This window comes from Bombus vosnesenskii, unplaced genomic scaffold (assembly GCF_011952255.1).
Source record: "Bombus vosnesenskii isolate JDL3184/JDL3185 unplaced genomic scaffold, Bvos_JDL3184-5_v1.1 scf7180000013265, whole genome shotgun sequence".
NCBI lineage: Eukaryota > Metazoa > Arthropoda > Insecta > Hymenoptera > Apidae > Bombus > Bombus vosnesenskii.
The window spans coordinates 7468770-8503048 of record NW_022882925.1 but is presented as its reverse complement, the minus strand read 5'-3'; the positions used below and the strand labels follow the sequence as shown (position 1 = coordinate 8503048).

Sequence of the window (1034279 nt, the reverse complement as noted above, 5' to 3'; positions counted from 1 at the left end):
GAGAATACCGTCTCCTCTCTGAGTCCTCTTAACGTCCTGATGCTCCGATTTCTGCTTTGTGCCTATCTCCGTTCCGAGTCTACGTTTTGACTCCTTTCTTCGTGCGTGAATCATCGCTTCTTCTCATACGAGCCAAGAAAGAGCAGCGACGAGATCCAGAAATCATTCCATCAAACCTAGCCCTTCCATCCGTCTTCCGTTAGCGATCTTGATCCTTGAGATTCGCCACTGGTTCATCCTATCTACCACGACCGCTGCTGTTGCCGTTACTGTTGCTACTGCTGCTGCTCTCTATACCATATCTCTTGTATCGAAATCGTTCCGCGAAACTTGCTGATTGATCGACCGAATTGAATTTCGGTTTCGCTGCTTTGTATTAGGTTTACAGCTTTATTTTTTAGATCGCGGGAGCTGGCTAAAGGTTTTCGTATTTATGTCGTAGGATGCCTGAAGATTGTTATTAACCCTCGTTCTAGAATAGTGATTGTCGTCATTTTAAAAACCTGTTGTAGTTAACAAGTACAAGACTTTGGGACTAGTTACTTAATTACAGAATATTCCACCGTAATTTCTATAGTATGTTTTACGTCATAAAGACTATCGATAACACGTACCATGTAAGATATAAAATATACAAATTAAAATGAAATACTTTAAAACTAAATATAAGCAAACTTAAAATTAACCTTCGTTTTCTATAATCCAATTTATAATACCAACCGAGAATTAAAATCAATTTAGTAATTATTTACATACAAAATTGTAAAATGCTACTTTTCAGTTAAAAATTTTCCACGTTCGATAATACTAGTTATTTCTTCGAGAATCTTTATTGAAAATGTAAAATAATTTTAATATAATATTACCACCGAATGCAAATTCACAGTAATATTTAGTGACTTCCACGTGCCATATTTTAATTGTAATATGTAGACATACATATTATATATTTATGAAAAGATGAGAGAAGTAAAAATTAGCGCACTTTGTTCGATTAAAGAAAGACACAATTTTTCTTCGAAAGGTTCGCTTTGAAAAGATTCGCACTATAAAGGAGACCGTCGCGTCTGTGCGGCAAATTGCGGCATTTTTGTTATTAATTTTTCAAGCTTTACCATGCTCCAATTTAGTTTCGAGCCACTTTCCTCTCGACCGGACATATTTTATTCTGTCAATGTTCGAAGGTGCTTCGTATTATTCAATTATTCGTAATGCTTAAATCAATCGGAATTCTTCCAACTAATATCATTGAAATTGCTTAACGTTACAATATTTATACCACAACATTTTTATAAGTAATCTGCCGGCCATTTTAATAATACTTACCTTTACTTAGCTGCCTTACTTTTGCATATCTTTCCACTCTTACAATCGCAATACCTTCGTTACTTCCGCTCATACCACGATGCTCCCGTTTTTATAATCTTCTTATTTTTATTCTCGTACTTGTTATTCCAAGCATAATCAGCATATCTTAATTAAATCCGGCCATGTTATCGCTAACGCAAATCCACTACTTACATTTAGCTGGAACTTCGACATTTCCACGAAACTCGGTTCGAAGTCTGTTAAGTGAACTTTGTAAACGCAAGCCCTCGATCTCTGCCTCATTTTATATCACATTTTTACCATTCGTTAGCCGCAAACCGGCATACTTGATTCCATTGTTCCCATTACTGATGCGCTCGCGAGTCAGCCTCGAAAGAATCAGCGGCTCCAGAACCGCTTTGTGGTTAACAGCTTCCGAGTGGCGTGCCTAGCACTTGCCGATACTCCTTAACGCTACGCTGCTCAAACTCCCTTTTGTTCCTTTCCTCTGTCGATCTTTCTACTTCGTTCTACGATTCGTACACGAGTGCAACTACGTGAGCCTAGTGACCTATGTTCTTCACAACAGGGATGACGTTCGATGGACGTGGTTACGTGGAAAATTGAGCATCAATCAACCGAAAGGCAATGATCTCTCACGTACGGAAAATTCTGCCAATGTTTCATTCGCCAGAGCTAATCTCTTCCAATGATTTTTATTCGATACAATTCTTTCCCGTATGATTAGGTGGAAAGTAATTCTTCGAAAATATTTCTTCAATATTATACAGGATGGTTGGTAACTGGTGATACAAGCGGAAAGGGGGTGATTCTACGCGAAAAAGGAAGTTGAAAATATAGAATAAAAGTTTTTCGTTTGAGGCTTTGTTTTCGAGAAAATCGACTTTGAATTTTCGCTCGGTACGCGTGCACTTTATCACGTCTCGTTATAACGGATCTCACTGTAGATCGTTGTCTCGATGGAAAAATTAAAAAAAAAAATTTTTTTTTAATTTTTATTCTATATTTTCGACTACTTTTTTCACCCCCTTTCCGCTTGTACCATCAGTTACCAACCACCCTGTATATTATTCAATTTCTTCAATATTATATTTCTTCATACTAGAAAGTATTAAAAAGTATTTAGAAAGACGATGTATTCTAATAAAAATATTGCTGTAATTCTCGGATTTCAACATTTCTTTTTCAGTTGGATCATTTTCGTTCGAGGCTTATCAGTAACATACTCTAAAGTTGTCTACAACTGTTTCTTCGGATTAATCGAATAAATATATTTATCGTTACCGTTAATTTTCGAAATGTGTTTTTCAAGGATTATTCGTGTTCTCGAATATCAGAAAGCAGAAGGTAAAAAAAACAGGACTTTCTGACTGACCTAACACGGTATGTTTCTGAATACATCTCGAATAGAGTATCCTCCTTTTATTGTTCGGATAAAATTTGTTCTATTTTTTCCTGCCGATGAAAAATGTGGAGATGGTTTCGTTTTGTTTTAATGCGCGGCTTGAGCACTCATTGTTCGCTAACGTTCAGATGTTGCGTCAATACGTGTTTTACGTGGATTTTGAAATTTGCACGAAATATCGATGCGTGCAGCGTACCAAGTTTTTAAGAGAAAGAACATCGTTTTATATCTAAGAAATGGTAGCATAGCTGTTGATCTTTCTTATTCGTTAAAGCTACTTATTCCAACTTTGCTAAATTATACGCGCGCCAGATCCGATAAAATTTTACTAACAATTATACACGTAGATGTATAGAATCTGGTTGAAACGTTGACAGTTGAGAACGTCTGGCAATCGACAATCCTCGTCACTGATATTATTCGTTCGTCGTGTAGAACATAAATGTCGTAACGTTTAACTGTAAGCGTTAATAGATATTAATTACGAGATTATTTCATCGTGTGTTACCTTTTCATCGTATTCAGTGATTTACAAGAACGACGAATACCTCTGTTCTCTAAAATTTGTTCTCTGTTTATCCAAAATTAATCATACGATGAAAGACATTGTATGTATTTTCTTTCGATATGCCTTTCTTTGGTTTACATCGTAATTGATAACGCTAGTGGAATGTTACTTTACCTCATGTCGTGCCACATTATTAAACGAATAAATGTTTGTTTCTTCTGGGGGGAGTCGCACGCTATGGACGATTGTTACCGGAATATTCTCGATATTATCGATTACCCGATACTACCAGCGTCTTCATGCTTGAGACGTTCGAACGGCGTCGTAACAGCACCACAACAGAACGCTAATTAACCTGAATACTGACAGGAGATCGAGGGATGCAAACTAGCGAGCACGGATTTTCCTAATAATCCCCGATCCGAATTGTTTAAACAGAAGATTGAAATTTTCATCGCAAACTTTGCGTTCGAGCATCGAGTAATTTAGCGATCACACGAATTGTTTACTTTCATAAATAATATTCACTTCCATATATTACGAATAAAATTTTATCAACAAAAGTAAACTCGTTCTGTGAAATAAGTTCGTCTTTAAGGAAGAATAAGAAGTATAATATATACGCCAATTTCTCGAACGTAATGTCCTAGATTTTTCATAGCTTTTCTACCTTTGCATTCAATACGATCTCAGAACAATATTATGTCCATATCGTTGCACGTTCTTGTAAAATATTTGTAAAATCATATGCTATTTCGATAAACCGTTGCATTTATGCGACATCTTGCAATTCAATAATGAACTACGTGTGCCCGAGTACGAGATTATCAAATCATTATTATACAGTACCTAAACGTAAATCGTTAATAATTAAAGTTTCGTAGTTCTTCTCTATCTCACTCTAACAATACTGTTGAGGTTTATCTCGGAATAGAATAGAGAGGAAATGCGTGGATGAATATGTAACAGAAATATATTTAAGTAAGTATACGATTAAGTATAAGTACAGTGTATGCTAGTCCAGTTCCGCACGTTGGCAGCGTTACTTTACAATAGAGCTCCGAAGCCATGGGCCTATGGGTATTTATATAATTAGGAAAACTGGGCCATCTATACCTCACTGCATCATCTGTGCATTAAGGCATGTTCCTAGAAAAGGCTATGAGGCTGAGAGGCCCTTCAAATTGATTTAGAGCTAAACAATACTCAATGGCTTCGAGGACTAAGAAAACTAAACACCAGAGAAGATGCAGAGTTTTCCTAGAAGTGAAAATCGCTTCAACAAATACGAATACATCTTATAGACCAATATCACTGCTTCCTGTATTTTCCAAAATACTAGAGAAAATAATATACGACCGCATAAAACCAATAATAGAGAAGGAAAAATTAATACCAGATCACCAATTTGGATTCAGAAACAAACACTCCACGATAGAGCAAATGCATAGGTTTGTCAACGAAATGTTACTAGCAATAGGAAAGAAACAATACCGTACAGCTCTCGTTATGGACATTGAGAAAGTATTTGACAAAGTGAACCATGAAAGCCTCTTACGAACAATCAAAAAACACTTCCCGGAACAAATCCACCACTTACTCAAATCATGCCTAAGCAACAGAACCTTTGTAGTAAAAATAAAGGATGTATATTGTGAAGTAAAAGACATCAAGGCAGAGGTACCGCAAGGAAGCGTCTTAGGCCCAATATTACACATTATACACAGCCGACATACCAACATCTACCAATAGCAAAATACTGACATTCGCGGACGACACGGCTGTACTAGTCAGACACACTAATCCAGAAACAGCAGTCACATAACTACAAGAACACATCATAAAAATAGAAAAATGGTTACAAGATAAACAAATAAAAGCAAACCCCAGTAAATCCAACCATATTACATTTACACTAAGGAAACGGAAACCGCCAAATATCCAATTGAATGGCACGCACATAACACAAACAAGGCAAGTTAAATACCTATTACTCCACTTAGACACACAACCTACATGGAAGCAACATACTAAATCAATTACAGACAAAATACAGATAAAAAGAAGACAAATGTACTGGTTAACTAGTCGAAATTCTAAACTCATAGAAAATAGAAAATAAATTAAAAATATACAAAACGATATAATAAAACCAATTTGGATGTACGGAATACCACTATGGGGGACAGTAGCAATGAGCCACATAAATAAACTAGAGTCGCTACAATCGAAGATACTGAGAACAATAGTCAACGTCCCATGGTATGTCAGAAAAAAGGATATACGCAAAGACCTAAAAATACCAACGGTCAAAGAAGAAATCGGCAGGTACGCAGAAAAATAGAAGGAAAGAACGGCAGCACATTCAAACCAGCCGGCTGCCGAAGCGAACAAAACTCTCATAGAAAGAAGACTAAAAAGAAAACACCCCACTGACCTCACTAAAGAAATAAAATATTCAAACTCGAAGATGGTATCCCATTGGGGGTAGCCATCCACATGTTATTTAGCAATTAAGTTAGAAAAATTTACCAAATGTCCAGCTGGACAAATTGCAAAGTACAAATTAAATAACAATTAAAAAGAAAAACAAATACGAATATGGAATTATATTTGTAGCGGCGCTCGACAGCAAACTTTCCAACGGTTTCTCTCTCGTGGCTCGCTACACAAAGACCCTATTCTTCGGACAAGATGATTGCCAGATATCGATACATTCTTTCAGAATATTTTCAGCTAACCTAAGGACCCGCTATAAATCTTAGGATTTATTTAGCTAAGGTCCTCCAAAGGAACAAATAGTCTTTGCCTTTACAGTCCCTATACCTACCACCCACTACGGGAAGGTACTGGAAATCTGCTTTCCCCACGTACGATGCTTTCTGCTAGCAACTTTCTCTCAAGGACGGTTAGCATCCTTTTTCAACCAACGACTCAAAATTTAGCCAATTAACAGCGACGTCCATTTCCCTCACTTTCCGAACCAATGCTTTCCTCAACGAATCCGATGATCCCGTATCCTTAGACACACCCCATCATAGTTTTTCCTATGCAGCACCATCGTGATGAAAAGTCAGTCGCAAGATGCCTGTCCAAATTGATAGTTGGTAGTTGGTAGCAAGCACTGATCCGAGTCGCTCGACATCTCAGGCAATCATCGTCCGAACTCGTAGCGCATGTCGAATCGTATCTACCCGAGTTCGAACTTGTAATCGCGAACCGTAGTTAATAACCGCGAGTTTTACGCCAAGTGTACTCATCGAATATAGTTGTTAATAAATATTTATTGTTAAACAAATTCGAATGTTCCTTCGATACCAATCACGCCCTTCACCTCATTTCTAATAACGATCACGCTATATAGAGCGATTTGTAACAGATTGATAGATCGGTATTTCATATTTCATACGCGCATTTTAGATACTTAAGATTTAATGAATCTTCGGGAACATGCGACCAGCTACCGTACTTTGAGGCGGAAATGGTATATTGAGAGAAATTGAAGACAACTACAGTTGGAAAGTTGTGCTTGCAGCGCAACTTGGTATTAATGGCCAACAGTTCTGTCAAAGTTGGCCACAATCTCCATGATGTCTTTCGAAAGTTGCAACACCTTCTCGGATTGCGAATCTCTTTTCGGCGAAAATCGTGAAAATCATAAAATACGGTTGTTATAAATCACGGTATCATTAACCCTCTAACACTTGAAACCTTTTTGTAAAAATTAATCACGCGCAGATGCTACACGACTTTTTTCTGGTAAAATAGATCGTTTTAATAGGTTCGACGTTTATTCGATAGTTTCAATAGCTTTACACGAGATGTACAAGCAACGATAAGCTTTGATTTTAATCATCAGCTCGCTATATACGCATACGTACATACACGAAACAATCATTTACCAAAAGAAATCATTGGCTAAGTGCGCGACAAGCAGACACCTTTCTCGTTAGTTCGCTATAAATCAGAGTGACTTTCAATCGGCTGGACAGTTTCATTAAAAACACTCTAAACCAGGTCATCGATGAACTTCGACACCTAAGTTTGCCGCTTTGCCTTTCAACTTCCTACCGAGTGTCACGTGCAGGACGTAGCACTTAAAAGTGAACGCTATATGTGTGCCAGTCTTTTATTTTACATAGTTTCTCGGTAAAAAAACGTTTGACACGGTGAATTCAGGTCGACCCTCTGTAATTTGACAGCATCCGGCCTAAAAGGCTTTGCAACGTCTTCGATGATCCGTTTTCGCCGGTGTTAAATCGCAAAAGACGTGGTTTCTTCATAACATTGCCAGAGACCTTCATATTTAGGTGAAACGCGAGAAATTTTCTACGATGGCAAAGGATTTACTCAAAGGATTTCATGAAAGCTCCAAGATTCCTTAACTTCGATTCTTCGCCTTTCGTACTATCCTCTCGCGTTCGCCATTAAAATTACAACTTTTACTTCATAGTTTTCACATAAAAATACGAAAATATCACAGAACTTGTAGATTTTTACGATCGTTTGACAACAAATACCTTATTTTAAATAACTCGACTAAAGTTTTAAGTCTCGTAAGATTTCAAAAAACATTCGATCGAATATCTATATCGCGGCGATCTTCCCGACATAGAATAAAGTAGCAGCCATATCTACTCAGAGTTTTATAACTCATACTCATAAATCAAACTCGTGCGTTATCACACCCTTGTCTCTCTGGCTTTCAAAGATCACATCCGTGTCTATATTTTTCTGATACACGCGGGACATATGAATTTTTAGTAGAAAAAGGATCCTTCCTTTTCCTCCCAGTACTCGTTCCTTATCTTCTTCGTAACACAATTCTTGGTATTATGGATATTAATAAATGTAAGAACATATATCTGTCCATTTTTAATATATGTTCGTATATTTGAAAACTTACACTTGCCAGTTCTGTATACTGAAATTGTTAAAGTACATGGAGTACTTGTTATATTAAAGTAAAGACAACAGAAAATAAAGATTAGTTAAAATGCAACTATACTAATATTAAGTTAATAATTTATAACTGCCGATTATTAGTAACAGTAAAAACGTACGTGACACAGAGCAACTTTTCAATGAGTAACTATTCATTTCGTAATAGTGAAATGCGGAACATTTCTCGAGTCAAGAAAAGCGTATTCCTTCCCCTTGTTATTTTGTATTATCAGGTTGACAGAGCACGTGCACCGAGTTTCAGAAACTCGGTTGGATGTCGCCAAAGCATTGCAGGGCTTCGCAATAGGCAGGAATTTTCTACTATCAGGACGATGGAGCGTAGAAGTCAAGGAATGAGGGAGAGACGTGTTCTTTAGCATTCGTCGAGCACATTTATCAGAAAAAGTCAGTCGGCAAGAAACGGCCGTTCGTATTTGTACTGTACACGTGAAGCAACGACGCGACGCTCAAGTTGCTGGTGGTAAATGACGAATGAACTGAAATAGATGACTCTCGTGAGCAGATTGCAGAAAAAGTTAGCGCAAGGACGTTAATAACAGATCATTTTCACGTGAAAACTTTAATCGCTTGATTTAAGATTTCGTGGATTTATCAATGTTGAGTGAAATTTGCGATGTATACGAAGTGTGTGTCGCTTCTGTGCCGCATAGGTGCGTGAAGAAAATCTCACGATAGTCACGACTTCATACGTAACATTCGTGTTTCTGTTTAAAAGCTTCGGACTTTTCACCTAGATCAATATATATCAATATTTTATATTCACAGAGCTTGATCTTTTCCATAAAACTTGATCTTTTCAGCTATTAAAACAAACTACATTCACAAGTTTTCCATTTGATTTTCACTTTGTCTTTTCACGAAATAATTTATTCGGTTCCTTCACAGATTGGAGTAACACACGTATGTTTCGATGAATTATTGAAAATGCAATTTTCAGCCCGTGCCCTGACACGTGACAATTCGCAGAGGATTGAAAATGATCGCCAGGTTATGGGAAGTAAAGGCGTATTTCTCTTAAACGCGGCAAAAAAGTAGCAGGTCGAGCGAAACGAAGTAATATGGTAGCACTTCGTGCCTCTACGATGGCGATGTTACACGGACAATCGGAGAAAAGAGATACCCGAACGATTTATCATGTCCCACATGGTCCGTGTCGTACATTTTCTCTCTTCTTCTTCTTCTTCTTCTTCTCCTTCTTCTTCTTCTTCTTCTTCTTTTTACCTCAGCCGATGCTATCTTTCGTTTTAAAGGGCTATATCGAACGCTTCGAAGCAGAAAATTCCACATGAATTCCGGTCAAAATAAAACAAAGGTAACAATATATAGTAATAATCGTTTTAGAGAAAAAGTATAAAACAACAGATGAGCTATGTATGGCAATTAGAGTAGAATGGCAAAATCTGGAGGAGTGGGTATTCTCAGAGATAGCAGTTTCGTGAAACTTAAGATAATTTAAGAATAAATTTATGGACAACATCTCTCTCTCTCTCTCTCTCTCTCTTTCTAATGCTATATGTGTTTCAAGATCTATGCATCTATATCTCTTAAATTCCACTTTATTTCTTATTTCTTTAACATTCTACTCTATTTCCTGATAATAGACTACTTGTAACAATTATCAATTTCAAGTCAAAGTGTTAAATGGAAATCAAATGATAATCCTTTGTCCTCGTAGGGAAATTTCATATATTCGTTTAAATAAAATAAAAGCTATTACGAGAGGAGATCTAAACTAAATCCTTTTTAATGCAACGTAGCAGATAATTATTCAAAATTACGATCGATATAAAAAGTCAAAAAAGAAAAATTCACCTTGCGTGGAAATATTAAATTACAAAGCATAATCTACAAGTTTACAGCTGACGACGTAATATATTCTTTTAACGAACATCTATAAGTTATTTCTTCGTATTTCTCGGCTCATATTTAACACGTGTTCTACTGACTAATTGAATGCTTTCTCCGTTATACCCGGTGATCTCGACAGCCCAATTAACTTGAATAGTCTCGCGAGTCCTGTTTAATGAATGGAAACGAAAAATAAAGAGACTTTATATTTTCTGATCTTTTACTTTTGTATAATAATTTATTATTGCAAAAATTACCTCGCAATAGAAAATTAACATTGATTATTGTACTATCATTTCGTAGAGTTTCCACGTTGATTAAAATTTTGCAAAGAATATTTTGAATCTAGTAATTCAATATAGAATATAGAATATAGAATAGTATAGCGAAAATTAAGAACGAACATAATTGAAATATATTATGTTCAACTAATAAAAATAGTTGACTCGAAATAAAATGTGTTAAAAAAAATTGAAAGATTGTTATCTTATTAAATCTACTGCAGTCGCTCATACATCAACCAGTGTTTGCTGTAATTATTTTTATTCCTACAGAAACACATTCGTTTCCATCTGCTATGGTAATCCATCTACTTCTCCATGAAATCAATCTATTTTGAGATTAAAAGACAAAATTATCAGTACAAAAGCGAAATAAATTTTCAGAAAATACAATTTTGCTCTTTTTGTAAGTCTTCGTAAGCGGATATTAATTTATAATAATGTTCCACATTTATAGCTGGAAATATTTTCGAGTGATATAAATATGTATTATGTTTCTTCAGTTAACAAGGATCCTACATCTACCAAAAGATACAACTGAAATTAAATAAATAAATATACATAAGAAGCTACAAAGATTTTATTTACTAGAATTCCTAAAAATTAACACCGAGATAGAGAAACAGGAACGTCGAATAGAATATTCAAGATCTAGGAAAATCGTCAAATATCTTTTAGAAGCAATTAAACTTCTCCAATTTGAGGGAAAAATTAGCGCGGAAACTTTTCTTCAAGCGCTCATTCTAAACTCTGGGCTTGGCAAGCGTTTATGATGTCTGTAATTACTGCCTGTTGAATGGGAGCAACAAAAATCCAACCTTCTGTGCAGCTCATTCTTGCCTATCAAATTCCTTATTCCATTAATATTTTATCGATACTCCAGAAACATTTTATATTTTCAATGAAAATCATCTATCATCATATATCCTAAATATTGAACACGCAAATATTATAAAAATTTATTAGGAAAAAGGAATTTTTATTATTTTTCGTAGTATCTTCAATATTGAATTTCAATGATGTGACGTATTTATTTTTTGCAATGTAATTTCTGTTTTGCAAAGTGAAATTCTTCTCCGTAAAGTAGGAAGCAAATACCACTTCGCGATCGTGTACACTTGTTCCTGATTGATCGGTACTAATGCCCTTGTCTAACACGAGCATATATGTAGGATATATATGCATACATATATATCCACTTTTATTACACAATATTTCGCTCTTTGTACCACACGCGATATACGTCTATCCTTGTCTCACATTATTGCGCTTATTGTTTCATACACCGTATATGTCTATTTTTATCTCGCACTATCGTGTTGCTTGTCTATGGACAAATCATGTGTTGCCATCTATTGGATACAAAAGTAACAGTAATTTAGAGTATATACGGATAGATAGCAGTACATAATTACCGGCAGAATACGTTGTGATGTCGGCCTACCGACGCCTTGCTGTTTTACCGACATAAGCAATTTTTTATCTCTCGCTTCTTCGTATATGACATCCGAGATCCAGGTATGCGAACGCGAGTTCCATTGTCAATCTTAATATCAACATCCATCAAGAAGGAGCTGCATTTTCATGTAGACCAGCATCTGATGTACAGCGATGAGCAGGGTATAAAACGACCTGTATTACTAGGCCTAACTCATTCTTTCATTGTAAAACCTCGTATGTGTCGCTATTTTCATTGCGTTATCAATTCTTAGCGTTAGCGTTACCATTGTTAATATATCTTATAGCATATAAGATTTGTAATAATCATATCAGTTTTGGATTCTTTATTATTGAATATAAGGATTTTAATATAAGTTCTTGTTAATAGTTGAAGATTCTATTCAGGCGACGAAGTAGAGAGAAATAGAAATTATAAATTTAGTGCTCGTAAATTTGAGTTGCAAAGAGGTCCACCGCGTAACTCTTGGGTGACGGGAGTGAGGAGATCCGCACGCTGTGGAAGCAATTCTGTACCTTAGTTTTAATTATTACTAATAGCCCAATATTGAAGATGCATTACAGATCGTAAGAGTCAGTTGCGGAAACCTGAACTGTGGAAAAGCCATCCAAAATAACTGAGGACACTCATATCGTCACGCCCGTCGTAGGTAGGTAGATACGTAGGTAGGCTAAAAGTAGAATCGCTCCAGACGACTGTTACATCAGAAATTTACACCATCTTCTCCTACCTCCTGGAAACTACAGTCCATCGACGCACACCCGAGTCCCCCCGACCTCAAGGATTTCTGCATACACGATTCGGCAAACGATATGAATCTTAGGCATCGCCAAGCTATACTTCACGCCTATTATGGCGTGAATATATAGGCTCTATGCTACGTTTTTCGATAAAATAATGGTTAAATTGATCAAATAAATAAATTTTTAAGCTAAAGTCTCAATTCAAAGATGTTTTTGTCTTCGAAAACTTCTCGCATAAAATTATCAACAAAAATCATACTTTTCTTGCTTCATATAGAGATCTTCGAAATTATCATTAAAAGGTTAGATGTATATACAGAATAAATATACAATTAAATACACTATCATAATGAAAATAATAAGAATGATAACAACTATTTTCATAGGCGAGTATTAAAATGATACAACAAAATCATATTATTTCTTAGTAAGTGTACTATTTTGAGGTGCATAACCTGAGAGCACTTTTATAAAAAATATATTTTATTCTGAATATCCATAATATGGCCCCTCATAGTATGCTTTCTCCATATCCATTGAATTTCGTCGAAGTCGTCTTCCAACGGGTTCTAAATCATTATAACACTTGGTAAAAACTCGCATCACAGCGTCCATTGCTTCCTCCTTTGGTATATTTTTTATAGCAATTAGTGACCTAACAGCCTTGTCCATAACACAGTCCTAAAGCAAAAATATAACTATAATAACAATTGTATAATATGATTATAATATATTCTATAATGTAAAATGGGATTAATATATTTTATTTGCATGAAGGGGAATATTTTGTACAATATGTACAATATATGTACAATACTTACCTGATGTGCCTTTTTAATATGAAAAGGTGAAGCAGTTCCTCGATACCATGCACCAAAAAAACTACAATGACATTGATTAGCTGCTCTTATTTCCGTACAAGCTAAATGATCTATATTGTTTAGATCAAGTTTGTTACGGCAATAATCAAACATATGTATCATCTCATGACTTAAAGTGCTTTGAACTCGATTTCTGCTCTTAGCAGTGTTTTGGCAAATTATAATCTAAAAAATATGAAATATTTTATATTACTTACATATTGATACATACAAAGATTTTTAATAACATTTACCTGATTTGTGTCAGGATCATAACCACCAGTAACTGTATTATCACATACTTCACATGAAATATGACGACCAAGATCAACTTCACTGAAATTATCTATCACTTATTTACTTCCTAGAATATAACAGAATAAGAAAGTATATAAAATCTAAATATTACTTACCATCCTGAACTTTTTAATGCTGCTAACATTAGTTTCACTAGAGGACCTAAAATATATATAATTTATTACTTACATAATTCTTTGATTAATATATAGCATATACTGTATAATATAAGTGATATAAACATATATATATTAATATTTGTATACAAGCAAAATTATAATATTAAATATGAGTTTTCCAATTTTGCTTCAGAGAAATTTTTTCATAATTACAGTTTTTAATTTAAGAAAAATATGTAGCAAATTTTGTTTTTCTTTGTAATATGAATTTTTGTTTATTTTTAATGTCAAAATAATATTCCTGTTGAGCACAGTTGAGACTTGAAAAATATAATAACCATGTAGTACAATAATAACCAAAGTAGAACAAACTTATTTAAAAAATGTTTAGAAATAGATAGAAGAATCTTACTCTTTTTTACACAGTTATAAACATTAATTTCACAGTTTATCTTCTCGTAATTTTTCCTTTTTTCATTAAAAGTAATTACATCAAACCAAGTACGGGATTGGTTTTCGCCACTTTGATTTTTTCTGCCTGGATAAAGATCAGAATATTCTATTTCTTCAATATTACTACGTTTCTCAGAATCTGATTGTTTTTCATTTTTTTCATTTTTGACAGTCATTATTTGAAAATATTAGTCTATATTATTGCTTTGAAGAGCACTAGTTACAAAAACAATCGAAATATAGGTTATGATACGGTATTACGTCATAGAATCTAGAACTAACACATGCATATGAACAGATACAGTGTTACGACATATACTGGAGATAAGTAGGGTGATCGCCGGAGAGCATTGCAGAAATTCAACCAGAAGTACGAAATTGGCTAAAATCAGACGTTTAGAAAATGTGCAGCGGAAACGCAACGCCATACTAGAGTAGTTTTAAATTATTAGATTATTATACACAAAATTAAGAACTCATTGTAAAATTGTACTATTATTGCTTATGAATTGAATTAAATAAAACAATCTAATATTGCAAATGGACGTCTAACCATATAAAATCTTTTCAATATCCACGATCCTCAAATCTTTTTCAATTTTCATAAGTTTAAAGAATAAGTTATAAAAAGAGACAAAAGGTTTCGAGAAAATTGGTAAGTATTGATAAGTATTAAGAGAATAAAATATCATGAGAGGTATTCGAAACTTTTTTAAATTCTTGGAAACGACGTGATCTTCTCTGAGAAAATTAAATATTAGTATAGGAGGTGGTACAATTTCGCCAATCCTTGAAAATGATGTATTCCAGGAATTTTTCGAAGTTGAAATTTTTGGTTTAGCGATAAATTATTTATCAGAATCTCGATTTTGTATCAAAAGAATATAATCCTACAAGAAGTGGCACTATTCCGATAATTTTTAGAATTTGACATCATTTCTCTGAATTTTCGAAAGCTATTTCATGGTCTTTTTTATACAATTTGCCTTTAAATTTCGCGTATTTTATTTTTTGATTTTTTGTAAGATTTTGTAGATTTGTATAGGGAAAAGGATAGATAACAATATTGTAAAATGCTATTACTCTGATTCATTGAAATTCTTCCTACATACATGTTATATAATTATTTTATAATAAATAGTCTCAGTTTTTATCGTATTGTATAATCACTTCCAAGATGATCGTTGCTGTTAGTTCCTTTTGGTATCCTGATTGTTGCTTCTATAATCAATACAAAAAAAAGCAATTTATTTCCAATGTTTAATTAAACTTTTAAATAGTTTTTTTTTCGCCCTTACCTTACGCTGATCACCACTATTGTGAATGCATATTTCTCTTCATGCCGTACATACGCACGTTTCTCTCATCAAAAGCCTCGGAAAATAAGTTTGCGTATAGTTCGATTGTTCGCTGCTAAAGACCCTCATTCTCAATGCACATTTCTTGGTTGACTTTCTTAATATTGCATCAACAATCTCCCTACTCATCCGTGTATATACACTTCTCGTCAAAAAGATAACCCAGGTGTGCTATCTTTAATTTCTCAATGACGCATGTGAAGTTTTTCGTCTGTAACATATTATATCAAAACATTATGAGCTCAGAATATACGGCTTGCTGGAAATAAGTCACAATATCGTAGATGTTTGTATACAACAAAGAAAAACTGCACTGAAATTACTCAATAGTCATTACTCATGATCTATCAACGAGTAAAAATTACAGTACAATATTATATAAATTTGTAAGTATGGGACGCGGAAAAAAATTGAACGAGTCTGACAAAAAAACAAATTCTTGAACTAAAACAGCAACGGTTATCAGCAGTAAACATATCGAAAGTAATAAGAAGAAGTCGTAGAGTAATACACAATTTCTTAAAAAATGTTGAAGATTATGGCAAAAAGAAAAATACTGGTCGGCCGTCATCATTATCCGATCGTAGCTTCCAACTCGCAGTTAACAACGAAACAAATAATGGAGAAATGTAGTATTAGTGCCAGTGTTTCAAGTGTTCGTCGAGTTCTACTATCCTGCAAAAATATTAAGACTATTATTTTCAGGTACTATTTTCAGACGAAAAAGGATTCAACTTGGATGGTTCTGATGGGTTCTAATATTATTTTCATGATATGTCAGCAATTCGACGACAAATGGGAGGAGGCAGCGTGATGGTTTGGGTCGGCATCGGTTATGTCGGCAAGACAAATACCTAGTTCATCAATGGGAGAATGAATAGTGTCCGATACATAAGTTTAATCAAAGAACAAATAAACAATCATGCAGAACGCATTTCTGGAACTGATTACATCCTTCAACAAGATAATGCATCTGTACACACATCAGGATTGGTCCAATCATATTTTAATGAAAATAATATATCTATTTTGTCGTGGCCTGAAGCTCCTGGGACCTTAATATTATTGAAAATTGCTGGACAGAGCTTGTTCACGATGTATACACGAATGAAAAGCAGTATCAAAACGTATAAGAATGGGATAGGTTAAGTCAAAATTATATCCAGAAACTGTATAAAGCGATACCAAATCGTATAATAGAAGTAATAGAAAATAAAGGGGGATGTACCCATTATTAAATAAGTATATATGTTTAACAAGTAATTATTGTTAATTACAATTTATGTTGATTATTAATTTTCATATTGTATATATGTTATCATTTCGTTCTTAAAATAAAACAATTTTTTTTGTTACACACTAAACCTCATAATATTTTTAATTATTTTCAACGAACCGCACATTCTAAGCTCATAATGTTTTAATATTATACGTTACAGACGAAAAACTTTACACGCGTCATTGAGAAATTAAAGATAGCACACCTGGGTTATCTTTTTGACAAGGAGTGTATGCACAATATAAATGCGTTAAAAATTTTGAATGAACGCAAAATATATATACAACTATTAACTTAATTAAGGCCTATTATTATTAACGATAGAAAATTGTATGATAAAAAACAAAATAAAATATTTAAACAACTGTTATAAAGATATGATTTTAGAGCCTTTAATGTATATCATACGTTTTAAATATTTTAGGAACAGTATTTCGCTTGATTAAAGACGTCATTAGCCATATTTATTTTTGATCAACAAACACGTGTTAATATAGTACTTCCTTTTCATTGTTATACTCTTGCGCTATTTGACAACCGACGATATTTAATGTTGTCAATGTTATTAACATTGGTTAACAAATGGAAATAATATTAATAAGAAAGAGGTGAAGATTGTTATTATTATTTTCGCGTTGTTGGAACATTGTAACAACAAGAGTGTGTCATAATGAAGATTTTTTATACATTTTTAACATTCGCCTCTTTATATGCAGGTAAAGAACAAAGAGATTCATGTGCACGTACTATTCTGTACATACTAGTTTCTAATATAAATTTTATAAGTTTGTCTTTATGTGTTTAATGAAACAGATTTCCATCAATCCTTGTGCGAAATTTAATGTTTATAGAATATCCTTGCATGCAATTTATTTAATGCGATATTTACACAAGATTACAGAGTGAATTCCATGTTATATTTCTGTATGCACATGGAATATTATTATTTAGAATCTAGAATATTGCAGTGTGTTTGTATATAATTAAACTAACATCTTTAAATAGAAACAGTATTATCATATTTTTCAGTTAAGAGTCAGCGTATGCCAACAATATCTTACATTTCACATTAAAGATACTGGTGAAACTGTAGAGTTCCCATTGCTCAGTGCTAAATGGATCTGATTTTCCAGTTACATGGACAAAAATTAATAAAAATGCTCTTAATGATCAATTACCACTTTCACATGGTAGTACTTTAATTATAAGAGATACTAGATTTACACTCAAATATGATGATACCTTATCTACCTTTAGATTACAGTTAATATAATATTATGTGCAATACATATCATACTTTTATTGTTTAACGTGTAATTCAAATAGTAATATAATATATACTTCAGATAAAAGATATTCAAGAAACTGATGCTGGATTTTATCAATATAAAATTTTGATTTCTTTGAATAATTATGTATCTGCAAATGTTGAACTGCAAGTTCGTAAACCATCCATTGTAAGTGACAATTCAACTAGAGCTATAGTTGTTACTGAAGGACAGCCTGTGCAACTTGACTGTTATGCTGGTGGCTTTCCTGCACCTAGAATCTCATGGTGTAGGGAAAATAATGCCATATTACCAACTGGTGGATTAATTTATCAGTAGGTAGTTATTTTTTGTTCTATGGACATTTAACAACCTTTTTAAATAACAAATCAAAATATTGCAGTGGCAATATATTGAAAATTCCTATAATTCATAAGGAAGATCGTGGGACATATTATTGTATAGCTAAAAATGGAGTAGGACATGAAGCTAGACGTAATATTAGTGTTGAAGTTGAATTTGCACCTGTAATCACAACACCAAGACCACGACTTGGTCAACCTTTACTACATGACATGGATTTAGAATGCCATGTAGAAGCTTATCCTCCACTAGCTGTTGTTTGGTTAAAAGGCAATGTTCAACTTTTACAACTACAGATCAATATATTGATACAACAATTAGAGTGATCGCAATTGGAAAAAAATAATATGGAGAATATGTATGCAGAGCTGCCAATAAATTGGGAACTGCAGAAACAAAGATCGAAATGTTTGGTATGTATTATGAATTTTATATATATATTTATACAAGTTTAGTAATATAAGTCATTTATGAAATGTTGCTTTTGTTTTTCCACTTGCAATTATATGTACACAGGGTATTTTGTTTAACTGAAAATAGTAGAATATTTCACAAGGAATTAAAGTTATCAAAAAAATATTTTAACAAAAGTTCTTTGGTTTGAAGACAGACATCATATGAAGTAAATTATTTTTTTGCAGATCGAACAGTGTGAGAGATTCTAAAGTTAACTTCATATTTTTGAATGGATATATATATATATATGTTGGAGATGAAAGGACACAGGAGCCTTGCCTTTGGAACTTTGGGAAAATCCCTTAACACTGTAATCTAAGAGATCTGCCCGAGCAGCCGAGCTAAACGGACGTGTAAAACAGTACTTCAGAGAAAGTGCGGCAAGTGGGAAAAAACAAGTTGCGAACAACAACACCCATAGCCAAATGGTGGAAATCCGTGTCTTCTACTAAGAAGACTATTATTAAGTCTAAAATGCAACAACACATCCCACCGATAAAAATAATTAGTAAAGATGAAACATACTACATAAACAAAGCAACAAACATATCAAAACCAAGCCAGTCACTAAACGAAGAACAGGAGTGCTCAGTTACAAACGAAATTGAGATGGAACCAATACCGAATAACGAACTAACCCACCAAGATGAAAGCTGGAAGGTGGTAAGTTACAACAAAAAACGAAAAATAACACCAAACACAAACGTTAAGAAAGCTATAGAAGCAGAAAGACAACAATGGCTACAAGAAATTACACTCTGAAACTCCTTCAGCGCACTGCCAGAAGAGAAAGAAACAGACCCGGCCGGAAAACCAATAATCCACATCGCCAAACCACCGCCAATTTACATTGAAGCCCAAATAATAGATCCCTTCATTGAACTACTTAACAACACGGCAGGAAAAGAAAATTACCAGAGTCTGGAGCATACATGTGCCGTGGACTTGAAAAGGAGATACCCGAAGAGGAGCGCCAACTATTGGTGGAGCGATGAGCTCGCTACCTTAAGGAGCGAAACTATAAGAGCTAGATGAAGAGCCCAGCGAGCGATGGCGGCCCGCAAGGATGATGCCGAGGTCCTGGTGGCCGAATTCAAGGAGGCTAGGAAGCGACTGAAAAGGGCGATCGGGCGTAGCAAGGAAGAAAGTTAGAAGGGGTTCTGCGCCACCTTAGATCAGGATCCATGGGGCAGGCCGTATCGTGTAGTGAGGAAGAAAATGATGCGGTCGGCTCCAATGGAGCCCCTTGGCAGGCAGGAACTGCGACCGCCTACACAGGAAGAGACCAGAGGTCGTCAACACCAGAGAGCTACGACGACAACGAGTCTGTCTATCTCGCTAGCGGTCGAATTTACGGGCGCACGATACAAATACCGCACCTAGCGAGAGGCCTCTACGTCTAAGGCAGGGACTACCAGGCATAGCCTTATTGACGAGTCCACCGGTAGTCCCGGGACGAAACGCAAACTCTCTTTTCATCCGCGACAATACTGGTACACTGTCATGACGGTGTCGTAAGGAGGAACATCTACGCGAGGGTTCCGCAGGGGTCGGTCTTAGGACCGTTACTGTGGAATCTCGTGTATGACGGGGTGCTGGAGGCGCTGAATCGGAAGAAGGATACCGAAGCAGTAGCGTTCGCCGACGATCTGGCGGTTCTGCTCAAGGTCATAGGGTCCCACGGCAGCTGCGAGGCTGGATTGCACCTGGCCAGGGAGAAGACGGAGGTTATCCACTTAACAAGGAAGAGGAACGATTCTTGGGCGCCATACGGAGTCTACTCCCAAACGTCGGCGGGCCCAACGATTTAGTCAGGAGACTGTATTATGGCGTCTGGGAGTCTGTGGTTTTATATGATGCACCGATATGGGCCTCCTCCCTGGGAAGAGAAACAGTCACGGGGACTTTAATAGTAAGCCCAAGATATTCCGACTGAGCGAGATAGACACGTGCGACTGCGGAGAGATAGAAACCCTTCATCATATCTTGGAAGATTGTCCAATCTTCAACGAAGATAGGCAGAGACTGCGGAACGCAATAGGAGAACTGGACTTGCACTGGCCGGAGGAAAAGTGGGAATTCGTATCCAAGGATATATATCCACACTTCCGCCTGTTCACAAGGAGTGTTCTGCAGGCAAAGGAGCAGAAGAGAAGGACAATCCAACGAGAGAGAGGGGGCACGCAGTCGCAGGGACGACCTCCAGAGAGGAGAATTACACAACATGGCGAACTGATACACCGGCCTCCAAGAAGAAGTCCAAGACTGGCACGACGACTACCCGAACAGCACAGAGGCGAAGAGGAGGAAGATGAAGAAGATCCCGCAATGCTGTGCAATATAGGGTCCAGTGATGACGACGATGGTAACACCAACAATGACAACAACAACAATCACGGAGTAGACTACATCTAATAGCGGAAGAAGAAGTCCCACAAGATGAATAATTGGAACAACAACGGCATTGGATTCAAGATAGGAGAATTAGTACAAAAGAATAGAAAATAATAAATACAGAAATAATACAAGGAAAGGAAAAACGACAAGAAAGAACTGGGGAGGAAACCCTGCGATCGTCGGTGCAGGCGGAACTCATGCAAATGAATACTGTGACAGTGCAGGGAATAATCGGCTGGAAAGCCAACCTGCTGGGACTGAGCTACACGCTGGCAGCTCCGCCTCCTCTTGGCCCCCGTTGGTGCGTGCATCGCGCCGCGCCGACTAAGAGAGCTGCCGCCCGAAAGGGCAGGTTCAACTTGTTCAATGACCCGAAAGGAGAGGGCAGGGTTTTTACAAGTCGCGCGCCGACCACCTATGCGTGTCGTCCCCCGGGCGGCGGACGCTTAAAGTGGATGGTAATTAACGAACACCTATTTAGCGAAGCCAGTATGAGTTCTATACTCGAGGAATGGCGCAGTCGGCCTTAAAGCCGAGCCCTGCACGCTCAAACTACTTGAGAAGAGAAACAAATAGGACGATTATGAGAAGGGCGCAAAGGGCGGCGCTGATCCGTACGTCTACCGCCTACCGTACGGTGTCACATGGGGCTTTGTGTGTGCTTACCGGCAGCATGCCGATTTGCATCAAGGCATGGTTGCAGTGGAAGCAGTATGGAGTATCAACGAGAACTCTGAGGAAATGGCACATGTTGGGCAAGAAGAAATGAAGGATTTGGAGACGGAGGCAGAGGACAGGTGGAGATTGGAGTGGGCGTTCCACAACCCTTACAATTGGACTAGGAGACTGGTAGAAGATCCGCTGATCTTCTACAAAAGAAAGAGGAAGATCAACTGCCACACGATGCAGATCCTTACGGGACACAGTATCTTTAACTGTTACCGTCGGCAAAGAGTCGCACGCCAGTTGTTGGGATTGTGGTGCGGTGCTGGATGACGCCGAGCATGTGCTCTTTTGGTGCCCTAGATGGACGGAGGAGAGAACGGAGTTAGAGGTCGAGATCGGTGAAGATTTTAAATTGGAGAACCGGGTCGTTGAGAAGATGGCCGCGGAGGAGCGGTTGTGGAATAGATTTTATGATTTCTGCACTAAGACGATGAAATGCCGGCTTTTTAAGGAAAGGGAGATGGAGGTCAGGAGAAGAAGGGAAGGAAGGAGGGGAAGGATCAGAGTCGAGGAGAGAAGATAAAAGTTTGGGTACGTTGTGTAGATGCCAACCCGAAGTAATGTCGAATGACTGTACCGGGTTGGTGCCTCGAGTACCGTAGCAGAGGGAGAATGAGGAGGAGTTTTTAGTGGGTATGGCGATGTCACCTGCCGAGTCCTACATAATCCGGAGACGCGGGTCTTTGGGTATGCGTAATAGCATTTTCCCCTCCCCGCGCGCGCAAAAAAAGGGGGATACCGCAAGGAAGCGTCTTAGGTCCAATATTACACATTATACACAGCCGACATACCAATAGTAAAATACAGACATTCGCGGACGACACGGCTGTACTAGTCAGCCACACTAATGTAGAAACAGCAGACAAATTACTACAAGAATGTATCACAAAAATAGAAAAGTGGCTGCAAGATAAATAAATAAAAGCAAACCCCGATAAATGCAACCATATTACATTCATACTGCGAAAACATACACCACCAAACATCCTACTGAACGGCACGCACATATCGCAAACAAGGCAAGTCAAATACCTAGGACTCCACCTAGAAACACAACTCACATGGAAACAGCATATTAAATCAATTACAGACAAAATACAGACAACAAGGAGACAAATGCATTAGCTAACAAGTCGAAAATCCAAATTAAGCATAGAAAATAAATTAAAAATATACAAAACGATCATAAAACCAATCTGGACGTACGGAATACCACTATGGGGGACAGCAGCAATGAGCCATATAAACAAAATAGAGACAGTACAAGCTAAAATTCTTAGAACAATAGTAAACGCCTCATGGTACCTTAGAAACGAGGATATACGGAAGGACCTGGGAATACCAACGGTCAAAGAGAAAATTAGCAGATACGCAGAAAAATATAAAGAAAGAATAGGAACACACCCAAACCGGCTAGCTGTGGAAACGATCAACACCTCAAACATGGATAGAAGACTGAAAAGGAAACACCCAGCAGACCTCACAAAGGACACAACCTAGCAAACACGAAGATGGTATCCTGCTGGGGGTAGCCACCCACATGATAATCAAACAGCTAAAAAATTCTACCAAATGTTAAACTGGACAAATTGTGAATATAAAGAATTAAATAAAAAAAAAAACTGTAATCTAGAGTCTATCATAGCCGTAATAAAGCTCAGCGAGAAACGTTTAGCATAGCATATAAGAGATAGAACAAATGCACAAAAATGTATTAGACATTTTGTATATTTTGTGGAATATTTATTGCCTTTTTTATGTAGATGTTATCAAAGAGTGATAACAGTGATTGATTATAGTCGATGTGACGGACTTACTGTTATTACAATTGGATCAGAAACATGGCTCAAAAGAAATCCGACGCGGTTCAAATAGAGTTCATAAATGTTCGAAACATTACTATAATAATTTTAGGCACCCTTTTTTACGTGGAGGAAATCTTCATAGACAGCTTCCTTCAATTATTGCCGGAATCCTGGCCGGTTAAATGGTAGTCTACCTCAGCACGTTAGGGAGAGCTCTGCAAACTTCTTACAGTCCTCTGTCTGCGCCTCATCCTTGACTCGTCCTCTGGGAGAATACATCTACTACTAAAATGCACTTCAGTCACACGACGCTATGTGACTACACCACAGTGCCGCGTCATGTGCGATCGCAGTCTTCCCGAAACCCAATGAGATAGAATGCTCATCTTTGTGTAAAAATCGCAGAACTTTTGATAAAAATAAGATAGAACAATGAATCTTGTTTAAAGTTAAAGCTAAGATATTGTAGAATAAGGAAAAAATGCAGAAGAACTATCACAAACAAGTTTTGACTTTGAAAATCTATATTAGATTTGAAATTTTTTGACAAAATTGCGATTTATCCATTACTATGTATTATTGAATTTTTATCACGGCTTATTATATATCATTTACTATAGATTTTAACATTGAATTTAAATCTAATCGCGAAATTTATCTAGTCCTTCAGGATTCTAGGAAAAATGCGATGTCAGTGAAAAAATAAAATCATAATTTTTCTGGTTTACTTGCTTCGATAAGACTAGTTTAAATTTATGCATTGTATTTATTCATATAGAAATGCAAACGAAACGTTGGTCATTCCTAGAGTGCGACTGTTTATGTACATATGTATGTATTTATAGATATGCGGATTTTATACTTCGTCTGTGATAATATAATACTCACGATTGATAGTAAATGGTGGTGTTGTTAATAATATAAAATTGATGAAATAATATAGATATTAAACTGAAAATTATTTTTCGAACAAACAAACAATAGATTATAAACTTAAATTTTTGGAAATTAGAAAAATATATTTTTTATACAAATTACAGCAATGAAATATAGTATAAGATAACAAACAAAGAAAATATACATAATTCTTTTAAACAATAAAATTAGTGTCACATGTATGTTAGTTACACGACGTATAAATAATAAGTACAAGTATTTGGAAAATTTTTTCTTTGGAATGTCATTTACTATTGACTGTAGAGACCCATCCACAAATTAAAACAGCAAGCATTTACAAAACCTTCTATTAAATTATATGTGTCTTCTACACAACATGGAGCATTAATCATTTCTTCTGATTTACAATAAACTGCATACAAATCCTGAAAATAAATGAAAAATTATCATAAGTTTAATTACATGTTGCATGTGTATACAAAGTACATAAACAATAAAAACATAAAAAATGATACGAACCCCTCGTGAAGCATGTAAATCTATAGTTAACATCATGAAAACTTGAAAGAAACTTGGATGTAATATCAGTAGATGAGTAATATTTCCATCTGGTGTATTGAATTGTTTATGATGTTCTTGATATTTATTTTGCAAAACCTTTGATAAAGTTTGATACCAAGAAATTGGTTGATTAATAAATGGCCTCAATCTTGGATCCAAGTTTAATAAAGGTTCAACGTGAGCCAAAGAGCAAAGTTCGGAGAATTCGTTATAATTCATTACAGATTTACTTTCTAATAATTTATTCCATAAAAGATGCGTTCTACATTGTAATGCTCCGCGCTTTATCATATTCATTATATGCATGCGAGCCGCATTTGCTTGAGACATTATTGTTTGTTGCATGAGTTGCTCGTGCGAGGAATAATAACCTAAATAATTAATCGATTCTTGTCGTATTTGAATTAAGTGTGGTGATGAAGAATTCACCGAAACACTTGGAGGATTTACATTTTGAGTTAACGGAGAATTAGGTACTGGTGGAGGTGTTGGTGCTCCCGTATTATTACAATTGGTACCAAGAGTAGCACTGTATAATTTAGTATCACCCTTTTTATCATTTGAATCTTGTTTACATTCTTGAAGATCCGAAGAAGATTCGTTTATAGTATCCATATCAGCTTCGGTATAAGTACTTGGAGATTTTTCGACACTGTACACCGTACGAAACTTCCCAAGTTTATTGTTTTCTACTTCTCTCTTTGGATATAATTCTCGTTTGCTTGTTAACATTAAATAGTATTTTAAAGTAATTTCGGTTTTTTCTACTTGTGGAGGCTGTCCTAAATGTGATACAATCAGAACAACATCGAAATCATCGGTGTATTTAGTATCTTGTGCGTCGCAGTAACTAATTAAAGGAGTACTTTTTAAGCTTACTAGAACATATTCACTTTCTTCAGAATGTTGAAGATCACTTTTCATTATAAATACACGCATATTATAAGTCTTCTCATGAGATAATAAGTAAGAATATAAGGTCCGACCTGATATCGCTAAATTGCGAATAGTCACTACATCTAAAATATAAAAATACGTTTATTGTAACTACTTATTTGTTTATTTGTGCTTTTCGTGATAATAAATCCCATACAACATATTTTAAAAGAAAACTAGAAATATTTTATTTTATTTCACTTACCACTGTATATAAGATTTCTCGCGTAATTTGGTGCTTTGCTATAATATTTGTTAAAATCATCAAGAAAATGAATCAAGTGATAACCTTGCTGTACTAACAAAGGTCCAGTCCCAGCTATGTACGAATGGATGGAACGTAAATGAAAATCATATGTAAATGAATGTAGATGCATACTAATTTTAATTTTATCACATGCATCCACGAAACTTAGCATAAACTGTAACAAATTAAAATTTTGTTATATTCTTTAATTAAAAAAAACAAATGAAAAGTATATAATTATAGTATATCAAAAAAATAAGAAAAAATGAAGATCTTATTTTTCTATGAAATTAAATTATAGATACACATGGAATTATAATTGAAGTTTGTAATACACTTTATAACATATTTAGTTTAATATCAAAAAACAGTACACGAGAAAATAAAAAAGTCTGGTAACTTACTTGATTCACTAAAGCGCTACTGGCTTTTGTTTGAAGTCGACTGCATTCAATAATATGTAATTTAACAATGAAAAATGGCTGTGATAAGTGAATTTCAAATAGTAATACTCCTCCAAGCATTGACTTCTTGAGATAATAAGATTGTTGCTGAATTGGTTCTTCAAAACTGAAAGTAAATATTAGTTAATTATATAAATATTATTCCGTGAGATAATTTTCACAGAAGTGAAGGGGACATATTGAAAATTTGACATAATATAAATTGACATAATATAAATATTAAAATTTTTGAAGGCAGATAGTCTGACATTATCCTGTTTTTGAAAAATTTGATTTCTTTACTGAACATTAAGTTATTTAAATTTTAGCAGAGCTTTACCTATTATCAGGTGATTCTATTTGCACTGAACTAAAGCCTAATGAGTGAAGATATTGCTTGTATTCTGACAACATCAAACTGCACAATTCTTTATGCCATTTTATAAGGTTTGTTTGTTCATCTTGACCTTTTTGCATTTGTTGAGATAGTTGTTGACATACGTTGATGCCTGCATTTAAAGACGATTGTGCCGAAAGTGAGTGATCTCTTGTAGCCGCAGACTGTAAGCGCCATGAAGGTAAAAATAATAACGGTGTGTGGCAAAAATGTATTAAACGAGAATATTGTTTAAAAGTATTTAAAGCGATGATTGAGATTGGGATATTCGGAGCAGCATTTCGATTTTGCCACATTGCATATAGCTTGTTCAAATCTTCTGAAAATTGTAAAATAATTGTATAAGTATTTAGTTCCAAAATTTAATCGTGCTGTTTTACCGTATAACATTTATTATATCGTAATATTAATATTGTAATATATTAATATTTAAATAGTAGAAAAATTAGTCATATGTAATAAATAGAATAAAATTTAATTTCATTTCTTCATTTACCTTTCACCTTTTTTTCGCGTAATCGCAAGTCTTGTAAATCACAAACTGCTTTTATCGTCGGATCTATATTGCTATGAAAGTAATTATTAGGTTTTACATCACGCATTGTTTGACCAATTACTTCATTCCATGAAAATTGATTATGTTTTATATTTTGCGTTCTGTTATTCAATCTTATCCACTCTTTCCCATCGTTGTGTGGCACAGCAGAAAACTTTGTAAGACTTTCCATGTCCATAATTTGCAAATATTGTGAATTTGCATGTTCCCTCGAGAAACTTGGTCGATGGTGGAATATACCTAATTTTTGCATTATTACGTTTGTAAAAAAGTTTGATCTTGATGATAGCCACGTACCCAAATTTGTAGTTTGCTTTATTAATTTTTCAGATTTCTCTTTTGACCAATTATACGTATAAAGAGCTATCTACGGTTGTAATTTAATTTGAAATTAATGGTACGAAGAAAAGTAATTTCACCTATTTATAAATATTTACATATATCTCTTTTAACTTACATTATCACTTCGAATTTCCGCAAGTAATATTCGTTGTCTTGATACGAAATTAGATTCTAATATCAGTGGATTGAACTTTTGCAAAAGTTTTTGATCTGTAATAAACAATTGCTATATTTACTTATTAACTTTTTAATATTCCTTGTACTAGCAGTTTTAATGGATAGTAGTCAAAAAGAGACCCCTATCTTATGGCCATAGAAAAATATAATTACCTTTTGGGATAAGTAATTCTGGCTGTACTGTTTTGCTGAACGAAGCTTTCCATTGATGAAAGTTTCTAGCTATTAAAATACATTTAGTGTAGGTACCTTGTACATCCTTACTAAAGTCACACGGTATGTAAACAGGCAAATCTAACTTCTCTTCATTTTCTAACTCAGAATAGTTATTATTTTTTAGTTTAGTTAATAATTCCCCATTTGAAATATATTTTTCGATGAAGGGTTGTCTGTCTTTTAAGACAAAAGATCTGCTGGATGTATCCGGTGCTTGACCTTGTATAATAGCTTCTAACTCTGTAATAATCGTAGATATAGGATGTCTGTGATTAAGAATTACTTCATGCCTTTTTACCGATGGAACTCCAATTTCTAAAGCAAATCGAAACCATTGTGATAACGTTACACAGTAAATACCGTGTAGTTTTCCCTCTTCACCCGACTCGAATCTATCAATTGTTAAATCATGCATTATTTTTGGCAAAGCATCAATTTTTACCGAAGTTTGATTTTCTTTATTTTCAATAGATATCTCTTGAGCATCTTTTGTAAGTGGTTCTGTCAGAGGAGTTAACAAAAATTTATATTCTGTAACTAAGTCCCAAATTGCATGTTTAACTGCGGAACATAGCTTTTGTAATAAAGAGTCAAGATTAACTCTGCCTTGTTTCCAAATTTTAAATTCAATCAAAGGCGGTGGTTCCGCAGAACTTTGATCATAAATTGACGTTGATACGATATTTTTAAAATCTTCTACGTTTATCGTTTCAGGGAAACTATCTACTGGGAATTTATTTTCTAATAATTTTATAGGTTCACCGTGTTCTCCTGTAATTGCCAAAGCTATACAAGCGATTCCTACACTCCCACTGGAGTGACTTTGATTACACAGAAAGATGTCTGATTCAGAAACTCTTTTGATAGATCCTTCGAGTTGTGAGTAATCTTGAAAATGATATTCTGGTCTGTTATCAGTATATTTTGGTATATACAAAAATTGAAGTATATTTTGACGCAAATAAAATTCTAAAGCAGTTATGTATAATACGCAATGCTTCTGTACATTTAAACGTATGATAGATTCTGGCGATTTTGGCGGTTGAATAAAATGAACGTCCGCAGGTGTCAATTTACACATAGGATTTCTTGCTAACATAACAGAAAGAACTTCCAGAACCGCATCATCTAAGCGATTTTGTAAAGCTTGTACCAAATCGCGTTTAACTTCCGGTCCCGCGTCGGAAATTCCATGTACCATTAAGATGATCGAATCTTCAGTTTTATTTAAAACGTTTGATTCTTTTTCGCTAAAAGATCGAACTCTAGGTCTTGTATCATTTGCCGTAGCATTATCATTCAGCTTAACTTGTGATAGGGAGACTACACTATTGCTCCGAGAAACGACAAGTTGTTCATCGCTTTCCGATAATTTGTTTTGTAAAGTTTTTCCATCGCTAATTTGTTCGTGTAATCTTAAGTAAAACACGTTTTTATTATTTTCTTGGTATACAAACATATTACTCCGGTTACTAACAGCCAATCTATTAAGCACACCGTGTAGAACTTTTATACCTCGAGAAAGTCCTGATCTCCCTGGACCAGTTTTTAATCGAGGATGCAGTCGAAAGGTAAATTTCCAAACAACACGACATCGAAACATTCCTGGGGTGAAATTTTGTATTAAATCTCTATTTTGTACAGCATTACTAAATTCACTCGTCATCTCTGATTTCCAGTTATAATCTTCGCTTGATTCTGTTTCTAAAAGTTCCGAACATTTACTTGTTTTGTGAAGATTTTGCAGAAGTAAATATTGGTTTACTCGACGACAAGTACTCTTTATTTGAGAGACCAACATTTCTTGAGTATGCCAATAACTATTTACTTCGGGTGATATAATCTCTAAAAACCTATTGATGATAACAATTTTTATTATGGTCCATTTCTAAGATATTTTTGATCTTTACATTTCATGAACGTTAAATATACATAAATAAAAAGGATAATAAATTGTAGTTAGTTTAAAAATTAAAAAAAAATTGATTGTAGTAGTTTACAAAATTTTGAGCAACCAAACATATCAACCAATTTTGAATTTCATCGATTTTTAGAAAGAATTTTCAGTTGATACGTATATATAAAAACATATCTAAAATTAGAGGCAAAGGATCGAATTTTTATTACCAAATACTTGTTAAAAAATTTTCTATTTAAATTTGTATTATAAAATTTATGTATGTACATAAGCAGTTCATTTTAAAATATAATGAAATGAAATTATTTTATGTTTTGCTTTAAGAATATTATTACTTACCTACAATGAAAGTAGACACTGACATAATCATTTTCAACGTTTAAGATTAACCAAAAATTGGGTAAGGAACTTTTACGATTATCCAGATCTATTAACCATTGAAATCTGTTTTCCGACGTATTACTTTCTTTAAATCTGTCCTCAATATTTTGGTCTTCATATATTAAATTAATACCGTCAGAATAAGATTCCTCAGATTTAAAATTTGTATTAGGCTTATTTTCTGTACGACAGCTGTTGTTTTCTTGTTGTAGCTCTTGCGGATTTTCTTGTTCCAGATTTTTTAGGGCATTATCTGGAATATTGGCGATATTAAAATTGATAAGTTTTCTAACAGATTTTTCGTGTTATGCGTTTTAATCAAGTTTCATATTCTATGTACTATTAAAAAACATTCTACAGTAAATATTATACATATTTAGTGTTATAAAATGTTTTTGAGAAAAATACATACTATCTTTTGTTTTTGATTCCTTTCTCTCGTTCTTAGACTGTTCTGGTACAATATCGCTCACTTTTTCCATATTTTTCACAAAATAAAACAAGTTTCCTTCTTGACGAATACAATATTTATCAATTTGAAGTTTGTTTAACTCACTTATAAATTTTGGTTTGCTATCATCCGAGGGGAATACAAAATATAAAGGAACTTTTTCCACTTTGCAGCTAAATCTATCCGTTGATTCTGAAACGTGATTCGCTACGAAATTTAAAACGTTCTCGTTTATAACGGGTTGATCTAGGAACGCGGTTGCGGTTTCATCTTGTAACAGCCACTCAATTTCATCTTTTAAATTGCTTATAGCATTGTGTTGGCTTAAAGATAAGTGAGACATTTTTTCTTGAAAGAATTCGTTTTTAGCATTATTTTCTAAGCTGCTTCCACTTTCCGTTCGCAAACTGCCTATAGGTGAACCACTACAAAAAGATGTTGCTCTTAAACCAGAATATCGTTCTAAGCTTACTTCCAATACTTCTTTTGGGAGATTCAAACAAATGATGTCCAGAGTGATTTTTAAATCAGCTAAGCTTAAGCCAGCTATATTTCCATCTTTATAGTCTTCCATCTTTTGCAAAATTTCCATGAAACATGTTGGCAGAGATTTTACAGGGATGCTACTAAGACCAGATCTAGATTGGAATCGAATAGAACAACTTAACTGTAAGAATAGCGGTTGCTCTTTTCCGAAAATGCTTTTTCGCTGGAAATCGCTGTTGACAGATTCTATAGAACCATGCCGTGAAATTTTCGGAACTTTGTTGACATTTGCGCCTGGCCACGTTACATTCCCTGATTGTACAATTAAAAATCAAACATTTATTTTTTATCTATTATCTATTTATTAGACATGTTAAAATTATATTAAGAATACTCTTATATATGCATTAAAAATATATACATTTCTACGTAATATTAAAGATTATTTAATTCGAAATATTATTATGCTTGTTTATTTTAAATAATTAAATATCAGTTGTAATATTTTTATTTTATATCGGTCAAAGTTATTTTCTGATAATCAAAACCGAAAACGAAAGAATTATCCTTTCCTATTCATTCCTTTCAAGTCGGAAGTTTGTTTTAAAAATTATTTCGTATTTACCTTTTCCATTGAGATTGCGTGATGTACCATCAATATTTATCGAATGGAACATAAGATTCTCTATCTCATCGTCATTGTCTGATTTTTGACATTCTATAAGATCCTATTAAATATTAAGATTAATTACTTGATTAATTAATCTTATTTATTAATTACTATTACATTATTTTAGCAACAAACCGTTTCATGTTCTGACCAAGAGGGTGAACAATAATAAAATTCAGGGTGTGCAGGTACAGGCCTAAAGGCAACTGTAATTATTCTTTCAAATTTTTCTTTAATTAAATTATGCAATGGCTCAACATCGTTACACATAGAAGGATTTAGTTCGCCCAATAAATTTTTATCCGATAATTTGCTCAAGTGTCTGCATACAGATCGCAAATAATTTGTTATATTAATTTCAATTAGAGTTTCTTCGCATTGTTCTACTGCAGCTTCCATATCATTGTAAGTAAGAGGTTGTTGCAATACCAACGATTTATAAACTGCAACTACATAGCAATGACAGTGAGCCAAACTTAATACCTTGCAATGCTCCACAAGACTTCGTTGATCTGTTGTATAGAAAATTATCATTATTTTATATCAGTCTTCAAAACATTAATGTCACAACTATTAACTATTAACGCTGTTAACTATTTAAATATCAATTAAACTCTAATTATCCAAATATTAACATCGAACTACTATCGGTTGATTAATGGAATCAAGAGATTATTAATCAAGAAGTCAGGCGTTAAATGAACATTACTGTAAGAGTATACTGTTCAGGAAAATATACAAAAATCAACGTTATTCGCATTTTTATTTACCACTTGCAGTATTGTCGGAGTCCTCACTTTTTGGTTCCGGAGTCGGAGGTTTTGAATTATAATCAGATTTTAATTCGATAAAATCTTTACATTCCTGCTGACCAACTCTGAACGTGTGATCTTGATAAATATCCTTATTGTGCGAAATTTTTAATTTATCGACCAATGTGTCGATCAACAAAGCCAGCGAACAATCATACACATAAACTGGAATAACGAGAGATTCTTCGCAATCGTGAAATCTTTTCTGCGTATCTGTGTTTATTATACTGTCCTCGATACATTGACCATATAATATCGACTCGTTATTTTCTAATGATGGAAAATCGGTTACGTTAATATCCATCCCGGTAGTTTTTGAGTACGTATCGTCTTCATTCAAATCCATATTGAATATGGTAGATTCGCCATTCCTTTCGGAGTTGTTGCTTGCTGATTGCTCTTCTGTATACGAAGGAGACGTAAATAAACGTACAACGTCTTTTTCTGATGCAGGTAATATTGTGATAATTACATGAGTTGTACTAATTCCTTTGATAAAACATTTCCAACGCGGATAAGAATTGAACTCAACGTTGGAAGAGAGCCTCTCTAGAAATAGTTTTAAAATCAAAAGATACGTATCCATAATATATGAAAGTTGCTAGAAAAAAGTTTGTATAATTTCGATAATAAAGATAATACCTTTTTCAGAAAGAAACGGTAAAGGTGGACCACCGACTCGACGCCTGTCAAGAAGCATTTTTGTGAATCTTTGTGATTCAGCAGAAGTTAATAAAAGTTCTTTATTGTGTAACTGTTTCATATGTTCTAAGAAATTATCCATTAATATTTTATTTGCACTTCCTTGTCCCTTATCGTTGCCAATTGTACCTTGAAATAATGTGATAATTTAATATATATTCCATTGTTGATAAGCTCATTTCAGTAATAAAAATATAATATGTATCAAATAATAGAATGCAACCGAAATAAATTTTAAGTGAAAAGAAAAGGCTTTCGTGTATGAGTATTTGTTATTTTATCTTCCTTTGTTTTATTTCTTACTTCAATTATATTACGTTTTAAATCGAGCAAATCTGTATAACTGTACGGAGTACGAATATTAAATAACTGATTGAATAAAATTTTTACCATCAGCAAACATAGAAAATAAGAGCTCGGCTTGTTGACATTTTGGCAAGATATTCAATGTGTCGAAAGAAAAATGCATCATGTATATCTTTTCATCGATAGTTGGTAGACCTTCGCATGATTCTTCCACGGTGCAGCTATTAGTTTTGATGTTTTTGTTATATTTTTTCGGTAGTTTGACGTCATGGTGGGGGATTTGTCCATAAATAATTTCTGTATTTTTTTCGTTCGGTATTACTTGACTCAATAAGCTTAAGTACTCCAAAGTTAATAATGCGTTGATGCATTCCTCATCTATCCGAGCAATCTAATAACGAAATATAACATTATTAGAAAAAAGGAAAACGATTTTCAACCTGTAAATTTCATAAAATTCCGAAATTTCTAGAATTGTCATATTTTTGTATTACATCAATATGCTTCGAAATAATATGTGAAATTATCACTAGATGCACTGATCCGATCAAAATGGTCCATTTGCAATTTTCTAAAAGTAAATTTTCGATATTCATAAATACTATGGTCTACAATTGTTTGTGCTTGTTTCTTTGCATGCTTATTTGTATTTGTGTTCATACTACAAACTTTTTATTTTTTATTTTCGAATTACATATGTTTCAAGCTATATAACTCTAAGTATATCTAAAAGGATCATTTGAATCTCTGTACATAATATCATACACAAAGTATCCGATTTCAATCTATATACACATATGTCTATATACATGTAGTTATATCGTAATATGCATATTACAAATTATAAATTATCTATAGTATGATGATCACAACGATAGGTATGACATATCTAATATATTTTGTTATGGAAGGGAAGTAAAAATAGGTAATATGCCAAAAGATTGTGAGACATATGGTGTCAAATTATTTTTCATTTTATACAATATTGATATTCCACAGACAACGTATTAAAACATCGGTAATATTTGTGGATTATAAGACAACAGATCTTATAAAGTTTTAATATGTAACTATTAAAAAAAGATTAAATCTTTTACGCATAAAAGATATGAATAATTTGAATTTGTTAACGTTTAAAGTATATTTAAATTTTTATATAAACGATTAATTTATTTTTATTCATTTATTTATACATAATCCTTGCCTTGCGGCTTTAAATGACTCCCAGCTTACCTTATTCCTACTATATGCTCGTCTCAAATGATTAATTTATTTTAAACCTTTAAATTCTTCAACACACAAGAAAAAATGGTATAAAAATTTGGTGGATAATTATAATAGATAGATGCGTAAATATTTGAACAATAATGAATATTATAAGAAATATTTATTTCAACTTTCAAATAATGCAGTTTATAAAAATCCGATTTATTTGAAAAATACAAAGGGATACAAGTGTTTTGACCGCTTAAAATAGCACGACAAATAAAGCTGGAAAAACAATATTCTTAAAGAAAGTATATTTATAACGCACAAAGAATATTATCGACTAAATTGAATCGCACGAACAATTATACGCAGTTAAACGCTTTCACGATAAGAACCGTTTTAAAAGATTTTATCGCTATTGCAACATGCCTGTCCAGCAAGGTATTAAGAAGCGCCAATAGAATGATTCCACGAAAGCTTCACTTATCTTCACTTACATTACTGATACATCTGTAGCGAAAAGATATTCTGCAGATAGAGAAGAAAAGAATAAAGAAACGAGGAACTTCAGGGATCAGGATTAAGTTGGAGGAGTTGAATCTCACTTTAATTCAAAGCGTAGAGACCACTTCTCCACTTGAACCATGAACCCCTTTTTTCTATATATTATTCAATTCTGATGTTTCGTTTGAATTTCGATTTGGATATCGGTTTTGATATGACGAGAAATATCCATTTCTTACGAAAAGATGATAATCAACAAGACCTTGAGTTGGAAGAGTTAGATCTGGCAAGTTATCAGAGCGCTGCTGCTCACTGCCTAGATCCTCACTTCCAACTGCAAGTCATGCAGATCACAGCCCATGCAACGCCCATGCAGTATCAACGAAGGAAATCAACTTCTTTTTGCCAGCTCACCTAGAAATCTTTCAAGAGATTTCGGTAAATTTGTAATCTTTACTGGAAAAAAACTTCTCTTTTTATTCACCAAATATCGATTCCGTATTTGAATTTTGATAGAAAAACATTTTTTTAATACAGTGATATGTGAAACGTTAAATAGAACTATAAATAACACAATGCACGCAAGATAGGATAAAGATTTTTAGATAATTAAAAACAATTAATTACTAATATATTTGTTAATGAAATAAACTTACATTGTTTCTGCTACGAAATATGTATCATAATTGTACTGCGTTTTATTCAAATTAAATTTTAATATATTTATCTTCCGATTAATTTTAAATCAATCGCATTAATTTGAAAATTAAAATACTTACTTATGTAGGATCACAATTTTATCAACATATTCCAATTCTAATCGATATGTGAAATCATATATTATGAATCTGCAACATTTTTAGCCAATTATAAAATATACACATACAGTTTCATAAGTTTTTAGCTTCTCGATATTTTTGTGATATTGGATCAACGTTTTCTTAACATACCTGACCCCCGCAGCAACAAAATGTAACAAAACTAAAGTCAAGAACTACTACCAAGGAATTATTTCAAATTGTCACTGGTTAATTTCACCGACACTTGGGAGGTTGCCAGAAGAACCAATCGCAATTATTTTGTGGACAAATACTAAAGATCTTTATCACTCTTTAAACGTTCCACTCACATAAAACCGCAAAGATGCTTTGTGCGTATACGGTACGATACGAACGTTAGAAAACCTCTTATGTAAAAAAAAGTAATCAGAACACTAATAAACAGACGACTACGTGGTGGGCTTTATATATACCTGAGCTAACTGATAGAAAAATCTTGTTCTGAGTACCCTCATCGATATCGAAGCCCCACCTCAACAATGATAACGACACGTAGTGATAGACAACTTTATACACATATTGCTCCTTACTTTTGCCGGAAATATTACTTTAGTGGTCTATAACACAAACTAAATATAAACATACAAGTTATACAAACTTATATAAATATACAAAGTAAATCTAATAAATATGAACCTATATAAAAATAATTGTGAAAATTATTAAATTATTCTATTCTAATTCTAATTATAAATATTTTGTTTCAAATATGAAATATGTGAACTATTATATTATTTTTCCAATCTATTAAATTGAAATAATTAAAAAAAAGTAAGATAGTAACATATAAAAATAAAATGATAAGGCAACTATGAAATTAAATAACGAATTGTTTCATAACAATTTTTCAATATTGTTAAATAGGAAAGCCGAACTAAAGATGGTTTGACTGAATTTTCTAAAAAAAATGTGCAGGAAAATGAAATATAGCCATAATATATGACCGTTACAGTTTATCAAAAGAGACTTAAAAAATAATACTATCTTTTCCTATTCATCATTTGTCAATATATGTTTAAAAAATGTTTATCTTATTATTGAGTATATGATATCATACGGCATTTGTAATAAGGTTAACGAAATTTTTAATTTCCAAACGATTTCTTTGTCATAAGCAGAAATATCGTGACGATATAATATATGTATATAATTTAGGGTAAGTACATATTCGTGTAACTTTTTGTAACACGAAAGCAACATAAAAGGTGCAACTCTGTAGCGGAAAAATCATATTTAACTTTTTAATATATTTGAAAATGATCTTCAAATGTTACAAATAAATTGATTTCGGGCTAAAGATGCTGATGCAGATACTGATGAGATCTATTACTGTACCTAATAATAGTATAATACCTTAGATCTTTTGGCGTTAGCTTGAGTTGATTGATTGTGCTTATCATATTTAGAGAATTTACTAAAACACGATAGCAGTTTACGTGCGACTATTTATAGACTTTCCAAAAAGAAAAAGTATTGGAAAACAAAATATACCATTGATTCTTGTGTTTTATATATTTTAACACTGATGTGGCCATCACCACAAAGAGTAGTAAAGAAGAAACGTACAAGAGTAGAGTAGAACAATCAATGAAATTGTTCATACATATCAATAAATATGGGGCTTTGTTAGGTAATATATAAATAGAAGATGAATGGTAAGCAGCATACGGAAAAGAGACGTTAAATTGAAGGTTTCATAGACGGTACAGAACATACAGGCTCAGAACAAGGTAAAGTAATAAACACAGGATAGGTAATAGAAATAATAGAAAAGAATGGTAAGCGAAAACATGTCGACAAGTGCACCTTGAAGTTTGGTCTCTTGATGATTCGTAATCACCTTCCAAGCAACGAAACCTTAGATAACTTTTATCTTACATATAAAGTATATTTATAACAAACATAGATGAAAATTCTTACTTTCTACTTTTGTTACAGATAAGGTAAGAAACTGAATTATACAATTTTATAACAAGATGTAATACGATTAAATTTGTTTATTAGTTTCGTTTGACATTAGCGAAAAATACTTTAAACGTTATATATAAAAGATATATCTTCATCAACGAATTATATAAAATAATTTTATGTCAAAAGATTAATATCTAAATGATTAACTTCAATTGTAAAGGTTAATTGGAGTTTCTTTGTTTATCCAGAAAGTTGCAACTGTATTATTATCTTAAATAGGAATAAAATTGAAAACAAAATAGATAACATCACACTGTGACCATTGGCAACCAGTTAGAATCAAATCTTATCCTGTATATTTTTGAAGAACATCATTATAGCTATATCATTTTATGTATTAACATCATAACCAAAGAAAAGATAAGATTAAAGATAAATCAAATCCATTCACGTTCAATACCAAATGTGTTTCATAAAAGAAAAAATGAGACTGAATTAAGTTTGTTCGTGTTTTTCTAAAAAAAAGCGCTAAATTTACTTATATAATCAATGATGCATATACAGTTATATTGTACTAGTCCCTATAAATGTAACAAGTCATTTAACTTACTTATTATTATAATATTTTTTGTCTTGTTACGGAAAAATTTAAGTACGTATACTATATTTATAATATATTTCTACCGAAATTGCTTGATAATTTCTCGCACAAAAATCTTTAAACTTTCAAAGCAGATAGTTAAAAATTAAATGCAGTAGAATCCAGTGGATATTTGAAGTATCATAAATTCCAAACAGATATTGTAACAGTCATTAATATATTCAGAAAATGCACAATCTGATATATAGTACAAACATCATAATTATTGTTAAGAGAATTAAAGAAATATCTATCCAGATTATATTTGTTTAGTTGTGTTTCTAAAAATATGGATTAGTATAAAAATCAGAAGTGTAAAAAACTTGTTCGTTTTTAAATTAGCAGTACTTGCATTAATATTTATTATAATATGTATTATAGAACACAAGACTCAGCAATCTACAAAAGAAACCAAAAGTGCTAAAATCAACGCAAAATTATCAATACGTATTTAATCTTTGAACGAAGGACCTTATCATAATCAGGATTAGCTGAAGTCAAGAATAAAATGCACAACATCAAGGTTATTTGCAGACAAATAAACATAAAATTTTGTTCATATTTCTCTGAGAAACATATTTTTTAAGGTGGATTATACACAACAATTTTATACTATGATAAATATTTTATATTATTCACGTATCCATGAATACAGTATGAATAAAAACTTATTCTGAAAAATAATATAACATATGTACAAAAATTATATTAAATTATGAATATCAGCATATTTACATGTACAAACCAATGATCTGATCAATCTATTTTACTGATAGCATTTCGAAATAGAAAGATAATCAAACATTCTTAACGTATCACTAAGTAAATAACGTTATGAACATGGTCTCTTTACAAGTGGAAAAGATTGGGGTCATTTTCGCCCCAAACGACATTTTTCCAAACTCTATAATTCTAATACATATTACTTTTTGCATTGCTTAAAATGAAAAACTGAATTGTTTACAATGAAAAAAGAACAACAAAGGCTGTATTATGATTTCTTATCGTAAAACCCACTTCCGGGCTGAGAAGCCGTGACTCGGGAAGAGTATCGGATACGTTCATCCTCGAGCTGGTTTTTAAAACGCGGTGAGGACGGTCACCATGGTGGTTTTAAAGGGTAAAATTCCTATATACCAACCCGGGCCGAACCCAGAGTCATTTCATGATTCTCATTACATTAAAAATAAAATGAATCATCGATGGCCGGTCTAACGCAGGATTGTTTGATTGTTTGTATTAGACATGAATTATAAAAAAGATCTTAATGAATGTTTTATCATTTAACACGGTCTTAATTATAATTAGTATGTTGAATGTAACAGATGGTTTTCCACAATAAACAATTGGGAGCGATATAATTGAAAAAATTCACCTCTTTTTTGATTCATCGGCTTATATCTTGGAACTGAACGAATATGGAGACTAATATTTCGTGTGAAAGTTATAAATGATTAAATATCGTACAAAATGAGGTATGTTTTGTCAAGATGGCACCATTGATTGAACTGCAAAAAATTAAAATGTGCGATGTTTTTCAGATAAGGAAATCTCAGTGAAAAATGTGTACTGTTGAAAATTATAAGTAAGGTAACTCTAGTATTCCCAAACAAGTACCACCAAGTTTTGCCTCGTTGGTTAAAAGCTTTTTGTATTATCAAATTATCAAATAAAACATTGAACGCTTCCTGTAGGCTGCCATAGGCAAGCAACATCGTTGCTTCCGGTTGTAATGACTTCTCCATGACTTAGATATTAATAAAAAATTTAAATATTTAATAAAAATTGAAACAGTAATAGGCACTTCGATTCTTCGGAAATTGCCTTATAAGTTGTAAATGGAATAACTTTTGAAATATTTGTGTGGAGGATTAGTCGTTATTAGGTTAAGCGAAATAACGAGAGCGAAATATTGCTGTTGCAGTCAGCCAAATATATTTTTGAATAAATAAATAAATAAATAAATAAATAAATAAATTACAAACGAATGTGAGTCTTTGGTACAAATATAAGTTGCGGAATAAATACCTGATAAATACTCGGAGAAACTCTGTAGATCACTTCGGTACTGTTCGATAACTCTCTCGCTCGTGATGGCGTCCGTTTATTGATACTGGTCGGGGGAGAACCGAAAAATTTGAATTCGTCTACGTTTGACGGTTCTTTCTAGCAGCGACATTGTTTTGCCCGGAGTTCATTTGTTCTTTCATTACTTGTAACCTAATGGTTTTGATACTCCGAGGCAAAACAACAACAGAATTTGAATTGTCCTGACTCGCGTGCCGCTACAATTACTTAACAAGAATGGCATTTTTGTATTAAAAAATGCTTATATTTGCGTGAAGTTAGAAAAAAGTTTGTCTTACGTTGATGTAAAGTCGAGATACAATCGTTTTTTTTCTTCTAAATTCATGTCTCAAAGGCACTTCAATATTAAAAGCTGAAATTTGCAGGTGGTGCAAAAAAAAGTTTAAAGTTTATGATACATACAATTTGAAATTAATTAAGCACACTGTCTTGTAAGAACTGAAACTGAAAGTTGATGCAAATGCGCGATGTCTATTATCATAAAATTTCTATATATGAAGAAATGTGATTTCTTCCAGTTCTGAAACAGGCTAATTTATTTGTACGTGTATGAGAGAATGATACAATGTATGGCAATAGTGCTGTAAAGCTAAAAATATTTTTTTCTTCGATGTATACGATCACAGATTATTAAGAGAAGTGAAAAAGGTTGGCAAAAAATAAAAAAGCCAACAATCACACGGAGTTTCCAAGTGACCACCCATATAAGTATTCTCCGTACCCAGTGTTGTTTAAATTTTTTGTAATCGGACGAGAATGTGTATACTCACGGTATAAGCGTTGACTGGAATAACTAGTTTTGTTATTTGATATTAATGTACAGAAGAATAGTCAAAAAAACATGTAAATATTTGTGAAGATGAACAGTATTTGTATACGTGCATTCAGATGTGTAAAATTTTGCTTCACTTCATTTTCAAGAAAATGGACTACGAAGCCGTGCACTTCAGATGTAATGAGAGTCAAGTGGACGGAACTTCATAATTGATTTTATCGAAAACAAAATCCTGTATTAAAAATTGTCATTTTACATTTTCGATATGTGTTGCACAGGAAACTACCCCCTTATGGTTCGTACTATAAAACAAAGTATCTAACTCCGAAGAAACTTGTTCAAATGATCGTCATTGCCTCTCAAGTATACTTGACGAAACTACACAGTCAATTTTTTAGAAAATAAAGTCTAGTATAAAAAATTATCACTTTACATTTCCAACTTGCTTTTGCATGGAGAATACTGTTTGACCTGTACCACGATTTTCGGAATACCCTGCATAAATCCTAAAAATACAAAACAAATTTTTCATAGAGACATCGTTGTCTGAAAATGTTGCATATTTTAATTTTTAAAGCCAATTTTCAGCTCAACCAATAGTGCCGTCTTAACTAAAGATATCTAATTTTGTTGTTTCATCATCTACAACTCTCACACGAAACATTATTCTCCATATCCGCTCAGTTCCAAGATATAAACCGATAAGTAAAAAAAGAAGCTACTTTTTTTCGATTATAGCGCTTCCAATTGCTTATTGTAGAAATTCATTTGTTACATTCAACATACCCTCATTCCTACTCATACTCAGGACCGTATTAAATGAGAAAACATTTATTAAGATTTTTTTATGAAATGGTGTATTTCAGGCCTGAAACCACGTTTTCACTTGCTACTAATCGCCTGACTCGCCAAGTAATGCGACTGAGCCACGCGCGACGCCGAAATTACTCATAGACAATCTATAAATACATTATTGAGAAATATATAAACGAGGTGTAAATTGAGTAAGGTACCATTCTAAAATTATCGAAGGTATCAAAATGAAATTTGTCGCAAATTAATTAAGTTGATCAAAACCGTATAGCACCATAGAAAAGTAATAAATATGAGAAAAGATCACAATGCATCATGACCCAAATGTTTAATTATCCATACAATTATCCATATCCAATTATCCAATTATCCAAATGGATTCTTACACCACGTTTGGCACGCAGCTGGGCTCGCTGCGTGTGATGAGATTTGTGACCCGGTATTTGCTATTGAGGCAAGGAAAAGCGAAAACAGAAAATTTGGAAATACATGTTGTTTGTGGAAATTACAGCACGGTTGTTTGAATGTTGCTACCTAGATAGTAGAAGATTAAATCTTTCTCTCAAAAATAATCAATCGTCTTTGACCGTGTTGTAAATCTCGTATCACTTTGAACCTTCGTGAATGAGTTGTGAGAATTGTTCGGAAATCGAACAAAACTCAACTTTATTCTTGTTAATGGAACCATTCATTTTTTAACATATTAATCAATCTATCATTCCTTATAAGAAGTTATTAATCTATTTATGTCGAAAAACTATTAATATAGAAAATAAAATTTTAATAAATGAAATAATTAAATTTTTTGTTTAAAATATTAACAAATAAATATATGTAGTGTTACGATAGACAATTTTTCATTATTATAGTATTAATTATTTATGTTAAAGATATTATAGATTCTAGTATTATATATTATTATATAATAATAATATTATTATATAGTATTACAAGTTAATAGTGTTATATACTAACACGTCCTCAGAAGAATTTCGCACATTCTAGCAGTAAAACAACGTTCAGTTGCGACGGAGAGTCATACACGTGGGCACAGCGCGTATATATTCCATATACTTTGTAGTCATATGCAACTGATCTGTCACGGTGAGCCTTGACTTCGCAGTCGCGCGTAACCCGTAATCGCGGCAACGCAATTAGATAAAAGACCTAATCCGGCAGGATTAGTAAAGATTTTAGCAGATACGAAACCGGCACTACTGTCTATGAAGATTTCACCCATGTAGAAGAAAGACAAAGGTAGAGTGAAGTTTATGTACGAACATGATTATATCATATTCGTATGTTCGTAAAGCGATGCGTTTGTAAGTTCCACTTTTCAATTTGTAAACACAGAGAGATAAGAAAGAAATTCACCTTAGCTTAGCTATTCGAGAACATACACATACTTCAGTAAATATTCGAAGTTTGAAAAAGTCGGGTGATCTCAGCCCAAAGTTTTAGGCTTATTCGAGACAAAGGTGCTTAGATTAATTATACATAATGAAGTACATATACTCACTGCATCTGGAATCTCATGATATTGCAAAAGATGCATGTATGTTGCTGTGGATTGTACAGGTAATTGAGAAAAGCCACACTGTGGTTCAATCCAAATCTCAGAAATAATTTGAAAATCTCCAGAACTCTCAGTATCTTCTACACTTATTTCGCCATCTGCAGTACCTAAAATGTATACAAATTTATTGTCAAAGAAATATTTTTTATCTAATAACTATATATACGCATTTTCTTTCGTGATCGATATACTGATAAATAATAAAGCTTCGAAAATGCACAGATTTCAAAAGCTTATGGAGAAACAATCTGCTGTATATCGATCATTTTTACACAAAATGTATTTGTAAACGTAGAAGAAAACTATCTTACAAAGAATGTTTTACACGGAATGTTACTGCTTTTTTGGTTATATACTACTTATTCACAAGTATTCTCTTTATATTATAAAATAATATAATGTAATATAATAATTATTTCTACAAACATCAATATCTTTACCTTCGTCAGTATCTTCTTCCGATGCACTATCGCGTTCTAATGTTGTGTTTGACATAATATGTGGCGGAAATAAAATATATTGAATAATACACGGGTATGATGTATCATTTTCACCAACTCCTTGCATTTGTACTTCAAGAACCATGTTTATAATACCCGCCGCTGAATATGTGAAACTGAAACCTTCAGCCAAACGCATTCTACGAATAAAAATATATAATATTCTAAATTATTTCTTTACTGGTGTAATTGACAATGAAACAATAACGTTAATGTAAAACTTCTTTAAAACAAAATAACATACGTCGTTATATAGAATAGCAAAAAGAAATATTAATATAAAGTACTTACTTTGTAATTGTGGAAAGAATCCTTGCGATCGCAGTTATATTCAATCGTGGTAATACAATTCCAGGAATGGTTTGTACGAATGGCCGTTTTACATGCCAAAGCCATCGATTATGGTATAAGTATCTAGACAAACTAGTCGTCAAAGTTCCACCTAACATTGGTGTAAGTCTCGTTGAAATAGTCTGAGCCGCATCGGGGAATACAATTAAACTCAAATCAGTTGGCATTCTCTCATATCTAATCAATATCTTCTCTAAAGATTTATGGACAATAGTGCAAGAAGGTATTTCTTTTTGCTCCGTAGGTCTATTTGGTAAAGTAAGTTTAGACAATCGATCTAAAAGATCGACGACAACATTATGTCGAACAACTCCTTCTGTTCCAGCTGCGAATGCGATATTAAGAATGACACAGAGAGCTTTACAATTAATACGAATCAGCGAGAATGAAACTGGGGGTTTATCCGCTTCTCGATAAATAAATTGTACATATGTATGATTTTCGACGAGAACGAAAGTTGCCCAATTCTTTAACATGGCATAAAGGACAGCAGCTGCCTGACGGCTTTGAACACATTGAAAACGACCACTTTGATTTGCCTGATGTAAATGCCTTGGCAACGGTCTATCGTGTGATAAAATTAACGTTACTCTTTGTGTGTGCATCCAACGAGCCCACTGTAAAGGATTTAAAGACACTACAGGTTGCCAAATTTGTCCGAATTGTGGGCATGCAGCATCGCTAAAAATAAGTATATTCCGTGCATAAATTTCTTAAATGAACTTAGCTTCCGTTTACTCAAATTGTATTATAGTTTAATAATGCCAAATATTCGTGTGTTTATCTATTTAGTTATTAAAATTTATTTATTTAGTCACTCATAAAATTACGCTTAAAAGTCATACATACAAAATTCAATTCACAAACATACCTAAGTTGCACCGTACTAGGTGAAGGATAGGCCGATAAATAAAAAACTGGCATGCCGCTTCTGATTGTATCTGGTACACTATACCAAGTCCAACCAAAATCAGGACTCCAACTGAAGTGTGCAAGCATACTGTCACCTTCCGTTAAAGATGTTAAAGTTGCCCAAAATCGATTGACAACACTTTGTCGATATTGCGATTTCAATGGCTTTTTCGATAAACAAGTGATATCGTGTAAAAATTCATAAGGAGCTGTAATAAATTTGCTTTTAATACAAAGAATGTCTTACTTTTAGTTGGTTTTGTAGAATATTTGAAAACGATCAAGAAGTCTTAAAATAATATTAATATATTTTATTTTAATTTACCTTCTGTAGTAATTGTGTACTGTATTGTATTAGATGTAGATAATGATTTTGTTAACCAAGGACATGTTACTACATATTCTAATAAAACACTAGACTTCCACAATAATACAAAGCAAATTTCAAGTACTTCGTCTCTCACATTGGCACGTTTTATTAAATATCCCTCGCGGAGACGACAACACAATAAACTACTTAATGTACATGTCACTTTATCTTCAATTTGTTTCTTTTGTAAAAGTTGTGTCGATTTTTCTCCATAAAATAATAAATTCTTAGAATGCCAATTTGAATAATCTGGTACAATGTTACAACATACTTCACGATATAATTGCCAACATAAAAAGTTTTTGTGATAAACATTCATTTCGGTTTCGTTTAAGTCTACCTGTAAAAGTTAATTAATTTATAAAATATATATTATATATTATATGTACATATAAATGCGTATGTGTCCTTAATTACTATAAATTAAATATAAATATGCACACATACATATGTGTTATCTGTAAAATTATAACAAAATATTCTTCAAAAGCTCGCAAGTTCAATAATAAAGCACATTTTTATTTAAAATACACATATTGTGTAAAATTGTCTCGATATAAATTCAAATATTTCAACTACAAAATCTAGGATATATAGATTTTTTCATCTGAACCTGAACGAACGTTTCGAATTGTAGGTGTAAAGAACTAAGATATATTGTATGTGTTGAAAATTAATATGAATAAAATTGTCAAGTTAAACCATTACTTTTTATCAAGATAGATCAGGAAATATTTGCAAGTACATAGATAATACATAATACATAATAACAATATACCATTAACAATTTCGAATAAGAAGTAAAGAAAATTTAGTAATTTTTACTTCTATGAAAGAGATTAATAATAATGCAATATTTAATATCTTTAGTATTTAAATATAAAAATAACGTAATGAAATATTACGTACACGATATGGAATAAAAGACATGTAAGTACCCAATGTAGCTCTTGCAATGAAATGTAATAAATCTTGATAGGGGACTAAACCATCAGCAGAATGTGGATGATATGTACTTCCAACATGTAGAAAACTGCATGCAATTGTTGTTGCACGTAACTGTTGTATAACAGAATCTAAGACATGAACATCGGTATTTCCTACTATACCATCCGACACAATTATCATATCTAAAATATTCAGTACCATTCTAATTAATTTTAGTAATAAAAATCTTTTTATTATTATATTATGATATTATTACGAATTCAGAAGCAGTGTCACAATATTTAAAGTAATATTTTATACTTCAGAATTAACAAAATAGTCGTAATGAATCTTTGCACCTAAAAATTATTTGTAACTGTTGTCAGAAACAATAGCAAATAGCTATTATTTCTGACCCAGGGCAATATTTTTGTTGTATCAGATGAAAAATACTAATTTAGCGTTAGTGTTAATTGGGAATTAACTACAGATATACATATTGTAATGTTACGAACTTAAATATGTTAAACAACTTTTCTGTGTATAAAATTTCTAGTTTAATAGCAATTGCTATATCGTAATCTTACTCTTCTTGAATCGAGGGCCAAACGAACAGATGGACAATTACGTATGTGTGGACAAATAGATATTTGGATAAGGATGTATTTGAAAAATCATGAACTATTTTGAGCAATATATTCTCCAAGTTATTTAAATATTCTACAATATTATCTAAATCACTGTACTACGTCGTCCACCCCCGATCAATCTATGAATTAATTGGATCAATTCGGAAAATTACTCGGAAAATTTACGCGGATACATCTAAATGGATTTAAATGAATTACCTCATATTTTTATTTTTATTATTGTTCTTTATAGAACATTAAAAAAAAACAATGCACATAGTAGTATGTCATATAGTCTGTAATTTGATTGACAAAAGCAATGTACATAATATTATGAAATTCAATAGTAGTATCGTTTACCAAAATAAGAATTCAAAAAATATCCTACATTTCTATAAATACAAGAATCATATTTCTTCTATATATTTATATTTCTACGCAGGGATTCTGGATGAGAGGCTGAAAGCGGAGACCGAAAACAAACTAGGAGAGAGTCAGTTCGGGTTCAGGAGAGGAAGAGGAGCGATGGATGCGGTGTATGTGCTGAAACACATACTGGATAAGCAAGTAAGCAGAGGAAAAGGGAAGCTGTTCGCGTGCTTCGCGGACCTGAAAGCGGCGTTCGACAGGGTAGACAGGGGAAAGTTGGTGGAAAGAATGAGGAAAATGGGGATCAATGAGAAGCTGACCAGGAGAGTAAAAGAAATATATGAAGACACAAGGAACATCGTGAGGATAGGTAACCAAGAGACAAGAGAGTTCTGGACAGTGAAGGGAGTGAAGCAAGGGTGCCCGTTGAGCCCGACATTATTCAATGTATATGTGGCAGGGCTAGAAGAGGAGTTAAGAAAAGGACAAGCAGAAGGCATAGTGGTGGGAAATAGGAAAGTGTGGTCACTCTCATACGCAGACGACATCGTTCTGATAGCGGACAGGGAAGAGGAACTAAAGGAAATGAAGAGATTCGAAGCATTTCTGAAGAACGCAGAGCTAGAGCTGAACACAGAGAAAACAAAAATAATAGCATTCGAAAGGAGAAAGAACAAGAGGAGACAAAGGACGTGGAGATGGGGCGGACAAGAAATAGAAGAAGTGGAGGAGACAAGATACTTGGGATACATTCTGCAGAAAAATGGCGGGGACGAAAAACACATACAAGGCAGAAAGAAGAGAGCAACAGTAGCGATGAAAAAGACATGGAGCATAGGAGAAAGGGCCTTCAGGTCGGATTTCAAGAGAAGGATGGAGATGTTCAGAGCGCTGGCGGAGAGTGTGGCGCTATTTGGTGCGGAAGTATGGGGATGGAACGAAGAGAAAAGACTGGACAAAGTAAAAAGAAGATACACAAAGTGGATCCTGGGCCTAGACATAACAACGCCGAACCACATCTTAATAGAAGAGAGCAAGATAACAGAAATAAGAGAAAAAGCACTGAAAAGAGCTGCAAGGTATGAGGAGAAAGCACTAGTATCGAAGAAGGAACTAGTAAAGGAATGTATAAAAGAGAGAGAGAGAAATTGGGGTAAAGGCCAAGAGGGGAAAAGAGCAAGAGAAAGAAAGAAGAGGTTAGAGGAAGCAAGAGAGGGAAGGGCACAGGTGGAAGCAGAAAACGGACAAGAACGGCTAACAGCAGACCAAATCGTGGAAGAAAGAAGGAAGAAGGAAACAAAGGAGAGAGAGAAAAGGATAAGAGAATCGAGGTATAATAGGTATTACCTAGTAAGTACCTAGAAGGGAAGATGAAATGGAAGGAGAGAAACACGCTCGCCAGATTTAGATGCGGCAACGTAGCTAAGGCAAGGGAACACTGGAAAGAGGAGGAAGAAAGAAGCTGCAGGCTGTGCAATAAAGGAGAGGACGATATGAGACATATCCTGGAAGAATGTGAGGTAACAGGGGGATCAAAGGGACTGGAAGAGACACTAAAGGAGACAGGAGAGGGGCTAGCAGTGCTGAAAGAGATAATGGAGAAGAGAAGAGAATACAGCTAGAATCAAAGGCCAAAGAACGACAGGCAGAAGGGTTAGGGCAAAATAACAAAGTGCAATGTAACATATGTCGTATTACAAGGTAAGCGTACTGTAAGGTGACTTAAGTAGTAATGTAAATAAGTATGTAAACCGGAAGTCGTCCAAAGCCGAAAGGCAGGGACTAAGTTTAATAAATAATAAATAAAATAAATAAAATATATATTTATATTTCTGTTTACACATATATTCTTTTTCCCTATTCCAATATGTGTTAATACATATGTATATTCATAATACTTACGTGCACAACTATGTTCCGGTAGCAGAGTAAGTGCTAACATTCCATATCTCAACATATTGATAAAGCTTGATTCCGGTGAAATTAATGAAGTATTAGTAACACAAGTATTATTATTTTTATTTAGACAAGTATTGTTCTCTTCAAAAAGACCTCCGACTAAACGTTCGTTTTCAGCTTTTAAATTTTCCAATTGTTGACTAGCTACAGCGGTAACACATGCCACTTTCTCTTCTAATATATGAAGTTGGTTTTCTATGAAATTTGTAAGCTGTTTAACGTTATCCAAAGTTACAAGCCAACCTTGTACTAACACTTGCTGCGCAGGGCTTGTAAAAAAGGGTGTATGGGCTATTATGGTTACATAAATCTCTGGTTGCATTATTCTTTTACTTCCTGGTATTGTAAACTACAACAATATTAAACTCGTTTGTGCAATAATTTTATATTCATATAGAACATTCATTTGTTCTTAATTTTCTAAATTATAGGTATACCTTTTGTGAGATAGTTTCAACGGAAAAATGACACAAAGTACATTAAATACATAATATATAAATTATGACAATTGTTCTTAAAGAGATTCTATATAAAAATTTTGAGGTTTGATCAAAACTCGGTTTGACCATAAGATGTTTTAAACATGTATAATCTTATACGCATTTTTTAAATTTGGTTGATAACTATTACGCATAAGGTATATCTATTGTTGGTCGAAAGTTTGGATTCACTGCACGATATAAGTAGTACATATTTCGCGATATTATATGAGTTTGAAATAATAAATTATTACTTACAGGTCTAATAATGCTTTCCAAGAAATGTTTAGTAGCCATATATACTTCATCTATGACTATTTCACCATGTTGTATATCCTATAATAACAATAAATATACGAGAAAAGACTTTTTACATTATATAAATATTTTAATAAATATATTTTTAATTTAAGAATTTTTACATGTCATAATACATATACGTTTTTTTTAGATATATATAGTGTCAGCATATGATCGAATTGAAAATGGAATTACAACTATCCCTTGTGATCATCGGTTAAGTAGCAAATATTTAACACTAAACCTACCAGCGGCGGTCAAATTGACCGCTCTCGAACTTCTACACAAAGTTAACCATATTTAAACTTTATCATATCGCTTCATAATTTCTGACTTTTCCTAAAACATACATACAATATATTTTTCGGTATTTACTTTTAATTTGCTCTTTTATTTTCTGGGAAAAATTTGTACTCTGCCTTGCCTACCGTGAGCGGTCACTTTGACCATCCGACAAAATATTTTCGTTATTCTTAAAAGACTATCTCATGGTCAAATGACAAACAAAATTAGTAATAACAAATAATAACAGCTGTTACACCCGTAATCTTGTCATAAAGCATGATCCATCCCTCGATCAAGATGGCCACCAGCTATCAAGACATACCAACTCAGGCCCATAATGATCCTAAGGAACCGCCGTAAAATTTAGCATTTTTCACAGTCCATTGTTACAAACATTTTAAAAGTCGAGAAGTTTCTTAGGGTTATTGCTCATTGCGATAAAACACGGGAAAAGCTTTCCCAACTCCACCCTGGAGTAACCATTGGTGGAGAACGGCCAATACTCATCAATATTTTTATATAAATATCGCCGTCACAGGCCATATTCTTATTTGCTATTGTCCTTTCGACTAGAATACATCTCAGTTTGTTAGTCAATTAGTCGACATCTAATTGTTATCTCTAAAACTCAGACAGAAAGCATCGCAGAGCGTTTTGCGTAAAGCATATCAAATTTGACAATAATTTTGTATTCCGTACATGGTATTATTCTGTGATAAATATTTACCCTAGAAATGTCAAGATTTAAAAAAATTATAAAAAGAAAATTACGGACATAGAAGACTGTTCAGTGTGCGATGAACAAGAAACTTCAGCAACTGATAAAGGCATGGAAACACATGAAAAGCTATTTACAACCGAATCAGAGTTGAATATTATAAATAAGTCCAGGGCAAAAAGGAAAGAAATTATCGTTGACAACAAAGAGTGAGACTGATGTAGAGAACCAACGTATCAAAACTGGACCCGATAGGACAGTTTGGAGAGAAATAGATGCAAATCCCAAACCTGGCAGGATATCAGTCCATAATATTTTTAGGGATATGCTAAACGGCATATTATGAAAGGACAAGTAAAGACGGCATTTTATCATTGATCACCTTATAAGGGATCATATAATAAAATGTACGGAAGAAGAAGAATTAAGAGTATTTGGGACTAAGAGGGAGCTAGATGCAACAAAACTACATGCATTTATTGCTCTGCTATATAAAAAATTTAGATGTCTCATATTTGTGGAATAAAATTTGGAGACCTGCAGTTTTTTGACAAATAATGGGCAGGAATGACTTTGCTGAAATTATGAGGTTTATACGATTTAATAAGAAGAGCGAAAGAAGCCAACGTTTACGAACCAATAAATGTGCAATGGTATCTACAGTATGGGGCCAATTTACAGAGATTTCACAAAATTGTTATAAACCTGGTGCATACATTACTTTTATATAAAGAATTGCGAGAAAAAAAACCATAAATAACAAGCAATAAAACTATCAACAAGTTCAGATTCATCACTACAAAAAACTTGTCAAGTAAAAGGTTGTAAAGGTTACAAAATTACGAAAATTTGTTTAAGATGCGGAAAATATTTATGCGGCAAATGTACATTTGATAATAAGATAATTTGTAAAAAATGCAGCAAAGTTGAATAAAATATATCTCTATATAAATAAAAGTGTAATTCTATTTAAATCTATAATTGAAATTAAACAAAAGTAAATTTGGACGAAATTTTATGAAAGTTCATCATTTTATATACATTTAGTTATAAATTAACAATTATCTAAGTTAAATCATAAAAATTGTTACTTCTTTAATCACCAGTCATTTTGACCGCACACGGTAGGAGTAGGTATACATAAAGTGTCGATAGGTTTAGTGTTAAGTACTTTTAGTATTATTTTATATTATTTAAGTACTATTCGTATGATATATAGCGTCAACCAGGTTTTATTCGTGTAAAGATCAGAATAAGAAATATTGAGTGTGACCGAGAAAGAAATGTTTGTCAGATGCTCCACAGTATCATTGATCTATGTACACAGCTAATCCCTATCAGTGAGTAGAGAGATCGACTATAATGCAGCAATTTACCTATTTTAAACAATCATCGTACAACACCGAATTTCCCACAGTATGTAAACTTTATTAAGCATCAAATTTTATTACTTTGCACAATAAAAAGTTTTTTTATAACAATACACCTATCTTTATATATTGCATTGCATTTACACTTCGATATAATCAATAGCATATCTAAAATAATATACAGTTTTGGAAGTTTTTCGTTCCGCAACTCTCTGCTAGGTAAATGACACTGTGATAAGTTCGCAGAATTTGTATAACAGCGTAAGACGAGTTGTGTTTGAGAAGGGATTCCTAGCGAAAATTGAATTATTTACAACTTGAAAAAATAATCTTCAACCGATATTTTTGGATATCAATTTTCCTTTGTTCCTGATCCTTCAAAAGTGACCACACATTCATTAACACTCTATATGAGCTCCTATTCCAGTTCCTAAACTGAATCGTATATATTACGAATATACGATATAGATGTACGAGTAACGTTATTAAATTTACTTATTAATATTAAAAAGAAAGATGTTGTGGCAGAGAAAAAAGGGATGAGTAAAGATGTTAATATATTATTAACAACCGACTAACCATGTCGCTAAATAAAATCATTAAGAAACTTTAATAATTAGTGTGTTTGTAAATGTGTATAGAAACTCTACTCTTACAATTTACTCTTTAACACCAATTTAATTGCATAAATTCACGTCCAAGTTATAATCTTTTATTGTTAGTAAAAATATAGAAAAATATAATACTTGATTCTTTATCTTAATTATTTTACTGAATTTAGAACTACATACTTACCACAGTTGCGAGTGATGGACTTAAGTCCAAATTAAAAACCATCCTGTACTTATGTGCCAGAAATATTACTGAAGTTGTAGAAGTTACTTTGTAAAGATACTGATGACATGTTTCAGGGGACCATGATCCAGATTTATTTTTCGGTAACACTGATACAATTTCTAGTTCTGCTGCTTCCCTCGTTTTAAAACTTGAACATTGGATACTTATCACAGTATCTAAATGTTCTAACATCCATTGAGCTCTTACATTTCGAGATATAGGAAATCCTTTTTTCATTAACAAAAAAACAGTATCTGCTTCCAAAATAACTTTTTCCTGTAATATAATATTTCCTTTGTACAATATAATATCAATTTTATCAAATAATGAGATTACATTAATATATTTGATAATGTGGAACCCATCTTACACAACAGATTCATGGCCAATTATCAACAACAGACGAAGTCGATTAATGGTTATTATTAATTAAATAAATTAAAATTTTCTAATTAAATAAGTAAACAATATTACATAATATTGAACATACATAATATTACATACTATTAAATAAATTAAATATGATATTATATATTCTTTATTATTATACAGGGTAGAGAAGATAAAGTGTAACAAGCTGTTTTTTTAGAAGCCATTACAGACATAAACTTGAAATTTTCAAGTATTAAATGGTGCAGAAAACCTAACATTTTAAGATGTAAGACGTTGTATGTAAGATATTGTGGGAGTGAGTTTCTTAAGAATAAAGAGAATGCTACCCCAATTTTTTTAAATGGGATTGCAGATTAATTTTTCAATATTCAGACAGATATTATCAAACCTAACAACTTTTATTTAAGACATGACAACATGTTTAATTTATGACAACTTCTTAACAAAAAATCATAGGTACATGTTTTCCTTACATCTACAAAAATATGTAAAACTCGTTTTTAAGAAATCAATACTTCTAAAATTTCTTCCACCACTAGCTCTCAAAAAATATTTGTACTATGTAAAAGTATTTCTGAATTTTGTTTCACACATATAAATAATTTATATGTTATACATATTTTTTTGTAAGTAACTAACATCTTTACTATCAAATTTGAAATTGTTATCTTTAAATCTATTTGCAATCAATAACATTTTGATTTGGATAGTATATATTTTTTATTTTACATAAATAAATCCTTTTATTCTTAATATCATCTTTGCTGATTATAGATCAAACAATATATAAGAAATTCTTTTCGTATTAATTAAAGTACACATTTTAACTAATCTTTTTTCATTTATTCAGTTTTAATCTGAAAATTGCATTTTCAAGAAAATGAAAGTAAAGCAGATATTGAATATTGATACATATTAATAAAATATTATTTTCAATTAATATTTAATTAATATTATATAATACATATTATACTATACATATAATTTATTTGTTTAACTATGTAGAATTTAATATTTGTGTAAACTTATATAAGTTTAAAAGTTATACTTCTTTTAATCATAAATCATCAAACATACAAAATAATGAGCTATATGGGGAAAGGTACTATGTATCATGACAATATTTAATATAAAATTTTCATAATTACCTCATTTTTTATAGAAGGCATCATGTTTATTTTTATTCACTGCACATCAATCATTATTAGTAGAAAAAATAAATTTCTCTATAACTTCCACTAATGAGTAACACAGAATTCATGTTCACAAAATCAAATACACTAATGCACTATTATCACAATTTTCACTGTTTTCACAACTGTTCAAAGGTTACATTACTAATCATTGATTTGTATGTTCGTTTATATGTTTAAAATAATAAATACAACCTCAAAAATTAAATAAATCAGTATAATATCAACATAAAATTATATTACATTGAACTACGATTAAACTCACAATATTATTACTTTATGTATTATTATTGGTTCCATGTTAGAGAATATTACTATGGATATCCTATGTAATTAGAATTGAAATAACTGTTTAAAATTAGATAATATTACACAAATCAAAAACATATAATGTATCATCTTTAAAAATACGCTATATCATACTGCAATATTGACAGAATTGTGACCAAATTGCTTATAAATAACAAGGTGCATATAAACTATATTGATTAAACTCTATGCAAAGATTCAATGGTATAAAAAATACAATTATTCCAGATTTATTTACAAAATTATCTATGACTTAACTATATAATGAATAGTATAACATCATAAATATGTCAATAAAAGATTAAATCATCAACTATGATTTAGTATTTTTAGTCTACTCTAATTTGCATGACGTTAATAAAATAATCTTTTATGAAAACTAAAGATAAAGACGTAAGACGTCATTAAATAAGACTGCAAATAAAAGTGAAAGTTTATGTTTTGAATATATTTTTAAATGAAATATTTAATAATTATGTAGTATACAAATATGTATATAAAATAACATAGCAGACTGTAAATCGAATGTTAATGCTTTAGATATAATAGTATGTGTGTATATCTCGTATAACCCATCATACTACTTTTAGGTTAGAAAGGAATGAAAGATAATACAGAATGAACTAACCTACTATCATATTGTAACCCACTATAATCACCCTATCACCAACAATCACCACAGATGAATATTTCTATACGTTACTATTAGATGACAACACAAACGATTTTAAAGCATGCAGATATGTAATTGTAAACAATCTGGCATGGTTATATTAAATTAAAAGGTGTGGATTTCAACTTAGTGGACGCAATCTTCGCAATGGCCAAAGAGTAAAGTATAACAATAACACAAATCTAATCCAATACTCACAATTCAAAGTCCCGCTACAAAATGGCCACTACCCACGTGCTTCTGTCTATAATCAGCATCTCCATTCATTGGATGAATCATGAAGTCAATGGCGTCAAATTAACCTGTCAAATACGCTAAACGTGCTCGACTTTATGTACGCGTAACTTTGGAACCAGTGGATTCAGCATCTTAAAACTTGCATTTTCGAATTCTACACATCAATGACTACAAGACTAAATAAAAAAGTTAATAATATTACGTTTACTAAAACGAAGATCAGTCCTAAAAGAAATTTTAAAGTAGTTTTATATTATAGAAATTTATATATAAATAATTGTAATTGAATTAATACCAATTATATGACTGAAACATTGACATTATAATGCAATTGCAATACAAAAATTAAAACATTTACATTCTTTATAATTAATATCGTAAAAGAATTATAGTCTTACAAAGAACCTGAAAAATATTTTAATAAATTGCTATATTGTATAAAAATGTTGTAATTGTTTATATATAAGTAAAAATATGAGCACACAAAGAGGAAATGCTAACCGATCAAGACCACAAAAGTATCAGAATCAAACTGTTTTCAAAAACGATTTACATGACACATCAAATAAAACAAAATATATTAATAGCATTCAAGTTGTACATGTATGTGAAAGATGTAAACAGATAATTGAGTGGAAAATTAAATACAAAAAATATAAACCATTAAAAGCAGCTGCAAAATGTATCAAATGCGAACAGAAAACAATAAAACATGCTTACCACAACATCTGCATACCTTGTGCTATACAATATAAAGTTTGTCCGAAATGTGGCAATAAAAGTAACATTGTTAAAGAAGAACCTGGTATAGAAGAAACTAATAAATTAGATATAGAATTACAGAATCTGCTCAAAGGATTATCTGAAAGAAAACGTAGAACATTCATACGTTACATGAATAAAAATGGTATTTTAATTAATATTATTATATATATAATTACATCAAAATTAATTTTATATAATATTGCATACCTGTATAAAATTAAACTTCAAATCATATACTATGTTTTAGTTACAAGTAACAAAAATAAATGTATCAAGGAAAACAGGGAAGAAGCTACAAATGAAGAAAAGGAACCAAAAGATAATTGTATCAAAAAAGAAATATTATCCAAAGAAAATTTGTTATTAAAATTAAAATCATTAATGATTAAAGATGATGATAATGATACTGATTCAGATTTGTCTACATAGAAAAGTAAAATGTAGTTTTTAGTATATCAAAAAAAAAAAGGAAGTAATGAATTCAATAATAATTATCATAAAAATGCGCTATATATTTGCAACTGATATTAAATTTTGACATTTTAAACAATTTGACAGTATGATTACTATTATTATTGTTGTCATTTCCTTGCAACATTCTGTATAACTCTCTTTTCCTTTTGCTTCCTTTAATGATATATAATCCACAGAATGGAGATAAGATATTTTTTAATTACTTTACATATCTCTTATTCTGTAGCTGGAAATAAATTTACCATAATGATTTTGAATGCAGCCCCTTTCACGACTGGTTTATGAAAAATATACTTTCCTAATTCTCTTCTCGGATATTACATTAAATATGTGCATATGTGACCTCAAATGGTCATTCCATGCAAGTTAAAGAAATGAAAAGATAATCTAACCGGGTCTATGGAAATGGATCGTCTATTGTTAGATGTGTAGTAAATTGATTGATTAGATCAAGTCATTCTAAAAAAGCAATATTTCCTTCCATGTATGTACAACAAACAATTTCAAATTTCGCATATCGATATCGCTACATGTGAAACCAATTTCACACGATAGCGTAACACCATATGTAAACGGTAGTTAGAACATTTGTGTACATACGTCGAGAAAGGATTATGTGGTATTGAATTTCGGTCTATTGTTTCTTCACGATAATATAAACATAATTATTATTAATCATATTTCAATTCTTAAATTTTTATAATAATTATAAATATGACCTCAGCAATAGAGTCCATGGTAGTAGATGAAAAACAATTACCGGAAAAACCCATAGACAGAGAAAAAGTACGTAACATCAAAAACTTTTAAGAAATATCGATTGAAAATTAACTCTTCCAAATTTAGAAACAATTACTCATATATTTAATATCTTTTGGAACAAATACTTATTTTATACCTAATAAATTTTTATAATATTTAACTTCCAGACATGTCCACTTTTACTCCGGGTATTTTGTAATACAGGAAGACATCACAATATAATGGAATATAGCAGGGGAAATGTCCCCTCAAATGAATTACAAATATATACATGGTAAAATATTTTTATTACAAATATTTAAAATTACACATACATTCATATATTATAACTTGTAAAAAGGTTAGACATATCAAGGTTAGAAATATCAAATCTAATCTTTTTAAACTAATTCAATGTAATCAGGATGGACGCAACCTTACGCGAGATTACAGGTTTAGTTAAAGAAGTAAATCCAGATGCTAGAAGTAAAGGAACATACTTTGATTTTTCATTAGTAACACCAGAATTACGAAATTCTGGATATCGCATGAGAGAAATCGGTGTTACTTGTTCAGGACAAAAGGGTGCAGATGATAATAAAACACTTGCTCAAGCACGGTATGCTTTTTTATAATTAAAGTTAATTTTAAAATAAACAGAATAATTTTACTTATTTTTATAATTCCAGATTTACAATTGGTGATTATTTAGATATATCAATAACACCACCAAATCGACAACCAGCAATTAGACGTGGCGCACTACGTCAATACTAATTTAAGTAACAAAGATTTTATTTACTGGAACTTATGTTAACAATTTATTAGTTTTCTATTAATAAAGAATATATAATACTGAAACTATATCATTATATAAATATATCATTTACTTTTCCCATTTCACGAAAGTCATGATCTGGTGATTGATTATTCCACATCAAATGTTCAGATTACATTGGTGGTGATGCAAATTCATGAAGCCAATGAGGATTTTTTACTGTCCAATGATGCAATTTCTTTCAATTATTAATTTGAGACTATCTCAGTAACTATTGATTTTGGACCTTATTTCGTATAATACATTTTATGTAAAATTGGATGTTTCATCCAAATTCGATAGAAATGTTAAACATTCTTCTTAAAACACTCAAGATGACCAACATATCTTGATAAGAAAACAAGTAATTTATAAGTTATTTGAAGGCATGTTATGGGATTCATTATTGCAGAAGTAAATAAAAAATATAGAATGTTTATTAATATGCATTTACTTTATTATTCAGTTTTTATAAAGTTTAGTATATATATGCAAGAAATTCCTTTATTACAATTTATAATAATAATGAAAAGTGTTTAATTGAATAGTATAAATGCTCTGAATGTGGTTCTTATGTCAATTTTATTCAAATTTCAGATTATTAATAGTTTTCATTTTCGTATTGTATTATGTTGTAATTTTTTTATTATTTTTTTGTACGTTCTTTATTATAAAAGATGGAGGATAAGGAAAATAAACCAAAGTTGTTGAGTTGTATGATAAAAGGTAAGATTTTATAGAATTTTGATATAAAGATATAGTATTTCATTAATATTTATGTCAATAAAATAAAATTTTAATTCTCATATTTTTTGTAACAGATATTTATTTATAACTATAACTTATGTTAATGATTTTAACACATTTTACTTTGTTTATTAATGTATGTTATTATGTTATATTGACAAACAAAGTTATTTCTTATTAATGAAATTAATATTATAATGATAATTATTACAGCCATTATTTTATTTACCAAATAATTCATACTATCAAAAAATTATAACAGATATTTAAAATATTCTTTATTAATATTAATTTTCAAACATTTACTCATTGCCAAGTTTATACATAATAAAAATACATATTTATGTGTGTTTGTGTAGGTCCTGCTCCTATATATAAACTGCAAACCTTAGTTGGATATGAGGGCCACTGTCTATCTCGACCAAGAGGTCCAGCATATACTATAAGACCTCGAACGAAACTTCATGTATCAAGTATTGGACCTGGACCACAATATAATGTTTCAAAATTAACGATTTATGGAGTAGATAATCCTCCCGCATATACAATAGTTGGTCGAGAACCATTCAAAGGTAGCTATATTTATATCATAACATTTAATAAGTAATTGATAATATACTTCATTAAATAATAAAAAGTTACATTCATGAAATTTTAAGTAAAAATAATTCAAGAATCATAATAGTTCATGAATTAAAGTGAAAACCAATTCATTTAGCTTATTATATAGTAGTTCAAGCTAGACAGACTTCTTTACATTTTACATCCACACATCTTCTACACTGTAATTTTTAGTTACTTTTTATTTAATTTTTCTTTGAAGTTCCAATCTTATTTTAAGCTTTAACGATGAGTGATTGTTTAAAAAAATAATTTGATGTATTTTAAGTAAATATCTGTTATAAAAGACCATTTTTTTAATGTAGTGAGTGATTTTGGACCAGGACCAGGAGCACATTATCCAGAGTTATGTCCCCCAATGAATCACAATATTAGAGCCCCTGCTTATACTATTAAATCTAGGAGTAGAACAAAACTAGATGACAGTGGACCTGGTCCAAGTGCATATATTTTACCAACTACTATAGGACCAAAAATTCCTGACAAAGCAGCTCAAGGTGCTTTTTCTATGTACGTAAGTAAATTTGAAGTTGAGACTAAATAATTATGTTTAGATTTATAGAATTGAAGAAGTAAATTTACATCTTGATAATTTAATAATTTATTTATTTCACGACCGAGGTAACTTCATATGCACATATACATAAAGTTATATAATTTCTGCTGCTTTAATTTCAGAGATATAAGTGAAAGTATTTTTAATGCCTTGATATTTATAATATGTGAATGTTTTGAGACTTTGAGTGAACAAAAGAACAATAACAACTGTGAATAAGATATTGTTATTTAAGAATAACATGTAAATACTCTTACGCATCCTCGTGTGTATCTCATTGCTCCTGTTTTTGAAAAAAATAGTATTAATGCTGCATGAGGTACACGCAAGAAAATACACATTCAATTAATTCTTTATATATGAAATTATACTCAGAAATTATGAATTAGGGCATTGATTTCAATAACATATTTTGAAACCATTGACGTCTATAAGGTGTGCTCTATTGTCTATAGGTACAAAAAATAATTATAATAAAATATTTTAATATATTTTACTATTACAGTGCTGGGATTCACAAACTTAGAGAAGAAGATATTGGTCCTGGTCCAGCAGCTTACAGCAATATAGATGCCAATCTTACAAAACGTAGTTCTCCAGCATACAGTTTAAAATGGAGGACTGGATTACCAGATATAGATAAAAGTCCAGGGCCACAATATTATCCTCAATATGATACTGGAAGACGTCCTCCTATGTATTCTTTTGGTATAAGACATAGCGAATGTGCTGGTTTACCTATCACAGGCTTGGATGAAGATTGATATGTTAATTTTGTAAATTAACATAATTTTTTATATAGCACTTTACATGCTTGTGATGTCAAGTTAATGTAACTTGTTTTATATATATATTTAAAATAAATGTTTATATTGTGCTAATTCAAATTGTTTCGTTGAATTATGTAGAAAGTCTTCCAACTTATTAAAAATCATATCTTACATTATTAAAATAAGGATATCCTAGATTTGGATTATAAGCACTATAATATATTAACACAATATCTATTTTTTCTTATAATCATTTAATTTTTGTAAAAATGAATAATGGTAGGAATTAATAGATATAATTTTGCAGTCTTTATACAATATGATAGCAGCTTTGTCAGATTTGATGTACAAATGTATATTTACAAATTTGTTATAACAAATCTTTTTGAAGAGTGTACAAATTTTGATGAAAATAGATTGAATTAATAATTTTCTTTTTCAAAACTATTATTCTACCCTTTAGTTCAGATTTATATTTATCAAGTGCAATTCTATTCGAATTCTATGAAATCATTGATGCTTGCTTCTGTTTGCACCTAACGTGGCGATTTTGAATGATTTCAGAAGTTTTGATCTCCTATAGCTCTCTGATTTTGCGCCTGGTTCGTTGTACGTAAGTATACATACATGCCACAGTCGTACGACCGTGGTACATATTCTACTTTATATATTTTACATATTTTTACATTTTATGTGCATTCTGTGCACTTTTGCGCCTTGAAATTTCTCATAAAAGCATAAAAATTTGCGATCTAATCATAACACACATACACAACTCTTAAGCAACTGTTTATATTTAAAATGAACAGACTGAAATAATATCACCCAAAATTTTTATCTAATTTAAATTTTTGTGGAAATGTAAATTATAAAGTATAAAAATGCCACCAAAACCAGGCACACAACCAGATACGCAAACACAAACTAAAACACATAAAAAAATAGGAAGTCTTACATGCAGTTTTAGAAGTAAATAATTAAATGTCATTACATTATACATCGCAGATGAATAAACATTTCTCGAATATTAAATATAAATTGTTTATATGTATACATATGCAATATTGTATATTAAATTTAATCTTATGTAAAGTTAGTTTTAAAAATGTTATATTTCAGGTCCGGGTCCAAAATATCCACTAAAAACTCTCGTGGGTTATCAAGAGCATTGCCTTTCGAGGTACCGAAATCCAGCATATACATTTGGCAACAAATATCCTAGTTTACGAATATGTGAGGGACCAGGACCGAAATATTTATTAGACAAGCCCATACGCGGTGGTTTTTCATTTGGATTAGTTGGAAAGACTTTCGGTATTCTACTTATTCTTATATTCTTTGAATTACGCACGAATCATTTCGTGAATTACACGTTCATTATACATATACGTATTTAATTCCAGTCAGTATCTTATATCTAATGGATTGATTATAACATTTCTATTATAAAAACAACCTCAATATCTTAAAAATGTTATACTATTTTATTACTTCCGTTATCTTTTTAACTACGTAATTACATTACATTACATATTCCGTAATAATAATTTTTAATAAAAATTTGATGTAATCTGTATAACGTATTTTGTACAAGATTATTGACATTTGACTCGAATACAAAATATCAAATCAATTGATTATATAATATTCTTATTTTCTCTTTTTCGCAGATACTTCTTGTACGCCTGGTCCAAAATATCTATTGCCATCTCCAAAAGGTCCATCTTTTACACTAAAATCCAGAACTAAACAGAGAAAATGTTCCTTTTCACCAGGTCCTTATAATGTAAAATTTCCTATACCAGGTCCAGCTTTTTTTATGTAAGTACTTCTTGTTACGCATCAGTAATCCTTGAGACATTCGTCAATATAAAGATTATTACGGCTCAAATATAATACCGACACAATACCGTTAAAATATATAAGGATCCGGATGTGACGGGAATGAAAATAAACATAGCAAAGTATTATCTTTTTCCACCATAATTTTTCGTTCGAATCGTTAATCCATTTGGGATCGATACTTGATAGGAAGAGGGCCCGATTTATAGTATGTACATCTGTTTGCGTTTTCTCTCCCGACAGCCGAGGATGATGAAAGCTAGGCAACCGTTTTTGGCATTCGAACTTCACGTTTTCTTATACACATCAGAAGGGAGTTTTGTTTTTCCCATTTGGTGACCAGATCTATTAACAACAATGATCTAAACTTGTATTGAATTTAAATTTGATGTAAACTGAATGATACTCGATATTTGCATGACTTCGAGTCACCAGCCATCGTCCATCGAGTGAATTACCTATTCTCGTAAACATTTTCTTCGGTTACACGTGGTCTAGTCCAATCATAAATCTTACGAAAGGAAATATGTACAATCTGCTTAATTTATATTTGTTTACTTTTAAAAATGCACTATGTTTATACATTATAATACAAAGAAAAATTATCATTTATTAAGTAAACAAATATATTCCAAATTATATCGTGTTTGGAGTCATTCTAAATAGAAAGTTGTAATAAGCATATTGATAAAAATTTCATTATACAATTTCATTGATCACAAATCAAAAATAAAAAATTTTGATTTTTGAGTTAGAGATCTCAGATTATTGCAAGCCTTCAATGTTTTCTGAACGCTTCTACTCTCGACCCCTCTTTTTCTTTCAGCCGTGTTGTCTTTTTCTACGTTCAGTTCATCTAACATTTCAGTTTTGAAAAATAGAATCGTTTTTACCTTTCTATAATTGCAATACTTTGGTCCCGAATTTCTGACGTTGAAGTTTCCGTATTTAAAAAAATAGTTCTAATTAACTTTTATCTTATCAAAATTAAATTATATTAAATGTTTGTTACATGATTTTTAGAGGAGAACGTTTACCTGCTTTAAGACGTGATCCTACACCAGGTCCCAAACTTTACAATGATGCATTGGTTGCCCAAAGATCTCCAATGTATAGCGTAACTTTCAGAAGAGACGAAAAAATAATTTGCCGTTCTCCGGGTCCGAAATACAATCTGAAACCTCCTAAACCACAGCCCATGTTTTCTTTTGGAATCAAACACAGCGAGTGTTCTCCTCCTTATATCGTTGAATGCGATGATCAATGTTAAAATTTTGGCAACTATAAATAAAAAGTGTAAACATTTACGTATAAAATATAAAAACAGAATCTATGAATTTCTTATTTCAAATCGGCAAAAAGCAATAATAAAATATTTATAACATAATATATATTTCATACATATTAAATTCAAATGTGTAGAGATAAGACGTTAATTAGCGAACGACACAGACGTAATGTATTGCTTGATTGAGCAAAAGTAGACTCTGGAAGAAGTTAGCATAAAAAGAACATGAGAGACTGAGAGATTTAGAAGATATCTTTAACTATAGATCAATTGGAAGGTAAGATTTTCTATGGTCTCAGTCAGTCAGGTTATGAGAAAAAGTAAAGAAAAACAACATAGCTAAAAATTTCACTATGTAGAACCATATGTAGAAAGATTAGAGCATCGGAGTACTCCTTTATTATAGTTATATAATAGTACTACCTATCTAAGTACTTTATTATTCATTTTTACTCAACCAAACATTAGGTGCTTGAATTAGTTAACGAATCTTTCTTTTTGTCATATTCATTATAAAGTAAAAAGTTATATAATTAGAGGTCCACAAATGAAAAAGATTAGTAGTTGGGATTCAATACTTACACTTTGAGTATAGTGAATGTTAATGGATAAAAGCAACATCTAAGAAAATCAGATATTAAACTCAAGTAATTTTCAAATAAATACATTTTTATTAACATTTTTTATTTTACATTCAAACAATGGATACCATGAATTAACACGAATTATCCAATAAGAAGGAACTCGAAAAAATGACATTTCTGTTCTCTTCTATTAACGTTATGTACTACTAAAATTCAAAAGCTTAATGCTATAAATTTCTTTGTTGTTTATTCTCTGTGCGCTTGTTTCATCAACTCCTTCGACAAATTAAATTTATCGTTAAAAGTAACAAACCGGATGGACAAATGTAGGATGTGATAGCTGCGAATGGGTTTTGATATGACCTGTGGGTGTAGAGAGAATGATGAATGATTGTGGACAGAATGGAAGATGTCGAATATTCAATTTAGAATATCGATTGCGAGTGAAGATTCCTAGAATGCACGTGACTACGTAAGTAGAGATTTGGCTGGCATGGTAAGAATGTGTAATGTCTTCAAAAATATGAATTAGGAAGCGAGAGTTATTCTGTTACTGTTACATTGAAGTCGTTGCGTTATGTTAAGCTGCGTCTTGATTATAAAGAGTATTAAAGATATTCGTAAAGATATTAAAGATATACGTGTGAAGACTTCACACGTTTCAATTCATTGATTTAAAAAAATTAAGGACTCATTAGGGACTAATTAGTTAGCTCCATTGAAGATGCAGTAGAACATGAGGGTGATTGTGTAAATATAGAATACAATATACGTCAAAAAATAGATTCCGTGGAAAGAAACAGTATTAGATATTGCAGCATGATCTAGTAATTAATTGACCCAAAGATATTGTTTCTTACTGAAACGTATTAAGTTTTTAAAATATGTAGAGGAGGGTGGTTTGCCTTCAACAAAGAGAAAGTACCGATATTTTTCGTCCACGACTGACACGTTCATTTTTGTCTGGTTCTAACTCAATCAACTAATTCGGTTATAATTTATTTAAAGCGCGCGAATTAAACCCGATAGGATTACTGCTTTCATCTCCGATGCTTTTTGATAAATTTTTTAACAATAGCTACGGGAGTGCTTCAAAGTAACGGCCGCATAGCGTAAGTACACAAAATGGTAATACTCTTACTTATTACATTAATAATCCTGAACAGTGGTATAAATATCTAAGTTTGGCACAAAGATTCAATTTTACGCCAACTAAATATACCAGAAGTCACGTTATTCGCAAAATGTTTGATGTAAGATACATTGTTACAAGATCTGATTGTAGAAGATTAAGATAATATATATCAAGAAAGTCGTGATGAATTGGAAACACCCGAGGAGGAAATAATTCTAGAGATATACGAATAAAATAAGAAAATTTAGAATATAAAGGGGAAAAAACATAAGCCATATAAATTCGATGTCTTAGGTGCAACACAAAGAACACAATTGGCATTGGGACAAAAATCTGGTCCGAAATTTTTAAATACGTATGTACTAACCAACGAATTACGAAACAATAAACTTATTATATGTAAGATAGGAAATCAAGTTCTCAATGTTTTGACGATAGAGGATCATACGAAACCATACATTAAGTATGAGAATCATAATACAAGTAAAAATGTTTAACCTAAGGGTAGGGCAAAATGGTTAAATATAGGGTACCACATATATAGGTGGGATTTGATTGTATCTGAGAATGGAGTGGATGATGGGTAATTGAAGGCCAAGTGAAAGATATTGAATGAAGATACTGCATTAGACCAGAGTGTCGATCGCAAGTAAAGAGTAATTCCTAAAATGTACACGAGACATGTATGGGATCACGTAAAGGCTATACGTGATGAAAATGTGTGTTGTATGTATGACGTCACTATGAATGTGGTCTGATTACAAAGCGAGAGAATCGCTCATGCATTGTCGAAAAATTCATGTCGTCAATGTGTTGTATTAAAGTTTTTGCGTTGTGTTAAGCGTCGTGATTGTAAAGAAATGTTAAGTATATCCATTTTATTTAATAAAGACTTCACACGTTCATTCGCCCAATCCACTGATCCTACACAAATAAATATATTTCCATGGTTGTAACCAATATGTGTAACGTCAAAGTGTAATTACACTTTCTCGGCCTGCTCCCACTCCAATCCATTTAACTGAAACAATAATAATTTCTGAATTTAATGTTATTAATAATATTTAATTTTTTGTACTTGTAATACGTCTAAGTTCAAGACTTTGCATTTTTAACTAAATATGAGAGGAATTGAAAACAAAAAAATATTTTTTATATAACAAGAAATTTTTATTATTCAAGTCAGAATCGGATCTTCGTCCTATATAACGATACTCAAAAAGTTGATCAGTTTTCAAAATAAATGCATAGATGGACATTCGCAATCTAATTATAACATTGAATAGGTAAAATAGAACATAGAGTTGAAAAAATTAATATTTTACTAATTTTTTACTGGAAAAGATTATTAATATGCTCTTTAGTTTTAATCGGCGATACTGTACGCAAAGCCCAAAAAGTCACAAAACTGATCATGAGATTACATAATAGTTTCACATATTAAAATATTACCTGGCACGCCAAGATGTTCTTCTATTAATTGTATATATTTTTTTGCATTAGGAGGTAGCTTTTCCAAGGAACGTACACCCTCTGTCTCTGACTCCCAACCATCGAGAGTCTCGTAAATTACTTCTACTTTTGCTAAATCAGAGGTGCTACTTGGAAAATAGTCAATTTCTTTTCCATTTAATCGATAACCTATACCGACTTGAATTTTTGGAAGTGTATCTAGAATATCTAATTTCGTAAGACATATTGACGTATATCTGCAAAATAATTTAAATTAAATTATATATAATTTAAATTATTGATGAAGGTAAAAAATTTGAAAGTAAAAAAGTGCATGTAATATACAAAAATATATAAATATCCAAAGTATAGTACTCGTTATAATATTTTGTAAATGCATAATTCTCTACGTAGATTCCTCTTTATCTAATTACATTCATAAAAATATGAATTTGCCTAAAAGTCCATTTATCATATTTATTATAAAAGTATTTCTTACCCATTAACCAAGGCGGTGAATTTAAGAAGAGTTAAATCTAGCCAACCACAACGCCTCTTCCTATTTGTCGTAACACCAAATTCGTGTCCTCTTTTTTGTAAAAGTTCGCCTGTAGCATTCAAAAGTTCAGTAGGAAATGGACCATCACCAACTCTTGTGGTATACGCTTTAACAACACCGACAACTTCTCCGATATAAGACGGCGATAATCCAAGACCGGTACAAACACCACCTATACTGCAGTTAGAACTCGTAACATAGGGATATGTACCAAAGTCTATGTCTAACATTGCAGCATTTGCACCTTCTACTAATACTTTTTTTCCTTCGCGTAATGCTTGATGTAAATACTGAACTGTTTCTTTCACTAGTGGTCTTATTCTTTCTGCATAGCTGAAAAATAGGATAAAGGAAATAGAATAAAGAAATTGTTTTTTACTAAGTACACTATTGCTTATAAGAATCCGGATATTTTAGTCGATACATAGTACATGATAATACATGAATAGTATTATTTTATTAATATATAATAGTTATTCACGATTCAATATTATTTTCAATAAACTCTCCTCATACTTGTTTAGTGCTAATATCTGAATCATATTCAGATTTAAGTGAAAAATAAATAAAAATACGTACTCTTTATACCGCTGAAGTTCTGCTTTCACGTCGACCTGAAGTGCTGGAAACATTTTTTGATACGAGGTAATCAGCGCATCAAACTTTTGTGAGAATTTGTCGAAGTCGCCGAGAAGATCACCGATTCTAAGTCCATTTCTAGCAGCTTTGCTTGAATACGTTGGACCAATTCCTTTTTTAGTAGTACCCAGGGACTGCGTACCTTTTTCTAATTCTTGGAGGCCATCGACTTGCTGATGAAAATCAAATACTATATGCGCACGATCAGAGATTATCAATCGCTCCTGCCAATTTTTTAAACCTTTCGCTTCATTGCTTTCTAATTCCTCAAAAAGACCCGGTAGGTGTATTACTACTCCGTTTCCTGAAACAAAATTCATGACAGGATTATAATTATTGTAATACAGTATCAGCAGAAATATGATCACGGTGATCAATTTTCTCTTTTAGACTCATATTAGTATTATAAAATCTATAGAAGGCGGGAATAAATCGCATTACACGATCAACTTAAATTATATTACTATTTTACACTAATAAATCAATTGCAAATTAGTTTGTGTCGCATAATATAATTTGAAGTACAGGTAGTACATTTTTTATCAGTTTCCTCTTTTTTCAGGTTTCCAAGGTTATGCTCAATTTTTTTTTTTTAGAAATAAATCTATAACTTTTTTTATGCTGGATTCTTAATGGATATTGAGAAGAGTTGAGGAAGTATCATAAAATATATTATAGAGAAGGAATATACATTTATCATAATAAAATTAAGAGCAACTTTTGAAAGAAGCAACAAACTGGTATCTGCAACGGTTTCTTACATTTCATGTGCCTCACCTGGTATAGTGTAATGTAACCGTCGTATCCGTTTCCAAGGTATTTTGCGGATAGTGTAGCGAACACTAATATATAGAGTAAGTAACGAAATTGGAATGGGTTATATTTGGACTTTAGTTAAAGATAGAAAGAGATTAAAAATTTCATATATAAATTATATCTAAAAATTATATATAAAATTTTTTAAACTAAACAACATTGGATTACTGTATCTACCACAGAGCCCAGATTTAAATCCCATCGAACATTTATAAGACCATCTCTATCAAATACCAGACAACATATGAAATAACAAACTGTTATTTCAAGATGCGTTGTTGCTCATTTGCTTAAATATAGATAACAATGTTGTCAACAAACTAATATTAAGTACGATTTGAAAACGCAATTCGAAATTATGGATACCAAACTTCCTTTTGAAAGCACATCTACATCTGTATGTTCCTTATTAAATTGATAGTCAACTTAATTTCCGCAGATGGTGGCGGTTTATTTTTCTATAAATGTAAAGACATGTTCCAATACATGAACAGTTAAGCTCATCTTAATTAATAGCTTTTTGGGTCTTTTGCTTCGTATGAACAAAATGACTGAAATCATTACCACGACAATTATGCTAATTCTTCTTTATAACATTTGTGTATATTGCTGAAACACGAATAAATTCATGCACAAGATATCAATGAAAATGTTGTATAGATTCTTTCCAGAATCAAAGCATAGCTTAAAAAAGAGTATTACAGGAGAATACAACTCTAACATTTTCATGTTGGATGACGTAAGGAAATTTACATCAAGACGAAAACTGCTTCTATTATGACGCAACGTTGCGTTAAATTCTGTCTTGAGAACCAAAGATGTAGTTTTAGTTGCAATTTATATTGCGATCAGAATAGATAGATTCGTACACAATACATTAAATATGACTAATTTCCACAATATACGATTGTATTACAGTTGTTGTTATTATAATTGTATATATATATATCTACTTCCATTATAACTGTCGGTTAAAATTATGTCACAAATAGCTAATGCCAAAGAACTATAAAAAAACTTTCAACGAAGATGTGTCACCGACTATTTTTATAACATATTTTGTAGTCGGTATCTTCATTTTTTAATATTTAACAATTTGTTATACGTAACATAATATGTGTTATATAAACTAGTTCCACTGTATTTATGTGTTTCTATTTCCCGTATTATGTAGTTAGTAAGTACAGTTTTTAGTGAAATGGCCCCGACACGACCTAAAGATGATAAGTCCTTATTGTCCGTATCGCCACCAGCTTATGTAACATATATATTGTTACATTCTATACCCAAAACAGTTACGTAGATACTTAATTTTTTCTCTGTTTTTTTGGATGTTTAGCTAGCGTAATATGAGATCATCGATATTCTATTAAGGGCCACCATAATCGAAAAATAATTACCTATAAGCGAAGTGCATCTAGGATTGATTATTCCACTGGGTAGAAGATGGAAGTGGAACTCCGCACCGTCTACTACTACTGTATGCCCGGCATTGCTTCCTCCCTGCAAAATTAAAATTCTCCTTTTGCTCCAATGTAAATATCTTTTTCCTTCATCTTTATTCCATACTTTTTAAACACTTCCAGTGACAGATCAGAACAGATGTTCATCTTACTCAAACATCAAAATTATTATGATTTTCAATGAAACATCTAAATAATAATTACAAAATGAACAATTTAATTTACATCCTAAAATATTTTTCATACGGTTTACTAATGTTGCTGGCAGTGAATTAATGAAATATCATTTTGTAGATAACACAATTTAAAGAGTGCAGGGTAGAGTGTCAGACTACAGTTATTTTATGATTCCTCGAATGAGGAATGATTAACATGTTAAATGAAAAATAGAAGAAATATTGAACATGTGATGTCAATAAGCAATATCTAATGAGGCGCGAAATTAGCATTATTTACTAATGTTAGCACATTAGAAACTAGTGACGAGAATTCAAATTTTCAGATACGTGTATTACCTTTTAATTTTTTTCCTGATAATGGAGCTTTTCGTTCTCGATATTATCGATTTTAATTTTAGACTTTGTTATAACGCATGTTTTCAGCTTGACGTTAGAGCAAAGGCGTATACAAGAAACATTCAAGCATACATAGGACCAATTATAATGTTAAGAAATTAATGGTCTTTAGTGAAATTATTAGAGGAAAAATATATAACGAACATCAGTTGTGATAGAAAAAATTAATTAAAAGATATTACTGTTACTATATAAAATTATGTACTTGTAAAAAGAAAAGATACGTTAAAACTTACAACATATTATATAATACGGATTGAAACTACATACGAAACGAAATTTTCAGATTCTAGATACAAGATGTAAGAAGAATAATTTGAATAGTTTAGGGTAGAGCTTTATATGTTTGGATTACCGATATTATTTGAAAAATTAATGTCATGTTTTCCGTAAACAGTTCATTTTAATTTTCGACACGATTTTTTGATCGTTTACAACAACGTAATAAAGAGAGATATTAAAGAAAATTTATTTATATTGAGCGAATAACACATAACGATAACAAATATTTCGAAAATATTTTTTGATAGCAAATTCATGGTCGCCTTTTAAGTTTATTTAAATACAAATTTTAATTTCACTAGTAAAAAGTTACGGATGTAAACTCTCGACTACTTTTTAGCTATTATCATTTTGTGTACATCAATTACAATTTTGTTGGCGTTGAAATACTATAATAGATCAATTATAAAGTTTAAACAAGTAAATATTATCTCAGAATTTATGAGAAATTGTATTGCTTTAATTCTAATGCATGGAATTATGATACAATTATAGTATCTAAATACAAAGTTGAACGAGATATTAAACCTAACAAATATCAAAGTCGTATTCTAAAGTCCTATTCAGATTAATTCAAGCAACTTGAAATTTCGTGATTCCTTTGACTATTAGATATATATTTACTTAATTTAAAATATTATTTCAAACTACCTTTATTCTTACTAATTCACTTGACTTCAAGCAATTTGAAACATTTGATAGTTTCAAATAAAGCAAAGAAATAAGGATACAAGAAAAAAAGCTACCTTCAGAATAAAACAAGTATTATATTTATGAACAATGCGAAACATCAATGTCAAACACGATTTATGATAACTTGTGCAAATTAAGTCATAATTATGGTAGAAAAGTTGATTTTACTACATTTGATATTCATAAGCACCAGCAAATCACAGATAGCAATCGCTTCCTACTAGGGAAGAACTTATGTAAGAACTAAATGTAACGAAGTTCTGCACAAATGTACTAGCCATTAAATCTCGGACAAGCAGCGGTAGAAAATGTACCTAATCGCCTATACAGAGGTGGTTGCAACGAAATCGAAACGCTGAACCATATTCTAGATACACTAGATACTATATACTTGATATTTACACAAGAGTGGCCAAGCACAAAGCTATTGCAATATTTTCTGTTACCGAAAGGATTCTGAAAACAGAACTTGATGGCAAAGCTAAGAAGAACTGCGTTGGTTATAGACGGGCAAGTATGTAGCTAGTGAATAAACCTTACAAAAGCCTACAAGAAAAAGACTAATTACTATCAAGAACTGGAAGATGCTAATATGAGATACAACGCCACAGAAGTCAAATTCACATCTGCTTCCATACCTTGTCGGGATATATGAAACAGAAAGCAGTAGCACAATTAACCGGTATGGAAATAGAAAGAAGGAATTGATTATTCTGTCATCTCGAGCCCTAATTGGTGAACTTAATGCATTCTGTATCTTTAACAAATCCATACTCAAAAGGAGAACGAGTGTAGGTTGAATTGGACCTTGATACTCGATCTAGTTATGTATTACCTGTAAACAGGTATAATGATATGCTTACTAATACATAGTAAGATGGATAAAAAACAAAAAAGAAAAAAAATAGTTAAGCAGTAATGGTCGTGTGCAGTACGTGCTTGTTGAATAAAATTAATACTCGTTAATAAACTTCTATTTACGAAATCCTTCAGTAGTACACCTACTGGCTGACTCTAGAAGGAAACCTACCGAGGATATGAAATAAGAATAATGTACCGTTGCAGAAAAATACAAAATTAATTTTATAATACCATTTTATATCGTTTCTTTTACTTCATGATAATTTTCTCTATTTTCTGATTTTAAGAATATCGCTCATTATATTTATGTGGGGTTAGGTATATCTTTAATGATCGTAATAATAGACGTATATTTGATTTTGTCGCATTCTCTCGTGTTTTAACTCATTATGCAGTAGATGAAGTACAACGACATCATAGAATTGGTAGAATTCGGGTAATTATGTTTAAACTACCTATTACGTGATCCGAGAAGTTCGTACCATGTTACATTTACATATTTCATGAAGTGAACAAAGAATGATAAGATATATAATGAGCGGCAGAAACTTTGTACACTACCGTTTAGAAGTATATAGAATACTGTAAATGAAGAATGTAGATAGTTACTTTTCTTGACAGAATGTAATTCAGTTACAATATTATGGATAGAAGGACTCAAAACACTTTTATCTTTTATTAAAGTTATCATAAGATATTACGACAAAATATTTTATTTTGAAAAGTTAATATGTAACACAAAAATTGACATTAAACAAAAAATTGCTGGCATAGTTAGAAGAAAGAAACAAAGCTACAGTCCAGCTCACTCCGCACCCCCAGCATGGCCTGTACACATGGATACCACGTGCGCTGACTAGACTAATTCGTAAGAGGACGAAAAACGAATGTGGACAAGTATCACGCATCTCCCCAAGAGGAACCGACCGAGCTCTGCCATGAAAGCTGGCCACAAATCTTCAATCAAATACTTACATGCGCAACCAACGGCGACCCCCACTAACCCCTAAAAATATTACCAAGTACCACCTTGCAGGTATCGACATAAAACCACGGTACCCCATATAGACAACAGAATCTCAAAAACTGCCCACTTCGGAACAAAACTGTAATTCGGAAAATTCAGCTACCACCAAATCTCCATCAATTATTTTGTGCGAAAATCTGATTAAATCAATTATTCATCTACTATCCAAACACCTAAAAGATTTCAACATAAAATGCATCTACATGAACAAACACAGAATATAATAACGAACAAGTATATTGGAAACATCTTGCAGCGATAATAATAACAGATAATAATACTAGTAATAATATCAGTAATATCTTATCTATATTTATCTATAATTGTGATAAGTATCTGCTTATAGTAATAGGAATGTACATACATATTTTTAAAAAAATGTTTATATTACGTCATATCAATTGCAGTATATTGTATACCGATGAATGATATGTGAAGTATCTAAAAGCGATTAATGAGCATTGTACGTGTAAGTGCTTAAAAAATTTAGTGGTTGTGGCAATTCATAGTAGTCTAAATAAAGCTTCATTTTAAGCCAATTTATGTTTATAACGACATTCAGAGTGGATAGAATATTATGTAACAAACTGTGAACTTTGCTTCTTGTGTTAATAACCCATGTAACTCACATAAGTGGTTGATATGACTTTAAACAAAAGGAATAAAAAAAGAATATTAGGTTTATTAAAAATCATTCTTTTATTTGGTACATATAAATTTTAATATTTATGCAGGTTTGCACCAGATCTTAACTGTAGTATGATTTTTAAAAATTATGTCATATTATATCATTTATAGAGATATATTAAGGTCATCTCATTAAAAAAGATCTTAATAAACCAATATAAAAAAGAAGTTAATATATAAATTGACTTTTAATTTATTAAACATATAAAGTTATTAATGATAGTCAATTATGTAAAAATTATAACATCATCATTAAAATTATAACTTCATGACTACATGATTATTACAGAGAAATATACTTATATATGCGATATTAAAATTTGATCTAATAAAGTAAGCTAATCATTTTAATTAATACACAAACATGTAAATGGACACATGTCAGTTATTACATACATACACATTTATGTGTCAAATGTAATTAATGCTTCATAAACTAGAATATGTGAAAATTCTGCATCAATTACAAATGACTAAGTACTATTTTACTTCTATAAAGATATTGTGTCAAGATGGGTTATAAAAACATTTAGATATGACAGATGCTATGTATAAGTTATTTACATACTTGCGTTTATCTATATGAATTTAAGAAAGATAATATCTAAATATAAGGTACGAAACATAGAATATGAAATATATAAATAAAACAATAATAAGAAAGAAAATTATGAAATATTTTATATGAAATGGATATCTGAATAAGATAAGTAAATTACCGCCAAGATAAGTAAATAAGTAAATAAATTTGAAAAAATGCTAATGCAGAAGCTTTCATTTTTTTACTATCATGATAATAAAAAATGCAGTAGAGGATTTTGGTAAATATAGAACTTATCATAAAAATGAGTACTATATGATATATGAGTACTATATAATATTTACTAAATATGTATTATAATTTCAAAGTTTCGTTATCATAAATTATACTCTTTTCAATGCTTAAATTAGCTTACAAAAGTATACAATATTTATTTACCTCCGTAAGAGGAGGGATATCAATATAGAGAAAGAATCACTAATAATCATGTGACATATATGAAAACAGTGGAGAGAAAGAGACAGAGGAGGGAAAATTTTCGTCACTGTTCAAAATAAAACGATAAAAAGGGAAACATATAACCTATTGTGTGTCTTTTAAACGATGGATATAGTAGTCTACGATACTAAATCTTCTAATAGAAAGAACATTTTGGATCAAATTTAAACGTATAGAACTTTATGCCGGAAAAAAGGCGGACGAGAATGAAAAAATGGCGGACTCACCTGACACCTGCAGACGACGTCAGCATCCATAGCAAGCATATCGACGACCTTGCCTTTACCTTCGTCGCCCCATTGTGCTCCAAGAACAACAGTAACTTTGGCTGTGTTAGTATTCGACACACGTTGCTTTTTCCTCGGTGATGCAAGGACACCATCTCCATTTGCTTGTTGAACGGAACGCTGCATTTTCGGGTACTATATTCGTAACTTCCCGAGTAACTGAACAAATTACGCGCGCACGCACACACCTCGAAAACCGTCGCGCGACTGCTGAAACATAGACTGGTAGTCTACCAGTGATAGAAGAGTTTGACTGACTTATATTTGCCGAATGGAACGACATCTAGAGGGAAAAATAAAGATTATAAAAATTAAATAATCTGAAGTAAGATAAAAATTATAGAATAACACAAATATTAATTCTATGAAGATTTTCATCATTAAAAATATAACTTTACAATTAAATGAATAACACGTTTAACGATTTATTAATAATTTTGTTATTAATTAAGGTGATTGACATTAGGCATAACATTATTTTTTAGATCAAACATATTTTAATCGGTAAAGTAAAAATATTGGCTAATCGTAAGTACATATGTACCAGTTAGTACCGAATAGACTTGATATTTAATGTTTTTTCGGGTCTCAAATTTTGCAGCTTTACCATTTTCACGTCGCATGCGACTTTATCGATGCTAGTATAATAGATGTTATGTTAGTAACGTACTGCATACTAATGCATTCTGTTTCTGTTATATAGTTACAAGTAAAGTACGTGTTACTATAATTTTCTGACCCAAGATATTATTTTATCTGGAACTAAAAATTATTATCTTTCTATTTTCTACCTATTAAGTAATTTTATTTGATCGAATTAAATATAACACGTATATTAAATTTTTAAACGCCAGATATTTACATTACAGATAAATTACATTAGCTCATGCTTACGTATATATTTACTTTGTTTACATAATAGAGTGATGAACGTTAAGCGGTAAGCGATAAGCGTTACGGCTTGTCACGCGGATTTTTGACGGCGAGAGGGCGGGGGATCCTCTTGCAAGTCGAGCGTGCACGAATAAGGCCACGATTATAGAGGAGAGTGATAAACGGTAACTGATAAGCGGTAGAGCGATAAGACAAGTGACGGCTGAGCGATCGGAAATAAATCTATAGATTTGACTTATAGTATGTTTGACTAATAATTAAAATAAATCAAACCTATGGATTTATTTTCTGTCGCTCAGCCATCACTTGTTTTGTTGTTTCCTAAGCCTTAATAATCAGATTTTTATTCATGCACACTCGATTTACAGAAGGATCCCTCCGCTCTCTTGCCATTCAAAATCGCAAGTCAAACCGCGGCGCGGGCTGTTATTCTATGGCCGGAAGTTGAAACGATTAGGTGTATCCGTGTTACTTTGCGACAAGTGTTAATCTCTGTAATACTTCCGTAATCATTCATTCATACGCTACTATTAACCCTATATTAGTATTTAGTTGACGTACATTTTTATTTAATAATATATTACAATCTTATATAATTTATGATATTACCAATATCTCATCCACCTTACCAATTTTGGTGATTTTTGAATATGTTGCCGGGGGCATGATTCTGAATAACCTTTTTCTATACATGTAACCGCCGCTCCACCTTAATTTCCAAAATATATATATCTTCACAAAAAGTTGTCGATACTGTTACAGTGAATTCTGTCTATAATTGTGCGGCTGTGACTAATGTGTATGTTTAGTATTGGCTACTGGCCGCTTCAGGACGCGACGCAGCTGTCGCATAATGAATTAATTTAAGTTTATATAAGGTTTTACAATCTAGTGATATTCAAAGAATATTAAATGTTGTTAAAATATAATAATTGTACGAGAATATTATTTTGAAGAAGATAACTATATTATATTTGAAAATAAATACTCGTTATTCGTATAAATTGTGTAATAGACTTATTTTTTATTGTATTATTATATTTTAATACAAAATTCACGTCGCTCCCTGGCACGTCGATTTTGAAACCAAATCTTTATCTGAAACAAATTAGTATTATGACAATAATATATGTATGAATACGTAAATACCTTTTCCAATAAATGTAGGTATTATTTCTTTTAACATCTTCCGATTATTGTAAAAAATTAAGTTCTAAGTATCGTCGCTCACAATCAGAAAATTTTAGTTTAGACAAAGAAGAAACAAAAATAAAAGTTCTTAACTTTTTCTTGAACAAAGAATTATAACGTATAGTTTCAATCGTATTAAAACAAGTTAGTGATAAATGTATAAAACTTTGAAAGTACCCGGTTAGGAGGAAGATTTAAAACATTTGATATCTCCAATACGTTGTCTTTTGAAAGATAAGCATTGATCTGAAATTGCTGCTCGAGAAAATCCAGTTGAAAAGTTGAAAATGGTATCCGAGGATGAAGACTAGGCTTTCGTCTATTTTTTCCAATCGCACGTTTTCTAGGAATTTTTGGAGGTTTATACCTTGTACATCGAAGCCATTCTAACTCTGTTGCATTTTTCATTACTTCTACATAATCTGTTTTGTTATTTAAAAGATTAATTAGCTTTTCTCTCATATTATTAAGCGACGGAGATCTATTTTCTATCTTTGTCAACTTTTTTGAGAAATTGATTTTTGAATCTTTATTTTTATTTTCTAAAGAGTCATAATTTATGCATTTAATTTGTTTGTTGCCAAATTTTTCTTCGTGATCTTGTTTCAGTAATTCTTCTTGAAATTTGTTGCGATAACATCTTTGGACTACTTTCAAATTTATTATGTTATTTTGTTGTTCATTTATATTAACACTACCATAACGTTCATTTATTTCTTCGTAACACTCATCACCCTTCTCAGGTTTAACGTATTCATAATTTGTTACGTGACCTTTTCCAGTGTGCGTTATTACTTTTGAGCCGCTTATTTCATTTGAATTAAATTCCTCTTGTTCAAAGGGTTTTGAAAAATGTTGATAGACTGCCATATGTTTTTTTTCATCAGCAATTAAACAGGACTTTTTCATATCAGTGGTACATTTTTCAATTATGTCAAACTTTGAAATTTTATAAAACTGGTTAACGATATTATTTTCTTCAGTATTTAGTAAACTTATACAATGTTCCTCATCCTTATATTGTTTGAAATTGATTATTTTGAAATTCACTTCGTCGTTTTCTTTTACGTTAACTTCACTTTTCCGTTGAAAATACACACCATAATCTTCCGCATCATTAAATTCGTTATTTTTAAACACATTATTTATTTGATACGTATCTCTTGTGCCAATTCCGAAGTTGGTCGGTAAATTCTGCGCAGGATTCGGTGCAGGATTTTCCTTAATGGATGCAAAATTATTTTTTGTATTTACCGCGACATCTTCTTCTATACTAATTTCAAAGGCTGTTCCAATATTTTTTTCAAATTTTTCTTTCTGTAAATCAAGTTCATGAGTTTTTGTTACACTAAATTGAGACAAGTTTATATATTGGTCATTTCGAAGAAATCTGAATTTATCGGCTAGAATACTCTCGATGCTAAAGTCTTTTGGTTTTCTAACCGATTTCATGTCGAAACTTCAACTGTGGTCGCTTAATAAAATCCTCTTTATATATGGCTCTCCATTACATGCTACTATGGCCACCCCAAATTTTCGCAACTTGCGCCTGCTGAAGCTCGATTTCGAATTAAACGCATAGTTGAACACATGATGCTATCTTGTTGGACCAATGTTACAGTATTCAGTGACTTTCAACCTTAACTTTCTGTATCTCTTTACAAACAAGGTTCTCGAAATTTTTCATTAGACGACTTTACTTTTAATCTTCACGCCTTCCCCCGCCCCTTCTATTTTTAGCTTTATTAAGCATTCAAATTCGTAAATACGAAAAAATACAGAATGTTCTAGTTTTGACTTTAAATTTCACGTCAATAATTTATATCAAGTCAGATGGCTAGAATTCAAAGCTTATAAGTTAAATATTTAACTGGACTTTATGAAAAAGAATCAGATTGCGTATTAAAATAACATTCTATCAATCATAGACAAAAACTTTAATGACGAGTAAAGGAGATAAAAATTAGGAATTAAGAAATTTGGATGACAGACACTGTTCGACTGCTAGTACTCAAAAACATCACATAATCCAGACCATATTATCCACGGGATATTGATCGGTGTTCTACTGTAACAATGTAATTGATACTCTTGTGGGGAGAGAAGAAAAAGATGAGTGAAGCGTAGAGACATCCTTAACACAATGATTTGTATAGGGCAGATGGGATACAATGATGTTCATATAATTAGAAATTATAAAGTATCCAGATTATCCGATAAATGAAGTGGACTGAAGAGAAAACGTAAATATTTAGACACTTTTGAAGCAAAGCAAAAACTTTTGAAGATTAAATACTTGCTTGCTTTCTTGGATAATTACTAGCATCGACCAAGTACAATACATCGATCTTCACAAGTGCAGTAAAAGTTATGGATGCGAGGTATGGATAAGTGTTCGAAAATCGAAGTCGATTACTCGCATTTAATCAATGACGAAACATGACTATCTTGTCGTTCGTCGATGATAAGGGTGGTTTCCTATAATAATCTCCAAGCAACTTCCTACAGTAGTTTCTAAGGGACAAAAATAAATTAGCATAGTTCACTTTGAGCCTCATAGATGGCGCTATGAGTATATTAAAACAGAAGGCTACAGTTGAAGACCGCACGGGAAGATACAAGTTTATTTTTGTTGATTTGTGACTTTTATGTCACTTGGTTGAAACGAATTAAATAAAAGTAAATAAAACTTTATAAATTCCAGGATATGGGTAACGATAGGTGACAGTTTGAAAATAGGTGACAAATCAATAATATTTTGTGAAACACCAATGATATTAGTTCAGCTTTTATGTTAGTTTATTTAATTAATATTAGTCTGTATAATTAACGTTATTAATATCTTTTCAAGAGGCTAACAAAAATACATATTTAGTCCAAAAATCAAATGAAACATAGTTTTGATGTGGAATTGATTAATAACATTAAATTTTAAAATTAATCGTTTATGAAAGATATAAAATATAATATTTTATGATTTTCATCTGTAGCCTTATACTTTATTGTCTTATATTTAAACAGGAAAAGAAAGTTTATGGGCCAATGTTGCTTTTTGATCTTTTAATCTGTCCTTCCAATTTTTCTCAGCTAACAAATTATAAAGTTTTGTTAAAATTAATGGCTAGAATCTAGTCAACCTCTTGAACTCAAAACAATCTTTTTGTTTTGTGCTTCGTAACATCTAATAGTTGCTTCTTTCGTTATGAATACTTCTAAATGCGTTATACTATACTGAATAGTGTTTACAGAAGTATCACTGATTCATTGTTGTTTTCACTACTGTCAAATCTTCCTTTAATTTTTTTTTTCAATAATCTCTTCGTTGCTTACATATTTAATGATCAATTGAAAACAATAGTCTGATTGAGGAATATAGAGAGACAGAGAATTTAGGATAGTTAAGTATTTATACTTCGGATATTTTTGTTCTTTTATTATTCGTCATTATACAGATAATCGAACGTTAGAATAAGAAGTGTTTGGAAAATCCTGGTTTTACTATATTTTCATACCACTAGAAAGAAGACATTTCTTCAATTAAGTACATCGATTGTCTCTCGTGCTGTGTAGCTTCATGCACATTTATATCTTCTTCGTGATTCTGTCTGCCGAGAAAGACAATTCTTGTATCTGACGTACATTTCTAACGGTTACATTCTAATATGTGCTACGCGCGTCCAATTGCAAGTACTGCACGCCTATATTTTCATGGCATGACGTATCGTGCGAACGAGGCCAAGTATCTATTTCGAGTCGACGCCTGACAAAATAGCAGCCTGACTAAGGAAACCAAAGAAGAAGATTCTCGCGGCTGGATGGCAAATGGATAGCTCGGTCGACTACAACCGCATGCATCAATTTCAAATAAGGTCCTTAAAGCTTGATCGAGTTTCTGGAACAGAAGCCTGTTTGTCTGTGTGCGACCTTTCCGTACGGTGTTCCAGTTTTCCATCGAGAGTGGTCGTTAATCCGTTCCCTAAGCCTCTACCTTTTTGAATGTTAATTATTGTTCTCATAGGGATCACGGGACTTCCAGCAGAACGGAAGTTCATTGAACCCGTGCATATCTATTCATGCGGTGCAACGATATGCGTTGAGAACGGAAGATGCGTACAGTACTTTGGCAATAATTAATAGTTTGGATATTCGAAGTAAAATGATGTTAGAATTGTCAGAGAATTGACAGATTTCGTATTGGTAGAAATATGTACCGACTAGTTCCTGATCTTGTTACTCGTGGGCTAGGAATTTAGTATTACGTTAAATAGTAAGGTCTTTGCCGCTTTGGTAGCTTTATATATACATATATTCATTGTATATATTCTGACATCTTTTTAATAATTTAACATTGATGATGACACTGTTAAATGTACATTACACGATTAAATTATGTCAATTCTTAAAACGAAGCATTGTAGCATTAAAAATTTTAAGAATTTTATATTTTTGAAATTTTAAGAAGTTAAACAAGGATCAAAACCACAACGACATGCTCCCTTAGAACAGCCTGACTCGTTTAGAACTTCAAGAGGCGTTACCTTTTTTCTTTTATTCCATTCGACCCTCTAGTCGCTTCAACCCTTCCTGATCGTACAAGGGGTTCCCTTTTGCAGGACGAAGGGCGTATCCGAAAAAATAAAAGAGACTGAATTCCCATCGTCGTGCTCAACCCTTACGCGTGAATACTAAGAGAAAGGGCACGCACTATGCGTGGAATAAAGTGGACCACATTGTCGGGGGAAATTGCCTTTGCAATCTTCAGGAGGCTACTTCCATTCCATCGCCACCTACACGAACCTGCGTTTTGTCTGGGCGGAAGTTACACGTAGGAAGAAAGAAAACAGCGTTTCGCTTGACTACCCTTAACCTATGACGATACCCTCCGAGGGCAGACTGTTATCTGGGAAGCTTTCTTGTTCACCTGGGATCCAGAACTTTAGAGACGGATGAGACACAATTCCGTCAAAACTGTTTTACCTGAGTAATAGAGCATGCGGCGAGATGGTTGCAATGAACCTACGATTCTACTGATTAATGAAACGAAGGCTGTCTGTGTGGTTTAAACTTTGCGCTTCGGTCTCATATATTTTTTACGTAAACGGTTGTTTTAATAATTTATAAACTTTTTCAGATTCTTCGTTGCACGATGTTGTTTCAAGACATACGTTACAACTGCTTTTCGACGCATTTGAACATTTCGAAAAAAGAGAAAGAAATTCTGCATGATTTTATTTTATCTATTAGGAGATAAATCTTTCTTAAGAAATAAAACACTATCAAGTGGTTTTTCAGTGTGTCGATGAAACAAAAGATATCCTTAGTTCGAATATTGTATATCGAACATATTCATCGTTCAAATATGTAGTTTATACTTTCGACCGATTAAGAATTGAAATATCACTCTTATTTGGAGCATTCGAAGAAAATGGATTTTCTCGTATACGGTATGTGTTCATGTGCGCGTTTTCCTTACGCGAGCGACAAACGACGACCATGCTTGATGACTGCAGAACTTCCTCTGCCGTATCATAAAGGCCCACCCTCTAGAGCGCTTTCATTTCCACGGTTTCAGATTACAACACGCAGCAGTACTTTCTTCTTCGCTGCGATCGTTCCTTCCGTGAATACTGAAAATACTTGAAATAAGAACGTTTCGCTTTTATATTTTTTCTTTTTTTCGTCACGAATAAGCGCGAGCATTTTCTCTATTTTTTATTAATTGCCAAAATATAGGATGAATACAAAAGCATCTTCTAGGATACATAATACTCAAGCTTAACTCAAATCTAGGATTTTATCCCCGCATGCAAATTCCTTCTAAAGTAGAATGTTTTTGTTTTTACTGATTTTCGAGGAAGAAACAAATTCTCGTGGAACGGGGTCCGCTAACGATCGGGCATTACGAAACGGGAAATAGTAAGCTGAAGGGGATTTCGAAAGGCGCGGAGTTATGCTCTACTCGACGTTTCACAGTTCGTTGAGTTTTACAATTGGTCAATGGATTTTTATTGTCCAGCTGCTTTTGTGAGGCAGTGCCTTCGGGAAATTTATTAAAGCGCATAACTCGTGCATTTCCTATTCTATCGCGGCGAGGGAATAAACTCGATAGTGGCCAGACTGTTCTGTAAAAGTGCGTTGATCTTTTTCCTTGTGTGCTGGGTCAGTTTATGCTCTTTTGCCGCACTGTGTCTTCCCAGAGACGCGATAAGTAGGATTTATAGCTAAAGTAGAATCTCCATGATTTTTAGTTTCGTCCGTCCTAGAAACCAGAACCTGTTTTTCGAATTCGATAAATAGGCAGATTTATGAGTTTCGCGGTCCCATTTTGATATGATTTATTTGTTCTTTCGAGGGACGCTTTATTAACATTTGCGAAAAGTATGATTTAGAGATTGCCTATTGACGCTATAACGTAGGTTCAATCCTCAACTATATCGTTGAGTTACTCGTGAAACAAATTGCGCAGACATTATCACTAGAGTTCATCAAAACCTGCGTGTTACTGTAAGGCAACATGGATTCTCGCTGAAATTAATTTCTACGCTAATTAAAAAATTTTTCAATTTAAAAATCACAATTATCACACATGAATAAATCTACAGTAATATTAGCTATAACATAAAGAAAAAAAAATTATGTGTATGTACGTAAAAAGCCATGGGTGATGTTGAAAAGATCATCGAAAAATGATACTTAAGAAAAATTTTTCTTCCGTCTGATTTGTTTCTTGAAACCATTTCAATGACACAAGTAACATTTCTGGTATTATTACGGACGAAGGAGATATCTAGATTTACGCTGAATATTTTGCATGTTACAATTTTTTATAAATTTTTTTTCTGTGATTATAATTCGCAATAGTTAGTGTTCTAGTATGCGTGAATTTCTGCGTCTCGCCTACATTACATTTCCATCTCGGATGCTTATCCATCGTCCTGTTTCGTTCCACGTGTCTTTTTGTTACTCTTGATGCTCTTCTCCATATCGAGTTCATTCCTGTTTCTCTCTTCGTCACACTGGTGACCTATCTTCCAGCCGAGGCCATTCCATTGAGACGGGCTACGTAGTTCTCTAACGCTGTGTCGGCGTGAAATACCCTGTTGCAAAACACCCCGACCTCCCACGCCTTCGAGGTGAGACTAGAGAAGATATACGCCTGGTACACACGTACATATGTAAACTTGTTCTCTTTACTACGCGGTCCGTTCGTGTAAGGACTGTAGGAAATTTTGGTCGGGTCAAGAATAGCGGATAAGTTGCACCATACATTGCCTGAAATAAAATAAAATACCAGTGAGCCCTTTGTATTTTTTTACATTTAAAATTTACAAATTGAGCGCCTTTATATTTCGTAATCTGCATAGATTTTTCCTTATAAACTGTTTGTTTTTTGCGATACATGTGATATGAAATGTTACTTAAGTAGTATATAAATGCTATAAATAAATTTCGTAAATAACTTTCGTAGCGACTGCATGTTTCTTTTCCACTGGGTTCCTGAATTATCGTTCCTTGGCTTTCCCTCTGCATGAGACACATTAAACTCCCATTTACCTTTCTAAATTTCGTTTGTTCATTTTGTTCGTTCTGAAGTGGAAGTTAAAATAACGTGCAAGAGAAAGTTCGAGATATTTAACGGTAGAATTTTCTTGGTAATTGATTTGTCTATCACGCTCGTCCCTGGAACTCGTTGTTTCGTAGCCAGTAGTAATAGACTCGATGTAATCAGACCGGGTCGTTCGGGTAAGTGGGCAAGGATTAGTTGTCCGGTTAGCAGTAATGGACTTTCCATACTCAGGCGGCGTAGTCAAGGAAATTAACGACCGTTTTCCAAGGGAGGAGACGTTGCAGAAGCCATGGATATTCGGCGATCGTTCACCAACTTCTTGAACCTCTATTATCAATAGTTTCAAACTTTTTGAAAACCTTAATTCTACGGTTTATATTCGTAGTTCCTTCTTCAAATGTTCTATATTTTATCCCCTAAACTTTGAATTTGATGTTTATTGGTTAGCTTCCTGATTATAATGTGATTATTGAGCACTTTCCGTTTTAATGCTTTCTGAACTGCGCATTCCATTAAAAAAATTGTCTAATTTTGAAAAATACGTAAGAACATTAATATGCGTTCTTCTTCGTTTGAATTTTTGAAGGGGAATGTTAACATTAATTTAATTTAATTTAGTATTCTCATGTTCGCTTTTAATTAAATTTCTCATATTGCCCAAGGAATATGTTGATACTATAATATATATCCTTACGGATATATGGAAGTAGATTTTATTGCGAAGAAAACGCAGGAAACTACAGTGTACGAGAGAGCACTTGTCATTATCGACTGCGAATGGTTTTATCCATTAAGAACCAATAAATATTTCATATAAATATTTCAATTTCTTGAACCTTTACCAATTTTTAAAATGAGTGAAGCAGGAAACAGTGACGAAAGAAATATGAAGAATATTTATTAACAAAATATTTTTAAACGGAAATATAAATCTTTCTCATATATGTACATATGTATGTAGGTATTTCATCCTTCGAATAACTATATCATATCTACACAACATCAATCTTTCAGGATATTGTGAATAATACATATCTTATTTACTATATCTTAACAATTTAATTTATTAAAAAATATATCTTTGTTTGTGTTGTAAATATGTAAAATAGTATTTAAAAGAATTGGTAAAGATACATGCTAGGCACGTGCCAACGCGTTACTATGCAACCATTCTAAAATTCCACTCGAACCATTAGACCTATTTAACAAAACAGGATTATGTGACTCACCTTGGAAGGAGACGAAAAAGATATACATGTCATGTTCGTTCCGATAGCATGGTCGGCTATTCACAAAAACCAACTGAAATGATTCTCTAAACTGATCTACATTTCCGGGCCTCCCCCTTTCGAGAGAGAGAATTTCTTATCTCGATTTCGAAGCGTTGCAGGCTGCCATTGCTGCTCGGTACTCGAGAATGCTAAAGATAGATCCTTCAGCCTTCGTTGCTTTAGCGAGCACTATTTTCTTTTCAATCCGGATTTATTCGCAACATTTGTTATAGTTTTTTGCAAAAGTAACTCTTTATTGAAGAATATACTGCCGTTACAGCGATAGGAATCCAATAGCTATAATAAATATACGCGAAACACGAGTTACCATTCTGTAACATTACCAGCGATTGAAACCGCTGTGTGTCTAAAGAAGAAGAGCAATACAAAGAACCATAACATTCATAATTGCAGACATTGCTGTACAATTCTTCTCGATCGCCTCTCGGATGATCATGGAAAAGCCGTTCGAGAGAACGATATTTCAGCGGTATCCAGTAACGTCGGACCATTTGCAGTTTCCGGTGTAAACGTGCCTTCACGAGTTATTCTATGGAAATATCGAGCCGCTGAAAGGGAGATCGAATGTAGCTTATAGTCGATGTAACCCGCTTCGCAGATAAGTCTTTGTAACGTTTTAATGCCTATGTCTTGCTCTTTGACGAAGAAGAAACATTATTGGTCGCGACTTCGTAAAGCGAAGACAAAACTATAAACGACGTTGCAAAGGGAAATGCGAAAGACGAAATATTTCAAACTTAATATTCTGGAAAATGAAACACGAGAAACTCGGAAAAATATTTATCCCAGGTCGTAACGCATGAAATGGCTGTTTTCTTCCGTTAAAATAAATATGCTTTTGAAAGAAACTGTAATTGTTTCGTTAACGATAAAAACAACGAGAAGATAGACACCCCGCCACATACAAAACAAATCTTCTCTTTTCACGAAGTATTTAACCGGTTGAATCCAAATTCTCTCTTTAATTCCGGCGAAAATCGAGGGAAGAGTAAGTCGAACAAAGGACGCGAAATCGTAGGGATGTTGGCAGTGTTACGCGTAACATGAACTCTCGTTCGTTGTTCGCAGCGAAAGACATTAGCAACTGCTATGCAGCTATTCAACCTGAAGGAAAGAAGAACGGACGCGATTCTGAGCGAGTAGCGAACACGCGAGCAAATGCACCTATTACCGGTGATCATCTCGGAGTGCAGTCGGTGCGCAAAACTGCAGTGACCAAGCCGGAGCTCTCTCAGTAGTAAAGGTCCGCATTGAAGCTGGCAACAGTGAGCGCTGGGGTTTCGCGATCATCAGCTAGCTGGTGATCGTAAAAAGTACGTGAAACCAGTGCCGTTTCCTCAGCTGTGGTACGCGTCCATTCGCATAATTAAAAAAAGAGAGAGGAGAAGTGCAAACTCGGAAGAAGTAGCATCGAAACAAGTAAGAAAGAGGAACAAACAGGGGGAAAACAAAAGTTTTCGTTACAACGGGAATTCAGTTTTTCTCGCGAAACGAGGCTTTCTTTTTTCGTCATTGTATCGTCAATTCTTTATCGATCACTATTCATCTTGTAGAATCGTATACAGTGGGGAATAAGATTATTGAATCAGATTTTCCTGTGAAATCTTCCATGAATCTGGAAAATACAAAAACATACGATATTTTGTTTAATTCTTTTTGTAAAATATAACATTCGAGTCTGAAGTTTAAATACACTGACTCACGTAAATGTTTGACTCATCATGGAAAACTTTCATGTACCTATGTATATGTACATATGTACATATATACATTCTACGTGTTATATGAAACTTTTTGAAGCTTCATTAATATTATAACGAGACACGACTGTCCTGATTACACTAGTAAAATTGGAAGTGCTAGTGTACTGTTTAATTGCTGCTGTTTGTAATGATATGTATAGATTTTTATGTATGTAGGTTCAATTCTTTGCATGTTACGTATGTTCTTGGAATAATTCTTGCGAATGAGATAGTAATCGCGATTATATTAACTATGTCTTGGTCCCACATTTGTTGTATTTCATATGCAAAATATTTCTGCGTTCTTTTTATTTTTATTAGCATTACTATGTCATCATTTTTATTATTATTAATATTTCCTGGAATGTAACTGTAGGGAAACAAAAAGATCAAATCGATCAATAATGGACCAATTTTCAATTTCTTTATATATTGGATTCCGATTATTAGAAGTTGAAAAAATTCAGTTATCATCGACGCTTTGGTGAGCAATTTCTATTCATTTTTTTCTGCGAAATTTCTTTTCACGAGGCTCGACTGACCGTCGCGCCGACACGACTTTACTATTCCATCTCGAAGCGAAACTTGGCGCGACATAAATGCGGGACCATAAAGCACGACGTTAAATTAACTGCGGTGTATGTAACTCTTTTCACGTGAAATTACAGGTGGTTTTTGCCGTACCCACGAGGGAAAAATGTTCATCATGAAATTCATTAATTACGTCTCTTTTTTTTCGCGTGCCTCACTAAAAGCCGAAATATTCAACGGTGGAGGAAGAGGTCGGACGTTATTAAGTCGATTACGCTGATGATACATTTTAAACTCCAGCATCCGTCGATTTCGAAGAACAGTGAATGCAGACTTAATTCTTGTTTACATATATAAGATCTGTTGTATGTAAAATTAACTCTTGTTTATGTATATAAAATCTGTTGCAAAACTGAATGGACGTCTTATTGTATTCAAGTCGTATGAAATTATTTGATATTCTTTTGGAGTATTCGCTTTTTCAAATAAAGTGTATAAAGTAGGTATGTGTGTTCGATTTATTTCGAACTGCCATTAAAAGAGAGAATGATTAAAAATAAATTGCGTGTCTTTATTGGTTAATTAAGTCATTCAATTGAAAACACATATTAGGGTCATGCCAATATACTCAATAATTACAAACGAATCGATTTATCGATTCCACTCGTTGATGTTAATACCGCCGTAATTATTCTATCTTCTTTTGAATTTTCTTTCAAACGCATTAGTAATTTAATTTTTCTACGTTACTTGGTAGTTTTAAAGATTAAAAATCAGATATTTTGTACATAAAAATATATATGTATATAAAATATTTACGATCAATATTTAGGTATATAATTAAGCCACGACGAAAAATAACTTTATACGTTTTATATTGTATATAATAGCTTCCTAATCTCATCGTCAGCATTCTTTCTTAATTTATTCTTCCAACTCAATGTCATAAACTGCGTGTAAACGCAATAATGTATTCTCTCGAAAGGCAGGGATCGTATTGTTTAAAATTTCTTTAAAAACAGGTATTTATTAAAAGAATGCCTTACGGTCGACCTGTATTAACAAAGAAGTAAACACGAAGCTGGTCGTTCAACTTGCCGTACAATTGTTATAAGTACGTTCGACGATGAATAAAACGTGTCACGTTGCAGAACATCGTGTCTCGGTGTACCGTAACAATTCATAGAAAGGATCGCATGGCTGCCAAGTCCGATACTCGTTGGATCGCTAACAATTCCTCAACTCGTAAAATTATTTTTGATTGGATCGCTCGAGTATTGGAATTAGGTCGCCGTAAACTCGCTTTTCTCGAGCTTGTTCTAAGGTGGTAGATTAATCTGGAGGATCATTTCAACGAGGTTTTAGCACGTGGCTCCTCGTGCTGTCGGAATAAGCATAACACCTGCTTTGTCCTTCTCTTCTTTTCCTTTAGACGGCAACCCCTAACATGTTGGCAAATATACTTTCGCGTGTCTGAACCAGGATAGTGCACTTTTTATTTGAAACGAAAATAATATAGAAATATTAAGTAATTAATAAAATAACACATATTCACCAATGAATTCCAAGATCTTAAAATTAAAAATTAAAAAATAAATAAGAATGCTTCCAAGTAATATATTTGTCAAATATTGGCGTGAAATGTTCGTGTTAGGAACAACTTGGTATTGAAATATTTCATTAGATCATATACCGTGAAAGTAAGGAAGTACGGAAGGGCTATCCTAGATCCATAATTAGATACTTTGCTCTCAGCAAAAACTAGAGATGTTATGTATTACGTGATCATCTACCATTTATCGAAAAAGAGTTCATGGTTCAGGAAGTTATGTTCTCGATGATACTCGTCACTAATTTCATGTACTATGTATATCGTACATACCTACGTGGAGAATTTTTAATCATTCGCCACGTTTCTCATGCCTCTGCATGCTCTTCTATGATTTATCTCTGTTCTCGGTGAATTCTATTAGAACTCCCGGATGACTTATGCTGTTAATTCCTTTGCAGACACGCGTAAAATTTTCCAGCGGTACTTCCAACAGCTGTTTTGTTGTTATGTTTAGCATTACATGATATTAACGCATTATTAAAAGATGCGTGTTTTGCTATTCGAAAGTTCCCTTATCCGAACAGTCATGTCTCCCCGTTAATTCGAATATTAGAGGTTCTACTATACAAATAACGAAACCTGGTACCACAACGTTCTGGTTAACCTACGGCCTCTCCTAATGTAAATTGCATTGAGTTGCGTCCGTAAAAAGAACGTGAACTGATTTCATGACTACTTTCATTCCGATTATTTCGTTCATCAAGTTACACTAGTATTCAGGCTCAGGGTACGTCAGCGTATGGTATAACTCGTACGAAATACGAGAAAAACGAGAAGGGTTGCCAGCAATGTTTTGAGATGGGAGAGATATAGGAAACGTGAGAGGAAGAAGCCATTGCGGTTAGCAGTAACCTGGACGTGTTTTGATTTACGCGCGAAATTTTAGCCGTATACTCGTTAAACATACATGCGGTGGCCGCAGTTTACCCCTTAGATATCATTATTTTTGCTCTCCATTTCGAACTCGCCGCCAGTCCGAGAAAAATACGATAATTGCGTCGGATGAAAGTACGATCGTTAATCTTTGTGTGATTATTAACCCATTCGATCGTTAGGTGACTTGAAAAGATCACGGAACTTCTTTGTCTTTCAGTTCAGGAAATCTTTTTTTCGACGAATTATGCAATGGCCTGAATGATTGTTTTATAATATTGATAAGGGTAGTAGTATACAAAATATTATTATTTTATCTTAATTAACACCTTTCAAATATTCAAACTTATACATAATGTACTGGCGGAATTCTGTTTCGTGAGAACGGAGAATATTTGGCAAAGTTCTGAATCTATTTGCATCTTCTATCGACCATTAAAACAACAAGTATATCATTTCAATTTATTACAGAAAACCCAACCTACAGTAGTAATATTTATGTATGTAAAAAAGCAGAAAATAGAAAATTTATTTTTATTCAGAAACTACCTTTCAAATAAAAGTAATCGAGTATTCAGGCACATAATACGGCGACTGCTTATTCGCGAAAGGAAACACGTATGCATTCTCCGTCGACCATTAAAACGACAGGTTTCACGGCATCGTTATAAACTACTTTAACCAACCCCGGACAGCGGAGACCGCGCTCGAAACGCCCGTCATATATCTTCCGTGTGCCCGTACGTAATGACTTCCGTTCGCCAAAAACAGGTAGCCGAGGGATGCAAGCGGAAATTCGTGAATCACTCGCGCTCGGTCTTGTCTATCCATCAGAATTATAGGCACGTATTATCCATCGGCCGAATCTATCTGTCGGCGCATATTCAAGCGAATATGCATCGTCGCATACGTGCACTGCTATATATATAAATTAACACAGTTCTAAATCAAAAACTAGTATCACAGAAGTGTAAGTTTAATTTTAGATTGTAAAAAATATGAAAATTATAAAAATGATTATTGTTATAGATTATTGGAGGGGTCAACTTACAATAAATATTGAAAAATTACTAAGATTTATTGTGCTTTAATAGAAAAATCACTTTTTACGATATCAGCAAATCGTCACCACTTGATTATGCTTGCGGAATGTGGTCGTCCGGTATATAGATATATAAGGAACTTCGACTCGCACGGGAGCTCATTTTTCACCGATCTGTCGCACCATATAGATCGAAACAGAACTTTTACTTACTTATCAATAATCTCATTATTAATTTATGACATTTGATCAATATACAACATTTAAACTATTACTTTATAACACTTAAGCCATTAATTTATAACATTTAAGCTATTAATTTACAACATTTGATCTATTAATTCGTCATAGTTAAACTATTAATTTATAGCGATTAAATTAATAATTTATAATAATTATGCTATTCATGTATAACAATTTATTATTAATCTAAAACAATTACTGTATTAATTTTTAACAATTATACAGTAATTTATAACAATATCTTCCCATTGATTTAAAATAATTATGCTCTTAATTTATAACAGTTATACCATTAATTGAAAGCAATTTTATTATTCATTTAAATCAATACCGTCAATTCGTAGCGATTAAATTATTGATTTATTTCGTTTTATTTAACATTAACAAAATTTTTGAAATCTTTGAAATGGTATTTTATTTCTATTTAGTTTTATTTTTTAATTTTAAATATAGTATTTAATTTTTCATTTAATTATTTCATATAAAATCAGTGACAATGCAAAGTGTAACTATTAAGTGTCGTCTATGGATGGAATGTAATTCTTCATGTTCACTCAAAGCCAAGGAATGAAACCGTTTTCATGGACAAGCAACTGCAATTTAATCGAATGCAAAGAGATCTCATCATCTATTCATGCGTGCTACAATTGGTAAATCGCATGGTTTGGTTTCTTCGATTATAAGTTCAATGTTCAAATATGATTATGTGGATCCATATACTATACCTACTCTAATTAATAAATTTTAATACATACTACTTCTTTGATATAAAATAATTTTAAATCTTCCGCTTCCGATGCTTAAAAACTCTACGTAAATGGGATCCGGGCGTAGTTACCTCCCCGTGGCGGATCCTGGTAATTGGTATCCTTTTCCAAATAATGATACATAAAGTACTATTCTGGAGAACTATGTATGTATACAGGATTATTTATTTATTCAGAAATATTAGAAATTACACTTGTATTTTCGACCAATCGCGGGGAGACGCAATCGGCAAGCGGTCGTACCGCAGGATTACCGGGTCCGCAGAAAGCTCCGCCTCAGCCGCCAACGGCTGCGGCGGAGGCGCGGGACATCGCACACGGCGGACTTACACGTCCGCGGGGGATCCGGACTCCATGCTACTGCCAGCTCCCGATAAAAGGACGAAGAGGGGCGCGAGGCGGGGCGGACACCGACATCGACACCGACGCCGAGGCTGCCACCGTGGCCGCCGCCGCCTCTACCATCCGCGGCGGTGCCGACGGCGGTGACGACACGAGGAGTGACGAAATGAGGATCGGACCGGTCAACAAGCAAGTGACCGTGAAGGACGCGGAACCGACCCACGATCAAGAAGAGGAGGACGTCGCATACCTGCGGAGGAGGGTGCGCTTTCTGGATAGAAAGGTCAGTCGTCCCCAAGAGACTGTGGAACGGCTGACCAAGGTGTGCACGGAGAGGGCAGCCAAAGATAATAACAACGACGGTGAAGGACAAGAGGTGGAGATCACCTCTACGAACCGCTCCTGCCGAGCTCAGGACTTAATTTTCTAGAGCCTGACGGAGCGACGGATTGCCCTGGCGGCAGTGACCGAGCCGTACAGCATTCCCGACGCGTCACGAGGCGCTGGGGATCTGATTGGCTCGGTCGCCATATTCTGGACTGGGATCGCGGGAAGCCCCTCCTGTTCGGTGATCGAGCGGGGACGGGACTTCGTGCCCGTGAAATGGGGCGACCTGGCCATGGTGGCCGTCTACGTGTTGCCCAATATCAGCCGGACAGAATACGTCTCCTTCCTGGACGGATTCGCGGCTTGCGCGAGGCGTTTGGGCGCCTACCCGTCACTGGTCCTCGGGGACTTCAACGCCCACTCAACGGCGTGGGGCTCCCGCAGGACCAACGGAAGGGGGCGCGACGTGCAGGACTGGACTGCCGCATCCCGTCGTGTTTCCGGTTGGGAGGTATCCCCGGAGGAGACCCTCTCGGACCACCTCTACATCTTGATGGAGGCGGCGGTTGGCAGCGCGATGGGCGATCTTCGTTGGTTGCGCGCGGGCCCATCGGCCCACGGGGAAGGAGAAGAAGATTCCTGCGGTGGGCGGTGACACGACGAGGATTTCATGGCGGCGCCCGCTATAACCGTCGCTTGGTTGAAAGAATCTCCGACCGACGAGGACGGGCAAACGGGAGCAACCCAGCTGAGGAGCGACATGCACGCGATCTGCGATTCGTGTATGCCGCGGTCTGGAGCTTCGCGCCGCGCCGGCGCGGTGTGCTGGTCGTCCGAGGTGACCGCTCGTCCCCGCGAGGAGTGCATTCACGCTCGGCGCCAGTACACCAGATCCCGCCTTAGGCGGCGGGTGGACGAAGCCACGGTGGCTCGTCTGTACGAGGCCTATCGTGAAGCGCGGAGGCCCCTGCAACGAGCAATCAACGAGGCGAAGAGGCGGACCTGGAACGAGCTTCTGGCCAGCCTCGACTCTGATCCCTGGGGACACCTTTACAAGATGGTATTGAACAAACTACGTCCATGGGCGCCTACCTTAACGGAGAGCATGGACTCTCGGTTCCTGGAGGACGTCGTTGGCACCCTGTTTCCGGGAGCAGTGAACGAGGGAGATGACAGCTTTACCGAAGTGGAGGATCAAGAGCCTCAACCACCGGAAGAAGAACCACGTGTCACCGCGGGAAGTTAGAGTCTGGAATCGACGGTCACCGAGGAAGAACTGGCCGTAGCCGTCGGGAGGATCGGAGCGCAGAAAGCTCCGGGTCCCGATGGAGTCCCACCCCGCCTGTCGAAGAACGTCGCCGGGGTCTCGGCCCCGAGACTAGTGCGTCTGTTCGACGGATGCCTGTGTCGAGGTGAATTCCCCGCTTCGTGGAAGGCGGGGCGGATGGTCCTGCTGCCAAAGCCGGAGCGCTCTCCGTGCTCGCTTTCCGCCTTCCGGCCGGTGCCTTTTGGACGAGGCGGGCAAGCTGCTGGAGAGAGTGGTGGCTGCCCGCCTGGAGTCACATTTGTCCCGGAGTGTTCCCAGACTGCACGACGGCTAGTTCTGTTTCCGGAGATGGCGGTCTACGACCGACGTTGTCGCCCGTGTCCGCTTCCTTGTCGACGGGATCGAGCAGCGTGGTTACGTGGCGTTGTCCGTGTCGCTGGTCGTGGTCAACGCCTTCAACAGCATCCCCTGGGACAGGATACGCCGGGCCCTCGAATTTCATCGGTTACCCGCGTACCTGCGGGGTGTGGTCCGAGCGTTCCTCCGGGACCGGAGTATCGTCTACACCGTTCGGGGCGGAGGGGTGACCGGGAGGGCTGTACACCGCGGGCTCCCGCAGGGTTCGGTGTTGGGTCCGTTGCTGTGGAACATCTCGTACGACGCGGTACTTCGGACGCCGATGCCTCCGAACTCGGTACTGGCGTGCTATGCCGACGACACGTTGGTGTTGGTCTGGGGCACGGCATGGGGTAGAACCGTCCGCCTGGCGGAGCTGGCGGTGGCCTGCGTGGTTGCCGGGATCAAGGGATTGGGACTGAAGGTGTCCCCTGAGAAGTCCGAGGCAATGTGGTTTTGCCGCAAGGCCGATCACGGGACGCCTCCAGCGGGTTATCGCCTGAGGTTGGAGGTTGGAGGGGGTTGAGATCGGGGTCGGAACCAGCATGAAGTATCTAGGCCTGACCCTCGACAGCCACTGGACCTTCGGCGCTCACTTCGAGCGCCTTGCACCGTCTGTTGAGGCGACGGTGAACGCTTTAGGACGTTTGCTGCCTCGGCTCGGCGGGCCCGACGTCGGGGTGCGCTGGCTGTACTCCGGCGTAGTGCGATCGAGGCTCCTCTACGGAGCTCAGGGTAGTGAGGGGTTTCCTCACCATCTCGGCGGCAGCAGCGGCGGTGCTCGCCGGGTTTCCCCCGTTCGAATTGCAGGTCCTAAGGTGTCGCGAGATTTATCTCCACACTCGTGGTCTGTCGGGCGGAGTCGGCCTGGTGGGCACCGACGTTAGTGTTCGGGCTCGGTGGGCTTTGCTCTACAGATAACGCTCCAGCCTCCACACGAGAGCGGGTGCGGCGGGGCTAAGGGTCCTCGAGGCCGTCCTTCCAAACTGGGACGTTTGGCTGGACAGCAACGGGCCTCCCCTAACCAACAGGGTGACGTAGGTGCTCACCGGACACGGTTCCTTCGGTGAGAGTCTGCACCGAATCAGGTAAGGGGCGACCACGCGTTGCCACCACTGCGATGCGATCGTGGATTCGGCGCAGCACACACTGCAGTACTGCCCGGCGTGGGCGCGGCCGCGCCGCGACCTCATCGTGGAAATCGGATGGGACTTCTCGCCGCTGACGATCCTCGAGGCATTTTTGGTAAACGAGAGAAGGAGGTGGGCCGTGGCCTCCTTTTGTGAGCAGATTATGCTTCGGAAAGAGGCCGCGAAGGGGGTGAAGGTGCAGTACTCCCACCCCGAGAGGATCGACCGGCGAGAGCGCTTTGGTGAGGCGCACTAGGTCCGCCGCGCCCCCCTGGTGGTGTTCAAACTTAAGCGCTGACAGCTCAGCGCCTCGGGGCCGCAAAGCAATCCGGTAGGGGAACCGGATTGCCTGGTACGGCGATTCCGGTGACGAGGCGAGGTGTGACGTGGCTGCACATCGCTTCATTATGGGTGGTATTGTGCTCGTGGGGGCGCGGGAGGGGGTCGTTCACACCGGTTCCCGGGTCCGTCTCGATCGCAGCCGAGACGGTCACCGTGGATGTTTTAGTCGGTTAGAGTCCGGCACTATCACGCTGCTTTTCCCCAGAAGCGGCCTGGTGTCCGTGCGGATTTCCTCCATGTTAATAAAAAAAAAGGATGAGTTGTGTGGTATCTCAATCCAAGATGCTCGTTACCGTTTGCACGTTAGCGTTCCTTATAATTCCATCCTGAAGTGCTGCTTGATCTGGTGGATACGCTGTCAACTGAATACCGGCATGGTTGAACGGTCCTGAAATCACGCTCCCATAAACTCGTTAGTGTGTCGCCTATCAGGAGCTGACCGGGAGTGACGACAGGAGGATCATTCGGATCGGATGATATGGGAATCAATGGGCGTGAGTTGAGAATGGCTTAAATTTCAAGGACAAGGTTGTTAAGATCCTCAAAAGACGCGGATGAGATGGCGTTTGAATGATTTCACCGCGGCTTCCCATAAATCGCCAAAATGGGGTGAATTTGAAGTGTTGAAACGCCATTGTATCTGTCGGTCGGCGAGAAAACCTTCTACCCTGTCCTTGTGTTCGTCGGGCTGCAATAGGATCCGAAGTTCTTGCAACTCCCTGTTAGCCCCGACGAAATTGGTGCCATTGACCGTGAGATTTGTCGCGCAGTATCCTCGCCGAGAGATGAATCGGCGTAGAGCGGCCAGGAATGCGTAGGTTTATCTATTCAATTCTTGCCCGATTGGTGTTTGGACGATGCCCTTTGGTCGGTGCATTTGGTCCGTGATGATCGAGACTCATACGGAGGATGAGATTTTCAGTCTTTTGGATTTCCGCGAAGGTTTGGTTGTACGTCTCGAACGATGTGAAAAACGCGGTTTCGATGATCTAGATGGAGATCGTCCATTATAGGATCGGTTATGATCTGGACTGACCTGAGTGCATTCTCTATGTAAATAAGTGTGATGTCGTTGCCCGCATATATGACACGAGCCGGCTGTGCATTGGGTAAGCGCATGTCCCTTGCGTAGGCAATTTGTACAGAGCGATGCCTTTTTTACAACTTCAAAGTGTTTTATTGCCGATTGGGCTTTGAAGACCTTACAATGTCTGATTTCGTGGGGTCCTTGGCGGGTCGGACACACCAACATTCGATCTGTGGTGGCGAATGTATGCCCTCGTGGCGCGTTCCGACGACGACGGGTGCGTTGGTAGGAATCCCCTTTTATCATTGGTGTTGGAGCGTTCGTCTGATCGCCGTTTGGCCTTGTTTGTAAGAAGTCTATCAAATGGGTATAATCAGGCAGTCTTTTGTTCGGCAACGTGCGATGCCATTGGCGTACGGTGGACTGCGGTAACTTTGAGGTCGCCTATCACGGTATTCGACGTTAGCGGATCGCCTAATTTCTCTAACGCTTTCAAATTTATCTTGAACGTTCCGATGAGGTCCTCTACGGCTTCGGACGTTTCTTTCGCCATCTTGGGATAATAGAGGGGTGCGTGCCAGTGACGGGTGCATAGTTGACGATGGCAGTCAAATTTGTCGCGCAGAATGTTGATGGCAATAGAATAATTATAATCCGTGACTTACAACGACTGGATGGTTCGTTTCCGGTTGCCATTATTTGTTATATAATTGAGAAAGAAATTGTTAGAACTTACTTCTTTTGCCGATAATGCAACGGCGGCAGGAGATTGCGTGGATTCACGTGTCACTGTATGGTCACTGATGAGTGCACTGTTCACTGACACTAAATCCGGCTGACCATCTATTTTCGACCAATCGCGGGGAGATGCAATCGCGAAAAAACACGTCAATGGGAGTCGTAAATTCCCGTTACGATTATAATAATCGACGCTGCGAATAGATCGATCCCCTGATTTCCGTTGAGATAATAGGGGTGGTTGAGAGGGTATAACACTGCGATTAACAGGGTTATAAACTATATATTTTTAACACTTAAGTTACACCGTTGCTTGTGATATACGTCGTAGACAATGATTTGGCGTATAGAAATGCGATACACTGGCACAATATTCGTTGGTAATCGAGCAAGGCACTTAGAGTTTTTTTTTTTTATAGTTGACGTAGCAGTAAGGGAGACTAACCCGGTACCGACATGTTGACTATTCTAACGTTGAAGAATAAGTAAAGTACAGTGACGATGATGTGTCGGACGAAAACTAGCGATGGGTGTGTTTAGCGCACGGGACCATCGGATTTGTTCATGATATTTTTGGTCAGGAAAATGAGGGCAGTATACATTGCTTCCGATTGGATAAACGAAGGTTGGTGGACTAGGAAGGGCTTTAGCCGTCCTCGATAGAAAGTTGCTAGTGGGAAGTATCGTACGTGAGAAAAACTAACTTTCCCGTGTCAAGCCGTAGTAGACAATAATCTTTAGAAAGCGATTTAGAAAAACGATATTTGTTCGGACTGAAGGACCCTAGCTAGCAATTTCCTGAAATTTACGATGGGTCCTTAAGACTATTGAATGTACGCGGCAAAGATGAGCGGCCTGGTCTACGTAGAGTGTCGTCCGACGTACAAGGGTTTCCAATAATTTCTGTAACCGCGCAGCGAGATTGACTAGCGAAACCGAGAGCGATACTCGACGCGATCAAAAGATGACACTTATAAATATATCGTTGACCTAAACACCGAGTGATTATTTAACGCACTACACCCAATATCACCTCAAGTTTATTGATAGATGGATGTATTTACAATGGATTAAACAGGAAATGATGGTTATTCAATGTGAATTAAATACATTAATGTGCTATAACTGTGGTGGTGTTATATGTATGGTAAATGCCCAAGAAATACTCTCGATGTTCAATAAAAAGGTTTATTAAACAATTAACAGTCAACAATCAACAATTAACAATCACGCTTCTCGAATGTGTTTGCTACGCTGTTACGCTAGACTCTTCCCATTTCGCAGTCCGGAACGGAGTGAATCTTTTGTTCAAAACTAAACGGTATCTTTTCTTCGTTGCCCCTCGATACCCCCACTACGCACACTTTTGTTAGATGTCCGCGACCGTTGCCGCGTATGCATTATGTATGCGAATATTCAGCGAAAGAACCGTAGGGATATCGATGGTACATTAGGCCTTGCGTTTTGTCGTCAAGTGCCGCCACATAATTAAGACGACTAAATACTTAATTCACAATTCATAACAACTCGGCAACTCAACCGCCAGCTCCTCACAACTCGACTCTTAACTCATGACTCGACTCTTAACTCATGACTCGACTCTTAACTCATGACTCGACTCTCAACTTACGACTCGACTCTCAACTCGACTCCTCACAACTCGACTCTCCACTCTCGACTCTCCACTCTCGACTCTCCACTCGCGACTCCTCCACTCAACTCTTCACCAGTCGACTCTCTAGGTAACGACCCTCCGGTAACAACTGCCAAGTCTTTTTGGCCTAACGGCACTTAGGCTTTCTCACAATATTGTTTATGCTTCACCCGACATTTCTTAGGCCGTTCGTCCACGATACTACACTCGGCCATTCTGGCAAATACATTTGATCTCAGATGTGCTTATAGTCACTAGTTTCTCTCGCACTACTAATTCCAACAATGTCCCACCACTTCATATGATCAGCCGCCGTGGAGCTCGTTAACGGCCCCTCGTGTACGTCTTCTCGCTGCACCATGTAACGGTCATTTCGTAAAACTTTCACCACGCGGTACGGCCCAAGGAACTTCGAGTGGAGCTTTAACCCAGCACCGGCCTGTGTCCTCTTGATCGCCACCAGATTCCCCTCCTGTTTTCAGCTTGAATCTCTGCGATTCTTCCCACTCATCCTCGATCAGCTGATCTGCAGATCGTCCCGCATTCTCATCCGCGTTCCAAACGGCAGCTGGAACGGGGTAACGTTCATACTTCTGTTGAGGGTTGCGTTCAAGTACTTCTGCGGTGTCTCTAGGTGTTTGTACCACTCGTCTGGAGTTGGCGCAGACAACTTCGTCAGTAGGGGAATAAGCGTCCGGTTTATTCTTTTCACTTGACCGTTTGCCCGCGGAAGTCCGGTTGTAGTCCAAATATACTGTATGCTTCCTGATTGCAGTAGTCCTCAAAGGCGCCGATAGTGAATGCCGTTCTGCGACTGGAGATAATTCTTCTCGGATTCCCGAAACTCACAGACTGTTTCTTCAAGCAATTAATAATCTCCGTAGAACTCGTTAACTTCGTGAAATACAACCAAACGAACTTCGTAAAGGCATCAATCACTACAAAGATATGCCGATAACTTTTCTTCGTAGAGGGTAACGGTCCAAGATAATCGACGTGATAAGTGTCAAATGGCAACTCTCCCTTGTCGATAGTGTTCAGCAACCCGTCCTGTTTACCTTGCTTTATGTTTACTTCGACGGTATTCAGGAAGTCTGCGCCAATAATCAACGAATGTTGCATCAAGGTATCTGCATCAAGGCAGGGTACGCGATATAAGTTAAGATGGTTACTGGTCAAGAAACGTAGAGCGACTGTACTTTCTGTGACGATGATGTTGCGGAGGAAAAATGTGATGGGTGTGTCTAAGGATACGAGATAATCGGATTCGTTAAGGGAACTTTTCATTAGAAAAGTGAGGGAAATGGACGTCACTGTTAATTGGTTAATCTACTAGGTAGGTTGGTGAGGAAGGATGCTAAACGCACTCGAGAGAAAGTTGCTAGCGGGAAGCATCATACGTGAGAAAAACCAGATCTCCCGTATCTTTCCAGTGTGGATAATAAATTAAGCAATGCTACGACTAAAAGATGTTTGTTCGGTCTGAAGGACCTTAGCTGGAGAAGTCCTAAGATTTATGGCGGTCCATAAGCTAGTTGAAGGTATGCGATGAAGATGTTTAGACATCTGATAATCATCTTGTCCGAGGGATAGAGTCTACTTTGTGTAGCAAGCCACAGGACAGAAACTGTTGGAAAGTTTTATAGTCGAGTGCCGCTATATACATGTCGGAGATGAAAGAACACCGGAGCCTTTGGAATTTTGGATAATCCCGCAATCTTGTAATCTAGAGTCTACTATAGCTGTAATTAAACAATTGTAGTTATTCAATCCGATTGTAATTGTTCGCGTGTTGTGATGGTGAGCTTGGGCTCGAGGCGACAGCCAGTCGCCGAACGTAGCCGCGGTCACGGGATGAACGCTTTGTCTAACAAAGGTATGGAGTAATTCTATAACTCTTCTTAAAAGAAATATTTGTGGCGGCACGCGACAGTAAACATTCCAACGGTTTCTGTCCCGTGGCTCGCCACACGCAGACCCTATTCTTCGAGCAAGATGATTGCCACATGTCGATGCGTCTCCGGAGTACATGTTCAGCTAGCCTGAGGGCCCATCATAAATCTTAGGATTTAGTTGACTAAAGTCCTTCAAACAAACAGTCTTTGTCCCAGCTACGGGAAGATAGGAGAGACCTATTTTTCAACGAACGGCGTCTCCCACTAGCAACTTTCCCTCGAGGGCGGCTAGCATCTTTTTCTAACCACCGATATGGAGATTGACCAATTAGCAGCAACGCCAAATTCCCTCACCTTCTGAACGAAGGCTATCCTCGACGAATCCGATGATCTCGTGTCCTCAGACACACCCCATCATAGCTTTCCTCTGCAGCATCATCGCGACGGAGAGTCATTCTCTCGTGAGGTCGTATTAGCGAGTTACTTAGAGTCTGTACGCTCGGTGGATATTCCTCGTTTTCGCAAAGAGTCCGACTTAGATTTTTGTGAGCACGTACATCTATCATCCCGTTGACCTCGGATTCGTTATCGAGCCTAAGACCAACATTGCTAGTATCGCGAGTGTCCAACCGCCGCGGTTGATTGTCGAGTCGGTCCATACTCGTATTAACAGACCGTACCTTCGTTATAACACAACGATGGCCAATTCCAATGAAGATTTATCAAACGCCCACAACCTTATTCCTGACCCTTCTCCGACATACATACTAATATTTCCGAGTATAACTATTTGAAAAACGATATCAATCCAAAAGCTACTTTCACATCATCTAAAAAACATTATCCAAAACTATTTTGGTAATCTACACTGGACTAATACGCCCTTCGAGGGTACCGTAAGACGTTGTGGGACACCGTGGGATATCGTAGGATGCATGCGTTTTAGCCTTAATTAAACATAAGATAGATACCTATGGCAAATCCATTGTGAGCTCATTCTATACAATAAAACTTGTCTGATTTGGATTGCAATATAAAAATCTATTTTCCTTTCCCGCTGAAGTTTGGGGTTTCTGTGTAAGGGAGTGCGTCGTGTGAGTCCATTGATTCTTTCGAGAGATCGCGAACTCGTTCGTTCGCGCTGCGATTTATATTTTATTCTCTGGTTGATTGCAGTTTCTCTTTGGCTTCCTTTATTTTTTTTATTTATCTAAATTTAGTTCAGAATCTTGGAGTTTATAATGTCTCGATATTTTCAAAAGTTTAATGTCGCGAAAATAGAATGTTAAATAGTTTACTACTGCAACTCGTATGTCCCTTTTGCAAGACACGAAATGGTATATACAGTGTCAATAGCTTTACTTTCTTTCTCTCGTTCCAAGTTAGACAAATGTATCTTTGATACCGAATGTTGCCAGTAGGGCTACGAATTATTGTACGATGTTTATAAAGATCGATTTAATCATTGTGTATGCATGCTTTGATTGAAATTTGGAAAGATTCGTGTAAGCGCTGCATAGATGAATGTTTTTGTAGATGCACATTTTTTTGTGTAGATCGTTAATCTGTAACTGTATGTAATCTGTATGTAATGTTAACTGTGTGTGCCACTGCCTCGTGCGTTCCCCTTCCCCCACCAGTTTGGAAGTTGCTCAGCGAAACTAAGGTACAAGGAGTCATTTAGTCGTCTGATTTCATACTTATTGGTGACATCGTTTCTTCATTACTATCATTACTATATTTTTTACTATCGTTTATATCTCGTTATTAATATCGTTAATAATTGATACACATTTATTTAACGATTCATTGATCACGAACATTAACATAATGTAATTAAGCGGTTTTCTGAAATTTTTGTTTTAATTTTTCTTCGGTCGTTTATTTATTAAATGATATTGTTATCGGTAGCTTCTATCCTAAGCTTTCGTAAAATTTGAGGTTGATTTTGTTTTCATTTAATTATTTTGCTATATTATGTGAATTTGTAATAGTTAACGTTATATACTTGCAACTTTGTAACTTATACCTTTTTCATAGAGATGGCGCCCAAGTAGACTCAAATCTGCAAACCAAGGTTTCGCGGGCGTTTCTATAGTATTCTGTAAGTATACTTAGTTGCGAACTTTTGAATTCTTGCAAATATTTTCCAATATTTATAACACGCGACTATAGTGTATTAGTGGAGTGTATATTTCGTATTCTAATAACGAACATTTACGGTATATATTCTAATAACGAACAATATAATTCTTGCGAATGATTGTATTGCATTCACGGTATTCGTAAGCATTTGTTCGATATTGAGAAATATCTCACAATTTTCAACTAATACTTTTAATACTTGTTCCAATTTCTCAATAATAATTATTTAAGTGTAAAAAATAGCAGTATTCTCTAAATAAACGTTCGATAAGGAAAAGAAGAAAATTGTCGAAACGATGTTTCGCTTCTTTTCTATCGTCCCCCCCCCCCCGTTTAAAATCACGATAGTTTTGATTAAATTCGATCGAATAATCATACGCGAAAATAATAAAATTTTATCGAAGAAATTTGTCCACGATATTAGAGTTCTTGTTTGCCGATTATAATTTTGGCGGTCGAGGGAACGTAGTCTTATTTTATATATTTTTGAACATTTGTTTTTAATATAAGTAGTTTGATATATCGTATTTCAATTTATTCACTTTTTTGTATTTTGTTTGAATTATCGTTAATTACAAAATAAAAGTAATCGATAATTTAAAAAGCTATAATTGTTTTTTTTTTAATTGAAGTAAAGTTTAAAGTGTTATCATTCAACTACAATAAAACTGTCTCTGATATGTATCGAAAATCACTAAATTCTCAATTTTTTGATTTCAAACTTTTATATTAGAATTTCAATTTACACTACTTATTAGAATTTCAGTCTTTATTATTGCTAAAGTTTGTTATTATGTATTAACGATATTAATGATATCTTATGTTTTGTTATAGACATATCACTGCTTCAACTTCTTCATCTTCTTTAGGAATATTCTAACAGTGGGTCAAAAGCCAAGAATGTATGTTTACTTATCGTACTTCAATTATATCTTCCGAGGTTACTCTTTCATTAAAATGAAATAAGTGTTATAAGTATAATAATAGTGTAATAAGTATTATAAGTGAATTGTGTAACAAATGACTAACATATTTCACAAATCATTAGATCCCTAATTTTTAGATTTTAAACTTTCATATTAGTTTCAGTTTTTATACTTATCAAAGTTTATTAGAATTTCAATTATTATTATTACTAAAGTAACTAAAGTTAATAAACCTCCATTTGTCATTATCTCCAACTTTTCAAATAGTCAGCAATCACTCATCGTGTTTTGTTTTGTAACAGATTATTCGCAACCTCTATCTCCACCATTGGATTTTCAACGGTTCCTGCCTGATAGTCTCCCTGATGATATTCGCTGGGATAGCGTAGCATCCATGGTAACGTCCTCTGTTTCTCCACTTCGAACGGTGAATCGCATGCGTTTCTGTTTCTCCGGTCATTCAATCATGTAGGATGAAAGGTCCGAATCGGCACAAGTGACTGGTTGTATTACGTAGAATCTTTTGCGAGCATAGTGACCGCGGGTATTTTTTATACACGTGAGTAGTAACATTCTTTTTTCAAATTTGTTAACTTAGGATAGGTCTTCTTGCACATCGCGGTTATAATAATTAGTTTTGTAATAATTAGATTAAATATGTACGCTTGAGAATATATTCGTGTTATTTATAAATATGCATGTTACTATTCCGTATAAATATTTGCAAATAGCAAATATCTACACGAATATGCCTGTATGATATAAAAATACTTGATCTTAAGCAATGAATTGATCGTGACAATATTAAGTCACGTTCGTTTACTTCACTTCGGCTAGAATTTAAAATATGAGTTAAAATTCATTTTTTCCGTACAAAAAATGTGTGAAATTTTACGTGCAAGGAGATACTTTGCGGCAGGCAGATTTTTGAATCAAAGCAGTAATTTTGAACACTGCTTCTGCATTTTCGAGTATGTCCTTTGATAAAGGGATCGCCTGAGATTATTTCTTTCTTAGTAATATATTTAGAGTCAATTATTCCATTAGATCGAGTTTCAGTCTTTTTCAATTAACGCTACCTTTTTTGCAATATTAAAATTTTGTTCTGATTTATTAAATTAATAAAGTAGAGTTACTTAGTTACTATTAAATTAATAAAGTAGAGCTAATCAGAAACGAAGTAGTAAAATATAAAATCAAAAAACGTTAGTCCATTAAATAAAAATTACACAAACTAATTATCTTTTTAGATTAGGATTTTCAGATTTAATCCTTTCTGTGCCCATTGTCAGGATCTCATTCACGTGCCCAGGTGCTACTTGAATGGGAGAAAGACATTGGGCACGATGATCATAGTTAGTACAAAAACTTCTTAGCGATTGACGATGTTAGTGTATCGTGCACGACGTATCTTCCACATTGTGTGTATGTGTGTGTGGCTAGGCTGTGGAATTGCGTCGTTTTTCTCATTCGCTACAACTTCAAATATTAAAAATGTCAAGACATATATTGATTCAATTCACGTATCAATACAATCACAGTTTGTGATAATATCATCCACACGATTAAGTGTCACCGCGCTATTAATATTGCTGTAAATTACAATTATAATTCCAAGTTTACTTGCATTTATTTTAACGATATAATTCCCTCAGACGTGTTTCATCGCGTTTTACGCAATGGTCACTACTAACTTTCGTCAGTCAATTTCAGGAGAACGGAACGTAAATTAGAATGTGCATGTGTGTGTTAAGCTCGGGTGTCGGAGGCGTCCCGGGACGTCCTCTCTAGTGTAGGTTCTTTGCGCCCGAGCGTTTGTGCGAGAACTGTGGAGCGAGTGTGTTGGTGTGCCTGTTTTGTCATTTTTTAAGTATAGGGTTAGGTAGGATAGGTAGTATACTTTCTGATGTGTCTGTTGATTATAAATAGGTAAGGCCGGGCAGGTTGGCATAGTCTCTGGTCGGGTAGGCGCGTTTTCGAGTGACCAACCTGTTTCTGGAAATCTAATTTGAAAAATCGGTGGTGAAACTGGTACGAGTAGAGCATGCTCTGGTTTTGCCTATCGATTTTTTTAATTTCGCGGTCGCGGTCGCGAGTAGGCCCGAAACGAACGTTTATCGCTTGAGCACGTATATGCAAAGGGGATATTGTTGTGATCATTGGTCAGTCCATGTGCACTTGAATCAGCTACCGCGCTTTATATTTTTATTTTACCTTTATAAGTTTCTTTGTTTGCGATTAGAAAGACACGAGCTTAGATTTGTTTCAGCGGGTATTGTGCCCGAAGAAAGAAGAGGTTATAAGCTGAAGAAGCCCGGCAAACTACCATAGAAGAGGGCAATTACTAATGACTCCCCACCCTCCGGTTCATCCAGAGCGTGGGAAATCATTCTTGTTACTACTTTGTTACTATGCTCACTTTTAGTATTTGCAATAGTAGTAGTAGCTTTTTCATGGCCGATGTATATATCGGTCTATCATCACATTGGGTAAATCGCGGTTTTTCTTATTAGTGTCGAGAGAGATTAATTACGGGTTGAATTAGAGTAGCGAAATAATATCGCGGCTTTTTATTAGTGTAGCGACAGAATGATTACGGCTTGCATTAGAGTTGCGACAAAATGATAATCGCGTTTGCTTCAGAGTTGCGAATTATGATACCCTAATTGTCTTTTGCAATTTTTATTATCCATTTTTAGAACTTCTTTGAGAATTATACGTGTTAGAATTTATTTTGTTTTCTATTGTTTAAAATTACATTATAAAAATGTTAGTTTTTAATTAATTTTATAGTATTGCAAGTTACGATATCAGAATATTTGAAGTAACTTTTCCATATAGTAAATAGTAATTTTCATTGAATTCACTTTAAGAGTTAGCGTTGCGAAATTATTCCATCGCGATTTCTAATTATTTTCCTTTTAGAGGTATGATAATAAATGATCGCGTTTCGTTAAGTAGACTTGCGTTTATAAAATGCCCAAAATCCTCCGACTGCATTTGTCGGAGATTGTTCCTGGATCACTCGATACAGCTACAAGAGCTGTACAAATGTGATCGTTCATCAGCAACCTCCGAAATGGTTGCACTGGGATTTCTCGCTATTAGTGTTGCGTATTGCTTAAATGCGAATGCGTAAATTTATATTTGTTAGCGTTGCGTATCAAATGTCGGCAATTTTCAGATTTTTTTTGTAAATGGTAGATTAATTGATATTGCAGATATAACGAAGCACTCTCCGTGTTTGATTTTGAGAACTTTCTATTTCATAAATATTAGTAGTAAATTAGTTGCGAAACAAGACTATTTCGTTCCACTCACAGTTTTTCGATCGGATTTACATAGAGTGGAAGACGATCGAATTTTAGTAGCCCTTCTGGCCACTGCATAGTTTCTTTCTCAGCGCCCTTTATTACTATGTTTGTAATAGAAAATACTGCTATAAGACATATTCCTTTGGTAGTTTTAACATTACCATGATTACTAAAGTGCAGAATTTCATTACGAATGTAATATATATGTCGGAGAGGCGTCAGGAATAAGGTTGTGGGCGTTTGATAAATCTTCGTTGGAATTGGCCATCGTTGTGATATAACAAAGGTACGGTTTGTTAACGCGAGTATGGATACTATCGACTCGACAATCAACCGCGACGGTTGGGCGCTCGGGACACTAGCGATGTTGGTCTTAGACTCGACAACGAACCCGCGGTCAACGGGATAATAGATATACTTGCTCACAAAATCTAACTCCAACGTGTAATACCCACAGATCGTAAGGCGTTACTCTCTTCGTCTATGAGATCGCAAGAAAAAATGACTTTTCGTCCCAATGATGTCACAGAGGAAAACTATGATGGGGTGTGTCTAAGGACACGAGATCATCGGATTTGTCGAGTATAGCCCTCGTTCAGAAAGTAAGGGAAATTGACGTTGCTGTCAATTGGTCAATTTGGAACAAAGACTGCCTGTCCATTTGAAGAACCTTAATTAACAAAAACCTAGGTTTTATAGCGGATCCTTAGGCTAGCTGAACTTGTGCTGTGTAGGTGCATCAACATCTGGTACTCATTTTGTCCGAAGGAACCGTTGGAATGTTTTACTGTCAAGTACCTCTACAGGTATTTCTTTTAATGAGGGCCATACTATCACTCCACACCTTTGCTAGACGACGCGCCCGTCCCGTTGACCGCGGCTACGTTCGGCGACTGATGGTCGCCTTGAGCCCAAGTTTATTATCACAAATCGCAAATAAGTACAATTGGGTAGAATGACGGCAAATTGTTTAATTACAGCTGTAAACTTTAATTACAATTTTACGGATTTTCCCGAAGTTCCAGAGGGATGGTCTCCGGTGTCCTTTCATCTCCGACATATATAAGAACACCGGAGCCTCTGGAATTTTGGATAATCCCGCAACATTGTAATCTAGAGTCTACTATAGTTGTAATTAAACAATTGTAGTTATTCAATCCGATTGTAATTGTTCGAGATTAGTGATAGTGAGCTTTGGCTCGAGGCGACAGTCTGTCGCCCAACGTAGCCGCGGTCAAGGGATGAACGCTTTGTCTGGTAGAGGCATGGAGTAATTCTATAGCTCTTCTTAAAAAGGAAATAGTTGTAACACTCGACAGTAAACATTCCAACGGTCTTTGTCCTGTAGCTCGCTACACGCAGACCCTATTCTTCGAGTAAGATGATTGCCAGAAGTCGATGCGTCTCCGCAGTACATGTTCAGCTAGCCCGAGGGCCCATTATAAATCTTAAGATATAGCTAACTAAAGTCCTTCAAACAGACAAACAGTCTTTGTCCCAACTACGGGAAAATAGAGGAGATCTATTTTTTCAACGAGCGGCGTCTCCCACTAGCAACTTTCCCTCGAGGGCGGCTAACATCTTTTTCTAACCACCGATATGGAGATTGACCAATTAGCAGCAACGTCAAATTCCCTCACCTTCTGAACGAAGGCTATCTTCGACGAATCCGATGATCTCGTGTCCTCAGATACACCCCACCATAGCTTTCCTCTGTGGCATCATCGGGACGGGAAAGTCATTCGATCTCATCGACGAAAAGAGTAACCCTTTACGACCAGTGAATATTAAGCGCCCGACTTAGATTTTGTGAGCACGTTCATCTATCATCCCGTCGACCGCGGATTCGTTATTGAACCTAGAATCATTGTCATTAGTTTCTCGAGTATCTAATTACTACGGTTACTTGTCCGGTTCTATGATAATCGTATTTGCACTTGTCAATGTCTTCTCTATTGCATAACGACAAAGTGTAATCCAAACGAAGATTCGTTTCACGCCCCTAACCCTAATTCTAATGTAAACCCGACATATATATGTCAGAGATGAAAGGACATCGGGACCTTTCTTTAGAATGTTCAGAAAAACCCAATACCCCAATCCAGATGTTTACGACAACGACATTTAAACAATAAACGAAGAAATAGTTATGCGGGCACTTAAGGTGGGTTTGGGCTCGAGGTGACATAATGAGTCACCGAAAGTACCCACGGTCACGGGAGGGACGTGTAATAACGCAAGTAGGAAATAGTTGTGCAGTTCTCTTCAAAAACAGAGATTGACCCGAGGAGTGGGATCAGGACAGCTTCAAGAGATGCAAGGGCAGATCACTGTCATGCGCGAGCTAATTCAGACGCTAATGCAAAGGCCGGGTACGGAAGCTACAAATTTAGCGTTACCACGTTTTAACCCCGAAGTCGCGGGCTCCGATTCCGCTACATGATGCGCAGCTGTCAATTTGAATAAGGAGGAAACTCCTTACAACACAATACCCCGAATATGATTTCAATAACGAGCGTCGAACTGGTCCTCGGAGACTTCAACGCCCACGTGGGGCTCCCGCAGGACCAACGGAAGGGGGCGCGACGTGCAGGACTAGGCGGCCGCACTCGACTTCCGGCTTATGAACGGGGGGTCGTCCAGCACGTGCGCGGCGTGGCGGGACGAGACCAGAGTGAACTTCACATGGATAAACCCTGCCGCATCCCGCCATGTTTGCGGTTAGGAGGTCTCCCCGGAGGAGATCCTCTCGGACCATCTCTACATCTTGATGGAGGTGGCGGCTGGGAGTGCGCACGGGCCCATCGGCCAACCGGGAAGGAGAAGAATATTCCCGCGGTGGGCAGTGACCCGCCGCGACGAGGACTTCATGACGGCGACCGCTATAGCCATCGCTTGGTTGGATGAATCCTCGACCGACGAGGACGCGGAAGCGGGATCGACCCAAATGTGGAGCGACGTGCACGCGATCTGCGATTCGCGTATGCCGCGGTCTGGAGCTCCGCGCCGCGCCGGCGCGGTGTACTGGTGCTCCGAGGAGATCGCTCGTCTCCGCGAGGCGTGCATCCACGCTCGGCGCCGGTACACCAGATCCCGCCGTTGGCGGCGGGTGGACGAAGCCACGGTGGCTCGTCTGTACGAGGCCTACCGCGAAATGCGGAGGCCCCCGCAACGAGTAACCAAGGAGGCGAAGAGGCGGGCTTGGGACGAGCTTCTGGCCAGCCTCGATTCTGATCCCTGGGGGCGCCCTTACAAGATGGTATTGAACAAACTATGTCCATGGGCGCCTCCCTTAACGGAGAGCATGGGTCCTCAGTTCCTGGAGGAGGTCGTCGGTACCCTGTTCCCGGGAGCAGCGAACGAGGGAGATGGCAGCTTTGCCGAAGAGGAGGAGCAGGAGCCTCAACCACCGGGAAAAGAACCACGTGTCACCGCGGAAAGTTGGAATCCGGTATCGAGGGTCACCGAGGAAGAACTGGCCGTAGCCGTCGGGAGGATCGGAGCGCAGAAAGCTCCGGGTCCCGATGGAGTCCCACCCCGCCTGTCGAAGAACGTCGCCGGGGTCTCGGCCCCGAGACTAGTGCGTCTGTTCGACGGATGCCTGTGTCGAGGTGAATTCCCCGCTTCGTGGAAGGCGGGGCGGATGGTCCTGCTGCCAAAGCCGGAGCGCTCTCCGTGCTCGCTTTCCGCCTTCCGGCCGGTGCCTTTTGGACGAGGCGGGCAAGCTGCTGGAGAGAGTGGTGGCTGCCCGCCTGGAGTCACATTTGTCCCGGAGTGTTCCCAGACTGCACGACGGCTAGTTCTGTTTCCGGAGATGGCGGTCTACGACCGACGTTGTCGCCCGTGTCCGCTTCCTTGTCGACGGGATCGAGCAGCGTGGTTACGTGGCGTTGTCCGTGTCGCTGGTCGTGGTCAATGCCTTCAACAGCATCCTCAGCATCATATCCAACAGGATATGCCGGGCCCTCGAATTTCATCCCCTACCCGCGTACCTGCGGGACCAGAGTATCGTCTAAACCGTTCGTGGCGGAAACGGTGACCGGGAGGGCTATACACCGCGGGGTCCCGCAGGGTTCGGTGTTGGGTCCGTTGCTGTGGAACATCGCGTACGACGCGGTGCTTCGGACGCCGACGCCTCCGAACTCGGCACTGGCGTGCTATGACGACACGTTGGTGTTGTCTGGGGCACGGCATGGGGTAGAACCGCCCACCTGGCGGAGCTGGCGATGGCCTGCGTGGTCGCTGGGATCAAGGGATTGGGACTGAAGGTGTCCCCTGAGAAGTCCGAGGCAATGTGGTTTTGCCGCAAGGCCGATCACGGGACGCCTCCAGCGCGTTATCGCCTGAGGTTGGAGGTTGGAGGGGGTTGAGATCGGGGTCGGAACCAGCATGAAGTATCTGGGCCTGTCCCGCAACAGCCACTGGTCCTTCGGCGCACACTTCGAGCGCCTGGCACCGTTTGTTGAAGCGACGGCGAACGCCTTAGGACGTTTTCTGCCTCGGTTGGGCGGGCCCTACGTCGGAGTGCGCCGGCTGTATGCCGGCGTAGTGCGATCGAAGCTCCTCTACGGAGCTCCGGTCTGGGTGGAGGACCTGATGACCAACCGTCGCAGTCTCCTAGCGGTCAGGAGGATGTACAGGACGGTGGCCGTCAAGGGTTTCCGCACCATTTCGGCGGCAGCGGCGGCGGTGCTCGCCGGGTTTCCCCCGTTCGAATTGCAAGTCCTGAGATGTCGCGAGATTTATCTCCACACTTCGGGTTTGCCGGGCGGGGTGCGCCCGGTGGGCGCCGACACGAGATCGGGTGCGCCGGGGATAAGGGTCCTGGAGGCCGTCCTTCCAACCTTTTTTTCTTTTTTTGTACGTGGAGAAATCCTCATGGTCACTTCGCTGCTGCAGTAATCGCGTAACAGCAGAGTAGTGTTGGACTCCTACCGATTAAAACTTCACGATAACCAGCCTACGCGTGTGACAGGAGTGCTCCAGGAACCTCTTATGAATTAACTTCCGTTGCTCCCCTTCTCGCGTCCTCTTGTTCGAACCAGTCCTAATATCTCCCGACTATTGAATTGGGGTTAGGGGGGGGGGGTCATTGCCCCTAGCGCTGTCGCTCCTTCCAGTCGTGGTTCGTTGGGACGGCGGTGGAGCGGCTCTAGGTCGTCTGACTACCATCCTTCTCCATCGTCTTATCCTACGAGGGTGAGAGTTTTTCTTTCTCTCCCTTTCCGCACGCTCCTTCGCGAGCATAACTCGCTCGCAGAAGAGACGGACCGCCTTGTATTGCTGTGACCCTCTCAGCATCGCTTCTACAATCGCTGAGGGGGTCGGTGTTTCTCCTATGGCGTGCCGCAGAGTATAGCGGGGTAGCTCCATACCGGACAGAGCTCCAGTGTGTGCTGCGCTGTGTCCTTGCCCTTTCCGCAGTGGTGGCAGATGTCTGTCATACGCCGTGTCCGGTGAGCACCTGGGTCATCCTGAATGTGAGCGAGAGGCCGTGGCGGCTTCTGCATGTCTCCCAGTTTAGGAGAACCGCCTCCGCGCCTCGATGTTCACCTCCCTCGTTGATCGGCTGGGATCGCCACAGGTCCCACATGTCCTCCCCAGCCGTTCCTAGGTCGTTTGGAGCCGCCTGCTCGGTCAGATCTTCTCCCGGATACCATACTCTCCGGTGGGTGTATCTCCTTTTGAGCGCCTGCGCCCGGAGCTCCCACGGAGGGGACGCGGCGACGCGCGAGACACCGTCCGGTATCCCTTAATGATTCTGATGGCGGTTACCCTGTGCAGCCTCCTCAGGAGCAGGGTACTACGACGACTCGCCATCAGATCGTCCGCCCATACCGGGGCTGCGTACATCACTCGGGACTGAACGACGCCTTCGTAAAGTCGGCGCACCGCTTCTCCCGCCCCGCCGATGTTCGGTAGCAGACCGCACAAGGCATTAGCAGCCGCCGACACTTTCGGAACCAGGGAGTCGAAGTGTGGCTCAAACGTCCACTGGCTGTCGATGACAAGACCTAGATATTTCATCTGCGATCCCACCCGGACGGTTTCGCCTGCCATGTTTATTCATAGGCTGGGCGGTGGGGTCCCTCGCCTCTTCTTGTCGTAGAACCAAATGGCCTCCGACTTCGCAGGGGAGATCCTCAGGCCCAGTCCGCGCACAGCACGGGTCGCGCAGGCCGTTGCGATTTGGTCGATGCGCAGCGTCTCGTGCCAGCCACGTTCCCCGACCAGGATCAGGGTGCCGTCTGCATAGCACATCATGGCCGTGCCTGGGGGTAGCGGGCATCGCAGTACCTCGTCGTATGCAACGTCCCAACACCGAACCCTGCGGGATGCCGCGCTCGACGAGTCGCCTTTCCTCACCTTCCTTGCTGGCGTAGCATATCCACCTGTCGTCGAGGTAGGCTAGGATCAGCCAGACGAGGTATTGTCAGTCTTTGTTAACGGGTGCTTTCCTCGGCGTCAACTTATCGCCACACAGAACCCAGGCACTCCTAGGGCCATAGGGGTTGGGATTACGCCCAACCATCGCGCAAGGCACCCAGTGCCTTGCTACCTCGATTAGCTAAGCCTGCAGGGGCCGTCGCTCGTTGCAGGTCGAACAGGGCGCATTCTAAGCAGGACGGTTCCGGAGCAGGTAGGACGCTGCTCACCCGTCGAAGGCCATTCGGGGCGAGCCATTACCGCTTAAATCGGCCCTCTTGCCACCATCTTGGCCATCAACCACTGCCACCACGAGTCCAAACCCATAATTGACCGAGCAGAGGGGTCGCTACTCCCTCCGGGCTTACACTTGACCCCCGTGGTACCATCCTAAATCATTGGTGGGATTATCGTGAGGGTGTACGGCACGTCACTGCCGGCCGGCGACCTACTAACCGTGTTCGGCAGATCCAGATGGGACACACGTAAGCGGGGGCCTCAAGGTACAAAGTACCCTGGAACTTATCCCGACGGTCCCATCCTTGGCATCAGGATCGTGGGTGCGCTACTACCCAAGGCCACGTAGTGAGAGTGTAACCGTACCTTACACTTACACTCCCGGCGACCTTCCTTGCGGTGTACATAGAGGACTCACGTAAGCGCGACGCTTGTCCCGACGGTCCTCCCTGGCAACGGGAACGTGGGTTTGCCAGCCCCCATAGACTTACATAAGCAAGTAGGTAGCTGGGAACCTCGAAGTGCTCCAGGGCCATCATTATCCTGTCCCATGGCATGGAGTTAAACGCGTTGACGATGTCCAAAGAAACCGCCAGCGCCACGCCGTTCTGGGAAACCATGTCCTCTGCAAATGCCCTCACGCGTCTGACCGCATCAATCGTCGAGCGTCCCTTCCGGAAGCCGTACTGGCTTTTGTGCCAACATGGCACCTGACCCGCTATATGTCATTCCAAACGGGTGGCGACTACCCTCTCGAGTAGTTTGCCGACCTCGTCTAGCAAATATATCGGCTGGTACGCTGACGGCGAGGTCGTCGGTCTGCCCTCTTTACGGAGCAAGAGCCTCGCCATCCGCCATACCCGGGGGTAAACTCCCTCTCTCAGGCATCTTGTGTCGAGGCGCCGAAGTCTGGGGGACATGACCCCCAACACTTCCCCCCAGATCCGATCCGAGATTCCGTCCGGGCCCGGCGCCACGTCGCGGGAGGCCATTCTTCTGGTCGCCTCCCATATCTCTTCCTCCCTGACTTCCCAGTCGTCCCTCCATTCCAACGGCCGTGTCCAGGACCAGGCACGGTCCTTCGCGTTTTTAATCTCCTTTTGCAGCGAGCGCCGTAGCACGCGGTACGCCACGTAGCGCAAGGAGACTTCTTCTTCGTCGCGCCGTCGCCAGCGGCGGGCCCTTAGGTACTTTCCTCGGGGCCGGATTCATCTCGTCTTCAGCTCCGCGATGTCAGGGTTCCACCAGTAGACTGCTCTGCTTCGCACCGTGCCCGGTGTGGCACATGGCATGGATGCGTCGCAGATTGCTGTCATGGCCCGGCGGAGGTTCTCGGCCTCCTCTTCCACGTCTGTTTCGGTCGTCGTCGTCGAGGCCTCCCAGCTCCAAGCTGTTGCTATAGCAGTCGCCCGGAGTAGATCTCCGTTCATCTCCTTAACCTTCTATCTTGGCGGTAGGCACCCGCGTCCTTTCCTCGGCGGGCCGCGACCATCGCCTGCAGTCGCCGTTCCAGGTCCAGGTGTGTCCACCTCCATGAATATGTAGAGGTGGTCCGAAAGTGTCTCGACCCCTTCGGCTACTCTCCAGCCTGAAACTCGCCTGAATGCGTCGAGAGAGGCCCATGTGATGTCGACGATGGAGCTGCCTCTCCACGCCACGCATGTACTGGTCGAGCCCCCGTTCACCAACAGGAGTCCAAGTCCCGCGGCCCAGTTTGTCAGCGCGTGGCCGCGCGCGTTGGTCCTGGCGTTCCCCCATTCCGTGGAGTGTGCGTTGAAGTCTCCCAAGACGAGCACTTGCCGCGGAATTCGACGCCTGACGCAGTCGCCAACCCGGTCCAGGAATTCCTCGAACGCTGCCCATCCGCTATTGGGTGACACGTACACACCCATCACCACCATCCCTGCCGACTCGACCGCGACGTATCCGTTGCCGCGTTTCAGCAGGGCTCCGTGGGCGAACGACCCCGGCGTTGATGTCCAGGTGACAGCAACCATTTCGTTCGTATCTCTGGCCCATTCCGGAGCATCCAGAACTCTGTATAGTTTTGCCACCACCGCTAGGGCGACCGTGTTCTCCCAAATGGTTTGGTAGAGCAGGTCTTGCGCTCGCCTTGATCTTCCCAGGTTAGTCTGGAGGAGGCGCATTTTCAGTCCTCTAGTGTCGTTACTTCTCTGGCTTCGTCCGTGCCAGCTTCTTTGTTCACAGGCTTAGGGTCGCCTTGCGACGGGGAGCTTTTCTTGTTGCCGTTTGCAGCTGTGAATCCACTGGTGGCTCCTTTTGTTCCTTTCTTCGGCGAGCAGATCGGTCCACCCATCCTGTGCACAGATGGTGCTCCAAGCGCATCGCAGAGCAGGCATTTCGGGCTCGCGGCGGTGCATGCTTTCGCTTGGTGCCCTGGTTTGCCGCATCTGAAGCATAGGTGCCCCTTGTCCTCCTTGGCGGTGCAGGACTTTCTTACGTGTCCAATCTCCAGGCACCTGTAACACTGTAAAGGTCTTCGCTCGATGGCTTCGACCTTCGCTGTCGACCAACCTATGGCGACCTTGCCCGCCTGGGCCAGTTTCCTCACTGCACCGGCCGGGCCTCGTATCCATACAGATCCAAGGCCGTTTCGGGCGGGGCGGATTTCTCCCAGTCGGACGTCCTCCGGCTTGCAACCGCTCTCCTTCTCCAGGGTATTCTGGATTTCCTCCTTCGTGGCCGATATGTCTATCATAGACACCCTTGCTTCCGTGGCTCGAAAGGGTGTCGCCACGCGGACCTTGTTCAGATTCAAAGCCCGCGTTAGGCGTGCTGCGAGCGCTGCGAGCTTCTCCCTCTCCTGATTCTCGGGGATCTCCAGAATGACGCCTCCGGTGATGGTCTTTCGCATCCTCATCGTGTTGATGCCGATCTCAGCCAGGGAGACGCTGTCCCTGGGCGCAGCCAACTCCTCCGCGTAGGATTAGCCCGAATTATCTGTCAGGGTAATCGTTACTGCCGACGTTCGTGCTGTATGTGGGAGGGGCAGCTTGCCTCCCCCTTTTCGCGCGTTCTCAGATCCACTGTCTGGGGCTTTCCTCAGGCTCTCAGAGTTAGCTTCGCCGGTTGTTTCTTCTCTGCCTCCCTCATCTTTCTATTTTTTTTCTTTTCGACGGTCTGCCATTTCGTGGCAGCCGCTTGACCTCCCTTGGTCACTGCAGCGTTTGGAACTCCAGGCTCTATCCTTCTCGAGTTCTCGTCAGGAACGATCTCCTTTTCTTCCCTCCTTTCTATGTTTTGAAGGCGCTCTTCCAACCGGTGCAGCGAGGGTTTTGTCTCCTCTATCTCGTGTTCGATTGCGGCAAGACGCGCCGTGTCACTGCTCTTCTCTGCGGCGGGTTGCGAGGCCAGCTCTTACCGGAGCGCCTCGGCCTCCGCCTCTAGTGTCGCTATGCGTCCTTGCGCTATAGCGAGGGCGCCGGAGGCGGTGTCTATTCTCCTCACCATCTCTGTTGCGCCCGCAGCGGTAGTCCTCACCGCTTCTTTCAACGTTTTCCCCTGCGTACCTTTGAGGTTGCGAGATGTCTCGGCAACTTTGGTCACCTCTGCGGCTCGACGGATCAATTCCTCTCCTATGTCCGCCGTAGTAGATGTTCGCATCTCTTCGGCTAGGTCCTCTTCCTCTGTCGTTTCTTCCGTCCGTAGGTTCTCCATGTGCAGTGTGGAGTGGGGGGATCCCTCTTTTAGCGGGACCGCCCTCGTTATGCTCCTGGTGCTGACGCGTGACGGCTCAGCAACCAGCTCCGCTTCACCCCCTCCTCTGACGATTTCCCCACCCTCCTTATCTTTCATTGGAAGCAAAAATGGCCACTTCTTCCGCACTTGCTACTCCACCAGTCACTGCCACTTTCGAATGGCCCGCGCGGCGGGCTTTCGACGCACGTGCCAATATGACTGCGTCTGTGTAGTTCCTCGGCTAGCCCGTGTAGCGACGCTGTTGTCACGCGTCCTAATATGGCCACCCCACCGTCATAACCTCACACTCGGTTTAATTCCGCCTTTAACGCCTTTCCAAACCAGATTTTATGGGTTCCTACACCCACTTTACTTTCACAGTACTAATCCTTCACTCTGGTTACCTGATTGACTTCCTTGCCTGATTTCTCCAGTTTTCCAGAGATTTAGTTTACGCTCTCGGCTCTGCCCTCCCTACGTCTGCTCCCTTCCTAATATATACCTGCCAACTCGTCCTTCCAAACTGGAACGTTTGGTTGGGCGGCGGCGGGCCTCCCCTGACCTACGGGGTGACGCAGATGTTCACCGGACATGGTTGCTTCGGTGAGTATCTGCATCGAGTGGGAAGGAGACGACCGCACGCTGTCACCATTGCGATGCTAGTGTGGATTCGGCGCAGCACACGCTGGAATACTGTCCGGCGTGGGCGCGGCCGCGCCGCGACCTCATTGTGGAAATCGGATGAGATCTCTCGCCGCCGACGATCTTCGAGGCATTGTTGGTAAGCGAGAGAAGGAGGAAGGCCGTGCCCTCCTTCTGTGAGCAAATTATGCTTCGCAAAGAAGCCGCGGAGAGGGTGAGTGTGCGGTACTCTCACCCTGAGAGGACTGACCGGCGAGGGTGCGGCAGGGGTCGTGGATGCACTTTGGTGAGGCGTGGCAGAGGCCGTGGATGCGCTTCGGTGAAGCGCGGCAGAGGCCGTGGATGCGCTTCGGTGAGGCGCGCTAGGTTCGCCGCGCCCCTCGGTGGGGTGCAAACTTAGGCGCTGGCAGCTCAGCGCCCCGCGGCCGCAAAGCAGTTCGGTAGGGAAACCGAACGATTGATATAGTCGTAATGCGAGGATAAGAAATATTTGTACTAAACGTACATCTCAAATCTTGTCCGTTGCCGGTGTTAACGGTTTTACATTAGAGATAAATTCTTCATGTCCTCGCTGATAGTTATTTAAAATATGATATCGCGATTGATCGTTAAATTTTAAGCCAAGGTTTTGACGTAATATTACACAAAATAGCCTCGCTATGTTTAAAACAAAAATAATTAATGCCTGTAATAAAACCGCTGAAAATGAGATTATGTACGTGGTAGTGATGGAAGTCGATTAATCTTTCTTTCTTTTGGAAAATTCAAAGATTCATCCGTTATCGAACCTAAATTCGATCTGACCTGAATTGTCATCAACATCTAGACCATCCGATCGCCGCGAATATTTGTAATCTGTATATCGTAACTGATTGTATTAATAAACCTTTACTGTGACTACCATGGCAAATTCGAGAGGAAGTTCTTCAGACGCCCACACTTCCAATCCAAATCCGACATATATATTGAAAATATCGTGTAAGTATAATATATACAGGGTGGTTGGTAACTGATGGTACAAGCGGAAAAGGGGTGATTCTACGCGAAAAGGGAAGTCGAAAATATAGAATAAAAAATTCTTTTTGTTTTTTTTTAAATTTTCCATCTAGACAACAATCTACAGTGAGATCCCTTATAACGTACCGCACGCGTACCGAGCGAGAATTCAAAGTTGATTTTCTCGAAAACAAAGTCTCAAACGAAAAATTTTTATTCTATATTTTCGACTTCTTTTTTCGCGTAGAATCACCCCCTTTCCGCTTGTATCACCAGTTACCAACCACCCTGTATATGAGGTGGTGTTTGGTGTAGGATGCTAAAGAAATACTTGGCGGTGTTCAACAGTATATTAATTCTCGCTTTCGACACTTTCCTTACAATTCTCGATTCCAACTGACTATTCACACATCTCGGTTACAACTCGACTGTTTTCTTGATCTGATTCGTTTCTTTCTGTCGCGCCTCAATATCCCCATTACGCACGCGTTCGTTAGGTGTCCGCGACCGTTACCACATACACCTTCTTCGAAATATTCGACGGAAGGACTGTAGGGATATCGATGGCTCTGTGACATCAATCACATCTCAACCTACATCAGTGATAAGACATCGACCGCCGACCTTCGGACTCCTTTGGACGCATCACCACCTTATCATCATAGCATACATCAAGGCTGTGACGCACCTTAGTCCACATCAGAGATAGGATATCGATCCCCGACCTTCGGACACTTTTCCACATCTCAACCTACATCTAGCTCCTCAACATCCTAAAACCAAAACGTATATAAATCGAGACTTCACCCAGCTCGAGCAGTTCTTGTTCTTGTTCTATTCGCGGTTTCGTACAACCCCTTTTCTCCGGTTCAGTGTTATTCTTGTAAGTGTTAAAATTTATAAGAAAGGTTTATAAAGGAAAATTAGTAGTTGAGTTACGACTCAGCCTTCTTACTACAATCCAAGTATCAACTTTACGTGACAGCTCATTAGGCATATCGGCCTTACGCTTCGATGATATACTTTGTATCGACGAAACCGTTAGAAAGTTTCGTTGTCGAGTGACGCTACATATATATGTCGGGGATAAAAGAACACCGGAGCCTTTGGAATTTTGGATAATCCCGCAACATTGTAATCTAGAGTTTACTATAGCTGTAATTAAACAATTGTAGTTATTCAATTCGATTGTAATTGTTCGACAGTTGTGATAATGAGCTTGGTCAGGGGAGGCCCGCTGCATTTCAACCAAACGTTCCAGTTTGGAAGGACCGCCTCGAGGACCCTTATCCCCGGCGCACCCGCTGTCGTGTTGAGGCTGCCGCGCCATCTGTCGAGCAAAGTCCGCCTAGCCCGAACCCTGACGTGGGCGCCCACCGGGTACACCCCGCCCGCCAAATCCCGAGTGTGGAGATAAATCCCGCCACACCTCAGGGCCTGCAATTCGAAGGGGGAAAATCCGGCGAGCACCGCCGCTGCTGCCGCAGAAATGGTGCGGAAGACCCTCGCTACCCTGATGGCCACCGTCCTGTGCATCCTCCTGACCGCTAGGAGACTGCGACGATTGGTCATCAAGTCCTCCGCCCAGATCAGACCTCCGTAGAGGAGCCTCGATCGCACCACGCCGGCGTACAGCCAGCGCACTCCGACGTCAGGCCCGCCCAGCCCAGGCAGAAAACGTCGTAAGGCATTCGCCGTCGCCCCAACAGACGGTGCCAGGCTCTCGAAGGTCCAGTGACTATCGAGGGTCAGGTTCAGATACTTCATGCTGGTTCCGACCCCGATCTCAACCCCCTCCAACCTCCAACCTCAGGCGATAAAGCGCTGGAGGCGTCCCGTGATCGGCCTTGCCGCAAAACCACATTGCCTCGGACTTCTCAGGGGACACTTTCAGTCCCAATCCCTTGATCTCGGCGACCACGCAGGCCACCGCGAGCTGCGCCAGGCGGTCGGTTCTATCCCATGCCGTGCCCCAGACCAGCACCAACGTGTCGTCGGCGTAAGCACGCCAGTGCCGAATTCGGAGGCATCGGCGTCCGAAGCACCGCGTCGTACGCGATGTTCCACAGCAATGGACCCAACACCGAACCCTGCGGGACCCCACGGTGTACAGTCCTCCCGGAGACCCCTCCGTCCCGAACGGTGTAGACGATACTCCGGTCCCGGTTGCCGATGAAATTCGAGGGCCCGGCATATCCTGTCCCAGGGGATGCTGTTGAAGGAGTTGACCACGTCCAGAGACACAGCCAACGCCACGTAACCACGCTGCTCGGTCCCCTCGACAAGGGAATGGACACGGGCGACAGCGTCGGTCGTAGACCGCCCTCTCCGGAAACCAAACTGGCCGTCGTGCAGTCCGGGAACACTCCGAGATAAATGTGACTCTAGCCGGCCAGCTACCACTTTCTTCAGCAGCTTGCCCGCCTCGTCCAAAAGACACACCGGCCGGAAGGCGGAAAGCGAGCCCGGAGAGCGCCCCGGCTTCGGCAGCAGGACCATCCGCCCCTTCTTTCACGAAGCGGGGAATTCACCTCGAGACAGGCATCCGTCGAACAGACGCATTAGTATCGGGACCAAGACCCCGGCGACATCCTTGCACAGGCGGGTCGGGACTCCAATGGGACCCGGAGTTTTCCGCGCTCCGATCCTCCCGATGGTCCCAGCCAGTTCTCCTTCGGTGACCCTCGATTCCGGACTCCAACTTCCCGCAGTGACACGTCATTCTTCTTCCTGCGGTTGAGGCTCCTCCTCCTCCTCTTCGGTAAAGCTGCCATCTCCCTCGTTCGCCCCGGGAACAGCGTGCCGGCGACCTCCGCCAGGAACCGTGGGTTCATGCTCTCCGTTATGGGAGGCGCCCATGGACAGAGTTTGTTCAATACCATCTTGTAAGGGCGCCCCCAGGGATCCAGAGTCGAGGCTGGCAAGAAGCTCGTCCCAGGCCCGCCTCTTCGCCTCCTTGATGACTCCGCGCTTCGCGGTAGGCCTCGTACAGACGAGCCACTGTGGCTTCGTCCACCCGCCGCCTACGGCGGGATCTGGTGTACCGTCGCCGGGCGTGGATGCACGCCTCACGGAGATGAGCGATCTCCTCGGACCACCAGTACATCGCGCCGGCGCGGCGCGGGGCTCCAGACCGCGGCATACACTAATCGCAGATCGCGTACATGTCCCGCCTCAGCCGGGTTGCTCCCGCTTCCGCGTCCTCGTCGTTCGGGGATTCTTCCAACCAAGCGACGGCTATAGCGGCCGCGGCCATGAAGTCCTCGTCACGGCGGGTCACCGCCCACCGCGGGAATATTCTTCTCCTTCCCGGTTGGCCGATGGGCCCGTGCGCATTCCCAGCCGCCACCTCCATCAAGATGTAGAGATGGTCCGAGAGGATCTCCTCCGGGGAGACCTCCTAACCGCAAACATGGCGGGATGCGGCAGGGTTTACCCAAGTGAGGTTCACTATGGACTCGCCCCGCCACGCACGTGCTGCACGACTCACGGTTCATAAGCCGGAGGTCAAGTGCGGCCTCCCAGTCTTGCACGTCACGCCGTCTTCCGTTGGTTCCTCGGGAGCCCCACGCCGTTGAGTGGGCGTTGAAGTCCCCGAGGACCAGTGTCGGATAGGCGCCCAAACGCCTCGCGCAAGCCGCGTGTCCGTCCAGGAAGGAGGCGTGTTCTGTCTGGCTGATGTTAGGCGACACGTAGACGGCCACCACAGCCAGGTCGCCCTATTTCGCTGCTCACCTGTCGAAGGCCATTCGGGGCGAGCCATTACCGCTTAAATCGGCTCTCTTGCCAGCATCTTGTCCATCAACCACTGCCACCACGAGTCCAAACCCATAATTGACCGAGCAGAGGGGTCGCTACTCCCTCCGGGCTTACTCTCGACCTCCGTGGTACCATCCTAAATCATTGGTGGGACTATCGTGAGGATTTACCGCCACGTCACTGCCGGCCGGCGACCTGCTAACCGTGCTCGGCAGATTCAGATGACCGAGCCCCTCGCTTACACTCCCGGCGACCTTCCCTGCGGTGTACATACAGGACTCACGTAAGCTGGATGCTTGTCCCGACGGTCCTCCCTGGCTGCGGGAACGTGGGTTTGCTAGCCCCCATAGACTTACATAAGAAAGTCCTCCCTGCGACGACCTCGTCCTGGGTGATCGAGTCCTCCAGTTCGGTCCACTCTTCTCTCAGCTCTCCTTCGCTGCACCGTTGCCTTGGAGGGCAAGTCGTTCAGCGTGGCGATCATCCGCTGGGCCGGTCGCGATGGTTTGCTCCCTGCGTTCTGTCCTGAGATTTCGAACAGCAGCGCCCTCGTGATCGCCCTCCCCGGTCTTAACTCCGTGATGTCGAGTTCAGAGAGCTTGACTTCCCTCTTCACCACCGACATCGCATCCCTGTACGTGTAGCCCGAGTCGTCCCTCACGGTGAGTGATACCGCGGCACACCGTGGCAGATCGGGGAAGACCCGGCACTTTCTCGCCGCGCAGGTCTCGCCCACTAGCGTTACGTCTCTTTTCCGCCCCGATAGCTCCGGATCCATCGCCGCTGCCCGCTCGTCGCATGGATTCCCTTCCCGTGCGGGGGTGCACCGGAGGCTGAGCGGCCACCTCCGCGAAAGTCCCTGCCCTTGTTCCGTCACTGTCGGTCGCTGTCCTGGGCTCCAAGGCCCCCGTTCGCAACGTCGACGACGGAAAAGACGACGATACCCATCCCTTGGTTCTTGTGTCCTCGGTCGGCGCATGGATCGTTGGAAGAAGTTGCGCCGTGGGCTTCCTGTTCTTTCGCCTCGCTCTCCCTCTTCCTCCTCCTATGACGGTAGTAAATCCTGCCTCGTCGGCCGACGACTCCACGGTCGATCGCGAGGTGTCTCTCGCCAACCGCAATCGTGCTTGTACGGTTCTTGCGGCGACGACAGCGTCCGTAGCCGGAGGGATCGTTCCTCCTGGCATTATTTCTCGCCAACATTCCTCCAACTTGCGGAGGAACAGGATCCTGAGATCCTCTAGTGGATCTGGAGGTCCTGGACCACCGAATCTATCCGTTTTCCTAGTTTGTTTATTATTACTCCCCGACCCGCCGGGACGGCGGTAACGGCGCGACGCTGACCAGTGGTGTGGGGGAGGTGGGGGGAGGGGGACTCATAATCGTTCCCGTTGGGGCCTCGGGAGCATTTTCTTTCGTTCCCCTCGTAGAGGTGATCCCCGTCTCTTGTCCTTCACCGTCGTTGTTGTCATCTTTGGCTGCCCTTTCCATGCATTCCTTGGTCAGCCGTTCTACCGTCTCTTGGAGACGATTGACCTCTCTCTCCAGAAAGCGCACCCTCCTTCGCAGGTATGCGACGTCCTCCTCTTCCTGATCGTGGGTCGGTTTCGCCAACGCCGCTACCGTTGGCGGCGAAGTTGTGCCGTTGTGCTTTCCGTGGACCCGGTAATCATGTGGTACGACCGCTTGCCGAACGTGCTCGCAACGGTCGAATAGGAATAGCACGGCGACATTTCTTCGTCGGATCTCATCCCCCGCCGCCACCGCGCCGCCGCTGCATCTCACCCCACGAAGATCCCGGGCTGACGGTCATAACGTCGGGTTCCTCCGACCCTCTCCGAGACCCCCAAGTTATACACTGTACGAGCGTCTCAGCGAATATAGCCTGTATACTAATTTATTATTTTAAATATATTCGACGATTTCAAGAACGAACTATCTTGTCATTAAACCTCACCGATCAACCATCCTTTACACATAAACCTCTACAAATCTTATAATTACAAGATAAATTACAATCCTATTGGAACTCTTCAAACAAACATACAAATCACAATCATACTAGAATACTAGAATCATACTAGAATCCCCTATCTTGAGCGTTAATATCGTCCAAGGTTCGCGACCCCAGCCGAACAGTTACAATTTAAGTGATCGCAACATAGTTGAGTACTTTTAGTAATAAGTACTTTCGGCACTTAGTAAAGTTTAGTACGAGCTCACCAATTATCCTTTCTTTTTTTGTGGTTGATTACTTTTAATTCTATCAACTACTATAATGAGATATTAACGATCGAGTTCTAATTCAGTGCAGTCTTTCACACGAAATCGATTCAGAATTACAGTGCAGATATCACGTTCCCTTATTCGATTTGCGTCTTCTTTCACAACGATCTGCAACTTCCTTGCATTCTCGACAGGTGACTAATTTTGACATATTTGGCACATCACGTGTTTGTTTATTCGAGGATCTGAAGAGAATTGGTTTTCACCAGCAACAAGCGCGAATGCCGGACGCGAAATATCGAAAGAAACGAGAAAACGGTCGCGAAAATGGAAACCTGCAATGTTGAAGAGCTGCGTTCCAATTCGATTCAGAATTTCGCACAGGCATCGAGTTTCGATACCCGATTAATTTGCGAATTTTTTTCCGCGATCGTTCACAGTTTTTCTGTCGGTTATTGATTCCATCGCGTCGCATTTCCGTTCGCCTCGTGTTCGAGAGTCCTTAACGATCTCTGCCAGATTTGATTGCAAAAGAGGAAAAAGATGACGCGTGGTTTTGCGATAGCAATGACGATTTGGATATCGATGCGTGAAAGATATTTTATTCATGTATTTTTTTCCCAAGTTTTTTTTCGATATTGTTCGTTGTTCCATTTCAAGTTAACGCTTGGTTGCACGAAGAGATAATTGCACACATCATCGAAAATAAATTCGTCGATTTTAATTGCGTCGTAATTAAATTGCATGATGATTGACATTTTTATTTATTATACCGTACGTAGCATAGATTTCCATAGCCGTGAAAGAGATGGGAACATTGAGCGAAATATTTCTTTGCTACTTAACGATTACAATTTTCTATTGTTGCGAAGGGAAAACATGCTATGGACCACAAAGTTAACATGGTACGACTCTTGGTAAACTTCATGGGACACGTATTCGGTAGACTAGTGATGAGGACATTAGTTTAGTACAAAACTTTCGCCGTTCTGACGACTGCGAAACCACCGTCCGTTCGCTGGATTACCAGCGGATTGTCAACTAAACAACACAACAACCGAAATGCATGGGCGTTTTCAAGGTAAAACGTTTTCAATGCGCCTCTTCAAGCACGATAATTCAACTAGTCGCTGGCTTCTTGTTTTAGAGAGGTTGTTCGTTTAGTTACAGATTGTAACTTCACGGTTGCTAGGGACGACAGGACACGACGATAAGGAGCGATAGTGTTACGTACGAGATACAGATAGCGCTTACAAATGTTTAGATAGACTTTTTGCATCACTGTTTTTATAGTTATGAGGCACGTTAATTGATACTTTCAAGGTGTTGTATATTACATTTGAGAAAAATTATATGAATTTGTAGATTAACACACAATCCGTATGATATATATTAAGAAGAAAAAAATATTTAGGTCAGCCTACCAAGACTTACTTTACTTACTTTAATTACTATTATTAAGGATTTCATTAACAGTTAAAAAGAAATCTGGATGTTCATTTATTAATCTTTCTTTCAGACAAAGATAAATTTCCGCACTCTTCGTTACTTGTATTTGAAACTTCCGTTCAGTTATGTATACTCAGTTGCTATCATTTGAAGTTTTAACGATAAACAAGCGCGAATTTTAATCTCGTTAATTAAAGTCAGCCAAGTGTTGAAAGATAAACGCATAAGTGAAAACTTTAAATTAGAAGCATGGGAGATAATTCTACGAAGGAAGCCTTGCCCTGTTTAATTGTAAAACTAGCAGCGAATTAGTTATGTAGTTATATGTATTTTATTGCTGTACCAATTTATGTTTTATCATTCATGAACACTGCTTTCAATGTGATAAAGTTGAATTCATTGGTAATGAATAACAATTTCATCCATTAATAACTTGTGAAACAATTTTATTTATATTTTGTTCGATATTCCCGTAAAAAGTTTAAGAAAATTCTATTTGAAATAAAAGAAATAATAGTTTGAACTAATGAATCGTTCGAATTAGTTTATTTTTATTTTAGAAATAACGATGAATATAACTTTATTTTAAACAGATTAAATCGATCATTTGAAGAGAGTGTTCAATCTTAGTCAATTGTACTAAATGATCTAACAGATAATTTGCATGTTTAATGTCGCATAATACTTTAAATACTTTTATGAACGACATAGCTGAATTATTTCAAAGAATGATACTAGATACTCTTATTATTGATTTAGTTAATATTTAGTTTGTTAAGAGAACGTTAATAGACAAAATATATCAATCAAAATAAACAGAAAGTATTCGTGTGTAGTTATTTGAAATGGCCGCGACCAATCAAAACGATTTGTTTGTCATAAAAATTTTCAACGTTAAATACATTAGAAAGAGTAAATTTGGTTTCGAATTTTTTGTTGGATAAGCTTTTATGATATTTAAGAAAAATTGTGTCCGTTTGTAGCAGTTCCAACAAAGTTTCAAAGGGTTTGTTTCCCATTTTTTTTTCTTCTTTGCCCCCCTTTTTTAAATTTAAATTACAAATGCCGGCGAAGTGCACAGAGCTTGATGAAAAATTTCCCATTTATTCGTTAAAACTCTGAAAACGCTTTAACAAAACTTTCAGCCGCTGCTCAGTGGTAATTAAACGTTTTCTTTTGAAGACGGCTTACGACTTACCAACTCAGCGAAGTAAATGGTTTCTTAGCGCAAATTCGTTATTTTCTGTAAAAACGCACGGTACAAAAATGTATCGCAGGAAATCTTGAACATGCCAGTTGCAAGATATTCTCTCAATTTACTTTTAACAAAAATAAGACTTTTACAATATTTAAATTGTTCGTAAATAGTAAGTAGTTTGTGTAAATCAAGCAAACTTTTAAATGAACGATTGAAGTATTTAAACATTTTGCCAGTCTTTTACGTCGATTCAGAATATTGAATATCTAGAATATATTAATACGCTTGATTGTGGAACAATCTATCAATCACGTTTTTAATAATAGATAATAATTATTACAATAATATTTCACTATCTGTTTATGGTTTATGCTTTGGAGAATAAAATTACATAGATTTGAACTGTGTAATTTTAGTAACTAACTGTGTGACTAATTATCTAATCAACTATTTAATTTTAATGTGATTTGTAGGATTTTGTAAATAAAGTCGTAAATATCCTCAGTAAAATCTGGCGACAAAGTTTCTCGACCAATCTATAATACAAAATTAAGAAAGTTTTGACAAATTTTTCGTTACTGTTTCGTAACAATTCTTTCCTTTTTTCTTTACAACTCAGTTTATGTACATTTTTGATAACATCTTAAGAATAATCCTGTAATATTATGGGAAGAAGTTAGTAATATTTACCTCGTCCTTCCCTTTTAACATTGGGGAGAGGGAAAAACAACTGTGAAACACCTACCAAAAGTATTTTTATTCGTTCAATTGAACAAGTCGATAAATTCTACTCTTTCGAGCTTTGCGCTGGTCGTGTAACAAGTACAGCGTCAATAAATTTCTCCGATCCACGTTTACTGAATGTGCTGAACAAACTGATTCGCAGAAAAAATAGTGTAACAAATTTACTGCGTAAATAAAAGTTCGTGCCGCGCGAAAGTTGCTGAATTTTCCATATAACAGAACTTGAAACGTCAATGATTTGATTCCACTAAAATCTCCATAGTACTCGTTCTAGACGATGAACTATTAAATATTACATTTCAAGTAGATAGATCTTCGGCATGAAAAATAAATAAAAATCATTTTAGTAATTTAATTAGATCAGTCAGTATGTATAATTTGTAATATAATAAAATAATTATAATTTCATAATGTATAACGTGTAATTTCGTTACACATATAAAATTCGTTGTTTAATTTCATTCGAAAACAGTTAATAACAAAAAAGTAGGGGAAAAACTTTCGCCATAGAGAATGTAATAAAATTCTTATATTTCAAAATTTATTATTAGACCTATGCGTCTTCGTTACGATGCGGTGAGTATTTGCTTTGCTGAATTTCGAAATCCCACTTGAAATTGTCGAGGTATTTGTCCCGGCGATGGCAGAGCTCGATGCATCACCGGCGGTACGCCGTGAAACGAGGAAGTTTCGCATTTTTCACGCTGTTGCACGACGAAGCCCAGGTTTCGTCCCCATCGAATGAAAAGCCCCGACCGTAACTCATACCGCAACACTTTCCATATTTTCCCCCCTACGCACCTTTGTCCCCTTCAATTTCTCTGAGAACGAAAACTGTATCTCTGTTACGCGCAAATGTCAATATTAAATTTGTTGTCTGTCCCATTTTTCGCGGAGCATTTGTTTCGGTTTCAACCCTTTAAGAAACTATACAGTGTGATCCATTTAAGTAAAGTCATCTAAATTCTATACAATTTTTTTCACAATTTTACGATTTTATATCAAATAAAATAAAATGTAGCCATCAAATTAATAAACACGCACAATACCATTGAAACGGTCGAAAAATATAAAATCACAAATCTATACAGTAATACTCATATATCACCAAAAACAAATTTCTATTGCCTATTAAATCATTTCCTTTCATCTTTCCGATTTATCTTTTGGCGAACAATTAACCTCTTCTGCTCCGTAGCATTTGAATACATGCAAACGTATCGTGCGCCTTCAAAGACATTTTTATCTAAAAATCCTTGTGAAAAGCATCGAGAACAAAGAACAAGTCAGCGCGCAATCTGACCAGAAAAAAATGCCGGAGACAAAGTATATATTTCGAAAATAAGCTTTTAGTTTCACGCGTCGCAACCCAATAACGCCAATCCCACAAGTGCTTCCCCGTTAACAGCCTGGAACAAAAACAACCACGAACACATCCAACCGAACGAAGAGATAGGCGCAACTCGGAAGGGGTTTGGAAAAGGGGCTGAGTTTCGTTGAGAGGAGAGAAAAAGATGGGGCGAGGAAGACAGATCGAAGGGTGGCAGGAGAAGGGTTGGCCGCGGTACAGGAATTCGCATAGAGCATTACTAGGGGAAGATGTTCACAGATTGTGCCCCGGAGCGAGACGTATTCGGGTCACTAGTACGTTTTCCTCGCTCCCTCGGGCTTCTCTTCCCGCGTCTCTTACCCTCCAGTCGGCTCCTGCAGATGCGTACCGGGCTAAATCAACCCTCCCTCTCCTTCCATCCATTCGCCATCCTCGGCTCGTTCACCCACTGTTCCATCGTTTCTCCTCGCAGCCAGAGCCTGAGCATCCGCGATCAGCGTTGGTGTCCCTCTTTTCTATTTTCGTTTCGAGAGAAACGTCAGCCGCACGAGGCGACTTGTAGAAGGAAATCGAGGCGCGTGAACGACGTCTTCGTACGATACGAGGGTAGCAAATAGCTTGGCGAAAAGGAACTGTGGACGTGGACGATGCTTCAGGTGCCAGTGACGGCCGCCGCTGGACCGTGCTCTGTCATTGGCTGGTCGAATGTAAACCGAAGGCCTGCGTTTTATCGGTTTCGATGGAAGATTGACTGGTGGGTGATTTTCAGGCACGGATAGAGAGCGTTATGATTCTTACGATGAGTTCGCCGCCGTCGTGGTGTCTGCGATATGGGATCTTTTTATTTCCTAGCACGGTCGTATGCCACGTGGATCTTTATGGCGCGTGATTTAATATCGGCACCAGAGAACGAGCGAGAATCGTAGTGCACTTAACCCGTAACTACTAAGGTGAGGTATATCAAATCTTAGCATTTCTTTTTTCCGAATCAATAAAAATATAAGGTGACGAATAGATGAGCATTTGAAACTTTGAAAGTTTGTACGAGAAAATTTTTCATACAACCTCCCGAAATACTTTGTACATCAAATAATTTATGTATTATGATTTTTCTTTGTTGTTTTCCAATTTATTTTACCTTTACTAATTAATATTAACTATCTCTTTTGTCGTTGAATAAAGACGTTTGTTAAAAACACACATGCAAACGTTCTAGTGTTACGACGCATTGAACCAAGAGGTTTATAGGCACGGAATTTGATTTGGCCGGCTCTCACGAGTTGACTGCTAGCCAACAGCACGAGAACGGATCTTGGCCAACGCACAATAGGCCGAGGGATAGATGAAACAGTCTTTGGTTTCCATAACTAAATTTAGTAATGGACTTTCACTGCGGAACAAAGCTGCGGGAGAGCACTTGTTCAGTTTTTCGTTGTCCGAGTTAGGTTTGGGGATACAAAATTCTGTGGTTATATAATTGAGAAATCTTAACTACAAAAGTGATTGTCGAGTCTTTGAAATACTAGAAATACACTAGAATCTACTTAAAAAATGTTGAATGAGCAAATAAACGGTTACATCCTGTTTTATCCGAAAGCACCGCAATTATCGATTTCAATTTTTGTTAAATTAAACTATTGAATTATTGAATTTTATAGACTTTCATAGATATCGAATATCACTGAATTATTAAATTAAATTGTTGGTTTAACCATTCAACCTACATATAAAGTGTCTACGTATAAAAAGAATAGTTCGGTAAGAAGAGAAAAAAAAGAAGAAATTCTACCGTAATGGTTTAAGTTTCATATTCCGCGTCTTAATTCTAAAAATATTGTGGAAATCTTCTACAATTTCTTTCGCAAGAATCTTCTAACGGAGAAAGCTATTTTGTAATTATAAATATTATTCTGAATAATCAAAAATTTTTGGACACATCATCGATACAATGTGCCTCAAGTAAAAGAAAGCATCAAAGTTATTCTGTTCTTCCACATGACCTTGATATATGTACATATTTCACAGTTGAGCAATTATTTCACGCGAGATATATATGACAGGCTGTAGATTCACGAGGTTGATCGAAGCTTACGAAATAGGGGCAATGTTAGCGGCCAGCAATCTGGCACATCTTTCTTTCACCGGCATTTATTCATGGCAGAATCTGTCCATCGTCGTACCGTTTTAAAGTCTTCCAGGAGCTTTGTTCTGCCTGTCGGATCTCATGACGTGACGACCTCGATATCTTAAAAACGGTTCATTATCGAGGAAAAGGCCTGTCCCCGTAACTGATGCTGCGACGTCATGACGCTTGAAATTAGCCGACGAGACCGACTTCGACGTTTCCTTAGCTGTTGGTTGATTTCACAGGACTTGGATTATCGAGACAGTCGGTCGAAGAAAGGAATTCGACTGTCGATTCTCGCGGTGCTTTCCTTGAAAGCTTGTTATCGGATTTCCAACGCAACGCTGGTGCTGAAAGTTATCGATTAGAATATAATGGATGGTGGTAGTTCACGGAGATTACCACCGCATCTAAGTCTACAAAGACGAAATTTTATTTTCGGTAACCAATTTTCCGAAAAATTTACTTTTTTCAAGTTTTTAAAAGTAATGCGTGCTTCGTCTATATAGTAAACATCCAGTCCAAACTATTATTCTCCAAACACGCTGAAGGAATTCTGCAGCAAGACTTCCGCTCGAAACCACGCGCACAGCACGAATAGGGGACTCGAGATTTCCTCCATAACGAGCATCGAAAGCGTTTATCTAGATTGCTTTCTACCCGGTCCTTTTCTCACGGTCTATAGCCAACGAATTGTTTAAACGTTTACCAGTCGCGGCACACTGAAATCGCTCCTTTATTTATTCGGGCGTGTGTTTGCTCGTGACAATTCCGCCTCGCAACGCTTATCTCACAAGAGATGCGTCCTGCATGTGCATCCGTAATGTTCGACTACGTTTGCGGAGGACTGGTGAGGGGCTCTTGAAGTTGCAATATCCGCGCTTATCCTTTTCGAATCGTTGACTGAGAAACGTATTACAGGCCACGTTCATTTGTCTTCCTTTCAATGGCAAACGACACAGTTGTAAATATTTTATTATTTAACTTCTAAAATAAACTGCGTTGCAGAAAATTAACTAAAAGTTATCATCAAAGGAGTTATTATCGCGATTTTTTAAAACTTTAAAAAGAATTTTCAAGGTAGAAAATGTTGAAAGCACATGCACTCTATACTCTGATAAAACACTTAATACTGCTCGCGTTATAGTGGTTCTTTGTTCGAGCGAACGGAAGAAGCAAGAGGCGCGGCATTTTCGAAGATAACGCGTTGTTGCTTTGCATAAAGTAATTGGAAAAGTACATGTTACATTTTCTTTCTTGGAAAGACATTATCCGGTAAAAGTGAGTATGTTTAAAACAGCGCCAGTGCTGCTTATGGTATCATGTTAGATGCTCCCACAAGTTTGCCTATGCAAGTTATATGTAACGTCACTCTCGACGATAAATTGAAAAATTGATGTTGCTATGATTAAGAAAAATTGTGAAAGAGCGGTTTAATTTAATCTTCGTAAGAGAACTTTTAATCAGAATATGAAGATTTGTTAAAAAAACTTTTATTCATTTAAGTTGTCTGAAACATTTTGTCATAATTGGATATGTAGCTTTAAAATTAATTGGACAGTCTTTAATTGAACTTCTAGAAAAGAACTTCTACGTTAGAGTCTGCACACCTGTTAGAATTGATCAATTTCTTTAATCAAAATACAAGACAGTAGAATTGGATTAAAGTTGTTAGATATAATAATAATAAGAAGACAAAAATATATAAAATAGAAGTAAAACGATAGAGGTATTGAATACAACGAAGAAACTGATAGATAGATGATAGATATATTTATTTTTATTTAAAAAAAGAGAAAGCTGCCTATACAACTTTCCATAATATGAATAATACAATGAATATTTAATAATTTTAAACAATTAAGAATGTGACGAGATAATTTTATATTTCTATTTAATTTGCTTCCTCCAATTTTCTAAATTACGGAATGAGTCATTTAAATTAAGTTCATAGAGCGAATAACTTCATATAATAATTTAGTTTGCAATCATGTCATATTAAATTATTTCAATTTAGTTACTACATAACATTAAAATTAAAAAATCAACGATCAATGGGTGTTTTGACTTGAAATATAGTACGAGTCTGAAGTTACATATCGGAAGATTAAGAGACACCGTCAATAAATTCATACATATAATATACCCCTTATAAAAGTATTAACGCCACCAGTATTCCGGTCTTTACCAAATCTATAGTGCTATAGCCTTAATTGATTTCTAACGGTTTTCCTATTTCCGTCTCTTTTTATGGAATTTCCGAAACCTCGCCTACCACTCCTACCTTCCGCTTTTCCTTCAATATTAGATCCGCCCCATTAACGGCAGTAAATCCAATACCCTTCTTACTTTCAAATCTATCTATCTACTCATCCTTTTTGAACTTTTCTGCTCGAGCCAGAAATCAGCCTAACTCTAATCTTCAACGAAACAAGTATTATCCCGAACGCTAACTAAACAACTCCAATTCTGATCTCAAACACCACTAGTTTATAGACTGTGGATTTTTATTATAGAAAATATACAAAATTGGAAAGTGTAGAAATACATAGAATACGCACGATAGACAAAAATATATAAAATATCCAAAATAAAGCATGCGCTGTAATGTTCAGTAGATGGAAAAATTTTTGCGTAGGTTCCATTACTTTAATTGCATTGATATAAGTATGAATAAGATATGCTCTGAGAGTAAGCAGCCGATCAGTTTTTCATATAGTCAATTCTTTTTCTCTGTAGTTGAGTAAATTAACTTTAAACTCTGGATCTTCCACAGGTCTCGTATGCCAATCACAATATTTTCGTCGTGGTTCAACCTGACTATACACAGCACGAAGATAATAATCTTATCATATTTTCACTTGCGGTTTTCGTCTTATAACACAGCTGGCATCTCTAAAATCCTCTTATCACTCTCTGCAAAATATCACTCACGCTCATTTTCCACTAGAGACCAAACCTTCTTTCCTCCGCAAAAATGCACGAAAGAAACGTTCCGAAAGGAAAGAAAACGAAATGAAACGAAACAAAACGAAAAAGCAGGGAAACTCGAAGGTTCCACGCGAAGAGGAATTCGAGCGTGCGTGCAGACAGGAGAGCTGATAGGAGCTATTGGAGCAAGCAACTCGCGACGATTTCGCTTGTGGAACAATGAGCAGAAAGGATATTTTCCGAGTGATCTCGAACCGCACGAAGGACGTGCTAAAACAGCAGTCGTTCGCTGGCTGCTCCCCGAATAATCGTATCTTGAAACAATATTTCTCCGATGATTCACCTTATCGAGAGCGAAGAATGTATCAAAAGCCCGCACGGTTCGAAAGGACGAGCGGGGTACAACGAGACGAGAAAACCTTTGAAAAGATACCCGGGACTCTCCGTAGAGAGCGCAGTAAATTGCGAGAAAAGACGAACCAGGAAGTCGTGGAAACCCTTTGATCCGACGTATATTCTCACCCGATACGAAATGGAGCACGTATTCCTTAGATAGACGTCAAAGGATCACGCGTGGTTATGTCATTGACTATGTCGATGATTTCCAAAACGCGGTCTGTCTGAAACATGGAATAGGTGTTTCTCTTAAAATTATTCACGTTTTTAAATATCTCATAAATATATAAAAATCTGCAGCCTGATAATTAGAATCATAATCTATTGTAATGTTTAATGATAGTATAAACATATGTTATATTATTGCACGATATACCGTTATATGCATATATGTTCAATGAATAATTTATTTATTGTATGAAGTCATATACAAGATCAATTAATATATATTTACAACAAACAGTCAAATGATCTTTCTAGGTATCTACTATCTTTGAGATTCGTTCTTAATACGTCATATATCACAACACACGCATTTAGCAAAGTAATTTTAATGTTTGAGATTCTGTATTTACCTATCTCGAATATATATATGTATATAGAAATAGTATAGAATAATAATAATACATGCAACATAACACACAAGTTATATAATATAATATTCTTGAAATATATCAATTACAACACGTTTTGCGTATTCCAATTAAATAGGCATCTCGGTTTATGACTTCAATGTCTATATTTCATACCTTATCAAACTTTACAACAAACAAATTTCCAAATTTCATTGCATTTGAAGGAAAACAACTTTCAAAATAAACGAAAATATGTTAACAATATTTTTTACTTGCACATATTACTTTTTTTTTTATCAAACTGATGATATAAATGTTTTCGAATGTTCCACGGTACAGACAATATTCCTGCTGTTTGTTTTTCAGCAGCATATTTTCATTTAGATTAAGAACATTCTTCCACAAAACTAAACATGCCACGTACTTTTACAGAATACGCAACAAATATTCAAATGCTTTGAGCAAAATGATATCTCTCTATGTCTAGTGTATATCTTTGTTGCGAAATGTACAGCTGAATATGCACAGCTTCTACGTTCGTTATACCAAAAGATGCTTATTTCGATAACGAAATGAGACAGAGCCGTTATATAAGTAACATTTTTGTTTAAAGTAATATGCAGAATATTTGGAAAAAATTTGCATAGTTTTCTCTATCACGGAATACGTATCAACGTACGTATACGAATTTTTCGGTTTCTCTATGTTACGGTTGTAAATAATTAGAAAATTAAAAATGCGGATAAACTGACACTAAAAAAGAAGTAAGTTTACTGTAGATTGGTATTTTGTCAATACTATTTACAATATTATATGATAATGTTTCCTAAGTTACAGTTATGTAAGTAAGTAAGTAAGTTAAAGATGTATGTAAAAGATGTACATCTTTTATTATTTGCCTACATTACCACATAACTGTAACTTATATATATATATGTATATTTGAATTTTTAAGACACACTAACGCTTACTCAATTTAGGGCATTCAAATGCTTCTAGCTACATTATGTCTTTTTATGTACATATATCTCTATTTTGAAATGAAAAACTTCAGCAAGGTCACAAACTCTGGAAACCAATGCTCCGGTGTTCGGTTTCCGGACGCGGCGGGCTTACTTCCTGTTCTTACCGTGTCTTATTCGGAATTCTTCCCGCGTCACCTCTCACCTATCAGCCGTAGCAATTTTATCCGCAAATAAATAAGGACGTCTATCCGTTCTATCTATGGCTTCGTTTCTTTCTTTTGGTCCTGATGAGTGTTCGGTAGCTGCACGAAAACATCTGTACGCGCAGCTACCTAGGATTTCTCGCGTCTCTCAAGGATGTCGCATGTGGAATAGTTAAATTTACTGCAATTGGTTTTGTGTCGAAATCGGATATTAGGGTGATTTCGGGATGTTTCCATCTTGTTCGACACTCTGCGGGATACTATCGAAGGAAGACGGCTTCCGATTTTATTGATGCAGTAAAGTATCAGTTGCTCGAGTTAACAACTCCTGTTTTAATGATACATTTATTTTTGCAATGGTGAGATTTTTACGGATAACTTCGTGATATTTATAGTTTTGATAAAAAGATCCGAATGCTTGCGAATGTTGATGTATGTGACAGTACATAATCTATCTATATAATTTGTGGCGGCACTCAACAGCAAATACCACCACTCGAACTAACTAGTATTGGACGATGGCAGCCTAATTTGAGGTGTATGTGTATTGTCCGTGATAATTATAGCGCTGGTTGTAGATGTCGCTGATGGTGATACTGCTGATTTTCTTCCGTTTTTGATGCGTAGAAGAAAAATCGGACTTCGGTCGCCGAGATTTGAACCCGGGCTCCGAACGTTCAGAACCTAAGGCGCTAACTACTGTACTGCCGTCGTCCGACAGAAGTGCCGGGTGGCGGTATTTATTGTCGAGTACCGCCACAAATTCAATATCTGTTAGAAACCACATTTTTCAATATTTCATCACTCACAAAAAATGTAGAAATCCTCCTTCTATTTTTGTACATACACTTATTTATAAAGAAAAAATTAAATACTTGAAAACTTCAGAGCTTCTAGAATCTTAAACTCTTTGCAATTCTCTATTGCTTCCTATATACAAGACTTTTACTTGTCGGCATTATCTAAAATACTAAAATAAATGAAAACCTTACCGAGGCATCGGGTGTAGTGTTTCTGCTTGCTAATTTGAATTCTATTAAGTGAGAAACTTTCTCTTCGACGGCGATTACAGGAACGTTTCCGTAGCTAATTAGCTCTGAATACGTTCTAAATTAATTTGCAAAGCCAAGAGTACTTTGATTCATCAGAAACTTGTAATTTCACCAAGTAACAGACTATGTTCGTATATAGTTGATTTAAGTTTATGATAATATTTTATCAGCGTTTTATCGTTCCGCTCTATCCCAACATTTCGTGAGGGTTCTAATTCTCTTCTTCAGGCCAGACTTGACATTTTTATCTGAATAATTATTCAAATACAAGCTTATTTCGATAATGTCTGATGCTGATTTCATGTATCGTGGTCCACATCTTTTGATCTCTACTTAGTACCTATAGCTCGAATTGCCCGGATTTTGCAAATTTTATCGCGATACCGTTGTCGATACGCTACATGCGTGCGATTTCTTGATCACAAGCAACCGTCTCTCGTGGCATCTCTTTTCGACGTTCCGTTTGAACCCAGCAGGTGGTAATTCGATGCATCGCAGGTGGAACGACGGGAAAAAGGATCGGAAAAAGGAGTAGAGGAGAGGGGGCGGGGTCCGAGCCAAGAAGGGCTGCTCCTGAATAATTCTAAATATTCGCATCGTGTTACGTTTGCACTAGTGAGTCAGAAAATATGCTGTTTACGTCGGGGCAAGGTACATGTTTATTCGTCTCTGTGCCTCGACCACACGTAGGCTCAAGTCTACATAAAGCGAGACGAAAGTGCATTGGTGTAGCCAAGATGCTGTCTGCACTGGTCGTATTTATGTGCGTCATGTTTGAGTCTTGGTTGACTCATAGATTCCTAAATTTCATGATATTGCGTTGATGATAATCAGGTAGAAAAAATAGATGGAGATATAGAGAGTTTGCGAAGAATGTACAATATCAAACATAAGTAATAGGCCTGAGGAGCACCAAAATAATAGGAAAGGAGACGGTAAGAACTATCAGAATAATTGTATTCGAGGATTTAGCGTCAGGTATGAACTATAGCGTCGTAACAGAAGCGGTATTTGTATTTACATTCCTTTGAAATCACTATTTTTTGTGGTTAAACAATTCAATGTAACTCATGTTTCTCATTCGATCTTCAAGTTCCATCAAACTTCCATCAAAATTCCATATGTCTTTAAAAAGTTGCTTCAATCTTTTTCAAAGAACGCAATTAACTCAAACAAAACTAAATCAACCGTCGTCGCAACCTTTGCCTTTCTATCAGCCTTTATTCGTGGAACAGCAGTGACATTTATATAACGATGACGAACAGTACGTATTAACCGGAGAATATAATTGACGGTCGCCGAGAAACTAGACGTATCTTCCTTCATTATTTATCGTTTGTCTCGTGGTAAGATGGCTCTTCTTCGTACTGAAACAGTTTTAAATACTCAGTAGTCGATTTCCAACGCGCGCAGCCGCAGTCCTTGGGACTTGAAATTTTAATATTCTGTCGTACGTATTTGGTACGAAAGTCAGCGAACCGGCTAAAGGCGGTTTAAATATGGGATTGTCTGCCTTGGAAAGAAATATCAGATCTTGTGCACAATTTTCTACTGTTTCTTTGTTGCGCCATTTAACGATTATGTTCCACCTTTTGTTTGATTCATTTTGACTATTCTTTATCTACGTTGAGCCCTCAAAGTATTAGTCTGTTATCTAGAAGCTTTAATAATGAATGTAACGTTTGTGATAGAGTTCTGCGATATTTTTGAGATAAGGCATTTGTATTCACTAGTTTGTATCTTTGTGAAGTCAGAACTATTTTCTCTACTCTATGATGACTATGATTTTATTTTAATTACAAGTATAGTAACTAATATTATATTAAAAATATCTTATTAAGAAGTTAAACACGTCGCAAAATGATTTAGCAACTAAATAATGCAAAACGCTCGTACAACAGTGAATATATTTGTAGCGGCACACGAATCAGAGGACAATTCAAATCCTGTTGTTGTTTTGCCTCGGAGTATCAAGACCGTTAGGTTACAAGTAATGTGCGGAGCTGGCGGTGGCCTGCGTGGTCGCCGAGATCGAGGGATTGGGACTGAGGGCGTCCCCTGAGAAGTCCGAGGCAATGTGGTTTTGCCGCAAGGCCGATCACGGGACGCCTCCAGCGGGTTATCGCCTGAGGTTGGAGGTTGGAGGGGGTTGAGATCGGGGTCGGAACCAGCATGAAGTATCTAGGCCTGACCCTCGACAGCCACTGGACCTTCGGCGCTCACTTCGAGCGCCTGGCACCGTCTGTTGAGGCGACGGCGAACGCCTTAGGACGTTTGCTGCCTCGGCTGGGCGGACCCGACGTCGGAGTGCGTCGGCTGTACGCCGGCGTGGTGTGATCGAGGCTCCTCTACGGAGCTCCGATCTGGGCAGAGGATCTGATGACCAACCGTCACAATCTCCTAACGATCAGGAGCCTGCACATGACGGTGACCATCAGGGTAGTGAGGGGCTTCCGCACCATTTCGGCGGCAGCAGCGGCGGTGCTCGCCGGGTTTCCCCCCGTTCGAATTGCAGGCGTTGAGGTGTCGCGAGATTTATCTCCACATTCGGGGTATGTCGGGCAGGGTGGGCCCGGCGGGCGCCGACGTCAGGGTTCGGGCTCGGTGGGCTTTGCTCGACAGATGGCGCGCCAGTCTCGACACGAGAGCGGGTGCGCCGGGGATAAGGATCCTTGGGGCCGTCCTTCCAAACTGGGACGTTTGATTGGACGGCGGCGGGCCTCCCCTGACCTACAGGGTGACGCAGGTGCTCACTGGACACGGCTGCTTCGGTGAGTATCTGCACCGAATCGGGAAGGAGGAATCGGGACCGCGCGCTGTCACCACTGCGATGCCAGCGTGGATTCAGCGCAGCACACACTGGAATACTACCCGGCGCGGCCGCGCCACGACTTCATCGTGGAAATCGGATGGGACCCCTTGCCGCTGACGATCCTCGAGGCATTGTTGGTAAGCGAGAGAAGGAGGAGGGCCGTGACCTCCTTCTGTGGGCAAGTTATGCTTCGAAAAGAGGCCGCGGAGAGGGTGAGGGTGCGGTACTCTCACCTTGAGAGGATTGACCGGCGAGGGCGCGGCAGAGGCCATGGACGCGCTTCGGTGAGGTGCGCTAGGTCCGCCGCGCCCCCCGGTGGAGTGCAAACTTTGGCGCTGGCAGCTTAGCGCCCCGGGGCCGCAAAGCAGTTCGGTAGGGGAACCGGACTGCCTGGCACACCGGCTTCTGCGACAAGGTGCGATGTGACGTGGTCGTACATCACCCCATTAGAGGTTGTATTGAGCGTTGGGGGAGGAGGGGGGTGTATCGTTCACACCAGTTCCCGAGGCCCTCTCGATCGCAGCCGGGACGGTCATCGTGGAGGTTTTAGTCGGTTGGAGTCCGGCACTACCATGTCGCTTTTCCCCAGAAGCGACCTGGTGTCCGTGCGGATTTTCTCCACGTTAATAAAAAAAAAATAAAAAGAATAAAAAAAATAAAAAAAAAGTTACAAGTAATGTAAGAACATATAAACTCCGGGCAAACAATGTCGCCGTTACATACAACCGTCAAACGTAGAAGAATTCGAATTTTCCAGTTCTCCCTTAATCAGTATAAATAAACGGACGCGATCGAACAGTATCGAAGAGCATCAACGAGTATAAACGAGTACCGAAGTGATCTACAGAGTTTCTCCGAGTATTTATCGAGTATTTATTCCGCAACTTGTATTTGTACCAACGACTCACAAAGTCGTCTGTAAATAATTTATTTATTTATTTATTCAAAATATATTTGACGGACTGCGACAGCAATATTTCGCTCAACCTAACAACGACTAATCCTCCACATATTCTAGTGAAAGTTCATCGATCGAGATCTCATAAATAGGGTAGCAATGAAATTATTTTTGCGGTAAGCATTGTGCTGTCAGAAATGATGGAGTTACAACTCAAAGAAATTAGAATTTTGAATTATTCTCCGGGCGCAATAATGTTGTCATCAGATTTATGGATTCAATTTTAACAACCGGGAGCTTTACGTGCTCGCGCTACCTTTCGGTAGTTTGTAACTTTGTATGCCTGGAACACAGCTTTGAATGAACTGGTGCACTGCTAAAATCGTGTGCCCCGTATCGTGACCTTATTCTTTTGTTTTCCTTGCTTTGGCCGCGCCACGGTAACTCAAATTCTTTCTTCGCTAGAATTTCACCGGCGAATGTCGATTACTTTTTGCAAATGGTCGCTCGCTAAACGTTTTTATTTTGATGGTTTACATCTCGCGATTTTGTTTAAATCTCTATGATTATGTGAATCTGTTTAAATCATAATTCACGCGTGTCGTCGAAACTCCGATCTACAAGGACGATTTAAATCGGGACTTTATATTGTTGCACTTTAATAATAAACGAATTCGCCATGACGATAGATAGTAATTGATCGCACAAATGTTCCTTTCGACCCTCTTCTGGAAGATAAATACGCGTAAAAAAGGGTCGTTAATTAAGATAAACCTTTATTTATAGGTACGATTACCCTCGTTTCTGTAGAAGAAGGCCAAAGCGGTTGTTGAACGGTGTCGACAAGGGATACTTATTTTAACCTATGGAACTTCGCACATAGGTTAACCCACGGTTCATTCGGATCTTTAGAAGGCTTTTTTTTTGCATGACTTTCTTTGTACTTGGCCTAGTGGTCAGTTGGTTACCATAGTTTTATTTATAAAAGTGGAACAGCCCGTTCAGTGCTTCTTTTCTCTTTTTTTAAATTCCTTTCCTCCTTTAACGGAAAATAGAAAGACTTAATTAATTTCAAGATAAGAAATGGTATTTAACATTTCGTTTTTTAAATAAGCAATCAGTGAAAAACATTAATATATTCTTTGGGGTTACATTCATATATTTTCTTCATGTGTTTTTGAATATATCATGTTCTTCTGTCGAATATCTTATAAAAAGTCTAAAAATATTGGTAAAGTTGTATGAACTCATATTTGTCAGTGTTACTCTGTGCTATCGATATTTTCTCGGCTTGCATTACCTATAAAAAATAGAAAAGAACACACAAACACACATACATTTCTGGGAGGGTCACACATCTCCCAACTTAACATTTTTTTAAGCTTTCACACTTCAAATTTTCGATCTCGTCGAATAACACGAAACTTTTTCATCCCATTCATATTCCATTCCAATAGTAATACTGTTCAAGTTATGGAAGACCAAAAATTCATACTTCTTCAAATTTTCAAGAAAGTGTCATGCAGTGACGTGTACATTTTCTATGTGGTAACGTCACTGCTATTAAAATTCAATAGGATTAACGATTTCTCGCGTAGAGGGAACGATGGAAACAAAGACACGATGACATGGCGGACACATTGCACGAGCTAATTAAGGTAATTAATCAGGCATTTTCGGGCGCAAATAAGCCATCATAAAATGCGTTACTACGGTATACATCAGCAGTTGTTAGTTGAATTATTTCTCTAGATATATCATTGGTTTTTGGTATCTGAAGCATAATGAGATGCAGTCGCGCTGTCATGCGTGTTGAATCAATATTTTCGAATCGTGGAACAATGCCTGTCGACGAACAATGATATGCAACAAGTATAGCCGGTTTTGATATGTCCAAGTGAACGCATTTAAATAACCTGATTAATTAATCGGCCAATGGCTCGGGCTGATTAGTTAAAGTCGAATTCAAAATTCACAGTCGCAGCTGATGCAGGTAAATTCAGTGGTTTTGTGAGTCGGACGGATGGTCTGATTTTCGGTTCAGTTAAATTAACAACTTTTTCCAAATTGCTTTTTCATATTCCGCAATCATACCTACCTAAATCAATCTCAGACTATTATCATATTGAAAAAATTGAGGTCCCATTGACTCGCCTATATTTCATATATAAAAGAAGCGAGGTTTTATTATTTAACGAAATAAAAACAGTTTATTAATGAGCGATCTGAATTGAACCGAGGAATCTGAACCGAAATAAATTCAATGAGACGAGATTCTCTCTGGGAGAATACCGTCAATTATTTGTAAATGTTATTCGTTTCCATTCGTTGGAATAATTCGACGAAGTCGTTCAACCGAAATTTCATCGGGTCGAGATTTCGTCGAGCGTTTAAAACGTTTCGTCGTATTGAAAATCAAAAATGTTTCTCCACCATTACGTGTCTTTCGCATCTCTCTGATATTTATTACTTCTCGATATTCCTCTCTTGATGTCCCACGAAATTTTCCTCGCTCATTTTACCACGTCATTCTCATCCCTAGCTCGAGGAAAAGTACGTAACATCGCGTCGTAACTATTTTCCTCATTTCCAATTTCCTTTTCCCGCTTGTTCCCGCGATCCAGCTTCTTCGTCCTCCATTGCTTTCGCGCTGGAGATGACGAGGACGCTGGAAATTTATGGAAAGTGCGAATTTTAGGGGCAGTAGGAACTTAGGGGAAATTCTTGGCTGGTGACTACTTGCTAAGGAAGGAGAGAAGAAAAAAAACGAAAGGATTTTTTTCTTTTTTCCTTGCTTTTCCATCTTTTCTTTTTCCTCTTGATTCACAAAGCAGAACTGCTGATGAGGTTTCGATGCTTTCGATCGGATACACGGCCTTCAAATATTGCCTATATCGCGTTCCTATATCCGAAGGATTTCGTTGTGGAATTCGCGTCCTCGTAACCGTCGACGAATTCGATGTCCGTAAAAATTTCGCATCTCCCCGATATGATCTTCGCGAATGGAACGTTTTTATTGGTTTAAGCGTCAGGATATTTCACGGAAAATTTCGTATCAAGCGGCTCGGGATCTCGGGCTTAGTGGCTTCAGGTGTTAGAACAGAAAGTGATATGAAATATTGTTTCACGAACATAGCGTATCTCGCTTTTTTACATGCTTTTTCCTTTCTATCGCGCGAAAAGTGTATCGAAAATCAGGAATTGCGACTAGTTTTGTTTTTTTTATCGACGAATTTCGAATATTGTGTCGAAGATCGGCCGCTCAACACATTATTTATTATTGTTTATTACTATTATTTGATTGTTTAATATTTACATGTAGTCACGATCACTGCCATATTTCCTTTCTATTGTACAAATATAAATCGTAACAGACACCTCATTCATGTGTTACGAAACATGGAGAAAAAATAGGAAAGTATTTATAGTGCAATGAAGCAGGGATAGTATAATAAGTAAAAATTATGAGTTGGTAAGTAATGACTACATTCTGTTTTCGTTATAAAATTCACTCTTCGTCCATTCTTGTTGATAATACGTTACGTTAATATCATACACGCGAATTACGTCCAACAGTGTAATATGAAGCATTGATTATGTGGTAAACATGTGACAAAGTGATTTGCATGAGCTCATGATACGCCAGTCGGTTTAATAATAGTTTCAATAACAATAATTGCGTGTCAAATTTGCGACAGCCGAGGATAGCGTGCAGCTATTGAATTTCGACTGGTTGAGATTCACTGGTACTACGCATACGAAATTGAGTTATTCGGCCCATACGATAAAAACGTTAACTTCCATTCGCGCCTTTAAATCTCTTAACAATCACGTACGTGAATGAATTTGTGGATTGACGCGATGACAAAAAATGCTGACATTAAATGCGTAACCAGTACCAGAAATGTAATTTTCACAGATAGAAGTACAACTTCAATAAGAATACTAAAATCGAATATTTCTTTTATTTAAATACTCGTTCGTAACATTTGCAGTCGATATTTAGTCAAATTACAGGAACATGATACATAATGAAAATCAGCTATTGCAAACTCTGGGTATTCATTATAACGAAGTTCTATCGCTTCCATAAGACACCTTGTGATCCCTGTGTCGTCACTACCATGATACATACTATCTTTGCGATCATGAACGCGTTCACGTTTCAACCGGATGGAATTTCCTTCGTGTGGTCCACGAGGAAACAATGTTCAGCAGAGTCTTATGACTTTGTGGCCGGTAACACGGTTACTATGCTGCCATTTCTACACTATTGGAAGAGACAGGTTTCAGGACGTTCGTGCGTGCATTTACGCCATTTTTGCTGCTTGTGATCCTGTGGTTTATTCTTTTGTCATGAATCGAAATGATTACGCCACGATTTTCCATTTTTTCTTTTTATTTTTTTTTTTTTTTTTAATGAAGAAATATGAATCTCTACGAAGAGATAATTTTGTGATATTAAAAAACATCATTCATTGTATTTATTATATCGGTTACATATTAATTAATTGGCCGCAGGTATATTAAATTTTGTATTATTTAATACTACTCTTGTATGAGCTTACAAATTTAATACTATGAAAAATAAGGTAAAGAATAAAAAATAAGTTCTATATTTTGTTCATAAAACAGAAGGCAAGGATAAATTCACAAGATGAAGGGTATCCTATGAAATAATTTTGTTCCCTTAAATACTGAAATGTACGGTAATAAGCACCTCTTTCAAGCAGAAATAGTTTCCCATTACTCCTTTTCCCCCTGGAAACGTTAAATTACGTATATGTGTTTACGCTTACATCTTTCATACGCCATAATTGTTTGTTTGGTAACAATAAATGCATATTATTCCGAGTAATTTAAATGCGTGCTTCATTCAACACGCATAGGCCAGCAAATTTTTCGAACCAGCCACGATACTCTACGGTTCATTGCGCAGAATTTGATTGGATCATCGAAATTTAAGTGGTTCCCGAAAATCTCTTTATTCACGTCGATTTTCATTCACAATGAATATTTAACGGATTGTTTGTCGATGATTTATTATTATTCCCCTGAACTATTACGCATTTATGATTTCTACGTTTTTAAGTGTTAATTTGCGTGACCCATATCGACTCGTTTTATGCATATAGGACATTAAATTGCAAGTGGTTTATTTTACTGTTATATGCTACTCGAATACTATATTTGCAACTTTTAGTTACGTAAAGATTTCAATTTATAATTTTAAAGAAATTACGTTGAAGATCAATTTTATCTATTTTTTTAAATTGTTGTTTAGTCTTTTGTTAAAAAATTATACGATATTAATTAATAATTCATAACTTTCATTTCCATACGCGTTGCATCATACTTTTACAATCTTTTCTTTGCATATATTTAACTAAGCTAGTAATGGTTAAATTCATATTTAAATGTTTTTCACATTAACGTGCATTATACATTCTTTTACATCGAATTGAGAATCAGATGCTTTATTTCTTACATAGGATGTTTACGTCGAAGACTCAAAAGATTGCTAAACACTTCTATTAGTCAAGCTAGCCCATCCACGGCATGGTATGTAAAGTTTAAATTAATATCGCCGCGGGCAGCTTGCTGTCATGGTACAACAACGTTTTTCTTAAAATTAATTTAACCTTCAGCTAAAGTTAAATCGTTTTGCGGCTGAAATTACATCCGAAACTTGGACAAACTTCCTGTTAATAATGTAATTGAGATCTTAATATTATAGAAGCAGTGCAGCGCTCGTCTGTTTCGCAGAAAATCATCTAGTGATAGAATTTCTACATTCCAGTAGTCAAAAGAACATCTCCGCATTGATACGAGAACACGTATGCGATTATTTTAATTATTCTTGCTCATTTCTCGCTTTAATAATATTATTGGTAAATTATTGCATAAGAGTGGTAGTTGCCAGGTAGTAGACACATCTGGTATAAACAATTATCTGTTATCGTGTCTTTATTTTACTTCTGCTTCCAAGGAACGAATTATATTACGATTTCCTGTAAGATCTTCAATAATTGCTTGGGCTGTTGATTACACGCTTTAAATATTGTTTTTAAGCGCACCTTTTGATTCTGGTTAGAAAGCAGAGGGGAAAGACAGACGACGTTTAAAGCCTTTATCGTAGCCATTTAATGATTGTCCCTTAGCTTAGGTTTATCTAGGACGTTATATTGCTTCTTTCCGTCTCGCTATCGAGTGTAATACGAGGTTAAGAGATTATTGGACAAGACCACTCCAGGAAATTACCGAAGCGCTCAGCGAATTAAGAGTTATTCTAAACTCCCGCTTTCGGTGATTAAACTTCGTTTCGCATGAAACAACGGCAATTCTAAGTTTAGGCAAACTAAATGTTTCTTATAGACTCTCTGATTCTCAATTTAAATAAAATATTTGAATATTTCAGATTAAAACGTTTTGGTCTTATTTTATGTAATAAAAAATAAAATAAATAAAATAAAAAATAAAATAAATGAAAAGATGAAAAGAAAAAACGCTGTACTTAAGATGATTGGGTTTGTTACGCAAGCGTTGCACAAGCACATTTTTGAGAACATGTTAATTAAAAATTTTACAGCCAACGTGAAGATTGAGCCAGAAGATGGGGTCTTGAAATTGTTATATGAACGTAGATGGTCTGTGTTTCCATGGGTCGTATAAATTGCTGGACCTGGTGTCTGTATACTTCATAGCGATAGACGTGTCGTAAATCCATGACATGATGCACGTGCAACTCGTGATCACAGGATCCGCTCTTCAGACCTAATTGATTTCCTTTGCCTGTATCCATTACTGTCATTTTACTAATCTTTCAATTATTAATATAGGCGTAATGCTTGAAATCGTAAAAGCATTATTCGTTGATTCATACGAAACATCGTTTTCTCGATTTGTAGTAGTATGCATTTGACAGACCAGTATCATCCATTAGATTCTGTTTGATATTCTTTCTATCTGTTTCAAAAATATCCATTACACCATTATTTAAAAAATTAAATAAAAGACACATCATTTTATCAATATCACATTAAATTCTAATACAATGACTAGTACTAAAATTTACTGTACGAAGTATTAAGAAATCTTACCCGTCAGAGAAATCCGAAACGTTTCAATATTCATACAGAGTTTATCGTGAGTGTTTCCATGCTGGACTACTCGACAAAGATCGATTTATTCATTTTACTGGCGATTACGAACATCCGATTATTTTAGCTGACTAACAGAGCAGCACGAGTATCCCGGCACAGTCACAATACTTCAAACGAACTGGATACCAAATGATACGGTGGCAAATCCCTTTTTAATTTCTAATTGTTTTCCCAGCTCGTGTGCAGTACGACCTTGTCAATTATGAAACTATTGAATTTCAATAGAGAACGTTGTAACACGTGTAAAAAGTGTCGCAATAATTGATATCCTAAACATTTCCTTATCCTCTCGGCCAGGATTGTTGGATATTTATTTGAAAACACTGGCTGAAAGGATAATTTCAGTATATTAACTTATTCATAACTTGAAATTATCATAGAACACGAGTCGCTTAATCCTTTTGCTACCGCCCGAGTATATATGTATTTTTACGTTTATAGCTGGGTAAATGTGCCTTAAATTTATCGCTTTTAATTAAATCACTCACTATAAATCGATCATTATGAAGCGATTTTCCAACAAACCTTTTTTTAATAACTTTTATAATAGTGTTAATAAATTAATGTTAGTCACTTACAACTATTATTACTAACGAAACAAAAATTTTCGTGCCCGACTTTTGCAATAGAAAGTTCAAATCCTCAGAAAAAATATCAAAACATCCAGATAGAGACGCAATGTCCCTATGAACAGAGGAACTTGTATAAAAGTCCAATGTGCCGCAAGTTCGTTCTGTTTTACAAAGGAAAATATTCGCTAAGTAACATCGGTATAAGAATTGCCTGGAGATTTCTTGTTTGACTTTACTAACCAACAGGAAAAAATTTCAAATTTTCTGTCTCAAAACAATTTAATATAAAATTCGCTTTTCTTTCATTTTTTTTGTCACTCCTCTAACAAATCGACGTACATATTTCAGAAAATTTCACACACATTTCTCAAGACTTTTAATAATTTATTTCGTATTGTCCCATTCTTTCTTTGCAATGCATTAGATCCATGCGAAAAGAAGCCGGCGAGTTGATCCATTGCTATACTTCACGTTTACTGAAATTGAATTTTGGCGTGCAAGTTTCGTTTACGAAAAAGTATAAATTCTACAGCGACAAATGGTTCCGTTGGGACTGGAAGGGTTAAACTAGCTTAGGCAAGCGAAACAAAAGGAAAATAAGAATATAGAGATACGAGAAGGAATTTCAACTGTTCTCAGCAATAACGCTAAAAATCCTTGAATGTTTGTTCATGTAACATCTTTCTCGAGAAAATAAATAAAAAAGCCAGACACTTTAACAGAATTTAAATATCACTTGCAGTAAAATACCATTATGTTTTTTATACACTTTCATTTTTATATGTAGGATTTCTACTACAATAATTTATCAGAGAATAAAGTTCCAAGGCTATTAATTAATAAATCTGAAATAACAGAATTAAATATGAAGAACTGAATGGAACAAAATAATACAGTTAAACGGGTAGAATCACGACAGTACAAACGCTACTAAAATCACAACTTATTTGTAATTAACTTTAACTTTACATAGACGATGCATATTTCGGGTAATAGAAAAATAAATTCATAGTGCATGTATCTCTTTCCTCTTTTTTTATTTTAATGTCTGTCCTTATGTCGCATATTGAATTCATTTGCATGATGTGTGGGTTTAAAAGCTATTGCTTTATGTTGCTCGTATCATCTTCAAACAATTTTTTTACATCCGTAGTTAAAATGTCATACACAGGTACATAGATATAGTATAGTACAACCGTAAAAAACGCGCTTCTTTATTTCTACGTGTCATGGGTGTCACTCAATTTGGAGCGTTGCATTGTTCACCTTTGTCCTCCTCTTTAAAATTCCATCTGCGTCGTATGATCAAACGAAATAATTTATTTCATTATTATAAGATATTTATTGTAAAAAGCAAGAATGCTTTTTCCCGCTTGCCTCCTTACGAAGCATATAAAGCCACTTAATAACGATCTAATAAAAGAATGCGATGTTTTGTACGAGAACGAGAAGCGAAAATTCCAGAGGTTGGATCGAAGGTCAAGAACTCGCAAAAATCGGAGGAACAAGAAAATCGCAGTGCTTTGTGGAAGGAGCACCAATAAAACGGCACGCGACAAATGTTACGGCGCCTTTCCTAGCGCGAGCAGTAGAGCAGAGGATACGGCAGACACAGAAATAGTCGGCGAAAACAGTGTTGTGAAAGAGAGAAGCGAACATAGGAGAATAGAGAAGAAAGAAGAAGGGAAAAAGTGGAAAGGAAGACAGAATAACGAAAATGGGATATAGAGACATAGAGAAAAGGTGCGAGGGAAAAAGGTGAGCTAGACAAGCGATGAAAAAATGAAACTTTGTACGCTCGCGAGCGCGTGTAGTCGCTAAACAATGGCGTCAGAAAATGGGTTGGCGCGTTGTCGGACGTCGGGACGTGTTCTCCGCCTCTCTTGACTGGAAGACTAAAAGGGAGGCAAGAGATAAGAGAGAAGACGAAAACCAAGGGAAAGTGTTGAAGGATGGTAACCTTTTGCGATATCGTATCAATAACAGTGTATTAGCTGTGTCGGACAGTTTAACAGCTACTTGTCATTCGTATCGAGCAATACATGAGCTACTCAGAATCCAAATTGATCAACTCGTAATTTGTGAAAATTTCAATTTTAGCACCAGAATGAGCGATGTTTGAATGTTTAATTTTTGAGAAATAAAATTTAATTAATTTTCGTAGAATGCAATACGAAGGCAATACAAAGTACAGTACGACGGTAAAAAATTGTATAGTTGAGCCTTTAGTTCTTAGAAATTATGTAATCAAAACTATCATAATAATACTCTACGACAGTATTAATCTTATCAGGTTTCTGTTTTCACATCCTTGCGATGCAAAATTGACATAAAATTCGTGATTTGTAATTGAATTATGAGATTTTTTATATTGGTAGAATTGATGTCGCTTCCATTTGAGCGCAACATATTACAAGCAATATTTGAGAAAGCGGTGGCATATCAGGACGGAAACAAAATAACGGATTTCGGTAAACAAAACAGTGAAGATATGGGAAAGACAGATCCTGGTCCCTTTGTACGGTGTCGTTCCATGAGACAACGTTATAGCAACGACAACACAATAATTCGTCCTTGTGGGAGTTCAGTGAAGATTCGCTTACGTATAGATACGGAAGACGCACGCGAAGTTGAACGCAAAAAATTCATAACAGCAAGCAGCATTCGAGGAAATTCGATGCAAACGGTATGAATTCATTGATTTGCTAGTTTAATAATATTAAGAAGCATTTTACGTTTAGTATGACTTGATTTAAAATAAAGAAACGTTGAAATTCCTGCACATAACTCAAGCGTCTTAGATATCCGACAAAAACAATATTTAGTTCGAAGGAGTAAATATTATGATATTCATAACAGAAAAAATGTGTTTCTAATCTTAATTACTCACAATTGTCCTGATTAGTGCGCGCAACTATTATTAATTATTATTAATATAACATCAAGTAGCTTCCACAGAGAGTGACACAAAATCAACCCTTGCTCTGTTGCTTTACAAATTTCATTAAATTGTTTTCACTACTACGGAATATCTCAGGACCGAAAGAACGATCTATCTGTCGATATCTATACAAGTTAAACAACGTTAAACAGATCATATTAATCTCTAATGCAAAGTAGCGAGTGTAGAAAGACATCTAGTATGTATGCGCCCGCCAAATATGTGGATGTACAACGAGAGTCAAAAGTGAGTATACCTTGAAGGCAAAAAGTTGATTCAAAAGCTGTTGATATGTTGCATATATTGAAAATTGACTGAAAGGATATTGTTTAAGGACCATTCGCGGAGAGACGCGATCGCGAGAAAGTACGTCAACGGGAGTCGTAAATTCCCGTTACGATTAGATAATCAACGCCACGAAATGATCGATCCCCTAATTTCTGTTACGATAATAGGGATGGTTCAATTGAGGTTACACTGAATTAACAGATATAAATTAATGTTTATTCCAACAACTTTGTAAAGAAGATAATTACATTGATGCGTATGTACAAGTTAAGTAGGTGATTGATTTAAGGATAGAAACCCGATAATGACATGTTGACTATTCTAACGATAAAGAATAAGTAACTTAAAGTGACGATGCTGTGTCGGAGGAAAGGTAGGGATAGGTGTGTCTAACGCAAGGGACCATCGGATTTGTTGATGACAATTTTGGTTAGGAAAGTGAGGGAGGTAGACATTGCTTCTGATTGGATAAAAGAAGGTTGGTGGACTAGGAAGGGTCTTAGCCGCCCTCGATAGAAAGTTGCTAGTGGGAAGTGTCATACGCGAAAGAAACTAACTTTCCTGTGTCTTGCCGTAGTAAACAATAAGCTTTAGAAACGATTCAGTAAAGAGATGTTTGTTCGGTCTGAAGCACTTTAGAAATTTATGATGGGTCCTTAAGACTATTGAGGGTACGCAGTAAGGATGAGCGGACATCTGGTTCTCATCTTGCCTGCGGTGTGTGACCTGGTCTAGGTAGAGTGTCGCCCGACGTAACAGATATGAAAAATATAGAGCTATACAAATTAATAGTGAGAAATATACACAAGCCTGTAATTAAGTTAATATTATACGAATCTCATTTATGTAAGGTATGTACTCGCTTTTGATTCTCACTGTATATATACATATACATATAAAAGTTGTATACAGCTACGTAAATAGCAACATGTAACTAACTACACCTAATCCCTTTACAACGAATCCATACATTCGCATGCTGGAACATATGTACCGCGTCACGCGTACGTACGAATCACCACATAAATTCATACACATATATCCGACTGGCGCGTAAATATCCATGCATATGCATGCATATGCATGCACATATAAATTCATACATATATACTTACGTGTACATACCGGCAGGTGTGTATATAGGGTGTTGCAGAAGGATGGATTCAAAAATTCTGAGCAAAAATCATGGTAACTGTGTGTATCTTATCGTTGTTGTGATAAGATACACTTAGAATATTCGTTTCTAATACAAACGTATATGATTTATAAAATGCAATATTTATCTGTAATATTTATCATTGTTATTATTATAGTATCAATATTACTTTAGAACCAGTTAAAAGTATTTCGAAATTATGAAATCCGTGTAATATGCCGTGTAATATAATTATGCAAAGCATTTGGCAGTTCAACCGATCGCAAACACAAACCGAACGCATAACTGAGGAGAAATTGGTTGACGCATAACTTATAGAACACCGTGTGTGCTCGTAACATAAATGTACATAAAGGTCTCGGTGTTAGGGTGCGATGGGCAGGCTAGATGTAGGTATGGAGAGGGTGTTGCGAGTCATAGGTGAATCGAGGCGATCTGCATAGGCGCGCTATCGGACGCGTGGTGGCGGTCACCTTGTTTGCGATTGGCTCGTTGACTTAAGCCGATGATGCACGGCTTCTGACTGTGCGTTGAATATAAATCCCAAGCCTGGTGCCGGTTCTAGCGGACATTAGCTGCGTCGAATAAATCTGATCGCAACCGGATAACGTCCGCGAACGAACTTCCTACCGATCGATGGTTTAATGTAGCTCAGATGACCAGATTTTAGATCGAGTCAATTCGATGCGGAATGTGAATCAACCGCGTGTGAATTGACAGATTAATACGCCTTGCATGCCATAAAATGGATAGCATACGTTGATTTTTACTCCGAATTGCATCGTGAGGCTCGCTGGACATTGTGGACTTTGAAAGATGCACAATCTGCTAAGATTTTCATGGAGTCCGTGAAGCTGATTATATTGTAAGTATTTATGATTCGACTATTTGCTAATCCATATTTCTTTAGTTTTAGTTACTAGATATTTTTATCAGTGAAGTATTATTTATTTAAGAACGTTATGTATATGACAAGAAAACAATAATTAATTAGATATATTATAATGTAAAGTATTCGATAAAGTACAATTTTTTAGAGTTCTCCAATAAATGTGACGATTCGATGTTCTAATACTTATGGCTAGCTCTATATAAACTTGAATACTATTTAAGAAACAATAAGAAAACAAAGGAAAATTAAACATACGCGTATGAATATTATTAAAGAGGTCAGTTGAAATTTCATTCCATTTAATTCCGCCCTTGCTGATTCTTAATCGGCTCGAAATTCCATCCGTGCTGATTCTTAATCCATTCGAAATTCCGCTATGCAGAAAGGCAGGATAACTGATCGAAGCACCTGGCAGCTTTTTGTTATCGAGCCGTGTACTGAATTTCAGGCAAAAATTAATCCTGCGTAATACCCGCTGCTGGATGTTGTACCGCGAACGACAGAGTAAATAAATAAAGTAGAACGATAGGTAAATAAAGCATTCTACTCAGTCGTCGGTGCTCTTACGTCGCGCTCCTTTCTTCCTCCTTCACCTTCGTTCCTCTTGTGTCCCACTCTTTCATTTCCTCCCCTTGTCTTCTTCTTCTTCTTTTCTCTTCTTTTTCCTGTCTCCGAGCATCTCTCTCTCCGTCTTATACGCGTGCACCCCTTTCTCATGGAGCACGATTTCAACCCTTCGCCATTCCGCTCCTTGCATAGTCGTCTACAGTGTTTACCTGCGGGAAACCATCGACCTACGTCGACATTCTCGTTGCCGGCGTCAGTGAGGAATACTCCAATTTGTCAACCGCGTACGAGCACTTTTTTTCCAAGACCCTCGACTGTCGCGTTTCGAAGGGTGGGCTCTCAGGAGAGCGACACAGCAACCGCGTCAAGTGCGTCGCAGTGACGTAGCCCTGACTGCTAAGGGCATACTGGGATGACCTATGGTCTACGGTGTAGGATCGAACAGAGTGGAATTTGATAGTCTCAGTTAAGGTTTGCTTCGGGGGCCGGAATTTACATGTATAGGAGCTAACGTTGCAGAAGGAACGTCGCACGCGTTGCGTGCGGTTTGCGGCTTTCGCTCTGCTCGATGCGTCTTTCCTCGTTGATTAACCTGTTGCATAGAGTTATCAACTGGGTGAGTAACTAACGCGATCTCTTAACTAATGATTTAATTAAGAGCAATCCCTTTATTAATGTTGTTTTCCTATTTATTTCGTACTTTTAATTTGTCTTGGTTAATTATTTATCTTCGCGTGTATGCTACAGTGGCTTACGAAAGTATTCAAACACTCCTAGAAACCTTTTATACATGTGTGTATTATACACGACATTTTGAAATCTTATTAGCGCGGTAACGAGATACGGTAAAATTTCAAACTAATTTGAAAATATATTATTCGCGATTAGAGTCACAAACTAACTTGCGAAACTATCTACGCGAATTCACGGGTGGATGTCTGAAAGCGTTGCCATGAGCAATTGTTGCTGATTGTTGCCGCACGCTGTACGGAGCACAAAGCCGAAACTACAAACAATAAGGGCAAATCGCGCAAGTCGTCGAGAATTTCCGGTACTATCGTAGTCGTGCTCGTGTAATGGTTAAGACAAGCTGTAATCGTCAGACTGAATCAATAATCCTAGTCTGTTAGTTTCCTTTAATTTACCGTGTAACAGAATTAGGTATAGAAGAGCAAGGGTAGATTGCGGTGGTGGTGGCAGAAGTGCAATCGAAAGGCACACGTCGCTCGCTTACGAGGTTCTTGATGAATTCTGAAAGCGAGTCCGCGCGATATTATCGGAACTTCGTGCATCAAAACGCGATTAATGTAATTTATGAGGCTGGCTGGTGTGATGTTCGCGGCGGAGAATCACAGATTCGAATCACGTGTATATATGGTTGTGAGCGTCACGCCGTGCTGGGGAGCTTGTTACCGTCGTTTCACTTTCGTTCACGTTATATATGATTTTCTCGAGGAGTAGTTAGAGACGTGGCTGAAATTAGGGCGAGGATAAGGGAAGTATTTCACAATCCGTTGATAATTGCAATATCATGAAACCGGGATCATAATCTGCTTTAATAATTTATTTCAAAGATTATATCTCATTATTCCAAGTTTCTATTGCTGGATCGCTATAATCTTTTTCTGTGATTTTTTTTATCGATATGATATGATAAACAGTATCATACATTTTTTGCAAAGTTTTACAATGGAACATTGCAAAATTTACTATAGATCTTACAATTTTATAACGGTAAGAATATTTACTTTTTTTACTTGTATCGATGATACGTTTATGGATCCATAGAAAATCAGAGACACCACCTTGAAAATATTTTTGGCGTGCAAACTCAGTACTGATTGATCATCTCCGGTAAAATTGAGCGATGACCAACATCAATTTAATAGTATCGATTCGTGACAACATCCTCACGTACAAGTTATTCTCCCTTGTCAACCTATCATTTCCAGAATTCAAAAAATTATTTAGTTTCCGTCATTCAGTGAGATTGGTCAATGAAACTGTCAGCCTGTATACGCCTGCTATAAATAACAATAGTATCTACTAACTTAATAAGATTTATACTTCGTCGTATAACTTTGCATATTATTCGTATGAAAGTATGATATACAGAAGATTTATGTTATTTACGAGAAATTAAAGTAAAATACTATCTATAAAGTACTGCAAAATGCGCTGTAACAAGCATTTGAAACTATTCAAACTAAATTTGAATTCTTTTAAATTTGTAAATTTAAAGTATCCAAATTATATATTATCTAAAGAACCCGTCTCATTATTCTCAATAAAATCTTATTCAAAGCATCCTTACATCGTGTCTTACATTACACATGAATAATATTCTTTTACGCTCTATATTCGCAACAGATGTAACTGTAACTATAACTATCTGTTACTTTACAAATTCGTTTTATCGAATCGGTAATACTTTTTACCATTACAATAACACAGAGATCTCCGTCTTATTGCTTTTTGCCGACGTTCCCGCTAACGATCCGCAACATTTCCAGTCAGTACAGATTTTACACGGTTCAGAATCACGGTCTGAGACATCAGTGTGCCTCAAGCTGTGGAGTTCTTGCTATATTCCAACGGCTCAAAACCACACATACCGGACGTTGCATGCAAACCCTGCATTGCAAGCAATAATCCGGGATTGTACCAGTTGCATGAGTCGCCAGCAGAATCGTAGGCTATATTGCACCGTATAGTTATATAGTAATGCATTACGAGTTATCGTATCGGAGCGTGATAATGGTTTCGTATTACTTCTGTTCGCTCCGCCACTGTTAGCCAATGCGATTAACGTTCGAACGAGATTTCATTTTTGCTTACCTGGTCCATCATTGCCGAAAACAATTTTCCGAATGTTCGGTTGGTTTGATCGATTATATCGAGAGAATTTATGAGTTTATGTGTCTGCAGTTTATGGTTTTTAAAGAGCTTAAGAGTTAAAATGCGAAACGAAAATTTATCCACCACTTTACCCTTCTGTACTCAATATATCTACATAATTTCAATTTCCCTTCATCATGTTTCAATTATTTTCAATATTTTGACGCGCAACATTTCAATTCCTCTCAGTACTTTTTTGATATTCCAATTCATCTCAATACTTCATCTTCCTTGCTCCATTTTCTTTGCGCCAAATTATCACGTGTCACCACATCAATATTATCGCACGATCGTTAATAAAAGGAAGGAGTACGTCGAATTCGTCGCGAAACTAACGCACTTAGCAGCCTTGCTAAATTCCCCGGAAATCGCAAACGGAATACGTAACTCGAAACTGCTCTCAAGCATCCCCATCCGCGTCGTTATTTGCATAACATAACTTTCACAATATCCGACGATGCTCGGATGATCGAAGCATAGTTCTTGCCACAGCCTAACCGTTCACCATCGCGGGCTATGATTCTGATACAAAAGCCGTGGCTGCAAACAATAATCCCGTATCGTACGAGTTTCGGAATCGTTGCATCCTCGTTCGATATACGAATAGTTGTTGGTCAGACGGAGGAGCGATCAGAGTAAACGGTGAATAGAGCGAAATGTAGAGAGGAAGTCGAGCATAGAGAGGCGTGTGTAAGTGGTTCGGGTTCGAATCGCAGCCGCGTTGAATTGCAAGGTGGTCCAGGAACTATTGAACGTATGCTCGCTACGTTTCTGCCGCGCTGATTCGACGATTGTTGGCATCGCGATATTGGACTGACGTTCTCTCGGTGACGTGACAATTTGCAGCCGCCAGTCGTTTCGTTCATTCATTCGTTGCTTGCTGCATGCTTAGGGCTGTCCGTTTTGCGCGATATTCCCCGGATGTAGTGAGTTGAGTGTTACAACTTTCGAACTCGTTCTTTTTTCGGCGTTTAATACCATGTTTCATATTCAGGTTACTTTTAGTGACTATACTGGATTGACATGTCAGTACACAATGTATACAAATATACACATTATATTTATTGTAGTATTTACAACCTAATTAATTGAGTTCAAATATGGAGACAAAGATAAGTAGATAAGCAGTGGAAGCAGGTGAAATGAAGTTTAATCGAACTAGTTATACTACTGCTATACCTAAATTTTATTTAAGCAATATAAATAAAAGTGGTACGAAGCGGCGAAGACAATAAACTCATAATCCGTTAAAAAAATAAAAAATGACCCATACGATGAATGTATGATAAGAGTACCGATTATGTCAATTAACTTTATAGTTTTGAATATAACAACAAATATAACAACTTGTACCATGAAATGGCGCTTTGAAAAGTTATAATCAGCAATTGTTTTAAAACACAATTGCCATTTTAATCAAATTTGCCGAAACCTGGCCTTGCTCCGTACAAGTTCCTCGAATGCACGCACACCTGGTCGCATTGTTCTTGTTGCGGTAGTCCGAAGGATGCAGCGGCAAGGACGTAGGAACGCTATGCCAAGTTTCTGGCCGCTGCGCGCCGCATTATAGGGCGCTGGCCATACGTCTGTATTCCATTATGTAATGGGCCATTGTACCGCGCAATTCTGCCATGGAAGAGGAGAAATGCCATTGGGTGTCGTATACATCAGTCCAACGGTAGACTCGGCTCTCTTAATCAAAGCAAACGACCGCGAATTGAAATTATTGATGTCAAGAGGGTAGTGCTGGCCTGTCAAGTATCATCAACTTCTTGAACATTACTCTATTATGATTTTAATAATTAAAGGTCCTTAAGTTATTCATTTTTTAGCAATATAATTTACAAATTGATATTCATTTGAGAATACTTTTACCGGAAATAGAATCTTCTTTCAGATAGGTATGTTCAGTGTTGTACTATGTATGGAGAGTAAAAAAGAGGCAAAATACTGCAATTTGTGATATAAGTGAAATCAAGGATCTTCTATGACTTAAAATGAAGAAATGTTTAGTGTTGTACTATGTATGAAGAGTAAAAAAAGAGATAAAATACCGAAATTTGTGATGCAAGTGAAATTAAGGATATTCTATGATTTAAAATGAAGAAACAATAATATTGTAAATAATAGTATATACACTAATAAAAGAGTAATAATTACTGGTTCGATAATTTAATATAATTGTAATAAAGAACAAAATCTTCAACGTACATTAACACGTTTCAATTATCACTTATAATATATTATAACTATCAATTACCTTGTTCTTAAGATTATTTTTCTATTTTTATCAGACTTCTAAGACCATAAATATGTGATATGGTAACATTTCTAAAAATATTCATAGAATATTTCCTCTTCAAATACGTTAAAAATTAATAATGTAACCTTATATCTCTATCGGGAACAGTTACCTTATTATTCTCGAATACCACAGTTAAGAATCAATTAGAATCTAATCGTTAGACGAGACGACGTATCGTGAGGTGAAGCACATTCGCGGAAACGATTCACTCCAACTATTCATTCAGGCACACAACAAATCCTCCTCGAGCCTCGAAACAGCTGCGGAAACGCAAATCCCGACCGCGCAAATAAACATCGAGATCTAATTGATTCACTAGTAACTAACGCACACATAGAGTCAGATATATATATATATATGTAGCAAGAGAGCGAGAGAGAAGAACAGGACGGATGGGATAGGCGGAGAAAGCAAAGTGTGCTAAGCACACGATGAACGAAGCGTCGCGTCGTGGAACCGTGATGAAAATTACGCCTTAAAACCCGATCGATTTCACCGTTGAAACACGATACACTAATTTAGCCTGATCCAGGTGATTATCTTAGTTGACTCCGGTGGTCTCTTTGGTAACCGAGTATCCAATAGCGCGATTGCCATTGAACAACAAAAAGAGAAAGGCAGGAATAGAGGAAATAATGAATGTAAGAGATAAAAGGATGAGAGAGGGAGAGAGAAAAAGAGAATGAAAAAAAAGAGAGTGAAACTGGAGGGCAGAACAGAGAGGTGACAATTAAAGGTAAGGGGACGTGCACGGGCGCGTAAAGTCATTAGCCTTAATTGGAGTACGCCAGTCGCCTGTCAGTCGTTGAATAGGTGACATACGTTTCGCGATATGTTCCGTCGTTCGAGAGGAAACGTCCAGCATCGTCCAGGGCCATTGATTTTGTCCGCGTGCAATCGCGTATACGCGCCCTCGCCGATAACGCGAGCCACCGCGTCAAGTCATTTCGCAGCCGACTGTTCTGTAATTAATTGAGCCTATTTGTAACGCACTCGCTACGAGGATGAGCCTCTCGGAGTGGCTGTCTGACTAGCGACGCGTCCGCTTCTCGACCTCGATTTACCTCCGATTCGCCAGTAGGGGATCCATTGTATTGCAAATTGCTAGTTTTCTTCGAAAATCTTGATTGAAAAATAATTTAGTGCCAATTAAATTGTTATATCGTTTCGTATGTTCTGTTTTCTCGTTGACGATTAAGTATCGTTCCTTATTTATAAAAATATCGTTTCTAGCTGTCTATTTTATCAGTTTTCTACATTAGATATACACAACGTAGCAAAAGATATATTTAAAAATATTTGTGTTAAGAACGTTTTATGACATATTGTTTTAATATTGAAAAGAAACAATGTTGCATATGTAATAATAACTTGCAAGTGACAGATTGTGTTCAAGTTGGAGCAGTTTCTTACAAGATTCTTCTTGCGTACGGAGATGACAAGATGTTCGCTGCAGAAGCCTCTCCGCAACTGCGTGGTAAAACTTTATTTCCCTCGGCATCCTTGAATTGCTCAACTCTCTGGAAATCAATATTCACGACTCGATTAAAGCGAAACGCTTAATAAGAAGAAACAATGAAAGATAATAAGACGAAATGAAAAGATTCCTCGAATCTTGCTTCTTGTTCAATATCGCTGAACATTAAATATCATGGTTCTTTTCACGGTTGAGGAGGGATGCAAATGTTTCAATCTCTTGGTTGATTTTAAAGTGTAGCCTTAAAGTCTCTTCTTTGCTATTTCCTTTAATAAGACTCTAGTTGTAACACTTACACTAAAAATTATATTTCTGGAAAAATCGTTAGATTTCTTCGTGCTTATATTTTTCCAAAAATTGTGTTTGTCTTAAAATTATTCTTTATAAATTTTCATATTTTTCAAGCACAAACTATATATTCGTTTATTCAAGTTTTGTACCGTATACCAATATTAATCCTTATGATTTTCGAAATTTCAAAGCAAATACGCTCACAGCAAACATTTCCAAATGCTCAATGAATTAATACTAATTCCTCTGTCGCTGCAAACTCGAAAAGTAAACGTTCCCACAGTAGACATTCCTAAATGCACAATAAATTAATGTTAACTCCTCTGATCAGGACGACCACTGACCCATTAATTTCTACCCGATAAGCTTAATTCGAGATGTCTGGTATGTAGCGAATGAAAAAGGTGTAGTGAACTACAAAATGAATCTGGTATTTACAGAGAACCAGGGAGTTGTCTACAAAAATATGAATCAATGGAAACATCGACTATTCGTGTCGTGCTCTCGAATACATGAAACTAACTCTCTGGTGGCGTTGCCAAAAACAAAATGTAGGTCGCAAACAAGGACGATCAGCCGACCTGGTGAAGATTTATTCGAATTCAACGATTGGGCACAGATAAACGGTGACTGGCCCGCGTTGAATGCGTTCGATTAACCGAGCACAGATTTTCACGCTGATGTAGTTTTTCCCGACGCGTTCAGTTAAAACGAAAAGAGACAAACGAAGATACTTGCCAACTTCTAGTAACAATAACGAAAGAATAATTCGATAAAATTGCAAAATTTTTGCTGAATTCTTTTCGCCTGTTAAAAATGTAATCATTGAATAGAAACTCTCTTCTCATTTTTCTATACAATAGAGCATCACATATCCCAATTACAGTCGACCTGCCTTAAAATGGAGCCGTTTCACCTTTTCTGACGCTCACCACAAGTACTTACCTATCTATGGACTATCACGCTTTTCATCTCCTCTACTTTCCTGGGAGGTTAATTTAGAATTGAGCCAACCCACTATTCCTTTTTCTAGTTTCCGTTTTTTCTCCTTGAAAATTGCCAACACCAATCCTTTCTGTCTTCTAGTTATTCGAAAAGTATAATAGGAAAACCGAAATCAATGTATTATTAAATAATATTTTAGAGTTTCAACAACTTTTTGGTAGTATTTTAGTAAGAAAATAGAAGAAACATTGCCTTGTCTTGCGTCTATCTATCAAACATCTAGTTAACTTCACGGCTTAAGGATTTTTCCCGCTCGATAAACTTCTTAATTGGTTTACTGTAATGTGTGCATACAGGGGTCGTAAGATAACAATGTATACTGTGTTTTAATTGGTGATTCAAAAAACAAGAATCTGTTTACGCCCCTCTATAACGTGCCGTGGTCGCGTGTTTAAAGAGAAGCGAACCTAATGTGATAATAAAATGATACAGCCAAGAAAATAATGTTTATGCTGGTATTAATACCTTAAGGCATCCGCAAGATTTCTGGGTTCTATTAATTAACAAATGACAACGATCAAAAATGAAAAATGCAATTTATTAAGAAATAATTGTGTTTGAAAATATTTTCCCGATAACTTATAATATTTATATGATATGTCATTAAAAATACAATAATTATACAGTAAGTATTAAAAATACATCTCGTGAAGTATGTATATTATATTCGATATTGCATGATATGCGATAAGTGAAAAGTGTAAAAATACTAATATCAACTTCTATTTTCAGTTACGTTGCTAGATTAAATATCCATATACAATATTTTCGTGTCAGATATATTTATGTGTATACATGTACATAAATATTATGAAATAATTTAGTTTGAAAAGTTTCTTTTAAATTTTTTTGCGTTCTACTTTTAACACCTTCGCTTTTTTCTTTTTTTTTGTTTTGTTAATGAAAACGTTGAAGTAACAAATTTCATTTCGCACGTTGAAAAGCTTTGTAAAGTCCGAGTTAAATAACACACAGATAATTGAAGGGAAATTCGATTAACGAAAGCACAAATGAAAGTACAGCGATCGTACATTCGAAAAAATCTAATAATCCTCTGTATCGTGTTCATTTGTTAAACGTAACATTGAAGATTATTAGGCAATGCTATAAACACGTTACAAGTATGAAATTGTATAGTGTGCACAAGCAATGAAAGTGGGGAAGCAATGAAGTTTTAAAATGAGGTAAAACAAAACGGCGTAACTTTCAACGACTTGTACGCTCTGTGAATTACAGAAAAGGAAAGTAATTAAACGCTTTCAAAGGACGTTTAAGTGGTCCATAGAGTTTCAAAAGGTTCTCGAAAGGTACTAGAGAAAGGAAGGTAATAAAATAGTGCATGTTTAGGTTTGCGATTTGAGAATTAAAGATCAATCAAAGTGTAGCCAATAATGATAACGAAACAAGGGAATTATTAGAAATTATCGGAGAGATTTTAAAAGTATTTAATCCCGGAAGTTCGATACTCAGAGGGTATAAGGAATTTCAATTCCTTTTTTAAGAAAATTAATGATTTTGAACTCGTTTGAAATTATGACGTTATATCAATTAAACAATTTTGCAAGTTAGTGTAAGGGAATACTTCTACGATTTAAAAATAAAGTTCATTATAGTCCTATACATACTTCCAAACTTCATAAAATTATGCTATCTACGTGAAGGAGAAATAATAATGAAAAGGATACTAAACAAATCCTTGGAAATTTCTTTCATAACTACTATGTTAATAAACAGAATTCAGTAATGTTACGGAAGCAATGTTGTAATGTTATGGAAACATGGCTTGGTAATATAACAAGATGTAATATTCATGACGGCCACTAGGCTGGACAGAAAGGGTTGTTGTTCTGAGGTTTGCAGGGGTTCGAAGGGGCGAAGCTCAAGGAAGATGGGTTGATGGCTCTTGACTGGCCGCTACCAGACACGCTTCATCTTGTTACTATCCTCCTCCACTAAATATGCAGTTCGGTGATTCTAACCCCTTAGCTTCTTTCGCTACCCTTGTCATGTCTTTACAAACTCTTGGTGTATTGTTGCAAAACTTCTCTCTGTATTAAGTTAGACATCCCGTTCGTTCGAATTATTTTAACAAAGATTCTCGATCATGATAATTCTTCGTCGAATATTTTATCGAATATTTTGTTACGGTTTGATTAATAGTATAGAGCTTGGATTTTTTTTATATCGAAATTATTTGAGATGTTTCAATCATTAATGTATGAAATAAAAGAAAAGAGTTATGATATAATTAATGTTTTACTTAGATTCTTTGGTTTTATACTTTTTTGTTGTTTTGTTTTTCTCTTTTGCAGGAAACAGATATTTTAGTTTTGAGGAAACTTATTTCCACGAAATAATTTGCGGAAGATAAGAGACTTTAATTAATGATCTTTCGTTATCACACTTTCATGTCGTTGTAGTATAGTTCGTGAAATACGTTAATTAATTTATGAACACCACTAAATTAATTTATTTTACGAATACTTTTTCGCACATCGTTGCTACTTATAACCTGAATATTACGGGAGAACGGTTTAAACTTTCAAAAATGTTATTTCTGTTAAGTATAAATTAAGAGATCTACGTCCTGAATTTTTTCACTTAATACAAGAAGCAAGAATTATAATAATGTTAATATTAATGTTAATAAATTTCAAATCTATTAGAATGTTTTATACGTCAAATAGTAATGAAAATATTTTATTTATTTGTAGAATATCAAGTCGATTTAAAAAAAAAATTGTAGCTCAATTTACTTTCGAACCTAAATTGCAATGTTATCCAAAAAGGCAACTAAAATAACAGTTTTAAATATACCATGTAAATTCATAGTAATATAAAAAATTACGTTTGACCGATCAACATTGAAAGCGAGATAAAAGGAAATTTCTTCGAAAAACAACGTTCACTTTATTAATATTTATTAATCAAGTATATTTTATGATTGAATTAATAACAAAACTCGTTCGTTCTATTGTAGGCAAAGACAAGCCTGAATAACGCTGTATCCTGTTGGCAGAACTTAGAGGTCACGATTATTCCTCTTGGTTTCCGTTTTCGTATAATCCTTCACCATCATCGCCACCCACTCGGCGAGCCTCCAAAGGTCTCTTCGTTCCTTTCCAGTGTTTGCCCACCATTCACTTAGGATTGTGGACCTCAACGTACTTTATCTTGACTGTTCCACCTCGAGTTCTCTCTCGCTGTGTTTCTACCCGTTACTCTCACTGGGTTCTTCATATTTTGTGTCGTCTTCTCTTCGAGCAAAGATAAGTCCCCAAGATGCTGGTCCAGTCCTCTCGTATGATCAAACTCCTGCCTTTTTCTCCGCATAGTACAACTTTTTAATACACCCACGATTATTTCTTACGTTTCGACGAATTCGACATTTATTTCATTTGTGAATTGTCAAAGAAAAGTGACGTTAATTCGGTGGAAGGAATTTTATTTGATTTATCCGCAACCGGAGTCAAAAAGAAAATTTTTCCATCTCTTTTCTATCGAGGTCTCTCATAAAGTAAATATTAGAAGGAATGTTTGTTGTTGGCGAGTTCTGTATCTTGAGTGTATTGGTTAGCAATTTTAATAGTTACAGGAATTTAATAATTGGGTTTTTTCTTCTGTGAGGATTTTTAATTGTAAAGGAGGAGAAGAATTGGAAACAATATATTTCATTGTTCATCATCTTACCATCAGTGAAAAACATTTAAAACCTTAGAATAATAAGATTATTCAAAAAGTTGTCATTATTTGTCATAGATATTCATATTCACTTCAATTGTATCAGTATGCTTATACTTTGCACACATATCTTACACTATAACATCGTTCTTTTTAATATAAAATTTACGTTAAAATTAATCTTTCCAAACAGAAAATTCGTTCTTGCAGTAAAATGTTCTTTCTGAAAGGATAGCTGCTGAGACGAAAACTTTCGATTCACTTTCTCGCGACGGATCGCGTCGTTAATTCCGTCGCAGCGGTTACAATCGATTCTCGTGTCTTGCAATTCATTTCTTCCGCGTGATACAGCGGGAATGAGACCCAGAACGAACCAGACCGATTAAACGGTACAATCAATTCGAACATGCGCGTTCGTCAGCAGTCATGAAAATGCACCATCACGAAACGTTTTCTAAAATCTCCGGATGCATTGTTAAGTGTATTCCAGTCACATTTGTCCGTCTGTATCTCCCATAGAAAACCCGTAGCATTCTCATTACACTGACGGCCTCGGCGAACGTTGCATCATGCGTCATGGAGAGAATTCTCACTCGCTATGTTTCCTACATGGTGATGCATACAGAGTGTTTCTTGTTTAAACAATCATTGCATCCATACGTCAATGAATAATTGATTTATGGATAATGGATTTAATAATTTTGAAATATTTGATCGTCACTAATGAGGCAGTCTTCAAAGTTTGCAGAACATTTAAAATATACAGATGATTTAAATTGAAATGAAAAATATGTACCTTTAAAAATAATAGAACTCGAATAATAGAAATAGAGCATCGGGCTAATTCGTTGAATGATACAAACGAAATAACGAACAATTATTTCAAGCTTCATCCTTCTCTGCGAGTATGCACGATTCAATCCCTAACGAAGACAGTTTCTTCTCCTGAAGTCTGGCAACATTCATCTATAAAATATTTCTTACATTTTTGCTTCTAAGACATTATTGGTACGTGGTATGATTGTTTAAATGGGAAACACCTTGTAGAGACACAACTCGAAATAGCAGCGGAAGACAGAGAATAGACAGTGTGTTACACGGCTGGGTCGAGGATTCCGGGAGTACGGAGCTTTTGTTGCGGTTGAAATATTTGAAAGCGATGTATCTTTCGACGTTCTTCATCCCCCCTCCTCCCCCTCCGTTCGTCCTGGTCTCTTCATACAGAAACATCTTGCCAGTTTCTTCTTCGACTTTCTCTTTATTTCACCACCTTACCAACGTCCATCTCCTACTCTTCCCTTCTTCTGTCTTTTCTCCCACGTTTTTTCTTCATTTTCCGCGTAGACAGCCGAAGGCACGAGCAGCGACGTGCAATGTCTTAAAAACTCCCAGACTGGCCCGTATCCAACATGTCCAGGGTATTGAAGAGATAGATCTACAGGCCTGAGGACCTTTTCGATTCTGTCGTATTGAAATTTGCCTGGCGGAGGTTTGTTCCTCCATCAAAGGTTAAAGGAGCTCGAGAAAGAACATTTTCTAGAGAGTTGAATACGCAATAAGCTCTTTAAAAAGAAAGTTACATACACTGATGGTCTTGCGACTGGTTGTACGTTGAAATATTCTCAACACAGAATAGATTTTATACCAAACAAAGGGAATATCGAATTTTATTATGTTTATTCTTCAGTTAAAATAGCTTTCCCTAATCTGATCTCATTTAATTTTGGGCTCGAGAACATAATGTAGATATCATCTTTTATCAACTCAGCAAACAAAATTCCCAAGGCTCCCGATATTTTCCCGACAGTTCGAAGATAAATTGCATTTCACAAAACGAACGCTATTAAAAATTCCACTTCAGTCGCGTTCGAGTTGCTACTTCCGGGGATTATAATTCTCGCGTCTCGTCGTCTGGAAATCGCGAAACTCCTCGAATGAAACCGAGTGACGAAAGTAATAGATTCCGGGAGCAGAAGCAGGCCGACCGAGATGAACATTTCCGAGAAAATTTCTCGACAGTCTAGCCACGTGCACGGCCGCTCAGCTTCACAAGCAAACCCGTACACGGTCACATCCATACGTAATTTAATTTAATTTAATATTTTCCAGCAGCTGGGAATATCAGCACGACACAACGTAAAGATCTCGCTTGACTTTCCCAAAGAAATCGTTCTTTCTGTTGATTTTTGTTCTTTCTCCTTTCTGTTTCCCCAAATTTCTTCATTACGTTCTGAATACTTTTGAATATTTCGAGTATTTTCGTTACATATGACCACGATATTAATTATGGCTGCTAAAAAATTAGAACAGGTTTTGATAATTTGATGGGCAGGATTTCTGTTTTCTTAACTGGAAAGATTTAAAGTGTAGAATTAAGCTTGCTAAAACGAAGTTATATATTTGCATTCATTTAATCAGAATTCTTGATTATACTCTGTTTAATCAAATCGTTTAGCTTCTGTTGGTTCTGTTATTTTTCTTATTTTACGATTACATAATTCAGTACCAGAAGATATAATTCAGCTTTTTTTTCACAGTAACTACACAAGAGAAAAAGAATTTTGATTAATACCAATAAACGAGAATTTTCCAAAAATACAAAATAAAATACAGCTCATCGTGGTGAGATTGTTACTCTAATTGAATACTGTACTGCGAGAAACAGTAATTTCACACTTTCGCGCGTTTAACAACATTACATCCTATTTTAGAAACTCAGAGGAATTATTTGGTAAATATTTTGCAAGGTAGATTTTTCAGATGAAATTAGAAGAATGTTTCGCGTTTACTTTGTATGTCGGTGAGTTAAACTAAGCGATGCGATAAATTGATCGGATCAAAGTGGAAATTAAAAGGACCGTGTATGAGTTGAAAGTAAAATACTCGTGGCGCTGGTAAACTCGGTCAATCAGAACACTTGGAGTGGCTCCTCGACAAAGTTTTCGTTCCGCGTTTATTCGAAAACTAGACGCATTGTTCACGCCGCGCCGTTGCGTTGCCGCAACTGTAAATTCACCAAACTGTTTCCATTCGGTGCTTAAAATCGCGCGAAAACTGCTCGTATAACGCGGTCCAATCCAGAATGATTTAAAATCGTGTATAGAGCTTCGATAATAATTTAAGCTTGAGTTTCGTATAACTTCCACCGATTCAAAAAAAATTTTTGGCGACAAGTTTTCGTCTTTATTAGGTATGAACTGGCTTCGTTAAGGGCGAGCGGTAGATATCTATGCAAATTCAACCTGAACAAAAATGAACGCGTCACAAACTTTCATTATTGATCAATTCTTAACTGAATTTCGTACAGAAAAATTAGTTAAAGGTAGAAAAGCGAATATTTTAGCATTATTATTCGAGAGGATCGCCTATATTAGTTGAAAAGTGAATAGAAGACAAAGAAAAAGAGAAGGTATCGCTCAGAGGACGCCAACTGCCAACGTAAACACAAATCGTTAGATTGGACCCCCTGGCGAAACCTTCTTCGTCCCTATCATATCATCCTTTGCTGCCACCGGGGCGACGACGTCTTTTTTGCTCATTGTGTCGAGGCACGCTTGAATAATTTTCCGTTTTCTGCTTCATCCTGACTTTCGCCAGCGACAGCAAATAATAACCGGTGTCCTGGCTGAGACTGGGCCCGAAGCATTCTAAGCCTGTATCAAGACAGGAAATTCTCTTCCTCTCGCTTTTCTCGTCCTTTTTTTAAACCCCCAACCGCTTGTTCATGGAACCCATTAACGATTCGTCGTTTAATTTTTACCGATTCTTAACGTTCTTCCTACAGTTTACACTGTTCGAACGGTGTATCATCGGTGCTTTCAATATCATTGTTTAATTTGTACTTAGGAATTGTTGCAAGTAAAGAGCTTTCGTCGACGAATATATCGTAATAATATAGAAAATATTTCTCTTTATATTTCTACCGTAAATCAACTGTGCGAAATACTTTCGTCTTTCACTGTGTATCTCCGTTCGTGTATCGCGTGGCGTCGTCGTAAATTTAATTTCGAATCAGATACGTGTCATCGTTGATATCTTGATGTCGAAAACAATCATCGTTTAATTTTACGGGGAATATTGGCTTGCCCGCGGTGACAGTGCGCATATTATTAATGACAATAAATTCAGAGTGATCGAATCGGCTGATTTATAGTGGGGAAATTAAAACTAGCCAAGCTTGCATGCTTTATGTCCAAGTGAACCCGTTTTTTACGCGCATTTCGCAAACGTGACCAGTGTATTCGGTGTACCTTGACAGCCATCATGGGACACGGATAAACAATGAAATTACGTTTTCCATGCTACACCGGGCATGTCTAGTCCCTGCTGAATAACCGCCAATTGCAGTAACCTGCTGTGCCAGTCAACTAAAAACCATTGGAATTTTTTGACGTATAATGATTGAACGTTAGAGTCCGTTATTAGATCGAAAGGGATTCCGCTTGAACTGCCTTTATTCGTATATAAATTGTTTTAATTTCGATGTTAGGTAGTTAGTTTTGTATGGGCTATGGATTGCGTCGTGAATCGTCTTTGCTTATACATGAGATGTACCCCGTTTGAAAACTTATTTAAATATTCCTTTTATATTAACGTTTCACTTGGACATTTCTGCTTGTTGACATTATTTTAACATTATTAATAAAAATTTTAGTTCAACAAGTTTCAACACACTTCGGTCAATTCATGACTTAGAAATGTAAACGTCGCATATTTTAGAACGGCACACACAGAACGGAGTTACTTTAAATTTCATAGTAGCAACTTTATGATACTCGTCTACATAAATTCCTTGGAAAACTTATGAAATTCTATATATACTTTGATCAAAAATTTACTTTGCAACACAAGGAATTTCTACGAAGTGAAACTCAACAACTTTCTTTCTTATCTTCATTCGTTTACAAACATTGTTGCTTAGGCGTGTACAATGTTTTATTTGTCGCGTTTAACATCTCTCGACGTGACCGGATAGTGAAAACTGAAAATACTTGCACGTGTTAGGTTAAATTGGAAGTTAATAAATGGAAAGTTATATCACGTGATGCGTTATCATTTTGTAAAATGTTTCAGTGCTATGTTAGCGCTGAAACCTAATAACACTTTGTAGAGAATAGCATTAACACACCATTTGCCATCTAGAAAGGGTTCTAACCAGCAGTTACTGAGTGAAAATTAATGAGTTGACTTCCCGAACCGAGACAGCTTCCAATTTTCCTTGTAATTCTGTATGTTCAGGGTAATTGAATTCAGTGAGATTCCACTATGTATTACACGCAACTTTAAACACTATTTTATTTTCTCCTAATTGATAAATATATGTCGATAAACAGTTTTGTGTTGCTTTATAAACAAATACATTGCTTTATAAATAAACAAACAATATAGAATTAATTTATTGTTTTTATGATTATACTTCTTTGTACTGTAAGAGATATTGACAAGGGGAAGTAATGCTGGCTACTTTCTTGTGTAAAGATGTGGTCGTGCATCAGTTTTATGTAAATACGTCAAAGGTGATGCAAATTCTGCATGTTCATGTATGAATAACTACCTTGCTTTTTTTTGAGATCAAAGTGGCTCAGAATGTAGACCAAGCTGTGAGAGTATGTGCTGCTTAATAACACCTTAAAAATTGATTCAATAAACATTCTTTAAAAGGCTTATTTCTTTATGCTTATTTATATACTAAAAAATAAAAGAAAGTTAATTATATGTTAATTTAAATTAATGCGTTAATTATATTTTGAAGTGATTTTAATACAGGAGAACAGATTTAAATAAAATTATTTCAGGAAATTTGCATTGAAATGTCGTATTATTTATATAATATTTACATAATTAAATAATTTAATCAAAGGATATGGATATACTTTACAACTAATTGTTAGACTAACACAGCCAATACGGCTAACGCACTAGTTGTAAGATGTAATACACATGTGTGTTTCCTTCTATTATTTTCATTTCAGAAAAAGTTAAATTAAAAACAAGAATTATGGTTTCACGCGTGGGAAGGTTTACAGCAAGTGCCATCTAAACTTCCGTATCGCAATTCAGAAAGGACAGGAACAACAAGATGTCGAGAAAACTGTTTGCTTCTTTCGTGCATATTTCTTCGGGGTACAAGACTAAGAGGGTGGAAACGGGGGTTAAATGTGCGAAGATAGAGAGAAAAAGTGAGCGACAGGAAGAGAGAAAGAGAGAGAGAGAGAGAAAGAGAGAGGGAAGGAGAAATGGAAAGGGTTGCAAATCGGATTCACGAGCTTGCAACGGCAAATCTTGGGATGGTTTTCCTCTCAAGAAAACGAGACGTGCACGGTGCTTAAGGTCGCCGGAAATGGTTCCTCGTGGCTACATCGGCTGACTACGCGATTGGAATTTCGTAAGTTTCCCTGCTACTTAGCACCATTAAAGATATTTATGAAATCACGCAAGGATTTGTTCTTTGAATTGTTACTCGAAATGCTTGAATGAATGGAGTCTCGCATTATCAATATTAATATAAATATCGGAAAATATCGACGATATTATTGGACTGTGTGCGGTTCCTTTTTATCTTTTGCTGAATTCCAGATTACAATTGATTTCTTTTTATGCTGATAATTAATAATATAAAAGCTTATAACAAAATATCAGGAGTAATGTTATCGAAATCAAACGAGATTCTTGTATCGTATTCTTTTTCTGATTCCGTTGTTTTCCATTTTCCGGGCGTACCACGATGACGATTGACGAAATTTCACCTGAAGACAAGGAAGTGAAAAGAGGAGGTTGGAATAAGTGTCGAGAAGAGGACAGGATAGCAGCGTGTGTAGTTCGAGCAGCCTCGAGGCTAACGGATGAAGAATATATTTCAATCCGTTCTTCGTTCCTTTTTATCTAACCGTCGCCCTTTGGCATTTCTTCCTATTTGTTCCTCTTTCTCCCGCCTTTTGGTCCCTTAGTTGCTTTCTCGCTTTCTGGGAGAAATCGCAAAGAAATCTCGCTCTCTATCCTGCACGCATTGTCCATGTTCTTCGAATTACTGCTATCTTTCCTCTTCATAAGACGATCATGACTGAGCTGTATATAATCGAACATATAGAAATACATTAGTACATAATAATAAACGTAGTATCGATAAATAACGATCAGTGGCAAGCAACAGCGTGAACTCGATTCGGTAACGGTTATCCAACAGCGAGAGGAGAATTTGTTAGGAAATATAAGTGAGAGGAACGCTAAGGATCCGTTCAGCTAGCCAGGGTGAAACGAAGTTAACAAGTTCGAGTTAATAATGCAGCACGAACGAGAGCCGTAGCGATCCGCAGAGTACACAGATAGCGACCGGAGTCGTTCCATCTTCAAGAAATTGAGAATCTCTCGGGTCAACGGAGCAAAAATGGAAGAAAGTGAATTCAAATGAAAGGCTAATAAGTCTGTGCCACGATTTATTGTCCTCCATCCTATCTCATTGAGTTCCGTGTTAATGAATTTATTATCCATGCTCTCTCGTTCTTCAGAGACGGATATCTTTCCTTCGAATGAAACGTTTTCTGGTTTTTAATAGTTTCTCGCGTACTTACTATTTCCTTTCCGTTTTTGATATGTGTTGGCGTTCTATTCGATATTATAGACATTCGATATTATAGTCAGTCACAGAGTCTACATACACTTATTCAATATATCTAAGACACATATTCTTAAAATGTTACGCAATCTACCTTCCATTCTTTTCAATTTTCAATTTTATTAAGAAAAAAAGTGTATAAAAAATATAAAATGCAATGTTACAAAAATTAAATATCTTGAATCTTATATATTAATTTTTTTAACGAACAATCTTCCCTACTAAATAATAAAACAAAATGTCTGAACAAAAAATCTTGCTTTACAATCTTCAAGAAGCGGAAGGAGCACGGTGAACGATCTTTCTTGCAACTTCTATGCTATTAAGCAAACTCTACGAAAACAAAGAAAGCGATAGAGAAAATAGAATGGTGTCGTTAAATTCCATTTGTTCGCCTAGAAAAATAACACGAAAATAGCGGATAGTCGTTCGGTGGCCGCCTTTACGGTCCAAGCGTGTCGTATCGTTTTTTCCATGAGAGCTAAAGCTGCAGCATCTAAGTGAAATGTACGTATACGCGTGTAAGCTAGTTAAGGAGGATAAAACTACGACGTTGTCCGGTCGTACGTACCCATAAACGGAAACGGTACGTAAAATTCAGTCAGGTGAACGTGTATCGTGTTTCCAGTAATAAGATCTTAACACGCAACTATCCATAAAATGTCTGGTTAGTTGTCCTTGCCCACTTTCCTTTTCATTCAAACGAAAATTTAATATCGGTTAATCCGGAAATGAGGGAATTTTCTATTTCGATGTTAAATTTTCAGTAAAATTTTAGGTCGAAGCATGGCATCGTAATAGAAGTTCGTATCGTAGCAATTGCATCGACAGTTAAAACGAAGGACAAAATTTTCTTGTTTTAGATAAGTTTTTGAAATTACTTGACCAAAAATCAGCAACTATCTGCGTTCATTTATACATAAAATCAAATAAATAATCAAATCTTGCATTCGCAGTGCGTTAGACGTACTTGTGTTCATTCCAAAAAATTGAAAATATTCGAAATACGCCAATCATCTCTGGAAAATATTCCAATTAAAAAGTATATAATATCATTGAACAAATAGATTTTATTATGTCATCAATCCTTTAATATACATATCTGATTAAAATTTGGGATTCAAAATACAAACTTTTATTCCATTTTTCATGTTTAATATCGATTGACATCAGCAGTGCAATTGTAAACGCTAATATCACTTCAGTATTCAAAAACATCAACAAATTTGTTTTGACGCGTTATTCAACGTTTTTATTTTGAATCACGTTTCTATCAAATACCTTCATAAAGAGTATCGATCGTTTTTTAAATTTATTTACAGAACGTAACTTCGGTAATCTAACGATATCGAAATAAATCAATTTATATATAAGCTGTTTCACATGCCACGACGTAATTTCTTAAATATACATTGATTTTTCATAAAAATCATAATAGGATTATGTTTGATTGGTGAGCTGCGAGTACTGTAAATGAAGGCAGTAAACTTGGTGACAGTCGTTCGAATTTTATCTAACGGTACAGTCGGACTTTACACGAACGTTTCGGAGTATACGATTGAATTAATGATTCGCTGTCAAGAAGGATATCGAATCGACCGCTTCAGCGTAAAATGGAGTCGTAGCATGACGAGAAACTGCCGTCTGCCAAGTATTTATGATCGAAGAACGATCGCTGGAAAAATTCTTGTACGTTTGCCTTCGGTGACTGACTATACATTTTTACAGATCTTGCGATATACTCGACGAAATTGATTTTACTGTTTAACAAAGGATTGTTATATATCCTATATATTCTAGATTTTTATAGGATTTTCCCGATTACTTACAGTTGAACGATCGAAGAAAAGTGATTGAAATATGGAAAGATAATCAAGTAAAAGCTTATCCTCTCTAAATATGAAACTACGTAAAATAATTGTTAATACGGTTCCAGATAAGTTTAAAATTACGTATTTACGTAACATTTCGCAAAGAGAACGTAACCACGAAACGAAAGCAGATTTTCTCTGATGCATCGAATAACTGTAAACATTCGATAACGTCGACAGTCTCGCAAGAAAAAGAACGTGGACGTTCCCGTGATTTTGTTGCTCACTTGGAATTCTCTCGGAGTAGATAGAGAGCTCGATTCATCGAGGAACCGGCGAATGTTCAGGTCGCATGAACTATTCATGCATGCATGCACGCTCTTTCGTATTACATTTAATGCATGGAATGCAACGATGTCAAATAGAAACGGAAGAGCAAGTGCGCTGGTACATGTCGCATTTTGCATGCACATATTCGACTCCGCTGTCTTTTGGACCACTCCCTTGTAACTCGTGTGTTATTAAAGACGTAGTTACGTTTCTCGTGGATCGATTAATGCTGCGGAATAATTACTTTGACAATCTTTCGAATAAATGATTTCAACCGGTAAGAGTTTAGTTAATCAAGTGGTAACTAAAATTTTGAGTTTTCTGAGTCTTGCATGAAACTCGCAAGAAACACACAAACTCGAACAGAAATTTACTTTTGTCAAATAATTAAAATATTCGCAAGAGTAATGCAATACGAGCAGCTTACGTTCTTGCATTAGTATTTTGATTTATTTTGCGCCATATGTAATTTCTGTCGGTGCAGTTTAATTTCGCTACATGGCATTCTATTATCTTAGTTAGCGACCGCTTTGCGTAATTAAGCCTTACACATAATTACCTAGTCGCGACTACGTGCAGTCGGCTTCATACGCGGATCGGCTTGTTACGTTTAATGCCGTGAACTGTGCCGGCTAAATCCCGGCTTAGCTCGGCAACCTTGACAGCTTTTTTTGCGAATTTTCTGCTCCCCTAGAGACCGTTGGAATTTTTCTATCACAGTAATGAGTTTCGCGCCCACGGCGCTTTCTGCTTAGTCGTTTATATCGCGAGCTGCAACGAGATCATTCTGGTTATTTGTAGATATATCGGTTACTATTGATTGCAATAATTTATAAAATTTAAATTAAAGTAAAGAACTTTTTCCTATTTAGTTATTGACGGATAATTTGTGCCAAGTTGTTCAAAATTTCTTCCGTGTTTCAAACGTTTTGTTCTCGAAAAAACGAGGAGGTAATTGTAAGGCTGCACGTCATTGATTTCGGTGATTTTGAAATATATTGTCACGTTTAACATTCTGGATCATATTTAACATCAAAGCAATTAAAATATCTGCCAGTGGATGGTGTATCTTTCCCAGTGTACGTTTGCGTTGAATCATTTGTCGCATCAAACAAGAACTTGTCCTTCCGATGGGACAATGTTGTTAGAAAATGGGGAATGTTCTGTAAATAACGGATCTAAAGATACCAGGAGACGAGTATTCAGCATTCTCCAATTTACTCGAATTAGCTTGGGAGCTTCTCATGCGTTAACTACAAGATTTTCCTTAAGTTGGCGCTAACGAGGACTCGCGTCCTAAACAAAAAGAAGAATACAAAAACGATGGAAAAATCAATTACGTGGTATGCAGTAACAAATTGTGCCGTGTAAAAGTCATGAAATAAGTCTGATAAGGAGCTGTTGAAAGGAAAGAACGTTGCCTCGAGGTAGATTGATCGTAACAACTTTTTTCCACCCACAAGTTAGTTGTACTATATCACTAGAAGTTCTATTTCTGTTACTTCAAAAAACATCATTTCTGAAAAATAGCTTTCTACGTTTAAAAAATATCGAGCTACGATACGTTTAAATAGTATATGGCATACCATATAATTTTTAAACATATTTGCCAAAGGAAATTTCACATGTCCTTTTTTTTTATTACCGGAACAATTAATATGCCAACTTTATCCTTTTAAATATCCCACCTCATTTATAACTTCGTAAAGCTTCGAGAAATCCTGCGCTCTCTACAGAATCATTAATGACCCAAATCGAGAACGAAAGACGAACCAGCACGACTATAAATCCACGGCGTATTTGTCCGAAAGCAACAGCGTGGATTCATGGGGGATTTCTGAAAAATCCTACGTTGGATCGCCGGTGTTTGCTCGCGGATAATGATCAACACGAAGTCTCGATTCGTTGGCGATTATAACCGCGAGTTTCGGAGGCACCGCTTCCGGCTAGGTTAGCAGGAAGATAAATGTTTTTGCCGTAGCCGGCGAGATAGCGGAATGATTTATCTGACCCTTAAATTAATCCGCCCCGGGGCTTGACGTGGTGCCACGTCACTGTACTTGCCCATCCGATTTTCTACCGCTGACCAATTTACTTGCTTCCGTTTACCACGCCGCGCCGCTTTTCGTGTCACCTAGCCGAACTTGCTGCGAGGAATTGAGAAATGGACCGCTCTCTTCATACAGGGCTAATTGAATGGCGAGAAGAAAAGCTTGATGGAGATTGCGAAATGGAGGATAAGTTCAGCTTGGGCGAAGTATTGTTTGCGTGACAGGAAAGAAATGAAAATAGCGGAATAAAAGTTTTGGAATTTAACAATTAACTCGTCAGCTTCCAATGTGCAATATTTGTTTTAAAAATAGATAACAAATAAAACTCTGCCCTTAAAATAAAATATTCCTTAAAACAAATGTTTCCAGCCGTTTCTTCTATAACTTTCCTTTGTGTTAATTACTTTCGTCAAAGTCTGTTATTAGAACAGTTGTTTCGCTAGTAGTAGAATATTTACATAGAATTTTCAAGTTTATCTGTCGTGTAAGTATTAAACAGGAGTTAATAGACGTTGCCATATTCATGGTGTGTCTTCCATGAGAGATGTCGGATCGACTTTGAGTTGCTTAGGTAAACTTTGTTACTATTAGGAAGTTTCTTTGCAAGTACAACTAGTTATACATTGTCAGAGAGACGTAGTCTACTGCGTCTAGATTTATAAGATGTTCGAATGTTTGAAAGCTTTTCAATGCCAATTTTATCTGTAAATAGATCGACATTTTTCAGAAACGATAGAAATTTTTACACGCTATTACATTTTTCTAAATAAAAATCTTTTTTTAATATTTGTTATGGCTATCTGAATTTCCATCGCTTTGTTAGAACCTTTTTTTTTCGTTGAATTTCCTCGGAATAGATATTGTACCTACGTCCACTTTGATTGTGCTATTGATCGTAACATTTTCTCCATTTGTTTTTACAACAATGTTGTTTTTACCATTGAAAACTGTTTTTTCCTTTGTCAAACAAATAGTACACGTTGGAACACAGAAAGTAAAAAGTTATACGCGAAACATTTGTCCTCGCGTCTATTGCAAATGGTAGATAAATTTAAAAATTACAAAGTGCAATATTCACACCGTTCCTCTTATCGTTGTTGCCAGTCTCACCTAGTTTCAATACTGCTTTACGAAGTTTCCATTCGCTAAAAAATTCCTTAGGCTAAATATATATCTTCCATTATCATCTCATTAGTATATTCCATCTAATTAAGCAAATAACATCAAGTAATTATTCAAAACTCGTAAAACTTCCTCTAATAATATTCTAGAAATTCTTCTAATAAGCTATCCACATGCATATATCCAATTCTTTCATAAAATTTTATTCTTTAGCGTACTCAAACGGTGGAGAAAATTCGTCGAGTAGAAGGCAAAGTTTATTTTAAATCAATATTTCGTAAATTGGTTACGGAGGTACTGGACTTCAAAGCGTAGTACGCACGGTGCACAGACCAATGAACGCAGATTGAACACGCCGTGACCCATATTCTTTTCTGGAAATGCGTACGTTTATTAGTAGTGAGTACTACTATTAAGGTAATATTACTATTAAACTGTGGAGGACGATTAAACGTTTTGGTGTATATAGTGATGAGACGAGTTGGTACTTAGTGTAGTCAAATGTATTTAAAACTATTTGCAGTATAGAGTTAGTTGTCGTTCGCTCAGTGTTGCTCGATATGCGTATACAAGATAATGCATACGTTCGCTTGATATTAATCGCTATAAGATTATTCGATACTAACTAATTGTCTTAACGATTGTGTTCGTTTATTTATACTGGTCGGGGGAGTATTGAAAAGTTTAAAATCAACTTCGGTTGACGGTTGCACGTAGCGGCAACATTGCTTTGCCCGGAGTTTAATTATCGTTACGTTTTGTACGTCAAGACGGTGTCAATGTTCCTAAGCAAAACAACCACATGAGTCGCTCTCGATTCGCATCGTCTGTGTCGTCGATTCGTAGTTCTAAGCGATTAAAAATCTGGAAATTAGAGACAAATGAATTCGTACGGTGGACTGTGAATGCATCGTGAATTCGCAATTTCATTGGTGTTTAATTATGGATAAAGAAGAATTTTAATCCGAACGTAAGAATTGCTATAGAGATTTAAAGTTTCAACTCCACTAAAACACGCAACTAACTGAAAGCAAAAAATCGAAAGAAAGTTAAATCTTACTTCATTTTCTAACTTTCAGAACTTTAAGAAGAACTTTTACCTTTAAGAAGATTAAAAACCAATAATTCTCCAACTTCTCATTTCCCCAGTCACCCTATTCACTCTAAACGCTTCAATCCAATCGGATCGGATTAGTCTCGTCGAGTATCGTTCACCGTCATTCACCTTGTTGGCTACTAACAAATTCAATTCAAATTAAATTCCAGTTTTCGCGACTTTCATTTTCACGTATACACGCGTACGCATAAATACGCTAATATATATACATATACATATATACAGCGAAAGTCAATAGTAGATATACATTTTAAAAACAAAAGTAAGATTAGTATAAGATTGACTTACCTACAGACTTAGTTATGTTCTTTTTATTATTAATTTGTATTCCGTTACATATTTTATATCTTTTCCATTAATTTCCAATTTCCGCAACATACGTATAAAAGTCTTTGAACAAACGTGCGTGTCTTCAAAATGCATACACAATTTTGGATATCACTGTACTAACGAATAACGAGTGAATTTTGTGTACAAGACGTGCAGTTACAAAAAGTTACAGAGGGAAAGCGTTTGCGAAAATTGAAAATTGAAGGGGAATTACGTTGAAAGTCTCCTCAGGAGACTCTGGGATCAACGTCCATCTTGCATCCGGCAGGATTTTCCACATGTCCTTGAAAAGGGGCAAGAGACTGGGTCCTTTTTATTTGCCGCTCGTAATGATCCTCAGTGGATGGGTTAACGCCTAACTACACGCATACGGCAAACTGAGTACGCGGTTCGTTAAGGCGGATCCGCAAAACGCGATACCCATGGGAGAAGCGGTGGCATTCTAGCTCCATTGAAATCCATTCCAGAATCCCGACCATTCTCAATAGCATCACGACAGGGATTTAGCCACGAGAAAAACCGATCGATCCTCGACCCTTCGTCCCGTTTAAATCGACTGGCTAAATAAAAAGCTATTCCACGTGTCGTGCATACAGGACGGGATTTTAAAAATTTTTCTTTCCTTTTTTTCTGTCCTGGCGCGTCCCTTTTTGTCAGTTGATTTTTCTTCCTTTCTTTTTTTATTTTATCTAGCATCAATGTTATTAACGATACCGTATGAGGATTTATACTATATTTGTAGGAATGTTTATTATAGATTAACAGAAAAGACAGTATGATAAACACAATATTGTAACACTCTCACAAAATTGAATATAATATCGCACTTCACGAATTCGTTTAACACTATTTCTACGTCACAGCAACACGATGAACTTCTCTCGATCACGATTAATTCAACTCTGACAGCATTACCATTACTGTAACAAACCCTGGCAACGGTCACGACACTCCTTGACAACATTAACATATCTTAACAACGTTTATAAGCAATCAGCCACGTCTTTTGCTAACGTCACACCATCCCACATATATAATTACGTAAGAAGGAGAAAGTGCTGGTAATTTTTTGTAACACGGGCTATAATATGATTTAGCAAATAATTATGAAAATATTGTAAAATATTTATCGTTCGTAAACTGTCATAGTTTATTCATTCGTATAATTTGTTGTTAAGTTAGTCGCGAGGTGGTCCTAATGGAAATACAGGATTGATCTTACTTGTAATTAATCGCCAATAGTTTCCATTATTAACACGTTGATCTATATGCTTTTAGAGGATGTTCGATAAAAATGTTCCACGATATTGCATCGTACACGACGCGGTTTCTGGCACTTTGCGCTTCCATCAAACTCGCAAGCGCCTCGATTCTCTCTATAATTCTCGTCACCCCTTTCGGCTCTAGGATCTTTTTGACCAGCACGGCCTTTCATTAGGAAAAATTCCCTGCAATTACGGGACACGTGTCCCCTTTCTCGGACTCGAACAAAGATACCAACCTAGCGAACACTCTCGTGAAACTATTACGCGATTAAAATCCTCTCCGTAAGCAACGATAATTATTTCACGAACGTTCTGTGCTCTTTTTGTCAGTTCGGAGCTGTGCTTCGTTATTTTCCGATCTTGTAGGAACTTTATTTGCACTGACAAAAAGTGTACCAGTGATATCAATTCAACTGGGAATCGTGAGAAATTTGTGAAAATTGAGACTCGCCGTGTTTTATTCATTAGCTAACAATGCGAATTAAATACATAATATTTACAATACATAAAACTTTTTAGATCACTGACTGCGATGCAACACGTAGGTTTTCAAAATTTTCTTCGTAACAGAAACGTTAATACACTGGTAAGACAAAATTAGATAAAAGACATTTTATTAAAGAGGATGTACAATATAAAATATTAAATGTTTCTATGCGTGTGTGTGTGTGTTTGAATTGTCCCAAACAACATTTTCATATTCAATATTATTCGCAATATTCAAACTATTTATTCTCGTGGTATGGCATGTATTTCAAATAATTAAAAAATACATGATTGTAAAGTAACATTCTTTGAAAAGATTTTGAGATAATCAGATATATGTCGAGATTTGAAAGAATGATATGACATACAACGTTGCATGGTATAATTTTATAAATATTTACGAAACTGTAAATAAAACGTAAATTAAATATAAATTATTTGCGCTATCGTCGATTTCCACGAAGTTAAGCGAAAAAACACGCGGATCCGATGAGAATGGTAGTAATGTTCTAACGAGGAAATTTGTACGACTTACTGTTTCAATGAAAGCAAAGAGGAAGTGAAACTTTATGTTAGCTTTTATTTAGAAATTGAACAAAAGTGTTGACTACAATATTATAAAGCGAAATAATATTGTTTTGTTATCCTCGCACTTATATAAATACTTTAATAGAATTTTTATAATAGCTATAATAATCTTTAATATCCTATACTACATATTCTACTAATATTATCTCAATACGTTATATTCAATAATTTTGCATTTCACGTAAAAGTAAAAATGATTTAAATTAGCAAATTTTTGATCTACAATAATAAAAACAAGAATAACTAAACGTTTACAAAGTGACTAGATGTATTTCCTCTTGAAAGTTATACAAGCTTTTATGAGAAGAAAGTATATGAAATTTCGAACGTGGAGGTAAAAATCTACAACTGTTCTGCTTATTTTAGTTCGATATTCAACATCAGATGAGCTACGTCCACAAAGCGAACTGTTCATCTCAGCGAGAACGATCGAGTTGGCAGACAGTCTACATTCGATTTCTTTCTCTATTTCCCCTTTCAATGAGTATTATGTAGTCGGAATTACTCTTTCAAACTGAGCGTGCCGCTATGTAACCAGTGGCAAATAAATGGCCGATTTGGCATGAACAATGTCTTGATTGTTACGACTATACGAGAGAATAGATCTCACAATATTAGTTATTCTTTTTCAGAACAAAAATCAGTATAGATACTGTTACTTTGTTCTAGTATTGGAGATACGAATCATTATACTTCGAATAAAAGAAGGATCACAATTTTTTTTTAAATAAAGCAAAGAAATGATGTATGAGGATATACACCAATTGGTGCGTATAAAAATATATGATGCAATTTTTAAAAAAGTGTGCAGTTGTACTGTTTCAAACGCATCTTTCCTTTCCGGATGCATTAAAATTAATATATCAGTACCTGTGTGTAAATCGTTCAATTTGTCTTCTGACATTTTTTCGATCCCAGTTGCATGAGACACACAAGTATATGAAATATCGTCCATTTCCAGTTGAATTTTATAAAAAAATGTCCAAAATGTGTCTTTCAAGCTGAAATACAGGCAATACTGTGAAATAAACTTGCACTCTTGCTACGAGAGTAGTAAAACTTTGAGCTGTTACAACTAAGTGTTGTGAACAGAATCTACGTTCATATGATATTTTTTACTCAAACTGACCGTTGAAACAATTTTGCTAACTTTCACGCTCGTCCTTGGACACAGAAAAACGAACGACGAGAAGAAGAAAGTATTAGGTCGGTGCACATGAAATGTCGCCTTTCTAAAGTTTGAAACTAGTACGTGGATACCGTGGCTTAAATATTCGATTATTGGAAACAAAGTTCAAGACACAAGTAAATTCTATTCATACCAAATGTTTTTTCATCCATCAAACGACCTTCGCATGCATTATCTGCCACATCTTAAAATTCTACAGAAGTCGCGCGTGTCCTACCTACTAAAGATCCAGTCTCAACATTCTAATTAGCTCGATTCATCTTGCAAACTGGCTGGCTTTTGTGCCTATTGTATATGCGCAATTCGAACGGAGCAACAAGGCGCGAACGGAAGCTTATGTAAGATTTGGGGAACAACGAGGCCAGATAAATTGGGTTGAATCAGATACTGGCTGTAATCGCCAAGTTTCACTTTGTATTGTTTTGTCCCATGACACCCCACGTTTCTCTGGCTGTATCTGGTCGCAGAGTTAGTCAGTAGGTTATTAAGTTATTAGAACGCTCGCCAGATTCGGGACTTTGACAATACAAACGCGCGAAGATTAAAATAAAGTAGGCGCTAGATAAGCAATACCTTCAATGGAGAAATGAAATGTAACTGTGACACGGTTTGTCGGTTTGATGTTGACACAAGTGTTTAGTTACTGAATGAATGCTATAGAATTCGAATGCAGTGAGTTTCAGAAGTAGTCGTACTCTCTCTGTTCGGAATTTGAGTGGACCACAGTTTATGACATGGACAGTACATCTGCCTTTTTTGCGAAGTTTGAAATTTCCAAATTACAAGTTGTAAAATTTACAGTGCCGACTTCGTCAAGAGGTTAATCGGCACTCTAAGTGCTTGATGGGTCCGCTCTAAATTGAGCATCTAGTGTTAACCATCAACACCAGATGAGATACGCCTATGATGATTCAACAGTCACAAGATTGAATAGGAATAGATTCCCACTTCACACGAAACATGGACAGAAAGGCACCCCCTGGAGGGAGAGTTAGAATATAAGGACCAGGTGCTTCAAGAGACGACAGTCTCCAAACAGTCTTCATCACACAGTCAGCAAGAGAGACTCAACACGAACCAGCATTTGTATAAACTCTTCAGTTTATATTAAACAGAGTGCAAATAAACCAACTAAACACAACATTACTCTGCATCTTTAATCTACCTGCACCTTGAGCGTTAATAGCGTTCAAGGTTCGCGATATCAAGCAACCAGTTGCAACTTGATTGATCGTCACCTAGTTGATAATTCGCATCACTCTCAATGATCGAATTCGACGATTTGCTCAAATTTTCATTTCCCCTATAATGAATTGCTATCTTTCAATAAGCAATATATTGAACAAAGCTTCGTCACATGTTCCTGTTGATAAACATTACAGTGTGTATATTATCAAAAAAAATTATTCCTTTGTATATCTTTTTAATCAGTTTATATATGGAGGACACAAGTGAAAACAAAATGTGAAAAATCACATATCTTGCTTTTTTTACGGAACAGTAATTTTAGAATTTAACACGTTACCAATCAATTCCAAACGCCGAAGCCATCGTTTTCAAGCTAGCTGACCATTCGCTAAATTGAGTTTTGCGACTTTCCAGCCCCGACGTGCGTTAGAAATGTTTCGTGTGCCAGCTTATAATTGGTACGTGTCGAACTAATACCGAGATAACCCTAGTACGTGATATATCGACTCTAGGAATGTTTGGTTTTGGCTTGCATTAACGGCGTGTCTCGGCTTCTTGGCCCGCAGCGATGCAGCGGCATTAATTACCACGCGTACACCCACAGCCCTTTGCTGATGCCCTGCCAAACCTATCCAATTTCTCTTTATCCATGAAATTCCTGCTCTCGTCTCCTCGAATCGCTGACTAGGTAACATCCAAGTCCGAATTGACCTTCAACCACTTTGATAATGAGCTTATGGACTAACATCCAAGGAATTCTCGCTCTGGAAAGTATCGCATAGGGAATTTTTATTAAGTCGGGATTGAATAGTGATACATGAGCGAGAAAAGGATAAGGGAAATTTTTTGTCGAAATTTAGGATTTTGTATTAGGAGAATTTGTTGGGTAAAGATGTGACGGTATTCAGAGAAGTGTTTATGTAAATACGATAAATTTTCCAAAAATCTTGTATTTATTTATCTAGCAAATTACGGCACCTAATTCTATAGTACAAGGAAGAAAAGGAGTTACAATAATGAATAATAAATAAAAATAAATAAAAGGAATATTAAGAGGATATAAATATATGAAAAAATAAAGAAATATAAACATAGAAAAAAAAGATGCAAAAAGAAGGGCGGATAAGAATGGTTATATTATAATAATATGTTAGGAGTTAAATAACTGCAACACTGATCATCTTAACTTATCGTAAGTTTCGGGCAAGGAATCGACTCGTTCGGATGTACTATTTGCATAGTACTATATATTACTACATTTAATACTATTTATATTTACGGGATCACAAAAATTGTTAATGAGATTACCGGAGAAGAAATTAACAAGTAAGCATTGAAATTAGTGTGTTGAAGCAATAGAGGACTGTCAATGTGATTATCGATGGTTTAAAAAAAGAAAAAGAAAATCAGCAATCTTTCTCCAATTATGGTTCCGCCTCCGAATTGGATAACCAACTGCACGTGATATAAATGGCAGGAATTTATGTTGAGTTATTACAATAATCTGGATGTATTTGGATTGATAAGGGCACCACAGCATGGAATATGACACAAACATATTTCAAGTGAGGTACAATATAATTAATGAATTGTAGACAATTTGCAAAGGTTTTAGAGCGACCTTCTCGAGAATTGCCAAGAATTTCTTATCTTTGGCACTTCCTTCCCATCTCTAAGTGCAAAGATGCGTCTTTTGATCAATCATTCAGATATTACTTTGTAGCGAATCATTATTTATATTTTTCTTCCTTTTAACAAATATTGCATTTAATATAAATGGTAAAAGATCATATGTTAAAACCGTATTCCTTATTATTATTGTATTAGCTTCAGTACCTCTTGTTGTTGAACTTCAATGATTATTTTCACATGGAAGTGAGCTTTTTATAGAGTGTTTTATATAATTGATTCAACGATTCTCCTGGGAAATAATATCGACGATGTTCAAAGTCGAAACTGGCGTGCACGATTTCAGAAATAGTTTAATTCCTTTTTACAAAGGAAATTTCTCATTCACGCGAATTGTTCAATGAAGAGGATAATAAATGAAAATTTAGTCGGTTTAATGGGACTTTAATGAAATAGCTGGTGAATTTAATAAATCGTCGTCTCGAGAAAGAGAGATTTAATTTATCAAATATGACAATGTTACAAGAGGAGACGACTTGTATTAATAAGCATTGTTGGAAAGCTATTAATTCAATTAGTAGATAAAAGATCTTTTGCCAAAAAAATATTACTGATTATACCGAGTATGCGGTTTAGTTGGGTAATCCAATCGTTGTTGCATAAAATATGAATAAAATAAAGAATTTTCCATATTTTTTAGCGCTCTAGAAAATCGGTAATATTTTTGGTAAAATATCCTTTATTTCACATTTTTTAGTGGCGCAATTAATGTTACAGAGCCAACGTAAAATGGTTTCTATTGTCATTAATAAGACGATAATTTATTTCTATCTATTTATTATTTCTCTCAATTTATCTCTATCTCTCTATTATTTATTTCAATCCTTGATCCTTATTAATGTATACAAAATTGCGTGGATTGTTGTCCAGCCCCGAATGCAAATAAGAAATAAACCAGCTGTATTCTGCCACCGATATTATGTTTTGAACAGTGATAGAGTAGGATATTTCTATAACCTAATAGCGTGTCACATGTCATGTCGCAATGATAGTAGACTTATGCCCGAAAACAAATTCGCAGAACAATGTTTCCTGCGACGTAAACATGAGTTGAAATCTATATTGAAAAGCGCAATTTCAAAGCGCTCAGAATCATCTCGACGTCAGTCCAACAATTGCAGAGCAATCGCTGAACACACGTAAACGAAATTGGTGAGCAACTAATTCGTTGCAATAACAATAGTTAACAATGAACAAATTGAAGAAATTTTGCAAAAGGGGGCAATCGGTGGCCAATCCGTAGAAGATACGAAAAGTTTCATTCCCATAACTCAATTCAATATTGAGTAATAGACATATATAAAACTTGGATTTTTGCAAGAAGAAAGTTTACAATGATCAAATCAAAAAAATTGTTTTAGCAGAATCAAAGGGAGAACATGCCGTGCAACATCGGCGAACATGCATAAAAAAAAGAAATGTACATGCCGAACATAAGTACCTTCCTTCTCTTTTAAAGTCGGTATAAAAATATTAATAATTGCATAAGATTTAAATCCTTATTAAGTCTCTACAGTTAATTCGAGAACAATCTATGTTTATTTCTGCATTATATCAACTTAGTAATGAAACAGTTAATTTTAATATCATTTCGTAAACCAAATACAAACGGACACAGTTGCATAATGATCATTTAATTATTATAGCTGTTAATATTAGTACATTCACATCAGCTCGCTATCAATAAAATATGTTTCGTGTATATTTAATCAGGAAACATCATTCCTAATTAACAATTTATTCTAAATTTCTAGAAATGAAACTGTGACAGCTAGCTACGCTAACACAGAAAAAACATTGTCGTGTAAATGTTTAGCACATGGAAATAGCAAAATTATTTTCGCGAAAGCCGTTAGTTCCCAATAAATAACTTTAATATAATAAACAATAAACAAGGCCAGACAGCCATTTCATCGTCAACTTCTTTTAGTGACAATACCTTCGTTAAAAGTGCATCCGAAAATACGCGAAGTTTTCACAAAGGAAAAATAGACAGATAGCGCAGAGCCACTGGACACATACAGACGTAAGAATTTCCGGCTGAAACTAAAGCATCGAAAAATTGACTTGAAGTGATTCAACAAAACACGCTCTTCGGCCCTTCGAAACTAATACACCTTTTATTGGAAATAAATTTTTGAAGAATATTTTTAAAAAATATTTCACTTTAAAAGAAGACAAATGAACGTTCCATGTCCAATGACACTAACTTCAATGTTTCGTGTGTAATTGAAACACGAAACGAGCGTACTAATACCTCTTACGTAAATTAACCAAACCGGAACAGCAAATAAATATATCGCGTATCGTAGAAGTATTTGCCATCATGGTATTTACATATCGTCATTAACGGACTTAATTATTTATAACGTAACACATACCACGAGAAATATGTGCCATGCCGATGCGATTTTACAGTCCATGTTTTCCGCCTATTTTGTCTTCACTTTGCTGTTTGCTTTTAAAAATTCTATATTTTATTGCCAATTTTACAGAAACTAAAACTTTTATATAAAGATTGTAGAATGAATCAGTTTCTGCGTTGAAAAATTACTAATTTCACGAATGAGGAGTTGGAGAGATCAGCATGTTTATATTAAAGAATATTCTGTGGGATGATATCAAAATTCATGTCCATTAATAGAAAGACTTGAAGATTTCGTTACCAAGCATTTAAAAAATTCTCACACTTAAATTTAAACTTGAATTTAAATAACTTCAATGGCAGTGAATTTTAATTTTTGAAATATTAGTTTCGAAATTATGAAAAGTTAGTTTGTAAATGAGATAGGACGATAAATATTAATAGACTGCGGATTTTTATGAATTCATGCATTTATATTTATAAATTTGATTGATATGCAAAAATGCATAGACTGCACATAATACGTAAAAGTGTAAAAAATACCCAAAATACAGCACTCGTTGCAATCTTGAATAAGTTTTTTTTTTTTTTTTTTTTTTTTTTTTATTTATTTGTTGAAATTACAATCAATTCTCGCGTTGAGAATTTTCAGTAATTTTTCTGGCGTGGCGCAGTGACATGGCTATTTATTTACAATAAGTTAATACTATTATAGCTAGATATAATTTATAAGTATTATAAGTAAGTGCATATGCTTAATTTGGATAATTAAGTGAATCTGACGTTTAGATCTAGCGGGTAGTGCCTCTTCAGCCTGCGAGTCTGGTCCGTCGTGTGGAGTAGTCCAGTGATTAGGGGGTTTTGGTGTTTGTTGATTCTTTTGCTGTATCTGTTGCTATATTTTGCTATTTCCTCTTTGACGGTGGGTATCTTGAGGTCGCGGTGTATTGTTTCATTGGTTACATACCAAGGTGCGTCAATTAGGGATCTTAGCGTTTTCGATTGAAAGCGTTGGAGTATTTCTATGTTGGAGTTGCTTGCTGTTCCCCATAGTTGGATTCCGTAGGTCCAGACAGGTTTTATTACGGTCTTGTAGAGGGTAATTTTATTCTGTATATTTAGTTTGGAGCGTCGGCCCGTGAGCCAATAGAGTTTTTTTAGTTTGTCCTTTAGTTGCTTCCTTTTATCTGAGATGTGTGTCTTCCACGTTAGTCTCCTGTCCAGGGTCATGCCCAGGTATCGGACTGTGTCCCTGCTAGGAACTGTTGCATTGTTGATGGTGACCTGGGGGCAGGTTTGTTTTCGGAGCGTGAAGGTTACATGTGTGGATTTCTTTTCGTTGACTTTGAAGCCCCATTTGTGAAACCACTTTTCCATGGAGTCGAGACTTCGCTGGAGAGTGGATGAGGCTATTACCGGGTCAGCGTGGGAAGCTAATAGCGCTGTGTCGTCTGCAAATGTCGCTATTGTTATATCATTTGATATGGGTAGGTCGGCAGTGTAGATGGAGTACAGTAGGGGTCCGAGGACACTACCTTGGGGTATGCCGGCTTCTATTGGGAATGTTGCGGAAGTGGCGTCTAGGTATTTAACCATGAATTGTCTATTGGTTAGGTAAGATTTTAGGATGGAGTAGTAGGGGTGGGGTAGGATCTTTTTAAGTTTGTATAGTAGCCCTTCATGCCATACTTTATCGAATGCCTGTTGGATGTCTAGGAAGACCGCTGAGCAATATTTTTTCTTTTCGAGTGTTTGGCTGATCGTATGCGTTAGGCGGTGGATTTGCTCTACTGTAGAATGATGTTTTCGGAAGCCGAATTGGTGATCTGGGAGTGTTTTCAAGTTCTCCAGGATTGGAAGGAGTCGGTTCGTGAGCATCTTCTCGAATAGTTTGGACAGGGTAGGTAAAAGACTGATTGGGCGATAGGAGCAGGTTTCGTATATCGGTTTACCGGGTTTAGGGATGAGGGTAATCAATGAGATTTTCCAAGCCTTAGGATAGTGTTCCAGGCGAAGGATAGCATTAAAAATCGATGTGATGAGTGCTATCCCTTTTGTGGGAAGTTCCTTGATTGCTCTATTGCCTATTAGGTCGTGTCCTGCTGCTTTCTTGGGGTTTAGGCGACTGATTGTTTCTATAGTCTCAGCAGAGGAGAAGGGTTCGATAGGAGGGGACATTTGGAAGGGGGTGTGCAGGTATTCAGTAACGTCCGCGGCGGTTTGGGGGGAATGGGGTTTGAATACTTTTGACAAGTGTTTTGCAAATAGGTCGGCTTTTTCTATGGGGCTTCGCGCCCATCCACCTTGCGGACGGCGGATAGGTGGGATTATTTGTGGGGGGCGTGTGAGTTTCCTGGAGGCCTTCCATAGTGAGTAGTTGGCGTCGGCTGTGGGGGACAAGCTGGCGAGGTATTTATGGAAACAGTCGTTTTTATAGTTTCTTAGGGTTCTGGATAGCTTTCTAGTTGCGTTGTTAAGTTTGCGTTTGTCCTCCGGTGTTCTATGGGTCTGCCATACTCTTCTTAGTCTTCGTTTTTCTGCTATTTTTTTAGTATGTAATGGGGATATTCTTGTTTGCTGTTAGATGGCTTTGTCGGTGTGGAGAGGCGGATTGCGTTTATTATGCTCGTGTTTAAGTATTCCGTGGCTGCTTCGATATCTTCCTTTGTTTTTAGTGGGGTGAAGGCTGAGGTTGAGTGTGTAAAGACTTCTCTGAAGAGCTGCCAGTTGGTGTGTTGGTTGTGAATGGTGCCATTAGGTGTATTCTCGATGATTGTTGAACTGACTGTTGCTATCACGGGAGAATGATCAGAGGAGAGATCAGCCGAGGAGTTGATCTGGACGTGTCTTGATGGGATATTTTTAGTTATGAAGAAGTCGAGAAGGTCGGGTATTTTGTTGGTGTCAGTGGGCCAGTATGTGGGTTCGTATGTGGTGAGGTAGTTGAGGTTGTTGTTTGTTATGCTGTTTAAGAGGTTTTTGCCTCTTGCTGTAACCAGTCTGCTGCCCCATTGGATGTGCTTGGCGTTATAGTCTCCTCCAACTATGAATCTGTTGCCCAGGGTGTCCAGGAAGTTATCAAAGTCTTCTTTGGCGATGGAGTGTCTGGGAGGGCAGTATACTGCTGAGGTGGTGATTGAGCCATGACAGTCTTCTATTGCTACGTTTGTTGCTTGGAGGTAGTCTTTCTGGAATGATGGGAGTTCGTAGTGCTTAATACTTGCTTTGATTATTATTCCGGTGCCACCGTGGGCCTTTCCGCTGGGGTGTTGGGTATGGTAGAATTTGTAACCATTTATTTTCAGGTAGCTCTTGTCGGTGAAGTGGGTTTCCGACACGAGCATTACGTCGATTTGCTGGTGTTTTAAGAAGAGTTCTAGTTCAAGTTTGTGTTGCGCTAGACCGTTGGCGTTCCAGAGTGCTATGCGCCTTGATTTTATTTTGAGTCAGGGCGTGCTAATTTTTCCACGATGAGTGTTAGTAGCGATAGCAAGTGATTTATTTGCTCCGATTGTTTCTCTATTAGCTTTTCAAGCCTTGAGGAGTTGTCTGTGTTTGGTGGGTTGGGGTCACTGTTTTGGGGAAGGTTCCTTTGGCTGTTCGGGTTATTTTGGATGCCTTGTACTGCTTGGGCAAAGGAGGTTGAGGTGGAGATGAATTTGGTAGGACTGTGCGTTTGGTTGGTTGAGGGGGTTGGGGTAGTCGTGAATTTCGGCGGGCTGGGTGTTTGGTTGGATACCTCTTTTGCTCTGGGCTTAGGGTACCTGTTCGTGTATAGTGTTTTATATGCTGGGCAGCCTTTGTAGTTGGCAGGGTGGTCCCCTTGGCAGTGGATGCATTTCGCTGGGGTTTCCGGTGATTTGGCGCACTGGTCAGTGGAGTGAGAGCCTGCGCATTTAACGCAGCGGAAAGTATGGTTGCAGTATTTCTGCGTATGACCGTACCTTTGGCACCTTTTGCACTGCACTATTTCTTTTTTCACGAGCGGCGGTTCGATCTTAACTATCGCGTTCATTAGGCGACTGATGTTATATATTTCCTTATTGTTCGGTTTTTGTTTAATGTCTAGGAAGAATAAGGATAACGGGTCTTTCGAGACTCTATGCCTTATATTACTTACGTTGACGACTTCGTGGCCGAGTTTTGAGAGTTCGTATTTTAGTTCGTCTATATCTGCTGAGTGGTGTATGTTTCGTAGGACCACCCGGAAAGGCCTTTCCTGTTTAAGTTGGTAGGTGTGGAAGTTGGCGTTCAGGGTCCTGAGTGTCTTGGTGAGTTTTCTGTACGCTTCTGGGTTCGTCGGTAGTATTTTCACCTTGTTGTTGCTTATCTTAAGGTTATATTCCTCCTTGCTGGTATCTCTCTCTAGGGACTTGGTCATTGTCTGTATGTCAATGACGTCGTCCACAAAAATTGGTGGGGGAGGGGGGATTCTCTGTGCGTGTTGGTTTGATGGCGGTTCTACGATTTCCATGGCGTCGTTTGAGGATTCCAATACGGCGAACCTGTTGTGTGTGTTTATTTGCGTTGCTGGTTCTATTTTCCTCTTCTTTGTAGTGTTGGCGTCGTTAGTGCGGAAAGTTCTGCTACACTTCTGCCACGGGGGGGGTAGCTCGGGGTAGCTGCGAGTCTGCTCCGGAGAGCCTGGTCGCGGTTGCTGGGCCATCATCGAGCTAGTTAATTCGGAATGAACAACTAGTCGTGAGGCTGTGAGGCTAGTATTCGTGTTGGGGTTAGGTGCGTGGGATTTTCTTCTCCCTAGGGGGTAAGGGGCACTTAGCTGTGTTCTCTTTCGACGTTTGGGCGACACGTGTTGTTTTCGAACTACGCTGGGCACTAGAGACACGTCTGCACGCTTCGGCACTCCACAGCGAACATCTTGAATAAGTGAAACAAATTTTTGCCTAAATCCTAGCCTTTTAACTATTTTCACGGCAGTACGAATTTGCATAAATATCAGCAATCTAGTTATTAAACGTACTAATGTTTTTCTGTACTTTTGTACCAAACGTATGACAAAAGGAAGGAACGACGAAATTTATTAAAAAAAGCTAATACAATGATTCGTCTATAGAATATATGGAACAAGTTTGTTAAAAGCCTTACAGGCTACGGGAGACCCTATATAAGAGACCCTAATGAACGTTCGTTTCAATTTTGATTTTCATCAGACACAAGGAAGGTCTCATCAAGACAACGACACATCGACGACGAACGTAAAGTAAGAGAAGAGGGTATTCAATTTCCGCAGGGTGAAAAATTGACGAAGTTTAAAGTGCTCCGCTCGAATTGTCAGCGCGTATGACATAAACCGCCGAACGTCTGGGATCCCTGGCTCGTTTAATTCCACTCTATTTTGTCTTGTCGAGCCTCGAGACGAATAAACGATGAAATTTCCTTAAAAAGTGCCTGCCAAAGTATTTCTTGAATATTATCCTCCCCTTTCGTGTTAACGGGAAGGCACTTGAAAGATTGAATTTCCAAGTTAAAATTTTATTTCTCAACCTGATAACATGAATCACAGTATTATAGAAATAATCTTTATGTTAGGTTTTGATCACATTATTAACTATCGAATTAAAAAACGAACGAGAAAAGGTATTACGTCTGAAGGAACAAAAACGTGAGGATTTACGAATGTAATTTATGATTCTCACTTTCGCAGTCAAGAGACTTTTAGAGAGCGGGACAGTGTTACGACCGTTCGCGGAGAGACGCGGACGTGAGGAAAACGCGTCAGCGAGAGGCGTAAATTCTCGCTACGATTCGGATAATAGACACCACGAATTAGTCGTTCCCCTGTTTCGATTAAGATAACAGAGGTGGTTAGAACGAGTTTAACACTGAATTAACAGGGTTAACATAAACTTGTATATTTGACAATATTTAAAATAATATAATGAACACGCCACAAATTGTTTAACAACTATAATTAGTTTGATACAGAAATTCGATCCGACTTTATAATATTTCTTGATGTATTCGTTAGACTAAGCGACTTTAATTTTATTCCTCAGACTCTCGTTGCATTCCGTTCTTTGTCTTCTCTCGGAGACGACCCCCACTACGCTCGGATCACACCACCATTCGCGCCTATGATCACGTATGCCAACTTCTTTGTGTATATGAAATAACGGTCACGTTAAACGAATCAACGTTTCTAAAACTCGCTGCTTGATGAACTATGCGCTTGTTGCTACATTGTATATTTTTCGTAGATCAGATAAGACGATCTGTCTGCAACACTGTAGTGCCACGAGCAACGGTTAGAATACGGCCTATGGTAAGTCTCGTGGCGTAACAGACAGTATTTTTAATTTTTTATGCCCATCGCAGTTTCTATAGCTAAGTGTGTCATAAACGCGGGTTTTTTCCGAAGATGTATTTTTAATTTTGTGGATTATAATGATGCCATCGATCGAGCCGGTCACCCGGACGAAGTACCGCGCCCCTAGTAATACGAGTTAATAACATCGAAGCGTCACGCTCCTCCAAGTATCGCTTAGACACTTCCCTCTAAGAATCCTCTGCGTTTCGAGCGCACGGAAGGTCAGTGAATGCGAGTGAGTATACCGATTACCCTTCTTCTTGCGTTCGATGAAAACAAATCAGCGTGCAAGCAATCTCGTTCCAAACGTTCAACTGTGAATATCGATCGGAGATTCAGTCTCGTTTAATCATTTGAAGCGATTAGTTGAGCGTCATCCGTGTCTTCGAATCGTTAACATCTCCACTAGACATGAAGTAAGACTAGTTAATTCTCTCAACTTTCAGAGAGAAGGGTCTCGCACAATCTCCCTTCTATGGTAACATCTCCACCAGACCTTGAGCAAAGAACCGTTTCCATCTCTCAGCTTTCGGAGAAAGCAGTCCCATCTGCATTTCCTGACTCATCAACATCTCTAAGCGTTCGTAGAGACAGAATCGTTCCATAAGTTGTAACGACTAATTAACAGTTCTTCCAGTTGTCTTTCTCGTCTCGTCAACATCTTCAAGCGTTGTCACGACCAGCACACTTCAAACCTGATGGACTGATGATGGAGATAAAGATGTGGCGGCATTCGGCGACAATGTATATCGTCGAAGTGCCTAATGAGCCATCGATATCCTCAACAGTCCTTCCGCCGAATGTTCTAGAAGAAGACGTGTGTGGCAACGGTCGCGGACGCCTAAAAAACGCGCGGATAGTGGGGATATTGAGGAGTGGCAAAGGAAAAAGAAACAGATCCGATCAAAAGTCAAATTGTAAGAGCTTCAGACTTGGAAAGTCACGGTAAGAGTTCAGAAGCAAATCGTAATTAGTGTAAACCGAGTGTTAAAAAAATAAATTCTCTTTTCAGTTTTTTTATATTTTATTTTTCTTTTCATCTTCGATTTCCTTTTTTTATTTTACGTGACAATCGCGTCGCAGCAATCGTTTCGTATCGCATAATCATCCGCACTAAGCATTCGTAAATCTCGTCTCAGCCGTCAAGCACAATTCGAAACCTCATTGTTCGGAGAAGTATAACCTTTGGTGTCGTTGATCGTTCTTCGCACATTCAACCATTTTTCTCCACACTTACACTCTAGTGAATCAGTTATCACAGGTTAATTCGGCGAGTAACAAGTCATACAACGCAGTGTCATAGATATCGGACATACGTGCGCGTAACAGGCGCACGCTACAAAAGGATTGAAGAAAACAGATGTTTCACGAAGTAAATGGAAAAGTATAAAATCAAAGCAGCTACATGATTTCAACTACTACAAAAAGAAAGATTGAAGGTATTGTTCTAGTATCAATGCAATTTTTTTATTTAAAAATTTTTTCCCAAATCCCATTTTTTGTTCCGCTCAACCATGCGTTGTTCTCTTGCCATTTTTTTTAACAGAATTAATCCGAACGAAGCGCGTTTCGAATTTTGACACTTCACGATAGAAACGCATTCGGCATAATCGCAAAATTCCTCGACTGAAACTCGTTCCTCGTCAACCGGTCGCACCGTCGCGTTCCATAACTACTAAAAAAATGGTTTCGAGGCGCGTTTCGAAAAATGTCGCAACGAACTGCGAATTGCTGCGTGCCGGGAAAACAAAACCTCGCTCTTCGCTTTTATATACCGCGTTACTTTTGTTCGCCGCGCAAGAGAGCACGTGCTTTTGATACACGCTACGCCACCGAAAATCTGGTACCGGTGAAACGCCGTTAACGTCGTTGTTATCACCGTTTGCAAAGAACCTTTGTTTAACGCACACGACGATTCCTTTCTTTTCTTTGTCCCAGTATAATAAGAAACGTCGGATGACCGTCCGATTATTTGGTTCAGTTATATAATAAGTACTAAAAACAATTACAATTTATATAGAATTTTATGCTAGAATAATAGCAACTAGCAAATAGAGCACGTTTCGATAGAAAAAATCATTATTAATGATACCGAGTTATGGAGACCGAGAGTTCGCGTAAACGTTTGTTCGACAGGGAAACGACGAGGACTAATAATAGCACAGACGAGGTTGTAATGAATTCTAGGATTTCTTTAGATCAATGAGATACACACGGGTTAGTTAAGTAAGTTGCTCTCGAAAGATAGAGTTAGAACAGTTAAAAACTTGAGAGACAATATTTTTTCCCCAAAATATATTTTTATATGATATTAATCGGATATCGTTCAGATTTAGCATATTGTTACTATGCAAAAACAAGCCTAGAGCATTCGAAAGAAAGAAGAAATACTGATCGAAGAAATGTTGTGGATATTCGTCGCAAATCGAAGCAATGGCTCCGGACCGATCGTTCATCGTGACATGGAAACGATGAAGAATAATGGCGATGGGATGGAAAAGTAATAATAAAACGTTCGCAAACACCGTGGCCGGCTTATCAACTTTATTTATTGCCACGGGAAGCCGCAGTCAGCGGCGTTTTCCAAGCTTTTCCAGAGCTTAACTCGACCGTGGCCACGTGGTCGCTTTCGAAACCCGTCGACGAAAGTCGTCACGAAATTTTACCTCCATCGACATGGAGAAACGAGTTCTCGACACGCCAACCCACTGTGCTGACCGTTCAAGTTCGATAGTTTAACTGCTGACTAGTTTCTTAAAGGATTTTAAGGTTTTAATTCCTTTTCCTTTCTTTCTTATCGGTTCTTATCGGTTTTATATTGCAACCATTGGAAGATCGTTAGGAATAATTGTTATGAGATGGGGGATGCTTGTGAAGGAAAATCCAAAAATTGGCCGTTACTTTATGTTATGAAGCATTAAGAACATTCTTCACACCTTGGTTCTAATGGTTTGAGAAAATTAATCTCGCAATTGCAGTAGTTACAAAAAAAACATTACCACATTTCCTTATTTTCAAATGAAGCAAGTTTTCACCAGGTTTTACGTTTGATCTTCATAGTATCAAATTATTGTAGTGATATGAAAGTATTACTAAATGATATTTGGGACTAAATAAATTAAAATTGTCAATGTTGTTGAGGTGGATAGATCGTGATAGTTGTGGCTGCCTGTACGGCTGGCTGTAGAGGCCGAGATAGGTTCTGCTGCGGGTGTAGATGTCGCTGCTGGGGTACTGCTACATTTTCTTCTCATTTAAGAATCGTGGAAAGAAAGATCGGACTACAGTCGCCGGGATTTGAAACCCGGATCCCGAACGTCCGTAACCTAAGGCACTAACCACTGCGCTGTTGTCACGTAACTTTTAGGGTTGGTGAAAATAAAATATTTCTGGTGGGCACTTAAGACTATTGAGGGTGCGTACCAAGGATATGCAGATATCTGGGTGCCATCCTGTCCGTGGTGTGTGGCCTGGTCTCTGATGTGAATTGACGTTACACTGTCGTCGTCCGACACTAGTTGGTGTCGTCCGGTGGTATTTGCTATCAATTGCCGCCATATTGTATTTATTTAGAATTAATAAATCTATATATTTAGAATTATAAAATAAAATATTATTCTCATTAGAAGCTAATCATACAATTACAGATGTTTCGACCATTCGCGGGGAGACGCGATGGCGAGAAAGCACGTCAACGGGAGTCGTAAATTCCCGTTACGATTGGATAATCGACGCCACGAAATGATCGATCCCCTGATTTCGGTTGCGATAATAGGGGTGGTTAAATTGACTTTACGAATATAATTAATGTTTATTCCAACAACTTCTTAACTAGAAATGTACAATTAAATTCAATTGATAGCTAGAGTAACAAGGTGTTGTACGCGACGCACGCTTAGATGTTGAAGGCGACTTAGATGTTCAAAAAATATATAAAGACTGACTTTCTGTAACGATGATGCAGCGGAGGACACTTGCGATGGGTGGGTCTAATGATGCGAGAAAAGCTGATTTGTTAAGACCAAGTTCTTGTTGTGAGAGTGAAGGAAGGACTTCTCTGGTAATTGGTTAATTTTCTGGATTGGTGTGGACGGGTGGAGGAAGGGTGTTAACTGCCCCGAGAGAAAGTTGCTAGTGCGAAACATTGTACATGAGAAAGACGAACTTCTATCTTTCCGTAATAAACAATAACCTTTAGACAGTGACTTAGTGCAGATGTTTGGTTCGATCTGAAGGACCTTAGAAATTCTTAAGATTTATGATCGGCTCTTAAGACTATTGAAGGTACGCAGTGAAGGCGTGCGGACATCTGGTTGCCATCCCGTCAGCGGTGAGTGGCCTGGTCTAGGTAGAATGTCGCACGACGTAACAACAGATAAATTTTATTTCATTTCTAAACAATCAAATAGAATGTTGTAATGATTTCTATGGACGTTCCAGTTCCACAGAAATTTTATTACCAAGGAATAGTCCAATCCGAAAAAGAACGGTTTTGTATAACTTTTGCACCTACTTGATGAAAACGCAGAGAACTCTTCTAAACATAGTCTATCATATTTTTATTTTCCAGATCTCTTATTCGTCTGTTAAAATCTCTGTTATAGTTACCATACAGCCAATAAAACATCGGCGAATAGTTAAGCGACAAACAGAAATTTCGAAACTCGTTGTCGATGGAAAGCGTTTGGCCTCGAACTCTGGGAAAACAAGTCGCGTACACGGGACATTGTGATTACGACGAATAGCTGACGACCATAAATTGTATCTCGTTGCAGCGACAAACAACGATTCTCGCGCGTGCACCCAATTCTTGTACCCCGGTGACCCGCTCATTCGTCCGATTTTTATCGATTCGTCGGCGCATCAATTAGCGCTATTATCGTTTCGTTACAGCTGTCCTTCCATCGATTCCCTTTTTTTCTATCCGACTTCCCTTTTCGTTCTTCTACCTTTTCCCCCTTCGTTTATTTGTCCCTCGCGCGTTGTCGATAAATCGCGGAGCTCTCGATTCAATCAGTGGAACGGACTTCTCGTCTTTCCCTCTCCCTCAAATCTGTCCGGCCCTCTCTTTTCGTTCGCGTTTTAAGTTCACTCGAAGGTTTATTTTACAGATTCGAGTGCTCGCCGATAATCCCGTCGCATTGGATTATAGTACTAGCCAGGCAGACGCTTTTTAATTAATCGTGCCTCTAGCTGAGAACTTTTTTGGACGCTAAAAGATCGATGTAAACTTAGCAAGACCTACCGTACGCTGAAAGTTTCAGGCGTTTCACATTAAGCAACTTGCAAATCTTGCCCTATTTTTCTAAAAGAAATCATTACAGGGAATTGTTATAAAGAAAAAAATTGTCTTTGATGTTTCTAATTAAATTACATCCTGCCAGAGGTAAGCAAATGTCTACGTAGAGTTCTGAGTGGCAGTGTATAATTCTATATATTAGTAATATTCCAAAAAGAATGAATTTGTTCTGACTTCGGGTCTTATGGAATTCAAAATTAAGCCCTTCGTTCGCATACCCACGTATCGATGAAACGAATCGACACGAATTCTCAGTCGTGTATTACCCAGTCGAAAACGTTTTATCGACTTATAGTGAAATTTTGACTAGTACGCGAATTCACGTTGATAACGGATAAAAACATTCAAGTGCGTGTGACAGTTTGAGAACGGACTATTAATTGAAAGTTTCGACGAGCATCGACTTCTTTTCCCCCATGTTCCCTCCTCCGAAAAATAATTTCGCCCTGAAAATCGGCCGTCACCCGTTTATCATTCCGTTCCGATTATTGTTTTCTGGATTTTTCATGGTCGTAGCTTGGACACCGTTTCGTTTCATCTATTATCTACATCTCTGTTTGTTACGTTGGAAGCTAAATCGAAATGGTGGAATTTAACGGATTTTAATGCTATACGTCGAAACGAAATGGAAAAAGCGTCGTGTCCCGTTTCTGTGATATTTCACCGAATAATTTACAAGCAAAGATACAGTCAGTCCAGGGGATCTCTGTAAGAATCTTTGAAAAGGAAAGTTTAACTAAAAGATTCAATGATTAATCTTTCATCACGAAAAATGAAAAGAATTGGTTAAAAAATTTCGTGATCGTTCATGAAGAAAAGTTGAATAATGTTAATTAAAACGCATCGATTCTTTTCTTTTGTAGAGAAAATTGGAAACAGAATTACCTAAAAAAGTGAAATAATGTAAAATAAAGAAATGTAATTCTCATTATTGAAAAATACATATGGTTCTCAATTTGTATGAATTTAATTTAATTACTATTTTCAAACAAAATTTTTTTTAAATATGTAGTCTTTCTGTTTTTGATATATATAGGAATAAATTCAATTCTCTTTTCGTTATAATATGGCCTAAATTTTATATGTTTGTAATTTTTTTATCTAATTTATTCGCCGTTTCATCCGTAAAATCAATTTAATATTAATTTGTATCACTTTAAGCCAATATTTAAAAATACGCAACTTAGGGTTAAAATCCACCAACAAAACGTTCCGCGTCAGAATTGTTATTTTTTTCTGCGAATATAAAATCGATATTCAAATCGATTTTCGTAAGTCGTTGTAACTCATAATAATCGTAATTGGCGGAACAAATCATACATAATTATGGTTTCATACATTTCCTACAAACGAAAACGAGAAAAGAGGAAAAGGAGGAATTGGAAAAAGGAGAATAAAAATCCTTACAAGGACTACAGCCACGCATTTGCGAATAACTTGAACAATAAACTTTGTTGTGAAAAAAAAGAGTCTAGAAAAAGAGGAACATGTACATATATCAATAAAATTGGAAATCAATTACTTATTTTCCAGCGAGAATTTTATTCATTTCTTTTTTCTTCCGCGCGTTTCAAGTTTCCTACTTTCCTCGTATGCATTTTCGTGAACATCTGCTTATACATTTCCATAAATTCCCCAAATATTTAAAGAAATTACTACGCAAGCAATGTATCTTCTTGGAATTTTCAATCAAATATTTTTTTATACCTGCTTGCATTTGAATCACTTTTGTTGTACAAACGACATAGCTGTCTGTACAGCCCAGTGATGGAACATAATGTTGCTAGCAGCAAAGTGAGATTTATATGTAAATTTGAAATCTTTCGATAAGTCTGTCACATTATGATATTGCACTCACGCCTCGTTCATAAAGGATATAACCTAACAAACACGAAGATGGTACCCCACTGGGGGTAGCCACCCACATAATAATCAAACAGCTACAAAATTCTACCAAATATCCAAATTGGACAAATTGTGAATGTGAAATATTAAATAAAAGAAAAAAAAACGCCTCGTGCTCTTGTTTTCGCTGATCCCTCATTATACAGTCGTTTCAACAGCAGAAAATATCGACGGACAAGTGTCAATTCTCTTACAAACTAGGCTACAAACTACAAAATAATTAAAACGGGAATGGATAACGTTTCTAACGTTCCAATTATTCAACTTGGAAAAATTCAATGGATCTTAACGCCAAATGTATCAAAATTTGATCTACCGTGGCAAACGACATCATCTATCAAGAGGTACGTACATAAAAAAAATTTATTGAGACATGTTGTAACAAATGTATCGCAACGAATGGGTCCGTAATATTTTAAATGATATATAGAATTTCAGAAATGTGAACTGAGGTTGAAAACAATGACCAAAAGAAACCGAGACCTATAGAAGAATGAATTATTCTGTATCTTCGTCATGTTTTACCATATTGTGTCACGTTGTCTATGCGTGATTCACGCAAGCATGTGATTAAGACAATGATCGTGTTAATAACCCAACAGCTGATCGAAAATATATCCGTCGGAGGTAGACAGGCTTATATTAAAAGATAATCTAATTATGACGCTGCAACATCGTTGATAGGTATTAATGACGCAGTTCCCAGTTGAATTAATTACATGCGTTTCTGCGTAACTTTACCTGGTTGGTTTCGAGTTATTGATTGGACCATTCGAAACGCTCGATATCGCGTTCTGCATTCTACTTACGACATTTATTCTCTAACTTCGCCTCTTCAAATAAGTATTGGAAATTAATTTCGATGTAAAACTGGATTAAATCGCGGAAATATATTCTTTTGCGATTCTCCATTATTGCATCCTGCTTCGTGAGCGGAATTACATGAAACGTAATAACATCGTACCATTTCCAAAGAGTTTAATGAGCCTTGATTATGCAACGTGCGTCAGATTTTAAGAGACAAACTTGAAGGACATAGCGAAGGAAAAAAAATATTAATATGAACTCACTAAACCATATTCTTAAAGTGAAAATTCATTTTGCGGATGATTTTACAGTTTAGTAATAATTTCTTAAATTCCTATTAGAAATATATTAATAATAATTGTACTGTCGTGCAAATATAAATATCTTTTTGACAAAATGCGTTTTTGGTTTCTCTGATAAATTAGATACGCAAAATTCAGTAAGTAAAAATATGTATACTTTTGTATATACTAAAGTGTAGACTTTGTACGAATTTATCAAAAGGAATTGTTTTAGATGATGGAATTATTTATTCCAACTACAACCGGGACACATTTCGATAGCTTCTAAAAACGATCGGACCTTTCATAAAAAGTCCAGAATATGCTGGCAGTTTCTCGTTTTACAACTATTTCCTTAAAACAGCGCGATTAAATTCCAACAGACGTGGCTACAAGTTGGGAGAGGGGTTCGAATCTACTTAAAATTAAATTAAGAACCGTTTAAAACTCTTTTCTTTCTTTCTGCTGACAGCAAACGCTGGTTTGGCCAGCCCACTACCTTATCACCCCCTTTTTCACGGAGATGTGTCCACGAAAAAAAGCCTGAAAACCACTGGCATTTTGCTATAACTTAGTGACTATGCTCTACCAAGGATAATTTACAGTTGTCCCCATACCTCCGGCCTGGATGAATGTTAGAAATGTTTTGGAAACTTCATTTACGGTTTTATTTTGATTCGTATGTAGGGGGATTTCGAAACGAGAACTGTGTTACGAGCGCAAACATGATCCATGTGAAAATACAGAGTATTAATTCTTTTTAACGCAAGTTGAATGGTTGCGTGGAAAGTTTGATTTTCTCCAGTATAACGCTGAAAACGTGGCTTCTTATGTGAATGAATAGCAGTAGCGGTAGTTGAGGATTAACTGCTCAGAATGATTGAATTAATATGTAGGAGGAATCGTTTTGCGAACGATATTCATTCATTCACAAAAATATTTGAAGTCTTACCCTGGAAAAATTTCGTGTACAATACATTGCGCGTCATATTTTAATAATTTTATTAGTAAGTAATGACTGAAGCCTCAAGTTCTCCCAGAACTGAAGTCTCTCTAATCTGCAGAATAGAACGAAATCTGCAAAATTATGGAGAACTTCCTTTCTACAACCGTAAACTACGTATCGCTTTGTGTATACATATAAAGAAGGGTAAACAGTTCAAAGAAACGATGCATGTACAACAAGCAGAAGCCAGAAAGAAACAAATGGAGGGAAAATAGGGGAAGACTTAACGATAAAGATAAAAAGAACAGAGTGAGATCTAGAGGAAGAGAGTTGGAAGAGAAAGGGGGAAATAGAGAAAGAAATCGTGAAAGAAATTCTGAAAGCTATACAAAGGGAAAGGGACATACGGGGTGAAAAGGGGAGGAGTAAGAATAATAGAGCGTGGAAAAGCAGGAGACAGGGAAAAGGTGTTTTGCAGGTGGAGGGGAGCTACGTTAAAGCAGATTTATCATTCCACAGTAATAATTACCTCTTAAAAGCGAAGGATACGTTTACAGTAATTGTGGCCAAGACAACGGGTTCAAATAAATTCGTCTGTCTCGCACGATGCATTGCTTATGCAGAACGTTGGAGGGTAGCGTATACGTTTCCCTTAATTTTAGATTATCCGCCGTCGGGAAGCGGAATTTCCTTAAATTCAACAGCTGAACGTCAGTTTTTGATCTTTCTTCGACATCTCCTGTTGGGAACATCTGTCTTCGACATTATGAATATCTTACGTGTGGAACAAAATTTTCCTCCTTCCTTTTATTATACATCAGTTGCAGTATGATTTGGTGGCGTGAAAACATAGGTAGAGGCTATAGTTTCCAATGTATGTTGATCTTTGAAATATAGACCCGCGGTCCTTTAATAATAATGAAAAGATAATATGTAACTAGACCGCACGTTAAATGTGCGATAAACGTTAAATGCATAAAAAATATGCAGAATATGCTACCAATATTTTTGATATAAGATTGATATATCGAAGATTAGTTGTGATAGATAGTATGTTTACCAGTATATTTAACAATATTTTTTGGTACATATAGTTTGTGTCGTAAGAAATTACAAGCATTTTGTGCAAGCTAGCAATTGTAAAAAATAACGTTATAATAACAATAACGATAAGATAACGGCTAAAACATGGTTCAAAAAATATATGGATTAGAAATGACTCAGTAATCGCCCTACTCGTCATCCGCCGGCCAAGAATTAATCGAGTGTAGACTTAGCCTTTGATGTTTAATCTTTTGACCACTGCATACCGATATACTGTTTCCGCTAAACGATTTTTTAGGACGAATCGTAGCTATAGCGCCTCTTCTTTCCATACTGCATTGAAAACTGTATATTGGCTGTTACTATGCGGGAATAATTTCACGTGTTTGTATCCTACAGTCACTTACGAAAGTTATAGTTACTATTTTAATTTACATCTCTTGAGTAACCTGCTTGCAATCCTAAGTTTCCAACAATGCTGCAGTGCAATAAAACTCGTATCATTAAGTAATCCTTTCCTTCAAATTCAAGATTTTTTAATTAAGTTAAATGATAATTAAATTAAATTAAATAATATTTTTCCTTAAATTAAAAATCGACTGTTTAAATTGTACGTATGTACTTACATCTTGGAATAGAAACGACCAGAAAGTGTAGCGACAGTTGTCAGAAAGTGGAAAGGCAACATCCCTTGTAACTGCGCGAAAATGAAGTCGTTTGTTTCGCAGGCATCCGATGCGCGAATACAGGAAGAAGAAATTCGAGAGCTGGCATTTCTCACCCAGTAAAGAACCAGCTCGACATTCCTACAAGCTATTCCTTTGTAATCTATACGGGTCGCCTTAGGAAGAAGACAGAGGAAAGAGAGGAGGATCCATCAGAAGCTATGTCTTTTTTCATCCTCACATTCATCGGGGATAAAACGATAGCTTCGAGTGCATTCCAACGAATGATAAAGACGATGTCGACGCTCGTCTTATTTCCTCTTCTAAGACAGTTGACAAATATACGTAAGATTTTGGTCGTTCCCATAAGATTAAAGATAAGTCTAGAAAGATAAGTCTACTATCTTCTTAAATAGGTTTTAACTGCGTGCCAAATTGCACATATTATTAATAACCACGAGGAGTATAGAATTATAGATATTTACGCAACTTATGAATATAATTAAAGGAATGAAACCTAAACAGAAATTTGTTTTACCTACAGAGAAAAATATTTGAAATTTGTTTTTTGTTACCGATATTTCCAAAATGTATGGACAGAGAATAAGTTAATTTATCAATTTGTATGATAATTTCAAATTATATAAATATTTAGTTTTACAAATTAGCACCGAAGATAGTAACGAGTTTAAATTATTATTGAATAATAAATAATAAGAGTAATTAATCATTATTAGCTTTAAAGAGTAATTAATTATTGTAGCAATAATATTGATAGCAATAATTTTATGATATTGTTACCCACTGGTTTTTTCTTTAGAATTACATATGGGATACATAAATTTTGAGCTGAGTACTCACATTGTGTAAAAGCACATTCTTCAGAGATCTGTCAATCAAATGTATTTTGCTGGATCTTTTAAATCCAAAGCCAGATTTGTGTCATATTTTAGAAAATGTTCTATACGAATGGAAGTTGCTGGGACGTGAAAGGCACTCTAATTTAGACCTTGTCATTTCTACATTGCTGCATTAAAGGCCTCAGAACGAAAAAATAGGGTAAAAGGCCTTTCATGAATTGTCAATATTGTTCATATCTTAAATTCATATCTTAAAATCAATAACCAACCAAGCAATATGCAAAGTCAATCGACTTAAATATTCGATCGATGTGGCAAAACTTTACGGATCGATTTTCCACTTCGCTTAATTAACACGTTATGGCAGGATGTACAAGTAACGCGAGAATGTGTTACGCAAGTACGGAACTTTTATGCAAGCAACTAGCAACTTCTTTATTAACAACAGTTGTTTCAAGTTAACTTCTCGCAAGCGAAAGTTTCGCTGCGAGGGAAAGGTAGGTTTAAGCATTTAATCGAACTTCAGCGTTGTATAACCCTATTCCTTAATACGCTATTACGATACATAACAGTGATCGAAATTATTTGTAAAGGTTGAAAGAGAAACATATGAAGCAGTTGCCTTCTACAGAGAAAACGGCAGGAAATTGTCTGGAATTATTATCTTTACCGACATATTTTTTAACAATGAAAATAATTGTGAATCGATTAGTCATCACAAGATTATCTATTATGTAATTTAGACAACTCTTTATAAGACAGCTAGAGCTATCATTATCGTATATATGTGTTACAGCACAATTTACTATAAGACACGAACATAACCAACAGCATAATGTACCATAAGAAGACAAGCATAAAAACATAAAGAGAAAACAAGCTCATCCAACATCCAAAAACAATTCCCGTCATAACTATTAAACCCTCTTCCAAATCCAGCATCCTTTCAGCAACCCTGTGCCAACCCTTTCCCACTGTTCATCTAAAAATTGAACCACCCAAACAATTACCGTCGCTGGTCGACCGCATAAAGGGAAAATCCAACAATTCCTCCGGAAACGTCACGAAATCGCTCGCCACCAGATCTCACCAGCAGAAGACTCAAGAAAACCAGAAGAACCCTGTGTATCAGAAGAATCGCGCGGTAACGGCGTGCCTGTACGGGCGAGAGCGCGCACGTTCACGTTGTAGATAGAAAGAAAAGGAGAGAGTCGGAGCGACAGAGCATTCTCCTGGAGGCCACGAGCTTCTGCGACTTTTCCTCCGGCAGCGGTCGGAGCTTGCGCGAGGCCAGCTCCGTTCTGCTCCAGAGGAACATTGGGGAGGGAGGATGGCGAAGAGGAACGGAGAAAGGGAGGCTGCAAGTGCGAGTGAAATAACACGAGTGAAAGGACGAAGAGGTAGGCGTGAAACAGAGGTGAAAAGAAGAGGATAGAGAGCGTGTGTGCAGCGACGGTTCCAACGGATGAAAAGAGATCGCGTGGGAAGAGATCGACGACTGCGGAAGACCATGGAAAAGAGCGAGAGGACCCGATCGTAGGATGAAGCTTTCGGGGGTTGTCGGGTTGCCATGGCAGCTACCCCGGCCGGGTAGCAGACCCCAGTCTTGCCGCGGCGGTCGCCGAGTGCGCAACGGCTCTGTTCTTTGTTTCTTTTTCGCCGTCGTCTCGTCGAAGAACGCTCGGTGATATATACTCGGTTCTTGTGTGGCTCATTCTCCCCGGTTCTGGTGAATCAAGTGCGCGCGACCGTCTAATCGAATGCCCGTAGTTGAACACGGCCGGCTGACAGATAACCAGTAGAATGTAATTCTTCGCCGCTTGTTTTCGCTCGAGTGATCGCCACGCGTGAATACCTGGTCGCGCCAGTTGTCCCTTGATCGAGAAATATCTCTTTCCTTCCCTTTTTCTTTCTTTTCCGCCTGGTTAGAGTGGACCAATGAGATTTGTAAATTGTAATCGTAAATCGGAGATATCTATGAGAATGATCAACGTCGTTGCTCTGTAGTAGCTTCGTAGAAACGTCTTTATTCGTGGATCGAGAGTCGGCTGAAAGTCGGAGAGAAGATTGCGGCCGAGATCGTAAAGTCGAGGAAATGCGTGGCTAAGGGAAGCTCGCTAAGTGTCTTGGAAAGTTACAAACTAAACGATTTCGGGGATGAGGAATCACTGTCTTCTGAGAAATTTGTTGACGTACGTGGAGTATAATATCTGCGTTCAAGATTCTTTTTGCAGGTTTCTTGATTAAATATTTGGCAATCTTTGCTCGTGGCCATGATTGCGTTATTGTAGTGGAAACAAAGGATATGACTCATTTTATTTATCAGAGAAGAAAAATTTGGAAATGGTACATGTTGTCTTTCTCTAGCTTTTCCGATTGAATATCTGGCATCCTAAAGAGATGATTACTTTGATAGTTCTACTGGTGTTGATTTTATCGTGCAAGATAGAAATATAATTCGTTCCATTTCAGTGAGAATTCAGAAATTAACATTTTTGTTTTGAGTAATTTAAAATTAGTTTAAAAACGATATATGCAGTACGAAGTCTACTTCCCTTTTCTTCGATTTCCTGGACAAATACAATAAATTCTGCATGTGTAAATACATTATTAGTTATATTGGGTTAGTGGTATTAGAAAATTTTTAAATATATATGGAGCATAATAAACTCTGCGATTTCGTAGTTACATATCTGTATTCTGTTACAACTATTGTATCAATAGATTTATCCTAGGAGTGAGGAGTATGACTTGTTTCGTATCAATAGAGGCGTCTGCCTTTGAGGATTTTCGAAATGAAACGTGCAATATAAAATCTGCTCTCGAGACTCTTTTTCTCGGGTTAGTGTTTGAATCGATAGATATGAGTGTGTTGTTAATTTTAGCGGCGATTTTGTAATAAAAGTGAAGAATACATAGCTAGTTTTGCACAAAGTTTGTTTGCCAGGATTTTGGAGGGTCAAAGTTCGCGAAGTGCTTCGAATCTTCGATACTTGTTTTCGTTAAGCTGCCTGTTTCACAGGAGTTTTAAATTGTACTTCAAAAGGAGGAAGGAAGGATGTTTTTATTGGTGTTTGCTGGTATCGCGTTTTACGCGACTATTTACTCGAGTTTGTAAACCAGACACGGTATGAAGAATTAACAGGATTCGATTGACCTGGATTCGTATGACGAAGATAGCTGATGGGATCCCGTTTCTTGCTTTTACGGACGACCCAAGATTCTTTTTCTCAGTTTGCAAATCTGAGGTTGCATCTTCGGCTTAATTTCGTATAAATGTGAACAAATTCTATCTTTCGGTGGATTTTCTTGTGATGTAAAAATATTTGAAATTTTAAGAATTAATGGGAACTCTCGTCATATTCAGAATCTGGCAGTGAGTTTCAAGTCCTGTTTGAAATATGGTTTTGTTTCGTTATAGACGTCAGGTTCCATGGAAAAATTAATGGAACTATGGCCACATCTAGAATCTGACAGTTGAAAAATTTTTTAATTTTTTAATTCGTAAAATGTTAGCAAACTTTAAGTATCCTAAATTTCTGTAAGTAAGTTTCTGTTTGAAATATTTTCCTGTTATTTTAGAAGATGTCAGGTTTAGAGAGTAGAGATTATTATTACAGTAAACACATTATTATAAAATGTCAGATGTTGCTAAGTTAAATACTATGCATGCCATGTAAAAGAAAACAGCACAGCCATTAAACACTATTTATATAGTTATATAATATTACGTAGATACAAATTTTGAAAATATCACTTTTGAACGTATAATGAAAAATATATCTGGTCGAAAAACTACGCTCACCACTGTACATATTGAAATATTGCAATATAATTGAGAAAGTTACAAAAATCCTTAACTTTTTCCGCTAGTCTCTCGCGTTTTCGGATACTCTAAGAATTTGGACACATTCGTGTCGAGTGTATAATGCGTTTCAGTACAGTGTCAGCTAATAGATAAATAAATCAGGCTGACTCTCGCTCCCGTTGATGATTTTCCACCGACTCGAGCGTTCCTAATACTCGTCCGGCTAAATCGCCACGCGGATCTGCCGCGACAAACAATTTTCGCGCGACGACGCCCCGTCGCGTCGTCAGGATGGCTCGTTTACTTCCGTTAACAAGTTCACGCCGCGTCCTCGCGTGATCTCGTTCACGGGAGTCTTGCGAAATAGAGGTGAGACTAGTTGAGAAACGCGATCTTTCGTTGGCGCGGCTTCGTCGACGCGAGATAAGCGGAAGAACGTAATTTTGAAAATTGAAGTAGATTCTTCCGCTTCGTCTTTCTCTTCTTTCCTTCTATTTTCTGTCTTGATCTCACGTGTTGAGAATTCGTGTTAAGCTCCCTGAATACTTCTGATCATCTTTCGTTGATTTTATAAAAGAGACGACACTTCGCATTTTTGAGTCTTTATACGTTTTTCGAGTAAAGACCAAGGAATTACACGAAGTGAGAAAGAAAAGGGATCTAAGAACTTTTTTCATGTTTATAATAGTAGGTGCTTGCCAAAAGGAATGGAAAATACTTTATGACGAAATGTCGATGTTATACATGTGAGTTTGTTTTTAGATTTAAGAGATATGTTTGATGTCTCCTATTTCCATTTTGATACGAGTGGCAGCCGCGGGTCATAGATCGACGTACATGTTCAAATACATATTCCTTCGACATCTCGTGTTGCATGGCGTTTTTAAGTAAACTAAGATATCAGAATAATGCTAGTAGTGAGTGAAGTAAACTAGTCCAAAATAAACTGGACTAACTATTCTGTACTTATTTTATCAAGCAGGAAAAACCAAATTTATAAAATTATGGAGCATTAGAATGATTGTTAATACACGGTATATATTTCAATATTTTACAAAGGCGAGACATTAAAATCCATCATTTTAATCACATGTGGAACCAAATGAATCACTTTCATTTGCTTATTTTTAAAACATGTAACGTTTACAAATAACTGATAACTGCGGATTTAACATACACACGCGGACGACAGAAATTAATTGATCGTAATATTTAAACTTTCAATTCGATTATTGAAATTCACGTACAAGGATATTAATCAGGTTATGAAGCACAATATTGCAAGAATGATGGAACGATATACTAAGTAACATAATAATTTTTATCTTTGATTTTGAGGAATCTTTATTCACGAAGTTTGTATTAGGTTGTCCCAAAAGTTTCTTTCGTTTCATAAGTGAAATAATAGATGCACAACATTTTTTATTTTATATTATTTTACGGATTTATGTATGATTCATTTTATAGTAATAGAATAATATTGATCAAACGTAATTCAATAAAATAATATGAAACAAAAAATGTTGTGCATCTATTACTTCCTTATAAAACAAAAGGAACTTTTAGGACAACCTAATATGTCATACAGAACTCTGTCATTATTATTTTTTTTTATTTGGAAGGGTACGATATTTCAAGGTCACCTTCATTTTTTCAAATAGTATGCTATATCTTCTTTTATAAGTAGTGAAATTGTGAGTATTTGGATGACCGACGAATTTCAGTATAACATTAAAAACATTCATTCTTTAAAAACCTGTAACAGCCACCAGAAGGAATTCGTTATCGGAAAGGACAGAAAATTAAAAAAGAAGTTCTGAAATTCATTGATAGCAAAAAGATATTAAGAGGAGTGGCGCATATGCTGTTCAATAAAATGCCAATTGTGTGACAATATATCGGCTTTAAATCTTTCTCAGTTATCGCTACGAATTTTCTGAATAAACTAATATATTTTTAAGAAACCATATTATAATACATAAGTGGGTTGCGGATATTTATGCATTTATGGGTTTAAAGATATGCACAAATATAATATGTAAAAATATATGTCAAGACATAGTCCTCCTTGTAACATTCAATAAGTGAAACAGATTTGTATTTAAGATTTGTATTTTCTCTAGTCGTCTATCCAAAAAATATCCCACGTCTATCCCACGAACACGACAATCTACTTATGAGATAATCTAATAGTAATATGTACTACACAATAACATAGAAATCGTGGCTCACTGAATTCCCAAATGGAACGCAACACCAACTCAGTTTTCCCACCCGAACCTCGGAAACTTTGCAAATACACGATCATCCCTTCAGCGGCACCCCGGAGCAGTCGCGAAAAGAGTTTCGCGAGACACAATCTCCAAAAAACGATTCTCCACGGCGAATATTTCGCGGAGCTCTCTTCGCGCCGGTTCTTCTCGGTTTCTTCGCCTTTGCAACCAGTTGCTTCGCGTGACGTTTCGTTTTTTTCCCGAAGCCTCATGTCGCGCCTGTTTCCTCAGCAGCTCCGTAGAAGCGTCGCGTTCGCACTCTTTCCCTCGAGAGGAGCGAACCTCCATTCCTTCCATCGAACACACACACGTTCGATAGTCGCCAGTCGATCGTAATTCTTTCTCTGGGAGACTTCTCAGACTTTTTACACCGGTGCCACGGAGATTTTCACGAGACGATCGCCCCGAGGCTCGATATCGGGCTTGATATCCGCTCGATATCGATCGTTGACTAGAAGCTAGTGTCGTGTTCGCCAGAAGCACGTGGAGTCGATGGATTGATTGGCAACGGTTCAACCACGTCGTAAATAAAACGTACGTGACAATGAGCCTCTAGCAATGTCTGGATAAATAGCGACCTCTTGTTATCTTTCTAGACGTTTCCTATCTGATTTCTTTCTTCATTTGTTCTTCCTTTTTAGCTGGCTCTTTTCGTTTATAGGAAGGGAATGTTGGTTTGAGAATCTCTGGTTTCCGTGACCGAAAGACAGCTCGGGTTTGAAAGAATTTTAGGTGGAATGAAGAAACTTCATCTTGGAATAAAAGTAAAGGAATTATTTTTTAATATTACGAACATATATTCGATGAATATCATAAACAAATGTTAGAAGTCGACTTTCTGTAGAGAAATTAAAGAAATTAATGCGTGGAAACTTTATTCGTTTCATTTTTCGCAAGATATTGTATGTATGTTAATTTCTCATGAAAGTGTAAAAGTACAATCGTCTTCTAATTATAATCATCTTCGTAAACTTTCTTGCAATTAGATTCTTATAGTCATCTACATTAAATACTGCGTTACCTTTTCATGACAAAGCAACGAGCAGTCGTTTGCGAATTCTCGTGTTCATGAATGGTGAATCTCGAATCACGAAGTTTAATATCAACAGATTCTTCCTGTTCCATCTGTTACTCGTGAAACCTGTTAATCGTGCAAGTGTTTGGCGAAAGAGCTGATATCTGCGAATAATTTCAGCTTCTGAGTATGTGCCCGACGTTGGAAATCGTATCTCTGATCTTTCAAACGACCGTGACCGATATCAAACGTTAATTGGAATTGAATTCGTGTTAAAGACTTTAATTAACGTGCGACTAGGATACCACAGTGATATTTTGCCAATGAGAACAGGTGCAGTGAAATTATAGTGCGGGGATTCGACCAGTCAAAGTGAAGGAATGTAATATATCTAAATGAATGGGAATGATATATATTTTTGTTTCATTTTTCGTCGATTTCATTGGAAAAGTAAATGATAAGTGGGTGTTGCACGATGAACGTCGCAAAGTGATAATTAGAGATTCCAATGAGTATTTACGAGGATATTTGAAAAATAGTTTGAAACCCAAGCGCGAAATATTACGTGGAAATAAGGTAAAGTATTGGCAAAATTTGAAAACTTCTGAAATATATATATATATATATATATATATATATATAGTCCAAGATAAACTAATTTTAGTACCGTTGGCTATTAATTATAAATAAAATAATAACTTTTACTATTTTGTCATTTCCTTTCCTAAATTTTGCTCATTTTTGTATCAAATATTTTTAATTACATATATACAGAGTATTTAAAAGACATTCGGATAATTCCATATTAATGCTAATTGATTCTTTGATTAATACTCGGTGCATCAGCCCTGTCTTCCCAACGTAAATTTCAGTTAATGCAAACATGCGAATTTCAATGTAAAAATTTTCCTGGCATATCTAAGTAATTCTCTACAAAATTTTTTTCGCATTTTGCAATTTTACAAAGGGAATAGCAATTTTCTATAGTTGGTTTTGCAAGCTCTACCATTTCTATTGCGAATTTAAATCGAAAATTTACATCCGAGCAATCCCTGAAAAAAATTGTAACAACGCAATAAAATAAAAAGCATATAAAAACTTTCTGCCAGGTACTTTCATGAATAACAGTATTTCAGCGAACTGCAACCGTAACGATTTTCACCAGAGAAGCTATCGAACCGTAGAAGTCTAAACTGGGAATATCGCGAGTTTCGATCATGTTAGACCGGCTCGGCAATCGAGCGCGACAAGACTGATATTCTAGGGTGATTAATTCGACGGATTCGAAAGCAAATAGCTGCGCTTCCTCCCGATACCACCTGGGGAACCCAGCTCGTTGATTTTTACGCAGCCCGCCGCAATTTCATTCTTTCTGCCTCAAACAAGATTGTTCCTGCTTTTTATAGATTCTCGATAATTAAATCGATCGCGAATCACTTCGAACCGAGTTTCGGATTTCAAGCTCGATGATTGCTTGCCGTCGAATTAATTAGAATACCAAAATGTGCTAGTTATCGAGCTATCATTGTTACATGATTATTTGTTCGATTATAACATAGATGTCGTAGCTATCGATTTAAATAATTAAACATGATAACAAAGTTTTGTCATCTTTTGTGATTCTATTTGACTTCGAAGTGCCCAAACTCGATTATTTTTATGTTAACCCGAAATTTTATTATCCCAACTTTATTCCGATACAATCTTTCGTAGTAAGATATTAACGAGTTCAAGACAAATAATGAGAACATCCACTACTTACATTATTAAGCGAATGCGCTGAAGTTTCATAGAATTTGGAACGAAATTTTAAGGAATGAAAGTTTTAACTTAGATTGTTAATATTCTATTACGCGAATAGTAAGTTCCTTAATTTCTTCGTGAGTTTGGAGTAAGTTTTGTGCCTCCGAGGCAATTTGTTTTCTCGAATATTTTCCCCCGTTGGAAAACAAGAAGAATGATTAAAATGACAATTCATTTATGGAAATCACGCAGTGATTTAAATAACAGACTTTTCGAAATTGTGACTTTTATTATGTATTTTGTAACACTTTTGGGAAATATAAAGTAAATTGGTAATGTCGTAGATTGATGCATACTAAATGTAATGTTGGAAGAACGTTAATAATTTCATAGAACTAAATTAAAGTACATAAAATATCTTGATATTTTAAAAATACAAAACGCGTGAGAAAGTATCTTGAAGTTTATTGTTAAATTTCGGTTAGATCGGATGTTAGGATCAGCTTTGTTTTGAGAACATGATTGTAATATGATATTAAATTAGACACACTCTAAACCTAACCGATATAGAAAGATGTTTTATATTAAAAGTACGTTAAAAGCACATTGAATGCAATATGTAATTCATTTCGTTACATTCGTTTGTACAGCACATGTGCTTTAACCTTTTTTCTTAAAACTACACTCGATAGTTGGACGCCAAAGATACGGAATCTCGACTCCTTGTAGTGAAATGATTCATCCGATCTGCTCGTTGATCAACTCTATCAGAGTCGGGTACCTATGGCAGTCGTGATTAGAACGCATAATTACATTACAATGTAATTAACGATTACATTCTCATCGTGGTAGACAATAAACTGCTTTGCAGGTTACACGTTGCGATTCGAGAAACAACCCGTGTTTACGCGGAACTGATGTACTCCTTTTGTTTCGTGTCGGTGTCATTGGAATGTGCCTTAAACGCTTATGTCCGACAATTCACATCCCTATTCTACTTACTTGCATGCGTTCCTCATAGCGCATCATGATTTTGTACGTTTAGCTCTCTTCTCATCTTCCTTTTCGTTTATTTATTACTTATTTATTATCGTTCATTATCTTCAGTTTCAATAACAGAATCGTAATCTAATCGATACTTTTTTTTATTTCGTAACATGTCATATACTGCACGTAGAAGATCCTCTAAGGAAAATATATCCCGATAAGTTTTCAAACATTCGCTCACTGCATAAAGATTTTAGATAAGCTTATGTAGTCCAAATATCTACGGATGTTTGAACTGCACGTTAAGCTCACTGTTCACGCGTCGTCGTAAGAACCGAGAGAGAAGCCGGAAATTTTGGTTCACGCGGTGTACGTCAACCTCGTAATAATAATCTGTTGCTGAAAGATATTTGTTCATGCACTTTGTGACTACGTTTACTAGAGAAAATCGAGCTACGTTATTATTAAACTAACAATGGGCTTACATACTCACTTTGTAGTAAAATTAAAATACATTTCCGTTTATAAGCATTAAGTTTATTTTCCAGAGTAGGGTCAAGTAATATTTTGGAAGAATTTCTAACAATATGAAATGTTCACTTTAATAATTTTGAAATTATTTATTTGCTAGGTTACTTTAAACATAAAAGTTTTCGAAAAATCTTCAGCATAATTGGAATAAAACGTAAACTGGGGAAGTTAAGATGATTTAAGTCAATACTTAAGGCTGGATCAAGTCTGCTCAAAGTCTGAAAACGACGAAGTTGCTACGCCATGCTTTTAAAAGTTAAATTTCAAATTCGTCTTCTTCTAAATGTTTAACGTTCTCGTAGCAAAGAAGAAGCTTTCAAAAATCTACTTTAACGTCACTAATATATTATAATGCAGTTTTTGTTATATTTTTTAAGCATCAAGTTTTAAACACTAATTTTTAGAAAATAAAATGGTGATAATATTACGCTGTTTCAGTTCTTAGTAATTGCGACTATCAATAACTAAAACTGTGTAACAGCTAAAAACTTATTTTTCCTACCAACTACACAAATAATCGTCATTTTCCTAATAAGTCCTGCAATCCAGTCGCAACCATGTTAATTGTAGAAGACATATGGGTATAATTAAGTCGAAATAAAAAAAATGTTACACTTGATTTAGTTACAAAAGGAAATCTAGACAGGATCTAAACAAACTAATCTTAAAAAGATTTGAGCCTAATTAAGGATAATGAAAGAAGTGTATACGTAATTAAGGTAATGATGTAAAATCTAAACGTAATCGATCTAATCGTAAAAAGCTGAACTTTCACTTTCGTAAGAAGGAACGGGCACTCCCGTCCATCAGATTTCTATCTCTGAAAGCTTTTCATCCGGATCGAGCCGAAGAGTTTCGCGACGTAGCAAGCGAATGAAAAACGCGGCGAGAAATTCATTCGAAAGGTCCTGGGAGATCCGTTCAACCGACTCGATCGTATTTTGTCGTCACTGGTATTCTTTTCTCTCGTCGTGCGAGTGCCGTGTGCGGTGAATTCCCCGTGAAAGTATCTCGAAATGATATTATCGTGAGGAAGCCGTCGAGATTTTATCGGTCCACTTACTTCCAACAAAGACACGCTGCTGCCTTTTTCTCTCTTTTTCTTTCGTGAATCCAAGCTTCGTATCGAACGAAGATGTTTTCGGTTGGGATTCGTTTCACACGAATCTCAGTATTCGTCTGAGAAAACGTCGTTGAATACGACACGTGAGTCACGTGAAACTTGTCGCCAAAGCTTACGAAATTCTAACTAATATTGTCTCTTTACGTTTTTCTTCAATGGCATACATTGTTGGATTGGAATCTGTTTTTAAAATAACAATAAATAGTTTTTACGTCAGCAAGAAGAAGCAGAACATAATATACGATTTGGCGGTAAGCATCCATTGATGCTTTGTGCTCTGTACTTGATGTATTTACATAGCAAATAAATTTAACACGTAGCTAAATTCGAAGGTGTATTTCTTTTGATTAAGTTACGTCTAACGTAAATTTAAGTTTGTGGAGGTAAATTGAAAAATTCGATATTAAACGAAACAGTACGAGGTATGTATTCTTGACTTTTGTTGACAAACTATAGACGCATATTTCAGAAATGAAAATAAAGAGAGACACTATGTTATTTTCTTTTATTATAAAGTTGCTAGATTATAAACAGTATTTATAAAGTTCATCTTTAAACAAATGTTTTAAAATTGTGCATATTAGATTATAATTAAATTTAATTAAAATTAAATTAAATTAAATTAAATTAAATGGAAATCTAGCGCAAAGTTAAATAGAGCTCAACCTTTTTACAGATGAATTTATTTACCTCAAAAGGATATAATTATTTCCTATTTCTTTAAAGAAAATATTGTATATTTTGTATTTAACTACTTTTGAAAGGAGTAACGCACATCGTCACTCTTTTAATTTAATGAGGACAACAAGAGAATTAATTTTTTAAGAGAATTAATTATCTTAAAAGATATGAATTAGCTTATTCCTTTAGGAAAATCATTTTATGGAGGAATCAGGAGTTAATCTTTGAGTAAGGGGCAATTCTGTAATCTACTCCCATCTATTATTCGTCATAATACGGCCTAACAGCTTTGATGAAACGTAAATACGGGAGGAGGAGTGTTACGAATTTTGTATAGCGAACAGGAGAGTTAGCAGAGACTAGTGGAGTGAGTCATTTGTGGCCAGACAACCGCACACGACCTGTAAATTCGTGTTTCGATCAAGTTGCCCGCAGCAGTTTTTGTCGGCACCGATTACGCTAACGTAGAAGTTAAAAGATAGTTCAAACTAGTAAACTACGTAATTTCGAAAATAAAAAGTATACAAAATTGTAAACAGGGCGTTAAAGATTTTCATTAGATGAGAACGATCTGCTTGTAAGTGGATATACTGATTAAAAAACATTCGTTTCCCGAAATCTATAGTTTGTAATATCTCTTCGTACGATAAAAGCATATAATTTTTGTTATTTTCGTTTACACCGATTCATTAAAAATTGGGTACACAATGTACACGTTGTAGAATAACGTACAAATTTTTAAACCGTGTCTCTATCTTCTAGTAAACCGAGGGACACGTATCTGCTGTAGTAGCTGCAACAAAATTATGCCAAATCGCTAAATCAGTCTCAAAAAGCATCCGCACTATACTCCAACAACATTGTTTAATGCAGCCTGGCTTCCGCGGTCTTGGCTGGTGTAAGCCGCATAAAAAATGGCCCCGCATAAAATAACAATCGATATCGATTTATGCAGATTCTGCCAGTGGAATGAGTATGATTTATGCGAAATTCCCGGTGAGACAGATTCGTTGTACGCTCAATTACAGACAGACCAAGCTAAATAATCGAAAGGAGGGGCTGAGATTGGGAAAGGATCGAAATGGATAGAGACAGGAAGTGAGCACGATTGCTTCCTCAAACTAACAAGAGATTAAAACGATTGCTAGACGACGAATGCGGTCAGATTGCATTTGTGTTTGTGTAACATTAGCATATTTATGAAGAGGGAATATTCAGCGATGCGAGGAGGTGCGGGGCAGAGGTGGGTGGATTTAATCGATCTTTGACGAGAAATACGTTCATCCAGCGATTCCCTGTCCGTTCGAATAATTAATTTGACCGGTAATTCGGAATTGAATTTCAGCGAAAGTTTCATGGCGGGTGGGGTGGGGAATCTTCACTTTATCTACGCTGCTTTGATAAGGCTTGATAAGAGTACTTGGCGATGGGGCAACGTTTTTATTTGCATAACGCGCAAATTATCTTGTCGAGTGACAGGAAAGTTAAATTAAAAATTATGTAAATAATGTTTGACTGCTTCAGAGCGATATATTGAACGAGGAAGTTTTTTTTAGTGAAGGTAGATATCCTTAGTATAATCTCGACCAGTCGCGAGGAGACGCGATCACTAGGAAACGCGTCAACGAGAGTCGTAAATCCCCGTTACGATTGTAATAATCGACACCGCGAACAGATCGATCCCCTGATTTCCGTTGAGATAACAGGGGTGGTTGAGGTGGTATAACGCTGCGATTAACTGGGTTATAAAATATGTATTTCCAACAACTTTACACAAGATAGTAACGCCGATGCGTAAGAGGTAAGTGAAGAATAAATGGATTGCTCTTAGATGAGAGAATCAGTGTAGGGATGATGACTGATCTGAAGACAGAGCTCGAGACCTGGTAGATATGTTGTCGTCGAAGAAGTCTTGAGGTGTTGAGTATGTTAGAATTGAGAGTTAACTGAACTTCCGCTCTCATGTAATTACGGAGGAAAGCTCGGTGTGTAGGTATTTTTTGAACGAATGAAGCGGATTCGTTGTTCACATTTTTCGTTATGAAAAGTGAGGGTAACGATCCGCGATACCCATTGGTTATGGCCAGCGTTAATGAATGAAGATAGGAGGAGGAAACCTCCTACCAACGTGGCTCATGGGTGACCTTGTTCATGGGAAAACCCGGTTTTTCCCGTTATATAACTATCAGCTTTTTCCGTAATTTCTAAGAGCGCACAATAAACCTAAGGACTTTTCTAAGGACCATACATAAACCGAAAACATTTATGGAATTAAGGATTTGCACGGTAAAGATGAATAGGAAAAACTACTTAAGTTAAAAAGTCTAAGTTTATGGTTGGTCCTTAGGTTTATTGAGAGTCTGATTTACGGTCAGCGGACCCTTATTAGCGGCCAAATAACGAGGGACGTCGCACGGTTTATATCACTCGACGTAACACTTAGTATTGAAGATTATTGAAAGAAGGAAAGGGAAAAATAACTATTTATGGTGATTTTCAACAAGATAGGGTGAAAAGTTTAAAGAAGAAAATTCTACGAGAAATTAATCAAATTGTTTAAGTTTTGAATTATATTATCATTGCTTTCTTTACCACAGTCTTATTTCCTAGATATATAAAAACTGTTTAAATAACATACATGTATATAAATTCTAAGGGACACGCCAGTAGAGTATTGATTGAAAAAAAATGATTTTTTATATTTTCAATTGTAGCGAAAACTTTTATATTATAAAATTCATTTTGGCTAAACGTTACGTTTCAATTAAACATCTACAAATTACTAGAATCCATAAATTTGTTTTCACTGCGAAAGAAAATAGCGTTCGAGTAGAACCAAATTGAAACAGAATGTCCGCAAGAGCAGGAAAAATAAATGGTAAAATAAATAAAGCTTTGATAAAAATACAAAATACGATTCTTTCGTCCAAACAATTGGAAAAGTTCTTATAACGGATATAAAAATAATTCTTTTTGATTTGTTCCTGAGTAAACGTACCATCTGTCTCTTATCGTTTCTTTCAATAGACACTTGGGCACGTTTTCTCATAGAAGTTCACACATGTCCTAAGATCCTGAGATTTTCTTCTATTTGTCGATCAGAGTTCTCACTTTCCTCTTTTCAGTTCGATATAACGATTCATAACACAAGTATATACTCGAAACATAAAAATATATAACATAGGATAAATCATAAATACACTGTGAATATTGATGTACATATAAATTATTTTAATCCGATTTATTGAAACAGAAGAAAGTATAGACCAGACAAATACGCTTTGGAACACTATAGCTAACTATAGCACCGCTGATACTTTTAACATTTTCGAACTTTAAGAAAATAATTTGAAGAAGTCACTTGCATAATGTGAAAGAGCGTTGCTGATGCTAACAGATTTCAAGCTAAAATCATCCAAGTTGTCTATGAATATGTCAAGATATAATCAGAAACTGTTTTACCATCGGAGCAAGACAATAGCGCCAGCTTCACTTTTAACTTCTTTCAACTGTCTCTTTTATAAAGTGTTTAGCGAACACAAAGTTTTTCGATTAATTCAGACAATGCTACGCGATAGTTATCTTATCGAAAAAGAACAAGGTGCGATTTTAGCATACAAAGAACAAAAATTGAGAATTGTTGAAATCGCATCGTAAACTCGGGCGATTTCATAAAGTTGTACTAAATTTTTACGTGGTCCTACTATGCGTGAAGAAAACAAGAATGGTACACCTAAAAAGAAGTTATCTCGCCGTACTGAAAGACAAATTGTTAAAGTTGCGCGCAATACACTAAAAAGTTACATTAAAAAGAAACCGTGAAGGAATGTAATTTCAACCTTTCTGGTTGGACCGTTCAACGTATTTTTAAACGTAATCCGTACATTACAAAACAAAAAATGATGTCTGCATCTACGTTCTTAAAACGCCACAACGTAGTCAGACTTCAATTCATTAATTTACAACATTAATAAATCGAGAGCTAAGTTTATGTTTAATATGCCTTACTTAATTCACTATTTAGCTTCGTAAGGAAGAAAAGTACTTCTCTAAGCATAATTCCAGTGGAGGAAAACTTATCATGTGGTGTGCATTCTGCTGGAGGAGTAAGCTTCAATTTGCTTTCCCTATTTCAAAAATGAATAGTACAGAGATTGATATTGATATTTTGAAAAATAATTTAGTACTTAGTAATTTAATACTTATCAGCAAGATAATGCCCATATACATAAAAGCTGAGAACTCACAGCATGGCTTGAAAGATTTAACATGAATTAATTCAAACAATCTGCATGCTTCCCAATCGAAAATCTATGAGGCATTATGGTACGGCAAACATTCAACTTTCAAAAATTTTGTAGTTAAAAATAGTTGTTACTGAAATGTAAAATCAAATCAAGAATTCCGAAAAATTTAGTTAAAAGTATGCCAAATCGCATCTTAGAATTAATAGATAAAGATGGAAGTCATACTCGTTATTAAAATTACTTTTTTTAACCACCTACATTATAATTTTATCATTTCGTTGTAATTTAATAAATTGTTATACGTTGTAAATACATTGGTACATATAAATGCTCACCAGAGAAATATTTTGTTTATTATTATTTTCAAATAAATTCAATTTGCAATTCAATTGAATTGCAAATTCAAATATTCTTTGGAATTTTCTTCATTACATATAACGTTGCCCAATCCCTTTTATATGATATTGTTAATACTTAAAAACCACTCCATAGAACTCCAGAACGTTCGAAAATTGATGCTGTGGTGTTATTGTTACGCTCAGAAATGTATATAAACTGCATAAAACTCCGTATAATTATGACTCCATAAACTGCATATATATTACTATAATAGCTGCGATACCAAAAACTCCCATCTAAAATTATTACAAATTCCAAATTACGCGAACACCACAAGACGCGTATCTTTTACAACCAAAACCAACATCAAATCACAATTGCAATAGGAAAAATTCCCAGCTGCAATTAATACAAACTGCATCCTCCGTGCTACCGAGACTCGATACGAGCCGCCATCTGGCCAACCCCCAACACCTGTCGATTCGCATCTCCCCCTTCGCAATACGATCTCCCCCTATCAGGCTTGCCGCCTAATTGCACCAAACAATCTAGCAGCCACACCTCGATGACCAACGAAACAACCACCACCAGTCATAAAACGTTGTAAACGAACTCGGCTAGAGGTTTGCAGAGTGCAGTTAGCATCATATCGTCTGCGAGGCATCGTCAAAGTATTTGCCGACCGAAGAGTTTTGGTCGATCAATGAAAGGGAGGAGAATAATATTTCCTTTGACGACCGCAATGTTCATCATCATGTTCAATCGAGACCAAAGCCAAGAGAGAGAGAAAGAGAGAAAAAGAAGAAAGGTAGATATGGAGATATGGAGATATGGAAGGAGAGACCCTCTTCTGAACCCGTGAGATCAAGATCGATTTGCCTGGACACCAAGGAAGAAGGCCAACGGCACGTTTGCGGCTGGTCGGCTCTCTAACCAGCCAGAGTGGGCCTTAAGTGATTGTCGACCAGCGATATGTCCTTTGACCACGACCGGACCAATCTCGTGAGAAGGATATAATCCGTGCAGGCTGGCATGATTCGATTAGAATCGATTCCCACCCTCTCCCAACCTTCGATACTCCTCCAGCCACCTGCATCTTCGATTACAGTGCCCTTTGAATCGATGCCAGACGCTAATAGAATGCGAGGCAACTTCGCGACTTCGTAAAAGGGGGAAAAAGAACCCTCCAGTGCTACAGAACGGCAGACCGAGAACTGGGGACTCGGTGGTAGACAGCGTGTAAGTCGTTGTATGGGTGAATGTCGATGTTTTTCTAAGTCTGGTAGAAATAGACGAGGTGTTGGATATGAAGTGATTTGCGCCGCTTGTCTGGGGGTGTGGGAGGGGTTGAATCGCTGGGAGATAGAAGGATGGTTAATTGTGATGTGTTGACGCTGTTTTCCTGTGGTGGGTGGTATAGGTACTATTGGAGGAGGAAATGGTGGAGGAGAGTAGAAATTGGAGACTCGGTGGGGGTTAGGTGAATCGAACGAGCGCATGCAATGGGAGGGTATTTAAGGAAATAAAATAACACACAGGTCCTACTTTTGCAAGAAAAGAAGATGTTACATTGATCCTGTACGAAAAAGAATGTAAAGAGATGGGTCGATCTAAAGAAAATGTTATCGCGTTTGAGAAAAATTGCAAACAGAAGAGCAGAAGTTGCAGGGAACATCTTTTTTGCATACTTTACAACAAAGACTACATGATGTTTCGATGTATAAAGAAAAGTTTTACAAAATCTCTTCAATTCAGTCTGACAAAAATTTAATTCAAACTTTCATTCGCATACAAACTGCAGGAAACAATTTGATAAATATGAGGAAAGTCAAACTCAAAGGAGTTTGTACAGTATACCGAAAGAAAACTACAAACAGACTAAAAAAGATACATTTATAAGAAGTGGAACTTTAAGATAAAGAAGTCATTCCCCTGACAATGCTTGAAAACCAAAATTAGAAAAGTTTTGATACATTTTCTTGCCACGTGTTAAAAACAACTTCGATATAACGTAGCGGACTTTTTAATTTAATAAGATGCAATAAAAAATAACGATGGAAAAATGAATAAAAGAATGGAAAATTTGTTCTACAAAAAAATTCTCAAGATTAGTAATATCATATATGTTTAATGACAAAGTACTAGCCGTTTTAGAAATGTTCGAGTATATTATAATATACTGCAATGAATATATTCCACCATACTGTCACCAAGCTAAAAGAAACAACATTAAATGATTATTTTACGAATACTTATAAATTCATCTAAACAAAATACGAATAGATCGTAGGTTAATTTAACCTAGTTTTAAAGTGGTAAATTAATTGTGCAGATAGATTTAGCATATTTAAACTATGACCGTGAGCGAAATAGACGCTTATTATAGGAGCTATTAGCTATGTGAGCATGAGATTATCGGATATTATGTGCAAAGGGAGTTCGTCTCTGCCGAAGTTAGGTTAAGTTACACAAGTTTGCGAACTACAGGCTTTGAAGTTGTCCAAACCTATTAAAATATAACCACACGTTCTCCAGAGATAGAAATTTTTCCCTTATTTTCTACAACAAATAAATTTAACTGTTTCATTGAATTATTGTAATTCGTTCCCGGTGGCACGAAGCAAGAATCATTTCTTTCTCGCTGATGATTGCTACTGAAAAGTTAGGTACACATATGTAATATCGTGATATAATGTGTTTACAAAGAGTGGACAATAGAGATGTTAATCAGACAGAAAAAGACGATTGTTGTTCAACCTGAACTATTCACGCCAAACGCACAGAAAACAGCGCAATCCACACTCTCTCGGCAACGCCACTCGCAACCTCTGTCTCCGCTCGACTCGCACTCTGCTTTTCGACTAACGCTCTGGCCGTTGCCGCATTCCGTTGTCTTTTTCCTAGGCCCACCGCACACGTGTTCTGCAAGCGCTCGTGGCCAGGGTCACGTAGGTCTTTTCCACGAAACTATGCACTTGAAAAGACCGATGACACATTGATGGGCGCCTCGGCTCTCGCGACATTGTTCATAGTTCGCCCGATATTTCTTAGGCCTTTCGTCCACGATACTACACATATATTACGCAAATATTACTTGTAACTAATGATATCATGTTGACTGGATGTTAAAACTAGTAATTTTTTAGATTTTAAACTAGTAAGTAGTAACTAGTAAGTTTTCTAAATTTTAAATGCTACGTTATATAGAAAGGTTCATCTAACCTATTCTCCTGTTACGGCTCAGCAAGAAAAATTTATTTTCTGTTTTGCAGTATTCTCATTCTTTAGAAAAGCATCAATTTTTGTACAAACGCACGATTTTAGATGAAAGTAAGGTGTTACGTAAAAATTAAAAACGTTAGAAGCTCCAAATTAGCGTTAAAAGATAGGGAAATGTTCCTGAATATGACTGTGTCCAGAGTTATTATTACTTGTGTGATCTCGAATGATTGTAAATGAGTATCAAAGTTTAAAAACATTCCATGTACGAGGGTTAAATTAATTTCAATCTTTTTAAACTGATCTGCCTAAATACGAAGTCTGTGAGGTCTCTTGTTGTATCTCGATTGCTTTCTCTGTTCCTTATTCTTAGATTCACAGCAGAGCGGTTCAAAATCAGGTAATAGCGGTTGTTGCAATGCAAGAGATCGTTCACGCGAACTTTTACTCGACTGCCTCGAAGTGCAACTTCATGCAATTGAGTCTCTTTAAGGTTTAACGACAGTTCGGAAAAAATAGGAACAGGCGTGTATACTTGATAGAAGAACTGCGTGTTTACTCGATAAAGTTCTACTACAGACTGATGATAGGGACGATGTTTGAAGTTAGCCAAATTGTTTAGGGATGGACACTTGAATTTCCCGATTTGACACGTTCTTGAAATGAAGAGGGCATTTTTCAAAATGGTGAGGTGACCGCATGCGATGTTTAAGTGTCCGACCAACGATTCGCAGGCAATATAACAAGGAAGCGCGTAGAATTTAAGAAACGGAAAGAGGTATGCTAATGCCAAAAAATTCCGCGTCACTGGATTGTCCTCGATTACAATCGCACTGTTGCGCTGCAACAGCGGTCAATTTATAGGGAGCGTGAATCCACGTTCAATCAGAATGATAGAATCATTGTTCTTTTCACGCGACGCTACCAACTTCTTCCATAAGGTAACCGAACATGATTCACCTTTTAATGCAGGCTATGGATAAGGAGAAGCCTGCCAAGCATCAGACGACTATCGATGATATCACAGCTCAAAGACGTTCATCTTCTTTCTGGTTGGTTTCAATACGTCCTCCATCTTGATGTGTTACATGGCCCACGAGTTGGCGCTTAATCCGGATGTTCAAGAGAAACTAAGGGAGGAGGTGGATCGATATATGGAAGAAGGAAACGGGCTGATTTCGTACGAGGCTCTCGTGAAAATGAAGTACATGGAAATGGTGACATCGCAGACATTTTCGAAAATATCCTCCGATGGTTTTCATCAACAGGTTGTGTGCGAAAGTTCCAATTGCCTCCAGCGGAACTCGGTTACAAGTATTTAATCGTATGTTCGGATAACATTGTTTGGTTTCCTGTTTACGCATTGCATCACGATCTTAAGTATTTCCCTGAGTCTGAGAAGTTCCAGCCAGAACGTTTCAGCGACGAGGACAAGAATAAGTCTCGGGTTTTGTCTTTTACTTTATTGATTAAGAGTGTGATGTGCAACAGTGCTATATATATATATTGATTTTTCCATTTTACAAGCGAAATATTTGCGACGATATTTATTGTTCGTACACGATGACGAAATTAAATTTAAGGTGGTGAATTTTCATTCAAACGCGCCACTACATTTATCTCATGAAATATGAATGTGAATTTTGATTTTATTATCACGATGTAATTAAAAATTGTGGAATCAATTGGCATTTCGATATCTCCAAATGTAAAAAATCCAAACGGACAAAGATAAATATGTATATCTATCGTTAAAGAAACCAAAGTATAGTTTCGCTTGGAAGATATCGGAGAAACAGAGGTAAGATTCATTTATCGGTTTTTTTATTTATCTCTGTTTAATATTTTAATTATCATTGATTGTGATGTATTACGACTATTTCTTTCTTTTGTATAATACTAATTTGTACTGATAATTAGAGCCTGTTGTTATTCGCGTCATGTAAATTCCTTATCCTAAATATACAAGCTGACTTTTGTAAAAATCCAAATTGAGTACCTATTGAAAAATGCACCGAATGCGACAAACTTACGTTTACAGTTTGAGGGTACTGAGACTAGGGTAAAAACGTTTACAGTCTAAGGGTTAAATTATTGCAATTACGAACATTATGTATTATGGAAATTATATATGTAATTATGTTTGACATTTTAAATGATTTAATCAATATTAACCGTTCAATTATCTACTATATCGAAGAACTACTTAATTACTGTAGGCAACCGTCTAATAACACATAAGAATTCCGGAGAAAACATTCGCCGATGGTCTGGGTACCTCTGTGGAGAAACTACTCATTCGGTGAGTGGAAAATCCGGTTTCAAATCCCAGTCGAGTAATCCGATTGGTCGAATATTTTTCTCTCTACATTGCTAAGCATTAATATGATGTATATTTTGTAAAAATTCGTACTGGATTATATTCGTTACTGAATTTATTGCTTTGATGTGAAACAACTCAACAAGTACTTACGAATTTAAATAGCGAAACTATCTCAAGTTAACGTTTTAATAAAATTAATGAGACAGGAAGAGCTATACCCAAGCTTCAAATTTCAAAGAAAATATTTGGTTCTTATTGAAATTCGCGAAGTTAGTCCCGATTTAAGCTCTTCAGCCGGTTAAGACTAACCACAACACACGTTTAAAAACCTCTTGAATCCTATGAACTGAAGATCAAAACGGTTAAAATAAGAAAGATAAGAAGATCTGATTTGATTATTATGCATACAGTAACCTTTGTCATTAATTTTAACAAAATATATATTCCTACAACAGAAAACAGGATTTTCCCTCCAATTTATCCACCGATACATATATTCTTTTCTATTATCTTCCATCGGTCCAGCAATTATGAGGCTGCCACTAATCTTAAACTTAAAGGGGGTACGCGAGCTCCAAAGAAAGAGAAACTGAAGACCAAGAACCAAGAGATGGAAAACAAGAGAAGGCTACAGGGAGAAGTGTAAGACCTGGTGACCGACGAACAGAAGAAGGGAGGAAAGTCCAAGGGAGGAAAGGCTGGAAGAAATAGCCTACGGACTTTTGCACTCGCGCTTAAGCACACACACCACGATATCTTTAGCTACGATATTTCTCGGAGTTTTTCTAGGAAACCCGAGATTCGCGGCTCGTTAGCGCGTGGAAATCGCACAAAAATCGGCTGACTCGCCAATGCAACCGGCTCGAAAGAGAAACGAGAGGCTAGAGACGCCTGATGAAACCACCTGTGATCGTTAGACGAAAGATGAAATCGATACCTCGAATTTAGGGCGGAACCAAACGAAATACAGTGCGAATGGTGTTAATGCACTCTGATTGATTTGATTCTTTTTATCATCGTCTGATAACATTTTAAAACTGCATATTATCCAATATAGTATAATTTCGAATTATTTCATTAAAAATGACGAGGAACAAAGAAAAAGATTATTTTCAATAAAAGTCTGCAAATATCTTTATCTAATTATATTTATTATTTGTTTCTTAAATTACGTATCTGAAATATATTCACATTGTCTCAATGATATAAGATAAGTTACACAACAGTTTCAAGCAAGTATTAAAGTGAGATTATTTGAAAGATGATCAAAATACTTAGTCAAGTCGCAGTAAAGAATAGCACACCCTGTGAAGCTTGTAGTAGATGTGAAAGGGTGTAGAAATACGTAGCTTTCTATTGTATTGTGCATTGTTCTATTTACATTGTGCAAAATTAGCCCGACAAAATGATAGTACATGTTGTGTATTCTCACTTCTCAATTGAACACGAGCAAGTGTCAGTGAGTGATAGTTTAGAATGTAGTGTAGTGAGATATTATACGTAATTTGTAGAAAATAAGATGTGAAAAAAACCAACAGATCGAGAAATGTAAACGCTTTTAATATTATCAAAAGGAAAATTTCTATTTTAAGATAATTAAGAATAATCGTGAATATTACTATTTGCTTATAATCGTATTTATGATCGTATATATTATAAATACGAAAAACAAAGAAAATTACTAAAGCTGTCGGCAGAAGTGGAAAAGTTGTTGTTGATTTTTCTTGTAATGCACAAAATTACGGCCGAAGGAAACATCATGGATAACCGAAAGTTTTAACAGTACGAAAGAAGCGTGCTATTTCAAGAGCAGCATAGAATTCATCGATAACTGCAAGGGAGATTGCTGAAGCTGCTGAAAACGAATATCAGAAATGTCCAAGGTATACTGAAACAATGTAAGCATTTACAGCAAAAGAAACTGCAAAGGAAACCTCCTCTAACAGAGGCACATGAGAAGACAAAATTGTAGTTTGCGGAAGAACACGTGCACTGGAAAAAGAAATGCAGAAAAGTGTCGTTTACTGATGGAAAGAAATTTAATTTGGAAAGCTCTGACGAGTGGAATTATTGTTATTATGATATGCAAAAGGAAGCAAAAATTTTGAGCTGTCGTAGTGACGATGTGGGCCGATATTGTCTTTCATGGCGGAACAAATACAAAATTTATCCAGGGTAAACTGAACAGTAAAAAGTATTTAGAATTAATTTGAACACAAATTGGAACACACACAACACGAAACTCTGGGGAGTAATTTATATTTCAACAGGATAACACGGCGGTTCACATGGTAGTAAGAGTGCAAAGCTGGTAAAAACATATTTTAAGAGTAATAATGTTGCACTTTTGAAATGGCACATTCCATTGACATATATAAATACAATAGAAAACTGTTGAGGAGATCTTCCTAGAGCTGTTTATGGTAAAGGCAGACAAAATTCAAATAGCATAAATGAATTGACCGAATGCATTTTATTAGAATGAGAAAAAATAAATAAAAAAATCAAAAGATCTTTTTATCAATGCCAAGGCGAGTCATTTTAATTATACGAAATTCTGGCGGCTCTACAAAAATTAGCTATCAATGGTTTTTTATGATATTTCCATTTTTACAGATAAACGAATCTCATAATAACATCTTCATATCTACGTGGCAGAAAGTGATGTACAAAACGTATATATATATATATATTCAAAATTAAATTTTTATGATTTTCGATATAAAAATTAACAGATTGCAGGATGTGCTATTCTTTTGTCGCGGATTATATCTTCATAGATGGATAAGAGGAACTAAATATCTGAGAATTTTACTGGAGTCTTATATTTCTACAGAAATATTTATACGGAGCGTCCCAGTTTTCTCGACAAAATAATATTAGCATATTCTGTAAGTAAAATTAAGAAAAAAAATGTTTTATAAACATAGACTTTTAAATACCTTATTTAGAAGTTATAATAAAAATATGAAACATTGTGAAACAAATATGAACATTGTTATATTAATTATAATAGTATCCCTCTCTTAAAAGTTAAACTCTCTTATAAAGTTCATTTTTTAAAAATAATTGGACTATAAAACAAAGAAATAAGTAATGTTGGTATTAGATGTGGAAATCAATTATTTTAAACATATTTTATTTAATCAATTTCTATATGAACAGGAATACGAGGAAAATTGTCAAATTCTCTCACTATACCGGCAACTCGTAAACTTATCCAATTACTCAGGAAGCTTGAAGTTGTCTAATTAACAATGAAACTGCATCGAATCGTCGCGAGCAAAAAACGAATGGCATTACACGTGACAAACCTTCCTTAGACATGTAAACACTCGTGCAGGAATGTATGTGCGATAAATCGGCTTCTTTGAATATCTTGCTGTTCGTTGCACAAAAATTAATTACGTACACGAAAAGAGATTTTTAATTAAACAGAACTTGATCAAAGAAAATACTTTGATAAATTGTATAATTACTTAATTATTTCAAAATACGATGATCGAGTTTCTTCTTTAATTATAATCATGAATAATATTTCTATTTGTAGATTTTACTTATTAATTTGATTGCACAACGGGCTCCAATTAATTCAGATAATTCAGATCTTAATGCAATATGCCATAACTTATCTTGAATGGACGTACACATTGGCGTTCAGCTCGTCTAAATCACTATTCATTTGCGGCGCTTGTTATGGTCTAAACAATAGAATCTCGATAATCCGACACCTAATAATCTGTCATCAATGAACTATTCAATTGATGATCTATCAATACAATCCTCTGTCAACCTCCTATAAATGCAATTTTACGCATCAGATAACATGTATAGTTTGGATCCTGCTTACGAAACAATGATTTTATGTAAAATAAATTAAACGATTCTGCTGACGATTATGCTTTATCTATGTATCAAATATCATTGCATGTACCTACAAGAAATAATACAGTGATCAAATCACTAAAACATTACTGTTCCTGTCCTCATAAAGTCACAATTTCAAAAATGTAACCTACTTACGCCTTCCTTACTTTCTTACACGATACGTGTCAAGTTCCCACGTAAATATCACGAATCCTACATCGAGAGAAAAATAAAAGACATACAGAGAAACAAAGAATGAGAAATGTGGGAAGCAAACGGAAAAATATCGTTGACCTTTCGATGGAATTCAAGGCTATCAGGAAAATCCGCGCTAGAACTGTGATAGGTATCGAGGCGTTCGAGTTGCACGTAGCGCGAGAAAGCGGCTGTAGGTCACGTGGAAATACCCTTCCTTCGTCTCGTTCCTGAGACGTGGAAGCTCGCCGGAAGCTCGTCGAACATCGACGATGGGGGCTTACGGTCTGATCGACCCCTTGAGGTTGTTAAATCAGGAAATGGAACGAGCTGTTCGTCGTCGGCTCTATCAGCCGTCGTCGTATGACGAGATTCTTAATCGCCAATCAGCCACTACTCCATGGAACACCGATTGTAATATTCGAATAAATTTTAAGGAAATATAAGAGATTTCACGATTTTGTGATGCCCACTGGAAATTTTTTCCATGAATAACAAAGTATAGAAAGGAGATAATCTGGTAAAACTTGAGACTGCTTTTTAATGTCATTTTAATGTTATTACGGTAGTTTTATAATTAAGGAGTTAAAATAATTAAAACTTGAAGTATCCTGATTAACCGCAAGTTCTAGTCCCGAGTGCAAGGGTACCAATAGTTCTGCTTCGATTTCATATAATTCTAAAATCACAAAAGAATCTTACAATCTCCATTACCACAACTTCAACCCAAAAGTTCCTACTTAACGCAGGTAAAATAAACTCGTAATTTCTGACTTTCGAAATGATAAAGGACAATAAAGAGAATCTCCAAATGACTTCTTCGAGAAGAATATCAGTTTCGTGACTATTGGCGGAACTATAGCGAAAGAAAGAAAAAATAATTGTCTTTCACGGATCCACGTTGAAAGAGCAATAAGAAAGCATGAGAAAAAGGACGAAGAGAAAAAGGAAAATAAAAAGAAAGAGCTTATGTCCATGCAAGGTGAGGTCGTTGCACTATGAAGCCTTCGACGAATACCTTTGACCCGAAGGTTCAACTGCGAAACCTTATTGAGCAATTCGATGAATAGCTCAGAGAAAGCTAAGGTGTAGATCTAAAGGAGAGAGAGAGAGAGGGAGAAACAGGAAGAAAAGCTGTGATGAAGAAGGGGGTAAGAAAGAAATGGAGAGCGTGAAAGGGTAAACGCCAGCTCGATAAACACAAGAATGATGGAATAAGCCGATAGCCGCACCCTGCTGGCACTGTGTTCCGGCAGGATACAGGATTTATGTTGCTGCAAGGGATCTATATCCTTCGACAAGCTAGATGAGTCCACCGATAATCTCCGCGATCCTTTACTCGTGCAACGTTTTAGAGCGTATTTTCGATCCCCAAAATGGCTTCCTTTCTGTGTTCTTTCTTGACATCAGATCTAGCACAAATACAATAAATTGAATAAATGAAGATAAATGTCAGACGACTAATCTTAAATGTTTCTAAAAACGGAAGCCATGTTAATGATTCGCGATATAAGAACTTATTTCGCTTCTCTAAGGCTAAGAAATTCCAGAACAAAGAGAGAGAGAGAGAAAGAGAGAGATGTGTCATCCCGTTGACGACCATAATCATTCCCTATGGGACGATTTATGAAAGTCAATGTTGACAGACTCGTAGAAGGAAGAATCGTGACTGGGCAAATGTTGGACAAAGAGTGAGAAAACAAACGCTGGATATAGACTTGATAAATAGAAGGTTAATAAAATAACTTGGTGACCGTACAACAACCACGCGGTCACGTTGTTTTGTGTCCTGTCAAGAAGTGAAATTTATATCTCTCCATGGAGCATCACGTGTCCGTTTCGTTGCGTTCGCGGACTTCATCTCGTACTCGCGTCTAGCCCAGCGAATCTCGAGCAAAAATTATTTCCATGGCAATAAATTTTCCCGGCTGCTACGGCAAGATTTCTTTTATTAAAAAATTTCACAGGGATTCGGCGAAGGCGCGGCGCACGAGTATCTACGTTTATGGCCGACCTACGGGGGCCAGTGTCGCTCGTAAAAGTAATTTTATTTTTGCGCTGGAAACTTTCCCCGCCTCTCTTGAGTATCTTTTATCGCCTGTTTTACGCCAGTCGATCTACCTGCGTGAATGAATTTCGGGTGACTTAAATTTGTATCAGCTCGACTTTTTTACGAAAGTAAGATTCGTTCAAATTTTGGGAAGGAACGATTTTGCCATTGGGATAACAGAATTTGCTGCTGACATGATAAAGATTCTTTCTAAATATTTTTTATGTTATTATTTTTTTTATATGTCGGGTTTACATTAGAATTAGGGTTAGGGGCGTTTAATGAATCTTCACTGGAATTAGCCATTGGTGCGGTACAACAAGGATACAATTTATTAATACAGGTAGAGATATTACAGTGGTAACAGGTAATCGCGATGTTTAGGCAGCCGCGACGATAATGACAATGGCCTCAGGGTTGTAGCGGGAAGCGTCGTTCGTTGAAAAAAATAGATCTCCCCTATCTTCCCGTAGTTAGAACAAAGACTGTTTGTCTGTTTGAAGGACTTTAGATAACTAAATCTTAATATTTATAACGGCCCTCAGGCTAGCTGAACATGTACTGTGGAGATGCGTCGGTATCTGGTAACCATCATACCCGAAGAATAGGGTCTACATGTGGCGAGCCACGGGACAGAAACCGTTGGAATGTTTACTGTCGCATGCCGCTACAAGTATTTCTTCTAAGGAGAGCTATAGAATTACTCCATACCCCTGTTAGGTAAAAACGTTCGTCCCTTGACCGCGGCTACGTTCGGCGACTGGTTGTCGCCTCGAGCCTAAGCTCATTATCACAAATCTCGAACAAATACAATCGGTTTGAATGGCGACAATTGTTTAATTACACCTAAGGTAGAATTTAAATTACGGTGTTAAGGAATTTTCCCGAAGTTCCAAAGGGGAGGCTCCGATGTCCTTTCATCTCTGACATATATATGTACATATACTTGCTAATGTACTAACTTGTAAGTTTCGATCATTACAATTTTGTGGTAGTAAATGAGACTACAACAGTTACATTCCATTGCAAGATTCTCAAATAATTTTGTTCTATCTCCATTTATGCATGAAGAAGCACGGAGTTTGCACAAATCTGCGAGCCGACTAGCAGCGAGTAATCGGTGAACGGCATGCAGGGTGGCCAGAACTTAAAAATTTACGCCGTGGTTCCCGAAAAAATTTGCGGTATCCAACGAGATAAATACGAGTTACCCAGCGTTTCTCCGTTTAACTCGTCCGGCGAGCTTTATCTGTCCTGGAAAAATTTACGAGCGACCGCGGTCTGAATATCGCGAGGCTTCGTTAAGCTAAATCCGCCTCTTAGAACTTTACGAGGATTCCTGCTAAAACTCCTCGGACGAAGCCCTCCCTCAGCGATTTTTGCTATCGACGATCCGGCAGACATGGAAAGACGAATGCGTCTCCGCGAGGAATTTCTATAGTGAGAGAAAAGAAGATGGAGAAGATTTTGAAAATCTCTCATTAAGCCAGAAAGAAGATTCTTTGAAAGATTGGAAGTAAAACTTACTGACGAAGTGGATGCTCTCTGGACACTTGGAAGATATTTTCTGTTTTTAAAAAAGGAAAATAAGAAATATAAATTTACGCTGAATGGAGAAGTAATTGCGTATTGGAAAATTACCTGTTGCAAAGTTCTTCAGTTATTTAAAAAATGCAGGATAGCAATGCAGCAGAAGAAACGTAAATTCAATAAACAGCAGACTTGAATGTGTATTTATATGAGAGCTGCTCCTCTATCCAGACACTCGTAAAAAGACTCGTAAAGATCTTGTAAGGATATCGAAAGGACACGTTCCCCACTTATATTCGGGCTACAATTTCCGCGATAGTCAGGGAACCAAAGATCTGATAAATCTACGCAAATCTTCAAGCTACTCAAAAGTTTGAAAATGTTTCCTCACTATTCTTATAATATTTTATTATTTATTATATAGGTATTTTTCTTCGATTCTTAACAGAGATTCATTCATTTATACGTTCCTTTGGAAATACAAAAATACTTAAAAATACTTTTTGCTACAGAAATATAAAAATAAAGAATCGAGTACATTTATGAATGATAAGAATTTTTGATGTACCAATAATTCTCCTAGAATTTCTATAATTAGTCTTTAGCCTGAAAATTACATAAAAACTTTGTTTTAAAAAATACCTATTTAAGAAAAATTGCATGTCGTTGTCCCTTCCAAAATCTAAATGCAAAGATATTTTGTTATCGAAAGTATATTTTACACGAACCTTTGTCAGAAGATTCACAAAATGTAAATTCACTAAAATACGCTTAAAAATTGACAAATGATAAATGACAATCAAAAATATCACCTTTTAAGTACACGTAAAATGAAATCAAGTACATCGATCGCACAATATCTAAATTACATAATAATCAAAAACTAAATTATGATAATTAACGATCAACCTTCCAAAGTCTACAACTTAAAGCCTTCGCAATACGTTTGTCAAGCTATTAACACGTTCGTCGTCCAACGTGATTCGGCTAAGTTTCCTGCGGGGTCCAAATCCGACCGCCGGTATGCAGAACGTAAATAGAGCGACAAGCGGGAATTCATTGTTTATCGCCCTTGATTCACTGTTTATTGCCTTCGATTCATTGTAGAGAAAAGATTATTTAGTTCTGACGCGGAGAAAGCGATAAACTTTCCAGCTAGAGTATTTCGAGGGATCTCATGGCAAATATCTCAGATCTTTCATTTAGTCAAGAAGCATACTTGTGAGACGTACATCATCATGATTTTTTCATCCTCAAAATGTTCAGTAAACAGTGTGAAAATATATTTGAAAGTGAGAAGAGTAGTGATGACGGAGTCCACAACTATTGTTCGAAGTGCTCAAAATCACCCCAAATGTGTTTGGAACGTTTTAACAAATACCACGCGATGTAGCATAATGTAATATATTATCCAGAATATAAATTAATAAAAAGTATGGTATAGTATGTTTTTGATATTTTTATGTTGTATATTCTATATATAATATCCTATATTTAATTAACTCGAACAAGAAGAGCGTCACCCATACTTTGTGACGGGGCCCCCACGGAAGTATACCCGTCACACAGATATGTGTGACGTGGCGACGAACGTGTTAAATTCAACAGAGATATAGAAACTTCAATGCCCAGTTCGTTCATCCATCGAGGCTACCCAACGCGACCACTCAAACAAAAAAATCGCCAACCCGTTGCAAAGTTTTCAAAGAAACTTTTCCTTGCCAGTTTCGCAGTTATCATCCATTCGCGAGCACGGAAAAGAAGAAAAACACACCTACGAACGAGTGTTGCTCGCGTTTGCTAAGCAGAATCCGACGTCCTCGTGAGGATAGTCCGGCGAAAAGTTTCTAGGAAGAGTTTCACGGACGTTTGTTGCACGCTCCATGATACGCAAGCATGATACGAGAATGGAAAAATAGGTGAGCCGGAAGGGGAATGAGAAACTTATCCAAGGACTTCCAGAAATGTAGTCTTTTTCCGACCAGGGAGAGACATCGTACGTGGTTCGTGTGTGTGAGGATGAAAGGAGGAAGAAGAGGGTAATTCTTAGCAGGAAAGAGATCGCTATTGTCGAGAAGGAGAGGAGAGACAGGGAAGCGTACACGGTCTCTTGGATCCTCTAGGTCTAGATAAAGGATGTGCTCGGAACCGGGGATGCAATACTGTGATTTAATTGACTTTCACGGAGTTTATGGTGTTAGAGTTGCTTCAGGATGCTCGATTACGAGAAGCGGACCAGGCTCTTTGTCGAAAACGTATGTTTATGAGAAACTACGCGTCGCACAGGAAAGTTCGTGTCGCCATTGTGGTTGAAGTTTTTGGAAAGAATGTGGTTTATAGTGGAATGTGTATCGTATGTATTTTCGTTCCCTTCTTTTTCCTTTTTCTTTTCTCTCTTTTTTTTTTTTTTTTTAAGGTTTCATTTGCTGATTTAGAAGTTTTGTTTCAACGTACAATCTTAAAAAAAAATATATCCACACAATGCAGAAATAATGATGAAAATAGTGAGAAAAATAGTACAGGAAGTTTAAACAGCAGAAAAAAAACATCAACATTTTGACACGACGATGACGCAATCTTACTTGTACGCGATGTAGGTGAAAGTTGGATGACGATCCTCCGAAAGAGGATCTCCTTGTTCCTGTACCCTTATCATCCTCTCCCGAGACAAAGAGGGACGAGTCTCCTTTCCTCTCCTCTTCTCTCGACGTCTCTATCTCTTTGAAATCGAGGATTTCCACTCTTAAGTATACGCTTGTGTAGAACCGGGTCGTAATTCTTTGATGGAGAGACCACCCTAAGCATTGCGAGATATGTGTCTCGCATTTTCAAAGAAACAGCCGTCGATGACGAGGAAATACCTGAACTCAGAAGGGGGAAGGATTTCCCTCTATCGAATCTTCTATGTCATAATCTGAACTCCGTTTTTTTCTATTAACTGTGCACAACATTTACGTAATGTCGATTGTACCAGAATATAAAATATATGTACATATTAAAAATTAAATTAATTCTTATAGAGCCAAAATTAATATGTGAAAAAATATACAGAAAAAACAGAAATAATCGAAAATAATTTTGAAATATATATACATATATATTTCATAAATATTACACATAATTTATATTATATTTAATCGATTATATAATATAATTAATTTATATTATATTTAATTTATTTATATTTAATAATTATTATTATTTATATTATATATTATTTATATATATATTTATATATTTATGTATATATATATATTTATAATTATATTAGGTTGTCCGAAATGTTTCTTTCGTTTTATAAGGAAATAATAGACGCACAATGGTTTTTGTTTTATATTAGTTTATTGAATTATGCACGAACATAATAATAGAAATAGAACGAAATGCATCACACCTAATTCAATAAAATAATATAAAACAATTCATCTATTATCACCTTATGAAATGAAAGAAACTTTTCAGACAACCTAATATATAATATTATATATTACATTATACATAGCATAAAATGTAAAGCTACCGACAATATAACATATGATAAAAATTTTCTATTTTATAATATTAATATTTCATCCCATGTTTTTCACATAATCTTTCAATGCTATTAAAGTGAAACTTGCAAAATCTGAAAGTACGTATACCAAAGCTACTCTAAATCTCGATCGGAATCCTTTTAAAACGTGAGCAAGCAATTCAAACTAATTGCATGATAAAATTCGTGGCAATAATCTTCCCAAAATGCCAACGAATAACCAACGAGGAGGACCTGACAAAAATAAGAAACTATAGTTCGCGGAGCTCCGTCATCAGCGAGTTTATCTCCATACTAGGGAAGTATGTCGAGAAAGTGCACGTCCAAGAAGTCGATTTATTGAGGAGTCATCGCATCGGCGGCATGTTTCTTCCGGGATGCAAATTCTCTCTCCCGGAAGGAAGAACGACGTAATTGGGAGATGAACGTGTTACCCCTTACTGTCCAAGATTGATGATCGCCGCCCGACGAGAAGACGACCGGTGGTACGTCGAGAAAACTGGAGAAAACCTGGTGCGACGAAGGACGCCTCGCCTCGCTCCACCGAGCCGCGTTTTCACATCCAGCCAGAGAGAAAATTATCTAGCCGATCTGACGGCAGTCTCGTCGACTAGCTGGAAGAGTATTGCGCATTTGAGCGCGACGTCACCTTTATTTCACGCCAACGACTGATAATTCCCGCGTGTAAACGGCCCCCGGGAATCCGCCGGGCGAAGTATTTGCTGTTCGGCGCGGCGGCAATGCGAGAAATTGCGTGTTTCGAAGTCGTTCGATGCGAGGGAGCCGAAGGACCGCAGCGTTTCACGGTATTCCTCGGGATATTTAAAGTGGGGTCGGTGCTCTTCACCGAGTAAATAGTGCGTGTCATTTTATTGAAGAACTCTTGTTGGATAAACCGAAGTGGGAATTTCCAAATGAACGAGGCGATTACTTAGGAAATAGGCGTTTTCACTAATGTAGAAATGAAGATTAATGTTTGCCAAAAAATTTGTTTCATCAACTTATCCTTTTTTATATCGAAGGTTTCGAAGAATTTTGAAAATTTTAGGAGAATTCATAATGAAAAAAATGTCATTAATAATGTTGGAACAAGGATAGGTGTCTTAGGCATTTTGATGAACGTTGATGTTGCCAATAAGTTAATAATAAATAATCGTTTATTTATAGAAATATATGTAGTAATTAGACTACTGATGTAGATACCATTTCTTTAATTACGTTCGTGAAAATGTGTATTTACATTGTAAAACTTAGTATTTACGCTAAATAAATAGTGAACAACAGATATTGTGAAAATCGAGGAATTGTGGTGTTCAAAGTAATTCAATGAGAAGGAGGCGAGAAAGTGTGGAGAAGCGAATACAGTTGCTGTAAGAATTAAATGTAACTAAATAAAGCCTCTTCATTTAGAAGCTGTACCTCGGTAAATTCAATTGAGAATTATGAAAATGAAGGAACGCTAAAGTTGGTGGTCCATTATCAAAAGCCTAGGCGAATTGAGAAATATACCTTGCAATCTTAATTATCTTGGTATTCTATGTAATTACTTTCATTTAGTTCATTAACTGACAACATTTATTATTTAATTTCACTCCAGAATGGGAATGAGACAAATGGAGAATTTATTTGCAAGCTTTACCTATGCTAATTAAGGTGCAGTTCTTAAAAATACAATTCTACTTGATAAGAGAAGAGGTAGATACTAAAAATGTATAACACCGAGATGAAGGAGATCTCCTCTTCTGGCACTTACGTAGTTTGCCATTTCAGTTTCTGAATTCGTCTTCGATATCAGACCAGAGATAATTAAACGAAAACTTTGTTCATCGAGTGTCCACAGGATAACCTTGCTAACTTGAGACTGAAGCTGACCAATCTTATCTTATCTAGATGACTACGGTGATGAATAAAACAGCATGCTAACGTCAAGGAAATCATACCGACGAGTTCTTAGCTCGATTCTGTTTTTATTCTCTCTCTTGGCTCGTTCTTCGTTTTCTTTCTTTGCGTTCCTTGCATTTCACCGGCTACACTCGACCTCTCTGATCATTGGAAGCATGGAAGAGCTTTTTCCTTCGTAGCAAGCCTTCTGATCAAGGAGCAGAGTCCACGAAGGAACAGCAAAGGGGAAATAGATGGCTGAAAGGAGGGAGCAAGTCGACCCTCTCTTAGATCGTGGAATTATGGATTTAACAGCCTCGCAGGTTGCCTCTTTGTAAGAGCTTTAGGCAGCTTTAATTAAAATTGTCAGCAATACCCGTAGTTTCGTTGTGATATTCGAGAATGGATGCTTCTGTGTATTGTAGGAACAATTGGGTTAGTTTGGTATTTCTGTGAGATATGGATTCCGCAATCTTTATTAATTTACCTATCTAATGATATTGGCTTAATTAATATTATTACATTGCTGCGTAAAAACCAAACTTCAATTCAATATCACGCATTGCCTTTAAATTTAAATATCTAATCATTCAGCCAAATCTAACTCAACCAGAAAAAATCACAAATATGTCGTGTAACTATCGTAAAAGTTAGAATTCTAAAATTAGCATTATTGTAATGCACTTTCACTCACAAACATGAAAAGCCAAAAATTAAAGTTCTATCCACTTCCTGGTCAAGATTCAGCATCGTCATCTTTTCTTTACCTTTTTACTAGCCGACTGATGGTCGAGGGATGGTCGTTGTTCCACTGGTAGAGGGAAAAGAAGTCAGCGACACGTAGAGAGTAAGGGGAAGCGAAACCTATGGAATACGAGCACGTACACCGGAAGTGGCGTTCCGAGGACGCCGAGTCGAAACGAGCAAAAGGACGGGTTGAAACAAAGGATTTTGTCTAGCGTAACAAACTCGAGGCTGGGATGGGAATTCGTGATCAAATCGTGTACAGAAACGACCAGGTAGATTGTGGACACGCGCGTGTGTACACGCGTGTCTTGACGAGAGGCACGGAAAGGGAAACGAGGGGAGATTCCTCTTCCTTCCCCCAACGTTTGAAGATTGATGATTCGGCTGATGAGGATTGATCGCGTGGAATAATTTGAGGGCGAACTTCAGAACCCGTGGAATCGCGAGATTTTGATCGTTTCAGCGCAGATGGTCACGCCTTTCAGAGAATTATGACTATGTGTGTTTATGCGAAATCATCTTTTTACAAATCCAATTAAAGAAAGGGAATTTGAAATAAGATATGTATCATACAGTAGATATCGACAATTAATCTAAATCTGTTTCTAAAATTTCTTCTAAGAATATCAGTTTTACGTACTTACTATTGTATTATGTATCGTGCCAGTACTTTTTATAGCCACTCTACAATAGAAACAAGAATAATACCGCTATTACTAAGCTAAAAAAGGAAAGATAAGAGCAGAACACATACTCTTGAATCATACCGAGAACTCGATTTTATTCAGCACGGATACGATTCCTCGTACGCGATATTTCCCCTTAAGTATCTTTCGTTGTGGGATTTTCGTGCCAAAATGCTCATGTTAACGAGATACGCGAGCTGGTCGTGCGGTAATTAAAGATGGATTGAAAATTTAAAACACCCTGTGAAACGACATAACCGTGAAAGATAATTGCTCCAAACGTTTCAAGCATATTGCTCGAGAGGCGTTGTTCGAAATTGTACCTTCCTCCTTCTTTTTGCAACATACGTACTTACCCTGAATAGCTACGGATATCTTCCCGAGGTATTTGTGCCGAGTTCCTTGCTTCCAGGAAATTGTTCGATCGTTCGATTGAACGAATCAAGCTTTTATCTATCGATATCACTTCACCGAGACGTTTTCAGATTCACGGGAGAGAGAGAGAGAGAGATAGAGAGAGAGATAGAGAGAGAGAGAGAGAAAAGAAAGGTGGAAAAGAGAAGTCGAGAGTTTTCCAGAACATTCTGTGTAAGAAATGTGGAAGAAAATAATGGCCTCGTACGAAGAATAACCTGTGGTAAATTGGAATCGAACGATCGTACCAACCAACCCGTTGGAAACCAATACTTTCGTGTATATATATTATATAAACTATAATTGGACATTGCGAGAAGTCTTCTTCGAATCTACAGCTTTGTTCTCGAATCTGATGTATCTATCCGAATGAGTATGTGAAATAATAGAAAATCTTCGCTTGAAATCTATGAAAGTGAAGCAGAAGATCGTCGATAGGTTACGCTAAATTTAAAATCAGTTAAAATCGGGTGGATGGTAAATCAGTTAAATGAATTTTCTATTTCTCAGGTCAACCACCACTTCCACAATAAGTTGAAACAAATCATTATCCTCCGACTAATTGGGCTCTCCAAGACCTTTCTCCATATGAACCCAAAAGAAAACCTCGAATAGCGTAGGTCAGTAGATCAGGGTGAGACAGTTCTGCCCTGTCTCACCCTGTATCTATTCAGGTCGACGTTAGGCCTGGGCTAAATCAATTTGACGAGGTGGGAACACGTGTGGTGGCGAGAAAAGTGACGATGGACCCGCACGAAGAGCGGCTCGCGACACAGACGTGGTACGTGGTGTCGATTGTGGACGCGATCGCGACGATGCAGTGATTGAGTAGTGACCGACGGGAGGACGATGCATCACTCCGGAGGTACCGGTTACGGGACCGGGCCCCAGGAGCGAGTGCACCAGGCGCCGCGAACTACCGCCCAACCTGACAAGTGTCCCTACGAGACCTACCAGGCGCAGATACCGGACTGCTGTGCAGCTGCAGCTGCGGTCCAGGATCCATATCCACGGCCGCCCAGCGGATATGACGGCAGGTGCTACGATGAGTGCCATCGCAGGACTCCATATCAGGAGGACACCTATCCCCAGGTACGTGAAATTTTATATTTCTAACATTTTTTAGAGCTTTCCTCAAATCATAGATCCACTGGGAAGCTAAGCTAAGATAAATTATGCTATGCCGTACTATGATAGGTTTAAAAATATTTCCTTTAACACATACACCGCTGCACACAAATATCTGAATATATTGGTCAATTTCTATCAATAGTGTGTGAATATTATTAAACGCATAAATTAATGGTAAATTAGTGGTCAAAATTAACAGTTAACATGGTATCTTTTTGTGGAATCAGTAGATTTGTATATTCCAAAAAATCTCGATCGAGATCCATCATCTCCTTTCCTCGAATCCTATCCCAGTTCCACCTCCATAGCAATATCGCATGACTTTTTAACAATTTCAATTGCTCTTCACGTCTTTTGCCTTCTACTTTCCTAACGTGTTTCAAAGTGGAAAGCAATCCGAAGAATTTTTTCATTAAATAAATCTCTCGTTGCCATAGAAAATTACAAAATGTCGGCATGAAGATTCGATGAAATTATCGACACTATCGTACCCTTCTCCTCTCCTCCATTGTAGCTACGTGAATATCATGTCTCGATCCTGCAGCGCGTTAATTAAATTTAATTTGGCTTGAGGCGTATGCAGGTTTCTTTAATTGGCCCGTTAGAATTGAACGAATTCGCAGCAGCGCAACGAACCCAGGTCCTCTCGATCCCAATATTTATGATTATTGTTCGTTGAAAATTAAATTTCACGGCAGCAAACTGGGGAAAAGAACGGGTTAATTAGTGCTGAGAAGGGAAACTTTAAGCCGTTGATGATTCAGCAGGTAACTTTGTTCGATAGTCTGACGCCAGCAATATGAGCCATTTCGGGCTTAACTAATTCTAAGACCTCATGTTACGAGGAGTTCGTGCAACATTAAAGAATTACATCCGACCTCACGCAGCCGACTAGTACCTCTGAAACGCTTCTAATTGGTACATTAATTCGAGCACCTGAAGCTAATTGTGGACGATTATTGTACCAGAGTGCTTGCAATCGTTGGAAATGTTATGCCCGGAACCTAAGTTTAAACGACTATATTAATATTAGATGACGCAGAAATATTAGTCACGTAAATTCTATCTTAATTTCATGCCCAGTTCTTCTCAAAACATCGTAAAGTGACAGTACAGCGATTTTCATAATCAATTAACGAAACCTATTCTTCAATACCTGTTATCGTTGAACCAATTTACGTGTAATTCGCGAGTGGTTCGGCTTGGAGCGGCTATTGATCCCGAAAATAACTGCATCTCTACGCAACGCATTTCGTACATTTCCATTTTTTGTTCGCGCTCTAAGCGCGGTGTGCCATCTCTCTCTCAATGAATTCTCGTTCCCTTTTGAAATTCCTAGGCATGCGCGCGACCGTGTTTCTTTGATCCCTGCTTCAGCGAGCATTACTACTCGTCTACTTCGTTGCACCTAAAATTAACGATATGCGCATATTTCTTTGAGCTGGTAAATATTAACGTGGCTGCGTTTCATGGAAACGCGTCGTTACCTTAAACTATTCTCGCTGCTACATGCTCCCCTGCTGTCCCCGTCCTCGCGCAGCTTGCATTTCAACCAAGTGACGGTTGTTAATGAACAAAAAGGTTTTGTCCTGAAATTATGACTCCCAGGAACGAATTATACAAGGTTATCTTTCCTGTTGTTCGTGGAAGATAAATATGCATGTCTACTTTTCTCTATCTAATATGGAAATTTTTTCTGAATATTTAAACTATTATACTTGACATTAACTATTGCTTCTTTGTATCTAAGCATCTTTCAGTATCGTTTATTTTAGATATCGAAAACTTGAATTCATAGGCATATATTCTTTGTCTATAACACATTAGGTTATACATAGTTGAAGTGTGTATTGAAATTAGGAAAGAAAAGGCCACTTCTGACGTTATTCATAGTTGAGTAGTCTCGAGAGGTCAATTGATTTTGGACATAGAATAACATGGGCTATGTATATTCCTCAAATATTTTTACTTGTTTTAACCAATACACGATATATCGGGAATATCAGGCTATTGAATGTTTTATTTATAGCTGTTTGAGTATCATATATAAAATATTTTATCTGTTATACGTTTGAAGTAAAATTAATAATCAAAATTAGTAATCGCCATCTTCTTCTATAAAATCAATAAATAAGAAATTTTAATTATTTGCATAAATATCGCCAGTAAAATTAAAAATTTAAAACACGATTCATCGATATGTCTATTATATATAAATAGTTTCCAATATTAACTGTCACTATTTTTGAATAGTAATATTTATATAATGTGTTTGCGTGTCAATATTTCTCAAAATTGAACTAGATCTTTATTAAAACTTTCGTTTGAAACGGCAAAAATAAACATTTCATTAATATATGAAAAATATATATTGGAAAAATAGGTAAATATATATAGAATGTATTTCTTGTATTAAAAGAAACGAAATCGAAGACCAAGAGTGCTTACTGTGAAACAAACGCGATAATATCTCATTTTATTGGAAACAGATACTCATCTGCGGCTGTTTTGTACCTATTCTAAAATTTTCAAACGAAAGGAATCACAATCTTCCCTACTCTTTCCCTTCACGACTCAGTTGTTAGTTGAAGTGCTACCGCTACATCCAATATCAGAATATTTGTTACTATCAACAATATTCGTCGCGAACGTTATTTCAATAACGATTCGAAAAAAAGAGATTTCAAAAGGGAGTGAAAAAAAATCGCTATTTTCCATAGCCTTCCATTTCACGACCCGATTGTTAAGTGAAGTGTATCACTACGTTCATCGGTAGAGAGATTTGTTACTGACAATAGCGATCGTTACGAACTTTACTGACATGTTTCAATTCGTGTTTCAACTTTGAGAATTCGATTGACAGCGTAGATGTTTAAATTACCTTCGAGTTACTTCGACTCCTTCCATTTTATGACTTCCTCTTATAGGACTTTTCGTAGAACTTTGTATTTCTTTTCTTACAAAGTATTAGGTGAAATCAACTTAGTTGAAATTAAATGCAAGAACATTTCTTCGCAAGAAATTGTTCAGATGAACCTTAGCGGATTTGATTGGGCTTTACAAGTACATATTGAACTTGCTCCTGCCACTAATTACGACTATCTTCTTTCTCAATCCGATTATCTATTAACTGCTAAAACGCTATAGAACACGTGTCATTAACGACGATCATCATCGCAAACTGTAATAACATTATTTCATAAATCGCCATTTACAACAATACAAAGCGTCGAGGAGCAACGTGTGTTCATCAGGTGGAAAGTGGAGCTTTCATGCAGAAATCGCGAGGTTCGCCACGGTTCGGCTGAACCTCGAATTCAGCGTCGAATCTTCCGGCGGCCATTATGGCTTTTCGGTTACCGAAAATTGATTCGACGGGCCGGCATGCATGCTTCAAGTTCGAACTTTTGCCGTACGTATATTTGGCCGGTATCGATTTGGCCTAGTTTCTCCGTTCCGCGTTTCCTCGCCATATTTTAGGAATTCAGGCAACGCGCGCTTGAGCCGAGAGAAAAGCGGTCCCGGGAAATGTTACCGTTCGAAATAAATCAACGTTTATTCTTCGGCAATAAGCCTGGGAATGCAGCCACCTGTCCCAAACTCGTCCTCTATTGCTATTCGATGCAATTTCGATGCGTAATACGCGTGTGGAACGCATCACATACACACCACCTTTCCCTATTTTTGTCTTTCTTCGTCTCTCTTTCCTTTATTTATCTTTTCTTTTTACTCTTTACATTATCTTTCAAAACATCCAAATATTTCGAGTATTAAGCGGCAATTATTTACCAGTACCTGATAGTATTTTATAAATTACACATTCCAGAGATCCCACGATTAATCCTCAATTAATCTTTGAAATAATATTGCGATATTTCCTAAAGCTGATTTCACAAGCCGGCCATGCAGTTCGAATTAAAAGCTTGGAAATACATTACCATCTCTCGTGAAACAATGGACGTAACGATTCTCGATAGTTGTAACGTTACGAGATTCAACCATAGAGAGGGAATATCGATGGCGAAAGAGTCGCGAGAGATCGATAATGTTTCTCTCAAGTGTTTTATTGTCAGCCGGTGTTAAAGCAGACGGTCATCGAACCGATTCCCCTTTTTTCTTCGTCGTCGTCTCTTCGCTGTTACTCTTAAAAGCTATTTTCCAAAGAGGAAACGGGCTACCTTCATCTTGGCAAATGAGAAATCGATGCGTCATTATGACGTTTAAGGGAAACGGACACGCGAAATGGAAATTATTACTTCCCACACGCGCAGAGATTAAATTTTGCTTCTGTTCGTTTGATGTATATCTTATTGCGGTATAATAATTGTATCGATATCTGTATCAATAACTAGTTTTCCCCACTATCTTTCTCTTTTTCAGTTTCAATTTTTCATCTTCAAAATGATAGCAAAACCTTCGATCATCTGACGCAAATAATGGAACATAATAATAGAATACTGAATAGATTCAGTACACATCAGATAACCATTGAACACGAGAGCAATTAATATTACATTTAGCCGGTAATTATCGAAATTGCTAATTATATGTCTATCTCCTATCATAGTCTCTAACATAATTGCGATATTAATTTCAAAAATTTTCTCTTATTAAGTCACAAATGTATCGCAATTCACGTGAAAAATTTTATTAGGAACTATGTTTTATTTATTAGAAATTATTAGAAATTATGTCTCATAAAATCGCAAATCTTAGCATTATTTCTCGATATCTTTCAATAATACGTATGCGATTTTTACACTTAAATACTTGTAATACTTATCGGTAAAACTATCAAGTTTCAAGCGTAAAAATACATAAGAAACGAATAGTGTAAAATAAGATAGAAACTTTTGTCAAGAATACGTTCATCGACATCCGTGGTAGACTTCCAAGAAACAAAGCCTGGCTAAAAGTTCCCTGTGGAGAATGCTGTTTCGTCGTTTACGGATTGAGACCATTTATAAATTGAAATCGATATCCACTGCCTCTCGGATGCTTTTTATCGTGAAGAATTATAGGGTAACAGATTACTCATACGGAATGAGGACTGATTAGAATTCGAATGATATAGGTCAACAGAATGTGCAGGGTACTATCATCCGTAAGACATCTCCTAGAGGAACTTTCTTCTCGGGATCGTTGCTGAGTCGCTTTCAATCAACTTGTGAAATCGATGTATCCTGATATAATATTGTGACATTGCTTGCGGCTTCACAAAAAATTTTTGAAAGGGTGGAATCTTCCTTGAGATTTGAAATTGGAATCTTCATGTTCTAAAAAATATTTATAAGCAATACATATGGAAAAGAAAAGAAATATCGCAAAGCATAGCACAACCACGAGTACTACATACTAAGGCAGGTATAACATATGGTAGGCATATGAAAAGGAGAATGTTAAAAAGTGGCCATTTTTGGACCTCATTGCGAATGAAAAATTCTTGCAGGTCATTGAAGAGTATCTCTCTAGGAACAAAACTGTTATTAGCATATATCCGATAGAAAAGTTGACAAAAAATGAATGCAAAGATGAAAAAATAGCAGAGGTTCAACTTACCCATTCGTTATACTTTGTCTTCATCTTTTTCGGATGAACCAATAAATCAATTACGACTTGTTACTAAAAACTGGTATATTTTTGAGGTCATTAATGGACGTATAAAAAATCAATTCGAGTATTTAGACAAAAGTATCTAAAATAATACATCGTCTACGTTATCTCAGGATTATAAAACAACTTGTGCCGTAACACATTGTAAATGCCACATTTAAGCCAGTATCTACATCTCCTCTTGATCGCCGTATTACGAATAGAATTCTACATCATTCGAATGAAGTTAATCATTTATCTGAATTGATACACGGAGAAAACTTAAATATAAGGCGAGCACAATTTCACCGCATAGAAGTTGCTCGATTGGAATTTCTTGCAATACTAAGTTATAAAGATGTTTACGTACATGTGGCACACATCAAATGGGACAACCACCTGGATATTGTGCAGACCGTATCGACGAAAATAGAGACTTTGAATTCCACATTACAATAGCGTTCGATACCCTTGACTATCAAAAGTATCAAATTGAAATATAAACGAATAATAGCATTTTGATTAAGATAAAATTGCATTCTAAGCACTTAAATAATGTAAAATATTTTATTTGCGTATTAAGTAATAAAAGTAAAACGAAGACTATGTTGTTGATTGCCGTTTTCACGTAGCAACGATGTTGTGCTATTTCGGATTTGGACGATTACAAATACCAATTGGCATAGCAAGTATTGTTGTCTTTGATAACGGGTTCTTTCCTTAGCGCACATTTATCGCCATACAGTACGCGGGCACCCCTAGGGCCACAGGGGTTGGGGTTACGCCCAACCAGCGCACAAGGCACCCAGTACCTTGCTACCTGGATGAGTTAAGCCTGGCAGGAGCTGTCACTCGTCTCAGGTCGAACGGGGTGCTTTCTAAGCCCTACCCTCTCCAAGACGGTTCCGGAACAGGTGGTACACTGCTCACTCGCCGAAGGCCATTCGGGAGAGCCAATAACCCTCGGCCCTCTTGCCAGCATCTTGGCTATCAACCACTGCGACCAGGAGTCCAAACCCATAATTGGCCGAGCTGAGGTGTCCGAACTCCCTCCGGGCTTTTACTCGACCCCCGTGGTACCAACCTTAGTCATTGGTGGGACTATCGTGTGGATGTACGGCACGTCACTACCGGCCGGCGACCTGTTAACTATGCTCGGCAGTTCCAGGTGGGACTCACGTAAGCGGGGGTCTCAAGGTACAAAGTACCCGGGAACTTATCCCGACGATCCCACCCTTGGTTTCAGGATATTTTTTTATCTTTGCGCTCATTGTTTCCAACTTTTCCATCCTTTTCTCGGATAAACGCTACTGAAATTTTTTGTTCCTAAATAGAGACTCTTCAATGTCCTGCAACAAATTTTTGTTCGCAAGGAGGTCCAAAAATGGACACTTTTTAACATTCTCCTTTGATCAGCACTGATTGCGTTATCATAATGGACACCGTCTTCTACAATTTATATTCTTTTTTAATAGATTTTCCGTTCTTTCTCGCCTGTTATACCTCTAAGAAACAAAGACCAATGACAATCCTTCGATATTCGTCACCAGAAGGTATTCAGTAGCATTTGCACAACTTTTCGCTTAATCATCCCGTTCGTACAAATACCTTCTCTGACCTGACCTCCGTTGTCTCCGCGTTTAACCTATCAACTAGGTCGTCTTTTAGCGAGAAATTCCTTCTGGCACGGAATTAAGAACTAATGAAGACAAATTAACTTCGGTTAGGTCGCTTTTAGTTCTGGTAAATATAAATATATTGTGGAATTATAGAATGATAAAGTGATGGGGAACATTGGCAGATGTAAATTCGTTCATCTTCAGCGAAATTTTTAGACTTTTTACAAAATATTCAGGGGTAGACTAAAAATAATACATCGGAAGACAGACTATGAGGGGAAATAGATTCAGGAATAACATTGATGATCATCAGACTCTGAAGAAATTAACGATCCTAGTGAAACATGGTAGAGATCATATTAAAGATTAATTTTTTAATCATTTTAAGGAATTTTATTTTCCTAAGAAAAAGCTACCTAAATGAAAGTAGAGTAAGCAAATAAATACTACGGTAGAATTGAAATGTATAGAGTACCTAAGTTGCTACAGTCGTTGAGTATCTTACGGCAAATGTAAATATTTATCAATGTGCTCTGTATTAGAGCCATTATCGTTAATTATTCCGGAAACCACTGTCTACGCAAACAGTCTAGTATAAATCAAATACTTCTAAACTTCCTATGTTCCCAGCTCTAAAACTTTATCGAAATCTTAGCATAAATCAGCTCTTGGGTAACCCAACCAACGAACGTTAAGACCTTCATCATTAAATATTCTGCAAACCATTAAATCTCTACATAGGTTGTTGCTAAAGCAACACGTTCAATTTGTATTTCTTGTCTGCAGCACGAAATCAGAGCAATATTCTAAGATTATTGTACGTTTAGATAGATCAATGAAATATTTTTAATAAATTTGAGATTAATTCTCAAATTAAATGTTTTCTAAGAAACAACGACAATATTAACCCTTTGACAATGTAATAAAATAACGAAGAATGCAGAGAAAACAGATTTAGAAAACAGTTAACTCTTTATCTGCCAGGTTTCTTGTGCATACAGTACATATTATATGTATTTCGGGACTCCTCCATGTTTTCCTGTATTTTCTTTTCTTCGATCTTGCTGAAATTTTGCAATCAGCAGGAATACAGGTAAAGTAATGATCTTTTCTTTCTCTCCATTGTTTCTTCTATTCCTATTTGATATTTAGAATCGGCAGGAGCAAAGGTAAATGATAAATTCAATGATTTTTTCTTCCCACTTTTTCCTGTACTTCCTTTTCTTTGTTTCCTTCATTCTCGATTAAACTTAAAACCTCGAAAGCAGGAAAAACAAAGGTAAATAATAGTTCCAAGAGCGTTCGTTTCCCTTCCCTTCCTAGTTATTTTCTGTATTCCTCACCATTCTTTCCATTCCTTTATATTTCTTTTCATTGTATTCTTTCTTTTATGTTTCTTCCCACGCCTCCTTTCTATTTCCTTATATTTTTTCTTTACCCCTTTCATACTTCCCTTTCTTTATCTTCTTTCTCATCCCCTTTTCCTTTTGCTTCTTATCCATTGCTCATCTTTCTATCCATATATCCGTCCTTTCTTCTATCCATGTATGTATAAGAATCGTAACAGAAATAATAGAAACAAGATGAAACAACTTTTGATAAAAATTTCCTGCGAAAATTTAAGAATCTACATAAGGAAAACATAACTCGTAAGTAAGTCGCACGCAAAAGCTCTTTAGCATTGAAATTCTCAGGTATTGGCAACAATTTTTTATCATAAACGAAATTATGTATTAGGAAAACAACTGACGAAGAGCTGACATGCAACAATTTTTTAGAACTAAAATTTTCAGATCATGGTGGGAATTTTTAACCACACATGAAATTTTGCATCAGGGGAATATAATTAAGTGACACGTAAAATTTTTCGGAACTGAAATTTTTATGTTCCGAGAAATTTTTTAACTAAAATCGTAGTTTTAAATCAGAAGAACATAACTTGAGAAGATGTAGCAGGAAAAATTGCAATTTTGTACCAGGAAAATATGGATATGATTTACAATAGGCTTTTAATACAATTTATACAATAATTGTACATCTTTCTGAAGCTCACGTTGTTGGAATATACAATATACTTAAATCTAGCGCAGTATAGATACAAAGTATGTTTAAATGACAAATGAATTAGCAATCAATGTAACTTAAATAATTTACTAAAGATTCGCTTGGTTGCAAAGATGATACGATTTTTGTAATAGAAAATATGAAAACAGAGTATAGAAATATTATCAATATTATACTCTACGAATGTAATTGCACATATATAAAAGTTATATAAACCATACTACGTAATAAAGAATAAATTTGTAATGTTGATTTATCAATGATAATAGTTATCTGTTATATAAAATTATTAATAAATTAGTTTTATTACAACAATTAGTGCCTTTAAATTTGTATTAAAAAAAATAGAAGTTTAATTAATAACAATGTTTAACTTTGACATTTTTAAAGCAATAGTAAATATAAATTAATAATATCCATTTGTAATAATAAAAATTAGGTTTACCATTACTTCCATTGACAAAATGAAATACAACCATTTATGATTAATGGAACAAAAATTAAAAATTAATACGAAAAGATTTCTTAAAGAGTAAAGATAACAAAGACCTTTTAAACAACATTTAAATGATTCACTCACCTCAGAACTACCAGAATACCTAAAAAGCATCTAAGAACTATCTCCAGTGTCATCCATCTCCACCGAAGACTTGAAGGAAATTAACAGTGTGCGAAATTTCATGACTTTTCTCGATTATATCCACCACTATTTTTTAAACTTCTCATAGCAATTATTCGACGCCAGACATAATACTGAAAATTAGTAAATTCTTCTTTCTAAACAAGCAAAGGAATTGATAAAAAATTCTTTCACGTGTTATATCTACTACTAAAATTCACGAAATGAGAGGAATATATAATCGGATATTTGTTATATGATTTATTCATTACCATTTAATTCAAGAAGAACGATTTTTTTGTTGCGTCACTTTGGGGCAAAAAATATTTTCCGTAGAAAAAAAATTTCATTTCGGCCTTCTAATTTATCGATACGTTGTATCGCCAAAAATTCCGCGTGATTTTTAATATCCATTGACTTTATTTTATTCACATTGAAATTTAACGTTAAAATCTCGTGTCTGTGTTATCCTCACGAATTTCATACGGTTTACATTCAATATGCGATTATGAATATATATACATATATAGTCTGTCTTTAATTTTGTTCCTAAAAACATAGATTACTACGAACATCCGTAGTTCTAAATAATGAAAATTTAATTAGTGCGAAACGTATTGAACAGTCGAACTCTCCACTCGAATATCCTATCCTCCGTTTCCTTCGAAACTTCTATCGAAATCCCACCACGCATTACCTCGCCTCACCTTCTTCAATAATGCAGCAGGTGAACGCAGCTTATCGCAAAACCTTCTCCGTGTCGCAGGATGTACCTCCGAGCTTCCATCGACCCCAGTCCAGACTGGGATACGAGGAACGTCCCCAATCTCGCGTGGGATATACCTCGGATTCCAGGTGCGCTAGCGGACTCGGGTACGATGACACGGGAGGTGGCTACCTGGACCAGAGCGATCCAAGGATGTATTGCACCAGCGGTTACTGCATGGGTGACACCATGATGGCCGCGAGCAGAGGCGTCTGCGGCGAGGAGGTTGAACTAGACATGCGGAGGCACATCCAGGCATGTGCCTGCACCTGCAACCACATGGGCTACGGGAACTACATGGACTATCAGGTAAATTATCCTTTTAATCGATTCGTCTTTATTGGCGATTATATGCGACTATGTTCGAGCGAATGGGATCGTTTTCGCTAACGTAACCATATTGCGACAGCGATGATTGCTGCTTTGGGATATCGTTTGGAAAATCAAAATTGGGATAAATGTAAAGACCGCGACTAGTGTAATGTACAAAAAATATTTGCACTGTAAAGAATTTGATCAATAGTTAGTTCGATATAAAAAGTCGACATTTATCCTAGACACTCGCATAACGTTACTCCTCTTATTAGCACAGTAATTTGAACGTCATGTCACAGGCATCGACGTATGTATTCAAACATTTCACCTTCCTGTGTGCACCATATTCATCAGAAGGATTATTCCTAGCGGAACGGGTGGGTTCACGGTGCTAAATGAAATTTAGCGTTCGCGCCTTTGTTTTGGGACCGGATTATCGGTCGTCGGGAATTAAATTGTTTCTGTGGTCGCATTCGTGCAAAAGTAGCGTGTTAAACGCGAGAAAGTTAAAACGAATGAAATATATTGCTGGAAGTAAGATCCCTCTTCGAGGGTTTTCGACGTTAATACCATTTGCCTGGATATATCAAACTCGATTTCAAAATTCTGCCAGCTAGCAATTACAAGGATTGACCAGCCGAGTAATAAATTCGAACGATGAAGCAGAACGTACAGGGGAAACGCTTGGTTACAAACTACAATAATTTCGTTTCGATGATGTTTAATGATGGTCAATGTCTGTTTAATGTTTGTGGTGAAGTCGCAGACTGTAGGGTTTACTGTGTCTAATTGCGAAAAGATGATATTGTACATTGTATTAAAAAAGAAAATTGTAGAAGTATAAACAACGCACGAACAAAGCTATTTTTTCTAACAAACGAGCTAATGCACGTAGCGTTGAACGAGTTTCAAATTCAAATGCTAAAATCACTTCCTCCTCCTGGCAACCTGCTCCCTACTAAAATACGACCTACGCCTACATTTCGATCAGGATTTCGAGCAAGTACGACGAAAGTTCAGCAGCGACGCCCCATTTATGCCTCGGAACAGCCACTTTTTGATTGCTTTCCCATCTGTCGAAAGTAAACGTTTTAACGTTAATGGCACCGGCCGATCTGATTCTCTTGCACGAGAAAAGCTGGACGCGGCGTGTTCGTCGGGACCTGCTTCGACAAACGACGATAGTGTCCAACTTTCAACTTTCAACGTGTCCGAACTTCATCGAACGAATGGCTTTTAAGTCCTTGACTCTGAAACTGGATCCTGAAGAAACTCTGCCGTACGCTTTACCAGAAGACTGAGTTTCAACCCTGTCGTGCACTTCACCAGAAGGACACGCGAACCTCGACGTCGCGCCATCGTGTCTGAACGCTTCAGAAAAAAAAACGATGATTCTAAGCATTTATTATAATTTGCCTTTTTATGTCGAAATCATAATCGAAACTAATATCAAATCCCATATATCACCTACAAACTCATCAGAAAGAGTAACATTAGTTCCAAACTGACTTATAAGCGATATATCGGGCCAGATCCTGAGTCAACAAAGAGTTCGACGATCGTAGAAAACCGTGAAGTGTTGCTTGCTTTCGCGTTGACGCACCTCGCGAGGTATCGCTCTAACAGAGATTACGGACATATATCATTTCATAAGAATGTTCCGTTGTTGCGACACGGCGTTCGTCGCGACGCAAAGAAACAAATAACAAGCACGAACGATAGCGACTCGTCGAACTATTACATTTCGTGCTCCAATTCTCCACCAAGCTTTGTCCCACTCTGTCTCTTTTCGCCCTATCTGAGCCCTGCTCGTTAACGCCACTATCGCGAGTAATTCATTGCCAGTCTGAAAAATTCTCAAAGAATTTCTCGTCTGCCGCGGCTATACGCTTCCTGGTTCCTGGCAGCGTCTTCTTGTCTTTTATATCGGACCCTGAAATTCTTCTGTGAAGTCGAGGAACACCGTGGCCGCGATAGAATGGACCGCGAGAAAGACGAAAGAGGGGAAAAAGGCGGACAGAAAGAGAGAGCCAAGGATAAAGGAAGGATGGTGAGGCGGCACTCAGTTTCCGGCGAAAGAAAGGACCCGACGGCGTTATACTTTAAGTCTTTACGATTACGTACTTGCGATAACGTACGAGCCTTCTATGGAACCTCTACAAAAGGCTACTTCTCTTATAGAGGGCTATGGTGGGCGTTTGTTGTCACCGCGCTTTCTCTATCCCGCACACTACTCCGGCTGTGTGCTTTGGGGAAAATTTGAAGGTTCCCTGATGCCACGGGAACGCGTCCAACTGCGATGAGAAAGATCGATTGTTCTTTTGTCGATCCGAGGAAAATGTACGTCAAGGTTTGGCCAACCTTTGTCCAGGACGGATACTGGAAAAGGATCAGGGGAATAATGTTTGTTTTCACCGCTCCCTCTTTTCTAGGGCTCTTTTACATGACTGGCGATTAAGGGACTTTAGAATTCTTGACAATTCGAAGATAGATGATAGGCTAATAATCGTGAATTTGTTATGAATGAGAGACGATATAAGGCAAATCGCATTTTGCCTAGATAAAATATTAACGTCTAATTGCGTTCGATATGAAACGAATAATTTTTTGTTTGTTCCAAAATAAACGACGTTTCAGAAAATTCTTCTTGAGATTAGCTACCGTACGATTGTGTATTATGCATAGTGCACATACTGTAAAAACGATTGAAATTATAATAAGCGAAGATTTCGAGAGCGTGAATTTATTATATCGTAGTTTATAATCATTTACATTATAACGTTATTCTCTATCGCAATACGTTTTCATAGTTTGGAAAAATATAATGGGTTTTTGAAACAATAAACGTAGGATATTATTCGATAAAAAATAGCAATGTATTGAGTTATACCATTATGATTCTTGTCCTTCCAAATAACAAACTACGTGCTCGACCGAAACACTATCCACGGCGATGTTTTAATTAAATCCAACGCATTTGTCGCAGTAAACATTGGTCAATTATTGCAAATTAAATAAAAGAATACCGAATATTCTTCTTAACAAACTTGGCCTCCATTTTCATTAAGCAAAAAAATTCTCTGATATTCTCTGCAAGTTAATTAATTCCCCGTCCAAAGTGAACCATTTAAATTTCCTCTTTTCCCCCTCTCCCCCTCTCCCTAACACTCGTACTAATTTGAAACGCTTTAAAGTTACTTCCTGACCGCACAAAAAGAGGAAGCGACGAGGCAAAATAGGTGGCTCCTCTTGTTCCGGCGTGTTGCGAGCTTCGCAACATTGTTTCTTTACGATTATGCACGGTCCCTCCGAGCGAACTTTTCCTTTAGCGGGGGTCCGTGTTAGAACGCATCTTTTACACATGACTGGGGCGGTAAAGCTCGAGCATCTCCAGGAACCGTAGCAACCAACACCAAAAAAAATTTCAAGACTTGTAGTGCACCTTTCCAAACGATCTGTTATATAAAGGGTGGTTGGTAACTGGTGGTACAAGCGGAAAGGGGGTGATTCTACGCGAAAAAAGAAGTCGAAAATATAGAATAAAAATTTTTCGTTTGAGGCTTCGTCTTCGAGAAAATCGACTTTGAATTTTCGCTCGGTACGCATGCACTTTATCACGTCTCGTTATAACGGATCTCACTGTAGATCGTTGTCTCGAGGGAAAAATTAAAAAAAGAAAAAAAAATTTTTTTTAATTTTTTATTAATATACACGCAAGCGTCTTACAGTTCCTATGTTTGTTGATTTTATAGCAGTGATTGTGAGAAACGTTCTCGTTTTGTTAAAAAAAATTCATTTTCGATATTTTTGACTCTGCGGTGACAAAGACTGGTGAAAAAATGAATCGCGCTGTAGAGTATCGTATATTACAGCTGACGAAAGTAGAGTTTGAATAACTCTAAATGACTAGGCATTTATCAAAGCTAAGACTGGATGTTAATCAAATTTAACTATTCCAATCAATTGATTCCATCCATGGAAATCGAATTGCGACTGCAAAACAAAAACCATTGGTAAACATAACACTGTTCGCTCACCGGTGGCGTAAATTGAACATCATCGAGAGCAAGTTCCGCAGGCAATAGTTCAGGAAAATCAAAGAGTAGAAACGAGTAAAAAAAAGAGAAAACGGGGAAAAACATAAAATATTAAAAGTAGAAACTATAAAAGGGGGAAAAAGCGCGCGAGAAAACTGTCGCAAAGAAGTGGTCGGGGGAAAATGCTCTCTCGTGAAAACGGATTCTTTTGGGCAAACCGCGCGGTCTTCTGGCTCGAACCTCGCTATCGTGCCCTCGTTTGACCGGGTAAGCCGCGCGGTCAGAGTAAAAACACACACTCACACGTCCATCCACGCACATATATACAAGTTACACGTACAAAGCGGAACAGAGAAAGATACGTATAGAGGAAAGAAAAATTCATTTTGAAATGGCGCTGCCCACGGAGATGCTACATGTCGAACTCTAGTGTCCTGGTTCGTGGTAGTACCGTGAATTCTGGCTGGCTGCCAGCCAGTTGCAAAAGGACCGGAAGAGATCCAGCAGCCAGCACGAGGGGTTGGCTGCGGGGGTGGAGCGATCGCGTGCAAAAAAAATGACACGCGTGTATCTATCATCGTAATACCTGTCAGGAGCGGCCCTGTGTGCGTGTATCCGGCTGCATATACGCTGTTACATACTTGCGCACAGCTGGACCCGCGTGTGTTTGCACGGCCGGTCGCGTGCGAGCAAAACTTTTCGAAAACTATTCCGGGCCAGGTAGAGAATCTATTTTCGGACGTTGCTGCGGAGAGAAAAAGAGGGTGAGCGAGGGTGGCACGTGAGAGAGATACCAGATGAAGGCAGACCAATGGAAAGAGACAAGGTTGCAGGGTGCAGGAAGAGCAGAGAAAGGGACAGGATGAAAGAGAGGAACGAAGCGTGCATGCAGGAATGCAGAACGTGAATCGTGCGGCAAGAGAGAAGGAGAGATGCACAGGGTGCACGGTACCATCCCGGGGGATGAAGGGGCAACGTTACTACTGCACTGCAGCAAGTAAACTTCGGCAATATACATATGTATATTGGTCTGTGTGTGCATTGGCGGCCGTGCAAGAGGGACGCACATGGGCATAGTCAGGTCCTTCGATGGAACTCGTATATCTCCTTTTTTTTTTTATCGTTGTTCTTCCCTGATTCTGATTTACATACCGTTCGGGCTCCAGGTACCATTTTACCTGTGTGTCTGTTTCTTTTGTGCAGTTTTTTGTTTCGGTTTTTCGGCCATGGCATACGTTTACGTTGATTTTTGTCGTCTCTAACAAGCCGGTGCAGGTGTGACGAAAGGTTCGGAAGGGGTTGTATAATCGCTTTGTTTTCACGATCGATCGCTCTGGTTAGTTTGAATATTTTTTCATTTGTCTCGATCGTGCTGGGGAAATAGCGTTTTGCGAATGAAACGGTTCGCCGTTAATAGGAATTGTTTTTTAAGGGCTGGTGTGTGAGATCGTGGTGAAAAGGTTGAAAATATATCTAGGTGTATAGCTGGTCATTATCGGGCCGTTATATTCACTGGCAATGGAAAAAAAGCAGCATTGAGAGTTCTAATTAGCGTTTGAATCTTATTTAATGGAAGTTTATTCAACACTGAAATATGTATATCGCGTAAACGAAAAATTTATTATTATTTCTTGTATATTTTTACGATGCAGTCATTTCGCATGCGTTCACTGAATGTGATAACCACGATGTTAATTAAATGTTCAAGATTAAATAATAGTTTTACGTTTGAATGGTAATGCGTATAATATCTAAACTTAGCTACTTTTATTTTCTATGCTTGTAATATAATAATCTATAGATCCCAGAAGATCTAAAACAGATTAACCCGCAGCTGGTATCGTTGGGACACAGGTGACCACAACAGTTTGAGTTAGATACAAATTAGGTTATTTAGTTTTAATTTGTAGATACATAGCGTACATATTTTATATATTACGCAATACAATTAAATAACATAATCCAGACTTATACAATATAATGAAATATACAATAATAAAATATATGAATAATGTAATAAAATGCTTAATAAATTAATCGTATGATCATTTTCTGAAAAAAGTATGAGGTGGTATGGTGATAGGTGCGTAAGGAACTACTCTTGGTGTTTTTAACGAACAATAGTTTATTTAGAACTAATCAACAATCAGAGTTAACAATTAACAATTACACTTAACAGACAACTGGTAACAACTAATAAATAACGATAGACACCGAGAGATCATTCGACGCGTTGCTATGCAAAATAGTACCGAGGAGTTACACATTTAATGGCGTAAGGCAGACTGCCTGCCCTTTTGTTTCGGATCGCACAGATTCTTCCCTTCGTAGCTCATCGATATGCCCCACTAGCGTGCATTCATTAGATGTGCCGCCAGTGCTGGTACGTGTATGCTCTTCCGAGAATTCGGCGGAAAGAGTGTGAAGATATCGATGGTACATTGGGCACGTCGGTGTTGCGCTTTGGCGGCGTCGCGCTTTGCATCCGGAGCCGTTGAAAAGTTCCGTGGCCCGTGCCGCTACAAGTATATTCACCCAATACAGTTGTTATTTAAATCAATTTAATTATTGAACAAGTAGCACTCTAAAAATAATTATTCTAATGAAATAGTATTACACTGAATTTACTAAATTCTAGATTACCCCATATTGCTTTCCTTTACTAAAGCAAGTAAACTATTACTCGTATAGCCAATTAATTTGTCCCTATTGTGTTTCAAGTAATCTTGTCACACTTCATAGCAATTCACTTCTATATCAATTATAATGTCATGAATTTCTCAAGCAATATCCTTAATATTTTCTGGCATTTCCAAACGATATCTATCGGGATTATCTGATAGAAAGCGAAAGTTATTCGAGCTAGGATGAACCGCGTTATACCACCCGCGTTATATCTAGGCACTTGATTGGATTCGAAATATTTGAGAGAATAATGGTTTTCCATGTTCTGGAGTGTTTGAGAACTACGTAAAAGGGATTCTACGGATTATATCCGGAAATTTCGTGCTGCCAGAGGCTTTCGGGCAAACCATGATCTCTCGAGTTCCTCAAGATCTCGACTTCGTATAATTATGTCGAGAGAGCGAGATACGCTACGATGGATAGCGTTATTCTCGTCAAAAAGTCACCGTGTATGACTATGAATAGGGGTTAGTTTCAAGTACTATCTTGGAAGCTAACAACCTTCTGTTCATGTTTCATCGTAAACGACCTGAGAAGTGCCATCTCGAAAAATCGTATTCGTCATTTGCAATTTACGAATGTACCTTTAGAAACTATTGTATTAAACAATTTTTACGTTTATTTTATCGTAACCTTTTAAAGCTACATACCTTGAAGTGTAGGTTTTCAAGTAGATTTTAATTATCTTTAGTTTCCAGTTATCGTAATCCTTATCTTCAGATTTTCTCGTACCTAAAGCTGAAAATTTTATATCTTCCATCGAGCTGATTAATAATCTCAGTGAAGATAACGTATTGCTCGAAACAATTAAAACTTACGTACCTAGATGACTCTGTGTACTTTGCACGGTGATATTTGTACAGAATCCAATTTGTATAGATCAGAAAGCGGGCGTAATGAAATTCACGTGAAATTCGTAATTATTTTATGCAGCGTATAAATGTAGCTTTCTAATTAATTGTTAGCTCGTCGTAAAAGTAAAAATGTAATATTGGATTAGGTAAAAAATAGAATTGAAAGTTATTTTATCATCAGAGATTCTAATTTTAAATAGTCACACTGATGCAAATATTTTCTTTTTACTTATTAAATTGGTATATTTGTAAAAATACGAAGTTCGCCGTTTAAAAAATGTTATATCATCTTTCTTAACAAAATAAATAGTGGTTTGTTTTGTGTTGAACTTCGTGTTGAATTTCATTTATACAATATTTCAATGGTTTCGACATTGATCAATTAACAAACTTTGAAAAGACATCTTCCTGGGTTCTGGACATTCATCATTTATATTATTAAATTCTACGAGAATGACATTTCTGCTTGCAATATCGCTGTATTAATATTATATATCAAATTGTCGTGTAATATGAAGCAAATTAGAATTATACCCAGTGACTCATAAATGCATGTCATACTCCAGTAGTTGAAGCCCCACGCAAAATAAATAAAAAACATTGTACAAGTATAATATGTCCTACATACCTTACATTTAATTATGGACTTTATGTATAATACAGAATTAAGTATGAGATCAAATAGAAGGCATTGATTATGAATTGTCGACCATTACAAATTTGTATTATAAAATCCATCCATAATGTTACATGAATAGTTCTGTGAACTTATTAATTATTACAATAATGAAAATACTGCTTTAACACAAATATCCGTCAATCTAGAAATTATACTACATCGACTAAATTCCAGTATCCATTAACATTTGTAAAACAATAGCAGGGAAATTAAATTTCGCCTAACATTTTAGCTAAAATTTTATCCCCTATCATCGACACAGACCATTATATTGAGTGCATGATAATGTTGCCCGAAGGAAATTATTGGCCGTTATTAATAAAATCAAGCAAAATTTACATTAATGTTAACATTATAAGCATATTTAGTTTATTATGATCATTACTGCAAATATGTATCTACGAAATATGCAAATCTACGCAAATATGTATGGTACGAAATTACTATTTTGGTATTACGTGTTACATCACCTTAATTACACCATTTCGTTATTTGATCTTACTATAATTTTGCAATTACGCGCAATAAAAAAGAATAGCTTAAATAAATGTTATTCACTTTGATAAAAGGTATCCGAATAATATAAAGGTAATACCATCTCATACTTAAAGAAAACTAGATGCCTCTTTCTTCACTCTACAACTCATCATAAGAAAACGGATTGCATCCCAAATAATTAGCCCCCATATACCATTTAATTGCAGCAAAAATAAAATCGATATCTTCATTAGTTACTGAGATAACAGCTCGTAACACTTTATTTGGGTCCCCCTGTACATATGAGAATTTTCTACGCTAACTGTACGAATACATTTGAGAATAACTGTACCTACTTACATCACACATGTATCAACGACATGGCGAGATACGACTGAGACGCCAGTACGAGGAACATTCGAAATCAACGTTGTCAAAAACTTCAATAAATCCCGGTTAGATCTGAGAATTTAGAATTCATGGCCATTCGGTTGGCGTGCGCCTCGAAGGGGTAGAGCATCGCCGGAATATTCAAGCGTCGTTTCGTTTCACGACGGATATTGGATTTTCTGTGTTTCCGCGTGTTGGATCCGAGTTGACCCCGAGCTTGCTTGTTGACATAAGTGCGCGACATAAGCTTTTTCCTCCCTCTCTCTCCTTCTCTTTATTTTTTCCCCAGTTCTGGTCTAGCTGACGACCGCGGTTCACAGAAGTATACAACGTTATTGTTGCTTATCTAGTGGTTGTTTAAGGCGGCTTTAATACTCCGCGTCTCGAGGCCGGAATTTTTTATCGCGCTTTCTCTTTGTCATTAAGCATCATACACCGTTGTCCGACTTGTAATTTTTGTTTTTCGTTCATCCCCCAGCCGGTATTTCGCGGCTTTGCCTTTCGTTAATATACAATGACTACAAAAGTGAACTACTCATTGGAACAGAAAATATTTTATTTAATAAAAGTATGCTATTTCACAGGAAGAATATTAAAATTAAAAGACTGTTTTAATCTTTCCCTTAATCGCAAGCAAAATACATATAAACAATATTTTATTAAGACCAAACTCAAAAAATTATTACCTAAATAGTGGAAGAAAAAAATTTGTTATTTTCTACTTCAAATCAAATTCCTGAAAAATTTAGTTTTTCTAGTTACGTTACGCTTTTAGGAAACCGATGGTATCCTTTTAGAAAATAAATTTCAGCTTTAAAGAAATGAATATATCTCTTTCCTCAACATCAGACATTACATAACCGTTAGCGTTTAACAGCTGCGCATTCAGCTTTACGTGAAAATGACAAACGATAACACGAACACCAGCAAAGTTCGCAGATGTTAAGATTATCTTTTCAACTGGTCGATGTAAAGGATTTTCCTCTTTACGGGCGTGTGCACAAATCGTAGAAGCTAATGGAACATCTGAGCTCTAAATCTACATACATTTTGTAGCTTTAATATTCCACGTGTTGAAACAGAACCACGAATAAATATATTTCCCTTGACACTCACTGCATCTCTCTCCGTTTGCGTTAAATATTTCTACAATCTCGTATTTAATCTTGTATCACTCCATGCGAAATTTATCCAAATTGTTTCGCGTATCTATAAATTGCACGGTAAAATATTAAGAAATAACTTTATTGCGACAAAGTAACGAAAGAGATAGTCAGCGAAATTTATTGAATCAATTTAAAGTTTACATCGCTTGCGTAAAATTTATTGAAATTGCCCAGATGTTAAAATTTATTTCAGTTTAAAAATTGATTTTCAACTAATTCCATCTCTTGTATCGTTTTGTCGAACGTATCGTATTGTACCTGTAAGCAACTTAGTTTATGTAAAATTTTATGAAATGTATTGACTTCTAAAATTGTCACAACGCCATTACAAATTTCATAACATTTTTGAAATTGAATTAAACGACTCGGGGTTTTTTGAGAGGCTTAGGTTGGGGTTAGTCCATTAGACGACTTAGTATAGAAAGACTTTGAACAAATTGCAATTGATCGAAATTACGAAGAAAGAAGTAAAGGTTGCATTTTCCAATTTTTTTACCTGGGTTTGTAATGAACATTTATATCAGCTACATATATGCTGAAAATTCATTAAGGTCAGTTAACCTTGCTATTAGCTACTAATGCGGGTAAAAGTAGCGAAAATCGCAGTCTTCACGACTTTCAGATTAAAATTTACATCTTTTGATGCCTGTCACTTGTTTCCGTATCAACCGATTTCAATATATTATAATTTTCAGCATATATACATATAACTGATATAAATATTCTAAATGTGTTGTTTAAATGTTTATTACAAGCCCAGATAAAAAAGTTGGAATTTGTGACTTTTACCTTGTTCTTCACGATTCCTACCAATTGTAATTCTTTTCAAAAATATTTTTATACATCATTTGGTAAACTATTGCTCGTAACTTCTCAAAAAGAGCCCAAGTCATTTGGTACAACTTTAAGAATGTTATTCAGTTTTAAAGGGTGTTGCAACAACATTAGAAGTCATCGTATATCTTTAATAAAAGATGTTTCGCATCAAACTTTTGAGTATTTTCAATTTATGAGTACACATAGGTGCATATTATAAATAATTATAAAATTTCCGACAATTAAAAGTTAAATCATACTATCAGTTTTCAGTTTGCAACTGATTATTCCGCGAGATAATGTTCATATATAATGGAAAGTCATACGATTAGCATAAGACTATAGAACACAGTATCCTTAATTTCGAATAGAACTGTTACGAGAGAAATAAACTTTTCGCTTAAACTATGCAAGAACTTATGGTTCACTTTAGTATACTATTATACCGCTACGAAACTGTCTATAGTAACAATTATCAATTCCTAGTTTGCAGTTCAGAATGAGAAACCTTACTCAATCAGGATTTTTCCTCTTGTAAGTGAGCAAATTTACGTTTATAAGCGATTAAAACTTTATTCTTGTTAAAAATGAATATCTGCAAGCATTTACAATGCAACCGTTTATTAAGAAGAAATGAATACAAGTGGCATTAATTTTCAATATTGCTAAATTGTATAAGTTTGTATAAATGTTTGAATAATTCTATAAAAATATTAAAGTCATACAATGGCGTGTCAAAATGTCCAAATCAAATTAATTTTACACGTTTACGTTCAAAATTAAGGATCAGATTTTAGCTAATTGATAGTGGAAGGATTTTAGCTAATTGATGGTGAAAGATATTGAAGTTATAACAAATAAATACTGTTTACTATTGATTATGTATTTATTTGTCACGTTAATGTGTTTAAAAATAGATGAAAAAATCTATTATATTTATTTAGAAATATAGATAAGTGGTGCAGCTACTAACAATTGTGGTATCATTCAAAACTCTAAAAATGAGTTTACCAGAAACATCCAATCGAATGTGTCTGCGACAAATTCGCGATCGTTCTTCCAGCAAACGCGCGCGATGAAATTATTTTTGAGACACGATGGACCCCAGATATTAGTTGAAGTTTCTTCTTCAACCGAGTGGAAGTTAATCGAAGTTTCCACGTTGAAACTTCTTCAGGAGTCCCTGGCTTTCTTTTAACCTGTCTACGTTGCCGCGGAAGATTGGAATTAGTTTTGGGTTACGTGCGACTGAGACGAGTTCAACACTTCTCGAAATTTTGGTGGAGGTGTGAAACATGTGTATACACAAACCTAAGGCTTTCTATTATGGCTGTGGCCATACTGTGGTTATGAATTATTACGCTATAAGTCGTACAATTTGATATTTCAGCGATCTGGCTGATTTAGACAAAATTGAACTTGGATAGCGACCCACAGACATATATAACAATTTATTGTAAATTGAATAAAAATTCCCATATTCGAATAACGTAGTTTTCGTATAATTAAAGCCAACATAGGTTTGGTCAAAGACATATGCATGCTTTCGATAATAATAATAGAAAAATATCTAAAATGCCTCATTTTATCTAATTTGATAATAGGAAAATAGTAGAAAGGTAATAAAACATTCTATATATGTATATAACTACATCTGGCTACGTTTGTTCGCATATACGTAGAAATTCCTATATTAATTCGCGGAGCGATGTGAAACTCAAAGTTTGGACTTGAGGAAAGAACGATTGTGAGCTTCGTGTTCATAATGAGAACGCGCTGCTTTGAATTTACTTAATGCGAATTGAAAGTTTGATAGCCTGATACGCGGGTAGCGAATATTCATTGTATAACAATATCGGGGCCAATCAGACCTCTGACAAGTATAACAATTTATTAAAGCACCGAATGCAATCACCTGCGATACAATTCCGAAAATGGCTCCCTAGTTTGTGTTTACCAGAGAACTGTAACGTGTTAGGTGATACAAAATTCTTTTTTCGAATGATAATTGCCTCTTTTGATTGTTTCTTTACTCGATATTGAAACTAGAACGTCTTTATAATTTAAAAGATATTACTTGTAAAAATATTAAAATATTGAATATATTTAATTATTGTTTGTCCTAACAATAAGATATATTTTTAGTTACATCTAACAAGTTCTTTACACTTTTATGCTACTTTATGATAAAATGTTAAGTCGTAAAGTGACATTAACATAAATAAATCAACAAAAGTGTACTTATACGCACGAAGCAATCACGTTTCCGGACAATTTCGTGAAATTAACCGAACGAAACGTCGTATACTTAACGATAGAGAACCATTTCACAGGGCGATCATCTAATTACCCCTAGAGAGTGTCACGCTATTACTCAGTCCCGTGCACTGTATTAAGCGTCCGGAGAGAGAAACTTTCAGGCACCGTTCCGTTGCGGCAGTGCAGCTTTTAAGAAGAGCATTACGTGGCAGAGTCGACTGTTTTGCAATTTCTCGCCGTGTCGTGTAATTCTAACATTACCAGGGGAAACAACACAGGCGAAAAATTTCGAAACGTGACTTCACTCCTCGTCCACTGCCGGGAAAAATCTATTGTATTCTATTCTTTTAATCCTGACTTCCTCTCTGTCTCTCTGCGTGGTTGCCTTCAAGGTGCGATGGTTGCGCCTTTCATTCGCACTCCTAGTTAACAGCTTACGGTTTCTACTCCCTAACCCCGGAATTTCATTTCTTCTTTCTGACGAATTACAGAAATTTTTTTAGCGAATTATGAGCTTATTATCTCCTTCGTTTCGTGCCACTTTCATACCGCTCTTTGAAAAACTCTCTATTATTTCTGATAGTTTGGGATAGGTAACACCGCTCTTTTAATGCACTTGTTGGTTACATCGGTGAACAGTTACTTTTTAAAACATAAATTTTTAGTCCAGTTCAGCCCAAATATAAGTTCGCTAGACTTTCTATAATGATATACAGACGTTATAAAGGAGGATATATTTCTAAAAGAAATATTTACATATATCCTTATTTTCCAATACATCATTTTTTATTAGATTCTACATTTCACGTCCATAGTATGAAATTTTTGTAACTATACAAAAGTACTATCAAATGATATGAAAATTATTATAAATGATACCGAATCTATATAAATGAAAATACCAGCCAGTGTGTAACTTCTTGCGATATTACGTCAGAATCATCATGTTTTAACAATATACGTCGCTATATTTAGCTGAAATGTGAAAAAAGGTTCTACAGAAAGGTGAAAAAGAGAAACAGTGAAAGAATAGATGTCTATCGAAAGGAAAGGTAAAGACGGGGCCTACGATGATTGGCGAGGCGGTCGGAAATGAGCGAACGACGAAAGGTTGCTGTAGGACGCGGAGGATGGCCAGCCATTGTGCTCGCTAATCGAATTTTTCAAAATCGACGTCGCCGCCGTCTATTTCATTGGATAGCGTGGCATTTTTGTAACGGGGGCATTTTGCTTCTTTCATTCGGCAGCTTCGTTTTCCCCTCCCCTTTTACCGTTCTTTCCTCGTCGCCTCGATCAAGTTTTAATTGGGTTACCACAGCCCGGAAACTAAATAGAAAACGCCACAGCTGGATGCAATTAGAGCGTTTCGAGGTGAGAAATCGAACCAGAAAAAAAGAAACGTTAAAGACGCCGCTCGAAAACAGATTTCGATAGAACAATTGAACGATTCGGTTATTTTTTTCGTGGCAATTTTTATGGTGCTACGCGGACCTCGTTGTGTCTGATGCGTATCGTGAGTTTCATGAGCACTACAGCTACAATATTACGATTTTACTTCGTGGATATAATATCGTGGATTGTTCGAAAAATTTATAACGAATTTATTTTTATACAAATTTTATGAAATAATGTAGTGTATTGATCTTTTTTAGAATTACTATTACAATTATTATTTATTAAAATAACGATATCAAGAATTCTCAGATGTTTAGAAAAGATCGGAACAAAAATCAGTTATGAAAACATTTATTACGATTATCATTCTATTAAATATCCTCTCTCATCTTATTTTTTACGATTAAATCAGGTTGACTGAACTATCATCCACGTTTAAACACTTTAATCTTTCTGTTCCAAGTAATTAGCTTTAGAATTACTTAAATGATCCACAGAAAAAACGGATTTTCCTATATTGCTCTTTCGTTCTTTTTACTTGGAAATAAAGCAGATCGCAGAATGAAAAATTATATTTTAAGAATTGAATGTGAAATATTAGACCATCACATACTTTTGTGATGCAGTGTATGTTTCCTTGGTAGATTATGCTGATTTGTCGATTAATCATTTTTCAACTTATAAGCTATACTACGTTAGAATGTCGATTGTCTGAACGGCGTTTAACCGAACATCCGATTACTGGAATGTCGTTTAACTGAACATTATCCAAACAGCGTACACGCCGCTTAATCGAACAACCAATTATTCGAACACCGTTTAGTCAGATAACGTTAATGAAGTTCTCACCAACAAGCATAACATATGGAGTAGGTGAGTTTATCTAAATTTGAATATATATGACGTATAGGACAATAGTTGAGAATGCTCACAATAAAGGTCCCCGCAATAATACAGTTATATATGTATAGAAATAAAATCTTTATGGCGATGCGCGTCAGGGACCAGTATCAATATCACAGAGGACAATCATTCAGTTTGCTAAATGTGATTAACAATATAAAATTGAGAATAACAGGAGGATAGGAAACGAACGTAGATGATATCCTCGAGAAAAATCCACCGGATTCCAAGCAGTGACTCTTTTTGAAATTTCATTTGCAATTTGCATCGTGTTACCGGATCGTTTCCTCCTATTCCGTGCCAGTCACTCTTCCGCAACCTCTCCTCTAGGTTATCCCATTAATCTGAAATCCTCGTTGGGTTGATATAACTTTCTTCCTACTTTTTTTTCCACTCGTGCACCTGTTGCCATCGAAATCGTTTTACGAGACTGATCGATGAGGGAAAAGGACGTTATATATTTAAAAGCATCTGCAACGCGTTCGATCTAGCCTGACCCTTTCATTCGTGCATGGGCATCGTTGTGGAAAAAGGTTTTGATAGTCGAGCAATTAAAAAGTTATACTCCACCATTTTCCGTGCATCCGTAAACGAATAATTTTTTGCGAGGTGGAGATTACAAACTATGGATCGAGGACTCTTCACTGAATCTCGACAAATAAAAAACTTTCAAATTGTTGGCATCGAAATTTTGTTGACGAGCCGATGCGGTATCATGTGCAGACAAGACGATTAGTGTTTGCTGATAAATAGTGCTGGTAAACATTGCTTGTTTGTTTTCTAGAAATTTTTTAGAGGGGATTTTTTTCATATAAAACACTGACAGTTGAAGGACATCTTGATGACATCGAATGCAAATATGTACAAAGCTGCTATGTATGGAAACGTGTTGTAAAAGAATTTCAGATTTAATAAAAATTGCTTATATCTTATACTTTTTTAAAATTATTGGGATATATAAAAAATTGCAGATTCTCTTTTAGTTTAAATGCAATGTAAAGTACAATCTTCTATCTCTACTTAATAATAATTATGGAAGATAGCATTGATACCAATTACCTATCGATCGATACGCGTATCCATATATTTCAAGAAGTCTCACTCTGTTTGAAACTTGAAACATCCACAGTTGAATGAAATATGCAAAAGGTGAAAGTGTGCAACGTGTTTCGCGTGTTACTTAAACGATATTTGCATTTACTGATATATATCACTGTATTAATACTAAACACCTATTTATATATCGGAAGGAAATCTTTTTATAAACATTTACGTCATTGAAACCATATCCGCTTCTTATAATCACGAGCGTGGCACTTTATTTTAAACTTAGAATTTCCGCAAGGCAAAGCACTCTCATAAATACCAACCGCGACTATTTTTATTGTATGCGACTATTCAACCTAACTTCCTACGGATACAATTTTAGTATTTGGATATGAAAAAATGATATTTAGTTCCAGTAATCACTATTTGAAAATATTTGTTAAAAGCGGATCGTATGTATAAATAAAAATAGTTTACATTTATGTTTTCATTCAGTCATTTCGTTGTTCAAACATAAGAACTAAATAAATGTTAACTTAAAATAACATTTATTTGTTGCTTTAAATTAATATTTTTGCACTTGATAATTTTAAAAATAAATTTAAAAAATATTGATTCTAAAGAATCTCTAGTATCAGAAGGAAATGAATAAATGTGAAAGATAAAAATGAAATATGCGTTTCGGGGAACGGACGCTAAACCATGAACTTTCGAGATTAATCGGTAACAAGAGACATTGAAAGTAAATCGATGAACGTGTCTAGTGCATTCACTGACGTCAATCGACGAAATGGTGTAGGTAGATTCGAACTCGTCAATGTAGATATCGAGTTTTGTGATCAGACAATATAAAGGGGCATATGTGTTATGAAGTGTTCGCAGAGCTGCCACGCAAGAACAATTCCATTTGAACCTATCCAAACGTTTTCTGCGATCATGCAGACATAGAATTTGCTATTATAATCGCAGAAATATTATGATATTGTATACCTTATTATAAAAATTTAAATCATTATTATTGTTGGATCTTAACCGCAAATCTTTACGCAATGAATTCTTACGATAACAAAGTAAAATATATATAGAGAGATTTGTTCCACTCATTAAATATCATAATGGACGGTTTAGCTGAGGTATTTCACGTAGTCATCCTTACTATGTGCATTCTATATATTCTTATACTTATATATTTCCCATAAATGCATAAACTGTCGCTACTTATCGCTATCGATACACGAATTCCAAATACAGCAAAAAGTTGAGAAAAGGCGATTCAATATTTCCGCATGTTAATAAATAATCATCATCGTTAGAAGGATTTTCATTATTATAGTCGTCATTTTATTATAGTCACAAGTAAAACTTTTCTTTTGATATTACCTCTGTTATGAATAAAGCAGACGTTAATAGATAAAAAAGTACTAACCTTTCTAACGACAACGAAGGTGTTAAACAGTCGTGGAAACTTGGAGCCGCTTTCTCCGAAGAAGAGCGAAATGAAGACGGAGGTGCAAGAAACGGCCTTCGTAGAGCATCGTTGTTGAGAACACAGGGAAGAAAGGAAACAATCGGACATAGAAACAAAGCAGGAGACATAATTTATTACATACGACAACTTTAGTCCTCCCGGAGAAGTAGAGTAGAGGCTGCATGTGATAACACTGGAATTAAAGTTACGGTGATTAACTGCCGCTACGATGCACGAATATAAACCAATGGTACTAAGGAGTTGCAAAGTTTCTGCGTTTACGAAAAAGAAAAAGAAGTATCGAAACTCTCTGGAAGAAAGCATAAAATTTTACGAATTATGACAAAGGTTTCCACAGTTGGGAATATATAGGATGTTAAAACTGAGCTCTAAGATTTAGTGAGCTTATAGTACTCACCGAGAAAAGTAAAAAATGTTTAATCAACGCACAGTGACTCGCGAAAATATTGAAACTCTTGCCATAAAAAATCGTTACGTATATTGTGTGTATTATACAAAACATTTTGAAATTTCATTAGCATTTCTAATTTCATTAGCATAATAATGAAACACGACTGCTATGATCATATTTGATGTAAAGATGCTCCATCATATTTCTTAATGAATGTGAGACAACATTTAAATGGAATCTTTAGTGAGAGATAGATAAGAAAGGAGGTCCAGCAGAATTGCATCTTCAATCACCTGACTGGAACTTTATGGGTGTCATTTGTGAGCACATTTAAAGACTCTAGTCAGAAATAATGAACTAAACATACTATAACGAGTAAAACATGTATATCGTGTGATACCAGACCATCCATGATCTGCAGATATTAATATTTCATATTGAAATGGAAAAAATACATCAAATATTTCTTACAAATGTGAAAACAATTTATTGTATTTCTCAGCGGAAGCTTTGTTTTTTATGGCTTATGTTGTCCATCTCGCTTTTCGTCTCGAAAGTAACAAGCGCGTCCGAAGGATATTTTTCAAAGTCAAAGGCTGAGCAGAAGAAGCTTGAGTACGATGTAAGCCCCAAATAAATTCCAAAGCATGTTACGCTTTAATCGCCGCTAGTTGCATCGCTTGAAACGCAGTCAGAAGCTGTGGGAAGCGAGAAGAAGCGAGATGCCTGTCGGCAACGATTTTATCCTATTGATTTCGCGCGACCCACGCGAGAAGAGAGTACGACCGAGATGGAAGACCTTGACATCAATATCGGGCACAACAGCTACCTCCGTTTTCCCCACCCTCGCAACAATTCCCCACAACGCTTGCCCCACCACCGCGCGATACATCCCCACTACTATGCGTTCTATCCCCACTCCATCGCTAGACGTGACCACGTGACACGAATCGGAGCCGAGGGACGGAGAAATCGGATGAGGTCGGCTCCTCTCGTAAATACTCGTCCGTCTGAACCTCCCAGAAACATCTGGCCCGAATAGCCGGACGTAAGTTACTGGCGTAATATGGCGCGAGCTGTGAAATATTCCCGCTCGAAGCTCGCCGACGGCGACGTATATTTAAATAATTACACCCACACCGCCTGCCGTCCTCCATTCCATATTTTCACCTCCTTTAGCGTCCCACTCTTTCGATGTAATTTCTTACGTGATACTCACCGGTGAGCGAGCAACCCTCTCGAGAGGGTGCAAGCGGTACATTCCTTCAAAGGAGTGTTTAAGCGCTAAGTACAGGTATAATGGAAGAAACAAAGGGCGGTATAATGTGTTTCGCACCGGCATTGTTCGATATAATGCCAGATTCGTTTGGCCTCGATTTTTTCTTCTACAATCACGGTGCTTTCGGAGATACTTTCTTAATTAATTTCACGGCAAAGATTATTATCAAATAAATTCTCTATTAAAGTTTCCTTTGCACGCTACTATGAGATTAATATCGTTAAAGTGATACTATTATTTATTAATAGGCTCGGGCCGAATTTTTTCCTTTTCAAATTTATCAGCGTAAGTCGAAAATCATGCAACACGCTCAATAGCTTTAAACTGTCGTATCAACGTTCTGGGTAATTCATGAAAACCACATCAAAGGGTGACAGCATAAAAACGCTCGTATGACATAATGCTCTCTCGTGATAAAGCGCCGTTTAATCGCTTGTCCAATAAATGAGAAAGTATTTCCGACCTGGGCAAACTGCGTATACTTGTAGAAAGGAAAGTTTACGAGGCTACACTCTCTATATCTCGTTAAAGTTTTAGAAATTGATATGAAGTTAGAGCTCTGTTGTTGTACTCGCAAAATTTTCATCTGCTTGTCAGAACCTTGCTCGTAAATTAGAAAACGAAAAGCCAAAAGAGCGTCCAAAATTTGCTTCTACAATTTCGAAGAATAATTTATGCGATGGCTACAACTAAACTCTTTACTTTCGTAGGTGATATCTATGTTTTCAGGGAAGCATAAATTATCAACATTGAGAAATTATTTCCTAGAACTAGAAATAATAACCATTTTATATGAAATAATATATCGAAAAAGTGGGAAAAAATTCCATATGACAAATATTCTCTATAGCCGGAAGTACACGTCGAAGTTTAGGAAATGAAGGATTTCACTCGAATATGAAATTACGATCTCGAGATTCAAGAGATGATCGCTATTCGAGCATAGGGATCGCGATAACCTAGCCAAATTTAACGTCGACTGGCCTTCGCGTCCAGAGTGAAGAACAACGAAGCGAAATCGCGATTATATGCAGCTCATTAACCGAACATTTACATGTCAGCATCGTTCGGAAGTGGCGTTTAGTCGGAATAGTGATCCACTGTAGTACACGCAACAGAATTCCACTCGGTTATAATAACATTCCGTAATGCCCGTTCGAATGTACGCATATTCCGGCGCATTATTGGCAGCAGTATCGCTATACTCGAACGAAAAGGGATCGATCGATAGATGAGATGAGGTGGTTGTTCAATTGCATAGGCATTTTCTTGTTTGTAGTATATACCGGCATATTAACGGAGAAATTGAAACGATAAACGATGAAAGTATCAAAAAAATGACAAACGATTCTTTTAGCGTAAAAGATGTAACTTGATGCTGAATATGGCGGAGAAAATTATAAATGCTGGAATAATTTATTTTAGCTTTTTGGGTTATTGTGAGATAGAGCTACGATCCAAATTTTAATGAAGTAAGAAATATTCAAATTAGAAACTTACATCTTTCTCAAAGATACCACAACCTTTTAAAACACAAAAATTCATTTTTGTCGAAAGGAATTCGTGGAATATGGCAACGTTAATATTTCCGTGGTACAATATGTGGTAAACAGGAACAGATTATCTCTCATATAATTAAATGGGAAAAAACATCCCAAGGAAACTAATCATGAACGTGGAAATCCGCGAAATAACTCGCACAGATCTATCTATGTTTCTTTCCAGCTTTCTTTCCGCTCGACAAATGTTGCCACGCCAATTTAACTCGTGTACAAATCTTTTTACCTTCAGCGAACAGATCTCGCAAACTCGATCTGGAACCATAATACTTGACCTTAACATCTTTTTTATACGCAATCCCAAAAATCCTCAGAATAACTTCTTTCAAGAGCAGCATTGTCGCCTCGCTCTGTCATCGTAAACCGCCCAGTACGTGTTAACAATGCTATACGTTGAAGCTCCTATTCTAAACCCTTAAATGATACACGATGATTTTAGCGTGCTCTTCTGCGATATATCGCAAAGCTTATGAAACAATCCGACAACCTGCAGTCGACAAATATCGCCAAAATTTATCAATCTCCTCTGGAATTTCTAAGACGACGAAGCAAATGCAAACGTAAATTACGAAATTTCTTAGGTAACACGCGAGGACGTCGCGTAATCCTCGCGTTGGACTCTCCGCCTTCCGCGAGCAATTTGCCCAGAGTGGAAAGGCGGGATTAGCTTGAGGGATAAATATTCAGAAAAAGGACAAGGATGGGATTCGTCTTTTCGCAACGATGGCGGTCGACGATTTTTTAATCGAATTATCAGTCGCCGTCCGGGGCCGACCCTGATAAATGCGCACATTCGTCTAGCTCCCGGCTGTACCTTGGCCAATCTGAGCGCGGTGCAGTGCCGTATAACGTAGCCCGACCCAGAATTTATGGCCGCTACAGCCGCGACCTGCTCCCGCAGCTTTTCGACGCTACGGAGGTTCGCGCCGCGGTTCCGCAATAATTATTATCGAATTTCCATTCGACTCTCGTTTACCGCCATACACATGGCCCCTGGTCACACCAGGCAAACGTATCTCTGGTAATGGAGCCCGCCACCCCCATGTGAATATACGACCGATAGTAAAAAGAACGAACCGTGTTCAGACATGCGTTTTAATTGCTCCTGTTTGCACGAATGTGCCACGATGGTTTGTTTGCTGCGCCTTTTTTTTGCTCGTTTCATGGTGTCTGCAGGTTAATTAGTTCCTTTTGTTCAGGTTATCTTGCGAGTAGATGTTACATAAAGATGCTATAGATTGGGAGATTGAGGTGAAAGAATGAAATAGAGATATGGTTACTGGCATAGGAAATTTTATAGATTAGGTTACCGGTAGATAAATCCATCAACGAATAATTTTTTTTTACTAACCGTTTATGAATGCACACACTTTTTAGCTGGATCGATTCTCTATAAAGATTTCACGTATTCGTAAATATGTTTTGTATTCAAATTTTGGACAATTTCGATCGTATTTTAATTCGCATAGAAAATATATGATTTATTTAAAAGCAAAGGTAATTGGGACAGAGATATTTCTATACGAATGTTTTTCATTGTCTCTTTGACCTAAATTTTGAACGTATTGTACGTGAGTATTAGCCTCTATAGTTATTTTTCATTAAAGCAAACTCATTCATAGGTAAAGCATTATTAAATTGTCCCACTGCAAATTATACTTTGATTGCTAAGGATATTGCAATGAAAATAAAGTCAGAACAATAATTCACACTTACGAATGATATTGTGATTCTTTGGTTTAGGTAATCAAAATAAGCTTTAATTGTATTCGTATCACGCTTCCAGTAAACGAACGATATACTAATAAGACAATACTCTTTCTCTAGGATCAATACACAATTCACAGTGCCAATTTCATTTTACGTCAAATCACGATGATATATGCCACGGAATGTTATAAACAAGATATGAGATTCAACAACAGCACAGTGGCAATAAATTTTATTATTCATTATAGTACGCATGGAAACATCTCTGTTGTGCGGAGGACGTATAATTTGCGTGCATAATGTGCAAACTTTATTATGAGCTGGCGACGAACGAGCCGGAAAAACTAATTGTCCGAAACGGTGATGCTTCTTGCTTCTAAATGTGTGCGAAATTAAGAAATTCAGCCGATTAAAATTTCTATCGGCGAAGGAAGATGAAATTGAACCGCGTTGAACTATCGCCCGTTATCGAATGTAAAGAAGTTTTAATGTTAGAAATAGTAATATTGCAGGCCATTCGGTAAAATATCAAATAGATTGTATCTTTGACTATCTATACTGGAAAAAGTCAGCATTTGAAATTGGAATATAATTTTTTGAGCCAATTTCGTGCATCCCTAGCATTTTGCTTCTCGAATTGATTGTGTCTCCTTTGAGTATACAAACCAGGGTCTCTAATTTCCGGACTACCTCGAGATATCGAAGTTGGAAATTCTCCAAATCACTCGATTTCCTGAAGGAAAATTTATTCCGAGTAATTTATTCGCTTAGCGAAAGCCGTGCGGCGATACATAAAAGGGATGCAAGAGGAATGAAAGGAACGAAATACAGAAAGCAACGTGGAAACTCGACAATTTATATCGATCTTTAGATTAAAAGCCTCTAAAAACTTTTAGCACTTTCCTAACATGGAATGTTCCTTGTAACTATTCCACGTACAAATGTATTTCTTATTAGATGAGTTGCAGAGTTTCAGTGAACTAGAATCGTAAAAATAAAAGAGGGACTGTCGCATGTTATGTACTTGTGTACCTATGGAACACGAGGAATCGAACTTCCATATATTCATGTGGATTTATACTGATTGTGCGACGATTACGATAGCATATCTTACTGACAAATCTTGTAATGACATAGCCCACTACAAAAATTTTAAAATTTAGCAAGCAATCGATAAGTATCACAGATTAAGAACTAGAGACGGTGACTAAAATGTTATATTTGTTACATTTGTTCTAAATTCGTGCAAAGCGAAAAATTGTTTAATTAGAGCGTGAAATCTGATGAGAAGCAATTTTTGGATCAACAAAGTACAAATGAGGAAACTCGTGACTCTTATTTCGTAGAATGAAGATCGATCAATATTGAAGTAGCAACCCTGACTTTTCATTCTGCGAACCTTTTTGCGACTCATCAGCCAGGCACTTTGACCTCTCTTAACACCTGAATACCCCACGCCCCTTATTTCATTTCAAGGAGACTCTCGATGAATCAACAAGCAAGTGAATTTCACGAGACCGTCCGGTAAAATCGATAATTACATTAATTCATTCTCTTTTGGCTGTCTATAGACACATCAAAATATCCATTAATTAAAACAGTAGTCAAAAGCAATAGATAAATATAATCGGAGATATTTATATTAGGTGTTTGTGAAGAAAATAATTTAAATGAGACGACGATAAAAGCTTATAATAACAAGCAATAAGGAATGTCTTATGTATTTAAATGGGTTGAACATGATTATTGTTTAAAAGTTTAATTTTTCCTTTTATCATTGTTTTAATGGAATAAGGTTTATTGTTAATAACGAATTTCCCAAATTAAACGCGTAGTAGTAAATGCCTCAGCTTCGAAGCAATGACTCGACGATTTTCCTCCTCCGCTTCTCATGTGGATGTGTCTGATCGCTTTTACCAGCTTACGAAGAATTTGGTGTTAAATTGCACTTATAAAGAGAATTTACACGGCGGAGTGCACATTGATTTAAGATTGTTCGGAAAATGGAGCACCGAGAAGAAATAGAAGAAATTCAAACTCTAATACTTTAATGTAAATTTACGTTTTCTCCCAATACTTAAATGCGGTTATCCTGTAAATCTCAAATGCGAAAAGTGAAGTAAAAATAATCCGACATGTCAGTTCCGATATGAACTAATGCAATTATAAATAAAAAGATAATGAATAATTGTATAGCGAAGTAATTTAATTTACGAGTGAATTAATTTAAACGACAAGAAAATCTTTGCATGATCCAGCAGATGGTGGATTTCCATAAAGAGAAGCGCCTAACTAATGTATTAAAACAACAACGACCCTACAGCAAAGATTATCCTTTTTATCATTATTACATTCTTCTCGCACCGCTGATTCCATGCATTTTCCCGCTGCAATTTGTTATAATTTAATCCGCGTAATGTACAATTGTGTTTTCGAGACTACAGGGATTGTTCATTATGACGGTAAATTTTGATTTTTATCTATGCTTCCCTGTGTTAAATTGAAATTATTAATGAAAAGCAATCTGACAGAAAAAGTTGCGCGTGAAAATTGGAGAACATCGGAGAATCGAATTGGAACATCCGTCGAATTTAATTCTTGCAACTTTTTGAGATAGAAGAAACTTTCGTCGTTCTCCTCAACCTGAATCGCGTCGATTCTCTTCATCTCGAAGTACATCATTGCATGTACAGCTTCGTGGCGAGAGAGTAGGCAAATTACGGAAGAACAGATTCCAGTCAACTGAAGTCCTATAGAAGGTCAGCAGCACTCAGCGAAAGAAAAATAAGTAAGGTAGGAGAAAGAAACAGTGCCACCCACTCGGTTCATTATTTCGCTTTAGCAAGGTACGAAGACTGCCGTAATTCGAGAGAAAATTAAATTCTCGATCGCAAGCTACAGAGGAGGCCGCGAAATTAGAGGCGATCTTGTTGCCTTTATGCTCTAAACATTTTTTCTTTTTATTTCAGAACTTCAGACAGAACTTCATACGGAAGTTTCCAATTAATTTAATACCTTGTTTAATGGCCATTTAAATATCTAAAAGTAATTTTTGTCATAAATTTATTATTGTAAATGTTCATGTTTTATTGCGTTCTTTCCTATTTCTTTTTAGGATACGATGCCATATAAATAATATATGGCAATAAAGGAACCGATCGAATTAAAGAGGTGTCCGTGTGGTGTATGCAGGCGAATTAATCGAAAACCGCCAGTCTGCGGTTTCAATTCGCCATACTAGCCACCTTCAAAAGTCGATGCCATCGGTGCTTTCCACGTGAATCGAACGAAATTTCCTGGATTTATGAAGAGTCGAAAATTACGTTGTGCCGTTTTTTCTTTTCTGTTTCGTCGCAGCTTCGCCCCCTTTTTTCATAGCATCGAATTTTCTCTATGAAATGTTTTTAATTAAAATTCTTGAGCACGAATATTGTACCGCGCACAGCATGCAGAAATTAAATTACAATGTTTTAATAGATGTGTCCGCGTTGTTTACAGCCTCTAGGATTAAGGTTGTTGCTAAACTTAAATGCAATTTTTTGTCGTGTTTCTACTCAAAACGAATATTTACGCATCCGTCGTATTAAAGCGGGAATTCCACAATTAAGGCAACAGCAAGAATTTGAAATTCACTAGGCTGTTCAGAACATGGTAGCGTTTTTGATACCAGATATATTTTATTACGTATTCGAGATCGAAGAAGAATTGGTTGCTAGAAAGCTTTGATAAAAAAATATTGAATTCACTCTCTTTATAACGAAGGAATAAATCTAGTGAATTGTTGGATAGAAAAGATGATCTGTTCAACAAACAATTTTAGACCATATGTATTAATGGAACACGCGACAGTCTTATTCGTTTAACGAAATTTTATTCACTGTTAAGCGTCTAATGAATAATTTTGCATATTTATCATCATTTACGTTCAATTTTCAAATAATTTACATGGAACTAAATTAAAATTTTCATACATATTCAGATTAAAGTAATAATTAATATGTACGATTCGGCTACAAAGTATTAATATAATATGTTATCATACAAATTATAATTTTAATTTACATTCTGACATTTTTAATAAAGCACGTTTTATATCGTTATTAATATCCTAATTCGTTATTTCTGACACTATGGAAGCTCTCGCAACAATATTTATCTTATGCCTCGTGTTTTATAAATTTCTGCGAATAAAACTTTTTAAAACTTATGTAATCTAAATGTAATGTATCTAAAGTGTAATCTATTATATCTCTCTTACTTCAAAATGTTCAAGAGTTAATCCGATATGAAATCATTGTCCTTTTTACATTAACAAATTTTGGATTGATCGACGCAATACTGAAACTGACATGTTATTTTCAAGACGTTATCTGTTATCTTTACCTCAAATAAAATTCACTCAAGCGTAGCGTAAACTCACGCTATATTACGTATTATAACACTTACTTTATTCTTCGTTGCTGATACGAAATGCCAAGCCATTAACGATTCTTTTCAACATGACTAATAAATCATCTGCTGTGGTAGCAGCAGAGAAACTTTAAAGAAATCGCGAAAGGAGAAACGCGTCTGAAGAAGGGGTCCCTGTTGAAGGAAGGGTGAAAAATCGCGTACGATCCAGCCAATAGGCGGACACAATAGCGTCCTCGAGATGTGAGAAGTTCGAGAGCCATGATTTCGCGCGCACAAAGACCTTACCCACAATTTTCTTTTCCCGTCTTTTCCATTCCCGTGAAATCCCGAACCCTAACTACTTGAAAAAGCGCCTTTCCAGGCGAATGGCGCGCTAACGAGGTGATTGCCACGTGTGCTACCTTTTGTCACGTTTTCGTTTCTATTCTACTCCATCGTATCCAGGTCCCACTCACCTTCACGTTTTTCCTTTATATTTTCCACCAACATATTTCTTCGGACGACTGATTTAATCTCCCAGCCCGATACGATTCTAGACAGCGCGTTTTGTGTGGAACTTCATTATAGAATGCTAGATGAAAATCATAGGAGAGATAGAAATAAATGTTTTGGTATTAACATTTCTATATTTCAATTTGAGTATAAAAAATCTGATTGATTAATGACAAGTTTGCCTATAATAATTTGTATTGCTTCAGCTCTGTCCCATGTAACAGTAAATATAATGATATACAATAGAATAATATAAATATAATATATAAATGTTATATATATATATATTAGGTTGTCCGAAAAATGTCTTCCTTTCGCAAACATGTTTTTTACAACAATGCACCTTCATAGAAACGTGAAACCAAGTCTGTGAAACGTCGCGGTGTTTATCTCAACAGAACAAAATGGATCGTACGTAATTCGACAAAATAATATAAAACAAAAAATGTTGTGCGTCTATTATTTCCTCATAAAACGAAAGAAACTTTTCGGTAAACCTAATACAATGGTATAGATAATATAAAATATAAAGAAAATATAAATCTGTGTAGAAACACGCGATCTATTTAGTATACTTGTCATGATATCTTATAACCACTGGAATGCACACAAAACACCGAACTCTGCGTATTAAACTAATTACTTGAAATTTCTCTCATAACGATAAGCAACGAAACGGCCATCGAATCCCATTCACGATATTGATATTTACAATGAACAGATCACACAGATTTAATGAAAATAGCGACTGGTATCGGTCGCACTTTAATTTCCGCCCGGGACGAAAACGGCAATTCGCGATTTAATTTGCAGCATTGTGCACGTTCTCGCGAAAACCGAATATTGGGGGTGCATTACTATTAAGTGAACGATTTTAGAACAATACGGGGCACGGGCCTACGGCAAAGCAATTAATCGAAACTCGAAATATTGCGAATATAGCGTTTGGAATGCGTGTACGGCTCGCTTCGAAACAACATTATAGCCGAGAATCAGCTGAACGCAGAATCAGGCGAAAATTGAGATAGAGTTAATTTAGACGATTCATAATTAAAGCAGAGTGTCAATTAACTCGTGATAAATTAATGATCGGTGTAAAAAACTAGGCCACTGTGATAGGAATGTCGATAAATCAAAATCGAAGTGTATCGAAAATAACGGATTGCTCGGGAAAGTCGTAGCGAGAAAGAATAATTTACAGGCAATGTTCGGTAACTGCAAAAACTATCCGCATATGCCCTTATTTTCCAATGAAACGTTTCTTCCTTGCAGACATAAATAAATGTATTTTTATTTTTATTTTATAAAATTTGCAACAATCCAAAAAATACAGAATATTTAGTTGCTTCTCTCTTATAAAAAAAATACACTGCAAATAACATACATCAAGCTCGCAAGAACAACTATAACTTACCGTAATCAACAATTAAGCCACTCACATACTCTATCAATGTAGATATACAGAAACGCAAAGGCAGAGGCATGGAATGGTACGTGGCACAGGCTTAACACTGTAAGATCACTTATCAAACGCATTAAATTTCCTCAAAGAAATAAAAATACGTGCACTAAAATCTAATCAGTTTGAGCCTAACGTCGCCGTTAACGACCTCGTAATCGACGCGACGTTAAATATATATAAAAAGAAATTGAACCTTCTATTATGAAATATTTAAAATATTTAAACGGTTCAAGAAACACTACTACAAGAACAAGAAAAAAAAGGAAAGGAACAAAGTAAATGAAATACATTTAAAATATTAAAGCACGAAATCACGGTATTTTCCTATTCATTCCCCGTGGTTTTACCTGTGAAAAACGTGCATGAGCCTCTTAGAATACAAACTGCTGCCTCCAGCTGCAACACACATTAATAATAAGACTCTATTTTGAAGAAGATACGTCTTACTTATTTGTTTCCCGGATGAAACTCTACTCTTTCCTTTCGTAGGTGTAAGTACCGGCAAAATTCTGGAGTAACACGAAAGGAAACAGCATGGCGTGCAGCGCAAACGCGATTGCACTTTTCTATGAAAACTTTCTGATGAGATTTCCTACGGAACCTATTCATAACTTAAACAAGCGGAATGCGAGCCACGTTTCTTCAAACATTTAATCCGGACTCGCTTCGGACGAATTGCCAAAATTTTTTTCCTTTTTTCCTTCGACTTATTGCTACGAGGAAAGGGAATAAAATACTCCAATTTCCAGTATGTAGCTCAAATACTCAATTCTCACGAAATCGGGTGAATTCAAGGAAGTGAAAAATTATTTTGGGGGGGGGGGGGAATAAATCAAATAAAAAAAAGAAAAATAATTTTTTTTTTCGACAAAATTTCTACATTGAAATTTTGGCCTGTCTTTGAACTAAAAATTTATCCAATTTCTGAGATGAAATTTTAATCAATCTCGAGTCAAGTAGATAACTCAATGTTTCTGGCCTTTTCTACATGTCCCTTTTCTTTTGTCGTTATTTTTTATTTCGCACCTTTTGAACCTTATACGTGGCCACGAGTTCTGAACTAATGACGATGACTTCTATTTTCTTAAATAGAACGCCGATTACATTTTGTTGGTAGAAATTCGCTGGTCTGGCTATGTGCAGGAAGCAACAATTGTAATGAGAGCCTTGTTCTCGGTTGTGTAACGGTGCCGCTCGGACTCGCTTTTGACGTACAATATCAAACGCGGTTTGTATTGTCACGGAGCTTGCTTAGAACAATGACTTTTAATGTTAGCTCATTCGTTGTATCATGCAAGCTCCGTAAAATGTCGTGTCTTTTGAAAGGTTTTTATACAATTTTTATAAACAAAGGAACATCGTGAAGTAATTGTTAGATGTACAATATATACACGATTGTGTTATATTGTTATAATATAATATAACAATATAACCGGTGGTATAACAATGTGTTAATAAACATAACACATTGTTAGATGAAAATCGTTAGATGTATAATATAAAACGAGGAGACAAACGACACAATCTACAACATTAGTCCACATTTTGACATTTTGCATCATTTTTGCACCGAAAGAATCAAATTAATCCCTAAACTGGCAATATCTGAAATTTTCGAATAAGGACGTAGTTACGCTCCAGTCTAAATTCTATTCAGTCTAAAAATTTCACAAGAGCATATTCCAAACACGTATGTAGCTATCGCAAAATCGAATGCCTGAAGCTCTTAACATACCCGAAGGCGTTTCACAGACGACGGCGTAAGATCATTGACCTTCGAGGTAGCGTTGGGAACGGCGTGGTACAGGGCTGTCTACCATCACAGACTGCTCACCTGTGACTGCATTAAATCCTGAGAGATCGGTTGAACTGACCAGGAGCGACGACGAAGGCGGAAGGTTACGCTTCACGCCTCGTCAAGCTTAAACGTCGTTACATAATGTGTCGGCAGGTTGCTTTGCCGACGGCTTTTATGCATGGCTCCTTTCGCGCGACGAGATAGCCGGACGGAGACAAAAATGGAGCGTAGCCCCATGGTACCAGGGTGAACGCAGGTCTCAGAGAACTTTTCTGATGTCCATTACCCTCCGTTAATCCGAACGATAGGCCAAGCCTGGGGAGACGAAAGAAGACAACCCTATTACATCGTCGAAAACTCGTTCTCATTCAGTTTGCCTGGCGGCCGATTTAACGGGAAATCGCTCGTCTGTGGAACAACCGATAACTCTAAAAGGGATCCAAGCACCGGTTAGGTAGGATGAGAGAGACAGGCAGCATCACGCTACACGAAGGCGGTCGAAGAATAGCAAACACGTAGTGGATCGCATGCTTTCGCTGAACAAATGTTGTTACACCGGCGGAGAAACCGATCCCATCCAAAGTACGTTTTCTTGCTGTGTTTAGGATCAACTTTACGCTCCGTTTCGCGTCGCGTTTAAAAGGGTGTCGCTGATCTATAACGAATTAAAGTGTAACGACGAAGAATCTCTCGATCGCTTTCCGCTTTTTCTCTTATAACTATTTATTTTAATCATTTATCACGAACGATTTATTTTAACTACTCGAACTGTTTGTTTTAACGAGCTGGATTTCGTTTTGTACGCATTGCTGGTACTTATTGCAAATGAAATGGATGAACTCTCGGTAAAATAACGTGGAAGAACAGTAGAATTGTAAAATAACATTAGAAATTAATTAAATAACATTTCTTTCTCTGGTATTTCTTTTATCTTAGGTGTTCTCTTCTTCTGATATGTCATCTCAACCATGATGGCCAGTAGTAAGATTCTGATACTTTGATTAGAGAAGGATTTGAACAATAAACAGATGACACGATTTGTGGAACTTGAAACAAATAATTGGGTAGACCGATTAATTCAACCGTGATACAGAAGTCTGGATTTATTAAAGACTCGGTGGTATCTAGGTGCAAACGTGCAAATAACTATATTCCATAGATATCAGTTCGGTGACGGACCGAATTTATCGATTTCCAATAATTCTACTCTGTTACAAATCCTCTATAAAGACTATTGTGTGAAACTAAAGTCGCATAGGTACGTATTCACACTGACCATTCACGATAAATTTTGGAATTTTCTCTAGCATTTACAGCTTAACGAAGAGTTCGATTTTCTCAGGTTTTCGAATTCTCATAATCTACCGTCTACTTTTCGGTCGTTGTCTTGCAAGAAACGTATAATTTTCGTCTAATCATACTTTGCTAACTTAAATCAGTTATTACATTTTGTATATAATAAATATTAGATGTTCTAATATTTATTAAAGGCAACGCGCGAAAAGACGATTTTTGTCCCTTAGATTTTGAATATTTAAGAATTCTCCGATTCTCTTCGTACATGAGAATCTTTTATTTTTTCAAGACTAATTCCTAAGAATCTTTTATTTTTCAAGATTAATTAGAGCCACACTCGAACAAATTGTCTCCGTCTCGATATGCCGGAAGCACACTCGAGCCGGAGCACGTATAAATCTTAATGAAGCCATTACGCAATTAAATCTGTCGCAAGTTTAATTTGCATACATCTAGTGAACAGCATTATTTACGTTAATGCCGCGCTGCTCGAGTTAATTCGGTTTCTCGCGTGGAGCGCCGCGTGAACGCCCAGGTTTCCTATTCGACGGGAAGAAGGATTCAAAAGGGAAATAAGAGAACCGAAGAAAGAAATGAAGAGAAACGCGATTAAACACTTCACCGAAATCACATTCGAGACCGAGTTAATCCCCAGATCCCATAGAATTTTGTGAGCGCATAGAAAGAGAGAAAAAAGGTGACACATAGAGAGAAAGAAAAGAAGACAGGAAGGAAGAGAAGAGATTTGCAGGCCTAGTACAGTAACGAGGATAAAACCTGGTCGTCACTTGAAAAACGGGTTGCAAGAAAGAAAGTCTTCTCCTTTGAGTCCACCGAGATACACTATCTCTCAAGAGTACCTACACATTTGTTTATTTTTTGAACTGCACGTGATGTAATTATACAATTCTGCGATAAAAACATCTGCAATTATCTGAATTCTTTACGGCCACGATTTCTTAAATCGTCTAACTGTCTACGAATATAATAAATATAAATCGAAATATTAATTCCATTACCCTCTTAAAACCTGAATTATGTGAAAATAATATTCTATGAAAAGATTAGAAAATCACAGTTTATAATAAATACCGATACAGCAGGCATTTACATAATTGCTGCGGGATGATATACAGTTATAACATGAATACGATGCATAGCGTATAACACACATAGTAAGCCGTATCAGTATTACAAATCTCTTGATACAAAGCAGATATTTGATACAAATCGTATATAGTATCTCTCAGAAGCTGTTTCTCGAAAATTGATAAATTTCGTGTTTTGTAAATTTCCCAATTTTATTATCAATTATATGATCAACAGACTGCTGCTGTGTAATTTACGAGAAATTCAAAGGTGTAAAAATATACAAAGCAGAGATCTCGTTATACTATTTAATAGGTAGATAATGTAAGTCTTAGATTATGTGACTTCTCAGAGCATGGTGAAAAGTGACTACCAAATGTTTGAAGGATTTTTTGAATTAATTAAAAACATAAGCATGGTATCTTGTCCCTGTATAAGATTTCTTTCGTGTGTTTGTCTCCCATATACATACGTTAAAATGTCAGTGCGCATAGTTTGTTAGAACTCGCATTCTGATACTACAGATCGATCAAAGCGTCCGTATACGTATGAGCGGTAGTGTATATTTCACAAAAGAATCAGGTGACAGAAAGAGATGTGCTCGTGTTTGCGTGGATGGTTGGCCGGGTGGGTGGAGTACGAAAAGAACAGAGGCAAAGGAAAGAAGAAGAAAGGGGGGAAAGGCAGAAAGAGACGAATAAAGAGGACACGAGAGCGAAAAGACAGAAAACAGGAGCGTCCTAACTGCTAAAGTGCCCCACGGTTTTCCAGACACTCTCTCATTCCAGTTTCTTCTATCTCTGTCCATCTCATCATACCCGGCAGGCTATTTAAAGGCGAGAGCCTCTTAAAGCATGCCGCTTAGTTTCTTAACGAAGCAAACAGCAGCCTGGCGGTTACGTAATGTGGCCCGCTTTTAATTCCTTTGTCGTCCAATTGTCTCGTATAAAAACGCTTGGGTGGTCCGTGTGTAGAAGAACGCGTATTTAAGGTCGAGAGAAAGGAGACGAAGAAGACGAATGGGAAGAAAAATTCATCAGATCTTATGTTGTTCTTCTGTTTCTTTCTACAGGGCGTTTCAGAAAGTTTAGATCAAAGCCTCGGGAGCATCGAAAAAAAGCAGAAATATATTGATAAATGTAGATACTTGAAATTCGATTTCAAGTTTTTTAAATATTCTGTGTATTCGATGAAGGAAAATACCATTTTCCTAATACCAAAGACCTTCCTGTCGAGTCAAGAAATGGAACGGTCCTGGTGACCGAAAAACACACGTATAGCATGAAATGAATTTACGAGTACGCGGATACGGGTGGGAGATGATGTCCCGATGCACCGAAGGCATCAAAGTAGATCCACCCGTTGTAATGGGTACATCGATTTTTAAGTAGCTTCGTTCGTGAGTTTTCATTTCCACGAGATATAATTTCCCTCTGCGAAATTACTAAAGCAAAAAAATTCACTTCATTGGGGATAACTTTGAAAGAACTTTATGAACGTGCTTAGCAATTTGAGAAATTCTAGATAAAATAATTTCCCTCTGGTTTACCACGTTTACTCTATGCCGAATGATGTGAAAAATAATATACGTTTATGACTAATTAAAAAAAAACCGTCTCAAAAATTATAAGTTTAAATTTCAAAATTACCATCGCTTGGGCGAACAAGTAATTTTTTAAATTGGATCAGGAAATTAAAATGAAAGAACTAAGAAACACTAATCGCAAGTCACTTTTACCTTTTCTTAATAATTTCATTCTTAATGAAACAAGATGGAATTTCTCAAAAAAGCAATACTCCCTGCGAACTTCCGTTGTAAAGAAAATTGAAAAGTAGAAACTATTTAGCTTATAAAATAATGCTAAAAAGTATTACAAAGGGTTTGTTTAGACGAGATTTATGCTACATGGGAACTACGAATCTGTTTATATAGGATTGAACACGTAAAGGGAGATTCCCGCGGGGATAACTGCCCTCAGATTACACAAACCAGCCGCAGATGTACTGCGGCGAGTTTATACTATTAGATTATTTATACAACCAGAGAATTGCCCACGGAACAAGCTTTTGCAATATTCATCTGAATGGGTATCAGTAGAGAAAAAAAATCGATTGAAAATGTGACCATTTGAAATGAAAAGTGGAGATTAAAATTTATTAGAAAAATTATTTCTGAAAATTATTTCCTACAAAAACAGGTAATAAGTACGCAGTGTAATGATTTTTCCCATGTTTGACTACTTAATCTGCACTTTTTCTTTTTAAACTATATTTTAACACCAAAAGGAGAAATCAATCGCGGAAATTCGATTAATATATTTTTTATGATTTTGTTAACAAAGCGACAGATTAAAAATGTTTTATAGTAGAAAATAGTAGATAGAAAGATAGTAGGATAGTAGACAGCAAAAAGTGAGTTTATTAAAAAATTGTCAGATGAGCTTTTCCTTGTCCAACCCTCGCCTGGCTCGCCGACAAAGCCTTCCGATGCTCCATATAACGTCCATCTCCAGCATAGGAAACGATATTAAATATTAAAACACGTTAAAACAGCAACAGTATTTGGTAGTGTTCTTTGTTACAACATCGAGTCTAGAATCGTCGCGTCCCTTTTATAAAAAAATGTAAATCATAAATTTTTTTCCTTTGTGGATACGGCCATACGTTTCAAGAGAAAGAAAACAGGAACGATACAGAGATCGACTGGAAGCGTTATCAGACAACTTTTTATATCGCTAGTAGCGAATTCACAGTTTCCTGGAAAATCGCTTGTTTTACGAGGACGTTTCAAGGTATCACGACACTTCGGTGCCACGAAATTGCAAGTCCTTGAACGTGTGTCGTTCGGGGAAAAGTCAGTCATCTGGACGTCGTTCAACGGTTCATTGCGGACCGAGTGTACTCGCTACGGGGGCGAGAGCAGCGAGGTATTGATCACATAACACGATAACACGAGCGACTGAATCTGAATTACAATTTAAAAATACAATGACTAGTTATATTTTTCACATCATACGTTTCCCCATCTACAATTTTAGAAATTGCTTTTCATTTTTTATCATTTGTATAAAGCAGAAAATTAGAAATATTGGTCCAACAATGATGTACTATATTAAATTATAATAAATTATAATTAAACATCGAATAATTAACGATATTCTACAATACCAATTATTTCGTATATATGTGATTGTTAGAACATTTCGACTTTACAACAATAGAAAGCAGCTCATAAAATCTGCCGAAATATACGATCGACATCCTATACACGTCCCACGACAGAAATGACTGGACACGACACCCTAATTACACTCCGAAAGAGAACTGAATGCGAATTGTGCAATAAAATTCACGAAAATTCCCCGATAAAATGGTGATAAAACAGGCGTTTCGCGAATTCACCATGACCGTTCATTCATTTAGTATCAGTTTCATACTTTTACGTTCCAATTGAATTCTCTGACAGCCAGAACAGCCAGAATTAATCACAATAGCGTTACACGCTCCACAAATTGCCTTCACGATGCAATTCCAGTTTCCGTAACAATGAACGTCGATTTTCCCTCTCGAAAGGAAGAATAAAAAGAGAAAAAAGCGGGTCAATGGTAGTCACCATGAAATCCAATCGGCTCTCGTCAACCCATGTAAACTTCTTCAAAACAAATACTAAAAAAAGAAAGCAAATATTACTTCGACTCACGTTTGTGCTTTCGTTTGCAATCAGTCTGGCACACAGCTTCCATTCTCTTTGCTCCTTCCTGGTTCTTCTTTCCTCTAATAACATCGAGGATATCAACCCAGCTGTGCACCAAAATGTATCCGCGAGGCTGACCTGTTAGAAATTCCAACGACAGCGCCGCGCAAAATGGATTTCCGGCAGCTAGCGTTTTCCACGGTACTGTATACATGTATATAGCAAGCTCATTCTCTGATGCTTTCATGCGGAATGCCGTAATTGCGTTTCTTCAAACCGATCGGCATTTTTACTCGGCGACTAAAATGATTCTCTTTCACGTTCGTCGTTTTTGATCGATATTGGATGACTGTAAGAAGACAAACGGAGAAGTATCAGTTGCGTGATCAATGACTGAAATACGGAACACGAGGTGTTCGTTATGATGTAGCCGTCTTGGGTGTTTTGGCGTTTCGCGATGGAAGGTTGAGATGACGTTTTTACGCGTTTGCTTGGATTTTAAAAATAGTGATAATAAACGTTAACTTTTATTCCCAGTAAACTACGGTTGACGAGTTGTACAGTTGTTAATAACCAAACACTAATTAATTGTTATCTCTAGAGAATGAATTAATTATAGAATAGATTTTTTTTTAATAATGATTCGACTCATCTTTAAATTAAGCCACAGTAATTAATCTGATAATTGTATTTCAATAATAACTTATCCTATTCAATCAGTTACCCTTGCAGCATAAATCGCCGCTTTGATTCGGCATTTTAACAAAATTAATTAATAATATCGATCGTTACCAAGCGTTGTTAATATCTATAACGTATTACCATGCAAATTGCTACGCAACGGTCAAATTACAAAATGTAATTGATGAAAAACATAGAATCGACGAAAAAAAAAAATAAAAGAAATTATTTAGGAAGCAACTGTTTATGTACTTTCAGGCTACGATAATACATATTCCTGTCGAATCGGCAACACGATATTTGAAATCATTCTCTCTGATACAAAGCGATAAATACATAAATAGTACCGTGTCAGAATATCAATGTGAGTAACTGTATTTATCATTCACCTGTGGCAAATTTTTTAATGCAAAATACAAATTTTCAAAGGAACCGAAGAAAATTCGAATGGAACAGAAAATAAGGAGACTGCGTTCGATATAACCAAATGCGTTTGCAGTGTAAAGTTAAACGTTAGCCAGACGTTAAAGTTTCAACCCTTAAGAGGTAGTGGAACGACGCCGTCTTAGACCTAAAGATCAAGCGAAGGGTGAAAGAAATAATAGAGGTGGAAGTGGCGGCGATAAAGACGAGATAAAGGTAGAATCGATGATATAGCGGAGGTAAATGCGGTAAAAAGAAGATGAGCAAAGCTGAACGAAGCGTAGGGACGTGGCGCGGGGTGGAAGCGGCATAGAACAATGAACCGAAAATGGAAGTAATGCGAGCCGGGGTGGCTAGACTTCATCGGGAGAAAAAAATCGTGTTGAACTAGCGCGTAAAGTGGTAAAGAACCGGGCAAACGTAATATCAGAGAAATTGAAGAGTAAAAAGTGACGGGGAAAGAAACGACAGAAAATAAAAAGCTCGCAATGGTGCGAAATCTAGTGGAATTAAAGAGTAGGGAATTGACGAGGGTGAATATGGTTATCTCATTATCGATTTAGCTTGGGTTCTGCACGTAAAATGTTAAAAATAAATAGGTGAATTACACGAAATTATTAAAAATTTAATTATTTCATTAACTTTCTTTTCTTTATTCAATTTTCGTACTCTTTTCACCAACGAATACATCCCGATATCTTAATTTTCACATAGAATTTAAAGGATCCTAATTTGAATCTATCTTTAACGATTCTAAATTTATAAAATCATGAATGACTTGAAATAGTTCTATTTGTAATTTCATATTTGCACGAGATTGTTAGATTGTTTTCAATCTAAGTACAGATTCAAATAAATTCAAAATACGACATTTAATTCAAATTCGCTGGGTTAATTTTTTGTTAGACTTAGATTAAATCTAATCTCAATTGAGCGTGGACTGACTTGGCTTCGGTAAAACGCCAAAGTAAACAGATACAGCACTGTAAAATTTTTCTGAAAGTTCGCCATAAACGTTTTTTTGAACTATCCAATCTTATCCGAGCGAGGCTATAAGGAGAAATTGGGTATCGATTTACTTTCTACAGCTATTTTTCATAAACGTCGCGTCGCAGCATCCTTGCGGAAGTAGACGCCATCACAAGGAACACCGTGAGCTGGACGAAGATAGCTTTTCAATAGGACGAACGTCGCGAAGTCTAATAGAACGTCGATAATGTTTTATGCATCTTTCATTCGCCGTAGCTTCGCGGTTGTTCAAGTTTTCTTCGCGTTGATCTTCGCGTAGATCAAAGTTTTCCTTTTATTCGAGAACAAAAGTCACGGTCGCGGCTCGTTGGTATTACGGCTTCGCTCGGGAAACACAGGAAAGCCGGGAATTCACGCGAACTTCCAACTACGCCCAGCCGTGAACAGGCTTTTCCTTCGACTCTGGCCCCTTTCGATTCGCTGCCCCAGTTTCTAGAGCGGTGCTGCATTATTTCGAAAGTCCGATTCCAAAGAGATCGGTTCGAGCTACGATTTACGCTCGGGTCGACGATAAAACTCGTCTGGCGATAATCGACTGCGAATCGCAGCAATTTAGCTGATCCACGTCACAATGGCTCTTAAGTGAGAGCCTCGAGAAATTAAATATTAGTTGAAAGTTGTGAAGTTATGGATTAATTTTCATTTCTTTTGATACTATCGATCGTTTCACAAAATTTCTTCCACTATATCTTTTTATTCTTTTTATTATACTCTCTAATATTTTCATTTTATTCTGTGATATTATATTTTATAGTTTAAATTAATAAACGGCTTATCTAGTACAGTTTTAAAATATCAATTATGCAAAATCAATGATATTATTCCCTGTCGGTTCGAAGAAATTAGCCATTTATAATAATCGCAATAGGTGAGATCGATAACAATTGTGGTCAATGAGAAGAGTATATCGCGGTAATAAATCAGATAATCGAGTGGCTATCGATTAATGCAATTAAATAGTGTTTTGCGTTACTCACCAAAATTGAAAAAGTAACCTTCTAAAATAAAACATACGTTTATCCGACTTTATTTATACCGGCAAATATAGTCGAAGTTGAATCGGGCCATTTGGTTACCGTAGTCAACATTATCTTATTTATTTTTCATTTCTTTGTCGATTTACTTCGATATGCAAAAAATGTTTAATATTCTTGTAATATCTAAGAATATAATATTGCAGTTATGTAAAGAAAGATGTCTAAAGAAAGCTAAAAAAAGAAGAAAAGGGAGAAAGGTAACTGAACATAAAGTTATTAACCGAAAGAAGCCGATGGCACATAAAAATATCCGTCAAAGAGGAACGTAGTTCTCGCTTTTTAATCCGTTCGCATTTTTGCCGGATCGGGCAGGAAACTTGATCTAGAAGTAAATTGATTGATTACTGGGCGAGGAAGCTTCTCGGAGTTGTGACATAGAACCGAGTGCCTTAGAAAATAAACGAAATGGACACTTTGTTTCAAAGCAAAGCAAGAAACTCGTTCCCTCTGGTCCGTATTGTTCCACTGGACGAAAGATCGTTTACGTGACCGAGAATCGCTAGCGCGAAATGTAATTTATAAAATGCTGCTGTCTTTGAAATTCAACTTGTGGATCAGTTTACTCCCTTGATATTTTAACAATAAAAAGATACAAATATCATTGTTGATACATTATTAATTTCTACAGTGTGTGTAACTCAAAATCAAAAGTTATGAGCTAAATCGGCCAAGGTGTCGGGATACTTACGAACGACAGTGCATAGGTACGTCATAAAATGACATGCAACTACGCATTTGTCATGTCTGAAATTCTAATTGAAATTTTTAATTTTGATATTAATTTTATTTTCAATTAAGTCAATTAATCTTCCATTTTTACGTACATTAGAATGTCTGAAACTGCAGCACATTATCAACTAACTCTTGATGCTCTACCTACCTGAGATGATGTCCACTTTGTGGTTTGTCGGTGGTCACTAACTGTCACTTTGCCCAAAATTATTCCTGTTGACTATTGTGGTCGTTTTTAGGACTTTCTTCCAACTATTGATTTCGACTACTGCTCTACTCGGTTTTAGCCTGATAATGAGAGATAATCGACAGAAAGGTATTAATGATTATCATCATACGCATTCTTTTAGTATTTTTCACAAATTTAACAACTAAACAGAAGTAAACGACTGATAGAAGATCATTTTACATTATACTACTTACGAAAAGAAGTAGAAAGTATAGAATACAATTTTAAGGGTTCAGGTTACCTTGAGTTAATTGAATCTCTTACAACCTTTGGCAATTCTGTCTGGTAAAAGAGCGACGTTAAAGAAAAATTTGGAATACAGCCATTATTATACAAGAAATAGGAATCTTAAGAAATAACTTTTTTACATAAAAGTTAGACTAGAATCTTATTAACGCAACACAAATTGTTCGCGGTGGGGTAGATGGTTAAGGAATACAACCGGATACTTTTAGCTCCTACGTAACATACGGAAGTACATAGGACTTAAATAAAATGTTGGCTTTTGTGAAAACGCTTGAACGATGAGTTTCATTTTTCATGGAAAAATTCATTATAAAAATATCTGTAGCGAAGAAAGCTTTAAATATTTTGCAAAAACCATACGTACTTTCCTAGATTATGTAAAAAGGAAAATCGTGTTAAAATTTGAAGTGAATCGGATAAAAATTGTAGAAGAAACTTACGCCACTCGTTTTAAAAGTCATATCTTGTAAACATATGCTTTAAAGTGTGAAAAATGAAACTTTTTATTTAAAAGTGCACAGTTTCCATAAAAATCAACATTTTTTTTAAGTCCTACGTACTTCTGTATTAAATATTACGCAAAAACTAAAAATATTTGGCTTTATTCTTTAGCTCAAACCGTAGCGCCGTAATCTACTCCACCGCGAAGAATTTATACTGCATTAATAAGATCGCAGTCTAACTATTTCGTAAACAAAAGGTAAAAAAAAAAGTACAGAATTATTTCTTGAGATTCTTATTTCTTGTATAATAATGGTTGTATTCCACATTTTTCCTTGATTTTATCATCTTAAAAGACAAGATTGCGGAAGATTGTAGTAAATTTAACTGATTGTAGGTGACTTAACCCCTTAAGGCCTCGTATTATAGAAAGTTCAGTCGAGAAAATTTTAATAAATTTTCAAATTCCATTCGCTCTAAAACGAAACTTTGTTCGAAATATAAATTGCAGGGTATTTTTGCAGCTTGAGCGATCGACCGATATTGCTTGAAATCGAATCTCGAGACAGGAAAGAAACCATATCGGTACGTTATCCGATCGGTATAATAGTTTTATTTCAAGGCAGCCGCTTAGTTTTTTGTTTATTAAATTTCGCAAACGCAAAGACAGTCAGAACTTAATCGGATATCGTTGATTAACGGGCCGCTATTTCCGCGAGATAGCAAAGATGGTTATAGGTAATCAAAAATGTTATTAAATGCAACTTTCGAATGCAATCAGAGCGTCCTCCGTTTAATCATTTTAATCCGTTTTCTGTCATTTCCATGGAATACCTTCGAATGCAATTTTAATGGCCGCACTTTGAATCGCCGAATGTTTACACTCCTTCGCGTAATTATTTCACTTTATCGATTATTACATTAACAAAGTAACTGAAAACAAACTAAGTGTTTACATTCACATGTTTTCATGCAGTCATTGAAAATTTCCTTGCAATCACATTTTGAGTACCCGATATTAAATCAATCAACTTAACAATTTCTGCTTACGTAACGTAAAATATATTTGCTGCACAGTTGTCGTGGTCATTTGAAAGAACACTGAGATGACTAGTCATTCGTTTATCTTTGAAATATTCATCATGTGATGTTATAATCTTTATAACGCAATGCTATAGAAAATTAAACGTGAAAACCTTCCAGGCAACGTTTCTTTTCGCTCCAATTATTTTCTGATTACGTTATATCACGTTCTTCTTTGCCGCTACTGTCTCACAGCTGTTCGAACATTGTCTACCTAGCCGTTGCGAAAAGAGTAAAATAATCAGCGTAATTGGAAAATATTGTTATTCCAAAGATGCTGGCAATTTTTTATTGAAACAAGAATATACTTCTACTTAAACAAAGAACGCACCTTCGTCCGCTATGTTACAAGCTTTTATGTACACTTAAATAACGGACAGGATGCAAAATGAAGGATAATGAAGTGCACCATACGCAAACTTTATTTGCATTCCACGGATCGTATATGAAACAGTGTACAGCATATTGCATTCCTCCCATTTGATGGCAACGCACGTTCACGCTACACCGATGTTCTAATGCATACTCGAAAGTGATAATAGCTTTCTCTCATTACTGTAAATACGACACCACTGGTACCATTAGCATGGCGAAAATAACCGCATCGTTAAATTGTACGATCAGGTCATGAATAGCCCTTTAATCTCATGAACTGTCCAGAAATACCGTTTGTTTATAATTGCACACTATCGCTATAAATTGTCTACGACTCCAAACCTGATCGGCAAGAAAGTACGGTGGTTGGTATGAAGTAACGAACGTGATTTATTTTAACAATAGGCACAATTACGAATAATATAATTCGTTATTCGTAACAAACTATTCGGAATATAATTGAAGGAAATAATTAAATTAATTTGTTAAGTGATGGTTGAAAGCCGTTTTATTATACGTTTAATTATATCTATACGACGATAATTATGATCAAGATGAGACTATTTAACAATTACCTGTTCACGATCGATATCTTAACTTCTTCGCACTTGGAAAATTTGAAGGCTCCGCTAAGAATATCATCATATCTCGTTTATCTCACGTATTCTTCAGAGGTATCCAAAAGCTACGTTTCTCGTTTTCTAATTGTTTCATGCTAATTATAATATTTACATCTGCGAGAAAGACATCAGCCCTCCAAGGCTCAAGCATATTTCCACAACGAACAAATGAAATAGGACATGCCCTGCAAGGGCGAGCAACTTTGCTCGCAAACTTTTTACTTAGTACAGGATGTTTCCTCTTAGTGTCTCCTACACAGGCCCGTACACTTTTGTAAAATTTCCACCGACCGCGAATGCATTTAAATTAAGTCAACGAGAGTTAGGCCACGCGGCGTTGTTTGGTCGTGTTGCTTGGTTTGACCGTGGTCCACTTAAGCGCACACTGCTAGTGAAATATTTACCTTTCACTAAGAAATAGACGCTTATTTCGTCACACTGTTTCACCGGGTCGCGACGCTTGTCTGAAAGGTCTCGTAAAAGGAACAAGAATATTCGTTTTTCGCATCGTGTTACTCTTTTCACCCTAATTCCGTTCAATTCTAATTTCCTCAAGCAATGGTACTTGGAATCGTGGAGCTAAAAATGGAAACAAAAAGTAATGTGCGGAATGCTCCAGTAATTACGGTGCAATTGACAATTTGGAGGTAGCCTAATAAAAGTTCCTATTAGGTTGCTATTTAATGAATTTGTTCACCTCTCTACGTTGCATTTTGAAGAATATTATAGAATATTATGTGTCTAAACTGCAGCGAATAAACATAATATTCCTGTGACATATTGAGGACTGTAATTATGAACCAGGTAAAGCACTTTTTGTATTCTCTGACCACTGCTGAAATACGTTGCACGCGTTATACAAAACACTCCGTACATGATCGATATTTATAATACTCATTATTCCTCGAGCGGATTATTCAATACATGGGGAACGAAAAATATAAATTGCAAAGTCTGGGTTGAATGGATCCAGTATGCGAGAATTATGCATCCAAATAATCTTCGAAAATCGACCAAGCTTGTTTACGAACAAGCGCAAACGTTCTCCCATGACGATGTAAATTGAAGCGATTTCCAGCTCGCATGGCGGGCCAAATTTTGGCCATGTTTAAACTTATTTTATGCGTAAATAGGAGGCGGGCGGAGGACGCATTGTTCAACGTCCAGAAAATCGTTCGGGTTCACGGCTCGTTCGGCGATACGCACACAAACGCCGTCCAACTAAACTAATTAACATGAAACAGCTACACACGCCGTTCTCTGGCCACAGCAAACAACGGGAAACGTGTGGCCGTCGAAATAAAACATCGACGAGCAGTCGAACGCGATTTGTCTCGTTACCAGCTACCAGTAGGGAAATGTCAGCCTCTGTAAATGCGTTCGGATTATAAAGTAATATGTCACGGAATATGGTCCTGCGGTAGTATAGGTAAGATAAAATTACGTTTCGTTGTACTGACAGACGCTGTTATGACGATCTAGTAAATAGAGCATAGGAATTTTTATTACATATACGTACGTATTTTCGGGTAATTATGCAAAATAGGGCACGTCTTACCGATATCGATGACGTCGAAGTATGTCGTATGACACATTGTCGAAGATTCTGAGTGTAATCGCCGATGGCTACGGGATGATTATAACAATTTAATCATCCATCGTATATTGGTTTAATTCTACGAAGTACATCGAATGGAGAGAAAACAGAGCAACTGGTAATATTATCAATGGAAGACATACACAGATAAATGCAATCAATTGCCTGTTATGTTACTGTATCTACCTGTTAATTTAAAATAAAAGATGACCTCTTCGTAAAACGCAGTTACACCCACATTCGTTTAATTCCGCGAAACCCCATCGAGGGGGCAATAATCGATGCGGAAGTTGAGACGGATTAACCGACAAAATAGAATTTCCAAACAGAATTCCCGTAATAAAACCGAGCTCCATACCAACGGGGAAAGAACCAGCGACTGTTATTTGAAATTATCGAGCGAAGTGGGCAATAAACAGAGCCGTTCCACTGTATCTTTCGGTCACGATTCTCGTCGTGTACGTCGCACTGTGTCTCCTGGCGTTATCTTGTAAGATTAAACCACTACGAGAAATACCGATGCTTAATTTATGAAACTTGAAGGAAATTCCGGAGAACGAATTGGAAAAGTTCTACAAAAGGGACGTTCAAATCTGCAAATAATAATTACTGGGAAGAGCAAAAAGTAAGGTGTTTAGAGAAGGAAAGGACATTGACGAAGATGAGCAGGCGGATGCGGAAGGGGATGAAAACAAGCAGGACTAATTTCTCGCCGGCATGGATCGTTAATCGCTGCAGAATTAAGAGAACGAGCAGGCAGCCGGAGATAAAGACGATGGTGGAAGAGGAGAAGAACGAGCAGAAGGATGAGGAAGGTAGCGTAGGTGGAGTAAGGAGAGAGACTTGAAAGTACCCCAGTTGCGTCCTGGCTCGGCTCCTCTCTTTTCTCTTCGTTCAACCCCTTCTAACTACACCAGCTCTGTCTCAGCTACCCCGTTCGAACTGGCTTTGTGCACCAACGGCGGCCTTTGAATTTACGTCGAGGAGAAATTTATACGAAAACTTGACAATGCTCGGACTGAGTTCGCTGGCTTTCAAGTCCTCTTCTGGCCCTTCCTCCCTCCTATCCTCTTTTACATACGTACACACATATGTATATATACATATCCTTACGAAGACCGTGTGTACGAGATCGTACACGACAAAGGAAAGGTTCTGAACCTAGCGAAGAAACAAGACGTTGGTCTTAGACCATGCGTCGTGTATTAAGCTTCTTAGCGCCTGGTATGTGTTAGAGTGGCTATAAAAAATATATATGCACCATGAAATATCGTGTAACCTGGTAAAAATTATAATTGTAGTAATTATAGCCACTCTGTACGCTACTGCTCATTTTCGAATACGTAGTTCTGACATATAAACATGGAACCTGACAAAAGTCTGACTGCCATCAATTATACGCAAATTTAAAAAAAAGATGTAAGTTATATGAAATTCTTTCTCATTCTACCTATTCTCCTGATATGGCACAAAAGGACTTCCGCTCTTTCGAGGCATTGCGAGATCATTCCAATGGACGCGATACAATCAGTTCATTTTTTCAATGAAAATCAGTTTCTTTTTCGAAGGTGCCATGCAGAAGTTCCGAAATTGGTGGGATAGTCGTAGGAAACAACGGATAGAATATAACTGATTAAATAAAAAAATAACACCGTAAGATAATGCACTTTATATGCACAAAACTGATATTACTTTCTCGCCAACAGAATACTCGCAAAATTTTATCTTCATAACTCAGACGTTAAGAGGTCAAATCGATCAAATGATGAAGACGCGTGAGTTATAGTCTTCGAAGCATTGTGGAGAACATCGTTCACGATGTAGAAGGGCGATGTCATCCTCGATGTGAGAGCTTCCTGAGGTCGACGTGGTAGGATCTGAGAAACTGCGCGACTGTCCTCAATGAAAACTATCGCGCTGTCGATAGTTTGAAACAGTTTGCTCGACTCTCGAAACTTTTCCGAAAGGAAGCGTTTGATTTAGTATTTCGGGAGCGGTACGTGTTCGACGGAGCTGCTTTACGGCGGAGATATGCGCTTTCGCATGGTTTCAGAGATATGAAAGTGTAATTAAAGATAAAGTTCGATGATGAATACTAGTCCAGAAGCGACAGTTATACTATCGTACTAAAGTATACTTGCTTACCTACGACAAAACGCAATTCGATCGATTAAAATTGTATATCTGACTTAGGTATATTTTTAGCCCACCGTGTTGACCATCGGGTATGGCCAGCAAGTTCGCCTTTCAACAGAAACTATCGTCATCGCGTTATGTGTTTCTTGCGGAATCATACACCTTTTGTCCGTAATGTTTCCGTTTGTTAGTTGAAATAATAGATATAGCTGACGTGGACAGAGAGTTGATATGCCATCCTGCACGACTGTCATTGTTTATTCCCAGCTAAACCGATACGATAGAAAATATCATATAACATCATAAGCTCTCCACTGAAAGTCGTTCAACAGCGTCCGTTAGCTTTGGATTTTAATATCACAGGCGAAAAAGATAACGACAAATGAACAACGCGCGAATGCAGATACGAGTGCGCATCAAGTGCCAGACGAGGCATTCAGACGACTAAAGACGGAAGTACATGCAGCTGACGGATCAAAGCGAAAAGCCTTTGCCAGACGTAACAGATTCGCATGGTTCTTAGTTCCATTAACTGGCAGGCACCTTTCAGCACAGTCTGACCCTCCTTTTCTTTGTGCGAATTGCAGACACTCGAATAAGATCGCCTCTCATATCCTTGCCTAACCCTTACCCCAGTCCAGACACTTTAATCTTTGCTCTACTTTCCATAATATTACCTCTCCGAAGGACAATAGAAGGCTCTCTTCAGGAATTCGATGATATTCATGGATTTGCAACTTCAGTAGAAACGACGGAATCGCTATCTGCTTTGCAAACTACGAATCTGATTACCAGCATAAATCCCGTAACGTTGATGCCCGTTAATTCGATAAACACTTCACGCTTCGCGTTTCACGCAGTAATATATCGATTTACCTGCATTCCGTAATGCTCATTGCTTTTCTGCTTGGTACATTCTTGGATTAAACGGATCTTCTCGTCACTTTAACGAACTTGCTTAATCGGAGATTAATATTTCGATTTCGACAAAAATAAATAGCTACTGTTTATCGACAAACTTCAAGTAAAAATCATTTCAACTAACCAGCAAATAAATAGCTACGATTCTTTAGTTTCCAATGTATTCGTCTAAACCGATTGCATTGTATATTTTCGATAAAATGTTAACGCCTTGAGAATTTCGCGAAACCAGCACAAAGCATGTAATTGTACACAACCGATGATCCCAAAGCAGATCACGAAACGCACGCGTGTATACGTGTTTGTAACAAAACGCAGCGACGCGGCCCTGAGGCTTGAATTTTAATTATGTGTCGAGGAATTCATTTAATTAAATTCAATCCAAAGAGAGCCGCTAATTTACGGCATCTCAGGGCTGTGCAATTTTCACGGGAGAAATTAAGAAACTCGTAAAAAAATCAGACGTTAGGCGAAGTTCATTGGCCGACAAGTTTCCTCCATGCAGAAAAAGAAACAAAAAAAAAAAAAAAAGAAAAAAAGAAAAGAGAAGAGTCACTTTGTGCGTCGAGGTCCGTTCTTTCCACGGCAAAGTCCACGGAAGATGTCTCGCGGGTATCGCACAAGCTCAACCATAGGAACTAGTTTTAAAGAATTTTTAATTAATGAAGCCACCTTCGTAGAAACTCTATAACGACCGTAACACGCTGCCTTTAATAACCATTTACGACTTCGCCGTCGAGCGTTCCTTAATTACTAGAACAGACGATGGCCAAAAAACGACGGCAAGGAGTACGTAAACGGAAGGCGACAGAACAACGGAAAATTACGGCGGCAATCGATTTTGCAATTGAGCAAGGCGCCTTAAGCAACCCTCCGACCGAATAATTATGTCGAACCACCTGGTAAAACTCAATTGTAGAGAATGCTCCATTAAAGACGCGATCTTTAATTGTCTACTTTAATGTTCGAAATAGGAAATCCACTCATTTTCATGGTAGAAGATAAACGAAGGCCGCATGCAAAAGGTACGATTGGTCGGTTTCTGTTGATTTTATGTTTTTTATGTTACTTAGTAATTAAAGCAAGTATTTCTTTCGCGAGTTTTTATGCGTTTATGGGAAATTTAAAATTGCGAAAACGCTCAAAATACATACAGGTAATATGCAAAAATATAGGAAATATGTAGAGTATAATGTTTATTATGATATTTAATGGATAAAACGGTCTAAGACAGTATGCGTGATTAGAGAGGAAAAGGATTTCTTGAAAAATTTACTTTTTTAGTCCAACGTAAAACGTGTAAACTTAATCGAGATAAAACTCGAAACTCGATCGGTGCTTCATCGCGAGAATTCCCGAAATTTCAATTACTTTTTATCCCGCACGATCGTAATTTTTCGAGGAAACCTGTGAAATGAATTGGCAATTTCGCCCCGAGGATAGATATCGAAATTGGTTCCGCATTGCGTAATAATTCTGATTTATCGAGGACGCGGTCGAGTCGCGAAGGAAACTACAATAAAAAAAAACCGTTACGTTTCCCCTAACGACATTATCTCGTCGCTTCATTTTCAGTCGCCACAATTAACGTGCTTCCTTAATGTAAGGAGTCTGACGAGCTCAACTGAAAAACTTTCAAACAATTACCACGGTCACGAAAGTGTCGCGCACTCCAATTTTCGTTCTTTTTATTCCGGTCAAGAGCGAACAGATGCGTGCGAACGGACGATAATTATTACTGTACAATGAATTCAACGCGCTAGATGATCACAGGAACTTTCTGACAGCTACCGCGTGCGTTTAGTTTGCAGCGCACCGCTTTGGCAAACGAGGCGAAGTTACAAGTGTGAACAATTATTGTGCGGCAATTATTTTGGCTTTGCTCGATTGCTTTGAATGGGTAGAAAATGTTGACACACTTTGTGAAACGAGATAAAATCCGAACGAACGGTAAAATGGAATTCTGGGTCTCTCTGAAGAGCATGAAGTTGCGAGATATCAAGAATGGTTTCTCTAAAGTCGCTCCACATATAGGTGAGCGTACTTTTAACGTATTTCACGAATCTCTTTTTGACGATATATCCGAAAAACGTATCGAATACTTTTCTCCATTCTTGGTGCGATAGATGTTTAAGTGAATGCTTATACACGCAGTAAATTTCAGCTTCAAAATTATGATACGAATTGAAACGTGACGCCCAAACGAACGCAAACGTCGTCGGAGGAGTGGTAAGCAATCCATCAAACCACTATCTGCATTGGAAGACAATTTCTATTCTGTAACGAAACATGGGCATCCGGCGACACTGATCGGTTGAATGGCCTTGAACAGAGGAGCAGGACTGTTCGACCGCACAGAAAACCCGGAACTCGGGGTGTACGTGATGCCACATCAATGCTGAGTATTTCGGTTCCCAAAGCGTGCACGGAGAATTCCGTTGCTAAGGAATATCTGTCGGCGAAGTTTCATCTTGTTCTCTCGTTAACGCGTGGCGATGTGCCAGTAACGAGGAAGGAGGAAGCAGGAGGACAGAAAATGGAATCTCAGAGGAGAATACACGAAGAAGAAGAAGGACGCGATGAAGTGACGAACAGAGACAACTAGGCAGTGCATGGGAACGTTCGGAAGTTCGAAAGTCGAACGACAGTTCGCGGCTTTGGCCCCGAAAGATTTTAGAATGAGCGCATTATCACAGTACTCTGACAGCATCACCTGACTATTATACACTCTGAGATATTCAGAGAGTAATCAATTCTTTGGGCTCACTTGGGATGAGATAGACAGCGGCTGTTTCATTATGACAGCGTATAAGTTGTCAGTAGAACAAGGCGTTATGCGCGGACTAAGCGTAGACCATACTACTTACGCAGCTTCAAACAAGGTGTGAGTGAATGTGTGCGTGCGTGCGTGCGTGCGCGCGTGTGTGAATAACTTTTCAATATTATTCACGATACATTTTTAATGGAATAACATATGAGTTTTATTATATTTAAAATTATATGTAATTGAGTATGTAAATACGTATATAAATTTTGTATAGCATAAATATCGTGTTATAACTAAGTTCGAAGTGAAATAATTACGGGAAATACAAACGGCCTTACGTTTGAAAAACATCGTAACGAATTGGAACCTTGATACAAATGCATCAATTAACGTGGACCACAAACTTCGAATCCATCGATGCGGAAGATACGGTCGGTTACGACATGTTTCAAACCGCGCATATCAAACAACGATCGCGTGTAATTAAACGCTTATTTACGAGAAGTTTCGACAGAACCGCGTGTAACATTAATAACATTTAACCAGCACGAAATTCCTTGTTAACGTACCGTAACGCCACGCAGCCCAATAGTTTATACGAACATTACGCCAATGCATCGTAGATCTATTCTAATTAAAACTGAAATTCGAATACGAATTCCAAATAGTATCGATCAATTAAAAGGAAAATTAAATTTCGCACGAACGAACGCGTTAGGTGGTCGTGTGTTTCGCCTAAATGAATCCAATTTTCCCATTAGCCGGTAATCCCTGTAAAACCCCAATTTACGTTCAGCTTTATCAAATGTTTTCCAAGATCACGGGTTACAAAAAAGAGTACTGTAATTTTAAGTTTAAATTACGCTTACTAAAAGGTACTTATCTCGAAACGATATTTCATATATCGTATGTTCATTATACAGCTACCTAATATCCATCATACGTAACGTTTCCACGAATCTGGCTTCTTATTTCGATCGACGATGATCGCGCTTTAGCAATTTTCAACGGTCTTCTCGTCCGCATCCGCAATCCGCCTCGTTGACGCTGGATATAACGTTTTTATACTGCGGAAGCGAGGAAGTTGAAAGAAGCTGGCACTTCGAGCATCGGCGAAACTTTTATCTGGCTGACGTACAACTCTGTGTCTCTCTTTGGTCGTGTGTAGACGGCAGCGGCGAGTTTCCTGTATTTATGGCGCACAATAATGCGGATGCACCGGGATGCGAAGTTTCTAGTGGATATCGCATGTGTATATAGAAGAAACCCGAGAATCGCGGAACGAGAGGAATCCGAATGAAACTGGGATTTCCCTTGCTTTCCATGGTGCACAATGCTGCCCTAAACTGCCAGAGTTACGGACGGAATTACCTATACGGTGAAAGGACCGACAATTAGCGCATGGAACTCGATGATCCATTAGCCTTCTCAATGAGATAGGATTATGCAGCAGCTCGGTTAAAACACTGTCTCATAAATACGGAAGAACTGAAATTTCCCCCGAGAAAGAACTATTGTATTAGCTCAGTACATATAAAACGTCGTGTTTACCTATTTAATGATGTGTAGACAAAAACATATCGACAAAAATTTCACATTGAGACGTTGTGTCTCATTGAGCCTTAAATTTAAGATGGATCAAATATCTTATCTTATTTAATTATATACGTTTTATACATTACACTTTTTATGAATAACGTTAATTATCCTTACCATGTAAAGTACAGAGGTAAGCTACGTTTCAATAACATCAATCGAAGCATAAAATCATCATATAAATTCAACATCGGCCCGAAGTCGTTGCGAACTTGTTATTATACGGGGAGAAAGAATCCTCTGTTTCGTGTCAGCCCAATAAAAGTTTCATCGGTGCTCAGGGTGTTAGTAGATGGTAGAAGGATTTGAAGACACGCGTGGAAAACCGGTCTCAGTCTTACTCTACTTTATAGGAGTTAGGATAAGTGTGAAGAGAAGTTCCACGGTGTCTGCAATGCGAGTCGGTAGCTCTGGAGGATATCTCCTCGGTTACGTGTCGGTGTAGCTCTGGTTGTTATCTTTTTATACGAACAGGTTATGGTTGCCATTCATTCAGCTGCGAATTAGCCAACGATGACCTGTTACGATATTTTCGAAAAGACAATTAAATGCTCGTTAATGACTGGTTTCAATGGACACAAATTTGTTTAACTGTATTACAGTTTCACATTTCACAATAAAATTAAAAGAATACAGCAATTTAGGTAAATCGGCTTGGAATTAAATATGGAAATGTAGTTACAATTGTTCATTTGATCGCCAATTAATAACATAATTAATTCAGTTAATATCATTGTCCTTTTCTACAGTTGGGTCAGTTTTATTCCCTCTTCATATTTAACTATGCATTATTTGTACACTGCCGTCCATGAATATTTGGACCGTTCCATATTATTACAAATGTGTATATAAATTAGTTGTATCTGAAATATAACTCCGTTATTTGATTTTTGCCTCTGATGGCATACAAGGCAATCATATTATTGACGAAAAAAATATCTTAAACGCATAAATAACATTTTCTAACATACATGATCTCTCGATCAAAACAACTTTGAAACCCGGAGGGCCACAAATGTCCGATCGAATTAACGTGAAAGTTTAAAGTCTATTTTAAATTCGAAATTCTATGTGTGAATTATTTTAGTTTTCCTTATTTCCATTGAGTTTTTGTCCCAAAAACATTCAGAAATTATTTCTGGCTTGCAGACGACGTGCCTAACAGAACTGCCAGACGTGGCACCGTGCAACGGCACAGTGCGACTGCCACCGCCGTGCGAGGATTCCCCAAGTAGCGGCAGCAGCAAAGACCGCAGGGAAGAGAGTCCTCGCAGAAGATGCCGAGTATTGGCGCCCATTTTGCTCCTAGTGATGGGTCTGCTTCTCGGAGGGCTTTGTCTACCATTTCTTCTACAATCCGCGCCTGTCACGCATCAGCAGAGGCTGGACGTGATCAGGAGGATCCTCACTGAAGTGCCTCTGATCGACGGGTAAGCTCGTGCATTCACGGAAGAATCGCGTCACAGAAAGCTAACGGAGGTATCGATCGAAATTCGAGTGAAATCAGCCTTCCAGTTTTTGCATTCATCTACGAGTACCATTTATTCTATGACATAAACGAATTAATAATTCACAGGTTCTAATGATTTCCAATTACTATTTGAATATCTATTACATTTTACTTTCTCTCTTTCGTCCAGGCCTTCTTGCACGATTGAATTAAAATCATTAGCGAAATTTTACAAATTACAAACTACCAATGACGAGCTAGGTAAAAAACTAAAATTGTACAGGTAAATTGTACAAATTACAAATTGTACAACTTATTATTCTGTTGGGTATAAAGTTGTAAAATTATAAAAAAGGAGTTCATAAGTAGTAGTGTATCGATTTACGAATATTGTTAGTTGGTAAATTATCGTATAAAAGGGCCCTGGATAGTACATAAGGATAATCTACGTAAAAAGATGTAGCAATATAGTTTACCTATCTAGCAATATAGTTAGCGAGCGATTTGTATTAAGTAATTCTTGACGAAGCGTTTTCCACGGCTTTGTTCCCCAGGCACAACGATTTGCCCTGGAACGTCAGAAAGTTCGTACACAATCAACTCGGCGAGGTCAATCTGAGCAGCGATCTCGGCAGAGTTGATCCTTGGGCTAGATCAGACTGGAGTCACACAGACATTCCTAGATTACGTGCTGGTCTCGTCGGTGCACAGGTGAGCGTAAAATAACACAGATCCCAACCCGGTCCCTGGTAGCTTTTTCAGTCATCTCTAATTACAATTTCAACTTTGCCAACGTGACGAGATATCCGCGTTTAATTACTTCAATCCAACTTAACGTTATTGTTTTGCGTTTTAAACAAACTTTACGAGTACCTTGTCGACCCTCGATCGTGCGGTTTCTGTTTGAACAACTGTCTTCGACCTACCGTCTAAAGAGACTTTCCGTACAAATATTATTGTAGCCCAGTGAACGACACTCGACTCCTCTGTTTTAAAATGAACACGTGAAATGAAACTTTAGAGAATTATTGTAGACGTTCTGTAATAAAGAGAAAATTGATAATATATAAAATAGAAACTACTATGTAGACCAATAACTATAATAAATAGTAAAGCGTGGGATCATAAAACACATAAATTATTGTGGAAAATTTGAACGATACTTGACTCGCAACTTGGCTCACGCAGTTGGAAATTCCTAGTCATTTCGAATTTCACTTCGGGGACAATTTTGGTGGGAATGATTACTTACCGTTTAATGGCACCGAAACCTGCTAACTTTCGATTGAAACTATTCGACTGGCTTCAGAAGGAACGTATCGGTAAATCCCAAGCAAGTTTATGCCTAAACCCTTCGGGAGTAATCCAAGAGCGCTCAATTAAATTCGGAGAGAACCTGTCGAACTGGAGGAAATAGAAATTGGTTGTGCAACGTTTGCTTACAGACAGTGCATGAAATCACGGAATGTTAAGTACGAGTCGAATACATTACTACAGCAGTGTCGATCGAAAAATTCCGATAATGGTTTCGTGTTTAATTAAATACCCGAATACGATTAATTGGTAAATGTGTGTTCAATCTAGTAGTGAATTTTAATTGGGATCGAACATCGGGGATTATTTAATTTCCAAATGATTTAATAAAAATATTTGGAATTAAATTTTGCAAGAGACGGAACAACGTGTTCGTTAGTCATTAGAATCTTTTTCATTGTTGTTATATATAACGCACATACGTGAATATATCAATGCAAGGAATAACACGTAATTGGTAATTTTGTTGTTTGTACTTAATTGCACGAGATAATTTAATGTTTAATTAATAATACAAATTGTTGATTGGTATATGTATGTCATCAATATCGGTAGATCGATAATAAGTGCAAATTAATTAGGGCGTTTGTAATTGCATTTGGCGAAATTTTTAAGTAAATGATAACTACAAACATTTCGTCCTATGCGTTATTTGCATACGTATATTTGTATACGGAACAGAGCTATAACGTTTGTAAATAGACGAACTTTTATGCGTCTCTATATTCTCATGAATATAATTAAAGAAATGGAACATTATGTAGTTTCATTACAAATTATAATAAATATTATTATATTAAAATATATTTATACAAATATATGTTAAAATATATTTGGACATTTCGTATATATTTGTATTTGTTGAGATTGACTGATAGAGGAACGAGTGGATGAATTTGTAATAGAAAAATATATTGAAATAAGTAAAGGTATATGGTAAGTATAAGTATAAATATAAGTTCAGGTATAGTGTATGCTGATCCAGATCCTCACTCTTACAGTGTTACAATACAATACAATAGAAAAAGCTATGATAGGGAGCACGCTCATATATTTATAGCAAAGGACATTATTAAAAAGTTAACCTTGTAGTTCTATCTGAAGGCTACAGGAAGCAGCAATAGAAATCTACTTATAACTCTTTTGTTTCTAAACCTTGTAGTCCAAAACAAAATTTATATTCAAGGGCACAATAATATAGACCTCTCCTTATTTTGAATTTGTTCACTAAATTCTATTCTCTTTGTAACAGCGGTATCCAGGTCATGGATATACGAAAGTAAAGATGTAGAGCTTTCCTTGAAGTAATTACTTCAACAGTATTACATGCATTGTGTACATTTTTTCACTTCCTAATTCCCCGTAGATGCATAAAAGATCGCAATCTAATTATAAGCAACAAAATAATCTGCGATTATTTTATCAACAATTCTGTAATAAAATTACATCCTGTGAAAACCAACCAAGCGAATGCTTTCGACCGATGGTGTACACCATTAATCCTACTTTTTCCCCGATAAATCAGTAATAAGTCCAGATCTTTCAGCAACTGGCCACACCTCCAGCCCGTCTCGCGTATCTCGATAAATTACGACCATTGAAACGGGTCAACAAGTGAGCACTAACTCTTATCTGACCTAGAGATCCTGTTTGTATCGTCGCGTCGGTTCTTACCATCTTCGCAAGATATTGGCAATGGACAGATATGGATAGGTAGGCCGTGAACAAGGGGCAGATAAACGAGGGGTTGGGGAATAAGAGAAAGAGGCAATGAAAAAAGAGCAATGATCGGCCACGAAGGCTACTACCATCTACGTGCGTCTTCCTTTGCGGCCCAACCGGAACGGCAATCGACGTTAGTGCAACTCGAAACGAGTATTTTACCCGACCACTAGAAAATGGATTCCTTTGATCTCGCGTAACGAGACAGCTTTTAATCTGATTCGAGAGATAGCCAGTAGGTATCTTCCTTGGGATCTTCAATTACTCAATAGAGCAGGATATAGAGCCGCACAATCTTTCGACAATCCTAAAAGTCTGTCATGAAAGTACCTCTCTTTTGACTTGACGTTTCCAGTTACCCTTCGTGCGTTGTCCAGCCGCAAAAGCCCAACTATAACTTCCACTTTGCCAACAGATTGGAAAGACTATATATCTTCGACAGGATATCGGTTTCGCGTTCACTGTTATCAGTTATAACCTTTGTTCTCGCGAACCGGCGTGACACACTGGAAATTCGAAATTAAGGGACTTTCTATCGCGTCGTATTGGAGACAGGCTTGTAATTAATCCTTTGATCTCGAAATCTGATAGAGGGTGGAAGTTAAGGAGGAAAGAAATCGTCGCTTTTGTGCTGCTGAAAAGATGGCAAATGTGTTTCTTTCGACCATGGACAGCTTGTTTATCGGATGCATGTTGGTCCGTTAGATTTTTTGTCGATTGTCTCGATGAATCGATTACCAAAACGAGCGCAGAAGGATAAATGTTATAGGATAAAACGGTCGTAATTTAAAATGGTAATAGCAAAGCTGCTCTCATTCGTAATTCGCAGATGGTACAATGATAGTTTTCGAAAGACCGAATGTACAATACCGTACAAGAAGAACCTGCAAGAATTCCGAGCGCGTCCGACAAAGGAAAGCGCCACATTTCCATATAATTGACTTCTCCCCTAATTATGAAGTCCGTCAACGTACATTATCGAACCAGTATATCTTGCACAAACTCGTTCAGAAAACCAATTCAATCTCACGAATTGAATGCAGACACTCGATGGATTCACCATTGTAATCACTCCTTTTTTTTCCCTTTCCTTCCATTCTTCTTTCCGTGCTTGCTCCAGACCATAGAGCTCGTTCTATTTGTGTGTGATTCTATAGAAATTTCAGTCGAATCGACGTTACTTGAAAGATGTTGCCAAGTTAATTTGCTATTATTAAATATCATACTAGACGATACAATCTCGTGATACGAAGATTCTTGTATAATTATTTATAAATTTCTGTAAAATTATTTTATACAATTTATTACCGTGTAAAAGTGTAAAAAGTACGGGATCCGTAATTAAAAATATCCTGACAAAAAGATTGACAATTCACACGTTTGAGTTCACTCGTCTTCCCGAAAAATGCAAACGGGAGAAATCAATGAAAAAATCATTAAACCAATGCCAGAATCACTAGAGGTTGCCTATAAGTCTTTCCAGAAACCTCATAAAAAGCCAGAGTCAGAGCGAAAGTGATCCCGATCCAAAATTAATAGTCTAATTACGGAATAGATTCATGGTGACAGGGTCGCGCGAAGTCTTCGTATACCGCAAAATTTGTGACCATCCACCCCTTTCCATTTTCCCCTGGCTATTTCTCTGCTTCCATCCAGGCCCCCAGGAGGATATTAATGGTCCTCTGGGCGCGTTCCATGACAGAAGCAAGCCAATTTCGATCTGGATCAATGACGACACCATAATCAGCAAAGCCCTCCGCAGACCCATTCACTTAGCCCAGACCTGCTGCGGGCAATCGGTGCACTAATACGGTGCTGCCAATGCCTGAACGTCCATTTCCCTCTCTCTTCCTCCATCTTGTTCTCTCTGGCCCGTTTTCTCTCTCTATATATATATATATTTATCACTGTCCTTCTCAGTGCCACAGCTTTCATGTCCATCTCTATTGCTCCAATTTCGTGGCAACATGTACATACTCGTATACTTAGTCACATATCGTCATCTCTCTTTCCCTCTCCGGCGCTCCCGCTGGACCAGCTGAACTGTACTTGCGTTTGAGATTAGGTCATAGATTAGATGACGCTGTGTCGTGTCAAGTGAGTCTGCCTCCTTAGGGAAGCTACGTCGCGAGCAGAGGAAATTTTGTTAAGAAAAACCGATATTGTGAAGTTAAGAAATTTCCTGACAAAAGGTATTTCAAGAAATCGAGAAACGACCGAATATGATTCTTTGTACGCAAGATGAACAAAGAAATATTTAATTGTATCCTATCGTTTCTTTAATTATTTGTCTATTAATTATTTTTTAAATATGGAAAGTTCGCTTACAAAAGCTGAAGTAGAGGGCTTTCGAAGATTTTCAGATCACCTTTATCTTTCTTTTTAATAGCATGCTGTACTTTCTTTCATAATAGCGCCATATTACCATTAAGGAGACCAATCAGATAATTAATCTGCTGCAAATGTATTACAGAATCGGTAAATCTCTCAATGAAACTCAGAGTATAATCAACGGAAAAAGTATCAAAACTTTAACGACCTACCATTCGTACCTACGATATTCCTTCGTTTCTATGACGTTCTTTCCATTACAGAAAGCATCTCATAATTGGTACGATATAACGAACAGGTTTGAAATCAACAGGAACTTGACGTAAATCGAAGTTAACGATCGAGCAATTTTCATTCTTCTCGTCTGGGTGGGAAGGCTCAGCCGATCATTCTCGTCGCAAAATGTTTGCCTGGCCCCGATAGCAAAGCATTCCAAGCGATTAGTCATAATGGTCCGGCTTACATAATGGTCCAAAGCCAAGAGGCCACGTACTCATTACGTATTCGGGCTGGGCTGTGGTGCATTCGAAACTTCGACAAGTTTGCACCGGGTACTATTTGGACTTGGCGGAGCAGGAAGAAGGCTTGCTAACGACTCTGCCAGTGTCAATGGGCCGGGAAGCTTCAAGAGAAACTTTGCCCTTCGATTATTGACACGATAATTACGCGGGCTTAGTTACCTCGCGCGGATCACCTACTACTCACCGTCTTAATAGTTCAATTTCGCATTTCTATCGGCTGAATTCCGAAGAATGTGATATTTTATGGTTATAACTACTGCGGTTATAACCTATGGAAGAGTCTATTAAAGCAGAGTCAAGTAGTATGATTTTAACAACTCTTCATAGACGTTATATCTTTTTTAACGTATATCTAATTTTAAAAGTTCTATTCTTTTGTTCGCTCATTGGAGATATGCGTTATGATGATCCTGTTTCTTACGAACTCATTACGACTTATGTCAAGCGGTATTATATAGCTTCCGTAAATTTTAAATATTTGATATGTTCTGTTCCTGATTCTCAGGACTGATGACGAATTCAAAATGTATCTATCACAACGATTAGCAAGAGCCGCATCTAAATTCCAGCATCGTACGACTGGCGTCTCACGTAATTACCAAGCTCTAATCAATAGTTTCTAATCACCAAATTCATACGTAAACTGGTTTTGTGTTGGACTCAAAGGATTGCCCTCTAACGATCCAACCACACAGATTACTAATGAGTAATGTTCCATAGTTCGGTAACGTCGATACATCACGATTGAAGATAACGAAATCGACACAAAGTTGTGGTAAAATTGCGCGAATGAAATTTCCAAAAGTTCTCTATGATATATACGATATATCCATTATAGTTTCGTGAATCAGCGTACGTGTTAAAACATTTATTCAAACTTTTACGTAGAAATTCGTCTTGTTAATTTAACCTACACGTTTCGAACGAAATCAACGAATTCGATTCGTGAAGGGAACTAATTTCGCTTGAAACGCGTATCCATTCGAGGTTCGTTAATTCGACATTGAAAGTCACAAATAGAAAAAGCTGAAATTTCATTGTACGAGTGACGAGAAAACCAGGTGAAAGAGATGGCACGTGTCGATACGTCAATCACTATGAAAATCATTGGAATCCACCCTGCATAACACACATCCTCTTTTTTCCTCTTGTTCACCTACGAACAGAAGCATCACCATCATGCGGGCTTTCTGTGCTTACACGCCACTGCGACTGACGCAACGCGAACAAAATTCTGCTCGAACGTTTAAATTATTCAATTATATGTATTCCGCGCGACGATAAACTACCGAAAATGTCACTTACGAGCATCGGGTCAAATTATTGCCCGTCATTGTTAATTATCACACGTTGAAATTAATTCTTCCACTTATCCTATAGGCACTGACTGAACGAACGTGGAGAATATTCGCGTGAAAAATAAAACAAATCAATGGATCAGTCAAAACGAACCGACCAAGTGTTAGACAAATTTTAAAGATTTACAATTTTTAGGAACGCAGATTTTATATAGATATAAGATTTTTGTGACTGGCAGCATAAGGGTTGAAACTTGTTCTTAAAAAATACCTATACGAGAAAGTTGATTTCGACGTTTCTTTCTCTATCTTCGACATAAAACAGCACCTTCCTTCGACAAAAGGAATTTCCCTCGCGTACATCGCCGTTACTCGAAAGTAATCAACGAACAAAGAACGATCGATGAACGCAGCTTATGCATACGAGCTCCTCCAACTTCTCCATCACCCTGTACAATGAAATTCCAATGTTTTCATCTATATCAAACCCGAAGGAAGAAGAATTTTCTCCATCTGTTGGAATCGAATCAAAAAACTCTGAATGAAATTTCCGTGAAAAGTGGAGCGTGGTTGATTGTCCTCGTTAACGATTAATCGTTAAACAACGAATCAGAGTTTTATGAAGGGCTGATAAAATCGGGCAAAGGGGTGGTTGCGTTTGTCGATATGTCAATCACTTCGCCGGAGTTACGGAGATGCGGCTCACAAAACGTTACTTCCGCACATGCACCTCTCCTCGTCATTTATGGCGGTGGCTGGGAAGGGTGAGACGGATTGGTTGTTATTACGAGAGGGTATAATCGTGATGCAGCACATGCAGGACTGGTTTACGGGCATCCATTTATAGTAGGTGCATGGCACTCTGGCTGGCGTACCGCTATCATAATTAGGTCATACCAGCCAGTCCTGATGCACGCAGCCATTTTCAAAGAGTAAACGCACTCCTCTGCTACTTAACGAGAGGATTTCATTGGGTTCTTTATTTGAACGAAACCGACGAACCCTCGGTGTTGGTTACAAGCAAACGAATCGCGTACAGAGGAATGGAAAATTCTTTCATGCGGCATGTTTCTAGGCAAACGTACTGTGAATTCAACTGAACGTAATTAAAACAGTGGAAAATGAGCACTGATTATAGTTGGTACACATCGAAACGAGATAAATGCTTGCTTCGTAAGAAGATGCTATGATTCGATAGAAATGTCTGTTTGAAACTACGTACCTGTAACGTGCATCTAAATATGTGTTATGGATGACCAGAATTAAACTGACGAAGCGAAGCGAACAGAATTAAAGTGATAGCATGAAAATAAATAGGTATATATATAGTAACCCAGTTTTATCGGGCCAAACTTGTTTGGGATATTCTATGGATATAAATAAGAAAAAATATAAACATAGTTATATAAACATAGATCGTTCTAAGCTTTATTAAAAAGTTATGACAAAAATATAAAATATGAAAAGGACAATATTTAGACCCGCAATGTCGCCTGATTTCATACCACTACAATTTTATGCGTGTATTTTCGAATCGATTTCGTGCAATGTATTATCGAGACAATGCTACGTTCAATCCTTTGAAGTAAAATTTATCGAACCGTTTTCGACCATTTTTCTCGTGTAAGAAATGGCTCGACAAAATTCAACGGGTGCTAATAACGAGAGGTGTGTTTTATTGCATGCTGTTCATGAGAAGTATTGATTGCATAGGCTGCTCGCCAAAAGCTTAATTTCCTGTTCTGCAATAAGGATGACTTGCTCTGATTGACTTTTAAATTATGAAAACGTAATAAAAGAAAAGAAATAAGCCCCGACACTTTTTACTCATCACTACCTTTACGATATCAAGAAGAAGAGAAAAGATGTAGTACAATGTATTATGTACAGTAGCTTACAAAATCTTCGATTTCAGGCATTTCAATTTCTATTCTTCACGAAATGCGTCAGTTTTGGACAATTTTAAGAATCAGACGATTCGCTGTTAACGTTAAGTTAATAATTTCATTATTAAACATAGTTTTCGTTTAATACTTTGCAAGTTTAAGTTCGCCTGCGTATTCTTACAATGGCAAACTAAACACCGTAGCAATCAAATCACGCCAACTTCAGATCCTAAAGTTATATAAAACCTGAAATTGTGTAAAAATAGTAATACACCGTATAAAACTTCACTGAAAAACGCACAGATCTAAGAATGTCATGGGAATATCGTTTCTGTTTGTGAAGAAAAAAGGAAATATTAAGACCACTGTGATCTGCATTCTTTTTTAGAACTGCGGAATTTTGACGCGAAGAATAGAATACGCGTTCGTAGCATAACAGATATTCCATGCATATATGCACAGGCACGCACACAAGCGTACGCATGTGGGAACAGCAACAGAAGAGATTTATTAAAATCACGAAGGCGACTCACGTGAAAAATTTGAGACACATCTTTCGTTCGCGGATGTTTTCACGGAAATTCGTGAAACTTCTCCCTGGAAGTTCGCAGATGGATCATTCGTAATTCAAAGATGCATCCATCTTACATATACCTATGTATGCGTGAGATGCTCGCATTTGCAAACTTCTCGGCAGTTGCGTTAGTTCATTTCAAGTGTTTGTTTTCTTCAACGTTAGTTCGGCATTCGCAAACATCCTTCGAGATGCAAACTCGTAAAAAGAGGGCTCACAGCCTGCAGGCTACTTTCTTTTTTCCCACCTTGGCTGCGCCTACCGTTTATTCCGATCTATTCGCGTATGACCCATCGTTCCTTTTTGTTCGTCTAGTGTTACGAAACATCCTTTTCCATCGAGATATTGTACTTCGGTAAACAACCCCAGCCATCCAATCTTTTAATTTACTTTCTTTTTTGTTTTTCAAGTTTCAACTCGATATCGCGAATTGCTATTGACGCGTTGGATATCTCTAACAGACTTCGAAGGCATTTCCTTTTTATCTTTTCACATGGATCCTGTATCTGAGATCAGTTTTAATCATAATGTGAATTTTATCAAAGTATAAGAATCAGTAGAAAAGCAGTAGATAACTAGAAAGAGTACTTAATATCTTCTTATACAACTAGCAGATTATAGGTTTAAAGTATCTAATTTTAAAAATCATTTCAGTAATAGGTAAACCTGACGAAAATTATCTGTTCATGGCATTGAATCTGTAGCTTTTCAATTTATAAAAAAACAAATTATGCAGTAATAGAAATATAATTCAGAAGTCCAATATACCACTTATAATTTTGCCATAGAATGAAATTATAAATTGTAATTCGCCGGATAAGAAACTAAACTGTCGGCATCCTTAAAAGCTAAACCACACGATTAAACTTGAATTCTCGAAACTTTGGCTTACATCACCACAATTCTTAGTCTGCCATGTTATTACTTGAATATGCGTTTTTGAGTGTTTTGAAACGCACCACCTAAGTTTTCGAGCGGATTAACTTTCTTGGAAAGTGTATTTGCATAATATTACGTAAAAACGAGTTCGTTTTGTATGCATCGTTTAACAGCGAGTTTCATAAAACTGTGTTGCATTCTATTTAATATTCAGCATTTCGAAGGAATTGAACTTCTACGAGCTAACGTTCGACGAGCTCCTACATCGATGGAAATTTTATATAATTCGAACAGAGAGGATTTGTCCAATTGTAATCTCACCACTGCTCGCTATTTTCGAGAGTTGTTTTCAGAGATAATCATAATTCATCCTGATGGTTGCAAACGTACTACGTAACTTCTTTATTAATTCATTTTGCAATACTCCCACATACTTCGTTTACTCGATTTCACAATTTTTTAAAATATGCATCGGCGTACATTGCCGCATAAAAATATTCCACGATTTGTTTATTATTTACAAGATTTAATCTCGTTACAAAATCGCGAGTACCCATCGTAATCTTTATGATTTATATAGAGTGGAATATTGCAAAGAATGCAGAAAATGCTCGATAAATGATATACTCACACTCGCATATGAGATTCATCTGCATACACTGGTGTGTACCACAAAATTAAACACGAGCATAACGATCCAGAGCACACGAACGTTCTGCCGGATACTTGGAAATGAATACCTGCGTGCGTTCCACGCGATAAATACGAAGCGCATGCGAACCATGGTTATGCGGGAAGGTTAACAGGAATTCGCAAACGCGCTCTAGAAAGTTATTTCAGTAATTAACAACGAACCGCACCGTGTCGAAGATTCATTTCGGATGGACCAAAGACTAATGCATCACCTTTATCGACAATTGGTCAAGTACACGTATATTTGACGGGGTTTCAAGTTGGTTTCTCTCGAAAACGAAGCTTCCACCACCACGCTTCTATCGAATTGATTCTTGATTTTCGCCTTATTTCGAACCACAGAATTTCCCTGATTTCGTTTATACCACGAATTTAGACCCACGGTGTATTAATTTTCGTATCATTCAGAGGTAGCACTTTTATATTTGTACAACTGCAATTTCGTACCATGGAAATGATATATACAACCTGATAAGAAAGCACTTCGTTAAAAAAAAAAGATGTGTAGAAACATTTTTTGAAGCAACTGTATGCGTACGCTACACACGTAAAATCTTGTTAAAGAAGAAAACGTAGAATGTAAAACAATTTAGTGCGACTCGTAAAATAAGATCCTCGAGCTCCGTAATAAACGGTATCCTAGTTAACAGTTGTAAATGTTTTAAGCACGCCTTAAATACATCATATTATACGAAGCCAAGAAGAGTACTCGAGCGCCCAACAAAATTTCTCTTCTCCCACTAACACGAGGGTAGTTTCTATTCTCTTTGGATACGTTTGGGTACACCAGCGGCTCTTCCGGCCAGCTAACGCAAACACTAATACATCCGCCAATTTTCGTTCGCGTTTCCTCCCTCGTCTCTCGGTCTCGTTTTCCTTCCTCTCTACTTAACCTGAGTTTCACTGATAAATCGACAGGGCGTTTCCTCGGGCAATGGGGTAGCTTTAAATTTACTCGAAAAAAGGAACGGGGGGAGGGAAAGTAGGAGGATGAGAGATAGGGAAACCGTGACGAGGGTAAGAAAATCGAAGGGATGGGTAAAGGAATGAGAAACTGGTGGAGCAAGATTAAACAAGGTAAAAGGAACGAAACAAACATTGAAAAAAGTAGCGAGATGCAAATGAAAGTTGAAAGAAAACGAACATAAGGACGAAAGACGTAGATAGTCTGGATCTGAAATTTTCATGGCAATTATTTATTCACGGTCGGAATTTAGTAAATTAATAATAATAAATGGAATAACACAATAGTAAATTTAATATATTTGGACCTAATCGATTAGTATGCAAATGCTATAGTAAATGCAACGGTATGCAAATATGATAAAATAATATCATAAAGTAATACTGTGATAAAACTCAAAAATAAGATTTACAGAGAAATAGTGGCGCTCTTATCCGAATCGAAACAGGAGAAACAGGAGAAATCGAACAGGAGAAGAAATAAAAGTTTGATGGAGAAAGAGTAAACAAGGTAAAAAGAAGAAAACAAACAGGGAGAAAAGCAGCGAAATGCAAATGTAGATAGAATGGACGCGAGCATAAGCGCGAAAAATGCAGGTAATCGGGATCTGAAATTCCGATTGCGTTTATTGGAGGGTCAGTGAGGAAAGCCAGGGCAAAGAATCCCCTGTCGTGCTATTGGCGATTTGTAATTTGATTATCGAGACTCAATTCCAAGAGGGTGGCGATTCCATTGTCATCGATGGTAAGCGCCTACTCCAGGGGAATTCAATTTTTTAGTTTCTTCGAGAAAATGCAGTCCCGCGGCACGAATAAATATTAAAACTCGATAAGACCGGCGGCCTCGGCGCGCTTCCAGCACTTCGCCGCTTCTTCGTTTGCATATTGACTTTGACGTCTAACAAGGTAGGGTTACGTGAGAGTGGAAACTACTCGGAAAAGTGCGGACCCCTGTAAATTGATCGAACACGAGCAGCGCATACAAGAGAAGGAAATTCTCGTTGCGGATGTTCTGTTGTTTCTTCAACGCATAAATTTCTTTCATTCGCTTTAAATTGCAGATTCTAAGTCCCTGTATTGCACTGCTTGGTAAATACTCTGTTCTTTTTTCGAAAGAGAGAGAGAGGGAGAGAGAGATTAAGAAAATTGATCGTAAGATAATAACGTTCTCTGAAGCGAAACAATTAAGTAAAAACAATAGTATTAAGGTGAAATATAAAGAAGGCAAGTGTAGGAAAAGGTCTAAAGCCAAGTCATCCGATAATCCAATTGAGTACTTTCCCATGGAAACGACGCGACGTCTCTAAGGTTTCCCGAAGGAATCACTTTCACGCCGATAAATCGATCGTAGCTACTTGAAAATGAATCCATATCGTATTAACGACGGACCAACGACGAGAATCGTATCCAGTGAACCCTGTTCGCGACTGTCTATGAATAGCGAAAGAATAGATAAAGGCCTACCAAGAAAATGGAGAGCCGATCGGAAGTGGGATGCGAAACTATTTCCCTGACCTGGATTCTAACTGGTAAACGACTTTGCTAACTACGGGAAGATGCACGAGTCGTGAGCTTCCAACTTGCAATTTTCAAGAGAAAAAAGCATCATCCGTTATTTCGTTAATAATGTAAACAGGCAATACAACGTTCGCACAGAAAATCGAGGAACCGGAAATTCATGCTTTTAAAGGCAGGATTGGTTTACGACGTGTTGTGTTCACTCTCGTATTTTTTTGCCGATGGCGTAAGAACATTAGCTTGCAGCCAGTTTCCACTTAACGATTACTCGATATTTATAAGCAAATCTAATGTTGAACTTTACAGTGATTAGATTGCAGATATTTTTGCAAATTCATATTTTTACAAATATAACTAAGAATACAAGGGTGAAGGTTTAATATGCAATCGTGGATTTTATGTTGGTCCTGAAAAACAAGGACGGAGCACAAAATCGGAGACGAAAAAAAGAGAAGGAAGGAATACGATGATCAACCGAGGAAAAGGGCCGTTCGCAGAAGTAAAGAACAAGTATGGATTTGTTCTCACCCTTGCGAGAGAGCAACAAAAATTGGGGGAGCAGTATGTTTTACGGCTTCTGGGGAAGATTCGATCCGAATTGGTTTCCTAAAGGATCATTTTCCTTCCCCCGTATTATGACCCTACCGCTCTGTATGGCTTTCGTTCCACCATCGTTGTAATGAATTGACACCATGCCGCGGGCTAACGTCAAATATAACGAACAATATTGATCACTGGTTACTCTTCGTGTACCTACAGTCAGTCACGAAAGCATACATACATCTACCTAATTTTGTGTATCTAACTTACCAAGGAAACTAAACACTTTATCACAAAATTATTTAAGTATATTTACATGCCAATACGCGTTTTATTTTTTCACGAAAACTTGCTTTCTTGTCAATTATACGATTACGATTACTGGGATATCCTATTTGCAAATTTGTAAAATTATTTGCAAATTCGTTCCTATATTCGTTTTAAAAACTGATTTCAAGGTTCGTTGATGTATTCGTGACCGTTGGTGTAATTATACGAGCTTTTAGACGCGAACGTTGCAGTCTAACAATTGCTGTTACTTCTGTGTCATTGTCTGTATTCAATTATTAATTACGCGACACATTCCTATAGAAGACAATTTAAATCACGCTTCCTTGCCTCGCGATATAAATTGCTGCAGCCCGCGGAAATTTCACTACGATTACGTCTGTGTACGTAAAAAATTCTTACTTCCATAAAAGAGAATTACGCTGAGCACTAAAATATTAAATTGACGAAAAAGATAGAACCGTATCGTATCATTCTACGTTTTTATATTACACTCCTAAAGCTACGTTATTATTGAATATTTGCCTTACTTTTATTTCACGTAAATATGTATGAAAATCATTACGAAGATTAAATCTATATTCTATCGAATCATACTTAGATTGTATATGCATATTGCGTTTTAAAGATGTTTACAGAACACATAATACAACGATACTCAAAGATCTAAAGATATGTAAAATATTCAAAGTAAAATACTCGTTATGGTATTTAGTAAACGAGACAAATTTCTATTCAAATTCCATTTCTTCAGTTGCTTTCATAGAAACATGAATTTGCATAACTATCCACGGTCTAATCGTATTAAATCAAATTTCTCGGCACGTACTTTCCCCACCAGTTCCGCGGCTCTATTAAAGGGATACGACTCATTCTCATTTGGAAAAGTATATCCCGCGGAAACTAACAGTGCATAACTCACTAACGATTTTCAATTCGCTTAAATTAACTTGTTTTCCGCTCAGAGCACAGTTAGTTAAGTTTTGCGTTGTGGCATCCGAAAGTTGCCGCGGTTGTTTCGTCGAACCGAACATCGGAAATGATGTAGCAGAGTGTCCTGGCTGATTCTCTTTTTACGATTACTGCGCTTTCTTCGAGTTTTCGTCGGAGTTAGAATGGAAACAAGATTTCATCACACTACTCTCCGCGTATCCTCTGCGAGTCTTTATCTATGCATAAGTGCCCGCGTGCAGCGAACTTTGTCGATGCAGATTTCTTTTGCGTGTTAACGCACTTTCGATGTCCCTTCGAGTTGTTTGGATGTAGATCACAGAGAAGGGTAAAGCTCTTTCTCCCGTGAAACCATCATAGGAATATGAAAACATTTTGCGCGACCAGCTAACACGATTTGTTGCATGTGCGCGACAGAAAAAGTGGACTAGAAACTGATTTTCTAGTTTATCGCGAGGATAATCGGAGATCGCGAGTGGAAAACGTGACAAACCTGTACTTCTTATTGTCACTGGTACATAGAGTAACTTCATTCTTGAACATCTCTGCAGCTATGAAATGCGAGAATCGATACTTCAAATTTGTAAAGGAAGAAAAAAACGAATTTCTCCTTAGAAGAACTAAATTTCTGCTTGATAAAAAATCTTTCTACGCGAAACAGATCAGAGAATTTCTATTTCCATTCGGGTTAGTCGGAAGATCGCGGTCGAACCTCGGGAAAGTCAAGAAGGAAGCCGTGGAAGCCAATAAAAGAGCCGATTACCGGAAGCGCCCACCGATAAAAGAGAGAATGCACAAGCGTCGATAAATATCTCGCGAGAATTATCCTGTTTACCGAGTTTGGTCCACGAAGGATCCTCGGACAATGGAGAAATAACGAAATTTCATCCTCAAAAGCACGAAAATACAAATCGACTCGCTCCGTTTTCTCTTTTCTTATCGATTTCCCTCGAAAACGTATGGAAAACCACTGGCGAAAGATAATCGACAATACGTAGACACACACCGTGAACTGAATTTGACGAGCCACCGGCAATAATCGACGACTATCGTTGATCGTTTACCTCGAGTAATACTCCGTTATTTCGAACAGACGAGATAATGCGTAAAACCAGGAGGCAGGCAAGAAAGTCATTTTCTTGGTGGCGAAACTGCTGTTCGACGGTAGAGAGGACAGAAGGGAACGGAAGGAAACATAACAACGAATGGCACAAAAAGGAAATACGCGAAGAAACCCAGTGTCGTGTAAACGCACCCTTTACAGCGGTCTTTCGTGAGCTGTTTCCTATAAAGAATTTCGTTATAACGTAAATAACCACCATTATTACGGCTCCTCGCTATCAAAGGAACTTTTCATTCTGTTAGTTACCGTAAGAGAAGAAAGGGGATCGGACTAAACGACTGGTTTTAAGAATATTGAGCAAACCGGGCCTTTTATGACTTTCTCGAAATTACTCGCGATATCTTGGAGTCTTAAAGTGACAACAATGGCTACAACAGAATCATTTTTGGCACTGGTATGATTTTCTTATTAAACGCGCCCGATGTTTAGCGTAGTATGTGCAGTAGAACCGCATTTATCTGAATTCCATATTTCGACATATTTTGAGAAATAACGACGCTAATTTTCAGTACAGTAGAACTCCATTTACGTTGGAACTCCATTTATCTGAACTTGTCAGAGGGCAAACAGTTTATGTAATTGGAGCAATTATCCCCACTACCTACTATTTTTCATTCATATAATAAGAGCTCAGGTTCAGATAAATGAATCTAACCAGCAAAAGCTCAGTTAATCGAGCATTAATTAAAATTTCGTTCAGATAAATGCAGTTGACATAGATGGAGTTCTGGCGTATCGGATATTCTAACTGCGCAAAATAAGGTAGACACGCGCTTAATAGATGGTGCGCCAAACATCAATAAGACGTTAAGCAAACGTCGTTAGTCCAGTTATTGCGCCGCTAAGGATAATAGCCTGAAAACGTTCGAACTAATTTCACACAAAAGCAGACAAGAAAAAACGACAACCTACTGTTCGATACGAAAAACAAAGCAGAGGAATCACATCGCGTGTCTCGCTTTTAATTAACACGGCCGAGGAAACTTTCAATCGGTAATTGAATTAACGAGACTTTTTAATTTCTACTTTCGCGATGACGTCCGAAATTGCTTTCTCGCTGAAAACTCGGCCGCGATGAAAACCAAAAGAATTTTAATTGCCGCGCGACGCTTTCCGACGTTGGCCACGCGAGAAGGAACAAATTGTTTCCTATCGAACGTTAACTTGACGGAACACGAACTGCTGTACGAGACTCAACGAGCAAGTTGCTTTGAAATCGTCACCGGCTTGATTGCATTTTCCCTGTCCTTTTTTCCTTTTTTCTATCGGAAGCATATTTCCCTGACGGTGAATTCGTGTTTTGAATAAAATAAGCTAGCCGAACTACCTACGTACTACGTTACTACCGTATTATCTGCTTCCCTTCTGGAAGAACGCGCGTCTCTTTCCAGTCAGACGGCTTTATCTCCTGTCCGCTTATTAACCGCGATTTCCACTACCTGTGTATGCACGCTTAGTGTGTGTTACTACTTACTGTACCGGGTGTCAGGGAAGAGATAGACTTATCAGACTCGCTTCGCTGACTGGTTGAAACGTTGACTCGATCAGTAAGCAATGTCAGACCTTTCGATCTTAAAATTGTAAGTATATGAGTGAAAGCATATAGTGCATGTAGATAAGCAAATTTAGCTATCTCAGATGAACGTATATAGCAAAGAAAAGAATTTCTATTTGATACGTTCATAAAACATTTTACGCGCGATATACAAACTCCTGTTAGATTTTTCATTTTTACGCACATAACTGCGTTCCGAGAATATCCAGCGTCGCGCCTTTTAGCTGGATCCTGTCATTTTATAGTTGGGAAAATACCCAATTTACCGTGAAAGTTTCAGCAACGCGGCAACAACTCAATTATTTTCTCTGAGTACGAGGTGTAAAAAGCCAACCATGGAACGTTGTCTCGCTTCATATTTAATCCGTTTTTCCAGCTCGAGATGGAGAAGCCATTTTCCTTATATTCACATCGGAAACATTCTGGTTATAAAAAAGGGAAAACCGACGACGGCCGGTTAATTTGTAACCGACTAATTAATAATAGGTGACTTCAAAAGGGGCATCGTGTTCAGTGATAAAAGACTCTCATTAAAATCTAGTAGATTTAAATAATTACGCGAAGCCGATTTAAATTACGGAACGTGGAGCGCATAAGTTAAAGTAAAATGAAGCCTTGTGTAACTTGTATTTGCTGTTTCCATCTTCTCATTACCTGGCTTTCAGCATTACCCCCAGCTTTGGAAACGTTTAAATCGCGTTAAAGCTGCATTAACGTTATAATTACGATCGATTTACAATTGCGTTACGTAGAATAAGAAGATAATACTATTTTTGTGCTATATGTTATAGGGATTACAAGCACTAGTTTGTACAATGGTTTTACTAAAGTTTTATAAATATACGTTACGAAAATATTGAAGATACTGTTAAGTATTACAAATATTACAATTTTGTCTCTCTCTCTCTCTCTCCCGAATTCATTGCCACGAAAGTTGATAAAAAATTGAGTACGAGAGATAAACGTTTCATTACGAAGATTGCAAATAGTAATCGGTGGATAAAATTCGAAAAATTGAATCCTGTGGTAAAAAAATATAAATTCCAATGAAAATCAAACGATTAATGGAAATTTCAAAGTCGATTCGGATTTACTAAGCGACATTTAAATGAATATTCGAACTTTTTCAAACCTGTAATTTTGATTGATTTAATAAGACATCCCTTTGTCCACTCTCGTTGAAGATTGAAATTCTTTTTCCTCTCTTATACCACTCTCGTTAAAATTAAGTTAAACGAAAATTAAGGAATATCGTATAAAATATGCTGAGCGGGTAAAATTAACAAAGGAGCCACCGCCGAACTCACGGCGTATATTTCACATAATCATTCCCCTTTGTTTAAAAGGTGATTTGTTTTCCATAAAATTTCATGTTGCCACCGTCGACGTTATATCGCCACGCGATTAGTATAATAACGTTGACGTCATGGCAGCTGCATCATGGGAATCAGGGATGCCAATCGGGTTAGACGAGAGCCGAAATTCAATATTTACACTGACACAGAAACTCTACGGTAATCAGACCGCTGAGTAATTGGTAACGTTGCTTCTCAAAGCGGAACCTAGTGAAATGCAGAGGCGCGCCTCATTGCTCTTTGCTTTGTCCCCTTCTGTTCCAGAAAACTTTTTATTCATCACTAGGTACCGTTTCGTGTACAGCCTTAATAACATTTAGGTATCGCATAGCTTTAACCGATAATCTCTTTCGACAATTCTCTTTACGCCACAATATATTATTATCTTTAATCTAAAATTATAACAGCATTTAATATCAACAAGATCTATTAACTGGTTTCTTTTATCATTTAATAGTACTCGGAAATCATTCCTAATTGAGAAATACGCTCGTCAACGTGTTACACCCCATTTACCTATTGAATAAAATAATATTTATAAAAAAGCATCTATAATGAATAAAATGGTAATTTGGTATGTTATAGTACATACCTAATAATTCAATTTTTACGATTATTTTTTTTCCGCGATATTATATTTTCGTTGTTTGACACGAAACGAAATTAGCGTTAATGTACGAGTTGATTAATTGTCTGTGCACAATAATTTTCAAAGTAGGGAGGAGCACTCCACGCGAGCACGTGAATGTAATTCGGCTCGTACAACGACAAGTGTTAATTAACTGTCTATCGTCCAGTGCTAAGTGTTCTCAAGTGTTATGATTATGGACGTATTACCCGCTACAATCAGTGGCTAACTAGCGGCACACAATACCGAAACCATGCAAATGCGTGGACAATATCAATAATAATCCATCCGAATCCACTTTACTTTATCAAAATCTTCGATCCTACTCAATACGACAAGCGTTAAATATGTATGTCATGAATATGGGAAATAAGTAGAAAGCATGGTTTATTAAAAATGTTTCTATCAAGAACTTGTCGCCTCTCATATTCGGCTTATATTTCTCACAATTTAATATTTTAGAATTATTAAAGTATTTTAGAAAAGGTTAAGAGTTATACGTGTGTTTTTAGTAATCTCTCATAGAAGTAAGGTTGTAAACTATTCGTAACATTTGCTTTAATTGTTTTCAGTTTTGGTCTGCCTACGTTCCATGCGGTGCAGCACAGTTGAATGCGGTTCAACTTTCCTTGGAACAGATCGACGTGATCCGCCGGCTCGCCGAGATGAATGCTCAACATTTAACTTTGGTTACCTCCGTCAAAGGTGAGCTTCGAAACTTCAATTCACGATCAGTTTTTAATTGCAAAACATTGATCTCGAAAAGGATGGAAACATGGATCTTTTTTTTTAAAACATGAATGTTTTAAATTATTAAATAGTATTTTGATTTAATAATCATTGACCCAAGTAATACATGAAAAGTACATTAATAAAATTGCTATGCGAATAAAATTGTTGATCACACTAATTCTACTACTTTGATTATATTTTACCGAAGCTTCAAGATCTACATATATAGAGCTGCATACATTTAATATAATTGAAATTATTCCTTCAAATATTAAACTATATAACAGTTTTTATTTCACAGTGCAAGATATGAGATTTAGAGTTTGTTCGATTCAACTTACGAAGAAGAGATAAGAGCGTCTTGAGGAAGATTGGTGCACAGAATATCAAGGTGTACGTAATGGTGTAGGCAATATTTATCAGGTACGATTCCCTAAGGTTGCTACAGAAATAAAAAATGCAGCTTCATAGCACTGAGAAACAGAAAAGGAGCGAGACTTACGTTCTACGAACGAACAATGCATTACCACGGATTTCGAAAGATTTACAATTCTCTATTTTACTACAGCAGAAATTGCATCGTGGAATGGAACTCCGATGTTGTTTGGTCCTTATTTAATTATTATTCAGGCTAAATTATATGTACGAGAAGGTACTATTTTAACAATTCTAACAATTCGTAAAAGTTACTTTGGAAGATGAAAATGTAATATAATAAAAAAATAGGAACTAAGTGCAGTAAACAAATCCCTTCTTTGTTCTTTCAAATAATATGAAAACTCATTTTTGTATGTAATATTTTCCAAGTGATTTACAAGATGTACAATTACGTTGTAACAGTTTTGCATATAATTCGAAATCAATAAAATTAAAAATCAATGCTACGTAAATAGACGTATGATTTTTACAATCATTTTAATTAACAAAAATTTAATGACTCATTGAAGCTAAAGATATTTTTGATGAACAAACTGTGCAGCTCCTGAAGATGAATAGCCATATTTTAGTAGCAGTGTATATGTTAATGGTTAGAGAGCTGTTGAAACGAGTCGCCTCTCGTATAAAATGAAAGATATTCAACGAATTGAACAAAGTATAATGCAATTATAAGTTTCTATAATTACCTTGCGAAGTTTATACAAACGATGGAAATTAATAATTTTGAGGAACTTGGTACAATAACAGTCAATAAGCAGTAACAAAACAGATTTTCAAGTTTAAGATGTTGCTACTTGTTCTACTGATAATTAGATTGCTAGAATCGCGTACCAACTGCAAGTAACAATGGATGCAACAGAAACGACAGAGCCGGGTAGGAAGTTTGCTCTCGAGGAAACTCAAGAGGACAAAGGAAACTAGTATTAATTGCTCGATTTCTCTGAAGCAGTATCATTCAAGAGGAAAGTAATTATTGGTTCCAACTTGGTAGCACCGTTTCATATTGTCGTAGCTTTACCGACGGTTGAGAAAAATGTTTGCTTATCGGCGGCTAGTTAATCGATAAAATTGCCTTCATGCAAATTTTCACGTCTCTTCTACTCTTTCCTATATTTTCTCACTGAGTTAACGAATAAAGTAGTGCAAAAATACACTGTAACTCGCGGCTTTGTTTCCACGAAAATATCCTATTTGCTTGTTTAAATCAAACAATTTCACAAATAGAACAAACAATTATTACACGTTTTTTAAAAGCAAATTTAGTTTCGTTCATTACTGCGTAGATTGACGTCAAAATTCTGACGCACTTGTATTTTGTGAAATATGGCTTTGCCAGAAATACGCCGAATATTCTTTCGCGAACTCCCAACTCTAAATTAAAATTTTCAAATATCATAATAAAGTCCAATCCATTCGTCGACAGCGACGATTCTATTAAAAATATGATAAAATCCTATTTGCCGCCAAAGACATTTTCCTCTCTCATCCAGCTCTGTTCGGTCAAACAATACGCAAGTTTCGGACTTTTAAAAACGCAAAGTTATTCCTCTGGCAAAGAGTTTGGAAAATTACCACAGGGAAGGACGAGAGAGAATGATAAGGAAGAAAAACAAAAACGAAGGAGTCTATAACCTGCGCGAGGAAATTTGCAAAAGTTTCGGCGACAAGTAACCCACGTCGGAAAGCTGTCAGCCATTTTCATAAGCTCAAGAAACTCTGGCAACTAGGAAACCGAATCGGGGTCGCAAAAGGAACATCCAACGGAAAGTCAGGAATAGAACTTTTCACTTGTCTTTTGAGCCTCTACATGCATTTTCCTTGAATTCTCAACGAAGCCAGACAGTTCCACGCGAAAACCATTACCAGGGTAACGTAACGGAAACATACGAAATTAAATAAAACCAGAAGCCCCGTAGGAAACTTCTTGACAAGTTATGTTTATAGCACAGAATCCCTACAATTGAAATTTTAACCACAGTCCTGGTTCGAGATAATCTTCTTTTTCATAGTTGAAACCTGAAGATGATCGTAAAACCAGTCTTAATTTGCTCTTGATCTAAAGTTTATGATATGGACGTTAGTATTTCCTATACAGTATGAGACAGTATAACTTAAATTCGACGCACGAAAAATTTTAAACCAGGGTACTTAACAAAATACGAAGCTTCGTAACAAATCCTATCAGAGTGTTGTAATATCAATTTGGAACTTAGTATCGTGTCAAATGCGGTTTCTACGCCCACGCTTTTTCTTTGCAAAAGAACCACCCTAATATTCCCGTTGAATACTTTATGACCCCATTTTTTATCACTATGGGGTGAACAAAATTCTTCGAGTACTTTGGAAAGAGAATTTATCTTCGATGAATGGTCAGTACGTTAGCATAACTTCCAATTGTGTGACCTATTTTAAACTTGCACTAGATTCTTAGAATTTCGCACTCGTATTTGAAGTTTGTGACCTACATCTCGAAGTTCGTATTTGAAGTTCAAATAAAATAGAAATGGACGTTGTACTCGTGTTAACGTTTTTAACTGAGTTATATATGTCAATTTATTATTGACTTACATATATTATGGTCGCAAGTATATACATATATATTAGATGATAATAGAGCCTCCCATATCCGAACTAATAGAAAGACAAAAATGTTTGCATAATGAAGCTTCTTTACTTTATAAAATTTACTTTACAACTTATTTTACCTTTATTTCACTCGACAATGTGAAATAGTGCGGAAAATAGTGCAAGTTCTAAAATAATTGTCATTTCAATTTCTGTCATTGCAAGTAACTCGGAAGGTTAGATACAAAGAGTCGTCGACAGAATTTTGTCAGTTGGAATTGCAGTGCGTACTCACGGTGCAACAAACGTAAAGCAAAGGTCACGTTATGCATGCGCCGTTGCAGAAAAATGAGAGGAGGACGTAAGGCAAGTGCGACAGTCGGAGTCGAGCGAAGTATAGCAAACGCCTTGTAAAACTTCTCACAAGTAACCTGCTCCAGAAAGCTGTCAACCATTTTCATAAGTTTGAGAAGCTCCGCCAAGTGAGAAACCGAAACAAGGTCGTGGAAGGAAAAGGGCAGTAGGTGGAAAAGAAGGTGATTTGTAGAGAAACTGGTGGTTAAACTCTGCAATACCTCGTATGACTGATCGACTTATTAAATTCATACTTATATGGATACTTATCATTGGCTGAAGAGAATCGATGGTCGAATAGTACGTAACGATCACCTAATCTCATAACGATACAACAAATCAGATACAAACAAAATCCAAATAAATGATAAAATTAAGAAATTATAAATTGTTTAGTGAGTGAAAAATTTAAAAAAAAAGTCAGATAAGATTCACGTGAGTTTCGACCAGTTTACGTCACGTGTATGTAACGAAACGATTTTATTCTGTATTTCCATTGTTTAAAAATAGGCAACGATAACTGCTGGCAACTACATAGGACAACTGATGCTGGATAAATAAAAAATCAGAAAATAAAGAGCCTCCTCCATTCAGGAAGAAACTACAATTCTGTAACCATTAAAACGAACAAGCAGCGAATTATTTGCGTACTTACGTATTCTTCACTCGATTTGAATAATCTAGTATGAGAACACTGGGTCTTGTTCAACTCGTTCCAAGCAATTCCTTGATACCTGATTGGTCTACGGTGATAAGAATTTTTCTATGGAAATCCCACCCACTTTCCCGCCCTTTTAGAAATTTGCGGACAACATTAAAAAAACCGACAAAAAGGACAAAAATAATTTTACCATGGTTTTTATTGAAGTAGAGAACGAGTTTGAGAGAATATTTGAGGGGGAAAAGAGGATTTTATTGGAACAGAGATTAAAAATACATATTTTTCTAACTGTCGGCATATCTTCAAATTATTCTGTTCTTTATTATTATTCTGCTCTTTCAATCACGATTAAGTGGATACATCGATAACGTGTTTATTTTTCTCAACGAGCATAACCTATCTTTTCCTGATGAAAAAATGTGGACAATTTCAAATATACGGATGCAATAAACGTACTAAACAAAGTGGTACTTTTTCGTATTGTGTAGGTCTTATCGAAGCGCATCGAGAAGGCAAAATCGCAAGTCTTATCGGGGTGGAAGGTGGTCACTCCCTGGGGAATTCCTTAGGTGTTCTCAGGACATTTTACGGCCTGGGCGCGAGATACCTTACCTTAACGCATGCTTGCGATACTTCCTGGTGAGTACATTCCATACCACTTTCGAAAGATCCAAAAAAATTTATAGTCAAACTTCTAAATAAAGTTTGGGTAGGAGCGGAGGCAAATGTTTTCGCTATGGTATTATATGCATAAATCAACAGCTACGATCGAACAGGATTAAATTTTCAGTTTCCAACATTTGGTGTTAAACTTAACGAACAAGATAAGTTGGATTCCAAATTTATTTTAGTATTTCAATATTCCGTGTATAGACTTCCAAACTGCCTAATTGACCTGATAGACCTTTAACTGTCTCCGTATCATTTTCTATAATATCAGTCCATTAATTACGTATCAAAATATACTCGGTACAATTCACGTTGCGATAAATCGATAATCAATTCGAGAAACCAGAATCTACGAGCAATTTAATTAACGATTGAATTACAATACACGCAATTTCATATCGAAATGTTGTCATGAAGTCGACCAAGTGATTTAATTCAGGTCTTTGTACGTACGTACATACATCTGCAAAACCGCAATGAGTGGCATAACAAAGGATAGAATGATCTTAAATATAAAAATGAATAAAACATTAAAGTTACAATTCTCGTTTCGGTTTTATAAATTTTCACTGTAAAAGATTGATCGTACAAATTTTCGGAGTGTAAGTATTCAATGGAATACTTATAATAATAGCGAAAGGAGCGCATTAGTATTCAATGGAAAAAGTTTATTGCTGCCAATATTAGTCGACCATTCTATTCGTATGCCAATTCTTTTAATTTTGTTCTTAATTATGCTACCGAGTACAAAATATACCCCGTAGAAATATAATGGGATCGTGAAAGGAACGTACAAAAGAAAAATGGTATTCTTTCGGCTCGGTGAGAAAAAAGGAAGTCCCGAAAGCAGACCGAAATCGCACATTGAATTGATTCCGTACAAAACATTTCTCAACCAAAGGACCCTTTTCCATTTCAATTAATCGGCCAGTGAAACTTCTTTCGCCCCGCTCTTTCGTCAAATACGACTACTACGAGTACTTTTTACCAGGTCGTTCGGCCCCGCTTTATACCGTGATCCATCGCCGAAGAAAAACCTATGCCATGGCCGATCAACCTGAAAGAGCTCGACGCAATCTGAAACCTTGGCGCACAGAAAATTTCCTCCATCTCAGCGATTTCAGTACCCTGCCAAAAACCTCCATTCGCGTCTTACGTTCGAAGAAATGAACGGTCAAAAGAAGCTTGTTTCGAAAGGAAACAAAGGAACTTTGATTCGGATCGACAATTCTGTCTCAATACACAGCAAAGTACATCCCCTTTCATCGATATTAGGACATTTCTTGATCCCGACTATATAAAGAAAAGATGATGTTTAAATACTACATATTCATTTATATTTATATTACATTACATATTCAATTCAAATTAAAACTTTACAATGGCGACAAAAACTACTCGTTCTCTTATTTTCCGATGCAGCGTTTTTTATCAGATTCTATACATTTCATTCTCATAGAAAGATTTCATAGAAATTTGTCAAATCTTTGGTAAGGCACTTACGTTTTGACAAATTTCACATGTTATTACTGTAAATTAACCAAATTGTCCAGAGTAAAGTAGACTCGTTAATAGTATATAGCACATATAGGAATTACTCGCATGAAAATTCATAAAAACGTCCCTTGTGTTTAGAGACGAAAATTCATGCAAAAGTTCCTTCTTATATTTATTCGATCCTAACTAAGCAGTGAATGGATCGAAAGATGCCTCAATGAGTCCACAGATTCCCGTACGTCCAATAACCGATTCCTTTTACGAGAAGTTGATCCTTCGCAGGAATTTCTTTCAGCATCGATTCCCCCCTGCATCGAACAAGTTTCGTGCGGTTTCCTTTTCAGTCGCTATATTTCAACGAAATTCCCGGGGTTCGCTATACGGTTCAATCTCCGGAGACCCGATCTGGGTTCCCGCATTTACAGCCCGCAAAGTTTCTTATTATTTTCTCTCTGTTCGCGGGAATCCCGAAATCGTCGCGCTCGGACTTTCCAGAAACATGGGATTGCTACTAGAATAATGTCGAAACGAGCTAGAAATGTGAGTTCCTTGAGGACATCAATCGTACAGGCAAGTTTTATGCGTCCCACGATACCCCACGCTCTGTACCGGGCTCCGTTGTAAATAAAGCTTTTCTTCATGCATCTCTTCAATTTTGTCGGGTTTTACCCTGGCGAACGGCGAGGTAAACATTTTAAATCCTTGTTCCTGCGAGTCGTGTAGTTCTGAAATACGGTGACTTACGAAAATTCAACGTAAAAAGTCTTTTATAGATATATCGTGCGTTTTATGTGGAACTTTTTACAGTTCTGTTTGCTCAATAACGAGTAGATTGTAGATTTTTAAGCATTTATAAGAAGCTTAATTTGAAAAAATACATAAAATTTTAAAAATTAAATCTTAATTATGATGTTTAAGGTGTGAAATCTTTGCTCCATTGGGTCTAAATCCAAGTTAGGTACCATAAATCTCCGACTCCATTTGTTTAACAGCGTCCATAAACATGAATTTACATGAATTTGACTACTTTGATTATTAAATTTGTATCCCAGTGTTGATAAATTTTTTCCGGTACGATTCACGAACAAATACCACTCAAATATCCGACAAAAACTAACAAAATTATCTTACCGGTAGAACAACGGGTGGAATGGTTGAAACCTCGATAGATAGATGCCCGAAAAACGTATCGAACGCGGCGGATAGGAATAACAAGTTCCTTTCAAATAGCAGATACGCCGCTATTGAGCATCAATTTTGCAGAGAACACTTCGCGAAGCTACAGACCTTAAAGCGTATCCACAACACGACCTACATACTTTCCACACCGAAAGCTCACCATTAAGATAGAATAATTCCTGTCACAAAGCTGGAATTTATACCCTCGAGAGTTTGCAACGAGGAGCGAGCCGGCTATGTATTCGTCTATGATCGTGAATGCAAAATGTACTACTCGATGGCCGATATCGTTGCCCGTAACTAACAGTTCGAGTCCAAAGTATCAGACGACAATAGCCGCCGCGTCGACCCGATTCACAGCCTGCTTTTCAATCCTTGCCTACTTTACGAGTCCCTCGACGTCGTGGCTGGCGGCGCTGTAAATAAGAACCAGAGTCACGTTGTCCTCGAACAAATCTCTGTTTCGATGCTACATATTTTTCTCTTCTACAGGCCTAATGCGCCGTGCTTCGCCGCAAGGTGTCACGGATAAGGAAAAGTAGATACGTATGTGAGGGAAGCATGTCGAGAAAATTCTATCTAATGGAATTCAGCCTCCGTGTACAACGAATTCGTGTAGATATTGTAACTGGCTGAAAAATTAGGGATCAGTCGAGACTAAACAAAAGTACAGCAAGTAGGGAAGTAAGTAGTTCGATTATCCGAACTAATTACTTACAGATTAGTTTCAAATTTGACCAATGTAATCGTGTAAACCATGTCTCGGTACCGTGCTAACGAAATTTCAAAATATTTTCCATAACACACATAATATATCCATGAAAAATTTCTCTAAGTGTCCCAATATTTTCGTCAGCCACTCTGTTTTCATTGAACCTGGTCTCGTCTCTAATTATTATCAAACAATCGTTTTCTTACGACGATACCGGAATCGCTTTACAGGAAATGTTAGGTAGGCCTAATCGATCTCTAATCCTTGACCTCCGTCTCTCCATCTTTTTCTCACGTTCTCCTTTGTCTTCGTCCGCTATTTTCTCGTGGGAACGGGGGATTGCCAAGACGATTGGATTTCCCGCGGTTCTCGATGACGACGAGCTGTCGACCCTCCTTCCTCTGAAAACGTTTCCGCGGTGACATCGGCATCGAGGTGAAAATCGACCGGAGAAGAAAGATTACCGGCTTTCGTGGCTCGGATTAAATTTTCTATGGCTTCGCAAGTCGCCGACGATCTTTCGATCTTTTACCTTCTGAACTGCGACCACCCCCGAACGATTCTACGCCTCTGCCGAACTGTTCTTACGATCAGAAATTGCTTTTCCGCGTGGTGATAAATTATTTCTCGATTTTAAAACGATTCGTAGGATTTCGACCTGGCATTTCCTTCGTCTGGATAAATGAAATTTTTCCATTGGCAAATGAAAAATTAACCCGTGCGAAATCCATGTTTACCGAGTGAACAGACAGAAAACGTGTATATTAAAAAATTATTAAACCTTCCGGCGTCTTTACGCAAAAGAAGAAAGAAATTCTAACAGACATTTTCTTGGCAGGGCAGTCTGTTCAGTTGGCGAGACGAACAGTACCCAGGATTCGACACCAGGCCTCAGTGAGTTTGGAAAGGTAAGTTAACAAACGAAGTCACCATATACATGCATATGCAGGCAACAAGGGAGAGAAATGATAAGTCACTGTTCCCTGCTTTACAAAAAAATAATTTTTAAATCGAATAAACTGTCAATAAACAATTCCTCTTGCTGTCTTCGTACGTCATAATGAGCAAGCAATTTTAAATCAAATTCCATTGAATTTTAATTCTATTGGGATAAATATCAATACATTGCTTGAATTTATAAATCAATTGCGCGAAATATTATATCTAAACTACGTTAATTATACTCGTTAAAACATAAGCTGTACGGCGATTATATTAATAACTGTGCCATCAACGATCAAGGTAGTACATGAAAATGTTTTCTTGAAAAGATATTCCATCTCATTTAACATTTCGCTGGGAACAGTTTCTACAGCGTATTGAAAACAGGTAGGCGGGCAAATATTAAAGAACGATCGATCGATCGTCTCCGAGCGATAAACGCTATATTTATAAGTAACCGTAGTACTCTCGATGAACGAAGGTAAATAATAATCAATGAAAAGCAATCAATGACGATGCGCGTTCTATTTACGCCACGTTTCTTCATTCTTCCTGAAGTTATAAGCGCGTGACCTATTTGAATAGAATCTCGCGGAGAAGTTTCAATCGTTAAAACGGAATGGGGAAAATTTTCCAGCCGAAATTCGTTGCACGAATCTCGATATACCGACGACAAAGATAAAAGAAATAAAGAAAGAGAAAAAGAAACACTGGTGAATTTTTTTGTGAACAGAGATGGGGACGAGATGGAGCATTTTTTATCGATCTTGCGGAATTTGCACTCTCTCGGTGGTAGTCTCTGTCGCGTGATAGAAAAAAGAAGAAAGAAAGGGGTTGGAAGCGGAAGAGATGCAAGCGAGAACGTAAATCAAATAAGCCATCTCTGCTATCTTCCCCACCACCTTTGCTTTTCAGTATTTCCATCCCTCCTTCGCTAATCTCTCCCCTTCGAATTCTCGTCTCGTTCTACTGGATGCTGCCCTTTCCACCGTTTTCTCTTTGTTACTCCTCGTTCTTTCTTCTTCTTTGCCTCTTTTCCTTCTCATTTACATGCGCACCACCGTGGACCACGGTTTCCATTGTGTTCGTGTGCAAACTACATTGCCAGACATAGCTCGATTGTTCAAGCACACCATCGACTATATTGAAACAACGTCGGTACAAAATCGTTATTGCGAAGGTACCACATGGCAACCTTGCTAGACAATTTACTACAAAATTCCACTAATCCGAGGATTTCAAAGCTATTCCCGGTTGTCTTGCTTCTCTCTCTTGCTGCACCCTCGCCTCGACCCGCTGTTACGATACAGACTGTAAATAATTTCGTGATGTAACCGAGTTCCCGAAAGGATTTTCCTCGCGTTTGTTTCTTTCGATATTGAATTCGAGTTGCTTTCAATACCACTGTGTGACATTACGTAAGCATCCGGCGACGACGCGAATCTTTCGTATAAATCGCTGGAAAATAATCTAATATTTCGTTCCACGTCGCTCGCGAGGAAATTGCGTTGTCTATATTATTCGATGGTACAAACTTTTGAGGAAGAAAACTGACATATCGAGCTAAACATTTTTCGTAAAATGATAATATTATTAACACTTATAATATCGAAGGAAATTACTTTCCTCGCGTGCAATATAAATATTTCAAGTACGTGCATATTTTGATTAATTCTGAAAGAGGAAGATTCAAACTGGGTATTTTTACGAATTTCATATTTATAATATTAAACGTTTTTTTCACTAAGAATAAATATCAGGATACTTTAAAGTCTTAAATATTTGTCTATTATCGTCATTTATATAGCATAAGATATGAATATTCTCTTGAACAAAATAAGATAATATTGAAAAAAATATCCACCAGTTCGAAGTTTGCCGACCCGCATGAAGGCGAACGAAAAAGCTGAAAACAAACAGCGGCGCGTTTCGTTAGAAAAGTGATCGCAAACAGATGCAAAAATAAAAGAAACTGACAGCTGGAAATCCTACGATCAGCTTCGTATTTACATATTTATTTGTCCTCGTGAGCCGCGTAACTTTTGCACGGAATATTTTTCTCATTTAAATACGAAACTGCATCTCTGTACCTTGTGGACCAAATATATTTCAAGAAAAGATTTCGTTTCGATGTGTATGTACACTAGTACACGATATTTACGATATTTTCCTTGTTCCTTTTCTATTTCCTTCTTCGATTACCTAACACTCGTATTGCACACCCATGGTATTCTCCTTCGTTGCTTCGCGTAAGCACGTGCACGCTTTTCTTTATAGAATACATACACTGCGAAACGCGGTATAGTTCAGCTAGAGCACGATTCTTCGCGATAAGCTTAAAAATTCAAGGAAATACGTTACATTAATTTTTGGAAGAATATCTTGTATTCGTTGTTACTTCATTGCCCAAATCGATCAATGAAATTCATATGGACATACACCATACATACACCATAGTTTTTTTTGCAAAAGTTTTGGCAAATATATTTTTTAAGCCATATCCTTTTGATATGCCATTTGATAATGCCAGAAAATAATCCATCTTTTCAAAGGTCTACGGTAGAATATTCTCTCGAATTACGCCTGAAAATTATAGCTTCCGCAAAGTAAAATTATTTCCAGCAACCTCGCTAATAGAATCTCGTTATCTGAGAACGCGCGAACGTTTAAATATTCGTTATGAAGAAGGAATGGCTGCGCGGAAAGGTAGCTTAAATCGATGGAAACACCTCGTCCCCGTTGTCTGTACAAAATCGCGCATACCGAGAAAAACGAACATCACTGGCTTCTTGTTAGAGCGAGAGTACGCTCGCAAAAAAAAGACAGCGCCCATTGTGTTCCTTCTTTTCCTTTCTCTCGTATCGACGTCCCGGTCTATGCACCGCAGCAGCTTTTTTCTTTTATTTTCGCGCGATAGGAGAGGCGGCTTGCTTACGCCATCGACTAATGTTCGCCAGTCGAAATGTCGACGTTTCTTCGTCCTCTACGCTATTTTTCAACCTTACCACCATCCATCCCCTCTCATCCTTCACCCTCACGATCTCTGAATTTTCCTCTTCTCCTCTCTTTCCTCCTTCTCTCGCACGTAATACCTCAGGACCATCCCGTCTCTCGTGTTACGAGAAACTCCGATCATCTTTCTTAATCAACGCCCTGTGAAATCGCGCCGAATTAAAGGTATCTCTTAAGTCCATGCACACGTACATATATACTGACCCTTCCGGCGTTTCAGAGTAATTGCCTCCAAGTGGCACGTCTTGTAATTGTGCGAGATTGCCGGGCTCCCATATTACTTTACCGCGGCAATAAGGAGCAAAGAGGGCGTAGTAATTTTCAGCACTACGACGTCCCCACTTTGGTCGCTAATAATTTTTGAATTGTACAAATTCTGATTACGAAATCGTTCGATTAATCCCGTTCCCTTTCTCTACGCGTATGTAGAATGTGTAATTTCATAAGAAAAAAGCGAGTATTGTTTTCGATCGTTTGTTTGCAGTGAACGTTCGTGTACCGTTAATACAAATCGACCAAAATGTCCACGTATTCATGAGCAACAGTGTACACTTTGGTTTTCGATCTTACTGAAAAAACACAGCGGCCGCGCCAGAGATGAAAAAATCGACGCAGAATAATACGTTTAAAATGCAGTGTATGTAGCGTATGGCCAGTGCGTGTATATTTTCGTTTTCGAGTTGCTCACGATTCACGGGCAATTAAGTTTTATACGCTAACCGGGCTGCGGTATGAAACAGAAAAGCACGGTGCATGGAAAGAAGAAAAAGGTTCGCTAGGGTGGCGGATACTGGAGAGGGTGAAAAAAAGATTGTTAGAGCAACGCAACCTTGTACGGTCAATGTTGCGCTCTGTGAGTTTCGTTCTGTTAATTAAAGAGCACGTATACGTATGCATCATGACAGAATACACGGCCATCCGTTATGTCAGTTAATTTCTATAATGTCCGTGGCAGCGGCGAATGCAAAACAGGAACACGTGGCTGCTCGAAAACTAGGCTGCTGAAACGAAATTCGAGTCGTTTTGCGTACGAATAAAGTTCGCCGTGGCTGAAGGTAATGCAAACTGTAAAATCATGTAATCTCTTTGGCGGCGGTGGTCAGCATGAAAATTTGCATTCTAACCGTGTTCATGGAATTACACGCGGTTCGACCAAATCCACGTATCGAAAGCCAACCTCTGTCGATCTTTAAATACGTGACAATTATTTGGCCACGTCATCGACACGTTTAACAGTCGACGGTATTTATCCTACCTAGAGCCAAGAGTTAATACAGTCACGTGGGCGGTGATAACGTACGCGATAATTCCTTGAAATTATTCTTGAAATTATACAGTAGTGTCACAGTGATGTGCTGATTTAATTAAAGGTCAACGTTGTGTTAACGTAACATTTCGCTTGAAATTTCTTTTTCCATTATTGTATTGTTTTTCTCACGGTGTGGTTATGAAAGTGAGTAATCTTCTATGAAAGAGATTAGTCAATTTTCTCGTCGCTACTTTTTTCGTCCGTCTAGTTCTTATCATTTTATGAAGTTCAAAGGACTCGAAGTATATAAAAGTGTGAAAACTCTCTGTATAGAAGTATTTGTATTCGTACAATAATTTTTGCAATGACTGCAGAAAATGCAATTTTTTATTCAAAAGAAAGGGTCGACGATTACAGAGTAAGGGTTAACAAAAATTAAGCATGAAATATGCATACTTATATCTTATTATTTTTCAGGCAGTTGTCAGGGAACTAAACAGACTGGGAATGCTTGTGGATCTCTCTCATGTCTCAACAAGGACTATGAGGGCGGCCCTGCAGACGACGAGGGCACCGGTGATTTTCTCTCACAGTGCTGCCAGGGCACTTTGCAATTCCACTAGAAACGTGCCAGACGACGTGCTTAGAAATCTGGTAAGTTCCCGTGCAACCACATCGACATGGAAAAGTTAGGAGTGCATGGAAATGCGATAGGATAGTGCGGCAAGGTTAAGCCAATTTCGATACTCGATCAGACGAACGTTATGCGCTTCCCTTTCCATGAATTGGACACTGCATAAATCCTTGTTTCCAGTAGAATTCAATTCTTTTCAACCGTAACCTTTAGACAATAAAACGTAGTATCGAAAGACTGCCAGAGCGTTCAATAAAAAATTAATAAAAAAAATATATATATGTAAAATAGAATAGAAACTATTAAATACGACAAGCATAAAAATAATTAAATACAACAAGACAATGTTAAATTTTACGTATTGATGAAGCTGGAATATTCAACCCCAAACTTCTTATTCTTTAAATGTAATAATATATATTGCGCTGAATAATAAGATCGTTCGATATTGACTAGCGTATACATTTTAAAAAATGTTTACTATAGAAACTGCTATTTTTATATAAATATATTACTTTGAAATTCTTCGATTTCGCTACAAACCGACAATAACTCGATAAACACAGTATCATTTAACAGAAGTATTAAATGATAGGAGAAACACTGTATATCAATTAGCAAAGGAACCTATAGAAAAGGACAAAGCAAAAGAAACGACGTCGTAAAAAGCCAAGTATTTGGTTGCGGAAACGAACGTTTTTTTTTATTTATTTATTTAAATTTTACAATTTGTCCAGTAGGACATTTGGTAAAATATTATAGTTTAGTGGTATAATAATATAACATGTGGGTGGCTAGCCCCAGCGGGGTACCATCTTCGTGTTTGTTAGGTTATATCCTTTTTATCGGAAACGAACGTGGACGAAAAAAGGGAAGGTCGCGCAGAATGTTGTTGTAAACCAAGGAAAGGTAGATGGAGAGGGGCTAAGAATTAAAATGGAAGGAGAAAAATCGACTTACACGTTCGCAAGTTCATCTGAAGGCGCCGCGACGCGGTGTAAGAGTTGAACCGCCAAGAGCACTCGACGCCTGCACAAAGTGATGCAATGAGTGCAGCAGGGTGCCGCGTGTTGCATACGAACGGAGCAAGTTTGACCAGCTATAGAAAATGTGCGATGGATGGTCGAAAATGTGTTTTCACTATCTACTTTCATCCATTTACTCGATAAGTCCACTTCTCTTGATTTTCTACTTTTTATGTTACACAATTGTTCACACGTTGACTGTCACGGTAATCACTGATGATTTGTTAAACCGCGCTTTATTAAACTTTTTAAAATCATTAAAACAAGATAAATTTCATGGACTAAAGAAATGTTCAACAATGTGAATGCCAGAGACAACATTGCGGGAGAAAAAGTGTGCGAATAGAATATAATATTTTGCGAAAATTTATTGTTATGGTATAGTATATTTCAATCTATTGCGATTCTTAGAGTAACATGTATAAAGTTTGCTCGCATGATTAACACTGTATGCACATGTCTATGTACATTTTCCGCGTAGAAACTATTAACCGGATATAGGAGATAGGAACCAACATAAAAATCCTAACATTACGGTTACGAGTTTTTCTACGTCTCGGAGGAGCTAAGTAGATATTTTATTAAGACCAATGAATTTGTTCTGGACCAAGCCGTAGAGTCGTGGAAAATACAGTCATCAATGTTTTTCCTACTCTTGATTGCTCTGAAATATGCAACGTCGTATAATTCTGAAAAATTTCTGGTAAATTATCGTTAAGCGCGCCAGTAGAAATATATCAAGTCATAAATAAGGTAACCTCATATTTTGCATTTTGAATTTCTAGGGCAAAGCCAACGGCGACTGTTGAACTTAACAGACAGTAATTATTTGGTTGTAGCAATAATAAGTGTCGCTTTTCAAAGACAATTTTATTTTATCTGTTTCAGGGTCATAAAATATTCAATAATTAACTTCATTATATAACACATAAAGTGCAGCCGAATAACATGTATAACATGTTTCTCGGGCGATTCCTTGCGAAAAAATAAGAAACGAATGTATAGCATAAATCTTTTTCGTTCCAAGCTTGATTTTCGAGAAAATCGAGTTCGAGAATTTGTCAAGTATATTTGAATTTAACTAATTTCCAGGCTGGACAGGGGTAAATAGATAATCGTTCGAATACTTCTTCCAGAAAATAAAAAATTTATAAATATTAATACCACATTTTGAAAAATAAACTGAAGCACTAACTAATCTAGTTGTCGCGTATCTTTTACAAGCTCAGCGTTGTTAAAATCTCCAAGCAATCTCGTTGGTCCGCCCAAAATGATGGTCTTTGTACGCAAAAAAGCAGGAGAAAATAATTCAGTTTGAGCGTAAATACGGTAGCAGATAAAATTGTTAGTGAGCATTTATGATGTAATCCATGCTTAACCCACTACCGACCGTCGCGTCGTCGTAGCTTTTTGGGTCGCTCGATAAATTTTAACGTTTTAGTTACAGTTTTCCAACTGCTACATTGAAAGTTAGTGAACCGACATTAAGTTTAATCCCCTTTCAGATAATATATACTTAAAGTTCATGGCATTCTAATGTTAAATAACAAATTTTGAAAAGCGTGCGCGAACTCTGGAAATCAATTACAGCGATATAATTTTTAAAGTTAATGAAATATGTGGACATAGTAACGCTAGTTATAATGTCAAGGACATGAGATACTTTAAAATTACACATCGGTCGAGTAAGATTGAAAAACATAAAGGAAATATTTTGCGTTTAGTAAACTTACGTTCAATCTGCTTTTGTTCTATAGTAATGGAAGCTATAAAATTTAACATCAAATAATAAATTATAAATGTTCAATGTAAACCTTTAATGTTTAATGTCAAAATTAATATTAATATTTAATGCAAAAATTAATAGTTAATATTAATATTAATTTTGGCGTTGAAATTGATATTGAATATAAATATGAATTTTAAATCCTAATTATACATTTTGTCCATTTATGCACATTTATATTTCCCACGATATATATATATATATATATATATATACACACATTCGTAAATAGCCCAGCAATAAGTCTAATAGTTGAAGCTAAACTTTGTAGTCACTAGATCAAAATGTTTCCTCTATCATCGGCTATCACTTCTTGCTTCGAATGATTAACTTACTTATAGTTCGAAAGTATATGTGTACAAAAATACATACGAGTATTCCTAACCCTTCCATCCGTTTTGACCAACTGTTCGCAAACGTTGGCCAACGAAGAGATTATTTGGTTTCAGGTCAGTAAACACGCGACTAGAACCAGGTCGGGTGTTTCGAAAAGTTCAGGGTTGGCCCGGTCCAGCCTCGTTCTAGGATTTGATGAAAACGCATTACGTGCCTCTCCTTCTCTCTCTTTCTCTCTCTCTCTCTCTCTCTCTGTCCTCTCTCTCCGTGTATCTATCTACCTATCTATCTATCGTATCGTATCTATCTATCTATCTATCTATCTATCTATCTATTTCTTCCTCTGTCTTCTTGTCTGAAATTCGAAACCAGTCGAGCGGTTGAAACGTCAGCTGAACAACAAGGAAAAGGGGGCGAATTCGTCCGTTGAATGTGTCAGATCCGTGCAAACGAATCGAGAAAAAAGCATAGGGGATGAAAAAAGAGGGAAATTCGAAGCGAGTTCGAAATGACCAAGAGGATATATTCAGGGCAGAAAGTACATGTTCAACGTGGCGCGGAATTCGCGCTTGGGATAATGGTGGAAAAAAGTCACACGGGATACTCGTATAAAATAATATACGAGCTGGGTCAATGAGGCTGACAAAAAATGGTTCTGCAGAGAATTCTGTAGGATTAAATTGGGATTACAATACGTGAAGGTACATGATTTATCCGACAAGGAAGTCAACTGGCCAATGAGAATGTACAATCTGTTTTTAAAACGTTCCCATGCATCATAAACACTCGGGCTAAACAATTATCTAAATATTTACGACCCTCTACGTGCGTTAAACTTTCCTTTTCGGACAGTAATACTCTCCACGGTTTTCGTCGAGTTCGCGTACGAAAGTTAGAAAGCCGAAGAAATAAATCATCAGGATTCTAAGTCAGAAGAAACTCGAATTGCGATGATCTTTCATTCGAAGCACAAAGTTCTCGCAGTAATTTACGCTGTAGCGTGTGGCCAAGCTTCCACAATTATTGGATTCGTAAGTGATTTCACATTAACGACACAACATTGGGTAAACTGATTGTAAGTGATTAAGTCTCGCGTGCAAAGCTCGATTAAAATTTAATCCTATCGCTGCGCCTGCCAATCACTGACGTCGAAATGACAATTACCCTGTGTCGATGCTTCAAGTTAATCTATCGGATTAAATTTGAGACGACGACAACAATGCCTTAAATTCCATTTAACCATGCGTTCGTGCACTCGACTGACAATTATTAATTCTTTTTTGTATATGGAAAATCTTTTTGTATAAAATTCGTAATAGGCGCGCGAATTTTTAATGTGAACTTGACAAAAAATTTAAAAAGAAACAGTGAAACATTATATAAATATTCTTAAAATAAAATTTGAATTATATGAAAATCAAATCACAGTCGGATATTAAGAGGCAAGCAATATCTACTAATCCAATTAGTTTGATTAAAATCCCTGCTAATTGTATCTTTACAAGAGAGAATCAATATGTGTTTCTTATTTGCTTCACCGGTACAATCAATACTGGCTCGATCATGACGAAGCGACAAGGGGATGAGTTACACCAATCAGAGGCCGAACGATGGCCTGTCTGGTAACATGTTATTAGCTGTGCCACACTGCTGCCCCAATTAACGCTGGCTACTTCATAGTTTAAGTCAGGTCAGGTATCGACTAGACGGGAGGGCATTGTCTCTTCTCTCGATTGGCACATTCAGTAATTGTCGATAGGAGGTAGAGATAAAAAGGTCCTGATAAAACTGGATGGCCATGGCGCACTAGCTCCAAGCATTTCGTGTTAACCGAAACGGATAAAAATCGGTCCGGTACTTTAGGAGATTCTTTAGATTTTCATCAAAAGTTCGGCATTGACGAATCGGCCAGATGTAGCTGCGTTGCTATCTTGGACCGGATTATAAAGTTAAGTTGAACGAGGAATATAGAGGTCAGCTAAATGGAGGAAATTAAAGTAGTTTATCGCGCTTCTTTCGTACCGATTCTATGTCTATAGCTAACTTTTCTTTTTAATTAGAGTGTATCGATTACTGTACCGTAAAATCCGTAAAATCTCTATCATGCAAATTGATAAGAGAATCTGCAGAGTAGCTTTAAATAATTTCTCGTAATGCTAATCTTAACATATGCGAGTAACGTAAATTCCACTTATAAATTCCGCTTAAGCTGCTAAATTATTGGTTAATGGCGCAAATTAAAATTGGATAGATCAAATGAATATTCATCTAAATATCATCGGAAAGGAGTAAAGCAACCTCATGCCAAATTTGAGCGCGACAAGTATTGGTGAACGAACTTTATAACGTCAAGCGAGAGAAACGTTTTCATTGTACTATGGCAAAATTCGAAAAAGCAAAATTTTGTATCGGGAAACACGGCGATTTCCGATGACACGACGCGCGGACACGTCGCGTCGTGGATATTAAATGTTTCATGGAATTCCGAATCAATTGTTCAAAAATCCTAGTAAGCGAGGAATATGATTTATAGCAGTTGGTGGTATTAAAATTTCAATGCAATGTGTACCGTCTCCGCGGAATGGAAGTGAAATTGCATTCCTCTGGAGTAACTTTACGATCTCTTCGAATTTTATTGGCGAGCAATTCAAGAGCTGACCGCAAGACCCATACCACCGGTCTACTGAAAAAATCACACAACTAAAGAAATTAAATGCTTCAAAAAGTCGGCTTGAAATAGAAAATTATCAATGACTCTGTCATCTAACAACGAGGAAGTTGTTCCTTTTACAATCTAACGTAGTTATACTAGATAGTAAATAAAACTTCCGGAGAAAGAACAAACGCGTAAACTTTTTGCAACATAACCACCGATTTCTTTGTTACCCTATAATATCGATTGCGTGCAGATCTTCAGATGTCCCCTTTACCAACGCTATAAGAACAGGAACATAAAAGCAAGTGGAAACAGATGATTCTGATGGTAGCCAAAGTCGTTTCCGTTTGTCTTTTGAAAAAGGACTCTGGACGAAATCAATATGGAAAGCTACGAATGCGTCCCAGATTTGAACAAGCGACCAGCTCATCGAATTTCAACGTGCGTTTCCCAGTCGCATTTCAGAAAGTATGCCGTCTCGAATCGCAACTTTTTTAATATCGTCCAACAGCGTAGAACATTCGAATCGTAGATTGAAGCGGAGAAATCGTAAACTACGAATCGATGTAAATCGTTACTTTCTGTAGCTTCCAAAAGCTTGCGTGCCACGCGAATACTTTATCATAGCATCTTGTGCTTTTCAGATTTGACAATTAGAGAATTGAATTTACAGATTCGAATACTTTATTCGAACGATCTATGTAATTTTTGTTTAAAGATTTCGTTAATTGTGCGCTATTGCGTTCTGTAGATACATTTTGTAAATTACGTAATACAGTACGTCAAGGTAAATTACTAAATTTATCCGAAAGCTGTTATCCTACATAAATAACGAATTGAATTACGAACGATATGCGCATTTTCCACAAACTGACCTCAAGAGTTATCACATACTCTAAAATTGATAGCTTTTTGTCGACTCTATTTATGAATTTTACAAACTACCAGCAGCTTTCTAAATTTTTTACCTATATTCATCTTTTGAAACAGTCCATATGTATACTGCAGGAATGAGAAGAATTTTTTGAAAACACAATAAAAATCCAATGCCTTTGTATATTCGCAGAAAATGAAATAACCGCTTTATTCTTCTCCGCACCATTTTACAATCGCTTCTCTTTGCGCGAATAATGTTCAGAGCTGTACAATTTTGGCATATCTCAGGTTAATACATCTGTTCGCAGGCTAAAAATGGCGGTGTAGCAATGGTTCCGTTTTATACATACTTCATAACGTGCAACAGTACAGCCACCATAAAAGACGTTATTGGTACGTAAAGCATCATCGATATGTTATTTCGTTCTTACTTAAAGCAATAGTCGGCTGTAGAAGAAACTGCATTGTAATTATTAGCTTTGAAATCCTTTCCACTACGCAATAACATGGTCCATTTTACAAATCACGATTGTTTGATATAAAAACATTTAATTTCGAATACTGAATTTATTATTTCGATAAATGTTGTCAAACCTTTGCAAATACTGAAAATATGGATATTTCTAAAAAGTAAAGATTAAAATTCAACATCGATTGTGAACTGATTTGCGAAGTACGCAAGATAATATAATTTGTAACTGGGCTGTTGACTGAAAGATTGAGATCACCGTGCTGTGTGTAGGAGCTGAGAATTCAAAAATAATTGGAACTTAGAATCCTTGAAATTCCGAAAAATTACCTCGGAAATCTCTCCAGTCCGAACTTTAGCGAAATGAACACGCGACATTCCTATCGAGAAGAATGGTATAAAACAATAAATATAAGAATGGATTGACTTCTACTATGTTGATAAAACACATTTATATTCGAGCTGAACAATGATTCGTTTCTTCTGTTCGATCGCGTTCACGTAAATTAATGTGAAACTGATTAACACGCGTGCCGGGACCAATTAACAATCAAGCAGAAACGCATTTTGTTCAAATGGAGTACAGTAATGACGGTGCAGGTTGAAAATAATAAAATCCACATTTCAAATGCCACGGCATGACCAAGTTTATTAAGGACGACCATGCTGTTTCAGCACACATCAATCACATTCGAAAGGTGGCGGGGATCGATCACGTTGGAATAGGAGCCGGTTTCGACGGGATAAATTTGTAATTATCTTTCGAGTATCCTCGGCGCAACAACGCGCATTCAGAGAATAATCATTATCGATACTCGGCTCAATGAAGCAATTACTGTTGTATCTATGGGGAGGGAGTTTGCCAACATTTCACTGGCACACACAATGAACACTTAGGCGAACGCGTAAATCGTAAAATTGCTTCCATTGATACGAGACTGCTGAAACGAATTTTAGTGTCGAACATCTATTCTCTGAATGATAGAGGTCATTATGAATCAAATAAACCGACACTGCGATTATCGATGCGCTTTTCAGCACTCCTACCGGCTTGGAGGATGTTTCGAGGTATCCGCAATTGTTGGCTACTCTGCTGGAGGATCCAACGTGGACGGAGGAAGACATTAAAAAGCTAGCTGGCCTCAATTTATTGAGGGTATTCGCTAAGGTCGAGCAGGTGAGTTATATTTCTTGCCAATTAATTAAAATGGATATAATCAAAGAGTAAAATAGGATTTGTGCTAATTCTATAGGAGATATACTTGTTCAAGAGGAATAGATGGAATGGATAAGTTTATACTACAGTACATATAATATAAATTTATATTAAAAATTCGTATTCCGAATATAAAATGGAAATTATCTTTATTTGTTTATTACGATTTATAAGATTTACCGGATAAAATTTGTTGTAACAACCAACTAAAATTTTAAAAACAAAACTAGCTAAAATAATAAGAACTCTAAGATAAACAAAATGTCCTTATCATAAAATATTCAAAAAGTTATAACCTCAAGTTTGTTACTTATAAAACGTTGAATAATTCAAAGATTCCAAAGCAATTAAAATTTGCCTTCTACGCGAGATTATTATTTAAATTCTATCGATATTTATGTATATTGCCGTACGTTCTTAGCTATTAACTCTATGGATTTAAAAAAAATGGAATTTTAGGTGCGCGACGAATGGCACAGAGCGGCAGTATTGCCAGTGGAGAAAATCAGTCCACCTGACAACTCCGCATGCGTCTACGGAGCGTCTTGATCTTCTTTGAGGACATTCACAGCAGGATTCCTCGATTTTCTACGATCGCCGAAGATTCGACACGTTTCATGGAACTATAGGACCCTGTAAACGTGCGGACTGGATCAGCTGAAAGATCGTTTTTCCCTGAAAACATCTTTTTGAGTTCTCCGGGGAACTCGATCGCGCCTTATGAAAGATGAAAAATTGAACAAGAACGTACGTTCCATCTGTGAAAATTGATAAGATCGAGACCATGTGTTGAACGATCATCTTCAGGACAAGTTCAATTTCCTTCTTTATCTTTTTCTCCTCTCATTCACACGCCGCGCCGCCATGAATTATGCGATTGTATTTTTTTTTTTTTTTTGCCATTTTTGACTAACTTTATGAACAAACTATCTTGTTCCTCATATTGTTATCGCACTTCGCTGAAAGAACATATCTGTATAACGTATAATGGTTAATTTGCTGCTATTTTAATAGCTGGATACGTCCGTCCATACTATCAAGCAGATATATAATTATTGAGAACTTTTTATTTGTTTCCCTGTATCGATTGCATCTACGGAAATCAGCTTTTTGATACACACTGCGCCTGTATTACCTCCCAAAGGAATTTTACCGAGAAACCGCGAACATTTGTTTTATTTCGTTTATAAAAGTGTTAACACTGAAACTGTTAATTTATAGGAACTGGAAATTTATAGGAACATAAATATATTCAACGGCAAATTTATTTATAGCATAAACCGTATTTATTAGCATGTTCATCTACATAGAAATTTTATACAGAAATCTGAGCTCGTCCTGAAGATATTCATAGATGAATACTTATAAGCGTAAGAAAAAGCGTTCCTGAATGAATAGCGTGTAATGATGCGGACAATCGAGGCGGCCAAAAATGCTTGCTAGGAAGAATTTCTTTCGAACGAGGATACTCTTTAAGAAACGTTCCCTCGGTATTATCCTGACAGAAATCCAATAAATGTTTTTCGATACTTCTACCTTGGAATAATTATATAAGATCTCAAGCGATGGATACTAGGTGGCACGCGTTCAAATGTCAATCAAAGAAAAGATCTATTAATCATGATTTAACGTTGAATGATTTGATAAATTTTATTTTCTAATTTACAACTGCATGATAATATCCTTGACATAGAGGAGCAATTAGGATATATTCGAAATAACTACTATATAAAATAGACGAATCTCCCAAATATTACACCTATCCTTGATATACTTTCTTTTTTAATACGAATGATATGAAGATTATACCCTTAAAGACGCAGATAATCATTTGAATGCTTGCTCCTTGTCAACTTAACAAGTGCGCTTAAGACCAAGGAATTAAAGAAAAACCAAAAAAGAAAAAAAAACGAAGAACTAGAAAAACCGGCGAGAAAATAATGAAACTTTTATAACATTTAATTAGAAATTTTGAAACCAGATCACAGAAACCAATATTTACGTATATACGATTGTTTAAAGCTTTTAGAGTTTCTATATTTACAAATGACAAAGAATTTTTGTCATTTAGAGTTCGTCACCAAAGACCATTAAGAGGAAAGACTTGTTCGTCACTTATTAAATGTTTCCAACCTCCGACTGAAATCCTTAAAAATGTTCTTATAACGTTTGTTATAACGAGGCTTCTATTACGCATGCATGACGCAATTATTTGACGCAACTGCTGGTTCATTTGTAAATGAAATACCTTGTTAGGACTGCGAATATCCGGATATCGATAATATTCGAATATTCAATTAATATTTATATAAAAAATTGAATATTTCATAGAATCAACTGCGCTATTCAGTTATCATTATTTAGATTTGCATACATATGTATATGCATACTGTGCGTTATTAAAAACACACATGAGATAATTACCTTTTTATAGTAGTGTTACATTTGAATTTTAAATAACTAAATTCTTCTAAATTCTTTAGATTCCAATCAAAGTGGATAATTTTCAATCTATATGAAACATCCTTGTAACAGGCGCCTTTCTTTAACTAGAAAATTAAGTAGAAAATTCAACTAATAACCGAATAGAATTAAATTATACTAAATGCTTTTGTATCTAAAATTTCCTTTTTCGATAGAAGATTAAATTCAATATGAAATTTTTAATCAAATCTCTACTTAGCTTGGTCATTTTGGCGTAATGACGTTAATGTTGGATACTTGAATATTATCTAAATTAGATCAAGCATTAAAAATCCGGATAAATTGGCAGGTCTATTTATTATGCTCACCAATATGAAACACTGCCAAGCCAATTTATACTGAACCATTATGACATGAGAAACTATAATTGCCGAAATCCCTTTTCGATATAGTAGTTGAGACGTAGCAATAAACTTTTTAGTCGATAAATCGTAAAATAAAACCGAGGACTCGGGAATGAGAACACGTAGAAAATACTTCTACATATCTAGAAAAGGGAACTTCTTTTGGGATGTAACTTAAATTAGAGACAGTGAGCAAGTACTAAACAAATATTTCATCTGGTTTGCCAATCGCTCTCGGACATTGTCCTAAGTCATCCGAAAATCTACGATACGCGCTGAGGATCAAGAAGAGAAGGATGCGAAAATTTTGAACGAGGCAAAAGCTGAGCTGCGAAGTGAAACGCGTTGTGAAACATTGGGAAATAATATCGGATCAATTACTATTATTGCAGACACTGTAAATATATATAACGTCGTGCTCGCATACATCAAATATTACACCGATTTCCCTAGCGTTTACTCGACGAAATTCTCGCAAGCGTCTTTGATTTTTTCGTAACGACGTTTTTCCATTATCGACTTTGTAATATCACGATAAGTATCACCGGTAGATAGCAAACGAAACGCTCGATTGTGAAAATAAGACGCAAAGAAGAAAGGCAAAAAACGCACTGCGAATCAAAAGATGCGAATGATACCGAAAACTAGCGTAGACTGTCCTAGCTTGTACGAACATTTCGACTTTTCTTACTTTTTTCCGACGTGGGGAACGCGTGCGAGAAATTTTTAGGTACCTGTAATTAACATTGTTAACGACTATACATATATATATTATATACATATATTATATAAAAGAAACCAAGGCGCCTTCGACAACTCGCAGCACCATTCTACGACTCTGGTAGAAGATTAATCCATGGTGAAGGAATTAACAAAAATTCGTTCTGTATCAACCCATTTGTATCCACAGACGCATTTAAGGACAAAATATCTCGCCATACGATGCTTCTGCAACACTGGACGATATATCTTGCGTGTTTAATTCGTCTTCAATTAACGTCATTAATTAAATCTTTACTTTTTGTTGAGATTCCTGTGTCTCGTATTTATAACGTTTTACATCTCAAAAACATTAGTATTTCTAGTTAGCTTAATATCATCGCATTTGATCAAAAACTTATTGCACTATTGGGTAGTACTTATCATTTATTTTCTTCATATCTTTTCTTCAACTCTATGCCACAAGATTAGTCATTCTAGTCGCTTACCCAATACGTACATAAAATACATCACGAAAAGTAAACACGGATCGCTATACAAACTTATTGAACGATCTAATACAACTAAGTATCGTTTTGTACAAAAGAAAATTTTAAGAGATATATCGTCTATAGATTCGACAGGATTAAAAGAAGGGTTCAGAGGAAAACTAGTACGAACGAAAAAATTCTCAATTAAGAAAACTATAAATAAAATTAAATTCTAATAGAGAAATGCATATGCTTCTAATTAAGACACGTCGTTAGATTGCGGATTTTTATGCATTTATGAGAAATTTAAAGATGCAAAAATGGATAGAATACATTTAATATATAAAAAGTATATAAAATACCCAAAGTACTTGCACTATCACTTGTTATAATACGTATTAGCTAAAACAAATCTCTGCTACTCCTATTCTTTCAACTATACACAATAACAATACTCGTTATTATACCTATAAAGGTTTGATTATTCATAGCAAAATCTTCTACGTTCATCATAAACGCAGATATCATTTCTTCATATTTCTGTCCTATTTAGTGCCGAAAAAAAATTCGCTTGTACCACTTTTTCACTGAGTCCCTCAAATATGCACAATATATCACGAAATGCAAAGGACGTCGAGAACAACAATTGCGTTAAAGGCTATCGGTTTATACAGCGAATGATCGTTAATTACTTTACACGAAGCGAAAGGTCTTGAGTACGATCGTTAGTGGAAGCTTTTTTCCTCGAAGTAAAAATACGTACGCTTGCGTTTTCCTCGGCGTTGACAAGGATAACAATTTCAAATCGACAAGCAGAATTTATTGTCTACCGATAAAATAACCTTAGCGAGACAGCAGGATCCTGTTGAACGAACTCTTAGCAGCAATAACACTGATAACCGCCACGTAGTGAACGATTAAGTAGTGTAAAAGACCAATAGGACGATATTTACGATTTCTAATTCGTAAAGAGTAAGTCTAGCACGTTAAAATATTGATTGGATCGATTCTTTGAGAAATACTTGGCGTCGAGAACAATAAATTCTTCGAATGCTAAAAAAGAAAAGGATATTCGTATTTGATTCGCTTCTTTGATTCCGACATTCTATCAACGATGGTACATTATTTATAGCTGTTCAAAATTTTTCATGATCGATGTTCGAAGGAGACGAAGTATATTTCTCAAACGATTGATTCGACGGCAGTACATTGCTCAATACCATTGATCGGGACATGGAGATGGAAACAAGACTCACTCTTGTGTTTACGATAGCGTTACAACCACACGACTCATGGAATTATTCACATGTAGACAAAATGATACCGTTCTAGTTTCGTATAGCCGCAACGGTGTATTCTTTGTATAAAGAAAAAAATGGGGAGAAAAAATAAGGGGGAAGAAGAGATCACGTTTTTCCTTCGAGGCGAAAAAAAATTGCCGAAGATGGGTTTCGAAGTCGCGTGAGATGCCGAAAAGAAATTAATTTCGAATCGACTCGTGAGGGAGGAAACTCTAGATAATCATTGCGAGCGTGCGTGAGTACATGAGTGCAAGTGGAAGAATGAGAAATGGATACGGTTGAAATAAATCGTCGTATAATAATCAAGAGAAATATCGAACGAGTTGAAGGAAATCGATGTTTCGAGCATTTCAAGAAGATGAAGGCAAACATTTGTTTACATTTTTTTATTCTCGCGTGAGAATCAAGTCGAATTCTTATTTTTGCAAATCTTATTTATCGATGATTTTCTTTTGTGAGTCGAGTATCAATACGCTGAAAGATCTTTTTAAAAGGCTCGAACGTCGAAAGAAAACTGTTCAACGTGTTCATTTTCTATGAATTAAGTAGCGAAACGATCAAGCACGCATGCGTAGATGAACTTTTCTTTTCTGAACCGATTTAGCAAGAAAACAGAGGCCAAAATCAATTGTTCGTGTAAAGGGCGAAAGTAAAACGTTTGAACAGAGAGAGAAACAGTGTGAGAGAGTGTGAGAAAGAGAAACAGAAGAACCTTAGAGATAAATCTTAACGTACATAACATAAACAACACACAACTGCCTAGAAACTCAGATTAGTAATATTGTAACTTACTATATTATATACAATTACAACCGACATGTCCAAACGCACAAAAGGGCAAGTTTGGCAAGACGAGACACGCGCATGTAAATAGGATATATCGACGTGTAATCCACAGATGTATATAACAGGGGATGTGCAAGAGAACCAGTTTCAAAAACCGAAACTTGAGAAAACTTGAAGCCGTTTCTGTCTGATCTTGGCTACAATTTTTCACTTTATTCCTCGAGAATGTAATACTTACGACCATTCGTGGCGAAAAATTTTGTAGCCAATGTACGTATGAAGAGATAAATTGAACGAAGTTGCAGAATTGTGTTTTCCCTATTTATTCGGTAAAGATAATAATCGTTAGATAATTTAGATATTTATAAACTATTACCTAAATGATTGAATTTGTAGGCTGCTTTATTTTCTAGATATTTTCTCCTCTCTAACGTTTCCTTTTCCCTTAAAGTTGCTTCATCCCAGCTTTCTCCTTCGCGAGTTTTAGTGTTTGAAGATTTATAACTTACTTTTAATAAAAATTCAAATTAATATTTAATGTTTAAACTCTCAACAATTGCCACTTTTAGACTTGGAATCGATTAAATACTTAGAAAACATAATGCTGATACTTCGTTCACTTGTCTACTTAAATTTAAACTGTTATAATGTCGAACGCTCGAGAAAAGTGTATAAGATTCGATGATTTTAGATTGTTTAATAATGCTTCGATGCAATCAGATCAGGATGCAATATAGATGAGAAAAAAAGCTAAACTTAGATCAGCCCAATCCATATAGAAACATACGTTTTCCAATATTAAAAATGTATCCTACAAATATTTTTTATCTTTCTTTTTTTCGACTTGCGGCAATCTATCCTGTTTAAACCATCAATAAAGCATTTTTGTTTATATCATGTTTATTATTTTCATTAACTCAACTAGTTGTTTGTTACGATTGAATTATACTTTTTTAAATAGAAAATTATCAAGTAGACGAATTTTGAAATAAACATTTTTTAAATAAATGGAAGTATACAAGTTTGTTGTTATGATAAAACCGATTCTCGAGCTATTCGACAAACACTGCACGCGAAAATCTTTTTAGATGAATTTAAACTAATAAAAGAGAGAGTTTACGAAATAAAAGGGCAGCTATTTACGAGAGAGCGAGAGAGGGAGAGAGAGAGAGAGATTGTAAAGGAGACGTATGATGATAAGGAAGGGAGAGAAAAAGGAGAGAGCGAGATGGAATGTATAGGCGATTATTAAAGAGACTATGAGGATTAAAATGATATAGAAAGTTTTAATAAATTAATTATTAACGCTACAAGCAAGAGACACTATTGATACCTACTACCTAAGGAAAATAGTACGTTTACAAGCATGTATACAATACAACAAACATTCACACGATCTTATACAATCATTGGGGAATACGCACGCATACATGTACACGTACACGGCATACAATCCTATGAACATGAAATGGTGAGAATATGCAGAATCCCGTGCGTAAATAAATTAATCTCCATTCGACTCGAGATTGCTATAATTACGAACGTGAAACGGACACATAAGACTAAGTTACTTGCTATTACCTACATAAAAATATATATTATATATATTATATAAATAAAACAAAACAAATATATATATATAGAAATAAAGGATGAATGCAGAATGCGAATGAGGGAGAAAAGTGACTGAGCGAACGTAAAGGGAAATGAAAGAAATCGAGCATTTTTTAAAAGAATCGTCAGGCCAATTTTTCACGAGCTATATACGCTCCGAATGGCCCTGACGAATTTAGAAAAAGAAAACATCCAAAAGTGATACGTTATTTATCAACAGTTTTAGTTATACCCAAAGTGGTGAATCCTAGATCGTGTATTATAATTTTAGGGACTTCGGTTTGTTTGATGTTGAAAGACTCGCGGGAATGTTGAATCGATCATCGTGGACTCGTGTAACGGAACACTAAAATCGAATGATGTTTATTAGAAATCGGAGGCCAACTGCGCGTTTCTATCGCGCCCGAATATTTATTTGATCAGCTTGATTTTGAGGAAGAGCACACCATTCGGTTCAACAAAGTGATTCATCACGTTGCACGATGTAGTCGATCTTGTTTAATAGTTTTTTTCTTAGAACATGAGTTAAACTAGATTAAAGTTCTAACTCTTTGAAGTAAAAGATACTACAAACCTGAAGAATAAACCTCGTACTTAAATAAACAGATAAAGATCCATCCAGAAGAATATCTTTTCCCACACGCACATGTCGGCTTTACTGACTTCGCGAAACATTTTTTACTATCCGTTGACGCTTCGATATTTTAAGATATTTGCCGTGAGATGCGGGAAAAATTTCTGAGAATTCAACAAAAGAGCGAGTAATGGTCTCGGAGTTTGACAAACAGATTCGATTTTAAGTGTCGATCAAGATAAATGGCTCGCACGGTAACAAACTCAGGCGAGAGAAATAGATTTAACGAATCGAACAAGGACAAAGGCGATAGCGATGACAACGATGATGATTTTATCTATGTTAATCTAGAAGACATTGCTGGAACAATGATTTGTACACCTTCTATGAAGGACCGTAGAATACATTATGTTACCTAATACTCGTAAGCACGCATTATCTAATAAACATTATTTACAAAACTAGTCGATACAGTGACAAAAGAATTTTTTCATTTCTCTCCCTGACAATTCATAAATACGAAACAATAATTCGTTAAATGTATAATATTAACGTTATACGATTGATGCATATTGAATTCTTCTCGCTTAATCTTTTATAAAATTTTCTTAAAACCAAATCTTCTTGAGTCTAATAAATGTCGTATAAATAGTACTAACATATCGAAACTGTTAAAGGGATAAAAAGTAAGTATACGTAGTAGTAGCATGCTAAGCTTTTACGAGCCAATGGACTTGATTAACAATTTCTTGTCGAAAGAAGTCATCCGTCTCTGAAAGGAAGCGCAAAGAAAAATATAAGAATCGATAACGGAAAATCGATTAGTTAAAGAATATACAGTTCTTTGCATACCTTAAAAAACATTTGATAAAAGAATAATTTCAAAACGTGTTGAACTAAAAAAAACCTATACTAACAAAAATATTATGTGTATCTAGTAATTATATATTATATATTAAATTGAATTTTTACCAAAGTTTGGTTTCTTTCAACTTTAACTCCGACTTTAATTGTGGTTTAAAAACGTATAATGTATCGTGGCATTTCGTTTCGGACTGAATATACAGTTTTTGAAATTTACTCTCAATCTCGTTCTTGGTTCAATAAACAAAGAGTTTTAATGCTCCAGCAAAATAGAATAAAATTGAAACATGAAATCAATTATATCTATCATATTCTTCTGAAACTTTGGAAAGCTTTGAAACAGAAAAACACGGTTGGATTAAAAACGAATGGAATAATATGGTAAAGTAGCAACGTAGCAGAAAAATCACAACATAACTGAAATTATTTAATAATAAAACATTTTCAAATAACTGAATCAATAAAACAAACCAAATTACAGTACTAATACCAAAATTTTCCCAAAAGTCATCAATCTGGTTTAATCATCGAATTCCAACTTCAGCTCGAAACGAGGACCAAAGAAGAACATAAAGGTTTTATCGAGCTGTAGCCAAAAAAGGAAGAGAAGCAAAAGAAAGGAAGATAGAAATCAATGTCCGATAAACACAACAGCACTCGTCAAATCGACGATAAGCGTCGACGTCGCGTCACATCTCATTCGCAACAAACGTTCAGAAGAAGGAGACAGAGCTAGAGCAGAGGATCCGTATAAGAGAGCTTGCGATATAACACATTGATCTGCGTTCGCGCAAGCGTGTTTTCGGCGTCTAGCTCGAGCAGATTTTCCCCTTGCCACCCTGTATAGCCCGTGACCGGGATACGATACCAACAGGTGATGCTGGAGGAGTAGAGACACTCCCTCAAGCGGCATCGTTGATCGTCGTCCCCCGAGTCCTGATCCTGACGGTGATTTAGTAGCGTTTCCAGCCGTTTTTCCTTCTCCGGCGAACAGCCAGCACCCATCCAGGGTGAACGAGGACAAGGCTGGGGGACCGGATTTCGTTAAAGAGACACAGGAAACGATGAACAGAGAAGAAAATCGTGGCGGTTGAAACATTGACGATCAGCGTCGCGTCTTCAATCATCGCGCGATGATTTAGTGAACGATTCAGTTTCCATCGGTTCTGTGTTTTCTTTCCTTTCTATTTATTTCAGTTTATACGTAAGACTTTCTGTCAAGCACTCTGTGATACCTTAGGAGACACTGAATATACCGCCAGAAGGATCAACCTTCGATAAACCGACAAATATCTACTCTGCTTGACCGCTTTAGAAACACCTAGTGATCGCGCTTTCCACCTCGTGCTTTCTACGACGAAGTTCAAAAGTTGTGAGCAACGCGTGTCTCGTAAGGTGGTTGAAAGGGTGGGAATCGTTTTCCGATGGTGGGACAGAGAAGAGTTACGATCCGACGATGATCCAGTGCAGATTTAGTGGCTTCCTTCCGCGATGAAACGCAGAATCGTGTGAGAAAAGGCAGGAGTTAAGCGGACCATAAAATTTAATTCCATTGCACTCGTTTTAAGGGAATGGGAGTTAGGCGAATAAAACACTTCCATTTGTTGATTACTCGAACATAATAAAACCGCAAAATAATAAAAATAAAGAGAAACATGACTGCAAAATAGTGCTGCAAAATAGACGGAATAAAGATTTGATATTGCAGTATCGATGAAAAAGTGAAGCTTATATTTTGCAATTTTGTCTCATATTTTATGAGAGTTTAAGAATTTGAATGAATACGAAGATCATAAACATCTCATCGAGGAAAGAAACCTGCAGGATATTTATATTTTGAAAGATTTCTTATGACATTTCTCAGCATTTCTACGAGATAAATAACTCTTTCTCACAAAATTTATCGTAGAAATATTAATGATATTAGTCGAATATCGTTTTCAAAAACACATATAAATCATGTTTCTGCATTCTTATTAAACCACGAACAAACAATTTTCTTCCACCTTCGTAGATTTTATACAAAGGAATAAATTGATGTCAAATATCAAAATTCCTTTCTAAAATCTTCAAGCTATTAAATTAAACTATTAAATTAAGATATAAGAATTCTATGGAACCAAGTGTGAAACAAAAATATGTACAGAATATTCATACGTATAATGAATAAATAAATATAGTGGGCATAAACAGTGCGAAGCGATAAATAATGCAGATACAATCGATGCAAATAAACAGCATCTGGAAATTCGGAATGAACATGCAAAATTGGAGCAATCGATCGCTATTGCGAAATGACTCTGGTTTATTTGATTATATTATAATGTAACGAAATTCCCGTGTAATTTAATCTACGATAAATTGCTAAATAAGATCGACGTGTCTAAGTATTAGCTAAGTAAGTAGCTATAGGAAGCTAGTTAATAATAAAAAAAAAGACGAACTTTCATTGTAATACTCATGAGAAAAATTTGCATACTGTAAGAAAATACAACAAAATTCCTATAAAAACATTTAATGGACGCAGCTCTGTTGAATCAAATTCGAAAAAAGAAAAGTTATATTCGTAAGAAAGGAATCGTAGAAATGATCGAGATAACACTTGCATAAGTTATTGATGAATTAGCTCTCAATGAAACTTTTCCCTCGACCAAACACGATATGACATCTGAGTTGTTCTTTCACAGAAAATACATGTTCGATCTGTGAAAATATCGCGCTGCAACGTAATTAGAATCATTTACTGGTATACAGACGAGAACGGTGTGCATCTATTAAAAATATCAAACAGAAGAGACGTTTCAAAGCAGATCCAGACGAGTGACTGAGGAAAACATTCGAGGGTATTTTTCAAAAGTTCATCCGGTTGTGCCAGTTACAAAATTATCCTGTAACGCGAACTCGAATCGATACTCCCAAAATTGCGAAGGGAGATATTGGAAAGAAGAAACTGTTGAAAGCAACGAGACAAAAGATACGCGACGATATCACGGATAGATCGACGAGTGGAGTTGTTTCATGAATGGAATTTACATGGAAGCTAATTGGCGTTTGCTCAGTGGCTCCACACAGCCACGTTAATTACGGAATTAAGGAGACATCGTAAAGAGAGCTCGTTGAAATGACAAACGCGGTTCAAGAACTACGGTCTAAGTACATTTTACACTCGTCTCCGAGCCGAGGTTTCTCGCCCGGGGTAATTCGCATACCTATACCACGTGCTGGAATAAAAATAAAGCGCAGTCCCGTCTGTACGAGTCCGCCAACTATCACCCCGTGAATTCACAATAGTTGATTGTACTTTGATGTTCTATATATATATAACGTTCATACGTTCTATATATATATAAACATATATCTGTGATCGCGATTGAATATAACCACGCGACTTATAGTGCCGTTCACATTTCTTTTAAAATTTATGACATACAGACTATTTCGTTGTACGATAAATTTCAACGGAGTTTCGAAGAGAGAAAATGGTACAAGAGACACGCAAACACATTGGTCGTTAAAAGAAAAAATAGAAGAGGATGCTGCGATAACAAATCCGAAAAGGCAGGAAGGTGAGTAAAGAAAAAAGGAATTTATTTTTCCTTCTGTATTTAACGTCATTTCTAAATCAGAAATTTTCGTAATTTCGAAATAAAAGTGAATAGAAACAAATAAATCCCGCTTGTGCCGATCTTAATCCTTGCAAATGTAGATATGATATAATTTACTTTCAGAAAAACGGAAAATCCTTAAATAAAGAAATTATTTTATCTAAGAGATTCTCAATCCGAATGTTAACTTCACTTGAATTCTACCAGCAGTTCGCCAAAACCTTATACATAAAATTTTTTAAAACGCTTAAAACTAAGAAATAGTAGCATGAATCAGAGCTTACATTATCTCTCTTGAAATTTCTTATCTTACGTTCCACGTGAACGGTTTCTGTGTAAGTACCGTTTCAAAGAAACGCTTCCATAGGACTAAGTTTAATCACAAAAGCAATCCTGCTTTCTGCATATTAAAACACTGCTCGAGGGCGAACTTAAAAGCCGAATGCTTTTGCTCGTGTTCCCGAGAATGTTCGACTATCACAAATAATCTCATAAATGGAAGGAACATCTTTTAACGATGAAATATTCGAGAACACGGAGAGAAAGTTACAAGGATACCAAATTCTTTTTCCATGAATTATTCAAAAGAACCATTCTGTTACTTGCACCCGTGGTCGAATTGAACAAAGGAGAACATTGAAACGTAGTCAAAGGTTGCGGTTATGCAAATGAAAATGGCTCGGTTCGATCGTTACAGCAACTAATACTCCACAACGGATGGAATTCGTCATTTATTTTAACTATGTTTTACACTATCCGCCTAAAGTTGTTGTGGCGAATGTATATTCGAACTTTATTTAAACTTTCATTCTATATTGTATTTCATTTTGCGGTATCCAGTACCAAAGTAGAATTTATTTATTTTTTATTCATGTTGAGCAGTAAAGTAATATATAGAGAAATTGCGTAAACGCAATATTATTGAACGGACACGAATAAAGTTGTTGTTTCATCAGGTAATCATAAAAAGAAATTTTATGATTTGAAAAAAATATAGTTCATCATAACACTATGAAGTACTTGAATTTTTTCAAATTTGATAAAATCGTAGGATCCAGATAGAAGAAGAAAAATAGCAACAAAGAAAAGTATCGAGAAATTATTGAAATTCGTTTTCATAATCACAACATGAATTCAATGTGAATGTGAATTCATTAAAAAGAATTAGAATAGAAAAGAATAGAAAGAAATTACATATAAAATGTTGCGTCAACACAACTTTGCTTTTTCTTTCTACTTACATTTTTCAATTTTATTCCCATAAATTCAGATGAAACGTCCTCTGTTCTTCTCAAATGTAAATATACAATAAGATAACAGTGTGTTATGATCGTATTAAATAAATTTCTCATTTATATCAAAAGATGAAAAAATACGATTGAACGTTGCATCTGAAAAATTTATCGTCTTATAAAGAAGATAACAATCGTCAAAAAGGATTTAAAAGCCCGAAACGTGTCGAACTTTAATCGCCATAATTGTAATGAATCTTTTTATGCTTGGAAGTTCTCACTTTATGCACAATGGAGCTTATGTTTGACCTACAATGAAGACTCCTCTCTGTGAACATTGTGTTCGAACGTAGCATAGAAGCAGTAAAGAACTTTTTTAGGAACGAGTTACACGATACGATACGAATAAAAAACAAGAAATCAGATGTTACAATATCAACTGTATTTTCTGAACTCTTGTGTTTTCAGAGGAACCTTCTTCTGTGTTTTTGTACGTCCTGTTAAAATCAGATTTCAATATATCCATAGAACGTTAAAAAATACAAATTGAAAACTTTAAGAGTTGGCAGTGCGTAGTTCTACGTTTGATCAACGTAAAATCTATAATCAACTTTCTCAGAGTTTTATAATCAATAATTAACGTTTAAAATATTAGGTCCTTCTGTTCAATAAACTGTATAATATTTTTCAATTTTTCGCATTTAGATCTCAATTACATGTACTGAAATGTTATGTTGATTATAGTATTGTAAAACAATTAGTATATCCAAGTTTCCTCGTTAGCGATTCAATTCGCATTAGATTATTAATATCTTTTTAACGGTTCTAATATAGATATTTCTCGTGAAATATTTCGCGATTACTTGGAGCAGTGAAACTCAAAAGGTAGCAATATATTGGCGGAGGCTCTCGAGACGCGATTGAAACCGCAATCGAGCTCGAATGGGTCTCGAATCCGGAGTAAACCCGTGAAAGAGAAAATAGACAAGTTTTCGGGTTGTAAACAGAGATTGCGAAAGAAACCTTAAAGAAGGATTTGGATCGATACGAAATGGGAACTTTCTACGGTGAAAGATGCAGAAAAGATAGGAAACAGACCCAAACAATGCTTCTAGTTGTTATGCGCGTGTAGTATGCGAGCATAGCACATATATACATCGAAGACTGACAGATAATTTTACACGGACGTATTGTGCGCGCCTGGGCTATGTCTACCTACCCTTATGTAAAAGTGAATGAGCATGAGAGGGTGGTGAAAGCTGAGGCAAGTACTATATACATATCGCGAAGTTGAATTAAAGCGAATGCCGAGCAAGAAGTTACGCCTTCTGTTAAATGAAATGAGGCACTGAGTGAGCTACTACTCTATTTTCGTGCGAACAAGTTACAGCCGTAACTTGTTTACCGGAAACGTTTGTTACGAGTGTTAAATTCAATATAACCATAGTATCCACGAGGAAGACGTTAGTTGCTTTCTGTAACGATTTTGAGATAGTTCTGAAAGTCTTGTTATGGATAGATTACTGTACCTTTATAATGTTATCAAACTATTAAAAATTTAAAGACAATATTGATTTAAAGATAGCACAGTTTTTCAACCAAATTTATTACACCAAATAGCTTAAAAGTATTGATTCTTCTTTAAACTTTTAATACTTGTACTCTTAAAGTATAAAAGTTGGATACCGTAATTAATAACCTTAAGTTGGTACTTTGAAAATTAAAAAAGGAGTAACCGGTCTATCGATTTTACACAAAGTACTGAAGTAAAGTAAAAAAACAATGAATCTATGCAAAATTCTCAGTTCTATAAAAATTAGATGTATAAAAGTCAAAAATGATCTTCAAATTGAACTATCAATCTATATTCTACCGACAGTCCAGAACCAAAATACTTTTATTGAAAACCAATATACCTACTTTCAAAATACATTTAAATCAAATTAATTAAACTCTGTAAACGTTTGAGTGTTGCAACAACGGTGAAAATATCTCAAACCACATAAATCTGTGATAAATGTTTCGTGTTTCCGTTTTATCTTGTTTCAACTCAGTTAATTTTAACTTCGCAACTAGGTTTTCACTTTAACTTCTCTGTTAGAACAGTATCTTTTATTAAATTTGTTGCACCACCAACTTCTGTTAATAATGCAGGATTTATTCAACTTCAGGAACGCAAAATGCCCCAAGGAAGCATTCACTGGCAAGGGACGCAGAGAAGAGCCTGCGGTCCAGGAGCTCACTGGAATGTCCAGGTATATTTCAAACTTCCAACTAGAACCTCTAATTAATATTAATATTAATACATTAAAATATATCGCTACGAATTTATTCGAAACAAAATCACCTTCTATCATTTATAAATACGAAATTTACAACGTTACGTGTTAATTTTTTTTTTGTAATTTATTACTTCATTGGACCTGCATCTTTTCAAAAAATTTTCTCCAGTATTAATATTATAGATATCGCAATATTTTTATTTATAAATGAATGAAAATAAGTTTTCGATCATAATGAATAAAATAGAATTTTATTGTATAATGTATGTTCAGTCATCGAATTACGTAAATGCTTTTTTTTATAGAAATAAAATTCATTCACTTTTGTTTGGTCGATTATGTCGTGTTACAGATATATATCATATAAATAGAGCGTATATAGTAATATAGGCACGACTTGTGTATAAATTGGCGCAAAGTTGAGATATGCTGATACATATTTTCTAAGAATAAATATTAAACAAATGTAGAAATAAATAAATTTATTACGAAAATATCGAAGATATAAAACAGTGTAATAGAAAATACATAATGCCCTTCGTAAACTTAATAAAAGAAGTTTTGCAAAAGTAACCAATGTTTCTTATAATAAGATATTGAAATATAATTTGTGAGAGAATTGTTAAATTATTAACATATAATTCAATTAGGAATATTGTCGATTTAACTAATATTTATTATTATAATATTATTATAATATATTATACAATTATAGTTAATTTAATTGTAGTAGAACTTTGTTTATTCGAACATGGAGGACAAGGTTGTTGGGATAACAGACAAATTCCGATAATAAAGTTTCACTAGCTACTCCACTAATTCCTCTTATTAGGTCCGATAGCTGATAACCTTCGGACAACTGAGGTTCAACAACAATTCTGACCCAACATTCAGTTGGGTATCGAACGTGTATTACTTGAGAATATATGTTCATATAACTGTAAAGTACAATGGATCGTAGTTCGGATGATAGAGGCCCAGTTATGAGTTTATATAATTGACGCTAAATAATTATTTATGCGTATAAACGAGATCCGGATATATGAAGTTCTACTGTATATTATTATAACATTTATTATTGTATACATATAATAATAGTACTATAAGTATTAAGAAAATAAATATGTAAATACAATAGCACTATTACTAATTCAATATTTTTAAAAACTTTTAAGTACTATATTTTTTATACAGGGCATTACGTTAAAGGTAGAATATAGAGTTATGATCCAAACGTTTTCTGTTTCAAACAAATATTCTTTTCTTATTTGTAACCATAAAAAATGTTGGCACAGTTCGACTATTAACTGAAATATTCAACAAGAAATACATTAATAAACATGAACAGTATGTCTTTCTCTTTGGAAGATTGTTACTTGAATAATCTTCATACATATATAATTTCAAAACTGAAACACGTATTTGATTTGCGATATTATTCCGTAGTATATGCAAACAGAAGCTCTCTTGTGCATATAAACTCGACTACGGTATCTATATTTGCAATACGAGAAGCAATACATTAACGAGGTAAGAATTTCGTGCAAATAAAAGTCGCAGTCTGTGTTCCCTAAAGCTCGATGAAATTATATTTTGTAAAGAAAAAAGTAATCCGAATAAGTTTTGTCGTGTTTTATATCTTTGATAATTAACACGTAGCTAAATAAACTTGAACATTAAATGAAGCATGCATTCGATAAGATTTTTCTCTTATATCAAAATTTAGTTTTACCAGATTTATGTTCTTTTTAGTACTTTTCTCACAATTTCCTCCAATTTTTAAATTATTACATAGAATCGATTTATACGTTTTAATTATTTGTGTTTATTATTTATTGTATTGTGTACTTTAAATCACACAGAGAAGATAATAAAATGTGACGAACGAATCGATGTGATCGTTTTAGCAGATCATAGAACTAGGTAAAGTGAAATGATGAAGCGTCGATGAATGTGCCCAGTAAGTTATTGGACATCGTCCAGGTTATTAACTGTTAACGAAAGCAATTAAATCGAATAGGTGGTGAGAGGCAAAGTGACAACGCGGTGTTTGTGGTACGCCTGCAAAGCTCTCGGAATTGGTCTACTACTAATGGTTTTAGGAGCTTGCATGGCGACCATAGGTGAGTAGATTTATGAAGACTAATAAATTTCAATTGATGTAATTATTACTACAGATTATCTGAATAATTAGAGATAGTTGGTCGAAATAAATTAATCTTTATATAATATCACACATTCGTTTTAAAACTTCGTACTTATTAACGCTTTTGCTACTATAGATGTATACATGTATTCATTATATTATATTTATTTGCATTTATTATATTTATATTTATCTTATTATATTTACTTATATTTGTTGTATCATATTTTTTTATGTTTATATGATGCGTTATAAATATTTATATGCATAATTTTCCTGTATTAAAAAATACTGTTTTAGTCTGTATACCAAAAACGCTTTGAGCTATGACGCTATAGTAGCGAAAGGGTTATGAAACAGTAAACAATCACGAGTGCCATCGTTGTTTCTTAAAATAGATGAAAAACAAAACACTAAGATAGCTGCATGGTATTGATTAATAATTTCCTGCTTGCTCAATGCGTGTAATTATTTTAAAACATCTGCATAAAGCAATACACAATTATACAGACATAATATATATATCACACGCGAATTTTTGATTACTGCTCAGTATGTGCAAAAAGAACTCTAGGATATTACTAATCAAGAACCACGTCCAACTTATTTAACATTAACTAATAATATTGCGAATTATTAAGAGCACAAGTTGAGATTATATTATATTAATAAGCAAATATATTCATAATTCAAATAAAATGCCACATTTTACATACAAAGTCAGATAATGTATTGATATAGCTCCGTTTCTTTTTAAAAATAAAATTTAAAAAATCTGTATTTGTACATCGTACAGGGTACTTCGCAGATCAACTGTCCGTGGCACAAGAAATCAGAGGTAATCTAACGATAAGAGTGAAGAATGAATCACGTGGATTCCATCTAAATAACCTCAGTTATGCTGGACCGATCGTAATGGGAGTAGGAGGTAATGATAACATTTTATAAAGACTTTTGAATGATATTATCCCCTGTTTAAATTCTATACGTCAAAAACTACGTCCCTGTTTCAAAACGACTATTTCAAACAGTTTTATTATTCACAAGTATTTAATTTCAAATGCAAAGATAAACAAGTTTCAGCGAAATTACAAACTACGAATAAAATTATGTCAAAGAATATAAAATTTTTAATATATCGTTTAACAATTTATCAATCACAGCTATATATATCTCTAAAAAAGAATTATAAAAGACAAGTGATCTAGAATATTGTAGAATATGATAGCAAATGGGATAGATTATATATTGTTAAAACTTTAATATATTTAAATAATGTTTGATCGTGACTGAAACAATGCTTGTACATTGTACATAATATTAGTTTTTTGGAAAAAAGTGAAAAAAAATATTTGCCCCCAGAGAGATTTGAACTCTCGACCCCTGGTTTACAAGACCAGTGCTCTAACCCCTGAGCTATGGAGGCTTGACGATTACGAACGTCTTGAGAACTCCTTACATGATTCTTTATACATTTATTAAAAATGTATAAAATATATATAAAAACTTCGACACAAATTAATTATTATTTATGCAAATATAACATAATATAAAACAATTTCTCTTTAAATTTGAAATAATTAAATAACTTTTTCTTTAATATTTGTACACATATGTGTTATGATTAAAATTTAAATTTCCTACTTTGGAATTAATAAAATAACTATAACAAATTTTTATTTAAATTAAATAACTGTCTGTATTGATATGTATATGCAAGGTCATTACTAATATTGTCTCACAATTTTATTTAATATAAAATATGATACAAGTTGAAATATATTCCTAAATTAACACATATAAATGCTTCCTCTCGACATCCGACATTACGGATAAATGTTCCAAAGCCTTATCGCACCACTTAATCCATCTATTATCGTTTTGTTCTCCCATTCGCTTCACGAATTGATTTTTTTCTTCACAGAAGAATAATTTAAAAAGAACTAATTATCAGCATATTCTGTAACGTTCCTTTCAATTTTCGATCAAATCTAAAAAAATTTCTTCAATCATTCGAAGTGCGCTATGTTAATAAAAAATCACAATTAACTTTCTTTTTAACGTTGATAGTTAAGTATCATTAAGAACTGCCGAATTAGGTATACAATTTTACTAAAGCGCGATCTACAAATAACACGATGAAATCTCACAGGTTTTATCGTAGTAGCAGCCTGTGTAATGACCTTCGAGGCTCGTGATAACGCTGCCAAAGTGGTGCCGGCCCGTTTTCGCTTTAATCAAACGTCGACAATAAAAAATACGAGAAATCAACGGAATCGTAGGTCTACATCTAGTCAAACAACCAAATGGGATCACCAACTCGGTGTGTTCAAAGTAAACAGAAGTCCAAGTCCAAGCATACACGAAGTCTCTAGGAAACAATTGACCGCGGAGTTCTTGCAATTCTCTAAAGAACTAAGCGAGAAACAGACTGGGCACTCGATTAAGAAAAGCCCCAGTGCACCAACGTTAATTGAGAAGAAATCACCTCGTAAAAGAACGCCAAAATACGCTGGATGCGCGTTATTAAATCCAGAATTGTTACAGAGGCATGCTCTTTCTGTTGATAATCCAAGCTACAGTCCTCATCAGGTATAACAAGAATATAATAGCTGTATATTCTTTGTTAATAAACAATTAAACTCATAACAAAAATGACCCTTGTTCATATTTGTCTTTTGCCAGGACCTACGTGTACAATTTAACTTAATATTTTTAATATCTATAAATTGAAAAATTTTGACGAAGACCGTTTTTGTCATGAGAGTTTATTATAAGATTGGATATAGCTAACGTAACTTTTTGAATAGGTCAGCAGGGAAAGTTTGGATCAACAAAAAATGGGAGGCAGCCAAGTTTCAATGGCAATGGATTTGCACATTCCTAATAAAGGTCCAGTTACGTTGAAAGTTAAAGATAGATCGGATACTGCGAGACGTCATCAACTGCTTCGACAAACGAAAGTTGATTATGTCGAAGAAGTTGAGGAAGCAGTTAAATCTCCGACGGGTCGTGGTTATTCGCCTAAGTTATCAGGTCAGTTGGAAACTGTGAAGTAAAAAGATCAGCCGACAGTAATGAACTTTTTAATATTAACCAATCAAGGACCAATCAAAGAAATAATGCGCAAATGCAATATTATTACGAAATATATTCGAATAATAAATACTTTCAAACATAAAAGCAATTTCTAAAAATAAAAGTATCATAATGCTATAAATACAAATGAATTCTTAGAATTCATTTTTATAATCAACATTGCAAATGAAATATCACATTCGCGTAACGTTGACTTGTAATAGATTTATGACATTTATTATGAATGTTCGGTTATTTTTCTTTGCAGGTGCCTACAGCAAATACCCAGACGATTTTGTACCGAGAAAAAGAAACTCGATAGACATAAGATTATTTGAGGAATTGACCGCGTCGAAAGATCTTACAAAAATATCCCCCAGAGACTTCCGCAAAATCTCCTCGCCGAGCTTCCATAAAATGTCATTTGACAAAGCTGGAAGCGAACGTAGAATTGAAAGAATGATGGGCCAACGTAAAGCTAGTCTGGAGTTCAGGAAGAGTCCCGATTTTCGCAGAGGGGATTACAGGTAACATTAAGAATTATTTAATAACATGTTTCGTATCGTACAAATACCAAAAGTTGTTACGGAACTTAGAAAACGAAACGAAGTTCAAAATGCACATTAAATGTTTATTAAAAGAAACCTTTAAATTAAAACTTACAACAATACAATAAATTAAAACTTAATACAATTTTCATTTATTAAAAAAATATCCTTTCTATATTTTCTACCTAGTATTTTAGCATTTTTCGTCTTTGATGATCATCACAGACCACCACGTGTTAATTTTATATCAAGTAAAAAATGAACAAAAGGGAGATTCTAAACTATTTAATGAATTTTTCCTAGAAAATTGTCAGTGGACAGATTCTCCATTGATTGCACAAAATACCTATCTGACGAGGTGGAAATGAGGTCAAGGGCAAGCAGTGGTGAAAATCTAAAACGACAACGACAAGCGAAACTGCACCATTCTAGGTCGGACGACAATAAGAGAGCATCTTTCGAGAAACAGCAGAAAGACGCGCAATCGAGCAGATACTCTTTGAACACGCAAGCTGTTATCGAAAGTGGCGGTTCCGAATCCGAGTTCAAGTACTTCACGGCAGCATCTCTCGACACTGAAGAAAGTCGAGCGGACAATTCTGACGATAGTCATGCTATCGATGTCGATGAACCTATCGCCGCGAATGTATCGTCCGATGGACCGACTGAAGTTGATGCCTTACTTGAGGAACCTGAATTAGAAAATGTCCCGGAGATAGAGATAGAAACGCCGAGGGACGAATTGGACGAGACTGAAACACGCAATGAAATTTCATTAATAACCGAAAATTTGATATATAATAATCAAGTATCGAAGGAACAAGAACAGAAAAAGAATATTCATAGTGATGATGCGATATTGCATGATTTTGTAAAAAGCAAAGGAACTACTTTGTACATAGAGGATGATGAAGTTTGAAGAAACGATACTCTCAATTAATGGACTAATTACCTATAAAAAAATAATTGGATTGAGAGATTTAAGAGATATACGATTACTTCGAATGATTGAAAGAAAAAAAGCTTCGCAACAGGTAAAAATGAGAAATGTAAAGGCTGACTGTGAACAAATTTACACGAATGAATCCCCAAGTTTTGAGTGAGAATAGGTTCGCATTTTCCACGTTAGATACACGTTTAGTAGGATATTGTGAAATTGTTTGTTGTAAAAGGTTGATACAGTCACTTGTTATTTGATAACATATTCCTTAGAAAGGTAAATATTCATAATATTGAATATGTAAGTTTAATGGAACATTGCGCGAGTTAGTAAAATTACAGCCACGTTTAGGCAAGATAAACTTATAAGTCTAGATATAGTTTTACGTGCAAGTTTGTTACGATCCTATTTTTACTTGTAATTTAGACAAAATTTGAATCAAGAATAAGTGTATTGACTATTAAAATTAGAATAATTGCTTTATGAAAGATAAATATTTTGCCTAATAATAACGAACTCACTCCGAATCTTACGTTGTTTCACTGTATCTTATTTTATGATTCATTATATAATTAAATATTCTATCTTTCAATTCCGAACTACAATATATAGTAACATAATGTGTGCTCAATGATCTCAAAACATAGTATAAGTGAAGCTAATATGGCTTTTCACAAATTGCGTTCTGTTGCAAGACAATCATTTTCAGAAGAACATTATTTTCTTAACGAAAGAAACATGATAAACATAAAAGCTTGCCGCGATGATGACAAATAATATACCCTCTTAAAAGTGATCGATCAATCTGTACAAAATTAACGTTTACCTATAACGAAGGTACATAAAAGTTATGTTGAAATTACGATACATGTTTCTACCGAGAATAATCATACAAATCTTTTACGCTATATTCTTTTTACGTTATACAATTTTCTCAATGTCTATGATACGAAAAATAAAGCGAAAAGACAATGACAGTTGCAAAACGAAAATGTTGAAAATTATTCACGTGATTTTATATTTGGCAATGTATAAAAAGCCCTTCAAGTCGCTTGAAAAATATTTAACGTAAATACATAAATGCATTTCAAATATTTCGAAAAAATTGTTGATATGTATTTGTAGCGAAACTTTACTAAAAATGTATTTTCCAATTTTTAACACATATGATAAATCGTATTACCATTCCTCAATCTATATTAGCTATTAAATGACTGCTACAAAAAAATATATACAATACATATATATATATAAAAGAATGCGTTGGAATTTCAAACAACATATTTCTTAAATTGAAACGATAAACAATATATTAAATAATATAAAAGAGAAATCAATGTATTTATGACATTTATATATGACACGATTTTGTCATATCGTATCAAACTCGTTTAAATACGTATGACGTACAATGTTATATTTACACAGCGTTGAGCTGTCCCTTGTAACACATTTGTGAAGGTGCAGTAATTCGAAAAGAATTAACTGTCAAAATCTTTCTTGTTCTATTGTTAAACGTTTCACGAGTTGAGGCCTATTTCATTATACCTGCATAAAATATCAAAATCGTTCTTAAATTCCATGAAAAAATACTTTTCCTTGGATGATATAATAAGAACGAAAGAATTAAATGAATTTTGTAGGTATACTCGAATCGAGTGTAAAAGAAAAGAAATGTAGCAAAAATGACAATCCATTGACGTCGAGTGATATACCGTATATATGTTGTTTTTTAAAAACAGAGGCTTAGCCAAATGAATATAAAAATCTATTTTTATATCTCTCGTGCGATAAAATGATGACATTGATAAAACACAATTGAACATATTAAATCAGCATATAATAAAAAACAGCATTCTGTAGTTTAGTTTATTTTTAGTACGAATAATATACATATGAAATCAGTAAAACAGCATTTGTACGTGCAGAGAAATTTCTTCGTTTATTTTTATTCGATATTTTGTACTAAAATTTGGTGATAAAACTGCTGAGGAACATTTTCTTGGTAAACGGAATAAAACGAGAAGAGACGAATTGAGTTTGTTCAGAAAACAAAAAGTTGTTTATTATTCGAGTTTGAATGGACCAATGGTTAAAGAAATATACATATAAAAATGATAAATCTCCGGTAATATTTGGAATATTATTTCTCTGGGCTAATATGCCCCACCCAATGTACTTACTTAGGGAAATCTTTGTTAAATATTTTGTGTATATACGTTAAAAGCTAAAATTTATTAAAATTTTTAATTGCGTACATGTTACAAAACTGAAATATTGTTGAACATTTTTTCGTATAATAAAATAATTTTTTTTAATTTTTATGAATAAAATTATTAGAAGCATAACTTTGAAGGAACAAAATATTTATATCGCTTTTTTTAATTTACATAATAAGAAATGTTAACTTTTGAAGTATAATTTCATATACACGATGAAGTGCAGTGAAATTTCAAAATGATGCATTCAATACTGGCGTTGCTCTGTTAATTATTCATACTGATAACATGTAAATATACGAAATACATAGTTAACAATTAACAATAAAAACATAATCAAGCTGTGATGAAATTGTAAGTAAATAGGGGTTAATAACAATAGGAAGGATTGCTTGGTATTATCGTTAGTGTTGCAAATTCGGTGCAAGATTTCAAGATATACAATTGAACTTAAGAAAAGCGGATTGTATTATTAACGACTTAAAGATACTCATGAAATACATGAGTAATGTCAATTTATATATTTATTACTATGAAATTTGAAAATGTGTAAAAAGATCAATTTCTTAAAAGTTTAATAATAACGTATTTAGTTTGTTTGTAATTCAAAACATTTTGTTTAAATTAAAGACTATTTTTTACAGAATTAAGAACTACGTATGACGAATACTTAATCTTTCTTTATATTACATGTAACATTATTCCTAAATGTCTGTATTAAAATCAAATGAAGGCAATAAATGTGCAATATAAACAACTTGTTTAAAAAATGTAATTCTTAAAGAATCATTATTTTACGTCCATGTTGTAAAGCAATAAAGAAACATATCAAAGGAATCTCCGATTGGCAATTGAATGTGCACAAAATCTGTACTCAAGGGTATCTTTTGCAGCACTAACTAACAATGTTCTTTGCTTGACACAAGTGGTTTTGTTGCAAGCCAATTGTATATTTAGCAAGTATATTGAAACAAATGAATATTATAAGATTCTGGACTCAATGTAATCTTTGCATGCTGATTGTTGTAACGTCTCAATAAAACAACTTCGAAAACATAATTTGTACATAAATTATTACTTAAGAGATATAGAAGCGATTGCATACTAGGCGTGAATCATTTATCTTTTTAAAATACCTACTTACCGATTGCGGCGCAGCATTCTATCTTCATGTTGGTAACTTTCATAACTACAACTTTTCTCCGTTTATTTCTGATGAAAGGAATCCGACTAATCCAACAATCGTTAATATAAGTCATCATACTACATCTTCCTTATCTATAACATGCAAAAGAATTTCTTTATCATGTATATACATAAGTTTTTATTATAAGTTATTAAATGTTTCCTAACTATAATCATATATATAAAACCAACAAAATATAAATAATGTAAATGCGCACATAATAAATAAACGGCAAATAAGAACTTAACACTGTAAATTTCTATTGTTTCAAATGTACAATTAATCTATAAAAACACTTTCAAATTTCTACGTAATTAAAATATATTAGATCAAATTGCATAGCTATTATAGAAAATACGCCAGTGTTGACAGTGCTATAGCAGATTAATTTTTAAAAAGCAGTATGAAAGTTTGTCGGTAGAGTAGAAATAGATTGCACACGTACGTAACGGAATACTGAACACTAGGTGGCGGAAAGTATTCCTATGGTGGTACCAGACAGGTAAGCAACGGCGGGAACTGGTAAAAGAGCGAGAGAGGACTTATCAATGTAACGGTCGAAAGTAAGATAGACTTGGTGAGGGACCACAGAACACGGTCCAAGTAATACAGTAAGAGTATAATACCTTCGTTCGTTTGAGCAGTACACTGCTGGACGCCATACTCAGCGCGTGTGGTTGTTTCACTTTGCTCAAAATATGCAGGATCTATGATACTTGCATTTGTTGTTATTTAAAGTGCATCTCATAGAAAAAGTGCCAAAAGTTCTGCCTCCAGCAGGGATGTTTTGCCATCGGTAACGAAACTTCCTAAAAGGATAGAGGAACAGAATGACGTCCGAACGATTTCACAGGTGAATTTCCTTTTATACGAGCAACAAACTTTGTGCATACCTTTCTGAGTTTTCATGTTTTTGTTTCTCTACCAATGGTACGCGGTACGCTTTAATATACTACAACAAGATATCTATCTAAGATCCAGGAAGCAGAGAAATGTCGTGGAGCCAGGTTCTTGTCTCTGGCTAGAGTGAAAAAATGACATGCCTGGTTAACCATGAGAACGAAGTATTGCACTTTGAAATCTTGACCACCAACTACAATTCGATAAGAAATCAATCGAAGAAATTTATTGTTTCATAATCACTGCGACATCACAATTCAAAATTCACCTATTTTTAATTTCTAGTTTCATATATAGGTGTAGATATTTCTGTTTTTCTTTTTTGCGACAATTATAAAAAACGGGTCTTTTATTAATATAAATTAACTAGTACGTTCAAAGATAGTACACGGATATTAATTGATTTAATAACAAAATTTTGGTAACAATACTGCATCATTTAATATAAGTGATACGTACAGTATAACTGAATGAAAGAATTTAAAAAATTTGAAGCATACCTACTTACCCAGAACTGTACAATGGCTATGATCATGTAAGTACTATCTCATCGGTATATGTACATCATAGCACGCGTGCGGAATTTATGCATGAGAACACCTTTGCTTTTATTTGATTCAGCAGGAAGATTTATCATCCAGCCCACTTCTACGAGCACCAATTGTATAATGTATACTCCACTTCTGAATATCACCTTTCACTGAAAAAAGTATCCATTTAATTAAAAGGCGCAATAATTTACTCTTCAAATAGAAATACTTAATAAACTAAATCATTATTTAGAGAACATAAAATGTAAATCGTCAATGCTCTTTCTAATGAATAACGCATATACAGTTGCGTCCCACAAACTCTGTTCATCTGAAATATCTTTGTTATTTCAAACAATATGCGAAAGTATTACGAATTAAAGTTGTAGGATTTAAAGAAATACATACATATGGTAACAGACAATGGTTTCTTTACAGGTAAATGCACAGGAAAGATAAGGAGATCAATTTTATTTTTTTAAATGCAATATCCAATTTTTCATACTTGAGTTCGATACCATAGCGGATTCTGGGTATAAAAGGAAGGTACATTTATCCCACACATTGCCATTTCTGAGATATTTGATTATGTTCATCTTTTTACTTTCGTTATGAGTCATGCTGGAAGATGTATGTAATACTTCAAATGTAAACAAATAATAGACATACAAAATGGTACTGTTGTGCTTTTGATACATTTGTTCATTTTAGAAACATTTTCGCGTATTGTTTGAAATAAAGATATTTCAGGTGGACAGAGTTCGTAGGACACATTATATTTTCTTATAAAATTTTATACATAATTATATACAATTATTATGATTTTTAAAAATAACAATTAGGAATCTCATCTAATTTAATAAAAGTAATCATTTGTCTTACAACACTTCTACATACTTTCATTTAAGTAAAATCAATACGTGTCAAGATGTATTCATGGTTAATGATTTGTAACATAGAGAAAATTATCATGCAAGGAGCTCGTTAGAACTTTGTACGTGCTTTCTCTGACATCTTCGCTCATATTTTTCATTTAGGACTCTTTTCTCATTTCTTTTTTTCATATTACAAATAGACTCATACATCTTTAAATATATATATGAAACAAAATAGAGTAACGTCAAATAATCGAAGTGTTAAAAAGTGAAAGTAAACTTTAAACGTTAAATTTCATTGTATACATACATATATATACGAATGTAAAATTTTGTATAATAATTCTTAATTAGAGAAAGACTAATTAAAAGAAGAAAACTCGAGCGAAGGAGAAAACGATGACGTGCTATGTCACATTATCATGACACAAGATATGCAGTTTAATTCATAAGTAGAGCTAGGAAATTATCAAGAAACGAGATAACTATATAGTAATGAAATATCTATTACTTCTAAATACATGTATAGCGGGAAGTGCTCCTACAACAAAAGATACTAATTATTTAAAGACTCAATGATCTTTTAGTAGAATACGACTTTTTTGTAATTCTAATTGTATTATATGTCGAAAGAGGTAACTTCGTTTATTATAAAATTTTTAATCTTGATTATTAATGTCTGTCATTAAAAAATCAGAATATTTTTGCATCAAATATCATTAGATATAAAATCATATAATTGAAATATTTATCTTTTAAAAAACATACTATATCAAATATAACAAAATTCTTTAGCGGTTATATGTGATCAGTGATTATTTGAAAATAATTGTTTTCTCTATAGAGCTGCACGCGATGGCGCCTTAGACATCTTAAAAGAAGCAACAAAAAAGGATTGTAACGCGCGGGATGACGGTGGAATGACCCCTACATTATGGGCAGCCTTTGAAGGTCATATAGATGCTCTGAGACTGCTCGTCGCCAGAGGGTATACTCACAAAACTATTTACTTATAAATACATTCGAGAAACATCCATACGCATCACAGGGTTTCTACGAAACTATACTATACTATGCTATACTATACTCTTTTACGAGTTACAATTAATAACTAGTTTATTTCAAAAGAAGACTTTATCGCTGCATGTGCATGTTTATATTAATTTACCATATCACTTGCAATAGCTCATGGAAAATAGAATCCTTAAACAGAAACGATGTAATACCTCTCGATTCTTGGATGAACAGTTTTATCGTCAAACATTTCTTATTTCTGGTTACATTCCTATTTCTGCATCTGCGCACTAAAACAAAAAAGATTCGCGGTAAAATGTAACTGCTCACGCGTGCACAGATGATACTTTTGATGTAATTTTTTACACAAAATATTTTACTTCGAAAATGTAGATTTCTTAATAAATATGAGATATAAATATTAGATAAGATAAATTAAATATAAATACTATATTTTGAAACAAATAGTTCAATTAAAATATTCAAAAATCTCATTACAACGAATTTCCTCCTACTGCTATATTGTATGATCCTACTATATTGTATTACCGATTTTTTTAACAATTTCTATTTATGGCATCTTGCAAATTTATTACTTAAAAAAGTAGACTTATCAACATGTAATACACAAAATTGAAGAAGCTTATACGTATGTATCTTTAGTTAACCTTGAAAGTCACATGTAAATTAAGTACGAGGCCGTTATGGTTAGTGAACGCGGAAACTTTAACAATACTCCATATGAATAACATTCACAAAACATGAAAAAAATTGCATTAATCGCTGAAACATAGATTACTTTTAAAACGTACCTCTAATATAAAATATTCGTGGTTTCCTTTTTCCTTTAAGTACGTACATGTATGAATATACACGAGAGTTTTGTATTAAACGATGACAGATGTGCGAAACCGGAAATATATGCTATAATCTGGCATCTATCGACCCCACGAACGGAAATTACGGCCAAGCAAGCACCGATGGAAAACAATCGAATCGGAGTGGGAAACAATACGAACGGAACAAAACGCAGGGGAACGGAATGAAATGGAACAGGGGAACAAGGAATTGCCATTCATGTAATCATTTAAAATCGTTGTTGGACGTTAACCTTCTCTAGTTAAAATATTTACTTACCCATTTTGTAGACAAAATAAAATGCAGAAATTCTAACTTATTCTTGAAGTAACAGAAACATTCAATAATTCAATCACTGATATTAATACGATCATACATAAAAAGAGTAATGTTTGATCACTACGATAAAAGATATAAAATCTAGTATAATATAAAATAGTCACATTTCTTACACGTATTGCACTTACTGTTACTTACATTATTATATACAGATAGTACACGGTTTAATGTAGTGTATACAGTATCATTTAATAACATAATATGTATACAAGGGTAAATGCATTTAATAGAATATTACTATAATTTTTCTATTCAGGTGTCTTCTATTATTTGTTTCAATTTCACAAATGTTCTATTTCTCAAGATTTATTTTGGATGATAATTCGTATGGGATCTTTGAAACTACCTTACGACTGTACATTATTTCATAGGATCAGCGACGATCCGTGAAGAGCTGATATAAAAGCTGAAAGACAGCACGTGCCCTATTATGAATAAGATCATATGTCGTTCGACTGGCTTCAGTGTGGTCGACGAACGATAGAAATTCGATATAAGACCCGGTATCTTTCCGGAACTTTGTTCCGCTCGTGTGTCATTGCGTGACAGGATGTGATGCTACAGAACTCATTTATTCCCTCCATTCGTTTTCGAAGGTCAAATCCCCTAGGGTAAAAATATATATTTTTAACGACGATTGTAAAAATGCAAACTATTACTACGTCGTTCAAATTTGTCAATAGGAAAATAATGACATCACATATTATACAAGCTATATTATTTTAACTACATTCCATTCTACATAGTCCCTTGTACTTCAAAACTTTAAAATTAAAAGTTAATGAAGATATTTGCAAAAGCAATGTGGAAATGAACTCGCAACTTCATCCTTGTGAATATATGCGTCGAGTAACAAGTAGCAGATGTGGAATAATTTGTATTTTAACGATTTTCTTTGTAGGGGAGATCCTGACAAAACCGATTATTTTGGTAATACGGCCCTTCACCTGGCAGCGGCAAGGGGTCATGAATATTGCGTCAAGTTCCTCGTGAAATTCGGCTGCAATATTTGGTCATTGGATATCGACAGGCATTCAGCTAGAGACTTGGCTGCTATAAATGGTAGAGAGATGACTCTTCAGTTTCTAGATCTTGCTCAAGCTGATCAAGAATTAAATAATCGCAAAAAGAGTCGTTTACTTCGAGAAAAGGCAGAAAAAGATGCTGAAAAACGGTATTTATACAATTATTTAAATATGTGCAAAAGGAGTATATAGATATAAGAATATGTAAAAGAATATAGTAAAAAAATGTTATACCTCAACACTGATACAACTTCCACTTTCAATTTTTATCATCATCAATTATGTATAAAACAGATTAAAAGAATATATGAAAAAACAGAAGATGGCGGAAATCAGAGCTGAAAAGGAACAGAAAAAGTTATCGAAAGATCGAACGAAATTGGATTTAGCTACGGTTAACGAAACCGGCATTCTACCTCACAAACCCAGTATGTTGACCTTCAAAGGTCGAGTGAAGCCTTCACCAACATTCAGCGATATCGTTGGCACTACTGTAAAGAAACAAGGCAGTGCAGTATGCAGAAAAGCTTTAGCGAGAAAAGCCGTTGATGATTTCAAAGTAGTAGAGGTAAAATAAATATTTAAACTTACATATTTTTTAAACATGCTTGTAAATAACTAAGAAACGAATTTTAATACTAGCAAATAAGTTTATTAGTGTTTCTTTGAACATAATTCAATAATATAATTAAAAATCAACATTGAATCTATTTTATTTTTATGTATAATATTTCTTTTATCAAAGAGAATTAAGCTCTGTTCTTTCTGATTAAAAATTTTTAGATTGAAGTAAATGGAAAAAAATCGATACGTAGTCTCACTGGTCTTAGAAGAGATTCTGAAGTAATGTACGTAGGAACTTACGAAACGCAAACTCAACAAGCAGGAAGGAGAGGAAAAATCTCTGACGTTTGGGGTACACTAAGCAAAGCACAAAGTACTCCTGATCTCTTGGGCGATCGATCCTTTGACGAAGATACCGAACAAGATGATAGAGAAGACATGGATGGCGTAGGAGATAACGTTTTGCTGCAAGAACCGGCAAGTATCTTCAATCGACCTGGTTTTGGATCGGTAGCATTTCGAAGAGCGGTAAGTTTATGTATTATATTTTTGCATGGTAAAAGAGATTAAACGAGAAATGCCTATTAATTAATTTAAATGTTGTAGCGTGATATTTTATGATATCTTATATGACTACGGGACATTTTAATTAATTCAAATTATGATTTCACGAACATATAAAATTTTTATTGCGAAACGTTCCTTATAACGACCATTCACAGAATGCAGAATTTACCTTAGCATGGTCTATTTTTGTGATTATTTTACTTCACAACACTTATTAATGTTATAATGACATACATAGCTGTAAAATTAAATGATTACACGGTCACTGCTCACGATAATTGTTTTAAATAGTTACATTCCACCCAATTTGATTATATTACTCATTTCTTCAACGATATTAAAGACATTGAATTCGTAATGCATTTCAAATGCAAAATTAACAACGAAAGATATTAATATATTCATCTAAAGAATTTGTTAATATTACAATGGATAGATAATAGAATAATAGCTCATTAATATTATTGAAATGTCTCAAATATAATGATTTTATTTAAAGCAGTGTATAGAAGACTGCTGTTTTCTAACTTTAGATAACAACTACTTTCGATAATCTACCAGTCTCGCAAGTGGATGCACATGAACAAAACGGTAACTCTTGCGTGAATGGTTCTGTAAACGGATCTATAAATGGTCATAGAACCAACTCAAATGGGCATAACGAAGAAATCAGCATAGGAAGCGCAGGTAGTTTAGCTCGCCGACAAAGTATGTGGGATGATGATTTACTTTCAGGTAAAATCCTTTATATTGCTAAATTCTATTGCAAATTGTTAATATATTTATATGTCTGTTAAATTTTTATCTTAAATACTAATAATTGATATAAAATCATATATAATTATAGAGGAAGAAACCGATGAGGAATGGACACCATTGCAAAGATTTTTAGTTGCCAATAATCTTTCATCGGTACATCCGGTTTTAGAATCAGAACAAATTGATTTAGAAGCCTTAATGCTACTAACTGAAACTGATATAGCGGCACTTAAACTTCCACTTGGACCTAAAAGGAAATTAATGAATGCAATAGCTAACAGGAAAAGAGCATTAGATGCTCCAGAAAATGTCATTAAAGATAGTAGACTGTGAAACTTGAAATATTACTGAGGAAACAAAAGAATATTAGCTTTATTTTCGAATATTTTAATCTTGCCTAATAAACTGCTTAAGTGCCTACTAAAAAATTATACAACTAATTTCTAACACAAAACTAAATTGTATACAACGTATAAAAAATCAATACGAACAGTTGCACTTACGTTTTAATTATAGTTCATATAAAATTTCGCGTGATTGTATGATTAAAGTTATTTTAATTACACGGATGTGTAGGTGTTATAAGATTACATTATTTTTTTGCTATAATCAAATCATAAGACGCGATGTATCGCTCCTTGCCATTTTCCTTATAATTAATGTACTACAAAAAATCTACTCATTTCCGGAAAAAATTACAAGCCATAAAAGTATAAATTGGTAATTCACTGTATGAACGACATGTTGAAATACTATTTCATCATGCAAAAATCCTAATTTTTTGCTTGTACGGTGCCTTAAAACAATAGAATACATTACTAAGTTAATCAATGTAAATGAGAATGTAAATGCCAATTTAATAGAATGTATCTTTATACATTCTTTAGACAATAGGATAAGTGAAATTAATTTTTTCTTATTGGTCATATAAATACAATATACAAAGTGTACAAATCGCATAAAACTAAAACATGTAAATATGATACGAATAAATATCAAAAACATTTTATAAAATAGTCTTATTTTGTAAAAAATATGTTAATAATTTGTACACAAAAGGCAAATACTAACAATATAATATTTTTTTCTTTGTAATTTTATTTGTAAATGATTATCTTACAAACAAGAGACGCAAAAATATACAAGCTTCTTATAGTCGCAAAAAATTACAGCACCATTTCTCGCCTCGCCGCGAACAGACATTTCATGTTCTCTTACGGTTTTTCCGTGTTCGTGCAAGTAGAATTTGGTGATACATTTGTTGACAAAAAAGTACATCACGTTGCAATTAATGTGCATCAGAATAAAAAAAATGGTTTGTAGAAAATTTGTTGGTGCCCTGTGTTTGTGACACGTACGCGTTTCTACGCACCTGTATGATTAGCGTACGAACTACCATTACTGTGAAAAAGATATGATACAGAAGTGATTCTCGCGATCTCACCTACTAAGGCTGCCCGATTAATCGATTAATGAATAATAAATATTGATGTTTAACTTGTCCGATTATTCTAGAGTACTATCAATTTATTAATATAAAAACAGATTAATTTATTTTTACTATTAATCGATTAATTTCAGAGCCCTATAAGCTATGTCTTCTGTTTCTATACACAACAGTCGGTTTTGCATAATGGCAATTTCATTGAAAACTCCTTTTGGCAGCAAATATGAATGACAAATTTCATTAAAGAAACACGGAAGTCATCGATTCACAAAAAGATTACTTATAACGTAAAATTTAATTTCTTCATAAAAGATATGATATTCATATCGCTTCCTATTCATTTACAATCTCAAAATATTTACCTACAAAAAATATCGCCTTCTAGCAGTTTTCATTATAAATGATAAGAAATTTTAATAAACCCGTATATTTTCTTTTGAAACTGTGCACAATATTTTGCACTGACTGTATAAATAAAAAATATTGTATCAGTATAAAAGACAACATAGATTACTAACAAGATTAACTTCCTATGAGAAAAGGAAAGCTCACTATATATGTGGGAAAACTTAGTTTGCTGATCTCGTCTCACGTATATGAATAGTCTTGCATTATACAAGGTAGGAAAATGTCAAATACAGTAACAAATTCTTGCAAATAGTCGAACGAGTAACACGTTATTAGATTATAAACAAATATCGATTTTCTTACGATCAAAATCAAACTTCTCAAATATAAATCGAAAATGTCTCTTTACTAAGAAAGGGAAAATAAAGATGACAATGCCTGTACAAAATGACTCGATGTTCCATCATTGACTATTATTTTCTTATCAATAACGTATTCCTAAGTATGGCATCTTCAGCGTGTTACTTTCTTCTATTTAAATGTTTAAGTAGAATTACCTTTGTACGAAAATCTACCAAGAAATGAATCAGATCAATAGAATATTATCGTCTGAAAAACTTAAAAACAAATAATGCGACTAAATTTTTTACGTACAAAGATACTTCTCGATATAGTATTATACTTTTCGTTTGAATTGAACTTTCAGAAATTTCAAAAACGTGACCCTGCGTAACCAAAGTGGTCAGGAAAATTGAGTCAAGTGGAATCCTTGGAGTTTTATTAATTGCCGATCATATGATAAATATTATTAAAGCTATCGCATAGGTGTCGATATCAATAATGATAATATTAGCAATACCCCTAAGGCTATTGTTTATCGTTATCATTATAAACGTACGCTATATTTACAACTGAATAACAATTTTTCGCTTGTTTCCGGAACGGTGCTCAAACGATATGAAGGAGAAGGAAACAAACAGAAACAAGTTTACTCCTAAGTGATTTTCGAAGAACGAATGAAAGGAAATTCGAAACGTGAATAGGAAGAATGAACTTTGTTCTTAAATAAATTTATAGGCAGTTCGGTTAAAACATTTTCGAATTTCCTATAATTGATGATCTTCAAAATTCAAGTAGAAGCAGTTACAAGACACAACACTAGAAATAATATACATGTACAGTGACCTTATAATCCGAGTAATGAATCACTCTATTTCAACTTCTCTCTTTGAACATAATGATTCTTATAAAATATGCACGTATACGTACAAATACACATATATACATTACATGTGTATATGTGTATGTGCATATACAGCAAAGAGCTGCCTGTGTCTCTCCGACAATGGCTACATCTAAGACGGAAAGCTCCTTTATTGATTAAATCCATACTAGAAATTGTGGAAAAGTAGATACCTTTACATTGCACGGTTTTCATACTGACTTTCCATGAAACACATCTTCACTACACACTGCTCAACCCTTTGCTTGTAACAAATACACAAAAAAATAAAAATCAACTTCGATACTATGATAATCTTCCATCATTGATGTCAAATACAAGAAGATTGGAAGAAACTTTTTATAGAGCCTTTCCACCGATCCGCTAATTTTATCTGTCGATTCTGTTTGATATAAGCATTGTTTATCCTAACTTGCTTAAGATTTATAACTACACAAAGTCTATTTGAGAACCTTTTATCAATTAGTTACACAATTATGAGCACCCGCGACACATATGGAAAGAATAAGACGTGAACATCATTTTTCAGCATTTTCCTTGAACCTTGCTTCTAAACTCAATCTCATGTTATTTAAAACTTAGGCGTGGATGTCATGACGCGTAAAACATGGTAGTAAACACTTTTCGATTGCTTCCAAGGGATCGCACACAAAACAAATAAAGCAGATGTACAATTACAAACAAGACGGATTGCAGAAACAATTAAATATATTATCCAAAAGACATTTTTATGATTCCTCTACATCATATAGAGGTCATACAACAGAAAATGTAGATCCCTTGTTTTTACATGATAAATAAAAATTACAGAATTACAGAAACCAATTCATGAACACATTGTTTTTCATTGCTTTCACTTATGTTCTTATTCTTTCTCCCATCACATATTTCCCTTATATCACCAACAAAAGTCGTATAAAACGTGATCATTTTATTCACAAAAGCATCCAAGTACGAATTACCTATGATCATTTAATAATCATAACAATATTATAATCAGAAAAGCGATCCTTTGGATTGTGAAAGAACAATCTACAGTCATTTTCTCCCCGTTCCCTTTTTTTCCTATAAAATTACAATCATGGACAGTAATATAATTACAAAATACTAGATCACCAATTCATCACTTGTCAAACATCGCACTCGAACAAATTACAGTATATAATGAAGTGACTAAAAAATATCACGAAATATTAGCTGCTAATTTCAAGATACACATTAATTATGTGTAAAGCATGTTAGTTGCAGCTTTTAATATCTCATAGTATGTTTGGCAAGGTATATACTCTTGGTTTATAAATTGATCAACTAATAATCACATATACAGATTTTTGCACAAGAAACAATGACATTCACTCCGTATGGGCACTTTGAGTGGTATTTTGTAACACGTTTTCATTACTTCACAACTTATATATATATATTATATATATATATATATGTATATAAATAAATAAATAAATAATTTTCAAATAAATTCTAACCATTTTTTTGTAGTAATTTTAAAAACTTAAGTTAACAAATTAATATTTCTTCAAACAATGACACAGTAATTTCGATACCTTAATTGCTCCTCACAATTAAATTAATTATTTAAAGCTAAATTAACTGCTCCAATCATTAATAATAGGACCAAAACTTTAAAGTTGATATTAATAAAAAATAATAATGTAACTTGACAAATATTATAACAGTCGAGATATACGAACGTGTTTCATATGGCAATGCAAGTCACTGCCATCTTCTTGAAGTGATTATGTTTAACCGAGAACTATGTAGGGGAGTTGAACCGTTAATAATTAATTTATCAATTGATTAATTAATGGGGAACAAGGGAGCGAGGCTACTTTATACATCGCGCGCCGTTACATGAAACGCGAGCGTTTGTGCGTGGGAGATCCCATATCCACATCGTGCGAAGCAGGCCGTTTATGATGTCGAGCGAATTCGCTACTAATAAAGGCTGACAATTCGGTTTGTCTCCCAGTGCGCCGAGATATTGGTGAACCTACACACAATTTTTAAAAAGAGATTTTGATTATTTAAAGACAATATTAATTACAGTGAACAGAATTTGAACATCAACATAAAGATCTTTCCATCATTATAACTAACACAAAATGATTTCAATAATTCATGGTAAGCTTAATTTTTTTTTACATTTACTACTATATTGCAACAATTCTTACCAGATAATGCAATTGCTTCTCTAAATGTATGTAATTCAGGATCAGGATCATTACCAGGTAGCGGTGTTGGTGCAACGACCATATTTGGTGCTGAACTTCCTGATGAAGGCGAACTACATACCATCATTCTTGGCTTAGGTGAACTTCTGCAAATTTATTAATGCTCATTTTACATCTGTGTTACTTTCATTAATAAGACAAACCTTATAAAAGTTATTGGTCCTATAAAATAAAACATTTAAAAGATTTTTTGCATAGTAAAATACAGTAACATGACATTAATGCTTCTCCCAGCTTCTGGAATTTATTTGTACAAAAACTATAGAAAACACATTTATTTGTACATTAAATATTATTAAAGATATTGATACGATACCTGTGCGAATGTGATCGAGGTGGAGGTGGTTTTCCAGCAAGATATGCTAACAGGTCTTCTCTACGAATCATACGTCTCTTTTTCCTAGCCCAATTCATTATTTCTTTACAACGTTTTTGTCGTCCCATTTCTACACCTAATTCACTGCAGCGACGTATGCTATCCATTGAATCTGTAGAAATGTGTGTTACACTTATATACCAAACTTTGTTAAATATATAACTTATATGATTATCAGCATAAGTAACTAAAGAAAAAAGGAAAAATTGTTATCCGTAAACAGTTATAGTTAAATAGATATTTGAAATAAATAGAAATCCACGTTATTAAGATTATTAGTAAAAGACATAATCAATGAATAATTGAAATAAAATTAAAATCTTTTGTAATATGGTCATAAACTTAAATTTAATGTTCATAAAAACAATTAACATTTTGAAAGAATTATTAGAAATTAAAATAATAATTTAAAAATGCCAATATTAGCTTTCTTTAAATTACAATAGGATAGAACAAATCAAAATTTTAACATAAAGAACCATTAAATTTATTCCAAAATAAACAATTCAAAAATATCAATAATTACCTATAAAACAAGCATCATAGTCAACACATGTAAAATTTGTACTGATGAACATTTGATATTATTTTATTATATGACTCATAATTATCTGCAAGAATGATCTAATTTTCAGGAAATGATAGGAATGTACTTCTGTTTTCTATAAATATTCGTAATAGTCCTGAAAGTTTGCGTCAATTAACAGCTGACCTTCAGTATTGGTCAGCTGTGCAAAGCTTTCTGACGCACATGTACATGCAAACACATTATCAAAGTGTATGAATGTGATGTGTGTACGTGTGTGGATGACGACCGTGCAAAAGGATGACCGAATAGTAAAACTGTAGATAAAAAAAGAGAAAAGAAAAGCTGACACAAAAAAAATAATATCGTAAAGAAAGAAGGAAAGATCACGAGAAAGAAAGACAGATTGTAGGTTTATCTTGCTCACATTGTTGACAAGAGAGACCAAGGAAGTGCACGCACCTTTGTACAACGACGTGACGGTGCCTGCGGCAGTCTGAAAGGGTAGCCATAGAGAGACACCCTGCGTACGATCTGTAAAAGAGCAAAGCCGAAAGGAACTGGTTACACGATCAGATCGATATGCAACACGCGGCGAAAAAAGGGAATCGAAGCAAACGAGAAGCGAGAACAGTGGCGTATCCTCTCGTACGTCGCACAAAATGGATGTCACGCAAAATGGTAACTACAGCGAGGTAGCAAGACGTTTTGCTACTCGTAAACATCGTATAGAACTCGTTCTGAAGATGAGCAAAAAGGAGGACAGGAGCGGCGATCGGTATTATCGTTGAATTAACTTGCCTTTGTACAGCTGGGCGATGGCCGACGCTGTCGTCTGAAAACTCGTCCACATCTGCTGGGAATAGAGTTCCTTTTCGTTATGCAGTTGCGTTTCGTAATCCGGTTCTGTTTCCAGCGCCTCAACGCACTGTTGTTCCCAATTGCTGTACCAGAGATCCATTAGGGGATCCTCTTCGTTCCTATCCTCGCTCATGATTTGCCGTCCTCCAGACTTTTTGCGACCTCAACCCACCTCGCCCACCCACATGCACTCACGATATACACAGAAATCGCGTAACCCTAAACTCCGTCGTATTTTCTCGTTCCTTGTATTTTTTTTACTCTATCTCCTCTTCTGCTCGTTTACTTCACGTAACGCGAACACGGTAGCTCGCATGCACACCACCCGAGTCAGGTCGCGGCCATTACGATGAGCCTCGCTCGAGGATCGCACAAGTCTCACGCGCAACGAAACACGAAATACGAATTGGCAGATTCGAAGAACAAACTAACCCAACGATACATAATCCCTTTTTCACCCCTCGACTGCGACGACGCACTGATCTCTGGCGGTCTCTGGAAATCACCGCTGCGCTCTATTCAAGGCGATCCAGTACCCTCTACTCGTGATTCTTACCAAAACCATGCACAGTCGATAAAAAAGAATTTGTAATTTTATTCTTTAATATGTATATATGCATTTATATTTCTTTTGTCTATACTTATCGATTTGTCTCATTTAAAAAACCTTTAATACCTCTTATATATGTAAAATGAAATTAGGATATACTTTGCTTTGATAGCGTATACTTACTAATATTATGAATTGTTTCTTCTTCAAGTAAAATAATGTAAAAAATTCTGTCACATGGACATAATACGATAATAACTGTCATCGACTACCAGAAAATACGAATAACATTTTATCTGTACTGTAATATTTGAATTATCGATCATGAAATTAACAACGCAATGCGATGTAGTTCGAAAATATCTCGGAAAGGAGGCGCTGGTTGTTGAAATGACGAAAATAATATGCGGTAAAGTGCAACGTTTTATACGCCGTTCATGTTTGTATTTCAGCTGTTGAGTCGTACAGTTGTGCGGCTCGTGAGTTGGGATACGTACGGTTTTATACATCTTTTGCTGACAAAACAAACGTTCTAATTTAAAAATGACAGGGTTTACAGAAAGTGCACTTGTGAAAAGATTAATGGACTTAAATCCCTCTCAACAAAGCATTCAGACACTTTCTCTTTGGTTAATTCACCACAGAAAACATCATCCGACCATCGTGAAAGTCTGGTTTAAAGAGATGTGTAAAGGTACGTGACGCTTGTCGTAAGTATATCTTTGCTATTTATTTTATATTTAAAACTTTAGACACGTGGTCGAATATTATTTTCTTATTGAATTATTGCAAAAAAGTATTACAAATCGAATGCATATGAAATAATCTTCGAAAAATGTCTAGGTTAACTTATAAGTTAGATTTTCGCTACGTAATTATGAACATACTTTTCGTAACAGTATGTCAACTGCAAAATTGTATTTATATCGTTAGTATTTATTTAATACAATCAGAATATGTTACATTTTACATGATATTATAATTTTCAATGTAAAAGTAAAATTCAGTACATTATATGCTTTCACATATACAATGCAATTGTTATTAATACTTTATATAAATGACATCATTATTTAGAGATTTTTAAAAATATTTCTCCACTTTTTACATGTTAATTGTTCACTTGTCACATTGTAATTATATTACATAATATATGTTTGAACTAATTATTTCATAAGTGTCATAATTTATTTTATAATAAAGTGTTATAATAAATCTGATTTACTGTATAATTACAACTTTTCTCACATATTACATTTTGTTACAATTTCAATTTTAACAGAAAAAATGCAAATTAGTTTATTTTTTTTATATATAATTGATTTATAAAATTGATGAATTTATACTTTATCAAATATTATTATTATTAACATATTTTTACAGTGAAGGATAATCGTAAGCTGATGTTTATGTATTTGGCAAATGATGTTATTCAAAATAGTAAAAAGAAAGGACCAGAGTTTGGAAAAGAATTTGAGACAGTTTTACCGAAAGCTTTTGAACATATGAAGGGATTTGATGAAAAGACAAGGGAGAGATTAAATAGGCTACTTCAAATTTGGGAAGAGAGAGGAGTTTATGATAAGGCACAAATTGCAGAGTTTAAGGCTGCTTTTACAGATACCTCAAAAGATCCTGGAACACCACCTCCAAAAAAGAAATTGAAGAATGACATAGAAAAAGTAAAGGTAACATAAAACACTGATTTCAGATGATGTTAAGTATAATATTTCTAATTATGTTATGTATATCATACATTGCAGAAAGATAAAAAGGAGAGAAAGAAATCAGAGACTGAGGTTGAAGTGGATGGAACCAAGGAGCTACATGTAACACTAAGTCCTCGTACTCCTGCTGGAGACCCACCGGAAACAGAGGAACTCATCAAAGCCTTAATGGTTAATACCATTTATAAAAACAACAAAAATTCGGAATATGTATCGTTAGCAATAAACTATCTTATATATAGAAAAATATATGTTGAATCCATAAGGCATATTGGCAAGCATATTTACAGTTTGATATTTCCATCCCCAATAGAAATTTTAATCATTTCATAACCATCTTTTTTATTCTTAATCTACTTCGCAATACATTTTCTTTTTGTGTTACTAAAAAATTTTTATTTATTTATTGCATAAATAATAAAATAGTAACATTGGATTTATTTAAAATTTACATATATAGCCTTTTTAGTCTTTTAGAAGTAATATTCTTATTTAATAAAACGTAGTTCTATGTAAAAGAATACCTTACCCTCTTAAATGATCCATTCATATGATCACGTAAATAGTATAAGACAAATACATTAAACATGTATATATACATAAACATATTGAAGGCAATTATTAAAGAATGCCTTCTCTATTTCAGGATTTGGAAAACACAGCATCCTCAGATGCTGGTGTTAGAGAACGTATTGCCTCTTTACCACCAGAAGTTTCTGAAGTTTCGCTTCTTGCGAATTTAGCAGATAGAGCAGCTGCAGATCAATTAAGTGTTGCAGTAAATGAAGCTGCTGCATTGTTAGCAGATTATAACGGACGACTCCAAGCAGAAATGGAAGACAGAAGGAGATTGCTAACTATGCTCAGAGATTACACTTTGGCACAAAGGCAATTACTTCAACAGGCACAAGCAACATTAGAAGTACGATTGTACTCTTTTTAGAAAATAAATCACAAATATCTATTTAAAAAATATATATATACTTTTAATACTTTTAATATAATTTTAAATATATATACATATAATATAAAATTTAATAATGTTACAGGATTATAAAGAAAAACTTAAAAAAGTATGCGCTGTCCGATCTGAGGTAAAATCACACATTTCCAATTTACCTGATTTGACACAATTACCTGATGTTACGGGCGGATTGGCACCACTTCCTTCAGCTGGTGATCTGTTTTCTATGCACTAGCACGTGAGTTTAGAAAACACGATTGTTGAATTATTTTTTAGTTCCATGCATAAATAAATGCAACCATGCTATGTTAGCTTGGTTTTTGTGATGAAATATATCTTATATTATAACTTTCTACTCTTCAATATTTAATACATTAAATATTGATCCTCGCATGTAATTACAAAGAAAGGTACTGATAAATGAATATCACAGGATCGTTTTACGAAATATTTTAGTAATATGAATAAAGCAAACGAACCAAGTAATTGTATAACATTTCAGAATTTATAAAGCTATAGCGCCAGTCATTTTCAATGTTAGATTTCATTTGTAAACTACCTACTTCTTGTTTTTTGGGTTTTAAGTAAAATGCAAATGAAAGTTAATTTTTACTAGGATATCTTGAAAAATTAAACAAAAATTTTTGGTCCAAAATTAACAACGTTCCTGCTTTCATATTTTATTCATAAAAAGTATTTAATAAGTTAATAACTTTCAAATATATTACTGGTAAATCGAGTATATTATAAAGAAATGAAACGGAAGAAAAATATGAATAAACATGTCCATTATTTGAAGTTCTAAATGATACAAATTGGAAATTTTGTTTTCAATTTAATTGTTCCATTGAAAACTTCCAATAGAAATGAAAAAGAAAAGTATATATTTATGAAATAACGAAACATATTATATATGTTAAAAATATGCACTTAGAAATTGGCAAATACAGAAAATTTTTAGTTGTCCAGACATTGCTATTAGCAATGTTAGAATTAGAATGTTACACTTACAATACTTGGTAATTATCCCTTGTATATATATATCGTAGGTAATGTAATACTGGGACTGAGAAACGCGTCTTAAATAAATAATGCTATAGTTGATTTTGAATGAATACTGATCTGCGTAAATATATAATATTGTATATGTAATATTGTACGAAATAAATCGCGTGATTGTGCATTGCAAAAATTGTAATAATATGCAGAATATTAATACGAATAAATGTTTTGATCGTTATAATAGTATGTTTCATTTAATAGTCATAATTTTGCTTTATGGTAAATATTTCAATGTTATTGTCTATGTTTCATTACTTATAGTATGATAGTACTGTTTATGACTTAAAATAGTTCGATTATAATTAAAGTTATTATAAAAAGAAACACACACGACCAACAAAAATAAAAATTAATCTGCATATAAAATTTAAAATAGTACATTACATATATATTTAATGAATATAACAAAGAATTTTACTTATTTAAAGTATACTAATAAAATTTATTTTACATTTCTATATATATATATATATATATATATATATACACACACACACACAATTATATATATATATATACACAATTATATATATATATACAATTATGATGTTACATGTATCATTTATCTATATATGAATTTAAATTACTACAACACCTTATGTTTATACTTATATCTTCATACATGTCATATATATTAATGAAATGCTAAACAGAAATTTTAACATGTATCAACTCTCTGCAAATATATAGGAAGAAATATAAATATTATATATTTATTTGATTGAAAAATATTCACAATATTATATATCTAAATTTAAAAAATTTTTAAATCACAAAATATATATAAATAATATATATAATATTGTATATATATATAATTTTTAATTTAGATACATAACATTGCGAACATTTTTCAATCAAATAAATATATAATATTTATATCTCTTGCCATATACATATGTTTACGTATATATATACACACAATAAATAAGAACATTACAAATATTCTTGTATTTAAGAACTATATTATTTATAACTTATATTATTTAGGAAGTTATGACGTACATGGAATAAAATTTATATCAAATTACATTTACCACTGCTTTGAAATAAATCATTGTAAACCTATTAATTGTTATTGCTTCAATACAAATGAAAATTATTGTATCATCTGTTGGCAATCATTTTTACTAAGTTTATTTTTTAAAAGTATTTAGAATGAATGTACATGGAATATATATAATTTAAACATTTTTTACTATTCTTAAAATAATTTTATGAAATACAACATTTTTCATATGTGTATCAATTTTAATATATGAATAGAATTTAAAAAATAAAAGATACTAACTTGAATCTTTTAAATACTAAGTACAAGAAAATATCTTAAATCTAACACTAGTATCAAAAATGTGTTGTATACATATAGTATACATATATTTTTTATAGACACCCTGCATAGCAATTTAGGTATTAATGAACACTTCAGAAACTAACGTAAAATCTACATCATTTCTATTTTTTAAGTTTCATGATGTCGTGATCGAGTTGGTTTAAGAATGAGCTTTCCAGTATCATCACAACTCATATTAAAATTACTAAGAACACTTCTAGCTCTTTGAGTTATGATACTTGGTGCAATTACACGTCTATGGACTCCCATCATAAATAATATAACTGAAACAAATTAAGCATATCCATTTCTATATCTATATATATGTTACCAAAAACAACACAGATCATGTTGATCATGCTTACCTAAAATAATACTAGCAATTGCAAAAAATGGATGATTACATAGACTTTGTGTAAATGATACTGCTGGTGTATTTGGATCTGTTAACCAATGCCATGCACCAATAGCAGTACACACAGAAATGAAACCTAACAACACTGAAAATAGTGTTACATTAAATATACATAGAATAAATTTACATCGAGTAACAAAATGAATAAGCAACATTAACGTTACATTATCATCTAATAAGAGAGTTTTATAAAATATAACAGACACAGATAAATAGAAAATCATACTTCTCCAACGCAAAGTGGCTGGTTGTAAACTAGCAATTACTTCAGTAAGTCGTCGTTCAAAAGCTTTCAGATCTGAAAACAACAAAAAGTTAGAAGTTACAAGCAAACACAATATAACCTGAAAACTGATCTTGTATTTGCTATTATGACATTACTGCTATTTCTCACCAAATGCGTTAAATTAATCGTTTAAATTACTAAACTGTTATTTTTACCTTCACACACTGTTTGATCTAAAGACATGTTTTACTTCTTTCATATGTATACATTTAAAACAAACGGATTACAAATAATTCCGATTATAAAATCACATCATGCACGCCACTATCGTTGAAAATATGAATTATCACATAAATAAATATATAATTATATTTTTGATACACATTTTTATACGGACATTCACAAATACGATATAATACTTTAGTATTGTTAGATATTTTCTTTTGAATAAAAAACTAATAAAGTATAATTCTTCAAGTAAGAATTCTTAACAGCGATGTTACGTTTTTCAGAATTTATTTATGTTTAAGAGCTAGGACTATACAAATTAAACAAATGGGAACAATTAGAAATAGAAGATTGTGGCAAACAGGAAGGATGTACATGCTAATATAGTTCCATTTTTCATAAGAAAGATTTCCCGGGCGAACGTGCATTTATGTTGATAACTTTATCGTTTCAAGATGTCACTAGAGAATCCTGTTAATCGTTGATTTACTGTTTTAATAACAGATGGTAGCAACGTGTATTTTCGTAGTAATATCGTTTAAAAGCGGCATATATGAAACAAGTTCCAATTACAGTTAACAAAATTACTTATTTATCCTATAAATATTGGTTTTATGAAAGACTTAATAATGTTCTTTTATTTACAATTTTATAAAACAGCATATCTGTGGATGATATTTAAACTATACATAAACTGTATTAGCACAATACGTATATATTGCAAATAAATTATATAATTTTAAATTACACCTATTTAGTACACCAATCTAAGAGAAACTAAATTAGAAATATGGAATTGGTTGACTAGCTAAATAAATATGTACTTGTTATATTAATAACGACGAGATTTTGTTTGCTCTACATAAACTTATGTAAAATAAATCTTCTTCGTTACATAAATATACGTGTGATCTTTATTTCTATTTCAATACAAGATAACATTTACGAAAATTTGATATAACAAATAAGATACATAGAATTTTAAATTGAAATGTCACTGATATTCGTAAGTCGTACAGGAAGCTATGAAACATTGCATCTTTTACTTTACATTGGTACAGCTATTTAAGTTGTTATTCATTATAGCAGTTTTATCTCTTCAACGATGTACCTACATACGTTCATATGCCACTGTCGAAGATGTGATCTCTGACCGTCAAATAGACGGTTGGAGGTCATTATCCCTTATCTTGCCTGTCTGGTCAATATTATCGACCCTGACAATAGTGCAAGAGGTTCCGTGGTTGATTCACGATTGTTCCCATAGAAACGTACCGCGTGATCGAATCGCGACCGCGCGTTCCTTTCGCATTTAACATAAGCCACACGTGTGTGTACTTGTCAGGTGAACCTTGTACAGTCTTGCAGGCCTACCGCAGTCTCAAATATTGACACGACCTGTGATGAACTCGGGCAATGTCTTTTGACATCTAAGGGTTTCAAATTCGCGCCGGAAGTCGTCGCGCACCGAAACATTGGATGGTTCATCGCCCGGAGATCGAAAACGGCTAAATAGGTAAAACTGCCGTGCGTTAGCATTAAATAAGGACTGATTGATGTAGGTTCTGTTTTATTTTTTCCCTACGTATTTGACCGTACCCTCATTACCGAACGTGCTAATCTCATTTCGCGCGAAACGTGTCGCGCGCCAACAATGATCGGGAGAACGTCATTAGTGGAACAAAAAAGGATCCAATGGGCGAGAGAGAGAGGTAGGTCTCGAAATTCCAATCATACGAATGATCCTATACTCGATAATCTTGAAAAAAAATGTAGCATCCTTGAAATTTGCTCGGAATGATCGTAGATATTGAAAAATATGAAAACTGAAGTTGCAATAATATATTTGATATAAAAATAGCATATCGCGTGCTGTGTGCCGTATCGGAATCGTAGTAAATTTAGATGGAAATGTAAATTATATCAAATCATATGAAATCTTAATACAAGTAGCCGGTAGAGAATACAAAATAATGTACATTTATATACAAACTGAATTAAATATCAGAGAGATATTAGCATGAAAATATGATAATATTGCGCGGCAAATTAATACTTTATACGGATACTGTAGAAGAAATGGCACGTCTTGGCGGAAGTTGGGGTCTTCTGAAAAATAACATCAACATCCGCACCAATATCCGGTAAGTATTGAATACCAAAAATACAATAAATGGAAAAGTCACGATAAATTTTGTTGTTTTAAAATTTTCATTCAAAAACACTAAGGCTATTTAATAAATATATTTTTTAATTGAATTTATTCTAAGTACAGAGTAAGTCGTGTAAGAAACTATTAAGAAGATGATATTTAAGTAATCAAATAGACATTACGTATAATTATTTTTCAATTGCTCGTGTTTTCGTATATAGCTTAAAATAATATTTAGACACTGGAGGAGTAGATCAAGGATATTTCATTAGTTAAACGGATTATCCTGTAACCAGAAACTTTCATAATTATACAATCAGATGTTACCAAAGCTAAATCAGTTTCAGCTGGATTTCTGGTTTTTGCAACATTGAAAGTTTAAATAAAGATATTATTGTATCCAAGAGATTGGCAATCCGAGTGACGAGTTAACTCGTCTTTCTAGGTTAATACGTTAATATAGTAAGCATTATGAACTTAAATTCTATATAAAAGCTTCAGAATTTTGTTAAATTATTCAAAAACTCATCAACAATCGAATAAGGTCAAGGTACTCGTACCTAATTCATTAGATTAGCGATATTAAATAAACGTGTTCAATGTTAGCCAGACAGGCTCGCATCGATCCGATTGTAAATCAAGGTGTTTCTATTACTATTGTACGATGTATTAATAAAACGTGTAACGCAGCACCTATCCGAATGGCGCAAGAATGTCCTTGACGGTAACGAAAGACAAGCAATCGCCCTCGAAACCTTTTCGTGCTGCTGGACATTACGGAAGTACCGTCAGCTTGAAGAGTCTGGTGACAGAGAGTTCCGGAAACGGCGGCACGAGCGTAAAATGTCTGGATTGCAATGGTGGTAGCTTGATAAATCTGCACGAGCAGTCGGAAGTTTCGCAGATTAGACACAGAAGTCCGAGCTTGCCACCGATTTATAACAAGGATCAGCAACAATATCATTGTCAGGTTCGTCCGTGAGATACGCTTAACATAGAGACTGAAATATATATCAACATACAGGGGCTCACAAAAATATTCGAATACTTTCAATGATTTTGACCAGGAATAACGATTATAAATTATAAATTACAAATTGTAACGGTATACATTATTTATTAGACATATGATTTTTATTAAATAAAAGATATTGTAAAACGATAAATATATAAATATATAGGGAAGGTAAGCGAACAACAAAATATGTAGATGCAGAATTTAAGATGATCGTAATTTCTTTTTATGCTTGAATATTCGTAACATTGTCCTACTTTTTACGCTACATACCGCGCTTATGTATTGTGTATAATTGATTATTTTTGAATATTCATTACGTAAAATTTGTTCTAAATGCCGTTCTATACGATAACGGAATAACAAATGAGCACGTGTTTTTAATTGCCGCTTCGAGACTGTGTTGAAAGTTATACGTGATTGTGTGTTACTCGTGAGGGGAAAGCAAAAGTAAGGCAGTCTGGCAAATCGATTCTTATCTTCCAAGCAAAGTTCACTCACCTCTTGACTACTCCTTGCCTGTATATGACCAAGTTTCTTACCAAAATTACATACTTTGTACATACTCCAATTTTCATATCGAATGTACATAGGACATGCAATGACTACCAAACCTGGTGCAACACTATTTAAGACTGAGTAACTTTTTTAAAACTGGACCAAACGACCAAATTCAGTCTAAAAGGTGTTGCGACACTTTTGGAAGTGTATGTGTAAAGTTGAAGCAATTACATATATTTGATGTATATTATTGTAGTTTCAGCTAGAAGAAAATTACAATGCTACATAACGAGTTATATGTATATACAATTTAAGATAGTTACAATATTTTCAAAATTCATATAAAATAACAATATAGCGGTATTTAAAAAATTGATTTGCCTTTGCACAGATACTTATATAAAATCAATTTAAATATCTTCAACGCAATCAATAACGTAATAAATAACATGAGTACTTAAGGAAATATAGCTGTACTTTTAAAATAGAAAATAATTCTTTTCCTGCAAAGCATTTATTTTATAAAAACTGTTCTCGTTAAAATAACGAAACGCGATAAAGGCAAAGCAATCGTATTCACTTAAGCTTAAACCTATGTCAAGATAGCAAACAGGCCCTACAAATCTCAAAAGTCGATACAGAACCCTATCACCGTTTGTCGTCCCTGTCTCGTACTGGCACAGTAATCATATCCAACTATGAGTATATGTATATGTATATGCACGTTAAAGGGAACACGATATTCAGATTGATGAAAAAGTAGGGAATTGCTCTCTCGTCACGCGAACCATTTTATCTTTACCTTTATAGAACAAATTCATTGCTTCGTATTTTAGGGCCAACAACGAGACTTCGCTACAGAAGGCTTACACTACCATTCCGAGAAACGTCGACTTTACGATCGTTACGAGAATTCAAAAAACAATCATTACGGTTCGCAAGGTGAAGAACGCGAAGGGGAAACTTCCGGTTATGCCAGCGACTCTGTAGACGTACCCGTGTCAGCGAAAGGAAGTAAGTTCGTATGGTAGATTTTGGAGTAAGAAGCTTAACATATTGTATCATACAGTAAGTACCAGATCGTATTGCATAAGTTCATAACACGCTAGAGTATGTCTTCTACGAATTCGATTTTTGGAATCATCTTGTTCTTACCTTAAGCTATTTATTTTTTATTATTAGTTATTACAGTTTCTTACATATGTATGTGGAAGTGTTATGTCCGATTTTTTAAAAATGAAGCATTCACATTTGCCGATAAAATATTTGCTTTTAAATAACAGGTAATTTCCTGTTTGATTCTCTAGCGCTGTTGCCCAGTTGCAAACCACTAGGAGCGGACATGACCGAAAAGACGTGGCAGAATCCTTATCACACAACACCTGAAAATTCATTACCACCATCGAGGAGATTATCTGATGGTAGAATAGGCGAACTTAACAGGCCAAGATGGGGCAGTGTCTGGGGTCAGGAGACTACACGAGGAGATCCACCACCACCGTCTTGGTTGTCAAGATTGGGACATTCGAGCCAAGTATGACTATGAGAAATACCTTGTAACTCGATTTCGATAACTATTTAATACTATAATTTAATAATAATAATTTAAATCAATAGAACAAATATCGTATCTTCTATTGATATATATCATGTTAACTATTATCTTCTATGATCAGAATTTGTAACTTTATATTAATATTTATCAAGGTTTTGGTTATTAATCACGAGAGTGCGAGTAGTTCAGACAGCTCAACGGTGGGCTCGATCGGATCCGATAACAAGACTTATCTTCGTGGTCAAAATATTCCTGTTGATGCACAAATTCTTCAAGAACGAGAAGTAAGAAGACAAAAAGCTCTAGAACTTCAGAGCGCGATTAAAAAACAACTTGAAGAAAAGGATCGACAAAGGAAAGAAGAGAAGGAGCGACGTCTGAGGGAGGAACGATTAGAGGAAGAACGAATTAAACGAGAAAGGGAAAAAGAGAAGGAAAGGTATAAATATATTGAGTTTATTTTTACAACGGATTATACGTGTCTCTACCAAGTAAACACACGTATAATTAGTTCAATAAGTCTATACGAAATCATCTTTATCCTAGATTTGAGGAAGAACAAAGAAAATTAAAAGACCGAGAAGCGGCTAAATTAAGACAAGCCGAGGCGATGCGTGAAGTGTTAGAAGCAGCAGAGCGTTTAGCAAAGGAACAAAAGAAATTTCGGCGAAAGTGCGAAAAAAATAGCGAAGAGAATCCCATTGCATCTCTTAAAAACTGTGAATCCAATATTTCGAATGAAAACCAGGTCGGTCAAAATTGCGCGAGTGCAGGAAGTCAACAGAATCTACCTTCTAATAATGACGATGTTGAAAACAAAACTGTCGAGAAAGAAACATCAAATACAGGAGAATATAATAATGTTGATAACAATAGTAACAAAACACACAATGACAATACCGATGACAATAATACGATGAACAAATCAGAACAAAATATGGATGACATAAAACCAGTCCAAGTTCCTGTTAGCAAAGACGTAGCCATTGTGCTAAGTGGTCGACTCGAAGATTCGGAATTACTCAGCAAGGCAAATCTACAATTAGTCAACTTGGTGTTGACTCCAACACCAAGAAGATTAGAAAATAATTCGAACAGTAATTTATCTGTAGGCTTGAATACCTTCATACAGAATATAGGCAGTTCGAACTTTACCCCAAATTCCTCCAGGATATCATCGATGATCGTAGAGAATAGATTACTCACGCCAAGCAAGTACAGAGCTATAAATGGCCGAGATTTCGGTACGCAAACAGATATAGAGAAAAATGTTCAGGATTTTCCGGAGAAAGTGCAGGACTTGACCACTAAGGATACTTCTATGAAGGACCGCAAGGATGCAACGAATGCTATTAAGAGGGACATTGAAAAGTGAGTCGTAATATGATGCATTGAATCACTTCAAAACTTGAAGAGTCGTAGAGGATATTATTCTTCTGTCTTGCAAATAGAAGCGGTAATTATGATTTCATTTCGTTTCTCGAAATTCTATTTTTTACGCACTTTATTACACAATTATTTTTATTTTATATTACTATCTTTTTTGTATATTTATTTGCACGTATATACATTATTTATTATTACACAAGTTATGCTTGCTTTCGCTATATTTGGGTGTTTATAAATATGCAAATATTTTATTTTCTAACTAACATTTGCATGGTATTGAATGTTATGCGCAATGTTTCGTTAATTTAAAAGGTCTGCTAACGTTGGATTGGCGGAAGACATTATCGTAAAAACTTTTCGTCGGTCGAAACCTCAATCTAGAAGAGCTATCGAATCTAGACCACAGTGGAATGCTAATAGGTAATTTTTAATAATGTTTAAACATAGATTAATATTTAATTAAAGTTTATCTCATCGCAGTACGAAAGATGTTTAAATATTGTTAATTTCTTAGACCTGGAACTCGATATCGCACGCAAAGCGAAAAAGATCCTCATTATCAACGACGATTACGATTGAGGAGACGTCAAGTTGAATCCAGCGATGAACGTTCTAGGTACACGTAATTCTTATTAATATTTCGATTCGTGCATTAAAAATATTATATTAGAAATATTATAACAGATAATCAACTGTGTTTTTTGGTAGATCGCCATCTCCTGACAGAAGAAAGTTTATGAATATTAAATCGAAAATTCGAACATTAAATAGATCAAAATTAAAAGTTGACAACTATGACGCAGATCTCTCGATGGATAGTTTGAACTCTATCATACCATTGAGAACTGACAAGAATGGGAGAATCACTATCGAAGAGAATAGGAACGAGCAAAGTGATAAAACTCGATTGAACAATGTTCATATTAATAATACTGACAATAAAGGATCACGAAATGACAATTCTAATATTTGGTGCGGACAAGAAATTCTATCTAAATTATCTACCTTGAAAAACGTACGTGTCGTATAACGAAATAGAGACGCTTTTAAGTATATTAGTGTTCCATAAATTGATATATGTAAATCTATCTTGCAGGGTCTTTTAATGAAACAGATCGAATGGGATTCCGAGAGATGCCTAATCTCTCCCGTTGCATCAGAGATCTTTTAACAAAAACCAAACAATCGCGTTTTTGTTCACATTTTCGTTTCTTTCGTTTTATATTTGTAGAAAACGAATTTGTACAGACAGCATAAAATAAGGAAGGAATAATGATTTACGTATCGGAAAATGAGATCTGAATATTTTTCTTGGATTGCAGATATAAATAATGGCCTTCCAATTGGACGATCTTCTAAAAGAAGATAAGAAGGATGCAAATTTATTACCTGATCTAAGTAAAGCAACCTGTAATTCTCAAGAAGAATTCCGGCGACTGCTCGAAAATTGTCCTGAATTTAAAATTAAACCGGAAAAGGTTGGAGTAATACGAATAATTTAACTGTCCCTCTACGATTGCGTACGATTAAGATCCTTTGACGGTGTAATAAAATGACAAAAAATTCACTATCAAAATCTGAAAATTCTATTCCCTGATAATTATGGAATAATTATGGTAATAGGTAAAAAAAGATGATGCAAAAGTGCGCGATAAAGAATTTTCCTGGAGGCCAACCAGAAGAGAACTGAAAGCATTTGGAAAGGAATGGAATTATGGAAATCCGATACCTCCAGACATGAGAGCTTTGAATCTTCACGAGTTACAACAGGTTGCTATTGATTGGAGAATGTTAACGCCGATCAGACCGAAGTATCGACAAGACGAAGAAATGTTTTCCAGATTGGTATTTATTTTATTTAGGCCTCGTAATCCCGCACACACCAATCAAATTAGCTTTTGAAACATTTTTTTACATCTGTAGATCCCTCATTTTATACCAATAAACTTTTGTTTGAAACATTTCGAACTATCAGAGCCAATTTGAATATTTGATGATTCGTAGATTGCCCTACATTAATAGCTTTAATCTGTGAATATTATTATTTATGTGTAGCGTTTTGGGAAATATATTTTTAAAATTAGGTAGTATCTTTAGGTCGTATAGTTATTTTATATTGTATTACGTTCTCTTTCTCAGGTAGAAATGGGAAAACTAGAAGCAAAAACAATTGCTAAAGAACGACGATCAATTATAAGCCCCATTAGACGCAGTAAAAACCGTGCCGGTATGATCGAAAGTAGCGTAAAAACGTGTGCTGAGTGTGGAGAAGAATATTGCTTTGGTGAATTTTGTGGCGATGTTCTGTACGATCTATTTGTGAGGGTAACTGTTACGATTCAGCAGCCGAAAGTGAAAGTGTCCGCCGACACAGAAGCGATAATAGCTAATATGGATCGTAAAAAGAAACACAAGAGGAAGAAAAGAATTAAGAATAAAAACAGATCGTCCAGAAAGAATAGTAAATTGTTAATTAGACACAAAGGAATGAAATCTGCTGATTTGGGAAGAAAGAGCAATAAAGTCAAGATCGAGAACGAGGGCGATTCGAAGCCTGTTAAACCATTCAAAAGGAAATGCAGCAAATACCCTAAAAAAGGATTTCGAAAATAAGCGTAGAAAGTAACATTTAGGGAAACTAGAAAAACGAATTTAAGTAAATGATTGTTTTTAATAATGAAAGTGAAATATGATAATTATAAATGTAAAACGTGTGTATTCTAACGATATTGTTTGTGTTTCCAACGATGAGTAGATTAATTAGTAAAAAAAAAAAAGTATAGATACTGTATAAGTTTATATAATGTAAATAATTTCATGTAGAAAGTAGAAACTAAAAGAGAATAATGAAGGAACAGTTGATGAAAAAGTAAAATGAGAAACGAGGTTCTGTACGTTTTATTATTTGTCTATATTCTGTGGTCCCTTGAAAGTTGGAATAAACTAGCCTTCCTTATACAATATTTAAAAACTGTAATGACAATTAAATATGTACAAAACATTCATTGTAACGATAATTAGTGGGCGGGCGCAGTGAATGGTTGCAACTAAATGTTGAAAAATATAATTTTTATTCCTCATTTCATTTACCTCTTTTTACCTCTTCTTTATTTTGTAATGCATTATTTTTTTCGCTTATACTTCTATCTCAAAAATGTCACAATCAAAAATGTAAGTACGGAACGAGAAATATTCTATTTTCGCATTTGTACCGATTGCGCGATTTTTTTTTTTTTTGTAGTAGCTTTGATCATGTACTTTAAACTTACAGCTACGAAATATTTATATTGCAAGGACTTATATAAACTTTCAGAATTTATAATGATATCATAATTCAAATAAGAATATGCAGCCGTTGGAAACAGAATATTTCTCTTGAATTATGTTTTTTCCATCAATTTTGAAAGAAAATTCCATTTATATCGATTTCAACATTAAATCGTACGCTATATATAATATTTGAACTGACTGAAATACACGCATTTTACACAAATATATTTATATAGATATCGTAATATCAGTAACTACGTTAACACTTTTGGTGAATAAAATACATCGTGAATAACCATGACATTTCTGTTTCACGGAATAATATCCTTTTATCTAGTCTACACTTGGTTTCCTTTATTCTATATTCGATATTTCTATTATGATCAGAGTCCAGGTGCATCACTACCAGGTTAATAATATTGCAAGCGTTAGGCCACTAAACTTAACTTCGTATCGTACATTTATTTATATAAGGAGAAAGACTTTCTTTAGAAAAAAATATTTCAGTTACTTTGAACTACGCTCAAGCAAAATATCGACGTCACGTTATAATCACTATATGTAACTACAGTAGTCTCATTAAGTTACAATCAAAGTACATATATGTATGTTTAAAAATATAGTTAATTTCGTTGGACACTGATCGACACTTTTGAAATATCTCTACAATCATACTTGTATAGACCACGTTATTCAATCACTAGTTTTTCAAGCTACTACCACTTCAGTATACAATAAAATTGCACATACGTATATATTTAATTAGAAAGAACATTGCTGATTAATATATTATACATATATACAATAGCGATAATATTTTTTTAATCATAATCAGTACAATTAAATTTAGTTTTGTTGGAAAGACTTCCTTATATCATTAGTATTTAATTTTTGTGTAATTCTTTTTTTTATTAGGATCTTGCGATAGCAACAGTTTTATAGTGATTTTTACATCGATATTTAATTACTCGATAGACGAGTAAAGTGCATATAAATATTATTCAAAATATGATATCCTTCTATCAACATGATTTTAAAAACTCCCTTAATTTCCAGGCTGGTTAACTGAATTAACTTCGCCTCTTTGTCATTGTGTCGTCACGCGAGTTAGTAACCCGAAGAATATTACATACAAAAATATGATGATATTAAATACCTAGACCGCACGATTCAGTAGCTACTCAAATTGTCCCAATCGTTGAACTTAAGTACACCAATGATTATTTGGTAAATATAAACATTTCTTACGACCAGCGTTGAACAATAACATTACATAATCGTTCATAATATAAAACTATCCTTCGTTCATAATATAAAACTATAATTAATTACATTTAGCTTTACTCGATCAATTGCCCACTTAAATATATAAGTTTAATACAGCTGTAACACTGAATACGGATAGTATACACGCAACATGAATTATTTAAGCGATGTTTGCATTTATAGGTGCAATAGAAACAAAATAAAGACTACATTTTTTACTTTTCTTTAGTGCCGTTTATACCTTAAACAACGAAATGTAACAACTCGTACTAGTAAGAAAAATCGTTATTTCAACACTGATCATAACGCCTGTAGAAAAATCTTTACATTCCGTATGTTTCCTTTTTATTACTTCAATTATAGTTGAATAGGTACTTCCAACAATTCGTTTGAATAATTACGTATAGGAAAGTAAAATTATAAAAATGCAGAGTGCTTGCTACATAAAATTAGAAATGTAGAGACGATATATTTATAAATAATCGAAAGATGAATATTAAAGTCTTTTCATTGCCAAAAATTATTATACAACAGTTGCCCATAGTAAAGTATAACATATACTTTTGGCACTCGATGGGGTCACTCGATACAAGCGACTATATTTCATTGGATTTTACATAATAATAACGATCCGTGGTTCCACACTATATGTATATAGAATTGAAGATCGTTCGAAAAAATTGTATTTAAATAAAAAAACCTTTCTTTTTTCAAAGTATCAATATTTTATAACAAAGAATTTTTTAAAATATGTGAAATACTAAAATCTTTAATACCTTGTATGTATATCTCAAAACATACAGGTAGAATGAATATTTTGTGAAAATATATTAAGGGTAAAAGTACAAAATATGGAGAGCTATTTAAACGAATATTTTTTCATTTTCTTTTTATAAGTAAAAGCTATAAATGATAATATTATTTAATAGTACTATTTTACAACGTTCATGTAACGCTCAGGTATACAGTATACTTATCACAATATTTCATTCGCCATACACCCTAAATATTCTTTCTTTATCTTTACATATTAACATACAACACTAATTAGTAAATTGTTTCGAGCAAATGACGTTACAATGCAACTCCTATATTAATTATTACGCATTTAATCGCGATAACGCGATTGCAACTAACATCATTTTTCGATTTCAAATTTTTGTCTTTTCATTTTTTCAGAAAATAGAAGCCAAAAAACTCTGAATATAGTACTCAATTTTAATGTTTTCTTTAAAGATATTCTTAATATTTAATTCTTCTTTCAAGACATTACTTCTCTTATAGAGTTTAACTCTTGCATTTCCATATGCGATATTACTATATATAATGTAGATATTAACGATTAAATTACATTAGTTAAAAAGACTATTTGGAGAAAACCTTTAATGTATAATCAATATACTCACTATATTTTATACATGGCATAAAATGTGAACGGCTGGATTAGATTGTTCGTAAAAAATTAAAAGACAACATAATAACTTTGATTATTTGATCCACGTTTGATCATACTCGTTAATAAGACTTCCCTCAGATTTTTGTTCAGTAGAATTATTCTTATACATGAAAAGATAATATTTGCAGTACCTTCTTTTCTATTAAATATATTTAATAACGAGACACTTTGAAAGTCAGAACACAATTTTATTCTTATTAAATCACATAATATAATTGGTAAAAGTATTTTAGGTATGAATTAAATATTTTTTATATTTTTAAGTATTATACATGCCTACTGGTATTATATAAACACTAAAATCCGAAAACAAAAATATATATAATTATATATTGTACAGATAAATAATGAATAAAATTCAGTTATCTCAATTAAAACAATCTATTTTAATTAATAAATTAATCATATGTAATTGTATATTGACTTTCATTGTACCTCGTTTTACTTCTCTTCATAACTTGGCACAAATTTTGTCACAGGTTCGCATATGCTTATAAATACATATCAATCCTTAAAATTCGTTACTGATGTACTTTTTATGATAAAATATTACATACAGTTTATTATTACAAAGTATATAATTTTGGATCTATATGATGGAATAAATTACCCGCTATCAAGTATAAGAAAATATTTCTCTCAGTACATTGAAAATGACATGTACATCAGTAATGCAAACTTTTCTCCATAAGAGATTGTCCTGCACTTTATTATTGTTTTGAAATATATCTCATACTTTCTAAGTTTTGGCTTTCAACCGTTCGCATCTATAACATTTGAATTACTTATAATGCATAAAATTAATATTTAAAATATTACTAACGTGGATGCAAACATGTTGCAAAATAACCTAGCAAAAATATTGTTCATAGGACTTGTTGACAAAACGTAAAGGACATAAGTACTATTTGTTAACAATTTATACTTAAAATGAAACTCTTAAAAATACATATTAAGAGATGTAGCTGTAACTCATGGAATACTAATGCATCATTATAGACATATATGAAAATCCTTAAAAGAATAATATATATATAATAACTATTTTATAGTGAAAACTATGACTTATGCCTCTTTCGTTAAATGCAAAGCAGCTTCGTTAAAGCAGATAATTAGTATGTTGAAAAAATCAATAGTTAACAAAGATTTTTTCTGCATACAACGATTTTTGCACCTACAGTCATGTAGCATGTAAAATCGAACTGATCGAACAACCTAGTCCAATTGGCATTATGTACAAGGGGAAGGAACAATTTGGTCAGGTGGTTAATTGGTAAGTCATTTAAAACACACCTGGTAAGTCCGAAATGACACATGTCGTTTGGACCAAGCAGGATTCTCACTCTATTCCTTTTCACGAGGAACGTAATTTTCATCATACTTAATCACCCTCAGTTATCTTTACGAGCTTTTTTTTTACTTTTCTTTTGAGGTTTGGCTTCTGTCCAGACATCTAAAATATGTTTAAAAACACGTTTAAGATTTCTACTCTTGAGATCTAAGAGTTTATATTATTATTATGATATTCAAAACTACAAAATTAGATTTATTACAGTGTATAAAATTACCTCCTAGTTCATCAAACACTGGTCCAGTCTTCTCTTGTGTTTGTATAGCTTTAGGACTTTTTCCTTCTGAATTATCTAAATCTTTTTCTGTATTCTCATCCTTCTTTTTTGCTCTTTGTTCTTGAACTTTATTATCTACTTTTGATGTAGGAGGGGTCACTACAGAGGTGTTTTCACTTTCAGAGACTTTCTTAGTCTTCTTTGACTTTCCACTCTTTTTCTCTTCTTTTTCTACCTTTTCATTCTTAAATATAATTAAATTGCATTAATTATTATAATATTAAATATTAAGCATATATATACGAAAATAAACATTTAAATGAACATTTAAAGAATACCTTAGTTTGTTCTTCCTTTTGTTGTTCTTTTTCCTTACTTATTTCCTCGTTGGAAATAGGTGTAAGTATCACATCTTTTTTCTCCTTCTCTTTCAATTCTTTATTTTCTGTTTCCTTAATAACTTTATCTTTAATTTCTGTTTTTTCTGAAACTTTTTGTTTTGTAACTTCTTCATTAATTAAATCAGCCTTTTTAGCATTCTTTTTGTTCTTCTTTGAAGGAGATTCTTCTTCTTTTTTCTTATTTTTCTTATCTTTTCGTGAATAAGCTTGTTCCCAGTCGCCTATATTTTAAAGATAAAATTAATGTTTATCTAGAATATTATTTTAAAAGTCATTTAAAAATGTTTAATAGAATGTTACCTTCATCGAAGTCAACTGGCTTCTCTTGGAATAAATTCTTTATATTCTTCTTATTTTTCACTTGTTCAACTTTGTTTTCTTTACCAACTTTTACTACAACTTGATCTTTATCTTTTTTTGTTACAGAAATTTTATTATCTTCTTGTTTTCGTTCTTTCAGCTTTCCTTCAATATCATCTGGTTTAGACACAGCTTTCTTTGTAGCATCCGTTTTTGTTGATACAGATTTTTTAATAGGACTTGGCTTTTCAATTGTAACTTGGCCATTAACAGATTTCTGCAATATACATAAATTGTTTCAATGAAAATTTAGAATACATAAATTTTTCATTTTTTATAATCTGTATACAGACAAAAAAGAAAATTATATTAATTAAGATTGTCCTAGTTTTATGAATTTTTTGAAAATGGATACATAAATGTCTATTATGATACAATGAATAATAAAATATTTTTAAAAAGTAGAGAAAGGGATAATAATATTGATTCTGAACAGCATATACATAATTAAATTGCATTTTACGTATTGAGAAAGACGATAACGAATAATCGTTTTCAACTGGTGATGCCAGCTGATTATCAACCATGTGTTCGTGTAGAGAAATACTTGCAACAAATAGACAACCATATGGACGGTAAACGATAAAGATTGTTAGATTTGCATTGTAAGTTGATTCGAAAAAAAAAAAAAGAAAGATATATTGTTTAAATCGTTCACTTATGTCGTACTAACCTTTTCTTTGATCTTGCTACGTTTCTTGTTGGCAAATTTCCGGTCCACGTCGGAGCCTACAGAAAGTTGTGCAAAAGGTGGTTGTTCGGCTTTCTTGAAACCAAAGACGAAAACGAGAATTGCACATACAAGCACGATACCCACAGGTAACGCATATTGTGAATGCTGAAGCAGCAAGCTGACGTCCATGGCAATACAAAGGACGTGTCAACGTGTGCGAGACCGACGACGGAAATGAGGGACGGCAATAGAGTGACGGCGACAACACATACGGTTACAACTCGACGGTGATCGGTGAACCGAACGCTTAACGCACACGATACAGATCGAATAACTCAAAACATAGCACTCTAGTGGAAGGTCTTCGAATTACTAAATGCCAGGCGGGCGCCGATCTTCGCTGACGCGGCTGTGACATGCCACTAAATAACTCAAACGAGGTCTTATTTCATATATTCACAAAAGTTTCTATGGAAATTAAATAACACATTTACGGATAGCGATACATCAGAATATCATAAAATTAGCGATTATAATTTATCAATAATAGAAGAATAATGTATCATATAAATTTTTCATTCTTTTGTATAGAAAGTATTGAATTTAATCACTTCGCCGCATCGATCCAAAGATCCACGTTACAAGAGTATACATATGTGATTAAAGTTTTCGTAAATATAAATATGTAGTATACATTACAATAAGTTCTATCTTGTTTCAAACAAAATATCATAACATAAAATTTCTAGGTATATAAAAAATTTGTCTTTATTAAAATTAGTATTGATTATAAATAATATAATACATATAACGTATTAAACAAAATTCTTATTAACTTTTTGATATTTTAGCGAACTGTACAACCATTGGCTTATCTTTTAAAATAAAACCATTTGTTTCATTAAGAGCTAATTGTGCTTGTTCTACATTTTGCAATGTGATGAATGCTTGACCCTTCATTCTACCCTCTTGCATAAGTCTCACATCATATCTAAAACAAAATAAATTATTATTAGAAACAATTGTTATTAAATTATATAACAAGCAAATTGCTTCTTATTTAATGCTTACTCAAATTCTGTTTTTAATTCAGGTACTATATATTTTCGGTAAATAAAATGTAGATCCTTCTCTTCAACTTGCTTTGTAAGATTCTTTATATATAAACGATTTGATGGTTTTCCAGGGTGGTAATTTTTAAAAACAGGAAGTAATCTTTGATCTATAATGAACAAAATATAATGAAAAAAAGATTTAACATGTTCTTTCTTTGATTGTTTTGTTATATTTAGAAGAATACAATGTTTTATTGAGAATATAATAATTCTTACCATTAGCCGAAATTCTATTGTTCGCTAATTGATTAGATGTAATTACTTTTTGCTCAACACCCTTAGTATTTTCGCTATTTTCAGCAAAATCAAGGGGTTTAGAAAGCGGAAACATTAACCCAAAGCCACCATCTGCAGCATTGTTCGAATCAGTATTTTCCTCTTTATTTGAAGCATCTAAGAGTTTATCCACCATTTTCAGTTCAATTTTAAGATTTTTTGTTTCACCACGTTGTACTGGCTCAAACATATCTGCTGGTTTTACAACTTTTTGTGTAGAATTTGAAGATGTTATTTGTTTATTTGGATTAATAAATTTTGGAATTTTTAAACGTTTTTTATGTTGTGGACGTTTTCTTTTTACAGGTATAATTTCCATAGGTATTGCATTATCTTCCTCATTTGACTCTATTTCCGATTCCTCTTCTTCTATTTCCTCATTGAAAATATCTATTGTATATTATATATTAAATATATATATATATATATATAACTTAAGAAAAGAACATAAGAAGAAGAGAAAATATAATTTCATTACCTTCATTTTCTTTAGTATATAAACTTTCTTTTATAAAAATATCATTATACTTTTCTATATCATAAGCTTCCTTAAGTGCTGGAAATTCTGCTTCTAACTCTTCAAAAGGAGGTGGTAAATTCATCCTATTCATCAAATGTAAAACCTATGTAAACATAAGATAAGATGAATGAATAAAGAATATAGTATATTAAATTATACTTTTATATTATATTTTAATTTCTTCACCTGAGTATAAAATACTGGTTCTTTTAATAATTGTATGGCTATTCTTATTAAAGTGCCTTTTGTTGGTGCTGAATATTTATATTGTATATTTGGTGGAGGTGGCTGAGTAAAAACTTGGTTCATAGTCCAACTATTTAGTTTCTGTAGAAATGTTTGAAAGTTAGATCTGTTTGTGGATTCCTTCTTACTTTCTTCTTTTGTAAGTTTGTTATTATCAACATTATTTTCTGTTTTTTCTATTGACATAGACTTTTTAGCAAATTCAACCGTTAAATATTGTCCTTTGACATTTAATTGATGTAAACGTAACAATGCTTGTGTGGCTATTTCTTGAGATTGGAATTTTGCAAAAGTTATAGTGTACTTTTTAGAAAACCTCAAAGTTCGGGTTTTAGTAGCACCATATTTTTTGAATAATTCATTACGTCGTTCATCAGAAAGTTCTGGTGGCAAATGAAGAATTCTAAGTGTATCTGAGGCCTAAAATAAATAATTTCGTTAATATATTTAATAAGAATAAATATTTTTATTAATATATTTAAAAACGTATTTCTGAATTCCATATAAAATTTAAAAAATAAAATAAAAACCAAAAATACAATGAATCTAAGTAAATATAAATCTAAGTAAATGATAGGTTAAGTATTAATGATATAATTTATAACATAAACTTAATAAAATTTTCATTTCTATTTATAATTTCTCAGTCATATGCATATAAATATATTAAATTACATGTGCTATTTCAGATGACATCCTAAATTTAAAAAATTATCAAATAGTGTCAAACTATATTTATGATTATACTGCAGATCGTAAACATAAAGAACTTGTATGGTCTATACACATCATCAGAAAGGAAATTATGAACCTGGAGGCTGAAGTCCAGCGACATCTTAAGATATATTAATTAATAAGGCCGCGGCATATTCAATTTTGACAATTTTATTTTCTCCTACTTATAGTTTCTAGAAATTTTACTTAAACTAAAGATTTTGTTAATTTTATTGTTACCACAAGAACGTAATAAAGATCAAAAACCAGATTAGTCCACTAATTATATAATAAACTATAAATATATTTAATAAGTTAGCTACAAAGTTTTTAAATTAAATGTAAGTTTCGCGAAAAGAAGATTTCTGCTTACGTTTATCTTATATTTGATATCTTTTCTAACTGTTCTATAAGTATCCTATTCTATTTTATATTTTTTTGTTTTAATTCATCCGTTCTCTATGTACTACTACGCGAATGCTGTCATGGAAACAGTTTATACGGAACTACTTTCGGAAGTTCACTTGTCAATTTGATCCGCCGAATTTACCGGCAAGTTTAAAAACAACGATTATATTTTATTTGTAGTATATCAATTGCATTCTCATCGTCAAGAGACTTCATAGCTTGCGCTAAGCTTAATACAATTTTTCAACTAGGATTATTGACTGTTCCTAATATTCGCTTCTACTAAAGTATCGATTGGCGTTCGCGAAAGTGACCGCAAAGCAGAATAATCTGTTGCTCGTTGTATTTAAGGATATTCCAATTTCCAAATGTAAGTAAGATCTGACAACCTAATTGAAAATTACATAATAAACATTTGTATTCAAATTTCGATGGATGTAATTCAGAGTATAGGCATTTAATTATTTATTTTATTGTAGTTACCAAGTATGTAGCGCCAAATCGTATTGCAGATAATGGTAATCAATAATCAAAATTTATGATAAAAAATGATTGTATATTTTAACATATCTCTATATAGGTGTCTATATTATCGTACATCTACAATAGATCGTTAACTAAAGTAGATATTAAAATAAAAAAATAATTTTTATATTACTCTCATAATTTTATTGAAAAAGTATTACATTCTTATATGAAAAAAATACATTTCTTACGGAATGTATCATGTCTCTAAATAAACAAACAAGTTATTAAAATATTTCAGTTATTATAACAAATATTAAATTTATATGAAATTCCTATAATATATCTAATAAATTTATATCCTATAATATAATAATAAACTGATTATAAATTAAAATAGATTATGTATCCAGGTTTAATCGAGACAGAGATCACAATAGAGCCCGCAGAGGTGGTAGTGGCAGAGGTAACAATAAAGGAGGTAGTGATAGTATTCGTGGTAATAGCATTAATATATGCGGTATACGTGGTAGAGGCACTACTAATAATATCAGAGGTATTGTAAAAAACAAACAACCTGGAGGAGCTCTTAGAAAAATCAATTGGGATGTGAGATCTTTAGAACCTTTGCGCAAAGATTTTTATATTGAACATCCTACAGTAAGAAGCAGGTAAAAACCTTTTATCTACTCTTTATTATTTTCTTTAACTACAATATAAATTTCAATACAATACTTTACACTAGATCAAAAGAAGAAGTATGCCAGTTCAGAGAAAATGCAGAAATAACTATAAAAGGTGACAATATACCTAATCCTATTCAATATTTTGAGGAAGGAAACTTCCCACCGTATGTATTGGATGAAATACATAAACAGGGATACTCTCAACCTACAGCAATTCAAGCACAAGGATGGCCTATTGCACTTAGTGGCAGAGATTTAGTTGCTATTGCACAAACTGGCTCTGGAAAAACGCTAGGAGTGAGCCAAATTAGAGATACATTAATTTTTAACTTGTAGAAATGTAAAGACGTTTTTTTTTTATTAAGAGTTAAAATATGCACATAATACATGTATATAAAATTAAGTTTTAATGAGTTTATATGAATTGATAAACTTTTAAAATATTTTTATTTCAGTATGTTTTACCAGCAATTGTACACATCATACATCAACCACGTCTTGGTAATGGAGATGGTCCAATTGCTTTAATCTTAGCTCCTACAAGAGAATTAGCCCAACAGATTCAGGAAGTAGCTAATTGTTTCGGAGAAGCAGCAGGTGTAAGAAATACCTGTATCTTTGGTGGTGCACCCAAAGGCCCACAGGCACATGATTTAGAAAGAGGTGTTGAAATATGTATTGCTACACCAGGTAGACTTATTGATTTCCTGGAAAGAGGGACTACAAATTTACGCAGGTATAACTATTATTTTTAACTAAAATTATGTACAATTAAAATATTTTCAATATATATGATATTGAATATGCATTATTTTAGATGCACATATTTAGTATTAGATGAAGCTGATAGAATGTTGGATATGGGTTTTGAACCTCAAATAAGAAAGATAATTGAACAAATTCGACCTGATAGACAGGTTTTGATGTGGTCAGCTACATGGCCTAAAGAAGTTCGTGCATTAGCTGAAGACTTTCTGACTGACTATACACATCTTAATATTGGTTCTCTGACTTTATCAGCTAATCATAATATTATTCAAATTGTGGATGTTTGCCAGGAGTTTGAAAAAGATTTAAAATTATATAGACTACTTCAAGAAATTGGAAATGAAAAAGAAAATAAAACAATAATTTTTGTTGAAACAAAACGAAAAGTGGATGATATTACAAGAAATATCAGGCGAGATGGATGGCAAGCATTGAGTATTCATGGTGATAAAAATCAGCAAGAAAGAGATCATGTATTACAGGAATTTAAAAGTGGAAGAGCTCCTATTTTAGTTGCAACAGACGTAGCTGCTAGAGGCTTAGGTATGCGTTACTTCTTCATAGTACTTAGATTATTTACACAGTCAAGAATATCGGGTGAATATGGGAATTGGCAACACTTATTGGATTAGCCAGATGCGTTATTAATAAGACCAGTGGACAGCTATGTATGTAGCAATGTGTGATTTATTGAAATTTTTTGATAGCAGAGCCCTTACAATACACAGATTAAACTCTATTTTAACTTTATTTTTATACTTTATGATATGATTTACGTTTTAAACAGGTTTGTATTTTTTTATCATTAATGAAATATATAGGGTTACTTATATGTATAATTATTTAAATAAACATATTTTTTCAATAATAAAATTTATATGAAGGGTTCTAAAGAAATGCACACAAGCTACCACTAAGACTGTCTGCTTTTCTTTTTCAGAGGCACAGAGTACCCTAAGTGAACGCAGTGTACTGCCAGTATTGGGCAGACACAGTGAATGTTTTATTTTTCTTTGCTTGTATTATATCAATAACAATATCAAAATATTAAACATACGCCTGTGTTTTCAATTTTTAAATTCTTATATAGTATTATATATTTTTGAATTTAAATTTAAGAATTTAATACAGATTTTAATTTTATAATATAATAATAGTAATGATTACATCGAAAATGTTTATAATACAATAATTATAAAGTAATCATACATTAAAAAAAAAAATTCTGTTTTACCGTATATATGTAAGTAGTATATATTATATTTATTTTTTTATCTTTGTCTATTGATTTGCTGTTATAGTATGTCAAACAATTCTCAAGCGTTTTCTAGTGCCTCTAATTGTTAAAATTATTATTTAAAATCTAAAAAGGTCAATGCATTCAGGCTTAAACATTAAAATGCTGCCTTTATCCCAAACCAGACACTACCGCTGTGTCTGTCTAATCTCTAGGCCATCATACATGACTGAATAGCCCTACATTTAAAAGTAAATGGGGCTGTTTTTGCTGATTTTGAAATGGAATTTCCAACTAAAAGGTGGGTGGTTTTCAAACCTGACTTATAGACAAATATATTTAAGTGAAAATTGGGGGATATTGTTCCATCTCAATAAAAGCTAAAAACTTTTAAAAATTTTATAATAATTTAATATATTCGAAACCATTTTATATATTTCATCTCAAGCATTCTATATAATTACTTTTGCAAGTTTGAAGATCATTCTGTGAACTTGACACACTCAACAAATGGGGTGATGATTATTACAAACAATATACATATAAGTATAAATATTAGGAAAATTCTTATATTTTGTAAAATATTTTTTCACAGATGTGGATGATGTTAAATATGTAATAAACTTTGATTATCCGTCATCGTCAGAAGATTACATACATAGAATTGGTCGTACTGGACGAAGAAGACAAACTGGTACCGCTTATGCATTCTTTACAACTCATAACATGAAACATGCAGGAGATTTAATAGAGGTATTAAGAGAAGCAGGACAAAATATAAATCCACGACTTACTGAAATGGCAGAATTAGCTAAATCAGGAAGTTATGGAAGCAGAAGTATGTGTTTAAATTATTTTCATGTAAAGCTTAAATAAAGTTCATAATTCATTTATTTTGTATTTTTTGTGAAAGGTGGCAAACGATTTATGAGCAATGACAGAAGTAATGCTAGACGAGGTAATACTGATACCAGAGGAAGAGGTGGTTCTACGAGAGGAAGAGGTCGTGGTGGAAATTCTTATCAATCTACTTCAAACAATTATTCAAATTCAGATTACAATAGCTATAACAATATGAGACAAAGTAATTCAACTAATCAGAATACAGGGTATGGGTATACACAGAGAACTTATGGGCAGAGCAATTTAACACCAAGTTATGGGGGAGGAGATAATTATGGAAGTACTTATCAGTATAGAGGAACAACATACTAAAAATACATATACTATATTACAAACAAATTTTACTATCAAAGTATGTTAATAACAGTATAGTTACATTTGTGTTAATCTTAAGATAAATAAAATAAAGAATACACAAAATATGAAACAGAACCAAAAAGTATCATGTATTTTATATACATGATAAAGAAAAAAATAAAAAGATAGTTAGTAATGGTTAAAATAATATTTGTTAAATATGTATGTATTATTTTAAAAGTTAAAAACTAGATTTCATTATACAAAATGTTTTAAAAAACATTTCAGGTTAATAAATATATATTATGTTTTTATTATATAATTTATAACTATACTATATTTTGTGTTAATAATATTTTGTGTTAAAGTAAAAAATATTTTAATTAAGGAAGCTTTGTGAAAAATAATATTTAAGTGAAATTAGCTTATTATATTTTGTTATACATATCATATACATATAGAATGTTAAATGATGTTTATTAAATATAATTTAATATAATGATGTTCATTAAATATAACTACAAAAAATTTAAAACTTAATATTTTTCACAAATATGTATATATATATATATATATTATATTATATATATATATTATATGTATATTATATATATATTATATATTATTTTTCATTTATTATAATAAAATTTTATTCAATAAATTTTGGTACATGTATAAAATAAATTGTTTATTTCACTGCATGAATATATCAAACAAGTTATATAAGTGCTAAAATTTCCCATTAAATAATTATAACTAAATGTATTTTGTTATATTTTTATGTTGTGTGTGTGCGTGCGCATTTCAAGTTATATTAATAAAATTATCCTTTTTAACAAAATTAACTGAGTTGTTCTTACCTATAAGCTATAAAAACAAAAGACATTAATAAGTTGATAGTTTGCTTATCAATCCGATATTTTATTTTAATGTATTTTTCCCTACTCGATACTATTATTTCCGGTATTTTATGCAATTATATTTCATAAAATATTTATATTTAATATTTAAACTTTAATAGTTGAAAAAAAAGAAATAAAATATTTTGTACATGGTTAAAGTATGTTTAAATGATAAAAGTAATATATATTAATATATATAAAATGATAAAATTGAAAGTAAAATGGAGGTATTTCCTGATACAATACGACGCCATGATATTTGTTTCACAGATCCTCTTCGAATCGTATAACGAGAACGCGTAGTAGAAAGTAGAACATACTTTTGCTTGGTTCTTGTTAGTGGTACGTGTTGCTATTAAGGAAAATCATCGCAATTCTAATTTTGGAGTAATAAGTATCTTTATTAGAATGTAAGTTATATGAAATTTCTATTAGCATTACGTAAAAATACCTATTTTCTGTAAATTTCTTATTGACATTTGATGTCTATGATTGACTGCTTTACTCCATATTGTTCTTATATTAATGAAATTTTTGCGCTCATACTTAATATATATCTGGCTTTTAAACTTATTTGTAACACATTAGTTATTAAAGGAAAGTTTTAATATTAATAATTTGTTTTTATAAGTATGAAATATATGGATCTTGATTTTATAATTATAATCTCACGAATTCACAGCACGTGTTTAAGCTACATTATTAAAATTTATTTTACTTCATATGATTAAAATAGTATTAAATACATATACTTATGTTATAAATGATATACAATATATTAGAAAACAAAATATTTTTTTTATAATATCATTTACAACTATTCACATAATCATATTTATGTATATAAACTGTGTACTGTATTCACTGTATTCACAGTTAGTTAATACATAGAAATTACTTTATGTTTAAGGGCGTATCGTGATCGTGAACGTAGTGATAGAAGAGGAGGAGGAGGAGTACGCGGAGGAGGTCGTTTTAGTGGTCGAGATGGAAGTAGTGGAAGTGGGAGATTTGGTAGTAATTCCAATAGAGATAGTAGTTTTGGAAACAATAATTTTAAAAACCGGCAACCTGGAGAACGGCTTCGAAAACCAAGATGGGATATGAGTGCATTACCACCATTTAGAAAAGATTTCTATCAACCTCATCCTAATGTTACAACTCGAAGTTCACATTTAGTTGAAGCTTATCGTTCAGATAAAGAAATTACTGTAAAAGGAACAAATGTGCCAGGGCCAAATATATTTTTTGAGGAAGGTGGATTTCCAGACTATGTGTTAAATGAAATTCGTAGACAAGGTTTTGGGGAACCAACTGCAATTCAGGCACAAGGGTGGCCTATTGCTTTATCTGGACGTGATATGGTTGGAATTGCTCAAACTGGGTCTGGGAAAACATTAGCATATATTTTACCAGCAATAGTACATATAAATCATCAACCAAGATTAAATAGAAATGATGGTCCTATAGCTTTGATTTTAGCACCAACAAGAGAACTTGCACAGCAAATTCAACAAGTTGCATCAGATTTTGGTATCTCGTCACAAGTAAGAAATACATGTATTTTTGGTGGAGCTCCAAAAGGCCCTCAAGCTCGTGATCTTGAACGAGGTGTTGAAATTTGCATAGCAACACCTGGACGACTTATTGATTTTCTAGAACGTGGTACAACAAATTTACGTAGATGCACATACTTAGTACTTGATGAGGCTGACAGAATGCTTGACATGGGATTTGAGCCACAAATTAGAAAAATTGTAGAACAAATCCGACCTGATCGACAAACTCTTATGTGGTCAGCAACTTGGCCAAAGGAAGTTCGCAATCTTGCAGAAGAATTTTTAACTGACTATATACAAATTAATATTGGTTCTCTACAATTAGCTGCTAATCATAATATCCTTCAAATTGTTGATGTATGTGAAGAATATGAAAAAGAGGGTAAACTTATGAAACTTTTAGAAGAAATATCAAATGAACCAGAGAATAAAACTATTATTTTCGTTGAAACTAAGAGGAAAGTAGATGATATAACACGTGCAATTAATAGGTATGGATGGCAAGCAATTGGCATCCATGGAGATAAAAGCCAACAAGAAAGAGATTATGTATTAAATCGTAAGTGTTAACTGTAAAATTCTATGTATATAAACATATTCTGTCCAATACTAGAGAATTTATTTCAGAGTTCCGGAATAGCAGATCTGCCATTCTAGTAGCTACAGACGTTGCAGCAAGAGGATTAGGTAAGAATCCGTTTACACACAAGTGGGTATGATGTAAGGGTCAGGCTGCGATGGTTATTTCACATTTGTGAGAGTTGTATAATTGTGATGTGGCAACGGATAACGGCATGTGCCAGACTGATTGACATTAGTCCTTTCTTGGTGTGAATGGAAATTGTTTAAAAAATACAGAGGTTCAAGAAGAGAACTATCAATTAATACAATTACTGATTCAAGTCTCTTTCCTATTTCGTTTAGGATATTTTAATTGATTTCCATTAACTCATTATTTAGGGAACTTAATGATATAAAATCACAAACAGAAAGTTAATGCTGTTATTTTCGTCTTTTCAGCACAACAATATTGAAGGGATACTTTGTAATTTTAGTTTTATTACAATTTAGGTGGATTTTGACATACTTTTAATCTCTAATAATCTATAAATTCTATAACGTAATATTTTCTTAATAAAATTTCATTAATTTTAATAAATGAATATTTTAATATTAATTTAAGACATGAGTTATGTTCTGAGGAACATCATAATTCGTTTCCTGATTATAGTGCTATATTATTATTATTGTCAATATTGGAATTAAAAGTAAGTCAAAATATTTCAGCACTAAAATTAGTGTAGGTAAACAGGTAAGATGATAGAAGATTCATGTTTTTAAATTTTGCTCTGATTGAGAAAAGTCTTGTCAGTCTGGTATTAACGTGCTGTTCTATGTGTTTTCAGAGGCACATGCGACGGAGTTTTATCAATGATAAGAACTCTGGAGAGCTTGCTTTGGAATATATAATTGAATGGGGCGTGACTGCTGGTCTGTCCCCGTGCAACAAGCTAACCTAACGCTGTGCCTCGGCTCACCGTGCCACTTGAAAAAACACACTCTCACTCTGTACCTGCGACGGTCCAAAGTATGGAAATCATAGAGTTAGGGTATCTAGCAAACAAGGACTACTAGACAGGATAGATGTTGTACCATTTATTTTCTTAGATTAGAAGGGTAGGAAACGGCATTACTTTGTTTTGCACTGTTTGTTAAATTATATTTCCACTAAATTAAAAAAAGTAAATTTAGTTTAAATTTATAATCTATGTATGTCCGATTTACAAATTGTTAAAAATATACATTAGTACAAAAGAAAGTTTGTGAACTAACAGTGCAAAATAAATGTTGGTGTTACTCATACAATGGAATGCGTGTGGGGTTGATCGGAGAATGCACATGGTGCTCATCCAATGTTCCAACCTCACGGAAGCAATGCGCAAGGACCAAATTTTGAAAGACCAGCACAGATCCATACTTTGGTGCGGGAGAGAAGGGTGTGAAGTTACTAAGAGTAAATATACAGCTCGCTAACGCATAAAGTGAGAATTCCATGAGAACCATCTGAGCTCTGATTCCTCTACATTTCCAAAAATGTATTTACGTTTCCAGCTTTTGGCAACCACAGGTAAATAATATAAAAATTTGCTCTTTGTGGTCAACTCATTTGTGTATTTCATGTGAAAATTATAAGTGGAATTAAGGACTGAGGAGTTAGTGATGAATAATAATGAATAAATATTTCTAATATAAAATGTTTTATCTCATCAAATTTTGTATACAAAAAAATACTGTTTAATTCCATTTGTATTGCACATAACATGTCTACTAATGCTTTAATTAATTCGCTTTGTAAGTTAATTGAACCACAAAGACACAAGTAATTTTCGTTTTTGATGATTATAACTTCTAATGTTATATAGATGTGGAAGATGTTAAGTTTGTGATAAATTTGGATTATCCATCCAATTCTGAAGACTATGTACACCGGATTGGTCGTACAGGACGTTCACAACGTACGGGAACTGCGTACGCATTTTTCACTCCTGGTAACGCACACAAGGCTAGTGACTTAATTCAAGTTTTAGAAGAAGCAAAACAAGTTGTAAATCCCAAACTATATGAATTATCGAGGAATCCAGGCATTTATAAAAGTATGTATATTTATAAAAGTATGTATTTTTCTTTGACGTAATTAGTTTTGCGTTTAATATCTTTGTTTTACGTTTTTTATTGTAGGAGGTCGTTATGGGGGACGTAGTGGAGGTGGTGGAGGACGTGGTTCTGGGGGCCGTGGCGGCACTTCCCGTGGTTCGCGTGGCGGTCGCGACGGAGAGAGAGGTGGCAGATTTGATCGTTCTAATGGCGGTGGAGGAGATCGAGGAAATAAGTGGAATGGTAATAATAGCAGTATAACGTCAAATAAAAATTGTAAGAGTTCTATCTTCTTTCTACTTTACTTTTTTAATGTACATTATTAAATAATCTATGTTTATGTAGGTGGTGTGGGAGGAGGCAACTATAATAGTAAAGCATTTTCTCAAAACAATTATGGAGGAGGATCTGGTGGTGGTTCCAGTGGTTATAGTCAAAATGGTGGATATGGAGGCAGTGGAGGAGGAGGTGGAGGTGGCAGTAATTATAGACAACAAAATGGCTATTGATTACAAAATAATTCATTTTGAATGAATGTTTTATGTAATATAGTAAAGAAATGTAAACAAACTAAAGAATGTTCTATAGAACGGGTTTTTTTATGTAACGTGCTTCTCGCAATTAAACACAAAGTAGAGTAAAATGTACGTGATATTATGGCCCGTTAAAGTAATATGATTAAATGTATTAGCAAGCTAGGTTACGACAATTTAAGGACATTCATAATCATTCTTAAAAAAAGAAAAAATGAAAAAGATAAAAAGTGTATATGCAAATGTAATGTTAGGTAGAATGTTACTAATGATTTTTGACATGTGATACTTGCAAATACGACTATATATTTCACGTACAACTTTAATTATTTAAAAGTCCTAATGTATTTGGTACATTAAACAAAAGTAAAACGAAATGTAAAACAAAAGTAAAAAGAAAATCGAATACAAAATATTGACAAATAATGTTCTTTAAAATATGAGACTTTAAAGAAAAATAGTAAGAAATGAAAAAAATGATTTCAGAACAATATACTTAGTTTATGCTGACTATTTATACTAAAGTTGTCTAGTTTATAAAGATGTGTTTTTTGTAAATGTATCGGTATAAGTCGTAAATGCATGGATCATCTGTATTATTTCAAACGTCCAGTACATTAAATTGTATTCTACTTAAGAGGATATAAAATCCTATGCAGTGTAGTATTAGACATTTAATAAAATAATATAAGTATAAAATATTTCGATAATTTTATATAAAATTTTATTATAGCTTACTTTCCTTATTTGGAAGGTAAATTGTATTCATTAAATTTTTTATTAAATTCAAAAATACTAAATTAGGAACTCATATTATCTTGGAACAATGTCACAATCAGTTTACTATATTCTATATACAAATTTTGTTAAAAAATAAGGGTTTTTATCCATTGAAACAATATTTTTTATTTATTATTTCATCGCTTATAGTAAAATATTACGATAATATGTGACATTGCGAGTAATCAGTTCTATCTGTTCCACGAAAAGATATCTTTCTTATTGAGTGGCTTTGTGGCATTTATCAGAAATCATGCAATCAGGTCAGAGTTTATTGATTCATTCCAACACAATCTTGTACAGTTACACTTCTGCGATAGAGTTACACAACTGCCGATTATGTGTGCCTGTCTGATTGCTTTTACGATAATAGAATTTACATTGTAATATCATTAGTCATTCTTTATAGTATTTAGCGTATAATATATTAATCTGTATATTTTAGTGTTCTATGATGTTGCGTGAATATATTTTTTGATGTTAGCTGAATAAATTAAAGAATCATTAGGTCATAATTCTAAAAATAAAATATTCATGTCTTATCAATACAGTAAATTTTGTAGATCTGAAATTGCCGTAATATTTTTATATTGTACAATGTTGTTTAATAAATAATGAAGTATTCCATTCTCATTGTAATAATGCTATATTATGTCATTATGCTGTTGTTCCATAATTAGTGTAATTCTATACCAGTTTATGTTTAATTGCAACATTAAATTTGTGAAATAGGAAAAATATGTCAATTTCAAATTACGTAATTTATAGAATTTATAGCAATATAGGTAGATCTTACGAAATTAAGAAATATTTAAAAATCTGTAACATGAAATAAGTTGTTTCGGCTCACAATACTTAATTGTAAATCACTTTATATATTTAATATATGGATATCATTCCAATATATTATACAAAATCTACTATTGTAAAAAACCTTACGAACGACTCCAATTATTAGATTTTTAAATATTTACAATTGCTAAGCAACAGTATTACCTCGATAATAGACGCATGTTGGAACCGAGTTGTGTATGCTAACAAGGGAGGTAGGTGTGTGGAAATTGCCAGTTATCTTTTCAGCTTTTTCGCTTAAAGTCAAACATCCACCGATAAACGAAGTTGTATTATGGTACACTGTATTAAATTAAAAAATATTTGCTTCAACACATATATATAGAACCATTTACGTCAAAAACTAAAATGTTTCCTAAGGCGTGCTATGTTTTAATATTGATGGATATGATTCTGTACATATTGGAACAAATATTTTTAAATTTAGTGTAGTGTACTATAGTTAGGAAGTTTATCTTAATTTTCCGGTGGATTCCTGTCTTAAGTATGTACCTATAAATTATTGGAGGCTCGAAGGCGAAAGTGAGATATGTGCTATCGGTAAATGAATCAGACATATGTTCATCAGAAAATCCTCAAAACTTAATTGCAATAATCTCATAATTGTAAGGTAAAGAACATAAAAATTTTATTTTTTCAAGTTTGATGATTTATGAGATATATCCAAGATATATATATTTATACATATATATCGTCTACTACCGATACAGTATTATACACATATGTATATTAATGATAATCGAAGTGGGGATGAATTGATGAAAAGTATATGACGCGACGAATGACGCGTGAGTCGGCAATACGCGCAGTCAGCGCAGTGCACTCCAAGATTTCGTGTAGTGTGCTTTGTAGTTACCGGTTATTATTTATTGAGCAAAAGAATTTTTTCTGTTTTGTATTATAAGTATCAATTTCATTCATTATGACAGAAAATCGCAAAGAAGTAAGGGTATGGTGTGATGGATGGTAAGTTCTTATTAAATTATATTTGTCCTATACTTAATTTAAATTTTACGTGCTTGTTGTCCACACTTGGTGTATGACTATGACTTTTTGTTAATAGGATGTCGATCAATAAAGTTTTGATACGAATGACACAATTATATGTATACAGTGATAGAAAATTATACGTATAACAGAAATTACAGTGATAATTTTGAGTAGTTCATATCTGTGACACTGTTATAATTGCCGTTTTCATTCTTTTTTTACGTTTTAACGTATTATGTATGAGACAATTTATAAAACCTTTATTATATTAAACTACGCGAATTCCGCTATCAAACAAATACATTTAAACTTTTCACCTGTACATTTCGTTATAAATGTACAAATATTTTTTTCAAATGATTATTTTTTCAATACAGCTATGACATGGTGCATTTTGGCCACGCGAATTCCTTGCGTCAAGCGAAGGCATTAGGTGATTATCTAGTTGTGGGTGTACATACAGATGAAGAAATTACTAAGCATAAGGGACCACCAGTATTTATGGAACAAGAAAGGTATATCTTTATTCAAATAAAACAATTGAATTACTTTGAATTTTAAATAACTTTTATAGCAATTTTTGTTAATTATGTATAAATATATAAAAAATAATTAATGTTGTGCAAGTAATATCATAAGCAAATTATTATACTTTTAGCATTAAAGCAAATTAAGTTATGGTTATTCTGTAATTAAATATATTTATATTAGGTACAAAATGGTTCGTGGTATCAAGTGGGTAGATGAGGTAGTTGAAGGAGCACCTTATGTTACGACTTTAGAAACATTAGACAAATACAATTGTGATTTTTGTGTTCATGGTGATGATATCACCATGACAGCGGATGGTGTAGACACGTATCATTTGGTCAAAGCAGCAGGTCGTTATAGGTATATATAAAATAAATTAATATAAGAGAGTTAATAATAATAAAAGTTAGGAATAAATAAAATATAAGCAAATATAATTATTACAGGGAAGTTCAAAGAACAGCTGGTGTATCAACAACTGATCTAGTAGGCCGAATGCTGTTAATGACACGGCAACATTTTAAACAAGGAGATAGTGAATATAGTGTTGATAGAGAACCTAGTAAAAGCATGGGTCAAGATAGAACAGCACGGAGTCCATGGACAGGTTGTTCACAATTCTTACCTACTACACAAAAAATTATCCAATTCAGTGATGGGAAAAGTCCACAACCTGGAGATAAAATAGTTTATGTAGCAGGAGCATTTGATCTTTTTCATGTTGGTCATTTAGATTTCCTAGAAGTTGCAAAAAAAGAAGGTGATTATCTTATAGTTGGACTTCATACAGATCCAGTGGTTAATAGATATAAATATGGTAATCATCCAATTATGAATCTTCATGAAAGAGTACTTAGTGTGCTGGCATGCAAAGTAAGAAATAAAATATTTCAAATATCTTATAAAATACCAGTTGAGCTACAGTATATTTAAAGTCTATTATTTGATTTACATATAGTACGTTAATGAAGTAGTAATTGGGGCTCCATATGAAGTTACTAAAGATCTTATGGAACATTTCGATGTAGCTATTGTTTGTCATGGTCAGACTCCTATTATGCCTTCTGAGGATGGTTCAGATCCATATACTGAACCTAAAAGGCAGAATAAATTTAAATTATTGGATAGTGGTAATGACATGACAACAGAGAAAATTGTTGAACGCATAATTCTTCACAGGTACGTTATTTTTATATGCTATAAGTGGATGTATGACTAAAAATAATTTATAAATTATTACAAAGATTACTGTTAAATTCTAAATTAAAATTACATATAATGTGCATATATCTAATACATTAAATACTAACACATTGTTACTTTAAAATACAAGATTAAAACTAAACAAAATACAATTTTGAAATTAATTGTGCTGTTTTAGAGGAAATGAACATGAGTAATAATAAATGTTGAAAATAATTTTTAATTTTAATATTATATTTTAATATTACAAAATATTTAGATTTATATTAAACTTAAATGTAATTGTTTTTTAAAATTATCACTCAATAGAAAAATGTTGAATATATCTAATAATGATTGTGTAACTTTAATGAGCATTTGAAATTATCATACTTCATTAAATAAAAGATATAGAAATATTTTTATTTCATATAATATTTTTTTTATAATATAAATATAGTCGATACTCAATATTACTCAAAATTACTCAAGATTATTATTACTAAATAATTCCACAAAAAAGATGTACTGTATGCAGTATTTTGTCTTCTAGGTCATATGAACTACATATAATAATTAAAACAATACATAATAATTAAATAAAATAATAATTATAGTTAAAACATAATAATAATTAAAAACTTGAACAACTGTTGATATGTTGAATCTTGCCATCTTGCATTTTGTCATTCCTCATTCAGCTTCAAATAAGCATCTTTTTCTTTACTTTATTTTGAAATTTTATATCATTCATCACTCATGCTTTTATAATGGGATATGCAAGTTTATGCTATCAAACACTTCATGGATTCATCTTATATTTCTATTTACGTGTAGTTTGTGTAAGTGTGTATTCTTTACAAAGAAATTTATAATTTATTTATTTTATCATAATTAAGATTGTAAAACATATTTGCATATCCCAACATTTTAAGACAGGCTCACGATGTTTTGATATAGTGCTTAATTGCAGGTTGGAATTTGAAAATAGGAATTTAAAGAAGGAAAAGAAAGAACAAGCAGCTTACGAAGCCTTCATAAAGTCTCAGAAAAAAGAAAGGACTGAATAATTTATTCTGTACACTCAAAGTGTGTGATAATTATATTTTATGGAACATATTTGTAAATATGATATCACACTAATATTTAAATTATTTAATTCTATTTGAAAATATGTGTGGTTTAAATATTTATAACCATGCTAAATATTTAAGGTATTAACATATTATAGACAATTTTTTTTCCAACAACCCAACGACAAAAACAAATACAACGATAAAGGTATGCAAAAGATTGTGAATATTTGTAAACTTAAATATTTCTAATTAGGAAGGTTTAGAGCAGCTTATTTTATGTTACATGCTAAGTCTAAATATGCACACATATATATAAATCTGGTATTAAAATTTGGTACTAGGATATTATTAATAAGCTTTTGATTATGTATCATGATGTGAATATTATATAAAAATGGAACTTTTACAATGTTAGGTTTTACTTATATATTTTATGTATTTTTTTACAGAGATTTTATCATCATATTTAAGGCATTGTTTATTTTTTTGACAATATATGCACTATTTTATTACTATAATTAATCTATATGAAATTAAAAATTTAAGCAAATGATTTTATAAACATTTTACAACCAAAACATGTATATTTTTAATTTCATAGTCACTTAGTTAAATCTAGTTTATAATTGGATTCTTTTTGTATAGCACATAAAGTGGAAATAGTAAATAAATTTATAAGTGTAAATTATTAAATCTATCTTATTAACTCTTAAATGATTAATTTGTGGAATGTTATGATTATTTTTAAATCTGTTTTTACATTAAATATTTTTTCTTATAACTTAGAATATAGTTGGAGTATGACTATAATAATTTTGCATAATTATTTGGAAGGAAAGATAACTATATATATTCTTCATAGCACATAAAGACACAATATTATAATAATTAAAGATAATAGTAACATAATTATTTAAATAAATTGTTTATTATAGTATTATTGTTCTATAAAATGTAATTTTGTGCATTTGCAATCGATATTTTTTTTACAATATTTAATTGTGCAGTATTTGTAGACTTATTGTGTATACAAGAAATAATACTTGTAATCGTTATTATCAAATACATGTGCATTTAATTAATACGAATTGACAATGCATTGTACAAGGAAAATGTACATTTATAAACAAATGTTAAAATTGTAAAATAAATCGTAAGTGCCACATTTTGTAACATAATCATGTTACATTATTTTTACTTGAAACTAAATATTAACCAAAGATACATTTTGATCGTGATACAAAGTAGGCAATCTGTTCTACGTTTTTATTTTGCTCTTATTACGCTCTTATTTTCTGTAGACCGAAATCTATTTGATGTAGAATTTTTTTCTTATATTCTTTACTTTATTTAAGAAAAGTTGATTGTTACAAACTGTATCTACAGGGGCGGACTAGCTATTGGGGGGTTTGGGAAAATTCCCGGTGAGGCAATAGGGTTTAGAGGTTTTACGGACTTGGATCCACTCTATGTAGAATTGTAATCTCCCAGTAAAACTCATAGAGATATAAAGATACGAGTGCGCGAGTCATATGTTAGCGTGTAAGTGGATGCGATGTGGGAATTGAAAGAGAACTCTGTATAGGACCTTTCTGTTTTTGTTTAAATCAGGCACGTAATTGATGCTGCTCGCTAATTGAGTTACACACACATATTTATTGTACGAATGTGCATGCGTATTAGATAAGAACACAAGAGGTCCCATTTTTATATTTCTACAATAAAAATTTGAGTCTTAGTCCGCCCTTGTATCCTAATTTATATACGCGCGATTGCACAGCATTACCACATCCCTCACTATGTTATATTCATAAACATGTAATAGAATGACATGTTATAAAATATTGCAAAATGGAGCGATCGATTTAATTTCTATCAATAATTTAATATTCCTAAAACTGTGACATGCATAAAAATGTAGTGATGTTTTATTTTGCAATAAATAACTTATATGCGATCATATTAATACAGTAAATATTTTGTAATATTTCTATACCTATTCGTTTATTCGACCAATTAAGAAATTTGTAGTTAGGTATCTTTAAATGATAACATTTTCTTTATAAATAACAAATAGTATTCTACTACTGTATGTATGTACATTGAGTCACAATCACCCTCAAAAGAAAATACATTATAGTTATATTCAACCGTAACGGATATGAGTAAATTATTCTATAATGAATAAATTAATACGGTTCATTTAGGATTACTTACTATTAAAGATTATATACGCACTGTTTCAGGTCACGTAATAGCACTGCACGTTTAACAAAATGTTGAAATAGCGGAGAAGTAGATTTGCAATTATGTAATAAGTATTTAATGTGAGAAATGAAATAAAATAAATTTTTCGTGCAATTTGTTGTGTAAAACGTGCAAAAGTGAATGATCAGTTACAAAGAGCAATAGTGAAGAATTTAATATTTGCTAAAGATCGTAAATTACATTTGTTTTTTTATGTTATACACAAATATGTAATAATATATAACATATCCGTATCTCTGCAGTAATTCTACCAAGTCTTATCAAACTTTATCTATCTTATCTACCTTAAATAATATACATTAAATATATTAATTAAATATATTACTTTCATATATTTTTTAAACTTTGTGTTTTTAGTTTAGTATATAATCTCTTAACGCTCACAGATATTTAACAAAATATTACGTTATAATACAATTCTGTTATTTTTGTATGATATTTTGCTTATATCCGTACCATAAGTCGTTCTGTTAATTTGGTTTCTTATTTCATTTCACGAAAACTACTGTTTCATTTTGATTGAGCATAATAAAATATATATGTAATATAATATTTGCATTTTGCTATTGTACCGTAGATCGGCCGGTGTAGCCTGGTGTTTGTTCAGAATATTTTCTAGCACGATCTCGTACTAGTTCGTCGATCGATTTATTTTGTGGTATAGTTGACGACAAATTGTGAAGTCTTGTTGCAAGATAGCACATGATAAAAGCTGATAAAACCAGAAGTGCACCAAGTCCTGTTGCAACGTAAAGAAAACTACCGCAACTGTTTTCAAGTCCAGCAGTCACTTTCTGATATATATCTAGAAATCACAAAATACGTAGGTGATGAATTTTGAAGATTCATTTTATTAAAGTTACATACTTCAACAATTACAATAAAAATATGTTCTAAATACTTGAAAATAGCAATTACTATTTTAGTATTAACGAGTTTAAAGAATGGAATTTTTTTTAACTCACCATCAGGCATCATCACCGTGTATTCGATATTTTCCTTAAATTTCGTATAAGGTATCGAATCGTTGTACTCCTTTATCAAGCGGTCGACTTTAGGAAAATATTCGTTCGTACCTTCTACGATAGATCGTTTTTTCTTCTTTCCATGTCCCGATGGTTCAAAAAGATCGAGACAAAAATCCTGTAAATAGGTTGTTATATGTTATTTATTCTTACGATTTCTGTAAATAGAAGAAACACTTTTGTCAAATGTTAATGCTTTTGAATTATGATCGTTTAAAATATTAATTTTGCCATCTTCTGTTACTAGATATTGACACTTGTACTGTCACTTGATCACAAAGAGATTTTTAAATAATTAACAATTTGTAATTTAAGAAAATAAAAGTATAAATTTGACATATCAATCGAATTAATTACAAATCCATTATGAATTTAGATTCTTTCTTTATCATTTTAGTACGTAAATCTCGTTTTTATGTTTGCAAATAATTATTTGAAAAACCGCAAACTCCTAAGCACGAGCCCTCTAAAGGACGAATGTTTTTGTTATGTCAGAAAGCGAATTACAAAGCTGAACAGGTGAATAGCCACTCATTCAGACGTCAACCACAAGTTAAATTGGACCGTAAATTATGTCCTTACCGGTTGGCAGTCCTGAGGTTCCATGCAAGCCTTGATCTGCGAGTGGATCCACAGCGTAGAACGTTCTCTCATGGAACTGAGGAGAAAGGCTTCGAAATCGAGGAAAACTTCGTTCTTTCTCTCTCGATAACGGGCTGGTTGATGAGGAATTATTGACGCGAAATCTCGATTTCTACAGCCGTCCTTCACCAACACGACACTTCCTGGTGCGTGAGGCTGATCGGGATCGGGACTAACGGTCACTTCCAACAGTTTAATGTAACCCCATGCACTGTCTGCACTGATTCGAGCTCTTAACTGAAGCTTTGTACCAATGGGAACCGCTTGATCGACAGTCTGCGACCCCGATGCGTCCGATACGTTGCCCGTAGCTTCGCGGTAAAGGGCTACCTCGTACTCCAGTCGTCCAGGTGTTTCTTCGACCACCCCAGATACTCTTGCCCCGTGAGGACTGAAAGAGATTAGAATTTCAAAATTTAGAAAACAAAATTTGTACACGACATATTTCAAATATTTTCCGCAATACGGTGCCAACATGAAAATTTTTGTTTACGCATATTTTTTTTTATAGAATGAACTGCTGAAAGTTTTATTATACATATGTACATACATGTATACTTTTGTCGGTGATCTAGATAATTAAACGATGAGAATTATCACCAATACCATAAATAACTTTAAGCAAAGTAAATATTTATTCGAGTCTCTTTGCAATTCATGTCTGTTTCCATAGGAGTTATCAGATAAAACACGATCTTGTCAATGTGGAACAATAACTTACAAGGTTCCAGCGAAACCGGCAGCTTTGTGACGGAGTAACGTTGGCTCAGGTGGTCGGCACATTAAGATCAATTCTTGATCGGCTAGCATGACGACTCCGGGAAATGCCGGAAACCATACTCGCAGGTGAATGAAACCCTAATGACAATAAAATTTTGTTCATCGTATCTCTTTCCTAGCTTTTATGTATTTTTTATTTAATTATTTATGTACTTCATTATTTAGTCCTTAACGAGTTAGATAACTAACAGCTCATATCTATATGTAATGTCAACGATAAATTTCAAGATTCTTTCAAGTGCTAGATTTAAATATTTGGAATGTTCATTTTTTAACAATTACGGCAATATACAATCGCATTATATAAATTCATACGATATGTCAGAATAATTTGCAATGTACGATATTTATATTGTTATACTGTAGTTACGTTTCGTTAGAAATATATAAAAATCTTCCCTAGATGTATATACAAGACAATCGTAGATGTCGCGTGTGTTCATCGATCATCTGATCTGAGCAAGAAGCGATCGATAATCGAATTTTGCGATCAGTTACGTGACAAGTTGATAATACGAAAGCATTTATTAGTTGATCGGTTTCGGTTTATCGACGCGCGTAGCAGAACGCGGACACGGACAATCAACGAGCGCAGGAAGCAAAATTTCGATCGATGACTCACGTTTCTCTTCAGGATGCCGCATCTCGAGAAGTCAGTCACCTTCAGGAAATAGTTATCTTCCTGAGGATCATTGGGATCTGGCCTGATCTGGCAGTGAATGTCGGTAAGCGGATTGGCGGATCTGTCGTCGGCAAAGAGCGGCGCCCCTCTGAAGCCAACTGGTCTTTTGATCTTCGCTGTCAGGAGATCGGCTGCTGATCCTGCGCCGCTGCACTGAATGTCAGAGACCTCGTAATCCTGAGCAACGGTGGCGGCAACCTGAAACAATACGACAGTCATTCATCTACACAGGTTTGCTCGAACGACATTCGTGACCTTCTGGTACGTAATTCATTTCCTTCTTGCATGTAGTTTTTTCCTTTCCAATTGCCTTGAAATATAATATTCATGGACACTTAGAGATAAAACTATCTATGGAAATTCAATCACGCTTTTAATTATCTCTTACGTCAGTTTCCGCTGATGCCGTTATCTATCGCGTATATTTCCATAACAAGATCTTATAAACGATGTACAATGTATATAAATGTCTGCCACTACCGCTCAAAGGCATTGGGTTACTTCGGACGATTTAATTCATCATTTATTTATTATTTAATGCGTCAAAATATCCATAGTGTAGCTTTACAACATGCACTTTTGTAATTAAAATACATCCTGTGAATAATAAAGATCAAGTATTTGAATACTTTTGAGCGATAGTGTACACACGTACACCGTCAGCACGAGTTTACGCTACGTTTGATCGTAATTAAAGATGAGATTCAGCGACAGAGAGGAGCAAGATAAAAAGAGGTGAAAGAATGCCGTAACCTCGGTGTTAATGATACAAAATACAATGCGGGCATGGCAACGAAGAATTTCATAGTTGAGCGAACGTTTCGCGGTAACAGGAGTGCATTAACCATTAACATACTTTACTAACAAACTTTTGAACTATTTCACCGTGAAATAACATCTGTTCAGCCGTGTTACTATCCTCGAGACGGCCGTTTTTTCATCTGAACATCTGGAGGATAGCGTTGAGTGACCTCTCACAACTATAGATAAAGTAATTTCTTTAATTAACGTGGGTCGCCTTGGACTTTTTCCTCGATATCGAGCCCAAGGCGCCTTTTTACCATTCCCTTCGATGTCCAGCGCCGTATAAAACTTCGATACGAAACAAGGTGACCAACACGCGAAGAGAAAAGACTTCAATACGAGTAACGGTGTAGAGAAACGCTCTGGTGCCCGCCTAAGTTATTCGTTATATGTATGCGTACCATACTGGTTGTTCATCGTACGGTCAGCCAGGCGTATAATCGTAGTACAGGTCATGGTTATTTCTTCGAGGTAGGTCAACCCAGCTTTCAGGATTGCTCGATTTCCGCGATACGATTGATAAGCTGATCGATAAAAGGGTGTACCTTGTCAACTCTCTAGATGTCTTATTAATATGATAATTTAGCGAGTATTTATGCAAGATCATATTTTTACGAATACGATTAAAAGAATGGAATCTTGGTAGAGAATTGTTTTATGTTGAAATTTATAGTTATTTATTAATTATTATCCAGGAAGGGGAAATTTCAGGTACACAAATCTTTTATAAACAATGTAACTTATCGAATTACTTTTGTTTTTTATAATTACCAAAGAGTCATTGAACTCACACTAGTATTAACATAATTGAGAAATAGGGAAATAATTTGCCGGTAGAAGGTACAATCAACAATTTCATTTACATGATCCATAATTATTTAATATTCCGTTATAGTAACAAGCGCCATTAAATTAATACTATTACGTAATGTTAATAAAAATATTAAAAATATTTTGATAATTAGATACTGAGCCCAGTAATATGAGAGGTAAAAACTTATTACAAAAGTACTTAAAAACTGCTTATTTTAAATCAAAATGACCTATCGCTGATTAAGGATGTTGATTGTTCGACGAATTTTTATCGATAAAGTGAATATATTCAATGATCATAAAAGTTAATGTGACAAAATCAATGTTCATACAGTAAACGCTTAATGTGCGCGGTTTATATTCATTAAATACTGAATGTAATAATCATCCACGGACTGCAAAAATATTATAGAAATTCACTCTTGTTTCCCGCTTTTATTAAGCTTTGTATTAAACGCGAAAAAATGAGTATAATTGAGGGCAGGTATGAGCGAGGGTAATTGAGTCAACGTACTTGAAGAGCGATTAATTTAAACAAAATCTCATCGGATTTAATCGAAATACACCGATTTACTGTGTCGTATCATTAATTATTTCAGGTTCACTGATTTTTCATCAATAATCTTGAATGGACGACGATATGAAACGAGCGGATTTACGAAAAATTCGCGGCGAAATTGGAAAAACGTGATCCAAATGCAGCCGCGTAATCAACGATTTCAAGTCGGGCTAATAAATTACCTTGGATCATCTGTGTCAACTGCATGCATATTAAATAGCACGATATTAAAACTACATAGAATTATAAATAATTTATAGATTTTTCGCGCAGTTACCTTAATTAGCAATTAAGATGTCACAAGGATGTAAACAGTACGGAGATAATCAATTTCGATGTTTTCACAGACATTGTGTTTTTTATCCGTTGGCTGGAAAAAACAAGATACTGAACTTGTTGCGTAAGTGTTTTAACATAGAAAATTACTTAGTCCCTTTTATCTAAACTGTTTTATGATGCTCGAAAAAAATAAAAGCATGTGGATACCAGACTTATCATTATAATATGAAATATATTATTTCTGTGTTCTGTAAGATCTAGAGGCACATTTATATTGATGTATGTGTCAATATTATATCTATCATATTATTGATAGCTTTCTTATGTACTTATATAAACAAAAGAACTGGTAGGATCTATGTAGTTAGTTAACATACTAACAATATTAGTCATTTAGCTTGTGATTGTAATGTGCAATGGAATCTAATGTTACTGGTTGGTAAGTTATTGTACATCGAATTATTGGTGAATCTTATTCCAATTATACGAACGCTTACAATTTTGCGTACGTTAGTAAGCAAAAGAATGGGTAACATACGTTCGAATACAGTTATTCGAACATACTCTCCGGTTATTTCAGTGACAAATTATAGATAGTGAAGAAAATCAGCGATCTCCTGTTATAAGATGTCCAGTTATCCAAATCGTTTCCTCAGGTATAAGTAGAATTAAGTAAAAATAACGACAAGTAGGATCCTACTGTCTACTACCCATGTACATAATTCTACTTAGCATAATTCTACCACGAAAATTTGAAACATATTGGAATTCCAAAAGAAATAATGACTTCCTCAAGTAGGTAAATATTTCATACATTATAATATTTTATAGCATTGAAACTGTAATTAATTATACTTCAAAATAGAGGTCAAAATATAACGTTTTTATATCTCAGAGATATTATACTCAAAAATTTGTTTTGTTTAAGGAGTAAAAGATAGTGCAAACTTTTGAGCAGACAAAAATGAAAAGATCCGATCGTTTAACAAAATTTTAAATCCATGGCCGAAAGAAGTTACTAATTTAAAAATCGATACGGTTAAAGAGTTAATAATCATTGAGCCATTACTTGGCCGATATGGCGTGCGTCGAAACTGTTATTGTAACAGCACTTTAATCGGGCACGGGTGAAGCAAACGACGCTGAAACACAAAGTTTTCGATGGAATTGGAACGTCCGACGATGATTTCCGAATCGTTAAACGGAAACTATTCGCATTAAAGAAGAAACCGACCGGTTGGGAGGGAAAAATAAGAGGACCTCAGTTGCTGTGTGGTCGTGACAGTCGAGGTATCCAATTTGTGGAGTTAATAGAAGTTTGATCAAGCCTTGTTTCAAATTGAATGCCAAACTATGGATTGCTGCCGGTCGATAGGACTTTTATCGAAACGTTAATGTTTTTTCGATCGATCGTCCGACACCGGTCGGGTCTCGTTTGATGAACGAACGCGATCCTGTTCTCTGTATCACGAAATTCAATTGAAACTGCGAATAATAATACTACCGATTGTAGCCGTAATAATAATGGCAAACTCGATGGCGGTAATAGGAACGCTGTATCGCTGCGTTTCTGTTTATTTCGTATAAATCGCCGCTTATCGAAATTGGAACGTAACACTTCACTTTTTTATCATACTGTAAGGTACTTTCCACAGTCGTATACGTATCGCCTTCTCAATTTTTTCATATTTCAGGGGCTTACGGGTAAAGTATGTCACAAGTGAAAATGACTTGAATTTGAAAAATTGTGATCAAGTAGACTACGGATTTCTGTGCATTTATACGAAATCTCAAGAAATGGAAAAATGAAGAATTGTAAAAATAGAATATGGTAGAATACATACAATAGGGAAAATACATCAAATTTCCAAGATAGTGTATTTGCCGTTATTTTTTTTATAGATGTTATAAATTTCTATTCAGATTCTATTTCTTTCCTTGTACTGGCAAAAGTGTAAATTTGCATAATAATCCTCAGTCCAATACGTATTTAGATTTCATCGATATCGATAAATAATTAATAAATGTTATAATATCTCAGATGTAATTGTTAAATTTGTTGCAGGTATGTTGTAGATACCGTGTCGTTAAATTAAAGGCAAATTAACAGAGCAGTGGTGTATAATACACGCGTGGAAGAATTTACGTAAAGTGCTACATGCGCGCGTGCGCGGTACGCTCCGATTCGATTGATGCGCGGAAAGTTAACGGGAAGAGACAAACAGCCGAATCTGTTACGTGAAACGGGCCCTCGTGTGCGCCTGGTTCCCTCGAGATTACTTCCTAGATAACTATATACACGTACATTTTTTCGTTTTATTCTTTTTTACGAAAGAACCGCACCCGTCTCTTTTATGGCGCCGTAAATTCTTTATTTCTCACTGGCGCTTTTGGCAGGATGACATGGATTTGTCTCCGCATATGGGATGCCATATAAGTTAATAACTTCCTGTATAGCCTGTTGATGAAGAAATCTTGAATTTACTAACGATCGAACGTTGAAGCTTTGGAATGGTATAAATTAACGAAATCTGATTTGGAAAGATTTATATCTGATTATCGGATAGTTTATTCATTATATTCTCTTGTATCGATATACATATTGTTGGTATACTAGTCTTACTTATATTTTATACTCCTGCGATTAATTTATTGCACGTCATAAATTATAGTTTTTTATATCATATATAGTGTCTTTTACACTGTTTTAACCCTGAACTCTGAATATACAAAATACGTGTTAATATAAATAGACTGTCCTACTAAAAATATATATTCAAAGCGATACGTGATTAAATTAAAGAGGTATTTCTAATGTAACTCAATAAATTCTATTTTTTTGTATTCAAATCGTTTGCATGGACGTAATCTTCAGATTTCGATTCATTTATCTGTGACTTCTAAACCAGTAATTTAAAAGAACAGTCGGAATTGAAAAAGTTTGATAGAATACCGCTCGCACCGAACGCGTTAAAAAGATCCGAGTTAACATTTCGACGTGAAACGCCTTCTAAGGATTATACCCGCGGTCTTCTTATGCAAATAAAATTTATATCTCCGCTACGAGATGAAAACATCATTATCATCCCAACCCTACAGAGAATTTGAAAGTTTTCCTATAAATTTATCAAGACGTAAAAACACATAAAAAAAGAAAGATAGAATTCCATAAATCCTTCATCTAAAAGCTCGACAAAGTTGTAAGAAGTGAAACGAAAGAACAAGAGGAAAATGGGTTGAAAAGTCGAGTTACTATACTATCACAGAATTCGTTCTCTTTGGAATGTGATTTCAAATAATTCTCCCTACGTAATCAACGACAAGTGTCAGGCGTGAGATCGATAATTTTAAAGTGCAAATTCACCGGAGTTCCGAGCATCGTGCGAATCCTTTCGCAGGATCCACATAAAAAGGTAAAAACCGAAGTTTGACACCTACCGTGCAAAATCCAGCGATCAGGACGATCCACATGATCCAGCCGAAGTGTCTCCCTTTCTTATCCTTGTTTCTTTAATCGTGAACGCAAAACACGCGAGAAACACACTTTCTGGTAGAAGGAATTGCACAGAGAGGGATGCAATTTTGACGAAGATTCCCGATGAACTGAGGCGCGTGTACCACGCAAGAATTCTCCCTCCGTGGTAGATGTTCCTCCAACGGGTACTGTCTCCTGGAGGGGAGGAACGGAAATCAAGGAACCAGAGAACCACCGGCCCATCCAGAGTACTGTTAATGCATGCTTGCTGCCTCCACTAACAACCATCCTTACCGCGTCTTCTTCGCGAGCAGTGACGGCCTCGAACGGACACCGCGTCTCCTTTCCGAGCTTCCTTCGGGATAGCATTCGCCCTATTTTCTTCCGCATTTAATTTTATTCTTTTCTGTTTCCTTTTTTAGAAATTTAGTTCCAAGAAGACTTAATCGCCCTGTAGATTCGATCTTAACGTTTGAGTTTAATTGAGTTCTTTTGGATAATTTATGAACAATGGGATATACGAAAATGAAAGAAGTAAAGTAGAATTCGAGAAAATGTTTCAGTTTACTTTTTCTAAAATATGGCATAAAAGCATTCCAATCGAAACAATCTCTATGTGGAATCCTTAAAGATTTACTTGTCTACTTTTATATAGAATCCCTTGCAAGATTTCTTATCTGATTTCTTTGCAACTTTTTTAAACGGAAGTATGGATCAAAAATTGAAAGGAGTTAATCTCTCTCTCTCTCTCTCTCTCTGACGTTTCATTTTTATTTTTCAGGTAACGGAAGGATGATACATAGATAGAGGAGATTTGTATAAAAGAAATCGAGGTGATTATCTCCAATGGTGAGTTTATATTTCATGTATATTCCACGTTTGATTCTATCGGAAGAGGATGCAATCGCTAACGAAGAATAGAAATGTTCATTATGCGTGAAGCATTTTTATTACGAATCAAAATTTCATTTCGGTTTCTTTTACTCGCGGCGGCATTCCAGTCTAGGAAGCCTCAGTAAACTGGCGGAATCGCGAGACATTACGTGATTCCGACATGCATAAAAGACGAATTGCTTAGCCGGTTGCTGACTTTTCCGGTGCGTTGATTTTGGGTCAATGCCAGTATTCGATCAAACATGTTGGAACACTGTTAGGGTTTGTATTCAGACAAAGAAGAATACATAAAAGATGATTTACATTAAAAGTACCGAAAATCTTTAATCAAATCAGAATGTTGAAAAATAATTCCTTGTGGCAATATTTTCAGTAAAGAAAAATTCGATGTATTTTGCAAACGTTTAAAATATTTTTAATTTCATTTACTTAATTCATTTGCGAAGGATAATGGAACAAAATAATGCGCGGTGATTGTAAATATACCTGATATAAAAGTAATGATCTCCGATGCTCTTTCAAAGAAATACCAATAAACTTACTACACAGTCGAATATAAATTTTAATAAAATGTAAGGGGGAAAAAAAAGGAAAAAAAGAAAAAAAGAAAAAAAAATGAAAAGTTTCTAGTTTTGTTACAGTATTTTATTTTTCATCGAGGATCGTGTCTTTCATCAGCTGTGTCAGATGCCTGCGTAAAAAGTGAGAATGACGTCGTGTTGGCCGTCATTTTCGTGCCGGTTTACTGTACCTGTCACTGACTGACTGAGACTAATAGAGCACAGTGCTATGTCACGCGTTTCGAACGCACCGAGATTCTCGGGAAAATTGCTCTCCCGTTGTTTTCTGTCTGCCCAGGCCTCGTAGTGAATCATCGGCAACGACCGTATGTACGCCGCGAAACGATTGCTTTTTAATGAAAATCGAATCGTTCTCGTCTCTCTATTCTCCGTAGCACGCTCCCTTAACGAGGGATCCGTTTCAACGGTGGCACGCGCGTATTCTTTGTAATTACGTTTGTTACGTGGCCTCGCTCGCTAAAGGTTTTAGTAATAATCGTTCACCGTTATCGTTTGTTACGCTTCAAGACGGAAAATGTATCCGTTAGTTGCATATTACGAAAGTGTTGACGATGAAAACTGAAACTGTACATTCACGAGCGTTCTCCAGCGTTTTTCAAATTATTAGATAACGGTTTTACCAAACAGACTCACATATAAATAATTTGAAAGAAAGATTGGTCTTTTTCCTACGATGCAACCGTAAATTCTAATTAAATAATTAGGCAAAACTGAGTGCAACTTTTTTAACGTAGGCATGCAAAGATTCCATTAATCTAAGGAGGCAATAAAACATCTGAAAGAAAGATACATTTTTTGATGGCTATGCTCAGTTACAGCATATTACAATATGATTTGAGCGTTATATAGAAGTAAGAAGGGAAAATAATCACCGACATTTGTTAAGTCATTATCATAATCGTTTTTCATGCTTTCCTCGCTATTGTATACGCAATTATGTTCTATGAATCTTAAACTCGGGCTGGATGAACAGTAGGTATTCGGAAGTAAAGAATTACGTTGTTGCAGAAATTCGAGACTCGCTAAAAATGAAAAATAATGGTTCTATAAAACTGTAAAAAACATTTGTGTATCACGTTAGTGAATGCTTTTCGAAGAATTACTGAGCAACACAAATATTCTTCGAGCACTATTACATATCACTTTACGTAAATTAAATTTAATATTTTTATAATTATTCTGTACATTCTTCTTACCGCAGAGTAAAAATTTAAACCCGAGATATAAAATTGTTCACTAGTTAAACGTTTTTAATTGTAATTTGTGAAAATATTTATGGAACTTAATATTGGAATTTTTAATGAAAATGTCTCCTTTTCTGTTTATTTTAAAATGTACGTGGAAGAAGAAATTTCTCTAAAAAACTTTATTTTCTCATTTCAATTTCAACGCGTGTTTCATGTGTTTAACACATCAAGGAAATGTCAAATAAACGTCGTATAATATATTAAAATATGCTATTTACATCGAATATTTCTCCTATATCTTTAGCTACGTATATTGATTTATGGTAGATATTGGAAAATTATTGTAAAACAAAATTAATGTATCGAAAACACCAAAAACTAGCATTCTACGTTTATTAATACTGGACATTGATATTTATTATATCATGCAATTCAATTTATTTCTTGATCTCTTATCTCATTAACATTCCGATCTTGTACAACAAAAGATTTAACAAACACCACTATCACCAGATTATTTATTATCGCTATACTTTCGTACGGTTACAGGCGCTCAATTAACGAGCCTTCCAGTAACAGCAATTTCCTTTTCGCTGCCTGTTACAGTAATGACGATGCAGTAAGTGTATTTTGTGCTTTATGGTTCGTCGTCCATGAAAAGAAATTAATAAGGCCAAGTTGAGTGTCCGATAGCTAAAAATACACACAGATAGTTATTGAAATATTGGTAGACCCATGGTTTTTTAAATACTGTTGTCATCTTCTGCATTCATTCAAATTTTAATTAATTATATATCAATACCATTTGTAAGTTAGAAATTTTTTATATAGAGCTAATGATGGAGAGATAATTAATTCTAAGATAAAACTTTGATATACTGAAAGTCATAGTTTAGTGGATTGAAATAAAATTATAAGAAATATGCTTTGTATTACGTGTTCTATCGGTTAGCTAGAAATCTCCAATGAATGCGACAAGTACGTTTCGTAAAATTTTATTGAACAGTTAAGTCTTGCCTAGTACTAAAGGGATTTACGTCGATACTTTTCTTAGCAAGTAAATATTTCTCTAATTTTTTTGCGGTGCACCGGCCTGTTTACGCTTCGAGGCGTTTGGCATGCTTTATGGAACCCCATAAGCGGATACAACGCTCCACTGCATAGGCATTCATATATTTAATTCATTTCTGACTTTATCTCGATGGTTGCACCGATTCGAGATGCGCTTTATAACAGAGAGAAGTCACGCTGGAGTCTTTTCTTGTTTTTCCTTTAAACATGCCGTTACCGTCGTTTCGGAACATAGAACGATATTGCGTGATACGTTTAATTATTTGTAAATTAAGACTTTGTAATACTCATAAAAAAGGAGATGAAAAAAAAAGATGAGTAAAAATAAAATACCGTAAGTTTGTGTTAACGATCGAAATAAGAAGTTGTAATTCAAAATTTTTATTTAATTGTTTAGTACAACAAAATTTAACTATTAAATGCAACATCATGGTGCATGATTCATTTTATTAAATCTTTGGCGTACAAAAATATATTATATCTTTCTTCAAATATTACTATCTGTACTCTATACGTAAATCTTACTAACATTAAGTAAAAAAAAGAATATTTTATGGTAATCTCAGAATGATGAAAAACAAAAAATCTTTAGCGTCCGAATATATTTCTATATCGACAGTCTCTAAACAATCACTTGTTACAACGTTAAACGTTAATCCGATTAAATAAAAATCAATGAGCATAAAATTAACCGTTAAAAAAACGAACATTAAATATTCCTTTATCATAAACTAAAAAAATAATTAATGTGTTATTTGTACATGTTTTTGTTAACTAGCAATAAGTCGAGTTACATATCCTTCAAGGATACAATATATACTCTGTTATAACGAAAATAAAAACTTAAATACAATACTGCAACAAATAACACTCATACTTCATCACACTAGAATAACGTTATGATAAGAATGAACGGAATGGTTATAAACTCAGTTACTGATAACAATATTGATCTTATAATTAGTTAAAAGGCACTGAAGAAAAGAAGTGAACTGTTTAGTTCTTATTCCTCTGCTATAATTGTACTACTTTCAGAAGATTCGGATTTAATTTTAAGCGGTGAATTAGGAGTGGTGGTATCCGGACTTCCGATACTTGAATCACATTTGTTATTATTTTCTTTATCCTCATTAATAATAGAATTTTCCATCTTTATCTGATTCTTTTCTCTTGATATTCTTAATTTGGGTTTCTTATTAGGATCGAAATGATCTTCAAGGACGATCAATAAATCTTCGATTTTCTTTTCTTCAGTTGAAGTTAATTTTTCCTTAATTAATTTTTCTAAGCCTTCTTTCTTTCCATTATTCCACGCTTCCTGTAACACAAGTTAAATCAGTAATCTTATTAGTTTTATTAGTTTTCAAAATACAATTCTATAGATATTAATATTTTATTTGAATTATACAAACTTGTAATTGAGAATATTCTATGCCTGCTTCGGCGAGCAATCGACGTAAAGGACTAGCATGTTGCCGTTCTCGACGATTCACGCGGAATAGGGCCCCGAAAATAGGTCTTAAAGTATTTTGACGTTCAAATACTATTTTTAATTCTGAAATATATAATACTATATAATAGAATTTTTTCTAATCGATATTTAAACATTTAAATTTTAATTTATTTTATATACCTGCATATTCTTGTTCTTCCATTTCTACTGGCTGAACAAATTCTCTAATGAATTCAACAGTATTTTTCATGGCACTATCACTATCACCACTACCATCTGTTTCATTTCCTTTTGTAACTTCTAGTGAACTCAAGTGTTGTACTATTTGTAAAGCCAAACATGCTCTGTCTTTTGCATTATTTAACTGATTTTCCTTAAATAATAACAATTTCATATTAAAATTATTATAGCGATTTTATATCATTATTAAAACTTATCATCAATGTATTATAATTACACATTCTATAAAACAGATGTTGCTTACTCGATTAAATAAACTTTGAGATAATGTCCTAAGAGTATATGCACGAACTGTGTTTGCACATTTTACTTCTGCGACATTAAATCCATTTGCAAATCCTTTCACAATTTCTTTAAATTTTTCCAAAAGATTATATTTCTTTAAAGATTCAATTAACATAGCAGGAATAACTTTACGTGGTTCATGATAAACTAATATGATACCATCCGCTGCGTCTCCTCTTATAGAGGAAAGCCATGTTAGAAAATCTGTTAATGCAGACACTTCACTTTTAGTTTTTAGTGCCTGTAAAAGAATATAGTGTGTAATACAATCAAATACAGATTAAATACTAATTTTTTGATATTAATGAAATTTTTTACCTTATTAGTTGTACTATCTTTAAGTACACGAAACTTGCCAATAGTTACTATCTTCATATTATGCCTTTTTATAGCCGGAGGATTAAGATCTTTATATGGCATTACATATTGTGAATATGAAGAACTAGGTGTATACCCAGCTATTTGGCATATTTCATCTATAACTTTTTTGCCTGTAGTATCCATATCCCAACCAACTAAACGATAGTTGCCTGGGCCAATACCTATAGTAGATTTCCTTGATGGGATGGATTTCCCATTTTCCATTATTGTTGACGATACCATCTTCTTAAACTAATAATCTGCAAAAAATATAATATAGTTTTCTATTTACACAAAGCAGAATATTTAAAATAATAATATTTCTTATTAATAACAACACAAAATATTCTCAATGGATCAATATAAAAATAGTCCATTAACGTGAATTTTATTAATCAAAATCAATGTTAGTTAATAATGAATGAATATTAATAAAAAACACAATTCGATTCATATACATTATACACATAATAATAAGGATTAAATATTTTTTTTAATTTTTCGTTCTCAATGAATTTATATATATTATTTACATATATAATATCTTCAACATAGAAATTTTATCATTTAAAAATATATAAATTTCGAAAAAATAAAAAAATGTATAAATTTGCGTAGAAACTGTGAGTCTCGGAAGATTTCTTTTAGCAAATGTTTGAAACGAACGCTCAGTTTTTGTACAAGGGCGAGATATTTTGGTACGTGCGTAGAGTAGAAGATTATACATGGTATCGGCAAGGTCGACCTTGAAATTCAATACAGTACACAAATACTTCAGAACAAAAGATTAATGGCTTAGAATACATCCAATAATATCTTACCTTCTACGACAGACTTACAAATTATTTATCAAATAAAAATAATCTCCTATCGCATGCAGCAATTTTTCTTATCCAGAGGCGTTTGTGTAAAGAAGTTCTGTGCCAAGAACAAGGCAACGGAAATATTTATCGGAAATAATGAAACACACGCAGTCTCACGTTTAATAAACTTATTAATATTAATGTCGGGAACAAGAAATTTATCAAAACGAGTGATATGCCACCATCAACAACGATGTAAAAAAAATGACGATCTAACACAGTTGCTATCTTGTTTCGCGACAGGTATATCTACCACTAAGGAAACTGAATGTTATATGGATTTTTGCGATTCCGTGACGTCTATGCAACACGCATTACATATCAGCTCGCGGCGAATCGTGTCACGTATGTAAAACAGATATTCTCATCACACGTGGGTCGATTGCGATTCATGTATAGCCTCGATTTCGATTTAGTTTCCATTAACTCAACGTTAGATTCGTTACATTCGCTCACCGATTCACGTGGTTTCGCAGTTCCGTATTATTCACTGAGTTTCTTGATACGATCACCGAAACTGATGGCAGTACTATAAATCCTTTGTAGATACTGGAAACTACTGGAACGCAACTAAATTCATTTGAACACACGTGCGAAATTGGCAGTAAACCGCCTGCTCGATCATCTGCGCCTGCGTACTCGTTCTTAAGTCACGTGGTTCTAATGTCACTATTAGGTGAAGGAGAGACTGCCAATTGAAGTTGAAGTTCTAGTAGATTTGCTAAAACAGTACGTGAATCAAATTGAAAGGGTTGTGTACATATTTGTTTCTCGTATTTCAATACAGTAGCGTTACTTTTAATCTAACTTTAGCACTATAGTAGTTGGTGAACATTGCAAACGAAACTAGGAAATGTTCGATTAAAAGTATCTCACGTGCATGTAAAATAATAAAGGTGAGATTCGACGAACAATAAACGATTTGATATTCATTCTATAATAAGATATTGAACGTGTTCGAAATGAAAAATGGCGATTAAACGGTACGAACATTAATTTCTCGTGACTCGATGCTTAAATAGTTAGATACCTGTATGAGAACTATCATTGAAATAAATAACTTGATCCACATTCAATTACATTATTTTCTAGTTGAGATTGGCAGATAGACGCTGATTGAAACAAATCAAAAGTGTGTTGCATAGCGACGTGTTCTAAAGATATACGTGTGTCATAGGTATTTAACATGAAAGTGACTGCATAACGGACGGTTGAGCGTAAAAAGAAATTCACGTTTTCGCATATCGGTATCGTTCCCGATGAGATGAATCGTTAAATACTGGTTTGTAAGTAAAATTTATTAGCACGAATCGGCGTGAATCGTACTTCTTATTTATGCGACTGTTACGACGCCTCTGCATAAAGTTCCATTTGCACGTTGCACTCTAGGAAAATTGTTGACGGTAGCGATAAATTGGCCTGCAGCTTATCTCTCGTTATCTGTTATTTATCCTTTTTTAGAGCGGGCCGCACGCTTTGTAGCACTGATAAATTGTTTCAACTGGGTCATCCGTTCGCCACGGTTCGTTTTTGTTTTTCATTTATCCGCGGAATTTCTCCCGTGCTGGTTGTTCCGAATTTATCGAATTCTCCGCGGTGTTTAAACGTGAGAAAATTGGAAGGCGAATTGCGCACGATCAACTATCACTGCATTGAATTTTTTTCTACGACTAAATTCCCATTATAATTCACCTTCATGATACACGTTTCCGTATAATATCATAAGAATAATTGTTTAGGGCGGTAATTACCGTCATTAGATTAATGCATACGCCACAACATGCACAGTAAACGTAATATTACTATTATTTATTATCATTTCTTTCTTGTAGCTAACAAATGTACCATCTATGAAACTTTTTCAAGATGTTCGAGTAAGATCATGTTGAGCAAATTTATACTCATCTTCGTTTATGATAAATTTAGAATGTATTAATTATTCATGGTTTTTTCATTTTCGTAATTGTTTGTAATAAATCTTCGTATATCATAGATTTACTATGCATACATTATTTAGCCTTTTTTATTTATGATTTATATCATTATTGTTGATAAATCTACAACATAAATCCACGATGTAGCTATGATTAATTGCAATAGTTTTCAACTATTTTTGCATATTTTTAATTGAATTGTTAGTATTCTATTTTGCTATGGTAAAAATACAATGATTTTTGAAATATTTTTGTACAATATCTTTGTACATCACTACAAAAGTTTAAATAATTTTATTTCGATATATTATTATCCTGAAAGTTTATAATTGTGAAAGAAATATCAATGATGACGTACAAGTGAAATGGTTAATCATATAGTAGAACGTGAACAATGTGTCACAAATGAGATACGAAAAATACAATAATTAATTAAACATCGAAATTTAAATAAAATAAAAAAAGTCCCTGGAGTTCACGAATTTCAACGTAAAATAAAACTAATCTATTGTAGTTTCGACTACGGCTGAAAGCTTTCTCTCAGCCGTCACGTTCACTTTTTACAATATATGGCAAAGCAAAATCCCATGTAAATAGTAAAAAATATTAAAACGCGCTTGGAGCATTTCGCGTCAGTGGTATTGGTTAATATTCAAGTCTGGTTTCGCTATTTGTGCATGTGTTCGACAGTTTCATATCTGCTCTCTGATAGGAAATGTTGATACTATAAAATTTGAATGAAACGTGGTGAAAGAGGAATCATTCATCCTCGTAGTAATCGTCGTTGATAATAAAGATACGTTAGGTGTAGTCGATGTGATGTGAATATTTTTGAAAGAGAAATAACAAGATATCGACGGGAGAAAAAATGGCAACGACAGAAATTGCGTCTTAACGAAGTCGATGATTTTTCTGAAGCGCTTCACTTGGTATAATGAACATCGTGTTCAAATATCACGATTGCTTTTCAAGTGGATTTCGGCAGCAAAAAAGGGAGAAGGAGGTTGGCGAGGGAATATTGAAACACCTTGATAGGTTGATTAGTATTCAACCTAGCTTCGGCAAACATGATAAAATCGATCATCTCTCTGTATCTCTAGCGGTGCATTTTCTACCCCCGGCTGGTAGAAAAAAAGTAGAGTATTTCATTGAAATTAAAAAATGGCAACGGGAAATGAAACTCGACGTGTGTATGTACATAGGTACGTTTCCGTCGAGATTGAAGGGGTTAACTGCTGAGAAACCTGCTGTTCTTTATTAAGTACGATCATTCGGATAAATTAAAACGGCATATAGTTAAAGTTTCCGGTTAAATAGATCTTTTACTTAAGAATTTCGAAGATTAAATAGATCACAACTATCAAGATAAACGAAGCATCAGAATTCAGTATGGAAAATGGCTGTAGATGGAGAATATCGGAAAACGAATTCTAGATTTACAGGTTTGCTCTTCGTTAATATTCAGTCTATCACCTACAGATGTAATAGTGCCATCAGCAAACATAGTACGAGAGATAAACGCAGAAAAGGGATCAATTAATGCGAGAATCCTGAGTTAAGAATCGTTTTAAAAATTGGAGAAAAATTTCTTTTCATTTAATATTGCAGATGAATCAATAGATCATCGGCTCTAATCCAGTCTACATATACGTAAAATAAATATAGGTAGATAGTAAAAAAAATAGGAAATAGATATGATAAAAGCTGCGAATTTTCACGATAAAATATATTTAATCTTATCAATTCTATGTTTTACGAGCAATCGTATTGAACTGAATACATTTTTGTACTTTCGATACGTATGCTATTGATTCATATAATAGTTTTAATCTTGCATTCGAAGATAAAAATCATTTTCACCTATCGATCAGATATTTCATGACGTAATGTTGTTCATATGATGTGACGTTATGGACGAGATATATCTTGCACACCTTTTCATTAAGATGCGAGATATCTCGTTCATGGCGTAAAAATTAGATCACGAGGTATTCCTTCGCGAACGAGGAATTATTAACGATATTAAATACAGAATGATGTACTGTTACAAACAAATCCTCTTAACGTTACTTTTTTAACGAGTATTAAAACGAATTTAATTTATGTCAAGTTTCATCAATGATTGTTCACATCTTGTTCACAAAATAAAATTAACTTCAAATGATAAAATAATTTTATTTTGTCAAGCTGGATGCTTTTCGCTTTAAATGCCACTCATTTATTGAATTTTTGATTCTGATAGACTAATTAGCCTTTCCATTATGTGATAATATATTAAAAAAATATAATATAAAAACTACCATGCACGGACATGTCAACATTGTTTACTCGAGATTTTCTTCTCATTCTAAGAGCACTATGTATGTTTCTAGGGTTCATTTAGATGTACATTTTGCACGAAACCGAATTTCAACCATAAACAACCATTCAATCCCTTCTGCACTTGTCATTCACATGGAACGCATGAGATGCTCATTCATATCCGACACTTGTGAAATTCATTCACCCTTGTGCTGCATTACATACTGGCTTGCGTAACTCGTTGGAAGTTCACGTGCTCTGTAACTACGTACGTATCGCATGAAATTATAACGAAGGACTTTTTTGTCTCAACTAGAATCAAGTATTTTATGCCTAATTTACTTTTTACACAGAATGTATTATGATTAGAATAATTCTACTTTATATCAAAGGAACGAGTGATAACAGCACGGTGATAAGCTATACAAGTAATTTTAAATGTTAATGGTAAAAGGGAATATCAAATATAATACATAAATGTTGTTAAATTATGCAGTTCCATTGAGAGCACCAGATACGATTTCAAAGGCTCCTTAATTGAATATTTCCATTTCTACGTTTCTAGATTAACGATCATTTATGACGTTAATGTTATATGAGCAATAATATTATGCATTTTTTCGATGTTCCAACTACTTAATAGAAGAAAATTGTTGGAAAAATATTTAATTATCTATGTAGTACGTGGAACTATTTATTGAAAGAATACGTGTACGTATTTCAACATTAAATACGTAATCCACAAACGTACAACGTACAGTCTGGAAATTTAATAGTAATCGATTAATGATAATACAAATATACACAAAAAGGAGAGTGCATGCAATATATAAAATATATATATATATATATAATACTTTTTACAACAATCATATGGTGAAACAAACCTCTATTTAGACTCCACTTCTTATATTTCTATAAATTTAAATTAGCACAAACATCCATCGTTGAATAACGCATCACGAATTATCAGAAATCGCACGTTCAAAATTAATTCGAGACCGGTTACCTCTTCTTCCGCGACGATTTTATTACTTGATCAATTCTCCAAGCCAAACGAACGTAACTCACGTCAACGTTTAATTTAACCATACAATCTAAAGGATCGGTAAAAGAGATTCCGAATAAATGGAAAGACTTACAATACAGAACGATTCCGCCGCAAATTCCGTCGTGGAGGAGGCTGTTACACCGTTGGATCTTGATTACTCTTTCTTTCGATGGATGGACTTCTATGATCGGTCGTTAAAAAACGATTCTTCGCCGCGGTTGCCGCGTACGTGACGCTTTTCTCCTGGATCTCAATTCTTTCTGTTCACCGTGACGCCTTAGTGAACGCCGTGAAACGCAGACAAAAGACCGTTGACTCGACGCACAGATTCCGACAGTCTATTGTTTCCCTTCGTTTTTGGCTCCCTAGCATTATCTTTACTTTTATCTCATTTCCACGCGTTATCCTTCGTTACTCTTTTGTTTTACCAGTTTTCTCCACACGACGCGACGCAACGATGGGCCCCACTCGTACCGCGAACGATCGACTTCGCTCGTATTCGACTCGGTAGCCGCACGCTTTCGCTGATAACGACGCATCGCGTCGTAAGATATCGTGAGATTTGCACGTACCTGCAACGTGTCTGATATACGAGCGATTTGCAACGAGCAGGTGATAAGGTTGCATCGCTCGCGCATTGCGTGCAACCGCGGTTCTTGATGCGCGACAACTTAGGATACGGACATTCTTGGCTATTGGCTCGGGCTTCTGAAGTTTCGCGGTGTTATGATGGAGTACAATGACTCACAAAAGTATTTGAGCCAGGATCCAGAATTAGCAGCTATTTTTAACATTTTTATGGAACTCACTGAGATAAAGTCAATTTTTGTTTAAATAAAAGACTGTGATCTTGACTAAATCTTAAAGGGACCTTGAATGATTATAAATATTAATTGTTAGTTGTTTTGGTTTCGAACAACGATTATAAATAATCGAAATATTTTTGATTGTTAATAACATATAATGAAAAATCTTTTGAGTTCTGTAAATTTTAGACGAAGATTTCTTTTTAATTAATATAAAATTAGAAAAAATGACACTAAAAATATTAAGTACAATTCCGACAAGAGTTACATGCGGTTACATTTCTCTATTTACTTATTAAGAAGTATTTTATAGCGCGTTAAGATATCGAGGAAGATTAATATAAAAAGTAATATAATTTATATGAAAATCACGTGTAACAAGCATTTTAGTTGGTTAATAAGGAAAATGTTGGCAGATGCTGTAGTATGATTTCCAGTTTAGATAAAATCTTTGTTTATTTAGTCTTGGTATGTATAGTTTTACTTCTCGCGTGAAAGCGGTTAATTAGAAAAAGTGATACAAAGTGATAAAAAACAGCTAAAATTAAAAATTTGTAAAGCTAATAATGATCCGAGTATACGGATAAAATACATTTAATAAGAACACGTTACATACGAGGAACTGAATTCATATAATTAGAACTTTTCATGACATTATAATTTATGGAGGAAGTCTATTATTATGGCGTGGTAAAAGTCAGTATTAATGGATAAAATCACTTCTTTTTTTACACAGTAAATGGCAATCAGTATGTTTCATTCCTAGACTTTTCATGAAATTGGAAATTGTGATAAGGAAATACACGTAATTGCTCTAAATTTATATCCTAAAAAATAAAATACGTTCGACACCAACATATAAAACTGAAGAGAATTAAAAAATTATATCCAGATTCTGAGTAGATACATTTTGCAATTTAATAAAAGAGTATGATACGAATAATAGAGAAAATTGTACGTAAGTAATAATTATTTGGGACACTATTTATTTGAATTTCTGAATAAATTTAAAGTCTGACTCACACAGCAACCTGTTCAGTTTACTAAATTTAAAGTTCTTTTCAATATACAATTATAAAATAGGAAGATTGAAAACGCATTTATATCTACGAATAATATCAGCTTTATATATTTTCTATATTTTTAAGAAAAATTTTCTATAGCACTTGAGTTTTTCTTCCTATCAATACGGGGATTTTCTGTCACGTTGACAGATTAAACACGTGAAGAGGAAAAAAGGAATATATTGAAAGTGAACGGCGAACGATATTGCGTCCCTTTATTCAATACACTCTCAATAAACTCTGTTTTATGTGGAGGAAGGTTGTTTGCATTTTTATTGGTTTAATTGTTCGTATTAAATAAAATACGAAGATAAATGAAATCAGTAAGACGAAGTTTCTGTCTTCGGCCGTACTATCTACGTATTTAACGGTTTCTTGTGTATCAGAAGTTTGATAAATTATACAGTTGTCGCTTGCGAATAGAAACTTCACGACGTGATATACATTATTGAACGCGATAATAGAATTTGTGAACGGTATTACGTATTGTGTGATAAGCATGCAACTTCCAGAATTGTAATGAAGCGATAAAATCGCGTCGCGTGTTATGTGCATCGAATTTTTTCTATTTGGAGAGGGTGCTCGTGGAACACATTTATTAATATAATTACGGTTATTATTTACCTAATACCTATTTTATTCCTGGATACTGTTCGAATAAGTCACTGTAATAAGAACTGTACTATTTTCGTAATACGATTCTTATTGGGTCGCCCGGGAAGTTCGTTTTGATCTTTAAGGAATTTAGTCGACATGAAAGATCATATTGAAAAGTTTTTTGCCGAAAAACCTGAAAGGCTCTGGATGGATGGAATATTCAGGTTGCGTGAAAGATGGAGAAAGGTTGTGGAACAAAATGGCACCTATATAATTCAATAAATGTATATCGAATCGAAATGCAAATCGGGATGAACTTTCCGAGCGAGCTAATAAATTCTTAGTATTAAATGACTGACTGATAGACTGAAAATCAATAGTAATTCATAGCAATATCACATAACAGTTACTTTCAATGATACATTAGATATTACTCAAATAAATGCAATCCAAAGCTAATCCAATAGATAAGAAAAATCTTATCTTTTAACACGATAATCGTATATCCTATTTTTCTATCTAATTTCTTAAAATGCATCGAACGTTCGCCTACAAACATGAAATACGTAGTAATATGTTATTTAAATTATCAACGCGATAGCCAGACTTATAAATAAAGCAGAAACATGCAAGGGTTTATCTGGTAATTATGTAATACGACCTTGTTATTTAATAACAAGTGGGTAATCCCCTATATTTCTTTTTTAACTTCAAAAATGTTGCAGAAATATATGTGCGACAAAATTATCATATTTTCCGAACCTTATCGTTTCGCCGACTACTTCTTATTTTTTAATAGAATATGTTGTTTTGTAATGCAATAATTATGTGACTGACGTTTGTGGTTTACACACGCATTTATCATGACACGAGATGCGGGCAATCGAATAATTGATAAGGGCGTTACTTTTCCTCTGCTTTACGAGACATTTCTTGTAAAAGTGCATATTTTTGTGCGTAACACATGAAAATAATATTTGACATTTAAAAAAGCATATATTTATAAATACATTATATGTATAGAAAACCGGAAATTTGTAAAAGAATGATCTGATTCGCCTTTACTGTGTTTTAGAATTTCAAACATTCCTGCAAGTTGTTTCGTTTGCCCGTCTTAAATAGATTATCTCATGTTCTTCAGAAAGAAATATCGATTTTCCTCTATTGCAATATTTATTGAGTCATTTATCTGCGCGTAAACGTAAGTAAAGGTCAATCTTGTTTTGTCACTTCTTATATCGATAAACTGCTCTGATACGTTAAGAAAATAAATTAACTATTGAAATCGCGTCACTATAATTTTCGCAACTTTTACGAAATTAGCTTTTAATAATAGAATGGACATTTATTTAAATTGTCATAAATCTAATGAAATAATCATAAGCTACGCAAACAATGTTACAAATTATAATTAAAATCGCATTAAAAAACCATATAGCGATATCACAGATTATTTGTTACAGATTTATCACGTAGCTAATTATATAATGTCAGTTTTTACAACAAGGAGAATTGAACATAATAGAGTTTGAGAAGATAATAAATCTTCTAGGCTTCGAAGCCTAGAGTTACCTAAGCCACTAACAGTGAAATGCAATTATTACGGTGCACGATATTTAAAATGCAATTAAAAATCTTAGAAACACCTATGAAATCGTTGATTGCTGACGCGATAGTTGTAAAATTTCCATAATGAAACGATAACAGGTAGTTATAATGTTGGAAACATTTCCAGAAGTATATATTAACGTTCATGAATGGCGAGTGGTAAATTCGCATGAAAATGAACGATTTAAATAATAATAACTAATAATGGCGATAATATCGCGTAGCAAATGTATCGAAAATAATGTTACGGCCGTTGCGTTGATACCTAGATTCGTGTATCGCGAAAACAATCACGAGACGTATATTACATACATATTTAAGTTGGCAAAATTACAAAAACGATTACGTTTCATGATGTGTAATAAATAAATACCGAAACACGATATCAAGACACATTGTGTAACAGAGTTATCAGGTAAACAGCCGCGGCAATGCATTTCCTTTGTAAATGCATTCTAATTCTGGAAACAAATTGGTGCTTTTAGCGACATTAAAACGGTCCCATTAATCGTATACTTGATACATTTCATGTGCCTCGAGTTGCATAGTAATGACATACAGATATAACTTTACGTTTGCACCGAAGAAACGTCGTACAATTTGTAATCCAACTTGTGTATGTCTACGTTGAGAATTACGAAATAAATTTAATCGAATGCGCTCGCGATTTTTACGAAGCTTCGTTGAAACGATAAAATCATCCTGTCTGTCTGCCTCTACTTTTGCGCATAAAATACGGTTGCGTAGGAAGTGAATTAAGTTTGAATTTTTATGAACCTTTTTAAATAGAAATGCCGAATTACGAAAAGATATATTCGTCAACGAATATGTGTAGGTGGATTATTCAAACTTTCAGCCAATCTTCTGCAAAAATTGTCGCCCTACATTTTCGATTTATTTCTGCGCAAGCAATTACCTTTTCTCTTCATCATACCATCAATCCTGTTATCGTGCGTATTGTACAAAATTTCGGTTTCCCACGTATGCGTAAGAGCAGGAAAATCACATTCCAAAAACAGTGTTGGAATTATTCAGTGCAATTAATAACCGACAATTAATACTGAAATATTTGATTATCAATCGTGATTAACAATACAGTTTTTACTCGACATATTGTCATTGAAATTCGATCCGATTTAATAAAATTTAAGTATCCAAATACGTAACGAAATACGACGAGAACGTTAGAATGAGAATTAGTTAACAATCTATAAAGTCAATTATGAAAATTATCTATCGATCGGCTTTCCTGATTCATTCTTTCTAACGATCATTAATAATAATTTCTATCTATCCAACAAATCCAACAAATTAGATAGTTTTCTCAATATTAAAAATTGGATACTAGCGTCGTAATCCTTGATCAAATGAAAAAAGGAATTTCCCCGAGTTCCATTCTTGTTGAACAGTGATCAGCGTGCAACAATGAAGAACTCTTTCCCGCCTTCCCTTCTCACGGATCAAGAGGCGTTCTTACTTTTCTTTTAATTAAAAGTAGTTACCTAGCGCGGCCCAAGTCAATTCAAACAGAAACTTTAATCACTTCACGACCGGTGTGGATTTTAAAAGAAAGTTGCGATTTTTGATCAACACGATGGGGAGGCAAACTTCCCGGTTCGTGTCATTCGCAACTGTTCGTACTGTCGACATCGATTGATTTATCGCGAACGTTCAGATATAACACAACTGGAATCGAGTCAGGTACCGAGCTCGGTTCCAAATGCCAATTTTACCATTTACCGCTTACTGCTTACCGTTTACGGTTCTTTGTATGTTCATGGTCTTAGTCTCTTTAATCGTGAAAAGACAAACGCGCTTGTATTATCGACTCGTACAAAGCATGCAGCGTGTTGTTCGTTTGTTGGTATAATTAGCACGTGGCGCTATATACATTCTAATATACACAGTGTACCGTGTGGGCGTGTACTAGAATAACTTGACTACGCGACCACTGATATTATAGCTGGTGGAAAATCTGGTGGTGTTTCTATCCCTGGCTCTTGTCTTGCTCTTAACATTCGATATTAGTTCATTTGGCTTGCCTAACTTTAGCACGGCGAATCGTCCTTCGTCTGTCTGATTATTATCTGATTATAATTGTTTGTTCGAGCGAGATATCTTTTGGGAAAACTGTTATAGCGATATTGCAGGTATTATATCGTGGTAGTTGGTGAATGATAAATTACGTAGGTAGAAAATAAAAAATATGAAGGATAAAAACACGCGTTTGTTAATTTTTATGCGTATGCAGGATGTTCATCGTAACGATGATCATAATCTGTCAGCATTTCTCTTAATCTGATAAAAAGATGTTTCGAACAAAATTTAATCAGTTGGCAATTGACAAAATGTTGTATTTAATTAAATATGGAGATGATCATGGCTCTTTAAAATGGTGCTTCTTTTAATCATTTGCTATGATAAATTCTATAGTTCATGGCATAATTTCTACTTTGAGAAATGTCAGCAGAAAGAAATATGTATATGGTAAAAAGTGTATTAGACTGATTAGCTCTTGACATATGATATAAAATAGGTACATAGATTAGGTACTGTTTTATTTAAGTATTTTACGCTATATTGCAATATCCTTAAAAAATGAAATAAATTATAAATCGTGGAATTTATGTACACAATTTTCCAATACAAAGATTATTTTTTATCTCTTCTTTATATCATTTGTCACTTAAACTACTACAGTCCGAAATAAAACGTAGTTTTTATTCGATACCGTGTAGCTTCTACTGCCATTTAGATTTTTACTTTTAAATTCGTATAAAAACTTCTATTTGAATATTCAATCTCCATGCGTTTTTGATTTTAGGATTCTTCTTTTTGCGTTTTCTGGTACATGTAACAGAATAAATAAATAAGTAGTATTTTTTGTAGCGGTACTATTATAATATAACTATAGTTCTCCTTTTTTAATGATTTGTTTTCGATGTGTTATACAGCGTTCATAAATGACATATTAAACGGAGAATAATTTAGATGTAAAATAGTCCGATACAAAGTTTAGAAGAAATAGTGTTATTTATAATAAAATTCTCTTTTAAATCATGTAACAGTATATAAAAAACAAAAAAAGAGTATAAAACGAGAAAAATAAAAACAGGTAGTAAAACTACGAGAGTGGCATAAAATAGTTTTCAACGCGTCTCTCTTTCCTTTTTAAAATACCGATTCAAAATCTCATGTTTTTCCAGCCATGACGTCTGGCCCGTTTTTGTTTTTCCGGTTTGCGTTTTTCGATATAAAAAGATTGCATCAAATTTTTGTTGAACGAGCATAGAGTGTGGTGCTCGTGAGCGAAAAGCTGTGAAAATTGTCACAGGTTTTGTTTTTGGAAAAAAAGAAAACTATTCAGATACAGGAACCAAGATAATAATAGTTTATGATATGATAGATGTACATCTGAATAGTTTTCATTGCAATAGTTTTCATTAGAAAAGATAATAAAATCACCCAAACAAGATGCCACAATGAAAATATAATGAAATATTAAATCTTGCAGTTTGCATTTAAGTATGAAGTTAATGAAATACAATGCAGCATGTGTGTGCCTAATCTTTACATAAACATATATGGTAATATATACAGTGTGACCCATTTGGAGTGATACATGTAATTACCTCCTAAAATACTCGCTATGCAAAGAAATGTTTGAAATTCATAAAACTTACTTTATTTCGAAGGACATTTTATGATGGTCAAAAATTAGTAATTATTTAGTAAGCTGCTTCAAAATGTTGTAGAAATTAACATCTTGAACAATCAATGAATCAACATCTTTCTTTCGCAAATTACCGCCGGACTTTTCTTCGTTACCTTCGGCTATGGGAAAGAAAAAGCGTCAACACTTAAAGGTGCCATAAATTTAAGCCCTCACCCGCATGGTGGTAGGCCAGCAGTCCCGACGTCTTGCGATTGTGATGTCTGAAAACGCAAGGCTTCGATTGCTTGCGAGGCTCGTAGCGATTGCTTGAATTCTGTTATCCTTGGTTCTAGGGAGAGATAACGAAGTCGCTTGATGGTGTCGAAGGCAACAAACGATCTCGAATGACCTTGAAAAGTAAGAGATTATAGATCGATGAATTCGTCACGGAATAGGTTACACACTTATCTGCACAAAAACATATAGTTCTGCAAAATGCATAAAAAAAACAAGGATCACTTTGAAATTTGCAAGATACATCTACCTAGATAACATTTGTGATCATCGCAAGATGCCTCACTCGAAATAAGCTAAGCTTTGCTTGAAACATTTTTTCGCATAATGAATAATAGTTTTTGGGAGATAATTGCGTGTACCACTTGAAATAGTGTCACCTCGTATATACGTACATAACGTCTAAATATGATAGAAAAATTATAATACGTACAGACAGATCGTGGTATCCTCTCGTTAAGTTTCCGAGCTGATTTCGAACGACGTTGGTCTCCTCCACGCAAGCTGGTCATCTCTGCAGCCTGTGCCAGGCACATTGTCGACATGTCGTTACTTGGGTTCTGGTCAGCACGTGGATTTTATGCGATTTTACTCGCACAATTACCGCACACCGCCCCAGAAATCTGTGGTTTTCGTGGTCGATCGTTAGGACTAGCGACCACCCGCTCGCGTAATTAATTCTGTTCATTGCAATTTATGTTCTTCTTTCACTGTTTTCTTCCAGTTCCATTTATTGTTAAATGCTGTTGTTTATTGCCGAACGGTCCATGAAATTTTTCAGGGAAAATATCAGCTTAAAAGTTGGACATTTTTGTCAAAATATTCTGTCGTTTAACGAGGGAGAAGCACGTAGGAGTTCCAAAAAATAATTATGTGATAGAAAGATAAAAAGAAGACAATTGACGGCAATTGCATGTCCATTCGTAATATTTATTCATAAGATTCGCTTTATTTATAATATTCGCTCGCTGAAAAATCCCTGAAGCATTAAGAATTAATTTAATTGAATTAGCATACGATATCCATCAGCTGTTCTCGGAATAGTCGGCTTTACTGTTTGACGCAATTACTAGCGATTAACAGTTTAATAAAGGATGTACGTTCCTTATGTGGTTAGTATGTAAATATTAATTATCCTAAATGCTCTACTAAATGTAATAGATGTTTTAACATAAATATTAAAGAACAACTAACTCAATAACATTACTATATATAAATCTTTCGTAATGTTTGAATATTAACGCTATTGTACATAATAACATAAAATATTCTGGTCGCTTGGAATTTTTCTGCGAACCTCGATAATATTACACGGAGATGGTATCCCACTGGGGGTAACCACCCACATGATAATCTAACAGCTAAAAAACTCTACCAAATGTCCAAACTGGACAAATTGTGAATGTAAACAATTAAATAAAAAAAAACCTCGATAATATATACGCCTAAGTTTTTAAGAAAAGTTCCGTTTTCTAATCTTCTATCTCCGTGTATCAAATTTATGATGGAAAAAGTAGTATTTGTGTTCTACGCATCCTTTCGTGTTTAATTATACGTCAACATGTCTTTATCCAAGACGATAATTATTCTTCATTTGCATTTTGTCGAGACAAACAATTCGAAACGAAGATCTTAGACGAGACCTCTTCCGTCGAATCAGCCGACAACACGGATAGCTTCTCATACTTTCAGCCGGAAAATCGAAGTGAGAAAAGATTCTCGGCCTCGTTAAGTTCAAGATGGAACGATGGTGCCGTTAATTTTTTTAAAAGCTAGATAGCTGGGGCACATCAAAATAATTTGTTTGAGTTCAATGACCGAGATATATTTTTGTAGAATTATTTGGTTTACTTTTGGAGTATCATATGTTAGAGAATAATTCCTAGAGAATATTTCCTATTAAATTAAGGAAATGTTTTCCCCAGACAGATAAAATATACAAAAAGGGTGAAAATAATTTCTAAATTAGAAAACTATAAATTTTAATATTAAAGAAATAGAATTAGTATATGAATAGGGAGACAGAGCGAGAGACGCACGAGAAGATTGGCAGAGAATCGTAAGAGACAGAATATTAAGAATTAACATTTATGATGAAATGAAAGAAATGCGTGCTAATTTAAGTAGGAGTAAACGTTAATAATTATGAAAATAAATCGAATTAAAGAGAGTATCAGTGTGGTTTAAAGGATAAAAGAATATCGTAAGTTATTATCTTACACAAATTTGAAAATCACGGATTATGTATCATGTCAGTTATAAAATATTGTATAATGATATTTTATATCCTATTGTTTGTAAAGCGGATTAAATTCGTATAAATATAATATGTTATTCATCGCATATGTTTCATCGAGATTGATGGTAGTAGAGGATTATTAATTTCATGAATGAAATATTGGGAAATTGAAACAGTCTAATAAGAGTGTGTAGATATATGTATCAGAGGAATGTATGATTCAGTAAACCGAATCATCTTCATGGCCGGCAGACTGAAAAATAAAGTATTAACACTACTTGTTAACAAATACCTGTTAATGATATCTAAAATTATTGTAATTTTTTCCATAGAATATTAGTAGAATTTTTCTTATACAGGTTATGAATTTTTTTTTTATTTATTTATTAAAATTTACAATCAATTCTCGCATTGAGAATTTTCAGTAATTTTTTCTGGCATGGTGCAGTGACATGGCTAATTATTTATAATAAGTTAATACTTATTATAGATAAGTATAATTTATAAGTAAGTATTATAAATAAGTAAATATTGCTTAATTTAGATAACTAATTGAATCTAGCGTTTAGGTCTAGCGGGTAGTGTTTTTTCAACCTGCGGATCTGGTCCGACGTAGCAAGTAGTCCAGTAATTAGGGGGTTTCGGTGTTTGTTGACTCTTTTGCTATATTTGTCTCTATATTTTGCTATTTCCTCTTTGACTGTTAATATCTTGAGGTTGCGATGAATTAGTTCGTTGGTGACATACCAGGGTGCATTTATAATGGATCTTAGCGTTTTAGATTGGAAGCGTTGAAGTATTTCAATGTTGGAATTACTTGTTGTTTCCCATAGTTGGATACCGTAGACAGGTTGTGAATGTACGTCATGAATGGTTTCGAATTAAATCGATAATTGTGATGAGTGATTGTATTCAGCTTTGTTTCAAATATCAATGTAATTATGATTTGCATGTCTCATTACAATGCGAATGAAATTTTAACATGTATCGCACACCTATACCTTTATCGGAGAAATATAAAATATTATATATGTATATATATATTGAGTGATCATTTACATTTTCGTAGTATGATATGAAACAAGCTGGTTCTTTATTTTTTAAGTACCAGACAGAAGAACGTTGAACTGGCGTTATTAGGTAGAAGAAATCAGACTCGAAGGAAACGAAGAAGCGCAATAAAAGGCGATCCACGTCTGAGCAAAGTACGGGAAAACTCTTAGTTCCCGACATCGCGTTTCCTTTTCCCGAGTTCTGTTAATGAGTTTAAAGCGATCGAACGGAATTAAATCTAATTAAGCAGAAAGGAGAAAATATGAATGGCACTTTGATGTTCACTGAGTTATCTAACACGTACTCGCTGATGAGCAATGAACTACATGGTAATTAATAGATAAATTATATCGTAATGCGAAAAATTTCCCCTAAAAATCGAAAAATTTCTAGTTATTAGAAATTGAAATGTATAAATTCTCTTTTCTTTGGGATGGTAAGCGGTGCTGTTGCAACATTAACTTTAGAGAAAGGAAACTTCTACAAATCTAGGATTTTCAGGCATCATCATTGCGTGATAATTCTTAACCACTAACTTAATGTTTGGCTACTATAATGTAATTATTTTTGTCATAAACTGACATTTAATATAAATTTGGTACAAGGAGCACATATAAATTTGGTTCTAGCTTGTATGAAATATAAAAGTCATAATAATTATTGTAATAAGTTGCTTTAAGTAAAGTGAACGCGTAAATTTACACTGAAGATTTAAAAATATCATTGAATTATATTTATTTGTTTATCACAAGTATGATGACTCAAACGCGTTGACAAATGCTTTTCTCGTTTTATGCGGAAAAGATAATAGAAAATGCGAGGCATGATGTAGAGAGATGCTAGAGAGATGACATCACTTGCAATTTGTATCGATGATATCATGTTGCATTCTTGTTTCTATGTTTGTATAATTATTTCGACGACTTTTTATGAGAGAAATTTACACGAGATGCATATAAAGTGATGCAAGATATCTAGCATTGAGAAATTTTTTTACGAAGTCCAAATAATTTAATTAAAGCTAATAATAGAATAAGTAGCTATCATTTAATAGAAAAATTTAATTTACAAAAGAAATTTAAAAACATTATTGCACTTAAAGAGCATAATTTAAAAGATGTTAAAGATTGAAAATTTCTTTTACGTCAGACACTGGGTTTAAGAACGATATATATCTTCTTTGTATTACTTCAAATATCATAGGTGCAGTTCGTCATAAAATGACTGTATTTTATTTTTAGGTTTGATGTAGGCGTTTATGGAAATGTGTTAATTCGTGAATCACGTGTATTCGTCTATATTTCATTCAAGCTCGAGAAATTTATAGCTTACTGCACGATGTATTCTCTTTAAATTATTATCAATATCGAAAATTCTATGGAAATAATTGCAAAAGTACTGTTTTTAATCAAAGCTTATTTGAATTGAAGCAATATCATTTTCCGATGTCAAAGAAGTTGTCATCTCGACCCGCCCTCTCCGATTTCGATGATTTTTAAATATATTGTAAAGCTCCACATTTTAAGTAATTTTTTCCTGTACGTATAATCATCGGTCGGTTTTAGTTTCCTAGATATTCGCGTAAAACTGCCGGTACCACACAGCGTATTTCCGCCTATAGTTGTGCGTTTGTAGGAGTGTATGCGTCAGTATTGGTTGCCGCTTATTCTCTGTTTATAAACGAAAGCCGGGCGAGCTTAAAAGTCCCGAGCATTTGTTATAATTCACTTAAAAATTGACTGACAATGTATTGACTTTGGTTACGCTTATGTGAAATAATAACAAATTAATTATAAAAATAATAGGTGAACGAATAATTGATACTATTTTACGAAATAGATTGACTGGATTGAAAATTCTAACCCAAACCCAATCCAAATCACATTGATGATTTTCACTTTTAATTGAGAGATAAACTCATATTATAACAGACGTTTCTTGCAGCCTCGCATATGCACGTTGTGCACGGAGCCTTTAAGCTCACCCGACTCTCATTTATAAACAGACACAGAATTCAATTTGCTGGTAAAGCAAGTTTTTCGCCAATATCTCAGAAATTGAGTGAGAGTGATGGCTATATGTATAGAAAAAAGTTGTTCAAAGAGTTGTTTCTTTTAACATATTCAAAAACCATCGAAATCGGAGAGGACGCAACGGTCCCACAAGTTCAGCGTAAGTTCTTCTATGAATAATAAAATTTTTACTTCAGTAGTACGGTAATATAACATATTGTAATATATGTTATATTATATATATAACATATGGTAATATTTATTATATATTCTTATATTTAATAATAATAATTACTGTCAATTAATTAACATAATTTATGTTTTCGTATATAGTATACAAAATGGAATATCGTTAAATGTAATATATATAAATGTTACCGAAAATATTTCTTGATAGATTATGTCAGTCTCTATAGAATCATGAACCAGCGAAAAATCATGCTTTTACTTGAATGAACTACTACAAAAATTGCGATAAAGAAATGATACTAAAATATAGAATACACGAATGGATCAGGAATAATATTTTTCGCTTCTTATTTCCATTATTTGCTTTTCATCTCGTATATATCGAGAGACACAAAAAGGGAGTTTCTGTCCACCTATCTCATCTAAACATTTTCTGTTCGACGGAGTACGCATGAGCTTTTATCGTTTATACTTATTTCTTTACTGCTTGACCTAGATAACAGATTCAGCTGTAGACTTTACAACGGTACCATAAAACGATTATTGTTGTATTATCCTGCATGCGAGTCAATGGCAATTCTACTCGTTTATTTAATGTATATTTCAAAATGTGCAATAGCATTAATATAGACAGTTTCCAAATTATAATGGTAAGGCGCGAAATATAATTCTAGCTTACGTATGAATTAAAGAAAAGAAAGTTGCAAAATGAGATGTATGTATACATACTCATACGAATTAAATTTTATCACTGAAAAGTCATTTCAATCGTTCGAAAAATGTTCGTTACATTGGAATATAGGAGACAAATGTGTCAGACTATTTCTTTTAAAACTTGATTTTTATCCTTATCGTGTGCCATTTATACGTATGTTTTATTTTATATACTTTTCATAATAATAATTTCATACATTTCCATTAATAATTTGCACCCTGTATTCTTTTACATCTAATCTAATTTCCTGGAAAATATACTTTTCCAATAACGATACGCGTACACCAACTTAAACCGACCATCATTTTATAAACTTTCATAGACACGCGCTTTATTTCTTTTTTCTTCCATCAACTTAACCGATCGATTTTGATCTATCGATTGCATAATTACGAGGTGAGAATGGTCGAGATTTTAATTTGAAAGCGGTTCGAATCTCTCTCTACCAGGCTCCAGTCTGCTCATCAGCAACTGTTGCGGAATACAGATATTAGAGGATCATTTATCTTACTTACGCGATGCTGGCCGATGAGCCTGACCCATTACAGTCGCCGGGGAGTAAAATTCCTCCGTTCTGATCCAGTTTCTTCTGGCGGTGGAGTGTTGCCACCTTCGGGAATCAATATTCATTAGGGCGCGACTATCTTCCTCTGTTTCCACCGGTTGTTCTCATTCTCTGTACTCGTCGATTAATAGTTGGAAGCTTTGATTGACCGATCGCTTCGCAAACAGCCTGTAGCTAATCGCGATGGGATTTATGTGTACCGACCGCGTTAAGTAATCGCTTTACAACAGAGAAATATCTGTGAAGGCGTGATATATCGTCCGTGAAATCATCAGGTGAAGATGCTCGTGGAGACTGTTTCCCTGAGATTTGCCTTTTTCCTTGTAACATGTTCGCCGAGCAGGAGTTCGTCGATTCTACTTTTTCGTCTTCAAGCGAGAAGTAAGGTGAAAGAGAAGGAATTGTTAGGTTTATGGAAATGAAGTTTGTACGATGCTATATTGGAAAGGGGAAAGAATAAAACGATAATACATGAAAAAGAAAGTAATAACGTTTGCAAGATTTTGTAACTTTTTTTCTTCATAGAGAAAATTTAAATTATCAGCATATGAACGTAAACGAGGAGATTATATACGAATTTGTGCAAGCACGACTTTCGTGAAATTCATCGTAAATTGCGGGCAATTTCCTACCCTGTGATCACCTTTTATCGCTGCTAGAAAAAATGACGGGGAAAAGAGATGGATCATAGATATGCAGCTAAGAGGTGTAGTTACTAGGTGGAGGAGAACAAGAAGGGACAGAGGGGTGTGATAATGGGGGGAGCACCTATAGAGTAGAAAATTGTCTGCAACTTACAACATTCCCCCATGCTGTCGTAAAGTCAACCGTATCTGAAATTTCATTTAGCAGAAATAAGGGTAGCACGTTCTTCGTTTGACGAGTTTTGCTACAGTCAATAAAGGAATCTTCCTGCGCAGAAAGTCACGCGGGTGATTTATATTCCAAATTTTTTAATATTCGACTATCGTTATATCGATTCAAATTTGTTGAGGTTTACTGATGGAAGAACGAGTGGATGAATTTGTAATAGGAAAAATATATTGAAATAAGTCTAGGCATAAGCATAAGTATAATATATGCTGATCCAGATCCTCACTCTTACAGTGTTACAATACAATAGAAGAAGGGCTATGATAGGGACCAAGTTCGTATATTTACAGCAAAGGACATTACCAAAAAGTTAACATTATAGTTCTACCTGAAGGCTACAAGAAACAGAAACAATAGAAATCTACTCATAGCTCTTTTGTTTCTAGACCTTGTAATCCAAAACAAAATTTATATTCAAGGACACAATAATATGGACCTCTGCTTATTTCGAATTTTTTTGCTTCATTAAATTCTATTCTTTCGTAACAGCGGTCTCCAGCTTACGGATATACAAAAGAAAAAGTGTAGAGTTTTTCTCGAAGTAATTATTTCAACAAAATTCTATAATGAATTATTCATGATGGCCGTCGTGGATTAAAGGGGTTTCTATTCGAGCTTTAAATAAAATCAAACGGACGCTCTGTGCCTCCGGTGTGCGTTTAACGCATGTATAGTTGTTAATGCAATTTCTTTAAATAATATATCACTGGTACTAGAAAACAACTACTGTTAATTTGTAATGACTAAAGGGAGATCGTCAATAGGTATGGGAGGAATACAGCCAAAAGTACTGCTTCACGAATTACTGTCTGTAAAGATGAAACAGCTGATCTATACGCACACGTTTTCTTTTACTGGAAAAAACGTGCGTATGCACGGCGAGAGAGAGAGAGAGAGAGAGAGAAATGTTTTGGGAAATGTCATGTTTAGGGAATTTTTCGGAAGGTATTTCGCGGTCTTTTTTTATAAGATTCTTCCTTAAATTTCGCACAGTTATCCTTCGTACACTTATTTCGGCCGTTGGTCATTCTTAGCTGGTTTGGTTATTCTCAGTGCGCATGGTTTGGCTGCCTTTTTAAATATCGTATCGACGATCCTTTTTTACTTATCTCTGCTGTTAACTCATTCATATAACCAGTAAGTAGAATAAAAGACTGGCGAAAGCCATCTTCAGTCATCAGAAACAATAGATTTTATTAAAGTTTCCGACAGAGTGATACAAAAATGATATGAAACAGCAGAGGCAATAGGTTTATAATAATTGGATCATTCGCTAATAATTCGTTAGTAAAAAAAATTCAATACCAGAAAGAATGAATAGAGCTTCGATACGTAACCTCTTTTAATGATCACTGTTACAATATTTTGCGGGTATATTCCTATTGAAAGGGTTAAGCACGATGGAACATCGGGTGCGTGCAGACAGCCGTACTTCCGGTGCCAACTTTCATCGGCTGAACACATTTTTCTCGCTTCGAATTCGTTTTTCAAGCCTAACTTTGAAATGCAGCGACGATGGCGGCGCGTCGTTCGAATCAATTTCCTCTTGACTCGCGTGCAGGAAATCGAATATACCGGAAACGGGCTTTGGCGATCGGTTGGAAGCACGATCGCCTACCAGGGAGAGCTGCTCGATCTCTTTGTCAGATAATCTTCCTCCTTTCTATTATTGTTTTTTTTTTTGCTCCTTTACTTTTTTTTTTTTTTTTGTTAAATCCCTTTTGGCTAGGGAAGAGTACGAATGCTAGGCGTTGATCTTATCGGATGATCTCTCGAATCGTAACTCTATTCCCTGGTGTTACATCGTGCTAAATCGAAAGGCAGAGTGGCAATTTGTTCTTAATGGAGAGAGAATTCGCTGGTTGATAATCATCGTCATATAAAATCGTTTGAAATTAAATGGCTTTTGTATGATAATCCGAGAGTGATTCGACGTTTTAACGCTAGGACCCCGGTGATTTTATTCTGTCTAGAAACACTATAGCGGACATTTTGAACGTACATGATCTTCTTGATTTTATGTCTATTGTGAAAGTACTATTTCGATATACATTAATATTAGATCGTTCTTTTACATTGGTTTCTTAATCAATTAAATTCTTTTTTCGTCATAGTGTTGGACCTATTTTAGACATATGAAAGATAAATGTATATTACGAAAATGATATAAACTCGAACTGTAACTTCAGTTGAGTTGTTGATAACCTGTGGTGATAATTAACGCGACTGTAAACAATCAATCAGAGAACCATATTTTTTTTCCACTGAAAATTCGAAAAATAAAATAATTTAATACAGTGCGTAAAAAAACCGGGTTATTTTATTTTGAACGGATTTGAAAATGAAATTCGAATTTTAGTATTTTGACATGTATTCGCGAGAAGTAACTTGCAGCGCGACACTTTGACACGAGTAGACAAGCTCTTTTACTTAATTTATTCCCTCTTTTCGTCTCTCAAAGAGAATGTTTAAATACGGATAGAATGCACGCTACATGCGAACATCCTCGAAATTGTTTTAATATCTTCTCGTTTATTTATTCCCCTTTGGCCTCTCATAAGCCGATACTTCGCTACAAAGTTTAACTTACAACTTTCTAATTGTAAAGCTATGAAGGAAGTACGCTGGAAAAAGGTTAGAAGAACTGAAGTTTTAATTCGTCCACATTAACCTCGTGCTGTAACACGCGGTTGCACTTTTCACTTGTCGAGAAATAAATCGCTTTTTTATCTTAAGTCTATAGCACATTTTTTTTAAGTTAGTATACATTATTCCTCCTGAAGGAGAATATTTTAATCAGCTAAGTTAAAAGTTCATTTTCTTCAATTTTCCAAGCTTCTAAACTTCTACGCAAAATTCTTTTTAATTCCTGTAAATTTCTCCGGATTATTGCGAAATTGAATTTTCTCGCTGACTATTGTTAACTTCATTGCAGAATATCTACATATTATGACTGACATTTTTACAATTTAAATTTTCCCTGCATCAGTCCAAGTTACAGTAAAAAGACTGAAATTGGTCGATATTAAGTTACAATGTGTATCAATATCATTTTAATATCTGTACCTCTTTTAAAGGAAACTGTTTATTCCAAGCATGTAAGGCTGTTCAGAGGGTTAAGCTGCTTCCTGATCTTGCTTTATATTAAAGGTTTTCTTTACGAGCTACTTACCGTCCTTCACAAAAAATAACTTCTCCCTTGTATATTAAATTTTCATGTATTAAATAATAAAGCTGGGTTTCACAAAATGTAGAACCGCTTTAATAAGTATGGAACAATGTTCATAATTTCCCTAGTTACACCTCGAAATTTTCTTTCAAACCACATGTCACCAATCCGAGTCTCCAAAAATCCCGCGATCCTCAAAAAACGAAACAGATTTAGCAAGGTGATGGCTGCAGATTAAACGAACTTCATCCTCGTTTCATGTTCCATTTACGTAAACGTTCCGCTTCCGTTGTTCATTCTATTTTACCGAACTGGATTCCTTCCAATTCGCCACATTCGACTATTTCGTTACTCATTCCAGGAGTTAACTACGGTCTTGAATAGATTGTAGGGATTATTTTATAGAGGACGTTCAGACAAACTTTTATCGGTGAAACCGTAAAAAGACTGCCTAATCTCTGATTTCGATGATTTTTGGATACGTCGTAGAAATCGATATCTTGAGCAACTTTTTCCGATACGTATAAGGGCTGCACTCGCTTAGTTCCCGAGATACCAAAAAACTGTCGACATCATAACAGTTACAGTGAATTCTGTCTACAATTGCGCGTCTGTGCCAACGTATACATCGATATTGATTGCGGATAAAATAACATCTAACCAAAACCTGATCTTTATTTTCACTTTTTAGTTTATATTTAGGTTCGGGTTAAATAAAAAATATCGGAAGGTGTCATGTTATCGGGTAGGTGTGAGACAACCAAACTGACGCAAACGTTACCATAGACGTACAACTATAGGCAGAATTGAACGTATTACTGCTGGGAATTTTTTCCACAAAAAGTTGTTCATAATATCGAGTTTTACGACATATCCAAAGATCATCGAAATCGGAGGATAGTCGGTCTTTCTATAGTTTCCCCTTCTTGTCTACCCCTCAATATTAAATTCGACACAAAGATCAATTCGTAGGAAAAAGCTTAAAGATCCTAATTCGGTACATTTGACGGTGGTGCGTGTTGAACCAGATAACAACGTCTCTGTTAATCAAATTCCATCGTTGCACGGGGTTTCCTCGGCTGCGCAGTCAGAAACGTATAGCACGAACGGAATACTGTTAACGTAACCAGAGACTATGCTGTTTACGTATTACGACCCCCTTCGGCGTAAGCTTGTTTGCACACCAAACGTGAAACGATTGTCTTGTAGCCATTTAACACGATTGTATGAACAGCTGCATAATTTCGAGTCTGACTAAGGGAAAACTGTTCCCGCATACGATTGATCTTGCAGATCAATCTCATGTTTGTATGTTCGTTTCGTGCGGAATTTAGAGCGTGGTCGTGCGCTAATCTGTCCAGATTGATCGACAAATTTGTCGCGTGGTTGAATGCCAAAATGAGTTTGTCAATGTTTCTTCGGCTTGTTTGTCGCGCCGAGTATGGCGAGGCGATGCCCATGCTCGCTTCTCAATGTTTGAAGTTCAATCGTGTCCATTAACTCCATTGACGGCCATGGTAACACGATAACGGATTTATCGAGTCGTCCTGAGATTAGATTCGTGTATTTGGCGAGATTAGGAGGAAGAAAGATAAAAGAGGTGTATGAAAGGAAGCCAAAAGGTTACAAGTGTTAGGAACTGTTAGCTTGTGTGATAAATTTGTTTGCACTTTTTCTACGGAAACGTAAAAGATCGTCCCTTTTGTATAGAATAATATTTTACAATATATGATATAACTTGGCGAATTAAATTTTTTTATAAAGAACGTCGCTACAGTGATATATAACGGTACAGGAACACAAACGGAATAACAATTTATCTTGGTTCCAGAAAATTAGAAACTAGAAACTTTCCCGAGAGAATTTTGTTATTTACGTAAAATAAAGTAATCTGAGCGGGAAAGCTGTTAGTACTTATTTAGTACTTCTCAGCGAATGAAGAAGAATCTTGGGACGTCTTAGAGTATTATTTGTCAGAACTTAATTTCTTCTTAAATCGTTCCCGAATAATACTTGATTTTTTAGATGAAGATAGACTTTAACAGTGTAGGATTGATATCATTTTATAATATTTAATTTTTATAATATTACAAAAGGTTTATAATATTTAATATTTCGATCGAATTTCTTCGTTTGAGAAATTTATTCGAGAAATTTATGCGTAGTCGGCTATTAAAAAGAGAAGATAAAATAATATTTGAAGATATGGCAAAATATTTCGCAGAAAAATTCGCGCATAACGTAGCTCGATATTTGCGGAAAATTCCATTTGTCATCGCAAAATTAATCCTAAGGAAACCATTAAAATTCCATCGATGGAAGATTAAACGTGCGAAAACATTTATCACGTAGGGTGAGTGGCACGATGATATTGCCAATCTGCCAGTGTTCATCAATAAACAACGTATTAAAATTCCATCGAAAAATTCTATTGTATTCGCCAAAACTAATTGTTTTTCGTCACCTTGGATGACTCAGGCAAAGACATTTGAAATCAGCCAGGATTTTGTGTCTGCAAAAGCGATGCCTTTAGCTCTTACCCTTTCGTCTTAATTTGAATATAAAATATTATACAGAACTAAACTATGGTGCAAGATATTCTAAAATTTTCTGTTGTTTGTTGAAACTTCAAAGTAACGCTCTGAAATGTTTCGTTTTATTGGAAAATTTTGTCCCCCTTGATTTTCCGTAACAATTTATATTTTTCATTTAATGTTAATGAAAAAGTAACATCTTTTGACTTACATTAAAATTCTGAATTATTATAATTATTTTAATTTGTATATTAAATTTCAACTTGCAAATATCATCGTTTGCATTGATATGCACGTCCTTCTGAATTTTATAATAATTATTATGAGTAGAATTTATGTATATTTGCTGCAAAAGCGTTTACATCTGGATTAAATTTATGGCGATGTTAAATTTATGCATGCTTGTAAATATTTTTGCAGCACTTTATGCAAACACTTTATTTTCGATATTTTGACGCGTGCAACTTATTTACCGCCATTTATTACAACATTTTGAATTTACATTGTTTTCGGTATAACTCTCCTTCAGAATATTAATAAATATTCAATAATACTAATAAATATTCAATAGAAACCGATTATCTTTCAGGAAGCAGTGGTTCATTCTTAATGTGTATAATAAATATTTGTTTTCTATAAATCAGAAAATAATTTATGTTATTTTCATAAAACATTTTCGTTAAAAAAATATACATAATTTAATGCTACATATATTGCAATTAAATCAACTGTAATTCTTTCAAAGTTTATGATAATAAACTGAATGAGGATAGCCGTGATAATGTGAAAATTACGAATAACGTGGATAATGTGACAGAAACATGGTCACGTTGGTAGTTAAGGGACAAATGATCGAAATTAGCAATCTAAATAAATTCCACAAACGATCTTCCCTCGAAATTCCCTCTTATTAATCCTCTGGCACTTTGATCGTGCAATTATCAATTTCCAGGTACATATCCGGTAGTTCTGAAACGAGAACGGAAGCGTTAAAGAACCGTGGAAACGACACGTGTATCGGGGGAGAAGGAAATCCTAGCTCTTTAATTAAACACCATGGCCGAGTGTCGTTATAATCTAATTTCCAGAAGGGAGACATCAGAAGAGCCTTGCGTAACACTGAACGTCTCGGTTCGCCGATCAAAGTGGCGCGTGGATCGTTTCCAACGTATGCGAGAATTCTCCCTGCTGATTTCGAATGGTGGTTCGCACGGTTAGCTAAGCACCTTTATATGGTCGCGAGCACGTAACGAGACTAGCCTTAATATCAGGGACCAAGACCCGTTTCTAAAATTTATTCCTATTACAGCGAGTATTTACTCGCCTATATACCTGATATCGTACTTAGTCGAGTTAATTATCTAAACGATAAACATATTTGTCTTCAGTAATATACATTGCTAATGAGAATATGAATTTTCGCGCAGACTAAATAATATCGAAATTAAAAGGATTACGTGTACGTACGTCGTAGGTCGATAATTTCCCCGTTAAACATTACCTGCTATAAAACTTGTTTTTCGATACTTCTCTGGAATAATTCGATTCAACGGCGAACTGATTGAGTCGCAACGTTCTTTCAACTAGAAAATCCATCGAAAATCCAAAATCAGGTTTTTAGATTCACGCTCTCAAATTTTTCTGGTAGACCGGATTACGATAAAGTTCCCGTCGACTGACCATGGCTGTCAACTAAAATTGTTCGACTATTGATGATCGTCCAATAGGAACGTAACAATGCACGGTACCGAAAGAACGCGTTCCAGCAACGTTCCACTAGTAAATCGAGGTTTGGTATAGCCTGCATCCAGAGATCCTCTCACTTTTTATTTTTATCGATGCGTGCTCTCGAAATCCTAGATAACCATATCGAAACGTGTTTGCCCAACGTATTTTGTATGAATATTATGCGCCAGCCACTGACGCGAAGCTGTTTGTTTAACGCGAATCATTAGCTATCGATAGGGTAACGTTGATAAACTAAAAGGTTAGATTTGTTTTCGGGTTTAATAAATGCCCTGGAACGATAGGTATACGTACGACTGTTGCGTTCAGAAAACGTTTCACGAAGCGATCTGCCTCGTAAAATTCCGGGAAAATATTTTCCCGTACAGGCAGGATTTTGCGGTTATTTTGAGTTCGGCTTTGACGCTGTCAGCAGAAATCCCGGCGCGCGTATTTCTTATTGTTTGTTACCATTCGGTATACGTTTTTGGTGACGTTGCTCGTTTGTCAGAAGCATAGGTTCCGTTAGAGAGAGAGTCGGCTAGTAAAATTTCTGACGAATATTTAGTGGAATGTCAACGAACGTTTCTGTTTTGTAAAGTACCAGTGGAGTCAGGAAACGCGATGTTTCACTCGTTATTTGGTATTGGATGCGATATTTTTCCTCGTACTTTCCTTTCTTATCATTTACTCTGTCATTCAATGTATCAAACACAGAGATTTAATTAGACGAATTAGAAGAAAGGGTTCGAATCGAACGTATTAATACTTTTTGCGCCAGTAACCTGCAAATACGTTTTCTTAATCGATCGCGTAAATCTCTTTTACTCTCACGTCATTTATTTTTTTCTTTTCATACTTTCTCGACACCCTATATTTTCAATTCGCAGTTCAATGGCAAGACGTCAATAACGAATGCAACTGCGCGTTAGATCAAATTATACATTGGTTTCGAGATTGTAAAATTGAGTTCGACCGAAGGCAAGTTAACTTCGCTTAATTGAGTCTAAACCGTCAAAAATCCCGCAGACAAAAGAATCCAATAATACTCCACTTCCACTTCCTCGCAAATTCTACTATTATCCCACTGGAAACGTTTAGAAAACCTTCTTCTTCACAAAGAGTATCGAAAGTAACGGACGTTTAATTCACGATGTCGTCCGAAGAAAATGTTGAAGCGAGCTCGTAGAAATCAAGCGGATGAGAGATATTACGACGTTGAAGGAGACCTCACCCAAAGAAGATTTCGACGGAAATTGAAAAGGGCAGGGTTCAGACATTCGGCGCCGCTCTTTTGACTTTTTTCCCTCCTTCGTTGTTTGCGCTTCGCACGAATTCAGCAATACGCGTGATCTTGCGCGCGCGTGACTACGAATCTCGAGTCCTTTGAACGGCGTGAAGGTAAGGGCGTCGCGACGCCGCGAATACCGAGGAATTCACCAGCTTTCTATACGGAGCGAGCGTCTTTTTGCGCGTGAATTTATCGGTGCAAGTCGAACGAGGGAAATGAAGCGGAGAATGAGAACGGTTAGGGCGTCGAGCAACTTCTGCGACTGATTATTATTTGATTATTAATCTGATTGACTGGTTCGTAGGTTTTTATACTTGAAGACGCGGCTGTAGAAAACTGGAGAGCAGTCGGTCGTGGAATCTCCGTTGGGGATCTTGATTTGTAAGCGGTTAAAAGTTAAGATGTAATTATTGGACGTTCTTTTCCTTTAATCGTCTTCCTCTTCGATGGAATTTCTCATTTTCTTCCTCTTCTTTAATAGTTTGTTAAAGTCGTATTAATCGCAACTTGTCGTTACACGTGACTTTAGAATGGATTTGTAATTTGATAAATTTATAATTCATATAGTTGTATGATTTTATATCCGTAGAGCGTACCGTGAAAAACAATCAATATTATCCTGGCATCGGTGTGTTAAAGTTAATATTTGGGGCGTAAAGGCGTAGAGTTACAAAGCCAAGAAAGTTGTAAGTTTTGAGTAATAGACGCTTTATAACGCCCAGGTGTCGACTAGCCGCAGCTGACGAATTTTCACTGGAAACTTAGCGGAAAAACTCAAGTGTAACTTGCAGCGTGCGCCAAAGTTTTCAATCCGCTGACACCTCTGATACCACTGACTCTTACTGTTAAGGTTAACAGACTAAATTTATGATGGGAACAAAACATCCGCTACTTCTGAGAAGTTGAGTTAAACACGTTAAACATCAGTTTCGTAATCGAAAAAGAATTTATATATAAATAACGCTTTTTACTTCGTTAATACTTACGCCGGTAATTTTAATCTAATGGACATTAAAATTTTGACGAAACACTGGGGTAATAAACGTCAGTTTCATGACAGTCTTTTAATATGCGAGGAAAAATCTACAAATCAACGGAACTAACAAGCAGATGCAGCCAAATTCAACAAATTACTAGCGTTCTTCGTTTTACTCTGTATTTAATGCAACTGGCACACAAAGAAACATGTACATCCAACGCTATAACACTACTTCCAATTAAAACGCGCGACCTGAAAACGCTAACGAATTTGTGTTGGCACCGTTTCACGCAGAATCCATCTCTCGAACCAGCGTTCGCTTTACGGTGCTACATATTATACGATGTATTATATGCTAATTTCGACCAACTTTTATAGGAATATGAATAACGAATCTAAGTGTATTCAATATATATTTAAACATACTTGCATAAACACTGCGAAATTTAGACATGTAGAAATTAGAGGGAAATATAAAAAACACAGAAAATACGAAAAATATAACGAAAAAAGAAAGCGTAGATATAGCAAACATAGAAAATAAAGAAAATTTACATCTATATTTTTCCAACGAAGAGTACAGGAATATCAACTGGCAAAATTCAAGTGACAGAGCCAGTCGTAAGCAAAGAAGAACAAAATCGTTGTTGGACCTTTCGGAAGAAATATTTAAATCACGATTTCCTGTTTTACTTGACAATTGGTAAAACCAGTATCTCTCTGTAGAATCGATGAGAACGAATCAGTCGGGCGACAGGGATACGCGTTCTCGCGAATCGTGTCAATAAGAGGAAAGGAAAACATGAAAAGAAGCAAAAAAAAAAAAAAAAAAAGCGAGGCACACTAGGAATGGTGACGGAGCAGCAGCCGGCAATGAAATATTCTCGCTTACAATGACTAGCCTTAATTATTGCAGGCCGCGATGAATGCTAATTCAACATTTTTCGCGAGCTCGCGAAATAGCCGACACAGAGACAAGTAGCGCTGATTAACCGACACTCGAGCCAGCCAGTATACTAAATTCGAGAGAGACTGCAAGCCGGTCTGCTGTTGTTTGCCAGTCGAATTTAATTAACAACGGTAATCAGGCTACTTTACTTTCACTTGGCTGACGAAAGGACACAATCGTGTTCGAATACGATGCTTGGACGCTGAGAATTTTTGACTGTTTTCTCATCCGTGGTGATACGTTTATGCCGTCTATACCATTGCTTTCTTCGCTAACGGAAAAATTATACGAGATTCGTTTGTTTGTTTCCTTGTCACATAGAGTGGAGTTTGCACGGAGATAAGAGATGATACGTTTTAAAGCCGATACGTTATAGTGCGTTTAGAGTTTAGACCGAATGAGCGAATGCTCCTTTTCCCTCTATTTTAGTAAGATCGAAGCGAAGGTGTAGACGAGCATGGGTTTCGTCGTTTGACGGTCGACGAAAAGAACGTTTCAGATTAAAATACTTCGTTGCTACGAAGGGATACTTTGTCTTGAACTATTCGTTAACGAGCTTTATGACATTACAACCCTTCAAACGGATGACCGTAATTGAAAGTTGAAGTTGGATTACACGTTGAAACTGGACACCTACTTTCTCAAACGATTGCTTTCAGATTGATAGTTTCTTCTTTCGATTGTTAACCTTAACGTAGATAAGCAAAGCGGTAAGAATTCGAACCTACTCGTCTCGATATTTTATTAGAAAATGTATTCTTCAAATACTTATTTACATTGCCACTTAAACTGGCAGCATCTTTCCAATTTAACGAACGCAAAAAGAATCATGTAACGAAGGGTGACCTGCTTCGACGAATTAATTGCAAGCGGCTTCGCGATTGCGTTGCGTTAATTTTTACTTCTGCATCCTCGTTCGTGCAAGCGATATAATTCACGAGTAATTCGAGCTCGTCTAATTAACCTCGCCATCACCGTTATTTTTCGTTGGTTTCGAGCCGGGCTGATTTACGCGAACGATAAAATTAATCGGTCGATCGTTGTTAGTTCGCGATCGTGTGCCAAGGAAAGCTTCGCGATTCGAAGTCGAGCATCCTTAAATATCCTGAAAGGTAAGAAAAGTTCAAGCGCATCGAGGTCAGACCTATCGATCTTCCTCTGGCCTACGCCTTCGCTCCAATTCCCATTACTTCCGAATCACAATCAGTTCTCTTTCTCTCTCTCTCTCTTTCTCTCTCTCTCTCTCTCTCTCTCTTTCTGAAATACCTTTAAAGTCGAAATGTCGCTTTGGGAAACAAATCTTTCGAATTGAAATTTACTCATTTTGTGTTGTGCTAGAAAGATTCGCATAATAGAACCTTCCATGTCTGAATTACTAGGCAGACAGAAACATCTGAATAATGGAATTTTCATGTAATAGAACAATCGCTTCTCTCATTTTAATACGTTGACACATAACTTTCATATGTTTTGACACACGTAAAACGTTGAAATGCACTATACACCGTAACGTTTAACTTTGCAAGATATCATATCGTATTCGCGCACATTTTTCTGACAATGTAATCTCTGAGCCACTCGTATCGTTGAACATTTTTGTTTCTTTCATGTTTTCTATAAATTTGCCACGATCTACATCTCTATTATACGAAAAATGTTTTGAAATTATAAGAAGAGACGCGACCAAAAAAAAACTGTCCAAAAATTTCCTCGTTCTGCCTTCCTATCGATTCGGATGCTTCAGGTTCTACCGTAATTATTATTGACAGGATGAAATCAACCGACTCGTCCGGATCATATGGATAATTTATTTACAAGAGTAAAACATTATGTACAAGAATGCGTCGAGAATCGTGTGAAAACAATACATGCTGAGAGGTCGTGGAAAGGGAACACAGTTTCATTCGTTATTTCTGTCTTTTTCTTTTTCTTTTTTTTTTTTTTACCGGCGTTTAGTTTCACGTAAGAAATTATACAAGTTCACGTGGTATACACATACACAGAGATTTTTTCTTACGTCTTATTTCGTTCTTTCCTCTGATCGTTCTCGTAGCCCTGAACTGCCATCATTTTTCCCACCGACGAATATTCGACCACGCTTCGAAGTCGTCGTTAGAGCATTACGACCCTGAACTCCAGCAACGAGGGCCGTGCTTAATACAAAAAAGTGATTAATTACGTGTCGTTCCGTTTGGGGAAACTTCGACAGAGAAAAAAGATGTGAACTCCTTTTTCATGTTGGAAACAAATCTTTTAAAGCGTACGACAAGAGACAAAGGTATTCGTACGATCTTATTGTTAATTGGACCAGGTTAAAATAACCTCGTAAATAAATAAGTAAATAAATAAATATATAAAAGTATTCGTACAATTGGTATATAATAGAAATAAACGGAGAAATATTTTTTATATATTACTAAATGTATTGAAATATATGTAACCGTCCGTTACACATGGTAATGTTAGTAATAGTAGATACTCGCAGTAATGTACACAGACAAATGTTAATTGAATTATTTAGGACGAGACTCGCATAATAATAACACTTTATCGAGATGGAATTGCTCGTATAGCGGTATTAATTGATGTTCGTGTTATAATTAATATTTGGTTTGCTTTTTTCAGGAATAACAACTACTTGCAATCTACTGAACACACGGATAATATTAAGCTTTTGACGAAATTTTCTATTATTCTATATATTTTCTCAGTCTTTTCTTATTAAGATGTCCTTTTTGCATTTACTGGCCATGTGCGGATTAACTTTGAACATATTATAGAATATGATAATTTTCCAAACATTTTACCAAAACAATGCCCATGTCTGTTAAACATTGTACTTTGCCATTCTACGCTTTAGCAAAACGTGCAAAACGAACTCGTTAGGAAATTCGGTCGACAATATTTCGCGCAACTATCAAATTCAAAAAATTCGTCGGAACCAATAAACAACATCCATTGAAAAGAAATTGTAAAAGCACAATGGCTCGGAATATAAATTACAAACGAACATAACGATAACGTAACGATATCCACGTTGCTCGATCAGGGTGTTGACGCTTTGAACAACTATTAAAAAATCGGCGATTCGTTAAAATCGTGACGAGGGACAGACGAATATTTGCACGCAGTATAAAATTCGCGACGACGACAAATTTTACTCTGTCTCGCTTCACCGAGAACTTGTTCGGAAGTGGCAGTCCAGGGATGTGAATCCCCTTTGTTTCACCCATTTCTTCTTTTCTTTTTCGCTTTCTATTTCCATTTATATTAACGTTTACTCGGTAGTAGAAAGTATTTCGTCAAGAGATGGAGTGTAGATGGGAGTGGAGGGGGATAATTCGGTGGACATCGTATTTTCTACGACGACGTCTGGCCTTTTTAGTTTCTTCTCTTGTTCGGAAATTTTAATACGTTCCTCGTCTAATTAACATTCTTCTTACAGACTCTCTCTGTTTCCTTTCATCCTACCACATTCACTCTCTGTTTTATTTGTATACTTAGTATGAGACGAAAATTAACGAAACGATTAGGCATGGATCGAAAGTTGTATTCGGATGGATGAAAATTCGAATTGTCCCAAAAGGCGACGTGCTTTTTGATTGCACTGCGTTGAAAATTACGCGATATATTGCCAGTAAAAAGTAACAATCTCATGTTTCTAATTGCATGTATATGATTCTGGAATAGTTTTGTAAAAAAAAAAGCGAAAATGGGAACAACATAGTTTTCAAACTGGTTAAAACGTTGAAATGAATGCAAATTAAAAGGGTGAGTAAATAAAATAAAGTCAAAATTCAGTACAAAATAATTAATTTAGAATATAATTTTATCAAATGAAGAAGAATTGACGCAACGAGATACATCAAGATCCATCGCAATCGTTACGATTCTCGTTCATTGAAACACGCTATATTTCGCCAAACGAACATACAAAATTTCTTATTCGACCAGGTACTCGTTCTCGATCGATTCCCAATTTATTCGAACGAAAGCACTCACGTGGAATCGAACGAGATCGAGAGCCATTTGAGAATGACGCAGCCTGAAGATATGAAAATCCTTCTGGATTCAACAGGGAAATGAACAACTCGACGATAGAAAAGAATAATTGGTGCGCGGACGAGAAAGATTCGTTTGGCCTCTTTTACGGCTCTTTAAGCCTCCAGAGGTCTCGTCTCTCCGCTATTTTAATTTATCACGCGAATCCAGAGTAATTTTTCCATCGTCACGCGTCGTTTCTGTGTGTCTTCGTTCTCCTGTACAAACTCATGCGCGTGTCGTACGTGTTATGCACATACGCAGTTTTTTTCTCTTTCTCTCTCTCTCTCTTTCTCTCTCTCTCTCTTTCTCTCTCTCTCTTTCTCTCTCTCTCTCTCTTTCTCTTTCTCTTTCTCTCTTTTCCATAAAATTGTACGTTACAAAACATTGTTTCGTTAATCGAGTGGAGATCGTGTCTAACGATCTATTTTATTAATATTTATCATCGTACGAGTACTATGCGATTACGCACTTGTGGCTTGCTTGTGTGTGGAACTTAGACATTTTATATATGGGTTTTATTTTAAAAATTATAAATCGCTGGTACGTGATTTTTATTTGCATCCTGCTTGTTTCTGTTTTATATTAAATGTTGTGGTTCTGGTGATTAGTTGTTTGAGCTTCTGAAACAGTTTGTAAAAATATCGATGGTGAGAGACAGCGAATAGCGTTGGCTACTTAAAATACAAGCCGTCGAGCTGATCTAACGATAAGATAACACAGATAACGATCGATAAATTATTATAAAACGTCTTTAGATTAAATATGCGTTGGGTTTGAGTGATTTTCACGATCATTTGGTTTCTAGATGCGATTGTCAAATAGTCTTTGGTAATTGACGATCGGAAGACTATTTTGACAATCGATAGGATGAATTCGTTCGTTCGTATATCGAGTAACAAAGAATTTTTATACTTCGAGATATTTTCCATGATATTTTATCAATCTTTTTATAAGCTTATGAAACGACCTAATTATTCTGACATAATAGCATTCTGAAACTAAATTCGGCGTACAAAATAATTGCCAATTATACGAATAAATCCGTATTAATATTTCAAAGATCTTTCACCGAATAAAAATTCGAAAAAGAGAGAATCAGGAAAAGAAAACCGTGCTGAAGGTTAAAGAATCCTGTGGACTTCAATTCAGGCGTTAATACCCTCATTGTTCTCTCCTCTTTAAGAACCGTCCTTTCTTCTGCTTTTAGACCGAGATCGAGTTATTTCACCACAGAACAATCAAACAAACTCTTTGTACCACAAAGACAGTTCGTGCGGATTTGCTCGCAGGAGCACGGTCGAATGTTTCCAAAGGCTTCCGCAATAAAATTCACAATCCACATTGTTGATACGCATGTTCGCCGTAAAACAGCTTCCTTTCATTCTTCGACTTCCTCGTCGCACGGTGTTCTCTACATTTCTTCCATTTATTACGAAAGATTAAAAGAATCATCATATGTTAAATATTTTTTCCAGATACGATTAAGATACAAAGAGTTCGATCTCTACAAATGTTTGAATTTGGCAGGCCAATATCAACCAGTAAACATTGTCATATTATCAATTGTCAACTAATTGGCGAAGAAGAACTTTGTTATACATAATGACTTTAATGACATTTACAATGAAAACATTGAAACTGTACTATTAAGCAACATGGGTAATCACGATATTCGGGTCTTGAAAATCTTTGAATTTTGAAAATGATAATTCTCGAAAATTGAAAGCGATGAAACTAAATAGTCGTGGAGAAAGTGTATGGAATAATATTGAAGTTACTCGTCAGTTAAAATTTTATGTGAGAAACGCCATATTTTATATGTCGATTAATTTCATAAATGTATAAAATACATTGTTATCTAAAATTCATTTTTGTCACGAGTTCTTTAAATGCTATTCTCATTTTTGTCTCGTACTCTCTCAAATTCCCCCTCTCTATCCATAAAATATTTCGACAAAGTAAAATAAGAAGAACAGGATCGTCATGATTATAAGTTGCAGTTGCTAAACTCGTCTCGCATTCCCTTCAAGTTTCCCTCGGATTTCGACAAGAATTCGCATTTCTCCATCATGCATTTGGAACCGGATAATGCACGTCTCATTCAAGAAACACACAACGAAGCGTAAAACTCGATATGCTCCGGGATTCGCGAGTTTCCCTCCGAAAACGTGTGCTATCCTGCAACGTTGTAATATCAGAATTTCTTTTCGTTGAAACTAGAGGCATCCGTGAGAGAGAATCCCTTGTCAATATTGGCCTGTGTTACAAAATAATGCCGGCGTCTCCTTTGTGGAAGCTGAAAGCTCCATATCTGAACAAAAGCGAATGAAACACACGTGTTCACTGTTCACATGACATTCTTTCCCTTTTACCTTATTCCACGTTGAAATATATTAATTTATTAACTAATACGCGGTATTTGTTGTCTCACTTTTCCAGCTTTCACTAAAAATGTATAAAACATATTGTATTAAATGTTTTAATTCCATAGAAAGAGAAACAGTAGCAGCAAACATAGAATTTATATAAACAATTAAATATTTAACACATAGCGCAATTTTTTAAGAATTGTTACGCAGAAAAATCCAGATAACGATGTTCGAACGAAGTAATCAAATCTTTAAAAAATACGAGACTTTTCTCGAGAAAATTTATATCTCGCCAAAGATTCGTACAGCTATGAAAATATCCACTAAAATTTTCTTTGCCACGAACGAACGAACTCTTTCGTTATTGAAACGATCGCTTTCGTCTTGTAACAATTACAATATACATAATCGTCCTTACTAATTCGCAAACTTACACATCGAATTTACCATGTTCGAGCACACGTTCACGCTCTTACATGTTACAATTTCTTTTTTTCTTGTTCATTGAATCGTCGCTTACAATATATACCATGTACAATGTTACTTCGATATTTTGGTTTCCTTATTTCGATGACACTAGAACGCGCTAGAAATTTGCAAGTTATTACACATATCGAACCTGGGATACTACGACGACGTTTTCGACAGTTTTCACCTATGGATGCATTGAAAGTCGCGATTTTCAACGCGAAACCGGCCGTGACAGAGTTCCTTCATTGATATATGTTTCTTCCTTCACTGAGAACTGAACATTTTTTAACGAGCAGCAATAAAAAGAAATTGCACTCGAAGAAGCTTTCTTTTCGTAAAACTTAATTCATTAATTCATCGGGCAATGGCTTCTGGACTGATAAATTTGGCGAGCATGGTTTCGAGAATTTGACGGTTGAAGTTATATTTTGAAAAGGAATTTCGAACACGACGACAAAAAATAAATATAATTAAAATTAGTCGTTCATAACTGTTCTTGCGAGAGTTGTTACAGTCAATGAAGTTTAATCGATTATTTTAAGTTAAAAGGAAATGTATATCAAAAATTGATTTATTTAAAAAATTTGCTCGTAACGATAATTTTTGCATCGATTTTCTTTAACTTACAATAATTCAGTACATTTATTAATTTGTAACATTTCTATTTTTATAGTTTTGAGCATCGTTTCTTATGTATGTATGCGTTAATTATCTTGTTGTATATGTTGTCTATAATTTGTATTTTATAATTTATTACTTCTTAAAACGATACTAAACATTCAGTAAATATTTCAAAAATTCATCGTTATATGTGTGTATATCTAAACGTGTTAAAAGTAGGAAATGCCATCGACGATTATCGAAAAACTAAGCTGAAAAGGCTGAAATAACGTAAAACTTTCTTATCAGTCAACCTTCCTCTTAAAACGTCCATCACGTGGCCGTAAGAAAGCTTCTTCATCGATGATCGTTCCGGTTGCATGCAATTTAATTTCGATCAAGGTACAAACAGGCTAAGGGTTGGCTACGTCTTATTCTGTCCAACGATCCATCGAGTTTCACTTAATGCTCCCGTTGATATTCATTCATGTTCGCGTTTAAGTTGCCACGCGCACACCGTCATACGCGCTCTCACACATCCACACACACATAAGTACGTGCAGAAAGTATACACGCAGACAGACAGCTCGGAGACACACGCACGGGCACGTACGAGAACGCACATTATCTCAATTGACCCAAAAGGAAAGCTAGCATCACGAGGACCGTCTTCGATGTTGGCGAACCTGCTGCCGTGTTTCCGTGCTGCATTGCAGCTGGATGCTCTCCTGGAACAAGAGCAACGAAGGCTGGATTAGTGTCTGTCCTGCACTTCCGGTTCCAACCGGAACACTTCGTTTTTTCACGGTTTGCACCGTACAAGAAGAAAAAAAAATGGAAGGTTTTATACGTTCTCGTGTTGTTACCTTCTTTCTCTTTGGTTTCGGGTCTTTTCTCTTAATATTTTTTCTGTTCCGAGGTTGGGCATACTTACTCGAATTACGAGCAACCGCATCGGGCCTTACGGAGATTTCAATGTATATTTTAAAAAGAACGAGACGGAAGAAAAAAAATCTTTTATTTTTTTGCGGAATTTTATCTTTTACAGAACTTTCAGAAGCTACCGTTTTAGATGACGGCTCGATGGAAGAGAATAACAGCTATGGGAAGTCAACCTCCTAGGACGTCGATTTGAAATAGGAAATTCGAGGTAGAAAATTACTAAAAATACGACTGCTTGGTCGACCAGTTTGTTATTTTTCTTTTTCAAGTTTAGTTAAAACGATCTTTGGGTTTTGAGGGTACCTTCTCTTAAGATTCTGATTGCAAGCTTCTCGAGATTATTTTCTTACGATGGAACGTTTACGACTTCGTTTTGACTTTGATAAACAGGGTCATTGTTTTCTGATTGCTCGGAGAATTTTCCTATAGCAAGAACAAGATGACCACTCTCTTTAAATAGGTCATACTGAGGAATAAGAAACCTGGAAGTATCGTACAAAAACGCTGTGTGTGTTCCTTCCAAATGGTCTTGGTAGTCGTAAACTCATGAAACATAAACAGCTTGCTTCTGGCTTAAATGGACAAAGTTTCGAAGAGTGTGGAGATACTTAAAACGAGTACAAAATTCACAGGGATATAAAGCCACGGTGGCTTAATTTCTGAGATATTTCCGTCCCGTTTTGAACTATCTTTAACGATATAAAAAAACTTTTATTTTCAAATTGTAACTTTTCTCTTTCTTTGTTACTTACTTATGTGATAGCTCCACGTTTGTGTAATAATTCAGACGCGTTCACGGTAATAATTCTTACAAGATAAAAATATACAGAATATGCAGAGTAAAGTACTCAATGATAATATCTCGCAGCTAAAACTGATCTCTATTTAAGTTCTATCTTTTATTCCCTCCAATATTAGACGCATGCAAAAGTTTCAAGCCCTTTTATGAATTTTACATTTTCAACTACATCACTTTCAATGCATTACAAATTGATGTTCGAAACACTTGATACGATTTCCTGTCAACTTTCAGATTTCGTCGCGAAGAAATCACACAAAACACTTTCGTATTTCTGTAATATTTCGAAAGTGTTGTCTGACTAAAGAGAGCTAAATACATCAACCGGAACTTCTCAACCCAAGTTAAAGATAATGATTCAAGCCACATGCGGCTTAGGCGTTGTGGTCGTTGCTCATTGTGCTCACTGTGGTTTTGTGAAGCGGTCGCAAATCGATCACAAAGTTGGCGTTTCAGACAAATCGATACCAACCAAACAATTGCGCAAAAAGGTGAGAAATTGTATCGATTAAAGATAATTGTTCGTGAAAAGTTTAAAAAAAAGGCTCAAATTTTTCTATATATCTAGTTTTGCTTAAATAAAAACCATAAGTGTTGCTTACAGACGAGTGTTGCCATATTACCATAGAAAAATGAAAAAAAAAGAAAAAAATAAAATATGCATATCAAAGCGAGGAACTGCACCACATTCTCCACTAGAATCGTATCCTTGATTAATTTCTCGCTAATTACAGCAAGCTAGAACGACGTTCGTTGACGGGATAAACCAGAGAATTACTGCTATCAGCTATAGGAGTACCATGATGTATACCAGATTAGATGTCCATTTCGTATAGGCAATTAGATAGTAATTGCATGCAGCAGGCTTCACTGTACCGCAGATGATACCAGCAACAGGAGGAACAAGAGCCACTTGTTTCAATTATGAAGAAATATTACTTAATTTCCTGCCGCTATTCCCTATATAAGATATTATTTCACTATATAGAATATTATCTCAGGATCATTGTATATAGGATCACTGTATATTATTATCAGGATTTAGTAGCTTGTTATCATTTTTCGTCGTTATTACCTCGATAGTCATCTTCCAGAAACGCTTATGGTAATCTTCAGTTCAATAAATTCTGCATTCGCTCGGCCAATCTGATTCGAGTCGAAAGAGATTTCCGGTTAAAATTCAAAGTAAAATTTGTTCGTGATATATTCTTGACCGAATTTCTCAATAGGTTTATCTACAAAAGTTACTTGAACATGTATCTAAAAGTAAAATTTCAATGCGTAAATGGTATATATTTAGCATTGTAATTAGCAAGCATAAAATCGATATATTACGCGAAATAAAATGACAAATCAACTATATTTCAGTCATTATGTCGTGTTACACGTACGTCACGCGCGTTAGTTGTCGTTTATAGGTTGCACGATGCTTTACTAATATTTAGACTGTAGATTTCACTTGTATAAATGAACGTAATAACCGTTGACATGGAATTATTGATCGCGTTGACTGAAATAATGAATTAAACGTTGATTTCAGTTTACAGATTACGTTAGTAAATGAAACTTCTTTCGATTCAGAGTTTCATTTGTATGTTTCTTTTCGTGTGAAATAATATTACCTTCTTTTTATATTTGTAATTCGACTACAATACGTGGCTCGAACATCACCATCAAGATATATTTCACAGATCTGCTAATAAAATCTCGACTGTGAAGCACGTGCGATTCTATAGGAGAATCAGAGAAAAATAGATTTCACAGAGAGTTAAAACGCGCGGCAAGAATTTGTCAATTGGTAGCAGCGCGTCCGATTATATTCGGTCGCCTGTTCTAATGGACGCCAAAAGCCCCTCTAACCTGTGCCTCCATCATTGATAATAGAATATTTAATCATTTCGACAGGCCGGTGAAATCGCGTCGAAACTACGTGAGTCTCGTACCGAATGCTTTTAATTACACGACGTTAACTAATTATATTTCGAACGGTGCCCGGTCCCGTAACGATCCACATTCCCGGCACGAGTATTCCGGCTGGAAGCGTCGAATTACTCGTATGATGTCTGCCCGACGCAATTCCATAATTGACCGTCTAATCGATGCTCTAATTCCTGTTCTGTCGTGACGGTTTAAAGGGCTCCCGTCGCCCTACGCAATTGACGGCCAGCCCGATTAACGTTCCGTGTCTTAAGTCCCATTGAGAAAGGGAATTTACGTTGCTGACGAGATGACATGACATTCAAGTTACGCGTCGTGATAATGAAATAGCTCGTGGAAGATTGATTTCACTGGGTTAGAAAAAATCATCGTCGACAGATGATATATAGTCTTGAATGTAGACTTGAAAAGAGGGATTCGTATTTGGGACAGGATTCTGAGATTTTGGGAGTCGATTTGAACAATAGCGTTGGAATTACTCTCGCAATTGAACCTTTCAGAAGACAAACTCGTCAATCTCATCATCCAGTTACACGATTAACCTTCAATTTTCAAAAAACCAAAACTCAAATAACAAGGCAAACGAATTAATTCTTAAGCTTCCATCGAATCTTTCTTCACGAACTTGACATGATGCTTACGAAATTTTGAATGACTTATATCAATTATTCCAAGTTTATAGCGAAACGTAAAACTCAGTACTTTACGTTATTTGTTGCTGTAATTATACTAATTAGTAGCTCTGCTAATTACAGAATAATTTAACGAGCAAGTCGCGTGTGGAAATAAAATAAAACGTTGATTAAAGCTAAATCAATAATGTCGACTAGTTTCTTCCCTTGCATCATTTCCTGAGAACTTTTAATAAACTTTATCTTTTTCTTTTAGAGAACTAAGATTTATATTTTTTTCTACGATTGTATACTTTTGCACTTCTGAAATATCATATACCGTGGTTCTACATAATTTCGTGATATAATCGAAGTCATTCTCTTGTTATCAAATTTTTCTGTTCTTAAAATTTTGTTCTTCTCAATTAACTACATTACGTAGGATCATATTTCTTTAATCGCTAAATAACATCAAATTAAGAAATTCGTCAAAAATGCACTCATTATGTTCTTGTTTAACAATCTTCGTTCCTAACGTTATCTCGATCGTTTCTTTCCAGAAGCAGATTGTTCGAAGAACCAAAATCATCAAAGCTCTATTTAGAACGTATTAGCCGTGAGTCAGTAGCGCGATATTTTCGCTGGAAATTACCAGGTAAAGGGATGCAGCTTGTTACGGAACACTGGGAAAGCTCGTCACGAGGCCGGCCACGTCACGTAAATCGTATTGCGCGTGATGTGCAACAACAAGTAAGGTGTATGACGGGCTGAAATTAGTAGCGAAAGCAAGCCTTGGCACTGCGCCGAAAATACATGGCAATTTTATTTCGGCGCGCCATGGGAGACAGGAAAAAAGAGAGCCGACCAACACCATAGTAAGTGATAAATCACGAACCATGGCCGTTAAATAATAAATCAAAGCTATGCTTGCAAAGGTTCGCGAAATTAGCAGAGATTTCGGAGACTTTTGTAGCGCGATAATTCCCAAGTATAATAATCAACAAATCCAATTTACAATCTTATTGTGTACTAATATTTCGATAAAGAATTTTCAGAATTAGGAACAAAAGTTTCATGAGCATATTTGTCGTAGCAAGACTCGCACATTTTTTTATAATAGCCAATGAATTATAACAGCTAATAAGTTCAATTTACATTTGATTAGCCACGAATATTTCGATGAATAATTTTTTGAAACAGCAACAAAAGTTCCATTACTATATTTTGCCTAGCAAGACACTCATATACTTTTCTAGTTCGTCTCATTTTCATGAGTGTTCCACGCCCTTTATCGCTATACCTGTTTTTACCGCTCCTATTTTTTCCCCAAAGCAGTTAATTCGTATCCAGAGTTTCTACATTGAACAACGAAAGCATGAGAATTCGAAGGAACAGCATTCGTCGAGTAGTAGAAATAGTTGGTAACAACGTTCTTTGACTTCGTGGCTGTTATGAATATTTGAATATTTATCTTTCGCGGCGTCCGCTGCATTCATAGAGCATGGTACACAGATGAATTTATACACTTTGCTTGAGATAATTACCGTTTGAAATGAGTCCGCAACTCATTTCTACGGATTGAGTAAGAAAAGCAATTTTCGATAGCGAAGGATCGCACCAGGTTTATCGAGATTGCGTATCGGTTTCCGCATCGGATGTCGACCGATTCTTTGTTTCTTTTGTCCAGCACATGATATTATATTGTAGTATCGTGGACGAAAGGCCTAAGAGATATCGGGCGAACTATAAACAATGTCGCGAGAAAGCCGAAGTGCCGACGGGCCCAATAATGTATCGTCGGTCCTTCAATCGAATAGTTTCGCGGAAAAGGTCTGCGTGATCCCGGCCACGAGCGGTTGCGGAACACGTGCGTGGTAGGGCTAAGACAAAAGACAAAGGGATGCTAAGGACAAAGACGAATTAACAGTATCAGTTGAGAAGTCAGAGAGTGTAAATCGAGAAGTCAAGGAATGCGAATTGTGTTGTCTGCGTGAGAGAGAGCGTTGGAACCGTGGTGACGAGAGTTGCAAATCAACTATCTAGTTGTTTTAATTATAATACGTTATTGTGATTAGTTCACGTTAAACAATCATCGTTTCCTGTTTAACCAACATCTGTTTAATCCATTTATTGTAAATAAACTAATTGTAGTAAAGATCCTACAGTATGTTTTACACAAAACATCTCGAAACTTTTTTGGCAATGTAATTCGGTAATGAAAAATGACCGTCACGATTTTATCGGTAAAACATGAAACAAATCTGTAGATGTTAAAGGATATTCTGATAAAGAAATTCTTCATTGGAAAATAATGTATATGGATTTAACTATGCATTTAATGTTTTTTGGTGGAAACAGGCATTGAATATTTTCAAAATAGCAGGGAAATAACGGGTAAACCCTTTAATTCGTTGAGCCGGTAACGCTTTATTTAAGAAATCGCATGTGGCGTGTCTCTGTCTAGCCGTCAAAGAAATCTAATTCTCTCTATTCGCCTGCTCTCTAATTTTTCTCCCGTTAATGGTCCGAATTAAATGAATTCAAATACCCCTTTAACAAATACAATTACCGGTAATTCGCCGAAGATAATTATCTCTCTGCCCCCTGACCACTCCCCTACTCGCGTTTTCGAGTGGAAAAAGGCCAAAAGATAAAGGGGCGGAGGCTGAGAAAAATAGTCGGGGGCATAGAGGAAGGGAGAGTGAAGTACAGAGATAACCAGCAAGTACGTAGATAGGGTGAAACTAAAAGAACGGAAGGCAATGATATATAGGGAGTAACAAATGATAAGGGAGCCACTTATGGGAAAGAAAATTGTCTATGACTTACGATATCCTTCTATATTTGTGTCTCTATGTAAGAACGTTTAATAGTTGTTGTCTGATTTGTATCTGGTACAGTAAATTTCATTGCTTTCCTTTATTTTATTTCGATTAATTTTCTTCTATATTATTATATCTTTTAATATAACCAGTAGAAAAATCATTAATTTTTAATAGATATTTTAACTTTTACTTTGTAACAGCTGTCGTACGAAAGACACATATGTACGTGCTGCGAGGAATGTGTTTTATGGATGCAAGTACAGAAGTAATTCCTTACGTCGTCCCTTGTTTTTTATACGTCATGTTTTTCAAAATAAAAGAATCAATTCGTAAACGTAAAGATTTTTATTGTTACAAATAATGCGGTAAAAGTGAAAAAGAAAGGGGCGAGTATCTACGAATGTTAATAAGAGATAAAAATGAAAGATTCCTACGAAGAACGATACACAATAGTGGCGTATGAGTAGCGGCGATCTCGTTAGTCACCTTAATTAAGTGTAATTCATCAGGAAACGTACACAGTTTGTAGAAGGGCGAATTTTTCGCCTCGAAACGAAGAAGAGAGCTAGAAGTCGATTCGTCTTCATTAATTACTCGTGGCGTGTGATAGTCTCGGCCTGTGAAGTCGTGACTGCTGCATTATTTCGCGGATGCATCAAAGTCGTCACGTTTCGCTACTAAATTAATTCGAGCAAGATCAAGCAGCTTCCTGTCGAAGATTAGCTGATAACTAGCGGTGGAGCCGCTACAAACAAAGCATTTTCAATTCTGATGGCTTTTTAAGTCACACACATACATACGTGATGACTACACTATAAATTCATATGCGTGTGCGAAGAGAATTTGTAAACAGAGAAACTCGTTATTGAAGATAGTAACTGAAGCCATATACGAACGTTTAAAAAATCGACAATTATTGCCGCTACATTATTACGTCGAACGATAAACGAGGAAATATTGTATATTCTATGTGCAACGAGAAAGAATATTAAAAAGCTATAGAAAGACCGAATGTCTGTGTGGTGCGATTAAAACATCGTAATCAATTTGATCGCATATATTAAATCGTAATATTTAAATCATATATTTAAAGAATTAAGAAAAGGAAAATAGAAAATAAGGAACGAAGAAGTTGCGTTGGAAATTCGTGCAGATTCGTTGACAGTTCGAAGTTACGTGGAAATGGTGAAATCGGCAGCCCTTTTTCAGGATTCAACGACGCGTGATAACCAAAAGCCGTACTCCTTTTCGTGGAAAACCTTTGCCTTTGACCGGCTGCTACGAAATCAATGGCGGATCAAAGAACGTTCGGCTGCTCTTACGACTCAATAGGACTATTCCAAAAGGACCACCTTCGCGGATGTATGACAGGGTGACTTTTCAAAAAGCTGCTGATTCGCGAAAATAGTTGAAACCCTGAGCGAGCGATTTCTCTTGCAAAGTAAAGGGGAACATTTGTATTGAATATACTTCAAGAATGAATATCAGGAAATTATGATTTGTTGACAATTCGGTATATTCGAAGTTTTGCTTTGGTACCGCTTTCAGGAATCTGCAAAGATACGAGGTTTTGAAGCTACTAGTACAGTAGAAATCTCGTTATGTGGACTCCACTTATTTCCTAATAGCAGCGATGAAAAATATCTTTAAAATGACTTCCACAAGTGCCGATAGATATTCGTGTGATTTTCCTACGCGCATTTAAATTTGGAAAAGGTGGTTTGAAAGTCTCTGTTTAAGTTCTATTCCTTATTCGTGAAAATATGAATTTACCGAAACATCCACGCTGTATTAACACTTTGACTGCCACGCAGAAATCACACGTTTCGCTCAAGATGCCACGGGAGTATTTTTATTATACAAAGCATATAATGGCAAAATAATGATAAATTGATGATGTAAGCAACATTCTTCCCCAATGGACCGTTTATCTTATTGGTGGTCACGGGTGACCATCGTGGCGCCTTGGTAACAGTTGATAGCAACATATTATAGCAAGGCTTCGTTTATTTCAACAAATCATTCGCATTCGTTATTTCGTCGTAAGCAAAACGTCCAGAATATATTGTTGAAACATGTAGAAGGTATTAGTAAACAGTATTTGCTCATTCTATATACAATAGTATGGTTTGTGTACACTTCTAACTTCAATTATATGATTATAAAGCAGCATTTACGATTACTTTCTAAAGTGTGTTTATAATAATATTCGTAGATTACCCCTCAAAGATATGGATGCGAACACAGTGCAACGTTAGATGCAAGATTTGTTCTCATTTCTTTTTATTGATGTTCTAATAAAAATGTTTAATTGTTCAATGTATTTATCGGTTATATTCAAAATGCCCTAACTGCCAATTTTCATACAATTCTTACAATTGTAAAAAGTTCAAGCGCTCCGGTCACCAATGACCACCGTAGCGTTACAGGAGAAACCGTGGTAGGTCATATATGACCAACGTGGCAGTCAAAGTGTTAATTTGAAAGAGTATCGACAAAACACATGCCACAAAATAAATGCCGCAATTTTAGCTTCGAACTGAAAGTTTCGGTGATTTAAACGAAACGCTTCTCGCGAAATTAGATCAAGCTTGCAATATCACTCGCTGGCATAGTCCATTTTATCTTCATAAATCAATCAATCGGAAGCGATAGCAGCATCGCTGCTGAAACGTCGCTAGAAATTTCTCGTCGATCCACCGGCAAGCAACAAGCCGGATAATCCGGCTGTTTTTCGGTCGATCGAGCCGCGTTAATTACAACCGTGTATCACAAGATTACACGCAGCTTTTCGATACGAACGACGTACCGTTTCTCGCAAACTTCCATTCGTCAGAGATCTCGTACCTTACGTGCTTTTGACAATTTCTCTGTAGCCACTCGAAAAACCTGACGTTTCGAAGACACTTTACGACTAGTTTTGCCTCTATTCGTCGAGAATTCGGGACAATTCGTTCCTAGTTTACGATTTAACGACAGTTTGTGGTCAGTAAATGATATTCGGAAGTGTAATCTGCGTTACTGTCTTGCAATTTCTTGTTTCTGGGAAGTTGTTAATGAGAGTTGATGAGAATTTTAGCTCGTTCTGGATAGTAAGTGGAAAATGATATTCCGCATGACCGTTTCGCGGTGTCCTTACCCGTTAACTTTTGGCTGACTGTTTCATTCAGCTACGTGGATGAACGAAACACGGATATTTGGAACTATTGTTGGGTTCTTCGAACTTTGAACTTGACTTGTTAATTTTTCCCATTAGTCACATTAAAGTATAAAATATTTCAGTTTTATACTATGTGTGTGCTCAATATTCAACTGTTCTCCTTCTTTGAGACAACTCCGGAATTCAGATCCGATTTTTCCGCTGTTTAAATAGACGCAATGTTCCGACATTGACTCAAACGGACACTTAAGGCCCGTAAGAAGTGTTAAGTCGTAAAACTCGTGACAATTTCTGTTAGCTTCAAGAAAGAGAGAGAGAGAGAGAGAGCGCTAAGAGGTGCTGGGTTCCTTGGTAAGTCTCGGAGTAAACGTCGTGACGGCGTCCTTTCCCGAAGATGTCGGTCGAAAGTTTTCCAGTTCTAACGGAGCGACATTTAAATGGTTTGTAAGAACGCGAAACTCTGCGAGCAGTGTGCAATTATTAGAGTGAGAGAGCGGGCGAGTTCCCTATCGCCAAATTCAACAGTTTAGGAGCCGCTGGCGAATTCAAATCCGCGAATTCGCCGAGTCATTTCAGTTTGCGAACCCACGCTTTCTGGCCATGGTTCAGAACATGCTTTTGATACAATACAACACCGCCTTTGGGGAGATACGTTTCGTCTGCCATTGGAAACTAGGCCAGCCGAGCACCTCTGCGAAAGGGCCGCTGGAAGGTTCCTTATTTAAATTAATAGAGGGAACAAATGGATCATTCGAATCGCTGCGTTAATCACATACAATGGAATTGTTATATTGAAAATTTAATATATAGTAGATATGTTATACGATACATTTTAATTCAAGAAAAATAATAGTGTTGTTGCATATTGATGACATGTCTATTGCCATTCATAACTGTTCCGACACTTTTTAGCGAATTTGTCTTAACAGTATATGAATCTCCATTAGGTCTTAATTTATTTTTAATTAATTTATATACGTACTCGTGAGTAAATGTATCGAGAATCATAATGTCAATCGTATAGTCTGCAATGTATTTCGTGCTTTCTTGATTAAACTTTATTTATTAAATCGGAAGATTTAGTGAGTGACATTAACAGCATTGTAATTTTATTTCTTTCATATTCTATGAATTGTCTTAAAGAAAATGATTTATAATTAAAGATAATCATTTATATAAAACTAACGCATTAATGCATGATAATGTTATAAACAGTAAAGCATAATAATAAAGTTAGAAAAACATTCACCTCGCTTCGAGATTTTTGCTCCTTCTACAGTTTACCATATAATTTAACTTCAATTAAATTCAGAGTAGGGACTATTATGTTTCGTGCATTTAATTTGGCACGACGTTAGAATTGTCCCCCTTTCCCTCGATTTATCGTGTTAAACATTTTCATCGAAATTAAATTACCTTTTGCATTTTAAACGCAAATCGATCATTTAAAATCAACCCCTTTTCTACCTTAACAATTTCAATCGCCGACAAAATGCATCGCTATCGAGCGCAAACACCGCGTAGCCGCTTTTAAAATGAACTTAACTTAATCACGTTAATGCAAGAAAAATACTCCATTGGAAAAATAAATTTATTCTCTCCACCGGTGCTACACTTTGCCCTTCGTCTTTCACTTTCTGACTGGTTGGAATTCAAGTCATCCGTTCTTTTATCCTTCGCTGCAAACCTTTCAATTCGTTAATTAATCTATAACCTATAACACTTTTCAACAATGTCCAATATCGCTAAAAATGAATATAATATTTATATTAATTAAACTACGGATTTTTATGCATTTATGGAAAATGTAAACCATCCAAAGTGGAATATTTGTTACAACTTTTACCAGATGAAACGATATCTAAGTTTCATTTCTTTAGCCGTGTTCATAAAAATATAAAAACCGCCAACAATTAACTCCTTTCGTCTGCGTGTTCTTCGTCTTTATCCACTTTAATCCCATGTAAAAAAATTCCAAAACCATATCCAGTTCACTTTACGCCGTTCCATTAAGACCAGCCTTTGCTTTTCGAGTAGAGTAGTCTCTTAATTCCCCAGACTTTAATGTCTCCGGCGGAACGAAGAGGATGAAGGAAGGGAGAAAAAAAGGAAGGTGGAAGAAGACCAAGTACGCGGTCAGGTACGACCTCGACGATTCGCGGGGAAGAAGCCTCATCCTACTAGACGAGATGATTTCCTTTGAGAGACGAGATTTCTTAAGCCCCTCTGTTATTGTCTTCATTTTTATTCTTCGCCTATCGCATCGTCCTGCCGCAGCGACAATCAAAGGGAAGCTGGTATCCCTTGCATTTTTTATGCAGGACGTTTGGTATCCTCACGAGATCGGCAAGGCGCGTGGCCTGTACAAGGCTGAGGGCAGCTTTTCTCTTATCACGGATGGTTTTCCCTTTTCATTCGAGCTAGAAGCTAGACCTGCTTTGGTCTAAATTTCCTCAGGTCTGAAGTTTAGACCGTGACGAACGTTCACAGGGTTTCGCGCGAAACCGCCTTCACCGCTGCCATTCAGCACGAGCATTTTTTGTCGCACTTTTCACGGCCGAGAGGTTAATTTCGTTAAACAAACGGAAGAGAACGCGCATGCCTAGGATTTCGCCGTCTTTGATTCGTGGTTTCACGTGGTTCGGATTGTATGACGTACGTAGACTGAAGGTTCTTTGATGTTGGATAGTCGAAATACCGTATTGCGAGCTGTTCGCAAGCGTGAGATTTTTAATTTAGCTTGTTGCTGACGTTTCTTGCGAGAGCATTCGTCGTAACTGGGCCAGGGCACAGACTTTAGCCCTTTGCTTTAATGAATTCGGAGAGTAGGAAATTGTACAAAAAGGCTTCATCACGGGTGATTCCAATCTTTTTCGGATATCATTGTAATCCGCGAGATATCCCGGGATATCTAAGAATTATGGCGTCTCTAATAATTGGCAATGAAATAATTTCTTAGACGATTAAATCAAAACTTTCTGCGTGTTTCTTTGTGCGATATGCATAGATTGCAAAAAAGAAGGAACAAAGATGTTTGAACGGACAAGTTGTGAGAAAGATATTCTACCTCGAGTATCTAGCAATCTCTAGAAAAATGATAAATTTCTAGCTTTTTTAATCAGTGGAATTGTTTACAATTGCTTGTGCCCATTGCGAGGAAACTTTCGCGAAATGACGCAAAACCGAAACTTTTGCCCATTCTCCTCCTCGGAACTTGTTCCCTGCGCGTAACACATTTTCTAAAGAATCGCAAAGAAGCTGCAGTCTTTTTTGTTATTTTCATACAGTCGGATGGTTTTCTTGAGATAACACTAGTACTCTTTTACAATACTTGTAGACTGTATTGGTAGTCAGCAATCGAAAAAAGATAAGAAAAATATTTATTTGATAAATAGATGTATGGACTGGTTCTAGAAATTATAATCCACATTATATGTACTTATGTATGCTAATCTAATAAAATTAAGTTTTTTTAAAACACACGAATTCGCTTCTTTCCGGAGTTCTTTCATTTGTTTTTCTAAAAGAAACCCATCTTCTCTTTAGATTCAACTCTTTTTCTTAACGCCAGCGGTTACAAATCAACCGGACACACGAATACAAACTTCAAAACAACGAATTAAATATTATAACACTTTCGTAGGCGGCAAACACGTTCTGGCTGGTATTTGCACACGGCAGTCGCGTCGACACACTTTTCGCAAATATTGGACGAACGTGTGCATCGCGTTCGCGCCTACGCGATTCGCTCGAATCAACAATGCCTTATGAAAACCGTTTCATCGCGGAACTACCAGCGGCTGAACAAGCAAACGTCCACGAAACGAATAGGCGCGTCGAGTATTCGACGACGAAGGTGAAGGAGACGATGGAAACGAATTTAACCGGTTTTGATTATCCAGTCGTTTTCCTTTATATTTGAAATCCCAACGTACTCTTTCCAATGAAATTATAAATTTCGCTGAAACGTCTATCTTTATGTAAAGCTGGAAACAACTTTTTAACAACGCTGATGTAGCACGCTATTGATTCTTCTATGGTTGCAACTTATAGATGAGCAATTGACGTGAAAGTGGGATCCGCTAACAGAGAATTTTTTTACGATGGAAAATAAAACGAGCGTACTAATTTTTTGGATGAAAGGATATCGGAAAACATTTGATTATTTTAAACGCAACGAAAAGTAAAAGCAGTAGATGCAATGAAAAATGTTAACTGACCAGAGATAGCATAGGTACATTTGTTCGGTTGAAATTTTGTTCGTCGCTGCTTTGGGGACCGCGCAGGTTTCGAAGTTTTATTTCGACGATAGTTAGATTTCGAGTTTTCAATCAAATGGAGTTCACGGCTAAATCGAGTTGACGAATCCATAAGTGATAGAAAGCGTGAAAAATAAACTAGAAACTTAAATAGCTCTGAGAATTGGGAAAACTAAACTCATTTATGCGCAGAGTACCAGCAAGCAAATTTTAGACATATGAAAATCGTTTTAGTAGAGGAGGGAGCAGTATTTTATAGAAAATTAGATTTTAAATTAAATTAAATGCAATTAAAAGCTAATTTTTCAATGCAAACTATTCGAACTGTTAAAAGATGAGTTTTCTAGTTCTAATATTTCTTTATTTTTTTAGCGTAATCTCGTTTGATACTCTTATATAATCATTTTATTTCTTATTTAAAATTTCTATTCTTCTCATAGGATTAAAAATGTCTACTTAAGAATTTAGGAACATGATTTCTTACAAGCAAATAGACTTCATAAAGCAGAAAAGAAAAGAGAAAAGAAAACGGAGTTTCTCCCCCTTGCACTTGAACAAGAGAAGAAGATCTCACAATCAGTGAGGTAAAAGATTCATCGAACAAACTACATTCAATTCCGTTCGAGAAACGAAGGAACGAAAAAAGAGTGAAGCGGAACATAGAGCACAAAAGAATCGCTCGAGCGTATTCAATCAGCACGTTCAATTTCACCAACTGGTACTCACATAATTTAAGAAAACTGCAATACATCCAGCCCGTGATACGGAAACAAAGGAACAGGCAGGAGAAATAACGAACTCGATCTCTACATCGTCGCTATCTATGTCAAATAACAACGAATCTCTAGTCTAACAGATGGAGGAGCAAAAGAATAGAGAAAAGGAAAGGAAAGTGAATATTATACAAGGAAAACGTTTGATTTGCATATATACGTGGAACGAGATTCGTTGCAACGATACCAATCGAAACGAAAATCCTGTCAGACAATAGGAGCAAACCTTTGTCTATTCGCGATTAATCGACGACAATTGAAATAAATATCGAAAAACTAATCAGCTTCCACGGTAAACTAAAATAAATAACGCGCTCGATAATGCCGGATATTAGTTTTCCATTGGAGAACAGCCATCCTTTCGACTGAATTAGCTCTTCTCTCCGTGTTTCGTTAACGATGTTCCTCGACTGTTTGCTCTTCGACCTATTTTTCAGCCGCGTTTCGCGCGAATCACTTGCCCCGATACCTGGAGATATAGACTGTGTGCACGGAAAAGCGAGCCGGATGCAACAAATTACGAGGAAATTGATGGGGGAAAATCTTCGTGAAAAAGAATCACTGGCAAAAAGAAAATCTTAAATCATACGAAACGTAATGCACTTGGGAGTTTTTTAACTACCATGGGGCTAATTAATTGGTATATAAATGCTACAATAAATACAACGACGTAGGAATACTTTTTGTAATCGCTGTATATCCAGGCGTTTAGCAAGAATCTCACTGTGCTCTTCATTGTATCATAGCTCCATTTGTTTCAACTCTTCAATTGGTTCAACTGTATGCGTGTAACGACAATTCACCAATTTTTCTTGCTACCTAGATATTATTTTTTATTATTCAAAATTTACTAACACTAACATTAATTAAAATTTCCTTTTAACAAACGAAGTTCTAGTATATATTCAAACAAAAAAAGAAAAATACTTGGAGCGTGGAACAATGTGGAAAATCGTAGTTGGTAGCGCAAAAGGCAATTTCTGCTCGAAAAGCTAACATTGTATTCATTGACAAAGTTAAAGTTCGCCATGGTAATAGCACTAAAACCATAATAGTAATAACAATTGCATGAAAGTACCTAATTCATTGCACGCACCAATCACTATCGCTATTTCTTCCCAACGCTGCAACCTCTGACACAAACAACCCTTCTTTCATTTTGGTGCCAATAGTTCTGTTTAGGTGGTTTAATAGGTCATTACAACAATCAGCAGAGCAATGTTGCTACTTAAGCGCGAGCGTAATCGCGATTTGATTCATCGAAACCGCGGTTCAATCGGGCCGAACGCGTTGGGCTATTCCAGCGCAATTTTCGTTTCATTTGAAAATGGTAATACGCGTATCCACGGCGCGGGATTAGAATTCGTGGGTTACCTGTATGTTGCGCGCGACACGCGTGATGGATCTCTATACGCTATCGTCAGGGATCATCCCCGTTTCTGGTGAAACACGTCGAACCTGACTTTCCTAGTACACAGGGTGTCCATCAAACGTACGCCATCGGCAAAAAGTTTGGAAAATTTCGAAATATTCTTGAAGGATGGATTATGGAAGAAAAACAAACCAAGAATACTCTGGTCTATAAATATTAGATTACTTGAAAGTAAACCTGATGAATAAATCGTAAATTTTGATGCATTTATGTTATATTTAATGGTGTCAAAGTGCATAGGATACACGTAATACGCAAAGATATATAAAATTCCAAAGTATAGTATACTTACTATAATATTTAGTAGGTGAAACAATTAATTGAACACATAACACGTATATTTTCATATTTTAATAAATTGAATTGTTTTTTCTGTTGTAATCCGGAATAAGAAGTCAACACGTTCCAGTTGTTGCAGCACGAAACGTTTTACATTTATAAAATATATTTTAAACATGTATATTTTATGCCAGGCAAATCGCTTCGTATTAAAATAACGAAGCGATTGGACAGAACATTCCAAACCGTAGTAATCATATTTTTAACGTCCAATGATATTAAACTTCCCAGAATGGAAGTATAAAATTTAATTACATACTCCGAAATAACCCAGAAAATTATATTTCGTAATCCGTGGTTTTCAACGATGCACCAGTCGAGAAGGTTATCTTTTTAATTTGCCATTGAAAATGTTAAATCGCAGGTTAAATCAGAGTTAAATCACATTCGACTAATAATAATCCAGAGGGAAATTTAACAGAACTCGTAAATAAAATTAAACGGCCGATCCTCGTCTTCTTCCGTGTTCCTTTTCAAAGCAAATTAACAATTAATTAAAACACGGCGTAAAAAACAATTGTACGACATTTTCTCTGGAAATAAATTTTAGCCAAAAAAAACTCGAGCAATCTGCTACTGAATACTAAATGCAATTGAAGCTATGAATTGCAAAATAGTAGGAATCCACTTTTTGACGCATGATTTATCGTTATGACGCTTTTTCGTTCACTCAAACCTATCTAACAACCGGACTATTTACACAAATTCATATCTTTATGAATACAGCTGAAGAAACTGTATTCTCGCTCCAAATACCACAGCAAATATTATATTCTATCCAACATTTTTGTCTTGCTTTTCCACGTAGAATCATACTATTACCGATTATACCGTGATTGTTGAGACACCCTGTATACACAATATACACATTCGTGACCACATTCGTGATTATCGCTGTAAAGATGTCGCCGTATATTTATGACCGAATTAACCCACGGAAGTACCAAGTGCACTGGTATAAATGTGCTGGTATAAATACACGACGACGGTTTATACAAAATCGGCTTGTCGGCAGAAATGGAGTTTTGCGAGAGTAGAGAGGATTGTAATTTATGGACGTAAGGGTTGGTTAAACGTTGATTTGACAATCGTGAAATCGAAAGGTGCACTTTGACAAGCATAATGCGAATTCGAAACACTTGTAATCTGCTTGAAATTTCTTGGCACGTGTGTAATTTCCTTTTTTGAACGCAAACAACGGAACGTATGAACCTGTGTGAGGTATCAAAATTGCATAGACCTGCATAAAACTCATGATCTATTCTTCAAAAGAAGGATTCAATTTTCTTGCATTAGTATTTCCAATTTATTCAACAATTTTTATTCGATTCAGAAGAAGAAGCGTTACTGCATCGTGTTGAATTACGCGATATCTCTGTTGAATTCGAAAAAAATACTTTTACAAACGCTTTAAAATGTCCATTGAACTATCAAACAAATTAGCGTTTAATTAAATTTTCATTACTTCTACCTAATAAAATCCAATAAAATCATGGTACAGCAAATATTAAAGGTCGTCAGTGTGAAACCGTTTCCGTTGAACGACAACTCGTCGACGTCGAAGAAGCGTGCGCAGACTTCCGACAACGTCTCCGGAGATGCCGGAAATTAAGTTGGCCAGCGAATTATGCAAATACGGATGATCGGTCGAGGTAACTGAAGGAACGGTATTGTCGTATCACGATCACACAGACAAGCTATAGAGCTCAGCGACCGATCCATGGTATTTGAAATTGAAATAGAATGTTCCAGCTTTTAATTAATGCTAACGGCCGTTCGTGCGCGTGTGCACACGTGTTGGATGGCTTTTCTTTTCACTTTTCGTCAATTAATTTCGCATCGACGCGACGCTCCGACGATATTTCATTGTCTCTTTCTTTCTGCTGGTTCGCGCCTCGTGCGTCCAATTAACACGTCTTCGGTTAATTATGCGTTCCGCTGCAAGGACACTGACACGGCCGGAATTTGGAGCACGATTTTCTGGAATCCGAACATGATGATTAGAGGATATGTGAGGATTACATTCGTTCGGTTTCATTCCTTCGTTCGATTTTTATATTACGATATAACGTAAATTACGATATATGTATCATTTATATCGTTAAATTTAGATTTATATTGTTCAATCGAATTCTTTAGACAACGCATATGCAGCAGAGATGGACGAATATCGCAGCATAATGGCACACAGGCTAGTTTCTACTTTTGAAAATCATTTCTTCCTCTCTCTTTAACGCAACTATTCAGGTTGCAATTTTATTAAAGCCATGGATTTAAAAATAGAAACTTTCATATTACAATACGTGTAATAATATATCATAACAGTATGAAATTTTCTAATTTATCGCTGTTATATAATACTTTTAACCCCCGTTTACTTCTCCAGTTAACGTGCTTCAACTTCTTTTTCCAACGTTCTTCGTTAAATGAAATTCTCAATTACCTGAAAAGCTTCGTTCTCTATAAACGAACATACGTGTTCCTTCGCAAAGAATCGATCGTTCATTATCGCAGCAACGTACATAGTTACTCGCCTCCGTCTCTCAACTACCAAAGAACTTTTAAAAGTAAAGTGGTAAGAACACAACAGAAAGAGGAGCCTTCCGTCGTGGCACTACATACGTCTAATCTTCTACGGGTAGCTTTGTAACTTGCAATTTTCTCCTACTCTGTAACCGTTTTCCCTATCACGTATTGTTCTTTCCACCTACTTAGCGGTTTGCCTCTTTCTGCCCCTGTCACTTTCAATCTTTATCTTCTTAGTTACGTTAGATTCGGTTGTAATTGCACGTATAACATTTTGAATTATTAAATCTTAGGCTAGTGTCGCACATGAAACGGCCGATTTAAAAATCTTGAAAATTACAAAACTTTTTTATCAACACTTTCTTATGTAGTTTTATGCAGTTTCTTATGTAGTTCTTTATGTAGCTTTTTATGTAGTTTTTTATATAGTTGCACCAATTCCTTGACTAAACAATGAAACCTTCGTTCCACTTATTAATCCAACTAACAAACAATCGTATCCGATTCAATGAAAGGGATATAATCCATCCGACATACCACAAGCTAAACAGAGTTACGTTATTCGACTACATAATCGACAAAGAATAGGAGAAGAAGAATAGAAGAAGAAACGGGCCAATAAGCCAAAAGTAGGAATACGTATTTATACAGTGTCGTTAGAATCTTCTTGTGAAGAAAGGAAATTTCTAGTAAGTCTGTGGAAAGAAGCTGATATTGTCGGCTGATGAAAAGAAGTCGGATTCACGAGTCTTTCGGCCTAATACGATCGAGATTCCAGCTGATGCAAGGGCCTTCCATGCAGACTTTGCGGAAGTGCGAGCGCTACGCGTTTACGTTACTTTCCTGTAGCTACGTGCCCGGCTTGCCGCTTGTCTACTTGGTCCTGATTTGATTTCGATACCCAACCGCGATCCCGTGGGAATTCGCCGTTTCCTCGCCGTGGAAAATCAGCCAGGGAAGAAGTTTCCCGGACTAGCCTTCGAATTACGAAAGCGTTCTCCGTGCTTTCCGCGTGTCTCGACGGAATCACCTGATCGAATATCAGAATCTTCCTTTTTTTCTTCGTTTCTATTGTTTCTTTCGATTAAGATGGCTGGGATATTAGTTTCCGTTACTCTTTCCTTATTTAGTTCACGTTGGATACTGAATTTTACAAATAGCGGGATTCAACTTTGCTGCCTTCTTTCATCCCCTTTTAACCGAATTGTATTTCTCTATTTGTATGGGGATGATTGGTTGGTTACGGAGTGATTAATTGATTACATAAAGATGTCGATACCGTAACTTAACAGTATCAAGGTACTAGTCTCTGTAGAAAAATGATATGTGTGTGTCATTAAAAATGTTAATTTTCAATTATATTATAATTCTTTTCCTCTTTCTCTCTTTCTCTAACATACAATTGAAGTATTTGCTTAGCATCCAATTTTACTATTCGCTGATGCTACAAGTTGCGCTATTAAGGTTCAGCGTTAAATCACATTATTGGTTCTCAATTTCAAATCACGTTAGTCGGTTGCACTGCCCCGATTGTGTAATAGTATCAGTTGGCTGCATTACTACTGAGTTGTACTACTGAATTACATTAGCAATGGCATTTTGCACGATAATTAAACCATTATTAGCAAGAAGCAATGTAAAATAAAATAATGGCAATTATCTCACTGATTGATTTTTCGTTTAACGTTCGAAATAAAAAAGATAATGGAATGCTTTTATTGAATGTTTTCGATGTGACATTGTTATTCCAAAAAGATCGATATTTTACTCAACTTCCTGGAAAGTTATTACAGGAACATAACCGGAATATTATCGCCAATTGTTATTCCATTAATTATTTTTACTTTCAGTTCCCAGCAAATTAATTTCATTTCTGCTTTTATTAACAATTAATATTATTTAAGCAAGAAAATCATATAATACATTTGATACGTTTACCTGAAATTTATTTGTAATTTATTTCAGGTTTACGCGGATGACTTCTCTGTATTTTATGGCTCTACCATAAAAATCGATTTGTTCACGCCAATAATGTGCACATTAATTTCACTTTCGTTTAGTTCAGATTTCAAGTTATTTATTTCATTTTCCTTTAGTTTAGATTTCAAGTTATTTATTTCATTTTCGTTTCATTTCGATGGATATTTTATCGATTTCCCACGGGGCTCTATTTCAATCTATGGGATCAATCACAAAAATAATAGAAGAGTGTTCGATGATACATCTTATTTAAGATAAAGTAACAAAGCAAATAAGAAATAAAATAAAGAATTCGTTTGAATAATCGCTTGAATGAAAGTCTATTTCGATAGTGTCCGATCCATTCTGATAATGTTTATGTATATTATATTATGTTACGTTCAATATTATATTTTTGTGAAATGTTCGATATTTCAAGACTTCGACAGATGAGGAACATAGTTGGCATTCGAATCAGAGTACTGGTGTAGGTTGAGAACGTTGATGGATACGGAATCGTTATGTCAGCGTTGAACGTGTGTCGTGTTCGATAGGTTACTTCGTGACAGTAATCTGTTGCATTTTACTGCCACGCAATAAAATACCTTCCATGCATCTTGTTTTACACACCGTCCAGCTGGTTGTAATGTCAAACGTACAGCGAGAAACTTTCGAGTACTGCCGCTATTTTAGTATTCTTCGAACAAATCGGCCTGGATTTATGCGAGAAGGACGGGTTACTGAAATTTTCTGATAATGTCATGTGGAACAGCGCAATAAAATTCAAGATTTCATTACGAAAAATATAGATTGGAAGGAGAGGGAATAGACACTTCTTGTAAAAGATTCAATTACAGATTATTAAATTACTAAATTAAAATGTAGAATAATTTTTCTTTTTATTGCAAGCAGAATAATAATTGAGGCAGATCATTTATCAATCAATTGAATCTAAAAGATTAAGCATTTAGCATTTAGTTACTTACGAGGGAAGTTTGGTAAACTGGAAAATTTGGAAAAATTTAGAATTTTGTATAAATGTAGTTCGTGTGATGCTAATATCAACGTGATGCGATATGAAAAGTTAAGATTTCTTTGCGGTGGTATTTTCACTCTTACGACCGCTTTTCAGCTGGAAAAAGGAATTGTTCCACTATTAGCGTCGCATAAACTACACTTGTACGAAGTTACGAATATTTTTGTATTTTCAAGCTGCCGAACTTCCTCTGTTAGAACAACTCGATATCAAAATTTCCAACAAACTAGAAAAATGAAACTTTCTGTTTTTGAGTTCAAATTTTATTTTTTTCATTTCCACTCGTTGATAAAAGGGTCAGTGCCCTTTATACAAATTTCCAGTAACGTTGCTGTCTGTTGTTCTAATATTAATTAAATGAAATTTAATATGTTAATTTTCCATTGCTGATTTTCCAGCTTCTAAATTCTAGCCCCACGTCATATTTCATTTCCATAATTAGTTATAGTTTAATCACGTATTAACATATTGCAAACTGTATTAAATGTAATATAATATAAAATAAATTATAATACAGAAAACCAGACGGGGAACAAAAGTTCGTTTAGTTATTAAAAGCTTTTCAGAAAATACTATCCGAGTAACAAGTTGTACCTTTAATGAGTAGACTATTGACGACACAGAGTAACATAATGTAAATAGCTACGAGTTTGTAAACTTGGAGCAAGATTTTTATATTTGTTACACAACGTTCAAACATTACAATTCGGTTAAGGTAATAATCAAGAAAATCTGCAGAAACAAAAATTACGTATAAAAATCAAACTGACACGTAAAATAATCTTCTAGAGTTTCAGCATTTTGCAGTACCACGTCAAAAATTCTAGAACAGCGATACTTTCAACTTCAAACTCTACTCAAAATAGTCAAAATTCTCGTTCTGCTTATCGCTTGTTCCAATAATTTTCCTCTTCATTATCTTTCCATTAACACCATTGGTTCTTCTTTTCTGCGTAACGGACAGCACAGTTTCAATTCTGAGGTACTATCTAAAGTTATGTTGCTAGTTTCCATAAATGCAAGAGCTTCAGCATGTTTCAGGCATCGGAATGCATCGTAGTAGACACTGGATACTCGCAAGTTCCATACATACGCAACGTATCGAATTACCAAGTATTTTCGAGGCTTTCGAGAAATACCTTCGACTGTGCTGTGTTCGATTACCATAGAAATACGCGCTGGAAAATCGTATCCACGTCAGTGTGCATTCTTTACAAACGCACCTGAATCGCGCATAATATCCGCTGAATATATTTACATTTATTATTCCATTTGTACCTGCTTCTTGCTACTACCTTTGATAGACAGGATCGAAAAGGTAGACAAACAAAATCTTCATTTTGGTTCGGTAGAATTATATTTCTAAAAGTACCTCTTTAAAACGATTTTTTAGTGAAAAGTAATAAATAAGGTTATTGTTAAATAAGTATTCCTTTTTTAACGATCGTTTTGATTTGTAGAAATGTGCATGAAACTGCATGATAAGTAACATAATCTTGGACATATCTCCTATATTTCTTGAAATAACCCGCTCTTTATCCTGTACAACGTACAGTCAATCACAGACTTCAATTGTATAGAAATGACGACTTTCCATACGATTTTGAATTTTTGGAAATAACAGATGATTATCAAAATCCTTTTTCGAGATTATTCTTGAAAAAAAGTCGTTTCTCAGACTACTTTCGAATAATATTTCAACAAATTTGTTCGAGAAATCGAAAATAAGTCATGAAATTCAGAACTATTTAGAAATATATTTTCTAAAAATAAAAGAAGATTGATTATGCTAAATTTATTTATTTATACATGTAATAGAGTGAAAGAATTGTGTCTATACATTGAACAGAAAAAGAAGAAAATAAGACAGTCATTGAGATACAGACCATAAGCTACGGATTGCAAAAACTAACTTTTGGATTTTTTGCCACTCTGTTTGTTCGTTTGTTTATACTCGCATCACGTAAAAACTACTGAACGGATTTTGATGGGTTTTTTCTGTTATATCTACAGTTTACAGCGCAGGAAAAAAAATAGGCTGTTTCATTTCGATCCCTTTTGTGCAAGCTGCGAAATAGCCTAGCATCACTGGATGTACGCGCTTCCATGTTTCGTAGGGACAAGCAATGATGGTTATTGTTTACGTCATGTTTGTTCTGAAATCGAACCTTTTCGTAATTTAACATTTTTACTACGAAGAGTAACTTCTAAAACTGTTGTTATAAAAATATGCAGGTATCTCATTCATAAAAATCCATCTGCCCAAAAATTGTTTTTGTCTGTAAATCGTAATTGTTTTCTCCTTAAAAATTCTGTAAAAAAGAATAGTAATAGTCCACGCGGACGAAGTGAAAGCTAGTAATTTAAAAAATCTATTACATCTCAATAACCCAGGAACTTGGAGTAAAATCTTCGATCAATATTGTTTGATAAATATCATTCAGTTAGTATCATTAATATGAAAGTGGAAATAGCTCGTACAACTTGAAATCTTTCCACAGATATAAAACTCGAGATTACAGGTTTCTTTAGTTACAGAAATTTTCATAGAGCTCGTGATACTAATTCACGCGACAAAGACCAAATCAAGTTCAAGATCATCCTCGACAGCTTTAATCACGTTCATTCCCATGTGTGAAGTAAGTAGGGAGATGCTGACGGAATCAGCTCTAACGTCGCCGGAAGTGGCTTGCAAGAGCGAAGAGGAGGGCGGTAAGGCATAAGGAAGTGGTTGTAGCTGATAGCAGGGAACGCTATGCCAATATGCGGCCCATCCGAGGGGTTAAAGGTTACCAACCAGATATCTGAGTGACTTGCAAGGTTGCAGCCTTCGCGATCGCTGCTAATCTCGTTACCCTTCAGACGGTTCACGTCCTCACCTCCGCCCTCGTTTTCCACTCACTCATCAGGTAGCTAGCTCGTGAAGCTGCTGCCTCGATAATTTTCCTTCGGCTCGATTGGCTGCTCAATTGATGATAAACTTGCGCGATCTCAAATTTTGTGTTCATCTTTGCTTTCTAATAGCTTCGTCAGGATGACTTGATAAGAACTTTGAAACGACTCCATAACTGTGATTGCCTCGATATTTTCTTCTTTCTGTGGCTTTACGATTTCTAAACGAGTATGATTTCCTTTACAGAAAAAATTGGCAAGCTTCATTTACTGTGACGATCATAAAGTGTTTATGGTGTAACTATCTTGCAAGGACTACTGGATTCAAAGGAAAATAATTTCACTGGACTAAATTAATAAAAACACTATCGTTCATAAAAATCTGCTTTGTAAACACCGCTTGTGTTGGGTGAACACATTGCACAGATTTTCCATTGCGATGCATTATATTTTTAGATCAAACGATTATCAACTACTTGCCCGGAAAAACTTTTCCGATTGAACACTTTTTTTTTTACCAAGTATGGTAAAGTACGAAGCAAAAATATCTGACAATCGTCTCGTTTTTTATAGGAATTTTATTAATAAACGTCAATGAAAAGCTTCGACGACACAAAATACTTTTCTAATCAACCTTCATGAAAGTTTCACAGAACACTGCAGTTCGAACACCAAAAAAACGAGCAAAAGAAACTGCAATCGAGGGAACGTATCGTGGCAGCCTTCAATCACGGATCCATCAGCTACTCATGGTGAACTGCTCTCAGTCGATCATCGCTTAAAAACAAACCAATCTTACGGTTTATCTTGAAACCGAACAAAATAGGTCAAATGAGAACTATAAAATGGTGTATGGCATAAAGACGAAATAGAAGAAGAAAAAGAAGAATTTCTTGTGACCTTTTTTTCTGATCTCAACATCCTACACTACATCATTCTAAAATGCTTGTAGTCTAATTAATCTGTCAAATACAGCTGATCGTATGGGACCACGAGGTCGCAGTAATGTCAAAGAGCTCGTCAAACCTTCCTGGCAACGTCCAATCAATGGCGTCGAGACGCTTGCAAGACCACAGAGGAAAATGTCCAAAGAAAACATGTCACGAAATGTTCCTTCCTATATACGCTTTTATCGTGCAACTGTTTTTACCATGTTCGTGCTTTTCTTTGTTAAATAAGCAGAAGATACGAATAACGAAAATCGAAAAGAATGAGCATAATTGACGGAATTGTATTCGTCATTTGGTTTTCGCAGAAAGTAGAATCTTTTGTGCGGTTTTCTTATATTTGGTATACACAGTGGCTATACAGAAAATATTTGTACATTTTCTGTTTATTTTATGAAGCGTTCTTTTATCAGATTTCACATTTTATTTTTATAGCGGAAAACTTTCGTAGTTATGTGAAAGTACTAGTAAATGATATCATATCGTTTATGTAGTACTAATAGCTGCAGCAATTAGGAAATAAGATTTGTTAATTTCTTAAAGAAAACCTTAAAATTTCTAATTCGAATTTTCTAGCTTGCCATTTCATATTAATTGCTTCCTATTAAAATGTTTCAAATAAACGATGCTTTGCAAACTTTCTGACCAAATTGGTTGGTGTACGAATACTTTGCATAGCCAAAGCATACTATTATGCGTCTACACTTATTTTATGCGACAAACTTAATTTAAACTCCAACTGTGCCTCGTGCAGCTTAATTTTAAGTAACTCGATGAGAACCGGTGTATTATACATGGTAAAGCTATCGGTACAATCAGCTACAGTCTAAATTTGTAGAAAGTAAAAAATAAATATAACTATTTCGAATCTAAAACGATACCATAATTATAAGCAATTCTTATAAAATTCTCTTAAAATTATTCTTATAATTCGTTATAAAAATTTGTGCCATTCAAATAATTCATATTTTGATGTTGAACTTCAAGATTAACGAATTCTATTGAAATGCAGATAAAAAGTACATAGATTAAGGTATCATTTGGAAATATTTCATTAAAGTAATTCAAACAAAAAATGATTTGAAGGTTTTTCACTGAAATGGTGGAAAACAAAGATTGGAATTTGACGTAAATTTTGCGGAAGTACACTTTTATGTTTCAAAACTATGTTTTATGATTTCATTAATGGCTTCATATTTCCTGAAGAATTTTCCATTAACTAAGTGGTTATTACTATAACTGCCTTTTGACCATTATCTCGTTCTCTTTTCAGCAAAATCGCAATTTTGAAAGTAGCTTTTTATTTATTGGCTATTTCTGTTTTTACTGAAGATATTTCCGTATTTTTTACGATATAGTCAACCTTTTCTCTAATTAAATTTTAAATTTTACGCGAGTTATTTATTAAAGTTAGTAAAATAAATATCATAAAATACATGCAGTTATATTATAATTTTTACAATTTTTAAATTTTTCGGGCGATTAGTCAACAACTTATGCAAAATTCTAGTTTTTTCGTTCACTATATATACACATATAAATTTGTTTCCATATATTACATATAAGGTGTCATCAGAGACAAATATTGCTTTTGTTCATTTGCAACGCAGACGCGAATGTTCAACATCGACGAATAAAAGTACCGTGTAATTTAATTTAGTTTAATGTATTCTATAACACGGAGATTTATAGCGGTAATATCTTCTTAATCAATGTCAGTAAAGTCTAACACAGATATTGCGTTAAAATCGATGCCCTAATCTTCGCTGAGATTCACAACGAATCATGTGGAATCCGGTTTCCCGGAAGGCTAAATCCCATTAGTTCCGTAGTCTAATTTCCATGTGGTTCCCAACGTTAATTCCAATTTGCATAGCCGTTTACGCAAAAGACGCATGACGTAAAGTGTATTAAAATCGATCGGAGAAAAAATATCAGCTAAATTGGTACTAAGCTTCATGTAGAATATTAAACGATACATTACACAAATAATTCTTCTGTACGTAATTATTTCACATTAATAAATGTAATTAGCAAAAAATGGAACTAAGTTCTTACGTATTTTTCCACGCTGAACGCCAATTTGTAATCTGATCTTCTTCCTTACCCATAGCTTTCTCAATTTTATGTGATTCCATTGTTTCTTTAATAATTCCGACACATTTGCACGCATCTCGATTATTTAATATCGAAAATAAATATTAGGTTGTCCGAAAAGTTTCTTTCGTTTTATAAGGAAATAATAGACGCACAATGTTTTTTGTTTTATATTAGTTTATTGAATTATGCACGAACATAATAATAGAAATATAACGAAATGGATCATACCTGATTTCATAACATAATATAAAACAGAAATTGTTGTTCATCTATTATCATCTTATGAAACGAAAGAAACTTTTCGGACAACCTAATACATAGTATTTTTTTCACACAATAGTATCTACTAAACTCTAGATTCTACATAGTAGGAATATCAAGATCATTCCTACGCGTTTCCCCGACATTTTCACCGAGGAATGGAGCAACAACATTTTTCTTCCACCTAACTCGTTTCCGGCAAAGTTTCAGGCGTTAACATTTCGCGTATTCGTACTTGTGCACGTAGTTAAACACTCGCTTATCGTCGACGTTCAACTAGCACGCGGTAAAATGTATACACGAGACGATATGAATGCAGTTAGTACCGTGTGTTGTCCCGAGACTCGAGAGGTACACGTTAACAGGATACACAAACGTGTTAGCGCGCAACGGGCAAAGGTGACTAAGACAGTTTCATAGTTCTACGATCAGTTGGTTCAATTAATAATATGTTATTAACCATTGTCAAGGGGCTCATTTGCGAAAGTTAATGGATCTGCCTATAATTTCGCGCTGAAACGGCAAATGACAAGCTTTCCGATATGTTTGCAACTTTGCTCCAGCGACGGTTCCTTTCCCGTTGACAAATTCGTAAGACTTCAGCGCGATTTCCAAATATTATCCGATAATCCGTACGTGATGCGCACTGTACGATGAAATTTAAGTGGATGGAAATTTTAGAAAGAATTTCTACTCGTGAGATTTTCGATTAATTTACAAAGAAGTATTCGAGCAAGTATCAAGTATTTTCCAATCAAGTGTATTCGTATCAGACTCTATGTGTCTCATTTTCATAGTATCAAATTTTTATAGACATTTGAAAATATTAGGTTGTCCGAAAAGTTCCTTTCGTTCTATAAGGAAATAATAGACGCACAATGTTTTTTGTTTTATATTAGTTTATTGAATTATGCACGAACATAATAGTAGAAATGCTACCAAATGGATCATGCATAATTCAAGAAAATAATATAAAACAGAAATTGTTGTTCATTTATTATCACCTTATGAAACGAAAGAAATTTTTTGAACAACCTAATACAAGCAAATAATATGGAATTTAATATTGGATTCAATTAAGCAGAAACATGTAAATGCTATCGTAAATACAATGATACATAAATATTTATGATGGCTACTGCATGTGGATAGTATTTATTTATTTTGAGGTAAATTAATGGAATGGAACCGATTGCAAAAACGACTGGAACTAAAAAAATGATCGCGTCACAATGCTTCTCCTATGTTACGATTAACAATTAAATCGAAACCAAGTACCAAGGTGATAATATCGGTAATCGGTGCGCAACATCAAACACAACGTTATAGGAAGTGGACTGACGAAAATCGAAACTGATCCCGTTCGGGCATATCGCATAATCAAACCACGGCCAATTGTTCGCCATTCCGTAATAACCCGCATATTCATCGAAATAACAATCTCGCATTGGCGGAAAGTTTCGTGGAAACTCGAGCTCGTTTGCCACATTTTCGACAGGAATCCGTGGACGTTTCGAGCGTTCAACGATGAAACGAGGCGACACCGATTCGAGTGATGGAGGCGCGACGTGCAACAGCCAACGAGCCGATCACGTTTATCGATCGTTGATATTGATCGATCAGTCGTCGTCTCGAATTTCGCGGGCTGTTTGTAATTAAAAGGTTTTCCCCTGTTGGAACAACGCGAAATTAACGAGCTGTCGGGTTAATTAACTCGCAGCACGTTCTACCGATGATTATTGGATCCATAACCATCCGAGAACTTCGTTACGTTCGAATTTTCTGCCTGCATTTTTCATCCATATTTTCAACTTTCGTGAAATGCTGATCATGTTTCGTAATTCTGTATTTACGGTTTTGCTTCCTATACTTAGTGTATTCCTCAGCCGTGTTATTGGAAAGTAGACGAGAATTTTGATAGAATTTCGAAGAATCTTTTAATAATAAATTTTCAACGCTTTCAGTTTTCTCGCCTTGCACAACATGAAAGGCTGTTATATCTTTCTTCTGGCAATTTTTGTCCCTTACAGTTTTCTAGATAGCTTATCTCACCATCTTCTCGTAAAACGTTTCATTTTCGGTATTCCTCGATTTTTCCAGATAGTGCGAACGACCCACCTGAAGCTACCAAAAAATTTGAAACTCTCGTAACTAGACGAAATTGAACTTTCCTTCGTTCGTTTCTCGCTGCCTGCGTTCGTTCTTACGCGGCTCATAAATGAGACGTTCAAATTTCAGAAGATCGCTTCGGAAAACGGTCCGCCGGCCTTTATAGGCTACTAAAAACCTTGAGAAGCAGTAAAAAGGTTGTCGAAGAACAGCGTCTCTTCGTTCCATGGATTCTTCGGGAATCGTATGGGCATTTTCGATGGATGCTTGAAACGCGATAGAAAGAACCATGAAAATCCTGCTTATAATATAGTTATCATGGACTTTCTGCAGCACATTTTCTTTGGAATTCCTCGAACTTCATGGATACTACGTGTTCCGTATCGTAAAAATAAACCGACACTCAACACGCTTATTCTGGCTAAACTCTGAAATATTTATTGTATATAAAGTTTATGTATATATATGCACAACTTGGAATAAAAAATAATAAAATTCAAATATGTATAACACATGTATGTTTTTGTTCTATAACATATGTGGCGGCACTCGACTTGCCAACAGCTTCACGACACAATCATAATGTCATCAAAGCATAAGGCCGGCATGCCTAATGTGCCATCGATATCCCTACGGTCCTTCCGCCGAATATTCGGAAGAACGCGTACGCGGCAACGATTCGGACGTTTAACGAACACGCGCATAGTGGGGATATCGAGCGGCAACAAAAGAAAAGAATCTGTCCAAAGATTCATTCGGTTTTGAACAGCGAAGTGCGAAGGGTCAAGTGTAACAGCGAAGCAAACATAGTTAAAAAGCGAGGGTTGTTGATTGTTGATTGTTAAATAAATTATATTGTTGAACATCGAGAGTATTTCTTGGGCACCTTACATCTAACACCACCTCACATATAACAATATTTCCAAAATTACTATTTACAATACTACCATTTACACGTTCTGCTCAAAAGTTTTATTCAACAGGTTCTTTTGTATTCGAAGTGAAATAAATATATTAAAAAATAGATATATTAAAATATATTAAAAAGCGCTTTATATATGATGATAACCCACTGTAGAATCATAGGTGAACTTTGTTAGAATGTTACACGGTACAATTGTGATCGATATATAATCCATATATAATCACGTCAGTGAATAAAATTTACGGTATTAAGAGCAATATGCTAAGCAATTTATATACGAGACTCACCATTAATAACGTGTACGTTGACGCTGGCCCTCTCTGCCACAGTGGGCACGCAACTGTAGTTCCCAGAGTCGCTTGGTTTTGCATGGGTGATCCTCAATCTGTAATAGAATGAAAAACTAACATTCGTTTCAAGCAAAATATTGCTCTCTATTATTCATTAAGCGCAACTTGTAACTTTATTAGTCTTATCTGACATTTACGATTACGTATTAATACATAGTAACCAGTATATGTATCCTGTAAAATTACTTGCTAGAAATTGCTTCCTTTTCCTTAATATATTATATTTATTGTGTACAGCTCGATATGCACTTTTATTGCGTGTGAGTGAAATAAATGTTTGAAAAAAGTTTCTGTAATAATATGATTAGAACTGATTACGTTGCAGTAGTATTTTCATATGATCACAGAAATCTGATAGCGCGGGAATGAAACGTGGAATCTGGTAAAAAGAATGCTTAATCGAAAATTAAGGGTATGTACAAACAGCATTTGCAGTCACCGTAATTGTAAAAATAACACGAAATATCCTGCAATATCTTTTCTCAAACCACTCGTATCTAGTTCCAAATCAAGCAAACGATCAATCGCGTAATTTGACTGTCATTCGCTTCCGATGTAATTATCGCTCCAATACACAAAAACATGTCAGACGCATAAATTTGACCGAGCCATTGCATATGAATGATAGAAATGGCTTTAATTTCGTGAGTGGTCATCGATACGCGGTTCCGGCGCTGGGTTATACGTATATGAAATAATTGATGACGAAATTAACAATGAAGCATCGATGATCTAGCGGCTATTAATCGACGATAAATAGCGCTTGCGGTACGATTAATCCTCCTCCCTGTGTCCACTTCCTACCTCTCTAGTATGAAAAATACATGCGTTTCATGATTCAATTTCACGGGCCATTCATCAACTGAAAATTTAATTACTTCATAGTAATTCATTGCTATACGAACTACCGTAATTACTGTTAAAATCCACTGAGTATTTTTCCATCAGTCAGAAATAAATCGTGAATCAAATACAAGTACTTCCTGCTTCTAAATGATAAACTTCGGTTGGCTAGATGCTTATGACTTGAACGATAGTACATTTGATTAATTTGAGCAGCGTGTTTCCGCCGCTGGTAGTCATTAGATCGTACACGACTGTTTTTTTTTAAATATAATTTCTCATCGAGGTTTACTTGCAAGAAATTTTTTTACTTTACATTTATAATTATCGCCGTGAGAGGCCTGATGGTGTGGGTATTTCTCCATAAAAAGAATTAACATGTATCGAACAAAAATTAAATACCGTGGAGCATTCTTCCGTTTCCTTGGAAGAGAAACAAACATAGATGAAAGTCGTTTTTGTTTTGCACAATGGTGAATGTAATAATATTATTGAAAGTAATAAACACAGCGATATACAGAATCAGATATCCAGGTTTAAAAATGGATTTTTATTACATTCAATCCATTTTTTTTAAATAATAGAAGGGAAATCAATTAACAAGGAAACATATTTCTGACGACAAACATTTTATCAAGTATTTGTTGTCACATATGCACGTTTGATCTGATTGTTAGTAAAATACAATGTGTAACAATTAATAAATATGAATCAGTGAATACTGACTAAAAAATGTATATCTATGTATAGTCAATGTATATCGAAAATCGTTTTATGGTATACAGAAAAGATAACAAGCAAACCCTATTTGCTTCGATATTTCACAATTTTTATTCAAAGAGTTAAAATTGTTTTAATGGAATATTGAGAATCAAAGCAATTTGGAAATTAAGTATAATCGGACGGAATTTGCTTGTCCCGAAACCATAACCAGCTAACTCAAACCATTTGCCTCCGAGTACTGTTAGTAGCATACTGAACATTTTTTGATTTTTGAATTTTTAAGATCTTTCCATGTTTAGGCTCTTGGCCAAATATGTATTTATATTTATAAACCGTGGACTTTATGGACTTCAAAACAGCATTCGAATGCTTTCGTTTCGTTATACGTACTTAGGTGTGATAAATGTTGTGCAATTTGTTTACACGGTGAATTTTTCTTTAACTTTACGTACATTTAGTGACTATATATATGATAGTACGGACGCAATTTGTTTCAACAAATCGCAATCTATCGTACAATTTTTACATGATGAATTATTTTCTACTACGGCATTCGGATATTTTCGTCATTTGCTGTACACGTTAAATTAAATTACATTTTGTGGTGTCACATAGCATGAGCAGGCAACAATATAAGTGAAAATCATTATACAACGGTTGTCAGAAACAGCGGAGCGTCATAGACAAGTTCGTCGTAAAATAAATCCAACAATCATGTTCACCTAAGTGTAGTTTCCCAATGGCAGCGTTGTACATCATTCTTTTCAGGCTCGTAATAATAATAGCCCAAAACACTTCCCTGACGCAACATAATACCTTGGTGCGCATTGACGTTAAAGGAGCAGTATGTCGGTTGTAAGTAAAATAAATAGTCCCTTTGGGAAAGCATTTTCGTATTTTCGTATCTCCTTCTAACTAATACGATTGAGAAATCGTGGATCAGTCGCGAAATTTGAAGTGTTAACAACGTTTATTGCATTAGATTGTTTAAAAGATTCATCGCGCTTTTGTTATAAATTTCTATTAAACAACGAAACGTTTGAACAAATACTGTTCTTTGTTGGGTACCAAAGAAAATTAAAAAGAGACAAATGAAAAGAGTATTCAAAATGCCGAATTCTTTAATAAAAACAGCTTTATCTCTTTCTTTCACAGACATGAAACGCTCGAATGTAATTCGAGGAGCCTTTCGAACAACAGCAAATAATTCCATGTTAAATGCACAGTGCGGTAGTCGGATTATAGGACGATGGAACTTGTAAAGAAATTTCGGCAACTTGCTTCCAATAGATTATCGATTAATCATTTACTTGCTGCATTTTACTACTCAGTTTCATCGTGTAGTATAGTAACATATCGCACCCTTGAGGCCAATAACGGCCGTTTAAAAGTTGCCTAACAGCGTCCCAGTTGTAGTTGCTGCAACCGAAGAGGCCTTAAGAAATAATTATCTTAATGCTTCAGGGACCAAACTGTATCTAGTCTTGATAAACTCCCTCAAGTAATGGAGAAGAATTACACGGCAAGATACGTATTAATGCCGGACTTCTGTTTCTGTTCGCGTTTGTATTTTATGAACAATAACGTTATTCGCTTTTTGTCATTGTTACTATCATAGGAATGATAGAATTTTTATTAAGCGAGTGAAACGTGTTTGAAACCAGAGCAATAGAAGGCAATAAGGATATATGTAGTTCAGAGTGTTACAGATATGAGAATGCCTGAGGTCATGGTGTGAATGAAGAGTGTACGGCCATCCAGGGGTTTGGGTAGACATGTCTGGATGTCTCCTAGGAATGTCGCCTGGAAATGTCTGCATCGAGTGAAAAAGATAGGGAAATAGAGAGAATAAAAAAAGAGGAGGAGGGAGAAAGAATGAGCTTTCGAGAAAGTATATTGGATGGTTTGATCGAACATATCAAGGGCTAGGTATGAATTTTAAATTATATAATAATCAGAAATAATAGATAAAAATAAATTATATAATAATAGAAATAATAAAAAGAATAAAATATAAAGGAAAGTTGTGCAGTACCGACTGTTATACTTTTTTGCATAAGATTATTTCTATCTATCTAATAATAGACAAATAAGGTATCATAGATACAAATTTAGAAGATACAGATTACGTCTGCGATTTTGTAAAGAAAAATAGGAAGACCGCTCTCAACTGGTGCGTTAATCCAAACGATGCGCACGAAAATCTCTTGCCAAAGAGAATCCGCCGAATACGAGAGTCAGAAACTCTTTTATCCGGGACCATAACTTTTCCTCTGTTCGTGTGTATTACGTCTTAGCAGTACAACGTGTCTCAGCACGTGGTATGATTCCAGTCGGTCCTCAGATGATAGAGGAAACAGGGTAGTCCTTTGTCAGGCAGCCTGTGCACCGTGAAGACGCATCGGGCATGCTCTGCATTTCTAGCCGACCCTTGTAAGCCCTGGCGCTTGTGTGTCGCGGGAATATTGCAGTCAGGCTGCGTCTGTTTTTGGACGTGATTGACGATTGTCAGGCTGGCGTTTCACGTCGATGAATTTACGACGAGGATCACCCTGCAGCCGACCTCCACCAGAGCCACGGCCTCAAGAAGCAGAAATTAATTGTCTAGTGGCTGACATTGCGTGCGACGCGTTCTTCCTGTCTCGGGCAAGCCAGATTCCCTGTGTCGAATTGTCACCCAGATATTTACACGTCTAACGTGGCGGCTACGAGTTGATCAACGAGTATAATTTTGACGGATGGCGTCGAAGCTAACGCCACAGATCAGCTTCGGAATACCGACTCTGTAAAACTGTAATTTATGGGTTCAATGTGCTTACCGATAATATCAGTTCTACTGAAAACGAATTCGTATTTGGATATTATTTCTCAGTGACGCATCCCTAATTTTTAATCCAAATTTTTTAATGAATATTTATAAAATAGTTAAGAAGAAACGGATTTCCATATGATAATCAGAGTAACGCGTGTTCGTAGTAATTAAGGTTCTACTGTATGTACTGTATGTAGAACGTTTAGACTATATAGACAAGTCAGTGCTGAATCTTTATTATTCGAACTACGGTTGAGCACAATTTCCATAATATACATTCAAATATTCTTACAATAAATATATTCCTAGTGAATATGGATAATATATTGAAGTATGTAATTATTGTTTGCACGCAAAATAAATTTTATTTATCAAAGGAGAAGCAGTTGAAATCCTAACAGTTATATCCTGTTATTCGAACTAACAAGAAGAGATGGAAGGGACCTGTTCAGATAAACGAGTTCTGCTGTACTGTCCTTCTCCGTAGTTAACCGGAATAGATTTGAAGGTAGGTATTGCGTCTCGTATGATGAATATACTTGTTTCGCTTTTGAAAGTTGGCGCAAGTGATTAGTTTACTTGATTCGTATACGAATGTGTTAAATAATGACTGTAGTTTCGATAAGTGAATTTAGATGTACGGTCAGGTAAATTCGGTTCAGTGCAGCGAATATAGATGTTTTGTTCTAGTTTTGAGATTGAAAGCTTATCTATGTTTAGGTTATGCATTCAACCAGTTAATCTATTGATCAATATCTGAGCAATGTTGCTGAGTTCGGACTAGGATACAGATTGCTTTTGGCGTCAGTGACGCATATCCTTTCGATTTTGAAACCAGCTACCACTAGCAAGAAAGTGTATCTTCGGTTTATCTATTTATCATGATAATGATTAATAATCCAATGAATTTTCATTATACTATCTTCTATCTCAAATTCAATACGAAGATTGATTTATTAAAAATTCGATTAAATTATAATACTCCAACTGTTGAAATACAACGATATTAATCGCATACAGATGAGGTGATTGATCGAACGGATTCTTCCCTTCGTTGCCCAGCGATATCCCCACTAGCGTACGTTCTTAGATGTACCGCGGCGGCTGGCGCGTGCATGCTCTTCTGAGAATTCGGCGGAAGAAGCGTAAAGATATGGATGGAACATTGGGCACGACGGTGTCGCGCCTTGACGGCGTAACGCTTTGTATCGAGAAGCTGCTAGGAGGTTCCGTGGTACCTGCCGCCACACAGCATCTACACAGGTCACACTCATTACTGCATAGAGAGTGGGGTTCAAAACCTTTTCAAGGGCCATGGGTCATTAAGTCAGTCAGTCTGAGAATAACTAGCCAACTGTCTACATTCCACAACATTCACTTATATTTCCTGTAATTTTTGTTTAATAAATATCACATAATATTATTTCAACACAAACATTGTGTCTTCCACAGATTATTAATCTTAATTCCGAGATTAAATTCTAACACCAACAAATATTTATTACTATACAGAACTATAGAATAGAAATTGAACTATCTTCCTAAACTCAGAAAGTCAACAAAAACGGACTATTACGCGTGATTTTCATATACATGGAATACCAATTGATAATATCAGGATTGATAATCTCGAAAGAAAATATATTTCTTCGTTTCATATTAGTAGCAATTGCCATTATAATAGCAAAATAACTCACTAACGAAAGTGAGAGAAACGTACCTCGACGTGAGGGCATCGCTCCACTCGGTTTCGACAGCGATGCGAGGTTCGCCGTTTACGTCGTTTTCCGAATGCGGAGATGTTACTACTGGTTGACTACCACGGTACCAAGCCACTGTGCCTAAATCGTGAGGTCCTTGAGACATTAGACAAGTGAGCGTGAGAAGACTGCCGGTTTTCACGTAAATATCCGACGGGCCACTTATTCTGGCTCGTGCCTCTGTAAACAAAAATTATTTCACTCGATTAATCATTTGCTTTTATGATTAAGATAAATATCGTTATCTTATTCTACATAATTTCATGTATTCCTTGGAGATTCTGATATTCATGACGAACGTTACCATTAACACGGCAACATTATAATTCATTATTAAGTATGTGCTTCGTCAACTGAATCTCGGTCACATCTTAAACTTTCAACATCGTACGACGTAACTGCAGAGCGGTTACAGGATGTAACGATAAGAAGCCTGGGAACGTTGAGGTGCGTCAAATAGTCGCTAAATGCTGCTTTCCAACCTGTGTCAATTTTAGAGACTATTATCCGATATCCGATGCCGATAAATTATTCATATCGCGAGCAAATCGCGTCGTATATAAGCAGCGAGCGTTCAGCTATCCTGGGGATTCGGTTCGACCTACTTTGTGATTAGCACGCGAATGTTTCCTCGGTACTGTGCATTTATAATGGCCGCGCGAGTAATTATCGTGCGAGGAAAATTGTCGCCAAAGCGAAGAGCGAGAGGGGGCGAACTTCGCTGAAACACGCGCCAACTATTAAATCGTTTAAAATTGCAGTTGCTGCATATATGGATTTTAGCGATATAAAATAAGAGGATCGACGTCGACAGGGTGTGATTGTAACAATAATATGAGGATTTGTGAAACTTTCCTTTCGTTCTCTCCAGTTTCTTGATATCAACCCCTAAATGGATCTTTAATGTTAATTTAATAAATTGTATTTATAAACAGAAGCTTTAAGATGCAAAAGATTTGCACAAGCTTAACAGGGTGTAACTTTAACGATAGTTTGAAGATTTGCGAAAATGTAGTTTTACCCTCTGCAGCCTCTTCGTGTTAACCCATACACAGATTTTCAATTTTAATTTAATGAATTGAATTTGCCGTGAAATGGAAGTGAAAGGGTTGAACTTTGAAAAACACAAGGTTTGAATCGAGTTATTCAGCGAAGTACACTTGTAATTCAAATCCACATGCTTCTGAAGCGAGTAGGCAAACGGTTGCATCTTTCTTAATTCATTGATAAATCTTCAAACAAACCGCTCAGACACAGTTTTCAAAGACGATATCGCGTATTCAGTTTTCATAGCGAAAGCTCCCTCTTTCATCCCTCCTTTTATGCTCCCTTTTTTCTGGTTCCTTTTTTGGAAAGCACTCATCAATTTTACCATGACCAGCGAAGGTTTCTATCAGGCAACAGTTCAATGACTTCAAGCGAACAGAAGAAGAATGTGTCCAGTCACTGTTGAGATATCAAATTCGTGCAAGAATAACGGGCATCTGATTCGCGCTATTTCACCGTGGGATTGGCGTATCGATTTTCGCTTTGAATTTCAACATGCCCCGTTAATACTGCAATTTTTGCATTCCAGCGTTTCTCGTGCACTGTCTGGTATTATCGAACATTACCGGATGTTTTGGTTAGCTTGTCACAGAGCTTTAATACTATCTTTTTCGCTTAATTCAGAACTTCTATCTATAATCCCTTAATCTGATAAAATAGAATTAAATATTCGCTTCGTGAATTTTATCTACGATTAGGAATTGACTATTTTAATATTTACTATTGGAACAATGTTATCTAAAAATAACAAGTAGTCGAGTAGAAATGAACTATTCCACCATATAGTAATGTGAATACAAAGTAGTTAAGATAAGCACGAAAAGTAACTTGTTAAACTTACTAGACGAAACAAAGTAACATCGGTTATATAAAAAATTGGTATACAACCTGAATAATCGTGTCAAACACGTGATAAAATTTAAAAATGGTCCTACTGAATACCGAGATCTCTTATCGCGAACGGTTTGCCTAAATATTTTCTGATCTCTGTGAAACATATACCAGCTCTAAATATTGTGTACCTTGTGAATACATTTTCAAAATCGTTCCAAATTTTACAAATCATGATACCGTCGATGAGTGCAAAAATTCTTTCGTCAGTCATTCTAAGTCTAAGCAACTTCATGACGAACTGCGTTTTAAGTTTCTTTGGTACGTCAGATACACACAATTTTTTTATCATTATTTAATTTGTACTTCACAATTTGTCCAGCTGGACATTCGGTAAATTTTTCTAGCTTAATTGCTAAATAACATGTGGATGTCTACCCCCAGCGGGATACCATCTTCGAGTTTGTCTATTTTATTTCTTTAGCGAGGTCAGTGGGGTGTTTTCTCTTTAGTCTTCTTTTTATAAGAGTTTTACTCGCTTCAGCAGCCAGTTGGTTTGATGTGTTGCCGTTCTTTCTTTGTATATTTTTGTGTACCTGCCGATTTCACCCTTGACCGTTGGTACTTTTAAGTCTTTGCGTATATTCTCGTTTCTGACATACCATGGGGCGTTGACTATTGTTCTCAGTATCTTCGATTGTAGGGACTCTAATCGCGCGACTGAGTGTATATATAAGTATTCTAAGGTAAATATGTGAATCTATACAGTGGTATAAGTATGATACGAGTCGCATGAACGACGTTGTATCGCAAGAAATCTCGTCTTCGGATACGGAGGGAGTTAAGAGAGAATAACGTAGCCGGTTTATCGATCGAACATAGCCAAGATATTCCTCCATTTATCATCGTAGCGACGAGCACGACTATGGGCCGCGTACGATGGTATCGTACACGCGGAACTCGCGATTACACGAATAATCGTGGCTCGGTACGCGCGTATGGGGATCTCCGCTATCGGACAAAAGCAAGTCTGATAAAAAGATTTCGCGTGGATTTACCGTGTGCCGAATAAATGTTTTTGCCCAGCTACGTGATTTATACCGTCGTGTGCGCACGCATCATTGGCGCCTAGTTTGAAACAAAAGGAATTCACTGCGCTTGAACTGGCGCCCATAGCTTCTTTCGCCCATTTCTCTTGTTCGTTTTCGAATGGTTTAATTATCGTTCGGTATTTTATTATCACCGCGTCATTGCAAGCTTTTAGGCAAGACAAACACACAGGGGCTGCGATTTCGATTCTCTCGTCGCTGCTGCGTTCCACATTTTTGCGAATTATCGATCAACTGCAATCGTTTGAAGGGACACAAAGGATTGAGTATATTATCATTCGAAAGCAGCGAGCAAGAATATTAGTAATTTTTACATTTTTAATTTCAAAATTAAGAAAACAATTAATTAATAAGAATATACAATAAGCTATGAGCAATTCGAATTAAACGTCCGAATAAATGACAGATACATCCGGTTACAAGAACTATGTATAATTAAAAACATAGAAACTTGAATGTTGAGTAAAATAACAACGATATTTAAAAATATTACGAGCTCTGTATTTCTACCAGAGCTATATAAAACTTTAAAAGAAATAACAAAAAGAGAAAAAAACATGTAATTCGGAAGGCCGTAAAAATCTGCAGCACTATATCGAGCATATATTCCTTTTTAATCGACGGTGTTTCACGTAGTGTTAGCGCTCTTCAATCTTTCACCTTTTAAAATACCGATCGAAAGCCTTCGTGTAAAAAAGTAATATCCATATTGAATCAGGAAGCTGGCGATGCCATTTTTCGCCAAGAGGAATAATCGGTAACACGAACACATTTTGTTGGATGTTTCAGCGTGTAGCTGCAGATCGTCTTATATGATTATAGCCCGTAAATGATGAGAACTACTAATAAGGCAGAGGAAATGGATCGTTCGATCAGATGTTTCGTCGAAGTAAAAAATATAAAAATAGCTAAAAATGACATACTTTTAAATCGTACTCCGTTTTCTGGAAAATATCGAGCATTTCGGCAATAATCTCCACGAGGTTATAAAGATAAAACGACGCGACATTGGTTGGAAGCAAATTTACCTGCATTTCTACAGAAGATTGGCCATGTTAATCCCTCAATTATTGCGTGGAATATTTTAGGAGAAAAGATTTGTCACGAGCCATCGTAATATCGAGATATTAAACACAGTTTTGTTAAAGCTACAGAAATCGAAAAACTAAAAAACAGAACATTTTGTTTACGTACCAGATGATACAAGAAAGCAGCGATGAAAAAAATATCAAAGCAAATCTGCGAGATTCTATTTCACCATTAGACCTTACAAAATGGAATGCAATAATGATAATGCATTGAAAAATATATTTCGATCTAAATATCAAAATACGACTGAGGTGGAATGGTGTAATAGGTACTGAAATGTACTCGGTTATGTTTAACCAATAACGTTTATTAAACTTGATAACAACGAATAACAATTAACAGCTAACAACAGTTGATACTTAACGACGATCAACAATAGCGACGTTCGGTCGATTCCTCGATAATAGCGGACTCGTTTACTTTCGTCTTTTGCGTTTCGCGGCTCGTGGTCGAATGTCCTTATTTTTCCGATCGAAATGATTCTTCCCTTCGTTCGCCATCGATATCCCCACTAGCGTGCGTTCATTAGAAGTGCCGCTGCGGCTGGCGCGTGTATGCTCTTCCGAGAAATTCGGCGGAAGGAGCGTGAAGATATCGATGACGGATTGAGTGCGTCGTGTTGCGCTTTGGCGGCGTAGCGCTTTGTATCACGGAGCCGTTGGAAAGTTCCATAGTCCGTGTCGCCACACGACTATGAACGATAATGCACCAAAATTTTATCAATAATGGCTAATCAAAGATTTTTATTATATCTGAATCAAGATATGTAGAAACTATTGAATTATATTTTTATTAATACTATTTTCAATAAATTTATACAAAGTTGAATGTTTTATAAAAGGATCCGGCCATTTTACTTGCAACGATCTAGGATGATCGAAGAAATCATACAATGCGCTTAATTAATTACTGAAAGTGTAACGCGCGTTAACGCGCCTCCGATCGTAGCGGATAAGAAAAGGACGAATAGTTTATTCGAATTTAAATTACAAGATCCATCGAGATGAAGATAGGAGGGCAATCCGAGAGGCGGAAGATTTTTTCCACCGCTTAATCTTCGCTTAATGCGCGTTTTTATGGGATCTTTCACGCTTAACTGATGTTCGAAGAGGATTAAGAGAGTAGAACCCTACGCGATGAGGCTCGTGAAGTACGATTCAGTTGCAGTCTGGCATTTCATTCAATGATTACCTTCGATGAATACTAACAATTGCGGAATTCATTTCTGCATTGGAATCAAGCCGAATTTACGATTTAATGCAAGTTTGATCGACAGAAAATGGGAAAATGGTCGAAGACTATTACATATGTAATACAGTTTGAAGATACAGCAGCCTGAAAGTATCTGACGTTGCTCATTTCTGATACTATGGGAAGAATAGGATTCTTTGTCATCGATAGACTGCGGATATTTATGAACATTCAGATTTTTGCAAATATAATTAATACTTTGACTGCCACGCCGAAATCACATGTTTCGCTTAGGGCGTCACGGGAGTATTTTTATTATTCAAAGCATATAATGGCAAAATAATAATAAATGTAAGACAACATTGTTCCCCAATGGACGTTTATCTTATTGGCGGTAACGGATGACCACCGTGGCGCCTTGGTAATAGTTGATAGCGACATATTATAACAAGGCTTCGTTTATTTCAACAAATTATTCGTATTCCTTATTTCGTCGTAAACAAAACGTCCTGAATATATTGTTGAAACGTGTAGAAAATATTAGTAAACAGTATTTGCTCATTCTATATATAATAGTAAGGTATGTTCACACTTCTAACTTCAATTATATGATTATAAAGCAGCATTTACGATTATTTTCTAAGCTGTGTTTATAATAATATTCGTAGATTACCCCTCAGTGATATGGATGCAAATACAGTGCACCGTTAGATGCAAGATTTGCTCTCATTTTTTTTTATTGATGTTCTATTAAAAATGTTTAATTGTTCAATGGGGCACTTTTTGTTTCAAAGTATCTTCTATTTACCGGTTATATTAAAATGCCCTAACTGTCAATTTTCGTTCAATTTTTACAATTGTAAGAAGATTAAGCGCTCCCGTCACCAATGACCACAGGAGAAACCGTGGCCGGTCATACATGACCAACGTGGCAGTCAAAATGTTAAAAAGACGGAACCTAGAGAGAAAATTTCTTTATTTACTAAACATAATAAGAAGTATCCTATTTTAAATATCTCATATGCTCATATTATTGTTGAAAATGACAATGTGAGTTCTCGCTTGCCATCTATGTGCTGACGGCTAGTTATAAAGAGGAGTAATTAGAAGATCGATAGACCAGATCGACAGTTTAAGACTTCCTTTTCGTTCATTCGTTCGTGTCCCTTCCAAGTGTGTGCAATAAAGGTTTTTCGGCTCCGAGAAGTGTGGTGTTTTTCATCCAAATAATAAAGTAAGAACTAACGTGATCCTACCTCTAAATATAGATATAACAACAATTATACGTACGCATATTATATGCATGCGGTGTGTGCATTTTTACATCTTCAAATTTCTCATAAATGCATAAGGGTCGCAGTAAAAATTGTAAATTTTAAATAGATTTGATAAACCGTTTTCCAATTCTCAGATCTGTCTCATTTTCCTTTAAATTTAAAAATTAGAATCTTTAGAAATATATTTGAAGTAATCCCGCATTTAGAAGCATCTACAGCAATTCTATATCGTACGTACGTACGTGTATCGATCGTCCATTAATCTTGTGGTGAAAAATTCCTGTGCATACTGAATTTCACAACCCTATGATAAAGTCATGAAAATTAGCTGAGCTAATAACGTAATAGGTAGGATTAATACCGTTATACCATAATATCGGTATCTTGTATGTAATCGGAGACAAAGTACTTGCAAACTCAAACATCTGACAGTCCCTCAACGGTTAAACAGTTTCTGCAAATATACGTACAGTGTCACATTCGGAAAGCTGACGTCGTGACGCGTCGTTTTGGTGTGACTAAATCTGTGGGACAATACACGCTGAAATGACAATTAACATGGTAACAAACTTTCCTATCAATTAATTGATCAAATATAAGAAATCATTTCTGAATAAAAAGTTGATTCGTATTATAAAGTATCACTATTTTAATTTTCTTGGTGTTCAGAATTTATTAATGATTTTTCTTATTTATTTTTAATCTGTTCGATATTTTCATATTATGAATATAAACTATAATATTGTGTAAGTATACAGATACTAAATATCTATAATTGTTATTAAGAAACCATGTATATCTATGTATAAGGGATATTATATACATGAACATTATATAAATATAAGTTATATGTATATAATTAAGTTTTTAAGTATTTTAACAAGAAACGGCATAAAATACAAAGTGATATAAAAAGGGAAAGAATATACGCGCTATCTCTTGTTCGTAATTAAAACGACCATATCAACATAGTTAATTCAGAGCCATTAATAACTTTTCAGAATAATTCGTTCACAAAATTAAATTATAAATTCAAAGGTACTGTTAAACGTATGAATAATTCCCTTTAAATCTTCATATTTGTTTTCCAATGATCCGTTCGTTTCACAAGGAGATGCTGGAAGCCAAACAAAATTGCTTATCGCTCATCGTTTGCATTACTTAAAACATCCACCATTTATAATTTCTCTTTGATTTAATTTCGAAGTTTCGGAGAGCTGTTTCCAATTCGAATAATTGATTAATTCAATAATCGAATAGTGAATTTGTCTTTCCTGGGAAAAAGAAAACTAGAAAATAGTTGTCATGGAAAAAAACAGAGCTCGTTCTAAATTTAATGAAATTGTTTCCCTTGTATTGCACAAAACAGATAACAATATCATTTCCTTTCTTTCCCTTTCTGAAATTTTACACCCAACTGCGAATCTAGGTTAGAGACTCTTGCTTTAAACGGTTAAAAGAATCAAGAGACAGACTCTTTGTCGTTTCTGCTCGCTTTTTCAATTCATATTATGCATATATATATATATATATATATATATATATATATATATATATATATATAATATAACGGGATAACTTTAAATAATTTTATAACACAAAAATACGTTTGCTGAATCACTCGATAAATTACTTGATGTATCACTTTCCAAGGCGATCACATGAATGCATATCTGATTAAAATCTTTTTCGTTATGCGACTGCATTTGTTTGTTATATTCTCGCTGGAAACATCGAGAAGGTTCCAATCGTTGTTGCTAGGCAATATCTGTCAAAAGTTTGTTGTATACTCTTTGGAAACATCGAGAAAGATCCAAACGCCGATACTAGGCAATTTCTGTCTGGAGATTGATTCCAAATACAACGTGTCCCATTATATCAGCATCTCTAAAGTACAATTCTATGTGATTTCTAGGGAGAACAATACAACCGATCCACACCTTCATCAAGCAAAACGTTTATCCCTTGACCATGGCTACGTTCGGCGACCAGTTGTCACCTCGAACCCACTTTCGCTATTCACAAATGTCAAACAATTACAGATGACAATTACTTAATTACAGTTATGATAAAATCTAGGCTAAAGCATTAGAAGGCTTCCTCAAAATTGCATAGGGAAGGCTCCGGTTTTCATTTCATCTCCGACATATATATATGTCTCGAAGGAAAAATTAAAAAAAAAAATTTTTATTCTATATTTTCAGCTTCTTTTTTCGCGTAGAATCACCCCCTTTCCGCTTGTACCACCAGTTACCAACTACCCTGTATATAGATATCTATGTGTGTGTGTATAAGTTAAAAGTTAAAGTATAAGTTAAAAAAAATATATATATTATATATAGAAATATTGTTATATCCGAGCGTGATATCCTGCTTGCGTTGTTTCTCCAGAAAAGTACAAGAAACATGTACGTATATACATATTAAAGAAATTTTGTATTAAAATTAAAATTATTAATATTATTATCCGCAATATTTTTATATAAATATTTCATTGTAATAATGAGTAATTAATGTGCATTAATGTATATTCATCGGAATAAATATTCCGGAAGAAATTAAAACAAGTGAATTGTCAAAGCTTCAGATATAAAGTACGCGTCATTATTAAAATTAACTGCATCAGAAAACGTTTCCGCATTCGTATTTTGCTTCAATTTACAATTATTACTAAAATTCCAAAGCCAATGCAGAGGTATTATTTAATTCTTTGAAATATTCTGACTTGTTTGAAATTTTAATAAAACCCAAATTTTAATATTTGCATATTGCCAAAGGCCTTGTATCTATTATCTCGGCATAAAATTGTATAAATTCCAGTTCTATAAGCATAAAGAAAAATGACATTTCAACGAAAATATTCGAAAATTCATCGTATATTTATGAATTTTATGTTGTACATGCAGTGTAGATTTTGAGAAGAATCAAAGTATTAGAAAATATAATACAATGCAAAATCGGAAGTTCTTTTAAACCGGAAAGGGCAGGTTTATGTAAAATAATTAAGAAAAATAAAATTATTCGGAAATTTAACGTTTTACCAAGGATAAAGAAAAATTGCAAATTCGTTGAACACAGGAATGTAGAATGTATATGATTTTTATATTGTTTCAAGTAATTTTACAGTAATAATTTATACGTAAAAGTAATTTTTAGTCCTCAATATATAGTACTACCTAAGACAACTAAAATGTATAGTATAAACATATCATTTGAGTCAGTTCAAAAGTCGTGGTTCCTTACTGTGCACAGCGCATACTGTATATCATTGAGATTAAGACACATTAACCAAGATTGTCTGTACCGTGATACGTCTGCATGCTTTCATCTGCGTTCTAAACTTACAAATGTCTCTAGGTACGAAAGTACGATACGTTTTCAAAATGAGCATCTCGATAAAACGAGAATTTTATCTCCATACAACGCATTCGCTAATTAATGTCCTCGCGTGAATTTATTATCATCGCTATTGTTGTGCATATTTCGCTGAAGATTTAGGAGCGGTCGTCGCGACGAATGAACGCACCCGGTGTTGTTCGTTGCGAGAAAAGCTTCTGCGTACGTGGATTTTCGAGCCACATGAATCTACGCAGTGGATGACACAATAAAAGTATCGCCAGAGGCTTCCGATTGTTAAATCCAGCAGCGGTTAAAAAATTGCCAAGCTTCGCGAATTTTCCATGATATAGCTTCGCTGATTTTTTTAATTAATATCGGACGTTTTGTGTTTCCAAATTGGAGACTGTTTCATTCAGTTAACTATAAGTTAACTTGATAAAGATTTATTTGGTATCACAGGGATTACAATGATAAAATATTTATCAAATTAAATAGGAAAACCTATCACGTTCGATTGTACATTAAATTGCAATTTTACATCGGAAACTGAGAAAAATAATACGAATACCATAACTGGTTAAAAATTAATAAAACCGTGCACTAATTGAATGATGTTAAAAACAAAATATATATTTAAAATGGTAATATAGTACTGTTAATAACTTTTCCCTTTTTTGTTTCTGAATATAATTGTACGTTATTATTATTGTTATTTCGTGTCTCTTCTTCAGAGTAAAAATATACTGTACAATCGGGTAAGTAGACAATGGTAGAGGCTTTAAAAGTATGAACATCCGTGCGGTACAAAATTGCGGAGCTCATCGTGGAAATTTGCAAAGAACTGCTCGCGTGCCTCTAATTGCACTAACTACCTTTTCGAGGGCAGATTTATGCAGTTTCCAGGTCGAGGTGCGAGTAATAATCAACAACTTTTACATGCTGTGGAAAGTCTCTCGAATACGTCCGCCATAGCAATGCAATAAAATTCATCATAAGAGCACGTGAATGTATAAAAAATTATATGAAATCCTGCTCAAATAATTTCTCATGAGCATTAAATAAAATCTTGTACGTAATAAAATGAAATATTTGACATTGTTGATTTCCTTGATGTTGACATTGCTGATTTCCTCATTAATATTTCATATACATATATTTTATGAAAATTTTTCGACAATTTTTCTTCATCTTCTACAGAATATTTCTTAAATTTATTGTAAACATGTAAATTAATTTATTGGCAATAAGTAATACTAAAATCTGTAGGGACGATAGAGCGGGTGATTGTTACGGGAGGTTGAACTATTATTTTATTGCTAGGTGCAAATAGACATCCGCTCGCACTCGCTGTGTAATGTAACATACAAACACACACAACCATGCACATCTCTTTTCACCTAAGCCTACGTGCCTCGTGTAACATCCTCAATAGTCTTAAGATCACAGAATAGATAACATTTTCATGGACCCGCAATATGTTTATTGTCAATAATCTAATAATCAAGTAAAGATCAACCAAAAAGATAAATTGTAAAAAAAGCACAAACGCCTAACGATCACCTAAAATAATTTTGTTATCATCCTCATAAAAGAATGGTATTTATATCTACGTTATTCTATCTATCGTTCACACCAAGACTAACCAGCCATCAAGGACAAATTTTGTAAAAACGCTAAAAATTCCCCACGGTCCGCTACATCTCGTTGAAATGAACGGGTCGAAGAAACAAGGAACCTACACAACAACAACAAAAAGAAATCCAAAAAGACCCACACGATACCGTTCGTCGAGTTTCCAAAAAGAGCTAAAGAGACGTTAGGTGAAAAAGGGCGAAAAAAGACGTAGTGCACGGATGAAAAAAGGGTAGGTGGAGGTGGTAGAAAAAGAAGACGACGATGACGAGGGGTAGGTAAGCTTTGTAAGCAGCGGCAATGAGCTTACCTGAGGTACTTCTAGAATAGCAGTGAAAAAGAGTGAGACCTAGCTGTGGCAGGAGAAAAAACGCTGAAAGGGTAGCTGCTCTTTTGTCGCCTGCCGTGGAAACCGCCGACACCCGGCGTCGCGACGTTGCCCGTCGTTACCGACGATGCTAATATCTCCAGCAGAACATTAAGGTTTATTAGAAGCAAGCCTTCGTGCAAGCGAGCAGTTTCTCTTCTCCCTTTTCGTTGCGCGTTTCTTGCTCTTTTTACAGCACACGTGGACGTGGCCTCTTCTTTAATGGTTGCCTTCTAATCGTGCCTTCCTTCCAGACTTAATTGCGGGAAGCATTGCAGTTCGATGAAGAAACGAAAGTTTATCTTTTTTTCTTTCTCTACTTTTGGTTATTTTATTAGATCGTGCAATAAGTTCATTCGCTTCTTCGTGCTACATTGCAAGGAATATTTTATTGAAACGCGTTGAGTACAAAAGGTATTCGCACATACGCTGCCTACAAAGGTATTTGTACCTTGGATGCATGAAATTTAATAAATAATTCTTACATACATTTGGCAAGAATTGAAAATTAATTGAAAAGAGAATAAGATATGTATAAATACAAATTAACGGTGAGAAGCATAGGTAAGTCCGTAGGTAAGTTGTTTTTAAGGCATGTATTCACTTTTGATTCCCCTTGTATAATAGAAGTTTGCGAGCTATGAAGTTTGCGAACTACCTTCACTCGCTACGTGAAGCATTTTCCAATATGTAGTTGTCTACTATACTAATCGCTTGCTTAATAAGTCAACAACGTAACAGTAAATCTTCGAGAAATTCAAAAGCTCAACTTACCATCCCTTCCACTAGAATCCTGAAATTTTGAGCGCCGCTAGCGAAAGCCGGGTGTTAAAATTATACGGAAAACACGGATTCTAGCGTACGAGGTTATCGGGAAAATTTGAAAGCTGTGTAAACACAAGAACCATGATTACGTTCACAGGCAAGAAGCATTTTGACCAGGCAGATATGCGTTAAATTACATCGTTATGCAAATTGAACGATGTTGCCAGTTCTCGAGTCGACTGAATTGCTCGACCGGCAAATCCGATTAACCCCCTCCTCCTCACGCCCTTCGCGCCTCTTATAATAATGACACTCGTCTTCCACTTCGCAACCTAATTTCAGTGATTCAGCCTGCTGTATCTTCCTCGGACGATGAAGATTCCCTACCGAATAATTAGCAACGATGCAGTTCTTAGTGGCCGCCTTTCCCCCCAAGAATTCCGCGTTTAATTAATTGCCGGTCGTTTAACGTTTCGCTTTTTCGCATTTCGTCGATCATCTCGCTTATTTTCTGTCGTTACGAGATGATTGCAGGGATTCTGTTGCGAGTATCAGGGAAGCAATAAGAGAGGATAAAAAATAGGAGTAGTTTCGAGTGTTAGAGGGAAGTGGATGAAGAAAGGTATTCGAGTTCGCCAGTTGAAAAAGGCTAACATTGGTTTTTAACGCGGAAGCTCGATCATGCAAGCAACTAATTACCGTAGAATCTTCATTATCCGAATTTCTACTCTTTGAATTATCTACTTGAGTTTCTGCACATTTCTACTTAAATACGTATACAAATGTTAAATGCAAGTTAAAACGCTTTAAATTTAAATTATTGGCGATGCTTTCTACAATTCAGTGTGTCTATGGAACAAAAACACGACGAAAGGATATCCAACGTAGTTTTAGTAACATTAAAACGCTTTCTAACAAAATACAGCGTGTCTTATAGAGATAAACACTTAGGTGTGTTTCATACGGATACGTGTACAAAAGGGGCACCGTGTATGCCGGACATTGTGGAAAATAAATTTCCCGCGCGATTGCACTGTCGGCAACTAACAATAGAGAAGCATATTCTCCTACAGGGCGTTAAGTTGTATCATTGCAGTATGCGTCTAATTGCACGCAATTCCTATTACAACTGTCGAGTGCATAAACACGGTTGGTTGGGTGCTGATGGAAGTTAAACGTGGCAAATAATCGATTTGGGTCAGGTTGCGCGATATCGGTGTAAATTACACGAATAATCCACGATACGATAGCGTGTCAACATTTGCTGGCACCGGCAACGAAACGAAGCATCAGGAGAGCAATCAACTCTGACGATTCGTCTTAAAGACCATTGTGAATGACTCGTTTTTATCAAATTATCTTCAATATAACATCTATTGTTATATATTTTCGTAAACTCTAAAATCTGTCCTGATACAAATCATAAATTGCACAGCAATAACGTTGCAAACGTGCGGAAAGAGCCGCAACTGTTTATTGGTCGTTCGCGAGCCGTCTGGCGTGGACTTTACTTTTTTCCGGATAAATCGAAGAACGCGCGGTACCAATAGACTACTCCGCTGCTAACTTTCGACTGGACCGTGATCGAACCTGGCCGCCTCGTCAGTGGAACCTCATTGTGAACTCCCCTTAAAGTCACGCCGATCTCTCCGGACTCCATTGGACATTGTTAAACTTCGAAACGTAATAAATCCGGCTTACTGACGTTTGATATACGAGCAGCTGCTGTTACTCACGATTCGGACAAGCACCTTCGAGTATTTAAGCCAGCTATTCATGTGGTTTCGAACTATCTAAGCTGAGCTACTTCGTTTTTCATTTGAAACTGGGAATTTTAAAATTTAGCTCAAATATAGAAAAATGATAGAGAGGCACAAAACTTTATTTTATTTTTCCCAAGAGCTGCTCGGTGACGAAGACTTCGTGTCAAATTCATATTTGATACGTAATTTGAAACTTTCCCAATAATGAAATTTCAAATTCTTCCTGTACAGAGGTCTCTTTCGTCTCGTTATTTTATTGACTTGCCTAATAATACTATGACTCCTTCGATTTTTAAACGAATATAACTCGGCGAGTCGTTATTAATACTATGTCTGAACTTATACGTTCTATGTCTAACTATATCAGCTAGTGACGCAATTCACTGGTGAACTACTTTTTCAAATGTAAAACCTGTTCTATTAATTCTTAGTGTGTATTGTAAAAAGAGCTTTATTCTATTCAGAGAGGGCTGTTAAAAATAAACGTATGCATGGTGATTACACTCATGTTACATTCATTTATTCGGCTACACTTTTATTTGAATAACGAACAATGAAGCACAAATTTTTATAAAAGAGCATTTGACATTATTCAGTCTTCAAAATCTGGAGAAAAAAAATAGTCTGAGATATGTAGCAAAAATGAAAGAACACGTGAGAATTGCCTCTGAAACCAGAACAACTCATCATCCGGAAATCTAGAAGACCGTGGTGATTCTTAATTCAAACAAGAAGAAGAATCGTGTTTCATCGATATCGAGCCTATCATACGTTCGGTAACCACTCCTTCTTTCGTTCTTCTGTTCAGCATCAAACGATCGCATCGATGTATCAAGGATTCGGAGGTCGATGAAATTGGAGGTTGAAAATCGATTAAAGAGTTTAGGATGGCGAGTATGCGATCCAACGGCCACGAACGATGCCGAGCATTTTTCTTCGTACTGCCGCAGCCCGAGTGGGCACTCTTAACCTAGATAGTCGGGCAACATTCCAAATTTTACGACGTGCAAGCGTGTATGATATAAACGCCCCCTCAGCCCGTTGTCGAGGGTGGCAGCCGCCGCCGCTGCTATGAGTATGTCGCTTTTTGAATCGACTCGCTTCTACGTATTTACTGGCTTGGATATTTTATATGTCGCGTCCGGATCGAGACGAATTTTTACGGCAGACCGGCTCCTCTTCATTGCTGTTTCCTGTTTCTGAATCGTTTTTCCGCTGTGCTCTCGCTAGTTTTACAATCCGCTCCTACGCTGGTAGTTAGGTACGAAAAACGGGAGCATAAAAGAGCGAAGATAAAGCATACTTTGCTTGGTAGTATCTGTGTTGCTTGTTGCGGAAATATTTTGCACAGAAGCGCAGTTATTATGTTGTTTTGTGGCTAAGTATTCGTTGTTAGAGGATACCTCGATTCTACGTTACCAGGCGTTAAATTAATTTTGTTGCTTCTTTGGTTTTTATCAACTTTTTAGACGATTTGCAATGTTTTTAGCGGAGTTGCTGAATTTTAATCTCTCGTTGTTCGAGAATCTTTCCATTTTATGTTACGGCGTAGGTATTATAATTTAATCTTTTGGTCCATAAATTTTCAAAAGATGCGCGAATACGTTTTGTAGCTACTATATATTGTCAGAAGTGTTTTAATGTAGGTGATAGAATTTTGATCCTTTGAAATCCGAATAGACCTGAGAATCCATAATTTTATTAGCCTGCGATCTGGAAAGCCTTAACTTCCTTTCCTCCAAATTTAAGGACACTCAGGCAAGTCTATTTATCAAATATATGAGGATCGTAGATCTACAGGTTTCCAGTTGTATGAAGCAATGGAGATTAAATTGTGCTCGTTCTACTTTACGGTTAGTTACAGTAGGGTAATAAATAGTAAGTGATATTGTACTACATGTCGTTTCCCCTATGTCAATATCATGTATGTACGATTCGGTAAATTGCGGAAATTCACAATCGAATGTAGAATGTAATCAGATTATTCTACAAGCCATAAATCAAGCTTAGAGTATAATCACTAATCGCCTTTGTTACACTACGTGTGTATTCATCGTTTCAGTATAAATTAAGTGAAAGAACGAGTAAATTTGCAGTTGAAACCGTAGCTTCAAATGGAAATAGGAATTATATGGAGACATTTTACATACAGTTTAGTTTTTAGGGTCATTTTAATGCAATTTACTCTGAAGATAAATTAGAGTGTTCGAAATCTTAGATAGAGTAATCGCTCCTTTACAATAGTTTTACGAGAATTCGATCAAAAGAGAATGAGGAAAAATTTCGTTTTTGTTACTTTCTTGTAGCAGAAGAGTTGAATCAGTTGAGAATGCAGTTAAGAGCGAAGTGAATAGTTTTTTTAAATCAAAAGCCCAAAGTTCTTTTGGAAGCATTAGAGACTACTTCAGACACGCTTCAAGTTAACTTTGGAGGGCTTCACTTAATACGGTTCATATACTCCATTGTTTGATACTTCTTTCAGATTCTCAAAGCAATAAACTCTTTCAAATTTTTACATTGAGTAACCCATAAATGACTATTTCAATTAGTCACTCGTTAAGAATTCAACGTTCTAATTTACATGTTTTCTTTAATAATATTGTAGAAATCTCCATCTGTATGTTATTAGAATCGAACGTTTACTACAAATTATACAATCAAACAGCTGTTACGACCGTTCGCGGAGAGACGCGATCACGAGGAAAGCGCGTCAGCGAGAGGCGTAAATTCTCACTACGATTCTAATAATCGACGCCGCGAATTAGTCGTTCCCCTGTTTCGATTAAGATAACAGAGGTAGTTCAATGAGTTTAACACCGAATTAACAGCGTTAATATAAAACTTGTATATTTAACAATATTTAAGGTTATATAATGTACACGTCACAATTTATGTACCGATGATACAATTGGTTTGTTACAATAATTCGACCCGACTTTATAATATCTCTTGATGTATTCGTTAAACTAAACGACTAATTTTAATCATCTGAACCTCTCGGTGCATTCCGTTTGAATCCTCAAATGATACTGTTGCCCTTCGATCTTTTTCTTTGTCTTCTATCAGAGACGACTCTCACTACGCTTGGCTCACGCCACCGTTCGCGCCTATGATCACGTATGCCACCTTCTTTGCGTAGATGAAAATAACGGACCGAAGGCGAATCGACGTTTCTAGTACTCACTGCTTGATGAGAACTATGAGCTTGTAACATCAATCCACATCAGAGACCAGACCACACACCGCGGGCAAGATGGTAGCCAGATGTCTACACATCCCTGGCGCGTACCTTCAATAGTCTTAAGGACCCACCATACGTCATGGCATTTCTCATAGTTAAGGTCCTTCAGATCATACAAGTATCTTTTAAAAGTAATACAAGTATCAAGTACAAAAGTAGCAGTACAAAAGTACAAGTATCTTTTTAAGCGCCCCTTTTACATTTATTGTTTACTACGGGCTAACACGGGAAAGTTGGTTTTCCTCACGTTCGGTATCTTCCGTTAGCAACTTTCTCTCGAGGGCGGCTAAAACTCTTCCTGGTCCACCAATCATTCTTATTATCCAATTGGAAGCGGTGTCTATTGTCCTCACGTTTCTAACCAAAATTGTCATCAACAAATCCGATAGTCCCGTGTCCTTAGACACACCCATCCCTAGCTTTTCTCAGACACAGTATCGTCAGTAAATTTTCTCTTATTCTGTATTCTTAGAATAGTCAACATATCTTTACCGGTTTCTACCCTTAGACCAGTCGCGTACTTAACGTATCAGTGTAATTAAGTTTTACATAAAGTTGTTGGAGTGATTTGTGATTTATGTGTGTTAATTCAGTGTGTATTCCAGTGTGATTGCTGAATTCATAATAAAGTTCAATAAAAGCAAAGTTGATATTTGTGTTACGGCTCAACCTTTTTATTTTATCATCCAACCCTCAAGTTTACGTGACACGCTTATCGCTACATTGTATATTTTTCGTCGGTCGTATAAGACGATGTGTCTGCGACACTGTAGTGCCACGAGTGACTGTTAGGAATACGGTCTATGATAAGCCTCGTGGCGTAACACAGCGATTTAAAAAATTTACGCGCTGCTTTTAAAAAGTCTAAAAAAATTCAACTCTATTTCGTCTATTTCATGTTTGATTTCTATTTCATCTTTTACTTTTAATTTTACATTCGACGAATTAAATTAAATAGACCGCTGTACTGTCAAGCCGTTCCACACAAATGATAATAAAAACAAAGGATGAAGAGTGTAGACGTATAGTTTATCATTCATGCCACATTACAATAATTCCGTTCTATTATAACTCAATACACGGCCTATCATAATTCACTTCATACAACTCATCTACCACCGACCGAACCTATCAAAACGCCTAATGGGTTTCTCCGAATTTCACGGTCAACGATAACCACGACGCATCGAAATTTCGAGTGTCTCAACCAGCCGAGAACAATTTATGATAGCATTGTTCCACGAGTTGGTGACTAATACTACTGAGCTAATGGTCGTTAGATCAGACGCAATACAGCGGCTATGAAAAGTATTATAGAAAAAGCATTTTCTTATTTTCCAATGAAATTACATATATTTACTATACATTCCGTTTTCATAGTGTCAAAAGAATGCACTAATTGATTTATTCCATGGTATCGAATCAATTAGTTCGTAAATGTTGTAATAAATAGAACAGTGTGTTGCTACTTTTCGTAGCCACAGTATCTGTTTCTCTCATAGAAAGAAGACTACAAAGAAAACATCCCACTGACCTCACTAAAGAAATAAAATAGTCAAACTCGAAGATGGTATCCCGCCGGGGGTAGCCATCCACATGTTATTTAGCAATTAAGCTAGAAAAATTTGTCAAATGTCCAGCTGGACAAATTGTAAAGTACAAATTAAATAACAAAAAAAACCGTATCTGTTACATCATTTTATTTTACCACGACAGAAACTGAAACGACCAAAGTTGTTACGTAAATTTATCATCTTCCACTCGGTGTTAAGCGGTTGAAATTGGTCCAGGTTCTATTTTCAAACTAAAATGATAGCTCCATCTTATCTCAGGCAATCATAGAGACAGGATACGCAAATATATGAGGGCCATAGGTGAAAAATATCGTAAATCGTAATTTCCATGCTTGATTTCCGATTCGGTGAGAAATCGCCAAACGGCGAAAGAACATTCGTTCTCACTCTACTAAATTTTAGCAAACCGGAGGAGGAAGGAGGATCCGGCCGTTTGGTCTAAACACACAATAATATTAAGCCAATTTATAGGTCACGAAACCTGGAGCTAGAAACACCGCCTTTAGAATAAAATTCTTTTCTCTCGATGCTTTCACCAATAAATTGTTCCGAGAATGAAAAACGAAGACAGAATTGCCTCCGAATCCTCGCAGCGGCGCATTCCACGGCGTCCATAAATTGCCGGTGCATCAAGGCGGACGAGCGCAGTATGCGTCCACGAGCTATGATATGCGGCGTGTCCGTGTTTCTAAGTTGCCGCAATTCCAACGAAGCAAAGTGAATTTATACGGCGGGATGCAAACCGCACGGTCGCTGAGTTATTCGACTCGCGGGACTGCCGCGAAATCCTGACGTGGGTCCACGGAACAATCGTTGCTGATGATAATCACCTCGTTGTCCGCCGGACTGACAATGAACCGGGCAGAATCGCGAGACGAAAAACCCAGGGTAGATTTGTTCGACGGGGTCCAAGAAAATTCACCCCGGGGGCGGATCCGAGCGAGCCGCAAAACACCGGCGACGAGTTCGTGGAAGTTCGTTTAAGTTTAGATGCTAATGGCCAGGGCTGCAATCCGGATACACGGTTTCGCGATAGAAAAGCACGGAAGATTGTTGGAGCGAGATGGTGAGATAAAACGAATGAATTAGATCGTGTTGGACATTGCATTATAAGCTGGACTACCATTGTATTATAAATTGGTCTGCTTTATTTTTAGTTCTATCATTTGATTGTTAATTTAATTTACATTTTATTTTCGTTTACTGTCTTGCTTGTATAAAATCTATGTGTAGAATATATCTGCCACTTAACACAAGGCAACAATTTTTCACCATTCTTCCAGTAACATTGATAATTTTCAATGTTCTTTACTAATCTTGGAGCGTATCTGATAGACACTAAGACTTGATAAAACAAAAAATGGAAATTTTCAAAGATATAATTAGGCGTAAAAGATAGAATAAAAAACACAAAAACACACATTCTCATTTATGTTAGTAAAAAATTGTCTCTTCTTTCTATTTGTGAAATAAATGTTCTATCCCTAGTTTGTAAAATCTCTTTCATTTAGTATTCGTTCAAAATTCTTGCGGAATTTCGAAAATCATCTTTGTCTTTGTTCTTACATCTAAAACTCTTGAATAAATCGAACTGATATTTCCAACTTTTTTTTTATTAAGATTATAAAAGTATCACAAATGTTCTGAATTTGATCTTCTGATTTTCGTAGACGGTATTTTCCATGAACACGAGAATGAACGGAACACAAATTCGTTGGTTGCTTCTGAGGAACAGAAATAATAGCGTTACATGGGCCATCTTACCTTAGGTAATGGTGTTGTTATTAAGCTACAAGTGGTTTCGTTCGGGTATCTCGTACGTTTTAGTAGAATACCAAACGAGATTGTAATTATCAAGCAGATGAACGCGGCGTGTTAGCGGATAATAATCGATGTTCCCTCTTGATAGCGACGGGGCACGTGTGCTGTTGTATTCATCCTACATAACCAGAGGTATTCTAATCATAAACACGATTATGCTCTCGCACGACACGCGCCGCAACTCTGAAAGTTTCACGATAATTACTCGCTTCGACGGGATCGCCGACACCGTTATCACCAGTGCAAATATCAAGAGAGTAATTACGGGATATGTAAATGTCGCTGGATCCTTCGCACAATCTGTGAGAGTCGCGTTTATTAACCTGTGGGATAGATGAAATCGGAACAATGCTCGTTTCTGAGGATAAGTTTAAGCTGTTATTTATACAGACTGTGCCAGAAATTATGGTGCTTTTGTAGCCACTTGTATATGTTAGCAAACGTTTTTGTTAAGACTCGCTAATTATCATTTGTTGACTTGCCGAATATATAAACCTTGTGGCGCTACAGTTTCCAAAGATCACTGAAGAGTTGTTACACGTATTAGAATATTTTAATTTCGAAATTCGCAGTAGCAATTCCGATAATTCGATGAAGTTTTGAATTTTCCAAAGACGCATAGTTGTGATAAATCTCGATCGACACTTTGAATGGGCCAAAGAGAACTTCCTTGGCCCGATTTGTATTCCATTATCCTAACCAGACTGGTCCCTAAATTTTCCAGCCTTTCAACGCTGAGAGAGTTCTTTAAAAATTTTAATACAACAGACCCTCTCTTAATTGAACTCCCATTATCTTGATATCTCACTGTGCGAATCTAACAATAGATCCAGATAGATATATAATATTTTGATGTCACTAACAGCAATGGGTTGGATTATAATAATTAAATACGATAGCTTGAGGATAGTAAAAGAGTAAGTTCATTAGCAAAAAAGCTTGATATAGATCTATAAAACGAATAGAATATTGCAGTAGCGCGGTAGAAATTTTCTGTTACCGACAAAGGATTCCCAACGGGTTACAGAACATTGGAGTTCTCGCTGGCACATCGTGGACACGCTTTAAGTTATTTTGACGTTAAGCAGCTTAAGGAAGCGGCTAGCATAGATTACATTCCCCATAAGACACAGACTTAACTATTTCACCGGCCATTTGCTTGTGCATATCCTAAATTGAAATTTCACGCACTGACATATTAGTTTAGATATTAAGCCACGGCTCACGGCTGACTTTGTCATGAAAAGCCTTGTTAGCAAAAACCAACGGCAATGTGTACAGTCAAATAAGAGTTTTTATCACGAAGATCCGTAGAAACTTGACAAAAATGATTTACAATGTATATATATGAATAAAGAATAAAGATGAATAACTTAGATCTATGAAATGGATGATTCATACGCGACATAAAAAAGTTGATTTTGGCTAGTACGATTTCCATTTCAATCGAACAATAACACCAAACTCAATGTAAAAATTCTGATCACATGTTCTACAAGCGTTTTAATATTTTCATCAGCTATCGTATGCAGGCAAAATAAAATTATTGATTCAAATATGCGAAATGAACGTAAAATTTTCATCTCAGATGAAAATTCCGGCTGGATTTTTTACATTTCACGCAACGAGAACCACATTTTGATGAGAAAGGGCCCCAGTCACCTTATCAACACTCGGCATGTAATTTTGTTCATTACTATCGCGCGGAATGGCAAAAGTCACGGTCGATGAAGGGCCAGCCAGGCAGCCAGGCAGCCAGGCAGCTAGGCAGCTGGGCAGGCCATCCAACCGGAGCCAGCCAACCGGTGAATTCTAATTGTTCGCCGATTCGAACCGGCATCACTTGAATTTCTCGAATTCGCGGATCGTTCTTTGGTCGGCGCATAGATCGCCGTTGGAACAAAAGAGGCAACACGTGCTTCCGGTGAACAATATATGACCGGTTATAAGCAACGTAACAGTCGGTAAGCGCATTCTACCGCGGCCAGAGCTTTCGCCTCGCTGAACAGTCGTCCATGTATTAATTATCTCGTTATACGACACATTCCCGCCCCAGGCCTGTAATTTATGCAACCTATTTCGACCGTTTCGCACTCGCCACGCTTGTTGCTAGCCGCTGCTCACGATTTTGCCTCGTCACGGCTTGCTGCAAACAATTTTTCCAACGCTAGATACGTTTTTCGTGGAAAAATCTCGAATCTGGTACTGCATTATCGCGTCGAGTATTCGTTGTTATGAAGCAAACCAGTCGGTTGTTTTCGCGAGAGACGTGATAAATGAAATTCACATTGTTACGTAAATGTAGCTTTCCATCGTCGTTCGTTGCGCTTTTTCAGTGCATTTAGTTTTTTTTGTAATTGTATGCGGATAAAAGTACTGGACGATTTGGTAAAAGTGTACGGGGAATATGCAGCGGAAAGCTAAAGTGTGAAAATAATCTCTTTCAGGAGGGAGTATCCATCGGTTTGTGGGAAAAAATTTCTTTTATCAATTATTTTTAACGAATATAAATTTTTCCTAACGTTTTTATAAAAAATATACAACACACGTAAATTAAGATTTATCGCATTGAAAATAGATACACATTTATCGTCTAGTTAATTAACAGCATGTTACGGTACAATGTTAATTTTCATTTATTGAAATTTCGAGTTATTTTATTAACATTATCTTATAATAAAGATAAATTACGTTATACTCGTTATAGATATACATGTTACAGATAAAACAAATAAGCTTATTTGTATTCATTCTTAATTACGTGAATGTAAAAAACTGTTTAATGAAGATGCATAACTGGGAGATTCTAGTTACCGAATCAAATGATCAGATTTCTAAAATTTACAACAAGTTTTGCTCTACTTCCTTCAAAGTGATGCATCGCTAATTATAATAATTTGTTAATTTTAATATTCTTTTGTCCCGTTGGCTTCTTTCAAATTCAACAAATTTTAAATTAACCTAATGAATTTAATAGAGCTTGCTTGTCTTGTACGAAGAGAAAACGCAAATATTTTTCAACCTTGCAAACCCTGTTATCGGCTCGAAGGGCTCGAAAATTTCAGTGTGTTAAATCTGACCATAGTCCATCGCTTCGTATCAACCCTAATTAATATTTCAAGAACATTGTGGTACTTAAACATCCCTGCACGTCGTTAACGCTTATTAATTTCCACAAGGTACATAATAACTTACAAGCTGTGTTCTTTAGGTTTAACACTAGTGTTGGGTTAAAGTTCATAAAATAGCCAAATGATTGGTTTAGATATTGTCTCTAGTTAAATTACATACTTTTCCTAAAATATTTTGTAACATTTACTCTTTAATAATTTGCATTCTTTTATATCTCACTACATAATTTTTAATTTATAATTTCTATATATATGTGTAATTTTATATTCTGAAATATATGATCCAGATTTCAATAGAACGCAATACGTTAAGCTATAATAATTTTTCTAAAATCTGTTCTATGTTTCGTTTTCTTTATTCTTTAAATCAGCTGTCAATAAAAATCAACAGTGCCATTTCTTAAATTACATCCACAAACGGAATTCATCTCCAACTGACAAATTTAACATTTTTCCACGTACATTCAAAACCCCGTTTAAAAATCTCATCGTTAGAAATAACCAAGTGTGAGTAAAACAAAATCAACAACGTAAGCAGACCTATAGTAAACAGCTGGGACGTATTATGCTGAAAAATATTCTCTTAACATCGGTGGATGGAACGGAGGCAGCGGTGCAACGGAAAAAGGAAAAAGCGCAGGCCGCGGCCGTTGCGGCAAACAATAATTAAAACGACGAACGATGTAGCCTGTTTGCTTGGCATTCGACTATTCCATTGCAGAAGAACCTTCAAATATTTATCGGACATCCCGTTACGCGTCGCGCGCAGTGGAATTTGGTCTCGTAATTTATGCAGGCCATTCACGCTCCTGCCTTTTACAATTCCAATAATCCTAGGATCCGTTCAAATATATTTTAAACATTATCATCAAAATTCATGTAATGAACGTTAATATTAAATTTGATAATTACGCAATTATCAATTTTGGTGATTTTCCCCAATTTTGAATGTTTCACACGAATATTTTTTGCAAATGCTTTATATATTAATATATTCTGGCAACAGAATTCCGATCATATTACACCATATTACGAATACATTAGAAATATTCGTTTAGTTATTCTTAAAATTTTCTCAATTTTCAAAAATGAAACAGACTCGAAGATTTATTATATATATATATATATATATATATAAACATATATATATAATAAATTTTATATATATAATATATATAATATAAATATATATAATATATAAACGTATATTTCCAAATATTATTATTATATATATATTATATATATAATATATAATATATAAATAAATATATATATAATATATATTTTTATATATATATATAAATATAATATATAATATATAATATATAAACGTATATTTCCAAAAGAATATAAATTTGATATCGCATACTCTCGTGAGAAGCAATCATCAATTTATCAATGCAACCCCGTTGCAACATCGAACAAACTCAGCGCAAGTCTCTGAACTTCAAAACTCAATCGCTTCCTGCGAACTCCAGTTCCCATCTCCCATCTCCATCAACTGACTAATTCAATTAACATGACTCCCCTCTAAAATTCATCATTTTTCGTCTTCATTAGCCTTGGATGCTTCCCTGTGGGTTCAACGCAAGACGTCGAGAAATTCAAAGTCGCGGCCGTGTCGTGTAATCAGGTCACCGATCCGTTCGCCGCGTTTCAAAGCGATATGTCGTTTAACGTGGCAATTAGTCGAGTTTACATTTTTAATTGATCGCTTAACTTCTGCCAGGCGTTTGCAAAGGCAATCAACTGCACAAACAAGCGGCACCGAACGAAATGGCACGGGGCAAGTTCGCTGAGACGACGACGACGACATCGGCTTCGCTCCACTTTCGTTCCCGAAGGTGTCGCATCGAGGCGGCCGTGTAAACAGGGATTTTCGGATTCCAGAATTACTAGCAGGCTGTTCGTAAAATATTTAGAGTAGTCGCTCACCGCTCTGCCGTTTCGAAATCGGAAAAGCGACTTTGTTCCTCTTATCGTCCTACTTTTTGTTCCATTTCACAGAATGGATCGCGAGATTACCGTTGGCCTCGAAGGAGTCACGAAAAAGTACACTATCATTCGTAGTCATCGGTACACTTTACATTTCTAGAAACACCCACAGTATACGAATTTTATAAAAGCGTGCAAATTAATGATTTCTTTTTCTGTCAAGCGTTTGGAATTTCATGCAAGTTTCATTTCACTAGTACAATTTCACTGTAATGTGTACTTGCACAGAAAAGAAGCACCTAAGTAAAGAAGAGCGTAATATTTTTCTGGACAAAGGGTACGTAAGTAGAATAGAGTACAGTATTTATGTGAATGAGGTGTGCGTAATTAGAGTAAAATACAATATTCGTATAGATAAAAGGTATATTACTGAGTAGCGTATAGAATATTTGTATAAGGAGCAAATTAAATTGATTTTTGAAAGGCAAGATAGTGAATATTGTTGAAGTAATTACTTCAAGAAAAAATCTACATCTTTATTTTTGTATATCCGTGACCTGGAGACTGCTGTTACGAAGAGAATAGAATTTAGTAAAAAAATTCAAAATAAGGAGAGGTTACAAGGTTTAAAAACAAAAGAAGTGTAATAGATCTCTATTGTTGTTTATTGTAGCCTTCAGCTAAAGTTACACACCAAGATTATCTTTTTGGTAATGTCCTTTGCTATAAATATATGAACGTGGTTCCTATCATACCTTCTTCCTATTGTATTGTCACACTGTAAGAGTAAGGATCTGGATTAGCCTACACTATACCTGTACTTATACATATACTTATTTGAATATATTTTTCTATTATAAATTCATCCACCCGTTCCTCTATCAGTCAACCTCAACAAATTAGTAATATGTTAGAAGTAATTACTTTTAATAATATTCACTATCTCTCCCTTCAAAAATCAATTTAAAATATGCTATTATACATAGTTCTAATGATCATCAGCAATGTGATGTTAAGAATGAAATCACCGAACTTCAATTTATCCAAACATAATTGAAGCATACAAAACATAGTTTGTCAAATATAAGCAAGTGTTCGAATACTCTTGAACAGTAGCGTATTTCGACTTAAGCATTGCGGTCGAGAGTTTTGATTCTGTTGGAAGGTTGATAGGCAATGGTGGGATTTTGGTGGACATTTGGGGAATGTTCTGTAGACGTTTGGTGTATGTGTCGGGCTGGAATTCTGCAGCTCTAAAGTTACGAAGCTTAGAGTTTCGAGATTCTAGAGTATCCGAGAATAGAGCTTAAATCGTTGGAAATTTTCAGTGTGGTAACTTTAAAGTTCAAAAGTACTATCTTTAGAGACGTACTAACCATTTCTTCAGATTTATATACTTTCACTTAAGTTGACTATCTAAATTACCTCCTGCTATTGAAGATAAGAAGAAAAGACCACTGAGAGAAATTTTCCGTAGTTTCAAGAAGTGAATTTGGTAACGATTAAAAAAGAATTTCTTTCTTCAACATCTTCTGAAAAGTTATTCGTAGACATTTTTTTTAAATCGATATTTGTTTTTAACCATTTGATATCACGAATGATATTCGATTTGATTTATCGAACGTTAGAATTGGACAAATTTAATTATTATTTAAGTGGAGTGTAAATATCGAAGATAAATTGCAAAGAGTTTTTAACGTTCGAATTTTATTTCAGTAGCTCTCGTGGTAAGAAAGTTATAAAGTTTCGAGTTACGATGTGCTCGATCAAGCGCAACTTCAGCGGTTAGCGAAGTGTAAACGTGTCACTGAGTATATGACTCGTGGATAACTTATGATGTCAAACATTAAATATTTTCAGTGCCGCATATACGTAGAATAACTGACTTATTTTGCTATGACGTACTTATCAGTCCTTTATTAATCATTCTGCGGTATATCGTTGCTGTAATAACATGAATAATAAATATTAATAATCTGCAATTTGTGTTGCGTATCGCGTTCTTTGCCGCAATTTGGAAGAGTTCAAACATAAGCTCGCAATTCAAATTAACGTTGTAGGTCTAGTCGAGCTTTCCTTTTTTATTTAAGCTTTCCAATCTTATACACGTTTATTCGCTATATATTGTAAATATAACTACACATGTCGACTTATACTTTATTTATTTTTTATATTTTTTTGTAATGTAAGTAATATTACTTGCTTTGAAAACGTAAGACAGTCATATTTAGGAGTAGTTGTAACTTGAGTTCCAGAACTTGTAAAGCTAATTTCACTCTTTGGATGTCGAACAAAGCATTATCACGCAATGTGGTTAATGGTAATTGTGTGTGCATGATTGTGCGCATGAGAGAAGCAAGATTGTAACGATCTGCAGCGTTTAATCGTAATAATCAATTTGCGAGAGAGCTTTCTATTAAAAAACTAAGGTTTTGATTTCATTGCAAAATTTGAAAGAAGTGTTTTCCTTTCTTTAAACCCATTTCGATCACGTATTCTCAGAGATATTAGCCATAGCTTTCTTAAATATCTCGCACAAATCTGGGAAAGCAGCTTTCGCTGTCGTGTCAGCAGTCTCCTTCGAATTCCACAGTAGGAGCGAATCCAGCATTAATTTTAACGTACAATCGTATAAGTTTTATCGTAGAATTCTAAATACGATTTTTCGATTTCACGAATATAGCAAGCGAACTACTCGTCACGTTGATTATCGTACTTCATTGAATTTTATTCATCTTCCTTTCGTTTGGGTATTCACAACGTGATTATTGAACAAAGGTAATGTGGCGTGTCACATAAAAGTTATCTTGTGTTAAGATATAGCGTCCGATAGAATAAAATGTTGAGCCAAGCACTGTGAGCAATTTACACTGACAAATCATGATAAAAGAGCAGCAAACGCATTGACAATATGTGTGGGAATCTTTCCGAAGCATCGTACGTGTCGGCCAACTTCTCCGCAGAATTTGCAAACGATGGAAGAGCAAGCCAGCGAAAAATCGAGCAGCGTAAAATTCGCAAAGTGAATTTTTATTGACTGGATCGAAAGGAGGCAAGTTCGTGTTTTGGCTGTGTTCAAGGGGGAAACTGTCGCGGAGGGAAGTTTGCCTCGTGCGCGGTGCAGAGGTCTGAAATCGACATTCGATGCCGGAGAATCGTGGAATCGTGACGCCGAAGAATTAACGAGCCACTTGGAACGAGCCACGAATTATTTGTCCGTCCGCTAGCATGAGAATCGTCGAGTACTACGGCTGAACAAAAACCAAGAGATGAAAAAGGAAAGTGGAGTGGAGAGTATCGACTATCGATGACGTTTTAGAAACCTTGCCGGTATTAATTAGAGGATGCTCGAATTATTACTTGGAGCTAATTTTTGTTCGCAACGAGCATGCTTTTAATGCTTGTAGATATCGGACGAGATATTCTGGATCGATTATTGGCGTTTCCCTGACACCATTATAGAAATTAGACGTCTGTTCGAAACTATGCGTTATTAAATAGTTTAAAGCAAGAAAATGTGTGGAAAATGGATTGAAAACATAGCGTAACACGTGCCTATGTAAGATATTTTTTCAATAAATCGTCATCGAAAAATTTATTCCATTTGTTTAAATATTTAAAAGAATGGGATCGAAAACTAGTTTTAAAAACTAGTAGTTTTTAAACTGTGTTAAACTTCTGTATTAAAAAAATAATTAATGCAGATGATTAAGTAATAAATAAATGCAAACAATGATAAGAACATGTTAGATTCACATTAAGAGTCTAGGATTAGTGTGCAAAAATATTGCAAATCAATTATTGTTTTTAATCAGAGTTTGGAGCTTTCGTTAAACAATAATTCTCCATTTCGTTCTAAACGATGTCATTTGATCAACTGCGACTGCAAGATTTTTGTGGTTAGTGTATCAACAGTGGCGCCAGATACAAACTGGGCAGCCAGATCTCTTTACGCAGTTACGTTTCGAGCAGGAAGCGAAAAAAGAGTAAAAGGAGGAAAGGGGAAGGGAAACCTAAAATCCAACAGATCTCTGCATATCGAAATTCTTCTTCTCTTTTGTAGAAATACCGAACGCGGCGCATGTGGCTGAGACTTGTAGGCATTGAGACTTGTTGACATTTGATGTTCTTAACATTTCTAAATAGACCACGGGATATTTATGCAAATTCACATTTTCGAGTGAATAATTGAAATAGTAGAACCACGCTAAAAATTGTTTTACTCAACGAGCATCATATGAAGCGCTACGTTTAAGATATTTTGCATATTTTTTCATATTACGTGCATTCCGCGCAATCTTACGCTTTCCAAATTTTCATAAATGCGCAAAAATCCGTACGCTGCCGATGATAAATGTCAACTATCCAAAGAAGCTAATATTCTATATGAATAAAAATGACTCGCTTATCCATAAAATACTGGAGAAACGTAAGAAAAGCCGGAAACGAGAGAATTCTGCGAATTTGATGAGGAATGGCCCGGAAAATCCGTGGTGTTTTAATCACGCCCGCGGCGTAACAAGGCAAAGACGGGATGCTCGAGTTTCAAGCGGATCCGTTTGCATCGTCAAAATAAAACAATCATTCGCCAAATGCTTTTTTACACTATAGAATAACGGCGGAACAAGGCGGAAAACGAGGCCAGGAACAGCCAACGACAGCTTTTATTATTCGCCAGCTGTAGTCGCTCAAGTTGCGCCCCCAAACCATCGGTGACTTTCATGACTGCATTATGCTGCGATACAATATGTGCATCGAGAGTATGAGAACATCATAACGGCGGCGTATCTTAATACGCGTTATAAAATGAACTTTCAAACACGATTTCCGTTGTCCTGGTGTTTTTTATCTAATCCAAATTCAAGATAGAGCGCTGTCACGCTATATCTGCTAACGCTGCAAAAAGCAACGCTCAGCGAAACGATAGAACTAGTTGAGACGACGATTAAACGTTACGAGGTCAATAGTAATTTTGTTTCTATTTTTGACAGTTTCCTGTAACGACCAGCCAATTTTTCGTTAGCGTTTTTCAAGCGTGGTTTTAAATTTATTTTTTTGTTTTCTTAATTTCTTATGATATTTCTTTCTTTCTGTCTTCATCCTCTATCGCTCAGAAGTATTTTATTTTGATGACAAAGTTTGATCAACTTGGTTTCCTTGTTCTTATGATTCATGAGAAATCGCTATTAATAAATATATTTTTCACGGTATCGTTCGCAATAGTTTCATGATAAATTGAAATGGAATGCAAACAATAAGAAGCAAACAGTTTTAAACACATCTGACTTTCTATATTTTATTTAGATCGATCGCTTTTCCGCAACTGCATTCGATCTGGTTACAGTCGATGGCGATTTCGTTATCTTCAAATAGCAATTTCTTTGTAAATTTAGGGAAACGGATTAATAGCTGACGTTCGGCGATCCGAAACTCACGTTGATGTTTCTTTTATTGTAGCAATCGCAGGCCTTCATTTTGCATTTCATTTTTACACCCGTCTCCTTTTTTGCTATTCTTTTTACAGTATAATTGTTTGTAACACGCAGTTATTATATCGAGAATTTGATATTTCGTTGAAATTGGATCTAGAACTGCCAAAGAAACATAAAGAATAAAATTCATTATATCGAAAGATATCAAAGACTGCCCCTGCCAATTTTTTATTTCTTCTCGGCAAAGAAAAAAATAGTCTAGTATTTTTCATTTCTATTCGATAGATATTTGTTGTTTTTTCTTCTAACAATATAGCTGAGAAACAAATAATTGTTGTTTCGATATCTTCAATTAAATATTATATCTGTTACAAGAGATATTTTTGAAAAGCTATAAAATGAAAAATATTCATTGTATAACGAGTAATGAGTAACACGTATCGTTTCCTGTGAGATTTCCCTGTTAGAATTGTCGAGACACAATACAATTGGAGCTAAATACCTGATTGCAACTTGGCAAAGTTGTCTGACGAGATATGTACTTATCTACTTGTGTCTGAATATTCAAGTTAACACGAACTCTCCACAGTCATTACACATTTTCCCTCTTCCACCTGAATACAAACCTTCGCCCATTTCCAGATTGTCTTCCCCTGATAAATTTTGGCACGGATACACAGCAGTGCAAGTCTAATTTTTTCAGCAAGAAGGTTATTCTACGATTTCACTGTTCCTTCGTTATGAATGTTCAAAGAAAAATTAAATGTTTCTAAGGCGACCATAATTTTGTACAATTTCTTTTAAAATTAACACTCTATACCTACCTTATTTTTATCGTACATTTTAATTGTAATTCGCTGTACATAATATGTATATATCGGAGATGAAAGGACACCGAAGCCTTCCCTTTAAAATTTTGGGAAAACCCCTTAACACTTTAACCTAGATCCTACCATAGCCGTAATTAAGCAATTTTTGTCATTCAATCCGATTGTATTTGTTCGAGATTTGTGATAATGAGCTTCGGCTCGAGGCGACAACTAGTCGCCGAACGTAGCCGCAGTCACGGAATGAACGTTTTTATCTAATAGAGGTATAGAGTAATTGTATAGCTCTCCTTAAAAAAAAAATAGTTGTAGCGGCACTCGACAGTAAACATCCAACGGTTTCTGTCCCGTGGTTCGCCACACGCAGACCCTATTCTTCGGGTAAGATGATTACCAGATGTCGACGCATCTCTGCAGTACATGTTCAGCTAGCCTGAGGACACGTTACAAATCTTAAGATTTAGTTAACTAAAGTCCTTCAAACAGACAAACAGTCTTTGTCCCAACTACGGGAAGATAGGGGAAATCTATTTTTCTTACGAACAACGCTTCCCGCTAGCAACTTTCCCTCAAGGGCGGCTAGCATCCTTCTCTAACCACCAACATGGAAATTGACCAATTAACAGCAACGTCAATTTCCCTCACTTTCCGAACGAAGACTTTTCTCGACGAATCTGATGATCTCGTGTCTTTAGATATACCCCATCATAATTATCCTCTGCAGCATCATCGTGACGGAAAGTCATTCTCTCATTATGAGATCTCATTAACGAGTTACATAGCGTCTTTACGCTCGGTGAATATTTTACGTTTTAACAAAGAGCTAGTTTAGTAATACTTGTATCGTAGACAAGTAAATCGAGTCCAACTTAGACTTTGGAAGAAAGTACATTCGTTATCCCGCTGACCGCGGATTCGTTATCGAATTATTATATATCGTCATTAGTGTCTAATCACCACGGTTACTTGTCAATTCCGTAATATCCACACTTGTACTAATAATCATATTTGTACTAGTAAATATCTTCTCTATTGCCTAACAACAATGTCTAATCCAAATAAAGTTACGCGCCCCTAACTCTAATCATAATGCGAACCCGACATATATATATATGATATATGCTATATATATGCTAAGAGTTTTAGCGGTAAATCAGTTAGCAAGGAAAAGTAGAATTCTCAAGTAGTCGAGGAAATGGTTACAAGTTTTGGGAAATTTCTAACCTAGATAAAACAAAGTTCTTGCGAACCCTTCTCGTGTGTAAACATATTATACAAGTAGAGTAACCATTATTTAAATTGTTTCAAGAATACTTGCAGTGGCGTAAAGGAAGATCTAAAAATATGTTGTTCCATAATTCACGGGCAGAGAATGTTTACGTATTTTTCAAGTCGTTAGTATCGATCGCCGTACTTCAAAGCTGACCCCAGTCGAGCTCCCAATACATCTTCCTTAAAATATATTATCTCACTGACGAATAAATTTTTGAAACCTGACTTGGCCGATTTATTCGATATTTATCGATTTGATTATGTCATCGAATGTTAATTGACTCGAACGAGAAAAGAAGAAATTTACACAAACGATTATTTACAAGCAAAGTTTCCCAAAAGTTAAATTAGTTTTGGAAAAACAACTGTCGCAAGTTACCTATATTATTCTATTTTTTAATAGCTGAAATGATCGTCATTCGGACGGAAATTTTGACGCGGAATAGAAAAAAAACAAGCGTTTTAATATCGATGAGGAAGGAGATTTAAAAGTGTTTAGTTATATTTAAATAATTTCATACTTCCAATACTCTAATAATATAATATCTGGCTAACTTGCTACATTATTCTGTTTAAAGAGGGAGAGACAGAGATAGGGGAAGGGAGATACCCACTATTTCCAAGGAACGTAGTTTGAGCGGAAACGGAAGCTCTAAAATACAGATGTAGAATTATGGAAACCGATAGGATATCCATAAAATATCATTAACCAGCACGGTTATTGGAAGCGTGAACACAACAGTAATTATAACCAGGAATCACGAGAATGTAATGGGAACAGACAATAACCGCGAGAGATTATTAATGCATTCTATTATACTTAACAAAGTCTGAATTGGGTTCCACTGAACGCATCTTGTCACAAACTTAAGTTCGATTGCGAATTCGTGCCGTTGAAATCAAATTTTAACACGTTGATTGCTATGTTTGCATAAAACCACCAAAAAGTCAGGTAATTTAACTAGTATCTAGTACCTATTCTATTTTACAGATCTTAAAATAGATATTCTTATTACCATTAAATGAAATTGAGAGAAGTGTGTGTTTTTTGATATATTCACTTCGATATCGTTCGATAAACGTATCGACGTCATTTTTTCCAACATACTTTTCAATAATCTAACGTGTGTTAAATATTGTATAGTTAAGTATATCATACTTAATCATTGAAGAATACGTTAAGTAGTCCCTTCTCACGAAATTAGAATATATATAGTTTGTCTGATTAATTAGTCCATACGAAACATTGCGCGTGGCCATTTAAACTCGTTCCACAAACAAGCAATCGTTCAAACAAGAATTCCTTTAATCAAGGAAAACTAGCGCAGTCCCTGAAGTAAAACTTTCACGCGCGGTACGTTTAATTCTGCATCTTTTCATTTCAACTGTCCTTCCGACCAAGTAATCTTCGCCAAGTAATTCCGATGAAACGTTAACACGCGGCTCTTCAAGCTATCTTGTCATATCATGTCTCGCGAGTGCTACTCTGTAGTTTCTAGCTGGATGGATCGTGTATACGATTAGAAGTCGCGGATAAAAGACGAATCGAGCTAGTAGAGGGTTAAAGAAAGCGAAAAGGGAAAGATAAGACGAACAGATTGTCTGACGAAACGAGGAGAAAAAGGCAAGGTACGTCTCTCGATTATGTATGCTTTCCTGACGCAAGAACTGGGCTAATGGTTAGTATTCTAGAGAATTATCGTTGCAGACTAATTGCGCCCATGCTGGCTGTTGCCCAACTGCTCTCGCTGCGGAATGTTTCTATTCAGTGTCTCTTTGTGTGTCAATGAGGAAACACTTATATCAAGAAGTGTGATGTACACTGGATGTTAAAAGCAAGCATATGTTTGAGAGTTTAACGTTCTGTCAGCTGTATGTAACTTTTCTAAGTATCGAACAAGCTTGAGCAAATTGAATTTGAAATAAAAATAAGGAAGATAATTTCAAATAATGAATCATCTCAAATAGGTATCTTGTTATTTTCATTTTAAAGATAACAAGGGCAAAGTAATTTTATTTCTATTAAGAACGAACAAGACATCCTGTACGTTCTTTATTAGACTACTCTGTAATTTGAAATCATACGAATAAAATAGAACATCGCTAAACGTCCGCCGTACCATTCGATAGCTTGACAAAGCTCGGTCATTCAATCACACGAATCACCGTAATTCATCGCAATCTAGAAATCTACTCAAGGACGGTTCATCAAAGGTTTCGAGTCGCTTCAAACGAAGCCGGAAGAGAGGATGACAAAAAGAATGAGCGAAACAAGCAGTCGTGTCGTGGACGAGCTCGCGAGCGTGTGTCAGTAGAAATCCGCGTATCCGATACCTTTTTAATTAATTTCATATTCTCTCGTCTCTCTGTCATATATTCTATGGGCAAGAGAAAGAAGCACAGCCAGTGAAAGAGGGACAGCCATCCAAAGAGGCTTCGCCAATTCAGCTGGATGAGCAACGAGCTTAAAAGCTGACTCAGTCGTCCAACCAAGCAGACAGACGTGCGTGTACATGTATATACAGATACGCGGAAAGAGACACAGATATACTGTACGAATACAAAGGAAATTCGTATACAGGTGTGAACCACAGGAACACACAGAGTCAAGCAGGACACGTTTGCACGAGCGATTGTGAATTTCCACGAGACGGTTTGTCCTTTGAGCCTTGCTGCGTTGGCCGGCAAAGGGAAGATGAAGGAGCTCGTAATTTTCCGAGCTCCGCGTTTCAGCTCGCGCGGCTATTTTCTGCGGTTCACGCGTATTATGCAACCGACCCGACTTGAACTGGCACGAGCTTACACGCCTGGCGTGCTTCCACTGTATTCTCTGTTTCGATTCTGTGTGTGAGTTCGCGCGGGTATGCGTGAGAGAGAGAGAGAGAGGGAGAGATCGCGCATTCAGGAACCACTGATGAACGCGTGCATATTCAACGCGCGACTCAAAGGGTGCTTTTGCATTCCGTTACATGTGCCCGGGATGTATCAAGAATTTGGTGGTAAGATGATTTGTTGAACCTAGTTTTTACGTGACGAGGATGAGTTGTTTATCGTAGACAGTTTTTATCTGTATATTGCGTGTGTTGTATGAAACGGATTCAAATTTTCTTCATTAAAAGGAAATTTATTCGTCATTCGCCAAAAAATCTCAAATTGTTCTATACAACATACATATGTTACATTTATAAGAGATATCTACAAGTGTTGGAGTACTTTTGCGAGTCACCGTGTGTAATCGTTAAATTATCTGGTTCTCGGACCGTCGTAGCGAAAGCTCAAACTAGCTTTTTGATTCTTGCTATGATATAGAATAGAGGAGTGGAGAACAGTTCAATTTGAAATGTGACAGGCTACGTTACAGGAACTGAAACACCGAGGAACGGAGCAATGGAGAACTATACGCGGAAATTGCTGCGGGCACGTAACAAAATTTGTCAGGAGATGAGATTTTCAGCGAAGGCAGTTATGTACGCCGTAAGAATGAATGGCCGACCGGTGGAAAACGAGTTCTCGCAGTGCTAACAATAAGAGCCCGTCCGTTTTCCTGATGAAAGGGATTTCCAAGTAAGTTCTTAAATTTCCGTCCTGCGATCTGGTTCGCGCGGAAGGACGAACGGATCTGGCCGCGAACAGATCTTGTCCTTCGAAATCCAGTTGATAATTATTCAGTGTAAAAGCTTCGGGACCTTCTGGCGAAAACAGTCAATTGGAATCGGTTCGAGAAGAAATTCCTTTTCTGACCGTGTCGGAATAAATCGTCGACCAGAAGTTAGATCTTCGTGGCGTGTTTTAATAGGTTCGAGTGGCAACTGTTTAAAGTTGAAGAATATTGGATGTTCATTTAGAGAATGTAAAGCTAGCTTGATTACTTTATGAAACAAGTATCAATTAACTCATTGTTGTCTGTTTATGAGGAAATAATTAATTAAACTGGAACTAGGCTACCTGGAAAATGGAAATCTTTCGTGTTTATTAATTAGAATATATATTCTTACTGATATACCGAATTCTCAATAATTGCTAATTCTAAATTAATCGATTAATATAATATTCAATATCTCAAAAGCATCGAATAACTCCTTCACCTACAATTACGGGCATAGCTGGTAGTACGATGATCGAGCCAAACGTAAATATTACGGGCATAGCTCGTACTAGATAATCGGACTAAATGTAAATATTACGGGCATAGCCCGTAGTACGATGATCGAACGTAAATCGTAGGTTAAGGCGTTAATTTCAAGTAATTGTTATTTCGTGTGGACCTCTGCACTTCCTCATTACTTTTATTTGTATTATGTGTTTTGATTTACGTCTTTGATTTCGTATTTCCTCACAGTTCATTGCAAATATTTCATATACATACGTTGTGCCTCCTACAATATTTAATTTAAGACTCTATCTGTTTCAGCATTTCATATAGACGGATCCTCATAAACGGAATGCTATTACGGAGCAATAATCGAATACGTTGTCGATAAAGCAGAAAGAACTACTTGGCCAATAGATATATTCAAAATTGTTGAGGTTGAGGCTGACTGATTGAAGAACGAGTGGATGAATTTGTAATAGAAAAATATATTGAAATAATTAAAGGTATAAGTATAATGTGTAAGTTTATGCTGATTTAGATCCTTACTCTCTTAATGTTACAATGCAATGGAATCGATAGGGAGCACGTTCATGTATTTATAGCAAAAGGATATTACCAAAAATGTTAACCTTATAGCTTTAGCTAGAGGCTATAAGGAACATAAATAGAAATCTGTTTATTAGTTCCTTTGTTCCTAGACCTTGCAACCCAAAACATAATGTGTATTCAAGGGTTCAATAATATGTACCTCTCCTTATTTAGAATATTTCTGCATAATAGAGGTCTCCAGGTCACGGATGTGCATAAATAAAGATTTTTTTTTTATTTGGAAGTAGTTTACAACCAATTCTCATTGAGAATTATAAGTAAATTACACTGGCGTGGTGCTACAACGTGAATAAGTGATTATCGTATGTTTGATTCTAGCTGAATCTAATGTTTAAATCTAGAGGGTAATGTCTTTTTAGCCTGCGGATCTGATTTGTCGTGTCAAGTAATTGAGTAACTAGTGGCTTTTGGTGGTTGTTAATTCTTATGTTATATCTATCACTGAATTTGGATATTTCTTCTTTAACTGTGGGTATCTTAAGGTCGTGATGTATTGTTTCGTTGGTAACATACCAAGGTACATGTATTAAGGATCTTAGAGTTTTTGATTGGAATCGTTGAAGAACTTCTATGTTGGAATTACATAAATAAAGATGTAGAGTTTTTCTTGAAATAGTTACTTCAACAAAAATGTTTGTGATAAATGAGCCGACCTATAAAAAACGGTACTATCAGTCAAGACTAGAATCCATGATAACATTGTTGCAATTTTTATGCTGATCTGGGACGGATCGACTTTCGGCTGCTTTGCATATTACGCGAAATCTTTCTTCGCCGATAAAGCTGCCGAACCAAGGCTTACCCGAGATTGACTTTACATCGGTATTATAAGAGCAACTTTGGGAGCGTGATTGGCCTGCCTGAGGAAGGACGGAACCTTCATTGGTCCGAAGGAACACGTTATTTCCATTTTATTTTTAAGGAAGAACGTCTTTGGAACATTTGATTGTAATACTGTGACCGTAGAGCATTGAAAGTTTATAAAAGTATTATAATTCACGAAGTAATAACATTGCGCGTGCGTATAATGTACATATTTACGTAATAATCACATTCTAAGAGTGTGCGTAAAGTGCATTTAATTTTACCTTATAAACTGAAATTTTCAGAGACATTTTTGTTACCGGTTCGTAACAACTGCAGTGAGAAGGAATTTTATGCAGAAAAGTTGCGAAATACAAAACTATTTACGATAAAGCTGAGAACATCAAAGGGATGATTGTAATAAATCTGAAAAGAAGAAGCAGATATGAAGTGGTACATTCAGTGAACATTCCTTAATTTTTTCCATGCGATAGAAAATAAAAAATATGGCAATAAAATTCAAAATTAAATTCTACTTCCAATTTCCTGATATTACAGCTTGCATTCCAATAAACTCAAAGGAAAATGGAGAATATCCAGAACCTGACGCGACGAACTTCAACATGAGAATTATTAACTTACAGCCTACGCATCCTTTTCAAACAAGTTCAAATAAAGCTATTACGTTTTATTACTAACAGTTTGATACAACTAGATTGTATTTATGGAAAATCTTCATGCGTAAAAATCCACAGAATGTATATTATATACAGGAGCATACGAAATATTGAAAACGAAGTCATTTCCAAAAAAAAACAATCGTTCAAAAGCATAAAATTTATATAATCGATTCGTATAATCCCACTATTTTTAGTATTGCTTCTAGCGGTGTAAGGAAGAAAATATTTCAGAAACATACTTTCAACCTTCGTCTTTGAGAGTTATTTTCTTAAATAAGGACAATTATTGATGTAGCATAACATAGGCACGACTAACTACTAAAAAAAATTTATATATAAAACTAAAAATAATAAAAAATATATAATCAGGTTTACGTTAGGAAACGTCGTTTCTCACTTCAATTTCTCCTGAAATTTCAGAAATTGTAGCAAAACTATCGATGCAAAGACAACCAACCATTTCCAGAGGGACGAAAGCTTTTATTACACCTCGATGTGAGTCCCAAACGATATCCTTCATGCAAATAAACCGTGTGATTACACGTTACGACGTAAGTGGGAAACGGAAGGCTGGCTCTGGAATGGCTTCCATACTCGTGCTACTCTTTGATCCTTGGTCTATACATTAATCAACTCTGCGAGCAGAACGCGCTAGCTGACATTTGCTAATTAAATTTCAGATACTCCGAGCTGGCATAGAAAGAGACGTGTATTTATGCTTTTCGAGAAACAACTCTGAGCCACGAACGTGTCGCACAAAAACGCTTCCAGGATGTGATCGAATTTTCCTACTGTGCCTCTGTCCGTCATACCATACGACGCGCATCGCGCGTATCCGGTTGTGCAACGATCTATTTTCTTTTCTTTCTCTCTTTTCTTTTTTTACGAAAATTAAAGTTACTCCGGTAAATCGCGAAGCAATCGTTCGCGTGTTACGGTAAACAACGGCAAATTGAATTTTGTAGAAAACGTCGATATCAATATGGGATTTTCACGCTGGAACGAACGAAAATCAGAGATTTAATCTGCGAATGGACGATTGAACTTTATTTTCGAGAACGCTCTCATTTCGCCGATCGAGGAAAAGGGAGATAAATTTACGACACCAATGTACACTGTTGCTCGCAAGTGTGCAGAGTACGTACACAGAGTAATGCAAGTATGTAATTACTTACATTTGGTCAAAGTGTACAAATTAATAACGAAGTGGCAATTAAAGGTAACGTACAGTACACCTTTTTACGGAGTCAGTTTTGCGATTTGCTTAACTGAAGGAAGCCTGCGGATGAAAAGGCTTCATCGAACACGACGTGACTACGTTTATGGCTGTTTTATGGTGTAAAGATGCATTTAGGAATGTGACTGGATTTTATGATGACGCTGAACGTGCATCAGCTCTACGAATAAATTTAACACGACAACATGGTCCCGCGGGATTCAGTTCAAGTTGTGAACTATGATGCTCTACTTTTATCCATTCGCTCAATAAACTTCGTGTTATCAATACAAATCTACTAATTAACACATTTCTCACGATTTGTAAAAATTGCTTTTAATTATTTGCAAAAATTCTTGTATCTCGATCGTATCGTCAAGTACCTGTAGAGACTGACCAAAGTATTCGAACCACAGCAAGTTTTTATAAAAAATGTGTTATGTGCGTTAAACGAGATTGTTTAAAACGTGACTATCGAGATTATATTTCTGTTCCGATGCTTGGAACCAAAGTTCTCTCGACAATTTTTAAAACGCTTCTCACAATTTGTCACGTTTCCTTATTTTCAACAGCAAGAAAAAATAATTTAGAAACAATTCAGTTAAATTTAACTGTGACATCTTGCATAAGACAGAGGGAACGTAGGAATCGCAAGGAAGGACCAACGAGATTCTAATCAACGATCAGACATTTGAAATGTTTTCGAAAAGTTTCCAGTTGATCCAGTCATTGCTAAGATCAAGTAGTTGCAAGTGGAGTGCGCGATGAATTTAAGCACGGTGGCAGCTTGTTCGGATGTGAAAGTAAACGTAATTTGTCGACTCGATGTCCTCTCGAGAGGGCTGCATATACATGTGCCGCGATCGAACGCAATTGCGACTCACAGCTGCACCAGGCAGCTACGAAACCAATTACAGAACTGTGTTAATCTCTCCGATGTTTCGAGTAGTCCGTGTCAAACTTCTGACTTTAACTAATTCTCGACACTCTATTTAGGCTTTCCTATATTTAATGGTATATTAATATACAATACCTAATAATAGTAATATTATCTTTGATATTGGAATAAAATCGTTGATGTTATAAATTGATTTTAATATTATGACAATTACGGACAGGGTGGATATAGGTACATTCCGAGGCCCAAGAATCGAATGAAAATCTAAGTTAAAGTAGCTTACTCTACTTACGAGAAACAGCTTATTCGCTTCATCAACTTGATATCAATTTTCTCGTAAAAAAATTTTATATTTGTTCCGTATGCGGCGGCACTCGACAACAAATACCGCCACTCGACACTAACTACCACCGGACGACGGTAGTGCTAACCACTGTGATAGTTCGGGACCCAGGTTGGAATCCCGGCTCCCGTGTCCGATTTTTCTTCCACGCATTTAAATTAGAAGAAAAATAGCAGTACCCCAGCAGCGACATCTACAGCCAGCAGCTACAAGTATCACGGACAACACATACACCTCACGTATTTTTAAATTTACAACTTTTCTTCGCAGACTTTATTGACATATCAGCGAACATCTTTTATCATGTTGTTAATACGATGAAAATCGTCAATGATCCCTAAAAAAACCGTCGGTTTTCAAACGATCAGACTTGCGTTTTCGTTTAGCATTACAACCTCAAAGCCGAGGAAAACGGGGAGAGTAGAGAAATTGCAAGATATTTATTTCGTTACGCACAAATCCGTCGGTTAATCGAAACGCAGGATTCTTTTAATAATTGTAGTTCCTCAGTGATACGAGAGATGAAAGAAAGATAATTATAAAGGCTACCGACAGGTAATTCGATCATACTCCTTTTTCTGACAGGGGAAAGCAAATTAAAAACGTGAAATAAAATTCTCTTAATCTTCCCCTCCTTTTAATAGGAAATTCGTACTTTGTGCAGCTTTATCCAATAACGTAGAAATTTATTTATTGTCGGAATAAATATTTTCCGATCAAATGGAAGTTTTAATTATTCATGAAGAAATAGCACAAAGAAGAAAGTTCATTAGTAATGAATAAATAATCAGAGTTCTAGAAGCGTAGCTTGTTTACTGCTTCTTTAATGTTTGTTGGTTTAAGGAAGGAAATGTTGCAGATTTATTTTGTAACGTTATATTAACGCAACGAAAGATACGAACGCTTTTCACATGATATGAATTTCATTCATTTGGTTTTCATTTCATATGTGCGGCTCTTTCTTTCGCTTAACCATAAATTACACAACGTTAATTTCCCACGTTGGTATGGCATGTGCTAAGGAATATACAATTCCACTTCGAATATGCATATACCTCCTTCGAAACTATTTGGAAGACCACGAAAACGCGAAACTGCAACTCTAGAAAAGCGACGTATCAGAGCACGGACAGCAAAAAGCACACAACCAGTCAATTAGAATAGCTGGTATCGCGACGTTACGTTATCTCCTTGGCGAGCTTTGAATACAAATCATTCCGTGGATTACACGATATGCAATGCACGCATGTATGTGTACACGAGTGTGCGCGTGTGTGTGGGTTAGAAATACAGGGCACACAATTAGATCCTGCGGTGGCTGGTGCCAGTCGGTCACGAAACTGCCACGAGAACCTGTGCTAATCCCTCCACGTTGCGCTACCATGTCACTTGCCTCGATGTCGCGCCGCTTTGACGACTGCCAAGCGAGTTTCAACAACTTAGTTTTGCCTCCACGAATCTTCGGATGTGTCGTACCGGCAAATGGCGCCCGGCCACATCGCCGGAATTCAGGCAGTTTGGTTTTGCCTTTCCTTCGTCCTTTTCGATTTTCCAACGTTCCTTATGTCCCTCGACGCGGTCCCCTTTGACACGTGGCTTGTGGCAGAATCAATGTATTCGGCGACTATTCATTGAACACCAGTTCAGTTTGTTCGAAGAGATTTGTAGCAACTTAAAAATGGTCTTAATTATCTTTAAAGGTATCCTTTAGTTAGGTATACTTTAATTTCCAGCAGAATAAATTTCTTACTTCAAATCATTGACATTCATGAATTTTCGAGAGATACGATGTTTGTAATAATATTTTTGGAAATCATCGTTGTTTTGCATTCTTCACATATTTTAATAGTTTTGGTTCCTAGTTAGCGAAGAATGAATTCTTTTGAAAGACTGGTGGAATTTATTTATTGATAAAATTATTTGTATGATACAATTAAATTCATTGACATCAATTAAAAGCTGGTTCTTCAGTTTGTAATACAGCCCAGTTAAAATTGTCTTTCTATTTGGTTTTCTTTGGTTTTTATTGGTTTTCTTTAGTATTCAAATTTTTCAACTGTTAACGTAAACACTCACGAATAGAGCTAGGATGTATTTGTCGAATAATGTTTTATGGTTTTTATGGTATAAAAATGCATTTTAGACGACAGATGACAGGCGAAAGAAATTTCGACGTAAATTCAGCTACGGATGGAAATTAAATTTTGACAATTTCATTATTGTATGCACACAGAGGCACGACACTTTTTTTTAGTGGGAACCTATGAAATAGGAACACAGGGAAAAAGAAGAGGTTGTAACGAAATAAATTTCGAAAATCTAATTTGTTCATACTCCCCAGCCAGTACCAAGTGCACATGAAGTGGTCGGAAACAAAATTTTCTGTCATCAAACTAACTTGTATTATTAATCTATATAAGGATTTCCTACGAATTTTAACTATTATTATATTTAAGTAATATTACAACATACAATGTAAATATGTATACGAAGAAACAGTAAGTCACGACAAAATGTATAATGTAATTTGAAATACGAAGGATTAACATTAGGATTATTTACATGTAATATATACTATAAAGACGAAAAATGAAATACTGATTGCTCCTTTTCTCCCATTTACTGTTTTTGATCCTTCCACTTAATAATAGCGTTCCAATTTAACCAAATCTCAGACAATAAAGTTGACTATCAAACGAATATTGACTACTAATTCAACACTACAGAGGAACGGCAGGCTTTGCCGCAGTATGTAAATGCTATAATAAATACAATGATACGCAAGTATTTTTTGCAGTCACTTTACATTGAAACGATTCGTGTTTCCGATACTTTGAAGAAAAGCTTAACGAATTTAGGAAACGACTAGAGAAGCGATCGTTTGTGAAAAATCGATCGATATTCGAAAATCGCATTTAATGGAATCTCACACGTTCTATAGACGAAGAGCAATGCATGTGGAACAATCGTCGGAGTATTTAGCATCGAATAACCGGAGGACGGAATCGGATTTATTCGTATTCGACGGGGATCGATCGGTCGGATGCTTGGGCAACGTCGGGAAACGGGTAAACGGCGCGAACAAAGCCGGCCAAACAAAATGACGCCATTCTTCAGGGCGAGTCGTTCCAATTTCTACACTTCGCTGCAAATATTGCCGCGTGCCGGTGTTTTTGCCGCCGACTACGCCTCCTTTCGCGCCGTTTCAATTAAAACAGCCAACCCAGCCAAAGAATGCGTGTATTCCGCGCGCACCACGTACTTTTTCCATCACCCTACCCTCTAACGACAATTGCGATTCGAGCAAATATTTAGACCGCATTGCACGCTTTTTCCACCGGAATCCTGGGCGAATTTTTTGTTGCCAACACTTGCCGTTTCTTCGACATTCACAGCATCCTTACAATTTTCTCGCCGTTGTGAGTACGCGCCAGGAATTTCGTGCGCGACTTTCGAGATTTGAGAAAACGAAACGAGTTCCCGATAGCGATACGCTTTCTTTTCAGAGAACTTACGAGCTTATTGTCTCCCGCAATATCGAGCTTCATACATGAAAATTTATATAACTTCATACATGAAAATAATAATTCCCAGTATATAATTATAATTTATTATACTTCTCGCAACTAGTAGCGAGAAACGTTTCTCTCTTGTTACATGTTGAAATTCTTCTTTGTGTTCACAATTTGCGTGCGACTGCCTCTTGTGGTCACTGTTACTTCGATTTTATCGAAGCTGAAGGAGAATCCTAGATTTGTTTTCGTGAAACGATTTCTATGGGTAGAAATATGAAAGAATGTCATGTATGTAGCATAGATAGATTCGCGAATGCTTTTTTGGGAAGTTGTAATAAAAATATAAAAATCCACACGCCTGAGTGAAATGCGGCATGCTTAGTGTATTGTTATCGAAAGGCGCTCGACAACCATATCTCTCGACAGCTAGTGGTATTACTCGTCACACTTGTTTACAACTGCCAACGACTGAACACAAGTGTCGTCGTTATACTTTTCGTATTTCTATATATTTGCACAGTACCTTGTTGTTTTTAGCAGCGTCCCAGCATTCATTCAATTCATTTCAATCTCAGCGGCTATGTGCTAGAGCGCAAATATTGAAGCTGGCGCGATGACACGTGCCGTTTGTTAGGTTTCGTGTGCACCATGTATCCTTTCAATTAAAATGAACGCATGTTGAACAATGGTCGTGCTGAGAAGTGTTCTCACTCTACCTCCCTTTCCCATACTTGTTTCTACCTCCTCTCTTTTCTAAATGGAATCATCCTATTTGTTTTCGACATTTATCCAATCACACATCTCTGAGCTACCCCCTTTCCGTTCCGAGCGTTCACACTGTTCAATTGTCCCAAATTAGAGATTCAGAGAAATAAATAACTACAGAGATGTAATCGACAAAATGTAGCCTTAATTGGTTTAAAAATTTGGAAAAACTTTGAAACGATCGGAAATTTGTCAGAAGATGTATCCTATATTCGTATATGATTACGAATTGATTTTACAATTAAATTGATAATACATTAAATAATTAGCAATGAGAAAAAATTTAATATTCTGTTATGATGTATTAAAAAAATTCATCAGTTTCTGATTTACGGGTCAAATTTCTGTAAATATATTACAAATGAAGGAAAAAAGGTACAAAACAAATAAGCATGCTAATTAAACGAATAAAACATAAGAATTTAAGTGAGTAAGTAGAGCAGGATGACATATGGTATCGTTTATACGACGCGAACACTGTTAAAATTTTGTATGTGTAATTTATATAGAAAATTATTATATAATCATTTCTAATACGATTTTGACTTCTACTAAAAAAAATAAAACGATCAGAGTTCAGATTCTTGTTTATGAAATAATTCAGCAAATACGCTACCATTCTCAAAGATGGACTACATTCGGCTATCGAGTCAATTCGCAAATTTCGGCTATCAAATCACACACATTCTTGCTCCCGCATATGCATGAAAACGTAGCGAAACGATTTCTCTATCAACAACTTCCGGTGGGCTTAACTTGGAGCAAACAAAATTACGGTACTGAAAACGCAGCGTTCCTCCCGGGATGATTTCTCACAGCGAAGCAAAAAAACGTGGAAACGCAGACAGAAACGATGGGCCAAAAAGCGGTAGCAATTCAAACAAAAGCAAAATAAGCACGCGGCTGGATTTCGCAAATGTCTCGGCGATCGGTACAATATGACTTTCCGATCTCCGGCCGACTTATATCGCGGCTACCGGAGGAAATAAGTAGTTCCAGACTTCTTCCGTCGTTCTGGGAGAAGCATTAACGATCGCTAAAACCGATAAGAAGACTTCTTCGTTCATGGAAGGAGAAGAAAGAAAATTTCCAGCGGTTCCATCGATCGTCTTATTTTCGCCGACCTATAATGCTTTCTATATATCGTTTACCTCGTTTACCAAAGACGTAGCAAATGCATACGGTTTAGAGGAAGCAGAGCCATTATAACAAAGGCTGTGTACCTTGTTTGCGGTATTCCCCCATGACTGGTTTAACTCTCGGTTGCAGGACGAAACGCGACGATGCAGCCCGATGCTTGCTCTTTGGATTAATTGGATAAGAAACAGGTCGACGGATTGACAACAAAAGACGCGATCGGCGGAAAACGCTCGTTTAACATCGATTTCGATATCCGAATAGTTGACGCCACTTCGCAATTTATTTCATGCTGTTTCTATTCCTAAGTTCTGTTACATATATAGTGACTCATGCAATCACGTTTGAACATTTATTATAGAAAACTTTTATGTATACAGGGTGGTTGGTAACTGGTGGTACAAGTGGAAAGGGGGTGATTCTACACGAAAAAAGAAGTCGAAAATATAGAATAAAAAAAATTTTTTTTTAATTTTTCCATCGAGACAACGATCTACAGTGAGATCCGTTATAACGAGACGTGATAAAGTGCACGCGTACGGAGCGAAAATTCAAAGTCGATTTTCTCGAAAACAAAGCCTCAAACGAAAAATTTTTATTCTATATTTTCGACTTCCTTTTTCGCGTAGAATCACCCCCTTTCCGCTTGTATCGCCAGTTACCAACCACCCTGTATATAATATCGTATGCGTTATATAAAGCTGTTGAGGTCATCTAATAGAGGAAGGATGAATTTGTAATAGAAATATATATTGAAGTAAGTATAAGTATAGTGCATGCTGGTCCAGATCCTCACTCTAGCAGTGTTACAATTAAAGCAGTAGTACAATTGAAGGTGATAGGGAGCACGTTGACACATTTACAGCAAAGGACATTGCCAAAAAAATTAACCTTGGTGTGTAACTGTAGCTGAAAGTTACAAGAGACAGAAATAAAAATCTACTTATAGCTCTTTGTTTCTAGACTTTGTAACACAAAACAACATTGATATTCAAGGACACAATAATATAGACCTCTCCTTTTATAATTTTTATTTACTTCACTAAATTCTATTTTCTTCGTAGCGGGTCCAGGTAACGGGTAAACAAACGAAATGATGTAGAGTTTTCCTAGAAGTAATTACTTCAACAAAAGCATTCTGAAATTTCATTAGTACTATAACGAGACACAAATATGAGCCATGATTATATTAAGACAATTTAAAACGCAGCTGGAAATAAAGTTACAAGTATTGAAGTTACTAGACGAAAGAACAATAGCAATTACGTCATCTTTGTTATTGAATGAAAAAGTCTAAAATGATGCGTGTTTAATTTTTGTTGAACCAATAATTATCTAACGCGAGTATGCTATGTACCAGTCGCCGAATTATTTCATTTTCCACTAATGGCATATTTTACAGCGAGGTGCTAGAAACGTACGTACGTATATACATATGTATGTCTTCGCATAATTTATATGCGCTATAGGTAGAGTATCTAGTAATGTATTTATCACGTGTGATGGAGTTGCGACACAGTGTGGCAAGACACGTATTCATACGACATAACAACAGTAAGCGTCCAATTTGTCGCTTGACAGAATAACTTTTAATAGCGAATACGAGAATATTATGTTGGAAAATTCATTACCAGCGTACAATTGTGACATCTTAAAAACTAAATTCCAGGATTGATTTGTATAGAGTACATTGGAATTAGAATCTTCCAACCGGTTTCAAATAGGTCATACCGTTAAAAATCTGTTTTTTTTTATTCTTCTGTGATTTTTTATTTAAATACGAACGAAATCATTCGTCTGAATCAACATTTATGAATCAAATAATATAAATTATCTTTAATTAAATTTCAACATTTTATAGTACATTATTAAAAAAGCTTGAAGTCGAACAGGATGCCAGATTATTCTTTCTTTCAGAGAAAGTCAAACATGGACACGGGTAGTTCTTATTACAATTTCTTCAATTTTCCCAACCCGATGCTTTAGCATGGGGAGCTTCTTATAAAACTGCAAAACACATCATGGTATCAGCAACGATAATAGAACGGAACTTCCAAATTTCTATTCTCTCTTCTATTTTCGTCCAGGATCGTCGCAGCACAGAGTTGTTCGTAAACCCGATTTCTTTGCAGCGTGCATCCAACCAAAGAGCCAATTCAACAGTTTGACAATGCCTGGTCATTTTCAGGCGTAGCTGCGAAGGATTCAGCGTGGATTAATCAAAGAATCCAAGTTGGACGCGAGGTCTGTATCTCTTACAATTCGATTCGTAATCAACGGAGGGCCAATGAAATTCCTTTCAGAGCTCTTTTGTTCCGCGAAACAATGACAATGTTCGAGTGCCGCCTGACCCAAGCGAAAGAAGTCAGAAGAGAGAAGACAGAGAAACGAAAACGAAGTAAGAAGAAACGAGAAAAAGAACGAAAGACAAGGAGAGAGAGAGAGAAAGAAGGGCGAAGAGGTTGGAACTCTTTACAGTGACTCGGAGCGTTTGCACCGATCAGCAGAATTCTTCGTCGAATTAGTCCAAGTTCTTGGCTTCGCGTCGAATTCGATGATGCCGAGGAATGTCGTCTACGGCTCGTCGCATAATGCCTGGAATGTTCTAGCTGATGGTTGCACAGAGGAAGCATGCTTAATGATTTTACACCGTTACAGCGACTGATAAGATCCTTGTGATCCGTAGGGATGCTTTGTGCGGCCGGATGTCGCGTGTTCGAATCCCTTCTAACGGATCGTTCAAGGGTACAGAGATTTTGAGGAATTGCGCACACGGGATGTGGATATTACGGATTCTGAAGTGTCCTCGAGGGTTGTTTCTGCATTCGCAGGGTGTATAGTAAATAATATTATCAGATAGATGAGGTTTGATGGTTGCAAGATGGGCCGTTAGTGAAGAAGTCGGACGGTATGGAAGAAAAGATGGAAAGAATTATGGTTATTAGGTTTTAATCAGTTCAATTATTCGTACTCATCATATAGTTTCAGACAGAGTCACGAAAGTTTACAGTCTACATGTACTTGAATGTTGATGAATGAACTATATGTATTGAATAGGCGGATCACAAGAAGAAAAATATGACAAATCCTCTTTGGTCAATGTTCTGATTTAATATGACACCATTGGAAATGAAAACTTGTTAAATCTATGTAGTGTCGGGGAAAAGGGCCTAAGAAACATCGAGTTAACCATGAACAATGTCGCGAGAGTCGAGGTGCCGTCGGGTCTATCAATGTGTCTTCGTCTTTTCAAGTGCATAGTTTCGTAGGAAGGGCCTACGTGACCCTGGCCACGAGCGTCTGCAGAATACGTGTGTGGTGGGCCTAGCAAAAGACAAAAGAGATGCTACAACGGCCAGAATGTTAGTTGAGAAGCGCAGTGTGAGTTGAGAGGTCACGGAGTGTGAATCGAGAAGTCAGAGAGTGCGAGTGGAGGAGCGGGATAGTATGATAATAAGATGTACAACGATATTGTAATCGGTCCTTTTGTTATTGGGTATCGCTTATTAAACTACACTAAACTCTAAATAAAACATCATTACTGTCCTTACTCTAAGATCAATAAGTTACTACATCTATTGTAGTAATTTCATGTCAAATTTTTTATAGAAAGCTAACGAAGTATGTGAAATATTTGATATTATATATCGCAATATATGAAAAATTTTGTAAAAATCATAGCATACTAAGCTCTAATCTTGCTACATTAGAGATAACGTGATGTATTAGTCAACAGTTCCGTCGGTGCTTTCACTAAACAATTTCTCCGACCTATCAAGCCAGACCACGATCGATTTCACCCTTCCAATCGCAACAAGGTAATGGAAACAATTTTGAGACCGTGTGTCTAACCGAATTCTATGAAGAGGACACAAAATAAGAAGGGATTTCGAGCATCTCGCCGTTTCTTCCGAGGTTTGGTCGTCGCATTGTCCAAGCGGAACGATTGGCCTTCGATTTGCCGGTTGCTCGTCATTTTACGTCCCTTTTCACTTAGCTGTAGCTCCCCACGAGACTAGATTTTTCTCGCTTTGGGACAAATCACCGCTCGCACCGGCAGAATAGCCGATTCCAGTGAATAAACTGACCAATCAGGGCTAATGGAACAGACCAAGTTCTTTGGTCGTTACGAATCTGTGGATGGCCGTTAGTTTTTCTTTCGACCGGTTAAGGATCGTTCTAGTCGATAAGACATTAGAAACCCTGGTGTTTCCTTTCACCGCAGTTCCTTTCGGTCGCCCAAAATTCAAACGTCAGAGAAGTTTAAGTTGTTCGATTTTGTTTCTTATTTACGTTTTGTATCGATCTATTTCGATTTATGGAGAAATTTATCGATTTTAGAATTTCTAGAAATATGATTGTTTCAAATTTGTAACACTTTTATAAATGGAGCACAGTGGCAAATAAAGACAAATTACATAAATCACATAGAGATCGAAAATGAAGCAGCTCCTAATCTTATTTGTAGAGTTTCCTAATTATACTCTTAATTACATTCAAATCTATTTTCCAATTAATAAGTAACATACCTGATAAGGAATAAACAGAATTGTTAAAATTGACCGATCACAATTTTCATTCGATACAACTAAAGATTCACTTTGCGAATAATCGCGAAATAAAAAATTCCTCGTTTTCAAATGAATCCGACCCGTTGGCAAAAAATCAGAAATAATCTGGGTGAGAGGAAGGCGAAAGGAACAGGGAGAAAAAGCGAAGAGGATAAAAATAACGAGAGAAAAAGAGAGGCGACGAGTTAAAACAGTCGTTGACCTTAATTACACAGCAATCAAAGTTCCGCCTACAAAGCCGAAGCGTCGTGGCACGGAGTGCCCCGTGCGCATCGAAAGGAAAGGATTTTTCGTGGGATTTTGATTTCCTCTCGTACGATCTGGGTCAATCGAGCGCTTTGACTAATCTTGCAGAGCGGAACCGCGTTCGTCGACGAGGAAAAACGATGTAGCCAAACGGACGAGAAAGGGAACGGAGCCTAAATTAATAGGTGTTCGTCGGAGAGGCTGATTTCGCTTTGCTGTCGCGAACGAAACAGTTCGAAAGTTGGTTGGAAAAGTTGTTTTGATCGAGATATTATCGTAGACGATCGACGAAGCTCTGTTTAGAGAAGCAGATATCTCTCCCGAAGGAGCTTGCAATTGTCGAATCAAGGAAAATCCGTTTCTTTTCTTTCACATAAAGACTTGTAGGAGAATCGTGAAAACATATAAGCAGCATCGATTTTTCAGATTCTTCTTTGTTTCGTTATTTGGCATCATACGTTCAAATTCGATCTTTCCAGAGATTTTGGTATTTTTATTACAACGTATCGTCCTGCTGCTCAATTATTAGTTTATTTGTCATAGCGTATAATTGTTTGCATTGAATTTTGAAAAATATTTAAGGAAATTCAATTTGCGAATTCATATACACAGATACGTATTTAACGATTTCACACTTTTGGAACTGAGAAATGAGAACGCTGATTAATCTGTTATTTGCTAAAAGGTACAAGTTAAATGAGTAATTGAGTAAACGAAGGAATGTTAAATTATCTTCTGCCCATGACCTTTCTCTGTTTGTTGAGCATTCCGCTTTGACGAGGTAGTTTCTTGCAAACATATTTACAGCTTTTGCACCGATTGCTGTTTACTATTATATTTATGCTTTAGAGTAAATTTTTGTTTTCTGCCAGATCATGAAGGATGTGAAATTTACGCTAGTAGTAGAGTTCGAAATAAAATACAGGAAACTATTGCTCGATATTTATTACTTGTTTATCGCTTTATTTATTGCTCGATATTTATGCCAACGAAATAACGCGAGGATTCTTTTTATACGAAAGTGTGGCCGCAATTCACCACAGAACGTCACAGCTATTTTAACCCAAAGACCGCGTGAAAAATACTTAGCCACAAAATTCTCTCTTTATGTACCGTCTCCGGGTTAAGATCCTATAATTTACCACCGCTAGCAGCGTTGGCATTCCGAGACATTAAACGTAAAAAATACAACGCTCGAACTGTGGTACGCGTGCACTCGGCTAAAGATAAAAATGAATTCTCAAGACAACGCAACTTAACGGAGTGGACAGGGGTTTCGAGGGTTGGTAATAATTTCTTCCCGCGCGTTTTCACATAAATGTCAAAGAATCGTATAAATCGCTACCGTATCCCTGTGAAGGAGACCAGTAGTTACTTTTCCTGCAGATTCCGTGCAACTTCAGTTATTGTAACTGCAACTGCTGTTCCCCGATCCAGAAATGATACAACCGAATTAATATCCACTTAGAAGATAAAACGTGAAATCTTTTGCAGTCGTCTTATGAAGCTTTCTTGTTCTGCCCTTTTCGTAGTGTTAGTGCAACATTCATGGATGCTTCTATGAATTTTTCTTTTCTCTTGCTTTCCATCATAACACGATCAGCGAAATTTTTATCATTTGAAATAGAATACATATCCTTAACGCCTCGATATATATTTTGTGTAACTACTCTCACATATCTTAACTCAAAATAATATTACAGAGTCGTTGTATCATTTTAAGCGAGCTCTCCATCTTTCAATGACGCAAGTGGGAAGATTAAGGGAAACGTGTTTCCCGTTTCTGCTACTCACATCGTTTGAACTCTTCAATTCTTCTGGAATTCAATTCCGGAAACACAGTTCTTCTGCTTCATTCGGAAACCTGAACTTTTCTAACGAGAATCATTCCATAGACCAACACTTCTCGCTTCGAAACATTCGATGCACTCTATCAAACGAATCCAGCACGCTGTATTTAATTCGCATAATTACAAGATCCGTTTATGTCTGCTGTGTTCGCCGAAGCAACTTCTACAAAGCACAGGAACCTAGTCCCCATAAAACCCCTCATTCACGGTCCGCTAATTTCCAATCCCTATTAAACATCGAGTTAATAAAAGAGCTCGTCGTCTCGTCAAACGCCATAAAATCTGTACAGAACTCCTACAATTACGTCGCGAAGACATTATCGAAGGTAATTAAAGCGTGACTCGATGAAATTATCGAGCTGTCGTTTCCAACATCCATAGAAATGTAGCTCCGTAATCTTCGCACCGTGTCGTTACATTTTCACGCGTACGTACGCGTAAGTTGTTTCCTGTCGATAGAAGTAAGAAGTTAGAAGTCAAATTAACGAATTCTGCGTTTAACGAAATTTCTCAATTTTATTAGTCGGGTATACGATAGTCGTGGAACTCGAAGAAACGTTATTTTAGAAGTGTTAATCTATTAATTGTAAATTAGAAAGTAAAATTTGCAGACATAAAAATTTGTTGAAAATGGCTAGCGCCTGGCTCAAATGTCTTTTCGCGTCTCGTCGCCTCGACGATTCATCATCTTCCCTTGTTTCCAATTTCAATTTTCGCGTGTGTTAGATACGCGCGTTGATTATTCGTTCACGTGTACGAATCGAGGCGTGTTTGTTCGATGAATGAACGTTCAATCGAACGGTGTGTCGGATTTTCTTTTTTACGAGGAACACATTCATGGAGCTTGTCCAACCGTATTATTTTTAGGGAAAAAGGACGGCGGTTTCTGAGCGTAGGCTGTCACCAAAAATGGCTGCAATTGTATTTCAGTTTTTGCTGATGAAAATGTCAAATATGATATTTTTTTTTGATTATATATAATATAACGATTTATACTCAATAAGTATGTCACAGAACATATTTCATGGAACGATATTGAATTTTTCCTCTCGCATTTTATTCCACGATCGAAACCCAGATGTCGAGGTTAAAAACGATCAAAGTTTATTCGAACGATCCTTTATTCCCAACTCCGATAATGATTCATCACCAAACTTTGTTTCAATTTATACATATTATGTTAATAAACTTTTAACCTATCGTTACAGACAGCGTCATAATTTCAAACATTTTTTTATTGTCTCTATCTTACAAATTAAACTGAGACTAATTGCATTTTAAATTCTAATTGGCTCGTAAAAGAATAAAAGATTGCGCGGATAATATGAGATTTATGATAACTTAATATATACCGACATTTATTTGGCGTATCAGAACAACCGTGAACGCACCGCAGTAACATTTATCGGGAATATGGATCAACTATAAAGCATAGCCACGTATTTAAGTCGTTAATCGCTGCAAGAAACGCAATATCCAGCCATCGTACACGGACGATTTCCCGGATAGCTTTAAATGCTTCTTAAAATTTATCGTGTCACCATATAAAGCAATCGAAACTAAACGTTTTTAAAAACGCTGAGACTCAGTACGGTTTCATGACGGACATGAAATCGGTTGATGTTGCGACCGGTAATATTCATAAAATCTGAAGCGAAATGGATCTCCTTTAGAAATCCGTTCGTTTCCTTTTTACTGGCAAATAGTTTTTTGTAACGTGCAACCAACGTTCGATCCACGATCAGCGAGAAGAAAAAAATATTCAATTTTGGAAAAAGGACAACGCGGCTGCGTGGCGTTCTTTGCCAACTGACAAAGAGCTCGCCTCCTAAGTTATTAATTGTATTAATGAAGGGATTATTAATTATAGCGGCGATAATTAATATCAAAGCGAGTGCTGACAAGGTCTCTCATTTCTCCTCGCATTGACACGGAAAATTGGTTTTGCATAATGCAATTCCATAGACACGACACGATGCAGAAAACGATACCCTAATGTAGCTATAATATGCTTATTAAGCGATTGAACAAAAATTTTCTTCCTTTTTCTTCCTTCACGAGTAAAACTACAGTGTTGAGATATTTTGTATTACCACATGTTGGTTTCATTAATCGAGAACTTGCGCAGTAATTTACCAATAATATCAATGAATCGATACTATCTTTGTTAATATCCTCATAAAGTATACCAACGATATATCTGTATCTTATGTAACTTGTAATTTAGTCCAATGATTTCTACAAATATAAAACATTCGTTTCGGAAATTGTATAATAAATAGAATTTATTATGCAACTTTTATCGAAACTGATTACCGTACGAGATAGTTTTTACGTTCGATAAATTTCACTTAATTTCCGTGAACGAAAATGTTTTCCCGCGCACACCTTCGAAATTCATTCGACGTTTCCACCCGATCCCCAGTGGGTCGATTATCGAAATCGTGGCAATTATTTATTCCTGCGGCTCGTTGATAAATCGACGTTGTAAAAACGAAAAAGGGAGAAAAGGTAGAAAGGAAATGGAAAAACGAACAAAAGAGTAGAAAGGGAAAAAAGGAAACGAGGAAAAATATCGAGGACGTGAACTTGCGAAACGGCGCGGCGCAACATTCGATTCCATTTAAATTGGCATTTACTGCACCGACGAAATAATGGCGGTGGCTTTTTTATTGGACAATTGAATGTTCATTAACGTATCAGGTGTCAGTCGGAGCCATGCACCTGCTGTCCGTTCGCCGTTTGTTCCCAATTATTTTGCCAACGACCGAGAATAATAATATTAATGGCCAGCGATCGTGTCGCAACGATATCGTTCATGATCGTTTTCAACGCAGCCAGCCTACCTGGACGTAACGCTTTCAAACCAAACGGGGTTGATCAACTTTGACGTATTTATTAATGGACTGCGATGGTTCAATTTCCATTTCAACCAAATGTAACCTTGCTCTCGTAACCCTTTCACGACCAAATTACTCGCATTTAACAGTTATGCATGTTTGCCTGTAATTTTTACACCGTTTATTTTACAGGTGATCAAAGAAAGATTACAGAAGAAAAAACGCGATAAATACGTAAGTGGTATTTTAATATGGCACATTGAAAATTATTTAAATATGACAAATAGACACAGGCTGACGCAATCTGTGAATATAATCTTTAATATAATTACGATCGTTTGTGAAAGTAGACATTTTGTCGAGGCATTTCTCTCGCCCTTTTAATTTTATGTTAAACGTTGTTCGAAAAACTAATGTTAAAAGTTGATGACATCACGTATTTACGGAAAACCTTAATGTTATGCAGTGAAAAGCCTAGTACTACATCAAGAATTATTTATTATGCATTAACGAAATAACTTATTTCTTTTACTTAATTTACGTTACCAAGCCGTTTTAAAATTGAAAAAGATATTAAAGATGTAGTTGTTTAGTTTTCCTATTGTATTCGTAAAATCAATCTGAACATAATTCGCGATTCACTGTATGATATATCTTCAATACATATTGACACGAGAGAAATTGCATAAAACTCAGAGTTTAATCTTGTTGAGGCTGAGGTTGAGGTTGACTGATTGAAGAACGAGTGGATGAATTTGAGAATAGAAAAATATATTGGAATAATTAAAGGTATAAGTATAATGTATAAGTTTATTTTGATTCAGATCCTTACTCTCTTAGCGTTACAATACAATGGAATCGATAGAGAGCACGTTCATATATTTATAGCAAAAGGACATTACCAAAAAAGTTAACCTTATAGCTTTAGCTAGAGGCTACAATCGTACCATAAACATAACAGGAACATAAATAGACATTTGTTTATTCATTCCTTTGTTCCTAGACCTTGAAACCCAAAACATAATGTATATTGAAGAGTACAATAATATGTACCTCTCCTTATTTAGAATATTTCTGCGTAATAGCAGTCTTCAGCTCACGGATATACATACTGGTGGCAGTGAAAAATGCGGGCATACGTGCCATTTTGCGCGCCCAATGAGGAAAAAGGACACAACTGCGAGGAAGGATAAAGAGGTGGATGAAACCATGAGAGGAAGGGGCGAAGCGGAGTTGGCTGTTGAGCCGACACACGTCAGCACCAGAAGTATGAGGAAGGCGGTCCCTTTTGAGGAGGAACCTACGGATTGAGGAAACGACAGAGGAAGAGAAGACCCCCGCTGTCGAAACGCCCCGCACAAAGAAAAGGAAGGCAGGCGGATCTCCCGAGCTCCCCACAGACCTGGCCGAAGAGATGAGAACATCTACTACGGCGGACATAGGAGCGGAACTGATCCGTCGAGCTTCTGAGGCGATCAAGGTTGAATAGATCGGGCCAATCCTACGCGGAGGTGTTAGCCGCGGTCAAGAACAGCGTCTCTCTGGCCGAGGTCGGCATCAACGCGATAAGGATGCCTGAAACTATGACCGGAGGCGTCATTCCGGAGGTCTCCGAGGACAAGAAGAGGGGGAAGGCCGCTGCGCTCGCAGCACGGCTGACCCGGACCCTGGATCCAAGCAAGGTCCGTGTGACGACACCCTTCCGAGCTGCGGAAGCAAGGGTGACCAGAATAGACATTTCGGCCACCAAGGAGGAAATCAGGAACATCTTGGCGAAGGAGAGCGGTTGCAAGGCGGAGAGATCCGCCTCGCTCGAAACGGTCTTGGTTTCGTGTGGGTACGAGGCCCGGCCGGTGCAGTGAGGAAACTGGCCCAGACTGGCAAGGTCGCCATAGGTTGGTCGATAGCGAAGGTCGAAGCCATCGAGCGAAGACCTCTGCAATGTTACAGGTGCCCGGAGATTGTGCACATAAACAAGACATGCACCTCCAAGGAGGACAGGCGGCACCTGTGCTACAGATGCGGCGACTGCGGACATCAAGCCAAAGCATGCACTGCTGCGAAATACCAGCTTTGCGAGACGCTCGGAGCACCATCGGTACACAGGATGGACTGCCCCCTTCCCCTCCCCCGGAAGAAGGAAACAAGAGGAACCACGCGCGGATTCACGGTCACAAGTGGCAACGAAAAAGGCTTGCTGCCGCAGAGAAGAGAGTGGCCGAAGGGGTCGAGACACTCTCGGTCCACCTCTACATATTCATGGAGGTGAAAGACACACTTGGACCTGGAACGGTGGCCGTGAGTGATGGTCGCGGCCCGCCGAGAAGAGCGAGCGCACGCACACCACCAAGGTGGAGGATCAAGGAAAAGGACGACGATCTGCTTCGAGCGGCCGCAATAGTGACTGCCTGGAACTGGGAGGCCTCAACGACGCCGACGGAAACAAGCGTGGAAAAGGAGGCCGAGAACCTCCGCCGAGACATGACGGCAATATGTGACACGTCCATGCCGCGAACCACGCTGGACGCCAGGCGAAGCAGAGCCTTGTATTGGTGGACTCTCGACATGGCGGAGCTGACGCGTCTGGGCCCGAAGACGGTACCTGATGGCCCGCCGCTGGCGACGACGCGACGAGGAAAAAGTCTCTATGCGCTACTGAGCGTACCGCGTGCTACGGCGATCGCTACAAAAGGGGATCAAGAACGCAAAGAACCGTGCTTGATCGCAACTGGTCGAAGCAGTCGAGTCTGACCCATGGGGGAGGTCTTACAGGACGGTGACACGAAAACTTCGCGCGAAGGGACCTGCAGATCATTGGGACGCTCTTCCCCCTACAAGAGGACAGTGCGGCAGAACAGTCGCGGGAAACAACCTGGACGGTGGAATGGACAGATGACTGGGAAGTCACGGAAGAAGAGCTGTGGGAGGCGACCAGAAGAATGGCCTCCTGCGATGTTGCACCGGGCCCGGGCGGAATCCCGGGTCGGATCTGGGGGGAAGTGATGGGGGTCATGGGTCCCAAACTTTAACGCCTCTACGCGAGATGTCTGAAAGAGGGAGTCTACCCCCGGGCATGGCGGACGACGAGGCCGGTCTTGCTCCGTAAAGAGGGCCGACCGACGACTTCGTCGTCGGCGTACCGGCCGACATGCCTGCTGGACGAGGTCGGCAAGTTCCTCGAGAGAGTGGTTGCAACCCATCTGGAGCGACACATGTCGGGGCGGGTACAGGGTTGGCACGAAAGCCAGTACGGTTTCCGAAAGGGGCGATTGACGCGGTCAGATGCGTGCGGGCACTCACGGAGGACATGGTTTCCCGGAACGGCATGGCGCTAGCGGTCTCTCTGGACATCGTCAACGCATTCAGCTCCATGCTGTGGGACAGGATAGTGGCGGCCCTGGAGCACTTCGAGGTTCATAGCTACCTCGTTCGGCTTCCCGCGGGAAGACTTGCTTATGTTAGTCTATGGGGGCTGGCAAACCCACGTTCCCGAAGCCAGGGAGGACAGTCGGGACAAGCGTCCCGCTTACGTGAGTCCTCTATGTACACCGCAGGGAAGGTCGCCGGGAGTATAAGGTGTTTAAGTACGGTTACACTCTCTCTACGTGATCTTGGGTAGTAGCGCACTCACGATCTTGATGCCAAGGATGGGATCGTCGGGATAAGTTCCCGGGTACTTTGTACCTTGAGGCCCCCGCTCACGTGAGTCCCATCTGGAACTGCCGAGCACGATTAGCAGGTCGCAGACCGGCAGTGACGTGGCTGTACATCCACACGATAGTCTCACCAATGACTGAGGTTGGTACCGCGGGGGTCAAGTAAAAGCCTGGAGGGAGTAGCGACCCCTCAGCTCGGTCAATACCAATACGGTTTTGACTCGTGGTGGCAGTGGTTGATGGCCAAGATGCTGGCAAGAGGGCCAATTTAAGGGGTACTTGGTTCCCCCGAATGGCCTTCGGTGGGTGAGCAGCGTGCCACCTGCTCCGGAACCGTCCTGGAGAGACGGTAGGGCTTAGAAAACGCTCCGTTCGACCTGAGACGAGTGAGAGCCCCTGCTATGCTTAACTAATCCAGGTAGCAAGGAACTGGGTGCCTTGTGTACTGGTTCAGTGTAACCCCAACTCCTATGGCCCTAGGGGTGCCCGGGTACTGTATGGCGATAGATTTGCGCTAAGGAAAGCACCCATTACCAAAGATGACAATCCTACCTCATTCGGCTGATCCGCGCCTACCTTGACGACAACTGTGTACGCTAAGCCAGCAGGGAGGGGTTGGAAAGGCGGCTCGTCGAGCGTAGCATTCTGCAGGGCTCGGTGTTGGGACCGATCCTGCGGATCATCGCATACTACGAGGGACTTCGTTGCTCGTTGCATCCGGGCGTGACCATGGTGTGCTACGCGGACGACACTCTGGTCTTAGTCGGAGGTCGCGGGTGGCACGAGACGTTGCGCATCGGCGAAATCGCAACGGCCTGCGCGACTCGTGCTGTGCGCGGGCTGAGCCTGAGGGCCGCCCCTCGAAGTCGGAGGCCATCTGGTTCTACGACAAGGAAAAGCGGGAGATTCCTCCGCTCGGTCTGAGCATAAACATGGCAGGTGAAACCGTCAGGGTGGGATCGCGGATGAAATACCTGAGTCTCGTCATCGACAGCCAGTGGAGGTTCGACCCGCAATTCGACTCCCTGATTCCGAAGGTGTCGGCGGCTACCAATGCCTTGTGCGGCCTGCTGCCGAACGTCGGCGGGGCGGGAGTCGCGGTGCGCCAACTATACGAGGGCGTCGTTCGTTCCCGAATGATGTACGGGGACCCGGTATGGGCGGACGATCTAATGGCGAGTGGTCGCAGCATCTTGCTCCTCAGGAGGTTGCACAGGGCAACCGCCATCAGAATCGTCAGGGGATACCGAACGGTGTCCCACGCGTCGGCGACCGTTCTGGCCGCATCTCCCTTGTGGGAGCTACGGGCATTGGTGCTCATGAGAGTATGAGACCCGGGAAAGGATTCGACCGAGCAGGCGGCCCCAAACGACCTAGGAACCGCCGGGGAGGACGTGTGGGACCAGTGGCGCTCCCAGCTGATCAACGAGGGAGGCGAACATCGAGGCGCGCAGGCGGTCCTCCCAAATTGGGAGACATGGAGAAGCCGCCGCGGCCCCCCGCTCACCTACAGGATGACCCAGGTGCTCACGGGACACGGCGTGTTCGGCGAGTGCCTGATGAAAATCGGACGGGAGACAACGGACATCTTCCACCACCGCGGGGAGGGCAGGGACACAGCGCAGCACACGCTGGAGTTTTGTCCGGCGTGGGAGCTGTCCCGCTACACTCTGCGGCATGTCATAGGCGAGAGATTGAGCCCTTCGACGATCGTAGAAGCGATGCTGTGCGGGCCGCAGGAATATGAGGCTGTCCGCCTCTTCTACGAGCGAGTTATGCTCGCAAAGGAGCGAGAGAAAGAGAAGCTTTCACCCTTGTAGGATAACGCGATGGAGGGGGATGGCGGTCAGTCGGCTTAGAGCCGCTTCATCGCCGTCACAACGAACCGCGACTAGAAGGGGGGATGGCGCTGGAGCAATGCCCCCCTCCCAGCGCCAAATCCAACAGTCTGGGAATTTTTAGGACTGATTCGAACAAGAGGACGCGGGAGGGGGGGGGGTGCAACGGAAAGATAATTCATAAGAAGTTCCTGGAGCACTCCTGTCATACGCGTAAGATGGTCATCGTGGAATTTTAGTCGGTAAGAGTCCGACACTACTCCGCTGTTGCCGATTATTAGCAACAGAGGAGTGTCCATGAGGATTTCTCCACGAACAAAAAAAAAAAAAAAGAGGTCACGGTTATACATAAATAATGATGTCGAGTTTCTCTTGAAGTAGTTACTTCAACAAATTTTACTCAAGTTCATGAAGAATCTTTCTCTTGTCGATGATACATTTTAGCGAATGTTTCATTTGATTCTATAGCTGTGTTAACAACGATGAAAGCTTCAGAAAATATCTGTGAACAATAGATAAGGGTGGAGAAACAAACAAACGAACGTCAACAAATGAATTACAAAAATGAAATCTTTGGATGGAATTAAAAAAGACGAGCGGTGAAGTAACTGTGAAACTTACAACTGTCAGTTTTAATATATAAATGATTGATTATACAATCGCGAAAAGAAAGAGTAGTCATTAGGGTAAAATTGAAAAAACATGGTACAAACATTTTTCGTTGTAGTATGTTGTGTTACGAATAGAATTAATTAAATATCCATCGGAAATAGAAGTATTCTAAAATAATTCCACCGAAAAATGCCGAAAAAAATATTTTATTAAATATAAATATATATATAATTATTTAAAATATAAAAAAATATTTAAAAATATTAATAAATCCGCGTCGAAAATTTCAAAGCCACTTCTCACAAGAGATCTCATTTTTTTCACTGTTTTATTTAAAAATTACTTGACAAGTTTCTAACAGAAAATACGCAGCGTCCGTGCCCATGCCTGTCTTTCGTGTTTTCATATTATTTATAGCCACGGGCATATTTTTCATCGTTCAAACGAATAGAAATGTTCTAAAATAAATTTGTGTAAAATAAATATAGAATTTTTCATTATTAGATATCACAAAATTCGATGTTTCATCGTTCAGATAAATAAACGAAGACACAAAACCCGCCATAAAGCCATCCAAAATGATATGGAAATTAAAAAAGAACAAATTATTTTACTATGAAATAATATAAATTTCGGGACGTTTTAGTTTCATATTCGACCTTCTTCTAGAGACGAGTGGCCTATAGCTATGAATGAAGAAAAATTGCAAATGGAACCAATTCCACAATTTCTATCCTAATGAGTTGTTTCAAATATCGGAATATTAATGTGCCCCTTTCTCCTTTTTTACAAATTTCTAAATTTGTTATTTTTTACATTGGGAGTGACGTTTCAAACGTCACAGTAACAACTGATAGCGAAGATAACGACGTTCATCAGTTACATTCAAGCTTGAACGACGGTTTCTCAAGCGAAAAATACTTTTGCATTTATCATATCCATGTTTACGCGTGAAAAATCGCGTCGATATTTGTAAGCCGGTTCGCGAAAAATTTTTGTTTCGCAGCGTGCGTTCCCTCAATTAAATTTCTCGTCAACGTTCGCCCTATTGCAAGGAAAGAGGACGAATGAAAAGAAAAGAAAGGAACAGAAGGGAAATTCCCGTGTTGTTCTTTTGTGTATCTTTGTGTATCTGAAATAGAGTTATTCCGAACGACAGAATGAATTAAACGTCGTTACTTCCGTTTACAAAAGTTCCGAGCAACAAATACCGACTCTTTTCTTCGTCAGTCATCCTTCATTGGCTTTGTAAAATGGTGTTTTGCGTGCAAGATTGTTCCAACAAGTAACAAACCTTGTTTCGATCGAGTACCTAATATAAGGAAATTTAATTGCGCGATAAGTCTGTGCAATAAGATTGTTTATTTTTACCGTGCGAGCATAAAAGGTGCAGTTTGTTTATATACGAATGCGGTAACAAATTAAAAACTTTGGTTTTTAGGAACATTAATTGAATCAGTTTGTTACTGAAAATCTAAAGTAGTAAATTGCCAATAGTTTGATCATTTAACGGCGAAAATTTTCGTTTCTTTCCACGATTTAATAGTATAAATAAATAGCATAATAGGATAATAAGCTAACTTAGTATGATAGTATGAGAAAAAAATATATTTTAATTCCGATAGTACCGTTGTAATTTGTAATCGAAATTTCTTTGATAATGTACATTATATTTCAAAATAATCTCTTCATAGAGATATAATAAAAAAGGGAATGTTACGAAATCTAAATCTATATCATTAAACAATGAACGAAAATACATGGTAACGGATGTACGGTTACTATAGCTGAAATAAAAACTTTCTGCGAGAAGTGCGTCATTCTGAAGGCTTCATTGCCAATAAACGGCGCGATGTTTTATTTTCTTTCGCGCGTAGGGGAAGAAAATTTATGGAATTTTTGCAACATAACAAGCCTTTCGCGCATGAAACGAGGGAAATTTATAGCCAGTCCTAGACTAGACCTTAATATTAAAATTTTATCGTTGACAAAATAATATTAGATTTGTTACCACTATCTAGCCACGATCTTACGTACTTACGATGCCTACAAAAGACATAACATCATGTTTATTATAAGCTATCGTTGCAATTAATTTTTACAATTGCGTTTCAAATCACCACGTTACGAATATAAAACAAAATTGTATTACATAAATGGACAAAAAAAGAAATTGTAAAGACGAAACTTTGAACGAAGCTTTGAATTCTTCTCTTTTATAAAAATTCTCTTATCCTAAACCCGCCAAACCAAACGAAATATTTGAAAAACACTTGAAAGCCACGCGGCACGACATTGCACATCTCGACAAACGGCGGCGGTACCGTCCCAATCTAACCCCAACCGGAAGGACCAAAAACCACGTTTTCCTATTTTTTCAATTTTCGGGTAACATTTTTAGCTTTGTGGAAAAACTCGCAAGAAGCGGCGGTTAATTGTCATTTTTCGTGCGAAGGTTAAGCGCATCGCCATTGATTCCCATAGCTACACGGTATTTCACTTATTGTGTATTAGAATGCACTCCGGTATCATAGTGAAGGGATTAGAGTGGCGGAGGGTATCTGGCGAATGAACCACGACGAAGTAGTACGGAAAGGAGCTTTTTAATTACACGCGCATCTCGGTCGACTAGTTAATTTCCATTCGCTCCCGCCACTTGCACCTGGGTGAAAGAGTGTGCGAAAGATTTTAAAGAGAGAAAGAGAAAGGAAGGTTTAGAAAGTGTGTGATATGGTGGTGAGCAGAGAAAGCAAGATCGCAGTGAGTATAATAGACAGGAATATATGCAAATTCCTATCTTTATCATATAAAATGTAAAAACATCGTTCTAATTAATGTGTTTCGTTGTGATCGCGTATTTCTCTACAGACTCGAGGAAAAATTAAGATAAAAGGATATCTGACTAAAATTTCACCTACCTTTGTATCTATTAAAACGTATTATATAAATAAAATTATCTCATAGAGAACTCTGAAACCTGACGAACCGAATATTTATGGAGAGACTCTCTAATCAAAACATTAATTTCGACGGTATGCCGAGTTCTAAAGCTCGTAACTAATTTCTCTGTATACGAAGAAAGCGTGGCCTACCTTTCAATATTTTTCTGAAAATGTCATCCCGAAGAGAATCCTCGTGTGTTCGAAGCGAAGGGACTAAAAATGTCGGTCTCGTGATTTGCCCGTCTTTTTTTTCACGTCGGAGGCGCGTAAAAACGTCAGAACGTTTGTAGGGTATGCGAGGACAGAAAAGACCTAAGTCCTTTGAGTTTCAATAACGATAAAGTATCGTGGCAGAGCTCTTGACACCGATGCTACGATGTCAAGAGGCTTTCCCCGAACACGATTATAATTCCGCAATAGCAAACGTTTTCACGGGAGCAACTCTGAAGCACGAGTGTTTAGAAGGTCTTATAATTAATGGTTTTTTGCGTTGAAAGATAACGAACAAGCTCAAAGAGATAATGAAGTTGGCTGAGTCGCAGTTTCGAAATTAATTAAACAGAAACTGATCCGCCTTTAATCTTTCCGTATACGAAATCTTGAAACGATTAGGTATTCAACTTTGGTTCAAGCATCCTATCTACAACTTCCTCAGTTTTTAATGAAAAAGTCGAGTTTAAGATTTTATAACATTTTTCAAGTTAATTTTCCCTTTGATTCCATACACAATATTAGTAACCGGAAATATCTTCTCAGAAACGTTTCTCGTAGCTACATCGTCAAATGTAAAAGCCAAGAATTACTTTGTTTCATTAATTAGACGAGGTTTTAACAACGGAGGGGAATGAAAGAGAATGAAAAAAGCTGCGCGAGAATCATGAAATTGAACAAGGTTTCATAAACATGTAATGTGAACTTCTAGAGTAAGAGCTGACGAAGTTTTAGACCGCCGCCATATCGATTTCCCAACATACGTTGAAGTTGTTGCACATATTGAAATTGTAGAGTGGATTCGCCCGAACAATTTACTTTATTGAACGATTCGTATACAATTTCTTAAACGGGGAACAAAAATTGAACTTTTGGTATACAGTAGCTCATGAAAATATTTCCGTCGCTCTTGCCATATAAATTTTATTATTTTAAGCTTCATAATTATTCCGATTCATCTTTTGCTTCTTTTTGTATCCATTTAATCCCATTATCAAGCATTTAGCGTCATCTCGTCTACATAACGCAACTAAAGACTATATCGTATTATTTGGTAAACAGTCGATCCGTTATTTATTAACAAATAATTACAAATTCTTCGTGTGAAAGTGGATCAATGGTTTATCGTCAACAGGATAAAACGCGCCTATCGATATCTACTTTAGATATCGATCAATTTAAACTGCACGTGGAAATACTGCCTCGTTAGAATTTGAATCAATCTTTCTCCTATAATAAGCGCCCAGTTTCTAATTAACAAGTTCGATAATGAACAGATATTCAGTGATTTTCAATATTTATGGTTAACGTACGCGAGCATCATCATCGACCCGGTGCTTCCTCATCGCTTCCCGGCTTAATGGCATTGTTTTTATCGTCAACTTCACTATTTCTGCCATAATTATTCGCAAACACCGTTCCTCGACATTCTGCGACAAAGAAATTTCAATCAAGCTCAATTATATGCGATTTAGAGCAAAAAATGAGGAGAAGCTTCTACGCGATTAACCGTTTGCGAAATTTTTGGAAACATGAAATTTGAAGTTATCTACTGTTTGATGTTGCTTGTAATTTAAAATCACAGACTAAACAATACGTGAACCATTAAAGTTTGCTCAAGTTCGACAGAGTTCTTTTATACGTTTCATAAATTCAACATTTCATAAATCGCTGAAAACGTCTTTTGAAAATGTTTTACTTTCGATCAACAATCAACATCTACGCCGGATATTTAGTTGTAGATAAGGAAAGGAGAAATATCCTTATTTACATGAACCACGTCGAATTTCAATATTGACCATTCTGCTCCAACGATTCTATCTGATACGGTCGAGGATGCTTGGCGTGTTCCTTTTCGTAATTAAATAACCGTTCTCCTACGATTGTAACCATTTCGCGACTTATCAGATATTTCGATCACGTCGTGCAGGATCGTTATCGAGGACGAAGGAAACGCAACTATTGATTGAACCATCATTTATCATGTTTTTCTTCTCTATGAACGGCACAACGATCACGTACACGTGTCCGGAATATCGTATTTAGCTATCCGGTTGGCGAAACGACGATTTATCACGCTCCAACCTTCCATATCGTTCGTCTGGACTTAGGCTCTTTATGCATCATAAAATAATTCGATTTTGTTAATAATGTATAGTGTATACAGCAAAAGTTTAAAATAAATCGTTATTAAAAATGTTTATGATCGCAAGAGTCTGAAATTAGTCTTTTTTTATTACATTTTTTTATATTTATATTTAACTATATTTCCTGTTTACATAGTGCTTTGAAAAGGATCAAGGTGAATACGATGATGGCGCACGATCTACTTTCACTGGTACTTGACCACGAAAAATAATTCATGCCAGATCATAAATATGGAACAAATCGACACGACTCTAATTGCAAGTTTTAAACTTCTCATTCAAATACTTCTCCTCTTTTTGGATACAATTCATGTTCAATTTCTTGCCCTTCAATATCAGCACTTTTTAATATTTGAAACTATTTATTTTAACTATGATACTCTATGAAAAATGAAATGCAAATGGTTTCTTTTATTTCGTAGAACTTTTGCGTCGAATATGATGTTTAAAATCATAGAAAGGAGCCTTTTGATTTACTTGTCGTTGAAAATTAAAACGAAAGAGAAGAAAATACTCAAAATTGTGGAAAATCGTTAAACTGTATAATTACAAAAAATTTCAGCGCTGGTAATTTCATACAAACAAATATCCCAAGAAAGTTTTTCATATCGACTTGTTTTTCATCAAACACCTCGTGACTCCGAATCACATGGTACGCGTGCAATTTTACCTTTTCACGACCAATATGGCAGCATCCGTGTCGCCAAGGAAACTCCAACTGTGTTGCACGTTCACTGTGGTGGATTCCAGCGAACCCTCATATCGCTTCCAATATTCAAAAGTTCGAAACGAGTCACGTGTCCCTGCGTCTATGTTTGACGTCTAAATACAGCGGACCGCTTCATTCGTTTACCAAAAAAAGGAACGTCGGTAAAGCGGGAGGGAAAGAGAGACAGAGAAACTTTTATCGACGTTAAAAACAACGACCGGAAGAAAATTTACATACTACTGGGTGGCCATGTGCGACGAACAACAAAAACCGCCGCGCTGGTTCTTTTGGCCACGAACCTTCGATTCATCGTCGCCGCAAACTATTCGCGCGAGCGGTCGAAACTGCAGCCTGCAATGCAGCAAAAAATAAAACCGAACCGGCCGCAAGAAAGCTGGTGTAAAACCAGCGGCAATAATACCGCGATTTTCCATAAATTGCGAAAACCGTTCCAAGCAAGACTTGAACCGGCGTCGTTCGATTATCTCGATTGCCTGAAAATTGTGGTGTGGATTAAGTTGAAACGTAAGCATATCGAAAGCACTTCACTGGAATATTAGATTCGCGAATTCGTGAAATGCCTTCCTGAAATTTCAGTTTGATGAGTCAATATTATCTATCGTCGGTTGTTATCTCAAGAATCGAAATGGTTTAATAGCGTAAATGATCGGAAGATAACTAATGAATTTTATTCCAGTAGATAAGCAGAAAAACTCTAAAATGATTTATTTTAATTAATAATAAATGCTAAAACAAAGTTTATTTTACGCTTTGTAAGACTATCGTAAGATAGAAATACAATTGCAAGTGTCAAGGTATCGAAGATTGTGGTTAAACATTGAACTAGATCCACCTATCCCTCGGCATTTATTCTTCCACTAAATTCGTCAAGGCGATAAATATGGGAAGTTCAAACCTTGCAAGTGGTAAACCTTAAACAGCAACATTGTTAATTTTTCATAATTCCGTCGCTCTCTATTAAAATTCTGTGATACATTCAGGAACTACATATCCGCCGGATAAATTAAAAACCTGCATCTCTCTTTCATTGGAGCTTACCAAAGGATTTGCTTCGGACAAAAAGAAATGTCTTTCGATTCACAATGTGTCTTTCGACGAACAGCTGGTTCTTTCTGTGGTTTTCGAATATCTGGCAGCCTCTTCGACTGTCGTCTATGGAAAAGGAGGACACCCATAACCGTATTCTCCGTCGTAGGCATAGGCTAGCTAATTACGCGGATGAGATAGCGAGATGCTGTGGCTAAAGGCGCGGCAATTCCTTTGCTAATCCTCCGAATGGTATTCACGCGGCCGCGTGGTTGGACGCGGCTCAGTACCAACGTCGTTCGAGTACCGCGATTTCTTTTTGTTGCGTGACGTAAAAAAACTTTCATATATTAGAATGTGTAACTCTTTTTGGGTGACTTTTTTATGTCATATAATATAATAAGAAATTTGAAAATATATATAGAGCGTTATATATAAGAAAAGTATTTCACTGACTTTATCAACTTATAGTATCGAGGCTAAGATAGAAAATTTTTATTTTCATTATATCTTCTAATTAGATAATTTTCTAATAAAGTCTACGAAAAAAAAGGAGAAGAAAGAAATTGTAAAATGATCAACTTCCAATTACTTAACTTTTTAATAAAGTATATTGAGAAAAAATCGTAAGCGTCTTGTATTTGCGGTATTAGCAATATTTGCGTGAAATTGGAATCGAATAAGAGATGTCAGAGCTTCCGGCGAGAAAACCGTTAACAGGCAATAGAGATTGAGGAGTCAAGGCGTGATATTACATTTCCTGTAAGCCGATAACTACCATCTTAATACCTGATAATATTTTACGAACATAATATCGATATCGTCTAACCCAGCCGATAAGATCGTTTTAATTAATGTTCGATTAATATTCAACACTTAATAGTTCATCAAACTACCACGATTATAATTATTGACCTATTTATCGATCTATTTGCTCATTAACCTAAATGCAATAATATACGAATATTATATACATATATTAGATATACTCATATAACGCAACAGCAAATTAATTATACAGGGTGTTCCGTGTAACACGATCATGTGATAAAAAGTATTTTAAACCATACTGTAGTGATGTCGAGTGTACTACAAATCATACTGCATGGCAATAAACAAATAACAAAAGTACTTTGTTCTTATAGCGAAACCAAGGTCACCTTAGTTAGCATAAACGTGCCGCTGATTAAGAAAATGACCTAAGCCATATATTTTTCTTTCAAAGTGTCTCAAATTTCGCGTCCTACGCATGAACTGAATTCCGTTTAATGATGTATCGACGGTTCAATTTCTACTACTTTGCAAAGATAGATATAGATTTGCAAAATAAGCGATAAACTTATTCTTTTTTTAAATTCTTAACTTAAGCCATTTTCATGATTATCGGTGCAAATGGGACCGTATATTGTTTTTCTATGAGGATTGCAGGAGACTTTACGGCAATCTCAAAAGACATATTACATGATATTATTATTAATTCAAAATACACACATTTACTAGTTCATTCGTATTAGGTTGTCCGAAAAGTGTTTTTCTTTCGTAAACGTGTTTTTTACAACAGTGCACCTTCATAAAAACGTGAGAGCAAGTCTGTGAAATGTCGCGGTATCTATCTCAACAGAACAAAATGGATCGTACGTAATTCGATAAAATAATATAAAACAAAAAACGTGCGTCTGTTATTTCCTCATAAAACGAAAGAAATTTTTCGGGCAACCTAATACTATCTATTGGCACTACTGTTAATTACCTACAAAGAGAGATGCCACTTTGCATTAATATAAAAATATTTTCCGATGAAAATTTTTCGATTCTGTTACGTACGTCGCTCAATGTTTTCTTCAAGGGCAATTGAATTCTTGACGAGCTGTGTTAATCTGTCGATGGAACAGGCATGTACGGCTGTCCAGACGATGTCAAAGTTAACGATCGTCTCAGTGTAATGCGGATCGGGAAACTGATACGGCCTAAGCCCTCGCATTAAACTTTAAGCCGAGCTTTCCACGGCGACTTGCCTATCGATAGAAATACGTTTCGTGCCGGAGCCTTTCCTTTAAGGCGAATTTAGAAATCGACTCCCGGGGAAATGTGATTCCTCCGTAGGGAATTCCTGCTGCAGCTCTGAATGCCAAGAGAAAAAGGAGAAGGAAGAAATCGCGACGCTCCCAGCTTTATCAGCGACCGAACGTCGTTGGCCCACTTTTATTTCAGCCAACTTTTCATCGTACCTTATTCAACTCATCGATCGCCGAATGAAACAACGATGCCTCCAACGTAATTAATGATTATCGATATCGCGATTCCCCTTCGATCCTCGTTTCATCGTTAATGGTAATGCGAACTGCGATTATCGTTAACCTCATCGTGGTCGAATTTCCTCTCTCCTTTTTTTCAATCAGGTGCAAATGGTTCTTTTTTCGGCTATACAGTATCGTTTAAAAGTTTGGATTAGTTTCAATACTCAAATGTCAATACGCAAATAAAGAGGAATGTATCAGATTGGTGCGTTTTCAAATTTCTACACAAATTTAAAAATTGCTTCATAATATTTCTTTTCATAAAACATGCATACAATATATTTTTTGGTATTTACTTCTATTTTGCTTTTTTCTTTTTTAAGAAAAAATTGTATTCTGTCCTACAAATTGAAATTAAACGAAAGTAAATGTGGTGGAAATTTTATGAAAGTTCATCATTTTATATACATTCAGTTATAAATTAACCATTATCTAAGTTAAATCATAAAAACTATTACCTTTTTTTATTACAAGAAGTGTCGGTAGGTTTAGTGTTAACAGTACGTACTTTCAGTACGTACAGTTAATACTTATTAACAGTACGTAAAATTGATCCTGTAAATAAAAAGTTTTTAGTATGAAATTGTTGCAAACTTTCTTTCAAGTAATTTGTGCTCCAAAAAATTGTTTAAGCGAGATGCAGGATGTCTTTAACCTCGCTCGAGTGACGCATTCAAGCTACAAAAAGATTTCACGACGCTTTTCCTTATGTAAGAAAATAAAACCCAGCAACCTAGTTATTCACGACGACCGACAGTGAAATTCTGAAATTTCAAAGGTTAAAACAGCCATGTAATATAACATATTTGACGTAAGTAAAATAAATGCAGTAAATATTAAATTGCAGTATGAATATAATAAAAATTAAAGATCTAGTAAAATACATACGGCTTATTAAATAACATAACTAGTACTTGATGTTACGGCTAATATCGTACATAATATAACGATACGATGTCGATAAATTAACCTCGTTACTGTGAATAAAGGCTGACTGGGAGACATAGACATTGACTGGAGCAACGTGAAACGGCTACGACAAGCCCGCCGACAATGAAGCTTCCTGAAAGGAAGTAGCGGGTTACGTGTCGCCAGCAAAAAAGTGAAACGGAATGTTGAAGGTTGGCGAACCTGGGAAATCGTGCGTGGAAACGGACGCAAAATAGCGCGATGAAGTCAAGAGAGGGAAATAAAGGGGGAAAATAAACTACATTCTCCACACCCGACATTGTTACGTATAATGTCTGACCATTTATCGTCTCGTACTACTTCGGCCTCAGTTGACTCGCTTAGTAGTAGCTTCGCGCTACTCGACCGAAACTTTTAAATTAGATGACGTTCAACTGGAAAGAGAGATAGTGATAGATGTGTGTATATATATACCCACATGGTTTTCTTTGTTTCGTTTTTCGTTCATTGATTTCTTTGAATCGTATTAACTTTTTAATTTCCAAAGTTGCACCGTTTGTTATATCTCAAAAAGACATCAAACTCTGTCCTTAAATGATATTCAGCGTTTTCCGCAAAGCTCTTTTTTTCACTCCTAATGAAGTAGATCTCTACGGTTTAGTCCGAAACATTCGTATATTACCATAAAAGTATTAAAAAATTAATATTTGTGCATGTATCATGTTATCTCATATTTTGAATAATATTAAAATTATTAAAAATTATATAGATAATGTAATAATATAGATAACAATTCGTAGAAAATATCTATTCCCCAAAGTGAAAAATCCAAGATTTCTGCTGCTTGATTTATATCATCGAGTAAATGTTTAAGCAATAGTTTAGAGGTATAAGTAATCGATACTAACGAAGTAACGTTGATAGCACATTTTAAGCGACCGATAGCAGGGAAACTCTCTAAGATATTTAAATCGATGAACTTTTTAAGATCGGGATTCCAACGTATTGAAATTTCATGTTAAATGATATTGAAAGGAGCTTTTAAACATGTTCTCCATGAAAGTAAAATTAGTTTAAAGTTCCGCTAAAAACTTTCCAAACTCTACTTGGTTTTAAGAGGATCTGTTTCACTTTATCAAAACATGTATGAAAATTCTTTCGAACGCGACGATTATAAATAGAGGCGGTTTAGCAATATTAATAGCGTTAAAAACATTTGATATTTTATTAAAAGATAATATTATTTTGATGAGAGGATTAAGAAACCCATTATGAAAAAGAGAAACATTAAATTTCGCATACAATGAGCACCTCGCGAAGTTCATTTCCCTACTACTGAAGATTTGCTCTTCAAACACCGCTGCCCCTTCCTCAAATTTAAAAGAAACGTCTCCGTTATTACGTCACTTGAAGCCAACCTCGACATCATCATCTCGACCACCATTGGAGAAGAAAAAGGAGCGCCTTCATCATCATTTACTAAACACCTATCGCAACAGTACTCACACCATCTTCTAGCTAGTCTGAAACGTCTAAAAAGGCCCATTGAAACTCGGGGCAACAGGCAGAGGTAAGACGTTCCTGACGATGGAGGAGAGGAAAGAGGGTAAGACAGAGGCTAGTGATGAGGCTTCCTCGCAGGAAGCACTCGCTTACGAATTGCGGAAAAGAGGGAGCGGCGTCGGCAATGCTGGAAATCAATCTGGGCGCCGTTGGAAAAAGGAAGGATGTGGAGTCGGTAGTATGCTCGAGGAACAACGCCGTTGCAACGACTTTGAAGAAAAATAAAGAGAGAAGAATAAATGGAGAAGAAAAGAGAGACATAGAGAGAGGGAGAGAGAGGGAGAGAGAGGGGGGGAGAGAGAGAGAGAGACAAAGAGTGGAGTCCAGGCGCGGATTAAGGGGGTGCTAGGTGGTGCCACAGCTCCGGGCTTCGTCTGCTCGGAAAAGTACGTCTCGCTAAGAAAAATACGTTCTATTTTATGAGCATATCACGTTATATCAAAAAAATGAAAAAATACGCGCATTTTCAAAATGCATAGCAAACAGTTTCGAATTTATCACGAAATAAAAAGTACGCGTATTTCAAAAAATGCGTACTAAATGATTGAATGATACAATGTCTTCATATTTACGTATATTTTCCGCTGTATTTTTCTATGATGGAGACTTCTGCTAGGTCAATAGTTGCAGGCGTTAGAAACTTTAATCCAGCCCATGGTAGAGTCGAGGCGAGAGATAGCGAGCGTGGTTCAGCTTTGTTCTTCATCGTACTTGCTTCTATTGAAAATTCACACTGAAAATTTCAAGCCACCTTTCGTCGCGCCTTTCCGCTACTCCCTCCAAAGACCTTTGTCCCCTGTTGCTTTGAAATTAATGGCAGCCTGCCGCCTTATTCGATTACATTGCGCTGTAAGTGAATAAGATCATGCCTCGGGCTGCAAACAGCGCATGCGCGGCGTTTTTCGTTTTTTCTTCTTTTTTCTTTCTTTTTTTTTTTTAATATGCTACTACTGTGCGGGTATCTTGTAGTTGTGTTTATATATGGCGGTTTTCATATACGGGTTATGGGTCTTTGTGGAGTTATTTCAGTCAGAGTTTGATCACGTCTGGGAATATTCGATAGCTTTAGTTTTGGGGGATGATTGAGATCCAAATTGAGCTTGAACGCTGAAATTGTGGAAGGTTTGCAAGTTTGGTGACTGATATGTGCGCGGTCTAAGTTTGTACATTATAGAAAAATTTTGAAAATGTAGCTCGTCGTAACATTGTAATATATTAAAGATATTAAAATGGCGCATGTGTCAATAACTACACTTTCGATTCCCATAAAATACCGCTAATTTATCAACAGTTAATTCATAGGTTGTTTCCATTTTCAGCGTTATCGTATTAAAATCCTGCTGTTTGGTTATCATCCAAGTAACATTGAAATCAGAAAATCAACAAAAATGTATTTAAATTTATCAAAGTGTATCACATTTTTCACGCATGATCTTCGCGTAAAATAATTGTTAAATAAATTACATATTGCTCTTCATCTCAGATCTGTGAGCCCCCTTTTTTTAGCAAACTGTCCTATTTGATATCAGCGAGACTCAACATTGAAACATCGGTGTATTTGAATCTTTATTCGTTTTACGCGTGCTTCAAGTAACATAACATGAAGTCCCAGTAATCACATTTTTACCAACGACAGGAGTTTTGTCAGTGTTCAAGTTGAACTGTTTCGACCAGACAGCGACGATCCTTTGAAAATCGTGTGCCTCGTCGCTTTTCATCGTGTAAGCCCGGATTTTCGCGAGACTGCGACTGCATTTTAATTACTCAAACGTCATTTGAACGAGTCGACGCGGGAATGTTCCTTCCGTTCTCCCATTCGCATCGTTTTGCGATTCTCGTCATTAACAGTATTCTATTAGACGCTTTAAAATCCCGTGCGAGCTTAACGATTGCTGGAAACCGCGTTTCCATGAAGCTTTCGACCATCACGCTATCAATTAATTAGTGACCAGAGTGTTCCGTTAGCGATTATACAAAAGATAATTTTCATACCAGTGCTGTCACTTGTTTTCTTCTTCAAAATTTCTATCGTCTAGACTTCGTTCGTTGTCAAATTCTAAAGAAAAAGTTTGTTCGTATTCTCTTTGTATTGATAAACGTGACACACAATATTCGAATCATATCAGTCGTTCTATGAAAATTTCACTTCATTGTGTGTAAAATATTAACACTTTGACTGCCACGTTGTTCATATATGACCGGCCATGGTTTCTTCTGCGATGGCATGGAGCGCTTGAACTTCTTACAATTGTAAAAATTGTATGAAAATGGACAATTAGGGCATTTTGAATATAACCGATAAATAGAAGATACTTTGAAATAAAAAGGGCGCCATTGAACAATTAAACATTTTTATTAGAACATCAATAAAAAGAAATAAGAACAAATCTTGTATCTAACGGTGCATTGTGTTTGCACCGTTTGCATCTTTGAGGGGTAATCTACGAATATTATTATAAACACAGCTTAGAAAATAATCGTAAATGCTGCTTTATAATCATATAATTGAAGTTACAAGTGTACACATATTTTACTATTATATACGTGGGATAGTGTGACGTCAGGGAAGGACGTGACGTGAGGGGTAATTGTTTATTACGGTTATCAAGATATGTTAATGTTGTCAAGGAGTGTTGTGAGCGTTACCAAGGTATGTTAAGGGAAAAATGAGCATGGAAAATGCTGTCAGAGTTGAATTTATCGTGGTCGTGTGAAGTTCGTTGTGTTGTTCTGTTGTAGAATTAATGAGAAACGAATACGCGAAAGGCGGTATTATATTCGATTTCGTGTGAGTGCAACGATATTGCATTTATCATACTGTTTTCTATAAACTTATAATATAACATTCCTACATATATGGAATGATCAAATACTATTTACTAATATCTTCTATACGTTTCAACAATATATTCTGGACGTTTTGCTTACGACGAAATAACCTTAGCCTTATTATAATACGTCGCTATCTACTGTTACCGAGGCGCTACGGTGGTTAGCTGTGACCACCAATAAAATAAACGGTCCATTGGGGAAGAATGTTGTCTTACATCATCAATTTATTATTATTTTACCATTATATGCTTTGAATAATAAAAATACTCCCGTGGCGTCCTGAGCGGAACATGTGATTTCGGCGTGGTGGTCTAAGTGTTAATACGTTTTCTTTCGATAAGGCTACTACTACTTAAAGAAAACAAAGATTATTGGTGACTAAATACAATTCCATTATCGATAATGGTTATCGGTAACAAAAAAAATATATATAATGCAGCTATAAATAATGATTATCGATGGCCAAAAATGACACCAAACAATGACGGATAAACGCATTTACTCTTTACCGTGGCCAGATGTCGCGTCTATTCACGCAATGATACGAATAAATTTTTCTTGGTCGCGTAAATTTGAAATTTGCGTGGAAAACAAATATTTCCCCGTCAGTCTGGTTTTCACATACGACCGATCCCCGCCATCCGATTATTATTCGAAATAAAAATTCAATACTATGCCGTGGCTGTGATAAATATTCGGCCAACGGCGTTCATGCATTCATTCAGTTCCCAGCTACAAAGATACCTCCCTCGACTCGATCAAATTATGCGTTCCTATAAATCCTTCACGTCGATCCAGCAAATGCTCGACGAAGACGTCTTGAAAAACTCCTGTTTGTCGGCGAATGCATTTCTGTCCCAAGTTTCGCTGGATAGCTCTCGACACCTTCAAAACATCCTTCTCGATAATCTGCCGATAAGCTCGTGCGATCGACAATTCAGATTAATTGATAGTTTGAAAGTTGTTACGAAGGGAGAAGTATTAATATGTGTGACAAAGTGATACGAAGAATCGATTGCTTCATCGAGACGCAGCAAAATCAAAATGAGTTTCGTAGCCTACAAAATTCAATTCTTTTTATCGCTGTCAGTTTCGTATCGGCAAGAATAGCGAATATTTTGAAATGAAATTATTGAGATATGTATATGTCGGGTTTACATTAGAATTAGGGTTAGGGGCGTGAAACGAATCTTCGTTGGAATTACACGTTGTCGTTATGCAACAGAGAAGACATTGACTAGTGCAAATACGATTATCATAGAACCGGACAAGTAACCGTTGTAATTAGATACTCGAGAAACTAATGACAATGATCCTAGGTTCAATAACGAATCCGCGGTCGACGGGATGATAGATGAACGTGCTCACAAAATCTAAGTCGGACGCGTAATATTCACTGGTCGTAAGGGGTTACTCTTTTCGTCGATGAGATCGCAAGAAAGAATGAATTTCCGTCCCGATGATGCCACAGAGAAAAACTATAATGGGGCGTGTCTAAGGACACGAGATCATCGGATTCGTCGAGGATAGCCTTTGTTCAGAAAGTAAAGGAAATTGGCGTTGCTGTTAATTGGTAAATCTCCATATCGGTAGAAAAAGATGCTAGCCGCCCTCGAGGGAAAGTTGCTAGTGGGAGACGCCGTTCGCAGAAAAATAGGTCTCTCCTATTTTCCTGTAGCTGGGACAAAGATTGTTTGTCTGTCTGAAGGACTTTAGTCAACTAAATCTTAAGATTTATAATGGGCCCTTAGGCTAGCTGAACATGTACTGCGGAGACGCATCGACATATGGCAATCATCTTACTCGAAGAATAGGGTCTGCGTGTGGTGAGCCATGGGACAGAAACCGTTAGAATGTTCACTGTCGCGCGCCGCCAGAAATATTTCCTTTAAGAAGAGCTATAGAATTACTCCATTACCTTTGTTAGACAAAGCGTTCATCCCGTGACCGCGGCTACGTTAGGCGACAGAATGTCGCCTCGAGCCAAAGCTCACTATCACTAATCTCGAACAATTACAATCGGATTGAATAACTACAATTGTTTAATTACAGTTATCGTAGACTCTAGATTACAATGTTGCGGGATTATCCAAAATTCCAGAGGCTCCGGTGTTCTTTCGCCTCCGACATATAATTTTGTTGCTGGACTGGGTTAAATGCGTAGTAGAGCTACTTGTATGTGGGGAGCGCAAGGCGGTTACGGGTTCTCAGGGCGTAGGACCACGCCCTGGGAAACCCCGATGAATCTGATATTCTCCTATAACTGGGTAGTGGCTGGTGGGCGCCTTTGGTCCCCGCCAGTTTGCCGATCCGGTGAGGAGAACCTCGGAGAAGTTGATGGACCCGTATCTGCCAAGACCACTCACCTCACCTTCTTGTGGGGCTCTCCGTAACCCTGCACCAGCCTTGACAGGGGTAGGGTGCGAAAGAGTGAGTGGCACCAGGATGGAAACCCTTGTTGACGACCTCGGCGATTCCTTGCGAATTATTATGGACAGGAAAACGAACCAAAAAATCGTTTAAGGTGCAGGGGAGGGATACCCAAGTACCGGCGCAGCCGCGGGTTGTAAAGCGGGCCCGGCTGCGTCGTCATCGAGCAAGCGTGGCCGTCCGGAGGTGAGCCGCCAGGCCCCCGGACACGCTCATGCGTCTGGCGAAGGGGACACACGAACTGGGGGGTCTCGGAGAGGGTCGGAGGAACCCGACGTTATGACCATCGGCCCGGGATCTTCGTGGGGCGGGACGTTTCGCAAGTGGCCGTACCGCAGGATTACCCGGTCCGCAGAAAGCACCAACGGTCGCGGCGGAGGCGCGAGACGTCGCACACGGCGGGGGGAAGAAGAGGGGTGCGAGGCGCGGGGTGGACACCGACACCGACACCGACACCGGCGCCGAAGCTGCCACCGTGGCCGCCGCCGCCTCTACCATCCGCGGCGGTGCCGACGGCGGCGACGACACGCGGAGTGACGAAATGAGGATCGGACCGGTCGACAAGCAAGTGACCGTGAAGGACGCGGAACTGACCTACGATCAAGAAGTGGAGGACGTCACATACCTGCGAAGGAGGGTGTGCTTTCTGGAGAGAGAGGTCAATCGTCTCCAAGAGACGGTGGAACGGCTGACCAAGGAATACACGGAGAGGACAGCCAAAAATGATAACAACGACGGTAAAGGACAAGAGGTGGGGATTACCTCTACGAGGGGGACGAAAGAAAATGCTCCCGGGGCCCCAACGGGAACGATTATGGGTCCTCCTCCCCCACTTCCCCCACACCGCTGGTTAGCGCTGTCCCGACGGGTCGGGGAGTAATATACAAACTAAAAAAACGGATAAATTCGGTGGCCCAGTACCTCGAGATCCACTATAGGATCTCAAGATCCGGTTCCTCCGTAAGTTGGAGGAGTGTTGGTGAGAAATAATGCCAGGGGGAGCGATCCCCCCGACTATGGACGTTGGCGTCGCCGCAAAAACCGTACAAGCACCATTGCGGTCGGCGAGAGACACCTCGCGGTCGACCGTGGAGTCGTCGACTGGCGAGGCAGGATTCACTACCATCATAAGAGGAGGAAGAGGGAGAGCGAGGCGAAAGGACAGGAGGCTAACGGCGCAACCTCTTTCAACGGTCCATGCGCCGACCGAGGACGCAAGAACCAAGGGACAGGTATCGTCGTCTTTTACGTTGTCGACGTTGCAAACAGGGACCTTGGCGCCTGGGACGGCGACCGGCAGTGGCGGAGCAAGGCTAAGGACTTTCGCGGTAGTGGCCGCTCGGTCTCCGGTGCGCCCCCGCACGGGAAGGGAATCCATGCGAGGAGCGGGCAGCGGCGATGGATTCGGAGCTATCGGGGCAGGAAAGAGACGTAACGCTTGTGGGCGAGACGCGTGCGGGGCGAGAAAGTGCCGGGCCTTCCCCGACCACCACGGTGTACCGCGGTATCGCTCACCGTGAGGGACGGCTCGGGCTTCACGTATAGGGATGCGATGTCGGTGGTGAAGGGGGAAGTCAAGCTCTCCGAACTCGATATCACGGAGTTAAGACATCACGGGGGCGCTGCTGTTCGAGATCTGAGGCCAGGACGCTGGGAGCAAAGTGGGAGCAAAGTGCCCGCCAAGGTAACGTGTCACGAAGGACGGCGGAATAGCGGTCGGGAAAATCAGCAGAGGAGGAGATGCCCGACAAGGAGGTAGGATTAACATAGGTTGGTCAGCGGTGAGGGTTTCCCCTCTGCCGGCGCGCCGACTCCAATGCTTCAGGTGCATGGAGTCGGGTCACGAGGGCCGGGACTGCACATCGACGAACGACCGGTCGGTGCGCTGCTACCAGTCCGGGGATGGAAGGAAATCGCGCCAGGGACTGCTCGGTGCGAGTACCTAAGTGTCCAGTGTGCGAGGACCTGGGACTGCCCGCGTCGCACCGTATGAGGTCAACGGCATGCAAACCGCCTGCCCGTAAGAAGAGAGCCGCACAGGAGGCAAGGACCGTTTCAGGCGATGCCGGGGACGCGGCGAAGGAAACGATGCCGCCGTCAACTGACCCCACGAAGGCCAGCAGAGAGGACAGAGAAGTCGGACACACCGACTGCGAGGGGAACGGTCCGGACGGAGCCTTCCCCGACGTGAGCGGAAGAAGAGGAGGAGGACAAAACTGCTCCTGCAGTGCAATCTTAACCGCTCCCGTCGGGCTCAGGACTTAATATTCCAGAGCCTGGCGAAGCTGGCGGTGGCCTGCGTGGATCAAGAGATTGGGACTGAGAGTGTCCCCTGAGAAGTCCGAGGCAATGTGGTTTTGCCGCAGGGCCGATCACAAAACGCCTCCAGCGGGTTATAGCCTGAGGTTGGAGGGGGCTGAGGTCGGGGTCGGAACCAGCATGAAGTATCTGGGCCTGACCCACGACAGCCGCTGGACCTTCTGCGCTCACTTCGAGCGTTTGGCACCGTCTGTACGCCGGCGTGATGCGATCGAAGCTCCTCTACGGAGCTCCGATCTGGGCGGAGGACCTGATGATCAACTGTCACAGTCTCCTAGCGGTCAAGAGATTGCACAAGATGGTGGCCATCAGGGTAGTGAGGAGCTTCCACACCATTTCGGTGGTAGCAGCGACGGTGCTCACCGGGTTTCCCCCGCCCGAATTGCAAGCCCTGAGGTGTTGCGAGATTTATCTCCTCACTTGGGGTATGTCGGGCGGGGTGGGCCGGCTGGGCGCCGACGTTAGGGTTCGGTCTCGGTGGGATTTGCTCGACAGAGATGGCGCGCCAGCCTCGACACGAGAGCGGGTGCCCCGGGGCTAAGGGTCCTCGACGCCGTCCTTCCAAACTGGGACGTTTGGTTGGACGGCAGCGGGCTTCCCCTGATCTACAGGGTGACGCAGGTGCTCACCGGACACGGTTGCTTCAGTGAGTATCTGCACCGAATCGGGAAAGAGGCGACCGCGCGTTCCCACCACTGCTATGCGAGCGTGGATTTGGCGCAGCACACGCTGGAGTACTGCGTGGGCGCGGCCGCGCCGCGACCTCATCGTGGAAATCGGATGGGACCTCTCGCCGCCAACGATCCTCGAGGCATTGTTGGTAAGCGAGAGAAGGAGGAGGGCCGTGACCTCCTTCTGTGAGCAGGTTATGCTTCGGAAAGAGGCCGCGGAGAGGATGAGGGTGCGGTACTCCCACTCCGAGAGGATCGACTGGCGAGGGCGCGACAGAGGCCGTGGACGCACTTCGGTGAGACGCACTAGGTCCTCCGCGCCCTCCGGTGGGGTCCAAACTTAGGCGCTGACAGCGCAGCGCCTCGGGGCCGCAAAGCAGTCCGGTTGGGGAACCGAGGGGGGGGGGGGGGTCACACCGGTTCCCGGGCCCTTCTCGATCGCAGCCGGGACGGTCATCGTTGAGGTTTTAGTCGGTTGGAGTCCGGCACTACCACGCCGCTTTTCCCCAGAAGCGACCTGGTGTCCTTGCTGATTTTCTCCACGTAAATAAAAAAAAAAGATACTTGTATGTGGGTGTCAGTGTGTGGAGGTATGTATGTGCGCGACGTCTCGAAAACAAATGAATGTAAACTGTTCAGGCGGCTAACAGTCGGGTATGGAAGAAAGTGCTGAGATGCGTGAAAGTGTGTATCGATGAATATCTTAGAAATTGTCCATAAAATAAATATATAACTATTCTAATATTAATTTCAAGATCCACAATTCTCAACAGAAGTATTAATTGAAATATTACATCGAATGTAAACCTATTCTCCGCCTGCAGCATATTAATAATAAGTTCATTACTCTTCTCTTCGTATTTAATTTCCATCTTTTCGTAGCTTTTTATTAAAGTTAGGAACGACCTATGTTCGCGTTGAAGAGCACGAAGCAAATGTTACACATTAATTCTTCGTTATTGTCTCTCCGTTTTTTCACCGGATTTCCGTTAATTAAAGTCGATTAAACAGCCTCGTATCGACGACTTGTTACCTCACCTGGATTCGTTTCATTTCGTAGCATGATACAACGGTAATATTTGTAATTAAAGATAAATATAAGAACTGTAACGTTGTGCTTGCATGATATTGGAAGTCTCATATTGGTATCGGTCGCGTGACAGTGAAAAAAATCTCCATCGTGCAATATTGTTCGAATGGAAATACGTATGGGGAGGCGATAATAAATTGTACACATTGAAACACGTGCATTTTTATCCTGCCACCCTCTATTGATCATTGGTACTGTTTCTTTCTGTGATTTTAGTTTTTTGCCCGACTCTTGGGTAGCGTTGGGTAGCGGTTTGTTTGTTGGCTGAACTGATTTGTAGCGGGATTAATATTTGTTTAGTCCGAATTACAGGGATTTTGCGAAAATAAATACGTGTAATGGATGACCCGTCAGCCGCGTAATTATATACGTGTATAGAGCGATACACGATGCAAAAATACGTAAAATACATACAGAGTAGTTCGTAACTGGTGGATTCTACAAAAAAAAAGAGCGAAAATGTAGAATGAAATTCTTTTCTATAACGTTTCATTTCCGAGAAAATCGGGTTTGAAAATTTTACAAGTATGCTTAAACTTGGCTAATTTTGTATTAAACCTAAAGTAAACAATCAGAAGGAAGTTATTATACATACGAAAAGTATAATCGAAATTGTAAAGTGACATTTTCTCGTTTAAGCCCGCAGTTTCGAAAAAAAAAAATTAAATTTGTAAATGCCATGCCTGTGTATCAGATCAGTTCCTAACTAAATATGTTCAAACTTTATTTCCTTGAAAATAAGGGTTTAGAGGGAAAAATATGATTTTACAATTTCAGTTTACTTTCGTATGTGTAACAATATGCTGTTAATGATTTATTCACACCTAATCTGAACTTAGCCAAGTTTAAGTATTGTGGCGGATCGGTATCAACAGGGGACGCCGACAGGTCGAGGCATCAACGCGGCGCAACACCTCCCGGGCGATCCGCTGGTACCAACCGCCAACACTAGAGGGCTACGACGACAACGAGTCTGTCAACTCGCTAGCGGTCGAATATACGAGCGATTGATACAAATACCGCACCTAGCGAGACTCCCTCTACGTCTAAGGCAGGGACTACCGGGCATAGCCTTACTGACGAGTCCACCGGTAGTCCCGGGACGAAATGCACAACTCTCTTTTCATCCGCAACAGTATATTTGGCAAATTTTTTCTCGGGAACGAAGCGTCGTACAAAAAAATTTCATTTCATATTTTTCTCTTAATTCTTCTCGTAGAATCACCCTGCATCCAATTGTACCATCAGTTACGGATCATTCTGCGTAATATGTACATTATACAAAATATGGAAAATAATACGGAAAATAATATCGAAAACGAGTACTCGTTGTAATATTTAGCAGGCGGAACAAATCTCTGCTCTGGTTGCATTTCTTCAGCAGTGTTCACCAAAATATGAATCTGCATAAATATTCGCGATGTATTTATATTTTTCAGTGTTCGTAAGAGATAACCTCAAAAATAACATAAGCGCGCCAAATCTCGGAAATATTGGAAAAATCACGCCCCTATCATAACCAACCGGTATTACGGGCCTTGCCAAACACACAGTGCAAGACAACGTCCAGGCACGAGCGGAACCGGAAATGAGGGTCATTCTGTTCTGGACACGTTTTCATCGTCGCTAACGCGAAAATAGCAATATACACCGAAAGGAGAGGAATTTGGTGATTGTGTTTATACAATCGCAGATTGGATTCCTATCGAACCAGTACCACTGCGCCTTGATATTCGTCCATTTCACGTTAATGCTAAATTTGTGACATTTGTGGAAATCGATAATGTAATTGAAATTATAAAATCGCGAAATGTTTGTGTTCCGTGATTTTCAACGTCGACTGATTGCAGGCGTTTAATTATGCTCTGTTTCAGCTGCGGTTTATTGATTTTGCTGTTGCTTCGTCAAGTTTCATTTTTGTAACTAAATGATACATACAGCAAGTAGATATAACGCAATTCAAACATTTCAGAACTTGAAAGTTAGATAACGCGAATATTTGAGAATCGGGAGAACTTGAGATTTGGAAATTTGATACGCTGAAAATTCGAATGAACGAATATTTGACAAAGTTGAAAGCGGAGATCCTTAACGAAGATACCTTGCCTAAGGTGCGAAAGTTTGAAAATTTTGAAATATACAAGCATGGAACGCTGAAAATTTGGAAATTTAAAAATTTGGGAATCTGGAACTTTGAGGATCTTAAGATTCAAAAAGTCACAAGTCTGAAATATCGAGTATCTGATTGAACGAATACTTGGAAATTCAAAAACTTGAACCACTGAGAAACGTATCCTGCCGAAACAAACGGATCTAGCTTTGTATAGAATTTCCACAACGAAAAGCAAACCAAGAGCAGTCTTTGAATATTTAATCCAAGAGAAGGGTTCGTTGGTGTTTTCGAAAATATAATCCACAATGTTTCGGAGCGTGGAAACAAAGAGAAGTTGGTTTTATAAAATGTTTAAGATATTCCTTTAGAGTTCATACAGTCATCTCGCAGTTTGTATTCGTTCAATCATGTTCATTGCGCAAGGTGCAAATGAGAACACTCGGATATTTTAACGTTTCGAAACATAATGGTGATTATAACTGTCGTAGTGACGTGGAGAGATTCTTGGAGAAGGGATAATATTATTGTAATTTTATCGAAATGTCGATATCACAGTCGATTATACGGAGAACAATTAATATTATATATATATATATATATCTAATATTATATATATATATATATATATATATTAGTATAATATTATATATATATATAATATATATATATATAATATTAGTATAATATTATAATAGTTGGCATGTAATTAGAGTGCGTTAACAATGGTTAGAATTACAGTTGGAAGTATTATTACTACTAACTAAGGGTATTGATGAAATCTGACAGGAAATTTATTAGAAATGCCCATTTGTGAATAGTATGATATGACACGACTGTAATTAATTTTTCACAGTATTTTTTCTTTTTGCAATAGAGCTTCTCTTACCCGATCTGATGAAATTGTGCAGAAAATGGAATTCTCCATTCTAGTATATTTTTAATTTATGAGATTTCATTTATTCGAATAGAGATTAAGATTAATCTATCGATTCTTTAAGTATTTGTGGATTCCACATTTCTTTGGCTAATAAGACACATAAGTTTTTCAACATAAATTTTCAACTAAATTTCTCCTTCTTTGCTAAATTTGTTGTAGTTACGTTACTTTTGAGTGTTTTTTTAATTATAGTTAGAACGCTATTAATTTTATGCTAAACTCTTATAATCAGAATTTACAATCGATTAAAGAAAATAATACATTTATATAAACATTAATAAGATATGTACATATTTGAAACGGAAGAAGGCATCCTTTACTGGCAAATGTTATCTTCTGATGATACAACGTTCGGATATTAGGGTATTCGTATATGTATCGTATACATGTATACTAAGATATTAATTGTTTAAAAATTGGATCGGATAATTTTATATATAACTCAATGAATTATACATATATCGTGGAATGAACATTGGAAATACATTGCCTTAAGATAATGATGACGAATATTGTCTGGTCATGTACGATCTGAATTACTTCATCTCGTTACATTTTCTATGAGTTTCTTGTCTATCTTGATTAGTGAGCGAACTATACTCTTAATGTTACACCTTATGTTTCAGAACACGTATTTCTATGTATTTTATTTCGTCCGTAACAAACAAATAAATTGTAACATAAATACAGAAGGAAAGCAGGAAAGCACGAGATTCGAAACGATGGAGATTCTATTTCGAGGAAATACTTTGAAGATACATCAATAAGAAAAACTCCATCAATAATAAACGATCTCCAATATTTTTATTAATCATCTAACTGTAACGATCAAGACATGTATAAATTCCTGAAACGATATTCCATCGAGAGACGTGAAAGAGAATCCACTATTCGACAAGAATGTTGTGCAAGTGTCTAGCCAGCGCCAAATGAAAAAGTGAAATGGTTTTAAAAGACACGATTTCAAAGACTCGGTGCTTGTCGAACGAACTGCAGAATAATTTTTGTTCTTTGATCAACGTAATTCGCTTCACGCACCAGAGCTCTCCCAGGCGCGTTAACCTCGCAGAGGAGTGTAAAGCTATCTCGCAGCCTCGCGGATTATTAGCCACGTTCTTTTACGGCGTCTGTAAAATGACGTTACACCACCGTCTTTCGCCGAATCGATATCTTTTTCTTCCCTCTACTCTCTTACCTGGCAGGTATCTCTTTCTTCGTCTTATCGGCCGACGGATACTCGATCTATATTCCGTGGAGCCGCGAAAAGGCTGTAAAGTTTGGATAAGGAAATTAATCGGCCGCTTCGACGCAACCAACTTTTTACTTTTTTCAACCGAGACTAGGAACATCCTTAATTTAATGAAATGTAAATGTGTGCACCGTGAATTTTATCGTTTGCGTTCTGGAAATTATCAGCGTTTGGTTATCGAAATTAATCGATTACCTTTTAAGAAAGATAGCTGTGGCTCCTTTGCTGCGAATTGAGGTAATCGAAGCTTTCTTTATGGTGGATATCTTTTAACCCATTTAACTTTCTCTGATCTATACAGCAAGATCTGGAATAATTAAATAGTACGTTTTCTTATTGTACCTTAGATTGTATAGCCGAAATATAAAATTCAAATTAATGTTAAAATCCAAATTACATATTACTTTATCCCAGGCATCGTTTAAAATAGAAAATCACTTTGAAGAATTATTTCCTTTTGTGGAGATACGGCAAGAAAAAAAAATATTGTAATGTCGCTACCATCGAGGATGAGATATTTTATGCGAGTTCAATTTCAAATTGGCACAACGTTTCCCCGTTTAATCACCATAAGTGATATCTACCATAAAGCTGTCCATTATTATGCTTATTCATGGGATTTGTCGCTACTACCATTTCCCGTTTCCTTTTGTCTCTTCTTTTTACCCCTTGACGGTGGCACGAATAACTTCTCCGATCCCTCAACTCTTGGAGCTTTTCCAATTATCGGTCGAATCATTCGAATCGCGCATTTGCATTCAGTCCACTCTTTTCAGAACTTGTTTCAATGCTAATACGTCATCATTTACCTTCCCTTATGTATTTAATTCGTACAAGGTATTTTCAGAGATATATAACCGATCGCTATTGATTTTTGCGTTCATAGGGAACACGATGTTTTCATAGTTTTTCGTTGGCTCGCGAAACTTTTATTTTAACAGGATTTTTAGCTTCCACAAGACTCCTCTTCGCCTATTTCCTTCTGATATTTCCGCTTGGTCGTTTTTAATTATAAAATCACTTTGCTTTAATACGATGAAATTTAATGGCATGATTTGTCAAATTCTAACTTAGAAGAATCGAAATTTCGTAAACACACACCGACATAATATAATGTCGTTATATAATCTCCGACCAATCATCAGAAACAAATGATCTGTAGACATGCGAGCTATTTTTGGCTATTTTGTTCCTATCTTTCGGCGAGTAACACGCAAAAAAAAAAAAGAACGAGAATCCATGGGTAAAAGAGTTGTCAAAGAAAATCCTTCTATATGGAAGGAAAAAAAGAGCACGTTTCAACAAATATCAAAATATTCAGGATCCTTCGTCTCTGTCTTGATCCACGAAGAATCGATAAGCGAAGCGTTTCCCAAAGTATCAATCATCGTACCCACGGCGGCGTTCTTTTCTTCCCTTCAGGGATATCTGCTGAGAAGAAAAGCAACCCCCGTCGAATGTAAAATACCAAGACGCGGGAGTTTACGAGGCTCCGAAGAAAACAAGGTAGACATTTCTGGCCCGAAATCGATGTGCCTGTTAAGCGTCGACCGAAATAGATAAGTTGAACACAGAACCGACCGAACGATAAATGGAGCAGCAAAAAGCAGTAAGATTTATCTGGATGGTCGTGGGACGATATTAACGAAAGCTTTCTCGGAACAGGTGAAACGATTTCTCTCAAGAAATTCCGAAGGAACAACTATTGGTTATTTGCTAACGATATGCTGTATCACAATGGCCACCAAAAGTATTTGCATTTCGTTATATTTGTTATAGCATCTGTATACTAATTAATTAGATTTGTTTGCAGCTCAACGATACGATTGTAAAGTCTTTGGAAATAGTTTAAGGAAACCACAATTGTTTTTAAATCGAGGACAATCCAACAACGTGAATTTTTTTCGGATTAGAATACTTTTTTTTTTCTTTTCTCAGGGCCTATCGCTACCTGATGTGGTCGATACGCAGGGGTTGAACTTTCTCCTTCTTTGAAACACCCACTTGTCAATTATTTCTTCTCTCCATCTTCTCCATTGTGAGAAAATACCAAATTAAGAAATTCGAGTGTTCACCCACTTGAAACTTGCCTAACATCAAACCGCTACTGTAGTAAACTTCATCAAGTAAATACGCATTTCTCCTACCAAGTAAACGCGTCTATCCTAGGTTTTACCGAACTGTCCTTAAGCTTTAAAGTGACTCGATTACATTAAGTTGCATTCCGAGGCAGTCGAATAAAAGTTCGCGCGAACGATCTTTCGCAGTGCAACATGATATATTAAATATGATATATTAATTTTCGTAGATAGCATCTAGCAGTAGGTGCTCTCACGTAATTACAAAAATTGTAGAAAAGTAGTTTGTAGAAAATATCGTAGGTACTGATAAACAGACTTTTCAGAAGAAACAGAGAACTTGCACGTTACGATGTCGTCGACATTCATGAAAAAGAAAAGTATATCCGTAGAAAAGTTTGTATGTGCCGTCTTTCAGTCGTAAACAAAACTCAATGTTTCATTCGTTTACATAGATGATATAAACAGAAGCCGAGAAATAATTAATCGATGTTTACTGAAAATTTATATGATTTTCTACAGAGGCGACGTTAGTCGTATCAGTGACACCATTTTCTACCATTATTAGTTATTTATAATGGGAAATTGCAGTTCAATTCTATATTTTTAACGAATATTTAAAAGCAAAATTTCTCAATTTTTGTCACTTACAGTGTTTCCCACAAGTGCTCTTCAATCGTAGACTATAAAAATGGATATAGAATCTGATGAAAAGATGTTTCGTTAGAAACATACAGAATTAAAATATGTGTGTAATGACATTAACAATATAAGAATATCGATTAAGAGATAGAGAATAGATTTAAAAAAAATTGATGTAGACTAACTTAAATAACATAATGTTGTACTAACGATAAAATCTGGATAGACAAATTCCCAAAGCATCCTTACATTTCGATGGGATTTTCTTCCATTCACAGAGAAATGTATTTTCTGAAAGAGGGATTATCCGAATCGAATCACCATGAAGGGAGAACGCACGAGGCGATAATGTTGCTCGAAAATCGGGAAACAAATTCCGAGCAATAGATTCCCGCGGGAGCAAGGTAGTCGGGAAATGACGCATTGCCTGGTCGTGGCATGGTAAAAGTCGGTCGATTGCAAATTTCGTGATCTTTTCCACTGGCTTGCGGAGATCTTTGAAATTTATCACTCGTGTGCTTCCTAGAGCGTGCACTGGGCCGCATAACGAGATTCGAAACGCTTTTTTGCCTCGTATACCAGACAAATCTACACAAACAGGAGCGAACAGACGGAAAATGAACTACAGCGAGATAAACCAACCTCGATTTCATCGAATTTCTCAAGGAAAAATTCCAGATAACGATCACTCGCGTTTCGTACGTTCGTGTAATACCTGGTATATATTATCAGGTCATTTTATAAACTTTATTATCTTCTTTAACAGATAGTTTGACATTTGAACAAAGCTCTTCACGATGATCTTGGCATTTCTTTCATTGTAAGTATTATTCGAGGAAAAAGCGCAAAACGCTACAACGAAATACACACAGCAACCCTCTTGTGCAGCTACTAGTACAACAATAAAACTAGCGAAGACTAAAAGTGTTTCTGGCTAAGATCTTAGAGGTCTGTTTATCACAAGTGCCGTTATCATGTCGCAAAAAGATGTCAAATGATCGAGTCCCGCGCCATCCTACCAACCTAAAGAATTCAATTTTGGTTTCTGGCAAATAAATGTAAGAGAAATCCGGAACGGTATTATGGATCGATCACTGCACGAATTCAGGCAAATTCAATAACGTGAAAAATTGAACATGGAAAATTAAACAAGCGCGATACTCTTCTTCGAATAAAAGTAGCGGATCTGTTATATTTTCAGTATGTTTGTCGAGTTACTATCTTAGAATTCTTCGATTATCATATGAGAACCACTTTTCATCTGGTTTCAAGAAAGGACCTTGTTTATTTGTTTGAAGTAACTCTAGCTATCTTCATCCGTGTAAGGATCTATATATCGTGAAATCCATTTGTCCATTTTCTTTGCTCTTCCTATTTGAGCCAAGTGATGAATAATGGTGGGATGGCTTACTTTCATTTGAAACGCTATTTCTCTTACTGCTTGTCATGGATTAATTTCAGTAATATCTTTCGAAAACATTATTGCGGATGGCATTTTCCGTTTTATCTCTTGCTTCGCTTCACAATAACAAATTACTTTGAAACGATATTTTATATGCACAAACGCAAAGGGTTTGAAGAGATGTTCCTAATGATGGCGTATGGAATTCAGTTAAATTAATTGATGAATTTATAAAAACAAAAAGAACGAATTCCAGAACGTCATTTATTATCATGATTAATTTGTGTAATATTCAGTATTATAATTTTAATAAAGTACACAAACCTCGAATAAAAATATGCGAAATTTTAGGAGTAATTATTTATGCAATCAATGATTTGCATCTGAAAAACTTTCTATCAAAGAATCATAGAAAATAAGGAGTTTCACGCCAAGTTATAATTTTTTTGAGTACAGCGATCTTTATATTTTTCTCGAAAATCGTCTACAACATCGAAATAAACAGATAGAAGATTCATTTGTACAATTTTTGCAGATTCAGGCTATGCCCTTTCAATAAATCGTACCGATCAATCGTTACACGATCGTAAAATACCTGTAGTCACGATATATCAACAAAATCTGAGAGATAGAAATTTCACGATCTCATGAATTTGTATGCATTAATAACAAGATCTTGTTACGATGGAGAAATATAAATTGCCTGTTCTTGCAGAAAAATGAAAAGTGGACGCACTTCCGTGCTCACATTCGTATCAGCCACGAGAAATTCCATACATATGTATATTTCCCGTGTGAATCTTCAAGAATCGTGTTTCGATGCTTTCGCTATCGAACTCGCCCGTCTCGATAACGAGTTTCTCTGTTCGTATCGAGATATCTCGTATTCATGTGGATCTCGTCGCTTATTTCGCGACAGATAGAAGAAAAGTGGCGCGAAAGAACTCGCATATAAATCACGAACCAACCGTAACCAAGTTAAGACTGTGTATTCCATGTATGAATGATGCATTTCTCAGATCAATGAAGGTAATCTAGAAGATTGATATGGGTGTCAAAAGTTTTACGATAGATTTACTACCTACATCAGAATTACTACGAATGGAGATTTATGATTGCAGAAAACGATATGATTGTAGATACGATTATATCTCATCAAATCTATTATGATTATAGATTTACTGTATTAAATGTCGTCGTTGAAAATTTTAATTAAACTTTACTGTATGCGGTTATACTATGAAACTGAAGTTTTATCGTTCTTCCCAGAAAAAAGATAATAACGATTACTTCTAATAATTAATTTAGCATTAATTTGTATTAGGGTATTTTGATATTTATGAATGTATGTTAAATATCTATTTCTCTCCTGGCAATTAGCGACCGCCCTGCTGGTATTAGCAAGTAAATTAATGATTTATATCCTTCTTTCTATCTTTGTTTTCTATAGGAATAAAAAAATTAATAAACAAGAAACATTTTCTACCAGCATCGTATCGTTTTATTTAATTTCGAAATCGACCAACGATAGCAGATCAACTCGAAAACCACCGATTGCATACATGGCAACAGCAAATTTAATTACAAAATTAAACAGCGCCTCTGAGGCAGGATAGTGGGTCGTTTTGCTTCATTACTTTCCATCGATCTTGCCGCTAATTACGAAATAGTAATTTCGAAACACGCGTGCGGTGACGCTCCGAGATACCAGCGACGGCTTTCACAACGGAAACTAATTTTGCATGCGTTCCGCGTACAACGTAGAATCGCGATATCGTACGTGAGATTGCGCCTCGATACCAAAATCATGGAATATAAAATTCGACGGCGTGTTTCGCCGTTGAAAATTTTTCGATTCGTAACCGTTCATACAGGGATGTTCGTCCTTGGAACAGTGAACTACCATTTTGGAACGTAAGTGGCCGATCAAAAGCGACACAAAGGAATAACATCCGCGTTATTGTTCCATAAACTTATTGCAAAGTGCGGTTGTGAGTACCGTTCACTGTTCTTTATAATTGAAACAAGTTCCAGGGAATTACGCTAGCAACTTTTATGCTGTACCCGGAATTATCGAGGCTGCTATTAAATGTCGATCTTCGTGTGAAAAATAGAACGGTTCGTGTCATCGTTTGATATTTACGTGAATGTTGTAGATTCGTCTGATCGAGATATAAAATACATATATCTACGTATTTGAAGCACATCGTGAGAAAAGTTGTAAATTGAAGAACACTCTTCCAAAATATCTGTCGCGCACAACTGAAAGTAGAAATTCCGATTGAAGAAAATCCGCAAGGTGAGACTTACCTGTAAGTGCAAATACAGTTCGTAACGTTGCAATTGCGAAATGATACAAAATATTACAGGTAGAGACGCATGTGATGTGATACAGCAAAACAAAGATGCAACTACAAATGGATGCTGGTCAATCCCCTCAATCGGATTTTAATCCTCCTAAGTATCAACTAGTACACAGCGTGTTGCAAATACGCAATTCCACGTCGTAACTCTAAAACAACACATCGAGTTTCCTACACTTACAAACATTGTACACGCGCGACATCATACAATCGTCTATTCTACGAAGTCTTACTATAATCTCTGCAATGTTTCAATGCACTCACCAGGCGGGGATTACGGGAAAATTCTACAAGTAACACGTTCTACTGTCAGTTAGCTTTACATTTTACGGTAAAAGGGAATTTACGTCTCCCCGTAAATCCGTATAATATTTAGTACGTAACGTAATCTTCGGTAATTATATCGGGAAGGGCGCGATTTCAATGAGTATTCAATATTCTCAACAACTCTTTTCCTCTGTACGTGTAACCATCGCACAACCTTCGTTCTCGAGCTCTCAGTTTCTATTACACTTCATTCTGGCATACGTATTTTTATATTAGGTCGTCCGTAAAATTTCTTTTGTTTTATAAGGAAATAATGGATGCACAACATTTTTCGTTTTACATTATTTTATCAAATTACGTATGATCCATTTTGTTTTATCAAGATAAAGATCACAATGTTCGACAGATTAGGTTACATGCTTGTATAAAAATGCATCGTTGTAAAAGACGTGTTTGTAAAAGAAAGACACTTTTCGGACAACCTAATATATTAGCTCAGCCTAATTTTAACTTATTGATGCTAAGTATCTTTAACATACGCCCCATTTTTCAAGGATAATTCTGAATAAAAAACCTGAAAGTTTAGGTTGGCCTATATAAAAATGCGCCCACTTTACGCAAATTGGATCAGAGTTTTATGCGACTATTTCGGAAACTAAGCTCGAGTGTCGGTAATACGTAGAGGAATAAGTGGTTCAGAATGTTAACTTGGCCAATATATTTCAAGGTTGTCAAAATCAACGACGTTTTCTCTATATAATTAGTTACCCTATCCTCCACTTAAACTCCATTTTTCTAATTATCTTCATAAGGATATGAATTTGCATAAATCCTCAGCCCACTCATCAGTAGCGCTCAAACTAATACGAAGCGATCCTTGAGAATCGGTTTTGATTCAGATTTGGAACTTACATACTGAACTTTGTCGCATCACCGGTCGTTGCCGCGTTTCTGTAAACGTCTTTTTGTCTGCTCTGTTACCACTATACGATGTTTGCCGTTGTCGTTGCGGCCATGTCGGGCGATTTAAGTTCTTTGAAGTTTAAGCGTCCCTCGCAACTATAATCTCTTTCACGATGCCCGTCGATAAGTCGGCATTGTACTTACAGTGGGAATCACGGAGGGCATTATGGATTACGAATAGATGTGTAAGCCGATTCGAGTTACGAAAACGGCTAGAGAAAACAGCCACAATTCGCCATGTCGTTGCAGTTTAGATATCGTAGGCAGATTTGCAGTTCCGCCGGCAACAGGATACGTTTCTTGATGGGCAGTTTGGATATCAAGCGGTGCACGCGAGAAAGAAGGTTTAAAGAGAGAGGGTTAAGGCGTTTAGTTTATAGGGAATTGGCAAAATTGGTGCTTTCGTACTGACTGTGCCGCAACATGTAACGTAGACGGAGTATTAAAGCGGCGCGGTTTGAGACATGGAAGATTTTATTGGCAGATTAAAAGAAACTGTATTGCAGCTAAATTACGGATTCTCTTTATGACGAGCGTTATTGAGATTAGCATGATATTTGCAAGAAAATGACAGATTTTGAGAAAAGTTGAATATTTCATTGAAATATTCGTAGTTACAACACACTTGTTTATGTTTTTAAATATATCTTAAATCAACGACCTTCCATTGTGTCTTTTACTTCTCTCTTCAATTTTTATTAAAGATAAGTTCAATATATTGTATAATATCTTACACGATTTCTATCTTCGTTATTAATTAGCTGCATTACTTGTTCCTCTAACGACTCTTAATTCTTCGTCGAAAATACAGAAGCTCTTTATCTCTGACAAATTTCAACGTACCAACTTCAACGTATCTTCGTCAACATCTCCAGGTGTCAAAAATTTCCAGCAGATGCACAAGAAAACAATTCCATCGGTCTGTGCATCCAATTTCAAATGTTGTAATCGCTCGACCCAACGCGTTATCATAATTCTTCGCTATGTTGCGCTGTCCAGAGATGCATTCACGGTAACCAGGTAATAACTGGTCCGGTGTGAATTCTTCAACTAAACGGAACGGCAGAGAGAAAGAGAAAGAGAGAAAGAAAGAGAGAGAGAGAGAGAGAACGTGTAAGAGAGAAACGTCGCTCGATAAATTTCGAGAGCCCCTAGAATCAGACGAGCCCCTGGAAATTTTTCATTGGCTGTTTAGGGACCGACATCCGATGGCTGGCTCGTAAAGCACCGCCTAAGCAATAGCAATTTCTGTGAAATAGCTACCTGTTCCCCACGGAAAAAATGCCACCTTAACACGTTGATAACGAGATACATATTTCGCCTCTCGTTTTGTAAGGACATTGAATGGCAGGTAGATTTTTGCTTGTATTTAGGAATTTAAAATAAAATAATACAAACTGTACAAAGTCCTAGAACGATACGAGAACGATGAAAAAGAGTTCATGTTAAAAAATATTGTTTGATGTTTTGAAATTTATTTTTTGAAATAAATTGAAATTTATTTAAATCCAGAAATTGAAGCAAACGACAATGAGATTTCGACTCTAATATTTAATTTCATTTGCCTGAGATTGAGAAACGCGAAGTCTAAGTAAAACAAAGAGAAGAGTTGGTCAGCTAATTCATCGACCTACGTCGATTATTCGTTAAAACGTGACAGTACCATTTTCTGTAACACGATCCACATACATCGCTGCAAAACGTAGGCACCAGAACATAATTAGAACCGATGAACAGTTCAAAGATCGACAAACTCATCGTAAGCGGCTCACCAAACAACTAATTGAAAGAACATTTAACATTGCTGCACTTGTCGTAGCGACTGTACGCTATGTTGTCGTAACAGTTCTCAATTCGACGATTCTAATCTTCCAGCCAAGAGCTAATTAAACGACGAGATTTCCTGCAGTACAACGACTCGTCTTACAAAAAAGCCATTGTTTACCGAGCCTCTGTAATAGTCGAACAGATTGCAGAAACCGTGGTATCAGCGGAGCTATGACGAACTTCAAATGTAATTCCCTCGCAAACCCCATGTCTCCTTAATGAATCTTGCCGTGGAAATAATCGCAAGAAACGCAGCATTTACGTCAGCCTTGCAAGGATAACGAACAGACAGTTGTCGGTTATGTTGTTCGACAACCCTCTCTGGGCACAAATAACAAAGACGAAACGCTGTCGTGATGCGCTGCTGCATGAAATCACTTATGGGTGATTAGTTTTAACTATGCAACATGCGTTTGTCCTCCGCGATGACGATTTCGACGACTGACCTCGACGATTCTGGCAACCAGTAGGGCTATTTTCCTTGACTCTCTTTTTACGATCGATCGTCGATGAATGTTCTATGGCAACTCGACTGCGATGATCGTTGTTCTACAAATTGGGGTTGGATATTACGATTTCTTGGTTTTGCGGTCCTATCGATATACTGTTCATTAGCGTTACTGCAGAATTTACTTTCTGTAGTTACTGTTTTCTATGGGCGCTCGTGTTTTTAAATTTGAAGAATGTATCCTGAGCTACGCCGTTAAAAGGTTAAAGCGATAGCCGGACAAAGAACCGACGAAACGCTTCATGTAGCCGGTGCGAATGTTTCAGTGCACCGCGCGTTGCAACACGCAGTATTTTGTAGAAAAGTTGCTTTGTAATGAAACGCCGGCTTCCAATAGCTTAAAGAACATGTTATTCGATTCGACATCCGAATGACGTGTAATCTGTTCCAAGTCAACCTGAGAAAATGAAATCCAATTCTTTTCAACCAAGCGTTCGAAAGCGATAAATTCCAACGAAGCGACTGAAACGAAGTCAGTGTATCCAACAGAGCTATCCATAAACAGTTGAAATCCACGAAGTCGGCAGACAAACGAGCAAATACGCAAGTATAAGAGAACATCGTCCGAATGTAGGAGAGTCATCTGGAAAGCAAGAAAGTGGCTCCTTTCGTGGCTAAGAAAATTTTATAGTTGCATCGAAAGCTATGCAGAGAAAGTGGGTATTCCCATTTGGCGCGTCACGTGCAAGCACAGAAAGGAAATATACGGAGAAACGTATTACGTATGAACGAGGCGACCCGTTCCTTCAGTGAAATAATTCACGGCCGAGCCGCTCTCACTAACCGGTTTTCAAAAGTCGCCTCATCTCTCAAACCAAGCTTCTCCGTTCTTTTTAATAAATAGTGAGGCCGCTCTGTCACGCCAAGATGCCAGGCGCTATCTTGTTAACCTCTCGAGGCAGATTTTATGCTTGACCATGAAACATGAAGACTTTTCTCTGAAAAACCCAGCTTGTCAAACGTATAACGAGTAGTTAAGGAATAATTTAAGCTTGGGAATAGCTTGAAATTTTGTTCGTTTTAAATAGGTTTTAACGTGACGTCGAATCAACTGCATGTACAGTTCGCGAATCTATATTTACAATGCATGTTTTAAAATAAAATTTGCTTTATTATATATATAGCAAATTTTATTTTAAACGATGCATTGTGAAGATAGATTTGTGAACTGTACATGCAGTTGATTCGACGTCACGTTAAAATATAAAATTTAAAATAAAGTTTGCGATATATAAAATGTAAAAAGGAGGCCGTGTACGACTGTAAATTAAATAATGATATTAACGAAATGATAATAACTGATTGAAGTAGATTGAAGTAGTAATATTCTACACGTAGGATCAGTTCGCAGTAGTATAAAAGTCATTTCGTCAGACATCGTTAGTACAAACTAACTTATTTTACAAATATTTCGAAATACACCAACTCTTACAAGAAGTTATTCGAAGATTTCATAACTTGTATTTTACCGTTTTGTAGTCAAGGTGTTTCAGATGAAATGGCAAATAATTTCGATTTCAATATTAATTAGAATTTTCCAAAATGGAAAAAAGAAATACTTCCGTTTGCAATAGAAAATGGATCCTCAACGTTCCGGCTCCATTCAAGTTCCGTCTGTTTTAATCGGCAAAAGATCGCGATTTCCGCGATTCCGTCGTGCAAAAATAATCGTAACGGGTGCAAAAGACTCCAGAAGGGTCGCCAGACGAGCTGGATAGACGTGTTCCGACTTCAGACACAGGCACCCGGTGCAATTAAATCCACGTTCAGAAATCGCGTCGAAATAAACAAGGCCAGCAGACTCGACTAATGGAAAGAGGAAGCACCGAGCTACAAGGGCGGCGCACTTGGATTTCCGCTTTTAGTAGAAAATTATTCGCTTCCGTCCCATAATGAATACTCCCTGGCTATTGTGCGCTGTTGACGTCGAGGTAAGGAATGAGATCCTATTGGACTTTTCAAGTAGTGCTGAAGTTGACAAGATAAGGATAATGGATGAGCGCTCACGCACGCGGAGAAAACCAAGACCTTGCGGATGATAGAACTATGGAAAGTATGTTATGTATATATTAGATGAACCCGAGAAACCAGCAGTTTGTGCGAATTTATTGCTATGGTAATTGCTATACTAATTATAACGACCATTGGAATCATTTTATTTTTGATATGTATATTTAATTTCTTTTTCTAATATGTGCAATTTCTAGGCTGGTTCCTTTGGTATTTCTTCAAATTTTTCATAATATCGGTGTATATCGCACATGTATCTTGAAAGTAAATATAATTTGCATAAAATACATTTTTTGAGGAGAAACGAGATAAGACGACGTTCAAGTCTTAATGAACTTTCATAACGAATAATCACGTTGCAAATATTTTATTTAAATAATGCACAATGCTGTAAAAAGAGGCATTTCAAGAATACTCGAGATAACATGAAATTTTACGATACTGCGATACGATAGTCAGAATTTCTTTGGCGATTCCATCAAAGCCGTGTCCTGTCTTTTCGTGAAAACGACGTCGCATTGAGACTTCCAACAAAACCCACGGGCAGGATTCCATGATCGTTTCTATACATCGAGGTCCATAAAGCGACGCCATACAGGCTCGATTGTCTGTTCTTTGGGAGAATCGCTCGCGACTAACATTCCACCCTCTAGGCTCGCAGGATTATTATTGCGCGCTTGCGTGTGCATCGTCTTGGAAAGAAAATTTATTCTAATCACGTGCTCCATATGGATAAAAATGAACGGCTGCATCAACTCTTTTAGATGATATTTATTCTCTGAACGCCGATAGCGAATGCTCGTTGAGACTGAAAAGCAGCGTTAAAGTTCCATTAGTATGAATTTCAAAGAGGTTATAAAAAAATGACTACCTAACTAGATTTACGTGCAGGTATAACAATTTCCTTCATCGATGACCAATAATCGAGTCTTGTTGAGAGTTAAGCTTCGAAAAAATTGTTTCGTAGGTTACTCGAATTACCGCACTGCTTGCTTTAAAATCTACCACACAAGAAATAAGTAGAAACTGCATTTTTATATCAGAAATATTCTAAGCTCAATTAATAATATTTACTATAACCTAATTGCTTGCTATTTTGCCCACCTTCCTAAATTATCGTTAAGAACCTAGCATTTAAGTTTTAGGTAATTAAAAGGACGCACCGTATGCGTCAATAGCAGCGTTAAGACAAAATCTGAATGTAACATTGTTACATTTTGCGGTACAATTATCACAGCACGCTATCATTTTAGTCAACGCTGAAAGGGTTAGAAATCTTTTCATTGTCTTTGAAAGACCTTTTCGCAGAAAATTTTTAACAACCAAGATCCATTATACGGTCTGACAATGAAAGAGTTAAGCCCATGGTTTACGATAGATGAGTCGCGATACTTCGCGAGAAAGGAATAAATATTTTAGGTCGCATCGATGACGTGGAACAGTGAACAGAATACGATTCGTTAATATTAAAAAGCGAGGAACAAAAGAACGAGGAGGAAGAAGAGGAAAAGAAGCGAGCGTATTAGGAAGGCTGTTTGCGTATTGTCAAGGTAGCGAATGGAGATTGTTTCAACGTTTTTCATCGAGTTAAAAGAGTAATATTCGAGAATGAATTAAAGTTGAATTAGTTATCCGGTCAGCGAAGGAAATTTCCAAGCCGACTCGAACGCTTCCCGCGCTGCTTCGTTTATTTGCGATTAGCAAACGCGGACGTGACTTGCCTGTTATCGAGAGATTCATTACAAATTGAAATCGATTCGAGAGCCTGCAAGTTTACGGGACTCGTCTCGATGAGGTAACTTTCGCAAGACGATATGAATGATACGATTCGTGAAATGAAAAGAATCGTGAAAGAAGAAGAATCGATATGGTGTAATACGACCGATAAACGATCAGGTTTTACGTGTACTTCTGTCTTCTTTAATCGTCAGCAGTTGTATAAAACGCAGTTTTTTCGCTTTTTCATTAACTAGATTAGCTGTACAAATCTAACTCATTCATTTATTATCGCCAGAGTAATAATCTAGCGTATATCGAGGTTGAACGAGAGTGCAAATGAAAAAGTTATGTAAATCGGATCTCATCTCATAGACGGCTGGCAAAAAATTAATAAATGTGCCGCGACATCTGTGACATACGCAACACCAAATATTCAAATGACTTTTCGTCAAACTCATTGGATATCTTACCAGAAGAAAGTTCCTATAACAAAATTTTACGGTTTCGTGTGTTCTGCGTATACAAACATTGTATTAAGATAATCGTACGTTTATAAAACAAACTCGTTATTAGTAATTTCTAAAAATCCGTGTGACCGTAAATTAGAGATAAAAGAGACCTTTAGATTTGTTTTTGGTAAATCAAATATTTGAAACTTTAGCATGTAAAAAGAAAGGAAAACGAAACTCAACAGCAAACTTTTGTTTGGTCGACGTTAATATTACTGAATTCTACACAACTTGAGTATACGTGGTATAATTGCTCGATATTTAGCAGTACCGCATAGTAGACTTGTGTAACGTTTGCAGTGTGAATACTAGAAGTTTATGTGATAAGTATGTAGCCCTGAAGCGCTCCGTACTCAAAGGGTTCAAACGTTTCTCATTTTCAGACGTTTCGACCCAATTATATACGCGCCACACGTTCGCATCATGAACTTCGCATCTGAAATTCCATACTGAGAAACCATGAAATGCATATCTGGGCCGAAATCGAACCTCTTATTCCGAATAGTAGCTTGATTACCGCAGAATTTTGTTAAGCGTTTGCTATTCATAAGCGACGAATAAGTTTACTCATATTCGCTGTACGTACCATTGCTGTATTTATGAACCATGAAAATTTTATCAGCGAATTGAATTTCACGGAATAGAACGAATGAAACTATCAGATTTCAGAATTGTAATTATGATAGTCGACTTTCATTACAGTGCTAATGAAACTTCATAGAATGCACGTAACGCATGTATATTCATGAAAAGCATTTATGGGTATTGTTTCAATACCTTCACGCGAGCTATTTTATTAGTACTATCACTATCATATTATACAGAGATAACATATATCGTACATATCGTAGATAAATAGCATATATATAGGAAAATATTTCAGAGGGCCGATCGAAACTGAATCTTAATATTTTCCCCGGTATTTCATCATCGCGGCATCGTGAGAAGCACAAAACATATTGCACACATATTGCATAGTCAAATATAGCATCATAGTTAACGGCAAATATCCCCATAATTATTCGCGTAGCTACAATTATCTGGTTAACGAACTTCGAATAACGAACTATTATCAGACCGAGAATGATAGGTGCGGCAGCGTTTCCATGTAGGGTCTGGTCATCAATTAAAGTTAAGATGGCAAGCTACTAATATCAAAAGTCGTTCACGAAATGAATCTTGCTCCGAGTTTGCGCATCGTGCGTAAAGAAGCATGAGAAGGTAAAAGGGAGTAACTAGAGGCTGTCACTGCCAGAATGCTGGCCCCATCGAGGGAAGCCAAACAGCCAGAAAAGTATTCGTCACACAAGTCAACTTCTGCCGTGGGAAACTTTCGTCATTGCTAAAGCCTTAGAGACTTCATTCGGTCGAAGAAGCTGGTTTTGCGGCCAGAACTCGAAGAGAACGCGACTCTATAACCCGTTCGATTGGCATGTTTCGCGTGGATACGGTGTCGTGTAGCGGGAAAAGTAATTAGAGAATCTTGGGCGAGAAGAGATCGTTCCAAATCGATTTGTGAAACTTTCGACAATTGAATTCGTTACTTTGGAATGAGATTTATGTTTGTAACAGTACCGTTTCGGTATTGTATTTATATATTTTTTCAATATATGTATGTTCAAACATTAATTTGAAATTCATCTGAATACTTTATATACGTTGAAATTGTAACAACATCCGACGTGTGATAATAAAATATTGAAAATGTATCCTCTAACTCTGTGTAACCAGATTATTCGTTGCTCATGATAAATGAAATTACGATTTATTAGAATTGCATTAGGTCGCCCGGAAAGTTCGTGCCGATTTTTAAGGAATTTGGTCGACATGAAAGATCAGATTGAAAAGTTTTTCACCTAAAAACCAGAGAAGTTCTGGAAGAATGGAATATTTAAGTTGCTTGAAAGATGGAGAAAGGTTGTGGAACAAAATGGCACCTATATAATTCAATAAACGTATATCGAATCGAAATGTAAATCGAAACGAACTTTCCGGGCGACTCAATATATTTTTAATAAAAGAACTACCAACTACTGTAATATTGTAAGTTCCTCGGAACTTTATTTTCGCACCTAATATAACTCAATAATTGCATCTATGTGAATCGTTATTATGTGATAACATGTCGATCTCAATTTCACATCAAGGTACTTAAAATACGGTTACATCACGAATACAGATAGATAAAATACATTTTAATTTAAAGCTAAATGATTGCTTTCAGTGATATATTTTATGATTGGTTTGCAGTGACGAATAATTAATAACTGGAGGTGAAATGCTATCGAATTTATTACATTAATTTTCTTTGAAAGCGTCGAATATTCCAAGTATTATACAGTGTAATTCTTGTTTATGCAATATGAAGCTGTACAATTATTCAGAAAATATTGATACTTGACCCATTTCGGCTAGCAGTGTTTTACAAAGCATCATTTATTATGTTGTCCGAAAAGTTTCTTTCGTTTTATGAGGAAATAATAGACGCACAACGTTTTTTGTTTTATATTATTTTGTCGAATTACGTACGATCCATTTTGTTCTGTTGAGATAAACACCGCGACATTTCACAGACTTGCTTTCACGTTTGTATGAAGGTGCACTGTTGTAAAAAACACGTTTGCGAAAGAAGGGCACTTTTCGGGCAACCTAATATTTTACCCATCTTTGTAAATTTCCATTCGCCGAATAACTGTCTACTTTCGAACTACGAATTTTTCGAACATTCTAAAAGTTACAATACGTAACTATAAAATTACATTTATAGATCAAATCAAGGGTATTATTGAGTTTCAATATTTATTACTTTCAGCTATATCATATGCGTTATTCTTGTCGATGCTGTATAAATGAAGAAATAAAATTTCCGTGGAAAACTGGGTTGTTGAAATTTTTATTAGCGTCGTCAAAATCGATCGAAATTTTTAGTACTGTTAGACGTCAAGCAATCCTCGACGAATAAATGTGCCAGAGATGGAATAACATAAGAATTCTTACAACGTGACGTTCATTTTCGCAAGATAGCAGATGCGCTCGCTGGATATCTCAGGAAACTAACCCGTAGAAACGAGTGGCTCCCTCGAAATTCCACTACAAGCGAATGGAAACGCAAGATTAAATATTATATCACTATAGTCGCTAATGTATCGACGTTATGCTTTTACGAAAGTATGAAATGTTAATCTATCACCAAACAAAAGATTAATTTCTTAATATAGCTGTGAATGATAAAGAACATCCTTAAAACCAAACTTCCAAAATTGCTACAAGAAGACATAGTTATTCGAAAATAATCGTCTGTCTTAATAGATAGTCTTCGATCGAAAATTTCAATAATTTCTAAAGAGCAATGCCAAAATTCTTCGTTACAATGTCTTCAGATTACATTTTTTGAAAATTAATTTTTTATTAAAATATTATGGAACATCTCGTATCTAAGGAAACGTTGCTTTCCTACGGTTTAGTGATACATACGAAACTACTTTTCGTTACTAAGGCTGCGATAAAAAATACGTTTTCAACTGTGAAACGTTGTAATTTATTGGGAGAACCAGCTATTTGGCTGGCGAGAAATCGGCTCCTCGAGCGCCGCTCGTACGATCGCGGTTGTAAGATTTTTTAAAGAGCAATTTTCTCGACGGCCGCGTCGTGACTGACTTCTTCTGAAGTGCCCTAAGAGATTCGCGATGCCCAGAAAATGAAGTCACGAGACCGCGAAGGGAGTCTGGTCTTCTGCGTCACGCTATTCTCCATACAGTACAATTTTTTACGAGACTCCATCGCGAGAAAGAAAATCAAATGGTCACTACACGAGATAAATCGATCGTTGGTTTAGAAGTTCGTGTTACCACTGTTCTGATATTTGTACAGTTGTATAGTAGCAATACTATTTTTCTTTTGATCTACTGGATTTTGTTTTATACGATAATTAGAGGATTTTTAATTGGGTAATCTGTCCACAATTTTCCTTTTTGGAATAGAAATGAACTTAGAAAGAAATTAGCTTATTTATATAAATAAAGATATTACTAGCTTAATTACATATTTCTTCGATTACTGCAAACACGTGGTAGTTTTGGGCTGATGAGAAAATTGTCGATCGCAGGAATCTTCTCGTTTTCCTTTACGATGTAGAAGTAAGCTTGGAAGATCGCAAGATTAGGGAAATGTTGGTTATTGAAAGCGTGATATTATTACGCCAATTTCAATAATTTACTAATTACATTTTAAATCCACGTTAATTTAAAGCTTCATAAATGAATGAAGGTATTATATAATACATTTTGGAATATTAAACCTACTCTTTGAGATGTTAGAACACACGAAAATTGTGAACATAACATACGTAAATCATGCTATAATATAACTAAATTTCGTAGCGTGTTTAATTTGCAGCGGCATACATTATACGTATGTGAAAGCATTCAATAATTATTTTACCGATATTATTTCGAATATCTGATAACGACTTTGGAATACAAATTTCTGTGCAATCGAAAGCAACCACCGTTACTTTAAAATATGGAAGGATATTTCGCGTAAATGTTTTACGTAAAATTACTAAAAAGGATTAAAAACGATTCTGTGAGTTCAACGTTCGCAAACTGATAGATAAATAAAGAATTACGAGTGCGTCAGAAGAATTAACAAAATCAAATATTTACGTTCCTCCTGTGTACATTGCTGACGCTGGTTTTTCCCGTATCTCCAAAATATAAAATCGATAGAAGACCTGATAAGCGATTACAAATACATGTTCGAACGTATTTTAAATGAAATCTGTCTCTGGAGACGCACCAGTCGCGGTTTTCCATTTATATCCGTGACAATCGTTCCTTTGCTACCGGGAACATTGCTCTCAGTATTACATCAATTTTTCTGAACATTTGAAAAATGTAAAAACCGTCGTAAAACATGTAATGGTCTTGTAAATATTGAATATAAAAAGGACGCGCGATGTAGTTGTCAGATTTATTTGCAGACCACGCATGTTTATACATTTATGATGAATCTAAACATACTGCCGATTATAATATTTAGTGGGTGAAACAATTCTCTGCTAAGTTCCATTATCTTCGAAAAAAAATGTAAATTTGTATTTTAAAAATCATTATTTGTATTATAAAAATTCGCAATTTATATTTTATTCAATGCTTATAGAGAGTTCTAAATCCAGTCGATAAATGTTCGAACCTTCTATAAAGGGGTATATCTTCAACGATAATTCAAAAATTATTCTCCAATCACAAAAAAATTAAAAAAAAAAGAAATCTAATTTTATCCTCAATATGTACGTTAATGCGTAGCATCAATTTTTAAACTTACGGTTCACCATACGCAACGAGAACGTAAGTACGTTAGAACGTACTACGTACGATTCTACACGGTGTCCTAACGGTGTAGTTATTTTATTCCCATCGGTGCGGACAGCGGGACGAAATAGCCGCGAGCACGAAATTTGTTCTTTTCAATTCGAGGGGAATCGATCTGTGTCTCCCCATATTTTCCCCTGCGAACGAGGAATTCCGAAATGAAAGAAGTCGCTTCACACGGCGACGACACGCTTCACCCGCCAAACGTCAGCTGTATAAAAATAATATTGATCCTGGTATTTTAGAGAGGCTGGCTTCCAGCAGAGGATCCGAAGGATCCGAGGATTCGAGCAATACTCATGCGGTTTCTATTGCCAAGATACCGCTGATATCCTACGATCACACAGAGACATTTCCGTGTTTCTGTTTCACGGAAAACCGTTCCTCGTGTGATTTTTCTTGTATCGGAAAAATACACGGACACCTCGATTCCTTTTTCCTTCTTTGCGTCACATTACGGTCGGTTTTATGTGCAGCTTGAAACTCGTGAGATCAGGAGAATTTCACTATATGTTGGTGTTCGTTTCTGGACGCGTTTTCGATAGCGTTTTTTTTAATGAGAAATTGCCGGCGAAGACAGGTATAAAGCTAAATTTTGAAACGGATATCGACGTTTAAAATGTCGTCTCTTACGAAAACAAACTACCTATATTTACACAAATTTTTTTTACGCAAATTCGCGTTGCACATATTTATTTTTACGAACACAACTAAGAGGGTAGGATCTAATCGGTAATTACATACGTGCACTCTGTGAACTTTTGCACCTTTCAGTTTCCTTAAGCGAGTTTACCCTTCATTGCACAGTTGGTAATCCCTTACAAAAAAAAACATAAAAATCTTAAAAATTATCTGTCCATTGCAGAATCTCGTACGGTCAGTTCACTTGTTTGCAGCTTTTTATCCGTTGGTTTCAGTACTCGATATTTCCGCCATCCTGGCAATTTTACAAACCTCCCATTAGACTCGTCGATTCGAAAAGAGATAAACAAAGTATCGTAAAAAAAGCACGTATCGAGAGAATCGAGAACGCGACAAAATATTGTTTCAGGTCGATTGAACAATATTTTCTTAGAGCAAGAACCAGTCGGGTTTTCGAAACGTTTCCGCGACTTCACTGGCCACGGTAATTTTTCACGATGTTACTTTTTATTTGTAAACGGTTTCACACGTTGGCGGGGCGATTTCAACGAAAGAATTCTGATGCGTTCGTTCAATATTGGAATCCGCGAGATACCTGCTAGACGTAAACAGGTCAACCGTTTATTATGTTCTAACAAGCACATATTCATTATACATAGTACCTTCCATTTAACGAGATATTTCTGACTCAGTGTCAGCCTATCAACGATCCACAGCATAACAAATATTATTTTAACCTTTTAACGGCGTGCGAGACACGGGCACAGCTATTTTTAACCGATCAATTTTAACGCGTCTTTCTACCAATAAATACTCACGTTTCTATAAGAACACTTTTATAAAAATACCTGCTTTCTTTCATTTCGGGTTTTATGTTTTGCGCCTTATCGTACAAAGATGATAAGATGTGCCATTAGAATTGCAACGAAAATATTATCGCATCATTACATGGTAGATAAACAATTCAGTTAATAAAAACTGACCGGTTTGATCGACAAAAGTTGGGACATGCCGTTACGAAAGTATGAAATATACAAATATCTTTTAGGATTCGTTTTATAAATGCGTCAGAAAATTTAGAAGTTAACGTTAATCGATCAACAAACAAAAGATTGATTTATTAATATACCTGTAAGTGACATAGAATTTAATTAATTAAAGATAAGAACATCTTTAAAACGAAACTACCAAAGTTACTATGAGAAGACATAGTTATTCGAAAACAATTCGTCTTAATCGAAATGGAAAATCGGTTTGTTTGATGGACAAAAATTCGCACGTTACTAACGTATATTAGCGCGGAGAGATATAGGAGAGATATTTAACGCTAGAAAATTGAATATTTAAATAATCAAGCTGTAAAAGATTCACGCGTTTATTCATTAGTAAAGTAAACAGGGTCACAATTACCATTAATTTGCCATAATTGCTATCTTCCCGTTCGTACGTTGGCTTTTATGCACGCTTTTTGTTACTTTTCCCGTAGTTTTTCCTTTTTCTCGTTGATGGATGCCGCGTAGGGTGTATTCCCGTATTTAATAAAGCTGTGGTATTTCTAGTCCGTGAAGATAGCGAGATAATGCGTTCAGGGATATTGGAAAATACAAGAGGCGAGAAAGAAGTCGAATTAAGGTTAACGAAGTAATATTTTTTGGCACTGTAGCTTCCCGATGCGTGTATGCTTAGGAAATAATTAATAAAATAAAGTCTGATAAATAGAGAGTTCTTTAATCTTTATGAAAATTCATCGTACGATTCTTTAATATAGCAAGGAACAATATTTGGTATAGAACAACTCATTTAGAAGAAAGAACAGAAGATAATTTTTCAGTAGTTTATTAAAACGGAGATTAAATATTACAGACTATGTAGTTTCCAATTTCAAGAACAACAATTTTCTAAAAGTAATGTAGTATCGTGGACAAATGGCCTAAGAAATATCTGGTGAATCATAAATAATATCGCGGGAAAGCCTAAGTGCCGTTAGGCCAAAAAGGGCCTGGCAGTTTTACCGAGGAGTCGAGTTGAATAGTCGTGACTTGAGAGTCCAGTGGTCGAGTTGTGAGTCGAGAGTCGAGTGGTGAGAAGTAGAGCTGTGAGGAGTCCAGAGTTGAGTTGTCGAGTTGTTATGAGTTGTAAACTATTAGTTGTGAGTTGTGAATGAACTATTTAATCATAGCACATTACTGTATGTAGTTCACATTAAGTAACCATCGTTTCCTGTCTAATCCATTGTAAATAGATCTATCGATCAATAAACTTATTATATAGGATAAAAAAAATTCCTATAATAACATATTTCCTAAATATTTTTATTACAGGCTACAAAATAGTCCTATCTGTTTTTAAACGAAGAGTATTTTCCTACAAAGTATCGCTGCAAAATTTTGCAAATAAATTCTACGATTCGCAAGTCATTTTATTCGTCGTAAAATCATATAGTCTGCGACATACAACCCGTATAACTTGTCAATTCACTAACGTCATTAATTGGCGAGTTATCGCGCAAGAAGGCTCAGATCTAAATCTTTATTACTCCATTCCGGTGTATCATTAGTGGTGTACCATTTCCGCACGAATAAAACGGGCAAATCTGCGAATTTATCTTTTTTTATTGGTTCAAAGATATTAACCCGTAACGGCTTCAGCGATGCGACAATTTAAAAACCGAACCATTCGTTTATTACGCGAAGCAAAAATTCCATCGTACCCGGTAACGATCAGCTTTTTTCAAATTTGCCCACAAAAACGGACCAATTATTCGCCAGAGGATGAACGGACGAAATAAACCAAAGATTAGATACAGATTACGATACGTTCGATCGAATAAATGGGAAGAGGAATTGTTATCATTATTGTTAGTTATTATTAGCATTATCGTTATTATTGGTACGGGCTGTATTAAATTGTTCGAAAAATTCGTAGCATTTTTGATAGCCAAATTTTTTTTTTAAGAAAAATGTATATAATTGAATAAAATGTTATTCTTGGTTGAATATTGGAAGAAATAAAAGAAATAAAACATCTGAAATTAGAGTCAGTTATACAAAATTGTTAATTTTCAATCACGAACGTTAGTATAATAATAAATGAAAGACCGGTCATGTATTTATCAGAGATACAAATAAATTACGCGTTCTGTCGAATACACAGAAGGCAGGATACCAGTGGTAAATCAGACAGAACCAATTAAAATTGCTGTTATTATTGTCGTCGTGATCTGATTATGCAGACTGCGTAAGAATGTATCGGATAAGTTAATAAAGGCTCAGTGTACCGTAGGGACGTGACGTAATTTCCAATTTTCGTGGAAACAAACGGAAGATCGCGTGTAAATTAAACAGGTCTTGAACCTGGACCACAACTTTTATGATCAGAGATCGAGTGCCTAATTTGCACTGATTTCGATCTGATTAGCGATCGTCCAGCTCCGCATACTGTTCTTCCAAATAAAATCATGAACAAACTTTAAGATCAATTCAGCACGTGTATAAAGCAATTTTTTCAATGGAAAATTGAAAATAATTGATATTTTAAATCGTTCGGGTAATCCCAAATGTTTTGAAAATGTTAATTTACGAGTTTTTGCGCATTTTAATTATAAAAGTGCAGGGAAGCTGAAAGACTAAGTAAAAAGAAATTAAGTTATACCTATAGATTACAAAGAAATAAAAGCTTCATTTAGAAATGTAATTCGTTTGAGTTAAACCAGAAAAATTCTCATCGTCATTAACTTTCAAATTTAATAGCTGTTATTGCAGCAACAATCACGAAATTGAAATAAAGCACGATTACATAAAACACGTCAAGTTAGTCACCATGAAATTAATATTCTGTAGACGTACTTTAACGTAGAAATTCCAATGAAATAAAATAAAAAAAATTCGCGAGCATTTAATAATACGGGACATAATAATGGAACATGTCTATTTGCGATGATTGACCATTCATATTTCCCCGTGGATAATTTTAACACAGTTACTGCCAACTAGCTGAAATGTCTCGATTGATTCATTTCTACCGTAAAGTCAAAGCTCGTAAACCGTGGCTCGTTAACACTGTACATACACACACTATCACATTTGCAAAATTAGATTCATGAGGACGTGGTAATCGTATTTTACATAACTAATTATATGGGATGCCTGAAACTTTTCCGATCAAACTTTGGCTGCTGTTTCCACTGTAGAATTCAAGCAAGAAGTGTACGTTGAAACATTAACGCGTGCGTATTCAAGGATTCTAAATATTTCAACAGGTAAGTGGGAATGGAAGGTGCTAAGGAATTACGTTAATTAGTATATCATAATCTCTGTATGCGGCAGTGTGTGCACTTTTAAACAGCATTATGCACTGTTCGATTATTAAATTCCTAAATAACTGAAAGTAACACAATAACGATTATTTCGCATATTTACATATTATCAATTCGCTAGAAAATTATACGTCCAGGAAATCAGATTAGATTGTCCGGAAAGTGTCTTTCTCTTACAGACACGTCTTTTACAACGACGCAACTTTATACAAATATTAAACCTAATCTGTCGAACGCTGTGATCTTTATTTTGATAAAACAAAATGGATCATACGTAATTCGATAAAATAATATAAAACGGAAAATGTTGTGCATCCATTATTTCCTTATAAAACGAAAGAAACTTTTCGGACAACCTAATAATTTTCGATATATTTGCAAAAGTTAATGTTAGAAGTGAACTACTTTTTAAGATGTAATATTGTAATTCAAGAATAATTATTTACAAACATTTAAACTAATAATGTAATATTTTTTAAAATATTGAGTATATATGCCGATAATATATATATATATTTATATCATTAGATTATATATTTTACTAAAGACTTTAAAGTTCAAAGATCGTGAAGAAAAAGAATGTCTCCATTGCTAGACGATCGAGTTATCAACAATTTGGATAATTAAATATTTGGTAAATATATTATTTGAAAGCAAATTATTTCACAAATAAAATCCTGGAATTTATCCAACAGCGAACAACGCTATTTGCGAATAAACCTATTTATTATTTGAATTGATCTAATTATTTGATCTTTCTATGTATTATGTACTGTCTCTGCTCATCTGTTAAAGCATAAATGCCAATTTGAAGTGTGTCTAAATCTCAAAAGGGTCGGTAAACCTCGACTCACGAAACTGAATTTATTTGTCTTGTAAATATCGCTTGTCACGTGGCCGCAAATCCGTAAATCAATATGGCATTTCGGCGTGTCGCGAATAGATTGCATGGATTAACGTAACCACGACTAAGAGTCGAAGATCGGCTACGTTAATTTACGCGTTCAAGTATGCGATTACACGTATTCCAAGTTGGATACGTGGTTCAACACTTCCAACAGCGTATCTAAGCCGACCTTCCGTCTCTTTTTGTATGCAGATTATTGTCCATTATTACGCCTTTTCATATGCTAAAACTAATGGCTGGTGGATGCGAAACCGCATCTTTTGTTACGGTGAAACTACCTCCTATAATTATTGCTCCTTCTATTTATATGCAATTACTCGCTCGGTTATTCCATCAGGCATTGTTCAAATTACTATTTCGCTTCTAATTGTGAGTTACTAATAATCCAATAATATGAGAATAATATGATAATATCGGTTATCGATAATATAACTTCCCTTCTGAATATTTGGTGATATTACAGCAAGGAAAATTTAGTTTGATTATTTATTACAAAACGTGTGTTGTAATTAGAGTAACTAGAGTAGCGGCAATGTTATATGAGGAAATAAATGAAAAATATGGAATCAAACTTGTTCGTACAAGGCTTTGGTGTTGAGTAAATGTACTGGTATTTCTAAGATAACTTCATTCGATTTTCATTCGTGAAATTTATATGTAAAATTGATTGCCTACTCTGAAGAAATCGAGACAGGGTGCCGAATAATATAGAAAGAATAGACTACTTTAATATTTGACAATATTTTATACAGTATCAATTATTTAGAATATTTAAATAAGATATATTCCAAATAGTTCCAAACTCTGTTACAAAAAATATCGCGGTAAAAGGAATTTATTTAGCTTTAACGTCAACGAAGAGCTAAGTTTTCATGTTCATTAATAAAAATTCTATATTATTTTTCGATGCTTGTTAAGTAGCTTTGATTGACTCTGCCAGAGACCGTAAATAAATTTTACGGACCAAAAGGGAAGTATTATTGACTGAATTTATTTTTTGTAAAACTATTTACGAATTTTCCTACGAAACGCAACCTCAAATTTAATCTACGTATGTCAACAGAAGCGATAAATTTGATCCCGCAAGTTACGAGACAAGTTTTTGAAAAAATGAAATGAAATTATCGGTATTCCAAAAAATATGTATTTTACTTCTCAACGTGTATACCAATCTCACGTTAATTATCTTTTGCCAAATATATATTTAAAATCGATCGACTAAAAATTTCAAAAATTCTCTTCAACCTAGTTAATCTCTTTTTCTGGTTCATTGTTCATTTAACTATTAAAACGTTTTACATTTTTCAAAACAAAAAACCTTACAGTGTGTCGAAATTGTACACTTTTCAATATAACGGGCATACAATTGTAACTTATACCAGATGCAGAATGTATTATTCTCAAAGAGATTGGTTTTACGAGCATCAACCACCATTTCGCTTTTACAACGTTTGTTAATAACTTTTTTGCGACTCATCTCAACTTACGTAATCCTGTTTTCTTAGGTTGTAAAGTCTTATGAATACTAAAGTGGCATGCGGGTTACGATCAATAGAGAAAATTAATGTGCTTTATTCTTATTATGATGACGACACACAATTTTGAACTATATACGAAGAATATTAAATTAATGACATATTAAATTTGTTAGAATTTAATATTCTGCCAAGCTTGAGCATTGCTTGAATAAAATATCTCGAAGGTGATTTTCGCACTGTACAAATAATAGATATATCATCTTACTCGGCTAGTAATTTTTTATTCGAAACTTTCAACAAAATTTTTATCCCAGTTTACAGTTCATTGCGTAAGTTAGTAAATAGAGATAGAACGAAGCAAAAATAACTTAAAACGACTTAAAACGTGTTTGTTATATGTAATTCTCCGTTTTGTTAGTTCCATTAAAATCCCACCTTGAAAGCTCACTTCAACAACTTTCCCTGCGAACGAATCTTTATTGGCATTTACTTGGTAGTATGGTCTATGCTACACCTTTATGCACAAAATAAGTTACAGTACTCTTGCCCCGACTATTTTACTACCACCTCGAAAATAACGTTTTACAGGACGTCATAAACGATTTAATTCTGTTGAAAATGAATGCGTACCTCTAAACACACGAACGGTATATCGATTAATCGCGAAGATCATACGAGAAGCTTTTCAAGAAGCGCAACTGAAGCTTTACATTTTGAAATAATTCTATTGGAAATGACGCGCGTATAGGTGTTCGCAGTATTTTGTTCATACGTAGTAGTATTTTTTTAGAAAAATAAGAAAGGAGAAAAGTTTGAGTGCTTTTTATACGTAACACGATGGCTTGAATAGACATTTTTAATGGTTTTCGCGGAATGATCGGGTCACGAATGTTCCTAAATTGATTGTTAAAACTTTTTTACATTCTATGGAAGTCTAGAGGAATTTAACAAAATACAAAATGGTCAGCAAACATAATGGAATTTCCTACGAGCTTTCAATGGATTTATGTAGTTCCCGAAACAATACAATTTTGCAATTGTATCAAGTAAAGGTATAATGTCGTACAATCTTCAGAATATTCATTTCATTTCTGTATTTCAGTAGCACTACGTTGTAAGTGGTAGGCTAGTCTCGAAATACAATCGCGAGATGTGATGGCTAGCCGTGATTTTAAATAATCGATCAACGCCGGTTGGTCGTATTTCATTCGAAATTATAAGCACGCTGACGAAATTCCAGATGAACCAAAAGGTTTCCACAGGCCGAAAAAGGGAATTCGATATTCGTCGGGCTACTCGATCAGACTAATGCAAACGCCATGCTCGAATTCCGCTCGGTGCGGCAACCGCGTTGATTTTAATCTTCGAATCTTGCCCACCCTGCTGAAAATATCGATCCCCGCCAGAAACCTTGTATACAACTGCCATTTTATACGTGTTTGCTACTGACAGTCGAACTCCAAAAGTGGAACGAAAAGTCACAGTTTGTCTGATAATCCTGAAAATTTGGTCAAATTTTTACGAAACAAATTTGACGATAAAATTGAACAGAAGATAAAGACAGGAAAAGGTGCGGCCGAGTGTTCGAAAGATGAATTTATATTATAATAACAATGATGATCTTATTATTCTTACGTTTACAGATGAAACTTCAATTGACATCACTACGAAGAAATCCATAAAATTTGGATCTAAATAATCGACAAATAGTCGACAAAAATCACGAAACGAATCAGCTAATCGCAACGTCTGAAATGGAAGCAACAACAGAACCTAGAAACATTTATGCAATGTCTATACGAATAAACTCTGTTCTGGAAGCTTATTAACCCGAATTAAATTTCAACATTAGTCTATATATTATAATCACCGATAAACAAATAATTTCTGTGAAACGGACTATTGGACTGGACTATTTCTTCCCAGGAATATTAGCTTCGGTAACGACGCCGAGACGTGACAAAAATATGCGATAGCAGCAGTTAATAATGCAAGTGGCTCGGTCGAGGAATTCTTCCAATTATCGGAAAACTGAAAAGAAGGGAAGGCTACTTCATCAAACGGAAAAAGGGGCATTTCTTTGTTTTTCTGCCTGATGAACACGTGAGATTACTACTCGAATCGAACAATTTTATTTGCAATCAAATGATCGGTTTATTTGCTAAAGACTCTCGCCAGACCAAGTGAATCTATAATGTTCCATATCGATCGCCCTGCTTCACGTGATAATAGCGAGCCTTAAATGGCTCTGAACCGGTGGAAGTAGTTTATGCCGATAGTACGTCACCTCCAAGATCATTTTTCGCCCGCTTACCGATGGATTCGGGATATTAGGCATCCTCAAATTTCTCCTATTACTCCGATCACTACACAGATGTTTCCTATCGTTCAACTTCCTCGCTAGAATTATAAATGAATTTTAGTTTCATTCGTTTGTAATTATAATTATCTAACGTGTACGATACTATTCAAAAAGTTATAAATTTCATGAAATTCGATAACGGAAATAGGTGGAAAATAATTCAATTATTATGATGTATCAATGAGATTGCTCGCTAACAGATAAAGGTATTTATACAATTTTACCAAATTCATTACGTTAAAATTTATTGGAGAAACGCAATAGTTACTACTTCAGAATTGTGATTTATGCAATTTACCAAGAGACTCTATGCGGCTAGAAACATACGTAAAAATATTACCGGGCATTATTCACGTCGTATTGGCAATATCGTGGCAAAATATCGGGGATACTTCACGCTATTTGAAAAATCCTGCAGCTACCGAGGTATAATTTCTCTCGCGAAGCGTCAACGCTGAAGGCATCAGTTGATTTGGGATTGGTAGAATCGTCGATTTCTCTTCATAAATTTCCTAAAGTGAAAATTTATTCGGTTCGGTCGCGTTCACGTGACGCTTCCGCGAGCAAATCCGTTGGTTATTCGGGGAAAGACTCCATTCTACGTCGCGGAGATCAGTTTTCCATCGACACGAGCACAAATAACTTCCTTGCGAATCGACTGCCTTCGACGGAAGCTTTTTTCTTTTCCTTTATTTCACTCATAAATGGTATTCCACTCGTGTTAGGAATTTTTTATAATTCTTGTAAGCGAATAAATGAACGTGAAACTAAAGAGAAGAAATTAAATTCAATTTGCCTCATTAATTTATTAAATCATGTTCGTCTAAAGATTCATCTATGGGAACAGGATGTTTCTTGAACGGAATCAGTTCTCTTTGACGTTAAAGGTGAAAAAGCGTGGAAATATTAAGCAATTACGCGGTATGAATGAGCTACAAAAGTGTTTTTTTTCAATAACTCTTCCTACAAAGACGATATCTTACTTCAACGATCTCGTGTAATTTTAATTTATATGTCAAGCTTCGTTATTTTTTATTATCCGGATATTCTCTATATATTCCAAAAATGATAAAAGCAGCTAAAAGTCGCAGGAAATATTTCATCTCAAGATGAAATACCTTAAAATACATGCGTAATTTACGTACTAAAAATATTTATGCACAATCCATAAACACACATCTTCGGCGCTATTACATTGCTGTTGTTGCAAAACGTAAAAACCCAGACAAAATTGGGTTTGTTTGATACTATCTTGTTGATAGCTCATAATTCGCTGGAAAGTTTCGCGTGAATGTTTATAGACAGCGAGACAATTTCGAGGATTTAAGATAAGAAAGAAAAAGTACATGATCGTTTAAGATTCTAGCTGCACGTGGTCGAATGTCTACAGAGATTGGCTAAATTGAGTAAAAGAGATAGAGAAATAAGGCAAAAGAGAAAAAAAAATGTAAGAGTTCAAGGAGTATGCCGTAGAAAATTCGCGTACAGGATCAGCTCCTTGGAGAGTTTTTAAAGAATCTTTAAAGTATTATAGTGAAAGAATTTTGTCGTGAATTGTTTGCAAGTTACGTATACCGTAGCTATTACAGGTATTTAAAATATACATTAACAATAAAAAGCTATTGATATTTTTATTGTTATATTAAGTTACTAAATTATTACACTAGATAGTGTGGCATATTTAAACTTACGTTGAAGTTCCCATCATCCACAATGATTTGTACGCTAGTTACATATATTATATGGCATGAAGCTGGTTTCCTGCTATTTATTAGTTTTGGTAGATTGAGTCAGTTGGAAATGTGATATGAAACTACAATTTCAGGTGACGTGACAGACTTTGATAGAACTCTAGTTGAAATAATATACTACAGAAGGTGAGGCACGTAAACCACGACAGCTGGATATTATCGGAAATATTGGCGATACGAAAAAATGTTGTCAAGAAAATTTAAATTATTCTAGGGTTCATAACCTTTCGTTTATAACTGTACATGTACAATAATCATATAACAACCAAATTGAATACTTTATACACGATGGGATCAAGGATATTTCAAAATTACCAGCATTTTTTTTAATGGAACTATGTACATGTTTATATTAATCCACGTACGTGCGTACAATCAACGTCATCGAATACTATCGTCATTCACCGTCTATGTTAACAGTTTGATTGCCACGTTGGTTATATATTACCGGCCACGGTTTCTCTTGTGACGCCACGGTGGTTATTGGTGTCCGGAGCGCTTGAATTTCTTACAATTGTAAAAATGTAATGAAAATTGACAGTTAGGGCATTTTGAATATAACCGATAATTAGAAGATACTTTGAAATAAAAAGTGCTTTATTGAACAATTAAACATCTTTATTAGAACATAATAAAAAAAATGAGAACAAATCTTGCATCTAACGGTGCACTGTATTTGCATCCATATCTTTGAGGGGTAATCCACGAATATTATTATAAACACAGCTTAGAAAATAATCGTAAATGCTGCTTTATAATCATATAATTGAAATTAGAAGTGTGAACATACCTTACTATTTATTATATATAGAATGAGCACATACTGTTTACTAATATCTTCTACACGTTTCAACAATATATTCTGGACGTTTTGTTTACGATGAAATAACGAATACGAATGATTTGTTGGAATAAACGAAGCTAACAGCTATTACCAAGGCGCCACGATGGTCACCCGTGACCACCAATAAGATAAACGGTCCATTGAGGAACAATGTTGTCTTACATTTATTATTATTTTGTCATTATATGCTTTGAATAATAAAAATATTCCCGTGGCATCCTGAGTGAAACATGTGATTTCGGCGTGGCAGTCAAAGTGTTAACAGGCTTTGTGGTGCACGAGCCATCAAAAATTAATCAAAGCATCAGAGCGAGGGAAACGATAGAGCGAAAGTCACACGAAAGACAAATAATCGTTCGAGCGGAACTTAAGGCGTTTCGGGATCGCCGCAGAGGAACCGGATGCCCGCTATTGTCATCGGTGGGCCGGCGAACAGCTCTGATCTATGCGGCTATTCACCGGCAAAGGAACCAAGCCGCATCTCGTTGCTCCGTTTTCGCCGACGGAGAAATTAAAATTTATGATCGCGAAACACGATTACGAGGGACACGGATGAGTGACAAATAAGGGTTGAGCCAACTCGTGATAAATGTGCATGCGAGGCCGCGTAGATGTTTATTCCGTCAGGATGCGTCGCGATGTTTCACCATGCGGAGATTTAGGTGACGTTGCACCATGAAACGCCGCGTTACCAAGCTGAACCGCGAATAAAATTGTTTAATAGCACGCGTCGCCTGTTATCGAGCTTTATCGTTAACGTCGGATACGATTTCAGTCCCGATTTTCATACGCTTAATGGCGGTTTCGCGCACACGCGTCACGCTCCGCGAATCGCTGGTTATTGTGGATGCTCAGTATCGAGAATCGATAGGTGGATAGAGTTCTTGAAATAGTAAATCGTTGCGTTTTCGTGTGATAATAAGGAGACATTCTCGCTGATCGTTGATTACAAGGAGAAAACGTGTTCGTAAGAAACAAGCACAAGCTTATTATATTAACTTGGAGCTTCGGTATGTTGAAGTTTGAGTATGTTACGTATGTTAGCTATCGCAAATTATGAGTGCAAAATAATTTTAATATATAAAATAATATAGAAAAGATATTTTTATATACATATGTCTCTGTATTAAAATTATTCCTTATTTAATCAAGATAAATTTATCAACAAAAAAGATCACTTAAATTGATTGTATTGATTTAAAATTGTTCGAAATGTTTTGTGTAAAATCACTATAGATAATAGAACACGAAGTTGAACGAAGGTTCGAGTTGGAATGGGACGGGATTTCTCGCGGTGGACCCATCGGTTTCCGGTTAAATCGTTGCCACATCGATCTCGAAGAACGAACACCATTATTCTCGCGTGATTACCGCGAATTTCGCAATTGATTTGTAGCCTCCTGTGCTGCGTTGCAACAATGCTAACGCGACCGTTGTGTGGCGTGGGTGGCAGATCAGAAAGGGGTGCAGGGTGAAACCAATTAAGCCGTCAGTGCGTTAACGCGTGTCATTCGGTCCCATATTGTAACCAAGTGTGACCAATCGCGACAATGAGACTTAATTGCATGAACAATGTCAAGCGCCTAATAATCACTTGCCATTGCTTCGATGCTGTTGAGCAACTTTTGCGATTTCGTCAAGATTTACGCTGTTCATCATTCATAAGTAGACTGTCGATATTTATGCAAATTTGCATTTTCGTAAATACAATTTACAACGTAGAACTTGGATAGAAAAATATATCATCTGTTTAAATTTTTAAATCGTTCATCGCATTTAGTTGTTGAATACAGTAAAAAAGAAACAAAATTGCAACTTGCTCTGTTTCTTCGTATTTATTAATCAAATTTTGTTTCATTGATAACCACTTTATTTGGAATTTTAATTAGCGTCGGTATAAATTATTTTCGTTAGAACGTGCAGGCAGGAAAAGGCTGAAACGCGAGAGGCACGACGCGATCGTAAATAAGACGGTGGACAGTCGGCATTATGGCTAGTGTTACCACTGCACAATAATTTTAAATTAAACATAACACAGGAAAAGTGAAATTTAATTCAATCTCCGTAAGAGTCTCGCATTCCAGAAACCCATTAAAATAAAAAGGGATCTACTTACACACGTTTCTCAACTGCGCTTTTATTTATACTCGACTATCAGATTTCGTTAAGTGCACACACTTTACGATCTACGCCCGCGTGCACGTAAAAGGAAAATATTTCATTTTCAGATTAAACAATTATCCACTTTGTCAGAAGGAAAGAAAAATTACGAAAGGTATATTACTTTTGACCAATTAATTGAAACAATACGCGTGACTATAACGCAAAAGGAGACTCTAGCAATTTTGCAAAAATTGTAAAAATAAATACGAATAAAGATTACACAACTAATTTAAATGTCCTTTCTACAATACAAAGGAGAAAACAGTCACGTGTAACTTCTATAACCCCAAGAAGGTCATATGGATCCGATCAACTTCGAATTAAAGAACCAAAAATCAACGATACTTTCTGCGAGCGAAATTACGCTATGAGAGAATCGACCGACACGACATGCAATTTAATCAAAGAAAATTACGTTTCGCAATCTTTCGTTCTCCTCGGTGCGAGTTGATGAAAACATCGAGAATGTGGTAAGAAGGCTGAGCCGGTAAAATATTCCTTGTTATTAGAGACGGTTAGTAATACTCTCCATTTTCCCCCGAATTATTTCAGAGTAAGTTTGAAGAGCTAGGAAATTATCCAGCGCAGAGAGGACATCCCTTCAACGGATCTGGTTCCTCTCTGTCCTCATCCTCGTCCTCGAGTTCGATCGTAGCTAGTCCTTCAAGATTCAGCCTGGAAGCGAGCCAATGCCGAAATCGTGGACTTCAGATCTATAATTGCGTAGAATGAAATTTCTCAACCTAGAAATTAAATATTGCATACAGCTATCCACAAAACTTGTCGTATATCTCGAAAAAATGTCATGTTTGTTTAAACAAAGCGTATCAAACGAAGATTAATTGCGTTCGCAAGTATATAAATAATTTTTATTTACTTAATATTTATTCTATATTTATATAATATAATATAATATATTTATATAATATTCTATATTTATTTAATCCTATTTCAAATAAAGCTGTCATCTTTACAGCGAGTAATGAAAATATTCAAACGCTTTTCGAAAGGGAATAACTTTTTTAAAATTGGACCAAACCACTTGCTTTTTTTGGGGAGGTCAGAATGGATTAGTTGACTAGAAAACGTGTGAAAAAGTTTCGAGAAAAATGCAATTGATTGCAATCGCGAAGAAAATAGTACACGACACCTTTTACAACTCTTTTATTTGGACGTGTAATAAAAATTGAAACTGCGCATTTTCAAGAGTTGTGTCAGCTATATACATATTGAAAACTTTATCTAGTCGACCAACCCTTCTAACCTCTCGAAAAAACTCAAGTCGCTTGGTCCAGTTTTGAAAAAGTTATCCTGTTTCGAATGGCGCTGTTCGGACCTACTGCATATCTTTAATAAATTCTATTTAGAATAGAAACTTAGGTTAGTTGAACGCGTTTGGAAATCTGTTTCGTTTAAGTATCACATTGGTTTTTCTTTGCCATATTTTCACTTGTCGCAAGTTTTCCTTCCCATGCGCCCTGTAATTTTTCTTGGCGTCCCTGTACCTCTTTTTACCTTTTTCTTGCTGGAATCTCTTTGGGTCTCATTGTGTCTTTTCTTGTTGCTAGAATCCTTTCCCTAGTGTACCTACGCTACTTTTTCAATTGCTACAATCCCGTCTTTGGCGTGCCTGCACTACAACTACAGCCACTTTCTTTACTGCTACAGCATCTTTTGCCAATGTTCTTGCACTAAGTTTCTTGGTATTACAATCCTTTTTCTGTATTTTCGTGCAATCTTTTTATCACGTAAAAGTCTTTCCCAGAATTATCTGTTTCTTATTACAAAAATTCCTGCTTTTTCAGACGTTAGAAATAAAGTTCTTAAGCAGATACTGTATTCGATAATCCGTTAATGAATATAGCGATTAAAATAATATGACGAAATCGCAAGATTACCGTGTTTTTACCTCGACTGGTATCGAACCCAAGATTACCTTAACATTATCGATGTTCTCGTATGTTTATTTTTCCAAAAAAAATTGTCAGGGTGTAGATTTAAATATACCGATCTTTTTTTTTTACGAATTACTATTTTTTTACAGCAATATATTTAGGTAGAAAGATGTATCCATTGGTGAAATTGTTTCCGGACAGAGCTCGTGTTTAGACAATACCATTTACATGGCTCATCCTGTATGCAATGATATCCGATCGAAATGTAGTACAAACGACATTATGTCATGAAGTATCTGGCCGATAGGTGAAAAATGATTAATTATCAGTATCCAGCTGCTATGTCACATAGACCACAGTAGGAGGAATCGTTTCGAGAAATGGAGCTGTGGAAAGTTGAACGATTTTCGGGGATGGAAAACATTGTTAATTCACCTCGAATCGAGCAACGGGGTAATTTCGTGTCAGTACCGGCTCGTCAGATTGCATAATTGATCGCGATGTTATGCTCGGCTAACCAATATTCATTTATAGCGGAATCATGCTGTAATGCCTGCCTATTCGACGCGCCGTCTCGTAAATAAATTACTGGTATATATACGAACAAAATTCTATACCACGCCAACTACCACCTCATTACTAGTTCACTCACGATCGATTAATGCGTGCATGGAATTTTAAGATTGTTAATAGACGTGAAAAATAGTATAATATTAAAGATAGTCGGCTAAGTAAGGTGTTCATGTGGAGAAGCGTCGAAGCAAGGTTGAATAATTTTTGTTTGAAATCAAAAATACTAAGACCTGAATGGTATAATAACGTAAGATCAAGAATTGTTATCCAATGTCCATAAAAATGAAGGAAATCTGCAGCGTTCGGAAAGGAAAAAATATCCAGAAGTCATATGATCTCAATTTCTAGTGTTTCGAAAATAACGAAAAAAGAAGAAGGCAGAGGAAACAGATACAATTGCATTATTCGTTTTTTATCATGGATCAGAATGTCGGCGAGCGCTTGAAAATTACTCGGTGGTACGAAAAAATATGTTTCACTCGTGATTTGCTATTTTCCAAATAAAGCACGGTCGAACAAGAAAGCATAATTTTCGGCCATAAATTTCTCCTGTTTTTTTCAACAAACTTCATTTTGTTTCGTTTTATCAAACATTTCCGATCAAGTTCATGCAACAATTATTCGTATTAGTATTTTAACATGGCTGAATTTTATAAAAGTGGTGCAGTTTTCCAAATAAATTGAGTACATATATATTTATAAATGGCAATTAATAGGAAAAATGTGTAAAACAGAATTTTTGTAGACACGATAAATCATATCTGTCGTTTGAAGTTGCAATATTTTTTAAATAACAGAAATGACTTTTAATTCGTTTTTTCAAGTAGCAATTACTTATATATTTTTGTTTTCCATTTCCATGGGCTATATGAAACGCAATAAAGCGCAAGCTCAGCAAAACTTAAAAATGAAAGAGAAAATTTAACATTTTCCTCCCCCCCCCCCTCCCTAACCTTATGCTATCATCCGAATTAATCATTCCCAAATACAACTATTTTAATAGCTTTTCTTAACATACCAATTAAATAATCATTAATTGTAAAATTTAAAAGCAGAGCGTGATCCTATTAAAAATAAAAATGAAATTGATCTTGCCATGTGCAAAATATCTCCACACGAGGTTTACACGTGGATTAACGTTATGCAATAATTATATTACGTAGAGAAAAGAAATTTCTATCCCACTTTGATATCCACGCGATCATTTAACCAAATGCTTCCTAATTTCCTCTGTCTTAATTAACATATCCAAGCATCACCCATCTTTTTGTTCTATACACGATGACCTAGCTGAATGGGATCAGCTAAATATTTGCCTTTTCAGGACAAAGTTACCGAAATTAAAAGAATCGAAAAATAAATATAGCAAACTATTTAAAAAATGTCGTTTAAAATGTGCCTTTTATTTTATCGAGAAGCTTTCTCTTGCATACAACAGAAAAGAAGGCAAATATTTAATATTAAATGATCCTTTTTAGCTGCGTCATCCTGTATAGTTCGTATCCCTGCACTCACTGTTGTACTAAAAGTAGGTAATTTGCGCTTTTCCACCCTTGCCGCGTCGCTGAAATATCTTGCACTGGGTTACGATCGGGACTGATATCACCGTACACTGACCGGAAACCATTAAACCGGCGTGTCTCGAACGGTGCCGCGTCATCGGCAGCGTGGCCTGACAACCCGATGAAAATGCTAATTAACTGGCGCGGATTTGGCAAACAATAACGTTGTCAGCGCGGCTGGGCAAAACCAAAACAAGGTTCGCTGCGATCCAGTGCAGAACTCGCTGCTGAGAGCATCCTTTGGACATTATGCACGCGCCACTGCAACCATGATGCTTGCTAGCGACGAGAAAGGGATTGTAGAATGGTTTACGGATCGTGCTGAGAACGTATATTTTAGCTATTAAGCTGTTAAAGCCGCTGCGACACCAGGCAAAATTATAGGTTTAAGGATCGATGCGAACGAACGACATTTTTGCAATTGTGTCACAATGTTACACCTGTTCGCAATTTATGCACGTACACACGCATATCTGCTGGAAGAGTAGCGTGATTAGGAAAAGTAAATTTTTGAAGAAAATTAACGATTTTAGATTTTACGCTTTCCGAATTGAGCGTATCCATGTGAGGCATAGATTTTATCGTCCAACGGACAATTCAGATGCCTACCATTTTTTTCTGTTCACTGTACTTGCCCTGTGGTTTTTTCGAGGAGGGTGGAACGTTCGAACCAACCCTAACTGTCGATACATCAATCGACGTCACTACTCGATGCTTTTATTCAAATACCGCGAAGACTTGCAGCGACGAGCATACAAATAGCAACGTTTCTGTTACGTAACTTGAATTTCGGAAAGATTTAACTGCAATTAGACTTTTTGATCGTATTGTAACTTAGAACTCGATAGAAAGACCACTTCGTTGGAAAATGAGGATATTACTGCTGTAAATACAATGTATGTTTACAACGTATACGAGTATAAAATTGCCAGCTAACAGGTAGGTAATTTCAGGCAGAAGACGAAAAGTAACAGGCAAATTGAAGAACATCGATTCATCTAGAAAAGCATCGTGCGTTTTTCCTGATGCTTGGTTAGATGGATGAGCTATTTCGCGGTCAGTGGAGTGTGTTGATGCAAGGGTAGATTGGTGGATTTTTGGGGAAGGTTTCGTTGAACTCTGAATAGAGTGAGATTCTCGAGGTTAGCGCGAGATCAGTCGGATAGAGAATAATCTTGACTCGTTGAATCCTCATTGCAGGGACGCCCTTCCGGGGAAAGTTTATTAGGACATCTTGTGCGTAAAATGTATTTGATAGTACTAAATAATGGAGAATTTCCTATTTTGTCTACTTTTCCTATATGAAAATCTGAAGAATCTGTGGTCGAGGATGTGAACGAAAATATTTGCTATATCTTGGGATTTGTACGAACCTCTATTGGATTTCTCTGGGACTTTTATTGGATTGCCCGAAAACTCAGTAGCGTTTTCATTGTGAATTTCTGTCAAACAATGAAACGTTCAAACAAATACTTGCCTCAGTATTGGGGACAGTTAAGAAGAAACGTTAAAAGTTGAAAAGTTAATAAACCAGTTATTAAGGATGTGATAAGAAAAATAGTGTATTTATAATTATTGCATTTCCAGGGAAGACGAAAAATGTGACTTGTAATAATTTCTATTTGTGGTCGTCACAGAAAATTATTTGGTGTATTTGCGTTTTATATGTTAGAAACACGTAAATTCATTTCCCTATCGATCGTCGCTATCTTCTATCTTGTTGCTAACTCGATTCTCTTTTTCTTTCGACGCCTACTTCATTGCTTCGAAAAATCATCTCGATCTTCTCCAATACCATTCCAAACTTTCGAACAATGAAAAATTTGTATCATCTTATTATTCTCACGCTATTAATTACAGAAATTCCACCCCGCTACTATTAGCTGTCCGATATCCGACCACTGCTCATATCGATTCGACCTAGAACGCTGGTTCTAGACCGACAGTTTCCCTTTAAGATTCCACCGATACAAGAAACCGATACGAATATATCATCGAATTACGTTAGTAAAGCAACTGAATTTATTTTGCCGCAGTTGATTAACCTCATAACGTGCAATTTTTCCCGACCTAACCGCTGAAAGGTGCACAATTTTGTTTTTAGTTCTTAATACAATAAAATTCAAAGGCCGAGGTATGAAATGAATGAAAGAAAGTAATTTTAGGAATACGAGGAAACGTGATTGTTTACGTTAGTACAAAAAAATGATACTCACGTGGTTAAGGGTTTAATTCCTAAATACACATAAATTCCTAACTAAACAAATGGTTCAAAATCGTGTCAGAGGTTAGTGTTTTATTGCACTCGTTTAGATCAACATCGGTGCAACGTCAACGAAGAGGAATATTTCACCGAAGATTAAGTGATTGGCAGCTGTTCTCATTTTTAAACTCCTTCCCAGGAGGTTACGAAGATGTAAATTAATTGCGGAGGATCCTGGTTTCAAATGACGGAGCGGAAGAAAACGGATGCTGCGAAAAGTGCTATAGTTTATAATTTCTAAGGCCGTTGGTTATTCGTTTTGAAAAATTGTTAGCGGAATTTGTTCCCTTACTTCGCAAGTGATATTTGATAATTTAGTGCGATATTAAATGTGCTATAAAAAGTATTATTTCTATGCTTTTTCTATAACTTTTTTACACAACCATTTAAAAATAGATTTTCTATACTTTGAAGCACACTGAATATGAAGTGCCTGTAACATTTTCACGTAGAATAATGTTACATAGAATTTGGTATAAATACTTTCTAACAAATTTAATTTCCAATTTTTAACAAATTGTTAAATATATGGAATAATACCTACACTAGAAAAAAAGACGATTATTGTTCAACAGTTTCTGAACAATTCTTTATCCATCGTTTAATCTTTTTTCTATACGGTTTCTGAAGAATGCGAGTATTTAATTTATTTAGCACTATTAATAGAGTACTCAGTGGAAATTTGATTAAAAGAGCTTGAGTGGCTTGGGAGAAAATAGGTCATGCAGTATGAGAATTCCCCATAAAGATAGATTGTGGGTTACCTTAAAGTAAAGTTCGATGGTTTCAAAAGATATATATAATAAAATTCTAATATATTATTTTTTAATGCAACCATTTCGCATTTTTAATGGTCATGCTCTGGTTATTGTGATTGCATTAAATTGTAAATTTGTAAATGCAGAGAAAGCAACTCGTGATGGACAACGTGACTTTTAAATTGCGTTGCAGTATAATTCAGTGACATTTACATTTTAATATATATTTAATAGTCGTCCTTTTGTAAAAGAATTAATTACAATTTTATATCGTAATATAACTCGACTCCAAGCGTGCGATGTTCCACAACTCCAATAAAATATCTTTTTCCCTGACATCTCCAATGAAATATTATGAAATTGTCGTTTCTCGTACTACATTTCAAGCAAGCTTGATAATTCCAGTCATGGATTTACTTGTTATCATTCTATTATTTTCTTAAATTATTAATTTCAACTAAACATACTTCGACTAAATTTTCAGCAACGAATTATTAAACTCAACAATGTTTTAAGTGTCTACGTTAAATCTTTATAATCGATCCCCATTTTTTCGTTCAATTAATCACGCAGACAAATAAAAATCAAAAAATATTATAATTTCTATAAAGTCGCTAGTTAACGACAGCGTAATAATGTAATTATCACTGGTATGATAATATATAAATCGAATAAGATATAAGAAATATAGATATACATTTTTACACAAAGTGTACCACACAATATCATTCAATCCGTACAAAATCTCTTTTTATTCTATAACATATATGTAATATTAATATTACAACCTATATCTAAACAATTTTCAAATTATGACATTTCGTTAGATAATAAAATGAACATTTCTTCCATCAGTTCGTTAGATTCGATAAATTTTATAAAACAAGTTGAAAGTTGTTGCAACGTTGCCAAAAATTAAACGTTATCAAATTAAAACACAACAATGATAAAACCAAACGCGAAACCCGACGAATTTTTCAGATTCAGCTAAAGGTCCCGGCAAATCCCTTATAACTTATCGCCGCGACAAACGTCGGCTGTTAACCCAACTAAAACACGCTCTATCGAGGGGCAACGAACTCGCAAGCCCCGAGGCCAACAAATCTCTCGCCTACGGGGTGCACGCGTAAAGTTTCGAGACGTGCGTTTTTGCGCGACGGATTTGTAAAATTGATTTCGCCATCGAGTCCATGCTTTACGACTTCGACGAAGCAGCCAGAAGAAAGGCGATTTATTTCGCGCCAACTTTTTCGCCCGGCTACACCAGAAGAACGAGCACGAATTGTACCTGTATTAGGCGTGCGGGTACGCATGACTCCGCGATTCTACACGGCCAAAGGCAATCATTTGGCTAAGGCGTTTCCAGCAAGCAGCTTATCGAGCAGCCACCACCCCATCCGAGTTCGTTTCCATCGGAATACGACCCCTGAACGCGTCTTCCCGGCTCCTTTCCCTTCGTCGTCCCGTTCTTTCGCGATTTCTCAGCCCTCTGTTTCCCCGTTATCTCGCCAAGATTTGAACGTCAACGCTTGTCTCCGCGAGTCTGCATTCGCCCTGTTGTTCAGGCAAGCTAGATAAATTCGCTCCGCTCCTTTCTCCACTGCCACCGCATGTGAATCGCGATAGGACTGACCTAAAACGAGAGCTTGGAAAATCGGCCTTTCCTCTCCTTTTCCCTTTCCATTTTTTCTTTTTTTATTGTTCTTTTTTTATGTGGGACGATTCTTCATGGATCGTCGTGACTATCGTGGCTTTTTGCTTGCCGCGTAAGTCGGGATTCGTGCTTGAGATGTTTTTACCGTGCCATCCGCGCGGCAGAATGTTGTATAGGTTTCTTTCTGGTTGCATTCCGACGTTCTTTGCAAGGGATCACGTGATAGAACGCGAGATTGTGTAGGTAGTACGGAGTATGATATAGCGAGGTCATAAAATCAGTGAGGAATGAAATTAATTTTTATTGTTGGAGCTGGCGAACCGAGAGAAATACAAGGATTTAAGAATTTGAACCGTGGACAAAGATTGTACGAAGACATTTTGAATACGGTTAGTTTAGTGTACTTTGTGTGATATAATGAAATATATCTGCGCAGAGCGCTTTTAATTTCGCAGGAAACCGACGTTGGGCGGCACAGTTCGAAAGTTTACGAGAATCAAGGCTGCAAGTTGCAAAGTTATTGAACTGCAAAAGATTAAGTTGCCAGTGAGGCAGTTATGCCAATATGAAAGCCTTCCGGAATACACGGAACCAAGTTAGCTTGTTTATAGCTAGCCTTAACTCTGGCTTCCGATAGCGGGGATAACTTATTTCTGGCTTCGCATTTTATTTCGCAGCCGCGAGACATCGGAAACAGGAAGACGAAACGAGAACTTCGAGTTATCGTTGTCATTCCATCCCTAATGTTTCGTGCAGAGGGTTGTGTAAGCGAGAACTAAACGGCGAAAAACTTGTTATCTGATTCCGCCGAATTAGATATCTCCGCCCAGTTTAATATTTAAACGAATGCCAAGTATATACTTAGCTAGGTGAGTTTCCCCACAAGGAAGTTCGGTCGTTTGAAGTAGTTTCTGTAGACTAGCAGTGCTATCGTGAGGTTTGAGAATTTAGCTTACTTTAAGCTTTGTAGAAAGAAAAATATTCATTTGGATAAAAAAAGATTCTTCTCATCTGATAAGCGTATTTAATATAATAAGCGATATTGAAACGGAAGTGAGTGAAACTTGGTTGAAACATTAATCACATGTAGTAAATTTTAATACGCTGTCGATCAGATTTTAAACGAACAATTAAAATATATCATTTATTTATTCCGTATTTGTTTCTACCATCGCGTTTCGAAAATATGAATTTGCATAAATGTCCGCAATCAATTTGCAATGATTAAATTTCGAACGGATTAAATTTTAAAGCTATAACATAGTGCATGTAAATGACAATTTAATCAGAATTAAAAGTCTGATTGTTCCGATACTTAACAATTGCTTGCACCATAACTTGTCAACCAAATAACTGCTCAAATATTTAAAGAAAAATCTGACCAGCAAAGAGAAGAAACGTGAACGATTGTAACGTTGAATCTTCGAAGCTCCGTGACAACGCTTTTGCCACGGGGCAAAAGTACACAACCTGAAAAGCCTGCTGTCGAATATTGTCGCAAACAATAAACGTCGGTAACGATCCACAAATTGATCGGTTTAAAAATTCAAGCTATGGTAATCCGCGACACAACCGAGCACGGGTTCTACCACGATGGAAAATGGAGGATGGCCCGGTTGAATCGGCCGGATTTCGCTGGGAAATGAAAAACGACGCGAGCTAAGCGACTTGTGTGACCGCCTGAATTATTCAGAATTCACTCACCGACCACGTTGAGGCTGTAGTTCAACGACATCTTTGGCTCGGTGCTGACCTGGCACTCGTAAACCCCGGAGTCTCGTTCCTGAGGCGACTTGATTTGCAGCGTCCAGTTTTCAGACTTCTCCGGATGGATCACTTGAAACCTCAGGTCCGAGGTGTACATCAGGATGCCAGCGCTCAGGATATGCATGTCCCTTTTACGCATCCAGGACACCTGCAAGATAAACAAGAAGCGCAGCATGTAAGCCGGTGATAGCTCTGAGTCTAACTTGAGGGTCTGCAGCTGCAGCCTTAACCAATGATGAATTCTATCGGTACATTTTGAATTTGAACATAATCCGGGATTTATGCGAGTTTGGTCGGTTAGGTAAGCAGATTGTTACTCTGTGCCTCATCGATCTTTCGAATATAAGAAAGTACGGTAATCTGCGAAAGTATTGCAACATTCGACATATGGAAAATATTTATATAAAATCCGTAACTTGGGGAAAATAAATTTTTTCAAGTGATTCTTCCTTTTCAATAACGAAACAAAATGTTTTTCGCATCCATATATTTTTCTTCAATTTTTACTATTTGTTTATGTTTGTTTATAATGATGTTTTATCTATTTCCTAATTTGATTATTTCTGTCTTAATGTATTTTTTTCTGCTTCAATCTCCATTATTTCAAATACCCTTGTCACTGCTGAGTTAACTTCGTTTTCTGCGTCAAAGTAGCGAACAACAAATTCTCTAAATACTCATACATGAAATGTTTTCTTCTAAACGAGTATAATAAATTCAAGATTATGAAACGAAACGAAGAAAATACACTCAGTTTCTCGAGGAAATAATTTAACGGTAAACATTAATTGCATAGCGTAAAAATTTAAACGTTAATGAATGTGATGAAGGGCATTCTTTTAAGTTACTTATATTTGAAAATTATTACATTAAAAAAAGTTAAATTATATCAACTATGTATGTTGTATACTGTAATTGTTAACAAAATAACATCTTTCTTTCCTGTATCCAGATTTTTCAGGAGTTGAAGTCAGAATATTTACCGACATATCTCTCGGCGAACAGAAAGTGTTTCGCCACAACGTAAGGAAAATAACATTTCAGAGAAAAGAATATAAATTCAATTTTCGAGACGATGTAGCTTTGCCGACACTCCACTTCAATTATTCACACCACGATGCATTACTCAGTGCACACTCGTTCAAACAACTCTTTTCAATGGCTTTCTGTTTTGACAGCAGACAGATTCGCTTACGTTTACGTTTCACGTCCGACCCTCGACCCTTTTCTACACTTCTGCCTTAACTAAGCAGACAAGATTTGGAAACTTAAATAGTAGAAACTTTCCTTCCAAAGAAGTGGAAATAACTTAAAGAAAATCACGAACGTGTTACAATTGAGATTATATTAATCTTATGACTGGACTAACTGGATATTTATTTACATTAATTGTATCTCTCTCCACCTAACCAATTCTTTAGAAATCAAGTAAAGTTGGTAATTTAGATCTATGGTGAACTAGCTGGATATTTATTTATATTAATTGTATCTCTCTCCACCTAACCAATTCTTTAGAAATCAAGTAAAGTTGGTAATTTAGATCTATGGTGAACCAGCTGGGTATTTATTTATATTAATTGTATCTCTCTCCACCTAAACAATTCTTTAGAAATCAAGTAAAGTTGGTAATTTAGATCAATGGTGAACGGTAAGCCAAATGAAGTCGTTAGAAATGAACGTTATTTCCCCTTAATAATACATTAATCTAATATATATATAAGCGCGAGGTAACTTAATTGTACTTTTATTAAAAGTCACAACATCTCCCAAGATATTCTAACGAGATTTATTTTCCACGCTGACGAACTTGCATGGGGCAATTAATAAAATAAATTGTTGCCCATGGTACGTTACTCATCATAGAATTTTCCTACACAGGAAACTCTGTCTAACCACGAGGCTGGTTGGTGCATCGTTTTATAATTAATTTCGCGACTGCACTCTCTCGCGATACCGTTACGAGCTTGCAATTACGAGCATTTCAGACGTTCCCACAAGCAAGAATCTTTGCACGGCAATTACACTAGGTGAGAATTAACACCATCGTTCAGAAGCACCTACATATTAGGGGATCTTTTGCTTCTTCTTCTTTTTTGTACGAAACATAATATTTGATTGATCGATTACAATTTTGTGTTCAATTACTGTATTAAATTCAAAAATAAAATTTTGTAGCGTTCGAATACTTGATATTTTCGAGCGAGTGTGTAACTCCAAGTACAGCGCGAGATAGGGAAAATGAACCGTGTTTTTGTTACACAATGAATTGTTAATTATTTGAGGAATTAAATTAATTGATATTTCACATAATATCTGACGTAAATGCAATTATTACAAAATGTAAAGTTACTATCTCAATGTTATTTCAAAGTAATTCAATATGTTTGTATTAATTCCATTTAAGTTTGTTGGAGAAACAATCTCGTATAATTCAGTCGATATAATGCTCGTTCCGGAGTCGAATAAAAATTCAACGCATGCATTCACCGGGAACACTAATACACTTTTTACGCAAACATTAGCATCCAAATCGCTTTGATTCTGAATCGCTTTATCCACCGGTAGAAATTAAAACACGACCGGCGCATCTACAAACTTTACCCCTTTATTTCTTTCTTATCGCGAACCCTTTTTTCCTCCCAAAACCACCATTCACATTATAATCGTTCCCTTGCTTTTTATTCGTCGCTTTACCGCTACTTTTAAACGGTGATTTTATAGCTAGCCAACTGATAAATCCGAATTATCGCTAATACTGAAAATTTTAATCAGTTGACGTAACTTTGTTTCTCTTTCGTGCAACTTCATTCAACAGTACCATTACCATAGAGAATTTTTTAATCCAATAAACCCAATAAAAAAGAAAATGATAAGAATAATTTCCGTAATTCGAAGTTTCCTCAAGAAATTCATCACGCAATCATCAAACGATACGTACAATTACCAGCTTATACATATACAGCTATCACTAGCAGTATCGACCGTAAGTCATCGTGTCCTATTAGGAAGTTGGATTAATTTGACTAATTTGAACCTCTCGGGACAATATCGACTAGTACTTATTAGTTACAGCTGTCTGGCTCTAAACACTATACAAGAGAGATAGAGGGAGAGACAGAGACGGAGAAGTTGGAGGAAGCTTAGAATTCACATGTTCAAAGCTATTTGATACGAAGTTCTATTTTATGGATTGGCCATCAGGGACGTTATTGATTCCATATCAGTCTCATCGTCATCGATAGTCATCGAAGTGGCGCGGATGCCGCAGTTAGACGCAGCACGGCATCGATTAATACGTTTACCAGGATGATTATTGGCAATGCCTGTTAGGCATTAGTAAAGCAATGTCCACACACTGAGGCTGTATCAAAGGAGAGATTGAACAACCGTATTTCGCTTGGTTTGATAGAAATGTTTTATGTAATTATACCTTGCTGTTCTCTGGCGTGCGCTCAGGGAAGTATAAATTACTCAAATTGCGTCTAATCTTTATTTCACGCGAAACGAAAGAACTTTAAAAGTATTCGTAAAACGCTAGCAACTATGACAGTCACGATGAAACTTTCAGTTATAAAACTTTTTAAATATGTACTTTGCCCTCTAATGGAATGTTTCAAATATCTGACACGCTCTTAAAGAAGTCTTTCTCTTTCATCTTTTGTTCGTTGTTTTCCTATACATATTCGTACAAGCTGTTTACATTTGAAGATCGGCACTGCGCTCGAGGACAGAGATATCATGCGTAAATTTTTGATGATTTTTAATTTTAATATTGCTCTATGACTTTATAAGGGAATATTTTAACGTAAAATAACTGAAATTGGGAAGAACATATTTTAATACTATAACAACCCATATTTCCTAAATTATGGAGAAGGTGAAAAAATATACGTGTGACTCAAAAATTAAACAAAAGGACAATTTTGGTAACGTAAGATTAATTGATGGTGTACTGAATTTTAAAACTTTTGTCCTGTAAAGAATGGAAAACGTGACTTATCGTGTTCCTCCCCTATAGTCTTCATTTATAATAGCGTAAAATTTTTTTGAAAGTATGCTAATCGATAATGATAATTCTATATGCTGTGTTGCTAATAAAATTCAATACAAGATGCGTTTATCATAGCGAATTGGCCTTTCATACCCTCCATTGCCTTTTTACAGTTAGTTATTTATCGGTGTAATAAATTTCCTTAGACAAGGGCTGCTCGAATCTCCGGTTAAAACAAAACGATTGCTCCATATATTTCCTGGAAGCTTCTTTCTCGAGCTGTCGAACGACCTGTCAAATTGTGCGTGCAATTTTCGACATTGTTTACAACGCTATCGACGAGCGCTTAATCATTTACGAGCCAGCCGAAATACTCCAATCGACGTTCATTCGAAATTGACGAAAATCGATCTTGTCAGCTCCCCAACCCTCCTGACTTATCACCAACTGATTGTCAATATTTCCATAAAATTTTCCTCCATCTTTCTTCCTTTATTTATATCCCAGGATGATAATTCTATGAAAATATATTAGATGTAGAAACTGACTCATTGTGTTTATATCGAACCAATTCCAAATCTGTCGTAAATGTAAAAATAAACATTTTTCTTCAGTGTAAACGTAAACATTTGCTCACCATTTTGTGATTAAAAAGAACCGATTTCTTAACATTTATCAGTTATTACACACATAGGACATATACAATATATAAAATATAAAATATGCAATATAAATACATATATAATTTATACATAACAGAGCACTGAGTTAATTTCCACACCTAATATTATCTTTCACTACGTACTTTCCAAAAAATGTTTATATTTAAATACCAATGTATTTGAATATAAATAAAGACACCTCCGTCGCATCTTCGTATTCTGTGAACTTGAAAAATTTTTATTTCAAGGAACGCAACGTCTACCAGAAGAGTATTCGACGTCGCGTCTTGGATACATTCGAATTCAAACAGTTGCTGCTGGCACGCACGAGCAGGCGCACGCTCGTGCGAGTAAATTTCACGCGCGACGATATAAAGTCTGATATTAAATTCTCGGACGCGTACCGCGTTTTCCCACTCGGAGTGACACGAATGGCTCGCTCAAATTCAGGCCACCAGGCCTCAAAAGAGCGAATGAGTTTCTACTAATTTCAAAGACGCGGCGAGAAGAAGCCCGTCGTGTTTCGCTAATGCGCTTTGAAAATTGCCGCTTCCACATGCTTGCCTCACAGCTACATTTCGTAGTGACTCATTAAGTTGGAATCAACGATATTAACACTTAGCTGTCGAGTTTATCTTGGATATAGCGCAGCCTCAAGGAAAACGTGTCTTCAAATAGCGCACGGCGCTACGTAGCAGTATCTGATAATAATACGCACGACTCTTGTCGAAACTTTCCCAGAACAATTTCGTAATACTAAATAAATCTCGATAGTGTTGAATTTGAACAAACGAGTGAATAAGTTTGAATGAATTTTGTATTAGGTTGTCCCAAAAGCTTCTCTCGTTTTATAAGGAAGTAATAGATGCACAACATTTCCTGTTTTATATTATTTTATTGAATTATGTATGACGCATTTTGTTCTATAACCTTGTCTTATTTACATTTGACAGATTAGGTTTCATGTTTGTATAAACATTGCCAGATAAAGCAGTTGCGTGCAGATAGCGAAAGACACTTTTGGAACAACCTAATACGAAGAGTGTCATGATTTTGAACAAAGACAGTTCTAACAATAAATGCGAATTTATTGGACTAAGTGAGAATATTATAACATTTCTGTATAAAATTTGACGTTTTAATATGTCGTCAGGAAATTACGACGATTCAGTAGATCCTTAAACACATTTCTCTTAAAATGGTGACGTCTGAGCGATGTCAGTGTTACAGCAAATGATGGACGTTACAGCGCGTTATCTCCACAATCCTCAAACCAGATCCTTCGTGTTTCAACGTTTGTACAACAATTCGATCGTTTACAGTGTACTCGAGGGACAACGTCGCATCCGTTGACAATCAATCGGCCACGAAAACCGTGGTAAGACCGGGAGGACAGAGCGGACTTGTCGTGTTCACGGGGGCTGCTTACGTTCTCCGTGTAATTTACACGCCAGAAGTTTCGAACCGATGCAGACAAGAAGACGGTTCGCGCACAATAACTTCGCCGATTGTCAAATCGTGAGCTGGTTTTGTCCTCGTCCGAGGTGCTACGTCTGACCAACTTCTGCGGATTACTTAGACAGCAGTTCGAATGACGGCAGGTATTTAGACGTCGCAGAATGCGAATATCTCGCGCGTGAACAATGGACAGACTAACTTGGAAGAACGATCGTTAGTGTTAAAATAACGGAATTTCGAATTTCATACGGGGTCGAAATGACTTTCGCTCATGTCTTCTGATGGCTCCGGGAACGTCGCGTAGTAATTTCGTTATAATTTCGAACGTGTTGACTGACACGAGAATTTTTGTATATTTCGCCGTGCGAACCGATAGACTTATACTACGCCACAACATTTAATTTTTGCAAAATATTATATTGTATCTGGGCACTCTTTTCTGGCAATTCACTTTATTGACAGCTTTTAAGTCCGTGAAATTTATCTTGTACATGCCTATCTGTTAATATAACTAAATAGGTTGCATGTTATTTGTTATTTTCACATTGTTCGGTTCAATGAATTATACCTAACAAGAGCGTACTTAAAACTTCATATGCATTTGTATATAATGAACTAATTAGATTTTACACTGTCAAATGTTTCAAGTTCCCTTATCCATTATCGATGAATAATCGCAGTAATACAATGCTTGAAAAATATATAATATGGACCCTTGTTACGCCCAAAGCTCACCATACAGAAATTAGGTTACAGGAATTAAGAAATAATCCGATTACGCTATTGTCTAGAGAAAATAAAATGAACATGTTCCTGAGATGAAGCTTCTCAGAGAGCAAGCTCTTTGTGGCAGAGAAAAATGATTCGATAAGAAACTCTCTGTGAAGGAGCCTTCGCTGGATTTGCAGCTCTTTCAATGCCGTAATTACAAGTAATAGGTCAGTTTGTCCATTGGTTTAAACACAAGCGCCTCGAGCCGTATCTCAAAGACGTTTGTTCCTTTGTTTCTGTAAAAGCGCGCTCAATATGTAAAAGACAGGATGATCGGGAAATCAACGACATAGTGTCGCAATTTAAACGAAGCTATGGTAGTACGAACAATTTATTGGAAACGCGAAGCACAGACTACCATTTTGTAGTACAAACGGAAAGAGAGGAAAAAGTTTCTATAACATTGATCGAATTTTTTCTTTTTTTGATAAGAATTGAAACGCGATCGCGGTTCTCCGAAGAGAGGCACATTTTATTTTCAAATCCGCCCCTTTCCATTTTTTTTTAACAAGAATTATGCCGACCGTTTCGCGTATAGATATCCTGCAAAGCCTTTTTTTCGCGCTATTCTGCCGCATTTTCACGCGTAATCTTTTTCATTCCTAGATGGAATCCGACCGCTACAGAGACGTCGAAAGCTTTCGAGCTTTTAAGATAAGTGCTACATTGCATTGAATGGCTGTAGAATTGCAAAGAATTGGCCGGTTTAATATGTCCCCGAACGAGAGGATTTATGGTTCAAAAATAAATGTCAATCCTACGTGGATATGGATCGAAAGTAGTCACAGTTACAAAGAATTCTTAAATTTCCAAATTATTATTAGCTTCTTGCCTCGTCCACAATATTTTCTCGACATTTTTCTAAGTTGATTATTTTATGAACTTAATTAGACCATCAAACTTATACGAAGAATTGGTAAGTATTTCCTGAAAAATACAAATTTCATGAGTTGTACATTCGTGAAACAGAAAGTCATTTGTGAGAAGAGAAAAATTCATATTCGGTGGTCATGACAGTGCTGACGAAATTTGAAAACGTTTATTACGTCGCGTACACTACATTCGTAACATATTTCTACAGCTGTACAAATATCTTTACAAGGTAGTCGACCATCTGAAATTTTTTTGTACAAAATACGTGTTCCACTTGTTCCATTTAAGAACGAACTAATTACACCCGACGAGATTTTTAATTACGTCAAAGTGGGGTGAAACGGTTGTCAGGTATCGTGTGCGTAATTTAAGCATCCTCGGATATCGACACGTGTGTTTCCAGGGCAATGGTCGTCGTTGTATTTTCGAAGTTGCGTCTGCGGTGAATAAAAAATACATCCGGAATTCTCCGTGGCATGGGTAACGATTTAATCCGCTGATTGCGTGGAACGTATAACCCGGGCTGGTTTGCAATAACGTTTCGATCTGCCGTATATTTGTGGAAATCGGTCGGCACGATGGGATACGTTTATGAGTCATAAATCACGGGCCGGAAGTGAGGCACAGATATAAACCCTGGAAAACGTAAACACGATATTCGATTTTTTAAACGTCCCGTATCGCGGAGACTGCCAAAAATTCGACCAGAGGGAAACACGAACGACGAAGGGAAGGAGCGACCGAGGTGCAAAAATCCTCGTTCGAATCGATCACGAAAGGCGGTTACAGGTTAGAGCTATGTTACCAATATGGAAATTTTGCCCGTCCGTTTTATCCTGGCTAGTAAAACTCACACGCGATCAAGTAAAACACGTTTTTGAATACAACCGTGAAAAGTCAGGTATTAAATGTTCGCTAACGTATTATGTGTCAACTCATAACATAAAAATTTATTCGTACAAATATTTGAATGGAAATTTCATTGACGGAATAGACAAATACCTGGTAGATCAAGTCTTTAAAAAATATAATTTTTGCTTTTTGTAGTAAGAGAATAAGAAATTTTTTTTATATATAGATACGTTTTTCAATGGTTTATACTTTGTCAGAATTGAAGTTTCTGTACGAAAGCAATACGGAAATTATTTTCATAAGCGACTTACAAGGGAAACTCGACAACTGGAAAATTAAGAAAAGATTGGAGCTTTGTGCAGGTATAGTTCATGTTATGTTAATAAAGGAATAATTTTTTTCAGCTGAAAAACGGTCATAGGGGTGAAAACATCCCCCAAAGTTTATTTTTTATCATCCATGTATTATCCTTTTATTATTCCGCGTTTATTTTGTATTATCTTTTCATAAAATTTTTATTTATACATTAAAATTCCTGTGATTAAAATCACACAAACGTTACATGAAGTGGCTCACGGATATATTAGCTACCCTTTTGTATTTACCCTACGGAAGTGTTACGACGATGATACTTTCGAAAAAGTGTTTAAAGCACAAATATTTGTGCGAGCAAAAATTTTGTTGTTTCAACTCGTATATACTATATTTGTAAAGAGCTCTTCGTAAGCCATCTATGCATGTGACAACAACAAATAGAATTATTGAAAATATTATGGTGGAATAAAGTTTGAAGAAACATTTCTTTCAATTTCTCACACCTACAATGTACAATATAAAAGATAACCTTCTAATGTAACATTTAATTAGTGTAATTTAACAATTAATATAACAATTGCAACTTAAATGTAACTTTTTCCCTTTTCCTATATAGTTTCAAAAATATTTAGGATGATAAAAGCCGAATGTTTTCACTCCTATGACCGTTTTTTAGCTAGAAAAAAGAATTGTTCCGTTTCGATTTGTTTGTTCAGTTTCGAATTTATTGAAATTTTCGTGTTGCCGAATTACTCTTATTAATATTTTTGATAATGCGATGAAAAATGAGTTAGTCTCGTCATAATACGAAATACTAAGTAACTGTACTTACTAAATAATAAATAATGAATAAATAATTAAAAAAGGATGCGAAGTGACCAGAAATTCGTCGTGATAAATTACAATAGTTGACTATGATCGCGGAAAGGTTGTCAGCTCGATAAACATGGTTGTTACGAACGGAGTACGGAGGAATCGCTGAAACGCGACTTATCCAACGCATTTGCAGATTGCATGCAGCCTGCTACACCCAGGGGGATGCATCAAAGTAAACTTCTTCGGTATGCGCGACGATACTCAAGTCCGCTGGGAAACAGCCTTCAAGCCGAAATTGGCCACGCGAGCGTAGAAATTTCCCGGATAAGAAACGACTGGCCGAAATCTCGCGAGGAACGCCGGCCTTTTCAGACCGCGTCATCGGCGAAATTTTCTCATAGTTCGAACTATTTTCATTCTGTGAACTCGTTTGTCGCCTCGCTCACTTTTATTGCGTTTTTGCGTCGCGGGGTTGAGCGAGTTCGTGAGCGATGGCACCGATTTACGATTCGCGGAGTGTGTTTTAGGGAATGAGATGGGTGAAATTTATATTTGAAGAGGGGAAAAATCACTCTGATGCAAAGAGTCCATTTTACGGAATTTCGCAAGGAGTTGATATTTTTTTACAGATCTTATATAACACGTTAATAGTCATCGGAGGTCATCGGCGTTTCACTTGATGAATTTCCTAAAATAGTTGAAACATGATTAATTTCACGGACTAAACAATTTTTAATAATGTGAATGACCTGGATAATATTATGGGAAAGTAGTGCGCAAATATAATGCTTTGTAGAAATTAAATGTAATGGTCGTAATATATTTCATTCTACCGCTGCCCCCCAGGGAAAGATACTTTTGTGATTCTGTGTGAACGCAGCTAACTGAGGTATTTCGGAAGAAATATTTCCTTATTACGCAATTTTTCTTAACCTTTTTTATCAAATATCTCGTTGTGAATCGTAAGATCACTTTCGTGAACTTTTTTTGAAGGTGTATGTTTTGTGCACAAGCTTGAAGAACCACATAAATCGAGAACAATGAAAGGAAGAGGATGAAGAGAGCAGGTTAAAAGAGAAAAAAGTCACCGACATTTTCTTATTTCATTCTTTTCACCGAGAGATTTGATCTTTTGTTGCAGTAACGTCTGCTTCTTCTTCCTAAGAAGATGTTTCACGAAGTTCAATAATGGTATAGCACTTTACTCGAAAACATGTTGTGAAACCTCATTCTTTTATACGCTCATTATATATTAAGACGAATAATTTAGCTATTAACATTATATTTTATATAGCATTATATTAGCTATTAGCACAATATTTTCTAAATTTATCAAATGTGGGAGCAGCAAATATTAAAAAATTCATGTTTGGAAGAAAGAATACTATGACCAAATGGTAAATATTTTCTGCAATATAATTTTTTTCTACAAAATGTTGGTATAAATACAACAGAATATAATTTTTAATATAATTCATATACTTAATTCATTCTAAAATTTTGTTTCTTTTCTAAAGAACCACTTTGTGCAACGTAGGTAGAACAAATTGGATAATCGGTAAATCAAAAATTGGTTCGGTAAACAAAACAAAAGAAACGAGATCGAGAGAAGGAGATAAAGTGACTTTCCTCTTAAAGTACTATTTCTGGAAGTAGAATAAAGGGACAAAGAAAGAAAGATAGGCAGAAAATCCCTGTACACCGAAAGAAACTGTGGACACCGATATTTGAAGAACACACGATCCTGCAGAAGGAAACATTTTCTCCGCGTCGTAAAAAGAAAGGAAATCCAGTCTGTACATAAGAGAATGAAGAGGGAGGAAGATAGAGACAAGAAAAACTCGATGAATGAGTCTCTATCTGATTGATCCTGTGGATTAGAACAAAAAACAATTCAAAGGCGTTTCGACGATGCGATGCGACGTTCGTATAAATCGATTCCCCAATCTCCTCAGAAATCCGAACAATTCCACAGCCGTGAAATTCCAAGGCAAAAAAATGTCACACTTGGACAGAATACTCTCAACCATCCAACTATCTACATTCCCTTCGTTTATTTATCGGAAATCCCATGTTGTAAATTTTCGTACTGTAAGAAGAGAGTGTCGTCAAGGAGAATTGTAATCAGAGACGAAGTTACATTTTCATAAATAATCGTCCATGTTCGATCTTCGGAGAATTAAGACACATTCACGATCGAACGTATGTAGTGATTTTTTGTTGCAAGAAGCGACGTCAGGAAGAACAAGAAGGTTCTGTTGCCTGGAATATTTCGGTGAATTCGCTTGCTTCGATCACTTGGAGCATCGCGTAATAGCGTTTCGCTGCTATGATGTTGGGCAGAGGTTCGAGTTAACGGCAGTGGACATAGGCAAATCGTAAGTGGAATTGCTCGGAAGCAGAAATTCGTGGAGCAGTTTCGTCCCTCCGCGACAATATGTTTGTAACTGGTTATCCTGTGAAAGGAAGTGCTACAAGTTGCGTTCGAAGATGGTATCGACGGCTTCATTTTTGAAGTTCTAACTGATTGTTGGTGACATTCACTGATTGATTGTTGGTGTAACAGAGTGTCGATATACTTTCGCAAATCACTGTATCATCTACAAACCCGTTATTTATTCTCATATAGATATTAATATCGTGGAAAACATCTTCTAAATAATTTAATAAGTTTTAACGATCTATTTCATCGACAAATTACGACGTCTGTGTCTTTTGTCGCACAACTCGCAATCTTACGATTTTCCTAATACAAAATCTTATTTGAATAATCTTTCTTCATTCTTTTTGAAAGGTACCGTAATAAAGAGCGTATGGCACATCCATCAAGAGGAGGGCCCTTTTACAAATATAAATTCATGACAGCCATCGCATTTTCTGCAAAAACGCCCCGAGATAGTAAATTTATTAACCTGTTGCTGAATGCAGCGACGTGAAATTTTGAAGGAAACACAGGAATTGTCGGAGCGAAGATGATGATGCCACCGGTTCTTACGACACGTACATAAAATTTTATAAAAATCAAAAAAACGTGATTTTCGAGTTATCATTATGAAAACGTTGCAGAGATACTCCTCGACCAATTATGGAAATCTTATTCATTCATATTCATAATTTGGCCGATAGAGGACGATTATGTCGCTCTTCTTGATTTATGTGGTACTGTGCTGTATTCTATAAATGCTCTTATTATTAGCTGTGTCCTGACTAGAAAAGCGACTGTTCCAAGGTTAAGAACTAAAGCCGAAAGGAAAAGAACGCTCGGAGCCTGTTTTACGAGCATTATTCTTCTTGCTCGTAAATTTGATTAGATTACGATCGAAAAACAGTTTTTCGCTTCTTCTGGATAATATATTTGAGGCGTAGATGTTTTCTGTGATAATTGTAGCTGCTGGCTGTAGAAAGTTCGCTGATGGGGTACTGCTATTTTTCTTCTAATTTAGATACGTGGAAGAAAAATCGGACTACAGGCGCCGGGATTCGAATTCGGGTCCCGAACGTTCGTAACCTAAGGCGCTAACCAGTGCGCTACCGTTGTCCGGTGGTAGTTAGTATCGAGTGGCGGTATTTGTTGTCGAGTGCCGCCACATATTTTTTCGAGTTGTGTTACTTCCCACGTAAAGCTGCAATATGCATATTCGATACTTCGTTCTAGATAACAGATCGAATTATTAGAATCGTTGGTTGATCCTCTTCATGTTTTAAACGTATACTTCAAATATATTTCTATTATTCGCTATTCTATCGTTATAGTATACTGTTTCAGTAAAACGTGCGAATGTTACAAACGAGAATAACAACTAAAACGTATTAATATCGCATAAAATATCGTCAAACAGAAATGCACTTTGCAAGAACAGAGTTTCACGAACTTAGGATATTAAACGGACGAACACGAGCGCATATTTCGTAATCGTCGCGTCGTCGAGATAGAATTTCGACGTTGGGGATGCAATATTTGACGTCTCAGTCCAAGATAATCTAAAGCATTTTAGGAACAGTTTATTCCTACAGCTAAAAGCCTTTGATGACGTAATCCTCAGTTATCAAGCTTCCTCGCGAATATTCCTAAAATTCGTTGGAACTTTGCGCGAAGAGATAAGAGCCACGGCTACGTTCGTCGCTGTGTTGATACGAAGAGCGTCTCGCTTCTTATCAACTATCGATAAAAGTCTTAACAACTTGAAGATCTTTCGACCAGTTCCATTGGCAACGGAATTTCGGTACGACGGTTCCCGTCACGACAGCTGACAACTGCTTGAAAAGGGGTAAGACAAACAGCTGGCAAGTTGTGTGTTTCGCGTCGCGACGAACGACAAATATCCAAAACGAAAGTTGGAGAGAAGCGGAAACAACGGACGGGAAACAAGGGTGCAAAACCGTTGTCGCGGAGAGATTTTCATCGGTGCATTTTCTTTGACAGAGGACAGGATCAGGTGATATTGTTCCGTGACACTTTCGCGCGGAAATCCATCGAGAGTCAGAATTTTGCATTCGCTTTAAAAGCAAAGAAATATCATGATACAGATCAGCGTGCTATTATAATCTTTCCACGCAGTTACATCCAAAACTACGTATTTTGTCTCTAAAATAATATTTCTGATGAATTGTACAATGTGTGTCAGGTTTATCTCGAGCCGCCCAAATATCTTGAAAAACACCAACGACACGAAAAAATGTTTCAGACAAAATTTTCATAATACGAACGGGGATATGTTGTGTTAGGTTGTCCGAAAAGTTTCTTTCGTTTCATAAGGTGATAATACATGAACAACAATTTCTGTTTTATATTATTTTATTGAATTAGGTATGATCCATTTCGTTCTATTTCTATTATTATATTCGTGCATAATTCAATAAACTAATATGAAACAAAAAACATTGTGCGTCTATTATTTCCCTATAAAACGAAAGAAACTTTTCGAACCTAATATATTTGACTGTAAAGGTGATATTAACATTTTTAAGCGGATGCCTCTAACTTTTATTGCATATTCCTGTAGCTGACGTTCAGACGTTTTCAAAATAGTACAAACTTGTGTCTTTTGTACTGTTCGTCACCGTGATGTAAACTTTTGAATTCGTCAGGGGGATATAAGCTACGTATTATCTAAAAATGACTGTTCAGAACGGACTGGCTGTTTTGGAAACATCAAAACAGCTGGGTCCTGTGTTTCAGCGATACCGGTAGTAATATTATGAAAAACATGTTTTTGTGCCCCTGCGATGTACGTAGGGCGACTCTAGTGCCGATGGCACATCGAATTTTTAAATTCGTAACTCGATAGCGGATAATACGAAACAAAGTACGCAAGTTTACAGTGTTTTGCAATCGTCTGAATGTAAGCTACAAAAATATGTAATAAAAAATTACAATCTTCAACATGTGCTTTATAGGAGGTCGAAAAGTCATCGCAATATATTCTCCTTGACATCGTGCAATTTTTGCCTGAGACATCTTTTTGTATCGCTTGTTTTTCGCAATATTTGAACGGTTCGAGATAAATGAAACATACTGTTTGTTGTTTTGAAAGTATCATAATGAACAGAATTTCCTTTTTCTAGGTAGAAACGACTTTAAGATTTCAAAGCGGAGCTCTTTTTCATGTGCATATAAAATACACATGTAACGGATTGATGCATACGAAATTTCGTTTTTCCAAGTAAATCCTTGGCCCGATACATAGCTCCTTCGATGCATATTCCCAACGAATAAGTAGTTGCATTGCTCCAATCTTAACTGTAAAAGTTGCAATTCAAATATGTGGTTTTCTTTAAAATAATCTGTTAAATCAAACTTCATTTTTTTTAAAGAATTTGTAATAAAATTGAGGATGTCTGTAACCTTCCCTAAGTACATATACTGTATAGTAACTTTCATAGCTCTATTTCGAAATTTAAGTTAAATTTAAGTTAAGAACATGCTGATTAATTACGACGATTAAACGAGCGATAGATATTTGATTGATCTATCCATTGTAAAACGGAAAACAAATAAAGGTCTTCCATAACGTCTCCTCCTAGTTACGGTGAAGTTCAGGATCAACATTGTGGTTGAACACTGCAGGTACTTCATCCCCAATCTCTTTTATCTCTCTCGTTTGCATGCATTACGTGAAGAAACTGGTTCGTGCTCTCCCAAGTAATTCGTTTTCTTGTTTAACTCGATTATTTCGAGAAACTTTTTCCTCCTATATCAGAATGGCTTTACTTTGGTGGTTTCTAGTGAAAGAGAAAGTATTTTTTGATACTTTGTAAAGCAGTACGCCAAAATATGTGAAATAAATGAATAATAAATAAATAACAAATAAACAATCTTGATTATGGATTATAGCATATACCGTATGTACTCGACGTAATCGAAACACCTAAGTCGATTTTTTTTCTTTTTGAATCTCGAGAATCGTCGAAGAAAGCAGCTGCGAATTCAGCTCGCCTCGAATGAAATTCAAAGACCGACGCGGGCCACTCGACATCGCCGGACACAACTACAAGAAAATGCAAATACTGGTTTGTGGCTTTGCGTTCGTGAGTCCGAACAGTGTCACTGGGACGCATTGGCAGCAGGTATGGAATGGAATCGTTATCCTGCTGGGACGAGACATTCCAGCGCATGCTGGGATCGACGAAACTTGCATCTGGCATGTAGACGACAGGGAGGACAAGGATTCGACAAGATAGAGCCGGATAGAGCGGCAGGAGGATATTTTGTTGGTCACGGGGAACACGAAGGTTGGCGTAACGCCACGCAAACGAATATTGCCAATAAACTGCCAATCCAATTTAGCTACGCAGAAAATACCGCCGTTCATCGTTACGTCCCGGCTTCGACTTTCCATCAGCCTTCCTTCTTTATCCGACTATCGATCTTTCTCTGCTTTTGACAACCTGTTCCCTCGTTTTTTATTGTCAATTCGCGTTAGCTGTGGCTGGTAAACGCGTATGCGTGCCGAGTTCGGAGCTTTTAATCTGTACGAGCATCTCTTAATTTGACTAAATCCCGAAAAAGAAGGTTTCCTTCTTCAACCAGGCGTTTCTCGAAATTTCATTTTTTTTTTTCTTCTCAATTTTCTTAATTCACTGTTTATGGTCGGATCGATTACTGTAGCGGTTTGTTAGTAGACAGTGAATTTTTATGTAATTTCATATCTTTACTGTTGAGAATTGTGGATCTTAATTGCCGAAATAAAAGTAAAGGAACACTAAGGTTACACTTAGAATTTATATTAAAATTGTTTTAGATTTATTTAATAAACAATTTCCAGGATCGTTTATTAAATTCATTGATATACATTCGCACGCGTCTCAGCACTTTCTTCATCTCACCATCTTTGATACCAGACAGCCAACGGAACAGTTGCATTCTCATCTGTTTTTCGAGACGCTGTGCACACACACACTTCCATACACTCATATTCACATACGTGTGTCACTACTACGCGGCTAATCTAGTCTAGCACACAAAATTATACATATTTCAATATTTACTAACATAACTAATAAAATGAAAACTACATAAGGCTTACTTCATTAAGAAAATTCCATTAAGGACTCGTAGAATTGGATACGTTTCATCCGAAGTTATTATCAAGCCTCATTATCAATGTTTTTTATCGAATGATGTATCAATCTACGAATATTTGTCAATTATATTATATTTCCTAACCAATTCGCATTTATTCGTGAGGAAATAGTAGTTTTTGATAGTTTCTTCTGGGTGCCAAACAATCCCTAGCTCGAAACATTTACAATAAAAAGGAAACATAAAGTATTCTCACCTAGCTTTTTATGACCGTCAGAATTTCCTCTGGAATTCAAAACTTCGGAAAGAAACAATACTGCTCCGTGAATCCTTCGCATAAAAGTTGAAATAAAGCCAAGAATACATTTGTTCCCTTGAATTTGTAGGATAGCCTGGTGAACGTGGAAAATTTAAGCCTCGAAATTGCGAATCAAAACTGGTGGTTCTGACCTTGTTAATTATTAAAGCGCAAAGATGCACTGCGTACGCAAGCTGTTCCGATATTCCATATAGTTGGTGATTGATTCCTGAGGTTTTCGTTTATTGGAAAACTTGGAACAATAAATTTGCCTCGAAGTCTTCGTATTCATCCCTAAAGTAATTCCCTGTCCATAAATCTTTGCTATCTCTATTACATACGCCGCTGAACCACCTGCAAAGATGCTATCAAATGAAACGTTAATCTAGTCAATAAGTGTATTTCTCTCGTGTTAATTTCAGACTCTTCTTGTATTAAGTAAAATCAACGTAGCATTTGTTATTTATAGACTGTATATATTTATGATAAATTTTGAAGTGCAAACACGTAGAATGTACACAGGATGTAGAAATATATAAAGTACCTAAACTATACTACCTATGATAACATTTATTAAATGAAACAATGCTTTGTCTAAATCCTATTATTCCCTTTTTTCAGTCACATTCTCAAAAATGTGAATTCCCACGAATATTCACAGGCCGCTAAGAAAACATATAAATATGTCATCGATTCTAAAATCTCTTTCTTTGATATAAATTCTAAGAATCTAGAATTCGAAAACGAAAATATGATAATTTCAACGACGTCAAAGACTAAATATCCAGATCATTTCAGATTTAAATCTTCCACTGACGATAAAAGACAATGAAGAATCGATAGCAGGCAAAGTATCTTTCCGCTTTCAGACGAACGTGATTGGATATTCCAGATTTATACGCGTGGAAAATTATTTTTCGATATAATCCACTTACGACGACCGATTTTTTCCGTCTTGGATTGATACAACTGCGACGAAACATTTAGGCCAAATAAATATTTGTGTACTTGTTACGTGTATACACAGGCAACTCTGCGCGACATTGCGGAAGATTAGTTTATAGATCAGAGACCCGGCAAGTGGATATTCGCTGTTTCTATGCTAACTGTCGGCCTATATACATTTCTCACTTCGTGTTGCAACAAGGGCGCTGTGTTCCACCCTCTGTAGCCGTCTAATTCAGCTTGCAAACAGAAAGAAAAACACCTGTCGTGCAAATGAAATAGCTTCTGCCTGCGTTCACGGACGCTGAGAAAATGAAAATGTACATTTATGTTCGTCGAACGATTGAAAATTAGGTGCTACTACTTTACGAGAGAAGATCCAGAACCCTTTGAAAATCTTTTTAGAAAGAAAATGAAGATTTATGGTGAAACAAGATCGTCAGCTGCTTTGTGTACGCGTTCGCATTATCGTACGTTATCATTCTCCTTTTACTGATTGAAAGATACGGGACATTTATCCAGCAATAGCTTTCTTCTTTACGATGAGACAGCATTCTAAGACTTGTTAGCCACTTCGTGGTATATCTCTGTTAGATCAATTACAGTGTAGAAAATCGCCGTGAATTCTTTTGGAGATATCGATTTGCTAGAAAAGCGACAAGTCTGAGAAATTGTAAATTCAATCAAAAGTTTCGATCGTAATGTATCTACAATGATGAAATCTAACAGCGAACTATTTTCTAGTATGGGAGTATCATCAACTCATCCAACAAAATTATTATTTAAGAGAAAAAAATGTAGTTTTATTATTCACCTTTATTATTGTAGCTTTATTATTGAAAAGCAGTTTTCAACGTACATACATCGTAGAATCATTTGGGCCAACATATGAAACGTCTCGAATCTGTTTCAAAACGCAACGTGTCCGGCTTTCACACGAATTGTCAGAGTAGAATTTTGCTGACCAGTAAGAATTTGTTCGTCCCCTGTCAGTCGCCACAATGTCGATCCGTTTTTAGACAGATTGATTACCGTGGATGAAAAATGAACGACGTGCAACAATATATCAAAAGAGGCAACCCAATGTAACAGCCACCGACAACTTCAGAGCCGGTATTTGCGTAAAACAGTTACCATATGTTAACAACGAAGTGAATTTAATATTATTATGCGATATAGAGAATAAGAAATTACTATAATACAATAGCAAAACAACGAATAACAAACGATAAAATAATAAAATAACAGAACAGCAAAATCGTGTAACTGTGGAGTTATTGTTATTCGACATGTAGTTTTAAACAATCTACGCCCATTAAAAGTTTCCTGGAACAAGCATTTCTGCCCTAATTACGACAAAATGTGAATACAATACTTGGGACGAGCAAAAATAAGAGAAGCTACTGTTTCATTGGCAGAATCACGGGGCAAGTTCGACAACGGAAGGTACAAAATTCTTTTCTATCGCATACAAGCGCGTATCCAACAACTATGGCAAGCAAATGTAATTTGCAGTGCTTTAAAATTCCGCGCACAGAAGAAGCTACAACTGATACCGCGTTCCAACGAATATCCGCCTCGATGATGCAGTAAAAGTGCATAGCACGTACAACATCGCTTCTATTTCTTTCGCTTCATTTTCCAACCGGTCGGATTAGAGGCCCGCCTTCATTTCGTTTCCGTTCCTTTCTTCCAGATGTATATACTCGCTCGATCGAATGGTTCTTCAATTCGGATAGATACGTTTTAATCACGCCCTGGCCAATTGAGTTTTCGTCGTGACATTCTACGAAATTGCTATTGAACGTTTTTCCATCGTATTTTCGGTAACAGACGTCGAACAATTCGAACTGACGTAAATACAGTTTCCAGAGGAATCGAAGAATCGATCCTTTTTATCGTATTCAAGGTGTTACACTTTATCTATTCTGTTATACTTTATTTTAGCGTATAAGCAGATGCGCTCACGAGTATCGAGATATCTGCTAAGGTGATAATCGATTCGGATTGTTATCAAACAATTAATTTCTTTGCACGAGATAATGATAAATATTGTTTGCGAAGATTATAGGCGAAAATAATCAACTAATAATTTCATAATTGAATTATTTGTTCCCTTATAGAAAATTTTATTTGGCCTGAAGATTTAAACAATTGGTAGAATCGGAGATGAATTAATATCATAATCCAACGTACACGTTAACTCGTCCCATTTACCATTTAACCTTTAGGTTAGGAAAATTAAATCGCAGCCAATTTGATTTACCCATACTTTGTTCGGTACTTTACAACAATAATCGGATTTTCAGCGCGAGCTTTCTGGAAACCGAGTCCGGTACAAATCTCGACCAAGAGCTACGTAGAAATTAATCTATGAAATCCCGACTAATTCACCAGATGCTTTCTGTCCTCGGTATTTGGACTTCCGCACGAGTTTCTCGTACAGAACTTTCCCACAAAAAAGCCGACCAAGACTTCCACTAGTCAGGATTCCGTGTTTCATGCTGCTCATTCGACTGATTAAATTCTCTATTGTCTCAACGGAAGAGACACGGCGTCCGTTCAATTTTTCGATCGACTTTCTAAGATCTGTTTCGTATTTCCAAGGCCGCAAACCTCATTTTTTTTCTTTTTAATCTTCCACGATCCTTCCACATACTACCCCACCTGTTTTCGCGTTACTTTAGGGGAATGTCTGGATCGCGCATCCTCGAGCTTCGATTTTACTTGCAAATTTCAAGACCTCGATTTCTGGGTCCAGTCCATTAAGCCTCTCAGAGCTTGTTGGTCGGCGGAATAATGAAATATGTACTATTAACCGATGAAATAGATACGATAGATAGGATGAAGCGTAGCAATAAGGCACGCAGGTAAAATAAAATAAAAAATCAAAAGGATTAGGGTTCATTGTGAAAAACGGACAACTAGATAAACGAATATCATACGTAAGACACATAAATAAGTTGCTATAACAGGTTTACTGTTACGTAAAAATGGATCACTAACTGAAGGTTAAAAGCCTGTCTGCATGATACTGGCCAGTATCGTAGTTAATTAAAATATCAATCGGAGAAGCTTTCAATCGCGGCGGTGTCTTAAGAACGAAGCCAAGATGAAATAGCCTCGTCTGATCTCGAGCGTTAATTACGTTTCGCCTTCGCGGAAGGACGTCGTCCCATCTTACGTCAAGATCAGAGGCTGGAATGAGGGACTGGCGAGTTGTCGTATTTACATCGACCCAATGAATCTCTCTGGGATTCTCAGCGGAAGAGGAGACGCTGTGAAGCGGCTTTTGATGCTCGCTTGATTCCATTTCTACAGATATGTAAGACGGCCTCGTTCATTGAGACACGCCAAGCATGGAATCCGCGATATCAAAGACGTGGAATTTCCTCCACTGAACAGCCGCTTTATTTTTACCATTTGATTGTGTGCTTCGATATTATGCAATAGGCTCATCGTCGGCGTTGTGCTTGCATGACTTCGAAACTGGGGCTTACACGGAAATAACTGAATGTACGTTTGATTCATCACCACTCGAGATACGGTTTTATGGCAAATGAATAACCATTTATTTGCTAATAGAATAGAGGAGAGTATAGGTAATAATGTTCATATAGGATTCGAATTGGGCGAGGAGAAGAACTCATTTTTATGGCAATAGTAATATAAAGAAATATAAAGAAAAGAGAAATTAACGCAGAAATGAAAAGAACGTTTCTTACGAGCTACTTAAAAAGCTGCGATCTGCATTTCATGACTAAACGATCGCGAACAGTGCATTGTTACGTCACAACGAAAGAGGATGAGAAACGAACCACTGCTCGCTTCAAAATGATTCAAAGAGCAACCTCGAATTGCTTTTCCTTGCTAATTAATTCTCGAAATTGTGGATTATACTGTCTTCATTTATTAATTCAGTCATTTATTTATTTGTTTATTCAAATGTTTATCTACGGGATAAAACTTTTGGTACATAAAAGGTAGGATATAGGAGAAAGAAACACATCATTATAGGTGGATAAGTTAAGAACAAATTAGTATTTAGATTGAGCGATATTCTCATCGAAAGAAAATGCTTTTGTAGAACCAACAATACGTTCTTTTTATGTCACTGACAGATATGAATCACCTGGTATTGTAAAAGCTAGCAGAATTTCACTTGCTCCCGGTCCACTTCTCCTTTTTCCCCTATTCCCTCTTTAATCCTGTTATCTGGCACCGACCAAAGAATATTTTCGGTATCAAAAACCGTGATTTCAACCTTTATCTGGTAGAACGACGCAATACATCGTCCCCGTCTAAACTGATCAGCGCGCGGCTTTACGCACGATTAAAGAAGATGGAACGTTTTTATAAACGATCGTTTAAAGGTTCAGGTCTGGTAACCGATTCATGTTTCTCGGTGGGTTGGAAACGTATCGTTTCAGGGGTCCCAGCAATCGATTTCTCATTGTTCATAACCCTCGTTGCTTGTCATTAATAACGAGCAACAGTGGCTGCTTTCGAATAAATAAACGTCACATTAGAATCGAAACGAAAATGCATTTTTTGCAGAAGTAGACAGAGTAAATTGTAGGAAGTTTGAGACTGATTGTATATTCATTGAGAAATTATTTATTGTTAAATTATGGCAAAATTTATTAAATAAAAACTTACGATTCGTACTCGTGATCTAATTTTTCACTTTTTATTTTCAACAAAAACTAAATGTTCGAGATTGGTTTCAGACTCGTTGAAAAATTATTAGCTGAATAAATTTATATAAAATGTTGCCATTCCTATTGGTGATGTAACTTTTCATTTTTTAAATTCGAACAAATTGTCAGGGAAGAATTTCTCGCGTGATAAAGGATAGAAATTCAGACTAATTATTTTCGTCAATTCGTGTAAATGGAGCATCATATTAGAACAAATAATTCTCATAAACCAGGGACAATTAAACTAATGAGTTATTGTGGAAGATGCACTGATTAAATATTGGACGTTTGAAATATTTGAGAAAGCTACGAGTAATCGCCACCTTATTGGAGAAAACGATAACTCGTATGCCGTAAATTACTAAGAAATCGGCAGGAAAACAGAGTAAGTAAAAGCAGAGTAGCGAGACCTCAGCCACGAGAGTAGATCTCGCACGACTATCACGGAGATAATCTAAAACAGCAGAAACGGAAATGAAACAGGAGAGGTTTAAAGAGAAGAGAAGAAAAACGAGTTGCGACACGCGTTTTCCTGCAGAAAACGGCCACGCGAAGTCGAGAAAATTGTCGAGTCACATGGAAGAAATTATGGTCGGCAAACTAGCTACTTATTACGCGGTTCGGTGCGTTCAAGCGTCTGTGATTACGCCCGGCCGTGTTGTGACCACGCTCCTCGTCGCTTCTAATTATCTACGAGTTCTCAGCCGTGCCTATGGCTCATGTTTCTACGTCTGATAACGAATTTCCCGTTACTTTCACACTTCGGCCACGGCTGAACCGACAGAAAATATGTAGAGAATGCCGCGTGCAAATGCAAAAAAGAATTAGCGTAGATTATGTATTAATTCTCCGAGCGATTGTAAGAGATTCCCGACGAAGTTAACATGGAACGACGAGCATACCTCGATTAGCGTCGGAATTATGAGCCATCGCTTTCAAGTCAAACAACATTATCGCGTGTCTTTGCAGCTGCGTGAAATCCATATACCAAGGTGAATAAATTTTCGTGAGTTGAAACAGGGGCGACAACGTGTTTCGGATCGATAGCCTGGTACGCGATTTGTAAGAAAATTAGAACGTTGTCATGCGATCTAATTCATGCAAACGAGTATTCGTTTAAATGTCATATAAATATAAACAATTTATAGAATTGGCGTTATGTTCTAAAATACCGCGCAAACACGAAATAATATTAATTCTCGATAATTGAGTCTGAAGAAGGGAGAATTTCTTACGTTTAATTGGGTTAGTAATAATAATCAATACAGAAGATATTTCCCTTTCCAAAGTAAAAACGAGGAAAAGATCTCCTGTTGTAGAATTTCTTCAAAAATGTGTCGCGATGTCCAGGTGACGTACCACTATATGGATAGTTAATTTATACGCAACCTAGGTTTCTTCCACTGAAATGCACACATTTACAAGTAACAGATTTTTCAACGTGCCTGTGATTCGCGGGAAAAGTGCCTTTTGAAATTTTACGCGTCACTCGCCGCCACGAAATATTCTCGGTTCACTTTTCGATATTATTTCGAAGGAAACGTTGTTTCGGTGAAATCATTCGCTATCCGGAATGCTTTCAAGGCTTTAATACTATTAAAAATGTGAGCGAACTCGTTGCTACGCGAATATGCGCGCCCGTATCGCTGAAAGACGCGAACTAAACGTGGAAACGCGTGTATTTTTATCGACCTCTATTGACGCAAGGAAAATGTATGCGTTCCGTTTCGATGATTGCTGAGATTGAACTGGAACAGTCAGCTGCGAGTTCCAATGGAAATATCCTAGTGGAATTTATTCTGTTTTATACGCAGTCAGTCAGCAAAGTCTACGTGCACCTACCGAATTTTGTGTATTTGCCAGAGAAACTAAAGGTGCAAATTTATCTACGTTTACATATCAATAAAATTATTATTAATTCTAAAAGGGGTGAAGAAGATTAAGACACTTGACTCGTAGAAATCTCTGGGCAAAATTATATCAGAAATGAAGCGCTTTTCGAAAAGAATATAAAGGAATGGTGGCCATGAAATTCGTGGAAAGTGATAGCAACCTGAAGAACAAATACTCGTGCCGTGGTATTTATCCTCAAGATGAAAGAAACATTTGAAAATAGCCACGAGAGATATCTCTTTGGTTCTCCCCTAAACGTCAGTAAAGCAACCTTTGTTGATCCACAGGTTTATACTGCCTGAACGCGAGCCTCAGGCTGGATACAAATTAAACCGCACACCGATACTCTTCTGCACCGTAGAATAGACATTGTGTGCTATTTCGTGTTTCGACACGAGTTTCGCTGGTTACGGTAGGAATATTTGGCGAGAGAATGGAGAGAATACAATTTTATAGCCACTGAACATTCTTTTAAAGTCAGGTGTTGAATTTTTAGAATTTTATTAACATCGTAATGAGACACACAACTGCCACGATTATATTACAAATCTTTTTATTCATTTCTCTCTTATGCCGCGAATAGTTGGCGGATCTCGAGTTTGACGCGGACTGTGCAATACTGCCCAAGTAGTACTTAGTGAGTGAATTTCGACGTGTTCTGTTCCAGGGTTTGAATAACTATGTACTAAGTGTCTGGAGTCTCGAACCCGCATCCTCCGTGCCCTTGCACCAGGGTGGGTGCATCAAATTCTACTCCTGAGAGGTGGCTGAGTGCCGACCAATGAAGAATTAGTTAACTTCTTAATACTTTGACTGCCACGCCGAAATCACATGTTTCGCTCAGGACGTCACGGGAGTATTTTTTATTATTCAAAGCATATAACGGCAAAATAATAATAAGTTGATTATGTAAGACAACATTCTTCTCCAATGGACCGTTTATCTTATTGGTGATCACGAGTGACCATCGTGGCGCCTTCCTAACAGTTGATAGCGACATGTTATAACAAGGCTTCGTTTATTTAAACAAACCATTCGCATTTGTTATTTCGCCGTAAGCAAAACGTCCAAAATATATTGTTGAAACGTGTAGAAAATATTAGAAAACAGTATTCGCTTATTCTATATGTAATAGTAAGGTATGTGCACACTTCTAATTTCAATTATATGACTATAAAGCAGGTTATTTACGGTTATTTTCTAAGGTGTGTTTATAATAATATTCGTAGATTACCCCTCAAAGATATGGATGCAAACACACTGCACCGTTAGACGCAAGATTTTTTCTCATTTTTTCTTTTTTATTGACGTTCTAATAAATGTTTAATTGTCCAATGGGACAATTTTTATTTCAAAGTATCTTCTATGTATCGGTTATATTCAAAATGCCCTAACTGTCAATTTTCATTAAATTTTTACAATTATAAGAAATGCAAGCGCTCCGGTCACCAATAACCACCGTGGCGTCACAGGAGAAACCGTGGCAGTCAAATTGAAGCGGGGTACAGGTGACTAGAGCTAGAGAAAACCCAAGGGAACGGTATTAGCTCATGCGCAAAAGTTTGAAAATTGTTTATGGGTTTACGATATATCAGTTGCTTTTGATAAGCCAGAAGAAACTTCGGCTATTTCGTTAATCCGACAAGATTATTAAAGTCCTGCTCGTATAGATATTATCATATGTATTAATCATATATAAATACAAATTTAATATAAATAAAGTTCAATTGATATATGGCAACAATACGTCCAGAAACAAAAGCTCAAAACTAGCAACGAAGTCGCGTTGGTATCACAAACTATGCTTAAGCTAATTGTTAACGCCTTAACAATTTTTATAAATCCCTTTTAGTTGTAATCTGTTTACCTATTTTTCCTTCATTTTATATCTGTATCGGCACATAAGTCAATGCAAGACTCAAATCGGAAAGACTCATACCGTTGTGCCTTGGAATGGCAATGTTGTTTTGGTTTACTAGGTTCAAAGGTAAACGAACTCCGGACAAAATATTATCGTAAATAAATAAATATTATCGCCGTTGTTTGTAAACATTAACCGGAGTCACATTCGAAATTTGTACAATAACACCCCTTGATACAAATAGACGAACGTGCTCTCTAGGACAAGCAGTATAGCGAGTCAGTATAGCGGATTATTATAACGAGTCATAGAGTGGAATACACTGATATACACTGTCTCTGTACTTGTATTTAAAGTAATTTTAATATATACTGACTATTACAATTTTATCACTCATCTCTTTAATAAATCAACACGTATAATAAACCATCCCATATCGTTTAATTGGAAACCATGACTTTCGCGACTAACTGTATCTTCAACAGACATTTTTATTTTCAATAACGTACGATATAAATCCTCGCGAAAGGTCAAGAATAAAGCGGAGAATAAATGCAGAATGATTAACGATTAACAAATAACAAAACACGTCACTAAACGAAAAGCGACAGATACCCATTATAAAGTGCTTTACGTCTTCATGCATGAAATCTACGTCCATGAAGAGTTCTTTGAAAGCGTCCTTCGATGCTGGAGAGTGGTGAACGCTTTTTTCCACGTTTCGATCTCTTACGTGCCACGACAAATGACTACAAAACCGACTTTAAGCGGCTTGCAAGCTTCGATTCCCATTTCCTGAAAAATCGTTTGAACGTTATAACCGGTGATATGTTTAGAAACGATGTTTCCGTTTCCAAGGCGGTCAAGAAGGCGAAATTGCAAACCAAGAGAAGCAACATTACAGCGTGTAGCACATTATAGGATGCATAAACGTCAGTCGGGTCACATAAATTTATTTCTTTCAGCATGTTACATTTAGTCGGTGCTGTATCGAATTTGCACCGGAGATAGAAAAAAGTTTGTTACGTTAATAGTTCTCGATAATTCACTTCCCTGGATGATGATTTCGTGACTTCCGTCAAAAATAAATGATAAATATATTTAAGTAATTGGAAATTTCACTGTAGTGATCAGTACCTTTTACATACAGAAATTTTTAATTGAAGATTGGATAAAATATAAAGTGCTAAATATTTCTAAAGAACAATCATTTTCATTAAAAACAGAAAGAACGAGTATCTCGGGTATTATAATATTATCTTGAGAGAATATTATGTTTGGAAAGAACAGAATAATATAAAGAGAGTTTTATACAGTTTTAAGTATCTCAGTGGTATCCGAATCTACGAATTAAGGTGTACAAGTACGCTTTATACTTGAAAGCGAAAGCAGTGGAACAAAATACGATGCTGAGTCCAGGTGAAAAGACACAGAGTCAATAAACTTCTCGAAACTGTTGAAAATAAAAATCAGGCAACGGATCGGCATGGAAGATGAAGATTCGCAGAGCTAAGAAATTTGCTGTTTGCAAGAAACAGGCGAGCGCGAACAGCAGCAACCCGGCGAAAGGGTGAAAAATGATTGTCGCGATTAAAGTATTTAAATTCAAAGGGATCGCGCGATCTAGCGCGCTTATCGCTTTAATGGAAATTAGAGATTATGAAAACACGCGGGCGACACGACGCCTTAAATATGTCCTCGCGGCTGGCAGCTTGGAAAATTTGTGTCGCTCACGCCTCCCCCGAGCTTCCTTCCTAACTACCACGTCACTAGCACGCGTGCACACCGTCTTGTGTGCGTACACGCGTATACACGGTCGTGCACGTATATATCCGAGCGTCTTAAGGTACAACACTGAAATTTATCGCCACTAAACACGACATCTCGAAAACCCGTCCCTGTGGCTGTTCGTGAAATTGCGCGTTTATTCCGTGATAGTTGTCATTTAAAATCTGCTCGTTGTATGTAGAAAGAACACGAATTCGTCATACATACAAATGATTTTAAATGAATGACGAAAGCGTTTCTTTATACTGTGACTCGTATGTAAGTATTCTTACAGTTGACATGGAAAACTTCTACGCGTATATCGTAAATGTCACACGAAATATTTTGAGATTTCATTGACGCTATAATGAGATGCAAGTGCCACGATTATACTCGTGTAGCGGCACATGAGTCCTATGAAGGACGATTCGAATCACTAGTGACTGATATTGTTGTGTCTCAGAGTATCAACGTTGTTTTGATTCGCAAAGTTCTAGAATAGATGAACTCCAGACAAAAACAGTATCGCCGTTATGAGTAATCGTCAAGTTGAACCAAATACGACCTACTGTATGTCCGCTGGACGATATAAATAGATGAGCATCCTCTGTAGGAAGGACAGTCTTGAAAGCGAACCAGTATAGCGAAGAATATAGCGAATTATCACAGCGAGACATACGAGCGACAGCTACAACCGACCTACACTATTTCTCTACTTGTATTTGAAGTGATTTTAATATAATTGACTATTACAATTTTTCACTCATCCCTTTAATGACTAACACGTTTAATATTAGGTTGTCCGAAAAGTGCATTTCTTTTACAGACACGTCTTTTACAACGACGCATCTTTAAACAAACATGAAACCTAATCTGTCGAACGTTGTGATCTTTATTTTGACAGAACAAAATGGATCATACGTAATTCTATAAAGAATATAAAACGGAAGAAACCTTTCGGACGACCTAATACCAGCTCACTCGCAAAGTTTGAATCCAGTCTGCAGGTATATACACGTATAGAAAGAGAAGCGTAATTTAACACGTTGTCGCAGGCGTGCATCACCGGTGGCTCACACGTGTCTGTTCCGTGAGGCGGCTTGCGTCACGATGGGTCACACTTGTATTTCACAAAATAGGTAATACAAAATATGTTTATGTTAGTTTATCTCAACATTATAAACAGACATTCAATAATAAAAACATAACAATTCAATATTGTAAACTTAACATAATTATTTACTTTTTTTATGCAACTTTTTAAAACATGTTAGACAGAATGCCGGCTGGCCCTTACAACGATCACAATATGATGTTACTTTTTTAGCTTTATTCGCGGCATATTCTCTACCTTTTATTCTATAAATGCGTTTATAACATTGTTTACACCGCCTTCTCGTTTTACTCGCGGGCCCTTGGTACGACTGCAGAAAATGTGAATGTTTTTTGGGCAGTACTTATACTACGTTCTAACACTATTTTCGTTGTTCGTTCTCCGACGAACATACATGACTATTTTTTTTTCCTGTACGGAATTGAAAAATTTTTTGATTCGCACTATGAACGTTTCTTATAGAAAAAATTCGCGCCAGACCTCTACTTTTTGAGAAAAATTGAAAAGAGTACTCCAAAATTAGGGCTAAAAGTGGTCCCGTCAGCTTTACTTAAAATTTATAGATATATGCAAATTGATATTGCCAAATTATTGTATATCAATGTATTAGTTGAAGTTCGAGAAATTCATTGAACCCAACAGAATAGCCTTTGTAATTTTGCTATAAATTGAGGTCAAAGTTGAAAAACTGCGATCGTGTTGAACAGTGTAATCTGACGTGACGCCGCCCCACGAAGCAGACCGTGTGTTTAAGCGCCGCCTCACAGAGAAAACCGTGAATATCGGCGCCGGCGTCAACGTGTTAACTGATCGTTACCTTCTGACTGATACGGAATAAATATATTTTACGGAGATTTAGCAAATTATTTACAGGGATAAAACTGCTTGAAAAATACGCCATTGTTAATTTCTTCGTCAAATAACAACTAAAGTTTTGTCTAGCTAAACAATGGTCCATTTGGAAAGTTGACGAACAGATAAATTATTAACATCGATAAATTATGCTGCGCTGAATATACTTATTGCCGGCATTTAATTAGAAACGTTGAATCAACTATTTCCTTGAAAATGACAAATGTGGCCTGTCTCGTATAACGACGCTGCACGGTGCCGTAAATGCCGATGAACGTAGAATGAACAGAACGTGAACAATGAAATCGTTGTGGTACCTACGGCAGCCCGTTGAACAATTTCCGTGGCGTAAGTCAGGCAATATTTAGTGATAAAGCAGTGGAGATGAAATGGACTGAACTATCTAAGGTATTCACAATAGGACCTACGTATACGTATATCCATGCCAGTATATCAACATCAAATTGTGACTCCGCTGCTGGCGGTTCTCAATTCGCCAAAAAGCACCACCTTCCACTTCGAAATTACGATTTACTGGTCAGCTGAATGTACGTAAAATGCAATAACGATGAAACAATATTCCATTAACGATTGACAGAAATATTTCGTATTTCCACTTTTATAATTAATAATCAAATCACGACTTGTAAAATACATCCCTGTAATATTAAATTTTAATTCGTCGTATTTACAATGATAAATTAATATTACTGAAGAATATATCCATTTCATAGTGAAAGAAGATGACCTATTTGAAAATTTCCAATATATTAATCATTATAATTTTAATTACTCGTAATTAGTTGCTACGCTTTAGTCGACACAAATAAATCTTACGTAAAAGTAACGATTTTAAAGACTGTTTTAAAGGAATCCAAACGAACCTACTACAGGAGTTAACGTTTGAAAGAAAGCTGTTATTTCTGCTTCTTTAAGTTGTAACGATAAACAAAACAAAAGGCGCGTTGCCTTAAAAACATAAATCCCTCGACGTTAAGTATTCAGTGCTCTTAATTCCTTTCGCTTTGCAAGAATAGTCATAGACAGACAATGGCTATTAGCCTGGCCGAACGAAGGTAGTTGAAGCATGACGTTGCAGCGTCGAAAGGATTTTATAGAAAATCTTTCTGTTCCTCTGATCAGCAGAGCAATGTAAAAAGAAGGATAGAAGATTGTAAGGGAGGAAATCCGTGAACGGCGACCGGAGGACGGGAAACTTTGGTGGTTTCGCGACTCGACCGGGATTGGCGAAAACAAAATCCCGAATACGAAAGTCGAAAGGTAAACTTCTTCGGTGGAAATGTTATGTCCTAGTGGAGACAAGTGAATTCAATCTGAAACGCCGCGTGCCTCGTCGTCGCGGAAAGGGGAACGAAATCGTCCAAGAATCGTTCTGTTTTTGTACAACGGACAACGATGAAAGGGGTAGAAAGGGTGAAAAGCAAGATGTTCCTTGACCAGCAGATGTGCCTTGAGGCTTGCAGGACTTGCTGCGATGTCTAATTCTAAATGGATACAGTTTGGTATTCTACCAAATGATATCGAAACAGTGACCATTGTTTCAGTTACTCGTGTTAATATTCGTGTTATCGATGTATTTCTTACTTCGTTTAAGGGAAGATGATTTAAATATATAAGGAATGATGATATTGTATATTCCTCCTTTAGAAAAATAAGAGATGAAGCTATAGAAAAAGAGCTTCAACAACGATTGCGCTGATTTTCGGACGTGTGTGTAGAGAAACGTATATGGATAATTATTATTGTATAGTGATATGTTTTCGTTACAGATATTTGGATATTTTTCCTATGCAAAATGATAAAATTACTCACATCACGCCCAAATTATTCATTGACGGATGTATCATATATTAAAAATGGATTAAGTTAGGTAAGATTAGGTTAGATTAGGCTAGGTAAGGTTATTCTACGCGATTTCCACATAAAGAACATATGGTCACGAATTATTTTCTTTTTTTTCAATAAAGAAGTTTAGCGATCTATCTCTGCCATTACTAGTTGATGAAAATTCATACAAACTCGTACAGTCGCAGGAAAATCTGAAAATACATCAAGGACGAATAATAGCATCACACTGAAATTATTAGAAACCAAGGAAAAACAGAAGTTGATATTGAGAAATATTTGCAGTGAAATATTACTGAAAACGAGGCCAATATCATTTAAGAAAAAGAATTTATATTAAATTAAATGTATCGGACAAAGTGCATTTTATTCATTCATATTGCGTATTGAAGCCCTTTTTCTATCCTAAAATGAACGATTCATTAGTCGAACTAATTAGAAATTATGATGTCTGATAATTTAAAAGAAACTAACATGTTGATATAATATTCATTTTCCATATCAAACATTTGACACTAATAATATTTGATATCATTAAAGCATTAGATATTTTCACTTTTGCAAATGATAAAACAGTTTCGCTAAATAAATCGGTTCTCACTACGTACTTTCATTAGCGTCATTTGACTCTCGAAAAAATATCAAGCAATATCACATTATTGGTTTTCGATCCCAGAGAATTTTAATTTAAAATTTCTTCGATCGAAATTCATGGAGAAGATTAATTTAATTTATAACAAAAGCTTAAAATATATTCATTAATGCGTTCGGGTCCAATTGCGATTTGTTGAAGCTCCAACGACTTGGAGGGTCGCTGGTTAAAGGATCTCATCCTAGAGAGACGACGGTTATCGCTTATGAGTGATAGACCTTTCCATTTAATGCAATGCAAATCCGGATATTTCGCAGGAAAAGTTTCGATGCAATAGTGCCATAAATCAGCCAGTTGGCTGACTTGGGAGAATTCAATTTACCGACGACGACGTAGCACGGTTTCTGCAGTTAATTAATCTTCATAATCCTATGACCGGGGCAACGTCTTAAGATACATTTCTTCCGCTATTTTTCAATGTACCAGTGATACAAGTATCGATTTGCTTTCCCTGAATATCTTTCCTACTATAAATTCAAACCTGGATAAAGTCACTGTCAACGATTTCTTCAGTTCATTTATTTGCATATATCTCGAAAATCTTTGCATTAGTCTACATTATCAAAAACGTTTCATTCGTAATTTTTTTTCAACCGATTAACCAATTCGCCTAAAGACAGAAATGATAAAGAGCTTGCACAAACACGAACGTGAAACTTATTTGATATGTTTAATAAAGTAAAACAATAGAGAGTACGATTATACAGGACACGCCGATAAAAATGATTATATACGCGATTGTGGCATGTCGATTATCATGACACTCGTGTTAAATAGCTTAAAAGGTTACACGTGAACGTAATTGAACAGATGAGTCGATAACATTGATGAAAACGTCGATTTTTCCACGAGCTCCGCAATTTCCCGAGTATAATTTTCTAATAAGTCAATTTCGCACCTCGAAAATCGAAACATCTATTGGTATTAATACCAATTTCATTTCAAATGGTATTAATTTCATTTTATTCATAAGAGATATTTGCAAAGATTGGAAATTGATTTCTTCGGTGAAGTAGCTCTTCCCATTGATTCTTTCACTTGCTTACATTTTTCTAGAACTACCCTAACCTTTTGTTGCGTCTGCGTTTAAAAATGAACGAAAGCTAACGAATCTAACAAGACGAATGAATGAAAATTACGAGTCGCATTATTGGTGATCGTGAATCCTGTTTAATAATTTATATCTCGCTAACAATAAATAATCGGCTGGGCTTCGTAAACATTTGTAAATATCGAGCAAACAATGGCAACATGTGCAGCACTGAAAATGAAATAAAATCGAAAATACGATAAGAATGAATTAGAATTTATAACATTGCAAATATACAAATAAATCATACGCGATGATTTTTTTACTGCGAATATATTACGTTTACTAAAGGTTAATTTAAACGTATTTAATTAAATTCCATTGAATGCAAGTAAAATATTTGAATCATTTGAAAAATGTATTGTTTTTAGAATCATAGCTACAGAGGTATCGCACGGAAGATTTTATAAATATTTTCGCGTGAAACAATGTGCATAGTTATTTTAACCAACTTTTTAATCTTCCATTATACAAATGTAGAATAAAATTACACGAAGTTAATCGTTATCACGAGTTCGACTTTGGACGAACAGAAATATCGCAATGTTTTGTTATTATTAATTATTTCTTTAACCAATTACTTTATTTAATAAAATATTTATATAGTTTATTATACAGTTTCGTATTTCATCGAATAAACTATCAATAGTTTCAATAATTCTCGAATAAGATGTATAATACGTATGTTCAACGTTTAAATCAATTAACATTATTCTCTTAATATTACTATTTTAGAAAAGTATCCAATGTACGTAGCTTTCAATAAATTCAACATTATCGTTTATTCGTTCGTTTTTTCTTTTATTTGTTTTTTCGTTCGTCCGCTGTCTTTAAAACGAAAAGGGAAGAGCTGTTGGCTGTAAAAGAGGGCGTGCCGTCGCGTTTCACTACGATGAACTGACAGTTCTATCGGTTATCTAAACCGGTATCGTTTCCCCTTTTCCAGCTGGCTCTTCTTCTTCGTCTCATTTACATACGGAAAGATCGCGTGGAATAAGAAACAGATCTTGCAGAAATTACTGAATCGACTTATTCTCGAGCAACCCTTTGGTCTGACTTTCTCGAGAAACCGTTCGTTTGGTTATATTTTTATCATCAGTGTCTATTTGTCACATCGGTGATGCAAGTAGGTATGTACATACTTATCTAAATATCTAACTCTATTCTTTTAATAAATATGAGTATAAGCGAAATTGAAGGATTTTTAGTTATAACGAGTTACTCGTTATTCAATACCTATTTATATATTTTGCATTTCATTTTATGTAATGGTTATGTGTTTTATAATACGTTCACCAGTTTCGATTGTGTTATTCGTCTTAAAATTACATGAAATTCGCTTCCTATGTTTTCGAGATTACATCGAATAAAACATTCTTTGTACATTTATTTAAATATATAGAAGAAGATATGGTTATCACGTAGAAATACAAACAAAAAATAACCCTTTTGACTTCATATCATTAACATTGAAAATTCTATGACAGTAACCAAATATCGGAAGTGTTGTGCTTCCTACCCTTAGAATACGAATATTTATTTATCTCATTAGTCTCAGAATCTTATTTTTCTATTGTCTTGCGTTTCTTTTTACGATAATGCATGAATGTTCGTCACTGTCGCAAATTCAAATTTTTCCTGTAATGGCAATTTCAATTTTCTGCATCACAGAAAAAGGAAAATACGGGAGACGGGAAAGTCAAAGTACCGATGAAAGGAACGTAAACAGAATCTCAGGTGAAAAATAAATTGAATTTTATTTCCTGGCAATCGTATTTACACGTGCAACGCTTTACTAAACATTGTATTAATTAATATCTCATTTTCGAGAAAAATTTTTTTCTGTGTGATTTTTAAAAAATTCTTAACTTCCCCCGTTATATTTATTTTACCGCATTTCGATATTTTTTGGCAAATTTCATAATTCAATATCGCTATACAGACAATTGTTTACCATGCAAAATTTGAACGTATTTCTTAATTCGAAAAGACGTACATATTAATTTGCAAACAAAGGAAGGGACTTTGAATACTAGTCATGCAACATGGTATCGTAAAATCATTATCTCTATCGAACCCTCCCTCAGAGACTAAGGGATATTAACGAAATTTAGCGTCATCGCAAAACTAAGGATCTGCAGTTCGAATAGTACCATCCTGTTTGTAATTCAAGGGCAATATCAGATTTCGCATTGATTAATTCTGGGAAGTAAATTCTCACAAAGCCTGCCGTTACGCCTAATAGGCTGTAAATACACGCAGATGCGTGGAAAGCGTGGTGGATCATACATATGCACTATATTCTCCGTTTCCTCCTGTATTTGGTTTCTGTTATTTTAAATTTATATAATATCTTAACAATTGATTGATAAATTGTTCAAAAAATTTCATTATTTTTTCTTTGTACCTTATCTATCTACCTTGTCATATCTTTTTCGTAATATTAAAAATAATGTCACGATATTAAACGAGCTTGACGAACAATTCATGTAAAAAAAACTCGCGAAGTTATAGATAACAGAAAGTCTAATTCTAGTTAAATTGCAACGTAATGAAATATCATTCGAAAATCATTATATTTAATGATATTTAATTGAATGCACGAAGTTAGAATTAGAACGTTTTGGAGGATTATCTCGTTGTCGAAATCTCAACATTCGCATTGCTAGTCCGAGACTCGTATTGGTCTGGATTTGAGCGTGCAAATAAAATACACCTTGTCAAAAATAATCAAATGCAAATAAGCGTGTAGCATTTAAACTTTAGAGTACATCCTTTGTTTGAAATTCTTCAAGTCTGTTCGCCATGTTATTGGAATCGGCCCGAAAACATTTCAATATATCGAACTCCGTAGAGTGTTAATCGATATTCGAAGCAGCGAATTTCACAGAAAGCCGGTCATTACGTCGAATAGGGTGTAAGTAAACGCGTAGGGAGCGTGCTGGATCATACATATGCACCGGTTCGTGTGTATCCTTCTCTTCGATTGCAGTTAACTTGGATCACGAGCACGGCATCCCGATGCTACCGGTCACCGTCCCCGAGGGTTCGTCCTGCAATTTAAATGACTGCGACACGCAGCAAATGTCTCTCGGGCTCGGCCAACAACACCGGCTTACCCGCAGCCTGGTCTCGGTTGGTTCCATCGTCTGCCGAATATGTCACACAAACACGTCCAAGGAGCCGCTCATTTCACCTTGTAGGTAAATGTATCATCGACCAATTGAACGGCTGGCCCATTTTACGGGACATTCATCCCTGACCATGTGCTTGCCGTGATCCCTCTTTCGTCCGAGATTCGAGATTCTAGAGAGTTTCGTGGTGTACGTTCTTCGTGTTCAAGAAATTTCAATGAGAGCTTTCAACTCTAAGCTATACCGTTTCTGGAAATCATTTCGAGGATTTAATAGCGGTATAAGCTACACTTTATATGATGTATATCGAAGACTATATTTGAAGACCAAAGTGCTTGCGATTATGTAGAAAATGTTAGATTTCGTTGAGATAGAATTTTAATAGCAGATTAATGAAATTCATTGGAATGTCTTTATTAGAATGTTTGAATTTCAGTTTTTAAATTATTATTTCACTTTTTAATGAAATTTTAATAATGACAGTGCTATGGATCATGCGATCATTAATGCACAGCAACTTCGATTAGTGTAAAACTCCCTAGAATCTCTTTTATTAAAGACACGTTTGTCTTGGGGAAATATTTGAAAAAAAAATTCAGGCTTTCAAGTAATAAACTCAAAATGAAAAGAGTGCTGCAAGCACTGTGAAAACTATTGTTGAATTTTAAAAAATGGAAATTTCTAGCCTACCTAGATATACTCGCATTTCATTCTAGCTACTCTCGCACGCTAGATATTAATTTCATTTGATATTTTTGTAATGCTTTATCTCTAAGCTAATTTCAGAATTTGTTAATTCCGAAGAAGCAGACGAATTCGCGATATTTTTTACTGATTTAACAATATTACTACGTAGATTCGTGCTCGTTAGGTACGGATTTAGCACATAGATCTTGACTTAATCGCTCATTTAAAGTTAAATCGACGTTTAGAGGCGAACTAACGATTCCAATTCGCTGAAATTGAACGCGAGCTAAGGCATGTTAGTTTACCAAACACAATTTCCAAATCTTTTCACTTTTAGTATATTGCGATTACGAACCATTTTAATTGCTGTGCCAATCTGTAGCCAATTAATAACAATTCAGTAACTTCGTACCTTTCTTCACATATTACAAGTCAAACAGAAAACATAAAATCAAAAGATGAGAAAATAGAATTCTTTGTAGGGAACGAGAATTTCGTTTCCTAGAAAAAACCTAAGATATCCTATATATTATAATTCCGCTTCGATAGGATTTATCGAAATTTGTTAATGACAGACCTTTGACGCAAATCGCCCAATATATTCCATCCATGTTTTAACGTCAGTCATCATTTTTAAACGTCTTTCGAGATAAAAATGCGAGTGTACACTTGTAAAATTTCGCCTTAATAGCTCGAAAATTCCGCCGTTGCTCGCTAATTATCTGGCTACTTTACGAGCAATGAAATTTCACCGATGTGAAGTTCATCCGGAGCGCCAATATTGAATCGCGTAGCGCATAAACTTATTAAACTCAGCCTTAAAATGGGGTAGTCCATTTCTCTGCCACTTGCTATTCCCACATTTACAATGTCCGGCAGGATAGGCAAACAATTTTGCAAGTAAAATTCCAGGGCCGTGAATCCTAATTAATCCTCGCGTTGCCCGATTAAGTAATGATTATCCTGTGTCAACTAATTACTACGAAATCCCATCAACGTTGAGCAGACGACGTTGTTTGAAATTCAAGGACGCCAGGCCTTTCGAAACTAATTCATTAACTACCGACGCGATCTCTGTTACCTCGGACGAGACTAATGTCTAATTGAGGATTTGAAGTGGTAGACTTTGCGAGTGGTTAGATTTCGTTAGTCGAAAAATTGATACTTTAGAAGTCATAAACAGCTTTTCCTCTTAGAGATGAAAAAAACGATTCATGGAAAATGTGACCGATAAGCCTCTTTTGATAAAATAGAAATTTAGCAAATAAATTAGTTTGTACATGGCTTGCTAATACGATGGAATATTTACTATATCGTGATTTGTTTAAACGAAAGTCGAAACAGGTGGCAAACACTCCAATGCTGGGAACAATTCCTATTGGTAGAAATAAATCCTTTCAGAATTATACTCACAAATTTATCGAATGCAATGACGTGCACGTTTGCCGATAGATATGTACATTTCACTAACGCGTATTTTCACAAGACTAAAATAATCACGTCAAACACGGGTCGCTGATACGTTAATCGCGTACCTTGAACCACAGTATTATTCTCTGTCTCTCGTGCAAAACGACGCTAAAACTAGATTTCAGCTAACCAATTGGTCGTACTAGCTTTTTCCAAGTAATAGATATAAAATACGAGGGAAATACTCTCAATTTTTGACAATTTCCATGGAAATCCGAAACACGGCAAAGATAACTTCAGAGTTAACAATTGTAAACTAGTGAGACAGCCCTGTGTTAGAAGAATCTAAAGATTATACTACGATTTTATATCATATAATAATGATACTTCTGTATGTAGATCCTGAATATTAACACTTTTGTTCCTAAGCAAAAGACTTTTAAAGAAAATGAACGAATTGTGGCGGAACTTGTGGCAAAACGTTCCCTTGGGTCTCATTTAACAACCACCGCGTTTCCTTGGAATTAGATTTCTTTAGTGGAAGAGGGAACGCGATCACGGAGTAAAATTAGAATCATTCTTCTTTCCTTTTAACAGCCCCAACGATGCTCACGAGGTAAATCTATGAACATTATCCCCGCTATAAATCGTTTCAATAAAACACAGTACTGATGAGACGATCCCTTATTCGCAATTGGTAGCTCCGTTTGCACGAACCGCTTGCTTACCGCAACCTTGCAACCCGCGATGCTTCTAACCCTTCTTAATCGAATTGAGAACACGTCCCGGTGTTCTACAATTTTAATCTCGCCGCAGCAACCCGCTAAAGTCACCCACAGTGGGACACCCACAGTGTTTTCAATGTGTGAATAAAAATCTCAGCGGTGCGCTATGCCTCTCTCCGCTTTTTATTTCCCTTTTCTTCCTTTCTCCCCTTTTTCTAGCCTGGTTTTGCCTGTTTTCACCCGTTTCCCTTCAGCCACCTGCCATTTACTCTCTCTCTTTCTCTACTCTTTCCACGCTTCCCTTGGCCGTTTATTTCCCGCGCCCTCTGCTTCCCTGCTCCTCTTCCCGCCCGGAGTGACACACCGCGAAATTTAACTCACCGGTGGCCCTCGCGAGAATTCTCGTGGAATGACACGCGTATCGCGCGACCTATTTCTTTCCTTCGTTCGTCCACGGCTTCGTCCAACGTTGCGTCACCTTGCCGTCGCGTTCTTGTGTCTGAAAGCGCCGCGACGCGTCTAAGGGCCCGTCAAGAGCGTTCGTCTGTTACATGTACACATTTACATTCGTACGTGTACGTTTACGTAACACTTTCGTACGTTTATGTCGAGGCGCGTCGCCATTATTTAATCTCGTGGCGTTGCGTAACTCGAATGCGCGATGAATCGAACAAAAAGTGACAGGACTAGTCTGCGAGCCTGTTCACGTGGATTAACAGAAGCCCACGTGCACGCTGACCTGCTTATGCAATTCGTCATTGAGATTAGTACGGTCGCGATGGATCCCTTGCGAGAGCTGCGTTTGAGCCCTATCTATGTCTGGATTAGAATCGGATCGGACATATACTCGGCACGAGAGACGGCTACAAATCTCAGAGGAGTCTTTCTTGAATACGTGATTGATTTTAATAGGTCTTGCGGTAGGCTTCGATATGGCTGCTTTTCGTCGGAGTGAGGGAGAAATCTCAGATGAATGGCGTGAGTTAGATTTGTACTAGGTTGTCGGAAAAGTTTATTTCGTTTTATGAGGAAACAATAGACGTACAACGTTTTTTTGTTTTATATTATTTTGTCAAATTACGTACAATCCATTTTGTTCTGTTGAGATAAACATTTCACAGACTTGGTTTTACATTTGTATGAAGGTGCACTGTTGTAAAAAACACGTTTGCGAAAGAAAGACACTTTTCGGATAATCTAATATATTATTAGTAAGATAGATGGCTCGCGAAAGTCTTTGTACATTTATCACAGAGAACTCTTATTTGTACGTACTGTACGCGTGATAGAACATTTCGAAATTTCATTCGCCATAATGAGACGCGAATGATATGACTTTATTGACAAAAGTTTAACCGAATCTGATCTGGATTCAAAAATGCAATTATTTATCCATTCATCGTTGTGGAAATTGAGCATTTTCAAAGCAGCGAATTATACCTAGTCGACTTAATATGAGTAGCATATGAGATCAAAACTTCTTCTAGTAATCGATTAATCGCAATCGTTGTTTTACGGGTCTTAGCTTGAAAGTATAGGCTCGTATAAAGATTTAGATGTAGCATTTATCTGTTCAGTAATAATAAGAACTAAGATTGTTTGTAACCTCCATGAAACAGGTTAATACACATATCTTCCGAAGTTAGTCGAAGTAGTTAGACGAAGTTCCGCAAAAGTAGCGCACAGTTTACGTTACAAATGTATAATGTCGAGTCAATTAGTCTTCTAACTTTATTACACTTGTTACTATAACGACAAATTCTTGTGTAAATTCTTGTCTGAAACCTGATCTCTGTACCTTTTAATTTAGTTTCAAAAGACACCGGCCTTTTTTGTCCGCAAACTTGATCCACCACTTACGTTACAATGTTAAAAACTAACGTGGTCTCGTTCGCATAAGATCCCCACGAACAACACAAAGAGATCCTAATAATGCGCTAAGTATATTAAACATATCAAACATCCGTGCAAAATATATAACGATGAAGCAATTTAAATTACGAAAAAAAAAGAATAGAAGAAAAAACGAAAGCAAAGAGCAAGTTACATGAAACGCGTTCTAAAGGAGTAGAGCAAGTTAATGGAAACGTTATCTACGTGCAGCACCTCAAGCAAAATAGAAAAATCACTGTTCGTACACGCGAGGTGCGTTTTTCCCTGTCTTCCCATTTACTTCTTTTTTTAGAATTTTTTTTCGAGTTTTCTTTTACACGGCCGTCTCGTCGGAGAAGACTGAAAGGGCTGAATAATAGGTACGCTGAATTCTTTAAACGCATCTCGTTTCCTGGCCAGCTATGAAATCGCGGACGCGCGTAAGTAATGAAACGCATATTTAAAATTCTCTTCGCGATACAGAGACCGAGAGAAACCGACGAGCCGTGGAATGTCATCCGCATGGATGTTTAGAGTTTGTTTGTCCAGGAACAGTATTCTCCGACTGAAATGGATTAATTAACTTGGACGACCTACGCGGTAAGGGATCATCCGCTCCATAACGTAAATATACATACAGAACGTACTTCACATTTACGCGGTGGAAAGTAATTCATTCGAGTCTCGTGTGAACGATCGTTACGTTCTATCATCTTTTTCTCTTAATTTCTGCGCGCCTTGTTTATCCGTAACCTACTTCGTTCATGGTAAATAGAAACGGTCTGAATGGGATTAAATGGTTTCAGTTTGAAATTGAAAAACCGAAATGCGCAAAATGAAATCGTGTAACTACAGAGTAAAATAAGACCATTGGAATAATGTACTTTACCACTTTGCAGGTTTTACGTGAACATTAGTTTGCGGTTTGACGCGACGGTTCTTACCTGTAATATAAAATACACATTTGTGTTAATTGTTAATTGCGTGCATATATAAATTTGTTTCTGCTATTCATACTGATAACTTGGAAAAGCTTTTACTCCATTTATGAAACTTGTCAATTTTTCTAGCAAGTTTAGTTAGAATGTGGATAAAGAATTTATTAAGGTCAGGAAAGATAATTAGTATTTATTTTTCTTAGAAAGAAATCGCTGGATGTTGAAACTAACTGGTTGTACAAATTTCCACACATTCAGAGATATTTCATAATAATAATAATAATGTTCGAGACAGAGTTGAAATTGAAAAGATGAAGTGAAACGTTTGGAACGCGAGAATAAAATGTACGATTAAAAAGACGATTGAAACCGGGAGAACCTCGTCGCATTACGTCACTTAATCATCGTGAAAGTTTATAATGTAAAATTATACAAGCGTGTTTGTTATTAATTTCACAAGCGTCTCTCTGCTACACATTCATTAATAATAACTGGGGAAAAAATGTGGATCTATCTGCTCCGCTTGCTATTTCAAACCAGACATCCATTTAGTTCAAGTCAACCTCCTCGTATCTTCAATAGACACACGCTAGAACTGCTTATACGGTAAATTTCCCTAGCAAAACAGAAGCACATCTCGTCTTTTTGTATCAGCCGGCTTCCAACTCGCATGACGAAGTCCGCTCGAACTATGGCAAGTATAAATTTCGCAGACTTTACGTGATTCAGCTTATTCAACGGTGTCTTTCGGCGGGTATTCGCTTGAAAGAACCATCTTAACCTACTAAAGTAGGCAAACATGCTTCCGACGAAGTTGAATAAGATGCGTTTCACCAGGCGGCGAAACGACGCTCCCGTAGCAGCGTAATTTTAACACCTGCCGTGAGAATTATGGTGTTAAAAAGGGTGGTCTTGCATGAAAACATGTTCGGGAACACGGAAACGAATAATTCGAGAAACGCGCTCTCGAAGTGATTAAAGACGCTCGGTTCGTGGAAACTAAAAAAGAAAAGAAAATAGAGGAAAAAGAAAAAAATTCTCATAGAATCAAATGAAAAGAGAAAGAGAGAACTAAGAGAGCGTGTGAAACGTAAGACAACTGTCGCATGCAAATCTCTTTCGCTGAATGGTCGCGATCGTAATTTTCAAACTTACTGAACTTCTCTTCTTATTCGAATGTTACTGTGAAATATAAGGAGTCTGAATACTCCAGAAGGAAATAAGATCGAGCGCAGACCGTGATGTATGCGCGAACACTTTTATTATGCGAATTTGCGACACGTTCGTAAAATGCAAGATTCAATCGACCGTCGATTCGTTGAGAAAAATGTGACGACGATATCGTTACGAGCAAAGAACTAGCTTACTTTTCGCCTCCATCTGTCCCAGATGACGATATAAATAATATTTAATCGAAATAAATCGTCCTTTCTATCCGTTGGATTTGTCCTTAAATCACGCTCCAAACTTGCAATGAAACAAGTATTTAATGACAGTCATAGAAACTGGATCAACCAGTAATGCTCGAAGCACGTGACTCGTGCAGGTCAGAGTGTTTCATAACTAAATTCACACAAGTTTCACAAGTTTTCAAAGTAGATTTTCTTAGAAATGAAGCTTCCAACATAATTTTGTCATTCTTGATTTTCATCTTATTCTGGACCATAGAATCTTCTCCTGGCTTCGCTGGCACTACGAAGTTTAGCATTGGCGTATACCGCGGAACAGCTGGTTGGTAATAGATGCTCTTGCAGGTAGAGTAGTATCGATCGCCAAAGTTCTGTGTAGGATGGCATGCGTTTTTCACGGACAATTCTAATTAATTCCGAATGTCCAAAGCTGCCAACTGCCTGGTTTAAACGACGTCCACTCTGTGGTCAGTTAGCGGTGACACCAGCGGTTACTTTCTCCAAAATAATTCATAGCGACTACCTGACCTCTGTGGTCATTTCTGAGGGACTTCCTTCCGGTCTACACTACTACTTGGACACTGTCAATCTCGAAACAGTAACAGGAAGTAATCTATTAAGCCACGAGTTTTAGTTTGGTAGTACTTTATTTGATAGAAGAACACACTGTTATGGTGAAATTGGGATGTAGGAAAATTTCCATATTCAAGCAAATAATTCTATCGTGAGTGATTCTGGGAAAAATTCTATCAATCCCGACCGCGGAACGAAAGATTCTAGTAATAAAAAACATCGTAAGGACAGCAGGAAAAAGACTCTAAGGACGTAAAAGCAACGTGAGAACACCAGAGAAAGGTACTGTAGCGATAAAAGGAACAGTGTAAGGATATGAGAAAATTGGCTTCTACGTCACATTTGTCAGAAATTTGAGAATGGAATTAGGCGTTGCTCGGTGTACGTTTCAACTTGCGCGAGATACGCTGTATACGACCGGAATATAATATGTATAACAAATAATAAGAATAAAAGATCGCATAAACCTACGTCTTTTGTCAGTTTTTTATTCTTTTCCTCTAGTTTATGCTATTTTAATTATAAACTTTCTGACCATATATTCTTATATGTAAAGCTTTTACTCTCTTAGTTATAGGAAAAGCCAATATATGCTTGACAGACAGAAATTCCACAGACAAAAAACACTTCATTTTGCGAAAATACTGAATCTTTGTCATGTACATGAAATACTTTCTCAATGCTGTTTGCTATACTTATATATTTTCCTAGAATGAAACATAATTTGTGTAGATGCAAAGGATCGCTGGCTTACGTGCATTTAGCATGTTTGGAAAGATGGTTGAATCAGTCGTGCCGATCTTATTGCGAATTATGCCGTTATCACTTCAATGTTATTGAAACACCTCGTTATCGATGGTAAGCATCAAATTTCAGAATTCCATATTTTAAGATTGTAATTACGCGCGTTTTGCTCGTTCGAGGTTTGATTCCCTGAACGATTAAGAATTAAGTACCGACGCTATAAAAGTTTTCAAAACGAAAATAAAAAAAGAAATAATATTGCTAGCGTGGTAATGATTATCCAATGAATTGTGGTTTAAATTAAAATAAATGTGGAATATTTGATGAAAGATACTCGATTTTGCATAGAAAATAACATATGACATTCAACTTGTTTTCGACCTGTATAGTGATCACTTTTATGGGAACCTTCAGGCCAGAATCGTTGAGGATATGGATTACTCACCCCAGGAATCGTAGAAACATACAGTCAGATTTGCTTATCTTCACATTACTTTCCGTCGTTACTGTGGGTTTGGTAACAGTTTGTCTCTTAGGTGAGTCAATTTGCAATAACAAATAGCGAAGCAAAATTACGGTAAAATTTACGTTTATTTCGCGTACATACGTAGATTAAAATTTGACTCTCTGACTGCGATAAAATTATAACTGAAAATACGTTAATTACGTTTATACGCCTGTTAAAACGTAGGTATGCAATATTTCGTCATCGAAGGAAATAAGATTGGAATTTCCAAACTCTGGACAAGAGGAGCTATATGGTTTTTTCTCACCATCGTGGTACTGGGTTACATTACAACGGTCTATTTACTCGGGAAGGTAATTATATTTTTAATTCAAAATATGTATGTATGTAACATCGCCGCACATAAAGGGAAACGTTACTTTCTACCTTAGTATCATAAGTAGACTGGCGATGTTTATGCATTTATGGAAAATTTAAAGATTTAAAACGAAAATTTAAAAATGTAAAGATGCAGAAATGCGAAGAACATACAAATATGTAAAAATATATGAAATATTCAAAATCAAATATTAGTTAAATTCCATTCGATTTACGGTTGTTTAGAAAAATATAAATTTTATTAAAATCCCTAAACTAATCACGAATATTTTAACCCAAAGCATCATTTGAATCCAAGATCATTTTTTTTAAAACAATATAAAATTTGATAATCTCCTACTTCCTCAAACCGATTGCTTTGTGGCAATAAATATTCACAATATCAGCTCTTCCATTGACTGATTACGTTTCTTTAAATAATTACTTTATCTCATTTTGCTTCTATTTGTAATGTAAACCGCCCTTAAAAGACGTACGGCGTAGATCTATACACATAAGCATTAACCAGTATTATAATAAAACGTATTTAACTCCTGTTTGCCATCCCCAGCGACGGGTCGCGTTCTTGCAATTAACCGACCGGCTGTTGCTGAGTTAGCTTTGTAAGCAACCGGTAAATCTGATAATAAATTCTCCATTTATTCCGTGACACAATGGACTCAGTTTTCTGAATACGCACACGAAAAAAGCGATTACCGTGCCAAAAAAGTGGGTATTTTAAACATTCTTGGACGAAGTACCTTCTCGAGATGTACTATTTTATTTCTCAGTTTAACAGACGATAGCACGCCATATATATATTTATAGACAGCAATGCTAATTACAATAAGTAACGCGATTCCTAACAAATTTTTTAATGGCCCCGGCGTAATCTCGAGAACTTGCGAACTTTTTTTGTGTCAGCCACGGACTGATCTTTCGCAGAAATTCTAGGCATATTCTTGCTGCGAGTAATCCCTTTAATGGTACCGCGTCTCACTTTTTCTTTCTCGCAACTGTAAATCCATCCGGTGTATTCGCGAGGTGGCCAGACGGAAACTCGTGACTCATCACCTTTGTTCTTATCGGGTCTTGACGTGTTTCGCTTAAACATACGAATATTTTATAGGGAGAATAATAGAACTTGTTCCGATTTTGACAAATACAGAGGCTCATGAAAGTACTCGAATAATTGTAGCTAGCTTTGATGAACATAATTATGCACGTTGTGTGCCAATGAAATTTTAAAAGGTTTCATACACCTAATAAATGCAATATATAGATACATGAAAGTTGTCTATGGTAAGTGTACCTTCATCCTCCACGCGTATAAAAATTCGAGAATCGCAACAAAGTTGAAGAAAGCAGAAATAGCAGTCGAAGGAAATCTAAGTTCAATCTAAAACAACTCTGTCGTTATTAAATACACCTGTTACTGTTAAATTCCACACATTAGAACCTGTGCAGACCCAACGTCCCAACGCAAATACGGAAATCACGAATGGAAGCCTTGTTTACCACAATTCGATCATAATCTCCGTTACTGGAATGACTGCATAGCCATAAGCCAGGGGGGTTAAAAGACTTTCCTGCCAGGGAAACGCAATTATCCCGGAACGAGGCGTCTCTGAAAAGCAGCGACGCGTTTCCAAATTCGTTTCCGCCCGAGGAACGAACCTGGTTTCCCCTGAGGTAAACGTAGCCCGCGTTTTATTCACGCCCGTTGTTTCTTCGCGAGAATTTTCAAGCTCACGACGCCGAGTGTATCGAGTATTTCGTTCGAGGGTAAAAATATCGCAGCGGTTGTCGCTAGAGACACGGCGCATTTCGAGGTAGCTCCGAGGCAGGTCTAGGTCGACGGCCTTTTACGATGCGCCCGTGTGGTGGCTGCGACTGTCTTTCGCGGTTTATGTTTATGCGACACGATTCCGCCGACCCAGATAACAAGCTGCCTCGGAGCAGATGCATTAAGTCGCGGCCCGAGAGGTGAAACAGGTGAGCCAACGCTTGGCTGCGTGAATGGAACGCGTCAGCCAAGTGAACCGGAACAAACGTGCCGCGACACACTCTTTCTGGCTAAGAAAATAACGCGAAAGACATGCGAAGGCGTGCATTTGGTAAATGGAACGACAGCTATCCGGTTAATAAAGTTTGTCGCTGACTGGTTTTCTTCCTCGTAGGACACGGTTCGATTATTTCTAATTTTAAACAAAATTCCATGATGATAGTACATGTCCGCGGAGAACACTGGTGGTAGAAAAGAAAGAAAATCTCTGCAATGAAATTTTTGGCTGGTCTTCAGTGTTTGGTAAAATAGAATAGGATATTAGAATGTATATATGAAACAGCAAATTTCTTTTGCATTTTCTGTGGAATCTTCTGTGTAAGATATATTTATATTTGCAACTTTTGATATTTGAGTATCGAAAGGGAAGAGAATGCACAGAGAAGTGAAGGAATTTGAAAAGACATCCTCGCGATCTTAAAGAGAAACAAATTTAGCTGAGAGAATATCGGTGCGTAAAGTAACTGAGACGATCAATGGCAAATTGCCTTTGTGTGTCTTCACTGTAACGCATCGATCGATTCTTATAAAAGTTATTTCTCAATGTAACGTACTAGAAACTGCGATTCCTATAACTTCTCAGAGATTTAAGAAAGATAAAGCGGAAGAAGGGAAACATCGATGAAAATTTCCAACGTACAATCGAGTTGATGTCTAAAGAAGACAATCGCTTTGAGGCAGAAAATTACACGTCAGTTTCTGACTATATTTCTTGAGTACAGCTCGGTCCGAGTTCTCGAGTTTACAAAGAAGAAAGCTGTTATAAAATTGCCTCGACTAGAAGGCGGGACAAAGTAACGAAGACACGAAGAACGTGAAAGACAAAAAAAATGGAGGAAAAGGGCAAAAAGAAAGGAGTAAAAAGAGCAGCAAGATATTGAAAAACGAAAGAGCTGGCCGTACCAGGAATCGCTAGCAGTTCCTTTCATCCTTTGGATCTTGACTACGGTTGATAGAAGCTGTAAAAATATAGCGAACTCGCGGTGGAATTTCTGCTGTCGCTTTATACTTGATATTACATGGTTTACGTCCAATGTTTCATGATATTGGACACCGATAGCTGATAACAAAATATCTAATAACTTGCACCCTCACGTATACTGTTTATTTGTCGGAGCAGTAGTTAACTCGAAACTATCGATAATGTCGAAAATATTTCACATATAAATCGAATGATCTTCTTCAACAGATGCATCATACGATATCGTTAATTTTAAGAGAGAGAGAGAGAGAGCATACGAAAGTCAATTTCGTTTTTTAAATGTCTCATATTTTTTAAACGCACTCGTCCACCCAGCTCGATATTCTCCCCAAAAGGTGTTAACTTGTTCACGTGAAAAATTTTTAATTTAGATGATATTCCACATTCATATTATGAAGAGGTTTACGATAAATTTCATCAAATGGTATGAGGTACTTTTCATAGCACATATAGTGTAACATTTATAATAGGAAATTAGGAGAATCTAACCGTGCTGTTCCACGTTTTATCTTCTTCAAAAAATTACAAAATAAATTTCCATTCCATTGGGATGTTCTAGAAACCTTTAGAGTTCTTAATAATAATTGCAGAAAAAAAAACATACAGGTTTGCGTTCGAAAGCAAAACAATGTTTTTAAAATTCAAAACGAATTGCTTTCATATAGTAAATTTCAAATACTATTGATACCCACGAATGATCGGATAATCGTTATGGAATCTACTGTACGAAAGTGTACAAAATATTTCATTCCAATTTAATATATACAAAATGACACAGATGTGTTTGTATCGTTACGATACTAAACAATGCTATTTGGAAAAATTTGGGAAATTTTCTGATTCTACAAAAACACTCTTAATCCCTTAGAGAAAACATTTCTCAATTTCAATTCCCATCACATAATTCCATTCGTTTCTCGATACCACGATCATTACGGAAAATACGTATAAAGTAACAGATTACAGGGAAACCGGAGCAAGTGATTCCTAGAAAGGGTAAATCACATCTTTGAAGCGAATATCTCAACAGAAACGGGACAAGAATTTCAAGCAAAATCTTGTTCCTGGTTGCATAAATTCAATTCCCGTCGAGTAGTCGAATCGAAATCCAGCCGGTGCACATTTAATTAAGAATTATCTTGAATACGTGACACCCCGGAATCAGTTTCGCTCGGGTTTCGATCAGGCTAGCTCGAAGCCTGGCCACTTCGAAGCCACTCTGGTCTAATTTATCGAGCAGAGTGTCTTTTGGCCGTGACAACCGAAACTATCTAGATAATTTAAATCGACCAGAAAAGAACGACCGCTTGTACAGATTTTCCCCTTTGCCTTCGCCACTTCAGTTAACTCATTTTTCTTTTCGTCAGGACCAGGTGTCGCCGTGGTATAGGTGGTGGAAGAGCACTGTCAACGTGAGGCTTATCATGGACCCGCAACTATCCAGGCTGCCGTCAGAATCATTTCAAGCTCACGAGAATCAAACGTCGGGTGATCCTGTTGTAAGTTTGGACATAATTTCCCACGAATAAAATACAAATAAATATTACGAAGAGGAAACTTGACAACTTACATTCTCTGTTTCTTTAATAGGGCAACAATTTTTAAATTTAACACGCTGCACATGCATTTGAAGAGCGACGTAACTGAAAGTAATTTATTTCACGCGTGGCCTTCAACACGTTGAAAATACGAATTGTTGTTTGCAACATCGGTCGCATCGTTAATTTTTAACATTTTAAATTTCATGGATTTATTTACTTTCTGTTCTGTCGCATTATAAAATTTTAGAGAAAGCGAATTTAGCGAAAGCGAAACGCAAGTAAAAATAAATGATCTTTTTATACCGAAATTAAAATCTACGCGCTATAGAGTGGTGTGAATTCTCTTGCGTTATTAATCTGCGATAATAAAATCGATTATTTATTTCATTTGCTTTGTGGTTTAATACTGTTGCTGTTACTACATTTACATAAAAGTTTTCTATGGTAAGTAATCGAATACTTTCGAGAGCCATTGTATAATATCCTTTTCCAGAAAAATATAAAATAATCATCTTTAAATAATACAAAATAGAAGATTAAACAAACCCTTCAGATGTTTTTTTCTATAAGTTGCCACGTTCAATTTAATAAACGCGTTACGAAAATCTTATTAGGATGTGTAGTTGGAATATTTTAATTCGTCGAGCAATGTCTAAATTACGATAAGATAAGCATAACTATTTAGGCCTAGTCTCGGAACGAAACGTATGATAATAGCGCGATATAAATAGTTGGCAGAATTCCAGGTGAGTTAATTGCTAGATCAGCGGCAGTTTCGTTTTCTCTGCGCGGGCACGTTCGAATGAGCTAATTTTTTCTTGGCAAAAGGTGTGCTTAAGCTCGCAGGATATTCCTGTTTAATGCACCGTCCAGGGTGAGCCAGTATTCGAATCTCATTTGTGAGATTAAATCTTCCGTACGACGCGCGAATTATGTAGCGTTTTTATGACGAACGAAGATCTGGAATTGCAGCGGAGATAACTCAGTGAATAAGTCGAGTTCCATGATAAAAATTCATATTGCCCACTGTGAAATTGGGTCTCCCTTGTTAAGCGTTTAAAAAGACGTAGGAATTTTCTATGTACTCAGGAATTTATAATTTTACGTACGCATCGCTTGAACGTCCCCGTTTAGATATTCTTTTGTATGTTCAACGGCCAAAGAAATAATTAGCCGCTACGTTTCTAAAGGCACGTTCACGTTAACGATGCTTTTCTTTTCATACGTAAAATATAAGATCCTTGAAACCACTTTCTCGTTTCATACCATCCTGTTAAATTCGTTTTAAGAGATTTAAAATGGAAAGAGAAAGGTTTTCAATCTCATATTTAAACAGCGAACTCGAATTCTCTACAACGTTCATTTAAAAACCTTGCAAATCCAAATCCTTATAAAAGAAGCATACAAAACCTAACAATTTTCTTAGAAAAATATGTTTATTATAATATCAATATTTTCCTTTGTTTCTTGGTACTCGAAAAAGGTGTTAGATTTCCATAAAAATCCTAGCTTCGAAGTAACAAATCTCCAATGGAAATCAGTGTGTCAGTGTAAGGGAAGAGAGACTGATAGCGTCAAAATTAGATAAAAATACTTGGTCGAAAAAAAGAGGACCCTATGGGCAGCTGCGTGTTCGCCAGATTTTCTTATCGCGGAAATAAATCGGGGAAACTAAAGCCCGGCAATTAGCAGTAAATATTGTTCACCTCGTTCTGGATAATCCGTGCTTAAACGGCGGCCGGTTCGTTCGACTTTATCCGGTAGTTAGTTAAGCTCCAACAAACCAATTACAGTGTCCCGTGTCGTACGAAGGAACACTGACTATCGTTGGATCAGGAACGAAGTGAACTGCGCGGTTAGCTTGACATTAAGTGCGGAACAGCTGATCCTTAATGACCAATTCGCGGAATTAGTCGGTGTAATTAATGGACCACCGACGTAGCTGCTTACAATATGTGGCTATACCGATTTTGACACGTGCTATACTATTCATTAAATATGTACGGTTATTCGCAATAATATTCGGACACATGAATAACACTGAACTTATTTCTTTGCAGCTTGAAAATACGTAAGCAATTTCTTCCTAACAATAATACGTAATTACGCAATAGATTTTTAACGACCTGAAAATGTCAAGCAGCCCTTCAAACGATATCATTAAGTTTTGTACACATACATATTTTTGAATTATATTCTTCAAGAAAATGCTAGAGAAATCGACTTTTCCAAAGGTCCACATTGAAATGGTCCTACAAGTGGATAACTTAATCTTTCATGATAATATTAATATTTGCATAAAATATGTTTTTGACGTTTGAATTTAGAATTTATTAAGATTTTTTAACATTTTTATTACGTTTGTCGTGCGTTAACTTAAAATTCCAGTTGTGCGCTAATTCATAACTTTATTATCATTGAATAAACTGTGTATTTATAAATAGCAAAATTTATATACGATACTATACGTGCTAAATACTTGCGAATTCCATCAAAATAATTTTCGAAATAATCTACTTTCGAACGTGCAACAGCAAATGAGGATATATCGCTTCAATATATTACTGGCGGATCGAAAATGGAAATTTGAAATGTTTCGAGAAATTGCGTACGCTGATGTATTTTATATATTTTTATTCAGTGACTGTAAGTAAAGATAATGCCATATTCTACGATTTAGCGAAACGTCAATGCTAGGAAATACAGATTTTTAGATAAAGCATGTTTCTGAAAGGAAATACACTCGCACAAACAGAGAAGAAAGGAAAGAACACGGTATGGAATCGGATATATTACAACAACCATACCCTATCAAACATTATGGCTTTCAAACAAAATCTACCTTATCTGATACATTCAACAACAAAAGTATTGTATTGTGCTGTATGCATTTTACCAATGTATCGTATGTTATTTTATGTTATTATAAGAAATTATTTCTAAACAATGAGATCGAATAATACGTAATAAACGTAGATATTCACTGAGAAATGAAAAATATAACCGATCTTTCTACCAACTTATGAATTCAACGTACAGATAGATATTTCGATTGCAAAATGACGTAAATAATTGAACGTAATCATTTACAAAAACCCTTTGGCTCAAAATGCATATCGAAATGATTTAAAAAATCGAAAGAAGGATATGAATAGAAGATATAAAATATGTATGCAATATACAGGACATTTTAATAACTACAATGCAGCAACGGGGTCTGATACTTCTTTTTAAAAAATGAGTTGTATATAAATTTCAGGGGATTAAAATATGTTTTACAATGCCAGAAGGGACCAATATAAAAAATGCACGGCATTCTCTTTTTCACGTATTTCATGTTTCTACTGCGACTGAATACCGGCCGTGTCCTTTAAATGTTTTAACAAACGTTTGCACCGAAATTCTCCGTTCTACGTAATCAAAAACAACGTGATAACTTTTTGTCAGGTTTCCAAGTTTGCACCATGCATGATAGCGACTCACTGTGCCATTAATGCCAACTCCCGCCAGAGAGAACTAAGTTTCTGTCGCTTGAAGATACGTAATTTACTGTCGTGCATGCATTTACTCGGTGTACGCGTACTTTAAAAATCATTTTTTCAAACAGAAACGTTAATAACGTCTTTCGAGGGAACTCATATACTCTATATACGTTCATTTAAACATTATACCGACGTTATTTACGAGCATGGAAAATTATGCGCTCGAGGAAACGTAGTAGAAAACATAAGAGTTGTTCCCTGATTTAATTCCTTGATAATTTTGGTCATAGGATGCGAATAATAGGCATTTTCCAACTTCTCTGAGAAAGATAAATTTAACTATTCACAAAAAATATAATATATAAAATATTCAAAATCTAACACGTGTTATGATATCCAACAGGTGGAACCTGCATTCCATTTTTTAAATTCATAAAAGTACAAGTTTGCATAAAAAGCTGCAGTCTAGATATCGGCATATAAATAAAAGAAATACTTGAAATAAACCGTAATATATCGTAAGCTAATAACTGAAGTACGAAAGAATAACTCGAATAATTACAAAATGAGTTATTTACATTTTTCAATAATATCGCGCAACTTTCACGCATTATTTCATTGCTCGATCCTTAGTAGGTTAATATATCTAGTCTCTATGCAAAGAAATTGCGTATTGATTATCGAGAATGTAACAATTCATACACGAATGTGTACTCGCGATGAAAATAGAAAGAAGGTAACCGAAGAATCCAATGAATGGAAAGCGTTGAAAGAAAACAATACGTGTATTTGCGTCCAATATCTGGTAAATGTTCTTTAGAAGCAAGACGGATAAACAACGAAGCCTGATTTGCTAATTTTACGTACTAGCACGTACTTTAAGAACGTCCATTTCTTTCACGACATTTGCAGTATCTTTTTTTTTTAATAATAGCATATACGATTTTTATACAATTACGCGCGTATGAAATATTGCTGTCTTAGATATATTGATCACATCTGATATTGAATATTCAGTACAGAGTAAATGTTTACAATACTGGAAATGGAGCAGTTTTCGATTAATATGCTAGTTGATTATTCTGTCGAAAAAGTTCATAGTTGAGGGAAAATAATAAAGCTTATTTTAGTATGCAATCCGGGTCTCGTTAATGAATATTCAAAAATTGATGGGATTTCAAATTCACCGGCCGAAGCTTTAATTATTTTCTCTTGAAACGCCTCTGTCCGCGTTAAACTCGTTCAGACACCTGGTAATTTACAAGAAATTCCAAACGCTCCGACTACTATGTTATATCATAATTTCAGTAATTATTTTGAAATTGATAGATAACTGTTGAGATCCAAGCAACATTATCGCCATTAGGATAATTTACTGTGAACGAAAATTTGAATAATGAAACGTTCGTATCCCAAATTTATACGCAATTTGTTATCTTTTCCCAATATCGCTACAATAAAGCATGCTTTCTTATCTTTATCCCGCGAAATAGACGACGACTACCTTTTTTCCATCGCCATCGTTATAAAATAATTAAGATTTATACCATCATCTTAGAAAATACAGCAGAACCGCGGAAGGCATGTGCGACTGCTTGGGTCAATCGCAAAACATTTATTTTTTCCACCAAACTGTAAAATATTATTCTGTAGCGGCACATGAATCAACGGAAGATTCCAATCGGAGAGACTCTATATGTTCGATAAGTAATTATTTGTTACGCCCCGAGGCTTACTATAGAGCGTGTTCCTAACCGTCTTCCTTGGTACTACAGTGTCACAGACAGATCGTCTTACATGACCGGCGAGATATACACAATGTGGCGATAAGCGCATAATTGTCGTCAAGCAGCGAGTTCTAAAAAACATCGTTCGCCTTCGGTCCGTTATTTTACCTACACAAAGAAGTGGCATACGTGATCATTGGCGCGATCGGTCGCGAGACCCGAGCGTGGTGAGGGTCGTTTTCAAGAGAAGACAAAGGAAAAAATCGAAGGGCAATTACTATCATACGAAGATTCAAACCGAATGCATCGAGAGGTTCAGAGAAATAAAATCAAGGTCGCTTAGTCAAACGAATACGTCGAGAAATATTATAAAATCAAGTCGAATTATAATAATAATAGTTGTATCATCGTTAAATCATTTGTAACGAGTTAATTATAATTTTAAATATTATTAAAAATAGAAGCTTATATTAACCCTGTTAATTCAGTGTTACAATCATTTGAACTACCTCTGTTATCCTAATCGAAACAGGGAACGACTGGTTCGTGGCGTCGACCATCAAAATCGTAGCGAGAATTTACGTTTCCTCGCGATCGCATCTCTTCGCGAACAGTCGTAACATTATTATTAGTTACAATTTATGATAATTATTGTTTTCGTATTGTACATGTGCTATCATTTCGTTCTTAAAACAAAACAATTTTTTTGTTACACACTAAACCTCATAATATTTTTAATTATTTTCAACGAACCGCATATTCTGAGCTCATGATGTTTTGATATTATACGTTACAGACGAAAAACTTTACACGCGTCATTGAGAAATTATAGATAGCACACCTGGGTTACCTTTTTGGCGAAGAGTATGTTGTTGTGCCTTGGAGTGCCAACGTTGTTATGATTTGCTAGGTTCAAAGGTAAACAAACTCCGGACAAAACATTATCATCGTTATTTACAATCGTCAACCGAAGTTACATTCGAACTTTTTGTAATAACATTGGTTGATACAAATAGACGAACGTGCTCTCTAGCACAATCATTATAGCGAGTCATACAATCGAATAGCGAGCGTAGAATTGAACAGTAGCATTGAGCGAGCGACGATAACGACTGGCATGCACTGCCTCTGTACTTGTATTTAAAGTGAGTTTAATATACACAGACTATTACAATTTTATCACTCGTCTCTTTAATAAACCAACACGTATAATAATCCACAATTTTCAATTCTATATTGTACAGCAAAATAATGAAAGCTATACAAAAAGCTCTTTTATGAAGGAAATACAACCTTAACCCCATGAAATAACAAACTTTTCGTGAAAGTGATGTCTGTGAAACAAATATTGTGCCATACATTTCTGCGTCTTTAGCTCATCATCTTTGAGCCCGGTTAAGCATGGTCGTTTCCTCTTCCATTTTTCCTTTTTCTTTAAAACAAGTGCCTCGTGACCTACGCGCGTAGAGGTGAGATGAACGGTCAGCTCTGCTGTAAATGTCTAATAGCCGTGTATACAAGCGTAATTAAACCGGCTAGTTTAGAAACTTTAAATTATATCTGGCGTCGTACGAACCGGGCACGGTCGGCTTGTAGCATCGAGGAATAATGAGAATTTCAATATTCATATTCTACCTTGAGTTTTGATAATGTTCGGTGTCCGCGTTGACAAAAGAGCGACGATGGAAGATCGTGAGAAGTTAAAGGACTAACTGTAGATGTCCATATTTTTATCATGCAGTTGATAATTAATAATTATATATAAGTACTTGATCATTTTATTTGTTAGATCATTGTATTAGAAGAAATTCTTTGAATGAAAGGACTATGGACTCACGAATGTATTTGAACTCTTATCACAAAAATTTTTCGTGTTCATATTTTATATATTATATGAAATATTTTGACACTTCATACTCACATAATGTTATAGAGGATTAACCTACTTTCCTTCAAATATGAGTGTATTATACTTCATACTATTATATTATTACCTTCATTGTTGGATGGGGAGAAACTCGTCTCGAAAGCGTTAAATGCTACATGTATATGCCTTTTATCGTTTCGTATGTTCAGAGTTCAGTACGTAGTGTATGCGTAAGGAAAATATGGCAAAATATGGAAAAATATGGGAAAGCTGAGTATTTAAGTCGCACGATATAAAAAGAATCGCATATAGTGATGATTAAATGGAATATTATTTAAATAAAAACGATCATTCTGCCATCTAAATTTAATACCTGAACCAATTTTTACCATTAGCTGTCTTTTCTATATTAATAAATAATTTTGCTCCTAACAAGTGGATGCATCCTGAAACAAACATTTACAACAAATTCTTCTAACGAAAATACCTTTTTAAATATTGCCCATTCGTTTAAAATCTTATAATTTATAAGTATTTATAAGTAATTTATGAGTTTATAAGAGTAATTCGCCATGATCTTTGCAAAAGTTTATAATCCGCTTTCGTAAGACGTTCCTATGACACTTCTACGACTAACGAAACTAAATTATATCATTTGCAATTATCCTTGTGCTCTATCAAGTTTAAAGCATCTCTTGGAAGGAACAGGACGTGAAAAATTTCCTTAGAAGATATCCCTTGCGAAATATGATTGCGAACAATAAAAAAATACGATTAATCTGAATGTACAAAATTAATAGAAATACTTTTGTCTCTAATAATACGCGAGTACGGTGAGATTTTGGTAAAGCGTAAAGCCTGTTCCATAAAATGTTATTCTCTGGCACGATGTGCAATTAAAAGTGGCCTAAAATATTCAAAAGAGTCGTATGGATCAACAAGAAAATCAGAAAGCGCAGAAGCAAGCTCGGCTGGCGTTTCATGAAAACGAAATGTCATGTAAAAGCGTACACACATGGCCGATCCTTTACTCTAAATGTTTCGTACGAACGGCTCATTTTGCTCGCCATTTTGTCGACGCTCTTTGTGCCAATTCTGTAGAATTTAATTATCATGTCGTACTGACATGTGCGTTGCCCAGGAGTTGTTCCACGCCCGTTGAGATTTTAGCAGATGGTTACCGAAATAAACTACACAAACAGAATTCGAACGAACGATTCCAACAATTTTGAAAAATATTCTTTTTATTTCACTTTTCGCCAGCTGTAACCGCCAAGCTCGGTTTTCACTAAAATTAACTCTGAACCAATAACGATTGACCTATTAAGTAGCAATAAATAGATAAAGAAAATAAAAAAAGAACGAATAGTCGTTAACAGTATACGCAATATATCAACGCAATATACGCAGTATACCAATAGTTGCTATATTCATTTTACAAAATAACAGTAGATGCTTTTTTATGTGCTCAAATTTCAACAAGTAACACAAGTATTATATTTTTATTTTATATGTTCATAAAATTTTCATTCCTTTTACGATGATTAGATCGAATTATATAAAAACAGGAGTAAAAATTTCTATTGTGGAACTCGTAAAGACGATCGCAATTGGTGGTGGACCAGAAGCTTGTAGTTACATACTTTAAAACCCTCCGAGAGATCTGCGAAAGCCAATTATCGATACTGCTGACTACGAAATAAATAGGCAAACGCACAAAGCATTTCGTGCTGACGAGCGGAATTTTTAAAGCGAACCAAACACGCGAAACATTTCTCTGATGAAATACCTGCTACTGAGTACCGAGTGCGAAACCATTGGATCCCTTCAACTTTGTCCAATCAACGTTCGAGAATCGAGAATCGACGATATTTCGCTCTTTTAACGCTACCTTTTATTCTATGGGAGTAAAACTCCAGCCCGGTTTACGATTAATGAGATACGATAAATTCTTTGATGTTTCCGTTTAATGTATACAGGTTTTACGATTACCTACGTACTTATTACATTGAGACGAAAGGTACAGAGATATTGAATGAAAAAGGCATAGAAGCACAACTCGAAAGTTTTGAATGAAATTAGTATTAAACATTTACATGCTTATAAATTTCTCTTTCAACTAACCTCTTTTTATTGTAATATAGGAATGAAAGAGTTATTATTTATTACGAATAAAGAGAATTGTTTGATTATATATTGTCTACTTTTGATTAGCCAATGTATCCTCAAACTTCTCCATTCTCACTAAACTTTTTTACTTTTATTACATTTCTATTTCATTAAGAGAGAGAGGGGGGGGGGAGAGATAGAGTATCTGTTGTAATTTTCACAACGAAAGAAATATAATAACTATCTCTATTGCTTAAAAAATTTGAATATTAATAAAAATTTTATTAGATTAAGAAGATATTAAAATTAATAAATATTAATTAAAAAGAATTCCGAACTTTCTAACTAGACGCTAAAAACATTTTTAAAATGGTATTATTCAGGAAGCCGAGGTTTTTGTATTTCAATTTAAAGAAACAAATATTTCGTAACTAATAATCCAGAATTACCCACGATAAGAAAAACAAAAGTAACAACAAGTAATTAAAAGAAGCTCTGGTACATACAAGCTAATACTTTTGTGAAAACACGTTCCGAAATACCCGAGTTAATCCTTTGGCTTTTTACTTTCTACGTACTAGAAAGTCCATTTATTCGCGGAATAAGAAGAGTATAGAGATGATTTATTGTCAGACGGATTATGCTAAGAATGTTGCATCACGAATTCACCGCTGACGAAGATAAATTATACCGAAATATAAGGAAATTGTAATGTTGTAATTTTAAGAAAGTGAGCGCGCCGGAAATATTTTTAATGATTTATGCGACTGCAAAATGTAACTTTCATGTTTGTTTCTTTGTATACAAACTGTTTAGCTATCCGCCATTAGGGAAATGACGTTATCGAAGCTACTAGACAATGACAGAATAATTTTTGAAAATTACCATAAAAAGTTTCATGAATTACTTTTAATACTTTGGTTTATTCAAATAATCTGAGTTAGGTATTTCCAATATATGTAATATGACTATGCATCGAATTCGTTTAAAGAATACTAACGATTTTCGTAAGATCGAGCAGCTCAATATTTTCCAATTTGTAGTAAGTCAACTTCGACATTAGGCCAGTATATATAGATTAATAGTAAACTGTTCAATAGTTCTCGAGCTCCGGACTTACGGTTTTCAGTTATATTTTTATTAGAATGGCCGTTCGGTGTCATAAACCAGAGGAAGACTCGATATTGGTAGTAAACGTGCAGTTGATGCAAAATCCAAGCGGTCGGAAGGAAACGAGAGGGGGAAAAAGGAGCAAAGCCAACTATAATGGTTATGACTGGATTGGGTCAACCAACTACATATTTGCTGGCTGGACAGAATGCGTCCTCAATTGCGGCAGGTTGCGTTATCTCACGATTTTGAAAATGGGACAATTTAATAACAACACTGACAAATCTTCTGCTCAACTAAACGTTTTAAAATTATAAATGCGACTGCATTACGATCTGGACACTTGCGCTCGGTAAATGTTTCGGGATTGGAGCTTTAAATATCGAAACAAAATGTTAATATGTCAGTGACGGTAGAAGAAAAATAGAGAAAAAAAGAGAGAAGATGTATTCATCTTTTTTCGTTAACCTGCGATATAATGGTCGTCATTAGATTCCATACTTTTATCAGCTATTCCTACACACACATTTTTGGTTTCGTATTGAAATAATCTGCAGTTATTTTGTTTATATGGTCTTCGCCATTGAAAATTTTCCACTCACATAGAAAATTGCGTGATATACAAAGATAGTATACAATGCATTATTTTAACAATAAAGCAACGACTGCACTTGGAATTCGCAAAATATTTACATTACCTTTAATCTTCAGGTCAAAATTAAAGTTTAAGTCTAGTTTTAGTAACAAGAGACAGTCCGAATCATATATCGCTTATCGAGTAACTTCTGTTCAAAATGCTGTTGATGAGGACGTTGCTTAAAGACGATATAAAATGCTATCGACTGGTAACTTCTACCTCGATGGAACTTCGAGAAGAGAGAGACGCTTATTAAAGACCAGTGTTTGAGGCAGTTAATAAAAATGCATCTCGAGTAAGACTTGTATCAAACTCGCGAGCAACTTCCGCGGAGAAGCGAAATTATGAAGAAGCATAAAAGGAGAAGGTTGCTGGAAAGTATTTTCCAACGCCGGCACGATTTGCAACGCTATTCCCATTTCTTCCTTCGGGTACGTAATAATGAGACAACTTATAACTCCCCACAATAAAAAATAACTGACCAATCTCAGAATCGATGCCTGAAACACGGCCCCCATTCAAACTTTAGAAGCGTCCATAACCGCGGGAAATCCTATAAACTGTGCCCGCGGGCAAACTTTCCAAAACGAAATTGAAAAACCTCCGTAACCATGAAATTTTCATACGGAAACTTCTCAAACTGTTTCCCCTGTCTTCTTTCACTCGTAAACGCTCCTTTCAGTGTTTCGCGCCTCGCCAATCTGTATCAAACTCGAAACAGCCCACGTCGATTAATTCTTTCCTGCCGATAGAAATGATTAATTCCCCAGGTGGTCGTTAGACGAGAAATATTCGGCGATCTAAAAATGTGATTAAATTGTTGTAGTTCGCTTCTGTGACTCTTAGTAGACCACATAGTTTTCAAAATATGGAAATCAAATTTTATTTCCCAAATGCTCATGGAGGATTCGAATCTGTTCAGGTTCCAGTGTCCTTGAAAGTATCGTTCCTTTCTTTCAAATACTTACAGAAATCTAGAATTTTCGAACCTATCTGCGACGTACTCGAGCTCATCGCTAATGCCCATGTACTATATCTTATATGCACAGTACACAAACCTTATTTAAGTAGCTTACAGCATATTTCTCGTAGCAATATATAGAACGGTCTTAACATAGCCTTCCGCCAGTCTGACTTGTCACCATTAAGATTGCAACAACAACAATGACAAGCAACAATAATAATTGCAAGCGTAAATGGACTGACCTGTTGACCCACTTCGACATTCCAAATAGCCGATAATTGGATAGAGCGGAGAATCTCCACGAGGAAATGGGGGAAGAGGAGAAACAGAAGGAGAAGGGAAGTCAACGGAAATAGAGGAACAAGTTTATATGGCACGAACGAAAGCCAGAGCAAGTTTGCACGATTGGGCTGATAATCCCCGATCAGGGCGATAGCTATTTGCGTACCTATTGCAAAGAGCTTCCAATGGGAACAAAATCGCGCGGGAACATCGATACTATTGCGATCATGATAAATCGTCGATTGCACGAATATCGGGCAACAGCGCCTTAGAATCGGTAAGATCCAGTATAATTTAAGACTGTGCTCTGTTGGTTTGCATTCATGAGTTCTGGGATTATGGAAACATTTTGGTGTGCTTTAAACGAACATGTAACTTTATGAAATTCAAACGTAAGGAAATCCATATCTAAATTAATCGCGTCCCCATTCATGCATGTGAAAAGTATGAAGAAAGGACCAAAAAATATTAATTGCACGATATCTTTTGCTTCGATTTCAAATTTACCTACAACGAAATGTTGCAATTTGTTATTGACAACACTCGCAGAATTTTGAACGTGACTGAGATATTTAAACATCTACGAGTTCAGCAAAAATAAATTACCTTTTTCAAACGAAGAACTGGACAGTAATTTAGCTTGGGCCGACTAACGCTAGAGCGACGTTCGACGAAATGAATTTCCTCAATTTCGGCGCAGATGAACCAGAAAATATGCTCGGCGCTTATAGTGACGTATGGCGTTCAAGAAAGAAAAATAACAGGCAATCCTCGGTTAATTTATCGTGGCTTTTTTCACCGGCAGCGTATACGAAAGCGATTAATTAGCAGCTGGCTCGAAACTATCGGCTACGCTTGGACTACAGGCTGATTAATTCGCCCGATATCATTCGCCCTTCTTTCGCCCCGGATTGGGTTACATGTGTTTTCATTTGTTCTCATCAAGAACACGAGCTCGTGAGAAGGTAAACTTGATTGGGCGCAGCTGCTGCCGCGAGACATTTACCTATCCGCTTCTGTAAGACGACACATTGAAAATAACGAGCGCAGGATGTCGTTGCGGAGCAAGGAAATTTTATTCGGATATTATTTGAATTATTGTAATGGTTCCTTACGATGTTACGAGTGATCTGGGATTTAGGACGTCATTCTGTATATTTAAGGCAGTTTCGCATGTTGATGGATCGGATTTAGAAATTGGATGTGAACGTAGATAGAAGAATATTAGATAGATGTGACAAATTGACATTGACTCTTGAAATCGTTAAAGCGCCTTGTGCTTCGATAAAGTTCGTTTGAGGAAGAAGAGGACGTGACTGGTGCTAGGGAGATGAAAGAAATAGTTGCTATTTTCTTGCAAGAAATTGTAAAAGGAGCTATTTGCTTTTACGTTTTTACGAGTTTTAGGGATTTTAAGAGGAAACAGTTCTGCTGAAATAAATTTTGTTGAAGCTAGAGATTAAAACAGTACGAAGGGATTGCCTCCAACATATTTTTCTCAGAAATGTCAAGTTAAACATGATATAGTACGAGAAATATAATACAAACATGAGTAAATGTAGGTACCCAAATTTTGTCCTGCTACTTTCCTTGGAATATTCTCCATTTTTTGAAACTTCAAGCAGACTCTACGTTCACATGCATTAAATATTAAACGGCTTTGTAGCAAATTTAATATCCTGCACTAATTATATAGCTTTATACATATTCTATATTTAATATCTATATATAATACAATATTCGATATTTATTTATATTCTATATTCAATTATAATTTGCGTATTCATAGCTCACTATTTGAAATAATTGGAGATATTGTCGCTCCAAAGGGATCGGTCAAAAATTATTCCCAGCGGTCAGAACAATGGGAGAGTCATTAAAAATTTCTCAGACGCGATTAAAACGTTTCGCGAGGAATCCACCGGCATAAGAAGCAAAAATGCTGAACTTTCTCGATCGAGACTCTCCACCTACAGTTTCTAACAGTTCCGAACTTGCGGCTCGTTTCAGCCAGACGCAAGAAAATGCAGGTTGAATGTACGTCGTCATGAATGCAGGCCCGCGTGCACCTATGCATCGGTATACGTGACTTCACGTGCGAATCTTCAAGCTCAAGCTTGCCTCGGGGCGACCGGAAAAACGATTGTTCGCAAGCATCTAAAGTTCCGAGGTTTTTATCGCTCTCGAATTCTGCCGCAGGACAGCCTTGAGACATGCTCGAGAGAGGCTCGGAAGCAGAAACGAGATCGTCGAGGAGGCAAACGAGGACAAAGAAGGGAAAATCAGAGAAAAAGGAAGAATACTTTGGTATACGTATCGTTTCAAATGCGGTTCGACTCTTTTAACTTCTCCATACCGTCTATTTTCTTACGCCGTAATGATCTCTGCTCTGAGTCTCTCCTTTTCGTTTCGACTGACTGAAGCCTCGCAGAGTAGGAGAAACGCAAAGAAACGGGATGAATGAGCCGACTGAAATTTTTATAATCATCCGCGTTCGTTTCGTCTGTTTGGATAAAAAGGAGGCTGGAACGTTGCTGCTCTCGTTTCTATTTCTCGATTGTTTTCGTAGGCACTTTTTATCGAGATCTTTGCCACTTTTGAAGCGAAAAGAGCTCGACTCTCTTTGCTTGCGATTTGAGGATCTGATAATAATCTATATATTTCGACTTGTACTTGCACGTGGATATTCATAAGATTTTCAGAAATTAGAATGGGAATTCCATGAATCTGGTGGTTTGATGTGTGAATTTAAAAAATTAGATTCTACATTTGTCTAGGAAACTGATGACACAAGATTCGAAGATTTAAGATATCACAGGTCCAAGATTTGGAATTTAGAAAATGCAACGGTTCCCAACTAGGATTGGAAGAATTTGATATAAGAATTTTAAAAATTCAAGTACTCTGAATTGCAATTCGGAAAATCAAATGATCTGTGATCAAAATTCGATAACTTAAGTGCATAATACAGGAATTGAGATAACTGAAGTATTCAGAATAAGGTTCGCAAGGTTTAGGAGTTCGGAATACAAAATGACTAATTTCAAGTGCTTGATAGAATGTCTTTAACAATACGTCAAGGAATTACACGATTGTCCGTGAGTTTTAGACAGCCACGTTAGCAATATTTAACATTTAAGTTCAAATCAGAGTTGGCAGCGAATGTAATTCATTATGCAATAGTTTCCGACTGCACAGTCAAACAACTTCCGCTTCTGGAACTTCAAATAGAATAGAGGAACACTGCCTAACGCTGAAGTTTAATTACTTGTTAAAACTGCATTTAAACCGCAGAGGAGAACAGGAGAAGAAAAAGATTTCACCGTGAAAAATATCGACCAGGAATAACAAAAAATTAGAAAATTAATAGAAATAATGTCTTTAAGAATATTTAATTAGTACTTGAAGTTTCTACACATTATCTAATGGCAAAATAGAACTTTAGTGGCGAGGTAAAAACTTTTACCTTATTGACCGATCAACTCCGATATTTACAAGTATTATTTTCCAAAAATTAAGGTACCTTCAAACAATGTACTTTATGAAGTTGACTAGTTCGATCTTTGTATGCCACAGTTATCAGACCCAAAAAATTTCCCCTCGAAACATTTGACTATTCGTTGAAATTTTATTCCACAAAGTGGGCGCTTCAAATTGTAAAATATATATATTTTTTCACAATTTTGGAAATCAACAACAGTAGTACATCTTTAGAGTACTCAAACTCATAACATGTTAAAACAAAACGGAAGGAAAAAGGGATGCAATCAATCAATTTCTCTAACTTGAAACACTTGCCTAAACAAGGCTGACATAACAATCAAGCAAACTTGTTGACCCGTCCTCGTATCAAACAGGCAGGAAAAAAGCTCCAATCAAGCGATTCAGTCAACGAACGCTTGTTTACCGCATAGTTCGACAGGAAAACAGAGTAGAAAAACAACGAGCTATACAAAAAGATGGGGGAGAGGGAGTGTTGGAAAATGGTAGAATCTCGAGGAGGCGCATAAAAGAAGCAGCGTACACAAGTTTCACTAATCGTAAGTGTCAGACTGAATTAGACCGCATCAGCTGTACTTTCTTGGTAATAGGAGTAAAATGTATGAAAGGAGACAATCCAATTTCCCATCCACCGGCTCGGAATGATGCTTATCGACTAGCCGGAGGTAGAAGATATTATTTCCTCCTTTATCGAGCAAACCACGAAACCATCTCTTTCCTTTCCAGTTTCTTCCGTCTGATTCTTCCAGCCTTGTCTACTCATAACTTTACCAGACCACTGAACTGATAACGTAAAACACGATTGTCACGAACGCGTAATTGTTCGAACGTACTTCTCAAATCTTTAAGATCCGAGCCACATCAAACATACTTCTCGATCGGCTCAAATTTAATAGGCTCTCGAAAGCATTTCAGAACTCAGTTATGTTTTCGTGTAAATAGTTATCTGAAATTCTAGATAGTTAGCTGGATGATAACTTTTTAAAAATATTTCTCTTAACGATATATATTAAATGAAGAGTTAAGTGATGTAAACAAGTATGTCCGTATGTTTTTAAATGATTATCGTAAATCATTGTGGAGAATTGATTTAACCATCGATGCTTATATCATCTTGTTTTATTATCGTTTGCAAATGGATCAAGTATCATATTGTCTATCACATGAGGAAAGCTTTAGCTCATTTATTAGCAAATTCTGATATGTTTATCTTTAAATTCTATAAATTATTTAATCGTTAGTCAGGGACAAAAGTATTAAATATTAAAACAATAAATACATCCCAATATTGATCTACAGTAAATATTCCGATATTATAGTTTCAGGTATAATTTTATATCTCGTATTCGTTTGCAAACATAAAATTTAAAATATGAAATTTGTTATATAACACATATGAAGTATAGAATTGAACTCTGCAAAAAGGTTAATGCAGATCTTTATTTACGATCATAGCAGAAGACATAGTGAAAGACGACATGGTTCCAAAAAATCTAATAATCGAGAAGCTACGTCCGCCCTTGTTATCGCGAGACGTACAGTGAGGTACAGGTAATGCAATATCGGTTGCTGCAGATTGCAGAACACCAGATCCTGGCAACAATCGGAAATTCAAGGCGATTGTGTGCACGCGAAACACGCCTGGCTGCCTGCGGTGAAACTGTTTGAAAAAATGTTTTGTTTCCCACGTGTACGATGAAAGGATTTCTGACCGACTGAATTTTCCACCGACTGTTTGAATGGTCGATTGATAACCAATATATTCAGGATAGTGGTCACAGCGATTCTGTCCCTCTTAACGTTACAATGTCCACAATTTGACTATCTGGCGCGAAAACGAACGAAAACAGCGACATCTCTCGCTTTACGAATTTCCCTTGCAATTAAAGCAGATAATTATTCGCGATCGCGGATACAATTCGTTCATTTAATCGCAGCGATGGAACAAACGGTTTTTACGCGAGTCACAGCTACGACGATATTATTTATCAGCGTATTATTAATTTTCATTGTGGCCGGCTGATTTTATCGCGAATATAATAATTTTCCCACTATTAAAATTCAGCGTCCAACGTTTTCGGTTACACTACGCGAGCCACGAACGTCATTAAATGTGTTTCCCCAGATATTGCTGTTTGTTCACTTAATATCGCGCCGTGCTAAAAAATTGCTAATGTAATTAAGGAAATATTATAGAGCACACAGTTCATTCTGAGCTTCTCACTTGACGATCGAGTATTGTTCTAGAGCCGATTTTTTTCATATCGTACGTTTTACGCTCGGATACCTTGCCACTGCGTTTTTCCCCATACAAATGGCAAAGAAATCCTGCGCTTGAAACTTGTCACTCATCGCGGTAACGTTCATGAATATAGCGAATCGATCGCCGCGGAGCTATGGTAGCTGTTTCATGCAATTCATTTCTTTCACTGTCCGGTTGCTGCTCGTTAAAATGTTCAGGTCACGTAGCAAAGTTTGTTTTAATTAACCCGACGATGTGGAATATTGTTGGTAACCTCGCTACAAGATAAAATTCTTTCGACACGTCTTTCAATCTCAAGTCTTTCACCGTTGGACAATTTGTTTGTCATACTTTTCAATATTAATCTCCAATGCTAGGAATATTGCACCTTTTGTAGTGAATACTTTAAGCGCAGAATTTATCAGATTACAATAAAATATCCGATATCTATTGCATGGTTTTAGCTGTTGATTTATATTATTACAGATATTGTTGTGGATACAGTATCCATTACCAGTATTACATCAAGTAATTTTTGTATTAAACCCTTTGTTGTTTTTTTTGGCATATTTTACAATACAGTGCTGTGAATAATTTTTAATTCAACGCACATTTTCTGTATTTTTTCCTCGGTATTTCCAAGAAATCAGCTGATGATGCTTGGATATGTTAAGTGATATTGTTTTTGTGAAAAATAAATTGAGAATATATAGAATATCAGGAGATGTTACATGGGAAATTATTGCCTCTCATAACCGAAATAGAAGACAAAAAGACAATTTTTCATGAAGAGAAATGATTTCAAAATTTCGAGATAGAATTATTACTCTGGCCAGCATCGAGTCCTGATCTGAATCCGATCGAGAACTTGCGAGAAATTCTAACAAGAAAAGTTTACGACCACGAAAAGCCATCTATAGAAAATATCGTTGAATTTTAAAAAAGATCGAAATTGAAATTGAAATTGAAATCGAAATCGAAAAAAGAATAAAATCCCTGTGGGTGGATATTTGGAACGAAACGGTAAATAAGCTAATGGAGTGTACTTAACAGATTAATAAAAGTAATCAAAAATATAAAAAAGATTCTTTAAATATTGAATGAAAACGTAAGAAAATTAACTTTGAATCCCTATTTTTCACAGATAACAGCACAATTTTAAGAGAAAATTTAATTTTTTCCAGACTTTAGTAGAAGACAAATTTTATTGTATCTTCAGTTTTTATTTTATACTGCAATATGAAATTACATAAACGACTCTGTCCATTTTTATTTTAATTTTATGAAAAATCTAAAAATAGGATTGAATTTATAATTAATGGAACTTTGGCTATGAGTTCGTAGTATGGGTGATATAGTGGAATGTTAGATGAAAAATTAAGCTTATTTGTAGAGGTAGATTTTAAGCAAAAGTTCTTTGATGCTATAGATAAATAAATAAACCTATCATTAAATACGTACATAGCTTATAATGTCCATTATGGGAACAGTATCCATAAAAAAAATCAAGTAAAAAGAAATCCAGTAAAAAAGATCAAGTAAAACAGGAGAAACTGAAAGGGGCAGAGAAACACAACGAGATCGTAAACGAGTTCGGAAAATAAAAGTTTGAATTAAGCGACTGGAATGTCCGAATTGTATTATCTACGACCGAACATTCCATTGAGCCGGATGAATCATTTAACCTTAGCTTTAAGAGAAAGCTCGGGTCACGGGAAGATTAATCCAAATGCAAGTTCTAAGACTGATTTCTTTTTGCACGCGATCCATCTAGATTGGAAAAGTTTCCACTTTTACTTTATTGTTCGGTAGCTGTACGAGAATCGGCGTTTCCTTAACATTCTGCCCCGCCCACTCGCCTTGCACTGCGCATCTTTTGCCAAGGGAAATAACAACTTCTACTGCGCGCGTGCAAATCAAACGAAAGGATATAGAGAATGGGGTTTCCATTTTTAGATTGCGATCAATGAAATGACTTTCTATTGTCTCAAAGAGGTTCATTGTACTTTAGCTTCTACGAATTTTATCCTTAATCGTCCCTTAAAAGTAGATCATTGGAGATGCATAAATGCAGAAACTTGATAAGGGATGAATAGTTGAAGATTATTCTTTAAACCTTTCTTATTCAAAAAGATAATTGTACTTCGAAGTTCTTAATTTTACTCTGTGTAGATTTCTACTCTAAAGGACTTGTAATCATGAGATAGACACGGTAGTTAAAAAAGATTCAAAACTTTTAGGAAGTTCATTAAAATGTAATGTACATGACATTAAATAATAAATCTTTCAATGCTTACACTCTATTACATGACTAAAAATTAATACATTTTGAAAGTAATTGTTCTCTGTATCTTTTGCAGACATTCTTTTTTATATTTCCTTTCGTTTATTTCACACTTACGGATGTCAACGCCAGATTAAAAATTTGATAGACGTTGCTTTCAAAGCACTGAGAGATCACTAATTACTCTATCAATTTGTTAACTAAAGTCAAGCAGAATAAAAAGAAGTGGAGCCGGTGCTTGGCAACTCTTTGAAGCGAGTTGCGCGTGAAAGTAATGAAACTTGTAAATTGAAAATCACCGCCGCGATAGCCTTTCGTTAAAAAATTCGTTCTGCTGTTCGTTCCATTCGAAGGGATGCGTTGAACGCGATTCGAGTATTACGTAAATAAGGCGCCCTATCCTTTTCAGAAACGCCCACGCGAATAAAGATCCGCAGCAAACGAAGCGAGACAAAAACACGAAGATATTGAAAAGCACGTTCCATGGCATGTGGAGTTTATTTTAACAACAGAATAAATAAAATGGGGGAAACAGATGAACTGAATAGACACCACGTATTCTTTTTACAAAGAACCACCGTATTCCGGAGTCGGTGATAAAATTACCGGACCACTTTGTCCCGTTGCAGAAATTACCGAAACGGTATGAAAGAAATCGACTTAAGCACGGATCTGAATTGGTTTTGTTCGAACCAAACTCACAAAAGTCTGTTTACCGTGACGCGCGAAGAAAAGGAGAGCCGATACGTTTTTGACGAGAATGCCTGAACGTTTTTCACGTTTATCCAGCCCGCGGACAAATAGCCATTCACTTCGTTTCCATAAGTTTGCACAGCAAATGATCTATGGGTTCTAAATGCTTTTTCGAAAGGATGAAGGGGACTTGAATCTCGAATGGGCGATCTCGATTAGATTCATCGGCAAGTGAATTTCGAAAACGATCTTTATCGAAGGGGTTAGCTATAAATGAAAACGAACTCTCGCTTCCCGGATTTGACGCCGCCTTTTATTATTTTTCCCGTGAAACAACTGCGCTCGGATGCGATCCACAGTCATGCGTAGATATCGTTTGAAACAGGAACTGAACCGTAGCTCAGATTAATTGAAAATAATCGCGCCGAAATATCCGTTACACGTACATTACTCGTTCTCGTACATTATCAGTATTTTACGAATTCAATTTATGCAGTGGAAATGATCGTATGACGTGAATTTATGACGGGTGCAAAGATCATCGTTCTAGGAAGATGACGTAGTTCCTCCTTCAACTCGGATTTTTTTTCCGATTATTCAACAAGCTCTGATAGAATCGATTCGTTCTCTCGTGTTAACACGTAATGTACGCTACAAAAACTACTTCACTGGGAATCTATATTATCTTACTGTGAAATGGAAGTTTTCATTCAAATAGTGGAATCTTATAAGTGTTTCATCTAATATTCACACAATTTGATACGTCCCGATGCGTGATCATACTTGTGTCAGTGACTTCTGTCTCGCTATATGTGAGACAAATTTACCATTACCATTTCAATGTAGTCAATTCAAATGTAACTGGTATTTAAAAATTAGAACTAGAATTTCAATTTACTCAGTTCACTGTTTTCTCTTGTGGACCTTTTTCAAGCATTATAATTGTTATTCGCAGGATAATTCATATAATCCTGTGATATTGGTTTATCACATTCTTGTGACTGTTAAAATGAAGAACAATCCTATCGAAAATCCTTTCTATTATCATTTTATTAAAAGGTTTAAAAGAAAAATGAAAAGTAGGAAAATTCTCATTGGACCAAATGTACAGTTTGACTTTGCTATTTCCTTTCCACATGACGAGCTCCAATCCATTCGCGAACCGTGTCGATATCGACTTAAAAACAGCTTATCGCTACGTTCCTTAAATTTCTTATCTCCATCGGTGGACCGTATTCGAGTTTGAACGACGCTCTACTTAACATGAGCATTCGACGCGATCCGTCTTAAAATTATTGTCCAGGTTAAAAGGAACGTTTAGCTATGAATTCGGTCTATACTTAATCGATATCCTAGGACCAGGGAAGACTCGGTGCCAGCGCGTCCGTGTCACTGGTCACTGGTCGCTAGATACCGGGAAATTATACGCTGTTCCCAGTGCACACACACGTCCCTTGTCCACTGTCATTTTCCTGGGCGTGGAAAGTGCATTTGGAAGAGATCGATCCGCGAAAAAAACTCCGGATTTGAGATAGTCCCGCTTTTGTCTCGCCCCTGTTCCGCACCTGGGGGTCTCACAAGCTGGATTATTTTTATGAAATGGAAGAAATATCGTGACACGAGAAAAATACGTTTAAGGGGTTTCATCGATCGCACCACGAAAAAACAAAGATTCCTCACTGAGATTCGTACTTCTGGGTTCTCGTTGTCACGGAATTGGTGAAATATCGCGTTACGACGGGAAATACTTGGTCCGTAGATAAAATTGAAAGAAAGTTTCGAATCTCTTAAGCATGAGATAAACTGAACGCGTGTAAGTCGGAAATTATAGCGTGGAATCTATTTTCCATTATACACTGCGAAGCAGGAACTTGGATTGTTCTGTGTACTTTAATATTATAACCATTCATAGACACGTATATGCGATTAAAAGAAACTTTTTCTTTTGGGAACTTTTTTTGTCGTATTTTACTCTGGTAAGATTTTATTCACGGAATATATGTATGTAGTATCGGGGAAGAGGGCCTAAGAAACATCGAGTTAACTATAGACAACTATATGTCGCGAGAGCCGAGGCGCTGTCGGGTCTATTAATGTGTCCTCGGTCATTACAAGTGCCTAATTTCGTTAGAAAAAACCTACCTGATCCTTGCTACGAGCGTCTGCGAAATACGTGTGCGGTGGGCCTAGCAAAAGACAAAAGAGATGCTACAACGGCCAGAGAGTTAGTTGAGAAGTAGAGTGTGAGTTGAGCGGTCAGTGTGAGTCGACGTGCGATGATATTATAGTCGGTCCTGTTGTTATTGAGTATCGCTTATTAAACTACTCTAAACTCTAAATCTACCATCATCACTTGTCCTTACTCTAAGAATCCATACGTTACTACATGTATTAGAATGTTTTCTCACTATATACAAATAAACAACAAGGTATGAATTTTACCAAATTTTCAAATTAATAGTACTACTTAGTATACTACTATATACAGGGTGGTTGGTAACTGGTGGTACAAGCGGAAAGGGGGTGATTCTACGCGAAAAAAGAAGTCAAAAATATAGAATAAAAAAAGTGAGATCCGTTATAACGAGACGTGATAAAGTGCACGCGTACCGAGCGAAAATTCAAAGTCTATTTTCTCGAAAACAAAACCTCAAACGAAAAATTTTTATTCTATACTTTCGATTTCTTTTTTTGCGTTGTACCACCGCTTGTACCACCAGTTACCAACCACCCAGTATACTATTACTAATATTGTATTACTATGTATATGCCTACTGTATACTATACATATGTAGTATCAAGGACAGATTGTCTAAGAAATATCAGGTGAACCATAAACAATGTTGCGAGAAAGCCTAAGTGGGGACAGGCACATTAATGTGTCGTCGGCCCTTTAGTCGAATAGTTACGCGGAAAAAAGGCTTACGTAACCATGGACGGTTGCGGAACGCGTACGTGGTGGGGCTATGAGAAAAGACAAAGGGATACATTGTATTTACTGTATTTGTATACTGTTGTTGAGATATGTATAATTTTCTGTGCTGGACTAGGTTAAATGCGTAGTAGAGATACTTGTATGTGAATATCAGTGTGTAGAAGTATGTGTGTCCGAAGCGTCTCGAAAACAAATGAATGTAAACTCTTCAGTCGGTTAAGAGTCGTCGAAGAGTCGGTTTACAATCGGGTATAGAAGAAAGTGCTGAGACGCGTGCAAGTGTGCATCGATGAATATATAAGGAATCGTCCATGAAATAAATATTTCATTATTTTAATATTAATCCTCAGTATAAATTTAGTCTTCCTATAACATTATTTCGGCCTCAAAGATCCACAATTTTCAACATGCAAAAATCGTGGTTGCTGAGATTCAATGTTAAGGAACCACGTGTAACCGGGAGTGAATGTATAAAAATCGATTTAAAAAAGATAAAAAATTGGAAATAACTTCTAAGAGATAGAAGGGCTGTTGCCAGAACAAATAAAACGAATCTGAATAATAAAGAGAATTATTTTTGAAAAAGAAAAAAGGAAGGTGAAAATAAAAAAACGAATCAAGATGCCAAGGGACGACGAAATTAAGGTTCAAATATTCGATGGACGTGATTACAAAATGTGGAAGAAGAGAATATTAATGCATTTAAAGTGTAAAAAATGTTATGAACCGGCTACACGAGAGAAAATGGACAAGGAAGAGCAAGATAAGTGGGATGAAAAGAATCAATGGGCGATGAACTACATCTATAGTGGTATAACTAATGAGCAATTAGAATTTGTTGGTGATCAGGACACTGCTTTAAAAATAATGCAGAAATTTGATGAGATGTATATGAAGAAATCAACAGCATTGCAAATTTGTATAAGAAGCAGACTAGACATGATGAGACTAAATGACTTTGAAGAATCAAATTCATTTTTCACGGAATTTGAAAAAACAATAAATGAATTAAAGAGTGCTGGTGCAAACGTAAGTGAACGTGAAAAACTTGACTACATGCTGAAAGCATTACCAGAATCATTGAGCTATATTGGGGACTTAATCGACTCAGTCAAAGAAAGTGATCAAACATGTGAATTCCTAAAAAATAAAATCACAATGTGGGAAACGCGTAGCAAGAGGGAAAGTGATAGGACAAGATCAAATGCATTCACAGTTGAAAAAAAGGACATAAAGTATGTGGAAAGTACGGCCACATAACAAGAAATTGCACAAACACGTGCAGAGGTGGAAACAATGGCGGAAAATTCCATTCACTTCCATTTTGTGAACGAAAGTTACGAAAATAAAGAGATTGACATTATAAAAATAGATTCAGAAAATAATGTAGCTAATATTTTAACGAAGGCTCTAGAGAGGAACAAATTTGAAAATTTTAGATTATTTTTAAGAATAATTTGATTGACTTATAAAAGGAAATGAATATGCAGCACAAAAAATTAAGGAGGTGTGTTGAGATATGTATAATTTTCTGTGCTGGACTAGGTTAAATGCGTAGTAGAGATACTTGTATATGAATATCAGTGTGTGGAAGTATGTGTGTCCGAAGCGTCTCGAAAACAAATGAATGTAAACTCTCTTCAGTCAGTTAAGAGTCGTCGAAGAGTCGGTTTACAGTCGGGCATAGAAGAAAGTGCTGAGACGCGTGCAAGTGTGTATCGATGAATATATAAGGAATCGTCCATGAAATAAATATTTCATTATTTTAATATTAATCCTCAGTATAAGTTTAGTGTTCCTATAACATTATTTCGGCCTCAAAGATCCACAATTTTCAACAACTGTATACTGTATAGTGTATTTAGCTCACGTTAAATAACCATTGTTTCTTGTTTAATCCATTTTAAATAAATAAAATCCTACACATATATCTATATACGTTTCTAACCTAAGCAATGTAAACGATAAATATCATTGAATGTACTTATGTATGACTATAAAGAAGTATGATATACATATATATGATTCAAACTGACCGTCATCTTGTTAAAAGAAATTACAAGAGATTTATGATGCAAGTTTTGTAGAATATACGCGTGAATGTTTTTGTAAATGTTCGATATGTTACTAAAAGTTATGATATCCTAACATTTCTTTTATAGCCATATGTTTACATGAATAATTTAAACATCACACAAAACATTTGCTGTTTGCAATTCTCGTAATTGCACCGCCTTTCATAGCATTTCTCATTGCCACGTAAAATATGCTGCGTATTCAACAGACTTAAGTTTTGCTCTTTCACTTACCATTTCTGTGAATAAATGGAGACGACAGTTGTACCAAGATACAACTCCTTACAGCTTTCTTGATGCACAAATATATATTTTATACAAGAAGACGACAGATCTTTCTGAACTCCACACTACTTCTACTTTGCTTGACAATTGTAGGATATACTAAACGACTATAGTTGACGCTTCGAGCGCTTCAAGAAAAAACCCGCCTTTTCTCAACATACATATACACATATATGTGGACCAATAGAAACATGTGAATTTAGAAGCTATAGAATTCGTATATTTTTTTTTGGTGGAATAAGACGTTTCGATCCTATAATTCGTTTTTCAAAAACAGAATTGGAAAATAGTGCACATTTTTGTTTAATTTATTTTATATTATGTTAATTTGTCCAAATTTGAGTTTACGATTTTAATACTAACATAATACATTGCTTAACACTTGGATTATTAATTGTGTGCTGTCAATATTTAATAGTTAATATCAGACACCATTTTTCGGGACAATTTCACAAATACTCTTTACATTTGATGTCGCGTATATATTAATTTTCGCATTGTTCATGTTTTTCTGTATTATATACTTTCCCAATATGAATTTTTAATATATACAATCGTATGAAATATATTTACACAAACGTATTTGATTCTATAATTTGCAATCACATATGTAATGTATATATGTACTTCATTCCTACCGGTGTGAAGTATGTTATTATAGGAAGTATGCACACACTGTACTTCAAAACTTCAGATATAATATATTGGCATATAAGCGCATAGTTCAGTTCAATCTTTTATCGTGTAAGAGTGTGCTTCGAAGCAGTGAAAAATTGTCATGAAAAATGTACCGGGCTGGAAAAAACAAGATAGATTTATGTGTTATTCGCTTTCAGCAGCCATATTCGACCATTTCAACTATTTCCATGTAAGTAATATTCTGTTACGAAACTTTTGGAATCAAATGTTCGAAATTCTTGTACTAAAGTGTTTATGTATTTAAATGTATTCGTATTACGGTTAATAGGTTATATGCATTTCTGTTATATACAGACATGATTGTTTAAATTCATAATATTTAATTAATATTCGTTCAATATTGACAAAAGAAATTCGCAATATCTGATAAAAAGTGTCAATTTGTATAATACATAAAATATTTTAAATGTGAAAATTGTGAAGAGAGAGATTAAAAGGAAGGTTTGTTTATCCAGTCCCTACACGAATCTTTATAGATCTATTTAGATATTTCTTTGAATCTATATAGATGTTTCTTAAGATCTTTTAATCTAAAATATCCATATAATATATCTTTTCGTCACGAGTTCTTATGCGTAGTCGAAAATTCTAAATATCATGAATATCGCTTTTGCTTCTTGATTTTAAAACGCTCGTAAAGATATCGGGGGGAAATGAGCGAAATAGAAGAAAAAATAGAGAAAAGTATGAAGTGCAAAAGAAAAGGAAAAATGGAATCTCTTCGAAACAGATCCCTTTTCGAAGTAAAGAGAATTCAGAATAGGTTAGATTCTCGGGAGGAAGATTTCCCACAGCGCTGCTTCCTGCGAGTCGGGAACTTAAATGGTCAGAAGCAGAGGAATAACTGTTGTTTTGAAATCCCAATACGCGTTTAAATGTTCCAAGTTCGAACGTGCCAAAAGTTAAAAACGAAAGAGAGAAATACAAGGTACGGAATCTGCGACTGTATCTTATTCCCAACCAGAGATATCTTTCTACAGTCGAGTAGAGAGATGAATTAGCTTTGTTTCATCGTAGCGCTCTAGCCTTCATTTAATTCGCGATAATGATCTTGGGATCACGTTTTAATTGCGGTCAAAGATACGCGTCGGTTTGATGCATTCGGTTGTTTGTAAAGAATTTATACCGCCGTAAAATACATCGCTCGATTTATATTGCGTATACTCGTGAAACTTCGCTTCAGAATTTCGCGTCAAAGCATTGATGTAACGTAGCGTCATGGCAGTTGTTATATCTATATACAAGATAATGCTTTCCTTGAATCGTGGTCTCTATATCAAGCAGAAAACGCTTGACAAGTTTTTCTTGAATAGTGATGTAAACTTCACTGGAGCTTAGAAGCATTTTGAACTTCGTGATAACCATCCATTATGTGGTTACGAAGATCCGGAAGACCGGTGAAGTTATCTTTAAGAAGTAATCTCTTGCAACATATCAAAGAACCAAGATGTATAGAACTTGTTCCCTATGCGTCTTGCAATCTTATTTAATGCATCGAAATTGCTCTATATCAAAATGATTTTGAATAATAAGATCGCAATTATGTAAAAGGAAGAAGTGATTCTTGTAAAAAGAAGAATGCTAAGCAAGTGTAATTTGGATAAAGAAAAAATTTGAAACAAGTAACTACCTCAACAAAAAAAAAAAAAAAAGAAAGGAACGAAAATCAACGTTAATTTAACAAATCAATGAATAAATGGCACCAATACCTCCTGACAAAATTCTGACGCTCTCTAAACTACATTAACCCGACTCCGTCACTTGATTTACATATATATAACTAATTTAACCCACATGATTCAAAGCAACTTCCAATTCGAATTTGAAAGTGAACACCTGCAACAAGCAGTTCGACGGGCGTGGATATAGAATTTAGCACACCAGAAAGCTTCCATGGGAACAAATAGGTCGCGGAATGGCAACTACTGTTCGACGGTATCTGGCGAATTCGGAAATGCAAAGTGTCATCGCCGCGGATTCTCCGTCGGGATTTCCATTGGTGATTCTACTCCTGAGTCCACTGGTCCAACGTTCTGTCGTGTACGAAAGGCAATGTAAGAGAAGAGACAGATGGAAAGGCGAATAGTTAAATCCACAAGAACGGTAATAGATAGCTGGTCGAACGTAATGGTAGTCGTGTATTTTATCGAACGGATAATTAGTGGAATAGACCGATTGATAGACGGTTAAGTATCGAGAGAAACAGAGAGAGAGAGAGAGAGAGAGAGAATGAGATCAGAGGCTTATGGTTAGATCTGTACATGGATGGGAGTGTAGATGAAGTTCACATTGAGATACCTGAATCCAATTTAGCAGTTTCTCGAGTAGAGATTACTCGAATTCAGACTAACTAACGATGCTTGAAAATCTCCTTCTAATACTGGACATTTCGTCCATTAATACCTAGTAATGATAGAGTTTTAAAAAAGCGATGTTTCTGTATAAAACTGTACGTAGAAAATGAGGAATGGAAATCTTCTGTGGAATTTTAAAGAGGAATATTTTTCCATCTTTGTTCTGAGGAAAAATATCTTTCAGTTAGGTAGGATGATATATCCATGTGTGTGCAATATGTCGGCAGAAAATGTTTTCGTTCAAAATTCCAAGGATGCCTAAAGATGCGTTTGTAGTAAAATACCTTCGTAATAGACTTCGCTATACTAGATTTTTACCACTTCCCATTGGATAAGCTTTCTAAAAGATGCATGTAATTTCAACGTACATGCTGCAACTTTCAAAATACAAATATTCCCAAAACTTCGTATAGCAAATACATGGTTCCGGGGATTTGCTTCATTTCTCTTCGTGTATAATCAATCACACTTCTTCAACTGTACCGCAACTTACAGTACACCTAATGTACCTTGTATTTTACGAGCTTTTCTGTTACGTAACACTGAAACTTGTGCTATTTTCCTGGTTTGCTACGGGTCTCGTTTGCTCTAAAGACGAAGTTAATTACCCTCGACGCCATTCTCTGTTTATCCCCACAATTCGGCCAAGCAGAAGCTGTTTATCTTATCTTTTCGCGAGTTTTTACGCTTCCATTCGAAAGCAAAGAGACTTAGTAGCTTCTTTGCCCGTTCTTATTCCAGGTTTTCAACGGGAATTACTTATCGGACGACAGATTAGCGGAATATACGAGACCGCGCGAGACATGTTTGTCGAGGGAGCTGATAAAATATTTGACAGAAGGTGATTAAACGGGGGTTAGCGTAAAAAGTAAGGAGAGATAGAGATCGATAGGTAGGAAGAGGACAAGAAAGACAAAGCGAGATGGAATCTCAATATCGTTTAACAAACACCTGACGTCCGGTTCATTTTCATAGAAAGAGATGTTTCTGGGTTCGTACAAGTTCCATGATCCGTAAGAATATCTAGCAAAGTGTCACAAAAAAGCATGATACTACGATTGTCACGTTTTCCTCTTGAAAATCTCGGTAAGGTCTCCCGGCCGGAACGGGATCCGGGAATCAGTTGAACGGTCAGCTCCATCTCAGGAGCTAAGTTTCTACGTCAGTCGACGTTAGTCATTGGAGAACAACCGATTGAATCACTGGACGCTGTTTTTCTCGTGTCTGTGACCCCGATGTATTGGCCTAAATGTAACTTGCGCGATTGTCCGTCTTTCGTCCGTTTCGAACGAACCTTTTTATCGACGTTTCTTTTGTGAATGCGCCGGTATATTTTATTCTATTGTTGTGTATTGTTTTCGTGACAATTGGAAGGGAAGCGTCGGCTGATTCCAAAGAAATAAGAAGGAGTTTCGTCTATAGAAATTCAGGTCGGTTGTCGTTGCGTTTGGCGATACTTCAACCAGAAAGTTACTATTTAAGTAATCAATACACAAAGAAAAGTGAAATAACTCTGAATAATTCCAAATAATTCAAATCTGAATAATTCCAAATGTGATCAAATTCGTATGGACAGAATTATGCTACGTAATTCAGTTGGATAATTTTAAAGTTTCCGTCGACATTAGAGTGCAATATAGGAATATATTAAAGGTGTAATTTTGTCCGATTAATCATAATTTATTAATAATGGATTGAAAATACAGATATTAGTTAGACAGACAAACGATGTTTGATTAACAGGAAAACTAAATGCAACGCTCGTATTTACATCAAATAACTTGACAATTATTAACTCTCTCTCTCTCTCTCACTAGCAACTCTAACACTCGACAACACTCGCAACTCAATTCTAACGACTCTATGCTTCGACGTCTCAATCAACCCTGACTCTCGCCAATGCATTCCTGCTCGGTCCTGCACACACACACACACACACACACACACACACTTTTCGGCTCACATACTCTGGCTTCTCGATTGCCACTCCTTGAAATATGAAACCGTACTTCTGTTTTGACGCTGCTTATCTTTTCTCGCGTCACTGTTACTAGGCGCTCTTGGATGTAAATAAACCACAAAACGACGACGTACACGGTGTTTTCTAATTTCAGCCGATCTCCAATCAAAGCTATTCTACGATATTACAAGAGTAACGTAACATCTCACACAATTAGTAATGTCGAATATAATAACGGATATAAGTTGAGAGACATTTGCTTTCGCTTGCTGGAAGGAAGTTCTAGACTCGAAGATAGCAACGAGCATCCAGTACTTCTTTTTCAAAGGACCTTAGAGAACTAAAACCATTCTCGTATTTCAGATTCCATTGTAAACACGGTTAATCGATAGCCAATACTTAGACAACTCAACTGTTAAGTGATCCACAAACATTTCGAAATTTTCAAGTCAGTTTTCAATCATTTTGTTTACTCCTTATTTCCAGTAACAAATTATACCTACTTAAGGTTTCTCTCTTAAGGTTTTCATTCTCTTTCACATGATATTTTACATCGTGAATGCGCTATTCATCCTTGTGGTTTAATTAGATGATTTACTGTTATAGCTGTATTGGCTTTAGTATGATGTTAATTACTGCGTTTCATGGTTGACTAATAAAATGAAATATATTCCATATATCAGCCTGCTAGTCCATATCCTGCGTGCAACAATAAATCTTACATTGAAAATGCGATCACAGCGGTCAATTTGGTAAATTTGGTGCGATTTGCAAATAATTATGTCTCGTATATCAATAATATTCTGTAAATTAGTAGTAGTAATAGTACCAGGATAAAACATAAATTCGTACTTACATAAAACTTTTCTATGCCAAGTATAATATACTAACGATAATATTAAAATGAAATTCGTAAGGGGTGAAATTTCATCCATGATAACCTATAAGCGTTAAAATCAAAGCTGAAGCGTGTGACACCGTCGATGTTACAGAGTAACCGATCGATTACGGCGCAAAGGCGATTTCTTTTCTTTGAAATAAGCGATCTAAAAGTGCATCCGCACGTTCGAGGACCTCTTAACCATGTCTGCCCGTTAATTGCGTGAACTTTATCCGATGAGGAGTGGCGAGCTTAAAGGGGAAATTGTGGCTACCAGGATTAAGTTGCCGAGATATCGTTCTAATCTTGTCCCCGGTTCGTTCTTCTCATTACTCACGAATACAACGTACACACACTTCGTTCCTGCTTGCCACCGAAATTTCTGTTAAAATTGTCAATAAGCTCGCGTTGGCCATGCTCGTTGGCTAACGAATCATCCGTAAATCGTTCGCGAAAATGCTTTGCTTTGTTCTCGTTTAAGCGATGAATAGGAACGTGTGTATTATTTTTCAATGCACTGTTTTAAGTGGTGAATATTTATAAGAAAATTGGAATAGATTTATGTATTTTTCGCCCTGTTCTTGCTTTCTCAATTGAACTAATGTATTATTTGAAAAATTTTACGAGTCATATGTTACGAGTACCAATTACAAATCCTATTTGACGAAAAATTATAAAGCTATAAGAGTGTGATACAACTTGGTTATTTTCCTACAATTTTCACAATAGCTGTAAACAATTCAATAACTTTATGTATTTCTAAGCTTCATAAGTATTATTTTATGTAGATTAAAACGTTACTGAAATACTTCCACTATTATGCACAGCATAAGGCTGAATCAGAATACATTAATTTCGAAAATTAAATTTCAAATATTATCATATGATTTGATGCAAGAATGTAATTAGAATATTATCCGTGAGCAGTTTAACAAGCTTTTTTAACAAAAAAAGCCCAGATACTCGTTTATTCCGTCATTATGTCGTCTAACTAGAGAAGCTAATTAAAAGCTGAACTAATTAAAACACCTCAATGAACAATCGCAGCTGCAACGCATTTTCTCATTGCATAAATCATTATAAAATTTCGTAGAAATTCTGTGAATTGTTCGACAAGAATAAACTGCATTTAATTTTTTAGTAATTAACATTCCATTGTTTAGTAATAAATAATTCGTTTTCGCAAAAATAAACGCGAGTTCGTAAAACACTCGAAGCTAAAGTAATTTTGAACTTTGTAATTTGCAGTATCTTTAAAATCTCGAAGAGATAATATATACATGTATTTAATCTCAAAGCCGAATAACGAGACAAATTCGTGATTAGTTGGTAGCGTATTAAAATTTTTAAATTGTTAGAATACGATTCCCACCTGTGTTGTTCGCTTGAAAAATCTATTAATTAAATAAATAAATGAATGTCTTATTTAACTTTATTTATACAGAAAATTATCAGTTATTTGTCGATCGTGTCGTACCAACAACATTCCATGCAGCTGTAATTTGAACTAATAAGAACGCATATAGTAGGAGATAAATTTGCATACTCTACGCATTCACTGATATTCGTAACGAGCATAATTTACATTTCATTATCAATATTTATACATTTTTGTGTGGCCTTCTTAACTGAAATATAAATAAATATTAATAAAAGATAATATATAATCATTATATTTTTAGCAACAAACAAGTAAATTTTTAAAATTTAATATTATATTTTAAATTTGCTATAAATAATGATTATTTTATCGACAGTCGGTGATGATGGATGATGACGGTGAAACTGGTGTAATTAATTAAATACGAGGTTAATCGAATGCGAGGCAAAGCACCCAACAATAGAAATATAGATGTACTTGGGAAAAAATCTTCAAAATGTAATATAACGTTTAATACAAAAGAGAGTATTTCGCTTATACGGAGTGTCTCACATAACTGTGTCATCCTTAATTATTCTCTTATTTGTAATTACGCGAAAGACGTTTCAGACAGAAGTTGTATGATATCAAGGGGAACATGCTGTGCTTTCATCTAGTTAACCTTACGATGACCTTAAAACGTCCTGTAAAGGTTACATTAAAATCTTTAAACTGATGCCTCCATTGTTTGTTATATATTCTCATAGCTGACATTCAGACATTTTCAAAACTCTACAAACAAGTGATGTTCGCACTATCTATTATCAAAATATAAACTTTAGAATTCGGTGCGTCGGCAACACATCTTCATTCCGTTATTACTGATATGTCATTGCCGAAACACAATGTTGTAGTTTTTTTAATGCTTCCAAAACAATCAGCCCGTTCCGAGCAGGCGTGTGTAGACGACATGTAGTACTGCTCTATCGAATTTAAAAGTTTGTATCTCGATAGCGAATAGTGCGAAAGACACGAGTTTGTAGTCTTAAATTCTTTGTCTGACAATATCTATGTGAAACTCTTAATGTCATCTTTACTGGACGTTTCAAGACCATCGCCAGATCAAATAGAGAAAAGCACGCGGTATGTTTATAATCAACAACGTTTCTCTGAAACATTTTTTTGTATCATAGCAAACAAGAGAGGGATTGAGGATGACAGAATTAGGCGAGACACTTTACATTATGCATTGCGAACTTACTGCGTAAAGAAGCCATAACGTCTTCAAAATTCTTGCATCTTTTGGTTTTGCGTTTCAATAAATTGATACGAAAACAAATTTACTTGGTAATAGGGCAATTCCAGAGTCGTTAAGTTAACTGCACACTCAAAACAAACATATACCGCATGTTCATCGAAGGGTATCATCTAGATATCCGATCAGTGCCTTGCCCTAATCTGAATGCACGGCGAAGATCAACGTCGTCGATGTCAACTATCGCTGGAAACTAGCCAAACCAATCAGTTCTGACGTTGCGTGCAATGAGCAATGATTTATTTACCGAGCCGATCGACCGGATACCTTCGCTTCATCTCGATTAAGCCAAACACTCGTCAAACCCCGGTGTTCTGACTGCTTGTGTCACGAGAGGGAAAAATAGAAAATCAATGAATCGATCGGAATTCAGTTATTCGAGCCGCGACCCAGATGCATAAAGGTGATTTTTAATTACCTGACAGAGCGCCGGAAATTCATTATCGATTTGATCGATTCGCGATGCATTTAGTGTCGCCTGCCTTTCGTTCTGATCGCCGTTCATTAACGAAATAACACATTACGGATCGTTAGCGTGGCAATATGACTTATCCGGAATTACACATAATCGTAACGAAATTATACCAGCGAGGTGATAATCGAATTTCGTTAAATTTTAACATATTTTATGTAATTCGATGAAGAGACGATACTCGTCAATTACATCCCCCATTATAATATTTTTTGCGTTCTTAAAATATTGAATTTTGAATTTTAATATACCACCCGTGAATTTTTAAGCAAATAATTAAAATTTATCATCTATCAATTCTATGGAAAGATGGTAAGTATTGCTTTCGATCATTAGTTTTTCATTCATTTATACATTTTACTAACATTGGTTGAAATCGGCTAAAATGTTTGAATACTTCTGAATGATATACTGATAGTAAATAATATGTTTAATTTATTTTAAAGGGTCTCATATTATATGCTCCTTTAACATCTGTAACGATTACAAATGTCTGTTTGATCGCGACTATCATTTTATCGAGTAACGTAATTAACGATATTTAATAGACCACAAGTCTACTTTCATCGGACTTTCAGGATTACCTCGACATCCTTTTAGTTAATCAACTTTCCTCTTCTGCCGTTCCAGAGTACGGCGTTCAATGAAAATTCCTGGCGTAATAAAACCGGACACGGAGTGACATCAAGCAGATAAAACTTTAACGAAATAAGCTATGTAAATAAACGCATGTGAAGGGATAAAAGCTGATACGAGTGGCCAGTGAAACGAGGTCATTGGTAGCTTTTTTCCACGTTCATTTTTACGCTTCGCTGTGGAGAAACCCCAGGTGAGATGTTTGCCTGTTTGAGATAATTACGGTCACTACGTATTCTGTAATCTCTAATTATATATATATATTCTCTCATACCGTAACTCGAGCTCTTTTTTTGTTTCATTTTCCAGAGAAATACATCTATGATTAAAAATGTGGGACGACATTTTTATCGATTTTATCCTATGTTCAGCCATAATATTTAATATTTTACCTTGCTGTCACGTTTTCGTGCATTTGCTTTAATTTATGGTTGCATCTTTGATCATTATACAGTATCGATGGTGCAACCTGAACTGGGTGATTGAGAAAAAATGCAATAAATTTTTGTGATTTGAGGCTTTGTTCTCAGAAAAATCAACTTTGAATTTCCTCCGAGTACGCATGCATTTAACTATGTCCTGATTAAACAGATCTCAATATAAACCATTATTTACTGTGTCCATTTATGTAAAAACGTATATATTAAATTAAAAGTTTATTTTGAGGACAACACAAGTCTCCCACAATTAAAAGCGAGGATCATCTTGTATTTCGAAGAATTAAAAACAGAAAATACGTAGGAAAGCGTGCACGAACATTTAATTCGGAGAACACACATGTGTATGCAGTACGGTGGCCAGCATTTTCAACAATTTTTGCATTAATAAAGTAAATCCTAAAATAACATGCTTTATTATTACTCATAAACCTACAACATATGGATTGTATCGTGATACGTTTAACCGCGACGTCAAGTGCATGCGTACTCAGAGGAAATTGAAAGTCGATTTTTATTTAAAAATTTACTGCATATTATCGACTTATTTTCTCGTGTACAATCACCTCCTCCAGGTTGTACCATCAATACCGGAACATCCTTTATATTAGCCACACGCAAAGTAACTACACCAACGCATCTGCATTTCTTATTTTTAAGTGGAAATTAGAAAGCGCTCGTAAAAAGTGTTGTCCTATTTTGATCCTATGAGCTAGTAAATAAGATATTTTGTGAAACTTCTATGTTTAAAAATTGAGAGCGATTTAACGAGATTACTTTACAAAGGGAAATTAACGCACAACAAAATGAAAGAAATGAAAATGTCTCGTTTGCTACAATATTCATTTTTATCGTGTATCTAATAAAGGAGAAGAATACATTCTGTAGGTTTAATGAAGTCCCACAATTGCAGCAAACTGTAATTATCCGTATAACAAGGTAATTATAAAATAGAATCGTTAATAAGATTTCTTTGATTTTAAACTCAATTAAAATCTAAATATTACCCATTGATAACAGCCGTATTCAAACGACTTAACAAAACGGTTAACAAAACACTCGTTCAATCAGACATTTCCTCTGGTCCTCGCGAGTTGTCGCAGAGGGTAGTGGAAAAGAATCATTCGCGTGGAAACGAGCGACTACGCCATGCTGTCAAAAGAAATTACACGAGTCTGTAAAAGGTAAACCGCAACGGAACTGTCGATTCGACATCAAAGCGGCCAGTTTTCACAGCTAATTTGCGGCTGCGTTAGCGAGATCAACGTACCGCGCGGCCGACTGTCCACAGGATGACGTCGTCAGTCAGTTAGCGAGTCAGTCAGACAGTTAGTCAGCAAGTGAGTTTCCGTTGAGCGCTTTTACACGAAACGATGTGCCAGCATTCAACTTGGCGAGAGGTTCGACGGTCAATAAAAAAACAATTACCACGGTCCGTGACCGTAAAACGTGAACATGCCGTGCTGCAAGCCTTCTGCTTTCTTTCTCTGTTCTGTCTTCGGAAAGTGGACATAGTTCTCCGCCATGGAAAATTGCCCCTGCGAACGTTGGGACCGACAAATGCCGAGGAAAATCGGATTGCCGATCGCTGGGAACGTCGCGTTGATTCGATTAAGCTGCCTGAAAATTTCGATCGTCACTTGGCGAACGATACAAAGTCGCCGGACAATCGACGTGAAATACACACGTTACCGATCTCACCGATCTCTTTTTCGCCTATTTTCTACAGGACTACTCTCGTCCCGCCGCTCGTAGTTTTGTTTCGTTGAAACGAAGTTTGAAACGTTTGTCTCGTATTTCTGTTCGCTTCGTGTTGTGAAACTGACTGAGAAATTCGAGACTGAATGGTATTTAATAACCAAACGCGATAAAACGTTGCACAGATAATTTATTATAGACAGCAAGTTACGCTGATTTTATTCCTTGTCAACAATTTTCCTGTTTAGATAACAAGGGCTGATGTTCGCCGACCTGGATACTTACATTCAGAATTGATTATTATTTTACGATCGGCATATGTGTAGGTGACATTTTAAAAATGATAATTTAGTAATATTCCGCGAACTCATTATAGAATTATTTCATTTGTAATGAAAATAATCTGATGGCTCGCTAATTATGCAAAACCTAGTTTATCTGGCTCTACCAAGGGTATTTATAGATTTCGAAGGTGGTCATTCTATCCGATTTCGATTACATGTTTATGTAATTAGGAAACAATACGTTATGTTCAGCATTGTCTGCTTGAGTTGTTATTATCTAGATTCTCTTTATTTCTGATATTTATCAATGTAATTGACAGCATAATCAATATAATTAGCGATATCATTTATTCTCAAAAGCGATAAACTTCCATTTTTTTTCTTTAATTAAATTTAGTATAGTATGTTCGATTCAATTATACCGTCGGTCCTGAAGATTAAAGGTTCTTTATTTTTGGAACTTAACAACGTGATTAGAGAAGGGGGAACAGTATTGAACATCCTCGATACATTTCACAATTTATTGGTATTGACAGCGTTGATGAACTTCACTTGAAGTTCTTTGATGTACGATCACACTTTTCGCGCTGAAGTGTGCTTCGTTGCCGCGCAGTAGTATGACTCGTGAATGGTCAGCCGTGGAGAGGAGCGTTCGTTAAAGTGGAGTTTAACATAAAACTCGCACGTGATTAGCAGAATGATCCTTTCCGCTTATTTTACTATAAAATTGGAAATTCGATACAGCCGAATTTTCTGAACGAAAATAGCCGTTATCTGTACGTTCAATATAAATTGTCATTAAATTTTTGCGACAAGCAATTGGAGGTGATTCAGCGCCAATATCGTACTTATTATCGGCTTCTCCAATAATTTCCCGGTCCAAGGAATATGAACAGCGATAAAGGCAAATAAAACAAGAAATTATATTCCGTTTATCGGTGAGCACACGAGTCAGGTTGCTCTTCTGAACTGGTGGAAAAAGAGAAAAGTGATCATAGAAAGAGCCTCGGGAGGTCTGCAAAAGCGGATTTCCGAATGGAACGTTCTTTGCTCGAGGCATCCGGTGGCTTTTCGGTAGCCGGGAGTCGGTACAACTAACGCGAAACGAAAATAGTTTTTTCGCTCTGTGATGCATCTCATTGCACATTTAAATTGCCTCGTTTCTAATCATTTGCATATGCACCATACCTTCTGTGAGTCGGTTAAAAATATGAAACGAGCCGACGGTAAAAAATTAGAACATTTGAGGAGAACGCTAAGTCATTGTAGCGGACGTGAATCTTATTTGTTGAATTTATGTCAGAATAGGTAAGATAATTATCAGTGCAGTATTTTGATCGAATATCGATTCCATTGTTTTCCTTTTCTTCTGAAACTTAATTTTGAAATTATGATGCATAACGTATATATATGTATGCGAGTTTATATCTTTGTAGATAATGAAGAAAAACAGAAACTTGAATAAAAGTATGACTATGTATTTTACTTTCGATGTATTATATATCTCTGTATTTTCGCTTTTTTTCAATTCTTACATATTTATACTTGATATAAATACACAAGTATCCTCGCTCCAAATATTTGTGTGAAAATTGGTCAGTGTCTAAAAAGTTACACATATTATTCGTCGCAGTAATAAATGTTTCAAATAAAAGTTCCTTTGATACATCAAAGGAGCATAAATTTGATAAACATTTCTTTGCACAAACTACTGTACGTTTCTTTTAAAATGCATTACAATGTTCTATCCATTCATATCCAGCAACTCCCTTGAGAATAAGTATTACTACAAAATTTGATATTGTTGTAGAGACATTGTACGGAGAAATTAACAAACTATTTTTACACTACGGAAGATTTTCGAGGTATGATATTTTCGTGGAAAAATGCATCTCTTTTAAATAAAAATGATGAAAGACCGATATTACCAAAGAACGGGATAGAAAAGTAATTTATATAAAAAATATTAATCTTTTGAAGAAAAGAATAGAACGATAACGCAACTATCGTAGATATAGTGTTCTGAAATGCAGAAAATTGCATTTTCCCTCGATCTCTGAAACAAATAACTTTTTCCGTTCATTCGATTAAGTCGGATAATTTGTAGTTCGGAGCAAAGCTCCATTAAGTTAAACGCGGTCGGTTAAATGTCACCCCGGCTAGACTCAATCTCGATGTAGAGCGCTTAACTTGGACGGTAACGATTATCGCCGACTCATCGCGTCATAATGGCAAGTTTGTGCGTCGTGGTGACGATAACTTTGCTTTCCGACCATTTTGCGAACGCTGTATATACTAAGATTCCACGCTAACATTCCTATAATTATGACGATCAAACGAGTACAGCAGTACTCCACCTACTCCGCACTCGGTTTCCACGTAATAATTACGAATTCTTGATTACAAAAAGAATTACTTCTCGATTTTCCGTTGAAATTATGGAATATTCCGATCGGACAGGAAACGAGAAGACACCTTTCACGTAGAAAGATCGAAGACTAGTCGAATTAGAATTCGGTGTTCCAATGATTTTTATCATTTTTAATTATTTTAATTCATTATTTGATATATATATATATATATAATTATTAAATTACTTTTTATAACTTTTTAACTTCCAATTTTAGCTGTAAAAATTTCGACAGTGGTCGCGTAATACTTTAATAACCTTGCGTCCTTCCTTTCATGTTTTAAAAATGTTTTATTATAGATAAGAAGATTACAGAGACGAAGCTCGTGTTGTAAACTTCCGAGCTTGAGAATTTTTATGGCTGCTGCATTATGGCTTCAGCAGTTTGATGACCGCGCGAGAAATATCTGTCAACTCATCTAAAATTTTATTTCGCATTCGATTTGTTGATATAACGATTACAGTATGTTCCATACTGCTTTGTACGTAACCTTCCGCTAGGAAAATTTAGAAACCTCACGCCCCCGTCGCCCTGGCTCGCAGAAGCCGTTTTTATGTCATCTTTCTAGAGTGGTTTCCGCTGTTGCATGAAATCATCTGTCTCGTGAAAGAATGGATAAAGATGCTGTATCGATTAATTCTACCGAAGTAGCTGAGAAATATCCCAGTAAAATTGGAAAAAATTCTCTGAAAAAGTGCCAGAAGCTAGACACTCGACTGTAGAGGATAGTTAGTACGTGAGGTCGCGTCGTCCTTTGACTCCTGTGCCGCTACACGACTTAAAATTTTTATAAAACGGTAATTCTATAAATTTAGATGCATATACTGCAGAAAATAGTAAAACATCTAATAAAATCTTTATTAGATTGATCAGTAAGTTCTGCTAAAAATACAAACAGAATTTCTTTAAAATTGAGAAAAATATCGGATAATAGGTATCACTAGGTTCGTAGGATTTTTCTACAACCAAGAAGTTTTGCATTTCAAAGGACTTTCCCTTTTACCAATCGAAAGTTGATTAAAATCGTTTCCTCGCACTATGCGAAAATCATGTACTCTGAACGATTTATCTTCATGCGTTACCATCACAAGTAAACGACCTACCTACTGAAACGTAGAAGCTGCTACGGTTGAAATATCAGTGACGGCATTAAATGACCGTCGAAAATGTTACAAAGTTTCCTAATTTCTATGGCGTGACGATGAAAACAGACAACTTTCTGTAGATACCTGCGGTAATGAGAAGATTTTCCAAAGCAATGTTTAACTTCGTTGCCAAAGCAATATCTGTGTGTCAATGATAAAGCTGCTTCTTAAGGAATTAGACTTAATCCTTCGGGTTTATATAACGCGGTCGGTTGTCAAAGATGAACATTCTACAGAAAAGGTAAGGAACAGCCGAGAGCGTTCCGTTAAGAATTATCACAGTCACTTCAGGACGTCTTATCAACTGTTGCTGAAAGCATTTCAAACGAATACGATTCCCTTGCTGTCTCTATAAATTGGCGCGGCAATCTCTTTTTCGTTCATTGTCAGAGAAGAATCGACCGAGCCATTTGTTAAGCCGCGTTAAATTTAGTCGCGATAAGGAAATTGTTATTGCCACATTTTTATGGAAAAGACACTTTACATGTAAAAATCATTGAAATTCTAATTACTTTACTTTTTGAAAGAGAAAATGGTATTCAAGATGCGTTTACCTATATTAAATTTCTCCATTTTTTTCATTATCTTCGCTTCAAAGACTTGTTGCCTTTCGCAAACTCCCCTAAAGTGCACATATTCCTCAAATATGTTACTTGCCGGGTGTTAAGACAAAATACAAACTGTATCATCAGGTATTGACGATAAAATAGAAAACGCGACGTACGATCTTAATCAGACGTAAAGTGTGAACAAATTCCATGGAAGCATGGAGCGGAAGCTGGCCAACTATTTTGTCGCATTGTTTCTCGCGAGTGTAAATTTTGCGAAACGTTGTACGAGCTATCCAATGATGCGAACTGTCGCCAAGACTGTTACAAGCGGCAATTTCGAAATTAGATTCTCTAGATAATCGAGCAACCGAAGGTAGAACAAACCGATATTCAGGTTTTGGGGAAATTGGCGCGCTACGGGGACGCGATAAAGCTTACAGCTCCGCGAAAAATCCTCGCGGTCAACTGAGCGCAATTAACCGCGTTACTGCGGCTCTTTCACAACCGTTGCTATTCGATCATTTCGTTTTCTGCTAGCCTGGCCTCGAAACTGTTATGTTTCCATTCGACGTGCTCAGATAGCCCAGGCCTCTGGAAGAAAAGTCTTGGGAATCTTGTTAGATCAGCCGAACGAAAGTCCGCCAGATATCCGGCAGAAACTGTCGGCCAAGTTAAATTAAGAGTCGGCTTTCAATTAGCGCGATAAAACGGACTTTCTGCGGAAACTTTCACCACTTCTTACGGTGCTCGGTCCCGTCAATGACGGCAGCGTCCGGATGGGTCGCATAGATCGACGACTTCTTGGAATTCTGGGCCGTCTAGCCGGGATGTGCTGCTTCCCGAAGCCTTTCGCTGCTGGTAGATATCGAACAGACCGATGGTTACTTGTGATAGTTAATTCTTGAGAGTTGCCGGCGGAGAGTTCCTCTTTCAGCTCGCCTCCTTTATCAGCTTGTCGTTTTTGCTGGAACGATTCTCCAGAGTTTCATAAAATTCTGTTTCTTCCCTCGTTGGAAATTTATCGGGGATTTTAGAGGAGACTAACTCGCCGCGATTCAATGTTAAAAGTCAGTGTCTTATAAAAGAGCGGAGTCGAGGTGGTACGATGAAACGAGCGCTGGTCAGTGACGATCCGATGGCAGCTTCGTACGAAGTGTCGGAGGGAGGCGAGACGGATACTTGCAAGCTTATAGTACCTTGTGAATAAAGTGGGAAAAACTTCTCTGACATAAATTGTCAGAGATGGAGAGATAGATGTAACGTCGAAGTAGGTTTTTGTCTTCTGTTCGAACATAGGTGGCTGGAGCGTAGAATGTACCAGTAAAAGGATCACGCGTTGATATCTCTGTACAAAAAGTTTCAGCACGAAAGAGCTCTCTCTTTGCTCAGAATTTGTATTCGTATGAGATAACGATTCGAAATGTTTTATCATATATCAAATACGTATATTGTATCCCTTCGATACAATTTTATGATATAACTCCTTACGCAAGCTCCCTTTTAGTAAATTTTTAAAAACGTTTGAAACTTATTCGTTAACAGGCTGAACCTAGTTGTACCAAATGCCAAAGAAAGTTCCAACGTTTGAAGGTATAACATGTATCGCCTAGGGAACGTTAAGCTTTAACGTTTTATCCTAAAGGTATCGCGTTTTTAAGAAGATCGAATGTATTCCATCAAGCTGGAAATTTTTCTTGCCCGCCTGTGGGATAAACGCATCGTTTGATGCTTGTTAAATTTTCATACACAGCTTCCTTCGGTGAAATTAAAAAGTTTCGGCAACCGGACGGATGAGTTTGGATGTAGACGGTTTCGAGTATCAAAAGTTTAACCTATGACGTTTCGCCACGTCATATCCCGTCAGCTTGAGTCGAAAAACGATTGCAGAGACTTCAATCTCGATTCGTAAGGATCTTGTTCCGCGGAATGGAGGTCAGACGGAGAGAGTTTAAAGAAAGTTCCAGCCAAATGGAAACGAACGACAACTTCGAAACTTCTGCATTAAACTCATTACGGCCCAGAGCAGATATCACGCGCTCACTGCTCTCTGTTAAAAGTTGCGACACTCACAACAATCCGTTCATACCGATGACTAACGTTCCTCATTCTATCGTTATTCGACTCTAACTCGTATTATCGAACGTCCATAATTTGCTTAGTTTCCGTTTCTATCAACATAACTCCGACGTTCGGTTCCGAATTCGCAAACGCACATATAGAATTAATATGTTCCAGTTCACGTGCAAAATTCTCGTCAACAGTTCGCTGACTTTCGATCGTAACGAGACCCGAGCATATTTTTGGAACAGCTGGAAATTGATAAGGAGTATTTGTTAAATTTGTCGAACACTTGAATTTCTCAATGATTCTTCGATTATTAATTTCATCTTAGACGACACGAGATATTAATTAAGTCTTTTTGTCAATTTTTCCTCTAGTTTGGTTGGTTTGTATCTTCCTTCGTTCCTAATTTAATGGTCGAATACTTTCTCTTGATGTTTCATATGTTTTTCGAGTTAAACGGGGATTGTTTGATAGAAGAATAATTATTTTATGTTAGATAGAATATAATTATTGGAAACATAATAGAATTTAAAAAATTAAGATAACTATTTATATTAAATTTGAAGTTGGAAAATTTCAACAAACCATAACCAAATAACACGTATTTTCGTTGAAGTACTTTCAGACGAGATAAAATATTTCTGTTTCAATCTGTAAAATATTTCAATCTATAAACGTCTGCTTGGTAAACTTGTATATTTATTTTGCTTTTTTATTTTTTTTCTGTTTTGCTAAAATGTTCTCCACATCGATGCAAAGTTAAAACGTTTCCGAGAGATTTTGAACAGTTTCGCATCCTGTTTTGCTCGCGGAAAATTGCGTGAAAATGCACGAATACGGGTGGTGAGTTCTGCAAAGGAATTTACCATACCCGTTCCACGTGAAACCTCAGTTCGATTTACGGAGTGCGAATGCACCGTGCGGTTTTCGATACATCGAAGGACTCGTGTAACTATGGTTTGTACTTTTGCAGAGAACCTTTGACGGTGAAGAAACTTCCATTGCTTTTGAAGGAAGTAACATACGATCGTAAAAGTTCCCGTGAAAGGAAACCTATGAACCTTGATTTTCAGACTGCATTCAGAGAATGTCAGCGGCAGTTTATTAACTCTGTTGTTAGAACTCATCTAGCCAGGTCCTCTGATACGTGCGATTCTAATATTATTCAAAGACTGCAAGAAAAGAACCCGTTAAGTGCATTTTTATTAATTTCTGATCTTTACGAATGTTTAATTTCATTAACATTATATAAATTGAAATCAAATAAGAGTAATAATTATGTTTATTCATGTACAGTGGAAACTGTTTGAACACTTATCATTGAAGAGTTTCGTGTCGTTAGAAAATGTACAGAAGAAGATCGTATCGAATTTAAGAAACAAATGGGACAATCTCTTGTTTGGTTAAAAATTCACTGTGCGATACTGTGCGATTAAACGTTATTGTTAGAAAGAAATTGTCTACGTCAAGCTACAACAAATCATTCGTATTTCCGTGGAATAAGCAACACGATGTTTAAATCAAGTCCTCTTATATGAAGCAACGAATACATAGAGTGTTTCGAATATTAATGCGAGTAACTGTATCAGATTTCATTTAGGATCCATGTATTTATAATCATTCCAGAACGTTGAATATCTTCTCTCTCGTAAAGATTAGGGTAATAAATCACGGTGATTAATATGTACTCGAACGACGTTTACTTTGACCATGGTTATTTCATTAGTCAGTTAACCGAGTAATCAGAAGACAGACAGAAATCAGCGGCGGTAGGCCAATATTTCGATCGAACCCAGACAATCAATCTTCGATGAATGTCTTTATATAGGCGATCCGGGCAAACAGAGTAGTTAGCAAAGGGAGAATGGCTTCTGGATTACTCTGAATTCCAGGATTTGCCGTTATCGCCGGTGTCCGAGTCACGTAACGGAACGTAAAGACGACTTTGAGCATTGTAACGATAGCTTTCGCAGCGTGTAACGCAATTGGCTACCCTCCTGTTGGTACACACGTTTTGGTAGGATGAACCAAGGACGATCGGATAGAGAGAGGGAGAGAGGCAGAGGGAAAGAGAGAGAGTGGCCAACGTAGCAATAGCTTTGATCCAATGTTTGCTACAATGCGTGCACGTAAACGTGCCAAATCTAGTTGTTCGATCGCTCATTCGATAGGTTTGACAACACTGTCTGATATGCAGCCCTGGGTATCCCGTTGTCAGTGCCAGAGTCATTAGAAACTACTGTGCTTTTATTGTTAATCCTTCGTCCGACAGGCGATAAAGCTGGACGTTTCTCTGGTAATAATTGACATGTTTTAAAGAAAAATTCGTAGATTAATTATTGATAGAAATTTCTACATGTCCTTCATGTGATTCTTTTTATTGATAATATCTGATTGACGCTGATAATAGTTGTTTAACCCTTCGATAATAAGCGCGAGAGAGACTCAAGAGAACTGTCAAATACGTAACGCAATTTTATGTAAAATGTTCTTTTCCCATAAACAAAAACGTGGTGTTATGTAAATCATTCGCATTGCTAAACATTTTCCAATCCATGTAATTTATTTTATTTTAATCATTCTTAAAAATTTAGTAACCTAGTGCATCTATGACAGTCAACGTGTAAAAAGCTAAACATCTACTTTGCAAGCTACTATTCGGTATTAAAAGTGATATTCATCCAAGTTCCTTCATCTTATTCACGACGATCGTGGCACACAAGTAGCCAGGATTTTTCGATCTTTAAAAATCTACGTTAACTTCTGGTAAACCGTGAATGTGTGAAAGAACGAGCCACAGTCGATGAAGTCGAAACTCCTTCCGGGAACCAATCGGACCACGTTCGGCGTCAAATCACCTTCGTCTTTTGCATTGTCGTGAAGCAATCGATATTCCGACGTGCTCGATTCTACAAAAGTTTCGTCGCACGACAGGCGCAGTTACTTCATCCGGAAAAATGCAACACGTCTTTTAACCCTTTGTAACGCTGCTGGCTGGTCTCAACTCGCACTTTATTTCGTGCTTTGTCCCGTCACGGCTCATATCTGATTCACTCTATCAATCTCACAAAGCCTTTCATTGGCACTCCATTCAGCGACGTGTTCTTTTTATTTCTATACCTCTCGCGCTCGCCTTTCACCAACTTATGATTATCCCCTTTGCCATGTTTTCTCTCGCACGTTCCCTCACCGCTACTTGCTTTCACAATTCTATCCTACACGAAAATTTTCTGTTCAATCTGCTCGAAGACACGGTCTGTCTGTTAACAGAGAGCGTTACAGCAGGGACAGATCAGTTTCGGGACGAGTAAGTCTGCGGATGTGTATGCAAATTCATATTTTTCTAAACACAATTAAGAAAAGCAAAAGGCTAATGGAGATTTGCTTCGTCCTCTAAAATACTGTAACCAGTATTTTACTTTAGATATTTCATGTATCTTTACATATTATGATCTGCATGGTATTATGCGTTTCTGTACGCTTTTGTACCTTCGAAATTCCCGTCGTTTGAAATCATTTTTAAGAATTTTCACTATTTTGGCTATATTGCATTAAAAATGTTACACTGATCCACGTTCTACTTTGTAATAATTGTCAGAAATCTTGTTTAATTAATAACAACGTCCGGATTTTTTAACCAATGTTACATTGAAGTAAATTCTTCGTGCGAATATTTAGCGCGTCTTCGAAAACATGTTACTTATCAAGAATCCGAATGGCTTGCAAACGGAAACGGTGGAGCGTTTAATTTCTTTGTCATAACTGCGTCGAATTGTTTCCACATCGCTGTAAATTTCAGCTTCTTCTACCAACATGCTCTCATTTCACTATGTCGTCTCTTACCTACTGAATTTCAACGTGCACAATTGCATTACCCTCTTGTCTTAACTCTCGTCTCTCAACTTTTAACCGAGTTTCCTGCGAAACGCTCACGTGTCTCAACTTTTGAATCAAGTTACATATGCGTATATAAGCTATGCAAATTTCTTCACACGCTACGAAGTTTCCTTAATAAAACTGCTTGCTGTATATAATTCCTTTGTTCATCGTTCATCATTTATATTAACACGTATCGCTAACATGATCCGTCGTGTGACATTTACAATCATTACGGCGCCACGTTAGTCTGTCTAACGCGTTGCAAAATATGCTATTTGCAAGCACGTCAGTTTTTTTAAAATCCTCTTAACAACCGCGGCGCTAGAAGCGTGCTTCAAGTTACCAGTACATAGGAACAATGTGAATAGAATTTCACAAGAACCTAGCGAAGGGGCTCGATGAAACCTCTAAGAGATGATATTCACGTCGGTCACGTATTATGACATCGCTGGACTATGGTGGGCCGAGCAACAAAGCAGAGTCACGGTGAAAAACGCGTACGCTCACTTTTCTCCTTTACTGTATTAATCATTTTAAAGAAAACAGGCGTGTACCTACTTTGTAGCAAGTTTTTGGACGTTACGCATAGTAATCCTGTTTTTGGCTAAAATACGCGCGCATTTGAAGACCAACTTCGTTAACACCTCTGTTGTTGTTTCTCTATGCTCACTCCCTTGTGAAATTTCGAATATTTTTCTCCTCCAAGCAGAGAATTTATGCTGATTTTAGGGTTTAGAACAGATGAAAACATTTTCTACTTTCAAGTAACAAATTCACTGACTGTTATCGTTATCAAATATTTGTGCATGTAAGTTTTGACTTACATGTTGTATAACTGGCTTCGTGAACTTCGGAAATCCTAACATTTGGCTTACAGAGTTGTTGCTTATAATCGTTAGGTTTAATAGCGTATTTAAACAAGTATCAGAGACGATAAACTCATAATTCGCTGCATGAGTATTTCTTACAATATTCTGTCGCAATTTTTACACGCATTGTCGAATCAATCGCATCGAAACAATATCTAAATGTCACGCGTTATTTCACAGATTAATCTTTTTAATCTTTATCCTGCAATCTATATCTTGAGAATTATTTCGCATCTCCTGTTGAATATTTATGGCAACTGTTACAAATAACGTTTATTTCGAAACTATTATATTACGTAAAATATCGTCAGAGTTCTCTTTGGATTTTGCTATTCTTTTTCGTCATACTGTCAATCCGATTTCACAATTTGAATGAATATTCATTTCGAAGCTATCATCTTATATAAGAAAATATCAGGGATGATTTTCAGCGTCAGAATAAAAACTATGAAAATTGGATTCGCATCGTTTCCACTTTCCTCCAGAGTTGTTATAACCATTACTAATAATTCCGATCTTTTATCGAGCACACTTTGCGGATTGGACATATATTTCCTGCGTTAACGTTCAACCATAATTCACGTTATTCTGCATCTACACCTTACATTTATGGCCTCACTCCGACGCGAAAAGTATGATATCATCTTATACATATTCTCACTTATTTCAAATACAGTGGCAATAATCCATGATGCATGTGTGCACAGCTCATCGCATAAATTTCAATTTTCTCCTGTTTTCGACTACAAACCGGGGTTATTTATCGTATCATCTCCAATAAACAGCATTAATTATTTAGGAACTGCGAATTAACAAGAGCGATTGGTTCTACGCTTTATCGCAATCGGGAATTCGTGTTTCAGTTTCAAGAAAATAATACTTGTATACGAGGTGCCAATTTATTATTCGAGCAATTATTGATCCATAATTTTATCCGATCAATAATATGATGCTGTTTGAAGATCGAACAGTATAAGTCAATATAATATGAAAGATAAGTTAATTTTTCTTAATTTTCATGAAATTTGATGACTACTATATACCTTAAATACAAATTAACTGCAAAGAGGAAGAGTCTGCGCGACTAAGAATATAAGATTTCTCAAAAAAAAAAAAAAAAAGAAAAAATTTAATTTAAAAAAAGAAATTTTTTAAACATGTCCAAGAAGATGGCAGAAATACATATTTAATGCGAATATCGAATAAAAGGCAATGTTTTCTAATTTTAAAATAGAATTCTAGAAAAAATTCTCCCCTAAAAACAGGAAACATGCTTCATCTCATTTATCTTTGCCTTTTACATGGAATTGAAATTGAAATTTTTAATCAACTATTTTTAATTACTTCTTCCTGTGATTCAGTTCGCTTTCCATTTTAATTTTTAGTCAGAAAATTCAAATAATTCATCGTATAACATTCGGTACTTTTTTTCCTTAAAATACAAGCATATTTTTCAAATATATCGGTTTTCATAAATAGACTATAACATAACATGTTTCGTCTAAATATATTTCCGTGATCGCGTTAATCTTATTTTTAATCATGTTCGCGTTCACATACCCGACCGTATCGTATTATACCGATATATAGAACAACTATTGAATTTTCAAGATCGCATACGCGTTTCACTGACCGATTTCTCACAGAGCAACTCTTATTGTTGGACTTTTATTTGCGCAAGATTTTCGATACAACACGGTTATACGATTATCGGTTTTCCTCGTGGCTGTAATGAAATCAAAATATTCGAAGGGATCGAGCCGGCTTTGGCACAGTAAGTGCGATTGTCGAAAAATCCAACTGTATTATGGCAGATTTAAAATCACCTAGCATTCAACCGTGTATCAAAATGCGTTCTCATACCTAAATATATAGTTTCGATACATCAATCGACATTAATTCCGCTTCGATTTTCAGATGGATTTTAATAAAGGTATTATAAATTTGAGTATCTACTTTATTTCATTGAAAATAAAATAATTTTTTATTAAAACGAATCTCTAATAATATAAGAGAAAATGAACCTATAGAGGGTGGCTGAATTTCAATTTCCCACAAAATTTCAGTTGTCGCCATATTTTCAGCAGAATTTAAAATCTATTTTTTTTGTTCTAGTATCTCTATTGATTTTATATGAAATTTTACTTCTCAAGTTTTATTACTCTTTTTACGTAAAATTTTACGTGTTTTCATACTTTTTAAATACTTTAAATAATAATTTTTAACCTTTCAGCGGACCGTGAATTTATTTTAGAATTTTAATATTTCTATTCTTTCGTAAATAAGATTAAGAGGTGTAAATTGCAATGACAGGTGTAAAGATACATTTTAAACAATATAATAATATTGAGGTAATAAATACGATGAAACATGAAATGTGTATGGATTAATTTTCAATTAGAGCGAAATAATAAAGCTCGATGAAAATTTTGATGTATACAAATATAATGAGTGACAAGCATCGCGTTGTGGAAATACGGAGATACGCGAGATTTTCAATTGAAGACCGAGTGAATCCACCGAGCCTCATTAATATTTTAATACATCGTGTAATTGCTTAATTGAATTCTGAATGCTGATTAATATTGCTGATGAAAAATAACATGTTAAGTAAAAGACAGAATTTAATTATTAGTCACGATACAAATGGGAGAACTTTTATACACGTAAATTTCTACGGTACACGTAATTCTTCATTGTCTGCAAAGTTCATTGCCCTTCAAAATATCTTTGTCGATTTAATTGCAAGCATATTGGATGGAATATATTTAAAACTTTAAGATAATCCATTATATCCCATCTTTTGAAGGCCAGTTCTCGTAGTGGGCTAATTAATATCTTTAAAATCCTTCGTACTTGATCTAATTGAAATTTCCTGGAAACAATATAAGTTTAGGTAAATTGGATTATATTTAGTCATAACTGATGCCTGCTAAATAACATTTTACGTTTCAATACATTATACATTTTTCAGACATTCAAATAAATCTTGTGTGTCTCTTATATTTTCATTATTATTATTATACATATATAATTAATTTATATATAATTAATAAATATAATTATTTATTATTATATATAATAATAATAAACAATGTATATATATTGTAAATAAGCATATAAAATATAAATATATATATATATTGTATACATATATATATTGAACTTACTCCTGAAGGTAAGTTCACGTGTTTCGAAACACGCGGTATATAATTTATGATACGTTACACTTTCGGAAGTCATTAATCTTTGTAAACCATGGCTGAACACGTTTCCACATGACCGACGGAAATCTCGATAGGAAATCACATTGCTAACATATTCGAGGTTACAAGCGTGTGCGGTTTCTGCGTCCGTATATCGGCGAAAACATCGTTCGATTTCCTCGCTTATAACTAGGCCGCGGATATTTGTGCAAATTTGAATCTTTGTAAATGTAATTTAGAAAATGGAACTTACTTATAGAAAGATGCCACATCTATTAGATATCGTAAAGGGTTCTTTGAATATCTTACGTATTTCTGTATATTATGCACATTCTATGCATTTCTGTAGTTTCAAATTTCATGGAAATCGCGACCTTGCAGATCAAGACGAACAAGATGAACGAGACAGGCACTTTCAGCGGAGTCGTAAATCCAGAACTGTAATTAACAAACGACGAGCATACGATGCAATCATGCGTTGACTTGAATGAATTCATCATTCGTCCGCCTGGGAGACGCAGTGATCGCTACTTGACCGTATAAACTCGTGACAAGGTCCAGCTGAAACTACATATGGTTGCTCGATGCACAGTTCCAATAGCAAATTGATCAGAGGCTAACATAAACTGGTATTCTAAGAGAAATCGGTTCACCATTTTGGTGGTTATTTCATTCCAGGAATCCCAGTACAGCATCCCTAACTTCGTTTCAAACGTTTCATAATTCTGTTCGAATAGATTTATTCTGATGGGAATGGATACGATAGAGGAAATGTTTTATCGAACAAGAGACAGAATAGTTTGTAATTTGATTTCGCGTCCGTCAAACGCAATTCTCACCCGATTCCACCAATAATATCATCTTCGTTTTAAAATATAGATAGTTTCGATTTAAATTTTGTCAAATTTCATTTTATTTCTGTGAGTCATAGAATAGCATATTACACATTCAGAATGTTTCCTGTTGTTTCGAGTCCGCTAATTTTGAAATATGTCAAGAATATTATCGATTTTATTTATGTTATATTAGGTTGTCCGAAAAGTTTCTTTCGTTTTATAAGGAAATAATAGACGCACAATATTTTTTGTTTTATATTAGTTTATTGAATTATGCACGAACCTAATAATAGAAATAGAACGAAATGGATCATATCTAATTCAATAAAATAATATAAAACAGAAATTGTTGTTCATCTATTATCACCTTATGAAACGAAAGAAACTTTGGACAACCTAATATATTTACAAATATATAAGATGTTGCTATGGTCACGTTTGCAAGAATTAGCGAACGAAGCGCAGTCGACGAAATTGAACGAAGCAGGAAATGTAATAAAAATGATGTTATAACAGAAGATCCTTTCCTGTGTATTTAAGCAAAGAACGTAAAGTAAAACGCGTTATTTGAGCGTGTCTATAAAAGTTCGTGTATGTCGATGCGATGAAAAACGCTTATGAGAATCTCCGTTTTGAGTTTATAGAGAATTCTTTCACGAGTTCGCTCTTTGTATGTCAGCATAAAGACCTCGAAAGATGATAGATTTTTATTCCAATTGCTAGTAACAAAAAATTAGCGGAGATCTAATTCGCTTTTGTCATTAACGACGGGTAATCGACTGGAAGGTGGCTGACTTTCAATTAATATTTTATAACGGAGATTTTTCATGGATTTTTTATAAACATTGTATCACCAAGTTATTGATCAGAGAATTACTACTTTTAATATTTACACGTTTCACGAACAGAGAGAATGATCTTCGGTTAAAAAAGCATGCGCTTTGTAAATATTGTACCTGATATCCGGAGAAGTATATCCAACAGAGCTTTCTCGAATAAGATAACTGAAATATTTTGAAACAGTTTCCGTACTAAATTAATATTTCATTTTAGTTTGATTTAACCATTAAATTCATCATTCCTCTGAATATAATAAAAGATATTGAGAGTTAACGTTTAAAAGTTAATTAATACGTAGAAAATAACGTGGAAGAGATAGAGAACGATATTTCCTATACATTGAATTTGTGCAAAGAATAGCAATACAATGTAAAATCTGTACACAATGCTTTTTTGCAACGATAATTTTCCACTGATGCATCAGTGTATTAGTATAATAGATAGATTTCATTTCATCTCTGTATCATTTTCAACGTTAAAAATGGGATTCCTTTATGTAGTGAAGGGCACTTAGTTGTATACAATTAACGAGGATTCTTAATCGTCGAAGGAAAAAATCGATTCCTTTCGTCGGCGATTTAATAGCTATCGACGCCGCGCTGGTTCGCCACAACCCATCATACTTTTATGGCCATAGTGTTTTAAATTAATTTCGCTATTATATTAGCATAAAAACTCGCCGATTAAAAGGGTTGAAAGGAGTTTCTGTGACGTTTTTTTTCTCTTTGATGCAATCTCGATGAATCGAAGTAAAATTATCTTCTTATTAAACTGTGATATACAGTGTACATTGGAGCGTGAAAATCGCTTGATCAGGTATTTTAATATTACGTAATTCGCCAACTAAGCAAACATCGATTGTCTAAATATTTGTCTTACTTATCATTAGACTGCGCATGTTTACGCAATTTTATATCTTTATGGATGTATTTAAAGAAATGGTATGGTAAAAAGTTTCACGTATTATACGCTTTCTTTAAATTTTTGAAATCTTAAATTTCCCAAAAATCCATAAATATCTGCAGCCTATTTGTTATTGTACGAAAGATGCTATCACAGCGTAGAAATTATATTCTTCGTCATTGCCTTCCTTTTATACTCTTCGTATCTGAAAAGTTTGAAATGCACGCGCACGCATGACAGAGAACGTTCAATAGACCAATGTCCCGTAATTTGACAAATAGAAGAGCGAACCGCGTTATCGCAACAGTTGGAACGCCATAGGAACGAAAATTTATCAAAGCGCAGAGACCGAATCGTACGCCCAGCCTGCTAAGCCCGACATTTATAATGTCCATAAAACGAACGACGACGTAACATTCGACTTTATGAATCCCTGAAATCATAAAGACGCACTGAGACAGGCACGTTTCAAGATGGGGCTAACGGGTGCGGCACCAGTCGGTGAAGGCTCTGGATCGAACTTCGTTTTAGGCCACACCGAGCTAGGCAATTCCTTTTTATATCATTCGTATCGTATGATAGCGTTTGACGAATTTCTGGACTGCGAAGTCATATCTTTTCTATCCTACTCGTCAGAAATTATCATGCGTCCTATAAAAAGAAAAAAACACAGATTCGGTGCACCGGAAAATAAAATTTATCCAAGCGCAAAAGTTCCCCGAAATTTCTCCAGCTATCTTGTCCGATGGAAGGTCGAAGATGTATCAAAGATCAGGTTTCATTGTTTCGCCCCAAAATAGAATGATTCTTGGCCACGAAGTTTCCTCCGGCATCTGTTTGGGGAGAGGTTATCGAATCTGAGACGTTCTTCGCGGCGGGACGGTGGTATCTCAAACCTGATCAAATTAGAGAAAGTTGAATCGCGACAGGGGAGCTTAAGGGACCGTTCGTCTCTGTTTGATGTAACACCTTTCCATCGACGAGCGAAACACGTCGATTGCGGACGGTTCGATTAAAAGCAATCGGCTTCTGGCTGGACGAGTTTCTCAAGAGGGTGGCGATCACCCTCTCGTGACATTGAACAACTTTGGCGATCGAACCTCGAACGAATTTTTCGACACGAAAAATCGCCGCAGAAACATCCTTCGAAAAATCATCGAAGAGTTGCTCTTACGTAATTTGTTGTGGGATTTATTCTTGGAAAGGTACAGAAACTGACGCTTCGCGATAGGAAATTAGATACGAACAATATCGCTTTAATACCGTGAACGTCGCTAGTTCATAAATTACAAAATGTATTTTCCAAGTAAACGCAAGATCGTTTTCGATAAACGTGCTTACTTGCTTGTCAACACGTTGCACTTTTTGGTTGATGTATTAAATCTCTGCGTATTAAAATTCCAATGTAAAACTATGCGCTAGAGCTTTGTCTCTTAACGAACTGTACAGTAACGCTGTTTAATGAACTTAATCGCTTTAACGAATTTTTCATTTTATGGATTTTTTATGAACAGCGGTATTATACATTTATTATTTTATAATGTATTTGATATTCGAGGAAATAAGTAAAAAACACGAAGCAGCAAGAAGTTTTATTACAATTTCATATCTACTGTATATTTTGTAAATAGGTAAAAAAGGAAGCTTTTTGATATCACTAATCGTGTTGTAATAGCTAGCACATCTTTTCTAACATTATTTTATCTCCGGTCTAAGATCGTTTTAACATGAAGAAAATTTAAACTACGATGCATTTTTCTTTCGCCGAACTTAATTTTCCAAGGAACCCGGTTTGTACATCGATCAGCGTTATGTTCTTGGTAAAAGCATATCAGTTTAATCACTTTTGCTACGATAAAAAATGCTGCTATAATAAAAAGGGAATAAAGACTGTGTAAGATAGTGCAGTGGAAGTCGTTAAACATGTATAGTGATTTTTAGTTCATAACAAGAGCTTACGGTGAATTATGATCGATATCTTTTAATAGGATTAGACAGTAAATTTCCTAAAATAGTTTTCAACGACGTTATGATACATTTTTCACGTGTACAAATCCACCTTCTATGTAAAAACGCTTCAGTCGCGTGATATTCGCATTCTTTGTCAAAGGATATCGATTTAATGGTTCTGGTTGCCATAAAAGCGAAGTGAAAAACTCTTCGTAGAACATTAAACACATAAACGATTTTTATATTATAATGAATGCTTTTAATTAACTACACGGGGTGATGGCTTGTAATAAAATCTGGTGCAGAATTTTTCGATATCGATATCGAAAACTGTGTAAGTTGTAACGTGGTAACTATGTTTGCTTTTTCTCCCAATAACGTTTTTCATTAATTAATTTAACCATCTCTGAAATCCTCAGCCAATCTTCGTTAAAAATGCTTGAACGATCTTGCTAATAATAATAATGTTCGATTGTAAAATTAAAACACTCTTTACGGTCTTCCTTTTGTTAATTCTTATATATATCGAGTCATTTTATAAATTAAAAAGTATCGACTGTACATATTCATTGTACATATCGTACACTTTCAGATTGATTTTAAATCTTATAAGTATAATCACAATTTTCGTATGTTATCAAAATGATAATGAAATTTGAAAATGTTTTACATAATACAGATCGTATGTACGTAAAAGTTTCCTACGATGATTGTTCATAACGTATGTTAATGTGATAGGCTTAGACTAACTCGAGTTAGTATCTCGTAAGAGAGGTTTCTTCAACTTTCTTAAAGAGGGTTCTTGGTTTTTTACGACACCTTAAGCTTTAAGGTATTGTACAGAAAAGACGTAAAACCGTAAAAATCTTGAAGTTAATTATTCCAAAGTAACACGCGAGGCTTTATTTTTCCTTCTGTCTCGTCGAAGAAACGAACGAGAACGAAGTTCCCTCGAAAGTGACAGATTCAGAGAATTTTCTGAAGAAACACTTTGCTGGGAAAACTCTTTCTAAATGCGAGCCATTCGATGCATGCGCATGACAATTGTCCTAGAAAGGGTTGCCCGAAATCCCATCGCCTAATTTATTCTCCGCGTGTCCGAAGTTTCCAAATTCTCCGGTTCTAGCGAATCCGAAGCGAAAAATCGACAGGCGGTTTACATCAAAGTGCAAAAATAATTTTTAACAAGGGATTCGGAAAGTCTTGAGAAAGAACGAGACGCCATCGCAGAGTTCAGCCAAACTGGTGTCACGCGCCTTCTATTCCTTGTTTGTTGCTGCTGAAATGTATTCGATGGAAGTAAAACGCTTGGCTCTCGTTGCGCGTTGCTAGGATTGTTCGTTGCTCGGCCACGATCGTGTAATCAGAATTTTCTTCCAAGTTCATTGAATCGTCGATTGGATGATAATGCAAGTGAAATGAAGGGAATTACGCAGGATAGATGACATGTCATCGATTTTAACGATAAATGTTTCCAAGGTCAACATTCTGAGTATTTGTCGGATATTTTTAATATACGTTGTTTGGTCTTGGTTTTCAAGATATTCGCAAAACACTTCGATTAAATTTAACGTTTTTAACTAAATTTTAAAATTCAGTTGAAGTTATGATTAGGTGTAGCCGTTTAGGTGTAGCAGACCACATTTTTATATAGCCCAACCTAGGCTTAACTCATTGATGAGATAATCATTTTTAACATTCTGCAAATAAAAGAAAATTGTAAAAAGTCAAGGAGTTGGATTAGATCAATAGCCGACTACCGATGGCCAACTGATAACGCTATTAGAAATAATTTTCGATGAATCGATCGAAGTATGGAATATTCCACTTTATTCTGGTCTTCGTTTAGTCAAAAATGTAATAAAAATGTAATTTAGTCAAAAATGTATAGCATCCGTTATTGAAATATTGTTTATGGAACAAAAACTTATAAAATTAGTTGATATGTAACACATATAATATTGAACGTAAGTTGTGCCATATCTTGAACGTCGGTTGTATGTACAGGGAAAAAATATTCAGAATGTTGATCCTAACGACGTATTTCAATGTCATTGAGGTCGGTAAGGTATTTCCCTATTTCGCATAATAACCGAGAATTTATGTAAAAAAGTATGACGGTTGCCGAAAGACAGTGGCTTTTATTCGAGTCAAAATTATTGGCGTATATCGTGGCAGAAACAAATATTTGAATGAGAGTGTGTACATCCACTTTGGAGGTGCTGGTAAATCAGAATCTTCCTTCTAGTTTTCTGCCCCTTTCTCCTCTTTTGCTTTTTTCGCGGATAAACAACTCGATGGGGCTGCGGATATAGCGTATGTACATTCAAAGTGGACCTTCAAGTTTGTCTGGTAGCAGAGTAGTTTATTTTAAAAATTTCTCAAAATGTAGAAAGTTCATTAATATATCTTGCAATTAAAATTCCCAATCCGTTAATTCTTGTTTGCAGTATATTTCTTTATTTTCTTTATATGTTTATTCTATATTCTACATTTGTATAGTAACAGTTTAATATAATAAGAAATAAATAATGAATAAAATAGATAAAAAATAATAAATAATAAAAGATTTGTTTACGGTATATTTTTTTATTTTCTTTATATATTTATTCTATATTCTACATTTGTATAGTAACAGTTTCATGTAAACAAATCTTCTATTATCACAATATTTATGTAAATACCATATCATTTTAAAGGACACATGAAACCAAAAGTACCTTTTCGATTGTCTCAAAATGTGATTTTTGTACTTATATTACTATATTCTGTACTTATCTATTGGAATTGGAGTTCTCGAAAAATTAATATCCTGGCGTTTTGTGTAAATTGATTCTTTCTCATTGAACGGAATACAATCTTGTTAATATGCATCTGCAAATATGATCGACTGGGATTACGTTAATTTAGTTCAAGTTAATTAATGTTGCAAATTCCGCAAATTGTAGGATAGCTTATTTCGAATAGTTGGAAATTTCATAATGGACCACGTTTACGCTCGCAGAATGTTGATGATCTCCTGAAATGTAATTACCGAAGGTAAATGAGATTAATTTTGTTTGTTCCATAGTTCTATTGACCACGCGTGAAAGAAAATAAGTACATTCCGATATTGGAAAATATCATTTATACTTTACGTCCTGTCATAGTACATTTCCATTACGCTCTACGTTAATATGAATCTAATCGATGTACAATACTAATGAAATCACACAGGCGGCATATATAGAATAGAACTTCCCACCTAATATTAATTTCAAAAATATTTTCTTAAGCATACGCTGTAAAATAAGCGCGTAAACATTATTCCCCCAAAGATGAGTCTGAGCTGAAAGCTTTTTAGCCGAAAGTATCATAAGGATTACTACATTAAGCTTCCACGATCGTCGTACTTACTAATTTACCAACACTTTGCTTCCCGAAGCCACGAATAACACCGCCAACGCACCACGCCTATATCCCAAAACATATGCACCATATTTAGGATACATAATTCAAGATTCCAAACAATGCACCTCATTGCCGAAAAGCTCCACTTCCAGCTGCACCCTAGAGCCCTCGTGTACGCATTTCTCATACCGAGTGCCCCAGTTTTTTTCCCCCGTCAAACTTTCCGCATATACATTCTATGGTTCTAGGTAAACCGCGAATGTTTATGCAAATGTAAATTTTCACCAAAACAACTAAAAAAAGAAAAAAAAACAAAATAGAAGTCAAGTAGGTAGAGAATCTAAAACTCTCAAGTAACAGGAAAATCACGTTTTCGTCATAAGCCCGGCTGAAGACTAAATATCGCCCCCTTTTAACCGCGTATACCAAAGTTTCTCAGAAAAATCTGGGACACTCTGTATACGTAGGAAATACGAAACGTCCACGACTCTGACGCTCTCCTTTGGCGATGTGCAAACGGAGCGTCTTACTCTGCTGGAAAGCGGTTGGGCATTTCTTTTTTTTTTTTTTTTTGCTAACAAAGCGGCTAGCCGAAGAAACGTCGGCCGTGTGGAAAATTCTCGGTCGTCAGGGTTCGCGCTTATCACCTTCTGTTGGCAATATTTTAAAAAACAGACGTCTTTAGACCATCATCGCCCCGTCCCCGCGTCATGTATTGTTAACTTGACCCACATACTTCTCGACACACCTGCAGCGTGTACGCGCGGTCACCTAGGAATGGCGGAGAGTTGAGAGGGACACGAGAAACGTATCAGCAATGCGGCAATGGTCGCCCTTGTTGCCCCAGCGATTAATTATTCTTATGTCAGCCTACGGTTCGTCGCGATTAGTGCTCGCCAGGAGAGACCTCGTTTCGTCAGCTATTTCTTTGCGTGTTAGAAATTCCACTGATACCGGTGCGCTATTCCTGCGTTAAATATATAACGATATGTTTACTTGTAATTCTACATTTTCAATGTAATTCTTATGTTTTTGATACGAGTGGAAAAAAGAAAAATGCGGAGTAATAGATCCCAGTATATTAGATTTCGTGTCATTTAGTACTATTCTTATATCGTTACAATTGTTTGGTGTTACGAAAACGGGATACGTAGAAGCTATTAGGTTGTCCGAAAAGTGCCTTTCTTTTACAGACACGTCTTTTACAACGACGCATCTTTATACAAACATGAAACCTAATCTGTCGAACGTTGTGATTTTTATTTTGATAGGATGAAATGGATCATACGTAATTCGACAAAATAATGTAAAACGAAAAATGTTGTGCATCCATTATTTCCTTCTGAAACGAAAGAAACTTTTCGGATGACCTAATAATAAGAAATATCTGATTGGGACATAAGGGTGCGTGGCGATATTTTCCGCAGCCGCTATATCTCTAGCGTAAAACGAAATTACTTATAATTTAAAAAATAACTCACAAGCTACATTTTCGTACATGAGTCTGTTTCATCGATTTCGATGTCTGCAATTTCTCGTGCCTACCCTATAAATATCTTTTGCGTATTCTGCCACGCCCTGTATGTTTCCCTTAAATTATCGAAAAGAAATTCCACGTTCACTGAGCTATAACACGTAAGATAGAACAGCAACGTTAAAACTTCCATTACAGTGTGCCAACGGAGCTTAGTCTTTTTCTTCGTTTTATTGGGAGATTTGGCAAAAAACCATTGTAATAGTGGAAACGGCAATTCAATTCAGATTTTCGTTTCTTCGCTACGTTTCAATGGGAGTCTAACGTGTCATAAACTCCGAAGTTTCTAAAGAGCGAGACAGAAATTAGTTTTTGTCGGTTCTGGGCGCGGATTCAGGGCTCGGAGGAAATTCAGCTTCGTTGCCAAAGTTTTGTTCACCAACGGACACGGAGCAGGCATGTTATACTCCCACTTGCTGATGCGTTTGAAGAAGGGGTGGAGCTACGGAAGCTGCGGCTTCAAGCTAGAAGTCAAATGGTTCCCAGACATATTATAATGCATTTTGGGACTACTGCTAATTAGCTACTGAAATATCGAACTTCCGACGATCTGAACCATTAATGATCAATTCGTTAGTACACGATATATCTGGCTCTGAATTAGTGCTTAAATTAAATTTGTCCTTTAATGCGTAGTATTGACATCCAGCGATATATCTACAATAAGTCACAAAAGTATCGCAGAAACAAATTTTATGAATATATTATCTGGATTATACAAATCATTTTGGAATTTCGTCAGCGCTGCGATGAGACACGACTACCGTGACTATAATAGCAAAATTTGAAATCAACCCGAAAATGTATATAAAGGTTACAAGACATTTATTGCAAACGTACATTTAGTGAAAAATTAGTATACAAGATGAATAGCGGTATGAAACATACAATCGGTATAAACATATATTAGTATGTAATATGTTATATACAAATTTGCAATTAGTATGTAAATGCGACAATAAATAATAAATACAACGGTGGACCAATACTTTTCAGAGTCACTGTATATAAATCACTTTTAGTTCAAAGTTCTTAATCCAATTAAATGCGATTAGTAATTAAATTAGGGATTAATTCATAACGCGATTAGCAATTAAAACAAACTGTGTGATGCATAGTTCACTTTACGGTTCCAAAATCTTAGAAGGGATGGCCTTTGGGCTTTTTGACTTTAGCTAATGCTCAGTCAGGGGTCGAAGGGACGGCAACGATGACACTTTTATTATTAACGCTGGCGGGATCGTTAGTCCAGTTGTTTGCGCGTGGCTTTTTGGGCGGCTTAGTCTCACGCATTTTGCGGGAATTTTTCGCACAGCGTGTCAGAATATTCTCGAAATACGTTTTATTCGTATTTGCTTGCCGTGTGTCACGAAAAACTGGTTGCCGCCACGCGCGGCTTTTCCCAAAACCTGCCCGCCATTCAGAGGCTATTTTTTCATTCCAAAGTTGATTTACAAGGTTTTATTATGTGAGAGAAAGTTTCGTGTGCGTGCCGCGAGATTAACAGGTTTAAATTACTCTATATATGTCATCAATAGTCAGATGGAAAGTTGTTTATCGTAGCTTTAAGAGTGTCAATGAAACTAGCAGAATTTTTGGAAACTAGTAAATTGGAAACTATTGGTTAGTTTTCTGATTGGATGGCGCGCTATTAGGTTCGGAGAGTTCGATACGAATGCAAACTTTTGGCAAAAATGGTTTCATTATTTTTAGGTATCCATTATCTCAATGAAACGTTTGAAAAATCATTATTTACATGACACGTCATTTTATTTGGCAACCGTCGCATATGGAAAAATTAATTTACCCATGAGCTGACTCTCTGAAAAATTCCATACTCGGACACCGTGCGCTATCGTGCCCCATCCCATATATAATTTACTAAAACCTCGTCTACCTAAAATACAGCACGTCGCAAGTGAACAATTCTTTTTCGCGAACAGTGCTTCGACGCTCGCAAAGTATCTTAATTAATGTTGCACGAAAGCTGGCTTTGAAGCTCCGACAACAGGTCGATAAAGTGAAAAAGAAGGAAGGACAAGGCCCGCGTTAAAGGCGCGTCGTATAATAAAGCAGCGATCTTAACGAGTGCGTTTTTGTAAAAACCAGCACGGGCAAGATAAAAAAAGGAGAAGGAGAAAGAAAAGGAAAAGGGAAAGAAATCGGATTCTGGTAACCGTTCGAAGTTATTTTGCAATTTTATCGGCTCTTTTTGTCAGACCAATTGCTACGCCATAAAAAGGGCGTGAGACGAGTAAACAAAAAGAAATATAGGAAAAAGAAAAAGCAGAAGCGAGCAAGATGGACGAAAGGGAAGAGAGGATACGAAATTGGAAGAGCGGGCAGGCGCAAAGCAAAATGCCGGGCATCGGAAAAGCAATTGTCCGGATTAAACGCGTCGGTCTTCCGTACTGGACCTTTTCATATCCGGATTTAATTTATTCCCCCAAAGCATGGTCTGACCAGGGTGCGTGATCGAATCGCGATTACTGCTGGTCTGATCAGAAATTCGAAATATTCAATTAATTTCACGGCTGCCACCGTGGCCGGTCGAGGGTGTTAGATTTCCGAGCAAAACATTCCTCGATTTACCGTGAATATCGAACATTCTACTTTTTAGCGATAAATGCACAAGCGGATAAAGGGAGCCGTTTGGAAACGGAAGAAATTTTACGATTAAATAAGCAAACTAAATTTAACGATATTCCAAGTTTCACATTTTATGTTCTCGATTTCTATTATTTCTGTGAAAGCTGTTAAATCCAACCATGTACATTCCACGCATTCGTATTTTCATTCTTCGATGTTCTTCGTACATTCGTACATAGGATTTAAATTTTTTTTTTTTTTTTTAGTATCCAAAAATACAAATCTGCTTATTTTTCCAGTACCGAAAAATATTCGCTGGTTGAGCGTAATCACGCACGATATTATTCTTAGGGAGCAACGAACGTTGAATGTCGCGCAACGTTGTCGGTTTCGACCGATTCGAAATTTAGCGCGATTTGTCTGCGGTGGCCAGAGTACAGCCGATTTAAATAAACGCTTTTTGATTTAATGACACCGATAAATACATGTCGTATTATTAGCGTTATGTTTGCGTTAACAAGCTGCCGCGAGCTGGATAATTTGTTACTGAAAATTGGTCAGGAACCACGGCCAGGTTGTACTCCGTTATGTCGGTCATGATCATCAGAGTAACCAGGAAAACTTTCCACCGCTACAATTTATATCTGTATCAAATTATACTGACTGCATGCGCTTTAATGTGTCGACTGTACAAATTACTTTGTCTCACGACACGAGTAACTTTTCCTATGAAATCGACACTGTTTCATTGCGAATAATTGTACGGATTTCGAAATGATGACTGTGATTTTCTGGTAATAGTTCAGCTTCGTAATTGCTTCTGTATTATAGGTAATTCCATTTTCAGAATTACTCTTCAGCGGATACAATTTAGTTCCGCGTTTGAATAAGTAGAACATCGCAAAAATATTTTAACAATCAGCAAGTTACATTAATTTTATACACACCTGCAACTCTGTCTACACGGTTAAACTTCTTTTTTCACACGATTCACTTTTACACGGCTGTACTTTTACGCGATCTGTTCGCTTCTACACGGTTTTTTGTAACACGTGTTATTAACTTTTACACGGTTAACTCTAACACGTTCTGGTTACAGCTATGCGATTTTTTTTAACACGTTTTACCATTTCGCTGTAAGTGATACGAATCTCGAACATTTTATACGATTTCAAAGGGATTTCAAAATCTGTATGGCTTGTTATAAAGAATTATTAAAAGAAACAAAACGTATGTCATTGCAGCTGATACAAAACGATCAGACGGAGGATATTTCGAACGACGAAAATGAATTTTTCTCCGTGATAAGAAACCGTATTCCTTGCGATATAACAGAGAAGGGGGATGAATAAAATATCGATTTTTTAAAGAAACTTTTTTTTCTTAACACCTATTACCTTTTCTTTTAAATTTCCTTTTAAATTAGCTTTTTCTTATGAAATAAAATGTTTTAAATTGCTCTTTTTAGTGTTTCCTTTAGTTTAAAACAAGTGTTATACTTTTATGTAAATCAATTGCATATATATATGCTACATATAGCTGAATTTTTAATATATGAGTATGAAAATTTAATGTAATTTGCTCGTTATCCTTCCTCTATTAACTAATTAATCAAATTCCAATTTAGTAAATTAATCAAATTTAGTAGAAATTACGATATGAACTATCAATAGAAATAATTTTACACAGAAACTTTTAAAGGTTTTCCTAGTAATTAATTAATAATCAAGTTTCAATTTAGTAGAAATTACAGCGTGGACTATCAATGAATAATGCTAAACACAGATTTTGAAAAGTTTTCTTACAAATTGATTCATCAAATTTCCATTTACAATTATCGACAAACGATGATGATTTGATCAGAGTAAACTATTACTATGGCGGAGAATTGTTGTTTCAGAAGAATTAAGAGTTTATCCTGTTTGGAACGAAGCAACATGTTTCCAATGATGTTACTCGTAATTTACGATTAATTATTGCTTCCAATTTATATTTGAACAAATTGACACCGCTTGCTATTAATTTGCTCTGACTAATCGAGGACTACATTTGTTCATCCTAGAAATTGTGTCCAAACATTTGTTTCTCACTGAAATATTGAACTATTAACAAATGGGATGATCTAGTACGATTGATTGCACTGTAATGCTTCCCATCCGTTAAATAATGCAGTAATGTTTTAACAGAAACTATTTCAAACAATTTCGCAAATATATGTACATCTATTTATTTTTTAGCTTTACAGATTAGAAAAAAAGACATAGTTTACATATTTCTAACTCTCACTCGTACATTATTTAAAGCACCCATCGAATACAAAGACTCACACCCGTTTACAGTCTCATCCCAAACACACTGATTTCTAAAATATAAAGCATAATATTATTATTGATAGTAATGCAATTCTATTAATTTAGAATATCTGTAATCTACAAATTTGTGGGCTACTAATTTTACTTCGAACTATCTTTCAAATTATATTCAGATATCTGACTGAATGATAGTATAAGTAAAGTTTAATAAATCACAATTGATTTATAATTAAACGTAGCTGCGTCCCTGCTATTATTTGATATTTGAGTATAATTATGTAAAGTACGTCCCATTACTATGTTATGAATATTAATTATAAATCGATACTTGTGTTTTCATATTACTTTTCAAGTGTTTACGTTCTCAACTTTTCGGTAACTTAGCATCAATGAATTAGTTATTTCTCTAACAACAGATAAATCTATCTGTAACAGTTATCATTTAGGCATATTCGTCATAAATGTCTTGAAATTTTATCTTGATGAAATTTTATTTCATGTTGTGATTACTTTTGGAACACATAAATAGCTGTTTGGAAAAACCAACGGCTGCAACCTTTTCACGTTGCGTCAGAAGCCCTACGAAATTCAGGAAGCACTAACAAGCTCATTAAGCAATCAAAACTCTGTGACGAACGTGGAGATGTTGAAACTTCGAAGCGGCAGCTTTAATCGACTTCTGGAAACGTATTATGCCGAAGGTAACGTTCTTTATTTGTTCTTCAGAATGCACAAATATTTCTATTCGCTTAAGCAATTGCTCCAAGCTCGTTCGTTTACGGACAATTTAGGTTTTATCGTTTCGACGACTTTAATTTACTGATCAATTTCGAAACGTGATCTTCCAACGAAATTTCATTTTCTACGTTTTATCATTAAAATTATGTAGATTTGATGCTGTCACGATTCTCGAATTCGTATATTTAAATCTGTTTTTAACAAACAAGAAGGCTTTTAATATTTTAAGAACACGTTTATCGTAGAATTGACACGAAAAATCCAGCTTAATATCGTTTTAATTTTGTTTTAAATTTGTACTTGTTTTTAACGTTAGAAGAGTATAATTGGGTCAGAGATGGTCGAGAGGACGCAGCACAGTTAAATACGGATCTACATTATCTTCAGCGCAATAAACAGAGGCGCAATTAACCAATTACGAATATTTTTTAATTCGACTCAAATTAATTATATGGAAATTCTATGAAGTTGCAATTATTTTACGTGTTGTTGAAAATTCTGGAAGTTTAAAAAACCTATTTCATTAAATTCGTGCATTAAAATATCGCAATATATCCTATTTATATTACACATTCATTTTAATCGAATGCTATATCTCTTTTTTTTAATTTTCAAACTATTTGTTTGCCATTTGCCATTTGTACCTAAATAGAATATATTGCGGTATATTAATACCACTTTTATAGCCTGAATTTCACTTTAATTTCGCGAAATATATACAATTCTATGGTAGCTGCTAAAGTTTTAGATTTAAATTCTTCCTTTATTATTCGCGAAATGCGGTCCAAGTAGATACGTCCTATAGATTGGTCTTCAAAAACGTAATAAATCGAGAAGTTTCTGGGAACAGGGCCCTATAAAGATTTTAATAAATCAACTATTTTACTGGAAAATACACTCAGCACGTTAGCTGGTTCACTATATTAATGACCTTAGATAGTAATCAGTTTACATTAGAAATTCATTGAATCCATTTAACCCTTGAATTCTATTGCAGTCGTTAGGTGGAACATAATGAAGGTGACTCGGATCAGATTAAAATTAAACTTTTTTTATCCCAATTGAATTTCCATTTGCTTAGAATTAAATTTCCCGAAATTACTATAGAAATTTGAACTTTTCGAAAGAATTTTTCGATGTAGAATTCCCCTTGTAGCTGTATTTACATGTATGAAATCATCCACTAATTTTATAATTAGAATTCAAAGTTGATTCTTCCCGTTTTCGCATTCTAAGTTGATTCTTCCCCATTTCAAGTATCATCATACGTAAACGCAATTATTTATAGAGTTAGAACTACCAATATGAGAAATGCGAAAAATCTTGATGACAAAAAAGTGATCATTTACCAAATCTATCATTTGGAATTTTGTCATTTTATCGCACTATCCAAAGGTCGGATTATTAGGAACGCGTGTTATACGATAATAATATTGTGATTTTGAATTTTTTTTTTTTTTACAAAACGTACACGCTAAACGCCTGAGATATTGTATTGTATTATAAATATATTATACATATGTATCATTTATATAAAAAAATTATAGAAATCTTCGATAATATTCTTTTAAAGACAAACTCAAAGTATTCGTCAAAAAATTCCTCGCTTATTTTGACGATACGAACGCCTAGAATCTTCGCTTCGCTTTGATCTTGATGAAGTAAATCGTTCAGTTCAACGTGGATCAAGCACAAAGTGTTTCGTGGAAACAGCAACTCATCTTTCTGCTGGCGTCTTGACGCGCCTTTTCGAGTGTGACGATAAACGAAACGGAATGTTTCCCAAGTGATATTTATGCGAAATGAGGAAGGAGCCGTGAGACTTTCGAAACGATTAAATTACGAAACTGCCTACTGCTGACACTTTGCTCGGCTAACTTCGTTCCGTGGCATTCTCAAGAGGTCTCGTTTGAATTAAACTTTCTTTAACGTCGCTGCTGAAACTGACTCGCAACGGCTGTAAGTTCGCTTTTCAAACGTATTATATACATGAGTTTGTATATTATAATAGAAAGTTGAACTGTTCGTAGATTTTTCGGGAGAAATTACTTGGATTTATTAGAAAATTTATTTCGTAATCTCGTAGCCTCCTCTAATCCAACGATTGTTACATGATACGCATCTGACTTATAAGAAAACATTGTGGCTAGTACACTACCATAACGGCACGCCAAGACCAAAACTATTTTATTCAGGAGCTTTTGACACGAAATTTCTTTCTCCTTGTTCCACGACTGAATATTCATTAGGTCTCTGATTACCTGACTTCTCCTTCTCCTCTCATCTCAGACGAGCGTTAAAAGCTGGACATTCTGTCGTATAAAAGATGATATCGAGATACCTAAAAAAGCTGAAATGGAAACCGTGTCTGCTTGGCGCATCACCTTCGAAGATTAAAGTGAAAGTTTTAGCGATGTTTATAAGAATAGAAAAAGATCTTGTGGAATTCATTTGCAAACAACCTTATTCGCAAATAAATTTATTTGACTTTTTTTTATTGATTTCATTTTGGAATAAGTAACGCATACAACACTTTCGATGAAAATGTCTTCGTGTTTCGTTATCGATGTGTAATATTTATATCCTTTAATGAAGTGGGCGCATAGCCTACGCTCTCCCTTCGTTTATATTTAATATTCAGCTAGGGATTGCGGGTTATTTTCAAGCAGAAGATGAATGTCGTTTCACTACGTTGTACTCAGTGTTACGTATTTCCTCGCCTTGTGTATCTCTTAATAAAGTTAACATTGTAGTATTACGTATTATCGTAACTGTTCGCGATATCACATCGGGCAATAACTCTTTGTTAGCAAGGCTGTATCTCCACGCTTCTCTTTTATATCCTCACAAACGTGACGTCGTATAAATGAAATGCGCTGCTATGAGTTTCATTCGGTTTTTTTTCCCCATTAAACTTCTAACGGAAACATTTCATGTTAAAACTATCTCTAATTAGATAACTTGTTTTTAATTAGGCTAGAACGTAGCTAAAACTTGCAGCGCAAATTGCATATATTTGAACCGCGAATATCGTGTCATATGAATATTTTCGAGCAACAAAGTTAGATAATTTAAGTCGAGCACGAATAATTTATATTTATTGTAGATCAAATACCTTTATATAATTACCGTAATACTTTGTATAATTAAGTGCCATATCACGAAAGTTCACACAATACGTATAGCGGGTGAGAAAAATATTTGGAAATTGGAAACATGTAAAAATTGGAAAAATTGAGAACCTATGCAAAAAAACGTTTCTTTAACATGTTATACGTATAATACGTTCAAAAATGGTTCTGTAAGCGTAGTAAGTTATATTATTTAAAATATCATACTAGTTATATATCATATAGGTTACATCATAGAAGAACCTATACCGTAAAGATTAAAATTTTGTTGCTCTTGCAATGAATAACGAAAGTAAGTAAAGCAAACCTTAGGGATGGTCGTAAGAAATAAGGAACAAGCCTCGTACGAAAATGTACGACTTGGGCCCGACGGAATCTTGTTCCAGGTCAACAAACGCGCACAATGTAACGCGATGCAAGAAATTAGCAATGCAAATGCTTTGTCCCATTTTACGGATGGGCAGCCTGTGTAAGCCGCGTAAGCCAGCGCGAAGTCGCTACCGCCACACGTGCAAACGTAGTTAATGTTCCGATTGCGAACGGGACTAAACCACTGACATAATATGCCAGGGTAAACACTCTGTCGAAATTCCAGAACATTCTAAACAGCATTAGGCGGCCTGTCGTACATTATTAACTTCATTACGAAAGAAGAATACACGCTTGGTATCGCGAAACAACTTACCCAATTCCCTTTGTATTATACTCCGTTTTGAACAACATAATCGAATCGGTTCGTCGCTCTCAGCTATTAGTTTTACATTCGTAATGGTAGACTTAATTATGAAAATATCGAGATACTTGGCATAGAAAACATTTATTTAATTAGCAGTGTGGCGAATAGACGGCGGATTTTATATTTTCGAGAATATAATTTAAGAAAATAGAAACCAGGCAGAAAATTCTTCTGCCTAGCAAGTTTCATAGAGAGCACTGTGCTCTGGATATTTCATATATTTTTTCATATTATACGCATTCTGTGGAGTTTCTTACTTTTTTTTAAAAAAACGATAAGAGAGAATTGAACGTTTAATGTTCGTAGAACTTGTGAAGTCAAATACAGTAAGAAAATTAACAAATTTAATTTACTATGCTTGCCCATCATTTATAAGGGCGTTTAAATTTTACGGTTATTTTACGTTTTCCACGTTTCATAAAATGAACAAGATAAATGTGACTGCATAAAATTATGTGAATTTATGAGAGCCATGGCATGGCAACCTGAAATTACTTTATCAGTCGACAACGTCATGAAATAAAATATTCCACCAGCTCACGCTTCATATTATTTGTCACGTGTTGATTATTAATAGATTTGGAATATTATTGGAACTTGTTTCATCGTATAGGTTTTTAAAAACGAGAGATTTGAATTATTTTGTAGCATATTCATTATCTTATTCTTATCCTTATTGCAATAAATTTACGCCCAATCTTTCAATGTCAACCACTCAGAAGCTAAACTGATCAATTTCATTTTCTGCGACTATCTTAATTTTAAGAATCATTTTTTCCTTGCTTATATTTATAAAAATATGAAATTGCATCAACAGTCAGAGCCTATTTATTACATATATTTACCACATGCCAACTTGTAAATGTACATAAAAGCACGAATACAATGAACATCGAAAGTTTGTGAAATTTATTAATTAAATTATGTGAAAAGCATTTTTCAAAAGCTTTCTTTCCTTGAGATTGTTGTCGCGGTTATTTTATTACATCGAAGTGACAGAAAATTTTTGACGAAAAGAGTTGAACTACACGTCTTAATTTTCCAACTTTAATAAATTTTGAATTAACATTCATTATTCGAAAGAAACATTTTCTACAAGATTTTTGCGAAAACCAACCGAGAATATCAAACGTACAGGAGTTAATTCTATTTTACATCGAGCTAGTATAATTACAGATATTTATTTTACGTTTCAGAGTAATAAATTAAAAGAAGAAAAGCACTTTAGAGACGGTTGTTTTCATTATGAAAGCGAGAGGGTGCTTAGCAGAAAGACGATTTTTTCTCCTCTGGCAAAAATGAAAATTACTTTCCTTTCAAAGGTGATTGCAGTGAAAGGATTAATAATAATAAAATTGATATTCGTGGTAGTCGTTTCAAAGGAAACGGAACATTTTGTACCGAGAGCGTTATAAGTAATCGTTGGAAAAATTGGAGATGTTTGACTCATTGGCCAAGTCCAATTAAACTCGCGTAAACCACATTGATTGCTGACAGTTTCGCTTGAAAAAATAATATCCGTATTAAATCTTTTAAGAAATAAAAAATCAACACAAATCTTATCGATACGCAGACACCTAAATTTAAAAGGAATTAAAACAATGCATGTCTTAATCAAATGCAATGCAATGAATGTCTTAATCAAATTAAAAATCTACTCTGTACGATTAAACAGAATTTATTATTAAACAGAAATTATTTACGCATGTTCAATTTACAATAAGCAGTTTATACTATTGCGTGTAGACTAAATAAATCGTAATCATTCCTTTTTATACAAAGCGATAAATACAGAGATGGTGCTTTATGCGAATATTGGTGTGATTAACCGCAATTCTACCATCCTAACCAGATAGAATTTTTCCGGGAAGATTTGATTTGTATTCGATGGAAACTGGAGGGCTGGACGTACTCTTAAAATTTAAAGATAAAATTGATTGGTGTTATTCCGGCGGCCTTTCTAGCCGATTCTAAGGGTCTTCTAATTGCCTCATTCGGCGAACATCAATGGCTTTAAAAGGGAAGGAGCACCACCGACAAGCTGTGACCTAATTAGAAGGGATGAAACGATATTCCGGTCGGTTCCACGGCCTGAAAACCCGAAACTCGAAATTTCTCAACGTGAAAGCATGGAAAAAGCGGCCCGGATTTCGCTACGCATCGCGTGTACTCCAGCCCTATGCCATTTTCTTCGCGCAACATGGTTAACTTGCATTTTTCAAGAGCGTTCAGAGACGAGTACCATTCCTGGAAGCGCAGCGAATTAAATTAAGAAATATCTGTCGAGCAACTTTCCTCCGTGATAACGATGTTATATTTTCTTTTAAAAACTGCTTACAGGCCATAATTGCGTTTCCTTAATTTTTACATCGCTTGACGGTGAGAAAAAAGACTTAACGTGACTGTAATTCAACATTCTTCTTTTATTAAAGCTGCACTATTTTATTAAAGGCCGATGGGTATGTTTACGGAACTCGGCGCATGAAATTCTTTTTGAATTTAACTGCTCGTACGTAAAGAAAGCAAGCACTATGATTATCACAATCTGTGTGTTTATCGTAATTTAATATTTTCAACAATTTGTACGATACGATCGATCAAGGTTTTCCGACAAACTATGCATTCTGTTCATTCGTGCATCTTTAAATTTCACATAAATGCATGAAGACCCATGGTCTAGTTATCAAAGTGAAGATATAGAATAGCATAGATTTCCATTCGTCCCATTATCGAATGTTGGTCACCTTTTGGCTCTGGTCACAGATGCTCGAAACTCACATTACTGAACTACCGGTGAATAATTACGACGTTAATCGGCAATCAGAGCAGCAGTCCTTTCTCACGGTTAGCAAATAATTTCGTGACAATCCTGTAACAATGACCTTGTTCCCAGACAACGCTGGGAAAGCATGATAAACGTGTTCCAACGGAATCGATCATCGGCACAGAAAGTGTATTTTGGTGGTTGGAGAAAATTGCTACCAACTCAGTAAATTTGGCTGAAAGAATATATTCCATTCGCGAAATGGCGCCGAAATAGGAGACAAGGGCGAAATAACGATTATAAATTTTCAGTAACATTCGTTGCATTACGGTGAAGTTCGATCGAAACGAGTGTCCGACTAGTTATCGACTGACACTACTTGTGACGAGATTTTAAAAAATATGAAATTTTAGTAATTTTATGAAATGAACTCCTTAATGAAACCAATAATAACGTATAGATGAAGTATGAATTTTTGTTATTTTTATTAGCTTTATTAGAAACTCGATGATTATTTCAATTTACAACATACAACAGTCCAATAGATCAAATTCCATAAAAATGCCTTCAAAAATGCCTTCATGAAAATTGTTTTGCCGGTGTAGTGTATAGTAACAACAGTTCCGCACGGATTATTATTAAATTTACTCGTTCAAATAAATTACATATACAGTTTCAAATAAAAAAACAAAAGTTGCTCTCTTTATTTCGTGATTTTTTGTTCAATAGAACAAAACTATCCTCGCTATACATTGGTTTCGGCTAAAAAATTACTTCTTTTACCATCAACCATTTTTATGAAATTTTATACGATAAAGTTAGATGAAACGTCCTATGTACTGTAGAATATATCATCGAACATATTTCACTTTAAAATGTTATTAAAATTTATTCCTTTAGAAAAATGCTCAAAGCAATGTTAATTTTGGAATATCTGCTAAAAGTAATTATTAATCTAAATTCACGCCCCAATAAATATTTGAATAAAGTACTAAGCTTCAAATAGTGCTTCGTTTATGCTACCAAGAAAATAATGCACGCTTTTATGAATAGGAAAACAACGAATCAGAATTTTTCACCGCGAGTATAAGGATGAAAACATCATTTCACTGGAAATGAATGAAGATCTGTTCCAATTGCTCGTTTGCAAAGGTATTAACGTGTTAAAGTAGTCTTTCTATTCTGATGTGCAGATGTTTCGTTCTGACCCGTATTAACGAGCAGTAGGAAAATTTGTGACAATCCGATTATTATCACCGCGAAAGCTGTACCATTACATCACCTACATTTCCAATGAATTAGCGCGGTATTTGCCTTTATATCACTAACTTGTATCAACAGAAAGTCGATTAATATATAAATATGTGCAATTCCTATTACGTTGCTCGTTTGTCAGGCTCGTCGCATGATACCAGCTACAATAAGTTACATATTTCATATTTGCAAAACTAGGACGTTTATTGTAGACTTTGCACGCTAGGTACTCATCAAATTCTGGTTACTGTAATTTCTGTTTAATCGGCCGTACAAATCATGATAAAGGAATTTATGGTTGCTCGCAATGGGAACATTTAGACGTAATCTGTCACGTTCGCAGAAACGGAATAATTATCTTGTAACTTGCAACTTATTTGCTCTCTCAGAAACATTTTTCACGTCTGAAAATTTCGTTCAACTTCTTTCTTGAGATCTGAGAATCTCATCTTAACACGATACTTTACGCTCTATATAATTTAATGAAAAATTTATATACTGTAAATTACGTTCGACCACACAGTTTCTGCGAAACACGTTTCTTTCTTTCATGAACATCTTCTAATTAATCCTTTCGCTTTCATCATCTGTTCGCTTTATCCAGAAATTCCGCTATAATTTTTTAATGCAATTTTTTAATGCAATTTTTTAATACAAGAAGCTTATATACCAATTTGGTTCAATTGTGAACTCGGTGAAATAAAAATTAATTATTGCAAAACGTGACACATGAAGGCGCTTGTGTCGTTTAAAAATAATTCCCTCGGCCTCATAACATGTTTTATAGAACGTTGCATAATACTTTTATCACCCACGAGATGTTACGCTATTTATCGATCAGTAGCACCGTATAGCATCGAAAATAGCATCGGTATAGTCAGCAGATCAATACTATCGAGCCAAATACTTCCACCTGTTACTGAATTTTTCCATGCACGTCTCTCCTTCCATGTATATATCCATAATTTTTTCGGCACAGCAGGAAAAAATGAAAAATTTAATGGTTGCATATGTATTCGCCTGGCCCGTCTTTCAGGCCGCCTCCCTTCTTGAAACACGCGTTATGCATATTCTATCAACGAGCATGGCTGGAAAACCGCACGGCACGGTAATGACATCCTAGAAGCCTCTCGGAATCGCCTAGCTTCGTCCAATGTATTCCTCGGATCGAAGATTTTGAAAAACGATCGGCCGTTCGTAGCTGCAACAGGGTGATCCTTTTTGATCGTACGCGAAGTTGCGCACGCGATTTCTCCTCTGCGTGTTCTCCCCTAGTCGGTGTGATATTTCTCCGTGCTACGAATTCTATTGGAAGAAAATCGGAAAAATACCAATGAATAAAGTTAAATTTCTGAAACTTCTGACGAATTATTCATGAACGTTATGTCAAACAACTTTTCTTTTCCTGTTGAATGTTTCTCCCCTGTTTTTCAATTCCCAAGATTCTACGCGTGAGCGTCTTGTTAGCGGAGTGCTCTATTCTATACTCAGCGAAAGAAATACGTTTGAAATATGTATATATAATATACATTTATATAATATATACCTTTAAATAAATATATATATATATGTAATAACGTACTTAGAGTAAATCAGACGATCGATTCTGGAAAATCGAGTTTATTTTGGGAATAATTAAACTAATAGTGTTTGTTCGACCAATCGCGGGGAGACGTAGTCGCTAGGAGAGACGTCAACGGGAGTCGTAAATTCCTGTTACGATTATAACAATCGACACCACGACTTGATCGATCCCCTGATTTCCGTTGAGATAATAGGGGTGATTGAGTTTGTATAACACTATGATTCACAGAATTATAAATTATATATTTCCAACACTGAGATTACACTGATGAGCATAGATAGATAGATAATCACTTATCGCACGAAGATAAGATAGATATGTACGTTGGAGCAGGGCTCTTATAAATGGATTTAATGTATTAGTGGACGTAGCACTATAAGATATTTAGGAGAGGAAATGTATGCTCGACAATACCGAGACCGACTCTCGCGTTATGCTTAGACTGCCTCGATAGGCATTAGCGTTATACTTAGTAGTTGACTTTTCCAACGATGTAGAAGAAGTGAAGTTGAGTGACGATGCTGTGTCGGAGGAAAGCTAGTGATGGGTGTGTCTAGCGCACGGGACCATCGGATTTGTTCATGCCATTTTAGGTCAGGAAGTGAGGGCAGTATACATTGTTTCGGATTGGACAAACGGAGGTTGGTGGACTAGGAAGGGTCTTAACCGCCCTCGATAGAAAGTTGCTAGTAGGAAGCATCGTACGTGAGAAAAACAAGCCGTAGTAAACAATAGTCTTTAGAAACTGATTTAGAAAAAGACATTTGTTGGGTCTGAAGGACCTTAGCAGGCAAGCTTTTTTTATTTATTTGTTGAAATTACAATCAATTCTCGCGTTGAGAATTTTCAGTAATTTTTCTGGCGTGGCGCAGTGACATGGCTATTTATTTACAATAAGTTAATACTATTATAGCTAGGTATAATTTATAAGTATTATAAGTAAGCGCATATGCTTAATTTGGATAATTAAGTGAATCTGTCGTTTAGATCTAGCGGGTAGTGCCTCTTCAGCCTGCGAGTCTGGTCCGTCGTATGGAGTAGTCCAGTGATTAGTGGGTTTTGGTGTTTGTTGATTCTTTTGCTGTATCTGTTGCTATATTTTGCTATTTCCTCTTTGACGGTGGGTATCTTGAGGTCGCGGTGTATAGTTTCATTGGTTACATACCAAGGTGCGTCAATTAGGGATCTTAGCGTTTTCGATTGAAAGCGTTGGAGTATTTCAATGTTGGAGTTGCTTGCTGTTCCCCATAGTTGGATTCCGTAGGTCCAGACAGGTTTTATTACGGTCTTGTAGAGGGTAATTTTATTCTGTATATTTAGTTTGGAGCGTCGGCCCGTGAGCCAATAGAGTTTTTTTAGTTTGTCCTTTAGTTGCTTCCTTTTATCTGAGATGTGTGTCTTCCACGTTAGTCTCCTGTCCAGGGTCATGCCCAGGTATCGGACTGTGTCCCTGCTAGGAACTGTTGCATTGTTGATGGTGACCTGGGGGCAGGTTTGTTTTCGGAGCGTGAAGGTTACATGTGTGGATTTCTTTTCGTTGACTTTGAAGCCCCATTTGTGAAACCACTTTTCCATGGAGTCGAGACTTCGCTGGAGAGTGGATGAGGCTATTACCGGGTCAGCGTGGGAAGCTAATAGCGCTGTGTCGTCTGCAAATGTCGCTATTGTTATGTCATTTGATATAGGTAGGTCGGCAGTGTAGATGGAGTACAGTAGGGGTCCGAGGACACTACCTTGGGGTATGCCGGCTTCTATTGGGAATGTTGCGGAAGTGGCGTCTAGGTATTTAACCATGAATTGCCTATTGGTTAGGTAAGATTTTAGGATGGAGTAGTAGGGGTGGGGTAGGATCTTTTTAAGTTTGTATAGTAGCCCTTCATGCCATACTTTATCGAATGCCTGTTGGATGTCTAGGAAGACCGCTGAGCAATATTTTTTCTTTTCGAGTGTTTGGCTGATCGTATGTGTTAGGCGGTGGATTTGCTCTACTGTAGAATGATGTTTTCGGAAGCCGAATTGGTGATCTGGGAGTGTTTTCAAGTTCTCCAGGATTGGAAGGAGTCGGTTCGTGAGCATCTTCTCGAATAGTTTGGACAGGGTAGGTAAAAGACTGATTGGGCGATAGGAGCAGGTTTCGTATATCGGTTTACCGGGTTTAGGGATGAGGGTAATCAATGAGATTTTCCAAGCCTTAGGATAGTGTTCCAGGCGAAGGATAGCATTAAAAATCGATGTGATGAGTGCTATCCCTTTGTGGGAAGTTCCTTGATTGCTCTATTGCCTATTAGGTCGTGTCCTGCTGCTTTCTTGGGGTTTAGGCGACTGATTGTTTCTAGAGTCTCAGCAGAGGAGAAGGGTTCGATAGGAGGGGACATTTGGAAGGGGGTGTGCAGGTATTCAGTAACGTCCGCGGCGGTTTGGGGGGAATGGGGTTTGAATACTTTTGACAAGTGATTTGCAAACAGGTCGGCTTTTTCTATGGGGCTTCGCGCCCATCCACCTTGCGGACGGCGGATAGGTGGGATTATTTGTGGGGGGCGTGTGAGTTTCCTGGAGGCCTTCCATAGTGAGTAGTTGGCGTCGGCTGTGGGGGACAAGCTGGCGAGGTATTTATGGAAACAGTCGTTTTTATAGTTTCTTAGGGTTCTGGATAGCTTTCTAGTTGCGTTGTTGAGTTTGCGTTTGTCCTCCGGTGTTCTATGGGTCTGCCATACTCTTCTTAGTCTTCGTTTTTCTGCTATTTTTTTTAGTATGTAATGGGGATATTCTTGTTTGCTGTTAGATGGCTTTGTCGGAGTGGAGAGGCGGATTGCGTTTATTATGCTCGTGTTTAAGTATTCCGTGGCTGCTTCGATATCTTCCTTTGTTTTTAGTGGGGTGAAGGCTGAGGTTGAGTGTGTAAAGACTTCTCTGAAGAGCTGCCAGTTGGTGTGTTGGTTGTGAATGGTGCCATTAGGTGTATTCTCGATGATTGTTGAACTGACTGTTGCTATCACGGGAGAATGATCAGAGGAGAGATCAGCCGAGGAGTTGATCTGGACGTGTCTTGATGGGATATTTTTTGTTATGAAGAAGTCGAGAAGGTCGGGTATTTTGTTGGTGTCAGTGGGCCAGTATGTGGGTTCGTATGTGGTGAGGTAGTTGAGGTTGTTGTTTGTTATGCTGTTTAAGAGGTTTTTGCCTCTTGCTGTAACCAGTCTGCTGCCCCATTGGATGTGCTTGGCGTTATAGTCTCCTCCAACTATGAATCTGTTGCCCAGGGTGTCCAGGAAGTTATCAAAGTCTTCTTTGGCGATGGAGTGTCTGGGAGGGCAGTATACTGCTGAGGTGGTGATTGAGCCATGACAGTCTTCTATTGCCACGTTTGTTGCTTGGAGGTAGTCTTTCTGGAATGATGGGAGTTCGTAGTGCTTAATACTTGCTTTGATTATTATTCCGGTGCCACCGTGGGCCTTTCCGCTGGGGTGTTGGGTATGGTAGAATTTGTAACCATTTATTTTCAGGTAGCTCTTGTCGGTGAAGTGGGTTTCCGACACGAGCATTACGTCGATTTGCTGGTGTTTTAAGAAGAGTTCTAGTTCAAATTTGTGTTGCGCTAGACCGTTGGCGTTCCAGAGTGCTATGCGCCTTGATTTTATTTTGAGTCGGGGCGTGCTAATTTTTCCACGATGAGTGTTAGTAGCGATAGCAAGTGATTTATTTGCTCAGATTGTTTCTCTATTAGCTTTTCAAGCCTTGAGGAGTTGTCTGTGTTTGGTGGGTTGGGGTCACTGTTTTGGGGAAGGTTCCTTTGGCTGTTCGGGTTGTTTTGGATGCCTTGTACTGCTTGGGCAAAGGAGGTTGAGGTGGAGATGAATTTGGTAGGACTGTGCGTTTGGTTGCTTGAGGGGGTTGGGGTAGTCGTGAATTTCGGCGGGCTGGGTGTTTGGTTGGATACCTCTTTTGCTCTGGGCTTAGGGTACCTGTTCGTATATAGTGTTTTATATGCTGGGCAGCCTTTGTAGTTGGCAGGGTGGTCCCCTTGGCAGTGGATGCATTTCGCTGGGGTTTCCGGTGATTTGGCGCACTGGTCAGTGGAGTGAGAGCCTGCGCATTTAACGCAGCGGAAAGTATGGTTGCAGTATTTCTGCGTATGACCGTACCTTTGGCACCTTTTGCACTGCACTATTTCTTTTTTCACGAGCGGTGGTTCGATCTTTACTATCGCGTTCATTAGGCGACTGATGTTATATATTTCCTTATTGTTCGGTTTTTGTTTAATGTCTAGGAAGAATAAGGATAACGGGTCTTTCGAGACTCTATGCCTTATATTACTTACGTTGACGACTTCGTGGCCGAGTTTTGAGAGTTCGTATTTTAGTTCGTCTATATCTGCTGAGTGGTGTATGTTTCGTAGGACCACCCGGAAAGGCCTTTCCTGTTTAAGTTGGTAGGTGTGGAAGTTGGCGTTCAGGGTCCTGAGTGTCTTGGTGAGTTTTCTGTAAGCTTCTGGGTTCGTCGGTAGTATTTTCACCTTGTTGTTGCTTATCTTGAGGTTATATTCCTCCTTGCTGGTATCTCTCTCTAGGGACTTGGTCATTGTCTGTATGTCAATGACGTCGTCCACAAAAATTGGTGGGGGAGGGGGGATTCTCTGTGAGTGCTGGTTTGATGGCGGTTCTACGATTTCCATGGCGTCGTTTGAGGATTCCAATACGGCGAACCTGTTGTGTGTGTTTATTTGCGTTGCTGGTTCTATTTTCCTCTTCTTTGTAGTGTTAGCGTCGTTAGTGCGGAAAGTTCTGCTACACTTCTGCCACGGGGGGGGGGTAGCTCGGGATAGCTGCGAGTCTGCTCCGGAGAGCCTGGTCGCGGTTGCTGGGCCATCATCGAGCTAGTTAATTCGGAATGAACAACTAGTCGTGAGGCTGTGAGGCTAGTACTCGTGTTGGGGTTAGGTGCGTGGGATTTTCTTCTCCCTAGGGGGTAAGGGGCACTTAGCTGTGTTCTCTTTCGACGTTTGGGCGACACGTGTTGTTTTCGAACTACGCTGGGCACTAGAGACACGTCTGCACGCTTCGGCGCTCCACAGCGAACTAGCAGGCAAGTGACTCGGGTTTATGACGGGTGCTTAAGGCTATTGAGGGTACGCCGTACGGAAGAGCGGACATCTGGTGTCTGTCTGGCCCGCGGTGTGTGACCTGGGCCAGGCAGAGAGTCGCCCGGCGTAACAAATACAATAACAGTCAATAACAAATCTGCTATAAATTTTACTTAAAAAGTTGAGAATCGATTTTCTAAGTTCTAAATTATCATTCTTCTACATTCTTCTACAAAACAAAAGTAAAAATGTCGGTTGATCGGTAGTTTGAATTCTATAGAATTTAGATGTATTAAGTTGTCCGAAAAATTTCTTTCGTTTTATGAGAAAATAATAGACGCACAACGTTTTTCGTTTTATATTATTTTGTCGAATTATGTACGATTCATTTTGTTCTGTTGAGACAAACACTGCGACATTTCACAGACTTGGTTTCACGTTTGTGTGAAGATGCACTGTTGTAAAAACACGTTTGCGAAAGAAAGACACTTTCCGGACAACTTAATATATAAAATAAATATAAAATTCTTAAACCTTTAGATTTGACGTCGATTTTTCCATGGTGCATAAACATTATATCAAGTATTCGAGGTTCGAATCAGCAATGTAGTCGAAATTTAACCATCTCAACGCTATCTAAACACTATATTTTGAATAGCAGTTTATAAAATTTTGATCTGTTAATGGGTTTTTATAAAACCAAGATATTCGTATCTACAGATATTTATCGCATATTCACATGTGTAATAGATATTTCATTAGAAAATTCAGGTACTCGTATAATTTGCGAAATTAAAAGAAAAGAATCTGTTGTAGTAATTATTTTATAAGAAGCATCTTAATATTTAAAGAAAAGAAGATAACTTAAATTACTTTGATCGTACAATTGCTACAACTATCTAAAACAAAAATATTCGTGAAAATCTGGATTTTAAAAACCGATTTCTACGAAGACCTCGCTTCTCGTATCATATGTATTTTGAATTTTATTAGATTTTATTTTGAATTCAAATGTAAAGGTGAACGTTTGTCACGAGAAAAGTTATTATGACCCGACAACTGAAACGTATTATACGAAAGAAACTAATATAGCAATAAAGGATGAGAACATTCTTCTTCGTTATTGTCCGCTATCAGGTTAATGTTACACCTAATGCGAAGCAAAAGGTAAATCCTCTTACCTCTTTGTCACCTAGCTGATGAACTCTGCAATGAAGGAAAGCAGTCTGACCAACCGCGGTGGTCACGTTTCGTGGAACGTTCATTTCGAACGTCGGTGCGTTGGTGATGTTGTGATTGCCGAAAACATTTCCTCCCACCAGCTTTTGATCCCGAACAAATGTGCCTAGAAACAACGATTAAGTAAAATTTAATTCACGAGAATTGTGGAATTGCTTAATTAACTGATTATTCGTAGGATTTATTAATAGAATTAAAGTCAAATGGGCAATGAAACTATGTTTAACACTTTAACTACAACGCCGAAATCACATGTTTCGCTTAGGTCACCACGGGAATATTTTTATTATTCAAAACATATAATGGCAAAATAATAATAAATTGATTATGAAAGACAACATTTTTCCCCAATGGACCGTTCATCTTATTGGTGGTCACGGGTGACCACCGTGGCACCTTGCTAACAGTTGATAGCGACATATTATAACGAGGCTTCTTTTATTTCAACAAACCATTTGCATTCGTTATTTCGTCGTAAGCAAAATGTACAGAATATATTGATGAAACATGTAGAAGATATTAATAAACGGTATTCGCTTATTCTATATATAATAGTAAGGTATGTGCACATTTCTAACTTCGATTATATGATTATAAAGCAGCATTTAGGATTATTTTCTAAGGTGTGTTTATAATAATATTCGTAGATTAGCCCTGAAAGATATGGATGCAAATACAGTGCACAGTTAGATGCAAGATTTGTTCTCATTTTTTTTTATTGATATTCTAATAAAAATGTTTCATTGTTCAATGGGGCACTTTTTATTTCAAAGTATCTTCTATTTATCGGTTATATTCAAAATGCTCTAACTGTCAATTTTCATACAATTTTTACAATTGTAAGAAGTTCAAGCGCTCCGGTCACCAATGACCACCGTGGCGTCGCAGGAGAAACTGTGGCCGGTCATACATGACCAGCGTGGTAGCCAAAGTGTTAATTTTAAGATCACCACATTTTGCATATTTTTATGTTGAAATTTATGCGATGGTTTCAAACATTCAAGTTCCAAATTCACCTGTTCGTTAATAACACAATGTTATGACTGCCTACATAAACATTAATATATTCAATTTCAATCTCAAATAAAAGTAAGGTAATTTTGAAAAGCACGCGAAAAGAATTTGGACATTGTCTGTGTTAACATCCGCTTGATTCCTGAGAGCAAGGTTCTACGATTCTCCTACACTCTTAAATTCAAATAAATGTGTCACTATTCTTGAATATTTATTTGACGTCGAAAAGTATTATGCAATATATTTATCAAAATCACAACGTCACGGATTTCGTCATCGTTCGCCTCGTAGTAACAAACTAAACGAAATTCAATAACTCCTTTGGAAATGGAGGCAACGTCAACGTCGCCAGTAGCACCTGCGAGTCTATTGTTCCTACGGTCACGATAGCCTTTTATGACAGTAACTATTATGAGATCCCAGCCGACAAGGAATCGCCGTGGCGCATTGTGATTTCTATTGGCTATTGTTATCGTTATCAAGAGAAATAGCGGATTCCGATGACAGCTGTCAATGCCTACTTCATTATTGATTGTCGATGCTTGAACCAGATAGCTGTACGGCTCTCCGACCACCGGTAACCAGAAATCGTCAAAGGTTGATTAATCTAAGCTTTTAACAGGAAGATTTCGTGAAAGCACCAAACTGTTTCGAGTTATGCGTTTCCTCATCGATATTCTTGTCGAACATGAGCGGCTCCTTTTCGGAATCCAACAATGGGCTAACTTGTGAACACCGTGATTTCAACGACAAAGCGTCGAATTTGACTTGAAGCGTACTAAGCTTAATGCATCCATAAATTAGGTTACTTGCAGGTTATGTTACAGAGTGTAAAAGCCCTATATGCGAGCAGTACTCTGGATTCGTTACTCTAAGTAAAAGTGTTATTCGCAAATTTGATTTATCAAGCATCTTTTACAACTTGGAGTTATTAAATAACGGATACTCCTTTTTATTTTTTTCTAAAAGAAGATAATTTTCATTCCTTGATTTTAGAATATACAGGCTGAATTTCTAACATTCACTTTGTAATATCACGCTGTCATGCTGATGATACGGATTTATTCGGTTGAAAAGTAAAAAATACAAAAGATCAAACTTGATTTTAATCTTTTACAGTGATGAATTAATTATTCGATATAATACGAAATAATACATCGATGTACGTGCATATTTCACAAGTTTGTCACATTTGGTATTGAAAACTCGATCATACGTTATTTAATCGATTAAAGATAGTATCGAAATATCAGTTTTCTTTGATACTCTGCAAGCTTGTAGTTCTTGAGAAAGGAGGTTTTTAATCTAATGGGGTAACACGATATGTCTCTTTTACCTGCGAATGAAAACCTTTCAGTTAAGTTTTTTTTAACCTGATAGCGCTTTGATTAAAGTATCAATTTAATATAAAATATATATTAGAGCCTTGAAATGGCAGCCTTTAATTTAATATCAGCTTTCATTACACTTCCCAGTGCCCCCCCCCCCCCTTTTATGAAAAAGATCATAGGCATCGGATTTTCTGTAGTTCAAACACACCATCTTCACCAGATCGAATTACATTTATTTCATGTACCTTGTATACAAATATGAAAGCATATTAAATATAAAATTACAAGAACAATTAGAAGACTGAAAGAAACTGACTTCGTTTTCCATCTTCAAACAAAAAAGATTCGTGCTTATGTGCGAATCTATCTCGGCACGATAACTCTATTACAAAGTCTCTCAGACGAAAATGTTGGCTTTCCATGAAATAACATTGATACGTACAAACATACCTCCGTCATTTCGCCATTTATCGGAAAGGCAAACGTTCGAATTCGCAAACGTCTCGTCGGTATTTCCATATGATAGTGTGAAATTTCGTGGCTAAACGGCGGGTCATCCGCATTTGAATAAGATTTGAATTTTCCATCGACGAGTTGGAAGTACAGAAGTACAGAAGTACAGTCGAGAACAGAAATAAGTGGACAGGTGGTAGGAGTAGGTATCAATGAAATTTAATCGAACTCGTACTATACTATATTAAATGTACTTCGGTTCAACTTATTATATATTTTTACAACGCAGATCTACGTAGTAAACAATTGAAATTAATATTTATATTTTTGTATAACCAGCCGTTGTTTAAAGAAACTTCATCGACACCTATTTCACCACTACCGCCCATTTGCTTATGCGCTCGACTGTATATCTATAGAACCAGTTATACCGTTCGTGCGCTGTTTTATAAAGAAAAATTCAATAACAGGAAGAGAGAATCTTCTTCTGAAAACGAATCTGAATGCGACGAACCGAATCGTTGTTGTCGTCACGATGATTACGCGAACAAATTAAATCTCACGACCGCTTCTGTCTCGTGACGATAATCTTTGCAATCTCCGGGGGAAGCGCTCGTTGATTTTTCACGATGCTTCAATTGTGTTGAAGCTGGAGTCACCGATTCTCTCTCTCTCTCTTTCTCTCTCTCCCTTCCTCTCTCTCTTTCTCTCTCTCTCTCTCTCTCTTTTTTTTTTCTCTCTCTCTTTCTCTCTCTCTCTCTCTTTCTCTGTTTCCGAATAGGTTCGAATCTAGAGACACCGTTGGAAACGGGAAGAGATGAGGAAAACGCACAACCGACGTCATCCTGGTCTCAGGTCTCGTTCCGTTTATTAATCCGAGAATTTTAACAGGAGCTAAAGGAAGTGGCGCAATATTTGCAGATTGCACCCGCCTAACACGACTCTGCTGGTTTATTCTTCAAAGACTAATATTCTACTTTCGCGAGTAGCCGAGCTTCCCGGGATATTGCTACTCCTTCGGCTAAGTGGAGCCGAGAAAGATTTTTAGAATCTTACGATCAGATCCGCCAGATTTTTCCTAATTAACTAGAGAGAACGGATGAAGGGAATTGAGACGGTCTTTGGTCAGAGTCGGTTCTCTCCTTGCAATTGATCGGCCTCATGCACTTGGCCTTCATGACTTCTTTTCTCGGATGGTTGAATCGATGCAGTAAAGGGGCGGTTTCCGAGCTGCTTGGCCAACAATTCAGGGGAGGTTATCGTAGAACGCTCATATCGATTTGCTCGCTTCACGCATTCATTTGAATACCAGATATCTTGGTATTTTCTTTCCCTTCTTTTCTCTTTCTCTTTCTTAAAAGTCCGTTCTATTACGAACCTCCTTAGTTATTGAATTTTTTGATAATTTTGCGGAAATTCTCTACATCTTCTGAAGTACTCGTAACGAGTGTTGGAGATTCGTGTATGAATAATTTACTCGTCGACTAGTTCATCGGACATGGACTGGTGTGTTTTAAATGCGAGACAAGATATAAAATATACGTCGGAATATACATACGCATAGTATATCGCAGAATTTTTCTTTCATTGATTTTTCCGTCGCATTAACGATTACAACCGACATCTTCAATCCAAACGTTCTAAGAATCTGTATACTTATTATATTACAAAAAGCGAGGAATTTTGAAGAATCGCACAAAACTAAAATCCATAAGAATCCGTAAAATCCTTGACGATGTGAAATGAGACTTTCCTTTATCTTATAATCAGCACAATACCCCGCAACTCATAACTACGACGACATGACGGTGTGGAAGGCAGGATAAATTACAACGTCGTCTTTTGATCAGTCCATTCACTGAGACACCAAAGACACGGTCTTAACCCTTCCTCTATCTGCAGCGGAGTTTATCCTTCACCTTGTTTCCATGTCGATATCAGGGCTGCTGTACGCATACAAAGAGATAGGACCATGTAAAGGAAAAGAGACATTAAATCAACATTAAATCAATGTAATATTCTTCAAATTTTAGATTTTGTAATTTTACAATATCTATTAGATGACATATTTCTTCAGGTTTTAGATTTTTAGTTGCTTTTGGAAAAATTTGTCTTCCTTAACGATATATAAATTTCATCAGTTAATAAAAATATTTCGTAAAAATAAAGGCACGAATAAGATGGTTTTATAAATTCTTGTTCCCAATAATCAACATTTATCTCTTATTGAAATAGAAAGTCTTCCTTTCTTCTTGGAAAATGACGCTCAATCATCTAATCACTCGACCAAACTGCATCGGTCAATAGCAGACATTTGAATAATTATTCAAACAGGCTCGTTTAAGTAGACGATAAATAAATCTTCTAAAATCTCGTCGGACATATAATGTACAAAACGTAAGAGAATAAATCAACTGACAAAAACACGAATATTCCAAATAGCCTAATATATGTAAGTATAACGTTGCTTATGAATCGATCTATTACGATAGATTCCGTTCTATTTGCGACGTAGTTAATATTATTTTGATTAATAACCCACGTACATGTTTGATACGACTTCAAACAATCAAAGAAAAGAAATCCCCCTCGTATATCTTCTTTTCCGAGTTTTCGTATATTTCTCTGGCCGCGGTATCTTATATTATACGTGACGTCGCCAAACACGTCGGCTGTTGCAGTACGTTGAAGTACAGCGTAAAATTATAGAGAGATATAAAATAGAGAAATTCGAAGCGAGTTTGAGGTCAGCTCGATGTCTCGAAATCGACCTGCCATCCGCCACTCGCGATTGTTGCTTGCACTGGAGTTTAAGGTTTCGTGACACGTACGCGTCGTCGTTCAAAGTCTCTTCAGTCTCCTGCGGACTTCCAGCCAGCGATATAGATACATTTTAAAGTATCAAAGTTCCGGTGCACGCGACCCTTTCAAATTCACGTTTATTTTAATCCTCGGCCAGAATTTGTACGACTTTACGGTGAAACATGTCTCGCTGTATATATTGGAACGTTCTAAAGGAAAAGAAATGTGTATACTGTAACTCACAAAAGTATTGCGCGCTTGAACATTTGTAAAGAAAAATATATATATATGTCGGAGACGAAAGGACGCCGGGGCCCCTCTGGAACTTCAGGATAACCTCCTAACATTGTAATCTAGAGTCTACTATAGCCGTAATGAAACAATCGCAGTTATCCAAGCCGATGGTAACCGTCCGGGATTAGTGACGGTGAGCTTAGGCTCGGGGCGACAGCCTGTCGTCCAACGTAGCCGCGGTCAACGGGACGGGCGCTCCGTCTAACAAAGGTGCGGAGCGGTATTATGACCCTCATTAAAGGAACTACCCATAGAGGTATCGGACAGTAAAACATGCTAACGGTTCCTTAGGACAAGTAATACCTGAGGTTGAGGCACGTACACAGCACAAGTCCCGGTATCCCGAGGACCCGCTATAAAACCTGGGTTTTTCGGCAATTAAGATGTTTTGCAAACGGACAGGCAGCTTCTGTCCCAAATTGACCAATCGACAGCGACGTCGATCCGAGGATCTTGGGTACTTAGACACCCCACCAGAGTTTATCTCGGTGGCGTCGTTGGGACGAAGAGGCATTCCTGACTGAGACCTCATCGAGGAATGGAATAGCTCCTTACGATTAGTACACGTTTGAGTTAGAACAAGCATATCCATCCTCCCGTTGACCGTGGATTCGTTATCGAACCTAGTGTTCATACCCGTTGTATCAGGCCGTATCTTCGTTATAACACGACCCTGGCCAACTCCAAAGGAGGTCTAGCAAACGCCCACAACTCTATTACTGACGCTTCTCTGATATATATATTTTATGAATATACGTATTATGTATGCTATGTACGAAACATTTTGAAATTTCATTAGCACTGTAACGGAATCCGATTATCATGATTATATTAGACTGAAATAATATCTCAGCTTTTTAATTTTTGCACTGTTATCTGGAAATGTAGATAATATCGATTTGTTTCAAACAACAGTCATATCAAATAGTGAACGATTCGATTGTTCCTTTGTCTGAAATTTGGTAAACGAAATAATCGTCAAAATATTTATTTTCCTCCAGCTATTCTCCAAAAGATTCTCGAAAGTCTATAAACGTTATATTTAGTGTATCATGTAACAATTATAACATGTTAATTATATATAATTGTAACAATTATATATAATATGTTAATATATTCAGATTTTCTTTCGTGGAACTGGGATACAGAAAACTTCGAATGTTTTTAAATTGAAAAATGTATTCATGAATGTTTAGTATTCTAGGTTTATGGTGAATAATTGTTTTCAGCCTACGTGAAAGTAGTTAAAAGGATGGTTTAAACTACCTTGCAACATTAAGTTTTAACTGCGTTCTCGCTGCATAATGATTGTAACATCATTTAGCATTTCAGAGAGGTCATTTATCATAAAGTCTTTTAAGAAGATTGAATCATGCACTCTTAAAAGGTGTAAATTTTGTACGTTATATAAGGGTTAAAATCTTCATGTAACGGAATATAAAACAGGAGAAATGACCATAAATAACAGGAAAATTTATGTGCGACGAGGAATCGAGGAAAAATAAGTTTTGCTCAAAGGAATAAGATAAATGACACACATTGTACAATGCATATTAAGAAGGAGAAAATGCAGTAAAAATGATACAAAAGTATTTAAAACACAGATGTACATATTAATTATCAACCCGCCAAAGACAAAAAATTTCATGTTCTTTAAAAAATTGGATGATAAACAAAATTAAAACCTTGGTGACACGAATAAAATACCAATATGATAAAATGATTGAAATTAAAATATTTAAAAAATGCTGTATATTTAAAAATCTGTATAAAATTGCCTGTCATTAGGTTATAGAAGCTATAAACAATTAATGACAACTATTATGTTACACAAAATACGATTCTCCTCAGGTAAAACGTGTAACATTAAATTCGCGTGTCAAAGTATATTTATTGCTAATTTTTCATCCGGAAAACACGTTTGAAAATGTAAATATTCCTGTGATATTTCAACGTCAATTCAATTCTCGTTAACTGCCTCCAATCAACCATTTTACCAGACATCTGTCCTGCATGTAACATAAGCAAAACCTATTAATTGCTTTTCATATTCGTTCACTCTGACAGCATTAGGAAATTTTCATTTTCCAGAGAAGCATGACTTTTTGCAGTGGGATTTCAAAAGTTGGAAAACAAGCGTGTCCAAGTCACAATTGGATTTTCTTTGATGTCAACTAGCGTGATACGATTTTATTATCGCCCGGGCCGGTATCCGTTCGTTAGATTTCGTCATGAAACTATTGCTCTCCGACGATCAAAGGAAAGCTAGTTACCGTTTGTGCACGTCACTTTTCGAAAACAGCTCACCCTATCGAGTATCAGACGGGATCGAGTTTTTATTCATATTTCAGTCGACACGCCTCTAAGTTCTATCTTCCGTGTCTTTATATCAAACTCCTTCGATCAAACACCAGAATTTTTTTATCAAAGTTCCCAGTGCTTCTCCTGGAATTATAATAGCTGCTAATGGAACGAATAAATTCCACGTTCGAGCATATCGTCTTATTTGGCTGCATTTTAATTTACCGAGAAACGATAAGTTATTCGGCAAGTTATTACGTTAACTCTGATCCACCGAATTTTCATTATCGTTCCTACGTCGTTGTTTAACGTTATTATTATTTCACATAGTGCAATATGATTATTTCACGTAGAACGCCGATTCGTATATTTCGTTATCGAGATGTTAGGAAGAAAACGATGAGACGTAAAAGAGATCATTTGAAACAGAAACGAAGAAGAAGCGAATCTCCCGCTACGAAATTCAAACTGTCCCTCGTCGAATTTACAGAAGACGACTGCGAAAAAAAGCTAACTTCCCCGTGACACGTATAAAGAAGATATTCCGCTTTTTATTGCTACCATGAAACGACTTAACGGACATCGAACGTGAAGGCTATCTGGCCAGTAATTTCTATGGTATTGCTTGGCGAAGACGGGCCATTTTCAACGCGTGTGCCGAGCGAATTCAATAAGGGCCATAACGAAATTTAAAAAGTTGTACTCTATAAGGATTAGTATTTTAGCTTATAAAAAATTAGCAGATAATTTTGGTTACAGATAACCATTCCTTCGTCGATGACAGTTATCAGATTGACAGTATTGGTAACTAAAAAAAGAATTCCGTCATTGATAATAGTTATTGATAGCCGAAAAGAAATTCATCGATAATTGTTATTGATAACCAAAAGCAATTTTTCACGTCAATACCTATTGGTTATCGGTAACCAAAAATATTTTGATCATTTATAATGGTTATTCGTAACCACTAGAACACTTAAAAATTTGTATTTTTCGACTATTTAAATTTCTTCTTAATTTCTTTAAGACATAGTGATCGCAGTTTTTCGTTTAAACAAAAATTAAGATTTTCGTCGGTGATCTTCTTTCTTTCTTCATTAAAATTTCTTAGCTGTAATTTTTGATCCCTGGAATCTGGAATTTAGTTCGTGGAGAATAGTGAGCTGCTTCGGGAAGATATTCAGTTTTGAGTTTTGTTTTTATTAACACCGCCTCCCTCGTGGAATCATATCGACCGGCGGCCGAATTATGCAGATTCTGGCCTTGCCCGTGATGATGGAAATTTTATCAGTTTCGCCGGGATTTGTATGTTAATTCTGTGCAAAGGTTCCGTTCTTCGTTCTGCCCGTCGCGTCGAATCGATATCGCCTGACTCGATTTCCAGGCTATCGATGATAAAAAGTTGTGCGAAGCGAGTTGACAAAATTATTATTGCTATTATTTATTTCATGTACGGGAGAATCGGTGGCTCGTAAAACTGGAGGAATTGAAAAGCGTAAAATCAGAAAATTAGAAAACAGGATACGCGTATAACAAAGTTAACGAATCAAAGATAATTCTCAGAGAACAAAGTGAAATAAGTATTAAGCGGCGATTTATTGCGTTTTATCTGTCCATAAAATCACGTGATATATTTCACGCGGTATTTATTTCGTAGTGGAAAAATCTTAATAGCGGATCTACCAAGGTATGAATCACTATGTATTTACTCGTGGATGAGCGATCTGGAATATCGAGTATCTCGAAGTAATCCGTGAATTAAATGCAATAAATATCAAAAATGTTGGCGATACCTGGTTCGGAGCGTAACATTCGAGGGCTAGTTTTGTCATTGCGGTCGTTTCATTCGTAGCTGATCAATAGATAGAGAACACTAAATAACGGAGTTGTCGATTGCAACGAGCAAAAATCGTTACATGTCCGAGTAATGGCTGCCCGGAGCATTTTGGTGTCGTAATTCAAGCCGTTTGTTTCGTGATTAATAATACAGTAGTCGCGATAGCGTAGGCCTTTTTTCTCCGATCAAAAATCGCACGTTTATTTTTACGCCGAACACATTTATGATAGCCAGTTAGTTATTCCGCGGTGTACATTAACTCGTCAATTCGCTCGACTGTCACGAAGGCAAAGTGAATTTTTCATAGAAATTGAAAACGCTGAACACGCTTGGACAAGTATTTGCGATGCTATCGATGTTATCTTCGCGTCGAATCTATAAAAACGAATCGTTTATAAGTAATCAAACGTTTTGACGGTTAAAATCGAATGAAATGTGGTGCAAAGTCAAGCGTAGAGAAAATAAAAGCTGCTGTTAGCTACGTGTTTTACAACGGAAACAATGAAACCCAATAATATAAAAGTGGATTGAAAAATGTATGGATAAAATGGAGATACAGTTCGTGTGATAATGCAACACGCGTAATACCTGAAACTTACGGTGGTCTTTATACAAATCTATGGCTCGATTTAAAAAATACATGGTTTAATTGATTTTAAAATTGTATCGCTTTCAAACTTTTCGAACATTTACACCGAATCGCATCGCAACTCACGATTAATTATTGCAAAAGTTGCAGTTCGGTTATAGTGACAGAGCAGATTAAATCAGGCTGTATCGATCAACAATCAATTTATTTCGTAAATTTAATCTATATTAATAATGAAGATTTGAACAAGCGATTACCACGTTGCAATTTGGCGATATTATCAGACTTATCCTTTCATTTCGTCCACTTTTCCTATTATCCGGTTCCATATTTTTATTTACTTGTCACTTTTAAAGAGGAACTCGCACCTTATCGAACATTCTGATACGACACAGAAAATGATTCGAAAATCTTCCAGCTTTGATGGTTACTCAATACTTGAAAGCTGTCCATCGCAAATTTCTCACCAGCTTGGAATTTCCGTGAACGTGATACCCAGGATGACCGGCTAACCTTCTTGGTCACCTCTCCTATGACATGAATCAATTGAGCGCGATTCTCGGACGCTTCTTATATCGAATTTCCTCGCATATCCTGCGAATTTATACCTTAAGAGGATCCATGCTCGAAGAAAACCAGAATTCATGGTTTAGTTTTTAGAAACTTTTCGTGTATCTTTTATGGTCAGAGTCTGTATTCATAAGCACAACTCCATAGGAAAGAGAGCTATTGGTTATTCATTTAATTTGTAAAGCGTTATTCGGAAGGATAATTGTGTTTGTGAGAGAAAGGATACAGTAGTTCTCTACTACTTATTTATTAGGTTGTCTGGAAAGTGTCTTTCTTTTGTAAACGTGTTTTTTACAACAATGCACCTTCATACAAACGTGAAATCAAGTGTGTGAAATGTCGCGGTGTTTATCTCAACAGAACAAAATGGATCGTACGTAATTCGACAAAATAACATAAAACAAAAAACGTTGTGCATCTATTATTTCCTCATAAAACGAAAGAAACTTTTCGGGCAACCTAATAGAATTTTATAATACCAGTGATACATTAATTTTAATAATTTTAATTCGATCAAGTTTGAAAGTTAGTTGACTAAATTTCTTGCGACATTGCGATTTCTTAAATCCATTTTCTTTAATATCAATTATACAAATATGAGGGTAATAAGTTGTTGTATGTTATTTTGCAAGTAGAATTCTCCACGATTCACGTAAATAACAGATCATGTTTGGTTTGAAATATTAAACACAAGTTTCGATATTGTTACTCGCAATATTTTCAAACTAAAATTCTATCGATTTACAGATATCTAGAATGTACGAACACGAAGCAATATATTCGATGAAATGTCATTTTACTTTTACCTGACGATATTTCATATATGATATTTTTATTATCTTTTATGCAACATGTTTAGCTACCGCGAGAATATGCTACAAGATCAGGTTTAAGCTGCAGCTTTTAAATCTAAATGTTAACTACGAGAGTTAAACTTGATGGTTGGAAAAGTAAACCATAAGTGTAAAGCAAAGAGAAATGTAACTGGAAAACCGTCGGATGGACTGTGAAAAATAAATAAATAAAATACCTATTTAAAGCAGCATGTTCCGTGTAAATTATTATTTTTCCATTTCTATAAACGTTATTATTTATTTCCAAGGAAAATGTTCATAATCATGGCTGGCGTAAAATAGAATTAATTTTTCTTTCTTCTCTTTTTTTACAGCAATTTGTCACGGCCGCGATATTACACAATAATACTAACGAATCATATATGCAATAACGTACACGTAATTTCGTTTTGCGTGAAATTTGCAAAAAGAATGAGGGAGACGAGAGCTCGGCTTTAATAGTCGATCATTCAGTCGGGATTTTCCTACGCAATTAAACATGAAAATTTCTGCAAAGGAAGCGACCGCGCGCACACGAGTCACGGAAATTCATCAAAAAGTGTATTTTGCCGCAATGTCGAGTGGTTATGAGAATCAACTTTAATTACATGGGGGGAGGTCAGTAATTGCAGCCGGTTAATTAGATTTCCAGGACGGCGTATATTTCTCGCTGCAGAAATAGCTGACCAGCGAAGATCCGGATAATAACAATGCGCGAATAAATCTAGGTCTGCGAAAAGAATCTTCATATCGGTGCCTTATTAGAGGTGGCACGAGTCACAAGATCATTCGCACAATTGAAAGTATAACAAAAATTGCTGGAGAAATGTTCACAAATTTCATGCTAGATATTAATTTTAAGACAAGTCGTTGTTTGGTATGGCTAAAAAAACGAAGAACAAACAATTAAGAAGCATTTTATATTACGTTATTCGAAAATAGAGTAACTATACTATCAATCGGGCATTGATGTCCAGGAGTAGATTTAATTATTGTATCGTTGAATATCAAACATGACAGCCAACGCCAATAAAAATAAACGATAATTTTACAAGAAACAAAATGGAAAGTCATCGAATATATATATTTTTTTCCAAGCTTTTATTTTCAAATTACGTTCACTAACTAACCGAGTTCCTGCAACGGCAGAATAGTTCTACCTATAAATCTACTATTTCTACTATTAATTCTAGCCAAATGCATGTCGATGTTTCTTGTAGTTCTACGTCGTTGTAAACGTCCATGTATTCGGTGTACGCCGCGGAAACACGATGAAGATCGATTTTTGAAAATTAAAGCAATACACGAAGTGATTCGAGTTTGAATTATTTCCTCTGTGCGGTATCAATAAAGTGTCAACCGCTGCGAGTCATCAAGCTGACGGGGAAAAAGATAGGAAAAAGGAATGAAAAGGACAGGAAGGGGAGGAAAACACTTTCGATTCTCGCTAATAACTTTCAATTGGGATCGAATTGGCGGATGGCAAAGGCAAAACCGATTCGTACTGCAACGCTTTTGGTCACATTTACCTGAATCACGTGATTTGTCTGTGACAGCTCAGTGACGAGGCTAAAGGGTGTGCCACAATTTCATGGCTGAATTTAGCGACGGTACACGTGAAATCCCTTGGAATCCCTTGCTAGTTGGACTGCATAAAGGACTCTATACAAACGTTATCACCATGGCTGACATGCAATCAATGTGGAAAACGAAACAGCTCATTTGCACCGTACGATTAGCTTCGGAGGTTAGCCAACAAACATGCGAACTGACTGTGTCACTCTGACATTTCTACGTCGCTCCTTCCATTCCTATCTCTTCAGTTTTCTATCTTTCCTTCCTGTTCCCCGCGCGATTTCGTCTATTTCCTGTTACCGTCGTCTGTCAAGATTCGTTCGAATTAATCAACTTCTCTGTTCGGGCAATTTCAGTTGGCGTAACTTGATATCTTTTTTATCTCACAGCGTGCGTAATTAATTTTCTAGGAGCATTACGATAACAGTCGAAACTTTGACTTTCTATAACTAAATTTATCGAGCAATTGCACGCTTACTAAACGAAATTCGTGCATTTAATCGGTATATACTATGTATTTTTCGTTAACGAAGAAATATGTCAAATGTTTTTCAGTGACACGAACGCAGTGATGTAACGCAGTCAGTGTCGATACGTTCCTCAAAGGATTTTTTTCTCGATACTCGCCAGTCTTCAGATTTTCGATAGAAAAAAGATCACATTTTACGCAAATTACAACTGTGGAATTAGAAATTAAAAGATAATACGAAATCAAACCTGCATGTTATATCCGCGGTTATATCCAATGATTGAAAGATACAGCAGGCCATTCTCGTGAAGTGAAATTAGCAACGTTAACCGTTTTACATTTCCAATGCAATGCATTTTACACTTCGCAGATCGAAAAATATCTCGTTGAATCACGTGCCATCGATGTATTCAATATTCAGTTTCGGCATTTTCAAAAACTAACAGCAAAAACTACACAACCATTTTTCGACGATCAACATGATTTAGAACCGTTTCGACATCGAAACAAACATCGTTCTAATGTATTTTTGTTGCACGCAAGTTTGCGATATCGCAAACAAATTGCAGGTATTGGATCCGACAGAACGATCAGGTTGCTGTTTTAATTATAGTTACAAGCGATATAATATTTGGACGCAATGTACAATCTTGTTTACGCTCAATCACGTTCATTCTCGTACTGTTAATAAATTTCAGCGGCGAACGCTCGATTCGTTGCACATCTTATCATCATCGATGAAATGTTCGCGAGACGATCGTTCCCTCTGCTTCGAGTTGAACGAATTTCAGAGTCACGCAAGCAATGGTGCGTTTAGGCGAAGAAAGGAAATCCTCGTTCTTCCCCCACTTTGGTCAAATTTAGCAAAACAAAAGTGCAAACGAGCATCCTTTCGCCGTTTGGCTGTTGCTCGCTGAATCGGAAATCGAACGTTCGAACACTCTAAAAGAGTCCTTTGTCTTCAGAACGAACGTAACGAAATGTTAGTAGAGACGAAACCGAGCGGTGTTAACGTAATGCGTTCAATGTCGGCAGTTTTATCACAGCTTTCCTGAACAAACGAACGAATGATAAAATAGTTTCTTTCCTGGAAAGTTACTGTCTCACCGACGTTGAACTTATACCGTTCCAAATGTTATTTTCCATCTGTGAAAATACTTGTACTTTTTTACTAAATTTTATTAGCACTAGAACTATCGATAGTTAACACAGTCAAAATGACTGGTCTTTAAAAAATAAGTAATAATAGAGTATTTTTATATTTATTGATTTATTATTTTCTTACAGAAGCAATCCCATATTCTGTAGTACATTTTTGGTATTATTAAACCATCTGGGACCATGATCCCTAAACGAGGATTAACACATTTATAAAATTGTCGAACCAGTCATTTTGACTGCTTTGGTATTTCTAGTGTTAGCATCTAGCGATTCAGCGATCGATTCGGAATTTTCCTCACAACTGATATCATCATATTGAATGATACGCAGTAAAAATTTTAAAAACGTGTGGGAAGTTGTACAAAATGAGGAAACTGGTTAATTGGGGTTCGATAAATAGATTGCAGCACCCTTTTATACTTTGACAAGTAACAGTCATTTTGACTGGTATTGGTATAAGTAGCATTGATACAAATTTATTTTGAGTTTGAATACATAAAAAAAACAAAATAAAATTCATTATATTATTCTTTTAGTTATCGTTGCGAAGTCATTACATTATTGCGGAAAAAAGATATAACATGAAGTAGGAATTTTAAAATAAAATTGTAAGACCAGTTAATTTGACTGGTGTGATAGTTCTAGTGTTAATATGAAAGTGGGAGGAAACGAGGATTCGCATGCTTGGTCTAACGTACCAAGCTAACTAAGATCAGCAGCAGCGATTTCGTGCTCGTGCGCGTCTCATCGATATTTCAGGAAGCATCGCGCGGCTTCTCCTCGGAAGAACTCGTCGACGAAAGATAGTAAATTCTATTCCTAACGTCGCTCGCAGCTGTTGTTCCTGGTTTTTCCGTTGCATAATAGAACAACGCGGTCAAGTTTCTGGCTTTGACGCGGTGTCCCGCTCTTGGGGATTCTGACCGCTCGACGATTTCCGATTCTCACGATGGCTACGTGGACCGAGCCCACGGTTTTTGGGACCGTCGCTGGAATAAACGAGACCATTGTCGCGGATAGATGTGCGGATGCTGCGTTATCGATGCGTGTTCGGTCGCGCTACTGCATCGAAGGTGCGTTTATTGCCTGTACCACGGGTTTCCGATGCTTTGCTATGGTACAAAGTGCGACAGAATTGTTGGTTAAATATTTTCACGCTAAGTCAGCTTAGTTATTTGGTGCATCGAGCGACAAATGCAATGGGCAGACGGAAGAACCCACACACCTCGTTTTCTTCGTAAAAAAAACGATTGTACCTTCTAAGAGTTTGAAGTATTAGGTTGTCTGAAAAGTTTCTTTCGTTTTATAAGGAAATAATAGACGCACAATGTTTTTTGTTTTATATCAGTTTATTGAATTATGTACGAATATAACAATAGAAATAGAACGAAGTGGATCATACCTAATTCAATAAAATAATATAAAACAGAAATTATTGTTCATCTATTAACACCTTATGAAACGAAAGAAATTTTTCGGACAACCTAATAATTTGTACGTGAAACTTTCTGCGTTTATGGATCTTTATTTTAGAAAATTACTAACTTGTGCAGTGATACACAACTACACTTCACAAGTAGTGTCATATTTGTATAGTAATTAATACAGTCTAGAAATTCAAGTTTTTGATTTTTAATTACAGATTCCTATCTCTATAATTACATAGAGAAATCTCTCTCTCCCTCTCTCTGCGGATTCTTCACAGTTTTTTACCTTTACCCATTGACATAGAGGATCTTCCCTAATGATGTCCCCGATGAATCTCCCTGGCGGTCCTTCTGACGACTATCTCAGAGCAGCAGTGTCATCAAGTTGCTGGTACTCGGCCCTTTTTTACTCTGCTACTTCGTCCACTTTCTACGAGCTTTCTGTGAGTCGTATATTTTTTTATTCTTTCAATCTCCAAACGTATCGCGAGACGAATGGCCTAAATTGGTATCGATTGGCTAGTCGAATATCTTTCTCGTATTTTGCAATTGAACATAGACGAAGATAGGCGAACGTATGAGAAATATTAATTCAAGTAGCACTGGAAGTTCTGAAAACCAATACCTAGTATTCTTATAATATGATACAGAAACTTTATAATGCACATTTGAAAATTTCTCACTGTACAGTTCGTGTACTACGAATCGTTATATTAGGATGTCCGAAAAGTTTCTTTCGTTTCATAAGGTGATAATAGTTGAACAACAATTTCTGTTTTATATTGTTTTGTTGAATTAGGTATGATCCATTTCGTTATATTTTTATTATTATATTCGTGCATGATTCAATAAACTAATATAAAACAAAAAACATTCAGCGTCTATTATTTCCTCATAAAACGGAAGAAACTTTTCACACAACCTAATAAATACGGAACACCTTTCAAATTTTCGTTTCGAATAATAATTTCAAACCAAATTAAGTTATAAAAGTATAAAGATCTTTTGCTATCAAAATAATTTCAAGGTAATTGAAAATGTCTTTTAAAACGTCTAGTTCTTCTACAATATACTTTGCTCGAAACAACGAGATACACACGGTGCATATAACAAATCCATCAAATTCAAAATTTTCGTCAGCTCTCTTCTGGCTCACAATCAAACGCGTTTCGTTTTAAAACACGTATCCTGGATACGATCGTTGGTTCGATAATCGAAGCAGAAAGCAATCAAGAACAGATGGCACTTATTACTCAGCGTGGTCGTGATTAAAGAAATTAGCGGCGCCACAGTTCCGTGATACGCCGCGCTGCCTATAAATAAGGATTACGAGTAATCTCGCCGAATAATCATTGGCTCTTTCTATGTTTTAAAGAAACTCCGCCCGCAAACAGGGATCAATGTGCCCGCAAATTCAATTAATTTCGTTATTTTGAATGTCTGCGGGGAAGAAAGAGAGAATCGTGTAAAAAATGTACGCGTCGACTTTGCTACATAAATATTTCATACGGAAATCTCATCTCTTAATCCCTGAGCTTTGTGCGCGGTCCTTTTGTCCATAGCAAGATCAGTGCCAGTCCCTCTTCATCTCTACATAGTTTTCGCCATAATTAATACACGAACGTAGCGTAGTATTACGTAAGGCGAAAATATCCGTTCGATCGAAACTTCTGTTGATTTGTAAAGGAAATTCGATAGAACGTAGAAGGAGTGTGGAGGCCAGCTACGTCGTATATTTATTTTTGTCGTCAGGAAACGATGCCAGGCCACTGACAAATCGCAGGTAGCTGCCTTTGCGAGACGTTCGAGTTTGTCCACGTCATCGATGGATACGTGAAAGGAACCGGCAATACTTTCTCGCCATTTCGAAGGATTAATTTGGCAACGCAATGCCTTCGTGAACTCTAGACGTGGTGATGATTTGTCAGGATCTCTAGGACAAATGTTAGCACTCGAATTTCATGACAATAGACACGATTGGTAGCATTTGTGTAGTACAGGTCGATGGAACCTAAAATGGATAAAGACGTTCGCGCGAGAAAAATGATATTCTTCTTTTCGTGTTGCTCGCCAATACTAAGCAGTTTGAAATGGAACATTTTGATCAAATTTATTTGATAATTGCATGTACACGTTAAACGTAATTTTCCAGATTTCGATTACATAGAATTAAACGAAATTAATTATACTCGTACTTGTTCGATTTAGACAAAAACGAGATAATTGGAAAGCAATAATTCACAAGGTTACAACAAAAATTGAAATTTTATTATAAAGTATGTCCCTTGTATTTTCGATTCGAATGTATAACGAAATTTAATTTAGAACGATTAGAAAAAAGAAGATTATTTGTAATATCGACGTTAAAATTTTCACGAGTGGGTATAACAATCTTGCAATGGCTTCAGAATTTGTGGTTTCAACAATTGTACAAGTTTAATCCTCGCATATCCAATTATGAGTTCAAATTTTCGTGCGTAATTATTATTAATAAACAATTACTTTATACAGATTATAACCAATCAATACTATCAATCGTGTAAATTTAATTTGAATGCGTACACAACGCGGTAAGCCAATAGAAACCGAATATACCTACATAATAAATCTGCATATAATTTAATGATTCTATTAAATACAAAATCACACATCATCTTTCATAATAATGAACAAGTTCAAACAGAAACAATTAAAATATGTATACTTGTGCCTGCAAATTAATCCATGGGTTTTAACAACTTTCTTCTTACGATTGCTAAAACCACATAGAAACTTTTGGTGAAGTTGATAGAAAAGTTTATTGAGATTATTGAATAATTTTGTACCTTGAAATTTCTTATAAATATTATAAACAGCTGTACTTAGATAATTACTAAACAAAATTTGGAAGCCATTCTATATTTATAATGCTTCGAGGTATCATACGAGAAGTATATTTTTACAGCTTATATCATAAAAAATGTTTTCATAAACTTTTCACACACAAGTTCAATCTGCGAGTATTTTCTCTTGTTTTTTGGAATTACTCGTAAGATGTTTGAAATTTTCTACTCGAATCTTAACCTAATTAAAAAACTGTATTATGTTAAATTTATGTTTCTTAAATACTTTAACACACCACTACTTTTTCTCGATGTTCTGCAAACACCTGTTTTATCTTGCAATAATTTCTGTGCCACTTATTTCGTAAATTATAATCGCTGACAAAATCACACATCGCCTACTGATACTCTTCATGAAAGCGTGAAACGTATCTCAGAACACGACAGAAACATCTTACGATCTGTAAAGACTGCCTTATCGCTGTGGAAAAATGGACTCGCTGGAATAATTACGCGCAAAGGCGAAGGACAAAGAAAGTTTATCGTGACTTTCAGTCGACGATTACTAGCAAGATAGATTGTAGCAACGTCTACTTGATCGGAGACTAAGCAGAAAATCTAGACTCCTGTGCAACTATCTATCACGAGGAAAGTCGATCGACAGTATCCAGAATCCTGCGTCGTTACTCGGAGCGGAAAATTCTTCTGTCCTGACTGACCTGAACGAATGGTGTTATCCCTCAAGGCTGTTGGACGTGTGCGCCAATGACTCTGCTATATACGGAGAAACGTACATACAGAAGCAGAATCGCGCGCGTGTGTGTGTGGGTAGGTGAGTGTAAGGTGTATATTTTTGTGTCGACGATTCCATGGGAAATTGAAAAACAAACGACTGTTACTATCCTCGCGTTTGCCAAGTCAGACCGATCAGACACTACGTTTCCATCCGTTCGCACTTAACTAGCTCGCATTTGCACACCTCTTAGGGGAATAGTAACACGATACGAGTTGCAAACGTTTCATCTGTAGTCCACGATTAACGATGCTTTTATCAATTCGCTCTGTCTCGATCTACTGAGTTGCCGACCTTTGTAACAAGAGCAAACTAGGTCTGCCTTAAGAATGTTTGTGTTCTTGATGAACAGACGGAGATGAACTGGGGAACGAGAGCGACACCGATGATGAGAAAAGTAGACCAAGAACAGAATCAAACATTATCGAAATATACCTTTGTTCAAATTATTTCATCAACGTCAAAAGTTTTCCTGTTAACTAACAATATCCATCTTAATCTAATTCGTAATTCGAAAATTAAAATATCTCAAGATAGTTTCATAACATATGAATGGAACGCGTACTTAGGACCTAGACTAACACACCGAAATTTTATGTTCTAATTAAGTGAATAAAATTTTGTAGTTTCTTTGTTATTTGCTTCGTTACTTTGCTCTTAATAATATAATTATTTGAATAATTGATATTTCATTTGATACGTAGTTATTCATTATATTATTTGATTTCACTAGGAAAATATAGAGATGTTTATCTGTGGCGTACGAATATTCCAAAATTTCGATGTTCTAGTCCAATTATTCTACGACATAATGTCTACAATTATTATATAATATTTACTTATGATATATTATTTACTTATAATATATAAAATAGTAATAATAATTATTATAATATCTACATTCCTTTTACATTTTGTATATTTAGTTATTTTCAGAATTACAAATTAGATTAAAAAAATTCTCGTAAGTTGATAATAAAGCTTCTAACGTTAATGCAAGCAGCAATATTTAAAATATAGTAAATGTACGTATGCGGTATTCTCCGTACGATTAAACAACGAAATCTATTACTATTAAGCCTTTTAATCATTAAGTCTCTAATTGTGAATTGATCATTAAATTGTAAACATTAACAAAATTCAAATAGCGCTACTGTAAATTGAGCAGAATTCAGATACTCGTGAACGATAGCTTGGAAAGTCGCTTCCAATTTATTCACTATTAACAGTTACGTTCTTGAAACATTTCTTTTAAAATATTTCATCCATGTGACTCGACGATGTGCAAATTTCTTCTGGTTGAAGTTAGTGGATCCTGGAAACACGTATTCCTCAACGAATACGAAACGTGTAGTGTGTTTAACAATGCTTCTTTTGGTTCTTTTAACCACTCGAGGAATTAATGAAATCTCGAATAACATGTTACATAGTTAACGAGCGCAGAACACTTGACCCTTGTCGCGCCGAAGAGGAAGTGTATGTAAACCAATGGAAAGGAATTGCTCGTGGCAGTTCAGTCCTATTATCATGGAAATTGAAAAGCAAACAAGTAAGTATGGCCTCCATTGATCTGCCAATTTAATGTGCCAATACGAATCGATCTGTTTCCGTTTGAATTGCTTCCACTCCCTCGAGCTTTCGATAAATACACTGCCGTTCACCATTGCAGAAAGCTAGGATTATTTTTAATTGGCACAATGTTAATCACTCGATGGAAGACTCGTACAAAATTTTCTAACGTTCGGAATATTAACGTTAACGATATCGTGGAATCGTGGAATTTTATGAGGGATTGAAGTTATGAAAAAATTGCTCTTGCAAAAGTTCTTTGACGATAGAAACAGGGAGACATCGGGAAGTGCAAATAATTTTTCTGTAAATTTAGTAATTCGAGAGATATGAAAGACACGTTAACTTCTTTCGATGTATGATGATTCTACGTGAAAAAGTAAGCCGAAAATATATTTAGGATAATGTTTCTTCATACGTTTCAAAATTGAATATTTTTTTTTTTATTTATTTGTTGAAATTACAATCAATTCTCGCGTTGAGAATTTTCAGTAATTTTTCTGGCGTGGCGCAGTGACATGGCTGTTTATTTACAATAAGTTAATACTTATTATAGATAGGTATAATTTTTAAGTATTATAAGTAAGTGCAAAAATTGAATATGAGTTTGAAAATTTGACGAGTATGCTTAGACTTGGCTAATTACGAACAGTAAATAATCGACAATAAGGTTAAACTGTATGTAAAAATAAATAAAAGAAATGTAGAACAACATTTTTCTATAAGGCGCTTTGCCTTTGAGAAAAGTAAATTTGAAAATGTATCATGCGCGTGCACCAGATCAGTTCTCAACTAAACGTGTGGAAACTTCATTTTCTTGCAAATGAAGCCTTAAATGGAAAAACTTTATTTTACATTTTTTACTTATTTTCGTATGTAGAATAACCTCCTGTTGATTCTTTTACTGATACCTAAGTCGATACCTAACTAAATTTGAATATTCTCCACAAGTTTTCAAACTTGATTTTCTCGGAAAAGAAGTGTTATATGAGAAACATTTATTTCATATTTTCGACTTATTTTTTCACGTACAGTCACTCCTTACTGATTTGTACTGGATCATTTATAGAATAAGCTGTTATTTGATTGTACCAAGAAGATACATATAAAAATGTTCAACAGTTGTAAACGGAATTTTTACTTGAAAAAATTTTTTTAATGCTGCCCTGTATTTTCCTATTCATAATATGGGAAAGTTTGTTGAAAAGAATACAATGCCTGTCACGTATTATTCCATTTTCGTAAAATATCGTAAATTAGATCCAAGGGAGTCAGATCAGCGGAAATCGCTAACTACAGACTTCATTGAACGAAAATTTAAACTGAAAGTTAATATCTCGGGATAATTATAAAGTTAACAGGGTGTCTACCGGGCCTGTTATAATAAAATCGATCAAATGTTTCTTAAAATTATTCAAGTTATATTATTCATATCCGGAAGAAAGTCTCAAATTTCCAGTACGTAATTTGACACGATTATCGAGTTGAAAAGTATTCGATAAAAGGGGTAAAGAGCTTATTGTTCGCAAAGTTGGCAATTTTTCTTCTATTCTATTCGATAAGAATAGCTTTTGTTCGTTGAAACAAGGCCGAAGAGGTCCAACGAACATAATATTAATGTCATTCGAAACAATGCGCTGTCGCGGTATTGTGATATTAAAATATATGACATTATTACCTGAACTTTGGCAATTTGCACAAAAAAAAAAAGGATAAATTTGGAAATGTAGCGCACGATGGAATAACCACGAACTCTCGTTCGTACGGGGACTAGTTGTGGGAATTTTCGAGTAGAAAGTTTAAACAGATAAATCAAGTAATTTTTCGTCGAACCGAGGGAACTCGCAGTACGAAAGAGTGATTAAACTGGTCGGCAACAGCGTAAATTAAAACCGCGATATTTTAACGTTATCCAATGTTTTATCGTAATTGAAATTTCACTGTAAATTATCTGCTTTCATCGAAATGAAGTGTCGCCGGTAACTTGATGTTTCGTAAATATTTCAGATAAATTAGCTGCGTATAATATTCTCACGACCTCCGTGGACATTGTCGTCTCTGGATTTCATATTTTCCGTTTCTGTTCCATTAACGTATTGTAATAATTTCCATATAATTCCATTATTTAAAATATAAAATTCATGTAAATAGGTTGTATAATTAAAGCGTACAGAGTATCTGCGGATGAAATTTGTATGAAAGCTTTGAGAAATGTTTGAAATTGTAGCACTGCAATGCCACCAATTTTTACTTATATTATTTCTCTTACGATATTATAACAACATAATTATACCATAGGATATAAAAGAAATACAATATTTAAAATATTATATGACAATATATATTTGTACGTAGATATTATTTCGTGCATGTAAAATCTGCTGTAAACTATTAAATAGAAATATTTTAATATCCTCTATTTTTCAAGCATTTAAAATTAAAACCTTTCCATATCGAATTCGTCGACGTTACGTTGCATCTATTCACATCGATGTTTCGACGATTCGCTGAATCTTTCGCTAAATTGACGAAGAGGTTTTAATAAAAGATATACTTCGCAATCAAGTAAAGACAATTTACAATGCACATACAATGAAAGAAAGACGCGAAACAGTATTTCCGTACCTATGTTTCCCTCGCTTCTCGTAATTCCAAGAGAATTAAAACTAGAACGCCTTTCCAACTACTCAAGTATTTACCACTTATCTTTATGCACGACGGTACATAAAAAGTTTCCGTAGGAGCGTTCGAATATTATCGCGGGGCGCTACATTTACGCGAAGCATACCGATCAAAAGGATTTGTATTCCAAAGGAATCGCTCCTTGTAACGATCGCGTTACAAGGGGCTGTGACCCGTGAGCGATACAGAAATTCGTGTTCGCAGTTTAAAAATTCTGCGGAGCCGTAGCACGATTTATCATCGTGGTCCAGCGCGAAAGGGAAACAATGAGAAGAGCAAAAAGGGCGGACGACGACAGCGTGAAGAAGGCTAGTCCGCGTGTAGCTCTCGAAATTAATGGGAGTCGTTGCTCGAACGCGGAGGCGTTAAATTAAAATTTCAAAGCGCGACACTTCCTTCGGCTTCTCTCGGGCTCGGTCGGCGAACAGTCGCCAAATATTTGTTAAACCGAGAAGTCGGTAATTAACGGACGCGGCTCGGCCGAATATATTGAAATTCAGAAAACGAGCGAATCGAAAGGGAGAGGGGGCAGCGGATGCGCCGGTAGAAGGTCGGCTTGCTGGGACCCTCTGGCTCGTTACAGTTGCCAGGGGTGAAACTCGTCTTCGAGTCCAGGCGAGAGAGAAACGCTTTATTGCAGGCTGATTTGCAAAGCTGTTCGCACCAGAGGCTTCTGTTTCAGCGGAAGGATCCCGTGACCCATTAAGAGCGCGGGCTTGGCAAAGGAAGCCTTTTAACGGAAATGAACGTCCTGTTGCCCTTTTTCGCCAGGCAACCAGCAGGAATTCGCGAAATTTTCGGCGACGACCGGAATTTCCGCTCGAGATTTTCACGGTTTCGCGCGATACCGGCGGCATTTGTGCGATCATAACTGCCTCCCCAAATTATAATCGTTTTATCTTAGGAAACGAAGGTATTTCGTTGGTCGCCGGCAACGCGAATTCTACCCGCCGCTTCGTTTTCTCCTATTTTCTCAAATAGCCTGCTCGTTCAGCGGCGAATGTTTGCGCCGTTAACTCAGTCGTTTCTTAATCAGAAACTTTCTTTGTACATAGTTTTAGCCTTCGCGGATGATAACGAAGAGATTCCTTTGTAATACTTTCTTAACGATGCTTTAAGCGAATTGACGATCGTAAATATATTATATCTAAGATAGCGACGCAGTGCGCCTTTTTTAATTAGTATGTTTAAATAACTAAGGTAATTCTTTCTTGTTCATTACCAAGTTCTGGTGTTTTTTCTCTTCTCCCATTCGTATCGACTTCTCGATTATCAACGACGAAATTGCTACTCTACCATTGCAGTTCAATTTTCCAACACAGATCAATATTTTTGGAAAATTTAATTGTGTTTCTCAGATAGTCTAAATTGTTTTTTGTTTCAATGAAACGTCCGATCAGCGCTTGCAGTAATTACACAAATCACTTTAATTCTATTATATCGTACCCAGGATTGAACAACATTCTTGCCGATTACGAGAAAACACGTAACTTAGTAAATTCATTTAACGTAGATTTTAGTTTCCCCTCTTTCCCCGACGAATTTACCCTTTTCTTTCCTCGATAGTTGACATTACGAAGTTGCCCGACTTAAAGATGGCGCACAATTTTACATCATCTTCTGTAGAAAGTTGAAGGGTCTCCTGTACCATTGTTCCATTCGTTCCCATCAAAACTATTCCAGCTTTCTCAGTGTCCTTTGTTCTTTATCAAACGAAGTCGACTCGCCTATTATTATTAATCTCAGCTCGTCGCTCGGACAGTCGGTATTTTTCAAAGATAGCGACGTTGTGAACTTTCGGCTTTACCTCCATTCTCGTGTCGTAAGGCTAGCTACCAGCGAGGTAGTGCGCAAAGTAATCAAACGCTTGTAGAAACCTTTTACGAATATATTATGAATATAGAAGGTATTCATACAAAACATTTTGAAATTCCATTGTCACTGTTATGAGACTCGACTATTGTGAATATATTGGCAACGTTCGAAATAGGTTTCAAAATGCGCAGAATCTGCGAGATGCTTGGTGCAACCATATACAGTAAGAGATAAAAGTAAGTGGACAGGTAATGGAGGCAGGTACCGATGCAATTTAAGTGTTCAATTTGATCCGAAACGTTTCCAAATTGAATATGGTTCAGGGTATTTCTGTTATCAATTTGAAGATGGTTTGGGATCGTCACTAGGAAAGCGAGAGGATAAAAATAAGAAAAGCAGATATTGATCAGATGTCACGAAGGCCAGATCCAGAAGAGTCATTCTGAACTGTTACCTTAAAAGAGATTCATTGTTTATTATTAAAGAGTTGTTCTGTGAAGCGTTATATTAAAAAAGACCTGTATATGCCGGAATGTATTTACGTTCCTTTCATTATACAGGATGTTTCCGAGTAACATGTCAAGCGGATGAGAAGCGATTGCTTGTAAAGAAAATAGGAAAAATGTACAGAGTAAAATTGTTTCGTTCGAGACTTAGTTTTTGAGAAAATCGAGTGTGAAGATTGATCAAGTAGCTGATAGTTTTATTCGTAAAAATAGGTCGAAAATGTGGAATAACATTTTTTCAAAAGACGCTTAGTTTCCGAGTAAAAAAGAAATTTGAATTTCCTTGAAAATGAAGCCTTAAGCGGAAAAATTTTATTTCACATTTTTTACTTATTTTCGCATCCGGAATGCGATGATTAGCCAAGTTCAAGTTCACAAATTTTCAAACCTAAGTTTCCCGAAGACTAAGCCTCGGAGGAAAAATCTTCTTCTATACTTTCCCTTATTTTTTCACAAGCCACACCTTGCATAGTCTTATAGCGCGTAGATTATTCAGTAAATAATTGAATTTAATATTTACAGCTTTGTGGAAACAAACCACATTTGACGAAACTTCATCCGTACGAATTTCCATTATTTTTTATCGCCGATTATATTTCGCACAAATTTTCTACTAATTATTTTATACTAAATAATTTTCTACTAAAGCACAATTTTCTACTAAAGCACAATTTTCTACTAATCGCTGGCGACTACTATTTGTATCGTCGGAGTTTCTCTTTGAAGGAGAAAAAGGAAAAACGCAGGGTTGAAAAAAATAGTGGTCAAGCGTATCAGAGAATCGGTTGTGATGTCTGCATATCGGTAGATTGCGAAATTTTTACTACTTGCTGACGAGTTGTATTCCCAGCGTTGGCTTTTCTGTCGATCATAAAAGGTAACGACACGGCCGGTCATTCTCGTTTCATGACTCTGGCCGGATTTTCGAGCGTACAGCCGGAGAAATACGCGTGGATGAGAAAAGAGCGAGAGTTGGTGCCCGATGCTTGCATAATTCATAAAAGCGACATATGACGTGTGAACCATAGTTGTATGTCAATGCAATACAGTTCATATCGTTAAAAATTGGTTACTTTAACATCGTTGTGAGCCAGATTCGTTGAGAAGTACAATTACTTTTTTCTTTTTTCTCTTGTAATAAAATGAGTAGTATATTTCATTTATATTTCAATCGAAAAGCGTCTGAAGCAAATTCAATTGTACATGAATTTACTTGATATCCAAAAAATTGTAGTTGAAACGTGAGTTTTGTAACAAATCTCTTCCAAATACCTACGTATCAAACGAGATATAATAAGATATTCGAACAATTTATTTCTCAAATACATTATTCTTGAAACAACGTCGTTCGAGAGAAAGTAACGAAGCAAATAACAAATAAAATAAAAGCTTTATTCGAATAACTATTTGAAGTCAGTCGCAAGTTGGTCAATCTGTAATTTAACTTCCATCCATTACGAACCGAGGGATTTCTGAAAAGAATAGAGAACTTGTAAGAAGGCGGCATTAGTCTTTGCAGCTTTAACCAGCGATCCCTCAAACGTGGTCGTAGGGAACGAAGCACGTCTTAAAGGGGAGCCTCTCGTTCCCCGAAGCTTTCGCGATGGTTTCAAGAACGGTGAAAACAATGGAAACGATGGCCACTGCTGCTCGGATCCGAAGAAAACGTTCGTGGTCGGACGTCCGTGGGCTTTGATTTTATTGATGTTCGTCGGAAGATAGTCCCGCGGATGTTTCACGGAGGTACAGTCAAGAATAAAAATAAGTGAGCAGATGGTGAAAGTAGGTCTCAATGAAGCTCGATCGAACTAATATCAACGTTATATACCTGTTTTATTTATGCCCGTTACATACGTTATTTAATGATACATGCGTTATTTAATTAGTAACCGGAATTAATATTTACATTTTTGCGTAAACAAACCGTATTTAACGAAACTTTGTCATTTCCCATTTCCAATATCTGTCCAACTATTTTTGTCCCCGACTGTATCTGTTCTTGGAAGAAAAATAAAAACGTGCCCCATCGAAGAAATCGGGAAATCCTTATAAGATTTAGATGCCCCTAACTATAAGTAAGATCGCGACGAAAGATTTGGACACGCGACTAGTGGATACGTATAACTATAACGCGTTGCCTGAACAGTGAGATATGTTTTCTCATCGTTTTCACGCACGTTCATCTGTTCTTTTCGTGGCGTGGCAACTTTCCTCCGAGGAAGTCGGGGGAAGCAGAATAAGCTTTGGAGACACGAAGTTTCCAACTTTCAGCCAGTGACCAGGGAGGAATTACTTCGGAGCCAAGGGAGTAGCTTTTTTACCGCTGCTAAATATTTATGTACTCCGGCACTGGCTATGCAAAAGCTAGGATTTCGCTGAAATATTTCACGTAAGCTGGCTGATATATGCGGTGTTTGATTTGTTGGCTGTTTTCACGCAGATCAGATACGTTATTTCCGCGAACGAACCTAGTTAAACTATGCCCTCGTTGTACGCGTTAATTCGCGTATCGTGCTCGTAAAAATTATACCTGTCCGATCACGTGGAAATTGTAGGAATTCGGGGAAAGATTAATTCGTTGCTTCAAAGTATGCATTTAAATAAGGCGAATGAAGAAGTCTTACGTCGACATAATTCGAGATAAAAATATAATACGTGGACGTGGAGACGCTGCTGGAGACTATGTAGACCCGAACATGACCCGACTATATACATAGATGTAGACCGATGTATTTTATCTGAAATATTCACATTCACAAGCATTCACATGTTGGAGAAAGTAGTTATCTCATGAAAACATTTTGTTGAATAATTTCTGGTATCTTATGAAATATTCATTCCTTCAGAGTAATATTCTATTGTTTTTATAGTATGGCGGGATACCTAGAGTATCTTCGTTGCCTTTACGGTAAAATGTGCGTAAGAAAAGAAGTTGTACTCTTTTCGAAGAAACAAATACTGTGACCAAGCGTTCTTTTTCTTTTTTTTTTTTTTTTTTTTTATTAAATTAATGAATTAAATAGATAATTGTGTACACTTTTTCCAGCTTCGATTACGATGTTTGTTTTAAATTCCAGCAAGCGAAGAGGAGGATTGCTAATCGAGTCGTAGAGGCTAATTCGGAAAAGGACCTAAAAGTTGGAGTATATCTTCGAGTACTTTGCTGACTCATAGACTAATAATGAAAATGTATTTGCATGCTAATTGCTCTACAACTATAGCCAAGGAAAATGATTTACATGGCTCCATACTTCGGGAACTATGATTCAGACAGAATTTAAATTTACATCCTGTGGCTAGGAAGTGTACATTTAACCATGTTGGAAGCGGAAGCTTGAGAATTTTAGGGAAATCTTCTCTAGCGTCTTTAATCACATTCATACAATAGTTGTAAAAATTTTAGATTAACATTTATATCAAAAATGTTAATTTATGCCAAATTTTAATTACAGCGGTTTAGAGTTTCTTTCATACAGAATCTATCTCATAAAAAGTATTTCACACAAAGAAAATTATTTTGTTAGCAAAGAAAATTCGATCACAAAGCCACAGTATATTCTTCTAATTATTTGAAACAGAGATAGTTCGTTAGTTACAGCTAAACAATTTGATCGCTGTCGATATAATTACGAGGATCGTCCTGAAAGTAATATCCTCAACAATCAAATGACAACAATGCAAATGCATTTTAAAACGTATTGTTTATTTGTAATTTTAGTATATATACAGCGACGATATTAAATATTTGAACAGAAAATTTCGACTGATGTAATTGGTCCAACCTCTTTGCAGTTCGAAAAGTACCTTCGAATTGAAATCACCTTTTCCTAAGCGTCTTCAGAAAAAAGCAAGATAATGAATCAAACAGTGACAGGCAATTCTCGTTACAAAAGAAGACCGTTCTTACGCGTACGAAGAGAAAATCTCGCGCGATGTCAAAGGCGGAAAACGATATGCTACGGATGAATGAATCAGCAACAAGACTCGAAGACTTACGGTTATCGAATCAAGCGAATCTTTGTTAAACGAAGTACTCTTTTCTTCTTCTATTCTATCGCTCCTTTGCCTCTTTTATTTCATTCAAGTACTACTTTCCTCTTTCACCGATTTCACCCTTTCACGTTGATATCGTTGGAACTGATGTATGTATCTCTGAAATTACGTTTCAGCTGCTAGGGCTACATGTAAACAGAACGTTGATGGCCAGACCAGTGTACACATCGTAAATAACTGGTTCCTCAGATTCTATCCTAATATTGATAAATAAATATAACCGAAATTAGAGAAATGGAATTACAGAGATACATTAATTTTCCTATTTTTAGAGTTTTCCAAATTATAATCTAATAAATAAATGGCCATTTGTAGATTCTTTTTTTATTAATTACTATTTTCTTTCATTTCATTCGCAGTCATTGAGTCGACAGATTTTTCAGTTCAGAATTTTCTAGCTGGCAAATTTGAAAATTCCTAACGATCAGAGATCCGATCTCGAACATCGTGAATTTTCTAGTTTTCAGATCTTTTAATGCTTAACATTTTGACTGCCATGTTGGTCATGTATGACCATTCACGGTTTCTCTTGTGACGCCACGGTGGTCATTAGTGATCGGAGCGCTTGCACTTCTTACAATTGTAAAAATTGAATGAAAATTTACAGTTAGGGGATTTTGAATATAACCGATAAATAGAAGATACTTTGAAATAAAAAGTGCCCCATTGAAAAATTAAACATTTTTATTAGAACATCAAAAAAAAATCAGAACAAATCTTGCATCTAACGGTGCACTGTGTTTGTATCCATATCTTTGTGGGGTAATCTACGAATATTATTATAAACACAGCTTAGAAAATAATCGTAAATGCTGCCTTATAATCATATAATTGAAGTTAGAAGTGTGCACATACCTTACTATTATTTATAGAATGAGCAAATACTGTTTACTAATATCTTCTACACGTTTCAACAATATATTCTGGACGTTTTGCTTACGATGACATAACGAGTGCCAATGGTTTGTTGAAATAAACTAAACCTTTTTATAATATATCTTCTTATAATAAGGTAAACGGTCCATTGGGGAAGAATGTTGTCTTACATCATTAATTTATTATTATTTTGCCATTATATGCTTGAAATAATAAAAAATACTTGCGTGGCGTCCTAAGCGAAACATGTGATTTCGGCGTGGCAGTCAAAGTGGCAGTTAAATCCTAAATTTCCAATCTATTTATTCGCATCTAGGAAACCTAGGAATCTCACATTTTGTTTTCAACTTGCATAATTTTAACTTCAGAATTTCTTGAAATGTTCAAGAATTCAAGAGGTGTAATTCAAGCTCCAGTTTTTCGAACTTATACCATTTACAAAAAATTGCGTGTTCAAATTTTTTGCACACTGCGTGCAAGTACCAAACATAAAACGAAAACACCAGAACGCACCGCTCTGATAATGCATCCATGCGTAAAACGGTAACGTCAAACTCAAATACACAAATTCGTAACAGAAAGTGCATCACTAACTATAAAATAAATACATCCAAAAAGTATTGGCAGACAAACGTCGGCGGGATCTCGTTTTTTTTCCTATCCGTTTTTTTTTTCGTTGTTTCACCCTTACGCCCTGACCAGCGGTCGAACTCTCGTTGAACAACCATAAACTTGTCTGGAGGCTGAACGCGGAGTGAAGTTTGGAAACAAATCGTTTTAACAAAGTGAAACGTGATCCCGATTTACGACACCGGACACAAATGAATCAGTTTTATCGATCGTGAGCATAAAGGGAACCGGACTGAACGTTGTTACGTACGGGATATTTTATGATGTAATAAAATATTCATCGCTCTTGAAGACATCTACAGACAGGACACTTTTAATATGCACAGGCCACTTTACGATTTCACGAATTTTTCCGTATCGCGTTCATCCACCATAGGTCCCTGAATTGTCGATATTAACAATAAGACAGATAATAAATTCTATTGAGTACCATTATTCGTTATGATATCACTTTTTTATCGATTGCACGATAAGAATATTTTTTGAGGTCACACATTCATATTTCCGTAAAAATCTAAATAACAAAGATAGAAGAAAAATATGCCTATTTTGTTGGTTTTCTGATTTTTACTTTATTTACAGAATGAAAGGTGGTTGCGTTGTCAGTAGTGATATTGATTCGGTATAAGTGGCGATGGAATGCAAAATTATTCCTTCGTTATTTCCATTATTCCATGCAAATTACCAGCCTGCGTTACAGGAATCCGCAAACAAGAATTTTGCATTCATTTCGGAGTAATCCAATTTTATCGGGTTTCTCTTTGATTTCACGTACGTTTTTGCTTAACTTCGCGTGCACAAAACGCAAAAATTTAGCTCTTGTAGAAATATCGTAGCTTTTTATTCACTGCGTGCTCGCTAGGAAGCTAAAGACCCAAGGAAAATTGCAAGTTCTGGCAATGCTAGGAGTTTCTCTTCTAAACAAAACATACAATTTCCTTCCTTTGCGGCTGAAAATGTTCGTTCATTTCCGTCTGGCGAATCTACACAGATTCCTTTTTGCAGTCAGAATGCTACTTGTCGCGAACTTTCGTTGTCTTCTGCGCTTAATGATTACTGCACCTCCTACTTCCGTGTATTTTCCACTTTTATCTAAATTAGCTGTGTAGTTGACAATTTTCCTGTTATTATTGTCTTTGTTATCTTGCGAATGCAAGTATAAAATAATTAATTGTACAATTATTTTTCTAATCCTTACGAGGTGTATGATCCCAATAAATGTCTTATAATTTTTATATACATTTTCAAATTTGTTTCAAACTTCACCAACGTGAGTCGTGTCTCATTACAGTTTTAACACGAAACTATGACGACTGAAGATCGCCGAACGTTTCAGATTGAAGGACTATCAACCTCACGCGTGCAATCACGTTTCCTGGCCAACTGATTCTTGGCGTGTGCTTTTACAAAGTTTCTACGAGTGTCGGAATACTTCCGCGAGCCATGGACAAGCAGCGAACGTTGAAACAGTTAATCGAGCTGGTCGTTTTAAAAAGTGGGCCCCGGGAGCCGCTAATAATTCACGACGCAACTCGTGAGTGAAGAGCAGAAACTAGTTTAAGGGCAACAACGAAAGACAAACAACGAAGAAGACGGACTCTGAGCGAGTTGCTCGCCCTGCTTCGGCTCCCGAGCGGATCGTACCGAGGCCGCAGCCATAAACTCGTCTTTTCCTGGCAGGTCGGCCGAACTTTTAAGACGGACTGAGAAGATGGCGCACTTTTATTTCTTCTGGCGTCTCCCGAGAGATTCAGGACCGTGCAAGGAAATTGGAAAAAGAAGAGGGTAAAGAAAACCCTTAGGGCCTGCTAAGGCGCACCACGGGGGAACGCCACCTGTCAGTTACTATCTCGATATATGGACTTCCAAATTCCACTACCATGGACCATTCCGTCATGTGTGCCTTGCTCAAGGACGCGAGTCTGCCAGTCCCCATTTTAGCGAGGGAAATTGATACATAGGAAAATGATATTCCTATGAGTGTGGTTTCACGCGTGCGGTCCCCTGCTCTCACGTTCGTCAACCTGTCTCTTAAGAGTTTGTAACCGGGATATGGTTATCATTCCGTAAAATCAACGGAGGACAAAAGGGACTCGTCTCGGATTGTTCTGTTGCGAAACGCGTTGCCAACTTTCATAAAAGTAATAGAAGCGTTCTGTATTTGTTATTGTAAAACGATTCGGTAAATTTGTTCGAGTCACGAGACCGCATCGCTACAGATGATAAAGTTACATCTTAATTAGTTACGAAATTAAAGGGACGATTTTTTAAATAGTCGAAATACATGTGTAATTGAATAAAAATGTTCAAAATACTAGATCATACGGCTGATTCTCTGTCCGTCATACACGCAATCACATTTCCCACTCGTTCGACAGTTTTAATCAGAGCATAGGTGTTTTTATTCCTGCGAAAAATCCGGAGAGGATTAAACGTTAAATCGAGGATTCGATTCGGTTCTGTCTGCGCACGTAAGATATTGTGACTGAATACGATTATTCAAGCGTTTCAGCGCGAGTCGAAGTCAAAGAAATAGATGCCCGAGAGACAGCTCCGTATACGTATGATGAGAAATCTCGGTTAGTAATAGAAGTTGTCGTACATCTATCTTTAATAATCGTGATTAATGGTTTCTTCGGAATTATATTGGTTTCTTTGTAAGAAATTCCATTGTGAATCGAAGTTATGATTAGCAGTGATCTGGAGATTTATCGTTAGGTCGTATACGCGGGGGATTTTGTTTTGTTGCAACGTCGGTGGATAGATTTGTTACCAGAACTGAAATTCCATGGTATTGTTAGTTTTATAGGAACAATGCTATGTTGTTAATTTCATTTGACCGGGTTTGATTTATTCGCTTCTCAAATAGTTCTTTCCCACAGAAAGCAATTATTTCCGCCTTTTTGCGACGCGTAATGTAATTTCGAATCAGAGAATGAGATTTCGATTACATACGTAGATATAGGATGTAAATTTCCTATAATCTCCAAGTATAAAATTGTATATTATTGTAAATATAAACGAAAGTGAGCTAGGGGATTTCCTCCGGGAAGAAAATTATTGATCAACCATCTAAGCTCTGAAACAATTTCAAGTTTCCCCTGAAGAGATCAGCTGCAATGTTTAAGAAATGTCGAAACGAAGTGTAACCACAAATACGTCAAATTATATTGTATTTACATTTGCGATCTAATTAAATTATTAACTTACAGTTCCATGATTATACATGGAAGTTTCTGACCAAGAGAATAGTTCTTTAAAAACAGTTTAAATTGTATTTGCGATTTCAATTACGTCGTCGCACGTTTCCCAAAGCTCGCTATTCTTCAAACAGCCGCCGCGTGTTTTCGAATCTCGGGAAAGAAAACAGCCGAGTAAGAATGGGTACAGGTGTTAATCGGTCGAAGAAAGATTCAAAAACGGTTTGGTTTAACCGAAGTTAAACCAAAAGCAGTAGAACAGCAGTCGACGTCGGGAAGAGTTATAAAATGTTATTTTATTAGCGACAGGTGTGCTGGAGCACTGGAGTTTCCTCAAGCTACGTAATTACAGCCTCTTTGCGAATAGTAGCGAAATCCATTTAGTCGATTGGCAATTATTTCCGTGGAATTCTTTCATTAGAATGCAAACTGGCAGAAGGTACCCTCTGTCAAGTGTTACATACATATTTAAGCCTGAATTACACGAAATCCCTCTCTGACTCTCGTTCCGAAATGAAAGGGAACGTTTTTGTTCTTGCTGATTCTTATTGATCGAAAGACGAGAAAGACTATTTTATCGCACATTTTATAGAAATGAAAGAATTCAAATTCGCTGGGCCTTCTTCGAGCTACATTTCAATATTACACTAAATAAATATAATAAATGCATTTTTATAGGCTAAAGGGGCGAAGCAACTTTGAATCCAAAAAGATAAGAAATATATAAATATAAAAATTTCATAAATTTACGAGATTTTATAATAAATGTGTTATAAAAACGAATATTTCTATTATTACAGTCGATCTTTTTGGAATATTCAGGAGATCAGGGAAAGTTGTTTTATTGTCCTTGAAATGCTCTGCAACAAAGAAAGGATGAGATATGACATTAAAAATGTCGATATAGAAGAAGTTTAATTCATTAACCGAACTATAATTTCGCTTAACGTCGGCACAGAATGATTTATTCGGAACCGTCGGATACGCAAAATTGCGTATTACACGGCGTAAACACGTTTCATGTATTAGAAGCACGTTTTTGATGATTTAATTTCGTGAATCTAGAGAAAACTCAGTGTTTCGCTCTGTGTGGCACACAGTTTTGCTTCGGCATTACGTGTTACCGGGAAAAATTAATTCTGGTACGGGAAGGTTCTCTGTACATGAGAAACTGTTTTGCATTTCATGTATGCAATTCTATCGCATCCTCGTGAAACTTAATTTTATAACAATTTCCTGCAAGCATGTATAAAATTCGTAATTGGAAAACCGTTGATTACAGAGCGTGACACATTGATTCGGCCCTTCACCTCATTTCATATTTTACATTTTTGTAAATTCAATCTCCTTTCGTTTCCAAAAAAAAAAGAGAACATATCATCTCATTCGATATTTAATAATCGAAACATGCTAATCCGACCTTTTTGCTCTTCGAGTTTCATCTCGTGCCAGTTTTGTGGAAACGTAATCTAGGTGAACGGCTACCGAATTTCGAGCTGGAATTTTTTAAAATAGACGAAGTTTGGCATTCGTTCCACTCGTAATTGAGGAAGGATTTGAGGTTGAAATCGATTTCGTCCGATGTTATATGTGCCTGTTGTTTGCGATAGAGATACGCAGAAATGTCTGGCAAGTTTTTACGTTCGTCTCGAAAGTCTCTTAAACCGAAAGCTGATTGGATTCGTGGAAGAATAAATGTGTACGGGGTTTATGCTTTCCTGTGTTACAAATTCTGTGAACCTCTTTTATGAGAATTTACTAACATTTTCGATTATACACCGAGGTCGTGTCGTGTTTTAAGCGACACGGTATAAACACGCATATAGAGAAACTCGGTGATTCATTTATACGAAATATACTTTATATTTGCAGGCCATTAGACTAATTGGATTGTAAATCATTCATTTATTCCTGGAATAATTTAAAGAATAAGTGAGATCGGAACAAAAGTTTAGACAATTTAATTGTCATAATTAAGACACGGTAGATACATTGTTTGACACATAAATTAATACATCCAAGGTACATATCGCTTCGTTTGTTTCTAGAGTCATCAGAGTGGGCGGAAACTTTTGAAATTTTAATTATGTGAAAAACTCATATGTCCAGTATCGTGACAAAAATCTCTCGTTATAAATGGCAAAGATCTAGTCAACAAATCTCTTAACAAATATCCCAAATAATCTAATGCAGTATCTTCTTTTACTTACCAATTGATATGAAACTCAGAGATTCGTTGAAGATATAGACCTGCAGTAGTAATAAAAAACGACATTAAACATCACCTACACAGCCAGGTCAGTAAGGAACATACAAGCAACCACCGTTACCGTACAGACTAACAGCAACCAACTGCAGTTGTCAGCAGTATACGTACCGCCGCGACACAAAATCACAACGCAAATGTGGGAAGACTACTTCCGACACTTAGGTGACAAGTATATTGCAGCGGGAGACTATAACTCAAAGCACACACTATAGGGATCAAGAATCACCACACCTCGAGGCAGAACCCTGGAAAAATACATCAGAAATAATAACCTCAATATATTATCCACAGGAAGACCGACATACTGGCCGACAGACCTGAGCAAAATACCTGACCTGCTAGACTTTACAGTTACAAAGGGACTAAACGCAAATAAACTAAACATAGCACCCAGCCTCGAGCTTAGCTCCGACCATACGCCCATAATAATTACATACAGAAACAAACCAATACTTTACAGCAGCACAGAGAAGCTATGCCATAAAACGACCAAATGGCAAATATTCTCTTTACTCTCTCTTTACTTTACACTCTTTATGGACATCGAAAAAGCATTCGATAAAATAAACCACACTAGCCTACTACAATCAATCAGGAAACAGTTCCCGGGGCAGATATACCAACTAATCAAATCATACCTAAGCAGCAGAAGCTTCATAGTAAAAATCAAAAGCACACACTCGGAAGCTAAAGAAATCAAGGCAGGAGTTCCGCAAGGAAGCGTGCTAGGACCAATTTTATACACATTATACACGGCCAACATACCAACAACTAACAACAGCAAAATACTGACATTCGCGGATGACACAGCTGTACTAGCCAGGCATACTAACCCTGCAACAGCAGTTACATTACTACAAGAACATATCACAAAAATAGAAAAGTGGCTTCAAGCAAAACAAATCAAAGCAAACCCCGAAAAATGCAAACACATTACATTCACACCGCGAAAACAGAAACCATCAAACATTGTACTAAACGGTACACACATAATACAAACAAGGCAAGTCAAATACCTAGGACTCCACTTAGATTCACGACTCACATGGAAACAGCATATTAAAGCAACAATAGACAAAATACAGATGGCAAGGAGATAAATGTACTGGCTAACAAGTCGAAAATCCAAACTAAGCATAGAAAACAAATTAAAAATATATAAAATGGTCATAAAACCAATCTGGACGTACGAAATAGCACTATGGGGAATAGCAGCAATGAGCCATATAATCAAAATAGAAGCAACGCAATCGAAAATACTCAGAACAATAGTAAACGCGCCATGGTACGTTAGGAACGACGACATTCGGAAAGACCTGGGTATACCAATGGTCAAGGAGGAGATTAACAAAAGTGCAAGAAGGCACGGAGAAAGAATAGCAACGCACCCAAACCGGCTGGCAGCGGAAACGGTCGACACATCAAGCATAAAAAGAAGATTAAAAAGGAAACACCCAACAGATCTCACAAAGGACATAACCTAACAAACACGTATTATCTGAGATGATTAAAGAAATAAATCAATCAAATTCGAAGATGGTATCCCACTGAGGGTAGCCATCCACATGTTATATTACTATATCGCTAAGCTATAATATTTTACCAAATGTTCTACTAGACAAATTGTAAAATGCAAATAAATAAATTAAAAAAAAGAGATATAGACTTGTGTTTTTATAATGCATGGTCGTTGATAAGAAATAATCGTCGGTGAATTATTGTGTTCTCTGCAGCTAATCAGATTTTCATTGTATTGTTAACTGTAACGGTATCACGGGAGATAGGTATTTAAGTATTTCAATGAGTTTCTGTGGATGGTGAAAGTAAATTACGCCGGAGCTTTCAAAGTTAGAAGCAGTTAATTCAATAACCCTCTTTGGCACGTATAGACACAGAGCATTATATCGAGGGTAGACGGAATTGCATTGCAATCGGACCTGTACTGAACGTCCCGGGGCATTTGACGCAAATAAGCAATTTGTCGATGGACCTGTTAGCAGTTCGACATCCGAAATTTCCTTGTTCCGGCCGAAATGTTATTAATCCGCGCGAGGAAGTGTCGTCCATTGATTGCTCGTCTGTGTAAACTATTGACGACTATTTCGCTGTATTTTTGGCGAGGAATGCATTTTCCACGTAGAAATAGAATTACATAGAAAACAGAGTAAGCGTAAATCGTTCACACTACTATCAACTCCTCTTTGTGCTACGTATTATATTATTAGGTCGTCCAAAAAGTTTCTTTCGTTTTATAAGGAAATAATGGATGCACAACATTTTCCGTTTTATATTATTTTATCGAATTACGTATGATCCATTTTGTTCTATCAAAATAAAGATCACAGCGTCTGACAGATTAGGTTTCATGTTTGTATAAGAATGCGTTGTTGTAAAAGACGTGTTTGTAAAAGAAGGACACTTTTCGGACAAGTAATATTGCACTATATAATATTGTACACACATACTATATAGGTACTACACTTTTATCTTTTATGTTGTACACTAGTAACTTCAACATTGAAATACTTCAACGCTTCCAATCGAAAACGCTAAGATCCCTAATTGATGCACCTTGGTATGTTACCAACGAAACAATACACCGCGACCTCAAGATATCCACAGTCAAAGAGGAAATAACAAAATATAGCGACAGATAAAGCAAAAGAGCCAACAAACACCGAAACCCCCTAATCACTGGACTACTTGATACGACGGACCAGATTCGCAGACTGAAGAGGCACTACCCGCTAGACCTAAACGATAGATTCAATTAGTTATTTAAATTAAGTAATATTTACTTATTTATAGTACTTACTTACAAATTATACTTATCTATAATAAGTATTAACTTACTATAAATAATCAGCCATGTCACTGCGGCACGCCAGAAAAATTACTGAAAATTCTCAACGCGAGAATTGATTGTAATTTCAACAAATAAATAAAAAAAAAAAACAAACACCGAAACCCCCTTGTTACGTCGCACGGAGCATCCGCACCCTAGCCGACGTTACCTGGCAGCCAGCGGCCGACCTACCTTCTTCCCGACCCTCAATAAACTCAAGGACCCAACATAAAACCTCAACTTCTAGCTTAATTGTTTCCATATGTTGCCAAGCAATTTAAATGTCTAGAAGTATTTTCGGTTTATATCCGGATTTAGGAAAAGTCCTTGATTTTATGAGGCTATTAAAAAACACGGAAAAGGCAGGTAGACTGGGAAAACCCAACACATGTCCACCGAAAACGACTGGGTTTTCCCAGGAATGAAATCACCCCCGACTCACGTTGGTGGGAGACTTCCTCATCTCCTTCTGCATTCGCATGGGTCATACCCAATCGGCATCGCGGACGTTTACCCTCACTTCATTGACGAAAGGTGTGAATAACGAATCCGTGTGCTTCGTTCAAGGGACACACCCATCCTTAGCTTTCCTCCACCACAGCATCGTCACCGAACGGCACTGAGTTTCCATCCTTCGTACAGTCAAGTCAACTACTTCTCTTGCGACATCATTCAAGTCAACTACTTCTCCTACGACATCAGGAGAGTCAAGTCAACTACTTCTACTACGGCATCAATTCAAGTCAGTCTTCACAAAACATCAGCTCAAGTCAGTCGAATACAGTCAGTCGACACAACACATCGAACGCTTCGTGGCGTCGATTAATCGTAACGGGGATTTACGACTCCCGTTGGCGTGGGGACTCCCCACGAACGTGCGAAAACATTTGGTCCTTCGAGCCGGATTATTCAGTGGCCAGTGGATAGTTTTGACACGCATCCTGTCGAACATTTGATCCTTCGAGCCGGATTACGTGCCAACGAAAAGTGAATGTACAAGTGATCACACAGTGCCACGTGTCCACATTGAATCCAGCAACGGAAGTGTATCACTTCAGCAAAGTAAGTGACGTCAGGAGCGTCACCTTCGAAGAAGTATAATCCGTTGGTCGAGGCACGCTACCAGGCAGCGTCCCACCGTAGCTGGACATTCATCAGCAACCGATTCCCAAATCAACGTCCATTCGGTTAAGGTAAGCTCGGTCCTATTACAACAATCAAATATGGCATCAGCTGACCAGATCAGCAAATTGCGGCGGAGACGAAGCGCTTTAGTCAACCGATTTGCAACCACGAGGCGTCAACTCGACGAATATGAAGCGTCTGAACGGGTAGAAAGGAACTACTTAATAGCTTGCCGTGAATCGTTCGACGAGACTTGGAAGAAGATCTGCGCAGTTCAAGATGAATTAGAAGCGCTAGATGAAAGGGAAATCGCCCGTGCAGATTCTTTATTCCAAGATCGTCTGGAGATTAACCTATGGATCCTAAATCTCCTCGACAAAATACCAGCAACGACCCCCTCGACAACAAGCCTGGACGCAAACGACAGGAGTACGCCCATTGTACCGCGCACACCGAACTCAGAGCTAGGGTACCAGGAGATCCCTATATCAAAAATACAGCTACCGACCTTTTCGGGAGCGTACGAAGATTGGCCCGGATTCGCGGATCAATTCCGGTGCACAATACATGAAAATGCCCGTCTCGATGACTGTACGAGACTTATGTATCTACGGTCGTGTTTAACGCAGGAAGCTGCCGACTCGATAGCATCCTTAGGAAACACCGCCAGCAATTATTCAATGGCATGGGCACTGTTAGAAACACGATACAATCAGCCAGCAAAAATCGTTGACAAGCATTTGAAGGCGTTAGTTGACACCGCTCCCCTGCATCGGCCAGGGTATCAAGATTTACGAGCATACTTGAGCCAAACCGAAGCCCATTATAAGGCTTTGCAAGCCTTCCAGCAACCCACCGTGGATGCTGTGTTGCTATACCTGCTCACCTCCAAGCTAGACCCCGAGACAAGGTTCAGATGGAAGGAAAGAATCGAACACACACCTTTCCCAAGTGTCAGAGACCTGTTCAATTTTTTACATGGTCACTGTGAGGTGTTAGAAGCCACCAGACCAAGCTACCAAAACCCAACACGCCCTACAGCATATGCGGATAGGGCGCGGACTTACCCGCCAGGATCGTCACCAAAACCAACCAGTCGAGCCCGTCAACGAGCGCCCCGAAAACATGTATTCACAGCGACACAGGTCGCTCCGGCATGCCCCATCTGCCAAGGACAACACCCCATCTGGAGATGTGACTCGTTCAAGGCGAAAACCGTGAGTGAACGCTTGAAGGACGCTACAAGGGCGTCTTTATGCTTAAATTGCCTGAAGAAGGAGCACACAGCACGTGATTGTCACGCCAGCACATGTCGGGTGTGCGGAGGACAACACCACACAATGTTGCACCAAGAAAGGCAGCCGTCGAGGTCGAATTCCTCCACCTCGAGCCGAAGTTCCTCCTCGTAAAGCAGGGGAACAGCATTACCTTCATCACCGACAAGTAAGCGGAAAACCTCAAGAAAGCACAAGTCGGGGACCACACGGACGAACTCGCTCCCTACGCCACCCGACAGTCCGAGGCGGAAACATACGCACAAGCAATGACGCCAAGGGTCCAGAGCTCCAACAAGGACCGCAAACATGAGACCATCAGTTTCCGATTGCGCAATGATATAGTGATCACAGCACAAGTCCACATGCTAACCAACAAACGTGCTTCGTTCAAGGGACACACCCCTCCTTAGCTTTCCTCCGCCACAGCATCCGCCGTTCACCGAACGGCACTGAGTTCCCATCCTTCGTACAGTCAAGTCAACTACTTCTGTTGAGATATGTGTAATTTTCTGTGCTGGACTGAGTTAAGTGCGTAGTAGAAATACTTATATGTATATATCAGTGTGTAGAAGTATCTGTGTGTGCGCAGCGTCTCGAAACAAAGGAATGTAAACTCTTCAGTCGGTTAAGAGTCGTCGAAGAGTCGGTTTACAGTCGGGCATAGAAGAAAGTGCTGAGACGCGTGCAAGTGTGTATCGATGAATATATAAGGAATCGTCCATGAAATAAATATTTCATTATTTTAATATTAATCCTCAGTATAAGTTTAGTGTTCCTATAACATTATTTCGGCTTTAAAGATCCACAATTCTCAACAACTTCTCCTACGACATCATTCAAGTCAACTACTTCTACTGCGACATCAGTTCAAGTCAGTCTTCACAAAACATCAGCTCAAGTCAGTCGTCACCAAGGATCCACTTAAGTTAGTCGAATACAGTTAGTCGACACAACACATCATACGCGACAACACGAACAGAGTCTCAGGTCAGATTCACTTGTATTACACCGAAATTGTTGGATTGTGCAAATATATAATATCTGTTAATAGCAGCGTTATATTCAAGTTAACTACCCTTATTATCCCACAAAAAATAGGGGATCGAACGCTTCATGGCGTCGATTAGTCAATCGTAACGGGAATTTACGACTCCCGTTGGCGCGCTTCTTCGAGATCGCGTCTCCCCACGAACGTGCGAAAACACCCCTAATCACTGGACTACTTGATACGACGGATCAGATCCACAGGCTGAAGAGACACTTCCCGCTAAACCTAAACGACAGATTCAACTAGTTATTTAAATTAAGTAACATCTACTTATTTACAACACTTACGTACAAATTATACTTATCTATAATAAGTATTAACTTATTATAAATAATTAGCCATGTTACTGCGCCACACCAGAAAAATTACTGAAAATTCTCAATGCGAGAATTGATTGTAATTTTAATAAATATAAAAAAAAAATGTTGTACAGTAATATATTATTGTACACACATACTACATAGGTACTACACTTTTATGTTAAATACGTACTATGAATGAACGTTAATCGTCATGCTAAATGCATAACACAAATACATACTCTAGTATATCAAATTTATATCAAATAAGTTGATTAGGTAACTTGTAATTCGTAAAATTTCATTCGTTTTGTCATCAAAGCTGTCGTCTACTGGTTCGACTGAACTTCACTGTTTCCTATTTGCACCACTTGTACACTTGTTTTTCCCCCCATTGTATATGATATAAACATGTCGGAACATAGAACAAGTGTATGTTATAACCCAATAGGATACTTGTAGATTAATTGCAAATGTATGTTTGTTTGCTGCAACGTACCTTCAACCTCCTTCTCTTATCTAACTAGATTAGTAACTCGTATGTGTGCCTGGAGAAGATTCGACCGTAGAATGTGCGCAACATGGCTGGTATAAGTTTGCGGTTAACAGTATAGAACTCGTAGAGATAATCTCAGAGAAGTTGATTGACTCACGAACGTGCACAGTCTTCCTAGTTAACTGGAGCCGGTGTACTACCACAAATGGATTCGAACGAACCACGAATGGATGCTGGCTTAAACAGAATTCGGATATAACGTCAATTCGAAAATAAATCTACTCGAGAATGCATGAACTTCTCTCGACTTGAAATTATCACGGAGGCTAGAGCGAGCCAGAGGTAAGGCGTATGTTTAGCTTAGTAAACCGTCGTATAATTATTTCTGCATTTTATAGCAGCGAATTGATAATCGTGTTTGGTACAGACTGCTAATGCATAAATACTATTCTATCGATGACAAAGATTAACAACCACACCTGTCATCAACCTTAGGTCAGATGCAGAAGATCGACATGTTACCGTGTGATATCGCTGCGACCATATATCTTTCTTTGTTTTCCTACCAGGAACAACAAAGACGAACATACGATCGCAGTGGTATCACGCGATAAAATGTGGCTCGCGTGCGTTCACGGTTAGACTTGCTGCGGACAAGTGACATTTTACCGTACGACACTGCTGCGGCACCGTTGCAAGAACGAAGAAATAAGGTTCTTCTGTCTCATAAAAGAAGGATACATAAGTTTCCCCGCTCTTCCAACCCGCTGCCACTGCGGCGATTTACCACAAACCGTTCGTCCGCATCGGGCCTTAGCCGACTTATCGTAGCGACAGCAAGTACGCGGTATTACCAGAAAGTTTCCAAAAAAGCCTCCTACGTAACGCATAAATCTCTTTTCGGTTTCTCAATGCGCGTTTTTCACGCAGTATCGGGAACAGTTGTGTTCGCCTTAATACCTGCTCTAAACCTCTAACTGCAAAATTATGCTCGGTTGTCGGTTAATGGTTTCTTGCGAATGCATGAATAGTGACAAGGGAAAAGTTTCAAGAATCCGTCAGCACGACATCTATTCCACTGGGGTTATGGACTTACATAGTTGAGAGACAGATTTTCTGTTTCTCGGTAGAATTTCGTGTATATTATATCGCGCTATGTATTTGACGCATTGGTGAGTTGCCATGACTTTTATTCAGGATCTCGCGCGTCATTTCTTCTGCGTATGTCACGAGACCTGTCATTTCTGTTTCTTCCGATACTTTTCTTGTGCCATAGTGTCTGCCAGTATCCAGGATTATTCTCAGAAATCTGTTTCCTGAATCCACAGACTAGAACTGACCTTGCGCAAGCTTTGTACAGCAATGTTTTTTGTACTCGAAGAGCGGAGGAGCTACCCTTTACGATTAGTAGGGTATAGGAATGTGTGTAGTTTTTGCGGTTTCGTTCAGACGATCCTAAATCGTAAGTCTTCGTGTGAATTTGTAACCCGGTACAATACCTAAATATTTGATGCGTGATCAGTTGATCGACTGGTTTTGGACGGTCAATTTTTTCTACAGAGCATTATTGTCTCTGCTTTATGGATGTTTGTGTTTAGTTTCCAGTGAATTAGAAAATCGATAACCTGAGTTAAGTAAAATAAACGCATAAATGCCTTCTGCTATACCGCTTTTATACGCTTAAACTGAGCTAGAAGCGCGCCAATCAACGAAAGTTTACAGAATGTACATGGCTTGAAGCGACATCAGTCTGTTAAAGTAAGTACACAGGTTGGGGAAAAACGTCGTCGCATCGCGTTAAGCTTGGTTTATAAATTCCTGCATCGATGCACGACAGATATTTTTAACTGGACGATAGGTCGTCTTGAAGACAACATTCGAAATATCTGAACTCGAGAAGCAGACATTCTCAGGTAAGGGAGATATCGCCTATTTAAGAAAACATCCATTGTAAAATGGATTAACTCGAGAATAGGTTTTCCCAATAAGTCCTTCACGAATTGACTGTAAAATTCACTAATTGGGAGTTGGGTTAATTCAAACGCTTGAATTAAATTAAAGTTATCAAAAAAAGCTGAACTTTCTTGTATATATAATATATATGTCGGGTTTACATTAGAATTAGGGTTAGGGGCGTGAAACGAATCTTCGTTTGGGTTACACGTTGTCGTTATGCAATAGAGAAGACATTGACTAGTGTAAATAGGATTATTATAGAACCGGACAAGTAACCGTGGTAATTAGGTACTCGAGAAACTAATGACAATGATCCTAGGTTCAATAACGAATCCGCGGTCAATGGGATGACAACAGAACGTACTCACAAAGTCTAAGTCTGAGAATAATCACTGATCGCGAAGGCGTTACTCTTTGATCGATGAGATCGTGAGCGAGAATGCCTTTCCCGTCCCGATGATGCCACAGAAGAAAACTGTATTGGGGTGTGTCTAAGGACACAAGATCATCGGATTCGTCGAGAAAAGCCTTCGTTCAGAAAGTAAGGGAAATTGGCGTTGCTGCTAATTGGTCAATCTCCATATCGGTGGTTAGAAAAAGATGCTAGCCGCCCTCGAGGGAAAGTTGCTAGTGGGAGACGCCGCTCGTTGCAAAATAGGTCTCCCCTATTTTTCCGTAGTTGGGACAAAGACTGTTTGTCTGTTTGAAAGACTTTAGTTGACTAAATCTTAAGATTTATAACGGGCCCTCGAGCTAGCTGAACATGTACTGCGGAGACGCATCGACATCTGGCAATCATCTTACTCGAAGAATAGGGTCTGCGTGTGGCGAGCTACGGGACAGAGACCGTTAGAATGTTTACTGTCGAGTGTTACAACTATTTCCTTTTTAAGGAGAGCTATAGAATTATTCCATGCCTTTGTTAGACAAAGCATTCATCCCGTGACCGCGGCTACGTTCGGCGACTGACTGTCGCCTCGAGCCCAAGCTCATTATCACAACTCTCGAACAATTACAATCGGATTAAATAACTACAATTGTTCAATTACAGCTATAGTAGACTCTAGGTTACAATGTTGCGGGATTATCCAAAATTCCAAAGGCTCCGGTATTCTTTCATCTCCGACATATATATAATTTACTAATAGTTTGTATTAAATTAGCACATAATTTTTTTCGAAAGTAATACATTTTCTCTATTTTCTCCCATTATTTCAGACTTTTAAAAGAATCAGTTTTTCAACCGTAATCTATTCATCTTTGTGCTTTTTACTAATCAAAGGACTCCTGATCAGATGTGATCCACGTATTCAATTACAACGACATATCAATATAAACACATGCACGTTTTAGTACATGTATTAGCACGTGTATATTATGATAACAATTAACAATCAACAATTCACAAATAATTGGTAAGATTATATGATACCTTATACTCATAAAAATATAATGTTACTGTTACGACCGTTCGCGGAGAGACGCGGTCGCGAGGAAAACGCGTCAGCGAGAGGCGTAAATTCTCGCTACGATTCGGTGAATCGACGCCGCGAAGTAGTCGTTCCCCTGTTTCGGTTAGGATAACAGAGGTGGTCGATATGAATATGACACAGTAGTAAGTTATATTTCACCGTTTATTCCACAACTTATAACGAGGATAGTTACGCTGGTGCGTATATACGAGATGAGTGAGTGACTGATCTACGGGTGTGTATACCCGGTTAAAGGATGTTGACCGTTCGAAGGATGTAAAATCAGTACTGTCTTGGGAGACGATGCTGTCTCGGAGGAAAGCTAAGGATGGGTGTGTCTAGCGCACGGGACCATCGGATTTGTTGGTGCCGATGTTATTTAGGAGAGTGAGGGAATAGGCTTCGTTTTTAATTGGTTAGACGAAGGTTCTTAATCGCCCTCGAGAGAAAGTGGTTAGTGGGAGGAAAGTTGCAGCGTACGTGAGAAAACTAACTTTCCCTTTTTCGCCGTGGTAGACAATAGTCTCTAGAAATTCCTCCGAACCAGATGTTTGTTTTGTTTGAAGGACCTTTTCTAGGAAATCTATGAAATTTATGGAAGGTCCTTGAAACTATGGAGAATACGCTGCGAGTATCCGAAGACATCTGGTTGCCATATTGCCTGCGGTGTGTGGCATCGGCTAGTTAGAGTGTTACGCGACGTAACAGTTACATTATCCTCGGCTATAATTATCTTAGATCAGTCTCGTTACGTATTGGCACTTTAATAATTCTACTTTGACGAGAGCTTGTTCTTATCTTCACTCGTCTTATCACTAAGTTTGTCACCTGTTATTAAACAGGTTATTTGTTATTAAACCTAACTTGTTATTAAATTTAATATTCATTGATTTCTATCAACATCGATAACTTGCAACCTCTGGCTTCTAAACTTTTGCTAACTAAATTTAGTTCAGTGGTACAAAGAGATTCCAGTATTTTCTGGTTTCCTCACACAGGCTTAGAGTCATGAATTCCTCTGTCAGCGTGCAATCGATCGCAATCTGGTCGACAGTAGACACTCGTAAAAATGCGGAAACGTTAGTGGACGCTGGACAGTCTGTACTGCAAGGTCGGCGACGACGTTTCCCACACGAAGTTCTTGAACCTGAGCGCTGCCGTAAGGAACTACTGTCACTCGTTACCCACCGACACCGAGCCTCTTCGAATCCGTCGTAAAAAGAAGGAACGAGGATGGATCACTCGTGGACCAGGGGACATTGTTACGGCGTCGAGTTTTTTTTTACAAGTTTATGGCAGAGAAAGGAGCACGGATCTCATTATCCTGATGTATCTTCGCAGACATCTGTACGTGATAAATTTCTCTTTTCCTCTCTTGCCCTTTGCCTTCCGTCTCAAACCGCCTTTTCTTTGCTTTTCTTTGCGTTTCTTTTTTGTTTTTCATGCTGCTTAACCAGAATCATGGCACGAGATTTTTTTGCTTAAAAAATATATGTTTGCTACGCGAAGACGTATATATGTGCTCCTCGAATAAGAGCAATTTTAAAATACGCAAGTGCGATATCCCATCAACCAGTTGCGTATTACCAAAGCTGCCTCTTCATTAAATGAGATTATGGAGTTTTCTTGAAATTATTTACATCAAAATTGATATTGTGACTCAGCAGGTTCCAATCTGGGAGGTGTCAAAAATTTTTTAATAAAATATTAATTTCCATGCCACAATATCTACCAATAAATAAAACTTCAAATCGTAACGCATGTATATGTTACAGCCTTCTTATTATTCTGTTAATTGTAGTTTCCAGTCTTTTTTGTACTTAAAGTTATTATTTAAAATGTATCTATATTATTATATTTATTAAAAAAATAAGAGATAGGGAGGCGCAAAAAAATATTTTTTTTTTTCGTGGAGACGTAGTAGCATAAAGATTGGAAACCGCCGGTGTAATACCTAAAATGGCGTAGACAATAATTTTAAAATCGATATTTTCCAAGAGAGCTGTCGTCGATTTCCAAATAAGATAAATCATGAAACGAAAATTCTTCGCAACATCGAGGTATTAAAGAAATTTGAATTTAATTAAGAGTTGTTAACTATGGAAATTTATTGATCGATACGTTATGTAACTTTATCAATTATCGACTTAATTCCGAGGTTCCCGTTTATGTCCAAAGTTTCTTGCAGTTTCTTTCAAACTGGATAGTTCGCGAAACAATGCGAAAAGAAACAGTAAATTTTAACCTCTTGTCGAGCTAAAAAGAAAGCCTCTGGCGATATACCATAAGTTTCTCCTCCCGTTTGAGTGTTGACCATGTACTTCTAAGCATTGTTAGTAATACCAAATTTGAAAGAAAATATTCTCGTCTTCGTATTACGTTTCTTAGGTCGCGTCGTTCAACTTGCTTTTTCCAAAAATAACTCAACTTTCATCTTGTATTCCGCGATACAGCAAGAAAGCATAATTACGTTTATCTTAAATTATACTCCTAGTGAGCGTTCTCTAAATAAAACAAATCACAACGAGAAGAAGTTTCAGTTGAAGAAGTGACATTTTGTACATTTTACGATTTAATGCGATACGGTCTACATAATTAATTAAATAATCTTTCTAGGTAATTAATGGAACGTTTGCCTTTTTATCGTTAATAAATAAATTACGATGCCTCGTAATTCTAGTTAAATTGTAAAGCCTCGCAACGAACAAGAGAGACACTCAAAGAAAATGCGCTGGACTAGTCAACAATATTGTTTGATCAAATATCAAATTTGTTTAACGCTAACTCCGAAAACATTGAAATTAACGGTCAGCAAATTTATTCAACGAAGTGCAAGCGTGCCACGCAAGTTTGCGGATGATAACCGACTAGGAGCGTTTCATCGTAGAAAATTTCGTTATTACATCGAAGCAATTTCAAGTCGAGTTACGAGTAATTAGTGCAATTAACTTATTACACGCGATCCTCAGCTGTGGACTAGCGTCATTACCACAAAGACACGTTGCTCTATTCCACGTGGCATTATTCATTGTCGTTCAATTACGAAGAACCGTCGTTTAATTACAACGGAACCGTTGCTATTGGCGAAATGTGTAAAACACCATGTACGTTATATTCGCTACAGTGCACAGAGTCTACGGATTGTTTTCTGTTTTGCGAACCGTTGGACGTGGTTCGAGTTAAACGATGCAAAATATTCGATTGTCAGCTGTATTTTCATTTCATTTCTTCCATTCTTTCCACTCGTGTCTCCTATCTCTCCTCTTTTTTATTCGATTTGGAATATTTAATTATTAAGTATAAATTTTGTAACGAAAGACGTGTATTGATAAAGTGTGAAACGTTATATGTAGACCGCGGACTTTCACGCACGTTCGTATTATACTTTAAAGAGTGAAAAAGGCTAGAACCCTGGTAAAAAATTATAGCACTATACTCAGGATATTTTATACATTTTTCCGCGTTCCGTGTGTTCCGTGCAATTTCACAATTTCAAATTTTCTACAAACGCATAAAAATTCGCAGTCTAGTTACGTGTTATACAAAAGCAAAGAAACATGTACGTATAGTTTCGAGAATCTAAAAGGAGACTATTTAAAAATTCATTGCACGTTTTAGGGGAGTGAGTCGCGATCTTCTTCGGAATACAGGAAGCGAGAAACTCGTTAAATAGTAATTAAAAACATAAACACGAAAAGAAGATTTAATACATATTAAGTAAGCAATTAATTCGCTCGAGAGAGTGAAGTAAATACAGAATCACGGAAAATATAGTGTTTAAAAAATGTTCATTCATTCATTTACTTTCATAAAGACTTCTTTCAAATAAAACAAGAATTATTATTCGATAAAGACTGTGCCCTACCGTTCACTTCTCTTTCTCTTTTTAAATACATTTTTTATTTATATACGAAACAGGTAGTTCAAAGGGCAGGAAATTGAAAATCGGAATAAAACTTTTCAATAGAATTTTTTCTCTCACGGTTTCTCTGTAGAAGGGACTGTATGCTCGCATAAATGGAGCTAATATAAATTAAACCATCGAACAGAGAGAGAACAGACGTCTGGCGAGTTTTTGAAATTCGTATTTTCGCGTGTTTCAAATTTTCCAAAGTTTCACGATCGTATTTGACACCTTCCTTCTGCATGAATGGTATTTCTTCGCTGACGTTTTACTATCGCATCCACGAAATCTGGCTTCACGTTCGAACATTCTAGTTGACAATTAATATCCCGATTTCTTGAATTTAACTTACAAAGCTGGACGAAATCTGTAAAGGATCGTTATCCCAGGGTTACATCGATTAAAGATAAAGTTTAATTGCAGGCTTTGGAGACGCTCGAACAGTGGCCAGTAATTGCACTTGGAATGGAGGCGGCGATTACCTCCGTTCGATTATAAAGCGCTGTGAAATCCATTGTAACTCTGACGATCGTTTCGTTGTCAGCGTCCAGTTAGCGCGAAGGAAGATTGAACCAAACTGAGATTTGTAGATCCAGGCAAACGAATCTGCTCCCTGTTTCTCGGGCTCGCCTTTCTAGACGTGCTTGCTCTTGATACAATTCCTTCTTTCGTTTTCCTTAGCCTCGGGCTTTCACTAACTACGTATCCACAGCGAGTGCAGCTTTGTTTTCACTTTAGTACGAATTAATTGCACGATACTTGGATAAAAGGAATAGTTAACTCTAGGTACGGTTTTCCTTGTTTTTCTTTTTTTCCAAATATCTTCTTCTCTGCGATATGATATCACATGATTGCAAAAAATTGATACCTCGAAAATGAAACATACTGCGAGCAAACGTTTGATTGTAAAATAATGGCGCGTGCAAAAACTTTTTGTAGCCACTTTTTGTAGTCATTTTTTGCAGTCCAAGTAGAAGGATCCTCTACGAAACGATGACAGTACGAAATAATCCGAATAAATGTTTGTCGCATTGGAAAACATATTCGATTTAACAAAACTGCTTTTCATACGCTGTACCTTCCATTGAAAATGATACCTCGATGCTTCCCTTATCAGATTAATATTTCTCCTTTTCAAACGTAAATAATATTATCCTTTTGCATGCGATCGATATCACATATTTTTCAAACATAATAAGCAGTAAACTTTACGCCGTTAATATATATATCTTTTTTACCAATTCCGTGCCGGCGATAGCCTCAACGTTGCTATAAATTCCAGCACGAGCTTGAAACCTGTCGATGAAATAGATATGACTCCTGGGCGTTCTCTTGAATTTTGCATACCCGGCTACGAAACTTTGCTGCAGCCGCGCGTAAATATGCATGGTTTCGTCGAGAATCTAATTAATCGAAAAAAAAACGTTAGCTACTGCTGTCTACTCGTGTTTCGCTAATACACAGCCCGTTATAAATTAATTATCATTTCTTCCAGCACAAGAATAATTTCCATAATTTAAGAAAGATGAATAATTTAGCATATTGACGTACATAAATTCTGCAGTTCCTTCAAATTTCGTGACACTGTAGAATTTAGATAGACGGAAGAAAGTAAGACGGAAAATATTAAACAAATCCTCGGCATTCTCTTTCATAAACGCGACGTTAAAAAATGGAATCCAATAACGTGTAGATGGACTGGAAAAGATCACGGATGAGTTATTACGTTAACGGAATGTTGATCCTCGATCGGTTAATATCCATTTATGCCTTCTTCTCTCTCTCTCAGTTAGAGTTAAAAAAAGATTAAACAGAAAGTTGCGTGTCTAGTCTGTATATCTTGCGAGTTACTCGACGTTACAAAAATTCCTTCTGTTAGATATTTCAATCACACACAGCCAAGAGTAGAAAAGTTTTGCCATTATTGTATCGACGAAATAAATTCGATGGCTGAACGAAACACAGGTAATTTAGCAAGTTCTCATGATTGGCAGCCGAAGCCCACGGTGTAGGGACATTATTGGGGAGTGGTGGTCGAAGTAAATAATCCTCCAACTTTTGCTTCTTGGGAAGGGAAAAGCTTTTCTCCTTCTCAAGTGGCGTTTAATTAATGACAGGGAACCATCTTGATGGGAAAAATCTCGATGAAGCGGAAGACCAGGCGATGAAATTCGGCTTTAGCGTAACCTTGTTAAATACGAATTCAATTTCAATGACTTTCAATATCGGAAGATTATAAAATTTGTAATCGTTAGTAACAGATCGATTTCACCTTATAACACTTCGCTAAAAACAGAAATACGTAAATTGCGATGAAGAAAAAATTGTTGACTCAATCTATTTCGATTGAAGTTTTTATATTTTTAATGGTGTGCAACGTATGAACTGTTTTTTTCAATTGCAACACCAGATAAAATTATTTGTGCAAAAATCATTTCAATTTGATGCACAACGCTTCCTGGTGCAACAAATTCTCTGTGTAAATTACGAATTGAATTCGAGGCAAACAAGTATTTATCTCTAGAAACACAATTTGAGCGGTGGATTCGTATTTAATTTCTCCGATTTTGTTGTTCTTTTGAATATTCTCAATCGATAGCAACAACGGCCACGGGATATGACTCTTTCTGTAAGCATACAGCCATTTATCCATGCAAATGAATCCATTGGAAAACTAAATAAATATTTTTCTCAAGTTGAGCGAAAAATCATGTACCGTTATATCGATTTGCTGGCTGTTTCGATTTTCGCGACGAGTTGACAATTCGGTGAACAGAATATATTAGAAAATCTACTATTACTATAGTAGGGATGATTTTAACAAAATATATAAATAGCTGTATTTAACAATGAAATAGAAATAAAACAATCAATGCTGACATTTTACTACGGGACAGGAAAATCAAAATACTCGCGATTTGAAATTTTTGTAGGCGTTTAAAAAGTAAAGGAATAACAAACGAGAATGAGTAATACAAAACGTACATTTAGGCGTATTTAGAGGTATAACGCTTTTCATTGCAAGAAATTTCGTAACGATAGTCGCGCTATGAGAATCGCTACTTGTCCGTTGTTGAATGCACGGTATTATAACGTCACGTTTAACAAAGAGCCACGTCCAAGCAAATAAGATTACACGAAATAAGATCTTTGCATAAGTAAACTTCAGACCTCAATTAGTTACAACAATCACCGCTAAATGGAATAAATAATTTTGAAAAATATCTAGGCATATACATACATGTCTATATACACATCCATTAGACATAACTGCTATTTTATATTTCTCGGAAATGCTGGAAATATAGTCAACAGGTCGTAGAAAACGGCAGTGAAGAGCGGGAAAGTGTTGAATTTCGAAATCGAGAGGCAAACTGGAAACTCGGTTACAAGGACAATTCAGCCAGTTGCTTCGTAGAAGTGGCACAATTTCAAAGAATTTCGCTGAGCAGAATCGCGCCAAAAGGAGGAATTCTTAGCGAAAAGGCGGCGGTGAAGGAATCGGAGGTTAGAAGTTGCCCGTTCACGACTCTTCGTTAACCCGGATATCCGCTGGATATCCCTTTCTACCACCTGCGATAATTAGCCCGAACAGAGACGTTTTTCCGTCCGAAAGACGACGTGACTACATTGTTTGCACCAGGGGCTGCTTTAAGACATCCGGTGCAACCGCCGGCAAGAGGTTGCTCGTCTGGAGCGCGTACAAGTCGTCCGTTAAACTGCAAAACTTCTGAATATGCTAATTTCACGGCTAATTCTAATGTTTCCGGGAAACGAGGCCACGGATGAAGAAGTGGCTGGCGCAGGAGGCGAGACGGGAGGGATGAAGCGAAGTCAAGACCCAGAGGTTGCGCTGCATGGCCAGCTAATTACCTTTCGTTCGAGTGTGTAACGAAGTATTAAAGAACGAGCGAGCAAATGATCGCTAAATTCTCGAGAAACGCTTAACGATCCCTTTTCTATGCCTCAGGGATAGATGATTGCTTCTGCGTACCTAAACAGACTGAAAGCTTCGCTCCCTTTCTTCCAAGAGGTTTTCATTCCGGCTCAAAGGACCAGGAAGGAAGGGAGAAGTTTCAGAAGGCCAGATGTTCCGGTATTGGTTGATTTATTGAAAGGGAAGCTGCTGGGCCAGGTTTGATTTCAATCCCGCAATCTGACGCTGCCGATTGACTACCATAAAAGAAGATAATACCAGATCTCGTGGAAAATTCTGCTCCGTTTCTTACATAGCTGATTTTGCGATACCGTGCCACGTGTATCATTGATTTTGATTAATAAAATCCGCGCACTCATTGATATTTGACTACATTTGTTTAATTTTGTGCTGTTCGATGAATTTGTATCAAGCGCAACTGTGTAGCAATGGAGAAAGACGAACGCGAATAAAAAAGTACAAAGAATATCAAAATCTTTGTAAAAATATCAATTTGCATAGATATAATTCAGTAAAAATGCTGATAAAAAAGTATTTAGGCATTTTAAACAAATATTGGAATTTGCAAAATACGATAAATCCTTATATGATTAAATTATTTCGTTCAAAAAAACATACGAAAAGCGCAACTTTACGCGGGAACTGGTCAAATTTCATAGAAAATTGAGAAGTAGTACGCTTTGAATTCCACAAATATCATTGAAAATCACGTAAGTTCCAGTTCGATTCATTCGTGGCTGCAACACGTTTCTACTTTCAATAAAATATTTAATCCAGGATTTGCTAGACTTTTGATTAAAGAGGATTTTATGACAGATGGTTGGACCAACATTAATTCTATGCCTGTTAGACTAATTGCGAAATTTTCAGTCATACGCTTTACGTATACGCTTTAAAAGTATTACTTGCTTGTTTTTTATAAGATTCTACACTATACTTATACAAACATATATCAGATCATTCCTTGTGCTTTGTATCGGTCATTTTTTCTCAAGTCAGGTGTAAAGAACTTAATTTAACTTTCGTACTAATTAATTAAAGTTTCATGAAGAAGATTACGTAAACGAAAAGTTTCGGGTGTTATAAATTGTTTTGTTATGGACCAAGGAGTAGTAGGAAAATTTTATAGCTAAGTTATAGGTTTATCTCTTTGATGTGTTTCAGAAAATAGCATTAAAATCGAAAATAGAAAAGACACATGTTGCTTAAAAACAATTCGTTAGAACAAAAAGTTTCACTTGCTGAATGCAAAATTATTCTCGTATTATCACCGATGTAAATTTACAAAGGGAACATACCCGAAGGTCTTGTTTTAATTGCCGTGTATTTTATGAAAATTATCATACACGTTTAATCAAAATAATTTCAACACGACATTCTGTGAATGCACTTTTCCGATAACTACTATCGTTGCTCAGGCTTATAAGAATCATAAGAATCAGTGCTATAGAATAATTCATTCTGAATAATCCATGATTGACAGTATCGTTTAGTTTCCAATTTTAGACTGATGAAAATGGGCTAGGTTGAACGTGTCAATCACCGTGTTGCCAATAGTATATTCACTGTTAGCAGTGTCAGATACTGTGTGTTGTACCATTGATCTAACTACAGTAGGATGATACCAGATAAGCAGAATTCACCTCTGTATTCGTCTCTCTATATCTTGTCAAATCCTTTTAGCGGACTATACATCGCGTATCTCGAAGTGGTCAGCTTGCGACCTAATGCACGCGACGAAAACACAATATGGTTTCATTGATACATGCCTGTAGAAATATATCGATCGATATCGCCGACAAACGTATCATAAAGCACTTCCTGAATCATCGTGTTTCTCGCGTTTCCGTGATTGCTTCGGGTATACAGCTGTGTTCGTTTTATGTGATAATCGCGTGACATGGTGCATTATCAATTTTACAATGAATCGCGCGGATAGCGTAGAGCGAACGAAAAGAAAGCGATAAAATCAAATGAGAAAAAGGCAGATTCTTTGAATTGATGTTGTTAATGCAATTTTATTATTAACAGTATTTATTGTTAATCGCTATACTATTAATTCAAGTAATTAACAATTATATTAATTTAAGCATTACTATTAACGTTTTTTAAATATTTCAAGGTGTTTGATTTATTTATAATATCTTTTGCATTGAAATTTCTTTTCCTCCTCTTATCAAATATTAAATGCGATAATATTTCTTATATATTTTATCAGTTACGATACTGTTAAAATGTCTGTTCAACGTAGTTTTAGACATCTCAGAACGTCGTCTTTTCAATATAACTTTCATTTACTTACGAACTGCTTACGGGGATTATGGTGGTACACTATCAAATAAAATCTTAAGCTTTAAAAGATTCGAAGAACTTTCTACTCGCAGACAAAGAAATTTTAATATTCATCATATTTCAATATTTTCATATTTATGTTGATCTGACTTGCGTTTTGTTAATAGATCAGCATTAAATTTTCAGATCTGGTTCGCATTAATATTAAATGCATTTAGTTTGAAATATCATGATTTACTCTCACGCGTATTATCTGAGTTTAGTATTCAATTTTATAATATAGAAAAAGACTTACATTTCTATTATATGTCATAATATAGATTTTCATAATAAAGAAGTTTCCTGTTACGAATGGAAATTAATCAACGAAGATGTTGAGCTTTGCTATGATACGTTATAGTAATAGCAGTTTGAGTTGGATTTCAAAATTTTCTTCACGATCTATCTCGTCCATTTCTGGAATTATCCTGCACTGTCTTTTTTATCTTAAGCATAAGAACTTGAGTTACAATATATTTCACAGATGAACCATTTTTTCATCAATTCACAATTTAATGCTTTATTAATTCTTCTACTTGTGCTTCGATCCATCGTCGTAGATCTACAATCGTCGTCGAACAGAGCGTTTAAACAGCAGCTTCGTGGTCTCGCTACAGGTAAACGCACGGTTCCGCACTGCTTATCCTTCCTCGTGTGTCCTGCGATAGCTTCGTCGTGGTTTCGTAGTATAGTAATCGGTATCCCTCCGCTGTTCGTGCGAGGAGAATGCACAGTGATCGATTGCACGATGATCTCTCCGCGTCTCTTGCAGATAGACCCAATTCATTAATTGACCAAGCCAAACGATTCTTCATCAAGGTTTTACTTCTTTTTAAGAATATTCTCGAAAATATAAATTTACATGAAAATCCGCAGTCTGGTTACCAGTCTCTCGACCAGACACTCGAGCGACAACGAAAGTTACACGCGTCCCAGAACACAACAATCAATCGTGATTAACACCAGTCAGGTGACTTCGACACATCGAGGCTCCCTCCTATCTACCTGGTCGCGTTTCTCGAGAACGAGCAAGAGAACGATGTGTCACGGTGTTAGCCGCGTGAAACGAGAGAGAGAAATGGAGAGACCAGTCGGTATACGCGACAATACGCGACACTGTAGGCTCGATCGCGAGGCAGAATCGATACTCAGGCCATCGTCTAACGATCTCGTGTGCATTGCTGCCGAGTTCAATCAAGCCATACGACTCGAAAGCCAACCAACCGGCTCAATAATTTGCGGATATATAGCCCCCTCCCTCTCTTTCTCTCTCTCTCTCTCTCTCTCCTTCCGCGTCTCATCTCCATGATACTCGACGAGCTATCGGCGCATTCAGGCCGCAATGATATACGAGCTGTTACGAAGATCGTCGCTCCGCCAAGTACTACATCGGTTCAGCTATAAATATAGGAAACGCGATCCGCTAATTAGCTCCATCGAGAGAAGAAGTTTTCGACGAAGAAATTCGATGACGCGAACTTTCGTTAGAATGCTTTTCGATCGCGTTCAAAGTGCTCCTTTTTATCAGACGCCTTATTTTCTAAGTTTCCTCTTTCTGCTATATTTCGCTGAGCGGCAGCGAACTTGCAGCTTTAACGTTTCACATGGAAAAGAAGGCAAGATTTCAACCCCAGGGAAGATTTAGCTATTGAGCCCATATGTCGTAAGGATACACTGGAAGATATAAATTGTTGAGATTCGTCGTTCTTACGACAACGCATGGGTAAATATGTATTTCCTGTTCTGAAGTCTACGATAGAAGAAATAACTACAATGGCTAGAAAAAGTATCCACGCGTTGTTGTATTTATTATAGCGTTTACATATTAATTAGATGCAAGTTTATATCGATATTAAAATGCAGAAAAATTGGAAAATCGTGCAGAGTTAATAAGTACGATTTTTAATTACACGATCATTTTTATGAAATAAAAAACCACAAACCTAGAAACTGAAATATATTGTTTTGTACAGATTTCCTGCATTTATTGATCATCTTCAAATCCAATCGATAAGAAGCTATTTCCTTTAGAGGAATCAGCTGTATTTCATTAAGTTAACATGCAGTACATCGAGAACATCGTCGCGTCACGCTATCGCTGCGGTATTTCGAAGGATAATGCTTCATAATTTATTCAACGTCTTCGGGATGTCGTGCAATTCTGTAGAGAACGGACGTATTTAACAGCCGAACACATCGCTCTGTTTCCAGCCTGTGTTTCTACGTGTGTGTGATACCTTTGCTGGTAGTTCCAACCTTGCAACGGTTGAGACTTTCGAAGTTTACTTGTCGAAGGTGCAAAGTTACGAGACGCCGTGTTTGATGTTGGTTTCTTTGAACGTGTTTAGATGCTTCGGTAGAAATTGATCTTGATTTTCTGTACCGTAAGAAAAGTTAAATAGATAAATAAATTTAGTACACGTTTTCATTCATCTATTTAGTTTTCCACAAACTACCAATCATTCGAAATTTCAATAACGGCTTTTCAGTTTTTCCGTGCATACAAAATGCGTTTTCCTTTTATACGTAAAAATCCAAGTTCGACAATGAAAATTGAGCAATCCTGTATACAATGGCGGACAAAAGAAAATTTGAAAGATAAATGATACAAAAAAAGATGAAATTGTAAAATGTATTTATATAAAATGTAATTGTAAATTGTAAATTAGATAACTATTACCAGGATAAAAAATGTCTAGGTAAAATAAAAAATTACTCGCACACAAAAATTTCAACTAAAAATTTTCTTTTGTCCGCTATCGTGGAGAAATTGCTCGAATTCCAACGAAATCGAACCAAAAGCAATTCGAACTAAAACTTAAAAACAATTTATATGATTAAAAAATTTAATTTTTAAAAAGGTCGCCATTTCGTCATTGTAGAGAATCCTCGTGCAACATTTTGTAAGGGTATCTCGGAAAGAACACGTTTCTGAAGAACTGCGGTTTTGACCTTATCTGATATGAGCCCACATTGCTTTTTAAACGAGTCACTTCCACTTCTCCTTTGTTAGAGGATGTTACATAAGCTTTACCTTCTTTTGATGCATTTATAAAGTACCAAGAAAAGTGCTTGGATAACCTTTAGTTTAAAGAATGTCTCCTCGCAGTTGTTCGATATCATTATGTCTTCATAGAACTTCACTTTCAAAGACATCTGTAGACGTTACATCTACTGGCTGACTAGTCACTGTCCGACACTACTTTGGTACTATTGACGTAGTATTAAATTATAACGAGAATCGTAAAATAACGCGCTTTTTCGATAGAAAATATGTAACAAAGTATTTACTGATAATATGCAACAATTATCTCATTAACAAGTTCCACGTTAAATATCTTTAATGGATGAATATGGGAACATACGAAGTAAGATTCCTATGAATTGACACGTCTGTGGGCAAGATGACTATCGTTGTCTTGAGCATTTCAGATTACAACTTTCAAGTTTATTCTTCAATTTTGATAATATTTTTCCTTCGAGTAAGGATTTGGTTAAAGTTAGGTATAAATCAATTTATTGCTGTGTATATTATCCGACCACAAATTTATAGTACATTACAAACAATGATTTGATAATGATTGGTTTTTCGTTATTTTTTTTTATTGTTTTACTCAAATTAAGGGGAAAGTGGGGCTGCAATCTTATTGCAATAGTCCCTGTACAATAAAAGAAAGTCGCAGTTAGTCGCAATTTTCACTTTGAAATTCATCGTAAATTAAATCCACGGCATCGGTGTTTCAGGATGCGTTGTAGAGCCTCAAAGGATACACATAATGTTAGAAACGCGAAAGCTCGAAACTGAAAATTGACACTGTCCGAGCATGGAATTCGTACAATCTTTTTAAATGATCGCAGCACTGTCGGGCAATCACGATGAGTGCCGAGTCCCAGAAAGACGATAGTCCTGTTCTTTGAAAGGCTACGTTGCCTGGAAAGAGGAGGAAATTCGAAATGCATTAAACTCCCGAACGAGGCGTGCAACGAGAGCGATGTAAGGTCGCTTCAAAGGTGACCACGCAAGAGGGGAATAAAAGGAAGAATTTCCCAGCTGAATCGTGACGTCTTAAGCACATCCTTCTTTCTGTAACAGCTGCGGACCTAGACGTATGTGGCGAGGCGGACACATTCATGTAAATTGTTTTCTGATCGATCGCACGAATTCTATTCGGTTTCTTGCGCTTCGAGTATCCCGCAGGAAGAGAATAATCTCACCAGCTTTTGTTCCATTCGCGACCAACTGAACTGAGTTCACTCTAAACGTTGGATTATTTCTGCGAAAACATTGTTTGCGAGAATCTTACGACCAGAGTACCGTGGACGATCCCCTTTAAATGAGTTTTCAATATATTTAGTATTTAATGAAAAGTAGATTAGGCAACTATCTTATTTATTGGTATTTGTGTGAGCAGAATTTTAGGAAAGAGAATTTATATTATAAATTATTATGTTATAATAAAGTTATCATTAATTTATAACTTTTTCACACGAAATCTAAATTTTCTAACAATAAATTTTCTAATCTTTCGATTCATTAACATTCATTAACAAGAAAGACAGATTTCTATGGAAACATAGAATTATAAACATAGGAATTACGTATCGTTTACAGCGCAATATATCTTCGCTATTATTGTTCCGTTCGACGAACAAATGAATGGCGGAATGTTCTGCTTGTCTGGCATATTTCATTTACAGTAGTAACAGTTAGTGATGTCTCCCAGGGTACTACAGAATGGCACGCTACTTGTCACGATAACATCTATCATCCCGAACGTTTTTGGAGTTAATGGGCGTTAGACAATTCTCCTTCGTTTGGAATTAGTTTGATGATGGAAACACGCAAAATGGATATTTCAATGGATATAGATATTTACAGAAGATAAGGCGATAATAAGAGATTCGTTTAATTTACGATATTTATCGACGCTATTTTTGAAGCGTTATAATTATACGAACGATTTAATTGCACAGTTATCGCACCAATATTACATGAAATAAATTATTTAAGCTTTTGGAAATACTTCGATACGGCAATAAGGCTCTTTGATGTTTTAGAACTTATTTATTGTGACATGTGTAACATGATCCCACCTCAAGGAGCTACTGCTGCATTTCCCTTATCCCTCTGCGATGTCAAACAAGAATTTCCTCGCTATCTCCGATATTTCCCAAGAAAATGATTCACGAGGCTTATTTCTAACGCTTTACACAAAATTCGCTATCTACATATTATTCATCGTTGCATAGTTATTATTTAACGGTAATATAACGTTCTGTAACCAACGTTGATAACTATCACGTTCCATGATCAACGGCGATAATTATCTGAGGTTTAACGAATCTTATCGTTAGTCGAGTTAGGCGAGAATTTTTCTGAAATTGAAATATTCATTACCGAATTTCCTACAATCAGTAATGAATATTTTAGTCAGTATCTGTGGCTTCATTTTTTAGTAATTTTCTCTGGTCCCGTTTAAAATATTCTTGACAAAAAATAATCGCGATTTTCGGATATATCCGAGCGTGAACTCATCGGCACACGCGAGACTATTATAGATGATGGCTGCAGGATATTTCACGCTGATCTTATGGCGACTGGGCTCCATTAATGATACCATTTATTATAGATACGTATAGCTTTTACCCTTTGATCTTCTTGCGTTATCGTCCCTAGATCGGCATACTAAATCGTCGAATGCAGTCGAAATTCTATGGCAACAGAATTATCAAGCGCGCCATTAACTCTGAATAGCGACTTTCATTAACGAGCCAGCTTTCGATTTCTTAGCCATTTTATTTCTTCGGTTGCGTTCTCAAAAACATGAATTTACACGTACGTCCACGATTTAATTATATTGGATATTATATTTTTCATAGACGATAGCCTAAAACTTGAAACAAAATTTATTCTCGCGAGAATAATGACTTGGCGGACGTTTCCTTGAAAACCATGAGTCGCACAAAAGACATTGAGTTAAATCATGGTATTAGCCAACTCTTAATGGCCCAGTTGAATGGAAGGGTACCAAACTTCGATGAAGAACAGTCGTGAAAGCAGGAGCAAAATCTATTCAACTGATGTGAGTGACTCGTCGAAAACAACTACCACCTTGGTCGAACGAAAATCAAGCATTCAGACGTCGCTGCAATTTCCACGCTTATCGGGCATACAAATTAACGCCGATAGCACGATAAAACGCTTGCCGTGCCAGAATTATCGTGTCCGGTTTTATCGAATGGCTCGTGAAAGTGATGTCGAATGAATGACATGCATCACAGCTCGCTATGAACATTAACGCAAACTGGAAGTTACAAGCTCATGATGCTCGATCGCTTGAATAGAAACAGTTCATAACTATTCAATACGAATCAGTGAACAGTGTGTTTTAACTGTGCCGTGTCCCCCGGGTACATTTCGATCGGGGCTGAATCGTTCAAAAGTTTCTCAAATTCCAGGGAAACATGAAATAATTGTTACGAAGTTCTCGTGTCAATTATAGGCTGGAGATGTTCTTAAGACACTAAAATTATTTGTCTGAGTTAAAGCTACGATTTAATATATTATATACTAATTAGTAATAATAATAATAATTACCAACGATACTAACTATTTTGTAAATTTGCTTGCAAGTTGAAATACTTTCGTCAGCCATTGTACTCGTACGTTTTATCAGTTCGACTTGAAAAGCTAAAGGTATACGAAAAACCTGAAATGAACTCCTCTGTGTTAGCTCCTCTGCGGAAATTTAGATCGACCGAGACATTCTTACTCGGCTCATCCAGCGTTTACAAGCCTAAAAATTGCAGAACTGGATATTTTTTTCAACGTGGCACGAATGTAAGTCGTATGGTCACTGTTCGTGAAAAGAATACGGGGCCAATTGTCCACGGAAGCGTTCACGGAAATAGGGATAGGAAGCAAAGGATGAAAGGGAATAGAAAGAAGTCAGTCGCTCGAAAAGTTACAAAAGGAACGTACAAGTTCTAGTTCCTTTTTTTTTCAGTCGGAAAAGTGGAGAGAATCCAAAGTCACAGAATACGTGAAGTTATCAACCACGACAACTGCAGCTGACCTTCCCCTATGTGCGTCCAAATACTCTTGCTGTAGTATACTTCAGTGAATCGTATCGAATCAAGTATCTTTCCATATCGTCGAATAATACGTACGAAATCTATCGATGCTTTTTAAACGCGCGCCGATTGTTGTTGAACAATACAATATGTAAACTGAATGGGAGGATTTGGAATCGGAGATGTACGGTATCTCACAAAGTCTATCCACTTAAAATATTAGAGAAAATAATAGAAACGTTAATAAAAATTATCTCGTTACAGCGATATTGAAATTTCGAAGTACTCCGTGCAACACAGCGAACATGTAAAGTAAAAGTGACGTGTGGTAAATATTTAAATACTTTCGAAACACAGCGTACAACTGTCTGATTGTCGATCTTGGTAGTAAAACTGTCTGTCTGTTTTTGTTATCAATAATCCAACATTCTGCGTATCGATACACATTTTTCAAACGTTGAAACCGATCGTCAGCTTTTGCTTTTCACCGATGTTTTATCAGCTTCACATCTGGGCCATTTGCGAGGGATTTCTTCCCAACGATCATCGCGTACCTGTATTTCTCGTTAACAAAAAGTCATAGTTCAACTTTTTTTGAGATTCATGACACTGCAAAAGAGAAGAAAAAAAGGAATAGAGTGAGGAGAAAAAACGAGAGAAAAGAGGTAAAAAAGGAGAGGGATCGTCGAGTGGATCTGCCGAACGTGATACAGAACTGAATGCTGCTCGCTCGTTTTATCTCAAAACTCGTTTCGTTATTATCGGCACCAGTTTTTCAAGTCGGTCGAAGCGCGGTTTGACGCGTACATATCGGCAGGAAAAAATCCGGAGAACCTTCTATCTTCGTAGCGGTATTTCAAGTATATTGCCTGGTATGTGTAAGTTGGCAGGAAAAGTGAGAGAAAATGATACAATTGATTTTTCACGTTGAATTTCGCGTTCGCTGAAACATGGATTTAAATGAAACGTTATTTGTCTTCCTGCGATTCTGCAACACAAAATGAGAAGGTAAACTAATATGATAATGTAAATAATACTTGTACAATAATACACACGATTACCATTATTATTAATAAGGAACATGTTAAATACAAAACAACGAGATGCGTCAAATTATCGCTCGTAAATTATTTGCGTAGAAAAACCAATTAAAATACGAATGGCTGGCTACGTCAGTTCAATATATGTCTATATGCTTCCAATTTTCATCGGCCACCGAAACACGACATCAGAATTGCATTAAAACGGGGGTAGTCATCGAGCTTCAATTAAAAACCAATTGCTCGGTGTCACGCGGTGCGGTAATTACGCAAATTAATAATTAGATACCAACATCCCGATCGTTCGAACAGATGTGCGTGCACGTCGATCTCGCTCGAAGAAACCCTGAAGTGTCAAGAGCAAAAACGAGCGTAATTGACTCGTCTACATAACGAGAACCTCGCTTCAGGAAGGGGAAGTTTCTCTGTCGATTGCGTAGAGCGCGCGATACTTTCATCCACGCGTTACGACAAGTTCGTGAACACGGAGAGACTAACGATACGAGTAGAAATTTGGAAAAATTATGTCGCTCATTTTCCGCTGCGATTATATATTTATGAAAGAGTATTATGTCCTCTTGCTTATTACGTTTGACGTGGCAGTGTCTGATTAACTGCGCTCAGCTTTTTTACATGTTACAATTCGCAAGCTTGTTTCTGAGAAATACGTGAAATTCCTCTAACGCCATCCTGAAACAACCTGTTCTACATTCGTGGATGAGCATAGGGTGTAGATGGAAACATCGCAGTCCAACAGAATATTTCAGAGTAAGCAAACGTGAGAATCACAAACTCAGTCTGCAAGAAGAAACTTTAGAAAATGGAATTTTTTGCTTATGAGCTATTTAAATAGTATATGTATTTGCGCCTTAATAGTGAGCTTATTAATACTTATATAATATTTAACGAAGACATAATGTGCATTCTTTCAGGCAGAATTAAAAGATTGAAATATCCTGAATACCGTTACGTTGTAAAATAATTCACTTATACCGTTTATAACTCAAATGTTATTTCATTTAATATCGTCAATTAAGGCAGAAAGGTACTCAAAGATGATTTATTTGATTTCGATGCAAAATGAAGTTAAATACCTACATTCTCTATGTTGAATTTCATCAAGATAATTCTTGATGAAATTCGATCATTCAGATCTGAGAGTCATTATTTCAAATTGTTAGGTTTTTATCTTTCCTTCAAATAAGGTTTACCCTGGTCGCAGATACGACTTTCATTCCTCGAAAAGAATATCTTTTCTAAATAAAATGCGAAGTGTGCAAAAATAAAGTATTAAATATTCGGTGTTCTGCCAGTTTTCTTACAAACAGAATCTAACTTTTAAGCTTGTGTTCCAGAACTTCAGTATTCCTACGACATGCAATACGAGTATAATGCACGCTCTGAGAACGTAACGTAACGTTACCTGTGTATGCAGATGGTGCACATTTCCCGAGGAAATGATGGAAAGCTTGTGAGCGAGAATTCCACGCAATGCTCGGACATACATCCTCGTTGTATCAACAAAGATACACCGAATATTCGTTCATATAGGATTAATCTTTGCTACCGGCGAAGCAGCTGAAGCATCCAGTAAACATCGATACCAGTCTTGGGTCTTCTGCAATTTCTATAATATCCTCTACGTCGGAATACATGTTCTGTGTTGCACAGATAATAGCTGGCATCGTGTCTTTGCGTCATCCGTGTGTAATCATCCTCGTTCACGATGACGAACTATTATGAATTCCATATTCGTCTGATATATTCAAAAATACAGCGACTCACGAAAATACTCGAACTATTCTTTTGCGAATATATTATGTACGTGTTCTCTATGGAATATTTTGAAATCTCATTAGCATTGTATAATGAGATTCGCTTCGAATTTTACCAATATGATAATGATAGTTGTGTCTCATTATTGTGCTAATAAAATTTCAAAATGTTTTATATAATATGTATGTATAATGTAGAATATATACTCGTGCATAGACGTTCTCTGTAGTAAGTGTTCAAATATTCTCGTGAGCCACTGTAAACAGAATTGAGCCTGGATTATCCGAACCAATCGTGGAACACACTATTCGAATAATCGAATTTCTCAGATTCAAGAATCTCGGAAGAATCGAATAATTTCGTCTTCATAAATATAAATATTAAACAAAAACTCTTGAATAAAAATATAATAATTCTGCTCTTGCTTCGATGCTGAAGGCATCGTTAGTCTGAAACATAAAAAGAATGTAATTCTATAGAGTTAATTATGTTAAAATATTTATGTAATCGAGCAACCATAATTATCTGAGATTTTTCAGTATTAAAACAAACGAAAAACTTTCTTGATCTCTATTTCAATATGTGGAATTTATAATACTAAATATAGAATAAATACAGAAGAGCGATTGTTCTATCATCGAAAATTCCAACATCTGAATATCTTTAGCCGTCTATTTCTTCGAATATGGGAGGCTCCACTATACGTTTAAAGGAGGTTTCGTGCTCGGAGGAGAAGAAAACATGGACGAGAAATTTGTAATCACAACGGAGGAGCTCCCTTCACATTATCACGTTTAATTAGAGAAAAGTAGCTGAATTTCAGATACCTTAATCTTTACATAAGAAAGTTTTACTTTTACCAAGAATCGTGAATCACTGATGTCCCACGAGATGCGGATCTTATTAATAATTTTTAAACGGCGTGTAGCTTGTCAGATTCGTCGTTATACCACTAAATTCATAATATCACTTTTCTTTATTATCTGACCAAGAAATTAAAAAGCGATGCTACGTGAGAATAAATTGAGGTCGAGTTGATATTAAAATATTGTTCCGATACGATAACGAAAATCTTGTGGGAAAAATCAAAGTTGCGGCTGCTGAAAATCCTGCTATTTTCGAGTGTTTCTTTTTTTTTTTGACGGGTTATGCTTTTGTCTTCTTTCAAGATATGTGGAGCGTGTTACGTACGAGAGTATACGAAGAGTAATTCGGCTGTTGTATTCGACTATAATTGGAGTGGCCTTCGAGCGAACGTTGCGAGTTGTTGTCTGTTAATAATGATGCAATAGAAAAAAAACTTTCTGACCCGAGAACAACCCTTTGTCCGACCTTACATCCGTGCAAGCACGTCAATTACATGGCGATATCTGCTAACAAAATCTTTCTCTGTCTTGCGTACACGTAATTTATGGGGTTCCTTTTTATCATTAAAACGAAGATTATGACCGAGCGAATACATTGTAGGAAGTTACATAATACGAAAAGCTGTAGAAAGAAAATTAGCAAATTGATAAAACGAGATTTTAGCCCCGACAGTTGCATTGTTTTCGTGCATCCTCGGTATCGAATCGAAGTAAAGCAGCGAAATAAATGAAATAATTACTGTAAAATAGACTCACTTTGTTCGTCGAAGAGTTACTTCGTCAACAATTGAACAATGAACGCTCCTCCTCATGAGAGACTTCACAGATCCAATAACTGTTACGTACCAATAATTGTGATCGAATACCGCTGACCCAATGTAATCATTTAAACTGGAAAATATGACGATCACGAAACGCTATGTCAAGGATATGGACTATCAGGAACTTTTCTTATCGCGATCTTCCCCAAACTTCTTTGACGCAATTTCCATGTTTTTATAAATAATATGCGACGATTTGTACTCACGTCTTCGCGAATGGAACGGTGCAGGGAGGTACCGAGCTAACGAGGCTTCTAAAAGCTCGCCTCGATCGTGTCGATATCGCAAGCTGTACGTGATTCCCTATGACGCGACGCTTCACTGCGACAGAGATGATTGAAAGGCAGTAAACTGCACTAAAATATCACAATTTTTAATGAAGGTAAGTTTAACGAAGAAGTAAGGTAACAACAGAAACTGAATACGACTGACCTGTTTAACTTGGTTTGTTTGAGTATGTTTCTAAGAATGTACGATCGATTTGAGTGCCGCAGCGCCTCTAAAATGTGTCTGTATACTCGAACTGTCCGAGGTGTTGTTGAGAAACGTTCAGCACGTACGTCGATTGGTCGATTAATCTTTCGATCAACGCCATCCTGAACGTTGCTCTTCCGTGTGCCGTTTACGCGCTTTCTCATGGTGAAGCTGACACGATACCTGAACTGACGTAAGTTGTTAGGTCTTTCAGAAGGTTTGCGATGTTCCCCTAGGTCAGGAACTTCGGCAATTGCTAGCGTTACATGTATTTCTAATTAACCTTTCAGAAATCTCGAGTTTACAACAGGCTATTCAGAGCGAAAAAGATAAAAATCCTAAAGAACATGCTATTTACTACTCTTTGATATTCTACAAACAGCTTCGTCCAGGACTTCGTTCGCGTAGATTATTAATAGTTTGAAGCAGATCAATTTCTGTGAATGACATATCTACATACTTTTTATTATTTAATATACAGGTTGATAACTGGTGGTACAAGCGGAAAAGGGGTGATTCTACGCGAAAAAAAGAAGTCGAAAATATAGAATAAAAATTTTTCGTTTGAGGCTTTGTTTTCGAGAAAATCGAATTTTCGCTTGATACGCGTGTGGTACGTTTTAACGGATCTCACTGTAGATCGCTGTCTCGATGGAAAAATTAAAAAAAAAAATTTTTTTTTAATTTTTATTCTATATTTTCGTCTTCTTTTTTCGCGTAGAATCACCCCCTTTCCGCTTGTACCACCAGTTACCAACCACCCTGTATATTATTTAATATATTTTTTTTAGATATATAAGAAGCGAAATAGATATAAGAGATGTAAAACCGAAAGTTCGTCCAAAGCCGAAAGGCACGGACTAAGCAATAATAAATAACAAATATATTTTTTTATTGTTCGTAGAAAACATTAAATTATAGGAGGGTTCGATTTCAGAGCAAATACGGCGTAAACGATAAGCATCTTGGTTAGACCTCTATCAAACATAGGAACGCATAGAACTCGAATGCCAGGCTATTTCTCAGCTTCTACAAAACGAATCGAGATGAAACATATCCTATTTTCTTCGCCGGACTCCAAGCTATAGGCACAACAGAGAGAACCCCATCAAAATCTGTTCAGTAGCTTTTACGTGACGCGAACAAAGAAACAAGCAGATAGACAAAAATTTCAAAAATTAGTTTTTTGGTCTGCATAGATTACGAGTATTAACAATACTTTCACTATTTTATTGTATGTATTATGTATGGAGGACGATTAAACGTGTTGATATATATAATGACGAAACGAGTTGATACTTGGAGTAGTCAATGTATTTAAAATTCTTCGCAGTACAGGGTTAATCTTCGTTCGCTCAGTGTTGCTCGATATGCGTATACAAGGTAGTGCTTACGTTCGCTCGATATTAATTCGCTATAAGAATGCTCGATACTCATTGATTGTCCTAACGATCGTGTTCATTTATTTATACTGGTCGGGAGAGTACCGGAAAGTTTAAATTCGACTTCGGTTGACGGTTGCACGTAGCGGCGACATCGTTTTGCCCGAAGTTTGTTTATCGCTATGTTTGATACATCAAGACCGTGTCAATGTCCCAAGGCAAAACAACAACATGAGTCGCTCTCAATTCGCATCGTCCTCTGACTCGTGTGTCGCTACATATGTTACATTATAGATAGATTGCAACTCAAAAATAACTTCCCTTTACGATCATTCTGCGAGCCTTACCGACAAACACCTCGCGTGATTCTTCTGTAAACTCTAAGTAGAATTATCAATCTATAGTTCTGCATCAAATTTACATACAAGACATAATACGACATATCTACGGTTCTTCGGCTTTCTATCGTATCTTTGATAGTACGTTTTGTTGCGACATGGCTATTATAAAATGTAGTAATAACTATTATACAACTGGTACAATCGGAAAGATGAAATCAACGTATCTTCCATAATTAGAATGTGGATCAGAAATCTAAGAAAGAAGATTACAAAATAAATCGGAGACGAATTACGAATGAACGAAACTTGAAAGATTCGTTGCAGCCGGAAGGACTATTGTGTGTTTCAAACAATAGGATAGGAGTCGCGTAGTAGTCGAGAGGGTCAGTGGGTTGAGTTTCACGCAAAATTCCACCGAAAATCCCGGATTCCCGCGAAATTGTGTTGAACTTGCCTCGATACGCGATTGTTCCCGCACGTGTATAGATGCGAAATTACTTGGCATTTGCTGGTAACGAAGCCAGGGCGCATTTTCGAGTTCCATTGGAATACTTAGGTAGCCGGAACATGCGCGGATATTTTCTGTCTAATTGAATCGCTTCTCGCGCGTATCACGATCGATCCCAGAGGGTGAAAATTCCCCGGCACGTATATAACGCGTGCCTAACTGCTGTACAAATTCATAAAGGCGACGCTTAATGCACACGCGGACTGCTGCATGGATTGACCGGGGATTAGGCAGACGATCGTGCAAGATCAAGCTGACGCGATTCTGGATGTCTAACAAATTGCGTAATCTTTGCATCAGAAAAGATAACGGCTTGGGCCTTTTTTCTTCCATATCACATCGCACTGTTACATCGAAGACTGCTGCATTTAACACTGTTCGAGGCTTCCGTTATCGTGTGCAATAGAAACATCGCCAAATTCACTAATTAATCTTGAATCTTCTTTAATATTATGGCCCAGATGTTTTCAATTAATATTAATGTCAATTTAACATTGATAACAACGTACTATAAAATCTCATGTAAATTATATAATTATCTTTTTATTTATTATCTAACGTAAACCTAATTTAAACCTACCCCAAACCCTGAAAAATATTTTCATATATCTTGGAAACTAAAGTCGAACGGCGATTGCACGTATAAGATAAATTAAATAGAAAATGTGCTTTCCTAGAAAAAGTATGAAAATTCTATTTTATTTGTATTTTATTTATTTAGAGCACGACCGGGCTGTTGCTTCGTATGCAGCACACGCAGAAGGAGTATGGGGGATTGTTGCGTTCGATAACATTAGTTGAGCGATCACGACTTATCTTTTTTGTGCCATTTATTTAAAGTCGCATCAGCTACGAAGTCATTAGCAACTACTTTGGCTACACTACAACACGCGTATTATTGCGGCACTCACGTTACACGGACTCTAGTACTCCAAGGCACATGAACATCCGTCTCGCCGTGCCAAGATATTGGTAGTCGAGTGCCTTGGAACGTACTGGCGAGGTGTGCAACAATAGCTTTTGGTATAGTTAGGCAACATGTAGGACCTGCAGTTTAAGATGGGTTCCGAACCATCGGAGACTACGCTGAAATAAGCAGACGCAACTACGACTAAGTTGCGTCGGCTGAAAAATCGACCAGGCCTTTCGGGATTCAAACCGAGTACTCTTCGATTGATCACAAGTTATATCGCAAACGAAACATATCAATTTCTGATGGTTTGACATACAGAGCAATGGGAATCGTAAAGAAATTTACATAGCCAGCACTTCGAAGAAATCAACCGGTAGATGGGGAATTTCCAGATTCGATGCTTATAAAATTTGACAACGAATCTATCGAAAGTCGATTCAAAGATATCGCTGACTACGTTCCGATATCCCCAGCAGTAGCAACACTTCAAATGATCAAAGATTCTGGAGACGTTGAACGAAGAATGTCAGCCCCTATCCGTAGGTTCGACAGTAACTGTATGTAAACTCCAAGGGACTATAATAAATAGGACTGTGACTACTGATCTTGGCGAAAAGAATTTTGAAGATTTACGTCGTTCTTAGTTGCGTGAACAATTTAGACGCTGTAGCCGTATCTGCTCTAGCACCAACAAAGTTCCGAATAAACCGCATGACGGAAGAGCACTTGCAGAAATTCAAAAATTACGATGAGGACTTCTTCAGTGCGCACAGATACGACTCAAGTATACTCGAAACGAAGAGTCAGTAATAAAAGACACGGGTTAAATCAGCTTTGAACGATGAACCTACGTAGAAAAACGGACGAAGTACGCTTTCAGAGACAATTTTGTAAAGAAACTGTCCAATTCCATCGCTTGCAGCGACGAGTTTTCCGGTGGAACGATCAGACGCGATGAACTGAAATCGATCAATAACGAGTTATTTGCAACGACTGTAGCTAAGAACGGAGAAATTGACGACATTTTGTAAACGGGCTCGGTCGATGGACTATCCTTACAAGATGTAAAAGTTTTCATCACGATAACTTAGTCCAGCGCAGAGCAATAGACAAACATACGTAAGAATTAGACTTTTGCAATAAACAACAGTTTACGAAAAAACACAGAGATGTCCTGCAAGATGCAAAAACAATCATTGCGATTGGTGAAACCGTTTCGGAAAAATCAATGAATATACATACAAAAATATATATATACATCTAATTGAGACATCTATGGAGGACGATTATTCGTGTTGGTATATATAGTGATGAGACGAGTTGATACTTAGTGTAGTCAATATGTTTGAAACTGTTTGCAGTACAGAGTTAGTCGTCATTCGTGTGTGTTGCTAAATGTTGCTCGATATGCGTATGCGTACGTTTGCTCGATATTAATCGCTATAAGATTGTTCGATACTAACTCGCTATAAGAACGCTTCATAATAATTAACTGGTAGCTGATTACTGATTCGTGATTGACTACTGACTAACTCCTTGTCTTAACGCTCGTGTTCGTTTATTTATACTGGTCGGGGGAGTACCGGAAAGTTTAAATTCGACTTCGGTTGATGGTTGCGCGTAGCGGCTATATTGTTTTGTCCGGAGTTTGTTTATTACTACGTTTGGTACGTCAAGACGGTGTCAATGTCTCAAGGCAAAACAACAACATGAGTCGCATCGTCCTCTGACTTATGTGCCGCTACATATTTTCCTTAATTTCCAATGTTGATATAAATATATTACGTACATATTTACTGTTGCTACGTTTAAGAAATCTTCCTAGCGTGCAAACTTAATTAACATATCGAGCTGTTGCACGATCATTGATGATCCGGACTACATGAATGTAAAAGCCATCATGATAAAAAATCGCCGAAGCAAGCGGAATTGGTTAAGAGAGGAAGGCACCGCACAGTCAGCGAAATCTGAGCTGATTCTTTTTTCACGTAGTATTCTAGCGTGGAAAGTTTCGAACTCGTGTACTCTGCCTGCAGATATTAAAGGAATTGGACTGCGCTACTTAAAATCAGCAGGGGAATACTGTTAAAACGAAATACTGCTGGCAACGATGGATTCTACACAAAAGCAGTTCCGACTAAAGAAGTCGAAAGGACAAGGGATAATTGCGTGAGTCGCGGAAGACAAAGCAGATGTATCCACTTTTAGATATAATTAATATATAAGATTTCTTTGAGATGTTATATAGCATTTACTGATTATCTTTTGTTTGCGTAAATTTATTGTTACAAGTACATACAGTTATGTATAATGTAACTGTGACATTGTAAAATTATGTAGAGTACAGTGTGATATATGCAATAAATAAGTTTCGATATATTTTGTCAGTAAATAACATTTTGTTAAGTGGAAAATTGTTCTTCTCGAAAGATTAATCTTTTAGAACTTGCAACCTTATTTATTTCCACTATTCAATTGTATTCGTTTGGACAGAGAACTCAGGAATTTTTATTACACGGATATCGTATCGATGATCAATGGAAATTAAAGCGCTAGTTAGGGGAGATTATTTGTGGAGTACCTATCAAACGAAATTCTCAGCGAAAAAATTCTGCTTACCTGGGTGATATAGGCTGGAAAAGGAGGACGTGAAGCCATTTGCCACGATGCACCAAACACTGAATCCAGATGCAAGTATTGACTACGTGACTCAGCACGTTATGAGCGTATTTTCATGCTACGACACGACCGCAGGAACTTTAATTAGGTTACGTGTGTGTAACAAACTCATAAATTCGGTGATAAGTGTCTCGTTATGCAACGATCATTTACAAATAATCTTCAATACAAATACGAATCTCGATAAAATATCAGATTTCGAAATTGCACACGCGTAGTCGAGTAAAATAACAATATCAGTCGGTTTCATTATCGATCTACACTAGATACGATATTCGTTTAATTCAACAAACGAATTGTCATTATAGGCAGAAATTAGTAACGAGGATGACGAATAATATAGAACGTGCAAACGTTTTCGTTGGAAGTAATCTTGTAGAGCCGATCTCGTATTTTGAGTCGACTATCATCTAAAGGAACAACGACTGGCACGTGAAATGAGTGGAAGTACTTATTCTTGTTTGCGGGAAAAAAGTTTCCACGATACAGGACCCCAAAATCGCATCGTACGGAGCTGTGAATGGGGTTAGACGAGAGAAGCTCGCCGAGAGGGATAAAATTCTTTTTCTCCTTGCGTTTTCATCCCCTCCCCTTCTCTCGCCACGATAACTCCTCTTTACACAGTTCCTTTGCGTTAGATAATTTTTTACCATCGTTACTGTGCATTCTATTGGAAAACAGCATCGAACGTTATCGAAATAATCGTTCAAATATTATAGAAGTTCTTTTAGTCAATGAAACAAAATATCATTTATTGTATCTATGTAATTTTTCGAAATATTTCCGTCATCTATCTATATTCATAGATTATATAAACCTTGATAGAAAAAGGCTTCTTAATTTCTGCAATTTTCAATAACTTTTCTCTAAACTAAAATCGCGAATAGTTACAAATATCCGATATTTACTGAGAGAGTACTTTTGATCTTGTATCTCAGTTTGATATCAATAAAAATAGTATACGCAGTGAGCAAGGGCAAAGTTTGCAGACGCGAATTATTATCGCACTTATTCCCCACTTGGTACTTCAAATATCAAACTTACGATACCAATACCAATACAGTAAATATGCTCTTAACCTCCGCTTTCTTCTCTCTTTCGTCTTCTTCCGGTAAAATACAGTTTTTACGTGTGGCTGAACTTGACGCCTTATAATTCTCAATCGCTACTCGATTCGATGTACTTTCAAAGGAACAAAACTTGTTAGGAGAAAGCTAGCTGGTTATTTGGATAAAATATCGAGGATATTTTGAGTAAGAAAGACCAATTTATACGTCTCATTTCAAACACTTTCTATGCCCTAAACCATTTAATAGCGTGTGAGTATTCGACCCTAGACTAAATCAATGAGCGTGCCTGAACCATCTTTTACAGAAGAAACATATCCAACATCCGCTCTTATAAAATCGCTGAATATATTGCTTTATCTTTTATTTACTTTTTGTTTCCGCCATTCGGACTGCTGCTAACCGGTGAACCTATTTTCTATCGTTGTCAGGCAGTGACCAACTGCGCAAAGCAATCGGCGGTGTGAACTCGTGATTGCCTGACTACTCGTTAATTTTCAGCCGGACAAAAGGAGAAAGCCAAGCGGAAAGAAACGGCTAGTTTCACCGGATGCCGTAGCCGGCAACCTTCCAGAATGCAATCCGGCCCGAGACTACGGTTACATTTAGCCGCTCTACGGACGAAAGAGCCGGGCTGTTTGAGTTAATGAAAGGCCGAAAGGTTGGAGACGCTGACGAGGCGTGCGCGGCCTCTACTCTCCACCCTTTTCTCTGCAGTTATCCCTCGTGAGGATCTGCTTGCGCCCAGACACGTTTCGCCGTCACCCCTTGCACAACTCTGCACCCTTCGTGCGTTCCAGATCCAGGTGTTAATGCGTCTAGGCGTCGCACTACGATTCTTTCCCGCACTACTTTCATTCGATATTTCGATTGGTCAATTAACTCAGATCTCAGACGACACTTCGATCCATTTGTGTATTTTTTAGTCTTTGCGTATTTTATAATCTGTAGTGTATTAGTGTATTTTCTGATCTTCAGTGCACGTTAAATAAGTTATTAAAAAGAAGAGCGATCGAAACCCAAAGAACCAAGACTGTGTCGTCTAATAGACATCGTGATAGTTAAAAATCTAAAAGTAACAAAGTATTTCGTCCGGAGGGACGAAGACGCGAACGTTTTCGGTTGATAATTTTATCGATAATTTTATGACGCACGCATTCGCAGTCAATAAGCTACGTTTGAGTCAAGATTTGAGCGCTTAAAAGCATTCCCTTCAGCGATTCTAACTGTAATTTAATTTTCCATGTCCGTTGTGGTCTCAATGGCTGGGTGTGTCATTAACGCGGTGACTTCCGAAGGGTAATATGGGTAATTTCAACGATCCGATCGGTCGAGGACCATCCGAAAGAATTTCCGTGACCCTTGTCTAATTAAATTCAAAGTATTCTCTTCAAGATCTCTTCCCATCAAGGGTCTCCGCGTTTCGAGCGCACCTGCTGATTGGCCACTTGCTTGCGTTCGGCGAAAATCGATCAACATGCATATTTTTTCGGCACTTTCGTTTTGGGCCTTGCTGGATCGAATCTAAGAAAGTCAGTTTCGTGCGAGCTTTTGAGTGGCGAACATCTTCTCCAAGCAGTCGTGGAGTGAGAATCGTTTAACCTCTCAGCAGTCGGAATGAACAGTCTCGTGCGGAAATGGCATGCTTCATTTTCTGCGTTATACCTCTTCAACATCACCAGCAGGATAGTAGATATCAATTCAATCGACGTCGGAGTCACCACAGATGATATCTTAATAGAATCTTGTTTCTTTGTAGTATCAGTTGTCCTTTTAAATAATTCGAATTTATCTAATAACAACAATTTTTCATTTTCCAATCTGTCTATTTGCTCTTGCATATTTTATACTTTGTTCTCATAATACAGCGTAGCTTCTTCTCGATTTTCTAATTCTTCTTCCAGTATAATAACTGCTTTAGTTCCTTCTGTTAAGTGTTTGTTAATATGCCGTTAATAAGACGTCCATTGTTTCTTGTTTTTCAAATAACATAATATTTTAATATTACATATAAAACATAACAAACATAACATAAACATAACATAAAACATAACAACATAATAAACATTTTCATTGTTTCTTCCTGTTTTTTAATTATACGTTCTCCTTTTTCTTTCTCTTGTGTAGTAGCATAAATATATTCTTATTTTGCTTAATTTAAAAATGTTTTAAGTTTCTTATCTTGTTCCTCCTTGGTAGACAAGTGAGATTTTAATTCATCTACATAACGTATTGTATCTGCATCAGAACAGGCACCTTTTGGTACCGCACTTAACAAATCACGTTTACGTAATTGCAGCCCCTTTCTTTTAATTCAATCAGCACTTACGCGTGAACAAATGATTTTTGTATTTGATAGTGTTCTGTTGAAGTGAAACGATTTACAAATGCACTGAGAAGATCGGCAATTTGTAAATCTCATGAACCAGTGAAAGTGAATGATCAGAAAAATGATTATAATCCCGATTTCTGCAACTACATGGGGCAATAAGGAAATAAATAAATAAATTCATATAATGAATAAGTCTACAAAACAGAGTCACGTTAAGATAATGTGATAAAGATTTAATAATGAATTTAATGTGATTTTTTCGAAAAGTGTATTATAATTGTACAATAATAGACTGAATGAAAGATGCGTAAGATCTGCGCCGAAACATGTAGCCATCAAAACATTAAAAAGACAATTAATATTACAAAGAGAATGAAAGCGAGTTTCACAGTATAAAGATGAAATGGTTCCCAACAAATATTTCAATCTTTGTAAATTATTTTATGTATCGCTTTAAAACTGAGAATTCTCTTTCTCACACACAATTTGAATTTTTTACTTTTTACGTATAAACAGTTTTTTTAGGACAATATGAAGTATACAAAAATCGGACATTGTATATGTTGCAAATCTAACATTTACAAACAATATGTACATAACATATGTCTAATGAACTAAATAATTAGTTGAAAATATTAAATTATTGCTTAGGCATGAGTCTTGCGATTTTCAGTTGCACGCAACGTCTATGAAGCTAACAAACTGAAACAAGAAACTTCTCGGGTATCAAGCAACCATACGCAGCTGCATCTTGACTAATAACTTGTATGCTTTGGAAAGTTTTACTGCTGTTTATTAACATTCGTGGTATTACGTTCTACCATACACGAAACTCGATAATAGCATTTAGTAACCATCAACATGACATGATTTTAAAATACTATATCGGTAAGAAACTACAATAACATCGGTTGAATATAACAAAGTGTTAACTTACATTGTTATTTTTTTACTTAACGAATTATCTCGTGTCCGTTGATTTTTACGTTCATCACATCACTTTGGGAACATTTCCTATTGGAATTTTATTACTACCGGCATTATTTTCCAAAAACAAAACAAAAAAATACGTACTAATTTCGTCACTGAAGATCAGCAAATACAAATATAATACTTCAAATTCGTCTGTTTAAAATTCTGTAATTATTTCTTCAATGCGAGAACCAACGCGAGCGAGCCACCAAATTTTTTCTATAAAAATCCCTCAAATTTATAACCATACAAAATATGAACGGGCTATTTGTATCTCGTATTACGTTCTCTGTTCAATTTTTGTTTTTTCTAGAAATCCATCAGTTTTTAAATGTTTTCTCGTCGGCGGTTTTTGCGAGAGAAAAATATCATTTGTGTAAACCTACACGGGACGATTTATATATTTTTTATTGATAAAAACCGACGTTTCATCCGCAAATGGCTCAAAGACCATTCGATCTGTACTTGATGGAAAAATTCGAGATTCGGGGACAAAGGAAGAAGAGAGTCGCTTCGTAAACCGCGACATTTTCGAAACATTCCCGCAGTAGAGAGAACGCGTATGTAATCAGATATATAGGTAAAGGAAGTAGCTGTGAGACGAGAGCACCAACACACAGAGACATAGTGTGCGCGTACAAACCAGTGATAAGCTGAAGTAGGTTCGAACGTTCATCGACCGAATGTTTCAGAAAAATCTCCGTAAATGCCCCGGAGAAAAGAAGCAACGTTTTCAGGCAGACTCGAATCTAAACGCGACAGATTCAAACTCTTTACGAGTACGTTGGAAAATACTATAAAAAAGGTGTTTCCCAATGAAAATGAAACACTGGTCGAATACATGTGAAACTTTATGAAATTCTTGCTAGAAATTCTCCATTCGCTTAAAATCATTTTCCTCGACTATCATCTATCTATATATACTGGGTAGCCCATTTAACTTTATAAGTATAGAATATTGCTTCGCATCTTTCCTTGTTTTTCATATATTAAGTTTTGCAAAATTAAAGTTGACATATCTGCTAAAATGTCTGCTCATAGCTCTTAATTAATTTTAATTAAGCTTAAATAGGTTAACATTTTTTTGTGGACAATATCCAGTTGGATCAAATTAAGAAATACATGAATCCATTAAGAACAACATCAATGACTCTTATACGCCTTTTGTGCCTTCACCTACGGAAAATATAATCATGTCACGTTATGTCTCTCTCGGAATCACTCAACTTGTACCTGAAATACTTTTTAATATTATCAGAAACAAACAAGATATTCCAAGTAATAAAGTTAAGCAGATTATTCCTGATAATATAATGCAAAAGTAATTGATCTACTCATCAACGCAAAACCCAAGCCGCTGTACCTAGAAATGTCAAATTTGGACAGTATACTTCTTTTATGACGTAAGCGTGGAATAAAAAAGGATTTTTGGAAATAAGGAACCGAACAGTAAAAGGGTAACAAGGAGGTAAAACATTTTTATAGAATAACCGCATCTCTATGCCCTTTAAAGCCATTCGAAACTCCTCATATAAACTTCTCATTAAAAATAAACAAACACACGTATCACGTTTGTCGACATTCAACTCCTAAAGAGTGTTCAAACAGAAGGCAATAAACATGAACTGAAATACTGTGCGGATGAAATCGCCGGCGGGCAGCTAGTTTTTAAACAATTACAAATGCAAACGTTGCAACAGAATTTATAGGTTCGTCGTGCATAATTTTCCTAAATTTGTTAGAAGAAATTCAACAGAGACGTTGGTGTGCTTCTTCCTGACCCTTGTGATTCAATTGTTACTTGTAAGGGGTTCGATCCATTCGAGTATCAAAGTAGTTATAAGCAGATTATCGAAACTTGCAAGTACTCGTCCTGAGGTTCGAAACCGGCTTGTGAAGATCGAATACTTGGCGAATACGGCGAACAAACTATTGCACTGTAAGATGAAACATATTCAGCCGATCGGGCCTTGCTGGGCCGAGGATTCGAACCCAGGATTTTCCGCTTGTCGGGCAGATGATTTCCAAATTAAGCTATTTAAGCTGTCGGCGAATATTTTCTCCCAAATTTTTACATGTCGCTAGGTAGCCGCCTACAGTATCTTGAGAGTAGCATCCAAATTCCGAGAAGTGAATATTGGGCATCGTATTTGAATCGGATTTATAATATTATACATTATTTATTTGTATTTGTTTGTTTTATTTTTTTATTGTTATAATTTTATTTATTGCATTTATGTATTGCATTTATAATAATATACATATTGAACTCAGTCCCATCGCTGATACAAGCCATATTGAACGCCATAAATGCACGTTGAAGATGGGTTCGTAAAGGACAGTAGCCAGAGTAGATACAGATGTGTACATAAACCCGTGCACGGCCGAAGCGTATACAAAGCTCGCGCATGCATGCAAATACAGGTGAATGCAAAGCGCATGGCGCAACTACGAAAGCATGTTTTTGTAACATAAAGCATCGGTTTGTAGATAAACGTATATGCTTACGTATGTTTGGGCCACAGCTTGCAATACACACGCGTTCGATTTCGGGCAAGTTCATATATCGGGCCGTTTCAAGTCGGAAAATAGAGAGAGAAACACATACGAACGTGTAAACCCCATCGACTGAAAGATCCTTGTGCTCCTTGCTTGCGGTCGCGCTGCATGAGCAAATAAAATAGCGCTCGATGCAGTATCGATAACACCGGCGGCGTCGTAAATTCACGATGAATCCTATTCGAAGAATTGGAAAGTGATTTGTTATTCCCTTTTGGGGTATCGCTTCGAACAGAGAACGCATCGTTAACCAGTCTGCTTTAGAAAATCTGAGCTGATGCATGTACCGCTTAATTGCTAATTACAATTGTGCCATAGCTTGTGCAAAAGGGAATTAATGAAGTTTACAGTCTATTAGTTTTACTTTATTTTTAGTTTAGTTTTATGTCTTCTTTTTTATTTTTCAGACAATTTATTCGGATGGTATAGAAAACTTATAGTACGTGCAGTGGCACATGAGAAGATTCGAATCGAGAGAGACTCCTATTGTTGTGCCTTGAAGTGCTAACATTGTTTTGGTTTGCTAGGTTCAAAGTGAACAAACTCCGGACAAAACATTATCGCTGTTATTTTTAATCGTCAACCGGAGTTACATTTGAACTTTTTGTAATACCGCCGGTCGATACAAATAGACGAACATACTCCCTAGGACAACCATTATAACGAATCATAGAGTAGAATAGCGTAGAGTTAAACAATAGCATTGAGCGAGCGACGATTACGACCGGCATACGCTATCTCTGTACTTAATGTGATTTTAATATACACTGACTATTACAATTTTATCACTCATCTCTTTAATAAATCAACAAGTATAATAATCCACGACATACGTAAACTGAAGGAAACTTTCAAGACAATGCATTTTTATCGCGTTATTATGCAATTATATGTTTGGAGTTAGGATTTTATGCAGTTGCTTGTTGATTTGTCAAGTAACATCGCTTTTCCGAAATAATGATGAAATGGAACCTAAATAAGAACACGTTCCACCTACTTTGAACATTTTACATGGATATTAAGCGTTTCGTAAACACTTAGTTAAATCATTAAAAAGCGACACTAGATATTTGCCCATCTATCCAATATACACTGTACATGTTCCTATATTTCATTGATATTACGATATCTTATCCTTCCATAATATGGAAATATTTCCATGGAAAAGAAAAACACAATCCTGAAAATATGAAGAGATATTGCTGGTTTTCTAAAGAAACATTTCATTCAAGAAAAAATTTTCTCCATCAAGAGAGGAGGTCTTGTAGAAACTTCCTACTGCCCTGTACAACTATCTTTCGTGACAAAAAAGAAATTATTACGTCCAATAAAATATTGCGCAGTGCATAAAGAAAAAGAAGTAATACAGTAAACACAGTACTCTTGTCAGTATTGTAATATTCTACTATACGTGCTATCACGTTATTTCACATCTTATAAAAAAAAAAGACAAAATATAAAAACGTTTTTGAGAAATTAAAATAAATATTACCTGTCCTTTTCTATACAAATAATAAGTATCACAGAAAAAGTGCGCAAATATAATGTAATGTTTGTAAAAATTGAATAGTATGGTGTAGTATATCTCCGTCTATTGCAGCTCGCGAGGCAAAATATATAAAATTCGCATGGCAGTCAGTGCGTTAACATGTCATGTATGTACAGTATGCGATGTAGAATCGGAAACAGCAGGATTTGCCTTTTTCAAAACTGTTCAATTTTCTTCGCAGTCATAAACGAGAGAACGAAATCGTTCGCGATAAAGATTCAACAGCATCAACCAGCGAACATCAGCCTGCCTCTATGATTTACGACTCGGTGACGCTCTTATCGGGACAGCCTGCTGTTTACAGCGCGATTCCGTAAGCGCCGGTACAAACGGCGGCGTTACGCTCCGTCGAAAACTCATAAAATCACAATATAAATTACGGGACAATAGGCCAGCAGATACCATGAGGAAACCATTGTATCGCCAGCAGCCAGGTAACAATGGTCCACTGGGACAATAATATGCCAGAGAGGGATGTAATTATCTTTGGTGCACGAGATACTCGGCATTGTCACGCGAATGTCTATCCGACCGCTATTCGAGGCGTCGGAGATCCGTCAAACGATGAAAGATCCGCGCCGGTTTCAAAGTTTCCCCATGGAAGTTTCATCGATCGTGGTTACCTACGTACAGGCAAATTAATCCTCGTATTAATCGTCAAGTAACAATCGATCCTCTTCACACGATTCCTTTTCGCATCTGATTCTTATTCAACCTTCTTATAGAAATTGACCATATCACGATACGTTACTGCTTACATGCAATACTAATGCGACAGAGTTTTTTTATTTCGGAACTAATTCATATAGATGTTTCTAAAGTAGAAAACGACAAGGTTAAATGACATCGTTGTGATGCATTCTACTTTAGCGATAGGGAAAAACGAGAGTATCGATGTCTTGTACTATCGCGTTTCGCGTTTCCGTTCGATGGAAGACGCTTTAACTCCTGTGTATATCATCAAGTTCTAGAGTTTTCAGAGGAAATTGTTTTATCGGCGATCGCTATTACCCTATTGCCAACGATAAGAGAGAACTGTTCGTATAAGTGAATAATGACATGCATGACGACCATGGATGAAATGGACGACCGAGTTGGAACGAATACCAAGTTGTTTTTAAGTGGTTTTATTGTTTGCACGATTCACTGGAACTTTCCTCTCTGTACCATATGTATAGAAAATGAAGTTATTGGAATCAGTTGACGCGAGTTTGCTTATAATTGCGAAGGTGATACAACATATTGATATACGCTGAGAAAAGAATATTTTTTAAACAGGCTTTAAGATCACGTTTCAAGGATGTAGATATGTCCCTACACAAGAATTTAAGTGGATGAGTGAAAGAGACAGGGAAAACAGAGAAAAGTGAAATGTGTGCGTGCTGCAATAAATGCTTGCGGAAAATGTGTACACGACTAGATAAAAGTTGGCGGTTGAGTTCCGAATTCAAAGTTGAGAGGCACAGAGTTTCTGGGAGAATCGAGAGCAAGAGCTTTTGAGTGTGAATTCAATGGAGAGTTTAACAGAACGAGAATGATAACGTAACCAAATTACCATTTATAAAATACCATTATTGTTCTTTTATTTAACATTTGTATTATACGTATATTAATATATTAAAATCCAGTCAAAGTTATAACAGACTGCGAACTTTTATGCAGCAGAATGTATTCAAATATTCAACTTATGCGTAGGAAATATGCCATATCATGGAAGATATATGTCAATTAATGTAATAAAAAATACATATTATATTTATATTTACGCAATGTGAATCATGTTCCTTTGGACCCATATTTAGTATCATAATTTGCGTTACAATAAATAACGATAGTTTTTTGAAACTTTTCTACCACAAATTGGTATCACTTATCTAAAAAAATTAGTTTATAGATTATAAAAAAAGAAATACACGTATTTGCAGAAATATACATATTTGAATTTGCTTCAGTATCATGCCGAGACCCCAAAATTTTGGAAACTTCCAATATTGTATCGTAACCAATATTTGTTTTCGAATATTTGTTAATAAAATTTATTTTTATTGCATTCTTTCTTACGTTTCTTAAAGAATTATGAATTCAATTTATTCCGAGCAGTTGTATTTGATATAAATTAATGAACTAATTATACGGCAGTTATTTTATGAAAGTATCATGGATCATAATAAATGTGAATCAAAGAAAGATATGTAACTATGTCGTTCGTGTAAACTATGCAAAACACACGTAATATGAAAGATATGCATCCCTGTAAAAGTTCACAGTCTAGTTATAACACTTACAGTTAGCACGTCCATTTTTTCTAATTCCGTCTTCAATCAAATGGAACTGTTTCCAACTTATAACGATTACCATTCCAGAATTCCAAAACTCTTAGAATCAAGCTGTTACAGTCTTTCTTCGCCTATTCTTTCTTTTAAAATAATTTATCTTTAAGATGTTGTTACTAAAAATGAATCTACAGCGTAGGCTGGAAAAAGTTACACACGAAAAAGTTATATTTTTAAGCGAGTAAGAGAAGAACGAACGTCTCGTCGTACGTGTACCTGTTCACGGAGAAACTTTATCGTCGATACACAACGCGCCAAGCGCTTAAACTGAATCATACGATTTCTCCGCAGCTGGCTGTAACCGCGATAGAAAAGGAAGGCTGCAACGCGAAGGATTTTCGTGTGCCGAGAAAACACGCGGCGGCAGCGCCGCGTGAAATTCGCCCAGGCTTCGGCTCCGACCGAATTGTTTGAATTTTTGATCCGTGAAATTAAATCTCTCGTCAGTTTTGCTGCCGGGTTGCAACGACGTCGCATCCTCCACGACGAACAAAATCGCGTCACAACGCAAATGCGATACGTTGCGACAAATTAACTTTCCCTCGTTCACCCCTTTTCGTTCTATGCGACTATGCTGCGTTGAATTCGCAGCGTTTTCAGCTAAAAAATGCTGAAAATGATACAAAGAGAACGATAACAGTCACACGTTCGGAGAAAGACGACGTATAGAGCAAAAATGACGCTAATTAAGGCGAAGTATTTGCATCTGACAATTCGCGGAAATAAACTGTTTCCGTACACTTTCCGATCTTTCGATAATGAAGATAATTTTCGAGATCAAAGTGGATAAGATTTTTTTATTGAAGAACTGGAACATGAAAATTGGATTTTCTCAATAAAGCTGTTTTGTGAAATTTTTTGTTCTTTGATTATTCTTTATCAAACTAAATAGATCGCGTCTGTAAATGAGAAACTAGGGAGCGGGGTTTAAATTCGGGATATCATTTGATTGTAAGTACGTACAGTTCTATCTTTTAAGAAGCTTATGAACAGAAATAAGATTGTCGAAAAGGGGCGAATTACAAAGAAAATCCAGCGCACGAAATATTTCGCAAACTGAATTAAAAATAGCGTACCTTGCATCAAGATGAATTCAAACCAATTACAAATTAGCCGACAAGTTGCAATAAACTCAACAATTTCGTTCAAAGGATGTAAATCGGAAAACATGACTGAAAACCAGCAGATCGTGATGGAATTAACTCAAGTTAAAGTACAAAGTCAAAAGTATCAAGAAATTTGTCCAATTTACCAAGTCGCATTCACCGTGCTCAATTGCGGATGACACGAAGAGCGGTAATAAAGGAAAACCAATTAAGTTCCGCGAGACGGGAAAAATAAGGGAAGTGCGCCTTTCTCGAGGCTCGTGAAATTTCATGAATATTTCTTAGTGTTTCCTGGATATTCCACGTTCTACAATTACGCACGACACCCTGTATACGCGTATACGTGTTATAACAAGATATGCGTTGGTGCTACATGAAGAAGTAAGCCGATAATATACATAGAATATATATAGAATAAAATAATAGAAAACATACAAAATAAAATTTGTTTATACATTATTATTATTCTTTTTTTTTGGTTGCGAACTTTATTGTGCGTGTATGAAACGATTCGAAGCGACTCAAACAGCACCTCTGTCTGTAAAGTAACAATTTGGAATTTTTCTTGACTGCGAAATTCCGCTTGTTCCGTGATCTTTTCAAGTTTCTTCCGCGAACTTCCAAAACGACCCATATAACGGCGCTCGGCCGACAAGATTTCATTAAAAAATCTCGAAGGAAAGAAGATCCGGCGAGATAGAGTAGGAAGAAGCACTCCTTTATTCTCGTTTTATCCATATTTCGCGGTGCTCTTGTTGCTAGTCAAGCATCTTTAAAGTTACAGTAAGATTCAAAGCGTTACGTATTCCGTCCATAAACCTTCGCTAAGGCTGCAAGCAAGTGGAATTGGTCCGCTATTTGATTTCTAAAGTACGGGACGATCCTTTATCGATGACCATCGGCTAAATGAGACAAAGCTGCATTGTGCCCGTATACGTTCACGTACATGTGAATTTTTGTTTAAAATATTGCCATATTTCGTTGGGATCAAACAAGAAAGTTCACTGATTTTTCAGCTCAATTTATAGCTAACAAACGGACGTCCGCGTTATCCAAGTAACTAGAGATACGCGACACGGTAGAAAAATAATTAAGCACGCGGTGACTGTATGGGAGAAAAGTATGCGGTAACATTTTCTCATACGTATCCTCGTTTCTGAGAAAATCGCGTTTGTAAACTTGCCAGGCACACTGCCGCTTAGAAGCGTTAAGATATTCACGAGAAGTAAAACAAATCTAAAATCATGAATAGATTTGCAAATATTTAAACAAATTCGTATTTTTATGAGACTAACTTAAATAGATGGATTCTAAATTTGATATTAAATTTTATTAAAAATAGTACTTCGGATATTTTACACATTTTAAATTTCCGAGAAATCTGCGGTCTAATAAACCGAAGGAATTTTATAATGACGACATAATGTTTTTGCTAAGAGGATAAGAAAATGTAGGACGCGGGTTGATCACATTTCTTCGTAGCATCCGAAGGTATATTTCAAATATTGATTTAAATAGTAGAGTTAAATAACAAACGGCACAAACTAATTGGACGATCTAATAGTTTTAATTAATTAATAGTTAATTTGTATATTACAGTATGTGTAGAAGTTTAGTATATATTAATTAGTATAGAAAATACGTCAACGCAAATGGTGCCTAATATGTACATATGAGTTAGGTACGTGGCGAAATCAACGATAAAGTCAAAGAGAAATTTCTGAAAAGGAAGTAATTCACTGGTTATAGGATTTAATCATCATTCATGAAAATACTTGTTTATTCTGTCGAAATATATTTTTATTTACTCGATCCAAAAGGAGGCAGAAAATGAGATCGTACGAAAACAACCAGAAACAACCAGACATTGCGTAATGAGTACTTTTGGAGATAGAGAGGAAAAAAATGATGTAACTCAATTTTGAGAAAGCGAATGAGCCCAAAGTGTGCAATCTGGTTTTGGAACAACAAGACCACGTTTTTCTCATTTTTGTGGGCTCGTTTCGCAGCATCAGGGAAAACCACACTCATCATCCTTCTTTAGAACAAGTAAATAACAAGAAAAAGAAATGAACCGAGAGAGAAACACAACCGTTCGTAATCTGGACCTTCTTATTCTCCGCATAGCTTATTTGCCGAGTGAAATTAAAATTTTTATTAAATCTCAACAGACTTGAAATACGCATATCTGACTACTTTTTGATAAAACCACTACCAGCAGAGATACTCTACCTTGGAGATAATTACAAAATTAGAAATGATATTAGTAACAAGAAAAATATGTACTATGTATTCAGAAGCTATCATATTTTAGGAAGCAGCTAATAGCGTTTTAAATTGAATTTTTTCACAATTTTAATGCTAAAATTCTCGTCGAAATTTCAGATTCTTGGTTTTTGCAGATATTAAAAATATTTATAATTAAATGTAATTATAATTACTAATGATTATATCATATTAATGTTGCCAACATTAATTTCAACGTTAAGATATATTTATCATTAGCAAATGAAGATATAGTTGTATATGAACTATCACACGTGACTCATAGGATAGTTAGAGTTAATATATTTAGGGCAAGCAGAAATGGACGTTGTAATTACAAAATGAAGTTAATACTTACTAACAGTATGAATTATAGGAACAAATAATTTATAGAGTAGAATTCCGATAATTTGGCATGCTCGAGATTTCAATAGTTCCAGATTTGTTGACCATACCTGTAATACCTGTAAAAAAGAAAACAATAACTTTTAAAAAATGATAAACAGACGACATATTTTGTGATAATTGAATGACAAATGAAAACTCTGTTACTATGTAGAAATAATAGTGTTTCCAAAAAACTTCATTAGCAAGGTACACACAAATGATTGTGGTTCTCTGATGGAGTAACCAGAGATTCAGTTACACATCATCCTACGCGAGACATAAATAAATATTTCCTTTGTATCATTCAGTCCCAATATGCCTTCAATATCTTATCGTAAACGCGTGTGTATTCTCCTGATATATGAAACACAAAGACTCTGACATTATTTTTTCCTTCGGTGTTTTCTCGCAGGATCCATAAACTAGCATAAGCAGAGCACGAAGGGAGGAAAACCATTACCCCTAATGTAGAAACTGGGTCAGAAGATGAAGGAACGTGATATCTTTAGCGAGATCGAAAATTAAATTACTAGAATCTCGGAGATAGATAATTCGTTACAAAAAAAATGTAGTAATGCTTTGTAACTATAGACTACGAACGTTGCGTTCATGAGAAATTTAAAGCTGCGAAAACGTACAGAGTGTTATATTTCACGAATAGACTGCGGATTTTTGCGCATCTGTGAAAATTTAAAAAATGCAGATAAACACGGAATTCGCGCAATACCTATGCAGGAATATATAAAAGATGGAAAGTTATAATGTTTGTTAAAAATACTTGTTATAATATCTAGTGGCTGCAATAAATTTTTCAAGTTGTATTTCTTTGGTTTGTACTTATAGAAATATGAATTCGCATAAAAATCCGCGGTTTATTCATGAGTATTCAAATACTGTTGTGAGTCAGTATACGGTTGTTGTAAATTGACCAAAGTATTTGACCGTATGCCCTATTTTATGGTACTTGATTTGAACTGCTGAAAGGAAAATCCCAGGACACGTAATTAATCCTGTTACGGTCTTTTCTATGTCACGATTTTACTCCTTTTAACAAGTTACAAGGTTTGTAACAAGGTTTCAAGAAAAACGTTAACATACACTTAAGACCGGAACTCGTGCATATCAACGACGATTCTTTTATACTTTCTTCAAACGTAAGAAACTTGTTAACGATATAAAAAATGCGATTAAATCTAGAATGTTTCAAAGAACGTAGCAATTTATTATAGCATTAAACTAACAAGATTAAATATTTGTGAGAATAAAACGCGACTACAAGTTTAGTGATTGCAAATATGTACGCATAAAATACGAAGTTCTATGGGTATATCACACTGAAGCTTCCAGACAACTAATTATACATTCTGAATACCTTCTTCCGCAACTCTAAGTCCTATTCATTCTCATTCATCGACGCTATCCGATCCGAAACTTCTGCCGATGGAAACTGCACTATTTTCTGAACAACGCTCGAACGTCACGCCTATCGAAATTGTAGCTACGTTAAATTTCACGAAAAAATTGGGAAAAATGTTTGAATACTAGCTATCGTATAAACGAAACAAAGTGTAATCGGATAGAATTTGCTTTGTAGTTGCAAAACGTGATGAAGCTCGCATCAACGAACGTGATGAAGCTCACATCAACGAACGCGTGTTCCAATTACGATGCCTATTCGACAATCGGTGAAAGTCTACACGAGATAAACGTAATTCGATTTGTCATGAATAAAAAGAAGAAAGGGGGCAGATTAAAGCAAAGAAAAACTTCGATGGTTTTCTGTTTTATGAAATACTGGGTTAGTTGCAATCAGCGTATTCGATAAGACAACACGAGAATGCTACTTAGACCATAGAGAACGTGTAACCAACTGCGAAAATCGAGTCTCTGCCGGCAAAAGCCCAATAAATATTGCACGATTCCATGACCTACCGCAATGTGGTTGAGCATGCCAACCACGCAATCGGTAAAGCCAGCATTTTTATTAACTTTTCGAACAGCGAGCACGAACGAACTTCGATACACGAATATATACGCTTGTTCTTTTATTTTTTTTTTTTTTCATTAAATTTATTAGATGTAAACCTTTTTTATTCATTTCTGCTTCGAATCCCGAATGATTCTAAAATCTTTGCCAAATTTTTTCTCTGCGAATTTAAGATATTTTTGAATGTTATTTATTTGAGTGGTTTAGATTACAACAATAGTTAAAGTATAATCTGCAGCATGCTATTGTACAGTGTACTAAGCGTGTTTCGCGATTGAGGCAAATCATAAAAAAGAAAATTTCAATATTCTTCATTCTTTTAAATTTTACAATCATATATTTTTCTATACACCAGTCGACACAGATTTTTATCCTCTAATAGTTCTTAAACATTTTAATAACCTGCCAACGATTTCTCAAATTTACTGCTTAAGTTTCTTTAAATGTTCCAATACTTACGAACAGAGTTATATAGCATTCGATAGTAATAGCTAGCAAGTTGACTGAGACATTTCTAAAAGAGCCAAGGAAGTTGACTAAGAATTTCAATAACGAAGGAACTGAAAATTGACATTCAGACGTTTCTCAAAGTAACATGGTTGATGACGCTTTCGCGAAAATCCCCTGTCGACCTTCGGTCCAGCAAATACTCCCGATATCGAAAGGTTTCCAGCGGATTTACCACGATTTCTCGAATCGTAAATCATCCTCAATTCACCGATGCTTTCCATACCGTGGGATTCGTAACTCTCTGCTACTGGCAAACATTCTCTTTTGATTAGAACACGCGACACGAATCGAAACGGCTCGAGTCGGATATAACATCGTTTGTGACGCAGCGCGTCCGCGAAATGAGTTTGGAAGTTGCCATGATTTCTCTTTCGAGGCGGTGATTCCTCGAGACCTGTCGGCTTTTCTACCTTCTCATCGATTCTGCTCGAATTTACATTAGCTACAAGAAATATTGACACGACATTTATATGCCAGTTAGTTACGTCCAAGTATATTAATTTTCGTATCATCTAGCGGTAATCTCGTATCGTTAAAAAATGTTATACCATGAAGACGGAAGGTAGATTCTAATAAAAAGGAACTTCACTGGAAGATAAGAGTGTATGAATGATGTTGGACAATTAATTCGTAGAAAAATATTCTTCGCTCTTCCTTATTCGAATGTGATAATTGGAGGGGAAATTTTAATCATAGGATTAGATCGAAGAGAAGCTCTTTTCGAGTTATACCTCTTAGGAAATACTTTGTTAATTTGAAAATCCAATTTCAAACTTGATACCATATATAGGTTTTCTCAAAGATGAAATAAAAATATGTGACTTGTGTTATATCTCCTTTGACTTTTATTTAGGAGAATTTATGCTGCTGAATACATCACTTTAACGTTTAGAAGGAAGAAAAGGAGAAGAAATTTAGTGGGAAGAAATTATAATATATGGAGGTGTGAAAATTACTAGACTGAAGCTATAGAAAGGGCAGGTTCTTTATAAAGAAAAGGTTTGAAATTTATGGCCATTTGAAGTTTGGTGTTTTAGAACGTTGAGGTTATTTTTCTAGGTAATAAATTGTTCGCTCCCTTAGAATAGAATCAGTAATCGTAGGAAACTTCTTCGATTAAAACGATTACTGCACTACTCGTGAAACTTTGAAACTGGGTTAGAAAGCGACGACACTGTTTACGTTGTAACAAAAAGCAAGTACGCTTAATAGATATAGAAAAAAAGATTACAAATAATTACTTTAAATGTTCGAGATAACAATGGTAGATAAGTCGTTTAAAATTCTTCCAATATAATTTTGATAGTTGGATGTCATTACAGTAGTAGCGAAATTTCAAATTGTTTCGAATGACACGCGTAGTATGTTTGTAAAAGATGTGGATAAGTGTGCGAATACTTTCGTGAAATCAAGTAAGATTCGAGACTGTCGTATTCTTCTCATTATTCGTATCTTGCACTTGACGACCGTCTTTTTTAAGAGTCGCTCGAAAGAGCAACGATAAGACAAGCTGAATACACTCCTTTGGAAGTGCGCTAAGGAAAATGCAAAAGAGAAAAATTTATAGAGAAGAGCATCTTCGCCATAGACGAGAATACAAATCTCGAAACTTCTTTTCACTCTTGACGGTGCACCTCTCAAGTTATTATAATCTCTCGGCACAATATTCATTCGAGTCGTTTCTTCTTTTCATTCTTCCGACTAACCTCGTTACGCGGCCAAGGCCTCGTCTCTTCTCGTCGCAACAAAACGCTCCGCCACGCTGTACCGGTTATAATGGTCTCCCTGTCCTTCCTTGTACTTCAAGGAAAAGAGCAAGAAGGAACTGTTATCGCATTTACAATTCAACGTCTTAAGCGGTGGATCATAATGTATCAGGTCGATCGACTTGTTTTAACCGGGCGCGAAACTTTTAAAACACGATTACTTGAAGTAATAAGTATTACACTTCAAGTACATGCTATATGCTGTATGCTATTATATTTCTATATCCATACACTGAACAATTTTTAGCAACAATGTATGCCATAGGAAGATTCCACCGTAATATAAAATCTCGAACAGAACGATACATTGTTCGTCGAAAATGAGTGTCCCAAAACAACCTGTAGAATTCTTCTAAACCCATCTGATCCGCTAAATTACACGTGATTGTAAGTATAAATCAAGCGGACCACTAAATTAGAGCGGCCAGGAGTCCATCGATCATGGGGACGAATTAATCTTGCCATTACTGGCATTGGCCGCGGGCACAATACAGTTCACAAATTCGTTCGTCGGTTGCTATAGAGGAGCATCACTCGAAACGTCATCGAGAGTCGCGCGATGGCAGAACAGATTTTTTACGACGAGTGCTCGCGAAGCACGCTCGTAACCAGAAGCTCGGTGGCGCGCGCGCCCGTTCGTCTGATTGAAAATCCAACATGCCATTGTACCGTTCCCGGGGACATTACGCGACGATTTCAATGTTCCGCCGGTGATTTTCGCGGCGACATTAACCGGCGTAAAATGCGTTACGCTGTTAACACGGCCACGGGATGAATCAACCGGCGTCAAACGCAGATCGTACAAGTATGCCAAACACGATGGAACGTGCAACGGGCCGGCGAACGAGCGACTATAATTGAATCACCGAACAAGCCACTGTAGTCCATATGTCGAATAATGATCCCACGTCGCGTTGATCAATGCGTCGGAATGCGTTCACACCGAGCCCCGAAGTACACCCAACTTCTGTCAGATATTTCTCGCGTGATCGATTAATTACAGCCGGCTCATTGTTCGATTATATCCAGCGATGGGGCACGTCGATGAATATCGTGATGCCACCCCTTTCCCCCGCGAGGGTGGCAACCCTCGCCGACGCATTACGTTATCGAGTTTTACTCTGGCTTCTATTCTCTTGCATATTGACAACCGAGCTTCGTCAAGAACGAACAAGAAGCGGGAATCAGAGAATATCGATGTAATGACACGTGACGGTAATAATGGCTTCCTTTTCTAATGGTTTTTTAGGATCTGCTTTCTAGCCTTCCTCTGAATGTAATGGACACGCCGGTGCGCTGATTGATTGATCGAAGAGGATGTTCGTTTGATTCTAGTGAAAGAGATATCATTTGTTTTTTATGATTTTTTAAAGTCTAGGTCGTTTGCGAAATACTGGCTAAACCAATTAGAGAACTCTCGTTCGTGTCGCTTTTATATTTAATGACCATTGTTTGTGTCTGCACACTTTTCCTCTTTTAATTCTTGTTAAATGTTCATTTTTCTGAACGTATTGAGAAGTAAGCGATGGTTTTGTTTAAATTTCATAAAATCATTAAATTTAAGTGAAAGGAATGATGACAAAAATGTATTCAAACAGGACATATGTTTTGTAAAATATACAGTTCAATATTAGGGTATCCTAGCGTAAAATAAATTTGCATATTGTGCAGGTGGTTTAGTTTTCTTTGACTCTCCCTCTTTTACTACAATGGTAAAAAAGACAGAATACGATAACATTAATTGATTAATAAACAGGAAATTAAATATCTACGTTGACCCTTAAAGGGTTGCTACAAGATCTGTAAATTCACTAATATTATTAGTTAATAGTTTATTATACTATGCGTATATCGCAATGTTTTATAATCGAATATGTAAAACTTTTATTTAATCCAAAGTATCAGCTTCTATAAGCACAGCTAAAACACCCTATATATGTATACTCCATCGAGTTTTGCGTTTTACCTGGAAGAAACTTTTCAAATGCATATTGAATAGTTTTTATCAAACGATCGTTTATAATCTATGGCATCTTGTTGCGTTAGTACAACGTTCAGGTGTTTGTACGGTCGTAACCGTACTGTTAATAAACACGAAAACCTAAAATGCAATAGCTTAGCAAACATCTGCTACAAATTTGTACAACGCAGAGTAAATATATTCGATTTAAGGTAGGATACAATTTTTATCAAGAAACAACAAAAAAAAAAAAAAAAAAGAAAGGGAACTGTCCTGTAAACATCAAAACCATTGTCGTGTAAACTCGTATTTCTCTTCAAACCCTCTGTGTTTGTCGATGGCGTACAAAGCCAAACTATGTAAAATAAATATCCATCTTCGATCGGTGGATACCAGCAAATAGCATACAGAAAAAATATACATAACCTATCGGTTAATAAATAATTTGTATTCGTATATTGACTTCGATAGTACTAGGAAACATATCTGTATACTTCTTTTCCTAAGTCGACGAATAATCGCGAACAATATCAAGTGAGCATTTGAAATTTCATCGTTAATTATTATCACGCATTCCTTTCTTAATAAAATAAAAAGGTACGTTTCTTTCATTAGGTATCTCTATTGAGATTTCTTCCTTTGGTAGTAACATGAATTTTTTAAAAACTGAATAAAATTGAATAGTAAATATTGGAAAATGTCACTAAACTGTATAATTACCAAAACCAATATCGCTAAAAAGTCTATCTGCTGTGCATTGTTCGCTGAATAACGTCGGCGATATCTCAGATAGAAGGTGAAAGAAAATGAAATTCCGCGATGATCATCAACCAACGCCGGTCAGGTTTCACTAGCCGTGGTAAATCGTTGCAACGTGGAAATACCGAAGAGAACATTTATAAACCGTTATCGAAGCGTACACGGTACCGGTCGTTATTCTTCCACGCGTGTTCCCCAAAAATTTTCTAATTTCGCCGCGCAGCATGGTGGAAGACGAGCGCCACAGACGACCACGAACAACAGGATTCCAATACATCGTGAACCCGGGCTTAATCCTACTTTTCTCTACATCTCCGGTGGTACCGGCGTTCTACGTCCGGCCCCTTCTGTCATCTACCCCGCTGCGTCTGAAAGCATTGTTGCAGTATCTATAGGTCCCATAATATTGGCTGTATATCACGATTATATCCCGGAAGGTGGTTCGATACATCGACTCCAGCGTACAACCAATGTACGTATCGGCCACGACGGTTTTATGCACACCGTTAGCAAAGCAATGGTCCATTCTACTCTTTTTCTCTGCAAGCCAAGCTGTCTCTGAGTAACCTTCCTTATCTTCTTGATGCACTGCCAACGCATCCCTAGCGTGCTATTTTCCACTTCTCGATTCGGCTCCGCCCCATCGCAAGACTAATCTTCGTAAAATGTTTCAAGAAACAGAAACGAAACATCCTGTACGTTGTAAAAAAATATACGGCAATGCTGTGTCTATCGAACTGGCGATTTTGCTCTATTTACTGACCATCGCTGTACCCACTGATTCTGCAAAACGGCTTTATGAAGTAAGCTATTACACCTTTTTATATACGCAGTTAATTACATGAGTAATATTGCTGAAGTGGTCACCACTTATAAGAAAACTCTACATCTGGTCTTTTTAGTTTTCTCAAGCACTGAAGCCATCGACAGCGCGTAGACAAAAGATTGCGACGAAGACAGACCATAAACAGTAGACAGGCGACGTTGGCTTCGGGGTTTTCAGTTATTGGGTAACACAGCTAGCGTGCGGATCTGGACCAGCTCAAATTGTATTCTTACTTATAATTACACTTCTATTTAAATATATTTTCTGTCTTACAATTTATCCGCGTGTTTTCTCTGTTTACACATCGAATAACCTCAACAAATATAAAACTATTTCGAGTCGTGACACTTTTGATGCGACATTCACTTGGCAAAAGCTGCGAATTTTGTAGAAAGTTTGAGTTATGTCACGATGCCAATGAATGAGCGATATGCGCGTCATGATTTGGATTTATGCGTTCGATTGTTTCCCAGTGAAATTATTGCCTTCCATATCGGGTAGAGGCATCGGTTTTCCACGCTTTCATACCGAATTAGCGCATAGCGAGAAGCAAGCAACATCGATGACTGCGGGAGATTCGGGCAAGCGGTGCGATTAAAACGAAAGTCTCGTTGTGTTCGATTAACCGTGGTTCGATTCTATTATCGTGTAATTCGCGTTTCTGATGTTTTCGGCAACTGTACGTTACAGCGGCAACGATTTCGTTAACCGGATCGCGCGTGCTCTTTAGTCCTGCGTTACGTTCCCTGTGTTTCCAGGTATCATTGCGTTGGGTATTATTAAACAAACAGTGTCTCATGAAAACGTTTGAACATTCGCCATTACCATTATCACTAATATTCATTAAAAAACACGAATATACAGGGTGGTTGATAACTGGTGGTACAAGCGGAAAGGGGGTAATTCTACGCGAAAAAAGAAGTCGAAATTTGGGATATTGAAGAATATTCTGTTAAATCGTAGCTTTTCATAAATTAGTAGAAAAATTGAAAGAACGTTAGCGCGTACGAATAAATAAATCACATATGGTATAGAAAAGTGGATATAAGATAAGAGTGGATAAAAACAATAAAGATAAATTATATTTATACGTGTAGATTCAACCAAATCCAAACACAATCTGAACTTCAGATGGAATGGATAAGAAAAATGTTTAAGACCCATCATCTCAATTAATAACAAAATACGTATTTAGGAAAAAGTTACAATAATTACGAAGAAATATCATTTATTTCCATTTTCGGAGTTGCTTATGGAGCGAACTTGAACGTCATTTTTCTAGTCGATATCGAATTTCCCGAGCGAATGGGACTCATTTCGGTTATTAAAAGGTAAAGTACTATAACTTCCAACAATTATTTCTTTTCAACTAATTACTCGTCTGACAAACTTCTCTCGTTACTCCCTTTCTTCACATTTAACAGCGCTAGAAATAACGTAGATGTTCGATTTCAGTGAGAACGAGAAAATATCAAAAGCCATTCCTAGCGTGAGAATAGCAACTTTTCATATAGCATAGGCAGCCAACATATTAATCGATCGTAAGATGTTGAAAGTTTGAAAAATAACAATCGCTGTCCGCGGGTGACGTAAACTTTCAGCAATCCGTTGTTCTTAATACATACCGTGTTGGAAATATAAGCGTATTGCAATAACCTGCTTTACAAACTTTCGTCTCGTTCCATTCTGTGATTCATTCGGCTTCCATTGTGCTCGAATTTCTGTATAACGACGAAGCGTTACAGCAAATCGTCGGCCATAAGTCAACGAGAGCCCGGCTCTCAAGTATTTTTCATAACGAGACGCCATTATCTTGTATCTTGAAAGTTACTAAACGCGCGCTCAGTCGAACGTATTGTTCTCGAAGAAGCTTACGTCGGTCTCAAAAGAAGCGCATAATAACGGTGAGCGCGCGCACTTCAACTATGCAATTCTTGACTCGTAATAAATCCTTGAAAAATGGCTACGGACCACGCCGCGATCTACATCGCGGCAAGAAGACAATTTTGAAACAATACTGCAATTCAAGAGCGCTTCAACTCTAGCGTAACGATCTCGCCGAATTCAACAATTTCATATCCTTTGAAAAACACTCGCCGTCATGTGATATTCGACTAGACGCGAATAATAGAAGCGATGCATGTTTCACTGCTGCTTGAAGGTTTCAAAATTTGTAGCTTTTAACAACTGTTCAAGGAATTACTATTAGGAAAACTCTACATCTTTTTCTTTTGTATACCAGTGACCTGGGCACCGCTGTTACGAAGAAAATAGAATTTAGCGAAGCAAAAAACAATTAAAAGAGAAGTCCATATTATTGTGTCCTTGAATATGAATGTTGTTTTTGGGTTACAAGGTCTAAAAACAAAAGAGCTATAAATAAATTTTTGTTGCTGTTTCTTGCAATCTTCAGCTAGAGTTACACACCAAGGTTAATTTTTTGGCAATGTCCTCTGCTTACTTGTGTTTACATCAATACGTATTTCTATTAAAAGATCATTCACGCGTTCCTCTATCAGATAATCTCAACAATAACGAAGCGTTGCTTATCAATGATTTAACACTTCACGATGGTTGCCTGTTACGTTATTAACATATAACATATTAACATTGTTAAAATATGAAAGTGCGTTTTATCCTAAAACCAACTTTTTGCTTAATACACCGCTCGTCATAAAATCTTTTATAAAGCAACTGAATTTTATAGTATGAAAACTGTACGAGCTTTTTGCGATTGACTTTAGGATTTTTTTCTATTTCGGCTATGAAATATAACTTCCAATGGGACACGCAATGTCAAAAAAGCAATTTTGTACTAGAGGAAACTGGACAACGGGTTCTGTAAAGTTGGTCGGAAAAATGTATTTCGAAAAGAACGGGAGGACGTTGTCGATTAAGCACCTCCAGAATACCGTTCAATTCGATGAAATAATTTGATCCAACCCCGGCCTCCCTTCAGATAAAACTCTCCCTTGCAATGATGGACAGAAAGAGCACGTTAATGGGCTTTCGTTCGTGAAACGAGTGATTTCGGTGATTTAACAAGATAATATGCTCGGTGGATGTGGGTCACGGCGCGGAATCGTCACGGCCGAATTAGCACGGCCACACACAAACGATTTTGTCGTTAAATTTAATACAGCCTAACTTCAAGATCCTACGGCTCTCCTAGATTATGTCATTCCGAGGACATTTGTTATCCAATTATGCCGTATTCCAGTTCCATCGTTCTATGTGTCCACGAATTACACCAAAATGCGTCAAACGTGTAAAAAAAAAAAGAAAACGAACAAACACATACAATTGTGTCGAAAACAAATGAAAGTACGAATTAAGGCGTTTGAAAGATCAAAACAATCGCTTTGACGTATTGCGAAGAGCAGCGATAGGATAGCCCATTTCCATTCAAATCTAGTGATTGCAATTTGCAGGTAAATCACGAAGCAAGAGGGCGAATATCCTTTCGTGTTAACCGAGTGGAAAATCCATTGAGATAAGCGGACAAGTATAAAAGGTCGATACGTAAGGTATTTACCACGTCACAGACGGAAACGAAGAAGAATCTCAATATGGCGCGATACAGACGGGTGGTACGTGTGTAACACGCTGAATACGTACACGTTTCCATGCGATAAGAAAGCCACATTTCAATAGTGATTGAATGCAACCGCTGCTGCCGCGGCTTAAGGTTAACACGGACGAGTTGTTTTCATTCCTCGTTCAGCAGTTTTTACCCCGTGCAAATTCAGTCTACGTTGCTCCTCTATTTACATCCTTCACTAAAATTCGATACGCTTTAGAGAGGTCTGCCTGAAAGTCGGATGCAACCTGTGAATTCGTATGGTCCGGTAAGTTATTCGTAAACGACAAGGTGTCCGATACTCGTATGTACGTTCCACCGATATACGAATCGAGTTTTCCCCTATGTGCACCGTATGGTGGTCCAACAACGATAATTCCGCCAAAGCTCCGTCTAATTTACGATCGCGTAATGCTTCAAGAGCTACTAAGGAAGCTTCTGTCTGTCGTTCGTGGATGGATAGGTTCATTTAGTCGATACTTTGATTAAACGATATGTTGTTTTGGAATGAGCGATCATTCTAACGTTAGCACTATTAAACCGGTTAAAATGATCGATAGAAGATGTTATAATTTAACATTTCTTATTATATGTAACCAATTCGTTTGACATTTGACTTTGATGGAAGTAAAATAAAATAAAATTTTTCTCACCACTATATTATTACGTAATTGCAAAGACTATTAGCAAGTATGTTTTTTCAATTAATGTTCATTACGATTAAAGTATATCGTAATAATTTTCTCTTTGACTCTTTAACTAAATAAAAAGCAAACAGCAGAAGGAGTGATAATATCGCACGAGAACAGTATGAAATACCATATTACAGGATTTTTTTAAATATTTTACAGCTGGGAAATTATTCCGGCAAAATGGTAATTGAATTTAATTTTTCACTTAGAGAGGAAATAGAAGTCTGTTGTAATTTAAGTCTTGACGTTAAAGTTATGATATCGTACATCCAATATTCATAGATATAATCAACATTCTAATAATTGGCAACGGATGCTTTTTTCCAGGGAGAATTTCCACGAATTTCATTTTGGTCGTGTTGTTCTACAAATAATTTATATCCGGATTTTTATGCAGGTAATTACGTTACTCGTATTTTTTCGTAATTGAAAAAGTTACAAACTTCATAATATTCCTGTAGCTTCACAAATATTGGAACACGTATAAGAAAATGAGAAATTATTGAAATTATTCAAGCCTCTCGAAGATTATTTAATTTTAAATCATAAATTATCAAGAATTCGTGTATTCAATATTGTAACAATAATCGCATTTAACTATGTGGTCCTTGGTCAAATACATCGAATCTTGTGCAAATTACCTTGTTTAAATATGCATACGATATTCTGGAAAAATTACATGTGGTCAGAGTGTTATTTGAGAAAAGCGAGGTTTCATATGACCAACCTAATACCGCGAGTACCGTCGAAATCCAACGATCATACACTGAGATTCGAACAGCGTATTTGCGGACGAAATTTTTCTTGGTTGCTTTCAAGGGAATTCGAAAAATTGATTTACCGGCAGCATTTCAGGCACAGTGCATTGTGCCGATGGAACAATGGCCCCCCTTACACGTTCGCCGATATACATATATCGTAGCGGTTTGTCCGATAATAATCTCTCTCAATTCCAGTAATTTCAATGAATTCTTCGGGTTAATAAATTAGTAATCAATTAAACCGACCATGTTAACGGATTATCAAATAATTGCAAATTGTGCGAAACGAGGTTATTTAGGCCAACTGAAAACCCAAACGTATCATTGACCGGCTGTTCCGGCGCTAAAACGTGACAACAGAAGTAGATATTTAATTATCGCTATCATACCATAAGCTAAATAGTTTTGACTGTTTGCCATCGTTATCGTATTCGTTGAAAGCACTAGTTGTTCGCGCTAATTTTCTCTGTTTACCTTCGTGAAAATTTTCGTGAAACTGTTTTCACGAAATTCCATTGATCTCGTTCTAACTATATTATGACTACTTATATTTCCTATTACTTATATCATCATATTGCTATATTATTAATATTAAATAGTAGATTTACATTAGTTATATTACCCATATTACCATGAATATTATCTACGTATATAAAGCCGCCGATAAATATTAGTTAAACTTCTTTCACGCTACTTTTTTCTTTGTCTCCAGCAGGTTATTTTTCTTTTTCAATTATGTCACGTTAAGATCCCCCTGTTTAATCATCAAGTGATATCGAAGTCAAAAAGTCGATGAAAATGTACAGTGGCTACGACAGGTATTAGCACATCGTTATATTTATTGTAGCATTTACATACTAATTACAGTAGAGTTTTGCTTATCCGAACTAATAAGAAGATAAAAGTTGTTCTGATAATGGAATTTTCGAATAATAGAATTACTTTTCCCATGTGAAATTTCATTCATTCAAATACAGATTAAGATTAGTCGACAGATTCTTTAAGTATTTATTACGAACCCCGCATCCTTTTAGCTACGAAGTCACATGATTTTTCCAACATAAGTAACTGCATAGAGTTACGTTCTTTTTGTACTTCCAACCATCGGAGCCCTTTTTCGAATACAACAAACGCTTCGGTATGAAAACCATTACCGGAATAAGGTCGTCATTATCATCGTTTTTGTCTTGATAAAACCATTTTATTACGTCCATATATTTAAAGTTTCTTTACTGTTGCCAATATCCAAGAAATCCGCGTGCTTTAGATAATTTTCGATATAGTGTTTTTGTTTTTAAAGTTAACTTTTGTGGCTTTTCCAATCTTATATATTTTTCATCATTTTTCTGTCGCAGTAACATCACTTTCGAGTTTTTTAATTACATCGTACTTTGTTATTACTTCCATACTAAATCCTTACAATCAGAATTCAATCAATCGAATAAAGGAAACAATACATTGCATATGAACGCTAATAATATATGTACATGTACAGGAAGGAAAAGTATCAAAGAGCAATTGCGACAAAGTAATAAGTAACATTAAATAAGAAAATTGACGTAAGATAAGTTGGGTAAGTAAACAATATAATAAAAGGTAGATAATACGTAGGATAAGTTAATGCGATATAAGCCAGAAATCATCGAAAGCCAGAAAGCAAGTATTACAATAAATAAGTGAAAAGAGATAGATATATTTTCCTTATATGGTTGTACAAATTTCGCGCTACGAAAACGAAATGTGAAAGCTGACAAAAAAAGTGCTTTTATTGGAAAATAATTGTATATATGTACCAATATCTTTTGCACTCACTATTGTACTTACGTCCTCTCGTGATCTTCAATTATTACATACCTCACGGTACTATGCAAGTTTAGCGCAAAAGCTTTATTTCGTTGAAGCTATATTTCTGAAATAACTGAGTTGGCCACGTTGCATAACTCGCATAGTGTTTTGTTATACGATAGAGAAAACCGTACCAGCATCGTTTGAATATATCGCGCGGACACTCCAATTCGCCGTAAATACAATCGCTGGACGTATTAGATGCGAATAGCCCTTTCCTCTCTCTCGTATATTTGCACGCTAATATGAACGTCGCGTTGCTGCGAAATGTTCAGGAAACAAGGTTGTAAACACAGTGTTGGCAAAAGAAAATATCGCTCGTGTTCGGTACTGTTCTCACCGAAAGCAGCACATGCGGATAATTTACGACACTGAAGTTTTCATGCCTCACATTGTTGCGAGTTAGTACTTTAAACGCGCTACATCATCCTTTCAGCATTACCCGCGAATTTGAATAATACAAACATCTGCGGTGTCTTAACAATTTCGAGGAATTTTCGACGAGGAAATTAAAATTTACGCGTGAAAGGTTACACGTACTACTTACACTTAGTCGCAGAGTTAGCGTGCTTTTAAAACGTTGCGGACTTTTTATTGCTAACGAAACCTACCAGACGACGTAACTACGGTTTTGCGTTAAATATTTTTAATTATGTACTTCTAATCGACGATGAGTGGTAATTATTCTTAAACGTTACCACTCAAAACTATTCCAACATTTGTTTATCTTTAACAAGACGTATTTTAATTGCAAGATTACGGTGAAAAGGAACTGCAATGATTTCATTCTTCCATTATATTATACTAAGTAGGAGCAATTTGAAACAATTCATTAAAGAGAAGCACTAACAATTTTTCAAAGAAAGACTGTAAATCTGTAAATGGAAAAGGATTTAACTCTATTTCAATATTTCTCAACTTGCGATGAGAATTTTCAACATGCCGGTACGTTTATTAAGTGTAAAATCGGTTGATGAACGTAATCTTATACGTTGATTTCCAGATTCGTGTAAAACAGTATTTTTTTTACAAACTTCGAAGTTACTTGTTTTCAGAATTCATTGACGAGAATATAATTTAACGTACAATATCGAATGTCAAAACTTTGCAACATCGATAAATCTGTGAAACATCAAACTATAGTCGGTGTTCCAAGAAATTGAACAACCCTCGTTACTCCGCTGTAAATTATACCGCTTCATCAGCTTGACTAACATCGTAGATGCTGCAATCTTATTTACATGTTATCTCGTACGAAATCACGATACTTCTCCGTTGACGTGTTTCCCGCTGAATAATGTCAACGTTCCCGAATAATAATAAGGAGGAAGAATCGTGATACATGCAGGGCAGGATCACTTTACGAGAACAGTCGCCTATATTTTTACATCCCTCGACGAAAACCACTTAGCCCGGCGTGCGTGTAGCATGTTGAAGCTGAAAGGAAAGCTGTGGAGGACGCTTCGTGAGTACAATGCGCAAGATAAATAGAAAGAATACATTTCGGTGGTTAGTGCGACAAAAAGGAAGCCCGACGAAGAAATTCTTTGATGTTCCTGTACATTGGAGAAACGAAGTGAATGAATCGTTCGTGTACAAAGGCCACCGACGTTGAATTCACCAACCAGGTATTTCGATTCCGACCAGAAACGAGAATTTCTCCAGTTTCCGCTCGTCGCGTCGCTCGAGTCAAGTTACTCCTAATAGAGTTGTTATTTTACAAAGAATTCAGTACCGAAGAATTCTCAAATTTTCTTAAGGATAAACTGGAAATTAACTGATCTGTGATAAGCGATTGACGAATACTCTACCATGTTGATGCAAATAAAAAAAAAAGATAATTTTGAGAAAAAGGACTTGTTTACAAGGTAAATTTTTTTTGTGATGGAACTTTTATGTTGCATTTCGTTATGAATATTTTGCAAATTATTAGAAATGGATCGTTAGTGTGGAGGTTTTTAAGTTGTAGTTTTTCGCGAAGATACAATTTTTATTTTTTTATTTTTTTATTTTTTAACTAAATTAATTTGACTAGATATAAAACTAAAATTGAACTAAATATCCATAAAATATGAATGTACACGAATATCTATTATTACTATTTCTACGCTGGAAATCTATTCAAACGAACGGAAATCAAATACTGGAAAGTAGCGAAGAATATCATCTGTGCCATTTATCTGCAAATTAAGCCAACCAGATCCGCTCGCTACTTGTTGAACTAATTCCAGTCGAACTTCCTTGCGTTCGTTTCGAGGAAACGTGCAAGCTTGGATCGACCGATTCCCACATTAAAACAGACGCGCGTTTAATTCATCTGATGAAAATGGATTACCGTTTAAGCGCATCTGCATGTTGTAATGCACCTCCGAGCATACAGTTATTTTTCACCTTAACCGGTATCGCAACAATAAACTTCCTCTCGAGACAGAAGGATGACGGGAAAATAAATGACAGGATGGAAATTACCTGAATTAATATTCAAAGCGGATCGACGTACTTATGATTGTGTTGTCGGGTCATTAGGTAGAAGTCAACTACTTATCTCTTTTACTTTATTTTTCACGACTGTAAACTTATTCGTGGATTACCAATAAAACATTGATTATTCGGCGTTCGTACCCTCGCAATTATCGAATTCAGATGATTAAAATCCTTTAATAACATACACTCTGCGATGCTTGTCAATGAATGCGATGAAATTATGTGCACGATTTTTAAATCGACATTATTTACAACGCTGCGAAATCAAAAATATATGATGTCATTCGACAAAGTCAAGATGACCGTGATTTTTTATAGAAAGAAGGATTTTTTAGCGATTTTAGATCCTGCTATTTATAACATTCTTTTTGTTATATTATCGGAAGTGCTTCAAACAGTTTATGATAACGTAATTAAGCTTTTAATCGACATATCATTTATCGAAAAATAGCGATTCGTTCATCTATATGTATCTATATGTATCGTTCATCTACATCTATCATAAAACAATTGACGAGTTAACGCAAATATTAATCTTTAAACTAATATTTAAATGCGTTATATTTATATATGTTTCTTATCAGCATCGCGCCATTTCGTTAATGTGTTTTGCTGTTGTATAATATAATATCGCATAACATGTGGGAAGCTGCGTTCGATTATTGGCCCCCAGACAGTCACTGTTTTTCCTCTTCGAGCTTTTCTTTCTCTTCTTTCTGTTTCCGATCCGGCACGCGTGCGTTCCGCATGGCTAATTTCTTGTATATCCAATTTTCTTTCTCAATTTATCCCTTGGTTTCCTTTTTTATCGCTATTTCTTTCCCTATTATCGACAATGGCCGGATCGAAAAGGAATTCGCGCGGAATACGTGTCTATTTGCATATAATTCCCGTGTGACAAGAATAATGACATGCGAGTTGGAAACATTGGCGGATTTCGAGCGAGCGCTTGATTATTTATAGGATCGTATCGTATCCGCGTAAAATACCGCATAAAATTAACGGATATAGTTTTATCTGTTTGGTAATGGTAAACGGTGACAGTAATTAGTGGAAAGTGGAGGGCATTAACGACGATCGTTTTGTTATATTTGTTTCGATGCTAGTATTGAGAGTAATTTAGTACATAACGGTAAAAGTTACTATAAATTGCCTGGTTATGTTTATTAATGGCATCGTTAACTTTCACGTGAATCACGAGTGAGATAATGGTATACACGGTGTCTTAGAAAAATAAACGAACTTCAACTTCTCTAAAAATATTTACGATGCTTCACGGAAATAATTGAACATTTAGCATAGAAAACTGTTATGCACAGTGGCTACAAAAGGTATTTGTACCCTTATTTCATAATTAAGAGCTTTTTGAACATTCTACATTTTTTGCATTTCATTTTCATATATTTTATTTTCATAATATAACATTTCGCATATGAGAATACTACTACGTGATACGAAAGTTTGCGCGTAATACTTGGACCTAATTAATTAGTATGTAAATGCTACAATAATGGTGTTCAAATGCATTTTGTAGCCACTGTATATATTGTATATGTTAGGAAAACAATTTGAAATGTCATTAGCATTATAATGATACGTATCTATCGCGATTATACTGATAAAGTTTAAAAGGATTTAAAATTTCGCAGTTTTAGTTTATAGTTTGTTATGCACAAGCCTATACGCACAAAATAAATAGAATTTATATTCTATCAATCGCGATAAGAATTTTAATATACTAAAGAATAATTAATTCAATAACGCTATTATAAACAAATATATAGAGCAATTATCTCTTCAACACTATAGTGTCCGAATATTAATAAGAGCCACTATATCCTAAGGAATTTTTCGGAGGCAAATGAAATCAATTTCGAATTATTGCCTCTTTTTACGTTTTATCTCAAATATTTTCCTATTATAAAATCAGTTATCACACACGTGTATTAAACCCTTCATTACTCACGCTGATTTGCAAAACATTCGGGGCCACAGTTTCGCGCAAGGGTTAATTTTAATTCGCCTCGCATCATGCAGATGCAATTGCATCGATTGATTCGAAAATCGTTTAATTGCTACATAGAAGCTTAACGCGACACATCCATCGTTCGAAAATTCGTCGCCTCGGTCTCCGAGCCAGTGACAGCCACCGGAATATGGAATTTCAGATGTCGATTTTATACGCGACCGGATTCAGTCGAAGCGTCAAAATCCATTGATGCAGCCGCGCAAAAAGCGAACGATCATTCTTCGAAAAGATTTCGCTCGGGGAAATCAGATCGAGTTGCCGTGCGGCGTGACCGTGTTTGTGGACGTCGTTTTGGCTCGAAAATATATCTCTCACGCGAAAGCCTAGTGTGGGAGAAATTTGCAGCGAACTGCAATAAGTTTCGAAAGTAATCGTGACAGGAAGCTTACCAGCAGTTGACACGTAACATTCTAACACGGCAAGTATAATCCGAAAACTCAGTCGAGAATATGGTTTGCTTGGACAAACGATCAATGGATTGATTCTGAATAAATGTTCATTTACTTTTTTTGTTTCTTTTATTTTGTGCATTTGTGAAAATTAATTATAACGCAGTGACTTGAAATTATGTTCGTACAACACACGTAGATACATTTGGGATCTGGACATTCGTATCCGAATAGATCTGTAGCGGCACATGAATCAAAGAAAGATTTGAATCGAAAGAGACTCATATTATTGTACCTTGGAGTGCCAACGTCGTTTTGGTTTGCTGGGTTCAAAGGTGAACGAACCTTTTTTTTGTAATCGTCAACCGGAGTTACATTCGAACTTTTTGTAATACCACAGGTCGATACAAGTAGACGAACGTACTCTCTAGGACAATCATTATAGCAAGTCATAGAGTCGAATAGCGAGCGTAGAGTTGAACAGTAGCATTGAGCGAGCGACGATTACGACCGGCATACACTATCTCTGTACTTGTATTTAAAGTGATTTTAATCCCTTAACCTACAACAACGAGCATAGCCCGTAGTAGTAGAGACGGGCATTCTCGAACGTAAATCGTAGGTTAAGGGGTTAATATAACTGACAATTACGAATTCCTCGTATAATAATAAACACGTATAATAATAATCCACCTGAGATCAATATAAAAGATAAAAATGACAACATCACAACGTAATATTACTAGATTTTAAAGCTACAACGAGAACACAAAATATTCTTTTCTTATATCAATAATTCATATAGAATCCCAAAAGATATTGCAACCATACAATATTCATTCCCACGAAAGTTCGTACATCGATTAATCTTCGCATTCAAGGACAGATTAAGTGGTCGATACCAATTAAACCAACCATACGCACAAAATCGCGACCACTAAATCCGTCGTTTGTAGCCGAAAAGATCTTTCACCCACCTACGTAAGAAACAGGAACCTTCCTCTCCGAAATGTTTCCGCCAATTAAACTACCCTCGGATCCACCCCTCTGTCCATGTACTCTCAGCCCTTGACTATGAAACTCCGCTTTCTTCACGCAGCTTATTCCCATTAATGAAAAATGCTCGAGTCCGAGTTCCCCCGTCTGGCAATTCCCCGATGTGCCGTTTGAGGGGCTCGATAAATAAAAGAACGTTATAATCTCGACTGGTTTGACCTTGTCTTAAACCAACTGCGCGAGTAGTAGAATCATGAAGTATTCCTGCACAGGTATGCCTCTTCAGATCTAGCGAATCGTATTTATTATAATTAGACTGCGAATTTTTGTGCATTCACGGGAGATTTAAAACTATAAAGACACATAGAGTGTATATAATATAAAAATAAAATATATCCAGTTTTATGTATCGTCATTTGTGAAGGGAAATGTAGATTTTTTACCAGGTTCAAAGAGAGGCAATAATAAGGATAACAACAAAATATATATAATAACCAAAGGATACGTGTTAGAATGTTCGGTGAGTGAAACAAATCTCGGTTTGCATTCTATTTCTTCATCTGTGTTTACAAAAATTTTAATGTGTACAAACATCGGCATTCTAATAATCACTCTCAATCCAAAAATATAATATATATATTCAAAATATATAGCAGGAAATAAGTAAAAGATTCTGATCGATTAGCTACGTCCCTAACAATCCGGATTAATTATCATGTTCTGGATAAGATCACTCAGATGTTCTAATACTTTGAGCGAGGATATACGATCGTCCAGTTTGGTAGAGCGTGGTCAGACATGGGCGTAGGCCGTCTACGACTTGATATAGAGCCTCGAGAGACGATCAGTGGCGGTTGTCGAGGTTAGCCCTCGGGCTAAATCGGGAACTTGTTATCCCAGGTTATGACAGTGTAAAAATGCCCATCGTTAAGCCATCGCCGGCTAGAGTGACGGGTTATGATGGAGGGTTGTAAGCCAGGAAGAAGGTCAATTGACGTTTTTCGTTACTACGTTCATCGGCCGGCTTTGTTACAAGGGTTTCTCTCTCGAAATGCAGTCCCTTTTTTTCGTCCTCTTTTTTATTTCTGAAGAGGGTTTAAAAAAGTTCTGCTTTACCATTTCTCGTGAATGAATATTGTGCTAGGTAGAAAAAAAGAGGGCAAGAGTGTAAGGACAGAGTGTGGAATATCACGTGCTAATAAAGCGACAAGTATACATAGACATGATATAATGCTTTTGGTGGGATTCAAGAGCTTCTTGGATCTTGGCACATAATAGAATATTGGAGAAAAAATAGAATGATAATTCTGCGGCGAGTTTTTGTAACTTGGTAATTTCATAACCGTCAGGAAATATGAAAAGTGATAGAAAAATTATGGTAATATGGTATGGAAAAACAATATTCATGTTGAATATCTACTACAGTCTTTCAAATCTTATTATAATTAAGCTGCAAATTTTTATGCTTTTGTGGGCAATTTAAATATGCAAAAATGTATAGAATGCATATTACGTTTGAAAATGTGTAAAATATTCAATGTAAAATATTTCTTATAATTACACGATATTGTTAATTGTTAATAATTCTATTACACGAAATTTTGTTTTATGAATATATCTTAATGTAGCACATTTCTTTCAATAAATAATTTTTTCAAGTATTGTACACGTAAGTATTGTATTTATAAAAATTTCCTATCACAAGTATTCAAATATTTTCGAGAACCACCGTATTTTAACATCATATTCAAATTCACATTTTTGCCAGTAGACATATGTCAATGCCTTCTGTTAGCAAACAACACTGGTTCGACCCTCCGATTATAGAAGTTGGACACGGAGAATCCTTAGACAAATGACTGTCTAAAATCTCTATACGCTGTTGGCGGTGCCAAAATAATATCGTACGATAATAAATCGCGGATACAAATCGAGATAGCAATTTGAAATAGCATCGTGACAACCTGCACAAAATTCAACTCTAGAATCCGCCTTAAATATCCCATTTGTACACGTCCTACTTCTTTCATCTCAATCCGCCCCCCTAATTACACTCTGCTACAGTGTCCATGTTACTGTACCAAATGCATCAAGGAAAAATGAAAAGCGTGTGCTTATTCAGAAGCAAGCACGAAATCAATCAAAGCTCGATACATCCGAGTCGTATTTCTCGAAGCGGCACGTTTTCACAGCAGTCCAGTTTTCAAGTTCTGCGTGTTAATGAAAAAAGCCCACACGTGAGAAAAAATTGTCCTCGGTTGGCGGAGCGGCGTGTTTATTTGGAAGGTTGAGAGAATGGTTTTTAATTAAACAAGTAGCCTCTCGATTAGAAATGTATCGTTGTCGGAAAACGTATGCTAAATTGGGGACGATATTGCACGTACGCTATTGTTTATAATATTATATTCACTTTAATCAATTTGCTTTCAAATTGTATTTACTTCAAATACATAATTCCTAAATAAATATTTCAAATATATATGTATCAAATATTATATGATAAATACTGTATTAAGATCGATGTGATATTTTTACTTGATCAATTAGAGAAATTTAAAGCTAAGCAAATAATTGGCAGAGTAATAAATTGAGGAACAAATGGTTTATTCGATTGATAGAACATTTCTTTTTAAATAATATTTTTAAAAAGCGATGAACATTAATCGAAAGAAACATAGTAACAGTTGTAAACGTGCAATAATTTAATAAGAAATACGTATGCTGTATTCATAATATGCATAAAAGTGTCCTGAGATAAGTGTCCAAATATTTTTATGATCAACGATATATACATACGTACAGTGGGCGTAGAAAGTTTTCGTACACTGTTTAAAACAGAATAACTTTTATAAAATTAGACCAAACGACTTGTATTTTTTAAATTGTAGCTACGTTATTCGATTTCGATGAAATTCTCAACATGTACGTACCTGACATAATTTTCCAAATTATGACGTTTAAATTTTCATTACAAGTCCAGATAAAAAAGTCGTAAATGGCGACCATTAACTTTCTTTTCGCAACCACTTGTAACTTTTCCAGAGACTTTTTTACACGTCACATAAACTAATTCTTCTAACTTCTCAAAAAAAATCAAGCCGTTTGACCCAATTTTGAAAAAGTTATTCTGTTTTAAAAATGTGTACGAATACTTTCTAATTCCGTTGCATGTATTTGCCGTAGACATATAGACATTTTTTCAAATAGTTGTTCAATTGTTAAGTTTCCAGTTGAAAATGTTTACTAATTGCGCGTCCCAGTTCTGGTTCCAAATATAAAAACTAAAACCACCGATTTTATCGGCATGTTACGGCTTTCTTGTCGACAAAAGCACCATTTAACGTATGAATTTTACGTTTCGCGCTCGAATACAAAACAATCATTTTTTTATTGTGCAGAATGTCTGCTGGCAGATTAAACAGTTCGGAATTTTATATCCCGCGGGCGGTGAAAATCGTGCGAATAAAGCGCACAATTACGAAATTCCCTGTTCGTTTGCCGGAACACTTTACACCTTAACAATTGTTTTCGAGTAATGTATACCTCTATTCAAATATTTCGCGTGCATTGATTCTACCAGCAATTAAACATTATCGTAAAATATGGAAGAACTGTCAAACATCGTATGTATCGTTTTTAATATGTTATCATAGTATTTCCTGGTCCATGTTAATTTATACGTTAATACTGAAAATTGAAACATCGCGTAATTAAGTATTCACTTTGTTTAAAAGTTATGTATTAGTGGGTGAAAACACGTCTCCTCATACATAGATATGACGTTTTGTATTAAGATGTCCTCTTCTAGTCATAAAGTGATATCAAAATATACATCAAAATAAAGAAATGAATAAAAATGTCCGTATCGCATTATTTTCCCTGCAATTTTCATATTTATATATTATATTCGTGATAAATGTTTATTATTTGTATAGAAGGTCGAAAATGCAGAATAAAACTACGTCGCTTCGAGATTGAACTTTAGCTTTAAAAACGAAAATTACAAGGACCGTTACATTATTTTATCCTGCAATTTCTTTCAATTTACGTACCTTGTTAGCCCGATGTGAATGTACTGAAAGCTGTGAAAACGGAACGTTTGCCACTGTTATTACACATAATGAAACGTGAGCCGAGGTACGTGTAAACGGCTGGAAAATAAATTCGATAGTTCGTTTGGCGAAATAATTCGATGGCGGGCGAATTTTCACGTGGCTACTATCAGAGGGGTTCTCGGTCCATCGTTGGGTCGTGATAAACCGAATAAACGATAGCTGCACGTGCACGAAACAGAACGAAACGACGACGGAGCTCTTAACAATCGAAACGCGTGCTTAAGGGCTGTTCTCAAGTAGATTGGAACATCGCGCAACGAGCGCAAGGGAGACAACTCATCGGATAATTGGACTTGTCACGCGGTCACACGAATGTCGTTACACGATCCCCGTTGTCAATTATGAGATTGCAGCTTCATATTTCTCGCCAGTGATGTTATTAGCTCGTGGTTAGATTGGGTGAATGCCATCCACGGGTACGAGATATTCGATTCATTTCGTAGGAATCATCTTCTCCGAGAAAATAGAGTAGCAGATTAATAAAGCTTGATGTACGGGAAAAATATGAGATGAAAAACGAGATTTATAAAAATTATGATATGTGTATTATTAATAACGAGAAATAATTCTTCGAAATATTCGAATCACGTCGGGACAATACGAGAAATTCATTTTTTCTTTATTTTCTGATTTTTATCTTATTTGTTGGATAGGGAAAGTATCTTAATATAAAATAATCGAAGAACAGAATAATCTGATAAATTCGAATAATATTAGTTTGGTTATTGTAGGTATGAGTTTACCTTGATTGATATTAGTCTGTATAATTAATGTTATTATTATTCTCGAAATGTTCAAGAGAGGCGCAGAAACCCGCACTTAATTCGAAAATCCGATTCAGCGAGGTAATTCGGTATATCATACCTCTTTCCGAAATCAATTATTAAAGTTGATCGTTATGTTTAATCTGCTTTCATGAATCATTCATTTTCTCGGTTGAAATATCGAGTAATCTTAACCCTCGAAAAACAGGAACACGAAGATACGAACCCAGTCGATTTCTCAGGATCCTCCTGGCCCGTGTTGGATGACATTGAAATGTGATCGGACTTATCTTCGGAAGTACGCCATGCAAACACTTATTACATCGCTTAAGCTTGAAAATGCGGGACGCCGTACCGTAAACAGGCGTATATTAAGGTCTTTCAGCAAGAAAGATGGATATGTTACAAGTTTTGGAAATTTTAGCTTAAATGTACAGTGCACCGATAATATTAAAATCGCGCCAGAAGTAGCGTGAGCTGCTCTTATCACTCGTCGTTGTTAGTTCTACGATCGTCTCTGTGTAAGAATTCTATGTTTCGTAATGTCTCGCTTGTAACTATTTGCAAATCACATTGCTATTTTGTGTCATGAAATTGTCGAGGCGTAAGATCGTAAACTTTGGTAGTAAACTATAATTCACGAGCGAGAACGTTGCACCGCTCCAAAGTTTACAATTAGACTGTAGCATCTTCCTGCGGATCTGCGACAAGTTCGATGCACGAAAGCTTTTTAGAAAATTGCCAAGAATCTCTTGCGAACCGGCAAGATTCTCGATCACACAAGGCAGAAGTGTAGTAACCGTTGAGATAATAGCTGAAGGATTTGTCAGAGTTAAGGATTGCAAATCTCCGGCGCAGCTAGACAATTTTTGCAAAGAACTATCCTTACACGTCTATTGGAGATATTACATGCAATGCAAGGTAATTCGAAACTTTCTCCAACAGCTTGCTTTCAAATAAAGATCATCAGAATTGTTTCTACGATCTACGGACTTGTTCCATAGTGTGGTACGTACGCTTCTATTACGCATTTAATTAAATAACAAACGTTTCAAACAGACGCTTGCACTCGATTAGTATAATAATTAGTAACGTACAAAGTATTTCATTTATTTCGAATTTATTAATATCTTCTCTCCTTGCTGGCTCCAGACAAAAGAACAATGTGATTCACGATTTTCTGTTCTCTCTTTTTCTTTTTTTGTCACTTTTAAACAGCGTCAACATTTTTCTTAAAACGGAATTTCTTCATTCAAGCTGTTTGCACGAAACGAAATTTACTCATTAGAATAATGTATGAACGAACATTGCTGCTATTCTCCATAATGAATAATTTATTGTCATCTCACTAGCCAACCTACTGTTCGCACGTGACACGTATGGACTGTGTACATTATAGTGATCGTTTGTACGCAGCAGTAGCTTCGACGGACGGCTATCATAATAGCTGTTTGAACATAGAGACAAGTCTGCGGAAGGCCACTGTATACAGCCGTCGATAGCAAAGAGGTTTCAAATTGCTTCAATTCAGATAACTGTGATACTACGAACACAGAATGAATAGAACCTGCTAGAAAAACGCTTCGTTGGAAAATAAGAATGTGTGCCGATACTTCTCCTAGCCACTGCATTAAATGATCTAATTCAAATTTAACCCAACGTATCGCGGTCGTCCACGACCCAATGACTTCCAATTAGGCTTAAATATTACATTGCTCCGCGCGAAATATATGGAAAAGCAACAACTGCCAGCAATCTCGAACTTCACGACGCTCAACTTCCTAATGGAAAAGGCTGAAAAAGGGAGAGAGACGGTAGGAATCTACGTAACGAAGATAGAAACTCGCGACAAGAGAATTGGAACACGCTGCGCTCCTCGATGCATCTCGCGTCACATGAGCCGCAATGCAAATTGGCAATTGCCACGGCGCGTAATGATTTTCGCGGACAAGCCCGGAAACAGGGTCGAAGTGAATGAACGTGAAACTAATTCTCGTTGTAGTTTTTTTCTAACCGTTCTATGGCCATTCTCTCGCCCCGCAAAAGTTACGATAATTATTTTACAGCCGTCTACCTGGCACAACGTTCATAGCCGCGACGAGGCCAGATAAAGATTATTCGCCGTGAACCAAATCGTTCGAAAGTATCATCGATGCTCATGGATACACCGAAAATATCCCATGAGACAATAATCCCCGCCAGTTGCAAATTAACCGCAACTACGAGCGTGCCGCATAAACGGCGCGCAAACGTGGCTGATTTTCGTTTGCGGCTCGTAAACGTTCCTCCGCGAGCGGTCGTACACGATTCGACCGGATAAAAGGGTAAAAGAGGTCAAATGATAAAACGAGAACACGAGAATCAAAGTGTCGACGATGTTGCTTTTCGCGATTCTTAAATATCCGTGGAATAGGTCGGGCGAATGGCTGATTGCAATTAACTTAAGCGAAGATAGTTGCACGTCGGTTACTCGCGTGCGCTCGTTGCAATCATTTTTGGCTTACGTAAATTTGAGGAGAGTGTTGATTATTTGGAGTGCCGGCGAGATAGTATGGATTATCGGTCAGATAATGGAAGGCTTTAACGAGAACTGAATAATCTCTGAGTTGTTTTATAGTCCTTTTGTGACTTCTGTGTACATTTCCACATCTGTTTCATAGTAAATTCCAGTTGCCTAAGGGAAAAAGAGATACTGGATGATCGTTATAATTATAACTAACATTATATAAATTATAATTATAAATAACATTAATTGAACGAGATAAATGCTATTAAAAATCGTTGAATAAATATACAAATTACTTTGCACTTATTTCTCTAAAATGATAGTAAATACATTTCCATTGGACTTAAATAATTAATTTCTCTAATTTCAGAGAGAAGCAATTTCGGCCCAAAATTTTAATCTTGGAGTGAGACGCTTACGTACTTTCGGAGTACGTAGCACGTGAAACAATTCGATAAAAAGGTAAGATAATCAATTTTGTGCAAAGAGAAATCGAGGAAACGGAGATATATAAAAAGAATATAGCAATTAGTCAATTGAATTCATGAACTTCTCTGATTCATTCACCTCGTTAGTATTCTATTCAGTCAATTTGCTTGACCTATTCGTATGCTCGATTCTTGGAACTTCAGGTTTCAAAGTTTCTGTGATTCGCTTACTAAATAAGTAAAAATAGGATAAATAAATCACCTTCAATTCCCATTGCTAACTTATGTATACTTGATTAAAAATTTTCGCCCTCTACCATAACCACATCACGATTTTCAAAATTAAAACGTTTCAAAGTTGATCTCTTCTTGTCGTTTTGATGTAGAATTTTGATAAAAATATCTAGTAATCAAACACCTAGTAATCCTCGCAACGGTTATCCCTGCTGTTTTCAATTAATAACACGTAATACGTACATTTGCATTTATTATGTGTTCTGTCTCAATCAATGTCATCAAATTTCAACTTTATTCAACTGACATAGCTGGCATCCATATTTGCAGCCATGAAACAGCACGTATAGATTTTAGTTTCTCCACAAGGTCTATACGCGTCCCAACACTCGCGGTTTGTGAGCGGCATGACGGAGGAACGGAGTTACAGGCCAGACAGTTGATTACAAAGTGGACTGCATGGTTTATGCATGCGTAACTATTAAGGCACTGCCTCCTCTACATATTATTTTTTTTTTTGTTATTTAATTTGTACTTTACAATTTGTCCCGTTGGACATTTGGTAAAATTTTCTAATTGCTAAATAACATATGGATGGCTACCCCATAAATTATCGACTGTTATGTCGCGTCCGGCGGTTGAACTACGACCTGAGGGTGTCGTAAGACAGGGAACGACCCTATTCTTGATGACTGCACCTTCGCGCCTCTGCCCCTCATGTGTGGCGGTCAGACCACGACCTTTGGTTTTTGTCAGATGGAAGACATCAACTCTTGACCTGATTCTTCGCATCTGCCCCGCTGTTGACCTCTCAAGATGGGGATGAAGGATAAAAGTTTGCATTTTTTAGTGGTTTTATGATATTGTTGGCCTTTCAAGAGTTCTGGGGCCTGGATCCCTGTTAGGGCCCAGTCAGCAGTGTCATAAATTCTTAGCTTTCCAATGGTCTTGAACAAGGTACCATATTCGTATGAATATTCGGCACATCGATGAAACGAAGCCTGTAGTTTTTGTCGTGATAAAGAATCGACGACGCATAGCACTAAATCGGGACATTGGACAAAGTAACGACAGTAATAATACAGATCCTGCTCGTTTTAACTCTGCAAAACGATTATAAGAGGATTATTGGAGCACGTAAACACCTAACTTACTGGAGTTTTAATACGAGTCGCGAGATACTTTTCGATCGCCAGAGGGTTTATTATATCAACGAACATATCGGATACATTATCGCTGATAAGTAGACTGCAGATTTTTATACGTTTATAGGAAATTTGAAAGTTTAAAATTCCGTAGAATGCGCGTATGTAATATGAAAAGATATCTAAAATATCCAGTGTTTTTAATATAATACTTGACACATAGAATGACTTTCTACCAAGGTTCTACTTTCTTAATGATATTCTCAGTAACATCGAATCGAAGTTTCTGAAACTATAAAATTTGTGTCAGAAATTTCCCTGCGATTTTGCGATGAAGTGTTGAATACGGGACGACAAATATCTGCGTATCGACGGGAAACAGGAATTTTCGTTTAACCCCTTTCGGATCGTCAATAACGTTCAATGGACTCTGTAAAAGTGGATTTCACATTAAACCTCAATTTTCCAGACACGCAAGATAAAGTAATCGCATCGAGGGATAAATGAAAACTTGCTCAGCGAATCACCGACTATTTTACACACACAAAAATGAGAGAAGACTCGTATTACTGTGTTTTTTTTATATTTGCTAAGTTTTATCTTATTTATTTATTATCATATTTCTCCGCCCATACACACTACATGTGTTTGTGAATATGTTTCTTAATCTACGGTGCATCTTGATGGACAAGTAAAATTTATTTTCAACTTACGAACTTACGTAAAACTATTTCAGCCAATACGATATGTTTGCTAGTTATATTTCGTGATATATTTCCAGAGTATATAATTACTTTGCATAAATAATCGTATTAGTTGTAGTAAATTACTAAATTGTAAATTTTTCATATCGAGGCATAGCGTCTGTGTGTTGTTACGGCAAATTTATTTTATGCGGAGAAACATAAATATAATAATCACAAATTTATACCGAAGGAAAAAATATCATTACTCATATCGCATAGAAGATGAAAATTCTGACGAAATTAAAGTTGCAACTATAAAATTATTTTAGTGAATTCGTAACAGGGAATATGCTTTCACTGCGAGATATTTATATACAAAATGAATATATTCTCATTCATGTCGAACATCAAAATGTTACGTTCATACTTACAACGATTAAAGATAACTCGAACAAAGTGTCTAATTTCTCCTGTGGGAATAGTCACGTAAAGCGACAACGTTGTAAATTGTACTTACTTCAAACATCGTCGTGTTCTCGTATGCATGGGATTCTGCATCGACCATACGAGACACAGTAATTATTATTAACTGTTCACAAGCTCATTATACAGTTGTCACATAGACCATGTCGAATCTCTTACAAGAGAATTCTAGTTAGTCAACTCGCCTCGCGTCCAGTTCGCCATTTAGTCGTTTAAGCTATTAATTACACGTAGACAATTTTAAGGGCTCATTATACGGCCTGTCAGTATTTCAGTCCTGTTACCTTAATTAAGAAGGAGTTATTCGATGAAAATTAACCAATTCAAAGACTTCAATCGGACGAGGTCTAACGAGGAACATTCTTGTTCCCAACTTTTATAAATCCACGCACTTCATTTATTTTATGCTTTTAATAGACTGTCGTTAAATAAATGCTAGATCGTTTTTCAATGAAATTTTTGCTTCTTTCGGAAATCGATAAATTTGATTGACATTTAACTTAAAACCGTTGAAGTATGTTTTACTCTCAGATATTCTTTTTTCCCAAAATATCACTTTTATGAACATCTGTATTACGCGTGTTGTATGTAGGAAGCCATCATATTCATGTTGAGAAAATTTGAAACGAAACTAAATATAAAAGATAGAAAATATTTTCTATCCTGTCGTATCTTTATAGAAGATACAGGTATAATAATACAAGTATAATAATACAAATATACTGTATGCTGTAAGTACACTGTGTAGTAATAAAAGTATAATAATACAAGTATACATTCTGTAAAGATCATTAAACTACGTAAATAGCCAATTATTCATTATATCAATAAGTCACAATATCTAGTGAGATCATAATTAGCACCAATTGTATGTTTCAGACCACTATTCATGTTGTACATTACATTTTACTAATTTTGTGTTTGCAACGAATTTGTCGTAACTAACTATTAGTCGGAAACTAACTATTTAATCCGTTGTAAACGAATCACCTTAAAACCAAGGTGGTTTTCTCCATCGGAAGCTATCAAATCGCCAATACCAATATGTACGGTATCGATCTATATACATTTCCGGATAACTTTCAAACTCTACCAACATAGTCGTGAGAATCGTAATGGAATTTGGAAATATCTTATGCAGCGCATCAAATATTTTCATCGCAGGTAGTCATCGTAAATCGTTCGAAAAGAAGATCACCGAGCGGAAATTCTGCTTCCAATGAAGCTTATGCCAACATATCGACATGCACATTATTCACACAAGCGAACTTTAAACAAACAGTTGGACGTGGTTCGAAACTCGACATCCGCCACAGAGTGGTGAATAATCGGAACCAGGCAGGTGGAAATTAATTAACTTCTCCCCCAATTGAAATTCTTAAACAAATGCCAAGCAACTGACCAAGTTAATTTCGAAACAATAAGAAGTAGAACGGCACCAGCGGGAAATTACCTAAATTCCGTTTGTCTTTGTCTCGGCCTCTACTCGTTAGGAACACTCAGTTTCTCCTAATAATGTAACCGATTGCAATTACAGTAAATATCCGGGCTTGCTAATTGAAACGTAATAACGAACCATTCAGATCCTTACCGTCGTCGAATCGCCTCGTAATTATGGCGATGCTGATTCGACGAAGGGAGGAAAGAATGCCCAGAGTCATCATTCTCATTGCACAAGATTATCCGGATTGTTCGCTTTAGGGGAAGCACCGAACGCCGTTCCCCATGGCTCGACGTCACGCATCGGCCTGTCCTTGGGGTGAACTCGATGGAAAATAAACGAAGCAGATTCTTCGTTTCGTATGCGGGCATCACGCAAGCGTGTACTGTACAAATTTAATTGCAGCTTTGCAACGAGCCATACCGAAATTGAACACTTTTTATTAAAAACGAAAGTAATACATAAAAGGATCAACCAGATTCTGCAAATCAAATAAATTCCAAGATCTTATTTGAGAAATAAATCACTTCCAAATAATGAATTCGTCGGATACTTAATAATAGTAATAAAAGACGAAGAATAATACACGTGTTACTGTTTTTCAACGTTACGGCTGAATCATTAAAAATTACTTAAACCTTTCATCTACCTATTAACAAACATAATAACCTCGATTCTCTGAAGCCCCCAAAACCCTCGAGTCCTAAAGCTCCTTCTGGTGTAATCTCCTATATAATAGTCTATTATACTAGATCCATCTAATGCATAATGTATAAAGAACAATACTTCTTTCTTCAGAAGATTTGTAATCTTTCATTTCTAGCCAATGTCTAATTATAATTAACGATCAAATAACTTTATATATTATCTATAGTATAGTATTTATAGTGACTTACGAAAATTTTCAAACACTCGTATAGATACTTTCGGAAGCTTAACTCTTTAAGGATTGAATACTTTTTTAGCCTGTACGTTAATTACATACATTAATATTGTATATGATTATCGGATCGTCCTTTCGCAACGTTGATACCTAATACTTCATCTGTAAATAATACAGCATGACAGGAAACGTACGATTTGGAATAAAGCTGTGCGCTGTCAATGAAAAAGAGGAACGAGGGAAATGAATTATCTTGGGTAATAGCTGTTTATAAAAAGAAAAAAAAGAACAGGCAAAGGTAGAAAAATTGAACGGGAATGGAAAACCTGATACCCCGTGTATCTATGACTACGAAACTGTGCGATAAATTTCTCGTGGCAGCTCGACTTTTTCCCCTGCCGACTAAGCTTTTTTCACAAATTGAAACTGATCATGCGAGGCGTGCATCAGGTAATTACGGAAGCAGTGTCCGCGAACTCGGCGGAAACACGGCCCGACGCTGCGTAATTGTGTCGTCACAGGTTTCCTTTCTTTTTCCTCCCGTTTTGCCATTCGGTAATTAATGGACCGCTATTTTTCTTCGACAATGGATATTTTCGTTTTTCTTTCTTTTTTCCTCCTTTTTTTTTGAATCCCGCCAGACGTAAAATAAAGGTTTGGAATCTGCTTTGAAATCGAAATATCAGCAATAGAAATAACAGAATGTATTTATTATAATGCTTGAATTGACATATTTTTAATTAAAAACTATGTATAGTAGATATACACATACTCTTATCTTTCAATGAAATGCCTTCTTATCAGATTCTACGTGCGATTTGATGTTCACAATGAACGCTATTCCATTGATGAGAAAATTATGTCATCGTGAGAAATGGGTTTCTTGTCCATACGAACTATCACTCGATCGATATTATTTTATCGGTATTGAAATTAAGCGCACGTACTTTAAAACAAATGCCTATTTCAAAACATTGCGTTCTTTATTCTCGATTCACTTCCCTTTTACAGCCGTATAAAGTTGTAAATTGCACGCTATACACCCTGTATAACGCTAACTTCCGATTTTTCTTTTTAAGTTCACAACAGAGTAGAAGCTCTAACAGATATCGCTGACAGATTTACAGCTTCCGTGCCTCGATACTGGCCTCATAATGGAAGTTACATTTACTGTAGCATCCAAGTGATCATAAATTGCTCTCTCGTAACATTGAAGACACATGGTTGAAGGGACATCGGTCGTTTTCGAGATGTCGCTGGTTGAGCACTGGCGTTCGCGTCAGTTTATAGGGGACTTGGCTATGCATGGAAAATGTCAAGCAACTTTTTCAGCAAAATATTCCAGTCGTACCGCGTTCGATAATGATTGATGCATCGAGCACCCACACACTGCTAGAAAAGGACCTGAAATTTATGGTTCGATTCCCTTGGATAAGGGGTCCTTTGTGTACTATTCCTGAAGAGTATGATTGCAGGTCACATATAATACGTTCGTGGGCGACGCGTAATTAGAAGACCATCCCAAATTGTCCACTGGGATTTCTTTCTCTTTTCAATCGTCCACGTCTACGTTTACGAGCTTATAAACAGGAACATTAGCCTGGATTTCCATTCAGTTTTTTAATCAGACCTTTCGTAGCAGAAATTAAAACTACTGAACCTTTGTTCGGACATTCATTACAGAAACTTTTCACGATTTATGTATAGTAAGTCATAAAATTGATCGAACGCTTCCGATATGAGCGTTCTCATAATAAACAATTTTTCGAAACGCAAATTATTTCAAGAAAAAGGTGTGACACTTCCATTTCAAGAATTCTTCAATTCTATAATTGATAATTCTATATATAGAAAGGTATCTAGTCTCACTTTTAAAAATATGGATCTCCTTGAAAACTTGAAGAAGATGACGTAGTGGAAAGAAAATCACGAGCCACAAATTCTTCGTCTTGAACCAAATAACTTTGTCCTGATTTTTTTATATTAATAAATGTAACTAAGAAATTTAAGACTCCACGATAAATAAAACACTCTATAAATATATACACTAACCATGTCGTTATCTAAAGGTATGCGTACAGTGCACGCGTACTTGCTACATTTACTAAATCGATTCTCTCGTAAACGAAGATTTAGTTTAAAAAATATTATTCTTTATTTTCGACATATTTTTTTATGGGTAATCATACTTGATTCGATATTACTACGCTCTACTTTACGCTGTAGAGAAGCGACGTAAATACACGGTACGACACGATTTTCCAGAAGAAGATGTTAAGAATTTATTAGTGGTATTTCTTTGTAACTGCACTTTATGATAAGCTTCGAAAGAGAAGCGATATATGCGATTACCGTAAACGCAAAACTCTTACAAGACAATTTTCAAAGGAACGAAGCTTTTAAATCTGCCAGTGATATCTGGTAAAAATCGTGCGATACCATGGGATACAGAGAAAGAACTGCTGGAATGGTGTTATAAAGGGGTAATTTATGATCGCCAAGGAGTATCGTAAACGCGGCCTCTATTGCAATACGATTTTCGCGTCATTGATGAACAGCCGTCGATGCCACTGTTACAGCACTCTACTTTCGATAAAAATCACCGATAGTGTTGAAGCCTTCCCTGGAATCGATACCGTAAGATGGTCGTAACTAAACGACATACTTTTCGAGTTCCGCCAGATACGACGACGATGGAATCTACGCGAAAGTTACGCGCTAATGGACGCTTTTATAGTTGTAATGAGAATAAATTTACTGTCGGTACTTTCGATGTAACTCCGTTTCTCCTATCCAGCGTGTGGAATGCGTACAGGACCTATAATTGTTCGCTTTATTTCTTGATCGAATTTTAATATCAAGGAATTTGCTTTGGAAAGATTATTGGTAAAGAATTATTGTACAGAAAATTGAGACCATGAGTTCTAAAACAATATACATTCTCATCTACTAACATTGTAAGATAATCTTTTGTTTTCCACTATTCTTTGTCTAATCTTTAAAATTTGTCTTAAAAGTATTTTACATAAATATAGATTAGTTCTAGGTTTATAAAACCGTAAATTTCTGTTATTTTGTAGATCAATGAATGCCATATCACGAAAGTTTCAGTTATTCTAAAATAATACTTGATAAAAAAGAATAATCAAATTCATTCAACATCACAAGCATTACTTTAAGTTATCAGTTTTGTTAAATCAAATACGCTCTGCAAAATAGATAAAATGTGAGTACCTATTTCGATAACAAAATTAACACTGGTTCAACAATTGAAATCTTACAGTATCAAATAAAAAGATCTCTCACGTGTTCTAATTCCGCTCTAATACCCGTGAAAGCTTTTTCAATATATATAGTACATCGTCGAAGAGGTATAGTACGCTAACACCATACGATAACCTTAATCATGTTAAGTCTGTATATCCCAGAGCTTACGTTCTTGAACTTGAGACAACATTTTGACTGTACATAACGCGTTAGCTTCTGTGTACGCGCACCTACACATACGCGACTGTTTCGAAGTTAGCAATGCCTTGGGCACATATAAATCTTCATCTAATATGCTACAATCTAGTAGGCAGAGGAGCGCTAATACCAGTAGCATTATCAGAGAATCGTCGTCATTAAACTATTACCATTCGAACAATCCCTACGCCAATATCGCAGTTTACTTAATGTCAACTGTATATGTATGTACATTCGATACCTATCCCTTGCGCCTGTTAAATCGATATATTCCCAGTATGCGATATATTTACCAATGTCAATAAACATGGTGTCCATTGTCGAAATATTTTCTAATATCGATTACCCGTTTGCTATGTCCCTATGTTTCCTACGCTATTAGATTTGTTAATATGTTTTCATTTGCGACTAACCAGACACGTACCAGCGTCCCGTTAAATTTATGCGTAAAGTTTATTTAGCGTATAAAAATTCATGCAGAAAGTTTCGATGCTCGAAACAGAGACCAATACGTTCCATGGTAACAGCCGAGTCTTTCTTCAATAATTTTATTCAACTGATTTTATGTGACGTTTCAACAAATTTAAATAAAATAATCACTTGACGTGAAATTGAATAATATAAAGCAATTAAATAGTTCGTGTTACAGGTATTAAAACATTTCAATGACGGGCCACGTCATTTCTAAATTTTCCAATGTACTCTACCGTGTGTCGTTCAATACGATGTTATTCTATGTAACTACAGTATTATTACAGCAACATATATTAATCTGTAAAGCTTTTTCTTTTTTAATTTCGTTACCAACTTCGTCTTGTCTTACTCGATACGGTATTATTCTCTGCATGCAATTTTATTACATGACAATACGTCGTCTTTAAATCTTTAGTAAATATCTCTTTATTGTTTGCAAGTTTCATAATAAAGTGTTATTATGAAAATACATTGCCTTCGGATATTTTTTTCAATATTTCTACGTCCTGTATTATTCGATAAATTTTTTTTTTACGAAACTACATTGCCTCTAAACAGTTTTCAAAGTTTCGCTTCAAATTTCCGACGTAATTCAATCGTTTACAAAATCGGCGTCCGTTGCTTAAATAATAATATGCTTTATTTGCGTCTAAATTATGCGCTCCAGCATCATAGTTTGCATTACCTATTAAACCTGTTATATATCGAGTAATATTTGATAGCAATTAAAGCACACGTTACAATTTGCAACGGCTACGTTCGCTTGATGCGAGCAGTAATAGAATTGTTTAACGCGGCCCGTTAAATCGATAAGATAATAACAATGAATAATGCAGTATAATAATTATCTGCCAGGCGAACAATACACGCGCGTGCCACGGAAAATATTATCGATGGAACGTTGGGAAATTTCGATGTAATCAATATCCACATTGCTCAGATGACTTTCTCGAGATGAACAGGGCCACCGCTGCAAAAATCTCCATAACCTTTCGCGGTGTAGATCCATAAATCATCGTTTCTCTCTGGTTACTGTGCTTCCAAGCACTCTGACGCGAGACTTCTGCCTTTATATCGCGAAGCCGTGCTCTGTTTTATGTATTACATAAATCGAGCACGCTCTGCCTCGACACTCGATACAGCGCCTTTCTTTTGGGTGCACGCGTGATTACGTTGAATCTGTTCGTTCATGCTGCCTGCATGATGTTCTGTTGAATCGGGTTACCCTCAATTTTTTCTCAACTCGAGAAGCCCTATTTTCCGACACGGAATATCGTAAATATTAATTTTCACAGACCGTATCGATCAAACACGTTGAAAGTTTCTTTAAAGATTTTGCAGGCGAGTTATTCGAAGATAATTTATTACTCGTATAAGGCTTTGAAATTTAATTGAAAGCAAATTTACTTTCAAATAACAAATTTATTTGTTACTCTATTTGGAGTAATTAGTTGCTTTCTTATTTTTTTATTTTTATTATTCTCATTTCAGAAAGCGGTCAAACCTGGTTCCAAAAGTTGTTCGGCTCATCATCGCGCAAAAAAAAAACATATAAAATTGATGCCAGACAAGAGGAATTGCCCTATATTCTAGTTTCCCCGAAGTTTATGGCACAGAGAATGTATAAAGTAACTTTCAGACACTTTCTGGCCGGTGATTAAGATTTTAGAAATTCATGTTATGTCACTATAAAACTTAAATCGAATGTGCTCGGTTATATGGTAGGAGATATTGCCGCTAAAACTGACAAGTAATTGTCCAATTTTTTTATTCCTTCAACAAGTACTTGCAACGTTTGCTGATTTTTTTGAAGTATAAAAATAAAAATATAAACGAAGAACGGAAGAATTACGCGATTTCTTCACTACTACTTTTCGAATGAAAATCAAAAGTAATTCATAAATATCTCAGAAAAATTATGATACTATCTGTAAGAGGGTATTAAAATTAACGAGATCGTACATTGCCTGGAGATTTTTTTAGTACGCCTAAGAAGCAAATAACAAGTTTCCCTGAATCGTTGTTTAATGATAGTTAAACGTTTCTTTGTAATTTTCTTTCAGGAAACGAACGCAAAGTTTCTTTACTAGGAGTCAGTAAAGTTATTTATTGTCTGATAATAATAAGGAACTTGGTAATGTTTTCATAAAGGCTTTTCCTTCGTCCTACATCTGTTCCTTTACAACCATAACGGTAACGGTAGGATTTAAGCTCAAGCAATTTCAAATTAATACGATCCCCAGGCGAATAGAGTCTACGTGTAATAAACTGCGTGCATTTGTATTTCATAATTCACTGCGATAGAATTTAGAAGCGCAGAATCTATACAAAATTAAAAGTATCTGTTTGCAGATTATTTTGAACGTAGAAATATATTTATAGTTATATAATAATTCTATAAAACTTTTTATAAAACTGTGACCAAAAATTATTCTCTCCTTCTCTCGCTCCATGTTTAAAATTCGATGGAATTTGGTGAACAATAACAACGTTTTATATTTATATTTAATGTTATATATTTATATTATTATATTGTTTTTCTGGAATTTTTCATGACTGCAGATTTCTTTTATAGAAATGCAAATATTATTGCTACGTATTGATCAAAGTGTCTAGATATGTATCAACGGTAGCGTACATTCATTTTTATCGAACTGTTAACGGTGCCAAAGAACATGTTTCCAACGATATTTTGCTGATAGAAATATTTAACAAGTTTTTCTCGGTTGTCACTGGCCGAAAATACATGGAAAAAAGTAATCCTGTTCGACGAAGCGAAGCAAAGCAGTGTCGCGGCGTATCAAGGACCGAATTCACTGCAAAAATTTTCTCGATTCTCGAAGAAAAAGCAACCGCTAAACGGCTCCTGACACGTGATGCAATCCAATGAGACAGAATGAGATCTCCGGAGAAAGGAAAATAAATAAGGCGATTGTTTGTCCCCTTTTCAGGCTCAGAGATGATAAAGTGCAACCAATGCGATTTCGCGTTTCCTTTTTGGTTTATGTTTAAGAATATACTAAAAACCATGTTCGTATATCGTATATTTCACTTTCTGCTAAAAATTTCTATGTAGATACGCCGGACATTGGATGTTTCATTTTTATGAGATTGTTGTACAACACTGGGTCGTTCAGAAAGTTCATAAAATTTTTATCACGAACTTCTACCAAAAAATGGAACGTTCGAATAAATACTGGTTCTAATTGCATATCAAAGAGAGCTAAGGAAAAACGTCGAAAATTCGTTAACGAAGATTTTATTTTCTAGTGAGGAGTTCTGATTCTTCTTTCTCGAATTCAATTTTTAATTATCGAGTTAATGAAAAAAGATATTAAAACGCTTCCCATATACAAAGAGTTAAAGCACCTTGATAAATTATCTCTAATTAGAGTCTGGCATAAAAATCTAGCACAAAACTTTTTGTCTCGTGAACATAATCAGAATAATATCGGTCGCGTTCAAGGGTTTGTCGAATTATTTCGCGGTGCCAACAGTGCGAATTTCGCTGAACGGCGGCGATTTCGTAGAACGAGAGAATCGAGGCACAATTATAAAGGAAAAATCGTAAGCACGCAAGCCTCTTTACGATTCAATTCGCCGCGGTAAATCACGCGTGAACGAGAATCGATTTAATGTTCCCGGGGCGCGTGCACGTGATGCGGACAATGCGCCGCGCCGAAGTACACGATGATGAATGAGCTTTACCTCATGCCGCGTTGAAAGTTGGTTATCGTCTAAAGATCCAACCATTTGTAAGCTCGCATCCACGCTCGTAGCACGTTCATCGATTTCTAGATTTCATCCGGCTGAAACTTGCATTTTAATGCATGCTGACTTTGTCGAACGCTTTACGAATTCAATGGTACGATCTTTTGTCAGTCTGGACACTTTCCGAAAATTTTTACATTTCGTTCCTTCACTTCGTCCTTTCTTTTCTTTAATAGGTTTAACGTCGTATTAAATACACGTACAGTAGCTCACGGATGTATTTGAGCACTTAGCGTAGAAAACTTTTATGCGTATATCGTGTATGCTACGTAAAACATTTTGAAATTTCATTAGCACCGTAACGAAACACGAATATGAAGATCGTATGGGACAAATTGACAACCTATTCGAAACTGTGTATAGAAATTACAAGATGTTTGACGCAGACATATGTATGTTTGGTAAAAAAGAATTTGTATACGGTATGAATAATCGTTTTAAATATGTAATTAGGATTAAAGAGGATCGCTTTGAATACTGAATTCGAATCGTGATGTTCGAAATTAATTTCAACTAATTTAATTTGTGTTATAAAAATATTGAAATGTTTGGAGGTGACATTTTTGAATTTAGCTCGGAATTATTTTTCATAGTGGACGCGTATATACTTTTATCTCTAATCTGAAATTCCAATCGCGAACATATTATGCTATGTCCTCTCATACGCGAAATTATTTATGAATTATTGAACGTGCTGTGTTATTCGTTGAGGAATTTACAAAAATTTAATAGTCACTCTGACAGATAGCTAACAAATTTCAAAGATATTCTCCTTTCCAAAAGACACGTTATTCTGTAACAACATGTAGTCCGCACAATGTATTCAGTCTTCGTCGCTAATAACCGCATACAGTGACTCTTGAAAGTATGCCCACACTTACAGAAAACTTTTATAGATACATTATACGTGTCGTGTAAAACATTTTGTAATTTTGTTAGCGCTAGAATGAGACACGGCTGCCTACGCGAAATGTATAATACGTGGAAATTACGATATATTTTGTGCAAGTACGCAGTTGAGATTTTCTACGGTAAGTGTTGAAATACTATGTATCCGTGAATGATTGTAAGTCGATATGTGGTTTCCATATTTTATCAAGATTCGACTGGAGGTGTTATTTCCGACGCATCTGAGTTTCCCCGCGTAATGTTTCGCCGTGGCCACTTGAGCAGTCGCGTTCCTCTGATTGCACAATTACGGCCGGTGATTATTTGCTTTGCCACAGCGTGTCACTGCTGCCACAGACATTGCATTTTCCAGTGGACGGACGTGCAACCGCGGTGACTTTTAATTATTCAATTAGCATCGGCGCTCCGTGCAACGTTTCTCGTTGACGTCTTGCTTAATTTGTAAACGCGTCCATCGTGTGCTGTTCATTAGCATTCCACCGTGCGGCTTGCCACTGTTTGTTAGCCACGTTTTTCTCGCCATTAGTTCATGGAACAGCGAGTAACTCGCGTCGGTGAAGCGCGTGCTCCCGCTGCATTGGTCGAATCCACGCGAAGAACACGCGTGCAAGCGGAATTATTGAGCAGAATGGCAAACGAAATTTCTGGCTTCGAAACTTGAGCTCCGTGCGCTTGCCTTCCAAAGTGCTTCATAAACTACTTCCTGAGGCACTTGAGTCCGCAAGCAGTCACATTACGCGACACAGAGAGAAAGAGAGAGGGAGAGGAAGAAACGTTGAGGTGAATGATGCGTCTTAATGCGGCGCCCGCGTGTACCGAGTTGTTAAGGCGTCGAAATTAATTGTACCGTCTTTTATGGCTTGGGGTTATCGGTAAATGCGACTTACGTCGTACTCTCCCTGGAAGTTAAAGTCGTTAACGGCATAGATAGCGTGAATTGTGATACTTCGAGGAAAATTGTTTGAGAATTAACGACACGATAAATGTTTGGAAGTAGTGGCATTGATTTTTGCGTATTATCGTAATAAAAGTAGCTTGAGTGTTATATACCTATCACTGTACTAAGTCGATGTACATGAAATATCCTTTAGCCAAATGAAACTTTAGTCGTGCGTAGTTTTTTAAGCTACACGTACTTAATTTAAGCAATTTCCATATAGCTCAATGTAAGTACATTTCTACTGATTAATTGATTTCATTACTTTAGATTTATAGAAATTAAAAGTTCTAGAATTCAAGAATTCTTCGAACGTAGCTTTAGAGAATCTTCACTTACAGTTTCCATTAAAATCTAATGATTGACATGCATTGAGAGATTATCTAGATCTAATAGAATAGATCTATTTTTATTCTGCGTAGAATATGTGCCAGTTAAAGTAAACAGTACAAATAATTATAACTTCACACAACCCAATTTTGCGATTGATACAACAGTCCGACAAATAAATACTTTCAAGAAACATATGCAGATACTAGAACTTCCGATATTTGAACCATTCCAAACTCATCAGGGATTAAGAAGTGACTCATGCCTACAATACAAAACGGAATCTCTTTTCGACCGGAAAATCGGAACGTTCTCACACTTTTACGTTCCATTCTGCAACACTTGTCACGCACTTTGTTAATGCACCCGCAAGAGCGATCGGTGCATACGGACGCGAATACCGAATCAGCGACCATACTCCACTAGAATCTTAGAAACTAGCCGTTGAACGTTCAGAAGCCTGGGCCATGCACGCGAATGCATTCTGAAGAACCTACGAGAGCTCTTACACAGATGCTCCAAGTGAATTCGAAGGAGCAAATTCGAAGAAGCGAGTCGAGCAACGTTCGTGCACGTTCCGCAAATTTTTGAGATGGTTCGGTTGCACGTACCTTGAGTGACCGCGATCCCTTCGATAACCAGGAGAAATGCAGCGAGTATCAGGACGGCGAGCCAACGACACAGCATTTTTAACACCGCGTTCACTCGTTCTCACCGTCGATCGTTTTGCTAGTAGAACCGTTCCCCTGGTGCACACACCGGAGAGAAAAATCGTGATAGCCGACAGAGCTGGTTAAATCGGCTCTAAAATCCAGCTACGTCTTTCTTCTCCACCCTTTCTTTTTTTTGCTTCCTTTCTCGTGCACTTTCTCTTCGCACGATATCCTCCTTTATACTTATATATTATTTATACTTATATATTTATATATATATATATACACTCAAGCAGAGACCCTGTTATGCAACTCGTTCTGGTCTCCGAGTACACGATTCGAACTTCACTGTAGCATCTACAGTCACTATTACCAGACATATATAACACAAAGACTCTCGTGGATCAAGCAGAGGTTCACGCGTGACGATTGCGAGAACCGAGTTTCACCAGAGAATCAGACGTTCAACGAGAAGCATCCACTCGCAACGTATACTCCCACCGCGTCAAGTTAATCGTCCGTAGCACGATAAATTCCCTCGCGGATAACGCACTGCCTCTGCCGTACAAGATCCAACACCTGGAAATCTACTACGAACCAAAGAATCGAGATGGGAGAATCCACGAGAACTCGTATAAGGACGATAAATCACACGTGAGATCCCGCGGACAGATCGCCGATACAACAAGTCACGTAAAGGAATCCACAGTGGAAAGGCGAAAAATCTCGCGGACTTCTCCACAAGATCCTCAGAAACGAGGTTGGACTAGTGTCGCGTCGAATGCTCGACAGGTGCAACCGCGTTGAAACCCACGCTTGATCACACGTGGATCCTTGCTGCTGACGATCATCGCGATCCACAAGGCGCGATCGTCGCTCGTCTGTCGCGTCATTCGTCCCCGTTTACCTCTCAATTCATCTGAAAGACCAGCCTAGGACAACGTCGTTCTTACGGTAATTCCTTTTTGCTCTACCAAAGTATCCACTCGATTAATCACTCGATAATACAGTCGACGAAGATTACGATCGAAGATCGTTGAAGAACACGCGCGAAGGTACACGATACTTTGACACACGTCTCACACTGATTGTCCTGGTCGGCATGCACGCGCCGACGTCGAACGCACATGGACCAGCTGCGTTTACACGGATGCGGAGCCGCTTGGCGTCGCGGCGCGAAATGAATCTGCGGCCTGGCGTCTCCCGACCGACGCATGCGCTCCGTTTTCACTGCGAACCAAGGCGCGGACGGGTTACGCGCAGACCACTTCTACTTGACGCGCTCGAGCACCGACTGGCTCGGGTGCAACGGTGCAGGAATGCTCTCGTTGTCGTCGGGTCAGCTGCCACGCAGCCCTTACCGACGCGATACGATCTTTGAGGGCATCGTGACAGGAGATCCCACGTTCGCCAGAGAATCCGGGAAATTCTCCGGCTGAAACGAGCCAACGGTGTTAAACGTTCACAGGAGGTTTACGTCGAAGCACGAACCTCGAAATTTTCGACGGAGATTCGGACGCTTCGGGTTGAAAGGATCGTCGATGAGTTAGGTTTCGTGTATGCAGCTTATACGAAATGCGATACAACCCCGCTCATTAGCACGTTGCAAGTAAGTTTAGAACTCTGTATCTTGAAAAAAAGGGAAACTTTCTAGCAGACTCGAACCTGAACGCGACAGATTTAAACCCTTCATGAATACTGTAGGAAGTAAAAAAAATACTCGCAAGAAGAACTACCGAATAGATTCGAACTTCTCCAGTACCTTACCAGAGAGATTCTTCGTTCGCTTAAAATCATTCTTCCTGTTTATCATTTTTAAATAGTCACAAATGCAAACGTTAAGATAAAATTTTGTAGAAATTCTAATGAACGTCTATAGTTCCATCTAATATTTCTGCTCGAAGAATTTAATAAAATGGCGATGGTTCTCTGCCTCTCGTGGCTCGATCACTCGTAAAGCGATCGATTCGTTCGAATATCGAGGTAGTTTTAAGTAGATTTTCGAATCTCATGTGTCATTCATAATTTATTGTCGATAGAAATGGAGCGAAATATCTATATAATTATAAGCGACGATGTATATACGTTCAAGGATCGAGATAATGAAAATGCTTTGGTAATAAATTACGGTATTAACTGCAATTAAAGGAGGTGGCAAGTCGGAAATTTATGACGGCCATGACTCTCAAGGAAAATATGGAAGTCTAGAGGGAAAGAAGTTATGGAATCCGTAAACATTTTGCACGGATACAACATAAATTATTTCTCAACGTCCAGACGTGAACCTACTGACTGTATAAAGCTTTCGTTATCGTGGTTTCCACGTTGAATCCTGCTGGCTATCCGCGGCACGTTGCATTTAAGAACAGCACGAGACGCGCACTAATCTTCACGTTTCCCTTCTTCAGAGCATAGGATTTCGAGGAAAGAAGGTACCCCGCGTATTATCGTCCAGTATGCAAGCCAGGTTCCCTCCTTGACTTACGAGGAAAGCTTTCTTTATAAAATCCACCTTTGTAAAATCCTCTATTCCGTGTACTATTCAAATATTTAAATTGCAGAAAATTTGGTGAAAATTGCTCTACTAATAAAATATCGATTTTAGTCATTTCTTTCTCGTATTTTTCATTCTCTTTTTTAGCCTTCTGGTTAAAGTAAACTCTCTTTCGATCGATGTCACGTGTACCGCAATCTGGACTCGGCTTTTCGGTAATTTTAATCAATAACGTTAAATAGGTCATAGTTACTAATGACTTTGGGATATCTGAGAAATTTCTGGCTTGAATGACACGGGTTAGTTTCATTGTACACGAGCAAGGGAATTCACGGTTTTAATTAGCAAGTTCGAAGACATGCAGTTGTTTCTTGCTTCTCAATAGCGATTACTACGTATCACAAACCCGCGAGAATACCTAAAGTTGGGATGTGGAAGTTAGGATGTAGGGCTGGTTTCCCAAATTAAGGGCATGTGCAACGCCCCTACATTGCATGCTTGCGTGTCTCTTTTGTGGCAAGCTTGCGTAGGATACATACGAGATTAAACAACCGACATCCTACCCTGATCTCTGTTCCAAATCTAAGGACATTTTAACAGAGTTAGTTGGTGACTTTTAAAATTTTCCCAAACTCCTTCCTTTGCTCCGAATTTGTGATTTATAAAATTGTCAAATATTAGACGTTATATTAAATGCCATTTAATACTGTTCCCAATTAAACAAATGACAGTTAAGTGTTTAGTTGCAAAATAGAGTAAGAATCTTGAAACCTGGCGTATTTCATTGTAATTTAAAAATTCTTCAGCGCAACGGTCTTCATCAATTTTGACAAAATTCCAAATATCCGCGAGGCACGCTCGGCTGAAAGAGCTCGATCGAGCAGTTTTCAGCGTGGCAGTGGCAGTTGGCCGGCCGAAAACTGGCCGCGTTTTAATAACGCGCGCATGGTACTTTGGGGAACATTAACACCACTCGGCCATAGAGAGAGAACGAGGCATCGCTGCATAGTTGGCACCGGATTTCGCGCCAATAAATTTCTGTAAACAGGAACAGATTACGCGTCGCTATCAATGTATTGCAGTTTGGCAACACTGGCTGACTCTCTTGCTTGCGAGAATTCAATAATTCGTCGACCGGCCAAACAATTACGATTGCCCGACACGGACAAGAAATATCATTCGTACCTGTAACTTCGTATCAGTTATCGGCCCACATGCTCGTAAATATTGTTTTGGTCGGTTTGCAATCGTTCGAAGTAGAGATGCTACAAATAACGATAGTCGTTGCTAATGATGGGATCGAGTTCAATATAGTATGTTGAAAAATCGGGTATTAGATTCAATGAGCGAAGTTCGCTTCACAGAATTCTAATAATATCTACAAGATTTACACTGGCTGACAATCGAATTAGGACATCATACGAATTTTATATAATTATATATTATATATTAATGTAGGATTTTATTTATTATTTATTTAAAATGGATTAAACAGGAAACGATGGTTATTTAACGTGAACTAAATACAATAATGTGCTATAACTAAGACAACTAAATAATTAATTTACAACTCTCGTCACCACGGTTCCAACGCTCTCTTTCACGCGGACCACACTCCTCGACAACGCTGACAACACTCTGACTTCTCAATTCACACTGACTGTTAATTCGTCTTTCTCCCTTAAGCATCCCTTTGTCTTTTCTCACAGACCCCCACATACGTGTTCCGCAACCGTCCGTGGCCATGGTCACGTAGACCTTTTTTTCCGCATAACTATTCGACTGAAGGACCGACAACACATTGATGGGCCTGTCAGCACTTAGGCTTTCTCGTTGTCATCATTGTTTATGATTCACCCGATATTTCTTAGGCCATTTGTCCACAATACTACACATTAATATTATATTTTATACATGTAATGTATATGAAGTGACTCACAAAAGTAGTCGAATACTTGTAGAAACTTTTTATGGATATATCCTCCATGTTATAAGAAACATTGTAAAATTTGAATAGCGCTAATGAAATTCCAAAATATTGTATAGAATACACACAATATACACATAACAGTTTTCTATAATAAATGTTCGAGTACTTCTAACAGCCATTGTATAGTATTTCACTAAAAGGCGATCAGATTAACCCTTCTAAACACCCTCTTCATCTAAAGCAGCGCTTAAACGTAACCAGCTAGTATCGAGTACTGCACCCTTCGCTACTTAATCTCTTAGGCATCTCATCGTCGAACCCCTTCTGTCTAAATCGTCCTTGTTTAGTTTCCAAACTAGGATCACCTTCGAAACGCTATACAGCACTAGTCGAGTCGAGTGATGAACTGAAACATGTCGCAAGTAGATTCGAATAGTGATTGGTTCCATAGGTATTTTGAGAACAAGAAGCGGTACTTTCAAATAGACGAACCCAAATACGACAAATTCAAATTCTATATGAATTCTTTGATATGTAAGAAAGAGTACTTTCAAGTAAAATCGAAGACTGGCCAGGTAAAGAAGAAAGGATACATAAATTTGTTCGACAGTGTATAAAATGGGTTAATCCAAACTTCAAACGCACGAAATCAATATGCTTATACCGCATCGTTCTCTAATAAACTCGTACTGCAAGCAAAGAAGAATCCTTCTCTCATTAATAGCTCAATATCAGCAGCGCAACGATTTCGCGACTCCATTAATCTCTTGGAAGAGAAGAGAGCCTGTGACTACAGTCGGCGAACGTTGCCCCGTTCCTCATCTTTAACAACCTTTTTTAACAGTCTCGTTCCAATAACGTCGGATCCGGCGGAATGGAACAGCCACTTTCTTTCAGCCGCGTTATCACTCTATCGCGCCGCTTTTCTACTCAGCTTTAGAAGGCGGTGGCCGGTGTACACGCTGGCCAGAATCAACGTAAAAGGATACATAGGGACCTGGTGCTTGGAAATACCTTTCACATCAGATTGATCGAACGGATCTGGTACAGAATGTTCTGCGTGTTACATGGCGCACGACCGAGCATACGGACTCTGTGCGCAGCCTTCTAGTAGCTGACCTGCCACGTTACTCCTACGAGTACATGGACTCCCGAGACGATCTCGATTCACGTGCCTGCTTAGAGGAACTGACGTCGATAACATCGCAACTGATTACTGGCCACGGTGGTTGATTACCGCAAACGACTATAGTTGAGATTTCTCAGCTTAATCTCGATTGAGATGCGATTTACGTGTCGCAGGTTTTCTGCCGTGCGAAGCACGTTTAGTTAGGAGGAGAAAGAGATAGAGAGTTTGTTTAGAAGGATTTGCGTTGATCCAAGTGGAAGTATCGGTTTCCGAGGTTCGATGTCTCGGGATACAACGTGGTGATAATGGAGGATTTGTTTGTGATACGATTAGTGCAGGAATGTTGGGTCGTAATGAGATTCGAGAAACTATAACAGTGCAATCTTATTTGATAATATAATAAATGTACAACTGTAAAAATTTGACGGTAAAATTATTAATCGTGATTTATCTCTGCACACGTGTATTTTTATCTCTTTATTATTTTCATTCGATGGATCGTGAAAATCACTCGATCACCATGAAGAGATATATTTTCATTTTCAGTAAAGCTACTTTCTAGTACGCTATGCTTTCTTTATAAAACTACCCTAGGAAACGTATTTCTGTCATTGGTAATTAATAAAAAATCATTTCTCTCTAAAAAAGAATCAGTCCAATATTTGCGATAATCCAGAAGTACCGACAGCAGTAAAACAACGGCGCACGCGTAAAACTAAAAAGTCACCTCGTATTTCATAAATTTCAGGTCTGAAATTTTTACGTATCCGTCGAGTAATAAAATGGAAGAGCAACGAAGCAAAATCCGTATCCCTCAAAGACTTGGAGAGATTTCATTCCGAGAAGATACTTCTCGTACACTTCATTTCCCCTATTCTATCTTTGAACCACTCCCTCACGAAGCAATGATTCTTCGCGCAGATTCATCGAAGACAAATCTCTCCCGAAAATCAGGACGAGAAGCGCGAACGCAGGGCGTCCGTGAAGTAGCTGAATTTCTATTTCTGCGTTTTACAAAGGTAACGAGACGAGGAGAATTGTCCATGCAAGTTGCCACGGTGAAGAGCTATCAACCGGTTTGCCGCCTTTCCTTCCCTCGGTGATTTTCCTCGGCCCATTGACAAGAAAGGACTCGCAAACGATTGCCAGCGAGGCAATCGAGCTTAAACAACGAGCACGTGGGGAAACGTGCATCGGAATTAGAGGGTTTAAAGGAACAATCGACCGAAAGCTTTATCTTCGTTCGTGGTTACGAACGATGTCCAAGGCTTCAAACCGTCGACGATAAGAATGATTAATCCGATCTCTCTTTCAAAAGTTTCGAAGGCGACCGAATTACACGGAGCAGCTTTCCAGATTCGGAGAATTTCGCGGAAGAGATTCGAGCGCTTTTTGAGATTCTTCAAATGATCTTTTGAAATTCACGAACACGTTGAAAAGTAGCTTGCCGAGGATAATCGGATCCTTCGACTGCCGTAGAGTTACGTTTCAGAGCCTGATTTCGCTTTTCTTTTTTTTTTTCTCCCCTTAGTTCCTTCTTCTCTTGCTTTCTTTCTTCTTTTTTTTTAAGGAACGTAAGATAAAACTTAAATTTTTCCGGAGGACGAAAAAATGGTAGCGTTGCATTTTTAGGTGCGACGAGACGTAGGACTCGTTAATTTATGAGAGGTTGCTCGTTGGCAAAATTTCGAATTCTCATCGACTTCGATCGAATTGATAATCTTTTCATGAGTCCACTAAAAAAATTGTGGAAATGATATGTGGACATACGGGTTCTCGTTTATTGTGAATTTCTCTATAAACATTTCTCTATAAAAAAAAATACCCGCTGTATGGCTACAACTTCATTCATAAATGTTGAAATAGTTAAAACACTTACGAAAAATACGAAAGATCATTAAGGAAATATTAAAACCTGTATGTTCGAAATTCGTGTGAAATTTTACCGATATAATCACGACAATCGCCCCTCATTTCGATATTAATAAATTTCAAAACGTTTTGTATATGTAACACGCATAATTCATCCATAAAAATTTAGATAATGAATGTTCAAATACTAAAAATTTTCGAAGTCGTTCCAAGTTGCACTTATGAAAATGCTTAATACTTTCTAAATATATACAAATACTTTCTAGATGAAATTTTCTTTAAAATTGATTTGACTGAAATTGATTCCACCCCTAGTGACAACCTCTCGAACAAGATGAAAGAACCATGTCGTGAACAACATCTCACTAACTAATAACGCAGTGGATACAAACGGAACAATTAAAAGAAATCATATTACACTCAACTGTGCTTGTTTTTGTTTGTGCACTTTTAATTATTGCGTGTATCCTGCCCCGACCCTATGCACCGGCTCTGCCCATAAAAGTCTGCTATATCAAAGCAAACGAATATGCGAGTCAACAACTGACAAACCCACATAACGAGCAGCACCACATTATTCGCGATATCGTGTTTCAGCAAACAGATTGTAAAATTACAATAAAATGAATAAGAAAGAAAAGGAAAAAGTCGCAAAGAGGGAAAAAGGAAGCAAGAAACGAGAAACCAAACTGGATATCTTTTTTGTGTGGAAACGAGGGTTTAGGCTCGTTACTTCCGCCTAATTTTCCATGAACGTTTCGCAAGCTGTTTCTCGGTACTTTCAAAGGGTTTTCATGTTGAAAAAAAGAACCGCATACAGAACACGATAGAGTTCTCGTTACAATAAACATTTCTAATTCGAAATTATTTTTCGTACCGAACTTCGTTCCGGGTAGGAAAACGAATTTCCTTTGATTCGCATTTTCTAAAAGATCTACGAAAGTAAGAATAAATTTTGTTAGTGTGATTTATCGCTTTTTCGCTTGTCCTGATTGCAAGAAAAACGCGCGATTATGAAAATGATGGCCGGTTGAGGTTTCAATTTTCGAACGCGCAAGCATTTTATAAAGCGAGAACTTGATTAATCGCAATACTTTTTTGCGCTTGTCGCGAAGTATCGCGTAATTGTTAATTCCCTATAACGTATCGCCTCCGAGAGACGATCGATCAAACTTTCCGCCACGCTCGTACGTCACAAGCTAGAATATCTTAATACTTTCAGCCGCGATACATCAAACGTTAGTTTTTCCGCATCATTTAGTTTCAATTTCTATATTGCGTGCTTTCAATTTTATATGTTTTATATGGCATCTCGACTAATTAACTGATGATCAATTTGCAAAATAATTATACAAATAATTATACGATCATAAATATGAAACTTTGAATCAAAAGATCATGCATACCAATATGAACTTTTGAACGTTCGCAGGGAGTCGCGATCTTGAAGAAGCGCGCCAACGGGAGTCGTAAATTCTCGTTACGATTTGACTAATCAACGCCACGAATTGTTCGATCCCTTATTTCTTGTGGGATAATAAGGGTGGTTGATTGAATATAACGCTGCTATTAGCGGCTTACTATATATTTTAAATGATCCAACAATTTCAGTGTGATATAAGATTGAGTATTTGAAATGATAACTCCGAATGAGTACGACCTGAGACTCCTTTCGTGTTAACGACAATGATGATATATCTTCTGTCGGATGACTGTCTTCGACTTATAGATTCTGATTGAGTTCTGACTCCTGCTGTTCCTTGCACTGTCCTCTGACTCGAATTGATAGACTCACTAATGATCTTTAACTGTTACTTGAATGTTACTGTGGAACAAGTCTAGAGCGCAAGTAGAAGAAGTTGAATTGACTCTCCTGATGTCGTAGAAGCAGTGAAGTTCGTTCTTATGTAATTACGGAGGAAAGCTCGGTAAGGGTGTGCCCTTTGAACGAAGAATGTGGATTCGTTGCTCACACTTTTCGTCAGGAAAGTGAGGGAAACGATCCGCGATGCCGATTAGTTATGAGCAACGTTAGTGTAATATCGTAAAGTAGTTTGAACTAGAGGCCGGTTGAAATTAGAAAAAACCGTGTACGTCGTCTTTCTGTGGTTCGTTTACATTTAAGAGCGCCTATGTGACTGAAGTCACCTAGTTCTTACAGTGATGTGAGAAAAACAATAGACAACGTTAGAGCAGAAGGTCGGTTTCGTGTTTCAAAGGCAACCGAGAAGTCAGAGTATGCGAGTCGAAAAGTATGTGTGTTGCGAGAGTCAGAGTTGATCGAGATATCGAAGAGTAGAGTTGAAAGAGTTGATCGAAACATCGGAGAGTAGAGTTGAGAGAATTGATCGAGTTGTCAGTATTGTAGAGTTGTTAGAGTTGTTAGTGAGAGAGAGAGTGTGTGTGTTAGATTCGTTATGACGAGAGTTGCCAAATAACTGTAAAGTTATTTAAGATAGATACGAGTTAAACAAACATCGTTTTCTGTCAAATTAACACCTGTATATTCAATTCAATATTAATAAATTGTAAGTAATCGGAAAAAATTTATATCTTTATTTTCCACGATATTACATTAGGAATGAAGATAGGAGGAAGAAACCTCCTACCAATGTAGCTCATGGGCGACATGGTTTATGGGAAAAACCAGCTTTTCCGTTAGCTATTCGTTTTTAGCTATTCCGTTAGCTATTAGCTATTCGTTTTGCCTTCTCTGTAATTTGTAAGAACGTGCAATAGACCTAAAGACTGTTTTAAGTACCAGCTATAAACCGAAAATACTTGCAGGATGAAAGGTTCCTGTAAGCTAATAAGATTCGGTTTATGGTGGGGCCTTAGGTTTATTGAAGGTCTGTCTAATGGCGCTGGGGCCTTGACGGTCAGACAATGAAGGACGTCGCACGGACCATTTCACGCGACGTAACACAATAAGATCCTTCTCAGATTTTATACAAACTACGCGTGAAGATATTTTTCACATTAGAAAAATACAATTTTGTCGAAAAGAATTTGAAGAACATAGCAAGATTAATTACAAAATTTTGCACAGCAGACATCAAATAGTCTAAAATAAACGGGGAAATCTTAAAATTACTTAGAACGGCGAGCATTCGACAAATATAATTTTTATGAGAGAAGGGCCGTTCGGTTTATTACAGGAGCCCGAACAGCCGATACTCGAATATTACCTATCTTTACTATAATTCCGACAAAATTTTCGAATAACGCAGACGCTCTAGCTCGAATTGGCGATACGCTTGGTCTGGAACAAGTCGGTAATAACTCACATCCAGCGCACACCTACTCGATTGTACCGTAACTTTCGGTTAAACCGTGCCTCTGGCCGCGTAGGAATATTACGGTGTCTGACTTAAAACGCGTGCAACTACTGCGGATTCATTACGGCCGGCTTGTTCCGCGCATCGAACGTAATCCGGTCTTCCCATCCCGCGCTATACGAGTATATCCTTCCGTTTCTTCTTTTTCTTCATTTTTTTCTTTGCTTTCATTCCCCTCACACCCGGATACTAAATCTCGTCATTCGTTACGCTCGTTTAAGTTTATTTCATTAGAAGGAGGGCGAAGAAAAAGGGATAATCACGCGAGTCTATCACGGGGCACGGGAAAATGAATCGGATAGGTTTTTAATTTAAGCTTAAGATTTAAGGTTAAATGTTGAAGATTTTTTATATTTGCGTGTGTTGTTGCGCCGCAAATCCTCACACGGTCTCGGTGCATTTATGACTTGTGACTATTTAAAATAGTGAACAAGTATGAGAAGGGCTTCGTGATGCTGAAGTTTATCTACCACGAATTATGAACACAAAAAGAGATCGATAAATGTTGACAAAAGGAGATGCAAACCCAATGACCTTGACCTTGATTTATTTTGTTAACTTTTAATAAAATTTTAATTAACAAAAGATTTTTAAAAAACAGTGTATGTATATGTCGGAGATGAAAGGAAAACCGGAGCCTTCCCTTTGCAATTTTGAGGAAGTCTTCTAATGCTTTAGCCTAGATTTTATCATAGCTGTAATTAAGCAATTGTCATTTGTAATTGTTTGATATTTGTGAAAACGAAAGTGGGTACGAGGTGACAACTGGTCGCCGAACGTAGTCACGGTCACGGGATAAACGTTTTGCCTGACGAAGGTGTGGATCGGTTGTATTGTTCTCCCTAGAAATCACATAGAATTGTACTTTGGAGATGTTGATATAATGGGACACACGTTGTATTAGGAATCAAACTCCAGACAGAAACTGCCTAGCAACGGCGTTTGGATCTTTCTCGATGCTTCCAAAGAGTATACAACAAACTTTTGGCAGAAACTGCCTAGCAACGGCGATTGGAACCTTCTCGATGCCTCCAGCGAGCATATAACAAACAAATGCAGTCGTACAGCGAAAAAGATTTTCATCAGATATTCATTCGTGTGATCGCCTTGGAAAATGATACATCCAGCAGTTTACCGAGTGTCTCAGCAATCGTATTTTTTTGTGTTTAAAATTATTCTACGCATAGTAAAGAGTTATTCTGTTGACCGTGGATTCGTTTGAACCTAGAAACATTATTAATAGTGTTAATTAAATTCATTATTCGTAAAACCTATTAATCGTTAATCTCATTATTCGTTAAATTTATTGTTCGTAAGATATATTATTCGTTACTCTTATTATTCGTTAAACTTATTATTCTTTAATCTAATTATTAGTTAAACTTATCGTCTGTTAATCTTATCATTCATTAAACTCAATATTCATAATATTTTGTAAAATCTTGTATATTCGCGTAAATATAATCTCTGTCTCGTAAAACGATGGCTAACTCAAACGAAGAATCGTTACGCGCCTTAAATTCTAATGTTAACCCGACATATATATATGTCAGGTTCACATTAGAATTAGGGTTAGGGGCGTGAAACGAATCTTCGTTTGGATTACACATTGTCGTTATGCAATAGAGAAGACATTGACTAGTGCAAATACGATTATTATAGAATTGAATAAGTAACTGTGGTAACTAGATACTCGAGAGACTAATGACAATGAACCTAGGTTCAATAACGAATCCGCGGTCAACGGGATGATAGATGTACGTGCTCACAAAATCTAAGTCGGACTCTTTGTTAAAACGTGGAATATCCACCGAGCGTACAGACACTAAGTAACTCACTAATACGACCTCACGAGAGAATGACTTTCCGTCGCGATGATGCTACAGAGGAAAATTATGATGGGGTGTGTCTGAGGACACGAGATCATCGGATTCGTCGAGGATAGCCTTCGTTCAGAAGGTGGGGGAAATTGGCGTTGCTGCTAATTGGTCAATCTCCACATCGGTGGTTAGAGAAAGATGCTAGCCGCCCTCGAGGGAAAGTTGCTAGTGGGAGAAGTCGTTCGTTGAAAAATAGGTCTCCTCTATCTTCTCGTAGTTAGGACAAAGGCTGTTTGTTTGAAGGACTTTAGTTAGCTAAATCTTAAGATTTATAACGGGCCCTCAGGCTAGTGTACATGTACTGCGGAGACGCATCGACATCTGCCAATCATCTTACTCGCAGAACAAGGTCTGCGTGTGGCGAGCTACGGGCAGAGACCGTTGGAATGTTTACTGTCGAGTGTTACAACTATTTCCTTTTTAAGGAGAGCTATAGAATTACTCCATACCCTTGTTAGACAAAGCGTTCATCCCGTGACCGCGGCTACGTTCGGCGACTGACTGTCGCCTCAAGCCCAAGCTCATTATGACAAATCTCGAACAAATACAATCGGATCGAAAGACAACAATTGTTTAATTACGCCTATGATAGAATCTAGATTACGGTGTTAAGGGATTTTCCCGAAGTTCCAAAGGGAAGGCTCCGATGTCCTTTCATCTCCGACATATACATATACGTAAAGAAACACCGCACCTGTCGTTCGCTCATTCCACTCATTCGTAAAATCCTAGTCCAACTCAATACCAATCCCTCGCGTGAACGAAAAAGCGAGTAAGGAATTTTTAAGAAAAAAGTTTTTTAGTCAAAAATTAAACCCCCTTCGCTCGCATGTGGAATTAGTATTGGATTGGATTGGATTTTCACAAGCAAGTGAACAACGCATGTAATAAATATTAACTTAAAATAAAATCTTTAAATAATAATATAATATAATAATAAAATAAAATAAAATTAAATCTTTAAAATAAAAACTCTCACGTGTATTTATGTGTAGGCAGAATGCGATGTATAGAGTAGTAGTATATTTTTGTTAATAACCATTTCAAGAATAACGAGCGGCAACTAAAACCTTCTGGATGTTACTCAGGAAAGCGTTCTTGACAACATATGACCAGATCATTGGGTCTTGGTCCCCTTTTATCAACATTTACCTTAAAAAATTGTGGTATGTTTAATTCGCTATTAAAATAATATAACCAGCAAATGCACTAAAAGATAAAAGCCCGAGGCATTACAAATAATAGAGAGTTTTTCAGAGAGCAATATAAGAGTGATACAAAACTATTAAAAACTATTGAAAAATCTAAATTAAATCAAAACTCACCAAATCACCATGGAAGGCTTCCAGATTCATCGTCAATTATCACCAGCGTCCATCTAAATTTCATAGTGGCTCCTTCTAATGCCTGGAAGTTTCTCTCGTCATAATTTGTACAAGAAATGACCAAGATATTAAAAGAAATATATGTCGGAGAAGAGTCAGGAACAGGGTTGTGGGCGTTTGATAGACCTCCCTTGGAGTTGGCCATCGTTGTGTGATAACGAAGATATGGCCTGATGCTACGAGTATGGACACTACCGATTCGACAATCAACAACGGTGGTTGGGCACTTGCGATGTTAGTGACGTTGGTCTTAGGTTCGATGACGAATCCACGGTCAACGGGATGAAAGATATACTTGCTCTAACTCAAACTCACTGATCGTCAGGCGCTGCTCCCTTCGTCGGTGGGATCTCAAGAAAGAATGAATTTTCGTCCCAATGATGCCACAGAGGAAAACTATGATGGGGTGTGTCTAAGGATACGAGATCATCGGATTCGTCGGGTATAGCCCTTGTTCCGATAGTAAGGGAAATTGACGTGGCTGTCAATTGGTCAGTTTGGGACAAAGACTGTCTGTCCGTTTGGAGAATCTTAATTGCCGGAAAACCCCAGGTTTTATAGCCGGTCCTCGGGCTAACTGAACTTGTGCTGTGTACGTGCCTCAACATCAGGTATTCATTGTCCGAAGGAACCGTTGAAATGTTTTACTGTCAAGTACCTCTATTGGTATTTCTTTTAATGAGGGTCATACTATAACTCCACACCTTTGTTAGGCGAAGCGCCCGTCCCGTTGACCGCGACTACGTTCGGCGACTGATGATCGCCTTGAGCCCAAGTTTATTATCACAAATCGCAAACAAGTACAATTGGGCAGGATGACGGCAAATTGTTTAATTACGACTGTAAACTTTAATTACAATTTTACGGATTTTCCCGAAGTTCCAGAGGGAAGGCTCCGGTGTCCTTTCATCTCCGAAATATATAAAAAGAAGAAATTATATAAAAATCAAACGCTAATCAAAGTGAAATTTCGTCTTGCATGTCCATTATATGATCTATCAGTCAATCAAAAAGACGATAAAAAAATCAAAATAAATTCAATAATTTATTATAATTTAAGAACGTACGTTGATTAAACGAAGTTGACAGTAACGTAGGTTTAAGCGGTAAAAGAATGGCTACAAAAAACATCATAGTACGTAATAGAAAGATGGAAATCCGTCTGAGAGTGACACTAAACACATCTAGTCGCTCCGATTCTCGACACAAGAATAACACCCCACGTCGCGGCTTGCCTACCACATTACGGTCAGTAAGGAGTGAGCAGAAGGAAGGACCTCGGTAAGTCGAGCGTGCAAAAAGTCATCAAATTCTTGGAAAGGATATGATTGTAGTAGTAAGCGTATTATAGTCTGAGTAAACAACCAATTTGTCGAATTGGAACATGAAGATGCTCGTAGAAAATAAACACTTAGGAACTAATATGATTTGAACGAATAATATTTATGGATTTGAGACGTGCCATAATTTCTACGTAATCATAATTTTATTTCATTAGATAAAATTGATTAATAGATAAAAAGCAAATAGATGATAATTTTTAGTTCGACATAAATTCATGTTTTATAATCAAAAGGAATGAGGGGGGGGGGGCGGAGCGAAGAAATGAGGGGATGAGTGAGAAATGGGTTGAGGAAAGAGCAAAGGTTATGAAAGGGATACGATGTCATAAATAAAGGGATCTTCACAATCAATCAATGATCTGTACAAAAATATACACGATTACTAATTATATCAAACTCAAATTCTACCTGTGTCAAAAGTTATGATGCAAACTATTGGTGATTCTAACAGTCCAGTAGGAGACCAATGAAACACGAACAAAACAAGTTAAAGAAATTATTTAATTTTGATATAACATTATCTGATGAATTATTAAATAAACGTGTATTAGTTAAACAAACCTGGTTTATGAAAGATGAAGGATTACTACGTTGTGGAGATCATGCACTTCAAACGCGATAACACGTGTAAACGTCATACTTTTCAACACTAAAATGATGCTTCGTTCCATCCCGCCAAATGCTCACCTAGCTGACTGCTCATTGGCTGAGGCGACGCGGTTTCTTTTCTATTGGAGCCGGCGCGAAAAATCGAAATATTAGAAATTCTCTCTAGAAATATTTCCTTAGTGAACAAACAGTTGTAGGCTAAATATGTATAAGAAATTTTAAATGTTTTGCTGTTTGCTTAACAAAAGGGTCGTGCACTGAACGAACAACTCCTAGGGAAAGGAAAGAAAAGAGAAAGAAGCTAAGAAAAAGAATGAAAGAAAGGAAAAACAAATGAAAGAAAATAAAAAAAAGAATTATCTAAAGTATAAAAAGAAATATGATGACAAGAAGGGGAAGGAAGAAGAAAAATCAAAAGAAATGAAGAGAGAAAGAAAGGAAAAGTAGACAATATAAAGAGAAACAGACAGACCATACAACCATCTAGAGGTGAATAGGTGAAACTAATTCAATAGTAACTTTATGTTACAAACTCGAGTTCGATTTTCATCGATTTCAGCAATACATTCGGTATAGGCCGCTTAAAGTTAGAAGTTCGTTACATTTGGCTCCTTAATCCTTGTACAAGGTTAAAGACAAGCGGATCACAAACATTAAACATGGTCTGACTTTAAAGAGAAACATTGCGTCACATACTCGTTACCATTCGTGGAGGAGAATAATGTTCTACAAAAGATAGAGAAGGCACTATTATAAAATACTAGCAGAAAATAGTATTATAGAATAAGACTATAAAATATACTATTATATACTATTCTTCGACAATAGTGCCACGCAATTTGAAGCCGCGGTGGCTGTGATAGAAGTAAGTCATCCAGAATTCCTATTTTAAATCAGGAGTGTAAAGACATCCCGACTATCATATTTTCGAGCAAATAGATATTCGCGAAATAATAATTTTGTTTCCGCCCATCAAAGTACACTGTCCGACGATTTATCACGTTTCGCGGGAAGTCGTCCTTGACCAGTTATGAATGGTAGTGTCTGGAAGTGTGAACTACCTCGAATTATACAAGATTTTCTTGTTGATTCGTACGATACATTTCTGTATTAATTATTAGATTCTCTTTTTCCGTTCCACAAAACCATTGTTGCATTTTCTCGTTTGATTTACCCTAAATCAACACGACTCGGCAAAACTATTAGACCGGCGATTGTTGCTGTTTTTATCGTATTGGATACACCGCCGGAAAATTTAGGTCTTTGATCTTTTTAAGAGACACGTTCATTTTCTAGCCCGTCTAACATTAATGAAAAAAGAAAAAAAAATGAAAAGATAGAATTGAGCTTATTAGAGCTTACAAAGGTAAAAGATAACATGAAAGGAAAACAGTTATAGACGTATGTTACATTCATTTATTATTAATTTATTGATATTAGAGAGCATAATGAAATAAATAGTACAAGAGCTTCTCTTATGATAATATAAATTACCTAACATAATTATATTTATTTTATTGGTTCATATTCCTAAAATTCATCTGAAGCTCAAAACGTCGGTTTGTTCGTACACCCTTCAAAACAGCTCTGCTTTGCTCTTTGTTTCTACAATAAAAAAAAAAGTTTAAGAAATACTGGTATACTATTCTCTATTTTATAATTTTCGTAATTTTAATAACTTTACCTTGTTACTCGTAAAGTATTATTTCTCATGATACAATCGGTAGCTTCCAATTTTCTTATTTTTAATTTAAATTGATTGAAAAAATTTTTATTTAATGTATTAGATAACTGATTTTCACCCTGTGAGTTAGTCTTTTCATTTCTTGTGGCTAAAAGATAATATTCGCATATTTAAAGGTACATATTTGATATGTATTATAAAGCTTATTTATGGATATATGGATTTATGGATATATTACTCAGTTCAGTATATCTGTCTATTACTCGTTTCCTTGCATCAATAATAGACTCTGCTTTGGCAAATATTTTCTTATGGATTTTAGCGAAATTTGGAACTTTCTTCGTTGTAGCAGGCTTTGAATCTACAATAAATACAGATATTTATATTGCTTTGTCTTAGGTTTCAATTGGTTTATAATTTTGCATAACAATAACGAAATATCTTAAATAAAGAATGTTCTTTATAACATAAAATATTTTCTACGGCAATTGACAGATTACCTGGAATTTGATTGCGGGATGGTGTTGTTACTACAATTTCGGGGATGGAATTTGATTTTTTACTAAAATCTCTAGTCAGCGACTTCATAATATTCTTTTTTGAACTGTTGTTAGATGAATTATTTTTAACATTATTAAGTTTTTTCTGTTTATTGTGATCTGCTAAAGATGAATTATATTTATAATCCAATGAACAGTTTGTAAAACATACTTTGGCATCCTTTTTCCGTATCTTTTGATCAAAATTTTCATACTCAGTTCTTTGTTTTTTGTATAGTTTCTTCCGTAAATTTGGAGTCTTAGGTTCAATAAGTTCATAGGTATCATCTTTTTTTACTTCCCCTTGTTTTTCTTCTGTTGTTGATGCAATACTTTTTTGAACGTTTAATGTACTGCATTGTTCGTTTAATTCATAAGTTGTGTCGTCATTATATGATATCTGTTTTGTATTACGTTTATTATTCGTTCTATTAAATATTCCTTTCTCCTTTGGTGTAGAAGACGTAAAGGGTTCCATAAATGCTGTACTTACATTATCAAATGTTCTAATCATTTTATTATGCGGAGATGTTTCGAGAAAATGCGTTTGCGACTTATATGGTATATTTATTTGTTTAAGTTTATCATGACTTATAGTCTGAGAATGATTAAATATGGCATCAAATATCTTCTGCGAAATATTTATATTACTATTGCTAAATTGATCATTTATATGTATGCTTATCCTAGGTAGTGATGAAGATGATGTAACTTTAATAATGTCAGAAAGTCTTTTCAGTAATACTATAGGTTTCTTCAATTTAAATGCATTTTTTCTTAACATTTTGCTCATAAGTATATTTGTACTGTTTTCTAGTTGTGAGCTCCTTTTGCTACTAGTGCAATGCAAATCTGTAATAGTAGGAGTCTTTGATTTTAGTAATATTGGATTTCTAGATTTTAAGCATAATTTTGGAGATTTTAATCCCTTCTTTGATTTTGAAACTCCTTTTAATATTGGACTTTTAGATTTTGAGCATAATTTTGGAGATTTTAATTCCATCTTTGATTTTGAAACTCTTTTTAAGGTATATCTCATATCAAACGAGGATATACTATTATGATTTAATAAGCTGCAATTTTCACTTACAGTATTATCAGATGTATGTAACTTTGATTGTAATTTCTTACTGTAAAGTAATAATGATACTTTATTATTTTCCTTTGATTTTGTTCAAGTATTTTCTCTGGCAGTCAACTTACTTGGTGGTTTCAATACTTATATTCTGATATTTTTAATACTGCTGTTCTTCTGATTCATTAAGTTTTGCAAAAGAGTGTATCGATAAAAATTTTAGGGCTCATAAAGAATTTACAAACCTCAACAATGTTTATAATAAAAATATATAATAATTCTATAACATATGAGTTGTCCTTAGTATTACCTTATCACTGGCTTGATAATTTTATTCTTTTAAAACTTTTCTTCTATATGAATCGATACAAGAACAATCCATTAATTCATTAAACTCTTCTGCTACTTCTTTTTGTTATCTGTAATAATATTTAAACAAGATATGTTACCATATAACAACTTATCAAACTTCTTTTATTTATTTATAACAGTTTTCAATTCTATAGATCAATGTTTATCATACAATATATAATTTGCATCATAATTGCTATGTTTTGTCTTGTTTTTCTATGAAATCTCCTTTATATCTAATCAACAGTAGCCCCTGTTATTGTTCTTATATTATATTGAACATGAATTGATAAACAACTGTACATTGTGTTCTACAAATACATTAATCACTGGACTAATGTTGAATTTACAGTAACAATATAATGATACAAAATAAGACAAATAAAATTAGGACAAAATCATCATATCCTGCACATGTAATATTGGAATAATACAAAATCATTTGATATTCAAGCATACGTTATCAACAGGCATTTTATTTTAAGTGTAGTAAGAATGATAATAACCAATGATTATCTTCAATATATATATATATAATAATATTGTCAATTTTTAATACAGAAATATTAAAAATTAGAAATAAAATAAAGAAAGGAACCTTTAGCTGTGAGATTACAATTTAGTTAGATGCACATAGATCTGTAAGATTTTCAAACTTAATTTTTTTTATAACATACAATACCTTACATTTTCAGTTAATTTTTGCATATAAAATCACTGTCTTGATATCCCTCGAAAAAAGTAATCAATATTATTTAATCCAAACAAAAAGAATTCGTTATATTTTGAACGGTATACTGTTTATACCTTGTGGCTCCTAGTAGTAGGGGATAATTTTAAGAACTTTATGTACTTTGTGGCTCCTCGTAGCGCTGATTTTAAGAACTTTATGTACCTTGTGGCTCCCCGTAACGTTAATTTTAGCGCGATAAATATGAATCGTATAACAACGTAAGGGAGGCAATAAAGAAAAGAATTTTGATTTTAATAACAAAATTGGTTAATTATCATTGATAACTATCTATAATCACTCGCCAATTTACATATTTCATATGTGTATAAACATTACTTTACCATATGATGAACACCAGTTAAATCCATTTTTTAACGTTAGTTATTAATAACCTCTTCATTTGGATATTAGATGAACAGTACTTTGTCATTTAAAACTGTGTACATATGTATGTGTGGAACAACGAAGATTAGATTTAGAACTATCGCTGCGCTTGAAAGGACCAGACTTTTCCCAATTAATTAAAATAAAACTTTATAATTTTCAAGTTTAATCCGCTTATTACTAAGCTGAAGCCTGTTATCCAATTGATTATCCAATTAAAATGTTGAAGAGTCTAAATCGTAATTTATTCAAATTTTGTGTTTATTGACTAATTATGAGCTAATTGTCCTCTCGTTTCGTATCACTCTTATATCGCTTTTTGAAAGATTATTATTTCTAAAAATTTGGAATGGGTTTCATCAGACAGATTCTTCAGTTATCACGATTCATAGTATACTCGTTACTTTCTTGCGTCATATTATTTTTGTTATATTTATTATTAAATTTCATCATATTACATCATTAAATTTATCTTCCACTAGCGATATTGAAACTCGTGGGAGAATAAGTCTTATAAAGTCCTATACAGTATATCATATAACAGAGAAGATTCTCTCTCTGATGATAATAAATGGAGAATTCCAGTACCGTTATCTTTCACTTAACTCTAAATGTTCTTGAGGGATCAGTACAGAACGGCCTTGCTTGCGATCAAGTCGAAAACGTCTATATTGCATATACATAAATATTCGACCAACTGCATACTATTGACGTATGAAAATTAATTCTTTTTCAATTTCCAAACAATCACTTGCGTTTCTTTTTTACCATTATTAGAATATAACTTTTTATCTTTCCAACAAATTTTTTCTCTGTTCTATCGTTCTAATTGTTTTTTTCCCATTTTCAATCTTGTCTTTCTAGTTTCGGCTCTTTGATCTGTCAATTGTTACTTAACGGAATTAATAATTTCCGCATCATTTGACATCGATCATCGGACGAAATCTAGCAAACGCCAGCAGAATGCCGAAGAACAAAGGTATAGTTGTTACATTATTCTGTATCATAATAATTAGAGTTCGTGGCTCTAAAGGTACAAGTATACGCACAGTGGCACAGTTTTGATTTAGATACACGTGAAATAGAGACTTCTGACATTAATTTAACGAACGTTATTATACACACAGGTTGCAAGAGTTGCGACGGTCCTGGCTATAGGTCACCTAGTGCAGCGATGCTCGAAGGACCACGTGAGAAACTGATATACGTCGCCTGTGTTCATACGGATCAAAATAAATCCGATGTCCTGTGCACCGTTGACGTAGATCCGGATAGTCCCGACTATTGTAAGGTACGATGAGCGTTACATAAAATTTAGTTATACAATTATACTACTTATAATAGCTTAATACAGTAGCTACCACTCATAAATATGCAAATATTTTAATCGATTTGTAAAAACGCTATTTAAATTTGATTAAGTATTCGATGATTAAGTACACAATTCGATTAAAATATACAATTAATGATGAATTAATAATGAGAAGAAACAACTTACTAGCTTTTTATAGAATCATCAATATAAATTTTCATCATAACTATAAATTTATGATCTATTAAAATACACAGCAATAAAGTATTTTACTATTTATTACATATACTACTATATACATTCGCTATTTAAATATCATTATTTAGATATGGGAATTAAAAAAGCTGAAAATCAAGAGTTGCAAGTAGTTATTTTACTATAACAAAAGAAAAAATAAATCTGAAAAATTGCGGTTTGCAATTGCGAAGAAACGAATTGTAATAATTTTTCAAATATATTGACGTCACGAGATCATAAAGCCAAAATGGTATCTTATCGAAAGTTATTTCTATCGCAATAACATTTATAAAATGTATCTGTAACTTTTTAAAATGAAGTAGTTACATATGATATGATATGAGTGAGATAGGTACGAGTATGATACGAGGTACGTAATCTTTCGTATTTGAAAACTCCAATCTTCCCAATTTATTTTTAGAATTTTATTATTTTTTACTTCAGGTTTTTAGCTATATATTTCTAAATGCAAAAGTATTAAATGGTCCTTTGTTGTGTTAGAGGGATTGAGCACTTTTTATTTGAAATTGGAATAGATAAAATAGTCATAATACGAATGATACGAACGATGATATAATTTTACAGTCATTCTATGCGCGTCAAATCTTGTTCACCCAAAATATTCATATTTCATAGATCGTTCACAAATTGCGAATGCCCTACATTGGCGACGAATTGCATCATTCCGGATGGAATATCTGTAGCAGTTGCCACGGTGTACCACGAAAACGGGACACCTTGGTACTTCCTTGTCTGGTGTCTGATCGCGCCTACTTTATCGATACAACCAATGAACGGGCTCCAACGATCAAAAAGGTTTGACTATCTTGTATGTTTATATAGGTATATGTACATATGTTATTGTACGTATAAGTATATAATTAACCGAAAATTACATTTACATACATTAGACTGCAAATCGTTACAAATTTAGTTGGAAATTTTCTAAAGAAGATGGCATTATGAATAAAACGAGAATCAAAAAAAAGCGCATAAAATCGCGTTAGAAACTTCATTTCCTGAAAATCAAGTTTGGAAACTTGACGTTCTTTTAATACAGGACTAAATTATTTTAAGTTATAATACTTTCGAAGTAAATATGTGATATAATGATACGTATTGTTTGTATTCTTCTTGACTAGGTACTGAGCCCAACGGAGGTACACAAATACGGAGTATCGACATTGCACACAAGTCACTGTTCGCCAACCGGAGAAATTTTAATTTCTACGCTAGGCAAATCGAATGGAGACGCTACTGGTGACTTTCTCTGTATCGATTCCGAAACACTCGAAGTGAAAGCCACATGGACCATGGGAGAAAAAAAAGCAGCGTTTGGTTACGATTTTTGGTATCAACCGTATCACGATACACTTGTTGCAAGTGAATGGAGCGTGCCTAGAATTTTTAAAAAAGGCTTCTCTCCGGATAACAGCTCCAATCCTGGTTAGCTACTGTATTTTACACTTTTTTTCTTTTTCTTATCTCTAATGTCTTATGTATCTACTATTTCCTCATTGTTATAGTATAATCTAAAAGTAATTTTAATTGAAATCTCGTTCGATCTTTCCTTTTTATAGCGCTTTATGGCAGAAGCTTGAATTTCTATTCGTGGAACGAAAGAAAGTTAAAGCAAGTTTTGAATTTGGGCGATGATGGAATCGCGCCACTTGAAATACGATTTCTTCATGACCCAAAAGCTAGCGTGGGACTCGTCGGATGTGCGATATCTTCAAATGTATATAAGTTTTACAAAATGCCGAACGGCGAATGGGCTGCAAAAAAAATTATTCAAGTTCCTCCGAAAAAAGTGGAAGGATGGATGTTTCCAGAGATGGAAGGTACGCTTAAGTCAACTAGCAGGAGACTCACCTTTAAAGTACAGAATTATTCGTAATGTATCATTCTAATTTATTGTTTTCATATATAGGAATGATAACGGACATTTTGATCAGTCTCGACGACAAGTATCTCTACCTATCGAATTGGTTTCATGGGGATGTTAGACAATATGATATTTCTGACATAGATAATCCGAAGTTAACCGGACAAATATTTCTTGGAGGCTCAATTTTAAGTGATTCGAAAGTTCGTGTAATTGGAGACGAGGAATTAAGTAGCCAACCGAATCCAGTTCATGTCAAAGGCCGGAGACTCGACGGATCACCGCAGATGCTTCAATTAAGTCTCGATGGGACACGTCTATATGTGACTACTTCTATTTTCAAACCATGGGACCAACAATTTTATCCTGAACATGTCAAGTATGTGCATACTTTCCTTATGTTCCTTCAATCGTTTCTAATTAATTGTATACAAAATATGATATAAAATATAACATACAATATATACATAAAATTTTTCTATTGTAAGTTGAAATACTTTTATGAGTTACCGTATATCTTGTATACATACGTTTATACGATTCTAGAAATGGTTCGACCATGGTCAAACTAGATGTTGATGTTCAAAATGGAGGCTTGAAACTCGATGAACAATTTTTGGTGGACTTTGGCACAGACAAAAATGACATTTTACTTGCACACGAAATGCGGTTTGAGTCTTATTATATTATTTGACGTTTCCTATTTTTTAATGTAATTTCAAAATAATAATTATAATTTCCGTTTCCAGCTATCCAGGAGGTGACTGTACATCAGATATATGGCTGGCGGAAGATTAATCTACTCGTCCATCGACAATATATATTTTCATTTTAATAAACAATATTTTAGATGCTTAGCAAAGTATCAGTGGTACATATAATCTTCTAATACACTGAAATACTTTACAAATATGATCGCTTTTTGCGCTACGTTTTATCTCAATTATGTTTTGTAATCAAGTATTATATAAATATTAACAATTCTAAGAGTGAATATTTTTTTTTAAATTGTTTTTTACTAATTATTAATATTAGAAATACATTTTATCGGATAATTTATAGATTATAAAGAAAAGTATATAATCCACTAAAATTTTATACTAAAAATAAATACTGCATTTATTTGAACGAAACTTAAGTTAATGTCTGATTCTTACTATATACACGAAAAATTATAGATAGTCCAGAAAGTTATGGATTCCTAAATGGACTGTGATAAAGAAAACAAAGTACATCCATAAATTATGAAATATACTTACGTACGTTGATTTGCTTAAAAGAAAAATAAAGAAATAAGTATCTTGCGTCGCAATCCAACGAATGATCGAACTAAATTTGTCTAATAATATTAAACTCTTTTTACCCCATCAATGAGGATACTTTTTATTTGTAAAAAATATAATAATATAATGCTGACGCTGCTGGCAGTAGCGATATTTTCAACGATGTTAGTGGTGCTGACAACGACGAGAAACGGTACAATAACAGTAACGATTATACAACAATGATGTTTCATGTAATCGCACAATATGGTAATTATTATTTATCTTAAATATAATGATAAAGGCGATAAATTAATGCAACAATAACGCGTATAATATGTATATATATATATGTGTGTATGTGTATATAATGACGAAAGTATGGCAACATCAACAAATACGAGCCACGTTTTTTAAAACGATAAACATCATAATAACAGTACAAAAAGAATGTTACAAAAAACGATTGCAACTTATATTCCAATGAATTTGCTTCGAAATTGGCAATGGAATGGTGTACTTTAATCTAAATAGGATAGAGGAGGAGGAGAATGGGTGAATTTCGATTGTCTCGAAGAATTCGGTGCTCTTTGTGTGTCATCGTCGTCGTTCAAGTCGACTATGATCATATATGCGTAAAACTGAACAATTGATTCACAGCAGTTCAGTAGCGTAATCAACTTGATCGATTTATATTTAATTTAACCGAAAAGACAAACAGAGCTCGATAAATATAATACGCGTCGTTTCCCGTTTGTCTTGTTACACGTTCCATGATGTTCATAAACAGCATTGGTAATTGTACAGAATAGAGTACAACTCATTAATTTCAATGATCTTGAGATATGTGTATTGTCGAAGACAATATTTTGAATAATATCTCACCACAACATTTGATCGCTCTATATTTAGCGATAAATTGTAATAGTGAAATTATTCAAAATGTTGACCTAACATATTTCAAAATCATTACAGTCCGTGAGATGTAGCATATTCTATATATATAATTACCACATCATTTCCGACAATGTACGTACATGTGAGCACGTACTCGCTTGCTACAGATGTAACGCGTACGCTACTTCACACCCTTGACACGGTGAAGTATCGTTAACCTTGTATCGGTATTCCGCTAATATTCTAAGTTGTTACGATATTAAATGTGATCTAATTAGAGAATTCGAACTATATACAAAAGAACGTAAGTTCTCGTCGATTAATATAATAGCAATTTTATCGATGTTTGGTTTAAGAGTTATTCACTCGAGGTGCGCTCATATGCTAAAAACTTTCTAACTTCGATATATACAATTTTTTATTTGGCATATCCTCGAGGAATAACACGCGTGCGCATCATTTTAAACAGACTTATAACGCACACGTGCAAACATTCGCAGGCACTCTTATTAATATGTATAACGCGAATACATTGTGCAAAAATTACAAGAATATAATCGTAAACTGAACACGGATTAAATCGTGGATGAAGCTGCTTTGTCGAACCTACTTACATATACATGGGTATATTACGTATGCGTAATATGTGTGACCGCAAAAAAAAGATCACGTTTCCGATACTTATTTCCTTCCTTTGGTACTTTATGATGATACTATATGTGGGGAAAAAACGCATTTTGGGATTGAAATTATTTTCTCATTCTCTTCCCTCCCTATCTCGCCTTCTCTCTATACACATGTGGATACGCGCACGCGCTACTAAGCAGATGCAGAGTAAATCATATACATTATAAGGAACGAATATCTGTTAAAACGATACAACAATAACCATTCAAAATGCTCTTCATTAACTAACAAATTGTTTTCGATTTGAATGATTTAAAAGATATTCGCTTGCAACAATTATGCGTGCACTGTAGATGAATGGAAATGGAACATTAGCAGAAATTTGCTTCATCTACTGAATATTACATACTGTATACATACTGTATTTTATATATAGTATATATACTGTATCTACGAATATACTGTATTTTATATATTTTTGCATTTTATATGAATTCTGCGTACTTTCTACCGTCTAAATTTTCCATAAACCCATAAAAATTTAGAGTCTACCTACAGTCGTATTCAAATTCACTCTGTAGATTTGCAGAAAGAGGCGCGCGCGCGCGCATACACGCACGTTATACATATAGGTATAGATGTGTGTATACCTAAAATGTTTACCTATCTTATTTACCTATTTAATCAGTCATCCGCCTAATTTGCCATTATTCCTTGCTTCTTGTTCATTGGCATGAATAAAACGAGTGGAGCGATATAATTTCTGTTACAGATTTACGCTCGACGACACGAGTACGAACATTGTCCACTGATAGTGTGCTCGCATCGAGATATTGTACAGAAAACAATTAACCCAACATGGAAGAAGAAACGAAAAGAAGAAATTGCGGGTCTGCACTCGTACGTTTACGTTCGCGTTTATAATTACATTTACGTAATTGTTCGTGTTCGTGTCCGTGACGGTGTCAATAAGGTACATGAATGTCCCTAGAAGTAGCTCGTTGCCGACAAATTTTGCAAACAGTGACCAAGCAAATGAGACCGAGAAGAATGGCAAGAGCAGCGCCTAGACCAGCTCCAGCCCATCCAGCAGAGCCAACGACGCTGGCCAAGCCACCGACACCGTTTCCAGATCCGGCCATGCTACCACGTTCCCCGACAACATCGGTGCCGCAAGTTTCGATGGATTCGTCGTTCGGTTCCTCGATTATTCCCAGCAAACCGGTACCGTTGTGCGTTGTTTTGAAGATCGATCGAGGTTCTGGCATAGGGCAATTAACAACACCGTTACAAACAAGTCGCGCGGGGATACAACCAGCGTCGCCCGGACATTGAAATCCACAATACTCCTCGAGCTTCTGCGTATTCAGAGCACCCGAAGCATCGCGTGGCAAGTGATACAACTCCGTCCAAGCAATTTTAAACGCGGCTCTCGCCGGTGCCATTGAACCAGTGAATTGAACGATCACCGTCGGCCATTCGAATTCTTCTTGCTGTTGATCCGTTGGCAGTGAGGATTGCGACGGCGGCGGCGGCGATACCGGTTGCTGTAAGTGCGTTTGAGTTTGAATAGAATCCATGTTGAAATGTCCAGATTCGTGATCCCCGGACGTACGAATATTTGGGACGATCTGCGCTGCCGATATGATCGGCATTTCTCGTACGTAACTGACATTTTCACCGCATATACCGAAATGCGGTTCGGCAGATCCGGGCAAGAATATCTCGAGTTTTCCATCCTCGCAGGATCTCGAGGCAAATTTGATCTTGTCGAAATGTAACCAAACGTCTCTGTCTCGATTCACTCGTAGTTCCCAGATACATTTGATCTGTCGAGGCGGCGCAACGTATCCGAGTGCTTCGTAATGAGGGAATTCAATTTCGCCGTCGGTCGTAGCTGGCAAAATCGCTGGGCCACATAATGGACTATGAGCGAACTCGTACCTTGCCTCGAACAACGGTGAGGATTGTTTAAAATAGTTCGCTGCAGCGTGTGCACCATCTACTAGAAGCTTTAACTCAAGTTTTTCCCCTCGTGAGATCACGCGAAGCACCGGTTGCCTGTCGCTGTTTGGTCCATTGGTTATCGTCGATCGACAAATACAATGACCCCTACCGATACTGCTATTTTGTAATTGACGCGATGCGTGCTGCTGATGTTGCTGTTGCTGATATTGTTGATGCTGCTGCTGTTGCGAATACTGGTCATTGTTAACATCTGTGATAGACGGTTCTCTAACGATCAATCGATCGACTCGACTATCCCAACAGTTACCGCATTGCGCATACGGATGCACCTTGAAAGAAACCGATTCCACGATAAGAATCACTCGTGCGTATAATCGTTTGTCCGTGACGAAGGTATACGTGCAGGAAAGATCCGCCGGTGGATCACCTGGTCGCTTGTAAACCAGGGTATTTAATGGCGATCGAAATTTGCCAGATCGTTCTTTCCAGGAGGCGAACGTTTCGTCGCATTCGGTTCCAGGTACAGGCACGCCGAACCTTGTCGCATTGAAGAAATCATAATGCGCCCAATAATACAACGAACTGCCGGAGTAGCTTCCCGTTTTGCTCTCGAATTTAACGAACAGAGCGTTCGAGCTCGAAACGAAATCGTGCTTCTCCATTGGTTTGCTAAACGTGTCGCAGAAGGTTTTGATAATTTTCGCATCGTCCGGCCAATCGGCATCGTACAGTGTTAAACTTTCACCGCAGTCACCATCGTACGGTTGTATCGGTGACTCGATCCGGTTAACTCGAAAACTAGGGAAATAGAGTCTCGCGATCTCGCCAGCTCGACCTTTCAAAAGATAGGTACAGCTGGTATACGGTGGATACCAGTGCGCGACGGAGAGAAATATTCCTTCGTTACCGCTATGCAAAGATTCGCTATTTAACAACCAATCGCAGCTACCGTTTCGAACGCCAGCGGTCTCTACGTGACCCGGCCAATTACCAACGTTAAAATGAAAACCGGTATTTAACAGAGGTCCCGCTGGTGACGAGACAAATTCCACATAGAGATCCTCGCTGGTACCGATTATGCTATACGGGAATTTTCCCATACCACAAAACGTACCGATCGCCGGGCTATTTTCATCTTTGCCATCGTAAACTCGTATGTAGTCGTACGGACAATGCTCCGAGCCAGAGCTTATCGGTCTCATAGGGCAAGTCATTATATTCTCGCATCTTTGCCCGTCGATATTGAACTCCTCGTTCTCAATGTAGAGCTTTATAAAAGGCAGCCGTGTATTCAGTCGGTACTTACAATGTAACGCGCGCGGATAAATGCCTGGATAAGCAGGGCTCTGTACGTAACACGTTTGTAGCCTGCAATCCTTGAAAACTCGTTCGCAATAGCTACCGGGCACAATTTCGCCTCTTCGATTTGGGTAGAGTTCAGGATGTTGGCCGTATCTCAAGTATACCTCGAACTGTTGTTCCGCGCGGGAGTCGAAGCTGAAGTACGTTTGATCCGTAAAGTTATCCGCGTGGAATATCACACGGACGAAACTTGTCTCGGAAATAAATGTTTGCGGTTGCTCCGACTCACCGCAATAAACTCCAGGATCTTTCCGATTGCTCACTTCTGTTTTCGTGTTTCCATCTACGATCTGCGAATTCCACCATTTACGTTAGTTAAATCGTATTTACCCTTCTCTTCTGTTGGCTCATTTGGCCTATAACATTTGATCGTAAAATTTCATTCGGCTCGTTAACGCGACTTTGCTACTATGATACAAGAAAATTGATTCTAATAATTTGTAACTCGTGATTGCAGAATTTTACTAACGATATTAGTTAAATCGTACGAAAGGGCCGAAAGCATAGTATAATAAAATAAACATACCTGTAAATAACCGCCAGAGCAGGTGGTGGCATTTTCTAATACGCCAACTTTAAACTTCTTGAAACGAACTCGCAGGATCCAATCTCGTGGAGTTCCACGAAACGATCGAAAACGATACCAGCAAGATAGTGGTTTTCCCCAATTTGCGGAAGTCACAGCCGGACTCGATACATCTTCGTATAAATCCACTGTCTTGTTGCAATGATCTCGATCCGCTAAGAGGTGAAACGGAAGTGGAACGACAAAGAAAGGAAAGGAGAAGGAAAGGAAAAGAAGAAGACGAAGAAAAAAATAAAGAAAAACGGTTAGACATATCTATTTTCATTCTTCTTTAAATCTTAATATTCAACGTCTTAAAATTTGGCCTTGTATTTACATAGAATAATTAAACTGATCATATGATATGGGACGCTATTAAATTTATATAATTGCAGTTCCTATAATTTTTCGTTCATATCATAAGAGTTTACGTTCATATAAATGAATTCGATCAACAGGAATTCAACGTTGAATTGAACATTAACTAAAATTTCGTCCATACAGATGAAATTTTACTTTATATATATCTTTGGATCTTCAAATTTCCGATAAATGCATACACAAACGTCTGCAGTCTACAAGTAACAAAAGAACGTATTACCTCTGCGGATAGCAGCTGGACTGGGGGTGGCAAAAACGAACAGGAAAAAAGCGAAGAATCCCCAGCCCCAAGTGCCCGACACCACCGGTATAAGCATTCCAAGTTAGGCACGCCGTTCCACGATCTCCTTATACTGTCAATCTAATTTCAGGTTTTCGCTTCCTAGCATCGCTTGTCCTCTTTTATTTGACAATATCTACAAATTCAAATGTATATACATGAGCACATCCTACAGCGTATTCCGTGGCGAGTATACCTTTTTATCTTCTTTCACAAGATCTAAGATTTGTTTGTAATCTATATTTTAACGTCTCTATCCGATATTATACACTAAGTAATTAAATTAATTATTTATACATTATGAAAGAATCAATTATTTTACAAAGAACACAGGTATAAAAAGTGTTAAAATTAATAAGATTAAGATACCATCGAAATTTTATTTGACAATATAAATTTTGTTCTACGTTTGTGAATTTTCGCGAATCGATCTATAGCACTGTCTTCGCTTAATTCTACATCACAATGTATATCTAACAACGTAAGCCCAGTGAATCAATCTATCCACTACTATAGTTGATTCAAACCACGTATCGAGTCTACTTTTTAAAGTAGAAAACGATCTCTCTATACTTGTAGCACTTAAAGGTAGTGTAATTAGAATTCTTAGAAGAACATGTAAAGTAGGATACATACGACAGTCACAGAGTTCGAACGATTTAATTGCTCTATATGAAGAAACCAGTCTTTCTCTGTCTTATTTTACATTCCACAACTCCAACTCAGAGATAATGATCTTCTCTAGCGTATCGATAAGTTTCTTTAAAAAAGTGGAATATTTTTCAACAACTTTCCAAACTGCTTCTTTAAACAAGGTATTATCTTTCAAAGTTGTTGAATTATGAAATAGAATTGATAAATAATAGAAATCTATACTTTCTTCGAAAAATCGATATTTCGAATCTTTAGTTACACTTTCTCTTATTGAGATGTAAATAAATTGAGTATAATACGCAACAGAATCGTTGGCAGGATAGTTTTATCACAATTCTTCTACGATACCACAAGCTTTCTCGTAAATACTGGAAAACGTTTCCACACACATATCACGTTTTGTTTTTAAAAGTTTAAAAGTATCCCCAAGTATATTCTGTGTTGATTTAACCCCTTAACCTACAACTACGGGTATAGCCCGTAGTACGATGATCGGGCCAAACGTAAATATTACGGGCATAGCCCGTAGTAGATGATCGAACCAAACGTAAATCGGCCCAAAATTCTCGAACATAAATCGTAGGTTAAGGGGTTAAGATCAATGCGAAGCTATCGAAAAAACATTTTCATTGGACCGTAGAACTTAACAAATCGAGAAGACAATCAATTGTGACTAAAAGTCCTAAATTGTTTCACAAAGTCCGAAAAGTTGATGTTCCATTACATTCTTAAGCGTGTAAATGCGTTTAGATGAAGCGGCAAAACGTGTTAAAGTTTCCTTTATCGTACCTACTACATTTCTAATCGAATTGACAACGATTTGGATATTGATAAATTAAGGATGTGACTGTAAATGTTGTTGTTTTTAAATTAAATCATACGCTGTAGTTCCTACGTAATTTCCAATATCAAGTGCAACAGCATTATTACTCTTTTCATCTGGATTAAACGATGAACAAAGTTTAAATCTTTTGGCCTAATTCGTCGCAAACATTAACATTTAAGTTCGTTTGCATATCGGACGTATTTGTTGTTGGTGATTGTGAAATCATCTTCGACATTGGGCAAAAGAAAACTTAAATAGTATTCTTTTCGTTTCTTGCTAATACTTCGACTATCTTTAATTTTCTTATCGAACTTGTTTTTATTCAAATTGTCTAGAAAACAAAATAATGTAATACTTGTAGAATAATTTTTGTATGCAATAATATTAAGTGAGAAAGGAGAGATCTCTTGAATTTTAGCAAAAAATATCGTTGTTTCTTTAGTCCATAGATCAATGGTTTATATTCAATAATAAAAAGGAAAAAGTTATACTTTTTTTGCGTCTTAATTCATTCTCATAGGAGGAAATCTATATTTAAAATTAATTCTTTTAATTTTTCTGCTAATTAATCTTTTTAGCGAAATGACAGTATAAATTAAGGAGAAAGATCCATCTCTCAATAAATTATTCCTAGCACCTTTTCTTGAAAACAATTCTCATATCATTTTTCATCAACCATATAATTGCGAAATTATACAAAGCCATTTATTTAGAAACATATGTGCGTTTAAAACTATAAAAGGAAAATATAAAAGATTTTCGCGTGAAAATTTTCTGTTCTAGTTATTTGTCACGTATTTCTATATGTATATACACATTTTTATAAATTCTATAAAATAAAAGATAAATGATTTCGAAAATAACAATTACATGTATAATAAAAATATAAATATAATTATGCTCTGTCGCTAGCTTTTTTAGAATACAAATTTTACAATGCTCATTAATACGAATAGTAAATTATAAGTAGAGAAATATCTGAGTTGCCATTACGTTCTGGAACTGTAATTTATAAGGATAACAGATTAACAAGGATGAATAAAATCAAAAATATACATACTATTCTTTCTTGTATCTATTCGCTACGCGACTAAACGTACGGTATCTCAGACTGCTTCGACTAACAACTGCGAATCTGATCGACTGATCGACATACATTTGTTTCATCAGGGGACCGGTCCTGATGCAACCCCGATGTACACTTGTCATTTCCTCGTACGATTCGTAGTAAAGTTTCTTCTGTGAGATATTTAGAAACATTTTCAAGTGATATTCTGCAAACGTTCTAAAAACGTCCATGCACTAACAAGCACGCCCGCTAAGCATACAAATCGTAAACAATAATATATGTATATATACATTCACAACACATTAAGTATATATCTAACACTTTTCAGAATGTGATACAATATTTTTATATTTTAATACTCTTAGGGAGAATAGGCGATCGCTCCTATCGCCCCCCTCTGAATCTACCACTAAATGTATTACGATATCTTTTAAGATATATACTGCAAGTGAAAACAACATAACGCGATCTAAATGAAACTGAAAAAAACTTATCGGTAAAAATACAGTTAAGAAAAATGCGAAACGAATTCTTACTTGGTACCTTTGTTTCTTCATCTTAACACCTACATCGCGAATATAATCTGCAGGCTATGGTCAAAGATAATTCTTAACAAAAATTCATTTACTCGTTATATGGATTAAGCAAGCCCGGAAATTGCTCGTTCCGTCGTTTGCTCGTTCACTCCAAAACGGGGCTATAATTGATTCAATCCGTGTTAACTCTCCTCTTGTTGACAGTTCAGGACCGAGCAAATTACGTATATTCTCCGACTCCCCCTTTTCTGTACGCACAACTACGTAACTTTCACTCTTTCAGCTTCATTTTTCTCCTATTTGTTTCTTCCGTTTCGTCCAAGTCACCGCGCTGATTTCGAAGCTTTTCCGAGATAACGAAACTGCTACACATCGATATAATACAGGCATAAATCACTGTCAAAAGAACAGAAAAAGAGCACGACAAAGTCATAAATAATAAGACAGTAGGCAAGATTTAAATGTATAAATTATACGAAAAAAAACTCGCTCAAATATGAGACAAAAATATGGTGATAATATAATGAAAATAACTTCCGTTTTATATGAATTACCACTCACTGTATATTTCAGTCTCGATATCGCATCGCCTGTTTAACGCCCGCAACATAATACGAACACGTGGCTCTTGAAGTCATACTACACTTTTTCTTACATGAATGAGCAAAAAAAGAAAGGAATTACTTACTTAGCTGAGGTATCTTCAAAACGAGGTCGACGTTATATTTGTCACAATAAAGAGTACTTTTACTACCTGTAGAACGCGAGAATGTGGCACATGTTTAGAATAATAAGACGTAATCGAAGATTTTCGTGTGTTCATAAATAAATCGGTCTTTTATAACTTATTGTAAAAATATAACGAAATTTTGTTGTCTCATATACAATTTCAAAATACAGACTTATATACAGCTAGATATAGAATTTTCGTTGATGAAGTTGCGAAAACGCCACCAACGAGTATCAACGCAATTTTGACAATATTTATCAGTTATACGGAAATAGTCGATACCGATATCATAAGATAATCATATATATATATGATTATATTATATGATTATTTATATATATATATATTGTTCAAGATGAATCATTTTTCAAAAGTTCCTCTCACATAATCATACTGATAAACCGAATACGCGGTAAATACTGCGCGAGCGCAGACAAGGTTTTCACGAGGTAATGGATACCAGGACACTGCATTATCGAAAGATCATTAGCAGAAGCTGATCTTTTCCCTCTAGATATCTCTCTCTCTCTCTCTCTCCTTTTCTCTCTTATTCTTTAACCACCGATTATTATATTCTTTCGCATTTTCCCTTTATATTCCTGCTGTTGTTCTGTCTTTATTAGCACATGTTCGATTAAACTCGTAGCTTGATCAATTATTGCCGTGTTACACACGTATGAACGCGATCGTGAGTATATCAAAGGGAAACAACAAAAGAACAATTGTCCAAAATAAATTCGCACGAATATGTATACTTGTTACGATTATATAGGAACACAGAGGGAGAACGACAGGGCAGAACTTGCAGTTGGAATGAGGGTCAAACATATAGCGACAAAAGAGACATGAAAAGTAAAAATCAACGCAAGATATGAGAAAACAAATGAAAGGTAAGAAGAAAAAAGAACAGAAGGAAGATTAAGTAGATGCAGAAACAGCAGGAACAGAAGCTTCCGAGAAAATCAAAATATGAACGAGTATTAAACGAAAGGGTAAATCGAATCGCTACTGTACCAATTAAGATATCGAGGTTCCATCAATAGTTGACTCAAAAATTTGGAACGTTGACTGGATGAGAGGCTTGTTGGCTTCTTGGTTGACTAGCTGACTGGCTGACTAGCTGACTAGCTGTCTGGATAGATGGCTAGATGGCTGGATACCTAGCTGGCTGGCTGGCTGGCTGGTTGGCTCTGCTCGCTGGCTGGCTGGCTTAACGTCCGATGAGAGATTCGGGTCGAACGTCGCGCAAACTCTCTACACCCTCTTTCTTCTTCGCTTTCCCTCTTGCCCTCTCTCACTTCCCTTTTCTTCCTTCTCGTTTCCTTTCTCTATTTCCCTTTCTCCTATAATCCCTTTTTCCATATATACTTGCTTTTTTACAAGTACCCTTTACTTCCCATCATATCTCTCGCAAACATGTACCTTAACTCATTATAGCGAGCCTGTCTTATTTCTCTTATTACGTTCACTTCTTCCACATTGTATAATGAAGGTGGAGATAAGTGTATGAAAATATTTATTTTAATTCTCGTGAAATGGACGTTATTATTCATACCATGCTCCAAGTTTTTCTTCTTTCTTTTACTTATGGTTAGTAGAATTCATTTCTGACTCTCTGTTTTTCAAAATTTATCCGACAACAACATTCGTAAATAATAAATGATTAAATGAATTTTAGAAAGCAAGAGAGTCGAGAGACCGAGTAAGAAGATGTCAGCAATTAAGGACAATATCTGTGGATAATTGTTACGGGTCACAAAAAAAACCTAAAAAAGAAGAAAGAAAGAGAAACAAATATGCATATCCGAAGTCGAAATCGTAAAACAAAAATACGGAATTTTTTATACAGAATAAACGTTTTCGATTATTAGTATAACTTTGATGATCCGAATTTAAGGGTAGGAAAGTTATTTTTGGGTAGAAAACAGAAACATCTTGTTTCCCTTAAGTTTGATGAAAAGATAAAAAAAGAAATAGAAAAATAATCGATTCAGAGGATCGATTCGTTGGATAGATTATAATTGATATTTCAAGTTATTCAAATAACCGATGCATCGTTCTACCTCGCTTCTGCTCTTCTCGTGAAACGATACCGATATCTCGTTGATATATTACTTGCTCGATGAAAAACAGAATAACATTTATTTAGTTTGATTTTGCAATACAATAATTATCGACAGTGAAAAACTGAATACAACTCTTTCGTTTTGCTATGTCAATCCAAATATGCAACCGAAATGCGTTCCTGTCAAGTTTGAAAATCGAAAAAAAAATTGAAAAAGTCCTGATAGAATTACTCCAGTTTGAGCTAATCGTTACATAATTTTGAATTTTACACCTGATCGTCATTTTAAATTATCATTTCATCTTATTGTTCATCTATCTCGTACCACGAGAGCAAGCAGACATTTCTCGATTTTGTTCAACACAGAGAGAAACAGTTCGAAGCAATGAATGTTCGTTTAAGAGTTTATTTACAAGTGGCAACAAAAATACTATCACCTCTTCCTGTATGATTATAGTATGTTAATATCTTCGTTAGATAAACAGGCACGTCAGAAAGAAATTTCGATCGACGTATTCAGCATAAGATTATTGCTTGTTCTTTTTCTTTTCTCTTCGTTCTTTCATTTCTTTCTTTTTAAATAGAAACTTTGTAAAATCATACGCAGAACTATAATCTAAAGTTTGTCTCTACGATTCGCGAGCATTTTCACTGAACGCGAATTGCGTCATAATCAATTTCATTGATCGATTCATACAACGTGAACAATCAATCGACGAGATCGAAGAATTGGAAAGAACCAGTGAATATTCCTCTTTTTTAGCCAATAGTAACCGGATATTAAACAAAAACAACGTGTACCAGACCAACGTGGTTCAAAATTTTATAATTCAAACTCATATGAGCTTATTTACGATTGAAAATATGTATAATTTTCAACAAATTTCTCAAACAAGTTCATTTACCAGTATTGGCATCGTCCTAGAACAGGTGACCTTTTCTTTTGCAAAGCACTAAGGCGAACAACGTGAGCTGTTTTAACATAATATTTCCTTCTATTGAGATTCAACATCTTTCGAATATACTACGATATAACTTCATCCAAGATGTTTCTTATATATAATACTCTTCCACGAGTGTTACAAATATTTATTCCCTCTTATAAATACATCAAAGCTCCCGTCGCCTCCTTGTACCTGTATGTCATCAAAGAAAAACATAAAAAATTTACTCAACGAAACACGTGTATGTGCATACTGATGATCATGACGACTGAATAACCCTGGTACTACGTCAGCAGTTGATTCAAGTTCAAAAGTTGGAGAAAAGAAAAGATACAACATCAAAACTAGTTTTCAGAATGTGAGACGAGGGAATAACTTTGTCTGCTCTCGCTTTTCTTACGAATATTCCACTTGTTGCGTAAAACAGTAAACTGTATCGAGTATTTATCATACGCAGAAAATAAAGTAACCACTATGTGGTCAAATGAAAAACAGTACAGAACTGAGTGTGTACATGTACGTATTTGTCGGCGCGCGCGCATCAAAGATGAAAATGTATGGAGAGATTTAAACGTGGTATGGATATGGGCATCGATTCGAAATTCTGAACATTAAGCGTGCACGTGTTTACGGACGCACACACGAACAAGTGTGAGGTACACGCGCGTGCAGATATATTTGACAATGAGCGAGTAGCGCGATGTAACAAAAAATGTCCTACGTAACGATAGTCTAGGACAACGATGGTTCAGTGGTCGTCCATATCATGAACACGTTGACGTTTCGTCGATGGAGGTTGGTGTTCAGGTGGTTCAGGACTTTCGACAATGGCGAGCGGTGCTGGTGATCCGGGAGAACTATCCGATTCCTCGTGTGAACGCTTCGCAACTCCGACGCCTGCGTCGGGACCAATAAAGCTTCCACTGAATGTGATGGTACAAAATGACAATCAATTTCAATGAATCGATAGAAGAATACAGCAAGGAAAATATTGAGTACGGACGTACCTATAATTATACGTGGTCTGTACAATAACAGGAGCTGGGCTATATTGACCAGCTGGGGAAAGAGAATGCTCTTCTGTAGTATTTCCAGATACGACATACTTATCTAAAAAAATATCGTAGTATATTTAAAATGATAGATACTTTTATGATTGATGACGACGGTAAGATATATACGTAAAGCCGTGGACATACAGAGAGTGGAAAGCGGTAAGCAGCAACATCAACATTTGGAGTATTGATGTTGCCTATACCATCACTTATTTTACCGCTTTCTGTATGTCCACGGCCTAAGAAACTACCGGTAAGGGAGCGAATACAACTTGTAGTATCTGAAAAGAGTTTTTTCTCTAAAATAAGAAACATAAAAAAGGCCATAATAAAAACACTATTACCTTCTCTGGTTGTATCACCACTAACACCGTTCGTGACAACAGTAATCTGTTGCATTAGGCGACCTTTGTGAGACGATTGACTCGAGGATGCATAAGGATGACCAGGTGATCCTGGTGCGGACTGACTAGTCAACTGACCAGCCGGAGAAGATACAGTACTATCTGGATATGATTCTGGTCCTGGCGAAACTTCTCTGCTAAGACATTCTGGTGTCATCAAACCACTAATTCCGACGTGAGATGGAGAAGCAGGCGCACTTCTATATGATTTGAAATGTTACAAGCATTAGATTAGAATTTTTAATAATTGGTATATATGGAACTGGAAAATAAAGATACTTATAAAATTTATCTACCTGGATGAAAGTCCAAAAGGAGCTCGGAAACATGGAACTCCACGTTGTCTTCTTTGTCTAAATGCTTGTTCTATAAGTTTTGCTTCCGATTGAGGATCTATTCGCCAAAAAGATCCTTTACCTGGTTCTTCTTGGCTCCTTGGTACTTTGATAAAATAACGATTCAACGAAAGATTATGCCTTATTGAATTTTGCCATCCCTTATCTGCAGTTCTATAATATGGGTAATTCTTGGTAATATAAGAATAAATGCCAGATAACGTAAGCTGTTTATCTGCAGCAGATGCTATTGCCTGAACGATTAATTGCGCGTATGAGTATGGAGGTTTAGAATCATCTTTCGGAGGACTACAATTCGCTGTTGTACCAGGACTTATTTGTCTATTAGAACTTTGTCCACCCTCGTGTCTCTCCATATTAGAATTTTGTGAGTCATTTGCAACAGCAGCTGCATACACAGCCACCATCTGTAGATCTGCTGATATGTTTCTCCTTCCTTGTCCTGCACGTGGACTTGCAGGACATGAATTAGCAGCACTTATTGTTCCAGTAGGAGAAGGGAATGGGCTACTATAGCCTGCATCCGGAATATTAATACGTAAAGGTGGTAATGGTGCTCTATGTTTTGGAGGAGAGCGCACACATACATTACTTTCTTCCTGTTCATCTACTAACGATTGAAATACAAGTCTTATATTTGTACTTGGAAATCTCAATGTACATCTGAAACAGAAGAAACATGCGACTGATCAAAGAGAATAAAGGAAGAAACAAATGAAGTATCTGAGAGAAAGTGCAAAGAACAAGTAAAGCTTTTAAATAAATTCTCTGCTTAAAATTGTTTGCATGAAATATCACAAGACAATTTTTTATTGTTATCACGTATGAAACTATGAGATATAATTTGAAAAAGACAACATCGCCAAATGATGAGGCTATCATAAGTCATGACTGAAAAGAGACTGTATAAAAACCGTATAACAAGTTTGCCAGTGGCATGCGAGAAACGTGCAAGAAAGGTTAAGTCGGCTCGATAAAGCTCCGAAAGATATCTTACGTCTTTGGTAATCGGAACTCAGCCGCACTCTTTCGTTGGAAAATTCCATCAACAAAAACACCATTTTTACCATTGCAAACCATAAAAAAATACGGGTGATCATAGTAGATTTCAAGGTGTCGTCGTGAGATAAAGCTGGAGTGGCCCATGTTGACGTCGACCTCACCCTTGCTGCTGTTACGTCCGATAGTGATACTATGCTGTCTAACCATGTATTCAAACTCGCGACCCTCTAACCGTGCAATCGGTGCACCTTTTGCTTCCGGGTTCCACTGCATCTTCGTCGGGCTGGCCGGTGCCGACTTCAGTGCCAGAAGGGCCCACGCGTCGCTCTCCTGAGTACGGGAGTACGTAGTAGACATAGCACCGAGTAAGCGAACCCTCCTTTGGGATAGAATGAGAGAGGGAGAAAAAGGAGAAGTAGACAGATATAGATAGATAGTCAGATAGATAGATAAATAAACGAATAGATAATTAATCAGATAACTAGATACATAGATGCGGATAGAGAGCGATAAGTTACCGCCAGAGGAGGAAACAATCCTAAAATTACCTTGTATATGCACACCTTGCAAACTATAGGACCGAGGATTAGGAAAATAAACGGATTGATTAGAAGATTACACCAATTAATATCGACGATAACGCGAGGAACCACGTGAAATAGCATATGAAATTCAATTTATTGAAATAATCAGTTGCCGTACAAATTCGACAAGCAGCCAATCGAACAATCAATCGATTAATCGACTGATTAACTGATCGTCTGACAAATTGATTCGATTGATCGATCGGCCGGTCGACTAATCGACCGGCCGATTGATTTTAACGTAACGGCGCAACTGAGCAAACTAATTGAATATCTAATGATTAATGATTAATCGGATTATTAAACAAATATGTATGATAATTACAAAAAGCGTAAGAATCGATATATGAACTATTCATTATAATTTCTTATGGAAAAGATAGCATCCATATTGATTGAATCAATATTGATGAACCAAATGAAATGAATGGATAAAAATATACATACATATGTATGCGGTAATATGCGAAACGAAATTTGTACAATCAACTTATATATATAGCTGATATCACACTATTGTTTTTTTCTGATTGATCCGTAAAACGATATTTAGTATTAAAAATAAAAATTTTTCTACATTTCCTAGAAATTAATTGATACATATTTGTTTATTATATTTCCTCTATGTTCTTTTTATTTAACTTCTCGTATTTTTTTCTAGTTCTTTTCTACTGGTTCACATCGTAAAATCTATTCAAACTAAATATAAGCGTAACTTTTCTTCTAAAAATATTGTATTTTCTGCTTATTCTCAATTCGAAAGATAGGGACTAAATACCACGTGATATAACGCGCGTTGTATTCTTCGATTTGAAAATGAAGTAACGTTAGGATATCAAATAAAGCAGCCTTTAATATGGTTGTTGAGGTTAATGACGTATAATTCGAATTTGTCGATTTACTTTGATAGAAGTTAGTAACATCTACAAACATTGTTATAGTAGGGTCAAAACATCAATTATGATACAAATGACGTTTTGATGTTAATTTGAATTTAGCTAATGCGCATATATTGGAAAATATGTCAAATACAACGTATCCTTATGTGCTTATTTGTACTTGTATAACAATAACTAAGAATGAACAAGCAAAAAACACAACATATGTGAAAAACTATGAATGAGTATTATCGTTGTATTATATCAAACGATTCTGTTTGTTAACCAACAGTGATACAATTATTTGTCTGTGTTATACAATTTGGACGTGCAGTCATGAACGTTCAAGAATACGTTTGTGCCAATGACAAAATCAGTGACCGTTATAACGACGATGTTTATGGTCTCGTAACTCAATTGAGTAGGAACATATTACAGGCATATCGATCCTCCCACCGAAATGTACAGTTTACTTATGATCATGATATCAAAATAATTAAACACCTTCGAATCAAAGCTTTTGAAATATTACTGAAAAAATGTGATCGTTTGATCCCTAGCCAAGGTGATGTTAATACCTGATTATGCTAGATGTGTTTCATATATTTATTTAACTTTCAATTCAGCCTTTCTTTAATCTCATTCATATCCACAGATTATGAAGCACTTCAAAAAATAGATCCACTTTTAGAACTACAAAAGCATGCTTTTGCATTGAAATTGAAATTAAACCATTCATACAATGCTAGGATGTTAGAACATTTGTTGGAAAATCTTGAAGAATTTCCATGTGGTGAACTACCAGTATTTTCTATTTTGCAGCTACTAATGCAATTAAAAAATTGTAACATTAATCCTGAGCCATTAACGGTAGGATTTAAGCTTTTGTATTTGAAAAGAAGATGGATTTTTAGAATTTCATAAATGTATTAATGCATTTTATTACAATCTGTAGAATATATTTTATTTCGACAAAGCAAATCCTGCTTTTCCTGAAATCACATACAATAATAATAAAATACCGCCATTCCAAATATACCCAATGGAATGTTTCATATCATCGGATAAATTTGAAGCAACACTCGAAAGATATCCAGTTAAAAGAATTGCACCTACAAATATTATGAATGAATTCAATTTTTTGGATAATTCAATAAAGTCCAAAGCCATAGTTGGGGTTGAATCCATTGAGTAAATTATATAAATAATATTTTATCCTTATTTTCAAGTAGTCTTGTTGTATATATATATATATATATATATGTGTGTGTGTGTGTGTTTTTTTTTTCAGCATGTCTACTACATGTGATTTTATGTCCAATCATATATTTGATAAAATATCATCACATATGCTTTTATACCCAAACCAACAGTATACAATAAATTCAGAGCTTAATATACATATTTTACAAAATAATATGGTAAGATATAGATTTAAACTTTGTATTAAATATATGTTATGCAACAATTTAAGTTAAATATGAATTTTTAGATAAATGATGAATCTGTTTAAAATTTTTCTTCGGATGATTTATTTTGTAGATTGGAAGCAAGTGCGAAAATATATGCAGCTTTTCTTTGGAAAAAGGAGACACAACAAATTATTTGTATCTCCCTTTTATGCAGACAAATACAGATGAAAACGGAAGTATTATAGATACATGGAAAGTTTTAGATCAAAGTGTTAGCAATGAATCAAATAATACTATGAACGTTTGGAGTCATATATGGGATCAAATCAGTGTTACTAATACTCTACCAACCGTAAATCATCAAACATGGGAATGCTTTGGAGAGATACAATCTATTAAAGAATTGATGTTTATAACAGATACTCCAATTGCAGCAATACATCTAGAAAAAGTTAAGCAAATGAATGATTTATTTATAATCTCGGAAGAAGTAAGTAAATGTTATAAAACATACACATTGAATGTAATATAAATTATTTTCAGTATATAAATCCAAATATTCATTTTATCTTCAATAATTATTTCTTAAGTAAAATATATATTTAAGCATTTTGTTACTAATCATGTATTTCTTGTTTTTTCTTGTAGTTAATGAATTCTTCGCTTCTTTTGGAACAAGTGTCAACCAAAGAATTTATATGTGATGTAAAATCAATGTTGCTGGGAATAGAATCAAATTCCTTTGAGTATAGATGTGCTGTATGTGTTTTTATTAATTTTAATGTGAAGCAACAAAAAATCTTTTAAAAAAATTCGTTTTTTAAATTATTTATAAACAATTTTTTAGACAGGATTTATCTTACGAAGAAACATTAGTGTATATGGTATAAGTCCAGAATCAATAAAGAAGATTTGTCAGGAAGCTATTAATTGGGGTAATTGTTTTAAATTCTTGTGGAATCTAATTACGCACAAATCACAAGGTAACAAATTACCACAAGAAGGACTAATATTTAAGGTTTGTAACAAAATTGGATACAAAATTTAAAAAACAAATAGACTGTTACATTTATACTATTATTATTTTATAGGCTCTATGTACAAATATCAAAGAATTATTGCTTTACTATCAAGCAGCACTAATAAGAATTTTTACACATGAAAAAGAATCAGAGGGAGTATTAAAAATATTTCAAAAAGTACGTTCTGTAGCTAAATTAATCACTAAAGTTGCTAAAGTTTGTGAACCTTACAAAGAAAATCAGTACATGTCCCGAGAAGGAAGTAGCATTCTTACTAGAATTTATAATGAAGCAATTAAAGTGACAGATGCCAAAATTGCTTTGGTATTTTATTCATTATTAAAATCTTGCTGTGAAGTTTATTTTCGGTACGTATTATAGAATGTAATAAAAATGGTGTATCCGCGACACCAGGTGTTTTTCTATCGTCTTTATTACCATTTATCTGTATATTTTACTTCATTATGTAATCCGTTTACTTGCGAACATGGAATGTTGGATAGTATAATTAAATTGATTGCAACAGATTTTTACAGAAATGGATATTTGAAGGTATATGCGACGATATATATGGAGAATTTATGATAAAAACGCGTCCACAATATTTACGTAATAGAAGTCATAAATTTTGGACGAAAAGTTTTAGCATTTGCAATGATGAGGTGCCAGGTTTTCTGAATGATCTAGCTGAATCAATACTTCAATGTGGCAAAACAGTAAGACTTCTAAGAACTTGCGACTCCAAAGTAAGCATACTTGATATATCATATTGTAGTTAACTCTACTACAGACAGCGTATTGTACTGATCTCTGTATCATGAGAATTTAGAATCCAGTATGCCGTGTCTGTGTAACTGAGCAACCAGAAATAAAAGTTTGCTTAAGCATAATGTCGTTACACGAGCAGTCATCAAGATATCGAGAATATGAAAAGAAAGGTCAAGCTGCACTTGGTTCGATACTTTCTCTTTCCACAGCTATCTTAAACCAGAAGCAGTTAGAAAAAGAAATGTCAAAAATAACTATACTTTCAGAACGTGATACATTATTGAAACTTCGTGGTAAGTGTACTTTTATTAGTAACTAAATTTATCTATAAGTAGACGCATTGTTGCTATGAACGTTAGTTGTCACAAAATTATTAGAAGACAAGGAAGAACCAGGAGACACAGTAACAACAGTAACACGAGTGAAACAAAATATTTTAACAAGTCCACAAGAACAAGTACTTACAAATAACTTACAATCAAATAAGGCTGAAGAAATTGAGTTATCAAACAAGATACAATTAGAAATCGAACAAGATAAAGAAGAAAGTAGAATGAAGGAAAGATCAAAATCCTTAGAACGGTATTAAAAATTAATAATTTGCTATATTATTAATATTCAAATCAAATTAAAAGTATAACATTATAACTTTAAACACTTACAGGACAATTGTTTGGAATTATTATGAAGGTTTAGCTAATGATATTAATAAACGATGTATTCGTTCACAATGGCGGAAGAAAAGAATGAAATTGTATAATGAAAGAGTGGATACATTAAGTAGAGCAAACCAAGAATCAAGGAACGAGTTTTTAAAAAAAACTGAAGGACATAATTGTGCAATAACTTCAGATTTTTTTTTAATTGAAACTCCAATCTCACTTGAAGATGAAAATAAGAATTATACGAATACATCTTATCAAACATCAAATGTAATGTCAATACCGTCTACTCAAATTAATCAAGATTCAAGGCAAAGTTCTTCACTTGAAAATTATGCACATAAGAGAATAATAACCAACAATAATGAGAAACACGAATTTCATAATTTCGAACATCTAGAAAGACTAAATACGAATCCGACCTCAAAAGTTTCGTCAAATAAAAATACAACAAATAAGCAAATGAATGAGATTTTAGAATGCCTATTAGTTCATCGCACACAGTCATCAGTAACAGAAAGACCCACTCTTTTAAACGTTATGAAAATCGATAATATTACAGAATCTCAAATTGACGGCGTATGCATGCGACCATTAGATTATAATATGACGCCAAATAACAACGAACTTGATATACGTCAAATCGAATTTACCTCTGTTACGCATGAAACAAATGAAACGGGTACTCGTTGCTCTCAAATTATAGCCATCACAAATAAAGAAAATGACTTAGAAACACCGATGTCATGTACAACGGATAATTTTACTACTTCATCAGTACAGAGCCCCATTTCAACATATAATTTAGAAGACCCATCTCCTTCGGAAATTTCATCTACAATAATATCATCGAGTTCGACTCAGTTAATTACGAAATCATCTCTTGCCATGAAAGGAGATTCAACATTTTCTGATTTATTTGAATTGGCTCGTGATGAAAAAACTAATAATGCATCGTCAGTAGCTCCTTTGAGTATTACCGATGTCGAGATAATTGATCATATTTCTCTTCAGGCCTATTTAGAAAAGTCGATTCGTATTCCTCTCAACGTACAGAGCCGTCTCGTTAACAATGCTATTATCAAATACTTTTTGGAAGAAAACAACTTGCTCTCACATTTGCATAGTTTACGTAGTTATTTCTTTTTGCTAAATGGGGAATTTGCAAAGAGCTTAACAGATTCCTTGTATTCTCGTTTATATGAAATCTCAATACCTATCGAACTATTTAATTCCGCTACTTTGACTAATCTTCTAGAACGAGCACTCGTTAATTCGTTTAACAATGTTTATATTAATTCGGAACTTCTCAATCTCTCAGCAACGGACACACCAGCTCAATTACACGTAAATTTTTTATCTTACTCTGTCCTTCTTGTTATAAAATTATACTTTTTGGATATATATCGCAAAGTTTCATTTTCTTCAACGAAATCAATACATCTTACTTATGATGAAATCTTTACAGATATCAGATCCAGCTGCATTGGATTGTCTTACTCTCAACTATAAGATAAATTGGCCACTTAATATTATACTTGATGAGACAGTCATGCAACAATACAGTAAAGTATTTAAATTTCTAATAACAAGCGGTCGAGTTTCATGGGTGTTGCAAGAGGACTTTAATATTATGAAAAGAGAACGAAAAGCAATTACATCAGAACAGTATCATAAGGTATCATCACATCTTATGATTTTTTTTAGAAGTTCTAATGCAATTATTAATCTTAATTTGTTTTAGCTGCAGTTATATAGGCATTCAATGACACAATTTATGAATGCGTTGCATAATTATCTAACGTGTAGCGTGTTACACGCAAGTTGGGCTGAATTTGAAAAAGATCTGGAACATTCTTTAACTGTAGATCAAATTTATATGGCACATGTAAACTATATAAAACGCATATTATCAAGGTATTTTCTCTGAATTAAAGCGAAAAATATATACGAATGTAAAATGTATTAATTATTTTTAATGATTATTCTTTCCAGATGTATGCTGAATAGTCGTGGAGAAAAAGTACGCGTATGTTTAACCAATATATTTAAAGTCATTTTGAAATTTCATAACAGAATAAGATCTCAAAACTGGGTAATGAAATCTACAGGATACGTACATCCTAATTTTAAAAAACTGGAACAAATGTATCAAGCATTCTTTGAGTTACGAGCATATATGTCGCACGTTGCGTTTAAGTTAGCCACTAGCGGATACCAACCGCATTTAATGCATTTCCTAAATGCTCTTAATATAAATCCATTGTATGATTTAACCGCTAAAAGTTGTCGTAACACTGTAGGCTCTGCAGAGCCTTAATATAATACTATACAGCTTCTTTCCTTTCATTTCAAATTTAAGAATTTACTATGTTAATATCCTCACTGCTGTAATCTTTACATTTTTTGTTCTTCTCAAAGTTATTGTACATACAAATAATTAACAACAAACAAAAGATTTTTCATAAGTTTTTGAAATATATTCATAAGAGATTAATGATTGCTTTTGTTATCAGAATTGGAAAGAGTAAGGATAAATTATATGAAACAGCATTTTCGATAAAAATTATTACACAGCCGCAATCAATGGTTTATTTTTAGTAAGTACATTAACACAACGTGGACATAGATCATCTTCCTGACTTTCAGGATATCTCCTACAACGTTCGCACAACTTCTCCTGGATGTCATATAGTTGGATTTGTGTTTCATTGATAGTATGATTTTCAATTAATGTAACCGACGACAGTTGTAATATTTCACATAATTCAGACATTGATGGTTTTTGCTGGTCGTGAAGAAGCTACGTAAATAGAGAAAGTATAAGTCAGTGCACACATTTATATAATATCGAGTGTTCACTCAATAATATACAAAACATAACTTTAGTTTCTTTTGTATAAATAATACTCACAGAAAGCAAAACAAAATCATCTTTTGTAGCTTCTATAACGCCATATAATTTCCATGTAGTTTTATCAGCGACTTTTAAAACATTATTTCTCAATCGAATTGCCGCATCTATGTATTGTGCGATTTTTGAATCATTCCATGACTCTGATATTTTATATTGCGTACAGTGCAATGGTATCGATGCTGTACATTATAATTAAGATTAAGTTTAATTAATAAAAAAGTGTCTTGAAATCTCATATTTCTCATAGAAAAGGACTATAACATACTGATATTTTCGGGATGATATAGCCATGCTTCTTCTGCTAGATGAGGTAGAATTGGTGCAATGGATCTGATAAGAACATTCAGAATTTCTTTTATAACTTGCACAGCTGCAGTGCGCATCGAAGATGTTACCTCGTCACAATAAAGTCTATCTTTTATTATAGTACAGTAAAGACCTGATACATCATTTGTTATAAAATGCATAGTCGTTTTACCCGCATGATGATACTCATAGTTGTTATAATGTTGCTGCATCTAATGACATATTAGTTTGTAATATAATAATACAGTAATATGTTTAATTTCCTAATTGAAGAATAAGATCAAATTACCTGTTTATTATACGAATATAATAAGTACAACATGTATTTATCAATAATTCGATATTCAGGTTTGCAATTTATACCCGGATGATGATGTAAAGTACCCAGAAGGAAGCGTAGTATTAAACGAAGTTTGTTAACGCATGTTTTACATTCATCGAGTAAATTTTTTGAAACCGGCACTTGTTTATGTTGGGAACTGTGATTAGCTACCCACCATCTAGATGAAATGAAATTATTAATACGTTACCATTATACTATAAAATTAAATTTTAATACCTTAAAACATCGACACCGTACGCTGGATTTTTCTTCAAATTAGATCCACCTAACAAAATTTCTTCTGGATTTATTACATTTCCTATTGATTTTGACATTTTTAAGCCTTTTTCATCGACTGCAAATCCATGTACAAATAAATCACTAAACAATAAAAAAATGCGTTTACATTGATACAGCCATTTTTTAAACATTTTATATTCGTTTTATTTACCTATAAGGTGGACATCCCTGTAAAGCTACAGATGTTATTAGGGATGATTGGAACCAACCATTGAATTGATCATATCCTTCTAAATAAAGATTTGCTTTTTTGTCTGGTAAAACCATTGACCATGAAATTCCGCTATCGAACCAAATGTCCATGATATCCTAAGAAGGATTTATGTTAATGAATGATATATTGAAACTTTACTTTCTTCAATCTTGAAAATTTAATGAAATTTACATTTCCTTTTACTATATCGTTCGGATCAATATTCAATTTTTTAATTATGTCTAATCCTATTAAATCTCTTACAGAATATTCCCACCAGCAATCAGGACCATATCGATCTATCGAATCGCATAAACGTTCAACTAATTCTCTAAAATGGAAAAATATAAAGAACAATAAGTAAAAGTGTATACTGTAAAGCCAGTATACTATAAATAACTATATATATATATACGTACTTACTTATTCGTAAATGCTAAGCCTGTTGTTTTGCTATATATTACAGGTATGGGTGTTCCCCAAGAACGTTGTCGCGAAATACACCAATACGGTCGATTCCTTATTCCAGCAAGTAAAGCATTCATAAAAGATGTACGATTACATTTAGGATATACATTCACATTCCCAAAGTTCTCCTTATGAAAATAATAAAGGAAACATACCCCTTGTTTTAGCGAAATTTTTTGATAATTTATCATAGAAAAATGTCGCAAAATGCTGACTTACAATAAGTTTTTCCCTGATAGTATTTATATTAATGAACCATTGATGACTAGCACGAATAAGAACTGGTTGTTTTGTTCGCCAATCATACGGATAACTGTGTGTTAATGTTTCCACATGCAATATATCTCGAGCCAGGAGATTCATCACTTTATCAACTCCCTCTGTTAATACTTCTAATCCATAAAATTCTAGCCCAGCCTCTTCAGTGTACAGACCTTTAGAGTCTACCATGGATAACTATAGCATACCCCATGGCATTATTAAATATTGATATTATATTTAGAATAATATCTAACATTGATATTGTACCAATATTATTCGTTACAAACAAGAAAAAATTAGCTTACAATGGGAATTTTATTTTTGAGTGCAACTAGAAAATCTTCTGGACCATGTGCAGGAGCAATATGAACTAAACCTGTTCCCTCATTTGTCGTAACGTGACTTGCAGCTAATAAAGGGCATTTTTGTTCAGTGAAAGGATGAAAGTACGTGCTGCCCTCCAATTCTTTGCCTAATAAAACATATATTATCTACTTATCTCCCTAACTCATCTATGTTAAATTTGAAATAAAAAAATGACAAGTAATATTTAAAAAATACTAATTAACTTTTCGAATTTACCTTCAAAGGATACTATTGGTTTCAAAGGACCAATCTTTGATTCAGTAGCTCCTAATAGTTCTTTAGCAACAATATATAAGTCTTTTTTATCATCTTCAGCAAGACAATATGTAGCATCTGAAGAGAAAGATATAGCTTGGTTAGCCACTAAACTCCATGATGTAGTGGTCCATATTAATGCATATACAGCATGATTTTTAAATGATTTTAACCTTTCTGGAATATCATTAATGCGTAGACGAACAGTCACAGCTTTACTTTGATGCTGTTGATTGTATTCTAATTCAGATTCAGCTAATGCTGTTCTATAATATAAGATATAAAGATAAAATTGTAAACTTCTAAAAAACTGAAATTAAGTTATTTCGTCTTGAATATTTTACCTTGAAGAAGGAGACCAATAAACTGGCATGAAATCTCTAAATATAATATCTTTCTCATACAATTTTATAAATTGATGAAGTTCATTTTTCATATATGATGAGTGACTGGTAAAATAACATTCAGATTCACTCCAATTGGCTGTCACACCCCATGACTGGAAAGCTTGTTTCTGTCTAGCAATAGCTTCTTCAGCATAATTACGGGCTGAATGTACATAAAAAAAGAAAAAAGTAATAATACAATAAATAGAAAGATTTAATATTAAATATTGATTATATACCATATCATATGAACTAATAATGAAAGAAATTTATGATCTAAAAACCTATAAATTATACCTTTTTTCCTAATCTCTAAAGGATCATTTTCACTTTCATAACCTTTAATAGCCTTTAACTCAATTGGTAATCCATGACAATCCCAACCGGGTACATAATGAATTCGATTTCCATTCATAATCTTATGTCTTAATGTTACATCCTTCAAAATCTGTAAGAATCCATTAAAACAGCTAGAGAAATGCATAATCTAGAAAAGGAATTATTGCAAAAATTCAAAACCTTATTGATAACATGTCCCATATGAGGAATTCCATTTGCATAAGGAGGCCCATCGTGTAAAACAAAATCTGGCCCTGAAAGATTTTTCTTTTGCCACTCGTACAATTCAGAAAAACCACACTTCTATAATGATATAATTAGAAGAATAAATATTTAAATAAACAATAGAATACTTAAGAATATAATGACTTACTTCAGTTAAGCGTTTATCTGCCTCTATTCGTGCTTTCCCATTAAGTTGTACAGGAAATTCGGTTCGTGGAAGCAGAACAGTTTCTGTATATTTTTGTTGTCCTTTTGATGTAATTTTGGTATTTTTCTTAACACTACCGGCTACTTCGTCACTTGTTTTTCTTAGAACTTGATTTGTAACTAATGTTCGGTTAATAAGTAATCTGTACATATCTACTGAATTTTATTTTGTAGATACAATCATATATTTCGTTAGATAAATACTGCTTTTCTTGAACATTCAAATCAGATCACTAACTTTCGATGTATATTATTATAAACATTTTTAATTGTAAAGATATGATTTTTCTGGTAAAAAATAGACGAGACACGTAATATTAAACTGAATACCATTTAATTATTCTTATTATTATTACATACCCGGTATCGCCAACATACATAAGGAACGGAATGTATTCTCAGTTATTAAGATTAATACCTGCTCTATTATTTTCCCTTAAGTACTAAAATGACTTTTATTTTATTATTTTTGTTTCTACGTGATTAGAATTTAATATTCGCTAGAAGTAAAGTTTCGGAGAAATTTTCGAAAGAGAAAGTAATATTTTCAAGTGCAGAACGCAAGGGATTTAAGTGTAACATAGGTAGGTTAGTTCGTTTTGGTTTGTCCCCGGCCGATCCAATTTCAATCTTGCGTTTGGTTATTATTAATGGAATATGGCTACGGTTTTCGAAAGTTCGTTCTTATCGAATAGAGCACATCGTGTTGAGGAACGATATGAAGAATCGGCAAACACTTTTGGCAAATGTGACTGTACTAGCTATAGCTATCTTGCATTGAGCGTTATTCTGTTTATGATTGGGACAGCTATTACTATTTTTTCTTTGGACGATATCGTAGGCGGACACATATTTTTTAAACTTGGTCACATGTGGCTTATTGGTCCAATATTTATTTGTTCTGGACTAATGGTAGCTGTCAAATGTATGCTTTACCTGCGACGAAAGTCCGTTATACAGATGATATTTCATCAACGACAATTGTTCAGAGTAAGTAACTGTTCTTTTCCAATTTTTTTGATATTTGAATAGTTTTTGATTAATTAATTTCATACGTCCTTGATTTTTATAACATTCACATAAATTATACGTTATATATTATTAGCTATGTCATAAAGCAATTATTAGAAAAGTACCGATTCTCGAAAAGTATATATTGTGTATGTTTGCACGTTTTGCACAATTTTCGATGTGTAATCAAATAAAGATCATCCGAATATTAAAGTACATACAAAATAGTAAATACATTTGGATTACAAATGTAGTTAAGATATACAATCGGTGACAAAAATAAATGGATAAGTAGTGGAGATGGGCACCAATGAAGTTTCGTTAGATACGGTTTCTTTACACGAAAATGTAAATATTAATTTCAATTATTCAATAAATAATGTACATACGTTACGGATATATAATGAATAAAACTTAAATATATAACACTTATACATTCAATTAAACTTCATTGATACCTATACTTCCATTACCTGCCAAATTATTTTTATCTTCAAATGTATTAAATTCAATGAAAATAAACAAATTTATTGGTGAATAGTTCAAAATGATTTAATCGTTGAATATAGCATTTACAGGAATTGAGCGGTGCTCGGGGTATCGAACGTATTGACATACAAACTCCAGGTCCACCCTCTTACGAAGCAATCGCTCAAGAAATTTGCAATGAATTACCTCCGCCTTCTTATGCAGAGGCGGTAGCGCTTGTACGCAAAACTATCGAAAGCAGTAAGAATCTTTCGTTCTCTTATAAAAGTTTATTATTAACACTATAGCGTTTGTCTTTCTTTTATACTTTAGATACCAAATCAAATAGTGCAAGTGTTTCTTGCGATAGCATCGCTATTGACCAAAACGTCAGGTGTAAACCTTGAAACGATATCTTTTTTCGATTGAAAGACGGTCGCAACAAAAACTGTAAATTATACTTTTGAATTATGAACTATTGTTCATTTTTATTACATACGTTTATTACATTGAACGTACTTTTTTTTATTACAAAAGAAATATTATCGCACGTTCTACCCGTTAAGGGTTAAAGGGGAAAGAAGGGTGTACTCGATACTCATTGTCTGTTATTTTATCAGAATGTCGGTATCAGCAAAATGTCGGATAACTGTTTGATGAATAAAATGCAATTCGCACAATAGTCCAATTGATAAGAGAATATTTCTATAAGTGAAATATTCGAGTTATTATATGTAGAAATTTAATTCAATGAGATCACTATATATAAGTTTTTTTTTTTTTACTGTATAAATCTTTCGTGAACATAATACAAATTATATATATATAAATTTTTACACTATCTTTTATGTATAATATAACGAATTTTACAAATTGAGAAGAAGTTACAATAGCGTGATAGATATTATTTGTTAAAACATATTCATACAATGTTAAAAATATGACGAATAACATGGTCAATAAGTATTATTGAAACCTATAATGGACAATAATAAAATATTGCCGCAATTTGGGGAAGTTGTTTTATCCTACAAATTATTTATTTGAACTTGATACTCGCAGAAAAAACTGGCGTATTTTTGTGTATTGGACGGTTATAATAAATAATGAAAACGAGAAGAAGATATTGAATTTTACTGTTAATAAAATTTGTAAGAGCAATTTGAATGTATATTTACGATGTATTACTTAATGAAAAAGCGAATAAAAAAAAGATGTTTTATACTTCGCATAATGTTTATTTTACGATCTAGTACACGCGTTAAAAACAGATCGAAAGGAGCTCGTTAAATGCTTTCTTTAGGTCGCACATACAAACTGTATAATTGTTTATGTGTAATAGTTTCGTACAAATAATTTTTATAAAGGATTTAGTAAAGAAGAAATTTGAAGAAAAAGAGAGTATAGTGTAAAGAGAGGAGAGAAAAAGAGGCAGAGAATAAGGGAGAAAGAGAAAGGAGAAATTCATCTTTCAGGATTGAGCTACGGCCAACATTTCTTCTTGGTGAATAAGATGAGTTGTGTGATTGACAAGGCTCATTAATTTTGATAAAGATGCAGCCCAGGCATCCAAAAGAGCAGCTGGTTCTTGGGTTCCTGTGAAACGAACTACACCGGCTGGTCGATCTGTACGAGCATTTATCACGCCAGTTTCTACTAAACTGCATAGACATGCCTCAGTTTCTTCAACTGGTAAATCCAATAATTCTGCCATGCGAGTTAGTGTAATTTTTGTGTAATATTTTGCCATAATCCTAATGTTCTAAACGTTAAAGGAAATAGAATAGATATTCAATGCAAATACGTCAATATGAAATGAAACGATTCTGAGGTTTCAAACTCACATGTTCAACGACGCGATTTCGGAGATCAGCCCATCGCTTACGACCTTCTTCAGTCCAAGTACTAAAAACTTCCGTAGCTTTAAGGTCTTTTTCATAAATTTCACACAGTCCTGACCATTTTATTAGTTCTGGATTTACAAAAAGACGTAACAGTTCTCTAAAAAAAATTAAGCAAATAAAAACTGACTGTCAGTATAGAAAATAGAAGGTTCTATGTACATATTTAAATATTTTTGTCAAAAGTAAACAAGTAATACTTGTATGTTGGTATTTCATCTAGAAGCTTGTCATTAAGCAGCCTATGGGTCAAATCAGCTTGTTCTGGTTCATGTGGTGCAAGTACAAGATAAAGAACAGCACGTGAAAGAGCGGCGTGTCTTTTTTCAGGATCATCTCTAACAGCTGGAGTTTCCAACACTGCTCGATTATGTCTACATAATTCTAAATGCCAGCCTTCATGCCGGGCCAATTCCATCATTAGACTGAAATAAACAAAATTTTTTAAGCAATAAGTTTCAGTTTCATACTCGTTTAGATAGTTTAATAATAGTATACTTACTCATAATATTTCAATTTGAGAGTCTGAGTTTCTTCATCATTTTCATCACTAAAGAATTTAACATTAATTTTCTTTGCTATTATTTGTGTACGCATAAAATCTTTTTTTGCTAAACATAATCGCATTTGCTCTAGGATAAGAGATGCTTTCTCCAAACGTGACATGGTACCATATGTTTCAACCTAGAACAGGTGGTATAGTATGATATTATTATGTTTCAATGTTTAATTGCCTAATATGTTTCTGAGAAATTCATACCTGTAATTCCAGCATAACAGCTGCTGCACCTGAGATATCTCCATCCTCTTCTTTGATTTTTGCCAAGCGATGGGTAAGCCTTGCTCTTTCAACTTCTACGTATATCTTCAACAACAGAATTATATTGATTTTTCAGAATGTTTAAAAATACAACTTGAAACAATCACAGGGCTCAAATCCTTTACCTTTCCTTCAGTTACAGTGCGCAATGTCTCTATTAACTTTATTTTGGTCTCTTTATCAGGCATTTTATCTACGTAGGTGCAACATTCCTGAACCATTTTTGTAACAGCTCGTTTTAACTGAGAACGTCTTTTGGACAACAACACTATATGTTCATTTAGAACAGCCCAGTTCTTTGCTTCTAAACAAATTTGAACAATAGCCACAAGGATCCGTGATGTAGATGTCATATCTGCACTCTAAAAAATACCCAGCATTATTTTCATTATTTGCATACTATAATCAAACATGATTATATAGTTACATATAGTAATATTTTAAAAGCTTAACTGTTCGTGTTAATTTTTCTAATGCTAATAATTGATCCAAAGCATCATGTAGCTTTCCTTCATGTGCTAGTTTTTTACATTCTGGTATTTTTATATCGCAGTTGCTGCTATAATCCACCTCCATTTTCACAATTTTATTACAATTCAAATCTCTCGACCTTTATTCAAAGAGGATCATCAATTAAATAATTTAACATTAGAAGTATAAATATATTAGATATGTAAAAATATTAATCTTACCTTGATTGAAATATCAATTCCTCCAACTATTCCAACAAAACCGACACGGTTAATTTTAGCAAATAATCGCTCTTTATTTAAAGTTTTATATATTTTCTTTTTATTTATCTCTCTTTATCCAAATATACTAGAGGGGTATCTTTACATATAATTTTATATGTATAATTCACATAAATCTAATATTTCTCCTATCCCACATGACTCAAAACTGATTGTCATCCACCATTTGTAAAATAGCACTAACAAATGTTAAACTTAAACGAACTCGAACTCATAGGTATATTTCTATAGGGGACTGCTGCTTTAGTCTAAGATCATGATCTCACACTGCTAGTAATTATGGCGCCACGTGTATGGGAAGTCATTCACTCTTTTCATTTACTGTGAAAATATATTTTTTTCCACAGTAATTATATAGGAAAAATAAAATAATAGCAAGAGTAGTTTAGTATTGATATTATACTTTATTAGGACTAGAAAATAAAATAATTTCTTGTTTCGAATTCGTCCCCAAAACATAAGATTATTTTAAAGCTTCACGCACTTGTCTTAACATCAATGTAAATCGCAATTACTTATCATGAGATTCGAATTTCCCTAGATGCAGTACAAATATGACAACATTCAATTTTTGATACCAGCATATTAGCAAATATTAGTGTTCTAATTTGCTGAAATTATTAAGAAAAGACAATACTAAGAAACGATACGTTTGCCTTAATATATTTGTCTTATACACATATTTATTTTGATAAAGAATTAATATATCATGGATCTGAGTCCCTGTGTGACATACAAAAGTGAATATTTATAAAATCCAATAAAAATTATTAAGTCTGTGAAACATGTTTTGTGCATGAAAATTATTCATTTCACTGAAATAATTTAAGATAACGTTAAGACATTTACTTTTTACTCGATTGAAGATTGCCTTTATGTAATTTATCTTTTATGGCAATTTTATACTTTATTTCAATCTTGCATAGTTTGGTTAGGTTCCAATGACACGATCTTTCTTTCTTGACAAACGTTTAAAATTGTAATCGAACATACATAATGTCCGAGAAGGAAGGAAATGATGTGACTATAACTGAAAAATCTGAGGAAATGGGAGAAACTTTAACAAATGAAGATACACCTGCTAGTCTTGAAACAATACCTTCGGAAACACCATTAGTACGAAATGGAGTTCAAGTTGCTTCAAAAGATAGAGCAAAAAGTAAAAGACTTGCTATTTGCAGAGGAGATATAATATTAAATTTAAACTTAACAAGCTCAGAGTCAGTGCAAAATGATTGTCTTATTTGTATTTGACCAATTTTTCAGTTGATATTTTGTTGAAAGCAACTGGGAACGCACCGATAATGAAACAAAAGAAATGGTCTGTCAGTCAAGATTATTGCATTGGTCGAATTTCCGATTTTATCAGAAGATACCTTAAATTAGATTCGAATGAAAAATTGGTAAGTGTTAAGTAAGGGTTATATCTATTCTAGAATTTGTAATGTTTTTACATATATAAATACATTTTTTCCTTTGCTAGTTTCTTTATGTAAATCAAACATTTGCGCCTGCACCAGATCAGGTAGTAAAAAACTTGTATGATTGTTATGGTGCAGATGGAAAATTAATACTTCACTATTGTAAAAGCCAAGCTTGGGGTTAAGTGTTGTTTCGAAATACAATAATTTTATGAATTATCACATAAATGTATTACAATCATTTTAATACTTTCATCATCATTTACTTTCTTAGGTATTATATATAAACTCTATTTAATAAGTATTCAATGAGTATTTCAAATTTAATCATGGGATAATATAACAGATTTCATGAAATATCAGAAAATAAGGTGAAGATACTGTAAAATATTGATTATAACTGTTACTATAATTATAGAAAATGATCTATTTTTGTTATTTGCTTCCTAATCCTTTTTGTTTCCTCTTTCTTGTTGAAAAATAATTATACAAAAAATAAGGATAATAAAATAAGTTAAAAAAAATAAGTTAAGGAATAGATGATTTATTCTTAAAAAAGAACATTTATAAAAAAAATTGTTCTTTCTCTCTATCATCATTTGTATGCATTGAATCGTTTTGTACTAACAGGTTTTATGTGAAATACGATTTGGTTTATGGTAGTGTAGAACAATTCAATGATATTGTTCACACAAAGAAGTGAAATATTTCGCTTTAAAAATAAGATATAATCGAATCTTTTACGTGATTATGTGAATCTTTCTGTGTGGAATCATAGTCATCGAATCTATCGACAATTAATTTTGATTTATTGTGAGATATTCGAGTAATTGGTGAATGTGTATTGCAGTTTATGTAGTGTATTATTTACAATTTGGTTCACACATGTCATCCGTTTTCGATGGGCAAGGTACTGATGTTGGTTCTAGCGTGTGTTGTTTGGTATCGTCTTTAATCGGTGTAATCGATGATTCCGAAAAGGGGTATTCCCAAAGCATTATAGCACCGTCTGCACTTGCCGTAACAATAAATTTATTGTTTGGAGCAAAGACACAACGAGTAACGGCAGCAGCGTGTGCAAGACCCAAACGAATAGTACTAGCGGTACGATATTCCCATAGTTTTACAATAGAATCTTCTGATCCAGTGAGAAAATATTGTCCGTCATGACTAATACTTATAGTATTTAAGGTCCCCGCCATCGAACCTTCAATTTCCCGAACCAATGAACCATCCAATGTTTCCCAATAAGCTATTTTGCGATCTGTACCACATGTTAAAATTTGAACGCCGGTAGGAACAAAACATGTTGCCATATACATTGTGCTCCCACTCAGCATGAACTTCCTCGTGAAATTTCTACAGAAAAAAATGAGTAAAATCGCGTATTGTAATAATAGTTATAAGAGTTATCATAATTTGAATTCTTTGTTAATGTTGAAGTCTTTTGTGTACAGGGTGTATAAAAAGTGTAAAATTTATTGTAGTGTGATTCTACACTCCAGGATCGGCGAAGATTTGTAAAAAAAGTTCGTGCAAAATTGACCTTAAGCATGATTTTTAAGGTCAACATTTTTTTGGTTACACAGTGGTACTCCACCTCACCATAGCTGATCGGTATACCAATTTTTAAACAAAATCTTTTGAACAAGACGGATAGGACATAGACCTGTTCTTCACATACGGCCTCCTTGTTCATAAGATTTGACGGCAACGGATCTTTTTCTTTTAACGGATTACGTCCGTTACAACTTACGTAAACAACTACAACATCCGATTCAATGTGGTTTTTGTCATACAGAATCAATACATAATCGTGGGGAGGAACTGACGGAGATATAGAAATGCAAGTTCGGGGCTATTGAAATAGACAGTAAGAGAAAAAGAAATAAAGGAAGATATAGAATATATAATGGTGAATCTAGAGCATCTACGTGTAACAGTAGGTGCTATGCTTTGGTGGTATATCACTGTAGTATGTAATCAGATTGTGAATAAAGTTGGTTTAAGAATTTTAAAACTTTAACATTTTTTTCCGGGAGAAGAAGTCATTTGCAACCCATGGTTCCTTTGAAATTTTTGTTGTTTGCGACGAATAGAATGTGCTACAATAAAAAAGGCTTTGACCTTGACAATCATACTCAGTCAATTTTGCATGAACCTTTTTTTACTTACTTTTTATACACTCTGTACATTAGTTCACAATCTTTTGATTAAATTGTACCAAGTATCCAAATATGCATGATAGTTTAGGTTTATAATTTTTATGGTTGCCGGATTATTACCTTAAATCCCATAATATACATGTACCATCTGTGCTAGAACTGATCAAACTCTTGTTATCAGGTGAAACGTGTAATGACGTTATTGGACCTCTGTGTTCTTTTAGGACTTGCAATAAATGTCGTAATTCAGATTTTGCATTCCATATTCGCACCTAAACGAAGGTGTGCGTTTCAATAAACCGAAATTGAAACATTGCTCCAACAAAGAACAACAATGGGCATTCTAATTCGAAAATTTAAGGGGGTATAAAGTTTGTATACCTGTCCATCACAACCACCGCTAATCAGTTTATCGTCATCTTTGGTAATAGTGATTGTTGACACAGATTTTGTGTGAGCGCAATTAATTTCGAATAGTAGTTTTCCGCCATTCAAAGCAAATCCTCTTATCGTGCCATCGTTCCAAGCTTCCTCCAATAGATTAACGCAAATTAAATTATGCACGATACGTGGCAACGTACAGTAATGAACAAAAATATTGGCAGAAATCGAATTTTCCTGTGAAATCTTATGAAATCTGAATTTTAATTACCTAATCGATACAACAGTCGTTCCAGAACTGTTTTAAAAATAAATAACAATATTTTGTAAATAAATAAAAAGCGATATAGCGAATCGTAACCGAAACAAAAATTTTAATTCCTTATAAGAATTATGCTGCTTCTCATATTTTATAAAAAAGTTGAGTAAAGGATCGTATTTTGTACAAATTCACCTAGAGTACAAGTTCACGAAATGAGTTTGTCTGCGTCAATACTTTTGTTCGTCACTGTATGCTATTAACTTACCCGATATTATAGAACCACCATTACTATTGAAACATATACTGGAACAAGTAAAATTTGACACGGTGATTCGGAGTAATTCTTTTTGGGTGGCCAACTTCCATATTCGTATGTCATTTTTACTAGCGGTTGCAAATATCTCTGAACTATTGCTACAAAAATAATAGGATTTTTATGCACTTTATTTCCTCTTTGTATTTTTTATAAAATACAGATGAGATGATTTAAAACCAAAGAGATGGTTCACTATGGCATTAAAAAATAAGGTCCATATAATGTAAATAATCTCAAGTTGTATAAAAGTATCATTTAGAGGCTATAAAAATTAACTACTAAGGGAACTATATAAGTAAATTGAAGGCAAATGGATGCAAGCGATTTTTCTGCGATATAACTGTAGTATAAATTCAACCTACTATTAGTGACAAGACACTGTTGTTGTGTGTGCATTATTAGACTTTATTTTTAGCTCGTAAAATGTTATAGATTGTTTATCTTCTGCTGTAATAGATCATTGTCGAATATGACAGGTTGTAAAGATAAGCCCAATGCAAATCTAAAACTATCTCAGTTATTTATACCTGCAATAAATACATTTTCTAGCATTAGCACGGTTTTAGAATATGTTGCTTCGCATTTTACGTCACTTTTTTTCAGAACGTTGCTTATGAAAAAGTTGTTGATATTAAAATGGTGTAAGTTGTTTCCCCAAATCTCTATACTCAAACTAAAAGATGAAACTCATTAAAAATTTGTGTATATGTCAAACAAAGAATATGATTTAATTTTTATAGACACCTCACCTGCAACTTTTTAATATTTCTGAATTTTAAGTATAATTTGCTCGACATAAGGAAAGTATCGGTTACATCCCTGCGGTTTTAAGTATCTCAAATAAAAGTAGTTTGTTAAATGTGGAAACAAATGATTTACCTTGGAAATGCTAAATCATATATCGAACTGGTGTGACAAGTGACGATTAAACGCATCTGAAAGCTTGATAATTCGATCTCATAAATCTCACATAAGGCGGTTCCTACTAATACCAAATTATTTTGATAGCGGATCATGGACGTTACCATGGCACATACATTCGTTGTGCGATACTATGCAACAAAGAAAATTATTTTTTTAAATATTGTTATTTGTTGTGCTCTGTTGTGGTTTCTTGATATAGAGAATTCGTATTAGATATTGCATATGACGTAGACACAATGGTAATAAATGCATTAAGAATAAGATACAATAATATACATGCGGTAGCGGATGTGGAATGATTGAAACCAATATAACCAATAAATAGAATTTAAATATTGAAGTTGCCTCCTTATTGCTGTAAAGCCTTAAATTTTTATTTTACATATGGTACATACATATACACAAGAAAATATAATATACATGTTTGTGAGAAATTATGTATACTCACTGCTACTATAGCGGGTATGGTTAGTGACTTGTTCGTTTTATTTGCATTAAGTTTTGAGTCTTTCCTTATTTCAATTAATTCGACTGTTCCATCGCCAGTACCTACGATTAACTTGTCTTTCTCTAAAAGCAACAAGTTTTTCACACCACCTGGATATACTTTTATGTGAAGCCCACTTGCGTTCCTCATGCGTGCTCCCTTGTTCGTTGGTATCTTCGAGTAACATCCTATCATTACGGGATATTTAGTTCCTTCCTCGGATTCTTCTATGTTTAGCCTATTCGAAAGAAACAAAACTTTTCAATTATTTTATGGGCAAAGGTAAAGAAAGGCAATTAATCATTCTCTAGTTAAAACTTAACACGCCTCTCAGGTGCAAAAGGTTAAAATTATTATCATCGATATCATCAAACGAGTAACCTTGCTTTTATGATATCGCCAGATGTTGTTCCGCAATAAACATTTTCATCGTTCTCATCTATAACTGCGCAGTTAATCGAACGTTTGATCTTTCCAACTTTTATATCTGTCCCATATAACTTTTGATCCTTTGAGTTGATACGCCATAATTTAAGATTCCTGTCGCCGCCAGTGATAAAACTTGTTTTACAAATGTTAGCTCGTGCAATTATTATAATATTTCCACATGTTTCGTTTCCAGCAGAAGTACCTGTACAATGTGTAACCGTATAATATGAGTACCACTCACAAAACTGACGGACATAAATTATCTCATTAAAGACGTAAGTGCGTTAACGCTTTTTTCAGTTAATTTAGATACTTCAATTCTGTTTGCAAGATTACAGTTATGAAAGATTTTTTCAAAATTTGCTTCATATTTTATTTATCACTATTTCTTCACCTAGATTTATTATGCTATGAAGCTTAAAGAAATTGGAGTATTATTAAGCACAGTAATAAAAATGATTTTTTTTTATAATTGTAAAAATATTTTTTGTGGCTTTGATTTATGTAATGAACTTTTATACCTGTAATTCTAATATATTTGTAGTATCTTATTGCTAAGTATCTATTATTCAAATGTATTTTTTACCTTGAGGAAGTAATATAGATATGTGCTTTAGTTACGTTTTATGATAATGTTGTATTTACATAACTTTTATCTATTTCTTTGCTGTTTAATCTTTGATGCGTTAAAATACATATATACATATGTAGAAACAGAGAGAGAGAGAGAGAGAGGGAGAGAGGGAGATATCTACCACAAAGAGGAGTTCCATTTTCAATATCCCATATTATGATACGACCATCATCTCTGCCTCCGAGACTAATAAGATACTGTCCATTTTCCGTAAAACATACGTCTTCGACTCTAACTTTGTGCATTTCATAGTTAGATTTCATTTTACGATTTCTATAATCCCATATTATAACCATTGCCTTGAATAAAGTATTCGATCTCTCTTAGTTAATTTTGAAGTTAATGAAATTGATACATTGTAAATTTTTATACTTCTATGGAAAATATAAAGATGTAAAAATAGTATGCATATATATAATATGCAAAGTACATAAACTATTACATATATTTCTATCTAGATTTATTATATTTAAAGAAATATATAAATATAAAAAAATACTAATTTACACAAATATCCGCAGTCTGGAAATTAACTATTCAATCCAGTTTAAATGAATCTACCTTAAAACCATGATGGTTTATTTGGCCGGAAGCTATCAGATCGCCTGAAGATGAAATACATAAAGCGGAAACGAAATTCTTATGTCCAGTAAGAAAGAATTGTTCACCCGTTTTTACATGTTTGATAGTAATTTTGTTACCCATTGGATACACAAGGTGTTCTCCATCAGGATGTAATCGTAAACCGTTTCTTATTACACCTACAAATAAACATGATATTCAGACTGTAATTTTTATGGTAAATGAAAGAATAATATTCTTGATATATTACCAAACACAAACTCTAGACCTTCATACACGATAAATGACACAAAAATATCATAGCAAATAGCAGAAGCAAGCTTAAAACATATACATATACCTATTTCTTTTATATGCATATATACATGTATAAAGTTTTTGGATTACATGACACTGTGACAAATGTGATCAGTCAATTTTATTACATATATTGTGTATATGAGTGTATGCGGGTGTGTTTACACATATGCTGTACATACATATATACTATATGATTATGATAAAGTTCTTTTTATATTGGAAATTCAATAAATTCTCATTATTGCGAAATGATTGTAATTACTAACCGTCAAATGCTATTATTCCGAATATTTCAAGTTCTTTTAGGGACATAATGAAAGATAATATTATAATACCTCGAGTCGACTTTTATTATAATCAACTGATAGCTTGTAATACACGAACTCTTCCTAACAGCATAAGAATTGCGTCGCCATGACAATCACAACAGGTGTAAATAATAACGAATATCGAAATAGTTATCGATGAACATAACTAATACGTACTATACATATAATTACAGTTTATAGTGAAAGAAATAAGACGTAAGAGGTAAGAGGTAAGAGGTAAAATTAAAAAAAAGATAGATAGAAATTTAAGAAAAAACACGTTTAAAAAGTAGTGAATAAAATTTTCAGTTTTTGATTTTTCATCGCCGCTGTTGTCTTCATGATTACTTTTTATAATTTGATGATATTCTTATTAATGAAAATAACAAAAGTTGGTAATATCGAAAACTAGCATGGTAAAATATCGATAATAGAATCACAGATGGACTACTGAACAGACGTGACATCTTACGGCTTGCGGAACTTTGCGTCAGATGTTTTGAAATATATACTAATCGTTCAAAATTTGAAACAAATCTGAAAATGTACATATTCTCTGCAAACATATATTTAATAAAAAACTATTACAGTCAGTCAGACCATTATAATCAGACTATCTTTTAGAATAATATGTAAAATAGTATTTTGCCTTTATTGGTAACAAAATATCGTTTCTGAAGGTAGTATTGTACACTCAATACATCCTTATTTGCCCGTTATTATTATAATTAGTTTCGTAATTTCTTGGTATTTGATTTTTTCCTTCTTGAAAAAACCTAGTGATGAAATTGCAGTTAATGGTAAGAATATTCCAGAATTATTGCGATATTTATACGATAATGATCCGTGAATTAAAAATATTACCATAGAAGTAAAAATATATAAAACAATTTTTTTTAAGTATAATACGTTGATTCTGTCATCTATTCCAGGTGAAAGACTCTTTATTTGGTTGGTTTTTTGTCCCTAAAAGACAGTCTAAAACTCTAAGTGAAAATGAAAACTTTAACCGATACACATTGTTACATGCAAATAGCCATACTTAAAAAGAAAATAAATTTAGTTTGCAAATATTATGGAAAGGAAACATTTGATATTACACTGAATTGTAATAATAAAAAATAAACTGCAAAGGGATTGAATTCGATTCACAAGAATAAAAATAAAAATGTAACATAATAATCATAGCATTAACAATTTCGAAGATGAAACTATTTATTGGAAAAAAAATCACCCTCTTCGGTACGGCGCTCATCCGCCGCGTAATGGTACTTGACGTAAATATTTTTATTAGTTGCCTCGTATATTTATTATTGATATTAGTCGATAGACGACCGTGGGGATGTATGTATTCGGTGGTTATCGAGCATAGACAGCACTCGTACCGAAAAGGTCAAGAACATAGTAATAACATCTACATACTATATACTACATATTATATACTATATACATAATTTCTCATACATAGATTCTCATAGAATCAACGGTTCATTCAAGAAGGAAATATATATCATAGTATTTTATTTATAATAATAATTTGTCATTCTATAATTATATTAGATTTAGACCTATACTAATTGAATCTTATTTATACTGAATCGATGAAATCTCATATGACGTAAAAACAGATTCAAAATTATAAGATACAAAAATGCATATGCAGATTCACAGTACTGATACGACTTGCATACATATTCATGTACTTCGTCTGCATAGGATATCATAGATTATGACGTAAAGAAGGCATAGATCGCAGCACTTATGATGTGTTTATGTGGACCGCGGTGGATTTTAACGTAACGTATCTTGCTTGAAAATAAAAATTCTCGTATTTTATACAATTATGGATTTACTACCGTAAGCGTCATTTTATATTATTTTACTCTCTACTTATAATAATAATTGATGATATTGTTACGATAATCTATATCACTTAATTCTCAGTATAAAGATCAAATATGCAGTATAACCTAAATTAGCTATATGTTCGCTTGTTTAGAGAGCACGATTCAATGTTTTGGAAAATTGGTAGATTAAAGACGTTCGAAGATTGGCCTTTTCAGTCCTCTGATAATTCATGTAATCCTGAGAAAATGGCTGCTGCTGGTTTTTTTGCTGTAGGTGGTAAGGAAGAACCTGACTTGGTTGAATGTTTTATTTGTTCCAAACAACTTGATGGCTGGGATCCTGATGATGATCCATGGTATGTATTGGAATGATTTTATTAATTTAGTATTAATGCCAACTATGTAACTTAATTCCAATTACTTTCAGGAACGAGCATGTAAAACATCATTCAGAATGTTTCTTTATCAGTTTGGGAAAACCTGATGAGACTTCATGGACTGTGTATGAGTTATTTGATTTGTTCAAAAAATATACAGTAAAAGAATGCGTAAGTATTACTTTATGAAATGAATTAATTACTTATAGATATAATGGAAAATATAGAGGATCTATGTATATAAATTTTATAGACACGTGAGTTGGACAAAGCTATAGCTAAGGCAAAAGAAGAAAGTATTCGACTAGTACATGAAATACCTCACATTTATAAAGGATTAAGAAAGAACTCTAAATGTCAGAGTTAAGATTTTGGTAAAGTAATCCAAGATTGGTTATGTGCATAGTTCTATTTATACAACTATGACTTAATTTTTTTATTCTCTAATAAAATTTGTCACTGAGAAAATAATACTATATCTTCCTTTTGGTGAGAGTGTTTACTCCTGTTCCTTTCTTTCTTATTCTCTTGTATGTTTTTGTTTTCTGTTGTAAATTAAATAGTATACATAATACTGTGTTGTATACTCAAGAAAGAAGGAGATAATTCATTTGATAATGATCTAAGATTAGCAAAAGCAATAAAACTGAAGTGTAGAAGACATTGGGAACTTATCTCGTTAAAGCAATTTACAATGTCCATTCTTGTCAAACTTGTATAATTTTATCAGTGACATCTTAATTCCAATTTATTATCTAATTTTGATACGAAATATTAATGTTAAAAAGATAGACAACAACTGTTTAGCATACATATACGGATATTACGATATCGTAATCTCGTCTTTGAATTTAAGTAATTCTGCCGATGATCCGGTAATACGTCAAGAAAATTTTACGGTTTAGTTACTCGCTTATTAATTAAATTAAAATTAAACCTTTAATTTGTTCGGATTATGGATTCTGTTCAGAAAACTGGAATCTGTTTCAAGGAATTTTAATAAATAGGATAAATCAATCATGTTGTACAGAAAAGTTGTAAAGTAAATACCTCATCCAATACATATACATCTAATTTTTCAAATGAAAATACGTATTATTAAGATATAACCGCAAACGAAAGATGTTTTCTGTCTTCTTCTCTTCTATTTTTTCTCTCTTCTTCTGTTTTACTTTTCCTCTCTTCTTCCCTCCTACCCTTATGCTTATAAGTGTGTTTCCTCTTTAATCGAAAGAATGCAATCAATCTATGTACTGGCTAATGCCTCTTACCTTCAACGTTCTCTCGACGAATCAAAGCACTTAATGTGGTTGATATTAAACAAGTAAAAAATATCAAAAATGGGTACATAATACGTTGCGTGTTATCATCCCCTAACATTAGACATACCTTCGTGTCAACTTTTACTAATACGCTTAGCGTCTTATCCACGTTTCCTTTCCCTTTTTGCGTTTAGTGAGGAGCACGTGTACGAGTATAAAATGAATTCGCACAGAGAGCATCGATTCAGTCAATCGTAACATGTAGTCGGGGTACGCATATATACCTCTTACCGCCTCTGTTCATAAACTTTCGTGATTTTCGTTGGCTAGATTTATCCTTTCGCTGCGCCGAGTATATAGACTAAAATAAGAACGCGATCGTATGTATTTTATTTGCCTTCGAATCGTTCATACAATTTATGTTTGATTTTCAAGCGTGTAATTTTTTATGTGTTTCTCATTCCAATCATAATCAATCGTCACAGAATATATTTTCGTTCGCACGATGCTGTCCACCTGCAAAATATGTTGTAAGTACCACCTGCATTTTGTAAATGTAATATTATTTAATTTCCTACAAATCCGATCTCTCGTTGCAAGTAAGACGACCAAGTTTTTGTAGAAAAAATTACACGCACCGAGTACCACATTGTTATTTAAATGGTACAAAAATTCATTATTATTATTTCCCGTAATAAATTTCCACAATTTGTATCTCGAACTGGATATTAGTGGATTTTGCTTCATCTATTCGATAATTATTCGTTTCGTGAGATAGAATAAGAATTGAGATAGATTAAGAATGAGATAGAAGGAGAATAATCTTATGTGGGTAAATCAATTACATATGCGATAAAAGTTACGTAAATGATTTGTTGAAAAAAAAGTAATATTAATATTTCATGGTATCGTGGTAATAAATTTCTTCCTTAGCTTTGTAGCTTGACAATTAACGATCAACGAAATGTACATAAGCGATGTAGAGTTACCTATCATTACATACCTATCGATGCAGATTTCTTACATTTATGGTAGTTATTGCTTAATCAAATAATTTTTTACGCAGAAAAATGTCAACGTTATTTAGAGAAACATTGTGGGAAGTTCCGTGATCTGTAGTATTAGATGTGTGATGAAATCAGTAATAATAGTCTGTCGTTATCTTAGGTAATCTGTAACTAGGTGATGTATTTGAATTTTTATCGAGAATTCTTTGAATTCTTTTGCGCATGGTACAAAAAAGCATTTAAAAAAAGCGATTGCTTTACCTTCAAAAGAAGAACGAAGCAAAGTAACGTAACGTGTAAAGTGAAGAACGGAAAAGAACTAAAAAAATTCATGAATAAAGTTTTTGAACGTGACGTAAAAATAAAGGTGAAAAATACGAAAAATACCGTGTTCCGATTAAAGGGAGATTTTATATAACATTGACTGGTTTTATGTAGAACGGCAGCTGGAGAAGGTTGACCGAAGTAAGGAAAATAACTAATTCCACATATAAGACAGAATTATAGCAATTAAGATCATTTGTATCTACGAAATAAGCCGACAATCGCTTTCTCGTTATCTTTACGGCGAATCAGCGATTCTGTCTGCCGATATGATCATTATTGGTAGTTTTTGGCCTCTTATGTTTGGATTTTCCTTATATCGTGTCAGATAAGATAAACTCGTTGATGCTGCGTCTGGTGATATTTAAACAAAAACCCGAGTGACAAAAACTTATGCGATCGTTTGATTGTATCATGGATCAATAAGGAGTGATCATTAATGATTTAGGAGACACGTATCGCATATATATCCTTTCAATTTTATCTTTTTTTTTATTTTTGTCAATTGCGCATAATTCATTATCATCTAAAAAAAATGTGATTTTTCCTTTTGATTCAATACATATAGTTACTTGATGCGTAACTGAAACCTACAAATAGAAAAATTTACGATATGAAGATGTCAATGATGCTTGAATAATGATAGATACCAGAAAATAAGGAAAAATTCGTCTAACATCCTGATATTGTGACACAGAATACAATTTATTGTATACGTATATAGATATAGATATTCATACCATCCTCTTTAATTTAAAATGTTCTATTTACCATTTCGAAATTGAAGGGAACTGTAGTGTTATATATTATTTTCTTTGCACCGTTTTTATTTCTCTTTTTAAAATATTTAGTCATTATTTCGTTACAGTCTGTATAATATAACTTTATTTAGAAAGTAAAAAAAATATTTTTCTTCAGATATTTCAACACATCTTGGAAAATGAAAAAATGTTAGACAGAACATTATAAGTAAGGAAAACGATATAGATAACGTCTACGTAACTACACAAGTAGCACTCTTCTCGTGGGTCTCGATATATTGCTGCAATATACAAATATTCTTTATCATCATCTTGTCGCCCAGCTTTTTATTAATCTTTTGGTTAGAGTTCTAATCTGACCATTGATAGAATTTAACCGCCTATTATTTCCTGGTTATGTTTCACTTCTTTTTTTCTTTCTCGACATTTACATTTTGATACATGATATGCTAATAACAGATGACCGCGAATGGAATTTCAATTCCTCTATTTGTAAAACATGTCGTCCGTAACTTTAGTCCCTTCAGATCATAATTACATAATTAAAAACAGATCACGAATTATCGTTACCGGAATCGCTAAATATCGGAGTATGACCTTTTGTTTCAAGGATATGTTCGTTTTCGAATTTCTCTCTCTCTCTCGCTCGCTCTTTCCTCTTCTTCCATTCCTCTCTTGTACTCCTTGTTGGTTCAACGTTTGCCGTTTACCTTTTCAATAAGCACAACTCGAAATCGAAATTATGCGCTATGCCGAAGTCAGTGATACGTGCAAGGAATCTGACCTTTACCTAGATAAGTTTGTACGGTTCGTTAGACAGCTGCCAATAGGGGAAAGGCTCCGCTGCTAATCGTCATTCCTTCCGCGCTGTTAACCTCGGGCTTTCTTCTTTGCGACATGACAGCGTGAGTTTATTTATCGACGCTATTACCAATAAGAGATATGTTTACATGCACACAGGTGGAAGAATACCGCAACGATGGATATTCGCAATAATGGGTTTTTTGGCGCTCTTTAACGCTTACGCGATGAGAGTCTGCTTGTCGATTACGATTACCGAGATGGTAATTCCGATGCATGAGAATACGACACACTTCTATGACAATACTTGCCCGGTCAGGAATGAGAGTGGGAAAGGGGGTAACAATGGCACGCAATCGTACGCAAAACGGTATGAGTGGAGTGAGACGATGCAGGTAAAAACACACACGCGCATACGTGCATATGTACACTGCCTGTCATACGTATAAGTAGGCAGACACCTGTTGATATTTAATACAAATTGAATGCTTTTCACTGCTTTTAGTTTCTAATTATATTACTTTTTTTTAATCGCATTGAACTGCCAAGGTACTACTTCTATTACTACTTCTTTGGTAAAAACAATGCACATGTTATTCTCACTTTTGCTAGAGGTTCCAGTACTCTAAGCTTATTAGCAAGGTGTTTTTTGAGACAATCATTGTGGTATGCGCGTCTAAATTATGTTATTTTAAATCTGTTATTTCATTTGTATCAGATGTGCCTTATAACGTAAAATATTAAGTAAATTAAGATATTCTGGAGTTTTCCAATAAATTAAACAAATACTTTAGATTTCTAATACTTACGGCAGGCAGTGTATATGTGTATGTGTATATATATATATATATATATATATATATATATATATATGAATGATATATACTTACGATATCGAAAGAAAAAATATTGTAATAATTACAAATTGTACCTTATAGTACATATGTATTTCTATATGCACTTGTAATACACGTTTTTAATCTTCCTCGTTCAGGGTATTATCTTGTCGTCGTTTTACGTGGGCTATGTGATAACACATCTACCTGGAGGGATGTTGTCTGAAAAATTCGGTGGGAAATATTCCCTCGGTTTGGGTATATTGGCGACCGGCGTTTTCACGCTAATTACACCGCTCGTCGTAGAATATGGAGAAGCAATAGGTCTAATCATCGTACGCGTGTTAATGGGCCTCTGCGAAGGGACAACATTCCCGGCGTTAAACGCAATGCTGGCCCAATGGACACCACCTGAAGAAAGGTCCATGATCGGTTCGTTGGTATTCGCCGGTGCTCAACTCGGCACGGTATTTGCCAACTCTTTGTCCGGTCTCATTATTCATTACTCGGCGATAGGATGGCCGGCTGTGTTTTACGTATTCGGTAGTGTCGGAATTCTTTGGTTTTTGATATGGCTGGTAACGTGCTTCAATAATCCAGACACGCATCCATTTATATCCGAAAGAGAACGAAATTTTCTACAAGAAAGGATGCACGCGCATACGCATAAAAAGCCACCTTCGGTTCCATGGAGACACCTTCTTAAATCTGTACCGCTTTGGGCACTAATAGCGGCACAAGTTGGTCATGATTGGGGCTTTTTCACCTTGGTCAATGACCTTCCGAAATATATGAGCAGCGTACTCAAGTATTCGATCAAAGACAATGGATTACTCTCCGCATTACCCTATTTAACTATGTGGATTTGTAGTGTAGTGACATCTTGTTTAGCCGACTGGATGATCACGAAAGGCCTAATGTCACGTACTAATGTACGTAAATTGGGTACTACCATTGCCTCGCTCGGACCAGGAGCATTCATCATAGGTGCATCTTATGCCGAATGTGACAGAACAACTGTTGTTATTATGTTTACCGTTGGTACGACATTAATGGGTATGTATACATATATACAATACGTTGGATAACAACAAAAACGGCTCTTATCAACATTTTTAATTTTTTAAATGATAACACATTCTAGTAACCAGAATTGAAACTCTCAATATTGTGCAATCGATATTACGGAAATCGGGCTTAAAAATATAATTTGTTCACGATTAATCTAATTAATCTAAAATTAACTAGAGATATGCGTAGAATAATTGAGCCGTTCAGAAACCACATTGATCAACTTTATAAATTGAAAAGTACGGAAAAGTGGTGATTTTATAAATACTGCTTTTTAAATTTATCTCAAAACTTATTATTATTTATGTTATCTTTCAAAATTTGTTTCTTGAGAATTAAATGTTAATCGTGTGTTTATGTAATGAAATTAAGGGATTAGATACTGACAGATGAAATTAATCAGTTTGGTTTTCGAGATAATATACTGTATATGATGAATATTCACTGTAATATGATGAATATTTCGTTAATAAAAATTCAAATGTATCAAACAGGAATTTAAAATGTTAGAGTCCGCTTTTTTAGAAAAAGATAAACATGGAAAATGGTCGTTTTTGTTGTGAGCTCTTCAATTTCTTTCTTTCGACTTAATTTGGAAATTTCTATTCCCATTTGATTATAAACTCTATTTCTTTCTTTTTCCTACTCTAGGTACATTTTATCCAGGAATGAAGGTGAATGCTCTAGATCTCAGTCCAAACTATTCTGGCACCTTAATGGCTCTAGTGAATGGAATAGGCGCTTTTACCGGTATTTTGACACCGTATATCGTTAGTGAATTAACTCCGAATCAGACACTTGCCCAATGGAGACTCGTATTTTGGATTGTTTTTGTTGTTTTCGTCTTGACTAATCTGATTTTTGTACTGTATGCAAACGGAGAAGTTCAGTATTGGAACGATCCTGAATTTGTCAGAAGGGAAAGAGAAGAGAGACGGATGAAAATTGCAAACGAAAAAGGAGAAGTTGGTAAAACTAAAGAGCGAATGAAAATATTTTCGACTTAATGTAATTCGCGTAAAAATCAACACACGTCGATTTTTACAGCTTGAATAGAATATGCATGAGATACATATTAGATACATGCAGATAAGTTTTGTGCATTGTATACATAAGTGATTCGTTAAACTTAAACCATAAAACATGTATCCGTGTCGTTTATATTCATGACTATCTACCTTATTATACTCGCTAGATTTTCTATTAATTTAAAAAAAGTCATTCCGTCTACTCGTTTATGGAATGTATTAGACCTCTAAGTGTAATATAGTTCGTTTCTTTCTATAAACCGATATTTCTTATTAATGTTTCAGGAATGAAAACATTCTTTTCTTAAGCAAAATATCTTCCTTAATTATATTTTCTTTTATCACGCTTTATCGGATTATGCAATATTGAATATAATGTATAACAAAGGGATATCATAAACAGAAAAAGAACAAGAGAAAATATGGTGAGGGAACGAAATTTTGTACAGCCTTAATAGTATTTCAAATTTTTCGGTAGTTAATATCTTTCCTTTCTCTTCTTCTGTCTAGTCCAAGTTCGAAACGAATGATAAGTCGAACAACTGTGTAGATACATTTACATCGAACACACGTTAACGAGCGAGAATGAAAGACACATCTGGCTATTATGTTACATTGACGTGTTCTCGCGACTAACGAGATTCAGTGTACCTGAAAAATATTTTGTAACTACGTGTGTTAAAGTAAGTGTGTACATCGTTAAATATTGTTTCTAAAATAAATGAGAAGATGATGAAAAACTATACATATAGATATATATATATGATTGTTTAAAATAAAACGTGTGCGTATACACTTATACATATATGAATGACAACATATATATTATGAATAGGAGTATAAAACATATGACATGTACGGCAAATATTGGCATAAACTTCTACATTTGTCTCTTTATTGCGACGTGAAAAAATACATGTATTTTTTGATTGTTATTATTTACTATTCATAATTATGATTCGAAAAATTCTATCATAAATCGCGCATCCCTCATTTGCTGCAACGGCGATATGACATAACTTAAAACTAAGATTTACCGTTTTGTATAAGCAAGTAGTAATAGCAGGTAATAATATTTTATCACATATTACACACCACTCGTTTAGTACAGCAATGATACGACGTAACTCAAAAATGACATTTAACGTTTTATGTAATCAAGAATCTTTCTTTCTATACCAATAAACTAATAATATTTTATCATATCAGACATTTACTACAGCAATGATACACCACAACTAACAATAAGTAATAAAGTTGAACACTTTACGTAAACAAAAGCCGTTTTTTTTATACCATTGAGGTAATATTTTTTATATCGAAAACAAATTTTGTCCTGTTTTTCTTTTTATAGCAAATGAGCAAATATTACATAAACAGTTGACAAATTTTATATATATTTAGGTATACTATATATGGACCGTTTATTTTGAAAGTGATGTAAGTCCATTTTGGTAAAAAAATGAGATATCATATAATTTGTGATTAATTTAGTTTAAACTTTTTATTTATAACTAGTTAATATTTAACATCTTAAAAAATGCCAATGCTTACAAATGCAAATGCGTTCAATTTAAAATTGGCCAATAAAAGAAATTGCATAGCGATTAATTATGAAAGTGGTGTAAGTCCAATTTCCATAGACATAGGTGGCGGGGTAGTACGAAAAAAGAATTTTTTGTACGCACCACAGGATTATTATGATGTTATAAAACAATGTAGACAAAATAAAAGATTTATTTTACACGAAATGAAACGAGAGAATTTCATTTCAACAAAAAATCTACAAAACGCAATTCAAAAACGAGTAAAAAAAAAAATAACGGAGAAAAGATAAACTGACTGAAAATATATTGGATATTTATACTCTTATGTATGTATGTACACTGTTTTGTATAAAACATCGATGGAGGGCACAGACTTTAAGACATTAGATTTATCACCTACATATCAGGGAAAACCGCTAAAATTTGAAAGAACCGCGCTGACGCCTTTGTATAACGATGCCAGACCTATTACATACGAAAAATATAAGGATATGGAGCAGTTATTACCTTATATACTTCCTGTGCATCATGAATATTTCGAAACACTACAACATAAAAAACATAAATAAATAATATCAATATTTTATGTTAAGTTTGACAATATATAAATATAATTAACGTCCAAAATAAAAAATATTACTCCTATTATGTTATTATTTATAAACAAAATAGGATTCATACAAAATATATTTTAAGTGATATTTAATTTTTCACAATTGAAATTAAATGATTTTTACAATTGACTAATTATGAAAATGGTGTAAGTCCATTGATAGCCTATAAATAAATATTATTTTAGTTAAATTCGCCTAAAAGAAATTTATATAATCAAATTACATATCGATAAATTAGTAAAAATATTTCCAGACTTGACATAATCTATATTTTTGAATTGACTAATATGCTAACCTCTAATTTTCTCGAAACAACCAAAAAATGGACTGCACCACTTTCAAAATAAACGATCTATATTTAACACGATGAATTCTTTCTGTCTTTTTTTATTTTCCTCTTTTTTTACAAATATTCTTTACTAGTATCGCATTATTTACAAATATTTTCAATTTTTTGCACCGCTTAGTGAGTTAGTTGACCTTTTTTAAAAAATCTACTGATAATTGCAGTGTCGTTACTTGAGCGCATTTCTGAAAAGGTACGTTCATCTCTTCGCTAATGAAGTACATATATACATCATGTTGATAAAATAACATAAAACCACAACTCATTGATTCTCTAATTCGAAGGTAAGGTCCAAGCAACTGGTATTTCTAGTTTTTTCTTTTCGTGTTTTCTTCGTTGACCACGACATCTTGCTCTATTCGGACTCCAATCTATATTATCTTGGACTTTCCAGGGACTTGACGTTATCATGTAATCTGTCGGTCGCGTATTTTGTATCTGTAAAGATTCTGTTTCACAAGTATTTGCGAATATGTAATCAGCGTGGTAATATCCCCTTAATGTTGGCTCTTCGCGGAAACCTTGCATAGCACACCATACGTGCGAAAGTAAAGTGGGAAATCTAGAGAGCCAATAATCGGTAAACTTGTCGGGGATATACCCAAGGCTTTCTTGGGCTTGCGGACTCAATTCTCTATAGTGATGTTTCTACAACAAATCATTAGAACCATTAACGAAAAATAAAATTCAAACGTCATTCTCTCGATCTTTACAATTTATGTTTGTACTCGAACCTTGTTTCGTAATGCCCTTAGTAAATCTCGAACACTTTCGCCACGATAACTTCTATACTTTCGTAGATCAGTTGCAACTTCTATGTCAATAATTAATCTCCAATCTCCTTGTAACACTCGCATGCTATTAGATTCCAGTGCAATTAAGGCCGGACTGTCGATCTGGTCTTTTTCCACTCGATCGCTCACATCCTAATTCACAAATTAAAAGGAATTGGAAAGGATGAATTTCATCCTTGATAATAGTTAATAGGAAATAGCTAAAATAATCTAAATACAAGAAGGTATGAAATAATATAAATAGAGCACCTGAAAAAATGCAAGAATTGTAGCAGGTTCCCAAAATATTGGATGATCATGGACCGCCATTACAGGTGGTCTTTCCGATGGATTACTTGCGATCATTGCTTTTATAAGCACTAACGCCAACTCTTTGTCATTCTGGGAAATTCCATCATGAAGTGCCATTAAATCACTTTCTCCGCCTATGATATATCAAATTTGCTCATTGTCAGAAATAGAAATCGAAAAAGAAAAGAGAAAGAATGAAGATGCAGTTTTATCCGCACTCAATAAAATAAACAAAAGTTGGAAATAAGCGAAGTACTATGTATATTCTTACAAAGAATATTAGCTTGCCGCCGTAATGGATCTCCAAATGGATGCTTTCCATCAGAAAGAACATAATAAAACACACAGCCAAGAGAAAAGATATCTACGGCGCAAGTAGTTCTGTTCCCATTTAACATTTCTGGTGCAATCCAACCATCGGTTCCTGTTACACCTGATCTACGCGAAAAGGACACGCGACCCAATTGAAGTTTCTTACATAAACCAAAATCCGATATCATAGCTCTTACTTCTCCGCGTGGTCCTGGGACTGATAATAACACATTGTGAGGTTTGATGTCTCTGTGCACTGTCGTTCAAAAGGAAAAACAGAAAGTTGTTAAAAAGACAATACTGATATAGATATATTTAGTGTTTTAGCGATCACAGGGAAACCTAAAACTTACCTATGTCAAGAAGATGGAGATGGGCTAATCCTGATGTAGCCTGTCGCAGAATGCTTTTCGCGGATATTTTTCGTTTATCGTACTTTCCCGCCACATAATCTTGCAAAGTCGCTTCAGCTAATTCTAATGCAATATATCTGAACATCCTATCTTGCTCAGTGCAAAAGTATCGCACAACATTTGCATGCGCATCCGATTCTCTGAGCAGTGTTACTTCCCGGTCGGCAAATGTAAAGCAATCTGGTAACAAACGCTTTACAGCTACAGAGCGTCCATCAAAACTACCTCTGAAAATATGTATAAAATTCCAATGTCATATATTTTGTATAGCTTAATTAAAACAGTGAGAAAGCATACTATCTTTCTTCTATATTACCTATATACAAATGTTCCCTCGCACCCCTTGCCTAAAACTTGTCCAGTATCGAAAGTTATCTTGCCAACTTTGACTACTCCCTCACCTATATCCTCAGGAACTACGAGTGTGTTTAATCGCATTCCATAATAATCATTGGTACTACTATTTTCCCGAGAACCCTGTGATAAAAAATTGTCGATCGTTTAGAAATTCCAATGACGTAAACTAGCTACTTTTTAGAGATATAGATAGAACTAATACACTAATAGCAAAGAAAAACTAAATATAATGAAAAACAAATGTACACCAATGCAAAGAAAAAACATACCTGAGAAAGTTGTTGAAACTCCTTAAATTGTGCGTTAAAGTACCAGAACATTGCTAGTATACATCCCAGCAATACGACTAACGTTAATTTTAATCCTTTATTTTCTTGCTGACTGAGCCAATTCTTGCCCATTATATAAGTATTCTGCATCAACTCACGCCACGATCCATTATTTCCATTGTTGTTAAATTTATCATCATTTTGTAAGCTGAATAATGATTGTTTTGTGGAATTGAAATATTGCAAAGGTAATGTTTCGATGACAGGATCGGACCGACCAGTAATTTGAAGTGGTTGTTGATCCTGCAATTTATATTCAGCTGGTATTTCGTAGTGACCTGTTCTCCAAATAAGTTCACAAAATTCAGTTAGTAAATAATATTAGTATTAATTAAAGTAATCAATTATTTTTAATCATTACCATTACCTAGTGTTATGACTGCCTGATATCCAGTCTGAGCAATAAAGTCAGTATTGTCAAAATATGAATTAGACAGAGAAACATTTCCATTGTCGTTTTTTGCTAATTGTGGAACTGATAATGGACCTTCAAGTAGCAACTGACCAATATTACTCGATATTGTGGCTGTTGTTGAATCTACAAGAGATGGTAAGGCATACAGTCCGTGTCTATGTTGGCCAATATATAATGTTGGACTGTGAAAAGAGAACAGGTATTGTGAATTAATTTCACATAAAACAATAATGATGAATACTTGAATCAAGCAATTTATAAAAGTATCAATTACTAACAATAATTGAATGTCGCTCGGTTTGTTTGCAAAACGTTTTAGAAGAAGATTCAAAGTTTGATCTGCAACACTAGTAAAAGGAACTGTTAACAAGCCATCTTCCCTTACGATGTACACTGCTATCACTGGACTCTGTACATCCAGCTCCCACAAAATTATTCCTAATCTTCTATCTACAGTAACAATCCGTCCAGTCGAACTTGTCGCAAAATGAACCAGATCTATAAAATAAAATTGCTATTGCATTCATGGTAATATATCATATAACAAAGCAATATGTAAAAGTTATATATTGGTCAAACCATAATTTTCTATTCCTTCAGGTTCCATTTTTGTAGCGGTGTAATCATAAAACGTAACATTCCACTTTCGATTCTTTTGCTTGCTATCCACCATCATGATATTATATTCTGTACGTCCCATAAATACAACATTCTGCATTTCTAGAGGACAAGTATTTTTAACTTCATCAAATCCTAGTAGTTGCTTCCTTTCACCAGTTCTAGGATCAATGCCAAACCAAGTATCAATCTTTCTACCAGTATATAATATTCCATCGCTGCTACGACAAGGACTATTAGTCACAAGTTGTGGAATGGTGAATGGCAGCTTTTTTAGAGCTTCAGTTTCTGCCCCAAATATATACAAAGAACCATCCTTTGGATCTGGTAAAAACATAGGCCTGAAACAAGCACAGAACTTAATAATAATAATTGAGTTATGACTACAACAATACTTTCACAAAATAAATTCTAATATACTCACATGGAAGTCCTGCCAAGATCAACTGGTACCTTGACAATTGGTTCTGCAACAAATGCTTAAAAATGGTTATACTAGTTTGGTAAAAGCTAGATCCTATGAATTATACCTATTAACAATACCATCGCTTTGTCGCCAGAGCACATTCCCAGAGCGTTGTTTTATACCAACCAAGGAACCATCTAATGTAGAAAATATTAAGAGAGGATCATCTTGCTCTGGTATTAATTCCGTATCCCTCTTTTGTTTATGCTACAAAAAGTTCATCTTAAATTTATAGAGGAAACTTTTTAATTATGTACATTAGAAGAACCAAAAACATCAACATACTTCTCCCTCAGAGGTCTTAAAATAATCCGATTTCTGTGATCTTTCAGTTTGACCACAGACATTCTCAATGAAAAGTCCAATGGTCAAAAAGATTAGTATAAGCCCAAATCGCATGATTTGTATTTTATGTAATTAGTTGTTTATATGTTAACCAAAATAAATAGGTGTTTTAAAAGCAATAAACTATATCTATAAAATGGTACGATATTCTAATTTTACATCCCTCTCTATAACAAACGACGACTTTTTTCGTCATCTCGTCCAAGTGTTTTCGTAATTTTTGAAAATCTCTCCTAAATACCCATCGTCAAATGTGTCTGTTACAAAATACTTTGTCTTCCTTTTGCTTCATATATACTTAATATTACATACATATTGAGTATCGTGATATAAATTTAATGACTTTTTAAAAAACCGATAGAAGTTTGTTTTCACAGTTAACATTGCTATTCGCGTAGGTACTACTAAGTACGTATACGTTGAAAGATAATCATAAACTAAAATCTCACATGGTATATATCTTAACAAAAATAAAATGCATAATTTTTGTTATACACAGCTTGTTTACTTTCAAAACTGATGTATTATAGATAGAATTAAATAATTTAATGACTCATCACGATTAATAGGGAATTTTAAGAGTAAGAAGAAAACGTATAATATTAAAATATTTGAGACGCAGCAGATAACTCAGTGATTCGCGCATACATCCAAAGTATACATAGATAACGTCATGGACACGTGGCTCATGTGCATCGCGTATGCCAAAGTATTGTATTGTCAATACAATGCACTAATTGTAAGTATGTTTAATAATAAGCACGAAACATTAGTAATTTGTAATTGACTCTATTGCATAATCTTAACGCTCGACTCACAACTCAACTGTCTTAATTTTTGGTTAATTTTGACATTTATAGTATATACTGTAAATATTTTATGTAAACGTAGCAAAGCGTATATGGTGGAAATATAGGTTTAATAAAATGAGACAAGTAGTAAATATCAGTGGAAAAAATATGAATAATTTTGGACAAAGTATTAACTTTAAGGCAGTGCGTACAAAGTAAAATTTGTATACATTTGAGATATTATTATTAAACATTGATGTTAGTGTGAATACAGTATCTATATGTGCATATATGTACATATATATATTTATATATAAGTGCACATATTTGGATCACACGAATCCAAAAGTTGGGTGTTGAAAATAAACGCGCAAATGTTTCTCTGATTATGTTTATCATAAGAAAAGATTAAAGTGATAGTAAGAGATTAATAAGAAATGATAAAATGATTATCGTTCTAAGCAATAACGTAGTCGACATTCGTGATGATGTACGTTAAAGGATGTTTATGAATCGGCTGATTATCGAACCAATTCGCTTCGACCATGAGTGCTAAACACAGCCCGAGAAAAATAACACTGGCAATGATAAAAGGTGAGACTAATTTAGATAGATAGGTAAAATCCGATAAATAAGTATCTATTTTACAGAGTTAACGTAATAGCGATATGACAAAAGGTACTTGATCGATCGTTTGTTTCTCTTTCGGCAAGGTAAACCTATTGCAACTTCAGTTCCTGTAATTCATTACCATGCTAGTGACGATGAATTGGAAGAAATATATCCTAGCACAGACGAAGAGAAGCGATTAACACCTGAATGCGAAAAGATCTCGTCCAAAGTAACTTCTACTCCATCGAGATGCATTCACGAGTCGGATATTTCCGAAAACAACTCGGAAACCCGTTCTGTCAGTGCGGAAAATATTTTGCTAGAAGGTACGCCGCCATCCCTGGATCCATGGAAAGTATTCTCCGATATTAAAGGAAAAATAACCAAGACATTCGAGGAAAAACTGTCTGAAATAAAAAGTGACAAACGGAAACGACGTCATTCCAAAGCAGAAAGCTCAAGTGTCAGTGATTTAGAGGATCAAGGCTGTGTTACACCTAGCGATGAAAAGGTGGATGATATTCGTAAAAGAGGCAATGCATCCAGATACGTAGGTTTTTCTGGAGTAAAAACTGGCTTAAAAGACAAAAGTTTACAGGATGAGTGTGTTGAGAGTGGCATTGAAGCTTCTGAATTTCCACAAAACATCAGCGAAGATGTTCCTTCCTCTTCAATAAATGATTCATCAAATTCAGAGCCACCTAGTAGTAACAATAATTATAACATTTTCCCACAACAGACCTATACAAGCTCAGTAACATTTTCAAAGAAAATAGATTTCAAAACTGTGTTTTTACAATTGATTAAACAATTAATTTGCCAAGCAACATATAAATCTATTGCTGTTCTCATTGCTATTTCCTGCATTTATTACGTTATTCCATTAGCAGAGTATTTACTGGGATTTATGATGGGTGTTTTTGTAACTGTTACCTTCTATGACATAGTAACAAAATTGAAGAAGATTTTAACCACTTTGCCAGATGAAGAATGCCTTTCTAGTCAGCCAATACATGTTTTAGAGATTCCAGCTGTAGAGGAACATGCTGTGGTTGAAAGATATCAAGGTTGGTTAAATGAATTGCCTTATAATTATGAACCGAATAATTATCACGTGGCACGCACAAAGTCTGTTTTCTTCAGAATGGAGGAAAATATTTTGCGTATTCTGGAAACCAGGATAAAAGTTCCAAAGAAGGCTGTCTGGGATGAGCCTAAACATAAATTAAAATTCATTAAAAAGAGAGCTTATAATTTAACTGGAGCAAAGATAGAACTTCTTCCCCACGGGCTTGCCAGAAGAAGAAGATGGAGTAAAAAATATCCGATTTGTATAGCCCTTGAAAAGGAAGCATTAATTTGTAATGTAATTTTGAAAAGTACAACCAATGATGAATATTCGATAAATAGTTATCACAAAATGGACCTAAAAGAAAAAGTCAAATATAAATTTGATAAGAAGTATACAAAAAAATTAGATGGAGAAACACAAGATGAGAATGAAATTTTGTTTGTCAATATGGAGAATGAGGAGCCAATAGTAAAACAAGAATTTTGTGAGTTTGTGGAAGTGGAAGATACCGATGAAGATGACGATGACAATAAAAATTATAATTATGATTCAGTTAGTGATTATCTTGACAACGAATACGAAGAATGTTTTGTAGAGAATGAAGAAACAGAAATTTATATGGAAGAGAAGTTGAAAAAGAAGGATGAAGACTACAAGGAACAACAGAAAGAGGAGGATAAAATAAGAAGAGACTTGAGAAAGAGTTACACTAGTACTAATAAAAAAAAAAAGAAACGAAAAGATATATCAAGCGAGATAAAAACTTGTAAGAAATCAATTGTAAAAACATGGAGTGAAAAGGAAGAAGAGTGGGAAGAGGAAAAGCAGAGTAGAAAAGAAGAACAACAGAAAAGCACACAAAGAAAGGAAATGAGGCAGAATGAGATGAAAGAAGAAGATGATGAAGAGGAGGAAGAGGAAGAGGAAGAGGAAGGGAAGAAAATAACAGCAAAAGTAGGAGGAGAAAGAGATTATGAAAAGAAAGTAAAGAATGGACGGAAAGAAGGACAAGATTTAGAAAAATCAGAAGAAGAAAAAGCACAGATGGTAATTGATGACTATGGTAGTTATTATTATAATAAAGTACACAAGAAAAGAAATAAGAAAAAAGAGGAGGAAGAGGAGGAGGAGGAGGAGGAGGAGGAGGAGGAAGAAGAAGAGGAGGAGGAAGATGAAGAGGAGGAAGAGGGGAGGGATGGGAAGGGGGATGAGGGAGGAGAACACCATAATAATGGTGAACGAAAAAATAAATTAAAAATATTTATTTTTGCCAGAACTGATCGTGAAAAAGAAGATTGGTACAGACGTTTAATTTTAGCTGCATCTCGATCCGTTAAAAAAAATGATTCATTACTGTTTGCGATTGATACGTCGTCCACTATACCTAATACTCAATCAACGCAACATAAAATCAACGCAGAATCAAAAAGCTCTCTTTCAGCTAGTAATTCACACGAAACCATACCTGAGCTTAATTATAACGCTTATATGGCAAAATACTTGGATAGTAGCTGTTCGCCAATGTCAGAAGGTGCAATTTCCACATCTGCTGAAAACTCACTTTGGATTAATTGTCTAATAGCTCGTATACTTTTCGACGTACGCAAGTGTCCTGAAACTATACATCTTATACAGGATAAAATACAACGCAAGTTATCCAACATAAAACTACCATATTTTATGGAGTGCCTTTTGGTTTCAGAGGTAGCAATAGGTCAAGGATCTCCTGTTATTCACAATGTAACAAAACCAGTAATTAACGAAAGAGGTCTCTGGCTTAATTTAGATATAACATATAAAGGATCCTTGACTATGACTGTTGAAACAAAATTGAATTTAATGAAATTGACAAGAACTGGATCAGTTCCTGATGATACGATTATTTCAACAAAAAAATCAAACGAAGTAATAACTAGATCACCAATTTTCGATAGTGATGTAGAAGATACGCCAGAAACGTCTACAGAAGACGATTGTGATAATTCTAGAACACAATCGTACAATATATCCAAAGAAACAACGTAAGTTATAACAGTAATATCATTTTATCATTCATTTCCTTCTACGTCGATATCTTAATCTATCTGGTTTTTCTTTTCTCTCTTTCTTTCTTCGTTTGTTTTTTGCAGATCTACACAATCATCTGGAAGAAAATTTCTTAGTATGGTGGATAAAATAGCTGCAAATAAATATTTTCAACATGTAAATATGTTTTGTTACATTTTCTAAAAATTTATTTAGTAGCATTCAGATCAATATCTATTAATATTTGCTTTTTCATGTGTTCCAATTATCAGGCCACCGAACTGTCCTATGTTCGAAGGGCTATGGAAGGTGTTTCGAATACGGAGATTCGGTTGATGGTTACCGTTTCAAGTATTGAAGGTTGTCTATCATTAAACATTCCACCAGCACCATCCGATCGTTTATGGTACGGTTTTAAGCCTGTACCGAAAGTGAGTCTTACCGTAAAACCCGCGGTTGGTGAGAGAACAGTTAATATCGTTTACATAACAAAATGGATAGAAACTAAGTTACTCAGGGAATTTGAAAAACTGGTTGTTTTGCCAAATATGGACGATCTCATTTTACCATTATGTCCTAATTATCCTTATACAACAATACGATAATCGCATAATAAATGAAAAATTCTGATTGTCGTATCGTATTGTACATAATCCATTGATAAATGAACTACCGTGTAGAATATCCATATCTGATTCATAATTGCAATGTATATTCGACCAGCAAATGACAAATATATTATCGTTGCAAAATTTCGCGTGTATGCGCTTCTCAATAGTATTGCTGTTGCAATATATTCTTCTTATATGTGCATTATAACTTATAAACAAACTTGACGACAAAAGAATTACGATGAAATAGAAAAGAGATGATGAAACGCTTGTAATTATTCCAAAGCAACGAATTTGAATTAAGAACAAATTGAATGAAGAATTAAGAACAGACTAATAACAACTAAAGTTGTATTAAATACGTCCTAGTAAATGGTGATCAATTTTTATTTCTCAAGCATTGTTTCTTGCACACCATATGAAAATATTGATTCGTAATTTTTTAATTTTACATAAATTTTCAATATGTCAATTTTTGATCGTTTCTTTGGGACCATGTATCGTGTTATTCCTTCGCTTTGGCAATGTGTAAAACTTACATCGTGTAAAACAAAAAGGGCTTAATACGTATTATTTGTGATAATAATAATAATAATATTAATAACAACAGTGTCTCAACGACATCAATGATTATTTTTGCATCAATGGTATCGATGATTGAGAAGTAATATAACTCAATATAAATCTAACGATAGAGTAATTGTTTATTATTTATAAACATTACTATAATATAGGATTGTAAATTGATCACTTCACAGTCAGAGTTGCGAAATATGAAATAAACTGAACGCGAATATTTATTAGTTTCGAACATAGCATAATAATTGTAAATTATTTCTACACTACGACTGATTTTTCGTGTGTGTACATATCACAATGTGACTGTTAAACTAACGTTTCAATGTGTAATGCAAGTGAACTCATATAGATTGAAATTTTAATCTTGTATAAATATATGAAACAAATAAGAATTAGAAGTGTATTCATAATCGTTTAAATTTCTAAATTGACGATTGGCGATTGATTAGATTAAAATTCTAAACACACATTCAAACAATTGCTACCGCTCGGTTAAAATTCGGGATACATAATCATAACAGAGATAGATGGAAATTGTTAGTTATATTGCTAAAAAGTCATGTATTTCTCACGATAAAATTTCCACAAAACAATATCACAGTTTAGAGATCGATATTCATACAACGCAGAATAGGAAAATAAATTATTTACAGGCGATTTTTGGAACGTGGGTGTGCTAACTTTGAAGAACACACGGTGCAGTTTCCAATTCGCGGACTGTCTTTGCCCAAGTTTCTATTCTCGGTGCACAGACCAGAACAAGATCACCGAGTCTTCGTTTAGCCATTATCACAAATTCTCCTTGGCCATGACGTGCATCACAGGCAGTTGGCACCCTTACACGAACATTTTTACGGTCATGGGAATCGGTAGGATCTGCATCGTTGTTACTCTGTTTCGAAATGCATCAAAATGAACGTTAATTTACAAACATGTCTATGTATACAATTGTGAACAGATATAGCAAAAGAGACAAGGAAAAGCTGTTACCTCATTCTCTTCGATCCGACGTAAAATTTTTGTTACTCTAAGGACGAGTTCGGCAGCTTCTAAATTTGGTCGTCTCTGGACAGCACTTACGGTACCCCTGGCTATGAAATCGCTTTGACAATACGCCTTAGCTAGTTCATCCATAGTACACGGTCTACAGTCTTCCTCCTCATCATTAAATCGTTGCGATACTCCTTGTCGAATGTCGACATACCGTACTTCTAAATCGTATTGTAATCTCGCATTGTGAAGTTCACCCAACGTAAATTCTTCCGCTTCTATGTAAAGTGCTGCGGGTTGTTTTTTTGCATGAAAACATCTATGTGAAGCTATATCTTTGCCGTCCCTCGGCGAGTATATTGACCGAAGTTTGCCATGAGTTTCCAGATATACTCGTACTGGACCTGAAATTTTGGTACAAGTACGGAAACCGGATAACTGAAATGGGTCATCGTTGTTATTCCAATAGCTGTCGTTCTTCTTATTGACGTTGCCCTTTCCGTGATTCATTCCGTAATTAGCTTTCGATACGAATCCAGCTAAAACAGGGGGCGAGAGAACAACTCGTAAAGCTCCTCGTGGATACCGCCAAAGTACCGTTCCTCTGGAACATCGCAGATATACTGGTCGAACACCTCGACCTCCACCTCCGCTGCAACGTAATCAGGCAGAGAAAGAAATTATTTACGTCCTGATTAAATATACATTACTTATTTCTATCTTCTTATATGTATATGATTACAATCATATTATATTTTGGTATATTATACATATTCCAGAGATGAAAGATACTCAGACAATTTCCCTGTATCTTTATATCATCTTGATTCTTTCTTTTTTAAGTCTCCAGTTGAAATGGAATTATAACAGCAGAAACGGTTCTTTCGTTTTTTAGGATGATAATGGTTATTATCGACAACTGCACTTGGCCACGTAATCATTCTTCTTTTTTAGCTTATTGTACATTTCTTTCTATTTGCGCATATATACGTACATACATGCATACGTAGATATACATAAATACATGCACGCAGGCCACTCATTCTCCCTTATAAAGGAGAAAGAGATGATAAATCGAATGCTCTAGTCCAGTCCATGCGATCTTTCTTAGGTTTGCTTGTGTTTGTTCGTTGGACGAGGAAAACCGGTTTCACCGTAAGTCGGGCGACTGGTTTCGCGCTTAATAAAAGTTTATATATATGTATATGTACATATATATACATATATGTTTATTAGATACATACATGGTTTCGTTACCCGTTATCAAGAGGAATTTAAAAAGATATACAGGTATGCATAAGCACCTAAATGTAAACGTGGGGATAAAATTGATGAAATTTTTGCGTAACAGATTCAATTGGAGGGAAAATGATAATTGCGCGGGTTTCGGAGTAAATCATTGGAAAGAAATGTGGATAGAAAGACAAGCTTACAAATATTTCATAATATTTCAAACTGAATATGTAAATTTTTTATGGACCGATCGAAATCGAGAATATAACAAGAATAAAGAATACTGACCTTCCAATCCAATCACATTGGTCGGCAGCCTGAAGGGCAACATGTTCATAGGAAGGGGCCGATGACACGATGCTAATGAGTAGCAGTAAAGATAGTAAAAGCACCGAACAGGCCATAAATGTGAGCGGTCTCATTTTTCGTGATTCCGTATCGTTTCGACTAAATTTCAATTAGAATTTGCATTTCTGCAAAAGGAAATCTTCCCAATCCGATGTTTCTTAAATTCCAGATTCGATTTAACTCGCAGTAGTAACAGTGGTAGTATACGTTTTCAACATCGTTGGTTATGATTTTTTACAATTTTACAGGGAAAATATTCATGTATATATGTACGTTTTCCTTACACATATGTATGTATACTAGTATAAAGAAAATCGGTACTGTGTTAGCAAAAAGATTGTACACGAATGCGTGTACAGGTATTCGACAGTAAAGTTCTTCTTTCTTCGAAATATTGATATTTCACTCTCCTAATATAATTTCGTCGCTGTTACAGGAAAGCACGATACTTGATTTCAGATTAACCATCGTTGTTAGAAATGCGAATGGCATAACGATGTAGTAATAGTCTAGCGTTAAAGAATTCAAAGACAAAATAAATCACGAATGTCCTTAGATTGCGCTCACTGGTGTAAACTACTTGCTCTGGTTTCTACACTGCGTATTCTTCGTCGAACGATCGTGTAATGGTGTACGCACGAGGAACACGACGGAGGAAATTCGAAGGATCATGCTTGTTACCATTGAATGCGTTGAAAGTAGAAAGGTTTGATCACAAGGCGATGTTATAGTACGGCGAAGTTAAACCACACGCAAATCTCGATCGGTTTGATCAGCTACGCGTGCCACACCGTTTACACAACTTGTGCACAACTATTTCGAACTATATCGTTTGGTTGCGCGCTCGCTTGCTCGCATGCACGCACGCTCACTCACTTTCTCTCTAGCCTGACGTTCTTTACCATGCTCGTTAGAGTCCACTTCGACTCGAGTCGACTCGTTTTACCTCGACTCGCTTCGTCTGTTGACTCTCACCCTTCTCTCCTCTCTCTGGTTGGTTCTTCGAGTGGCTTTGTCATGTTTCTGTTCTCGTCTTGTCTCGTTTTCGTTTCCTTTCGTTTCTATACTTTTTCGACGTGATACAAGAACATATCGTTGATCGTATTTATTACCAAAAGAAATTCATTTTTTTCTACTCATATAAATAAAATTTGCATCGTAATAATGCAGTAGCTCACAAAAATATTTGAACATTTACTGTAGAAAACTTTTATGATATGACTATTACTATATTTACATTGGATATTGAAATCAACGTGAAAATACATATAGAAATTGCAAGACATTTACTACAAACATCTTAAACATACAAAGATGATTCCGCTGAATATCGGGGTTTATTAATATAATGAATATTTGATTGTTTAAACATCTTTGTGACCTTTAAGAAACGTATGTTTGCGCTAAATATTTTGTAGTTTGTATACACATTTTTCATATACAGATTTCTTTCAAATTTTATCAGTATATAATCATGAGATCGAGTCTCAATACATTGCTAATGAAATTTCAAAATGTTTTGTATAACACACATAATATATATAAAAAATTTCTATTAATTAATATATCATAAAAATTTTCCATGATAAGTGTTCGAATATTTTCGTGAACCACTGTATATATTTAATAATAAATAGACATAAAATATATACGCTTTGTGATAAAGTATACAATATGCAAAGGAATTATAAGTTATTCTGCTTCACGCCTATGTACGTCGACTGGTTTCGGTCGCCATATGCAACAATTCATTTTTCATGCTGTTCGATCTGGAAAAGAATACGAACATTCCCATTCTTTTTTGATTTATAAATATTCAAGCGCAATTTGTAAATCCATCTTAGATAAGGCAACGAAAGGTTATCTCTTACGCTTCCGTACAAAAAGTTTGCCGATCTACATATCCTCGGACAAGCTGATCTGGACATGGATCGTAAGAACGCACGCCCATCGTTTTCATAGCAGTTTTAAAACCATCCAAAGGTAAAAATTCAGAATCATGGAAAAGAATATTTTCGAATATCGCATTAAGATGCCTGAATAAATGGAATAAGAATGAAATATGCACACATACATTTTCAAACGTGACAGTGGCCACAGTAACGTAACATACTTTTCTGTCCAAAGTAATCGTGGCTCTTTGAGCCCCGATCTAAATAATATAAAATCATCGAGCAATTCATACAAGTATTGGATAGGATCTGCTGGTTGATGAATGATCACATGAGAGAGCAGAAAATGGAATATATTGAAAATATTTCTTTCATTCAAGTAATCTTGTTCCTTACATATCGTATGCGTCACGTTACTCTATAAAGTTGATTTGCGATTTAAGGAATTGAACAAGTATAATAACCTGGCTAGAAATGTGGTGTATCATATGATATATGTAGCAGAACAATGTAGACGAATTTACTTACTTCTTTGATAGACTGACATCGTCCAGATGCTTGCAAAGGGAAAACGTGTGACAATTTTTTATTTTGTTTAACATCGTATTGAGAGCATTTTATATCTTCACTCATGTTTCTGTCACTAAAAAATTTCAGTTATTACTAAAAAATAAATGTCAGATACGTAACTAGATTTCATACGACCGTATAGTATATGTTATCAAAATTTTATTACGATGATTAAAACATGTGAAATCTAACATGAAGAATTCGATATTTTCTTTTGAGAGAATGTGTGTGAGTGTGGGTTACCTAACCGTCCCAATCAATTGTTTATTCTCTCAAATGAGAATTTGTAAAATTGACGTACAAATATTATGTATAAGGAAATGAAATTCTTTCTTTTATTTGTAATTATAAGATCTGTGATGAGTTGATGACTCATTAGATGTATCCTGTTCTACTATACATCATATTCTTAATTTCACGGAGATTATTTTAATTCTAACCACTATTAATTTCGTAGTTATTCTATGATATGTCGGTAATGTAACATGTGACATTAAAATGATAAGGAGATATGTGTGCTAAAAACATAGACGAAATCATCGTTACCGCCTGACAAGAAATTTACCCTGTGTCAATATAACAGGTTTCTGTAAAAGAACGAACGATTGGAAATGCAGATGAAGTAGCTTGTCATAGTAAAATGATAGGTGAAGTAAATTTCAATTAATTGTAATGGAATAACTTTAAATTGACTAAGCAACTCTTTTAATATTGAATACAATTAATACAGAAATATTTCTATTATCTAGTAACTTCTTCTGCATTATGGTTATAACAGTAAAATGCGGAGAAAGTACAAGAGCAAAAGATCTGAATAATTTTGTAAAATATATAGGAACTGACACAAGCTTGAGAAACGTTATAGGAGTAAACATAAAAATAAATACTAGTATTACGGATAAAATTTATTGAGCAGTCTAATAATCTAAAAACTTCTTACATCTTAGTATCTCCTTAGTATCTTCTTACATCTTCTAGTGTAAAATTATTGTTCTGTTATTATTTTCACGATTGTGTGAATTTAAAGATTAATTTTGTAATTTCTTTCTTTTTCTCCCGTTTCTCTCTCTCACTCTCTGCCTTTTCCTTTTTCTTCCATCTTAGATTTCGTTAAAATCTACGTGTGATACATTCGATTTCGATTGAATGGAGAGGAATGTAGAACGGTAGAATGATGGAATTCGTTCGGCGTTACGTTCGATCAGGGTAGGGCTAGAAAACGTACTGAAAACGTGTGCGGTCGA

General features: G+C 36.0%; 46 protein-coding genes, 11 long non-coding RNA genes, 1 other non-coding gene and 1 pseudogene across 86 annotated transcripts; 29 read left to right on the top strand and 30 right to left on the bottom strand.

Annotated features, from left to right (window-relative positions):
- Positions 1 to 12955: 12955 nt before the first annotated feature.
- On the bottom strand, positions 12956 to 14567 carry LOC117243168 (mitochondrial inner membrane protease ATP23 homolog). The gene is made up of 5 exons (XM_033510417.1): positions 14227 to 14567; positions 13812 to 13857; positions 13653 to 13734; positions 13360 to 13584; positions 12956 to 13219 (listed from the first exon to the last, which is right to left on the bottom strand). The coding sequence occupies exons 1-5, from the start codon at positions 14441 to 14443 to the stop codon at positions 13022 to 13024; spliced, it is 768 nt and encodes a 255-aa protein (XP_033366308.1). The 5' UTR covers positions 14444 to 14567; the 3' UTR covers positions 12956 to 13021.
- A 769-nt stretch (positions 14568 to 15336) lies between these two features.
- LOC117243245 lies at positions 15337 to 15824 on the bottom strand. Its single transcript, XR_004495422.1, has 2 exons — positions 15566 to 15824; positions 15337 to 15488 (listed from the first exon to the last, which is right to left on the bottom strand). It is a non-coding gene; the product is annotated as an uncharacterized LOC117243245 (long non-coding RNA).
- A 1423-nt stretch (positions 15825 to 17247) lies between these two features.
- LOC117243244 lies at positions 17248 to 20321 on the top strand (annotated as a pseudogene).
- Positions 20322 to 24904: 4583 nt separating this feature from the next.
- Positions 24905 to 57485, bottom strand: LOC117243393 (KICSTOR complex protein SZT2-like). 2 transcript variants are annotated; one of them, XM_033510839.1, is made up of 26 exons: positions 57302 to 57485; positions 56320 to 56559; positions 54737 to 55054; positions 51527 to 51604; positions 50733 to 51138; positions 47815 to 48035; positions 46861 to 47245; positions 46495 to 46744; positions 45564 to 46304; positions 45213 to 45412; positions 44716 to 44879; positions 34502 to 34808; positions 34052 to 34240; positions 33368 to 33958; positions 32733 to 33109; positions 32553 to 32655; positions 31403 to 32239; positions 30949 to 31243; positions 28629 to 30544; positions 28414 to 28508; positions 27897 to 28323; positions 27344 to 27719; positions 26965 to 27130; positions 26519 to 26735; positions 25336 to 26396; positions 25096 to 25241 (listed from the first exon to the last, which is right to left on the bottom strand). In XM_033510839.1, the coding sequence occupies exons 2-26, from the start codon at positions 56341 to 56343 to the stop codon at positions 25107 to 25109; spliced, it is 9879 nt and encodes a 3292-aa protein (XP_033366730.1). In that variant the 5' UTR covers positions 56344 to 56559; positions 57302 to 57485; the 3' UTR covers positions 25096 to 25106. The 2 variants fall into 2 exon arrangements, with proteins under 2 accessions (XP_033366731.1, XP_033366730.1); XM_033510840.1 differs by lacking the exon at positions 57302 to 57485 and having other exon boundaries at positions 24905 to 25241; positions 56320 to 56621.
- LOC117243399 lies at positions 35827 to 37522 on the bottom strand. Of its 2 annotated transcripts, XR_004495452.1 has the most exons (3): positions 37081 to 37522; positions 36910 to 36978; positions 35827 to 36552 (listed from the first exon to the last, which is right to left on the bottom strand). It is a non-coding gene; the product is annotated as an uncharacterized LOC117243399 (long non-coding RNA). The 2 variants fall into 2 exon arrangements; XR_004495451.1 differs by having other exon boundaries at positions 36910 to 37522.
- An 84-nt stretch (positions 57486 to 57569) lies between the features above and the next one.
- LOC117243397 (uncharacterized protein C9orf85 homolog) lies at positions 57570 to 59083 on the top strand. The gene is made up of 2 exons (XM_033510845.1): positions 57570 to 58490; positions 58596 to 59083. The coding sequence occupies exons 1-2, from the start codon at positions 58058 to 58060 to the stop codon at positions 58775 to 58777; spliced, it is 615 nt and encodes a 204-aa protein (XP_033366736.1). The 5' UTR covers positions 57570 to 58057; the 3' UTR covers positions 58778 to 59083.
- A 291-nt stretch (positions 59084 to 59374) lies between these two features.
- LOC117243398 (histone deacetylase complex subunit SAP18) lies at positions 59375 to 60428 on the top strand. 2 transcript variants are annotated; one of them, XM_033510847.1, is made up of 5 exons: positions 59375 to 59432; positions 59547 to 59608; positions 59752 to 59858; positions 59988 to 60182; positions 60253 to 60428. In XM_033510847.1, exons 2-5 carry the CDS (start codon positions 59558 to 59560, stop codon positions 60338 to 60340), a joined length of 441 nt encoding a protein of 146 aa, XP_033366738.1. In that variant the 5' UTR covers positions 59375 to 59432; positions 59547 to 59557; the 3' UTR covers positions 60341 to 60428. The 2 variants fall into 2 exon arrangements, with proteins under 2 accessions (XP_033366738.1, XP_033366737.1); XM_033510846.1 differs by having other exon boundaries at positions 59379 to 59608.
- A 492-nt stretch (positions 60429 to 60920) lies between these two features.
- On the top strand, positions 60921 to 63191 carry LOC117243395 (outer dense fiber protein 3-like). The gene is made up of 4 exons (XM_033510843.1): positions 60921 to 61106; positions 61487 to 61699; positions 62054 to 62258; positions 62810 to 63191. Exons 1-4 carry the CDS (start codon positions 61058 to 61060, stop codon positions 63066 to 63068), a joined length of 726 nt encoding a protein of 241 aa, XP_033366734.1. The 5' UTR covers positions 60921 to 61057; the 3' UTR covers positions 63069 to 63191.
- Positions 63192 to 63745: 554 nt separating this feature from the next.
- Positions 63746 to 66266, top strand: LOC117243396 (outer dense fiber protein 3-like). Its single transcript, XM_033510844.1, has 4 exons — positions 63746 to 64043; positions 64194 to 64388; positions 64745 to 64895; positions 65940 to 66266. Exons 1-4 carry the CDS (start codon positions 63956 to 63958, stop codon positions 66184 to 66186), a joined length of 681 nt encoding a protein of 226 aa, XP_033366735.1. The 5' UTR covers positions 63746 to 63955; the 3' UTR covers positions 66187 to 66266.
- Positions 66267 to 66852: 586 nt separating this feature from the next.
- LOC117243394 (adenylosuccinate synthetase) lies at positions 66853 to 78556 on the bottom strand. Its single transcript, XM_033510841.1, has 6 exons — positions 78244 to 78556; positions 72790 to 72892; positions 70514 to 70877; positions 69875 to 70267; positions 69376 to 69632; positions 66853 to 68944 (listed from the first exon to the last, which is right to left on the bottom strand). Exons 1-6 carry the CDS (start codon positions 78427 to 78429, stop codon positions 68895 to 68897), a joined length of 1353 nt encoding a protein of 450 aa, XP_033366732.1. The 5' UTR covers positions 78430 to 78556; the 3' UTR covers positions 66853 to 68894.
- A 1634-nt stretch (positions 78557 to 80190) lies between these two features.
- On the bottom strand, positions 80191 to 80904 carry LOC117243326 (homeobox protein H17-like). The gene is made up of 2 exons (XM_033510689.1): positions 80566 to 80904; positions 80191 to 80295 (listed from the first exon to the last, which is right to left on the bottom strand). Exons 1-2 carry the CDS (start codon positions 80848 to 80850, stop codon positions 80233 to 80235), a joined length of 348 nt encoding a protein of 115 aa, XP_033366580.1. The 5' UTR covers positions 80851 to 80904; the 3' UTR covers positions 80191 to 80232.
- Positions 80905 to 96565: 15661 nt separating this feature from the next.
- LOC117242437 lies at positions 96566 to 97381 on the top strand. Its single transcript, XM_033509104.1, has 2 exons — positions 96566 to 96682; positions 96830 to 97381. Exons 1-2 carry the CDS (start codon positions 96566 to 96568, stop codon positions 97379 to 97381), a joined length of 669 nt encoding a protein of 222 aa, XP_033364995.1.
- Positions 97382 to 114429: 17048 nt separating this feature from the next.
- LOC117242433 lies at positions 114430 to 115826 on the top strand. The gene is made up of 2 exons (XM_033509089.1): positions 114430 to 115171; positions 115513 to 115826. The coding sequence occupies exons 1-2, from the start codon at positions 114430 to 114432 to the stop codon at positions 115824 to 115826; spliced, it is 1056 nt and encodes a 351-aa protein (XP_033364980.1).
- Positions 115827 to 117197: 1371 nt separating this feature from the next.
- Positions 117198 to 117620, bottom strand: LOC117242427. Its single transcript, XM_033509077.1, has one exon. The coding sequence runs from the start codon at positions 117618 to 117620 to the stop codon at positions 117198 to 117200; it is 423 nt and encodes a 140-aa protein (XP_033364968.1).
- A 2045-nt stretch (positions 117621 to 119665) lies between these two features.
- On the bottom strand, positions 119666 to 120370 carry LOC117242426. The gene has a single exon (XM_033509060.1). The coding sequence runs from the start codon at positions 120368 to 120370 to the stop codon at positions 119666 to 119668; it is 705 nt and encodes a 234-aa protein (XP_033364951.1).
- A 2-nt stretch (positions 120371 to 120372) lies between these two features.
- Positions 120373 to 121901, bottom strand: LOC117242420. Its single transcript, XM_033509046.1, has 2 exons — positions 121606 to 121901; positions 120373 to 121141 (listed from the first exon to the last, which is right to left on the bottom strand). The coding sequence occupies exons 1-2, from the start codon at positions 121899 to 121901 to the stop codon at positions 120373 to 120375; spliced, it is 1065 nt and encodes a 354-aa protein (XP_033364937.1).
- Positions 121902 to 214478: 92577 nt separating this feature from the next.
- LOC117242984 lies at positions 214479 to 231855 on the bottom strand. Its single transcript, XR_004495372.1, has 3 exons — positions 231844 to 231855; positions 221583 to 221587; positions 214479 to 214712 (listed from the first exon to the last, which is right to left on the bottom strand). It is a non-coding gene; the product is annotated as an uncharacterized LOC117242984 (long non-coding RNA).
- Positions 214714 to 360826, top strand: LOC117242982 (dipeptidase 1-like). Of its 3 annotated transcripts, none has more exons than XM_033510064.1 (13): positions 214714 to 214929; positions 250603 to 251020; positions 261720 to 262028; positions 316477 to 316757; positions 317332 to 317488; positions 337489 to 337621; positions 342155 to 342305; positions 346562 to 346631; positions 351404 to 351580; positions 358548 to 358632; positions 359384 to 359459; positions 359747 to 359885; positions 360384 to 360826. In XM_033510064.1, exons 2-13 carry the CDS (start codon positions 250778 to 250780, stop codon positions 360471 to 360473), a joined length of 1911 nt encoding a protein of 636 aa, XP_033365955.1. In that variant the 5' UTR covers positions 214714 to 214929; positions 250603 to 250777; the 3' UTR covers positions 360474 to 360826. The 3 variants fall into 3 exon arrangements, with proteins under 3 accessions (XP_033365955.1, XP_033365957.1, XP_033365956.1); XM_033510066.1 differs by lacking the exon at positions 214714 to 214929 and adding an exon at positions 250053 to 250151; XM_033510065.1 differs by lacking the exon at positions 214714 to 214929 and having other exon boundaries at positions 250485 to 251020.
- Positions 360827 to 361698: 872 nt separating this feature from the next.
- On the bottom strand, positions 361699 to 362460 carry LOC117242983. Its single transcript, XR_004495371.1, has 2 exons — positions 362349 to 362460; positions 361699 to 362313 (listed from the first exon to the last, which is right to left on the bottom strand). It is a non-coding gene; the product is annotated as an uncharacterized LOC117242983 (long non-coding RNA).
- A 10058-nt stretch (positions 362461 to 372518) lies between these two features.
- On the top strand, positions 372519 to 383475 carry LOC117243159. The gene is made up of 8 exons (XM_033510408.1): positions 372519 to 372647; positions 376090 to 376173; positions 378221 to 378323; positions 379143 to 379274; positions 380499 to 380938; positions 381157 to 381382; positions 381693 to 381951; positions 382276 to 383475. The coding sequence occupies exons 2-8, from the start codon at positions 376099 to 376101 to the stop codon at positions 382889 to 382891; spliced, it is 1851 nt and encodes a 616-aa protein (XP_033366299.1). The 5' UTR covers positions 372519 to 372647; positions 376090 to 376098; the 3' UTR covers positions 382892 to 383475.
- On the bottom strand, positions 379700 to 379772 carry Trnat-ugu. The gene has a single exon. It is a non-coding gene; the product is annotated as a tRNA-Thr (tRNA).
- A 1863-nt stretch (positions 383476 to 385338) lies between the features above and the next one.
- On the bottom strand, positions 385339 to 390587 carry LOC117241868. Of its 2 annotated transcripts, XR_004495130.1 has the most exons (6): positions 390449 to 390585; positions 389791 to 389919; positions 387726 to 387917; positions 387211 to 387338; positions 386944 to 387126; positions 385339 to 386409 (listed from the first exon to the last, which is right to left on the bottom strand). It is a non-coding gene; the product is annotated as an uncharacterized LOC117241868 (long non-coding RNA). The 2 variants fall into 2 exon arrangements; XR_004495131.1 differs by lacking the exon at positions 389791 to 389919 and having other exon boundaries at positions 390449 to 390587.
- On the top strand, positions 387039 to 395061 carry LOC117241844 (Usher syndrome type-1G protein homolog). Of its 2 annotated transcripts, XM_033508035.1 has the most exons (7): positions 387039 to 387170; positions 389467 to 389610; positions 391735 to 392007; positions 392153 to 392426; positions 392642 to 392950; positions 393523 to 393724; positions 393837 to 395061. In XM_033508035.1, the coding sequence occupies exons 1-7, from the start codon at positions 387148 to 387150 to the stop codon at positions 394079 to 394081; spliced, it is 1470 nt and encodes a 489-aa protein (XP_033363926.1). In that variant the 5' UTR covers positions 387039 to 387147; the 3' UTR covers positions 394082 to 395061. The 2 variants fall into 2 exon arrangements, with proteins under 2 accessions (XP_033363926.1, XP_033363934.1); XM_033508043.1 differs by lacking the exons at positions 387039 to 387170; positions 389467 to 389610 and adding an exon at positions 390628 to 390715.
- A 3278-nt stretch (positions 395062 to 398339) lies between these two features.
- LOC117241859 (UPF0472 protein C16orf72 homolog) lies at positions 398340 to 401349 on the bottom strand. The gene is made up of 5 exons (XM_033508084.1): positions 400739 to 401349; positions 400400 to 400471; positions 399352 to 399523; positions 398976 to 399121; positions 398340 to 398794 (listed from the first exon to the last, which is right to left on the bottom strand). The coding sequence occupies exons 1-5, from the start codon at positions 400929 to 400931 to the stop codon at positions 398652 to 398654; spliced, it is 726 nt and encodes a 241-aa protein (XP_033363975.1). The 5' UTR covers positions 400932 to 401349; the 3' UTR covers positions 398340 to 398651.
- Positions 398784 to 399191, top strand: LOC117241864. The gene is made up of 2 exons (XR_004495129.1): positions 398784 to 398925; positions 399015 to 399191. It is a non-coding gene; the product is annotated as an uncharacterized LOC117241864 (long non-coding RNA).
- Positions 401350 to 401745: 396 nt separating the features above from the next.
- Positions 401746 to 405282, top strand: LOC117241854 (regulation of nuclear pre-mRNA domain-containing protein 1B). Of its 2 annotated transcripts, none has more exons than XM_033508068.1 (5): positions 401746 to 402042; positions 402732 to 403030; positions 403112 to 403246; positions 403722 to 403997; positions 404125 to 405282. In XM_033508068.1, exons 1-5 carry the CDS (start codon positions 401892 to 401894, stop codon positions 404272 to 404274), a joined length of 1011 nt encoding a protein of 336 aa, XP_033363959.1. In that variant the 5' UTR covers positions 401746 to 401891; the 3' UTR covers positions 404275 to 405282. The 2 variants fall into 2 exon arrangements, with proteins under 2 accessions (XP_033363959.1, XP_033363948.1); XM_033508057.1 differs by having other exon boundaries at positions 402732 to 403036.
- Positions 405283 to 406392: 1110 nt separating this feature from the next.
- LOC117243242 (nuclear envelope phosphatase-regulatory subunit 1) lies at positions 406393 to 407596 on the bottom strand. The gene is made up of 4 exons (XM_033510544.1): positions 407291 to 407596; positions 407076 to 407147; positions 406800 to 406934; positions 406393 to 406718 (listed from the first exon to the last, which is right to left on the bottom strand). Exons 1-4 carry the CDS (start codon positions 407316 to 407318, stop codon positions 406564 to 406566), a joined length of 390 nt encoding a protein of 129 aa, XP_033366435.1. The 5' UTR covers positions 407319 to 407596; the 3' UTR covers positions 406393 to 406563.
- Positions 407597 to 408923: 1327 nt separating this feature from the next.
- LOC117242728 (histone-lysine N-methyltransferase, H3 lysine-79 specific) lies at positions 408924 to 415127 on the top strand. The gene is made up of 11 exons (XM_033509636.1): positions 408924 to 409015; positions 409378 to 409447; positions 410146 to 410425; positions 411808 to 411985; positions 412279 to 412505; positions 412679 to 412965; positions 413073 to 413897; positions 414228 to 414335; positions 414430 to 414531; positions 414624 to 414930; positions 415012 to 415127. The coding sequence occupies exons 1-11, from the start codon at positions 408958 to 408960 to the stop codon at positions 415084 to 415086; spliced, it is 2517 nt and encodes an 838-aa protein (XP_033365527.1). The 5' UTR covers positions 408924 to 408957; the 3' UTR covers positions 415087 to 415127.
- Positions 415128 to 415219: 92 nt separating this feature from the next.
- LOC117242719 lies at positions 415220 to 416692 on the top strand. The gene is made up of 3 exons (XM_033509626.1): positions 415220 to 415393; positions 415539 to 415760; positions 416055 to 416692. The coding sequence occupies exons 1-3, from the start codon at positions 415247 to 415249 to the stop codon at positions 416526 to 416528; spliced, it is 843 nt and encodes a 280-aa protein (XP_033365517.1). The 5' UTR covers positions 415220 to 415246; the 3' UTR covers positions 416529 to 416692.
- A 2619-nt stretch (positions 416693 to 419311) lies between these two features.
- LOC117242718 (nucleolar protein 58-like) lies at positions 419312 to 423311 on the bottom strand. The gene is made up of 5 exons (XM_033509610.1): positions 422910 to 423311; positions 422177 to 422453; positions 421814 to 422097; positions 421476 to 421719; positions 419312 to 421360 (listed from the first exon to the last, which is right to left on the bottom strand). The coding sequence occupies exons 1-5, from the start codon at positions 423096 to 423098 to the stop codon at positions 421299 to 421301; spliced, it is 1056 nt and encodes a 351-aa protein (XP_033365501.1). The 5' UTR covers positions 423099 to 423311; the 3' UTR covers positions 419312 to 421298.
- A 406-nt stretch (positions 423312 to 423717) lies between these two features.
- Positions 423718 to 425900, bottom strand: LOC117242704 (RNA-binding region-containing protein 3). Of its 2 annotated transcripts, none has more exons than XM_033509590.1 (6): positions 425742 to 425897; positions 425007 to 425486; positions 424779 to 424923; positions 424241 to 424690; positions 423981 to 424131; positions 423718 to 423900 (listed from the first exon to the last, which is right to left on the bottom strand). In XM_033509590.1, exons 1-6 carry the CDS (start codon positions 425760 to 425762, stop codon positions 423741 to 423743), a joined length of 1407 nt encoding a protein of 468 aa, XP_033365481.1. In that variant the 5' UTR covers positions 425763 to 425897; the 3' UTR covers positions 423718 to 423740. The 2 variants fall into 2 exon arrangements, with proteins under 2 accessions (XP_033365481.1, XP_033365489.1); XM_033509598.1 differs by having other exon boundaries at positions 423741 to 423900; positions 424241 to 424669; positions 425742 to 425900.
- A 357-nt stretch (positions 425901 to 426257) lies between these two features.
- LOC117243129 (ATP-dependent RNA helicase dbp2-like) lies at positions 426258 to 430686 on the top strand. 2 transcript variants are annotated; one of them, XM_033510366.1, is made up of 8 exons: positions 426258 to 426558; positions 427067 to 427324; positions 427399 to 427451; positions 427551 to 427636; positions 427795 to 428075; positions 428157 to 428650; positions 429940 to 430182; positions 430258 to 430686. In XM_033510366.1, coding segments are annotated over exons 1-8 (1719 nt in total). In that variant the 5' UTR covers positions 426258 to 426556; the 3' UTR covers positions 430560 to 430686. The 2 variants fall into 2 exon arrangements, with proteins under 2 accessions (XP_033366257.1, XP_033366256.1); XM_033510365.1 differs by having other exon boundaries at positions 426259 to 426558; positions 427399 to 427636.
- Positions 428657 to 429163, top strand: LOC117243131. Its single transcript, XR_004495402.1, has 2 exons — positions 428657 to 428894; positions 429048 to 429163. It is a non-coding gene; the product is annotated as an uncharacterized LOC117243131 (long non-coding RNA).
- A 981-nt stretch (positions 430687 to 431667) lies between the features above and the next one.
- LOC117243300 (ATP-dependent RNA helicase dbp2-like) lies at positions 431668 to 437485 on the top strand. Of its 3 annotated transcripts, none has more exons than XM_033510662.1 (6): positions 431668 to 431856; positions 432357 to 433564; positions 433633 to 433692; positions 435429 to 435659; positions 435745 to 435903; positions 436006 to 437485. In XM_033510662.1, coding segments are annotated over exons 1-6 (1824 nt in total). In that variant the 5' UTR covers positions 431668 to 431854; the 3' UTR covers positions 436170 to 437485. The 3 variants fall into 3 exon arrangements, with proteins under 3 accessions (XP_033366553.1, XP_033366552.1, XP_033366554.1); XM_033510661.1 differs by having other exon boundaries at positions 431671 to 431856; positions 435745 to 435936; positions 436006 to 436412; XM_033510663.1 differs by having other exon boundaries at positions 431677 to 431788; positions 435745 to 435936; positions 436006 to 436412.
- Positions 437486 to 438595: 1110 nt separating this feature from the next.
- Positions 438596 to 442014, top strand: LOC117243302 (ethanolamine-phosphate cytidylyltransferase). Of its 2 annotated transcripts, none has more exons than XM_033510665.1 (6): positions 438596 to 438791; positions 439193 to 439330; positions 439527 to 439706; positions 439793 to 440219; positions 440305 to 440525; positions 441502 to 442014. In XM_033510665.1, exons 1-6 carry the CDS (start codon positions 438748 to 438750, stop codon positions 441596 to 441598), a joined length of 1107 nt encoding a protein of 368 aa, XP_033366556.1. In that variant the 5' UTR covers positions 438596 to 438747; the 3' UTR covers positions 441599 to 442014. The 2 variants fall into 2 exon arrangements, with proteins under 2 accessions (XP_033366556.1, XP_033366557.1); XM_033510666.1 differs by having other exon boundaries at positions 438597 to 438791; positions 441489 to 441537.
- A 2051-nt stretch (positions 442015 to 444065) lies between these two features.
- On the bottom strand, positions 444066 to 447235 carry LOC117243301. Its single transcript, XM_033510664.1, has 5 exons — positions 446942 to 447235; positions 446261 to 446397; positions 445480 to 445930; positions 444838 to 445015; positions 444066 to 444677 (listed from the first exon to the last, which is right to left on the bottom strand). Exons 1-5 carry the CDS (start codon positions 447218 to 447220, stop codon positions 444436 to 444438), a joined length of 1287 nt encoding a protein of 428 aa, XP_033366555.1. The 5' UTR covers positions 447221 to 447235; the 3' UTR covers positions 444066 to 444435.
- On the top strand, positions 446260 to 452519 carry LOC117243303. Its single transcript, XR_004495436.1, has 5 exons — positions 446260 to 446385; positions 446954 to 447262; positions 449218 to 450255; positions 450385 to 451098; positions 451522 to 452519. It is a non-coding gene; the product is annotated as an uncharacterized LOC117243303 (long non-coding RNA).
- Positions 452520 to 457071: 4552 nt separating this feature from the next.
- Positions 457072 to 465658, bottom strand: LOC117243295 (maternal protein exuperantia). Of its 3 annotated transcripts, none has more exons than XM_033510657.1 (6): positions 465243 to 465658; positions 458961 to 459262; positions 458602 to 458883; positions 458298 to 458490; positions 458077 to 458219; positions 457072 to 457982 (listed from the first exon to the last, which is right to left on the bottom strand). In XM_033510657.1, the coding sequence occupies exons 2-6, from the start codon at positions 459243 to 459245 to the stop codon at positions 457668 to 457670; spliced, it is 1218 nt and encodes a 405-aa protein (XP_033366548.1). In that variant the 5' UTR covers positions 459246 to 459262; positions 465243 to 465658; the 3' UTR covers positions 457072 to 457667. The 3 variants fall into 3 exon arrangements, with proteins under 3 accessions (XP_033366548.1, XP_033366546.1, XP_033366547.1); XM_033510655.1 differs by lacking the exon at positions 465243 to 465658 and adding an exon at positions 460322 to 460462; XM_033510656.1 differs by lacking the exon at positions 465243 to 465658 and adding an exon at positions 459824 to 460122.
- LOC117243298 lies at positions 460583 to 525123 on the top strand. 3 transcript variants are annotated; one of them, XR_004495432.1, is made up of 3 exons: positions 460583 to 461151; positions 500928 to 501184; positions 524090 to 525123. It is a non-coding gene; the product is annotated as an uncharacterized LOC117243298 (long non-coding RNA). The 3 variants fall into 3 exon arrangements; XR_004495431.1 differs by lacking the exon at positions 524090 to 525123 and adding an exon at positions 503803 to 504090; XR_004495430.1 differs by lacking the exon at positions 524090 to 525123 and adding an exon at positions 501428 to 501965.
- On the bottom strand, positions 498161 to 940175 carry LOC117243296 (zwei Ig domain protein zig-8-like). The gene is made up of 7 exons (XM_033510659.1): positions 939915 to 940175; positions 896217 to 896225; positions 805086 to 805249; positions 670586 to 670796; positions 537234 to 537453; positions 531073 to 531170; positions 498161 to 499680 (listed from the first exon to the last, which is right to left on the bottom strand). The coding sequence occupies exons 1-7, from the start codon at positions 939988 to 939990 to the stop codon at positions 499577 to 499579; spliced, it is 882 nt and encodes a 293-aa protein (XP_033366550.1). The 5' UTR covers positions 939991 to 940175; the 3' UTR covers positions 498161 to 499576.
- On the top strand, positions 573794 to 575614 carry LOC117243299. The gene is made up of 3 exons (XR_004495434.1): positions 573794 to 573915; positions 574278 to 574480; positions 575328 to 575614. It is a non-coding gene; the product is annotated as an uncharacterized LOC117243299 (long non-coding RNA).
- On the top strand, positions 854459 to 861736 carry LOC117243297. Its single transcript, XM_033510660.1, has 2 exons — positions 854459 to 854879; positions 860728 to 861736. The coding sequence occupies exons 1-2, from the start codon at positions 854766 to 854768 to the stop codon at positions 860974 to 860976; spliced, it is 363 nt and encodes a 120-aa protein (XP_033366551.1). The 5' UTR covers positions 854459 to 854765; the 3' UTR covers positions 860977 to 861736.
- A 17189-nt stretch (positions 940176 to 957364) lies between the features above and the next one.
- Positions 957365 to 960428, bottom strand: LOC117243169. Of its 2 annotated transcripts, none has more exons than XM_033510419.1 (5): positions 960268 to 960428; positions 958121 to 959653; positions 957859 to 957981; positions 957621 to 957768; positions 957365 to 957541 (listed from the first exon to the last, which is right to left on the bottom strand). In XM_033510419.1, exons 2-5 carry the CDS (start codon positions 959196 to 959198, stop codon positions 957451 to 957453), a joined length of 1440 nt encoding a protein of 479 aa, XP_033366310.1. In that variant the 5' UTR covers positions 959199 to 959653; positions 960268 to 960428; the 3' UTR covers positions 957365 to 957450. The 2 variants fall into 2 exon arrangements, with proteins under 2 accessions (XP_033366310.1, XP_033366309.1); XM_033510418.1 differs by having other exon boundaries at positions 960273 to 960428.
- A 1147-nt stretch (positions 960429 to 961575) lies between these two features.
- On the top strand, positions 961576 to 964993 carry LOC117243436 (methanethiol oxidase). The gene is made up of 8 exons (XM_033510924.1): positions 961576 to 961681; positions 961830 to 961993; positions 962888 to 963067; positions 963394 to 963697; positions 963832 to 964092; positions 964182 to 964515; positions 964683 to 964805; positions 964886 to 964993. The coding sequence occupies exons 1-8, from the start codon at positions 961666 to 961668 to the stop codon at positions 964932 to 964934; spliced, it is 1431 nt and encodes a 476-aa protein (XP_033366815.1). The 5' UTR covers positions 961576 to 961665; the 3' UTR covers positions 964935 to 964993.
- A 2418-nt stretch (positions 964994 to 967411) lies between these two features.
- On the bottom strand, positions 967412 to 977265 carry LOC117243433. 2 transcript variants are annotated; one of them, XM_033510921.1, is made up of 5 exons: positions 976308 to 977265; positions 974656 to 974959; positions 971419 to 971614; positions 970779 to 970993; positions 967412 to 970542 (listed from the first exon to the last, which is right to left on the bottom strand). In XM_033510921.1, exons 3-5 carry the CDS (start codon positions 971513 to 971515, stop codon positions 967888 to 967890), a joined length of 2967 nt encoding a protein of 988 aa, XP_033366812.1. In that variant the 5' UTR covers positions 971516 to 971614; positions 974656 to 974959; positions 976308 to 977265; the 3' UTR covers positions 967412 to 967887. The 2 variants fall into 2 exon arrangements, with proteins under 2 accessions (XP_033366812.1, XP_033366811.1); XM_033510920.1 differs by lacking the exon at positions 974656 to 974959.
- A 483-nt stretch (positions 977266 to 977748) lies between these two features.
- LOC117243435 (forkhead box protein K1) lies at positions 977749 to 981906 on the bottom strand. 2 transcript variants are annotated; one of them, XM_033510922.1, is made up of 6 exons: positions 981668 to 981906; positions 981115 to 981449; positions 980058 to 980780; positions 979702 to 979961; positions 979310 to 979412; positions 977749 to 979225 (listed from the first exon to the last, which is right to left on the bottom strand). In XM_033510922.1, exons 1-6 carry the CDS (start codon positions 981782 to 981784, stop codon positions 979051 to 979053), a joined length of 1713 nt encoding a protein of 570 aa, XP_033366813.1. In that variant the 5' UTR covers positions 981785 to 981906; the 3' UTR covers positions 977749 to 979050. The 2 variants fall into 2 exon arrangements, with proteins under 2 accessions (XP_033366813.1, XP_033366814.1); XM_033510923.1 differs by having other exon boundaries at positions 981115 to 981498; positions 981668 to 981809.
- A 481-nt stretch (positions 981907 to 982387) lies between these two features.
- On the top strand, positions 982388 to 988794 carry LOC117243039 (gamma-tubulin complex component 6). Of its 3 annotated transcripts, none has more exons than XM_033510196.1 (15): positions 982388 to 983146; positions 983237 to 983451; positions 983537 to 983772; positions 983873 to 984002; positions 984124 to 984444; positions 984642 to 984752; positions 984841 to 985011; positions 985085 to 985383; positions 985542 to 985761; positions 985845 to 986076; positions 986161 to 986365; positions 986448 to 987792; positions 987914 to 988123; positions 988190 to 988362; positions 988441 to 988794. In XM_033510196.1, exons 1-15 carry the CDS (start codon positions 982918 to 982920, stop codon positions 988763 to 988765), a joined length of 4422 nt encoding a protein of 1473 aa, XP_033366087.1. In that variant the 5' UTR covers positions 982388 to 982917; the 3' UTR covers positions 988766 to 988794. The 3 variants fall into 3 exon arrangements, with proteins under 3 accessions (XP_033366087.1, XP_033366086.1, XP_033366085.1); XM_033510195.1 differs by having other exon boundaries at positions 984124 to 984483; positions 986164 to 986365; XM_033510194.1 differs by having other exon boundaries at positions 982389 to 983146; positions 984124 to 984483.
- A 204-nt stretch (positions 988795 to 988998) lies between these two features.
- LOC117243040 (isoleucine--tRNA ligase, mitochondrial) lies at positions 988999 to 993289 on the bottom strand. The gene is made up of 15 exons (XM_033510198.1): positions 992932 to 993289; positions 992739 to 992861; positions 992517 to 992667; positions 992178 to 992382; positions 991795 to 992099; positions 991518 to 991684; positions 991171 to 991407; positions 990907 to 991079; positions 990676 to 990814; positions 990442 to 990599; positions 990228 to 990371; positions 989958 to 990168; positions 989628 to 989880; positions 989360 to 989541; positions 988999 to 989248 (listed from the first exon to the last, which is right to left on the bottom strand). Exons 1-15 carry the CDS (start codon positions 993139 to 993141, stop codon positions 989015 to 989017), a joined length of 2892 nt encoding a protein of 963 aa, XP_033366089.1. The 5' UTR covers positions 993142 to 993289; the 3' UTR covers positions 988999 to 989014.
- A 284-nt stretch (positions 993290 to 993573) lies between these two features.
- Positions 993574 to 995151, top strand: LOC117243044. The gene is made up of 3 exons (XM_033510204.1): positions 993574 to 993980; positions 994571 to 994730; positions 994803 to 995151. Exons 1-3 carry the CDS (start codon positions 993648 to 993650, stop codon positions 994874 to 994876), a joined length of 567 nt encoding a protein of 188 aa, XP_033366095.1. The 5' UTR covers positions 993574 to 993647; the 3' UTR covers positions 994877 to 995151.
- A 531-nt stretch (positions 995152 to 995682) lies between these two features.
- On the bottom strand, positions 995683 to 998151 carry LOC117243043 (26S proteasome non-ATPase regulatory subunit 12). Its single transcript, XM_033510203.1, has 8 exons — positions 997883 to 998151; positions 997644 to 997800; positions 997316 to 997552; positions 997131 to 997235; positions 996873 to 997054; positions 996571 to 996795; positions 996314 to 996470; positions 995683 to 996231 (listed from the first exon to the last, which is right to left on the bottom strand). The coding sequence occupies exons 2-8, from the start codon at positions 997764 to 997766 to the stop codon at positions 995941 to 995943; spliced, it is 1320 nt and encodes a 439-aa protein (XP_033366094.1). The 5' UTR covers positions 997767 to 997800; positions 997883 to 998151; the 3' UTR covers positions 995683 to 995940.
- Positions 998152 to 998419: 268 nt separating this feature from the next.
- On the top strand, positions 998420 to 999788 carry LOC117243047 (autophagy protein 12-like). Its single transcript, XM_033510206.1, has 3 exons — positions 998420 to 999101; positions 999209 to 999345; positions 999426 to 999788. The coding sequence occupies exons 1-3, from the start codon at positions 998939 to 998941 to the stop codon at positions 999546 to 999548; spliced, it is 423 nt and encodes a 140-aa protein (XP_033366097.1). The 5' UTR covers positions 998420 to 998938; the 3' UTR covers positions 999549 to 999788.
- Positions 999789 to 1000151: 363 nt separating this feature from the next.
- Positions 1000152 to 1006170, bottom strand: LOC117243041 (cilia- and flagella-associated protein 52). Its single transcript, XM_033510199.1, has 10 exons — positions 1006110 to 1006170; positions 1005523 to 1005722; positions 1005083 to 1005260; positions 1004280 to 1004529; positions 1003860 to 1004136; positions 1003367 to 1003539; positions 1002437 to 1002585; positions 1001910 to 1002055; positions 1001649 to 1001800; positions 1000152 to 1000722 (listed from the first exon to the last, which is right to left on the bottom strand). Exons 1-10 carry the CDS (start codon positions 1006153 to 1006155, stop codon positions 1000227 to 1000229), a joined length of 2067 nt encoding a protein of 688 aa, XP_033366090.1. The 5' UTR covers positions 1006156 to 1006170; the 3' UTR covers positions 1000152 to 1000226.
- Positions 1006171 to 1007847: 1677 nt separating this feature from the next.
- Positions 1007848 to 1009036, top strand: LOC117243045 (baculoviral IAP repeat-containing protein 5). The gene is made up of 4 exons (XM_033510205.1): positions 1007848 to 1008008; positions 1008151 to 1008354; positions 1008426 to 1008546; positions 1008629 to 1009036. The coding sequence occupies exons 1-4, from the start codon at positions 1007995 to 1007997 to the stop codon at positions 1008740 to 1008742; spliced, it is 453 nt and encodes a 150-aa protein (XP_033366096.1). The 5' UTR covers positions 1007848 to 1007994; the 3' UTR covers positions 1008743 to 1009036.
- On the top strand, positions 1008629 to 1016668 carry LOC117243042 (putative inorganic phosphate cotransporter). Of its 3 annotated transcripts, none has more exons than XM_033510201.1 (4): positions 1008629 to 1008749; positions 1012690 to 1012925; positions 1013525 to 1014422; positions 1015089 to 1016668. In XM_033510201.1, the coding sequence occupies exons 2-4, from the start codon at positions 1012725 to 1012727 to the stop codon at positions 1015442 to 1015444; spliced, it is 1455 nt and encodes a 484-aa protein (XP_033366092.1). In that variant the 5' UTR covers positions 1008629 to 1008749; positions 1012690 to 1012724; the 3' UTR covers positions 1015445 to 1016668. The 3 variants fall into 3 exon arrangements, with proteins under 3 accessions (XP_033366092.1, XP_033366093.1, XP_033366091.1); XM_033510202.1 differs by lacking the exon at positions 1008629 to 1008749 and adding an exon at positions 1009229 to 1009417; XM_033510200.1 differs by lacking the exon at positions 1008629 to 1008749 and adding an exon at positions 1009674 to 1010167.
- Positions 1009356 to 1009858, bottom strand: LOC117243048. Its single transcript, XR_004495378.1, has 2 exons — positions 1009765 to 1009858; positions 1009356 to 1009675 (listed from the first exon to the last, which is right to left on the bottom strand). It is a non-coding gene; the product is annotated as an uncharacterized LOC117243048 (long non-coding RNA).
- Positions 1016669 to 1017920: 1252 nt separating the features above from the next.
- On the bottom strand, positions 1017921 to 1022673 carry LOC117243035 (serine/threonine-protein kinase/endoribonuclease IRE1). 2 transcript variants are annotated; one of them, XM_033510189.1, is made up of 13 exons: positions 1022253 to 1022390; positions 1022032 to 1022174; positions 1021926 to 1021968; positions 1021463 to 1021842; positions 1021162 to 1021381; positions 1020836 to 1021065; positions 1020409 to 1020746; positions 1020099 to 1020259; positions 1019723 to 1020009; positions 1019329 to 1019625; positions 1019016 to 1019191; positions 1018707 to 1018898; positions 1017921 to 1018620 (listed from the first exon to the last, which is right to left on the bottom strand). In XM_033510189.1, the coding sequence occupies exons 2-13, from the start codon at positions 1022066 to 1022068 to the stop codon at positions 1018246 to 1018248; spliced, it is 2736 nt and encodes a 911-aa protein (XP_033366080.1). In that variant the 5' UTR covers positions 1022069 to 1022174; positions 1022253 to 1022390; the 3' UTR covers positions 1017921 to 1018245. The 2 variants fall into 2 exon arrangements, with proteins under 2 accessions (XP_033366080.1, XP_033366079.1); XM_033510188.1 differs by having other exon boundaries at positions 1017984 to 1018620; positions 1022045 to 1022174; positions 1022253 to 1022673.
- Positions 1022674 to 1022939: 266 nt separating this feature from the next.
- Positions 1022940 to 1028032, top strand: LOC117243034 (testis-expressed protein 2). 2 transcript variants are annotated; one of them, XM_033510187.1, is made up of 5 exons: positions 1022940 to 1023051; positions 1023605 to 1023697; positions 1023817 to 1026808; positions 1026917 to 1026989; positions 1027085 to 1028032. In XM_033510187.1, the coding sequence occupies exons 2-5, from the start codon at positions 1023649 to 1023651 to the stop codon at positions 1027415 to 1027417; spliced, it is 3447 nt and encodes a 1148-aa protein (XP_033366078.1). In that variant the 5' UTR covers positions 1022940 to 1023051; positions 1023605 to 1023648; the 3' UTR covers positions 1027418 to 1028032. The 2 variants fall into 2 exon arrangements, with proteins under 2 accessions (XP_033366078.1, XP_033366077.1); XM_033510186.1 differs by lacking the exon at positions 1022940 to 1023051 and having other exon boundaries at positions 1023063 to 1023697.
- LOC117243036 (meteorin-like protein) lies at positions 1027835 to 1031610 on the bottom strand. Its single transcript, XM_033510190.1, has 3 exons — positions 1030514 to 1031610; positions 1028993 to 1029644; positions 1027835 to 1028894 (listed from the first exon to the last, which is right to left on the bottom strand). Exons 1-3 carry the CDS (start codon positions 1030645 to 1030647, stop codon positions 1028679 to 1028681), a joined length of 1002 nt encoding a protein of 333 aa, XP_033366081.1. The 5' UTR covers positions 1030648 to 1031610; the 3' UTR covers positions 1027835 to 1028678.
- A 405-nt stretch (positions 1031611 to 1032015) lies between these two features.
- On the bottom strand, positions 1032016 to 1033966 carry LOC117243037. Of its 3 annotated transcripts, XM_033510191.1 has the most exons (5): positions 1033279 to 1033966; positions 1032994 to 1033108; positions 1032687 to 1032883; positions 1032445 to 1032609; positions 1032246 to 1032342 (listed from the first exon to the last, which is right to left on the bottom strand). In XM_033510191.1, exons 2-5 carry the CDS (start codon positions 1033096 to 1033098, stop codon positions 1032282 to 1032284), a joined length of 528 nt encoding a protein of 175 aa, XP_033366082.1. In that variant the 5' UTR covers positions 1033099 to 1033108; positions 1033279 to 1033966; the 3' UTR covers positions 1032246 to 1032281. The 3 variants fall into 3 exon arrangements, with proteins under 3 accessions (XP_033366083.1, XP_033366084.1, XP_033366082.1); XM_033510192.1 differs by lacking the exon at positions 1033279 to 1033966 and having other exon boundaries at positions 1032016 to 1032342; positions 1032994 to 1033265; XM_033510193.1 differs by lacking the exon at positions 1033279 to 1033966 and having other exon boundaries at positions 1032016 to 1032342; positions 1032455 to 1032609; positions 1032994 to 1033265.
- Between the last annotated feature and the right edge of the window lie 313 nt (positions 1033967 to 1034279).

What these genes read in the sequence shown, in the direction of transcription:
- LOC117243168 (XM_033510417.1), bottom strand. Translation starts at nt 14,443, where the DNA reads ATGACTGTCAAAAATGAAAAAAATGAAAAACAATCAGATTCTGAGAAA. An exon ending in ATGATCCTGACACAAATCAG is followed by an intron (nt 13,585 to 13,652) that starts GTAAATGTTATT and finishes CATATTTTTTAG; the next exon opens with ATTATAATTTGCCAAAACAC. An exon ending in ATATTAAAAAGGCACATCAG is followed by an intron (nt 13,220 to 13,359) that starts GTAAGTATTGTA and finishes TTTTTGCTTTAG; the next exon opens with GACTGTGTTATGGACAAGGC.
- LOC117243393 (XM_033510839.1), bottom strand. Translation starts at nt 56,343, where the DNA reads ATGATGCCTTCTATAAAAAATGAG. An exon ending in ACGCGAAAAAAAGGTGAAAG is followed by an intron (nt 27,720 to 27,896) that starts GTAAATGAAGAA and finishes TACAATTTTCAG; the next exon opens with AAGATTTGAACAAGCTATAT. An exon ending in GAGAAATCTTATATACAGTG is followed by an intron (nt 26,397 to 26,518) that starts GTAAGTGAAATA and finishes TTTATATTTTAG; the next exon opens with ATGTAGTGACTATTCGCAAT.
- LOC117243397 (XM_033510845.1), top strand. Translation starts at nt 58,058, where the DNA reads ATGAGCACACAAAGAGGAAATGCTAACCGATCAAGACCACAAAAGTAT. An exon ending in ACGTTACATGAATAAAAATG is followed by an intron (nt 58,491 to 58,595) that starts GTATTTTAATTA and finishes ACTATGTTTTAG; the next exon opens with TTACAAGTAACAAAAATAAA.
- LOC117243398 (XM_033510846.1), top strand. Translation starts at nt 59,537, where the DNA reads ATGACCTCAGCAATAGAGTCCATGGTAGTAGATGAAAAACAATTACCG. An exon ending in GAATTACAAATATATACATG is followed by an intron (nt 59,859 to 59,987) that starts GTAAAATATTTT and finishes CAATGTAATCAG; the next exon opens with GATGGACGCAACCTTACGCG. An exon ending in AAAACACTTGCTCAAGCACG is followed by an intron (nt 60,183 to 60,252) that starts GTATGCTTTTTT and finishes TTATAATTCCAG; the next exon opens with ATTTACAATTGGTGATTATT.
- LOC117243395 (XM_033510843.1), top strand. Translation starts at nt 61,058, where the DNA reads ATGGAGGATAAGGAAAATAAACCAAAGTTGTTGAGTTGTATGATAAAA. An exon ending in GTTGAGTTGTATGATAAAAG is followed by an intron (nt 61,107 to 61,486) that starts GTAAGATTTTAT and finishes GTGTTTGTGTAG; the next exon opens with GTCCTGCTCCTATATATAAA. An exon ending in GCTCAAGGTGCTTTTTCTAT is followed by an intron (nt 62,259 to 62,809) that starts GTACGTAAGTAA and finishes TTACTATTACAG; the next exon opens with TGCTGGGATTCACAAACTTA.
- LOC117243396 (XM_033510844.1), top strand. Translation starts at nt 63,956, where the DNA reads ATGCCACCAAAACCAGGCACACAACCAGATACGCAAACACAAACTAAA. An exon ending in TCTTACATGCAGTTTTAGAA is followed by an intron (nt 64,044 to 64,193) that starts GTAAATAATTAA and finishes GTTATATTTCAG; the next exon opens with GTCCGGGTCCAAAATATCCA. An exon ending in ATTAGTTGGAAAGACTTTCG is followed by an intron (nt 64,389 to 64,744) that starts GTATTCTACTTA and finishes TCTTTTTCGCAG; the next exon opens with ATACTTCTTGTACGCCTGGT.
- LOC117243394 (XM_033510841.1), bottom strand. Translation starts at nt 78,429, where the DNA reads ATGCAGCGTTCCGTTCAACAAGCAAATGGAGATGGTGTCCTTGCATCA. An exon ending in GAACTTCAGCGGTATAAAGA is followed by an intron (nt 70,268 to 70,513) that starts GTACGTATTTTT and finishes CCTATTTTTCAG; the next exon opens with CTATGCAGAAAGAATAAGAC. An exon ending in TTCACCGCCTTGGTTAATGG is followed by an intron (nt 69,633 to 69,874) that starts GTAAGAAATACT and finishes ATTATTTTGCAG; the next exon opens with ATATACGTCAATATGTCTTA.
- LOC117243326 (XM_033510689.1), bottom strand. Translation starts at nt 80,850, where the DNA reads ATGAGAGAAAAGCTAATTAATCTTTTAAATAACAAAACAGATTATGTA. An exon ending in TAAATCTTCCTCCTAACCGG is followed by an intron (nt 80,296 to 80,565) that starts GTACTTTCAAAG and finishes AATTTGTTTCAG; the next exon opens with ATAAAGATTTGGTTTCAAAA.
- LOC117242437 (XM_033509104.1), top strand. Translation starts at nt 96,566, where the DNA reads ATGAGGATCGGACCGGTCAACAAGCAAGTGACCGTGAAGGACGCGGAA. An exon ending in TGCGCTTTCTGGATAGAAAG is followed by an intron (nt 96,683 to 96,829) that starts GTCAGTCGTCCC and finishes TTAATTTTCTAG; the next exon opens with AGCCTGACGGAGCGACGGAT.
- LOC117242433 (XM_033509089.1), top strand. Translation starts at nt 114,430, where the DNA reads ATGACGGCGACCGCTATAGCCATCGCTTGGTTGGATGAATCCTCGACC. An exon ending in CGACGGATGCCTGTGTCGAG is followed by an intron (nt 115,172 to 115,512) that starts GTGAATTCCCCG and finishes CATATCCAACAG; the next exon opens with GATATGCCGGGCCCTCGAAT.
- LOC117242427 (XM_033509077.1), bottom strand. Translation starts at nt 117,620, where the DNA reads ATGGCAGGCGAAACCGTCCGGGTGGGATCGCAGATGAAATATCTAGGT.
- LOC117242426 (XM_033509060.1), bottom strand. Translation starts at nt 120,370, where the DNA reads ATGCGCCTCCTCCAGACTAACCTGGGAAGATCAAGGCGAGCGCAAGAC.
- LOC117242420 (XM_033509046.1), bottom strand. Translation starts at nt 121,901, where the DNA reads ATGGAGAACCTACGGACGGAAGAAACGACAGAGGAAGAGGACCTAGCC. An exon ending in GCGGAGGCCGAGGCGCTCCG is followed by an intron (nt 121,142 to 121,605) that starts GTAAGAGCTGGC and finishes GGCTGCGCCCAG; the next exon opens with GGACAGCGTCTCCCTGGCTG.
- LOC117242982 (XM_033510064.1), top strand. Translation starts at nt 250,778, where the DNA reads ATGCATCACTCCGGAGGTACCGGTTACGGGACCGGGCCCCAGGAGCGA. An exon ending in AGGAGGACACCTATCCCCAG is followed by an intron (nt 251,021 to 261,719) that starts GTACGTGAAATT and finishes TCCGTGTCGCAG; the next exon opens with GATGTACCTCCGAGCTTCCA. An exon ending in TATTCGCTAAGGTCGAGCAG is followed by an intron (nt 359,886 to 360,383) that starts GTGAGTTATATT and finishes ATGGAATTTTAG; the next exon opens with GTGCGCGACGAATGGCACAG.
- LOC117243159 (XM_033510408.1), top strand. Translation starts at nt 376,099, where the DNA reads ATGCCCCAAGGAAGCATTCACTGGCAAGGGACGCAGAGAAGAGCCTGC. An exon ending in TTATTCGCCTAAGTTATCAG is followed by an intron (nt 381,383 to 381,692) that starts GTCAGTTGGAAA and finishes TTTTCTTTGCAG; the next exon opens with GTGCCTACAGCAAATACCCA. An exon ending in TTTCGCAGAGGGGATTACAG is followed by an intron (nt 381,952 to 382,275) that starts GTAACATTAAGA and finishes AATTTTTCCTAG; the next exon opens with AAAATTGTCAGTGGACAGAT.
- LOC117241844 (XM_033508035.1), top strand. Translation starts at nt 387,148, where the DNA reads ATGACGTCCGAACGATTTCACAG. An exon ending in ACGTCCGAACGATTTCACAG is followed by an intron (nt 387,171 to 389,466) that starts GTGAATTTCCTT and finishes TTTTCTCTATAG; the next exon opens with AGCTGCACGCGATGGCGCCT. An exon ending in GAAAAAGATGCTGAAAAACG is followed by an intron (nt 392,008 to 392,152) that starts GTATTTATACAA and finishes TGTATAAAACAG; the next exon opens with ATTAAAAGAATATATGAAAA.
- LOC117241859 (XM_033508084.1), bottom strand. Translation starts at nt 400,931, where the DNA reads ATGAGCGAGGATAGGAACGAAGAGGATCCCCTAATGGATCTCTGGTAC. An exon ending in CATCGCCCAGCTGTACAAAG is followed by an intron (nt 400,472 to 400,738) that starts GCAAGTTAATTC and finishes GCTCTTTTACAG; the next exon opens with ATCGTACGCAGGGTGTCTCT. An exon ending in CCTCGATCACATTCGCACAG is followed by an intron (nt 399,122 to 399,351) that starts GTATCGTATCAA and finishes ATAAATTTGCAG; the next exon opens with AAGTTCACCTAAGCCAAGAA.
- LOC117241854 (XM_033508057.1), top strand. Translation starts at nt 401,892, where the DNA reads ATGACAGGGTTTACAGAAAGTGCACTTGTGAAAAGATTAATGGACTTA. An exon ending in ATGACATAGAAAAAGTAAAG is followed by an intron (nt 403,037 to 403,111) that starts GTAACATAAAAC and finishes CATACATTGCAG; the next exon opens with AAAGATAAAAAGGAGAGAAA. An exon ending in AACTCATCAAAGCCTTAATG is followed by an intron (nt 403,247 to 403,721) that starts GTTAATACCATT and finishes TCTCTATTTCAG; the next exon opens with GATTTGGAAAACACAGCATC.
- LOC117243242 (XM_033510544.1), bottom strand. Translation starts at nt 407,318, where the DNA reads ATGTCTTTAGATCAAACAGTGTGTGAAG. An exon ending in AGATCAAACAGTGTGTGAAG is followed by an intron (nt 407,148 to 407,290) that starts GTAAAAATAACA and finishes TGTTGTTTTCAG; the next exon opens with ATCTGAAAGCTTTTGAACGA. An exon ending in AGCCACTTTGCGTTGGAGAA is followed by an intron (nt 406,935 to 407,075) that starts GTATGATTTTCT and finishes CACTATTTTCAG; the next exon opens with TGTTGTTAGGTTTCATTTCT.
- LOC117242728 (XM_033509636.1), top strand. Translation starts at nt 408,958, where the DNA reads ATGATCGGGAGAACGTCATTAGTGGAACAAAAAAGGATCCAATGGGCG. An exon ending in GATTGGGACATTCGAGCCAA is followed by an intron (nt 412,506 to 412,678) that starts GTATGACTATGA and finishes ATATTTATCAAG; the next exon opens with GTTTTGGTTATTAATCACGA. An exon ending in ATTAAGAGGGACATTGAAAA is followed by an intron (nt 413,898 to 414,227) that starts GTGAGTCGTAAT and finishes TTAATTTAAAAG; the next exon opens with GTCTGCTAACGTTGGATTGG.
- LOC117242719 (XM_033509626.1), top strand. Translation starts at nt 415,247, where the DNA reads ATGGCCTTCCAATTGGACGATCTTCTAAAAGAAGATAAGAAGGATGCA. An exon ending in TTAAAATTAAACCGGAAAAG is followed by an intron (nt 415,394 to 415,538) that starts GTTGGAGTAATA and finishes TTATGGTAATAG; the next exon opens with GTAAAAAAAGATGATGCAAA. An exon ending in AAGAAATGTTTTCCAGATTG is followed by an intron (nt 415,761 to 416,054) that starts GTATTTATTTTA and finishes TCTCTTTCTCAG; the next exon opens with GTAGAAATGGGAAAACTAGA.
- LOC117242718 (XM_033509610.1), bottom strand. Translation starts at nt 423,098, where the DNA reads ATGGACGTCAGCTTGCTGCTTCAGCATTCACAATATGCGTTACCTGTG. An exon ending in GCCAGTTGACTTCGATGAAG is followed by an intron (nt 422,098 to 422,176) that starts GTAACATTCTAT and finishes TTTAAAATATAG; the next exon opens with GCGACTGGGAACAAGCTTAT. An exon ending in AAAAGGAAGAACAAACTAAG is followed by an intron (nt 421,720 to 421,813) that starts GTATTCTTTAAA and finishes ATTATATTTAAG; the next exon opens with AATGAAAAGGTAGAAAAAGA.
- LOC117242704 (XM_033509590.1), bottom strand. Translation starts at nt 425,762, where the DNA reads ATGTCATCTGAAATAGCACAT. An exon ending in AACCAGTATTTTATACTCAG is followed by an intron (nt 424,924 to 425,006) that starts GTGAAGAAATTA and finishes ATGTTTACATAG; the next exon opens with GTTTTACATTTGATGAATAG. An exon ending in GAATTAAAAACAGAATTTGA is followed by an intron (nt 423,901 to 423,980) that starts GTAAGCATTAAA and finishes ATTTTGTTTTAG; the next exon opens with ATATGATGTGAGACTTATGC.
- LOC117243129 (XM_033510365.1), top strand. An exon ending in GCTCTGGAAAAACGCTAGGA is followed by an intron (nt 427,637 to 427,794) that starts GTGAGCCAAATT and finishes TTTTTATTTCAG; the next exon opens with TATGTTTTACCAGCAATTGT. An exon ending in AGGAAGTTATGGAAGCAGAA is followed by an intron (nt 430,183 to 430,257) that starts GTATGTGTTTAA and finishes TTTTTGTGAAAG; the next exon opens with GTGGCAAACGATTTATGAGC.
- LOC117243300 (XM_033510661.1), top strand. An exon ending in AAGAGATTATGTATTAAATC is followed by an intron (nt 433,565 to 433,632) that starts GTAAGTGTTAAC and finishes AATTTATTTCAG; the next exon opens with AGTTCCGGAATAGCAGATCT. An exon ending in GAATCCAGGCATTTATAAAA is followed by an intron (nt 435,660 to 435,744) that starts GTATGTATATTT and finishes TTTTTATTGTAG; the next exon opens with GAGGTCGTTATGGGGGACGT.
- LOC117243302 (XM_033510665.1), top strand. Translation starts at nt 438,748, where the DNA reads ATGACAGAAAATCGCAAAGAAGTAAGGGTATGGTGTGATGGATG. An exon ending in AGGGTATGGTGTGATGGATG is followed by an intron (nt 438,792 to 439,192) that starts GTAAGTTCTTAT and finishes TTTTCAATACAG; the next exon opens with CTATGACATGGTGCATTTTG. An exon ending in TTAGTGTGCTGGCATGCAAA is followed by an intron (nt 440,220 to 440,304) that starts GTAAGAAATAAA and finishes ATTTACATATAG; the next exon opens with TACGTTAATGAAGTAGTAAT.
- LOC117243301 (XM_033510664.1), bottom strand. Translation starts at nt 447,220, where the DNA reads ATGACTGTCGTATTGTTTCAGGTTGCCGCCACCGTTGCTCAGGATTAC. An exon ending in GCCGGTTTCGCTGGAACCTT is followed by an intron (nt 445,931 to 446,260) that starts GTAAGTTATTGT and finishes AATCTCTTTCAG; the next exon opens with TCCTCACGGGGCAAGAGTAT. An exon ending in CACGGTGATGATGCCTGATG is followed by an intron (nt 444,678 to 444,837) that starts GTGAGTTAAAAA and finishes TGTGATTTCTAG; the next exon opens with ATATATATCAGAAAGTGACT.
- LOC117243295 (XM_033510657.1), bottom strand. Translation starts at nt 459,245, where the DNA reads ATGGTATCGTCAACAATAATGGAAAATGGGAAATCCATCCCATCAAGG. An exon ending in AAGATAGTACAACTAATAAG is followed by an intron (nt 458,884 to 458,960) that starts GTAAAAAATTTC and finishes ATTCTTTTACAG; the next exon opens with GCACTAAAAACTAAAAGTGA. An exon ending in GGAAGAACAAGAATATGCAG is followed by an intron (nt 458,220 to 458,297) that starts GTATATAAAATA and finishes TATATATTTCAG; the next exon opens with AATTAAAAATAGTATTTGAA.
- LOC117243297 (XM_033510660.1), top strand. Translation starts at nt 854,766, where the DNA reads ATGGATCACTCGTGGACCAGGGGACATTGTTACGGCGTCGAGTTTTTT. An exon ending in ATGTATCTTCGCAGACATCT is followed by an intron (nt 854,880 to 860,727) that starts GTACGTGATAAA and finishes TATATTTCTCGG; the next exon opens with AAATGCTGGAAATATAGTCA.
- LOC117243296 (XM_033510659.1), bottom strand. Translation starts at nt 939,990, where the DNA reads ATGCTGTGTCGTTGGCTCGCCGTCCTGATACTCGCTGCATTTCTCCTG. An exon ending in ATCAGCTAGGTGACAAAGAG is followed by an intron (nt 670,797 to 805,085) that starts GTAAGAGGATTT and finishes TTTATCTTGCAG; the next exon opens with GTGTCCTGGATGCGTAAAAG. An exon ending in CAACGTACACGTTATTAATG is followed by an intron (nt 499,681 to 531,072) that starts GTGAGTCTCGTA and finishes CTCTTGTTCCAG; the next exon opens with GAGAGCATCCAGCTGCAATG.
- LOC117243169 (XM_033510419.1), bottom strand. Translation starts at nt 959,198, where the DNA reads ATGAGATATACCTTAAAAAGAGTTTCAAAATCAAAGATGGAATTAAAA. An exon ending in ATCCCGCAATCAAATTCCAG is followed by an intron (nt 957,982 to 958,120) that starts GTAATCTGTCAA and finishes TATTTATTGTAG; the next exon opens with ATTCAAAGCCTGCTACAACG. An exon ending in AATACTTTACGAGTAACAAG is followed by an intron (nt 957,542 to 957,620) that starts GTAAAGTTATTA and finishes TTTTTATTGTAG; the next exon opens with AAACAAAGAGCAAAGCAGAG.
- LOC117243436 (XM_033510924.1), top strand. An exon ending in TTTTATCCTGAACATGTCAA is followed by an intron (nt 964,516 to 964,682) that starts GTATGTGCATAC and finishes ATACGATTCTAG; the next exon opens with AAATGGTTCGACCATGGTCA. An exon ending in TTACTTGCACACGAAATGCG is followed by an intron (nt 964,806 to 964,885) that starts GTTTGAGTCTTA and finishes TTCCGTTTCCAG; the next exon opens with CTATCCAGGAGGTGACTGTA.
- LOC117243433 (XM_033510921.1), bottom strand. Translation starts at nt 971,515, where the DNA reads ATGCTTATACCGGTGGTGTCGGGCACTTGGGGCTGGGGATTCTTCGCT. An exon ending in TCCAGCTGCTATCCGCAGAG is followed by an intron (nt 970,994 to 971,418) that starts GTAATACGTTCT and finishes TTCACCTCTTAG; the next exon opens with CGGATCGAGATCATTGCAAC. An exon ending in GCTCTGGCGGTTATTTACAG is followed by an intron (nt 970,543 to 970,778) that starts GTATGTTTATTT and finishes TGGAATTCGCAG; the next exon opens with ATCGTAGATGGAAACACGAA.
- LOC117243435 (XM_033510922.1), bottom strand. Translation starts at nt 981,784, where the DNA reads ATGCTATTTCACGTGGTTCCTCGCGTTATCGTCGATATTAATTGGTGT. An exon ending in TGGTGATACAACCAGAGAAG is followed by an intron (nt 979,413 to 979,701) that starts GTAATAGTGTTT and finishes ATATTTTTTTAG; the next exon opens with ATAAGTATGTCGTATCTGGA. An exon ending in CAGACCACGTATAATTATAG is followed by an intron (nt 979,226 to 979,309) that starts GTACGTCCGTAC and finishes CATCACATTCAG; the next exon opens with TGGAAGCTTTATTGGTCCCG.
- LOC117243039 (XM_033510194.1), top strand. Translation starts at nt 982,918, where the DNA reads ATGAACGTTCAAGAATACGTTTGTGCCAATGACAAAATCAGTGACCGT. An exon ending in GTTGGGGTTGAATCCATTGA is followed by an intron (nt 983,773 to 983,872) that starts GTAAATTATATA and finishes TTTTTTTTTCAG; the next exon opens with CATGTCTACTACATGTGATT. An exon ending in TATTTATAATCTCGGAAGAA is followed by an intron (nt 984,484 to 984,641) that starts GTAAGTAAATGT and finishes TTTTTCTTGTAG; the next exon opens with TTAATGAATTCTTCGCTTCT.
- LOC117243040 (XM_033510198.1), bottom strand. Translation starts at nt 993,141, where the DNA reads ATGTACAGATTACTTATTAACCGAACATTAGTTACAAATCAAGTTCTA. An exon ending in TGGGACATGTTATCAATAAG is followed by an intron (nt 992,668 to 992,738) that starts GTTTTGAATTTT and finishes GGATTCTTACAG; the next exon opens with ATTTTGAAGGATGTAACATT. An exon ending in ATATCATCCCGAAAATATCA is followed by an intron (nt 989,542 to 989,627) that starts GTATGTTATAGT and finishes TATAATGTACAG; the next exon opens with CATCGATACCATTGCACTGT.
- LOC117243044 (XM_033510204.1), top strand. Translation starts at nt 993,648, where the DNA reads ATGGCTACGGTTTTCGAAAGTTCGTTCTTATCGAATAGAGCACATCGT. An exon ending in ATCAACGACAATTGTTCAGA is followed by an intron (nt 993,981 to 994,570) that starts GTAAGTAACTGT and finishes CGTTGAATATAG; the next exon opens with CATTTACAGGAATTGAGCGG. An exon ending in ACGCAAAACTATCGAAAGCA is followed by an intron (nt 994,731 to 994,802) that starts GTAAGAATCTTT and finishes TTTATACTTTAG; the next exon opens with ATACCAAATCAAATAGTGCA.
- LOC117243043 (XM_033510203.1), bottom strand. Translation starts at nt 997,766, where the DNA reads ATGGAGGTGGATTATAGCAGCAACTGCGATATAAAAATACCAGAATGT. An exon ending in CTCAAATTGAAATATTATGA is followed by an intron (nt 996,796 to 996,872) that starts GTAAGTATACTA and finishes TGTTTATTTCAG; the next exon opens with TCTAATGATGGAATTGGCCC. An exon ending in GAAATCGCGTCGTTGAACAT is followed by an intron (nt 996,232 to 996,313) that starts GTGAGTTTGAAA and finishes TTTAACGTTTAG; the next exon opens with AACATTAGGATTATGGCAAA.
- LOC117243047 (XM_033510206.1), top strand. Translation starts at nt 998,939, where the DNA reads ATGTCCGAGAAGGAAGGAAATGATGTGACTATAACTGAAAAATCTGAG. An exon ending in TTCAAAAGATAGAGCAAAAA is followed by an intron (nt 999,102 to 999,208) that starts GTAAAAGACTTG and finishes CCAATTTTTCAG; the next exon opens with TTGATATTTTGTTGAAAGCA. An exon ending in TAGATTCGAATGAAAAATTG is followed by an intron (nt 999,346 to 999,425) that starts GTAAGTGTTAAG and finishes TTCCTTTGCTAG; the next exon opens with TTTCTTTATGTAAATCAAAC.
- LOC117243041 (XM_033510199.1), bottom strand. Translation starts at nt 1,006,155, where the DNA reads ATGTCCCTAAAAGAACTTGAAATATTCGGAATAATAGCATTTGACG. An exon ending in GGCGATATCATAAAAGCAAG is followed by an intron (nt 1,004,137 to 1,004,279) that starts GTTACTCGTTTG and finishes TCTTTCGAATAG; the next exon opens with GCTAAACATAGAAGAATCCG. An exon ending in TGTATATTATGGGATTTAAG is followed by an intron (nt 1,000,723 to 1,001,648) that starts GTAATAATCCGG and finishes TTTTTTCTGTAG; the next exon opens with AAATTTCACGAGGAAGTTCA.
- LOC117243045 (XM_033510205.1), top strand. An exon ending in GATCCTGATGATGATCCATG is followed by an intron (nt 1,008,355 to 1,008,425) that starts GTATGTATTGGA and finishes AATTACTTTCAG; the next exon opens with GAACGAGCATGTAAAACATC. An exon ending in AATATACAGTAAAAGAATGC is followed by an intron (nt 1,008,547 to 1,008,628) that starts GTAAGTATTACT and finishes TAAATTTTATAG; the next exon opens with ACACGTGAGTTGGACAAAGC.
- LOC117243042 (XM_033510200.1), top strand. Translation starts at nt 1,010,143, where the DNA reads ATGCTGTCCACCTGCAAAATATGTT. An exon ending in AGTGGAGTGAGACGATGCAG is followed by an intron (nt 1,012,926 to 1,013,524) that starts GTAAAAACACAC and finishes TTCCTCGTTCAG; the next exon opens with GGTATTATCTTGTCGTCGTT. An exon ending in CGTTGGTACGACATTAATGG is followed by an intron (nt 1,014,423 to 1,015,088) that starts GTATGTATACAT and finishes TTCCTACTCTAG; the next exon opens with GTACATTTTATCCAGGAATG.
- LOC117243035 (XM_033510188.1), bottom strand. Translation starts at nt 1,022,366, where the DNA reads ATGCGATTTGGGCTTATACTAATCTTTTTGACCATTGGACTTTTCATT. An exon ending in GATCTTGGCAGGACTTCCAT is followed by an intron (nt 1,021,843 to 1,021,925) that starts GTGAGTATATTA and finishes TGCTTGTTTCAG; the next exon opens with GCCTATGTTTTTACCAGATC. An exon ending in TCTCCATCTTCTTGACATAG is followed by an intron (nt 1,019,626 to 1,019,722) that starts GTAAGTTTTAGG and finishes TTTGAACGACAG; the next exon opens with TGCACAGAGACATCAAACCT.
- LOC117243034 (XM_033510187.1), top strand. Translation starts at nt 1,023,649, where the DNA reads ATGAGTGCTAAACACAGCCCGAGAAAAATAACACTGGCAATGATAAAA. An exon ending in AACACTGGCAATGATAAAAG is followed by an intron (nt 1,023,698 to 1,023,816) that starts GTGAGACTAATT and finishes TCTTTCGGCAAG; the next exon opens with GTAAACCTATTGCAACTTCA. An exon ending in CAAATAAATATTTTCAACAT is followed by an intron (nt 1,026,990 to 1,027,084) that starts GTAAATATGTTT and finishes TCCAATTATCAG; the next exon opens with GCCACCGAACTGTCCTATGT.
- LOC117243036 (XM_033510190.1), bottom strand. Translation starts at nt 1,030,647, where the DNA reads ATGAGACCGCTCACATTTATGGCCTGTTCGGTGCTTTTACTATCTTTA. An exon ending in CAATGTGATTGGATTGGAAG is followed by an intron (nt 1,029,645 to 1,030,513) that starts GTCAGTATTCTT and finishes ATTACGTTGCAG; the next exon opens with CGGAGGTGGAGGTCGAGGTG. An exon ending in GTCGGATCGAAGAGAATGAG is followed by an intron (nt 1,028,895 to 1,028,992) that starts GTAACAGCTTTT and finishes ATTTCGAAACAG; the next exon opens with AGTAACAACGATGCAGATCC.
- LOC117243037 (XM_033510191.1), bottom strand. Translation starts at nt 1,033,098, where the DNA reads ATGAGTGAAGATATAAAATGCTCTCAATACGATGTTAAACAAAATAAA. An exon ending in CGATTACTTTGGACAGAAAA is followed by an intron (nt 1,032,610 to 1,032,686) that starts GTATGTTACGTT and finishes CCATTTATTCAG; the next exon opens with GCATCTTAATGCGATATTCG. An exon ending in CAAACTTTTTGTACGGAAGC is followed by an intron (nt 1,032,343 to 1,032,444) that starts GTAAGAGATAAC and finishes ATTCTTTTCCAG; the next exon opens with ATCGAACAGCATGAAAAATG.